General features: G+C 41.0%; 7 protein-coding genes across 19 annotated transcripts; 2 read left to right on the top strand and 5 right to left on the bottom strand.

Annotated features, from left to right (window-relative positions):
• Nucleotides 1-23788: 23788 nt before the first annotated feature.
• On the bottom strand, nt 23789-28870 carry LOC114871938. The gene is made up of 6 exons (XM_029178550.2): nt 28594-28870; nt 26037-28527; nt 25810-25917; nt 25509-25724; nt 24365-24685; nt 23789-24199 (listed from the first exon to the last, which is right to left on the bottom strand). Exons 1-6 carry the CDS (start codon nt 28665-28667, stop codon nt 24047-24049), a joined length of 3363 nt encoding a protein of 1120 aa, XP_029034383.2. The 5' UTR covers nt 28668-28870; the 3' UTR covers nt 23789-24046.
• Nucleotides 28871-29437: 567 nt separating this feature from the next.
• LOC114871950 (zeta-sarcoglycan) lies at nt 29438-189051 on the top strand. 4 transcript variants are annotated; one of them, XM_029178571.2, is made up of 7 exons: nt 29438-29894; nt 54548-54730; nt 137315-137373; nt 171816-172092; nt 184696-184885; nt 186334-186526; nt 187898-189051. In XM_029178571.2, exons 1-7 carry the CDS (start codon nt 29892-29894, stop codon nt 188238-188240), a joined length of 1248 nt encoding a protein of 415 aa, XP_029034404.2. In that variant the 5' UTR covers nt 29438-29891; the 3' UTR covers nt 188241-189051. The 4 variants fall into 4 exon arrangements, with proteins under 4 accessions (XP_029034404.2, XP_029034407.2, XP_029034409.2 ...); XM_029178574.2 differs by lacking the exon at nt 29438-29894 and adding an exon at nt 52546-53595; XM_029178576.2 differs by lacking the exon at nt 29438-29894 and adding an exon at nt 87257-87508 and having other exon boundaries at nt 54653-54730.
• A 23170-nt stretch (nt 189052-212221) lies between these two features.
• Nucleotides 212222-828782, bottom strand: LOC114871951 (RNA-binding protein Musashi homolog Rbp6). 7 transcript variants are annotated; one of them, XM_029178578.2, is made up of 16 exons: nt 827715-828782; nt 825380-825420; nt 569112-569193; nt 462073-462157; nt 437764-437805; nt 383746-383838; nt 319979-320027; nt 256337-256419; nt 255510-255594; nt 249718-249750; nt 248841-248924; nt 222614-222718; nt 221645-221710; nt 217769-218046; nt 216478-216542; nt 212222-215688 (listed from the first exon to the last, which is right to left on the bottom strand). In XM_029178578.2, the coding sequence occupies exons 1-15, from the start codon at nt 827777-827779 to the stop codon at nt 216501-216503; spliced, it is 1233 nt and encodes a 410-aa protein (XP_029034411.1). In that variant the 5' UTR covers nt 827780-828782; the 3' UTR covers nt 212222-215688; nt 216478-216500. The 7 variants fall into 7 exon arrangements, with proteins under 7 accessions (XP_029034411.1, XP_029034414.1, XP_029034418.1 ...); XM_029178581.2 differs by having other exon boundaries at nt 828708-828727; XM_029178585.2 differs by lacking the exons at nt 825380-825420; nt 827715-828782 and adding an exon at nt 825155-825209.
• Nucleotides 828783-859474: 30692 nt separating this feature from the next.
• Nucleotides 859475-862845, top strand: LOC114871937 (phospholipase A1). The gene is made up of 2 exons (XM_029178549.2): nt 859475-859828; nt 860587-862845. Exons 1-2 carry the CDS (start codon nt 859513-859515, stop codon nt 861336-861338), a joined length of 1068 nt encoding a protein of 355 aa, XP_029034382.1. The 5' UTR covers nt 859475-859512; the 3' UTR covers nt 861339-862845.
• A 605-nt stretch (nt 862846-863450) lies between these two features.
• Nucleotides 863451-872990, bottom strand: LOC114871939 (T-box transcription factor TBX6-like). Its single transcript, XM_029178551.2, has 5 exons — nt 872783-872990; nt 871428-871578; nt 867407-867710; nt 865570-865716; nt 863451-865467 (listed from the first exon to the last, which is right to left on the bottom strand). Exons 1-5 carry the CDS (start codon nt 872880-872882, stop codon nt 864943-864945), a joined length of 1227 nt encoding a protein of 408 aa, XP_029034384.1. The 5' UTR covers nt 872883-872990; the 3' UTR covers nt 863451-864942.
• Nucleotides 872991-877261: 4271 nt separating this feature from the next.
• Nucleotides 877262-887217, bottom strand: LOC114871948 (CDK5 and ABL1 enzyme substrate 2). 3 transcript variants are annotated; one of them, XM_029178567.2, is made up of 10 exons: nt 886305-887217; nt 885292-885669; nt 885072-885195; nt 884875-884993; nt 884611-884649; nt 883501-883586; nt 883272-883330; nt 883090-883196; nt 882801-883005; nt 877262-882709 (listed from the first exon to the last, which is right to left on the bottom strand). In XM_029178567.2, the coding sequence occupies exons 1-10, from the start codon at nt 886724-886726 to the stop codon at nt 882569-882571; spliced, it is 1680 nt and encodes a 559-aa protein (XP_029034400.1). In that variant the 5' UTR covers nt 886727-887217; the 3' UTR covers nt 877262-882568. The 3 variants fall into 3 exon arrangements, with proteins under 3 accessions (XP_029034400.1, XP_029034398.1, XP_029034399.1); XM_029178565.2 differs by having other exon boundaries at nt 883272-883378; nt 886305-887216; XM_029178566.2 differs by lacking the exon at nt 884611-884649 and having other exon boundaries at nt 883272-883378; nt 886305-887214.
• A 1388-nt stretch (nt 887218-888605) lies between these two features.
• Nucleotides 888606-1069752, bottom strand: LOC114871949. Of its 2 annotated transcripts, XM_029178568.2 has the most exons (18): nt 1068043-1068352; nt 1057042-1057077; nt 1026354-1027360; nt 989997-990158; nt 986402-986585; nt 970382-970498; nt 950553-950665; nt 943294-943459; nt 915239-915367; nt 914947-915062; nt 914360-914603; nt 911132-911266; nt 903717-903835; nt 897917-898095; nt 897426-897587; nt 895658-895934; nt 892785-892926; nt 888606-891794 (listed from the first exon to the last, which is right to left on the bottom strand). In XM_029178568.2, exons 3-18 carry the CDS (start codon nt 1026493-1026495, stop codon nt 891602-891604), a joined length of 2580 nt encoding a protein of 859 aa, XP_029034401.1. In that variant the 5' UTR covers nt 1026496-1027360; nt 1057042-1057077; nt 1068043-1068352; the 3' UTR covers nt 888606-891601. The 2 variants fall into 2 exon arrangements, with proteins under 2 accessions (XP_029034401.1, XP_029034403.1); XM_029178570.2 differs by lacking the exons at nt 1057042-1057077; nt 1068043-1068352 and adding an exon at nt 1069058-1069752 and having other exon boundaries at nt 1026354-1026641.
• Nucleotides 1069753-1069970: the final 218 nt, after the last annotated feature.

Here is a 1069970-nt window from a genome sequence, read left to right as displayed (position 1 = left end):
TGTCACCCATTCCCCACTCGCTTCTATCCGATAAGGGAGAGGAGCGTCTCTGGGATATTTCTTTGGATAGAAGTCTTTCGTTGGTGATCGAGATCGATCCTCGAGAAAGATGAGACTCGAGGGGTGAAGGTTGTCGACCTTGTGAAATTGAATCGGTCGACGGGGATGCTTCAAGATTTCTTTCGATTTACCAGCAGGGGAAGGTTACGTCCCTCGTAATCTCCGACGAGCGCAACGAAATCACGAATTTCCGTAAGAAATTTTCATTCGAAACTCGAGTTAATGGTAAAAGGGACGATCTCGAGGACAGAGGCGCGGAGATAGCGGAGCGGGGTTTGTTTAAAGCGCGAAGGAAACGTCGACGATGTCAAACGACGGCGACGGTGGCGGCGACGGAACAATGGACGACGTTGCGCCTTCCGTTCGAGATACGATTCGTCGTAGTCGTCTCGTCTACGGTTCGCTTGTATACGCGCTCGCGGCTAGGCAATCGCATACACAATTGTGCACCCGCATACATTGTGTGCAGCATAGACACACGCGACGCGAATGTTGAGAGTCAGCCTGACTATCACGGCCTCGCCATCTGACAGCCTACCCTAGGCTTCTCCGCTTTCTAACGTCATTGTTCCAGCGCACATCACGACACATACGCGCGAAACATCGTTGCAAACTTGCACGTTGCAGCGCGATGGCGAAACTTTTGCAAACGCCACGACTTAGGTTGCGTTCTCATTTAGAAATTACGGCAAAAATATCGAGAAAATAATTGTACGATGCTAATTTCAATTGCCTCAACGTTGTTTGCCTCAAGGATCGAAAACCAAAAATGCTCGATGAGATGCAAATCTTTGTTGAGTGGAAGCAATTAGAGGGTTTAAGCAAACTGCTAATATCTTAGGAAATATTGGAAATGATTAGTGGAACGTTATTGTTATGTACAACTGTTTTCACGGAAACTCGCGCGATTTGCAGGACCATTTAACGAGATGTGAAAGATCAATACATTTAAATTTGCTTTTAGCTCCGGATAATTATTGTTTTCTGTAATAAACAGATATTTTACTGATCACGCGCGTTCAGCTGATATACTCGAGCGCTGTGAAGTCGTTATTTAAATATTTGTACTTTATTTTCGTTGCAAGTACGAAAATAGTGCTCGAGATACGTGATTTCGGGGTCACATATCATGAGTAAAATAAAACATTTTATTTACAAATTTGTCCAATTAACGCTTAACGCTCTGCCAATATTTCTTTTCAACGTAAACCTATCGCAAGGAGAATGCAAATATCGTTAGTAAAGAATATCCAGCAATTAGATTGTGACAGAAAGAAAGATAATAAAAACAGGAAGCCCTACAACGGAATATTAAAAGAGAAGGAAAGAGGAAGCGGTACAGAGGAGTCGTAAAAACGTTGGGCAAACGGACGAAGGACAAAGCATATTTTTCTATTCGCGAAGAATTTTTATTCGACCATTAACCGAGTCTGCTCGCGGAAACGTTTTAATAAGTGTGTCGCGTTTGAAACAGGTGAGACGAGGGGATGCGGAGGTCGTGTGACTTTTGCAATTTGAGCAATTGCACGGACGATGGCGATGCGAAAGCACAGACAAATACGAACACTGGTAAAGCTTCAAAATTTCACTCTACTAATTATTAAAGTTTGCGATCCTCGATGCAACGGCGAAGAGAGTGTAGCAGGATTTTTTTTCCAGATTGGTTGGCAAACGTTTATTTGAATTCCTCGCGTGACTTCGCACGTTTATTTCCGTTATGTTGCGAAAACCACGGTTGAAAGTTGGCCCATCGATCGGTCGCGGCTTGTGCCGGACGAAACGGAAAAGTACAAATTGCAACTGCGAACAAATGCACCGTGTAACGACGCGTTAACCTTTAAGCATCGAACAGTTTCTACTTTCTCGATTGTCCTCCCATCCATCTTCCGTTCCTACCCTCCACCCTCTATTTCGCACCGTTTCCTCGTCGCTCTCCTTCTCCCTCGTCTCTCCCGTTCCGCGAACAAAAGATCCCTCGGAGTTTCTTATTTAATTAAACTTCGCGAAACAGCCGGTAATGAATTTAGATATCCCGATGCGTTCCGTTTGCCGCGAAAGATACGTTCTGCCAGTCTTTCGCGCCGAGAGATTGCATTTCCAACGCCTCTTCCTCGCCTTCGTCAAACTGTCCACGAGATTAAACCGGTCGCAGTAGCGCGAACCAATTTTCAGGCGGACATCGCCGTCCGGGCAGCTGTAAGTAGATTGCGACGATCATGAGCAGACGAGGAGGAACGAATTTCGCCAACTTTAATGCGAATAGTACTGTTTTATTACTTTGATGATTTGCATTTTAGAATGTGAATGATGTAAGCGTAAATTTAATCCTCATTTTTAAAATCTTCTCTTAAGCACATCGTATTTGACTCTCGTCATTTCAACAGAGTTATAGATGAATCAATGTTAATAAGCTTCTATAGTCGTGAGTGAATAGTTAGTAATTTATATGTACATTTGAATTAGTCATATCGATAAACCGCATGTTAGTTGATGTGTAGTAGCAAGTTTCAGTTTGTCTTGCACAAGATACGCCAAACATATCGCAATCATTGGACGAGCAAAGAGCCAGGGGCACAAGATGACATCATCGGGTTTCATGCAACGCGTCGTTTAGCTTGATCTGAGATTGCCGATCGATCTAACCCGAATTCTCTCATCCCTTTGAGACATTTGAATATCTTAGGTAAAGTCAAGAATATTGACTGTTAATAATTTACATTTCCAGTAATCGAAACTAGAATTAATTTAACAGAAACTGATAGACGTGAATTTATTTATAACACATTTCAAGAAATCAATAATATGCTGTTACCAAGAAATTTATGCATCCCTTCCAATTCCTCTCCCCTGAGAAGAAGAAATGAAGCAATTTCTTATTCGTGTATTTACTTTACGCTACTGTGTCAAGGTTTCCGGCTCTGGAAGGTGCATGATTTCTGAAGAAGAAAGCATTCGAAAATGAAACGAAAACGGAGCGAGTTTCGAATAAAGATTCTATTAAACCATGAAATGTAAACGATTACTAAAGCAATTCTAAATACTTTATACAGGTATTCAGTAGATGTTTGCTCGACAATTGCTCGGAAATTCTATGTTTCTCCTAAATCGTTTTTGATTAGTCTTGCACAAAGCTAGCTCGGTTAAATTGCGCGGATAAAGGAGAATCAAAGCAATTTCCTGGAAACGTTAGATGGACTCGAACCGCTGAAAGATCGCATAATTAATAAAAAAACAGCTCGAAGAACAGAATAATTTGTGTGCCGAGTCGAAGTATCGCGAAATCCATTTATTATTGAAATTAATTCCAGTAATAAATTAGTTTTATAATTAAGCGGTTTAATACGGTCGAGTTATTAAGCGCGTTGATAATTAATTTAAGTCGATGATAGTTCCATACGCTCGGGATTGGCGCGGAATTATTACGAGGATAAAAAAGCGAACGAGGAAACCGCGATTCCTCTTTTTCAGTTTCAAGTAAATTTTTGTCGACGACTCTGACTTCCATTTCCGAGACCATCGCGTTTTCCAATTAAAGATCGTGTGAAAGTTTCTTATACGACGAACACCAATTTCCTCGCATTCAGCGGCAAAGAGAGGTTGGAATACGAAATCCTCTGTAAATTAAGTTCTCGATGACTTTGATTATACGTGGGCTGCGTTGGGCATCAGAGGATGAACCGGAAACTGTACCCTGCACCTTTCCGATTAACACTTCCAATGCCTACGGTTGTCTAGTTTTATCGAATAATTCTGATAATTCAAAGTACCAAATGCAAATTTTCAAGTTGAAAAATTGCTGTTCAATACGTCGCTATTTCTACTAACTAGTAGTCAAAGTGTTCGTTGCTCGTCCGACGGAAAAACGATTGATTTTTCCGACAATTAACTCGTCCGGGATTGTCGAAACGTAACAATGGAACATTACTCCCAGACAATTATCGATTCGCGGTAGATTAGCCGTTTGAATTCGAACGAATCGTATTGCGTCGAGTACGCCGCGTTAATTTTCGTTACTTTTCGCGTAAATAGGCGTTAAGTTTAACTGCCCGTGAAGGCGTCGCGACGCGGCCGTAAATTCTGTCGCATCGACCGTCTCTGTTCGTGCCTTTTTTGTCGGTCCGTGATACTGTAAACCCTTTTCGCGAAACTCTACCGAGCAGACAGAGATCGCTTCCGTTAAGCCCCGCTAACTGAAATATCACCCCGATAACGAGAATGTACGCGATGGAAAAAGAGATCGAACCTGGAAGAGCAAACAAAAAAAAAAGCAACAAAAAAAAGAGAAAGAGAGAAAAAACCGGAGATAGAACGAGAGACAAAGAGAAGGCAGAGGTGCATCCGTATCTATTTGTTCGACTGTATTGGATCTGGCTATTGGTTAGAATGGGCTACACATAAACCGATATATACTACTGTATATTCGTACACGGTAGGACTAGTGGGTACGGGTAGAGAGCTTATCGGGATCAACGGTCGTTTAGTATCATTTTATCCAAGGGCTTAAGCGCTAATTTTTGTGAATAAACTAGGTGAATTGTGCACACACACGGCCCCTGGCCGCAGCGCACCTGGCCATTTAGCGAATTTACAGTCGGCCGATCTATACCGGATTTGCCCGTGAACACTCTAGCCTCGAATTCGATTGCGGCTTTCTCGATGATCCATTTAGTACGATCGTGAACCACGACCCGGCGTTAATTGCGACTGCGCCGACTATAGGGTTCTATGAGAAAAAGCCGAGCCCGGAAATTATTGTTCGACTCTTTCGTTCTGTATTTCGGCCGATTTCCCGTGACAGTCCAGTTTCGACAGAATGCGTTTACGGGGATAGCGTTTCGATCACGATAGAAACTGGAACTTTCATCTGGACGATCAACGGAGGACAGCGACGCGGTGGGATGCGCGTTAATTGTTTATGCGACGCGGATTGAATCCCCGCTTAATGATTCATCGGATCCAATAGATCTTGAAATTGGATATAAACGATAATGGGAATGAAGCGGAAACGGATCAATCAATGGACTAACGTTCTAGAATATTTAACGGTTCGAACGTTTAACAGAGTTTAGAGATCCGATTTGCACAGCTCGAGAATCGTTTCAATTTCCTCGTCAAGAACATCAATTTCTATAAACTCGAAAATCCTTCGCTTGAGCAAGGTTAATTTGAAATTAAACGGTCGTAAGGTGTAGCAATTCGAAGCGGCAAACATCAACGTAATCGTCCATTTTAGTAATTCCCACTTGAATGGAAGCTTCCTCGCTAAGGACCATTGCTAAGACTCTCTGGAACCGTGCGGATTGGATCTTGACCTCAAAGCGAACGTAGAACCGTTTACTCGGCAAATGATCTCAATTATCAGGTTCAATCGGATAACATAATCCGTGAGAGGGTATTGCAGGCAATGACGTAGCGTACAGGTGGGCTGCGATTTAATTCCGCCGATCGGTCGATGGTAGTTCGCGCAAACGGAAGCGGAGACGAAAAAAACGCGACGCGGCAGGAGGCTGGCTTTACGCGGACGGTCAGACGAGCTTTAGTATGCATTGCATGAAGCCTCCGCGTATATCCATTATATTACGATCCTCCTCTCTCTCACTCTGTCCTCTCTTCATCGTTCGTTCAGCGCCGTTATATCCCCTGCAAGAGATTTTCTGGCGGATGGTTCTCCGCTATTATCCGGGTGCTATCCGCTCCTCTCCTCTCTTCATACCTCATGTACTCTCTCTCCTTTATGTGCACCCGTTATATAGAGAGGTATTTCACCGGTATCAGGCGTGTGCCCGTGGCTGTGACCTAGCCGATATACTCTCTGCACAACAGCCAACCCATCTCTATGCACACTTGTCCCGCTTCGACCGCAATCCAATGCGATGGGAACGTTGAAACGCAGCCTCGTATCTTCTGCGTGGTGGCTGCGTGTTCATCCGCGTGTACATACGCGAGAGATCAGCGGTATGCGTGAACGCGTAGACGTTATTCTATTGTGGAGCAGAGTCGCGCTCGCGGCTACCGAGGGTAACTGTTCGAGCGTGTAGACGCGTCAACCCGGTCGTGTTTGCGTTGCCATTAGAATCGTGGCCAGAGGTAACCCGTGCCTAGCTATTTCCCGCCGTTTCGCCACATTTCGAACCGCTAATGGTGTCTGCAGATGTGCACTGTCGGTTCAGGTGCTACCGAAAGAACACGGAATGGCGCGACCGTGTTTCCGCTCGAATTGCCTTCAGAGATGTAAAATAAAATTTTACAGCATTTCGAGACTCGGCCTCTAATTTGATCGTAACCCGTTTTCCCACGGCCCGCTATCACGACCCATTACGAGGAATTCATTTTTTTTTCTCTTCACTTTCGTTTCGTCTCTCTCGCTCTTTCTCTTTGTTATCCCGTTCGGGTCGTAAAGGTATTAACCGTTATTGCCGCCACTATTTTGGTCGCTTTTCGTAAACGATCCTCGTTGCGTTTTGCAACGATCGCAAAGGGTGAGGGGGTTCCGAGGGTCGGTCCAACGTCTGGAGATCGTTTCTCTTAAGTCCAGATATCGTTATCGTTCGGCGAGCGCTATCGAAGCGATCTCAAGAACTTTAATTGCGACAGCGCTTGTAATCCCGGAATTCGTCGGAAGATGGAAAGAAGGGATCTAATTGCGCGCCGTTCTATTCCCTTTCAACCCCCTCGATCGTTTCTTCTTTCTATTATCGCCGTTTCGTCAGCAATCTTACGGTGAAACGCGTTCGATGCGACGCAACAGTCTCGAGCACGCTTTCTTTTCATTACGTTAATAGAGACCAGATAGAGTTAATTCTTTTTCCCCCGACCGTGGCTCGGTCTGACAGACGTATCGTTTTTCTCTCCGGCTCCCTTTTACCTCGATTCGTTCATTTATCTCGGTTTCCGCGGAACGTGTCCAGACTCCTGGCAGTGGCGGGTATACGCGACGAAAAGCACGACACCGATGCAGAAGCAAGAGACTCATTCGTTTCGACAGGTTGCGAACGAAGGAAAGACACACGAGAAACTCGCGTCGCCGCTGCACTTTTATTGCTCGTTTCGTCTACCGTTCGAATCACGAGTCGCTTGTCCGATGCTTGGTTTCTCTCTGTACTCGCCAGTTAGAGGAAGAGAGGGACGACGTTAATGTCCATCGAAAAAAAACCGTGCCGCCGGTAGTTTCCCACGGAAAATTGATTTAATAAAGATGGAACTGGGTGAGACTGGGCCGACGCCCCTGCCGTCTCTGCCGTGCGTCTCGATTTTCGCGTTTCATGAGCATAACAAATCGGATTTTCACCTCCGTCGATGGAGCCTCCCCGGTGGACAACGTTATTCCGAACGGAAATTCGCGTCGCGTCGCGTTTAACGCTGATTTTCACGCCGTTCTCCTCGCGCTTCACTCCCTCACCCCTGCTACGTTTCTTAATTGCGAACGAACGTGCCGCGAAAAATCTTTCTTTCTCTTTCAACACCTTTCACGACGATGTATACGAACGCACAGACGAGAAATTTCAAGCCGGAATCAATCATTCTTTGAATTCAAAGCTGCTCGTATTCGACGCCACCGACTCTTCACGGTTCCTTTCACCGAGCTCCCAATCCCCTTCCCAGGGGGAGGAAAATACGTAAACGAAGATAGACGCATGTACGCAGATAGGATTGGGGAATATATGCACCCTGAACGAAGAAGGAATCGCCGGGAGTTTGTCGGCTATAGACGCATTCGACGTCGCACAGGATATTTTATCGAAGGTATTTTCGTCGAACGTTATCAAACATCATTTCTTTGACCAGCTCAGGAAAATATTCCATGCCTTTGCCGCGTCTCGCGTAGGAATTTGCAAAAATTTTTCAACTCGTATCGAAAGATCTTTAAAAATCTACAGGGGTTCAAGTATGGGTAGTTCATGGTACAAATATCTTTTTACATTTTATATGTTGACATGGAAACGCAGCACATTCGCGAAATAATTTCATTCAGAAGACAAATAATTTTCGATGTTTTTCAAACCTTTCGTTAGCGAACGGTTCGTTAAACGTAAAATTGTTAATTTTCGCTAATACAATTTGCTACTTTTCACTCTTCAAACACTCGAATTATTTTTTCTCTTAATTGCGGGAGCTCTTCAGTCGTATTTTTGTTGCACAGCTACGATACAAATGCGATAAATATTTACATCGGGATCGACTGGAAATAAATTTCAATTAAGCGTGTGCATTCACTTCATTAGAGAAAAAATATTCTTCGAGTAAATATTTTCCTCTTGTATTGTGTGTTACGATTACAAAATTTAACAATGTTGTATCCCTTCGTACACAATTAGTCGCGTCGATACCATTTGATTATCGATCCATCGGTGAATTACCGAAGTATCGGTCGTGAACTGTTGCTTCCTTCGCCCGTTCTTCGCTCCTTCGAGTATTCATTCCCTTTTTCCCTTGTCCCTAGGGTTTCCTCCGCTCGAATCCCCGTGACTAGTGAACCGTGTAAGAGGCTGCTTGCTTTTTCTAATCTAGCTACCGGGATTGACGGGCTCTGATCGTAGCTTTAAGCAGCAATTTACATGTAAGCCTTCACCTCGCGCCTCGTTCGACCGTAATTACGTTCGCACCAGGGGTAATCGTCGGCTGTCTTTACCAGAAAATATAGAGGTGCGAGCCGTGTCCAACGATCGCGTCAGCATCATTCCTCGACTTACGAATCTTTCCATTGGGATTTTATTCTACATTGCCGAGTCTAAATCTGATATAGAGCTCGTTTTACGATGCCGTTCGTCGTGTAAAGTATCGAAGAAGAATAGCTCGATCGAATTACCGCGTGACAGGGATTCGTAGACTGATCGTTCGATCACTGAATGATTGCTGTTAACCCTTGAACGTCGCTGGCTGGTTCAACCGTGACTCATACTTTCGAAGCGTGTGTCAATCGAATTTCTTGATCCAACGTTTAAAGAAATAGTATAAAATTTTGAAAATGAGAATTAGAACTATCGAATACTTCGAATGGGAAGTGAGAAATTTCCGTGTACCAATCGTTATTTTCAGAGCTATACTTTAGGGTTAATTGATTGCAACACGAAGGCGCGGTCTCTTTGTTCTTTCTTACCCTCTAAGTTACTTTCGAGTTCATTTTTCATCCTAGATATTGCTTTCTAGTAATTGGACGTTTCGAAATTAACAGAGCCGTCGCGTGACTGAAGACTAAAAATTTCGTCCAATAATACAATCTCTCAACGATTGTTTTATTAATTTTTTAGCCAACCGAAACTGCATTATTAATCGTTTCATCCGCGATGTACATACACCGATATAAAGGCGTGTATCGGTTGCAAGAGACTACGGGAACGTTCGGGCTTTTATTAAACGGCCAGAGGGAAAGTTTGACCGCGGTTGCATCGGAAATCTTTGCAAATTAATTTCTCCCGTATCGCAAATGTTCGCTACAAGCACAATCGTCGAGTTCTGCTGATTCGTGGTAATATCGGTCGAACGGAAACGGAAAAAAACTGTTGACCGTGGACAATGAGAGGGGTTGTCCTGCTAGAATAGGTATTCCTTCCTTTTCATTCCGTTCTTCTCGCTATCTCTGCTTTGCAGTTCCATGTTTCTATCCGGCATAGCTGCGAGGTTCGTGCACCCTTGCGGTAGAAATCATTCGTGCATTTCGTGCGAACTAGGCCCTTTTATCGGTTTCCAATTCTCTTTCTCTTCTCCGTCCTTTTTTTCTTTTATACCTTTTGCTCGTTCCGTTTGTTTAGTTTGTTTCTCGCGGAGAAGACAAGGCGAGTTTGCAGGGCTTACGTATCGAAAGGGCTGATAATTTCGACGAACTTCCGGATAACAGAAACGTATCCAGGAACAATGGATTCGTTAGCGCGAGCAGCTTATTGGACATGGAATTTTCCAGCGATCCTCTTCGCGAAACGCACCGAAAATTTGACCGAAATACTCGGAAGGGTCCATGTTTCACTTGAAAGGGTACATTGAAACTAAAAGGAAAAGAAAAAAAAAACAAAGATGAATCTGAAAGAGAGAAAGAAGAGGAACCAACCACGGTGAGGATATAACGAAACGTTTCACGCGAGAGAGGAAAGGTAATTCCGTGAAATATCATGTACACTCAATTTCACTTTTCCGAAAGTTTGCCCCGTAGCCCCGGTCATTATAACGACGCTTTGTTATCCATCGTCCTGTCGTGGTGTTGCGCTCGAAACTATAACTTTCTGAAACACAGTGTCTCGTGGTACAGCGAACGGACTGCGTCGTTTTACAAAAAAGAAAGCTAGAAACCGAAGGTAGTGTAAATTGAGCTTACAATCCAATCAGCCGCCCCCGTGCGCCTCTCTCTCTCTTTCTCACTGCCTCCGTTTCGTCTCGGGCGACTCGAGGTTCGTCAGCTCGAGAGGTGGAAATGAAATAAGAGGGAAAACGAAGAAGAAACAGAAGTGGATGAAAACGAAAAAGAAAGATCGCGCAAGACGGACGGTAGACGACGGGAAAGGGGGATGGTCAGAACGAAGAAAAAAGAAAAAAGCGAGAACGAAGGGCGACAGAAACAGCCCCGGAGGGTTGGAAGTAGGGATAACAGGATAGACGGAAAGAAAGAGAGAGGGGAAAGTCGGGTTGCACGCAGATATTTCCAAGTACATTTTTGATGGGATTTTTAAATGAGCCCCAATTGCGTTAAACGGTACGGCGGTCGACTTAAGGAAAGATTTCCTTAAACGATGTTTCAGATTCTCAGGATCGTTGGTCTGCCTCGTTAAGGGATGAAGATTAAGCCGGCGACGACGTCTTGTATTTCTTCTTTCGTCGCGGCCTGCTTAACCGGCGGGGTGCATTAAGCAACGCCGATTCCACCCCTTAATCTAGTCAAACTCCCGCAATCTCTTTTCCGGTCGCTCCAACTATCAAACGCAAACCGTTTTTGGATATAATCGTGATCGTGAGATACAGAGCACTGAATACGGTTCTTTGCAAACGCGAAAAGCTGGCCTCGGAGAAGGGTGGAGCCGAACTCCAGTAAAAGTAGAAGATATCGGGGCGTGACGAGAGGATGGAGTAAACGTTACGTGCAATTGGAGGCGGAAAGCGTAAACGTGTATCACGAGATGGTCAACTAGCTTCGCGGCGGTGAAATTGTTGGTGTTAGTTTCTTCGACGAACGAGAGAGACGAGGATGAACAAAAGAAAACTCCAAGGAAAAAGGAGGAATAAGAGTGGGAGAGAGGGAGGGAGTACAGAGAGAGAAGGCGAGGGACGTTGACGTAAAATAAATTACGTCGAGTTTAAGCGCACTTTTACGGCGGCGATGGAGCAGCTTTTATAGTGGAAACTTTGAAACAGCCGGTCACAGGAAACGGGGAGATCCGAGAAACGCGAACGAGACTCGTCGTTTTATCCCGACGAGCGTCGAAAAATCGACCCGGTCTCGCGTCTTTGTCTGCTCGCTACGAATTTAATTACAAGTTTCGACCGCGATCTTGTTGAATACACAGGCTCATCATAGGGAACTCGTTCGTTTCGGTCACGTTTTAAATCCGAAACGATTTCTTTCGTAACCTACGGTTTAACGTCGCCGTACTGGCAGCCTCTCGAAACCTATTCGAGGATAGATCCTCTATCTATTTCCGCCGCGGAATAAGCGAGGCTTCCAGCTAAATTCGATTTCCATTACCGGATACGATGCCCCGTTGCAACGTACACCCGGAGCGTCGTCTAAAATTGCAGCAGATTGCACGACGGTGCACGGTGTTACAGCGGGTAAACGGGATTTTAGTCGATGCCCGTATCAACTGGCTGCCTATATCCCCAGACTACGGTACGCTCGTATAGAGTTCGTTGTTTTCCCGCCGCCATACGAGATTCCTCGGGGTAATCGATCATCGGAAGCCGTTCGAAACGCATTCTACCTACAACCCACTCACGACAACATTATATTCGTTGTCAACGTTCGATTACCCTCCCGTCATCCTTCTCCCTCTGCTCTCTCGTTAATGGATACTTATCGAATTAAAAGTTTGGCGTACCACGTAATCTCGCGGTGCTAAGAACCTATTATAATTGGCATTTAATCCCGTTAGCGGGCATGTTAACACTCTCGGATGATCCGGCCAGTCGTAGTCCGTTTAGGGCTCGAGCAACCTGCATACACGTCCGCCCTCTAACACCCTGTTCGACTATATTTCCTGGCAAGCCGAGTATTCTGCGAAGTAATTAATTCCCGGAAAACAAGACTACGTTCTACAGTATAGACTGATACTCGATGAGATTGATTAAACTTTTTGCGAGTAACCGGATATCCGAAGTATCCGTTTACGAAGAAATCGCTAGATCATTCTGGATTCTCATTTCTTCAACACTATTATATGCTAAAGAAAATCTTACAATTTTATGGGTTATAAAGCGACCGTTCTAATAAAAGAGAAGGTTTCTGGAACGCGACGCGACGCGACGGAGTGGAATGGATGTTGAGCATACGTGGGGATGATTCACCGCGCGCTGAACTTGATAAAGTTTATCAAATTCATAAGATACTGTCGCGTCAGCTCTTCTATCGTAATAATAGCGCGTTTAAAGCTATTCTTAAGGAGTTGACTACTTGATAAATATGAAATCCAGAGATAAAGGATTGAACGAGGATAAAGAGGATACGGTTAGCTTTTGTTCTAGTTTATCATGTATATTTTCAATGTCTGGGTTTGCGATCGTCAATGAAATTTTATTTCAAGCGTCGCGCTGCTGACGGTAAAACGTGAAATTATATGATTGACGTTCATCGAGACGGAAACTGTACTGTTAAATACTGGCATCGGCAACAGGACTATCGAGAAATTGGGTTTGACGTTAGAAGAAACGAGAGACGAGATGATGGATGTATGTACTTTTCAATTGAACTTGGATTGTCAATTATCGATATCGATAAACGGTTCGCAAAGAAGAACAGGTTTATCGAGATACAAAGTGCCGTTTCGACCGAGTGATCGAACCGTACAACGTTCACAGAAATAAATTGTTATCCAATTATCGGGAGATTGGCTTCAGTCACGAACAGATAAACGTTTAATTGCTCGTCGAGTCATTGAGTACGGACGAGACAGCGATGTTTCGACGCTCGAGTTTGTTCATTAAATGTTGCGTTAATTTCTGTTTCGTGATAATTAATACGATACACTGTACCAGTATTATTTAAACGAACACAAAAACGATTCGCGCGTTTCGAATATTTCTAAACTTCTATGCGATGATACCACTGCAGTCCATTTATATAGAGGAAGGTTTAACGAAGGTTCAACAGTGGTAGCATCGATTAACTTAAGCTATTATCAATATAAACTCTGCTTCGTAATTACCTGGTGTTGATGTTGATTAACTCATCAGCGTGGTTCTCGCGTGACGGAGATCTCTTCGGGGGATTCTTGTCATCTGCTTGATCATCGATCGGCAGTCACAGGCTATCGTTCGCGGGTGAATTGAGGTAAAAATTGGACAAAAGATACATTGAAAAAGAGAGTGAGTGAGTCGAGAGCCGTAGAGTGGATGGTGACGAGGGGGTTGGGTGAAAAAAAAAAAATCTGGTTGGAAGGTAGGTGCGGAAGAAGCGCGTTGAACCGAGTACGTGCTTTCCTTCGAGAGTTTGGCGCGCGACTGTGCTACTGGGGCCAACCCGGGCCACCATCAACCCTCTTATGGCTCTGTCCCTTCGTTCCAACCCCTCTTCGCGCCACTCATCTCTCCCACCCTGCGTGGCGCTCCCACCAGAATTCTGAGCGTGACATACTCTCTTCCCTCTTCCCAACCCGTCAATTCACCCTCTTTTACCCTCCCATCCAGTCTCGCCTTTCGACCCTCTCTTTCCCTTCCAGGATCGTGTTATCCACCCCTTCTTCATCGACCTCTCTCCAGCGTCCATCTCTCCCGCGCAGCTTCATTACAACACCCTTTCCACCGTCACCAGCATCATCCCTCTTGTCCCTGCCACTGACTATCCTACTCTCTCACCTGTGGCCACTTGCTGGGTTACCTACCCCTATCAGTCGCTCTCTCTTTCTCCATTCGCATCATCCTTTTCCTTCTTCCTTCACCTTTGTTCTCGCTCTTTTTCATCCACTCGTTATGTCTTTATCTCTCTCGTTATCATTCTCTCTCTCTTTCATCCCCGTTTCACCGTTCGCCGGTTCTGCTCGCGTTCGCTCGATCTTCTTCCTTCTTTTCGTCCTTTTATCCCTTTTTTCCTCGTCCTGCTGCTTCCATCCCGTTTCGCCCCGTGCCCACACCCTTCCGTGTTCCCTCAGCCTTCTCTCTGTCGCGCGAACAACCCCTTCCTTTGACCCCGTCGTGAAATCAGCAGCGACGTGGACCGGCGGTTAGCGACGGTGCGCGCGCCGCAATTCAAAACTGCGGTTAGAAGGGGTTGTCGAAGATAAGGATGAGCCCTAAATATAGCGACATGGTGCTTAAAAGATCCCTCACCCTCCTCCGACTGCCGGTCGCTTTCCTCGCCTTACGTGCTCCTTTTAGCGCCGTTACGAATTCTACGGACTTCCCGCTCGAATGGCCGTCAGCCAATAACACCCGTTCGATGCGTCATATACGTGGCTCGGTAACGGCTCTTTACAACGAGGCTCGTTAATTTTTCCATCGGTCGCTAATGCGACAGAGGAGAACGGTGAGAATCCTGGCGTGGATTGCCGGCAAGTTCGATGGCCGAGCAGGCAAGAAAATATGCGAACAACTTGGATTCCGTTGGTCTTTCGAAGCTGTTTGTAAAGTGGAATCGATGCTGATACGAAGCAGAACGAAGTTGCGACGGCAAATAGAGACCGGCTTTACCTTTCGTAACTCCGACCTCCTGGCTGGGTTTAATAAAAACTTCGGTCTGACGATATAACTCTGTCGCGGAAAACATTCGCGGAACTGCAGGAAACTTGACGGTGTCTTTATTAGATACAAATCGCTTTCGAATAAAAATTATTCGCGTCTCGATGTGCTTTCAAAGGACACCTACTTCTGGTTAATTCTGAAAGTAGTTATGATTGGATAATTTTCCAAATACTTTGACAAAGTACAGCAATACGAGATGAGATAAGTTTCAAATTCTTTATAATTCTTTTATAGCTATTGAGATTGACTGGGATTCGCGAGTACCTACGTATTGAACTTGATCTCTCCCTCTTGCAAGTCGATCGAGAAGGAATCCCTTTTCAAAGTTTCAATTCTGCGTACGTGAAGGGTTAAACGTTTCGCAGTATCGGCGTGTGACACCAGTCGCAAGCGTGACGCGTGTATAAATAAAGATCGGTTAAGCCTCGTCTTGGTCTCTAATTACGACGGAACTAAGCTGGGTATTCTGCGGATCGGTGATCCTTCGTCCTGAACACGACGCTGCCATAGGATCTCCGCTCGGCCAAAACCAATTTGGAATTAATGTAACGTCCTGCGAAATTAACGTGATGTCCCCCCGGCTGGTACACCGAGCGCCACTCGATCTTTGATGGACCGTACTCGAAAAAATCTCTGTCTCTGAGTCAAAGAATCGTGGAACGAATCGATGCCTTCGTTACAATCTTTCTTTACAAGAATAATAGCTGACAATGAATGAAAAATAAATTGATATACAGAGTGACACCGAAATAGGTGGTGGAATACGATCAGCCTGCCATTCTTTCCGACAAAGATGATTCTGCTAACAAATGCAAAGCACGTAAACGGTCCGATTTAGCGTACAACGAAGCTGGCGTACGCGAGGATTACTCGCGCGAGATTAGATACCGGCTCGCGATGCGTTAAATGAAAGGGGACATCGGAACAATAAGTGGAACGTGCTACTTCACGTACGTGTGTTGGACGCCAAAACGTTCTGGCTGCTCGTTTCAATCTTTTCTCGTTAACTCGGAGGTCGACGAGTTTCACGTGTCATACTCGACGGTGCACCTATTCTCCTGCACGAATTAACTCTCGAACGGTTGGCTCGATTGCAACTCGGACTTAGGAAACGTAGAAAACTATGAATTTGATAGTGGAAAACCGATCCATCGAGCTTGCGAATCGTCGGAGATCGCGTCTAAGAAACGTCTAACGAGTCACGGACACGAAACCGTGATGGTTTCTAAGCGAAAGGGAGGAAAATGAAGTCAGTCAGCGGAAACGCAAGAGGTTGCCATCCTATTTCGCATTAGATGGCTATTGTTTCGACCACGATTGTCTGCCACACGCTACACGACGCTAGGCGTTTTAAATATTCACCCGTCTGACGATGGCCTTCTTCCTCCTACGGGATATTGTGAAGCATCGATCGTCAAGGTTGTTCGTACGATTATGCAGCTCCGCAGGAAAGTGTAGCCGTTTTGTGATACTATAACTGGATCGATGTGTAATTAGTTCGACGAGCGAATTCAATTAAAGTTTCTGTTTTGCGTTGACCGGATCTCTTTGTTAGCGAGGCCGTTCAAAACTTTTCTTCCCTTTTTAATATCAGCGACAAACATAAAATTAGGAATACAAAAGCAAGCGATTGCTCGACGAATACCGAGGCGGGTGGCAGACAGACGGGGGTGAGAGAAAGAGGAGAAAGCGAGACGAAAAGAGAGCTGGCTGCTGTTACAACCCTTGCCGATAAACTGACACGTACCAAACCCTTTCCCCGCTGGTTGACAGTTTACTCGCGGTTCACTTGTCATCGGCAAAGATACAAAGATAATTGGTCATTGGGCTATGCCGTCGCATGGGACGGAGCGAGATGGACGAAGCCAAGTACTTTGAAGAGGGCAAGCACTTTGAACAGATTTGCTTTGGCCGTTGTTTTGGCCTGGTATTTTAGTTTAGATCAAAAGACTGACGCTATTGGTCAATTCAGCCGTATCTAAGCCGCCGTGGCTCTCTATCTCTGTCTCTCTCCCATCGACTGATACTATCCTACTGTTTATTTATCTCAAACCGCGTTTCTACGGTTCTCCGTTGCGTTCGCGTCCCTTCTACTCCAATTCTGTTGCATATATGGAATATGCACTTCGTGTGGTCCGCCTTTGATGCCGCGCATAATTCGCCTCTATTTACTTCAGGGACGAATCATAATTGAAGGAAATTACTTGGCAGAATTCCAGTAAACGGAAGCAAACGTCGATAAGATTTCCTTGCTATTTGATTAACGATAAAAATTCTTCCTAACGTCGATAGTTCAAGTTCCGTACGGACCCTTGGTATTTATAGGGAAGCATATCGCGTTCGCTGATCATGAGGTAAAATTTCCTGGGCGAGGGAAGTAAAGACAAGAAGAAAAGACAGATAGAAAGGGAGGAGGGGGATCGATGAAAATGGTAGCACGAACGACGATCAGGCTCCGGGAGGCGGAGAAGCGACAACGTCGAGGCTAGGACAGACACGCATGGCTCCCAGATTTGCATCTCAATGGCAAGTAATATAAATTACACGTAATTACCCGGCCGTTCGAGAGAGCCGTGAATTTTATTCCGCTCCATTTCGAGACGCAGTCACTTTGGTCGGTTGCGAGATCCGCGGGCATAGATCGGCTCGATTCTCATCAGGAAGTTGAATTATAATATTCATTATTTCGAGAAAATCGTTTGATAATAAACTTTGGCTACATTTTCAAAGCAATTATACGTTGTATTTTCATAAACATTCTATCGTTTCGTCGAATCCTTGAAAGCCAAGCGGATCGTTCGCGAACAAGAAAGGAGAATTTCGTGATTTAACGCGTCGATTTACAATTACAATCGTGGCGACGTCCGCGGTCGAGTAACAAGAAAGTTTTCCACCGAGTTAAACCATCCAATTATTGTCCGCGCTTTCCCAACTCAAATAATAAACATCGAGGGCGATAACGAACCCCGTTCCAGACGCCAAGAAGCTATGGCTGCGGAGCCTGTTCGGCCAGTAACGTATCTAGGATGCGCGTTGCTTGATCGTTTCTTTATCGTTTTCCAGCAAACCAGCGACAACCTATTACCCCTAAGTAGCTATGTATACGTACATCCATAATCCCCCTGCTCTTAACGCACCGTTAATCCTTCTGTATTCGTCGTTGCACAAAGATACAAGGCTAATTTCCTTTCGAAATAGAAACTCGCCGATTCAGAGAAGATTTTTCAGGTTAATTGGCGTTTAGATGAACGATACACGCTCTTGTGAAAGTTTGGAAATTAACGAAAAGAAAGCTCATGACGAGGTAGCTGTTGGCGCTGGTACGTTGTTGGGCGGGTCGTTTCGCGCGGACGATAGGATCGCGTGGCGTTTAATCTTTCAAGTTTTTCTTAGAAATGCTCGACGAAGGAAGTTTTCCCAGTTAGCCGGAAGGAAGTAAGCCGGCTGAGCGGCCGCTAACTTCGACGCTCCGGCTCTTTTTAATGTTTATGCTTTCGAGGCGCTTAACGCGCGCCCATGAATATGGGCTACGACTAGGCGCCGCCCCCGCCGACAGTTTCGCTCGTCGCCAGGACGGGGCCGACTGAGATAATTAGAGAAATATCGCTTAATAAAGTTCAGTCGGTGGAGCACCGAACCGAGGGAAACGAGGCGGGGTAGCAGCTGATTTCTACCTGCCCCGTCCTTCCTTGGTATATACGCGCCTCTTATATTCGTTGCCGCGTGTTGCTTCTGCATCGCGCCGAGAGCCGCGATCCCAGCAAGCATCTGCGCTGAAAACATGCACGCTGAGTACAATCGAAACTTCGCTAAGTGCCTGCCAACGGGTCGGATTAGTCGAGCCCGGTTACCTTCTCCGGCAGGAAACACTTGTAATTACACGAAACTCCAAGTTTCTCTTACTTTGATTTCAATCTAGCCCGCGCGCACCGACGCGTAAGGTGTCGTTTAGCAACTTCCAAACGAATAATCCATTCTGCTCCTCGTCCTCGAGATTATTCCTGTTGCTCGGTTCGTTCATTAGCTCCTCGCGTCATCGTCATCCTCCTCTCTCATTTCGATTTCGCATTTACTTTTTTCTCTCGTTTCCAGATCGCTACGCAGCGTAACTAGCTTAAACGGCGAGCTTTTAATGAGAGTTCATCCAACGACGAGGAGCAGGACGAAGAAGGAGGAAACAAGGATTTTCGAATGGAGAAGATACCGATTTTAGAAGCTATAAGTCAACCCAGACGCGCAATTATCCCTTCTTCCTTGAACCGTCAGAGACCCTCTCTATCATCGTTCACCACGGGATTCCTGCCGTGATTCGACCCCGCAGGGTTATATCTTCTGAAAATGATAAAGAAGAAAAAAGATAACGCAGAGAGCGAGCGAGGCTTCCTTCTTTTCAAAAGGACTATCATTTTGGAATTGTGGAAGCACCTCAATATTTTTTATCCCTTTCGCGTTCGCTCGGAAGAATTCATAGTTACTGAAAGTCATTAGAAATCATCCCCTTTTATGGGTAGTATTCGAATTCCACGAAATGAAACTTAGGCTTTGAATTTGATTAAGCTCTCATTTCTATTAACGAAATTTCTTCCAACGTATTTACATTGAAATGCAACTGAAAGCTCGTTAAGTTATTTATTTAAAATTTGATCATCGACAAAAGGGAAGCGAGCTTTAAAAGAGTAGATGAACTCGTCAGCTGTCCGTTGCAAGAAACAATTTATGAAACGCGTTCTAATGAACTCTAAGAAATCATATCCTTGCTCGCAGCGGGGGGTACAGTTCGTTTAGTTTTCACTCATAAGCATTGTGTCAGCGTAAAACGTAGCCGCACGAGCAGGGAGGAAAGGGTCGTATCATCTCCAATTCGGTGGAGCGAGTGCTCGAGGGAAAGGGCTATCCTTGAACGTCGTAGCGTGACTCGTACGACTGATATCGGCGCAAAGTAAAGGCTTTGACCGAGGCTCCGTATGTAAATATACTTTGCGGCCTTCCCTGCAACGATGCCTACACGCCCGCGTCCCTGGACAAGGGGTTCCCTATCGATCTACCTCCAGCCGAGTCGCTCGAATCCGGTGAAGAAGGAAACAAGCTCGCCCTGGGTCCGCTGAGAATTCGACGAGGATCAATCCGAACGCGTTATCTTTTATCCGCGGTATCTTATACTACTTCCTCCACACTTTGACGATTCTTTCAATATTTTTGCTACTTTCCAACGGATATCGCGTAGTTTCAGTTACATTCGAATCGCCGATAGTTTGAAACTCGTCGAGCAACGCAGATGAAACGTTGTTCTGGTCCAACGATTCATGGGGGCCGATTAAAATTAAACGAGGCCAGCCAATCGATCGTCGGGTTTTTCGCGTCGAAACTCGGCCTTACAGCGTCGATGAATCGCGTCCCATTTACGGTCAGTTTAGAGCAAACCGGACGAGGGTCCACGCAAAGGGCTGAAAAAAAAAGGAAGAAAAAAATAGGAGACGACGTACGTATGTAGCTACGTACATTCGTCCGTGGACGAGGAGGGTTTGGTTTATCCATCTGGAAACGTTGGACGGCCACGTTTTACCCTGCTTGCGTCATTACGCTCGCACACTTTCTTTCGCACTTCCGTCTAATTGCTTTGCTTACGCGCGAAGAAACGGGCATACGTGGTCACGTGCCGGTGGTCTTCTATTACTTGGAACCGCAACGCCGGAAAATCTCGCTCGTTTTCCTTTGTCGAACGCAAAATCGTAGAAACGTACCTTTAGTTTCGCTTGACACGATTCCTTCGACACGATGGAATTTCGCGCGATACGAAACCTACGCTTCGTACACAGTTCGCACGACGATTAATCGTACTTAATCGCGAGATGACCGTAACTACCGACGTTGTCACCGGGTCAAAGGACAACGAGAGACTGACTGATCCACGAGCGGTGACCGTCGCCGACGACGCGACGCGTCCTTTGGCAATAAAACGTGACGCACCGTCGGAAGAGAAGAATCGCATCCCAACAGTGTGTCACGGCTATAACTATGTCGGGAGTAACCGTGACGGGAGCGGCCTTCCGGGTGAAACCGGACGTTCGTTGAAGTCTATTACCTGGCACTGTTTAACATTGTGCAATGCCGTCTCGTTCAAAGAGTTTGTTGAAATTTAACTGGAACTCGAAGAATGAAAGAAACGGGATGGTATTCGTTCCGAGTATACAGTCGCTAGAGAAACGTACCTTTCGTAATGAGCTATTATTTTTACAACTGATGCATTTGTTAATTGAAAACGAATGAAATATAACGAAGTAAAAAAAATAGTCTGCGTAAGATGTGAAAAGCATGTCAAATCTGAAAGCCGTCCGGGTAGATTATCAATTTTGATCTAGACGCGATTTTCTCATCTAAGCTATCTTTTTCGTAGCTACTTCATCTCTCCCTTAGCTCGCATCGTGCATTTTTCGTTCGCCCCGGACGTTATCCACTCTCCGTGGGTAACTTGTTTATTATACGAAGCCGACGTCTCGCGTCTTAGCGATTCAATCAGGAAGCGTAGAAAAAAAGTATTTACTTGGCCTGGCTGCCGCCTCTCAGCTGAAAATTCGTTAAATCCACCGGAGGGATGCTTGTTACGGGTGAACAGAAAGTTGCTACGGTAATTTCTTCATTTTCTCTCTCCGTGAAACGTGCGTTAACCGATATCGTGAGAGAAGCGAGTTAATATTACATGGTAATCCAGTGGAACGTCACCCTGGCCGTTTTCCGTCGATCGTTCAGCGAAAACGAAGACAGAAGAGCGGGATCGGTCGATGGGCCGAGAAAGATGCGGCGATAGACTGGTAATAGACACACTGCCGTCATACACACCGTCACAAACTTGACGACAATAGATCGAACTGGCGCGAATGGCCGGCAGGAAGCGCTTCCCATTTCGTTTGTGAATAGCTCACACGTACGAGTTAACACGTTTCCAGTTCTTCTCTGTACGTCGAACGAACGTAGCGAACCGGATCGCCCTAAAACCACGTTTCTCTCCAACCTATGTTGTGGAACAAAAAAATCGGTCACTCGATTCGATCATCCACCGCCATTCACACACGCGGCATTCATAATCAAGAACCTCGCGTTTTTGTTCGTCCATCGAAATTAATCGTCCCTCTATTCTCTAATCTCTGATTCGAGCACGTCCTTTGTTGCATAAGACTGCGATCACTGCAATGATTTTGCGTAACGTCCACTTGTATGCGAGACGCGAACTGAATCTTGATCCTTCCAAACATAGTCACCTAGGCTGTTGAAGAGCAACGATTCAGAAGTGGAACCACGGAGAAACGGAGTTTTTAAATGCAAACTTGATCGCATGAATAAAAGATTTCGGGGGTGGTTGCAAATGCACGAATGCCAATGCGATCCGTTTGCTAGCCTAACCGCGCGACGGACGGTAATTGTCCAAGTAGAACGACTAAAAACGTGTTTTACAATCGATCTAGTCTTTCATCGCTTTACAATTACTCCTTTCCTCGTCTCGAACTCCTTGCGTTCAAAGAGTAAGGGAATCTATAAGGGTCAATCACCCCGCGCGATCCTCGTACTCGAGTGTCCGCGGAGACGAACCGTAGGTTTAAATTGAAGTAATTAAAATCCAGTCATATAGGGGGGTCAGAAAGTTGGCTATTGTCGGTGGAGAGCGTGTGCCTTGTTAAATTTCTCGGTCGAGCGCAGGTCTCTATTCCAAGTGAAGCGAAACGGATGGCCAATGGCCAACGATGACTATCCGTCCTTCTTCCTCTTCCGCCACTTTCCTCGTCCACTTTTTTTCGGTACCCTTTCTGCTTCTTTTTTAAGGTCTCCTTCAACCCGCTTTCTCGTCGCCTTTTCCTTTCTCCTCCCTGTTCCACAGCGGACAGTATCTCATGGGAAATCCCTTGAAAAGTAAGCATAAAGACCGACGCAACGAACGTACAAAAGCGCCACGATACACGATGATATCGTGAGAATCTTGTTGCTCGATTTTTCGAATTTTCAAGATTCGATTAACCAGCCACGAGAACGAAAGAGTGTACCGTATTCGCTTATGGCGACGGGACGATAAATCGTAAATAAGGATAGTCAGAAATTCTCGTTGCTTTTTCACGACGATTTTCAAGCGGCAAGATTATGATTTCGTGTCTTTGCTGTCGTCGCCAGATGACAACAGGACAAGTCGGCTTTCGCGATACATTTCCAATATTCCTCGACGTCTCGTTTGCATTATGTCGCTCGTGGAACTATTGACATCGACAACAACGAGGACGATTCGTTCGCGGTCAAAGGAATCGGTAGGATTGACATCGGACCGTGTTATTTGCTATTTATTATCACCACTCTGAATGCGTGTCTCGTTTTCATTTTGCCAGGCTAAAGTAGACGAGCGTTTATAATCGCTCGAGTTTAAAATAGAAAATGCTGTTCAACTCTTTCATTTTACTCCCTCGTATTTGTTTCCTTCTCTTTTTTTTTTTATTTTTATTAACAGAATCGCGTCGCGTTGCGCAAAATTTTACGTTAAACGCGCGAGTTTATCTGGGGGGCTGATACGAGAAGATGAAAATAACTCTGTGAATATTATTACTCTTGGAATATTTCGTTTCCCAGGCAGGTGGAAATACGCTGGTCGCTCGATATTCGTGCAAATAATGATACCGAACGATCCGTCAGAAATTCCTCCCAGCCTGTGCGTTCGCGGAGGCTTTAAAGGTTAACCCCCTTCGTTTCGTACGCAAAACGGGGGCTTTTGACATCGTGTCATCGACTGGTCGTATCGGTTACACGCACGCATTTGGCTCATTTATAAGCGGAACGGAGGCGAGAAATTCAGAAATGCTAGCCAGTCGAACGGCCGGCCGTTGATTTTTGAAGCTCATTTTGTATTCGTCCGACATTTACAGCGGCGCAATCAGATACAATTAAAATGTTGATGCGTTACCATTCGATTTAAAGCATTCGAATAAAGACATGCAAGAAAATATGAGAATTCCGGGGAAATTGAAACTTTGTTATATCGAAATAAAAAGTAGATAGGTAACCTGGAACTTGTTGAACAAAGTAGTATAGCGTGTACAGTAAGACAAAAAGGGACAAGAAACAAAGAGGATATCTCAGTTCAGAAGGTTATATCAGCGCTGTCTGGCACTCTGAAGCTCTTAATTTCATTAATATCCAGCTCGAGATGCGCGAACGCTTCGTCGTCCTCTGTCTGTTTCAGAGTTATAGCATCCATTGATACGATTTTCTTTAAAGCTTCCGGCTGAGGAATCTGTAACAGCGGGTAAGAGGATTTCATTGTATCCTTGCTGAATATTATAATACTATGAAAGAAATAGCTTTGCCAGCGATGGTTAATCGAGAAACGAATACATTGCTTCGAAGCTTAATTAGACAATCTAACAAGATTTTATAGTTTAATTGCTGCCACAATTACCGCTGGATGCTGTTTAAGCCATTCGACGTATCCTCTCACGCTTCTTAGATGAGTAATATCCTTCCAAACTACGTCCATCGTTTCAAGATCCTTCGGCACGTTGTCGCATTGCAACCACCTTCTCTCCACCTGATTATTAGGTGGTACAAATCGAATATCCCAAGGTATACTAGTCCCGAAGGCTTTTATTTTCGCCGGTTTTTGCTCCGCTTTCACATCTTTCATAACGTGTTTCTTCGTCATGGCGAGCTTACTCGCATCGGGGGAGTTCCTTGTTAAAGCCACAGCCGTAGGTACCACAGGCATTTCTCGAATCGATACCTGTTTAAGTATGGCCAAGAAATAAAATATGCCAGTGTAATTAACGCGTTAATTGCCGTGAAAGTTATCGGCGCCTCAAATTTCAAGTAATTTAATAATTAATCAAACAATGAAAAAGAAAAATTTGAATAGCAAAATTTAAAGCTTAATTGCCCTCATCCATTCTAGGTGTCAATTTGACACATTTAAAATGAAAATGAAAAAATTCTTTCGATCACGTATTTTTACGTTTGTTAGTGGAAATTCTCTGGTACTGCTTTATGTTATACCATGGAACCATGTGCTTCTAATGCTGTTTCAATTATTCGAGTAATTCAACCACAAAAGGTTCTACGGTTTTCTAGTCCTTCTTTGACATGTACAGCACCGACTAAAAAACGAGCTCCCTGTTATATGCGCGAAAAACGACCGAGCGCAAATATATACAGTGCACATTGTAAAAAAAGTAGCGTACAATGCATCTGTTAACAATGTGAATAATCCCATTTCTGAATGCTCGGGAACTTCACTTATTTATATTCAACAAAAGATTAACTGTATATCTTTCGATTATTGTGTTAATTTGACACCAACACCGAGCGTTAACTGGATACGACATACTCGCGTGTGTGACGTGCGTTTAATTAAAATTTGTTATTAAAATACTACCGAACGAGCGACCACGTTACGTCGCTTTATTTTCAACATTCGCTTGGATATGACGTACCCAACCTCACCGGCTTAAGAAATTCCCTCGCTAATGAAAAGAAACAAATCAAACTCTCCAGTGAAAACTATCATGAAAGCAGCACGCAGGGAACGTTTACTGATATTTCTCTTTAACCTGCATCGCTTTGCAAGCTTCCGCGTCGAAATCGATTTCAAACATGTCCCAGAGAGCTTCTTCGTCGATAGTCTTATCCGTTCCACCCAAGGTTTCGACCCACTGGCAAAAATCGTGAAATATCGTATTCATCGTATTTTCCGCCCTCATTTTCAATGTTGCGTCTGGATCGTAGCCCTCCATGTCTCGTTTCTTCAGCGGACGCCACGTAACAACCTGTACATACGCGAATTTGATAACCTTTCCCTCTGATTGATTTCCTTGTTGCTGGATTACCCTGGCTATCGGCACGACATTACACCTTGCGTCTTGGTTTCTTCATAAATAGAGCGTAAGGATTGTATCTACATTGACCGAGTTTCTCCTTGTCACTCAGCGATTCGATGTCTTTCAGTGTCGGTGGTTGCACCTTGATAATTATAAAAGAAGCTATCTTTAAAAATATGTAACAAAATGGAAAAACTTGTTAAAGTATTAATAACAAACTGATTAAGTTGCAACCATGAGTTAAAAAAATGATACAAATACCAGCAAGGAGTCATCGTCGGACACAGTCCCATCGTCGGGACGTTGCTGATCGATACGACGCCTCGATTTTGTATCTTCGGACGAGGTTCGTTTTTTCCGATGCCATTCCGGCAATCCCAGCACTGGCGCAATCAGATTGTACGATTTTAGGGGCAAGATTCGGCGAAGGATTCGAGGGTTGCAACAGATCGGCTGATTCGTGGAGAAAAGTAAGTCAGAGGGAAACTTATCGGGGTACAAATAACGTTTAGAATCGACTAACAACCTCGTCAGAGTCGCGATCGTTTTTCTACGTTTCTTTCCATTCAGTTTGTCGTTTTCTGTCGACTTCAAAAGACGTTCCGAAAACTCTTTGCACAAGATTTCTAACATATTCGTTGACGATGAATCTTCAAGATTTCCCAACGCTTCGACGATCTCATCTGGCTTTGTAAGTGGTAATTTTGAATCAGATTTTGAAAGAATAGCTTTCAACTCTTTTATCGTATCTTCTGACACGTTATGAAGAGTTTCTGAATTATCAGACACGAAATCTGACGATGAAGAAAAATTTGAGAAACTGAAACCTTTTTTGAGAATGTGCTCTTTCTTTTCCGAAGGTGTTTGCATTTCTTCCGGCGTCAGCTTTTCCAAAACGGATTTTGCTTTCATCAAAGGAGGCGGAGGTTTCCCTTCTTGGAGAGTACCTTTTGATACAGATTTTGGTTTCTCTTGAACGTCATCGAGCTCGTCGATGGAAGCGCTCTTCTTTAAGGATGATGACTCAAGGCGAGCAATTCGATCTTGCAGGGTGGTCGGTTTTCTGTGTCTCAAAGCTCTTAAGGGTTCTAAGCTGGGTCTGAAAACCGTAGGGGCATGACAGGGTACCAAATATTTCGGCTTAGCTTGCTCATCGCTGATTGAAATGACAATCGAATCGTCCTCCTCGGAGCTTTCACTGTGAAACGAAGCGAAAGGCTTCGCTTCGATATCCTTCAAATTTTTCCAACTCGAATCATCCTCTTTAATTTTTTTCATAATCGTTTCACATGAGATTCCCGAATCTGTAATACTCTTCTGTTCCGTCGTATTTTCAACTGTCTGATGTTGCTCTTGAACAGCTTCAGCAGCGATTTGACTTTCAACAGCATTATTCTGCTCGTCAAATGTAACATCGTTGCATTCAATTTTGTCATTCAACATTCTTTCGTTCTCGAGGTTTGCTATGCCAACAGAAGTGAAACTGCTGTCTTCCGACGAATCGCTAGACGCTGTTATCCTGACTTTTTTTGAGCTTATGATTCTTTGCAGAGCAGTTCTAGGAAAAGATATCTTTCGCTCTAGCGGAGCTTCAAACGATCTGTACATGCATGGTAAACACCTGTCGCAATTCTTTCTTGGAAACCCGGACAATCTTGGAATCGACGCTAAGATACGAGCGGAAGTACTCTCTCTGCTTTCAGGATACACGAATTCAAGGCTAGGTCCCGACGTGTAACGAGATTCCGAGGGAATCGTCTTTGACGTTGCCTGGTCCGATTTCAAAGTTGCACCTTCGACGTCGGTACCCGTGAATTCTGAATCCTTAATCGACTTTCTTTCCGTGTCCTCACCGTACAAAGATTTCTTGCTGTCTTGCTTACGTTCTTCAGCATCCACCCTCTTAAGTGGCTTCACTTTTTCATCCCCGTTCGTAGATGTATCTTCGCTTAGCTTTGGAAGTGACTCTTCAGACAATTGCTCCATTATTTTCGGCGTGAAGTCCAAGTTTTTATTGCTGGTTAAATGTTTGAGCGCTTTGTAAGCGAAACGGGTGGAATACCTGAGGGAAACTCGATCTGTTGGCAGCTTTTGATCTTTCCTCTCGTCTCGACTTTTTGTATGCTCGCTTTCTTCAGTGTCCGTTTCCGTAGTTTTATTTCTGTGACGATTCTTCCGAGACGTTGCAACTTTTTCCGGGATGTTTCTCTTCTCTAGCAATTTTAAATGTTTCTGTAATTTATTCAGCGTTGACTCGATGCCCGATGTCGCAAGAAACTTATCGAGCATCGGAAGAGCAGTAGAATCAGTGGAAGTACTTTTGCTCGGAGCTTTCGGTTCATTCTGAATATGGGGATCCACTTTAACGGGGAAAATCCTATCGGAACTGGGTTGAGGACCCTTAGTATCTAATTTTGGGATTCGTACAACTTTAGGCAGCGAGCAGCCTCTATCTGAAATTTTTGTCGAAGTTTGCAATGGAGTTTTTAACGCTGCTTTTAGAAATAACTTTGTATCGTTGCAGGTTAATCTGTGCAAAGAGTTTTCGTCTGTGTTAACGTGAAACGAAGAATGAAAATTAGACGCGTTATCAATAAGATTTGTATTAAAATCAGGAAGTTCGGAATCATTTTTTGAAATGGAATGGTAGGAATAGCGAAAGAAAGGATTTCTTACTACGATCAATCTCTTCTCCTCATTGTCGCAGAATTTCTTCCAATATTCTTTCGATTTTGGAATCGGTTGCTCCCATCTATCAGTTGATGAGTTTTCAATTATCCATTTACACTATCAAAGTATTATTATACGATCCACGTACTTGGTTCCGGTGATTTTTACTCTCCTTCTGTGATGGATGTTCTCCTTACATTTGCATTTGGACAAGTCACCCATGTTGCAAGAATTTCGAATAAGACCGATCCAGGTCGTGACAGGTTTGCAGACTACATCGTGACATCTACTGAGCTCTGCTCTTCCATGGAATTTCGACTATCGATCAAACGAATTTTAACCGAGTTCAGGACATGCGTACGGGGTGGATGTTACCCCTATGTTAGGAGTGCTCGAAGGGTTGTTGGTAAAAATGGCAATACCGTGTGAAGGTATGTTCTTTGAGGTTTCTATTTGATCAGCAAGCGTTTAATACGATCTTCTGCAGTAATAGTAGATTTTGCATTTGAAAAAGAAATATTGGATACTTAGATTTCGTAGTTTACAATGTTAGATAATTAGACAGTAAATTTCTATAAATAAGTTTAAGTAGAAATGCTACAAGTTTCCACTTTACCTATTTTTTAAAATTCAATTTGTTCTGTTAAGTTTAAAATATGAAAATATTGCATGAATCCTATTTTTATGTTTCTTTAATTTTAAACAATACCATAGACGCCACCTATCAAAGCGCTTATGAAAATAACGAAATAGAAAATTGCATTTTTTCATAAAATTAATAACTTTTATGTTTTATTAGAGCGAGTAAAACTTAATTATAGCTCAATTAAAATATTAAAATTGGTAATTGAAAAAATTACACATCATAAACACTGAAACTGAATGCGTAGCCAATTTGAATTTGTGACGCGAACGCGGGAACTGCGCCGGTGTTCTGCGCCTCTGCCGCTGGCCGTGGAGCGTCGCTACTGCAGTCGCTTTCGGGACGCCACGCTGGTCGGTACGGGAGAAATTCTTCCGTCTAATTCGAAATCGAAATCAGTCATTAGTGTGTAACAAGCGTTTAATAAGTGTGTAATGTTCAGTGACGAGTCTGTCATTATCTTATTAGTATTTCACGCGTGTATAACATTAATGTTTTGAAAGATCTGGAAAGAAGTAGTAATGATAGTATGTGGTACCCGTGCTTCCATTTTTTGTTATTAATCCGTGCCCTATTACTATATCCCTACATGTTATTAAGCTTTAATACGCGTTACTTAATTGTCATTCATTAAAGTACGCCGTTCGTGTGGAATTATTCGAAAATCAAAGTGTATAATTTGGCGTGCACGTCGCGTACGTTAGCATGTTCCCGCGAAAATGGAAACGTCACACTCGTGTTCCTGGTAGTTTTGGAGTTCTCGTGGAACATTTTGGAGCAGTGCCCAGACGACACCCGACACAATGGTAAGTACACATTTACGTATACGACAGCGGCGATGCGTGACAGGTATAAATACTTGCAAACGATGTGGAAATTTCGGTAACATTACGGTTCGCTGGTCAAGCGGTAGTAAATGGCGGATCGCTTGGAAGCAACGGTGATAGCGTTACGATCTTGCTTCCGGCGTCTCAGCTGTCATCGTTTCCGGTTGAGTCGCGGCGCTCTCTCGCGTTCAGCGACAGGGAAAATGAGACGAAAACGGGCAGAGATTAAAGAGACTCGTGTCAGATTTACTTGAGCGCTGTAACTCTTTTGGTAATTCTATTTAAATTGGTAAACAGATTATGGGTATACAAGGTGTGACAATTAAATTTCCAAAGTAACTCATTTGTTATTAACTTTGTAAGACTATCCTTTGCAAGGATGTTTCACATCCTCTCTTAAACCTAGATTTCCATCATACTTCAATTAAATTACGTGATATACCTACTATTTTAACGCAATTCAGAATTCTGATCTAGTTTTGGTACACTTGGTCTATTACAGTTAATACTGTTTGAGGCTTTCGACTATAGGCCTTAAATACTTTGGCGATCGATTGATTAATTTAAATTGACAGTATTAATTATCGTAAGCCATCAGAGCAGTCTACACGTAAACGTAGAATCTCGCTACGTAGACAGTATTTGTTTTCAAACACCAAGTTTGAGATTTAATTTGTTACTCTATCCTCGTCCCTTTGCATACCAGTTTACAAAGAGAAATACCAGCGATAAAGTTTCTTCTTTCCCTTTCGCACCCCTTACTTTCAGTACATTTTCAAAGAGTAATTCATGGTTAACTAGACCTTCGTCGGACGTAAGTTCCATTATATCCGAGAGAAGGGTTGACGAAACATATTCACGATGGAAGGGGACGCGAATTGGCTCGCGATCGGTATTCTAACTCGGTCTCATCTATCGGTCAATCAATCTTCTCCATTCACTCGTTCATTCAGGTGGTTCGGCAATTCTCAAACGTGTCGCTGACCAAGATCGATATTTCCAAATTCTCGTCCGCGGTGTGTGTATATATATACATATATATCCTCAGGTCTTTGATCCACACCGGTGTGCGCAGTGCGGGACTACATTGGAATACGTGCTGGAATGAGTAATTCGTGGTTCGGCGGAGTTTGACAGTTCGCTAAAAAGCTCTCTGTACCCGTAGGAGGCGGCTGGCAGTCAGTAGAATGCGTTATGCCGGTGTATCGGTGGCCGTGTACGTGTACGTGTTCGTGTGCCTTCCCTGTGGCCAGGATTCGATACGGGGCTCGCGTTCTAATGCCGTGTTCACACTGGTCCACGCGGCTGACCGCAAGGAGGCCATTAGCGTACGCGAAATTCCACGATGGGTTCATCCGCATCGACGTTTTCGCGTCCTTGTTCGGATTGTTATCTCGTTGCATTTCGTCTAGGTTCTGTATGCGCATGTATGTACACGGAGGCATGTTCGTTGCCGAATTATTTTCACCTGGTGTGTAATTAATTAACATCCTCGTAACGGGGCCTGGGATAATTAAATGATGATTAAACTAATAATCATCCGGTGGTCCGTGTCAATATTAGCATGGTTTAATTAATTACCGAGGTAACTGTCGCTCGTTACGTACAGAGGACCCGATATCGCGTCGATCAGTAGTTTCGCAAAAGACACTCGCTTTCGGCGAATTTACGATTAGTGTAACGTGCCTGATGGCTGGTGGATGCATTCAGAGAAGGAGTCTAGTGTTTCGTGAGAACGCGGCTTAAGGCTTGTACGTCGGCCGTAGATACGCGTATAAGCGCGCGTATTAGCGCGCGTCCCAGCCTGTCCGTGAATGTTGGAACACGGGCCAAACGCTCGGCAGAGGGATCCTAGGAATATTTGAGTAGCGAATGTCTAAGCAGCATCGAGTATCAGGCTGGTACGGGCCACGTTGTTCCGAGTGGGAACGAGGACGTTGCGAAGTTAGTTTGGCGAACCCGATGACAACGATAGCGAGACGATGAGATCGTGTTATCCGTGAAATGACATTCGTTTCGTCCCGCTTTGCTATTGAATAAGCAAACGAGTTACGTTCGAACAGGTAAAGTTTTCACGCGAGAAACTTTCTATTCTTTACCCGGTTGACTTTCCGCGCTTTTCGATTCCGAAAACAAAAATCGACCAAGACACGGGACGTGAAGAGGTGATTTTAATTATCTCGGTAGTAGGTCGGCAGCAGTGGAAGCATCCCTTTAATTAGAATTTATCGTGGAACCGGGACGGTGTGACTGTTATCGAGGGAAAAGCGTGGAGAAAAAAAAATTGTTGTGGTTGAAAGGTTGGTTGAAGTAGTTAGCTGAAATAAAACAACGAGAAAGTAGAGGTAGCCGGGTTTGGTATGCGATATTACCGTGGGCTCCGAGTTAACGTACGGTGCTGAAACAAGGTGAGAGCTTTCGGAGCTCCAGGAGAGCTTTAATTTAACTGCTGCATACGTCAGACATATTAAAGATACTAACTCTCAGACTCGTGTAGACCTCGTCGGTGTTAACCGGTCCGTAGCTTCTTGAAACTGCCTCTTCGAACCCTTTATGAAATTTTACATCGGGCGCCGTTACCAGAACCACCCTCCTTGTCCGGTGGCTTGAAATTTTTTCAAGTAAGCCATGCTATCGTGCCGCTTTATTACGGAGTTCAGCCAGAAAGACTTTGCTTCGTTACGTGCACGCAAAGTGGATATCGTTCTTTTTAATTGATACGATACTTTAAACGAGTTGATTAAAGCTTTCGTAAATAAAAAGGAATAATTATCGGTGAAGGAGGTAGATTGAAACTTTTATCCGGAAACATTATCTTCACGCGTTTTTTCTCTAAAAATGAACGAATCTTTGTTCAATTTTTCTAAATTCCAATACCATACTATTGTACTCGAACGACACCTCGAACAGCCTAACAATCGTCGGATAAAGAAAGAAAAAGAAGAGTTGTTAATCGAGTCGAACTAATGGTTATTCACCGCGCAGTCGGTAATTAGAAGTTCTCCGCGCTAATGCTAAACCGATTGAGACACGCGGTTTGCTCGTGCCGGTATGCACAGTCTGGCAGTACAAATTCGGGAACAGTAGTCGGTCCTTTCTAAACGAGATTAGAAAGGTAACTTTGTTCGCCAATCAGGCAGCTCAAGAATTCCAACTGTACCGAAGTGGATTCCTCCGGAATTAAGGTTGCTCTTGTTACACGCTCCGTTTGTCTCGATCGAAATAATTCGTTGCAGCGAAGGCGAACGGAAGTAAGGACTATCGCGTCGCGAGTTCGATTTATCTAGCTCTCGTTTGCACAATCCTTCTCTGTTATTTCTTACAAACACTTTGCGCCTCGTATTCACCGTGGATCGGCAATTCGGTAAACTGTCGCGTACGTTTCATTGATCCTAATCGACCATCGTATCGGCCAACCAGCCACGTTATTATAGGATCCTGGCAGAAATTAGGTACCTTTATCGCGGCGTCGTCCATAGAAAAGATAGGTAAGATCAGGGAGTAAAAGTTTGGCGCGAGTCATAAAAGAGGAGGAGTAGGCGGCTCGATTATGGAAAATCCCTTGGTGTCTCGTTGCTCGCCTCAGATATTGTCGTCTTATTACCCCCTGTCCTCGCGTACATCCGAGACATAGCAAGCGACCGGACGTCTTACGGGGATCCATGGGTTGGCATGCTTGCAAGTGGAACAGACAGGGTGTTCTGGCTAAGGGTACGAGGGGCAGAGAAGGAGGAAGGGCTTGAAGCAGAGGACGAGCAGAGGAAACGGGGTGGCGGAATCAGAGGAGAATGGACCACCCCCTGTTATCAGCTTGGAGCCAGCCGCCTTCCCAAGCCGACAAATTACTACATCCCCACCATTGCTATTCTGCTACCAAATCAAGCCCTATACCGGACACTCGTGTCTCTCCGTGTTCTCTACTCTCTTCTGAAAGATTCGCCTATCCGATGTTTCAACCACCAACTTCGTGTCATCGCGGTTACGTCGAAGGTTCGTTGGAGACGTGTAACAATCACGCTTTATTTCATCCAAGCTTCTTATTTTGGGATGGTTTAACCATTAACGTTGTAAGCTTGTAGGCTTGATAGAGGAGTGTTCCTTATCTATTAAGGTACCCGCGGGAATTGGGTTGAATAGTATCGATTATCTTGTTCTATGTTTTGATAGAGAGTCAGGTGTAATTGTGGTATTTCTGGAATAGGATTTAAAATAGAGAAACGAGGGGAAGGTTTTGAACGGTCGTAAGAATTAAGGGTGGTTATCTGAACATTGTAAAATCGCCTGCAAAACAATCCGTTTTTCTTCTTAAGTAAGTAGAACGGACGGAGGGTTTGCATCTTCTCGGTAGCAGTTGTGATTTGCAACCGACAGTTTTGCTCGTCTCATTCGCAGCGTAATGGAACGTTCGTTTCCGTAACAAGAGGAAAAACGAGATTTCCAGCGACAATGGAACACCGGTAATCCGTCCGCCCGTGTTTTTCTTTGTCTTTGCGGATTACCAGTATGGCCGGGACCCACCTTGGTATCCGGTGCAATTCTCCTCGCGAAACTCGACGGAATTTTTCAACCGATAACGTATCGTTAATAAACTCGAACCATTTCTCTCGTGTACGGAGATGGAGACATTCGGTCGCGAGAGAGAGAGAGAGAGAGAGAGAGAGAGAGGAAAGAGTAAGGGGATCAGGGGCGAGGGGTTGCAAAGAGAGGTATGCGGACCAAGGTGGGATGACGTAGAAACGTATGGCCGCTGATTTATAAAGGAAATAATTTCGCGAGCGCAATTTCTTAGGTCGGGTATGCGGCAGCGTACAAGCTGAACAGCTATGGGGGCTCATCTACCGTTAAAATTCATTACTCCTGCTAAAAACGGCCTTTAATATCGACCAACGTAGCCGAAAGGTTCTTTCTTTTTTTTTAGTCAAACATACTGTCCTGACGTAGCGGGAGCTGGCTTTTACGCGCGTATCGAGCGGAATACGCGCGAGCACAAGTACGCGAAAGAACACGATACTGTTATAGACTGTTCGCGGAATGTCTGTGTTACGTCCTCGCAACGAGATGATGTGTATTTACGCCGTACTCTGCTCGAAATTACGCGAGAGAAATTGTTTCTCTTTTTTCCACCCGCCGTCACTGTACTTTGGTAATTCAACCGTTTCGGCCGCAACCAGAGCGTCCGCTGTCCATACAATAACTCGGCCGGCTGCACTAAAATTTTTATCGTTCCCGACCAAGTTACGGCAGCCGGCAAGGATAACGAACCAGCTTCGCTCGCTACTAGCAAGCTCGTTCCACCCCCTAGGAAACGTTTTCCCTAGGAAAACGTTTATCTTGCGAATGCGTCGGCCAAATCGACCCGCTGTTCTCGCGCGATATGAAATTGTGGGTTAGAAGACGGGGGATGTTTTAATTTTCGAGAGATTCGGTTGTCGTCGAGCGAAAAACGCGTAACAATTCAGCAGGATTGTCAACTCAAACGTTTGCCTTCGAGCGCGGAATAAAAACTTTCAAAGCTTTCTAATGGTTCAAAATATTTGCTTTATCAATAGGATCGTATTAACGTAGTATATTGCAGGTGGAATATCGCGTTCGGAAAATAAAGCGTCCTTAACGTTGAATTTTTGTTGAAATATTTAAAGTCGCTTTGAACGCCTCGTTTTCGTCCTCGTCACCCTGAGACCAAACAGACTGTATTATAAAAAGGATAACAAAATGGTGAGAGGAACGGGCCAAGGAAAGGAAAAAAGTCGACGTGGACTGGCGAAAGACTGCGGAAAAGAAGGAATAAGAAAGTTGATGAAATATTGGAGAGCGGCTTAGGCGGGACAATATTCTGTTGTAAACCGTTCCTTTCCCGCGCCAATAGATATCGCTATATAGTACTCTACCTGTTCCCCTGTATCTCTTTATCCTTCTTCTTCTACTTCCTTCTTTGTCTCTCCGTTGCTCTCGGTTCTTCATTTCGCTTGATTCTTTCGACTGGTGCAAAATGAAAGACCGTTAAAGAAAATCGAAAATTGAACGAGTGAAAAGCGGCAAGAAGGCGATTGCACAATTTACGAGATGCAAATGTAAGACGATAAAATGGCGGTCGGTTAGGAGAAGAAGGAACGAGATAGAAGCGTCTGTTGGTGCTCGAAAATTTCGAGCACGTTCTTTTTCAGTTTCATCGTCGTCGAACGGACACTCGATTATAGATCGTTCCGCTGTAATTTCATCCGTTTGTCGAGATCGTTGCCGAGTGTCTGGAGTACCATTCATCGGTACGACGATTCCCCTTCGATTTGCAATAAACGGCTGGACATCTCTCTTCGTCGTTCGTCCGCGACGATTCTTTCCCCGCAATTAAATCGCAGGGAAAAATCTCGGGCGAGACAAAAGGCGTCCGGCTTCTACATTCCTTCTTTGTAATTTGCTCTCCTCCTCAGCCCTCTTCTCTTTCGACGAACGGGGATGATGGAGGACCACTTCGAACGAGAAAAGATAGTCCTTCGAGCTCGTATTTACGTGCCAGTTCAGCAAAGTACTAGTCTTACTGGTAACACCATCGAACGATCAAATGTTCCTCGAATCGTCTCGAGTACCGCGACAAATCGCCCCGGACCTTTCACTTTTTTATCTTGCCTCGAAATCATCGAGGTGGTTGACAAACCTGGCTGGTTAGCCGGATAATTAATTAGAATTTTATTCGAAGACGAGGCTTTCGTGAAAAGTTCCCCGCGTTTCCGACGATTTTCATCGAGGCCGGTATGAAAAATTCGAGCCCAACGATGTCGACAACTATGAGGGAACTTTTGCATCCGGAGTTCGTTACTCGTCCTCTCGTCGACCAGCAGAGATACCGAAATTCCTTCGCATAGCTGACGAGAAGAAGAGAGAAAGAGAGAGAGAGGGAAGTAGGAAAGAAATAACGTACGACATTCGGCCGGGGTGACGTTTATTAGACATTAAGTAGTAATACCCGCGAATGGGACGGACGGGACTAGCCGGGTAATAAGGGTGGGCTAGGAGAGCCGTCATACTAATTGTAGTAATTCCGGCATCCACTTTGGATATTTAATTAAGTTTCCGCTGACAAGCATCTACTTAGTGGGGAGAGGCAGGGCGGTTCTTACATAGCTGCGCGCTTACTACTCCCTGCTTCCATCAACCCTCTGCTTAGCTACCGTGTAACCTACCGACCTGCTTAACTGCCGCCTCGAAACCTGCACCGTTCACTAATTATTTAGTATCTCCTCTACCTGCCTGCCTCCATCGTGGAAGAAAGAACGGATTAAGCAAAGTTTATTGCCGGGTTAGCTAAATTGTATCCCGAATCCGCCGCGTTGAACATTTATCACGGCTAAGTTGAAATTTTCCTAAAGTTTATTCGTCGAAAAGTTTATATAATATTACCGCCACTTTGACGGCTGATTTCACGCATTCGTAGTTTTAACGTTTAACATTTCCTACCTCTCTTCTTTATTTCAAAATTAATTATTTTGTGACAGTCAAACGTTAGAGGCTTGTTCTTAGGAATATGTATCACAAAGGAGTTATAATTAGTCTGATGATTATAACAAGGTAGTTCTAGGTATTCCTACGATCATTTCCCAGTGACTTATGAAGTGTAGGTACTGAAGCGAGGGCTTACGGCGGTCGTCGACTAAATATCACGACAGACGATCCTTCTCTCGAGCGGTCGAGATGGTATTCCTTCTATTATCTATTGTCAGGGCCAAGATTTTAGTAGGGCAGTATATAAAGGGGGCTAGACATGAATGCGGTCTCCCATTCGATTCCGTAAAGTATGAAGCTATCAAAGCCAATGGTCCGAAAAGGGCCGGTGCAATTACCAATAACTCTTTGACATGCTTCGTCTACGTTTCTTCTTTCACTCGAAACATTTTCGTTGGCCTGGCCTACTACGAATACGTCAGAATTGTTCACGGAAATCGAACTGACCCCTTGGCCGCGTAATAAATGCAGATGCTGTGCACGCGAAATTTTTCTATCGATACGACAGTGGTTCGAACCATTGAATCGTACCGAATCGGATCGTATTCCATGTTCCTACGAAAAGAAAAGGAAAGAAAAATATAATGACGGGTAGGGAAATGTTGCTTCACGGGCTGGTAACCGCCTCATGAATTCCTCGTTTCTTCGCAAAATAATGATTCCCACGTTTTCGAATATCAGGGACTTCCATTTGGTGGACCGATCGGTCCTAGGGAACGAGCACCCGACATTCAAGAAGGACGGCACTCTCTTTTCGCTTGGATGAATTTCTCCAGTTAAGTAATCCCTGCTCGTGGATTCGGAATAGAAACAGTGCGAGCGCACGGATAAGAGGGATAAGGATCCTCTAACACCTCCTTTTGCTTTTCCTCCCGCCCTTCCCGTTCGTCTTTCTACTCGAACGAGATCCTTCCTTCCTTGCTTCTTCACGTGCAGCACTAAGCACGCTAGCCTTCCCTAGAGAAAAAGGGCAGAAGCCCTTCTATTCTTAATATTTTAAAGTTATATCCTGGCATAGTTAAGGAAATTTAGAGTGCAATTTATCCTTAGTCGAGTTAAAATGTCAGCTGTTTTTAGTTTACCCGCACAATGACCTGCAGTTGAATTCAGAAATAGAAAACCAGAAATTGTTTTCGAGGAATTTAGAGAACGGATTATTTGAAGGGAAGGAACATATCGATGGGAAGAGGAGGATATCGATGGAGAATTAAGAAGACACGTACGTGTTCGTTCCGTGTATTGAGCTCTTTCATCGTTAACAATGGCAAGAGGACCGAACCATTCACGTGATCACTTTATTCGCTTATTGAATGCAGTACGATGTGTGCGCGAGTGTGCAGGTACATATACCATTGCGTGTCTTTACCAGTCAGAGGAATGCTATTCTTGTCTCGGAATGGAATACGAATCAATGGAAATCTCTCATTGGATTCGTTTCGATTCATGATTCGGCCTGGTTAAAGTCAATGACATTGATCAACGAATTTCTCGTGCATTCTGAATATTATATAAGCAATCGTTTTTTCATTAGCACCTTGCAAATTAACTAAGATGTCATTCGGTCATCCAATTTCTGTCAGGACAATTTTATTCTATTCCTCCCAATCTCTTTACATATTAATGAGAATGAGAAAACGTTGGTTGTTCTCGAAAGGATGGTTTCATCTCCAAGAACTAAACACGAGTCGAATAAAAAATTCATTCGATACTTTGATCAAACTTCCCTACGAACCAAGCAAAGTTTAAACAAGAAAAAAAAAAGAAGGGATAAGAAGAAAAATAAAATCAGAACTTTGCAGTTACTAAAGTTCACTTGTTAGCTGGTAAGGTAGGACAAGCGATACCTTTCGATATCGCAAGCTTCTCGTTGTTGAAATAAATCTAGAGCTAATGCGATTTGTACATCGAAGCGAGAAGGGTCACTGAGGATGATCGATAGGCTTGCACGGATGAGATAAGAGAGATCCAAGCAATTTACAGCGGAAGACTTCTATTATTTGAACGTCGAGGAAGCTGAAGATTCGAAAGAGATTGCGAACATCTTCTACGAGTATGCGATTACCCGGAAACGAGAAGACGAAGGATCGGACTTTCAGAACCGATAAAATTGATTTCATTGTTCCCCCGGTTCTGTGGCGAAGCACTTAAGAAGAATATACCGCGAGATTACTAAACGAATTTCAACTCACCCCCATACCCGACCACCCCCCCCTACCACCAACGTTTATCGCTTAACTTTCCACCTTTCTAGTTACGAACTTTTCCAGAGATTGTTGCATACAACTGAACGAACACCGCGTACCGTAAGTTGGCTGCTGCGTAATGGTGGCTCGTTAAACGCTTTTTCGAGCCACTGCATGAGAGCGAAGAGTTTCCCGGTGAATACAATTTTTTCTCGACTTCCGAGCACGCGTACGTCTCAGATCTTTTTTTAACTATCCTCTTCTTTTTCCACGATCGATAGAAATTTTTAATTATTACGATAAAGTTGAAAATTCGCTGATGCTGGGTCGCGGTAACCAATAATGTAAGTAGAGGCGGTGAAATTTAATCAGACATTGCTCGGTTAGCGTATATTAATTAAAATTATTAAGGATACCATCGTTCGGTTTTTTTCAGTTTGATTGCTCTGTTGATTGCTTACTGTTATTAGCGAAATATTAATAATATTCAAAAAATACTAGCGCAGGGGGGTAAAGAAGCGTTTGGAAAACGAAGATTAGAGACTCATCGTGGAAAAACAAAAAGTACTTTGAATCCTCATAGATAGAATTAATTACATATAGCTATTACGCTCGTGTCGGTCGGAACGAGGTGTACCAAAGGGTGTGTACATCTAGGGGTACAAATGCGACGGTCCTTATGTACGTACAGGCTCCTCCTATAGTCATGCTAAACAACGGGGCCAGCTCGTGCAAGGGCGTTACAAAGTGACGGTGGCGCGTGTTTGGTGTCGGACGTTGGACGTCCATGAATAATTAATTCGTTCGTTTCTCTCACTGTCTGTCCACTCACGTTACCGTTTACAGAGGTACTCGTTAACAATCGAACAGTATAAGCCATATGATTTTCGATCGAATAATTTACGGGATAACCAGCCGAACGATTGATTCCAGCTATGAAACGTTACACGAGAGAAGCCGTTCAAGTGAGTTTGAATTAATTAAGGATGCTCGTTCGTTCACGATGAAAACTCGCTGGAATTTTCCGAGAACTGTCGAAGTTTCCGCGTACGTATCACCGTTGTAAACGGGCCTGGTTGCTAACGATCACGATTAATCGACGAATAATTCCAACGCGTCTTCCCGGCGAATTGCGCGATTAATTATCCCTCCTTGACGGGAGTCTCCTTGTTTCTCTCGTCCTATCGAACACGGCTGCCCGTCGATCGGACGCGATCCAATATGGTTTTCCGTGATAAACGGCGATCCTACGGGAAGATAAAAGCGTCCTCCCGCGTAACCGCAAGCAAAACGGTATCCATAAAAAACGGGACGGGAGGCGCGACAAATCTAGATTGAAAATTTTATTCTTCCAACGGGCATGATCAAGCCCTGTGCAACATGGATTACGGTCATCTCGATCCGAACCCGTGTTGATATATCGTTCGACGATGAAATCGTACCCGACTGTTGGATAAAATAATAATTTACGATCGTTGCAGCCGGGATCGCTGGTAAAATGATACGCTTGTCTTCTCTGACGATACGTACGTTGCACGGTTCAACTAGGGAAACATCGTAATGATGTTTCACTACCAGAGTTGTGTAACAAGATTCGTATTACATCGAAGGAAACAATTAGGACAGCATGTGCATTGAAATGATTCTATCTTTTGTTACGATATACGTTAGTTCGAGTTCTATTGAAACTGTGAAAGTTACTCGTTTGATAGAAACATATTTAGCGCAGACCGTCCCTTTTATCCTGGATATTTAATTTGTACAATTATAATTTAACGCAAAGCATTTAATTATGATCTTGACATTGCAGTGAAGATAATTTGATTTAACATCTAAACGAGTATAACATTAATGAATTGCTTTTATGCAATTATGAAAAATTCTTAATGAAATTTGTAATAGTACCACGGAGTTATCAAGAAAATTTTTACGGCAAAGAAAGGTAAATCACGACGGGCAAGTTGAAGTATCGCGCGTTAATTAAGGTTACGCTTGAGAATTAGCATTTCGATGGTGGTACAGGAGTCGAGCGGGTTCCGGTGAAATTTCAAATCGGTCGGCTACAATTTGGACGAGCATTAAGCACCGTCGTATCATGCATAATGCACGGAACATCGCGCGCCGGCTGGCCTTCCAAATATAAGTGGCTCCGCTTGGAAACGCGAGCTTTCCTTTCGTCCCGCTCCATCCGGTCGGTGTTTCCTCTGTTTCTCTTGATTCGTCGTCCCGGGCGCTAAGCACCTTGGGAGAGAACAGACGGAGAAGGCTGAACAAGCCGGATTACGGATTAGGATCAATTTCGAGTAGTTCAGGGATATGCACTGTTTCATCGTGCGCCACCGAATTCATTCTCTCGCGCTTTCCCTTCTCTAAACGCGGCCACGATTTAAGCGTCGACGTTGGATGCTTCCTTAAATCAGCTTGATAGCTCGTCGCAAGCTTTCGGATGGAAACAGACTGACGGGGTAACAATTTGATACGTCTCAAGCCCTTTGTCTCAAGATTTACTTTCGCAAAAACGTTGTTATTCACACTGTCATTTATTATAAATACAACAAAATTAAAAATTTTTAAAAAAATTTCGACGTACTATAAGCTATTGACCTCTGTCAATGAAATCGTTTGAAAGTACAAACGACGCAAACGCAAGGGTTGTTTATCATTTGGCGGGTAAAGCGTGTAACCAGCGGCGTTAACTGAAATCGAAGTGATTTTACGGCGACTTGGCAGGAGGCGTCCACCGATCCAGACGAATAAACTATCGGAATATTGAAACATCACTTCTCTGTACGGGTTGCGTGGTAATCGTTCGTGGATAAACGTGCACGTGCGCAAACGTTCTCATACCGTTGCCACGTTCTTGACCCCTGTGTGCGCATACACTGCCATAGTCAGGAGAAAAGCAATCATCTCGGCCGGACGCAATCAGCCTCTAACACACGTTCCATCGCGTTCCACACATGCTGCTGGCCCGTTCCGTTTTCGACCTATCTAAGTCGTCTCCTATGGGACAGTCGTTATACACTGGGCTTTACTCACAGGCGTACAACTCGTGATCAAATTTTTTTTTTTGTTCCATAAATGTCGAGACGAGGGAGGACAAGATTAGTTGAAAAATTAGATTAATAGCAGATCCAATCTCCTTTATTTTCGACAGGGATTCTGAGGTGCTTGTTGGTACAAGATCATCAATTTCGAGGTTGTCGTACGCTTTGTCAGAAATTTTCGGGCGGGACTCGAGGAGGATGCGATGTCGTTAGCTGCGGAAACGGCTTGCGGCCTGGAACGAAACGTTTCCCTTCGCGGTGGTTTACGTTGTTTCGCTGAAAAGCGGCGAACTGTTGGCTGACGCAAATACGGGATGGCTTGTTCGCGGGGCAAACCTGCTGGTAAACTTTGGATGACGGCAGTTAACCGAAATCAGGTGGAATCGATTATAACGGTCGGATCGTTGCCGCGAGATAGCACGAATTGACAAGAGGAATTTAATGGAAAACCGGTCGCGTCACGGCGACGATACGATTGCCAGCTTTCGTTACTCGTTAACTCGAGTTCCTATGAAATCGACGAGTGGAACAGAGAAATCGCGAAACTTTTTGCTCGACTTGTTAATATGCAAAATTTCTGGAGGAAACGGAGGGAGGGTTCTGCCGGATGTCACGTAGCTGAGTTTCAATTTCCGGAACGCGACCGGTCTCGTAAGGCGCGATGAGAGCCTCTGAACCGCACCATCTACGACGATGTTCGTGTACGCTCGAAATTGATTGTCACTGGGTCGAAGGGTGGCAAGATGCATGCCGGTTCCTCGCGCGAATCGATTCTCGGAGCCGCGGGAGGACGAGGGTCGATCGCGGGCCAAATATTACGGCCACCTCGCAACGATAGTGTCGCCGATGCGATGGTATACCACCACGATCGTGTTCCCCTTTTTCTAGCGTTTCCGACGCGGAAACGACGTGACCGGAACACGCTCGCTTCTGAAAGGAAGGGCAGCAAGGAATTAATACCGCGCGTCGAAAGATGAGAAACACTCGGTTTTAATTTCGCGCCGGCGAAATGAAACATCGATTCCTCGTTTTTTTACCGCTCCTCTCATTTTGCTTGCGCATAAAGGACGAATAATGAATTGCGAAAATTTTCCGTGGAAACGTTGAAAGTTGTGCCTTCGCGCGTTCGCGATTAACACTTGATATTTGAAAAATGTTAACACGAAGTTAACGCGCTTCCTCTTCATTTCGATAACGTAGTTAGGTCCTGTCTGTCTTGGCTGTTTATCAGCATCGGAAATAGCTGTCTCGTTCGACCATAGCTCTGGGCCAGAAAGGTCCAATTCCTCGTAGATCACAAATAGTCGGCGGTATAGAGAAGGTCAGCCGGAAATTTGGAAGTTAACGTAGCTTTCGGGGCCAGGGTGCAGCCGGTTCACGGACATTGAAAAACCGCTGGAAACGCATAATTCACGGTGGATTTGCGATAAATCCGAATCGATGAACGACATAATACGAAGATCGGTTAATGGATGGGCCGTTGAAGCTAATTTGACGCGGGTACTGGCCACGTGTGCGCTCTATCGCGCATTTATTACTGCAAAATGAAAGTATTATACCGTAATGAATAACGAGTGAAAATCATCCGATGAAATTTTGGTATAAAATTTTATCTTTCAAGTCCGATTAAAGTTCCATTGATTGCAACCAATATTCGTTTACAAATACTAATTGCGGATATCTTCTTTCGAGCTTGTTATTTCACACTCGCCTATGAATGTATAGAAATATGTATAGAATCGATAATTCGGAAAAATGTTATCAACCCCTTCACTGTAAGATCCTTACTTCGTCCTCAAGAATATGCAGTAACATTCAATGGTACCCGTGCGGTTACCCTTTTTGTAACCATTTCGTAGTGAGATTCAGTTTGCCTTTGTGGCAATTTTAATACAGACTCTGAACCGCCAGGACAGTATCGCGTCGCGAAATAGAGTGCCCGGTGAGTGTGCGGGGTAGATATCGTGTAAGTCGGACTTAAACCTCTCTTCGCCACTTTCGCGGGACAACTTTCGCCACGAACGAGGGGAACGAGCAAGAGTTCGCTATGAAGTACCTCTACTTTTCGTTTAAAAAAATCATTTCTTCTTTTGTCCGTTGCGTTCGATCGACGATACACTTGAAAGAATTGAATAATTTCGATTTTCTTTTTTCCACATCGAATCTTATTATTTGTTTATCCGGTACGAATGGGAGTTTGCAAACGCGACACTTCGTAATAATCTATTTTATCCTGGACATGTATAAACGGTGTTCGCCATTGGTCGTTCCTTTTGATGGATTTGACACGAAGCAGGTTAATAGACAGCACGTAATCACGTGCTGATCATTATTCAGCCCGTTCATTGCGTTATCGTGTCTGTACCGATCCACGATTCAGTTGCCCGGTATCTCGCACGTTATCTACAGATATCATGGCGCCAGTAAAAGGGGTTGCTGTTGCAGGTTAACGTTCTCGTTCTTCCTTTATCAATGTTCGATGGTAGCTAATTAATTCGCGATTGATTCACTCATTTATTCTATAACGTGTAACTTTGTTTAAAAAGTATCACTTCTTTCATGTTATAAACATTTCTTAGACGATTGTTATCATTCTATTCAAACAATTCTCGAATCGTGATTTCTATTATTTCAATTTGTTAATTAAAATAACGAAAGGGCAAGAGAAGTTGAAGCTGTTCGGGATTGCGAGTAAAGAATAAGAATATTTCAATGTTTTGATCAGTTGGTCTGTTCGCATCAGGCGAGAACTTTTCGAAATAGGTAGAAGGGATTCGGCTGGCAGCAATGTGTACGTACGTACATACGTATTAGACACAGATAGAGGCTAAAATAGCGGTGTACAGCACGGAGGTTCGCATTGTTGTTGAGGTGAGCTCGCTGGTAATGAAAAGAACTCCAAACTCTGTCTCTCTGTGCTTTACCCTTTCTCCTTCTCTCTTTCGTTATTTCCTCTGCCACGATTTCACCGTCTCTGTTCTCCATGTAACTGGCGTACTCTACGCTTTGCCCTATCCCGTCTTTCTTTCCCTCTTTCTACCGGCATTATCCCTCGTAAAGCCCGGGGAAGAGAACCGAGTACCTACTCCCGCCTCTCGTTCTCCCGTTCGGCTCGGCCTCTTGTTTTAATCACGGCGCCACAAAGTACGCCATTGTCTTCCTGGTATCGGTCTGAGAAAGTATCTCAGGAACGGTACGGCCATCTGTATGCGCAGTCCGGTGAGAGCAGATTGTAGAAAAATCCGTCTGGGAAACCGCTTGGCTCATCGCCGAGGGTGCACCTGTTTCCTCGCCACTGCTAATCCTGGCCAGATCAAACATAAAAGGGAATCCGTCCTACCTACCTACCTACCTACCTATCTATCGAGAGTTTCATTAAATTTTCCCTCGTTTCCCACTCGTCACGTCTGTTAAATCGACGACAAAGATCAACCAGCGTGTGCGTTGCGCGCTTTTCGATCGGGTGCGTGTCGCGAATCCCGATACGGCACTCTCCGGTCTATCGCGCGTTAAATCAACGAACGAATGAACACAAAATCGTGAACGCAGATCGCTACTGCAAATACCGACTATACGTGAGGTAAAACGTAAACGTGGCTTAAAAGCTGGACGAAAACGAGCACGACGAAGCCGTTGAACGATTCTCGGACGATCGCTTCTCGATTCGGGCCTGCTGAACGTTCGATTACCGAGTGCTCGTTTACTCGCCGAATTTCTCCGTAATTTCGTTTCGTTCGCGTTAGTGAAAAGCAACCGTGAGGTCTCTGCGTCGGTTGGCTATCTGTCACGAGAATTATCGAATTGAAATTCTCAGACCGAACCGTGTGTGTTCAAGATCGAACAGACTCCTCGCTACTAATAACCAAAATTGTGTAACTAATCGATTAAATTTCGTTGCTTTTTATCTCTCGCGTTTTGCTTTGAGCTTTGCTGGAAGACTGATCAAAGTTCCATCGACTTGCAGTTAGAAGTAATTTGGAGTTCTTTTTTTTCGAGGAAACGCAACGAGATCGTTGCGCTTCGATCATCGGCGAGCGAGGAACATTTTTTTGAAAGCATTAAGATAGCAAGTTTCGCTGGGAGCGTTCGATTATGTGGCGGCAGGGTAACGGGAGAGGCAGCTAGATGCAAGATTCGGAGACAAACGCCTTTAAAGGAAGTATCTTCGCAGTTGGTGGGTCGAAAGGGAAGGAGGGGCGAGGCACAGGTTGGATTGGCGAGAGGGTAGGAGAGGACAAGTAATTTCCTTGGCGGAGGCGTGAGAAGCATACCGAAGGGTTGGGTAGAACGCGAGAAGGTGGTCCAAACTAAACTAAATAATATTGATGGCCAACGGAAATTGAAAGCCGTTAAGGTCTTCAGCGTTGCGGTGCGAAACGGCGCTGCTGCATAAATAAGACGACGTGCATTAGGATTAGAACAGTGTTTCTCAACGTACGATGAATCATTTTTTCTCCCTTCGATTATATCGAAGAAAATCATTTGAAAACAGAGGAAACAGAACGAAGAGAAGGCAGGATACTTTGGAGCCGGCGAGCCGCAGATACACCGAAAAGTTGCTCGGAACAAGGCTGGAATCGTTGATTCATGCAAATTCGACGTAGACGTATAGCGTAAATGCTGAAAAATGGTCGGCTTAAAATATGCGAGAGTGTACGGCCGGCGATAGGTGAAATTCTAGCTGGCAACACGCGTAATAAGTTGGCCGATGTTTCAGTCGCTGTTCTTTTTCTTCGTCGGGTCAACCGTGACTCTCTTCCAGTCTCTACTCACCAATCAACAGTTTAGCTACGAACTGGGCAATTCTCTATTGCCTTGGCGATAGTCGGTCCCGCAATAATTCACCAAGTAAATACAGAGAGAACACAGGACAAGGAAATGGTGCTACTTTGGGATCCAGGATATTCGTTGTTAAGGTGCATCTCTCAAAAGTTTTATGCAATAATTTCCATGTGATTCAAAGTTGCCATGATGTTTGTGCTTGCAAACACTCGCCAACTTTAAAGCTTCAAGAATTGTTCAGAAAAAAATATCACCTTTATTTCTATGCAAATGTGGAATTAATATTTAATATCAGCTTCACGAACCACATTTATTACGTAATCGAATAATTATCACATTTTACGACGCGATCGATTGCATCGAAAAAGCAGGGATTTTTTGTTCATCAACAAGCCGGTTAATTAGGATCGTTCGGTTAATCGGCATCAAGTACTTCGTTCACAAAGATTATTCCCCGACTTTCATCGGTCGTTATATCTGGATGTATTTTCAAATTTTATAACGATCAACAGGTTACGAATTCGCATTTACATTGATGCCCTGAATATCCCTGGTATATCGGGGAGCCAAGTTTTCCAATTAATATTCGATCTCCGTTATCATACGTATTACTGTTTAATATTAATTAGAGAAGCGATTCGGTTGCGGTGCAAACAATCGCATCGGGGCGAGGCGAGGTTTCGTTTGCGACGCGTTTTCGTTGCTGGCTACGTGATCCGACGCGAGGTTCGCGTACGTGCTGCCTCGAGATCCAAAGGAATCTCACAATCAGTCATTCGAGATATCGTTTGGGCGCGACGCTGAAAAGGGAGAAATCTCGCCTTGGCTTCATTATCCTAACAATGGTCGGGGCCGTGGTCCAAAGCGCAACCCTCCATAGCTTTCTTCCGACTCGTACGCTACCATCGTTCCTTCTTCCTTCGTCGTCGCTTCTTCTCCGCGTTTACCCCTCGAGCACCGAAAACCATACAGACTCGTACCGTCTTCCACGCCCCGAAAGCACCCCACTGTTCCCGACCGGCCGATGCACGCATAATAGCGGCCGAAGCTGTGCCATAAAATGGTATCCCGTCATAAAGACCTCTTCAATCCGAGAACGAGAAGGAAAAGGAGAATCGAAATGAGAATGCTGTCTATCCTTTAACCCCTATTTCCAATCCCCTTCTTCCTTTCCTCTTTCTTTCTTGCGTCCGTTTGTTCGTTCGATTCTCTTCTCCTCCCTTTTTCCTGCTTTTCATCGCTGCGCTCGCGTCACGATTCTGCTTCGGCTGCAAAGGTGGCATTACGAAGAAGCATGCAGGTCGAAAAAAGAGAAACGCGTGGAGGTGTGTAACGCGGTCGAATGAAAAAAAAAAAAAACATCAAGGGAAAGAGTAGGAAACATAAGGGAATTTTTGATCTTTCAGCGAGCTGATAATTTTAGTCTTGAGGCTTTCACGGGCGTGTCGCGAGTACCGTCGAGAACTTGCTCGTTCGTAAGGGGAACTTTGTGTGAGAAAATGCGACGTTCAAAGCGTCTGGAGAACGTTGCTGTCATCCCCTATGGGGGTGCCACTCACGAAACCCTTTCTCGACGAATGCATCGCTAACCGCGGAGGATTTTACGATACCGGCACTCCATTTTCGTATCGACGCATGGGATATACCTACGCGTCGCACGTTGCGTTTTAATTCCAGGCAATAAAACTGTCGAAGATGTATCGCGATACTGAAAGGAGTTCGACAATAAACGCCTGATAGACAATGGGACGCGTTCTTCAGGGTATTATGTCACGAACGAGGGGAGATCAATTTTTATGCAACCGGATAGCCGGGTTCGCGAGGAATAAATTCAGTTGGATGGGTTGGAGGCTGCAGTCTCTCGATACAGATCACTCGGTGTAAATGCCGCAACCTTGTCCTTGTCGTGTTCGCGGCGCGTAATAAAAAGATCCTGGAATTCGAGGAGAGACGAATAGGCGCGTACAACGACGCGGAATCGTAAGAAAAGAGGAGAAAGACTGTCGTAGCACCGTAGATAGGGAGCGACTTACGAGCGGCTTATGTTTCAATTTGTTCAACCTCGAATAAAATCGCGTTTTACGAGACATCGGGAGACACCATCGTCCACCCTCGTTCTCTTCTACGAACCGTGAACCCCATTTTTTCCTCCGTTAATAGAGCCTCGTTACGAGCGACTACGGTGGAATCCTTGAAATAAATTCGACTGTTAATTGTACAGTAAATTGATCTACCTACCCTTTGTCTCTTCTCTTCTCGCTGCTAAAAAATGAACAGTCCCGTTTACGAGGATCTTTTTATGCTCGGTTGCACCGGTACAGTGTCTATTCAAAGAAAAAAATCGAAAGGATGACGTTGGTATCGCGATAATTCGGTGGACTCTCGATCGATTCGAAAGGTTATCGGGTCATCGAGTGTCGATAGATATTTCGGTCGTCGTCGCCCATCATTATGAGAATGAACAAGTTACTTCCGGATGAAATAATCGTTAACACTAACGAGGTGAGTTCGAGATGGAATACGAGTCGATACGTCGCTGACAAAAGGGGCAAGGTAAAATCTACCTATCTGCGATGGAAATCGTCTAACCGGAATTCTACTCTCCTCGGAATCTGCTCTGAGAAGCATCGTTCGAAACGATCTCGTTGCGCCTTGGATTTCCTTGAATCTCTCGCAAGATTTCGGCGCGGCAGGAGCGTAGTGTTCGCGCGAAGAAAATGAATCGCGAATCGGAAACGTCGGACGGGGTAGTAAGCGTATCTCGTGCGAGCAATCAGCGAAAGGAAAGAAAGAAAGATAATCCACGCGATCTCGTAGGCGAAATGCAAGATCGTGGGGATCGTTGGCAGCCTGAAGGCATCGTCGATGATCGGGTCGAAGTACTTCCGTTTCCGTGGCTCCGATACGTATCGATATTTACTTCCCCCACTACAGATATCGTGCCAGTTCTACATTCGTCTGGACAGATTTAGACGCGAGAGAAACGCTCGATCAATCCGGCTGCTGTTCTTGCATTCGATTTTTCTACCTGTCTTTTTCGACTGCGAAAGGGCTCTGCGAATCGAGAAGAGGGAAAACGGGAATGCGAAATGGACATAAGAAGATGAATACATTGTAGGGGAAAAGAAGGGACAGGATAGAAAACAGAGGGAAATGTCGATCGTGTACTCATCGTTTAACGATTGGCATTTTCGAAATGGCATTGTTTCAACACGAACTGAATCGTTCTCCGCCGCAATCGGCTTGCACTGCCTTCTTCTCTCGATCCCGATTACTCGCGTACCATTTGCTCGGTGATTTAATCGATCGAGCCGAGTGAGACGTTCGAACGTGCTCCTGACACAAGCAGATCGATCGTGTAAGAACGCGAAAACGGTCGTCTTCAACAGGTACATACACATACCTGTCTGTCACGATTTGGCCAACGTACGAGCTGGATTTCGAAAAGAGGATCACGCGCGTTGCAGGGAAATCGTTAACGGGTGTACAAGCGGAATAGAACGAGATCGATTCGCTACAAGCACGAGAGAATCGAGGCAGAATAATAACGAGATAGAATAACGACGTGGCGTGTATGCGCGTGCACTACATTCTTCCTTCGTGATCTGGATCAACAAATTCCGGTAACGACGTACAACAGCAACATATCGGTGCGTGGATGGGTTTCTGTTTATATCTTTTGTGTTTTCGAAGTTACAAGCCAGACAATAAAGTACCTTTTCGGAATATCGCATAGGGGTTAATAGAATCCGAGGTAGGATTGACGATATCGCGATGAGATTTATTAAACAGCTCGAAGATACGATGCTCGTCTAGCGTGGCAAACGAAAGGTTGGAAAGTAAAATGTGGATGATAACGGGGAAGGAAGGAAACAGGTATGGTCCGCAACGTAGAGCGCGCGAACAGTGAAACCAGAAAGTTTATGGGGAAGAAACTACTGGGGAAAAGTCGCGCCGATGCCGAGCAAGAAAATGTCCTAACACTGTGCTCGCAATTTTCTTATTTAGGTGACAATCTAGTTTATCAGGCCGGTATTAACAGTTATTATTTAAAGGTGACGTAGGATTCGTTACGATGCACTGGATAATGAAACTGGGACAATTAAGGTTGTCAGGTTAAAGATAAATCGAGAGATCTTTCTTCTATTGATTTTGTAACTAATGATATTTTTGAGAAACTATACAGAATAGTCATCTTTGAGATTCACTATTCAGTTGGTATTTTCAAAGGTTAAGCGTGCTCAATTTATAAAATTAAGATTTATAAAATTCGAGTGATTAAATGGCTAACTAAGAGGTTGGGTCTGTGAGTTAAAAAAAATGGCTTTTATTGATTCGGTTTATTTAAAGATAGTTAACCTGCGAAGTTGTTTAATTATTAACAATAATCAGTGATATTTAACAAAGCGACGTTTAAAACATTTACGCTTTCAATTGAAAAGGACACGACGTATATTTGGTTTGTTCGTCATTAGACCTCAGACAGTTTTGACATGCCAGGTCATCTGAAAACGTAAAATAACGCTAGGATCTTCGATGACTAATGATGATACTATTAATAAAAGCATTGCAACCATGTAAATAGAAATATTCAAAAACTGGTCACTGCTATTAATCCATAACTTCGTCGAGGAAATATTTTGCATCGCGATATTTACCAAGTGTTCTTCGTCAATCTGCTTGAATTCACTCGGCTAAATACTCGACAAAGTTCGGTGCCAAGTTGGAGCAACGGTAGATATTTGTTGCTCGCATGATGCCATCCAGAGGAGCTTATCCAGACGAGAAGAAAGGTATGGCGATGGTTGAGTAGGGTGAGGAGAAGGGACAATGGTTTCACGGAGAAAAGAACAGCGATAGTCTATGATAAGAGATAGGGAAGTGGAGAGGGACGGCTAACGTTTAGCGAGCAGGGAAAAGAGAGGCAGCAGAAAGGACGAGAAACTGTTGGAAAGGAACGGTAAGGGAAGGAAAGGAAAGGAAAGAGGGGATGTTGGAAGGGAGAAGGCGTTGGTGCATGCGCAAGAATTTCACACGTGAGCCCGCGAATCCGCGAGAGGTTCACCTCCGGCGCTAGACGTCCTGACGGTTCAGTGTCGTGCGCGATTTCGTACGCGACGCTTGCCAACTTCCGGCCGTGACGGGCTTCCTCGCGTAAAGTCGATCGTTTTCGAGTTTCCGAGTCGCGATCGTAAAAAAAAAAAGAACACAGAAGATCGAGAGAACGATTCGTCAGTGAAAGATGAGGGGATCGCTAGATCGGACGCTGGTTCCGGCTTCGTGCCACAAAATCTACCACATAAAGATTTTTTGATTCGCTTATCGATGACGATCAATGATTTTTAAAAAGGACTCGTTTATTCGACATGAAACATTCAAAGAGCACCGAGCTCAACTGCGAGCGCTAAAAAAAATACATACAGAGAGAGGAAAAACAAAAAATAACTTGATATAATTAAAATCGTTTGAATAAAACTACGGTAGTAATTTTTCCATTAGAGGAACAGTGGTAACTGGTTATTCTACCGGCTGAACTTGGACTTCTCGCGCAGTTAAACGTTCTAATCGAACGGAAGCCGTGGCTTCCGGTTGTCGGAAGAGTACGCGGGAAACCGTGTCGAGGAAGAACTGTCGGAATGCAAGCTCTAAATTTACTGTTCGTAGCACGCTTCTGAATCTAATACGCAGGTTATTTCGGGGTCGATAAGGTCGTTGGATACTTTGGTAGCCGGTTCTCGTCATTATCTTCATCGTGGTGCGTATATCGCGCGGAGGAATTATATCCGGCATTCGGCTGATGGTCCGCAAATAGCTGGACACGGTGGAGCTCGGTGGTATCTGGTAGAAAAGTCCTGTGTGTGCGGTGGTACACGGTGAAGTCTTGGTCGTAATGACTCGTAATTGCACGAAGGAGGAGCGAACGTCGAGCTGGAACGATTTAAGGAACACCTAGCGTCACCCTTCCGCCCCTCTCTGGCTATAATGATTAGGTGCACGCGACTTCAAGGATTAGTCGGTTGAAGTGTGGTGAACCGGGGATAAGGAACCGCGATGTTCCCTATCTGAATACGATTTTGCCAGCCGAGATAGGTTATCACCAGGCCAGGCCAGGCCAGTGTCCTACGTAAATTACAGATCAACCGAGTGGATTCACCGAGATTTAATTAAGGAGTACGTGTCAGTTTTGCGCTAGCGTTTCCTAGTCGCTCGACACGCGTTCACCCTCTCCCCGTTCTATTTTCTCTCGTTTCTTTTCCTTTTGCTTTTACGTCCTTTCCTTCTCCTCGAACTCCTTCTTGGTTCGTTTTCACTCGGTCTCGCGTCGCGTGTCTGGTCGGGTCGTGGTCGCGCATCATTCTCCTTAATACCCGTCGACGACCCGTAAATCCCAGTGAAAAACGTACTGCCTCCTCGTTCCTTCATCCTCCTGTTTCCACGCGCTCGTCCTTCGGGATCGTGCACCTCTTTCTCTACCTCGATGAGCTTCGTCCTCGCGTTAACGAGCTCGATTACGCTCGTCGGATCTTTTCACGAGGACGTTCGTGTTCTCGAAATGCTGTTCATATCCTTCAAACGTCGTCCTTTTCACGATTCATGATTTCTTCCTTTTATCTTCACAAAATCAATAGAAAACGCGATGAGATATTACAAGAGTTATCAAAACTAAACTTTTGAATATGATCGGTATCCTGCGTTTAAATATTATTGCTCAGTTAATGGCTTGCTAGACGATCCTTTTTTTTTCATCAGGTTCAAAGCTCGGCTAATACCGCTCGAAATTGCGCGCTCACATGAACGAGACCGAATGAATAAGGGATACGTTGCAAAGCTCATGCGGAAACTCCCGTTGAAAGATACGTACTTGGCTCGGGATTCCTTCGAAAGCATTCATCATTCCTGTAACAGGCTTCATTAAACCGGTTGAATTTGTTTGAATTCCGTTTCGCTGCCGCGGTCAAACATCCGGTGCAATTGAAATTCAACGAAATAACTTTTATGCCCGGCGGACGCGCGTGTATTCGCTTCCATGAAAATATCAATTTTTCTTCCGTGCTGGAAGAGGCAGCACGTTCGAACATCCACGAACCGACGATCAATTTGAACCTATTCGTTTTGCTTCCAGGCCAACATGGACACGTCGCCAACGCTAAGTATCGGTGGCTCAAGGGCTCGTGCTGCCCTTTTAACTACAACCGGTAGCGGGACCGGAAGTGCCGATAGACGCGTTGTCTTTTTAGCGAGTCAACCGACCGTTGGGAGTAGTCACGAGACGAAGACCTGGCCTCATCATTGGTCACCCCACACGGTAAGTCGTTGCATCTATTTTTTATTCGTTAACCCTTTGACTATGCTACGTTCCAAAAGGAAACTTAACATTTTTTTTTTATTTTGTACAAATTAATATTAATGGATATGTGAGAACGTACACGTACCCCTTTCGCGGTCAGACGGTTAAATACAATTGATTATGTTTTATGTAGTTTTAATATCGAGAAGTAGGTTTGAGTATCGATACGATTAATTGCCAGCTTTTTTGCACATCGATTCAACTGTAGCGTTTACGAGGATCGTTGGGCAAATTACCGCTACTACGATCGAACAACAGTTCAGCACCGTTTAAAAGTATAAATACTGATTCCATAAAATTGTTTAAACACGACTATTTCATGGATGATTACAATTTCTCGATTGATACGTGGAACTTTTACGGTTGACCGCATGTATGTAGGTCATCGACGGGATGAAAATTAGAACGATTGACCTATCGACACGTTTCGGTCGGCACAACCGTTCGAGTACGCGGAAATATGCGGCGTGTACATGTAACGGCGCGACACGGCGAGATGGATGGCGGATCCAGTGGTAATTGATGCACGGACGCTGACGCTCGAGATCATAACGTTCAGAGACAGCCTCGTAGGTGTTTTGAACAATGGGGCCGTGGTTTGCAAGTGAAATTCTCTTCTTCTATTTTTCCAACCCTCTCGTGCTCGTTGTTTTGCCAGAGAATTCTCATAGTCGCGCAGAGAAAAATATACGGAGTCTGTTACACCGCGAATATCTTGATTTTTTTCTTTTTAAACAATATTAATTTCATACGAATCGTAAGAAAATAACTCGATAACACAAGGAAACGCTACAACTCCGTTCTTCGTGTAAGGGTTTAAGGATGTAATATTTCTTTGTTCACAGTGGTTGAACCACTGTACTGCATTTCATCCATGCTCTCTTATAAATAGTTGTACGTTGCTTTATTTCTCAAAATTCAGAAGGAAATCTCAAGAAATACGAGCTAGAGGAAAAAGCATTCTACGATATCATCTCGACCCTTTTCTTCTCTCGCGTACGTTTTCGTATCAACAGCACGGAAGACCTTTAGGTTCGTATGTTAGATGATTCACCTTATACATATCCCGCATATGATCAACGTACACCGTTCGCACAGAATAGGTGAAAACGGTGAACCGTATTCAAAATGGCAAAGCAAAATCACGATACTAGAACGGACCCGTATACTCGTTTAATCGTGCGACTGATAACAACCAATACGCTAAACCTTGTTTGATTAAACTCGAGCCACCGATTCGATTTTCCCGATCAAGTACCCTGTCCAATTAGAATGTGCTGATTCCCTTCACTAAAATCAAACCTGGCTCCTTCGTCGATTTTCCATTAAAAAATACGCTCAATAATACAATCGTTACGATATAATAAAAAATACTTGAGCCCGTTTGAAATAACCTTTGTCGCGATATTATTTCAGAAAGCATACTTTTCTTCGGAACAAACATTTCTTTCATTCAACGTTTTCTTGCTTTATCGTAAACATAACAATCGGTGATTTCAACGATACAGTTTGCACGATTTTCTTCTGTAGACGGTTCGAACGGTGGAGTTTAGTTCGGAATACTGTAAACGATATTCCGGGAAGTCTGATATAGCCGGCTGACATGCTGATTAATTTAGCAACGATGAATACCTAGGTCAGTTTCAATTTCATCGTGCACGTACTCGTGACATAGAGACGTCTCCGGCAGATTGGAGACCTTATCAAAAGTAACAGCGTTGACTGTGCAGCTTTTGAAACAGTCCCTTGATTACCCAACCGATTTCTCTTTTACTTTGATTTCTCTGTTTTGCGATACGCCCGGAAAATCATAGAAAGATGGAAACACTGGTGGATGAAATAATTCTAGTTGTACGCTGAAAGTTTCACGAATTAACAATGTGCAATGTAACGTAGTGTAAAGGTTTGAGCGTAAGTAAAGTTGGCAGGTAAGCATCGGGTGAGAGGGCAATCTTGAACCGGGCGTAGCTTTATGGGCCCCCGTTCCCTCGCAACTTGACCAACAGTATATACGATGTCATCAGAAGTCTCCGCTTAACCTATGGAGAAATTTGCATAGTTATTCGCCATACAGGACGAAGGTCGTTACTGGTCAGCCTGGAGAATTCCAATGGCAAAATTGGCTGGCTCCGTAGTCCGGTCCCTCGGTCACAACGCGCCGGGGCAAACTTTTAATGGCAAATTTGTTGCGTATACCGATATTGGTGATTATATAGGTGCATCATTTTTGTTTTAACCTCCCCCTGTATAATTCGACAAACGAGTTTCGAACCGTTATTCAATACGCTGTGGTCCGATCGTGTTTTTGGTTACGCGTCGAAATGGAATAATATTGAAAGTTCATTTTTCCATCGAAGCGGTGAAAAATTTTCCGCGGAAAAATGGTATTTTCTCGCCCAACGCCTGTATACTGTATGTTATTCCTCTGTCAAAGGGTAGGTTGTATATTTACGATGTTTCTGAAAAAATAAATGTGTAACGTATCCCGCTAATTGGAACAAACAAACGATTCAAGTTACGGCCGTGCGGCGAAAGATGCGGATAAAAGTTCGACCCCTGCTGTGCGTTACGAATCATAGCTGGTTGTACGGAAGGAGGGCTTGGTATCGTGTACATAGTTGCGCAAACACGAGCATGATAATTAAAGACAAATATTGTTTGCCAGATACATTAGCGAGATAACGCGCTTTAAAGCGAAACGTATAAGCTTTGTTCTGCTAATCGGTCATTAACTATGTAACCGTAACTCCAGTTTGTTTCCTCTTCGTCGTTTAATCATTAACAAAGTTATCAATAAAAGATGATTCGCGCTGTATGTTGGTTCCTTCGTTGTCGAACGAAACAATTTCTTGGTGTGAAAATAATTTCAGTGACTCGTGACTAGGTAGTTTTGACTCGATGGAAATCGTTCGACAATCGTCCGCGATTCTCATTTGCTCACCCTCTTCAAACGCTGTTCTTCTATCACGTTCGCCCACTTTTTTCCACGACGATTCAGCTGGAACGTCAATGAAAGTTCCGATTCTCACGAGTAAAAATTTCCGAGTTTCCGCCACGGACACGAACTTCACCGCACCGATTTCCCTGCGCTGTAAATCAGGATCGCTCGATGACATTTTTCCAACGACCGTTCTCGCCGCCCCTCGTCCCGTCATCCTCTTTCTTTCCGCGATCGCGAATATTTTTTTCCCTCCCCTTTTCACAATCCTCTCATATCTCTTTTTTTCTCGACCCTAGGCTCGAGACTTCTACTCGAGCTTTCTCTCGTATATCCGTCCACGTCCATTCGTATTCCATGGCCCGCTATATCTGCCGGTATCAACTGTTTTGTCAGTTTTCGCCGCGACCGCTGGATGAATGGGTCTTCTTCTTAAACTTCTTTCGCCCGCTGCCACGGCTGCTGCTTCTTCGTTAAAATTATCGGCTCCACACCGTGTGCTGTCCTTTGGGTTATATCGAGCAGCTGGTAATGCAAGAATAATAATCCTATCTACTGTGCAAATCCGTGCTGAAATTTTCATTTATTCCAGCAAACTCGGGCAAACGTTTTTCGAGTAATTTAATTGATAATCACGAAGCAAGTTTTGGGAGAACTTACAATTAAGAAGAGCTTAGGGACAATCCAACTTATACACACCTCTTCTGTTACACGTTGCGCCTAACTGTACCTCGAACTCGAGGGTAGGGTTAAACTCTTACTTGCTGTCACTCTGTCGAGGATTTTATTCCCTCACCCGGACAATGGGAGAGCATATATCCAATGCCGGAGAAGTTGGACGCGCTCGGCTCGCAGAGACAATGTAAGGCGTACTCAAGTTGATCGAGTTGCTGCGATTTCAGGGGCGTTGATATACGGCCGTCTATTTATTTGGATCCCGGTCGAACGAAAGGCCAGCCTGTCCTTCGTACAACGTTGCTTTAAGTGGCAAAGCTATATACGCGAAGTTCTCTCTTGACAAGGAGACCGGGGGACAAGGGTACTGAATTAGTGCCAGTCGAGTACAACTCGACGAGATTGATGATTGCCAGTCGCGTTGGGCACCTTCCCGGATTAACCGAAGGAAATCGACGTGCCTCAAACGGCGCGAACGTCATGGCACTGTCGAACCTTTTAGAGAAGTACAATTGTCCACTTAATGGCTGTCGATCGAGCGAAATGACGATTCGAATATTACATCGCTTTTGGCTACCCCGGATCGGTCTTACAGTTGAGTTTGTAAATCAGGTTTATCCAAAAGATTGCTTTCAAATATTTCATACTTTGATGTCAACAATTTCATCACGAATACCTACCATTCCTCGTCTGATTACGTGATTTCGTTAATTTGTTGCAACGAATATTACACGTATTTACAATTAATTGTTGATTCAATTTTCCGCTATGTTCTTTTATGTTTCGAAACTGATCCCTGCTCATTTATCATGAGTTTTAACACATACATCATCCCGGTGTATTCAAATAAACAAATAAATAAATAAATCCTATTGAAGCGAGGTATCGTCACGCTTGAAATTATTCAACGAATTTAACGCGCTGAATTTCGACATTTTCCATCGCCTTTGAAAAACAATCGAAACTATAGTATTCGATGCTTCAAAATAATTGGGTAGAGTAAAAGAGTATGTATTGAAAGGGAATGGGCCGGTGAAATCAAGACGATCCTCATAAAGGGAGTGAAAGATAGAAAGGGAAAGTTATTAAGAAGATTATAGACGGATCGTTGCTCGAACTTCAAAGGGCCAATTTCCATTCTCAATTTGCTTCGCGGGGCTGATGAATCAAGAAACCGACTCATTCTACTGGTTAGACCATCGCGTATTCTTCAACGCAGAAGTAGCCCGTTCAAGGTTTTCTTTCATTGCCAGTTTACGAACGGTGCTAGATAAAGGGTATCGATATTCGCGACATATTTCACGAAACGCGTTAATTTCGCGCAGACGATCGCACATAAACAATGACGCGTTTATGTCGCGATATCTTTTTAAAGTTGAAGTATAGAGGGGTTCCGCGAGCGTGAATGCCTTATGGTGACGTTATTCGAGGCAATAAAAGGATCAATAAGAGGAGGAAGACATCGGTGTTCGCCGCGAATGTAGCCCCATCGCGATAATAATGGTACAAGTTTATTGCCACCCGGAAAAAGAATGCAAGAGCATTGTTGTCACCGCCTCATTTCCGGTCCCCTTGTCAAAGTTTCTATTTACATTAATGCGATCGTTTAGGCAGGCAAATGCGTTCACGAGGCTACTTTATCGCATTTTTAGTCTTCTGCATCAATTATACAGTTTAGAATATTGAAAAGGAAAAAACATGATTTGATTAAACCAAGGAAACAGATTCAAATAATTCAAACGTATAGGTAAATGTTCCTTTCAATTCTGTATTGATACAGGTTGAATAGAAGCGTAATTTACGGTTATGTACGTAACTGAATGAATGGAAAAGAAAAAATAATATGGAACATCGATGAAGGGCGCGGTTAGAAATTGGCAATCTGTTTGACTAGGACGAGCCGGCAATGCGTAGTCTCTTTACGTTCATTGAAGCTGGTACACAGCGACAAACGCTTCAAAGTGATTTATTAATGGGTGTAACGTGTGCGTAGCAAGCAGGCAATAGCTGCGAACCCATGTCAACCAGCCGTGCACGGTACACTCGGAAGAAGTATTTTTTAACGAGCGCAACATTTTCTTTTTACTACTTTGCTAACGACTCGACCCGCTGTAAAAGGGTAGGGGGTGAAATTAAAAATGACTTTAGCCAAGGAATGTGTTTTTCTCCCTTGGCCGGCTCGTCGGAAAAGAAACGTGTACCTAGCTAACAACGAGAAATAATGTTCCCAGAGAAATAAGTTCTGGAATAATTTCTCTCCGTTTCCAAGAATCACGGGGCGCCTCGTTTTTTTTTTTTTTTTTGTTGAGTCCCGCGAAATTAGGCTTTCCGATTGCTTAATTTACGATTCCACGGAGGATCTCGCGTTTTTCCATTTCTCCTTTCATATTTTATTCGATCGTACGCGTCTAACCGGAAGCACCGTCGAGTTTCAACGGAAGTTTCTCAACCGTGAGATCTCACCGTCGATTTTTCTTCTTCTCGTTCAGAGAAAAGGCTGGCTGTCGCGAAAAAACTCGATGGATCGTAACCGGTGCATGCACGTTCCGCGATGCAGCGACAATAATAAAGTATCCGGCCGAGGTGAAGCCCGGAAAATAGGCATCGTAAACTGAATTCATCGCCTGGCTATGCGCACGGGCGTGTCGTTAACGTAGCCGGCCCATTACGACTTACTGCTACCTTTTCTGCTCGCGCGCAACGCGAAAACCTCGCAAAACTATATAGTTTTAAACGGCCCTCGAGCTGCGATATTCCGCTGCGAAATCGAGTTTGAATTTCTCTCGGAACGAGGGATTTTCGAGAGTCGCGCGGTGCAGCTTGACGGAGAGAGCGTACGAGTCGATTGGTGAGAAATAGTTGCTACGGTTTAGAATTACAGGAAAGCGTTCGCTATAAAATAGATACGGATTTTTCCGTGGTTTGCTTTTTTGTGTAACCAACGATCGTTTGCGTTCTGTCCACGTTCTATATTTATCGCTATTCAAATCCGTGTCCATTGTACAGTTACGTGGTAAAGGATGTTTGATACAGTGCTTTAGTTTGCCTTTGGACTTTTAAATTTTAATCCAGAGAATTGTTACACTGATAGTAGTAAAGTTATCGATCATTCGTCTGTGAATTCGTTGGGAACAGCTTGAATATTCGAAGCGTTTTGTCGGCTCGTAAATTATTGCAACATTATAGACGTTCGGAAAATTCGTCGGTGAGGTAGCGCGAAATTTTCGGCAATTCGCGTGAACACGACGACCACGAGCCACGGTTCGCAAAATGTATCGTTAGCGTATAACCGAGCATACAGGAAGCAACAACGGGGGCGCAACGAAGGGGAAAGGAAGAACGACAGGGAACATCTGCCGCTTCGTATCGCGGTTAGGTAGGAACGGGCGAATCGTTAATTTCATTTAGCGCGAACCACGAATTCGATTAACGTCGCTGCCTGACAATCGAAATGATCGTCGACACCTCGACATTGGCTTCCATCGAGCCGTCTCTGCTCTCTATCTGGCGTTACCTCAGGGCCTCGTGAACCTGATATTCGCAAAATGTTCTCGAAGATCTATGACGCGTGTTCTCGCATCTATACAAACTACTTCGGTCATTAAATGTGACGTGGAATAGTTATGAATAAGAAAAGTATCAATTCGATAATATTAATATTGTATCTATCTATCGAATTAATATGCGCATAGACGAGTGGTTAAAAAGGGTTGCAATTTCTCGAGGAGTGGAAAGACGATGGTAGAATAAGGTACAAGAACGTAGGAGGAAGAAGCTATTTGCACGGGGTGTGCTTCTTCTGTCGCATCCGCTTCGGTCGTCTGGAAAGCGGGCCGAGTCGATCGACGCCGTGCTTGACCCCGGAAGACGGGTCGTTAATTTTTTACACGGTCCGACCAACAGGGTGCTGCAATGCAAGCCGTGTTTGGCCCTCTTTCACCTGCCGTGAACCAAAGTGATTAAAGATGCACATGCAAAGTTCTGCGTGGCGGACGCGGAGCTACCGCGCGAAGAATTCCAGCTGGAAACCCTATACACGAGAGGCGCCGTACGTACATATAGACGGTGTTCGATGCTGTCGCATAAATCATTCGGCAATTTGAAACGGGGCTGAAAAGAAATCCAAGCCTCGCTGGCCCGTGATTAATTCCATTCGTTAAGCATGGATGAAGGTTGCTCGATGGACTCGGCCAATACCGAGGATGGGGGATGAAACGGTACGAGTCACGATACGGTACTCGAACGCAAACGAGCGTACTCCAGAGAGGGGTGCGAGGAAGCGGAGATAACCGCAAAGAGGGAAACATATCGCGCGAATACTGGATACAAGGTTGGTCGAAACACTTGGTAACCGAACGATTTTCTCTCGTTCCGCTCGGCTCGCGATTCCAATTTCGCGCGTACTCGTCCGATTCTATCCGCCTCGATCGTTTCTTCGTTTCCCCCCGTTCATTTCTTCGTTCGTCAAGCGAAACTGAAACTTCGTTCGTTGGTGGTTGCTGACTGCAATTCCACCGAGATATCCAACGAACAGGAAACGCTGGTTCGATCTCGACCTGAAAAGGGGAGAGAGCTCGACAGCAAGTAGTTAAGTAGCAGCGAAGGGTAGTCAGGTTTAAGCGCCACCTGTGCTTGTCAATTAAGTTTACGCGTCTCTCGGCCCAACATTGTGCAACCCGCCACCCACTTTCCACCATCAACCTTAGTTATTCTCGCTCTCGACACTCGAGCTGTTTCTCTGTTTCCACCCTTCGCGTCTACAACCCTTCTTCGTATTCGATGCTATTGCCCCTTCCTCCGTCTTGTTACATTTTATTTCTTTTTCACCTTGTCGTTTCTTTTTCGTAACCGTCCTCGAGGTTCGAATTATCGACCAGGATCGCGCTATTTTTTTCACATAAAGGTGAAAATTTCTTCATTTCGAAGGGAAGTAGGCTGCGTTGACGTTCGAGAAACGCGTTTACGCGCGAACATAAACCGTGTAACGATGCACGCGAACAGCTGAATTGCTGCTAGGTTTCTGAGTAAATTGCTCATATTTTTACTTACCGAGACATATTTCAAGAGATAATTTTCATACAGAATAGACGAGAGTATTAAATTATTTAGTAAGAATATTTATGCTTTGCCTCGTTGTGGTAGTTAAGAGCTTCTGCTTTGAATATAATTTGTAAAGTTTCTAGTCTTCTTACGTCTCTGATATTTATGGTACAAACATCCGAATACATTTCATTTAACTGAGTGTTATCTTCTCGGTCAGCTAGCATCCAATTCCATTTACGTTATGACTTCTTGAAAATTTCACGCTTTCTGGAGAAAATATCGTCTTTCTTTTTGAAAATGTTGGATGAATCAGCTTGTCCTTCTGCGATTTCTTCTTATTTCTCTTTGTGTCTTTCAATAAAAAGCGATTGATGAAAGCAAGTGCGATCAAGTACAATGAGCACTGCTTCAAACATTTTATTTTTAAAATTTCTATATTTTGAAAGCTTCTGAGCAAGTATCTGCATGCCTCGTTAGCAAATATACCCAATGCTTCATTGTCTCTTTAAAGCGTTTCGTGCGAGTATAAAAGTTTGTCATTTCCGCGGGTCAACTCGAGCCAAATCGTAAGATACGCGTCTTTTACGATGCGACGTACCTTTTGTATCATCCAAGTAAGTACGTACCAAGGTGGTTACATGTTGTTTAGCACTTGATACCGCAACTTTTCATCTCGAGGTACATATAAGCTTGCGTGAAATATGATCCCCTCGAGCTGTATGTGTTGTCAGTTAACTGATTTTTATAGGTTGTAAAGACTCGTGATCCTCGAGTTTTGAAGCGTTTTTATAAAATAATAATAAAGTTCCACTCTGTAGATTTTTAACTAAAGAATACTCGATCTAAATCCATATTTAAAAAAAATCTGGCAGTTTAATAGACAGATATTGTAACGTCATGAAGGACAAAACACGGTGGTCTATAAAGGATGTTGTTTTCGCGAGTCGAACGATGCAGCTAATGTGGTGCGTATTGTAGCTGCGGCATAATGGCCAGCAGGCTGCATCCCGTTTAGTTTAGCGCGACAAGCTGGCTGGCTGGTTGGTGTTCTTGTTTTCTCGTTTGCCCAGTAGCCGGAGCATTCGAAAAATCGGTGTCTGTTATTGCCGAACCGGCATGTATGCACGGTGGTTTTATCCAGTCGCGTGCGGTCTGTCTCGATATTCGGAAAAATGCACTCACAGATATTGCGCCGACACGAAAGTAGCGTTCGCCCCTATGCGGCTCCTCCTCCATGGCTGACTGCACCGAATTGTTATTGCCGAACAATCGATTTCTGATTCCAGCAGCCGCCGAAAGACTTCTCCCAGGACGGTCCTCCGCCTCTTCTATGTTTCTCTTTCTGATTAGTCTCTTTTCTACCCTCTGTTTCTTTCGCCTCGTATTGCTCTTCTTTGCTCCGCTTGTTAATTCCCCCTCGATATTGCTCCCTATTATTTCCACTAAGAATTAATTACACAGCCAGATCAGGTTTCCCATTCAAGAATCGTTGCAGCGAATGTAATTTTTTTTTAGCGATTGAACGAGTTCGAAACGTACGCGGGTACATTCATATCGTTTAACGTTACAGTTCCACTCTGTCGGTTTACCCGTTTCGCGATGGTTCGTAATCAAAGAGGTACGGTAATGTTGGCAGTTACGATGCGTATTACATTTTAGTTAGTGATAATTCGGGGAATGGAGGTCGGATATTTTAAATTCGCGTATCATTCTCTCTATTGAGATTTAATATTACATAGGAAGAGAGAGGTATCGTAATACGATTCGAAATATTCAAATGTCAGAAATATGAATATTCTGTCGGTAATTAATGTCAAGGCAATTTCACGCATAACAAAGCGAAATTCTTGTAACTTGAGAATCGAGCGCAACAAAATTGCCAGACAATAACTACGTATAATTAATTAATTAATTAATGGACTTTAGCGTCTTTAATTACGACTGTCTTCGACTCAATCAGTGGCCCGTGCTGTCTCAAGTACAAACACATTATTGAAGAGAGGAAACGATGGAACTGGTGAACCAGCTAAAACGCATCGAGTGTATTCTGCTTTTCGTTTGATTTCAGTGCGTTCTAATTGTACTGTTTAATTGAAATGATCAATATTAATTGAACGTTGTTATTTGCAAGTACACCGATCATTAGAGACGTTAATTCGGTCACTAGAGAAATTACCTTAATTTATCGGTCTTGTATTTCAGTTACGATGACGGTAATTAATTATGTATTAGGAGGGGAACCGAGTGCCTAGTTTCTAAGCCACACGAGGGGACATCAGGGTAGCTGAAAATCTGATAATCCGTTGCCCGGGGCACTGGCAAATTGGCAGCTTTCCTAAGATACGGATTTTCTCTGGCGTTTAATCGAGTCACGTGTAAACAAGCGTTCAACTTATCTGCCGACGTTGGCGAGTGTATCGCACGCGAGAAATCGAAAGACACTCTCGTTCGAACGGCAAACTCCTTCTCCAACCCCTACAATTCTGTTCTGCTGTTCTCCACTTTCTCCCTTGCCGCCACGATTCTCTCTTTCTGGTCCACCCCTTCCGGGCCAAGTCGACAATCTGATTTATTTACGTTCGAGTAACGAGAACACCGCGACACGATCGATATAGTTCGAATGTATGTACATACACACATTTCCACGTGTACTTACGTAATCGTTCCTCCTAATGCGATACGTACGACTGAAAGTTTAATAATTACACGAGAGTTACGAGAGATTTATTATTCATAATATTTGTACAACCTATCGACTGCCTTTCACCTTCTGTTTCATTTTATCGAATGAAACTGTGCGGGTAGTATTCTATAGAGGTAAAAGCCGGATAAAAGTTGCGACTCGTTACGATTTCAAGTGAAACTGTGTACCTGTAGGCGAGTGATCGGTGACACGCTCGCACGACAGAGTGTTTCGAATGCCAGTTAACTCGTTCTCGCACTCTGTATTTGGATTTCGCGAAACGAACAAGTTACTATCTGTTCGCAACGCGATCCTCGTTTCGTCAAAAAGAAGGCGCGCTATCAGCAAGGACGAAAAATATCGATGGCGTGAGTTCGTGTATCCCGCACTTTAGGTACGATCAGCATCAAACTCGATTTCGCTTGGATATAAATCTCGAAGGCCCCGACAAGGTGTATCGTGCCTTTCCAGAAGGTTATAGGAAGTCTTCGTGCCGGTTACACGGTGGTAGTTGTGGCGTCGAAACGACACGAGGCAAGGGGTGAAAGGAGAGAGAAGGATGACGTTGGAGGAGGAGGTGGAGAAGAAGGAGAAGAAGAAGAAGGGGGAGGGAGAAGAGAGGGTTAGGAAGCGAGCGTACGAATATAGATGGCAGGTACGTGTTGTCCTGGGCGACCAACCCCTGAGCTGCACTCGACTGATTTACTACCCTCGGCTCTCGGGGTATCGGATTCGTCGAAGGTCCGGTCGAGAGGGTGCCAATCGAAAGTTGTATTAAAACGACGATGCCTTACACGATACGCGACCATGGAAATCCTTCTTCCGCTGTCACTTGTCGGCCTCCCATATAACGAAACCGGGGAAAGAAGTTTTTCCACGAGGGGAAGTTTTTTCTGGTTTAGACGATACGTCGTCGCGATCTTCGTCTTCGTGCACGAGGTTTTATTGTGAGAAAACGGATATGTCAAACGGTCAGCTTCGACTTCGCGGAAAATCGAGGACGAGAATCTTTACGACGGTAGCCTTTGGAAATACTTGTGGACGGTGAAGCGATAGTCGAGCAAAAGAATTCTTTTTATTTTTCAAGTATGCTAATTCATTTTTTAGTAAGAAAATTTTTATCTCAAATTTTTATAGAAAATAAATTAGATCGTAGATTATTTGAGGGAACAATATCGCGGGTCATTTCGTGTGGAAAATACCTGATCGCTTTGAAAGGACAATTAAATCGAACGTTGAAACGAGCTTACGTTTGTTACCGCTTCTGAAATTGTAGCAACGCGAATGATCGAACGGGGCGAAAAGGGGCGAACCAGTGTCGTTAAAAATTTGCGAGCACGGTGCAGATAAATGGCGGCGATCTTTATCGCGGCTTGTACAGCCGGCTATTAACAACCACCACAAAAACCTGCAATCTGAGGTCGAAGACAAATCGCACCTCGTTGCGGCTCGATCTTCTGTGTAACTTGACGTAACCGCCATTTATTTGCTGCTACGGTTTTACGTTTCACAGACCGAAAGGATTCGCGCCGGTCTTACCGTAGACCCGCGTCGACGAGATCACGATGCTTCCGTGGCTCGTTGGTAAAAAGATATTGCGGATAGTGGCACGATACCTACTTGTTACAGGAACGTGCCTTTTTTCCTACAACGGGAGGAAAAGTAGACATTTTCTTCGAAAGAGTTTTTAACGGTTAAAGGGGTATAAATCACCCGAAGTATTTGAGAATAAATAAAATTTGGAAAATTCTTTATTTTCTTCGTACGGAACAAAAGGTATAGCGCAATTTCGTTCGACCAACATGGCATGAACGTCTCAATAACGCGTTCTGAATATTATACGGTTCCCATAAATAAACCGTGAGACAGGAGCAATGAAGGCGTCCCGTTGCGACGAAATATCGTCCTGATATAGCTTCTACCAGCGAAGCCAGATTAGAATTCGGATGCAGTCGTGACCTTAACTCCCGTGGGATCTGCCCTCGACGGAATAGGCCGACAGGAAAGGTTCTCCGAGTAAGGTCAGACGTATTACAAAATTTCCACGACCCAGAAGTAGGAAACATTCGTGGCGGTTGACCTTTCGGGTAAGCTCGTAAATAAATCTAGATTTATCTTTCGCCTACCTTCGAGGCTTCCACGTCGATCCGAAAAAATCGCCAGTCCAAATAAAAGGCAGATTTATCTATTTTCAAATATATCCATACTATTTTTCTCCAAGTTGTCCGAAAGAATTCGTTAGTCACTTTCTATTTTACAAAATCGAATATTAAATCGAATATTGTCTCTCGTCTTTCTGCTCTTTGTTCCTGGTTCGTAGTTATCTCTCGAAGAAGTTTCGGAACCGGATCGTCCCCAAGGATGAGAAACGACGCTCTTTCTCGTAGCCTTAGCGTCAACGCAAACAAAGAGGGAGATAAGTATACGTAGAACCCTGTAACACGATTTTGCGAAACCGTGGAAGTAACAAGCCCAATAACACAAAATTCATCGAAATGGATTTGTTGTAACAAAATTTTTATACCATCTGCATTCAAAGATTCTACATTCCAAAAGGCATTTTGAATGCAACTTGTCAACTAAAAGAGGGTGAAAGGGATAAATCGAGCCAAAGTTATCTGGATAGAAGGTAAAAACCGCGAATGGTTAGTCCGTTGGTGTATACCTGTGGGAAGCGACAAGATCGTGGAGGTCGGTGTCAAAGCAAGCCAAAGAGGATGCTCGTTGGTACTCCTTTGGAAGTACGCGCGTGTCAGGAGTCCGGTCACGTTCTGTGATCCTGGCGCGAGACACGAGTGCACCTCAACCTTTGCTTTCTTTTTTTTTTTTCTTCTCCTACACCACCTTTGGGCCTTCTCTCAAAGTGTCTAGGTGTCTACTGGTGTTCTCGTTTGTCGTGGCTGCATCCGAAATACCATCGGAGCAAGAAACGACGTTGCTTCCCTTTCCGGATTTCCTCGCCAACTTTGGGATACGTTAAGTTTCAGTTTCGCTGGCGGACTAAAGTTTCGGCCGATAGAGAGGCAGAGGCGGATAGTTCTTTCTAAATAAAATGGAATCACGTATCGCGTGTTTGGATTGTTTCGAGTTCGTGATCGGAAAATTCTCCACTATTCTGAAGGAGAATTTGTCGGAACATCAATTACTTCTTTCGTTCGTTAATTAGGAATTAAATCGTTCGGTGTAAAAATAGGATTAATTGGGAAAAGAAGATGGAAATAAACGATTATTAATCTATATTGATTATAATTAATCTATTATTATATTATTAATCTATATTGACCTCAGTTTGGTTATAATACTATTATAATTAATCCAATTAACGATGAATCGCTTCTGATTCTTATTTCTTCGTTTCCATTTTTATGCAACCTTTGTTTGCTGAAATTTGTTGCTTAAACACAGGCACGATGGTAAGGTATATCCATCAGTAACAAAAGAGACCACGAAATTACAATTCAGAACGGATTCATACGTTGGACGAGAGAAATAACCAGTTTCGGGTAGAATGAATTGCGGCGTTAATTCAGAAATCCGGAAAATAGACGTGGAGCGTGGAGGAGGCTGGGAAAGTCGAACGGTTTTTGGGAAAACAAGGCCGGCCTGCTTGTTCGAGCGGTTATTTAGTGACGCTGGCCGGCCACGTTATTTGAACGGACACCCTCGGTTTGTTTAGCATTTTACAACTGACGGGTCCGCTGCTCGCCGCCGCAAATGTATACGTTAGCGTGGCAAATATCGTGATCGTTCCCCTATCCCTCCACGTCCTCCTGGCCTCATTTACAAAACCTGCGATCGCGGTTAACGGGCATTAATAAAACGTCGGCTCGATAATTAGCCATCTCCGGCTTCTTCAACGAATTACGCGATCGTTCATTCTTTCACGCTTCCACGAATCGATAGGTATTTGTTCAACTTTGGATACAGAAACAATGAATCATTATTTGCGAAATCATATTTTTTATTTGCTTTCACTGATTCAAATTCGTATATGGAGATGTACAGGTTTTTGTACGCAATCGACATACACGTTTCGATGAATCGGAAAATAGAATGCTTTTATTTTTTGAAACGATATCGACCACTAAAACGAACTAACTAATTATTTTTCGGTATTTTATTCAATAACTGAACTCAATCAAACGTATTTTAGATGCATTTTTTTCATTTTGCTACCGAATCGTTTCGGAAACGCGGTCAGGATTATGTTAGAATGGATCAATCGTTTCGTTAATGGAATCACCGACCACTGTTAGACTGATTCTAGTGATTTGTTTAATGGTGCTGGTTATACGATGAATTGAAAACGATAGAACTTTATAGGATGATATTTAAAGGGCACGAAATTTTCCATTCGTGTCATCTCATTGAATTAAAGACGACACAACGTCCGGTGCACTCGTTACTCGGTTCCAAACTTAGAAATGCACTTAGCGAAATCGAAAAGCACGTTCCCAACTTCGTGATTCTATTTTGCTGTTTCTTTTCGTTTGCTCTTTCAGCGACGATTCCCTGATAACTGAACGAACGAGTACTTCTTTCTTTGACCTATGATAAGAAGTTCGATACTATTGCTGGAGTATCTTCGTCGACTAATAAATAATGGATAAGTTTAATAATCAACATTTTATTATGATTTAATTTCGGTTCGACAATTCATTAATCTGTTAACTACCCTCGTAAAACCTGATATCCTGCAGTAATAATATTAGTAAAATTGTTATTGAGAATTAGAGAATTCGATCACCAATCCTTTCAGCTTTCGGAATTTGTGTATCGATTGGTTCACAAAGTTGAATAGTCCTCTAATTCGGGTCATCGACGGCGGAGAAATGGTTGGATTCATTCGAAGTTTTTCCTCTCAAATTGCATGAAAATCCTATTGGTCGATCGTGATCGTAGCGGGACTCCTATTATCCCTCTCGATACGAAGTTATTCGCGTTAGCATCGTAATCGATTGAAGGTAGAAAATCACGACTGAACGATTCTACAACGTGACTGTTGTCTCTGGAATCGCACACTATAAACGTTTCTCTCGATCGCGGTAAACAACGCGCAACATCTGTCAGTCGTTGGAAAAGCGGGCTCGTATTTTACTCGGAAGTCGATGCAACAGTGGCCGCGTTACGGGTTTCCTGTTTTCCATCCGGTAGAAAACGAAAAACAAAAAAAAAAAAAAGGAAGAATCGCGACGACGAGAAAGCAGGGGCGAGGGGATGGAAGTCTGTCGATTCCATCAAAGGGCAAAGGGAATCGCGCCTGCCCTTTTCGAATGGGAACGATTACGTCCGCCGGGAAAATTTGACCGGAAACTCGCTGGTCCGGCGCGGCTGTCGCGCGACAAAGAGGGTGCGCGGGGAAAAAAAATGCGGGAAAGGTAGAGAACGAGAAGGGACGGGTAAACGAATGAAGCCAACTGGACGGAGGGGAGGGAAAAGAGCGAAAAAAGGGATGGTGGAACGAAGCTGGAAATGAAAAAAAAGGATGTCGCCTCGCGGTGGACGAAGGATTGGCATTCACGGTTAGTGAAGCTTCGCTGGTCGCGAATGGAGGAACGAGGTTTTCGACCGGGGCTGGAAAAGCACCTATCCGGCACGGTCGGTCAATTTAAACGGAAAATACAAAAAGTAAATTAGCCGGACAGAACGAGCGTTCGGTGGTTTGGCCGGCTCGCTCCGCCTAGCCGAATACTAGCTGCGCGTCACGTGTGTCGGATCGTGCGGTACCTGCGGTTCACGGATTTTACGGACACCCGGTATATTATTAGAGCAGTACACAGGCTGGTATAGAGCACAGGGGGTATACACGTGTGCGTGCCAGGATCAAATCACCATACGTCCTGGTGACACGAAAATAGTAAAATATAAACAACGACTTGACGTTGCAGCATGAGGTAGCAGCAAAAATAACACGCTTTTCAAGATGGACATTTAAAACAGAAATATCTCGGGGGCTGACAGGGATTTTTATTCTTTGCACGAGCTAATCGTTGCACGGTCGACGAACGGGTTAATAATTCGTTACTCTGGCTAAAATCTTCGGCAATGTTTGTCCCCGTTGTCATCGGGCCGTTGGTTTCCTGTTAAGCACCAGCCTCTCGGAACTTCTATTCACGATATTTCTTGGAGCGCGAGGGATTTTATTAAGAGGGTACCAGACATTAAACATACTTCTTGTTTCCCCTTTCTTTCTTTGTTCCTGCAAGCGTACTTTGTTCTCTGTGAGAAATTCTCTTTTTCCTCCCCCTTCTTTCCTCCCTTGCCAACCTGCCCCTCCGTTTGTTCCCGTTTCACGTTGCTTTCTTTCGTCATAACCGGGTTGCCGCTTCGATTCCTATCGTTCTTGACGACAGATACAAATTTCTCGCCCCTACGCTTTCATCCCGTCGCGACAAAATGTTGCTGGGTCGCTGGAAAATAGATTACTCCTCTCGATTCGCGGATGATCTACGCCGGCGTTTCGAGGCTGCACGGGAATTCGTTGTGGTTATTATCGTCGAATCGGAGTACGCGAGCAGAGTATCGATTCAGCGTTTTCAATATACTTTCGAAACGGCCGTCGATCTAGGATTAGCTTGAAAACCGTTTAAACGAAAAATTTTTCCTCGTCCTCCCTTTCCATCCTCCGCGTATTTGCCATCGAACGAAGTTTAATATTCTCAATGTAGAGGAAAGTGGGGAGGTTTGGGTCAGTTGGCTTATTTCCATTTTTGTTTCGCGCACATCATTTTCTTTTTTTCCACAAATATATTATTTGTTGCAGCGGCTGCGGAGGCATTGGAAATTCATTGAAATTCTAATGTCGAAAACATTATTCTAGTTCGTTACAGTTGGATAATTTTGGCGATAGATTGTTGTAATTTTTTTTTTTTTTTTTCATTTCGTTTTTCTTTTCACGATGCAAATCACCGATCAATGATTCCGGCTAGTCTGAAAATCCCTCAGGTCATGGCGCATATTCCACGGAGCGTTGCAAAATACCCGCAGTTCTCGTTTGCCGTGGTTGTGCGGCGGCCAGGCGTGATTAACAGTCGCTACCCTTGCGCTATTTCGTCTGTGGTTTCCTCGTTACACGGCTGCCATATTTATATTAAAATTCGCCAGCCACCAGGAGAGAGGGAGCTTAAGAAAATTCCAAGGAGAAACACTGCTCGAGTGTTGTTTGTCAAAACGTCGAGTCTTTTGTCAAATTGAACGAATGGATTCTTTTAACAAGAAGAAGTAACGACACATCTAACAGAGTTCGTTTATATTTAACCCACGAACATTATCCTTAGAGTTTCCTATCAGTTCGAAAGACAGAAAAGACTTCTTTTTCATTCGTCTGATCAGCAGACGTTATAATGGATTAGTCTTTGGTACAAGAAAACCTTCTTTTTCTCGTTCCGAAATCGACTTCCATCGACTTTCATTGACATTAATCGGCCAGAGAGCCAATAAGAGCACGGCTATTCCTTCCGATATGACGTTCGCCGGTATTTTATCACCGACGTTCGGTCCCTCCTTCTCGTTACAACGATCTTTTTATTATGTAAGGAACAAACGGCGATAATCGAGAAAAGCGGTGCGAGCGAGCCCGCGAACCGAACCATTGAGAAAAAGGATAGGTAAGCACTTGGGCGGAGTAGTTTTTGAAAATTTATTACGTTGCTTCTTAAGCATTGGTAACCGGCAGACGCTCCCGTGGAATATCGCTGATTCATCGATATCGTAAATAGAAGTTTAATTAATTCGCCGCTCGGTTAACCCGGCTGACAGGTCGACGGAAAGGAGAGAAGATTGGGATTACGTTGGCGGTATAAGGGCTTGCTTTAAGCTGCCGGTAATATACCCTGCCTCTTATGTTCGAACCAGTTCGAGAAGGTTGTACGAAGTAGCGGGGTCAGCAGATAGAAGCTAGATCGGATATTACGTGACGGATTTCCTTTGCGTTCTCTTCGATCAGTTTAAACTTTTCGTTGTCAAAGATTTTCATGCAACAACGCGTAAGCATGATAAAATTCATTGAAAGATATAATAAAATATTGTAAAACGAATTTTCGGAATTAATACAACCACGGATAGCAACGAAATAGTTAAGGTTCTCAGTCCAGAGATAGGGACTGGCGAATACGTAGTTGAACCGTGACGATAAAATCGATAAGGACATTTTGACGCGCGTGACCCCTTTCCGTCAGTCAAATTTATCGTCTTGGTATTTTTAACAAAGCCATAAATCACAGCAATTTTTAATAAGCCCTGAAATTTATGGGATAGAATTAAAATTAAATATTGGCACGGTCGGCAACCGAGCCGACCGTCTCACGGACGGAGCACAGTTACCTCCGGTCATTTCACTTTTTGCTGTTTGTACAAAGTGTCCAATTATTCAGCGACATTAACGAAGTTACACGATCGTCGTTATACTGTTTTGACGAGATTAAATTAAGGATGAATCCGTTCCACGGTCTCTTGGGTAATAATATTTATTCAGTTAACTGCCGTCGCCCATCCAAGGTTCTCCATTATTTCTCGAGACAAATGGTTCGCTAAGAGAGTAGTCGATCTTTCACCGATAACCTATCTTTATGGACGTACAGTTGATCAATTTATTCTTTTATTTATCATCCAATACTCTTAGCCCAGCCCACATTTCTTGCGATACAATCGAATTAGAGGAAGCTATGGCTAAATAATAAGATAAGTTTTAGCAACAAGAAGGCAGGACTTTGTATCGCATCGATTTGGGGTTACAAATCAATCAGAGTCCAAAAATGAATTTTGTCATATGAAATTATTTCTTTGAGATAATTTGCTGATCAAACTTCTTGAACAATCGCAATAGAGGTGGGATTGTTTAATTGGTCCCGATAAGTCATGACAAGATTGCTGACAATATCCGTACACGAGGACCAGCCACTCCATTCTTCGCCATCTCCGAACGTTCTCCTCGAATTTACGGTGTGACTCGATGCCGCGCGTAAATCTCTGCAGACACGGTTCGTGGGAAATTGGAAAAACGGTTCCGCGATTGGTGATTCATTCGGCCCGAGCGTGCATCGATGCATATTTTAATGACGAATGGAAAGACCCGATCGTCGCTGGTTCTCCGACAAATCCATCCTCCCGCGTTTCGTTACTTCGGTCTCGTATTTCCTATTTTTTGTTTTGTTTTTTATGTTCCTGTCTCATCAAAACCACAAATTTTGTTTCGCATTTTGTATATAAAACGCTGACAGTCGTTGTCATATAAACAGAGACAAATCGGAGAACAAGATTGTCTTTTGATCCGTGAGACCGTTAACCGGGGTTCAATTCTACACCTTGGTGGACGATAAATTCGTTAACACGGTCATTTACACGCGAGGAGCACCGGTAATACTGTGAATCGCCGATCGAGCACATATCCTAGCCACTGTGTTCGACGCCGGCTTATTGTCGTCGTGGTGCGCTCGAGTTAATCGATAACTGGGCAAACCGTGTTCACAGAGCATCTCTAATATTCCTATTGTCTTTGAAATAGACGTCTGTGCCGATCTTCGGTGAACTAGCTTTCTATGGAGGAAGAAAAGGACGAGGTCGGAAGTTGGCAGGGTAAAGTTGGTCCTCGTGCCTAATTTCCTTCTCGTATCGTTGTGTTACGCGTGACAAACGCGAGCCTCGTTTCCGTGCTTGGATTTATCTGTGTACAAGCTATATAATATAATAGAATCCGATATCGTCTTAGCCTAAGTTTCCAACCGCATAGCGTGCTCATGATTAATCCCAGTTATGCGACTGCATCGAGGGAAGGGGCGAGTCGTGAAATCATCAGGAGGCTTTGCTCAACCAACTTCCGTCCGTATTGGTGGAAGAAGCGATACAGAGAGACGGTACACGATGCAACCGTCACGTTGGTAAACTTCGGAGTTGGGACGAATCTGGTTGCCGACATTAGTTGCCTGATGTTGCGATTAAGCGTTGCAATAAGCACCTATTTACCACTGGCGGCGCACGGACGTACGTATTGGGCGAGGAATTCAGTCACGTTTTCCAGTGAAAAGTCGCTAGATTAATGTTTCGTGAAACATGCTCGATTTATCGTGTGTCGAGCAGACAATCGATTCGATGAAATTACACTTTTACGATTGAGAGTCGTCTGATTAAAAGCTTCTTCTCGATCGTTCAGCGATATGTCGTCAATAATTCCAGCAAGCTGGAACACCACGTTCGTAATAGGAGAACGAGAAGGAAAAGAAGAAGAAGTTAATTATCGATCTAACGTACAAGAAGAGGATATTGAATTAATCTCGATCGAGCAACGTCTGCAAAGGAAAGATCTCGAGTAGAGAAGTCGCGTTTCGCGACACGGGGCAAACTTGTCGCTAGTAATCTCCAGATTGCAAGGTGGAACGAAAGAAGGGGAGAAGAAAAGTGAAAAAGAAATAGTAAGAGAGGTTTGAGAAGGAAGAGGTAGAAGGGTGGAACGGTAGTAGGAGTCTATCCGTAGGAACGTGCGACTAAATGAAAGGAATGTAAATCATAAAAAGTTACGAGCTTTTAAATCTCCTACAAGGTGGTGCACGTTCGCTTTAATTACCTTACATCTCTCATTCCTCCCTTGGCCCCTTCTCCAGCGTCGGGGGTAGTTCCAACCCGGGTCCCTTAGAACGTTAGACAGAGTACGAATTCCCTACCTTCCTTCTCCTTCTATTCCTCCATCTTTCTTCCTTTCTAACGAGTCCTGTCCTTCTTACACCTCTCATTTGCATTCCACGAAAACCAGTATCTCCTTCTCCTCGGTCCTCTTGCTATCTCCTCCCTGCCGTTTCACCATCTACCGAAACCTTCTCTCACTCGCAGAAATTTCCTAGCCGCGAATAGATCACCTTCAGTCCCGTACGCTCTTGGGGATAATTAGCTACGTGGCCGTGGAGCACTCACGTCCTGATATGCGGTGTGTACCATAGAGGGAAAGGAAGGACGTAGACGTCGCGTCGTGAGGGTTAGGGAAAACGGACACGAGATACGTAGCAATGGGAAAGGAGAGAAGAAGGGAAGAGCGAAATGGTAGGTAGTTGGAAAAACCATACGTACATCTTCCAGCTACGTTATTAACGCCATCGTCGAGGGATTTCCTGGCAAATGCTGTGCAACGGAGATATGCAATCTTGCCAGACAGGGGTGCAACCAGCACGCAGAGGATTGCTTTCTAAGTGATCGTGAGATAAGTGAAACGCTTCTCTCCATCACGATCCCTCACCCCGCTAAGGAAATAATTCTTCTTTCTTGATCTTTTCCGTTGATCCAGTTTATTCGGTGACCGAGCTGTGTTCCTAGTGTTTTCCTCGTAGAATAGAATTTGCGTACCTTGCTAAAATTTTCGTGACACGAAAGTAATCGGTATGGTATGTTATTTAAGCAACAACGTCCTCGTGTAGTGGGGTTAATTAACGATGTTTGGCGAGGTGGTTCAGAGGACTCGCGTCCGGTAAACTCTCCTCTTGCGTTCAGTGGCTCTAGAAGCCTCGAGGGAGCGAGCAGCTACCCTTGTTTATGTTACGAGGGATGTTCGGGAGGGTAACGCCGTCGGTGTCTCCAATCGGGCATCTTCGAAATTTCATGATGTTACGTAGCATGTTTGCCGACACGTAAGCGAATTGCTTCCCCTATCATTCGCGGAAAGCAACTCAACAAATTTCCATCGATCCACCACCTTGCTTTTCATCCATCGATTGCTGCTTTCCACATTTTTCTCTCTGCTTTTATGAACATCGAACGAGGCCGAGGGACACGGAAGGAGGCCCGATGAAAAATTCCCAACGATATTTCGTAAGGTTCGATGCTACCGACACGGTAGTTTGCATTTACTTGAGCTGTTCGAGAGGAGATGCAGCAAGGCTCGCTTGCGTGTAATACATGTGATATATATAAAGCGTTGTAATACGTTACGGAAATGGTAGAGCGAACGTCGAGCTGGATGGAACGTACGTACATACGTCATGAAGTGACAGGCGGAACAAATGGAATCTGAACCAGCAATCCCCGGTGTAAACTGCTTGTGTATTGAAATCTACTAGACGTCACATACCGATGATCTAATAACACTAGAAGTATCGAACGGCAGGGGTAGACTCGTCGAGGAGATCGAGATTATTTCCAAAACCCCAGTTTCATCATTTTATCTCAAAATATGAACGTGCCTTCAAACTTTCCTTCGATAGAGTATGTAAGCAAAGTTTGATCAGTATGATTGCCAGAAAGCAACCCGGAATATTATACGAAAAGAGGAGAATCAAAGTCGTAGTTTGGACGGAAGTGACCTCGTTCTTCGATCTTGTTCGTATGTAGGTTATCCAAGGCTTCGAATGTAAGACCCATCTTCTCTCACTGTCTTTTAATACACTTGTATCTATTAGGAAGCATGGATTCTAATGTTCCTCTTCTTTTTCGTACGCATGTCCGTGGCTGCTACATTTGCTATTAAGCAAACGAACAGCTAGGGAAAGGGGTAAATTCGCAATGCGTGCATTCGTGGTAAAATCACAGAACCGCAATATACGATGGAAAAACTATTTCAACCGGTGTGTTTAAAATTCTCGTTAAAAGCTCCATTTATAGGCGAAAAGGAATTTAAAAACAACCATGGAAAACAGGAGTACTCTTTTATTTTGCGTTTTTTTTGAAATTTTAATTTAAATATTATATGAATAGGTACAAAATAAAATCGTTCGATTCGCTCGTTCGACGCTTTGCCAACATGTAAATTCAATAACGAAATAATGAAACGGCTTAAAACGCGTTATAATACATGCGGCAAACAATCACGAGTAGTCCTTTTGAACACAATAACCGCGTTGAGAAACAATTCCACTTGTGGACCGTAATACAAACCTGATAAACTCTTTCGCTTTCGACGTCATTCAAAATATTGAAGGTAAACTTTCAGACGATTTCGATTTATCGACAGATGAAAGTTTAATTTCTAATAAACGCTTCTTTTTGTTTCAAACACGGCGATCAGAGAACTCTATCAAAAGCGGGTATCCTTGCAATCCCCCGAGCAGACACGTATCTAGGGGAGGATTGAACAATTGTCACGAATTAGCGAGGAAATCGTGGTCGACGAGACAATGGATCGCGAGCCGCGACACCGCGCCGAGCGTATAAAAAGGATGACGCTTTACGGAAAAATATGTAACTTGTTGACACGGCTGATCCCTCTGGGCCAGAATGTGATTATGCAGTCAAATGAGATTGTGGCATATGCATGAGCCCGCCCCTGGATCTCCCTTCGTGTCCTCCCCCCCGCCACCCTTCTCGATTTCACCCTATTCGACGCTCCCACGAGTCACTCTCGTTCTCTCTTGCACCGTTTCGTCTTGTCATACCGTCTGTCTATCCTTTTCCGCTCGTTTGCGCATTCGGTGGCACCTTCGTGTCGGCAAACTCTTAACGACGCACCCAGGTGTCGTTAGAACGGTGACGATCTATGCCCGCGACTTCCTTCCGAAGGATCCTCAACCATGCTTAAGTTCGGCCTGTTAAGTTGCAAGTAGTTTCAGAAAGGGGTTACAACATCGCGACAGTTCATTATTACGAGAGCTGTGCACGGATTATATGAAATGTTTGGTGCTTAGGGTGCGTTCCCTTCACTTATCTTACAATTAGAAGCGGTTACTTCGATAAAGAGGAAAACTTGAGTAACTTTAGTTCAACGGCTGTTGCAAATCTTCGTTTACGTCTTTCAGATTTCAGTCGCCCCCACCTTTTGGTCTCGTCTCATATATCATGGAATACATAGTTTACGATGTATGCTATATAGTATAGACGGTTCAATTACCCGTAACAGCGAGATTCTAACAGCGAATAGGATTTCCATCGACGTATCCGATTGGCTCGTGTTTTCCAGACTGCATTCGTGGAAACAAAGGTAAACCATGATTTATAAGACGCGACACGAACGCGAACGTGTTCGAAGACGTAAGAGGGAGGAAGGGAAGGGAAACGAGGCGAGAGGAAAATCGCATTCGTATCCTCGCGTCCGAAAAGGGGAATCGGTGGAAGCGAAGATACGGTGAGAAAGTAGAAGGAGGCTTGTCACTTCGTGCTTTCATTACGGTGATGTGTCATTGCGACAGACTTACGTGTATCCGTCTGATACGCGTACTTCTGTATTTGCAATCTACCTGCTATTTTATATTTATACGCTGCTGGCTTGATAATTCATGGAATTTCCGATGAACGGGCGAGAAGAAAAGGTAAACCTTGCTGTTCTAGAAACGAGTCGACCTTTTCTTTTTTGCTAATTTCTTTTGCCTAGTGTTAATAAATTAGTAATTGCAAGGAAAATTTGTACAATGCCGAATATAGAAGAATCGACGTCACTTTGTACAACTGTCGCGATGTTATTCCGAGGATATATTTTGGGAAAGGTCAGGAGGCCATCGTTCAGACGACGTTCAATTTCTCAGGGAAACAGCTTCGAGAACGTGCCGGATTATTTTCGACACGAGTGTCGTCATTTGTTCGGATTGTCTTGAAAAAGCCTGTTTTCGTGACGTGGACAGGTTATTCTGGATAACGATATAACAGCCAGCATCGATCGACTTAATTTAACCGATCTGATTTTACGATCTTGAGATTCTTAATTGGAGAACACCGGTATCCCTGGTTGGATCGTCGGAAATCGAAACTTTGGCCGGCCAGTCTTTGTCCATAGTAATGCTGGTAATTTCGGGAGTTCCTCTTGAGCGGAGAGGAGTATACCGAACGAGCAAGAACTTGGCGGGATTCTAAGCGAGCCAACGCGACGCAGCCGCATTATCTAGCGAAGCGAGTCTAAAGTCTTCGAGATCCAAGACGATTCCTGCTACAGATGACTTAGGGATTTCCACGCGACGCCTTTAGTGTCCGTTAGCCAACCGGTCTACGATGGTATTTCGATCGATCCTTCATCGAGGGACCCTTCATCCAAATTGGCATCGAATTTCTTGTCCCTGGTCTAGTTTCGTTGTTCACGGTCATGAATCAGGACGCGTTTCTTCGGAAGTTTGCCAGCACCGTTTACGCTGATTAACTCGAAGGCTTGTTATTCCGCATCAACGAGCTTCATTTCGGTAATTATTTAGATTATGAACGGTACCTCCGATTTCGATGATTTATAAATATGTCGTAGAAATCAACATTTTGAACAATTTTTTCCTATAAATATAACCGCCGCCCGGCCTTAATTTTCGAGATATTTTCGAAAAACCTGTGCGTCCCTTAATTATTCCATAGGTGATGTATTCCACTAAAATATTCTAAAATATGTCTAGCTGTGAGAAGGAAATATTTGTTACGTCCGGCTGATAATACGTCTGTCGAAAATTCCATAAATAATATAAATATGGAACGACATGGAACCATTGACAATAAAACAACGCGATGATTCCCATTTGATCCATTGTTTCGCGGTGCTACGTAAAATTCAACGACATGGAGATATCCGTTGCCGCAACAAATGTTGCCATCGGATTCGCGGTACGTGATTTCCGAGACAACCCTTCGTCTTCTGCGCTGACTGCTGCTATGACTCGTTTTCCATTACCGTCACACTTTGACCGTAACAGTAGAAATATCTACGTGTAGTCAGGCACCTGTACGTTGATCGAACGCAGAAACCAACGACGTTCATCTTCCGGGACGACCTCGCGTACCAGTCACACCGCCTGTACGTGCACGTACATGTACACGTATATGCAAAGTTTGCAACGTAGCCTGCTAAACACTCGTTCGAAAGTTTGTCGGCTGCAGGTTGTCGCGATGCGACGAACGTACGCGTCGTCGCGCGAAATTCAACGAAGCGCGAACAGTCGCGAACCAGTAATACGATCTAACGCGAAAACTTCCGGCAGGGAAGTTTAATCAACAGAGGATCGGGCTTGATCAGGTTGATCGATGCGCTTGCAACCGTAGAAGCCGGGGCGCGTTTTCGTTCGCGTTTACTAATTCATTCGCGTAGCCAATAAACGGAGAGAGTAACGCCCTCGTTTATTCTCTTTTCGCCGGTTAGTCGGTCACTACAGCAAAGGATGGTCCTCTGTAGCAAAATTTCTCCTCGAAGAATACATCGGGCACGCGAGGTTCGGTAATTAGGAAACCCAGAAGCGTCTGATTACCACAGAGAACGAGAGCACGAACCTTCCGCGAGGGAAAGAGAGAAGACTTATGTACGGGTAAGAGAGACCCGTTGAACCGGGAACAGATTCTGTGCCAGTGAATACGGGCATATAAGAGAGAACGGGGTTGGGATTCGGGATTCTACCCGAAGAGAATACCAATAGCGGTTTTAGCCCGTGCTAGATATCCTGGATGGTAAATTTACGGTCAACGTCCAAGTGTTATTATGTCGACTGTTCGATTGTACGTACAACGGGTGAAAATACGGATTGCAACGAAATTTATAATAGTTCGTATACTACATCGGGCTATTGTTTTGACCCGGACTATCGTTCCGCGTGTCTATTTTTATCATATCTCCAAGCGGCCACTTTACGAGACCGTATTCGCCGTTTCCGTGGTTTCAACGGCCAACGAAAGTTGGATAACTGATGAGGAAACCTTTAGCTGATGTTTTTTTTCGGGGTAGAAATCCATTGGGCGATGTTTTTCTTTCTCTCGTTTCTCTATTTGTTCATTTCCCGATATTCTCTTAGAATGTGCTTTCAATCCATATCGATGGATAACACTGTTTACCATTGAATTGATTACTGTCATCTGTTAGAGATGATTTTTCTCAGAGTAGAATGAAAATTGTACGCAAACGAGACTGGTGTTTGTTCGTTTCCAAATCGGTGAGTTTAGGAAATTAATGAGCAAACTCGTACTTAATTTCATCGTTCATCGATTTTATCCGTGCTCGCGTACGATTTGTAGGAAATCTCGAAGAAACGCATCAGAAGCCGAAGTGAAAATACTGTAAGGGGAGGAGCAGGATCATCCCTGGGGAGAGACGAGTCATTTCGTACACAAGACCTTTGAGCCCGGCAGCGAGGATGGATACGAGCGATATATCGGTGCGCCAGTTTACATCGCGATTCGCAAACGATGTGCATTACTTATGCAGCGACGCGTTCCTTCTCTTTGATTTGCTCGGGGTTTTCTTTTTACAAACGTCGCCATCCACTTTCCGTACGAACCGAGTGATTTTTTCCTTGCTACCGAGATGATAAAATTTCGTTACACGTGAAACAGGTCCTGTGAAACGATCGAAACCATAAGACACGGCGTTTTAAATCCTCGAAGGCTTGATCGAAAATTGATTTCGATAGACGTTCTGTTCGATTCACAACGCAATTTGTCGCCGTTCCACGGAAAGAAACGTGCGAACGTGCAAAACGCACGCTCTGCGACGATAAATTAGGCGGTTGAATAATATATAAGCGTTCGTGAAGTAATAAAGAGGTATCGCTCTCTCGTGTCGACCCGCTGCCAGTCGATTTCGCGAAAATCGATTATCGATATATCGTTTTCCGACACCCTCTACTTGCTGGATTAACTCTTCATCCCTCTTTGTCACCGTTTTTTCACCCCCTCCTCGATGCTTTCCTGTTTCTTCTTATTCCTTCCCTTATGCGAATTAACGCAACAATGTTGATTAAAATCTTCCCTTAAAAATGTCAGCGTACAAGGTGTCCCCGTAGCAAAATGCACGAGTTTGAGAAGGTGATGTAAGAGTGTGCAAATCGTCAGGTGTAGCTGAAGCTAGACGAAGCACGAATGTAGGAGTGTCGAGGCATTTCGCGAGGTGGAAAAGTACGCAAAAGTTTACTGCTGATAGAGTAGCGCATTCTTCGATTCCGACTTTACGGTCAAACGGCGAAGCGACAGTAGGACTCGCTGCCGGATCTCCTCGCCACCCTCTTCTAACAGCCCCTACCTCTGTCTCCCGTTGCGCGCGCTTGCCATTTCTCGAATAGTGCCGTTCCTCTGGTGCCGTGGCGTCACCGCACCCCAAACAACCGGAGCCAGAAGTCTGTTTCATGATATTCCGATACGCGAAACGAACTGAAAGGAATCGAGGCATTTTTCGTCCGGAAAGAACTGCCAGTCTGTTATTCCTTCCGCCCGTACGACTCACCCCTGACCTATCCGCCTCTCTTTTCATCCCGCACGCTGTTACCGCTCGTCCGCGGCAAATTTACCGTTCAGTTCGCCAGTTTTGCGGCGTATATCGCGCGAAAATTCCCGACAATCGACAGAACCCGCTGCGTACCGCCGGAAAACTTGTTCCATCAGACAGTTTTATTCAATTCGCGAAATGGTAACGTCCTATTGCAAAACGTTCTTATACTTTTGAAATAAGAAGGAAAGTTTCTGAATTCGGTATAGAAATATCGAATAATCGCAAAGTCCAGGAAATGCTTAGATCAGGTTTTCCCTAAATTCATCGAAAATCGAAGGTGTACGTAAACACCGATCGATAATTATGCAACCCGTTAATCGTTAATTTTATCGACGAACTGGGCCAAGCTGTGCCAGTTTGGCAACAATTCGACGATCTAAAGCGGGCCATCGTGCCAACAGCTTTACCGTCGAAGCGGAAGTAGTATACACGAAGTCGCGTGTACCGTATGTTGTAACTAATGAAATATTAAGATGACGGCAACGAGGAAGCGCAAAGTACGTCTGATGTAGTTGTACCATTAGCACCGGGACACGTTTAGCGTTTCAACGGGGCCGGTGAGTAGCGTACGCACTTAGCCTCCCTTATAACGCTAAACAATGGCCTGACGAATTTGTCGAGTTTATCGGGAGCATCGTTTTGCAAGAAGACAAGACTGATCGGTCCAACCTCATCAATCTTCTATTTCTCTTTCGAATGTACGGCATAGGGCAAAGATATCATTTTTTTGTACTCTATACGACGCTCTTAATTGATTTTAAAAAACAGTGGTCCTTTTTTTTCGCCAACCACCGGAACCTACGCACAAACCAACTTTTCACCCTTCCGTTGTATTGTTTTATTTATTGGATTACCTGGCGCCGTTATATTTATGAATTTAATATCGAACCCTGTGTTACGAACAGACTAAAACAAAAAAAACCAATTGAAACAGTAACAATGGAAAAATATTGTAGAAAAATAAATGAAAAGAAAAGATGGAAACAATGGAAATAATATACGATAACCAGGATTTGAATTGATCGATGTTAATGAACGATTCGAGTGAATGAGCTTAAAAATTTGAACGCGAACCCGACTATGGCAACGATTTAGAATAGCTATTCAACGTAAAAAGCTGCAGGATTCCCCCGGCCAGTGGACTAAGTCAATAATTGTGCTTCCGTCAATGGCGGTCGGCTGGCATCCGGTTATTCCAGCGACAGGAAAAGTCTGGTCGGACCGCGGGGTGATTAACGCGGTTAATTTGTTGCAATTTGACCCGACTAGCGGCACCCTCGATCCACGACGATCCTCCCTTTCACCCTTTCCACCAGCCCTTCCACATTTCTACCCCTTCCACGCTCGCGCTCACCCTCTGGTCGTGGAGCTTCGAGTCGGACCGTGTGTTCGTAAATAATTTATGAGTTGCAATTGTAATTTCGTATCGGTCGTCGGTGACCCGGTAAAACGCGCGCCACCAAATAAGATCGGTCAACTAACAACGATCGAGTTGATCCGATCGGACGTCTCGATTTTCAAGCGTACGATGGCCAGACGTTCGTTCGTACGTCGCGTCGATCGATCGACAGGAGGGAAACGATCGTTCGAAAGACGAAGGCTGATAGACGCAAATGTACGATTAAATCGGGAGCGATACCCGGATCGATTAAACGGAGAAGAAAATAATGGAGCTGGAACAACTCCGATGCAACGGATCGGACTCGATTCTATTCAACGTTCAGGGATAATAGATTATCAAGACGTCGATTCGTACGGAGAATTTGTCAATCGTGGGTCAACTTGAAATACGACCCTCCTAAGCACTGTGACATCTTTCGGCGTGCTTTTAAATTGGATTTGATTCGTCGTACGAATACGATTGTTTCCCTTTTCGTGACGGGGGTGACGACTAAAGATCGAAAGTTTGTCGTAGTTTCTTCGTGAAAAACTTTTCACGAGATAAAAAAAAAAAGAAACTTTCCTCTCTCCGAGTTTTACGCTGAAATATTTATTATCTTTTTATTAGCATCGTCGAGGTTCATCTCGGGGCTGATAGAGGAGGAGCGTGCGGCGTAAAAACGTCTCGTTTAATAACGGCGTCGCCGTTGAATATCAAGCACATCTCAAGAACTTCAAATAAATATTTTATGAAACGAAGAGATTCTGCAGTCGGTAGCGAACAATTGGATTCGGTTACCCGCGGACAAATTGACGAAAAGAGAACGGAAGTAGGTTCGTAGAGCTCTCTTTAAGCGTTCTTCGACCGAATCATCGATCCAACGTTGGATCTTTAATTGCGAAACGTTAATTCCTGTGTTCTCCGTTAGCTTACGTGGAAACCTCGCCAAATCCTTTGGGAATCTCTTTCCGAGGCTCGGATCGAGCGTAGATTCGAAGTAAATCGTAGGAAAAAAGGGATGTTGGTCGAAAGTAGGAAGGAAATGTAAAATCTTCTCACGTAGTCGAAAGGAGAAAGAGACAGGATCGTAGAAACGATCGTAAGAAAGGGCCCGAGTTCTCAGGCTCATCTTTGACATTCCTTTCGTTGAGAATTAACTACCAAAACGTGCCTTCCTCGTTCTTTTATCTTTGCAGCTAAATACCTCGATGTTTCGTTATTAATAAGGAGACCAAACGGCATAATAAATGTACGTGCACTATCTGAAAACGGAATTCGTGGAATCGTTTTCGTAATAAATTTTCATTGCGCAATCTCTCGTATTTAACATCACGCCTTCCGCGTAACGAATACTCGCTCGGTTAGTTGCACTTACGTACTGCAATTTATCAGTTTCCGCTGAAAGTTGGCTCGTTTTTTGCCTAGCTAAGAGAAAACCTAATAGTTTGATTGTATTACCCTTGATATCGTGTAACTTTTGCGAATAAATCTAACCATCCAACTTTAGCGAATGAATTTTCCTTTCAGCCTCGAACGACTAATTAATTTTACTTTTTAATTTAATCTGTAAGCTAACCTGTTGGCGAAACAATACGTGTCTCACAGCTGTTTGTTTTTTTTCTGCTTTTCTCAACCAGTTCTGACTCGCAAACGCCCTTTTGGATGTAAGGGATGATCTTTAACGTGTAACTCGAAACCCCGTGCGTGAGCATAAGGAAGCAGCCGGACGAAGACAGCCACTTAATCCGTTTAATCCGGCTTACGAGAATACCACTGGTTATCGTAAACCCCTCTTCGCATTACTTATACCGACTATCCAGCCGTTTCAAAATTCACTACCAACCGTGTACTTCCGGTCGCTTTTGCGGAACAAGGAACGACGGAATAAGGTAACATGATTCCATGTTCTTTTATCGATCAACCCTTCTCTCACTAGATAGCCGTACACACGCACCATAGCGTAGCGAATCCTCTTTAAATAATGCAACCCCAAATTTCACTCCACCATTGCCGCATGATTATTCGATCGTTTAAACGGAATTATCGGCTTTGAATGATCCTTTCTACCACTTTTATCACAATTTTCATCGTCACCTATTATAATATGCAATATTAACTTTATTAACAGAGCAGACTTGCCTTTCTTAGGTTAGATATTTTCTACCCTTATGAAACTTAACGCAAACGTTTTACCATTCATCCCGTAATTATTGCGAAAGTCAATACGTGAACTAATTCGAGCGTGGCTATTTAATGCAAATGGCTGACGGTCCAATATCAGGGGTAAAAGGTGCGCTTCTTTGACCAGCATAGAGGCTACGGAAGTAGACTAGTTTGGAAGGGATGAAGGGACGCGATTGGTCGTGGAGCAGAGATCTACAGGTTCATGTGTCGTAAAGCTTGGAGGTTGCAAGCCCGTAAGATAGGCATTAGCATGCATAGGTTGGCTCGACGCATTTAGCAAACTCATCCCCCCTCAGCATGCCGTTCCCTTCTTCGCGTCTCCTTGCCAAGGCTGGCCAACTCCTCGGCTTGGTAAGTTCACTAGAACGAGAAGCACAAACCGAGGGTTCAGTTACAATATAGGCTGCACCTCCAGTCAGACTTTCTTCGTTTTAGCTCCTTGTCTGACCCGTCTAGGATCTTTACTTACTCGAGTACGCGTACATTTTATGCTTGTACAAGTACGAGCAACGACCGTCATCTCTCTCCTCGCTTCTCTCGCTGGAATATCTGCCGCCTTATTAAAGGTGAAACGTTTTGTCAGAGTTTCAACTACCTAACTCTGTGTTCCTTGGAGAAACGTCAAAACGGGAATCGACTAATTCGTTAATCCATTTCAATTGCAAATTTCACGCTCGTGATTTGAAATTTGTGAAATTTAATAGAGGGATTGTGTTCAATCGCATCGCGGGTAAAATTTTTTTTTTTGATCCGTTTGAATAAAGCAGCTCATTTCGCGGTATTAATCACAAGACAATACAGATTCCGTCGATAGAAGCGTATTTTTTTCGTCGATCTGATCGAACAACGGGAGGAATAAAACAGAAGACCGTGCGAACGTTCTGTGGCGATAAATCAAAGTCGCCTCGATAAATCAAAAAATTTCTTTTCCCTTTGTTTGCAAGCCGATGCATATCCCACCGGATGTCATCCGTCGAGTTATTCGTGACATCGATCCGTGAATATTCGAACTGGTGGCAAGCACCGGCTCATAAGGCTCGAGGAAATGTAGCCGGGTAACATGTGCGGTATAATCCAAAACTGCTCCCGAAGGTGCCATCTTAACCCAATTTCTACGCTGCCTATCCTTACTTCGGGCCGGTTATTCACTATTTCGGTTCTGCCCTCCTTTATATCCTTACTCCATTCCCTGTGTGCAACCACGATGTTATTGGGCGGTTGCTGATGTGGCTTTATCCTGCGGTTCGCAAGAACCTTCGACGTTTAACCAGTCTATTATGAATCTTTAATGATTTTAGTCTCCTGATGGATATCCATCTACCTGTATACCCTTTTATTAGAAATCGCAGTTAACTCTTTGAACGTTCGATCAATTTTTCAATTCGCTAGTAATTTTTATAAATAAGCGTGTTAACATACTTGAAAAGATCCAAGTAACACGGCTAGTTACCGATGGTGCAAAGTTTTGCGATTGTTACGGGTGAGCATGATATAAGGAATGAGACGTTATTAGGCAGTTATGGGTCCCCGTAGGTGCATAGGTGCGTGTTCTAGCAAGTTGAGACGTGCGGCTAGTGTTCTTACGATAGTGTGTACGTGCTCATTCTGGCCGTATACGTGAAACTAAGCTAGTATGCTAATAACGGCTTGACTCCGAGTGGACCGCATACATAAAATCTCACTTGCATTACGAACTTTGAGGCTGAATAATTTTCCTGTTTACATTTTCCTCACCAATTAACAACCATCTTCTCGCTTCCTTTTACTACTCGAAATCACAATTTCGATTAATTTAGATTTGTCCCAGAATATTTTCTTGGAAGAAACGTGCATTCTTGAAATTCCATAAAATTAACCGTTTCAAGTTTAGAAGATAATTAGGCGTACACCTGATTACATAATCCAGTCGCGAGGAACTAGGTTTCCATGTTCCCACGGGTGTTTTTCGAACATGTCACGGTTTCGTGTACCCTCGGGTACACCGGCCCGTGCTTTCCAAAGTTGTCGGGAAACTTTGGAAAATAATTTGTTCGATCGCTTCCTCTGTGTTCCGGTGTTCTGAATCGCGGAATGTGCAACGCGTGGAAAAGTCGCGAACCCCTGGCAACTTTGCTGGCAGGACACGTGTCGAGAACTGCGATTCGGTTTTGTTTATGGCGCGAACTGCTTCCTGCAGCCGTATAACTTTCGTATATTTTCACTTCGCCGTTTACAAATTTTCTTCTACATCGAACGATTGAAACTTTCATTGATACTTTGCAATGGTTTCATCTTATCCGCGGCAATTTAAAAGCGTTAACTAGCCTCGTTTCAACATCGAAACTGGAAAACATTGTAGCAATAGAGTGAAACGTCATTTCCAGTCTGTGTTTGCCAATAGAAGTCACCGATAGAAGTGGTTAGCCGTTAATCCAGTCCGGCAAGATGATAGATCGACACGATGATGAATGCGAACGAGCGATCGACGGAAACGTTCGCGATCGGAAATTGTCACTTCCGTCGGACTAATGCTCTTCCGGCAAAGATAACGCGGCCCGTTACGTAATTCGCCCGGAGAATGATGAAGTTCTCCGCGACTTTTCTCTCCTCGAATGGTCGTTTAACCGTTCGTGATAATTTCCAACGGCTCGTTTTATCCGGTTGACTCGCGCTCTTCGCGTCTACTCTTCGCGGCAATACATTCGTAACTCTCGTTGCGGCATTAAATATTCATCGGCTCCGCGGATTTTCTAGCCATTCTTGCAGAAGTCCGGTATTTGCGAGGTTACAGCACCTTCGAATCGGAACGGAACATTTCAATTTCCGTTCGACGCTACTAGAAAGACAGTCTATAAATACCAAGGGTTATTAAGTCTCGGAAAGACAATTTACATTTTTCTTTATTTTCCATCACGGAGAATTACGAGTGTTTCTTTTCATCTAAAACGACTATGTAAGTTCCAACGACTGCGTCGAGGTTCGTCTCATTAGCGAAGCGGAAAAATTTCTCGTAAACGCGCGAGTTGTTTGCGACTTTCCCTGTTGAAAATCAATGGCAGGGGATCGCAGGGTCGAGAAGCTGAAAGGTTACATACACACGGTTAGCAGGTGCTCTTTGACCGACAAACGTTTCGAACGCAAAGCGAAAAAGAAAGGAGAAAGAACGAACACGCATCTCAAGATTCGCAAACGTTTCAACAAGCGAGCGAACGTTTTGCAACTCGAACAGGGTAAATTGTTTCTCACCTTTGACGTTGCTGTTATATGGTTAAACAAGAAAGGAAAGAAAGAAAGATGGAAACACGAGGGGAGAAAAAAAGAAGCAAGATTTTGCGAGGAGCGTGCATAAGCGGGTAAGTCGGACTCGGTCGTAATTAAGGCAATTACCAGACTCTCGACCGTGGAAGGCAGCCGTGAGCTTAAGTACTTCTCGTATGTGCCACCTACACAACTTACAATGTTGCAATTATGCGAACCAACCGCGCAAACCGCGGCTATTAAAACGTCTGCAATTAGTTTGACGCGAGGCGCACGCATCCTCGTGATCGCAATTTATTGAAGAACCACGCTTTTCCCGAAGAAACTTGCCACGAGATCGTTAAATAATTTACCTGTTCTTCGATCGAATTTCCGATGGATGAAATTCCCGTGTAAATATTCAAACACAGAGTATTTTTCACCTTCGGTGTCGTTTTATTACCTGAACGGTAAAAACACCACGTACGGTGGATGGTACAGAGAATCGTGGAAAATGCTCTTTCAAATCCGAATGAAACAAACAACATTGCCGTGTGAAGCGGCGTTAAAAGCGCATTTCGTTTATGCACGAGGACATTGCACTTTCAGTCAATTTAGAACAATACCGGATAATTTTCGTATCTGTGCAATGAGAAACGCATTTGTTTACTTTAACTGAGCACTCTGCGTGGCTGATGCTTATCCGGCGGCGACAAACACCGTGGTCGAGGCTTTTCTCGTGTCGATCTTTAATGCATTTGCTACCAGTATTATATTATCATGTTCATCAGCAACGCTCCATTCGTCCATCATAAATGAATGTTTTAAAATGAAATAATATTTTACATCCAGACTCTGTTTACTTCGTCACACTCTTTGACTAAATTAAATTCCTGGGAACGGTTAATTAGTTTGTAGCAAAGGTTCATACACGTAAACACGACTAAATATCCTTCCGCTCGTAATCACAGGAAATTTGAAACAAAGCCTCGAATGAAAATAAAATAGCACGATTTTCTTTTGTACTACAAATTTCGCCGCACCCTTCGTATTCTCTCTGGTAGCGGACAAAGGGTTAAAATATAGTTGAAAGCTCCGGTTTCTGTTTCGAAACGACGTTCTCTCGCTCCACAGAGAAGAATCGTTAAGTGTTGACCTAGATAAGCGTGGCGGTCGCTAATTGTTCTCCTCGGCCCACCGAAGAACCGGAAATTAATAACGACGATTACAACGGTGGCTGGGTTTCTCTTTAAAAGCGCGTATTCCCCGTAGCTCCGTTCGTCCGAATCGGGGATATGAATTCGTAAAATGAATCGCTATTTGTAGCCGGTCCGTGTTAGCGCGGATAACTCGGCTTGCTCGAGGTACAAGGAGCGGAGTCGAGGAGAGGAGAGCCGAGTCGAGAGCCAGTAACGAGGTAATTGCTAAAGTTTATCTCGGCGAAGACAGCAAAAATTAATTACAGGCGAATAGCTCGACGTTCACGCTTCAACGTTGCCTTACTTTCTCCCGTTGTACGCGTTACAATCCAACACCGTTGAGCATTAACTCCTAGACTGTTTAAGCTCCTCGCGTTACCGTCACGGCACGGCATCGAGTAGAGTTTGCAAATTTCACGAGAAAAATATTCCTCGCGTAATTTTGTTGCTACGTAACGTTTCGGGTAGATTTTAATTATGCCGGTACTCTGACAACAGATAAATAAGATTTAAACATTTCAACAATGAAAACTACCCCTACTGACTAGAACGGTGTGAAGATTCGTGAGTACGCGGCGTTGTTCACAACGTTTGAAATGCTTGCTGGTCATTCAAGCTCGCGTATCGCGAAGTCGTTTAAGCTTACGCGTCGCGTTAAAGCGTAATCGAGCAGGTTCATCTTGGCGTGGAGTGCAACAGTAATTAATTACAGGTGGGATAACCAACCCCTCGTATAATCTATTACGTTCCCTTTTCTTTGTACGCATTACCTTCCAAACAATTCTTCGACCTGCTCGTTTCCATCTTATCTTTGTCTTGTCTCCACGCGTGCAACGTTCATTGTCTTTGTCCCTGCTGCTACCTCTATGCCGTCTATTTTATCTCCGTTCCGTCTTTCTCTATTTTCTTGTTCCTCTCTTACCCTCTGCCAGTCCAGCCCTCATTTCCTCTTACAGCCGTATGCTTACATGCACCTTTTCGCTTCCCTTTTAGCGGCCTTGCCGGTCCTTCTTTGTACTTCCGTCCCCTGTCGCCGCGGGCATTATTTTCATCGTTTATTTCCGTACAAATAACCGGTAGCTTGACGCGGACGCAAAGGGAAAGCGACGTCAAAACGGGAGGAAAGTTATAAAAGAAGAACGAGAGAGAAAATAGAGAGTGGAGCCGGGTTATACGTAATAATTACGCGCAATTACGCACCCTACGCTCTTCGTGAGAAAATTAACTAGAAGAGGTCGTAACCTAACCATTGACTTTTCGAGTGACTGTAGATTTAAACTACAGATGGTGGATAATAATTTTGGTATTTTAGAAATTTTCCCTAATTCCGGCCAATTCTGTCGATTGATACCACGGTTATAGGGTTCGACGTTCGTAGTCCTTTTCTCTTCCGTTTCCTTTTCGATCGTCCGTTTATCAGTCCATTGTTGCGCGCACGTCAAATCACGCGAGCAATTAACATGGACAATTGGCAATTTGGTTAATCGGGTTGTTATCTCCGGGATGCATAACTGTTTTCAGTTGCCACTGTACCGACGCGCCCTCCTCCCGTACTAAAAGGGGGTTATAAATTACGTTTCGGTTATGTTCTTGTGACGTAATTGTATTAATTACATTTACTTGCGTTTCAATTACTAGCAGTACAACTAATTATTTCGCGTGCACGGACTGCGGTGGGAGCTGCGTTTAATACCGCGTGCCGAATCGATAATTAAACGTCAGCTGTAACTCCATTGTCGACTTCCGGTTTCGCGCATTCCCTTTATTTATCCGGCCGATCAACTTTGTATGCTGGGTTATTTTCACCCGCCTACGGAAAGCGTCGACCGAGAAAGAATCCACAGGTACATTGCTTTCCACCTCGAATATCTGCGCTTTGGGAAGGTGACGCATTTTGATTGCCAATCCGATGTCGTCAATTTAGTTATAAATTCCCGAGCAAAGCGGAGTGCCAGATTGCCGCGAAGGAAACGTACAGGCGCAATTTTTCTTTAATTAATCGCGTAACGGGCCAGTAGTCGAAATTTTCTTGCACGATCGACCGTTTCATGACAGGAGTTTGCCTCGTTTGCACGAGTTTCAACGTCGCTTTACACGTATTAACTATTCGTTAGCAACGTGGTACGTTCTGTAGCCTCATTAGCGAGCGTTACGTACAAGCGTGCACGCGCGTACGGCATCGAATTACCTAGCACTCGTGCGGCTGTAATACAAATTGCATGAAAACTGCAACTGCAACTGCTAGGCGCCGCGTTTTGCAACTGCCACTTTGTCCGCCGCGACGAAATACCGATGCGAACTCGGTAAACGCCAGCTGCGAATAAGTTAACGACTCTGACACCCAAAAAATTTGCATACCCGCTCGATTTTTCGAACTTTCGACCGCCTCGCGGGCTCGAAAAGGGAAGAGGAATTCGTTATTTCTCATGATACAGAAATTATCGCGAGTAATTGAGAGACGATAGTTTAAAATTGAAAATGAAGGAATCGCATTCTAAATAATCGGCATTAAATAGACGCAGCGGTCAACGTTAATTCGAATCGTTACTGATTCATGTGGAAAAGTGGTTGGTCTTGAAACCCCTTGGCCTCTGAATCATGGATATTCTCGCTTCAAGACTTTCCTTGGCTAAATGATTTAGCTTTTACCTGGAAGAGCAGTAATAGTCCGTAAGTAGTCCGGACGGGCGGGAAAAAGAGTCGCAAAAGGGATGCTGGTGGTACCTATCTTTCGGTGGGAAAAGAGCTCTCGGTTCAGAGGAAAACTCGAACCCTCGAGCTCATTTGTGTCCGTCCTATCCTTTGCCTCCCTTTCTATCAGGGCTGCCTTGTTGGTAGCACAGAGGTAAGCAAATCTTGCTGCAAAGATTCGAAGGCTTTTGCATATCGAGCGACGCTAAATCTTGGCCCTTTGCTTTCCGAACGTGTAGCTAACACGTAAACGCAACAACCGACGCGATATGAGCGGATGATACGGTGCACAGTATGCTCGAAGAAAGTGTTCAACATCTTGCGTTTATATTCTATTCATGCACCGATCCTACCGAACAGCCAAGCTTCTTTCCTGCATCATTCTATGTATAATGTTGAGTTTGGTTCAAAGGGCGCAAAGGAAATGTATCGTATATGAAGGATTACCAAGTTCGCGTTTCGAATCTCGAATTTAGGTTGGATTCCCTTTGATACATTTTATAGAAATTTCTAAGGTTTTTAAGGTTTTAAAATTCGAAGAATTTTTCTAAGATTTATGGAAAAACTTCTTCATCGAAAACCTATCCCTAATCATAAGATCGTATCAACACATTTCGCTAAGAGATTCAACGCGGTAAGAGAAGCAAGCCGTTTCCGGTAGTTGGCGCAGCAACTTCTGGTTGCGTTAGTACACGAAGTGCAGAACTCAGGCACGAGCCAAGGTGTCGGTTGTTTGGCTAGGGAGGTATTAGGTGCTATCTAACGCCAGCGTGGGGGTTTGTCGAAGAGGCCTGTCTATGTTTCCTCAAAGTATGTATCTTGGGTGCTCTGTGTACGAGGTCGCGTTTGTATTATTCTATGTACTCGGCCAGAATTCGGCGTGTTGGTCGTCACCCCACGATGTCGTTCGTCAGTGTGCGTGATCGGTGAACGGATATACTCGCCCAACTACACTCTCGAACACTTGAAGGCGCACGCGTGTGCTCCAAGGGATGCTAGCAATTTCCCTCGTGGTTGTGTACATCGATAGCGAGCCACAGTAACAGAGCCCTGTTATAGCCAGACCGACATACACAAATACAGGGGGATATACAGGGTGCCCGATGAGGAATTTAACCAATTTTTCCGACATCTTTATACGATTATTTAAAATAAGAAATCTTACATGTGATGTAAGTTAGAAAATTAGAGAAATTAAATTTTTATTTCATTTTATGGTACATTGATTTATAGGTGGTTAAAATTTGTTGGATTTCATATTGAACACCCTGTATAAAAGCGATAGTAGCAGTGGTTAACCCATCTGGTAGGGCGTGAATAGAGCGTGCCACGGAGGCTACACGATGTCGGACAGAACCTCTTGCTGGCCGACACGAAGACGAAAGGGGATCGTTGAAAGGGGAAGCAGAATGTAGGAAGACGTCTTGAAAAGCTTGACCCCCGGCGAACAATCGCCTTGAACTCGCTACTGGTCGATGCCCGCCGTTCGATGATTGCTTGGATTACATTGAAAGGAGTGCAACAATATTGTGTCGTGGACAAATATTGATAGGCAAAATAGAATTCCTTCATTCTATCCGTTCTTCTTTGCTTAATTCCACACGAATAATTTCTCTTTTATCGTTTATCAACAAGTGATCGATTTGTTTATTTCAACTGTTGATTGATTTAATTTTAGTTTAGTTTAGACTATTTTCAATAGCAAACATATAAAACCAAAAAAAAGGAGATTCATTCTGAAAATACAACGTCAACAAGTAGAAAAACAGAAGCTTGTTCACTGTAAAAATCCCTAGAGCCACATAAAATCCGTTCACTGTAAAGTGGACAAACGGAAGACAGGGCCAATAGAGGGACGTCGAAATCGGTACGATAGTGACCCCCGCTTTATATTCCGCGTAGCGAACGCTGATGCAAGCCTCGACCCGGTGTGCGATCAGCATCGCTTCTACAAGATTTCCACCCCTATCGAACGAAACTGCGCCGGGCAAACGTAAACCAACTCTGATCCTCGTCACTCTCTCGCTTGTTCACGGCGCGGCGCTTTATTCACACTCTTGAGGGCTGGCACGGACGGACAGCTGAATCAGACATTGTTATACATGGCCAATGTGGCCAATTGTAAACGTCTTGTCCGAGTAACATCGGCTACACGAAAACCTGCACCTCTGTTCCATTCCACTTTTCAAGTGTAAATTGCTTCGAATTCGAAGAATACCCTGGAACGCGAATCAAAAGAATTGAACTAGATCGAAGGTTTTTGTAGAAACGAAACAATGATGACTCTGTTTTAAACGCGAGTGCGAGCGTTTAAAATTGCAAAAGAATTTGATCACACAGAAGTTTCACGAACCGGGTAATTATTAATCAAACTTTGTGTTCTTCGTTCGTAAGAAGAATCCGAAACCAATTAACAAGTCTTTATGATGTTACTTATAGTTCGTATAACTCAGCCTTAAAAGAATCACCCACTGCTTTCTTTTTCACGAGCAATTATTAAGAAAAGCTGAAAACTTAGTCGATTAAAGTTTTTGCAAGTCGAATATCAAAAAGTTGGGAAACGAAAGTGGTGAACGATCAGAGCGGTCAGTTTTCAATCGGAAATCGGATCGAAGGAAGAACGATGATTCGCTGCAGCGGGTTTTGAAGGTAAATCGACACGCGTCAACGTATCCAGCCGCGTAATGCTGATCAGAGATCGAATAACCGCGTTTAGGCGAGCGTCAAATTAATCGCGACGCGCCGCGCCGCCTCCTGCCTCACGGAAAATCCATTATACCCTTATTCCGTGGGCCGGTGCACTCGCGTCCCGGAACGGTTAGCGGAAAAAGGAGCGGAACGAGCGCGAAAAACACTCGCGAATAATGCCGCGATGCGAAATGCACGGTTCACCGCGCATAATTACGAGTACACGACACGCCGGGAACCGGGGTTCTGGAATTATTGCGAGACCGAAACGAGCACCGCGTGGGTCTGAACGAGAGGGAAGCAAAATTGTGATGAAGAAGACCGTGGATCGAGAGAGTGAAAAATGAAAAGAAGGAGGGAATACGAAAAACGAGCAACCAGGGAGCCAGGAAAAATAATAATATTCGAGGCTTTTGATTCCCCGAACAATTAGCCAGGGTACTCGAGAGGCCAAACAGTTTAAATCTAATAACAGTGGCTCGATCTCTGCCATCTTATTATCCCTGGCCCGATTTGCTCTCCCCTCTTTTCTGCCCCATTCTTTGTCTTTCGTCTGTTTTTCTCTGATAAAAGGGGAGTATGGTAATACTGGCAACTATTATCATTACAAGACGAAATGTCTACACTAAAAATAGGTCATTTATCATATTTACTACAGCATTTGAAAATAACAATTTTACTCCACTTTCCTCTATTTCGGGCAAGCATTTCTACTTTTAAAGATCTTGATCGCGTAAAGCGTAGATCGAATTATTAAGGCTATTTGAAGAATATGCTTCACGGTTATTTTTATGCGATTAAATTGAAACGGTGCATTAGCGAATGCGAGGGGGTGCATTTAATGGTGGCTTTGCGACGTTTCGTCCATTGTTCACGGGCCTTTCATATCTCCGTTGTATTTGGCGGTGGATTTATAGCGGCAAGTATAAAAGTCTTCTCTGTAATGACAAGCTGCAAAAAAAACTCTGGTGGTATCGCGTGATTACGAGAGAGATAAAAAAAAAAAGAAAGAAACACAGAGAGAGAAAAAAACGGGGTTCGAGGCTAGCGGTGGACAAGGGGGTAAATAAACAAACAAACAAGAAACACGGGGGTGGTTGGAAAAAAAAAGATCCGTGCCAATGACAGTTCTGACACGAGATAGTGGATTCGATAATCCGTCGGCTATTGAATGGCGAAAGCTGAAAATAAATACGCGCAGCTTTTCCCGAACGAAAGCTTTGTTGGCCGGCGAACCTCGCCTCGAGTAACACGTACTCTACCCGAAACGTCGAAAAGTCAGAATTAAAAAGAGGCCGTTTGAAATGTTCGTTTCTGTTGTTCGAGCAATTCGTCCACGCTAATTTGTCGGTTCTCGTGATAATGAGTCGCTTTAATATTTTCCGATCGCGAACTTTTCGTTCGCCATCGATACGAACGGCAACGAAAGAACGAAACGAAACGCGTTGAAAACAATTTCGTTTCGCGTTGTGCTCCAGTTTCCTTCCGACGTAGCTTCTCGTAAATTTCGAGTCGTGTAGGAAAAATTTCGGAATTAAAACCGCCGTTACGATGAAAAACTCTTGCTCGTACACCGAGACGATCAAAGTATCTCTCGTTAAATCGTTGATCGTTCTTCAGGCACAACTCTCTTCTACACTTTGAAAAATTGAAGAAACTGAGGCTAGGTAGAAACCGCTCGTGCAATCGGTTCTCCCGTTTAAAACTGAAGTTCCGAGCCATTCTTCGAATGGAACTTGAACTTTTCACGATCACCGTTCTACTCTTTATTGCCAAAACTACGCTCAAACGTAGGAAGACATGTGGAAAGAATTTATTTTCAAATCCGTGTTCTCGTTGATAAATGCGTTAACAAGCGTGTAAATTATAAATGGTAAAGGCAAGAAGTGTACTGTAAAGTGATAAACGTCGAAAGTACGCGTCCCGGGACGAAATGACGATGATGAATACGGTGCTGATCTTCGTGGATGATGGTTCTCTCTAAGTTCAAGAGAATCGTTCGTGACGTTTCGAGGGCGGTTAAAGGGTGGTTCGCGGCAGAGGAGAGTGAGAAATTAGGGAAGGTTTAACAGTGGCCACAGCGTGGCGGGCCAGGCTTTAAGTGATCATGGATTAGCTGCAGCAAGAGGAAATGTAGCAGCGAGGGGGTTGGCAGTGGCGGGAAGCAGTGCTTGGCAAAACCATGCGCCAGCCAACTAATTACTATGGCACGGGCCACCGACGGGCGGTTAGAGAGCGGGTCCGCCAGCTTCAGTCGTGATCGTTACGGCCATCCGGCCACGGAGGGTGAAATTCCCGGCGTTTGCCAGCTCGCCAACGAACGAAGTCAATGATGGTGTACTTGTGCTCGTTACGGCATCTACCTAATGGAAGAAGTTTAAATCGGCGTTACGACTCGCCTACCAGCCAATCAATTCTCGCCTCGGCTATTTTACTCCGAGTATATTGGTAGAAAGAAATGTTCCGGTTGTAAAAATAGAATTTCTCCTTATTATCAGACACCGCCAGTCTCGACCTATGATTTCAGAATAATGCTAAAGTTATTACGTTCCACGAATTTACTTCAACGGATCAAGCATCTGACCCATATAACGCTCATCATTTTTATGTTCGTATTTTGAGCATCGTTGCACAACAAAAGGTTACAGAGGGAAAAAATGTCAAGGATAGGATCGATGATTGGACGAAGCTGGCATTTACACGGCTGTTTCGGAGTCGTTCAAAACCCGAAAGGTAATCAAGCAGCCGGATCGAGAGTGTGCAATACCGCCGGAAAGAGAAGCGAGACAGATAGTACAGAGCGTGGGCGAACCGAAGAGAAAGATTATCGTCGCTTACTCGAGGAGCAGGGAAAATGACTGGGATGGTGCTAATTAACCAGCTCCGGAGTACTCTTCGGCCTCTGACACGAAGGCCTCTCCTCAAAAGATGTTTACGCCGTGAGAGGATGCTTTAATCGAGTTGAAGAGACGAGTCGAGTAACCCAATTAACTCTCTCTTCCGTTACTTCCACGCTGCGCTTCCGCCTTCGCCTCTCTTCGAGCATCCCACTTTCTCTTACAATCTTTCTCACTTTTCGTACCTACACGTTTTGCTCCTCTCTGTCCCGTTCGCCTCCGTCAGTTGGCAAGGTTTGCTTTCTCACCGCGAACATAAACGTCAACCGGCTGGTGCATAGCTTTCCCAACGGGAAAAAACAGTTTCCTTCGTTGGCTAGACACCTGAATTCCCTAGATGCCCGAGATTTCGCTCGATGTTGACGCGACCGGTGACGGGACTAATTAATTCCCGTAATTGAAGGCTGCGCCTTTCTGACGCGACACTCGCTCACGGAGAATTAAAAGTGGTTTTCGATGCTTTTATAACATAAAAGTTATTAATTCTTTTAGAGAATTAATTGTCATGGTAATGCTTACCGTGAAATTTGACGAGTAACAGAATTCAATTTCATCTTCGAAACATCATCTACCAGAGTAAATTGATGAAACATTACAAAATGGAATTGAATATGCTGTGTAGTCAAAAACGACAAGTTGATCTATGTAGGTAAAGGAAGGATAGAGAGGAAGAAAATATTGCATCAACGTTCCATGGAAAATGTATACGGAACCGTAAGCACGGCTTTCACGAGTAACGAAAAATAAAAAATGAACAACCCAGAATAATTAACCTACTCGTTCCTCCGTGATACTCCACTGATTAAACAAGTCTCTGAAAGAATACGGGAGCCCCGGCTAACTCGCGGTTGAAGCGAAAACGCGTTTCGTTGGGAAACTTGCTCCATGCCCTGCAAGGAATGCAATAATTATAATTTTCAACGAAATTTTTCGGTGTGGAACGTTTTCCGTAACGTTATCGAGCGAACTATCTCGACTTTCCCTCGTGCTCGTGTTTTCCGAAGAATTCGCACGTTTTCGCCTCGAAACACAGAGCGCACGGTTAATGAATACCACGGTTAACATCGTGTTCGCGATGTTCCACGCTTCCGGTTCATAAATGTCACGTGGCGTACAATTTTCGCTGTCACGTACGCGAGTTTCGCCGCGGAACGACGAGCCGAAGCTAGAATAGTGTTTCTGAACTGCCATTTAGCGATTCGTGAACGCGTTTACCTGCGAGGAAAGTTTCGATCGATCAAACTACCGGAAGACTATAAATTTTCGAAATTTTATGCTATTCCTCTGGATATTATATTTGTTGACGTACGAAAGTCTTTCATCCGGAAATCTGTTCGAAAAATTCTCATGCCATTTTGTAAATCAGGAATCCTAGGTGAAACCTAATTGAACGTATATCTAATTAATTTTCATTCGAAACGTATCTGACAGTAAAGGATTAATTAATTGACTTATATGTAGAGAGAAAACGTGTGCTTTCGCGAATACACAAATTTTCACTGTGGTTGCGATTGTGTACTTTTTATTTTTCCTTTGTTTTTATTTTTGTTGCGCTTCTCTCCTCTATTTTCACGGTAATTAATAACCTTTCATTGGTGACGTTTATAGCGGAGATAGGAATTGTACATTGTTGAAAACAGTTGGCTGACGATATTGTAAATTGTTCAATCTTTTGATACATTGTTTGTATCTCTCTCGAACTTTAACAACGAACGCTCGAGTGTAAAATTTGTACAATTTAGATGGATTTTCCGATGATATGAAAGTTGATGGGTTAAAATTACTTCTGACGTAATAATTGCACTTCAATTTCAGTCTAATGAGTTTTTGTAACGGATGGTAAGGTTGTTTAGTGCACTGTGTAAAATTCATGTACTTTAATTAGAACAGTGAATAGCTAGTTAAAAAAGAAAATCGTGGTTTTGGAAATGAAACGATTATTTCATTTGCGGGAAATACGAGTACGCGTCGAAAATGTTAAGAAATATGGAATAAAACGTGTAACACTGTAGTTTTACCCGCCCGCTGGATAGAGTTCGAGTTTTTCAGATGAATAATTTTAATGAAAATTCGTTTTTGCTCCTTTTCAAACGACCATAGAAAGTGATTTTACACAAATCGAAAAGTAACATTCATCCAGCTTATAACCAATTTATGAAGAATATAATGGTGCAAATTTAATTCAATTCCCTTTCATCAAATTGTTTCAATAAAACATAAAATGTTTCAACGAATATTATAACATGTTATAGTATTAAACATAAAATTATATTCTCGTATTCAAAGTGAAAGTTGTATTTGCTATTCTTTTCGTGTCAACAAATTTTTATCCAAAATCAACACAAACTTCAACTCCTTTTCTCACCACTTGAGGCGTTATTTTTCAAGCTTCTGCCTCAAGCTTACACCGTGAAAGGTGCTCGTCGTACACATCGATTGTTTGTCAAACAATGTCTATCGCTTTGCCTTGGAAAAAGGCATTGTTGGTGAAAAATAACGAGCGAGATGGCTTGTTCCTTTCCTCGGGTTTGTGACATCTCCGTTAACCCTTTCAATGTTAAATACTTTTGATAAAAGTTTCGAACGTTCCTCGAAATTTAAGTGGAAAAGCTCGAACAACATTCTCTTTGTAGCAGAATGTTAGTCTGTGTCTGCGAAAATGAGAGATTTAAAGGGCAACTAATTACCAAATTAACTGAAAATTTCGTACTCCGTCGTTGCAGCATTCGATGACGGGAACGTTTAGTTCGCAAAAGGATCGTTGCAAACAAAATTCCTGGCCCGCTGGTTATGGTTTGAAATGGAATTTGAGTGACGAAGGGAAATCCTTAAAGGAATGCAACGATAATTTCGTTACAACTGTAACGATCGCAACTATATAACACAATTTTAATTGATGCCAACCTGTTCGTCAACCTACGAGTTTCCTTTCCTGTTCGTGATATTAATTTCGTAATAATATTCCGTGTTACAACGCGTACTTCGCTGGGTAATAAAATTTTCATTTATTCAGAATTTACCGGATTAACCTTTTTCGTAAAATACAGAATGGAAGAATAGAGAATCGAATGGATAGAAATGAGACTTTTAGTATTATTTCAAATAGATTTAGCAAAGCGAGTTTTACAAATTTTAAAAAACTTACTGAACTTTAGAGTCTTGCTCGCGTTCCGGTTCACTAGAACTCACTCCAGGACGGTGTTGAAATAAACTTCACCGCGATCTTCCATCGTCCCTTATCGCTTAGATAACAGAGTTTACGCGAAGAAGCGGTCAGCCGGCATAATTATTCGACGGCCAGGATGCGTGAAGGGGGTTGGAGGCGTTAAGGGTAATCGGCTATTTGCAGTAAAACAGGGAATCTTGATAACGCGGCGTCACTCGCGGACACGAAATTCTCCGTGGAGCTTAATACTTTCCCGTAACCCGAAATTATTGCTCGGTACGTCAGGAAATTGAATGAAACTGGCCTTAGTTTCGAGTACGTGGATGAAATGTATTGTGTTTACGCGATGAGAGGGGAAACAGAGGAGAAACTGAGAGAAACACCGTTACCGTGGCTTAACCGAATTGCGAGTAAAACGGCTACCGGGGTAACACGGTTATACCCGTTCGAGCTTATCGTCTCGTGACTTTTCTAAACGCACCTGGACCCCGAGCTACGCCGATTAACCCTTTGCACTCGAAACGCCAATCTGCCAGCTTCCGAAACTTTTCCATCTCCGTTCCATACGTGGACACAGTTGGTATTACTAACAAAATTGTTATATAAAACATATAACATGCTACAATATCGAACTATTGAAACTGTACAATTTTCTTATACGTTTGATAACGTTACATTTTATTTTTTAATTAACTTCCAAGAACGTTGAAGAAAGTGAATAAGTGAAACAGCAAATTAGTAGCATATTTTCAAGTTCAATTTATATCGGGTTTCGATGTCTCCAGAAGTGTCTGATTCGATCCAATTACCGTTTTCAATACTTCGACACGTTGCAGAGACAAGTTTCCTCGTTCAAAGTACGCGACTAGGATCTCTCTCTTCCCATCGTGCTCGTTCATACACAACTCCATCATTCCACCCGATCGTTTACGTCCATTTGCGATTTCCAGTGCATTCATTCGAATCGTTCTCTTCATTCATCTTCTGCACACAATCTTTCCACTCGCTAACCGTACGGTCTATTATGTATAGAGCGCTGTCCAACAATTAGCGCGTGTAATCTAGAAAGCATTTCCTTTATTCTTCCCGCATGAATCGATTTCAATCTATCAGGTGTCGATAACAAGTGAAATGTACTCGAATTAATCAAAAGAGAAAAAAAAAATGAGCGCGTCGCCGACTTTCCGGACGGATCCCAAACAGGTTCCCGAAGTCGATCTATTCGAGTTTCATTTCATACACGAGAAAATTGAACGCGAAAGAAAGTCACGAAAGGATTAGTTTCGAAACGCAGCGTGTAGCCGCGTAATCGTGCGATCGCGCAATCGCGTTAACCTATTGCGAGATCCGGTCGTCGCGCGGACAGGGCGCATTACGAGGGGTGCTCGCGTAATCTTGGCATCGGGCGAAATGGGAAAATAATGTCGGCCGTAAGTGCCGGCTAAAGGGCCAGCTCGTAATTACTGTAAAAACGATATGATTATAGGAGAAGCCGGTGGCAGCGAGCTAGCACGCGGTCGCATTAACCGGTACGCCCGCGATTCTCTCCACTCTGCTCGACGACACACGCTGTTGGAGGGTGTACACCCGCGTCTACAGTTACGCAGGAAAATACTGTTGCGGTGCTTCGTGCACGCGCCCTTCTTTCCCGGGCGCTGGTGTGCGCGGGCATTAAAGCCGGCCCAGCCTCGGCGATTTGTAGCTGTGCCGGAGTTATGGCCAATAAACTACGCACGCGAATATAACGGGTCGAGTGTGCGGGGAGAAAAAGAGGCCAGCATATATACGGAACGCGAGGGAGGAGAAGAAAGGAGAGGAAAATAGGGGTGGAACGACTACTAGGGCTGACGGTAGTCGGGCCCAGCCATAAATGAATATTTAATCTATCTTCTCGCGTGGATGTAACTAATTTGAAAGCGCCACGAGGGCGGTCGACCTCTTAAGCGGTGTGCTAAATCTGTGAAGTTCGCGCCTCCACGTGTGCCAGTACGTACCTCGGCGACCCTTTGTCGTTGCGCAATCTACCGTCCACCATTATAGCGTCGGCATCGATTAACTATCTTATTATTAAGTGTACCAATCCGTTAACCTCTTGAAATGGAAACAAATTTTTTACGAGATACAAAGAAAACGATACTTATCTATAATTAACCGACGAGAAGCGATCGGAAAGAAATCATTAGCGGATATTAATTCGTAGGGATGCGTGTGGTGAACAGCATGGACAGTCGGGATTATTTTAGCAAATATTCTCGGTCATTAAATTTCCCGGAACAACTCGGTACGTGTTAATAGAAAGGGAAGCTTATCTTTTTCCGGGGGCGGCCATTAACGAGTCTCGTCGCGTCTGACGCTTGAACAGGGCCGCGCGTCGAGGTTGACGACGAAAAACGTACAATAAAATAATATCCCTCTTAATGGCGCTTAAGTAAAACGCTGCTCGGACGTTGCAGCTAGCGTAGAAACGAGTCGCAAGCGTTTCGTCGAAACGAAATTTCGCCTTCGTTCGTTTCCATTCTTTCTCTTTCTCTCGCTCTTTAACCTTTTACCGTTGGCTGGAGTGCTATTTGCCTAGGAGTCAGCTTCGTAAATTCTGTTGCGCCCGGAAACATGCAAATATTGAACGGGCGGCGGCTAATGTCTATCATCTGACAATGAATTTCGCCTAATGGAGATAACCAGCGGGATTCCTCGGGAAACCTTAACCGTGTCTCGCGACGCGGAAACCGTGCCGGTGATTCTTCGAAATATTCTACGGATCGGAGAGGAAACGAGTCGTGAAATCGCGAAACGCGAACGCTTCTCTCATTATTGCTGCTATTTCGACTGGAATCACCGCGTGTCGTGGTAATTGGAAAGTTTCTCGGTCTGTTCGCAAGAACGACGGAAGGTTGGATCCTTGGAAAAGGGATGAACGGACTTCTGTGCCGAGAGAACGCGATATCGCGTAATTATTGCACAGTTTCGTCGCTAGAAACTACGCTGAGATTCCTTTGAAGGCTGCCGGAAGTAATCAGAATCTTGAATACGGTTTGTCTAATAACTCGTGGCTCCAAAAGGTACGGAACTAGTAGACGGTTCATTAAGTCTCTCGAAAACTTGCCGCCTGATTAAGATGCTCGCCAAAGCTGACACGGGGTCGCTTTGTTTTTGCCTTGACCAAACATCGAACGCTCTGTAACTGGCGAAATAACTCCGTGGATCGATAGAAACTAAAATCTACAGAATAATAATTAACCGAATAATTTAGTGTTGATTGAAATAAAAATAGGATTTTTTAAAAATGAAAATCTCTAAGACAATGTAACAGCTAAGGGTCGTATATACAGGCTTGCGAACTATGCTGCACCTTTTGCCATGGTATAAAAGCTTTGCATTTCATTTCCATGGAATTTTAGTAAGAGAAAAGGTAGGCGGATTTCTAAGAAAGAAGAAACGTATACTCTCAAAAATTTGTTCAATCAAGGCGGTATTTTGTACAGGAATAAGTTTTGCTAAAAACTAGCTCTGGAATTTTACTCAAAGGATGGAGAAACGAATAATAACGCGGTGAATCATTCCCGTGTTGACGTAAAAATCCTAGTAATCAGTTACCAACAAACATTTCCAGTAACGGTCGAATAAAAATTACAAATGTACGCTCATTAAAATACAATTGAACGACAAACATTTCTCAACCACCGTCAACTCTCGAACGCCTCTTTTCTTACGGGATAAAAGCTATTTGTTCTCTCTCGAGAAAACGCTGCTTTTCTTCGATTCTTCCCCTTTTTTCGCTCTTTTTTTCTCTCATCGTTCCTCTTTTCGTCGTTTCAACACGATCGCCGCGTTTTTTTTTCCCGTGGAAATCCCGCAGGAAAGAGGGAAGGATGCGACACGAGAGAATAAAATTTTATTGACCTCCGTCGCGAACGGACTACACCGAACGGAAGGGAGACTTAGACGATTGAAAGCTCGCCGTGAAACGACCAGCAAAGTCTTGATATTATGCATTATGTATGTGCCTATGCAACGGCAGCTGCACTTCGGCACGCGAGTCTTGCACGTACCAACGATCGACAATTTCCTAACGCGAACTTGTGACCCTTCGAACTTTCGATCCGACTGATTTTCCAACGACTCGCCCCCTACTTTGTGCACCCCTGTTTCCGTCTAGCGATGCGCTATTCGCTCGTAGTTGCATTTATGTTCGCGTCGCGTGTGCAATATCGGGAGTAAAAGAATAAAAATGTTTGAACCTACGAGGTACTTACACCCATCTATAGAAGAAGGGAGAAAAAGGCGTTTCGTCTCGGGATTAGTGGAGCTGACAACAAACGATCCCTGTCCCAATTCGGAACTCCTATATATTCGAACCGCATGCTAAACACCTACACATCGCTATTTGAAAAACAATACCGTTTATTATAATTCCTGTGAAATCGATATCGTTCAATTTTCAGTTTTTTTGCAATAATCGCGGTGTACGTTTCTATAGTGAATATAATTGATTCAGTAAAAAGGGATTGGCACGTTGTTGGTAGCTAGCAAACACGGTAATTCCTATGAAATTCAAATGGGGCGCGATTAATTTTCACCACGTTTTCGAGAGGAATAATCAAAATTTTCAGCAATGCTGCATGCAAAGCGGTCCACTTTGTTCAACTACCACAGGCAGAACAAAGCGAATCTTGTTCCTATTCTTCTTTTTTTACCTTTGTTTCATCTTGCATAGAAGAATCTTGTTGAAGTTCACAGCGTTGAATTTGCGCGTCTCGAAGAAACGGAGCCAATTCGTGGGAGGGTTGGAAAATTCTTGTAAGGGCGGGGTATAACAACGCGTACCCCAGGGAGAAAAAAAGTTTCCACTAAGTACGGTTAAATAAATCAGCGGCGCGTTGCGTGCAAGCTTTAAAACGAGTTTTTAATTTAAACGTATCCTGGCGCAAATACGTAATTTCCATGATTTAGCCGCGCTCCTTTTTCTGCGCGTCGCTCGTTCATTTTTGTTTTTTTTTTCTTCGTTTCGGTGAATGAAATTAAAAACGAATCTTTACACGGTAGAAACGAGCCGCTTCACTGCTTTCCAGAAATATTTCGGATAACAGGCAACCGGGTGATTATCTAAAATTTGAAATGCTTCATCGTGGAGATATTATTACATTAATTAGGCTCTCGAAAAATGTTATCACCATAAGTGAGAGAAAATTTGACGGATGTAGAGCGGGTTAACGGATCGCGAAAATCGATGATGGCGGTTTATCGTAGCAAAACGAACGGAATCGGAATGGGGGAAAAAGAAGGAAGAGGCTCACGCGTGTCCGTGTCGTATGGGCAATGTAATTTGCAGTTACACGAGGATCGAACAATAGAGTGAACCAGTGGCCGCGGGTGGGCTTCTAACGGTCTAACGGTGGAATCGAAACGCGAAATGTTAAGCAATTTCTCCGGCTGATTTCAATTTCAAATTAACGCGTTCACCATGCAAATGAACGTTGCCGATCGTTGCCGCGTCAATATTCATCGACGAGCGTTAAGCGGTTTAGGATTTTTTTTTTTTTATTTCCATCCGTTCGGTTCTTCGAGCAGTCGTAGCTTCGCGAACGCGATCGGTCAACAGCTTCGACGAAATCGTTCCGTTTCCGTTACGCTTGCCAGACGAGAGCCGATGATTCGCACGACCATCTTAATTAACATCGAGATTGACTCGAGACAACTGTAATTAAGACGAACGTTCGGCTTTGAGGTCTTAGCAGTCGATCGTAGAGAAGTGTAAAGGAAGGGAACACTAGAGGAAGACGGAAGAAGATAGAACTGCAGAGACGAGCAACGGTACAGAGAGATCGCTGACTTATTTGCATGTAATGGCTCGAGCCTGACTCGATAACGAGATCCAACGTTGATCGTCTTGCGGGCTTGAAAAGGTGCTTCGTCTTTCTTTCGTCTCGATCAACTTTATTTTTAATAGGCTGCCTAAGATAGAATTAATGAAAGAATTTAGAAAATGATAGATTTCGTGCCCATCGTTGGAGTAAGGGTGAAATCTAGAATCAAAGATACTTTAAGTATAACTCGTAACGAGAGTCGATTCGCGTCAGCAAAGTTTCATGTTATTTTCTCCCAATTAGCGCTTAAATCCTTTTATCGTTGCGCGGTTAGAGAGAGGTCGTGGTCTAAGATCGCGGAGCGGTTCATTATGTCTCTGGTCGCGTTTTTGAAGCAGCGCGCTTTTCATCCGGTGATGTCGAGATCTCGAGCACCAAATCCGATTTAACCTTTTTGCGCTTTTCCACTCTGCCTCTCCCGTTCCTTGCTCGCGCGCTCTCTCCCTCTCTCTGAAACACGAGGGCACAAAAACAGCCGAGAAAGTTAAAAAGCCGAAGAAGCCCGAGCCCGGGTGAAAGAGAAACGGAAATCTGCATGAAGTCGAGACTTTAAGTGGGTCCAGAACGAAATTCATCGTTGGAATCGAGAATGAGAGAGACCGAGAAGACGAGGAGAGGGAGAAAGAAACGAGGTTGAACTCAAAGAAAATCCTGATTCGCCCGAAGGAAGAGCACACTGCTTCTGACTTTTTGATTTACCATTCTACGTCGTGCCCTCTTCCTCTAATCGTGTTTCTCCGTCTTTTTGTTTCGTCGCTGCCTTTTTGCGTGTTTGTCGCTTTTGTCCTGCGTCCCGACGCCGTTTTCGTGCTTTTCACGTCGAACGCGACGCGACGTCGTCGTCGACAGACCGACAGAGCAAAATCCTTCCACTGGAGCAAGGAAATAATTAGACCGTCGAAATTTATTTTTCTTTCTCGTTTCAATTTCTTTTCTGATCCACGCAGTTGGATCGTTCAGGGAAAATTTCTCTGATTCGAAGGGAAATAAATTCGCGTAAATGGAAGACGCAATTTATCATCGATGAGGTCGGTCTGATTGGCTGGAACTACCGGGTCCCAGAACGAAGAATCAATTATAAACGATGCAAGAGAGAAGGGGATTCTTATTTCCTTTTAGTAGATCGTGTCAGATGTAGGGAGATGCAAAACGCGGAACTTTCAGCACCTTGTTGCTAAGAAAAATAACTATTCTTGCAACCGAGCGTTTCGAGATCTTGATTATAAGTTTCTTCAATTTTGCAATCTGCGAAAGTTTCCTACTCAAGGTAGAAACTTGAAACCTTCCATGAAATATATCCCTTGATGATTACACAAAATTATTAGTAATCTTGCGTGGAATTAAAAGCGAAATATCGAGAAACGTACAATTGGACGTTTATTGGACGGCGATCCTTTGTTCCGACCAATGCAAGATATTTTTTTAAATTGCATCGCCTGGTTGAAATATCGAAAACCACGGGGGGGGGGACATTTGACCCAGATTGATCTCAAAGGGCAAAGATCCAAATTGAATGTTCGATCCAATAATTCAATCAATCCTTGAATTTTTCCCAAACGAATAAAAGATTGCTCGATCAAAAGCTCAATATTTCTTCATAAATTTGTTCTTTGAAAGTACGCGATAGTCGATATTCGAAATCTACTAAAAGCATACCAAGAAGAGGAAGCGAAATAGAAAATAAAAAAAGAAACCAGAAGATAGGGAAATATACGAGATACACTATACATTGGACGCAGCAATTAACCGCGTAACGATACACGTTGCGTATCTCGTATTTCGCCTTTTCATTCGACCTCTCCACCCCGGCATGGCAGTCCGAGAATGGCTTGGTATCCAGCGAACGTGACTCTCATCAACCGAAGGTGCCCATAGAAATTCCCGATAAACCAGAATCGAGCTTGACGCTGGCTGTTTGTAATGGATGCGAGCAACTCTGAACATCCTAGTATCGCGCGTACACTGCCGGCCGAGCAAAACGCGTTTATACTACTAGTTCGGCGTGGCTCGACGCCGCGGTCGTTTCCTCGATCGCAGCTGCGTCGTTGCAGCTGGCGAGGCATCGCTAATCGAACCAACGCGATGGAGACGCTCGTATTTCACGATATCGAAGTTGCCTTCGTGGTTTTCCCGTTAATGCGTCCGCTAAACGGCCCTGGACGATCATAAAAATCGAAAGCTTTGGACAGTAACGCAGATAGGTGGATTGAGAAGGATTCGTCGTGGGCTTTCGGGGTCAGGAAAAATTGCGAATGGTAAAATGTTATAAATATCGACTGGCAAATGAGGTAAATGAAATTTATCGCAGTAGCGTGGTTAAAGTTCACTTTATGGGGTTTCAATGTTTCGAGGGGCGGGAGGTCTCCCTCTCGGGAGGTATCTGTCTTGGGAATAGCGAAATGGAGATAATACGTTCATATAGTGCAGTAAATAAGGATTAAAATTCAATGAACAAAGAATATGCGTAGTAATATCTGAATTTGGAATATTTCAATCCGAAAGAAATTGAATTTTCACAGCTCAGGCTACAGATAATGATGAAACATTTCGAAATGATCATTTGTTGTCACCTCTCTCAAATGATCGCAGTAGTATTACTTGGTAACGAGCGTGCGAAGCATCCGCAGAATGCCGGGGCCGCGTTATCGTCGCGCACGATTCGCGATTCGAACGCATTCATAATGGAGTCGATCATTGCGGACCGTGTAAATTTCGTCGTCATTAGCTGCATGTATATTCAACGGTGGTTCGGCGTCGTAATTCATCAGCCTGTACCGAAGCCACATTGTCGACCATAATTCATTCGTATCTTCGTTCGCATAAAATATACATTCGCGAATGGAAAAGCTTGAAGACGTTCCTTTCGCGAACCAACACACGTACGCGATTTCATTGAACATTTTCTGACTACAAATGCCAGCTACAGAGATAAAAGATTGTTCTTACCTATAAAATACACGATCCGTTTGAATATTTTTCAAAATTTCACGATGCTTCGGTATTAGGTTGAATAGAAAGCGACAGGTAGCCGTAGATCACCGTAACGTTTTGTATTCAAGGTACACACGGTCCCCTTGCAAATTTCATTCGATATTTATCAACACGTTAGATGTCTGTTCGGCATTGAGAGGCGGGAGTTATCAGAGATAAATTAATTTGTAACCCTCGGAGCTTGATTAGAAGGGTGGAAGCGAATCGCGGTACAGACAGCTCGGTAAGCCCCGATGCTACGTGCCTGCGTCGCGATATAATCATTTCCGTGCTGCGTTTCCGTTTCCCCGTGCCAAGCTAACGCAGCCATTTCATCAACCACGGAAAGAGACCACTAGACGTTTCGACGTGGATCATCCATCAATTGCGTCTGCGTATCGAGCCGTTCTACGGCTTGCAAAACTGCGCGCAACTACGAACGATACGCGGCACGAGGACAGGCACGAAAAATTGCGGGTTAGATCCGTCACGAATTTGTATCCATTACGGACAGCCCGTGTCTCCATTCATTATCACGATGCACCCGTGGATGTGTTCCCACCAGCTATTCGTTTCCCTGATTCTTCTTTCCTCAAACTGTTTAAAAACAGTTTCTTTTATTGTAGGATAGTGGATCATAAAATCTCACATTAATTTTTTAATATGAACTCAATGGTAGAATTGTTGGACCTTATTTTGAAAAATATTTGCGCATTTAAAAACACGTGGATACACGTAGAAAACGTGAAAGAAAACGAATTTAAAATGAATTTGGGTCACCGAAGACTCATTCGAGGATTAAAGTAATCGTAAACAAGATGGTAGATTGCGATGGGCTGGCTGCAAGCGAAATTTGTCGCGTGAATCCAAAGGAAAAGCATGGTGAACGGGTACACGAGGAAGGGTGTCGAGGGTAATCCGCGGTGTTTAACGAGTGCATCGTATAAGAGAGAAGGCTGTTCATAGAAAGCGGCTCCATGTCACGTAGTCAATAGCCTCTAGGACGCCGGTGGCACGTGACAGCGTCAACGTGTCAACCCCCTTTATGCTATATTGCCCAGGCATTATGCTACTGTATTATCGAACCTTCCTACAACTACAGCCGCACGTGCCGCGTTTCGGCACATTTCTCACGTACCTGGCCCCTGCTGCGCGCGCGTCCTACACTGATTTCAATCCGAACCGGAAACGCGTCACAGACACACGTACACATACGGGATACGCGCATATCTGTCACCGGTATCGAGGCGATCGGTATCTAGAATCGTATTCTTCTTTCCGCCCCGTACGTTCCACCCTTTGACGTTTCGAAGAAAACGACGGGGGTGTTTCATGGTACCGGCTTTCCCTCTATGAAATTTCATCTTTGTTACCGTCTCGTAGCTGCCTCGGGTAAACACGATGATCGACACGGATGTGTATCGGGACGTATCGAGATCGTCTAGTATCTGATAGGAACGAAGTTCAATCGATCAGATTACTGGAGCATAATTCCAATATAGGATCGACGTACTTTTCCATGGAAAATAGTGATCTCGATGGCAGATCTTTGCTTTTAAAAGTCGTTCAATATATGAAATCGCTGTTATTAAAAATATAGTCAATCGTCCATCGGAAATAAAAAAAATGGAGAATTACAGTGCACAGTTTCATCTCGAGTGACGTAGTTGCTCAACCTGCTGGTGCAAATATTTGAATAGCCACGGTGTTAACGAGTCCATCGAATTTATTTAGCTTCGCAGTCGCGTCGCGGCGTCACGGTCCCGATCGAGCGTGTATCGCGATTGCCGTACGACAACTGTATTAATTGAAGCGCTTAACCTTTTTTTCTCAATTATTCACGATACAATCGGGGTTCGCGTGACGAGCGAGTCGCTCGTGTGAAACTCGCTAAAATATGTAGCCACCGCGTAATGAAGGTATGTTTAATAAATAGCTATCCGGAATCGTGTCGCTTTCATGGCGTTTCAACGCGACGCGACGACCTGCGCGCTGACACGCAAACGCGTTCGCGAGTGTCGAATGCAATTTGTGTAACTGTTTTGATGCACTTTCGCGTGGTAGAAAAGTGTAGTAAATTTGTAAAATTGGTCGAGTTAATAAATTAGATTCCTTAGATACTCAATTACCGTTTATGAAAAGTTACCGCGAATTTAAAACGGTAGACAAGATGTTGAAACGCGGAGGTGGATCGAGAAGTATGAACTTCTTCATTTGTACCTCCACTCTACTTCGAGAAGCAAACAACTGACAAAAGTCAATAACGCGATACGACGCGAAAAATCAATATCTCGTTCGACCAGATCGAGTAAACTCATCACTTGAAATTACTAGAATGATAAATTCAATTTCCGTTGCTGTGTAAACGTTTTCGAACGTAATATTAATTCAAATTATCGTGTTCCCCGTGTTTGGTATACTTTCCGCGACATTTTAAATTCAACCTTTTCAGGAAGTGTTTTCGCTCAAACAGCGACATAATTTTACCAACTTTTTCCAGGAACTCCTGACTTTTTAATCAACTTTTTACTTCTCTGTTACTTTCAATTCACTATTTTCTTTAAGAACAAAAAAAAGAACTGTTACTTTCTTTTATATATAATTTATAACACGTTAAATGCAATGGAGGTTGGTACCGTAGACTTCGAATCAGATTTCGTATCACTTCGGTCATTTCGTTCGAACACTTTCGAAAGATTCATTTCTCGGGCAATTTCTTCGTAGCCTACAGCTTTTTACGATTCCGCTGCAGCTGTTTTTCTCCGAATCGCGTTTGTCTATTACCCGACGCTCTCCTCGAGAAGCTATCGCGCGTACATTAAAAATGAATGTCTCTTTCAGTGCACCGGCTGAAAGTAGGCAATGAAGTTTCACGCATCAGTGGAACGTAATAAAGCAGGTATTAGCGTGGATACCGGAGGCTGGCCAGAATAGGCCAGCACCGTTTTGGTCGGTGGCGTTTTGCTTCGCGTAAACGGCCACCGACATTATTGTGAGCGGTGTAACGAGAGTGACCGATAAAAATATCGATTCGAATTTAATCCGCGGCAAGGTTACGCTCGATAGAGCGGAAAATCGGGAAACGCTTCTCACACCGGTTTCCCAACCCTCTCGCGCCCTCTTATCCACCTCGATCCTCTAACCGTAGAAACTTGCACGGACGTAAACGTTTTGGTTGGCTCATTTTGAATGAGATCGATCACGGGTATTCAGCGATCGTTGTACACTCGATAATCGAGGAAAAAATTGCTTCCATTTGGAATCGTACAGTTTCACCCGGTTGAACGTTACAGTGTTATTAGGCTGAATGAATTTTTCGCATGCTGGTAATTGGCCAATTAATTGTAGACGATGAGTTTACAACTCATGAGAATAGGATTGGATTAGCTATATAGAAAGTGGAGCGATAGCTTTGAGAACCTGCCAACGCCAATCGGAAATGGAAGAAAATCAAAAGAATATAGTCGATAACAGTACGTTGTCGGATATTTACCCCAGGATATTTACCAGTTTGCCGATTGTTATCTCGCCTAGAGGCAACAGTTCATTGGAAAGCAGGTCGAAACGTAGGACGTGTCGCTTGTCGAAAATCAGTCGACGTTCCCTCGAACACTTCGGTAAACACTTAGCCGGGTTTCCTGCGGAAGTCTTTCGCCAACAGCGTGTCCCAGGATCCCGGAATTACCGTGGGGAGAAGAGAGAATCCCAGCAAGTAAACGCGGCCTCGCTTGCAATCTCGACCGAGCTCGGCGGCCCATATTTTCGTGACGACCACCGGGAGTTTTTCGCGTTGCGGGCCAAAAGGCGACGAGGAAGCCCGAACGACGATCCCGAGGGAAACAGAAGTGGGAGAGGAAATCCGAAGGAAAAATCTTGGAGCCCGCGGCCTTTGGCATCGGATATGTATGACGTCGCCCTACCGATACGTTTCGGATTCGGATCGCCGATGTATCGGATCGAGAAGAGCACCCGTGCGTGATCGCTCGAATCCTTGGAGCTTTCCTGATATGCATGTATACCGACATACGACCCTCGATGCACTTCCACCCTCTGCTGTTATCGTCACCAACCAGTCTCTCCGTATTCCTTGACTCGTGCGTTTTTTACAAGACTATTCTGCGGTTTGATGTAGTTTGCCACACGATCTCGGCGATTCGTCTCCTTTGGGACTTCAATATTCTTTTATGAATCCTTCGGGCTGAATGCTACGAGTATTTCGTCATTAAACGATGACGAAAATAAGCCGCGTGCACGCAGAAAAACAATACACCAGTTCTTCGCATGACCGATTTATACCGTCGCAACCGCGAAACGTCGAATCTCCTTCGTTTCCCTACGTAGGTGCAATTTCCCGTATGATTTGTGCCCCCTCGGATAAAAAGCTGCCCCGTAAACTACAGTTGTCTTCATATATTCCGGAGTTTCTGGAGCGTCGCTGGCACTCAACACGCGGCAAACACGGCGAATTCAGAGCAAAGAGGAGCGTTAATCTTCGTTCACGAGGAAATGTTCGTAAGAAGTATTCTAGTTTTTCATGCTGATGTATACGATACCGCCGACCCCGATGCACGGGCTCCCGAAACCGTGACGATAAAACGCTTCGCGTATCCCCTTCTTCCGGCGATACGCGACAAAGAATCGAAGAAACGTTCGAAGGATCTTCGGTGAAAAATTTCAGACCCAATGAGGGGAAAAGGAATCGCGAAAGTAGGGATATCGGTGGGCTGATGGTGTAAGTTCGAGGAACGACCACGAAAGGTGTGCAAGGGGGAAGTTAGTCGAGCAGGTGCGTGACGAGGAGACATGAACTCTGACGTTGCTGAATAATGGGCCAGGACTTTGACACCGGAGCCGTTAGCTTGACTCGGGTGTAACCCGGCATGCCGGCTAAAGCGAAACCAACAGAGAAAAGAAGTCGAACGAGCCCCGGTTGAAAGAAGAAAAGTGTACGATGAAAAACTGTAAGGGAAGAAGAAGAGGGATCGCGATTCGATGGCGAGGCGAGTGCCGAGACACCGATCGAACACCTAGAGAACGTGGAACGAGCGAACGTGATTTATATTCATAAGTTTAATACGAAGCAAGTTGCAGTCACGTCGCTGTGACCCTCTGCCAGCCACATAATTTATGTATTCCTCTTGTGTGCCGACCTTCGAGGGAACGCGGTGTCAAAATGAAATCGAAAGGGTGCGACTTGTCGTCGGGTGAATGATCAAAATACACGTCAGGATAATAAGAAACACGTTCTGCCTACTTTGACGCGTAATCAGATTCTTCGTTGGTATTCCAAGATTTTAACTCCTCGACGGTTCTTACGGGTAACCGCGAGTCTATGGACGCAATAAAAAAAAAAACCCACCCCTTTCACGTGTTTCCGAGAAGCGCGCGCTGTTAATACCCTCCGCGTGTCCAAAGGCGGGCTCGACGCGTTGAAGTACACCGTGCTCCATACATTGTGCAATTTATGGAGTACTAGGGGTGTCGAGGCTCGCCAACGAGCAGGTATCAAAGACGGACAAAAGAAACAACGAGGGTTAAGGGGCGAGACTAGGCAGGGTATAAAACCTTTATACTGGAAAGTCCCCTCTACGTTCAGCTGTGGTAACTCGAGCGGCTGCCGTTTAATTACGAATTCTAAAGCTTCCGCTTCGCCTGTTACCGAAACACAGCCGCATTTGTTTGTCCCGGTCTTATTGCCACTTTTACGGCCCACCTTTCGCTGTCTTTGCAATGAAATCGGTTCCACCACCCTTGTCTCACCGAAAGTCCCTATCGTTTTTCGATGATTCATCGCGAACCGAGAACAACCGCGAGGAATTATTTCAGGAGACTTTCTTAAATGTCTGAGTATCTTCTTTTAATCGCAGACGAGTTTTCATCATGAGAGAAAGCACTCTTCAACGTTTTGTTTTCGGACTTTTCAAGTACGTATAACGAGCAAGAGAATGTTGTTATATTTTATTCTTTTATCTGTGTTTATTACTTGAAGCATCTTCTAAAGGACGCAGTGAACCACGATTTTATTCCTCCAGAATTGTTTAATTTTTTCCTACAGAAGGTAGTTTTGTAGGTCAGCGAAATAAATGGCTATCCGATAGGGCAATATCTGGTGAATGGACGAAGGAGGAAAAAAAATTGTTCAACGGAGCTTTTTAAATTTATTTCTTGCCCTGTGATACATAGCCTCGATAAAATTAATGCTGCCATTTAAGTAGGAAATTTTTGATTCCATGTATAATATTATACATGTGACTTCACTACGAGTTCCTTCGCTCCAATTTTCACGTATAGCGGTGGTATCTTTTTTTAATTTTAATCAAGCGTCGTTAACATTCCAATTCGAACGAGCTGAAAATAGATAATTAAACAGGGTTGGTGGAAAAGCAAAAGCCAAGCCTCGATCGATATCGTGACCGAACCTACTCCCCTAATTCGGTGAGATTTATCATCGTCGGTTCGAGTGGCCGCTTTGTACGATCAGAATCGTACCGCTCAGAAGCGGTCGTTGGCGGTCGTGTGATAATTACGAGGTCGTAGACCGACTACTCGAGCACGGTCGAGCAGGCCTACGAGCACCGTTCGAATAAGAAGCGGAAAGCTTTTCATCGGGTGACGGGAATTCCGGTCGTCGCTTAAAACGCCACGGCGAAATGTTTAATTTACCCGCCTTACTGACGGCTAGTCTCGAGCTTCCGCTTTCCAGCCGTGAATATTCGCGAAACTCCTCCGCGCTCGTTAAACAGCCGAGCGTAATCGGCGATTTGTATAACCTTAATGACGACTACCGCCCCACTTTCCTTCTCTTCACCCTCTCATCCCCCGCGTTTCAGCCTTCCTCCTAGCTAGCTTTCGTTTGCCTCGATCGAACGACCGGTCACGGCACTACTTTATTTTTAATTAACGTAGTTGCCCGTTACCTTGAAGCTTATAATGCAGCCTCGTTTCGGCCGAGAAAAGCGGAAGGGAGGAAAGACAGAAGTAGAAGAAAAGGAAGAAAAAACGATGAATGGAGAAAATCGAGAGGAAGAGGGTGGGAGAAGGGAGGGTCGGAGCAGAAAAATTGTTGAAACGTCGACAACGACGGGGACCGTTTAATCGAAAACTTTACGAGGAATTCAGAGACTTTTTACAAGCGTACGCGCGATAAAGCTTCGCTTTTTCTAGCTTTGTCTGTTTTTCTTTTCTGCCCCCTTCGTTTTTTCCTTCTTTCTTCGTCCAGTTAGCGTCGAAACCGTTCGCTACATAATTAAAGGCAGAGAATAAGGCCGCGTATCGATGCATAATGCAGCCGCGTCGCGTGCAAATTCCTCGCCTTTCCTCTTCTCCCTTTCCGTGCATCGCGTCCTCTTCTTGTCGAGAAAAATATACGAACGCGGCGCATAAAATACGAGTCTTTCAATGTCGTCCCGGAGAGTGCTACTTAGCGGATGCTACGAAAGATCAGTGCTTCAACTTCCGACTATTTCTTTCATTCTTTCCTCCTCTCGCTCCCACTTTCCTCGCAACCTCTCTCGCGAACTTCGTTGTTTTTCCATCTTTCTTCGATTCCCTTTACCCCTCGGCCTCGATCTTCTTCTCCTATCGTTTTTGTTTTTTCTTCTCTCCCCCTCTGGTCGAGCTTTCTTAACCCTCCGCGCCGGCAAGTTGGAACGCAAATGGGAGAGTGAACTTGACTAAAGTTCAATATGCGGCTAGTACGAGGAAAGGATGAGGAGAGCCGGGTTACAGGGACGAAAGTTTTAAGGTTACAAACTTGCTGAAACTCGTTGGCCGACAGTTGGATTGATTTTAATATCGACTTTGTTCTCGAAGTCGACTACTGGCCCGCTACTTCCACGGTTCCTTTTTCCTTCTTCGCGGCGATTCCTTGAGCGCGCATCCTAAGACGGCGTCAAAGAAAAAGACTGCCATTTTTATACCCTCCTTCCGCCGGATATCGAAAGTTGCTGTTCTACTGGCATCCGTCATATAGGTCCTTTTTCTCGCGAAAATATTAATTGCCGGACAGAAAATGGATTTTCGACGACCTCGAGTCGCGATTACGTCTTCTTTCGGAATCAGTCACCATGAAAGCTTCTCAGTCGAAATTCTCTGTCCAAAGTGGAACGGGTCGACCGTGAGCGTTTTTCGAGTAAAGGAATTCCTCGAGACCGGTGGATGAACATCCACGATAGAATTATTTATCAAGTTACTCTTCAGTCTGTGCCGGCGAACGAGAGAAAAGAGGTCGGTCGAAAATTGGAAAAAGGTTGAACTTGATTGTAAGCTTTAATGGGAAACATGGAGAGGTCTTGATGGTAGAATTCTTTGGGTCGATTTAAGATTAGTCTGTAGTGTCAATTAATTACCTTCTAAACCGTCTTTTTATTCCATTGCTACGGTTACATTTGTTTATTTCATCGTACAATTCGGTTGACAAGTTTAATACCCACGTATCCGCGTTTAATAATTGAATTATCAACGATACCGTTGCATGAAGAGATTTCCAAAGTGTCCATACAAATATTTCATCCGCTATATTTCCATGCTCACACGGTTCCCCATAATTCAGTCTGTATCGTTACGATGTTCACGTTGCAATAGCGATCACCGTCATTCCCATAACAGTTCACGATCGTTTGCAATTAATATTTCGAACCGGCCCGACTGGGTATTACTTATTAATTTGATGCACTCGTCAAATTATTGTCGTTCCCGTGCGCGTATTATTTTAACAAATTACGTCGAAATTACGTTGAATAACTATTGATCGATCGCGTGCTGTCAAATCAATATCATTAACTAATAATGTGATATAGAATGACAGTTTTGTTTATTACAATGCCTCGCGTCAATTTGACTGGTGACTCGTGTAAACAGGAAACGATGTAGGCTGCAAAACGGACACGTTGTGTAACGAAACGCGACTTTCATTTCTTCTCTCTGTGTTTCGTTAACTAATTCGTAGCACAGTGTCAACAAGTCCACCACTGTCGCACACGGGGCTATGCTCTAGTTTCTATGTTTATTATTTCGCTATAATGCACTGAGAAGTGTTTGCTGAGAATAGGGGATGAAAACAAAAGGTAACTTGATAAATAATACTTTGAATTATGCTTGCTATATTAGACCACGTGAATTATTAAAAATATTTAAAATTAATATCTTAATTTTCTTCATTTTTAATTATCAAATCAAATTAAATTCCAAATAATTATTATTCTATTGTTAATCTAAACTTTCGGTCTGCTATCTTTCTTTAATTATTTCATTACATTAAATCTGTGGTACCGGTTGCCGGTGACTCAAGCTAGTCAACGCGTTCAGAAATGAAAACAACGTCCCTTGTCGAGAAGAAGGGTGCAGAATAAATAGAACGAATGATCCTAGGAAAATAAACCTTCGTCGTGTTTAAAAGCAGAGCCGCGTTATTCCGGAAGGAATTATTTCTAGCTAGAATGATAGCAAGAAGTCAAAAATCATCTTATTATAATTACAAAGACTTGATTTCTAATTATGTTCTCGAATCGTGTCCGATGTTTGCTACATCAAAATACATATAAACGTCTGTATTCTTCAACTTGGAAATTATTACTGGTGCAACGATTGAATCCCGTTCGTGTATCCACGAATTGGAAAGCGTTGCCACAGTGACATGCGACGAAAACGGAAGGAAGTTTTGATTAGTTGCGGATGGGATTGACGAGGAGGAGGAGCCACAGTACTCCGTGGCTAATTCCGGAAAGTCGAGCGTCGCTGTCGAAATTCGTTTACTTCCGTCTCTTCCGCGAAGATCCTTGGGTTTGTAAGCGGAACGTGTGTCACGGTTTGCTTGTGGCAATTACGTGATTGCGGCCGCGAATGCACCGAGTAACAACGATTGTTATTACGAAAACGGGAAGGGTAACTGTTTCGAGACTATTATCGCAACCTGTTACCCGATCGTCTCCTTCTCTTTGCCTTTCGTCGGTAATCGCAGCCCTACGGACGTCGTCGTTAATCTAGTCGATTGCTAAGTTTCATGAATCTCGTTCACGGAAGATATTAAGACGATAAAATTGTTTCCATCGAGAAAGGAACGAGATTAGCCCAGCTAAACAGTAGCGAGTGGCTTTCGTGTTGAATAGGTTTTAATCGCGATCAGCGATCACGATACAGACGAAAATGATTTCTTTTCTCTCTTTTTATAACATTACGGTATTTGTTAATTCTTATCGAACAGATTGGCTCATTTTTGACTCGGTATCTTTGGAGTATCACGATGTATTTCATTTCTCTTATCAACGGAAAGCGCCATCTGAGCGTGGAAAGTCCAAGAAGGAATTTAAGTAGAACGAGTCAACGATTAGTCAGACGCGGCACATTGAACGTGACTTTCAGCGATTTACTGTCAAAGGTGTAACATTTTTTTATTACATAGAAGTAAGAAAACGATATTTATTATAAAAATGCAGAGGTATATCATAAAAATAAATCCGAAAGATGGAAAAGAAGGTATACAAGCTTGAGGATAGTTGAAGCTGTTATCCGTAGGAAGCTCGGCAAGATAAATTGCTGTTGCGAACTATTTGAGCCTCATTTAAATATCAAATTATGTGGGGGCAAGGGGATTATCGCCCGTGTCTTGGCCAGAAGACACGTGTCGGCCAGGGGAACGGTTGTTGCACGTAATCTCACGGAATAACCGACCCTGTTGGCTTATTTAAATACAACATCGAGTACGGTGTAACTTTCAAATTGGATCCATCAATTGTCCGCCGTACGAGAACGTTGCTAGCTTTTTAGCGAGCCTATGTTACTTGTATGTACAAGGGCGAATATCGAGCCTGCCGGTGAACTAATAGCGAATCGGACAGAACGAGGCATAACATCGTCGAAACGAAGTAACGAGTGGCTCCTTCAACCATTTCCGTCGGTGGATCCGGCATTCGAGGCACGCGCCGCTAACTGAATGTATTCAAATCACAACCGGCGTACCGGGGAGGCAAGAGAAATAGTTTCAGCCCCTCCAGGCCCGTTCGCCAGCCTTTTCTCGGATCGTACGGCGGACTGTTTAGCCAACCCTCCCACGACGGTCTGTCCGTTCCGTCGACCTCCTTTCGGCAGAGATGCCGCACCACCAGCCCGTTGGAAATCTAATAATCGTGAGACTTCGTTTCGCAAGGCGACAATCTCGACGCCGATCGAGCAAACTCGATTTTTACTCGTAATTAAACTCGCTTCCTCCGACACGACGTGTCCCGCTATTTCTTTACCTACCCTGCCTTATTCTATGCCGCTTCCTTCCCTTCGCGTCTAGTTTCATACTTGAAATTACGACGATCAAAGAAGGGTCTCGAAGTAGGCCGTGCAAAGGCCGAGCCGAGCGAACGCAACTCGCGTACGTAAAACGGGCATTAACTAGGATTTCTTACCCCCTCGGTTTACCTACCTTCATCGCGGCAATTTCACCCACTTTTATTGCCTTTCGCTAAACTTTTTCGCTGTACGAAGTTTTTGAGATATTGCCGGGTTAGAAAGGGTGTTGGTAAAGAAAGAAGGTATCATCGCGATATACGGTTTAATTGCTGAATCAATTTCCTCTCCCCTCGAACTCGTTCTTCGCTTCCTCGCCGGATTTTTCCCTCCTTCTTTTTCTCTTTTTCTCGTTCTTCGGTTCCGTGAAAGCACGGACCGAGGGATCGATCGCGGTATTTCTTTCATTTTGAAATTACCCTCGACCGACGAGAGAGAAATCTGGGTCAGGTCTCTGGAATCACCTGTAATACTGGTCTTGCGCTCTCTCTTAAGTGCAGACACTGAGAATAAATGCCTTTAATGGAACGGTCCTCCTTTTGCCGGTGCGATTTCTCCTTAACGTTCGCGGCAAACCAACCCCCTTCTTCGGCGTGATGCATGAACGCGGCGCGGAAAAGAAGTATAAATTACGCGGTTTCAACCGGGTTAACGGCTACGTAATCCGAAAGGCATTAGACGAGCGCTCCGGTTCGCGTTCGCGCGCAAATTAATTTCGTGTCGGGCCGCGTGTCGTCAACTTACGGCGAATTAAACGCTGAAAATTCACCCCTCGCGCTCGTTACCGTTCAACTGTGAACTTAGAATTTATGCTGGATCAAGAAACGTATGCAGGATGTTGTAAATTTAATCGTTTTAATTTTCACCACTTACGCGTTATAAATAATATCCTTGTTGTTATTAGATCGAACAGAAGGATATAAATTATTTGAAATAAAAATTCGATTGCAATAGCAAGCTTTCGATTCGGCCATTTACGAAACTAACACCGGTTCGCGTTAACGCCTCTAACCGCGTAATTGTACGCTCGAGAAGAACGTAGCCGACAGAGTGCAGCCAGCAAACGACGAATGTGCTCTCGTTGCTGCGGTTTGACCCCATCCCCGGAAAATTGAAGCAGCACATCGAGGAGTGACCGGGGAAGGGTTGAAACGAGCGCGAAACGAAAGTTAGCCAGAACGGGGGTCGAACTTTTTCACGCGATTCTATCCGCAGCCACGGAAGTGGAATCGTATTATCCGCCGTACGTTTCGTTTCTCGTTTTGCCTCTCGTTCTCTCTTTCCACGCTCCACGTCCGCCGCGCCGCGTCGCGCCGGTCGACCTCTCTTCTTGACGAGCGAACCTCGTAATTCATACCGCTTGCGAACCTTCGTTCCAGTCGATACAGATCGATTCCGGCATCGGGGTAATTCCCCAGTGACACCGTTTTTCCTGACATTTTCCTAAACCGTGACGCCACCACGGTAAATACTCGTTCACCGCTAAACGGTTTTTCCGCGTCAGCCGCTGGAAAATCCGCGATCAAACGACGCGAAACGGAACGAGAAAATTTGTCGCGAAACGTGAACGCGTTCGTTGGAATTTCGTTTGTTGTTTCGTCGAGGAAAACTTGCGTGCACGGAATGTTAATAAACAGCAGGGGGTATGTAGTGTTCGCTGAGATAAGAATAAATACAAAATATTTGTATGAACTTTGAAAATCTTAGGTGTCGGTACCTACATCTGTGCTCATCGAGAATTAAGATACGTAAAGGGAATGAAAGATTTTGTCGCAAAATGTACAGATGCATAGCATGTACGGTTCGGGGTAAACAGTGTAATACAGAAGCCCGATTAGGGAAATTATGGATCTTAATGGACTAATGGTAATTACATTCCAGGTACTCTCGTGTTACCGTCGCTCCCTCTTGCTACAAGCCTCTTATTTCCTCTCGCCACCTCTCGCTTCCTTCTTCTCTCCTTTCCTCCCCGCTCCTCTCTCAATAACGTTTCCGCCGACACTTACGGATCATTAATAAAACTGGAGACACCTCGAACCGTGACATACTCCGCCCCAGGTGTATGAATGTAGATGCGGGATGCAAATTCGAAACTCAGCGTCGAGTAAACAGCAGGAGGTAGGAGAATTTGCATACACAGGGTGTCCGTGCTAAATTGATTCAGTCCCCTTATCTCATAATCATTGATGATACAAAAAATACTTTATATGAAAATTGCATAATAAAATAGGGGATAGGGTAAGGAACGAGTTGTCGAAGGGAAAGAATTTCTCAGTCCCAGAGTAAATATTTTTATTAATATAATAATGTAAAAGATGTCGTTTACGAAAACTAAGAAATTCGAGTTATGATCGTGTCACTTCCGCGTCGGCACCATGCAGAAATCTTAAAAGAAGGAATTTTTCTTACAACGCTCCTTTCGTTTCATCTCACCGCTCTTCCTTTGCCCTCTTTGCTCCGTTCAACCCGCCCTTTCCTCTCGATTTGCATACAAGATTGCGCATGATGCTCTTCGGCACGGCACGTTCCCTCTAACTCTATCTCCTTCAACCCTCGCTTGCTTTCATCCTCCTTGTCTTGCTCTATTTTTCTCCTAAGTATAGATACTCTGTCTCGCTCGAGCTACCCTCTATCCCTCTACTTGTTTCCAACCTCCCTCCACCTATAAATGCCCAAAGCTATCGAATAACGTGACAAGGATTTTTAAGTCGCTACACGATCCGTTCTGTCCTCGAGTTCACCCTCGTCAGGCGGCAACGAGCGATTGATATTAGCGTTAGCGGCGATCGCGTTAGCGTCCAGATCGGATTTCTAGTCGTCGTGCTCGTTTTTCAAGCGATCCAAGCGAAGAATCTTAAGGAAGTTTCTTCGTCGAGCTTAATGGGACGGTGAAACGCGTGCGGGCTGCCAAGTATTTTACGTACTTACAGAGGACAGAATTCTCTGATAAAACTTGTACTTTTCATTCGAGCAAAATGAACGATCTATTCGCGCTTTCTGTTTCTCACTTGTACTATAATACAATTATTGATCCGTTCGAATAGATTACCTAAGTATGACATTCCCTAGATAATTTTTTTAATTTTCGGGTTCAGGATCATTCATTGTAAGTACTCCATTAAAAATATTTTAGAATTATTAAGATTACAAGAAGAAAGAACTTGTCCAAAGCGAGAAAATGGTAGGAAGTGAGCATTGTGGTACAACGTCAGTTCTCTCGTTGAAATCGTTTGAAAGGAAAGGCGAAGGCGATTCAGAAGGAGAATCACGCATACGAGGGACTTTTCGCAAAATGGCTGCACAGCCGTGGAAAATATCAGTCCGCTGATACGGCTTTCTCGCGTATTCTGATTTATTCGTTGAACTCCGTCGGCTGGTTTTTCGTTGTTCTCCTTCACTGCTGGCGCGAGTTGCACGCATTCAACCGGCTATAGGGACGCGAGGCGTGTACAGGGCTGTCAGGATGGGCAAACAAAGTATCGTATATCGGCTACGGTGGTGGCAGATGCCGCGAGCATAACAGAACCCCTCTTGCTGCTGCTCCACGCAGTCTCAGCCTTCCTCTTGGCTCGCCTTCTTCGTAAACTCACGATCTTATTTCGTGAACAGGACGAGCGACGCCTTTATGAAAGCTGTCGAGCCTTCGGTATTAGCATAGGAAGTGAGAGCGTCTTTGCTGACGACTTACGATGCCCCTCTTATCCCTCTTGTCTTCTTCAGCCTTCCTCTTTTTCGATCTCGAGAGCTCGAGAGGACCCCAAGGCGAACGAAATTAGCTGGTTTTATCGTGCCTCCTTTAACCGTCTACTTTCATCCGCGAAAGAAAACAGCCAAGAAGAAGTTGAACCGGCCGCGTGTATTTTTCTTCTCGCTTGTTTTTCGATACACCAAGAACCTTGCCTTTCATGAATATTTTAATATAGTTTTAAAACTGTTGAAACGTGATCGTGGTTCTTTCGAACATCACCTTTGTTGTAGCATCTGTTATTAAAACTAGACGCGATTACACTTAACGTCGAGGAAACGTCTTGATTTATCAAGACCCAAGCTTTCCACTTACGTTTAAAAGAACTGATACACTTGGAAATAGAAAGAGAACGGGTACGAGGACGAAACAGCCTCTCCAGGTGCGCGAGCTTAAAGATTAATCGAAGGGGGTACGGTTGTACCTGTTGAATTACAACCAGAGTATTTACGGGCGAGACGAGGCCGTGCCAGAAAAGAGCGCTTAATCGCGTTCACGGAGTCGTAAAGCCCGACGTGGAAGCTGGCACGCGAGGATTGTATTAATACGGAATGCCGGGGGCTCCGTAAACCGCGCTACTAGTCGATGTTTAAAATGTAAACTTCTGGCAGCAAATGCGCGTCGAATTCTCCAGCTTCGTCTAGAGTTCTTCTCTGCAGACTCTCAACTAACGCTAAACTCAAGAACCGAATTCCATTTCAAGGTACATACTAGTAGATGTACCCTTTCTAGGAAGAAGCTCGAGTTTCGTGCAACTTAATTTTTTACCAAGAATATCATTCTTATGTGTACGTTAACGGTATCTGTAGGTATTGATGCAGTGAAAATTGCTACAATGAGAAATGCGAATTGAGAGAAATAATAATCGCAGTTACAATCAATGCGGTTACTTTAATTAAAATTCATTACGCGACGAGGATATTTCCGTATTTGATAGTGATGTCAGTGAACGATGAAGCACCTGATTCCGCGAACAGGAAGTCAGAGTCTTAATTGCTTTTCAACTGTTCGCATTAAGGCTTGTTCTTACAGGCTCCTAACCATCCATCTGCGCGTTAATGAAAAAGACCGCGTGCACGCCCCGCGGCTTATGGACGACTGATTTTTTCTCTCCGTTTCGTATAAATTTAATTACCGCTAGGTAGATTCCAGGTTGAAATATGTACCCCCTTATTAACGTGTCCCATTAATCCTCACGTCCTAATGGAAGAGATGTCTCCACCTCGAAGACACGTTCACGTCGGACAATGCTTGAGAGAAGCAACCCAGTTTTCGAGTTACCCTTTCAATTAATATTGATTTTCCTCGTTCGGAGATATGCAGAGTTTTCCTATAGAAGAAAAGAAACGGGTGAAGGATTTTCTTTTAATTAAAACCTACTTTCATGTAATTAATAATACCTCGCGTTCTTCTGCAATCTTTATCTTTCGTCGTTCGGTTCCCTCTTAAAGAAATATTAATTTCAATCAATAAACAGAAGTACTAGAATATTCTGAAGAAACAGGGGGTGTATCGTTACCGATAAGAGATCTCGTTAAAACTGCGAACTCTTAGGTGCCCGCCTTAAAGGAGTCAATTTTCCGCATCGAGACTCCCGGGACATGCGTACGGAATAATTTCCCTTACGACTGGCACTGTTCCACTCTCATTTCCCGTTTGGGAATCGCCCAGCTCCTTTTCTCCACCCCCCTCCTATTTACCGCCCCGTCGCTTGTTTGCGACGCTCTGGCCAACAAGCGGAATTACCTCGGGCCGTTTCGAGACGACAGGAATTCCAAAATACTCGAGACGCCTACGCTCGAACAAGAAGGAGCTCGGTAAACGCGAGAAAGCCCTCGATAAGCAGTCTCGAGTTGTTAATGCGAAACCGATCGAGGGAAAACGACGTTCTCGGGCCTTGGTTGCGTTACAAGGAGACGCGGGTCGCCTGGTATTTTCCGGCGAGTTCACCCCATTAAACATTTTTGCTATCTCGCCGGGATCGCTGTTCGAGGGTAGACACGAGGCTGCAGAAAGAGAGGCAGAGAGGAAGACGGATCGAAGGATAGAAAGAGAAAGGAAGTGTATAAGCGAGAGAAAGGGAAGGGGTGGTTGACTCGGTAGGGGTTGTTCGCTATCTAGACGTCGGCACCTGTTGCTTTTCCAGTCGGCTCTACTTCCTCCTCTCTCCCGCTACTCGTCTCCCCGTACCTTCTTCTTTATTTCTTTTTCTCTTTCATTATTTTTCTATTCTTCGTTTCAACCGGTCTCCTCTTCTTTTTTTTCCCCTTCTGCCCGTCCGTTCTCGCTGGGTGTTTCATGAAGAAAGTCGACCACCCTTGGAGATTGAAACGCATCTCTCGAGACCACTTACGTGTATACGCAGCTAGAATCGTCGTAACAAATGAAATTGTATGCTTCTCTTCATGAAATTCGACAAGGAATATGAATCTTTTGAATGAGAGAATAGAGGTGTAATACGGCCTCCTTGGAAGTACCGTTTAATTTTCCCTTCTGTATTCGCTTTCATTCGGACCGGTGCGTGTACGAGTCGTCTCTCGTCTGACTAATGGTACACCGTATCTACTGAATCGTTTGACCGCCACGAGCGATTGTAGAAACAAACCAGTTGCTCGTGTTACGTGGGAAGCAATTTTCATCGCTGCATGAATGATGACACGTACGTGTATACGCGTCTCGTTAAGGGGTATAATCCGACGCTCTTTGCACCGGCAGGCGCAATAATCAGCTGAGGGCTCAACATTGATATTACGCGTCCTATATTGCGGTGTACGACGCGCAGATAGTCCCATTCAGTGGTACGAGTCCTCCAATACAGAGGAACGCCCAAATGTATTAGAGGAATACCATTGTGACGTGGCTTGATTATGAGGCTCGTAGCTCGGCTGTCGCCTGTCCTCCTCGCTCCTCGATACCTCTTCGTTCTCCATCTCCTCTGTCCCGTCTACGGCATGTTCTACGAGGGCTCGTATTGCTCGCGAGTAGGCTATGAGCCCGCCGGATATCACCGGCGTTATCTCGATCATTACGTAGCGGCAACAAAGGAATCGATAGCTACGTTGATCTTGGCAAATGGACGGGTTACTACGAACGGGAAGTTTGCCTTCCCATTATCGAAACTCGATCGTGGCTCGATTTTTAAACCTCCCTTCTGCTCATGTTCGAACGTTAAATATTTGAGAACGCGTCGTTTAATTAACGCGCCACGATTAATTTGATGCTGGTGAAAAATAGAAGGTTCGAATACCTTGGAAAAGATATGTAAGCTACAGTCTGTGATATGCTTCGCGAAAGTGGATTGATTGTGAATTCAGTGCGAAGTAGCCACTTGGGACCAATGCCAGTGCAGTGAATCGTCGATCATTGCCCTTTAACGGCCCGGCCAGACGCGTTTCTCGAAAGGGACGCGATAAGGATGATAAACACAATTTACTCCTTTTCTGAACTATCGGGAGAGAAAATGCTTTTCTTGTTTTAAAATTCACGAGCTAAGCGATCATCCAACTACTAGGTCATTTGGAATTTCAAATTTACGACGAACGTAATTTACAAAATTGCTTGGAACACGCGGTGATTTCGAATGGTTGTCATTCGAGCTTATACGTGGGGAATGAATTTTAGAGTAGCGTACAGAGGATAGATATACTGCCAGCGCGTATAATGGATAGCGTACATGTAACACTACCGTGGTGAATCATCGATCATTGCCTTTTAATGGCTCAACCTATGCGCTACTTAAAAGGGATCGTGACACTCTATAGGGGATACGTCTAAGATAAATCGTCGTCACTGCCGGCTTAGAGTCAGCTGCGCTTTAGCACATTTCAGCGAGGAGAATTTCTGAGAGGCTGTATTATGTATAGTTCTATGTACGAGCTTTACAAGTATCTCTCTCTCGTTCTATTTCGTGTTATTTCATTTTCATTATTTAAATAATCGCCTAACAGTTCAATAGACATTTTCAGAAGTTACTTAACTCGTTGCTTGTAAGGGAGAAAGCGACTTTCTCGAGCAGCTGAAGGGGGATCGTATCCACGGTTAGATCGCGTCTCCTCGAAAGGGATAAGTTGAAAGATCGGGCCTCGTGGAACAAGAAAACACTTAGGAAAGGAAAGGATGCCGAGTGTCGGATAGTAGAGCAGATGAGTGTCAGGGATCGAGTAGAAAAGAGATAAAGGGCGAGGTGGTAGATGGTTAGAGAGAGAAAAGATCCCGGGGAGGAGATAGCAGCGGGTGGCTAGCAAACGAGTTTCGTCGAGTTTGGACAAGACTTTAACCGTTTAGCGACGACGCGTACGGGCTGGTTTCAACCCTGGCTGAAAGTGACTGGCGGCAAGCGAGGAGCGTTATCTGATGGTGGTGAACCGAGCCGGTGTAAAAGTGTTGACCGAACGACTGCTTTTAACCCCGGGTGCCGCGTGCACGAGAGACCTCTTCGAACCGGGTAAATACCTGGTGCTCGTTAAGAGAACCGCGTGCACCGCGTTGCATTCCACTTATGACACGGCGGGATTAGCGCGCCAGCCTAGCTGACTGCCATGCCGCTTGCCTGCACGCCGATCTCGTCAAAGTTCTTTGTGGAACGCTTTACACGCGTCGCGGAACCGCTAGGCTGAGGGTCTGCGTTGACGAGGGCAATTCGAGCGTTTACGCTGGCTTGAAAATCTCGACCCCTCGTAGAGTTATCGTTTCTCCGCACTGGTTCAGCACTCTTATGAAATTCGTTCGAAATTAATTAGGAACGTGTAGGTAAATTTTACCTCGTTGCTTCTTCAACTGTACGCGGAGCGAAGGTTCCGTTTCTCTTTTGTTGATCCGGAGGCTGACGAAAGTCGTTCGAACCAGCCGCCGGGTCGGATTTTCGCGGGGATTAAACGACGCCAAGAGGGACTGTTAGAACGTAACGAGTGGCAGGTAGAGAAGGAGAAAGGAGAGAAGTTACGGGAGAAGCAGCGTCGGACCAACAGCGGGTTTGTTGGCAAAGAGGAAGAGCAGTCACGAAGCGGCAATAAATACGCTGCGCCACCTGCAGCTAACGTCCACCTACGTACCGACCAGACAGAACCAAATCGTGCCTAGTTGTTAGGCCGACACGAACCGGAAACACCGACCCTCTTGCCCGAATTACCGCGCGAAACTATTTTTCTTCCGACCGTTTACACGCGAAAGAAACAGAGGGTAGTAAATCGACTTCGCTCAAGAGCAGTCAATTATTTCCTTACTACGCGAACGTACGTCTCAATTGTCCAGCTGCAACGTGTTCGCCATTTCAAGAGTCAAACTGATAAGAACGCGATAAAAACTTACAGACAAGCGAGTAAAGTACCTGACGATTTCTTACAGTGTCATGAATATTTTCCAAGTGTCGTGCCCCGAGTGGTATTTACGATTGCTTAATAAAATTGGATTCGGGAAAACGACAAAATTAGGTCGATTCCCGAAGAGACAGTGGATAACCCGATAAAAGACCGCGTCATCGTTAAAGAAAATCGTTAAGATATTCATTTTAAATAAAGTTCTTTCTTGCCGCCCGCTCGAAGTCCGATGAATACTAATCCTTCGATCATTCCCGAATCCTCAACCTCCCACAAACAATTGTAAACCCCGAGGGGCGCAACACAGGGTCGCGTACTTCGGGATTACCTTCTGTTTTACACGTAACGTCTACGGAAGAGAATCGCGCTGACCAAACGACGCGATAGCGAAACGAAGCTTTATTTTATTCATCCGCGGAATGTACGCACAGAGAATTGCGAGGCAGGTATCGCCAGTGATATAAAGTTACTCGATCCTGTGTGCTGAAGCCACAGTACACGCGATATCGTCTGGCTTTGGTTGAAAAGGATACTATGCAAAAAAAAGAAAGGAAAGAGGGACCAGAGAGAGATAGCGAGAGAAGAAAAAAGCACAGGGTTTGATATTCATTGTGCAATGATATTAAAAGCAACGGGTATCCGAGCGAGCAGTTGCCGCGTTCAAAAAAAAAAAAAAATAAAACAGGTGACAGAGACAGAAGCTAGCACCCTCTTTTCACGCGTCGCCTTTTAAATTCGACACCCTTGAGCGCAGATTTTAAGCAAACAAATACCTATCGAATGTATCACGGGCGAACGGGTGCGGAACGAAAAGCAAAGAAAAAGAGAGCATAAAGTGTGTGGCACACAGAGAGGAGAAAGAGAGAAAATAGGGTGAGAGGGAGGGTGGGATGGGTGCTGGGAGTGACTTGGTACGCGGTACAAGGGCAGTTTACTACGAGCGTGTTAATTAAACAAAAAGCCACCCCCGTATACCAAGCTAATTAGAGTGGCTCTCTTAACAGCGCGAGCGCGTTCCTCGTTTCAGAAATATTTTCCTCTTGGATCCTCCGCGTGAGACCAACTTTCCCTTCTTTCCGTCCGCCTACCGCTGCATTTTCCTTCCACTTTTTGCCGCTTCTATTTCCTCTCCCCCCTCTGTATCCTGATTTTTTCAGCCCACTTTCTTTATTCGCCAGTTCGTTCCACGGTATGAACATTCAAAAGTTGGTCGCTCGTACCGCAGCACACATCAGACGTATTTTTTCTCGCAAAATTTATTCTAGAGGAAAATACAAGAAAAATTTATCTTGAAATTTCGAACGGAAAAAGGTAGTTCGTCAGCGGGCGAAGCTATTCGATCTACCGGCGCGTCGCGGTGGACTGAAAATTCAAATCAGCTCGAACCGGGCTGGAATATTAATCGAACACGGATCTCGGTCTCGTCGCGGCCGAAAATCGCGATCTCGTTACCCGCGCGACACGTGAAGCGGGAGGATTAAACGAGTCGCGAGCCGTGTGCCACGTTTTATTCGATTCCAGCGGGTCCGGTCTCACGCAGTGGCAGATTTAGGGCGAAAACCGACCGACCGCGATTAGGATTCGCTAACGCAACCGCAAACAAACACTGCGGTCGTAGCGATGCGGAAGAGAGAGAGAGAGAAAGAGAGATGAACGAAGAGGGAACACGAGAGCGGCATAGTAACGGCCAGTGGAGTAGCGAAAGGGCGAAGGGAATGGTAGAGAGAGTTGAATCGAGAGAGAAACATCTGCGATCGGATTAGCGGTGAACAGTGGCGACACTTCCGGGTGATTAGGCTGATTCCGCATCCACTCTAATCCGGCGCTTACAACGCTCCTGTTCGATGCACTACCAAATCTCCGTTCGTATTCGCGTTACAATTTCGACGCGCAATCTGGTAGTCTTCTTACCCTTCCTTCATCTTCTTAAGGATTTATCATTGTAGACCTTCAATTACGTCATTGACACAATACAATTACTATCCGATATTTCATATTTTTATAGTTATCTAGAAGTGAGAATATTAAAATTTAGAGATATCAATTTGGAATTGATCGCTGGTTCCCAGCAAAAATTCATACGAAACGAGCGATAAATTGGTATGAAAGCAACGCGATGTCGAGGCAAATTCAATTTTCTCCTCGTGGAGGAAAATTTTAGCATCGGACAATCGTCTTCCTGGAGAGAAGACACCGATGCATTCCGAGCGAAAATAGCCATGCAGATATGCGAGACGAGGAGGTTCGAGCTGTCTCTAGCTTGCTTTCAAGCGTGCACTCTGCTTTCTAGATCTCATCATCTGGCACCTTCTATTTCTTCTTCTTATTAGCGAACTGCTGTATACCGTCAGATGAATTTATGGGATGGGCTACGAAACTCGGACGAGTATATTAAGAGACGTTGAAATATATTTACGCTAACGCGTAAAGACACCTTGACCAGATAAAGGTTATTCGTCTCTCCGACGAAAGATCTATTCAGAACCAAACAATCCTATTTGTCACGAAATTGTTTCTAAACGCGTCAGTAACGGAGTGGCTTCGTTCCGACAAACTTCCACGGGTCGCATCATTTTGTCGCGCGGCGTATTTCGGTACACGGTCCGTCGGTGCTGTTTCTATTCTCCTTCCTCGTCAACTGGATCCCCGCCTACACACCGGCTCTCGTGTTCTTCCTCATTCCCGCGTCGAGCGTCCGCCTAGACGGCCAAGATAAACCCGGCGATATCGTATCTCGAGCCAGTTACTCCGTCGAGACAAAACGCGACACGATTTAACCGTCGTCCCCCGTCTGTGAGAAACGTTTGCTCCAATCAAACCGACACTGATTTCCAATCAATCGAAAAGCGAATTATTATACGTGAAAGGATTCTTTGGTGAGAGATTCGCGAAGCACGTGCGATCGGAAAAATCAAGAGGCGACAGCGAGGCAGTGACCCGAAGCTGCAGGATGAAAGTTAGCGAGCGGATTACGAGGTAAATGTTTGCGCTGCAGCTGGGCCGGTGAGCCGCGAGAACGGGATAATAGGCGGAAATCGACACGGGGGAATTGCAAGCACGCGCGACTCGTGCAAAACGGGTGACGTTTCCTGTTTTTCTTTCCTCTGATAACAACGCGCGAGCAAGAGGATTGTTGCGATGTTCTGCAAATTAGCGAAAGATTGAAGATTGTAATAACGCCCGTGACGTAACAACCACCGCGAACGATCGTTTAATAATAACCACAGCCGCCATTCAATTTCCCGGTGAATCGAAACAATTATTACCATCCGTGACGAGAGTGGGATACCGATAGCCAAGTGGTCGAGCCACGGGCCATCATTGTCCCCAGGAGTGTGGATATTTCCATAACGATTAATACGGGAGCCGTTAAGGATCGTTATCGTTGTTATCGCGATTCAGAAAACGTATAACTTCGATCACGAAACATTTATCTCCTTATAAATTTAATTTCGTTAAAGCCACGTCGTGATAACCAGATGAAATAACGTTCAACGGAACGATACACTTATTTCTCGGGGTTGAGCCCCTGCCAGCGGAAATCGCGCGATAAATCGTTTCGCGGAGTCGTCGACGGCATCGGCCGGCCATAAAGCCGCTAAAGAAGACCGACAGTATAAGTTCCTCCACCCCGTGTCTCCCCAACTCGCATTTCCATAGCAATATTCCGCGAATATCGAGTTCATAGTTAACGTCACGTAAAACGACCGAGGTAGCCGAAGCTCGACCGTTCGAAACAGCGGCGAACGAAAGCCGGAGAAAAGCTGAAACGGGGATATATCACCGTATGTTGGCGGCAAAGTAACGAGAATTTATGTCGATTAGAGGGACGCGAAAAGAGGAGAGAACAGGGAAAGGAGAAGAGGAAGAATAAAAAAAAACAAATGTCAAGGGATCGAGAACGCGGTTGGGTTCGCGGCTCCTGGTTGATACACGTTTCCAACGGGTCGACTCTCGCGTCGTAAATTTCTTCGTTAGAACCACGATTCGTTCGCGTTGCACCGAGAGCAAACAACCGGAGCAGAACGGGTTATCGACGATGCAATTATATCCCCGATCGACGGGGACGGCTGCACCGTGGCGCCAGTTATTAGCGAAATGATACAATTATCTTGGAAACGATTAGTCCTTTCTCTCCTTTATCTTTGTTCGAACTCCCTCGAAATTTATGTTATCTGACCAATCGATAATATAGATACGAGAATTTTACATTTAAAAAAAAATTGAAATTATAAGCAATTACAAATTGAAAATTCTAAAACAGTTCATCTATTTCAAAAAACGAAAGCTCAGATTGCAAAACAGTAGATGGCTTTTTCATTATTTTTCGACACGAAAAATTTCAGTTTTCATGGTGTACATACATCTATGCTTTGTATATCACACTCGCCAGAACAACGCGATCGGTCAATATCTATCAATCGAGCTGTCAGATGAAACGATAAATAACGAAACAATTTCTGACCAGTGGTTTTCTGCTTTTCAGACCGGGAACAGTTACAAATCGCCCGAGGAGTCGCCGCATTCGGAGCACAGCAGATTGAGGTGAGTGCTGGCCTTTTACTCCGTTACTCGTGCCAGTTTAATTACGTTTCCTCTCAAATTCGCCGTGTAAACCGGAAGCGCGTTGAATTTTCTCGTGAAATATTAGCAGTGTCTCACTTTCGCGGACTGCTAGTAATCTGTGAGAAATAGTACATAGGACGCGTTCGAGTCGTGAATCAAGTTATTCGAGGCAATTATCTGGTCAACAATATGGGACCAGAGCTATGAAATCGATTTTATTCATTTTGAAGTCTTTTGAACTAAATTCGTTAAATTAAAAAAAAAACGAAGCTTTAGAAAACAGAAATCACAGGTTTGAAATTTCTCGTCGCGTATATGGAAAAGATAATACTTTCCTTTCGCTTTTCAATATCGAAGACAAAACAGTGGAAACGAGTGAGAGCAATAAACGTGGCAGCTAAAAAGATGGGACGTTATTTAAAATTGAAGTCGAAGCGCGAATCTGTCCCATAAAGATGAGAGGACGGAAAAAATATCATCGCTTTCGCATTTCACACGAATGGCAGAAAAGGATTTGGCCGGAGCAAGGAAATCTCATCCACTGTACGTTCAATATCGGTTCTTGCTGATGGCCGAGTATATTCGCGTCTCGTAACCGTGCTACTCGTTCTCGAGGCCATTTTCAAAATACACTACTAGCTCTACCATTTTGCAATATCGCCGGTCCTCCACTGCCTTAAATCGACGTTTGAACTACAAAAATGCTCGACAGAGCTGCGGTAAAACGAGACTTGGAACTTGTTTTATTGAGATGTCCTACTTTCCGCGGATCAAACGATCTGTTCTTTTATTAGATTCTAATCCAATACTTGTCTCCCTGGATTAGGTATCTGGCTACAAATAACGTTATTCGTACGCCCTTCGAGTAACAATTATATTAATGTTCGAGACAATTGAAAAGTATTAAATCGTAGAAAAAGAAGAAGTAATAAAGTATCGAGTCACGTAGCTCTCCTAAAGGCACTATTGAAGACGGCGCCGATTTCCACGCCGATTGCAATACTTTTAATAGGGAATCGTGGCTTTCGTGTCGACGGCGATGTAACTGCGGCGAAAGGGCGAGCAGACGGTGGCGATTATCTTTCATTACACCTGCGATTCCCAGCTGCAATGTGTTCCAATTAATCGCAACGAGCGGTTCAAGCCGGGACGAGCAGGGGGAAGGAGGGACGAGGGAACACGGCTGGTCAGGCGTGGCACGAGACGCCGGAAGTTACGCGAGTCCCGGACGTCACGGATTCGAACGGTGTTCGCGAAAAGCAAAACGTGATCGCGATACGCGTATAGAATTCCAGTGTCGAGTTTCCCAACGGCCGCTCTGCCGATTATTTCTGCGCCTCCGATGGAAAGGTAATACGTGCGTGGATGTTCACGTTCTGATCTTTAAAGGGTGGCTAAAAATTGTTAAAAATTTGTCAAATGATTCGTCGCTTATTATTTTAATATTTATCACTGTAACGCTTATCATAATTTTAATCCGTTAAAGGCCTGAAATAATTAACAAAATTTTCGCTCGCGTCAATTATGTGTCGTTTAGTATTCTTCCGAGTTCAATCGGTGAAAGAATCGTTGAAAAACAATGTGTTGCGACAGTAAAGGATCACGTTCGAATTCGAGAAGTAGCGAGGGTCGAACGGGCATCAGACACGGGGGTAAAACATCGCCGACCAACCCCTTCCTCCACCGCGTCGTCGTCCGTGTGATAAATGGACGAATGAAAAAAAAATGTTACGAGTCCGTGCGATTCTTTCTCTCTACCTTTTTCTCTCTCTCTCTTGACGCTTCTTCGATTCGCAACGTAGAATTTTTCATGCCATCGGGCAAGGAGAAAACGTTTTGCACCTTCTAGCAGACTCGTCGGTAGGACTATCTAGCAGCTCCGTGCTTTAGACACGGAATTGTTAAATTCAGGTTAGGAAAAATATTGGGTTGTTCAGAAGGTTTGTGTTGAAATTTAACAACCCATACCATTGTCCAAGGTCCGTGTCCATCTCGATTTTACCATCGTCGCATATTCCATCGATGCGACCAATGCAAGTCCAATAGAAGCGAACCAGAGAAGGCACGGGTCGCATTCGAACGACGATTCGGAATCAGCCGCGAGGCGTGAACGCGTGAAATTCGCGGCGCGGCGCGTAAACGTCGTCCATTCGGTATTTCAATAGAATCCCCGTCGCGTCGCGTCGCGTCCTCGTCGTGTCGTTCTGGGCCTCGAAATCGTTCAACGAGGCTAGGTTATACACGCCGTTCGCCATTCATTCTACCCTTTCCCTCGTCGAACGTATCCACACACCCTCGGTTCGCATTCGTCGAACGAGAGAACTGTTCTTTTCGGCATCGTTTGCGGCACGGTTCGTTTGAACTTGGCAAATGACTGGTGGCAGACACGCGGGTGCTAAATGACTGGCAGGACGCAGGCACTCTATCTTCGTGTACCGACACGTCGTGAAACGATCGCCTCGCAGCTGCATTCGAGCCGCTTAAGCGCTCGTCCGCTCAATCTGACAAGCGATTAATTATGAACATGCGATTAGGCATAGGTTTCGGCTGCTTGTCGTCGACGTATCGCTAGCGAACCCGCCTGGAAAGGCTAGGCGCCGCGGATCCTCGTGGAAACCGAGTTAGTTTCTCTAGTGGGCACGTCCACGCAGCTAGGTAATTGGCTCTGCCAGGCTGGGAACTTTTAATTGGCCGTCGACGAGAACGAGATCCCATTTTTACGTCGGTTCGATGATTTTTTATCCCCGTTCGGCCGGAAATCGGCGCGAGAAATAATCAGCAATCGAATCTGACCAGGAAGGTGTGATACACGGTGGTTGATCGTGGAAATGGTTTGTTTTGTCGCAGCATCAATTATATCAAGGGGATTGTAATTAATATGGAATTATTGATAACAATGCGAGAGGATAATGTAGAGAAAATTTCGGGAATATTATTTGCCGGATTAACGGATTACCATGCGATCTCTGCCGGAACGAACGGAACAATTATTCCCGGTTTATCGATTATACGTTGTTCGTGTAACGTCGTTCCTCGTTATAATCGCCTCGAGCGATCACTTCTTTTCATTTTTCTCTCTTCTGTCGCCGTTTCTGTTTTTTTTTTTTTTATCTTTGAAATCTCGTTAAGAAAGCAATATTTTTTCGCCGGATTCGAAAGTGTCCGCGGCGAGATTAACGAATTTCATGGAACGAGCCACGTCCCCGCAACGCACCGATGAAAAACGATTTCCTTGATCCTTAGATACGGAAACGTTGGCGCGTCTTGAATCCTTGTCGGAGGTCGAATTGAAAGAAAATACTCGGACTGTTATTTCAATGGTGCCGCCTCGATTTCACGGTACGGCTCTGATCTCGTTTCGATCCATCGAGCCGTCGATTAAAGCTGACGTCCTTAATGAGCGAACGCAGCCTCCGTCGATCGAACCCCGTTTAACGTTCGCGTGAAGCTCAATTGGCACGTTGTAAGAACCGTACACACGATGCTGTGTTTAATCATCCGTTTTTCTGTATAATCACGAAACGAGCTCGCACGATCGACGATAATTGAAAGGAAAAACGGTTTCCAAGCCAAACGGAATAGCGATGAGAAAAATAATTAATCCTCGACACGGTGGAACAAATCGAAATTGATGCTTAAGTTATAAAAAGGTGTATCGTGTCAACAATATTGTTTGAAAATGCAACCGATCTCGCGATGTATCCGATGGCCAGCTGCCAACGTAAACCCGGCAACTTTCGCCGCTATTCAAATGCTCGTCGTGTTTCGAGCGAGCAGTTTTTTCCATTCTCGTGCATTATTAAAATAGCAATTAACTCGCTAAACGACCAGTTGGTAAGTTCGCGTGGTACAAGGACTCGGTGAGCTTGTACGTGTGTACGTTGTCGAACAATAAGCACGGACGGGCCGGATTTACCCCTCGAAACCGAGTGCTATGGCTTGTTTCCAAGTTAAACTTGGAGACGTTCTCACGAACACGGCAGCAGTAGCACGGATACCAGTATAAACAAAACGTAAATTTAGGCCGCATAAGGCGCCTCCACTTTCTTTCCACGAACCTGAATCGCTGGAATCGGCCTTACGGTTATGTTATGTTTCCTCCGATCGAAATTCGTTCGTTTCGGATGTTGTAGACTGTTTCCGGGACGTCTTGCTGCGGCTGTTGCTTGAGATATTGAATTTACTTTGCTTGCTTATTGGAAACGCTTTGCTTTCGGTTAGAGGACGTACGAGATGGAAATCGTACAAATTGTTGTAGAGATTTACGAACATTTTATTCTGTATATTTGAAAATTAATGAATATTGTCAATTTATCATCAGAATCGTAATATTTCAATTTAGCAACGAAAAACCAATTAATGGACTACTGGTCTGTAAATCCTCTCGATAGACATAGGTGATATTAACATATTTTGTTGTGTATCAGCAGAAATTGAAATTATATTAATCCCAGTACAGCGTAAAATCAATTTCAGTAGAATTTTAATCCTGTGTAATTTTCCTCGAGAACCAATCGCGCGCGATGGTTGCGAACGCGCAAAGGGTATTCACGTTCCGGAATTATTATGCAGAATCCGTGTTGATCAACGATATAAATTTTCGAAACTGAGCTAGTCGGTGTTTCGAAACGTTCTGTGCCCACGGTACTTAAGCGGAGTTTAGTTTCTTGGGCGGTAAATTTTCATTAGCGGAAAACAAATCACGCTCTTGGGGCTTCGCAGAGTGCTGTTTTGCTTGTTCTTCATTAAAGCAACAAACAATACCGCCAACTTTCTCGCTGATATTCGTCAATAAAGTTCGCGTCGAGTTCAATGTGCGAAAAGCCAAGGTTTCTAGTTTTCCACTTCCTTTGAAACGCTGGTAAGTAGACGTCTGACCAATGGGAGACACGTTCCACTTGCCAGCGTGAACGATTGCACTTGAAGAACTCCAGCTTTAAATTCTAATTGCAGAAATATTAAAGTTTTGATTCTCGAATGAATTTGATTGCAAATTATTTAAAATAAAGCGGGAATATTAAACACTTTGAATCTTAAAAATTTGGATCGCATAGTTTCTTAAGTTTGATAGATCGTAAATTTTATTAACAAAGTCATTTAAAAGTTTTAGAAAGACGATAAAGATTAAAATTGTTTCCGAGGGTATCACGATATAGGAATGAGAAGAATCGCACTCGAAGCAGGCTGCTGTTCGAAAGCTCTTATTCTTATTTCGTTAAGTAGAATATGCCCGTTAACTTTCAGACAACAATCCGGAACCGTGAGCCACGCAGCCGAAAACCTTGTGTGTTTTCAGTGTTGCGTTTCACGCGAGGGCCTGCTGAACGACTTAGCCGAGAGTTCCGGTTTATCGCGAAAGGGAACGGCGGTTTCCAAGAGTACGCGTGATGAATCACAGAAACTTCGTCGAGTTATGCATTTCCACGGCTACGAGGAACTTTAAAACTCGGTTTTATGAAAGCCGAGTAGTTAGCGCATTTGTATCCATTGAAACGAGCGCACCGAGCGCGATCTCTTTCATCCTATCATCCTGACAAGATACATTTGTTGAACAACTTTAAACTTGGTCATTAGAACAAAGATTCTCGCGATATCGTTACTCTTCCGTGTCTCTGTTTAAATTTTATGCTCGCGATACAACTGTAATCGTGTTGCGGCTATAAAACGGCTAATCTTCTCCTGCGAAAATAACGTAAAAAATTGAATATGAAGATTCTTTTGAAATAAAGTTTTTCAGGTTGCCTTTTAAATCCACGAAGAGCTATCAATTTTTCTACGATTCGATTGAAAATTTTGACGCGATGTGTGCGGAATTCAGTTTGCCCCGTTCGCCAACGGAATTCCATACAGTGAACGTATCGGGGAAAGTTGTCGCGTTCGTGGGTAATGCATCTGGCAAATAGGAATTCGCCCATAAGTAAGGTCAACCGTGCCGTGGAGTCTCGCGCGCGCCTTTTCCCCGGCAAAGACGGGACGAAACTCGGGGAAACTTTGCGAATAAACTTTCCTCTCGCGAGAGCGGAGCGTGAAGAAGGAAAAACTGACAAGGAGAGGAAGGAAGAAGATAGAGGGGAAGGGGGAGAAAAAGCTATCCGGCCTAGTCGACGACGCGGTGTCATCTTGACGTAAAATATGGATTATTCCGGACATTTGCATTCGGAAAATAAGCCGACGAGCCGGTTGAACGTGCAACGAGATCTCTTCTCTCCCCCGCTTTTTTTTTCTCTCGCTCTCTCGTTCTCTGTTCGAGCTGGGGAAACTTGTCGCGAAAGTTTCGCGGTAATTATCGAATCGTTTGCCAATTCATCGGCAATCGACGCGAAAGCTACACCGTTCTCTCGGCCCGTTCGAGCAGGAAAATAAAAATCCGCCGGTTTTCCCTTGAAAACAACTTTCTTCCGAATACTCGAAGCCCTCCCGTATCCCTCCCTCCTCTTACTCGCGATCTTTTCAACGGTGGTTCCGTTCAGAATCGAGGAGATTCCGTAATTAGATTCCTTGGAACTGAACGTCGACCATCGTGCTGCCAATGTAAGCTCGTAATCGGCGACTGTGAATTATTCTTTTAACAATGTTAAATTATTCAAATGGAATTGAAATTCTATCCGCGACAAAAATGGAACATCATCGGTTAATTATTTTCCTGGCCGGCGATGTTAATCGATCGGAATCCCGGTACTTTCGACGACGATCCGAAAATCCGTTTGTGTTAGGTGGCGCACGGGATGACAACGTTAATCGATGCTCTCTGGCGTGTTCGGTTCGAGATATTATTATGTGGACCAGCCTGGTTCGCGATCGACACCGATTGACGTACAGAATTTATATCCTCGAACGCGTTTGCGAAGAGATCATCGACTAATCGTTATCGCTAACGACAGCCGAGAACGACCAGGACAAGATTGCATTATTCGCGTGCTCCGCGATGGCCTCTGCTTTCCGAAACGATTATTTCGGTGGTGCACGATTCTCGACACCTGTTTTTCCCCTCTTTCCTCGATTAACGCAGTCAGCCGGTGCTGGACGAACGCTAAGCGAACTGTCACGGTTCGTTATTTTCTTCCTCGCGCTATAGTGATTCGGTTGAACGTGGAACGTGTACGGTGTGATTTTATAGAGCACGAAGGGGGTTATTGAAACACGAATTTGGAAAATATGATAGTGGATGGAGTACTTTGAGACTGGAGAGGATTCGATTGAATTGGAAATTAGGTTTTCACAGTTCGATAATAAAGACAATTGGTATGAAGAATTTCTTAAATCGCAAATGTTGAGAAATTTTACAATAGTCGTATTAAGAGTCGAGATTTCGACTGAAATTCGAACTATTCGAACAATGAGACTCATTAATAAAGCACAGAGGATCGTTCGGTGTCGTTAACGAACGGTTACTATTTAATGTAAATGGCATGCCCAGTTAAATTCCACAAGCATTCGTTTCGCTGGTAGGGCAGACTGTTGAAGAGTGGCGTGCATAGCAGTGGTTTCTACGAAGTTCAAGTAGATTTATGCCACTGGCAGTGTATCTCAATTAATTCTACCAGGTATGTATTTGTCGGTTCATATTATAGCAGTCGTCGCGTCAAACGAGCAACCCAGGCCGAGGAAAAACCTTCGTTAACATTTCAACCATCGCGATAACGAGCCAACCAGCGAATGTTCCTTCTCCACTGACTGATTTACAAGTTCGATGAACTTTGCCGAGATTGATCTTTAAGAACCGTATTTCTGAACTTTATAAGTACTTTACCGGTTTAAAAATATAAAGACGAAAGATTTAGTAGGGGAATGAAAAAGTACTAAAAACTATTCGTTAATATAAAGTTCGAAAAACTTTTTCGTTTTTCGATTCGGCACAATCTTACGGCGAGCTTTTGTGTCGGCAATCGTGGCCTCTTTTATATTTGGAATCGTGCCACCTAGAAACGGCAGCAGCTGAAAAAAATGACAAAAGAAAATTTTTTTTCCGTACGAACAAAATTGGCAAATGTGTTGATTTAAAGTTCCTCCTCATTATAAAACAAAAAACAAGCCTTCAAAATTCTCACCAATTGTTTCTAATTCAAAGGCAGAACACGTTGCTTCTCCCGAAGGGCAAGTTTCGTCCAGTGATGATTCCTTGTGTTTCGGCAACGCGCATCTAGTTCGTCGAGTAATATCGATACACGAAGAAAGGAGACAGAGGCACCGGAAGCCGGTACAGGCAACCAACGAACGAAAGAAAGAAAATGGTAGCGGAGAAAAGAGTCGCGGTCTGAAGGGTGGGTTCCGAGATAGCCTCGGATAGGCGCTTTGTGCGAAAATGAAAAAGTCACGAAGGCGGAAGGTAAGGGTGCGCGCATGGAGGTACAAATACACGCGTCAGGAGACAGAAAGAGAAATTCGTTGCACCGGGGGCCCGACCCGATACCGTACGTCGAGAAAACGTGCGTCGAGGCCTGAAATCGATGCTCCACGTCGACGTTTCCAAACCTTTCTCTTCCTGTTTCTTCCCAACGTGTAGGCAAACAGTCGATCGATTCTACGGCTATCTTGGACGACCAACCACCTCTCCTTTTTATTTTTTATTTATTTTCAAGATAATTATTAACACCCTGCACTGAAGTGACTCGTAACGTTTAAATATATTTATCTTCTTTTTCTACGATAACGAAATTTGCTGATTCGTGCCACCAGGTGAATGATGAAAAGATCGGACGAGAGAATATTTTACAGGTGGCGGGACCCTTTGATAACCTACAGTATGCAATCGCTATTTGAGTATCCAGCGCGTGTTAAAAGGCTTCGCGACCCCATGAATATGCAATGTTTCTCTACTTTCGAGTTACGCGTTCTGCGTTCACAATACATGCATAGGGACAGGGAATAAAGAGGGTTGCCGCTGTTTCCATCGTGTTCATGATTTTTTTTTTTGCGAGCCACGTTCTTTCGTATCAAGAATGCACGGATTCCTTGAAATCGTTCGGTAGAATGCGTGCTCCTAGTTTTTCATCGTTCAGTTTAACAGAATGACTGTTACAGCACACGACATCAATTTTGTTTTTCAAGATTATATCAGCGACTTCGTAAAAATGATCATAACGTCGATTTGTCAGCAGTTTCTCTAAAACACCGTCGAGTGAATTTCTGAATATCAGATGAGGCGACGCGACGTGAAAGAGTCTAGTACACGATGCACCAGGTGTTCCTTCCTTTCAATGCCCCCTCGTCGTCGATCTCGAAGACGAAAGACACCATTGCGCGTCGTTTCTTTCCCCACGCACGATTCGTGTTTCACAGAGCGTTCCCGTTTGATCAGAGTCAGATTTTTTCGCCCTCGAATAACATCCACAAAGGACTAGTTTGCTTTCCTGTTCCCGTGTTACGACCGCGTATCCTTCGCAGACGGTTCACGGGGAATATAAAAAGAAGTCGCGAGACAGGAAGACCTCAATCAGCAAACACACCGAGACGTCATGAATATCGGGAAATTGGAAATCGGTTAGCCCCTGGGATTCGACGACAGCTCGCAGCCCGCTTCTGGCGACGGTTTTCTTTGGTTATCGTGCCCGAATCCCGACGAAATCCTCGCTAGACGTCCTGCGAGGAATCCGGAATTAACGTTCTTCGACTTTCTATCCGTTTCTCCGTCTCTTACCATCGCGTTGCAAACGTGCCCCGCCGTTAGGTCGCTTTCGATATTTGCGTTCCTCGATTTCATCGTAATTGTACGAATCGGATTGGATAAAGAATCCGACGGATTCTAGCCGCGGAAGGAAGTTCTCCTTCTTTTTCGAACACGAACGAGATTCCTTCATGAATGTAAGGAAACATGGAGGATTTAAGCGAAGCTACTGAAGCTTCGTTTCACGAGTTTCTTTTTTTTTATTTTCTAATTTTATGTCAATGTTTCATTTTTGTTCCGTACGATCGACGCATTTCTCTCCCGTGTCGATTTACCGAACAACGGAGAAAGATCCTGCTGTCTGTATCGCGAAAAATAGGAGAGAAATAAATGGTGCGGGATCATGGGGTTGCGTAGAGATGCCAAGGAAACGAGGATGGAAAGACTGCATGTTCGGGATCATTGCTAGGAAGAGTAGCTTCCGTTAAATTTATACTCTGCCTCTATTCAGACACGATCGTTTATATTCCAGGAAATAGAAATTCACGTTCGATTCGCGTCAGTCAGACGTTTGTTCGACTCGCGTACACCCAGCTTCGGATACTACGATCCGACAGGAAACGTACGTGGAACATGTTCCTGAAGTTTCGTCTTAACCAACGACTCGTTACTCGCCTCTCTGCAAGACGATCGCTTTGACTTTGCGACCAACTTTGGAAGCGCAAAGTCGAAACCATCCCGAACGTTGTCCCGCGTATCCTGCACCGTTTACTCGAACTTTCTCGCTATGGGTACATACACGGGGCTGCTTAAAGTGCTCGAAAGCGAGAAACTGATTTGTATTTAACGCAGAATGTCATTAAACCATCCAGGTTTGTTGTTGAAAATTGATTTAGAAACGATGAGAATTCATTGAATTTACCCAAAGTTTAGCGGCAATTCATCGGAATAAATTGCAAGTTTCTCATTTATCCTAGCTTATACCTATTTATTATCTCCGTTTAATACTACGTTCGTGTTCATTTAATGATCCACACCTTGAACATTTACTCCCGTGCGCAACAAGCATCCCATATATACCTTACAGTGGATCGTATCGTTCCTCGCAGACATTTCCCCGCAATCTTTACGCGCCGACAGTTCACCAAGATGAATCCCGCGAACGATACGGTAGATCTAAAGTCGAAGCAGCGCGTAAAGCTGCATAATGGTACACGTCCACGAGAAACGATCGCGAGGACGATCTTCGGCTGGGCAAGAATCCCTTATTTCTTGCTGAACCTTGGGAAGACGTATTCACGAAGCAGAAGGACGACCGAGAGAGAGTAGTCGCGGACGAAAAGGTTCCCGTGGGGCTTGCATTATCATGCCGGGGCATTAGGTAGTTTGTTCGAGGCAGCAAAATCCTTGGTGTGTATCGCGTACGCGTACCAGTATTCAGGTTTACACGTGTATACGACGCGCATTACGTGCGATTTCTATGGGAATGCGGCCAGCGGGGTCGGGTTTGCATTCGAAAGATAACCCTAAATGCCCCTTCCACGTTTTCAACCCCTCGCCTCTCGCCACCATTCACACGCTCGCCGTCTTTCTCTGTCTGTCCCGGAGCAACGATGTCATCCGCAAACGGCCGTGCAACACGGTAACAATACCGGCTCTTGTATCAACGGGACAATCATTTTCCAGATAAATTGTTACCGCTGTTACAGATTTCCTCCTCGTACCGATTAGATCCACGTGGGACCCGGTCAGATTTTACGCGACACGATAGCATTACAGCTGGAAACACGAGGGTTGCTCGACAAGACTACAATCGACCCTGATCTCCTCCTCTATCTCTCTCTGTCTCTCGGTTTGCTTGATTTTAGACGTGGCAATTAGTGCAATTTACACAGTGCAGCAACAGTTTCGCCTGAGAGGTGTGTAGAGTTCGATAGAAAAGAAATGGAGAGGGTGGTGTTGAAATTTATTAGAAGAATTTTGTTTTCAATCTTTTATGAATTTTTATTGGCACTAATTTTTTATATAATTTTCTACTCCTCTAACTTGAAACAATGAAATAATCTGGCTATTATCTGCGCCATAGTTTCATCGCGAAAGTCAATTTCATCCAGGACGTTTACGATGATCTCGGTTGTTCCTGGTGATTGATGGGACAGTGTTCATCGACTTACATCAGCCTGTCTGGGAAACTTATGAACGTTTTCCTGCTATTACACTCAGACGATATTCCTAACGGATGAATCGTGGCAAGATGAAACTTTGTTACTGTTAAAGCGTGTTCACTGCTAATGCTACTTGTTACGCTTACAAAGCACTCGAGCTGTCTGCGAAATAAGCGGAATTACACGCGAGTATGAATTTACCGTGCAACGTACGCTCGTTGTCCGTCAACGTACCATTTACATTTCGTTTCTCATTGTGTTCTTAGCTGCATTCATTTACGTTGAATTCATCCGATCGTGCAATTAATAGTTGTCGTCGTTCCAAAACTTTATTTCTTTAATTACCGAGTCTGTCTTTCAGCGAAAGTAGAGCACCGTGTCTTGGATCGTTGATGATTTGCACACTTTCGAACGAGTGGCTTTCAGTTTGCAAGCGGTACACGTTTTTCGGATAGAAATATTCGTTTGCTTGGGAAAGTTCGAATTTTCACCGCCTTCGTTGTGGATAGCGACGAGGGTCGTACTCTCGGGAGTTTCCGAAAGAACAAGGGAGAAATTAGTTTTTAAAGGCACTCGGAAACCGATGTGCCAGAAGTAACTCCGTATCGTTGAGAAAGTTCTGTCCATCGTTGAACACGGGACACTGTAACGCTTCTTCTCGAAGAAACGAGCTCTAAGGACACAAGCGTGACGTTCTCGGAAATCAGTTAGCCGATTAGTTTTCCGAGGGTCGTCGAGAGAAATTTTCTCAAGTCGAGAACTGAGCCAGACTTTCAGCAAGCTTTCATCGGTACTTAAATGTTCGAACATGAATCGATTAATTTCGTGAAATCAACACGGGCTATCCAAATAATATTAACGATTCTAATTAGAGGGTAATCTGAACTTTGAGTTATAATAAAGAGGAAAATTACGTTACAACTCCAACTAACTCTAACAGAGTAGTAGTAACAACGAGTATATCTCAGCCACAGCAATCCTTCAATTATTCCTTAATCACCCTTCAACGTTTCATGTCCATGCTGCTCCCGTTCGCAACTCGCGCCGGGAATTGTCGAAACGACCGATCCATGGTGTCTGAAGGTTATAAATAAATAAGCCAGAAGGAGGATGCTCGTTTTTCAAACGGCTCCAGCCCGGTAACGGGAAACGCTTTCGTCGAGAATTGAGTTAAGCTCCCTAGTCACGACGAGCCACGTTCAAATGGACATCATCAACAATGGTGTTGATACCGCTGGTCTTACCGTGGCCCCATAAACTCGAGACAAATGGCATTTAAGAGTTTATCGTTTCTGGGGTGAGAGAAGACAGACAGGTCGCGAAAAGTGGCGGAGTTAAGGAGAAAAGTGGCGAAGTTAAGGGAAGAAGAAAGAAAAGGTTAATGGGTGACGAGTCGAAGTAAAAGACTCGTGAAAAGAATGAAACGCGGATCATTCGATGATAGACAAGTATGATATTCCTCAATTCTTTATCGTCGAACGTACATGGAATTTGTACCACCTATGCAAATCTTCATTAACATTTTTATGAGATCACGTAACCTGTCGCTGCGAGATCTTAGCATTTCATTCGTCGTGTGACGAACTTTGATAGTGAAATGTTGAATATACTAATCTTGTGGATCTTTGAACTCGTACATGCAAAATAGTATATGTATCTTGATACTGAAGTTGACTTTGCATATAGTCTTAAAATATCCTGTGCCCCAATCTCTAATTTCGCAGTTTCCTTGTCTTGTAACGAGGGAAAATAATTTATTTATCAAATTTCACTCAGCAAATCTTATGAATGCTGTAGATCGTACAGACAGAATGTAACAATGCGATGTAACTATGCTGTGCCTTTGAGTTACGGTTTATCATAACATTTCACAAAGGAGCATTCAAATCACCATGTAAGACCGTAGGATTGTCGGAAACGGATGGATGATCTCATAGATCAATTCTGCCCTTTGACGAGAGCCCCTTGCTGGATTTTGTGTCTCTCCAAGCCGTGCATTGTATTTTGTGTTGTGTTTGTATCAGGGGTACATTATGTGTTACGCAGCCTAAACTAGCATTTGTGTGTACTATGATAATATGAACATCTGGCTTGCTGCAAACGATGCTACCGGTCAGTTAAGTTTGCCTGTTTTGTTTCCAAATTTTGCGGTATAATCACACCATCCGCCAGAGCGTTGCGAAGACCTCCCTTAATCTCGGTTATGAATTGATACGACCTTCTTTAAGCTTAACGATCAATTAAAACGACGGTAGGTAATCTCACGAGAGAGAAGATCAAATTAATATCTAAGAATGAACCTACTTATTCTGTAAGGAACCACGATGGTACAACATTCATCTCCCGAAACACGTTCAATGTTTGAAGCAGAAAAATCATCCTCGTTGCTCTGTCTTGACCTCGTGACTTTCGTGGTTCTAACACGCGGTACATCCGACCAAAACGAGCAGCAGACTAACATCCAGAAGCGAAACTTTCCGGATCTCCGGAGAACGAGGACGAGGATACGTCTGTACGTCGTGTATTTCCTATTCTCATGGGTCTGTCTTCCTCTATTTCCCTCTTTTTCTCGAGCCATCCTCTTCCTCCGGCACGACTTTCTCTCGATTTCAACCTTACTCCGTCGTTTAAAAAAGAAGACAAAATACCGTCACGAAAATGCAAGCTTCGTATTTGACGTTTGCGAGATATCGTCGACGATGATGCGTAACGACGCGACGTCGCTTCAACGAAAGTGGAAGAATGATCAAATTCCGAGACACACTGATACGGGAGATTCAGAAATAGAGGTGTGCAACCCTGTGCAAACGTACATACGTTCCTCTTTCCTCGAACCTTTTCTTACCGTTCTTCTTCCTCCCGTCTTTGTGTTTTCTCCACGGAACTGTTCTCCCTGAGTTTTCAACTAAATAAACTGCGGTTTGAAAGAGTCGTCGTCGGTGGTTCGTTTAATAATTCAAGTGGATCGACTGGCGAACACCGTCCACCGAGATTTGACTTTCCACTCGTTTCTTGTCGCTTCAAATTAGAGGCGTTCCTTTGTCTGCCTTTGTTCCGCTTTGCTCGCGTGACTCTATGTTTTATACTTTTTTTTTTTCGAGAAAGAAAGAGAGAAAATTTGCACGAATGCCGAGGCGATGCATGCTTAATCACTCGTTTGCCTCATAGTTTCGTGGGGTTCTTGTTGAAGAAATTGATTAATCGATGATTTAAGATACCGTGACTTTTTGTGGAAATAGAAATTTCTGCATAAATTTGCATTATATGATGAAAATCTGACGTTTCAAAGCGACGCTGGGCTACTTCTCTGAAAAATATATCAGGGTAATTTGCTATAAATGCCCGTACACCTTTTCGTTAAATCTAATATTTTAACGATGATGCATAATTAACTGGAGCGGGTTAAAATAAAGCCAGGTTTCAGTTGCGTTTTATATAGAATATTCTGGTGAAAACGTTCATTTATGATAGCACAACATTTATCAATGACAAGCGGTGAATAGGTGAGCAACCTCACGAGAAAGGGTAAAACAGAAGACGAAAAGAGAATAAACGATCTGTTAGGCAAAGTCATCTTCATCGCTCGAAATTCAAGGCTCGTAAATTTCCGTGGTTCTTAATTAAGAGGCCGTGATTCCCCCGGAACGAGGTACCACGAAAATATGGAACGACTCGAGAGTCTATTGGTAAACGTTGCTCGTCCCGACCGCATTCAATCCCGATTCCGTGCCTCTAAATAATTCGGGAACGGAAACAAAGCGGAGGAACGGGGAGGTTGGTTCTTTGGCGGTGCCGCGTGGACCATTAACCTTTTAAAGAGTTAACGAATTTATACACGCCACCTAATTACCGGTCCGCGCCGCGCCACGGGGAAAATAAAACGTGGCTTCCGGTAATTGAAAGGCCGGCCAGGGAATACGAAAAGCAACGGGAAACATTCTGTAATCTGGATTACACGCTACCGACCGACCACGATCTTTATCAGTTTCCACTTAATGCCTCTGCCGACCACAGCTTTCTCTTTCTTTTACATAAAATGTCGCGTATTTATATTTAACACGCCCAGGAAAGTTCAATATTCCGTATTCCGAAAGGACAACAATAGAATGACGAAAAGTTACGAAGCATTGGTACAATGTAATTTTGTGGGTAATTGTTGCGAATGAAAAATCGACAATCTCGACGAGTTAACTCGTAATAATTGTTCGTGGCCGAGAGTGAAAAGAAGGCTCGATGGAAACTTCTCGACTTTTCATTGGGAATAATTGAAAGTCGCATTGGTTCGATGGAAGAACACGTTTTATCCGACGAATCGTTTTCGAGGCTAGCTCGATTCCAACCAGCCCTCGACGTTCTCCAATTATCGGTGTGCTTACAAAGGGGGTCAATTCCTCTCGCGATTACAACGGCGTTCGCGGCGATTTACGCGCGGGAGCAAACATTTCAACGATATTTCAATAAGCATACACGACCGATACCAGCGTTATTACCAACGCTGCAATGACCGGCGAATATTGTTGATGCGACGCCGGGAATGGATATATGATGTTTGCGGGAAAGATATACGTTGCTGATGCTAATGAATAGTGAAACGGACCAGCTGAACTCGATTTACGTGTCCGACTACCCTGCTTGCTTTACGTATACAGATATTATTTAGTCCATTGTAACGTAGAGTGCGGTTTCAATGGGCACATTATACGTAACGTGATTTCAATTTTAAAAGAAACATATTTGGTGTTAATTCGAACATTTCAACTTGCTGAACGGAATACTAAATAACCAATAAAGTGTGGGAGGATCCCACGATACCTAACGACATACCATCATTCCGCGCGCTCATTGACAAAACTAACGTATGCGAAAGGATACCGATTTAGAAATAAAAGACAATTAATTAGCATACAGACTCCACGGGTGTGGCTTCATAATCATAAAAATCGAACGTTCCATTCGGTACAAAGTTAGCCAGTAGAATATTTCGCAGTGTGACAGGTGTGTTAAGAGTGTGTGTCACATACCCGAACTTTTCGCCGTCACAAGAGGTCAGCAAACGGAAAATCTAAACTCGTTGGAACGAATAACAGGTTGATCGTCGTTTCAATTAAATCCTCCACGTAAGTTCAGTCATCGATAAACCATCCTCCGAACGAACCTTCGAAAATCATACATTTTTCAACGATTCAATATATACAGCCGATCCATGATATCAGCAGTTTCGCGAAACGGAGTAATAGCAACGGGTGGTAACGGAATCGAATTATCATCGAGAAAGCTAAAGTAACCGGAGGAAGATCGTGGCCACGTATCGAAGCATAGTAAAAACGCTGCGGGTGGTTCGCATTGTTGATCGTGGTCGGTGTTTTTTTCCCTCTTTCCATGGAAGATGGTCGGGATCGTTGGCGAGGCTGATAGCTCAAAGCGAAACAGCTCATCGCCTTTTCTCTTTGCGACGGCACGGTGCGCCGCGGCGCCGAGTAAAAGAGCACTTTTCTATTAGCCAGGCACGCGCATCTATCTACCTACCAACAACGAGAAGGCTCAGGTATTTATTTAATAAAACGCGTCTGGAAGAGGCGAACGATGCACGGGAACGGCGGAGGAGAAAGCAGATTTTTCAGATAAAGGGAGAGGTGAAATCGCGATGCCGGACAACGGCAACGCCAAAGAAATTCCCCGTACCTTGTAATCTCTTTACCTAACCTCCTCTATACAACGTCACGTTGTTTCGAAACTTTGATACGCCTCCCCTTTAAATGGCCACTTTTTTATGCAAGAACGTTTGCAGAGGTTTCACGAGAATGTTCGCCACGATCAAAGACAAAACAGGGCTACTGATCGTTCTTTTAAAGTCAACGCGTCGTGAAATTCTTTTGACAGATTTTTTCACCAATGAGAAACTTGTAGAGGGGAGTTTTGATAACAGTGAGCTATTTAAACGGAGGGAAATTACGCGAACAATGAGTTGACTGTGTTAGACCAATTAATACTTGATCGTACTTGTGAGCTTGTAAACGCAAAGTGGATGGTAAAAGGCTGGTAATTGGAGATAATTTATCGGAGGTGATAAAAGATTCGCTCTGCAAATTTGTTGAACCAAAATCATCCGAGTACATATTCGAGAGGGCAATCAAAGATGTACAGATGTCGAAGTAAGTTAACCGAAGAACGAAAAGGAGGAACAGAAGGTATGTTGAAAACGTTAAAAGAGGAAAAGATCCGTTCGCCGTGAACGCTGAACCGAACAGCTCGACGTCGCTTTTATCCACGACGAACAACGACTTGGCTCCACTTTCAGTCGGTCGAGTTCGCGTTCCGTAGCCATGAAAAGGCGTCGCGAGGCTGGGACGGGTTTGGACGTTGCTGGAATTTGTCCGTTTCATTTACCACGAGATATTTTCGGCGAGCCGTGGAACAGAAAGGAGAGGTAAAGAGCGGCCCTGGTCGTACGAACGAAAGTTATATTGCATTTATTGCGAAATGAAGTTCCTCGAAAGCGGCTATTCTCGCCGCTTTTGCCAAACCGACCGGCCAACCACCCCTCGACGACGGACTTTCCTCGCTACCAAAACGTTTCTGGCGTCGTCGATACGAGACAACGAACTTCTCTTCCTCTCTCTCTCCCTCTTTCCCTCTCGATGTTACTATCCTGACCATCCAGCCTTCTCCTCAATCCCTCGTTTCATCCCTTGCCTCGTCCACGGATACTGTACGGCCATTGTCGAGGTTTTCATTGTGCCACGCAGAGACGAAGAAGAGCACTGTCCGAGAGTGGGTGGTAGTTTCTAACGAATTGGTCGGCCGGAAACTGTCCTTAGCCCAGAGCAACCTGCTGGGACCCCGGCTAAATAGAAGGCTTCCTCCGGGATCCGGACGTACTCTGCTATTCTCTCTTTTCCCTCTGCTGTTACTCTTTCTTTCTTTCGGTCTGTCCCGATGGCAGGGCGAGAGACCTTTCCGGTAGTCACGAGAACTCGAATCCCTCGCGACTTCCCACGGTTGTCTGGTTAGAAAACATTTCGTCCAACCATGCTACCGCGCCACTGCTAATTCTTTGTTCGGTTTGTTAATTAACCGATCTTCTTCCAAAGCATTTTCAAGCGAAAAATACTTTCTTTTCAAAAGAACCCACCTCGAAGGTTAATAGAAAAGTAGAAAAAAGTAGAAGATACACTATCACCAGCTATTTTCCTCGACACCGAGTTAATTCTTCGAGCAACAACACTGGACCCCTTAAGTGATCGTTTAAAGGCTTCGCCGAGGGCAGCTACTTTTTTCCAGGAGAAACTTTAACGACGTCCTTCATCCACGCCACGCCGCGCCGTCAACGTGGCTCGCCAGTGCCGATAACAGATTTAATGGGCTCGATTTCAGCGATCCTGCGAGGAGCAAGTGTACACACGAGGACGAGGACGCTTAGTGGCTTGCCAACGACTTGTCGTCTCGTCGTCGCGGCGAACAGGCAGCCGAGGGCTTTAAAAAGTTTCCAAAGGCGGGAATATTAGTTCGGCGCTGAGAGGGGCGGCGATGTTGACGCGACGGATAGGAGAGGATCGAAGGTAGCTGGACCAAGGCGAAAATTGAAACGTCGTATAGCGGCTCTTCTGGGCTTTCGTGGCGCGTCCGTTAGAGATCCCAGAGGTAAAAGGAGGCAGGTTTCGTATCTCCCTTCCTCGATGGTTTCTTTCTAGCCGAAAGAGGAGAAAACCGGTGTATTTTGTCGCAACACGGGAGTAGTTTTAGCCCTATCAGGAACCGCCACTCTTCTTTTCGTTGGGTGTCAGTGCGCTAGCGCGGTATTGGCAGATATCTGGCGGATCCTTAGCTGGCACCCGAAAGCCTAGGAACCGATAAAAGGCTCTGTGAGATTTCGAAAAATACGTCCAAGAAATCCACGCGGGGGAATTGTTACCAGAGCCGGTCTACCTCGACGGAGTTCCGTTTCGAAATCGAGCCTCAGATTCGCGAATCTGGCTGTCCTTGCTTCTCGCTGAAATGAAATTGCTCTTGAGCGTTCTCCAGAAGATAACTGGTTTCGGCGTAATGGACCGACTTCTTGGCTCTGTAACACCGCTTCCTTAGCGTCTGCTGCTAGGTATCTGGTCTACTTCAATGACTTCCTTTCCAACTAAAGCTTCTGTTATTCTTACTGGTCGTTGAACTTCAATCAGACGTTGAAAGGTAAGGGTGAGAACCAAGTGCAAATCTAATATCGGATAATCAGAGCTTCAGAAACGAGTGACGATAAGAGTGTATGCGATGATCAAGAGTTTTCAAGGACATAGAGAGTTGAAAGACGTTATTCAGCACAGGAAGTCAAAGAATACTGAGGTTCTCTCTCTCTTCCTATGATTCCTCTGCTTCGAATCTAATTTTCGAGATGTTCCTAGCTTAATTCTGCGCTGACACGTCTATCAAGTCGTGTACGAGTAAATTAGCATAATTTCATATAATTTCACGGGAAGATGGTTCATAGGTAAAGTTGTTGAGAGACAGGTAGCTTATGAAAACTAACAGTTCAAATTAACATGAAAGGTGGTAGAATTGATAAAGTGTTGTGATACCGTATAAAAATTCATTCCTGTCTGAAATTGATCTAAACAAACTAAACGGGTCGCATCTTATGAAACACAAGCTAGGAAATGGGAGACGAGCAAGACGGCTTACTCTGCAAAAGGAAGTCGTCTAAGTAACAAAGTTTAACACGATACACGTAACAGCGTGATATATGCCATCAGTTGCCTCGTAACTCTCATCCACGGTGTATTCCATGGGGTTTCTCGAGACGTTGCCTCGACGATAATAGAATCACCGTGCACTAGTTGCACGGTTTTACCACGACAAAGAATAAACACATCAGATCGACAGAGAGTGAATTAAGAAAGGTTGGAAAAGGATAGATAAAGCAAAGAGACAACAGAATGGCGTCGGTGACGAACAAAGTTTAAGTCGAATCCTCCTTGCAACCAAACTGGCGTTCAGCTCAACGAGTCAGATCTAGAAAATCGAAAAAAAAAAAATCCTTAGAATCTTCTCCCTTAAACAAATTACACAAGCCGTAAGTAGAAGTAATTACGTGCAAATAGTATTTCGATGGCAATGTACACCTGAGGAAGAAATTTCCCAGGGCAAAAGGAAGGGCGCTTAATTTACCAACGGCGTGTCATTCTTTTCGCTAAACAACGTGCACGCGGACCGTTGAGAGACAACCTAACCCGTCCTCGTTAATTTTGCTCAATTACCGTTACACCGTTGTATAGCCGTCAACGAAGACGTACGTTTCACCGAATGCTGGAAGAAGCGTGGCAAAAAGTCGCAAGAAAACGCGTGCGAAGATGGTGCAGCGGCAATTCTTGGCTGCTCGTTGCGACGGTTGAATAATGTATCGCTCGAAAAGATCTCGAGAAGAGCGTTTAGTACTCGACGTACGTTCTCTCGTTCTTCGCCTCGAAGCGTGTAAGATGTCACGTGGAGAAAAATCAACGAGTCGTGATCTCTCACGGTGTTAATTCAAAATAAACTTTTCAAACAGAATTTCAACGCAAGGGATTTAATAGGGTCATCCCTAAAATTCTTTCCAACACCGTTTTCCTGCGCAAGCAGTTTAGTTGGTCGTTCGTCTACGGTGATGGAATTTCTGGCGGACGTTGGGTGCCGAATTGCCGTAGATAATTAAATTCTATCCACGCGAAGGGAAGTTTCTCGCGGAATAATTCGCATTCTGCAGGTCAGTCGGCTGTTAACGTAGCTTCGTTCGCGAGCAAGGAAAGCCGGCCACGAGGGTCGCGAGCGAAGATAAGACGATCAGCAGGCTTGTTACACGGGAGGACGAAGCGAGGGACCGTATAATCCGACGCGCGACGACCAAAAGACTCGATTAAGGGAAATCGAGCAGACACGGTGTCACGTAGAAGAGAAGCTGCCATAGCGTACACCCAGTCTACGGAGACCAAGTCCATCGGAGAGACGAGAAAATCGCCTAGACCGTTACCGAGCGAACCTGCACAACCTTATCTTCACCGTAGATACGTGCCTGTCGGATTAACGCATTACGGAAGTTCCGCGAGAGCTCGGCCGACCTAAAAGCCAAGACCTCCGACTGGTGGCAGGCTGCCCTGCTGAGGTTATACCCTCGAGGATCCCAACGCGTCCATGGAACACCGCGCACCACCTCTTCCAGCCGATGCGATGCGATGTTCGCGCGTACGCGAGCCGAATCTTGACATTCCACGCGAGGTACTCGATTGTTGCAGCCTTACCTGCCTGCTTCGGCTGTCTTAACCTCGACGATCGTAATCCCAGCTACGCTAACCATCGAACTCCATTCAAACTGATCGCTGATGGGAAGATTGATCGTACAAGCTTTACAAGCTTTAGGAGAAAGGTATTTACATGAAGCTAAAATGTCACAGGGGTAAGGGTCCAATTCTTTTCTAATAGGTCCACTGCGTGACGAAATACGCGAACGAAAGTAAGACGGTCTCATTCTGTCGAATTTTGTTCCCTTTGCATATTTCGTCACACAGTGGGTCTATTAGAAAAGAATTGGGCGGTTTCCCTTGTCCCTGTGACTGTATGTACGTGTCTCAGTACATATCTATTAGATGCAATGAAACTTTTGTTTCTATTTAACACGTTCGTTGACACCGTCGAAGCTTCGTCGACGTAGAATGAGATAACCCGTGGGTGCAACCCGTCGACTGTGCTTCGACGTTGCTCGTAGGAATGAGGATATAGTGGCACACAGCATGTCCCTAACATTTCCTGGGTGGCAGCGAACGTGTTAATTATTTCAACATCCATATGATTGATGTTTTCAAACGTCAGGGGTAGCAAGGAAAGGGGGTGGAACGCACAGTGTTGCGTGTCGACCGTTACTTCCTCTTCGATTAGTTCCTGATAAAATGATTCCGAAAGAAATATTCGAGGTTTCGCTCTAGTAATCTAGTAGGACTAAACTTTTCCAGGCAAGGTCAAAAGTAAAGGCGGTACGGGTGAAACGAACAGCGCGAGAGATAGAGGAAACGAGGAGGGTGGAGAGGCAGAAAGACAGAGCGACAGAGGATCGAGCAAAGCGACATCCGAGACGGAACTCAAACATTGGTGTAGCCTCCGACTCGTGCCCTCCTCTTCTGGGTTTCCCTCGTCTCTCGGGCTGTTACGTGTATACACATACTTAGGCACACATTTGCGCGGGCACACCGCCGCCAAAGTCAAACTGTACCGCCTCTCTGTGTCCCGCTAGCTTATATTATCCAGTTACCCGTGAGGCTTACAAGCCAAACAAACGAACAGATAGCAGTTGGATTTTATGATTACCTACACTCCATTCCTTCCATCCCTTTTGGTACCATTTCCTTCCCTCCGATTGTCGCTTCCTTCCTCCATCCTTTTGATTCCCTTCTTACAAGCCACCACCAAAGTAATCTCTGAAGTGCTACGGCAAATTGGTCGTTTTCTCGGTACTCGCTGTAAGAAACTTTACGAATTCATCGACAGTTTTAACTCTTTTGCGGTTGGGAATCAGAATTTGAATCATTTATCAACACGTCACTTTCTGGTCACGGGTAAAGCGAATACGCAACGTTGCTTAATAATAAATCAACCTTCGAGTGCAGCGCTGTTTTCTAACGCCATGAAAATGAAGGCTTAGGAAAGGTATAAAAAATTTCATATGACAGCTGATATTTATATAAATTTTTGCAAATATTAATAATATATCATTCTTTATTGCAGACACTGGAAATATCAAATATTTGATGTAGACTGTGAAAAATTCGCAAAATTTAATTAAAAATTGTACTCTCGAAACATTCTCAGTTCAAAGTAATAATTCACTTGGAATTTCAAAGAACTCTCCTCTAAAAATAATCGAACGTATATGTTAAAAAATTGCTGTGAATTTATAACGACGATATCTCAGAAACTCATCCGCCTCGCGCATCGTGAAATTAAATTAAAGGTAAAGGAATTATTTCGTGGGCGTCACGTACGGCCGAAACCTCATTTTGAAAATGTTCTTTCCACTCATTCCGCGAAAACATATACCTTTGTAACTGTTACGTCGTCACATAATTCTTTCCTTAAAATTATTATTCCATTTTCTTAGAATTACACGCTTGTGCACACAGTACATCCGTTTCTGCTTTCGACGGAAACTTTCTTTGTTAAAGATTAAGGAGACCATCCGGGATAGAACGTACCCTTGCAAAATGCACGATAGCGAGAGAATTCGTCGTGACTTTGAGGAAAACTATTCGCGCTTAGTTCTAACTCGGCCCGTCGTACCCCAGGGGTCATTATCTCTCTACCGCAACCACCGGTCCCGAGAGTGTCCCGACCCCGTCCTCCGTTGCCATCTTCATGCATTGAACCTTCAAACAGAAGATTAGTTTGCAGTCATCCGTCTAACTTGACCGTCTTGTTCCTTCAACTAGCTTATCTTAATTCAAAATCTTTTCGCCAACTCCAAATTCCATTTTCTACAAAAATTATTCTCCATCTCGCTTCCCTCCGAATAACGAATCACCATTTCCAAAGCTACTCTTGTTAATCTTAATTTAAGTTAAAAATTTACATTCGCGTTTAATTATAAGGTAGCTAAGAAGATCAATTGGTTTGTTTTAAGATGATCAGAAATTACTCGACGCGGCTAATTAAGTAGGATCAAAGTTCTTTAGTAATTTTCTCCAGCCTTATTGACTGAACATTAACCTCGTTCGGACAGGGATGGCCGCGTAAAGTGGCGGTATTGTAGTTTCAAATTTGACTGGAGCGAAACTACGGTAACAGTTGGAGCAGGTGGTGTCAGAAGTGGGCTAGTCGAGCGGGACCCCATCGAGTTAGGAGACAGCTGACCCCAACTCACGACACGGAATCGCATTATCCGTCAACCAGCGACGCGTTAGCGTTCCAGAATTGTACTCGCATTGTGCATCAGCCGCTACCGGGTCAACTGGACGACAATCCGTTTAGTCTAATTCCGTCGGATGCGAGCGTAAACTCGTGCCAAATTAATCAAACGTTACCCTCCCCCTCTACATCCTCTTCCTACCCCTCCTCCTCGCCATTTCTCCACTGTCTCCGAAGAGGTTGGCCGAGTAAACTTTTCCACGAGTACCCCGTCTCCGGAACATCGTTCTATCTCGAACGGTACTTACGAAGTCGTTTCTTTCGCTGAAATTATAATTACAATTACTCGAGTTAATTCGCCGGAGGCTTGAGCTTCGCTCGAAATTTGTAATTATAATCCTACCCGTGGGAAAACGCTTTGCTCGTGGTTCCTTTAATGGACGACCTTAAATCTTCTCGTAGTTTTCTCGTGGCTGGTTTTACTTCCTTTATCGCTATTCTTACGATGTTCGTCGATCGAAGCTGATTCGTGAGGAATGTAGAGGAAAAAGTCAACGGTGATATTTTTTTTTTTTTTGTAAGCCCGAGGTTTAGTCAGGAAATTATGTCGCGTTTGTTTGTGTTTTAATGCGAGGATCGGGTAATTAGAACACGCTGGATTTTCAGTGGTATTTAAGCGGTACACAGTTTGGCTAACGTTATTTATTTGGACTTGTACCTAAAAAGAAGGCGATTTTTTTTACACTGCACTGTTCAACGATCGAACCCGTATCCATGCAGGACGAGCATTTAATATTTCCTTTACGAGCGGACACGATTCCATTAGCAAAGTTTCGGGAACTGACGCCATGGCCAAGAGGGACCGACCTGTTCGTTAACGCTCGCTGTTTTATTCATTCGATTAGTTTCACCGACGAGTAAAGGCACGACGTGGAATTTTCCGTGTACCAGCTCCTCTATTCCTGTGTGTGTGTACTAGTCATGTACGCGAGAAATCGGACAGACTGTGCCATTTTCGAATTAATAGCAAATAGGTTCGATTCCGGTAGCTGTTGTTACCAATTTCACGAGATGTTCGAGGCTCGTCTAACTGCTAACTTTTGAAATTAATTTGTTGAATGAGAAGAATTGCAAGATATTTTTAACATCTCATATTTAAATGATCAAAACTTTAGTCGACGATTCAAAGTGTCAGCCCGTAAAAGTTGTCGGGACAGCAGCAGCAAATAAACCCCGTCCATTTTCAGCATTCGCGAATCCGTCTCAGCCATTTAACTTGGAAAAGGATTTCACTCGCGACACGATCGTTCAATCGGGCAGGATTTAACGCGTAAACTTCGTCGCGACGGTGGGAAAGGACGAACGTTTGGCGCGGCAGGGTGGTGAACATGCGAAGAGGGAGGATAGGTGAATCGGAACATAAAATATTGCTAACCGCCTCGCGGCCGAATTTAATTCCCCGGGCTGAACTCGGGGAAACGTCGAGGGGTAGAGGTACAGGGATTGTCGAGGGGTGGTTTGTCGAGGAAAAGAGAGGGAGAGGTGGTCGCTGTGGTGCTGGTCTCGTCGAGATAAATCTTCCTGTCGATGGCTCACCACCGCTCGGATTAGAGTCTACATTTGCACCTACTCTACCCCGTTTGCTCGCCCTTTTCTCCGCCGCCCTCTTTCTGATGCCTAGAAGAGAAGCTTGCCGATACGGCCAGCCGTTGGCTCGCACCGTTCTCGAGAAAAGACCATCTCATAAATTCGCCATGGCTCGTTATAAATTCAACCCTCGTACACGAACACCCAACTGGCGACGAGTCTTGGAGGTCATGGGATAGACGACGCTCGATTTGAGTAGCTGGGCGATTGGATAGTTGAATATTGGTCGCCTTACATGCCGTGATTCGTTGGTGAAATCGGAGAAAAATAAATCCTGATTTTTTCTTTCAAACGATTACATATTTCGCATCAAAATAATTCTTCAAATGTGTCCTCCTATAAAAAGCTCGACCAACCTCATAAAAAATAAACAACAGAGATAACACAATCAACGATAGTTACCAAAAATGTTCTCAACTCGTGTACGCCTGGTGTGCGCACATCATTTGCACGTTAATTGAAATTTTAAGGCCGCCCCTCGATGACACGTAACTTATTCGCAAACTCCCTTTAACTAGCAATCACACTTACGGTTTACCGTTCGTTACGAGGCTCCTGTATTACCTACAAGAAATTCAGAATTCTCCATTAAAGTGTATTTCAAAGGTTCAAGGGGAGTAAAAAATATTCTCAAAGGTCCTTTATTTTCTAAAACGATCACATATGACAAATACAAATGCAGCCGTTGTCAGAGCAGTCTGGACTCGGCAGAAGGTGAGATATCTTGGAGATAACGACCTGCCCTCGATATAAAGTGAACATCAAGCGTGGGGTGTCGGAAAACGTGGGGTTGCGGTCTCGAAATGGAAAATGCCAAGCTCCCCAGTTGCCCAATGGGAAATGTCAACGACACCAAAGGCAAAAGTCAACGGATGTTCCGGTGTATCCCCGCAGAGAAGACGTCGTCTTTCGTTCTTCAAACGAGTGGAACACTGTCCTTATTTCACAAGAAGTTCCCCGTTAGGTCTATCTTCATGACTCAAAAAATTGTTATACCTCGCCTTGACGTTGAAGTGGGAGTGTCTTGGAAGGGCTTTCGTACTTTATTATTCATGCTACATCTGAGCCGGGACGAAGATTGAAATTACCCTTCGTCGTTCGTTCCCACGAAGCGTTTCCAGCTGGGATGATGCATAAATTAAAATGGCTGGAAGATCGTTTGATATTATGCAGAGCGTTTCTTGGCACGTCAGAAATACCGATGGGGATTTACACGGGAAGTATAAGACTGTTCTTGTTAACGCGCATTCGAATTCATGTTGTTTCCGTGACAGTAGAAAAGGAATCGATCGGTCAGACTGTTGGAGAATCGAATTCGAACACGATTCTGTTCGAGTCTTTTGGATTATCGATAGACTCCTCTTCTTTGATAATAATACCTGAAGAATAATCTATTTCACTTAACTGCTTCAACCTTCATAAATTTTATTAATGAATCATAAAAAAAAATTCTTTCGTAGAGGGTCAATTTGGCAATCACCGTATGAAACACATGTAACATGCGGGTAAATCGAACAGACCGAGAAGCTTATTTTTATTTCCCGTTGATTCTTAGGGCAAGAGTGAGCGGAAACGTGGGTTACGTTAGGGTAGGTTACGGTCAAAGTCGAAATATCGAGTTTGGTGAGAAAAGGCGGCCGGAGGATAAGAACAAAATAGGGGGTGGAGAAGGAAAGGAAAAAGGTAAAGGAAAGAGGAAAGGATCGTCCCTAATCCGTGAGATCGAGCCGGTAACGCGATCAAAGCAGCTCCCTTCCGGTCTCTAAACCGATTTCCTTGGATTCGTAGAAACCTACCACGTGGGTCGATGGATTTTCCTTCACTCGCCCCGAAACTTCCTTTTTCCTCGAGCTTTCCATCCTTCCCCCGACCCTTTCAACCTCTTCCTTTTCCCTCCAGCTTGATATCAATTACTTTACTATCTCAGCGCCTGGTGATATATGTAACAGAATAAAGATAACAATCTCTTAAATTTCGACCGCGGAAACGAATGTTTCTATAAATCTGATCGGATATCGGCTTTCGTTACGTTTATTGATCATTGTTTCGTTCCATCTCTGTAATTGGTAATTTACACCAGATTCATTAAACCGTTAATGGAAGAGTGCTTTTTGAACGTGCTTATAATGGAAAAATAACCGTCGATTAAATCGGTATATTCATAGCAATAATTTTGTTTTAAACATTCAAGTACTTATGACTTTTGAACGGAAATGTATGGTGTACATTTTTTTTTCTTATTGCCATCAATCTACATCATTTTTGAGCATCTCTATTGAAATCATTTAACGAGGTACTGTTTTATCAAAAGGGGAAAAGAATATTCGAACATTTATTGTCAACACTATAAATCTATTTCCACGAAAAAAAAAGAGATTTAAAACGCGTTTCAAACAATGTTTGAACACACGTCGATCAAGTTTAGCTTCGATTCAATTTTAATACGCTGAAATGGATTTCAAACAACCTCGAATCGAAAACAATCGTTCGGATTTCATGAAATTTGCTCCACAACGCCTTTGGCTATTTACCAGATGCTCACTGTCAAACAGTCCCAGGGTTTTTCGAATTATCTCGCTCGACCGAAAGGCGAACAGCCGCGGTCCAGCTTTTTCCTCGCGGCTCAAAGATTCTCCTTGGTATAAACAAAAGCTCCCGAGGAAGTTATGGCGGCGAGAGTAATTGCTGTCCGCGGAAAGATCAAAGGGCGGAGAAGTTTTCAAATTTAGATCCGGCCGACCGCGAGTAAAAATAGAAAGGAAATGAGGGTGGATCTTGAACCACGCGGGAAATCTTCTGCTCGGTTTCCGTGTTCCTCGCGATTATTTAGCCGTTCGAGCAGTTTCCGGACGGATATCAAAAACTTCAAGGTAGAAACGTCGACGATTCGAAAGGTGTCGTGACTCTTTGCCCAAGCGATTCGTTTCGACCCTTGTTCCTTCCACGTAATATCTTTCATAAATGCACGAGGAGAAACCTTCACTAACGTAGAAATAATATGAACTTGTTTCGCGATACTTGGCTATTTATCGAAGCACATTACGAGAAGCAGCATTTTTCATTTATCTCACGTTTTAGTTTCCCACGTAAAGTGCATTTACCTGCATAAAAGTTCATTTACAAGTATTTACTGCAGTTGAAAATTTTTTACCATATTATAGGAAATTACTGATGGTGTGGCAAAATTGGTGTAACGTTTATAATAAATTCTTTGAAGAAGCTGCCACAAGAAATTAATCAAAGCTGTGAACAAAGAGACTTTGTAAGAACACACGATGCGACTGGCATATAAAAAGGGTTCGACATACCATATTGGAACGAGGAGGAGGGTCGAATGCAATCGAGCACCATTATTAACGTTGACAGATCAAACAAAACGATGACAAACAATTTTACTCGAAATTTGCTTCTGTTCATTGACTCGATCGAGCAGCGATATACCTACCGACTGCGAGCAACGTTTACCTTGGGGATATTATAATTTTCATTATACGTATTTTAAAAAAGGACCGATAGTAATTATTATTAAAGTCAATCCTCTCTTTCCCTCTTTGATTTTCATTGCATTTGCACGTTTCATTTAATTCCGATTGACGATACGAAAGACGGGGAGAAAGGTTCGATCGATCGACGTGGACTATAGACGATAGAGGAATGACGATGATTGATATTAATGACGGGACTAGGCTGGCCGGAACGAAAACGAGGAGATGAGGCCAGCTTGGGCTGGCGGGTTTGTATGCGGGCGTTAATAATCGCTGCACCTGCCCTTTTAATTTACTTGGTTGGTTGTTTCATCGATAAATCGATGATACAGCCGAACGATTGCCCTGTAAATGCTTATCTGGCCGTTAAACATAAACGTTCTAGCCCGCATCGTCGGATTCGTTGCCGCGAATGGGATCGGAGACAACCGATGGGAGATCGTTCGCGATAAAGTGTTTATTTTCGCGATCGTGTCGATGCTCTTAATGGATAGGCCGTGTGGCCCAGTAAATCACTGACGAATCCGCGTTTCACGAATTCACGTGAATGAGAAGCCGGCGTATTTCACGCGGATTCTCGACGTCCACCAATACGTCACGACGATCGTCGCGAATCGACGAGATCGAAATGGGATTTTTTACCGTGATTTTCGCTTGAAATATAGATACCCATAGATCTGGAAAGTTCTTCGGGACTTTTATGGAATATTATTTATCCGTTTCCTCGGTACAAATTGAGTGAATTATGTGCTGACTCGAATTCGTTTTGACGATCCAATAAGAAACAAAATTCTTTCAAGTTGCATTGATGACGTTTTCACATTGAAAATGTGACAAAATATATTTTCAGAATAATAACAAATAGAGAGGTTGACACGATGTCGAGTCCCCTTCTAGCAAGACCAGTCGATGTTTGATCTCATGATTGAATCCTACAGCCAATAACTGACCACCCTTAAGGGGTTTTCCGAGACCCTCGAGAAATATCCGATCCCTTGATGTTCTGATTCCAGCAGATTCTACTCGTGTCCCATTAACCCCAGGATAGAGAGATATCGAATCGCTAATACGATCAGAACACGAGTGTACAATGTATTTCGTATCTGTGGGCTAATCTTATAATTCGATAGTGACTCGTTGTCAACGAGTTCACGATTAATCATTAATAAATTTCTATTGAAAATGCGAATTGATAAGGTGGGAACAGAAATCCTCGAGGAGGACGAAAAGAATTATTGCGGGACACGCGAATTTGACAGGATCCTTCGTAATTGCTCGACAACGATAATCCACTTTGGAGGAAGACAAGCACAACATTGTCGAATATCAACTGGTGCAATTTTATTTCAATAAAGTGGCCGATGCGATGAAATTGAAAACGTCGAAGAGGGGTGAACTAACCCGAGAGGGGTGAGCGTAATTTCCGTGGCAAACCAGACGAGGACGGTCGTACTGTAAACGTCTGGCATTTTTCATGGAAATTGCTCGACAATTTCCGCGCTGTCCTGAACTGGGGGAAAAATATCTGGAAAGAAAGAAAGTGAAAGAGAACGAATGGAATGGAGGAGATGTAAAAAGGACTGGTAGCCAAGCCGCTTGCTTTTCGATACTATGACGAACGAGTCTATTAACGGCAATTTCAGTTAAACTATGTTTGGCTTGCGGCAATGGCGCACCCACCGCGAACCGGAGCCACCCAGATGCCGTGCACTACCACTACCGAGTAAGAACCTCATCGATGTTACCAACCGTTTCTAACTAACGTTCCAAATCATCCCGTTCACACCCTTTCGTCCCTGCAAAGACACCACACTCCTGCGGTCTTTGACTAACCGCCCGATAAGCTCCCAGCTTTCCAACAACAACGCCGTCAGGAAAATAATTAACCTGTATGTTCTTGAACCAGCTACCCTGGACCCTTTCAATCCACGATTCGCTTTCTAGTTAACGCGTTCAGGTCGGAAAACTCATGCTTGTGTTTCTATAATATGTTCCTACGTGTCATGTTGCTCCCTTTTGAAGTAAATTGAAATGTCTGTTTCGTAATTATTTCGTATAACTAGGGAGTTTAGCAAAATTTTTAGAAAGTTGAAAGGATTTCCTGTAAACGAGAAAAAAAAGTGTAGCTAACTTTTCCAAAGCCTTGTTTAACGAACCTGGAAGTCCTCTCATAAGGATCTAGGAATTACATTAAACCGGACTTTACACAGGATAATCACGTCAAAACGAAATTCCCTGGGGAACCAATTAATCGCTCCACTTCTTCGTTTAACCCGCATGCGTGTTTCAAACGTGTACATCCCCCTACCCTTGTTCCCCTTGACGCTTGCTGAATTGATTACATTACGATGCTCGCTTAAATCACCCGTTACGACGATACGACTTTAATCAGTTCTTTTTTAAAACGACTGCATGGTAATTTTGTGAAAGTAATTTTAATCTTTTAGTACTTTAGCATCTTTCTTTCGTTTTTATCGTAGAATCGTTTTTTGTTTCGTTAAATTCACTGTGACACGTTTCGCTTAAATTGAAATCGAAACACTAAAAAACACTGTAGTGTCCTGGACACCTGTCATTCGCATCCCATGCAAAAAATTCTCACCCCTTTTATTGGAATATTTCAGGCATAGGCGTTGCGTAGTCTTTCTGTGAAATCAAAAATGATTACAATCCTTTCTTATGAAATAAAGATATCATAAATCAGTATGTTTTCATTTCTGAAATATTTTCATCTTCTCCATTGCTCGAAAATTTATCTCGTCCCGGGCTTTCGCGTGTCTCTCCACCGAACACACACACAATTCCACGGTGTTCCGTGCTGGTAAGCAGCTCAGCATTTCGTTTGATTCGTTTTAAACAAAGCGCTATTTGTCACGGAAGTTGCGCCGCAGGTGGACCAAGGGATGCGACGCCGGACGACGGAAAAAAAGAACATGCAACACGGTCATACGTTAGTACAGTGATAATTTCACGACTTGCAATGCTCTTTGAGCTCAAAACTGTGAAATTATTGTGGTAACTTCGCGTTACATTGAAACTTTCAGAGCCCGTTTAACATATCCTCCGCGTTATTTATAATCCCACAGGTATTTCCACCCTTAACTACAGTGACTCATAATTGATGCGTTACTATCTTAATATTTTAGAATTTCCCTCTCTTTCGTTTGAAACGAACTTTTCGTTACACTGCAATTTCTTGAAAAACACGAATCCTTAGTAATTAGGCTGTCAAGGTCTGTTTGGACACCGGAAACGATTACTGAAAATGATGATTAAAGAGCATCGTTAAACGCAATCTTCGACGAAGGGTACATCTGCGGCAGTGTTTCTATAATCGCTAACTTTCTGCAGTTCCTCTCTAACTCTTCTGTGTTCGTCTGTTCTCTTGTTGAAAATCGTGGACTTTCTAGCCCTGAAAAGCAAGCTGGCGAGTCTCTTTCCTCGCGGGGGCTTATCTTCGGAGCTTTTAATTTCAAGCGACCGAGCTCTTTATATTCGCGAGAGGTATAATTATACGCAAGAAGGCAGAGGGGTAGCATTGAATATTTTAGCCCTAGCTTCTCTCCTCACTCCTCTGTGTTTTTCCTTTCGCCGCAGTTGCATTCCCTCTCGCTTTGAAATTTTATATTATAACTACAGTTTTTGGTACTCTAACCTTCTGGCCTATCTATGGCGTTGTAGAACATTTGCCATCAGGGTAAATGAGTTTGTTGAATTTCTAAAGAACCGTAACTTTTTTAAATTTGAGTTACGATCCCTGGTAGGAAGTAGATTGGAAAAAAATGCAAGTAAATGGTGATCCGTTCAATTCGGAGCAGCGAGAGATTACGGAGGAAAGTTACATCCGTTATTTTGCGGTCAGATTTACATAAGTCTACCCAGGTTCTTTCTCATCTTCTTTTTTCTCGTTCCTCAGACTTCGTCGCTCCTTTTAATCGACCCCTTTCTGTTCGTTCATTTTTCATGCACGCGCTCGTCTACCACCGCTAATTATCTGCCATTTGATAATCCTCGGCCTCGCCTCCCTCTCTTCTTCATTCAACATTTTATACGGTGAATTTTATCGTCCCCTATTTGCCACGCTAATTTCGGATTCAGCCTTTCTTCCCGCGCGCCGTACGATCGAGCTTTATTCAGCTCTATGAACAAAATCTGATTTCGAGCGGACCGGCGTTTTCACTTGATAAAAAATCCGCTCCACGTTGAAGGAAATGGAGTAGCACGAGGTAGGCGGATCTTGGAACGCCGGGCACGTATGAACGAACGGCTCGCGTTTCAAGAACTGCAGGCTGAAGATCACTCTTGGCTCCCTTGTTTCTAGTCGTTGACCAATTTTCAACAGCCGGTCTGAGAGAGCGTAGCATAAATCGTTGATAAATCATCGGAGTGGAAGAAATAGCACGGTAATTACCGCCTTATTAATAGCTGGAACAATTGCATTTTTGCAGTTAGTTTCGCGCGCGTGCATGCGTCGACGCTTAAGAGTTTCAGTTCTCGTTTGTCGCTGTCAAGGAAGTAGGCAAAGAAGAAACGCGAGGAAATGGTCGGCGTTGAAACTCGTAGCTGGCGGAAAATTTATGCAACGCGTGTAAAATGAAAAAAGGAAAATTAGAAGAATTCGCAAATGATGCATGAATTTAATAAAAGGAAACCGATGTCTGATTTCAGGATGTCTCGAGGGCAAACAGGCTGGGCAGACGAGCCGTGCACGTCGACCGGTGGCCGGAACGTGGTTAGACAATCCGCGGGACCATCCTCGAGAAGGACACCTCCCCTTCTCGAGGACCGCACTTCCGGTACCGCGTCCTGCAAGGAAGGACTGAGGTTAGGCGTGTACGGCTGGAGAAAGAGGTGTCTCTACTCGTTGGTGCTGACTTTAATGATCATCGTGATCCTGAACTTGGCTCTCACGGTGTGGCTGCTCAAAGTCATGGGATTTAGTTCCGTAAGTATTCTATAATTTATTCTGAATCGTGAAAAATTTCAAAGTACCCGAGATACCGTTTAATTATTTCCTTCTATAACGTACACCAACAAAAATCATATACCATGCACGCCTCATTGTGGTATAGAAATTTCAATGTATAGCACACTCCTTTCTATAGAGGAAAGAATTAATATTCAACTCCTTCCCCCTCAACGAACGCAGCGTTTTTTTTTCACGGCGCAAATTATTTCCGAAATTGCGAGCCGTGGTTCTTTGTAAAACACACCCACGGTCATTTTCCCGAACCTTTGCAGCTGGCCGTAGCTGCTTTTCGAGCACGACGTCGCTGTACCGCGCGTCCATTCGCGTTATTTCCCGCTGGCGCGATGCTGCCACGATCGCTGACTTTGATATCCGGTAAGCAGAAACAGAGAGACGTAGAGATGCGCGTATTCGGCTGCGAGGCTTCCAAGTGCAACGCGCTTTGGATATGCAAACCGGCTGGCAAACCGTCATAACTGAAAATCCGTGGCTGAGCAGCTTTTGTTCGGTAATGAAGCCCGATCCACGTTCGAGCAAGATCGTTTCGTGTTCTCCGCCCCGTGATTTCCGCTTGCTAGTCGATGCAAATATGCCGAGCCACGTTTGTTACGTCCGCTTGTTGCACTTATAAGATATCATACTGGAAATCCGTATGCGAATTACAATTGGTCTACATAATATTAATTTTATTACCGAATACAATTACCATACGTTTAACTTCATTAAACCATGAATCTCGTTAAATAAAGGGGTAAAGCCATGAACATATCCGGTGTCTGACCAGTTATAGTTTATTCTACTGGCGCTTGTCGTTCGAAACGTTTGCCTTCATTTCTATCATTTATTTTATTCTTCCTACAATCATTCTTCGCTTTTTGCAGTATTTAGACTTCTCTTAATTAAGGCAAAGTCTATTTACCTTACCAATTTCGAAGGCAAACGGAAGGAGACACATTCTATAATTCGCCTAAGTTGCACCCGAGTGTATGCGGATATTAATCGAATCTGCCGATGGAAACCTTGTCACAGTTACCCAAATCGTTTCCGATTACCGACTGCTTGTACTTCGAGCCAGCGTCATAACTTGAACGCTTGTTAAAATCACCTCTTGTCAAGCGGCTGGAAATTATAATAGTTCTCGCGGCAACAACAGAGCTCCGTTCGTTTGCTGGAAGATAAGATTGAAGTTGCAAGGTTCGCGAACGGAAACGAGAAGCGAGGAGAAACAGGAAGAGGCGGGAGCGATAGGGCGTGTTGGCAAGCTGTTTAATATAATTCGTTGTAATTAGGGGAACATCGTTACACCGGGGTAGAGAATCGTCGTTCGCGCTTCTTCGAGCAAGGTGGCTGGTTTATAATTAACCAAGCCTGGCCCGATGCTAGAAAAGAAGGGCGCGGAGGGTTTGTTACGGGGTGGCAGGCCTGATAACAAGCTCGCCGAAACGAGGTTGGTCGTTAGAAAAAGCCACCGGCCCACCGGTGCTCGTTGTTTCATTATCGTTATTGCCGAAATCCGGCCGCGCAAAACGCGATATTTAATGGCGTTGAGTAATATCGTCCAGAGAGAGAGAGGGGATCGCGTTACCTTTCGGCCCCGACCGCCGTGGATTTATCGCGACCGCGTGCGAATGTCGCGAGCGTAATTCGACGGTTGTGTAATTAACGCTGCTAACGTTTATGCGGAACAGAGGGGATGCTTGATCAACGAACGAGTTTTAATGTGAAACGATAAACTTCGTTACCGGGTCTCTCGTGCAAAGTTTCATTTTTACCAAATTATTGAAAACAACGTCAGTGTTACTGCTCTAAGTCTTGATATATGACACTGCGCGAGTACGTACCGCGAAACATTGTCTTTGAGTGGCACTTTTAACATAAAAACAGAAGAATGTTGAAATTTTAAGCTAGAATAGGAGCGAAGAGCGTAGAATAAAGCAAGACGTATCCTTTTGGAAAATCTTCTCACGAAAACCATCGCGACCACTGATATGGTTACTATCTTACTTCTCCATAAGATACCAGACTTATATAGAGCAGCATAACCTTGGTGATGGGCAAAAGTTGAACTGAATATAAAGCAGAAAATAGAATGTATAAAGGAGAATGAAGTTTAGTAACAAAATGGAAGAGAGAAATCAAAGTTCGAGGAGAATTGATATGAAAATTCAAATTCAATTTCTAAGAGAATTTTGTTAACGACGTTGATTCTCTTGTAAAATCATCGATTCCAGATTGAACGGAATCCATCGAGAAACCAGACGAGCTACCAACAGCACCTTAACTCCGTCGATTAAGGTAAAGACGATGGAGAAATCTTTTTCTATATCACACTCCAACAGCATCTTACCCGTCTATATCCACCATTATCGAATTTATTTGAAATCGAAAGGAGCTGCTGCGATCAGGCGCAACGATCCCCCGATAGGGGCTAAACTCGCTGGAAATTGAGTATCAATCCGTAAGTAAGGAGTCTGCGAGCAAGCAAGGATACCCCGTGGGAAATGTAAGCCTCCGTCGGTTCTTTCTCCTTCGTCGTTCGTCGTTCGTCGTTCTTCTCGCAGGCCATCCCGAGCTCGCTATCTCGCCAGTTTCCCACACGTTTTCGCTTCGTTCCTCTTCTTTCTCTTCTTTTTTCCAACCGTATTCTTTGCTTTGCTGTCACTGCTCCTCGAACAATCCCTCCTTGACGCGACACGTGAGTAATGTGTGTCGTTTTCCTGTTCGCGAGTCGTAAATAAAGCGGATGTCCGGGATCAGTGTTATTGTGGAGAGAAAGATCGTAAAGGAAATGTATTCCTTTTTAATGAGGCCGAAAATGAAGATTCCACTTTTGCTTTTATATTGTGATATCGCATTTGTGTCTCACTTCTAACGAGATATACTTGTTAATATCATAAACTGGTATTTTTGAATGATACATATAATCGGTTTAAATTAGAGTTGAATGATTAATCTTCTTCATCTGGTTTCTAATGGATCGATGCGAAATTTAGAAGACAGCTGCCTCTTAAAATTGAAATCCAACGAATCGATATCGAATGACACGAACCGTATGGCACTAGCATCGTTTCATGGCTTTAAATAGACAAATTTGATTTGGACGTGAATTAATCTGTCTCCAGAAACCCATATCGGACACTACGCGATCGATCACCGTTTATTTCGCGCTGTAACAAAACCGTGTTCCAAAAAGAAAAAAAAAATAGTATTATACGATAAACAAAAACGGAAAATCGTTGAATGGAACGATTTTTATTAATGCTTGATTTAAAAATCAATCTTTTGATGTGTAATTACTCGAAGGTATATCGAGTAATGTTGCGAAGCATCGAAATTAATCATCGAGCATGAAATGAAGTCCCGTGGTTTATAAAAATCGCCTCGGTAGCTGAAAGCAAGCAAGAATCGAGCGTATAGATCTGGAATTTCTCGAGACGCACGGCTGATATCCAACCAGAAATTTCTATCCGAGCGAAAACGCGATGCACTCGCGAGCTAGGAAATATTTTATGCCCTCCGTGTCTCTCCCCTTCCTCTATGCATCCATCCTTTATCCACCATTCTTTTCCACCTATTCATATTTGATGTGAGAGTGCCGACCTCTGCGTTCGCGAAACCCTCTTTAACGTGGTATCACGAAAACCCAGCAGCTTCGCTCGATCCTTTTGCTAAAGGAACAACGTCTTCCAGAAATTAGATCGTTTCTTTCGCTTAAGAACTTTCCTACCACGTGAACTCGTTCTTCGTGCTCGCAAACTTGTATTTCAATTAATTATTCCGAGTCGAATGCTCGAAGGATTTTGGAGACTATGTATTTGAAACGGAATATTAATGCAATCGGCAGATCGATTGATTGATCAATTTGATTGATAATTTGTGGTTGGATATCAATTGTTCGTGATACTGGTGTTGGTTACTTGAATAGAGGATAATTATATCAATTACATAATGATACGAATAGATCACTGGATTACAATGCGAAACTCGAAATGAAATTCGTATTATAATTATCTCAGTAGGTAATTCAAAATAATTAAGTGAATTATTAGATTGAGAAATGAATCCTTGATATCTATAATAATCCATATTACCAGCCATTGTAAAGTAACAAGTATAAATATATGAATGATACCTACCTGTGTTTGTGTCTGTGTCGAGTTGTTTGTACCTCGACAACGAATATTTTTAATTAACAAGAATACCACCCTTTTGTATGCAACGTTACGTGGGCCGTTGTCATTTATATAAGTAATGTTTTTAATTACACAAAAGCGTCGGGCTTTCAAACAAAATCAATATCTTGAAAAACGGTCAGTTCGTTGAATCAATGAAAATAATAATTTTTTAGTGGTTGGAGGCACCGTGTGAATAATAAATGAGAAGATTCAGAGATTAACAGAGATACTAATAACATTTTATCCACTTTATACATTATTTTTCCTTCCGATAACTAAATAATTCGGTGGTTAAATTTTATCGATGCCTTATCTTTGTCTCCTATTTCCCGCTCATCCCACGAATCATAAAATTTCGTTTCCTTACATCGCGGATCTTCGCGATACTCGAGAAACAGAATTTACTGCGCGAATTCTGTCGTAAAGTTCGTTCGGTATGAACGAAATTCATAACTAGCAGCGTTTCCAATATCTTCGACGGATCGAAAGGTCTTACGAGATCTTCGATTACGAACAATATATAATATAACCCGAAACGTTATGTCGGACAGCACCGTATACAGATACTATATTGGCACTAACGGCTTACGTATACAGGCCGTACCGAACAGATGCCCCACCTACCTAATATCGCTCAGGGAACCGACCCCTATAACCCTCGTATCCATAGAGAATTCCCCTATATAAGTTCCTTTATATATTGCGACCGGGAATACTATCGACACATTAGTTTCGAGTGTCAAGGTGAGGCTCCTCTCTTTTCGTTTTACTATTCCTTCAATTATTCCTGCCGATTACCAACGACGCCGAGATGTTTCAAATCTATTGTACTACAGTATTAACTTCGAACAATTGACAAAAAGATAGATACAAATCCTCGATCAAATCGATCGATTGGACGTACCGAAAAAACCACAGTTTGTCAGGATGTACGTATAGAATTTGGTTTCCCGTTCTACAAATGTTCGCGAATCAGTCGGATCAATCAACTTGTACAGATAGAATTCGGAATTTCAGCAAGTCACTATCCGCCAACTGTCAAGAGAATTTCGACGTAACCATAGTACGGGGTAGGAAATTTTTTTTTCTCCCACATTTTTTCATCGTCTATCCAATTATACGTCGCGTGGCCAGGTGGCGAATCGATACGCGACGGAGGGGATGGGTACCGGGAGGGTGAAGTTAATAGCAGGCAGGAAGGGTTGGGTGTCGATAAAAATTCGAAAACAGTTTCCGCGGGTTAAATAAATGATGAAAATTTGTACGCGTTCGCGTGGAGAAATATGAGCGTTACACGGCAGGTCGCCGAGCGAAATTCTATTCGGTGCGTGCAATAAAGTCGGAGCCGCTTTTACGCGTCCCACCCTTCTCGCCGTTGTCCATCGATTTAATCAATGAAATAATAGCCATTGTTTGGGCGGATCGCTGTCCAAACGAGAATTTACAAAAAAATTCGCTGCCCATTCCAAGTGGTCAATGTCATTGCAACGATACTTTCCACACTCGGTACCAGAGAGAGGGATCATTTGCAATATCAAATTTCTCGCGAGTTCTCTTCTAACTGAATTAAATATAATGTGGTCAAAGCGTTGATACATGTATTTAAAAAGTCCGTACATTTTCTACCTTGACTATATCCTTGGGTCTGGAGCACAGATATGCTAGTTGGACCGATGACGTAATTAATAGATCCTAAATGAAAGCCAATCTATCCTTCTGATCTATACAATAATAGCTATATCACAGTTCGCACAATGGATCTCAGGTGAATAGGGAGCAACTTGTCGAGCAAAGGTCATCGGACGTTGGGGATCGATATTGATTCATCGTAAAAGTTGTTGTACCGGGCAATAAATGCGTGAGAAATTGCTGGCCAGCCCTGTATACATTACATATAAGCGGTGTGTTAGTATTAAAGGATATCTATTATAGCGGGCGGCTAGCAAGTGCAAGTGCAATATACCGGGCACGGCGCCATGAATTTTGAGCGTACACCGGTGCCATAGTTGTTGGCCGCTGGAACGGGGCCGAACAACGGACAGACGAGTTTATCGTTCCCAGGGATTTTAGCTGGAATCCTGCACGAGTTCCTTTCGTAGGTTCAACCTGTTCACGATAACGTTTCGCGACTCTTGACAACTTTTTAACCACGTTTCTAAAAGGAAACGAATGCTGAGACGAATTTAAGGGTCATTTTTAGAATTTAATTAACCTTCAAATCTGAAATTCTCTGATACGCTATCTATTGAAAGAAGTTGAATGTTTGGTGTTGTCATGGAGCATCGATGTTCCAGCAATAAAGGAAGGTAGACTTTTAACCGTGAAACCTATTAGTATCAGCGTTACGAGAGTACTAAATCAGCGAGGCGGCATTATGAAGCGCATCAAGTGTAGAAATTTATTGGCTGGTCCGAAATAAAGCAACCGGCGAGGGCGAAGCACGTACGAGCTCGTTGAAAAGCTAGAGAAGTCGGGTTATTAAAAATTATAAACAACGCGGTGTCGAAACAAAGTTTGGATACCGTACGTCTCGCGTTGCATCGTTTCATCGACGAGCTATTCCCGTGCTTTTTCGCATCGTCTCGTTTGCCGCTCGTTTAAAATCTACCTTTCTACTTTCCAGCATTTTCTTTTCATTTTTTTCTTTTTCTTTCTTTTTCGTTCGCTCATTTTTAATCCGCCGAAGAGAGAGAGAGAAAAAGAAGAGAAGAAGGGTCGCGTTCGCAGGAGGTAACCCGGTCGCCGAAAGAGAAGATCCTCTGTCTGCTCGCGGCCGCGGATAGGTACCTTCGAGGCAGAGATTAATTAGAGAGCGAAGAATACAATAAATGATTATAGCGAGGAGAAGAAGAAAGTGGCAAGGCCGGTGACGGAAACCGAAGAGGTCGAGACGAAGGGAGAACGAGACACCTGGAAAAGGCTGGAGCATTATAAAAGGAGGATGCCAGGACCGAGACTGTACCGGCATTAATGATGCCCTTAGGGTGTCCCGTCTCCTGGCATCTTCTTTGTAAATTATATAAAGAATTGTTCCCGTTACAGTAAAATTGTATACGTTTATATGTCTATATTTATAACGTATATAGATGAGAAATTATATACTTTCATTTAGATCGCACAAATACACGTATAATAGACACGTACGTGTATGTAACGTTATAAATAAGGATGAAAAACGTCGAAGACAAGGCAGCTTCGTATCAGTTACAGTCCGCCTCGTTATCTTAAGAAAATGATCTGCAAGGGCCGTTCATTATAGAGCACGACCCTTTCTTCGGGCTATCTTTCAGCTTCTATTCTTCCACGAATACACACAGAGAACACACACAGACACATAGGGCGCATCACGAGTGGAGAATTGAAATGCGAATAGATAGTACGGGGGTGCCGATACCTACCCGCGTTCCAAACAATGAACATCGCGATTGGTTTATCAATAGATTAATAATTCATTTTCCGCCAATGGTAATGATAATTGCATCGTTTCGATCCGTTCGCCCGCGGAAAATTGATTCGACTATTAATCGCGATGGTGGATAGAAAACAGAGATTCGTTTGAATCCCGAACAAAAGTGGGGCTTTATTTTTTCTTTAAATTCAACGAATTTAATATGATATAGGTAGTTATCTTTGTTTAATATCAGAAGAACATGAACCGGACGACGTTTCTTTTTTGCCTGCGAAGGGAAGCGAATTAATCCCGGTCGCTTGAGCAGCAGACGCCACCGGGGAGCAGATATTGCCGTGTTCCAACCACGAAATCATACCGGACGTTACTAAATCCCGGATACCGGTACCGTCTGCCATCGGTACACTCCGCGATTTAATCCTTGCGCCGTACGCGACGTAAAACAACACGAAATTGCAATGTCGTCGTGGTGGCAGAGAGTCGCAGGGGTGGTCCCGTTGGACGGGAGGGGTTGACACGGCTACGAGTCGGATTACTCGTGGCAAAAGTTAGGCGACTCCTGTCCAGCTCCGGATAATTACGTGAGGTGCATTAACGTGGTGTACGTACCGGCTGCATATGTATAATTACTAGTGCAGTTTACGAGCGCGTGTTCTACGAACGAGAGCCTTCCTCTCGAGGGTTTGCTTGCGCCTCCTGTACTCGAAACGCGTTCGCTTTTCCACCTCTCTTCGACGTCTCCTCTCTCGATATCACTACTGGCTAATCCTCGATATTTATATATCGAACAAACGACCCTGGAATATAGACGAGCTGGATGATACTTCATTTGGTAGATAAAGAATGAATCTAATACTTTATCATCTCTGTTTATCACGTAACTATGTTTTGGCCGAAATAAAAAAAATTAAATTAAGTTAAATGAATTCCATTAAATGGAACTATATATATATTTTTCAGATTATATGATAATGCTTTCCAAGACGAATTTATCAAGCTTTAATGTATACTCCCGATTTTAATTAGTTTTCAAGATATAACAAATTAACCGATTTTCAGTGAACACGTCTCGGTTCGAGCAGCAAGTCGTAAAAACGGCCCTATTGTTGTAGTAAAAGGATGGTGAAAAATATTAAAAGAATTTATTATTAAAAAAAACAAAAACAGGAAACATACCTTGTTATGTTGAACTTTGCGTTGAAAAACAATCGTAAAATACATTTACTGTACAAGACGGTCCCTAGCCAGAGGGCAAAGACCAATAGAGCTAGTTAAGTTCCTTGAAATAGCGTCCACGTTTTCCGGTGTGAAACTATCTACCTTCCCCAGTAATTTCTCTGGGAATACCCTAGAAAACAGCACAAAATTTTCGCAATTGCGAAACTCATCCTACTTTAGCAACTTCAGTTTGTAATGTACCGGGATGGTAGAAGGATCCAACCACTGACCTATTTTCTCACGAGCGTGCCTAGATAAGTGGTAACAATATAAACTCGCTTCGATAGAATTTCTATCGAGCATATTTCGATCGATCATCAAGAAAGAAACAAACAATGTGTGCTAAATTGGCCTGCCCGTGTGAAACGTTGTTCGAAAGCTATAAATAACGCGCTTTGCATTAATTTATGGTCGGCGAGCAGCACGGTCCGTAGGCGTCGTTACGATGATATACGCTTGCACGGGGTGTTATTTGGATTTCATTACGCCCCTCACCCAATTTTCCTTGTGAGCACTTTGCTCGCCCAGTGGGGACTCCTAAGAATCTCGAGTAGATGGGATGAAATATCACCTCGTGAATCGTTGGTGACGATGTTCATCCTACTCGCCATGAGAAGCGTATCAACATCAGTTACGCATAAATTGGCTCATTAAATTCTTACGACAGTTATGAAATTATCACTTGTTTGAAATTTGAAATAAAATGAAATTTGAATATTTCGTGGCTGGCCTATTTCTGATCTACCTATTCAGATTCACGGAAATGGCAAGGAAGCAATTGAACAGGACCCAATAATCGCAGTTACGAAAATTAATCTATGGACACGCGATCAGTTCGCTCGCGAACTTTCGTCCATTGTCGATTGAAATTAGCTTCGATTCTCGACACGTTGAATCGAATCCAATCGACCGGATCGTTGTTTCGCTGTTTCCTCGACCGTCGTTCGCGCTCCACTTGTTTTATATCCTCTGTCCGTTCCGACCGATGTGTCTGATTAAAAGCGACTAGCACGCATCGTCGCCCACAGAAACACCAACTTCATTTTTTGTATAGTTTTCCTATAAAATAACTCAACTATTTGTCCCGAATTTGAGCATTACCTTGAAAATTATCCAAATAAAATAAAAGTTCTGGAAATCAACGAATAGGCTGACCATCTTTTCTTTGCTAAGAACAACACCCTGGAACTCGCTAGAGATGGCCTATCCTCGATCGAAACTTTATCATAGAAGCTATGTATAAGCAGTGAAAAGTTCAACGACATCTGTCCTTTTAGCTTACCGTCGTATAGCGGTAGGTTCGCTATCCCTTTCGTACGACGATTCTAAAAAGAAGCCACTGCTATGACCCTCTCGACGCCATTGGGGTTTACGGTTACGGTTAAGTACAGAGCAAAAGAGATCGTATCGTTTTCCGAACGATTTGGCTAATCGAGTGGCGCAAGGAAAAGAGCCGCAGCGATGCACGTCCGGGCCAACGTAACCGCTTCCGGTTGTGGGAATTTAACTTTGTTCGGTCGAGTAACAAGCTATACTCTCTAAAGCATTTTTATCCTTTTGATCGTTTAGCAAATTGCGATTCTACCGCTACAAATTGAATCTTTTTTCCTAATAACTATACATATATTCGGTGTACCATTTTTCTGAAGTTTAATGAATAACTAAAACGTTCGTTAACTTTGTACGAAGATCTTCGACCATATCAGTGAACTCAACGACCAAGAAAAGTTAACCGAGGGTGAAAATTGAAATGGCTAACAAGAAACTAACAAGGAAGCTGTTCCTTTTTCCTCCGATAATGGCTACCGTGATTGTTTTAATTTATCACGTGGTTAAAAATTCATTCGAGATCCCAGCAAACGGAAGATTGAAAGTTGCTGAGGGGGATGTTATTAGATTGTCGAGGGTGTGTTATCGATTATTTGTTTCGTAGCGCGTTAACGTGGAAGCGAAGAAGAAAGAGGAATGGAAAGTAAGTAGATTACAGAGAGAACTTTGTTCTCTGTCGAGTTATTGGAAGCGAACGAAGGATTTGTCGATGAAACTCGTGAAAACGTATTTATTCGTTCTTGTAACCGATGGTGCTTCTTTTGATTAGAAGGAAAACTCGTTGGAAGAAACGAGCAGGTAGACAGGTGGTTTGAAATTAACCACGAAAATTAGAGGCGTGTTATTTCGCTGGACGCGAGGGGAATTTTTTGAAGAAAGGAACCAAGAATTAGTTGGCAGACGAAACAAGCTCGTAGAAAATAATGGTCGCTTGAAATGAAGTTTAAAACCGACCTTACCGGCTGGTGAAATTTTCAGAAACCCCTTGTGAATTATGATACATATTTAACAATGAAACGAACGCAAGTGTAGTAATATTTTTCTCCCATTTAACGGAAAAAATAATTTCGGAAATCTGGAACTGTCACGTGTCGTCCATGCGATTCTGGTTCACGATGCACCCCCTTTCTGATACAGCATGGTTTTGGCAGTTTTTAAGCAGTGTTAAAATTTCCACGGCAGAATGGTACGCCTTTACCGACAATTTTTTTATTTTTTTTTTTTCATGAATTACAACGCAAGAGATATATTTTGATATAGTTCCTGGGTACAGTTCAACAGCGCGAAATTAAATACCTACCACCGTCCGACAGTGCCATTTCAGACAAGGTTGAATAATAAACGCGATGATGAGTTGCGCGCCGAGTTGTACATATGTACGTACCATCGTGTCTGCTCGTTTGAAATATCTGCCGCATAATATCGGAACAGTAGCGTAGGCAGAATTTTATTTCGATGGGGTACACGGCTAGAAAGGGGAGGGTAGCTGGCCGTATCATCGAGTGTATCGAGCGGAACGAGAAAGCTCGCGCGAAGAAACTGCTACAGGAGCAAGACGCGAGTAGAAACCCGCCATAAAGTAGATACATACATTGCGGTTGCCGTTCGTAGTCGTCTCATAAACTTGGAAATATTCTTTCGTATACGGTTTTATCCGGTCGCGAGGCAACGTAATTTTCAGGAGAAATTCAATTTCGCGTTACATTAATTGCAGCCGGAACGTCGAAGCCGCCTTCTGGCTCTTGTTCACCGTTCGTTCATCCTGTATGATCGATTCGTTTCTCGACGAACGTCGATAAACGCACGGTAATTGCATTTCAAGCATCGACTTATCGTACCCAATCCCCTTCACGATCGGTTGAAAAAAAAGAAAGAGAAGACGAAGATCGGTCGGAGTTGAAACGTCGGCTTCGAAAAATCCTCCCTTTGCCCTGATAGAACACTCCCTACATTGGTTTCCGATGATTAGCCACTCGATTGGAAGCAATCGCCACGCGCCGATGTCCCTCCCCGTACTTTCCACTTATTATACTTGGGCAGACGCCAATAAATCCACGCTAGCTGATCCAAGTCAGATCAAACAACGCCTTTTGCAATTTTTCTGCTCTTTCGACGATACCCATTTCACCGTGTAATCTGGGAATGATCGAGACGACCGGTTTCAGAGGTTAATTAACACGTCGAAGCTGTTGATTGTATTTTTTTTTTTTATTTTTATTATCATAAAATATTTTATGATCCTTCTTGAGATCGACGCTTGCTAATGTTGAAAACGAGAGGAACAGGGTATGAGAAAAGGGAAACGGAAGCTTAGTTAGAATCGCAGCGAGCGAATTTTAATGCGAGCCTACGGCTTCCATTTTCCATCGACGATCATCCGAGTCGACCCAGAAAAGCCGCGGCGAAGAGGCTCGTTTATTTCCTGACAGTCATTTCCTCTCCTTTCAGGAGGGAATCGGCTCGCTGAAGGTGGTGCCCGGAGGGATCGAGCTCAGAGGTCAAGCCGCCGTTCTGGATGCCCTGGTGGCCTCCAGCCTCAGATCCAGACGAGGAAAGAATCTGGTTCTCGAGTCTTGGAGCAACTTCACTGCGTCTGCTAGGTCGCACGATGGCCGACTACTCGCGCGATTCACAGTCGGTGAGAATAACAGCCTTTCATTTATACTTTCATTTAAAAGGGAATCGTTTCAGCTTGTAGTTCAATGGAAGAAATTTCACTGCAAGAAAGTATCCCTTTACCTTTGATAATTTGTAATATCTGCCATGTCTGAGACGACGTACAGTAATATGAATTATTCAGAATCTTAATTTATAACTTTGTTGTCCAATGCTATTTCGAATATTTCGAATTGTTATTGAAATTTTAACAGCAATCATATTGGTCTTTCCATCTTCATTTTTTAATTATTCCATCCTTGCAGTAATTGACATATTGAAATCAATACCAATTTCGTCCATTTTCTATATTTTAAAACTTCCCACTTCAATTACGCTTAAATAATGGATCGTCACCGCGTAGAATGACCTCGTCCGTCTTATTCTTGTCCTGTCAATAATTGCGCGAATGCTATTCCTATTATATCTGACCCGAAATTTCGGCTACGAATCCGACTTACTATTATAAGACAAGGTCGATACCGTCGATCAGTTTGAATCTTCTAACTAGGATGCTCGGCATAGAGTCGCTAAAATGAATTTGAATTTCAACGCAGTGATAAGAAACCAATGATAAAACAAATTCCTGAAATGTGTTACACGATAAAGATAAAAAATTGTACCGTGACGATCATTATCTTCAAAGTCCTTTCGCTTGAAAAACTTTCAAGGTGAACGAACACTCCTTTTCTGTAATGGAACCAGATATTTTGTTTCGTGTCCTCGCAGGGAACAAAAGAACAAAACCGAACCTCGATAACGCACACCGTTAAATGTGTCTCTGTTAATGGACAGGAACGTTCCAGTTCCAGTTGCATCGGCTTTTTTTTTTACGGCTATGAAACAAATCGCTCAACAATCAACGGAGTTGAAGGTACATCGTTGTCGATGACAATCAGTATTCTAAACGCTCCGTGATCGTGAATAAAAGTTATTCAATTGTCGAAGAAAGACGCGAGAGAGATTCTTCTGAACCGCCATATCGTCTTGTATAATTACTACCTTTCAAACGACAATTGATCGCTTCTGCATTGCACAGAAATAAAGCAGAAGATGATAAGCTAGAACGCTTCGTATCCCTATTAAATATCTTCGACGAGAACTTCGAAACTCTTCGGCGATTCAAATTAATTCCCGGTTGTCTAGCGCGTGAATTAAAACGCAAGAAACGCATCAATTCGAAGCACGTACAATAAATACAGGAACAAAATGCTCGTTTATTACCGTCGGGACACTCTTAGTCCATTATCCCTCTCAAACAATCGGTAGAACACAATTCTTGATCCTCGTCAATTCCCCGGTCTTCCTCGTCTCCTCTCCCTTTTCTACGAGTTTCATTGAAGAATTTCATTTTTTTTCTCCTTTTGCCGCGTTGACAACGCTCGTTGAAGGGAGAATGGTAGTGGATGAGTGTCTTTTGTCCATTTCCAGGTGAAGATCGCGTGGACTGTGTGTCGAGAGGGTTTCGAATAACCGACCCTCGAGGAGGAATCCTCTTCTCGGCGGACAGGGAGCAGGTGGTGGTGGGAGCGGAAATGCTGAGGGTAACCGGTGACGGGGGTGCCGTTTTCCAGGGCAGCGTTCAAACACCGTTGGTCAGAGGGGAATCGGGTCGCGGCCTCAGGTAATCAGAAAAAGACAATTGTTTCTCTTTTGTTGCTTATTGTTGCGATTAATCATGAAAATGCTGCTTTTGCTCAGGATAATTAGACCGGTTAAATTCTACTGAATGTGAAATAAAAGTTAATTAATTTAGAATATAATTACAATTTTTGACATTCTAATTTAAATTGCTTCACGTAAATACTTGACACAGTCACCCATATACGAATATTTTTTTCTCTCAGACAGTAGTTGTCTTTGTTCTACATTTATTCCGTGCCTTTCTAAAGGTGGATTTGACCCAGTTCAACAAACCTCTGGTACATTTTCGATTGGCTTTCTCCAACGTCCCGATAATCATCCTCTATATAGTGGTGGATGCAAACGTGTACAAATAACTGAGCGATTCGAGACGTATTTCGATGCTCGTTGACTATAAATAATCGAGCAGGTACTCACACGGGATTAAACTCGCGGTAATGCGTTAAGCCTACAACACTATTCGAAACCGGTCCCAGCTTACGATCAAACGAATTGTGTAATCCGTGGTAACGATTAATTAACCACTTCTCGCAACTATATATTTCCTCTATACTCTATCAATTTCCTTATTGCCGTTTAATGAAAACGATACATATTTAAAGTTTTAATTTCCTCAAAAATTGCGTTTATTGTTTAAACACGAGTTAATAGTTTTTCAATATTCAAGAGTATACTCTGAACGCGAATTGTAAACAATCGTGATCGAGCATGCTCTTCGTTAAAATTTCAAATAAAATCCTCGAATTATTTGGCTGGGAAATGTCGATGGCTTGAAACTTCCCGGAAGTGGCCGCGAAAGTAGCAATCATCGCGATCCTAGCAATCGTTCCAACAGGGTGTGTATTACGAGGCGGGAAATCGGGAATTTTCTAAGAGGACGAAGCGATCAAAGACGGATCGAGCACCGGTACCGCGGTTATTGATAGTGTCGGGCAATTTACAGACGGATTTACGATTACAATAAAACTTTGCTCGCGCGGAAAATTATATTCATAGGATTGGATTTATGCCAGATATGAAATACCGAGGATCCTCGGCCGTGCTAGCGGAGCTTGCAAGCAATAGGTCGACGAACAGGGGGTTGAAGGGAGGAGGTATCGGAAGAAAGGCACGATCGAAGACGCTGCTTTACCACTTCTTAGAGAGGAGAATCGATTATTGCGAGTCTGACGTTGCAGTCGACTGAATTCCGTATTATTTTGTTGAACGATATTACGGAGAAGCTCTTCTAGACCTATTTCTTCCTTTCCAGCTGCATCTGCGTTTCCCAGCAGAATTTCTTTGCTTTGCTCTCTTATACGTAATAATTAATCCTCCGACAATGTAATCGTGTTAAAATTATCGGTTTCAGACTGGAGTCAGCGACCAGGTCCTTGAAGATCAGCGCTCCTCAACGAGTGGTGATCGAATCATGGGCCAACGAAATATCAGCTTCCTGTCTAACTGATTTGAAGCTGCAAAGCGTCCACGGTGCCATCAAGCTAGACGCAAAGGCTTTGTTCATGAAGGGTCTTAAAACAGCCAGTCCGAGCCAAGGGCACTCGTCGAGAGAACAACAGCAACACTCCTCCAGGACATCTTCTCATCAGAATCAAAGGGACACGACCATTTATCAGTTATGTGCCTGTGCTAACGGCAAACTGTTTCTCGCTAGATCCGAGGGTACCTGCCAAGCGGACAAATCAATTTGCTAATACCAGACATTCGAGTAAAGCAACGTTCAACCTCGAAGAATCTGATCGAGCAAGATCAAAGACACTAGTACCTACGTGAGAACGCGAACAAACGATGAACTGGTGACGAAGAAAGTGTTGCAAAAGTAGAATCCATGCAGATGACGGTGTACAATAGTCGAAAGTCCCGAGATCGCCCAAGGCCTTTGCTTTTCGCTGGTGTTTTCGTGTTCTAGAGGAACCGCGTTCATTTTCTTTTTTCTTTACAATCTCTTTGCGATCCGAATGCGAACAAGAAACAGAACGTGTGCTCTGAGATAGTTCTGGACATATCAGTTTCGTTGAAGGACGCTGTAGAAGTGATCCAGGGTGTTAGAGTTCTTCCAAAACAGCCAGTTAATTGCCTGAATTATCTTGTATATCATTGAGAAACTGTCCAATTATTATTGGTCAGAAGATGGCTGGCAATCGAATCGTCACCTCGTTCCTGTCTCTCCCTGTCCACTTAGACTGAATCGTTTCTACGCTCCCGGGTTTCTTTGCGCGAACTTACGCGCGGCCAGTTGATAGGCAACGATTCGCAGTTCCTTTGAACCAAAGCAATGAACGATAAGCGTTGATGCGATGAAGAAGTGTGCGAAACAAGATGGTAAACCTTGTCGCGTTTAGCTGCATATGTCTGTTCGCTCGGTTCTGAGTACACCGATTAGAGGAACGTTTATTTTGGTGCGTGTTTTATGGTAAAATGGAGGCGCGAGTGTAGTTCATTGTAAAAGGATCAGGTTGTGATCCAGCTTGTACGCTGTACATCGGCCATGTCCATCTATTTATGTATGTGGCAATAAAGTCGTTATTGTTACTATTATTATTAAATGCTGCAACGTTATTCATTTCCTCGTTTGTCTTAGAATCGAGCCGACCAACTTGGCTCTGTATTCGTCGTGGGTACAAACAGGTACGTTTATTAATACTTGCATCGGTAAATTGTTGCTTCCGGTGTAGAAAAGCGCGACGTACGGATGGAAAGCAATTTGTATAGATTTCCATTGGAAGGAGCGTCTAGGCGCAGCCGCGAGTCAGTAGTACGATAAACGATAACGGAAGCGAAATTAGGCGAAACGAAAATAGTTTCAAGGGAAGCCGATCTCACTGCATAATATAGTATATGTCAAGCCAGCTGACAGGTAGCAGGGGCAATCTCACCTAGTAGCCCCTTAAACGGCTCTGACGGCAAGGTAATTTTCTTGGAATTCGAGATTAAAATTGCATCCAGGCTAGAAGGGAACAAAGTGCGCCCCAAGCCATACCGAGGACGGGGGTTGGAACGGAGTAACGGCGATGGGGGATGGAACAATCTAACAAGCAGCTGCGAAAAAGGTGGGGCACGTCGTAAGCGGTGTGAATTAGCAGCGACCGAGTAAAAAGAAAAAAGAAAAAAGAAATACTGGTCGGGTGAAAAATGCCTCTTAGATCCCTTTGCATTACCCTAAGACGAGAAGTATCCCGCTACAACGGCTGAAAATGTTCTCCGACCACCGGTTCGGTAAATTTCATCAGACCTTACGCAAGCCTTGTAGCCAGTTCTTTCTTTTCTTTTACACGTCATACCGTCCGAGTTCTTTCTTTGTATAAATTGTGTTCCTTCAAGAGAAATGTTCGTCGTAATGAACGAGCTGAATGGCACGATGGAAATTAGCTAGTACGGTAGCGAATAATTTGCATTATCATTTAACATTTCACAACATATAGCTATTTATCTTCCTTTCAGTACTTATGGTCAAAACAATAAATTAATTTAAAGTGTACTTAGGAACGAATCCTGATTTCCAAGCAAATAATATTCTGGTAATTAATTATAATTTTATATTATGACCATAATATCAAACGTGCACAGAACTGTCTCCTCATTTTAGTATCTTTTTAAATCATAACAGGGAGTCTGTGACAATCTCCGCAACGCTCAACACGTTAATTAGCTGACCAATTAAAAACTCGGCAAATGATTTCAACCACTCTTTGTATATTCAGGTTTGTTAACGTTTCAGACCTTTCGTTCCCGTGATAAAAATCGTGCAGCTGGTGGAACGAAGTTTCGATATTTCATCGCGTTGAAAGTTTCGAAAATTTCTTCTTCGCAAAGAATGATTAGACGCGGGCAAGATTTTCTCCGAGCATCGTGGACAGGCGCGGCCCGGTGTTCTCAAAGAAACGGGGCGGATAATTAATCTGGAATCTATTCAGGGGCCATTACTGTGCTCCGACTCGAGATTGATTAATTAACCGGCAGTTTTGTTTATATAGTACCAAGGACTATTAACCGAGTGCTTTGCCAGTTAAATTACTTGCGCGATGCTCGACTGATGCGACACGGTTGCAGTTTTCTGTTCGCTCGCTCGAGCTAAGGCGGTTGCCTCGCAACCCTCCCTATCACGAACAGGGGACGAGGCTCGATGTTGCTAACCCGTTGCAACCTGTCAGATGGATTCTGTGAAGCGTGAAATTGTTGCACGTGGCTGATAAAGCTTTAAATACGAATTAGTGGCACTCGTGCCACGACGAAACCTGCCGCGTTCCGCCACCGTCATACGGGACGCCTCTTCCGCGCACTTGCGCGCACCTGTACCTCTGTAATTAGTAGCTGATTTTCGGAGCCGTTTCAAGAGGTACACTCGTTCGGCGACCACCGATAACGCCGTAATTAGTTTTACCCGTGAATCCAGCTAGGTTCGTTGAAAATCCACTGGCGCCAGGGATGTCCCGTTGGCTCGTTGCCCGTTACACGAATTTATCGAGCTCGTAAAGGGAATGTAACGGGGTAGGGAAAAGGGTCGGTTAGAGAGGAGATTGCAGCTACCTCGGCGACGACCAGACAGTGAGGAAGATGTCTTTCGAGGAATATTGAATATCGAATTAGAACACTCGGCTATCTTTAGGTATCCTGAAGCGTGAGTAGTAACTTGGTCGTTCGAGCAAAGTGGTCGAATTGAAATTCTCTGATGTTAGAAGGAAAAATGATGTTAGTCATCTTCGTGGTCCTATTCTTAGGTTCAAGCTTAGATAGTTTTAAATTTGTTCGAGAGATTCGACTAGCTTTTATAAGATATTTTGTAACAAGTAAAGTGAAATGTTTCCTGTTATAATAATCTTGAAAAATCTTGGAAAATCGTGGAAACGTATTGCATTTAATATGTCGCGATACGATTCCATCAAATATCGTAGAGAAGTGACATAATAGAATAATAATACATCAAACATCCTGAAGTAGACGAATAATAATATAAATTTCCTCTGAATCGAGGGTTCGTGTGACGAGAAACGAGACGAAGTAGAAACAAAGGGAACGCTTTGAAGCAAAGAGGGTAGGTGTGAGGTAATTCGATGAAGGTTCCCAGAGACCTCGATAACGTCGTCATTGGCTGGTGTGTTTGTTTAAAGTGTAAATGCAAATTACGGGACCGCTATAACAGGTAGTTGCTTCGCGAGCAGACACGATGGGAACCGGTGGGAGGGTGGATCGAACAAACGTTTGTAAGGAGATTGTGCCGATGGGTAGGGGATGTGCGTTCAAGGGGAAGAGATTGTCTTGAGATCGAAGGTTGAAACACTCTCACCCTGAACAGCTCTCTTGCTCTCCGATCAGACCCGGCAAATGGATAAATTACTCTGCCTTTTCTCGTGACATCATCAGGAACCGTGTCAGCCTTCGAGGTTACCTCTGTCACAGCCCTTGGAATTCGATTTCGAGTTGGTGCACAAGGATAAAAATAATATTAACTGTATTCGATAGAACAGAGAGAACAGTCTGAAACGAGTAATTCGCCTTGACGTTTCAATTCTCTTCTCCAATTTTCTTTTCTTGACTTATCAAAATACTACTCCATATCCGGACCAAATAAACACTATGGAATAAAGAATAATTCTTATTCTATTTAATTTAGCCGACGCATTCTATTTAATTTGTTTCTTTTATTTAATTTTGTCGTTGTAACAGGAACTTCCCAAGTCGTTTTCTCCCTGTTTTTTTTATATTTTCCGAGCAGAGTCGGGAAAATGGGACGCGATGAAAGATTCACAGGGATCCGTACGTTCCGTTGCGTTTCCAAGCGACTCGTAACGATTCGCTAAGTTGATGCAAATTTCACGAACGACCCGCTGCGGACAGTTTTAATCAAGCGAACAAGAGAATCGACACGTGAACGAACTTATCACTGAATTTTTTATATCGTCTCTAATCAGAAACTGATCTAAATAAGTTTCAATATAAAATTTAGAATCAAAAATATCCTATCACTTCAGCAAACTTTTCGAAACCAACCCTGCTTCAAAGTCGACAAAATACGCGCCGGAAACGCGTTTGGCTCGCGATATAAAAGATTAACGAAGCCTCAGTATCGAACGGACCCGTAACACGGGTCAGGTTGCGGCGTTCAAACGTTGCTCTTCCTTCAAACATTCAAGGAGTCGATGGGCCAATCGAAAATTTACGATTCTCCCTATGTTCCGTGAAAGCTAAACTCTCTGTCCTAGGTAGAACCAGCAGCGTATTTTGGGCCGATTCGATACAGCTACTCCTGGTCTCTTACAACAAGGTAGACAAGATCAATCGTTTTATCCTAGAAACCTAGGGAACTCTTGTAAGAAGTAACCACTACAATCTTGCTTTCTTTTAAATGAAAATTATGAAAGATAACGGTTCACGTTATTCGACAACCAAAATTTACATTTTTAATGAAAACCAATATCTCCGTCGAATTTTCAATTTTGACTCCCTTTCGGAAGAGGGTCCGAGTGGTGGAGGGTGAAGGCAGTAATGTCGTGTCTAGAACGTGTTTATTTGGGTTCTAAAATATCATCTTCTTGCCCCGATGCCCATTCCTGAGCTATAAGGGTAGCGAAGGATGCTTAAAAGAGGGGGAAGATCAGTAGGGACGCCGTAATGGCGGCTAAATTCCTGCAACGACCGGATGCAATTTAATGCCAGTCGTCGTGGCGCTATCATCACCTCGCTGATGCAATATCTTTCGAGTTTCCGGCGTCTAGTTAGTGCGGAACGAGCTGTTGATAAATCTCTCCCACCTTCGTTCCCGGTGTCCTCCCTCTTTCGCTCCCCATTCCTCGCCCACCTATGGCTTTCCAGGGACTCTTCCACCTACGTTTAACCACCCATCGTATGCCAACCGCCCCGTACCCCTGTGCCTCGGTATGTGCAGGCCATTTCTCCGCCGTGGAATTACATCCCCCAAATTGTAATTTTGTCGGGCACCACTCTCTGGCACCACCCGCATTATTTCCCCTACTCACACTCTTCCAACCCCCCTCTTCCCACGCGTTGGCAAGCCCGTTTTGACTCCTTCAGGGTGAGCCGTGGTGAGCGGTCTCTTTCCAACGGGGTTCGTACGAAACGAGAGTGGAAAAGGAGCCGAGGGGAAAGTTCATCGAGCGCGGAACGACGTCGTTCCCTTCGCGTGACACGTGTCTGTGAATGAGCATCGATTTCCGGTTGCCGCGCCGTCGGGACCACGTTGTTCCTCTGGCGCTTCGCTCTCTTTCCCGACAGATAGCCGCGTGGAAAAAGGAATTAGCTGAAGAGGTCGGTACTTACAAAGACGGGAAACTGAAGACTAAATGGAGTAAAGTGTTTAGGGAAAGAAATAAATAGCCGCGAAGAAGACGTTGATCGTTTGAGTTAATTACACTTTGAGAGTAACGTTCATTTGTTTTTAACACAAGTGATAGATATCTGTCACTCGACCAACTTGCTACTTACAATTAGCAAAATACCACTTTAGACTAAAATGTTTACACTTTTCTTGGTTATTTTAAATTTAGTTCATTGAGTGTTTTATACACTTTAGACATTTCTCGTGTAGATCAATGAAAGTAGGTAGGAATCGTTTAATATTTATAGCAACTATTTCCTACTTTTTTTTTCAAATTAAGCAACTTTATGTCAGGAAAAAGAAAATTGAAAAACAAGCCGGTGAAAGCATCTAAGGGGACTTCAAAAGGGATCTCAAGATTAAACTGGTCTTTAAGGATTAGCAGTAAGGGAAGCTTTAACGACGTCATTATGAAATTAATTATTAAACCACACCGATAATCGTCACCGGTCATAGAGTAGCCCTTATCCCCTTTCAAGTCGACTCTGTGAGGTTACGGGGCAAATTGTATTGGATTACCACGAAGGTACCTGATGGCTCACTCTATAGAACCGCTTACCACCAAGTTAACGTTCAGCGACGCGCTGTGCTCTTCGATCTCTAGCATTCCGTTCGACGTAACGTTTTTAATATTTCACCTACTACAGGATGAAAACAATTATCTATCTTTCAGAAATGACGATCAAACGTTTAATTGACTTATTTTCAAATCCATAAATTAAGATTCTATGGATGGTCAAAGAAGATTTAGTAACCATGATGATAAGACATGATTTCACATCAGAAAAAATTGCAAAATAGAATTTTTGTTATATCAGTTTGAAGCATAAATTTTAACATATTTACACGAAAATTTTGTAAATCTTATGTAAAAAATATTACTGATATTATCACAAAATATCAAGTTAAGATATAGCTGACAAATTCACAATATAACGTCGATTTAATAAACTTCAATCAGGATATATTATAATCAAATTCAACAAAGAACCGTGATCAATTAATATGTGTAATTTTGAATAATTTATGACTTTTAAAAATGTAGATTTTTGGTTTTATTTTGAATGACATTCCAGCTACTGAAACATGGGTGAATAACTCATTTCACCTGTAACAATCTAATAAAAAGAGACCGTAAAAGTGCACATGGATGGAATATCAATTACTTTAATTATGAATGATAATGAAACCAAATGTGCAGAGGATGAACAAGAGTAAATTGAATATAATAAATCAAAATCCAATAAATTTAAAACGACAATATAATAATCGAGATCTTAATATTTGAATTTTCAACATTTTTTCACCTACAAAGACTAAAATCCTTTGTCTGAAATACTTACAAAGCTTAAAATTCTCATTTTAATATGCCATCATTATAACCATGATTTAGCGACTGTAATTTATTTAGGAGGTGCTTAAAACTCGGACAAACATGGAAGAATCGCTTGCAACACATCAAAGTCATTAAACGAAGTCCCGTTAGCCATCGTTGAAATTGCGTCGAAGCATCAGAGGAATCATAATTGCATCGTCGTCGAGTCAATCCAAGACCGCGTGAACGACAGAGCTAGATCGTTCGGTAAACTTCCGACTTCCGGGGAATTCGCCGGCTGGCTGGATTTTATGGCGATCCGATCGCCGTCGCGATGCTTCCGGTGCGCACCTGCACTGCCTCTATCGGCGAGGGTGCACTGCGCCGTGCGACAGCTTTAAAACTTTCGCGATAATTAACTAAACTAATTAACGCCGGCGAACGAAACATTGACGTCTCGGCAGAGTGACAGCGTAGACGCTGTATGAGACGGTAACGTCGCTGGTAGCCTGATAAATTCACGAATAAAGCGGAAACTTTCACCTATAGATCATTCCCATCTTTCCTGTCCTCGTTATCCTAGCGTTCTCGAATACGATCGAGCGTGTAACTTTTCGTACTTGAAATTCTCGCTCCTCGTTTCGATAAAATAGCGAAATAGAAAGTTGGAAATTGTTTCCTCGATCTAACCGCTTCTTCGTTTCTGTGCAAATTAACGGCGAATTTGGAGTATTAAAGTAGGCGAATGAAACGAATCATTTTGGTTTTGCAAACTCGTCAAACGTTTGACGATTCGCTCGGATGATGAAGATGAAAATACACGGGACACGAAAACGGGAAAGGAAGAAATAGAAGTGGAGGCTACGAGGACGTTAACGGCGTTATTAGTTCCATTGCGCGAACAGAAATGAGACGAGAACGTCGAGAAAGGAAGAGGAACTGCCGCTTGAAATCGAACTCGATCGTACTCAATCAATCAAACGAAGGCAAATCGAGTCGATGGAAAGAAAGGGTGCCCGGAAGTAGAGAGCGAAGGAGTGAGAACAAAAAAATAGAATAGGGTGAGGAAGAAAGACAGGAGACGAGGGAGAAGCATCACAAATCAGAGAAACGGTGACAGTTAATTCATAACTTGCAACCCCATGGCTCTTTCGAATTCCCCTGCTGCTTTCATCCCCTCCTCCCCCTTTCCAATCTGTGCACCCTCGGCAGTTGCGTGCAACGTATGCACCTCAGCGAACACCCTTTCCGTATTAATACACGCCGAAAGAGCACATTGTTGCACTTTTGTCCCTCTCTTTCTTTTTCCTACCTTCCTATCCTTTTTTTTCTCTCTATTTTTGTACCTATTTTTGTCATTTCGATTTTCTAATTTTACGTCGTACGTTTTGAATAATATTTCTAAGATAGATGGTGTAATTTAGAAAGTTGAATGACCGCAATAAAAAAAAATATCATAAGACACGTGAACTGAAAGACGAGGCGACGGTTAAGCAGTACTGCACATCGTCCAACGAAAACGAATTACGAAAGCAGTTTCGCCCTGTATCTTTCTGTCGATCTGCACGCCTGCAGCCGTACGTACACCGAATGGGCGTCCATAACTCATTTACATTAATACAGGCTGAACACGAATGTCTATCCTCGGATATCATCGTACGCGATAAAAAAACGATGGAAAATGAAATATACACCTAACGGAACTGTGCCACCGCGTATACATCACGTCTTGAAGTACGATTGCCTTCCTCGTGCAAACCGCGACTTTATTGCCGCGAGTATAATCGCGCTTTCTCGTCCCTAACGATTCTTCCTCCTGTGATTAATATCCATGCTAATTCACAGTCGTGATTTACCCTTCGTCGATCGTCGTCCACGTATTACGCCCGAATATTTCTGAATAAAAAAAACACGACCGCTTCTTTTCTTTCCCAATAAACATCGTTAGTGACGAATAATTCTCTCATCGATCAACAAGCCGAAAGTTTAGAACTCTGTCTAATGATACATTTCCATGAAACGGAAGTTGCCGTAATCCAGGGACCGGTAAGTAGTCGGAGGCAGCGCGATACCCTTGAAATATTGAACAACCACTCGGTCTGGGGAATATCGAGCCCAGATGCGTCACCGGTTCTAATTCACGCTCGATGATGAAAATCAATACGATAACACGCGCGTACCTACTAATAAGAAACAAGAGCTACGTTTCCTGTACCTACAAGTGACAGGTTTCACGCGGACCCCGGCTCCGGTAATCATCAGCCGGGATTCGAGTAATTCGTCTAATGACCGGCTGTCGAGCGCGATCCAGCGATGCGCGATTGCCGGTGCTTTAAGGGAGCCTAATCGATGCTTGATAGGGCAACGTTATTACCTAACGGCAACTCTACGGACCGTGTCATTATCTTCGCCGACGCCATTACGCACGGTGCCACCCGCCTCCTTTCCATTCGATTCGCGGATTATGCCGTTGAATCACGCCAACTGGTCGCCGATTCCAGGAGCTGTCAAGCCGACGTTCGGATTAATGGACGAAATTAAACTTACCGGCGTGCTGAAAGAATGACAGCAAGGAGAAATGGCCGGTTGGCTAGGGACGTATGTGGTAGGTGGAAATGATTGTTGCCGAGCCGAGTTAATAACGGAGGTACACGAGTTGAAAGAATGGGAATAGAATGGAAATGGTTCCCAGTGGGAAGCCGAACGAGAAATCACGGCGCCTGCTCGCGATAGGATATATTCGAACAGGTGAATATCTCGTAATCAAATGTTCCTTTCATCCTACCTTCGATTTTATGATAACTTAAGAGCAGTTTGAAATAGGAGATCCATGATACCTCTTAAATTTCATCCTTTCGTTAATCCAGTTTCGTTTCAATCACGTTGAAACGACCTTACTCGACTCTCCAGTTCTTATTATTTTGCGATTTTAATTTATTCACACGTACCAGCCGCGAAAGACAGCGAATGGAAGCGGACGGAGGAAAGTGAAGCGATACGAATTTTCCGGCGGCGCTGGTTCCCGGGAGACGCTCCCCGTGCGTCGACGAGATCGAATGCTAATTCCTTTAGGCGCCCCGGGGCCGGAAATTTGAACGGGATTAGGACGGAACCGGCCGTCTCTCCCCGAAAACGTTCCCCATGAATAACAAAAAAGCAGACCGTCCTACGCAGACCCAACGTAAATTACCTATGCGTCAGCCACTCGAAAGGGGATTCAATTAAGGAACATCCTCCTCGCGATACTAACGATTTTTCTCCTTTCACCCTTCAGGCTATCACCGATTATTTCTAAGTCTCCATTTCCCCAGTTTCTCATTCTGATTCCGAATATCAATTCTGAACGTCTCCCGTGTTCCGTGATCTTAAATCGATTTGCAAGTATCAATTATACCTTATCACGTCCGTACAATTACCCGGTAATCCCGAGGGTCTCCTGTCCGACGTCCACCTTCGCCACGGCGGCATCTTTCTCGCGTATTTCCCAGCTGAAATCCTGGAGGAAAAGGGGCCGCACGATTCCGGTAACGGATTCGTTTGCTAGGTACGACCACGCATATAATGATTATTCAAATCGTCGCCAGGGGATGTCAGGATTGTGGGTATCGAGGGATCCGGAGACGATGGTCGCGTGCGAGACGCGAGCAAAGCCATCGAAAGGTGCTTTCGTGCGAAAGAGAAGAGAAATTCGGTCTAGGAATCCAGTGATCTGCGGTGTGTGATCCAGGCCATTAGGCAAAAGCTTCTCTCAGTCTCGTTCACCCTTCACCCTGTTTCCCATCCCCCTTTTGGTAGCACTCGCTGTCCCGCTTCAGGCGTCTGTTCGGCGCGATAACTGAAAAGGACGAAGCACGCGTTCCCGCGACGGTTTTTGCACACGGAAAGCTTCCACCGAGCTCTTCGGACCTGTTAAGTCGACCCTTGCAATCCGTGGCACGTGCGTTTCGAAGATTCATCCCCTTTCTTCGTGGCTACGATGCCTCTCGCCTCGTTACACCCTTTACACGCTCGGTAATCGCTGCCCCACGGAGATTACCCTTCTATCTACGCTCCTGTTACCAGAGTTCTCCGCTTTTTTCCTCTTTCTGACATCGTCCTTTTCGTCGACTGTTTGAGATGCTCCTGAATTCATGGGTATCCTTAAGCAATTTCCTTACGGATGGAATTTATTATTTCGAGGATCTTTGTTAGTTTCAAAGTCTCAGAATATTCTAGCAGAAAATTAAATAACATTTTTTTTCGTACAGTATACAGTATAGTAGGGATTCTAAAGAAATTCAACGCTATCGCCATTTCTTTGATTCAAATTCCCCGAACGGATCTTTAACTGAGTGTAGGATAACGTTTCAAAGAGACCACGTTAATTATCTGATGAATTTATTAAACGTCACTAACAAACGCTTCAAAGGGAATCGTCGTCAAATATCCTGCTTTTACCTGGCGCTGGTAACGCGATACGTAGACAAAGGTGATTCCCGGTAGCCATGTCTCTTTCCCCGGAGTATACCCGTTCATACGTGCGTAAACGATCGTGAACAAACAATTCTTCCTTTTTTTTTTCCATTGCACCCCCTTTCCGTTACTCCGTTGCTTCTCTTTTTCCTTTCCTGTTCCGCCTGTAACCAACTCCAGCGGCTTTTTATTCTGCAAACTTACCCCCGGGCCACTCGCGTATGCAAAAGAAAGCGAAAAAAAAGGCGTTTGGTCTCTAATGAACGGCTCTCAACGCGCGAATATTACGCGTGTAAATCGCCTTATCGCTCGAACGACGACGGAAGCTTCATTATCATCGTCGATGTAGCCACTGGCGCCGCCTCTTTTCATCGGGGAACGATATCAAAAGTCTTTCTTTGTTACACGTGATCATTAATACCGCGCTGTATATTCTCTTTGTGAGCGTTGCCAAAATTGGAAGAATAGAAATGAGCGAGAATAGAGGAGATATTTCTTGGAACAATGTGGTTCGATGGTTCTTAATCCTTTCGTTACGCTTGCTTCTCTACCGAAAACTGTACCCGTACGCTTTTATATTAAATTACCTAACTCGATATTCGAACGTAAAACACAATGGTATTCGAATGACTAAATTATTTTTCGTTATTACATTAAAATTAATATCCACCTATTTATGCGTGTACACCCTTGATTATTTGGGACCTGTTCAAAATCACATTAATTGGCATTAATCACATTGCTCACTGATTCTATTGTTCTGAAAATTATACATACGTAGATACATACATTGGTTACAAGTGCATATATAATACAATTTGAAAATGAATTCAGATTAACCGACAGTTAGTGTTCCATAGGTATTTATGTCAATACTACTGTGCAGACTGCATTAACATTAGCTATAATGCCTATAGTATTGTCAATTGCGTTTACGATAAAAATGGGAAACATTCTCTTCGTTCCCTTATATTTCTCTTATTCCGCCACTGCATAATGTCCAACATAAAATATTCGTTTCGCAGAATTCTTCTCGACTTTCGCTAATTTCATCCCCAGTCAGAAATTCATGGGAAACAATAATCCAGAGACAGGAAATTCGTAAGTATTCCAAGAACGTTGGCTCGCAGGTGATTCGTCGACGAAGCAGCACGATAACTACGGATTCTCTTGATTATATTATTAATACAGAAGGAAGGAAAACGAAGCTACGTTTCCTCTGAACCACCACTCTGTTTCCTTCTCGTTTCCGAACCGTCTATATTGTCATCAAGGAAAGCTTCTTAAAATCTCCCTCTTTATCCCTGATCGCTCTCTGTTAAGACGGTTGCCTCCACGCCGTTTTCTTCCTGGAAGGTCCGGCAACCTTATAATCCCACCATATCCTTCTTCAAAGGGATCTTCTCGAACGATGAAGATCGCGGATACTCTATCGACGCAAAACGTCTCAATAACATCGTCCGTATGCTTTACGATCTCCAGACGCCGTTTTCTAAATGACGTCTGGGTTGCGAGAAATATCGTTATCTGCCTTGTCCTTTCTATACCATGCTTTAAAACTAAAGAAGAATGTTGATCCGGAAGTGAATACGAGATGTTCTACGATTTTCTTTAAGAGAGTGAATACAATTACGATATTTCGACGAAATGTGTATAACTTTCCGAGAATAGGATATTTGCAACACGGATAATTTTCTAACTTTTTGATAAATCGACGTTTAAATTCCTTTCAGAAATCGTTTGATCAAAGTAAAAAATCACACGAACCAATGTTCGCCCGAAACAAGGCTCAAATACGATTGAAGCATCAAATATAAAGGTCGTTTCGCTTCGATCGGCACACGAGCGTTGACACAAATATTTTTTTTTTCTTTGTTTTGTTTTTGTTTGACCGTTTCTGTCATCGTGGCTGCAACCCCGCGGGGGTTAAGTGGCCGAAGAGAATTTTGGTAGGATCTGTGGCCGAATACAACCGCGATCTCGTCTCCCGGTGTTTCACGGCTAAATTGCCGTTTCACAATTGGCAGCCCGTCAACGATTCGATGCTCGAACAGATTCGACCACTGTTATCATTATATGTACGCGTACCGGCTGGATGTCTGTGGTCAGCTGATACACGACACTGGACCGCATAAGCCGACATACGGATTTTTGTCATCGAGACCGCCATTGCACGTGATCCCTATCCGGAATGACGTTTCGGTTGACGAAACGGCCAACAACGGAATCGACAAAAACGACATCGAGGTCGAAACACGAACCGTTACATCGGACTTACGCGGCAAACAATTCGTCTCCATTTTGAAACGATGGAAAGAAAGTTGAAATCTTAACAGAAAAAGTATGAAACCAAAATCTGGGAGTATAAAGAATAAATTGGACAGCTGATAAGACAGCCGTTCACAGTTCAGAGGCTAAACGTCCCGCTTTACTGACCGGGGAAAGCAACCATCGTCCCATCGTCCACTTTTTCACCCGCCCTCAGTAATTATGAATTGCTTCATCGCGGATGTTCTTCAACTTCGACGGTCCCCTAACGAGTCGCTAAACGCAATTCCGGGATCGCGATGGTCCGAGGAGTAGCCCGCTTTAAAAGCAAACACTCGCACCCCTTCAAAGATTCATGGAAACGCTTTACCCCCCACGGCGAAACCGCCATCGCTCTCCGGCGTTCTTCGCCGAGAGATGCCTGGACGATAAGTCAAGTTTGCGAAGCAAAATCGAGTACCTTGAGAGCTTGCCGTTTCGGTAGGGGTGTTCGCAAGACGAGGCACAGAATTTAATAACCATAGGTTTTGACGCGGGGGTAGCTTCGCGTAAGACATGGATGTAATCTTGGCGGGGTAACTCATACGTTACCAACCGGAAGACACATTCCAGCGTCTCTAACAAACGCTGCCAAGCCCTCGGCATGCACTGTCTGCCTCTTTACGTCGAACCACCGCCGTATAAGGGTGGTTGGGAACGGCGACATAATTCTAATTTTATTGCCGAGCCAAGATGCGGCTTGCCGAGCTACCTCGCGAACGAGACCTCGAATTTATGGGCAATTTTTCTTATTAATTTTCATAAGTTCGACATGTCAGCCGACGTTGCGACAAAGCCACCATCCCCCGCTGCCTTCTCAATCCCCTCTTCACTGGAGGCTGACGCGCTGAGATTTTTCTCCTCTTTCTTCGAACACTGTCGTCTATGCCTTCCTGAAACTTATATTAAAACCGAAGCTCTAAACTTCAACGATTCTATAGAGGATAAAAATATTTCTGTAGCTCTGATATTTTGTGGCTCTGCACGATCATCGCGGAGCGAAACACACGTCGAGGGTACATTAAAAAGTTGTTTGGTATCGAATGAATTCGAGGAATTTGTAATTGACGCGTTAGCGATGCGCCATTGTGGACTGTTGGGAAAATAGACGGAGGAATTTCGTTGGGGATGCTTCGCCAAATTTGTGCTCGGTGAAAACTGGATGCATTGTTTTAATCTTGATGAATTCTTGTAATCCAAACAACAAATTCTATATAGATACATATATACATATTTGAAGGAATAACATTTACGAGTGCACAGAGTGATTTTGTATTTGAAAGATTTTAAGTATTTTTAATTGCATCGTCCAGATACAAACGATGCGAAGCAATCGTGAATCCAAGAAGGGACAGCAAAGTGGGACGGGTCGTTCGATTGATAATGAACGATCGGGAAGAAGAAAGTTTCGCTTCGATTCGTTCCCGTGCATTTTTCCATGGCGCACGGATTCGTCGAACGCTTATGAACAAAAGAAGCCGGAGGGTAAGATTGAAGGGGATGAAATTTTTCGGGCACAGTGAAGCGGAAAGAAGCGTCTTCGACGTTTCGAAGTAGTAAATAATGGAGGGTGACGAACGGATGGCTACGGAGGATGCGCGAAAAAAGAATGAACGGACTGAGTGAAGACTGGGGAATGGCGAGGGGGAGGGATGGGAAAAAGAAAGGAATAGAAAATTGCACGATAAACTCGTGCCACCGTTTCCACCTTGGCATGGTAAATTGCGAATAAACAGGCGCGGACGGGGACGAGAGAATATTTCGCGTAGCTATGAGGAATTCGCCAAGGATGAATACCTTGAAATCCATGCGGCACGTAATCGAAGCGGGAACTCGACTTAATCAATTACGTTATATTAACTGGCGGTCGTGAAAAATGAAATTTCCTTTAGCTGCGGAATACCTTTCGCCGCGAAATAGAAATTCCCGTTTATTGCGTTCGTGGCCCGTACACGGAACGATCGCTTTTGATTCTTGGAATTCGAGAACTTTGCATATTCTTCCGGAGAACTTTCTTCCAGAAATACGCGAATTTTCATGATATTTAGAGTACCGTAAGATGCATAAACAATGTTTAAATTAGATTTAAATTATCACTATGTATTTGCGATGGGTAGGTTACACTGGCACTCGAGGGAAAACTTCATTTACATTTGGCAACAACTATAATATGGATTAATTGCTGGCGACATGCTGGTTTAACAGACAGTCGTGAGATAGAATTTAACCACGAAAAGACTGGCCAATGTTTGAACTTGGCCGTTGCCATTCCAAATATTCAGATTTCATCCTTTGATGTGACGCGGTTTCGCGTGTAACCGGAAGCCCCCTGTATTCGCCTCTCTGTCTGTACAATTAACAGAATCAAGTATCGTCGAATTAACCATAAGTAATAGATACGCAAATTTTGTACGTTAAATACACACTGATTATTAATTCAATTCCGGTGTAAAATTTATATCTCGTTTCTTCTCTGTTTCATTCTTTTCTGATATGAATACATTCGAGTGATATTTATCACAGATAAAACGATATTTATCCAAGTATCCAACGAAGAAACTAGTTTCTAGAAAATCAGATAGATGAATGAATTATTAATGAGGAAAATTATGAAATTGAAGAAGAAAAGATGATAATAATTTTTTGTATCTTGAAAGGGTAAAAACTAAAAACAAAGGGTTGTTGTTCTGCTTTATCCGAGGGAACGGTTACCGATTGCAAGTTCAAGTTCACTCCATCTGTAGCAATATGATTCAACCCTTAGACATTTATTGAATACTGTTTTATCTATCGTAGGAAAATTACCTTTGCTTACTGCTTATCGGTTTATCCGGGGTATTTCTTCCCAGAATGGCACTTTGTAGCGTGATCACATTTTTATACTGGCATAAAGCAGAAGGCGCTCGTTCTGGTGGCAAAAATTCAAAACCTCTTCATAACAAAGACATATCTAGCCTTTTTGAAACTGTAGTTCTGGTCCAACTAAAGAAACTTTTCTTTTCTTTTATAAATTATATTGTACTTAATGTACTTATTTTTGGTAAAAATTCAGTAATGTATTTGTAGTTTTATTTATAAAAGCATTATCAAGCAAAAATAGTGTGCTGTATTATTTCGAGAGTGTCAGTATAAAGGAAAATGAAGAAAACAAAGACATTAGATTGAATTGAACAATGTCCATTATATTATATATTTTATTCCCACATACACACGGCACGTTGTGAACCTTTTCTTAAATATTAATAATATTATCATAATAATAATAATAATCATCGTCATTCTCGTTATCATCGCAATGATAATAATTTTAATAATAATAAGTAAACAATAATAAACATAATAATGTGAATTCATGAGATATATTTATATTTATGTATATATATATTTATAATAAATCATATAGTAATAATCATCGTATTATAATATATATTTATATGTACAGAGGGGTACAATATTGTTATTCTTTATTAGTTTAATATTTATAATCGCAATATTATATTTATTTCTGTCTGTATACATACACAATGAATTAGATTATCGGCCCTTTCTTACGCCACACACACGCGGCGAATAAATTCTCTCACTTTCTATCTTTTTTTGTTTCGCTTGTTATCTTTTTTTTGTTTTTCTTTTTTTTAATCATTTTGTTATCTCCTGCCTCCCGGTTTTGACTCAAGGACCGCAATTTCGTCCTTCGACGGCGCATCTGTTCACTACGCTCGAACATATTCGCGGAAGAAAAGAGCCACGATTTTCATATCCTTCCTTATCTCCTTTCTTTTTTTTTTTTGTTACTTTTCTCACTTTTTTTTTTTGTTTACCTCCATCGAGAAAGGTGTCGTCGAGTTAATTCGAAGAATCTCGAATACGCAATCGACTATACATTTCTCTGAACGCGATCTCGGTACAATCCGTGATCGTTTTGCTTTATCTTACAAAACATCCATTATAGTCTGGCGGCTTTTGGATAGAGAGTCGCGCGTTGCTTGCTGAGCCAAGGTTGCAATGAAAATTCTTTGTTTCTTTGACAATTTCGAATCACGATTAATTTAAACAATTTATTGATTACGCGAAAGGCAAACACACTCTCTTATTTCTCTATTCATTTGTTCGTACGTCTTTTCATTATTTCTCACCTTCCGTTTCGCGTTCGCGACACGAAAACGCGCGGCTCTTTCGCCAGCAGCGCGCCTTTCATAAATATTCTGTACAACGTTATAATTATTATAAATTATCATTATATCTTATATAGAGCCTTACCGTTACATCATTATTATCGGTAGTGTAAAATTGAAACCTTTACGTACTTATGCAGATTAGACATTAACGCCTGCCGGCGATGGCTCGCCCGCAGTCGTTCATCTTCTCCCACTTTTTTATCATTTCTTTTTTTTGTTTGTTAATAATTACTTATTTACCATTTTTTTTATCTGCTCATTTTTTTCCCTCAATCGATACATAATCGTATAATTTATTATGTTGCTATACGTATTGTAGTCGTTTATACGATTAGTAAGAATATGTAAAATCGGTATCTCGTCTTAACTCCATGGCTTTGCACGTTTAATTCAATAAATCTCGTTTAAGCATCCACATAATTGTTTAATATACATAGAATGAAAAGTGGTTTATTTATTGCTTGTTATATTGCAAGTTTCCTCATTGCATAGCTGTACCATACCGCCGAGCTTCCGTTCGTTCTTTCACGCTTTGCCGCCTTTGCTTGGGTGTCTCGCGAGGTGTCGTAAAAAATATTTTAAAAAACCCTTTCATCGTACCCCGTGTTACAAAAAACAAATAACCGCAACCTCCGGAATTCGTCGTGTAAAACAGAACACTCGGTGTTCCCGGTTATTCCTCGCGACAACAACGAAACATATTATCACAAAAGGTAAGGATCACTACGAACAGTAGAAAGCGAGCGTCTCTAAAAATTTCGAATCAACGAAAGGTTCTTTTCAGACTTGGTTCACAGACTTTACAGAAAGGACGAATGGAGATGTGCCTGTGTATCGGTATGCTCGAGTGCACGATAGTTAGCGTATTTAATCAAATTAACGCAGCTTCGATAATTAGATTATTTGTTGAAAAATGAACAGAAACGCTAAGCTACGAAACGATTTTTAAATCTGATAGATCGACTCGATTTGCGAAGAATCGGAACGCAAACAAGAAAAACGAAAGAATCGTTTGCCTTATCACTTGCCACCATTGATAAGAGGTTCTCGAGGATTCGCAATTTCGATGACAATTGCCGTGTTATCTGTCAACCGGTATCACCGTTCTAGAAACGTAACAACTTTTGCTTGACCGATTTGAACATATTCACGATGGGACGGCGAATCGAACCGAAAAGCGATCGAAAAAGGGATACGAAGCGTTTACGTAACAGTCGCTATCGAGTTTTATTTTACGAGTTGCACGAACAGGTACCGAACATTTGCAATAAAACTGGAACGATGACATAATGGCTTGTACGAAGAATATCACCGAGGAACATCGTGTGATCGTTTTGTAAATGAACGCGATAAGACGCGAAAAATGTAGAAATAGTAGGAAGAAAATTATAAATTTAGTATCATTGAAATTGCTTGTTCGGTAAGCGATTCGACTGACCCGTGTAAAAAATCTAACACACCAACAATGAAATGTTAAAAATAATAACCAATTTGAATTGAAACATTTTTACTGATATTTAAGATTGATAAAATTCAAGTTCGATCGATTGAAAATTTGGTACAGATATTAAAATGGAAAGAGCAAAAACTTCGCTAGACGATGTTTAAAGCGAAACTTCATCGAAGCTCGTGGCTATTTGACCCATTTCTGCACGCAGGAAGAATATTTAACAGATTACAGTGTGTCTGCTCGTTCAAACGTGTGCACGTATAATTACATGATTATATACTTATCATAATGTTTATGTTTTGCGTGCGCTTACGTATATAATATGTATATAATATATACATATATGTATGGGGTTATGTTCACATTTCGTTAAGCTGCAACACGAAGAAATCGAGTACAGACCGTCCATTTTAATTGTCTAAAACCGAGTGTAATGTAAATCACGATGCTTCTACTTAAAATTCTATTTATTCTTATTCGATGGTTTTGCATATTTTAACACTGGCAACAGAATTACTCTCATTGGCATTCATTTTTTTTTTTTTTGGACGAGCCAACACGATATCTTCGTGTCGCGTTTAGAAACCTGAAGAAACGAAACGATCACCTCAAATACAACGACGGATTGTATTTGTAACACAGCAGGTTATTGCATTGTGACAAATGGAAAAATGGCAGAAGGACGAGATTACAATAATACTAGCCGACGATAACTCGTAATAATAATGATCCACGATAATAACTATAATAATCGTTATAATATAGAGCAACAGAAAAGAGAAAACAAAAAATAGAATAATATCAATAATAACCATTTGTAATAATGATAATAAACGAGCTCTGGTAGCCCACGTGTTCCCGTGACGCGTGAATAAAAATAACTCCTAGGTAGGATAAGTTCACCCTACAAAACATAGCTGCGACGTACGACATGAAATCACGATCACGATCGATCAATTATATTACAACTGACTCGAAACTGGATCGATCGAATCGTACACCACGTTCGAGCGCTTTTCTCTCTGTGCCGTCAATTCGCAAGGCCGTTAGATACAGCTAAAAATTCATCGAATCACCGAAAAGGTAGTACCAGCAAATTCTAGCCACCCTCGAAGAGGAAAGCGCTCAGACATCGGGTGCAGGGTCGCAACGACGATCTTCTCGTACGCACGAAAACGTTGTTTCGAAAAATTGTCTATCTATCTACGGACTTCTGCGAGTTCATTCCACTCACTCCCACTCTCTCGTTCTCTAATGCTCTTTTACTCTCAATTTCTCTCGCTCTCGATCCATTCATATGGCGCGCAGAGCGACGGGGGTTCCTTTTTCTTCTTCTTCTTCTTCTTTTTTTAATTTTATTTTTCGAATATCGTGGCATCGCGTCCGCGTTTCCTCTGTTCCGCGTAAAGATAGAACGCATCGTCGCGTGCTCCTGTCAGCTTTCAGTTGAGGAAACCAAAAACGAAACGCGCAGATTCGTGTCGCACAGCGAATATACGCTAAACTAGCCGTTCTAGGAAACATATCAGCAGTCAAGAAATAGAGGGTGCGTAGAAAGTTATCGAAGGATCGATATCGACGAATCCGTGAGACGAAAGTGAAATTGATTCGTTTTTTTTTTTTTGTTCTTTTCGGATTTCTTTGGAAAATTCTCTTCTCTTAATCGTTCGTTCCGTTTCATTTGTGTACGTATACCGATGTGTTCTTGTTCCTGTACTTAATATTCGGACGAGTTCGCTCGGTTGTGAAGTGTACAATTGTTCTCGTTGTATCGTAAGAAAACTTATAATAGAGAAATGTCTTTCTGTGTGTGCGCGCACGTGTGTATGTATGCGATACAATAGTGTTATTCGAAGGGTGATAGAATTAAAAACGATGCTCGTAAAATCTAAAGTTTCAATCGATTGGGCCACTCTAGTCGGTTCCAAACATGGAACTGTTTAATCGTTAACACTAATACAAGACTGAACATTGTTCCAAAATTGATGAACGAGACCTTGTACGCGACTATTGCTGTTTGAATTCAAGCGTGAACGTATCGAACTTTAAATAATGTTATGTTCGTATCATTTTTTCATATTTTTACATCTTTCCGATGCGTGCTGCGGTTTAAACGCGCTTGATTTTGTCGAATCGTATCGCTCGCGACGGGTCTCGTCGTTAAATTATTACTCGATATTGCTTTATTCTTTACGAAAAGTCGTAGGATCGACAATTTAGAGCTGCCTCCGTGACAATAAGGAGCAACAACAACAAAATGAATATGAATAAATGACTGGTTAACTCGCACCTCGAGTGCTTTAAGTATCGTTAAGTGGCTGCTATTTTTACTGCATCTTCACTTGTCTTTTTTGTATACGTATGTGTCGTACCTTATATTATTATTTAATCATTGTGAAGGATCTCTGTTTGTTCGTGTGATTCTAATCTCATTTCACCGTTCAATCACGGAATGACAATAATCGATGACTTACTTGATTAACATCTTCCTCGCACTCTCTTTACAATATGACCTCCATTTCCTTTCTCCTAATCTCTCCGCGCTGTATTAATATATATATATATATATATATATTAATGTATTTTTTTTTTTGTTTCGGTTATCGTAATTATTACTTATTACTTATACGCGTGTATATTTATATTTATATTCATATTTATATTTATATCTATATTTATATTTGTGTATACATATATATATATACACAAGTGTAGGGTGTCTGTACGTGTGTCCATTAGAAGTGTACAATGTGGAAGTGTGAGCATGTAAATTGCGCGACGAGTGATCGAGCTCGGTCGATGAGCGTGCGACGCTTTCGAAAACTTTTGTATTTATCCCCCTTTATTGTTCGGCTCCGAAATCCATTCGTCGGGGGGTGAAAAAATGTCTCTCTTGTAAAAAAAGGAAACGCATCGCGAAAAGACAGAAACGAAGACTGGACTGCATCGCACAACGAGCTCGTCCCGATCGCATTTTATTTCTTTTCTTCCCTTCTTTCTTCGAGTCCTACCTACGTACCAACCCTTGTTCTACCCTCACCCGCCCCGGTTTGCACAACCCCCTAACCGCTCAGTTTTTCCCTCACGATCGGTGATGATCATCGAAAAATTGTTCAGTACAATAGTATATTAGCTTTTAAAACATCAATAACTATATATACATACAAATGCATAAAACAATGTCTCAATATAATATTTGTTCATCTTCCATAATCCTCATATTTTTTATTTTGTGTGTTTGTTATCTTAATTAATTTTATATATATATATATATTTATATAGTTGTAATATATTTCTTGCCTTTTTTTTAATTATTCAATATGTATATTTTTTATATAGACGTAATATTTCAATATTAATGTATTTTTTTTTTTATATTTATAAATATAAACGCGTGGACTGCACTCGCATATATTTTGTTTGCTCTTGTCTCCTTTTTCTCTTCCCTCCCTATATAGTCTCGCGACACCCCTTAGCTTTTTCATTTCTATTTTGTTCACTTTTGTGTTAGCTCACATGTATATTGATCGCAGTATTCATTTATTTCGATTTTTTGTTCTAATTAATAATTGATCGTAGATCTCTTTCGAATATATATTTATAGATTTATATATAACTCTGTTACAGAGGATCTTCCTTGTTGAAAGTCGCCCGAGTTCCTGTCACCATATTTTCTGCATCCATCAAGCAATTTCAAGAATAAATAATTGCAGAGAAGTAACTATAAAACATTATGTATCACATTCGATTATTATTCACGCTGTAACAATAACATTCAACGTCAACCGAAACTATTAATCTCAACAGAGATGATTATTTTTAATAATTAAAGGAAAGGTGAAATCGTCGTCAGGAACTCAGAATTCTTTCAACAAACCTCTTTCATCCTAACTGCGAAAAGTTACAACTTATATACTTAAAAACTTTGTCTTCTCCGTTCCTATTTTCTGCATATGTTTTCTATTTTGCTGTTCTGCTGCGATCTCGCGCGTCAGCGTCCCTTAATCCTACGTACGACGAATTTCATTATACATTACGTTCTTTGAGCTGGTGTTACATCCTCGTCTATGTGTTTCCTGGCTATTATTTTCCTTCGCGTTCAATCCAACTCTTTGTCTATTTGAACAATTAGCGCGGTTTTGGAAGCGTTTCTCACGGCTATTCACGGTTTGCCCAACTCATTAGTTCGTCGAACGTAACGAAAGATCTTTAAGAAGCTACTGAATTGACTGCGTGTTTATCATTTCTTATTTCATCTGAAAAGCAGCCTTCATCTTATGAAATCCACGCAATTGTAGAATATCAAAAAAGATCAGAAGATAGAAATTTAATTCGTTTAAACAACAATAGCCTATGTGGTGTACGATCAACTAATAGAAATTCAATCTTTTTCGCGCCACACGATTTTTTTCCTGTTACTCGAATTATCCCCCAATGTATCAACCTTTGGTCCGATACGTACACAATTTTTCTTTTTTTCTTTTTTTACACGCGTTTATCGTTAATTCTGGGGCGTAACGAAGCAGCTACCATTTTGTTTCGCTTGCAAGAAATCGGCATCGCAGCATCGGAAACACACGCGACCGCAGTTCGTTCCACCATTCGTTCCCACATCCGGGGTTGGTGATTCTTCATTCTCATTTTTCTTTTCCTTTCAACATTTCCAAAACGAACGAGATCACTCGCCGTGCACGTACGGGTCACCAACTTAAAAGTACATAGTTTATTCGCGCTATAGTTTAATCGTTATATATTATTTTCTTTTGTTCTTCGATCATTATTTGCCATTTAATCCTTTATGGTCATGACGATGTATTGCTAACGTTCGTAAGAATTGACTCATTTATTTATTCGGTTTCATTCGTTCATTTTATCTTCAGTATTTTTTTTTTATTTTTTTAGCTTTTTGGTATTTTTTTTCATTTGCGTGCACGCACACCCGCGCACAGGAAAACAAAATGGCCGCCGTTCGACGTGACACGCGTCCCAATTAAAGGTCATCCCTTTTTTTTTTGTTTGTTTACCCTGTTGTTGAATACAATAATAACCGTACTAGAATTGTCGCACGTGTAACCGTCGTTTCGTAATTATAATTAATCGCTCGTTGATTTTCACTTGGTGAATTGAATAACAGTAATAATAGTATCGTAGGGAACGGGATTGATCAACAAAATGTACGAATCGGTACGCGAGATTGGTAACGCGCTTCGACGGTATCTTGTTCTCGTCCGGAATCAGGAGGGTTCCGGCGTCGCGACGCATCTGAATCGAAACTGTCCTCCGACGGCTACAAAGTCTAATAAAGGTATTTTTAGCAAGAAAGAGCAACGGACCATGACTCCCTGTTTCCCGTACGATATTTAAAAACTTCACGGTACGCTAAACCTAAATCAATGACGAATAATCATTCTCGCCGTTAGCTCGTCCAATTAAAGAATACTCGAAGCGCGAAAGAACGCAAGAATTTGGTGTCCAGTCGTTCCGCGATTAAGGCTACGTTACACGATATAATGTTTCTCTCACGTCTACGTCTTTCCTCGCTAGCCCCGCTTAAAATTTACCATTTTTTTATTTGTTTTGTCGCGAAATGGCATTTTAAGATGACCGTGTGTTTAGTAAATCCTAAATGTGTCTTAAATAAACTCTCTCTCGCTCTCTCTCTCTCTCGCACACACATGTCTCTCTCCCTCCCGTTCTCTCACACATCCGGCTCACAGACGCACAAAATCTCGCTTCGTGTCGGAGTATCGTTCATTTTTATTTTCTGTAAACGTGCTCCTCTCGTTTCCGCTTTGACTCACGCACTGGGCGCATTTAATTGGCGATACGCGATCTCGCCGTTAACTAACGCTCTGTACATATGCGGACGCACGGTATAATAATTGCATACACATTTATTATGTATGTATTTAATATACTTTTCCTTATCCTTTGAATGCATCTTGTTTCGCGTAACTTCATGGTTTACCTATGGTTCCCTCACCCGCGGTTCTGTGTTCTCTGTTCCTATTCGTGTAGATAATTCGTTTAAAAAGCCGCCGACGCGTGTGAAAGCGTGCGATCGTTTTAGGCGTCTAAAACGTGTGTGACAGTGTATTATGTACACGTTGCACGTGTACGTGCGTGTGTTTCTTTTTGTGTGTGTCTGGCGGTGTTGTATTATACGGTGAACGTGTACGAAATGCGTGTCGATGAACGTCGGGTCACGTATCCGGCTGACTCCTCCATAGGATCATGCATATACGCCGTTATGGTAAATCAATGATACAATAATTCGTGTAAGGGTAATATGTATGTATGTACCGTGGTTAATGCAAGTAATCGATTGGACAGCTATACAATAGCCGATGAAATTCAACGGTCATCGTTTCGGCATCGAACGAGGCCAGACTTTCGACGATAAAACGCTCGGGACACTTGCTCGATCCCCGTCTCGCGACCCTGTGAATCTAATTAAAAATCTCACCGTTTCGATGACCATGGCTTGCCTTTCCTTATCACCGATCATACGTGTGTATCGTCTCGAAAGCGAATCGCAAACGGATCTTCGCCGATCTGGTCTCGAAGTTTCGCGTCTTTCTGTTTGTTCCTCGTGCGACAAGCAATGCAAACAGTTTCGCGTCATCCGTGCAACACGCGTCCGTCTACGTCTATATGCGTAGCCTCGCTCTCCTCGCTCTTCATTCGTCTCCTCGCGTCACTCCCTCGTTGCGCACCCGGGAAAAAGGGGAAAAGTGGTTCGACGACGCCGGGGCGAGAAAGAAGTGCCATTCCGGCATTCAGTCGGCAAAGAGCACGCTGACAAGTGGCGTACACGCGCGCGCGCGCAAAAAAGAAAGGAAGAAAAGAAAGGGGTGGAAAAAAGGGCGAAGCCACTCTGGCATGCATAGTGCCCTCATCATCATCTCCTAATCCCACCCAACCGCCCTTTACACATCAGGGTTTCAACTCCCCTGTTGCAGTCGACTCGCGACATGCAATTCGCGACTCGCCACATTACTCGGAAAAAATCTCTAACGCTTGTTCTCCGTTTCCACGCACGCTTAGAAACTGAAAAATCCTCGGACAGATTCGCCTTCTCTTCCCGGGTGCGAACGTGTACGCGTCTAATAATTATATTTTTTTTTAATTATTTATATTCATATTTATATTTGTATTTATATTTGCATTTATATTTATATTTATATTTATATTTATATTTATATATATATATGTATATTGAGTGAACGCGCTCGTACTTGCATCGCGCACTCACCATCCATCAGTTTGTTTTTTGCTTTTGTTAATCATTAGAATCCTCATAATGTTTTATATATATATATATATAATAACCAGTAATCATAATAATAATCGTGTATAAGTTGGTATTTCTTCCTCTGCGTTCGTCTGTCTCTTAAATACTAAAGATCATACGTTATCGTCTAATATTTTATCAATTATTTATATATATATATATATATATATATTTATATTTTATATATAATATTTTTATATTCTAGACTTAGACGCTTAATTATTTAGCAATTAATAATATTAATTTAATTCATTATTATTAGATTATTTTTTATTAATGTCGGAGAACGGGCATCAATACGCAGTTTCGGCCGTATCTAGCTGTACGCAGCTTCTGCCCTTCGAAATTTCTCTTACATTCTCTCTCACTATCCGCCATTTTCGTTTACCTCGCAAGCTTTCTGGACGCGTATCGGATGTACAATTTTTACCTTCGTCGTATTCTTTCTATTCTTTTACTCATCTTCTTTTTGTGCTTCCCTATTTTATTTTTTATTTTTTTATTTTTTTTTTCCATTTTTCCCTGTCAAACTGCCTTCGTCTTTGATTTTCTCGTTTGAATCGTTTGAAGATCGTGTTACATTTTCTTGATCGGTTACATCGTTGACTATGATCGGTCGCATCCGCAAGCTCTACCGATGAAAACCATTATTCTTCTACCTAAACACGATCCCTTTCGCCCGATGATGGTAAGATACGTGATGGTCATCCTCTTCTGTCCAGAGATCGTTCATCGTGCAAAGTTTGTCCAAGGCATATACATCGTTCATTGTACCGTCAGTCGACCGTGCTGCGCTCTGCCCTCTCGTCCATCCTGATGGAAAGAAAATTTGCCTCTGTTAACGACGTACTGCGATGCGATTATAATAGAAAAGCCACGACTGTAAACTTAGCGCAAGCAGATCGTGTTACTGTTCGAGTGCTTGGACGTGAATGACAAGCGAAGAGGAAGATTCTGTTATGATACGTTTAATTTTTTTTTAACGTGTTGACTGCCATACGGAATGTTATCTATTATTTCTGTTATCCATCATTCCAAGTATCTAGCAAGAGTATCTCTAATTGGATAAATCAAAGAATTTTTAATAAGATAGAAAATGGATTCTTATGGAAATCGAGGCATCTTTCACGTGTGATACAGCAGTCAACGAGTTCTTTTTTAATTAAGAAAATTAATAAAAATTCACCTGTATCACGAAAGCGTTTCAATATTTCAATTCGTTATAGGAAATTAATTATTTCACAGAGACTTACAAATGTGAACTGATGGAAAATATGTTTGAACGTGTTTGCGTTGCTACTAAATGAAATAAAAGATTTTTTATTACCGTATTCGCAAGATAATGCGCTAAATTTGAAAGAAAAAGACAACAGGAAACATTATATCAATTTTTCGCTGCTGTTGATTAAAGTAACATGAGAGAAGCGATGAAAGTGCTTAAGTATTACACACTATTCACTTATACTTTACAACAGTTCGAATTTTATATCATAAGGTTCCTACAGCGAGCGATTGAAGCATATATATTTTTTTAATAACATGAGATATTTAACATAACGATAATAGATTTGAAATAAAGAGTAAGGAAATTTGATTACGTACCTGTTATTAGGTCTTAACAAGGCTCAATGGTAGCCATTAGTGAACGCCGCTGGTATTAGAGGACCCTAAAACATGAGGTGAAAGATTTTTATCTAAATTCTTGTACAATTTTATTTAAAGAATACAAGGTAAATTACTGAATATTCTACGTTGATTTTCTTTCCAATAACGATTAAACTACGTGCAATTGCGATACTTGATCCTGGATATTAGCATCGTTGGGTATTGAAATTCCATAAGTATCAGAAAGGAAGATATAAAAAAGAGAAAGGAAAAAAAAATACGAAACGCAAAGTTAATAATGTATCTGCAAACTGAGAAGCTCAGCGTTCAGAGCTGTTTTGCAATCGAAGCTGTAGCAACATAAGTTAGAAAACTGTAAGAAAATAAAACTTGCATCATACTCTCGAATCTCTCAACTCCTTTCCGTTTTCTTTTTTTTTTTTTTCAATCTCATTTCAGTATCTTTCTGGGTTACATTTAATGGTTGGAAAAAGTATCACACACAAGTTTAATTCGATGCTGTTAGTACGGTTAGCTGTTGGAAAAGTACTTCGTTCGATCTGGCTCCCTCGACGAACGAAAAGTTTAATTAAAATCTTGAATTCTGTTCCATTGTGGAAACAAATGAAAGTGTTCAACGGATATCAAGTAACAGAACCGACTGCTGCAAAATGGTAATTTTTATTTCCTTTTAAAAATCCCGTGTCTTATTTGTTGTACGTCGTAGTTTAAAGCTATAGAACTTTCCTTTCGGATATCAATTCCATTACTGAATCATGTTTTCAAAGAATTCACAGAATGTTTGGAATACGAAAATTACTATTACACTTTCCCAAGAAAAAATCAGTTATAATACTAAGTTTGCAAGAATTCAATATTAACAACATAAAATTTTATATGTTTTTCAAAAGAAATGTCGATTACTCCGTTCTGAACGCTATCTTGAAAGAATTACATTTTTAAATGGATTATTACACTTTTATCTACTGAGGGAACTAAAATTCAAGTGGTACGAGTCAATCATTGATCAGACTCCGGCCTGTTTGGTGGACTGCGTATCCTGAAGAAGTTACATAATTTTATTTTTATTACTCAAGTTAGAAATATTTTAAATACTATAAAATGGAGCTGAAAACTCAAGTGCTGATGGGTTCTTCTTCATCGAAGGTCAAATCCTTCATCCTCGAAATTGATAACCGTAACCAATAGAGGACTCGTACCACTTGTATCGGTCGACAAGCTTGCTGGACCTATGAAGGTGTGAAGGGGGATCGTAGAATGGACTTACGGGACTGTAGTTGAGCGGGGCACGGGACACGGCGATCGCAGGGAACGCGGTCGTAGGGGGCTGCGGGCTAGCTGCGGCCTGGACGTAGCTGGCGACTGCGGAGTCAGCGGCTGCGGCTGCTGCTGCGGCTGCGGCACTTGAACTATACATGTCGATGGGGCCCGGCGAGTTGGCCGCAGGAAAAGATCGGCCCTGTGGCCCACCGTGGCCGCCGGCCGCGTGCGGCGACGCCGGCGGAAATCCGGCCTGCGCTGCGGCCGCCTGGTAGTTGTTCATCACTGCAACGAACGCGCCTTCATCTTTAGCATTGTGAGTGTGCTACCACCCCAACGCCGGCCAAACGATTGTTAACACCTTGACTGCTATTAATCTAACAATTCAACGTTGGATGATTTATGAACATTTTTATACAATTTCAAGATGATTTCTGCAGCAGTCAACGTGTTAATTGCACTGCTATGTAGTCCTTGTATCTCTGACTAGAGGTTTCCAGAACGACAAAAGGTGTTCCCCGGGTACGTATCGTGTTAGACGTGGTGGATTCTTCGGGGAGGTCTGTTCGACGTGTTCACGAGAGAAGGGTTTCTAACTGTTGGCCGGCGAAACGTTGTTTGTTTTTCGAAGATAGAAGCGATCGAACGAGACACTGGGTGAATTAATCGTGAAACGGATTGGGATTGGACTCGACAGGTCCGAATCGTTTTCACGAACCCCGTTTCGAGGGGAAAAAAACAATGGAACGAACGATTCGATGGCCGATTTCGAGATGCTTTGTCCCGGCAATGTATCTTTATTTTGCTCGAACACGTTGGTCGTGCTAAATGCTCGAAGTTTCTGCATGAAACAATTACGAGCGTACAAGTTTGGATAACCGGGCGAACAGGTTCCGAGTGTCCAGCACTTGAAATAGGTTTAAAAAAACACGTACAATAATTGTATGTAGAGAATATTTTCAACAGCTGTATGTACAGAAATTGGGAAACAGTGTATGCCTATGCTACGATAGAGTATTAGAGATAACATTCATCAAACATTAATAAGCAGAAAGGAATGTTAGAAGGATTAAAATGGTATATTTTTAGTTGAATGTTTCTGCGTGTCATTGTTACGGTATGAATGAACATCGAGATCATAAACTTGTTACCACATAATTGTTTCAAACAAATGCAAAAATGATCAGCCATCGGACAAACTGAATAAATTTGAAACGCAATGCCGTATAACTTGTATGTTCGAAAAACTCGTCAACAGCATGCTAAAAAGACAAACATGTGTCAATCAATTGATCTTACAATCATTCAAAACAACAAATAATCGAACCTCTTCGTTTCTACGCTTTCAAAATGTTTACAATAACTATAATATCGCTACATTTACATCCTGCTATCTCGAAACTTATCGAATCTAACTAATTATTCTTAATATCACTAAGCACGCTTTACAATTTCAACAATAAACTCACGCAATTATCGTAACTAGCTCTTCTGCGCGTGTGTATATCCCGCAGCTTATAAAACGTTCGAATAGCAAGCGATATATTTAAACTTTGATCATTTATAAAAATAAAAAATAAAATGTTCAATCTTTCCATTTGTACCTTTTTCACGTTACATCAACGAAGACACGAATTACACATCGATAAACACTGTACACATAAATAGATCCACAGACAGAGAGTAATAACAGCAACAGGGTCCCTCTGTTCGAGACAAATAATCGTGACACACGTAAAACATGAAAGAAGCAAATAAAAGGAGACACTCAATAAGCGGATTACAAGACAGCTTTGCGCGCAACGAAACAATTGTAAACCGCCAGCACAGATACGATGCACACCGCACCCGTCGTCGCCAGGAAAAAGCAACGCAATCGCACGAGACGTTAACGATGCAGATTCTTATGAAATTTCGTAGGATGTCAGAGCCTAGGCAATTTTGAGAAACATACGTTTAAAATTTGGAAAAATATAGTTGAGTACATTTGGGTAGTTCCATTGAATACTGCTGAGTATTCCCTCCACTACCCTAACATACCAGACTATGGGGTTTTCCAAATTTGAATCGGCGGTTAAAATTATGATTATTATAGATATAAATTTTGTGATCCTGCGAAATTTCATTGACATCAAAGAGAACCATCCCTCGTTAAATGATACCGGAAGATGAACGACTGTCATAGCGAAGAATGGCGTACGGAAGAAAAGTTTAAACGGAAGAAAAGCGTGGGAACACGATCGCGCAGAAGAAGAAAACGAAGATGACGAACAGGTACTGAATAGGAGGACGAAGAACGCGAGGAATTTGAAACTCGCTGGAAGAAAAAGGCGGTGGGCGAAGTATGACAAACCGAAAGCGCTCAATGTACAATCTAAAACCCCATTCGGCTTTTAAACTCTTGACAATGGCACCCGGTTACTTCCGCCGGTTCGTCGATGGAGGCGGGGGCAAGCGCGATTCAAAAGTTTGATTTATTTGAGAGGAGATTGCGAACGGCACGGGGACGGGATTGGATCAGACCAGAGCAAGAAAAAAATAAAAGGGTTGCCACGGAATCGGTGCCGTCTTTTCTTCCATGCTCTATGAATTGCTTCACATTTTACCCTTTGCTTTTGCGAGAATCTTTACAAGGTGCGTTGAAAAACGAAATATGGCTAGTTTGGAAAAATTAGCACGAACTGTTGGATTGTTTTATAGAAACAATGTTTAAGAAGCTTGGTTTTTTTAACACAGGTCTACGATAAAAATAAATAATATTTTAATATTATTATATTCTTCTCCAATCTATAAAAATCCTGTACATTCCAAGCTATCCAGGAAGAAATTGAAAAAGCGAACGAATTAAACGTGATTCCTATTGCCCTCTGCCATTTTAGGTTATTTCTCAAAGGAATCGAAGAATCAGTACCAGGTTCCTTGAAGCAAGAAATCGTTCGACCAGGGTAATCATATCCAGAGCTAACCTTTGCGAAGTTCCATGAACATGGACGAGTCATGGTTCGAAGCGCGTTCACCACTCAAAGTGTACGGAAGAGCCGAAGCAAGGCTTGCAATTTGTCATTACGGCGTAATGCAAAGCTTGTTTCTATTAAAGCTTGAGAATCCTATCAGGAAAGAGGATTGAATTACATGAGTTTCAGTACCGTTGCACTAGGGTAATGCCGGATTCCGTGTTTGGTTATATCGTTACGTCTCGATCTAACATTCACTGAGGCCTTGGTAAGAAGACGAACCATCATCATTTCTCTCTCTCACATACACACACGCATATACATACACTCGTTCTTGATGTTATACTGCTTTCGCTGTATCGCGTGACACGATAATGAAAAGCTATCAAGAATCGGAAACCGTGCGACGTTCCCAGCGAACCTATTGGCCGTGCATTCTGACGTGTATATGTGTTACGGTACCGAGCATGGTTGATTTTCCTGAGGAAAACCTCCATAACTCGCTATGATATTCAAGATTATTAAATCCTACACATAAAAATATTAAAAATTAAGTTTGAAGATACTAATATTAATTGGAAAAAAATTACTACAATTTGCAATTATCAAATAATAGAAGTATCAATAATAAAATTGAAACACGAGTGATGAAAGCTCCGTTTCCTACATTCTCATTTTCCCTAATGAAGCCCACCATGCTCGGTACTGTACAGTCTGTTACAATAAGAGCGTAGTCGCCCTATCTTTTTTATTCTAGATAAAAGGAAAATATTATAAACGTTTATCTCTTAAGTAACAGACTGTACCTATGTATATATCGCATGTACATATTGTATACAGAGACCTGAGACACTCTTTAAGATGCGAGACAAATTAAGAAGAAAGCGGTAGGATCGAAGCCGAAAAGAAAGGAAAACTTTTAGACGTACCAGAAAGTGCTTGCGTGAGCAAGGGCGTGTTGTTGTTGGGGGTGAGCTGTCCGTTGGTTAGATCCACTGAAACATAAAACTCTGATCACAACTGCTCCGCGCTTGGATCGTAGACGCGTTGTGCGAGCGCTTCGTTCGCTACGTTTCTTTTCTTTTCTGTTTTTTTTTTTTTTTTTTATTCTCGTTTACCGCCGCTCGGTGAAGGTACTGTCGTTGCTGATTAAAGGAGGCAAAGAGAGAGAGAAAAATAATATATAAACACACACACACACTCGAGCGACGTCAAAGTGACGGCCGAAAGGAAGACGACAAAGACGTGATTTTTCCGTGTGTGTTGCTTTGTCAGGATCGTTGATCCTCGGTGTACATCGTGCCGATGATCGAGAGGAGCCCCCGTTTCCCCCAGCTGTCTCGTTACTCTTTTCCGATCCACGGATTAAACGCTCTCTCCTTTCTTTTATTCGTTCGTCTGTTAGCCCCATTTTTTTGCTCGCGATGTAGGCACGATGATCGTCGTTACTCTCTGTTACGAATGCACGCGGCTGTGCGAAACGTTCGAAAACGGGGTCGATGCTGTCCATCGAGTCGATTACAGGGATTTGTCTCCTCCGTTTGTTACGTGGCGCGATATTTACACGAGGATTCCTCGAGTCTGCGCTTCCGCTGCTGCGGAATATCGCGAACGCGTCAAATATTTAGAGCCTACGGTTGTCGAACAACGAGCAGTGTTTCTCGTTCGAACCGCGGATCAGTGAGACGAAAGAGCAGTTTTTCAGGGTTGAACGAATTCGCGTAACGCGGTGCTGTTCAATCAACGATGGACGATATTGAATAACTGAACAGAAACAGAATGAAAGAAGAGACAGATATGGGGCGAAGAAAATCGAAGAAAAGAACGGAAAGACAGATAGAAAGGGAGAAGATGGCGTGATGCGTGTTTCCAGTCCAAAGTGAATGTCGACTTCATACATTTCTTCCGGAGTGCAGCCCGTTGGACGTGTTGCATCGGTGTCTCCGTATACGCGCGGCTTGCGTTCTCGCTTCCGGTTCCGTGGTAGTACACTGCCGGCACTCCTGACATTGATAAAAGAACAAGAAGAGAGCTGAGAATGTGGGAAAAAAAACAAAAACGGGGACGAATGGTGACTAGTGAATGAACTAAAAAAATAAAATTATAACGATGATGATGAATTAAAAATAATGCTGACACGATGAGTTCGTCATCTTTGCTTCCTGAAGAATGAAGTTGCTTACAAAAAAATATTTCAAGTGTCATTTCAAGTTCACTTCGCATCATTGGGTCGAAATATGGAACCATATGGAGAAATTTCTATGTTAGATTGAAATTTAAGGAAATTAATGTACAGAATTTATAATTGTTTAATTAATAAAGTATCGATTAATTATCTTTGAAATATAACATCAAATGAAATAAATTTCGTTTATACGAAACAATTAATTGTTTCGAGCATAAAATCCTTCAAAATTAGAATTTAATTATGATCCGTTCTCTAATAAGGTATCTCAGCTCGTTAATTGAACTAATTATTGAGCATGAATTTATATTCATTTGTATGGTAAAAAGTAATATTAGATCATATGATTTCATATTCCTATCCAATATTTCAATTTTCCCGGAAATAGTTTCAAATAAAAACTGAGTGAAACTCAACAAATCAGAGGAAGTTTCGAATCCAATGAATTTTTTGATAAACGTTCACATAACAACAAAACGAAACTATCCGATCGATTTTTTTATCGATTCAACTGTCACGCGTTAGTCAATGTAAATTGTTCGACGAGACGATATTTTTATTCGAAATTCGTTCGGCAAACTTCCGAAAGGAAAAATAATCAGAATTTTCATCGCGTTCGCAGCTTTGCAGAAATGGTCGACGAAAAATCGTGAGATTCTTTGAAATCGACAGAACAGAGAACCGTCTGTGCTGTTTTGTATTTTCCGTGAATACACGAACGTTTTGACGTCACGCTTTCCGTGATTTTTCTTCTTTTTTTTTCTCTGTTCCCGAGGCTCGCTTTTCCACGAAATAAACGCGACGTTGCGCGAGCACTTAGCGTCTGCAATCAAAGAAAAAATATCGCACAAAGGATCCCTGTAAATGGGATAAAGTCGTGTCGTGAACGCAAAGGCCGTCCATCGAAAATGGCACATCGTCGCGGAAAGAACGTCACGGGAAACGGAGAGAATAAACAGGACACGAAGAAAAGACGGCCGGTGAAAATGGGAATAACATTCAACGAACTCCTGTCGGACCTGTATATGCAATGACGATGAAACGACCCGAGTCGTTGATTCGAAATCCGAGTGGTTTTTGCAAGGATTGAGGAGGATTGAAAAATAAATAGGGACAATAGAAGTTTCAGAAATAGCTGACCAAAATTTTCAAGCGTATCTTGTGAATCTGAAAATACCTTTCCAAGATCAAATACTTTCTGTTTACGACAGAATGATGCACAAATGTTTGATTAACATATTCACTGCTACGTGGGTCATTAATTAATGAAATTATAAATTTAATGGAATTAAATTGTGTTTTCATATACTTAATATTTTCAAAGGATGAATAAAACAGAAGAAAAAAATATGTATATATTGATCGAATTGAGTAACCTCCTCCTTTTTCGAAGTCGGTTAAAAAATAAAAATAAAATAATATACAAAGATTTTGAAAAATCATAACTAGCATTATCCTGAACATCCTATGTATTAATCATATTCTTAATGACCATTTTCACCATGGTAGTGAACGTGCTAAAGAAACTATTGTATTAAAAAGAGTTTAAATCAAAATCTCATTAAATCTCAATATCTAAATCAAACTATTAGACAGAAGTTTCTAAATATCAAACAAGAATTGAATCAATTTACTTCAAAAAATCGTGCATGTAACTGATTATCATCTAAATAAATACTATAATTAAATGTTCCATCGTAAACCAGAATTTGTAAAGAATTTGAAAAAGAAACATTTACAAATCCATGCTTGTATTACTTATTTTAACTTAGGCATCTTCGCAGAAAATCTATGTATACGCTCTTTCGGTTATCTATTTCTCTGGGATAACCCGTATACTGGAGATCTTTTCAAAGCAAGCGTAGAAAGTGTGAAATATACATAAAAGAAAAGATCGATGAGAGTATGTAGCTGAAAGTTTCTACGTAACATAAAACATTACGATACATTGCTAAAGCCAGCTCCAGGTTAATTAGGTTAGTGGTTCTGTGAATACCGAGCTTAGGCGATAAATGGATAGCGAGACTATGGGGGCTAAATGAAATATTGCCAGCCTTATGGGGATCGAAAGAGACGATTTAAACAGATTTCTCGAGGTAGCGGATCGAATACATTATTAATTCAAAGAACGGACCTGTTCGGATCCTATTAAGCTTAATAGGTAACCGAGCGAAAATTGAATTATTATGAAATTTTATAAATTTTAGAAGCTAGAAAAATGACAAAACTTTAGTAATTTAATTTTAAAAAAATGCAATGTCACAAACCTTAAGAAATAAATGTGCTAATTCTATAAATTAGAAATACAACGTGACAGCATTAATAGCACGAAACCCCATAAAGGTTCGAATGCTTCGAATTTTGCAGAAGAAAAGAATCACGCTGGAAAAGCGTGAAAATAGAGCGTTCTCATGGTGGAATCTCGTTCCAGGAACTGTAACCGACGGGACTGATAACGCGATAGCGTGAGAGGGTGAACGGACCATAAATCGCGGATCGACGTGATTTGTATGGGGTATCACGTCGCTTAATGGTGTGGCTTGTCTCTATCGGGTTCTGGCCGGAAGTTTCGAGCTACTGCAGCTACAGAGGAATATTCGCCGTGTTTCTCTATCGCGTGACGATTTACGTGACTTCATATCTTTTTCCCTTTGCGTGGCGAACTAGAAATAGTGTGGTCAAAACTGGTTGGTTGCGAGTATCGTTCGACACTGGATTACGGGATACTCAAGAAACGATAGAACCTATAAAAATAACACAAAATCGCCAGAAGCTTTTCAGAATATTTTAACTTTCTCCAAGATGTTCCACGCAGAGCGAATCCTATGATAGCGAATTTTCATGTCTCTTGATTCGATTAACTGATAGAATACAAAATTCCGCTGGAAATCGAGGAATATGCAATATGACCTTGATAGTTGAATCATTGAATACGTAATATAATCATGAATTGGGAGTTTCAAATTATTCTTCAGAGAAGAAGGCAAATCGTTCTCGAGAAGGTCGATAACTTTAATGAAATGCTTCTTAGCTTTTTATTCGAAAGAAAATACGTTTGTAATATTCTAATTAATTTAGCGATCATAAGTATTTCTATTTTTAGAATTGCAATTATTACTTTTAGGACTTGTTGCCTCTCGCTTTGGCCGGAGATAGCAGCCTCGACTTGTACAATTTCCTGTCCGGATCTGGTTTACACTTTTCTCCGCGATTAGAAAAATGGTATATCGAAGCTGATAGAAATCCTCGAACAATAGAAGCTCGTTGGTGGTGCAACTTTGAGAGTAGGAGTGGTAAAGGACGAAATCGGAGCGCTGTCAGAGGGATGACGAATGAACCGGAAAACCTCGCCCGCAGACGTTTATCGGACGTTTCCGTAAAAAGAAAGGCGGCCATGTGGCGAGATGGCTGGAATGGTTTGAAAGCGTCTGAAATTCGCTGGAATGCGACTGTCGATATAGCCGTGGGCCAGTGTCCAAAAATGGTGGCCGCGATGTGGAAGGCGAGAGGGAAAGGGAGAATGAAAAGCGCGGATGCCAGCGTGTACGAGTATCTGGAAATTCTTAGAGGGCACGATTCGATCGTTTTCATCGAAACGACGGACCCGTAAAGATCTAGGCCAAGAGTTCATCTATTTCGAGTGTATCTCCAGCTGACGTAGATACGATCGAGAGTACGGACAACGGTGGGGTTGCAAGATCCACCGGCGGGATATGAAATATTGGCGGCCAAGAAAACCGTGACACGCTGACAGGAGAACGATTTCAAGCGGGCAACACGAGCTGGCCAGCCTCGTGTCGTTTCGCGAAGGCCAATTAATTCTACGATCCATTTACTGCTGACTCGAACAGCTCGAAAAACGAACGAGGGTGGTAAATGGGATTGCCTTTCCGTTTCTACTTCCAACGATATTTTGAATATATATTCCTTAACAGAGAAAAAAGAAAAAACACCGACCAATTTCTTCGAACGAAATTGACCGGTTAATTGCGAGTGCTACTGAATATCCAACTTGTTAATATTCAAGGAATTGTTAGTAAATCGGAAGATGCTTCGAAACGATGGAACAAAGTTCGAAAATTTTTCGGTAGCAATTGAAATACCAATTCCGTTGATTCAATCGAATTCATGAATAAACTCTTTAAACGAATGAAAAATGGAAATCGATGGGCGCTATCGCGTATTCTTCCATATTCACGAAGAACGAAATTGTTCGTGGATCGATAGGAATCTCGGTGATTCCTAGAGCTGAAGGTAAAACGCACGCGTGTCTCTCTCTATAAAGGAATATTTCTGTGTACCTTATAGCACGAGAAACCGAATCCTTTTATCCAGATAGAATAGGAGAAGATATGTGTGTCGGGGTACTGATAAAATACACGTCTCCTTGAAATATTGACACGGGTTAAAATGGGGATTATTAGTGATTCAAGCGAAAGAGAAATAAAAATGAACATGGTTTATGAAATGATAAGAATATGATAAAAGTTCCCTATCGTCAGCGTCGAATTAAGGTGAGGTCCAAGGAGGGCTTCAGCCCTAGGGCCTGAAAAATCTGAATCCAGTTCTGATTACCGCTAGTGTTCCACGAGAAATCTTTCTAAAATCATGAATTTTTAATCACGGTTCAATTATTTTCACACCAAAATAAGCACCCAATGTGATCCGAGAAAAGTGTCAAGCGTACTTCGACGAAGCAACACACTGGACGAATCACGCGTTTTGACCAACAATCGTGTCGATCGTTAATGTTGGTTAACTAAAGTTGATTGACAGCGGGCTGTTAGCTGGTGCGCCCTCGTGCAGCGACGAGAACTTGAAGCGTCAACAAAGGAAACAATTTAAACAATGGTTAATCGGCACATCCTAAACTACACACACGTATCCAACGATAATACCGTTTAACAATCGTGAACCTTGAACGTATATATATATATATTATAAGATAGGCATATATATTAATGGCGTAATAATCGAGTATCTTCAACGAGTCGAGAACTCTCTAAAAAGACTACGTACGCGTTCAAAGTGTCTCCACTCGGCTAAGATAAACTAATTAGCGTTCTAACACTAGCCAAGTAAAACTCCAACGGTATGTATATATATATATAACGTGAAAAAACAGTAACAACGGTCGAGGTGACAAGGTGTTCAAAGTACTAATGTACCCAAAAAACATACTAGTCGCAGGTACAGCGGGTAATGGTTAATTACAATAGAAAAAGGATAATATATGTAATATAGATATAACAATATAAAGATACGTATTAAAAAGATACGGTCAGTTAAGTCTGCGGATATACACACGACACACAAAAGAAAGGTATCACTCTCATACTATCTACGCACTAATCTACTTTACTATTTAAGTTAAAACTAGAAACTATGGAGATAGAATGAAATCGAAGAACGCGATTTACCGATCACGATCTTCAACCTCGCCTCTCTCCTACTACTGTGTCTATAACCATTTAATCAAACTGAGACGACACTCAAAATTCTTGTTCAACGAATAAAGATACTGTTTTACGGCCGGTCGACGTGTTCTATTTTAAATTCGAAATTTTGATCTATATCCTAAACACCGCTAAGCTTGCCAACTGTTTTTGTTCGTTTAAGAATTTGTACAAATTAAATGGTGACACATCTAGAGCGTGAAAACAGAATTCTTATAAAAAGCTACATTTTAGTTGGCAATCTTTAGGCGTTAACTAGATCAATTACTGTAAAACTGTTAAATTACAAGAGTCAAGTTGACAACGAATCTCATTTACTACTGACTGCTTCTAACCAGAGACTATTTATATCCGATTAGCTCGATTTTTCTAAGTTGTCTACGTTATCGTACCACCACGGAATGATTTATTCAAATAATTTATTATTTATACAAAGAGAGACTAAAATTGAAGGAAATATGAGTTGTATCGTTTCATCGTCCCGTCGTGGTTACACTAGATATCTGATTACTATGAGTAATATATAATAATAAAAAACCACTGTTTAAATACGACGACGTTTCTAAGAGACAGTAGGTTTAGGTAGATGGTAGATTACTCGCCCCTAGGTGACTGCATCTTCGAGGTAGTCTTCGTCATCGGTCTCGGCGACAGTCCTGTCCCAGACGTCTGCCCTCCTCTTTACTCGATTCGAATTTATTCGTGTCCGTCGCGGTACAAACTGACCCATAGCCGGTGCTAAGCGATCCAGCGTTACGAACTTGGAAAAATCGCGTTTCCACGGTGCGAGAACAATGCTTCGTTTCCGAGGACGAGATCGAGCGTTTTCGCGGACGACGGAAGGGGAATGAACGCGTTACGAGCATCGAAAAAATCGTGCGCGTCAACCTAGACGATCGAAAGGCGCGAAAAAAGTGATCGATTTGAAATGAAAACGAATCGAGTTTCATCCGCACTGTTCGTCTATGGGTCGTGCGAGTCGAACGAAAAAGAAAAAAGAAAAAAACAAAAAAAGAAAAAATCTTTATCCTTTTTAACCGTGAACTGATTTCAGTTTTCACTAGAACTACAGAAACATCGAGTCAGAACGCATGCATCGTGAAATTCGCGAATAGAGTCAGGAACAGGCCATGATTCAGGACAGGCCATACCTTTGTTACTCGCCGATGGAAATCCCTTTCAGCGTACGGAAAATACTCGAAGATGTTCCCTTTCTTGCTACACACGTATCGTACACAGAGATTGCTCGGTGTTTTACATCTGTGCCGAAGAAACAGGTCTAATAGATGTTAGAGGCTAAGTTCTAGTGAAAACTAACAGAAGCGGCATTTGGGCTTCTTTACTCGTACGAATAGTAAAACTGGAAGTATTGGATAGTATCTATTTACTATGAGCTAGGCAATCATCCAACAGTACGAGATACAGGATTCAATTAATATATATATATAATTATAGACATGTATATGTATACGTGTTAGTTAAAAAAGTCTTTCGTTACCATTACTTTTAGGCTAGTCTAGACAAACTATAAAGAAGAATACCACACGTAGAGAGTAAAGTAGAGGAGAAATTTACAAGTTGAGATGGAAACTCTTACGCTATCTCTGTTGTATATATAAAAAGAAAACAGCCATTTGGAATAGTCAATTACACGGGAGTACCAACGCGTGTCTTCGTTTATCATTTTGTAATCTCTATAGAGTAACTCGAGTAAAATTTCGACCGTCTATCGCACCTGGGTCCACTTTTCATCACGAATCGGTGCAACGACGATAAAAATTGCGAGGGCTCCCTGGAGAACGAACCTTCGAACGGCGGATGCTGGATCAATAGTGACGTACGAGATTGTTTCGATTAAAATTAGATTAAAATTAAATTTAAATTCTCCGCCGTTCAATGGTCAATATCCGAGGTTAGAGGATATCGGAAATGAAAATAGGCTCATCATCCTGTGTACGCGAGATTAATTTCAACGAAACACGATTGAAGCTTACCGACCAGAAGATATCGAAGAAGCTGAAGTGGAAAAGACATTGAAAAGGAAGTCAAGTTTCGTTGAAAAGTTTCACGAGTCCTGTATCAATTCGGGTAAACAGAAGTCGCTTGGAGAAACAGAAATGCATTACGAACAATGGAACGGGGAGGTAGGACGGCGGAGGGTGAAAGAAGAAAGAAGGGGTTGGCTAGGGGGTGGAGGAGATTGAAAAGAGTCGAGGAAAAGTAATTCAAACTTTCGACGCACGGACGAAATCGTTCGAGGCGGCCACCCCTAAATCGCTTCTTCGATACTTAACTAGTCGCGGAGGGTTCGAATCCTGTCTGAAATACTAATTATACCGGCGATTAAGAGGCAACGCGACGAGATACCGACGGAAGTCAGAAGTGAATGGATTTCGTGATAAATCGGTTCTACTACCGATTTTCTATTTTTATTTGATGCACATAATCTGCGTGGATACTGTCCAAGTTTTTCAATCGATAATAATTAGTATCTTGAATTTTGTGTAAAAATTGAAGATTGATGGAGGAGCGTGTTATTGTTTGAACAAATAAAACGGTGGTTGGAAAAACATTCGGTCCACGAACGTCTCGATGAATTAAATTTAGTCGAGCTGCTGTGAAATATGTGTTTTCCTTTGGACGCGCGTGGAAAAAGCATGGAAGATTTCGCGATCAAGTGAATCGAAAGGACACTTCGCTCGATGTCGACTCGGTTTCTCTGTAACGGAGCCGATATTAATATTCGTAAAACGCTTCGGAAACGACGAAAGTACAGGATGTTCTATGTAATTTTATAAATTTAAAAATCAAAACAGAATAAATCCAGTCGAAGTTTTTAATATTTCCAGTAGTGGAAAATGCAAAGTTCTGTTTGAACAAGTAAATTTACCGATAAATTCAAATATTTTAATATTTAAATATTCCTTTAGAAGAAATAACAAATTGTGTTAAAAAGTAATCCGCTATTCAATACGTAACTTAAGATTGAAATCCAGTCAATCTAAACTTCGCGACATTTTCGATCACTTTTAATTATTTTCGAATGATATTTCACACCAATAATACTGGACAGTCTGTACAGTAGGAGGTATTTCATAGCGGATTCTTTCTCGCGTAAATCAACGAATCGACGTTATTCAATTACATTAAAAATAAAAACTGGAGCAGCCCGACTTCCTAGCCGCTTTTCTCTTTCGCGGTCTTTCTCTTCCCCGAGTCGACAGAACGTCCGGGTGTCCGTGTCCTCCCGTTCGATTTCCGTCAAAGAATGAGGGAGCGACGCGCGTTTCCTCCGGCCGGTTGCAATTAATTTCTGCCGCGTTCGCGTTTCGTCGAGACACAGCCATGCCTCCGTTTCCCCATTCTTTTCCCATGAATATCCGCTCGAGTCTCGTCAGACGACTGACACGTCCTCGTGACGACCCGTGTTGTCAGCCTCGCTGACAAAATGGTTACAGGCGGAACAACGAACAAAACGGATGCACAACTATTAACAAATACGATTTTCTGTCTCCTAAGCATTCCATAAGAATAATATATAATATATATATATAACAGTATATGTACCAAAAATCCTACCAATCCAATATAAAACACTATCGGCAACAATGCTCGAACTATGGGTACCTAAGACAACTAATTGGCAACAACGATTCGTATCCAATTAATTAAGAACAAGTAACGTGGACCGTGTAAGGGTTCGTGATCGTTTGATGATGTTTATTGATGTATGTGCATGTATGTTACCGTAAATATTCGATTGGATATATGGTTCAACATCATTGCAAACGATTTCAGGTGATTTCAAAGCGATGAGGGTGGGCGCGTACGTTACCGCTGCACGATCGTTAAATTGAATCATTAATTTCGGGTCAATTCACGATCCGCATAGAGGTCGCGGATTTGTTTTCAGCTCCGGTAGAATCATCGAATGGAACCGATACGATAATTCCATCGTTCTAAAAACTATATTCCATCGGATAGAATAGATACGACTTTTTTGAAAAAATATAAGAAAATTAGTGTTTTAATAGGTATTAGCTTATCTGACCTAATTTGAAATAGTGTCTTTGAAAAATTTTGAAAGATTTGATAAATTTTCAATATTCTAATTAAATTAGCAATTACTTGAACAGTTTCGAATTTCCAAAAAATGAAATCTTAAATTCTTTGTACAGGAAATTAATAACAACCGAGGCTCATTTTTAATTACTTTCTCATTCGGTGAATTTTCTATAGTTAACGAAACCAGATTTTAACTCCGTACACATGCAATAATTACCAAACAAAATCTCCTTTGACAACGCTCGACGTGATTTTCAAACGAACGAAAAATAACATTGTTATAATTTCAGCCGGCTAATTATCCTCGTATTTCGACAATCAGCCGATTTCCATTGCACGTCAATAATTACCGTATCGATCGGGTAATAATGCCGCTATCGCGCAACGCTACTCGCAATTAAACCAAGTGTTCTGGAAAAACTTTAATTACCGCAGCGACGCAGATAGAATAATAAAAATATTATAATAAAGAAAACATTTGGAAATTATTAATCGAGCGAATTCGAATCGATGAGATTGAACGAAACGGGGTTATGTACACGGGCTGTGGACGTGTATGTGAATGTATAAATGTGTTCAGGGGTGTAGTAGTGTTTGTATATGTGGAATTTGGGTACGTACTACGTACTACGGATTACGGTTACCGTCAACACGAGCGAGAACACGAGAACTTGGTGGAACAACCTGGCACTTTGGGGTTGAAGCTTACCGGTGCAACCCCCGCTGGGGCTCACGGACACTCGGCCCACCCTTGGCCCCACTGCGCGGTACACGACCGCTCCTACTCAACAACAGACATCACCGATCTTATATTATGCACACTTTTCCCCTGAATATCGCGACTATAGAACTTCAATAATCATTTTATGCTAAGGTTAATTATGGAGAAAAGGGCACACCTCATAGATTTCATTGACTTTGGTATACGTTGCCAAGATGAACTTTCTGAGTAATTTCACTTATAATATACAAGGGGTAGTTAAATGAATTACTTAGAACGTTGTCTTTGACAAGATATAAGAAAAGGGGTGAAATATGCCCTTTTCCATATAATTGCCATATTAAGATTTCGAAAACAACCAATTTTGTTGCTGAATCAAGTTCCATGAAAGAAAAGCATGTTTATTGTAATTAAAAGCAACCACTTCGCTTTTAAATTTTATAAATTTTAATTGGAATTTAGAAGACCTACTTGATCCAGCAACGTACGTTTGGAATATATAAAAATGACACTTATTCAGAGTAATTTATAAGAATTAATTTGTATTATATGTAATGATAGAATGTGAATTTGTTATAAGAGTGTAGTGTATTAAAGATAAATGTATCGATCACTTTGGGTGATGCCTAGCTCATAGTAACTCGAATTTGAGAAACAATATCCTATGCTAAAAGAAAGCTAAATGAGCTTTCTTTCATTACAAGCGTATTAATTAAAAAAAAATTGTCAAAAATATAATTTCAAATTAAACTTTCCTTTCTTTTAGCACAAGACAGTATGGATGTTTCTTTAACCCTTTTGAATATCATCCGTTTGCGTGGTAATTTTTATTTATTACAGACATTCATTATTTATAATCCTTAATCATTATAATAATAGAGCTTCAGCGAATCATTACATTGTGTCGTTAATATGTACGCACGTGTAAATAAACTTGTTCTCTCACTTTGCTCCAGAGAGCGATATATCTGATGGACATTAGATGTTACATTATCTCTTCTTTCATTTTTTTTCTTTTTTAACTTTTTCACCGAGTACCCATTGAAACGTTTACAAAACTCTCGTGACTGAAGAATTCCGCTTATCAATTTCATATCTCGTCTTATCGTTGGTGTTTATTAATAAATTGCCCGAACCCAGCTGGATGGTCTCGGAAAAAATTTCGTTCATCCCTTGGCAAGCATCGTTTCCAAGGCGCATCGTACGTTTGATCGTACGGTGTCAAAGAAGAAGCGTCGTTTTTTCTTCTCGTGTCTCTTTTAAAAACTTTACATCAAGAAAGATATATATACGCGCATGTATAATATACAATTCTCGTCGGCCAAAGAGTCGAACGTTGTTTGTAAGCATTGGTAAGAAAACTTGAAGTGACTTCCTGAGAAAATTTTCGTGAATACCACGTGTTTCACCGCGATTATAATTAAAAATCAATTTTCAAAATTACAACGCATCAAACAATAACATAGCAAAGCGTTAGAATAATAACCATACAAGGACGTCGAGAAGTTATTCGCAAACGAACTTGAAAATATATTTACAATATATGCGTGTACAGTATCGAGCATGGTAGACATCTCTAGGGAAAATGGCAATATAGAGAGAGAAAGGTTTACAAATATTAAAATTATAAAAAATGATAATTCTAAAAATCCTAATTTTGAAGATATTAATATTAACATAATAAATATTAACGGTGATGGTTTCATTTTCTCCTATAATGCTATTTAGAAAAAATTAAATAACTTTAGAGAAAAATAATATAATTTTTAATTCAATATGTAACTAAAAAATACCAAATAGGCTTTTCATCATTTATATTGCCATTTTTCCTTATGGAATCCTACCATGCTCGGTAGTGTACAATGAACAACGTAACAAAAGTAACAACGATATACATTCATCGATGAAAAATTCATCGAATCAGCATGAAATCTCTGTTTCTCCCATCGAAATCACGACACGTAGAACGATTAAATCTTAAACGGAAAGACGAAGGGTAAATTCGAAAACGGTTCGCGATACCCATTAAACATTTCAACATCATGGACGGTATAATGTTTTGAACGTTTTCCCCAATTTTTCCAACCGATAGGTGACGAGAACGACGCTTGTGTCTTCAAGTATTCTTACAGATGCCGTTTGTCAATCAGCACTTTTGCTGTACCTCGTCGACGCAAATAATTCGGTGAGCGCAAAAGGCGATGATTCCGGATCGGGCAACGTATTATAGAAACCCACGCGCGATCACAGCGATATAACAACAATCTTACGAATAGCAACAATCGGACCATAGCTCGATAACGTTAACCGCGTCGTTTTTTTGATCGAGTATCGCGAAAGAAATAAATCAGCACCAAATTTCTCCCATCTTCCCTTTGTTTCTTTCTTTTGTTCAACAACAAACGATATATGCAGTAAAAGATCGATCAAGGAAACAACGTAGAATCGATGAAACTTTTCTGCAAAACAGTTGCAATTTCTTCGTTTCGTTTCATTTCGTTTTCGTGACAAAGGGGGGAGGGACGGTAACGTTAACGCGAGCGAACTATAGCCACGCATAAAAGTATCAATAATATTGTTTAAGCATCGTGTCGTTAACATATGTATAAGCTCAGGACAGATGTGTCATTTCTTTGGCGTCAGGCTTAATACGCCAGCGACCGAATAGTTTCTCCCTTTCGTTCCCGCAAAATCCTGTTTCCGTTTCTCTTTCTTTGCTTCTCTCTCTCCTCTCATCTCTTTTAAAACGCTTTCATCCGAGCCGGTCGCTGGCTCTATCGATAAATTATAATTCATGCAAGCGAGCGTTTAAAGACCAGATTTGCTCTCCTCGTGAATCCTCGCTTCTCCTCTTAACGTATCGGTGCAAAGGACAAGGATGGACCACGCCATCCGCATCCTCTTTTTTCTTTTCTTTCGTGCGCACCATTTTTGTATCCGTGTGTACCCACGTTAATTTACCACGTAGACAACTGATAACACAGTTTGCTTTCCCATTCGGGATCATACGATTTCTCATTCGTTAACGACGATTCGAAAACGCAACTGAATCGAAATCGGATCACAGCTTTCGCGAACGTGTGTTACTTTACAACAAGACAGGAGATTCAAGGGTAAAAGATATTAAAGGGGAACGATGAGGAACGATTGAAAAAGCAAGGCTAAAAAAGGACTCGCGATTTGATTAATTTTTCTTATTCAATTTTCCAATTAATTATTGTCGTTGCCCTGCTCCCTGTGACGCGCGTTGCAATATAAATTACGATTTAGTCTTTATACTAAATTATCTAACACAGCATATAAATGTAATTTTCTTCATAAAACTTTACTTTGAAACGAGGCGTTGGTAAATGTCACTTAAGAAACCAGATAGAACGTGATTGTTTTCGAAATTATTCACCGAGTCACGTATAATTTACTCGACATGTATGACAGTAGAAGGTACGGAAGCATTAAATTGCATTGGCTGTCGGATTAATTAACATCAAGCCTTAATTACTAACGCGCGTGCTTCACGGGGGTTGATCGTTCTTTGCGGTTCTTTGCGCGACAACCTATTAATTTGTTTCTCGTTATCTCGGTTACACGGGTTGTAATTTAACGTTGTAAATAAAAGTATTTCAATTTTGCCAATTTTACACCAATTGACTCTGCGAAATAATACATCAATGATTTCCTAATTTGAAACCTGGATAAATTAAAAAGAATTATCAATTAAAGTCTAATTCGTTAAAAACGCGATCTAATCTAAAGAAGCAACGTTAATCGCGACAACAGCGAGCGTAAGGGGTCAGATACGTTCCTTTTTTTGCTTCTATCATCCTTGCTTCTGCGTTCCATTCTCAATGTTCGATTGGGAATTGGCAGGGGATGGAGACCGAGGACATCGGACAGGCTTGGAAAGTAAACGGGAGAACGATACAAAAAGCACAATCTTCTCGTTAACTGTCTTTGGGCGGTTTTGCTTCGGTGCAGTAATCTCTTCTACGAGGGTCGGTACTCTTTTTCTTAATTTTCTTTTTTTTTACTTTCGCCTAACTTAGCGGATGCCTTACTCTACGTTTAGCAATATGTAATTTGCTCTGGATAAGAGAGACAGTGGTATCGCGACCTCAGCATCGTGCCGATTCACTATATACAACAATTTCATGCAATTTTCTCTACATCGACGCATCTAGAGAAAAATAATATTCATAGAAATAATTGTAATCAAAAGTTGATAAAAGTGGTTCCTATAATTTCACAGTTTCACAGAAACTCTAAACGTGGCTTAATCAAGTAGAAACTTATATCAGACAGAAATTCAATAAAAACGGATGATCAGTTTGACACTAAATGATAATTCTAATTTTAATGAATTTAAAAAATCTTACACCGGCAGGATGCTTCAGCCTGATAACCCGGAAACGCCTATATCGTTTATATCTATACGACCTACGCTAAGTGTTCTCGATTAAAAGTGTTTAGCTTAGAGATTACATAGAACGTGACTACAATTTCAACCACTACAAAGATCAAACGACTACAAGAGAGAAACACGTTAAAACTTTCTTCCGGATTGACGGGGTCGGTGATAGAATTCGGATGGACAGACAGAAGAGAAGGACGGGGGAACGGAGTTCTTCATTCGGGAACGGGGAAAAGAGACAGAGATAAAGAATAGGGAGGCAGGGAATCGTCAATTGTGAACGTCGATCACGACCTATGCACAATTGTCTTTGAAAAAAAAAAAAGAAAAATGATTCTTCGATCATAGTTTGCGCACGAGTGTGTCTACCCCGCACTCTGCGACTACCTACTTGCGTTGTTGTACGTCATCGAACGGACTCGTTTCTCGCTTCGACACAACCTTCCCTCCCCCACACATACGCATGCACAATAACGAAAAGGCAAGAATAATTTTTCTCGCGCTAGATCGCTGATTATTACTTCCACGGGGCTATTGCTGGCTATTTGTTTGGCTGATTGACTAGGCTGTCGCGTATACCGTTGCCTGACGTTTCAGTGATGAATATAATTACTTCAGAAAATTTGCAATAATTTTAAATAAATTTAGACGCATGTATTTTTGAGTATATAGAAAATGAGAAAATTTGATATCTTTTAAAATGTCGACGATAGGCAACAGACAGGTTCAGCCTGGTCATTGGGCATCCTAGATTCGGACGTGCGTTCATCTCTGTACTCTTTTCCGTTTCCTCGTCATGGTTTTCCTCTCGAAGTGACGGTAGAGGAGTACACATTAAACTACCTACGGTGTCTACCAGTAAGAGAGAAGAAGAAGAAGAAGAAGTTGATGAAATGGAGGGGTAGAAAAAAGAGAGAAGGTCGGCAGAGGGAGGCTCGACGTTTCGGGGAACCGGATAAACGCTCACGGCTCCCGTCGTCTCGCTAGCATCGATTTCTCTCTTTTCCCTTTCTCAGTTTCGGTGTTTACGTGTTTTACCCGTTTCTTTCCTTCCAGAGACTTTCCTTCGTTCCTGTCTGTTCGAACGTGAAACTTTTTGCGGAAAGCAACGCTGCACTTTCGCAACTAATCTTTTTCCTCGCATCGCAGCTAGTCTCGTGTGTGCGGTGAGCTGGTGGCTCGTGCACGTTACGCGTGTGTACTTTTGTATATTGTACGTGTGTCAGCCTGTCCAACTGTATTTTATATATATACAAAGAGACAGATATGTATGCAAGTGTGAATGTAGGATGTGTGTAGGTACGGACGTGTTGCGTGCGTGTGCCGTTTCTCTTTTCGATATTTTTCTTGTGTTTTTAGCTGTACCTAATGGAATGGGGGTAGAGGCAGACGACGCTTTGCTTGACGGAGGACCACAGAGTTTGCCAGCCATGCGTCTGTGAACATTTTTCGTAACTTCCAGTCAAGAGATTCACGTAAGAAGAGGGTGTTGTTAATGGTGTTCATTTTCTTTTTCATTTTTTTTTTTTTTTTTATATATATATATACATATATTTATTTTTATTTTCGCTCGTCGGTCGGTTTCTGTGTAGACGAGTTTTGACGGATACCGGTGCAATTAAGGGGCTCGGTGATTCGTTGTTGCTCAGCGTTGGGGAAGGCTCGCTGCGATCTTCGCTCGGGTTCATCGTGAAAAATATTCGAACAAACGAGCTGCCCGGGAACATCGCGCTCGTTTGGATGGCAGCATCTCGCTAACGCTTTCCCAACGCTTGCTACCCTGGAAATATCCTGACCCATCGACGCGTGGCGAGTGTTTGATCCGGAAAAATGAAATTTTTTCAATCAAGATACAAATCGAAGGACCACTCAGCGTCGACAAGTCACGATCGGGTTTGTTTAACCGGCCGCAAAAAAATTATCGATAGAAATAGGGGAAAAAGCTTTGCTTTGCAGAACAATTGTAGTCGTTTCGAGCGATCGGCAAACGCGTTTTCAAACACGCGCCCGGCCAATCGCGGCTGAACAAAAGCTAGCTTGTCAGTCAAATCGTTTTTTGTAATTAGAAAGCGCCGCAATATCGCGTTGTTTGCGACAACAATGATTGTTTGACACCCGAAACACACTACGGAAAATCGAAAACAAAAGGGAGACAGAGTATCGGCGATCGTGTTTCCCCCCCTATGTGCGAAAAACTAAAAAAGTATTAGAGAGGCCGATCCGACGAATAACGTTGCGTATTACAATAGGCGATACTTAATTGCATTGATCAATGGCGGTTGATCGTCATCGTAGAAACGACTAATACTCGATCGACAATTTACAATACGATCCGTATTTCAACAAATATGAACAACATTAATTTACATAGTTCCCTTTGTATATTTATATTTGTATGTATATAATTCTTCTTCTTATTTATATGAATCGTGTATACATATATATTCTTTTCATGTATATATATATATATATATATAAGTATGTATATTTTTGCGTGTACATGCCCTGAGTGTGTGCAATGGTAGCATATGTTTGCACAGCATTGCAAAATCGCTGACTGTACAACAAAAAATAAATAAAACAAAACTAATATTTAAAATACGAGTTAAATTCTTATTTCAAACCTGTAATTAATAATCTCGAATTTCAGATAAAATTTTAATAGACTAAGTGTCCATCATCATAGAAAAAGGATGCAAAGACCACCGCAAACCCTTAAATATTTCCCATATAAATGAATATCCAATCAATTACAATAAAGCAAACTTTAACAAATTAAATTTCAATTGAAGAAAACGATGTTGTACAGCCAACAGTCCACAATTTCAGCGCATCGTAAAGTACACCAGAGTCGCACACTCACGCATCTACTGTCAATAAGTAACCGTATAAACGCGCGTATGTACACGCTGGTCCGAAAGCGTTTCAGGACGCTTAAAAGAGGTATCTTGCGTACAAAGAGACGCTTTCGAACCGCCTCCGTGTATTCATGCTATCCCGAACGTATTTGTACCCAACACGTACGAAGACGAGATTCCCTTTTGTCCCGAAAACGAGCGGACGTCGACGAGACGCTACGAGATCCCTAAAACGGCACGTGTCTCCTGTAAGCTTCGAATGTTTGAAATTCTTAGCGCGAACGCGGACCTTTCCTTCGAATTCAACAGCCGCATCGCGAAATATGTACAATCAGTTTCGTGTATACCGGTCTATGCGTGTGTAATTGCGCAACGTGTGTATGGTACAACGGGGTACGTGCCATAAGAAGCATATAAGTCAGTACAAAATATAATTCCAAGGGAAGAACAGAGAAAACGAACCGGGTGAACAGGAATAATTTTTGTCTGCTCGAGTAGCAGACAGGGTTGAAGATCGCGGGCTACGTGGAAATTATTTTCTGAAAGCATCGATACGATTTCTTTACGAGATAACAGACAATACCAGTTTCACGGTGATCGTATAAGCGAGAATGAAAGAGTGACTTCAGGTAGGATTGAACGAGTGAGAAATGAAAGGTGAAAAGAAAGCAGAAACTGAAGAAAAAGGAAACGTTGCGTCGAAACCGTATCGTACGCGGCGTCTCGGCGTCGACGAGCGGATTTCACGAGAATACCGGTGAAATTGACGCCCGGTTCCTTTCAGGAGCGTATCGACGAGGAAGCTTCAGGTGCGAACGAGAGAAAGGGAGAAAAAAGGGGGTTACGATTGTTACGAACAGACCGCGCCACACGGGTAGCTGGATGGTTGCTACGAGACGAGAGGGGTACCGGGAGCCAGAATAACCCCCAGCCATCCCTCGAACACCCGTTCCCTCCTTGTGCACCATCCATGGTAACGGTAACCGACGATTTATTGCGTGGCGCAACGAGCGCGCACGGTAACACGTTACGGTAATGACTGTGAAATACGACGGTGCACCTCTCTCCTACTGTACAACCCCTAACTCCCAACCCCGCCACACCGGCACAGTTAGGTTACCAATGAAAGCACGGCACTTCGATTTGATATCTATGTACACGCGCACCACGTGTGCACCGATCGTGCATCGATGTGGTGTACCCGTGGAAATATCGTCGGTTTGAAAGATCGTTTCTAAAGAACCACCATCGATCTGCCTGGATTTCTAGTCCATCTCGACCACGATCTGATGGATGATAGATAGTCATGTACAGGTGGGAGTGTCAATCGAAAAGTATCTGCGATGATACGAGAGAGTGAGATAGATATTGGTACATGGGAGACGGAAAATTGTAATTCGGTAGATCTACCTTGATGAAGGGTTTTATATTAGTAGAAAATAAAATAATTAAATAGGGAGTATAGTTTTTGTGGATTTATAATAGAAGATTTAATTAATCTAAAATGATGTTATTTAATAAATTTCTATGACTCTTTTTCAATGTATAAATATTCTAGAATTTAATGAAAAATTAAAATTAATCTTTTCGCACAACTTTGAAATAATATGGCTTCAATACATTATGCGGAAGGAAATTAATTATAAATCAGGAAAGAAAGGTGAATGTGCCTTTTATGAGAAATCGACCTAATTCTAGGTAAAATATTGAAGAACGTTTGATTTTTGCAGAGAGGTGAAGCAAAGGTAGTACATTTCGATACTTGACACACTGTATCTCGTTTATTTAACGAATTGAGGTAGCCATTAATTTCCCGCTGTCCGTTGAAAGCGGAAATTTCAATTAGCGCGAAGATTATAAGAATTAGGTTAATACGTGTTCAAAATTGAAACCGATTTACTCCGAATTTAATCAACTCTCGACGTTTCCTCGTTCTCCATACTCCCATGAATATTTACTTGAAACAGATATACGGTAACTACTCGCTATGAGGGTAAATACAGCTGCAACTGTTCTCTTGAAAACAGATGAAGAAATAAAAAACAGAAAGGTATGATTCTGATGAATTTTTATTAAAGTTGAGAGTGCCTGATCACTGCAGTGTTAAAACTAGCATAACTTTTTGTTATGTTCCAATATAAATTAAAATTTCAACGTTCAAAGCGACAAAAGGAGAAGAGAAAAACAAATCTGAATGAGTGACAAAGTTCTGACTTATTCCTATTTCTAGAGGCCTGGCTAAAATTCATCCAAGACGCTGTGAAAGGTTAATGCGAGACTTGTCTCACTTCAAACGCAAAGGTGCCACAGAAAAAGTAGAAGGAAACTTGTAGCGATTATATTCGAAGAAGTCGTCGTTACGTCTGTTCAGTGAAGCAGTATCGACCCTACGAGGAGTACGATGAAACCTTGTGTCGCGTTTTTAATCACGGGAAGAAAGACGAGGTAAGCAGCAGTCGGGATCAAAGAAGACGTCAAAATCAACCGGGATTCTGCTACGTTTTATCAAGATATAAGTACTCTCATTCACTCACACGTTCTGTAACAATATAATTATGACACCGATAATTATTGTCAAAATTAAGCATTTAATGCATACACGTGAGATTTATCCAGATTTTCACCTGTATTCCATAATGTTGGAGGTATAAATAAATTTGGAGAATTATGTTCTTAGAAAAATTCCTTCTTCGTCACTTGAAAATGATTAGAAGAGTCATTTTATAGAAAATGACCCAATTAGTTTTGCTAAATATAATAGGTTGCATTAGTAGAGTAAGTGGCACAGTATTAGAATTGGTATACTTGGAGCAGTAGAGTTACGACCCTATTGTTCTATTCTATTCTATTAACAACTAGTTTTAGCACTTCTACTAGCACTAATATACTCTATCATTTACTCTACTAATGTAAGCTAGACCATACAGCGCTCAGTGTTAAATTACAAACGAAATGTTACCAGCTGCGCCCACGAGACAGTCGCCATCACTTATGGGTTTCCATCGACACGAAGAAATACTAAATTCTTCTGAAATACCTGTATATACAAGCGTCCTTATCTTTCACGCATCTATAATCACGCTTAGAGCACCCATTCTTGTTCTACATTGTAACTAAGCACGCAAACTCTTGCACGCCCAAATTCAACACTGTTACATCGGTTCGATTTCCTTTTTCGATTCTTGTTTCGGATCTTTCAGTGACTCATTGCTCGGGAATGAAGCTGTGAAGCGACGTGCCTCCAGTGGATAGGGGCGGTAGTCCCAGGGCACCTGAAAGTACCACCAACCCCTAAGTCCCTAGTGTCATTGGACGCTCACAGATTTAGCTTTCTTTCTCAATCTCTCCACAGATTTTCTCCCTTTCTCTCTGGGTTCGATTTAAGACGATCACAACGCGTTCGTTCTTGACACTTGTCAAAGTTAATTATTGAAAATAGAGCCAAAACCTGGTGGTAGATGCGGTTGACGCGTCGAAACGGAGAAACTGCGAATACGATGTACCATGCACTTGGTTATTTGATAATCGATCATCCAATTGTACGAAACTGTATCTGGCTAATCGAAATTCAGTTGAGAGAGAAATATAATAGGTTTGAATATTCGATGGCACTGAAATGACTTCAAGTGTCAGTGAATTAATTGTAATTCAAGGTTACCGTCATTTAACAGTGTAATACTTTCGTATGATTTAAATAATTGCTTTAGTCTTTTATTATCTAACGTCAAATATACCTCATTTTCTGTTTTTATATTAGAACCATAAAAAGGCTTTACTTATCTCTGATTGCATTGTAATGTAATGTACTTGCTCAAAATTTGAATAAAAAGCAACTCGTGAAAAATTGAAAAATTACTTATATCATTATTTCCTTTCTCCACACGTCTGTTAAAATTCATTAATTTAACATTTCATATAAAAATGTGGCAGTGAACGTTTCATTGTATTAAAAAAAATTTATTTCCCATAACTTTTATCATATTTTACAAATTTCAATATTTCTGTACACCCAAGAAAAATCATACTAATTAAACATCTATGCAAATAAGCCAGTGTCATTCACCTTTCCTATCCACTGAAATTTCCTAAAAAATTAGTCCACGTTCAAAGGAATATTTTAATCTTATTTAACGAACAAATAATAATCTATTCGAAACTTCACGGAAAATCAGCATCAACCCTCGTACTTTTATTAAGTACCTTTTCCTTCCCACAAATCCACAAGTTTAGTACAATCTACCACGAGCAGTCGGACGAGAATCTCGGTGGAATTTAAAACCCATCGTTTCGATCTCTCCAGAAAATATCTTCTCTTGTTCGAGGAAATTCGTTCGCGCCCGATCGGCCGACCCTCTTTCGTATTCGCGACGGAGGGTGGCTTAACCAACGAATGTTTTTCGGACATTGGGGATATATGTATATACGGACGGTTTCAAGGCGGGTGGGTTTTCGTTTTACGGTGATCAATCATCGGCGGCTGTTATCCTCGTTTTTCCTCCTCTTACAGCCATGCCTCGTGAACCATACACTATCGCGAGAGAAGCAGAGAGGCGCGTGCTCCTCTCACGCGGACCAAGTTATTCAAATGCGTTAAATAGCGGGTAGCGAAGGAAATTGGAAAAAGCGATTCCGGCAAGCATCGAACGCAACGGTCCCTGGAGAAAGGTAAAAATGTTCGGGAAACGTTAGGGACGTTTCGAGGGACGAGAAAAGGGAAACGAAGAAACGAGGACACGGAACTCTTGGTTCGTTGAGGGATGAGCCAACGTCCGAAAAACATTATGCATTATTTATGAGTTCTCTTTCCCGCCCGTCCACGCGAATTGTTCTAAACGATCGATGTACTCCGACAGGAGAGAAAGAAACACACACACAAAAAAAAAGAAACATCGACTTTCAATTGTTTACGTCTAATGCAAATTGCATCGTCGTTCCTCGTCGTTAAACGACGAATCCTCTCCTTATTTCTTTCTTCCGACTAATTTACACCCGGTCAACGTGCATGGAACACCTGTCGCAGTTTGTCCGCCGATATTGTGTTACTCTTTCGCTATCTTCGTGCCATGCTTAACACAGAAAGGTGATATCACCGGTTTTAAGGGAGACACACAAGTGCGGGAACGAAGAAGTTTCAACTTCACCCTCGAAATTTCCTCTCGAGGTGGTCGCGTGGACAATAGAAAAAAGGAGACCAGATAGAGATAGAGAGAGAGAGAGACGAGCAAGATAGATAAATGGCTAGAAATGGACGAAAGAGAAGGGAAGAAATGGGCTAGTGAGAGCAACGACCGAGTGGCAAACAGAGGGCAAGGGTGAAGTTACAAGGATCAGAAGAAAGCTTCACTGAAACTAGTATTATACCTACGGAAGTCCACTGCAGGGGTAGTGTGATTAGTATAATATAATTAATTTCTCCTTTCGAACGTTCGTTTCGACGCAACGTCATCTTGAAACGATATCCAAAATGTAAGTGAACATATACAATTAAAACAAAGAAATTAGATGTAAAATGGAACTGTAAATGAGTGATTAGTAATGGTTACTTTAGGTGGGAAGGCCGCTTTCATGACGCGTCTCACGAGCGGACTGAAGCGAACAATAAGCGTGCAATTCCGGCCCGTTGAAATCCCGTCTGATGGAGCGATGTATACAACGACATGCTCGAAACTCTATTTTGATCATCTTCGTCCATCACGGGCCGCGGATTTTCATTTCGAGCCCGAATGAAGGGCGCTTGACCCCGAAAACTTTGCCCGCAACTGCCTCCAATCAACCGGTTCGATTTAGATCAACCGATACCGAACCGTAGATGCGTTCATTTTCGAAATGTTTCCTATTAATTGCTCTAGCCCTGCACCTGTGTATATCCATGCGTGGAGGGTCAACCGCGGTGCGGTTCTCTCGTATATCGTTCGCAATCGAAACCCTCTCTCCGTCCCTACCTTCATATTAACAATGACATTTTACCCCGTTCCGCGATCGTACAATTACTCTTAAATTACGATCGATTTAATAGATCGATGATTTAAATTGGTGTTGCAAATTAAAACTCGAATTTATGTACAGCCGGGTTCACAATCGTCACTTTCTCCAGAGCTCATTTTTGATACAATTTAGTAGTAGATTTATTAATTGCACTTAACAATGATCGTGAATTCGTTCGGTAAAGTAGCCAATGCTTTTTTCTACCGATTAATTTGATCAAATTTTCATTTATTCAGCGGTCGTTCGCGCGAAATTCTTCCGTTCGATTAAATCGATAGAAAGAGGGTTAAGTGAAATTGATTAATCGATTAGCGGAAGCAATTTTAAAGCGTATCGCAGATCTCGGAGGCTTGATGCTTTGAAAGAAAATCCCGTAACGACGGGGCTGTTTGTTATTGACAGTCGAAGGCACGCAAACCTCTGCTATCGAGCGGACGGGGCTAAGAAACACGGAGGTTGTTTCAACGGCGTAACTTTTCTCATACATCAACCCCTCATTATCTTGTCCCAGTTCGGTGAATTCAGCCTTTTCGAGCTGAATTTTTGCATTTGCGAGTTTCTGCTTACCTAAGTGAACCACGAGAACCAGAATAACGTGAATTATGTTTGCAATTTAAAAGGCAAACGAGTTGTTTGAATGTAATTGTTGAAAGTAAAATATTAGTAGAGTCGTTTTATTATCATGACATGTAATTGCATTTGTGATCAAAATATAGTAACAGATTTTTTTCTTGAACTTTTAATATTTTATTAACCCTTTCACTACTAAGGGTAACTATAGTCACCTATCATTTACTAGTCACTGAAGACGACGCAGAGCTTTTTTATAAGTGGAAGATAATGAAAGGGTTCGATGTATAAGTCAGAAAGCCATATTTCACCCAGAATATAGAACAATTTTGTTACAGTGGACTTAGATCGGTAAATGATGAATGAACACATTCAGAGAAGGTGACTGTACATACACTGACTTTACACATTCGTTCAAATCCTTTGAAATTTTAAGGAAGGTGATAGTGTTACTTATCGCTTCTAAAATTGGAATGTGAATATTCAATTTACCATGTTCGTATACACTATAATAATTACTTATTATACGTACCCATCAATTAATATAATGAAAATGATCTGTACAATATGGCATATTATTAAATCATTTACCACAGCTATGATTATTTAGTGTCGCAATTTAAATTTAATTTTGCGTTCCTGCAATATTATTATTATTGAATAAATATCGCAGTAAAGGGCCCGAGCGGTTATTTTATTAAAAACATTATTTACTATAATCTCCAAATACGAGGAATTTAATTTCTGCAAATCTAAATATTGAATTTTTTTTTCACGATCATTGCGCGCAAATAATAAATATCATAAAGTTACAATTTTTACACGAAACTACAAAAATTAAAATTCATCTGGCACGAATTGACTCGATCGTTTCCCAAATATTTCTCAACCAACGAGCAAACACGGAACAGGGTAGAAAGTTCGCCAAGAGAGTATCTTCTTATCGCTACCCTTAAATCTTAAATTCGACAAGATTATATCGATACGATAACTTATACGATTTTGTACAATGTTCACCATTCCCTTTATATCGAGCTACGCTCGCCAACACGCCAACGATCGAAGCTTTCGAAAGTCACTCGATCGTGAAAGCTTGAGCAGACGCTGCTCAATAATGTACAATGTCCCTCTTTGAGGACTCGGAGCGCACAGGCGCATCGTTCTCAAGGAACGTCGACCTGTAACGTCGCGTAATATCTTATTCCCGACTATTGTCCAGAAAAAAAAGAAAAAATTCGTCACGAAAACTGTTTTCCAACAACTTACGTACCTTTGCTCTTCTAAGAAACAAGAATCATAAATCAGACGCGAACGAATGTAGCTCTATCCTTGCACAGACAAACGAATCTCGAATTTTCCTGGATACTTGAACTCCCATGAAATTATTCCGCTCTGATTATTATTGACCTTGTTATCTTGAAAAACGAGCTCTTATTTTCGTGGACGAGTTTTATCTGAAGGTACCATTCGAGAGATCCTTGTGCTGCGCTAGATCAGAGGTTACTCCTCGCTTCGAATCAGACCTAGTTTTCATTAGAATCAGTTCAGACTGATTAACAGCCACGTTTGATTCGTGTTAGAACGACGACAAAGGCGGCGACGTGTAGCGACAACGAGAGCACAGTTAGTTGGTGTAGCAATGGGGGGTTAATGTGTGCGCATAGCTCGAGTCGAGTTGTTATTGATAGATAATAATTAGTTAGTTCACAGAGGCATGGCGTTGTAGAGGTCCAAATTAGGATGGTAAAAGAGCGGTGTGGGGGTGGGTGGATTATGGTGAGGTGCAGGCTGCGCCTGTATAAGGTTCAAGTTCAGGTTCAAGGGCGCGATGTGGGCCGCATTATGGTGGTTAAGGTGGTTAAGGCTAAGGTGGTTACCTGTCGGGTAGGGCAGTCCGAAACTAGGGTACCCAGAATAGCCGCGGCTTGCCGCGTATGCCGTGTACGCCGCCGCTGGGAAACCTGCGAACAAAATGAAATATCGTGTCAGTGTTTTTTTTTCTTTCATTTAGAAAGTACTAGTTTCAAATCTTGTAAGAGGACTAAGTTACTTTTAATGCTGAATCATCTGGGATAATCGGGTACTTTTGAAGTAATTCAGTTTACTAATTTCTAATTCTCTTTCTAATCTCAACTGACAATGAGCGAAGATTGCTATTTAATTTTCAATCACTGTTTTCATGTATCTACAGCCCATCCAACGAAACGAGACAGTAAATGCGTATAACTGAGCTTCGGCCCTGCGTCGAGCGCGTGAATTTCTAAACATATACTGACTCGTCTCGTTGAAGGGACTTGAACTTATTCAGCTTATTGCAAAGGGCATAGAAACATTAATTTAAAATTATACCCACTTACACGATTATTCTCTATCAACTACTATCTACTGTACGTCTTCTCGCGTAAAATACTTCTTAAACTAATACGTACCGTATTACCCTATACAATAAATTTAATTGAAAGCATTATGTTTGAATTCAAATTCAATTAATATATCATCTCTCTAATACTACGACAAAGTACACGCGTTATTATTGTAAAATTTTCAAAAGATGCGTAATGAACATTCCCGGAAAGCTGAAATGTGAGAGTAAGAAATAAAAGAATTTCCATTGTCTTCGTGATTGATCGACCCGTAAACATTACAACGATGTTCTTACGTCAAACGTGATTGAATGTTGTTACGGAACGGTATGCATATTACCGGGCATTCGAGTCGTTTTGTTGAACATGTTCGTACATATTTTATACTCACCATCGGGTAATCCTGCCAGGGACCACATAAAATCTATAAGGAAAAACAGATCACATTAATACCGAGTCGAGACTGATCAGAATATGTAAAAAATGTAGTCTTTGCATCTTTTGTCGCTCTTTTCCCTTCGTTTACTTTACTTTCTTTTCTTTTTCTTTTTTTTTTTTAATTATTGCTTCGATCAGTTAGTGCAACGGTCTCGAAAGACTGAACAGAAATTTCTGCAACTAAGCACGAAGAAAAGTATCGGATGTGTTCTAAAATCGGAGTGACACGATCGTCGATGGGGATAAATAACTAAACAGAGTTTCTAAACTATCGGATGAAAAACTTTCTTGGGATTGGCTAACCGACGATTTCGCGTGCAATATTTTTCTTCGTGCAGGCGAAGGTATGCGTAGACAATTAAATATATTTACATGGAGACAAGTTAAGTATAAAGCGAAGCGTTGCAGAAATTCGTCGGAATAGACGGTTTCAGTGTAACTGGATGACTAGGTTCAAACAATGAGAGAAGGATAAAAACGAAAAGATTAAAACAGAAAGATTGAAACAAGAAACCGGATTAAAAGCCTTCTAGGTTAGACAGTGAAAAAGGAGAGAACAGAGAGTAATAGAAAGATAGAGACAGAGACAGAGAAATATAGTGTGGAATTATAGTATAACAGAAATAGAGAGAAAGAAAGGCATCCATGAAATTTCATAATTTTATACTAATTTAAAAGACCACACAACTAAGATTCTGACTATTTATATATGTATATCGCATCGACTATGTAGCGCATCGACTAAATTCTGTGACAAGGTACTAGTAACTACGCGCGGCCGAGGTGTTTCCAATCTACGACAAAATAAACCCTCCTATGATCTATGGTTATTGTAGCCTTCAAGGTATTGGTTAATCATTTACCGTTAAGTAATATTTGCTAGGCTGACTATGTAGCTTATTAGATATTAACTAAGGGTCAGTAATGTGTCGTGCGATCGCGAGGAAGATTCTAAATTTGATGAATTTTCAAAATCGAATTATTAAACGATATAATTTTCTATTTGTATAAACTTTTGTAAAAATTTTTAGACTCTTCATTCATTCTAACGCTTGACACATTATCGACACCACTACCACACTTAGATCGACGATACAATATTTAAAATAAACACCGACCACAATACTACACTACTGTTTCACTATTCTAGTGTCCATATCGACGCTGCTCTCACAATATACGCAGATGGAAAAGTATAAGAGCATTTATTCTAGCCATTAAAAGATACACTGATACATATTAATAGTATTAGTGATTTCGTACCTAATGTCTCTCTACCTGGGCTGGTTTTGATTACGTCAAGCACGCAACAACACTATCATTTCTCAGTGTGATATATTGTTTTCCTTTCATTTTTTTTTTTTTTTTTTTTCAGATATTTTCTCTCATTTATATTCATATTTCTTTTTCTCTTGTATTAATTTACTCTCTTTCGAATATCCGTCCGATAAACAAAATGAAGAACTTCGCATTCAAATATTATTTGACGTTTATTTAAGTACCATGTATATAGATATATTGATTTATTATATAACACGTAAATAGATTCGAATATTAGACATATACGTATAGATTAATTTATTTATATAAATATTTGTGATGTGCATATACTGGAACGTGTATGCATTTCTGTTGTATTTATCATAGCGGACAATCGTACGGACTTTGTATATTTATTATGCATATATAATGATATAATGTACGTGTACTTTCTCAGATGCACACAAATCGATTTCACGTAGAGCAGCAGACGTTTGCGTACGACGTTAACATTAATAGTCTCTTACAATTTCGAGGAGCGTAGAAAGATCGCTTCGCTCGAGTTTACGATCCGAGTTGCCGGACGATTAACATTTACGTCACATCGATTGCTTTGGCAGCCTGCAATTCCATCGAGTGTTACTCTTTCGAAATTTTACGATTATGTTCTTTGATCTTTCCTCGCTGTCGGATGCTTCCCAAGAGATAGAGAGATAGAGAGATAGAGAGAGAGAAAGAATGTTGAGAGAAACATTTTTTGACGAGGAACACGAAAATTCGTTTCGTCTCACTTGTGTTCTTTTCTTTCATAATTTTTCTGTTTCTTTTTTTTTTTTTCTCTTTCTTTTCTTCTTGTTGCTTCAAATATGCTCGTACTTGCGTAGTGTTTGCGCCCGTCACTCTTACGGGAAAGGATAATAAAATACGCATGATAATATTTCTAATCGGGTTCTCACAATCTATAGGCGCAACGCTACGTTCCCCGTAAGAGAAACCAAAATCCGGCCCAACAAAGCATTACAAAGGTGAACAGAAAGATAAACCGCATGTTAAGATCTGGTCTACTTACGAAAATGACACTGTTGAGCCTCTCGGGCAAAGTACGTACTTTCTAGGACACACGTCTCACGCATTATTATTAAGGTAAATGATGCTAAATATATAGCTTAGAAGAGTTAAATACTATGTAAACGAGTAAATAGGGCTTGTTTCTCAGGGTGGGTGGTAGGAAGTACGGGTGGCTGTAAGGTATAGGTATAGACGGGTATACGCACGATATATATTTAGTATATATCCTATAGAAAGGTATAATATTACGTGTAACGTAATATAAACGTACTATGTAACGTAGCTTGTTAAGTAATAGGTACATTGTAAATAGGTCTCTTTGAAGCCGCTGATAATATGTATACATCGTGGAAAATGTTTCGTTTCTCTTTCTCTTTATTTTTTCTATTTATTTCATTTGAATCCTATAGAAATTGTTATTCATTAATACGAATTGATTAATTACGAAAGAGACGGATGAGATGTTCCACGATGAAATACCTAGAATATATTCTAAACTAACGATATTATAGTGACTTCCCAAAAAGCTATAGTTAACTAGTAGTCTCAATGGTAGGAACGTATACATAGTATAGTAATTTGTTAAAAATTATATTCGCTCTAACTAATTCAAACCTAGTTTCACCTAAAAAAAGTCTCATTAAGTAACTAAGGTATCGTAACAACACAAATGTTTACCTAATTACCTAGATATGTATATATATATATGTATAAATAGAAATATAGATATGCTCCGATATGTATAATCTGTAGTTCTATTACAAAAACTAGAAGGTTGTAATGCGGCTCTCACAAAATATATCGATATCAATATCAAATACTATATTGCGTTTACCAAATACGTAGATACAAAACAATATATATATATAATATGTATATGTATATAATCTTCCGTTATCTAGAATGGATCATATATATAGATAGAATTTTTTTGTTTCATCTCCCTTTTCTTCTTTTTAGGTACGTCTTGTATATTCATATAATTATACATGTTAATATACGTAAATGATTACACTATATATATGTATATAAATTCGCGCGTGCATTTATATACATAGAGATAGCGCTTTGATTTCGCGTCCCCTTTTTTCTCTAGAATTTTATTTTTCTTCTTATTTATTTCTTTTTTTTTCCTTTTGATATTCTATCGTACACGCGTACACCGGAGTACGTGGCTGTTACGTTCGATATTATGAAATTTCATGAAATTCATTGCGAAAAATACTCTGAAAGGCGCGACGAATGAGAAATGCTTATCGCCGACCATTTGCCGCGCGTTCTCGACGCGCTATCCGCCTTCACCATTCACGGATTATTTATGCCTCTCGACATATCATCTCGTGAAAATCAGAAATTCACCTTCTTCTGGGAATAATACACGGCGTGCCGCTACCTGGGAATGTATTCTCTCTTTATTCCTCCCCCGTACTCGTACCTTCCTTTCCCATTTCCTTTTTTTTTTTTATTCTCATTTTTGTTGGGATACTTGCAATCTACGATCTCGACGACGGGCGCCCTCGCTCTCGAAATCGAGCGAACAACCTTCACTTTTGCGCTAAATAAAGCGTAGGACCTCGACGAAGATCGATTTTCAAGATTTTATTTTCTTCTATTGCCAACACCATCACGTTCCCGCGAACAACGAGTGCTACCTTAAAAATCTCCAATTCCTAAGAGTTTCTCTAAAAATCTACGAGTCAATTGACAATGTGTTGTCACGAACGCGAGTCGTTCCAGGCAGAAATACGTATATGTTCCGATCGTCTAAATGTCCTAACGTGTTTACGTATCCGTCTGATTTTATTCTATTTTTTGATTATTTCTCCTCCTCTAAACAGAGATACTAACAGTTCGATATTTTATAAGGTCTCGATGATTGTAAGTTGCAATCAGGGTGTGTTTTTGATTGTCTTTTTGCAAGCACTTGGCTATTCTACTCGATACTTTGAATGATTTTGAATTGTATCCTAGAGATACAATGAGATTAATTTACAGAGAGGAGGAGTGATTCTTGGAAAAAATATGTTCGATGTATCTGGTCACCGAAACGAACTCGTTTGCGTCTCTACAAATTTGAACACGTCCTTTTATTGTCCTACCATTTGTCTAGTCAACTAGAAAATCACTACCAGTCTTTTGCGATGCGTTTGTTTCGTTGCTATTAATACCTACATCTTTGGCTACGAGAAAAATCAGGCCGCATAGGTGACTAATCAAGTTCTCACGAACGTACCTATGATCAACTACTGCTACTAGTTTATATCTCTTTTTTTATCTTTCCTTTTGTCTTCTCACTACGATCACAGTTGTACTGAACTGAGCTTCTCAAGCAGTCTCGCGGGAATTCGCCTATTCCCACACTCGGATCCCGGAAATATAAAGGAATGATTCCGTCTAAAGCTACCGTTATTGCACTTCTCGATATGTTCTCGATTTGCCGTCCTGCCGAGTCGGAAATCAACTGCAAAACAATTTACTCTAATACTTTCTCGAAACCGAAGGCGACGAGTCTTAATCGAGGAATGTTCGATGTGCCGTGAAAGGCACGTGATATCTCGTTCAACGTTACAAACACGATTTAAATAATATTTACAAATAAATACTATACAGTTAAAGACAGAAACGAAATATCGATAATCATCCAAACTATACGAACTTCCATTCACAAACCATCGAATTACATCTCTCAATTCTGAACGCCCTAAAGAAAGACTTACTAAAAGCATCTAAGTTTCCAAATTTGTACCATCCTTAATTTTTGGCACAGTTTAATCGAACATCGCGACGTTCATTCCTAACCCAGACGTGACCGTACCGAAAAATAAAAATAAAGAATGTCCTGCATTCTCCCTAAGTCCACAAACTGAAGGTTAACGAAACGAGCAAGAAATTGTAAACGAATCGCGAAGAACGGAAAGAATACTGTCGATCATACCCCTTTACGTGGAACAGACTACTGAGGCCTGGAAAGGGGCGTGAGTATCGTAGGTCATAGACCGATCGTTGGTATCGGATGGTAAACGGCACCCATGTCGAGACCCTGCACTCCCAACAGGTCGCTCATGGAATAAGTGAGTGTGGCGGCCCGAGATGCTGCTGCGGCCGCGACCGGATGAGGCCTGTAGGAGGCCGCGGCCGCGGCCGCAGCCGCAGCAGCGAGTGCCCTCTTGACATCGTAGACAGCGGCGGTGGTAGCCGCTGCGGCGGCCGCAGGTGCGGTTGCGCCGGCGGCGTACTGATAGGTAGCGGCCGCGTTCGGTGCGGCGGTAGCGACGATCGGGGCGAGCAAGTGGTGGTGGGATGTGCCGGCGGAGGCTGCTGCAGCTGCATGTGCAGCAGCGGCAGCGGCCGTCGGCAGGGGATACGGCGCGTAACGATAGGTGGTGGGAGTGGGTGTTGCGACCATCACCAACTCACCGTATGCGCCTCTGTTGGCCGCTCGCGTCTTCGCCAGGTTCGTCGGGAGCATCACTTCCTTCGGCTGTGCTTTCTTGCACTCGACCTTGAAATTCAAGACAGACCTGTGAGTGAGTCCTGTACGACCACTGTAGATTCGCTCTGGAATTATCAGGTTCTGGATAACGGCGGGAAATGATGTTTAGGATAGGGGTAATATTTCGAATGGAGTATCTGAGATACAAAGATGTATAATCGTTGCCGTTAGATAATAAGGAAACTAGTCATGTTCGGTATGGATACCATCATAAGATTTCAAATCGATCTTTCAAATTTATCAGTTTAATACAAACAGGGGTTGTTTTATACCGGCAAGTGGCGAATGCCTGAGGAAAGCATTGTGATAGTAGATTACTGACAGAATCGAGATCGTCTAGGCGATGGATTTATAGGTAACTAGAAGTGGTATCCGGTAAATCCTTGATCGACGACGAGAGAATTTCAGTGGAGGGGTTGACGACAAACAGAACTGTCTATTACCGTAGGACTCGTGTGATCTCTACTATGACGGACTTTCCAGTACCCGCTTGTCGTCTTCTACCATATGATCTATGGGACTAGGCTGCGGTGGTGCGCGTGTAAGTGTGTTCCACGTGCGTGCGTGTCAAACGCAAATAACCACGACAGCCCTTCTCAATTATACGGAAAATTAATTCCGCTCGACGCCGTATCCGCAGACGGAAAGCGGAAGGCAAATACCGTTTGATACCACCTCTGTGGGCACGTGGTAGGGAGAGAGTACTCTCTTCATTAAACAAACAGGCTTTGTTGGCTGACTAGTGACTCACCATTTTATTGTTGATTTCGTGGAAATGAATCTCGCAGACTTTGTCGACCACGTCCTCGCTTTGAAACGTGACGAAGCCGAAGCCTGAAACAGAAAGAACAGATGTACATTAATAACAGATAATTTATTTTATTTTGTTCAATAATTCTGAAACATAGAATACTCAAGGGGTTGTTAAAATATAATTACATCAAAATAATTCCAGATATTAAAGAGTTAAAATTAATCAAACGAAGAAGGTGATCGGACGAATCTCTTTCTACTGAAAGTCGTTTCGAATAAAATGGAAATTATTTCCAGTCAGCGCTTCGGTGATTATCAGAACGAAACGGAATCTTGACCGACACGTTAAATACGTCGCTCGATCCCGACGAACGACTCTTTATTCGGCGTAATTCGTCGCGTTCAAGAACGTCCGAGTTAACGTAACTTCCACGCGTTCTCTGCCACCAAGATAACTATCCCGACGGATCTTCCATTAATTCAGCCGAGTCGGACGAGTTTCGTTTCCTTGCCAACCCTTCTCGCTGAGTCCCGTTCCACTCGAACGCGGTCTAAGCATTTCTGCTCGAAATTTATTTCGCTCGAGGAGGAGGAGGAACAAGAGAAAGAGAAGGACGGAGCAGACGATGAGCCGGCGAAGAGTCATAACTTAATCAAGCATCAAGGGTTATTAAAAACTTTGCATTGGTCTCCAGGTGTTTTAATCTCGCCCTCTTCGCTCCGCCGACCACCCTTCGCGTCGCCTCCTACGCCACGAATCTTTCTCCTTTTCTCTTTCTCTCGCCGGGCATAGTAATTCAAGCTCGAGTTCTCCGCCAGCCGAGCGAGTTATACGAATCCAGCGTGCGATGTCGCCTAAGATAACCGGTAGGAGTTAGTGCTTCCGTGCTGAAGCGGTCTACCAGCGAGAAAGCGAGCGAAACTACGCCGGCTGACTCGTAATTAAACACAGCCGATGGATACCAGAGTTGAATGCGAGTCGACAGCTCGCGATTCTTCGAGCGTTCTCCTTCTCTTAAATTTTACACCGGAAATGGATAGGGGTGGCCTGAATTAAATTACGCTAGAACGAGCCGCGCACGACGACACGGCCGTCCAACAGTTTGTTCCTGTAATTAACGTCGATCGATCTTAATTTACCTCCTTATTTATTTACGCTGATTTATAGGTAAACTGATGGGTATCAAAATTTGCGTGGATAGAAATATATACACCTTCTTTTCGTGTTACTTGTTAAGAAAATTAAATAAAATGAAGAATAGCAGATGCCATTTCGCTGTAGATAAAATAGTTACATCTTCCTCAAATATGGTATTTTATAATTCGGTCGTTCCACTTCCATGCACCTTATTCGCCATCATAAATTTAATATCTCATATCCAGCGTAAAATACGTATAACCTTGTAAATGATGTAAAATTAATTGACTCGTAACTCAAAGGGAGGCCGGTAATAATAACTGAGAAACGCAATATAAACCTAATGTAGGTATAAAATTAATTAAAGGAAGAATGCACAGATTGGAGCACCCATTGCTTTCAATATCGCCGAAACCGTGCAAGGTTAATCAACTTACATCCAACAGAACCGCTGCAATGATAAAACATCAAATACACCTTTTCATTCGATTATCAAGAATTGTACTTTGCTTTCAACTGTCATTTTTTACAATTCAATTTTTCTTTCACAGAACCCTCTTTATCCGAACGTCCTTCGCCCTCTGCAAGCACCTCTTTGTCCACAACTTACACTGTCTACAGTTGCCCCGACCGTCAAGCTGTTCCACCGGCATGAAAAGCGCCAGTGATTAAGTTATAAACTTGGCAAGACGTCCGTTTGAGCGAAGAAGGGGCATACTTCATTTATGTAATTTATAGTACTCTGCCAGTCGGCTAACTCCACGGAGCCTGAGCACTCTCCTTGCACAAAGGCTTCCTTCGTCCTGACACCGGTAACATTTAACTACTTCCTGTTCGTGTCTACCGGGCCTGCACACAGCGTATGGGCGCGAGGATCTACCAGAGGCGATCGTTCAACGTTACCGATATTATTCGTCTTTTAAAGGGCGCTCTAATATCCTACAGGATATTACGAAGTCGTCCTCCTTTAAGAGGTATTAAAAAGTTACGACTGAGACTTTTCAAGCCGGGCCCGCGCCGTGCCGTTCGTCCGTTTCTCGCGTGTGGAATAAAGTTGGCGGCCGAGCGGTATGCAGCCTACAATGTATGCGAAATATCGCATGAATTTATGATAGAACCGGCACCGCGTCTACTTGGCCACGCGAAATGAAATTACATTGTCCTATAAATTCCATTCCGTGGCAGAAAGTTCGACGAGGACGTTCGTTGGAACGCGAGGACATTTTCGAAAACGTTCCTGACAGGGTGTCGTTTCGAGGTAGCAAGAGTGCGATTCGTGTTTCAACGAAATAACTTGATACCATGCTCGCGACGAGTCCTAACGCTCAGTTTTACGCTTTATGGAATATTATTATCATCCTTCGGGAAATATCGACACGATCGGACGTTTATTTTTATCATTCAGCCACGTGTCGCTGGAAGCGCCTCGTTCAAGGATGTTTTTAAGATCCCCCAGGCAGGAAAAGGACCATTGACTGAACCTTATAGGGTGGTAAGGTCAGTACGGTCAGCGATCTGCGAGGGGTCCAATAAATTTTGAAAGAAAAACTGGCTGCCGAGTTCGAATTTTCATAAGGGGATTTATTTTCGTGGTGGCGGGCTCTCGAAAACTCCATCCTCGTATCAAGGAGGTAAATGCTCGCCAATCGTCTATGCGAAGGGTTCAAAGAGGGAAGGAGATGGTAAAAGATGCGTGCTCAGCTGCCTGACCCCTCGTCGGACGCCAGATGCGCTCATTTCAATAAAAAACACACCCCGAAATATCCTTTGCTCCATCCCATAGCTGACCCCTCTTATCCTCTTACCTCACGAAACTTCCTTAAATGATCCATAAACGGCCCCGTCCGTGTGAAATTACTGTAGACTTCTGTCTGTTATCTGACTATTTCGCGTCACCTTTTCCTACCCTACTCGGAAAATTATGGCTAACTTTATCAACTCGAGGAATCGAATGGAAATATATTTCGGTCAGTGGTATATTTTCAGGATTTAGTTGCAAGCCCTTTCCGACTTAAGATAGGGGGCTACAATCCCCCAGTACTTTCAAATCTGCCATTCATAAACTAGAAAAAAGAATTGTTAAATAGCATTAATATAGAGTTCGTATCATGAAAAATATTGCAAGTGCTCTGAGGATGATGACTTTTACTTCCTTTCAGTAATCACTTGAATTGTCTTAATTATTTTTCAACATTGCGATCTCTATTCTTCCAGCAGCAAAATAGTTCTTCAAAACTAGGTCCAACTCACAGGTCTGGACGAATCGTTTCCCAAGAAGAAATCCAAGTGAAAATATTGTTCATCGTCGTTTGGGTGAAGGCACTCGGTGAAACAACCCTTCGAATCTGGCGACGAAGTTGGACGAGTATCAGCGACTTTCGTTTTAGGGTTAAATTCCCTTGACGAGAGGAAAAATGGAACTTGATGGCTCCAAGTGGCAGGCGTTGACGGAAGAGAGCAATTCTTCCCTGTTCATCGGCCTTTCGTCTTGCTCCATCCCCCGTTCACCGCGTTAACTCCTTCTCCTTCGTCATCCCCATCCCTTTTTCACCCCACGATTCTCGAGCATAATGCGACCCCGCCATTGTACCAGTGGCCATGTTAACGTTTAAAAGCCACGCTGCCGTTAAGCGCGTTTCAGAATTTTACCGTCTATTGAGAATGGTAAAAGGTTTCTTTCAAAAGGCTCCGACTGCCAGAACGATTTGAAACTTGTAAATGGATACGGCTTAAACCATCGCTCTTTCTCTCGATCTCGTTCCATCTCTCCACCACCTCTGTGTCCTACCTGTTAGATGGCCGACGTCTCTGAACGTTTGTTTGACTCCGTTAATCCGACCACGACACGATTATCACCGAGTATCGTCGCATTTATGAATTTTACCGGATCTTCGCGGAGAACGATAGAACGACTTTGATGTCGGCTGCCCTCAGCAACAGGCTGAGTGGATCTCGTCGTCGAGTTTACGATTGTACCAGATTTATACGTCTAATTAAATTGAACGCGGGACGAAGGTCGTAATCTATTTCACAATTTTCTTTGAGGCGAACGTTTGCCAAGAATTGGAAGAAATATCTGCGATACAGTGCAGTGTCTTTTAAGAGCAAAGGTAAGGGTAGTCGGGCGGCGGACCATAGAGAGAGCTCCAATTTCAATTTAATTTTGTATTTCATTTAATTTCCATTTCTTAAATTTCACACTGTTCCTTTAAAAATTATTCTTCCAATATTAAATATTAAAGAGCGAAAAATATCTAAAAGTTATTATAACGTTGAACGTATAATTTGTAATTATTTCAATTGAATTGTTGAGGATAGCAATGGTAAGTACCAAATTTCCATTTCAAGGGGACATCGTTCGCACCGCGTAGATTGTCTCCTCGCGTAATGTCGTGATTATTATAGATTGATGATCGTCCTGGATTATTGATTAAGCAGTTTAGGCGCGTACTACCCAATTACCGATCGCAGTGCATGCCAATAAATCAAGAGCACGATCTACGGGTGCAGAGGCAATTTGTACGTCACCCTCCAAACCCCGTCTTGCTCCGAAGCTAATCGCTTCACGGCAAAGCGAAGATGGCCAAAGTTTCTGCAACAGTACTCACGCCGGAACGATAACATCGTTTCCGACCGTGTTTTCTTCGAGTTGGACGCAATAACGACCGGTGTAAACTGCAATCCTATACTAGAGAACCGATGGTTATCGTTGGAAAGTTTGTTCATAGATATACAGTCGTTAATTGCCTCTTTCGAAGTACACTGCTTGGAACTGGATCGTAGCTGCAACCGTTAGTGATCGAAAAGAAACACGAATCTCAAGAAGCAAGTAGAACTATGTCACGATTTTACGAATTAAATGTAACAAAATTAATAAAGATTAAATTTCAAAGAATTCATCAGTTTTGTAATTTTTCGAAATTTCAAGCACATCCCTCTGATTGATGATGAAAAAAAAGAGAAAAACAACAATTTGGAAGTTTCAATCGAAAAGCAATTAAAAAGTACGCTTTTGGTATCAATTTTGGAAGCAGCATGTTCCCTGTTACCCTGGATGTCGATTAAAATGAATAAACCACGATCCGATTTAGCGGCACGCCAGCCACTAGATGCTCGTGGACCGTTTTCCAATCCTTCGATTAGTTGCAACTGGAATTTCGCAACGTTAGAATTTCCAGGCGCTCGTTAACGGTCGCTCCAATCGCAAATTCGCGATCGCGAATTTCCGGTGCACTTGCTCGCGCTGATGCTCGGTGTACCGGGATTCGCGCCGGATTACCGGGACGGACGTGCTCCCTGTTCCTGACCAAACTTTCCGCGTGATAATGCGGGAAAGCTGACGTTAATTTTACGCCGGACACGTTAGGATGCGTAATTGTTATCGCTCGAACGGCGGGGCTATTTTCGATTGCATTAGCCCTGGCTCCACGTTTCAGAGAAAATATCCAGTATGTCGTGTAATAACCCAATAATTACTCAAATACAACATACAGTAAGTTATAAAAGTATTCATACTCATTCCATTAAAAATTCGTTAACATAGAATATTCTTAATAAAAAAAATACAAATTAAATATTTTTCTAAATTCTATAGAAATGTTATGCAGCAAGAATTTTTGGCACAAATATTCCTTGAGAAAATTAATTTTAAACATTCGCTGCTACTATGTCATCCTGCGAAACTTTCTTTTCGCGAAAATCAATGTTGACAACTCGCCAATAACATTTCTCTTCCAAAACTTCCTTCTCGAGTAAAATCAACGTTGAAAATTCGCCAGTAACATTTTTCTTACAAAACTTCTTTCAGAGACAATCACCGTTGAAACATACTAATAACATTTCCTTCGCGAAATTTGCTGTCTGGAAACTTGAGTATGATTCCAGCGAACTGGTTTTACGTTTCTACATATGTATTTCTAAATTTACAAACAATCTGCCATTTTATTTTAGTATATCCCAAAATTATAAACACCTTCTTTCCGTGTTCTAAGCCGACGATGATAATAGCTTGCTCCGATATTCATATTGCAGTATTCATGTAATCCAGCCGCCGGAAGCGTTATTCTGTCAGACGCGGTCTCAGTTCGGTTAAGTAACGAACATCAACTTGTTGATTTACAACGGCAGCCACGAAACTGTGGTTCCGAGGCGTTCGAACTCTCTCGGTGAGCCGTCGCTTCCTAATGGCCATCCTAAAACTCCAGAACACCGATGCTTCACCGTTTCAACTCGAGTTACATCGAGCGATCTCGCGCGGCGTTTACAATCCTTTGAACACCCGGTTGATGTTTTCGTCGAGTTTGCAAACTCCTTTCACCGTTCATCTCCGATTTTTCTTTTCTCGCTGACTTGGCGAAAAAAATCGTGAAAACAGGTCGATGGGTATCGAACGTGCTCGCGCATTCTTTGTTGCACATTTTCAGCGATTAAAATATCTATGAATATTCAACCGTGCAACGTTATATACAGGTTTATTCCAGTTTAGCTTGTAATCGTTGGATCGGATCAATAACGTTCGATCGTGTGTCGCAATTCTGTGGAAAATCAGCTATTTTACGAGTTAATTGCAAACAAAGGCAACGGTAATTAGGTTAAACGACAATGTTATGCTAAAATCGTTGACTCGTTATCAGAGGCTCGTGGTGGCAAAGTTCGCCGAACGAAATGGCGAGAACTTTTTGATTCTTCCTGTTTCGAAAGATTCTCCTGGCACGGTTTAAGTAGGACCCGCTCTGGATTATCAATGCTAATCAAGGCGTTAATGCGACTTTTATACATCGAGAAGAATACGGTGCAAAAGATGGCACGACCGAGAAGTTTTCCCACAGTTTAGCCCAGTTTTAAGCGGTGTCGTTCCATTATTTTATATACACCGAGCCGTCGAACTTTTAGCTTCGCCGTGGCTTTCTTGCCCGATAATACTCGATAATGGAGCGACTCGATTAATTATTTTAACATCTTTTCGCTGGAGTCAACGAGCAACTAAATTGAGTTTAGACCGAAGGCTCTAAATATTCCCGAGCATTATTGTGTCGATTAAAAAGGAGTTGTACTATCAACTTTTACGGTTTTATTTTAATTATTGGAAATCTTAAAATACAGTTTCTAAACTTTACAGTTTCTACTTATACAGCTGGTGAAAAGTTGAAAAATTATATAAAATTTTTTGTTGGGAGTAAACAAGATTGTCACGCGAAAAGTCGAGGAAACAAGAGAAACAGGCGAAGGAATTTAATTAATCACGGTTAATTAGATGTAAGCTTCTCGGCTTGATTCGGGCTCCTTTTTGCCGTACAGCTGACAGACTTCATGAGAGATACGCGAAACTGCAAACTGCACTTTACCACGTTTTGCAATTCGCTTAGCATGCAGCTTCGCGTTGCCATCAGCTGGCTGTTCTGTCTTATACTTCCGTCTTTCGTCTTCTCTCGACGAGCTTCATCCCCCGTTTCTCGTGCGCAAAGCAGATTAAACGAACGAACCAAATTGAGGTACTTAAGTCGTCAGAAAGCAGACAGGGATAGAAAGAGAAGGATAGATGAGGACAGAATCGAGCGAGATAGAGGAAGATTAGGCGAAACTGTGCTTTTAAGTCGAGCTGCTTTATGAATAGATTCGTCTGACGCCCGAAACTTCAACGTCTCATCGCTAACGATCAAACGAGACAAGAGAAAGAACTTAGGAATCACTAAACCACATGCTGCGCCAACTTTACGCCTCGATGAGGCGAGTTTCGAAGCGTAAACGCTTTGAAAGATTATAACCAATTCCTTCGGTTAATGAGTCATTGTAAAATTGCTATTCAAGTTAAAATTTAATTTTAATAACTCTATTCCTAAATTCTATATCATTATTTTCCATTGTTCCAATGATTTATCTTTGCTTTTACTAAAAATATTTCAAAACAAAATATTTAGTGTATACATTTTTTAAATTTAAAGTTAAATATTATATTCAGAACTCCCCCTTAATTTTGAAATAGTAAAAGAATAATATTTAATACACCAACGCTGTCAAATATTCCCTTATAATTCTAGCAAGTAGTATAGATCAATAATTCCACTGACACCGCCGTTGAATAGTCTTTTACATTTATCAGCTCTAATACCAATAAACTTATAACTTTATTTCAAGACATATAATTAACGAATAGTTAGATTTACGAGCCGATGAGCTTCATTACCGTTCAATCCCTTCAACAATCCTATCAAGTCTTTCATCCTTCCACAACTCACTTTTCTGCTCGACAGCTTGGTCGATGAGCCGTACAACGAGCAACGAACGATTAATTACTTTCAATCTGCCGTCGATCCACGACGTTTAAATTTGGGCGTCGAACTGTAAGGAATTAAAATTCTTGACTTTCTGCTCTCTCCCAATTTTACCATTAGATATAATCGAACAGATTATCGTGTTCCTAGACTTTCACCCTATTTTTTCAAGCTTTTATTTCGCTAGTCGAGGGTGACCGCGATTCTTTTCTCGAACCCCCTGCACAACTTTTTCAGACGGTTTCCACGAGGTCGCACAACGTCCCGAAACGTGTATCGTATTTGTCAGACGCCGGAGAAAAAAGGGGCGAACTCGCATTTCTTCGTACGTAAGCCGTATCGCATCCCTGCCGTTTCTATCTACGAAGCTGTGGCGATTTATTATCGCTCCTTGCCTGAAAAGTAGCCCTTCCCGACGCAGCTGTACGCAACTCTGTACACGTCGAACCACGAATAGCCACCGTTAATGGATGTCTTTCGAAGTTTTTTCCCTTCCTTTCCCTATGATCCTCTTTTTGTTTGCTTCTCATTTTGTTTGAGATCTCTGTTAATCACCGCGAAGGATCATTAAGACATACGTTGATTGAATCTCGTCATTTATCATGGAAGTGTTTGAGAATGGAACTGTTTTAAAATTTATATTGCGAAATTGGAGCAATTATGTACTTATTAAAAATTAAATTTAATGAAATATTATTACTTCAAAGAAAATAAATAAAGAATTGGGGTCGAGGTTACAACAGAAGAAGTATAGTAATTACATGAAAAAGATATTATCGCGAATCAACGTCATCGCGTAACTTAAATGGAACATATTATAACGTTGTAGCTGATTTAATTAAGGAGGAAACAGTTTTGATTAATGAAATTACTTTTCCTAATCTTGATTTAAATCAGAACTATTATTTCTGCTGGTAAGTCTGATCGTTCTTAAAGAAAAATGCTTAAAATAAATATAATTAACTCCTAAGCTATTTCTTATTTATCCTTCACGATTTTGAGAGTTTTCATTCTATCTTATTTTTACGCCTGACATTTTATAAACGTTGCAGTTTATTTCTTCAAGTCTGTCCTGAAACACTTTCATTCACTTTTTATTACACGGGAGAGGAAAATAACTCTTTTCCGTTTGAAAAATGACCCACTTAACACATAGAAAGTAACCATGGCAAAGAAAAAAAGTTACAGAAACCATCTTCATCTGACAGTTATCAATCAATCAAGAGGAGTAAACACTCAGCAAAACAGTTCAACCCCAAAGTGAGAAAGAAGGGGGCAAAAAAAGAAAGCAGAAAAACACTCGCGCCTTTTTATCATATTACACCGCGTAATAGAGGGTCAATTTAATTTCAAAGTCACGTCGCCGGAAGAGTCCGCTAATGGGATTAAACGGGTTAAGTGTAAGCCTTCGTAAGCGGCACGTGTCTCGAAAACGCTAATGAAACTGCGAATTGAATTAAACTGAACATCCCTCGCGTTTTTCGATTCATTCGTTATCAGATAGGGGACGAAGGAGTGGCGACAAAAGGGGTGAAACGAGAGTGGTAGACAGATGCCATAGAGTCGTACAGTCGGACGAATTCTCAGAAATACCTTCTCCGTCTCTTGGCTTCGTCTCTTGCCATTGTAGCGCGTTGATTATGAGCAATAATGAGACGTTCCGTTCCGTTCCCTTAATCAAGCCAGGGAAAGCCAGCACGCGGCGTGTTCGAGTCGTCGAATGTCGAGCGCGATTCTCGATCCAGAGGTTCGCCCCCGAAATAATGAGTCTCGCAATCAACGCCCCGAGAAATGTTTACTCTGCAATTACCAGCGCAGCCGACGAGTCAGCTGTGAACTGGTAGATATGATAGTACCGTATGTACACTACAATTCAAAAGTATACCTTTCTATCGTCCTATTTCATCGTAAAATATAAAATTCTCAAAAAGAATACATTCGTTGATGATAATAATATTTCAATTGATGTTGTAAATGTTAAATGTATAAAAGAAGAAATAATTCTATTATTTAGAAAATTAGTATTTTTAGTACTCGTGGGGATCACTGCGAATCGGCACATCTAGTAACTGAAAGAAAAATATTCAAAATAATTCTAGCAGCAATTAATATTGAAATTAATATAAAATTGAGGGAACATGTTTTGGCTGAATATTGCAATTTACTTCCTCAGAGCTAACTTGAATCAGAATCAGATTCACATTGAAATACCAAAGTTTTTAGACAAATATTCCAGTATAAATGATAACAGAAAGGGTTAGGTGCTCAATAATTTCTTCCTGTGCAAACTTTTCGATTCGAAACGATCCCGTGTCATAAATTCCAATTAAAACCTCTAATACCTTAGCACAGCTGAAAATATACCCTCCAGAACACTGGTTACCATAAAAAAAAAAAAATCTGATCCGCTGCAATCCACAACAAAAAAGTTCGCAAGCAACGAAAGCACGATAAACTTGGTCCGCGCGCTTTCAATAAATCAGCGACGCGTCAGGAGGATTAAAAAGCGGCTCGGCTTCTAGCGCATCTTCCGATCCATAAATCGCATGATCCTCGATAAAACAACGCAGCTCCACAAGTTTCCCGATAGTTCTCTTTTCCCGTGCATTGCCGAACGGTCGATTCGTTTTTCTTACGAGGAAATCGTCGACGCGGCGACGGTTCTGCAACTTTTCCACCTTCGCTCGTTCGCCAAAGATCTCCATAAAACGAGCTGAATTCGAAGGAAAATCAACGGAGTAGCTTTCCGTCAGATTCGTAAGATCGTAAACCCCCGACCATCGTGACCCCTTATCGCGTCGACCATTCTTACCCTTTTTCTTCCGTCCGTTTCTTTCCACCCCCCCGTTCGTCCTCCCTGACCCCTCGTCTATCCGTTTTCCTCGCTTTCCTATCGGGCCAGCGGCGAACTTTTATTATGAAACAATAAAATATGTGAGAATCCGAGTTTCTCGGGGTCGAGCTTTGATTTACAGCCGAACTTTTATCGTATCGAGTCGGAAGAAAGAGTGGCCCTGCACTTCTAACCCGGTAATATTGCGGCTTGCATTTTACATTAAAAAGTTCAAGCGTTCTCTGACTCGTCGACGTCGTGGAGAGGACGCTGCTTCAAGTATGGAGAGAAAACGGGAGAAAAGTGGAACACCAAGAGTTTTGTCTTAACCGGAATACAAGTATGGTTTCATTACATTCTTTGAATACTTTGTACCTCGATTCAGTTACGGGCGTAATTTTGCAGAAAAAATTGAGTGGCAATAAGAATTTTTAAGAACGTATAATATTCACGAATATAAAGGTTTTGTTCTCAATTTTGAGATCCATTCTTTCTAAAATTAATTTAATTTTTCATTACTAATCGTAAGTATTATAAAATAATGATAAATTTTTCTTTCCCTACATTTCTATTTTTCCTACACAGAAATTTCAAACGTTACCAAAAACCCACTTCCCAAAAGTCATCAGAAAGAGAAATTTCCAAGGGAACTCGGCTGTCCATACATTCACCGCGATCAATCGTTTTACAGATTCTCGAATTTCTTAAATTCCCCGGTGTAACGAATCGCGCCCCGTCCCGTTCCCCTTTCCAAGACAAAGAAGATATTAACATTCCAGCTGGAAGCTGGAAAGCGCGGAGAGTCTTGGCGTGATTGATCGTTTCGCTTCGATTCATCGGATTTATCAGCCAGGCTATCCACGATATACTTACTTTTTTGCGCATCACGAGATTGCCCGCGTACTTTCTTCCCTTCTCTCTTTTCCTTCCTGCCCCACCCCGTCCCGCGGAACGGCCCTTTATCGTCCGAGCATTACCAGGATCCGCCGCAGTGAAAAACTTTCCGGTTTTCACTGGGCGAATCGTGAATCGAACGCAGTGCCATATAACTCGATTACTTGGCTTGGAGAAGGGTGAATCGGTGGAAAAAAAGAAGAAAAAAAGGGGACAAGGGATGAAAGGGAACTGGAAACAGGGAGGGAAAGGTGAGGGAGAGGAAAGACGAGCAACGGGTTCAATTATCGGTCGCGGTGGTAGCGAGGACTTATTTTCTTCTTCCTTCTTCTCCACTTGCGATCCTCTTTCTGGTCTTTCAGCGAGAAAGCAAGGTGGATCCAAGAGTTGCTCGCTACAAGCCCGCTTTGCGGTCGCTGTTTTGCCAATCAGGAAGAGGGTAAATGCGACGAGGACGGTGTAGTTATTGTCTTTCAGCTAAATGCTCACCGGGTGGCGAAGTACGTCGGACTTCTATCGATGATTGAACTCGCGGCGAAGAGAAAGGTAATTGCATTAAGTTGAAACACTTTTGAGATTGTAAAGTTTATACCCTGAATTGTTACTCCGTTCGGTTCTACCCTCGCGTCTGCTTTAGGTAATCAGAACACGAGAAAATACAATTAACGAGCAAAATGAATAATCAGTCGAGTAAAAAAATGTTGATTGATGTTTGTTGAATATTTATCAGCAATGTATCGAGCAAATAACTTTTTATGAACATTGAATATGACTTTGAACTTTCGATGAATGATAAAAATAACGTGACAGCTAAAACCTATCGTAAATGATTAATCAATTCCTAATTACTTATGCATACACTAATTTTTTTCCTGTAATATATTCGTAAAATACTTCATTACGAATTCTTTAGTGTTTTTATTACAACGATTCAAATAGAAATATCCATAGCAAATTATCTGTAACCTTCGTTTATTCATAAACTTCATTAATTCACCCCGTGAAAATTCCCTAAACGCGCCATCGTTTATGCGAAGACGAGCCCGGACGAAATTATCGAGAAGAGTAATGATCGTAAGTGGCAAGAAACAAAACCGAAAGAAGAAATATCACGTGCGTGAGATCGGTGAGGAAGCGGTCTGAGGGTGGGAGATCAAGTCCACGGGGGATTTCGAACGTAATAGAGGCGGATACTCGAGCGGTACGCATTATTCTTGTTACGGGGCTGAGGCTGAGGTTTATGGCGTGGATGGTTATAGTCTGTGATAGCGGTTTATGCCCCGCATCGTTGCTTTCCACGGCCTTCCAAAGTCGACCGATGCCGCGAATTAACCCACCCTCGTCGCCTCGTTCAACCCCCTTCTTCCATCCTTTTTGTCGCAACCGCCTGTCCATCGACATTTTTCTCCTCTTATCGCCGTGACTGCTGCAAGTCATACGGACATCCTCCACCCGCGTGGTACAATAAAACAAAAGTCCATCGGTCGTTACCCGCAGACCCCGTTACGGACGCTCTATGTGTTCGTTGACGTAACCGGGAACCTGGACGATCCCTTTTTACTCGTCATTTTATCGCCCTCCCGAAGAGTATCATCGAAGACTACATCGTTGCGATTTTTAGTAACAAGCATTGATTTGTAAGAGAAACAATTTGTTGCGAATAATTCGAGGAACGTTTTTATAAAACTGCTAATAAATTAAAAGTGGTGGAGAAAAATTGGTTATTTAAAATAAGGTCTTCTATGTTATCACATGTTATTATTATATGAAATTAAATATTGCTTTCTACCCATGGCACGTAAAAAATAAATATCAATTGAACGGGTTAAGCAAATCCCCGAGAAATCTCGTCGTTACACGATTTCACATCCTGCATTATCGCAGTATACGAAACGGAGCTAATAAACAGCTGAAATATCGATATTCGGTAGCGTCGTTATTATTCACGATCATCGGCATCGCGAAACTAATACCACTCGTAATTCACGTAATTTACGTTATCAATTGGTCTGAGCCAGTACACCCCCACGACCGGCTCCCACCACCTGCGCAGGGCGTGTCGTTGATAATTTTTCCGACTACGTAATTTCCGTGCTCACCGATAAAACGGTCGTACATATTAAAGAGTTATAGGTAGTATCGAATAATAAAAGCACCGCGCGTCCTAAGCACCGTCGATTATTAATTACTCTGTGACTACGCTCGTTGGCTAGATTACACTGCGCCCACCCCTCGATGATAAATCAACAGCGCCGATGGCCGACGTTGTTTTTCCTCCCATCGAAAACGATTAAAAGCGGATTCAGGGCCAGAATTACGATTGGTGCCGGCAATAAACCGGTCGCATAATTCCCGTGTTTACCGGGATTTTTCGATTTCCAAGATATTTTCTGGAACAGAAGGGATCGTTGGAAACGAAACGCTTCCGTTCGTGGCCGACCTCGCCCTTCCCCCATCGTCCTTTCTTGCATCCCCCTCCGCACACCCCCTCTTTCTCTTGTAAGCGTCTTCCTACCAGCATCATTGTAACAGCCCGTAGGGCGGCATTACATTAGGCCATAGTGGCCGCAGTAATCTCAGCTATGTGTATCCATTTAGCCCCGGGGCACATAGTACGGCCTATCCAGTGTAATCCGAGCTTAATTGCCCGCCGAATCAATGCCACCCCCCGTATCCCCCTGCTCCTTTCATCCGTGCACCAGCCTGCCGGAACTCTGGCACTTATTACGCATTGTGCGTTGCCTTCGTGTATGGCGTTCGAACAGAATGTCCCACTGAACTATAATCAATGGATCAATTTTTTATTAGATGGATTGAGAGAGAAACTTGGATCTGAATAATGGATGCAGAAATTGTTTGATGCTTAAAATACACATTGAAATTTCTAATATTTCTAATATTGCATTGTATCTTAATGTTTAAAATAAAATCTTAATGTTTCAGTTTTGTGCAATGATAAATAAAATAATTTTAATCATTTTTAATTAAATGTAATAAACAACCTCCTTATAGGTCATTTAATTTTTAATTAAATTGGAATTTAATTACGAATCGTCTATGAGTAGTGTCATTCGAATTCGAACGAACAACAGTTCCTTCGACACTTGTTGCCAGCTGAAACGTCGACGAATGGAAACAACACCTGTTGCAGTAATTAATACGGAGTTTTATCAAGACGCGGTTATATTTTTACGAAACTCGACTTGTATAATTGCGCTCAGCCCGTGCTTCGCAACGTTATTAGCAGCGGAAACGAGGGTTGATTAAAAACGTGGCTTAAGGTGACGTTAAGGATGGTCGTTAACGTCTGGCCTGATGTACTCGGCAGGGAGACGAACGAAGATGGTAACAACCCCTTTGGGTGGTACGATCCTTTAAGCACGATAATACCCAACGATGAGCTCCCAGCGTACCTCGGGGAAATTATCGAATACGCATTCGATGATGGGATAAATCTCAATTGAGCGATCGGATACAGTCGATAGTAAATTGCGATCCACTACCATTGATTAAAGGACGGCGTATTTGGCAAAAATTTTGCAACTCTGACGAATTTTCAAGCTCCCCACAATTTCATGCATTGTACATTATTCTATTTTAATGAAAATTAATTATTACTTTAAATTGAAACCTACTTTTGTTCATTTATCACCCAACAAATTGATTGATAAAAATTAAACACTTATTGAATACTTAATACACTTTTCACACCCCTTTCATTTATATTAAATTTTCCGAGCCGCCTAATAAAATAGCATAAGCAAATGATTACCACATATCGTACAACATTTTCGTTCTCCAGTTTTAACCGACAGCCGCAGATTAAATAAAAGTGTTAAACAAAAGAACCACCGAGTGTAATTAAAACCGTACTTTGCTCAAAGGATGCGAACAAGCTTTGTCAGACTGCACCGCACTAAACCGCAGAGAAGGAAGAGAACAGCGTCATTCGGCAAATATGGATAATAAATTCCAAACACGACCGCAGGGAGGAAGAAGAAAACCGGTGAACCTTTCAGAATTTAACTTTAAAGGCGGTCAGGTTTTCCTGGCTGGGTTACTGGCAGTTGTACTTTATCACTCGTAAAATGCAAAAAATGAATAAAAGTGATACATAGTAGTTTCTGGTTTGTCACCGTGACATACAAATGATTAATAAGCACCATTAAAAAAAAAGAAGAAAGTTAACAATATTAATAAAATTTACGAAGGATACATGGTGATTCATATGGTAAGCATTTTTACTAAGAATTTTTAAATCTTCCTATTTTCTCGTAAATCAACCTAAAATAAATAACGCATCGACCAAATTTTTTACCTGATAGCTAGTAGTATTACTATCGATTGATTTACCGAACCCTGCACGACCATTTTGGGGATGCTTTCAATTAACCCTTCGCAGAGCCAGTGACGGACGAACTGGAATTCCACCCGTTTCTTGCCTCGCCTTGACAAATGGTCCTCCACCAATCAACCCCTCAAAGGGAAAGGGGGTGGTTGTGTTCGAGACGCGTATCCACGCAATATCGTGCGCGTAACTCTGGCAGAGTTACGAATCCGTTTGGCAGGGTACACCCGCTGATTCTCGAGGTTTTTTTTTCCTCGTGCTTTAAAAATCGCGTCGGAGGTATTTCAGCGACGTCGTTCTCCTCTGCGAATCGGTACTCGGCCGCCGAGCCACTGTGAGTATTCGCTAATTAGCGACATTCATTCGTCACCGCTGACAGACCCGAGTGATTACGTCGTCTGCTGGAATCAGCGCGATTGGGCACCGCCAACCTATTCGCTTCCAGCTGTGGAAAAATTGCTTGGCCGCTGTTAACCCTTCTAATTAATTCCCTCTCGTTTCTCGAATTTTGATCCCGTGAATCCCGTGGGATCAGACATAGACACCGAACCAGCAGCGATGCTTTTGCAAAAAAGATAAAACGAACAAAGGGCTGGACCGTGAAACGGTGTTATTCCCTTTGACATTTCACTGTCCACGATGAAACCGACAGACGCATTTAAGCAACTGTTTATTAATTACTTATGATTTATAATATAGACAAAAAAGAATTCCGAATTTTCAAATTGTTTTTTTAATTATTTGATAATCAGAAATGTAATTATTAATCAATATTCCTTCTATCTTCTGACTACATTGTCTTTTAGAAAAGTTGCTCGGTAGCCCACTTTTCAGTTCTTCTATTTATGCTGTGAACAATGCATTTATCTTCTTCACTTTTCTTTTATTTTCCCTTCCTTTATGTAGGAAGTAGATTTATTATACTGGTTTTTTCGTTGATTAAAAGTTCGTTATAAAAGGACGAATACATTTTTTGTGTTTGAATGCTTTTCTAAGAAGAATCTTAATACAGTTGCTTGATAAGAATAATATAAATTACGGCGGTATATTGTATATTGTTTTCTGCGATTTTAAATTTTGTATATTGAATTAAAGTTCGTCTTTTAATTTTCTTTACTAATAACGAACTGCGCCATAACGAAAGGGTTAAAAGCTTGCCAATGGTCGCGCGTAAGAAGGTTCGAGCATAAAACAGTTGACGCAACGTTCAATATTAACCGATATCAACCACGTGGAAATATTTGTCGTTCGGATTACACGGGTTGGCTGTTGCATCGTCGCAGCCATCACGCGTCTTCAGATGCCGGAATTATTCATGGCTATGAAGGAAACAGTCCCTGAGCAGCGAGGTACACGTGACTGAAATGCTCAGCCAAATTGAAATTCGGTCGTGCCACCTTCGGGACGACCGACGAGTAAATCTGGAGCATGCACACAGTTGCATACACATACATTTAGGGAACAGGTACGGTGCATCATCTTGTTCCTGTTCCACGTGCATCGAGGCGCAACGGTGCTGCATCATGATGCTCATTTAGCCAACGATGTAACGTCAACCATGCAAGATGCGATTTCTATTATCACTGTTCTGCTTTCTTGTAACAGAATCTAATACTTAAGAATCGTGCTGATTAAGTAATTGAAATTTTCAGAAGAAAAACTGTGTCAATTGATAATTGCGTAAGTAACGATGCAGAAAGATTATAACTTTATGTAGGAAATAATGTTGTTTATGGAAAAACTAACATAGCTGACGTGTCTGGTGATGCAAATTTAGCTGAATTAAATTTGCGACACAGATTCGAAAAGAGACGTGACATTTAATGCAAAAAAGGTACGTTAGCACGAGGTTAATAAATTGACGAGAAACGTAAGATCGTTCCTCTCGCGCGGTAGAAACGTTCCGAGAGAAGGTTTTTAGGGTGGCACGAGTGGCAAGCTGTCAGGAAATTAACATTTTTTGCCATGCATAAAAGCTGCGGAAGTTAGCGGCTCAAAGGCTCGGAAAAGCCATCGTTGATGCCACTTGTCGTCGACGCCGGTGTCGCCGACGTCGTTTCTAACGTCGACGATGCTCATTTTGCTGGTGTGACGTTCTTATACCTGCACAATAGCCGCCTGTTCCACACACCTTCGTATTCTCCTCTTTGTATCAAATTCATTGTATCTACTTCGTACAAAAAAAATGTTTCACGTTACAATGTATCTGTTTTATAAAAATAATCTGATTGCAAGAGATTAAGAATGCCTTCGCCCGCAATTAATTTCACTTTATTTCATCGAAGCTTGCCAGTGGAACGTACACCGCAGTATGAACGATGCAAAAGTTAAATCGTTATAATTGTTTGCGAAAAAGTTACGAATAACGAGAATACGTTCGCAGCGGTGAGTATAAGCTAAATGCTTTGGAAATTCCCATTGTTTCAGTCTTCTATAATTAAACGCTTTCAAAGCGATAATGCGATTTCGATGAACGACCATGGCTGCGCTTTCCAGTACTTCTTCTCCCTAATTCCCTGATCGAACATTCGCATAATTAAGCGTTCTATCTATACAACTCCTAAATCCCTTTTCGCGTAAAGTCACTCATTTCCAGATAATCATCCAACAGTAGGAACTGTCAACCTGACAATACTTGCGTGACAGGGAGCCACAAAACTCGTGGGAATTCGCAGAAAAAAACGGGGGAAAAACTGATGGGACTAGATCCGTGAGAATCCTGGGACCATTCCAGATGACATCGAGCGGAGAGATGTTCGGGATGGAGATCGGACAGTATTTCGCCTTGTTCTCAGAACCGTTTCCGCCTTGAGTGGAAGGAAGGAGGTGGGCGCGGGTTCGATCGTGTTTCCTAACCGTGGCACCTCCAGATCCCGGGATTATGCGGAGCTGACACGAGACGTTACTATACAGTTCGCCCGACGGTATACGTACAACCGAGCCGAAGGACACTTCCGGAGAATTGTACACGGTACTAAATCCTACAGGATCGTAGGATCCCCGTACCGCTTCCAAAAACCTTCGAATCCCTATTGAGGACCGCAGGAAGGTTCGATGGCAACTGTACGAAACCGTTGCCTAAGTGGCTTAGAATAAGTACTACGGATATCCCGGTCGCTTTCAGCTAATTACTTTCACGATTCACCGACACTTGACCTTTAATCGGGATCGTTGATGAAACCGAGTGATTCGTTGAGGTATAGAAAAGCGCAGCATTCTGATAAATGTTTGATTGAAAGAGCGATATTGTGGGAAAATTGAAAATGTGACATTAATTTTAGTATAAGGGTAAGAATGAGTGGGATATGAGAGAATTTCAGAAGAGACAATTCTATCAAATTATATGAAAACTACAAAAAGTAAAAAGACATAAAAATCCTTTTCCTCTATTTCTCATCGCAATGAATTCAATCCCAACTTTCTCTTATCATACAAACCACTATTTCAGTTTCACAAAAAGCCGCAGAGCGTGAAATCTAAAAGAAAAACAGACTTTTACACCGTTTCTTGGTAAGCTGAATTCACGCCCGTTCTTGGCGGTCTTTTGACACCGCTAATTCATTTCTCGCTTAGCTGCCAGCGCGACGTACCAACTTTTGCAGGAAAGAAGAAACGAAAACCGAGTGAAAACCGAGAAATAATACGAGTGGCTCGTGAAAGTCGAGTCAACGTGATCGAAATCGCTTCGCGTGTACGCTTGACGTATCTTCGCGCTTGAAACGTTCCGATTCGTCGCTGATCTGACAGCTAGAACGTTTCAATTGACACCGTTCCTTTTCCGGGAAAAAACACCGGAAGGCTTCGCTCGCAACACGCGTTGCCGCGGATATCCAAAGGAAGGATGGTTGTGAGGTAAAATGGAAATCAGCCTCGAAGCCGCGAGAGCGTCTGGAGAGTAGTGTTGAACAAACATCTTGTTATACGTTCGCTGAATATCTATGCGAACAAAGGCACTAGGGGCCAGGAAGAAACTTGTTCAAACGAGTGGCTGGTGTTCGATGGCAACTACGAAACTCGGCGCCCAATTTCGATGGGTGATCATAAACGAGACACGGGAACGTTTGATATTCCCGTGCCCTCCAGTCGCGGAAAGCAATGGTTTATCGTAGGAATCGTGTTTCAGCATTCAAACTTTCTGTTGACTTCGAATTTGATTCTTATAAAACCGTACCGAGAGAGAAACGCGGAATTTTCTTCCTGGGTGATAAAATATTTTAGTCTGGATCAAATATGAAACAGTGTGGTAGACTTTAAGTTTGTTAATCAGTAGAACTATTATAATGAAATATCATCCGCAATGATAAAATTGTTACGTCCATCAATTGAAATAAATTTCAAGAGAAAATGTTACGTCGCTTCGCATGGAATTTCATATTCACATGAATATTCCTGCTCTTCTCGGTAACCGAATACCGTTTGCTTCGCGCTCTATTCTTTAAATAGTCGAAGAATTTTTCTTTACAATTCATCGTACAGGGAATCAATAATCTGTGATAAAAAGAACTTCCCTCCATACGTAGAAAATATAAGTCGAACGTATTCAACGCGTTTTCCACGCTGGAATAGGTCGAAGGAATGTTCACAGGGTAGGAAAGTTTTTTCCTCGAGGCTAAAGCATTCTGGCAGAGTTTTGTAAACTTTTCTATCGCAACGGTCGACGTGAAAGCGTTCGCGGGATTTCATGGGGCATTAGGCGAATTATTCAACAGCTGGCACTGGCGTCGAGTAATTTATATCCACGAGTGCGCGCCGACGTAACCGGCCAAGATGAAGTCGACTGCAGCGATATGAAAATTAATGAATTCTAATTAACGCAACAATACGGGAATCAATGTGAAAGAGCAAAGTTAGCCGTCCACCTTTCAACGTGCCATCCGATCCGATGCAATAATACCTCCCGGTATTTATATCACTTCGAACAATTTGCGTCAGCAAATAATTCGGCTCTCGTCATTTATAACCGTACTCATTTTTATTCAACGAATTTGTACAAAAGATCGTGCAATTTTATTTCCCAACACGTTCGAATACAGAGTTCCGTTTAAAGCATCAAACGAACGGATTGCTACCCCCAGAAATGTCCTCTCTGTTCGAGGAAACCTCATACAAATTTAACCGATGGCATTTTACCAAAGAATTTTTCGAATGAAAAAACCAGGAATAGAAGCTCGCGGATCCAACCGCGCGATTCATAAATTCCTTTTTCAAGCAATATCAATCAGCGGATTAAACGACGTCGACGGAATGAAATAGTGATTCCGGGGATTTTTGAATTAAATAAATTCGAATATGTTGGCGAGGAAATAGAACCGAGTGATACGATAAGACGAAACAGATTCTCGTTCAGCTATACAGAGTTCCGGGAGTCTATCAAACGAAATGACGTCTGTATCATTCGAGAGAGGGTTGGTAATCGGTTCCGGTATCACAGGCCAATCCAACGTCATTTAATATGTTTGTCGTGCAGGGGAAGCGAACGCGCCGCTCTCGGTTATGGTTTGTATGCGAATTACAGTCGAGGGATAATGCGAGTAGTCAGCTGTTACGCCAACCCCTCGCTTTATTGTATAGAACATGGCGGCTGCACGCTCTGCGATAGTATAAACAGTACCCCAGAGCTCGATCAAAGCATCTCTCTTGATAAGCAAATTCGCGATAAAGATTCATTATTCTTCTCTTTTTCTTTTATTTATTCGATATAGAGTTGATAATACTTTGATACCTTTCGTCGAAAATGGATATGAAAAAATATGCTTATTTTCACGGAAAAATAACAATAATACTTAACTCAGAATAACAGATAATGAAGTTAAACAGAAGAAATAAAAGAACTGAATTCTCGTCTTGAATTTAAAAGAAAAATAATTTCACAGAAACTTTTGCACCAATCTCTACCACCTTTCCATTCTCCAAGATTTATTCGAACAGACATTGTTGCTTTTAATTTAAATTGTTATTTGTCTTGGTCTATTCTTGCCGAGATGGCAAGAAATTCGAGCAAGAATTGCAAAAACATTTTCTTGGAGCACGAGATGATCGCCGATTTCGCAACGATGCCAAAACTTTCACGAAGTCAAGAGAAATAACGAAACAATCTTGATGCCACGAAACAGAAGGCGTGTAACTTGTATACTTGGCAATTTTCTTTTTCTTTATTCGCGCTGATTCCCGGAGTATTTTTCGAAATTGAACAGGCACTAAAACGTCCCTTGGTGAGACGACAACGTCACGTACGAAGAGAACACGATTCGCATGATCGCGCCGAGGGTCGAGGATGATTCGAGGAGGAAGGTCGGAGCCTGCATCGACCCCTCGCAGGCGCTAGGGGAAAAATCCTGTTGTCAAGGGAGTGTAATCCAAAATTTCCGCTGCACGCTCAGGCTAAGCTTGCCTCTGGCTGGCGAACAGCCACTTTCCGTCCTACAAAAAGTACGTTTTCCTCTTGAGCCGCTTACAACGACAAAGACGTGGCCCATTCCGTTCCCTTTCTGTACCCGAATGGCCTTATCTTGGCCCGTGTTGGAGCAGCCTTTATCAGCCTTTATATATCAGTTTTTACCGGTACAGTTTATCCCTCGCTCGCTCGCCGACTGTTACAATAGAGATAGTAACAATTTCTTGTCGTTGTTATCGAGTGCCAAGGATGTTCTCGTTACGAGGTTAAAGAAATGCTTATTTTCGATCAAGATAAAAGAAATAAGGCAGAACTGGGACACGCTTGTTAATTTTGGCCAATTTTGTAATATACCGAAAGTATCTTTTTGTTTCTATTTATTGTAAAATTAAATTGGAGGTGGTAGACAAATTTTCGGAACTCTATAATAATTTCAAAAAATTATATAAAATCATGGGCGAAAATGTTCCTGTAAAACGTGTAGTAGGTTAAATATCAAAAGCTCTCTAAGGTATTCTAAGAATTAACCTTGCTTAAAGCGAGGGACTAATTGTATGTTTCATTAATTTTAACGAAATTTCGTTAAATTTACATGAACGTTTATGTGCACTGTAATATTTAAATAACGACTTGCAAATAAGCTAGTTACTTAAATAAGAACATTGAAACATGAATTAATTATATCAAAACAGAAATTATTCATTTCTTTTAAAAATTTTAAAATAAAAATGTAATATCAGTAATTAGCACTCTACAAATGAGTAATAAATGATTCATTTCCAGTCATCTGATTCTATAAAATGAATCATCACGAGTCACGAGCATGTTTTTTTATTGAGCATATTCCGTTTTTATTGCAGAGCACATAAATGGTATCAATATGTACAACAAACGAGGTAGTTTTTAACGAAACAGAATCATAAAATTCATATTTTACACACACGAATGTTGAAAGATACTATAATACGAACTCATTTTTGAAATTTCATATTTGCAAAATTTTTGCAACGAAATATGGAAAAATTGCTGATAAGATATTGGGTTAAGTTACAACGAAAGTATTTAACAAGTTAATTTATAATAACTTGGTCAAATAATTAAAAAATGTATCATTACTCTACACTGCAATTAAAAAATCAATATACTAATTTACACGTTAACGTTAATTCTCAAATTATTCAAATAAGAATCCATCAACTTATCCCAATATCTGGATAAAAAGCGTTCTCGTAATTAACTTACAATATCCTCCGGAACAATTACACAGGACTGGGCAAATATTTACCTGAAACAGACAAAAGCAAGCGCCTGGTGAGCAAACGTAGCTGCGAAATAGTGAAGAGCTCCGTTAAAGCAAATAATTTCATTGCCGGCTGAAGTTAAAGCCACGGCAGAATAAACGGATTAGAACGAATGCCCTTCTTCCACGAGCGTTACCTAATTCCCCGTTAATATCGAGGATACCCATCGCTGAATTTCCGTGGATACAGGCGTTTATACCGATCCAATGGGTTTTCCAGTTTTCTAGAGAGATAGATTGTAATCCGATAAGACCGAAAGGGCCACGTAGCGCACTTAGTATGATTAAACCTGAAGTGTAGCTATGGATATGGTCTATCTCCACGTTTGTACACGAATCCCACTGCACACTTTTCCTTTTCCAAGCGAGATCCTGCCGGCGATTCACTCGAGCGTTATCACGATTACATGTTAAAACGGTCATCCAACGGGACGAACAGGCAGCCGGATATGCTTTCGCAATATCAATCGTTTGTTCCACTTTTCTCGCCCACAGTCTATCTTTGATATACTCGATTCGAAAAATATGGGTCGACGAAATGAGATTCAGGTTGCTATCGCGCAAACAACTATTTGTCCGATAAACGTATCTTAATTTCCTTTTTTAATGTACTTTATAATTTCTCCAACGATGACGACTGACGTTAATTGCCTCTATCATTTTTTTTCTCAAAGAAAACGATATTTCTCGGTTGACTTGATAACTTATCGTTGACAGGATGCGGACAGAATTGCATGATTAATCATTCACATCAGCGGTTCTCAATCAATGATACGTGAGGTAGCTGCTCTAATTATTATACTTTCCTTGATGATATTGGAATTCGTACACATTTTTAGAACAAATTGAGAACCGCTCTTGGATAGTTATAGCCATCGCAGAAATATAACGTAGTCTACATAAGCAAAGACTATACCTTATGTACATAGACCATGTAAATAAACTACATAATGAAATTTCTTCCAGTGTAAAGGATTAATAGCAGAGTGAAGCAGACTTAACATATTTTTTGAATTGCTCCGTCGTACGATCATTACGTGCTGAATGAAAGCAAGGGTTCCAACGTATTTTCTGAAATCAGCAAAATCGATCGAGCAAAGAAGAGACAAGGGGAGGAGGCGCGAGAAGAGGATCGGTATATGCGCGACTCTTGACATAATTAGGGAGCGACTCAGTACTAATGACGTGAATTACACACTCGAAAAAGGTGGTGATCGATCGACGTAACGAACGTTCTTAGCGTGTTAATGTTTCACGCTTGTGAGTGAAAAGAGTGAGCCGATGACGTCATTGATTTCGGAAATGAGAGACATAAACTTTCGTAATAGGACACACCTTAAGGGACGCAAAGCAATCAAATTAAGCCTAAGTTTTATATGGCGTTCAGGAGAATTTATTTGTGATAACGGTGTGTAACTTTGAGCTCGTAGTAAAATTAATGAATTAATTTAAAATTAAATACAGTTAATCTATTAATAATATCTCCGATTGATTCAAATTGCAAGGAGATCACAGGAATCAAGCAATCGACAGGAAATTTCGAAATATCACCAGACACGAAGGGGAGACAGTTGGTCAGAGTTATCGTCATTTCCGAGTCAATTTCGATAATCGAATAATCAATGGAGCCTGGAATAGGTATGCCACCCTCGCCCTTCAGACTTTCGTAATTTCTGACGATCGGAATTCGATGAAAAATTAATAGCACACCGATGCCCGCGTCAATGTTCGAATGTTGCCACGGCGATGCTGTATGTAGGACTCGCGGGACGCGTGTCACGGTTTTATCTGGGAAATGAAGATAAATGAGACCTGTCGATTACCGGCGCGTTAGAGAAGCGACGGTAACGCTATCAATTTTGGCTCTGATATCTTCTGTCCTCCGTCAATCGTCTTTCGTCGATCTCCCTGATTTCCTCTTCAGATGTAATCTGGTTTTATTCCAGGGATAATTGCAATTTTAATTGAAGATCGACGAGCTCGAAGTCGAGTAAAATCGTTGAATAGGAAATAGATGAAGGTGCAATGAAGTACAAATAAGAAATTAAATCGGGTAAAGGTGTTCCTTCTTTTTTTTCGCGTTTCAAATCGATTAAAAGAGAAGGTTCTTTGTAAGGAAATATTTCATTAAGTGAAATTTATGCTTCAGCAATTATAATTAAACCATGGTTCATTAATTTTACTTGGCGCACATTTGTTTTTGTTAAAAAGGTTATCAATTAAAATCTGTGGTTGAATTGAAGAAGTTGTTGATAAAATTACATTGTTAAGAACAAGAGTCTCGTGTTTTGTTCGCGGAAGGCTCCGGTACTTTGTTCTCTTGAAAATTTACTTAAAGAATAAAATTAAACGTTAAGACGTGGATAAATGAAGAAACTCGGTTTTTAATTAATCTTGATACATTTTGTGTAAACTGAAGATAAAGTAGAAGAAAGTATGAAGAGGTAAAAGGCGGTAATGATGAATATAGAAAGTTCAGGATGACAGTATTTCTTCTTAAATTTCATTTCTAAAATTAATATTTTGTAACAAAAATATTCCTTTCAACTCTAAACTTAAATTTATGGTCTATGACGTTAAAATATCGTTGAAATACTTGTTTAATATTTGAAGACAAGATTAACCACCAAATGGACCACCGGCTATTATAGCACGAAGCAAAAAGTCGGTTTTAACTCCGTCAAATTTCAGAGAGATAAGAAGATTATGTTACGGTCTGGAAAACGTAGTCAACGGGTATCAATTAGTGTTCAGCTTGCCTCAGACCATTTAGGAGGAAAAGGTTAATGGACAGATATATCGGCTTACTAACGAAGAAAACTAGTATTCTCATCATCGAACCTAAATTACTCGAAAGCACACCGAAGTTCTTATTATTTCGTAATTTATTGTCACACTTTCCCAACCACTCGATTATCGAACAGATAAACCGATTTATTTTAATTACCAATGCTTTTCGCACGAGATTCGCGCAAAGCACTCCAATTATCCAACACCGGTACAACATAAGATGAATATACGGTTCTATCAGCCGTCAGATCTGTAAAAACTAGCGCGACTTCAATCTGGGTGACATTCATTAACGCTACTCCCGTTAATTAGCAGCGTCAATACGGCGAGGTCGTCATTACACTCATTGTGTTTTGATGAACCGTGGCAGCACGATATCTCTTATCGACCAACGGATACGGAAGCTCGGGGACCATCGAATTACGTAATTAGCCATCGACAGAGAACGAGAGAAAGGTGTCGACCGAATTATCCCGTCCACTTGTGACGCCATCGCATTGTTTAACCTCGTCAGAATTCTTCGCGCACCGTTCAAAGAGGGATAGATAGAGTATCAGCTCCACTTCGGCTGATTATAATTGTAACCCAGTCGAATGGAATACTCTTGTCGTCTATACCCGTCCTCGAACATATTGAATTTGATAGAGACTAGATGATAAGTGAATTGCGATGAAAACCAACCTGACTGATCAATCGGCGAGACACTCGTTGTTTCTATAGCGTTTCGATAGCTACTTGAAGAAGTTTTTCGCTTTGTGACGCGGACATTCATATTCGACGCTTGTTAGGAACGAATAACGAAAGGCTTTGTTTGGTTTTTAAAATATGCCCTCTTTTTTCAAAACTATTCAATTGTTATCTCCTCGTTTTATGGATAACAATAGATTAGAATTTGCGTTCGAGTATATTCAAATAAAAGGCACATTGTTCGACAAATTTTAAATGATAGAATTTCTGGATAGATTAGAAATTGATGGGACTTTTATGATAGAATTTTAAATTATAATTTGTTGTCCGATGAGGATCGAAATGCCCTCTGAAAGCGAATGGCATTATTATCTTTTATGAATGCACGATCGACTACTATATTTCGCTGATGCAGCTTTATTGACATGCAGGCCACAAGTTCCAACGATTACCACGAGATGGCACATGGGATAAAGCAAATTTGTATACATTCTATAGTTTCGCCATACGCCATATTGTGCTGCATGTCTTCTTAACGATAATATCCATAATAACGATAACAAAATCACTGTATTATGCAGGTGAAATTATCATCAAAAATGTTCCTGATTCATGGATATTTCTAAATCAATCTAAATGTGATAAACAGTTCATAATATGATTTATATATGTTTAAAAATTGCAGCTGGAGGAATTGGAATAAAATGGAACCTCTGCTTGAGATAGTTCAAGTTTTTCATTCATAATTGGATCAAAATAATGCAATAATGTTGCAATGAAATATTGAATAAATCACCATATACCACCATAATAACAATTAAACGAGGTTGAATTAAAATTTGCCAGTTTCAAAGGATTAACGGTGCAAATTTGATTGTATACGCGCGTACAACTACCCATAAACATTTCACTATGCATTATAGATTAATCGAGGATTAAATTGTCGTTGAGTACGTGACCTCGTTGCAGACACATATTAATTACACAATGCTCTTTCCGAGTATCACTGATTTAAATCTATCGATTTATCGAAACTGGATTCTGTTTCACCGTACTTTCAGTTACATCTTTCTGTGTAAACTTTTATCGTACACGTTCGATCACGGAAAGTGTCGATTTACATTGAAATTGTTTTAACTTCCATATTTCTTATGCAAGAAAGAAAAGAAACATAAATTTAGAAAATAGAAGAATCATTGTAAATCATAATGTTGGATCCATTTCAAAAATATAGGACACTTTTGCGTTTACAATATTTTTCAAACTGATGACACGAGGTAATACGTTTGTCTGTAACGTTGTATTTCATGTAATATCGTAAGAAGCTAACATGTACGAGCTTTCCATTCTGGCACAGAGCAGAAGCGTTTTATTATTATACATCATATTGCGGCTTGATGTACGTAACATATGGTCTTAATCTCTCAGTATATCAGCAATAACGGGCTCGAAACTGAAAGGGATACAGTGCTGTATAAATCTCTCTTGAAATCCCATATAAACGACCAAGACGATATCCCGACCTATCTCGCAGCAAATGTTTACCTAAATCGGTAGTTGATCATTTAATAAATCCATGTAACTACTGGTTAATAAATCTTTATATCATCTTTAATATTAATAACTATTTACCAATCATTCAGGTCCACAATATTCTCCTAATAGAATATAATATTAATTTATTAAAGGTCTATTATATCAAATCAAAGATTTTATCCAGGCGATATAATGAAATTTATATAAAAATATTTATTATAAAATGAAAAGTGAAGTTTGGATTTCTATTTCTTACTCTCCCGCTAGATATTACATTTAAAGTGAAATTCTCGAAACTATCCGACACGAACCTCCACCGTATCCGGAATAACGAAGACGGAAAGCGATGAACGACCTCGAGGGAAACTTCCGGGCTCACGCAACGCTTCAGGTGGTCTAATGTCTTATCGATGGTAAATGTAACTCGGATAAGCATCCGAACTTTCCAGTATTAATCGCCAGGTGGCACGTGATGGATGCGATGGAGCTCCAGAAGGCTCGGATATTCTGGCGATGGTGCCGTCAGAGGTCCTTAATTACAATACCGATGGCCCTACGTCTAACGTTATACCTATATTCAGGCGAGCGTGTTATTAATCGCCAATTACTCAACCCGAATCTAACCTAATCCGATGTTCGAAACTCGAAAGTCATTGGCGAAAGCTCACCAATGTTGATAGGATAACGGGCTTTGCGACCGATGACTTTGAATTTCCATTAAGGGTACACACCACCTTGGGAACCGAGTCGTGTATTGAGATTGAAATCTCAGTCTCGTTTAACTCGCTCTTTTTTAATTGTTAAAATTAAAGAATGGACTACGTCCAATTTTTTCACGGTACGAGCAAACGCTATACGTCTCCCGGGGTGCATGACAGGAAAATTTATGCGTGTCCATTTATGACGTACAAACTCGTTCCATTTTACTTATTCAACGAGGCAGCAAAAACAAAGACGATTATGACAACGCTTCAGAATCGCCGCTGTAAATCCCAGAGACAAGTTTCGAGTTTCTAAAGAAAGAATCTCTTGATTGTTCCGCGAAGTATTGTCTCGAAACTCGTTTCGCTGCGTCGCCGCGGATGAAAAACGGTCCCAGGTAATGAGAAGGCCGAAGTTGCCCGGGAATAAAATAAACTGCCGTAAAGTCGGGAAACTGCTGATCGTTGAGAAGCATTAAGCGTAACTTCGTGAAATTGTTATCGAGTTTTAATTGAGATTTCGTTACGATCCATGTGCGCCGATCATTTCCGATCGACAAACCGATACGCATCGAACTTCGATGGTAATTAAACTTTCCAGTTATATTTTTATCTTCGATCTATGAACTCGAGATATTCATCGTTCCACCTTTATACATTTAACAATATGTAAGAGTATTATTATTGTTTTTATCATCAAAAGGATAATAAAAATTAATAAACCTAGATTTATAATCTATAGCACTGATCTAATATTTAAAAAAATAAAACAAAGTTCATAATTAAATTTAAATTATCCCTGTCTCAATGATTCACCATTCAAACTGTAATAACCAATAAAAATTAAAAATAGTATTCTACGAATATTCATTTTACATAATATGAAAGATCAAACCTTTCAGCAGTCTCGATATTGAGAAGAGGATTAACCTAGTACTCGATCTATATTACCGAATAAAGGATGCATTTATCAAGCATCGAGTAGCATAAATGACATCCCATTTCTGAATGAGCAATACCGTTGGTAAGCCAGTTCTCTGATGGTGCTTCGTCAATCAGACGACTCAGTCATCTGGACAAATACACCTCCCTCTCTTAATCGATTCACACTCGGAAAGACAAGGTGAATTTCAGGGACGTCGTTCAGCTGAGAGAAACACCGGCAGAACTGGTTGCTGATGACTGGCCTTTAGCACTCCCCGAGTGGAGTCGAGCAGTGCAGTGCAGTGCAGAGGAGAGCAGAGCTGAGCAACCAGCTGGTGCTCCGTCCGCTGATTGGTAATAGCAATTAACGTCCGGTCCTGATCTAACGGCTCTCCCTCTCTGTCTGGCGTACACCAACACGGAAACTGGTCGTGCTACATAGATCATTGTTGCACGAGATGCCATGGTTACAGGAACTCCGTCAGTCTGTGATGCACGAGGAGGAGGCTGCGGTTTCAATAGATGCCTGAACGTTGTAGCGGATTAGCATACTGGCGTCGACCACAGAGGAAACTGGGTTAGGTTTTAGGAAGCATCGCTCTATGGATCCCGATGAGGTTACCTTCGAAGAAGAGAGAATGGGGGAGAAAGGAGAAAGGACCAGGAGGGACGCGAAGTACCTTGTCAGGGGATAACGAAGCCTTTTACCAGAACTTAGCCTCCAGGCATTCGCCTTCGTTCATTCTACTGGCTACTCTAAATTGGGGCTCGAGGATAGCCCGATGCAGATACGACCGACACGTCCAGGATCTTCTTGATGAAGTCCTTTCGAGGCGACCTTGACTAATGGCCACCGCAGCCTTGAACCGATGGACTTTCTACGTGATCTCGGCGTTACCCCTTCATGCTAACTACCATGATTTACCACTGAGGGTTTCTCAATAGAATAGTTTACCGAATCGAACAATAAAATCAATCTTACATTACAACATGATTTTGAGAATTAAAAAATTCTCTACAAAATTAATTCTTCCACAGTAACAACAACAATTTCATCGAATCATCGATTTCTAAATAAATTCGAAAACTGAGGTTAACATGAACATGGCTATGCAATCGCAAAAAGCTTCGCAACAATTAACGACGAACGGGATCAAGGAATGAACTTTAAATACGAATGAAAAAACGTTGAAAGACCCGAACCGCTTAGTTCGTACACGCTCTAATACCGTTTGAAATTCATTCCCGCAGTTTCGAAGTTAGGAAATCACCATTCCTTTCCGTTCTTTTTTTTTTTTTTTCTATCCCAGGCAGGCTCTATGGTAGCTTTAACCCGGTTCGCACTAACGAGCAAACACAAGCTCCGTTCGTTTGTATGCAATCGCCTGACCCACTGACATGTCCCGGATGAACGTGTCGGTGCTTGTGCGAGAAGGTAAATGGTGGGACGGGCTTCAATAATGACGACAGTGGCCAGGAAGCCGAGCTTAACCAGCAACCAGATATCGAACGAGTTAACGATACGTTAACGATTCCTGACACTGCCACCATCTACTGGTGTACGGCGAACAGAAGCGAGGAACAAAGATAACGTGAACTGGGACTGATAACAACGAACGGGGATTAGAGGCCGCCTGACGTGCCGATAAGGAATACATTGACATTTTCCAGCAGCCTGCTAACCCTGTTCAGAATCGGCTAAGGCTTAGCCTCCAAGAAGACATATTCCCCTATTGATATTATCGAATTTCTAGCTTAAGGTTATCATTTTTACCAGAGAAATGAATTTCTATTCTTTTTAACTTGATCTTCTTATGGATAAATATGAAAAAAAAATTGAAGATTTTGAAGATATATGGTACTTGCAAAATTAGGAATAAAGTGTTGATTTAATAATTTTAATAAGCGTTACTTAGGAAGATTTAAAATTGAATTATTTTTTCAAAGCAGCTCATTTAATTACTCCATGTGGCTAGGTAAAGTATATCAGCATTTACACATGGGTAATGAGAACTTTTACACACAGCTAATATTTCATTTCCAACTGTGGTGTTGAAGTGCTTTCATCAAGCAACTAAAGTGAAAATTAAAAGTGAAGTCCAGTCAAGCTTTTTTATAATTTGCCCTACCATACATGTTTGCTTAACACGAAACAATTTCTCTCCAACAGACATCAATCATTCTTACACGCGGAGTAATTAGGGTCGTCAATTTTTCACTAAGAATCATGAAGGTGAAAGCGTGACAGGAGACCCGAATCATTCCATGGTACGCAACTATTAATAAGCTCGAACGCGTCAAGTCGCTTTTGAAAGTTTCGATTAGGATCAGCTAGAGGTAAAGATCGCTGTGCTGTCTGTTATACACAAGTTCGTTACCTCCTGACTTATTATTTCCTCCTCTCTATAGTCCCTCTGGTTCGTTAGTAACTTTTCAACTTCGTTTTCCTCTTTCCACCGATGTATCTTCGTTTCCAATTACCGCGATACTTCGCAATTAATCACTCGATCGTTACGTTACAACCGTCTCATTTAATAATGTCTATCCCGCAAATGGTACTCAATGAGTAAAAAGTAATACACCTACAATGATTCATAATCAATGCAATACGAGGTTTCAACTAATTATTTATATTATATAATTTATCTTATTCTCACGTTTCCACTTGTATATAATTACTTCTTAATTATGTATCGAACATACAATCACAACTTCCGTACCATTTTTAGGACACCTGGTTATCCTAATCCTTTAGGAACTATTCAAAATTCAAAATTGATTATTTTCAATTATCTTCCTTTATCAAAATTCTTTCGCCCATCCGCGTTCTCCACTTTCGTTCGAATTTCCATCGACGCTCAGCGTCACTCGAGGGATCGTCTGTATTATTCACGAAATTATTCGACGCCCAGAATATTTCGTGTCGCCTTTTCGCGTCGGGTCTTCTCTGGAACACGAGAACACGCTGCTTTAGGGAAAAAGCTCGACAGGGTGGAACGCGTGCCGCGTTAATTATCAAAGGAGTCTCAGTCATCCAATTAGCTCGTCCCACGGGGATGACTTGGTAGCTCGCCAAAGTCAAACCACGGTCGCCATCTTCGCGTACGACTTTGAATTTGCATCATCAGCTTGCACGTGTGACTGTTCGTGTTAGTCTTTATCCGTGCGTCGGTGAAGAAGAGATAAAGATAGGGGCGCGGGGGAGGAGAAAGGATGAGTCTTCCGGGTCGTGGACGTAATCCTTTGCTCTACGGCTTAACGGGTACGGTAGACCAGGTCAAAAAGGGGCGAGCGGAGAGGGTGAAGGGCGGTTGGTGGTGCTTGTAAACAGCTGAAACAGCAACCACCGATACTGATACCTGCCCACCCCCTTGTTATACCTTGTGAATGGGTATTGGCTGAGACCGAAGCGTTCTCATAATTTTCACGCGCTCCTCGCCATCCTGAATGTTCCTCTGATCGTCCATCCAATGGATATTACTATTGTTCCCGTGCAATTCGCTACGAATTAATGTCGGTCAAATGTGGAACTTTATACAGGGATTAGGTGCGACGTATTTGAAAAGAATCCCCGTGACTCGAATATCGAACTGAATTTAGACCGTATAAAAATAATAGCTGTTCCATTATTTCTGCTGAATCGTGCAATTTTATAGATTGCTCACTATTTAATTTCTGAATTATTTTAATCGATTTTAATCGATAATTGTGTTTGCCTTGCAGGTTCAAATTCAATGGTGGTGCATTTGAGAAAATAAATTTTTCTAATAAAGAATTGAAATCATCTCTATTTTTTTCTTTTTCTAGGCAATATTGTAGGTACATTTATCATGTTATTACTTTTGGAAGATAATTTCAATACTATTTATGTACTCGATAAAAATATTACTACACCGTATCAGCAATACAAGGAAGGTTTATCGGTCTAATAAAGTATGGAACGTTAATGTTCCATACTATCTATTGCAATCTAAACTTTATGTTATAACAGTTATAAGAAATCGATTATTACAGTTCCATATCAAGGTTCTGCGCGGCCAAGTTTGGTCGATACTCGGTACGATTATCTTGGAAATTCCGGGAGAAACAGCAGGTGTATCAACAGAAATGATGTCCTATTACGGAATGATATTAAATAACGATTGCAGATCAATCACGTTTACCTACTCCTCGTAATGTCTGAATTCACCAATTCACTGTCTCCAGTATCATCATATAATCAACGATATTGTTGTTAGTTCGTGACACGCCATGTACTTACACATTTTAGGTACTCGTATACTTCACAAAACAAATAGGTAACGATTTCAATAACTTCGCATGGAATCAATGGCTCTTATAATTTATACCGAAAGAGGAAAATTATCTATGAAAGTTTTTATAACATATAACAAAAAATTACTAATTTTTAAAATTGTAATTGGTATGTAATAGAAGAAATAAAAATAAAGAAAAATATTACATCGAAAAATATTAGAATCGCAGAGTTTTGATTCATCATTTACTCCATTACAGAGACACAAATTTATGTTTGAATAACATCGATACACCGTTTGATTTATTAATATTATGAATATATTATTTATTCAATGGTCCAGGATGAAATGAACGGACCGTCAGATGTGTAAATATTTGCGGGAATTTCGTGCAAATTTTCATTCAAAATTGGAACGTAAAGGAAAGCAGCAAAGCTCAGCTTCGTTTGAGCGTAATACAGAAAATACACGATAATTAAATTAGAAACGTCTGTTACAAAATAGAGAGTAAATGTCGAAGTAACTTTCAACAAATACAGTAACAGAAACACGAGATCTAGCCAGAAGTCATGTTCGTGTTGACTGGTCAGTATTAACATGCACATAAACTAATTTGGTGCCATTTTCCCGAGGGAAGTCAACCATGCTCAATATTGTAAACTCTAATTGAAACGTCACTGAATAACCTGATTCATCACAAAATCATTGAATCATTGATACTGTTGCGTCCATGAATAATTATGTTCCATTAAGACCGTTTGAATGAGCGCATGATTCCCGAGGCTGTCTCGTGACACGAGCATTGAGGAAAGGGTTGTTATCAGAACGGAGACGCGTGAACACGCGCATTAAGTTTAAATGTTGCACACGAACATGCGTACGATAAGGGTGCTTACGTTCACGAGACCTGTTCTACAAGCAACACGTAGCGACAGGCTAACGGGGGGTATACACAGGGTCTGTAATTGGTCAGACGCACGTAGCCGAGTGCAGGTGTAACGCACGATCGCGTGTTATTTATTAACGTCCGGCGGTCGATTGAGATATCACAGATAGTGACAATTCAATATGGTTAATGCGCGTAATCAGGTAAATTACACCCCTTTCTCTGAATAACTTACGCGCACCTCGTTCATTCTGAACTGTACTTAAAGGGATGAACTGCTTTTGCGCTGTATCTACTTAAAAGTGAATGGTAATTTTATCACCATTTAATTCTATAATGAAAGAAAAGGTCAAGATTAAAATGAGAGGATGCGAAATAGGAAATGTCTACAACGTTGAAAAATTCAACGACACTGGAATAAAGGAGGAAATTCTGTAGATAAATTCGTTCGATCCGCAATTAACGTCTTCCGTCTTTGATTAAAGAGACTATCTACGACGTCGTTCCAGCAGTTTCGCTTGCCATGCAATTTTTAATCACCCTTATCGTTCGAGAAACTGAGAGTAGAGTAGAGAAACGACGGGGACAATTTGTGCTACAAATAGGCGAGGAATGGTACACAAAGTAACAAGAAAAAAATTAAGCGATCGCATTAATTGCATTCAAAGAAGTTGAGCTTTTTTGCTGTTCTTCCCCTTTCGATGGAATGCCAGGTGATAAAAGCCCATAATCCAAAAAATGTTAAAATCCAAAAATCTATTAATGGAAAATAATTATTATCACCGGTGCAAACCTACGATAATCCCAAATAAAAAGCCATTTGATCGAAACGAAAAATCCCGAAATGACTGCGTCATTCGTTTCTAACATCAAGTCCAATCGTAGCGCTGTCGATAACGATTCAACGATATAAAAACGAATCACCACAATTTTTCATTGTTCATCGCGCAAAATTCACGGTATCGTATCGTATCGTTCCGTTCCGTTCCGTTTCGTTTCCCTTCGTTTCTCCACCTTCCTGGAAACTATACACATACATAAAACGGGATACGGTAGCCTAATACGAGCGACATGATAAATCGATTTTTTCGTCTGTCACGGTAGCTAACCAAACGAAATCCATTGCGATTTGCTCTTTAATAGGAATCGATCTGACAGGAAAACCCGATTGGAAGCCGGTCGAGGAATCACGCGATGGATTTCATGGTAGATGTTGGCTATCCTATCGCATTACGATTAATATTTCAATAGGAAATAGCCTGGCAATACCTGGATCTAGGTGGAGACGGTCTGTCCCGCCACTCCGCCACCCTTTCGCGATCCCACCAACGTGAAACCACGTGTACGTTAATTGCCTCATTGAATATGAAACGGGCATCGATTTGCATGATGCCGATTGAAATTCAATATTATCGCCTCGGTCCTCAGAACACCGCTATCAAACTGAATTCCGCGATAGTCTGGACCAGTGTGAGGAATTCCCCGAAAAGTGGGTGACAAATGGATATATATTGATCAAAAGTTCAATTAGAGATGATCGAAGTACTCAGATGGGGTAAAAATTCGTTTAAAATTGTGTCCATCGAATTTCAATTTATTCTGAACTTCTTCTTAAGCATAGATATTAGAGTAATTAGGTAAGGGACAAATTTATGTAAAACCCAGACATTTGACATTTTTAATAAAACTAGGAGACCTGATCCATTCTAAATAAAAATCGTACAACTACTTATCCCAATACGCATAGAAAGAATAGAATATGAGAATATGAGTATCTCATAGAAGACCTAGGCGAATTTCAGCTTACAAATTATGCAACTTTATTACCGTTAACCCATTACGAAACGATTCTAAGATGCCTTCACAAGTTACTAAGATATTGATTTGCATGGAGTTACGTGACTGAGCCTGCATAAGCGTGCTTACATTAATATTTGACCGAACTTCAATTCTTAAACGTCAGAATCGCTTGAACTTTGACCGAATCAAAAAAATCACAACGATAACCCAATTCTTTTTAATTTCAATATTCTCCCTAATTTTTTAAATACATTTGCAAAAAACGCATATATTCCAGGTTTTCTTTTATTCAGATAACTGTCAACCAGCTTATCAGCGGAAGCTTAATACCTGTCGTTACTCCGATACGCGGGTTCGATGGACGTTAACTATTTTTACGTGTCACAGCCTAGCTCGCTTAACTTCGTCCTCCCGGTACGCATGTCAGGTGAAATTACTGTGGCCTGTATGATTTTAATCCGCGCTTTTGCTGTCACGTTACCGGTCGTTACCGGGTGACGTTACGCGTGAACACGCTCGTGAAACGATCCGCATTCCGTAGCCGTCGGAATTGAGCGGAGAAATTGTTCGCTCGCACGCCTTCTAATAATCGTAACGCGCACGTCAATTCGCTGATTCGCGATTTCAGAGAACCGAGATGCTTTGTGTTCGAGCCCGTTCTCGTCGCAATACTGACATCGAGCTGGAAGCTCGCGAGTAATTGTAATTCATGGCGCGGTTTCATTAATGATGTGGGAGGTTAAAATTTTTTATTCGAAATTGAGAAATGGTATAATGACGTTTTGAAAAAAATTAAAAGTTTCCTGATAATCCAGAATAAGAATCGGAAGAATTTCTTCGTTATTACATAAGAAGATAAGGAGGTGTAAAAATAATGAACTCAGTAAATGGAGATAATAAGAAAGTACAACGTGATTAATAATTTTGAAAGATCTTTACAAACTTTTAAATACCTCCTCAAGTCTTTAGAAAATTTTTCTGCGTAAAAATTAACGGGTTACATTAATAGGAAATTCCTTGTGGAATAATTTTATTCTTCCGAAAGTTAGTGGAAGGATATGAAATACCTTCGATAGGAGATATCTATCCTCGTTTCCGAAGAAATTGAACGTCTATCGGAATAAGTTTCTGCTTCTCGATGCGTCAATAAGTAATATAGATTATTATTTGAATAAGTTATTCGAGGAAAGCCGAGCATCCCGTCGGGGTAAACTTTCAGAAATTAAAAGGAACTGAATCTCCTTCCGTCCGGGTCCACTAATCGCGAACATTTTTCTTCGGTAAGCGAATTCTATCCACGAATGCTTCGTCAGCTGGTCTTCAGCCACTTTATTATTTCGCGATAAGATTTACCTACTTTTCCTTCGCGATGAAAATGGAAAATTTCTTCATTCTCAGTGGACTCTCCTTTACATAACAAGAACTGCTAATTAACTCCTTTCGAACACCCTTAACGATCGGGCTTGTGTATCCTTCAAATACAAAACGTGTACGAGCATACTAATTACTTAATAAAGATACTTTTTTCAAATATTAAATTATGCTATATTAATTGTTCACCTTACATTATATTTGAAACATTTTTAACAGAAAATCTAATCTGAAAATAAAATTCATTTTTCCTATGAAAAACTTGAACTTCGTTTAAACTATGCAACGATAGTTCGAGCAATGACGCGGGAATCAGTGTCGAAAACGGACATGAAGGATAAGAAGAGCGAAGGAAGAAACGTAGGCAGCTGAATCCGCGTTCTGATCTCGCGGTTACGAATCCGTGGAGCGGGGAGATCGAGAGAGAGAGGAGGCAGGATCGGCGAATTGTTTTAATAAAGCAGCCACGAAGCGTAGGAGGGTAGTTTGGATCCGGTAATTGACTTGGAAACTCACGCCCGTCCGTTGAATGTGGACCGTGAATTGGACCCGGTGCACGGGATGGGGAAAACGGTACTAGAGAAATATTTAAATTCCTTCATTACTCGCTCAAAGAATCGCTAATGTTAGACGGGATCGCGTGAAATATAATTATTCTATTTTAACAACCTCTACCGTTCACGCGGCAATCGAATTATTTTTCGTCTCCGGATCGAATAATCCTGACATCGAACTAATTGACGCGTTCTCGGAACGCTAATTCTGCATTCAGAATGAAACGACTCTGACGTAACTGAGATTGCGTGTTCAACAAGATTATGAAATCAATTTGAACGGCTTGTATGTGTGGTTGGTTATCCGAGCAAGTGAATGTTGTATCTTCACACGTTACACGCGCGTTGCCATTTAATCTAACGTTGTAAATATGAAATATATAAGGGATAATATTATTTTTCAAATCCCGATTGAATTTAAAAAACAGCATCTCTCATAAATATAAAAATACCTAATATCACCGCAGAACTTACCGCGATTCCTACAAATTCATTTTGCATAACCACTCTCAACTTGTATCTCACCGCGTAATAACCTTCTTCATTCTGAAACCCAAGCTCTCGTATAGGCGACTTAGAAAGCGTGTTTTCATCATAAGCCGGAACAGTGTAGCAACTCGACGCGCGCTACGAATTAGCCACAAATCGGCGCATTTCAAAAGAACGACGCTGAAGAAGAAAACGGTGAGTGCCGCTCATGGAAACTGGGTTACACCGGAGAGTACCCTTTGTCTCGCTATTTTGCACTCGTCACCGAGCAAATATCAAACGGTTAACGTTAATTGAACTCGGTACGGGTCCGAGGGTCGCGAGCTCTCCTTCCTGCTTAACCGTCGGCCGTCCTTGTTCGTCGCTGCTGCCGTGAACCACAAAAGAGCCACTCGACGAAAGAATAAAGAAAGGAAGAAGGAAACAAGCCAGCCGTAGAGAAATCGTTTCAACGAGAGATAAATTCGTTGCGGGCGACCGTCCACCCACCCCCTTCGGCTTGGACGATCGATGGCCTGCTCATTTTCCTGATATCCTTAAAGCTGTTCGTGTTATTATCATTGTTATCGTTATTCCCATTCTTAGCGGGGCCGTCGGATGAATGGCACTTGTGGATCGTTCCAGGAAACGAGAAACGTTGATCCCATTTTAATCGGGTCAACTGTTTTTCCATGCGATGCAATTGTTCCATCAGCCTATAACCGTGTGGTACACACACGTACATGCACGTGTTTCCGGGATTTCAGCGCGGGCGCCATCAAACTGATCGCCGCCACACCGAGTGCTATTGATTCTATTAATTTACTGGAGGGCAATCGATTACGCTGTATTGGAAAGTTAATTAAACTTGAGATCCGACGCGCTCCGCGAATATTCCGCTGACGAATAATATCTGGGGTTAACATCGCGCTAGGATGCGGCTGAAAAACGGACACGATCGACAACGATTTATTTGGCAAATTCCACCTGTATTAAACTTAATCCAGATAGTAGAATCCGGGATTACTTCTTCTCAGATTAAATTTGATGGCTTCATAGGTAGATTAAGTTGGAGAAACCTGTACAAAACCGTATACCAAGGCTTGTCAATAAAGATTTGTCATGAAACAAATGCTCTCAGTGAATTATTAATATTTTGTTTTCAATTATTTTGATTTTCTGTTAACAGTAATTAAATTGGATGATTGTATAAGCCTTGATACGATTGTCACTTGCAATCATTTTACTTTTTAATTTGTTTTCAACACTCTTGTAACATTCCTATGGGTTTGTCATAAAAAATAACCCAGTTTGTGTTTATTTCATTTCTAAAGCTTTTAAAGTTATAAAAGTTCTTTTCATTTTTCTTGTATATTTTGTTCTATAGCTCTGAAATAATATAACTTTTATTATTAACCAATATGTATTATATTTAAGAGTGTCCAATGCGTGGTGATATATTCTCCAACCAGTAGATAAAAATAATAACGCCATAAAAAATAAATGAAGTTGTTAAATATAAAAACAGATAAAGTGAAAAAGCTCCTCATCAAATTTAATTTTCTCATCCTTTGATACTAATTTTGTGATACCATCTGAATTTTAGTGATCATTTCAGCGCGATAGAAAAAATTCCAATTTGCCAAAAATACACAGCAATTTTTCTCTGAAATCTAATTTACTTAACCTGAGAGCAGGATTGAGAGGTATTCCTCTGAAGGTCCGTTTAAAACTCACGACCTGATTGCATCCAGCCATAAATCGATTAACGCGATTTATTAATTAAAATCGTATTGCGGATATTGACGACGGTTAACCGGGACGAAAGTAATGATGAGGTATGAAAATCAAGTGAAACCGGTTGCAAGGGTGAGGGTAGACGACGGCATGGCAGAAGAGAAACGACGCGAGGAACGAAACGGGTTGACGATCGATGAAAATCTATTAGCGACGGAATCCGACGTGAGCGCGACAAATTAGAGAATTAATTGTATAAATCCCTTGGCCCGTGAAGTAGCAGGGGAGGCGAAGGGAGGATGGTACAGGGGTGCGCACCGTGGCAGGGAGCGGTAATCCCTTTTCGAATTTCCACGGACGATCTCAACCACAAATTGCCGTACAAACCGTCGGAAATCGTTTGCGAAGCGTTAATAATGCAATTTAATTTTAATAACGAGCTGTATCAGAGCGTTGCCTTACGAAAGACGAGCTGCAGTTTGTCCGATTTATCGGCCGACTTGAAAGGAAACCGTTCGAGCAATCTTTTGTTTAACACCTGCTGGCTGTAAACGTCTTAAGGTCTTTTAGTAATATATTTGACAAAAATTCGAACCTTAAACTTCACTATTTTTTTCTCGGAAACTGTTTAAAATATTTGAACACATTAAAGTGCATTAAGGTACTCATTAGCTGTATTTCATATATATATATATTTTTTTTTTAAATTTGTATTCGATGATTAAAGGTTGAACAATAATAATTAAGATTTTGAGTGTGATTTTCATAAACAACACCTTGAGTAACATCCGCCAAAAAATTAAGAATAACGCTGTATTATCGCTATAATAACGATGTGATAAAGTATAATTCATCTCCATGCCAACTTTATTCATCCCAACTTTGAATACACGAATTTCGAATATATTTTATAAAATCCTCCCTCTTAAGATGAACTTTTCACAAACTTGGTCTATCTTCAAATATTTCACGTTTCGCAAAATGAGCGTTCCCTGTTACCTCGAGCGATTTTCCAGCCTAAACTGGAGCTGGTTTCAAATAAATGGAAAACATTAATCAGAAAACAGCGGTTACAAGTGTCAGGTAACGTTCACCGTTCTCTCTCTCTCCTCTGCTTCTCAATCGAAGGAGCTTAGGGAGGTCTTGATCTCCACCCTTCGCTCGTTTCGCCATGAAGAGCCGAGTAAAGGGAAAAGGGGGAGGAAATTAATGCGACAGAACTTCAAAGCTTGGCATTTTGACTTGCAGCTTATGGCGGGCATAGGCGAGAGCTAACCGATCGTTGGTAATCAGTGTGCAACGTGTCCGGATTACCGGGAATGGTGGGGCTGGCAGAGAACGACAGGTCAAACGGGCAAGGGGTTAATTTGAGTTAATTCGCGTAATTAGTCGGGATAATTCAAGTTGCGAGTTTCCAGAGGAGAAACCAAGCGTTTTGCGGCGACGCTTTGCATCGTTCTCCGCACGCACTTTGACATGCTAAACCGACCTCTCTGTGCTTTGATATTTCTTTCCTAAAAGGAAAATCGAAGTAGGTTAATCCTCGGAACCGTTTCAGAAACGTTCACAGTCGATCAATATTTTCAAGATATCCTTATTATCCCAGAATTATTCTAATTAGGATATTATTAATACATGACTATAAAATTTTACACAATTTTCTTTTCCACTGTTTAATCAATTCCAAAGTATAAATAATATCTCGCCACGAAAAGCGATAACGAAATCTCCAGTAGTATAACAACCTCTAACTTTCCAGTTCCTTCGAATTACTAATTAAAATGGTACTTGCCTCCTTTAACGACACAGATTCCAAGCACGGACCATGCGCCAGGTCGGATGAATATTACAAATTCGCTTCGAATAGACACTTTGCCTTTGCTTCCAACGTTTCGGTTAAGACGAATCGTTATTGCGGTCTACGAAATTACTCTTCAGAGTTAATGTGACCCCTAAGCTTGAGAATTCGGCTTTTAATACGAAGGTAAGGCATCGTAAAATCGTATTACGTGTCACTAGCCGCTGGGATTAAGGACGATCGAGCTTTTGTAATTTCATCGGTGATGGTGACGAGTAGCACGTTTTAAATGCATCGTAACGATTACGAAATGTATACATTGTGTCATCTCGGTCGTGGTTAAACATAGAGACGTTTCACGACCCCTGAGGGATTCAGTTTGCGTGTACCACTGAAATGAAAAAAGAATGGTACTTTTTGCGATGTGTTAAACTTTACTGCTGAATTTTAAATACGAATGCAATTTTTTTCACATTGTTCAATTTTTCCTCTAGACTCTAGATCTTTAGTTTTTAAAATAAATTGAACATAAGAAGGAATCTGATAACTGTTATTGTTCAAGATTGAAAAATAGATAAAAAGTAATCTGTTTATGAAATGTTAACCATCTTCTTGTGTACAGTGAAGACGATTGCAGCGAAAAGGGGTTGATATCATTCTCACGTCCTTTGAGTTTCTTGCACCGCACGCGAAATACGTGTAAGATCAAAAGTCAACGAGGTATAAGATCAGAAAGATGAAGGAAAACGTTGGACGCATAAGGGTTGAACAGTGAAGCGGAATGAATTGCTTCCGTGCAGACGGTGTTCTGTAACTGATAGCTCTGTCTTCATTTCTTCCTGACACGACGGCCCTGTTTCCTCCCCTTTTATTGTCTCCTTTGACTCTTTTCCACCCCACATGGTCTATCTGTATATTTCTCCTTCTGACGAGAGGAAACCAAGGAACGAAAGAAAATCAGGAAAATCCCTACGGAACTTTGGAATCCATTCGACCAAAAAGGATTGAAAGAAATTTTTTGTCTCGATAGCAAACAAGCCATCAGAAATTTAGGAAAATTTCCGGTGGGCCGGTAAGGACTTGGGACCCAATTAATTAAGGTCCTAAATAGAGGTAATGAAAACACTTCAAATCGGGATACATGAGGCGATGCTAACTGACGTTTTAATTAATCGCATTAATGATGCTGGTGCAGTGAATTTGTACGGACCGTAGGAAAATGAACACACCGAGTTCTGGAATGAATCATGGATACGCATATAAATACTAGCTCGGTTGGGCTTAGAAAGGAGCAGCCAGGTCGAATGCGTGTTTAATATGCAAATTGAAGAAATGGGATTGCAGCATGCTGTACGCAGCCCGTGATATTTTGAAGCCGACCACCGGTCAGGATTATATCCTTGCAAGCTGCCTATATTAATATAATATTATGCAAATCCACCGGGCTCGTCAATGTATCGAGTGCTTTTAATGTCCCTTTGTTTTCGTCGATACGCATCGGAATGATCCGTCCGCGGAACTTTTCGATTCTCCCGATCGACTGACTAGATTATTCGAGCAACGAATGAACCTTTCGCCTGCATTTAATTATTTCATCCTAGGCAAGGAATAATTGGGGCGACTAGCAGTTACGTAATGAAATGAAATAAAATTGTAATATTGAATGTGAAAGAAACATTTCAAGTCTTAATAAAAGTATTAAGAAACTTTAGTCTACTTTTATTACACGAACTTCTAAATATCATAATTAATCTTGTCTGTTCACTGACATCCTAATCCCAGGATTCCTTTTATTATTGGATCCAAGGTCCAAAATCCCAAACTCGACCATTTTCCTATGACATTCGCCTTCAAATATTCGTCTTTTCTCATTTTTCACACAGCCAATGCTTTTTGCCTTGGATATGTTTTTATTTCGAGGTACTGTGTTACGCTAACATTGCCTTTCCCCTTTTTTTACAGAAAATTTGTTTTAATTAGTTTTAAATATTCTTCAGCTTTTCAAAATATAGAAATTTTTAAATAAAATAGAAAAATTACCAGCACTGGGATATGATATTCAGTCTGAATGATCTCATAATAAAGAACAAAGTTACAAAATACTTGATTCTTGACAATTCAAGTTTTATATCGTTTGATATTTAAACATAGAGTACGGGCAATAAAATAAGTTTTGTTTAGTTGTAAGAGAAATCGCATAATACTCGTTAAAGATCGTAAAACTCGTTTAACCACTGGATTATGCCCTCAGCTTTTACGATCCTTAAGCACTTGGAACGAAAGTCCTTTCAGAAGTAGTAAACCTTTATCCTTAACCGATCTATAATATTTTATTTCCTGTTAGTTCGAGGAAAATCATTAATAATATTGTTTCATAATTTCGAGGAAATAAAACTGTACTTAACAATTTACTTTCTGTATATGAATCGTATGTTCCTTCCGCTACTAATATTTTATTTTATGAGATATTCATAATTAATAAAAGTCTAATGGAGTAATTTAATATAATGGAAATCCTGTTCGTTTTTATGTTTAAAAGAAACTCATAAAAGTACCTCATCCATTTCTCCGGGAGGTTACTAAAGAGAATAAAAATTTTATTTCCTCTCGCCAAGAATAAAATAGCAGATCTAAGCAAGAAAAAAAATTACGAGCAGAGCTATTTCTCTTTCCAACCTTTCTTTTACTAAGTTTTAGTTGAATATTCAAAACTGTTTTACATAAATTTTACCGAAAAAACCGTCGTACGTATATTCAATAAAACATTTTTATGAAATATTTTATTTCCAATTTCGAGCCGACTAGATGAACTGCAAAAAATTCAAACTTTAATCAGAAAAGAGGAATTGAATTTCGAGATGGTCAGGTCACCAGACAGAATCGACTCCGGTCGCGATTCTATGATTTATAATCCCGCCGTCTGATTCGTATCGTTCATGGCACGGCAGTGACGAATGTAGCCGGTTGTATCGAAAGGATCGAGAACGGTGGTCGACTGTTAATCGTAAGAGGAGGAAAAGTGAATCGAATAAGGTATTCGTCTTTGTCAAAAGCTATTTCGAGGCGTAGACTGGCCAATGAGAAGAGTCACGCACTCAAAGAAAAGCGGAGAGTGAATTTACGCACGGTAACGAAACGACTGTTCCCGCATTAAGCAGTCCAAATGGGATTATTTCATGACGATCAAAATTACAGCCACCTTCTATTTAGTAGTCTTTTTTACGAGTCCCTTAATCCACGTTTTGAAAATTGCCTGCCTTAAGCACTTGAAATCAGTCAGCCTACTAGGGGATGAATTTATATCAAAGACATCAAAAGAATGGCAAGATTTGATAACATAAAAGTACCGCTAAATAGCACTTATACTATGTCGATTTGAAGATTAAACCTTTTTTAAAAATGACCACGAAAGAATTTTATTAACGACAATGATACAAACTGAATAATCAGATCATTGTCTACAGTGCCTAGAGTAATTAATAAGATGACTTTTAGAAAATCAGCTACTTCCAAATCTAATTCAGTAAGTTTAACTCTTGAACAAAAGAGCCTTAGACAATCGTGACCCAAACTTACAAAATACATACAATGAATAGAATAAAATTCAGAAGATGAAAAAGATATGAAATACAAAATTAAATTAAAATTGTTGCTCTCTCCATGGTTCGTCGTTCGACGGTTAAAATATTACCTAATAAAATTTTCAACACCTCCAACATTAGAGTCTTAAGAAGGTACTACTGAAATTGACCCATTTATAATTAAACTACAATTTGAAATAAATATATTCCGTGCTCCCACTGCAATGTAATTGAAACCGCTGATAAATTTAATTGCTCGAATTTCGTCTCGTGCTGAGAACTATCAAGCCAGACGTCGTAAAACTTGCAATCAAGCCTTATTAAAATCGTGGCAGCTTGCGAGGAGAAAAGAATGGGAGCCGTCATATCGCGAAACGAGCAGACGTGCGCTGATTTAAAGGCCGCTCCCGTGGGACCGGTGGCGACCTTAACTTCGTTTCAGCTGGAGAACGGCACGCGCGCACTTTGCCGAATTTAATATGTACCCTGCGAGGGCAATTTTGACCACGGGACCCCGTGGACCTCGTACGCGGCTCGAAATATAGACAGGGGACGGGCATTTTCGTGAATCCCGCTACAATCCACGGAGACTCGTAACCCGAAAGCTCGTTTCCTCTTTGTGGCTACCCGTTGAAAAGGTCGGCGGACCGTAAAACAGCATCGAACGTGATTGAAACGCAAAGATCTGCTCCGTTTTCGTAGTCGAAAGGAAAAAAAAAATCGTAGCTGCTGGTTGAAACGGGGCTAAGTATTTAATGGGATTCCTATAACGACTTTCGAGGTGTCATAAAATCTGGTTTATCCGAGAACAATTTAATTTATACAGTAATGCGAATCGAGCTATTAAAGAATTCTCAGAAGAGCAATACGTATGAATGATTATTCAATGTTGGTTTGAATAAAAGAAAAAACGAAGTTAATTTGACATTAAATGTAGCAAACCATCAGTGATGTTTATGTAAAATTTTGATTGCCTCCGGGTTAACGATAAAGAAATATATAGGGCAAAGGAGTTCGCAGTTTGGAAGGTGGCAAAGTCAAATCTATCGGTAGTATTTTACGGCTCATAAAACGTAGCGTAGCGGCAGAAAACCTTTCGAGGGTGAAAGAAATCGAGGCCAAGGGATTAGGTGTGGAAAAAAAGCTGCGCTTTATTGGGTGACTCGTAAGCCTTGAAAATTTAAAGTCCTCCGGCTGTAGAAGTAATTCCGACCCTGTTTCGTCTTTTCTTCGTGCGCCCTTTCACGCGTGTAGCGTTTCAACGAGAAGAAAACGGTAAAGAACGGCGGAAAAATTTATCGGAAATCTTTCGAGTCGAGAACGTTTAATGACAACCTAACAAAACGAACTATATTTTGCTGAGTGGTAAGCACGGTTTTCGATGTTTCCACCGAAAAGCACTCGCGCTTGTTCCTCCTACGCGTTTCACCGCGCTTCGTCTCGCTTCTACCCTTCTGTTTTTCCCTCGTTCCTCCATTCTCTCTCTTCCTTCGTCGCTCTTCGCGCCGATTCTCCATCCCGGCGTAGCAGCCGAGTAATCCAGGAATAATGAACAGCCAGCTGTCACTCGCAATACCCGCCCTTCCAGCAAATACGACCCTTGACGAGTTTGCGCAACTTCTGGCCTAGCTGTTCTCCGCGAGAAAGAGGAGAGAGATGGAGACAGATATCCGAGAAGAAAAAACTGCTGACCTATGATCGCTCCCGTGCACCACTCGGAAATCAAATTTACTTTCCGCCAGACTTTTTGAATATCCAACTTTTTTCAGCCTCACTTTGGCCCCGCTCGATTCTTCGCCGACGTAAATTCCCTCGAACTTGCGAAACGTTCCTTCGCGACGAAAAGTTTTATTGCATCGGTACTTTGCTAGGAAAGAATCAAGGTCGGGTTAGCTGGCATCGGAATTCCATTAAACGTTGTTTAAATGCCTTTCGTACGCTCCTCTTAAGGGATCCACGCAGTGTCTCGAAACGGTTCTATCTCCTCCGTTTCTGTGTTTCTACGTTTACTTACCAGAGGGGAAGTGAAATTACGTTCAAGATATTGTGTTCTCCGGTTTCATAAATTTCACTGATTAATGTGCTTCAATGGATCTTGCGCAACTATTCGAAGCAATTTCCGCCTCGTCTTTGTTCGCCCACAGTTCTAATCCGAACTTGTTTTGCCGGCAGTTAACGAACTTTTCATTAGTCTCGCTTCTGGCAACGCCAGCAAATTGCTGTTCTCGTTTAGCTTCTGCTCATTTTGAAATTCCATGCTAACCTCCCTTAGAGTCGTTAATATCGATAATCCTCCCGGTTACGAAACCTCCAATTACCTGTGAATGTTAATCAGAGCCATGAGCCTTTAAATACGCCAGCTTAACTGTCGTCTCCTGTTCCTCCTACTGAAAGTCGTTACACGTGGAAGTTCGATCAACTGGTCTAATAGACGGTATGGCAGATTGATTAGATCGGCGATAATCACGTAATCAACTTCTGGAGGGAAACTCAAGAAACCATATTCGTCTATAAATTTTTACAAGGGCAGTAGTAAACTTTACATGTGCCTATCAGTTTGAAAATTGTTTAAAAATATTTAAACACATAATTAGACTTCCAACCTATTAATAACCACTATTATTAATCATCATGCTGTTACAATCTACTGTTGCAAAACTGTGCCAGTTTTTACCTAAACGGGACGATTATCTCTCACTTTTATTTCATTTCCATGGTAACTTTCAACGAGCAGCTATAGAACGAAAGACTTTACATTTTTAAAGCTGGGCATAATTTTTAAAGCGGCTTAAACTTTTCGCGCACATTTTAACGTTTTAATACCATATTCCAGATTTTCTGAACTTCCGCACGGATTTAGATCGAATCAATATCGAATATTTCAATCACTCCAATTTTTCTCTTAATTAGAAAAATTATATTACGCTCTTCATATCTAAAAGATAGAAAAGTACATGAATGAAATTCGAGGAACGTAATTCAATATGAATTAACTCCCCCCCCCCCCCCCCCCTTTTTTACTTCACTACCCTGTGTGGAATTAATTCGACCGATTCAACGATTCAATTTCAATCACGCCGTTACAACCGCGAATAATGAACGAGGATGCTGATCGCGAGCATCTGGTTTCATGCCGTTATAGCATTCCCTAAGCTGAAAATGATTGAGCATCTATCGCATATTGCTTGCAGCTAGCTCGACGAGGTCTCGTCAGAACCTGTTAGATAGTACTCAGGACTACTCAGGATGTTGTCATCTTGGTAAAACGAGTCGAACAAGTGATCGATCTATTTCGACTGACGAATATACCTCGAGCCTCGATGCCGAAGATCGAAGAGTATGCTTTAACGAGGCGCTTGCAGTCGCGAAATGCAATTCCACGTGGAAATATTTGTTCCTCGAAGCTTTCAATTCAAATGGAATCAAGTCGGTATTAAAGAAACAACATTTGAGATCCATCTGAATCAATACAAAAGTATATCTGAACGTTTAAAAAATAAAATTATCAAATAACGTGGAGTATATTTTACAATTTTCATCTGCACCGTACCAAGAGCGAACGCTGTCCAAACAACAAGCAACTTGTAAATCACAGTGTCGCTTAAATAAAGCATAGTAGCGCGACGAATAATTCCGCGTTTTATAACTTTCCTGTGAGAGGTGGCGGTCGTCGTCGTCGTGTTTGGTAAAACGAAACTGCGAACAACGGAGGAGCAACTTTTACGCCATTCCACCGTCGTACAGTCGATGTTTAAACACAACAAATAATTTTTTTTCGTCGTGCTTCGAGAGATTCAACGGGAATACTCTTATTTCGTGCTACGTAATCAGTACGCTCAACAACGATTACATATAAAAATTGACTTCATCAATTTCTAGTGAAGCAAACTTTCGAAATGTCCACGAAAAAATCCGCGAACGATAACGAACCGATAACATCGAGCAGCTAAGGCGAACGAGCATCGAGTCGCACTCGAAGTCGTTCTGAAACTCGGCTCGGAAGCCCCGCCGCACGAGTGTATCGCGAAATTGGATCAGCAAATAATCAGGAAATTAATTAACAATTCGCAAACACTCGATTCGTGTACCTCAGCCTAACTTCATTCTGCCGGTACATTATTTATCGATAAAACGACGAGGCAAAGATCGTTCGCGGACAGGCGCTTATGGAAAAAGCAGCGCACGCGGGAAACAAAGAGGAAAGAGGAACGGACGTAACGTGCATTGCGCTTATTTATCCGGCTGTTTTTCATCCCCGGCGCGGTTACTTCGATACCTTGACAACGGATGACTCTCTGGCACCGTCTGCCACGCTTGACACAGATACACATCCAGCACACTTTTTAATTCTGTTTTAATCTCCAAGTTATTGCTACTCCAGCGCTCGCGCCTCGGCTTCCCTCCATTCATTTCCTATCTCAAATACACCGCATATATGATTCCACGCCCGACGACGGAAATAATGAGCCGCGGCTCCATACATCCGCCTTTATAATGGAGTCGTTCGCTGATATAGATACTCGCGCGGATACGTGTCTCTTCCCTTTCTCTTGACGGCTGAATTTTTGCCCCGGCACAATCATCAATTCAAGAAATTTCAAGGAAACGCGACTCATTCTCCGAGTTCCGTTGTCTTGAACGAAACAATGCATCCGCGATGGGTGTCTGCTTGATTAAAACTCGGTAGGACTTGGTATCCTTGCGATATTATTTATTTCGTAATTTCACTTATTGTTAGATTCCACAAGAAATCATGTGATTTTATCGTAAGATAAAATTGCCGATTGAATGAACGAATTAAAGTTGATTTGCCATTTTCAAAATTGAGTATACTCGACGCGAAATGTAATATAACATCGATGGCTAGCGCGTTCAATTTCCGTCGACGATTCCAGTCTCGTCGTGGACTTTTTCACCCCCTAGCATTAAACACGCCTGGGGCACGGAGAGACGGGACCGACCACTTCACCCTTCGATCAACAGAGGCCAGCATCAACGAAGCAGGGGGCTCATATGTTCGGCCGTTTGACAGCGATGCGATCGGTTAAGTGCGCCAATCATTGCCAGGGTGTTCGAGAGAGTCAAATAAAGTTTGGAATTCGAAACCGCATCGTCATACCCCTACGTGAAATTACGGGATCGGTGAGGGTGAAAACGAGCCCGTAATTTCACCGTGGAAACATCTCCAATACGTTTGTTTACCAGAATCTGGAAACTTTCACTCAGTTCTTTGAACTTAGTTTCTATGGAAATCAAATAACTTTTCATTCGGAAGTTTCAAAAGAATTTATGAAGTTGTAATTTAGAACTTGTTCAATTTTGGAAAAAGCCGTAGATTAAAATTAAGGAATTACAACAGCGCACGTCTGTTAATTCCGTCGAAAATTTATAATTGAATTTGGAAATGTTTGAGGAGTGTAAAAATTTGGCGAAGAAGGTGAAAATTGATAGAGCAGGGCGTTTATAGAAAGGAATGATTTAGAATTTAGGATTACCGCGGTACGCTTACATTGTTTACGCATTGTATTAGGCGGTAATTCCAGCGCACACTCTTCCATTTAATTACACTCTTGCGGCAAGTCTGAAACTTCTTCGAAAGCTTAGCAGGCTGCTCGAACATATTCACGATGTTTGTCTTGTTACATGGATTTGTCGAGCTTAATTTTGTGCACCATACGCGTTGCAAGTCACAAGTACAGTGAGTGTCAGAAGTATTCGTATTCTTTCAATTAGTAAATGGACGCGTGTGAAATTGTTTATCCTTTGAAAAGGAGGAGGATACTCAATTCGATATGTATACATATATATATTTTTTTAAATGTATGTTCATCGATTACGCCGAGACGGATGGACCAATCGGAACGAAACCTTTTGCTTCTGGTAGAGTATGTCTCCCGATTGGTCCCGTTAAAAAAACATTATGTATTTTTTCATTCCTAACGCTTTTTATTGCAAAATACGTAATACTTCATTTATATCTTCCGGCGTTTATGCTGCAGGGAATGTACCGATAGCGATGAAACCTTTCACATTTAATAGGAGGTATATCCGCGATGATCCCACTTGCAAAAATTTATGAAATCTGTTATTTATTAACAACTTAAATTCGGTCAATTTTTTTCGGTTTATGGTTATTGAAAATATAGGTAAGAAAATATAGGCTAAAATATAGGCACCCATTGCTAGAACAATGTCCAAGATCACAACTGGAAAAATAACCTGTCTTCTCTAAACCGCGCCAGTCGCGTCAGTTTCCGAAGTTACAGTCAGCTTTAAAGTCCGCGCGAGTAATACGTATGCCGGATCGATAGGTAGCCGTCTTCATCGTTTACGAACCGCGCCATATGTCTCGAATCTTTAGAGCAGACTCGAGTCTGCCGACTACTCGGAGGACGCTTCCAACTCCGGGGAAGGTTCGTTTCGAAAAGTTCTCGTGGAGCTCGATCGATTCATCGATTTCAGGGGAGCAGCACAGGGTCCAAGCCGGGAGGGACACTTACGAGAAAGCTTCGGCGGATAGGACGGACAAAAGCGGGATGCCTAAAGTCGATGCAAGTAATTCCATTCACCTGTAGCCGCCGCTAATCGACCAGCTTCCAGTGGCTTCTCGCATACGAACGCGAACCTAGACCCGATTATACGTTACTTCGAAACATCCTGAGCTCTATACTACGTACAGGCTGCGATAAAGGTAACGACAAGCGGACCAGGTTCGCTCGTGCGCGATTTCCGCTCGGTATACAAGCGATATACGGAGTCAGAGGATGACCATGGCCGACGTTCCTTACGACAATACCGGTATCGATGATCGTCATCGACGAGCCGGTAATCCCGGTGGCTCGTGTATGTACAACCGCGCAGAATCGATTCCCGGTGAATAGCGGCTGCATACAGGAATACAGTCGTGTTTGGTAATGAATATTTATCGTTCCACGGGTCGGGACTTAACGAGAATCACAGCCGGTGTCGAGAATGCGATTCGCTACGCCCTACTTGCCGCTTTTCAAACCTCCTCGCCTTCGACGCCTCGATTTCAACTGACGCGTTTCCTCCTCGCGACGCGGCCGGGTCTTTGAATTATTTAAAGAAATTTCATTTATCGCAGCTTCGTGTATCTTGAACGCCGCCCTTATCTCCGACCCTCAGCCGTCGTCGTTCCCGTAGCTCCAGTTACGTCGCGACGTCCGCACACAGCGATTCTCTCTGATGTATCTTATTTTTCAGTCGCGATATTTTTCCTTCGCTCCGGTAAGCGAGCCGGGCGCGACCTGCAGGCCATGTAGCTCGAAATGCATACATCCGGAACGACCACGCCTGGAGGGTGCCGGCGACGGCTGCGACGGGGTTGGAAAAGTGGAATTGCGCGAACCAGGACGACGTCGACGACGACGACGACGACGAGTCGAGAGGGCCACTTACGTTTGAATTTTAAATTCTCCCCTCTGGATGGAAGATTTTCCGGAGGCGAGGCATAGGGAAGCGGAAAGAAGAAGGACACCTCGGCGATGGATTAAGCTCGCCGAAGCACGAACCAGACGAAGGGGTCAAGTTGGCTCGGATGAGATCAGCATTCTAGATAGCGGCGAACACAGACGGACAGGGAAGCAATGAAAGACGATGAAAACGACGGAGGAGACGCGCGAGACTAGCAAGAGAGACACTTTTGCGACCTTTCGGAGCTCTGCACACCGCTCGAACCGATCTACTCATCCCTTTTCTTCTCGTTACACTGAGAAATCGACGTTCTCCGCTTCCGTCTCCTCTTTCCTCTTTTCCTTTTCCAACCTCCACTCCTATTCCCTGCTTCAACAGCACGCTGCCTCGTCCAGATTCTCTCTCTCTCTCTCTCTCTCTCTCTCTTTCTCACCAAACGCCGCTTCCTTTCGCAACCCGCACTCGAACGATCCTCTTTTTATCCCTGTTGAATGAGCGCCGATAGATAGGGGCGGAAATTCGTGAGGTAGCTCTCCGATCCAGTGCTTGTAGGTCCACGAAATTGCAGCCGGAGCGGCTCAATTCAATCGCGCGAGAAACTCGCGCCACCGATGCTGCACGTGAGCCTCCGGGGAAGGGATGGAACACGATCTCGTAGGTGGAAAGGGGCTGGCAGCCCGACGAGAAATGCGTTTACGTCGACGGGAATCGTGGATTATTCGCCGGATGAAACGGATTCGATAATAAATGTGCGTGATTGTGCGAGGCCCGTTGCGAAATGATGCGCGCCGAAAACGCTGCATGAAATGCTGTTAAGGCGCGGACGAGATTGAGAGGAAAAATTGCACGGCAAGAGGGAGACCAGCTGCTGAATTGAGAGCGCGTCAGATTTGACAATGATTAAATCGCGGTAAAAATTTATGATCTCGTAGTTGAATTGTACTGTTAAGAGGGTTTCGGTGTATCCTGAATAAAGTGGAATGGAATGGAAATACGAGGATCCTTCGGTAAATAAAGAACCTGGAAACCTGCATTTGAATATAACGATTCAAGTATTTTCCAACGCAATCTTTTATTACAATTATTGATAAAATAAGATAGGGATTACGATGGATTAACGAAATTTAACTTATGGAATTTCAGATTTTTCGAAATTAATTTTCTAAATCTTGGATCATAAGAAGGCAATAGAAAGTGAAGAAATTACACTGCAGTATCACAAAGATTTCATATTAAAACGGAGAATCGGGTTTCGACATAATCGCGCGCGAAATGCGCGCTGCAAAATGGCACTTGGTTAAATCGTAATAATCCCTCGAAAAGAGAGCAACAAGAAAAACCGAAGAAATGAGAATAAGAAAGGCACAAGACGTAAGATCGAATGACAGAAAGGGTAGATGGGTAAAAGCAGCTAGGCCGTCTTCCGCGTTTCAATATTTCAAAGTCTCTCGGTCTCCCGCTACAAGGATTCTCCCCAGTTCAAATATAACATGGAGGACCGTTCTAATGCAGGTGACAATTGGAGCGTGTCGATGCAGCGTTCTGAGATTCCCATAATAGAATGGAAGGAACAGCATCCCCTATTCCGAGCATCGGTTTTCTTTTATACCGAAAACCGTCCAGATTATGTTATGCATGCTGGATGTCGTAGCACGACAGTCGCTCGCTATCTCGCTGATAAAGATTCGCCATCTTGTCGGTAGATCCGGATTGAAGGGAATCACGGTAGCAGGAGAACGTCGATCGCCGACATGGAAACGCGAGAATCAATTCCGTCTTCGGGGAGGAGCTGTCAGTTGCGTTACGAATGATATAATCTGTGGCTCCATTATTCGATACGAAGCTTAGATTTTACGAACCACCTCACTTTTCGATTCGCTTCAGACAGCTCACCTATTTTATTTGAAGCTTCTCTCCGAGAGATTTCATTTTCGATGAATCTCAAATTTCATGAATCGATTGATTCGAATTAATATTACACCGTGGCTTTCAATAATAGAGTTCAATAATTCCCAAACAGTTATAATTAGCAATAATCGTAATTATAGAAATTTTACATCACGAATCTTTGCAAATGAAAATCAACAAAACTGCTTATTCTTATTTCTGTTCAATATTCCAGGAATTCTTGAAAATATCAATGATTGGATAAATCAATCTATAGCGCTCTTCTTGACGACCGATAAAGAAGAGCCGTTCGAAGCTGAAAGGACCGTCGAATTCAGTGGCCTGACGTCAGCTCTCGGAATAGCAAGTGGTCAATAATTTTCCAAGAGTCGAGGTAAAAGGAGGAAACGAAACTTTAGGGACGTATTTAGGCTAGATTCAACGTGAACCGTAAGCAAGCCTCCCGATCCTTTACGTAACATCTGCGACCGGCTACCATCCATCGTTCAAAAGTTTCGGAGCACTATCTGGTCGACTTCCATGACAGAGTTTTCGAAAGTTGTAACGACGCGCGGGAAACCCTATTCTGATAGCGTGCTCCGAGGTAGAGCGGTCGTTCCCAAAAGGCGATGCCTTGCGAGTTTCTTTAGCGGACCGAAGCCCGGCTCGGAAAGGTGAAAAATTCTCCGCGACGCAAGATCCTTCATAAAAGACGCGATATTTTCACGAGAGCCAACCGTCGCATCAAGCGTGTACGCCGCGAGGAAAACTTTTTTCGACGCGCTTCGACGAATACTGAAATTTTTAACCCTCCGCATAGTTCAACCCTCTAACACTCGTGCAACAACGTTCCGAGCATTTGCGCGTATTTTAAGAGCGTGTAGCTTCGTTTCTAGTGATACTCGAGCCTTTATGATTTTTTTTTCTCCTCGCCCCGAGAAGATATAAATATTTTCTGTGTTAAATGGGAATTTTTTTTTTTTTTTAACCGTCGAATGTAGGAGCAATCGTGATTCTATGAAAATGTATACAAGGATGCTTCGAATAAAATTAAGCACTCAAGTTTTTTAATGAAACACTTTCATTATGTTGGAAAAATAATATGTTCAGGAAATAGGGATGAGTAGAATCTAAAATTAAATTCATTTTGTAACTATCTCAGCGATTCGCCCTGTGAGGGTCGGTGTAAATTGTTAACACACAATTTGTCAGCTTTTGTGAAAGATATCATGCAGCAATTTTTTTTACAAACTATGCGATACTATTTTTTTCCTGCAATTTATACACCAATTCCAATGAAAACAAATGGTACCACTATAAATGTTCAATAAACGTGATGCACTTCGATGGAGCCATAACGGGACTGAATTTTATCTTGCAAAAATAGTCGAAGTGCAGGTTCGGCTATAAATAAAGAGAAATCGAACGTGCGGTAGCCTTGAATGCGTTCGGTTAAATGATGTGTCTAAAATGGGCTATCAGGGGTAGTGAAACCAGTGAAATAAGCGTTTATTGGGAGCGCAAACCATCTAAAGATGTCTTTAGAAATTTAATCAATTAATCGATTCTCTAATACCTACATTGAAATATCAGAAAATAGTAAAATGAAAACTTACTCACAGAAAACAGAAGGCGATACAGAAATCATCACCATTTATCTTTTAGTATCTTAATATTACAAATTGAAGTAATTGCAAGCAAAACTTAGACCATGCATTACCTTTCACCATGATATTCACGTTCTAAACTTCGCATATTAGATCTAACATTTTCGTGCAGTTGTACGCACAAAATCGCCAATAACTCGACATTACCGTTCCGTTGGGACGAACGTTCCACAGGGTTTATCGATCACCGCGACGCAATTACCAATCAAGAACCGGGAACGCGAAACTCTGGTGAAAATCAATCACGGCTTTCCGCTCGACTAGACGCGGACCGACTGATTTCGAGTCGAGCAGAGTGGCTGGTACAGAGAGCCGGTGATCTTAGAGGTTGCACGGGTCCCGGTGCCTTCAGGATTGGCGGAAACCGAACGGACTGCTAGAAACAGCTTGGAAACTATTTCGAACCGATCCGTGGGAAGTTGAAAGCGGACATTGCAACTATTCGGCGTGCATACGTGCCGAAGTTGGGCGGGCACGGTTTACCGCGCACCGCGCGAGTTGGCCGGATCTCGAGCGCGAATTTCTCCTCGACTCGCGAGTTCCGAATCGTCTGACGCCTGACCCTCGGGATTACGTCAAACTGGCATAACATATCCGCCGGTGCTAGGCCGGTCTACCGGTTTCCAGCTTTCCCCAAGTTCCGAGACTTCGCGGAGATTCTGCTCGTCCAGCCAGCAGGAAAGCTAGCCATACCCGGAGTAATTGCAACCGCCTGGGACTCGCTATCCTCGGACCAGGAGCTTCGAACTTTCTCAGCTGGACTGAGATAGACGATAGACGAAGATACCACGAGGTGTAATCGAAATATTCGATGATATAAATCCTGATAAAAACGACGCACGAATCAAAGATTTGGAGATGTGAATTTACAATGTTTTGTTTGGCTAAATCTCATAATGGTTAAGCTAGGGTAGTTTTTGCGTGAGAGTGTTTTGTACACCCTTTGGCACGATAAAGCGAGACCACACACGGCTTTAATTATTCAAGAGCTTTTTCAATACAGTTCACTTCCCGTTAATTTGATTTTCAACAAACTGAGGATCATTAATCTTACGCTATTAAGACGTTGAATGTCACAGTATAAATAGCCATATGTAGCATGGCACACGATAATATGGATTTTTAAAGAAATTAGGGTTAGAAAATGTAAGGAATCGTTTGAACAGTGAATAGTTTGCAGATTGTAACCAGTTCGAGGGTAAAATTCCTTGGTCTACCGCTCCACGATTAAATCCCTAATTTAATACCAAAGACACCCCTTTGTTACAACTTCTAAACAGGCTCAAGTCAAATAACCGTTTCGAAGTTAATGTTGGGACGAGAATCAACTCGTAAGACGTCGTTTGTATTATCTTCGTTTCGGCTCTTCAGAATTATCCTCGAAATCTTGAAAGGTCTTGAGAGTTCCTTTCTAATTATTACGACTTCTGCAAAATTCCATCATTTGGAATATTTCAACGATATCAAAAGACTCTGCGAAGCATCGCGCGTTTCGAGCAGGATATTCCCCATCCGCGTCGAATTTTTTCAGTCGTCGACGATTCAATAAACGATCGAAGAAGCTGGACGTTCCTTTGACGCGTGTTCACGCGCGAGTAAGCGAGTCCTTCTTTCGGTAGCCTCGTCGTGAGGCAATCAAGGAGGAACGGTTCTGCGGGAACACATACACCCCGTAAGAGAGCAATGTGCCAGCAATTTATGACGAGATACACACACGCGCTGTCTCAACCACGCTTTCCACGTGTAAATACGTGAACGAATCTCGTTCGTGTGGGTCGAAGGCTAAGGTACGGATCGCGGCATGCCTCAGCCTTATAGGTGCGCCCTCGCCCACACCCTCGCTTCCAGCTGCGCCGCGTAAGGGTGGAGCTCACCAAGAGAAAATCCTTTGGCCAGCGAAGCTTGGATAATCGCGCCCTCGAGCTATAGTCGCGCCTCTTCACCGGCTACCACGGCAGAGAGAAGACACGCTTTGCTGCAATTGCAGCTTGCCCATCCGCGTGGAAATCATAGCTCGCTGCGGGACTCGAAATTGTCCGGAAACGGTCGGATTCTTCTTTCACAGAGAGACGACTTCTTCGAGGATTTTCGACTCGAAAGGCCCGTCCCCGAACATCGACTACGATCTCTCGGTAATTCCATCCGGCAGCTCGTTCCCGTCCTGCTCGATCTTCGCGCGAATCTAAATCGAATCTCGAAGCTTGAAGTATGTTACAACCTTGAATCGTACCACAGACACCGTCGCGTCGTAGAATGAACGACTTGCGAGGTTTTTCTATCCACGGAGGTTTTTATTTCTCTGATTCAAGGGTAAAGCGATTATTTGGTGTTCGCAGAAGAAAAGATGTTAAACGATACGAGCTCGTGAAACGTTGTAACTGGTCCATTAAAAAGCCAGAAGACTGTAATTATTATATAAATATTAAATAAATCATAGAAACAGATGATAATTATTGAATCACCCTCGTGCTCATTAATCCTGATGGAAGGTTTCTTCTTTTTTTTACAACCTGATAGAATCAATGGTATTTATGGTAAGCATTTCCCTATGTTATCCATTTACCGGGATCCTTCAGACCATCTCTTTCAACAAACGAGTCTTGCGTCGAGAGAAACACTCATCCTTTCAGTCGCTGAAAATCGCGACCCACATTTTAGCCTCTTCACGTAAATGGAAGGATCCCCTCGAGCTTCGAGGCAGAACCGGAGCTGCTCCACTTGAAATAAATCTCACTCGACAGGTGCAATACACGCGTTTCGCTCGACAACAGCGGCGAGAAAGGGATAGCAAGAGGGGAACGAACGATCAACGAATAAGATCAATCGGTGTCCCGTTCGAGCGTTGTTGTTCGCGCAACGTTCGCAGAAAATCCGACGATAATCCCCTTAGGGGTCACAGGCCAGGCGGCTACGGAAATACCATATTGTGAAATCCGCCGGAGAGCAACGATGTTCGAGGTTTGAGGTTCGCAGACTCGACCGACGGGGATGGTATTGGATGTCATCGCGAGAGAGATTACGCGCCGCTTTGAAAGAGCCACCCCTAACCCGCTTCTATCCCCGTCGCTCTCCCTCCTACCTTCGCGCACCCTCGCCGACCATTTTCTTTCTACAGAGGTACAACCGCTATTTCACCTACTCCTTTCCTCGCTGCCGTCCGTTTGCCAAGACGCGCAACACATCCATCCATCCATCCATCCCCTTTCAGTCTGACTCAACTCCCCTCCCTTTATAACGTTCGAGGTGGTAAGGAAACCCCTGCGGCATCGAACCCAGCCCACCTTTCATATCCCATTTGCCCCTATTTTTCATAAGCGATATTAGAATCTATCACCGAGACCCGCCAGCCACTCCACTGCAGAGCACGTTGGAAGGGTACCACTTTAAAAAAAAGATAGAGAGATTCACGATTATCGCTAAAGTGGGGTGTCTCGATCGTTGACGATTATCGACCCCATTGAAGCACCGACGTGAATGAATCCGCGCTACCGACATCGAGACCCTTGCCGTTCGTATTCTCCTTCCGTCTCCTTACTCTCTCGTTCTCGTCGTAGCAGAACCGGCGTATATATTACATTAGGAGGCTGATATTTCATTCATTCTACCGGTAAATCCCTCGACCCTCGATTGCCTCCACGATTCAACCCACTCGTCTCGCGAAGAGCAATTGATTTTACTTGGATTTTGTTCACTTTTTAAAGAGAGCTGCGCCTATCTCCGAGAATCGAAATATTTTTTAGTGCTAATTCTATCTGGAAGGATATATACCTTTTCTAAATATAAGGGAAATCCTAATTATACGCAGCAATCCTACATACATATGAAATAGAAATGAAGATCAACAGAAGTAACACGATTTTATTTCCCATATTCATAGTACTTTACCTGCGCTAATCTGATAAGAGAGGAATGAATATGCAACAAGTACGTTCGTACACCGTGGGATTGAACATACGTAACTCTTACTTTCCATCTTGATGGAACAACCACATACACGCATTAAACAGGAAAGCAGGAAAAAGAAAACAAGAAGATTGAATAGAAAAATCAATTTTCTTTTCCACGTTGTTCGTATCCTTAGAATTTATGTATTCCTATCGTTGCTTATCTCTCAATCTCCGCTATCGTTTTAGTAAGACGGAAGCTTAGGGTGGCGCGCAACACATTCAAAACGATGTTCGCGAACGCAAGAAAGCTCGCGATAACAGATGGTGTTATGGTAATTTTATAGTCCCCCTTTCTTTCACTCGTTCATCGTTCGGCTTCTAATCGAGCCAGGATGAATTTACATTTTTCGTATTTTCCCCCGCGAACGGGGAATACCTTTCGTCGTTTGTACATGTACGCGGTCGGCATGTAAAATGTCGGCAGTCTCTCGATTCCCGGCACGCGCCGCTTCTTTTATTCTTTATGTTAATCGCAGCTGAATAAAAGTCTTCGTAACCGACCGCCACGATCAAGCCATTGTTATGCGTGACGCGATTGCCTGAAATTCAAAGACTTTCGCCGCGTTTACCGCGCCTTCAGCCCTTGTATAATCGACTGTTAACGCGATCCTATCGAGAAATATTCCCTGTCTCAGAGGGGATGAGCTTTCGTTGGACTTTCAATTCTACTTCACTGATAAGGTGTCAAGAAATTTTGCACAATTTAAAGGGACCATTGTCGCGTTAATCTTCACCCATCCGTTTGATTTAATTGATCGATTTTAAATTTAACGATAAATTTTCTTAAATTTTGGGAGAATTGAAAGTTCTTTATAGTCGAACAGCGGGAACATAGTAACAGAATTTCCATGTTTCATGGAAATTTCTCTGATAACATCTCCCGGTCAGCTTCGAACCAAGCGTAATCGATACCAAAGCGGTATCGAGAAATTTTCCCTATTCCATGGAAACGTTGCATGAAAATAGTCAACCACGAGAGGACGGCATCAAAGCCGCAAGGAACACGCGTTAACGTTGAATCGCGCAATCATCGTCACGATTAACGCTTCGATTGATCGCGTTGTCGAATTAATGTTATTTATCTTCAACGTTCGTGCACTGGCGTCGCGCGTATTACCGTAATCGCTAATTATAGTTTCGAGCCGGCTTGTTAATTACCCGGTCTGCGATACGCGCGAGCAAAATGCCAGTATTATTGACTCGCTAAACAGAGAATAGTCTCGACCATATTTTCAGCGTATTTGCGTGCGTGGCGAAGTTGCACGGCGCGTTGCACACATCGAAATTTTGAACGCGTGACGTCAGTGCTCCTCTTACGCGCGTTTCAACGATCATCGGTGATTAAATAGCAATTACCGAGCCAGCGAATCGAATTATTGTATCGCAGGGAGGGAATTCCCCCCACCGCCGTACGGAGAAAATTATAAATTTCACTCACCTCTGTGCCTGTTGGTCTGCTTGTCGAACATCAGCATGGCATCCTCGATCTGCAATTCGAACAGAAAAAAGAAATATGTTAATTGGTGCGATTAAATGTAGAGAGATTGAAAATTTTTAACGCGACGAGCATTGTGCCGAGTTTGCCCTAATATCTGAAATATTCGAGCGATTTACGATGGCGACATATATTTCTGCTTGAACGAGCAATGAAGCTTTTATGAGCTCTTTAATGCTCAACGCCGTGGATTGAAATTTTGAACTTAAGGGGTGCCAAATTTTTAATGCCTTTAGGAAGGTGACATGTGCAGACAGACCGGCGATTTTATGCGATTAGTATTTAAATAGCCGATAAAAGATTATTTTAACATTCGAACAGGATATGCTGAGACTTTCTTTAGCTGCTAAATGTGAAACTGTTACTATATTACAAAAAACACCCAGTCACTCAATGGAACATTGTAACATCATAAGTCAGCAGTGACTCTAATTCACTGTTACTGGAAAAACAACCCCTTCTACGTGTCAGGATTCTAAAATACCCCGCTGAAAGTGTTATGGATCGTAAACAACCCCGTGGAAGCAACGCGAGGAAACTTGGGGTGGCGCGACAAATTTTTGAAGGGCGATCAACTTTCCCTGGTAAGGAAATTACTCTTACAAGCTTTACAATTATATATAAACTTTGTTGAATACTAAAACTACTAACAAATCTCGTTATCAATTAATAGACACATGGACTATGCAAAGTTTTCCTTCTCTTTTCTTATAACAATTATTCAATTATACATTTAACACATTAAATCTCCACAATTAACTCATATAACCATGTTTTAACTTTGAAAAAAAAAAAGAAAAACTCAATCCTTCTTGAGTGGAACGTTAACCCACCCCTGCCGAGCGATGGGCAGAAGGGTGAAGCCCGCCAAATCGGAGATAGGATCGCTCGTATTCTTCCAGAAGGTACATGTGTGTCGTAAAGCACAGCTGGACCGAGATTTACGAAGCACACGGTCGAGGAAGGCGTAGCAAGGGGATTGAGAATAGCAGGAGTTGTAGCAGGTGGGTGGGGATGAAGGGGTGGTGTTGTCGGTAACCGAAGTGCGAGAGGTAGCGGAGAAGCGTAGGAGGCGGGAAGGCGACGCGACCGGCAGGATTTATGGGACAGGAGAAACAATAGGGATTACCTTCACCCCCTCCGCCGCCCTTCGAGTTCGTCCTCGCTTTGTTCCTTCCTGCTTCCTGCGAAAGGACCGCAAGCCCGAAACGATAGAAGTAGCGGCCAGGCGGCACGTGAAAACGGGTCGGGATTACTCCTCGGAGAGAACCACCGAGGCGACGACCAGGAAAGGGGTGAAGAAGGAGGAAAGAGTGTACCGTAAGCAGCGATGCAACGGGGTAAATATTAGATTATGCGATTAACATTCGATGGACTTCATCGCGAGGGGCCAGCTTTATCCCGTTTGCATCTGACAACGCAGCGTAATTCTGTTTACCGTTTTACGTAATACGCTTCGCGGTGAAAGTAACATCGGAAGGGCGTACGTTCGAGGAGATAGGGTGGCGTTGATTTAGGACAGCCGATCGAAAATGTTGGTCAGCCGAGGTAAAGATAATCCACAGAGAAACGTTAGTTACTGGAAAATGGAGTGTACGAGAAGTGAGATTGATTGCTGGATACGAGTAATACAATGGGTGATCAAATTATTAAAGTAACTCGCATAAATTGACGATTATACATTTTGTTATTAGACATGAAATAAAATTGAAAAGAAAATTCATAGTTCTACCTTAATACCTACAAAAATAATGGAACTGTCATAAATTATCATAAGCAGCTCAAACAATGTCAGAGGTAAAAAATTGTGAAATTCTCTCTGCCAAATCGTTTTGATATTTCTCTCCCCTCGGAATTGTCATGTTTATCACGGAGATGGAAATTGATACCAAACACGTTGGTACTTTCATCCTAGCCGTCGTCTGGATTTCAGACTGAGCCGTTCTCGACGCAGGGTTTTAGGACGGGTAGGGTTTGTTTGAATATCGTTAACTGTTTCGCGAACGCGTCGAGGGGAACGGGGATTGGTAGCGAAAAAAGAAGCGACCAACAGCTTGTTCCTAAAGATCCGCTTCGTTGAAGCTAACGAGAGAGCAGCCACGTGTAAGGTTCAGAAACATCGGAGTTGCTTGAACGAGGAACGATTCAAAGCATGATCGTTCTCTCCTACTACTTAATTATCTCTTGGGAAAAGAAATAATAAAGGCGGCTATCCTTTAAAAGGAAAGAAACGCGAGCAGAAGGGGTTGCATCGCGTTCACGGATGACGATTATTCATCGGAATGATTCAGGTCCCGTTGCTTTGAGAACCACACGGAGCATAGCAAGGAATTGAGTCTCTTAGACGACGTTCGTCCCATTTTTATTTTCAAAAGAACGAGTAATATTATACGACGGAAAGAAGGCCAGGAAGAGAGAAGAAAAGAGTAGGACAGACGGACTGAAGCTTTTAATGAAAACAGAAGAAGCATCGCAGCGTAAGACTGACACCAGGGACCCCTCGCCAAGTCTTTCGCTCCCCCGCTATTTTTTTCTTCCTTTTCTTTTTTCACAAAGTCCACCATCTATCCATTAGTTCCTTTTTTCGTATCACACCTTTGTCACGGCATACGACCAGCCGCTGACAGTTAAATCAAAGCCTGAACATTCCTCGTTTGATACTTTTTCGAATTTTAGCCCCGTACAGATATATCCTCGCAGGTGATGGCCAGCTATAGATAAGACACTTTCGCGTGGGAGTTGGAAACACCCACGTATTCTCAAACTCCCGGGTGTACCTTGTGAAAATTTTAAAATAAATAGAGCGTGGGTGGCAAGTTTCAAACGGAAACAAAAAGCTAAGTGAAATACGTAACAGTGTTGGAATTAAATTTGATGAACTCTGATGATATACCCTGATAAATGATATACGATTTTTAGATAGTAAAAAAAATTACTGAATGGATTATTGAATTATTCTTTTGATTTTTGTTCTTAAATTACAGTTTTGATAGTATTTTAATAAACATAAAAAACTGACTGTAAATAAATTTTTGTTAAAAATATATGAAAATACTATAGGACTTTGAAATAATTACACGTTCGAATTATACCTGTTAATTGTGAAAATATTTCCAATAACGGATCTCTCAGTTGCATAGATTAATTAACCGAAGAGAAGCACGAACGGTGCATAACAACTTTATCAAAGCTGCTATTCAATTACTCCGCCCTTTATGAGAAAATAAAAATGTCTGCTACAAAGTATATTTATATTTGCCGTTTGAATGAAAAAGCACAAGAAAAGAATGTTCCTAGTCATTTAAAATTCTAAAAGAATCAAGAGTTTTCCCGCCGAACATCTCCATACGGGCGTAATTAAAACTAAACAGTAGAAATGAAACAATATAAATTCTTAAAAGGCTTGATCCCTTTGATCATTTCAATATCTGCTTCGTCGCTCCTTGTTCCGTTGAAACAAAGAAGATTGTACCACGTTTCCCGACACGAAATTATTTCAACTTTTCTGCTCTTTTGCCTCTTGCCGGTAATGTCCTCAGGGCAAGAATTGCAAAACCCCTTTTCCGATATACTTTGATGTCCTCAGAGTTGTTCGACGGAATCACCCTCTGACTTTGAGTCGTCGAAATCGATATTAATCTTCCTCTCGGACTGTTCCTCAGGATTTTCTTATCGCGCCTCGGCGCACGAGTTATTGCGTCCCCTTTAACCGACGATTACCTATAGAAAACGTTTCGTCGATTTCAAGTTTTCCACGAATTCTGCAGCTGGCATTACTGTACGAGGTATCCTCGATACAGAGCTTCCCGGTATTTGCATGCAGAACGAGCACATTAGTGGATTGAAAATTAATTACAAAGCAATCTTTATAACGAAAATTTTGGCTTGTTTGTTGGTACGAACGCATTTAAATCACTGTTCAATTTCAGAAATATCGAATTTCACTCCGTTCCAGTGGTATAAATTGCGTATCCAGGGTTTAATAAAACGTGTGAATGGAAATATAATTTTTGAGAGAAATTCTCCATTGATGTTACGATTATATAATCACGGTAATGAGAATAATTGTCCTTTCAGCGAAGCAGAGTAATTAAAAATCAGAAATTCGAAGAATAAAAGGTAAGGTTGACTTTTCAGTAGTTATGCACTATCATTAGTCAGACTCTATGCCCTTACGGCTTACGGTAATCAAGGTAATAAAAACACTGAATTTCAACAAAATCACCATTATCTTGATATTGCATGAATCTGTTATAAAAAGTATTTCTATCGCCTCGTTTTCAGTGCAATCCCAAAAGCAAGCAAAATTAATCACGCGAAATAATCTCGTTTAATCGGATTCGTAACAACGGCACAATTTCTTCGGAAATTCGTGAACGAAGAGAATCGACAGGTTACAGGAAGAAAGAGAGAAACGAGAAAAGGAGGATTGCTGTCCCTAGGGAGCAATCGACTTCTGGCGAGTGGGCGAAGTGTACCTTATTACAAGTTCGATTCTAGCGGTGTTACAGCCCTCCATGGACCGTACTGCAGATTGCTGTCTTACCAGCGCCGCCCTTTCTACTATCAAACGGGGTTCCCCTTTCGCGGACACACCTCGTATCATTTCCCGTGGCTCCTTTCTTCTCCCGGTCGTTTAAACTGTCTTGTTCGCCGGACTAATTTGAAAGGGCGCCCGAAACTCGGTCAAGTGTGTACCCTTTACATGGCTGCTTTTTTGCATTCGGCCTTCCCTGACATTTATAACGTAGTTCTCGAGTATAAAGCATTACCGCGGCTTTCAATTAGAGGAATACTACTAACGCTGTAGCTGCTAATTACATGTTTGAAGATATTGTACATACGTTAAGCATTATTAACGTGAAATTAATAATACTGAATAATATATTGAGCTTTATTAACCTTTTGCGAACTTTACTCTCGACTCTCGATTACGAATTTTACTCTCCATAAAAGTAATCGGAAATAAGGATCTCATGGTAAAATGTGTAAAAAAAAAAATTTATTAACCGGATATGCAAATCTCTCGTTGGTAATTTCCGGGATAAACTAAGCAAGTTCGCAAGATCTCGTGCCAAAAACGCTCCCATTTAAATCCCCGTTGTTCAAGAAGCCGCTGCGTCGACGAGATAACCTAACGCGATAATCGATTCCGGCGGGAAGACCGTAATTGCATTTACGGAGACGAACGAAGCATTCTAAAATAAACAGCATTGCCAGAAGAGGATCGCGCGCACTGCCGTCTCGTGAAAGGTTTCCCGCTTCTTTTTCTCTTTTTTTCTTTCTCTTTTTTATTTCGCCGCCAGCTCGTAAAACGATGTGGATTTAAACGAAACGATACCGATTTACCCCTCTGGTAACAGTAGCACCGCTACAGAAGCAGCTCTAGGATTTCCAAAGAATGCCCCCTACCCCACTCTAGCTTGCTCGTTTCCTGTTTCCCTCACTTTCTCTTTCCTTTTTCCTTCGTCCCTTTACGAACGATCGAGGGTAAAAACGAGCTACCAGCCAGGGACTTCGATGAGTTTCCCTTTTTACCCCGGCCATTTCGTGTTTCGCTGTTGCGCCCTATCGCAACCAACCTCTTCTGTCCCTACAGATTTAGTATGCAACGAGCTGTATTAAATCTCGGTCGTTCGAGGGATTCCAGACTTTAGTTTCAGCCTTGTTTCTCCTGATTTTCCTGCGTGTTTCCCTGCCGGTTCATCGATAAGTTGCTTTTTACCGAAATTCGACCACTTTTTGGTTGGCTCGTTTTCACTTTGACACTATAGGATATTTGTTTCTTAAAACGTGTTTGACTATGAAATAATAGTAGCCAAAAGCAATGATTTGAAATATTTATAAAGAACTAATTATAATAAATTATAATAGCAATGAATGTTTGAAATAAATGTAAAATATTAAACAACACGTGAGAGAATTTCCGGGAAACAGGGAAATGTTTTCACAGCCAATGTTCAACAGGAAAGATTGATAGTCGTTGAATTTTGTATAGAAAATTTATGAGGCGAGAAAGTTTGGTCTCCGAGGAGCATGGTTACAATATCGCACAATAGCAAAGTTGATTCCACGTTTTAGAAATTGCCCCTTAGAGCCACCCTTGAATGTTACAACGAGTCGTTGGTATAACAGCGAATAATTTTGGATGCTGCATCTACCGGGATGTCTCTCGCGCACAATCAAGTGAATTCGGTTAGCGACACACTTTTGATGCGACTCGTTGATGAAACAAGGATCTCTTTGCCTCGTTGCTTAGGATTACTCGAAACGTTGTTAGACGCTAATGGAATAAGCTTCTCGACAAGCGAAACAGAGATAAATTGTGCTTTTTGTGTGATAAATGTTGATATCAGTCAAATATTGACTTTTAAATTATAGAAGGTAGCCAGATTTTATCTAACGACTCGAAATTGAAATTTGTCTTCGAGAATTTTATATCATTACTTTGATTATAACCGAGAGATTTTCTTCCCGTATCTGCTTGCAGGATAAATTGGGCGACATTTGAAGATTCGCTTACAATCTCTCATAGTTCTCCGTTTCCCGGAGGAAACTCCGAGATCGAGAGATTATTTACGTTAGCTCGTTCAATTACACGCCGCCTTTGAAGGCCATTAGCGTTAATTGAATAAAGTTTTCATCGGGGTACTATTAAATTAATACCAGTGCAATTAAAGTCAGCAGCGTCCGTTTTCTCGTGCGAGAAACGTATTTCGGTAGACCATTTTCAAATCTATTCCCTCGGAACGTTCCGTCTTTAGAAATTGCACGTAGCATCGATTTTCATCGATATATTTATCAAGAGAATAATCCACGGATAATACTCTCGTTTCCGACCAACCATTCATTCCTGATCCGCCAAGATTATAAGCGAGTGCAGCATTTAATTTATGCAAACAAACGCTTTGACAATATCCTTTGGCCACGATTGCTTTCGTTTTCTCTGTTCTGTCCTTCGTGGCTCGATTAATTATAATTAACCGGTATAATCCGATCGATCGGAATAATAAGGGTTGCAGTAGAAGACTAAAATTCTCAATAACGCGCGCCTACGAGAGTCATTGGTTAAATATCGTGCAACGAATTTGTTTGGACGGTGTACCGATTTCTGTACACCTCGTCGCTTTTCCTCTCTTCGACGGTATTAATTAGAAATAATAATTATCGGGAGAGAGAAAGAAGTTGGACCGCGGTCGGATATAATAATAAACCGTGGCGACAGTGAAGAAAACTGGCGGTTGGGTTAATTTGAGAGGCGTGCCAATTAGAATTTTTCCGATCGCCTCGGTAAAAACATAATACGTAATCGTGAAGTATGCAATAAACGAATGAAAGAAGTTTGCGCGACCTTAATGAAATATATCCCGAGTCAACCGGTTAATTGCTATTTCGCTTAATTATTTGCTTTCCTACCCCGTTTTTTCATTTTACAAGAGGTACACCTACACGAAAATACAATGGGAACTAGAACATGAACGTATATGTGGTTAATTTTGTGCCCGTCTACGTGAAACGTAAATCAAAACCATTTTCTATACATTCAGTTGTTGTTTTGTTCACTATTCGCGTACATTGTTCGTACATTGTATATGCAAGGTCGTTTGTAATTATTGCATAGAGAAAACATTCTAATTTCAATGAAATTATATAATTGTTCTCTGAATTAAGAAATTGTATTTCTATTGAGAAGACGAAGGTGAAAGGATCATATGCAAATTGCTAATTGAATAATTTCTATGAATTCATTTCTAAGTGATGATATAACAAATTTTAATTGTAATTTTATTAGGTCCATTGCGAAGTTATATCCATTAGCATGAAACGTATAATTGGTTCTCGCTGGCGTGGTAACCATTGTGACTTGTATACGAATCCTAATTGATGAATTGAGTTCATCTATCGCATTTCACGTTAAAGCTGGGTTTTCATTCAAAATATTCCAGGAAATATCGTCATCAACTTTCAACTACCTTCTGCTACGTTTTCAGGTAATGTTAAAAGTCATAACTTTTGGCTGACACTGTGACTTTTTTTTCGAGAGACACATTTTTTGTAACTTATCTGAACCACTATTTTAGAATATCTACAGAATAAAAAAAACACCTAATTTAAATATGAAAAATCACTAGGAATCAAATTTGAAACAATTTGGTAATGCAAATATAACTTCAGAACAACCTAAAAGTTTTTCTCTGTACTTTCTTTAATCTTTCACTTTTAACCATACTTCTTTATTTCTCGCTGTTATTTCATCTTTTGATTGTGGCTTTAAAATCAGAATAACAGAATACAGTTTCACATAATGGAATACTTTCAATAAAAACGAAAAGCTGCCGTCGAAACATACTAAACCTCACGTTCGTATTATTTTTCAAAATATTTCCATTACCCCATTTACGTTACCGAAAACTTCTCTCTAGTTTGCATACACATTTTTCCCTCTGAAAATAAAGGGATGAAGCGTAGAAAAAATATCAGATTCGCGTGAAAAACACCGTATCCCTTTCGTCGATGGGTTATACACCATCCTACACGTTTCCCTTTCTCGAACACGTTCGGCAAATATTTTGCACGAGTTTGAAAACCGCCTGCGCAAGCGGATCCGCGCGGGGCGAAAATTCGTCTAGCTGCAGCCGCGTTCGCGAATTAAATAGAAGCGAACCGTGATTCTTTCCTCTTTCGTCGGCGCGGAGAAGGAAAGGGAGGAAAAGGAAAAAGGAAAACAGGGACGAGCGTAGACGAGCCACAGTCTGGCCAGGTTAAGCAGAGAGCGTATGCGCATCTCACATCATTTTCCGCGAAAGTTTCCGGCCCGTCGTGCGCTTCTAGCAGGCATCGTTCGGCTTAAATTCATTTTTGAGCACCGAGCCGGAGGTCGGGTTTCCACATCTGCATGCAAGCCCCGTTCCGTTCGCCGGCTTTTCTCGTTCACCCCGTTCGCTCTTGTCCTCCATTCCTCTTCCGCTGACTTCATCGCTCCGCTCCAACTTGAAAGATAAACTCCGACTCTAGCGTGGCCAGAGTTTCGCGGGGCTTTTTCATCGGAACACGATTCTCTTATTCCTTCTCTCCTCGTTGGTAAACGGAAAGCAAGGGATTCGAACGCTAGACTTCCGGTTACCTACGTCCCTACCTTGCGAAGCCACCAACAACTTTTGCGAACAATCACCCGGAATATATGATTAACTTTATCGCTACGGTCGACATTTTTTTATTTTGTTTCTAATTACTCTACAAAAATTTCCATCGCGAGTTTTCTATTTTGAAAGAAGTCGAATCGATCGCTCGTTGATTGAAAACGTTTCCAGTGACTCGAGAGTTGAATTCTCCGTCGATATTTTCGTCTTGCCTGAAGCAACTCGACGAATAATGATGCGAAAAGAAGCGACGCGTTGGGAACAGAGGCAAAGAACTTAAGTAGCTCGCAAAGCGATGCGAGCGTGGCAGGGTTGATCCGTTTATTCAGCGACACGTAAGCCGACTCCGGCTTCCTCGTCGACACGAAGGGCACGCGGCAAAACTTTCACGGAAAATTCGATGTTTCGGGCAAACAAGCCACCACCGCGGCTATTAATACACGTCGTCGTGTCTGTCGTTCGACTTCGGATCGATAGCCCTGTACCGATCGTTGTTCCGGGAATAAGGAGTCCTCCGGCTGGAAACCTCGGCTCGGAGGGATACTTTTTCTCGCGGGGATTACTTTCCTGTGCCGGAGAAAACGAAGCCGGGACGAGGAAAAAAGGAGGAGGAAAAGGAAAGTTCGAAGCTCCGTTTGGGTGTTGGAAACAAGCTCCAGCGAATCGTACGCGAGCCACCCTTGGGAGTAATCAACCCTCGGCTAATTATTCCGACGGAATTCTGAAATTTTATAGGAGCATTCGAGACAACGACCGTGCAACCAACGAACAGAATTTTCGATTATTTTCTTCGACTTTTCGTTTTTATAGAAGAAACCCAACGCGTTGCAATTCTAAGGCATTGAAAAATCGAAATTTTTCTGAATGCTTAAATTAAAAAGCTAGTTGTATAATATTTTACAGCGTCAATTTAAAAATTTTTTTTCAAATTATAACCTAGCTGATCCATTATTAAAGACGCGGCACGATTTAGATGAGAAACGCAGAGGTGGTTAGGTGACGGGAGGGTTGTCAAGCAGAGCATAGAGATTTAATATCGCAGCCGAGCACGACGGATTCCTGAAGGAACGAGGGTAAACCGAGCTCATATTTCAGGGCTTGATACATAAGAATTCTATAACGAGTCAGCGGCAGCTTCGTCTCGCAGCTGACACCGCGTGACCTGCATTACCATATCCTCTGACAGTAATTGCTAGAGTAACAGCGTTTTCTAAACTAGAATAGAAGTTTAAACTTTGATGAAAAGCGTTCTATTCATGGAGAAACTATTAACAAGCTCTGTTGATGCATTTTAATTTCAATTCTCGATACAATTACTATTACTAATCTTAGTCGATTAAATCAAACATTTTCTAATTTGATAGGGATTTGACAAGCGACCCCCAAATTTGATCAACAGTTTTGGATTCGGGGGGCAAAAACACATTTACCTCTTTTCAATTAATTTCTCGTTGGAGCCCTAATTGTAGACATTTACCAAATATAATTCTAAAATATAAATAAAAGTTATAATAAAGAATAATGACGGAGCATCGGAAAATTACAAATTTGCATCATGTCAGTAATTATTAATCACACAGTTTATGTCCATATTAATTTATAATCCCGGAAAGTCTGTGTCACGCAGCATTCAAGAAATTCAATAAAATCAGTATCGCATGAAATATGAACAAACAAAGCAAGGCAGTAAATAAAATGAAAACCATGAACCGAAAGTTCAATCGGAGCTCAGAGTTGCAATGTTCACCGAACAGCAATTATTGAGCGTCCGAGCAGCGAACGTGAAAACCGGATGAAAACGAAAATTAAAAGCTCAACGAAGAATCCAGCAATAAATTGCGATAGCTCGATCGAATGAAGCGCAAGATTTTTTACGATCGCGAAAAACAACCATTTCAGAGCAATCCATATACGTATCCGTGCAAACAAATCGTACGCAGTCGAGATACATACAAGCTACCATTTTGCGGATCGCTAAAACACGCAACAACAAACGCCATCTTTCTTTTTCGCCAACTGTTCACCGTTATTCACCGTTTTAGTTTCGGCTTCGAAACTTCGGCCTCGCGTAATTTGCACGCGTGCATTTTCTCTGAACAACGTATCGTCGGTGCGAGCATAAATAAAACCGGAAACAGTTGCCGTAGACTACGTAGGAATTGTTTATTTATCGACAACGATCCGGGGTCCATTTGTGAAACGCGAGCTTACCTTTTCTACTCCACGTTTTTCTCCACCCTTTCTCTGTTCACGTTGTTCTGCAGGGTTGGATAGCTAGTTCGTGACCCACGACGTGCCAGGCACCAACAACATCGCGAACACGCGGCATTAGACTGCTGTCTTATGTATATATTTCACTCGGTATCGAACGAACTGTGTCCTAGAATTTCCCTTGTTGCGCTGCGATCTCGCGTTCAAATGTTCGATTCACTCATGAGATGTCGCTGTTGCTCTCGTGACAATTTGATATCGAGTGATGTAGATCGCGCACGAGGAATTGGAGGGACGTATATACATATATGCACCCACGCACACGCGTATATATGTATATATAATAACTCGGAATGGAAATGAACTCCGTTTGTTCGACTTTACGAACGCGTCTTGTCTCGAGAACGGCTCAAGAACAACTGAATACAAGCTCGCGCTTCGACACCTCTGCCGTCGCTCACCGATAATTCGAGTGTTTATGAAAAGGGATTATCTCTTCCTCGAGCGTGTTATTAACTTCAGTCTTTGTGCACGCACTGGCCTTCATAAATTCAGGAGCCTACTTCTATATTTTATACACCTTTTTCTTTACCGATGATTTTACTATTAATAAACTAATCACAACGACGATTTCTTTATCAACAATTACTTCCTTCATAAATTCAGGAGCCTATTTCTATATTTTATACACTTTTTTTTTGCCCATGATTTTATTATTAATGAACTAATTACGAAGATGTTTCCAACAAATATTCCTTCTATAGATTTAGGAGCCTATTTCTATATTTTATACACTTTTTTTTATCCATCATTTCACTATTAATGGACTGATCACGATGTTTACCATTTCATCAATTTCTCCCTTCGCCGATGTCCAAGGGTTCTATGGAACGTTTAATTCCGTGCACCGTAACAACCCTACCTTTTCCCCGTATGGTCGCCGAATATTCAAAGAGTTGTACGAATTTGCGTGTCTTCCGATGCTCGTCCACGTGCACACACGCCATGCCAGGTGGCGTGCACCGGAAGATTTATGTTATCGGATATCGTTTTCCGATTGACTTTCGGGCTTAACTTCCGACGAGAAGTAATGAAAGTTTGTCAGTCGAAAGTATCGTTATTCGAACGTCTCCCTTATCCGTGATTTGACCGGTTAATTCCACGTACGACGTCGAAAGTTCACCGCCATTTATCGCCGACCAATTCGTCATGGTTTTCGATCATTTTACGGGGTAATTTTAGAAACTAAATTGGTGTCTTTGTCTTTAATTAAAACTCGACTTATTGCCACGTTAATTTGAGAAAATATAAAATAATATAATTATCGAGTAACAGAAATCTGACAACTGGTACGATCGTAAAAGAACGCGTATCAAACGTTTTCGTTTCGTTAACACCTGTTCCTCTATTTGAACGCACGCATTAACGACAGTTGCGGGTGTAATTACGAAGCTGACGATGGCCGTGCACACGTTAATTTTCTTTTTTAATATCGTTCGCTGTATACCACTGGACAAACAGCCAGAATAAAGTTTACAGCGCTGGTTATCCGGTGATTTTTACGATTCTGCGAGGATAACACGAGTGAACAAAAAAAATTCCGGGAACAAGCGTATATCGGGGAACAAGGAGGGCAGAGAGAATCGTCAAAACTACGTAGCCGGTGTTAAAACGTACAAACAGTGTTGTCGGTGCACTTTGATGAGCATCGTAAATAGTCTGGTAACGATATCACCGATTTTACAGAGCGAATAACAAGAGAGCCATAGGAAGAAATTTTATCGTGCTGTATTAATTTCCCATGTTCACTGTTTCGCAATGGTTTTGTAGGATAAGATTAATTATGGACTTGGAAATAGGTTGGCAAAGTGGACCGACCATACCGAGCATCGCGTAGCTAGCAAACTTTGGTGAACAGTTTAACCAATGTATATTAAGACGCTAACTTTACCACCAATTTGTACAAAGTGCTCGTAAACTGTGGCGTGGTACGTGCTGCGTGTGGATCGAGATCCTCCTTGCAGGGTTGCATTCGAAAAATCTTGTGGATGCCTCGATGCACTTCGGAGCTCGTTCAACCGTTTAATAATTCAATAGTTAATCGTACAAACTTCAATGCTCGAGTCAATTTCTGAGTTACTGATGGTTGTTGTGAAATTATGCGAACACCTTTACCGTCGTACAAAATTTGAAGAAGACTGTGTGTAATTAGACTCACTATAATTGAATTGAATTAGAACACGATCACTCCATTTTTAATTTAACCCATTGAACAGCGGAGCCAAACTGACTAAATATATACAAGGATATTAACCTAAAGTTAATCGTATAATTTTTAAAGGAACAGTGTATAATTTAGAAAATGAAAATAACACGAAGAACAACATTAAATTAAAATTGAGCTTCTCTCCGTGGTCCGTCGTTCGAAGGTTAATCAAGTAATGTAATAATTGTTTTCTCTCAATCAGAGTGGTACCTTCTTTTAATCCTAATTACGCCAATTAATACCTTCAACCCCGTTCCTACATCCAATCGTAAAAACAGGTTGCTTTATTAAATTTAACACCTTCCACTGATTCTCTCGACGTGGACAACTTGATCGGAAGGAATCCGATTCTCAATCCTTATAATATCATCTTACCGACTGATACTCGTGTTCGGAGCGGACAGAAAGTCAGATCTGATTAGGGTAGCGGCGACAATGTCTCGAAGCTTGTTGGTAACGTCGTCATTGTCGTTGTCGTTGCCGTAGCTTGCGGTGATTTCATCGGGCGTCGTTAACAGAGAAAGGGTCAAACCGAATCGAAGAGGGAGGCTAACAGTTAGGCGGCTGCAGTCTCTAGCCTTCAGGGGTTTCTTAATGCCATTACTTCTGGTTTCGTTCGTTGAGGCCGTGCTACGAGCTTCTGGCAAGCAAGAGTTTCCGATACACCGGTGCACTTTCTTCCTGCCTTCCAGCAGCAACACCTCAACGACGGTACACCGATAAACGAGTTATGCGACACGAGAAACGCGTGTCCCTTCTTCTGCGATTCGATTAGAACTTCACTCGAACTTCTAACAAAGGGATTCCGCCAAATATTAGCCGTCTAACGTGTTCTTTTTCTCCGTAATAAACGTTCCAGGGTTGATATTGGAAAGTTCAACGTGATTGAACAAATTTAATTACGATCATCCAAGGCAGTTAATTCGACAAGTGAGATTTGCGTTAATAATTTTCACGATTATTAACAGAAAACGCATGCACACGATTGTCCGATGATTAACGGCATACGCGATAACGCAACGTGAATTTCGACGATAAAAGGCACGAAAGAGCCGTAATTACTAAAACTCCTATTGAATAACCTCCGTGCATCGTCGATTTAGCTGGCTCTGTATTGTGTGCATTCTCGAATTTATGATTTGTTACTGTGAACGTCATCGATTCCTGCTCTATTACCATTGTTATTATTATTCGCTAATAACTTAACATTTATATCAATTATCGAGCCGTGCAGAATTTATCATTCATCAAATCCGTTGAACCGTGCATTGTCAGTACAATTCGAAACGGTCTGCTGCGAAATTTACCACTAGCCGTAATGCATTTATTACATCGAGCTAAATATTGTAAAGAAACAACCACATAAATGCATCTGATTGAACACGCGGAATTAGTGAGACTGTTAAAAATCCGTACATGGACGATTGCTTAATAGAAAATTCGATTTTGACAAATTGATCATTAACAGAGAAGAATTTCTTTCCGGGGAAAATTGGCGATACACGGCTACGTTATTTTCAGCTTTCAGTACGAATCCGATAAATTTCTCTGGAGAGAAAGATTTCTAATTTTATTTAAAAACTCGTGCATCAATATATCATACTCGAATCGCTCAATTAATTTATCAAACTAAAAAGCATTCTCTTTCTGAAATGAACAACGCGCGATGGATTCGATACCGCATCCTAGTAGGCCGAGCCACGAGGGATCGACCGATCGATATGGAAAAGATGCAAACTGAGCCCCCGATAGTTCTTTCCGAGTTTTCATTTTCTTTGTTCCGGGGGATGGTTTATTCAACGTACGTCAACCTCGCTTGCCGGCACGGTAAAAGGATAATCGTGTCCTTGCCGGGCCGAGCTGCAAACACACGCGTTCCCGTTCCGTTGGATTCGAACCATGAACTATTCAGCATGCGACAGTGCCGTATGTCGAAGCGGGCCGTCGCTTAAGCAAAGAGTATTACGGATACCAGTCCCGTCCTTCTTTCCTTTTCAACCCTTATCCCTGGCAACCGTGAACACGTTTTCGGCTTGTCACGCTAATACTACCTCTAACTTCTGAGTGAATCGCTCGTAAAGCCTTTGCCTAAAGTCACGGACGATCGATAATTTGTGGCATGCATAGGTGTACGTTTATCGGCTACGTAAACACTGTGCACCGATTATGCGTGTACGTGTAATGGTAGGGTACACGCGTCGTGACTCGGCATCGAACGACGAGCTTCGGCCAGCATCCAGCCGGAAATCAAGCCCCGCTAATAATGATACTGATACCAGCAAACTCCGCTATGTCGTGCAAATGCGTTCGTGTGTGCCGATGGATTGCACGCATTTAGGACGATGCGGGGTTGTCAGTTAGTCAGAATGCACAGCTGAAGGCAAATTAGAAACGATCGGGGTGCATCGAAACCAACGCGAAAGAATCGACGAAAGAAATTTTTCTATTAGGAAAATCTGACGAAATCTGGCTCGATACGGCAACTGATAAAAATGGTCGGTCGTACAACATTTACCGTTGACGTTAATGGAAAAACTTTCTAGTATGGGAATGCAATTTGCAATTTTGTAACGGATAAATTTGTAATAAGATAAACTCTTTAAACAAGATTTAAGGATCGAATAATGGTTATGGTTTTACGAGCGTCCGCGTCGATAAACGATACTTTACCGCTAGAAACGATGACTTGAGAATGGAAACTAGGATAACCGATGCATATAATAGTTAAATATTGAAATAAGAGGAAAAGTTTTGAGGATGACGCGGCGATACCGTCGAAATATTGCTGCGAGGGATTAATTTTTACTTCGTCGTAAAATTCTTGGATGATAAGGAAGAGCAAAAGTATGGTGATTTATGTATGATACTCCGGGAGTTCGCCTCCCTAATACTTTTCAAACCGAATTTCCAAGAAGTATGGGCCTTCAGAATTTATAGTCAACGGTTCTCGTAACGCGCGACGTAGCGTTGAAATGAAATTTTTTTAAATAATCAGACCGAACACTGGCTTTTATGAAAAATTTAATCTTCATATAATAATCTTTAGCTCTTATCTATTTTCTAATTAAGAAAACATGGAAATCTTTTCTTTTACTTTCTCAAACTTATTCCTTGAAATATTTAAAATATACTTCAATTAATTAAATAAATTAAAAATTTTAATAAATAAATATTTACCAACATATTCATTGTCACGTCTGCATATGAATTTATCCTGGTTGAATAATTAAGAAATAAATAAAGTAAGATAATTTGAAATACCATTAAAAATACATTAATAATTTAAAAGAATAAACTGAAACAATGGACTAAAAGATTAATATTTAATATCTTGAATAATCCATTTTATCATGTGTCGCACTAAATACGGTTAGTTCTACTGCGGCCATCGTATTAAGTAGTATAACGAGCTTATAATTGATTCAAAATAAACGTGATACTATAATGCATTTATTATTTGCATTGCTAGAATTCAATCGATCTCATTCAATATATACTACTTCCATGAAGGTACAGTTACATAAAATGAATTATAAATATAGGATACAGAATATTGAACAGAGAATTATAGATTCCGTCAGATTCTGTCAAATTATGTACAAGTATTTATGTGCATTGTTCAGCAGGAGTAATATCAATCCCCTTTGGACTCCGAATACATTTTTCAAGGAAAATTCAGCTCTTTTCTGTACCCATGTTTTACATATTCTTCCGTGCAAACCCAAAGAATAATTCTGGTAAAGCTCGAGACGTGATGTTTGGCGGAGAATAAAACGATGCGAAGTCGTGAATTCCGAACACACGAAATACGTACGTACATCGAACGTCAAAGGTCGTAAGCGATAGATTAACGCGGCGTATAAGCTATCGACGAACGGCTGCGAATTCAGGGAACTTATTGGTGAACGGTCGGGTATAAGTGGACTCGAGGGGAACGCTACGAACGGGAATTTGGTCTGGCTCTACACCTCATAAATTTGAGTTATTCTCTCGACCCTCCCCTTTCTTTTCTCTCTTTCGGCTCTGACTTCGCCGTGGCGCCCTTAAGGATTCTTCAGAAAGTGAGTTATCGTCTCCGGCCAAGGCTCTTCCTTTCCTCGGCTCCACGAGACCGTGATCGTTTTCACGAGAAAAATATTAGCAATGATACGGCTGATATTTTATTCCGCAGCTTTCTGGCTCGCGACGTTCTTGTTATTATCGCTTCATAAACGTTGTCTCCGTGAATGACGAATATTACGCCTGGCCAATTGAGATAAGAATGTATGGAACCATCCTAAGATTTCGTGTCAACGAGGAAAATCGTTAACGTTTCAATAAAATGAAATTTAAAAATTAATATTGAATATAATAATATATGTATTCAATTCTGCTCGCGCGAAGTGGTACTTTAATCAAAAGACATTGAAAGACGGACAGCGATTTTCTCATCATCAAAGTGCATTTTCACGGTAAGACTCGTCGCGAAATAGAATTTTCTTGTCATTAACAATTTATACGGTAAATGCGCGAGAAATCATCGTTACTCGTCTATCGAATACGGAGCGAGTGCATCCGTCGTCGCGTCGTTATCGCAAAACGTCTAAGGAAGATGAATAAGCCAGCCCCCTCCGGCATACATCTAGAGCGCAGTTTCATTCTGAAATATGTCGCAGCTGTCACGTGTTCGACGGGCCGGGTGATTCTACGCGAGGCGCGCATTTAAATATGAAAGAGGGTTCCTTGAAAATTTAGAATCCATTCCTGGAAGCCCGACACTCCGAAGGAAATGTCCCGCGAAATATTGGTCAATGGAAATTGCAAGCGTATTCCACTAACGTTTCATGAGATACGCTTCCGACTTGCTCGAATTCCTGCTGCTTTAATTAAAATATTTACAAAGATGAACATTTCTAGACAGTTTCAGATATGCGAAATTTTCAATTTTAGGAACTGGATCTCAGAAAGAAACTTTCGAACAATTATCTACTATTTGAAAAAGTGGAGACGACCCTAACTTTTTTTATTAAAAAAGAAATGCGGAAGAAAGAAATTTTCCAACGAATGACTACGTTGCGAATTCCAGCGAAAGAAACGTTTGAAAAATGATCGCGAGATTAGAAGCGCGAGGGGGTATTCAGCCCCGATGAAATCTCGAAACGAGCGGATCGTAGCATCTTGTTCGCCGATTGGAAGACAAACAGTAGTCGTGGAGGCGTTCGAAGCGCGAAGTTAAGTTGGTTCGCGCGAGCTGGAGGCGATTTCGCGAGCTGCTATTGCAAACTTTCGCAATCTTTTTAATTGTATTGCCGCGAGAGTCGGTGATAGAAAAGTTCGTTCGCTAGGCCCTTCGCACGGAAGCGTATATTCTTTTTCTCTTCCCTTCCAAGTATACTTTCCCATCGATCGGTCTGGCCGCTCTCTTTACCGCGCGTATTTTCTTTCTTATTCTTACAGACCGGACGTAGGTAATCCGCACGGAGTAAAATAATTGTCCCGCTAATTTTCCGAGTACATCGTCCGAGAGCTACGATTCGAAGCTACGAAGTAGCGCGTTTCACGGCTCCTGTTGCCTCGTTGTTCCCGTTTTTCGAGACCTTGGCTCCCGGCTACTAGTCGAGTGCTTTATGAAGATTTTTATTACTGGATGAGCTTCGTTAACGTCAAGTACGGCAGAGTAGAATGTGTCGTCACGCTACTTACTCTTGTCGCTCGGCACAAGGACGACGTAGATAAGGGAGAACGACTGGAGAATCCAATCTCGCGGGATACGAGAAGCTGGTGCCGTCGGTGTTTCATAGGATGAGTATCTCGAGGGTTAGCAGTCGACGTTGGTCTCCTTTGTCAAGATGGCGGCCAACACCGGTCTTATTCAACGGCTTCATTTCGCGTCGTCTTTCTACCTCCGCGGCTTATCTGCCGCGTTTTCTACGCTTCCGGTTAACGAGCATCAACATTGCTTCAGCTTCTTTAATTGAAACTGCTTCACCATCTTACCGACCATTCCTTTAATTTAACGTTACACGCGTTTCTATTTCCTTTTCGTTTTCAGGATTCACTTCTACGCGTCAAACGAGTCCTCGGAATCAACGTTATAGAAAAAAATTCCTACGGTTGAATTTCTTGTTTCGTCTGAAGTTCTAACGAGCGTGTCGAGTAGCTGGAAACTATTCGAAGCCGGGATTTAATTGGTACGGAAAATTCTGCGAAAGTTGGACGAAGTAAGGGTCGAACGTAATCCTGCTACTTCATCGAATATTCTTGACGCATCGCGCTTCTCAGTATTTCGAATCACAATTATACAATCCTGGAACTGTTAATTAGTTCCACGACAACTTCTCGATTCGTTATACGTAATAAAATTTTCAACGGCGCATAGGAAGTTCGGAATTGAAATAACATAACGTTGCACGGGATGGTAACTCGATTCGAAAAATAGGTAACTGTCATTATCCGAAGAAAAAACCTTCATAAAGCAGTGTACGAGGGATGTAGGAAAAAAGGAAATCCAGAAGTTTTGTAAGGGTTACAACGCCTTTGGCGATACATCAGGTGGCAATTATAGCGTCAGCCCTGGCGACATTTCGTCCCTTACGCGTTCGCTTTTCCGCGACTCGATTCTCCCCCATCAAGCAACCATCACCCTGCTGCCAATTTCGTCGTCCAATTTATCCGCTCGTGAAAATCTCATGCCCGAGGCTCGATTTCGCAGGGAATTCGCGTTCATAGACGACACCGATAATGCAAGGGTAATTCGCTTTCGATATTGCTTGTTGATTATTTTCCTAGTCGCTCGCATGATATCAAGATTAAGAAAAACTTGAGAAAATATGTTAATTGAACGTAAGACACACCATAATTTTTTAAAACACGTTAATTGTCACGATAAACATGGATTTGAAACTCTAATTATTAAAAATTTCTAACTTTCAATTTAGTATTTTACATTAGAATAGTAACGAAACATTTCCTATTTTTATGGAAACTAAAACTCTGAGATGTTTCATTTTTTGAACCGGTTCAATTAGTCCTGCAATATTACTTACAGAACTCCTATTCCAAAGGTAATGTCATCAAGATCCTCAAAGCGAAATATCCAACAGAAGTTATTTAATTCATAAATTTATTTGCTGAATGTTTTACTTCGAACAGAACTCATCGACCTGTATAAACTTTCAGTTCCTCAAGAATCATCCCACATCCCTCGTATTCCACTCGAACTTGAAAATGTATCTCTCCCTCCCATTAAGCGCAAATAATTATTGTATGCGCGAAGATGTTTCAGGCAGAATTCGATAGCGGGACGAAATTATCGTCGCGAAAGTTTCTCGTGTTCGCGCAAACGGGGCCGATTAATAAACGCGCGAATCGACGACACGGTCCTTAATTCAGTTTGCGGTCGAACGTGCCTTCGAGTCTTTTCGAAGGTGGCGCAATCTCGAAAACTTTCGACGCCGAGTTTCGGCTGGTCTGGAAAGCGGGGGGAGGTTGGAAATACGCGAAGGGTGAAAGCGAAGGGTTACGAAGTGGAGGAGACCGCTTTTACCCTCCTCGCTAACGGTAACAGCTATCCTAGCAACACCTGTATCTCGTCGACACCTGTAGCGCACCCCAGCAACCATCCTTTCCCTTTCTCTCTTCCGCCCCTCGTTTGCCTTCCCTCCTTTTCCGACTCGCTCGAAACGAGAGCACGAAAGACGATGCCGAGCGAGGGAGCGAGAGAAACGACAGACAGCAGGGAATATAATAAATTGTGACCACGAGCAGAGAAACAACAGGATAATGGGAGAATCGGAGGATTATACGGTATACCGAGGGCGGCGCGAAAAGGCCATTCTTATACCTTTTTCGATCTCATATTCTTTATAGCCTCCCGTTATACGTACAATCTCTCTTCTCCTTCGTCCCCTTTTGCGCCTGTTTCTATAGATTTCCGCCTCCAGCCACCGACTACCGGCTTATACGTCTGAACTATATTCGTGTAAGTCGGTGAACGACGGCATTCAGAGCCGCTTCGCGTGTAACGCTTGAAAACGGATCGTACGAGACTTGTTAATCAGTGTTTGAATGCAATTAGACGCAATGACGGTGTATCCTCGTCCCGGCGAGTTAATGAACAACGACGGATGGAAGCTTCACGAGGAATTATTCGGACTGAATTAACACGGAAAGACGTCGAAGATCGTACAAACACGGACGAACTTGCACGTGTACGCGAAACGGTGTCAGATCTTTTCAGTGTTTCGCGTTACGCAAACGCGATACCAGGAAATAATTGACTAAACACAGGATGGAATAATCGTATGGATAATTTAAAATAAATACTTTTCTTTTCTAACTGTCCTACTTTTTTATAATAAAATCCATAAGAAAACTTGTTTATTTCATGCTGTTACTATTAAAGCATAATTGCTATTGACGAATTTCACGAAAAAGAAGAAAAACAGAGGGAAGGGTGGAGGATCGAGTAAGGGTGGCGGAGATTCGACGGTCGCAGCAACATACGTCAAAAACAGGGTAACAAATCATAACTGGGTATATAGAATGGTAGCAGTGACCATTGGCCGCAGCGAATAATAGACGGGCATGGCTGATGTCGAGTATCGATGCGTCGAACAATCGAAACGAAGCGCAGCATGGACCGTGAAAGCGGACTTGACCATCCCCTGCCTAACAGAGAACAGACTGGGGATTGCGATCTCCCTTCTGTATCCTCCACCCATGTGGAACGCGATTCGATTACGAAACGTTATCCGTGTCCTTCTCTATCAGTTAGTAACTATTTCACCTTTCACTTTATATCTTTCTCTTTTCACCGTAGATTTTTCTTCGTACCCATCCCACCCCCGTCGGTGTCTTCGAATTAAAATTCACTCTGATTGCTTCTCGATTTACGTTCGACTGTCTTAAGTTTATCTTCGATTTGCGTTCAATACTGTGCCTCTCGAATTGAGTTTCGTGCAGGGATCTTTGCAATTTTCCAATGCCACCGTTTTTATTAAAAGTTTCAATGTTATTTAAAATATTGTAAAATTAATGAATCAGAAAGAGATTTGTAAGAGCGTAGAAATTGAAAATTTTCGATAAAAGATTTTATAAATTATATTATCGATGAAAATACTTTTTTAAGTAACTAATTGTTTTGGTTAACGTTAAAAGTACTCACTGTGAGGCAGCCACCACCTTTCACCATAATACATAACAATAGCTTACCTGAAACAGAAAAGATAAGAAATAGGTCATTTAATATGATCTAAATTATACTCAAAACATTTTTGCAATTTAGATAATTGAGTATAAAAACGTATGAGTACAGTTTTTGGCGGAAGCAACTGCAGCGAAAGGGTTAATAATATAACTTAATCTTTCCAACTAAGAACCATCAAAAATATACTTATTTCCTCTATAAATTAAACAAACTTTCCAAAAAGAAACTTCAACCCAATATATTCAACATCAACCTATCTAACTTCAAATGCAACATCCAAATTTCCAATAAACCTTCTTAGTCAAAACTTCAGCCAACTCGTGGCAGTAGACGAGAAACTGACGTAAGTATAAATGTCATCAGAATCGACGGAAAAGTTAGCAGCTCATCAAGTACAGTGCTTCTCGGGTTGCACACCGATGCATAGCGAAATATGCAAATGTTACGCAGCAATGGGGGCAGGTTATGCAGGGAATAACAGGCATAACCTTCGCCGTTCGAGCGACGCAGAGTCTGGCGGGAGCGATTCCCCGTGAACCGGTTAGGTACGTGTCATTCGTTGCATGATTAATCGTTTAATTAGCGGCAGTGTTATGGCAGCATGGTTCCAGTCGGACCCCTATCTCCTGCCGGTTGGCCTGCACTGCAGCTACCCTGTCACCCCCGAGCATCCCCTTATCCCACGTCGAATACACTGAACCCTGGATTGCCTGTGGTTCGGCTGGCCTGGCTCGGCTTCGAGTACCGAGCCAACTATTAATCGTGGCACGGCCGTAACCTCTTCCGGCCCGGAAGTTGTCGAGCTGCACCACGCTACGGATGAAGTTGGACAGGAAAGACGTCACGCGAAAAACGGGGCTGAACGAACTCGCGACACGCTGGATATCCAGGCATCCAAGTCTTTCTAGAGGCTGACTAGATAAACCTGGACTGATTTCAAGCTTAAGCCTCCATTAATTAGGATCAATAGTAATGAAAAGAGCTTGATTGTCAAATGATCAATACTGGGTCAATCGTGACCCAGGCCTATGAAATATATATGTTACTGGCAATGTATGAAAAGCAAGCAATGTATGGTATGCCTGGCATTTTTAGGCAAAGTATGAAAAATCCTAATTATTTTAACATTATATAAACTTTTCTTAGGCATTATACAAATTTTATAAAATAATTATTCTAAAAATTAGTAAAATAAAAAAAACTCCTAAACGCTGGTTAATTAAAAATTTTTGTTTAGGAGAAATTAATGTTGTTTATATCAGGATTTAGATCGATATTGTATGGGCATTCTATACAATGCCTGCTTTTTATACATTGCCGGTAATATATGCAAAGATATATCGAATAAATATGTAATCGAATTTTGTAACAATTTTACAATGAATGAAGAATAATACAATAATATGAAAAAATCAACAAATTCTTTATCCTTCCTGAAACTTCTATTGAAACAAATGGAACAACAGTGTAATAGTTATCGAATCCACAAAGAGACATTTGAACAGGGCGTAAGCCGAATCAATTAGAGCGTCACATTCGCGTGTTTAAACGCGAATCGTTAAAAAAGTTTCCACGTTTAATACTTGTTCTGGAATATCAAATTACGGGGGTACAGCTTTCACGTTCACCGATAAAACTAAACGGATTTTGTTTGCGCAACGTCAATAGACGAATCAATCGAAACAATAACTAAACGTTAAAAAAATTTACAAAAGCGGGTAGTAATCCGTGGAAAAAGGTCGGCCGTCAAACGTCAATCGAGTCTGATTTTCCTGGGAAAATCGTTTTCCGCGTATTTGGAAAAATCATTCTCATGGTAACTCGTTTCGACAATAAATATTTTAATAAATATCAAACGAAAACGCGTGACGTTGTTCTATGAAATTTTATTAAAAGGGTTATTTAAATTTTTAAATTGTTCTGAAGAAAATTATTCCATGAAATTGAATAAACCCTCGTGGAATCAGGGGTTCGGTGCATGTTATGTATACTCATTGACGGTTTAGCATTCGAAGCTTATCGAATTACGGAGACGCGTTTAATTGTTGCCCTTTGTTCTATTATTGGTTTCTGGTTTGTCACTGAATGCTCGATCGAAGCTCATTCACATACCTTCCGCTTGATTTCGAGGTTTCGTTATGAGTTTACGTGCTTCGATCGTTATTCCAAATATGATTGTGTTCAAGCTTATTCTGAGAGTTCTCAAAATGAAAAGATAATTTTCATACTTGATATAGTAATAAAAATCCCAAAGAATAATTTTATTTTAGCCATGGAATATAATAGCATAACTGGCTCGAATTCGTTCCTGAATTTTGCACCCTTGAAAACTTCCATAGCTACCGAACCATATATATCGCTATTAGGTTTATTAATGGACGTTTCGTTAACTGTTATACCCATCGTATCGACCAGCGGGAGCATCGTTTCGATTTCCAATAATCTGCTTTAATTAACATGTATAAATCTAGCATAGGGATGAACAATTTTCGATTTTTATCGACTCGTCGATGGGATTGAGCAGCGAGGAATATCGTTCGATGGCGTTTAAACGGTCGACTTGTCGTTATATCAATAACCAGGGTTAAATCGACACTATTTTCGTTACCGCGGAAAGTGGACGGATAGAAACGTGGATCGGCTTCGATCAAAAGAATACAAAGTCACGGACCAGCCCCATGGTATTTTTGTAATTAATATTTTCCCCTGACGGGCTATGAAAAATGAACATCCTGGGGACAAAGAAAAAATGTGATCGTTGGAAGGGAAACCATCAAATTTGACTGTATAACCAGGGATCGGTATTTTTAAATTGAGGAAATAAAATTAATGAATAAAGGCAGCTGAAACTTTTTCATAAATGAAAAACAAATTAGGATAATATGAAACCTATGTTTTTTTTCTGTACCATGCCGTACAATTAAATATGAGACGAATATAACATAAAATATAATTTAAAAAATAATTACATTATACTTTAAATTCATATTAATTTTGCTTTCCAAAGCAGGGCATAAAAACGAAATGCTCGAAAATCTTTGTTCGCCACTATGTACACGAATGTACCAGTTTGTTCTGTGAAAACCAATAACTCCGCTTCTTCCACGAAAATCTCAAATACCGAAGAAAAGATTGCATCCACGAGAGGCTGTTTTGCATCAACGTTAAGCGGAGTTAAAAAATGAGCGTCAGCTTTTGCGACGGCCTGGTTGTTTGTCCAACCGGAAATTCAATCGACTTTAAAATTCGTCTGCCACATAAAGAGAGAGAAAAAGAGAATAGAGAAGGAGGAGAACGTCAGAAAGGAAAGGAAAAGGTTGGTGGACAGATGGGAAAAGAGCGGAAAGTTTTCAACGACGAGGATGGCGATCGATCGGTCGTAGAAAGGGGAGAGGATAGCACAAGGGGGTTGGAAGCACTTTGAAAATGCGTGGGCCATTTTTCCGTCATGACGACACCGATAATAACGAGAAAAGGGGGGGATAGGGGACACGGCACAATGGCGATTACGATCACCGGACTCATTGTGCGCCGGTATTCCACCTCCGCGAAATCGTTCCATTTTTGTCGTTGCCCGGTTACGCTGACCATCCTCTCTAACTCTCTGCCCATTCGCGTAATCTTTCTGCTTCTTTTCCCTTATGAAAGCATTGACCATTCACGCATGCAATCTTCGTTTTCCGATAGATGGTAAACACATTCAGCAGAGAAAGAATAGAGCGCTTCGAAGGTGGAATTCTGTTCACTTCTCAATTGTTAATGAACCTAGTTAAATATAATACCATGAAAATTCGTTTCGATGAAAAATTCGTCCAAATACTGCAACGAAACGCACAAAGATGAACACCTACGGTAACCAAACAAACTTGAGTTAAAATTACGAGCAATCGATTCGATTGAAACGTTTAATTTAATCACGAATGACATACTTTTGTAACAGGGCTATTTCTACCAGCCAGAAATTCGTATCCGGAACTCGTATTCCCGGTGGAACGAACGCGTTTAATCGTGTCATGTAGAAAAGAGAAAAAAAGAGCGGCTGATGGAAAGAACAGGTGGATTCGACCTAGGTAGACTACAGGGGATGCTCTTTCGTATAAAATCAACGTGGTGGCAGTTGTATGCAAAAAATCTTAGAGACGTGTAACTCGTAACTAGAATGGTACAGCGGGTTGTTTTATTTCGGGGTACATGAATATGCACCTGGCCGTGTTGCTTGCAATTTATGTTACCGGTACAGACCGAACTAATTTCGCTAACAACCACACGGGATCAGATCGAATGAACGTCGCTTGTCCTCCGGGGAATCCATTGCCCTGCAGCTACAACCGGAAGCGTTGCCAATACGACCCCTCTACTTTTTGTTTTTATCTATCATTTTTTTCTCTTTTTTTGCGGGGGAACTTTCTGAACTATATTCGAAGCATCGAAGCCAAAACACATTGATATTACACGATTCGTATGATTTATTGGATTTCAACGACGACCATGTTAGTACTCCAGATAATAGTGGGTGTTAGATTAAACTGATTTCAGTTTTGATACTTTATTAGATCTGGTTTATTGCGTTTCATCGACGGCAACGATCGTACTTAATCATCGGCATGCGATGAAGAACATTACCGTTGATGAAATGACGGTTCGACGGCATTGAATGTAAAAGTTTGCCGAGCCTCGATGTTCCCGCCTAATCGACTGACGTTGCACGCCTCGTGCGGGTATTAAAAAGCACAATTACCGGAGAATAAAACGTGGCCGAGCAGGAAGTTGCTCGTTTCTGTTATTTTCACGGACAGCTTTCATCACGGCCGATGGAATGGAAAGGCTGATTACACGTATCGATCGAGGATTCACCGGCAATCTGTACAGCTCAAAAGTTGATTTTTCTCATTCGGGAAAATAGTTGAGCTTCGTGGATAACGGGAATGAAAATGAGGCATATGAAATTGCCTCATAAGGTCAATAAACTGACAAGGATAGAAGAAAAATATGAATATTATCTAATTAGAAATACTCTTATTAAATATTTGAAATTATTGATAATGAATATAATGAAATTTAATAAAAATTAAGTATCTAATTAAATTTTCAAAATAGGCAATGAAGCTGTTAAATATTAATTTTCATCCTTATAAGTCCTATAAATATTCAAATAAGAAATTTTCTTGTTTATGTTGTAAAATTCCATTGGAATCCTTAGGAGAAAATGCGAGTTAGCGTTTTAACCGATCTACCTGGAGCGTTGTTCATAAAAACAATCTTATCGCGCTCGTTGCACGCCATTTACGGGGTTTTACACCATGCCCTGCCTCGACTAAGCGATTCTCTCTATTTCCCCGCAAAATTTTATCGTCTCTTTAAAGCTTTAATATCAGGCCGCTTAAAACCGGCGTGTTTACAACGAGGTTGTGGTTCGAGCGGATTCAACGAAATAACTATTTGCACAACGGAATCAGCCAGCAACGAAGCGAGTTACAATCATCCTCGTCCTCGTCCTCGTCCTCGTCGTCGTGGTTGGTAATTACGCCGGTTGCTTTTGGGAAGCTATTTCGATAAGCTATTTCGGCCGGTTAAGGCGATCCAATTTTAAGTTTCACGGAATGTGAAATGCAGCAGCTGGCGCGAGAAACGTGCACTCAGCGCAAGCCAAGTGCCACTGGCACTGATTCTCTGCCTCTGTACTTTGAAACTTGATAAACTCGTGGCTCGATTATTGCGGTCATGTTTCTGATGAAGATCGATGCGATGCCTGGCCGAAATGCCGCTCCGTTGCACAATTCTTGGGATTAGTCGGTAAGAATTTTTTGCTTTCGGTTCGAGCGTAAGTTTCTGAAAAATCCTTCACGATGGTTTGGAAATTAAAAATCTGAAAGCTTAGAATATTGAAATCCTTTTTACTTTGAAATGAAAATAATATGAAATATAAAATTAAATTGAAATTGGAGCTCTCTCCATGGTCCGCCGTTCGAGGGTGAAGACATAAATAGAGATCTTTTCCCTTTTTTAAATTAAGAAATGTTTAAATCACTCAAATTTTCCTACACAAGTATACAATTTTTCTTATTATCAAGAAAAATGAATAACAATTTTGCTATGTAAAATGGAACGATTAAAATTACTTTATTATTGTATTTCATTAACGTTTACATCGCAGCAACTTTATCCGATATCAGTCTCCTTTCTTTAACCAACAGCAGCGACTTATTAATTATTTTGTTCATCCTGATACTTCAGAAAAATTTTGATTAAACTTTCAGGTATACCCTCCGCGCGTAATCACACTGTTTCTAGATGCAATTATTGGATATTTTCGTTGGTCGTGCACGTTTATGCAGCAATGGTATCGACCTCTTGGGAAGTGCATACCGCTTGAAATTTAATTATAACGCTCTAGAGGCACCCTGAGTTATCGTGTTGAAAAAAAAAATGGTTGATAACGACGAAGGAATATACGGAGGTTTTACTGCTGCGCTAATGTAAGCAGGAGGGGTGTAAGTTGAGACACGAAAAATGAATATCATGAACATAGTTGCTTCTGCTTACTTGAAAATGAATCGAGAATGGATCTTACAAATCAATTTAAAATATTGAATTAATATGCATAATAATTCCACATTTGACTTTTTCACTATTTGCATTCTATTATTGGTATAAAGTTGAAATTGATCGCATGAAAAGTTAAGGCATTGACTGTTGGCAAAATAAATGAATTGCAAACGTTTCCTCGATACAGGGTGGAAATTGCTGGCTCATGGATTTAATGGAAAAACGAAATACTAAAGGCGAGAATGACGATAATAGAGGTAACTTCGTTAAAACTAATTTAACTAGAAAGTTTGGAAATAGTACACAAAGTCCTTTTGTTGTAATACTTCTCTTTTACTTCTTTGCTTTTGTTTCCGAAAAATTCACCGTCAAGACCGAGCTTTGTAGCGGAAAAAATGTGGTTCGGGCTTCGGTTTTAATTTCCCCAAGTTTCCCCTTTACTTTGCGAACCAATAAAGCTAAAGTTATAAATTAATAATGAAGAAACTTCGGCTGGCTTCGTCTTTCTCTCCTGCTGAATCTAACGTTATCAATTATCGGCTGGAATGAATTACCGTTATTTTTCGACCTCTTGTAAAAGTTTGTCGTGTGACTTTAACGAGCGAGCTCTCGGCTAACGAGTCCTTCAAGATTGAACAGAGAATAAAATGCTTCTTCGATTTTGAATTCGAAGTAACTCGAACAACCTTCACCAAGCAAAATCTTCCCTTAATTCCATGGTCTTTAGATTTTCTTTTTACATCGTCGAAATACATTTGTTACTTTTGTTTTTCGCACAAGTTGCTCCAGACTTTATACTTATCCCTGGAAGGGTTAAATCTTTCAAACTCTATTCCAAAGTAATATCGTTTGAACTTGAAATCTCAACGAGAAGATTAATTTTCTCCGGAATTTTCCTCTGCCGGAAAATACCGATTTTCCGTAAGCGTCGCTGCGAATTAGATGCGCGTCGAGATATTTTTACCCGACGAAAGTGTAGGTCCGATATCGTCGACGGCGCATTCGCAGATTGGCTCGTTAAATGCGCGACCTTCGAGGGTGCGACACGTGGGACGGCATTCGATGGATATCACGGTACCACAAAGTGTCCTAAAATATCACGGACCCGGGGAGTTCTTGGCGGTGGGTCGGGTCGGGCAGGGGCCGAGAATTAATAGCCAACGACACAAATTGGACGGGGAGCCTGCAGCGCCGCGAAACGACTACGTGATTACGGGTTAATCAGAATTAATTAAGTGCCATGGCATGCGCGTCACTACTTCGTTACTGTGACGCGTCAAGTGGCACCCCGCGCACCCTACGCTCCTACCGCCGGCTTAGTGTGTGATCCTAATGAATGATATGCGCGTGCATGCTTCCGTTGCGAAGCTTCCGAGGGTTTAGCCGTGAGTAAGTCTCTCTCTTGGGAAAAAGCTGGAATAAATGAGCCGGAAGGGATAACCAGGGGAAACTACACCAACGAAGGGAAAGAAAGCGATTTTCTAACATTCGATAGCGAACACCAAGAAACGTTGCTACTTCATTAATGGTATCAAGTTCGATACGTGGTTATTAACTATTTCTCGTGTACCTCATGTGATACCCATGTATGGATAATATTTGAATTTTCATAGAAATTCTTTGATTTACCTAATTAGTAGCAAATTCTTAATAAATATTTGATGATATCTGCATAAATGGATGTTGAATATTAAAATTCATTGATATTTCCATATTTCATAATTCAGATTGAAATTGGAGCATACGATCATTCAGGTAATTAATTATGATTCATAAAAATCCTGATGAGATCACAAGAAGATAGTGTCAATAACTCTGTAGCATTGAATGCTGTGATTACAAATATTATGAAATTCAATATATCTATAACATTAGTCTGAAATCCAACATCCCCAAGAGTTACAATGATTTAAACTCTAACATTAAAGATTGGAACAACGAAATGTTATACTTGGAAAATTATATTTCCAACAACTTCTATAGCTACTATGATGTACGACCATTAATTGAGGGGAGTGTGAAGACTTTCGCAACTCAATGTACGTCACTATCCATTTTCATTATAAATAAAACTCAAGAATCACGAGTATCGTTTCTGCATGATCTAAGAAAAATATTATTTTCATCTTTCAAGTTCATCGAAGTTCCATCGAAGTAAACAGGAACAAGTAACGAGTGCTCATTGCCGGAACTCTTCATTAGACGACTCGAAAATTGACTTCACTGTTTCCACTTGAGAAAATGCTCGAGCACCAATAGCACAGAGCGCGTGTATATCGCCGTGTGCATCTCTAGAAGCACGGATTTCGAGCAAGACCTGGATTATGGGATTCGAATCGAGACTTCTGGGGTCAAGGGCCTCCTTGTACTTGAAACTACGATTCGCTTCTGACGATGGTAGCAGAGAAAGCGATGGGGAACTCTCGTTTGCCCGAGTACGATCTCAGCGATACGGATTTCGAAGACATATTTCAAATGTAAGAAAATCATGAAGTATAAAGCAATATTTTATGATAATGAGGATCGTCAAGATATTTCTTATTCCTTTACAACTATAATTCAAAATTGAATTTCAAAAGTGAATATATGGAACATTGGTGGCTTTCATGGTGGCACTTTGGAGTATTTAGAATAATTTTAATAAAATCATTTCGTTCGCCTCATTTCATTTTACCAAAATGGTACAGCAGCGAAACAACACATTTTGCAATCTCTTTCGCCAACAACGTGCAAATATTTTCTAGCCAGATTTTCTAGCCTTAATCCGGGGAGTCGCTCATTGGCCAGCAGCCAACTTGAACACGTACAGGTCGCATCGGGAATGGACGAGTACCAGGGAGTCACCTCGACGATGCCTAACAATGCCGTGGAAAGGTGTCTAATTAAATAAGACGCCTAGAAATACGCGGATCTCGCGGTTGCCTCGGCTAACAAGCCCTCCCTCTAAGGGGGCATCGTCGTTGACTTCGTTCACGTTGTCACTGTTGTTGCCGGGTCAACCGAGAAGAAGCAGCTAGAAGGGCTATCCAAGCGGAAGCCAAAAGCTTCGTGTAATTGTAGTGGCAAGCTTACAGAGAGAGAGATAGAGAGTGGATCTTTGTGACGACGAGGATACGGATGTGACTCGGACCTTCTTATTTCTCGCCTTTTCTTTTCTGCTCGCCGATGCGAAACGCTTTGCTCGGAATCTAACAAGAGAAAGAGTGGATGGTGGTGGAGAGTTGATCGTTTGGCTAGATCGTGAGACGAAGATTGGAAGAATGAATTGTAAGGGAGTGTATACAAAAAGGAATAGGAAATTCAATCGTCAAAGATCATCAGAGAGATTAAGGGATTATTTTTGTACAAGTTGACACGAAAGTAACAAGAGAAATTACCCTCGACCACGCATCACGATTTTGACTTGTTCGGTTGGAAGACTAATTAAAAGACATAAAAAGTACAATTTATTAAGTATCGCAATTCTTTATGAAATATTCATCAGAAACGTTCGAGCGATGTTCGACCAAGAACATCATTTAATGAATGGAAGTACATTTAACGACCGAGAAGAGGATTCGTCTGTGTAACATTGATATCATTTGTTCCCCTTCGAAACGCGCCGTTACGTCGAAGGAGAGCCGTCATGGGGATGAAAACATTTCCCCGAGGGGTAAACCCGATACGCGTGCCACGGTGTTTTTACCTTTTGTTCCCTTTCGCGAGGTTTACCCTGCTTTTTCAGACGGGTGTAACCTACACAGAGAGGCCGTTGTACACGCACGCAATCACGCGATTTCCTTGTTCGTCGGAAGTGAAATCACGATCGCGTGGAAAGCTTGGATGGCCGGCAACGAGAGAATAGTTTAAGCGTGTCATCGTTGCGTGTTTCGCGCGGAATTAACGATACCATCGACGATGCCGAGGGTGAGAAAGAAACGCGATAAAGATTTCCAGCTGATTTTCCGTCGACCGTCCGGTGAACAATTTTCAGAGGTAGTTAACATCCAGGGGAGGACAATGCATTTGCACGAAGATTATTCGCGCGACGAACGCGATCTTCTCGAATGCGGAAAGAAGATAATGCGATAAAAGAGAGAAACCTTCGGAATTCGAGTTTCTAAGGAGATAGAAAACACCTTCGAAGAGCAGTCACCGATTCTGAAATCCGACTGTTGAAAGGACGACCGTGTTACGGCCACTTGCTACCATCTAATTCCGTAAAGTGATGTCTAAGCCTGCTATATGCGCCACGGAAGCCGAAACTCGACACTGACTGAATAATGCGAGAGATGTGAAGCGGAGAATCGTGCGGGACGTTGCAGGGAAACGGGGCAATCGAAGAACGCGGTCTGTCATTTGGATTACTTAAACGGTCTATCGTGAAGATCGATGATAATACTTCGCCAACGTCGCTCGCACCCTCCGGTATTCCACTGGGATTTTCAGAACATCAAATTCAATTTTCCACAGGAGAGTTGGGAAATGCTTATAGAAACGCTGCAACTTCCATGATTTAACATCTCAGCTACAGAAATAATAAACAGGCTAATTTTCTGTCATACTTAATTAATATTATTATATTTTCCTGTCCCTGATGTTGTATTGAAATTTTATTACAAATTACTACTAACTATCAGGAAGTCTAATCAAATAAAAATTCTATAAAGATTATTTCTTTCTCAGACTCTGTATACTCAATGAAATCCACAAATTGATAGTATGTGAATCTATTACCTTCTTTTCAGTTTCCCCACGCGCTGGAGACAATAATTTTCTCAGAAACCACCAATCGCTTCCACCGCCCTAAACAATCAGGACATCAAACTCACAAAAAGCGTATCTCGATTCCAATTCCACGGTTCCCATCGAACCTATCCCCGATAGACGGGAAAGCGATTCGAAACAGCGTTGGGTAGTCGCTTCGTATGCATGGCATTTTGGGAAAAATTTAAGCCGACTACGTGAACCGAATCGGTGGTTCGGTGTGGCGGCACGTGTAACTGTCCTTCGTGGTGGAAAAATAAAATGCGAGAAGAATGCAAACAACGGGAAAGCGAGGTGACCAAAGTTGGCTGGACAAAGTCGTCTGGTGATCTCGAACGTAAAAGGGGTGTCCTTCGTGCGAGCGCAAAGTCGAGAAGGTTGCGGCACCAAGTCTGAAGAGCCTGAAACGAAACTGCCCCCCGGGGCGGTAGATTCCTTAGCGCCATACTGAAATTCCATGCATCCGGTAAGTACGCTGAAGGCGTCGCAGTGGAATTCAATCATTATGCAGGCCAGCCTGCCGTGCACGCCGCTTTACTTGCCGCCTCGCACGCCGCGTCGCATTGTTGGTCAGCTCGTGATACAAGTTCCTCCGAGCTGATCCTAGCAGGATATTCCTGTCGTCGTTCCGCCGGCAAATGCGCCCAACGACCCTCGCGAGCTTCGCTTGGCATTCACCACGACGCCACGATCGTGCTCGACCACCATGGAACAATACAAACGAGGGTTACCCATCTGGATTTTATTTTTTTTTTTTTTGCTGTCTCCCTCCCGTATAGTCAAATTGTATCTCGATGCGAGTCACGAGTTATAGGAACGCTGTTGCCAGTGATGTGTATCCAATCTTTCGGCTCGTAATAGTCTGCTTTTTGTTGAAATTCAGGTTGTTACGTGATTGTAGTATAGCCAGACTATTTGGTAACTTCGTGTAATTTTTGAATTCAAATTTATTACAGAGTTGCAATATTTTTAATTACTGTAAAGATAGGTTTACGCGTCCATGCAGATTGCACGATTCAAAGCTTAGTTTGCAGAATCTTTTAGTTTGTTAATTAATTTTGCTCGAATGGTCCAAAATATATTGCATAGTCAGTATTTATACTGCTTACTGTTCTACAAATTAACAAAATGGGTTAAAATTGGGGAAAAGGAATATCCATGCGAATATTGGTTCTGCACAAAATTTTGTGGTTTGGACATCGACAGAATACAGGGGAGTAAGAAAGTAGTATAGGTCCGGAAAAGGATGTCGATGAACGGGCATGAAATTTACGCGATCTGGCAGCCGCGTTTCATAGCCACCTAGGAATGTGGCTGTGATTAACGCGCGTTTCGCTTCTCGGTCGGGCTGTGTTCCAGCATCGCCTATAATCCGTGGTTTACAGTAAATTCAACACGCGTTGCTGCCAGCTACGGTTATAACGCGCCTGCATTAAGGCATTGTACACCGCCCGTTACCAGGATCGGCAGTAAATTTTATTTTTCCGCCGATATTTCTTCCTTTCCTTTGGCTCTGCTTGCGCCAGGCTCGATGTTGGAACATCTATGACGCCCACAGACCGTGTACCAGATCACCTTTCGCATAGTAGTAAACGAAATTTTGTTTCACTTAATTCGGGAATTTGAAATAAATCCAAGTATACAAGCTTATAATGGGGATTGCTGAGCCAGAAATAATTTAAATTATACTTTGGACAATTTTTTCAACTATTACTCTGCTAATAATTAAAGATCACCAAAAATTCCTGACGACCATTTTAAATGCTGCTCTAAATAACCATCGAGCGCAAAATCGCCCACCCCATCGAAACCCAATTCAAATCAAAGTCATTTAACGATACCGTAAAAAAAAAGCGGTCATCCTACTCTGAAAACGAATTCAACAACGAGTTGCAACATCCCTTGGGATACTCGATATATCTGGCAGTTGTCTAGGCTATGTATGTACACGAGCAAATCGTGGCCCCAGCGCGTCTATTGACATTGATGGGGTGACAAGGAACGGTGATGGGTGCTAGCAAGTCCGTCGTCGTTGGTAGGTCGAGCAGCTTGTATTAGTGGCGGCGGTTAAGGGAGGAAATGGAGGGTGTTGCCAAGTCCTGACATGCCTCGCTTCGATTAATCAATGGGAATGGCATTTCGGAGAGGTGCTAGGCAAAGGTGACGCCGAAGGAGGTGACGAGGAGGGCTCGAGTATATCAGGAGAAGCGACTACTCCTAGACGGATTGAGCGCGATGGAAAACGGGAAGATGAGGTCGGCCTGGACACTTTTGATGAATGGTGTGTACGATGGACCCCCGTAGGCTTCCGGTCTGTCATTTCTGTCTGTCTTTCTTCGTCTGCTCGTGCCTAGCCCACCGTCGCGTCGCGTGGGGTATTCATATCCAAGCGGTGAAACCGCTGAGACATCGAACAGCTAAGAAGCCATGACGTGAATTATCATCCTGTCCTCTGGACGTCGACAAACATTAGGATCGATTCGATTTAAACCGAACGAGGACAGGCGCAACGCTACTGGAGCATGTTCAATATTGTTTAGATACGAGAACGGGTCCATGGTTGGCATGGTAAGCGACGTGGAACAAGATTCTCTCTAGCCGAAATCGTTGCTTGCTACAAATTTAATTGTGTCAATTGGCATTGTTGATGCGTTCGAAAATACACTCCGCGGAAATTATCCGTGGAAAGTGGAGCAGGGTTTGGAAATAGCTCTGCCACGTTAATTGTAAATATAATGGAATATAAAGATAAAAAAGTTCAATTATCCAAGTACAACGTCGAGAAATAAATGCAAAGGACAAATTATTCTTACACTCTTAAAGACACACCCTAGTAGGTAAGGGTACCCGTTAAAGGCAGTTCGTTTTTCGTAGCTGCTTAATTTTTCAGGCAACAAAGAAATTCATCCGTATCATTCTTCCTTTCCTGTAATTCACTACAGGACGGAGATTCCGGCTTTCTTCCGAGGCTACGTTTCTTTGGCTTATTGCCTCCCTCCCGGACGAGGACGATTCTAATTCTTCGTTAATTAATGGAACGACATCAGACGCCATGTAAGAAAGGAGAAGGGTAATACGGTTCGAGAGTTTGCTGAAAGGTGGCCTCCATTTATCACTGTCTAGGACAGAAGTAGACGGGAGGAAAATCGATCCCTTACGTGTCATCCTTTTCTCCTTTCCACTCGGTTTCACCAAAGAAGAAGTACTTCCGCGTACGCAGGGATCCGACCTAATGCTCCCCGCGAAAACTTATTTTATATATATTTTATGATAATTGCGTACGGCATTCCGCCGATTCAACGACGGGCATTCTTCTATGCCAGAAGCACGTACACGCGTTATCGTCTCGAAACTTAAAGCATTCCCGTCTGCTTTCGGCTATCGGGGAACCATCCTATTTGAATATTCCTTGCGAGTTCGCGGTGGAGGGATCGCAACACCGTCTTCTATATCATGCCGTAAACAGAGAACTGGATGTTTGTAGCTGTGTTTCGAAAGGGGTGGATAAACGGTGGAAAATCGGTTCCATTCGCTACTAAATAATCCTTATTTCAGGAAAAATTAGTTTTCACGCTCGAATTAATATTATAAGAAGTGTATCAAAGTAATATAAATAGTAGTAATCATAATTATTATTAGGCGACCAAGGCAGAGAAGGACGAGTGATGTACGAGGGGAGCTATTTTCCGTTTTCCGGCTGCACGAATTTCGATAATAAAATAAAGTGATTAAGAAATTAATACCTTTTGAGAGAATGAAATAATTTCAATTACCATCACCTCTCCCTAATTACCTGTCTTATCAGCACCATACTCTCGACAGGCAAGATTCATTTTAACGCAAAAATCATCTTAACTTGGCGTAGGTTCGCTCGCTAGATCCTCGGGCCAGATTGCTGTAGTACGTACCAACAGCAATATGGTCCATACAATGAACTCCATTCTCGGGCGCTACGAGCAAGTTCAACCAGATTCTCATTCCAGTCTGTGCGCTACAAGCAACAGCCGGTTCGCGTTTCTTCGCTGGCCGTCCTGTTCCCTCTAGTTTCCTGCGGAACATGAAGGATAAACGGGCACGACTTCAACCTCCTGCCCGGCTCTACTTTCCTTCCTATACAAGCTGCGGTTACAGGCTCTCTATCGGCTATCCAACGCGCCGGCAAGAAATAACGTCGAAGAGCGGAAAAGATGAAACGCGAGGGTGAGAATGAACGAAGGTGGACGAGAAAGAAGATCTCGTGTGAGCGCACCCTTTCGTTCGAAAAAAAAAATAAGGATCGGTGGAAAGGTGGAGGCACGTGTTATCGCGAGTTTCCCGAGTTTTCTAGCAGTTATCCGGAGGGTGTTAATTACCAGACCGTTCTAGACCGGTGAAAGGACGCGCTGGATAGGGAGAGCGAGAGGAGGGAAGGGGGAGAGAAGAGGTAGCCTTAAGCTATGGAAGCAACGAGGATTGGGTGGAGGTAGCAGACCCGACGCTAGGAAAGGATGGAGACTCCCGGGTGCGAGATAACGTTTTCAATTACCTGCAGGATGTGACGTAGTTATGAGTTAGCTACCTAGAGAACGACGGCAGCTCTAGCTACCCAGCCAACTGGTTCCAGAAGATGATGAGCTAAGATGGGCCGTGGGACGAGGAGGGAGGACGAGGACGCAGGGATAGACGTAGATACCCGACGCTTGTATAGCGCGTGTACCCGCGAGATAAACTAAACCCGATTAAAGTATAGTACACGTCGATGGTGTACACCAACCGCGTAGTTACAGCGCGTCGTGGTGGTCGACTATAGAAGGTGTTTTTCATCGAGCATCCATCGTTGACCGTCTCTCGACGAAAACTTTGCCTCGTTTCTCATCGATCCAGGTCCGGGACGCTCGACGAGACGGAATCTGGGTGAAAAATGAGAGGAAAAGGCGCGGAACCGATCCAATTAGCAAACGACTTTAATGCAACGATGGCAGAAGAAAGGACCGGTCCCTGATAATCCTTCGGGTTCCATCTCCATCGTTCAAACTACCCTCGGTCTCGTCTCGCCTCGCCTCATCTTTCCCGATCCTTCGAATCCCTTCTTGCAGCCTCCTCGAGGGTGCCACGAATGAATTTGCCGGCGGTAATTTTACGGCGACTACCTTCGGATGCATTTTAGTCGAGGATAAACGCGTCACCGTTCGCGATAGAGGAGGATAATCGCGCGGCGGCTACGGCCGATGGCTTCGAAAGTCACGCCAGAATGCTGGTGAGCAAATATTGTCGCTTCAGACAGGTATTTACTTCGACGTTCATTCTTTCCGACGCTCTTGGCGGTTAACGATGTGTACAGATTGGATAAATAATTTCCGGTTCATCGAACATAAAAATTTTAAGAACATTAATCGAGAAATAATTAATCAACGAGAATCGTTCGTCAATTTTTATTCCTGCTCTTTGAAATCAACATTCACGCTTTAAGGACGAGCAGTCGTTTAGCAAAGCCGAAGGATATATTTTTTCTTAACACGTGCTTCATGTCGTTGGCTGCTGCCACTGACATCATATTTATCTCCTTAACTGCACGATTATAGCGTAAAAACTGGCAAGAGAGGAATGCCGGCACGCCGCCGTTCTGCCTGCCTGCCGCTCCCATAATGTATTATAATGTATACGATGGGAAGTTCAGGCCGTTCATAATAATGCGAACAAAAATGATGCATAGCGACTGTTCCGGCAGTTGTTATTAATACGCCATCTCGGAAGATAAATTTTGTAGATACTTGTAGATGCTTCTACGCAAGTAGAATCACGCGTACGATTGATACGATTCTCCAGGCACGGAATAAATGCTGATTGCAGAAGTACTTGGACGGCTTAATTAGCACATTGCAATTTTTAAGTATACTTCTCAGGGACGAGTAATATGCTGTATCCTATTTAAGTATCTTTCGTAAAATTTAAAATATTCTAGCTATTAATTTATTTAAAATAATCCAAAGGATATTATTGCCTACTATCCTTATTTCAGTTGATTTAATAATAAAGCAAGTAAGATTGGAAAATTTTGAAATACTTCCTCAAAAAATGCTCTGAATATCACGTCGTGCATCGACACGAAGAAGGTCAACGTATGATCGACTTTGTACGAAGAGAATCGTTGAAAATCGAGGCCGACAGGAGGTCGAGCGTTCGCGTTTCGTGAGCCGCTCGCATCACCTTAATCAGAGAAAAAAGCGACCAAAGGAACGATGTCGGCCGAGGCAGAGAAGGACGAGTTGATGTACGAGGGGAGCTCTTTTCCGTTTTCCGGCTGCACGAATTTCGAGTTACGCGAGCGCCAGCAGAAAACTTTTCTCCGCCTTCAGCCGAGAGACTTTGGTCCGTGGGCTTTCGCAATTTATAACCAACCTAACTGAATTCAACGTCGCGCGGTGTGTTCTTCATTTCAGGCCACCCTTTTTAATCCGACCCGCGACCTATAATGTTCGCTTCTAACCACCGACGCGAGACCTTAATCGCCACAATGCTAACTGACACATCTGTCGCCTTAATTTGCTGACTTTACCCCGGGATGAACCCCATTTTTTGATTTTTTGCACTGATGGAGCTCTCTTTTCCACGATCACCTGAATAGATATATTTGAAAAAATCCTCGTGTTTCAGCACCTTCAAAACAAAGGACAATTGTACTACTCTCCTTAGCTCTAGAATCTTTTCTTTCCTAAGCTATTTTCAATTAACCCTTTTTTCTCCAAATAGGAGAAGGGCCTTAAGCATATTCGTGAGAGGAACTTCACAGCCCACTGCTGAATCGTCAGTGTTCCACTTATCGAATTCACAATAATGTCGGAACTGGACTGCTAGGCGAGATCGAGCACACTTCATTCTGGTGGTCGCAGGTTCGCTCCGAACGCGCAACGTGATCGCAATGTTCACGCCATATTGATCACGTAGTGCATGCAGATAGCCCATGCATACCGACTTCCACTTGCATATTTACAAACAGCAGACCGCAGCGCCGCCGCGCGCTGCAATAATAATGGCCCGTAACGAGTCGGAACCGAGTCCGGTTCCCATACCATTATTAGAAATGTCTGTTGAGAAGCAAGCCAAACATTTCGAGACCCCCCGAACTTCAGGGTGGAGACAGAGGTGGACAGAGAATTTGACTGGCCACTACAGAGACACGAAAAGAGAATCAGAAAGTTACAGCTTACGTTTGTCAGCCAGTGAGCAACTTGCACTTCCGCTCTCGAGCACAAGACCCATCGCTAACAACACGTACGGTAACTACCTTTGTTCGACGCTACAAATTACGACGGTCCTTTTGGTCCGACCCAACTATCACATAGTCGGACAACGAGCATCGCAAACCACACGGAGCTTCGAGCAGCTAGCGTTTCTTCGTATGCAACGGGGATCCACAGAGGAAACGCGTTTCCCGTGCGTTCGGCAGTCCACACCGGGCACGACAGAAATTTATCCCTGTTTGTCGTGTTCGGGTTACGGCGGAGATGTCGCGGGGAATGGAACGAAGAAGGACGTCGCGTCCTCCGCATCTGCATATTTGGCTAAGGGTAGCTGCCGCGGCAATTGGAATTGCAAAATCGCAAATTGGACTTGTTCGCGGACCGACCCCTCGCTGTTCCCTCCTGATCCAATGGAGACGGCTGTTTGCGAAAAAGTATCCCGACGCTGATGCTTTTTCGTTACGCTTCTCGCGCGGCTATTCTACACGACGCCTCGTAATTCTTATCAATTGACCGCTCGATGCGCAAATAGTAATGCGTATCGATTAAAAAAATTTCAGTGTCAAAGAGTGATACGATCAAAGGAAATATCACCGTCGCTTTTTTTTTACTTTAGCGTGAATTTTATTTTTGTGAATGCAGTTTTACGTTTAATCGAACAAATAACGTTACCAACAAACTGATCGAATTCCAACACAGAACGCTCTGTAATTGATGGTACAACCAAAAAGGGGTTGATTTTACACGAAAAAGTACATAAACGATAATAGAATAAAATTTTCCACATGAACCTTTGTTTTCGAGAAACTCGACGTTAAAAATTCGCCTGGGGTATTATTAACTTTGGTATTAATTGAAAAAAACGTACTTCGAAGCCATAACAGATTTCCAAGCAGCAAACCTATTGATACTTGTACATCCAAGTCGTATGGAAACTTGGAAAATGATTTCGGCAAACTTCGATGCCGTCGCGTTCCAAGCTTCTGATGAAGCTTCAGTACCGACGAAACCGTAAGATAATCAGTTTCGAAGTAGATACGACTAACGCTCAGACCAGATTAAATTCGAGCCCTGAGAGGCTATAATATCGTGTCGTTCAAAACATAGTCACAGTAATTTCGTACTAACAGCCATCAGTGTTAGTAATAAGAAACATTTAGATATTAGTATTTTTGCGTTAAGCACACCTTCGATATCTAACATGTGTTTTTTTTTTGTAACACAGATATTTTAGACACTGTAGCTCTCAATATCTCCCAGGCAGAAGCTGGTCGTCGTCAGTGTATCTGCAGCGAGTATCAAAATATTTCAATATTATGCAACACATGTCGACGTGTATCGAGAAACAGCGCCTTTCTGACTTAGAAAGCTGGTACACGTTGAGAGAAGCTCTAACGTAGGGAAGAGAGAAAACACGGGATAGAAGGTTCGGAAAGAAATAGAGGAACGTAGGCACGGTAAGAGGGAGCAGAGGGCATGCAAATGGAAAGTTATACTGCAGAAAAACGAATATTGAATCAGCAGCTGGGTCGGTGGAGGGCGAATCGAGTCAATGCTTGCTTTTCATCCTTGGTCCAACGTCGGTGGCAGGATTCCTGCGGAGATATGTATGCGGATATGTTTGCGGTTTTACATCGGCCTCTATCCGCCCCTCTCTTTTAACCCCTATTCGTTACGGAAGCGATCGACGAAACAGCACAAGTGGATATCGTTCTCTCCTTCGATATACCAAGGCAGACCATCGGCCAAACCAGCCGAGGGATACAAATATTTGCGCGCTAGGATTTGTCCGATTTGAAATTCTAACTAGTGCCGTGAATCTATCGTGATTGTTGGTCAAAATTGTTTTTCACTTATGTACTTTATCGATCCTCTTACTGTCTGCGCTTTCCAATTGTTGGAACGATCTTAGCTATCGTTTGCATTATAAAGCATAACAAAGTGTATTCCTCTCCTTTATCTTATCATTTTTTTATTTTTAAATTTTCATTGCACGTCTTCGGTTCCAAATGTTTAAATCCTACTATTTTCAAATAAATGATTAGTTTAATGCAATATCAAAATTGAAAAGATGTTCATTATCACCCTAAAGTACCAATCCCTATTCTTCGTGTCGCTTCTTTTCCAAACAGGCACTGTTAACACGAAGCAGACTGAATGAAAGAAAAGAGCAGGCCAGTCGTGTAATAAGAGCGAATGGCGAATTGAAGGCAGTACTAACGAACTAGCGCGTTCATTTGAAATCACTCGTGCCGCTCGGTGACTTTTAATAAGGTCTCGTTAATGACGGGACAAAGGGGGCAAAGAAGCAGAACGGTAAGGACAAAAGAAATTTAGGCGAGCCACGATCGAACGCACGCGGCAGCCCAGTTATTCTTTGAAAAACAATAGATATAGGATGGGTGGCGCGAGCTAGGCTTGATCGATCGATCGCAAACACGAGCCAGCGGGATAGGCAGCCATTGTAAAGGCAGAGGGAGTTCTCGCAAACGCGTGAATAATGGACACCCGTTTGATAAGAGAAGCGCTCGCGTGAGCCAGCTCGATTCGTCGAAGAGAGGGCGGGACAGTAAAGACAAAGAGAGAAAGGGTAGGATGGAGAAATGGAAAGATAGAGAACGGAGGAAAAGAAAGAAGCGTGGAAACAACCGAATTATTTATCGACGGAAAGGTCGAAGCTAAATAAACGTCGGGATAGCGGCGCCGATTTCCGCACAGCTTATCCGTCGCATTGCGAACACACCGGCTCCTCTCGATTCTTCTTCTATCCATGAATCACTATTATCTCGGACTAGCAACGACTTCTTCCGTTGCATCAGGATTTCAAACGGTTCTCATCGTTCGGATCGATCGAGAAGGAATTTCTTTCCGAATCATTGAAATTCAATGTTTGCGGTGACGTGCTTCGAAATATGAATGGTCAAAGAAAATGTTACAGTCTTGTTGCTCCGACGAGGAAATACTCTTTATCCAGAACGCAACAGTGCCGCGACCTTTCGAACGAAGTTCGACTATAAATGAACTCGGTGGACCAGTGACCTCCGGTTACCTGACCTGAAAACGTCTTGTCGTCGAGCTTTCGCGTTCTCCTGTCGACTCAATTCCGTATAGCCCCGCGAAGGATTTATAAAACAGCCAAACCGGAACTAAATAATATACCGGATAACTTTATAAAATGATTGAAACGTTTATGGAATTTTATCGGTAAGTGGGTAGACTTTGATTGGCTCGGTCAGAGGATCGTTCTGAACTTTCAACTTTTAGCTCAGTTCTGTGTAAATAAAACAGTTATGATGGAAGTAAATATACTGGATTTGAACTAAATATTATTAATAGATAATTCGATAATTTTCAATTAATTTTGTCAAAGAACCGTCATGAATTCTTAATTTTACCCAACTGCAATTTTAAATCTTGATATCGATGCATTAATTCATTTATATTTTTTAAAAACGACATTGTAGAAATAAATAAAAGAAAAATTTCATATGATTTTAAAAAAGAATTATGAACATTACACGGTATGTTCAAAATAGTACAGATAATTATCCGCGAAATTGCCTTATTGTACGATCGAAAAGTACTCGACAATAGTTTCGCGATACACAAACATATTCGTTGGAAAAATACGACAGAGAGAAGCAGGCGAAACAAGTAATCTTAAAGCGACGGTATTTCAACCGGAAGCTACTCTTCTTCCCTCAACAGGTCCTTCATCTGTCAAGGGAACAACTTTCTACTTTTCCTCGTGTGCTCTCCGTTCGCTATTCTCTAACATCCCTCTTTATACAGTTTTCATGGTTTCCCCGCGGTCGTGCATTCTGCTTGGCGAGACACGGGGCTTGCCAGGCCGAATATATAGCTTAGCTATGACCGAAGGCGACCGTTTCCGGCAGAAACCGAGCAAAAGTGAGAATATAAGGCGTTGCCTCGTGACTGCTGCTGCTGCTCCGGGCTAAAGGATTTTCCGAAATTTCCCGGGGGCCCTCTGTCTCTTTGCTTTTCCTTTCTCTCTCTCCCTCTCTCCCACTTTCAACTTCACCCTCGCAACGTTCCAGCTTTTCCGCTAATATTTCATCGTAGCCGCACCAGCGTGGCAGCGGCGGCCATCTTGCTTCCGGGCCCGGGCGCGCCGGAAGCGGCCGGATGTGCCGCGACAAAGCGCCGTTGCGGAAAAATCACAGGACTATGAAGCGTGGATAAACAGAGAAGGAATAATCTGTGTTCTCGCCGCCATCCCGACGCCGTTCCGCCGATGAAAAAACACTGACGTAAAACTATATTTATGCAGTTTGCTGCTGGGATTTCGATCGCACGGCCAACTGATTGAGAAAGCCCGAAACGATAGCCGGTGGAGACGTTTATATTGCCATCGAATCGTCGGTGTTATTGATGCAACGATTACACACCGATTCGTGTGTGAAAGATGCTTTTTCCCTCGCACCGATTTTTCATGGAAATGTAATATACCGGGGTTATGGGTATAGCCGATTGTATGGAAATCGAAAATTGGCAAGGCAGTATGTCTATGTTGAATTTTGAGGGTGTATTAATTTCGGATCTAAAAAACGTGAATTTTTTAACTTTTCAAACTTTTCAATTTGTACGTGTAATATGTTTAATAGTAATCATGAAAATTAGGAGGCTGTCTGTTCGGTTCTTTCCACGGTTTTGAGGAAAAAAATAATTACATCTGATCAAATGTTAAATTGAGTTTGCTTTGGAATGAAATGTTCTGTTCCATCCACCAGATAAATCTGATGTACTACTCCTGCTCTTCTATTTGTTTTGATCTTTGTAAAATTCTCTTAATGTAACAGCTTTAACTCTCTGGAGAACTGCAAAATGCAATTATCAAGATTTTTTCTGAAAAGAATGAGAGTTTCTAAGAGGATGAAATTATAAAATTGTTTGCGAGTCGGTAAAAGGTTGTGGATTAAAACGGTCAATAAAGAATTATTAATGTTGCTAATAAAAAAAATGTCTATCTCAAAGAAGAAATTAACCAAGACTGCTACATTGTTTCCTCCATTTTACATGTGCAGGAAACTATTTTGAAGGTAATTATGCTATCAAATATTTATCAAGAATGTAATTCAATACAAGAATGAAGCCCAGATTATTTTGAAAAAAAAAATTTTTCTTTTAGGACCTTTATAAAAATATTTTGCAAGCGTTTTAAATGGTGCAATGTTCTTTCGCTGACGCGGGGATGCACCTTTGTTAGACTTACATTATTCACCCTTCTTCCTTATTTCTTGCCGCGTTTCTTGAAGTAATTTCGTTAATACCACGCTGAATTTGCAGGGATAAGCTACCTCCAGCTTCAAACGAATTTTTTTTCCCCACACCCCACGAGAGAAATCCCGGGTCCGGTGCGACTAAACCGGAAGGTTATTACTTAATGACTAGCTGCGTTTTAATTTGTCAGGGTTTCGCGGGCTTTCTCATCGTCGAGCTTCAACTGGGTCAACGTATGAAAAACGAGACAGAGAAGGATCTACGGAAACGACGGAGGAAGAGAGAAGAAAGAAAAAAGAAATAATAAAAGAGCGAAGGTAATAGAGCTCGCCGTTGTAATTTGCAGTACTCCTGGTTCGCATTAATCACGCTAAATTTAGCGAGCAAAAATGTATCGCCGCGCACTTATCGCCGCTTGTTTCTTATCACTTTCGCGCCGATGCACCCATAGTCGGACGAATGCAATTTTTACAGATTTACCGCCTCTCTCCTTTCCTCTCTCTCTTTCTCTCTCCGTTCAACGAGGCGAAGAATTTATTTCGCCACAGAGTTCGTTACGTTTTCATTTTATTTGTTAAAGCGTAATGCATCAGGGCAACGCGAACGGGTCATTATATTCTGTAACAGAGGAAACGAGAAACAGGAAAAACGCGTGCAGGTTGTTGCTCGATAATAGCAGATTTTATTGCATTATTCCGCACTTGCCGGCAAACAAAGGGGCCAGTCGAAATTTGTTCGGGCGAGCCAGTACCGATTCAATTTACCCGCTTTCCCTCCTATCTTGCTTATCATCGGCAGTTTTTGAAGTGGCTTTCAATAGCGATAAATTGTTTCACGGTCTCGTCGGTTCTCCTGATCAAGACAGTTATTTAATTGTTACACGTAATCACTGACAGCTGTTATCTCGCGTTGCAACGTACAGGTGCAATTACGGCATGATACAAAAATCAAAATCCTTTAACATTTTTTATATAGATTTATTTTTGTTACTGATATATTTTATGGCGTATGTTGGAAATCAAATCACTGTTACAAATTAAAACTGAGATTTTAATTAAGATTCATGATGCTGAGCTTGAAAAAATTGCGAAAAATATGTCCACAATGGCATAATATTCCTTAATGGCAGAATGAAAATATTGAAACGTCTGAAGGAACAACTTTACGAATCCAAGAACGTGAAACGAAAAGCGAAATAATGAAAAATGAAGAATTACGCTATCGAGGTGTTTACAGCGTACACCCGTGATAATATAATCCAGCCTGCATAAATATGCATCCCGTCGAGTTATTACGCTTGGGAACTGGAACATTCCAAGCGCTGATGAGTACGAGGAACTGCTTTGTTTGCAAGCAGAAACTTAACCCGCCGGCAACTAATCTTAAGAAGATTCAGCTGCGGGTTAGTCTTATGCAAAGGACGGTAGCATGAAGGGATGCTCTGTTTCTTCGCGTGGAATCGCGTCGGATACGCGTTCCTGTAAATATCCTTCAAATTACTCCTTAATTAGCGACCGAGGATTCCGACAAGTTCAACAGCTTTTCTCCCTCTAAACATTAACTGACTGAAATAGTAAACTACACAATTGTACGCCAGCATAAATTCGCTAAAATTGTACTTCGGTCTACTCTGTGGAAGTATTTGAAAAATATTCAAAATAACAAAATTAATTTTTGAAGAGGTGATTTTTTATCTCAAGAGATCACCAGTGTAGATGGAATGAAGCCATGAAATTCGAGATTAAAACGAATCAAGGATTTCAGATTGAAACACTAGACGGGGATCCAAGAATGTTGCGAACGAATTTACGACGGAGGGTAATCGGACCCTCGGTTTCGTCGCGATGTAAAATCAAGCTAGGGCTGCTGGATGCAGGATACGTCGGCGCTCGGCCAAGAAAATCAAAATTTCGTCATCCGGTTGTAATTTAAAGGACGCGACCCCATCCTCGTTCACTCCCCCTGAGGAGTGTACCAAGCCAGACTATTAGATTTTAACCTCATCTTCGACGGTGGCTTCGATTTCGCTCGACGAGCACTACCTCCGCTACGGCATATCCCCTGAGGAAACGATTTTTCGGAGAGCTAACCTTGCAACTAAATCGACCGTGATCGTTGCCAGAAGATGAATTTCTTTCGACGAAATGGCTGAAAACTGTTAAAAACTACGAGAAGGTACGTTTGAAGTTTTCAAATTGCAATTTTCATTTAAGAAATTTGGAATTAATCTATAATTCCACAAATTGTAAAATTGATATTGTTTTTAATTTTATGTTTTAAACAATAAAAATAAAATAAAACTTAAAATATTTAAAATTTGTTCGTTCCTTTCATAATGTCCATAGAAAGCGACACACGTTTCGCACGAAATTATTGCGTTTTGCATATTAAGCCGTAACATTGGTCATTTCTGACCGGTTTAGTTTGAGGGCACAGTGGCCCGTGGATGATAGAGAGATCTCTTCCTGCTCGTAGCTTTATCCCGGGGACACAATTTTCCCTGTCATGAAACCATAAACATCCCCCGTCCACGAACATACCTTAGTCGGTCCCGGCTCACTCCATAATCTGGCCGCCGTTCTAACGCTGCTCCCGCGTTTCTAGCGCCATTTAGATAAACTCGTAATCTAGACGCCGTTTCCTACACTGAAATATTCCCCCGAGGGTGTTACGAACCACCGTCGTCCTCGTACACGAGCCAGGGGTGTGAACCCTTCTGCGACGGGAATTTAAAATCGATCCTGCTCGATGACAACAAGCGTAAACGTTCACTCGTGACAAGCAATTGCACTATCTACATACGAAACGATGGATTTCCGTCAGCGAATTTTCGAAATTATAATGAGAGTAATAAAATATTCTTATGAAACGGTGACCTGTTTCCATTAATTTTCAGCAAGGAATTCTATTATATTTTATAGCTGTTTTGGTTGATACGGGATTATACTCTGAAATTGGAATACTCATAGGTGAGGATAAATTTAATTTAAGTGCGAAAGTGTGTCAGAGAAGCGCGAATACCCATTTCGTAAATAGAATACCCATTCAACGCATTACTAGATCACTCTGTATTCAACGAATTCAGACACGATGGATTTTCACCGAATAACGTGAAAATCTACGAGTGGGCTGTCTTTTATGTAGTTGCAGATTAACTAACTTTAAAAACAAGAGGATTATATTAAATTTCTGGTACCGGCCACTGGTGATCCTCACGAAATTCGACGTGTCGAAGAACGAACGCGTTTCGCGTACAGATAACACAAAGATTTCGATAGTTCGTTGCATTGGAATCCGAAAAGACGACGGATCGCAGGGAGACGATGCATCAAGCGTGCCCGAAGTTTAATTCAAGCCAGGAAAATATATTTCGCGACGTAATGTGATTCACGGGAAGTGTAAATCTGTCGGTTCGAGACGGCGAAACACGTAGCCTTAATGTCGACATGTTTCATTTGTTGCTCGACACCGAAAGGCGTGGGCGTGTTTCTTCAGGGATAAATTCACCGAAAGAAATTTCACGCGAAAGCACCTGTCGTTCCCTTTTCTTCCTTCGAATCCCTACCTTCTATTTCCATTTTCTTCTCTTCACACGTCCCGCTTACTTTACCCCCTTTTTCCTTCTTAATTTCCCGTTACAATATAGGAACGACAGGAAAAAGAATTTCATTTTTTTTTCTTTTTAGGAAGAGAAAAAGACGGACAAGTCGAAGAATATGACTGCATCGTGGCCGGCCAATTTGAAACACAAATGAACGATGGCAACGCGAAAAGAGAAAACAGGAGATACACCTTTGCACGACTTTGTCGTTGCAACGAATTATTTGCATAAACAAATTTCGACGGAAGCGAATTCAACGTGCCAGAGTGTTTCGCTGTTCCAACTATGCAGAGCAGTCTCTCGTTCGGCTCTCCATCGTCCCTCGTTCCGCTTCGCTCCGCTCTTTCCCAGGAACACATAATGATTTCTGGCTTGTTACGCTAACTTATGCGCAATATTTCGAACAAACACGGCCATTTTATTTTCACCAACGTCGGGGATAGAAGTTCTGGAAGCTCGACCTTGTTACACGGTCTCGACACGGTCGCAGAATGAAAACCACCACAAGTGGAATTCGCGATTTTCGACGAAATTTAGAGATAACTGGCTCTTTCGTTCCTTCTCTACTTATTGATTAAGCGAGAAATACATCGTTGGTTATGAGATTCGTGTGAAAGGAACGAGAATTGCTGCGACCCACATATTTTACTCTAATTTTCATTTTTATAACTTAATGCAAATAAATTTTGTTGAGAAAATTGTTATTGCTTTAACGTGCAATTCATTATATTTGTAGTGAGTAATTATCTTTTTGCAAAAGGATAAAATTGAAAATCTAATATTCTGTCCAGCTATGCCCAAAAACAAGATTACTTATTACTTTAATAATTGTAAATTTATACATTTATATGAAAAATGCACTGTACTATCTAGTATTTTTAAAACGTGATTGATAGATATCAATATTTTCCCATCTAATTACCATAAGAAAATTTTGTACATTTAATAGATTATATTGATAATTAAGAACCTTAATTATTATATCTGAAGCGACAAACATAATGAATTTTGATATCTATGCAATATTCCAAATTTGTCGAAACTGTTTCACTCTAGAATCAAAATTTAGAGGGGAAACGAGGCTGGTTCGTTGATTTCATCGAATCATCATCAGATACGATACATAGATACTAGCGAAACGAAACGCACGATTGGATTATTCTATCGAATTATCACAGTCGAGGAAACACTATTTTGTACCGTAAAATTGCTCGTTTAGTATCGAGACTTCGGTTTAATCGGCCGGTGGTTCCATGGTTGTATCTCCTTTTTTGAGGACGCCGATTGCTGGTGGTTTGGGAAGAGGAAACAGGAGGAAAAAGCGTCGTCGAAGCGGTCAAACGCAACGAGCGTCCGGAGCAGACGGTCGAATGGGCAATCAACGATCGAATGCTTCATGCGAACGAACCATTATTCGCGTCCAATCGGTATTGCAACATGAAACACCGACAATTGGCCGATAAAATCATTATACGCCTCATTACTTGTCAGCTGCAAACGCTCGTTGTCTGCCTTTTAATTTACAGTCGATCAGAGTGACATCCTTGCTCGTCAACATAGAATTTCTTTTCATTTTTAATCAGAACAATTAAACCGGCCGTCTCGTTCACTAATTTTATCTCGTTAATCGAATATCCAGTTTTATTCGTTGAATTAAAATCAATCTTTAAACCATAAACTTCTATACTTGTCGCGCGTTTCATGAATCGAAACGAGCACGCATTTGATAAATCCCGAAAATTCCACATCTCGTTAGGTATTCAACAACGGAATTTTTCGTTTCATTTCCATTTCAGTTGTACAATTTCCAAAAGCACCAGAACAGGAATATCGATACTGTCCACAATGGGGTATTTAAATTAATTGTTGAACTTCGATTTTATCGAAATAATCTACCGTTTCGATAAATTAAACTATTGGTAGAAGAAGAAAAAAATATTTCATAAATTTCTTAACCCTTTCGTGTTGAAATAATATTAAACCTTTGATGAAATTAAAAAAAGATCGACTTTTGACTAACTTTTCCATGCAAATACCTCGGTGGAAATCGGTCGAACAGCACTATGCGAGCATAAATCGTGGCAATTGATAAATCCTTTCACCGAGATAAACGTCGCAGTAAATGTAGCAGTTATGTCGACTCGCTCTTTGTTTGTCGCGATATTTATTCGTTTGGCTGTCGGTGGCTGGCGATAAATCAGCATATTCGTCAGTCGTATTCGCATTTGGCGAATCGGCGAGAGGCAGCGTCGATAACGCGATTCCACGGCGAGTCGTTTCGACGAATCCCATTCCCACGATCGAGATGGATCGTCTTTTGCAACATTTAATGCACGAGGAATAGCGGTTCCCCGGCGGGCGGCCGTGCCTCCTCGTCGCGTAACTCGTAAACCGCAAGGCACAATGCGTTCATTAATGGCATTAATGGATTCCATGCCCGGCACGTAATGCCGTCATTGAAATGGCTGGCGATCAACGCGAACGCTGTCGCATTCCTGCTGTCGTTTCCGATTTGCACGCGACAACAACATTGAAAGCCCTGCTCCCGGCTTTGCCGATAAAACACCGGTTGATGGCCGTCCAGACGATGGCTCGAGGTGTTTCGGGCGCCGATAAAGCGCCGGTTAATTGCCGAATGAAATTAAACAGCAGTTAAACCCTCGAGTCTTGAGTAATTATAAGAAGTTATAAGATGCCTCCTGTAGTCTAACTCTCCTGTTCGCTCACCCCCATCACCCTCCGCCCCTATATTCCTCGCCCTATCTCTCTCTCTCGCTCTGCTACGTGCTCCCGGTCTTACCACCTTCATCAACCCGTTGCACCCTCTTCTCTTCCATCCTTCTTCCCCCTTTTAAAGGCACTATCCCTAGGGGCCGTTAACTGCAATCAAAGTTAACCCGGAGTTATAGGGGAAAACTGCAGAGCGGCAGTTAATGTTTAACGGCACTGTTAAATGCAGGCTTTCTCTTTCTCTCTTTCCCTCTTTCGGCTTCTTCCAACCCCTTCTTTTCCCTGTTTCACGCCCCCTCTTCCCGGTTTTCTATGCTCCTTGAAGCCTGACGTTTAGGCCATTTCCGGCTGTGGCCGGGCGGAACGAGTGGCCGATTCTCCCGGAGGTCCAGATTCGACTTTAGTGCCTCGGACCATCCTGTCCACGCTAAGTGAACGACCATTTGGAAGATTGCACAGTCCTTACTTTGGCTGACCTACTTTGTGATCCGATTCCGTTTGACACAATGTCCTGCCGATTCTCTTCTGTTCGCTATACCACGTTTCCTAGTGGAAGGCTCGTCGATTAGCTCGCTATTGAATCCTCGAAATCGAATCTTCTTCGATATACCGGACGATTATATGGTTGGAGATGTTACGAGGAGATGCGAGTCGGAAAATGCTGGTAAGTGTGTGAAATGGAGCTCTTTCCTTCTAAAGGGGAGCTCTTATCGTAGTCGGTATTAATTGAATTTTTTAATGTGATATTATACAAATTTACAAACGCAAATTAATGTATTCGAAGTCAGATGGAGCAGTAATGGCTTGTGGAAAAACTTGAATAATATTACTATTACGATAGTAATAAAAATTGAAATCTTAGAATGGAAATCTAGTTATTTTTGCCCTTAATAATTATTAGCAACCGAAATATCATAGATCTAAATAATGAACGATTCAAGACGGTAGGAATTTCGCAGTAAAACGGAGAAACTCCTTAAAGGAGCATCGTGTAACTCGAAAACACATCGTTTCACCAAGAACAATCTAATATCGCGACTCAACGACTTGCAGAGCGCAACATTCAAAGACCTAAGGAGATTGTCCGGGATAATTATAACGTAACTAGCAAAACGTTCCTCGCTATTGCAAACTCCCTGCTTGTCAGACTAAAGGTCCCGCGTAATAACTTATCGCGCGCAAAATGCCGGGAATGCAAGCAGGTAACAATATTTACGGGCGTTCTCGAATATGCAGCGTCGACGGGACGACGATTCCGCGATGCAAAATTAACGAGGGGATAAGGGACGACCAGGCGGGAGCTGCCTTTTAAACGGCGCGAGTTCCGCGCGAAATGGTTTGCACGCCCTAAAACGAGCGAGCAAACGAGTGAGAATGCAAATGACCATCGTTTACGCTTTACTCGACCTTCTACCGACTTCACCATTGTACTCGAATCGATTTTAAATGAATCTCTTCGACTGTTTCCAATCTCCTTTCATCGTTGCCTTTTGATGCTCCAACGAGCTTTTCAAGCTTGTCAGCAATTTATCATAAAAAGCAATTGAATATTTTTATTTCTATACAAATCGAGAATTGATTGTAGAAGAGATTTACTTTTGAAAGGTGCATTCTGAGCAAGCGAAAACGATTGTATTTTATTATCTTATTTCTTACATCCTCAAATTTTAGTGTGCTTTTCTTGAACGGAACCATATTATTTTCATTTTCTAAATTTTACGTTGCTCAAGAGACGAAGATGAAATAGAAAGAAATCTTTTACTGTTATTCATGAAAATTAACGAAATTCATACCGGTTAAAGGGTGAAACGTGTTCCTGGCAATGTTGCCGTCAACGCCGTGCAATTATGAATCGGCGTAACAGATAATTATGGTAATACGTGATTACGAATTAGCGGTAACGCAACGTAAATTTATGTAATTATTGTAGTAATGAATCTGCTAGCCAACATGACTAATGCAACGGATTTCCCGCAACGGACATGACAAATACGTAAATCTGTATCACGATAACTACCGTAATCAAGCAGCCCTGTTCCACGTATTGACGGCGGGCCAACATGGCAAGACCGCGAGAAATCGTTTTCGAAATTTCATTCGCGCGAAACACGTGCGCCCAGCTATCCAGCCTGTTATTCTCCACGTACACGCCAACGCTACTACATTTTACGCAATAAAGTACAGCGAATTAGAGAGGTGCTCACGCTACGTTGCTCTTTGAACGTGATATTAACAAACGAGATATCCACTGACTATATTTCATCCTCGTCAAGTTTCGGATCGTCCAAATTCTATCTGCAAATTGACATATTCTCTGATTTTCGACGAAATCTCTTGTTATTCTCGATACTAGATTTGCACGGTTATTGTATACTTGCTTCAACGCGTTGATAATTTCAAATTTAACTATAATCGAATTTGTCAATTGACACTTAATTCATTATTCTGATAATTACCACAGAGGTATCAAATCATTGAAAAAAGAATAGAATGAAGTTGTAAAAAAAAATATAAAATCTGTATCTGCAGTTGGAATGTTTGAAACATAGCTGGAATGTAACAATAAAAAAATCGACAGTTGCTTATACGTTTCAACCTCTCACGTCCTTGGTCCTCCTTTCATCCGCGAAACCACTCTTCCCCTGAATTTTCAGCACGCGTACTCGCCCGCACTTCTGCCACTTGCCCTCTCAGCTTTTTCCCTCTTGTCGCCACCGTCGCTTCTCCGGCAAGGCACGATGCTTTTTTTTTTTTCTCTTCCTTCGGCTTCCACGGTGCTCGAGCCACGGTGCAACGCAGTCTGTTGGTGATTAGTGTGCTCATTACGGCCGACGCTAATGATGCTTGCATCGCCAGACAAAAGCTGCGACAACCGAGCGTGTACGAGTTGCGAACTGCGAGTACTGCCGCGACATCTCTCATCCTTTTTCTCCGCGTCCGCCCTCGTGGAGTTGTTCCCTTTCTTCCCGCCGCCCTTGCCGTGGGAACACGGGTTTTATTCTGAACGAGTTGTGCTGCGAGCTTTCTACGGCGTCGAACGGCGTCGCGACGCGAGGGCACATCCCTGAGACGTCAGATGCGGCGTGGACGATATCAATGATTTTGGATCCGATTCTATTCCATTCGCGTTTGTGATCTTTTCACGGAGATTATACAGAATTTAACCCTTTTGCTACTTTTGTTATCCATCCCCCATTATCGGTCTTTAGGATTACGAGAATTAAGATTTGTGTAGTTTCATATCGAAAAACGAAACGAAAGTCGATGAATACTAAACGTGGATTTTGCATCCCTTGTTTACTGCACATCGAAGAGTGAAAATGGTACTAAGAAAAAATAGTCGCACAAAGGTAACGCAAGGAATAAGTGAAATACATGGCGCAAGCAATTCCCTGTAAAATAAATACTTTAAGAAACGAATATAAGCTGAAAAAATTAATTGCTCGCCGTGGAAAAAACAAATTTGCTTGGACTTCAAATTACGCGATTTATGAAATAATTCGCTCGAAGAGCCACAAGGCTACCCCCTCCCCCAACGAGGGGAATTAATAGAACAGGGCGTTCGATTGTACGAACTAATTAGAGAATATATGAATAGCGGGGGAAAAAAGAGCGACGCTTCAGAATGTGACACATTTTAATTTTGAACGCAACATTTTAATTGCGACGCTCTGAAGCACAATTAGGATAATGTTTTTAATTTTTCAGCCGGAAATTTCTTGCCGTTCTCACAGTTTCGGCGAGCATTTTTAATGAAAAGGCTCTTTGACAATAGAATTTTAATCGTTATCGAATGCGTTCGCGCCTTTGTTAATTTTTATTAAATTATTCTTCCGCTGAAATTTCCGTAGTAATCGTCGCTGACTCGACGGAATGTCGGTCATTTTTCCCTCGCGCAATTACAGAATTCGCGTGAAACATTTTCCCCTGTAAAGAGCACCGACGCGATGGCTTGAATATCGAATTTACCGAAAAGAACGTTGAAACACATAATATCGTGTCGAAGTTTAGTAAATAAATTAATAACGAATAACAAGCTTCCAAAGTGAACGTCCCTATCACTACGGGGAATATATTTGCCGTCGATTAAACTACACGAAGTCAGCTTTCAGAAGCCGCAAGAAATTCAAGGCCGATACGAGATTCTGTCAGCAAAGAAAAACGGGTTTAACCAGCTAAGGAGAAGAAAGCCGCTCGTCAAGGGTGGTATGAGAGGGTGATCTCTCTCTCTCGAGGAGGGGATGAGACATGCCACGTCGCCGAGGCCGTACCGAAACACGAGGAAATTAATAAATTGCTCAAACTTAAGTCGACCCCCTAAGTGCTGGAATAAAGGACCTTCATAAATTTCATTCCACGCGCCCCTGCGCCTACGCTCGGCCGGTTTCCTTCATCCCTGAAGAAGGAATGCTCTCGTCTCGCCGTACAGACGCGGATCTCCCTTCTCCTCTACCCTGGCTCGAGAGATTTCGAAAAAAACCGAAGAAATTAGTCGAAACTTCCGAGACGTAGGCGAAACGGTGATAAATAATGGTAAGATAAGGTAATCGTTTTACACAGGTACAGAGCTTAAAATCTCTACTGGTTTTTTGAATCAACGATTAAATTCGTTTACGAGCAGGAACAAATTGTTTCGCCTTTTCCAAACGATAAGGTAATTCAGGGCGTTGGCTAAGAGGATTGCCAACGGTTCAGGTGGCGTCCAAAAATGTTAATGGTAAAATCGATGGAAGGCTGGTCCCGTGAGGCAATTAAACCTTGGCCAACCGACGATAACGGCGGATATATTACAAACCATTGGCAACCGACATATTTTCTCGTTACATCGGCTCTCAACCCGGTAAGGGGGGGAAAAAATGGAAGTGACAATTTTTTGCGAATAACGCCCCAATTGTTTCCACGGAACGGTTGGTAAGGTCGTCGTAGGACGGGCGCACAATGGTCCGTGATTCGCGCCTTATCGAAGCAGGGCCTTAATTGCGTTTTTATCGCGATAAAAAATGAATCAGGAATCGGACGGAGCGAGCGTTCGCTATCAACGCCGACAGAAACGGTCGCTGGTTTGGTTTGCTCGGTGTTGGTCGTTGGATGGTGGTGTCGGCGGATATAGAATGGAGGGTGGCGGCGGGCGAAGGGGTGCCGGAATGAATAGCAACGTGAAACAAAAGCACCGGGTTACAAATGGCGTGTATTCGCGACGGCATTGTTTTAAATGGCTGTCAGACGCCTGGAATTTATCCCGTTTTGCTACGTGACAAGCGCCATTAAATTTATTTATTCATCCACGCAGGCGCGGGACGCATTCGAGAAATCCCGCCGAAGCCTGCGGGTTTACGGTGTTCTACAGGTGAGAGAGGACCGCCGAACAATTATTAGCCATTCATATAAATGACCGTGCGACATGTATGCCGTCCACATTATGTTTGCATTATCATCTACGTGCGTAAGCGTTTGTTCTAGCTTTGAAACTCGCTGCTTCAATTTTTAATCGCTTCCCTATTGCCCTTGCTGTTCCATCTAGTTAATTAGGGCAAACATTAATTTGTTAGCCTTGCGGCTATAATTATGACATTCTTGTAGATTCGCGAAACTAATAATTGTGTTAAATTTTAATAGTGTGGAAAAATCAAATGAATAGAAACAAAAGAATATTAGACAACAGTGTTATACAATTGCGAAATAACTTGGAGATGATAAATTGAATGTTTTGAAGTAGCCAGCTTGTTTTTCAGGCCAAACTCTAATAGAAAATATCTGGGTCAACTTTGATCGAAAGATCTATGCTGAGAACAAACAATATACTTCTATATCAGAGTTAAAAGCAGAGATTCCGAAGAAATGGAATAAGGTGCGATAAGAATCTCGAAAAATATTAATTGGAAACATGTCAAACCAAATTTTTAAACATATGAAAAAGAAAGATTAATTTTCCACTTGGTAAATTGCCTATATTGATTATCGCAATTTTCTGCAATCAATCACTAGAATTTATTAAATTTCTCGTGACACGAAACGTGCCGCAAATCCAAGATAACAAGAATCGTGAGTCGAACAAGTAAAAACAGCAATAAACACGTTTAGAATGAGTTACAAAGTGTCTCAGCAAAGTAGGCGAAGACTTTTCGAATGACCAGATAAAAGAGTGACGGAAGATGAGGCAAGTAGAAAGCTCGGCTCTCTTACTTTCGTCTCGTGTCTGACCAATAAAGTCTACCACTACTCATCCATCTTTCATAAGCATCTACAATCTACCGCCACAGAAAAGCAGCAGCTCCAGTGAATTCTTCACCATCCTTAACGCGGTAATTATAAACTTGACGCGCTTCGAATAAATGAAGGGATCCGGGGACGATAAGTAAACGCAATACATTACAAAGCAAGTCAAAGTTTCTCAGCGAGAAGTCCCCGATAAAACGAAGCAATCTTCGTGCCTCCAATCGACCAATCTCGATGACGTAATTGCCTTTCAGCGAGCTTAGGGAAGCGAAGGGTAAACTTCCCGAAGGCTTCCAGGCCGGAGCCGGGCCTCCATCGATAAACGATCGCGCGGAAGCAAAGTTCGCTTTGCGGCGTGGAATTAAACGAGCTCTTCGAGGCGATAGTTCGAACGAGAAGGAAGAAAAAACAAACAGGAAGGGACTGCTCGACCAATCCCGAGATACGTTAATTCTTCATTTCTTTATGTTAAGATGATCGTTAACCAGTTTGCTATGAGACAATTCAATAGAAACGTATATTTCCTTTGTAAAGGGAAAGGGTGGAAGTTGTATTTTTAACAACTAAAAATAATTTCCTGGGTTTATTATTTTATTTACAATTTTAACGAATTGATAAGTGGAATTTGATTTATAACCTCGATAAGAAGGGGTTAGAAATTATCTATATCATGAAAAATATTCCTTGTAGAAAAAGAATGACATCCCCAATCATTACAAATGTAAAAGTTTCTTAATTTGACCCGAATGAAAAGTTTCTCCTCTCCTGTCAATTTCCTTCAATTCGAGTTCTCGATTCATTACTCCATGCTTTACGAATGTAAAACGAGGACTTATAATTCAAAAGGTCAACGATTAGCATTATCGATTACCAGTAATTGCGGCCGAGAGAAGTTGTAAAAGAATTCCGAAAGAACATGGTCGAGTATTGATTCTACTACGATAAAATTCTCGTGTGCAGTTTGTTTTCGCGAACTGCCGTCGAATGAATTGTCGTTTAAACTGCGAAAAGCGCATTACGCTCGATATAAAGCGGTATTTAATCCGTGAAAAAGCGCTTGTTCTTCGGCTCGATCAACAGGATGGATTTATGGAGCAAATCTTTGATAAGGTTCGGCTCCTCGGTTGTGTTTGTCTTTGGAACCGACTTTGAAAATAATGTGTAAACTTCTTTTGAACAGAGAAAACTCCACGGTACAAATAATAATAATTTAAATTTATTAACAAAATAATAATAATAAATTTCTGTTATTATAGCAAAAAATTATTGAAATTCAATGAAAATCAGAAAATATTTAATAATTATTAGATAACTATTTATATAATTCTATAGGCAAAAATGTAGAAAATAATTTTGAATTCCAACCAGCAATGAACGATAACATTTCCCAAAGCAAACACACAATGAACTAAACGCGTTCTCACGAACAAACGGACATAAATAATCTTTCAAGTATCGCGGACCACTGAAACGTTTCCTAAGGGTTCTGTACACGTGGAAGGTAGTCCGTTTGCAACCCCATGATCACGCAAGATACACTGGTGCACGTGTGTATGTGTATGTGCCCGATCGTATCTCCGTATGTGGGTCAGACATAAAAGGGAGGAGAGCTGGAATCGTAGCTAGCAGGAAACTCTGCATTCGGAAACGGACGAGACTTTCAGTACAGAACGAACGAGAAGGTTGAAAAAGGCGGACAAGAGAGGGAAAGAGTTGGAAACTAGAGGTTGGGATGAGTCAAGAGGCTAGGCCGGAGATAGTGCCTCGCTCTGATATCTCAAATCCATTTCTGGCTCGTGCCGCGGACAACCGTCCGCCTCGAGATCTTCCCTACCACTTTTTCCATCGCTTTCCACCATTTTTCCCGCTTTGCTGGTGCCTTTCTCGCACGCAAACGGCACCCCGGCGAAACGTCGACCGAGAAACGAAGCTTTGTCGCGTTTTCACCGAGTTTTCCAACTAGCCTACGCATCGCGATTGTGCTCAGTGACGGGAAAAGGGTGCCCCTGGATCGATACTTAGGTTTCAAGTGTCCTAGCGTTGTCTTTCAACCCAATTTTGTAGGAGAATGTAAAATAATCTTCGAATCATTTTTTTCATAGCTAAGCTTGAATCGCGAATTCGAGTTTAAGGCTTTCATTACTGAGTTTTACGAGTGAAAATGGGGGAAGATCGTAAACTGAAGAGTACCCTTGAAACGCGATTTCTTATAAGGTTCTAAAGTTCTACTTTATTAGCGAGAAAAGTGGTGAACCTTCTTTCTTCAGTCTTGTTGGTTTTTAGAACGGTTCATATTAATCCATTTGTTTTTTAGTAGCGTTACTTCAGAAATTTGTTGATACTATTTTGACGAGAAAATTACTAAAATTGCCTTCTTTTAAATTTTCTTAAATATGGTTTAAATTATTAATCGACCCTTTGTATTATCTACTTTTGTTTAAAACTCAGAAAACTCAGCATAAATTTAACTATTTAATAAATTTAGACTGATCATATTACTACTGATAAATATCTGGAATCATATACGTTATTATACTTCTCCACCCCCTGAAATTTTGTTATTGCTGTGAATAAATCACAGGCAATCATTGAATCTCTTCGTAATTTATCACCAATGTACCTTTGATATTTCCCTTTATAATAAATGTATTAAAATCTATAATTTAGAGAAATCATTAAAACATTGTTTTGCGTGTACTCAAATATACCTCGAATTTGTAAAAATATTTATAATATAATTCTCCACAGTGAAATACAAAGGTAATTATGTTTCCCTGGCTAATATTCACGGTATCAGTTACATATTTCTCGGCCGTGTGAATCATATTCCCTCCGATAGGAGCGAAGAGAGGGAAAAAGGCAAATCCTGGACATTATTATCAATTACCGAATCGTTAATTCTATTTACGTTATCGCCAGAACGTGAAACGATTTCGGGCGACTGCCGCCATCCCATAAATCACGCTCAAGCACCATTATCTGTCTCATACACCGAACCCGATGAATCGCGACGGCTATTATCGAGGCGATAGAAGCTCGAGAAGTTCGCACAATAACGCATAATGGTTCGCGCGGTCTTGCCAAAGGTCGATAAAGGCTAATTAGCAGAAATCCGTGTCTCAGATGGTCCTTCTACCAATTCCTAATCACTTAACCGTCGAGAAGGGCGTCTCGAGTAGTTCGGAAAGTACATCCAAATTTGAACACCAAGCTAACAGTCTGGTTGTAAAACGAAAAGCTTTGATGAATACATATTTCGATTGTGCGTATATCATTTGTAGATTTATACCTAAACTAATAGATAGAGATGAAATAAAAAAATAGAGACCATGAGACATTAAAAAGTAGAAAGTAGGAGGTAAAATCCATTAACAGATTATAGATAAATATTTATAATTAATTCGATTTTATCATATATATAAATTATAGATATTCGATAGCAAAAGATACGAATGTATGGCCATTGTAATATTTCAATGTAGATAATTAAAACTGCAAACACACACATTAAGTGATATTCTAATTAGAGATAATTTTCAATAATTAAACTCCATTCTGACTCAGAGTTACAACTTAAACAATGAAATCGAATAATACCCCGACAAACACAACGAACCATTTTATTGACATAGAATCAACATAGAAGGCTGATTGTTTAACAGTCCTGCCTGAAATTATACGCCGAAAATGATGGCTGTGTTAGAAGGGATCAGATTAGAAAAGCGACCCGAATACGAATCGATCGAGTGCACATCATTCATCAAGAATTCTATTCAAACAGTAATATCCAAGCTGAATACGTAAGCGGAACGATCGGGATATTTGTGTCGTTATCGGAGCAAAAGCGACCGCGAAGTGAACGTATTAAAATCCCTGAAACAATAAGCGTTGCGAATCGCGCGGGATGACAGGGAGCTAGAATTGGACCTGTCAAATTTCGCGTTCCGACCGGATTATAGGGCCGCACGCGCAGGAAATAAGCGGAACACGCTGAATTGTATCGACCGTGCCAGGTTCACCGAAAATAATGATTCGACGGTCTCGCGACAATGATCGCCACCGCTGTCCGCCCGATCCGTGACGAGGAAAAGCACACGCGGGATGATTTCGGCCGCAATGACGAAGCGATTCCGACGCGATTCCACGCGACAAACTGTCGGTGATATAGGATCGCGGTATCGAACGCTTGTAACCGTACGCTAAACTCTCTCTTCGTGCTAACACGGAGTGTTTTTTAGAATTAGAAAATTTATTTAAAGATCAGTATTTGTAATTGGCAATAGAAGGTGTTTAAAAGTGAAGATAAAAAAATGCATTAACCTCAGATTGGAAATTTTAACACGTTAAATGCAATGGGGGTCACCCGGTGACCCTACACATGCCTGAATATTAAAAGGAATCAATAGAACAATATTATTTTAAATAATATTGCTATGGTACAAATAATGTAAAATAGCAAATAGAAAGATAGAAAATTAAAATTTAAAAATGAACTATTTCTATTCTTAATAATTAGAGCTTCGATACGTCCCATGATAAATACCCATTTTCACTGTGGCGTTCAACGTGTTAATATCAATTATTATTGCTGATTGTAAGTACTCACCGGGCCGAATTGTTCGAAGTAGTTTTTGACGTCCTCCAGCGTCGTCGGTGCCGATAGTCCACCGACGAATATCTTCTTTGTCCTCGTCACCATCTGCAAACACAAAAAATTAAAATCGTAAGAGATCCAATTTTTTGTGCCAGAAATAACAAACACACAAATAATTCGAAGAACATTTATCAAAAATTTTGTTCACTCCCCAGACAAACGCAATGCAACTATATTGTTTCTAGCGCATCGAACTGCAAACACTTTAAATATAGAAGTCCGAATTTCGCAAACAGCTATTGATCGACGCGTTTATATTTGACATGAAAAATGGAACGAATAGGAAGGAGAAACGATATTTATTTCCTTTGGGAAAATACAACGCGAAACTGTTTATCATATTTTCAATCAATTTTGTTAACCGACCAGCAAAATAATTTTTATTAAAGCAGCGTTCGCGTTGAACTTTGCAAACATTTAACTTGCAATGATCATACACAACACCAACAGTTTAGAAAACAATTTGAGAGAATTTGTTTCGCGCCTCGCGTTATCATTGTTTTTATTCATTTCTGTTAATAATCCTTGAGAAATAAGCTTGCGTTCAAGATATATCCCTCCCTTACTCGATGTCCTTAAAACCAGAGCCAACAATTTTTCCTCGACGAAAGAAACACTGTGAAAAACTTTCCACTTTGATCTTCGGCAATAGACTCCTAAAACGATTGAAACTTTTGGACGTTCCGTGACAATTTCAAAGAACGCGCAACATTCCTTCTCGCAACCGTAACTTTACAGAAAAATCACATTTACACGTAACAATTTGCTCTTTTCAAGTTCGTCGAACGTTTCCGGTTGCGAATCGAGCTTTGTACGCAACCGTAACGGTTAATAAATTGAAGTTTTTGCGGATACCTTGGAAGCATACTGGTGTACGTTCGGAAAATATGTTTACTCGGTAGATTCGCGGGCAGAAAAATGCGCCGGGCATAATGCTCCTTTCAGAGCGTGTTTTGGGGAGGAAAAGAAGTGTAACGCGCTGGCACACAGAGGGAATATGGGAGAGACGGCTGAAAAATGGTACGGTCGCGGTTAAGAAATTGATAAGGAGGTTGATAAAATATGAATGGCCTGCGTCGGGCACACAGCGACGTTTCCACGGAAAGGATCCTTTCATCGACGACATTTTTCATATTTGTTCGGATCGGTAATGTCAATTCCGATCGTCGTCCTCCCGTGCAATGATTTTCTATAATGAAAGTTAAAGGAAACCTTGTTGCAATAAGTAGATCTTGATAAAATAATTGATACACCTTGTATATATGCCCATTTTTACACTTTGCACATCACATTTTTATAATGTAAAGTTAATTTAAAAGAAGAGGCGCCAGTGTGTATGCGAAAGTTGTTCAAACTCCTCTAACAAGTTTCACAATCACACAATATCGAGGAACGTAATTTATTTTAAGTAAAACCCTGTAAAGCAAGCTTGCGCGATCTTGCTTCGCTCGGCTGGTATTTTCATCGGGACTCGAGGAAAACTGAACCGATGTAAGAATACAGAGGGGCGTGCTAGGGCTTCCATATTGAAAAGTTTTCCACGAATGAGGACAGAAAAGATATCGGGGGTATAGCTAACAGGAACGCTCAAAATGAGGTTTCCACAACTTCCACGTATGATACGTTTTCAACTTCTCAAAATGCTGGTTGATGGATTTTTCTAAAATGGAAGGAACGTAAAACCTTCTTCGATCATTTTCAATGTTTGCATTCGATGCATCGTTTAACAAAATCTTTCGAACATCTTAATAACACGATTGCGATGTAATAAAGCTCGGAAGATTTCGCGGAAGAGAAGCTGTTCGCAAGAGCCGACTGCAGGGAAAAAGGGACAGAAACATAGGGAAGGATAGGAAAGGGTAGTGGGTGCAAGAGGATACATGATAGAAGGGGAAGTGAATAGAGCGGAAACGGTGGAAGAGGTAAACTCTGGTAATTTCAGTGATGGCTGGGCTTAGACCTCTCTATATCCGGTGAGTAACGCAAACCCCTTGGCGCAAGTCCTTCCACCTCCTGGTCCTGAAACTCAACCCACTCATCTCTTTCTAATCCCGGCCTCTGGTTCACGCTCATCTCCGTGCCCCTCTGATCCTCATGGGAGACGGAGAGGATAACTCGCGAGCTCGGTCCGTGGGGCTGGCTAATCAGCGGAGTGTATAAAGTCCCGGGGATGAAAATAAAACGAGGCTGTATCTCGAAAATTAAATAAATGACTCGGCCCGATTCCGTCGGCGAAAAAGCTGTTGGCGGAAGAACTGCTGAGTGACAGACGAGGGATGGAGCGAGAGAAACGACAGGCTCGAAGAGGATCGAGATGGTTCCCGGCGTGGGAGGGGTTGGTCGGGTCGTTTGGAAGACAGGGGAAAGGAGGGCGAAGCAAACGTACCGAGAGATAGACGTGGATAAATAACAAGAGCGAAAGAAGGGGCAGGAGGATACACGAGGCAAAGGGGAACCACTTATTCGAATGAAGTTGCACAAGCGGCAGCTCACTTGCTTCAGCTCGGCCGGAAGTGCCGAAAGAGGGAATTGAAGTTTCCTGATATCCTCTACTATTGCTATACTGCTATCCCCGCCGCTGTTGCTACCGGACGGGTCTCGGCCTAAGAGCCGGCTGAGCTGCTGAAATTTTATTACGCTTCGCTACGCTCGCTCTCGTTTCGTAATGAGCGCATTGTCGTGCAAACGAGACGCTTCGGAGCAACGTTTGCGCCGCGATGCCCCGAGACACCAGTCAATTTCTTCTTTCACCGGCGAGAACTCTTTTGTCCGGATGTTGCAGAGACAGGTCGGACAGGACCAACGAGACAGAGAACAGGGGTCCAGCTTGTAATTGCTTCGACAAAGTTTCGCGATATTTAAGGATCCCGTTTCTCGCTGAACTCGCAGGAATTTCAAGTTCGAAAGAGGACAATCGCGTGGACCGGTTCGAGTACGAAAGAAGAGAATCGAGGAGATTTTGGATTCTCCAGAAAAAGAAAAATAGGGTGGAAAAATATATAAGTCGTGAGGGATAGGGGTGAACAAGGAAGAGTCGTTAGCGGAGATAAGAGCGGATAGCCGTGGAATGGTAATGGAAATTCAGAGTTCCACTTATTATGCCGTGGCATTATGTAAATACCGGAAGACTATTACAATTTTACAACTTACCAGGAGTGGCTTTATAGTTTCATCGCCCCGGGTCCTTTTTCCCTCCTTCCTCCTGGTTTCCCTCGCGAATCGAGGAACCAGAGGACGAACATCGGGTATGCGCTTCTATCTCGATTTCCTTCCCCTACTGTGTAAAATTTCTTTCGGCAAATATCGGAAAATCGGTAAACCTTTATTTTGCCTGTATCTGAACAGATACGCCTGTTTCTAGTGCAACAATGAACCGTTTTAAATAAAGCTAAAATCAGCTTAATTTGTCTTCCATCGGCAATGATAAAATATATCACAGAGTGAAAATACGTCTCAATTAGTCCTCTGTAATCAAATGCTGGTAGAAAAAGGAAGAAAGCGAAAGGGGAAAACGAGCAAGGTATCGGAGCAAGGGAAATGGGTAGAATAAATATTGGAATAAACGTTGGCGAGTGGGCGTGCCAGTTTTAGCGGGCCCAAACCGTTAAATCTGCCTGGAAAGCACGGATATTGTCGCGTGGAATGGCAAGGAGAACGCTTTGCTCGTTCGCAATTATTGTGAAAGTTTAATCGGCCGCTATACGCCGCACTGATGAGACTACGAGAGCACGGTAGTGTATACGTGTCCGGTGTATCGCGAAAACTTTCGGTACCCGTATCGTTCAGAAAATGTTTCGCAATTTTTGTCCCTGTATCTCCGCAAACAACGGCAACAAAAAGGAAACAACAGTTGGGGAAAACAGGGAGAAGAGGAGCGCATAAACGACGCGATACCTTAAACGAGAACCACGTAAAATTATATCCAAAGCGATTTTATTTCCTCATTTATATGCTTTCTGAACACAGTGTCCTTTTAATCGCTTTGAATCGTGTTTCCTACGTTTTCTCGTTCCTTTTAATCAATTATATGACTTCTTTAATGGGAAAAAGAGAAACGGTTCTGAACGTAAGCTTTCCGTTACACATTTAACTATCCATTATCACAAATTATCAAATGAAAATTAAATTTTGTTATATCCCTAAGGATATTAAAATTTACCATACCTACGAGAACGTGCAATTCATTAAATCAAATATTTTCATATTTACCAAAAGATTGTTAATAGAATTGTAATTCAGAGTTTTAATTTACGTACATCGCAAATAACTCGTTTTTAAATTATAATTAGTATCTGGTAAAGTGGATAGAAATAAAGTAAAAAAAGGGTTGAAATTTCGAGCGCAGTGAAAGAAAAATTTAATTTTACCTCGGTAAAAAATTAACAATTGCAAAAGTGTATAGACAACGTCAGGATTAGAAAACAAACAAGTGCTATTTTCTCGAGGAGAAAGCACAAAAGAAGCAACCTTCCAAGATTGATACTCCGTGACTGTTCAAAAAGCGTTAGAGGGAATGAAGGGTTGGGAGAAAGACAGTGGTTTTCCGAGAAGAGGTCATGGTAGGAAAGTAGGGCGAAAGGGCGGGAACGAGCAAGGCGAATCGGTTATCATCCCAAGGGTTACATGCTTCGTGTTGGTTATACGTGAAGCCCCTACGTTTCTTTTTCTTGCTTCCGCGGCCCATTTTTTCCCGATCTTGACGTATCCTTCGAGAACGACCCCACCCTTGCTTTGCGCGTCCCTTCGTCCTCTGCGACAAAACAAAATGGTCTCAAGCCATGCGATTTTAACATCCTAAGCTGTCTTTCTAAGTTTTATGACGGAAAATCATCGAGAAAAAAGAAAATTAATTAACGATGGTAATTAAGAATTTAATTTTGAAGGGTACGATTAAATTCATAATAAATTGCAAATTAACTGTTTTCAATTGTATCTTCTTTTTATAATATTCTCGAAGAAAAATATTCAGATTTATTGAATTTTCTTTCAAGATGACTTTCCACCCCCAACATCTCGCACGATTCCTCGGTCTCTATTTTCAACCTAGTGAGTACAAAATGAACCAAAACCCTGACCAATAATCCATATATCACTGAAAGGATGTAACAACATCTCAGTGTGCACGAATCCAACACAAGAAACATCAAACCCTCCCTTTGTTGGTCGGGTCTATCTTGTCGGATGCAGGTACAGCGAGGGCGCGTGCTAATTTCTCGCGTGTCCGACGTTTCGGAATTTAAGTTACCGGCCATAAATACTGAAAAGAGGTTATAACATGGGAGGGAGGGGTTATCAGCGAGCAGACGGTAAGGCGCTCAACATTCGTCCGTGGCTCGAGGCATTGCTATCGCACTGTCCAGTCCTGTCCTACCTTACTCGGTCCGGCTTTACATGGTCGCGTTATACTGCGATCCTACAAATTCGCCGTTGTACCAGCACCCTCTTGTAGATTATACGCGCCGCGTGCATGCTTCGCATCGGCCGGCATACCCGGGCGAAAACCTTTTTTCGCAATATTTCAACCCCGATCAAACTAATACGAGGTATAACGAATTCGTACCTAGGATCAGGGAATTCAAATCGTTTCCACGCTCTCTTTTTATGGTCAAAAGGAATCCATCGACTCGTATGGAAGGCATTCGATATTACGGTATTCGTCGAAAATAGGCGACGATCCTTTTCAGAGGGTTTTCACGCGGAATGATAGCGAAATGAATTTTGCGTAGCGATGCTGCGCTTTTATTTTTTTTATTTTTAATGGCGAACAGTAGCGATGCGATCAGTGCGGGTGTGCGTTCGTATCGAGTATCGGAATATGCAAAACGTATGCGAATCATACGGCACACGAAATAAAATGATATAGAATATTTCGAATATATGAGATGGAAATATGCAGAGTGAAAATATGTTTAGCACTTTAAGAGAGAAAATATTCTGCGCAAGTATATATTTGCATAGGTATCGGTAGTCCGCTGATGGATAAGCGTTCGTTTTTATTTATACGAATAATCCACGTTTTCATTGATAGGTACGCAATTCTCATTGTCAATATCATTTCCCATTTAAGTTTGATCAGAAGTAGTTAATTAATTCATAGAAAGAAACTGATGTTCGCAATAATTTTTCATACGTCTCAACATTATATATTTTCAATTTCAGAAAACTTCCCTGTTGCTTGGTTATTTCTGAAATTGCAAGATAGTAAATTTCTTTCATCCGTGTCAAGGAAGAATTATTTCTCTTCGAGTATCCGAAAGAGTTTCAACATTTTGTCAGCAGGATTCTATTCTATTGTTAACCAAGACAAGGACTGATTGCAAACGGACGACCGTAAAGTAGATCCTTCGATTACGCGGAAACGAATATCTAGGTTCAGCAAAATACTTCCTATCAATAACGTTGATGCAATAGTTATCGTTGCCTTATATTAAACGGTCAGTGATCTCTTTTCCTCGTTAGTCGCCTCGTTCTCGGACCAAAACAATGAAGCTCCACCGGTCTGAATGGAGAACTCATCCCTCGTATTGTACTCCCTTTGAATTGTAATCATCGTACATCTGCTCGCGCGGCAGGACGTGAATGGGCCGAAAGAAAAGACGGGTCGCGGGACGAAGAATAAGTATTTTCAATGGTGCTGGGTTCAAGGTCTAACTAGATCGAAGTTGGCATTCTTCGCGAGAAAATTTAACCAAACTTCTGTTCGAGTTGCACAAAAGGTACCATACGGTTTTTAATCCTTTAATTTCAAAAGAATAGAAAGTCTTTTTTTAATAATGAATTTCTCATTTTGCACTCGAAAAATTTCATACTCAATGGATAAATAATAAATTTCGCTCAAGTTTGATCAAATTCACTGATCTAATTAGTTGGTAAATTACTGTGCAGGAGGAACGTGTTACGTAAAATCAAAAGTGTGAAATGATGTGTTTTTGATTGTTGTTCGAATATCTACAGGCGAAAGGCTATTTACTAATTGAATAGGCATTTCAACCGATTTACGTGCACGTGCCGTCAAATAATTATAATCCGGTCGCATCAAAGGATACTTTGACGGGATCAAAATTATTCCCATGCTAGAGATTCCCGTTGCAGCGGGTTCATGAAGCGTGCCGTTCAATTTAATAACCAAAAGTTCGATACACCTTTCGCTATCGTCCTAAATCCAAGCCATTACATTCGCCAAAGCGGTTGCGATTTACCTCCTTCCTAGCTACTCCAACGACTTAAACTGTTGGACTTGCGACTTTAGGGGATTACCAGAGAATTTACCGAACTCTCGTTCTCGAGAACTCCCAACGTTTAAACTCCGTCCCGATTATTTCCGAATTATCTTTACGCGTCCCGTGTTACAGCTCCCGAAGAAAATTGCGTTATTTAGATAGGCTTCTTTAAACGAACTCAATTAAATCGAACTAAAGCCTTAAAGCTCTTTATCTTTCTCCAACGCGATTCGTCTTCGTTTCACGTTTGTGATTACACTGAATTGTGGTTAAAAGTTTAACTAACTATGATCTTTTATCAAACTATAGAAAACTGAGGGATTAATTTTCGAATTTTGTCAATTTAATATAAGATTCCAGGATTCTGGGTGAAAATTAGCAATGTAAAGTTTTATAGGTCATGTTAATTAACAATTATTATAAAGCCGGAAAAATCATTGATATTAACTACTTGTTTTCAAAAGAAATGTTGCATTAATCAGTATTATTCTTTTATCGCGAAGAACAACGTTGATTGCGATTGTGATTGTTTTTAAATCAAAATGAAAATGTATGCATTTTTAATTTTTGAAGCTGGTAGAATTGTTTTCAGACGAATTTCGTGCACCCTTCTGTAACCTAACATGACAAAAGGAAAGGGAAAAAATCTCGGCGCGTAGAAATTCCGCTCTTTCGGGGAAAATTCGATGCTGATGTGTCGGCTTTCGGCAGACGCGCGATACATTTATTGATCCTGTGGCATCAAACGTTTACGAGTCACTCTTTGAACGTGAAGATGAAAGCATCGACGCCCGACAAGTGCACGCGTGGCTTAAGCATGCTTTTCTATTTTTACTCTGTTCGTCTTTGATGCACATTATCAGGATTCGCCTTTTATTCATGCGCCCGAAATGTTCAACGCTCTTTTAAATCCAGCTCTACGCGAAAGTTGCACGTTTATTTTTTCTTTCTAGCATAGCTGCAGCGATACTCTGTCAACTATATCAAATACGCAAATCCTAGGTATTACTTTTTCAAGTTTATTCAAAAAAGAATTGGTAAAAATGGATTATTTGTTGAAATCAGACAGGCGTTTAATACTTTAACAACTGCACATTCAATGGAATTTAACCTCCCTTTTTGTATTTGATAGATACATGAGGATTGATCGAATTATATTTGAAAGTTTAATTTATCATACGATGTAAAATTGTAATTAATCGACGAGAGATTCAACGTGGTTGCACATTTTGTGTAATCTGACTTCGGTAATTTGATGTTCCTTAATGTACTTGATAAATAATTATTAATTGAATTGTATTTCAGAGCTTAATTTATCGTATAAGGCAAAATTACTAATCTAATTTTCAGATTGTATTATAATTGGTACCTGATAAATTACCTATATGAAAATAAGGTACAGGGTAGTTATCATTTTTATTTTATGATTTCCTTGTGACGATTTAATAAAAAGTTTACATTGCTTACAACAATGTTTGTGGTACAGTTTGTAAGAAAGGATTGCTTTGGTATTGATCTTTACTTGTGCTATAGAATCCTTGAAACCAGGGAATCTTTCTTTGATAACAAAGAACTCTTAGACGTTCTACGTTCAATATGATAGATATCGCTTTGGTCAGCTTTGTAGAACCAGTTTCGTAGGTTCAATGCGTTCGTAAAAGAAACGGAACCATTCTTTGACTCTATTTCAAAAGAAATGTCAAGAGAGAAGCATTCTACGTAACAATGCAGCTTCTGTCTTGAAATTTTAATTACTAGTAACAATGACGGCTATTTGCATTCCAATGCATTTTAATCGAACAATTTACTTTGTTTCAATATTAGAAGTTCAATTACTGCCAAATTTAGTTATTTTAAACTATCCATTGATGGTCTCAACAGTGATAAATTTTCAATTGAACGATTTCCTGTGTCAAGAGACTCAATTACTCCATTTACTCAATTCTTTCCAGTTAAATTTTAATTATTTCAAATTATTTATAGATGCTCGTAACAATGACCATTTGCAGCTCGACGGATTTTCAATTGAGCAATTTATTCCTTTTTCAGCATTTAGAGTTTTAATTAGAGCTTTAATTTACAGTGAAATTTTAATGATTCCAGAATATTTATGAATAGTCACAACAATCATTGAACTCTACATCAATGAAAAGTTTCGGTCATGCCATTTATACTCTTTTTTGTAATTACTTCAATTATTCATGAATGATCTAATTATACCATTTATTGGTGATTTATATTAAAAATATCTACCAGTTCGAATAAAAAGGGCAACAAATCAGCCAACGAGAAATGTAAAGGGACGAAATGGAACGCTTACGATTCTATGAAGTCGTTCGTAAGAAGAGCGATCTTGAGGATTGATCGAAGATCGAATTACGAAACCGAAATGTCGAAATCGAGTGCACGTTCAGAAAATTCTCGTCGACCACTTTACGGCTCGTTGTCGCCGGAACTTACGCGGGGATGTACGCTCGATCGATCCTGCCGCGAGCGTTGATTGAATCGCTCAGGGTGGGCGCGAGAAATCGGCAGACGAAGAAAATAGAATCGAGATATCCCGGTGACCGAGTCTCACGAGTATTAGGTAATAAAAGAGGGTAAGTGGAGCTCCTGCGGGGCGGTTTTTATCGTGCAGCATGCCTGAGATTTCGGCGACTCGTAAAACTCCGCCCTAAAATCTTAGCCTCCCCTCTACGAAGGAGCTAGGCTATTTCACGAAATACCTTCAACTACTACGCGTCCTCAAAGAAGTTGTCTCCTGGAACGGTCGTAAGATTCTGCACGACAGGCTTCCCTGAAATTTCACCCAACTACGAATCACCAGTTTGCGATGCCACTTACGAAAACCGATTCCTTTCAGCGTCGCGCATACGTGATCATCTTCGGTAAGCGGAATTTACGAATTTGCGAGAACAGTTTTACGTTTAGAGGACGACGAGCATTTGAAACCCTGCACGAAATTACGATACGGTTACACTTAATATAAATTGGATGGAAAATATCTCCAACGAGAATATTCAAGAATTTAGGAGTGAACTGAAATTAGATTATCTCATATTAGAAATAATCGGACAAAAATTATTATTTGAAATCAAGTCTAGTTTTAATATTTTTTATTTAAGATTTATATTTAAATAACACTTTGACGGAATAAAAATTGTGCATGTCTAAAGGGTACAATTTTAGAATTATACTTGGAACGATGTAGTATCCCCCTGTTTGATTCACGATTCAATGAAGAGGGTCATTCTGTCCACACCTTTTTTTTTTATTATAATTCTAATGCATCCGGTGAGGACGTTATTAAAAAGACGTAAAGGGAGATCTCTAATCGTGTGTCCACATCTGTGGAGCACATAGAAATTCAATAACAACGTAAACCCGATCATGGTGGCTAGAAGGGGGTACATTCAAGAACCGCTTGCCGTGTCACGAAACCGGGTGAATTGAACGTAAGGATACCATTGTGATGTCCCATTCAATCGCGTACAACAGAAACACCGTTAAGACCAGTTTGCACCGTTTCAATTAAAACGTAAACCAGCAATTCAAACGACATCAATTCGAAATAGCACTGCTGCAATTAGATGCTCTGTACATAGAAACGGCTGAAAATGATGGTGACTACTATTTGTAATTTCGACCTATTTTGATTTTATTCGTGACTCATATATTTCCTTACATTTGAAGAAATTGTAACTGAAATTGAAATTTTTAATCAAAAGGAAAATGCATAATATGTTGCGATGTAATCTTTTTTTCAGGAAAACTATCTGTGGATACCGAAAATTTGATACCTTTGAAACTGCTGATATCGAATTTGATATTTTGAAACGGTTGAAACAATTGAAATTCTATAAAACTCTTTGCCGAAGCTACTAACGCAATGAAAATTAAATTTCCGGTAGTAAAACATATCGATTTCTACATATAAGAGAAATTCTATTTCAATATTGGAAGATTAAAATGAAACTGATACCTGAACGAATGAAACATCAAATGTAGTCGGAACAATTTCTATTTTAATAAAAAATAAATAAATATGCAGTTTGAATATTAAAATGGTTCATCTCATAATTTTCTCTAAATTCAAAACTTTCCTATTACTATTTACAATAATCAATTAAATAAATATTTTCTACTTCTATTTTTATAAAAGTAACGTTATGCAATCACCAAGGTTTGCTATGAAAAAACAGCCGTCTAATATGTTAGCAGAGGAACGCCATCACCGACACATTGTGATGCCGCGATGTTATCGCGTATTAACACGTCACATCGGAATGGTACGTGTCTACCTTAAATGAGGCAGGCTTGGAGGGGGTTTGATGCAATATGCATTTCCACACATTTTCCATCGATCGGTCGGCCAAACACAGAGAACTGGCAACCAATGATAACGTACGATCCGCAGGGGTGTGTGTTGCGGATATAAATCACAGCACAATGCGTCATGTCACCGATCGTTGCGTTAATCATATTCAGCCATTTAATAGAAACAAAGATCGAAAGCAAATGTTTCCGTTGCACGTGCTCGCTTTGTAATTATGCACGCGAAACTAACAAATCGTATCTGTCACATGCGTGCTAAAAAACAGACCCGTTAACTGTCGAAGCGTAAACAGTAGATCAATTGCGACCTAAATTTTTCAAATACTTCCACTAAAATTAGGTACTCAAATTCTGAAAGTTTGAAAAATACAAATGAAAGAATGTAAAATTAAATTTAAATTGTCTGTAAATGTTATTATAGTCATCCATCATTGGAGGGTTAATGAAGAATTTTATACTTTTAAAAATCAAAGATAACGCAATTTTTATGCCATTTTTTTAGGAAGATTATGTAAACAAGATGGGTACTTACACAGTCAACAGAGCACTCAGATTTTTACCTGAATGAACACAGACACGTTCACCGACATTGGACTCCCGTACGGTACACGAGTCGTTAATTAATCCCTCGTTACCGTGCGTATGCTACAGCAAAGATCTGCGTTAACAGAGGTAACCAGAGGTTTGACCGTTAAATCGCGATTAAATACGCGTCCTTTTCCGTGCCTGTTTACGGTTGCGCGCAATGGATGTCATGTATCATTCTGAAAGATATTCCAACAGGTACTCGAGACTGATAAAACATGGCACATAATTATGTTGCAAATTAACATAACTCGTATGTTCCGAATGGTATGATTTTAAATTAAGTGCGTTTTCCAGTGTGAAAATCTAAACTAACATAATTTTTATGGAAAAGATTTATATAAACAAGTGTTTTCTTAGTTTGATTTTTAATTTCTAAGATCATAAAGGAAATTAATAGAAACAATAAGTCTGCAAGCGATCCTACGATCGAACCATTCATTTCTTCAACGATCAGGGTTTACATCGAGGAAAGTGGAGGAAATTCGACGAACGAGTTAATTAATAACGTCGATACTGTTGATTACGCGTTGCACACGAGTTTTCTGACGTTGGAATTGCGTGCATCGCGGTGGAAGAAAAAGGAGGAAGCTCGCAGGATAAGTGATGGTACACGAGCTTTGGAAAAAGTACGAGTATCGAATATTGGGAAAATGTTTCCCCTTTTGCGATACGATAAAATAGCCCCGCGATCACGTTTCTTCTATATTCTCGTTACTCTTCCCGTTATCGTTCTCCGATCGCCGCAATTGTAGCCGAAAAAGAAAAAAAAAAAACGTTGCTCATAATTGTCGCGCGTCTCTCGCCATATCGTCCTGTTAATTAACAACGAAAACGATCCTTTCCAAATTTGCGTTTAGCGATCCGTTGCTGTTCTTTTTTTAATCATTCGGATAACCAGTTCGAATATTAAGATGGCGGATTGAACGTCGTCTTGGAAAATTGTTTGCGACCACGGTATCGATTACCCTCGAAGCAGGCCGCTTGAATAATGCAATAGGTAATCGTTTGATTAATAATCCAACAAGCGGACGTCGACGTTTCTGTATTTTACGGGAAATTAGGGGTGTTCGTGCGGTGACGCGGCACGGTTCGGTATGAATAGTAATGTTCTGTGAAATCGGGAATGCGGTAAGCCATATTTATAATTGATTGGTAGATTAACACGGTAATTGTGCGGTAGTATTGTGGCGTCGTTGCGTTTGTATGTTTAAGGACTGACGGATTTTTCTGTCTGTCAAATATCTGATCATTGAATTATGGAGAAGGAGAATATTTGCTTAGGAAGGAACAGAAATATTGATGGATCAGCGCGTTCATTTTGAGCCGAGTATCAACCGATGTGCTGGACTTTTGGATAAAAATAACAATCTACCAAAAATTCTTTCTCCAAAAAAAAAAGAAGAGAAACTGTAATTCCCAAATTCAGTTATCATCCTAATATTAATTTAAAAGCCTTTGAAGAAAAGAAGTAAAAACTGTAATTTTCAAATTTAATTATCATCCTAATAGTAATTTAAGAGCCTCCGCATAATAATACTAAATTGTCACGCACTTCAATGTGTATGCACATAATCACTCATACCAAAGTTCCTTTTTACTTTCCAAAATTTTATATTCACTCGTTCACGGTTAATTATTCGCTCGCATCTGGTGTTCGGAAGAAACAAATTCACTGTTCCCGAAGCAAGAAAAGCTTCGATCGGGCTGCAATCTCGCACCTTGGAAACAACTTTCGTCGACGTTTGCAGCGTGTTCAGCAAACACACGCGACGCCTCGCGGAATTACATTTCGCGTTTCCAAACAGAAAGACCGTTCGCAAAAAGTGTCAATCTACCAAGGAAGAAAAGACGTGACAAATATCGAATAGTAGAGGCTTGAAAACGCGAGGAAACTCGGAGGCTCTCCCTATTTGTTGCGCGACGAAGGGACGAGAAACGAGCACACACACGTATGCACACTCGGTCGAAGGGATGGAAGCAGTCGGTCCGAGTCACCTACTTTTGCATCTCGCTCGTTTATCAACGGCACCAGAGGGTGTGACGTGTTGCAGGGATCTTCAGAAGAGGGGTAGTTCGTTCATCGGACTCGACGGTCGGGATTTAAAAGCGTTTCGATGTAAACAGTCCTGTTACCAACGAATTCGTCCACTTAATTCCTTCGAATGCTGACGCTTCATCGTTTCGCCCTTTCTTTCACGCTGTCATATGCAATTTTTAGGTTGCGTTCGTTAGAAATTCCATGTTCATCCCGCAGAGGTAATTAAATACACAAGAGGAAGAATTTTAATGGCTTTAATGAAAAGTTGGTTTCAATTTGCAATATTAAGACCTACGATTATAGGAAAATAAATTGTGTTATTAGAAGACAAAAGAATTTAGAATGAACAAGTATAGAAAATTACGGTAATGTTGTATTCATTACACTTCCATTTCGCTTTATGATCAATTAAAGATGTGCTTCCGCCCATATCGCACGGAACGTGTTAATGGCTGACTCTAACAATCACCTAACGATACCTCACCGCAAGAACCGAGAACCACTAAACTATATACCAGCAAAACTTACCACGAGGTGAAATCTAAAACCGCAAGTTACTGTTTCGCTCACCGCAATGGCGTTCTTCTTTCGTCAATAGGTCATCTCCTAGCCGTTTTTATGGGGCTTCAGACTTCTCGTTTTAACAAGCTTTCCTACAATCCATCCGCATCAAGAAAACCATTCTAAGCAATGACGAAGAAAAACAACTACCACGTAGTTTCATTTCTTCTCTATCTGAACGCAATTCCATCACACCTATTGATCAGAGAAAGTGTTACTTTCAATAAACACTCTTGTACATTCATCGCGAAACTTCAGGAGAAGAGAAGAAAAACAATTTCCAGGGCAACGTCGATTTCCCTCATCCGATTATCATCGATATCAAAGTTCTCGCCCGAGCGTACTCCTCCGGAAAATGAGCGAGCGACGATTCGAGAAAGTGGTCGCCGTGAATAATTATTTGGAAAGCGGATTAACTTCTCTTCCGCTTCATCTGCTTACGACAAATCCTAAGTAGCTTGAACTCGGTGGTGAGACTGTGATCTCTCGATTCCAGGTTCCCTTCAAGGGCCAAGGTCCATGGGAACGCGTCGCGTTGTTTTAATTCGCCCCTTCTCGATAACAATCTTTCCCAGCCTTGTGTATCCAGTTTGCGAATGGCCAGCGACCGCCACGAAATCCGCTTAGCTCCCTTTTGCTCGCGTAAAGCGGTGACGGAACGAGCAGGTCGAGCTTCCTTCGTCGTCGCCGGTCGAAATATCGTTCGCGCGTGCAACAGGAAACGGCGAATATCGCGCTGATCACGCTTTAAATTTTCCCCTTTTTTATCCGAAACTTAATACGGGGTTAAATTAAAAGACAGATAAAAAGCAACAGCTAAAAGAAGTGGGAATTCGGTACAACTGTTGCTTGTTTGTCTGACAACGACAGGGTGTTACTACTTATTCCTACTTCACGACACTTTCCATAACGATATCTTTGCAGAACTCCACACCAGCCTCGTATAATCGATTCCCCTACGTATACTCGTCGAAGGAGACTCAATTCCCTTTCCTATCTTTCGTATTCGACACGTATTTCCAGACAGATATAACCGGATTCGCGAACAAATACGGCAGCCCGCGTTTCTACGATATTTTCACTTCTACAACCGATACGGATCCGGGGGTGATGGGAAGCGCAAATCGGATATTTGAACGTTATCACTTCTTAAGACACAAGGAAAGATTGTGTCGTAAATTTCAACTCGCGCAGCTGACAGCCGGACGTCTTACTTTTTGTTTACCCCTGATATACGAGCGAATCTGCCGCTTCTAGCGACAACCCGAGAAATATGTCGTCACGTGTCTGCTGGAAAGGATATGTGTTTCGCGCGACACGCAATCGTCGCGAATGGAAACTAAGTTAGTTCTGTTGAAATTGAATCGATGCGGAGAAAAGGGGGGGTGGAGGAGAAAAAAAGAGGAAAATTTGTGAATACTCGTGTGGGTGGATGGCGGAGAGGAAACGAACGGCGCGCGGATCGAAAAGATTTCAAGCAGAAGATCATTCCGCGCAATCATCAGAGCCGATACTCTCGACAACACGGTTCGCTCGGTGTAATAAAGTGGAATGGAAAAAAATCGGTCGCGACCTAAATCTCGGCCGCGTTACAGCACCTATCACTCAACGCATCAGTGAGCAGCTCGTTAATGATCGTTTTAATATATGCGATGCGGCTCGATACGCCCATGGAAAGGTTACTTTTTTTTTTTCCACCGACGAACTTATCGGCTCAGTTGGAATTAATTAAAAATCCCATCGACGGGGCTGTGTACTTTAATCGGGAAACGATTTTCATCGGGAATAAATTGAAATCGACTCGATGAACAGAACTTGCTGCTTGTTTAACGACAGACAGTAGCGTCTGTCCGTGATCAGAGAGACACGAGGAGAGTGGGGAGAGGAACGACAAAGGAAGTAGGTTAACGTATTAAAAATCTTCGATACAAAGTGTCGGGATAGATATGCCCCAGAAAGAAAAAAAATTGAAAGTAGAATCTCGCGGACGGGCTGGAACGCGAGATCGTTGAAACGAGCGAGTCGCTCGAGGAGAAATCTTGAGATTGCACTTGGATCCGCTCGACCGGCCCGTTGAAAGGGGAAAATAATAATTATCGAGCGGCGGTCGCGAAGCGGGAACTTCGAAAGTAACGATCTCGTTATCGTTTCGCTTGGAGAGCCGAAGGACTTAAGATAATAAGTTTGCTTGGGAGGGTGGAGAACGTAATAAGGAACTAGAGTGCGCTCTCCCCGGCGAAAAGGAAATAGTACTTCCTCCGTCTTCCGACGTCCGCTGGACCACTCAACTTATTAATTCCATTAATAATTCCTTCATCCGATTTGACGCACTAACACGGCACCACGATTCTCAAAGAGACCACGTCCACGATGAAAAAAATCCGACCACCGATGGAACTTTCGTGTTTGCGTTTCAACCGGCGCCGCGGCGGAACGAATCCTATAGACTCTGATTTTCCTAGGGAAATCCAAGGGAAGAGAAATTTTGCTAACGTAAGTTACTAGCGAAGAGGAAGGAAGAATTTAACGGAGCAGACGTTAGGGGCCGTGAAAGGTGCGACGCATCAGAAACGATGGCCATCGGATGATGGGTTTCAGAACGTCATCAACACTGAAATGCCATCTACGCGAAACTTTTCGGTCACCGCACACTGTCCAGAGAAATAAACGGTGCAAGAGATAAGGGAAACAGAGAAAAGGAGCGAGCGGGAACGAAGATCCATCTAGCCGGGTTACAGTCCGTCTTTGTCCGACGGATGACGTCCAGGATCAAGCTCCACCCACACACATGCCTGCAGCTAGCGCACAACGTATTACCCACATTCACTCACACATATGTACGCGTGTACGTGTCTATATAGACGATAAATGGGAGCGTGCAAAAACGTCGGTACACCCACACGTTCACCGAGATGCACAACTTCTTCCAGGATGATAGGAGCCCCGTCTCCTTGCCCCCACATATGTATGTGTACGAATAATTGGAGAAAGATTTGAGAATGAACCACCGTACCTTCTCTGGGGTGATGAGCGGCGTGATGTACGTGGTGACCGCCGTTGTGTACACTTTTTGATGACTGCTGGGTGCTGCAGGTCACTCAGTACTGCCGCGAGTACCGAGTGCCGTGCGATCAAAGGTATAGCCTTTCTCCGCGACAGGAGAAAAGGAGGACCGCGAGACCGACGATGTCTCGTGTCACACGCCTCGCGCTTTCTCAGCACACACGCGTATATGTAGCTCCCCACGTCTTCGTAGGAACGTGGACGTCACGATTGCTTCTCGTGACAGATCTCGATACAGCTGACGATCGCGCGTCGAGCTTCCCAGATTTTGCTAAGGTACACTGGTGGTCGACAACGATGACAATCACGTCGAATCACAGGTGGTTAAAACGAATGAACGCGCGATCCTTTAATTGATTAAAGCTTGCCCGACGAACGGCTGGCATTCGCGCGCGGTTATACACTTGTCGCGTAATCGTGGTCGCTAATCGCGTTACACTGGATCCTACCTCCTGATCTCGCTACGTGCAAGCAAACGGCTAGGCCTCGAGTGACACAGTTGCGGGAACAGCCGTTGACGCTGGTCACTTTCGAGCGGTTACTTTCCCTTGGACGTTCGTTTCGCGCGGTATTTCACCACGGGTGTCTTCGCGACGGTTGATCGAGCGTAATTGCGGCCGTTGGAACCTCGTGATGTCCTCTCGTCGTATGGAACGACGTAGCCTGATAGGAGAGCGAACGGATCGGCGAGAAGATGAAAAGAGAGAGAGACAGATACAGGTAATCCGTAGAGCAGAGAGGCAGGTGGTCGTTGTCGCGCTCCTTGTCGTCGTGCGTCGAGTTCAATGCTGTACGCTGTGATGCCGAGAACGGAATGGGGCGACCGTGGAAGCCCGGGCAGTGGAGCCGTAGCGAGGGGAGGTAGAGGAGCCGCGCGGATCCCGCTGGTGGGGTGCACGTTGAAGGAGCGAGGGATAGAACAGGGAGGGGCCCCTATCCCCTCGCCCTTGCTTTCGCCACTATCAGGTAACTGCTACCCCTCCGAGGCGCGCAGGCGCCCCCGGGGCGCTGGCGTCGCTCGAGGGGGATAGCGCCTCTCGATTCTAGCCGGAGAAAGCTCGCCAGTGCAACCGAGACGGAGACGAGAACAAACGAAGAGGGATTGACGGTGGAAGAGAGTAACGGAGAGAGAAACAGAGGGGAAGAAAGATAGAACATAGGTCTGTTTCTCCTTCTCGCTCATTTCCTTCCTTCCTTTCCGAGCACCCCAGCATCGACCGACCCGCCGCACGCCACGCCACGCCGCGTCGCGTCGAGTCGCGTCGCGCTACTCCGTCCCTGCTCCTCCTCGCCACGCCGACCCAACGGGAATACTTAATGCCAGCAGAGAGCCTGACTGCCTGACTGCTCCTCCTCGCCACGCCACGCTCGCTTGACGGCGGCATGGAAACACGTTAGAGAGGGAGAACGCTCGAGCGGCCAACGTCAGAGAGGGGTGTCGGATTCTGCTCTCGCAAGTCGTTTTGCACCGATGCCGAAACGGTGCATTTTCGGGGCATGACTACTTGTTACGCGTCCGCGAGCTAAACTGCTGCCACGATGCGATATCGAATCAAGCGTTTCTTTCCCCGAATCCCTGGGTCGCTGTCGGATCCGTTCGTCTATACGACGGAGCATTTTCAACGAGAAACCGAACGGAGATGAACTTTTAAAAAATCCAATTCCGCGAACATTTCAAACGAAACGTTCCAGTGCGTCGTTCGCGTTACACTCGAGAAACGGCCTCGTGCTCGAGAAGCCTTTGGTCTGACCAATATTGACCATCACCACTTCCGTTGGACCTCGCGGCTAAGTCAGATCCACGAGCTCTCCCTCTGGCCGAAGGCCAGCCTCTTCTCGCGCGCGTCTAGCAACCCGGCGTAAACGTATCCTACGCTTAACGCCGAAGGAAGGGGGTAACCTAACCCAGAAAGATTTCATTGAGCCGCAACGTGACTTGGCCCGTTGCCAATACTATAAACGCTACGCACACCCGCACACGCTGATCCCCACTCGTTTCCTAGGCACGCGAGCCGACAACTTGTGAAAAAACAGACTTCCTGGAAATCAGTGTGTCACCTGATTCCTTCACTTTCGATGAAAATCGAAGAGGAGACAATCTTTGGGACACCGTGGCTTTAAAACTTAACAATTTCACCGGAGTTAATTAGACAACTAGTCTATTCAATTACCATGTCATTCGTTTTGTAATTATTCATTATGCACTTATTGCAGCGAGTAATAAATCATTTAAAGAAATTGATAAATGTTCTATTTCTTTTTTCACTTTGAATGTCGTTCAGCTTATCAATCAAAAGGAATTCCATTCATGATCTTTAATCTCGTCGCCGTTAGCAATCATAACCAGTGGAGGAACTCATCAGTAAACAATGCGACCAATAACTCGGTCCGGATTTGGCTGTCATAATTGCACTCAGCAACGTCGAGAACAATTGGTCGCGAAATATTGCGGAATAGGGTCGTGACCCGACCTTATTAGAAGTCCGTGTTGCTTGTTGTATAACGGAGCAACGGCAGCAGTGCTAGCGACAACGGCAACATCAACTTGCCATTCGGGGATGATAACGGCGAAGCAACGAGGAGCGGCGAGGTGAAAGGAGGTGCTGTTGTATTCAGTATTTGGCTTACCTCCAACGGGAGATGCTGAATGAACTTGGCGGGAAAATCACCACTGGCGTGTGCTTCCTTCTGTCGTGCAAAAGGCGCAACTACGGCTAACAGAAACGACGTTGAATACCTCCGTCACAAAGGAGAGTCGTTTAAGGTCTGAGGACTTTGTAATTGCTCGATCAAGAATGTTGTTATACGCGTACCCTCCTCGAAGCTTTTATATACTGTTTTAGTCATGGTGTTACCGAGTGGCCAATTTCCCAAGAATTCCGAGAACGAGCGGTGGTATTTTTTTAACACGAATTTCCCAGATAGTATCGGTACACAATAATCGTTCTGCACGGACGGTTTTAATTTACAAAGGGTTAGTTTCAAAGGGAAGGGTAAAAACACGTGTTGATTCTTCCTAGCAGTCTTATTTTCATGAGACCCCTTAACCTGGCGGAATTCCTTTACTTATCGACTAAAATAATTTGCAAGCAGAATTTTTCACATAAAAGATAATTGAAAGGATATTTTGACGCTTAATTAAATTGCACAAAATTAAAAATATACTTTCTACATTTTACAAATTTCATTTCTGTAATTGAGTTAAAATGATCCTGCATCCTTCGTACGAAAATTAGATCTTGTTTCGAAGTTCGACCAATAAAATAAACCTACGAAAATTTGATTAACTTGAAATTCAATTTAACCTACTTCAAGCTTATTCTTTTTTTGGAGAATAGGTACTTGCTGTCTGTTTCATGCACAAAATTTTGCATCGTGAGTAAGTGGACGCGAGTCAATGCTACGAACAACTCTCATAAAAGAAGATGAAATTCCACGCCGCGACCGTTCTTACATTTCGAGTCGTACAAAATTCTTACAGAGCCGGGTGAAGTAAACGAGAAAAGCTCCTCCACGAATGCCTGTATGCAAAAGCAAGCATTCTTTCACGAACTAAGGTACGTCATGGAATTAAAAATGTAGGAACGTGTAATAGTATGTTTCCACGACCGTGAAAATTAAAGAACAAACGTTGAGATACATTCTTCTTGAGTTTAGAATTTAAACAGGCGGACGTGATTCTGAGATCGTTTCAACATTTTTGTAGCAATTCTTATTTAAGAAATTGTCATCCGATAATGCCAATCGATGATCATCAAACTATCCAACGAGTCAAATTCAGTAATTCAATTGAAAAATCTCTTAGTTTAGAACGTGTGTGTTCAAAGAAAGAAGCTGACACATTCTTCAAATTCTTTTTTTTTTCAACAAAATACCGACTACCAAAAGCAACATCTACAGGAAAGATACGATGTACCTATCGATCAAAAGGGCAGCTTAACCACGGTTTCACGATCGAGCGAAAGCCAAGCACTTTAAACAGCTAAGTGCATTACAAAGCGTGACAAAAACCGTGGTCTAGCCTGTTTACGTAACGGTGGAATCGATAACGTCGTCTCGGCCGCGTGCTCGTGGAAACATAAATTATAAACGAAAAGAACAGTGGAAAAGTTTTCATCCTCCTTGATCCTCCCCCCTCCCGCTGGCTCCGTGTTCGGTATTTGTCTCGACGACAGTACAAGGGCAGCATGTTTTCGTCGGCGATGAGGAAAACAGTAGCTGAGAGTTTCGAATCCCCCGCATACGGGATGAACGAATGGAAGAGACGGAAAAGAGCAAAGCGAAAGGAGAAGGAAGAAAGGACGAGAGGATGGATACTCGATTGGACGAGCCAACTGCAGCGAAACTCTTCGATGTCGACCCAGTTCGTCGTTTTCCGCATCACGTTGCTGCGCCAGTCGAGTTTTTGGTCGCGATTTTCGAGTTCGATACTTATACCTCAAGATATGGCTCATCCTGAACGACTCATCGTTTCCCTACCTACGCGTTTATTTTTTAAAACACCACTCTTTAGTTGCACGCATAATTCCTAGGAAACTTGGCAAAACTAAAAGACGCTAACAGAAACTTTTTCCAAACATTGATTCAACCCATTCCTATGAATTCCAGGGGCTCCAGTTTTTGGTTTAGTATTTGGATTTGTTGTTCGCGGTCTGTTTGATGGTTCCTTCGAGATCGCTCGAAGAAAAGGGAGAGTCTTCCTTTCCTAATCACGCTCGGGGTTGGACGGGCAAATAGCTTGAATCACGCGAAACGTTGTAATTAATAGGGTGCACGAAAACAAGCTAGAGTAGCTGCTCTCCAAATCTTTGATCTATTCTTTGAAAAAGCTTTGTATGAGACATTCTGTGTCAATGGAATGCTTATTAGCATTGGTGCTTATTTGTTGGCAGTAACCTAGTTTCGAACTACTCTGATAGGTATTTCAAAGATGTAAATGAGTCAGTGACGTTTAATCTAGAACACCATTTTTTATCAAAGATTTGTGAAAACAAATTTTATGAAGATTCATGCTTATGATAACTCTAATAATCATGGAAATCTGCACTATAAACGTGAAGAAAGTTTGATGTGGAAGGAAATTGAAATAAGTAAGTAGAATAGGTCGACGCTCGGTCAGACGAGTACGTATTTCGTTCTAAGCTTTTCGATTATAACATTTCTATTCAAAAATTTATATTTCTCATTGACAATTTAAAGTTATTTACCTATGAAAGTACACATAGGTAAAGTTTGTCATTAGAATTTCTTTCGATCAAGATCTGAGGTTGCGTTTCAGCAGAAGGATTTATATTTGGCCACAAGAAAAAGCAAGCATTTCCCAAACATTTTTCGACAAAATATACAGATAGAGAAAGAGAAAAAAGGGGGGCGCCGGACGGTGGTAAAAAGCGAAAAAGAAATTGACTCACAGAGGTTGAAGTAAATCAAAGGAAGGAAATGAATTTTTATCGAAGAAAAGAGCTGCGCTCCCTAGAGTCTGAGGCAGCTCTTACTTCGCGTAGTTAAGTGAAATCCATGAAAAGTTGCGTGAGAAACAATACGCTTCCAGTCGGTCCCTTTTTCTCGTTTACGCCCTTAAAAACTATCCCCGAGAGAAGCGGACGGGTTCGGTGGATTTCTCGGGCCTTTTCCTCTACTTCTTCTTACCGAGCCCTTATTTTTCCGCTTTTCCTCTTCTCGTTGAATCTTTACCAGGTGATTAATGGTATTAATAAGAAGGTTAACTTCATTGGCACGCCGCTGAGTTGCCGGGAAAGCGCGTCGATTTCAATACCCGCTGCTTAATGGCTCCGTTACTGATTCTTTGAAAAGCCACCGACAACCTTTGCCTCGTTTCTTTGCCTTCTTTAATTCAACCATTACTTCCACCACGTGTCTATGATTTACGTTTATGATTACACGAAAAATTAAAGCCCAGAAGGCGGAAAATTATCGAGCGTCTACTATAGTTTGCTTGAGTTTCGCTTGCACTGCAACCTCGTCGTAGTCTTTAGAGATTAATGAAAGTTTCAGCGAAGACCAATGCATAACGTAATTTAACAATGCAGCCGCGTCATTTGTGTTTGCTTCGAGAAGGAGCTGGCAGAGGAGTAAACTAGGTGCGAGTATACACGCAGGTGTGTATCCGTGGCAGCACGAAACTCCGTAATCACTGTCGCTCGTTTAGATTGGTTTACACGTAATGCGTTTGAGAATGTAATGGCGTGTACACGATTAGCACGTGGCCCGTGCATATTACTTATGGAATTAGAAGCGGATTCCCGGGAAATGCTTCCGACCGATTATCTCGACGTTTACGAATGAATCCAGGGACGAGTTTAATTTTAATTCATAGGGAAAAGCGTAATCGTTGAATAAGTATATAATTTATAAAATTTTAGTTTGGAATTTGCAATAATAAATTACTCGAAATATAACAATTGAAAATAAATTTTTTAATTTTCATTAACTGTAGGGTCTGTATATTAGTGAGAAACAATCTTGCAAAATTATTCATAACTTTCAAGTAATAATTTAAATTTTCATATACTCTTTTGACAAATTTGAAACAGTCTGTACTTGGAATGAACGAATACCTTGGTACGATGATCAATTACGTAGAAAGCACGTATTCAGCTCCTTCATAGTTGCGCTATAGTCCTAGCCTTTTTGTTCGAACGATCATCGATACGCGTTCCACGTTAATCAACGAGGATTATGCGATTCGTAAAAGTAATTAGCGAAATGTAATTAAAAGAACGTACAGTTTGAACACGCGCTAGGAAATACCGTGTATATAATGTAGCCGCGTCGATAATTAACTGCGAACTAGCCGGTAACGATGGAAATTACGTGTTGCGAAATTTTTTTAATTCGACCAGTGAGCGCAAGTTGGTCGACGAATTTTTCACTTGATGACTGTTTTTACATTTCCAACCCGTGTAACAGTAAACCCAATGAAATCGTACAAATTGAACGGGAAAGTTCAGCTACACGATCGTTAAATATTTCGCGGCAGTATATATTATTGGCAAGCATCTCTCGTGTAAAGTAATGCGCTTAATACACTCGTAAAACCATTACCCGAAACCAGCAGCATTAGCTAGAAAATTATTACTTCCCATAAGGTACGCGATATTCAATATTTCGACAAATAAAAGTATTATTTTCCATGATATTTCAGCGGTAATTCAATTATTGTTACCTTTTCGTACGTCCATAGTACAGAATTGAAATTTCACTAATTCGATTATTCGATAAAATTGATTAAATTTACACTGTTCTGATTTTAGAACCTGATCTGTAGTAAAATTGAATGTTCAAATTAAGCCAAATATTTTTAGAGTTTCATACATTAATTACCGACGATATTTTATGCATTCTCTTGCATAAATTTATTCATCTCTCATAAATACACGAAAGCGTTTCACCTGGAAATTGATATTTGTTCTTCATTTTATAATTTGAAACTCGTTTTCGTCGAAAGTTGACAAATAAAATAAAGTTGAAACGCAACAAAATATCTACTGGTATGTTTGCCACAAATTGAAAATAATTTTTAAAATTATTTGCTCGCTATAAAACAGTGTGGATTTTCGTATTATAAATAGATCACCCAATTATTACTATCTAGGGAAATTTCTAGCTTGGCCTATGTAATCCAGAATATCGGTGTTATTTTCGCGGTTCCTCGGCCACGTTACTTTTCAGAAAACTTTAAAAGAGAGGAAGAGGAAGTCTCGTCTCGGTTCCTCGTGGCCGCTCTCGTCTCCGGTTTTGACGTGCTATGGTCTGAACCTCTCGAAAACCTTTCTACCCGACACAAAGAGAACAGCAACGGCAGAGGGGTCAGGGGCAAGGGGGAATAGGAGACCGAGACGGAGCCAGAGGAAGTAGGGGAGTCTTTTCGTAAGCGTAATGAAACTGCCTAGTAATCTTAGAAGCTGTGTACATCCCGTCTCACCTCGTCGCGGCAGTCAGCCGGGTTAAATGTCTTGAAATGGATATTCCTGCTGGTAGTAGAGGGTAGAGGATTCGGATGCACACCGGCGACGTGCACAACTTACCGTTTCGGATATTACCACGATGGCTGCAGCTTCGAGTCCCGACACGAATTTTCGTGTCTCACCTTAAGGTCGACCGCATCGTCGCAAGAACGACGAGACCGCGTGAAGGAATTCTGATGTTCGCCGTTCGACGATTTTCCGTCTTATAATTATCGTTCATACACCATGGAATCCCCGCCGAGTAATCTTGCTTGAAACTGGTGACGAGTGAAAAGTGCCGCGAAAATTTAGGGGGAAAGTTTCGGACGATTGGAAATTCTCGCGATATTAATTAATTAATCGCATCGTTATTCGTCCAGAAAATTGTATCTTCATCAAATTCGTGTAATAGTGATATTAAAGAAGATTCATATACATTCTAATATTTGAATTTTTACTGGTTCTTGAAAATGTTCATGCAAATTTTTTAATTGATTTGTAAAAATTAAAGTTGCAAGATATCGCGGAAAAGGCTAAAGTAGTGCTTAAAATTTTCGCATTTATTGAAGAACGGAAAGCTGTGCCATCAATGTTTGTGCAAAGTCTCGTCGAATTTTCGTCCGGCACATCGAGTAATTCGAAAACTTTGATTTTATCTCCGATTGTCTCGCCCTCCATCGTTGAATTCGTACCGATAGCCCGAGCAAAGACGAACGTTTCAGCGAGACAGAAAAGAGGGCGTGGACAACGTTCTTATCCTGCTGCACCACTTACGTCAGCACAGATAAGCGCCTCTATTTCCAGGATTAAGGATTTGACTGACGTTGTATTTTCGTCGCGGCATTCTCGGTTATCGGTGGCCACTGTCGAGGAAAAAGAGACTCGTCCGCGAAGAAAAAGGGGGTTAAAGGGCGGGTAAGGATGGATGAAAAGAGATAGCCGAAGAGGGAAGAAGAACGGACAAACTACCCCAACGAAACTCACGAAACATTATTTTCAGCCTGAACGTCACACGGCCCAGCCGGCAGTTAGATCGATAGATAGAGACGTCGGTCCTTTCGTTCCTCTGCGTCAAGGTGCCACCATGCGAAACTCGAATTCAAATATAGAAATGTCTGGCCCAGTGACATTTGGCAGTTCATATCAACCCCCATCGGGGGTCGAGGAAAGTCCGCCGCGCGGCATTCTCGTTACCGATACCAAAAGAACCGTCTCTTTCTATCCATCCGCTTGTCTTATCAATAATTTTTTCACAGGAAACGTAATCGTATCGTAACAAGATCCCGATCGCGTCTAAGAATAAGAGCTTGACACTTTCGAACGACCATCGACAATGTTTATGGGAAAAAAGATGCTCGGTTCAATTTAAAATATCATTAGACCACTCACCCATCCGATGGACGATAAGGATATCTGACGACGAACGGCATTCTTACCTGCAACAAGCAACATAACAGACATTTTAATTAAACTGGTAGAGAAACAAGGATAGAATAAATGATTAACGAGTCGATGTTTGCCAGGTAAGAATCTTTTTGCCGAACTGTCGATTGCTCTCCAACTGTTTCAGCCAATTTAACCGGCCACTCGAATTCCTACTTTTACGGTTGACTGTTTCAATAACGCATCTTCGAAACTTTCCAATTGGCCAATTCCACGAGCAAGAATAGGAATCTTTCTTGAAGTTTCCGGCTTTTCTTGACTGTATTAACGAACTTGGCTACCTCGAAATTGCACTTGCAACCGCGCTGTTTTAACCGTTTCGGCGTAACATTTTTCAGCTCGAATGAAAGTTTCGTACGAAGAAGAAATTCGTAGTTTAATAAAGTTGATAACGTTCATTTATTATTTGAACAGTTACAGCAGTTAATTAAGTCTCACTGAATGAACTTCATTTATTACAATTTCTCATATTACCATTCTGTAAAATGTTGAATTTTTTTTTCGTAAAGGAACTTGTATAGAATGTGGAGGAAGAAAAAGTTCTACATTCAAGCAGAAGGTGAAAACGTTTCTGAGAAGTTCATAAAGCACGATCTTTTGTATAAAAGTTCTGTATTGAAAATATCAAGGTTCAAGGTATTAAGCTGCCAACTAAATTCATGACCTTTTGGTGTTCTTCGCTACAAAACCGCAAATTTTGCTTCAAAGCAAAAGAGAAAATACCAAAAATATGTGAAAACAGTATTGTTTACAATAATACTTAGCTTGATTGAAACCCGTTTGTTGAATTTAAATAAATAATTATGCAGAAAAAGAATCCATACTACTATTTAGACAATTTTAAATTCCTTTTCGTATCAAGAGGAGAATGCAATGAAAATTATATTTAGAAATTTTAATAATGTATGCCACGAAATTACCAATTTTTTAAGTGGAATTAACAAAGTCACAAATAATGATAGCTACCATCAAAATATTAAAACAAAAGCGCGAATGCAATAAATTCTCGGTGCAAGCAAAAATGCAACAGTTGCATCAGGATCATGATTGTGAGCCAACGGATGCATCAATAACAGCGAAAATGTTAAATAGTGTTATCCAACAACTCGTTGCATCACAGCTTGCCACAATCACTAGGGAGCCAGTGATCGTGGAGATTGTTGCATCGTTCGTTTATAGCGGTTTACCAAGGATCCCCGAGCGTAGCAGAATTTAACCTTGCCACGAATGGTAAGGAACGGTCCGAGCAGGTTGCGCGTGACTCAAGAGCGCATCTATATTCGGTGCGATGACAGCAAAAGTGCATCGAGCCGAAGCGAGCCTCGCCAAAGTGCGCTGTAGCCAATCAATCCGCTAAACGCACGTATTTATCCGCGCCCGTCGTCCGCGCGACGTGCACTCACTCGTTACACTCCGAGATAAATTTGCCACTGTCTGGTTAATCTGATCCGCCGAACTGACGCTGTTCGACCGGAAACCGATTGCAACAAGACCCGTCGTTCGACTAGATAAAGCTTCGCGCTATTATTCCTTCGACCTGCACCTGCTTTCTTGACAGCGAAACAATAGGGCGGATGTAAGATTATATAGTATTAGAAAAGTATTTAGTCTACAATACTTTTTTTAGATTCTTAATTCTGGAGTAGTTTCCAACTCGAAGGCACTACCTGTCGTTTTTTTTTTCTTCCACTGAAGTTCAAGAAGAAATCGTACAAAGTGCTCGTCCTCCGCGAAACGATATGCTCACATAGGAGAAGAAATTAAAGGACGGGTACTTTTTTCATCGGCAAAGATTGAAGTTTAAAGTCCCTTCTGAAAGTTTCGAAAGAAATTTTTCGACAAAAGTTTTATTAGTTCCAGGGTAAGATGTTAGCTTGCAGACAGTGGCGAGAAGGGTAATAAGAAATTCTTTAAAAACGCTTCCCTTTCAGCGTTACTCTTCAAATTATCAAGAATCTACGGCACGGAAGCTGAGCAGAAACTTGTTTTCTTCGAACTATACAAAAGTTAATAGTAATTTTTATCTAGTCTATCGGATACTAATTGCATAGTGTTAAATTTTACGAGCTACATGGTCATCAAAGTGTCAATTCATTTTTTTGTACATATAAAAAAAGAAAGATAGGAAAGAATAACTGAACGATCGAAGAATTCTGTTACACGTTGAATTATTTCCATAAATAAGCCAACGACGACCAGTCGAAGGTACACACCATGGAAAGATAGACACAGAGGCAGCATATGTCAGAAATGTCTACCAGTCTCCACGGGATTTCGATCAAACGATCAACTAATAACCTGCCGAGGCTCTACCTTTCCCGAGAGCCGACCCGCTACTCTCAGCATTGGGAACGTGCTCGGTTTCAGGATAATCCCAGCTGCATTACCTTGATGAGCTCCGGATTCTATCTTCAAGTATGGCCAAGGTTCGCTGTTCGTCTACCCTCCGTGTAGTTGTCCATTACGTGGTTTTCGGAATACGTATTTACGCGTGCAACAGCGACGAATTACATTGTTCGCGTTCGTTGAAGCGTTGAAAATGCGAAACGAGCGTTGCACTATATGAAAATTCGTAAATTTTTAAGATTCCTTACAAAACTGAGCAAGGTATCAAATGTTTCCAGTAGATGTGTGCATAGAAAAAGGGTTAAAAAGAAAAGACAAAAAATTACCCAGCTCTAAGCTGTTCAATCTTCTAAATAAAAACGAAAATACCTATAAAAGTCCCTTAATTCCGTAGAATTAAGTAGCGTTCTAAATTTATTCGAACTAGATGCATTTGTCTGAACGCTTGGATACATCAAGGTAGACACGAGGGGGGGAGGAAACAGGAAAGGAGGTAGAAGAAAGGTTGCATTGCGAGACAGGTACAATATCTCCAGGGAGACCAAGCGTTTGGATGAAGAACGATAGAGAAAGAGAATCGGCGATGGAAACAACAAGCCGGTATGCGCTCTGACAGAGCTAATTTATCTTATATTGCTACTTAGCGAATCTACCGAGACTTCAGTATCCCGAGGAGAACGGCGAATCGACTTCCGGTCAGGCTACGCCTTCCGGGGATATGGGATTTCACGGAAATTACTCTTGGTCCAAACAACACGACTAATCGATTCGAGAGACGTAGACGTAACGAGGGAGCTGCGCCTAGAATCAGTCACCCCCTTTTTGCTGTTTAATCGAGCAGATCGATTGGGTAAAACGGTACTCTGAAAAGAGATGACTTTCCTACACTGCCGGGGTGTATGGTCAAAGAAACTCCATGAAAATTCTGGAAATTAAAAAAAAAAAATTGTTGGGAACCAAGGATTTGAACCGAGGACCTTTAGATTGGGAGTCATGTGTTTAACCACGGAGCGGATCCATGACTCGCAATCTAAAGGTCCTCGGTTCAAATCCTTGGTTCCCAACAATGTTTTTTTTCTTCATGATAATTTTTCTGTAATAGTTATTCAAAAGGAGATAAATTATCATTAAAAAAAAAAAAAAAAATGTTGGGAACCAAGGATTGCGAGTTGTATGTGTAAGTTTGTCATACTTCAGAATGTAAGGAGTAACTAACGGTAATTGTTAATATCTTTTAAACAATTAGCCGTCTGCCCCCAAAAGGGGGTAAAGGCGTGTTCAGCTCGACGAGCTCTACAAGCTGGCAAAGTTTCATTAATAAGTGAGAGTGACACTTGGGTAGTTCCCGTTGTCAATAAAAGAAGAATACTGTATTTTTGAGGCTATTATAGTGTTGATCCTATTTAAAGCCAGGGTGAAAACATGTTCATGGCTGAACTTTGATCCCGAAAGACACAGCTGTTGGACGCAAATGAGCCTTCTAATCTTGCTGAAATAGCGAGACGATGGAGGGATACGTGCGAGAGGGAAGAGAATGAGTGTAACAGGAAGCAGAGAGAAGAGAAACGTTAGCGGTGGCGAGCTCATCTTAGTTGCTCGACTAAATCTCTCTGTAAGCGGAGTAAGCAAGGCACAGTGGCAATTCGTAACAACTATTAGCGAACCGACATTCATCTCGTTTAACTCGAGTTAGCGGGCAGGCGGCGTAAACCGGGTCCAGAGCCGTGTTAGCAAGCTACGTTGCTTAATGTGCACGCTGCCAACGAGAATCGCCCTACTAATTTATACCAGCCGATGCGGCCTATTCACACAGGCGACACCATTAATCAATATCGTTCATTAGATCGATACAACGGGCTAGCTGCGCCGCGATCAATGGCAAAACAGCCAGTTCGGTTACACTAGCCAGCCTTATAGTCGTCCTCCATGCCAGAGAACAGAAATAATTAAACTGCATCCTATCGAATCCGATGATATTTGCCTCGGCTGATTCGTTGCGGGCTCCAAGCCAATCAAGCACGGTTTCGATACTATCAATCGGTCTAGTTCTACTAAACCCTCTTACGGGTTAGTGGAATTTTTGTATTTAGGCATTTGTTAAAAAATAAATGAAGTAAGGAGAGAAAAAATAAGATTAATTGAGTAATTTCTTTATTACATCGCCATCTGTAATGACTGATCCTCTCAAACTCAGAAATCAAAAATAAAGTACATGTTTCTAATTAAAAACATTCACTTAAATTCTGAAACATCTACACGAATTAATTTATCGTGTAACATCTATGAATTCAACATCGATGCTTCATATCTGCTGCGAAGCGTTCCCCCAAATAATAATTCTCCCTATCGCAACAATAACGTCCCTTTTGTCTCGCGATGCTGCGACCGTCGTTTTGCACCCTTCTCATCCCGTTTCGTCCCTCTGACCAGAATTTCCGACGGCAACACGCTGTGTCGCTTCAGTTTTTCCGCGCGACTCGTGGGAATAAAGAAGCGAGGAAAAGCGAAAGAACGGTAGCGATGGAGAAAAAGAGAGCAGGATAACCGAGAAGCAAAAAGAAAAAAAAGGAAGGAGAGGGAACAAGCGACAAACGAGGAAGCTAATTTCATCCTAAATGCTTTGCATTAGCGGACGAACTATCAAAGGCCGCTAATACATCGCGGTGGCTAGCATTCCGCGAGCACAGATTCTGCACGCCGAACATGTCCGCGCGGCGTATTATGTTATTATCCAAGTCAACGAGCGTGAAGCGGTCAAAAGCGGTCGGGGAACACCTGGAGAACCTACCTCTCGAATACCAGACCACCGACTGGCTCGCGTGGTTAGGGGAAGATAAGCTCGTTAACGAGTAAGTGGAATGGTGGACAAACTGGGTAAAATAAACGAATAAACGTCAAACGACTTTTTACGCATTAACTTTTGTTGAACAGTCAGTGGGTATATTTAAAGCCAGATCTAAAAGACTACTGTAATTATTTGTCACTAGCTGTATGTTTTTTTGTTATTATAAAAATGTATCTTTAAGACACTTATTAATTAAAGGTAGAAGAAACCAGATTTTTCTGAAATAACAAGCTGTGACCCACGGATCAAATCCAGCTCGTCCAATTAATTTTTTTAAGGTTTCATAATTATCGAGTGAAGGATGATTTCTTCTCTTTTAGATTCATCCCTATGTTTACGTATTTCTCGTCCTTAGAAACAAAAACAAAATGTTGATGTATATAACACACCAGCTTCTATTCAGAAGCGGCAAGATCAAAGGAAATACAGAAACAATGAGCGACATTCAGTTTCGGAATATATTGTTACTTGTATGGAGCCGCTTTACTGTACATTATCACTTGATTCGCTTCAGTGCCATTTTCGCTTTTGGGAAGGCAATTTGGTGTTTAAATAGACAAATAATATAATAGTTGAATTCGCCGAATTATAGAGAGAATGTCCTTAAGGAAGTCAATTACACGAATTATTTAAAAGATGAAAAATCATTATTTAATAGCCTAGAGATATATTATTCGACTGATTAGAGGAACTATGAGAGACTCGTCTCATTTATCCAGAATCAATTCGTCTCGATGCTTTCCAATCGTGCTACGGATCCAAATTACCCCTGGCACACCCTCGTTTCCTCGCCCACCTTCGACTTTCCCTGCTTTTCGATTTTCAATTTACGGTACCAGACGCAACCCCGTAGATAAAGACTAATCCGTTCTACGTTTTTGTCGCAACTTCCCTCTGAATCGTTCCCCTCGCCATTGTTTCTCTTGCTCCGTCTTCTTGTTTTCTTCGATATCCAAGGATTTTCTTTCTCTTTCATTCTACTCTTCAGCTTTCACTACCCTTCTAACCCTTTCACTGATGTTCAAGAAAATACGATTAACTTGGTGACATAAAACCACCATAAACGAACCCCTTATTTGTTCAGTAAATATTTTGGAATACTACTTTTGTTTTAAATATGGAGCGATATTTCTTTTCTATAATTTTAATATTTCATTGAAACTTCACTTAATTTCTCAGATGAACGTGCATATTTACTAAAGAAACTGCGCCTCTACTCTAAAATTAACGCAGACTTAATAATTAGACTCCGTTAAAACTCTGAAGGTATTTCAAGTATCAGGAACGAAAAGATAAAGAAAAATGCTGTTCAAGAGAACATGGTAAGGCACCATAAATTCGTAAAATCTTCGTGACAAATTCACGTTTCAAGGCGATAATACTGGCAACGTATTCTCGCACCATTTAATCAGTGGGTGGACGTTATCTAGAACCGGCGTGATATCAGGCACGTCTACTTAAAGCTTTCTTGTATCGTGTTTTATTAGCGCACGCAGAGTGGGGTTTCGCAAATTTTTATTACTGTCGTTTCATCGGTATGAGCGATATGTCGCAACCACACAGTGCTAAAAGGCACGTGGACATAGAGATTCATTTTTAATGGTCAACAACCAACCAGCTATTTTATGAATTATTGTACGAATAATTTTCGTAGAGTGAGATTAATTAACATGGTTTGCATGTTCTCTTGACATCAAGTTTGTAATTGCTTCTTTCATTACAAAATACGATAACGAAGGTAAGAAATATTAGATAACGTTTATTAGAAGATGAAGAATAACAAGTTTCAAATTAAAAGATTTTATCTTTTAATTAGGTGTACCGGTGTCTTATGTTTTATGATTTCAAGATATTAGATAACAAAAAAGAAATTCTATAAATATTCATTTTTATCACTTATTGTTAGAAAAATTTCCTAAAATTATGAATAAGTCGATTTTTTTTAAATGGTCAAGATTTTATGTTTGACTATGCCTTCTTTTCAAATAAAATAAATTGATTAAAATTCAGTTCTCATAACAAATGAAACCACGAAGGTCTCAAAGAAATGTTTAAAAATTTAGCTCCTCTTTTAAAAAAAATAATCATGGATATTTGAAAACTAGTGGAATATCCGAAATACCGTGCGCTTCGTACATCCTCCGTCGTTCCAGTTTTCCCTCTGAAAAGGAAGAAGCCGAACTTCATCCAAGTACTTGTAATTGGTAGGTACTTTCCACCCCCACGTGGCACCGCGCACCCGGTGGCCCAATTTAATATAACTTATGCATATTCAATAGTTTCCCAGCGGTGTCGCCGGAACCGGAAGGGGTTATGCACTCCGGTTCGGCTGACTCGAGATGCACCGGAAGGACAAAAGCTGGCCCTGCTCGGCAATTTCCTTCGGTTCCACGGAAAGTTCCCGGCTGAACTAAGTTTCTACCAAGTCACGTTGTACTTGACGATTGTGCCGCGATTTACCGCGACCGATCGCGACGCAGACTTCCGGTTCGAGTTGAGATGCTTCTGCTATCAGCTCACGCGTAACGCAGACACGAGTGGTTCAAATCAAATTAGTTCAATCATTTCGTTCGGAAAATTGCTACCACGAAAGATTACAGAAAATCTGCCTTTCTATTCACGAATGCATTGCTACGTAAATGCATTGTTGTTTAAAGCACACATCGTAGAGAAATAATAGCAAGTATTTTATAGGATCAATGGAAGAGGAAGTACGCGTATCAATCTCTTGCTTATTTAGTCGAGCGAGTCGCAAACTTCATACCTGAATGCTCTTTGAAACCATCGTTTTGTTTCAGCTGTTCGCATAATAATATAGCCGGCGATGAAACGATCCTAGCAGTCGTCGGCTGGATGACGAAAGAGAAACATCCTTTCGCCGTTTCAGAACGTTATCGACTTTGCCGGAATAATATTCTTCGCGATTCTAGCGAGCGCAAAGTCCTGCCGCGAGAGAGGAAACATAGAAGAGGACGAGGCGTTCGGTAACTTTTCCCTTTATCCCGCTCATCCCGACGTCGTCTGCTGGGACCCGACAATGAATGGATGTCAAAAACGCGGCAATTAATTCAGCCCCGCGGGGAACAAAGGCGTAAGAATACCGTCGGTTGTCGTAGTACTCGAGAGAAATTCTTCTTCAACCGGGGAACTCGACGGACTCGAGGATGGAAGTGAAGAGAAGCACGTAAAGAAGAAAGGAGATAACTGGCAGTGAGGTAGCAACGGAGGGGAGGATACAATGGTTGGATCATCCAACTTTACTTTGCTTATTGTAATTCAATTTCACGGGGCGTCTGCTTGTTCCTCTGTCTGCTTATGTCCCCCCTCTAACATTCGTCCCTTTTCGACCTACTGTTCCGTTACGCTCTTCTTCTCGCTCGGTTCTGTATAATTTTCGTCAGACCATGCTGGAAAACCCCTATCGACCGAAATTCCAACGGCAAGGAGGGGGTGGACTTGACAACTGTTTAACATCTTCACTTACAATTCTGATTCCGTGGCAGACGTTGCGATTCCCGTACTTCCGTGAAATTATTCGTGGCTCGCGTATCCGAAAATCCGCTTTGCAAAAGTGCCTCGCAAACGGCGCGCCAACTTTTCGATATCTGATACTTCAAACGAGACGAAACTTCGCGGCAACAACACCCCTTAACCGAACGTTTCCTTACTTTGTATTTGCCGCTCTCGATTTATTCGTCGGATCACGCGCAACCTGTGAATCGTTCGTTTGGAAATTCGAAAACGGTTGAAAGAGTAAACACATCGACGAGTAAAATGCATTTACGATATTGCACTTGGAACAGCGAGTTCCAAGACCGTAACGCGATAATCACGGCCAAGAGTTTGCGTTCAGTTTCCTTAAGCGACGTTCCAAGTGTCCAAGTTGGCGTGCGAATCGGTGAAGAAGATTTCAGCACCGAAAACGAAGATTTGCAACCCTGTTTTTCGCGCCCTAACTAAGGGAAAGCTATGGTTGTAAATGGGTGAAATTGTTTTAAAGAATTCTTTGTAAGGATTGATGAGAATTATATGTAAAGATTTCCCACAAAAAGTCTTTAAAGAATTTCTGAAAGAAACGAACCACATTTACATATGGAAATGTAATGTAAATGTCACTTTTAAATTAATATTAGCGTTCAAAGCGATTGAATTCTTCAGTTTTCCTACATCTGACTTGTAACGCAGCATTATTTTCAAAAATTATACAGAAATAAAAGATTTATATGGTACGTCTGACTTATCATGCTTTATACTACTTAAAATATCCCAGCCATGTACTCCTATCACCAACAACCATTTCCTCAGCACAAAATGGAACGAGTCGATTTACAAGATCATTAAACAATGATTTTGAATCTTTATATGGGTAATATAAACAATTTCTTTGAAAAAATTTTAACATGCAATATGAAAAAGAAGTTCGCGCAAATGACACAACGTTCCTCCGACAAAAACGCAGGTGCAAGCGTGCGCCTACGTCAGGCAAGTATAGTAAACACCGGTAAGAGTTAGGGCAGTAAAGGGTAAGGTGGTTGCATTTCAAAGCAATATCTTGCACCAAATTGTGCGCAGCACGAGGCATCCCTTCCTCGTTCTTGGTTCACCAACTGGGCTTCGTCTAGATGGCTTCGCAGCGATGCCACAGCAAATACGTGAATGTTGACTCAGCCAGCTATCAGACCCGCTACGGGCGCGCCTTATTCGAGCTGACTAAACATGCCAACTTAGATTGCCATAACACTGCGCGATGTATACGTCGTCGGAATCTTCTACTTTGCCACGACATCTGCGAAACCCTCGACTCATCTTGTCATCCGTTCCGAGCACCTTCGAATCGTACCGTTTTTAATTATTTCAGTTTTTCAAGAGGTAATTAATAACACGGGGACAGAATACGAAAAACTTCTACAATCTTTAGGAATCAATATCAATGGATGAGATACATTCGAATTTGAGCAAAATATACAAATTTCACGAAATTTTCTACAATTTTGCAAAAAATTTGCCGAATATCCAAGGTGGCCTAATATTCTTTTGGCCAACTGTATGTAAAGAAGAAATTCTTGTCGTACCATTGAACACAAGAACAAGGAAAGCCCTACTTCATCCTGACATCGATTCATCTTGCCGCTCTTATCAAGCAACACCGTTTTGACTAAATTCACTGTGACGATTATCATGGACGGGCACAGTTGGCTGGCCTCCAGGAATGGTCGCATTATGTAAACAAAGACGAGACTATCGTCCAGATATGAATCACGTACGACGTTATATCAGGAATTACACGAGCACGTGACCGGTAGAATAGCTAGGGCTGTTCGGTGACGGATGCTTCAACGAAGCGTGATCGTTTTTGAGTCCCCGGAACTCCATTACGTCCTTTGCTAATCTCTCTATCCGTGCAAGTGCATTCAGCGCTCCGCTGGCCACGATTCGAGTTATCTGCGTTACACTTCAATCAACATCGGAACCAATCTGTGCATTTGCCTAGAGAGCCCTTTCGTACTGATACATCGACGACGCTATCCTTATATCTAGTCGTTTCCTTTTCAAACGCTAAGCTGGCACTCGCAGAGGCAAACACTTCGTACAGGAAGCCTTTGCATTATTTTTCTTGGTCGAAATTAATATTTTTAAAATTACTACTACATCATTTCCAACCTTGCTCGACATCGTATATAAAAATGAACAAGAAAGTAATAATCTAAAATGAAAAATAAATAGGCACATCATCGTGATCAAGAAAGTACCTCGGTATCTGACGATGATTCCAGATCATAATGCGTTCTGAGCACGATCGAATGAAAAATATAACCATTCGCGAGCATACGTGTGACCAATGTGCTCAGTTATGATTGGCAGAGGGTGACTGTAAGTGCGCGATATAGGATGCCATACGGCCGATCGTAAAACCAACGAACATCCAGGGATCCGGCTCCTTTTATTAGCCGGTTTATTACTTTAATATAATATAACCCGAGCCACACTGACTGACTGATCGCATCTGGACATCCAGGCTTTATCTGTCGGACTTACCCTTAGGATCGTTTACGCGAAACATTCTTACGTTTCTGTGTTGTCAAAAAGTTCTAGCTACGCGATAATCCAACCGCTTTCGTCAGTTTTATTCCCGTCAAATACAAACCCACATCTTTATCGTGAATTCATAGATTCCGTTGATTCTATACACTGATCTTTTAAGGAATCAGGTAACATTCATCTCGTACCTCAGAGATTTTGACCGTGACGCGACGGTAGAGGTGTCCAGAGATGCAGCTGACGTTTCACACGAACTGTCCCCGTCGTACGAGCTCGCGCGAAATCCCAGACAGTTAATTGCGGTGTCCCGCAGACAAAATGCGTCCCAGCTTCTGTAGCCGACACCCTGGAGCGAACGGATTTGGACGTTGTTCAGCATTATTCGGTCAAACATTTCCGATTCAATTAGACAGTGGTCTCCTCGAGACGTTGCCTTCCTTTTTCTTTGCTTTGGTGTTCAAGTAAACGAGTGCGACTTTTTATCTGATTATTGAGAGTAATTTAGCCTGTTTTCTTTGTTAAACTCCACCGCGATTAAAAAATGAATTGTTCGTTTGATCAATTAAAAAAAATTTCGATCAGCTATTCAATTATTAAAAACACGAATCCCGATGCTTTACAAAGTAAAGCAATATCCACAGAAAGCAAACACATGTACTGTAACAAATGAACAAAGGATTAATTTTCTCGCAACGAACTTCAAAGCATTGCTATCAATGCCGCTTTCAAATATTATTTCGCAACAGGGATACAGATTTTTCGCGCTACAAAGAATCTCGTTACAACTCGTCAGAGGAGTGTCTAGTTGAAAATAAAGCAAAAACAAGACTGTCGCGGCAAGCAAACCCAGGAAATTTGCGCGAACGAGCATTCACGCCCGCGTAGAGTTGCGAAACTTCTGCGGAAAGAAAAATTTTCTTTTCCCGCAATTCCGCATACCTCCAGTTATTTCTTCCTTCTTTTAGACCGTGTACAGCGTATATTTTCTTCAGTTATTACATGCACATTCTATTACCACTTCTCTTTTATCTCTGTATTCGTGGCTCAACCCTATATATTATACCGTACATGCAAGTTTAACACCCTCCTTCGCCTCCCTGATCCACTATTCTCTTTCCATTTGTATCAGTCTGAAACCGAACCGGAGATTTAAGGCGGAGGGCACCGCAGTCCATTGGGAAATACAGGATATCCGCTCAATTAATACCTCGGGATCGAAATCTTACTATTTTGGACGCGTACCTTGAATCGGTTCCATCAGTCCACCGAAAGAAATCATGAATGAATACTTAATGTAGTTCGATCACTGGCTCAAAAATAGACCTTGTTGTTTCCCTTGATACGTGTAAGCTCGAAGGTGTTTCTAATGTATAAGAAGGTAACAACTTTTATATCACGTGATGACTCGATTGGGAATTGCAAATAGAGGGAACTTTGGGAGATGCGAGATGAAGAGGGTTCGTTTCGTTTATTTGGCTTATTTGGTTGCTGATTAGATTCAAGATTGCGGATACTCAGATGGCAGATACGGGATCATTCAAGATCTAGTATCAGATCTGTCTTGTGTTGAGCTGAAAGTGACACTTAGGTGACATTCTACTAATTGAATAATAATTTAGAAGGAGACCTTATGAACGCATTGTTTATGTTAGTATAACTTAAAGAAACAGAATATTTAATAAAATAAGAATCACAAAGGAAATAATATATGAAACATCGGCACATTTGTTGAAATTAAATACACGCTTTTCCATCGCTCAAGTCACAGCTTAATTTACCCTGTCCCTCTACAAAAAACATTCGATTATCAGATGACAGATCGCTATCCCGAAGGACAAACTTAATTACGCTTCCAATCGCACTCATACATCACGATACGCATCTGCAGGGTGTACAATCAATTACAGCCTAATATTTCTCAAACGAAAGCGATAAAGCTGTCTTTCTATTCACGCGAAAATACAACTCTAACTTCCTGATTCATAACAAATGCTGTTATTTATTTTGAAAAGTTCTACCTGCCTCCACACGATCGTGTGTCCCATATTTTCAACTTTTGCAATTTTGCGACTACTGTCACTATCATTTTGACCGATCTGAGCGAGGAGCTACTGCTTTGAAACCCGACATAGCAGTTCTGAGTCTATTCTACACATGGACGTCTTATCAAAACGACGTTGCATTCAGCATGACCATATATTACGATAAATGCGTATCTACCATTTCTACACTTCTATAATCTACCATTATGAATTTCAATGCAAATTATCAGAACTTGTCATTGCATACAAAGCGTTGTTTATAAATAATTGCACGAAGAATGATTGCCCCTTCCACAGCCTATAATAATAAAAAAAAAATTTCGATTTATGTTTAAAAAAACTTTACTTTTCTTCACGTTCTCGTTTCTCCAACCATTTACCGACTTAAACTCTCTCCTCGTGCCGAAGTCTCACGGCTTTCTTCCTTCTCTCGGAAACAATGAAACTCCCAATCGCATTTGCGATTCCCCAGCTTCACCGTACCAGTCAAGACCCCGTTTTACTCTCTCTCTCTCTGCCTCTCGGTTTTCTCTCCCTTTTTCCTTCCTCGGCTCGTTTTCCACCCACGCCTACCGTCGCTGCCTCGAAAACGGCTCGCCTGTGAATCCTTTTACATTTTTATAAAGCAGCTTAATTCGCTGCCAGGCGAGATGGTGTGGCGGAGGCACGGAGCGAAACGGAAACGGGAGCCGCTGTGAACGAAACGAAATAGAATGGGATAGCAATTCCAAGCGCGATGGGGAGCCATGGAATCTATGTATGTAGCGCGTACCGCGGCGAAATTTTGACGAGCCATCGATCATTTTTTCATATTCGGACGCTCGTGTTTCGTCGATACCGTACCACGTTGTTTTATTCATCCATTTGACTTGCAAATTATGGATTGGCTGCCCATAAATCAACGATTCTGTCTTATCAGACGATCCCCCTCCTTTTACCTTAGTTCTGCGACTTCTTTTATCTAGCCCTTCGTTCCCGTCTGCTACTGTGAACTAGAAATTTCTATCGTAAATTCAAAACTTTCTTCCTCATTTATTTCACTACAGCGACAGTAACTGATACACAAATAATAGAATAACGAAACAAGTATTTTAGAAAATATTTATTAAAAATTATAAAGTTATAATTCAATTGTATGTATTAAATTGTATCCTCAAGTCAGATTAAATGTACAAAGCAGGAAAAAGTGAAAGAAATTGTGACTTGAGTCACACATTACGGGAGGACAGCAGAGGTGGCCGACAGAGGAAAGCCGGAAACGGAAGGCGCTAGGGGGTGGCATTCGGTGGGCGAAGCGTGAACATGGGAATGATAAATCGTGGCCGGTTAGGTACGTTAGCTACATACGGCGGCGCAAGGAGAGAATTATTATTGGGGAATTTATTTCACAGCCGAGAAATTATTGCCGCCATTATGCCAGCGAGCGAACACGTGTTTTAACTGGCTAGCCAGGTTAGGCGGCCGTCCGTGCGAAGCTGAACGAGCTGCCGCCACGCTCCTCGGACATAATGGTCATTCCTCGGGAGCCTTGCGAACGACCACCCTTGTAGAATCCTGTCGCCCTCCTTTACACCCAACCCGACAATCATCGCGTACGATGAATCGGTCGTTTCGGAATGTCACGGTGAATATTTTCTAACCTGGTTACAGAAGCTATGTCGAGGACTTTAAAGGAATTTTCTTCTATAATTGGTGAACATAATTGTTTTATCTTTTGCATATTTTTGATAGTTCTTTCGGTCTCTTCGGACACTGAAAGGGAGTGTCTACTTTAAAACACCCTACATAATTCCTTTTTTCAAGGATTTATAATACAAAGGAAAATTTCATTACTGTACTATATGAAACAATTGAAAAGCGAATTAACCCTTTGAATGTAAAGCGCTCCGGCAAAGAACGATTAGCATTTTGTAGTGCGATATTTGCATGACGGTCACTGGGGATGGATAAAAGCTATCATTATATTCACTGTTAGAAACAAGCATGTAGTTAGCACGACAAAGTGCTTATTTAAGAGTGAGATAGAAAACTAATAATAAATCAATTTGTGCTTGGAATTTTTCTGAGAATATCTACTATGAATCGTTACCGCTAATAGGAGCCTCGAGATTTTGAGAATTGGATCGAAACGATAGAATTTGAATTTCGTTATCGAGAAGCGCGTACGTTCGTGCACCTTTGCCACCTATCCCTTTTCACTGGTTACCCTCTCTAATCAGTAATTAGAATCTGTGGATATACGTGCGTCTATCCCTTCGTGGCAGTCCTTCCGCGCCGCGTGCACCACGCCCTCCTCGTAGACCCTTTCTAGACTGCTGATTAATATTAACCACGTTAGTCGCGCTGTTGTGATTAATATGACGTATCGATCGACGTTATCTAAGTGAATAATTAATTCGAGATTATACGTGCAGTCGGTGCGCATGTATAGCCGTTACGCAACTGGCACGTTCCTGTATCGTCTTTAATACACGTGTGTCCGCCTGACACAGAGTAATTCGGATTTAGGGTCCCTGTAATTTCACTGTAATTATTAGTGTAACGTACCGGTACACTGTCGAGCTTCATTATTGTTATCGTCAATTGAATAACTATCTTCAGGACATCCTTGTTTGTTATATGTTATAAAACATAAAATAAAAATTTCTTTTTGGAACGGGCTAGATCTTCTAGCTTTATTAAAAGTGACAATAAAATAGGAAGCGATCTATAATGAACGAATTTTCAATTGACTACACTAATGGCGAATATGTTCATTTTTGGAGTGAACGACAAGGGAATCGTCGCAAAAATTTCAGCAACAACGAACGATGTTAAATTGGAACGAGTTATCTAGACGCGACGCAGGAGATTAGCGTAGCCGTATGGTTGAAGAGTAGATTTCAAGCTTCATCGAAAACGGGCCCGGCAAAGTGTATTCGAGGGTGCTTTAGAGAGGCCTCTGGCACGCTGTAACGCTGGCGTCTGTTCTTGGGGAGTCGGTACGGTTCGGCAGTCGCGGTTTTTGAAAGCCCTTTGCACAAAACAGACGCGAGGTTGCACACGAAGCCGAGGTATCCGCAACCGACAGCGCAGTAGAGACTGCGGTTACCAGACCGCAAGCTACTACCACCTACGCGAGAAATACAGCAGGGGAAAGGGGTAGTCGGTCGAGGCACCGGTGATGCTGTAAACCCTCTAACGAGCTTACTTCCCCGTAATATCTGGGCGTTTTAGTTTAACCCGGAGCGTCAAAGATAAATTCGTTTGCGATTAATTCGCCTGCGCGCGGCCGACGACAGGAATTTCCTTGCTCGCCGAACGAACAACGTGTCTCGTTGCGCCACTCTTCGGTAATGATGAAACAGTCGATCAATTTAATTGCACAGAAGTAAATAGTCCGAGTGTCAGTTAGCAATTATTTTTAGAACGAGAACGTTCAATCGCAAAATATAAATAAATGCGGTAAATGCTTGAAAGTTTGAGAGAGTTAAAACCGAAAGAATTTTCTATGATTTTAGCACGATGTTAGAAAATATGCTAACACGAGATTTTAATTCAGTCATGTCAATTCATAGCGAAATCTAATCGTCTGGATATTTGAACTAAATTATAATATATACCGGTAACACGTGCTGGAAACTGAGTTCAGCATGACGCTATTAAAAGAGCGTACTGCATCTAGGAACAGGCTGTGTCTAAAGAGTCGATGCGCGAAGCGTCAAGAAATTCCGTGTTAGGAAAATTATTATTCACCGACGAAATGCGACCACCTCGGCAGCGAGAACAACTTCTCGCAGCGTTAGCTCCCTCGCAATTTCTTTGCAAGTTGAGGCGTCGATTTGCGACGGGCGAATTCGATTTCAAGCAGTCGAGGGTACGGAAGAAAGGGAAGAAATAAAACAAAAATAGAGAAGGAATGAAAAAAAGGAGAGAAACGTCTCGTCGAACCCACAGGAATTCATCGACAATGGATAGACGGAAATCCCCGACCTCGGTCGGGGCGAGGTGAAAAATATCTTCGACGGTGTCTTGACTTTCGTGGCCCCTTGCTTGCGAATCGCCCGGCCAGGGAACCGTTGTGTTCGCGTACAACGGGAAATTGGCCGTAGAATATTTACGAGGCAGTCTCACCATCCCCTCACGACGGCTTGAACACCGCCGCCACCAATACCGATACAGCTTCTCTGTATCCTAGACAGCACCTTTTGTGACCGTCGACAGACAATTCTAAGTATGTGCGTGTGGGTGGCTTGCACTCTCAGATTCGAGATTCTATACGACCACTACGGGAATGCACGAAGATAGCGGTGAATAAAAGAAGAACTCTTCTCTTTTACACATCCGCGATGGTAAGGTAAGCGTAGATGAAGATGCGCGGGGAACCGGTGCGTGCACGAGAGCGCACACAGTTTCATACCGGGACGTCGTCGTTGGCTGTAGCAAAAGGGAAAAGTGGCTCGCTGAAGGCAGGGGATGAAGGGCGAGGGTGAAGAGGGCGGCGAAGAACCAAAGTTACCGGGCAGGGAACGCAATCGAGTGGGATTAAACCTTCTCGATTGCTTCCAACTTCACGCGAGCTCTTCGTCCTCCCTTTCTCTCTCTCTCTCTCTCTTTCTCTTTGGATCCCTCACTGCGGTGAAAAGACGTCTGATGGCACAAGGGAGGGGGCGAGTCGAGTCAATTCGAGTCGATTCTATCCACCGAGCTCCTCGGGTTAATTGGACATTTTTTATTGTCAATTTGTGATTGAGATCACGACGGCCTTTGTCGCGCGATCCGATCCGAACGAGAGAACCCGAAATGGCGCTTTGTCGGGAGACTCGCATTAGGACACCCTTTGTCCCTTATCAGGGCGACAGCAACGCTGCACGGTTTCAACCTTCGAACAGTCGTTTTCCTTCCATCGCAGCCACCTTACGCGTTATTTTAGAGTTACTTTGCTGAAACCCTTTTTCGGATTTCAGACTGAAACTGGGCAAGATTTTAAATACCTATAGTCATAGGGCGTTGCTGTATCGAGTTTGAGAATTTCATTTTGAAAAGTGACAGATTTGTTATAGATTTTAGTTTTCATTAATTTCAGAATTTCACTGTATCCTTAACGTTTGATTTTCAATAAAATCACGCATACTCAGCTAGACATATATATTCCTGCTGTTCTTCGTCTCCTTTATCCTTCTCTCGACAAGATGCCGAGGCTGGCGAAAAATCGTGCGGACACAGTACCGAAAGTTTAGCTTTCCCGGAAAGGGATGTAAAACGGTGCGCGGAGGGCGGCGGCAAAGGAAAAGTAAGACTGAAGAGAGCGACAGGATAAAGCCGGCGTGCGCGCTAGAGGAACGAGTTTCCGCTTTGCTACTTTCGTCAGTGCATCGCAAACACCGGCGAAGAAAGAAAGATATCGCGGTGAAAAGGCGGAACGGCAAGGCGGGGGAGGGTGCCTGGACTCGCTTCACAGGGCTAAATCGCGGACTTTTTTTTTCACATGCTTACACGGAGAAAGCCCTGAAATATTAAGCGTGCAATTACCAGACCCATTCACCGTGATGCAACGCCGAGACACGCGTCGGTAACGCACAGAAGGAAAGAGAAGGAGAAGAAGCGAAGGGGGGGTTGCGAGGCGAGGTACGAGCGTGGGTGGAAGTCGACGAAAGGGTAGAGAGGCACACGCACACTCTTGGTTCCGTTTCTCTGCCTCCGCCCCCTTTTTCTCTACACGTCGATTCAATGCGATGATAAAAAGCGTGCTAGGCAAAAAATGAAAAGCTTTTTGAGTCGACCGGGCTCGCTTGGATGAAGCGCGCGCGCTCGCGAACCTGTGTGCAGTGTCACATTGTTTCCAGCTTCGTTCACGATGCACCGCTATGCCACGCCGTCCGTCCACGCCACCCTCCTATCACCGAGTCGTCATTCAAGCAGGAGCTATTAAGCATATTAGACCCGCAGTCGACGCTGGAACGTACACGTTTCCGCGGCGCGGTATTTATTGCGCTCGATCAACACGCCAAGCCACGGGCAACGAGAACGGGAACGGGGAAACGGCGTTAAATCGTGGCGACGAAACGCTAGTGGAAGAATTAAAAGAATAAGGGAATAAATAAGGTTGGGGCGTTCAACAGGTACAGAGCAGCGTACTTTTTGAATATTCATGAGGTGTCCATTAAACGCGGTGTAATTTGTTTTCTTCGTAGAACGCCGCCTCTGTGCACGGGAAAGTGATCTATATCGGATGCTCGCTTTTAAAATCCCGGATTAAGTTCGAGAGGGTAAGAACTAACCCTCGTTCCTCTATCTTAGACGTCCAATTTACATTTCTCTGTTATTTGAATTTTTCGAAGATTTTCATTCTCGCCGGGTTCCGAACTCGGAGCGGCTCGAATACTTGTGTCGCAACCGATCATAAATCATCGAATCTGAAACGTCGACGCTCGAGAAGTTGCACGCACGGAACCGAGCGTTCCGATAAAGTTGCAATTACGCCCGATGAAAAATGATTTCGCTATGGTAGGCCGTATTTTTCGGCCGGCACGTAAACGGATTTCTGACGTCGATGCTAATAGAGCGGTTCAAATGGAACGATGTTTTTACGAGCTACTTTTACCTTCCTGCTAAACTTTGAACTTTCATTCGAATAGCTGCGCTGCATATAAATACGAAGTCGTATTCAAGGGTTGGGGAAAATGCAGGATGACCCTGAGCGGATTTAAGAATAATGGATCGCTCATCTACCTACGGTAATTACTGTTATCAACCTTGGTTTAAATAAGAATAGATGTGCATTCCGGGTCAGAGTGGCTGTTTAATTTCTTATGAAAGAAGATAAAATGAACACCAGGCAGTAGTTCGTGTTTTAAAAAGGGAAACACATATATAAAGTGGCATTTCGACTGCCAAATATGAAATCGAATAATTTATATATTGATTTCTCTGAAGCAAAATCTATCACTTATATGTACAATATAAAAAATAAAGAACATATATTAAAAAAATAGTTCTTTTTGTTTCATCCCCCACAGAGAATTTACATATTCCCTTATACAAAACATCTCTCCTCCGCCCCTAAACGCTAAACCAATTTTTGCGCGTCATGCAGGGCACGAAAGCAGATACTTGTGGGTTAGTGCCGTAGCACGGCTCGAGTCGAGCGTAAAATAACGCTTTTAATGACGTTGCCGAAACAAAGGCGAGACGCGCGAGCGACACCGAAAAATCTGGCGAGCACGTTACACGACGGAAGCACGATGGGGGCTCGTTTCACCGAACCACATCCAGGTGTATCCAGCAAGTGAAGTATCGCTACGAAGATAGCTGGCTCTCTTCAGCAAAAGGGGGGAAAACGATGAAACGACGGGACGGGGCTTACGTGTACTCGCGAGAACTCGTGATAGAGCAGAAACGAGTATACCGAGGCGACGAGGGAAGCGTAAAAGTGGTGCGAGCGTTTGCCTATCCCACCTATATACGCTTACGCGTCTACGTGTGAGCGTCTCGATGCCACGAGTACGTGGAGCAACGGGTTTGGCGAGCATCACGTACCCCGATACATTATCCAGCAGCCATTTCGGTGGCATCATGGCGTGGCTCGCCGAGTTTACGGGCTGCTCCATCACGCGAGAGCTTAGCTTATCTCAATGCGACACAACATATCTGAGGCTTCTGTCTCTACCCGGACCGAGAAACTACTGTCGGTAGCGACAGGTGGCAGTCGCACTGTGATTCCCGGTCAAACGATACTCCACCGAGCAACCGGCGATGCTCTGAAAACTTCTGTCGAAGATTAACACGACGATTCGTTCGGTTGTCCGAGGACGGTACATTTACTCGAACAACGGGTCGAATCGTCACTCGTACCGACCGTTTTACGTCGGGGATGTTTGGGCAACGGTTAATCGAGCGATACCTGGTATGAACAGCGATAGCCGAATGCCGCGTCTTTCATCCGCTCGCTTTTCCGCAATTTCGGTGCCAATGAGTCGAAGCAGCGAAGCCGAGGGTGCGAGGAATTTGGAAAATTCAAGCGAGGATGTGTTTAATACGACGTTGGTTATTACTACCCCTCCTGGTAAATAACACTGGCGCGTGCATAATTGGGATGACTGATATAAATTTGCTATTTACTATGATATTTTAAACGAAACGCTTGATGCGTTATATAAAATACAGTGACACTGTAAGTACATTCGGGTGAGGTTTTCCAGAGATGGCTGTATAAGTCGAGGAAAAAGAACAGTGGGGACGGAGTAGGGCAATAAAACTGATCACCTCGAAATCCGCATGATAGGAGGAAAGGCAGAGAAGAGGCAGAGTAGGGTGGAGGCGCATTAAAGTGCTTTGCGCTCAGTCGAGCTACGAATTTCAATCTGGGGCCTTGAAACGATCGACCCTCTCCAGTCAGAATGGACCGGGATAAAAGAGAGATTATCGGTTCGTAGCTTTTGAAAACCGGAGCTACTGAACTTCTCATATCTATGAGTCCGGCGACGCTGTTAAGTGTCTCTGATCAAAGCGAGATACATGTTTGAGTATCTAATTGAAAACGTTTTCGTTACTAGAAAATAACACTCGATGATGTTCTTGTCGGACGAAGAACTTTAACAACGTTCGTCAATTCCCGATGAAACTGTAACGATACCATCGAAGGCGTGTAACGATAAGGAGCATCACCTTTATCGTCACTTTTACACCCTTTCTCGGTGCAGCACGGAACGCGGTATTTTTCTAGCAAACGATAACATTACACCTACGGCTCTCCGTTACCTTCTACCCGTCCGGTAAGTTGGCAGCCATAAATGCACTAGGATCTTGCGGTATCTGTCACCAAATGGCGTGTATGATCCCTGACTCCGGCTGTAGAAACCTTCAGGGACGCGGAACGTTGTACAGACACTGGACGCCACTTACGACGCGCAAACATACCCAACCCCGGCCCGATCCGACCCCTTTTCCGAGCTCTTGCTACATACAGCCGGAAGGCTACTAGCCGTTGAAGAGAAAGTGGACACGTTAGACAGCAGGACGGAAGAAGATAGAGGTTGATGTTTCAGAGGAAGGTTGCGAAGGTCCTCAGGGTTGGACTGTGTCCACAAGGGTGCCACGGATGAACCGTTAAGGGAGGGGGTGTTCCAGAGTACACAGCCGGTATAAGTAACGAGCCGTCGCTTTGAATGACCTCGCCGCGTATAAAATGCATGGGATTTCGGCTCTAATGCCGGCCAGGGAGTTTGCCAGCGAGCGTATTTAGTCCCGAAAGATGAATGTAACAGGTCTCTTTTGACCCGCCCACCAAGAAAGGTAATGGGAGCCAAAAGTACCCAAAGGATGGTAAGCGTAGACGTGGTCCTTGCTCTACTCGGAATCACAAATTGGTCTTTCGGGACTGCTTGCCGCTGTCGCGTGATTCTCAGCGATCCTTACAAACCTTTTACGCTTTGACCTCGAGATCTGGCCTCCAGTGAATCTCGAGAAACGGCCAGCTGTTTATACATGCAGGCTCGCGAGGAACTCGAGAGTACTGACGTTGCGAGAGGAGAAAACAAGACCTTGTACAATATTCGATCCGTGTATATCTAGCTCGTCTATCTATATAATAAAGGCATATAAACTGACGTAAAAGAAAACGAACCAACTGATGAACCCTACCTCGCTCTTGAAAAAAAAAGAAGAAAAAAAGGGGAAAAAATGGTAACCGTGGATCCGCGAGGGATCGGCGTCGATACACCATGAACGGCAACGACCAGTCGACTAGTTGGGTATCTCTCACTCGACGAAGGAAACAAAACGACTGCGCTGAAAGAAAGTACGTGGGTGGTTGCAAGGGCACAGAGGTGGAGATGATACTAGACGAGGAGACGAACAGAGAGGGGTGTACGTGGAGGAGCTGAACACCCTGGGGAGCCGGCAGCTCGTTACGCGAGACGTGCTACAGCTCTCTTTCTCCCTTCTATTCTCTCTTTCTCGGCTTTCCTTCACTTACCCATTCTCCTTTTTCCTCTCTCTCACTCTTGTCCCGTGATTCTCTCAAACCTTGATCCTTTTCCACATCTATTTCTATCCTGCTCTATCACTCTCCCCCTTTCTCTCTCTCTCTCTCTCTCTCTCTCTCTCTCTCTCTCTCTACTCTCGACGCCCCACGTTTTCGAGGTAGCACCGCTCTGAATAATGTCCCACGTACACGCTTGTCTCTCTATACGGGCGTATCGCTACTCAGTAACAAGTGGATATTATTCTGGCGCTGCTGATACCACCACGGACCGACGTTGGCCTTGGTTAAGGGGGTGCAACATTCACGGCGAATCCACTGTAGACGCAGGGGATGTGTTCGTCATCGTTTATGTTATCATTTCTCAAGTTTCTTTTTTAACTACGCTATGAATTATCTATGCTACATATGGGAATTTATAGTAGAATTCTATTAAATAAGGAGAAATCTCATTTTAAACCACCACGTCTGACTAATAACGTGTCACTACTACTTGAAAATGTAATTGCTACTTGAACTGGTAACTATGGCGGGGATAATTCGAAGGTTAATTAAAGACAATATTTCATTGTTCCTCGTGCAATTCTCATTTCTTTGGTTACCTACACGCGTCTCTCTCGCTCACGTGCCAACAGTGTACATTCAACGGTTCAGACAATAGGCGAAAAGAGAAATACAAAAGAAATCTAACCGATGAGAAAGAGGACGTTAAGGCGTTCCTGGAGGACTCGGTAATGACTGTCGCTACTTTTCCGCCATGTCGGAAGCGCATTGCGCCATTTCCGCTAGCCCGGAAGTGCGGTAACAAAGCGCTTCCGGCACGCGGTCTCGAGGAGGTTGTTACGACGGGCTCTAGCGCAGAGACACTCGGTGACATTTCAATGAACTTTGCGGCGCAGCCATTTTCTCCGTAAAGTTCATCGGGCTTAACATGCGTTTTGGGAGGGTTGACGAACTTTTGACGCGAAATTTCTGGCTTCGTTGAGGAATTAGGGGTGAGTAATATCACGGCCGGAACAACAGGACGAGAATTAGAACACTGGCTCGAGCACATGTTAACATTTAGCAGTTGTACTTTAACTTTCCTCCAAGTGTCGTGAATTGTATGATTAAAATTATATTACCACTATACATTCATGATTTATAAAGGAAAAATCATTATTCTAATTGAATAATTAAAAGAGGAGTGTTCCTACCAATTATGTTCATTTAGACACGGTTATTTACATCCAGTGAAATTTTGAAATAACTTTGTTATAAATAACAACCACCTCAACCCTTTGACTGCTATAGACGCACATATACGTCAAGTGAAATCAAATAAAAGTTATCAGTGCATATTACTAATTACCCACCGTATGTTATCGTATTATAATGATATAATTAAATAATGGAAAAAAGGAATGAAAAAATAAATTAAAAAGAGAAATTATAATTACTCAGCCATCAAAGGCTTAAGTACAGAAGCCCAATTATGAATCGTTTCTTTATAAATGGATGACTGTTTGTTTGGCAGGGACTATCATCGCGGCGCGTGTACGTCCTCATCGAGCGTATATGTGATTCCACAATCGAAATAAAAGGAGTTCTCTTAAGAATGGCTATACGATGACATCTATTATAGCGCGGAGTTATCGCGCCGCGAATCGCGCCAGACGTGGCAGTATCGTGAGCGCACCGCTCAGAGCAGTCGCTGGCAGTGCTCCCAAACTCGAAACGGAACGCGTGCATTCGTATTACTTTTTCGAACGAGGTCCGTGGCGAACGAGAAGGGCGGTACGAAGAGGAACGAAGAGGGGTTGAGGCCGGTACCGTCACGATTTTATGAAAATTGCACAGCCCGTTCCAGCTGCCCCGAGCGTTCGAGCGAAATATGTTGTCCCCGTTTCGCGATTAATGCTCGTTATTTTATTTCGAATACGCCAAACGTTCTTTTCCTAGCTGGCCATGGCAACTTTTTCCTATTGTGACGTTGATATTCACGAGCGAGTTGCTTAACGGCGATTAGCATCGCTGTACCTTGTTTTCTTCAGCAGCGATTTTTAGGAAAGTTGAATTTAATACAGTAGTAGAAAAATTATTTAACTTCCACTTTTTGACAGAGGAGAGGTTCTATAATCAAAGGATGAAAACAGCCATTAAAGCTGGAAATACTAGGTACTAACGCTCGTAACTACGATACGAGATATTTTAGTACAATTTTTAACGTGATATTCACTGTGTTAAAGTTCGTCAAAGTAGGAAAAATATGCGCGCGTTAAACGTCGAAATTTCAATAAAATGTCTCGCAACGCGAATGAAATAATCAATCGACTACAAATCCAACTAATATTGTCCATCGACCGTAAACCCATTCCGCGTAAACAAGCCTCTTTCAAAGATTCCAATACCGTGGAACGAGAGCAAATTTCCAACACCCTTCCCCGCTGATCGTATAATAGCAGAAATTGAAGTGGGGGGCCTGGATAGACGAGCCTTTGCAACAGAAATAACAAAATTTTCATCGATGCAATCCGGCCGATCGAACGTGCGGCTCGTTAATACGCCGGATACGTGATTACCGGCAGCGGTGCTGAATCGTGATTTCCCGTTCAACAGATAATTTATGCGTTTCCGGCTTTTGACGGCGAAATGAAATAAAATTGAAGTTGGCGATGGTCGCGAGGTCGCGCGCTCTCTTTTCACCGAAAAAAATGCAGAAACGTCGCTGCGACGAGACGAGCGCATTGGCGAGAGGGTTGAAAAATGTCGGTAGGAATAAAAAAAAAGAAAAAACGATGGTACGAGGTTCGACAGACGAGAGATCGAGTGGAGACGAAAGGGTGGTTTGGGGCCAGGAAAGACGGAAGAAGGGAAAGGGTACAATTAAAATTAGCGCAATTCAGTCACTCGCCAGTAATTCGTGTGCCCGGCATTTATATTATTAAGCCGCGCAAATTTCTCTCGCCTCTCCTCTCGCCCTTCTCCTAGTTTCGCGCGAATACACACGCATACATAGTACAGTCCGCCACGCTCGACCCTTCCTAAATGTGTGCGTTGCACTCCTTGCACTCTTCCCTTTTGATATCGTTCCATCCTCGTTCGAACCGGAGCGTGTACGCTTCAGAGTTTCGCGGCGAGCAGTTTCGGCCGTGACTAACGGCCCGTTAGACCGAGAAGAAAATAATTCCGGGTTTCGAAATGAATTACATCTAATTGCTCTTATTACGAGAACCAGAGAGGGCTCTTTATTATTCCCTCTTCAGAACGCGATCCTTCTCCCACTCCGTTCCATTTCTTTTTCACCGTACAAACCCCTTTTCTACCTCCCTTCTTTCGTTAGTCGACTTTCAAAGCTCGCGTCTGCCCCTTAGCTACTTCCTGTCCGCAGTCTGGCTTATCTTTTAGCACCTGACTGTTCGACCAAAGGACTTCCTCATGCGTGAAAGGAACGGAGGAGATCAGGGAATGGTTCGAGCGTGACGATTGTCGTCTTTCGTGGATTCGCTGTCTTTGCTCTGTTAGCTGGAGAATAGTTCTTACCTTTGGGTGTGTTCTCCTGGGAAACGCTACCTTCGGGTCGATCTGTAACAAAATGAAAAATTTATCTTAAAATTGATGTATTAATATTTATAATCTAAAATTTAAGTGATACTCATTGGAACATTAAAAATTGTGTAATGTATATAATTAAAATCAAACTTAAGATTTTTATCATTATTTCAGAGCTATGTCAATTACTCATAACTAAATAACGACACGACTAAAATAAACTGCATTATTATAAAATCAATTTAATTAAAAAAATAATCAAATATTCCAAATCTTACGAGAGCATTCTGGATCCAGAAACATGGAAACAAGCATCGTACAATAAAATACAAGGGAGAAGGAGGAAATCCTGAGAAGAAGTAACAGTGAACGGAAACGTAGATACCATTCTTTTCCTCAGTTGAAACACCCATTACAATTAATTACCGAGTAATAAAAAGTAGGTGGCTGAATACCGTGAATAGTGCCGCGAAGGGGTTGCAAAAGGGATCTAGCCGGTACAGGTACCGTTCGACCGAACCAAACTCTCGACTCTCTCACCCCTATTCTCCGTTTTCTACGTTCGCCCAAAGGGACGAGCAAGCAGGTCGAATGTAACCGCACCTTACGCTCCACGTGGCTAAAAAGCAAAAACCCATCCCGTAGACGAAGGGATACGGTGCCGCGAAGCCATGGAATTCCCTGTACAGCCACGACGTAAATTTTCGCCACGAAATCGAGCCGCTCGAATGCACGTTCCGGCTTCCCTCGTGGCCTTCCCTCGAACTTACGTGCGTGAAGCTACGCGAGAACGTACGTGATCGCAGAGGAGCCGTTTGGTCGAGCAGCCATTTGAGAAGTTCGGGCTTCGCTCGGCTAAAGCAGCCGAATCTTTGAGAACTCGAACGGCTCTAACCCGTGTCAGAACGGCTTGCATATTTTCCCGGCGTGCAACACCGTGAACACGATAGTTCCACGGTGCTTCGAATAATAATACCATTCGAGAGTATTTTCAGGTTTAGTTACGGAAGACAAGGAGAACTGAGAGTGGAGAATTTGCAAATCGCACGGAGAATGTTTAGGTGTTTCCACTGGTGATTGAATAAATTTCAAGCGTATCTTATGAAGAAATGGAGAAATTCTCAAGCGTTTTTGTAGATTGCAGAAGTATTCGTTCCATTTAAATAACAAATATTTCTGATATTTAACATTAATTTTATTTATTTGTAAAAATGGTTTTAAAGAAGTATCTGAATAAATTCCTTCAACTTCCTCGAAGTTAAAATGATTTAATATGAATTCCCTTCATTTATAGGAAATTTCATTAACTCTTAAAATATGTACATTTCAATTTATACATAATATATATTTTCTTGGCTACTCGTTTAAAATGAGATGCATTTTGCACTTTTAGATGCCATTGAAGATACCGTCGCTTAAATATATCTCCAATAGCAGTTTGAGGCATACATTAAGCATTTAATTTCCGACCGACTGTCGAGGACGCTGATTCGGCGACTTTTTATCACAATTGAATTTCTCGTCGCATTTCCAAAAGTAGGTCAACTTTTTTGTCTTTACAGCGTCATTCTTTTTTTATCATTGTCATTCCTAGGTTACCCCCTGGCATCGAGAACAACTGACTTTATTTGTTCGTGTTTCAAGGATTCAGTCGAGGATGAACTCAATTTTTACTGCATAATAAATAATCAACTTCAAATTTTTTCCTCTGAATAATTAAAATTATAGTGTATTTTTATTGCAGCACTTAACATATTAAAATTCCATTTTATTCCTGGAAATCACACATTAATAACCATGCAGCGTTGCTTTATTTTCTTATAATTTGACGGTGCTTTCAAGTCTCATTCTAGCTATTTGAAATTTTCCATTTCATGGATACTTTAGAAAAATACAAATGCACTGTTAATCCTCCGTCAAGGGAAGATGATTTATGATAATCTTGCTTTCACGTTGGATCGGTTCGGTTTCAATTTTTCATAACCACCGATCAGGATCAATTGCCACGAAATCCAGCCATTCTGTACACGTTATTCGTGAAATCTATTCAGTTGGCTGTGATGGTGGTCGTCCCTGTATCGAATAATCAGCGGTTTTCATTACAAATCCTTTCGACATAGTAACGCGGTGCCGTAATTAAGATGAATGTCTTCCAGATAATCCGGAGCGTTAAAAGACGCTTCATCTTTCACACTGAGCCATGATAAATGAAACGTGCAGACACAACTACAGGCGAGAGTGTTCCGTGTACGGGTTCAAAGGAATATTTCGCTTCCTGAGAGATAATTAACGTTTCGATGTTCTCCTGCCAAATTCAAGGAAACAGTTGTTCAAAAGGCATCTTAATTAATACTGAAAGGCGTTGAAAAGTTAATAACCCATCACCGCTCGTTTACATTTTAAGTGATGTGTTAATTCCTCGTTTTGAAAAGACGTACAGTTTTGAACAATAGAAAATATTCTTCTGTTTTGGAAATTCATTAAAAGAAAATTACATAATATTAAAAATTTAGCAGAATATAGCACATAATGAATTTTCAGTCAACTACTATCAAATTCCGCAAATTCTTTTCATTCCCCAAAATACTTTATCCGTCGTTTCTCTGGAGATGATCCCTTACCTCACCCCCTTTCCGTAGAACGAGATTCTCTTAAAAAGATCACGCGATACTCGGAACTTCAGCCTCCTCTTACGGTAGGCAGGAGAAAACGAAACGCGAGAGGAAGCCACGAACGTGGTAATGACAAGCAAGAAAACCCGCCGCCATCCCCGGTGTTCTCTCCGTTCCTCTTCTCTGCTCCCACGAACCACCCCGTTTGCATAATCCCCTACGGCGAAGTTCACACCGGTCGCTCGCACGCCCCCGAACGCCCTGGAGCACGTCAAGCGGCCCGACGTCGACAGCTACAACGACGCGACGAGGGTGGAGTGAAAGTATTTCGGGTTTTCATCGCGTCGCGCTTCTTCTCCTCGCGACTCGTGGAAGAACAGGGACGAAGAGGACGTGGTTGAAGAAAAAGAGGAAGAGGAGTAGCGAGTTTCGTGCGGCAACTTCGGTATCGGCCCCTCCGGAGCAAGTTACGGCGACAAATTTGCACGACTGGTCTAGCTTTGGATAAAATTAGCAGTTTTCTGAGGAATATGGTTAATTTCAGGGTAGAGATTCCTCGACGACTAAAAGTAGCGTTACTTAGCGGTTAAATTGATAATTCTCAATTTCTTGAATACTTTAAGAAGAAGATTCGAATTAACACACTCTCTATCCATGATAATTACATAGCTATTGATTTTTAACTTTTAATTTTTAACTGTTCTATTATTAATTTCCCAATACTAATCTGATATATAAAAATAACATATTTTCCAGTGCAAACAAAAGGTAAATAAAAACTTGATCGATTGTAATCAAAGCGTACCGTATCGAACATCACCGAATGCCGATGAATCGACGTCAGAACACCTCAGCGTTCCTTCTGTATCATACGAAACACAATCAATCCCTGTAGTAACGTGCAATAACCCCGGAAGATACGACGTCGCGATTGAAATTTGTCAGGTGGACAGTGAATCGGGCTCGGCCAGTCGATCAACGAGATTACCCTCGACGTTCGGGGTTATTCGATTCGTTGCCGGCACGGTTCCGGCCCGGCCGTATCGCAACACACGGGACAAAGTCGGAGATCCTGTGGGATAGGAGTCGAGAGAGAATGGTGGCGGGCATTACGGAGAAAAATCGAGAGGCTCGGAACGATTCTCGCAAACATAACCCAGTTACCGGATATCGCGAGAAATGATCGGCCGCCGCCAAGGATCGAGAGGAGGCACGGGAACGTAGACGATAGAAATTCAATCTGGTTGGCACGAGTGGAAATTGGAAGAGCCAGCTATCCCCGACGGCGCGCCGGATGATTCTAGGATACTTGAGGAAGCTCAACCTCGTGGCGGCCACATTTGGAAAAGTAATCCGTGACACCGTTTCCCTCGCGTTCTCCCGTTCAACCCTGCTCGGCTCCCTAGGCGACCGGAAGCGGCCTCGTTGCCGGAGAACTCGGGACGGGCGAACTGCAAGCCACAGGATAATACGAATGAGAAATTTCACACGCGAATTCGCGGTAATTCCGGCGTAACTGAAACGCCACCGACTACCTTGCCGGTTAAATTGTTGCGCGAGTCGTGTAAGTTGTCGACGAACGGGTAAACGGGCCTCGGTAACGACGCACACCGCCGTGAACATTGTTAAACTTTAAATTACATACGCAACGAGAAGCGATTAAAAATGCGTAACGTCGTTGCCCGCGTACCGCGGCCGCTTCGAAAAGTGGTAATTAAGAATTATAGCCCCTGTTGATGCGCTCGTTATCAAACTGAATTTCTATGAACGGTGTATCGTAAAGGGGCGCGAATGGCAAACGAACCTGCGAACTTTGACGATAAATTCTCGACGTTCTCCCACACTTTATGGCTGATCTGAATGCAAATGGATTTCGGAAACTGGATTGTAGCGTCGGGTTATCGGAGGAGACTCCCAGTACGCGTAACACAGTTACTAATTACTCTTTGTACATCGGATGACACGGATTCTAGTCACGTACTAGCTGTAAATTCTACGCGAAGGAAAACATATTGCAGGAATTTGTTTTATAGAGAGCATTCAGTGCTGATCACTCTTTCGATACTTCACCAGCCGACAAGGGGTTAAAACAGATGGATAGGGAGGGAAAACCGGTCCGAGTGTCATTCAAGATTTAGCTCCAGTTTCAGTAAGATCGAAGTAAATATCTGCGAGCTACAAGTGGGAGATTTTCCCGCACTCGAGCAATTCTCTATCCCTTCACGATGCTCGTCTCCCTTCACGTTTTTCACCCCTTCCAATCTTCCATCGCTCTCTCTAATTCTATCCGTCCTGGCGACACATTTTACTAGTTCCGAAAGTATCCAACAATTTTATCGTGTACATTATGGAAGTTGATAATTTTTTATTTTCTATAAAGAACATTTCTTTGTGCGATTAATAATCTATGGAAGTTGAAGTTGCATTTAGTATTGTTTCTGTTCTACAGGGTAGTTAGCCGCGCGACGAGGAACGCAATCTTTTTCGAAGCAGCAGATGACACGAATATAAAACGGCGTGGCACAGTCAAAGATTCCTCACGTATAACTTAATCCGTTTGTTCACGTCGTTCCCCCATTTTCTCCGGTTTATGTCAATGACGCGCATTTCTCGGCTGGTGCAGACTCACTCGAGCCCGTCTCCGCACGCACGCTGAATTTTAATCGAGCAGGAAAGACCTTCTCTTATTGGGTGGAATGCCAAAGTAATGAGTTTCACCCGCAGCACGGCGTATCCATAAAGAAACGCGGCCGACGCCTGTGTGAAGAACGTTATAATTTTTATGCCTGAGACTCGCACACCTACCTGGCGATATCGTTTGAGAACGAACTAGCCTAATTCACCTTTAAATACATATTTCTGAAATTAATATTACATTGTTGAATAAATGGTGTTACATTTTCATTCTGACTTCTTACAGGTGTGATTAACTACTCTTCAAAGGAAAACATTCGTAACACGAAATATCTGTGTATACGTTTGGCTATGGTAATTAGGGCAACAGGAAATAGGAGTGCCATATTTTAACGAGCAAAAAACAGTTTCTAGAGCGAAGCAATAGGCCTTTCACTTAGAAATTAAATTTAGTAATATCATTTTATACTTGTATCTATTTACCTTCATATCCTAATTGAACTAATATTTTTGATTATAGAATTGTATCTAATATTTTTTACAGTAATCGTAGGTTAAAACAGAGCGATACAGAGCAGTTTGTAATACTCGTACTTTCTCGTTTTTCCAGTCTGTATTTCCCCAGACCCGTCACTTGGTAGCTGTTTAAACCCAGCGCGCTTATAATTTATTTCTATTCAACCGACAGCCGCTTCGGACAGCATGGTATCGGAAAACGAGAAAGAAATCCAAAAAACAGACGGAACAAGGAAGCGGTGAATCGTGAAAGATTAAAACGAACGGAGAATTAAGAGTGATGAGAAGAAGCGGAGGAACTGGAGACCGAGGCAAAAGAAGAAAACATAATCAGAGAGACCATCGTATTTGATTATATTATCAAATTCAGTACACTGGATTTCTATTAAAAACAAGAATTATTTCGGATATTGAATTTGAGATATTTTTATGCTCGTCAAATATTTGCTTAATTCGCGCTACGGATTAAAGATAAATAGACGAGAACGATTTCACGAGCCACCATTTACATGACGATTCTATCTCACGATTTCCCGTTGTCCGCTCGTTGTTGTCCGGCGTGGAAACGGTCTCTTTGATCGAGCTCGTCTTTGTCGCTTATTTTGAACGCCACCTCTTTTCTCGCCCTCTTTTACGCCGCTTTTCTCGCTCGCTTTTTCCGTTGTTTTCCGCTAGCTTTTCCTTGTTACATGCGTTCGCGTCGCGACGCGACCGGGTTGCTCACTCGTCCCGCGGATGTTGCGCTCCGATTTCACGAAAATCCGCGACAGAACGCGCAAACGAAACTGCCAGAGGAAGCGGCACGGGATGAGAGGGACGGGGAGTTGAAACAGGGAATGGAAGATTTCATACACGGAGACTAAAGAAACGGAGCGCGAACCAGACAAACGAAGCGTCTAAAAGGGAATCGGACATCGAAAAGGTGTACAAAGGGGGGGGGGGGGGGGGGGGAAACACGATACAAAAGGACAGAGAGGGAAAGAGGGCGGAGGAACAGGGATATGTAAGCCGGACAATACAGTCATTGCTTGAAAACTAGGCCAGAAACAATAAACCCGGGACTCCGGGATGCAGCAGCCCCTTTTCCTTTTCGTTATCCCCCTTCTTCGGCGAAAATTGAACTGCGCTATTAACTATTCAACGCTGATGATAAATATATTGGCCTTGGTCCGTTTTGTTACACTGCTAAGCGCGCAATGGCTAAGCAAAATGAAAATGAGAAGCGAGAAATGTGAAAAGATCTGAGAAGGAAAGAAAGCATTTCATGTACCGCACAAAATATAATGACAACTTCTTGTTTAATAAAATTTGGAACAAATATATGTGACACATTTAAATATCAGAGATTAGACTTAATATTTTAATTAAATTGGTACTTTTATCAAAAAATTTGGAAAAATGTATTCTATAAATAAATTTTTTACAAAAAGTTTCTGAGATATTTATTCTCTACCCATCAGATATTCAATTGTTATTATATGTTACAACCAGAAACGATTTTTATAAAGAACTAAAATTATCCTTCAGAAATGTACCACCATAGAATCGCAAAAGTACATCAAAGTTCTTCTGTTTTTCTTTTCATTGAAGAATACCTTCACCGGCTTAATGGAGATTCTATTTTGAAGAAATCATAAGTGGCTAGCACTTATAAGAAGAATATCAAGCTTTGCTCAAGTCAGAGCATCAGAAGTTACATTATCCGCAAAGAAGACAATCAAAGAAGAGACATTGTGTCGGTAGATTGCAAACTTAAGTACGTGAAGTAGAAAATGCTCAAAGTTTTCTTACGAAAGCAGTAAAGAAGGTTTCGACGAGTTTTTCGTGATATTGTTCCTGCGAAGTCCTTTGGAACGAGCGATCCGAATGTTTGCGATCCGAAGGACATACGAAGATTCTTCCAACAGTTTTCAATGATTACAACAGCTCGCGGGAACGTGGACATCGGGAAAATACGGATTTCACTTAACCATCCTCGGAAGTACACGCAACTTGGATGTTCTTGCTGGGTCATAAAGTTTCGCGGTATCCTCGAAACTGGCCGTAATGGCCGTCACGACTGTCATTCCTCGGTAGTTCGAGATGTCACCGGGATATAGTGAAACTAATGTAATGTAAGTTATTTGCTCTGAAATGGATTACGATCGGTTGAAGCAAAAATGGACCACGGGAGAAGTTTCCTCCTTCGAGACTCTTAAAGAAAGCCATGAAGAAATAACCAAACAGGAAGCAGTTTCTTATTTTCTAACTAATTATTAACGTTATTCTATACTTCCTGTATCACTGAATATTTATCCTGGTCGCAGTAATAAATAATTTAAAACGGATATTGCAAGCATCTCGAAGATGAAACTTACTGCAGCAAAAATGACCTTCGGACAAAAGTTGGAACACCGCGTTAGAAATTTATGTCTATACCTTTACATATCCATATCTATTTTGCAGGAAGCTTGGCAGATAAATGTGAAATCGTGGTACGTCAGATCCGTTGAGATAGCATTCGTTTTTACAAACAGCTAACGACTCTATAAATTATCGAGCATCAGTAAAAATCTGAATTTACTGCATTCGCAATGGGTTGATTATTATGCAAGTTTATTTGGAATATTTTGACATTTTGACCGAATTACAGAGTCTACAAATTTTTCGCTCTGAAAATGGATGGCAGATAAAAATGGACTCGGCTGAATTTCGATTCGTACTGTCTTATTTTAACCAGCTCGCTGGATGATAATCGCATATTCGTAACTTTCACGGGAACACGAATGTTCGTTCGTCAGGACCGAGCGAGGCTTCGCGGTCGAGAAGAGGATCCTCGTAATTTTTCGCGATTGAAAGGCTCCGGTGTACGAAAAATAGGGGAGGAAAAGCGTCGCGTAATCCGGTTTCGTCATTTAGCAGCACCTAGCAGCTAGAATTTCCCGGGAACTCGACGTTCAGTTACGTTGTAGGATAAAGCGTGCCGCGAGACGAGGATTTTTTCCCTCGCTACGTGCAACAGAAAAATGGGAGCGATGAAATTTAGCTGCCTTCAAGAACGAACCTGTGAATCGAATGAATGTAGGACAGCCAATGGTATGCTCCAATGCGAGCTTTTTCATCGTTATTAATATTATAGAAAATTTTATTGAAAGACCATAATAATTGCAGGAATGCAATTAGCAATAGGAAGATAGGTTTAAATCCATCAATCGTAGACGAGATTTTGGTACTTCTAAATAAAATTTTAGGCTCAAATTAGAATTTATAAAATCTCAATTTTGACTTCCAAGTCATACTATCTATCTACTGATAATTTTTTGATTCTACTTTCAATGTGAAAGTCCTCATCCTATTAACAAAATATCTTTACAGATTTCACAGGAGCGACTTAAAACGAGCATATGCGAGAAAAAGCAGAAATAAAAGGTGCAAGCAATAGAAAAAGAGAACACGTTAACAGGGAACGTGATACGATATCGATGAAGCGGTACGATTTATTCCGCGGCGCAGCCAGGCGCGTTAGTCTGTTTCGATTTTTTCGCGCACACCCGGCGTAGTACAAGCAGCGAGGGAATTTTTAATAACAACGCTTGTCAGAAATCTTCTCGACAACGTCAACGGCATTCGGCGCCAGCCAATATCGCCCTGCGCTCGCTGAACGTTTTAGCAGCCGGCATCTGTCGACACGATGAACTCTCTTTTTACGAAGAAGAAACCCGGAGACACGTCGGAGAAACGAACGTATAACGACCGGTTGAAAGCGAAATGAAATGCTGCCTGTTAATCCGACTTTATTAAGAAATAAAGGCCGTGTCACTAATCAAATCTTTTTAATTCGTTTAATGTATTTGTTCCCTTTCTCATGTAAATCCTGAAAAGTTGAACGAGTTTGAAGGAGGGCGGGAGATGAAACGAGGTTTATTAGCCCAATGATATTTCAACGAAGATTAGCTGGATATTACGAGAAGCCGGGAAATGCTTTTCCACCGAGCCGCGAGTACGCGCGCGAATTTTAATTAACTATTTTCAGAATAAAAAGATATTAAAAGTGGAATTTACCTAACCACCGGATGCACTGCCACCCTCGTTTCCTTATTTCACCGATGCCGATCCGCGTGTGTAATCTGTTTCATTATTATCGATGCTTCGTTTGTTTCTTCTGATTATCAATCTCGTGGTTTCAAGTATTATCTTCCATCATATTATTGAGGATATGAGATATTAAGGTAAACGATAAACTACTTGGAATTAACGACAAATTGAACGCAGAGGAAGGTAAGATTGAATAATAGACACAATTACCTACGGTAACTAAAAAGTTAAGTAAATTCAAAATTAACGATACTAATTTGTTCAAAAAGGATTGCATCGTATTATAACAGAATTAGATGAATGTATTTAAATAAAACGAAGCAGAAAACAAATCTGCAATTCCATTAACCGTGTGCAAAAAGCACAAGAAAATCTCAGTGCAGCGATGTGTTTCCGGCACCGAATGAAAAATGCGAGTTAAACTGGACAATTAAATAAATTTTAAGCGTGAGTCGTTGCGATGCAATGTATCTTCTCCCGTTTAACCATTTTCACGAATATTTTATACTAAACAACGGTAGTGTGTTATAAAAATATGAAAAGGTAACGTATATTAAATAAAATACAGAAATCCTTTCATTTAAGTAATACGATCAAAGAGTTAGAATGATAAACGATGTAAATTTCGAAATTGAAGTTTTTAATAGGAACAGAAAACTGTTTTTCTCTTAATTGTTATGGATTTTCAACATTTGCTACTTTTACAAATTTAGTACACTGCAATTACAAGCTGATAGAATTACAGTAGTGAAAATTATTGGAATTTTCATTAATCATATTTTCAAATAATTACATCAGCAAAGAATTGTTAAAGAAAAAAACAAGCATCGTTTTGCTAAATTGCATTTTCAAATATGTTTTCATCCTCGTTATGTAACCGAAACCATTCTTGTTCAACGTGGCCATGGAAAATACCAATAAATGTATGGAATGGACGGATTAAATTGAAACAACGGTGGCAGGGAATTGTAACACGGATTTATTTGTACACATAGGTAATTGAACGTAACGTGCAACGTGGGAGGAAAAAGAAGGAAAAATTGAAATAGGTCACAAGCAAACGAATGACAAATTATCGAGGCTTCACTGTGACTGTGTTATAACTCAAACACTCTGTGAACACGATGGAATTTTTCAAACATAAACAAGTCAGAGGCGGATGGACAATGAAAGCAAAACGTCGGTCAGTCGACAGGGGAACGATCAACATAGACAACGACACTTCTTTTCCATGTAAACCAAACTAACAATTCATCTGTAATAATTCTTCCCTTTCCATATAAATATCTAGTGTCGTTGATTTTTGTTTCACACACGGATGAACGCGTACAATCAAATATAAAAGTTGTATAATTTAAATGTTTTATTTCAAAGATAATAATATGAAAAATTATTATTAAGAATTCTTGGGTTCCAGATGATTTTTATTTAATTTGAGCTTGAATTAAAAAGACGATAAATTACTCGATGATCACAATAAAAATTCGGGACGCTCCGATTCTGTGAAAAATTATCGGGCAGGTCCTTGGATTAAAGTCCCTGAAGTAGCGATTGATTCGTCGCTACCGGTTCCTGACAAATAAAGCAATCATTCTTAAGGAGCAATGAAAGGCCTCGATCCTTGCCGGTGCATTCATAAAGTTGGCTTCCACTTACAGGATTTCGAAATCTCGAATTCCCAAGATTCTTCTTCCCCTGTTTCTTACTTTCTGATTCACCCTTTATTCCGGTCTTCGTGTCGACTTAATGAAACCCCTAATATTCTTCCATCCCTCCTCGCCATCCCTCTACTCCGTTCTCGTCTAGATATTAGCTTCATCGGAGCGCCGACATTAAAGCGGCCACTACAAATTACTAATTAATGTTACGCTTGCTTCATTTTACAAGCGTATTCCACTCTTTTTCTCTTCGCCAGATTCTCGTTAAAACAAACGCCGTTGGTTTGGAAAAATACGGGAACGAGCGCGTGGCTGCATTTTACGAGAAAGTCGATACACGGAATTTAGTTAATCGAATAACCTTGCTACCTTGCAATTTATGCATCGTCAATTTGTTCAAATATGTTAGTACGAAGTTTTCCAAACTTTTCATTTTGGATTTCAGTATTTTTTTTTTCATCCTGTTAACATAAATCATGTCAAACATTTTCAATTTTTTTGTAATCTGCTTTGATACCAAAAATAAAAAATTTACAATCCTTTTATTTTAGAATCTTAAAAAGACTCCACTGTAACTGCATCTTAAAATCATCAACCCTTTTCTTAATTACGGTACAGATGTTGGGTCCGTAAAGAAAACGCGGATGTACATTTATCAAACAGCAGTAGCATAAAGAATGAAGGAAAGTACGTCGATAAATTTAAGCAACCGTGGGAGAAGGTCCTTTCTCTTTGTCTTCTGGCGCGGATTCGGGCGGAAACGTATTACGGGCACGCTGGAAACGCCTTTATACGTTCTTCTGGCACGCTTCATAAATATGCATCGTTCGGGGAGCAAGCGAAAAAAAAGGAACGACAGGGACACCGAATCGATTTCCCCGCTCGTGTGAATAACTTAAGCAACAGTTATTCCTTGCGGTCCATCCTGCGAGTCTCCGTAGGCAAACAATGGTGTTCCCGGTATCGATTTTCCTAACGTTAGAATCCCACAGATAACTTGTCAAGGGGTAAGCCAGTACTATTCCGGAAACGATCCCGAGCATTCGAGGAACTCAACGAGAGAAACTGGCAGGACACGGATGGAGGCTACGGAACGGACAAGGAGGACGCGAACGGGGAACAAACGGGACGACGTGGGAGGAGGGAACAGTGACAAAACAATTAAGCAACTCATAACTGCCTTGCACAACCGCTCTCTGGACATCGTTCCCTCTGTCCGGAGTTGCGTCAAAGTGTCACGGACAACGAGGTCCAGCAGACCGAACTGAAATTGCTGCTTGCCGAGGCAGAGTGTACCGGGCATAATATCCCTTCACGAACTCGCGAGCCCCTTCGCGGAAGATGCAGACCGGCCGAATACTGAACTTGTCGAATAGTTACGACGAATTGCCACGAACTGGCCTCGAAATCATGACAGAGGTTGACGCTGAATTTACACCGCAGATCGACAGAACATCGGGCAGTAAATGGTCACGCTAGCTCCGAGTTGATTCGCTAAACTTTAGGGGGATGAATTTGGATTCTCAGGTACTTTTCGAATGTTGTCGTATTTTGTTGATCACATTAATTTTGAAAGTCCTTTAATTAAATGATAATAATTTATAATTTATCCTTTCATTTTGATGCTATAGGAATTTATTCAAATTTCAAGATTCGCAATAACACACATTCTAACAGAATGAACTAATATTCGAAAAATTTCATTCGAGCGTTACAATTCAGAACGCATGCACAGAAGAATTCCCAAAAATTAAATTCACGCTGCCATACGCTCAAGCAAGCTGAAAAAGAATCAGCCGAGTGTCTACACCGAGCAATAGCGTAACAACACCGAAACAGAAGGAAGAAACAGGGACTCAATTTGCCTCCACTTTGTTCGCCGCTCGCGGGATGCACGAAGGAACTGCGTTGTACGAATGGAACGAAGGAATTTGACAAAGTTAAATCGAAGTGAAAAAGGGTAGGCGCCGCGCAGAAGAGGGAAGGGAAAAACGAAAGAGAGAAGCTTCGAGAAATTATCACAAGCGTTTCCTTTCCTCTTTTTCTCGCCCTTTCTTTGCCACCCTTGGTCCTTTTCACGCATGGACCGGTGGCTCGACTGGCACGTCAATGCTTTCAGGCGATAAAGTGCTTTTCTTTACGAAACCACCATCAGTCGCACAAGCGCGGCCAATCAGGCGACAATGGCTCGTAAATTCGAGCCAATCAAGAGGGAAGCCGAGACGTGACCGCGGCAACGGTGCGATATTGCTTATGAATTATTTAAGCGGTCAGAATAACAATGTCCTTTCTCTCCTCCTTCGCTTCCTCCGCGTCCATCAGCTCCGCGATGTTTCTCTTTCTCCTAGCAAGTGTCTTCATTTTACACTCGGACGTTTCTTGAAACCTCGATCCATTTTACCCTACAAGTTCACGGTCGCGTTCACTCTCGTTCTCGTCCAGACAAAGAGCCGACGGGTTTAATTTATGAAAATCTCGTCGGATCTTCAGCAACGTCTTATCGGCTTACGTGTTTCCAATAACACCGGCAAGAAAGCCGAGGGACAAGAAAACGTACTATGCAATTACCTGGAAGGCTTCGACTTCGATAATCGACAACACCCTTTCGAGTTCCCAGAGCCGTCCTACCGGACCACCGGCTGATTCCAAAGTCCCTAACTACTTACTCCGTGGGAACGTGTACACACTGTTCGATTCCTGTTTCGATCATCGTGCCCCGACCGTAATGGAACGTTGCTCAAGAGTGTACTACCGCGAAATTGATTCGCTTGTTACCCACTTGCCGCCCATTTACCGTGTCATTTGTTTCTTGACTTTGTAAGTGACGCGGAAATTTCGGTGGAGGCTAAAGTTTCTGAGATAATTCGACCTGTAGCGATAATTACGGTTTCTTTTACTTTGGAACAAAAGAATTTCTTTTCGTAATTTCGAACAAAAAAGAGCCTCGCAATTGACTTTCTTCGGACAGAAACTTGATACAAGAAAAACACGTCAATTAAAAATCTAACTAAGAGGAAGTGACTTGCATAAATATACAAGGGCACAATTTCTGAGAGAAACTTTTTTATAACTTCCTGCACGTCATCGAGTAAAATAAATCAATTAATCAGCTTAAAAATGACACCCCGAGTAATGAAACTAATATATATTGTAACATGATTATAGCGATAATAACGATAATCAACGAGTAGACATAAATCAACAGGAATGAAGTCACACCTCGAAAATGCTACCATCTTTTTCTCCCGTCGATATCCATCTCATCCACGTTTCCATTTCGAAGGGATGAACGGGGCACATCGTCGGCAGAAGCAAAGAACTCGAGAACTCCCTTATCACGGGGCCACGGGACGATACTTGATTTATTATGAAACGAAGCCACGCTTCTGTTCTTCAGGCACCCCAGTGAGGGAGAGCCTTCCATCACGTGTCCGAGTACGATTCGAAAAACCTCTTCCTTTGAGTGACAGATTTCCCTCAACGAGTTTTTGAACGAGCCGGTAGACGAAAACACACCAGCTCTTTTTTTTTGTAGCCTGTCTCCCAGCCGTGGCACTCATGCGCAAAACGGGATAGATAAGACCCCACGTATTCCCAGGAGAGAGTGAGACCAGAGTGGGACAAAGAAACGAAAATAGAAGTACGTTCAATGATAGAGAGAGAGAGAGAGAGGAAGAAGAAGCTTCCTGTATGTACCGCAGCGGAGAGTGGAGTTTTACGCGTGTTTAATCTGGAAATGGATCGTTGGAGAATGTGGCTCTATGAGGCGGGTTGAAGGGACCGAGAGTTAGCGAAAAAAGGGATGCGAGCAGGAGGGTTGGAGGGTTGGAGGGTGGGAACAGTGTATGTGCCAGTCAGCGACGCGCTATCTGTCTCCTCGTTATCCTTTTTTCCACTTGTATCGTGAAAACTGACCAGACCCGGTCTCTCTAAGCACTTTTTACGCTATGCTTCCGTTGAATACACACCGGTGAAAAGAACAAAGTGATTTAATTGTTCCCTTTCATTTCATTTCTGACACAATTGCGTTGGTTATTTTCACGATGCTACACGCAAATCGTTCGTCGTCGAACACGAGGGGACATGCAATCCCTATAAAACGATGTAACTTGTTTCGTTTGATACGAATGTGTCGATATATCGCCGTTTATTCGATTACATTCCGCTACGATTTTCAATAATCGTTTGAAGCGAACGTGGTGTTTCAACCATGGAGTTGTTCAACGTGGAAACGTGGAATAATTGGGTTTTGTTAAGGACGAGATCTTGTAAAAAGTTGATGTACCTTTAAATTAGATTGAAATTAGAACTAAGCAACAGAAGTGACAAATAGAATTCAAATTTGTTTTTCAATATAAGTGTAGACATAGCAAGGGAAAAGAAAAAGAAGGGAATGTTCGAGGATAGTTGCAAGGGAAACACCCTACGGAGAGCTTTTAAGAACTCACGCGTGAAACTGAAACGTGGCACCACATTCCCTCGCGTCTGCTTTGAACGGACCAGCACACACGTCTTGAATTTTTCTCACGCAATTAATTTACCCTCTTTGTTTTCCCAAAGCCTTGTCAAAGTTTGACAAGCTGTCATTCTCAAAGAGCGATTGCAATATAATCTTTGCCCTAAAGTAAACCAACCAACAAAATTTCATTCCCTTGTGTTAGAAGCAAAAAGTTCAACAAAACGCACGACAGTTGCAGCAAATTTACTACGAAATGCTGAATATTTCCTGAATTCATCGTCAGTGGCATTTCTTTTGGTATTCCTCTTTTCTTTTTTTCGCCGCAAGTGAAGTTATCTACTTTGGCAGCAATTTTCTCGAAGCGTGTGACATAAATCGCGGGTGAAAAAGCTAATTTAGTGGATAAAATGTGGCCGCTCTTGAAATAAAGCCATGGGTCACGTCGATATATCGCGCTCGGCACACCGGGCCGCAGGCGGCTTATATATCATACTAATTATTTATATTTCATGCACCGCTAGAGCAGGTACCTGCTGCCTACAACATGTACGCGGTATTTTACACTCATGATACGTCGCCGCACACCATGTGCTGTGTGCAAACTCTATCCACGCATGGGCTGGTGACGTGCGTCATGAAAATATCGTCGAACTTCTGCTCATACGGATCACACGCGTTACTATTCCACTATCCGGTGGGCAGGTTAAATTTTAACGCGTCTGTCAGAAAGACTGGTCATTAATAACGGTTTACGGGCTCGCTTATCTAGCCGGTTAGATTATCGCTTATCTAACTTTACTTTCCATTTATGCGCTCAGTCTGACATAAAAATGAAAGACCGACCGATATTTCCACGTTTATTCGACGTTACGAGTCGTGACGACATTTTTCACGATCTAACGATTTGGTGGTTCATGTAACGTTTCAGCTATCGAACGATTTTTTTTTCAATTTAATATTCAAAACTGTGTGGAAAATATTGTTTGTACAATGCAAAGATTCTATTTTGATTCTATTTCCTATGAATTATTGCCAAAATTAGAGGTGTCAATAAAAGTCGTAATTTGTCCTAATTCATTTACCCTCAGCTGAAGTTTCACACCCTGTTTAAAATAAGTTAAAAAAGGACACGTTCTTTTCAACTATTATGTTTCAAAATTTAATTACTTCAAATCATCCGAGCATCAGAAGTTAAATTTGAAAAAAAAAGAAAAACAATTTCATTCGCGATTTCTTTGGATGATTCCGAAGTATCACAGTGGTAAAATGCATTCTCCGATAGATAGCTCGATGGAAAGCAAAAGTTTCGTCGTAAAATATTTAAGTCCCCGTCTCGATGTGATTTATAGGTAAGAGTAACTTTCCCGTCGGGTTTCCCATTTCGACTGTTCAACTGATAGTGACAGTTTACTCCTTGACGAGGAAAGGAATTGGACGGAAAAGTTGCTGTTGATGTTACGCGCTATTAAGGGGATCGTGTTTCCTCGATGCCGGAAATCGGAGGGAATGGCGTTAAGGTCTCCCAGGGAGGGTTCCCCGTTTTATTTTACGTCAGTTATCAGATACCTTCGAATATTTTCAGGAGTCTATTTTACGATCTCGAAACGTCTCCCTTCCGAGTGAATCGTAATTCGAACGAACCGAATTTATTGATCATTAATTCATCTATCTTTAATCCTCGAACGTTCAACCATTCGTAGAATATTTTTATTAAACCGTAATCAAATAGTTTTGCCTTCGAACGAATATAAAATATTTCCAGAATTTAGCGTGAATTTTTTGAGCATTATTATAATTATAATTTACAACGACAACCACCGTCAAAGTCGACGCGGATTAAAATTCCAATTTCGTGGTGCTCGTTACGAGTGAAACACGAGGAAAAATTCACACGGTCCGCGTAACACCCGATATTTGTAAATAAAAAGATAAATCACCCGGGAAATTCGGGCAACGGTGACGCGTGGGAAAAGATATCCTCGGAATATAAACTTATAAATGGTCATAAAACGCGACGCTGCTTGATTTAGTCGTACGTCCTTGGTATGCATCTTCAGCGCGGAAAAGAAAATGTTGCGGAGCGATATATATCCTGTCTGTTATATCTACGCGAGTTTCCACCATAAAAATGCCACGTACACTGTACAGATGAGAGGATGGCTACCGGTTTTGTTGGGTGCAGATCCAAACAGCGCGAGTTTCAAGTTGGATGTAAATGAGAGTTCTCAAACAAACTGATGCTTAACAATTTGAGTAAATCACGTGGTTGCGGTGATTTCGCTGTTGTAACTGTGCGCATGCATGCCAATTTTTCTGTAATTTCATTCCGCAACAGCGAGATACCAGCCGTTGTAGTTTTCACTTGTTTTCGCAGTGATTACAATACGACGCTCATACAATGTTAGTTGTTGAGTTTTAATTGTATGTCTTAAAGGGATATTCTGGAAGGTACCCTTAATTTTTCCCAACAATGATACTTTAAAAATTCTTTTCAATATATTATAATCATGGTGCTAGTCGTTGATAACTTTCATTTATATCAAACTAAACAAATTCACCTACGCTCGATTGAATAACAATAATAGATTCATCTTGAAAACACATCTGTACTCGCGCAGCAGCGGCGCAAGTTTTTCAGAAATTTTCTTTCGCAGCAAGAAGACAAAACAGACGGCTCGCGGAGGAAGAGCGGAAGAAGAAGAGAAAAGAGAAAAATGAAAACCACCACCTGCAAAGGGGGTGAGAAACGAGGAGAGGGCTTGAGAGCGAAACGGTAACATAGATAGAGACAGGAAAAAGTTTGAATTCGAGAAGAAGAAAAAATGCAAGTGAGAAAGCCTTTTGGATAGAAGGTGCGCATGCACGATGACGTTGATAGGTTGTGGAGAAAGGGGGGTGGCAGGTGGAGGGGGAGGGTGGTAAGGCAGACGGTTTGTATTTCAAATTTAAAAGCATTCGACAATGGACGCTTCTCGTATTGTTGACTCACTCGACGAAGGAGAGAGGAAAGAAGAAAGAAACGCGTAGAAGTGTACGACTGAGCGCAGAGAGAAGTGAAGTGAAGAGAAGAGAAGAGAAGAGAAGAGAAGAGGAGAAGAGGAGGAATGGCTGGAGGAAGAGAGGAGAGATTCAAGGGAGAGAAGAAGAATCAGGGGTGGCTGGAGTTTTGTAAAGGACTGCAGACAATTTCCGCAGGGCTTAGTGGCTTCAGGCTCTCCAAATAAATTATTCCGCGGATGAGCGACGCTGCTTATTTTTCACCATTTTCCGAGCCACCAGCAATGGGTGCTCGAAGTGTACGTGAAGCGTTTAAGAAGCATCGGTAACAAGAAACCCTACGACGAACACGTAAAACGACGTTTCCCGTTTATCGAGCGAAACACTCTCTATTCGAACTTCGACGGCTATAAAATTCTCAAACGTTTCTGGACAAAGTCCAGATTGTAAAATGGATTTTAAAATCAATTTCACGACGATATCGACTGGAATTCAACTTTTTCATGCTTCTTACAGCAGTGTTCTATAAAATGGTATTTTAAAGTGAAGATTTTCTATGACTTTAAGAGTCTACTAAGTTTCACGAACTTTCTATCATTCCATTTAATTTTTCACCCCCCTTAGAATTTTTTCTTCACACTTTCAACACGTATTTTCTAATTCAGAAATTATATAGATGTACGCAATGAAAAGTATGCAAGTATTAGAACTTTTAATTGGCATATTTATTTTTAATAAAAATGTGTTTCCATCATTCAGAAATAAAAATATTTTAAATCTTTTCTGCACCGTTCTCTCGGTTGCAAAAGCAGCATCATAGCTTTTACCATAGTAAAGAGAACAAATTGCAGCTTAAGACTTTGCCGAGGACACTGGACGAGTTAATTTCACGCTCACCAACGCAACGATATACGAGAGCCGGGGAATTGCACGTACTTGACGAGTAAAACTCGACGAAAACCGATCGAGAGCCCTTTTGACCGTAGGCACGCATATATACATCACCTATCGATCCCATTTTTTTTTCTCTTTGTTCTTTTTCGATGCTCTCTTTTGCAGCGATCGTTACGTGAAAAGTGAGTCAAAGGTGTTAAACCCTCATTCTTCTTCTCGGTAGTACCTACTCCATTTATTCGTGAAGCAAGAAAAAAGGAAGTGGCAGATCACGGATCTCCTTGTGAATTGTGTGTCGTCCCGAGAACCTCTGAAGTATTCGATTCAGAATATTCAGAAATGCGGGCCATGCTGACATTTTCAAAGAGCTTTGACAATTTCCCACCCTTTTCACGCCCTTAAATTTAACAAACCCTCTTTGTATTATTTCAAATCAATTTTCTCAACAATATTCAAGATTAACCAGTTAATCTTTCAAATTCTTCAATTTCAAAATATAATATAAATTTCAAATGGAAACAACTTCGCGCTAGGTATAGGGGAACACGGAAACGATATTAACAGGGACATACTTGAAAGGGTAGCTGGAAGGGAAGTAATTTAAATTCACCTTCATTAGTCGACACGTGCAGAATAATTCGCTGTTGGTTTACTTATCGCCGGTTGTGCTAAAGAACACTTCATCGCGCGACACTTTTTACACGGCATACGTGCAATGTAACGTAGCCAATAATCGCGTTCTGCGTCGGGTATCGCGAGACACGAAAAGAACATGACACATGACATTGTACGCGACACGACGAGAGGACAAGTTCATTCGTGACACCTACACGTGTTGTCACATTACTTCGTACACGTACAACGACGGGTGTATAAGCGTAACCACCCTTCCTCGAAATTCATTTCGGAGTTTACTAATCTAATTGCATACTGCAGAATAGGAAGAACGGGCAAAAGGGTAAATGATTCGATTGTAAATGATATTTCAGCGGTGTACCAAATAATAGAAAACGATAGAATTAGCGAAATTAATTTACAACTATTTAAAATTTCTTTCATATCATAAATGAAAATATTCCAAATAAATTATGCGAAATATGATCATGGTACCTGCAAAATGAAATAATGAAAAAATAAGTTATCAGGGAAAAGAAACGTTTGTTAATGAGCTATTTTTTCATTCTGCCCTGTTTCTCGTACAAATAGTTCATGAATTCAGCTATTGTTGATACGCGTGGCAAAATTGAACGGATGACAAATGAGGCTGCACCGTTGCGGCATACGTGATTCGTGGATTTTTTAATCAGAATCCAGGCCCGATGGCCATTCTGATCGAGCGTAGGCGGGTGCTTACGCGGCAGCTTGCGAAATCATTGTGTTCCCGGACAAATAGAGAGAATCAGTGTAGCTATCGATTCGCGAAATCGCTGTTGCGTGCTTTATCGCTGATTTTCGACAACATTAAATGTTCTTGTCGCCTGTCAATGACATGTGCACCCAACAGAAATATCCCCTTCGCCGTGTCTCTTCTTTTGCTACTATATGATAATTCACGAGGTAATTGTTCATATCAAATGTTCAGTCGCCATAATGGCTGCAAATGATATTCAATAATAAGGCAGGTCAAACGGAAGAAGAAACTTATACAATTTTACAAACTCAACATTAGATCCGTTGTTTAATTTAGAAAAATATTATTTTGAATATATAGATACTGTAAAGGTTGAAAATATTCTAACATACAAATCTTCTGTTTAATTGATTTATAGTTATATGAAATAAAGTAGTCTGTCCTAAAATCTTCTGTATATTGTACATTAAATAATTTTAGAATTCCAAAAGGCTGAACAAATATCCTTTCAGAAATAAACAGTTTTATTATTTCCAATTCAACGATACTCTCGACGCTATATTTCAATTTCAAACTTCATTTTGAAATACGAATAGCTTGATCTCGATTACCTATGTATATCCTTCGGTATCGTCGTCGAATACGTGAACATTTTATCATGTTCATAATTCAAAGTAAATAAGAAGAAACGAAGGAGGGAAGTATCCTCGAGCGAAATATAAAACGACTGAAAGTCAGCGAAGTAGGTAATCGTGAATTGTGTTTGCCTCGAGTCCCTTTTTATTCGACAAAAGCCGCGACAAATTTCATTCAACACGTATTTTTCCGATACGTTTCGAGACAGTAGCGAAGAAGCCGCGATGGAAGAGTTGTGACTTCCGGTCCGCGTCTCGATCCGCTTCTCCTCTCACGTTTTGTTTCGTTTATTTCCTGTCGCGCTGCTACACGACCCAAGGACCTCTTCAGAATTACACGAGAGCGTTCGTTAACGCGGACGGGAACGAACGATCCGCTAATTAATGTGACGAAGCTTGCCGCGCTTCTTCGCTTTCTGTCTCATCTTGAAAGTATATGATTCGAAGCAGATGATTGAAAAGAGGACACAGAAAATGTAAACAGCGGGTAGTTGTACAGAGAAACGCTTCTTTTGCAATTCACTAGACGTAACTTAGAACATCGTTACTTTCGAAAATAACATAATTTACCCTTAAATATCTTGAACATGAACTCGCCCTATTTGATTATTACACCTCAACATTTACCACGATCTACGTAACATAGTCGCAAGAAGGGAAAAAATAGCTGTAAGGAGATAAACAGGAAGAAGGGAGAAGAGATAGGTTGGAGGGCTTAATAGGACGCGGCAGATTGCGCGCGCGCGTCGCTATCTCTTTCCTTGTGTGCTATCGAGGAGGTGTTAGACTGCGGGCGTAGCGTGCTCGCAATTTGCATTAGGCGAGCGAATTACGCGAAATTTATGTGAGTCTGGATATACCCATGGCAACGCTGCTGCTACGGTTAATACGTATTCAGAGTACTTACGGAAGCGGCCGCACAGTCGTCGTACTTATGGTTCCGTGGACAGCTAATGTCCGCAACTATTTCTCTCTGTCCGCCCGCTGCTATCCACTGTTATCCGCCGCTACCTTACGATATTATTCCCACCGTATTGTCTCCTCGAGAGCGAGGCGCGACAGCAACGAATTTGCCAAACCGTACCACGTCCCGGCGCGGACGATTAATCACTGGCGAAAGCATCGTTCCGGTCAATGCGAGGACCAAACGATGCGATTCGGCTGGATTCGTCAGCGTTCGTAATTGTCTAAGCACGCGTGAAACGACCGACCGAAAGTTTCGTCGTTGAAATCGTTGCCTTTCGTGACCACGAATGTTTACACCCGTCTCGTTACAACGAGAGACTACTTCGTACTGAAGAAGGCTCGCTTACCTACACGAGAAACGAAACATTTGTTTACCCCCTCTCCTTTTCGTTTAAATCTCTTATATGTACAAATAAATTTAACATAATTACTTTATTTAGTGCTTATTGTTTCTTGATTTAATCGTTTAATTTTTGTACTTTTTGATATTAATTAAATACTCATGGTACTCCAAACCGTTTATCTTTTTGATTTTCTTTCCTTACTTTTTTTATTTCGGTTACTGCTGACCACCAGGGCAGCGATCATGTTAAGATACGTTAATGATAATTAGGGGTTGATTAAACGAATGTACATGTACAACACGATCGCTAATTAAATGGCCAGTAGTATACCAAATAATGAATGTGATTCACGTTTCTAAAATTTTCCTCTTTTGTCATCGATATTTTGTTATCACACATCAGCCAAGATTTTCTTACCGTACGTTATGTTCCGGTATCCTCGAACGCAACTCCAATAACCAATCAATTTCTTGCGCTAGCAGGTCGAGACAAATATCGAACGCAGGAATCCAGACACTGGCAATATTTATCTATCAGCATGATCAATTAACCGAGACCGCGGTGTATCAATTATCTCGATCAGGAACTCCGCGACAGTTAATTGCTCTCGCGACACACATTTGATTGCGAGAATCGTGCGAACCGATTTTTCTCGTCCAGCTGTCTTCGTGCGGCAGACAATCGATACATCTTTCTTCGTTCGACTCTCGCCTGTCAGCTCTCTCGTGCCGCGTCTCATTAACTTTTTTCTGCTTGTCACTGTTTCAACGTGCCTCTCACGGCTCCGCGAATGGATATCGCCGACCTTAAGTGGTCGTTACGTACGGCGAACTAACGATCCCCTAATTAGTGCGTAACAGGACGCCGCCACCAAGACGTGCCCGCTTTCCAACAACCTACCCGCGTTCGATAAGTATCTCGCGTTGCAGCAACGTGCAAAGGCAGTTTGGACAACGGCGAGGTGATTACACGTTGCTGGGAAACGATAAAACGATGGTGCGAGCGAAAATGCTCGAGGCCTACCGACGGAAACGCGAATTTTCATCGTTCGCGAGTTTCAAATTACGAGCACTATTTGATCATTTCGATAAAGATACAGGAGAATTATTTTTCAGTAGGACAAATCATAAATTTTTTTAGTTATAATTTGGAGTACTTACTTTCTTGCCGTCTAACTCGTGATTACCCTGTGCCAGCACTTTGTCCACACTCGCGGGATCTGCGAACGTGATGAATCCAAAGCCCCTGTAACAAAAATAATTTTATGTTAGTTTTATAAAATGTAAAAATATACTTGAAACAATATAATATTTCAAGATCATTTCGGCAAGATTTAGTCAGAAATACTTGACCTTTACAAACAGGAATTAATATAATACTTTATTCAGTAAATCAATTGGTATTAATAAAAATTAACAAACAATTCCACGTATTACCAATCCTTCTCTGTTTTCATAGAATGATAACAAGGATTACATGGCACCCATCCCACCGAAAGTTCACCCTCAACAGGATTAACAGCAGGCTGCCACGTAGTCGGCCGCTAGAATGCCGGACAAAAGTCACGACATCGCATTCACGGAATTATTTCGTTCCATGCAGTAGCTCTTTTTCCGAACCGGCTACCATGACAAACACGAGGCGAACATATAACACCGGACAGAGTTTAAGGCAAGCGGAGGGCGAAGTCGGCCGTCGAGTGAAACAAATATCGGTCTGCGTCCGGTGCCATAAATTTCACGCGGGACACCGTGTACATACAGATATATTAAAAGATAGTTTGCCGAGGAGAGCGTAGCAACAGCGAGGATGGAACGGGTGGGCTGAAGAGGGTGGGCTGGCCAATCTAGGGTGGCCCGAGGAGGGTCGGAGGAACTGTGCCGGGTGCAGCCGTGTTACGATAGCGTGGCGAGGACCGGACGCAAAGCGGGTTGCATTTTTCATGCAGGCTCTCGGTGTGCAGTTATTGAAAATATTTACATGTTATTTACGAGGCATACATGCTTCAGGAAACCAAACGCGCCAATTCCTCCGACGGGTCTCTCTTCATTTCACCTCCGTTACGTGAGTTTCCTTCGCTTTTTCTCGAGAACGCTCTAGATTGCACAATTTTTCGAAACGCTTCGCGCTTTTCTTTCCCTCGAACACGCGTGTGAATTGAATTTTTTATAGACTCCAGGCTGTTTGTTCATCCCCCGTTCACGACTCGATCGTTTCTCCAACATCGAACCGCACGACTTCCATTCGTGTATCAGGTTCGAACACGCGACACGAGAATCTACGAGGACGAGCTACGACCGGAATACGAACGGAGGAAGCGTTAGCTCGCTGAAATCGGTGTCGCGTGAACTTTGCCCATTTTTGTCCCTCGTTCGGGGGAATTTACGAGCCACGGGACACAGTATCATGGATTGCCGAAATTGGCAGATTCTCCGGTTTGTTTGCGGAATCGAATGTCACGCTCAAGCTGCTCGACCGCGCAACCTGATTTACGCGGATCGTTCGGGAAAGGCGATTCACGTTTGGAACTGAATTTCTTGGCTTTCATTGTACAATTGTTTAAATATAAATTTAGACGAAATGAAGCTGTACGTTATATAAAAATTTTGATGCAAGAGTATGGTTTTTAATCCTTATTAACAATAATATTTTCTTGTCATCTATTACAGTTATGATATGAAATATTTGCTTTTGATAATAATGATTTACGCTACGAATTCATAATAAATTTAACTCATAATTGAGATATCTTCTTACTTATTGTACGGGTATCGTTTATCATTTTGAGAAATCTTTGTTTCGGATTGAAATGCACTAACGAATCTGTCAGACCAAAGAGATTGCTTAAGCAAGCATTGTTCCATCAAAATTTTCGTATGTGTGCATCGTAGTCGAACCGGCTTTCATATTCAAGCGTTTACTTAGATTCATACTGTGCACACATATATCTCAACTGTTCAGCTGGTTACGTGACAGTTTCATAGCTTCCATAGATCCCTCCTTATAATAACAATACGCCCCCATATACATGTCTCTACTCAAGCAATAAATCTATTAGCCGTGATAAAGTGAGAGTAACTGGGAACAGTTGAATTTACACCAGCTAACTAAATCAGCTTACAATTACAAATTTTCACCACGTATGTTATGCCAGGCACAAATCTGTGTAAATGCAATCTCGCAACTACGTAAATACCGATTAAAACAGAATGTAATATCGTAACTATTCAAAGGGTTGTAAATAGTTATACAGTAGAGCTGTACATTTCGCACATCATTATTTACAGTCGTGAAATAGCAATTTCAAGTTTCGATTGTTTGGAAAAGGTATTCTTAATTGAATACCGATTGAATTACTCATCCATTGCTGGAAGTTTAATTTTTTTTTTTCAAATTTATTTTAATACCTCGACTGCTGCGTTAAAAATAACAGAGAAGATTTGCGAGAAATAGAAACGTGAAATAAAAATTGTGAAACGGAGTATTAATGTTTGAAACGGAATAAATCCATCTACGTTTCCGATTTTGCTGACGATCTATCCGCGTATGGTTACGTTGCTCTGGTTCGCGTACGTGGATGCAGAATTTTGAAAATTCTCGCTCGACCGCGACCAGCGTCGAAACAACAATCGTGGCAAACGAACGGCGGCTGAGTTGGCAGTGGTCCAATCAACATTAAAACACCAAACAGAGCGATACCGAATACCGTGAGAAACATCGACGGTCCTCCATGTCCATGCATTTACAAACGTTTCTACTAGCTATTCTTGCACGTTTTATCACGCGGTGTTTATGACGTTATATACGAAATGGAATCACAAGCGTAGTGCTCGCGATATATTTATCGATCATGTAATTTCACACAGGTTGCATCTGTTTCTCGTTGAATTCTAAAGTGACAATATGCAGCGCAATACCTTTCGATGCTTTACAACAGCCCTGAAGTGGACGCGTAAAGGATTCAATACCTTTTGAATTTTACCGAGATTTAACTTCCTCTGTGATTCGTTGCCAATGATAAAATTTATCTCACAATATTTTAGAACGAATTATTCAAATTTGTAAATCTGTAAATATTTTGTAAAATTTCTTATAAAGCATTGGTTCATTTGGTTGAATAGTTGCATGCTAAAATTTTTGCGAATGCACATTATCGCTGCTGAAAAACCAACGATCCATTTATCATGGTATTTGCTCGACAATAATCCTGTCGGAACCATCATCGAGAAATATGTACATAGACTTCGAAATTGATCGTTTAGTTATCTCTCCTTGCCAAGTCACCTACGACAGTTACCTTTTCCGGGGCAAGAAAAAGTCGAGATTTCCCTGAATGACGAGGATAAAGGAGAGGCGTAGATTCATGGTTTCGAGTATCGTGGCCCGCCACTTGTCACTCGACCATTGTACGTGAATAATCTATAAAAAGGCTGAGTAGAAGGATGGCGGCTGACGTGTCCCTTGTCTACTTGAGCACGGCTTCTACTTTAGCCAGCAGCCTCTTCGCCTTAACCGTCCTTCTCTGCGCTCGCCTTCCTCTCTCTTTGCCGAGGCGAACCAACTACGGAAGAGTGTCACGCCGGGCTGACGTGGTGCATTTGTTTGTCACACCCTCTCCACCCTGTGGAAAAGAGCTCTCGCCTTGTAAGGCCAGCCGAGATGGATGGGGCGAAAGCGAATCCGCGGTGAAATCAGGTGAAGCCGCGTTTATTTGAACGGTAACGTTACGTCGGCCGACGCGATGATTGAACGATTCGACGAACAGAATGAAACTCGCTATATCGTCGATGATGGAATTACCCTGGTAACGTACTTGGTGGTTTCAGAATCACGAGAAGCGGCGAAGAGTTACTTCGGGACTTAATAGAGATAATCTGTAAAGGATTTATGGATTATCCATCGGATGATCCTATTATTATAGGATTCATAAGGATGATCTACGGGAAACTAGATTTCCATCGTCATTGAATGTTGCGTTCGATTGGAAGGAACAGAGTCATTGACAATAGAAATATTTCTCATTGGTAATACGTAATTGACAGATGACGAAGTGTTTGAAAATCGATGAAGTGTTTTAATTCGATCGTTTTTCAGCTGGCAGCCGACTGAGCTTTCCGATCTTCGCTGTAGGAATTATGAACGATAAGTACAGCGTACTATGATGGAAGGATAACGTCATAATAAATCTGGAGAGTAATCTTTACGCCGAGATAATGAGATTTTTTATCACCTTTAGGCGAATGGAGTCTTTGTCAGAGATAACGAGCTCTGAAGCGACAGGAGAAATTATAGGCTAAGGAAAGGAATTTTACTTTAAGTTCACTAAATGTGAATAGAAAGAACCTTCGTCTTCTGCGAGGCCACGGTTCCGTGAACACCTTTTAATCTTTAAGTACTCATTCCTGAGTTTGATGCAGGGATTATTAATACAAAAAGCTGCGTTCATTTTCTTCCAGCTTCCCTTTCCGTTTACTCTGTTACTTTTACTCTTCTGATAATCCTTGTACAGATAAATCAGAATCTCTTCATCGCAATGGTACTTTGCTATTTCTAAAATCGAACAAACGATATCAAAGAAATTTCATCGTTCATTCGAAACAATCAAACAACAGGAATAAATAATGAATTCATTACCGGTGTCGTACGATGTTTCATTAAATACCACTTCTCGACGAAGCCCAGTCAGTTAATTAAAAAATCAATCAGCAGCGATCGTAATTTACTCGCTCCACATGATGTTATGATAGACAGAATGAAATAATTGAATGAAGAAGGGGAAATAATGAAAAGCAACCGTATGACAGAAATCGTGCGCTATCGTACCATGGCGAAAGGCAATGGTAGAGTCTCGCACGGCGCGGCGTTGGAATTTACCGCAACGAAGGGATATAGGGTATATCATGCAGGTTGCGAGCGAGTACGAGTGGATCGCTGGCTGTGGAGCAAGGGAAAGGGTACCAGTGTATTAGGTGTATTTATGTAGGCGGTCTCATTGCGCGCGAAGTTACTGTAAGTACCAGCAGTTACTTAACTCGACAGTTTCTGCTATTGCAGTAACCGTGGCGGTAGCAACAACGACGGGTGGCAGCCATATACCTACTCGAGGAGCGCTGCCTTCCTTGTCTTGGAACTGAAGCTAGTTATGGATCTGGCTAAGGGTAGGAGTAACTCCGCGTAGCTTCTACAGGCACGATTCAAGAAACCATCTCCTTTTCCACTTCCCAACCCCCCCGAGCTAACCCTTGTTACGCCTTGGCCGGTTGATTCGTTGCTCAACTATATGGTAACTGCTCTTTAACCAACCGCCTTAATCCGCTTTTCTCTCTCCGAGGCGAAGACAATCACCCTCCTGAAGAAACGAGTCCTTCGATCTTCCGTCTTTCGACTGAACCTCTCCGTTTCTCTTCGTTCTTCCTACCATAGCCTTTCTTCTTCGATTTCCCGTCGGATTTCCTCGCCCCCATAAACTCCTTATTTCGACGTCTACTGGATATTTAATCGCTGACAAGTGATCGTGAATTGATGTATGCTTTCTTACGAATTATTGCTTTAGGGTGAAGAATGGTGCTTTGTAGAATGACTCGAACGATAGTTATACTATTTAATGAAAAATGTTTGTTCAAACAATTTTGTACTATTTCTTATAAAATTTTTTAAATCCTGGCTCTATCTTATAAAAAAAAAGAGGAGTTTTGAAAAAGTCAAAATTTTCACCTTTTCTAAATAATAAAAAACAGAATGAAAATCTCTCAATTGGAATAAAAATAAAAGGGTTGACCAATAAAACATCTGAGAAGTGGATAGCTAACACGAAGGCCGTTATCAACAATAGCAATTCGGCAACGACGATAAAACGCATACTAGACAGGCTCGCATGCAGATAACCGGGAAACGTAAAAACGTAAGCTGGTTAGGGGCAATACAGTCGCTATTATCAGGCCGGCATTTTGAATCGAATTACAAGAAACCGCGAGAGCGCGTAATAACGGACCGACTCAGCGTCGAGCAGCACGAGCTTTTATACACCCTTTCTACGTTCTCTCCCCCGATTCCACCCCATTCCTCGTTCCCGTTCTCCTCGCCCTCTCTCTGTCTAGCTCGCCTTAATGACCGGCTGAATATTTATAAAGTCGACATCGTCTAGGTGGTCGGTAGCAAGGCCGTGAAAGCTACCGCGTCCCATGGAGTTTCATTGTAATTGCCCTGTTCTTCTTGACTTTTCCTTGAAACGGGATCCCGTTGAATTGCATTATGCAAATCGCAATCTCTCTAAGTCACCTCGTCCGTCCGCTGCAGGCGGCCCGTGCGACGAGTGGCAGGAACGGGGCAGGGAGAAGAAAGAAAGGAATGGCCAGATCGAGGAGGAAAAACGAGAGGAAAATCTGGACGATCCGTTCCACTGGATTCGCGATACCGTGCTACGTCTACGTGGCTGATTCGACGGTCTAACGACAAAATTATGGTCCGCATGCATAATCGAGTTGCGTTCGCGAGATTCCAATTTTCTCTCTCGCCACTTCGTAATTAAGCTCGCCGGTTGGAAAGAAACCAAGGAAAGTTGGTTTTTCTTTTTCTTTTTTTGCGCGCACGGGGAGGGGGGAAATCGTTTAAAACTACGACGAATTGTTAGAGGTTTGCTCGAAGCGCGCGAAACGAGCCGGTGCTTAACATTACCGGGAAACTGTTTAAAGTGTTCTTAGAGATTGTATCGTATATAGTTTCGCAAGAAGCGGTTTAAGACGCTCGGCTCAACGAGCTGAATTTTAGCCAGCCTGGTTTCATTAGACTTAGAGTGCTTTTTCGTATAGCGTGTTTGTACATTCAATTTGCAACTAGTATGAACGGCTTTATGCGGAATTAGTGAAAGCTCTTGTACCTGGAAAATTGTTAACGAGAATGGGAAGTAAAGAAGCGTTTATGGAAATTGATCCATTAAATACAGTGTAATGCTATGTTATATAGAACCAATTTTCTGTAAGATAATTATACCTTGCTATGAAACATTTAAGCTTTGATTGTCCCCTTCACAAACTTACGACAAAATGGCTAAGCTGTTGATTCAAAGGGTAAATTACACAAATAGAAATAATGTAATAGTTTCAAATATGAAAAATGACACGTGGGTTATATTAGCTATCTGGTTTACTTGATAAATTGTGGAAAAATTTTCAGTCTTTTCTTTCTTCTTTAGTGGAGAAGGATGAGACGGAAGGGCAGAAAATGAAGTTAGCAGGATGGGAAGAAACGAAAGCGAAAATTTGTAGCATTCGCTCGGAATGATGAGCGTACGTAATTTTCTAATTTTATTACATTTTTAACTCGTGACAACTTTTTCTTGCCGCTGGCAGTGCCAGGACGAGGGGTGCACGCAGAATAGCAGAGGGAAGGATATGAATATTCATCGGGCATTTAGGCCGCGACGTAACTCAATTAGCGGCGGAATAATTGTCCGCTGTCCGACACAGAGTACAGAACGAGCTGCTACGAGGAGAAATCCGGTCCACTCTCTATCTGATTTGCCAGCAAACTTCTTGAGCTGGCGAATCTCAAATATGATTTAGGAAAAACTCGTCCGGTAAAGTTGCGAAGCACGCACCTCCTATTATCAAATATCTCGTTCACCAAAAAGAGATAATTTCCAGGAATAAACGGAGCATGAATGATGCTCTAATTTTTACTTTTTCTAATATTGAATAATTATTTTATTTTTACTTTAATTAATATGCATTAATAGTCGGAGGCAAAACTGAATTAATGAAATCATTTAAAAGATTATTATTTATCTACATATGTATGTGTATATAGTAAAACAGAGTAACAAAAAAGGTCAACCTTTAATCAAAATTATTATCCTAATAAATCATCATATTTTATAATACATACATAAGGTTCATCGAATCGAGAGATTCAATTACTCCACTTTTCCTAATTACTGTTCTAGTTTGTAGATAATAACAATGAAACGTCATTCGAACGACCCAGAATTTTATCGAACAAATCTCGGAAAATATGATATCACGCGTCACTCTTCTCTTTCAACACTCGACTCCCGATAAATAATTAATGCCGGGGGGCAGGGCATTACAGCAATACATCGTGATAGGGGTGGAAAATTAATTTCATTCCCGGATTGTCACGCACACACAACCAGAGTCCAGTCGATCCCTTTTAAGTCGTGTCCGTCCCGCTATGCTGGAATTCGTTAATATTCATAGCTGCGGGGAATACTCGAGTCGGATAACGCTTATCTCGCCACTGAAATAACTCGATAGCCGCGTGATCCTGACTCGGCTCTTTCTCCCATCCTCGCTTCGATATTTTCTTTCTTTGACGCGCGCACTCGACGCGATGTTTTTATCTGTCCCTTTGCAAAGACACGACTGACTGAAATTTTTTAGGTCACCTCTGAATTTCCATTTGTCGAAACGTTTTCTCTCTGTGCTTTGTTAGTAACAAAATTTGACGAACGCTCGTCGAATTCGAACATGTTCGATTCCGGTATACACACTTTGTCCAAATTTCAATATGACCGCCCTTTCTACATTTTTTATTGACTTTCCATTTTGTGACGAACACGAAGATAGATGTATTGGCAACGTTTGATAAAAATTTCAATCCATAGTATTCTATCAATAATAACTCTGTCAAAAGGAACAGTACGTTTCCATGTTGAATAAAATATAAATTGTAAAATTCTCAACTATTTTTTTCAATTTTTCTATGACAGAAATCGAGCTCCTTTGTAGCCGAATATACTGAAAAATCACAAAGATAGTTGTCAACCTAATACAATCACAGGAGTTCATCATAGAGTTACAAGTGGAATAATGGGTTAACCCTCCATCTGTCTGCAAAACCAACAGCAAAATATTCCACATCAGTTCAGAAATCGTGTAGTCAGAGGATTGCAAGATTCCTGGAATCCGGGCGAATACCGAGGATATCGTGAGACACGTAAAGAGCTAGGGGCAGAGAAAAAACTGCTGGATGACCACCTGTTGATGCGCTCCTGAATATTCGCCGTGCGTCTTGCCGAGTGATTATTGTAAATTTTTGGTACGTCCCCGGCTAAACGGTTTACAGTTCCCGTCCCGCGTTGAAAACGCGGCTAAAAAGTGATACACGCGTAGATTTACACTGGCGTTATGAGAAAATGATGATTGTCAGAAGACGGTGTCGGTTCTAACTTCCATACCGAGGAGGATCGCAATTTGATTCTCGAACACGGATGCTCGAGTGGAAGCGAAGGATTGAGAACGTTCCCAGGAGTATGGTCGAGTGGACGGATCGTTCTATCTATCTTGCCTTGCCTTTCTTTCCCCCTCTGACTCTTCTGGCTGCGACGCCCTCTTCAAGTCTCGAGCAGACACGAAGTAGCCACTCGCTCGATTCCGCCCCGCTTCGAATTCAGTCACCCTCCTGATGCCAACACTTTGATCTCTGACTTCTCTCGTGAGAAACGTGCCTCGCTGTGACGAATCTCTCTCGGCTACTCTTTTCGGTCTCGTTTTTTCTCCCCCGATACTGATTAGCAGCATTTGAACACTTCGATAAAAGGAATTTGAATCTGTTGACTTCCATAGATCCTGCAACGGATGATCGCATCCTTAATTGGAGATCTTGGACGATTCTCCTTGTTCTATTCGAAGCTCCCGACTGTACGGTAAAACTACCGACTGAAACTACCCCCTGACGGTAAAAAGAATTGATAATGGGAGACGAAACGAAGAGGAGCTCGAAGAATCGTGGCGACGCTGAAGAAGAAGGCGAAAGGGCAGACGAGACGCGTAAGAGACAGGGCGAAAGTAGAAGAAAAAAAGGAGGTGGAAAAGGAGAAGAGGTTGCAGGACGGTGCAAGAGAATCACTTGACGCAAGAGAGCGAGACGTCGGGTGCTTGCATCCAGGGAAATGGAAGGGTAGGCTCTGGCTTCCGCCTGTCTGTTGCCATAGCGACCTCGGCCGCCCTTTAGCCGAGCAAAAGGGCCAGAGGCGGTAAATCTCTTGTACGTACAATAATCCTGCGTTGCTGCGGCTTGCCATTTTGCAATCCAACTTTGCATTCCGCCATTCCTTTCTTCCGTGTTCGACACCCTTCTTCCCTGATACCGTAACACTTCCGCCTTCAGGAAGTCGATCGCGTAAACGCATGGATGTAACGCGTTGCTTTTTCTAAAGCAAATTTATTTTGTAAAATAAAAATTTAATGTAAGATTTTCTGGTATTCTATATCCGAGGCTAAAAATCAAATTCCATGTTCTAATCTTCAAATTTTATATCCATCCTGAAAGTTTTATTGCATCACCAGTAAAATCATCAGAACCTTACGCAAAACCGAATGAACCGTCTGAATCTACTTCCTCAATCCGCCATCTTAATTCACGAAACATTTAGGCGCTCCCTTTCACCGACGGCCGAATACGTTCCAGTTTCCGGCGGTAGAAGCGATTCGGAAACGAGGCATCGGCACGAGGCTCGTCCACGAACGGGGGCAACCCAATTCCCCGGGGGGCGGGCCTAACACGAGGGGGAGTCTCAGTGTTCCAACACTTATGCGACTAGTGAAATTCGTCCGAGCGGCCTCGCCGTTCACCCTCCGGATGGCCGGAATGCAATTTTCAGATTCTCGAACGCGCAAGTGCTCCACGTCCGCTTCACAGGGCGGGCCGCTTGTATAAATGCTCTCGCATAGATTCGGATAAGGACCGCGCATTCTGTCACCGGAAATGGGGGATGCCGGAACCATAGCAAACTCTCGCGAGAGCTACGAGCTGCATTAGCGCATACTTGGAAGCGTAACACCCTCTTCCTTCGCTACATTCTAAGACGCCATCTCCGTTTCTTCCTTCAAAGGGCGATAAATATCGCTGCAACAATTTTCATTGTTTTATCTGACCTTCGTCCCCATGCTTATATGCTAATTTTCAGTAAACTTTAAGCTTTGTATTGATACAGTATAAGCTCTCTTTTGTGATACATTTATGTCATCAAATCCTGCTAGACTTTATACGTTTTGAAATCGGTTATTATTTGCTGTGACTGACAACCAGCACATCCAGTGGATTACATCGCGCTGTTTTTATACAAATTGCTTTAATTCTGTCCGATTACAAAGGGGTTTGTTTCGTGTCAAAATACGTGTACCGAGCTGTTAAATTGTGTAATGAAAATGGTGTTAAGTGAAATCGTCTTTTTCATTTTTTAACCGTCATGTTTATTGCAGTATTGATCGAACAGTGGGGCAATTTTTGAATTATTTTTCATTGTTTTATTTACCCGGCCGGTTTCAATGAAACATTACGCAAGTAATTTAAAATTCCATAGCGTTAGCGGTATTAATATTTATACGATTTTTAAAATATTTATAATAAAATTAAAATGGATTGTGTTTTAATAATTCAAATATTTATTCATATTTTAACCGATGTAAATTCATTCTTGCTTCGTCTCTAATTTCTCTACAGCGATATAAAATATAAAAGTGTTAATAATTTTTTATAAATCTCAATATTTCGTTGTGATTTTGAAGGATGCAAAAAATATGTTATAAAAATTTATAAAGGAACTTGATGAGAAAAGTGTTCATAATGTGGTGACGTTTATAAGGCTCTGGTGTGTCATAAGGGCCGACGGAAGTTTCAGTCGATTTGAAAAAAATGAGCTTTTCATTTCTCTTCGCATAGTGGACGATATTCATAAACTGAGGATAACGGTCGCACATATACCCCGAGCCCTCGTTTCTGGAAACGCGATAACAGTGTAGCGATGTGCAAAAAAGGTTGCCATAAAGCGAACCGCACGCAGGAAAGAAAAGCTAATGTTATTTCTTTTGGCTCGATGACTCCGGTTATTTCCTTATCTTGCCGCACATCGTTTCCTCGTGAAGCATATCTGAATATTTCGCGTCTCGAGTGTTGATACGCAACGATAAACATAATAATATCGCTTCCGTCTTTTGATATCGTTGCTGAGCACAGTTTATTAAAACTCCTTTGTATGCGCACTACGAAAAAACCGTATGACATAGTACCCGCGTTTTAGTTCTGTGTGACAACATAATATTTTTCAGCGTATAAAATTTTATAGGAATACCTTCAAAATTTAATGTAACCCTTTCTTTGCCATCTTCTTGCAGCAGTGTGAACATAAATACAGAATAAGCAAGAAATCTGAATGATAAGATAATATTATGAAATGATTTTTAAAGATTTAATATGAAATAGGCTTTTCTTTTCTATTGAGATTTTTTGTCAAAAAAAGAAAAATAGATTTCGTAATAGATTCCAAAATTTACCTCGCATTTACGAATATTTAATAAAAGAAAGAAAGTATCGAGGGGAAACAAGAAATAGGTTACGAAGAGAGGGTAGAACTTGATATTCCGCAGAATTTCATCGGAAATGGATGATGTAAAAAATCGAATCGAACCACGGCACACTCATATATCGAAGTAAACTTTTCCTGCCTCGGGCATCCAGGATGCACTCTGTACACGCAGCATCCTTTTAAGAGGAAAACATTCGCGCGACACGTGAAAATAACGTGACGCGACTGTCACCGACACGTGTGTGTTTCCATCCCGCTCGATCGCCGCGTATCTTCGGAAATAAACAAAATACCATTTTCTCTCGTTTTCTAGTTTGAAACAATTTTGTTAGCACGCGGCGTTGATTTATGTCACCCACTTTCAATTGCATAAAATGCATCACTGTTTTCATTGTTCAAGCTCGAAAAACGCAAACATGTTGACAAATTTCAATGAAAATTCATTTATTTATCAATTATTTCTATTACTACTAATATTGTTTAAAATTTTCTTTTAATTATTTAATTATATTAATTTCATAGTGCAAATCATCAGTGCCTTTTATGGCAGTCAGTGTGTTAATTCCAGCGGGAAGTGGTAACAAGATGTTGATCAATCTCGTTGCAAGTAGTAATAGTGCATTATTAATCAGCCCTGTAGAAAGTAGTAGCAGTTTATATGTGATAAATCTCACAGCAAGTAGTAATAGCGAGACATTGATCAGCCCTGCGGCAAGTAGTAACAGTGCCTTGTTAATCAACCCCGTGGCAAGTAGAATCAGTACGTTATTGGTTAGCCGTGTGGCAAGTAGTAAGAGCGTGTTATTAATCAGCCTCGGCGATCGTACCGCAAGCGGTAACAATTCCGTTAATTTGCTTCTTAAATCAAACCCTTCATTATAATTATAAACAATTAATTATAAAGAATAAAATAATTAACACACTATTTAAATATATTTTTCAATTATAAATAAGTAACTATTTATACAAAGATGTGATCATGATAAATTCCATATGAATATTCAAATTTCTCAAATACTCAAATTTCCATATGAATATTCTAGCAGTTCTCGGGTATTCGGTATTAAAATAAAAAGTAGAAGGAAGTGCAGTGTCGCACAGCGATTCTCTGTTAGAGAACCGTAATCAAGGTTTCCTGGTTGAACGCGATAAGCATTCGCTAACTTAATGGGTCTCTTTGAGTCACTTTTTAATTAAGATCCTTAAACGTCTCAATTTCTTTCTTCGTCTGTTCCCTGTCTTTTTCTTTCTCTCTTTTACTCCTGCACGTAACCGCGATTCTTTCTTCTCTCTCTTTCACGATTAAATTGCGCTGTTCCTCGAGCGAACCATAACCAAGATTCGCAGGAATAAAAGCTGCAAGACTCCGAGTTACGACCCTCAGCGGATATTTCGAGTCATTTTTTAATTACGACCACAAAACGCTGGGATTCTTCAGCTCCTCTCTCGCGCGACCCAACTGGATTACGCTTGTTTTCGGCGCGTACTCGCGACTGAGAGAGGAAAGCATACGAGGAATCACGAGTACGACGCGGTACCCGCGATACCAGCCGCGACACAAAGCACTCTATTTGCATTTTATTGTTTAATATAAGTTTATACCAGCTGCAGAGAACCAGGATCGCGTTACAGCGTAGGATACAGCGTAGGATACAGCGTTCGTGCAGAATGCAAGTTGCGATGCGTATTCTATCTACGTGTCTTCGCCTCGTAAATGCTGACAGGTACAATGTAATTTTGGCAAATAAGAACGAACAGCTTTCAGGGATGGATCGTAGGCAGGGAAATGTATCGTATTTGCTTGGCTGTAAACTCCCTCCGGCACTGTAATTTTCAAATGTATAACCGTACCATACGTTCAGAATGTAACATTTGTGTAATGCGATGTAAAAATTTCAGCCATAAAACGAAATGTGTCATTCCTGTTGTTTATGTTGAATTTCCATTCTGTTTCGCTGAAAGTTGATTTAATACCGGTTGCGTTTTCCAACATAATTTGACTGGTTATGAAAAGGCCCTTTGTTTATTATGGCTTGTAGAATTTATAATTATGAAGTAATGAGTATACCAAATTTTTCTATTATGATTTTCATGAATAATGGAACCAGTTATTATACAACATATTTTTCATTATTCTACGGATATTCACAATACATGTTTAATGATCTATCCTCGATACACCATCTACTCCTCTAAATTTTTTTTAGCAATGTGCATTAATTTGAAACCAACGAAAACCGACTGTAATGCCGCGATATTGATACACTTTTCAGCGGTTACCTTTACCTCTGTGAACTAAAACGGGGAAAACTTTGAAGCTCACCACCTTCAATATTCGAACATTCTTCAACTAGCAAACACGAAGAATCCGTATTTCCAGAAAACTCGCTGCAGCCTTTTGATCTCGCCCGCCGTCCTACATAAGCGAACACTGATTTTCATATTTTCGCAAACTTTTGAATAGGAACAGGGGGGTGTAGCAGTGAATCGAGGACGCCTTCTAAAAACCTTAGGGTGGTCGGGCATACGTGTGCGCACTCGATGAAAACGTGGAAACCCTATGAAAGAACATCCTCTCATTCTGCGTTCGATGCAGTGAACAGTTTATTACCTGCATGTATAGAAGTGCACGTGTGTGCCGTTCGCAACAATACGACGGACCGTGTACGCTTTCGACCCAAGGGACGCGTGAAACGTGTTCTACTGGTCATCATAAAAAAGGGACGCGATAATGTTACGATATAGACGTCCGTGTAATGACGTTCTTTTCACAGTAAATTAAGCGGCAAAAGAAGGGCTCGTCCTGTCGGCTACGAACCCCTGAATTTCTCTGTGAACGTGAAGATTCGGGCGGGTATGTGTGTATACGGAGCAGGAAACGGGAGAGCCGCCTGTTGTACGCGCAAGCTTCCTTAAGCGTTGCACAGAGGCACTTACGCGTCGCTTAAAGCGGGCATTACGAGGCACAATGGAACTGAAAACGAAGGCTGAACGGTCTATCGCCTCGCGTTTCTCAAGCCTTCTTTCGGATGGTGCTGAAAGGTTACTTGGTGATGGGTAAAAGTCACGAGGAAACGAGTTAAGGATAAGGCGAAAGGATGATTCGTGGCAAAATCTCAATTCATTACCTTAAAACGTGTCTAATAGTCGATTTTAATTTCTTTAAGTTATTGAATGATTGAAATTTGATGGTACGCAGCAAAATTACTAATTTGTGAACTGTAATTAACATTTTAGGTAATATATATTTTCCGATTTTAAGTCACACATTTTTCATCGATGCAAGGAATTAACAGGAAAATAGTTCACGAGTGGAGAGGCTTTTTGTCACGCAGGATCATCCTTTCGACGCAACAAATAACGGATAGAGTTCTCTGGTGCGCGATGTTCGCCGAAAATTGCTGGATTTACCTCGCTCTTCCTATCTAAATCTGCCAATTTCCAATGAATGCAGCGCCGCCGGAATCCCGGATGTTTACTCGTCGCCAGCGGTGAAAAGCGACGACGTTGAAAATACAGAGAAACAGAAAAGCGTTGCAGTGACGGTAGAGAGACGGCGAGTCGACGCGGTGGAGAGGTATGAGGAGAAACGAAACAGACGAGCTGGAAAAAAGGAATAGAGAAGATGTAAAGGGAACGAAGGAAAAACGGGTGGGTGGAGGCGGGTGGAGGAAAAGAAGGAGGAGAAGAAGAAGAAAGCGGATTCGAATCTTTACCAACCACTCGGTGAGACACCTGCAGGAGGGAAAATCTTCTCTGCCTTTGAAAAGCGAGGAAGTGGAGAGGTTTATTGAGTCCTGGGACACGTAGTCTCCCGAGGACATGCCGGAAAGTGCGAGTGAAACCTCTTCTTCACCCATTCGTCCCGTCCTACCACGCACTACGTACAAGCAGCGCTGAGGGAAAGAGGAGAGAAAAGTGTATTTACTGCTCGTTGTCGAGAAAGAAACACGGGAACTTTTACCTTCTGGGGCGATTCTAAGAAAATACGAGCACTCGTCTGGCATGCGATTTAAAATAGAAGGGATGCCCAAGGGGGTGCAACGTAAAGCGGGATGTTGCAGGTAATTCTGGCGGGAAATGTGTGGCCGTTTTTTTGAACGTGCCAACGCGCGTGGATGATTACGTGAAAGAAATGTGAAATAAACGTCTGGGCATAAATGTTGGGAAAACGGAGATGTGCTGGTGTAAAGCGATCTTACGCAGCGAGTGTTGAAAAGAGAAATTTTTACTGAACTTTCGTAAACGAAATTCCCGCTGAAGAGTTAGATTTTACCCTTCTTGTTTTCCAATGGATTTAAATGTTCCTTTCTCTGTTTCGAAGGAAAGTTTCTGGTTTGTTTTCAAAGTTAATTGTAATGCGGTAATAAAAGAGTGCGGAAATAACTGCTGAACAAGCAACTGAACTTTATAACTTTCTCAATAAATATACATAATAAAAGGAACAACTTTTGCTGCAACCCTGGTACGAAAGTGTTTTGCATTGTAAGTGAATTACCGAGCATAAAAGAATCGAATTTCCTTTGAAATTTGTCAAAACGAATTTACTCCGATTGTATTCTTGCACATTTGATGGAATGGACGAAACCTGTTGATAGCTGGGACCACTTCCTGAATCCGCCAATTACCTGGACCTTGTTAAGCTCGCCTGTTTCGTACACGAAGGCTGACATCTTGAAATAGCTAACGATCTAGTGACACTTGTGGAGTTCAAGAGACGGTTTCATTTGTGGAAATAGAACTTTCACCAGGAACGTTTCAAGATCGTTTCATTTCATAAATTAAGCTATCCACTTGCTACCTTGTGTACATATCAATTCTCTTTCATTTTTTAATTATCCGATAATATTAAATTTCTGATTTATTGAATGAATTGGTATCGATTGGAGTAATTAATAATAAAAAGTATGCTTGATTTAATATTTTAAAATACTGAATAAACAGAATATTCAATCAAGCATATTTTTAATTATTTTAAATTCTCAGTCATTGATGATCGACTTGATATAAGTGTCTTTATATTAACGCTAATTAAAAACTCAATCGAAAGAAGAATAGACCATGAAAACACGTCCATTCGCGTTTAGAAATCGTCGAACGTAGACGAAATGCGAAGAGCACGTAGAAAAACATCGACACTGGTGGGGGCAGGGGGTGGCAGAGTGTGGTAAATACAGGCAGAGCCGAAAGTTCTCCAGGGGTTAGTGTTGGTTGGCTGACTGGATGGCTGGTAGGGCTGTCGGAACGTAATTGGATATAATTTTTGCGGGCCGACTAACCGAATTAGACGGCGGTGTGTTTGCGTTACTGGCGTTGCTGCTTCTGCTGGCGTCGCCGTGAAATGGGTAGCGCGAGAGCAAAAGGGAGAGGCAGAGGGATGAAAAGCCCGCGGGCTAACAGCCGCCGCGAATTATTAACAGAACCAACGGCGTCTCCAGTGTGCGCCCTTCGAGTCACGCGGTGTGGCAAAGTAAATCAGCCCAGGGCGATCGCAGCCGAAAGAGGGAAGACTCGCACCTAAATAACCCTCTTCTTCCCTTTCCTACACCGAATAAATCGGGATGCGCCCAGTCGTCGGAGGATTACTCCTGCCTGTCGACGCTACGTGTTAACGTTACGTGTGTACCATGTAACGCGAATATCGGACGGTGAGTGTTAAAAGGATTAAAGTAACCATTGGGGTGCAATAATGTTAGACTGTATCCTCACTGATCCAGGAAGAGAAGAATAAAAATATAAATATCATTTACATAAATGCATCGAAAGCATGCCGAAAAGAATTAAAATTGTGGCTCTATTTCTACAAAAACACGAAAAACCCATTTTTCATACCATGGCTCTAATAATTTGAACACCCATTATAATCTAATGCAAAACACATCTACATAAATACATTTGAGTTAATAATAGGTAAAAGGTAAGAAATATGAATAACTTCATTTCTTTCGAAGAAACAGTATCAGGTATAAAACATTTTCATGAACAATTCAGCGTTATATCCCTCGTTATTAATGAATAAAGCTCGCTGTAAAGTTATTTATGCAATCTCCACGAGTCGCTTTGTACGCAGTAAAAATGAGCTGAAACAAAAAGAAAAGAACAGCATCGCAATACCTCCTATTTTCATTTGTCATTGAAGTATGTCGTTTCCACGTTGAACTCTTACTCTCGGAAAGTATTTTCCTTTAGTACACGCGATAAATTTTTGCCGTCTCATTGGTCGTTTGTATTTCCAGCAGTATAACTCCGCTTGATAACTTCGCAGCGATGGCGATTTCGCTTTATGGGAGTTTAATTCCCGTCATAAACTGATTCCGTTTTACATCCGCGTAAATGCGAGATCGTGCGTGCTTCACTTTTCCACCCTCGCCGTTTTCACCGATTCGAAATGTCCTTTAAACCTTTTCGTCGTTCAATCCAAATTTTGAAACACGACAAACATGTAATTTTTCAATATTTAGTTGAAATTAACCAACACGAGGACAGTTCCATGTGAAAATACAAAAGTCCTGAAAGTTCAAAGTTCATTTGCAAGGGGACAGCGGCGGTCTTATAGTTATGGGATCTGATTGTGACAAGTTTCAAGTACCAGCCGATAGCACCATTCCAAGGTTACGGAGGCTCTTAATTGCGACGACCTCGGGGACCGTGGGAGGTTCTCTCGAGTTACAGAGGTCGATAGCCATAGGGTCGTGGAAAGCAAAAACTCTCGAGTCCTGCTGATCCTTGCGAGAGGTGCCATTAATTTTCACCAGTTCTGAATGAAAGAACGAACTGAATAATGAACTATACGACTTTCTCGAATCCTTTTTCTTCAAACCAGAAGATCTATTTTTTCTAATTCATTTGTCTGTAACAAGATTTTGCTGTCTGGACTTTTATTCTTTTCAATGTAATACCTTTTCATTTCCATTGCTATTTATATCGTTGAAACTTTATATAAATTTTTATGAGATTAATAAAGCAGTCTCGGTTTGTTTTATAGCCGGCAATCGATTCTCGTGCCGTCGATGGAACACGAATTGTCTCCCTCAAGTCAGTGTTCCGCTCAAGGCAATCTTGGTCAGCAGAAATTTAATTAAGAAGCACGCACGTTACGGAAACGCGTGGTCGTTTAGCTTTCCCTGTCGTACGCTCTTTCCTTCCCGGTTCATTTATCAGAAGACCAACTCCTCCAGGGTGCAATCCGTTGATTAGAAGGACCATCACTAACGGCGATCAGCTTGTCCCCGAGGTTATGGCACACTTAGTCAGTTACGGTAACGGTAACGTCTCCTTAGTCAGGTTTCGAACTATATAGAGACCGTTCAGTCGTGAATATTTGATGTTAATTAATAGGGTACAGATAACGTCAACTATTCGAAGATAGCCTTTAGTGGTAATTTAGCTATTGATTTTAGTTCGTAATACGTGCGGGTGAAGTGTATAATAGACTTCGTAACAGCTAAATGACAGGACAGATTAATTTCATGATTAATAAAGGTACGTTTTATATTAATAAAGGTTGAATAAAGAAGAATTTTAGATCACCTTCCTCAAGATAGAAAGATCTTAGCTAATGACACATTTGTTACCTACTCCATCACACAGTAGATAGAGGGTGGAATCCCTAGAAAAAAGTTAAGTGAATCTGGAATGGCCATTTGGGGTAATTAGCAAAGCGCTTAAATCACCCGAGTAATATTGCTAGTTGACAGATAAACTATGCAGCCTGCGGGTACCAGGTTGTTGTTGCTTCCGAGAAGGGAGAATCTGAGAATGAGGGTGGCAGCGAGAGAGGGAGAATTGCTGTCAAATTTGAGCATCTAATAGACGTGGACGTTAGATGTACTGTTTGATGTACTGAGGTTCATAATATACACCTCTAAAGCGAAAATAAAAATAAGATACAGTGGTACCTTGGTATACGTCTGCTTTGGAATTTAGCGTCATTTTAAAATAATTATCTCAGAGGAAGAATTAAATTAATAATCAATTATATTCGGAGTTGATGTATTATCAACTGACTGATCATACAAATAAGGAAAAGGTTCGAGCCACGCATGTTTGACGCCTCAATGAAACTCATTGTCAGGAAAAAGAAAAGAATGTATCGAACGCGTCGAGTAAAATAGAACATGTGTCTGTGCACACGTATAGCTGTACCTCTTAACCCGTGGGTCATAGGAAGCACATATAAATCCGACAGCGGTCGGTCGGCTAGGCTATCCGTGAGAGAGGGTGCATCTATCGCGGTAACGATATATAAATCCGCATCGGCGGTATATCAGCTTTTATGGTTGCGGTAGTTATTTACGCAACGGATAAAAATACAGGTGGAAAACGGTCGTAAACGCGTCGAGAGGGTGGCTAGCGTACGAGCAGATAGAGTCGAAAGCGGATTGCCGCGGGGAAGGTGAAAGATGAAAAAAAAAGCCGGCTGGGTAAAAGTAGAATTTTCCCTTTCGTAAGAAAGAAAGCAGTCTAAAAGACAGAAAGGAAAAAGGAGAGAGCGGAAAGGGTGAAACGATAGAGGAGAAGGGATGCGAGAGGCGATCCGCGTACGTTTTCGTAGGTAACAAATTTATACGAGTTCTCCTGATTTATTGGCCGCAAGTTTAACAATGGCCGATCGGACCGCTCCTGTCTACCTCAGAAAAAGGGGTGTGGTGAGAGAGTGGCTGCCGATAGCGAAATTTATGACGCGCTTCCATGGATCCCTGCATCTCCAAGTAACTCGACCATCTTCCACCGAGATACTTGCTACACTCAGCCAATCATTGATTCAGCCCCAATATATGATCTCCGTTTCGTGCACACAGTGTATCATAAACGTTTTACGTGGATGCGCGGAAACTGGATATTTATCTTCTCGCGTTCGCGCAATTCCCTCGGCACATGGGGTAAAACTGGAAGCGTTTCGCCGAAACTTTCGAGCACGCTCTAACAATTATGAGAGTAACGTGTCACCTAAATATAATAAAGAGTGTCTTCCGTTCGTGTACACAGCAGGAAATACGTCCGAAGTTTTTGTATTGAATAATTTACCGAGGTAAATTTTTAATTCCGTCCCCGGCCATGCGGAGTTTTATTTATTGTTAGCAAAACTTATTTAATTGGCTATACGTAAGAACTGTCAAACATCTTGTATTTTACTAATTCGCGTTATGTTTCGCAACAATGCGCGATGATACGCAGTCTGATATACAGTCATCGAAACGGAACCGCAAGATGCACTTCAAAGATACAACCCGATGCAGCGAAACTTTCGCGTAAAAGTTCGCCACTGTTGAACGTGACTTCATGGCAAATAATTTGCCCCGGCCTCGAACGGGAACCGTTTTGCAAATAAACGATCCTATGTTAACGGTGAACGAAATTGGTTGTTGGCTGGACGGGTAAACGGCGCGGCGTGGCTGCGAGGGTGGGTAACGTAGACGAAAAAAGAATTGCCTCGGTTTAAACAGTCCGAAGCGAGGTAAGTAGATAAGGCGTGGCGTGGCGCGGCGAGGCGAGGCGAGGGATGCGAGTTGTTATTTCAGACTGCAGCACGACGCCGAGGTTCCTAGTTAAGAATTAGCAAAGTAATTAAGAGTCAGGAAATGGAGCAAAATAAGGCGGGGAGCTTATATCTGGAACTTATACCAAACTTGCCGGGGAAAGAGTCTAACTTAGCTAGGCCAGGGGAACGTGGTACGGCTCTTTTCCGTTCGAGAATCCAACAACCCTCCTTTCTCCCTTACATTCCCACAGTCCACCTCCGCTTTTAGCCAATTCCACCGCCATCTCCTTTCCGGTTCGTTCGTTTCCTACGAATCTTCGACTAGAAACGTCGGAACTTTCTTTCAAAAACTCCGAACGACGGAAACGTCGACGAGACGGGTGAATGACTAGCCAACGAAATTACCTGACGCTTTCCACCAGCCCGTCACCCTTTCTTTACCGTGGTTCACCGACGTTATTAATCAACCGCGTTCCTTCAACGCGAATACAGATTTTCTGTTCACGATTACGATTTCAGGTTAACGTTTCACGCGACGATCTTTATCCTTCAAACAATGCAATTCCAAAAATTTTATTTTCGCTGATTATGAATGTTATCTTCAATTAGAAAGAAGAAGAACAATAAACAGGGTAATATCATCAGAAATCATTAGAAGTATTAAAAGTGGATTAAAACAGGCACGGGAGAAACGAAGGGGGTAGGAGTAAGAATAAAAGGATAATCGGAATAGACATCGATGGCCAGTGGTGGTGGGACCGTCAAAGACATCTGGTGGCTTTGTCTCCGGGCCAAGACACGCCTCCTTTACGAGTTGGCTTAGCTCTATAAACGCTTTCCTTAGAGGCAATCGGTTCTCTTTCGCGATTTACCGTCCATCGAGGATGGTATCCTTGCGCCAGACAAGCAAAAGGACACCGGAATCGCGGCCGCGCCCTTCCGCAGCCAAGAATGTCGCGTGCTCGGAAGAAGAAACGACCGGGAAGGCTATTGGATGCAGCCAAGCCGGGCATGTCGAGAGCGGCAAAAAGGAAGAAAGCCAGGACGAAACGGATGCGACGTGAAAGGGGTGATGCTAGAAACGGGAACGTGATTTTCTCGCGTGTCGTTACAGCTGTTTGCTCGTCGCCACAATGTCAAGCGACTGACGTACGCTTGGTTAAAAGTGTCGACGAACAAACTTACAAACGAGATGCAGGCCAAATTAGCCACAGCTCCGTGTGGTCATTTTAATTGACGCCCGTTCAAGTTTACAATTTATAATTTCCATTTATAATATTGAAATTCTATAAACTTCCGTGTAATATCACGTACAGTTGCGTGTACCATTTTGGAATCTGAACTAAAGCGAGGGGCGGTTAAACGAGGGACATATTCCAGCAGCTATAGAACGAATTTTATGATCAGCGCGAGTTTCGAAACTGTCTCATCGTCGATAACGGAGAATCGTTTCGAGAGGATACGATACGTTCTATCAGTTGTTTCCGAAACTCCTGAAATTCGGCCAAGTTTGATTGAAATTTGGCACCGCATCGGTGGCACGCGCAACACACTGCGAGAGCTGCCGTGATCTGATAAGAAGGATCGTTATTGCCGAAGCGGAGCGGCATCCGAGAATCCTGCGATTCCTTCGAGCATCCATCGCCCAAAGGAAACGTCGGAAAAAAGGAAAATAGATGTGAAAGCTCGGGAGAACGAGAACGAGGAGGAGTCGATGTTTGGACGGGGAACGTTCTATGGTATGCACGAATCGAACAATTTTCGAGATTTGAAAACGAGCTGCCTGCAGAAATTCGATTACCTCATGGCAAGGCACGCGAAGGGTCCAGCAACGGAAACGAGGGCGCGTCTTCTGATTGGTCGAGTCCAGAGGAAATCGCCTCGAGATTGGTTATTATTACCCCGTTAACGCAGTTACCGTTGCCACCAATCGTGCTTTCAATCATCTTCGTTATCGAACTCCTCGCGACGAAATCACCCTTCCATTCCTATTCTTTGTCGTCTCTTTCTTTTATCGGCTGACGTTCATCTATCTCGCTCCCCTGACGGCCCGTCACCCTCTTTCTGTTTCGTCAACCCCATTTCCTCTCGTGTCTCCGATTATTCTATCGACTTTCGGCAACCTGCGAGCCTGAATAAACGAACCTCTCCTTTGATTATCGATTTACTTACGCCACCCCTGTATTTCATTGACAGTTTACACGGCTTAATGCGCCGCCCCGAAGAACAACGGCTGACTGTGTATTCTATGGGAATTAAAGCTCTGGTACATTAGGTACTAAGAGGGATCTCTGTTTTTTCATAAATATTGATCCTGACAGAAGACTGTTGCACTCTTTCAAGTAATAATAAAGCATGGAAATTAGACCGTAAAACAGAAAAACCTACTTGTTCCATCAACTTTAAATTCTTAAAGAAAATAAATTAAAAAGAAGAAAACCGCCACGATCGGTCCTAGTGGTTGAAGCGACAAACATAAATTAAAAAACTCCGTTCCAGTAGCAAAGAAAAGAACGTCCATGCATCTTCGCCGTAGGTCGACCTTGTTACAACGTCGTTGACAATTTAAAACTCACCACGTAGTCATTCTCCATTAATATCGAAGGGCCCGCGTTTCCGTTTTCCCCAACGGCCGACAAGGGGTGGCAGGCGGAGGGGGCCCGGAGGGAAAGAGACAGGGATAGAGAAAGAGATTTATGCCCGGCTACGTGACAAAAGGCGACCAACTCGAGTCTAGTTTACAGCGGCGGCGTTGCGACGGAAATCTGAAATATTCAGGGGACGGCAAAAGGTATACGTGGGAATTCGAGTCTGTCTGCAGTGTGTAATAAATTGAAACGTGCATATCTCTGGAGGCAAAGCGTCGCCGTGGTATACCAACACGAAGCTGGTGAGCAGAGATAAGCAACGACGCGGTAATCCTCGGACACACTGTGTAAGTTAACGCTGGTAGACCTTGCGTATTACATTAAAGTTCAACCGTGTTCAGAGTGAATCAACCTTTCGACTGGAGAAAAACAAAATTACATAGAGAAAGAAAGAGACGGGGAGGAAGGGTAGAGAAAAAAGCGTGGGAGGAAAAGGACAGGTTTGAAGGTAATTCAGAAGGGTTGCTGGTTTTAACCGGAGACAAGCTACTATCCGGTTAAAAGGTGGACCGTACGCTTAAATGGTCGGCGTGGTTACAGGACGTGGCGTTAAAAGGTGCAAATAGCCGAAAGCTTAAAACGCCCCGTCGACTTTGCGCGCAAGAACAGCCTTAACTGTCCCCTGAAAATATCCACCTGTGCGTGGTAATAATGTTAGGCCGCTGTTCAACGATATAGGTGCCCGAGGGCTGGAATCGCGGGATGCCTCGAAACAAAAGGCATTTTTACCTTTTTGTAAAAGGAAATCCCACAGGTTGTAACGATATAGTTACTGCAAGTGGTGATAAGGTTAAAGCAACAGTGGGAAGTTATAAGAGTTGAACATATAGAAAGATTACTTCCTATATTCGTGTTATCATTTCTGTCATTGCTAGCCTGAGGCTTATATTCAAAGCAGACTGGGACCTTCTAAACCTCCAAGGCATCAGGTTGTCACGTCTGCCTTAAGGCATCAACCAGGAAGTGGGTTCTCCTCGTCTGATACCTCAAAGCTTTATTCGGGATCACTGAAGTGTCTTCTGGTCAGTGGTCGATGTTTCTATTCACGACTAAGCTGACATGTGTACTTTGAAGAATATTTGGTAATAATTTCGAACATTTTTAGAAATTTTGAGATATAAACACTTTGGACGACTGTAGTTACTCAAAGTAGCAAAAGGGTTAAGTGGTTGGTAACATTTGTATTCCACGAATAATAATACTCTGAGTTCATCGAAAGATTCATTAACATAATTCACCTCCATTTAAAGTAGCATATAAATATTCTAATTCTTCTTAAACTTATTCAACATTGGCTACCTTTGTAATGAAAGCTTGGCCAAGCTTCGCGTGAGAATTACTGCACGGAACAAAATGAACAAGTTCTAGCTAAAGTGCACGTTAGCGGTTGCTGAATTAAAGAAGACTATAAAGTTAGTGAATTTATTAAAACAATAAACCGGGGTTTACGGGTATCCGTTACATATTGAAACACGTCAACTTTGATTGCGCAATTTGACTTGGTGATTTCATGGCTTCTCGAATGAAAATTTGAAACGATAAACCCGTTGAATTTGAAACGTTTGAAAACAGCAGAACTATTTCAATTTCTATTTACAATAGTTTTGCGTAATTTTGGGAAACGAACGAAAAACAAATGAATTCTCTGGATCAGATATTTTAAAAATAATTGAAAAAATGGTACCGTTAATTTCCTCTAGAAGAAGTATCTTTCGCGTTCACCTTACGTACGATCGCCAGCATCGAGAAGAAACGCAGCCGATTGTCTCGTATCAACGTTGTCCAATTCTTGAACCCGAGCAGAAGTCTATTATTCTGTCAGAGAACGTCGATACTAATAACGACAGTGGCAATCGAGTACGTTGTCACAGAGGAAAAAGGAAGGCAGAACGAGACAGGATAATCTCGTTATAATGAAACAGAACACTACAGACCCACGATGGCCAGAGAACGCGGTGACTGATGGTAACAATATCGGTACGATAAAATTGAATTATAATTAGCTCGTTTCTCGGCGAATAGCGACGAGACAGCAATGGTCTTTTGTCCTCTGTAACGAGAAACGACTCAGCCGACTAAAAAAAAAAAAAAACTGATACCAAATACATAGAGAGCGACAACGACTACATAGTTTGTTTTATTTTATCGACAAACAATGGAACAGACGATAGAACGTAAAAAGCGTGCACAAACATGATATTCGTCGCATGAATAATTCGATGCTCGGATTGTACGCATTAGTTGGTGCAATCGTAAGAACTTCATTAATTTTCCGTTCATTAGTCGCGAAGAGGAAGAGCGAAGCATGCTTCTTCGTTAATTAAATTTCGATACACGATGTAATATTACAGCTAGACAGATCGATTGTTGCTTATTAAAAATTTGCTTCTGTTTCAAGGCGATCTTCGCCTTTTATGTTCCTCAGCTGAAAGTGACCAAGGTTAAGACGAAACATTTTTTTTACCCTCTAAAAGGGGAAATTTATTTAATCGTTAATGGCTGGGACGGTTTGGCGTTTCGACAACAGCTCAGAAAACACTTAGCTACCCCTGGGTCACACGCGAACCGTCGTTAAGTCGCGTTTGCCGATTCCTTTACGTCGTTCCTGGAAAATGGATCCCCGTCGACGAAGGCTGCGACTTAGCGAGGACCGTGAGCCGAGCTAGCAGCTTTCATGCAGCGTAATTTATTCCGACGACGCGGGCCGTTATCGAAAAACATAACTAATGCCCTCGTCATCCGCAACGAATTTTCGTCGGTGCCATGGAAGAAAAAAGCGTTTTCGTTCCTCACCCCTTTTCCCTGGAACGTACACCGGTAAGGGCACCGTCGACGACTTAAATCGATATCCAACGATGTCGTGCCTCTCTTCCAGGCAAAGTCATCCTGAAGAAACGCTGGATAATTAATCATACGGACGCCGACGAAGTTCGTGATAATAAACGCGCGAGAAGCCTGAGTGCGTGCGCCGTGAGACCGAGAGGAATAGATAGGCTGCGAGGGTGTGACACTTCCGGATAAGGTGACGATCAAAATGACGACGCGTATCCTTTGTAGCTCGATAATTAGTTTCCTTTGTTACACACGACTATCCTCTACCCAGTTACCTGCAGTCGCTTGGAAACTGAATGACACAAAACAGAAGATCGCACTCGGTCAAAGGTTAATTCAACGATATTGAGACTGTATGGAGAACGTTCAAGTAATTAGTGGTTTTAGTTTCATCGTCAAATTCATGGTTAAGACCTCTGTTTAAAATACAAAAGTATTCATCGAAGCTTGTAAAAATGATAGAGCCAATGCGTTATAGATATTATCCCATTTTCAACGAAAAGTGCGAGCATTTCGATTAGAAATTATTTACTTTGCATATAACTCGATATCAGTTTGAAGCGGAGAGTTTAACGGCGTCGTTACGCTTTATAGAAACGATGATAGCAGTAAAATCGCAGATTCCTCGTGGCGTTATGGTCTAAATACGAGTGGAAATATAACCCTAATCGGCTCCGACGGACCCACGGGAGATGCAATAATCGCGAACGGTCTCTGTACGACCATGAATTAATTCCACGAGGATAATTCTCCATTATTCAAGCCGCGAAATGATATTTCGATCCTACCGTTGCAGTCGATCCGCCAACTCCCGAGTTTTTCCATGCTTGCATCCCGTTTCGCGTTCCCCATGTAATCCACGATAAAATTGTTCATGGTAGATCCATGAATTTTGCACAGATGCTATCAGTTTCTATACTTTTATGTTAAAACGAAAACCGTGAATTTATGAATGAACGATATCGTTTAAATTGAAATGGAAAATAAAAAAAATGTAGCTGCTGTGTCTGAAAAAAATGAACACGTTTGCTTGAATTTTATGAACACATCCGAAATATTGTATTCTGTCCATTGTTCCATTTATGCATAAAAGCTAACGCGAAGTGTTATAAAATATAATTGCTTTATAACGTGATTTGTATGCTTAAAATAATTTCCCAAATACAATTTTGCACCATTCGATGACAAATAATTGCATTTATGAAACTAAATTTCTATCACCATTTATGCGCTCGCTGTGATTCTTGTTACACGAAAGCAACCGATAGATAGTTCTGTGGTACAGCAACGGTGCCGCGGTTTTAATACCGCGGTTTTAATTACAACGAGCGGTGGAAACAGCGAAACAAGCGACCGTGGAAAAGAAGGACGAGACAGGAGCATAGTCGGTCTCATAAACCGTCGACGTCATTATGCTTTTCGCGGTATAATTTCTGTCGAAAGCGTCGTTGCAATCAGCGATCCTCGCGGTACGAAGCCAGGGGTGGTAGACGGACTCTGGGCTGGGGGTAATCGCGGGGCCAAACACGCTAGGGTTGATAGGGCGACTCGGAGAGGGCGAGATAAATCTCAGAATTTAATATCCTTCGAGGAGGTATGTAATATCCTCTAAAAGCCTTCCGCCGGCTTCCCCGATTTCACCAGCCCGAGCCTATCGCCGCCCCGTGTAAAGCCACGTCCTTCCTTTCTTTTTTTTTTTTCGCCTAAAATCGCCGAACGAATAAACACGCGGTTGTCGTCTTCAGGGTTGGTGGCGTGTGTTGCGCCAAGCCGAGGCTCGAAAGTACGGCGAAAGATTATTGATGGGCCCAGATAGCTAAGATGAAGGCAAGCGAATCACTGCCGGTGTAATTACGAAATGGCTGTTAGGACGGAACGCTGCCGTTATTCCAGCACGAACCGATCCATCATCCTCGCTCGCTATGGGGTGATGGGGCTGTAAACCCTCGGCCACTTTTTTTCTCCTCGTGTTCCCGGCTGATTTCATTCGCGCTTTAACGCCTTCCAGATGATCAGGGGATCGTCGATGTAATTACCATGAAGTGGCTTTCACCGTGCTGCGCCCATTTGATGCTCTTAAGGTGAATTCATTGTTCGCGGGAGGAACGGCGGGACAGCCGTATTGGGAATCGATTATGGATCACCGATGACATCATCGCGTCGAGACGACTAGGTGTTCTCAAGCCGGAAGAATCCTTGCCGTGACAATTACACGGTAAGAGCGTGACGACGTTTTAATTTATTTACCTGGACTCGTGGAGCGAACTGCGAAAGTGACTTTAATGCTCAGGCTACGGATTTTATGATCGTATTCCGTGATGAAAAGAGGCGTGTTGAGGAAAGTTCCTTGCAACAGTTCACATTCGGTAATCGTATACGATAAGGAAACAGTTATTGTTATAACTTTCACCCTTTCAGTGCTCGTTAAAATAGGAGAGCAGTGAAACTTTTCTATTTAATATTTTACCATAGCTTACCAAAGACACATTCTTATGCAATTATCGCATTGTATGAAGTTGCACCTAAATAATTTTTGGTAAATTGAAAATGAATTTTGATCGTCTTCACGCGACTCCTATTTCCAGTTTTAATTAAGATCCAATCGACTGGGTCTACAATCCACCCACGAACCCGTTTCATCTGCTTCCTCGAAGAACAAGGAAAGTCCCAGGATTCTGTGCGCCGCTGAAACTTGAGCGTTGTCACCGATGGCGGTGCAAAGTAACTGCAGCAGTGGGTGACGTGTTATTTACCGCCTTGCTGCAATCTCAGTTCGTCGCTCGCGTTTCAACCCCTTGCCCGTCCTCTTCAACGATTTTCTTTTCCCATCTTACTGTGTCTCTCGCTCCCTTCGTCTACCCCTTTTCCTTCGAGCTTCATCCACTTCCGCTCGCCGTACCGTTTCACGGTTAAAAGTCCGCTGCTCGTCACTTGCCGCGAAGTCATCGCTCGCATCTCGCGAGTATCGCCTCAACGATCGTGTCTTCCATCTTGTCCCTCTTCCTTTCATTCTCTTCCTCGTAGAAGCCTTTGCACGAGCATAAGCATAAGGCTTTCGCGAAGATGGTCGTGGAAAATATATAAGAATCCAAGTGAGAACACGATTTTATTAACACTGCATTTTTTTTAAAGATCCACCAAGCAATGATCTTGAGATGGGACGGATAAATTAAAAATGTCTAGCATTCAAAGATAGTAGCATTTAATTCGACACTAGACGAAATTTTCCAGAGAGAGGTAAAGAATCAAAGGAAATTCTAAAGAGAGGATATCCTTCAAATTCGTTCGTAAGCCTTGAAGAATTTTCAAGGCTCGCATCGAATAGCTGTAGCGCGGAAAAGAGGTTCTCCGAACCTACATTCATATAAATTTCAGAAGGCTGCATATTCAAGAGCTGTATTCTTTGAACACAGAGGTAGCCTCTTTTGAAACAGTATAAGCTTGAATAAACACATGAGGCTCACCTCAGAGAATTTTCAAGTATTTCTTATTTTATTTTCAATATCGTTCACTTGCATCAATAGCTTTCGTTTCGTTGAAATACGAATTACTTTAACGATGAAAATTTTGATTAAGAAAAATGTCTCTTGGACGTTGAGTGAATGGACGTGGATTTTTCCGAGATTTCGCTTCACTTCGCTGTTGGATGTGCAAAGGGAAAAGAAAATGGAACAAGCGGCGAGTTCTTTGTCGAAGTTTCAGATTCCAACGGAACGGATTTCCTAAAACTGTTTACCGTTGACGTGAACGTTTCCAAGCAAATAGCGGCTACACGGAAATATACTCGTCGCGTAGCGAAGATTAAACTTCGTCTCTTTCCTCGATCACGATAAATAGTTTTAACTCTCTATCCAAAATCCTGGCCGCGGCGCGGAAACAACGCATTCCCTGGTTGCGTCTATTTGCGTAACAAAGTGACTTTTTTCATTCGATGGAACGTCTTACTTTCGCGAGAGCGAATCGAGACACATCAAAGGGAAACTTTCTTCCCGTGGAATAAAGGAGGAATGTGGATTATCGTTCCTTTGGGTACCCTTTTTTACAAAGTGCCCGATATATTTCATCGAATATCTAAGTTTGCACGCCTTCGACTAAGAGCGTTTCGCATCTGGCAAACATTTTTGCTCCAGCCACGATATCTTTACCTTTTAGAGATTTCAATATTACTTTCTGTTATTCTTGGACGCAATCAAATTACTCAAAGTCAACTCTAGCCTGGATGAAAATCTACTGCATTGCATTTCAATCAGGGAAATAATTCTATGGATTTAAGCGGTGGATGAAATATTAGAGTCCGTGGGAAATGACATTAAAACAGTTCTTATCGGTTTCTAATTTAAAGAAGTTTCTTCCAGCGTAAAATTAACCGAAGATTTTTCTCACATTTTCGTGGTCACGATAAAATTCACAGCAAGGTTTCAAATTGGAAACGCCTACGGTCCCACGAATTTCCCGTCACGTCGAACATTATAAAGTATTAACCGGGCGTTAATGTTTTAATGGTTAGCCGGGAGAATGCTCGAGGATCCGCTTGGTCTCCGAGCTATTCGCCAAAAATTGCCCGATAAAAGCGCCGTTATTGTTGCTCGGCCGAGCGTTAAAGTTCATCGGCCATACTGCAACAGTTTCGCTTCCACAAGCGGGTATAGCCATTTTCAACGGTTTGGAAAATGGATTCGTTGTTGCCAACCAATTTTCCTGCCTTTCCACGGTGTGTACACGGTGGTGCGTCTCGCGTTTTTTGACAAATTTCGAACACAAACGTGGCCACTCGACGGGAAAGAAATTGAAGAGCAGCGAACCTCGATGAAACCGCAAAAACGTTTGTGTTATTAAATTTCTTTAATTAAACAGAGAAATTTTAAGAAATTTCAGACATTCATTTTTTTGGGTAATGTACCAAGTTCCAAGTAAAATAATATTTCAGATACGAACACGTTTTAATCAGAAGTCTTATTAACCTCTTGCATGCTCCTGTAATTTTGATGTAACGTAACAAATTTCTGTTGCAAATTAAACATTTTGTTCCTTGATTTTCTCACTGCGCACTATTGTAGCTTGCATCGCTGTAGCAAGTAGCTGAAAGAATAATTAAACAAACACAGCGCTCCACAATTTCATGTCCATTTCCTTGAAAGAACAGAATGATAAATATCTAATTAAAAATCGGCATAAAAATTCAGTTCCAAATTCAGCAGGGTAGGTCATCGTAAATCTCAAACGTTCGAGGCGAAAGAAATTGAACAGCAGTGGAAGGGCCGAACGAAAAATCAGGAATGAAAGTTCGAGTGCCAGGCAGCAGCCAGCCCATCGAGTTTCAAAGTATGGCAATATTTTAAGCTTCCAAACTTTCGGTTAGTTCGATTCAGATTTCCGGCTAGCGATTCGTCTATTTTTCGACGCCATCTCGTCTAAACGATCTTCGCGGCGAAACGTTGCTCGCAGTAGATTAATCGTCGATCCGTGGATGGGAAGGGAGTGGAGGAGTTTAGGGGGCGAAGAGAAGTTCGGCAAAGCTTTCAAGGATACTAGTAGGCCAACGAAGGAGGCAATTATCCTCGTATCGAACGTAGTCCTTCCGTGGCTGATTGTACGCGTGGCCGTAGCAAGATTTACAACCCCTAAATCACTGCTCGGGGAGGAAAGTTGGAAAGGGCAGAGTAAAAACGATGGTAAGAGAGGGTAGGCATCTGAACCAGTGGAAAAGAGACGAAACGAAGGAGCAGAATGAAAGTGCAACAGAGAAGAACGTACATAGGCATACGGGCTATTCTTCCCGGCAATTTCCCGTCTAACGGCGAACGTTTCTACTTTAACGGTTCGCAACCGCGGCGTCGGCTCGCTTAAGCCTGGTTCCCAGTTACAAATATTAATTCCCAGCTTCGTACACCCTGTTTTCCTCGACCGACAAACCCAGGGAGGCGCTCTGCCGGGGCATCAAACGTTTATCACCATCGCTTGTTTCAGGCGATACCAACGTTGCTGCACATAAGTCAAGATGATTAACATGAGAGGCGTGCGTGACTGCTTCTGAGCGACTCGAATTTATTCGCTTCTCCCTCTCTGACTCCGAGATTCCATTTCCCGTCTTCCTCTTCCTGCTCTCGTTATTCCGTCTTCTTCGAATTCTTCTTCCAACCTACCCTGTTTGTATTCCCTTTTCGCCTCCTTCTTTAACCTTTTGCCCGCCATCCACATCGACCGCCAGTTAAGGTCATGGGGTTTAAACTGCCACGTGCTCGTCGCCAATTAGAGCACCCTTCTTGTATCAAAGGTACGTGGGTGTTACGCGTTAAGAGGTTTTCAGGCAACTATTCAGTTTGTATTAAAAATATTCATGGAAGATTTATATAATCATTCTCATTTTTGAATACGTAGTCTAAGAATATAAATTATATAATATGATTCACTTTTTCTAAAAAGAAAAAGAACCATCTTCGAACTCAGTTTAATTTTTCCAGTATAAAAGAAGGAGGCAAGATAAAGTGAACGAGTTACAGTGTACCCTCAAATCCCGGATAGTTCCATAATCCAAGAGCAATCTAGATTCTTTCCCGGAAACGGATGCCGGCGAAGCAATCCAGCAGCAGCGAGCGTCATCAAAAATCCGTTCCTCCGAATTCGTCACAAAGGGTGCACGGAGGTAAACCGTTTAATCGAGCACGCCGTACGAGGATTCTAATTCTCGCACAAAGCAGAGGCGGACGAATCGGTCGGCTCGAACTCGTCGGAATAAATCGGTTCGCCTCTCTAAACCCGTGTATTGCCGGTGTTTTCTCGAAAAATGAAATCTCGTTCATAAAGCTCCGTTGCCGTGGCGAGCCCACTCCGTGCCGGGATATGGAACTCTTTTTTTCTTTTTTTCTTTTTTTTTTCGACGGCCATTTCGATAACCGTTAATGGCGTACGGCACTTCATGCGCCGTATTCGTTTCCATGGCGTTCCGCGTCTCGTGTGCACGAATACGATAATTCCTGGCGTGCTCTAACACATGCGCGTAAATTTCAAAGGCTTTCCCAGACGCGACGAGAACGGTCTTTGGCCTCGTAAATACGAGCTGTCGCGAGACAGCTGCTACGCAACGAGAATCTCGTGATTTTCTGTGAAAAACTGGATAGGCAAATTTTCGATAGAATTCGTTCGCGATAAATTTCGCAATCTGACGGATTTTATGGAGCAACGAATAACAGACAGCACAAAGTGCGTCTGTATAATTAAAATAAATTAAAATCCTTGGATGACAGAACAGAAATTTTCATAGTATTAAGTCGGTGTACGAATTGAAGTTGAAATTTAATTTTAACCTTCATTAGAATAGATGACTTTCCGGCGGTCTTGATTGAAAATGAACGACAATCATCCTACGAGACGAGCATAGATAGATACTTTGAGCACACGTGTTTCTGAGGGTCTTTTACGAGCGTTTTACGCGACTTTTATACGCGTAGCAAGGATTTGGTGCATTGTAACGGAGCGCGATAAAACCGCGGGTTACCGTTTCGATGATAGAGCGACGCGTTCACCGCACAAACTTCATCAAAACTTTATTACTAGCCCTCGTCATTTTCGAAAAGCTCGGCCCAGCCACTCGCTTTAAGTAGAAAACGCGACTACCTGTGAATTATGGATAAAGCTGCGCAAAGATCACCACCATAGGAAAGTAAACCCGTCTATGAATAAAATCAATGAGCTACCGTACACGTGTAAGTGTCAATATTAATACATTCATAAGAAGGAAGGATATCGTATAACGTTGAAATCACTGTCGAAATATGGAACAAAAACAGTCTAAATTTATGAAGATATAAAGTTTCTTTCGTTAACTTTATAATACCGTATTCTTGTAGAATTATTCTTATTATTAATTCTGCAAAATTTGAAGCGTCAGTTATCAGTTACCACCAGTGAAATCAATGTATTAAACGAAATTACGTATTCATCCTCAATTCCTCGTAATACCGAACACAAACGGTGAAGATAAATCTTTGAGTATCTCGTATGATTTATCACTGGATAAAGTCAAAGGTGAGAGACGAACGGGCGTGATAATCACAATCGAATTCTGCGGATATCTGCGACAACCGCGTACGATCTGATCGGCTCATCCCACCGCGGAATATCTGTCTGGTATTTGCTTAATGCATAAGCAATTTCCGTGTCGGAGGCGGCGCAGACAGCTTCCCATAATAACCCACTTACGGAGTCGAGGATGAACTATTGTCGTTCCCTCGGCCAACGCGATTTCGACTCACGATCGAGAGCTCGCGAGATCGCTCGAATCATCCCGGGAATCTTTTTCGAGGAAAATCCGATACGAGCCGACCTGACGCGACGCGACGAACGGGGGAAAAAACGCGAATTCACGGGAACTTCGTTATGGTTGCCTCGAGGGAATCGCGACGACAATAAATACACGGTTAACTTGGAAACCGCGGTAGGGAAGTGGAGATATTAGATGGCATACCGCGAGCACGGATTTACAATGAAGTTTGATTGGCGTTTGACTATATCGCGATTGATAATAGGTGGAATCTCGTGTTATCTGATTTCTAAAGCACAATTCGATCGCTAAGACGGCTTATCCACGCGGTATACGCTGGAATTTGCCAGTCGGAATTGAAACACGAACGACAAAACGAGAAGCGTTATGTATGCTTTCGTGGGAATTGACAGCAAATTGGATAACTGATATCAACACCTCCAGTGTTAAAGGTGAACGAATGAAAAAGGAAAAGAATAAACTATATTGTAATACCTAGACATAATTATTTTTCCTGGATCAGTCAGTCTGCTAGTAGATCTATAGAAGAATTTTAAGAAGATACTGAAGTCTGACCAATCTTGTACTTATACTACTTCGAGCGTACAGCCTTAGAAATAGGAACAGCCTTTTCGAATTTATTATGTATGTCTTTTAATACCATTACACTGTTGATTCCCCTTAATTATTATCAGCCTCATTAAATTAAAATTTTCCTCTTATCTCGTACAATTCTATGCACCGCTAATTCATAGATATATATCTTTCTAAATGGCGGAATTTTTGTTGTAAATATCACCGGTATTTCCAGCGATTCGTGAAACTTGATTGTTTTCTATGTTTTATGCCCTGCAAACGCAATTTTTTATCCACTGTTTCATTGAATCGCTATACAGTTATTTACACTGCAAATAGCCAGAGAAAATGGTAGATTTCCCACGTAAATTATTCTCCAATTAACGGTTGTAGGCAAACATTTCGTCGTGAAAAATATTTCAAATTGTTCCTGAAATGCTTCAATTTTCCTACAAGAAGAAAAAGAATTTTCTGATTCAACGACAGTTATTTGAAACGCAATTGATTTCATTCTTTATAAAATATCATGAACCTGACATTTAGCTGACATGAGAAACATTTAGAAACCTATCATTATCACGTCACAGCCTCTACCAGAATAGTAACATAGACGGCACGAAGTAATTTCCTTCTACTGTTATTTAGGAAATATTTAGATAGTAATAGGAACCGTATTCCATCGTACAGCATTAATATTCCATTCTCCGGGGCTGTATAATTTACCCCTGTTTTCAGTTGCGCCTAAATCTAGGTTAGCGATTCAGTGAAACAACCCTTTCATCTACACGCGCCGGGAATGGCGATACACGCGAACAGCCGACAATGCTGGATGAATTCAGACACGATCATCGTCGACACCTTAACACGCGTGCTACGCGTTTCCTCATATCCGTTCACACAGCGTTATTGGACTGAACGCGACTCACATCCGGTGGCAATCCAATGAATCCAGATTATTCTCTTGAAGACGAGACGACGCGCGGTTTCCTTCGAGATTGAGAAACATAAGGGTCTATATGTATCCAGTCGAGGATCGCTTTCACGGGTCGTTGCGTTTCATAAATTAGCCGTCGGTTTCATTGGCCTCGAACCAGTGACGAATCCGCGAGAGTACGGTTCGCTTCAGCCCACTGGACGAACCAACGCGTTTCACCTCGTTTCCAGCAAGCAACGGAGATAGATGTTGCAACGATGAAAGAAACAAGATAAAGATAGGTTGCCGGCACGAAGTAGGGGATCGTGATGAGCCGTCGTAATCATCGGCACTCTTTACATATGAAACCCGGCTGACTATCCATCCCTACGGGTGTTCATAACGCACGGATAGCTCATCAGGTAAATGCACGATCGATATCGCGGGGAATAGCGCGGGGGAATTGCAACTGCTATCTAATAACCCTGCAAATATCGTATCTTAACCTCCCATCCTCTCTTCATGGTACATCTCTCTTTCTCTCTCTCGATATGAATGTGTGTGCGACCAAACGAACGCAACCATCGTGTTTGTTCAGTCGATGTGATTCGTACCATAGTCCAGCCTGCCATAGTCCAGCAACCGATAGCAAATCGATAATCAATGAATCGACAGCTGGAATGACATCGTGGATGTTATACGCGTACTCGATCCAACCCGCAGCCGAACGCTGCTCCCAGCGTGCTCGGATATACGAAGCGCTGATGATTCTCCTTTAGATTCGCGATTGTACCGAGTTTCGTGTTAGCCGCATTCTCAGCAGATGAATTAATTTTGCTCTATGAATCGCTGCTTCCTCGCGAATTGTACAGTTTGGCCTGGGACGTCCCTAACTTTCCGACTGCCTTTCTCTACTGTGATTTGTTAGACTTTGTGTTCTATTCAAAGTGGACTCTGTCGTTCTACGTATTCCTAATGAAATACTTTGGAATCTAATTTTTGTTATACAATTAATCTGAGTGTTTCGTGAATTTTGTTTAAAATGAACTCCGTTATTCCAAAATAATAAATAGAAACACGTGCTGCGAAGCAAATAATTTTCAATGAAAACGACAAGGGTTTAAAAAAAAATTGTAAAGAAAATTGCGTTACAATACAAGATCGATAAAGCACACATCAAAACATCACTTACTATTTTCCCGTATCGAACAGCAATTAACGAGTGATCGTTAATTAGCGTGAACAAAGTTTGCGTCACTCGCGGGATATTACGCTTGATGAATGACCATTCATTCGTTAATTTTAATTGCAATGTAATAACCGCAACGCTGATGCTTTCTCGTTGATCATTGCAATCGATGTGAAAAGCAAACCAGACACGTCCATTAGCAATATATTTCATTTTTTTTTTCTGTTTTTAATAAATGAACGTGACCGGTGATGTGGAAACGAAGAAAGGAGAAACGTGGCTGCAATTTTCTATCACCGGTCATCGTTATACGCGTAATCAGAAATGTAATCAATGAATGGATAAGTTTCCAATGGTACGTCACGGGATGCACAACTGACCAGGCGGACAACGCTAATCACTCTTCGTAATAACAATCGTTGTCATCGTGTTATCTGCGCTAGCTATTATCCCACGATAATCACGGACATGATTATAACGTAGATTCGTGGCCGAGGTAAATTGCGGCGTGTCATTAGAGTCAACGCTTTACATTTAGTGATTTCATAGCTGGATGTTTGTGATGCTTAGTATTCAGCATGATTAACAATATATTAATACAATGCATTATGCTATATTAATGATATATTATACGATTATACTAATATTACGTTACATCTGTCGTGAAACTCTTATGAGTTATAAAAGATAAACAGAAACAATACACATGAAAATTTATATTAGATATATGATAAATCTTCAAATTTCTCTATTTAAATTTTGCAAAATACTGAACCATTTAAATATAAAAATTGGATAAATATTTTTTAAACATTCTCAAATATTATAGAGCTGAGATATTCAAGCAACAGTGAGTAATTTTACTGGTTTTTAAAAAGAAAATTCCTTATCTTAATTTACTTAAATGGGTGAAATTCACGAAGATAAGCGACACGATCTCCGTCAGTTAGTGTAATCTCTCCTTGATTCTCCCACAATCCACAGCAACTGCTGGAGACCGTTTTCACCGACAGTTTACGAAGTCCTAGTTCATTATGACAGTTGGTGAAACCGGCTGGCGTATGCCTGACAGAGTCAGAGTCGCGTCCCAGGGGGGCAAGCAAGAGAATGGCATGCTGTCCGGTTCGCTTGCACAGCCAGATGATGTCCACGTAGCCAACGATTGCCACAGCCATCACACATTTCCCCATACGCACGTTATGATATTGCTATATTATGCTAATTACGCGGTGCCGACTCATGGTCAATGGTGCATACTAATGGCCATACCCGCACAACGAGGTGCCGTTACGATTGATCAAAGCTGCTTTGGTTATGCTAATTTCGCTCAAGCTGGCAAGCGCGAGCCAGCAAAGGGAGCCGGCAAGGGAGAAGAAAGAGAGGGTGCTACAAGAGAAAGTAACAACATGGGGATTTTGTAAAGTTCCTGCAATCGAGGGTTAAACGCTGTGTTACGATAAATGAAACGAGATTGTTCAGGATAATTCCTCGGGATTTTATGGATAATTTTCTCGGATTTGGGGAGAATTTATTTGCAACCAGGGAGTCTTACGAGGTATCTTATAGAAAATAAAATTTTATCAATTCAGGGGGGTGTAAGAATACTTGGGAGGATTGAATGTTGAAACCCTTAGACAGATCCTTTCAATTTGAATTGAAACATGAATTCATCTTGGTCCCTGCGTGACTATGCTCGGAAATTGCAAACATATTAATAGACGGGGATACTGGTAATCCAATGAATTTATAGTTAGGATCGAGCTTCCCCAGACGCGTGGTACACACTAATCCTAAACTGCATCACATGCCTCCTTGTACGCATCTATTCATTCCCAGATTTATGTAAACTGTCCTACCAGTACTTCTGCAAATCAGAATCGCGTGTGTTTCTTAAAGCCGAAATCGTTACTATCGTTTCCAGAAAGAATTTCCAAGATCCGAAAACAATTAAATTCCTGACACTGTGCAAAAAAGATCTAGCCAACAGAGAACAATAACACGGTTCTTTTAATCAGATTCTTGATAAAGAAGACGATTCGAAACGACGCGCGACGTGACAGTCCGAAGCCACCCTAAGAGATAATGGCCCAGGATGATAAATAATCTGGATTTCATTTGTCATGTGAATGACGAAGGCGCGAGTATTAATAAAAAGGGAGAAAGGGATAAGACGACCCGACATATAGATTCCGTGGATGAAAAAGACGTAAAGGATTTTCTTATAAAAGTCTTCTTTTAGAGTTTTTTCAGTTAAAAGAGAAAATCTGCAGGGAGAATACGAAGATCGAGTATTACGTGTTCGATGTTATTTGAATTTTTAATTAACGTAATACAGGGAATAGCTTAATAATTAATAAGTCACTCGACGGAAGGCACAGAGCCTCTCAATGAACACCGCGTCACCCAGTCATTACTGGCTAATTGAAAATGATGATGACAGCAAAGTAAAGCCACTCAAGTTAAAACAATGAGAAGCACCGTGCCACTACGCGGCTTCCCCTAGCTGGGATCGTGCTCTCCTCGTAGTGTCGCACCCTTTACCACCACCAGCTTCCCTCTACGCGAATCATCCCTTCTGTATTTTGCCCCGAAGCAAGCACGAACGGCTGCCAGTTAAATGAGAAAGAATCAACGGCGATAACGTCGAAGAAGACAAAACATCTGGCAAACAATGAACGTTGTCCTGTATGGTGTAGAGTGACAAACTGAACCGAAATCTGACGTATTCGTGTTTAGACACGTGGCCCTTGTTTCTATCACGAGGTGTACGTACGTTTGTATAAGAGATGTTGAAGAAATGAGAAACGTTTGATCAGTACTTTCTTAAAAAGAAAGTAGTCTTTTGTTCAGTGAATGAGGTTTTTGTGAAAAGAAGCTAGAGCTCTACAAAATTCTATCACCACTCTAAATTGTGAAATTTCAATATTTTTGAGTGAATCTGAAACACAGGAAGCATTTCCATATTTTTAGAGTGCTACAAAACATGGAAATGCATGCTGAGCTCTAGAACCGCCTCAAAATTTAGATTGGACGTATACTTTTGTGGAGAATTGTATTGCAGAGAGCAGACAAATACTAACTGGAATTTTGCCAACATTTATATGTTAATTTATTTATTTTCAAAATAGAGACATGTTATATTTTCATTTCATATATTTTTCGATTATTGAATTAAGCGAATTCAGTTTTTGTAAGACACCTAATTCCTAATGATATTATTTTATAACAATCGTATCGTCAAGTTTCTAAGAAGTTCGATGATTAACAAACTTGCACGAATATAATTAAGAAAACACGCCAGAAACCCGTCTGAACTGCTAAAACTGGGTATTTTGAATAAATTTCAGAGGGGCTCGTTTGGATTAAAGTCAGATTGGCCTACGGGACATTTCAGCTGATCCAGCGGTTACGTTATTTGAGAAAATTCCGAGGATCGATGGCCGCTCTTACAGGGATTTCTAAGGCAGGAAAGCTAGCAGTATACCCTATGGTCGGGCGTAATCGCGTTTACGGTCCTGGCTGGAGTTCGCGGAATCGGGCGGTAAATATTTGAAACGACCCGTCATTAGGCATTAGCTAAACTCCGCCGGCGAACCGCTCTTAAGCTTCCGGTTTCGAAGAGGAAATCCCATCCTTGCGAATGAACGCCATACATCCTGTAGAAGGGCGCACGTGCGTCCAAGTGGTCAACGCTACTAATGTTACCGTGGCCATTTAAGGGGAGTTACACGTCGAGAAGTCAATAACCGGTCGGTAGTAAAATAACTTCCGGTAAAATTGCCGCCCCACTAATGGGGATGAGTTTAAAACCTACACTGCCACCACCGATGTGTTTACGGTTTAATCCGTCGACCACGATGAATTTTGAGCAGCTTCACCATCCATTTCCTCTTCTCTGAACTAGGAAATTTCGATTGAAAACTAAGATGAATTTCGAACGCAATAATCCGTTTCATTTGATGAACTTGCGGAACTGAGTTTCGCTTTACTTTCTAATCAATTTATGCAATGTTTGTTCTACTTCTATTTGTTGATTAATTTAATCTAACGAGTACATTTGAATTTGATACAGTTAGGAATTGAGTAAATGGGATTAAGTAGGAATAGGATCATGTTCAATCCTCAATATACAATCAGAAGCTATCCAGCCATATGTTAACAGTTAAATATAGTCATGCGTAGTAATCACGCTACAATTGCAATTATTCAGATTACGATTTCCCAATTAAAATGTTCGCTACGTTATGTTGCAAACCTGATACATAATACCTTTAATATGAAATTCTTGAAATTTTATATAGTACTGTACATTTTTAATAGTATAGAATTTCTTTTTAAATAATTTTCTCAAATAGAATAATATGTTTTACCATACTTTTCTAATTAAAATAAATAATCATTTGATTCAATATTACTAATAATTAATATTATTGATTTGAACATGAATCTAAAATTAACTAATAGATGGGAATGTGAATTGGTGTTACTATTCCAACATATTTGTCGAGTTTAAATTAATATTGATACCGTTCAGATAAAATATGGATCTTTTATAACCACAGATGCACATCAGTTATGAAATCTGTGTTAATTATTGATTAATAATTTCCGATTGGAAATACGAGTAAAATTAGTCAAAATTTAATTACTACTTTAAAAGATAACTCGTTTGAACAGTTTCAATAACGTTGTATATTAGTAAATTTGTAATATCTTCTGGAATTAATACACGTCGATGTTTCATAACTTATATAAGACTTCACAAGTACTGTTATAATTTTACATTCACTTTAATCGTTGTTTGTAATAATTAATTGGATAGGTACAATTTCATTGATTTAGTTCTAAAATTGTAATAAGATGGTAAATAAATTCATCCAATAGTTTCAACATTTCGAATATGAAAATATTCTGAAATACAACAAACTAGATAAAACTATGAAACGATACATTTTTATCAGTAACGTATCTCACACAATGCCCCAGTGACAAAAACGTCTTCTATTGTTTGTACATTCGTCGTATCTAGAGAAGATGAAGGTGGATCGTGAAACAGAAGTTCGGATAGAATGTTCCAACAGAGGAATACATCGAAAGAGAAAAATACAAGAGTGCAAGAGCGAGGAAATAACCGCAAGGATAACGTAAGGGAAGGAAGAAAGAGAGGTCGAGGGTTAGACAGTTCTTGCACTGTCAATAACACTCCCCCGGGGCGTGATAGATTGGTCCACCCTTACTATCCAGTCACCATTTATCTACTTTTTGTCCCACACTTTCGTTTTGTGGCCACCATAGCGGCCAGCCGGCAGTGTTTACCGTCATCGTGGAGAAGAGAAAACCAGCTCGTACAGAGGTTCTCCCCCACTTATCCTTCTTATTTCCTCGACATCCACGAAATCTCTGAGCTGATCTCCCATAGTCTACCAAAAGGATCAACGAGACTCCATTTATGGGAATCCACAGGTAAGGAATCTGATTACATCGCGAACCAGACTAATTTCCATCCAAGACCCTACAACTTTTCAATTCGATTGTCTTAAGAAAGATATTACTTTCACGTAATGTTTCTTTTAATATACGATTAAGGATCAGATTTTTTCCTCTGAGATTCGTTACAAGTTTGTTTTCTATCAAATACAAAACTGATAAAAGGATGATAAAATAAAAATCAGGTCAGCTAACAAGGTAATACGGTAGACGAAAGCACTTCATCAAGGAACACTTGATAACAGCAATCGACGATCACTGTCCAGCTACTTTCAAGTTGTTCATAAAATAATGAAAATAGTTGGCCAGCACTTTGTATCTATTATGTTCAATGCCATCGGTGGCACGGAATCGGGGAAAGGTCGCCGATTGAAAAAGTTTCCAAGATCTTCAATGGCGAAGCTTTTGGGGGCAGCGGATAGATATCTTGGAAACATCGAAGGCCATCGGTTTAGAAAGAAAAGGAAAAACGCTGAGGGTAACTTTGCGAAAGCTTGCAGGACGGAACTAGTTTCGATAGGAAATCGAAGCATATCGAGACCCTATCGGCGACCTGACCTCCACAATTATATTTAATTAAGAATGACGGCCCGTTCTGGTCCGTTCTTTTGTGTTTCTCCTTTTCCCCGTCTTTCTTCTCCCTCTTCGCAATCCTCCGAGACTTTTCGCATTCGAATTTCTCTCTGCGTTTATATTTCGCATCAGATTAATAAAACCTAACGAGCCGACCCGCCAAGGTATTGCCAGCCAATTACGTTATTTTCCACGACCGTGCCCACTTCTATGCGACCCTCTGTACTACCTGTGCTCCCTCTCACATTCGTCCCTTTTGCACTCGTTTTTCTTCCTTTCCCAGCTTGTCGAGGAAAATTGGAGGCTTCGTATAAGGCTCGATTCATATTCAAACAAATTTCGATCATGGTAAAAGTGTCTCGGAAATAACGCGGTATTCGAAGCCGTTTTTTTTTTTTAATTTAAATCTTAACACTTTGACGATTGCATATTTAGAATTTCTATTGTACTGTGTTATATTTCTGAATACTACTGTAGAAATTAACGAGACTTTACGAATATTACTTCGTAAGTTGTTAATTATTCCATTGAATTTCTTGGTATCTTACGATGAGCTGCGTAGACACAATCAACGGAACAATTACTTTTTACGCTACATTACCGTACGAAAAGAGGAGAAAATTCATAGCCTGGGCATTGAGAACGGCTGCTGGTTGTCGGCGTGCCGCCAACTTGATAATTGGAAATTCATGAGATTCCTAAACTAAGTTGTTCTAATCTATTCTGCCTCTCGTATGGTCGGCTGACCTTTGAATACTGCTCGTAAACCGAGAAAGATCGGCAACCAGAATTATCCTCACCGTTCTGAGTTTCAGAAGTCAGTTAATCAATTCACGTTCAGAATATTTCATACGATTTCTATATGTATGACTCTACAGACAATTTTTGATGACTGTGACAAATAACTGTTTCTAATTACGTAACTAATAAAAGAAGATAAGGATGAAAATTATTGATTGTGATACAGCAAAGAAAAATTAAAATATGATTTTAAAAATCATTTAAATTCACAAAAGACATTTCGCTGGTGGCACAGACATAATCGTAGTCAAATCATGCAGTAAGATTCGACCAACGAGCACGATTAAAGGAGCGGTTTAGATTCATACAAGATTTACTGAAGCGATAAGTCTGGAATTTTTAGATTCTTCCCGCAAGAAAGATCGACCCCGGCAAAGTTAAGAACTCGAAAGGTACGCTGCAACAAGCAGCGATAATCTCGGAGATAATGGAAAGCCTGAGACCGTATTGTGTAGGTCTTAGCCCATTCGCAATCGAGAACAATGGGGTAGCTAAGGTTAATGACCAATCTCCAGAAACCAGGCGAAATTTCGATAGTCAGCTCGAAGATAGCTGGCGAAGTTGAGATGCATTTCAATCGACTCGTGAAACATTCGCAATATCGGGAAGGTTCTTTTCAATTTGCAAATAATTTACATTCTTTTCGAAATTTGCAGCAGACGAATTAGTTAATTGAAAATTTCTTATTTATGTAGTCTTCTTTTGAAGAATTCTTATTTGCAAAACAAGTGTCGCTAGAATTATTAGTAAATTGAAAGAGCATAATTTGCACCGTGTAAACTTCATTTGACTTCATTGCAATGCAATCTCGAAAGGTTCGAGTACTGGTTGCGTGAGCGCCTGTACGAATACTTGAATGTGGTTCGTCGTTAAAGAACATCCGACGATGCAGAAAGCGAAGGGAAAACGACAGAGTTATTTTGCAAGCAATCCGCCCCTTTGTACACTCGGTTGCGACGTCGAAAGAACGATGTAAAGCCACCCGTCATAACAGCACCGTTCGTGCTGAAAAACATCGCCCTTCCTCTCTTTACCTTGACCAACAACGGTGCAAAAAATTTGGAAAATATTTGCACAAAGCATTTAACTGCAGCGTAAAATATTTCTAAAATTCTCGAAACATTGGCAGAAAAATTTCCACGAAAAGGGATGATACAAATTGTTAAGTTTGAAGAGCAAAGTAGAATTAAAACAAAAACACGGGTCGCGGATTTTCGACGTTTGCGACATAGTTGCATAAATGAATCCACGAAGTTATCGCGTACTCTGATCGCCATGATTCGAGAGAAATCGTGTAATTAAGCGTATAATTTAAAAAGTTCTTGATCCGAAGAGACCAATCGAAGAGAGGAAGCAAGCATTTGAACCAATTACCGCGAAGTTATCGTAGCACAGAAGGATCCATGAGTCAGGAACTCTCCACGTCGAATGGATCTTCCGGACAATAATGGTCATTGTGAAGAAAGTTCTAAAATGAAAGTGGACAGTGGATGAGTCGCGGGATGGAGCTTTAACTAAACCAGATCCCGACTTAATTCTCTAACGAGTGGCTCAACAAATCCGCGCTCTAGCAGCGGTTACCATTTATTGACCGTACCATTTCCCCTTAATGTTCCACAGGAACCTCTCAAGAAACTCGTGAAGAAAGGATTTATGGTAGCAACTTTGAAGTAATGGTTTCTTGTTATATACCCTCGGAATTTATAGAACAGATAGTGTATAATTTTCGAAACTATGATTACGAAATTCGACTTTCTTAAGAAACCTAATTCAGCCACAAGCATCTAATTTATCCGCGATTGAACGATAGCGTAGCGCTGTTTCTTCTTCAACTCCGAAACACTCGTACAGCGGAAATAAGGAATGAAAGAATTCCCTGCAATTCCCGAAATCGTCTTCTCGTTGGTCGGAATCGGTGAAAGAGCAGGCGCGCACGCGGCGCGAGATCGCGTGTTTCAGCTTCGATTTCGAAGGGATGGAAGCGGGTCTCGGTGCCAGCCGGTGTTCCTAGAACGGTTTGAAGTTGCTGCCGGGCCATTGGGTATTCATGAAGCCCCCCCGGTCGAAATTGAGAGACACAACGAAGCGTTACCGGGATAGGCGACCTATCGATTGTCTGGCAGTTACTTCGTCGAATACCCTCGTTTGCTTGCCCCTTTACCCCACACGCGGATACCGATGACGGTAGAAAGGAAAACGTTGTCCCCATCCGGTAAATCATGCGACTAGCGCGGTATTCCGCGTCGAAAAGGATGGATAAAAGAAGATCCCTTCGAGAGAACCAGCACTTGGACAATTATCATGCAAAACTGGTTTTAACCTTACGAAAGACGGCACTGTACGATCGCGTGCAACGTTCCAGACTACAAAAAAAAAAATGGTGGGTTGATTATTGAATAAATAAAGTTCGAGTCTGAATACAAGAGTTGGATCTCCTTCAACATCCAGCACGGTCTTACAAAATTTCTCCGGCAACCAAGTTGCAATTTTCATATTTTATTAATTTTCACGGTGCACGCGAGCGAAAGGGACGAAAGGTCAAGCGAGACTGGAAACACGCGGGCGCATGCTTCGTAATTCGCTCGTTGTTTGCCGAGTTGCCACATTTTAGCGAAAGGTAAGTATAGAGTAGGATAATGTTGAAAATATAGGATGCTTCGTGTACGATATTGTTCATGCATACGAAAGCGGCAGTTGCTTTCATTTCACTGACTTTTTAAATGAAATATCAGTGTTTCAGAATGATGAACGTCAGCAAATATTGCGAACGACATTCATGGAATTAAACGACTAAGTGATCGCTGGCAGCAGCAGCTTTCCCACAGGAGAACGTTCTTATTCTGCAATCCCGATGTGACATTTACTATCAATTTACGACGTCGCGGGCTGTTAACCACCATTCCTGCCACGATATATTCGCCTCTACACGTGCAGCCGCGCCGCCCAAGTGCTACACGCTAAGCTCCCATTTCATGTGTTAGTGTACATAAATTATTTTATTTGCAATAAAACAAACCGTGTGTGTATCAAACCGTTTATATTTCCCAAAGATAACGAGCATTTTTCTTTTTAACACTTTGGCACACGCCAAATAGCACCATGTATAAGGGAAATAGAGTATGTCTGACCAAACGTTGACCAGTACTACTTAATTCTACCGTTTCAGTGAAATTGACGCGATTGATTCAACATGTCCGATTAAATTCGTCTTCGAGATACATATACTGCTCTTCTTAACTGTCTTAATTAACATTTTAACAAATGAAAAATGAAAAAAAGGACAGTATAACTTTCTATTTCAAGAAATACAGCATGCAGAATTTTGTCTTACCAATTTGTAACAAAGTAGAAGCGGTGCTGGGTACCAATTCATTTACGTACATACCTGAAACAAATACGAAATATTTGTAAGATAAACAAATCCTTCTTCTAATTTTTTAATCAAAATTTATAAACAATAAGCGACTGCCATTCAACAAAATCTATACTATCGTACATTTTCACAAAAACTGTACGAGGTAAAAAAATTTTCTAATTTATATCTTGAACGTGTTGCCTCATATTTTTAATGTCACGCTCAAAGTGGTTTTTTATTTCACTTTTCTTAATCACTCGACTAACTTAGTATCGTGTTACAAGGATGATGACATTAAAAAAGCAGTCTGTAGGAAGTAGCTCTCCGCGATGCATCATAAAATGAAATTTCCTTAAATCTATATAACATACTTTAATGAGACCTGTCAGAAAATTTACATAGAAATATCATTCAGCCCGTGGCACTGATGGACTGTTATATCGTCGGTACTCTATTAGCTGAATTATCTCTAACCAAGTGTTCTACAACTGCGCGGCATTGTAACGAATCGCTTGATTAACGCTACAGTCTAACCGGCACGGCGCTATGTAAATGAGAACATTATTGCGATTAATAATTTTTCGAAATTAATTATCGTACGAGTTCGGACCGCCATGCGCGATTCTCTGCGTAACTGGCGGCAGTGATTGATGGGGCTCCATTATGAATCGCGCTGTGAAATTAATCGCCTCCCCTCCCCGCCCCTCTCGGTCGTTCCATCTCGCTCCTTCTCTGTTCCATCCGTTCGTCGGGTCTCACCCCATTCTTGACCACACAACGGGTTACGAATGGACCGACGATGAATACGTGATTTCCAGGTTTGCACGAGTCAACGTACGGTGTTGTTGACACGCACCTGCCTTCCGGTACAGACGCCAGTTTCTCGTCCCTCGTTAAACGTTTATTATTCTCACCTACGCTTTTTTCAATATTACGCTGAACTTTCTCCTTAAAATTCCGAATTCGTTCTGATAGAACAACTGAGAAAACATAGAAATTAAATGGTGACAGAGAATTTCTTTCGGTAGAAATTTCAAACAGTATTGACCAAAGTGATACCGTGGTTGGATTAAACCCATAATCCTTGTAAAATATTGATGGTTAGTGAGTAAAGGTTAAACCCCAAAGGGACTTCGACTGGAAAAGGTTCCAGTTCTGGATAACTTAGAGCAACTTGTCAAACATTACAAGTTTGTATTTGATGTGTAAATCTAGTTCACCAGTACGAAACTTAGTCCGTATAAACTAGTATGCAACAATTTCAGCTTTGATCTCCAGAGGCGATTGTAACACGTACTGTAAGCCTAAACCTTCTTACAGATAGTCATGGGACACACGATACCGCATCGAATCTACAGTTCTAAAGAAATAAAGCAAAATAAATCTTCTTGCTTCTAAGGGAAGAATAATGTTAACGTGCTTTGATGCAATTTATAAGACATATATTGAACATTGTCAAGAGACTGCAGGCAAATGACAGTATAAAATGTACCCGACCCTCAAAGTCAACCTCTAGCAACGCGCAGTGCCTAATAGAACCACAAAAAAAAAAAAATAAAATAAATTTGCACGATACAAGCGTCACTGACGAGGCACGGAAGCGGACAACTTTTTATCAAATTTTTTATAGCCGTCCAGTCGTGTTGCTAACGATAACCCTATCCTATCCGTGGTAGCGGGTTTCGTTTTTGGGACGATGCGGTACGATCGCGATACATCCATGGTATTCTAGCTGGACATTTGCAGGACATCGAAGCCCCTGGAGGGTGGCTGTCCATCGTGTCACGGCATGGGGCGAGTAGGCGGCAGCGAATTTCGTACAGGACGAGGCGGGACACGGGGGAAAAAGTGGCGGCAGAAGGGGGGAGGGGGAGGCGATGGGTGGACATCGAGGGGTTGCGGGACTTTGGGGGACGCGAGAGCATTTAAGCGTAAATGGTTTTTGTAACTGGGAGAGCGTAAAATTGCCTAACCACCCCGTGCACCTCCTGGCGCTTTTGGACGAACTCATCCGCTGCAACCCCATCCTCTGTCACCCCCCTTCAACTGTCCGCCCATCGGCCTACACCCCCGTCGACCCTCTCCCATAACCGACTCCCCTATCGCCGATTTCTACCGAACTATTTTGCCGCTGTGGTTGTAGGGTGGACAGATTGGCCGGTATTTTGTCGCTCGTAAAAGCGGCAATCCCCCCTCTACCCATCCGGTCGAACGATAAATGAAATTCGAAAAAGAGCAACCCCGACTCGCTGTTATCAGAAAGAACGACTACGTAGGCGAAGACGATCCCGAGTATTCACTTAAAATTCACATTTGTATTAAATATATAGATTATATATTATTCACAGGGAATTTTTACTACATAATAAACTTCGTACCGCTACGCGGAGTAGATAAACACAGTGGATCTTCCACGTATCGCGATGGAAAACCAACAAAATGTTTATAACCGACCGTGTATATAATGTTTTGTTCTTATTTTTATCTGCAAAATATACATCCGTACTTTGTTTGGAAAAAAACCCGGAATATTCCGTGTAGCTGTACCAGTTCGTCGATAATATAGTGAAATCCGATGTAGTGCAAAGTTTAAAGTTCAAAAGGTTATATCCGAATCGAATAGATACGAGAAATGAATTCTTACGTGTTTAAATATTAATAAAGTATCTACATTGGACACCTCATTGTATGAAAGTAAAACTATCGTGAAATGTATTCATAGTGCAGATAACTTGACGGAAAATTTATGATAATTCGCATGAATCTCATAAACCGCACTCGGTTAGCAACGCTTCACCTCATCAGCGTTGGCCCGGATTCCCCTCGAAATTCAGTGTTCAGCTCATTAATCAAAGTCTCCGCGTCGATCGCAGCTCCTCGAGGAAAACACCTCGTCGTCATCGTTTATCCGGGACGGGTCCCCTTCGCAGGATCGACGCACGTACAGGCGGAAACAATTTTCCAAACGTAAGCCCAATAAAAATTCGAACCTCTGCGGTGAAGGTAAAGCGTCTTATTAGATAAATTTCCGATCTGCCTGGTTGTATGGAAGTTGTAGAGAATTACGAAAGACGCCATTTCGCGAGCCAATAGGGGAACATGACCGAGCATTACGGATTGCGTCCTCGTTCGCGCGCTCCTTTCCTCTTCGCACCATTTTTCCCGGATCGCCCTCCGTCTCCGTTCCGCTAGCAGGATAATCCGGCCGATTACGTTATGCTTAAATATTTATCGGGCTGCATTAGGGAAACATGAGCCCTCTCTATGCATGGGAGCGCAGCACGTGGGATCGCCATCCCTTTCGCACACTCCGCCAGCAACCCCACCGCCTACATCGCCGGTACACCGTCGGGCTTCCTCTCCTGTCCTCCGCCGACCCGACCCGACCACCTATCCGCGCACACCCACTATCCAGCATCGGTGACGACGCCCACACGGACGCACCTATACCCGCGAATCGCCTACCGCGAACCGGCAACTAAATTCTCGGCAATGAGTCCGTCGAGCATGCTCCCAATTACGCGGTGCTCGCGGTACGAAATTGAACGACCGCGGCGTTTTTCGACTCCTACGCTCATACCGACCGCCCTTCTCCCCGTACCGCTATGGGAAACAAATGTAGAACACGGAGACGGGACGGTTGGACTAGGAAAAGGTTCGAATATTTCGAAAATCGTCTCGAACAAAAGCCACTGTATTGATATCTAACAGTTGATGAGTTTAATGTAAATTGCATCCCTTTCGGAAGAATCTGGTCAGAATTTCTTAACATATTGCGGCTATAGGATGCTATTGGTGATATTCAGTGCACGTAAGGGAACATGGTATAGACATGAGAGATATTATCGCGATTGCGATACGCCGCGAAATGCCAGAAACTCGCGACTCCCACGGAACCAGGTAGACATGTGGATAAAGAAAGAAAGGCGGACAGAGACGAAACGGTAAGGTCAGTGTACCGAAGAGTACCAGCCGGTAGAGGGAGAGAGAGAGACTTAGAGTGTGTAGGTGTGTGGGAGAGGGAAGCTCCTGACTTATCGCCCCTCGTAAAGGAACACGGAGAACGGCGCGGCACAAATTCGGGACACAAAGCGGCGCCATTTCTCGAGGGCCTTTCTTGCTGCCGCTGCAGCGATGCCTGCTCGTCGCACGGGGTTGGAAAGCGAGGGGGTGCTTCACAGAGGGTTCTCGTAGGCGCGACAGGGTGGCCGTGAGAGGGAGCAGTGCTGTGCACCGCTATGTACCTTACGCTACAGAGAACGAGCGGGTAGGTGAAATCGAAAGAAGGACGAAGACAGCGACAGATGGCAAAGGGTGAGGGTGCGAGTGAAACGGAGATAGAGAAAGAGGGATGCGCTTTGACCGTAGGTATTCATGAACGTAGTCCGCCTGCTGGATTAGCATGTGAAAGAACGCTTTGCTCGTCGCTTTCCACCCCGTGCCTTCCTACCTCTTTTTCGTTCGGTTCTCTCACCTATCGCCTCATATTTTTCACGGGGCCTCAGCTCCAACGGACCCCATATCCGTTTGCTGGCTTACATTCCGTTTCTCTACTCTGCAAGACACTCCGTAGACAGAACCAAAGGCAGAAAGAACGTAATACGTGCGACTTAATAAATGTATATTTTGATTAACAGAGCGTATCTCATGGATTATTATTGATCTACCATGAAAATGATTGAATCGACGATACCTGAACAGCTCGTCGCATCCGCAACAGTTGCCATTCTTTTATCTCTGAGCCTAGAACGTGTGACGCTTTGAATCTTCAAATTCCTAGCAAGCCGATGCTATCGTCAGTCGACGGATCCCGAAAGAAACAAGCCGCTCTATCGACTTCTTCGGGCGAGGAACGCGGCTGGAATGCAGATGAAGCGAAAAGAAGCGGTCGTACGTCTTCTTCGGCTCGGCGTGTCACTTCGTAGCCGTGGGTGTTCCCGCAGCCGGATCCTCTCGACATCGACACCTACTCGCATCATCGGTGCTTTAATCAAATTATGCGGCTCGAGCGAGGGCGAGCATGTCGCTAAGCTTTTGCACCGACCTAATCGAATGAGAGAGCTCTCGCAGCCGTCTATCCGCCTCGCACGCAATTCGGAACGAAGCGTAACGCTTCGATGTGTCTGCGTCTTGTTCGCGTGCAGATAGCAGAGAAGAGGCAGAATCGGCAGGAGGGAGTGTCCTTTGAGGATATTCATGAGAGGATTACCATGTGAAACGCCTCAGCTAACCTGAGCTTCTTCTCTTTTCGCTAGCTTTCCTCCTTGCCCCTCTGGTCGCTTGGTTTTTAGGCCGTTCTTTTCGAGCGTACGAGAGCTTTGGGAATTTAAGTTGTTCAGTTACCGAGACAATTTACAGCTCCACGCGAGTCTAAGCAGGGCTGGATCGTGTTTTGAGCAACCGGCTGAAAAGCTCTCGACGATCGATTCGATAAATTGCCGAGTATTTATCCCGAGGAAGCAACCCGATGACATGTTTGGCTCCGCTCGAGTGGACGAGAAAAGACGCAGCGGAAACGAGGGTGGAACGTAAGTCTGATGTCCGAACGGAGATTCAGTAACGAATGGAGTGGATAGATACTTTCTCATCGATTGCCACTGAAGCCGAGTCAAGTATTTGCGGTGTACTTTCGCGTTTCGATGGTTCAGGTTACATTCAGAAATCGTTGTTATTCTCCCATTGATAAATTATATAATAATTGGTACTATAAGTTAAAACTCTATTTTGGAGAGTCATATATATATTTATCTCTATTATTTGTAAAGACATAAAAGAAGTTTATTCAAAAAGGTATTTTTATTTCAATAGAATTGTATACCTTTTTCACACTTTTTCACTAGTTCACGAACTATCGATTCTTTGACATTGTAATAATATTTTGTCACCCAAAATGTTTCAAAGAATCGAACAATGGAGGACGAAAAAGCATGTAATTCCATTCAGCACTTTGACGATCACGAAAAAGTGTTTGAAAATAAATAAAAATAGTGTATCAATTTTATACTATATAACTTGTTACACAAAATATACTACTGTAGTCAGAGGTAAATAAATTGTATCATCCACGTGTAGATTTTTTTCAACTTTCTTTTCTCTTTCCACTGTTGAAACTATAAATAAACCTTTATTCGCCACCCTCCCTTTTGCGCCACCATTTTCTTCTCTATGCTAATACCGTGTACTCATTCCTGCACGCAAAATTGCCGCACTAGCCCATTTTAATCTCGCAATGTCAGTCGTAATACCGCGACGCTATAAAAGCAGCCACGATACCGTCTACCTAATATCATTCGGCTGTTTATGCTAGAGCGTTAATTTACCTCGCAATATTATTACAGCCGTTGTCTCCCCGTCTCTAGAGACAATGATTATGGTCCCTTTTAATGAACAAGTTACGGAGGCGGGCGGTATCAAGTCCTTTTTCGTCAATCACGCCCGGAAGGAGAACACCGGAAGACATTCGGTCGATTCGAGCGTGATGAACGATGAGTTTTCGCTTCTACCTTATCAATATGCATTAGAGGAGGCTGGCCGACTTACCTACTCCACGTCGACTACTTTTCGTGCTCGCTCGTCGAGTCACAGTTTTACGGTCTTCCCTTTTTAAGACGAGATTTCAACGCTCTTCACTTGCCTAATGAACACCGACGTTATGCAGATTGGAGCGCTAGCTATAAGCGTCTTAATTATTTGATTAAAAATAGCATTTGAAATATTTTCAATATTTTTTCGAAATTAAAAATTAAATATCAACAATTCATAAAAATATTGATACGTGCTGATAATATTTTTGTCGTGAGTCGAGTCGTTTATGGTTATCAAAATAATGAAAGGACTAATGGATTACTGATCCATCCTGTGTTTCAATCAAATCAAATTTCTTAAACGTTACACACCTTCGTTACGATTCGTCGGTGAATTGGCCTGCTAGGAAATAACGAATCACTGCAGGGAGTCAGCACACAGACGACGCGAAATTGTGGGTTATTACGTGTAATGGTCTTCGAAATCGCACGTCACAATTCGGCCTCTAATAGAATGGATCCTGTGTACGCATGTGTTTGAAAGGCGTGGGTGTAACCGAGGAGTAATAGAGTGTACAAATAGCGGCTTGCATTCGTGCTAGCAGGATGGGACACAATGTGAACGGCGAAAAATAAAATTCCTCCGGGCAATTCGGCTTTTGATAGAGAAACGTTCGCGACGGAAATCGAGCTAACTGTTTCCAGACTACATAATCTGCACGTATATATTTTTCATTAGTTACTACCCGAACCTATATGACATTTTTAAACTTGACGAAGTTTATTATTTTTTTCAGACAAATTGAAAAAAATCTCATCAAGTGATAAAGATTTTTTTTAACATTACATAAGGGAATGTTGAGCTCACCTATGAATGAATAAAACGATGAAAGAATCAGATGAAACAGAAGCAAAAATGCAATCTCGTCTCATGAATTATTTAAACTCAGACATCTATCAATTCCCATGAAAGGAATTTCCTACGTTCAATGCAATCATCCGGCGAAAATTCAAGGAAAAGGTCACGATCAGTTCAAAACGCCACTGTGAGCTATCAAACATAAAAAGAAGCAACATTCGCGAGTCAAAGCTAGTTCATTTATTAAATGGATTCACTTAAGAAAATTCTTCTGTGTTGCAAAGAAACAGATGACAATTTCTTAAAAGTGATTGTCACTAATATTGTAGAGTATTTCGGGCGTTTTGCACCCCTTATTAATATGCATTAGACAACTTGGCTCGATTTACTCTCTCATTGTCCGCACGCTTTGCTGCCCAACCAGCCTCTTTGACAGTTCGATTTACCTCTTATCACTTCGTTCGTCCTTCTTTCTCTTTCAGTTTCTCTTTCACCTCTTCTCCTCTATCAAGCTGTATTATTTTTCAGTAAAAAAAAAGAAGTCGAACGATCTAGCGACGAAAATTTGCGAGTTAAAGGACACCGAGCATTTTATTGAGCGTTATAAAGTCAAATGTGAGAAATCTTCCTCCAGCTAATTTCACAGATCTCTTTGATTTTTCAGAATTTTCCCTATTGGCGATTTTTCACGGATGAAATTTCAGACAGAGGAATGTATAACAGATTTTAACGATTGCATATTTTAACAAGGTGCCCGACGTTTTGTAGGAAACATTTCCTATGAACACTATATTTCACTGCTCATAGCAGCTCTATGGATAAACTTGGTATTAAAATTTCAGAAACTGTCTGAGCTATTTTAGAGCTTTCACCAGCGAACAAAGGAGTCGATAAAATTCTTGAAAATGAATTATTGGAAGAACGATCAAACTCTCTGAATAATGATTAATTAACACTTTAGCTGCAGTGTCATCTATATCTGGATGACGTATCAAATTCCCCAAGGATGTGCCGCTAGAGGGGCTAAAAAAGGATACACCAACAACTTCTAACAATATAGTCAGGATCGATAAATCAAAAGGATGTTCCACTTCTGTAAGACAATGCAAAACCGTGCAGTACAAATGGAATTTGTAAAAAATGACCGAACTTCGTTCGGAAACTTTAATTCAACCTTCATGTTCGCCCGGGTTATCTTTGTCTGATCATCATCTATTCTTGGCTTCAGAAAATTATTCAACAGATAAAAGTTTTCCAACTCGAGAGTTACTAATTTTTATAAAAATAGCATTTAACATTTCGGTTTAGATTGAAAAAGAGGTTATTAATGAAACTTTTCATGGTTACTTAACATGATACATATTAGTGTTAGAAACCACGTTTGCGTTAGTTGATGATTATTGCATAATTTCGTTCCGCTTTACGCAGTGACCAACTGAAATTTCACTAATGGCATATCTCTGTTTACTATTTCATAAATAATCTGTATCCAAACACAATTGCGATTTAAAGGCAACTGCTAATTATACTGTTCAATTATCAACAGATTTTGAATGGTCTATATTGATGTTAATGCTGGTTATCTGTAGATATTATTAATTTTATCCACATTTCTATGTGGATAATCTCATATTATCTTATTATGAATATTCAGTTTCTAATGAAATAATCACTCCAGATTGTAAGTGAAACTATGAAAACATATTTTTTTCACATTTCGTCCAAGAACATTACTATACCAATTTTAATTTCGTTTTAACTTAATGTCCTACCTTTTGCATTCTTTGGTGCAATATTAAAAAAAATTTCTCACTGTCCTAAGATGACACGTCCTGTTCCGTAACAATTCTCACAAGGAAGGATAAATTGAACGAGGTCGAAAATTCAGGGACACGTGTCCCGTATTTCGTTGGGGCGGTCGTAGTTGGACACGAAAACGAGAACGATCATTGGAAATTTCAAGAGCGAGGGAAGAGATGATCTCGAAACTAGAGGGATGCATCTCGCGGTGGTGAGCTGAAACTCCGGAAGCCAAGGCGTACATCGTACGTCCGTTCGGGGCCTGGCTAACAGTTTCATTCCGACCAGAGAGTTAACGATCGAATTCCTTTTGTTGGTTCGTCGAGCGAGAGAGCACGGCGTAACTGCATTCCATCGTTTTATCCGAACGACAATTCAAGTAAAAAGATCCCAATCCTCGGGGCAGCAGTTTTCACTAACGAATTCCTTTTCCGATCGCTTTCTACCCTTGCCCATCGCCCTTCGTGGCCGGACCTCGAGCGTACTTCTGCTCTTTCCCCTTTCTCTCTTCATCATCTGTTCACCTTTATTCTCGCTGGTATCTTCGGAAAAACCTGATGGATTAAACCGCAGAGAACTACAGCGATTGTTCCTAGCACGCAGCCACCCTTTTCCTCCACTGATTTTCTTGCCCTTCGGCTCACTGACCTTCCCCAGAGGTGGGTTACACCGAATCTCGGGGACATATCGCTTTATCTGCTCGGAGGAAGGGAAAAAGATCGCAGAGAAAGAAGTTCTGAAGGAGACACATCGAAGGGCTATTGGCTCGACCTAATCCGCAGACCCACTGTCCTCCCTTCGTCTTCAGATAGAAGACGTGTCCCCGATAGACGAGACATCGGGGATGGAAGGAAGAAAGAGAAGGGGGATGAAGGATATCACGAATCTTGACCTTTGGACGAGTGTCGCAAAGGAGAAATCAGCAGAAGGGAGAGAAAATTAAGGAGATAAGGGCTCGTAAAGTAACGATGAAGAAAGATTCTTAAATATATAGAATCATTCTTGCAAGTTTCAAATAAACCTATTAAAATCCTTCCCAGAAAACATTTCTAATTTCTTTGAATCTATAAGTTTATCAATGGCAAGTCAATATCGACGGGTGAGTGGTGCAAGTTTCAAAAGAACACTAGCCTCGACGCGACGAGTGGCCAGGATCATTGCGAACGTTCCTCCGCCGATTTCACGAACGAATTTTTCTGCAATTCCTCGCGCCGAGCATCCAGCGAAATCCTTGACAATCCCAAAGAGAAAGCTGGCTTAAGAAGAGCTTCCAGCGTGCCAGGAAAATCCTGGACATTTATGTGTACCGAACATCGTCTTCGCACACGTATACAGAGCAACGAATTCCACGATACGTAGACGCGTATAGAGGTCCGTTTCGAACGGTCTCAGGGATATAGAACGGCACGTAAGGTCAATCCTACCCAATGGTTCCAGCAATTTTCACTTTGCTCCGGTTATGCCCACGTACGTTTGCCCCGGCTTCCTGTTTACCTTCTCGCTCCTCCATTCTCTCTACTTCTCTTCGCTTTTTAACCCCGTCTCTCTCAGGCTCTTCCAAGAATGTATACATCCTCAGTCACCGAGCAAGGAGAACGATCAACAAGGAGGAGAACGAAGGAGGACGGAGGAAATTTACTGACTTTAAGAATCACCCTGATTTTCCACCCCTGTGAAATTGCCTCGCCGGCGCACCTTCTCGACGATTGACAGCTACTCTTTCTCTCTACTTCCTCTACACCTCTCCAATCTACCTCCTTACGTCGCTCTCGTTTGCTCTGGCTATGCTCTCTCCCCGCCTCATTTCTTCAAAATTGGACGACCCCTGCGAAATTCGCAGTTCGCCACTTTCCACACACCGTTCACCGTCCTATTTTCGCCCTTCCCGCGAACACTCGAAGAACCCGTGTGCGAAGGGATTTTTCGAAGGCGAAATTTAGGGCACGCGTAAGGGTACGACGTGAAAGTCGTTTTCGAAGAATCTACACCGCTCGTGCAGTAAGAGTTGTGAAAGACGTCGCAGTATTCTCGCGTATAAAACGTTTATTAAGAACCTATGAAGTGAACTTTGCTCGAGGGAAATGGTGCATATAGGTAAAGTAGCAGCTGGGTGTCCATTTTTTCTTTTCTTAAGTCTTCAGCACCGATATAAGGGTGAGATATACCGAACGATTTGCTTGAGTTCGAAAGTATAGAGTTATAGAGGAAAGAGAAACGAACGCTGGTGCACTTGCGAAACGGTTAGAGCGATGAGAATATTCGATATAATGTTATAGAGTAATTTAGTTTTAATAAATCTTTTGTACTTCTTCGGTGAAGTAAATTTCAAGATTTTCTTGTTAGTCTTGCATTTCTTGCAATCATCTTGTAAACATCAAATAATCATTTTCCGCGAATTCTATGCTATTTTAACATAGAATTTTCCTTGACGAGAAGAAAATGGAAAAGACTTGTACGCGCTGGATGTTTCGTTTCCGTCTCGTTTGCGTAAAAGCGTGAAACAGCGAGCAAATATTGAGCGTTTTCGTTTACCTTCGTTTTGTTTATATCTCCGTCGAAAGAACTAACTGGCCGCTCCCTTAAATCCCGTCTACTTCTTAGCACGAAACGAAAAGCTACCAGAACTTCCTCAGACATAATATTTAACGAAAATCTTCCTAGCTTGTTAATTAAAGCTGATCCAAAGCCGCAACTTCTGGATACCAGAAAAACGAAAGAACAAACTTTATCCTGAATCATGAAGAAACTAAAACCGAAATATAACTTTTTCCCTTTAAATATATCAGTAACATTTCCAAAGTAAAATATACAAATTAAATATAAAAAATTATAAGAAATTCTGAATAAAAACTATGTTAGAATTCACATAGTTCGCTCAAATATACGGCGAAAGAAGCTTTCCAAAGGTGATCCAAACTGCTTTGCATCAGAAAAAGATTTTCTGGTACCTCGAAGATGGTCAACCCAGAAGGAATACGAGAATGCAGGGGTCTCCCCAAATGTCCAGGGCGGTTGTCAAGTTTTCCATGCGATTCGCAACAGACCAGCCTTAGAGGTGAATTTTTCCGAGGGACGAAAGATGTAAGGAGGATGCCAGGCGGAGAGGAGGGTCAGGAACACGAGGAAAAGCGTTCTAACGATGCCAGTCTGGGCAGCGTCAGGCGAAGGTACGTACGAAGGAGTCGCAGAAGGTGAAATAGTAGGTGGAAAGGTTGGAGGAGGAAGCGTATTACCAAGTGGACGTCGACGAGCCGGCATGTCCCTGGGGACGCACGGTCAGGAATACGGAAGGTAATGGTGTCGGGTGTGCGCCCGGCGTCGGACGCGGCAAGAGTCTGGCATCGTGCCCGGACATACAGGGCCCTTCCTTCGTGACGAGCTTGTTAAATTTATCGAAAGCGTCAAATTAGGAGAGAACCAGACCAGCCGTCCTCTTCTCCGCTCCTTCGACCAATCCCACGTCTACCTCTACGGTCCTCGTCCAACCCCGCCTACGAGCTCGCGGACCACGCTCGGACCTCTCTTGTACCTTCGAATTTCAAACGGACGGAAAATGCTCGATCACGAGAGCAATCCTGCTCGTCTAATTTTGCTTCCAGGCACACCTGGTCACGCGAGCATTAGCATTTTTCGGTAGAAAATATCGCGAAGAATGGTAAATTTCAAACGTGTACAGAATTTCGAATTATAATAAATTAATATTCGACAGAAAAATTGGTTCTTTCTTTATTTATCCTAACGAAGAATCAATCAATTATTTTATACTGAAAATATTGATGAAACATTTATATAGTCATTTTGATTGAATTTTGAACTTTAAACTGGTCTGCCAGAAGTGTTATTTTGCGGTGCTTTTATTTCATCAAATTGTGTCAGGTTTCACATGCTTCAAAATCGGTCATTGTTTGCTATAACTAACAACCAGCTACATTGTATTAAAAACGTGAATGAAGGATTTGTGTAGTTATTTTCATCAAATTGATATAGTAGAGGTGTTTTTGCGATAGTTTTATGTCATCAAATTATGTCAGCCTTTTTATGTTTCAAAATCTGTCATTTTATATGTAACAATCCTTTGTGGATACCTTTGTAATTTATCTAATGAAACTGGTTTCAGATTATTAATTGCCTATCGATAGTGAACTGATTGATTAAAAAGTTAAAAGGAAGATAATTTAAAACATCAGCAATGACAAAGGAAATATACATCCCATTCATCCAGATATTTTAACTAATTAAGATCTTGCCTTTATAATCATGAAAGCAATTGGAATTTTCAAATAATAATATAACACGAAATTTATTATATTTCACCTTTAGAATAATGGACAATGTATAACATAAATTATTGTTATAAAAGCACATTATTTCCTTCAATAAGAGATTCAAAATTAAAAAATCAATTCGTAGTAATTATATAGAAAATCACGCGTTTATTGAAAAATTAATTACTTTGCAAAATTTTCATTGAATAAAAACAAATATTTGAAATCATATTTCAGAATTTATAAATCCGTATATATTTTTCCACCGTATACCGTTACATTGAAAATGAAGACCACGCGAATCATTCATTTTATTTTTCTCATATTACTTAGCGAAACCATTTCAAATATCGATTTTATATTGACATTTCACCCGATCGTGAGTTTCCGCTGCTGACCAACGAAAATGATAAAATGAAATAAATTTCTTTAACATTAAATTTTAAAAACGAGTAAAATTCTCAATATTAATATTGTCATTATTAAATATGAACCCTATTTCATTGGCTGAATTTTCAAATAAATATTGGTGTATAAATAGACCTACGATTTGGATACAATTTCGTATTATTTTACGAAACTAAAGTAATAAAATAGAATTTTAATTTCTTGATCCATCATCCAAGAGCTAAAAAACCTGACATACTACAATTTCCACCCCTTTATATGCATCCAACAATTATTCTCAGATTAGCGTACATCACTTGAAAATAAAAATAAAAAAAAAGGAAAATAGCAAAGGCGTTTTCTCTTCAGAAAAGTTACAGCTCGTTCAAGTATGACACGTCCAGTTTTTATACCTTCAGTCGCACAAGTTATTAAATTACAGGAGCACCGTAAAAAAAAACAGGCTGAAGGAAGAGAAACATAAAATACAGCTGATGTTTCGTTTTACGCTTCCCTAACGAACTCTGACCGTTCCACGTTTGCTCGTGATTTATGAAATGTATAACGAGAAAGAGTGTCGCGACTTTATTAATTAGTTGTTGCCGTTCTTATTTTTGCCGAAATTATTTTTGCGGTTAGTCGCGAAACTATCGTTCGATCGGCACGTTTACACGTGCGAAGGTTTCGAAGGGCTCGAAGTGTGCTGTCAGCGTCGGCTTGGTTATTTTATAAATTGTAAAACGTCACGAGTGAGTAGACAATACAAGTTACCGGACGTTCGCGCTCGCCCGGCCACGATGATTTATAATAATAATTACAGCTACCGCTCGTCCATCAATTTCGGCGTTGCTGTGTATTTTTAATGCGGATGGCCCCGTTCCAGGTAGCTGCACGGCCTCGTATATCACCGACAGTTTTGTGCAAGCTGTTACGAAGCGGCAGAGTTGCGAAATAAAATTTTCCCTCCACGGAATCGTGGTGTCGTAGGGTCGGGTGTGGCACGGGGTTGTTGTTCGTTTTTCTTTCGCGATCCCGTATAACGCGTTGCATATTTAAATTTCGCGCAGCAATAACTTTATCGGGAAATCAATGTAATCCGGTAACAAGGAAATTACACTCTCTGGAAAAATTATGACATCGAATTTTCGTCGCATTTCCTACTTCATCCGTTCCTTGTTAGTTTTTCGTGTTTTCAATGACAGGAAGTGTTTCGCTCTTATTTCTACAGAAGCGCATAATTGCCAGTCGAAGAATCACCGATGCGTTTCGCGCGAGCCGTCAAATTGCAGCCGATTCAGCAGGGAATGGCAGGTTGCATCCGCGATCCTCGACAACCGTATATTTACGTTCATCGTTATCGCTTAATCGCGTGATCCCAGAAGACGCTAGTGATCGGCACGCGAGACAAGATCGTCGGTTGGCCAGTCGTTAACCCTTAAACGACGGAAGTGTGTGTTGGATTGTCGTGAAAAGAGAACGTTTAACTCTTTTTTTCTATCACAAAAAGCAGATAAGTTATTCAGTTGACCTGTTTTATACACGTCATCCTCATAGGAGCTTTTATTACAATTATTTCATTTAAATTTATTCAAAAATCTAATTCTCTTAATTGTCTGAGTAAAATAATTAATAAATTGTCCTGCTAAATATAATTCTCAAAATACAATACCCTTCAGCCACGATCATCAGCAACTATGAAATTCACGTCAGCCCTAGATTACAAATAACCCAATCACCGTCGAACAGCTATTAAACCAGCCAGAACGATACCTTTGTCAGGAAGCTACGGTTTCGAATTAATCGTGCCCGATCAGGTGGCAATCAGACAAATCTCCAAAGCGATCGTTCCACGGGCGAGCAGTGATCGGGGCATACCAGGACAGAGAAGAGTTGCCAGCTCGATGTCAGGTTGGCTTGCAATCTCCAGTGATCTTAATGAAATTTACGGTATCGTAGACGCCCCGATAAATGACCGAGCGTGGCAACAGTTGAATCGCTTAATAAGCGTTATTCGTGACAAATTACCAAGCCGTAATAGGTCGGTATGCTGGAAATCGTCGTCGCCAACAGGCAGAGCGGGGAACATGGCCGAAAAGGTCGGTTCGAGGTTGCCTTTGGTAACGGATTGTCGTGTTACTGGCACGACTAACATACGACACGAAACCAGCCATCAGGATCCACCAACTACGGCCTGGAATGACAATAATTGATCCCCCATCCCTGCCACTTTCAACCCCCGCTGTCTCCGTTCTTCTTGCACCCGTCGTTTCCTCGTCTTCCTCTCTTCATCCAACAGATATCGTCCAACACCTTTCTCTCTCTCTCTCTCTGCTTCTATACATCTCTCTGTTCCACTCTCAGCCGCTTGCAACCCGTTCCACGACGCTGTTGTGCCGCTCACGCTGGTAATTTCATGCTCGAACTGACAGGGTCGATGGAAACCACCAGTCAGAAGGATCTTCAAGCAAGGTGACGGCGCGTCATCTTTCATCATCTTGGCTAGCGAACAACACCTGCCACCACCGTTTCCGGCGGAAAAGCCTTGATTTAGAAAGCGTTTCGTCGCTTCGAAATCGCAGCTTTCGAGAAAAGCCTTCTACCATCGCTGCGGCTTTGGAAATATAAACGAGGAAAAACTGAGCGAATTTTTTTAGCGATAGAACGAAGGATTTATGGAGACAAGTACTAGTGTATGATACTCAGACTACCAAGTATTAATTAAAATTATCTATAAATAATTAAATAAAATCGTTGTCACTAAATTAAGTGAAAATTCATACATCACCCAAATATGTGAAATATAAATACAATTCAGATTGTTATTGTTATTTCCTTGTTTATAATCATTTTGCCACTTAAGGAATCAATATTATGAGCAATATAGTTGTAATAAATAAAATTTCTTATACCATCCTCGAGTAATATCATTGCTTCCAATCAATTTCCTAGCGAGTAGACAAAGTGTTTGAAAACGTACGGCGGACAAGGAAGCGAACGCTAATGAAATTTCGGAAGTTCGTCGCGATAATTAGTGGGATAATTCGGTCAGGATTAAATTGGTTGCCGCGTGTGTTTCCCGATCAGTCGCGTTCCCGAAGATTCGATAACGAGCGAAGGGCCTGCGACTTAGGGACCAGCCCTGAGGGAAATGCTGGCTCCTGGGTTGCGTCTACTTCGCCTCTGTCTGTCGACGATACACCTCGTTACGCGGATAATCACATTGTCAATTTTTCGTAGACGATAACCTGCTGGGACCCAGTCACGTGGCCGGGCCGACGAGACGCTTCAGAGATCAAAGGTCAAGGAAATGGGGAGAAAGTGATACGAATCTTGCGGAACAAAGAAATCGCCAGCCTCGCGTTCATATTTCGCGAGAAATAAGATTGGGTGGAGAAATTTTAATAAATTTTTTCATGAATTTTGAAACCTATATGTTTGATGTAAGAAAGTGTTCAAGTAGTGTTAAATAAAAAGTATTTGTTGTAAGATCCTTATAACGTGCTAATGTATCTCTGAACTCAAATCACCACCCTTACACTATCAGCAGGGGATGACAATAATTCACCGTATCGGTTGGATGATAAGTTAACGTGTCGAACTCAGTTAATGGACAGGCCAGGAAATTACACCGGATGGTCAAATAAATCAGCAGCAAGTTCGCTAAAAGGCCGAAACATTGAGCCCTATTAAGGCTCGCCGATGGCCAGTGTTACAGGGTTACGGAAGAAATAACCCTCTCTATTAAAGGGATAGATGGCTGCCTTTGAACTTTACGCGTTAGAAAGCACAAGGTTGATGACAGGAAGCGATCAGAAACAGAAGAGAGAGTATTGGACTAACAACAACGATTAGAGACCCTTAAAGATAAAGTTTCTTGTGCTTTGGCGATTAATATAAAAAATGACATCTTCAGATAAACGACGATAAAGATTTAACAAGGAACTTTCATTTGACGCGTATAATACGTAAGGATGGTCGTGAACGTGGTTGCCGTGGTCTTCTTCGTTCGGCTCGCTTCCGGTTGGGGGCCAATACCTTAAAAGCATACCTCTTTGCCCCGCTTAACCCCCTAGCAACCGCTGAAAACACCCTCCGGAACAGTCACTATCAGATTCGAAGCCCCGGCGCAAGATAATCCTTCTCTTACATCTGCCTTGAACCTCTCCCTTCCTTCGTTCATCCTTCATCCACCTCGGCATGTCTTTCTTCTTCTTCTTCTTTCTCTCTTACTCGTACTTACTTCTAGCCTTAACCGTCGCGTGTGAATCGACGGTTTTCGCTATCAAGCCGGGCTTATTCGCAGGAGATGGATCCAACCCCCTAACGCAGACGTGTGTATCACACAATTTTTCTACTCGTCGAGCCAGCTTCACGGACGATCGGTTCACGATGTCTCCGCTACGCTCTTTTTCCCCTACAGTCTGTCTGACCGTTTCGTTTTTCCTCCCTTCCGTTCGACTCTTCTTTTTGCCCCTCTCTCCTTATTCGATCCCTCAAATTCCAACCCCCGTGGGACACATGTCACACGAGCAGCTTGAGTCGGCCAACCAGTCGTAACTTCTTTGTTTTACTGGTTACTATAGTGTAAGAGAGATTGATTCTTTATTTTTTGATAGTTTAGTTGGCGTTTGGCGATATTTCAAGGGGTATTTAATTTTTATTTGGATAGACAGCTTCCGGAGACCATTATTTTGTTTAAGTACCATTTTATCGAATTGATAAGATAGAAGTCAGCCATCGGTAGCTCGCGTGGCATTTAACGTGTTCATTACTTTTTCAAAATAAAATGTATACGGTAGTTTAAAATTCAAATGAACTGGTAAAATATTAGTAGATTTACCTCTCTATGCTCAGGCAACTTCATTTCTAGGTGAAAACATGCATCTATTTACTTATAGTTACCTTTAAGTAGTATAACTCAATAAACGGTCAGCCTTATAGTTTCCTAGTAGGTACATCATACTATCACTACAGAACAAAACAGTTTACTTGCAATTTAAAAATAAATAATCCCAACAATTTTCTGGAATAATATCTATTTCATTACTAGACAATATTTATGAACATTAATTAAAATAGGAATATTAAAAATATACTGATTATTAATCAATATTTTTAACAGATTCTTCTAAAAATACCAACGCATGAAATTAATTAAAGTTATCAATTATAATCGTTAGCTATAATAACAGCTATGATCCTTTGTTCTATTGATACTACGGCACCATTGATCGCGAATCGTTTGAATCGGTTTAAGCGGCGGTAACGTGTTAATTAAATTATTTATACACTTTGTCGCTGATAAATAGTGTCTTTGAGGGATCGCCGGTTGGCGTTAAATTTTCATTGAACTCGAATGAAAGTGGTAAAGTTCGGCGGTCGATCGAGCAGAGAGGAAAATCCATTAATTGTTACCAATTCGTTCACGGTCGAGAGACTTACCGCATAAAAGCGATTTCCCCACGGAACGAGGTTAACGGTAAATTACTTACCTGAAACAAAGGAAACAGAAGGATAATGATGAGTGATCGAATTACAAACATCGAATTACAAAATAACGAGGTCGACAGAACGTATATTAGCCGTTTTCCCTGAAACGGAACGCGATTCCGTCGTAATTAATGTATCCTTTAATTACTGTTATTCTTCCAAAGGGTCTGTATTATAATATTAAAAAAGATTTTTTCCAATAACTTCAAATGCTTCAAACGTAACAAATAAATACTGGGAATATAAGATCCTCCTTTTCAAAGCTTTATAATAATTTTTCCAACTTAAAATCCTAGGAAAATATTTTATTATGATTTAACTGCAGACGAAAGTCAATGACTTTCCAAGACGACACTTAGAAGCATAATAGGGCTACACTGATACTTCAATTTCTTTACAGTCTCCTAATTTTCAACTTCTTAATAAAAACAATTTCTTTAGATAGTTGAAAATATATAAAAGGACCTCAAGAATGAAATCAAACTGAAAATTGCTCGACCAATATCAACCGAGATCGTCGTTCGCGTTAAAATACGGCAGCCCCTTCGGGAAGAGTAAAAAAGAGGAGGAAAAAGTTAAAAAACGGCGGTAGGCGTTCCGTAAGCGCGGTTTAATGACAGAGCATATTTCGTCGGCTACAAATTCAGCTTTTCCCTTCGACGACATCTCGGGGAACGTTTACTTTGCTCCACCCATCCTACCCCGAAACCTGCCCCCTCGAAAGCCAGCGAGGAACTCGAAGCTATTTTTATCAAAGGAACGAGGCGAGTGTCGCGGACGATAAATCATTCGAAGGTACCACCTACTGTATCCACCCTTCCGAGGCAGCTTCGTTTCGTGGCACGAAGTAACGAGTACCTTTCATTGGCCGCGCAGGACGTTCCGGGATAAGGTAAGAACGATTTTTCACCGTTAGCAACACCTGCGCTAAATGAATACGAATTGATTCAAAGCCACGTACCGGAATCGTTCTGTTTCATTCTCGGCGTAGCTACGTTCGTGCTCTCCTCTCTTTACCGTTCGTCCCAGAAATACGTCACCGGGCCAGACCTACATTTCTACGCGTTTCAGCGCAACCATTCGTGAATATGCTCGAAGGTATAGAACGCGATCCGCAATCTCGGTATATTAAAATTTCATACCGGATGCGTGAAAGTCAGAGAATTAAAGGGATAGAGGAAGAGAGTTAACGTCGTGCCGGCTATTGAAGGTGTTCGCGTGTCGACAAATCAAAGAACGGGAAAACGTGAGCATGGAGAAGTGCTTTGATCGAAGGGAAGATGAAACGGAAAAAATAATGGCTGCAAGATGCTGGCTTCCGTGAAATCTGGGTTAGGAAAATCGTTGCCGTAGTTGACACCCGTTTTCCTGGGAATCTATCCCCGTTTATGGAAAACGGCTTCATGGGTGTTAAAGATTATTTTATTTTTTTGAGTAACTAAAAGTAGTATTCCAAATAGAATAATTAACGCTCTCGGATGACCTTTATAAAGATGAATAAATTACGCGAAAGCATTGAAAAATAAATTGCTACCGTCACAGTTGGTCCAAGATTTTTCCATTATACCCGACGCGCAGTGTTGCGCTGCTCAAAGGCTCATTTCGCTAGAAAAGAGCATCCTAAAGCGGCGAGAATCATTTTTTTCACGGGAAGGCACTGTAGACACGGACCTACAACTATGGCCAGTAGTTTCACTTCAAATTTTCGCAGCTGCAAAGTATGCTCGCATCTGCGGAAAACTCGTACACGCACGTGCATATAAGGAATAATAAATTCTCGCTTCCATGGTCCCTTTTTCATAAAATTTGGAGGTACACTTTTCGCGAAACCTATTTCTTTTTTATTTTTAATAATATCCAGCTGAAAAAGATTTAGTCAGAAAATACCTATAATAATTTCTATGGACTTACAATTAATCCTACCTCCTTCAGAATCATCATCACCAGATCTTTCTACGCAAATGACAAAGTATTTCAAATTCCGTATAAAGCAATCCCTGTAACGGATAAAGCGCGATAAAGATTCATGGTGAGGGTGCGGAAGTTTCATACGCAGAACGTTCCCGTCGTTATTCACCGGATGCCAAAAAGGGACAGGAAATTTTTTAATGCGTACCGGGGAATAATTAAAATGCAACCGGTATGCGTGTGACGTTCGAGGCCCAATAAATCAGCGGCACGTTTTGCACGGTCCCTACCGTAAAATCTACCGGCCGCGTTATTTCCTGCTCATGCACGCGCCACCAACACGCTCCTGTCCCCCTAATGAAATTGTTTCCATTTGATCTTGCGGTTCGACTGACACGCTGGCCATCCCCGTGTACCCAACAACGCGTCGCGTCGTCTCTCCCGATAGGAGCAGCAGTCGGTTAAAAATACATCGTAATCCGTTTCCGGCGTTAGTTAGTACAGTAATGCTTCGAAATAAGCAAGTGGCTCGGGACCGAACAGTTGCTTATTTCGAAGCAGGTATGCTATTCGGCTTGACTTTGTTCTCGAAACGGGACGATAGAGAACGCGAGAAACGAGTGAGAGATCCGAGGTAGCGGCAAATCATAAAGTGATCGGCCGAGCAGCGATGTTATTTTTTGGACAAGGATAGAATATAGCATGCCCTCTCATTCTCGCACTATGCTTTATTTCGAAGCAAATATACCAGACTGAGAAAGCATTATATATATTCCATCCTTCTTCTACTAACCGATGTCACTGCTCAGTCGAGCGTGAAATTTATTACACTAAACATCGGCTTCGCGCTTTCATGGACCTCTCACTCATTTCTCGTACCTCTCACTTTGCGGGCGACTTGAAACAAAGAAGAGGGGATACCGAGTTGCTTATTTCGAAGCAGAGACCACTTGCTTATTTCGAAGCATTACTGTATCAGCCGCGTTAATTGTCAGCTTCGAACGAGCGAGTATCATAGCCGCCCCGTGGAAACCTCGCGTTGCCGGTTAGTTTGACGTTAAATAAACGGCCGCCCTTTGACATCCAAAGTTACGTTGTACAACAACAGTCGAATAACGAGACAACTACAACTGCGGCTTGTCCCTCTAACGAGGCACTTCTTATTTTTACTGCCCGCCATTCGCTTATCCCTTTGACGAGTAATTCGTCGGAAATGCGAGAACCCGTGACGATTAGCTCGGCTTGCAACAACCGTCGAGTTTCATGGTTCTGTTACGAATGAACGGTTGAGTGAAAATGTGAAGGTTGGATGATACGTAACTGAGAATTCTGGTAATAATTTAATGTTACGGTAAACAAATGAAAAACTGGAATGATAAATAAAATAATTTTTGAACGATTTAAAATAATAGAGGTTCTCTATTTTGGAGAAAAATCATGGAATATCAAGTTTGAGTTGCCGGCGTAGGAAAACTGTGAACGTTATTTTCCTCTTTGTACCCCTTACCAGTCTGTGTAGCTTTATATATCGTACGTTTAAGCTTCTTTTTACCATCGAAACGGTTCCTCGCGCTCGTACCCGAGAATATTCATACGCCTGTGGGAAAATAACAGATTGACGAGGCGTACACGAGCCAGCATCGAGAAATCTGGGCGCGCGTTCAACTTTCATCGCGAAAAATTCGAAAGAGAAGAGCTGGCTGCCTCTCAGAGAGATTTACCCACGAAAATCACCTTATTTCCGTGATTTGAAATCTGCTTAAAGGAAATCAGTGATTCCGTGGAAATATTTAAAATTGAAAATCACCGTTCCCACCAAAAGAAAGTTTTTCCTTTCGTGTATCATGTTGAACGTTTAAATAAACCATTTGACAAAAGACACAAAAGTTCCTATTTAAATGGCATTCAATCTAATGGCCAGAACTACAAACTATTAGAAAACAATAGAAAAATATTATTTTGAATTAGAATTACTATAGTACTAATAATGTAAGATAACAAAACGAAAGTTTCAAATGAAAAATATCAAAATTTATCACTCTAAAATTAATTAATTTATTTTACCAATGTATTAATAACTCATATTATCACGTAATGTACTAGGTATGATTGATTCTACCTTGACGGTCAACGCGGTGACACCTAGAAGAATCTTCTTCAACCCAACTAATCCGAACTTATCATCCCTGAAGTACAATAATTCCTCGAAACGTTCACAGTAGAATTGTTCAGGAACCAGGTCGACGTGTCACCACCCACATAATTTTCCCATCATCGATTATTTCCGAGTAACGGGCTCAGGATGTGTCCAGGACGTGGAGAAGCTTGTGGTATTCCATAAATCATCGTGACGCGTGCATAAACGTTTTCCTACGTCCAGGTCGGGCAAACGAAATAATTTGATAACTAATGGCCATTGGATTGCCGGTGCTCTCCACGGTGGGTGCGTATGACGAAAAGTATGAAGAATTTTCGTACGGAATCGACGAAGGATGTACCGAGAAACGGATAGATCCATCAATCTGAAATGGCGCATTGCGAATTCGGTTGTCATCCAGGGGTAAGGATGACTGATGGGGATCGGTCAGAGGCGTTAATGACGCGGGCTAGCTATTCGATGACCGACAAAACATCCCTCGTTAATGGATACCGTGTTACCGGTACAGACCGCTGGCCTGCCAGAAGAAAATGTTTTTCGTCGCTTCGAACCAATTGCTGAAATTCTACAGCCACGAGGGAGCGATCGTTCAGCTTTGAAAAAAATATTGCTAGCGTCAGAAGCTCGAAGTGTAGGGACCGGTTATTCTGTGAATATCACCGACACGTCCGATCCGTCCGTAATGATTGACGAAGACTACTTAAACGAGATTGAGTACACGCGTAGATAGAGTTCGTGGAAAGGTGGTAGGTTAATTGAATGATTCTTGAATGCTTCTTTGACGTTCATTCTTGTTACGAATGGATACAAATGATGGTACGCGAGGATGAACTGCTCTAATTGCACAGGAGTGGTTGCTTTGAAATGATTCCGCCGGATTCAGTTCTTTAGAAACTATCGTTATGTGAAATAATTTAAATTTCCTTTAAATATATTTTCATAGAAATTCATCAACAATGTACATAGAAAAGTTACAAATTCCTGACTTTGTTGAAGCAATGGACCTTTCAATCTAAGGGTGGATGATTGAGTAACGTAATTTTTGAAGATAACATCAAACTGAAGATTGAGGTGTTGAGAAAAGAAAAATTGATGGGAAGGAAATTGCAAATGACAAGGGTTGCCTAATTTATGAGACGAATATGTTTTCACGTCAAAGGTTTAGTCTATTGAGAATTTTCCTTATTTTCTTCAAGAAAATTTATAGACAGTCTTCTAAGTTGATGGGTTATGAAATATGTCGCGCAATTGTCATGCATGAATTGTTACTTAATACTGTTTGCATATGTTGGATTTTTTTAAACGATCACGGGTAGGGGCAACGTTCTTTTTTTTCGTATAAGATTCGTTAGGTAAGTGTAGGGGTAGATACGTAGCTCCCAAGGGGAAAAAAAGGATGCTCTTTTATTTCTGCTTTAAGTGGGGTAATATATAAACGTCTGATCCTCAAAATGGGCTAGGTTAGGCTGTTCATATGTAACAGCATGTACTCTTCTTTTATTAAAATACCTTCTTTTATCTTGAATAGCTAAAGTATTATATCGAAAAAATGTTCTTCCTTAGAAAAAGATAAACTGTCAAATGAAATAAAATCTAAAAATGAACCTCAGTTTAAAATTAAATTCAAAACTTTTTCTATCATATAAAAAAACTTTGCCATACAGCATTTAGCACTTTAAATGAAACACCTTGTTATCTTTTCCCTCGAAGCAATAAAGTCTGAAGTTAAAAATCTGTACTCTTTCACCGTTCGAGGAAGAAAGGGGGTGGGGGGAAAAAAAATAAGAGAAACCCAATTCGCTGTTATCGTGTAATACCACGGATAAAAGAGAAGAAAAAAACGAGAAGGTACAAGAATTTCAGCAGGTAATTACAGCACGAGTTTACGGAAGAAACTTCCTTAATGCAAACCGTCACGAAACTTCAGATTCTCGGGATCATGGTAACACGATAATAAGAGTCTGATAATATACGGGCCCGACGGGGGAGCCGAGCGAAATACTCCATTAGGAGCGTATTTCGATAGAGGGTGACCGTTCAAAGGAGCCGATCCAGGTAAGACAAACTTCGTCTGACAAGGAACGATCAAAGTCGAACAAAGCCAGGCAAAACAGCCATTGTTTCCTGATAACGCGACGAATCGAACCCACTCGGTTGAATCGTTCCCTATCCATCGATGGTTGACGTTGGACCGAGTCAGCTTTTGCTCGTCTCAAGTCAGCCCACGGAATCCAGTGAAACCTGGGACTACCTACTTTACACATTCATGAACTGGTATCAAAGGCCGTCAAGATCGCTGCCTCCGCTGAGTCCCGACAGGAATTGAAGCGAACCGTGTCCCGTATGTTTGCGGTAACCCTAAAACGATCGATCACCGGTGAGCTTACGAGGTGACGACCCAAGAATCAATGTTGTTCGCGACAATACCACCGCAGTTACCTACTCGTACACGTGTATCGTAACAGTCGTCCTACGACAGGCTATCGCGAGGCTCCCGATTGATCAGAGTTACTTTTCCTCCAATTAAATTCTGTCGGTAGAAATGAAAATTTTTTAAGTATAATATAATCCTTGAACCTTTCAACAGGGAGAATATTGATATTGAATGTTTAATATATCACTGAAATTTTCTCTGTATAACCATAATCGTTGCCACGAGAACGACCGACGAAAAAAAAAAAGTAATTCTTCATAAGGGAATGGTCTTCCGGCAACGAAAACCGCAACTAGCATTCGCAATCACTTTTTTTCGTCCGATCCCCGCCGCGTCAGGAATTTCTCATCGAAAATTCCACGCGACCCGGGGGTGGGACCACAGAAAAAGGTTACAAAGGGTGGAGATAGGCCGATCCGCACACTTCGTTTCGCAAAAAAATTCGCCGGCCCGACGACCAAGAACGGGACAGCGAATGGAAGGGATAACGGAGTCGCGGAGGGGCAAGGGGTGGCGGAAAAACTCGTGAAAATTGCAATCGCGCTTAGGACACTATCGCAAGGTAGTCAGCAAAAACAAAGGCATTTCGGTGTTCGAGGGTGAAACGGACCAGTGAGGCTCGTTAGACGCGTGCTGACTACAGAAATGAAAACCGTTGACAGAGGGACGGTGACAGTGCTCCCCCTACACGAGAAAACCATGGGGATTGGAGAACGGATGTGTAGATAAATGAGCACAAAAATTTGGACAAAGCAAACCAGCTTCGGCGCATACCGAGAATGCCGGCTGAATTCTTCTGTTCTTCTTCGTCTTCTTCGAGACAACCATCCGCTTTGTCCTCGCTCGTCAACAGGGTGCAAACGATACTTAGGACGTAAGAAATCGGAAGAAGTCTCGGTCTTCGAATAAACGTCCTTACTTTCGTCGTCTAGCGCGACGAAATATATGACGACACGGAAACGTACCGGTGAAAAATACTCTTAATAAATTATCCCCTGCTGGGTGCACCAAAGTACATATTTTTACCTTCCTGTGCGGAACTAATCATGTTTGAGACGATTTATTGGCAATTTTCGATTCTCTAGAGCTGATAGAGATAATTAGTAATAATTAGTTCTCATGAAATAATATAACAAACTATACATCAAATTTCATCTGAAATAAATCAAGGAATTAATTTTATTTATTAATCTAAACTTCAACGAAAGGTGAACGCGATACTTGCATAATCGTGATCGCGGAACAGAGTTCAGAGACAGCTGGTAATCGATGGCGGAAAGGAACACGCGCGTATCTTCTCGAACGGACGATATCAAAGCGAGCCGGAGCGCATAAAACAATTTCTTGGAACAGATCGCATAAAGTCTCACCCAACTACCATAAATTTCTTTCCCAGTGCGCTGCAATGCTCCTCCAACTTTCAACCGTTTCTACTAAAACCTTCGGGCCCCCTTGAGTACCGTGAACTCTTTCGAGTTGCGCTCGCCGAGGATCGATCCTCGGAAGCATTCAAACAAAAATTATTTTCTCCGGGAACTCGTGTAATCGTCAGCGAGGCGAGCGATTCCGGCGATATTTCCGAAGCTTGATTCACCGACGGATAGAAGTTCGCTCGGTTTCTTTTCCACGAATCGAATAAGATTCTTCGAGGAAAAGCAAACGTGTCACGCGCTTCTTCTGACAGAGGAGAAGTTACGTTTTCAATAAGGATCGAATCCTGAGCAACGGTCGCGGACCGGTCTCTTCAGCCACTTCAGCTATTTATACGTCTGGCATGATCGTGTACTCTCTATGTATCTTATCAATAAATTACCTATTTCAAAATAAAATAAAATAAAATAAAATAAAAATATTTAAGAAGCAAGTGATATACAGGGGTACTAAAAAAATTTTAGTTGCAGATGTTTCTTCGCGCTACTTCAAAAAAGTATCGTGCTTATCAGACACCTTTGCTTACACCGTTGGCCGTGATGATTGTCTTTTTTTTTTTGTAGGACACCGCAGTACCTGGTAGACTCGTAGAACGAGGACGAGGAGGACGCAATATTCAAACCCTTAGCTGGGAATCCGCAGGCGGCGTGCACCCTCTCCAACGCTTAGCCACGCTCTCTTCCTCTTAGCTCGTTCCAGCTATGCCGCTCAGGGCTGATCCATATGTAACACGAATGAATATTCAACCCAGCTACGAGTCTGCACCCACCATCGGCACCACCGCCATCTCCAACGTTTCCTATCGCCACACCATCGTTCTCAACGACGTCGACGTCGCAACTGCGAACCATCGTCCTGCTCGTTTCTACGCTCGCCTATCGCCTAACTACGACCTCGAGCTGCTCTTCAGCTTTCTCTCTACCTCCTGGACCCGTCCCACCGATCCTCTCGCCAACCGCAAGATCTTAAGTGCGCTGATAGCGCAAACGACGCGCTATCTACCAACGTCTTTCTTCTCTATCACCCTCCTACTACTTCTTCCCGTACGCGTCGTCGACGCGCTCTTTCCGCGCGGTTTCGTCGCCTCTTTATCCTACCTCGCGTACCCGTGACCGCTGAATAAATGGGAATCGCTGATAGAGATTGCCCAGCCGAGAAACTAGGAAAATCGAGGAGCTAAGGGTGAAGAGGTCGAAGAGAGAGAGAGAGAGAGAGGGCAGGGATTTGGACAGGCGAAGAAGAGGAAGCTGTAATTACGGAACGTCGGATAATTAGAAGACCGCGTTAATAGCGTACAAATTAATAATTCAGATACGGAGGAGTGCGAATTTTACTAAAGCAATTTGCTAAACTAATTTCATATCAAATATTTTCTTTTTGCGAATAAGTAATTTTCATCTATGACGTACATAATCTGATGCTAGTATGGAAATGAAACAAGTGGAAAGCGACGGGAATACTAAGAGAGCGAAGACAAACGGCGAGATGTGATTTAATTGATTTTTTTAAGTCGCCACTCGGCTGCGAAGCCGAGGGTTTTACTCTGAACCCAGTCTGAAAAGTGTGGTCAGAGTAGAATTTGCATTGGTTTGCAATTCGTGGCAAACGCGAACGCCCGTAAGAGTTTTCCTCTATGCTTTCAGCTATGTAAATATTTCTTTGCCTCGAAGAGATACGAGATTTTCTCGAAGAGCTACCGCCAGATAGTGGCTTCAGCTTCTTTCCGTTGCTGTAACAACGTCAAGACGAATATGGAAGGTTGAAGATGAACAAACGCTCTTACCGTTTTACCTAAGATTTATTATTTTTCCTTCTTCCTTACTGATGATGTTCCTTAATGGCGTTCGACAACCTTGTTACGCGATATCAGCGAGCTTGTTTCACCAAAGAAGTCGAGTAAAGGAAAGTGAAGCGATTCTGCGATAAAACCTTACTTTTAAAAGTGTATTCCGAGAACTTCCAAGATAGAATTTACTGCGATAACAAAAAGTGTTTCAAGATTGCAGGTAAAGTATGAAATACAAGGTAGCTTTAAAATTTGAAAATCAAATGGAAAGAATGAAATACTTTAATGAGATAAAAATATTAAAAAAAGAAATTAATTTTTCACCAAAAGATATTTCGGTGAATCTCATCGTGATGAAATCTTTTATGGTGAGAATTCGCGCGTTTGCCTCGACTCCTAACACCTCGAAGAAGAAACTTCAGCTATCAGAATGCGCGTAGAGGTTTCTGAAAGAAATCACGGACCATCGCTAATGGTTTATCGCTAAAGTTCTGGGAGTTTGCGTTAACGCGTTCAAAAATACTTCTATACTATTCACACCGGAAGAATCGGTATTTTCAAGTTTTCCAAACTCGACGAACGATCTCTCATCGTTAGCATCGAACCGTGAAAGAATTGGCTGCGCTTTAATCGCGCTCGCTTGGCTTAGAAAAGATAACACGATTGCTAAACGATCCCGTACCAAATGTGTTTACCGTGAAACTTCCCCGGTGAGAATCCAATTTACATTCGAATATCGTGTTTGAAAGTCAACCGACCGAAATCTACGAAGAAGCTGCTTTCCTGTTAGCCGTTTCTACTAACCATACATTCACCCTAATGTTTGCCCCGTTTCACAGTTAGACGTTTGTTCAAACTTTCATCGTACAGTTCTATTTCCACGTTCTAATCCTTGCATAGGTGTCTCATTCGACTTCCCCTGGAAACGTTTCCTGAACATTTGTTTCGACAACTGTTACCTATGCCTCAGGCGAATTGAAACAATTCTGTAACTCATTATTGAAAAATAGTAAATCAAAGAATTATTCGAGCAAACATAATTATCATACTAATTTATAATTCCATACATATTGCATTATATTTTGGATACAAAACAGAGTTATAAATGTAGACAGTAAAGATTTATAATATATCCTTTGAATTATTTCTTTTCTCTTCTCTGATTACTTCTTGTTGGAATAATATTATAATGTGTATACAAAAACGAATCTCTATGTTGAGGGATACTGACCACCAGACAAAGGCCTAGCTCTGTCACCAGAGTCGATAGGTTTCAAGCCGTACCAGACCTAAGGGTCTGGAGCAATAAACACATTGAAGGCCCGGGGCCGTTATTTTTCTTTCTGAAAGTAGGCGCCAGTTTTCTGCGTGCATTTTCAGGAGGTTTCATTCCTTGCTCGTTCACAGCACAGTAAAGACGTTCTTCCAAGCTTTTAAAATAAATATCGAGTTTAATAGAATTACTGAGTTTTATTAATATAATCCCATAATCCAATACTTCATTTACTTTAAATTAATAATACTCTGTGCAAACTTAAGAATTCTCCATGCCGAAATGTATCAATTAGCACTTGGAATATTTACTGATCATCAGAGATAAACAGACTTCTTCAGGTTCTAAAATTATTAATTATGCAACAAAGTGAAAACGCAAATAACAAGTAATAAATGATACTTTGAATTTCCTCGCAATTAACATGATATCATAAAATTCCGGTTGATAGAACGCGAATGAAGGATAAATTCGTTTAAGGAGAGCCTCGGTGCATCCGGTTCAGGTACTACGATGGCCATGAGTGCAGCTTGATAACCATCGAGAAACTTAATCGGCATCAAAACAGAGCCTAAGCCTGACGCTCATAAAGGCTGTTCCCGTTTCTCTGCTGGTTGGCCGAAAGGCAATAAAGCTTACTGCTCTTAATGCCTTATTGACGCGTGGAATGTTTAGAGCCCTCCGTGGCATGATCCCTGTGCGTCGTGAGCCCTAAGTTTATTGCCTACGAGCCCTCATCCCTGTCTACCTTTTCTTTATCGGTTACCTTCGTTACAAGACAGCTGGTGTAACACCTCGAGCACCGCCAATTTAGTTTTACACCGATGAATTTTTGTAACGATAAATTTGCTAGGCGTTATAGAGTGTTTAATGAATTCATCGATTTTTATCGCTCTTGCACTTTGTTTGTCCTGTGTTACAGAGTTAAGTCTGAACAGTTTTGTATTTCTTATACTAGAAATTAAAAAATTTTTGGGCAAAGACCTTAGATCCTCGTCAGACCCTTGTTAGACCCTCGTTAAACCCTTGTTGTATGTTAATTTTAAGCAGTCAAATTATCTTTTCGTACCATATATCAAATTTTGGCGTTTCTCGGGAATTATTACCATTTTGGTGACTATTATTATAGTTAATTTCTTTGGATTTTTTTAATTGCGATAAATTTTATTTTCAAATTGTGACTGTCTATATGTCGAAAAAAGGTTTCGAAAATTCATCACGGTGAAATTTTGTTAAAACTTTCGCGACTTTCCTTCCTTTTATAGTCGTACATTTCAATACAGTATTTTGGTTCTTTAGGGAATACAACGTTGAGCTGTTTGCCTTTGTAAACAAGATTATCCAACACCTGAGAGATACGTGACTTCGTCACTAGGTATCGCTTGAAGCTTATTCGCAAGAATGCATGTTTTGTGTCAAGGGTTTATTCGATTCTTTGACTAACCATAAACTCTTTTGGAAAGAACTCTTCCTAGTGTTCTCAAAATTTCATGTATTATTTATATGAAATTTTTAGAGGGTAATAAATATACTCTGAAACTTTTAATCTTGACCCATTAAAAAGGGGGCAGCTTACTTTTAATCAATAGAAATCATTCATGATCAGATTTTCAAAAAAGCATAAAATTACTAGATATTCAAATAAGCTACTATTTCTACAAAATTGCTAATAACAAAAGGATGTTCTTTTGATTCTGCAAAATTTTCCTTTAAAGAAGATACAACCTTCATTTCATATGTATAAACCACGAGGAAACAGATACGTGATTCTGCAAACCACATTTCATCATAAAAACAAAACAGATATAAAAACAAAAGAACAGAGGATACTTCTAAATTATAATGCAACAAAAAGATTTATAGATGCAGTTGATAAAATGGTCACAACTTATACAACCAATAGGGAAACTGGCCAGTTGCCAAACGTAGTTTCTTCAAACATGCCGGATATATTAGCATTGAATTCTTGCATTCTTTTTTGCAAAATATAAAGTGAAAAATATATAAAATTCGTATTTAAGAAGCAATTTTAACAAATATATCAAACTTATTCGGAATTGATAATTTAAACAAAATATATTGCAATATGATAATATATCATATTTTATTATTTGCTCTATTTTTATGTAGCATAGCAGTTGTCAACTGCAATTTGGAAATTACTATTTTCATAATGTGAATTAATAGAACTTTAGAACCTCTTTAATTATTTAAGAACGCAAGTAAAATAACAAAGATCGTAGACTCCACGAAGTTTGCGAACGTCAAAGTGTTAATACGTAGTTAAATCACAATTTTTTAATTAATTTCTATTCAAACTCGCCGTGAAATTTAATAAATTTTACGACGTTTACTGTACAGCATTCCACTGGATAATTAATCAACGCTGAATTCACTCTTTTCATTATAAACGCGAGAATAAATTTTCTAACGAAAATCAAGTTTTCCTTTTTTACGAAATTGACATAATATTTTTACTTGACAAAAGTTTCGAATATTCTGGAATATTCAATTAAAAAGCTGAATAATTGTCTCTTAAGAAAATTGCCAAAGATTGCCTTTTTTAAGAATCGTCACTCCGTAGACACCTCTCAAGTCTTCTGGTTGGATATTTCGGTCGAGTCGATAAATAAATTCGGCATTTAACTTGCTTTGACGACAGGGTCCTGGCTTACGGAATCCTCAAAGCACGGACCGCGTACAAAGGACGCTTGGATTTCCTCTTTCTGGCGAGATCCGTCGAAAGAAACCGGAACCACCGCGTTCACTGTTCTACTCGCCTCGCCTTTGTGACGCAAGGGACGTAAATCCGTACTTCTTGAATGTCCGTTATATGGTCCAAGGAATACGATTGTTTCCAACGGAGCGAGGCTTTACGCGATCGCTTTCGCTAACGCCGGAACATTTTTCTTCCTTCCTTCTTAAACATCCTTTGTAAGCGCCTCAAAAGGATTGTTGTGCGGCGCGAGCTACATAGAGAGTAAAATAATCGCATCGATACCCGGGGAAAGAAGCGAAGTAATAGGTACGATATTTCGTTACGATCGACGGGGACGTTCGAGATCTTCTGAACAATATAATGATATCGTTCCTATCCCTTTCCCAAACTCAATTTTCTTCAAAGTGTTGACAAAACCTGATTTGAAAATTTTGATACAGAAAATATATTTCTCCTTCTGAAAATTATTTAACGATTCTGATTTTTTTCTATGCAACGATGAATAATTGCACGCATGATTACCAATAACGTTCTGCTAGGAGGAACCTTCGGTTTTGTCCAAAATCGTGGCGACACGATGCGGAAACGAAGCTCAGCTGTCGTGACGATAAAATAATTAAAACGCATGGCGACCTCGTAGTTGTTCTTTCTCAGTTCAATGTACTAGTTAAATACTTTTCTTCCCATCGCATTATCTTCCGTCTGTTTACCCGTCCAGTTTCGTCCGCGTTGACGCTGCAAACGACGCGGAAATAATTCTCGCGTGGCCGTCGAAGAAAAAAGGAACGACAAGTTGTGGCCTGCGAGCATAAACGGTGCAAGAAACGCGAACTCGGACTATTTGCCGGACACACGGCCAGCAGAGATTAATCGCCGCGTTGTGTTTGCGTGATACGCGGGAATTTTGTAACAGGATGATTGAAGTTGCACCGAATGATCGACTACCGAGCCGGTTTTTGTCGCGAGCTCCGCTTAATCGGCAGAGACCGCGTGAGTTATGGGCAACATAACGGGGGGCGGGGGGACGGTAAAATATTGACAAATGCGCGAGAAACTGCGAATAAATGCGGGAAACGGAGCCACGGTACTGTTTACACCGAATTTTTAGGCGTCGCGCTAATGCGCGTTTAATGAAGTGAAATGCAGGATACAGGCTGAGGTAATTGCAAATACAAAGCACCTGAATAAACTGTCTGTCTGCAATGTTATAAAAAAATACTTCAAACAAATGTAATTTAAATTCAAAGGGAATTTGATAGCGAAAAGAAAAAGAGAAAATATTAATATCGTTAAAATTAGGATTCTGAGAATTCCTGCTTCTCCTATATTGTCATTTATCTCGAAAAAATCTACTTTGCTTAATACTGTAGAAGCATCTAAATAATTTACAAACGGTATCATAAAATTCAGAATTGATTTTCAAGCGGTTTGCCGAAAACACTTCATTCTTACTCGCGAACGGAAGTTGTAACTGTGCCGTACAACGGCGTCGCGGCGTCTCGTTTCGCGTTCGATAGCGTAACTCGATATCTCAAAATTTTATGCAAATTGGTGTATCGCCATCCCCCGGCCGTCGCTCGAAAATTTTCAATTCGCATTGCAGTTGTATTACATGCAAATTAGTATTTAACAGAATCGTTACGTCACGGTCCTATTTCCTTCGATTTCACGCCCTACCGCAAAAATATATTCGCGAAAGTAATCTAGGTCACTTGCGAACAGAGACACTCATGTGTGTTTATACGGATGTAACGACGAAACGGATACTTACTACGGATAAAAGTGGGTGGGGACTGCCACCGGTGGGCGAGTTAATATTTTACGCAAAGGGTCGAAAGCAGGGATTGCGAGGGGTGGCTACCACGAAATTGATTGTAGCAAATTCTTACACGCGCTCCCCCTTTTCGAGCTGCTTCCCTTCGAAGCGGTGTCGAGCTTGTTAAAAGTAGGGTGATCGTCGCAACCGCGTGCTCTAGTGAATTCTATGTTTATAGTCGCTATCTAGCATTCATCTTGCTATCAAACATGCTGAAATCACGCGAGGTTATATTTAACCCCTTCCATTGAAACGATTTCTCACAGAAGTTATGCATTTTTAGTGTCAAACAGAATCAACTTAAATTTGCCCAAAATTAAGAACAAATATTGAGAGGTTCATCCCCCTCCCTAAAAAAGCATCGCATTCGCAGTGTATATCTACTGCCACGGCATTTAACCGGAAATATAAGGGAAGAAGAAGAATCATTAGAAGTCACCACCCTTCGTATTCTCGGAAATTTATCTCCCATATATTTCTTGCGGATCATAGTTTCGCGTGGATTATGCGCATTTATGAAAAGAGAAAGAGAACGATCGAAGGGCAAAAAAAGAGAGAAATTCGGGTACATTTTCAGAAGAGGTTTTAGTAATAGCTGGACAGCATATTTTCTTGAAACACGAGAATACTCTATAGATGAAAGGGGGTGGCTGTATTTTATCATCGACCATCCCTTTCGTCCCTTAAAGTGCGTTATTCTGTTACATTTTATTTACTTTGCAATATTTCTGACACTGCTGATTCAATTTTTCAATGTTATAGTCTATTAATATTAATAATATTATTTTAGTGAACACTGTACAAAATGAATGCCTAATTAGAAGGTGGAATACGTTCGCAGGAGAAGCTCGTTAAAACGAGTTTCTTTCCACTTAGAAAAGAGAAAACAAAGTCTGACCTGTTCCTAATACTGTAACTCCATGCTACTGTCATACGCGCCATTCGTTATTATTCAAAAAGTAGTTAAGCGGATTTCGCAGTTGTGTTTCGGAGAAGACCCTAATGGCAAAGAGTACTCCGCTGACCACCTAGCAGCAACTTCCGCCTTTGTATTCTGGTCATTCTCTACCTGATCCTTTAAATTGCACAACAGAAAGCTGCTGAACTAAAGAGTTCCTCTGTTGCTTTGTTTTCTGAAACGAGTTCAATTTTTAATTAAGTGCTCGCTCGATTTTTACCTCATTCACTTTTCGCTAAATTCTCGTTTTAATTTTTCTCTCTCTGTTACTGGATTTATTGCAGCAAAAGAATGATACAAAAAGGTTCCATTACACTTTTTTTTAAATTATTCTTAAAATTAATATTTTCAAAATTAGAATTTTGAAAACTTCCATACATTATTTAAGTCTTAATATTTTTATTGGACCTCTTTCTCTTGCATCGTCTTGTTACTGTTCTGTCCTTGAGGTGCACATATATTTAAATGGCGCATTACCACCCTAAAATGTATCCATTTCGGTTTTTCTAACGTTTCTACCTTCTGTCTTTTGTTCACGATGAAAATTAACGCTTCGAATCTACTACAAAGTCGAACAGTTTCGCGAAAACTTTTCAAAGGGGTAGAAAGAAATAGGTCGTTAGAAGAGGCTTAAATGAAAGGGGTGCAGAAAAACCAATACGAGAACTGAACTAGACAAAAGTCGAATGTAAAACATGATGCAGAAACGAAAAGGTAGAAGGTTCTACCGATGAAAAGGGTGAAGGTAGCAAAGGGTAAATAACAGAAAGACTACAGTCTGTTAATCAAGGTGGAAAGTAAATAAAATAAGTACCTGCAGAACTTTGATGCTGCCATTAGGGGCAATACAGTATTTACTTCAGTATTTACGTGAACGAATGCATTAAGTATTAAAAAACAATGGTCAAACAAATACTTTCCTCTTTTTCTCATTCATTCCGCAAATACTGTTTCAATACTCAACGGGATTATTTGGGGCAATTTAAAAAATTTCTGTCCCCCTGTGTCATTTTCAATTAACAGCGCACCTCTACGATCCTCGTCGAGCTGTTTAATCGGGGATGCCGTTAATTTCATTTTTAACCAGTTGTAATGCAGCAATTACGATGGCTCCAGGCTCATTTTAATTTACACGTAGCGAGCCGGCCGTTCGCAATAAACGTTTCACTCGTTTAATTTACAATCGCCGCTTCGTGACGCGCCCCTTTATCTCTCTCGAGGTGCGAAATTAAAATTTTATGACGTGCTCTAATTTCCATTAGTCGGATACGGTAAGTGCACGAGTCGTGTTGACCGAATGTTAGGCTCTTCAAATGTAATCCGTTCATCCAACATTGATTTAGGAAAGCCAGAGAGCAATGTTATCAGTGTCAATGAAAATGATGGCTAATTTATTTCTACGTGGTTTCATTTTCATTAAATTACCGTAGGAAAAATTTGAAAAATTCCTTTAGGTACCTTCAAAGGCTCTTTATAATTTATTTTTAAAATTCTGATGACAGAGGGTTAAGCGTATCTTTAATATCTTTGTTTTACAGAATTTCTAACATAAAATGACTTGATTGCATCTGAAGCAGCAAAGAACTTACTCATAAATAATTACAACGCAGATTTTCCAATACTTCAACTTCTTGTCGGATTTTACCGATAAGATCAAGGAAATAGACACTCTATCAGAATCTTTAAATGACGTGTCCTCAAACGACCAAGAAAATTTCACCTGTATTTCGCACCCAGTTACGTAAGGAAGCAGGACAGGACATCGATGTTCGCCTTTTATGAATTAAATTGGAATCGAAAGGCGATAATTACAACGGCTTAATGGTCGCTTTAAATACGGACAAGCACTCGATCCTTTTCGTTCTCTCGTTCTGTGGCACGGCGAATAATGTAAACTGACTGACAGACGAAGGAGAGACCGAAAAAGGGGTTGGGACATACAATGGCTTTCGATGCCTCGAAGGTAGACGATAAAAGGAGTTGGGGGGGTCAGCAAATGGATCTCCTCCGCATCCCGGGACCGGAAATGAACGAAATGGCCGCTAAGCGAAAAGGGTTCTCTTCTTTGAACGGTTTAGGGATGGACAGAACGAGTCTCTGATAACTGTTGCGGCGTGAAAACAGAATTCTGATGGCTGATGTTTTATTCGAACGTTTATTCCTTTCTCCATATAGAATATAATTAAAGAAAAATTGTTAATAAACTAATCACCTTTGCAGTTTCAAGAAATTATGTTTCTTATATTCCGTCACTCTAAATTTTAAAATCACCTTTGTTGATAAATTCAGAGCTAAAGGAGCAAAAGTTACGTGACAAAATATATTTGATGTCATTTCTGAGACTCGACTGTTCTTTTTTTATTTTATGAGACCACGACCAGCCGTTTTATGCACAAGAGGGGAGTAATGACTACAATAAGGCCTGAAGATGATATGGCATTAGTGTCGAGTACGATGGCTCGCGTATTTGTCAATAGGTGGCTGTTAATGACAGGGCGCCGTCCCTCGTCTCGTAATCCTCCCCAGATTCACCCCTGTTCTACTCACCCTTCTGTGCTTCCCTCTTTCTCCTTCTCACTACTGCACGCTATCCTCCTCTTCCACCACGTTAACCCCATCGAACCGACTACTTATCTGTCCGATTATAATCCTTCTAGGTTTCAACTTATTAATTACGCTAATTTGAGGGACAGCTGTCGAAGCAATTTGCACGACCATCCCCTCGTATGAAATACCTATAATTATTCGTATAAATTTCGAATATTTTTCTATTTATAAATTTATTATTTCATTGAAGAATTCCTATGTATAAGTACCTACACATTTGTATCTAGCGTTTCCTATGACAGGCATCGCGTTAAAAAACTAACATTTACCAAAAGGACTTCGAAAGAAGGCAGTATCGCTCGATACACATAAATTACTCCAGGTTTTACGAATTATACTTGCAAGCTGTAAACAAACAGCTCCAAGAGATACGAGTGAACTTTGACGGTAAGGAGGATCGCGAGTGCACGATGCGTTACGTGTACGAGTAGTTAAACGAAAACTTTCTGCACGAGTGTAGGTGAATCATAGGATGCATCGAATGCATCGTGAAAGGAGCTGAAGAACAGAGTAAAGACTGAGAAGAGAAAAATGAATGAAACCAGAGAGAACGACCAACAAATTATTTTTATGAATCAATAATTAAAAAAAGGTGAAAATAAATAATAAATAAATTATTACAAGAACTATCAGCAAAATAGATAAAAAGAATTGATAAAATTTTAAGAAAGTTGACAGAAGCTTAAAACGTAATTAGCGAATGGATAATATCATTCCAGTTCTAATTGTAAGTTTAAATTCACTGCAGTTTCGTCCATCTGCACGAATCAGTTGTATGTTCAATCTCTTAATGCAGCAGTCCACACGTGTCTTCAAAAGTTATACCATGCACAATTGCAATTTCGCGTAGCTGACATTTACTTCTCGCCCATTCGTCCAGTCCATATAATCTTTAAACTATGTTACAACCCATGCTGCAGCAACGGGGACCTGTTACCAACACATATTTATCGTTCCAATAAATTTTCTGTCCAAGCATCTTGCTTGAGTTTCGCTAATATCCACGAGTAACATAAAAAGAGGATCAAGTACAATGTAAATAATAGTGTTGGGGATAAAGAGAAGAATGCATGCGAAGATTACAGAAAAAGCGAAATAGACGACATAGAATATATTTATCAGGGTGATACCTATTTTCTATCTTTTCTTTTAGGATGTTAAAGCATCACTAAACGCTTGACACTAATGAAGCTAGGGGTTCCAATTCACCCCGTACAAAAACCCTAGGTATGCAAATGGGTACACGTATATAATTCGACCATAAATAACGTCAAGTCAAAACATCATAAACACATTGTATATTAGATGACGTGTACCATTCAATTCGTTGTAGATGCAGCTCAAGCAGGTAGCTGCAACGACTGTATTGTTGCACCGCACCGCGTGCAGCACCCATGTGTACCACCATGGACCACCATGCACTATTCATGACCAGTTCGGCCAAGGTTTACCGGAACAGACAAACGTTTATGTGTGTGTGTGTGTGTCTACGAGAAGGGGGAAAGAGAAGGAACGACGACGAGGAAATGTGGTTGTAGCAGGGTTCATGGTTTCCGGTATGCATATAACGTTATGTAGCACGCTATGGTGTACTGTCGGTACGGCAGTAAACACATTATCTTGGCTAATGAAACGCCATACGCGCTTCGACGATGTTTATGAGTGGGAGGGCCTCTTCTGTTTGGACAGAATACGCGCTGCGTTAACTTTAACCGAGAATTCGGAATTATGGAGTTGAACGGTGAATCTGAATTGATAGGCAGACAAATTTCTCATGGAAAAAGTATTCAACTACTTTTTCGTTATTAATAAGCTGTTGGCAAAAAATTCAATCTAAAATAAAGATCTGTACATTGCGAGAAGAAACCAGAAACTTTTGTATCAAACGCAACTGCATTTCATTTCGAAGAATCCCACAGTAGAAGGGTTAAAGCTGCATCGCCGTTACATCATGCATAAACCATTCGAAACAAGTACGAGAGCAGAAGTTTGCTCAAAAACGACTCCATTTCTCGATAAGTATGAGAGTAACGTTTGGATGCCTCGCTAAAGCAGGACTTATCTTGCAGGCATTTTCAACGGCCGAAAACAACCGTGATACATTTTTCATTTACACTCCGTTCTCGAGGGTCATTGAATATGAAATGAAAATAAATTCGGTGCCGAGTGGAGACAAGCCGAAATCCCTTAAGAAGGTTTAAAACACGCACCGAGAGTAGAGGATGCGATGGTTTCTCTTGCGAACCGGGTCAGAATGTGTTTAAATTCCCTAAGTCAGAAGACGAAGGAAACTTTGCCATTTTCAGTTCGCGCGATGCGTTGCAGGAGGAAAAAGAAGCTGTCTGGAAGGCGCGTCGTCGCCGGACCGATTCTCTATTTTAAAGAAATTCAAATCCTATCTGATATGAAACAGAATCAAGTACGCGGCGGGTGGTTGTCGGTCGCGTCGAAGCGCAGGAAGTGAAGGGGTGAGGCAGGGGAGGACGCATCGGGAAAAGAAGCTGACACGGCTGAATTGCAGAGCCAATCGGATAAGTGCATTCCTATAGAGCCGAGATGTCCCGTCCAATCAGATATACCGTAGTCTTTGACGTTTCTCATGTCGTATCGCGCGATCTTCCGCGGCCTCTTCCACCCTCGTCTCCATTTTCTTTTCGTTCCCGTTTCTCCCTCGATTTCTAGCACTCCACCAGGGAATCCTGACCGCGGTGCGGCGTCTGCCACCGATCCGCGAGGGCTCTGTGTAAAATGAGAAGAAAAGCCGCGGGAAATGAATCAAACGTCCCCGACGTTTCAATTATTTCTTACAAGCGCGGCTGGCCCTTATCTGCCGTCTTTTCGACGCCCCCTCCTCCGATCCAGCTACTAGACTGCCTTAACCGTGCAAATAAAAGGCGATTCAACGTTACGGCCGTCTTATTCTACGAACAAATGCGTGGCTGCCTCGTTCGAGAGCCATTCGATGCTCAGAGTAGCTCGGGAAACGACAGAAACTGGTTCGAGGAGGATTACTTGACGAGGAGTGTTGATCGAAAGCTTTAAATCGATATTTGTTTTTCAAATTAACTATGGATATACATTTCTATTATACAATATATTGAATATCAATAGGTTCCTGCAGCATTCAAAATGTTCGGAAACATAAGAAACTAAACTTTTCTGAACGAAAGATCATAGTATGGACCAGGCAAACAGCAGAAAGCGAGAGGATACTTGAGATGCAAGATAGAAGAGACGATCGAGAAGTACAGAGATAGGCAGAGAGATAAAGGGAAGAGGGTACGGACACGATGGCGCTCCGTAGGTAGACTAATCGGATAATTAAGTTCCGCGAATTGGAAGGCCGTCGGCCACTGAAAGCTCTCGACAGTGCAACGCATCATCGCTATTCTCTAATTAACGCCGCTAATCAGAATCGCCAGGGTAACGCGATTATCCTCGACCGGGCTACTACGATTCCGACGGTAGTCTGAATCGACTGATTGACCGTGCCCGCGGAACCGCTGGCGTCATCGGTTGATCGTAACAAGCCGAAATCATACGATGCTGCCTCGTAGTTGATATGAACGTTCATTATCGCTTGCTAAGCATCCTGCGCGATGCTTAATCGTATCACCATATTGCATAATTCCGAAGTGATCGCGAGTTAACCCTTTCAACCCTCAGAAAATAAGCAATACAAAATGTTAGAGCGTCTATTGTGTAATTGATGGTATAAAACAAAGTTACGATAATTCTAAATGTGTATATTTTTAATTTACGATCCCCTAATTAGCTTCTTTGGGGCGGTAGAGAATTATCTCTACCTCGCAGATCCTCGCAGGGACACAGGACGAATTCGGCCCACCCCTACACGATTACGTACCCCGAAGTGGGCCCCGAGAAGAGAAACTGGAATCCAGGCATCTTAGAAGACAATCCTTCAAAATAAAGTGGATACCTATAATTCATATTCAATACAACGCGTACAATTTATTTAGACCATCTCCTACGCACGAGAATATGAATCTACTTCTTACACTGAAGATGCTTACTCACGTTTATTTTACTTTATACATGATCCAGCTCAGTATGACGCGATCGAATATCGTTCAGCACACAGCCAGCGCATTTTGGTTGAAACACACCACAGCGAAAGGGTTAATGGGAGACGCGATTACGCCGGAAAAATGGTACTGTTCCATCGGACAGGAGTAGCGTTACGGCTCGACGATGCGTGTTATTGGCCTGGCCAATGAATTCCTGCACCACTTTAGACCTTAACAATATTGGAACCACTGCGGGAACACGTTCGTTGGTAACGAATGGTATAACGTAGAAGTGGTTAACTCTACATCACCGAAGTGAAGCACTTGTTACGTAACTGGTGAGATCGATTTGATTCTGATTAAAGGATCTACAGACAGAATGTGTGTATTGTCTAATTGGAAGTTCAAGTATTATAAAGATTTAGTGAATTGTCGACGAACGATACGTTGCATTTTTATGTATAAAATGTTCAATTTCTTTTATATTATATATAAAAATTCGACAATCGAAGGTTTCATTTCAAGAAAAAAATTGAGAAGAATTTATGTCGATATTCTGTCATGGGTGGACCCATGAAACTGTAAAAAAATAATTGATGATAATTGTGATTCCACCAGAACGTTGTTATATTCGAAAAACAAAACGTGCCACTCGATTATCGAGGCTTCGAAAGGCGGAAACAATTTGGAAGCAATTTATGAGAAGGAACGTAGGACTCGGTTTATTCAGAAAAATGAACGCGGAGCACGCGAAAGGTAGAAAAATAGAACGGGATACGGGGGAGGTGCAACAACCGGCTCAACTTGACGTATAACGCCGATGCGGGGAAAAAGTTTGGCATAACCGTGGCGCAATGTTTGCAAATGAATGAGTCTATAGATCAATAAATCGTCGACAGTACGAAAATCTCCGGCGCCTAAAACGTTCTAGGTAACACTCCCCGCATAAAAATGACTGCAATAAAAAAAAAGAAATTCTTGTCCGACTGTGTATCACTTTCAACAAATCGCGTTAAACTTAACTTCGCTAATCAACAGACGGTTCTCTGTTACAACGATCTTGATGTGTATCAAAGATTTTCTATGAATATTGTTTCGCAGTTTCGTTTCGAACCGGAGATCGACAGCGTGGCCGAGCAAGAATAAAGAGAAAATAAAAAGAATAGAAAAAAATAGGAGAGCGAGAAACGAAACCAATACGCATCTGGCGCGTTTGCTCAGTTCAGTTTGTCTACTCTTCGTTGACACAGACTCCGAATCCTCTTCGGTCGTACTAGACGCTAGTGGACACAGAGGAAAAAAAGAGGGTTTATTTTTTCGTACAGTTTACGCTGCCACGTTTAATTTATCCGTTTCAATTTCTCGTGTGTTTAAAATACATCTCTGCCGGTCCGCTAGCTTTTAATAGGCGTTGCATCGTACGAACGCGGTTGTGCACATTTGGTAATTAAACTGGATGGTCACCCCAATACTAAAACTGAAAAACGTTGTTTTCAAGAATGGAACATTCAAAATTCTGAAAAAATTCGATGCAAAACACGAAATCAATTTACACCCGGCGAAATTAAGATATTGTTCCTCAGTCATTCAACTAGCATAAAACGCGATAATATTATAAATTATGCTAAATTTCAAAAATCGACATTTGTCGAACCACAATACCGTACACGTTTGTAGTACCAACGCACCTCTTGACACAATACCTCATGTGTGCATTAGTAGTCTAGCCGGTCGATAAATCAGACCGATAATACTAAATATCTCAAGGAATAAGTCAACTCCTTATTAAGTCCAACCAGTTGCCGGCCCATTAATTTGCGCCGGAGATCGTGGACAAATTACAAGAAAGAAATAACCGCTTCCGTAAGTAGAATGCGGGGAGCATCGATCAAGTAAGAAACCGGACGGAGAACAAAGCTGGTGCGATCGTAAATCAAGAACAGAAGCACGGGTTGATGGTTGACAGTTTATGGCGACTGTTAAGTTCCCGCGGGGGGTTCACGCGTAAACACTATCGTGTATTTATGTCCGTCTGTCGTCATCGTACGCGGCAAGCTTGTGCGTTCACCGTGGCCAAACACTTCTCTATCATGTGGCCTAACAATTTCCAAGCGGACGAGGGGAACGCTCGGCCACGAATTAAGCAAAGGATCACAGAGGGTTGGCCGGGGGTTGGCAAGGATGTTATGACGTATTACGCTGCGCCGTTGCTACGAAAACAATGTGATTAGTTACTGTAATTGTGTGCAGCCTAGGTTTATGCCCGGTAACCGACCCCGTCGACTCGCCCTTTATCCTCCCTCTTGTGCGTCCCTTTTCTCTTCGCCGCCCACACCCTTCCGAACCGCCGTGACGCGCGTTCCTCCACTCACCGTCGCGTATAATGGAACTCTCATCCATTTTCGCGATACCTTTGTCTTTTCCAACACGCGAGCCCAACCCCCCACCATCGATTCCTTTTGAATATTCTTCGGTGAAAATTTTTGCCACGCTCAGCCGGTTTTAATTAATCGGAACGCTCGATTTACGCTGATGTCGGTGTTTCGTAGCCTTATCTTTGTAATTTGTTGAAAGATGCATCGTGAAAATTAGCTGTTCGTTTTTTGTATTATCATTTATCCGATAAATAGAACATAGAGCGATTTGATGAAAAGTAACTTTGGATTAATTAAAAAGTCGTAACTCCGGCGATGAGTTTGAAGTGTCGGAGAATCGAATGACCCCGCGGTCACGGAACATACCGTAACAGTAGCAAAACTCCGTGTCGAAAATTCACTGGAACGCGATCCCGCCAGTGTCGTTCGTCGAAACCTACATTTTTACGAGTTCCCTTCGCGTCGCCGGCCGCGCTCCTCCCGTCGATTTAATTAGCAGAATTACTCCCCGGACAGCGGCACGAAACACGGCAAACTAACTTAACAACGGGTCCGCGGCAATCTATCCCGCCAACAAGCTAACACGCTGATGTACGCGACACGTATGTACAGACACGGACAGCCTGTCTGCCAGTCGAGCTAGTTTGCAAATACCAGAATGGAGGATAGTTCTGGACGATGGTTCGATGGTAGAGAAGCGCAGGCTGACCAACCGGTTAAATGGCTAGGCCTGCAGCGTCCCTGGCACGCGACGCTTTTCGGCTCGATCGCAATTAAAACGTTAAGCCCAACTGCCCTGGCTAATTTTCATTGTAGTGTGGGAATTTTATGCTGGTTTGGAAACACCGCAGGCTGGCCAACGATGAAGTTGTACCAGAGATTCCAGAGGGTTACGAGTACAACTGGGCCGGGTTAGGTCTGGCCGTTTTCGCATTAATCGTGGAATACTTGATTAATCTGTCAAGCTGGTAATTGCGCATTGACAAAATTAATGGCACAGACAATGATTTATAAAATTCCATAGTGATTTAATTGAAATTTCACGAAGAGAATACTGAATATTTTTTATAATTTTGTGACTGGTTTAGGTACTTTTGAAAAATTTAGATAAATTAAAGTGATTAAATGTGATTATTGCTAAAGGTTCTTCGTTAATCACGTTAACGATCAATTAGAAATTTTTCGCCACCGTAGAGTAGAACGCAAGTAAAGATAGAGGTTGTAGAACACGAAGGCTGGCTTGTTAAAGTTTCCAAGTTACAGAGTATCTTGCTCTCGAATATGTTCGTAACTCGGCACAATGTTCTTGTTTTACTCGGTCAGAAATAACGACACGAGTCATTAGAAGTTGTACGTACAATTTCCGGCGTAACTTAGCTTGCTAAGTAAGGTTCTGACGTTGTGTGAATCCGCAATGTATGTATTGTACGAGATCGCTTTAGACTAGAAAGTGACGATTAAATCCAGAAATTTGTATGTTGCGAAGGAGTTGATTACTTTCTAACGAAACTTACGTACCTAAGGTATTTAACTTCCAATTTAACACTAATATTTCCTCCTTCGTATTCCATTAATTAACGTATAATATTCTAACTATAGAAAAAATAATTTGCTCTACAAAAATATCGTTTCTCAAAAGGTTAATTCATGGCCGACGATGAATTTCCCGAAGAAGAACAACGAATATCGTTCCATAAATCGTTGGTGTGCCATGGCCTTTGCAAAAAGTACAATCGTATAAATTTATCGCGTTCACGGTGGCGGTACGTAGGTGGCGAAGGGTGGCCGAAGGGGTGTAAAGGAGGGACGAGGAAACGAGAAACCACGGCCTGGCATGCTCGATGGAGCGAACACCCATTAAATTTCAGACAGACCAGTCCGCATGATTTGCTTAATGACGTTGCCGACTGCATTCATGCACTCGACGCGTAACGATATGGCGGCGGTTGGTATTTTCAGGAAAACGCAGTTGCCAGGTGTTTTGCCAGGTGTTGTAGAATTCGTACTAGTAAGACTGCTGCTCTTTTTCTTTTTTAGACACACCACAATTCCAGACTGTCTGCTTCGTCGAGTTTCGTTCCATTCGTTTCAATTTTAGTTATTCGTTTAACCGCACCAGACACCTTATTAATATCGTGCCTCTAAATGTGAAGGCGTAACGTAGTTGTGCGATACAGAAACGCGGTCACAGGTGTATCTTTCACGAGATGCAGTCGTTTACTTGCATCTTTGTGCTCCTCTCGCGGGGAATTAATTGATCCCGAGGAATTCCGCCGCTTGATTAATTCGCGTTCTGAGTAGTTGGGCTTTCGAGCACTCATTTGTGGAAATCACGTTATTTTCATATCAAATATTACACGTCAGCTGGTGCATATTTTGACGGTGATATGTGAATACAAATTGTAAAGAAATTATGATTGATTCGTGTTACGATGAATCTTTCACGTTGTATAAAAAATAGATTTACCAACAGAGAAACTTTTCTACATTGCAAAAATGTAATGAACACTCAACGAGTTAAAGTAGAACGAATTTAGAAGAATTGTTTGAAAAGTTAAGCTCAAATATTGCCAAATCCTGGCACGTGAATTGCTCTCTGTGGGTTACAATATGCAAATTTTATTCATTTTTATCTTTTTATCGATGTTTCATATTTTCTGAAGAACAGCTAGCAGAGTTGAACAATATTTTTTATCGAAATTACAATATTAATTGTATAATTGAAAATATATTTATATACTGTCAACTTGGTTATATGTAGATGCAATTTCTATTATCAAAAGTTGAAAGAATAAACTGGTGTTTTTAATTTTCAATAAAAAGGTTTGTTAAAATTTCATCCACAAACGTTGCGGTTTTGTATAATTACGTTAACGCTGTGTAGCGTTTCTCGTTCGCGTACAGAGTAGTTCGTTTCCTGGTTTTCGACGGCGGGTCCATTAAAAGAGAACAAAGTTCGGCTATTCAAATGGAATATCCGTGAATACTCGGTGAGTCTTTCGCCGGGGTTCTATTCCCGAGATCCTTAATTTATAATTGGATTTGCGGCATTTTCCGCCTTACCGAGATGTCGGGTATTGAGGTCGACCGGCTCCGTTCCAGATTTCCCGTTGAAAATAACCAATGGAATTGCTTCACAGGTAACTGCACTCTAATTCAACTTAATTAGCTTAGCGACTAACCGCGACCAACAGTAACAATTGTACCGACCGATTGCTCAAGCATTATTGGCACGTTTCTCAGTTGAACAAATCCTGAGACAGTTTGCTTAAGATTTATTTATACATCGTTGGACAAAATTATAAGACACTACATATATTAACTAAATCACTCGAGCAAAAAATTTGTGAGATAATTAATTATATAACTTGAATTGATCGAATTGTAAATATAAATAAAAGATTGAAACTGTATAGTCTGATAATCCAATAAAATACAGCAATTTTCCATTCAAGGACTGCAACGGTATCACGAAAATTTATAACTTTATGAACACCGTAACGAAGTCGTATTCTCAAAAATGGTTCGTCAAATAAATCATCACCGTTTCGTCATCGCAAAGAGACGAGTCACCAGACAAACTATGAGGTTTACGGTGTTGCAGCGTATCCTCGTGGTTGACAACCCATCTGAGATCAATATTACAGGGGAACGCTATAAAGGCACGTTGTTAAACAGTCGATAGCTTTGAAACGATGCACGGGGTTTCCATAAAGTCCCAACCCTCCTGCTCTATGATCCCGGCAAACTCTCCGCGGTGATACTCGCGGGAAATGCGAAGAAAAGTTTGCAAGCTTCGTGTAGTAATTTGGTATAATAGAGTATCGCGTTTGAAAGCGTATCGTATTGTGTACTTTCCCCGGGAAGAGAGAATATTCTGAGAAAACAGCGTCGAACATAAAGCTCTTTCATTTCGTTTTTGTGGTTAATTAAATTGACCTTCGAATTGAATATTCCGATGAACTTGCTAGTGAATTGCGTTTCATAATGGAAACTCGATGCCACGTTGAAATTATATCCTGCTATATTTTAAAGGATAATAAGCAAGAATATTACGCGGATGAAATAAGCGCGAGAATCTCCTCTATAATCGCGTGCAGCGGTTGCTCGTGGTAAACTCTTAATTTCCGTAGGGTTAAATTTAACAGCCGATGCGTGCATGCGTTATTAAACCCGGCTACATCTGCTGCACGGATCGTCGAAGAATAAATGAGGGTGGATATAAGGTAGGTACATACGGTTGAGCGAGGTCGAGATAGCAGCAAGCCAGCCAGCGTGTTGTACGCGCGTTCACCGAGCGGACGAGTCAAGGGGGTTGCGGGACTTGAAGGGTGGCTCAGAGAAGGTGGAAAAGATGCGGAGGTGGGTTAATGCGAGTCCGCGCGAGGACACCCGCTGTGCTCCGCGGGAGTTAACGCGGCAATCGCGTGTTCCCGCCACGAAACACGGAACACAGTCGAATGAAACGGCAGAAACAGAGTTCCAACTGACCAGAAGAATCTCTCGAAGAAAAAGCGGACCACCGTCTTATGTGATTTTCACTCCTCTTTGAAGCAATATAGGCCTTCCTCCAGTTTTTCCTGCAGAATGACTGGTATGGACACAATCACGCAAATCGGACAGCTGAAGCAATGATTAATTGCGGTGACTACACCTTGGATGGAGTGTCATGAATCTCAGAAACAGACGTCATTGAAGGCAGTTAAAAATCTTAACGATTTTAAAGTGTTAGATTCGTGTGGACTAGATGGGGGTCCAACTAATAGAATTTAACCCCTTCGCCTATAATTGGTTCGATAGCTGCGTCAGTCAAGGCTAACTATTCATTTCTTCAATTGTAAAATAAAAAAATAAAAATTAGACTCCTAGTTTAAGTATCTGAAGATGTATGCCATTGACTGCATAGCAAATTCTATTATCCACAAAAGAAGATAAAATGATCTACTTATCCAAAGAAGGCTTTTATTACACCCGAAACAACAAATAGAATATAAAGACACCAAAAGGAAATTGTGATATTGTTACAATCAATCTTCCTTTTAACCTTATCTATATTCTCCATTTCTGTTCTGCACGTATTAAATGCATAATACGGAATCAACGAATTAGTTCATGGTCTGTTCGCAATCAGAAGTAACGAACTAGTTTCCACTCGAGTTATCCCGTCAACAACACCTTGCTCGCGACTAAAGTTTGCAATCGCGAAACGTATCGTGCAGGAGAAATCAGTTGTCCCACGTTTTATGCCTGCCAGTAACAGATACCAGATTTATGACGTTCCATTGCTGTCGCGAGCTATCTAAGAAGATTATCGTGGCTAGCGCAATGGGGATATGATCACCCTTGGGACTCCTGCTGGCCAGATAAGACTTTCACGCTACGCTGATCCGCACGTTTTACCGAGGAGAACTCGTACCATCGCAACCCACACCTTTCACGCTCGTTGATAAATTACTCAACACCTTTCTCATCCATCGCTCCCGTGCTAGTTTCGAGCTCGCGCAAGCCTATCAACCGGAAAACCTTATAACCAGAGGCCAAGCTCCTTCGTCCTCGTTCAGGATAACACGGAAGAAGATGCTCGAGATACGGGGCCAACATGAGTTACATCACTCAAAATGACACGTTTATTACATGATTATAGTTTATCTTCTCTTGAATTTTTTAAAAGAATCCTCGCTTATTTTCTTCTTACATTTTACATTGCAAGAAAAATATAAACGGAACATATAAATTCTTCAATTCCTACTTCAACGCGCATAAAAAATAGAAAGCATTTTCATTAAATATGAAAGTAGGAATGCTTCGAAATAGAAAATGAAGAAAGATAAAGTGAGACAGAAAAAGCACAACAGAGACGATTGTTTCCATCGTTGCAACGAAGTGTATGAAGATAGAAGAGCGAAAGTTGCACGATGACGTTTTCATCGGCAATTGGTCGCTAAACTGGGATACGGGACAGGGAAGGAAGATCTATGATCTAGCAAGGACCTTAATAATCCCGATTCATAAAGCCTAGTATCCAAACCTCGATACGTTAGCGTCGACCACGAGTGGTCTGATAAAGAATGACGATCGTAAGGGAAGAAAGTTGCAGGACGCTTATCGCCCAATAAATTCTACTTCAGCTGCCACCACCCCCATTTTCCACCCTCTCCTTCTTTCCCAGCCGTTTCCTCTTCCGTTCCATCTCGTCTCGTTTTCAAGCCCCGCCGCTGCAAAACCTGTGTAATTATCGTCGGTAAGTTCCAACTAAATTTTCCGTTAACGACGATTTACGATCGAATTAACAGATTGCCCGGCGGGAAGACGCCTCTGCAATCTCTAGTTTTCTTCTACCTCTTCTGCTTCGGGCGTCTCTGATGCGCTTCCGCTTTCTTTTCTCCCCCCTCGCTCCGAACGAAAATTTCGTACAGCAGCGGGAAGCAAGTTTTCCAAGGAATTCGCTAGACGAGTTCGGGTTCGTTATAAAGCGAACGGACACGCGAATTAAGTCCGATTCGACTGTCGACTAGTCCCGTTGAATCTCCACTATCTTCCATTGCAGCGACCCCGCTGTCGAGATGGGACGGGAAGGAGGTAATGGGATTTTCTGCAAGTAAGATGAACGAGCCTGTGATTGAAGTAATCGGAGAAACTATCGAGCATTCGCCGATTTTAAAATTGCTTTCTTGCTGACGGATAGCCCCCGATTGCGCGGAATTGTTCATGGGAAAATTCTGATCAGAGATCGTCTATTGTCATTTAAATTGAGGAACACGTTTTTAACGTAAAATGCTTTTTAATTACAAATTAATGCTATTCAAAAAATTTTAAAGAATAATCTGGAGAAAAATCATTTCCAACAAACATGATTCGTTTCTTCTTTCAAAATGTGTAATTCCATTCAAACCTAATCTACGTCGCTTTCAAACAAAAATCCACCTCTTTTATTCCTACAAAATGTGTCCCCATTCGATTTCCTGTAACTCGAGTAGCAAATAATCCAGCATCTCTCCTCTTTTGCCCCAAATAAAATTCACCTACGAAAACTAAAATTCACCGTGCGGAAGAATGGATCCTCGAGAAATGATTCAATAAAATCTCGTTTTGAAAATCAGCCTTGTTCTTCTATTCTACACAACGATCCCCGACGATTCGTAGAAATCAAAAGGAAAAACAAAGAACTGGTCGAAATCAGATGACGTTTCCAGGCCAACCAGCTAACAAATTAAGACCAGAAAGAAGACGTAATTTCTAAGTGTTTCCGATAAAGCGGGTCGTACAGACAAGAGGCACCCCATTGAAGGGTTGAAAAAAAAAGGTAAAAATGAGAGAGAAGGGAGGAAAATGGAGGTTGGGCATCGCGTAACGGATACATCGGACTGAAATTGAGATTGGTTATCGAAGACTTCCAACCTCCTGGAAGTTGATGGGAGGAGTATGGCGCCGGCAGCGTGGCGGACGATGCGGTTGGCAGGGCTACGGGGCTCAAATCGGATAGTTTGTTCATTAGAGATATTTTCCGATCGCGAGAGAGACCGGCTGAAAGAATGGGCGAGCGTGTTCAGCGTGTTCAGCGTGTATTTGTCTTGATAAGTTCGATGCAGGAAATGAGACTGTCGATAGGAGAACGTCTCGTTCCACCTTTCCCTTATTCTCTCGCTATCTCAGGCTCGTTTAGAAGGGGATGGTTAAAATCGCCAGAACTGAGGATTTCGATTCATTTAACGGCGGAATAACGGTCGCTTTCAGGTACTTGAAAAGTACCGTTCTGGCACTGAGAAAACTTCTTCGAGATTCGATCGCTGTTCGATTGCGATTTCCACAACTATCCCGAGATCTGAACCGATCGTAAAAATCGTGGAAGCGCGATTTAGTGAATCGTCGACCACCGAACGGTATGACGATCTCGTCTAAAGGAAAGCTTTCTTTCTTGTTGAAGCAACGCCACACGAAATCAGGATGGTTTCCGATGCTTTTATCTCGAGCTACTCGAAGACCAAACACCATAAGGAACGATCGCAAACAACGTTGCATCGAGGAAGCTCGTTTCGCGTTCCAGGGAGTTCGATACCAAAGTTAACTGCCTTCGAGTAGCAGGGACGTTTTGCGTGGACCGTTTTCCAAGCTCTGGTCGCTTTCCAGAAGCCGCTGGTATAAATCGTATTTCGCGTCTCGAAGATGCGACTAGCTCGAACGAGACGCTTTACCTTGCGGAGCATCGATTATGGAGGAGATAACGCGGCAAATGGAGCACGACGGGGTGCGTTCGAGCCGGAACATGATAACACGAGAAGCGTGGACAAGCGGGTATCGATTTCCAAGCGATCAACGAAAGAGGGAGATGGTTTTCGTGAAGCTCTCGTATCAGCGTGCAAGATCCGTTTGACCTAGCACACACGCCGCCCATAGATCAAGCAGAACCCTTAGGACGAACCCCCGTGCCACGGGCTAACCATTAATTTACAACCCGCAGAGTAACCCCATGGTTCACCCCCTGCATACAGGATCCACGTCCCTTTGCGGCAGATATGAGCTACGACGTGCCGCTGAGGGATTCAGCCACCCTTGTTCCCCAACACTATAGCGCCGCGACGTTCCTCCCTCTCTCCTCCCTGTCCTCCTCGTTCACCCTTCCCGTCTGGACGACCCTTTAAGCGGCTTCTACCTGCCAGAGAAATTTCCCAGATCTCCTGGGAAGAAATTTAAATCTATCGGGGACACGTCCCGGTTAATACCGCGTAACGTGCTGCAGACGGGAAACACGCTTGTCCGAAAGTAATTGGACCATTTCCAGGGGTGAGCTTCTTACGCTCGTTTAACGTTTGATTATCCTGTACAGTCTAGATACTTGATCGCGATGAATGCGACGTTGAATAAAAAATTTAGAAAACTAGATTTAAAGAAATTATAATTTCTCTACATTTGCCAAAATCGATCATTGAACCTTCGCCAAATTAAATGAAAAATGCCGAAGAATAAAATTCACTTCCAACATTGCTCGATAACAACTTTCTATCAAATATTCAGGAAACTTCGATATTTCTTTCTTCTGTACACGTAAAAATTCCAACTTCTCAAGATGGCAACGTTCGAATCGAAGATTTCCCAACAGTGATCGCGAAATGTTCTCCAGATACCCGAAGCATGTTCACGACCGAGGTCCCTTTAGAAACGTCGAAGACTGGAATTCGTAATTGCAGTTGGACTTCCGTTATCTGTGAGAACAGAGGGGTTCAAGATCGAAGAAACGCGAAAGGAAAGAGGGTCCGCGTTTCGATTCTACGGGCTTTATATCCGCATAATAACCGGGTGTGAATAGGCACGGCTGTTGCTTTTGCTTTATAACTCCGGCTCAAGTAAGTTGTCCCGTGTTTCGTTTTGTTGTCCGGCTGCGTCCTCCTCCTGTCTCTTGCTCTCGCTCGTTCTCGCGGGAATGAAAGGAATGAATAATTAGAGAGAGAGAGAGAGAGAGCCAGGGCCGACGGCTGAAAGTTTCTGGCCAATTAATTAAACGGAGAAGAGCAAGGCAGCGGAGAGTAACCGACGCTAGAGCAAACGGGACAGGATAATTTAAAGAGTTACGCGACAATTTAACTGTGATTATCGCTGTACAATCCCTTTAACAACACGCCGTTATAGAAACGCGCCAATTAGCAGCGTAGTCTGGCGTTAATGAATTTCAGATACTGTGTAAGGCAATAGAGAATGTCGAGATAAACGTTCGGGGAAATAATTCACTGTTCGCCCGTCGCGATTCTAACGACTCCCAAGAATACTAATTATTCCCCTTGTTGCTCGATCATGAATTCCGTAATCTGATGTTACTCGTCTTCGTTTGACTATTTGTATAACTTAAGCTTTTTCTAAGCTAATTTCTGAATAAAATCAATCGCACGAAATTAATTCAGAGTACGAAATATTTCTTATCTCTTTCGGCTATAGTGCGATAAAAAACACTCTAATTGCAAGTGACAAAGGGAACAAATAGAGGATGACACGGTTTCCGCAATGACACAGCAACGCATAACGTGTCATCAAATCATGACAAACGGGATTCGCGCTCGCTATAGTCACCGTCTTACCCTTCTTATTCCCGCTTCAGTGTCAAGTAATATGTCAAAGTGTCCGGGACTTAATTCCCCAACAAGCGAAGCGTGATGACGGTTTTGGCGCGTCGAACATTCCTGGTAGTTGCATGTTTATACTGCGCTTTGATCACAAGCCATTCGAGGATACATCAAAAGGAAGACCGTCTGTTTCCTGCTTGTACGGCGTAAGCGTGAATCATGAAAGCACGGCACTTCGTGAAGCACATTACGCTAAGTACGACATGACCAATGTAATGAATTACCAAGACAACGGTGTCGGTTTGGAATCCCTGATATTTGGAATGTCTACTCCACGATAGGATAATGAGACGAATGAAGTTTAATAATAATAAGTAGATAACTGTGCAATTTAACCCTTTCACTAGGAGGGGCAATTATAATCGTTTGTTGCAATAAAGAAAATACGTGTTGTGATTCTTGGAATAATTTTTTAAATTTAAATTCACTGAACAATAAAAGTGATTTTTCTAATTCAAGAAATATAAAAAAATAATGGAATTATTTGCATAATTATTATAGTGCAAATTATAATAGTTTACTATCGTACTGATAAAAACTTAAAGCAAGTTTCCTGAACTGTTGTTGAAACGTAACTGTATCGCGTGGTTGAAGGATTTCTCGAATGATATCCACTTTCGAAAAGCACTTTGCACTTCAAATTCAACCTATTCCCCTCGCTGCTGTTACACAACCACCTGTGCTGCCTCGACGCACCCTCGTCGTCGATCTCGCCCCTACTTTCGACCCTTGTCGTCGTGGCGTTCGTTGTCGTCCCCTCGTTTCCTCCACTTAAAAACCGGTAATTACTCTGATGCCAGTATTTAACGTTCGTATCGTCGTGTGGATTTTCTGTTTGCCAGCGTTCAAACTGTTGCTCGATTTCACCTTTTCTACCTCCGAAACACCTATTTTTGTTAGATCACTTCTAAGTCCAGACGATCCGTGAAGCTGTTACAAGATTACCGAATAACACGATAACAGTTGTATCTGGAAACTTGAGTGGAACTTTGGGTAATTTGCATCGGTTGCTGAGACCCTATTAGGATGAAATTGGAGGAATTGTAGAGGGATCTGAATTAATAGAAAACAACTACCTCCTTGGGAATTTGAAGATCATTAAGGAAATTCAATCTACTGTAGTACATAAATTATTCAATTAAAACTATTGCAAACATGTTAAAATAATTAACATGCAGGGTATTCTAAATTTTTGGAGAAAATAACTAAACGCCAGAAGAATGAAAAATTATATAATTTTGGTAAACTTAAATCAGAAAAGTATTTAGATGAACTTCTAGAGAAATCAGTGAAATTTAATATTAGTATATCAAACGTCGGTTGAATGGAATTCGAAGTTGATTTTGCTGAAGTTAGAAAAGCAGGGAGAGAATCGCGTGAATGTTTGAGACTCTCGAGAGTCTCTTTGTAAAACGAACACGTTCCAGGTCTAAGGAGTCGCTGAGAAGCGTCGATAGGGTAGCATTATTTATAGACGTGCCAATCTTCGTCCTGTCAATCATTCTCGCCATTCAGTATTAGCTGGTGTTCTCATTCGCCTATGTCAAGAAATGAGGCAGAAATTCTCCGAAGCCACACGTGGCAGTGACGTCATCGGTATCCGTGAGAAGATTATTTTAGCTTCCTCGCTGAAAACGCGAGAAACAAGAGACTTCTGAAGATCGTCGATAAATCGGTGTTTATACCGATGCTTTTTACATCGATAAACTTCGCGGTTTCACCGACGACTGAACATCTTTACACTTTCCGTTTTGATACGTTCGAACGTCTTTATACGCTGAGCGTGTACGAGCGTGTTGCACGCAATATTTCGTACTGAAACAGCCACGTCCAAAAGGCGCACGAGTATTTGTCAACGCGAGCATGTACATGAATCTACAGTTATTTGTAACTTCTAGAATTAGAGAGGGTAAATTTTGAAGTTAGTTAAGAAATACTTATTCTATCTTTCGTCGTGGGTGAAATCCGAGCCATCATTGGAGGCTAAGCAGCGCTAAGGAGGTGTGAGACGAAGGTCTTATTTGGTTGGGAGCTAATGACCCAACCGGGCCCTCGGATGGCGACGAATTTCACAGGGAGACCACTTGAGTCATAAAATGAAGTTATATATTCTACGAGGTACATTAATGTTTCCTCCGTTTATTTGTCGAAATCTTTGTCTTTCCTACACTTTGAAGATGAGACTATGAGGCTAATAATAAGTTTGAAGATGTTAAAATATCTATGCCTACGTAAAGTTTATGATGGCATAAAGATATGTGTATCAATAGAAAATTTGGAAATATTTCATTCGAAGAAAAAATAAATTATTCAATATCCTTACATTGTGTAGTTCTTATTTCTAACAAGACTTCCTCTGTTCTAAACACATCAAAGATTCACACTCCTTACCCCACATAATTTATTTAGAATATTACAACCCTATCCTGACTGTTCTACAAAATAACATAGTAAACTATAAGCATCCCACGCACTCATAAACAAAGCTGACAGAAGTACTTATTACTGTGTGCATGTACCTTAGTATAGAGACTGCTCTTCCAATAACTTCAAAACTGAATGAAATACATGTGACACTTTTCCATGGCAAGCTTACAAGTGTACCAAACTATAACACTACATTATGAACTCTGGTCCATAAATACAGAAACCTTATCACAAATTATTTTGTCTTCCCCTTTTATGTAAATTCGACTCTACTTACAAGTATTGTTTCTTTTTCTTTTTTTTAATTATTCAATCAAATTTGAACCTAGTCGTGACTTATTCTCATTGCAAGGATCTTTCCTAAGTTGTCGCGCAATGCACTTATAGGCGTGCAACACGCGCAACGTATCCGAAGATAGTGGGGTCAGATGCGTTGGCCAAGAATAGACTTATCAGCCAGATAAATGTGACAACGAATGCGAGCTAGCTTTACCTGTACGACCCACGACGCGATCCCAAGCGCCCATTATTTCCTTTCGCTATCTACCGCAGATGCATCGCACTTACCAACTCGCCGCTCGCTGCACCGGATAGCCCGGTTGCATCTGTGCGCGAACGGATTTCGTGCCTGTTATCCCTTCCCGCATCTATCGCAGGACATTATCATAAACAGTCCGACCGACTCGAAAATAGGTTATCGGCTCGGCCTGGAAATTCGATTAGCAATTTCCCGGAGACGATATTCCTGCCTTGACGACCATTATTTGCTGAACACTGGATTCGTAAGCGCTCTCTTTCCGCTCTATAGATTCTTATTTAAAGCTTATACATTGAATTGTTATATCTAATCGTGGAACTTTTTAAGCTTTAAAATTAATTTGCAATCAAACTTTTAATCGCTTTAAGAAAGTGTCATCTGAGATAAAGTTCGCTGGTAATTTACAGATATCAAGACTCTCGTTTATAGCAACATATTCAATTAATCGCTGCAGCTGACAACTAGTTTCTCAACTTTCCTAATATCTTCTTTTCGATCATCTTTGTAGCCATTAATCCATGAAACATCGCTGTCATTCGAGCCTTTATGACTCATTATCGCGATTAATGACGCGCGAATTCAGTGAGGTATTAAAACAACTCGCTATCGTCCACGACGATTAGTATATTTAATATGCGCGGCTTGTACGATTGCAATGGAAAGGAAACACGAGCAGGCAAATGCAGAATTCTGTTTCGCTGCTAATAAGAGGTTTAGGAATTCGTAGTCGACGGTCAAATATTCCAGTTATTCAGAATCAGAAAGGAACGACGTGCCGTAAAACCACGATGAGATAATTGGTCGTGAATACTCTCGCTTTGCTATTAAAACATTAAATGCTTCTAACATCGTTGTCATTACTTACCTTGATCGTCGCGTGGTGGGATCTTTCATGACCATGACTTCTGTGATGTCCCCATACTTGGTGAAGTACTCCCTGAGGCTCTCTGAAACAATAAAACAATATTCGTTAGTTCACTGCCATTTCAATAAGAATCATAATCACGCCTCAATAATTAAATTTAATTTATGTTATCAGTGTGCCACTTCAAAGTAGCGAATAAAAGTTGGATACATAATATTCATCAAAATGTTAAAATAGAAAAGAATGCAAGAACAATGAACTTCTCAATGAGTTCTGCTTTGCAGATGATTTATTGCTGTTGGTTATCTTCGCGAAAAGGGGGTCCATTTTCGGAACGCAGCCCGGCCGAGTCACCAATTACATGGAACATAATGAAACTACCAGACCATTTCGTGAATCATATGATACGAGGAAAATTTACGAGTGCCCGTTTCCTGTCGGTTATCGGCAACACCACGCTCATTACCTCTAACCTAAAGAATAATTTTAGCAAATCAGTCGCTTGTGGAGAGTTTTCGTTGAACCACTACTGGTGTGCCATTGCCGGGGAACTGAATTTCAACAGTGAATAATCGCGAACCCCTTATCTGTTCCCCGTTCAGAATCGCGGACGTTCGCGAAACTGGCCAGACCTTTTGTGAATCAAAGTAGAAACGCCGAAGCACGCGAACGTAAATTCTCTATATGCTACGGAATGGACAACTAATTTCTGAGAATGGTAATAATTTCACAATTTTTTACAACTTATTACATACACATATGTAATAAGTTTATCCTTCATTTATAAATTACTGTTAGAGATGATAGTTTCTCAATTTTTGATACTGACGAAACATTTGCATTCACGCTGGGAAATATTGGACCGAATGCAATGTCGGGATTCGTTAATCCTAATTAGAATTATGAGATAACAATGTAAGTCGACGGCACCTAGCGTAATCCCTGCCATTTATGAACACGCTGCGTGCGTCCATGAGAGAGCTTTGGCTTAACTTAACACCGTAGAAAATTAATCGTGCCTGATAAGTTAAGCCGCGACCTGTAATTAAGAAATATCTCATATCGATTTTTGCTTGATACGAAATTTATTCAATTCCTAACGCGGTGAAATTCGAGAATTTGTAGTGGAAATTCACGAGATATGTGAAAAATTTCATTCGAAAAGCGTACGAAGGGTGCAAATAATAACCTTGAACGAAAAAAGGAATGAGGAATGGCGTGCAATTTTTAGATATACGATGCTGGAAAATCAACGCACAGGTTGCCGTTCTACATCATGTGTTATGTACAAAACACTCTCTGTTAAAAATGTACCAACATTTCCGTGTCATTCGTTCTCTCATGGATTACAGTCACTCGTGAAAGTATTCATAAATTTCATAAAAAGGTCATTTAGTAATAAATATATTAGAAGTTATATTAATATTTTTCAGGACATCCTTTCACCTGTGATATCAAACGAAGGTTTAACGACACGTGTAATAATTCTCAGAAAAATTTAATAAAATTCACTAATTTATATCGTAATCAATTGTGAACATTGCCGAACACGTTCGCGCTGTCCCTCGGAGGAGGCACCCTGTTGACCTCCTTTGTAGGTATATATCAAAAGGGTGAAGTCTGGCCGTAGGCCAACATGGACACGCTCCAAATATATATCTTACACCCTATCTAATTATACGCTATTTTATCCAGATCGTTGTGAAAAGCTCGTAATGCTCGGCAGTTACTTGCCTATTCGGTTGCAAACGGTCTTCGACTTCGATAAATTGCAGATGCTCCATCGCGATATTCTAGTAGGAACAATACCATGCAAACGTACGCGTTCAACTATTTTCCTTTGTTTATTTCGTTCGCGTTTAATGCTAAAAACAGGAGCAATCAGGAAAAGAAGAGTTTCACTTTGTTTCTGCTCGAACGAAATCTTCAGGTTCGAACTCTCCTGTTTGAAAGGGCGAGTTTGAAGCACTCTCCAAATTACAATCAAGAAGTAATGAAACCTCCTATTAAGTTAATGTTTTTACAGATATTCGAAGGAAAAAAAATTACACTTCTTGCCGTTGCTTTCAGAAAGCACTCGAGTAGTCTGTAATGAATTATCGGGGGTATCTTATTAAATTTGATTGTTATGTACTAATGGGGAAAGGAAAGAGAAGGCGAAGGGTGGCAAAGTGGAATGCTTATTGTTTATTCAATAGATGGCGTTAATCAATGAATTATTGGTGTTCCCAGGTCATTAGCCGCTGAACACAACCTGTTTGGTAACGAGCTGTTCGCATAAATTACATCATCCTACGGAATTAATTAGTGATACTTAATTAGTATTCTCGGAAAATTAAAGCGGCTCTTCTTTGCCGGTAACTAACGACTGGTAACTAACGATGTTGAAGATATATTTAGAATATGCAATCAAATTGTTTCTTCCTTCTTTCTTTTCGTACAAAATATTAAAACATTAAAATACAAAATTTCCTTAGAAGAATATTAAACACAGTGGAGTGTAAAAACATTAAAGCAACCCCTAGCGGAGAAGAATCCCAAGAAACAGAGGAAAAATGGATTTTCACTACGTCACTTTTTCTCTGTGTTTCTTCTATCTACGATTTTATTTTGCATTTTCATCGAGTTCCACGACGAAAGACTGTTCGTTTTTCTAGACTATGAAAATGTCGTTAAACTTGAGAAGGTTAGGAGATTCAAGGATGCTCTTTTAATTTGTCTCGGATGTGGATTGATGGAAGCAATTACGTCGTTGCCGAGGAGACAATTTTAAAACGTTACCGTGACTCACGAAAATATACGAGCATTATTTCCTTAATTGTTCCCGGGTAGAACTTATTTTTCACGCGGGGATTCTCCATCGATGCACTTTTTCTTGTACCGTTCTATTCGACGCCATGAATCTAAAGGAAAAGCATCGTACTTCTTCTTCTACGAAGGTATTTTCATTGTTACAGAAACAATAGTTCTTCTAATCGATCTTTGATGTTAACGAGTGTTGTTTAAAAACTAAAAATTTTTCATGCATTTAAATGTGAATAAATGAAAAACTTTAAATTCTCATCTACTTCAAGATACAACAGATCAAACATCCCTTACATAACTTGTTACGATCAAAATCGTCTGCACACAGAAGCTCTTAACTCAATTCCATTCTCGAAACCCGGAACGTTTACGCGTTATTCAAGATAATCTCACGAGATCCCTATCCATTTAATCTCTGCTGCTCAGACAATTTCCAGTTATAAACCTCTCCATCCACCGCGATCGCAATGCAACACCGTCGCCGAAGCTCATCATCCCGCAAACCAGATCTCCTCAACCTGGACTCGATCTTTAAACCGTTTAGAGCGATCGTCCGATCTCTTTCTCTCTTTCTGCACGCGGCACGGCGATCAGAGGATGAAAGAAAGCCACAGGTGTTCCCGACAAGCGACACGTTCGCTTAGCGATCGCATTCGCGTAGAAAACGATTTGCAATCGTTAATCTCGCGAGCATTAGCTACTCGTTCGGTACACACGACGGGTATAAATAACCGAGGGAATTATTTTATCAACTGAGAAGAGGAGACGATAACGAGCAGCAAAAGGAAACGATGAAACACGTCGGAGAGAAACGAGCTAGAGGCTTTTCCGCTTGTACCGCGATTACCGAAGATAAAGTCAATCGCGTTACTTCGCGAAACACCTGACGCGCTCAACCATCGCCTGGGTTAGCCGGTGGATTCGTCAACATCTATCAGGCCTATCTTGTTTCCCGGCAATGAAATCCTTGAAATGGGTGGAAGAGAGAGAGAGAGAGAGAGCAGCGCACGTCGAAATCGTAAATCCGCGAAGCGAGGCAACCGGCTGGACGAGCCAAATGGTACCAATTTACTCGAACGGCAGAATTATGCGAAAGGATGGACCACTTAAATATTTTAGGACTCCGTGACCCGTTAACTGTTCTCTATCGGGCTAATTTTATAAATAGACACGCGGTATCGAAAGACACTCGCATTGTTAATTTCGCGAAGTTACTGAAGAATTTAGAACGCGTTTAGCAGCTCATAAACTGCAATGATCCGCTATTTATGAGAACTCGAATGCCGAGGGTTTCGATTCTATCCCGGTAACACTGTCACGAAAATAGAGTCGCGTGTCGACCGATCGTTTCTCTTCCACCCCCTTTTTTTAATGCTTTTTATCCGCGATACGGAACGAATTACTTTACCCAGAAAGTGCCTTTTCCGATCCGTGATTCTCCGCGTGCTCATAGTCCGGACGAAATAATTCAGCAAGCTCTCGGTTTTCGAGCGCTTCCCTTCGCGAGAATCACGGGCAAAGATTGCGCGCCGCGCTGAAATATTCAAATCCAAAGAGTTGCCGTGTCTCTGGCCGCGCTTCCCGCCAGCAATCCCACGGGAATACTATCTGTCCCGAACGGATCCCCGAGGCGAGCGCGATCCCTTTGTTCCCCGTGAATTTTTCTCTTATTAAAAAGGTGTAATTTGACGAACAACGGGTCGGTTTAAGGAAATTACGTGGCACGGATTTAGATAAGAACGTTTTAATATTTCAACGGGAAAGACTGAAGGAGATGCCTAAATTTTCTTCCGGAGAGAACCTTCATTTAGGAAGTATTCTCTATGGAGCATTGCAGTTACGAGTGCAGATGTACAGTTATAGTTTTTCTTAAAGTTTAGTATCTTCTTTTATTTAAGAAGAAATCATTTTGATATACCATCATACGTTATAAATGCATAAATATCTCCGGTTCAGTGATCGCAATTCTGGTTATATTGAAAGGCTCTTGTAAAGTTTTGTCGTATGATATTCGACTCCAATTGACTGTACACGACCCAATTCAGCCATCGCGTTTCACAAGATATATGCTCGTATTCCCGCGAATGTATTCCTCGTAAATCATCGATAACAATATTTCGCCGGAAAATTCACCTGTCGTAAGCGTATAACAAAGGGTCACGCATGATTCCCACTTTGCCGGTTATCAATCTTGAATCGAGCCAGGGAATACGTAAAACGGTGCTATCGCTTTCTCCATTCGTACACAATGGATATGTTGAAGAAAAGGGGTAGGTACTGGCGTTATTTCACGTCGCCTCCACACTCGGGCGCAGTTATCAATTCGAGAGTCTCCAAAAAGATTGCCCTGCAGAGGAAATTCGGAATTACCATTCAGCCCGAGGATGTTGGTTCACAATCTTTCCTTTCGTTTCCTTTCCTTCCTTCTTTCCTTCCTTCCTTCCTTCCTTCCTTCCTTCTTACCACCTTCTTACCCTTCTATTTGCCCGTCCTCCTCTCGAAAGATCTTCCGTCTCGCATCATAGAGCTCGACTACGTGAAATCGAGTCCTCAGAACATATTGGTTGGTACTGTCGAGGAGCTGCAGCCTCGGCTACCCGGGCGATAGTGAATAGAAGAAAAAGGGATGCCAGGGTGGTGGGTTTCATTTAAATGAGATCCAAGCTAGAGAAGTAACCAGGAGGGTAGCGAGGAGTGAAGAAGGGTTACACGAGAGGGCAATAGCATAGAGGCAGGCTAAGAAGGTAAGAAGACGGTGAAAAGAAGGGGATAAAAAAAAGAGAGATGGCAAGCGTTGGTCTTCTCGAGTGTTTTTCTATTCAGAGAGGACTCGCATAAAGTTCTATATACCGAGTTCTATTCCATTCTATAGCATGAACGTGGATACCCTAAGAGAGTAGGGATAGGAGACGAAGAGAGGGGTGCAAGGGGTTGGTTTCTTCATTGAAACGAATGGCCTTATCCATTCCTCTCTCTCTCTCTCTCTCTTCCACCTTTTGTCAGTCCTCTTTCTCTCTCTATCATTCGCGATTTCCTCTCTCCCTTTCTTTCTTTCGTTCCTTTTGTCTCTCTGCTTCTTTTTCTCGTTTAGTCTTTCTCTTCGTAACTCTCGAACGCCTTCGGTTCTTTTCGTACGATCTTTCTTTTCTTTCCCTCCGCTCGTTCTTCTCTCCTGGAGACCCGGCATCTCCGCTAGGATTACTTATCCTTCGCCAAAGGACGCCTCAAGACTCAACCTAAAGCATCATTTGAATAAACGCGGAGTTACTGCGCCGCGTTAGGTCGGCGCGCAGAACGGATAGATAGATAAATAGACGGATAGAGAAAGGGAAAGAGAGACGAGCGAGCGTGCAGCGAGTATATTAATGGCTCGAAATGTCCCCGGGCAAAAAGGGGATATTCTGCTCTGCGTTGCCCCGAGGAGAGCAGCCTCCTACTGCTCTGGATAATCATTTCTCCGCGATGGATAGCGTGGTTCGTGATTGCAAATTAATCAATCGATCATCCGTTAAAAAATTGAATCATTTAACGGCGATTTACTAGGTAATAACCGAAAAGAAGAAACTTTCAACTGATAAAAACGCTCGAGTGGAAATCAAGTAGATTCAGCCGATTTAAGTGGAACGTATCGAGCGTCGAGAGGCAGGTAGAGGTAAATCACGATCTTCCGTGCTGACAGAGTTCAACAAACCCGGCCACCGGACGGACGGGCATGCTGGATTTCGTCGAGTTGTCCGAGGTGGACGACAGCAATTAGCCGACGACGCCTGCGTGTCGTGTACACCGTATAAACAAATAAACATTGCCTCGTTGGCCGGACTAGGAACGCAGCCGGTCACTTTACCACCCTATCCGTTCACCTCCGGCTATATTCCTCGAGATGGCCAGCAGACGGCGATGAAAGGGAGTCAGGGGCGAGGTGGGTCGACCAGAAACGGTTTCGCGTTGCTCTCGTTCGCGTGCCGGTCTATTTCGGCGGATACACGCAGCATCCCAAAAAGACCATGCTACGTGTACCAGCCGGCTTTTACGCCGGACCATTAACGGCGTTGTGGGTATAAACTTAGGACAATCCAGCATTGACCGCGTCACCACGAAATGAAGATCGTGAAATTTCCCTTTACTGATTCCACGATAATTACTGAATGGATTTAATGGGACTCTGCGTAATGAGACACAAATGCTTCGTGTGAACTCTATTATGTATGTAGGAACTATTAAATAATAATTAGTAACTGTCTATATTTCTGGTCCTTCTTCCTATCTTTTAAGTAATACTCTGACAACTTTTATATTAATTCATGAATTCTAAAATATTACATACTTTAATTCCTCGCATAAGACACTATCAACTTCCTATCTCGCTATATCTGCTAGAAATTTAAACCATCGTTACCATCCCTAAAAATTCAGCGATCCGTACGAAATCTGGCAAAAGAAGGAGGGTCTGTGGCGAGGGCAGCGATGTTGCCAGTGAATGGATGGAATTTTAAATAAAAAGAAGATCGCTAATATCGGTAATGGTAGAAAATTGCGAGCAACCGGCCACCGCAAAAAGATAAAAGCATTCGCGTGTGCTTTATGCTCCGTGGGCTTTGGTGAACCACCGGGAAGACACATTAGTTAGTCATTTTCCTCGAGGGCCGATCTGCATAGCGAACGGGGAGGAGGATCAGAGGGCGAACAGGGTTGCTTGATTTCGTAGGAGAATATAGGCTGGAACGTAGTAACGTAGGAGGGATGACAGAACCTGGAGCTTACCTGGCCACGAGCCAACCCCACTCCCAGACCCTCGTGATAGTGCATAGTCGGTGCATAGTGAGAGTGCATAGTCGGTGCACAGTGGGAACCCGGTATCTGCCCCTCCACTAGGCCGCATGGGTGCCCGCAATGCAGCTATGGCCCACCATCCTAATGATGGCAACCACGCAGGTACAAATCTACCCACACCCTCTTTCGCGCCCTCTCGTTCCGTCTCTGCCCTACCGTTCCTTCGCCAACCAGCGAGTCCCTCTGTTCGCGCGATTTTCTGCTGACACTTTGCCCCGATACCGCTCTTTGGCACCGCGACACTTCCGCTTTCGCTCATCGAACCCCCGCTCCTCACTCGGCTAACTCTTTTTGCCTCGTCCACAGCTTTCGTACGGTATACTTCTCTTTCCAAACCGCTCTCCATCCGTTCGTTCATCTATTTGTCTGCTCGATTCCGCCATTCGCGTCTGTTTCGTGGTTAACCCACTTTCGACCCATTTTACCCCCTTCTAAATGGACGACGAATGTCGATTTCCTGCGATTTTTATCAAATACTTTTAAGTACGATACCGACAAAACGAGACAATAGATACGTTTCTACAAAATAAAATGCAATATATTCTACAAGTAGAAAATAAGAAAAACCACACGCATGCATTATTACAAAACGGCGTTCTTGTACGAGGTTACAAACTTGACATTGATGTGTATAGTACGGAAGTTATTACTCTACGAAGTTCGTGAAAATTTTACAGAGTTTCTTCACGTTAGTGAAGAGTTTCTTCACCTCTTCTTGTGAAGTTACTCCTCTATCGTAAAACTTTTGTTTTATAGTTTCCTACATATAAAAACCGAGAAGTGTAAGACCTAAATGATGAGCTTGAAGACGAAAACAATAATTCCCAACGTCTGCTCTTAACATTTACTAATAACTTTGTAACGAAACATTTATAGCCGACATTTTATTACACTCTGTCAGACCAGAACCGCTTTAATTTTTGAAATATTTCTTGAAAAATGCATTTCAATTAAAATACTTGGTAGAGAAAATTCAGCAAAGTCTCGATCGCTTAGAAATATAATTATTTAGGTTGCAACAGGTGAACGAGACTTCCGAATTTGAATCGTTCCCCTGCAACCTGATCTACACGTTTCCTCTTCAAAGCGTATCTCATTTTACGAACAGGAGGAAACGACCGGAGGATATTTCAGTGGTGCATAAAATTGATAGGAAGGGTACGAAACCCAAGAAGACTGCCGGAATCTCTCGCATTCTCGTGTATCCAATCAGTGAACGCATCTGATTCAAGGCAGCTTATCCGTTTAAATTCAGTTTCCCTTATCGCAGATTTCCGTCCCCGAATCAGATCGTGCGAGCACCGCTGACCAAGGTTAATCCTATTCGTAATGAGACGGCTAAGTATCCGGTCAATTTCACGGGTCGGGAAAACCGTCAGCGAGGAAAAGAGGAGTCAAACGGTACGGAAAGCGGCAAGACGAAAGGAGAAAGAAGAAAGATTTCGCTCTTGTTACTCCTGGGGACATCTTTAATTCATCGAATGCGGATTGCAGGCTGAATCCTTGATGAGCTTTATTCCACATCCGTGCGCTCGAACTATTGGATCCGATGAGAGATTCTCATACGATAATGCTCCTCGCTAAGCCACTCTGTTCCACGTCTCACTTATACGCTCTCTCTTCTCCTTTCTCTTTCTCCTCTTTCTTGCACCGCCACCTTTCACGACCACCAACTTAAGAAGCTCCTAGCCGAGCTTTTTCGACTTCTTCGATCCTCCGCTTCTTCTCTTTTCAGTCCGACGATCGTCCGCTTTCCGTCCAAGCGCCAGCGTTTCGCTCCAATCTCGGACCCTCAATCCTTTCTCGTTTTCTCGCGGGAAATCGCGCGGAAAACTAGTCAGTAAAGATCCTCTGCTGCGCGTTTCCATCGGACGCTGCCCGTTCGTCTCGACCCGCTCGGACATCCTTCCTTTGTTGGACACCATTAAGAGACGGTCTACCTTCGGACGGAAATTCCAACGCTCTTTATCTCCCATTCGTTGAATAATAATATTTTCTGGCAAAGTCAGCGGGATATTGGCGTTTAGAGATTACAATCCTTGGACATTGAAAAAGAATCTAGGACGGTATAAATTAAATTCAGTTAATGATGCGAAATGGTAAACCAAGGAATTGAAACAGAAAATTTTAAAATAAATTATCAAGGGAAATTTTGGAAAATTTGCAACATCGTAAGCTGTCATTGACGAGATTGTTTATCGCGTTGTTTTCTCTGTCCAAGCACACTTTGCATCAACGGATCGCGTTACATTAATCCTAAACGAAACAGTTTCTCTCGTGTTTGGGAAAAATTTTATAGAGACTCGCAATTTAACTCTTCCGCGTGGTCGGCCACGAATTAAAATCATAGCAATACGAGCGTTCATCGACCGACAAAAGCGCGACAAAGAACGATTCTTCCCTCGACCGTGCAATATTTTCCAATTTATTTGATTCAACGACAAACCGTGTAACCCGGGCCAAAAGAATAAACGAATTATTACAAAACAATGCAATCGCTGTCCGACTCGGTGAATCAGTGACTTCGAAAACGGGACTACCGTGAATCACCCGGGCAAGCACAATGAAACGCTGGTAACACAGAGGAAAGCTACGGCATATTATATCGCGACACGCATTAAACGCTTCATCGTCGACAAATCCCGTTTCGCTTTCAAAATGCTCGTCTACGCTCGAAAGCGCGCAGCTACAACCCGAGTGAAGAACAAAGCAAACGAGCCACGATGAAATTCGTTAGACCAAACGGCGGATGGTTGATACCGACGGTCAAAAGTATAAGCGTATTCGTGCCACTGGTCGTCTATAAATTCGTTGTTCGTTCGTTTAATCGTCGGTCAATGGGATGAAACAGAAACAAAAATGTACGCGTAGCCGCTTACGATTTACATCCGTTTCTATAAATCCACGAACGTTTATTTTGAGCGCGGTGTGTAAATTAAAATACAGATATAACGGTTTTATTACTGTATTAATCTTTGCAGCGGTAATGATCATCGTTAATATGCCAACGATTAAAAAAACCTAATCAATGATCAATGAAATTCTAACTTATAATTATTGATATTAACCCATTCTTATTCGCTATGAACTAAAGGTTACGGAATCGAAGGAATAAGCGATTTCTAGTAAAATACATTGAAGTAGATCGTCGGGAATAAGCAAGAGCGGTGAAATAGGAAAGAGGGACATCCGCTGGATATCTTGGTGGCTTCGATATTACACTCGTCCTGTCCGTGAAATATCCGACTCGGAGCGTAAAGCGTTTTTCGATTTCCAACGTCGTGAATGAACCGAATGGACTCTAACCCTGGGAAAAGTCGACGAGAGATTCGAGAGCTGCCCGTTTCGATACTCGACTGTCTCGGTTAAATTCTCGAGAAATCGACGATGGTTCGCGCTACGATCGCACTGATTCGTTTTCTCCCCTTGCGATCTAGCGGTTTCATTTTCAACGGGACGATACAATATTAGCCCCGTAACTGGCTTCGAAATGGTGGTATAGAGGGTTGGTTAGACGACACGGAGGACGGAAAAGCGATCGAGGGGAAGAGGGTGAAGAAAAAAGGGGCGCATACGGCGTGGCGCGACGGCAGCGATTGCAAAGAAAGTCTCCGCCGCCAAGGCCGGCTTAATAATTCAAATCTCTCAGTACTCGAAAAATTGAATTTAATAATTCAATCCAATAGGAAAGCCCGGACCGTTACGAGCCGCGGAAACCACTCGACCGGCAGAACTCGATCAAAAATGCAATATCCAGCTCGATTTCTTAATCCGATTTCACTGGCGCGCCCTTCGTTTTTATTTGCGTTTCAACTCATTCTGGCCTTTTCTCTCGTTTCATCTGCCACCCATTCGTTGCCCTGTTAAATTATCCTCTCCCCGATAAACGCGCGCATAATTACAAAAACTGTAACGATTAACAGAAGTGATATGAAAGTTTTAAAAATTAAGCGATTAATTTTCATTTTAAAGCATTTTCTGTATAAAAATATTAAGACAGCCTCTATAACGGGATAAATATTCGATTTTACGTTCCATTAGTTATTAATGGAGGATGCAGACATTCGTACCGATACGCTCGAATTAAAGCAACGTTTTGACGTCACCGATACATTGAATTCAACGAGACCGAACGGTCGGGGTTAACGGAGGTTAACTTGAACGTCTATGCGCGGGTTCAATTCGACTCGTCTCTTTTTTTCTCATTCTTCAATCAGTACGGTATCTCTGTTCAATATCGGTATCGCAAGAGTTTCGAATGGAGAATCGTGATCTACTGCATCATGTATTTAGGTTGACTGTAATGCAGAAACGATACTCCATGGAGGAACGTTTCATTCTTATCTTTCAGCTCGAATCTGATTATACAGGGTGCCTCAGTTAAACATCATGTTAATTTTGAGTAACATTAGAATTCTTTTAAATACAGTGAAATTGCTCCAAAAGAGGAGTACATAGATACTAGGCATTCGTTCGGAAGAGACTCTGTCTCAAATGGAACCTAGATTTATGGCCTTCAGTGTCATTAGATGTCTTTTTGTTTCAAATTAAATAAAGATTCTATGAAAGCCGTTTCGACCTAATTCAAATTTTTCTTCCCCTTCTCCACCTTTCTCTCCTTTCTACCCCCCAAAAAAACGACAAAAAATTTGTCGATACCAGTGTATTGAACATTAAATCCCTGCTCATTTCCATTTTCCGGCATCAAATATTCAAGTCAAATTTATCACCGTAATCGTTGGAATCCTGTCTCCCCTCGTGATCACAAGTCGCTGACTGATTCGTGGCTGGTAACAATCCGGGTATCCGATATAAATTTCCATTCGCGAATAACCAGGAATCGAATTCAAATTCGACGAACATCGACTCACAGAGCAGAAGGGCAAATCGAATCGCGTCGCGTGTCCAACGAGAAAGAAAAGGGGAAACGGTACTGTCAATGCCAGAAAGTATCGGCCCGGTGTCCAAACATAGATCACGTATAATTAGAAGCTAAGGGGAGGCCTGAACTCGCTGCGTCACAAGCAGAGAGAACTCAACGCGAGCTCGCATCGTTCGTGGACGAAACTATGCCAAGCACACTTGTGCAACGTGATTCGCCATCCGTTAATATCTGTGTAACGAGAATGCTCCAACGACAATGATGGAGCGATTCGTCCTGTTGCTGATGAATGATTTCCACTACCGATCTTAGTTGGTTATCCTTTTCCCTCCTTTTTTAGATACCCTTTTCTTGAGCAGTAGATTTCTTTTCAAGTAATTAAATAAGAATTTTGGTACACACATATGAAACATGGATAGTAATAAAAAATTGAATAAAAGGGGTGTCATATTTTAATTTCTCCCCAATTTCTTCGTTATTTGATAAAATCTCTCAAGTAAAACTTACTCCAAGTTGGAACCCTACCTCGAAGAAAACTTCAGCAACGAAAACATACGTAATCTACTTGACTTTATCAAAGAAGCAAAATTAATAGACAAAATTTAATGAAGTAATAACTACTGTTCGACATCGCTAATAACTTTATTGTTGATGTGATGTAAAAATATTAGTTAAAAAAAGAAAACTTTTAAATAGAATTATATATGTAGTTAGACAGATTGATTTTTGTTAAGAAAAAAGTATTAGCATACTTTGAAGATTCAAAAACATTAATAATTCATGAACATTATATGAAATACCAAAGTTTTTGAAGTGTTGAGGTTCCTTTCGAATAATAGAATAGCAGAAATCTAATTAAGAGCCTACAGAAGTCGTCGATTCATAAAATGGTATAGAACAACTAGATTTAGCTTGGCGAGTGCGAAGCAATTCGAAGATCATTGCGATTTCTAGTGAACGATCAATTTGCGAGCCTCGAGGGGGGTGACAAGCTTTACCTTAAATAATCCACAAGGCTCGAAGCGATTTGGCAGCGGTAGAATTACGGTCTTTATATATAGAGGCCGGGGTCCGTTGATTAAGAATCGCGATTAGCATTTATTTCGGTCGTGTTTGGGCTGGATTCCACGCTGCTAAACTTGGCGTGGCTTGGTGGCCTGATGCAACCTACTCTATTAGCCCCGATAATCCTTCTGTGGCATGATAAAAAAAAAAGTTATAAGCTTTGTTCGAATTTTATAACAGGTTGCTGGGTTTTAGAACTTTAGCCAATTTGAATGACAGAATTCTGATTATTCTGCGATTTTAATTTTCAATTCAACTGGAGATGCAATCACAATTTTTTTTTTTTTTTTACTTAATTAGAATGAGCAAGGCCAGTAGCATAATTAACAGTTTGTGAAGAATTAAATATCAATTTCATATTAAATACAGAAGCAGCGCAACTTAAAAGTCAATCATCTCATCAATATTCTCACCTTCATTTTGACTTGTTTGTCTCGATTCTAAACTACGAGATGAGACGTAATCGAGATCGTTTTGAATCTGAGATATCAACAAATTGCAGTTATTAATCACTTTAATGTAATGTATCAGGGAGCGTGCAGTTATTACCACCTAAATATCACCGAAATCATGAAACTTAATAAATCTTCGTAGTTTTGAAATACGAGAACCGTATATCATTTTCTCAATGAAACGATGTATCCTTTTTTGTTGTAAGATATCATCGCTTGTATTATTTACTGCATTCTGTACATTCTGTGATGAAATTCTGGAGAAATTTAGAAAGGAAATTGAACTTTCAATAGTAGAAGTAGTACTCTAATTTTTAGTTACGTTTAGAAATTTAGTTCCAATTTCAGTTTACATGAAATGTTAAACATAAAATTATTTTTATCGAAGAACTTAAAAATTCCTTCACCTTGCTTCTTTACTAATTCCTCTATACATAAAGTGTTTTCAATTTCGAGGAGAAAGAAAAACAGAAGTGATAAATTGCTATAAGTGTGTCTCAATAACCACTTCCCGGTTGTACCAGGCGTGGCATAAAGATATATGTACGACTACCGAAACAAACGAGAATGCTCTCTCATCGCGTGCCTATTTTGAGTCGTTGCAGAGCGTCCGTTTGAAAACATCCGCCAGCCACGAGTCAAAGCGCTGTTCATCATTATTCAAACGAAACTAACGAAACTCTCGAGCTAAGTATCCCTAAAAACAGAAGAAAAATTATTCATGAAACAAGTTATACCTACTTTTGAATGAATGCTTCATATTTGACAGTAATATCCCATCTAACGTCGATACTTGGGCGATAGAAAAGTAATAGAAAACAAAATTCATTGTTAACGTTACTTGACGCCTAATCTTAAAATATGTAATAAATATTTTTCGAATATAATTTAAATTAAAAAAAAAAAGAAAAAAAAATGAAATTAGATAATACTATAAATAAAAAAAAATTGCATAGAAGTTCAATCGTACGGTGTTCCATCAAACACCATCAAGTCTGTAACATCCCAAGCCAGCAAGGAAACGGGTTTTCCAGTTGGCAGGAAACGATTAACCGCGACGAATGTACTATCGCGGTTCTCCCTCTTTCACTGTTTTCATTTTCCTCTTTCCCCGGGAAAAGCGAGCAAGAGGAAACTAGACAAACTTGCGCGTTCGCGTGCAACGGTTTTAATTTCCAACGTATATTTAAACTCCTTAAGCCGGTTGTTTTTGCGTGCGTTGTCGTTCGGTCGCATCACCGACCCACGAGCATTTTCCTTTTTCTCCTCTTTCCCTCGTGTTTGCCCACTTTGGCCCGCGGCGAGCAAGAGACAAACTCCTCCATACGGAAAAGGAAACTTCCGTCCTGTCGACGGAAATGAAACGTCGAGGTTCGGCAACCTCCCGGCGTAAACGCCACTGTTCTCATCTTCCTGCTGGAATTCTGCTTGTTCGCTCAAAACTGCTCCCATTCTACGGTTTTCGATTCACCGCTCCGTTCCGCGACGAAGCAACAACATCGTCCTGGAACTCCGTTAAAGAGAAGAAGACGGAGAACGGGGGGTATAAATTACCAAGGGATATTATTATCCGCCCGGGGATGTTTCGAGAAAAGTTTCAACGTCAAATTGTAGAGACGATGATAGGTATTTTACAGACTCGCGCAATTGTTGGTCTGTTCATTGAATTTTAACCCTTTCACTACTAGTTATCTAATACTAAAACAGATAATTCTAAAATAAATTTTAGAAATAAAAGCATCTACGTTAAAAAGATTCTTATTATAAATAAGATTTTATCCACAGATAAAGCATAACAATATAATCGAGGACGAAAAATTCAGTAAAAATGAGAAAATTAATTAGGGCGCCAATTAATTACGAACCGCATAACTAAACAAGGGAACAGGAAACGAGGTGAAGAGGGGTCTCTAAGTTTGAAAACCGATGTACGAGTCGCTAAGTCGTTTCTTAGATCGGCATTCAGGAACCGCGGAACGGAAAGAATTCCTAGCGTTCGCTCTTCTCACAATTTCTCGAGCAGAGGAAATAACGAAAAACCGAGCGAAAGAGGGAATTCGAAGCAGCGCAGCGTAGAAAGGGAAAAAGGGGCAGGAAAAAGGGCGAGAATGAAAAAGGAGCAAGAAGCGGCGAAAGCCGAACACCGGTAACGACTAAAAGCCAGTACTGGGTGACGTGTATTCAAGAGGTTAATTCTTTCGTGGCGGTTTCGTAGCGGAACGAGGGCGTCGCAAGCTCCACGCCGCAAGTTCGAAAGCCGCGTCCCTCGAATAATGCAACAATCGTGTTCCAGGAACCTGAATCCCATGTCGGTGGCCTAACCGCCATCCCTAACCCATCGTGTGGATATTGTGGAAACATGTGGATGCAGCCGGAGCTGTACAACTTAATGTAACCACCTTCGAGATGGATTCGAACGAGGAATCCTTCGTATCCGCCCGTGACCCAGCACCGATCCTCTTCACCCACACGTCGCCTCTCTGTTCCAGTTCTCAAGCTTTCCAGCATGGCCTGCTTGATACCAGTCGATATCGTTCTATTTCTGTCACTTTCTTGCCGATACTCGCTCGCCTTTCACTTGCCACTATTTTTCTTCCCGCACTTTACTGTTTGTGTTTGCCGTCGCAGTAAATCAAAGCGAGCCGTGCTTGCGATGCGATTCGTACGGTTCGACTTAGTTTCGAAACACGCCCCGCAACGAGTGTCCTCGAAACTTACGGGAACTGGGTTGCTTCGCGTCAAATCCTGCCAGATGTTTCGTGTCCATCGTGCTCGAAAAAATTCACGCTGATGAACGAGATCCAACTCTTGATTTCGAGCGACATTACTGTCGCGTGTTTTTATTTTTGTCAAATTATTACGCTGATTCGAAGTTAAACATCGTTAATTTCTTAGAAACTTTGATGGAACTCGTTTGCTTTGGAGAATAGAACACGCTCCTCTTGATTGTCAGACAGTTGGAAAGTTCTGCAGTAAGTTTTTCAAGAAACTGAGTTTCTTGGAAGGGAATGAAAATTGAAGTTTAAATTATTAGCACAATCTCACGATCTGAGCCTAATGTTCCTTAAGAAGATAAGTTTTCGTAGTTAGTTCTACTTACGAATTATAGAAACGAGACCAATCCAAGATTCACAGGACCCTTATTAACTTTTATAACGACCACTTCAAAAACTAGTTAACCGATAAAGATAATTCCATTAAAAAAAGACTATTTTCTCAATGAATTGACAAAAAAGATATGAGCTACCGAAGAAGAGAGATTTCAAATCGCGTTCCAACAGGTTCGATGTTTTACCGGAACATCCGTTGGCATTCTTGCTCGATTTTCCGTCCGGCTGTTCTTCCGAGCGGGCCACAAAATCGCGGTCCACTGCGGATCTAAGCCGACCAGTGTTTGACCCTAGCAGTGGGCAGCGAGGTTCACGAAACATGCGAAATGTTTCCTCGTGACCCGACCAGCCCTCGAACCGCTACCTTTCACCGCCCCCTTACTTCAGGCCCTCGATTCGCCCGCAGTTTTTACTAGCCACGAAACCTCAAACGTACAAAGGCGATAGTCGAGCAGGAGGATCCCCGAAAGCACAGCACGCGGCTTTGACTCCGCTATGCGGGCCGCAATTCCACGACCACTCCCTTCGGTCATCCCTCACCCCTCTTCAGAGTGCCGCTACCGCTGACCGAAACTCCTATCTAGCAGCAGCAACGATTCCGGATAGTCTGCATTTGGCCCACGCTCGGAAAGTTTTTCCAGCAACTTTTGTGCCCGTCCACGCTGTTCACCCTCGTTGGCAATGCGGAAAAACAGCGCGAGAGAGCTCGTCGACCGGCTCTCGAAGCACTAGACAAGCAGCGTTCACGGTGGCTGGCGAATCAGCGAAAATGTATTTTAGAAAGTTCACTAGAAAGGACATGCTTTCATCTCCCTTGCCGTTTCTTCAAGTTCGATCGGAGATTTATTCAACATCGCCGGGGTATCCGTCGCGTCGAATTTCTCTAATGATCTGTCGCGTTTGCTATCGGCTTGATCTATCATTTGTTGCACAGGACTGAAGAAGAGGGATGGAGTAGATAAAATATTAATTGTTACATTTTTCTTTGGTTATAGAAGAGAGTAATAGAATAGAACTTATATTCCACATTTTGCACAAACTATTGTGTAAACTCTCCAAGTATCTCTATTTAAGCCAAAACGTTCTCATTCAACTTGGTCCAAAAAGTAACAAAACAATTCCGCAATACTCTATACTCTCTGTGCTGCACAAACATCTATTCCGCTAATTCGCATCCGTTTCATATCAGAATAAGTTCATCGCTCTCGACGGAACCATTTCCACGGAACGACCACGCTCTCTGTGGCTCTGTTTACGGTTTTCTCACGAAATAACTGCAGCAAACCGTTTAGAGTGACATACAGTCGGAGCCTGCCGCTTCCTGCATCGCTCGTTTGTTCGTTCTTTCTCCTCTCTAGGCGAACTTTATTTTTTTTTCCCCCAGCGTCATTTGCATTGTGCGCGTCGGCCGCGACGTTCGACGTCGCGACAATGGACGCGACAATGCTCGGGCGCGAAGCGACGGTTAAACGACGACCGAGGTCTAGTTCGAGCAACGAGGGTGAAAGAAGAGAAAAAAAAAAAAAATAAATAAAACGAACGGGTAGCAAGGTAGCGAGAAAAGGTAGAGACGGTGCGCGTGACGGAAGAGAAAATGGTGAAGGTTAAAGGGGCGACAGAGATAGGGTGAGGTAGATACGGTGAGCGTACGACGAGGGGTGAAACGTGTAAAAGGGGTAACTTTGCGAGCGATTGCCGGCGTGCAAACCAAACCCTAGCTGTCGCGAATATTCGACTTTTGTTTTCCGACCGAGGTCGAAGGGCGGCAGAAAAGGGGATGGAAAAAGGGTGGGCCGACCGCGCCGTTTGATCCGATTAAATGGCGTTTGATAAATTCGCGCGAGCACAAAACGGGTTACACCGACCGCCAGAGTGATAATTAAAACGTTGCAACCGCTCCCGCGAACATAACTCTTATTATTCCCTTCGGCTTTCTGCGCGGCCGATTTTTATCAAAATCCCCGGACTGGCAAACTGCGAATGCAAATATACGGGAAACGAAACGCGAATGACAAGAACGTGGAATTCCGATACTATTCAGATAACGGAACGCGTTAAAATTTAATGCGATCCGATGGAATTATCCTGTTACCGCGCTGCAATACGGTATGTAGAAGTTGAGCAAAGTTACAGGTATCGATCAAAAATATGAGTATGTCTGATTTATTATTGACATCTGCAGTAGAGAGACGTAAGGGGATTAGGCATGGGCTGATCATCCCAACCCTGCATTAATAATTAGCACTTTTTAATAGTTGATTCCTAACAAATTATTGTATCAATCAAATATATGGAGATGTCTGATTTATTATTGACTGCTGCAGTAGAGGAACGTAAAGAGATTAGATTTGAAATGATCAGCCGAAGCTTTGATTGAAAATTCGCATTTAATAACTGCTTTCTGGCAAATAATTTTACCGATCTATGTATTTGCTAATATAATAAATAAAATATCTGAATAAAGAAATCCAAGCTAACGTAAAAAACACAACGCCTTTTAGTTACATTAAGATAAGAAGTATCGTTAAGAATATTCTCTTGTTAATCATGCTAAATATTTATAAAACGGTATATTGTGTTCTAACAAAAGGATAATTTAACAATTTTGCCTGACAATAGATTATTTCTACGTGGAAGTTTACGAAGCACATTGGACGGATAATTGGCTACAATTCGAACAAACGTGTACATTTCACGAATCTCCGTTATTTATGTTAAGAAATATAGGGAAAATGTCGGGGTCCAAAGGACATTTTATGCAAGGAGAGCGGGAAATGAAAGAGACAGTGCAGACAATGAATCTCCATTTAAACGAGACATCAGATACCATTTCAGCAAGCATAGTTGTTAGGAACACAATGTGACGAAGAATTTATCTCGCTTAATTCCTTCAACTTCCGATAATCATTTCGTCGAAGCGACAAATTTTCCGAAACAATAGCAACGAATAATCCACCTAATGATTATTTGTTTTCTCGCAGCTTTCAACTATAATGTTGCTTCTTAGCGAATTCTGGCAGTGGATAAATATTTCAAATGAAATTTCAAGTGAAAAATTACCATTCAATTATTAATACCAAACATTTCATAAAATACGTACCTACATCAAAGGATTCTCAATAAAATTTTCTAGTTAACTCTTTTTATGCGGTTTGCAGAATTCAATGAATTTCAAAAATATACATTCAAAGGAACGGAAGATAAAGTACGGTTCTCAAAAACGAAAGGTTTTTCCTCTTAAAACACTCGACCACATGTATCGACTAATCGCATGTAAATGCGAAACGACCGCTTGTAACCACAGGGTAACCGTTACATCCCACAACTTGGCAAACTTTTAGTGAACCTACTCTACTCTCTACTTAACCCTTTTGCTACGGCTATAATTACTCAAAAAGTACTCCCATTATACGGACGTATATCTATAATACAATTCTTCCTACCTACCATAAAAAGTCATTCCAATATAAATCCTAGTTCGTTGATACTTTGTACGTATTTATAATTCTGGTAATTTTATGCTTCGTTTTACGTACAGTAATGTGAAATTTTAAAGAAAAATTTCTCGTTGCAAATAAAATTTGAGTAAGGAAAGAGTTAAATATTATTCTCATCGCAACACCAGGATAATTTGTTTCGAAGCGACTAATTTACAATCCCAACTTGGCGAAAGAAAAGAAGGAAGGGTTTGACGAGTCACTTGCCATCGTTTCAAGCACAGGAATAATTTCAGATGGACAATTTGTCCAGACGAATGATTTACGAGCTCAGTAGCACGAACGGGAAATTATGGCTGATGGTATCGATACGGATCGCTCGGCATTATTCTAGGTGAAATGGAAAACGCGGATGTCGATAAAAATCTCTTTAAGAAAGCTAGTGTAGCCGGACAGTGTTAATGACGCGATACCTGCCTGGAAAATGCAAATAAACTGCTATTCTTTGAAAGAGACGTGAAAGGGTATAGTGCAGACCAAGTGATAGATAATGAAAATGGTACGTGTCAAACGGAAACGTTGAGGGATCTCTTTCAGGGCATAAGAATGAGCTTGTTACTCATTATGGAATCAAATTATTACATTCAGAAGGAAATATTAAACTGGTGTATAATTATTCCCACTTATCTTCAAAGGGTAATTAATCATAATTAGATTTCTTTCTGATTTGAATCGCTAGTTTGATTGCATGATACTTTTAATTATCTCGAAATAATACATTTGTTCTTGAGCTTAGGTAGCGAAAAATAAAAATGCAATTACAGCTGTGAAAAAATGGTTCAACCCATTAGAGAAGAATGTATGAAATAAAAAAGAATTCAATAAATCTTTAAAATCTAGAAACTGTTCGAATCGTTTATACTTAACACCTCATTATACAAGAAACTGTATACCTAAATCAGATTAGCAACAAATTTCATCCATCTCCGATCGTTTCGATGCAAAGAATAGAATACAAAGCGTGACGGTGTCCATCGATAAATCTACACCAGCGGCCGATTACGAATCACCCAGAGTCGCATTTATTCCGGCGAATAGATCAGCAAAGTTCCCGAGGAAAAAAGAGAATCCCTAGTCCCTGGCTGTAGCCATGAAAAGGGACGAAGGACAATCCGGAAGACAGATTGGCCTGGAACAATCGTCCCCAGTCTCCGAAGTAGTTTTCCCTCCCTGCTCGTCCTTAACGTATCGACGTAACGAGTCTAATCCGTCGGCTCGGTCCAAGAGCGGAGCCAGCCGAGACACCCCCTAGCTCGTTCGCAAGAAAATGAAAGAAAGGGGACCCGGTCCCGGGAGGACGCTCTGAATTCATCAGCCAACCTCTAATCTCGATATCATCGATAACAATGTCATCCGTGGACAATGGGGAAACGGATATTCGGGCCTCGGTGGCTGCTAGCGGCAGTTATCCTTTAGCCGGCCCAAGGATCGGGGATCGACGAGCAGTCCTTTCTCAAAGAATAGGATGAACCTCGTCCTCGAGGCTCTCTCGCCTAGCCTCCTTTCGAGTGGCGATTGTCTGCGTACGCGACCCTTGAAGAAAGGGCTGTCACAGGGGTGTGTTGGTGGGCGCAGCGAGCGCAGGGAACGACACAGCACGTGCCGAGAATGCTTGAAAAACTAGGAGAGTATCCCTGGCGCGAGCGGGACGAGTTCAAGGGAAATTTATAAAGGCCTACGTGCTCTCCACCCGACTCCTGCCTCTGTGATACTTTATGGCAGTGTTTTGTTTTCAAGGCGCGGGGGGGTGGCGGCAAGGGAAGCCGGTGGACCTCTAAAGCGTCGCTCCCAGTCGGTTTACAGGGTTCATAAGACGCGACGTGAATTTCGCCGTGGCACTCTTGCAGGCCGTGCCACGCCACACGGAGAGCAGCGCACTTTATTGCACGCGCAAGATTCTTCGAGCTCCGAGGGACGCTCGTTTACGTCCCCCGTGAAAAACAGCGAGCTGCATTCCAACGGGTGCGCCTGTAAATTAGACCGTTCCCTATTCTTTTTTTCCCCTTCCTCCTCCCGTCGCGCCACGCCGCTCGCGAGATTCAACCCTCGTGTAAACATGCGGCAAACGTAATTACGGCGTAATAAGTGTCCCCCGGCAATGAGGGTGAAGTGATCACGCGAAAATTTGCCGCCCCGTCTAACTGCGAATCGGGGTTACTTCTGATTTATCTACAAGTTCTTCGAAAGATTGAAAAGTTCCTTTCCCTGCTCCTTTTTTTCTCTTTAAACGAGCGCAATACACGCCGAGAGCAATTAATTCGCAATCACTGAACGACTCGGAGGAAATTCAATCCTGAGACGCAAAGGATAATCGATTCGATTAGAAAACTTTCCTTCTTATTTTTTCTCTAATTAAAATCCGTCCTTAGCTAGCACAGATACGACGTTCCGAAAAATACGCTAATTATACAGGATGAATAAATAAAGTCAATCAAGGCGTACAAATCAGATGGAAAGTTATCTCCTTCCGGCTTACGAAACGCAACTGCATTCCCTGGCTCGTTCGAAGTTACTTTAATACGGGTTATAAATCTCCGACTCTTTCTCATGTAAATACGAAGCTAACCAAGATTCAACCGGTCGAAACTCTCTCTTTTCCCATCTTCTTCCTTGTCCTCTCTATCCAGCGTCGAACATCGTTCTCTCGTCTCGCTCGCTCTCGCAACCGCCACTCACAATTACGCAATTTAACCAAGCATTAAAATGATCCTCAATTCCCCGATCTACTTAACTTCGTTCGTCTACCGCCATCAACCGGAACCCTTCTCGTAGATCCGTTTTCCCCACCTTTTCCCCAGCGAGACCGCTAAATTCTCCTTGCTATTTCGACGGATCGTGATGAAAGGGAGGAAAACAGAGGGCTGGACGAAGAGGGCGGCTAGAACGGTGGGAAAACGAGTCTACCCAGCAAGATGAATCTCTTTGATGCGATCTCCGTGTCATTGATTGTAACGATGTACGTTTCGCGCAAAAGGGTAGATGTCACTCACCATAATCGACTTCTCTTCGAGGGGAGATGAAACGTGATTTCAGTCGGCTGAGGTTAATTTCAGAGCGTTTCAGAGGCTGTTTATTTCACCTCGTGATAATGTTAATATAATAGGTTTCAAGTTTCAACAATTGAATTTTACGTTTCCTTGTATATGTATAATCTGTAGTTACCCTAATTTAACCCTTTCTCTGCAATTTACTCTAAATTACAACCTTTCACTGTTATTTGAAAAGGTTATCTAAATAACTTGCTTAATTCATTTCAGAATTCTGTAATTATTATTTTTGGCTATTCTAATAATTTTCCTCTGCTTTTCCTAACTCGCGTTCACGAAGATATCTAGACAAATCTTTCGAGCAGGAAGTCAGAAGGAAGCCAGAAAAGCAAGACATGTTGGCGAGTCGCGACTAAGACTGATGATACCGAGAATTCGAAGATAATGAGCCAAGTGCTTCTCAGGGCGGAGCTCGCAATTAGAAGTTACTATGCTCTTACAATGTGAACAGTTCGCGGGAGATTTTAACGATTCGTTTAACCGCGTCGAAATTAGTTCACGCGTGAAGAGTCCGGTTCGTGTTCGTACGTCATGGATCGCCATAAATCCTGGGGGTTGGACGTCGTCATTAAAATACCACACGTTTCGCGTGTTTCAGGTAATTAATCCTGGATTTGTTTCTTGCTCGCACATGCGCCAGACTGATGCTAAATAAGCTTCGCGAAGAACAATCAACGTTTTATGAAAGGGGATCACTGTTCCAAAAGCATTTTAAATCTCAAAGATTCAGGAAAATTGAGAAAAATATTATCGATCATTGGAAACTTTCGGGAAGAATACAAGGCTACCTTATTAAATTTGATTAGCACAATTCAGGAATCCCTTTCGACATTGAAAGACTACGCGATTGAAAATCCAGAATTCCCCTCGATTCAGTCCAATTTCACGCGCGACTACAGAATCCGTAGCGGCATTGTATCTGTCTCGATTCCGTCGGTTTTGCGGGAGCCGTGTAATTAACCGATGTCGTAACGAAAGAAAGTGCACGCTCGGCCCGGTCATTCTTCAATTACGTTGCAAGAAGTATTCTTCAATTACCGGGCGGCAAGGTCGATCGTTCGGCCCGCGGAAAAACACGGTCGGAGCACGATGTAACTCGGATTCCGCGGCCGATGGCGAAACATCCTGACCGTGTCCTAGCCGCGCGATCAAAGAGACTTCCACCGACCGGCTTAACAAGGCATCCGGTTAACGTAATGCTTTTTGCACTGGCAGCCTGTATGCTTGGCAGAGCGTGTCCGTGTATCCATGGCTACTTGTTGACTGTGTTCTTAACCGTGGCCGATGCAACTCCCACTGGCCGTCCGGTGAATTATTGTCCGGCTGTGCCGGAGGTCCTGCTATCTCGCGGACGAATCTGCGGAATTTATAGCCCGCAGCCGCGAATGATACGTAATTACGGCTCTTTACAGATATATCGAGCCCGAGAGATCGCCGGGATTGTTACTAGATAGGCCAATCCACCGGCGAATCTTTGTTTTCCCTCTCTTGCTTCGTTACGATATATCGGTATAATCGATGATCATTGGGAGCCAGGTGTCGGGGAATCTCTATTGATGCAATGAACGTTTTATAACCTTGAAATTGCAAGTTGTTGGACGAGTCATATGGGAATTGAGACGTTGGATACGTTGAAAGATGCTCCGGGCGACGAGCAATGATTTGTTGGATTCTGCACGCTTTGTAACGGATCAAGCTTGACTTTGCTTGTTGTTAAGTGTCGGGAAGATTTACTACCAACGCTGAATTAGCCTTCGTTTAAACTTGGCTATTGCGTAGGTATCAACGAACGGGACGATTTCTTGCGATTGATACAATTTTTGATAACAAACTCAATGGCATTGAATAATCTTAGAAGAAATATTACAAAGAAAAATTGATATATGAATTCCATTTCTTAATATGAAATTCCCAAGAATATGATCCTCGACTATTTCGCGGTACCCATATTTCCTCTGATCTCCGAAAATTAACTGAATCTCGGTTACCTCTTAAATAACCTCTCTTTATCCTTTCAAGATGCAAAGAGCAGCACATTCCCGGGTCGTTCGAGCGGATATTCCGCGACGGACGGTTAGATCAGGCGATTGCATGCATTAACGTCGGTCCGCCGCGGCCGCGAAATAACTCGCGGAGCTCTCTATTCATCCGCTCGTAATTCTGCCATCAATTTCGAGAGTTATTCGAGACTGGTGGTGGCTTTATCCGGCGCAGAGATCGGGGGGCCAGGTGCCGGGCGGCAGAATCGTCGGAACGTTCCTTATCGCGCCAGGCCAGTCGCCGTGCTATCAGTCCGGCTCTCGAGGCATAATAAAACCAATTAGGCGTGCCGCGAAAAACGGCTAGAAAGAAGGGAGACGAACGAGCCGGAAGAAAATCGGCCCGCACGATTGGCGCGACTCCAAATCGATTTAAAAACCGTTCGCTCCCGTATAAATCGCGGCTGCTGGCCGTCGCTGACGCGAAATCCCCTACGTTGGAGAGTCATTATCGCGGATCGAGCGGTGTAATGACAAGTGGAAGAGAGCCGGCTGCCAGGAAGAACTGAGAAGGAAAGGGAGGCAAGGCGGTGTCGGCCGGAACAATTAAACTCGCTTCATAATTTCTCGGCCGGCGTTTAATGAGAAATGCACGTTCACTGTGATGGATCGATCTACCAGAGTTTGCTTCTTCTGCTCGCGTGTTTAACGAGAGAGAAAGTAGACAGATCGACGGAACACGTGTCCGGAGTTTTGCCACGCGAAGAGACAAGGTTACGCGATATCGTGCTGTCAGAAACAGGAACGAAGGTTACATATGCCAGTTAGAGGATCGAAAAGTTTCGCTGCATGTCCGTATGAAAATGGTTTCGTTCCCTTCCTCCCCCCTCGATTACGACCAGATTTAATGGGAATACGTCGTAAAGATCGGAACGGATGACTTTGACGAGACAACTGGCTAATTATTCACTCATCATGATGCTTCCTGGCGATTCTATTAACCACGGATTACCTTCCGACAAACTGGACTTTTAGCGCTCTTTCAACCTGATAATCGACTTTGTCAATTTTTAAATCGCTGCTTAGATTCAAGCGAACCGTTTCATTTCTCGAACGATGTAATAGTCGAACACATAGAATTACAGAGTCACCAATGTCATAAACTACTTCTGCATGATTCATATATCCGCACGACTGACGCTGCTTTCACGAAGCTATAAATCTTTTCTCCGTATGGATTCCAGTGTCTACCACATCCTGCTGCATCTTCCTCTTCGGTTTACATTTACGATTGCAATAAAAACAGTTTACCGCGTACGTTACATCATGTTTTTTCTTTAATAGTTCACAAGATACTTAGCCATCGTGGTGGCTAAAAAAATTTTAAGTTATAAAATTAATCGATCGCCATCTGATCGGTCATCCGTTTCCTCAAATTCCTCGAGGAAGAATGTCGATGGTCGAGAAAAGAAGGAAACTTTGCTGTTCGAGCAGCAAGTAGTCGCGTCGCGTCGTCGACCGCTATCTCCGGTGCTGGCTTCAAGGCTGCGCCATTGAAGACGGAGGAATCGCCACGAGAGGCGGAGGGACAGCATTGTTCTTCGAGGGTAATTTACATGGGCTCCCCTTTTTTTTCTCCTACGCAGCTACCGGTATACAATGATGCCGGTGGCTGGACGAAGGGGCGAAAGAGAAGCTGGCCAAAGAGGGAAGCAGAGAAACAGAATAGGAGCAGCGCGGCGAAACGAGAAGAGGCTGTTGAAGGGAGCAGGAGTTAAAGCAACAAAACCAACACGAGTAGGAAACTGGCGTAGCAGCCAGCTAGCCAGACGGCCGATTGCTAACCGTGAAGCCCTGCAGCTCGCACGAGGCTAAGTTTACTTTGCGAAACTTTCGCATGTTACACGAGGCTCGCTCGCCAATGACGCTTAAACTTGACGCGGTACATTGCAGTCGACGAATGCACGCACGTTTTAGCGCGGCGAGGCATCGCCGTGGCGGGAAGCGAAGCGAACTTTTTAAAACGGCAAACACTGACAACGTACAGGCGAAAGTCGAACAGAATGATGAATGTTCAACGAACCTTACCGAAACTAGAAGAATTTTTACACCGATCGCAAATAACGTTTAACGAACAGAGAATGCGAAGGAGAATTTCAACGTTGTTCAAATTCTACTGAAAATTTACAAACATTTCCTAGAAATATCGATGATTCTCAAAACTTTCAGAGCGATCAAGGTAACAGGAATCCGAAGCACGGCTTCGCGATTCGACTGCGATGCAAATGCAGAAGCGAGCTTCCAATTTCCATCGATGTTCCCAGCGACAGCCAGTTTCCATGGGTGCTAGCCGCGTTTTCCGGTGCGCGACTGCACACAGAGGAGCTCGAGCAAACACGCGGGTACACGAGCGGCCCTGAAGCTCGCGAGAAATGGAAGCGGCTCTGTACGCAAGCAACACGGCAATAAAGTTTATTGCGGGAATGCATTAGATCGAATTCGTTACACGCCTCCCCGTCAAGGGGTAGCCTGCAGTTTCGAACGTTCGAGGCTCGATAAAGCCGATCGAGCACACTCGGAGTCGAATGTAACCTAGCTTCGTTTCTGAAGAATCGCAACACGCCAGGCCGCGTGTTTTGCGGCAATCCCACTTTTGCTTCGCCCGGCTTCCTCCTTGACCGTCCTTTTTGTCCTGTTCGCTTGTAGCTTCTTTAAACCCCCACCCTTTGCATCGCTGCATGATACGAAAGGACGCGAGTTATTTGGCACCGATGCTGCTGACTTCGGTGTTACTCGGAGGGGATACCGGAAACGTGCGACGAGATATTAAGACTCGAAATGGAGGACACGTTGAAAAGGCTGAGATGGATTTTCAGTTTTATTTATTCTCTTCAAGGTTGAATATAGAGTTCCTATATAAAATGTCCTCTCGATTACAGCTTGCTAGAAAACCGATTCACGGTTCCTTTTTTCTTTTGATTCCTATGCGACTCATAGGTACATCAGGGTAGACACGTTTTACGCGATTCCATAAAATCGAAGAGCTATTTCATCGGAACGATTTCCTCTTGCACACGAGGGTAACTACGTCGGTAAATTCTTCTTGCAAGGAGAACTGTCTCATATTGGATATCAATTCTTCTGAATTTTATTTTGTACTTGGATTTCTAAGAAGCTTTCGAAAGGAAAGACAGAAACGACTGCTGATGTAACGAAGGAGCAGAAAATGGAATCAACCAGGCTGAAACGATGTCGTTTGTTAGCTACTAGAAAGAATACATATTTTCCACGAAATTCACGTGTTCGAACGTTCGTGAATCGAACAATGGACGTTGAAAAAAGAATTTTATTTAAAGTTCAGTATGCAGAAATACAAAGGATCATTCGTCACTAGGAACGACGTAAGATGGACCAAGGAATCTAAACGTTTCGAGTGCAATTTTATCGTTGAACGAGTGATGGAATTCAACGATGGAAGAATTGGAAGGGGGTAGGAGAGCATAGGAGAATAAAAGAATGAGGTGGAGATGGAGAGGTATGGTAGGGTTGTACTCGGTATTGGGGTAGGTGTAGGTAGGTACTATGTCGGGGCATAATAGAATAGATAGCGGATAGGCGGGAAGCCAGGCCCGCCGGTGCTTCGGGAATACTTTACCGAGCGTATAAACGCTATTTATGGCTGCATAAACCAGCGATAGGGGATATATAATACAGTCACACACCTACGGCAGCCCAGGCTGTTTCGCTCTCCAGGTCGCGGTGTATCTACGTGTATCTGCAGAGAACGATCGACAACACGTTCCGCCTACTATCCCCGCCAGTTCTAGCCGGCACCTCTACTCTGCATTGATTTGCATGAGATTTCAAACAGGGTTCCTTCTTATAAATCTACCTCCACCACCCTCATCGACCGTGGCGAAAGGAAACGAATCGGCTCCCTCTTTCTTTTCCTCTACCCTCCCGCCGTTCTTTATTCCATGAAACGATTCGATGCACTTCCCTTTCCGCCGATGAAAACCCGTTTCGATGCCTCGAACGTAGCGAGAAAAGATTCAGGATAAATCGGCCGATTTCATTTTTCAACCGATACGAAAAAGCCCGCAGTTCAGGCGTTCATCTTCCGCATAATCGACCCGCATCACTGACCGATCTCGATCAGCTCGACTCCTTTGCAATTTTTCTTTTTAAAAGGATTTTTCATTTACCAAATTAATATAATATTAATTCTATTTGAAATTCTATCTGTTATTAAATTGTATTAAATAACTGTATCACTATCGCAGTGCTAAAAAATATTTAAAATGATGATAATTTTTGTTAGGATTAGCCAAAAAATCATCCCTCGTCTTCGACCAAAATGATATACCTTTCACCCACAAAATCGAAGAAATGATTTCAAAATACATATAAGATCATCGAAATTGGTGTATCGATGATAGGATATGTAAGAATGATTGGAAATAGCAAAGGAAGGGTTCCGCAACTGGCAGTTTAATTCTGAACGGGCCGTTCCGCGTTAACAGAAGCGAGGCGGAAACGAATGAGGGAGTTTAAGTTCGGCACGCGAATGCGGCTCTCATCAATCTATCTTCCCGAGCCGGCGTCTGACAGTCGTTTCGAATGCATTTAAGCCTCCCCTCGCGCTCCAACGGTTCTGGCTTCTATACAGCTGAGAACATTACTCGGCTCGATCCTCCTTACATGACGAAGTGAACTCGCTCGAGGAAATTGCTCCGCCTTCCTGCTATCCAGAGACAGACGGCTGCTGGATGATTTGTCGAAAAATTCCTCTCTATAGCCGCTGCCTCGATGAAATCGAGCGGGATTTATTAAGACAAAATTACGTTGATGGTGCCCGCAAGCGCGTTCGGACAGATGGCTCGACGTAGCCTGCTGACTTTCAACAAACAGGTTTCCTCTAGATTTGCGCAATCATCCAGAGGGAACAACTTTGCATCTTCTTTAGAAGATTATGTTTTCCTTGATATGTTTCCGTACTCGAATTACTCGTTACATATCAAGTCGGCACTTATATTTTTTTATTCAACAAATAGGTAAGAATTTAAAAAGAAAAAAAGGCACTATTATAGTTACTAATTTTTTCCTAAGAAATAATGTTTTCTGAATCAGCTATGTTATAATAGTATTCATATATCAATATGGCACACAATGTCTAATTAGATTCATTTTCTTATGCGACAAGTAACTCAAATTTTTCTCCCAATTTCCTTTGAAACACCCTAAATTTACCATCGATAGAAAAAGAAGCTCGCGATCTTCGTTTTATTCCCTCCTTTAATTTCTCTGTTTCCTTCATTTCGTTAATCTATTATGCACAATTCTGCACACGAATTAGCTGAGCTACAAAAGAACGAAACGAGGAAGGTTTATCCTGTCCGATGGAAGGATTCCAAATCCAACTTCTTTCTCTCGGTTCGTTCTCTTCTTTCCTTTTACCGTATTATTAATCGATTTCACGTTATTTCTACAAGTTTGCGAGCGTACAAAAACTCTGTGAATCGGAAGAAAACATCGAAAGGTTGAAAAATCATCGGCTCTGTTTGTAAGGGGATGAAATCCGTTTTCTTTGGATGGTACGCTTTTCTAATTGCTCGCGGAATTTCGGCATCGATTCCGCGGCGGGAATCAGGTCAATTCGATGGAAAACTCGCGGCGTGTTAGGTCGATTAAAATCTCACCTTTAATTATTTCCGTTGGCGAGATTATTCAGAGTTGCCCCACCTTCGAGAACGGGGTTTACCGTCGTATTTTCGCGCTTCGCCCCTCCGTCGCGTCTCGTTGCCCGCGACTCAATACCGATTCAACGCCATTATAATACCTAATTAGCCACTCGCGAGACTACGAGGCATTAGCCGACGATTCAGGGACTAGTTTCACGTCGACGACAAACTTCCACGGTGCAGCCGGGTCGTTGGCGAATTAATTATTTTGCGTCTTGCCTCGTACTGCCGCGATGTTTATAGACACTTAGATGCCGCCTTAGGAAACGTCGCGTTCACGATGCACCACTTTCAGTTTATTCCCTCTCGGGATCTTCGCTATTTGGAACTCCGACTCTCCGTCTTCCTTTTACTTAAATCTTACATTAATTTTATTTCGCCTAGCTTGAAGTAAGCGAGGCACCCAGATTCGTAAACGAGGTCCCCTGACGCGAATTTTATCAGCGAAGCTGTTAAGTCGATCACGGTGAAACGGAATGGAAAATATGGATTTTCTAGCACGCCTCCTTCAGATTCAATAGCCTACTTCTGTAGGAATTTATTATTGAGAAAATTGCTCGTTGTAACTGTAAGCTTTTCAGTTTCTATCGTATTTTGCTGTTGAACTTGGTGCATTAATGTTAGATAAACTTTGACTGTTTGCTTATGAAATATAATTTTTTTGTTTTAAACAGAAATTTTCAAAATATTTTTACTTATAAGACTATAATTTAATTGATTCGACAAATTAAATTATAAAACGGACGGTCCTTTGACTAAATAATGATTAATTTGCAGGGTTTCTTGTATAATTTTTGCACTGTATATCATTAATTCAATGAAACATCATTCTTTTATAAAGTAACTATTAGCTTCATGCGAATAAATGTATAAAATACAGAAGTACGTTATTTAAAGGGAAAAGGCGAGGTTCTTGAATTGATTTCAGTGAATTGAATGAACGATGTTGTAAAAAGATTCTGTTGGATGTAATTGGATCTAATTAACGTGATCTTTCAGCAAAAAATTCGCTGATGCTTGTTCAACCTCATCAGACTTCATTTATTATGATTACGTTGCTATTCGGTACAATAATTATTGTACTACATTATTTCTTAATATTGTTCGCCCCGTGGTATCTTATTACAACCATTATAAAAATGTTGGAATATTCAATTCCAAGAAGATATTTTCACAAATATGAAAAATGAAAAGTTAAAATTATGATCATAAGAAATAATAAGCGAAATTTTACGTCTGTTTCCTTTAAAGAGATAACGATATTAAAGTACCTTTGCATAGAAATGTTTGCAGTTTCTTACACAAAATTTTAAGTAAAATTCTTAAACTTGTAAAACTTACGTGTGAAACCGGATATCTTATAGCAAATAACTTTGTGAAACATTGCTTACCTGAAACAAAAGAAAATTTAATTAGTAAATATATTAATTGTACATATTTATTTATAGGGGTTGTTTTCGGTTTCTCGACACTCTTTTAGATTTAATTCTTATGAGCTTAAATCTGAAAAATTTCTAAATTGAAATATTTGAAAGTTAACATCCTCATGCGAATAAATCTAATTCAAAATATCGAACAAGGAAGTCGAACAATTGCGAGCTCGAAGGAAGCTCGAGTTGCGAATCACGTGGCGCGAATATAAATTAATATTCCCGTGCAATTCAAGGGTCACGGGGAAATAAAGCAACGTTGGCTCGTAACTTCTCAAGCGTCTTTTAATCGCCACTCGGTTCGCTAGTCTCCGCAGAATCTCGTGAAACGTGCAGAAGGACGTTTTAATCTCGACGGCCACTTAAAAACTCGCCGCATAGATCGCGTCCCTATCTCGACGGTCAGATCAGGGTATTCTAGGAAAGGAATAAAACTTCTATGAAATTTAATAAGTTCCTCTCGGCGACGATCGTAAGTTTCCCCGTAAACGACGGAAACAAGCGCGGCCTCCTCTTTGCACACGGATTAAGTCACTAAATTTAGGGGCGTTCCTTTGCATCCGTGCTCCACTACAATTTATCTGCTTTACAGAATCTATTAAATTGGGCACACGATTACCCTGTGTAGATATATTTCGGAGGATCGCGCGTGCTAATCGAATATCCACTTGGTCGACTCTGTTTATTCGCGAGAAAAATTATGAGCTGACTCGATCATTTCTTTAAACTACCGAATAGATGAGTAATTATAAGTAATAGGAATTCTTCTGAGAACGGATGACACTTGATTCTAGACAAACATAACGAAAAATATCTTATTCGCGTAAAGAGGAGTGTTTAATTTTCATTTTCCACTGCATTCAATCTCCTCGTTCGTTCAAATGTTCCCAAAGGAGCAACCATTTCCTCTAAAATTTGATAACCTTTCGGTAGTCAAGACGTTCCTCCGTTTAACGATGCTGTTGCACTAATTCTCCCCAGGCGAGAAAGAATGGCACGAATAAATAAGCGTAAGCCCGGAAGAAATTCGTGGACGAGCATAAAGCGTGTCGTGGACGTGCTAATGGAAAAAGGTAGCGAGTATTAGGAAACTTGTTCTGGGCGAAGCTGGCACGAGCACGTTTCGGTACTTTCGCGAATATCTTAGCGAAGGAATGTGACGAAGTTTAAGCACATCCCGTGGCAAGAAGCTCGTAAGACCGTGCAGCAGTTAACCGAGGAATTAAGATAGTTGTCGAAGAGCCCTTGTTTTTAATAATAAATTCCTCGAGCACGCGGCGAACTCGAGTGAGAGACTTTATCTTTCCTTTCTCGCCTGAGCCGCTTTCCTTCTCGACCCCCGTTCTCAGCTTGCGAAGCTGTTAAACGGAAAGCCGTTTGTTACGTTTCCCGAGACTTCGCCGAGATTAACTCTCGATGAAGCATTCTTTTCCTCGCGGCTCGATAAAAAATACTCCGCGGCTCGCGAAACTTTGTAAACAGAAGGCAAAACCATCTCGGCGTTCGACGATTCTTTCAAAGCGGATGGATTCAACGGAACGATGTCGAGAATTGTGTTTACACGGAAGGGCGGCCAACGGAGAGAAATTAAAATGGAATTTCAGCTCTTACGTTTGCTCGTAAAACATTGAACCTTTTTATTTTTCAAGACTTGCCGCATTTTTCTGCGCTTAATAAATTAGAGTAACGAGGTAAACGGGACCGCGATCATTTCAAAGTAACTGTTTGAGCAAACGCATGGTAGATTTACCAAATAGCTCCACCCCGTCAGCCACTTATTACATATTATATTTGAAACTGTTTATTATAGTATTTGTTGCAAATATCTGATGCTACGTTTCCGCTTTGTACCGTGATAAAAATGGATTAAATGCTCGAGATTAATTTCAGCTATCCATTCAATCGATTTCAATAATGGTCGTTTAAAAGGACACACGAGCCCTTAGTAACTTCAGCGTAACGGTGATAGGAACGGAATTCGGTATCTCGTTGCAAAGTAATCGCATAGTGTAAACTGCAAGGCGAGATAATACGTGGTTGGCCATCTCGTAGGAAACAGAACCTAATCCCGCGAACGCGCGTGACCGGAATGGTTGCTCGATTTTTCTTAAGCTACGTTGCTGCTGATTTTTCTTCCGTCCCCTTTTTTCCCTTTAACCGTTTCAACCGAGTCGCCTACGGTATTCGAGACGATTCTTTGTACTTCACCCTCCGTTCTCTCGCACCCTTTTATTTCTATCACCTACAAGCGAACGTTCAGTTCGCATCGCTATTAATCACCCACTATCACGCTCCGCGACATGTCCGAAGCGTTTGTATTCTAGTTAAGAAGAATAGGTCGAAGGATAGAGATAGAAACGAGGAGATTGCTTCTCTGATTCTCTTTTCGAAGAGTTGCTCAGTGTTCGATGATTTCGCGAATCAGACATTTCTGAAGCAGCTTAATTACCTAGGCTTTCTGGGAAAGACAACGGGTTCGATAGGAGGAAAATAGAAAGGGGACCCAGGTGCGCATCCTGGATCACCTCGATTTCGCGGTTGCTTTGGGAAAATTATAGTCAGAGTTTGGGAAACAACGTCGACCTGGTTTCTCAGAATCTGTTAGATCTAAGGAGAATGAATGGGATATTTGTAAAATGAAATGTCAGAATCCAACCCCTTAAGTGAAATTCCAGAAGTCAGTTGCTGAAAATTTCATTAGGTAGAATTCTTATCTATTATTTTCCAAATATTCCAATTGATTATTTTCTAAAAATTTCTCTATTTTATTTTCAAGAGTCTAAACGGTGCGAAATAAATTCATTTGTAAATAATGGCCGTAGAAAAATATTAAGCTAACAATATTCAACACGAACAAAGGAAGAAAACAAATAAAAGATTGAAAATCACGAAGGGAAACGTAAGTTCGCGTGAAAATCGCGTTACGAAAAAGAGGGCAACACATGAATCGGCACTCGGCGCTGGTGAAATTCACTATTCGAGGCACGATCACGAAAATAAAGCATACGCTCTTGAAATAAGATCAAAAGGCACGGTCAGAAAATTTCTAACGTGTCCAGACATCAAATTTTCTTCGTTTTCGTCTGGATATACATCGAGATACCCAAGAGGTCACCGTTCTTGGCTCTGGACCAATCGTCACGTCGACTCACCCGAATCGCGATAAGGTTTCTGGCTATGAGCGTATTTCGCCCCTCTAAATGTCCTGTAGAGTTATTCTGGACATCACTCGTCACTTCCGGGAGACCGTGCTAGTCAAGGTACATCTGTCAGTTATAATCACCTGTACTTTGTTGAAAACTTACATGTTCGTCGACAACATGAACTCTCAAATCTTATGTTTCTGCTACAGTTTAGCTACATTCTGTACCGAATTAACATTCAAAGTTTACTTCGTTTGTCTTTCTATTCAGGTTTAGACAATGTAATTTGATCTGCTTGGTTGCTTGAAATGACGAGAAAAGCAAAGAGGACATAAACACAGTAATCTTGGCAGAGGCTATATGTTGTACCTAAGCTTTGTGAACATATTCTAATTTTTTGACTAATTATTATCTTGACGTCATAAATCTTTTTCTAAAATTTACTGTGAAAAGCGCTACACCGAATCAAAGAGGGTAGCACCTCTAATTGAAATTGAAAAAGTATAAAAATTATGCAAAAAGAAACCTAAGAAACATCGTCTCCATGAGAGAGATTTTCAGGAAAATTATGTTACCTCGAGGAATCAAACTAACGTTTCTGCATTCTAATAAATGCACGATCTAATTGCAGGGTCGTTGCAACGCGTGAACTCGGCTTCACTTAATATACGAATTCCGACTTGATTTATCGATGGCCTCTGCCACGGGGTATTCTAAGAGCACTGGTGCCAGAGGTGCTAGCTACTTTATTACGCGACGAGTGAGACCACTATTTAAGACAGTCGAATCGTAAGAAGAGTTCATAAATCTCGTTTAAATGGCCCGTTGGTACCAGGTGAAATATTAAAAGTTGTACATTAAGCAGATTTACAGATTGCAAGGACCTCTGGATCGGATTAAATATCGATGGAACACTTAGGATCACGTTCTAAATGAATACCTGACGTTCACGATATTTATCACCCCTTTCGGATGGTTAATGTGGAAACATGCCAAATTGACGTGTTTTATATCGGGACAATTTGGCGAACGTTCGTCCCTTTTCTGCGATATGACGAACTAAATCACAGCTGAACTTTAACCAGCCTGGTATATTTAAATCCAGATAATTGTGGCTACTGTGACGAAAGATCGTTCGGAGAAGGAAATGCCAGAATATTGAGATTGTAAATAAATAACACTGTAGATAAGGATCCTTAATGATTACCACGTAAAATTAAACCTAAACGATCAACGATTCACGGCATTCATCCCCTAAATAGATTTCTGGAGTTTTCAAACGAGTTTAAAACAAAGGCACCGTGTCGATAAGTGATTTCTGGCATAGCTGCTGGCTTCTTAAGGTGGCAATCGATGCGTAATGTTCGTTTAACGAGTGCCATTAACGAGCTCGTAACCGGAACAGATCATTACATGTATCGTAATTTCTTCTCTCCAAAGGAGAAGAATTTCCATTGAATTTAACCACTTTCCGTCATACTGATCTTTTCGCAGACGCGGATCCATAAACTAAACCCCCAATTTCCATTTCCGCGCCATCTCGCTAAGTATTCGCGCTAATGTGAACTAAATATTTCCATTACTAACGCTAATGCTTCACGCTCGGTCACACCTGTGTACGTTCGCGTCCTGCTTGAAATATTACTACCGGCAAGATACAATAAATTCCGCTTCATTTCCGCTCGTAATTCAGCAAAGGCAAGGCAGTTTAATGTAAAAAGGCTAAGAGGAAATGTACGGAAAATTTGGAGACTATGCTCTTAGAATCTAACTTGTTATAGAATATTCAAAAGAAATACTTTTTTCATTTAACTACTCTTGAAATTGATAATTAAACGAACAGCTACCTTGCCCGCTACTGTAGCTATAAATTTTAAGACTTTTTATTATAGTAAAGGAAAAAGCTCTTAGTTTCGCGGTTCGAGCAAGGAATTTACGAATTTCCTCAGCCAACAATGGCCGTGCCGAAACTTTTGAACGTTCTCAACTAACTGTATAACGGCGTCTTATCAGCACGATCCACTTCTACTGGCGCTTTCTTAACCGGATCTTTTGGTCGGCTTCTTTCGAATCAAGGCGAACCGAGAGGCTGCACGAAGACGAGCCAGGGGTTTCAATTAACGAAAGACAGTGCAAGGCGTTAATCCAAGAACAATCGGTCCACGGGGCCGGCGATTAAAGGGGGCAAGTTCGACCAGCCGCGAACTTTGAATTAATTAAATTCCCGTAATTTCGTATCTGGTTTCCGCACACGTGACCCCGGCTAGCGGAAGTTCGATCGTGGAAAATATCGGCCTGCTGGGAGAAATGAAAGCCATCGGGGTCGGATGAGATTTTGCAGAGAGTGCAATTGGCTCGCAGAAACATACAGATGATGTACCGTGTACAGAACGGGCTTGATCTCGAAAATTCGGAGACGACCGATCCGCGAAACGAATTGAAATCCCCGGCAATTAAGCGGAAATCGAGATTTAAATAATTTCACGTCGATCGTTGGGATTAAAGAATGATCGTTGATGTGGAACGAGCCGTTCACCACCGCGTAATATTCGATTTACAGACTGTCGATGGAAAACGTTTTCCAGCCGACCCTCCGCCCGTTCCCTGACATTTGTCATCGGTTCGCCCCTGTTCTTTTTTCCTCTCTGCGCTGTTTTAAACTCTAAGCGACGAAATTGATCGGTTTCCAGACAGGAAAATTATTCTAACAGAGTTTTATCAAGGTTGAAAATTATCCTTCCACGATGCGATCATTTTTAACCGCTTGAAGAATAATACGGTGAATTTTAAAGTCGAATTATAATTTTATTTAGAAAATAAATATTAACTATTCAACGAAATCATTTCATGAATTTAAAATATCAAATGTATTACTCTTCTGACGCAAATAAAACTACTAAACTTTTTAACGAACAAAATATTAACTCTTCATTTTTAACGGGAAAATTCACCGGTATATTCTCTTCTGCTTCCGCTTTACCATCTATTCATTTAAATTTCTATTAAACGCGTAAGCTGTATAAATCGCGGTAAAAAAAGAACTGAAAAACGGAAACAGTAACATTTAATTTGTCCGATTCCGACGTTTGTTTAAACTCATCCACGAAATAGCCGGCGTCTCAGTCGCAATTTTCCATCGCGGAACTGTCCGCCGACCGTATTATTTCCAGCTGGACGTCACATCGAGAACACGATAGTCGCCGTGCACGTTCACCGGACGACGTGTGCAATTTATTCTTTCATGGATACCGACATGCATTCGGCCCTACAACACGACCGCGTCTTAATTTACGTAAATAACGTAGCCTGGCACGCTCTTATAGGTTCTTTGAAGAGGATTGCACCTCGTTGCGGATAGTTCGGCCAATGTTATTCCTCGACGAGTCTGAGTTTTAGTACCTCCGCAGAAATTACAAGCTCGCCAGAACCACCCTCTTCCTTTACCGAACAAAAACTACACTCCTCCGTGCACTCTTTGTCGTTTCAAAGACCATAAATACTTCGTTTTCCTTCGTATCATCCCTATACATATATCGGTTTCGTGTGACATAGAGATTATCAACTTGAATTTTTCGAACAAGTTGAACGAAATCCTGAATTATTATTCATTTTAGATTTCAAAGGTGTTCTATGATAAGGAATGATGCTGGACTGTAGACGCGATGAGGTGTGTATTTAATGAAGATTTAATTATTTATGGTTTAATAAGTATTTCTGGTCTAATAAGTATATAAATATCTCCCCAAAGAATTTCCCTCTATTTTGTTAATAATTATCCAATTAGTAATTAGATGTTTTACCATTCATTTCTTTAATGAATTGCAACGATTCCATGTAAACGGAAATGTTAAGTGCAATAATAAATTATAGAAGGGATAACCAGGTTGAGAGGGGAGATATACATGTTCATTACTTTAAAAGCAGTCACGTTGAACGGTCGGTGCAAAATATTCGTGCCTGGCGTGTTTCGTACCCAGACATACCGAGCACATTTTTCGTGCTACGTAAATTCTGTGAATTTGTTACATTCCCGCAAAAAGTAGTTTCAGAAGCGCAGGTACATTTCGCGGGCCACTCAGACGTCGGTAAAATCACTCGGTCGCAACGAGGAAAAACAGAATCTAGCGCGCACTTTGTTATTCATGGTTGCTTTCAATCTCGGCCGAACAGAAGAACTTCAAAGAATTCGTCAGCCGTAGAAAATACCGGAAGCACTATTCGGATTAAAAGTAACCGCTGACGTATCGCTTTGCATCCTTCGAGAAGAAAAAATTTAGGAACGAAGAAAATTTCTTGGGAACAACTTTAGTTCTTCTGCAGCCAGCCATTTCGAATATTGGACTTACCGGAAAGATGTTACCCGATACAATTTTTCTTCTCCTTGAAACATATTAAGCACTGCAGTTTACAAGATACATGTCTGATTTAAACTATGCGGCATAAAGATTACAAATTGTCATTTTTTTCGATTTCCTTACCATTTGCAAAACTAATATTAATTTAATCTTCCCCTGAATAGTGATTTATCAACCAAATATTGAATTTTAACCAAATCGTTCATTAATTAAGTAGAACCATCCGAGAAGCAAAACATTTCAACCCCAATCTGACTTCAGCAAGTCGATCATCCCCACCTCTCTCCTTCCATACGAACTTAATTCTCCTGTGAATTTTCGAAAGCAAATTTTCTCTATTCCTAAATTTGTAATGCCCACGCGAGGTTCTCCTGAGCCGAGGGACGAGGTTCTCGTTTTAAAGGATGCGCGCAGCTGAGACCGCGTAAACATTCCGTCGAGTCGCAGCGTGTAAAATGTAATTCCGTCAACGTACTCGATTCTAGTCGCTGCCAGCCGATGCCAGGCGAACAGAAACGTCGTTGAATCTCGTTCGAACGCGCCATTCTTGAGTTATAAATAAGCAAGTCGCGAGACGTGGAGCAGTTCCGCGAGAGAGAGGATCGGAACGCGAACACGGATGAATATACAGGTAAAAGAAGAGGTGCCGGGAAAGGAGATGGGCGACAGAATGGACGAGTGAACCAGCCACCTGACCGCGTCGCTCATCTCATTGAGATTCTTATAACAGCTGCATCGGTCAATGGGGAGAATCACCTCGTGGATTGACCAATTGTGGCCCGGGCTTAAATTAGCCGCACCAATGACGGCGGCGCCGTTTTAACGTGGAACCGCTCGGACCAACCGTGCTCGACGAAATTGTTAGAGAAACTAGCCGTTCTGGCCACGTTTCACCCCCGTCACTGCCCCGGCTGGCCTGCGTGGAAAATTCATTGGAACCGCGAGCGGCTCCAACTATAGTCCGCAACTTGCCTAACGATGCCCGATCCGGTTCACCGCTCGCTTGAACCGCTTTAAACGCTTCCCCTGTGTTACACGCAATGAGCTTTAGATGGATACTAAGCGGAACTTGTATGCACGAAATATTCACTGCACCTACTGACTTTGTTTTCTGTACGCAGCTTTAGAGAACTCAACTTCGATCACTCAATGGTATAGAATTCCAAGAAGAATATGGACCATTGACGCAGGATATCAAAGTACTATCAGTTCATTGTGAAAACGTAAGTAGATTAGGGTAGAAAGCCCTAAAGATCCAGGTATTTTGATAATACCTATGCATTCTAACTGAAAAATTGTAAAGAGAAGACACAGATGAAACAGAGTTTATGGATTAAAAAACAAACCACTGGTATAACAAAAGTGAATTTTAGATAAGGCTTGAAATTTGAAAAAATATTGTTCTGTAGGTTGTTTTGTAATTTAGATACATCGGATGAAATCGATGAATCCAATGTAACTACGCTCGGGCAGTAGAGGATTTTCAGCAAAAAGCGGATTTTTTGTTTATGAAAAACAAAACCATGCGAATTAAAGAAAAAATTGCTGGGATTGAAGGAACGATATTTTTAAATAAATTCGTAGAATCTACTGGATTTTCTACCGAATCCTCATAAATTAAAAACATGACATTGATTCACGCTGTCTGACATAGTAACGGTTCAAAATGACTAATTCAAACCTACATGATAACCCACCTTTCGAGATTACTTCTCATTCATGGATAATACCAGCCGTTTTTTGAAGCAGTAGTTGACCCACTTTTCAAACTACACGTTTCAAAAGCAACGAATCATTACGTTTGAAAGGGGCTTTATCCACGCTTAAAATAGGACGGTATCATGTGGGATTGCATTTCAACGAAAGATGATAAATTTCAGCAACACAATCTTTATTATTTTATTAATTCAACAACTGAAAAATCATACTCATTTCTCATCAAAATCCTATTAAAACACAAAATAACTATCATCGCTCACCAAATATTAATCCCAATTTATTTGAAGATTTACACGTATTACCTACTGTTTGTATAAATCAAAATATTTAACATTCAGGACCACCCGAAAAAATGTCCAAATCCCCTGCTCGTGACCCAGCTATATTCTCTAAAATCCCTGTACGCGTCGGATAGGTAACGACAATTAGGGGGGCTCTCCTAGAACAGAGCGAAACGAGTTGAAACGGTGGGCAGCGGAACGCGACGGAAGCGTAACGAACGATGCAGCGGGGCCCAGTGTTATATAAATGCAGCGTTGCTAATGTTAAATCGCCAGTCTGGTAATTACATGCAAATAGCGGCGGGCACTGTTTAAACAGCGCTGCGTTTGCAGCCGAGCGTCGATCCTCGTTTTCGTTTCGACCGACCATCACCGTTTTAAAAACTTCTCTTCCCGCTTCATTTTTCCTTGCAAATACGAGCGTTCGTTGTGAATTCGTGGATTAACGATGTGTGGTATCTTGTGACACGTTTGAAACGCTACGCGCAATAGGACAGATTCCCAAAAAATAGAACAAAATTTAACGTATTACTTTTTGTGCTCCAAATGACAAATATTACAGTATCTCATAATACTAAAAGTTTTGGAGTTAATTTTAATCCAAACCGCTTGGTAATAAGTTACATATAATAGAAAGCTTAATTACGGTACTGACGTAATTTGAATGGACCACGAGGGAAATCTCAGCTACCATTATGCGAATGTTCTCAATATTCTGTTGTTTAAATAGTTGCTTAGTAGATGATTAGTACAATGTATGCAGTTCCTTTCTTAATTAATATGTTTTGTGGTATTTGATTGGCGTGATCTAGCGCAATGTAGCATGGATCGTGAGTAATCGATAAATTGAAAGCCAGATCTTAATTTCGCCATCGCGCAATCGGTGCCAGATGAGCGGATCAGGGCGGCAAAGTTATTTTTTGATTTTGACTAATAGTTCTGACACATAGAGCGCGCGATGCGCCTATTTCAGCGATCGTTTCGAAGGTAACCGTCTATAATTATATTCGCAAAGTCGTATTTTCTCGTCGAGAGACACGTATGTATGTACATGACGCGAACAGCTTTTCTTTTTACCTCCTAACCCGCGGCCACATTTCCATGAAACTTTCCCGAATAAACACCGGGGCGATAGCCAATTAAATTCGCGCGAAAGCACGGTGGCCGAGAATTATGCATCGGCGCAGAATATTCATCTCTTTATCCAAAACTGTCGGCCGACAAAGCGACACAGCAAAACGAATCGCGGCGTGTAATAACGCGCCATAAATCTGACCAGGGCCTGGGACAATGGTGAAACAGAGAGAAAAATGCGAAAAATACAAAGAACGCGAAGGCACAATGGGTAAGCAAAGGCTGAGAGGGGAAAAAAGGATGGGTGGAGAAAGGGAAAGGGCGAAGAAAACAACGGGGTCTGTCGTGAAAGAAACGAAAACCGCAATCACCAGTTCGTTTCTTGTATCAGCTCGAGATTCTTTCGTGACTTACGCGACTTCTTCTTTACTCTGTGGTTAATAAGCGTCGCTTATTCTATGGCCTCCGCTGAAGGTAATTATTTCCATCAAGTTCTCTCCTGTCCGCTGTGGAGAACACCGTTAGGGTGACAGTTTTGGGACAACGATGAGTAATCGTACGTGGTGGGTGTAGAGTGTGCGCACAGTGTAGAGTTATGATGGAAAATTTTGGAAAGTGTGAGAAAATACTTAAATGTGATACATAAATTATTTAGTAAATCATAAACTATATAACAAAATTTTTTAAATAACAATTTCTAAAGTAATTGTCTTTGAACTCTGCTTAGAACTCCATCCCAAATTATTCGAGAACAATTATGGACCAAGGGGCACAAGTTACCCAGCCCTCTATACAAGATATAAAAATATGAAAAATCAGTGCATGGAATCGACAGAAAGCTGGCAAGGATCGCGTAACACCGGCGGAATAGAGCCATCCACGGTCGTGTAAATCGCAGGAATTTATAGAAGCGTTAGCATCGCCGCGGCTGAACGCGGTATTGGCAGCGAGGCAGCGGTCGGTTCGCGTTGCGGTAAATAAATGGACAATATCATCGTCGTCGTAAAAATAATTGCTAGCCGCGTGCACGACCGCGGCCGATTATTGCTGCTAGTGGCAATTAGTCGTTACGAGTTGATGCGCCGTGGTAACACTTTATTGCCGCTTACTGTGGATTTTTGTCCCAAATCCACGACCGCCTCCCTATGCATCCAACATTCTGCCTCTTATGCACCATCGCGCTCGCGCGTTATTACGCTGCTCTCGTATTCCGCGAAATGACTGCTGTTTCACCGCGATACCAACGGCAGCATCTTGTTCCCTGCCTCCTATCGTGATGTACCGGCTTCGAAATGCAAAAAGTTCGCGGTAAATATTTGTTAGTTTTTAATAGCGATTTTTGGGGTGCGCGAAACTTAGGATATAGAAGTTTGTCAAAGGTAACGTAGTCAAAGAATATGTTAAAATGGTAAAAAAGTGTACTTTCTATAATAAATTTTAATTAAATCATCATTTTAGAGTTCTTCATAAATGAAACTCCAATTTATAAAAACCCAGATGGAAAACAGGAAACAGCTCTCTATCATTCGAAAATTCTGTCTGCCTTTAAATTCTCAGCTAAAACGAAATAAAAATCAATGTACGGTAGAATTAAAAACTGCAATTTATATTCCAATTTCCATGAGATTTTCTCTACAAGAGAAATGTTTTTTTCGTTCGCACATAGAAAAATATACAAGTTCGAATTTCTGATTCATTTGAAAGCTTCAAAGATGATCGAATGTTCGGGCGTTCACACGATTTATATTCGTTACGTTGGAATGTAAACGAAGCGTTTTAATCATGGCCCGCGTTCGTTTCCATTATTCGTCTGTCGGCCGCGTTTAATTTAATTCCGCGCCGCGACAAGTTCGAAACGCCTCGTTTTTGCTAATTACGTATCGGTATTAGTTGTTTCTGGGGAAATTACGTTTGATTTAATTTGTGGATCGATGGGGAAAGTGGGAAAACGAAACGGACGCTAATCGACATTAATGCTCCCAGGGAGATCTTTTCGGACTTCATCGATTTTTCACGCTATTGTTGTGTGAAAATTCGGTTTTCACTTTGGGTAGCTGTTACATATACGTACTGCATATTCAATTTACAATTTAACAATTTAAATATCGTCAGTTACTGTTTGATATTTTATTCAGTCTATTTGGCAGAAAAAGCATCAGATACTTGAAATTTTACAAACTTTTTATTTATGAGACAAAATGTAGTTTTTGAATTAAACATACATTTTAATTATTTGTCATGTATTTTTTAAAAATACCACAGTTTTATTAGAATTAATATTCTTTTGCAAATATCGTTAATTTTGATCAATGGAATTACCTATAATTATAAAAATAAAAGCTCTGAATAATTAAGAATAACAGTGCTGAATACTGTTAAGATTAAATATGCAAAGATTTCGACACTTTATAATCAGAACTATTCAATGTTAAATAAATGAATAAAATGACGATTCTTACATCACAAGAGATTCTCTAAATGGCGTTCGTTTGCATCAATGGAACAGTGCTATCGCCGAAAGCCAAACTTCGAACTTCAAACTTCATTAACAATTAAAACAGAGAAGTTGTTCAAACAGAAGTTCCAATTTCGTCTAATGAATTTGTCATGAATTTGTCATTTGTCATTTCGATGAGTTGAAACGTCGGATCGTGTCAAAGACGCGGATCAAACGTCGTTGCAAAATTACCAAGAGGAACGTCGTGCAAGGTTTAGTGAAGCGTGTCGCTGCTAGAAGCCGAATGCGATCGGACAAAGGACAGAGGATAATGGACAATGGTCACCATAGTTTACTCCAGGTGAATTAAACTCGTGCCGAGCGTGCCGAGTCTCACCGCAATTCGCCTTCGGTCGTCGCGAAATCAGTCGGAATTGAACGTGTACCCTTGTTGCCTGCCTCCTATAAACCGATGATTGTTCGCACAAAGATGCCTGAGGTTTGACCCACCCTTTGTTCATGCAATAAATGACACTCGGTTTGATTAACCCTTCCCTTCTGACAGATTACAACGTACAATTTGAAGGTGAATTTGAAAGGATTTGTAAAACTACTTAGTGCTGATCTCTTTTCTCACCAAACGCATCGAATGACTAATTTCCTCCAGCTATCCTCTCTATCGTAGCTCGAGGAGACTGATAAATCTGGATTTTCGTGACCGATAGCAATCACGAGCCGGGCTTCCGCTTCGATACGCGCCACTCACATCGAGGATTTATCGCGATAGCACAAGTTCCGCGGCTGCAGCAAAGTTCGCGCAAAGAATTTTCCAGCGCGAGCACAGCGAGGATACAAGCGGTCGTAATTCGAGTTGAACCGGGAATCGCATGCACATAAGTCGAGTCAGCGATTCCCTTGTGAAAGATTACAACGTAAGGGAAATAACGACGTAGATAGTATGGATAGCATGGAGTATGGGAGAGGGAGGGGCGGTGGAGAACAGGGAGATATAATGGGTTAAGTTTCATCGTCGTGCTTCGACGAATTTCCGGGTCGAGCTCGCGCTAACGCGGTACTTCCAAGGGAGTACCAGAGGCTCTTCTTGGGTAACCAAGTTAAGTTGTTAATTTCCACTTTACACTTGGCTTGAATTTCTTATGCAACCCTGATATGCGCAGTCTCGTCCTGGCTACGCGAAAAAAAGCTCGCCACAGCTTTGCGTAAGGATCCAGCCTGTGAATATGCAGCTACGTTTATCTCAGTTTAGAAGAAACACTTTGCTAATTCCCTGTCAAGAAGTCATTTCACAGATTATTCCTCTGAGATTGATGCTGAAGAACAACAATTTAAATGGAAAGGCTGTCGTTCATACCTTAATGCGAGCCACCTTTTCCACATTATGCCGAGATTACCATAATTCTTTGCGTAAAGAAAAAGAGGATAATATGCAACAAAGGCTAATATCCATTACATCAGGTTCAAAAGAATATTGTGAAAGATGAAAGAGCTTAAACTACCAGCATAACAATTTACATGATTTAAATAAAATTTCCAAACTTTGTAAAGCAGAACTGCATTTTCACTGCCAAAAATCAAAAGTCCATAAAAAATGAATTAATTTTCCTTTATCGATAGTTATTCCGAACATGTGAAAAGTGCATCTGGAGTGCAAATAAGGGAATTTCGAATAAAGCGGTCCACATATGTCCAAGAATGGATCTGATCCATGGGGCAAGGCCACCTTCGAGTTAGGGAATCTGGTTCTCCCATCTGGGTACCATATCCTTTAATCGTGCCAGGTAGTAGGCGATCGAGGAACGATCCCCGGTAACCAGCACCCGCGTCTCAATGGTGAAACAGGTTCCCCATTTCCTTTCTTCCTTCATCACCCTTCGTCTCTCTTTCGTATGCACGCATGAATGCACACGTGTTCGCGCGTCTCCTTATCTCTTTCCTTTTTTTCTCTCCCATCGTTTCTTCGCCGTCTCTCCGTCTTGTTTTATCCCGGTGCCGCGCGGCTGTCAGCACGGTGGGCGGCTGTTACGTCGAGGTTATGGGCAATATTTGTCACGTCTTATCGCCGGCACGCATCTTAAGCACGGCGAATTAAACGTGTAATCGCGCGGTTATTATCTTGTTAACGGCGGATGCGAGACAGAGTCCTCTTGGCGCCTATAATGCCGGCCCCCAGCTTTCAACCGAACCGATTTCCAGCGATCGTGCCCCACGTCCCGAGATACGTATCCAGATGAGCAGGCCTCGTTAAGCGGACACTTGATCGCGGATCGATTGTAAAACACGTCGACCGAACAAATTGCCGGTATACGTCGCTTCCGAAAGAATTTTTACTAGCCTTTAAAATGGATATATAAACGCGCGAACGACCATCGAGGATGCTTTAAGGCTGTCGATAAAATTGTATCATTTGCTGTATACTTCTATCTTAATAACGGCGATAGGTCGTCTTTATTGCGATGGAATTGCTGAACTAACTAAATTAAATTAACAGCATCGATCACTGATAATCTTCATAGGAGACGACTTGTTAAATTGACAAAAATCAGACTTGAAGCGCTAATAAATATAGCTCGCTTCATTTCTCAAATCTTCCTTGTAAAATTGAAATGCCTACGTCAAATATCGTCCGAAACAATCTTAATTCCCCTAAATCAGACCTCATTCGTCACGTCGTTATAAATACACGAGTAGCAAGATGCGACGCTTATGACGTCTGACCAACGACGGTAGCATTCTACTAGCGCGTTGCGCGCACGAAACGAAGCGGCGTTACATCGAGAAAATATATCGCGTTAGCCCGTTAACAGATTTAGCAACGTTCCGGCGAATCTGAATGGCAACGACGCGGTTCTCTCCGTCTCGAAACGTCGTGCTAGAGGATCCGCTAATACCCCTGAATCGAGTCTACCCCTTCCAACGAAGACAACGTGATCCGATGGCAGCGCGGTAATTGGAAGGCAGAAAAACGGAGAAAATTAATTCGTCGAGCTCGGGTCTGCGGAAACTGCGGGGACAGGTCGTGAAGAGAGACAGCGAAGGAATGGGAGACAGAGAGCGAGGGGACAGATAGGTTCCATTGATTATGAGGCAAGGCGAGCGTCGTTAATGGCTGACGGCGACATTTATCGCGTCAATGGACGCCGGCCGTCTATTCCCACGTGACGACCTCCGTTACTCCGTTATAAATATACACCGTGAGCCTGTGTTCTCTTGCTCTCTTCACCTCTGTCAACCTCTAGTCGACTCGGTCGTTGAACATTTTCAAAAGCACAGACTTGCACCAATCTCCTTTCGCTACGGAACGATTTCTCGGCTTCATGAACCCTTTAAGGGTTAAAAATCTATGCGCCACGAAAAACTGCGCTATCAACCTCTTTATGAATTCCTGAGCAACCATTTGATATAAGCTACGAACGAATCCTCGAATTTATCTATAATTTGAATTTTGAGGCTAATTTTCATCTTCCTAAAATGAGATTTACTAAGAAAAATGAAAAATTAACAATGGATCATCTTCCGATCTACAGCATCCGGAAGACTACCATTGGGCCCGAACGGGGCGCAATTAATATTGAAAATAGCGACGCGTTAGATTTGAATTAATCACGAGCAATCGAATACGTCCGCGTTTCGCGAAGCCAGCGAATATTAGACAACTGTGTATATAGAACGCGAGTTACTCGATGGTCGGTTACACTGATTAGTGACGGCTACACCGACGAATGAGAACGGTGGGAACTCTTGGCAGCCGGGTTACATCGTAAACTAGTTCCGTTGCAATCTGCTACCGCTGCGTTATACTGCAGTCATACGCGGAGTGCACGCGTGCCAGTGATATAGGTACATATACATCCCACAATGGCGTGCGGTCGCGTTACCATTCTACCAAATATGACATTATATCATCAAATATTGCAAATGATGGCGCGTCGATTGTTACATGCTCGACGCGCCAATAAATTCGCTGCTCGCGAAAATGCAATCTGTGTATTGCAAAAGTCATCCCGTTTTAATGAATGCATTGATATGTATAGTTTAACAAAATATTCACTATTGATTGTCATTGACAATTTTGCTTCCATGTAATGATTAGGGGAAACAGATCATCAGAAATTAAAATAATAAAATGAAAATTTTAGATACTAAAATAATACTAAAATTAATTCACACGAAACAACAGGGAACTGTACTATTATAAATCTCTGTTCTTAGCAAGAATTGAACGAAACAGAGAACAGGCGAGAAACTCTCAAACAAAGCTGACTACAGAAGTAGAATGTCTACTAAACGAGTTAAAGGAAACTCGATTCTCCCCTGTTTTTCATTCGCAACACCGTGGCTATAATCAAAGAGCGTTGCCGAAGAAGCGAAGAACTGAAACCGTATTACCACTTAATTTCTTTTCTTATACCGCAAAGAAACCTTAATTTATAGCGTGAGACTGGACGTTAGAACATAAACTAACAATTAGAACAGGAAAGAAAAAAGAAAATAACTGGAATGTTTCTGTAAAGTTTATGTTAAATCACAATGTAGTCACAATGAATAAATAAATGAACAAACATAAAATGTTATTCATTTACAAAAAGAAAGATGACCTTAATAGTTTCTCTGCAACAAAGTTTGCGGGGCGTTTCATGAAAATCATTCCGGCTCGAGAGAAGAAAGATACATAGAACTGGTCGCAACGAAACCGGAAAACGTCCGTAACCTAATTTCTTTCCAGACCGTTCATCTTCTTACGTTATTCCAGGGACATGTCACGGGGCCGAGCGGACAGTCGCAGCTGCCGCCAGAATTTTTCTAGCTCGGTCTTACTGAAGCGGGCCATGCGTAACGATGCTACAGTAATTAAAACTAACCCCTCTGTCCGCTCCTCGTCTGTTCGTACCACGCCACGCTACGGCACGCCACGCCGAGCCGCATCGCGTCCCATCCTGGCTTCTGGCCGTCGCTAAAGCTCGTCGGGCGGGTACGCGCCGACGGTTTTTAATTGAAAAAATTTCCACGCCAACTTTTTTACAGGCTGTGCTTTTGCTAGTGGTGGATGCCTTTCACGCGGACCGGCAGACTTTAACAGCGCGTGCGCGGCCTTCAATTAAAAAACAATAACTGTCGCGGCACGAACGCGTCGCAGAATATTCTCCGATTCTGTCAAGCGGGTTTGGTGAACTACGATGGCTGGAACCGGAATGAATAATTACGGCCACCGGTCCGGACGAAGACAACGAATACCGTCACCGATGTCATCGGTACGATGAACATGGGGTAATTTCCGCAATCCGAATTGGCACTCGTCTTTTAAAATCTGATCATTGATCACAAATTATATTTTGCTTATATAAAACTTCATTTATGATTAATTATCAGGTTTGGAAAGATAAGTGATAAGTCTTTTGAATAAAAATGAAAAAAGTGCAAGGAGATATTTTGAAAGAAATTTTGATGTTTCCTAAAATTGGCGCCTCTTGAAAAGTACCTCTTTTTCAATCGAATTATTCCACCGAAGTTCACCCTCAAATTATCCATTCATTCTAAAACTTCCTAAAAATATTAACCATTGTTTATGCAGTTCTATGAAACAAAGACGAAAAATAAAATGGAGAGAGATAAAAGCGTCGCTGATACTTCACGGTACGGTTAATTGTTTCACGGAGGTGGAGTAGAAATTTCAGTTTGCAAAAATACGAGAGGGGGTGCTGAGGATGTAGGAGGAGAGATCGATCGGTGGATTAAACCTAACCGGCGTGAAGCGTATCGATCGCGAGCAGCATCGTTCGGCCGGGCAATCCGGTTTTTGCTGAACAACCCGGTGACTCGTATTTCAGGGGAGAAACGAACCGCGTTCCGAGCACGACGACCGCGATAAAATCGGCCGTAACGACGAAGCCCCCTATCCCCCATATCAATCCCATGAACGAACAAGAGCCGGCAACGCGATGCTTCGTAAAACACCCGATGACAATCAACGCTGCCACCCGTGGACTTGGCTTTAATGGTTCTCCGTTGCGACGTCTACCGCGAACGACGTAACGACCACGCTGAAAAATCCATCCTTTTTTCCCCTCTCTCTCTCCTTTTTCCATCATTCACTTGCTTCGATTTTTAATAAAATCGTAAGACTCGGCTCGACGTAAAATAATACGATCTTTCCCGTGGAATCTATATGGATAGATTATCCAATTTTTATCATATTCTTTGACTATTTGACCTTCTCGAAGGTATAGGGTTTATTTCGAGGATTATAAGGGTCTTGGAAATAATATAGATATATTACGATAGTGACGTGGACGTTGTAAGAAAATTTGTTTAAACCAAGGAAGATGATAATTACAATTCTTTGGTTAATTGAATATTTAATTAATAGAATTCATAGAATTCTCTACAGTGAACCACAGAAAATACACAAAATGCTCCAACAGTGTACATAATTAAGTTCAGAAGCATCCCGGAGGGAAGGAAAACCAGGCGAACCAAAACAAGCGATTTAAATGCGTTCACGCGACGGTCGACATTGCGGAAAAGCAGCGTGAGTTATTTCCGACTTCCAAGCGAACGGGATCCGCGAGCGCGTCGTGTTCACCGAAGATAAGGTTTTAAGGTCTTAATCCTTCGAGGCGAAAGAGAATAGAGATGACGGGGTTAGGGGTGGATTCTCGAACGAATAGCTCGATAATCTGCATTACTTTCGACGATTGCGGGCAACGGATTAACAGGCGACCAGTGGTCGAGAAAAAAAACGGCACGAACGAAATGGCAGACGAAACTAGACGATTTGTGAAAAGGAAAGGTCAGAACGGTAACGACAGGGTAACGTGAATGATGACTAGCAGGGGTTGAAAAATTTATTTCTATCCAAGAAATAAGAAGAAATAATTATTTATGGTTAATCTGACAAAAAGAATAAAAAAGTACTAAAAAGCATTTGTTTTGTCGACGTTTCTTTGAAAGTGGGACACATTATCCACTTTTATCCTACATCAATCTTCCTAAATTCTTTCCTGTACCTATTCTCTGAACTGTATGCCAATAAATTCATCGCACGCGCGTCAATGGAGCAACAAATTATAAATGAAAGCTCCGGCTGACAATTTGGAAGAGTCACCAAGCTCGTTAATCCCCTTCGACGAAAACAATTTATATCGCCATCGAATTACCGAGCCATGATTGTTAGCTGTCGTGCACCAAGTATAATGAAGCACACGTTGCTTCTCCAAAAAGCCCAGAAAATTGATGCCGCTACCAGGACGACACCGTTCGGGGGATTTTCCCGTCGGACGGTTCTTTTCTGGCCGGTTCGATGATCCGGACGTCGAAGATCGATGATCACCACCGTTTCACGGCTGATCTCGCGTCAGTTGACTGCCACTGCCTCGAATTTATCACGTTTACGCCAGTATTCGCGTCGCGAACGGGAAAAGTGCCAGGATGAAAAGCTGCCTAAGCCACGGGACACTTCGTTTCACGCGAAAAATTGTCATTTACCAAATTTAGACACCGGACAATTGTTAGCCAACTATTGAAAACAGGGAATAGTTATGAAATCGCACTATATTTTTCATTCGGCGCTAATTTGTCATGAACGTGAAAATCTGTGGATGAAGCCCAAGTCCCAAATTTAACAAGGGGATCAAAATAATTCCCTGACTTCATAATAAATGAATTGCAAGTTTATCATAAAAATATTTAGAACTGTCTCATGCATGATAAATGTACATACAATTTTTCAATTTCAAAAATGCAGTTTAATACAGAAAGATATATATGGTTTGAATTCGATCGCTTATTATATAACAACCTAATAAAACGTATTTTAACAACCTTTTTATATTTGTGTACTTAAAGATGATCCGTGCCACAATGCTCGAACATTGTTTAATTTACGAGTTGGAACGACGCGACGGGTCAGAGTACACGGTCTATTCACGGCGGATTATCTGGGTCAGAATATGCGCGGTTATTATTTCTTGACGATAAATAGAGGCGTCCGAGCGTGCGATCAATTTTAGCAGGGACGCTGGAAAAATAGCTTGTAGCTGCGAACATCCCAATGGACGAGTGATATATCGCGGCGCGTATTTCACGCGAGTCGCCGCTTGAAAATCGAGCCGGCAGCCACGAATTCGTGCACATAGCACTGCCTAGACGAGCTCTCCAATATAAATATTTGATTCTCGCGGATTTCAACTGTGACGATGGCGCATACATACACACCGCGATCGGTGGATCGACACACCCCGAAACGACAGCTCGATTCGCCACGTTTCGTTTGCCTTTCCAGAGAACGTGGTTTCGTTATCATACCCGTGATCGTTGTAAGTCGATAGTTACATTCACGATTGAAATCGAGACAGTGGAATATTTTATGGGAACAAGTTACTTGACGGATTTGATTTTACTGCCGAGTGTCGAGTATCATTGGAGAAATTATTAATTGGATCAAATTTTAATTCTGATAACTAGTTCTTATCATTAGCGCAAAATTGTATTGTACTACTCTGTTACAATAACCATATTTTGAATTATAATAAATTTTGCACTGCTTGTAAGTTACAGAAATAAAGTGTGTTCATTTTAATTGCAAGGAATTAAATTAATAAACACCGACAAAAAGAAGCAGAATATTCTTCTAAAAAAGAATGTAAGAAGATACAAAATTCACAGCAAAAACAAAACGATTCCCTTTCGTGTAATTTGTATAAATTTAAGTTTATACAAATTATCGAAGTTTTACAATACGTCGGATAATATATCAACTTAAATGAGTAAATGTAAAAGTTACAGGGCGTTATGAACAGCCGAATAAACCGTTCGTTAATTTAAACCAAACGTGAGGTCGTTTAAACACCGATCGTAAGTGGTTTCCAGGAGGAAATGAAAATCAAACGGACTTTTGTTTGGCTGCGCGAAAGAGGAAGACGGTGTCAAAGAACGAACAGACAGAGTGAGAACAGTCGATGCATGAATTTACACGGTTTCAAAAGAGGGGTGAAATTTTTTTTTTGCTCGCGTTTTTTTGACGGGGGCGCGAATAAATATCGCGTCCGGAATGCCGACGATGAAAAAGATTTGTTTTTTCCGGTCGGTGTCCTTCTCGCGGTAACGCGTTGCATGAAAATTCATTTCAAGGCGGGTTGAGCATTTTAATTTCGCGCGATAACCCGAAGGAGAGCAACGGGACAGCTTTGGGAAAATTGAAATAAAAAGCGAGCCCAGTTGGGCGACACGATTTTCTGTTTAATTCTTTTAACTGGCCGATCAGAGTAATTGGTTTAAACGCGTTTTTCCAAGCGCGACAACCAGTACGTGGCGGTTCTATGCTCGCCCGGAAAATGGGTGAAACGTGTTTCGAGAAATTCCATACGAGATATTGCATAATTCCGGTTCGAGATAATGGTGAATTTTCTCGTTTAAACCGTCTAATGTAACTGCGAAAGATATTTTAAATTCTCTAAACACAGTCATTTCTACGAAGCGTTCATAAGGATGCTTCGACTAAAATTATGCAATTAAGCTTTTTAACGCAGATGTTTCAAAATGTAACCAGATGTTTGCTGGTTCAAAATGTAAAACAATCGTTCAACGTTTGCCGCAAGCTCGACAAAGCCTTGTAAAAAGGAGAAGGTAAGAAGAGAGAGGTGGGTGGTAAGAGAGCGGGAGGTAAATCCTCGAGGACGAGGCGACAACGTGTTCACGTGGAAAGTAAAGGAAAGTGGTTTTCCTGGGGTGGCTGGTACGAGCTACGAAAACGACACTGACTGCTTCTCCGAAGCAGTAGTCGGTCGCTTAACCTGCCGGCTTAGCGCAAGAGTTCCGCAGGATAGATTGCTTTAATTTAAGTGGAGTTAGGCTAATGCATCTCCGGTACACGTTCCGCGAGTTGGGTTATGGGTCGAACCCGCGTCGGGGTTCGGCTTAATTCGAACCACCCCCGCTGTTACTTGGTCGTCGCGCTTTCTCTCCCTTTCCTTCAACCTTTTCTCTTCTCCTTCTCTGTCTCGCGACAGTCAGGCTTAACCCGAGATTAGTCGTACACTTGTGCAAGCCAGAGAGGAATGGAAGTTCCCTGGATCATGGCGTATCTACTCGCCGCGCCGTCGAGGCAGAATCGAACCTGGCCGACTGCGGTATCCGCATCCACTCGACCCCCTCTTGGAATCTGCCAGCTATCGCGGTTTACGTCTTTCCGTCTCTCTTTCCCTCGGCCCGTTTCCGGCCTTCTTGTTTACCTCCCCTCGTTTCTGACAGTGGTTGTCAGCGGCCACTTGGAAAGCTCCACGCCAATTTGCGGAACGGGTTTGCAGAGATGGATATCCTGCAATTGCTGGAAAATAATCTTCGAGGGGCAGATCCTCGGCTACGAGGATGCGAGAGCCCAGACGTTGATTCATTCGACGGTCGGATCGCGGAATTGGAAAATCCGCGTGTTTGAAGACCTCGACCAATTGCTCAGCCACGTTTGCCCACTCGTGAATTCATACAATTTCGAAAATGTAAATTTCATTCATTCGGATTCCCGTTTTATTGGATTAATAAAATTGGTATTTAATATTTCACACTTCCCTTGCATTGAATCTTTTTCCTTGCACTGAATAGAAGGTCACATTTTTCTTTATAAAAATTTATGAAAATTAAATCAATTTTTAAGTTATATTAAAATTCCTACGCAGACATAATACATGAATAACGTGTTAAATAGTGTCACCAAACTTTCCATCTCTTTTTTTCTCAAGACCCACAAAGCAGTTACACATTTCCATCGACGTTTTCCTCTCGAAAACACCGAAAAACTTTGTCGACTCATTAAATCAGTCTCACAAAGAGAGCTCATCCCTCGTTAAGGGCATCCGTAGATGCTACAGCTAATCTAATCCGGCGAGTTAGCGTGGCCGTTTCACGCGGAAAAGCAGAGCGGCGTATCCATGCTCGCGGATTAGTTAGCTGCCGCGCAGAAATTCGGAAATCAAGTTAACGCCCGTTACGCGAGCCGTCGCGACGCGACGCGTCGAGTTAATTCGCAGCGGCGCGCGAGCGAACGGGTGAGAGTAACGTTGAAGCGATTAAATCGCGGCCGAATGCCGATCTGAAATTACACACGGTGCACCGGTATTACTGGATCGCGTCGTGTCGGATTACGGCTGCATTTCTCTCTTACTTGTCTTACCCGCGACGCGAATGCAACACGGGAACAAGATACCGGGATAAAGGAAGAGCAATGGCAGAGAGCTGAGAGTTGCCTTTTCTTTTTCAATCCCACGAAGACGTCGAGAAAGAGGAAAGAGGACGAGGTTGCGCTTTGATGCTCGATACTGGTGGCCGAGTCTTCTGAACTGCTCTCAAAGATTCATTAACGACTTGGATTCATGACAAACTAACAGAATTACTTAGCGTCCTCCGACACTTGTAACGTAGAATATTGATTGATATTTAAGAAAATTCATTCATTTTAACACATTACCCACCGGTCGTAAATGAAATAGATACGCACTACTACCTTATGATTAACTACAGATTAAAAGGTGCAATCTTTCTTTTAAATTTTCTCTTAATTGAAGTACATCTAATTTTCATTATTTCGACCGAATTATATATGAATTTGTAATAATCAAAAGGCTATTAATTGGTTCTTCTTCAACAGCTGATACTCTCAAAAAGCCTATTAATAAGCTTCCGGTAGATAAATAAATAATTAATTTTCAAGTAGATAAGCTTGATTTTAACATTCAGAGTTTTTATTATAAATTCCCTACAAGTACCGGGGTAGATATCGCTTCTTCTTCATTGTTTCAATTCGAAGCAACTAGATCAAGAGAAACGAAGCAGCGGAGAAAGCATGATTCGCGAATAAATCGAAAGCGACGGGATCTAAATGAAGAACTTAGCTTGCTCTATCCGCGAGCTATGTTAATTACCTTGGACTGTCGGCAAGAATTCATTTTACAAGATCAAGGCTTTATCTTGAATCGTAGACAGTAAAAGTCATACAATAAAGAGGAAACAAATCTTTAGAGCGTGATGTAAAATTGTATTAAATAAGAAACGATGAAATATTGTACTTCAATTTTAAAATAAAGTTTTTCAATTACGAACAAAATTTGTATCATTCATTTGCATATTTCATATTTAATGAAACATAACGATGTGCCTCTATCGTGATCGTTTAAGAAGAATATATTTAGCAGGAGAACGAGAAATAGAAGAGAGCAGTGAATCCCGTTAAAGCATGGAATCGGGACTTATTCGTATGGGTTGTATGCCAAGAAAATATGCTCGTACATCAGCGTGGCGGAATCGAATTTTACTCAAGAAATCAAATTAAAGTCAGGACGGAGACAATTCGATTTCAAAAATCGTCTTAGCAGACCCCGATAGCTATTTCCATATAGATAACAAATGGAACTTCGTTGGAATCGAGTTACGCTTTATCGATTGGAGTTTCGGTTTAAGTTTCTGCCAGCGTAGAAAAGTATGCGAAACATCTAACCTACGGTACAATTTAAACGATAATTTCCATTGTTGAAAAGTATGTGGCAAAATTATGCAACAATTCCGATCGTCGCTTTCGCGGAACACTCCAAGTTTCTGTTGAATGCCACTGGCGTTGCAGCAATGGAAACCGACATTAAATTGGAGCAGTGTTATTTAAAATTTCATACGATTCGGTATGTTGATTTATTCATAGAAAATAATCGCCGATGGTTCGCAAATCCAATACGTAATTTCCTACTATTTTCGACGAAAAGTTCCGTGATATAGATTGTAATTTATGAATAAATGGGATTCAATTGAAATTGTATTCAGTATGATCAACTATTGTTAGAAATAATTGATAATACTACTGAAACGATTATCAAACCACTTGAACTTTTTATTTCAAATACAAATTCTATATATTTACTATTCAAAGTACTACTCTGCAAAATCTTTTCCAATTTGTTATACACTTCAAGGAATATTTTAATCGTTTCGGAGCGAACAAATTTAATAGGAAAAAAGATAAGGAGGTCTGAGCAGTAAACGATGAGCCACGCAAACTACAGTGCAATCAATCATGCAAATCGTGCTCGTTGCAAAATCTCGCAATTCTGTGTCGAATTCTATATGGTAATGCTGTTAATATACGATTCGTATATCGATATACACAACGGTAAGCGAACGTACATACTCTATACACGCGGCCACGGCTCCATATTGGAAACAAAGGACGAGCTGCAATCTGGCTGGCTCCAGCCGTGCACCACTGATTATTTATTAACGATTAATTGGCTCGTATTGATCTTTGCACACGCGCCGTTGCGAACTCGCGTTACTGCAACGTCATTTCGCGCGATCATCGAAAAATCATCGAGCCAATTCAGGTCAAATGATCATCTACAATCACCCTCCGGATCTGAATTCGCATAGGTCACGAAACGACTGAAACTATTCATGTAACATTCACCAACTGCCTCGACGATTGTAAATCATCAACGCGTTAATTTAATTTTCCAATTTAAATTAAAAAATTTTCTGACCGAACGACTTAATAGCTGATACGCCACTGATAAACATTATCAGAGAGACAAATAATAAAGATACAATTGATTTGGAATACCAGCGTATCGAATACTCATCGAAACCCGACAACTCGACATCGCTGTCGGACGAAACGAACTTCAATCGAATTAATTATCGAGTGTTGTTAATTATTGGATTTCGGCAACGCTGTAATTTGGGAATAGGAAGAACGAAGAGAAAATGATAGATAAAGATGGGTGTGTTGCGCGTGGGAAAATTTGCAAAACATCAAATTTCAATTATTTATCGCTTGTTCCATGAGAGACAAAAATACTCGAAGAGAAATGAATTATAATTACCAAACGGTATATTTACATTGGACGAAAAATGTAAACAAATTAAAAAATTGCAAATAGCAATATAAATGCATATTTCTGATGATTGATATAATTTAATGAAAAATCGTAAATTTAGCAAATTTTAAGGGATGATTTCGGTCAACAAATTTTGGAGTTCGATTCCGCCTAAAATTAGGAACTAGAAATTCGTCTCGCGTTCTCGATTCGTGTAACCTAACGACACACACATTATCCACATAATTATTCGTCATTTTCGTCTTACGGCTGGTTGCACAAACCCTTGCGTTCCTATGTGACGCGAATTATGATTGTAGAGGGGATGAAAAGCGATTCGTTGATTGTAATCGGCGACCTAATTGCCGCGCATTGTTCGCCATGAGTCGGTCGCGATTTCGTTACACAATCGTGGCCGATGTCAGCGCGATTGTGAATTCTCGACGGCTAGAGTTTTCAAGCGCGAGTCCCGCAAAAAGAGAAAAGGTAGAAAAATACCGAAATCCAGCTAGCCGACGACGCAGTATCGAGTCGATAGCACGTACACTGGTGTAAAAAAGAAAAAAAGTAATTCCTGTTTGCGTGCATGGTCGACCAGCGCGAATACAGAAAAAATGATTTATTGCTGACCAAATTTTGGCCAAGTAATCGGAACTGAAGGCAATTGCGGCACGCGTTTCATACGCCTAAATCGTCCTGGCTAATGATCGAACGTTTCTGCTCGAGCGTACAACTGTGCGGATCTGGAAATTTCGAGGGAGAAACTGACCAAATTGCGTGGGTCTTTTGTTTGAAACGAGTGAGGATTGAATCGAGAAAGGCATTCCAGAGAAATAGGAGAAATGTATGAATATAACGAGCTTTTCGGACTTTTTATACTGTGAAGGCATAAATATTTGAGGATATTATTTTTTAAACTACATGAATTTACATTTGCATAATTTTTCATGAGAAAATTATTGTACTATATCATTTGGACTATAAATTAAAAAGGATTATCAAATTTTGATAACATTTAAATATCAATGTATGTACTATTTACCAAAAATAATAAGGGGGTGAGAAAGGCCTTTGAATTTAGTGCTTGAAAAAGTATAAGTTAATACATGAATTTAAATTAGTTTATCCTGTCACGGTGTAACGCATTTCGATTTCGAAGGAGTCGTATCCTGCGAGGATCAGACAATCAACGTTGGCTGGATGTAGCATCCAATTCGGAGGGTAAAAAAAATAATGGAGCAGCTTTTAAATACGAAAGTGTACGGTACTGCCATCTACGCGCTGACGTGGAAAACTAGAATCCACGAGGAACGACGAATTCTCTGATTCTGTGTATGTACGTACGTGTCGTGAAAAGCTGGATTTCCCTCGAGCCACCCTTTCCCACAGAAAAAAAAATCACCCTCGAGACGCGTAATCGTTAAGCTATAACACGGAACTTTGAAACAGAACCGAACTGTCAAGCCACAGTTGTTTTCCAACGATTCTTGTAACAAATTATAATTATATTTAATACCTGTGATTGACTCACCGATTTTGTGATAGATGTTAAAAAACGCAGATTGCCTTACCTGTAACAAAAAAGAAAATTTATGTTAAAACTAAGTTTGATGATACAAAATGTAATATGGATATAAGTGAGAAATACACAATTTTCAGTTTTCCTTAATATAATTATTTTTCATTTTATGAGATACTTTAACCTGTCAAAATGCTTATTCATAGCCTTCTACAGATTATATAATAGTTTGTGTGAAACTATTTCTACAGGTGTAAATTGATGATAATTCATTTAAGGGTTAGTTCAATCCTTTCACTACTATTGGCTAACTAATTTTATGTCAACAATTTGTTGAATACTTACACCTTTCATTTCTTCTTTTAGCAACGAATGATGATTATTGTAAATCGTGCACTAAGAATATATATACACTTGGTTTAAAATCAACTCCGTTTATTCAACGAGTACGCTTTCCGATCGCGCAGTGACTCGAGCACGGCAGAAGAGGGAATTAATGTACGATCGCGCTCCGGCACATCTGTCGATGCACGCCGAGAATTCGAGTATATTTATTTACTAGGATTATCTCGTTCTCAAGCGCGGCAGCACCTCTGCCGATTTGTTTACCCGTGCACGCACTAATCTTCATAGACTCATTGTCAGTCCCTTTTCTTTATATAACTTTATCGACAAATTCTACGAATGAAAGTAAGAAGAAAATGTCATAAACATAGACTCCAAAATGCGTTAGAATTATTAGAAAATTGTACAATTAGATCCCGAGCAATGTTTCTCGTGGATTCGAGGTAGCTCTCAATCTTGTGTACTCGTTTCTCGGTCGACTTCGTAATTCGCGCCTATCGAAATCGTCTCGAAACAAGAACGATCGCTATCCGAGGGCCCGCCGTAAATCACCGGCCGATTCGATCGCAGCGAAAAGCTCCGCATCATCCGTCTCTGACAAAGTGTAGACCTGCCAAGGGATCTTCCGCTGTTGGGAACTTCCGCTCGTTATTTACGGTCTAGATTGTCGGGACTTCGATCGAGTTTCGGCGCGAAACGTGAGGTCGAAATCGCAAATTGATCTCGACTCGTTTCAGACCAGTCGCCTTTTATCGTTGCCCGCTCTTCGTGCCGATATTACTCTCGAATCGTTTCTTCGGGACGAAAGTAATTTTCGTGAAGTACCACGTTATCTATTGCGAGTCTTGAATACTGAGATTCGGTGTTAATTTTACCTTGATGATGATACTATTTATTATTCTTATTGGCATCTCGGTTTTGGATATACATAGGTATAAGAATAATTGAGGAATAATTCTTTTAAGTTAAAGGTTTTAAATTTAATATTTATATTTTTGTTTCAAAAGCATGAATATAAAATGAAAATAAATTGTTCTTTTGATATATAAAAAACAGTGGTTGTTATTTAGCTACAGTGAAAATATGAATATAATTGAACATAAAATACTTTTCCATCCCACTTGTATAATTATATGTTATAATATGATGAAACTCCCCCGATGATAAAATATTGCTGAATTTGTAATACATGTAATTTCAACAATGTTGCCTCCCATACAAATTACATTTTTCCTCGAAATTAAATAAAGCTGACACATCACAAAATAAATTGGTTACATTACCTTGACTCTTAACCCTTGCATCAATATAAAACCTTTTTCAAAACAACACGCTTTTCAAAATGTAATTAATCTTCAAGTAAGCTACTTGAATAACGTCAACAAAAGAATGCAATAAGATTCTAATAAGATTCCAATCCTAAAGATTCGAATCTTATTGTGTGTTTTCCTCCTAAACATCAAGATTAGGATCTTCAAAGGGCGAGCAAAGAAAGGTGGCAATCGAATGCTTGATTTCTGCTTACGCGTAAACCCCGTATCGCGCTGCGATCGGCATAAAATTCTCGACGTGAAAAAAATCATAAATAGGGGGCGGAGGGTAGCGTATAATACCATTAGTCGGCCTTATCTCTGCAATCACGGTGACCCTTAAAAAACGATTTCAATAAAGCCGTACGGCGTGCAGGTCGAAGAGGACGTAATTCAGGGATTCTTATCCGATCGCAGAGGGTCGATCGATTTTCCCATGAGGCCGTGCAACGTATCGCCTTCCCAAGAAACTTCTGGTTAAACATAAAACTTTCATTCGATCGAACGGACACTCATACGTTCCAGATGATTCCAGGGAATAGAACAAGGGAAGGATCGAATCAAACATTAAAACGATTATTAATTGTTTATACGTTTGGGGATTGGAATAAAATGCAAGTGCTACGCGTGGTAATAATTTTACAAATCTACAATTACAAAATTTCCAACCTGTGATTTATTACTTCAGAATAATACGTAAAGTCATTTTACAGCATGAAAACAGTCGAGCTATTAAATGCTGAAGGAGAACATTGAATAACCATAAGAAATCGCTCGGTCTAACAGTACGACCTAACTCTGCACACTGCCACTGTAGGTCAGTCATGAATTCTTGATATCCGGAGCTTCGACTTAACCACAGACATCGGGTCTCCAGTGTGCACTGTGCAGTGCTGCCGACCGCGACCGCCACCCGGACAATCCCGCGGTATGTTAACGTCAGTCCACCGCCTGTTACCAACTATCCTCCCGTCTAGTTGATCCGGACGCAAAGAGAACGGGTCTAACGTAACACGCACGCGTTCCACCGGCTCCTGTTTGCGTCGAATGAATCTTTGATACTGGCCAGTAAACCGCTGGACAACTTTACGGACGAAAGAGAGTGTTAACCGCTGTGATATGAAGGTACAGAAACTCGATTTCGACTGTGTAGGATGAACTTGTCGTCGAAGCAAATGAACAGTCGCTTCAGGGACTCGTCAAATATGTAAGAGTGGAGTTTAACAATTCTAAAAGTTTCATGGAAATATACGATTCAAGGTAGAGTTACGGAACATTCTGTAAGGTATTAATTGACAAGTCGATGCAATAGTTCTATAATTGTTTAATTTTGAATTTCGAATTTTGACATATCCAGTAAGAAGCCACTTTACACAGTCAAGCAAAGCTTATAAGCGATAACCGAATGTTGGTTGAAGCCAGTAACGATTCGTCTATTTGGTGGCTGGCAATCGGTTTCATCGGGATCGAGGGAAGGAAGCCATTGCAGGATCGACGGCTAAGCCGCAGGGCAGTGCACGCGTGGTCCGGTTACGCGCGATCCCACGTATACATATATCAGACGAGCAATTGATATATTATCCATGGCCACGGGGCCACGTGCGCAATTGCTCGTACACCGAGTTTACATGGCCGCTTGGCTGTCTCGCTTCGCTTCGCTCACAATCAGCGTATCTATCCTATTTGCTGAAACTTGCCGTTCAGAGGTGGATAGCGCATCGTTTGGCTCGATCGGTGACGATGTTCCGTTGCACCGTGGAAAGGGAACGAAGAAGGGGACGGCAAAGGGGCTGCAGCTACAATTGGAATTATCCTCGAGAGCGGAAGATCAGTTCCCAATAATCCACGGCACGCGCATTTACATCGGAAACGAGGTAATAAATACAGCGTTTACACGGAGACCGAGCCAGGTCCACCTGCACCTATACCAGGAACGAGGGTAAGGGAAAGGGATCGGATAAATTCCTGGCCACGGTCCAGCGTTTCCAGTTCCCGAAGCCGTTTTCCCCGATACAAATGGACGCCACCGGCGAGCACCTCCACCACCGAAACCCCGGGAAACTGCGAAACTACGAAACTACCCTAGTAAATGAACCAGCCGTCGTGGAAAGGATTCCGGTATAAATGGAAGGACGAAAGAAGGGGCGCGAGATCTGAAGGGAAAACGATACGCTTCTATTATCGCGTATTACCTGTGATCGACTATTCGCCATCCGTTCGAGTGGAGCACAAAGGCCAGGGAGTTTCGGGGGATACAAGGGAAGAGATACTTGGATCGATGTAGGAGATAAATGGACAAGTGGAGAAATGGTTTGATTATGGTTAGTTACCGAGAGATTGGATTGTAAATGTAATAAATGTTATCTTATAGGTATGAGATTTATGATATAAATCGTATTTATTTTATTACAAATTTGTAATATTGTATTAAAAGCAATTAATACAAATTTTTTGGAATAATAATTAATTCTGAGGGAGGTTCATTTATTACATGTCCTTATGTACTGTTGGATGTTTGACAACTTTCTAAAATTCACACGGTACGAATACAAAATTAAATCAATTTAAATATTAGAGTAATAATAAGAATTCCGTGTAATAGACGGTGGTTAGATGAAAAGTTATTCGCCCAATTTCACAAAATACGGAAGAGATCCCAGGAAGATAACTTCTGTCTAAAACACAATGCTAATTAAGTAATTTGTTAGGTAGCGGTTATAAAAGCCGATAGCATCGGTCGTAGAGGAAAAAGTAAAAACGTGCTCCGGGTAATATAAGGGTACGGATTATATCCTCTTGAACGTTATGTGTATATTACTCCATTTCCTAAAAGCTCGGCTAATCATAAATATCTCATCTTATCGAATTACTTGTGTCGCGGCATTACGCGAATTATCGTACGCGTAATCGAAGCCGCCGTAAATAGAGGTGTATCACGAACGTTTAGCATCGGCAAAGTCGATACGCAATAAAGATAATAAGCAACCGGGCAATTAGCAAAAAGCCACTTAGCAGCGTATTAATAACGAACGAATATTCGCAGATCGTAGGTAACGCCATTGCTTTAGACTTGCTCGCATGTTTTCATGCATCGATTACAATTTATCGTTGAACATCCGGCTACCGTGCAATTACATGCAACTTTACGACGCACAGAAACGCATAAAAGGAAGGCCACGTGAAATAATTTGAAAGGTTACACTTCACCGACGCCGATACAGTAATTAACTTCAAATTAACCGCAACGTTTGTCGAAAATCGTCGATTGCGCGTAATGATTGCACTGCACTCTGATCGCTTGCTCTTTTTACCTTTTCAGTGAAATTTCAATTATTTTATCCCGTTACTAAATCATTTCTATTGTGGGCTACTAAAATGGTAACAATTTAAATTTAATTTCAGACAAAGTAAAATTTGCAATTAATAAACTAGTTTCGCAGTAATTTTTATAATGATAATATAGTACATCGAAACTAGTGCAAACAGACTGGAAAACAAACTAGCAAAAAGCTCTGAAAAACACCGGAAAGGAAAAAAAAGATTTAAACCCTAAAATTATCGGGGATTAATTAAAGCGTTTGATAATCCATGCAACTAGTATCTTGTACAGGTGCACGGTTGAAAAAAGTAATTAAACGAGACATCAATTATTCACCGTCATGAGATACCAGCGCTTCGGTGGTGATCACAGTTCGCGCAAAATGTATTTATGACTTACGATAAGAAGAGATTAGGACGGCAGAGGATAGAGAGAGGAAGCGAGACAGATAACGAGTGGATTAGCCGCGGTGTCAATGCAAAACGCGAGAGGGGACAAATCACCGGTCGCTTGAAAATTCCACAGGCCATTAAACGCGGCCCTTATCAACGCGTAAAAACAATGACACCCTCGTATCGGCCATTTCATACCCTTCGTCCGTTCGACGACGTTAGGGGCTCGCGTGTCGGGCACGCTATCTCTTTTAACGCGTGCGTGACGAAGCCGGTGAAATCGCGTTGTGAATCAAACGATGCCACGGTTGTCGTACCGCTGTAACCAGAAGACACCTTCGTGGCAATGATTCCGTGCATGACATTACTCTGCTTTTAGATCTTTCATGCTGAATTTGTACCACTAAACAACAATTTCAATTTGTGAAAGTATAATATCAAAGTAGCTTAAAAAAATTCCATTCATTTTCATTAAATTTATCGTTTCATTCTCCGGTGACTTCCAATTTGCAATCAACCTATTAATACGCTTAGATAAGGACTCAACACATTTCATAACGTTCAGAAGATCCCACGTAACACCGTCATTTTCACGGCACTCTCCAGCACCATTCCCATCTACGAGAAACCCATTTCTATTTACAATTCGATTCCCTTCCAAGCCAGAGAACTGTCTTCCGGCAACGCAGTTGGCGGAATATTATACGACAGGGTTGTGCAGAAAACTGCGCGAGAAAACGAGGAGGAAATAGGAGGAAGGAGGGAGAAGGAGGATTCCGCCGGGTCCGTCGGACGAAAGCAGAAAATAACAGAGCGAACAATTTGAGAGATTACAGAGGCCTGTGCTGGTTTCCAATCGGTTGAACTCGACCGGCCGCATACCGCGTGGCCTTCTCTTTCCGCCTTCCTGGCCGATCGCTCTTTTTCCCTTCGTTGCTTCGTGTCGACGTCTACCCCGGCGTTTTGCATTTTGTGTTCGCCGTTTTGCGTTTTGCCACGCGCCCTCCGCGCCGCTCCGATCCCTCCCCTCGCCGACAAATTTAGCGTAAATAATGCGAGTGTTCGCATTCCGCCGCGCTGCACCGCGCATATGCTGCTGCTAGCTACTAGCGTTGCACCGCACTGCAGAACTGAAAAGGCTCCCGATAGCTTGGAAACACGTATGGACCAACGTAATGTACGTACGAACCTGTGTGCGGAATCGTGAGTGTGCATCACGTATGCAGTTACGATACGTGCACCTATGCACCAACACCGAAACCGATCGTGCATTTCATGTACATACGTATATGCACGGGATCAGAAGAGATATAGGGTGTCCTCGAACTACTGGCGCAATTGAAAGGATATTGATTACAGATGCGAATATAAATTGGAAATATGCAATACGATTTTCTCAGGAAGGGTTTAATTTTTAAGAAAAATAAATGCATGTGTATCTGACAAACATTTAAGAATATTTTTCTGAAATCTGAAATTTTCGATTTACGTTTCGATGTAGAATCTGTCATTCCTGGATTGCGCACATCAATTCGAGAGCACCCTGTACATCTACCAAGCGTTCACGGTGCGCGCTTGTAGACGGAGATCCTGTAGATGTTTCCTCGCTCCCTCTGCCCTGCAACCCTCGGTGCATCCAACCCCGGGTCGGTTGTAACCGGTTATAGATTTGCACGCGTACACGTGACTGCGATTGCACGCACGTGCACGCGACGCGCCGGCTCACAGCCTCTGACGTACGAGGATTCCAGGCTGATCCGTCTTGATTTAGAAGCAAGCTAACGCGCGCGGCCGGCTCTCGCGACCAGATACCGACCCGCCGAATTGAATGCCGCTTACGGAATTAATTCGAGCCGCGTCCGTTTGATTGCGATTCGATTGGATCCGGCTCTCCTGACTCGCTCGAAATATTATCGCTGCCTCTGTTCAACGGGCTAAGATTACCGGCGCGCGAGTCGTGGCTCCGCGATATTCAAGCCCATCAGTGGTTACGGCAATATGTTTCGAGCGTTTGGTATTTTGGCAAGCTCGGAACGCTCGCAGAACGATCTACCTGATGTATCGACCCTCTTTAACAGCCAAGGGCTCTCGCTGGTTACTCGATAAGTGCTGAAGGATCAGTCGATAGAGAGATTGAAATAGAACGGTAATGGACGAATATACATTCCAACTGATGAAGTGTTGAATAATCGTACTTTGCATTTTTCAGATATATATGATGTAGTTAATTATTTCGTTACTATCGGGACAGTCATTACCTAAGTAATATTTTTATTTTAAACTAATATTTCTAATTAGGGGTGACGGGAGAAGTTCTTTATGCAACACCAAACAATGTAACACTAGGTAAGGAATGTGTGATCAGACGAAGAAGAAGAAGGAAACTAGAACTAAGTTGCGACTAAACGAGAACGCGGGACACGAGAGCGTTTCATCAACATTTCAAGCTTCAAATCGGTCGAGAGATTTCCATCTGTCACGAAAAGATGCTGGCTAAGAGGCAACGGGGGGCAGAGACGGGAAGAAGGAACGCGTAGGCGAGAAAACGTTTTCAAACATCCGGCGTAGCCTGCATCTCGAGCAAAGTGAGACGTCTTAGCCGTTGACGGTGGATGGTCGTCGATGTGGAAGGCGGCGCGTCTGAATCCTGAGGGAAGCTCGAGAAAGCGTAGGAGGAGGGTGGAAACGAGGCGACCAGGGATTCTAACGGGAAAAGGAACGTAAGACAGAAGCGGATGCGAAAGCAAGAGAGCTAGGCCCCACGAGAAGAAGCCACGTCGACCGTGGGGTAGTTTATTTGGACACTGATTTGAAGCGAACACTCGGAAATTTGACATTCCCGTGAACTTTCCACGATGTACGCGGCTTACTGTACGGTTCTCGAACAGGCTACTACCCGCTGGGAACAGGTTACCATCCCAGATATTTCGTATTTTCAGCGTAGAACGGCTGGCCTAGCACGAATCTTCGAATACGTAAACGGAGCTCGAGTGAATTTTAGAGAGTCGTCAAACGTCCGAGTAACGGCTACGAACCATACCCTCCTTCTAGTAACTTTGGAAAAGTGTTTCAACATAGTTCCGAAGAAATTATGCCGGCGGTTATGCCGACGTTACGAGCGTCCTGTCACTAATTTACGACCGAATCGAGGAAAGTGTTTCTGAATGAAATGCACGGGAATTCGCAAACACGTATCTTCACTATTTAAAGTGCACTTTAACATAAAATTTTGAAATTGATATTTTCTGAAGTCGCATTATTTTATTATTTTTATTTTTAACAAATTTAAAATTCAAGATGCAAAGTGAAGAAATAAAAATTTATTAGAATGCAAAATTAATACGTATAGAAGAGAAAAATTTAAGACAGAATTTTATGCATTACATTGTCATTCTACCCTTTGCTGGTTGAGCAATTCCATTCGTTATTTCATTCACTGTTGCCGCGTAAGTGACCGGAGCAGAAAACGACGAAGCAGTATGTAACGTGACGAGTCGAGAGGCCGCTATAAATGTAGCTGCTACGATAGACTTCCGTGAAGCTTTAGTTTTCTTTCTCTAGATGCTCGCCCCGTGGAAGGATTAATCGGCCCCGAAATAAATCGGGAACGCTAGGTTAAGAGATCTTTGCACATCAGAGAAACTCGAGACATACATAGAATCGCATGAACGTCGACGAAATTTTATTTTTTAAATCCATTTACATGGTACACCCTGTACAGAAGAGATGCATAAAAGCTATCGACAGCTGTGTATAATTCATTGTACAGTTTCGTAACACCTACAGAAAATGTGTGGAGTGAAAATAACCCATAAAATCATGAAAATCGTTATCGGCGTTGTTGCAAACGCGCAACCGGCGTTGATTGACTTCCGCTCGGCTCATTACCGAGCTGACACACACGGCTGCGCCCTGATAACGGTATTACCGACATTTACCCCATTTGCCCTCTCTTTGTCCGACTCTATTGTTCGTGTTACGCGTATTCTCTAAATCCGTTGTTTATTTTTTCTCGCCCGACCCGAGAGAAATCGAGGAACCGTTCTGACAAACGCTCGTTGATCAGATAAAAATGAAATTCCCCATAGGCTGAATACGGTTTGATCCAAAGCTGAAATATTGGTAGACCGCGAGACGCGAAGATTATACATGGGAATTCGTGATCCGATTACGCGTACATGAATTAATTCACAGCCGCTAATCCACGCGCGACGAATTCGAAGGAGCGAGCGTGAATATTATTTCTCGCTCGCGGTCGAAACGCGGTTAATTAACCCCTCCGACCTGACGTTTCTCACGAAACTTCATTACATACAAATTGTCATACTTTCCACGGTGTTTGAAATTCCGAACTGTGGTTCTCCCGATTATGATCAAAATAGTCACTTATTATGCTGTAATGCTTTGCGTTTGTACGATAAACTTCCAAACAATTTTGTCAGTTATAGTTTATTCATTATATTAGGTCTACTGGATAGTTTTGTCCGATAATGTCATCTCAAGTTTTCAAAGATGTCATTCTACAGAAATGAAATCCACAAATTATCATCATGTTAGAAAGAGATCATTAGGAACGATGGAAATTATATTGTTCAGTAAATATTAATAAATGTATTGAAAGTGTATTATTTTCTTTTAAATTTAAATCTAATACTAAAATTAACCCTTTAAATCGTATTTACATATTACCATTGAATGGGGTATTATACTTTATGATCTTCTTTATTGAAACAATTTTGAAAAAAAGATCATAACACCCTATGAGAAGAAAAACGTAGCCAAATTTTCGCATTCATTCATGTTTCTCACCAGATAGAAAGCAGCCAACGCGATTGTATAATACATAGCGATCGTAAACGTGAATTCGAGGGAACTAACAGGTGCTCTTTATTGATGTACGTGTAGAAGCGAACCAGTTACCAATTCTAATGCATTCAATGGCACATCGAGCCGATACTCCAAATGGAGAAGGCACGAATTTGCACGTTCGACGCGTATAATTTTGAACTCTCTCTAACTTGCGTCGGTTCGTCCACGTTTGCACGCAAATCGCATCTGCCACGAAGTCAATCATGCAACATATTATAATTTCGATCGTTCAATTCACTAAAATGATTAGATGGCTTCTGATAACAAGATAACGAGCAATTGCACTAAAAAATTGTACCAGTTTGAAAAATAATCATTCATGGGAAATGTCTATTTTTATCGAAATATGATCGTTTCATATCGGATAGATTTTCACAGTATGAAAAGCGCGTACAAAAATTCGGTTAAAATATTATTTCATCGTCGTCCCATTGTGCAATTTTATCGGACGAGCAACTTTGCTTTCGAATACGAACGCAGTTTTGTAGTCACGAACACCAGCCACGGAAAATCCTCTGCTTCGTTTTTCTTCGATCTCTGATAAAGGTATTCGTATGTTTTTCCACTCGGCGATATATACTTATTGTGTATTTTTTTTTTTTTTTAAATCCCGTACCTTAAAAAAAAGAGGAAAAAGAGGGTCAGTGTTAGAAATGAGCAAGCCGCACGAAGGTAGAAAGTTAAACGCTCGTTGAATTTACAATAAATCTCGACAGAGCTTTTAGTACTTTCCCATAGATAAGGCAAACCGCGTTAATGGATTTTTCTAGCGGTTTTTAGTTTTGCTGGTTTCAACCATTTCCTACGTAACGAATAAACGTGATTAGTCTAATTCCAATGGGAAGCAAATAAAAAAAAAAGAGAGAAAAATGCATTGTTCTATTTTTATTTTATGAAATCGATCCCAAAATTCTGGAGCACACATAGACTTTCGCGCTGAAATCTTTTGCAAGGAAGTTCCTATCACGGATTGCAGCGTACGACGACAGCATTGGAAATAGTTTCGGAAGAAGAATACGATGACGAGCGACTATCCTGTTCTTACGAATTCGCTGTGCGAAGGAAAGCAGAGAAGAGAAAAAAAATATATATATACTGATCGAATTGAGTAACCTCCTTTTCGAAGTAGGTTAAAAAGAGAAAACACCTCGGTGGAATTGCGATTCGAAACGTTCAACGTAACATGAGGCTGTGCGCAACGACGAAAAGATGCCTAGCCAGGGATCGACAAAAGAATCACCTCTACTGGTTAAACAATCAATTATCAAGGAAAGTTTGGAAAGCAACCGGAATCCGTTCGACGCTCTTTCCTCGAGTCGAAAGCCGATTTTTGCGATCGCTTTCGAAAGCGCGAAGAGAGAAAGAGAGAGAACGGGACGAAAGGATCTCGGCTACTTTAAGCGAACTCCTGCAAAGTTTCTCGTACGAACGACCATCCCTCAGCCTTCGAAGCAGCCGCCGCCACCACCTTGCGACCCTCCAGCCAGAGGAATTGATTCGTGTTCCGTACTTTGCGCGATTACGACGATCCTCGAATATAAATCGACAGCCCCGACAGAATCGACAGAGATGGCTTTTAGCCGTGGCCTGGCGTGTCGTGGCGCAGGATCGAACATCGCCGATGGGACGGGGCTGGTTTAATTGCAGAGCGAAAAAATTGACATGCGCGACGATTTCGACGTCGTTGCGGAGGATCGAGGAATCTATTGGCTGCCGGGCTACGGCGACAAATGAGTTTTACAGCTAGAGAGAGCGAACGGGATTTTCTTTGCCTCGTTTCGCTGGTTAAGCCCCCAGTAAAAAAAGAAAAAAAAACAAAATCGTTAAATCCTATTACTTTTTATGTTGTTACCGCGACAGGTGCGTAATAAAAAATGCTCCTCGCTTGTGATTGCTACCATGTAGAAAACACTGATTGGAAGATTTATATGAAACGACGTATGTATTATAGAAAGGCTTCGTCTATTTAGTTTTACCCCCAAAAATCTCAAATTACAATTATTACAACAACGCTATCAGAAACCGAAGACCTTATATATTCAAAATACTAAACTGTAGAAGACAATTTCAGTTCTGAATTAAAGCGAAAGAACAAGCAGAAGCAAGATTCGAAGAAAGTTTTCCAGATATTTAACCAAGAAGAAGCAGACGAAATCAGTAGTCGCAGGACACATAGTATTCCGTTTACGGAGCCTAGTTCCAAACGGATGCCGACTTTCTTGGTCGGCCGAGTTTATCGGCGAACGTCGTTAGCGCCCGGTTGAATTGGGACGCTTTAATTAACGTGGATTCCTTGGTGGTGGAATTTCAGGAAACGTGGAAGCCAGACGAGAAGAGGATACGGTCGAAAATGTGTTAACGAGCGCGCAAATAGCGGGGCGGTTCGCGGATGTGCGAGCGCTAAGTGCCCAACGGGAACGAGCTTCTGGCAAATGTAATCGAAACTGAATGTTCCTCGGCTGGATTTAAACTGAGGCGGGAAAGGCTCGTTAACGGGAACAACTTATCGAACGATTTTCCACGGTTGCGTAAGGAAAATATCTCAGAGACTAGAAGCGTTATCTGTTTACACTGCTATCAGGATTTAGCTCGGTTCAAGCATCGAGCAATCTCGGCACGCTAACCCAGAATGATGATGCAGACTCTGCTTTAGTTGAAAGTAAAGAAGTCGAACCCGCTCGAGGGCTTTCGACATTTTTTTGCCAAGAGACGGCGGGCATCGTCATGAAATCGCGCTACTTTCCGGAATATTTTCGCTCGAAAACGCACGACAGACGAAGAAACGTTCCGGTTTCGTCGAGCACGATAACGTTCCGTTTCCTTGCTACTTTTCCCTTCTACCGAATCATACCGTATTCGAGTGTTTTTATCTTCGCTACGATTTATGTTTCAAGCAGGGAACAGATGGTAATTGAAGGAGTCACTTCAGAATTGTGTTTAAGACGATAACCGGCAATATTTCAAAAGACTGAGGAAATTTATTTTCCTACTACAAGTTTGTTTTCGTTGAATAAAATAGAATAAAAACTTTCCTAATTTTTTTATTCAATACGTTGTTACTCACCCAAGAGAATAGAAAAAAATCAAAATTAAACAGAGCGCAAAAATTCTTCACCCCTTCTTTTCACAACCCTTAATAAAATTCAAGATTCCTATTTCAAGTTCATGAAATAATAATCATGTTTAACATTATGCCTATGATACGGCGTTTCCTCCGGGATTTAGATGATACAAGGGCCTCCAAGGAATTTCACGTTACGCTTTCATGAAAAGGAGGAAGATGGACGCGCTTGTTCCTCGTTACACTACAGGTTACACGAGACGTGTCCAAAACTAAATTTTCCCTACGTGCATAGCGAAACATGGCTTTCATACAATGGAAGCACACCAAATCAGAGATAAGTGGCGGCTGGCGACGGAATTCTGACGTGCCTTAGCGAACAGGACAAGGCGTTTAATATGCGTGGAGAGGAGCGACGACGATCAAAATGCCCTTCGCTCTAACCCTTTTAATTTATGCAACGTTTCGTGTATTCTCCTATTCTACCATCCACAATGAATTTGGGTTAATTATTCCTTTGAGGATTGTCTTGAGATTGAATTCGACTGATGTTTCATTCTCTAATACCTGATGGAAAGGTCAGGATGATTTTGAGAAATTTGAATGAACCATTAGTTCAATGTCTCTTTAATTGTACAATAATTAGGAAGCGTTTAATTAATTCTGACATGATAACTTCAGATTCTAATAAAATCATATTTCTGCTGAAATGTCAGAGTTGGTAGACGGAAGTTGAACGGAAACGAGAAGAGGCGTAGAGTTGCGTTTGTGTTACCAAGGCACACGATCGCGGTTCATAAACAAGGTGTTATAATATATATATATATATATATATATATATATATATATCGATTACGGTGTCAGCTGTAAGTTGCACGACATTCCAGAAAATCGATCCGTCGAAACCAAGTTCTGGCTTCCTGAAGTTGAGCCGTCGACTGGAATCTCGATCCGCTCCAAGGTTATCATTATCACGCGAAGGAGAACAGAGCACGACGCTGTTCTTCCACACAGTATGTACTTCAAAGAACAGCCTCAAGATCCAGTTACGTGGTTTAAGTTATTCCGAAGTATCGAAGCGTGGGCGGCTGTACTCAAGAACGCCTTCTCGGGTAACACGCTCGGCTACTCATAATCTTGTCTTTTCTTGCGTTTGAAAAGTGATGCAAGTCAATGTTTCCATTATTTTTTTTATTGGTATAGCCGATACCTTTGAAATGAATCCGAAATTGAATTTGAAAGCTACGATGATATAGTGTCATGTTGCAAAAGGAAATACAAGAGGTATGGTTGTACATTGTAGATGGATATTCTTAATTTGTGACTAACAATTAAAATTAAATTCATTATCATTTAATTAAAGACAATTTTCTGAATGCAAAAACAATTAACTCCATGGTGTAATAAAAATATATTTGTGAAATATGAAAATTCTATATTGATTGAACCGATTGCTGCATTGTAAAATTTGTAGCAGCATAAGCTTTTATTGAAATAATTTTAAATTAAGGCAACAATTTATTGCATACAATAAAGTGTTGCAAAATTGCATTGATACTAAGCAATTATAAATCTGCACTGAACAAATAAACATTTCATTCGAAACAAATACCTGCAGATTGAACCAATTATTTAACAAATGAACAAATAAAAGGCACAGATCCATTTTATAATTTTTGAATGTTAAAAAGGTTTCAGGGTGTGCAGGAAAATAAATTTCCAAATTCAATTTATTTAACAATGCGCACATGATAAAAGAATCAAACAGCATTTTGATTGCGCTAAAAATGACGGGTTGGAACGGGAATATTTTATTGTTTGTCGCTTTATCAACCAGAATAATTCTCGATTTATGTTATTGATGTTGTTCGCGTTGTAAAAGTAAAGCGAATCAGAGCGCTGCAAATAAACACACAATAAACGGTTGATGCGGCCGCGCGCGTGTCTTGCATGTTATTACACGTTCAAATAACTGACCGCAACGTTTCAACGCGGCCGTTACCTTTTTATTGGACGGATTTACCATGGTACGGGCCACGGTAGACAGGTAATATTTAAACATAAATGTTTATTATCGTCGATGAATCGAAACGATAGACGGGAAATTTTCGCGTGACGAATGGGAATTCGAATTTGGTCGACTAACGACGTTACGACGCGCATAATGATGCGCTGTTCCATCGATAATTTAATGGCGACGTTCCACGAAATCGTAATTGAAAACGTTTCCCTTCTGTGCAAATTTACACGCGTCCAGATATTCCGGAAATTCCGCCTTCCAAAAAGTTCCCAAGCACGGATGATTTTCGAGCAAGGTAATCGTTGATGAAACGAAAACAGTTTGCAAACGGCAAACAAACCATCCTGATCGATGAAGAGGGTTCATTCTTTCGGGCAGACGAAAACAATTCTCATTGTTACTTTCGAGACAAAGTCTTCTTGCCAGTTCGGGGTTTGCTTTGGCAGCGTCATCTTAATAAAGACCCGGCCGGGTTTTTGGGCGCAAAATAGACGAATCGGACAGCGTTTAATTAAGCCAATTGAATCCGTCCGCTCGGGGAAAACTTTCCTGACGGAGCGAAGTGAATTAGTTTCGCCTAAAAAGTTTCGAAAAGGCTGATGATCGAGCGTCGAACGAACCCCTTTTTCGTCTCGGCACTGTGGAATTTCAACGGGCCGGTCCCGTAGAATGGTTGGATTTTATTCTGAACAAGGATTAACCAACGATTTTATCTTTTGTGATAAACAAATGAAAAAGGAACGAAGAAATAAAATACAAAAAACACTGCTTGCTTCGTTGGCGTTTAAATAACCTTAAAACCTAAATGAATGGCTGTCTGCAACGACTTGTTAATTACGAAGTGAAAGGGAAAATTCACGAAACTTCGATGAACCCGGACAGTTCAATGAAGATAACTCCAAGAAGCAGTACGAAGGGTGGATCTGTAACCGTCGACGTAATCTGCCCTCGTTAAGGATGAACGGCGAGGAGAAGAGGTCCACGAGAGAGTAAGGAAGCTGGCTGGAAGTGCTGGACGATCTTTCGAACTCCGGACTCGCATCAATTAACGCCAAAACTCTGAAGGGGACTTCAAAGAAGATGGCTGGTCCATTATTCGACCATTGCGACCTATCCCTCGCTCCTGTCGTTTCCGGTCCGTCTTTATCCGGCTGAATGGCATCCACTCCAGAAGGAGAGTCGCTTTAGACAATAATCCGAATCCGCATCCTTTTACGGTCTTATCGCGGTAACGATTGGGTCTTCATCATCGAAGACATGCGCGAGAAAGACGTCTTTGGAGCGAAGATGAATACTGCCTTTGATTTTATGGTTTTGTACGAAGATTCATTGTCTTTCAATTTTTGACATTGTACAATATTATGAGTAAAATAAGAAATTTGTTTACTATCCGAAGAAAGCGTAATTTTTAAATTACTAAATAAAAGAATTTTGTTATCTTTCCTCGTACACTCCAGCATTTGGAAATGACACCCCGAGGGAAACTAAAGCAAAGATTTCGACTACTTCCGGGATGTAGGAAAAGAAATCAAGAGGGGCGATCAGACGGATGGACAAATAGGAGCGCCACAGGGCTGTTGGCGGTGGACGAGAAAGAGGAAGGAAAAAAGTGAGGGGTGCACGGTGCCAGAAAAATCGGCCTGGCGAAAATAAGCTTAATCTCGCTGAGTGAAATCGCTGCCAAATGTAATGCGTCTCCTGTCAATGAGAGAGGCCAGCCCCTTTCCCTATGAGCGAATCGACAACGCGGCTGGTAGAACAAGCCGTCACCGACTCTCCTCGTTCCCTTTAATCGAACCTTTCCCCCTTAAAACTCTCTCTCTCTCTTTGTCTCTCATCCTAGCTCCATAGTACTTCTTGCGTCCCTTCAACTCACACGACCGGCCAAGCAATTTCGTATCGGCGAATTAGCAAGCCTGGAATCGCGGTGAAAAGAGGGCGAAAGGGGTTGAAAAAGAGGCATAACCGTTGAGGAGAGACAGAGAAATAGGAACGAAGTCCGCAAACGGCGCGTGTTTCAAATATTTGATTTCTGCTTGCGTTGGCAAAGCCCGCGAACGTTAGCGCATCTTTATTCGACTGTACGTTCTGTATTTCTCTTTTATAGATAGCAACGGCCGCCAATAAAACTGGGCTGGCCTGTATCGGCGAAGGCAGGCCGGCGTCGATCTTTTGATCGGGAAAAATCTCGCCAAAAAGGGGACGCGGCACAGGGTCGGGGGCTACTCCATTTACGTCCAGCTTCATTCCAGGCACGGACACTTTGATGGAGCAAGATATCGAAGCCGTGCACGTTCGCCGCGGACCTGGCGATAGTCTTCACGATTTTCTGCGAAATTAGCGTTCGCGAGTCCCGGCGTAAACCGCGACGTGAGCAGCAGACGAACGGGCTCCAACGGCAACTGCCAATAAGCAATGTTTCCTCTTTGCGCGAGCTAGTTTTTGAACGTGGAGCAGAAATTCGGCTGCTGCGTCTGAAGTCTTACCTTGCGACTTTAACTTTCTATGCCACTGGATAATTTTCAGGCAACCTATGAAATTTTATCATCCTTTTACGTGGGGATGGAGAAAAATTTATATCAAATGTTTCAAATGATGCAATTACTCAACTAATAAATTGCTAAAGAGGTACCATGATTTTTTAATTATATAGCTTCCCGTCTTAAGTTAATTATGACATCTTTTTTCTCGTATAATTTTTTGCTATAGATATGGATCATAGAGTAAGTGTTTCATCGATTACACTGATTCTACTTCCACAAAATGGAATATCGTCAATTATATGAAACATCATTCGCGTGTTCCTATTCCGTTTGGCGTCTATAAGCTACTCCCTGAAGGCACCGTCTGCCACTCGATGGTATCTACTAGAAAACGGTGCTCTTGCAACATTTATACGTTTACATCGACAAACGATATAAATACTGCACAATCTTGCTATAGACCCAGAGACCTGCTAGCAAACCGCTATTTATGACCGTATGTCGATGTGGACTCGTTATTATCGATGAATTTTCTTCGTGTCCTCGATATGCAAATTTTATTACGAAGTATATTTGATAGATTGGATTATCGAACAAATTGTATTATGAAATATGTAAAAGAAAATCTATGTTCGCTTGGATTTATATTCATCCGAATTAAAATCAATTTTCTCTCTACACCATGTATGATTCATTTTATGACCCTAGTTTTCTTTTGAGAAAATTTTCTGTGTGGCCATTTCAGAGTACCATTTCTAAAAATTATAGCACAGTGAGTACTTATAAAGGACCTATATTTAGAGTTCTGTGGGCGAAAGGTGAAACGTCTAATAGGATTAAGGAAAGATGACGAGCTAAGATAATTAAACTATGCAAAGTAAATTGCATAAGATGTGTAGGTTGCGAATACCGTACTCACATTTTACGTCACCTAATCTACATAAAGTTCTATCTATAGCAATCTGCTTAATTAAAAAGTTGACATACTAGAACAGTTTTAGCTACTACTAAAATTATATTAATAAGTTAGATTATTAAAAAACCAATTTTCAATATCGTTAATCATTTATTTTATAGCGTGTCGCACTATGTATCGATATTTCTACTGCGGCGATCAACGTCTGATTAATATCTATCGCTACTGTCTGATTACTCTACTTTGCAATTATAAGATTAATAAAATAAAGATGTTAATTAACTTACAATATTCTCAGAAGCAATTACACAGGATTGGTTAAATATTTACCTGAAACAAACAAAACACATGGTCGTTAATCTCAAATGGCTCTAGAAATGAACAAAATTGTAAAGATACATTACAATATTAAATATTATATTTCTTTTGATATTTAATTACGGTGATTCATTCCTATGCATTTTCTGTTTTTCACTACAACGTCAGTTATCCTGGTATTGAATAAACATTCATTCAGAAAACAAACAGGATAAAATTCCTACCGAAATGAAAAGTTACCCGCTCGTGCTATAAACCCAATTACGAAAATGCGCGCTAATTATTTATATCCTATTAATTCTTCCGTAACTTCTCACTGTTAAGCCGATAAAGCTCTATTACACCGTCTTCTAAATACATTCTCGGTGTAAAACTGCGTGCTAAATAGAACGGAAAAGGACGGATGTAACCAGTGAAAACGTTTCAATGCTGCCGCGAGTTGTTTGCGTTAATTACGTCCGGCGTTGAAGCCAGACGTAATATGTAAACTGGAAACGCCGACGAAATCGAATTAAAGATCAAATTCCGGGAAATAATTATGCAGTTTACACGCGATTTTAATCGAGTAAATTAACGAGTTACAATGGCACAGAGATTTCCGCGTTTCATACTTACCCCTTTCCTTGAACCGCCTGTGTATACAACAAAATGTCACAGATTTATTTTCACATAAATGCATGATTTAACGAGGTCGAACATAATGGTAAAAGATTTCGGTAGAAATTTCTAAATCTCTACTCTATTTAGCCTGTAATACCTACACACGTGGATAAATATTAATTTTAGTCTAAAAAGAAGCGAGAGACGAATGAAATATGGTAGGTGAATTTATACGTGAATTTGCAAAAAAAAAGAAGAGCAGTGCATTAAAGTAATGCTAACGACATATATTAATTTCAACTCTTATTCTGAATTATATACATTACTTATGGATTCTAATATACCCTAAAACTCGCGTAATCTCTTTCCCTGAACTTATTCAGTTATGTAGTATTGATTCCACGTTTCCGTTACGATAATAACATATCGACCTCTCAATCTGTTTTATGAACTTCTACCATACGTCTTTCCAAGAACTCGGTTGAAAGCGAAAGATAAATATAACAAACTTTGCTAGCAATTTCATTCGATACTGTTCGTCAATAATGTGATTTTCATTTTCCTTATTTTTGGATTACTTTTTTATTCGAACGTGAGGTTCTTCGCGCGCAAACTACCAAACAACATTTTTACCGCTATCATAACAGTGTACACTAAGGCTGAAACATCCACCCATCTTCTGCGTCCCGGAAAATCCGATAATTCTTGCCGCAACGCGAAATAGAGAAGGGTGGATAAAGTACGAGCGAAAATGGGCGAGAAAAAAAAGGAGCAGTTGAGACAATTACAGTGAAGCTAGTTCGTTTCGGTAACAACGTAGAATTCTACGTTGTTGCAGGTAGTGGTATGTTGCAAATTAAACGAGAAACTGCCGCAACAACGCATAATATTGTTCCCGACGATATAAGCGGTTTATCATGGCAATTAAAACGTTTTGTGTTAGTACACCGATCGCTGAGAATTTAATGAATAATTATGTCAAATTACAAGAAGGGAAAATTCATAAAATGAAATGTAATTTATGTGCTTTTGCAGTGAGTGGTTTGAATTTTAAGGTAATTCGAAAATAATTACTGTAATACAACGAGCACAGAGAGAAGAATTTGACCATGTAAATTTACTTTATTTCGTGCGATTCGCAGTAGAATACTATCCAAATTGCTCGGTAATCCAAGAATTATTACTGTAATTATACCGGATAATGAAAAAGAACAGGATTTTTTAATTTTTCTTTTCAAATGAGTTACGATGCTCATTTACATTTTCACAATCTCCACTATTTTCCCCACGACTTTCAGGATAATCACGAAAGAACTTTCTTTTCGTCCAGTTCCGAAATTAGCCATTTTCCATCATCCGTGCAATTCGGAGCGCGTTCCGAATGGTGAATCATCAGTCACAACACGAGCTGTTCAAACACAGGTGCGCTTTCAGCGTCGGAATCTCTTCGAATAACTCCAGAGATCGTTCTCCCTAACCAGCGAATACGTTGCGGGTTCTAGCGCCTAATAACCCGCTCGTCGATCGCAGTTCCGTGTAATTATGGATCTACCGATACGCGACGGCTGTGCTGCAGCAGGCACACAAGCGACCCTCGGCACGTCCGTGTAACCGCACGCTGCAAGCACACGCGTCGACGGAGGAACGAGGAAATCAGGCAAGGTACCTTCGGCATACGTAGGAGGACACTATCGAGCAGCAGCAGACATCGTTGAAGATGTGGCAGGGGTTGCTCGAGAGTTACCGCCGGTTCATTTACCGGTATTGTTGCTCGCCACCCTTCCCTGCTCGCAGCTTCTCATCGTGCCTGCACCCTAGCAAGACCACCCTTCTCGTGTCCCTTTTCAGTGCAACGCACAAACTCTCCCTCTTTCTGCACCAGTCGTCCTGCGCCCTACGACAGCCCTACGCCCGTCGCGATGCACCCGCAACAACCGTCGACGTTTCCACGCGACACGCGTCGAAAGATACGACGCGACGGTGACTGGGATACTCTGCTGTGACAGGGATTGTTAGAGTCGATGGGCTCCTGTCGCTTGAGAAGGATTTAGCTGTTTGCTTTAACGGGATGTTCCCTGTAAGGGATGAGGAATCGTAACGAGCGTACGCGAGAATTTCAGGGACGATTATTAACTTCTTGTTCCTTAGATTTTAATGGATAATGTTTTATATTGTCGTTGAGATTTTCTTGTGAATTTAGAAATTTTTTAGGTGCTATGCATGGAAGCCCAGTTGCAAGTTTCTAACTTCCACTTTTCTGCATTTGAAAAAATATTGAATCATTAGAAATTTTAAAGTGCATAAACACACGAGATACATTTTTTTGCGGTATACGAAGTAACATAATGCAAGTAAGCTGTATTGTCGCAGAACTGTAACAGGATATATCAAAAGCACATTTCACAATGAAATGAATAACAAGTGAGAGCAGCCAACATCGAGGCGGAAGCAGCACTCAAACCTGCTAGCGTATCCGTTCGTTCTGAAAGAAAGAGAAGCACGGGTCGCAGCATGTTGTCAACAGAGACAAAAAAAGCGAAGGTTTTTATTAGTGACAATAATTAGCGTGCTCATCGAGGCGTGCATCAAAGCGTGCATCTTCAGCTCGGACCGCGTTGCATGAATTTAAACTTTGTCGCACTCGCGACGCGCTCGCCTTTTCAAACGCTGAAAAATGAAACAAAAGCGTCCTCGAAAAACCTGGGGAACGGAATCGCGAACCAAGCCACGGAAACTGTATAATTTCCTAGAATCAACTGCAACGCGACAGCAGTTGCTAACATTTTGAAAACTTGACTCGGGATATACTGGCTTGGAAACATTGTTTTCCAAAAATATTTAAAAAAAAAGAAAAATGTACTAAGCAAAAAAATTAGAATTAAAGATTGTTAATTCTTCATCAATTCTTATTTTATAGATACATTTTACAGTAAGTTGTTTATCAATTTATTAATAATTCTAATCAGAATAGTTATAGTTACTTAACAATTGTTAAACTCAATTTCAGTTTCACTTTATATAGTTATATCTCTTAAAATTCCAAACATTCCATTCTTCATAACCGATTTACATGGCTGCACTCGTTTCGTAAGAGCCCATATATTCAGTGCAATCCTAATGGACGCGTCGACTGAATTAAATGCCGTTTCAATTGCCCCTATATTTGGATTACGTAAATTCTCTTTATCGAGCTCTCCGTTTCCGCGACGCTGCACGTGGCTCAGCTTATCTGAATTGTTTTCTAAGCTAACACGTCCGCCGATTATTGTTTTCCACGATACACATCCGAGCACAACGTTGAGTTTGAATAATACCTTCCACAGTTTCGAGCTTCATCTTTAGAGACGATATTTTGTTTAGTTGTGCGAAAATATATTATCTTTACTTCGTTCAAACTATTTTGAGTTACAAAGTATTCTAAGGTCTTGGGAGAATTCATTACATCTTCAGGAATGCAATATATGGTTTCACGGAAAAAGTGGAAGAACGATATTTTATGTCGAACAACTGAAAATATAGACTTAAGCGGAAGTTAAGGTCTGCATTTTCCTCAGCCCTAAGTAAAGGAATTCGTTTCCATGCTGAAGTGCCTTTGCTTTCCTTTCACTCAATCTTTTCAAACTCTTCTAACCCTTTGACGAAGGAATCTTCGCCCTTCCTAGCTTGTATCTTTCTTGTGTCTCGGTTTTCTAATTGTGTTTCAACACTTTGAATAACATGTTATTTACGCGTGGATTATGTATGAATTTCTAGAACAACCTACATACTTTGAAAACTTACGGGTGCAAAATCGAGAAATCACGACTTCGTGATTAACAACAACGTTGCAAAGCGAGGAATTTCAGGATCGTGGCATACGTAATAATGTTGCAAATCGAGAAAGTGCATACATTACAGAGAGGATACTTTCGGTAGACATCCACGATACTCGAACACCATCTGCGTTCACGATCGCAGCAACTTGTCTTTGCATACGCAAATCGTCCTTATGCTCGGCCATTTGCAATTAAAAACATTTAATTACATCGCCGCTCGTTGTCGTTCCGCCCATCGTTTTTATTCGCCTCCTCTGGTCTCGCTCGCGTATACAGCTCGTAAGCACAAAGCCAACATCGAAAGAGGAGGAAAATAAAAGAAAAAAAAAAGAAAAGAAAAGAAGAATCGTGCGACTTTGCCAGGGAATGTTGAAGATACTTGAGATGCTCTCGAGCGGTTTGGGATCCGCGTTCACGCGCTCCAGCGAACTTTATGAATGCCGGAATTCTTTTTCCACCACGGGAATCGTCGTGTTTTCTTTCCTGCACCGACTTCTTCGAACGTTGATCCTACCCCGAACGGGCAGTTTTATCCTTCGACCATTCGTTAACGACTTCTAAGCCACGTGAATTGCAGCAAGCCTGCAAGAAACTATTCGTTTAACTCAATACTTCTTTCTTCATTTTCAATGTTCAGAAAATTGCAGACGGCATGATTAATTACTTGATTTTATAATACTTTGATGATCGCCATTTATTTTAATTAGCAGAGACATAAATATTCAACACGAAGTTGAATAAAATTGATAAAGAATCTCTTTTTCAAAGCAACATAATTTCTAAAGCACTGCCTGTCAACATGCTCCGTTTGCATCTAATAAAAAGATTTCTCACTTTACCAAGAGGAAAATTATTCGTCGACTTTTTGACGTTACAAGATTACCGACAAACTCATTGATATTCTTTTCTTCGAAAATAATTAATTCATCGTCTAATGGAGGTGCTAAAATTTCAATGTGTTGCGATAAAAATAAACGTAACAAATATGAGAGAAAAAGAATGATCATCCCTTTACGGATGATAAACAACGTATTAATACGATTCTCGCAACATTCCAGCAAAGCAATTCGTATTATTCCCTACAACAAATCGTAATAATCCGTTTTCGCTGACAGACACGGCCGGTGGTGAATATCACACGTTTACTCGGGAATCAATCGAGATTTCGCGGTTACACGATCCTCGCCGCATTGCCTTAGCAGTGCTGGCGATAAATAATTCATGAGGAAGCTAGGATAACGAGTTTACGAAGAATCGGAAACAAGGGAAGCCTGAAGAAAACGGTTCTCCCGAATCCGCGTGCGGACTCGTTGAAAGGTTCGCGAAATAGGCAACGACGAGGGTGAAACGGAAGAAGGAACGAACAGACAGATCGGGAAAGATTTCATGAAAAAGCAATGACCGGCTAAAGAGAGAATAAGGGCTCCAGCTAAGCTATTAATAATCCCTGTTACGGGGGCTCCATTTTCTTCCTGATTCTCGACGCTCCTACGGTTTCCTTGCAACATAACTACCCTACAAATGTATATTATCGAATATATCTGACGTGTTACAAGCGAGACAGTCTCGTTTTATTAGCTTACACCTGTCTGATGTAATTTGCGAGGATACTTCTGCTCGTTTGATCATTGACAGTTTCAGGAATGCTTGTCGTGTACACCGGCGATGGATTAAATGAAAGTATGTTAGAAAATTCAATAAGACTTGTTTGGAACAAGTGAAGGATTAAGCAGTTATTATAAAGACTGCTTCAGTACTGATGGTACAAATATGAAAGGGATGATTCTATTGCAAAAAGAAGTGATAATAGAATAAAATTTAATTATTAAATTGATTATGTTTTTCTTTTATCTTTATTTTAATTCAATATTAAAAAATGCAAATGTAAATCCAAATTTATTCATTTTTTTCCGTCGGCCCGTGGAAAAAAAGATTTATTCATTTAATATCACTTTAATTTGGAACATTTTAGCTGAAATCAATTTCTGTCGCTGGCATACAGCTCTACACGGAGAGACATTTGATTCAGAGCAGTAATTGATTTTATGGATACATCGTCGCTTACGCATTGATTAAGCGTAGTAATTGACATCGAGCTTAATGGAAAGGTAAACCGATTTACGATAAGAACATCAAGGAGAAGAGGTATTACTCTGCCTCGATTAATCAACGCACCTGTTTCGCGCCAGGGATCGACGCCCACGTGTTTTACATGTAAATGGGCACGCGTCCATGGCACACCTGTCCACGGGTTACATGTAGATTCGTCTTAAACCCGTTCTACCGTTGAAAATTGAAAAATCTGGTGTAACAAAATTATACGGGGTGTAACATGACTTATTCGTCAAGGTAGAAGAATACTTGAATATCCAATAGTATCTCGCCTTTTTTAAAACAATAAATGTTAATAAAGAACCGTAATAAATGCTCTGAAATATGTAGTGAAAATTGAAAGGGTAGATGAAAAAGATTTTCTCCAACCTTTCTTCTGTAAATCACGATCAAACGAGAAACTTTTGCACCTTAGTACGTACTATGCACGAAGTCAATCGATTTTCCTGCTCGTTCGTGCATCAGTAAAATATAGACCAGCCAATAAATAAGCACCCCGGCAGGGCCGTTTATCTAAATTATATTTTTCATTCTAGCTACGTTTGCTCGACCGACTGAAATTATTGCCTCGCTGAATCGATACCTTCTTCACCATTCTGACGTATAATCGCGTAATGACAGATGACGAGGCGAACTTTCCGCATGAATTTTTCACGTAATCGGCTTACCGTAGCTAAATATCTGCCCGCAGGCTAGCAACCGGTCGAATTTTTATTTGTCGAGATAGAAACGTATCGAAGTTTCACCCCGAGTTATTCTTACCTTTCCTATGACACTGCTCGGTCAATCGATTCTCCGCATGATTACCGTTCGATTAACGATACCGTTAGGACACAGAAATATTGATCGACGATCCAAATGATTCGACGCTGCAGATATTGCCTGATAGAATTTCATATTCGATCCTGATGACGCGATGCATCGGTGATGGCCACTTTTGGGGTAATCGTATTTTCAATTGTGAATAATTTGTCGTTTCATATCTGCTATATCTACTGCTGCGTTATTCTGGCATCGTACTCCATACTCTGCTCTTTTATTCTGACCTAATTTTAAGACACACGAGTGACCAGCGCTACAAGTTTAATTAGGTCAAATAATTAAGACATGAAGAATAGTACAGTTCTGAATATTACGAAGATCACGGTAATAATTTCAGCTAGCAAATTGAAGCATTATATTATAAATATTTTAATTTTCTTTTAAACAAATTCTTTTAAAATAAATGAAGTTTACAATTCGATCTAATCAATCAATCTTCAATATGTATCCAACAATCGAACAGCAAAAAGTACAAAGAAGTCATTTATATTTAATCCTGTTTCTTCAATCAAGTAGCCTATAGTGTATCTTTAATGCTGTTTACAACAACTTTAACTTCATGATATCAACTCGTTCCTGTCTCATTTATTTCTAATAGAGAACCTGATTATAAGTGCTTTAACCAAGTACAGTTACGTGTACGTCATACAGCAGTCGTCTTGTTCGAAGCAACTTAAAAGTTGAACGTCTATGGACGCTGAGGCAACTCAGCGCTGAAAGACGGAACATCAGCACTTTTCTTTTTTTTCTTTTCTCCCTGTACCTGCTGCTGCGGTCGAAGCGTGTAAATCAGCAATAAAGTCGGCAGTAAAACGTAAACGAAGCTGCGCTTGCACGAAGCCGTTGTTGCAGGTACGAAAAGTTCGCGAAGACGAGAAGAAAGACGAGAAAATGGGTCAGAGGGCTGGTAATAAGCGTGTGTACGCAGGCAGCTTGGATCGTTACGCGCTTACCGCTGAAAACTCCAGCCCTTTTTATTCTTCGCCGTGTTTCCCTTCTCCGATGACGCTCGGTTACGCGTTGTTTGCAAAAGTCACGGCCTCCTTTCTGTCCGCTTTTAATAGCTGCCTTCTTCAGCGAGGAAAACGCTGACGGAAACGGAGAAATTCTAGTACAATAACGATGATTGTATAGTGTTAGAAGAAAAATGGTCTCTAAATTTTTAGGGCGAATCGTACTCGTAAAATGAAGGAAAAATGTTTTCGACCATTTCGCTGACTACCCTCTATACGAGCTACTTATAAAATGAAGGCTGTGAACACTTTTAGAACGTAGGACGTAACATTGAAATTTTTATTGCTGTCGAAATGTAACAGTTAATCTATGTAATTATTAAGGTATTAATTAGATAAAGAAGTGTAGATTATTTAATAAAGAAATAAGTACAAATGAAATATACCTTGTTTCAACTACAGTAACCAAGTTTAATCAAGCAGAATTTCGACAGAGCATATCGAGGGAGGTCGATACAATGTTCCAACAGGTTCTAAATTTACAAGCGCAAAATCGAGGTCTGGTACACTCATTGCGCGTCACCTTAAAGCTATTTAGATTTGAAGTGTGTGCCCAGTCGTTCCTATAATTAACCGAAAGCTACTCCGTAAAAAGAAGTCTCTCGAAACGGTTTTACTCCCGCGGTAAATAAACATTGTTTCATGTATCTCGTGCAGCAACACCTTTAGAACCGTTTAAACGAATTTCTAAATTTACTCGCTGAATAATGAGCACCGTGTTTTGAACTACAACTGTGGCTAGCAAACGACGCGCGACGAACGTTTCTCGCGGCGCGGCGTTTAGAAGTACCACGTGTGAAGGATGTCGGAAACCACTTTGATAAAATGTCAAAACACAGAAATTAAAATTTCTGTGGGCAGAAAATTGCATCGAGAATATTTTGAAAAATTAATATTTCCTCTATCTTCTATTTCTACCCTTCGCTTTGATACCATATTTCTGAGTATTTAATAAAAAAAGGAAAAGAATCTTTGCTTCTTAATATAATTATTACAAAGTTACAGAACGCACGTGTAGGACACCAGAGAGTATTAGATAATCATAGGGAGGTAAACGAGTGAGTACAGCGACCAGGACGAGGGTGCAGAAGAGAATGGTTTCGAAGTTCGAGCTTTCGCCAGGTAAAACCGGAATCGAGGATCAAAGTTCTCGGTTCTTGGGAGCTGCTTTGAGGAGCCTCGATGGGGAAACGTTACGGTGAACACCGGAAATGGAGGGGAACCACCACGGATACGTGGAACCAGACGAGCTCTCCCTGCTTCGCTCGAACTGTAACTCGATGCGGAGAAACTTGACGGGTCCTGCCGCTGATTAGAAGGACTCCAACGTGTTTCTCCTTGCCAGGATTAGGCAGAAATGTCGAGAGAACCGGGTGAGGCCGGGGAATGAGGCTGACAGGGGGTAAGGAAAGAGGAAGTTGCGACATGTAAACCGGTGAATGTTATCTTATCAGCGTATGCAAATCGACCAGGTCTGGCTGCTTAACATATGTGCGATCGTAAAGTATACGGTGTTTATAGGATACATTAACGTCAGAAAATGTGAGCCTAGCGGTGGTAATTGGATAAACTTCAGCACCTTACTGTTAGAGCACTGTTGTAGATTATATAGAGTGGTTTAAAGAGAGAATTTAGCATGATACAATGAACTCGGTTGCTTTACGTTGACTTTATGAAATTAGTCGATCTCTTAATTTTTTTATTTCTTTTTATATCGACAAGAATATTGGTGAGAAAATTATGTTAATATGTGACACTGGGTATTAAAGTGTTAAGTCATTTACAAAGCTGATTTGTCAAATGACTTGCAATTCTAATGCAATCAATTCCGCCCGATGAAATTATGCAGAAATTGAATGGTGAACCTTTACCTAGAATTTCACATATCGACGAAAGCCACGGGAATGTATAAGAGAAGACATTTTAGCAAAGACTTACGAGCTGAAACAGAGTTTTGAGCGGCTCGTTATCGATTGCAGATGGAAGGAATGCCGCATCGTTCTCGAGAACGTGCGCTATTCGTGTTTCAAACGAGAAGAACGAAGTAGAATTCTTCTGTCGTGAAATTGGAAAGTTCGTAACAATACTTCTCGCACGAACATCAAGAATTCATTAAGAAATGCCTGGGCCCGATAGAAAGCCGTGAAACAGATGCCGGTTTAATTTGTCTTTGCGAACGAGCACGACTTGGCACAGCGTGTAATTATCGTTTGAAATTCCAACGCGGTAAATTCTTCAGTTTTAAGTGACACGACCTTATCTGTCGCATACTTCCAGCCGATCTTCACCTTCTCCCTCGCATGTATCACCGAGTCGAACAGGATATTCTTACAGGCTCGATCGTGATCGTTACGTTTATGCAAATTGCGTACCGTCGAGGAAATAATAAGTACATATTGAGGTCTCATCGGTGAAAGTTATGCACTTTGTTAGCGTAAAATCTTGATACGCTCTACAAAGTTGAAGTTGAAATTGCAGGGACGATTCGAGCACGGATTACCGTATTCTGCTATCGTGTTTCCTGGAATTGAAACAGTGAATTGCGAGCTGTAGAAAGTTGAGTTTAATACTTCCTCGTAGCGCCATGAGAACCCATTAATAGGTGTACGTGTACGTAGCACAATGGTAATACATTGTTTATTGAAATAATACCATTGTGTTTCTTGATTATAAACCCGCTGCACTGAAAATTATTTGTTTCTTGACATTCGGGTCGAATAGAATAACGTAAGGTAGTAAATAGAAGGCTTGAAATTTGAAATTAAAAAATGAATAATTCCAATTATTAATAGCACTTCTCGGTGTAATTGCAGTACAGAGAAAGCTACGAAACGACAGGTCTAGTTAATGCTAGTCAACATGACGAATAGCAGGAATTCGTAAGGGGTCAGGTTAAATTCGAAGTCACGTTATTTCGTGCTAATTCATTCTCGTACACGACGCGTCCATTTTGCTGCGATACAACCGGGTTTTAGCCGCTTTTCTAACGACACTGCCAACCGATTAAATTGATATTATATTCCGACGGTCGGCGAACAGCAATTTATCACGTTTTAACGAGCTTCACGGTATTTACGGCAACATAATATTTCCTCAGGATCCCATGGGACACCGGTGTTTCACTTTATTCACAAACTATGTAAAGCAACGACGATGGCGATTCCTTTCGGTTTATTTCTCGCGGATTGTCACCCCGTCTGGCGAACTCCTCTTTTCTTTCTCCCTTGGATCGTTAATTCGCTGACTGAAGACAAATGCACAATGCACTTGGATTTTAGTAGATTAATCTCGAATTAACGATTAGCAAGCGGCGATAACAATGGAACAATTCTGTTTACTGTACTACTTACTGGGGCAATTCAAATATAAATACCACGAGGCACATGCTGTTTCATTTTTAGAAGAGAAATATTATTAGAAATATTATAAGAAAATCAAAGTCGGACCGCGCTAACTCTCTTAATACTAAACTCAAAATTAAATAAATACTTCACTCGCTAGATGGTCTACAATATTTTTCTAATGAGATAAGTCATGGTATCGATACAGATGCTTATTTTTAGAAAAATGGCTACTATACGGCTATTACAAGGTTTCATCCTTTTCTGGTTAAAGTCAAAGCGCATTGCCCTTAGACGCGTAATCGCGTCAATGTTTCAGCGAAATTTCCGATTGGTTCGGTCTCTAAACGCCTCTAAACGCACGTCTGGCGTCGGTATTAATGGCGACGGCGTGCATAATGACCGTCGACGGGTTTAATCAACAATCAAGATCCAAAGTGACGGTCTCCTTAATCACGGACACTCGCTTTGGTACACGTGGCACCGTCAATACCGGTCAACGTTTCGTCGAGGATCTCCGTTAAGGAGAAGGGGGGAACGGAACAAGGAGGAGAGAGATCATCCTAATTTCGTAGTCCTGGCGGATAAATGGAAAAGCAATCCACGGGCCGACGAGCCGAGGATTAGGAGCTATCTTCCGCCGTTACGTTTCAATTCTCATTACCCCTTCTGGTTGGAAAGAGGCAGGGACTTCCGTGAAACTGGCGGCCTCTTTGCTCGACGAGGCGAGCTCCTCGATAGATGACTATGGATTCAACCAGGATGGAATAGACCGCCCCTCGAAAGGTTACAGGGCATTGTGATAAAAGAGACGACTGTATTAAAGGCAAATGGCGATGGAACAGCTGAACGAGATATCATTAGGTGGAAAATTTCGGGAAGCATACGATTTCAGGTAATTGCGGATTGATTCATGCATAACGATGATTAGTAATTAGCTGAATGCAACAATTTAAAATACGATCAGAACTGTTGGTTCTTATGATGTTTTGGAAATGAAAGATAAAAAGACATGGCTCAGTGGTGTAAAAGTAAATAAATAAACCTATTTATAAATATTTATTCTAACAATAACTAAATACTGATCTCTTAAGAAATCCTTAATTAAATAATTTTTCCTTACGATAATTAAAGATGATTTAAATGAGTATATACTGAAATTGCTAATTGTTTTATATACAAATTTGTCTCTGTTTCACAAATATTAATATAAAACCACAACATTTGAAAGTTAATTTTTCCAACCTACAGATTAATTATTCAAAATTCAAGAAAATGGAAACAGAGGGAAAGAATATCTACATAGCAAAAATCGCACAACGTCACGCAGACAAATTTAAAGGTAATAGCTGTGACGATTACAAAATAAATTGCTTCAAAATCGCGCGGGCACATTCGACCTGTCACACATTTAAATTCCGCCACGTTCGTTTTTCAACTTTTAAACAGAGCTGAACCACGAAGGCTGTTATATAAGTTTCGGTTAAGTTGATTGCTCGACGTCGATCTTTTCTGGGCCAGCCTGTAATTAAAATTCGCTCCGTTTTGCGAGTACTTTTCAACGATGCGATCGATATTAAGTGAAAATCAATCGACGCCCGATTAAAGTGTGCTCAACTATTCTCATCGTATTCTTCTTTTTGCACCGGTTCGACTCTCTTCAGTTTCTGTTTCTTTTTAATTTTGTAGCAATTAAACGTCCCGACATTTTTAATTTCTGCGAACTTTAACCTCGACCGCAACTTGGAACAATTTTCCTACCACCAAATGTTCCAGAATAAAACAGATGGATACAATTATTAATTCTTTCTTTCTGTACCTTTTGAGCTGTACATTTGAAAGAAAAAAGTTTCAAAATTCTGACAATTTTTCCAATATACTTTCACAGACTGATTGCAATTGTTGAATTTTCTTTTGTAAACATACATACTCTTTCAATAAATTTCCACATACCTTTTCAGTACCGAAAACATTCGAAAAGAACTAACCCAGAAAGAAAGTACATATTCGGAGGATGCTGAACGCGAATCGCACTGTCACAAGTTGACTTTTTAATCTCACCCTACGTTTCCCGTGTTCCCACGAATACTGCGCATCAAGCGGAAGGGAGGAAGTCAAGAAACTATCTCCTTTGTCTGGTGGCAGCCGCGAGGAGGTCGCGCGGCGTCAGAAACGGATGGAAAACAAAGTTTGTTTCTCGGCGACGACTCGTGCGGGTTTAACCGAGCAACCTTCTGGCCGAAAATCAGAAGGAAAATCGTTCATCCCTGAAAAGGGTCGAGAGGGTGGCTGGGAAGAAAACGTGGAATATCGAGCGCGGTTGCCTGGCGAGATGGAATGGAAGCGTATCGAAGTCTCAATTTCGTTTCAATCTGAAATAAAAGCAAGACTAAACGCCAACACGCTCCGCGATCCTGAGTGGATATCACGACGTGGAAAATTACGGAGGGGCAAGAGGACACGTACGGGATCCCGGCGACGTGGTAGAGGAGAAAGAAGCGGTGGCGAGGCACGGGGCGAAGATGAAAGGAGCAGGACGCGAGGAAAAGACGATTGCGAGGATTCAACGGTGACAGCGGAGAGGGATGAAAGGCAGGGTGCTCGTTTCTATCGGCTCCCTTTCGATTTCAACCCATCCCTCTTCTTCCTACATCCTCGTTTCGCTCCTCTTTTTCGTCCCCGCGACACGCAATCCATCGCGATATGTCGAGAACGAGATATAGTTGTCGAAGATAGAAGCCGGATAAGTCCATCGATCTACCGATAGGAGTTACCAGTCGATATCTCGTCAGAAGTTCCACGGGATCATCGATTCGTGATAAATTCGCGGTGAAATTTTATTGGACGAAAAAGTAGGAAATAACGAAACAATTGATTGCACTGAGTTTACGATGTGAACGTAACTTTTTGCTCTTGTTGAAATATTAGAAAACTTCATTAGATAATTACTCTAATTTCACAATGATCGCAAATTCAATATTATATATAAGAAATCAATAAAAACATTTAGAACACAAAATAAAAATGTTTTTTTTTATTTTATCCTCGCCTAAATACAATTTATCAATATTTAATCACAAATGAGTTCATAATTAGTTGAAATATTGCAGTTTGTATGCAAATGTTATTATACGTGACTCATAAATGGAGGGTCTATATAAATAGATCATTCTATATCTCTCTTCTACTTGCAATTAAAAGTAAAAGGACATTTTCAGGAAATACACTAAACTATACATTAACGCATTGACACTCGTTAAATTTGTTCGTTATTCAGCTTGTTACTAACTCGCGCAACGCTTAGCCACGACGCCTAATTGTGCACACTTTTCAACGAATTGGCCGAAATTACGGACGACTAGGGTGAAAGTTCGATCTGACAACTGTAATTAAAGCTACCCTCCATTCGAAACGGAGAAGGTGAGAAATTTATGCAGATTAAATGGCGAAAGTTCGAAGCATGGAAAAACGAGCTGAAATGGAATGCGAAAAGTTATCCCTGCGTGTTTGACTAGAACATCCGCGAAATTGTATACAGATATAGTGGCGAAAAAGTGAGAAATTGAATAATGAATCACATCCATTGAATTCCTGTATTACACTTATTTGTAAATTAATTTTTTGTACTCAAATTTTTATGTGTATTAGTTATGAAAACATTCTACAATAATGCTCATTATTTTTCGTGTTATCTTTTTAACTGTGTTTAATTGACAAAAAAATTAAGAAAAAATATTTTATCTCTATAAAATATTCAAATTCTTTCTTAATTAATATCGTAACTACATTTCCCAAAGATTCCTCGTTTGACCACATTCATCAAACTCTCGACAAAATAAAAAAAGGAGGCGTTAAACGTTGATCGTACAGCGTCGTATTTTACTTAAGATTAAACAAAACGATTGCCGTTCGAACAGCAGCCGTACTGATTGTTTTCATAAATCAAAAAAGGGATTTCAGCCCGGACAATGCACGAGTCGCGTGAATCAATCACAGTTTACAATACCTCTCGTTTCGACGACAAGCGAGATATCGGCACCATATCGGTGCGATTCAGTCGGGAAAATGGCCAAAGTAATTTCAACCGAGGAACATCCTTACGTTCATTAATCGTCGCTTGGCTGATAATTTTGTTTTACGTGACCACGGCCAGCGGTGAACAATGATCGTCCCTCGAATTTTTCGTCGAGATCAACAGGTCCGCGAGTGAAAGAGCTGCGTCATCTCGTCGCCTATCCCTCTTTCACCCTCTCTCGTCTTTCATCCATCCCCTTGCCGCCACACTCAGAGATAGACGCGTAGTGAACGCAGGAAATGGGTAGTTGAGAGAAGTATTAGATATAGATTTGTAATTAACGCGTTAAACGTGGTAGTGGAACCAGAAACATGTACCTCTTGCATTTTGCATAAACACTACAATTACCAGAACGAGTTTCAAATGACGTAAAACTAGGAATATATTTTTATGTGAATGTTACAATTTTTAACCCTTTCAGTATTTAGTCCATGCATCATAGGCAGTTGCAAGCTTTCACATAAAAAAAAAAAAAATACAAATGCAACTCATTTCAGCTTAAATTATGCATCTTGAATCCGACTCATTACTCTCCGCGATTAGGTTAACGAAGCACATAATTCTTAAACCATAAACTGGTCGAGAAAGCTTGATAATAAGGCGATATCTGATTGGCATTTTTACGATTTCGTGAATCAGAGAAAGGGAAGTAGACACACGATGGCTAAGTGTAGCTCGTGACTTTCGGCGCAGCTTGGGGTCATTACGATTTGCATAAAGGGCGTCGGGATAGGGGGAGGATGGGGGACGCGTACGTGTCACAGGCTACGTAGAAGGGCTTTTCGCACGTGCGTGCTCTCTCATTACGACGGAATCGCGATGCGAGGAACGCGTTGCAGAAAAACGTGAGAGGCACGCAAATCGCAGGCTTCACGTGTGCCGTGCTCGTCGTCGCCCTTGCTTGCTTGTTTCTTTGGCCCGCCGGCTGTGCGCTAGGTGTTTCTTAATTCCGTGACCAAACTCAGCCTGAAGGAGACGTTAATTGATATCCCTCGCTCTGAGAGAAATTCCCGACAAAGGAATTACCCTTATTCTGCTACGAATGCTTAGCTGGAATTAATTCAATTGCAACATGGAATAATTTTCTAGACACCTCAACCCTTTACTTATCGATTCATCTATAAGTTATTGTGAATAAAAATTAGCTATGCTAAAATTAAAAAGAAATTGGAATTAAGGGTTACTTTTTAACCTTTGAGGACGGAGTATTTTTAAGCTTGCATAAAATATTATTCATTTAAAATAAAAGAAGTAATAATTCCATCCTTCGAAGCAAATATTTTACATCTGTACTGTCTATACTTATAGCTGTGCTTTGTATTAAAAATATAACGCAATATACATATACTAAAATTTGGACAAATATATGCGTCGATCGACCCCAAATGTTTAAAACGAAAGTGGTCAAGTTAAACCGATAGTATTGAAAATTCAACATTTGTTTAAAATAATGTTACTTCATTTGACCTATTCATCGAAGACCACTTTTCTGGCATCGATCCATGAAGTCTACGACTACCCACGATGCAGGAATGAATAAGTGACGTACTTCTTATCTGGCCGACCAGGTGACCGGTCGTTATCGTCGCGAAATTGGATTTAAGCGAAGTTTTAAATCGAGTGACACATAATCCGAGTGGAGCAACCAACGATGCAGTGGCTCGGTGAAACTCGAGTCTCGTGCCGCAGCTGGAAATTGAATTATGCAACGCGCGGACATTCCTATCGTGTGTTGTCCATAGGTACGTGAAGAATGGAACGACAACCCCGATACGTATCGATCGCATTATAAGCGTGGAGATTCAAGGCGGGCAAAGAAACCCGCGTTACAAGTGTACTCATTATACTGACCACGACGCGGACTGAATAAATGCGCCAGAGATACGTTTCAAGAAGATAGCTCTATCGGAACCGAGCGAACACCGATCTTGTTATACTATCGTTCGAATAAATAAGGAACATCTTCTGCACGATCGATGCTTTACTTTTTGGGCTTTAAAGATCTATGATTAATCATGGTCAACGACTATGTTAAATAAAAAATATGACTAGATATAAATCTGTCTAGAGAAACAAAAACGAATGAACAGATGTAATGCAATTATTCAGAATACCATTGTTTTCATTTTTCTATAGATAATGAGTTGAATATAATTGGAGAATTAAAGGAAAGAAATGAGGTTGGTGAAGAACATTGAAATGAAAGTTCTAGTCTATCATTTAGCTGAATGGTCTCAAATGAGCAATACTATTTAGTAGCACGTCTAATTAGAGAATTTCTAGCGCATCATTTTCCACCTTGCGCGTCATAGAGACTCCTTCAAGCAATTGCATCGATGAAAAGACTGCCCGTGCTGATAAATCATATTTAATGATTCAACTTGCCGCAATTTCTCATCTACCATCTCTATTCTATTATTAATTCCAGACGCTACATTGCTCTATTAAGGTATGGCAAAATTTATTATGTTCGCAGGATATATCTAAACTTTCAGTTGTAAATTATCTGAAGTTCAAGAAGTCAAATAAATTCTATTACATTTATTTTCCCGTAGGGGCTGAAACTTTTTTCATTCGTTTCCCTTATATGAAGTTAATTATGCAAATATAAATCAAACCATCGGAAACTTGATTGTATTAATTTGATAACGAAGGCCAAATTAAATCGGAAAATTGAGAGAGGGGCAAGGGTTAAATAAAAGCGTTCCAACTTCCGGAAACGGAGCGGCGATAATGGACGGGGCGTGAAACGCCGGCAATCGAGATGAATCGACGCCGTCCGGACGATGTTTCCCGCTTGTTACCGCCTCAAACTCATCGCGGATACGTTAATGCAATTCGTGCAGCTCGAACTCGAGAAGAATCGTTTCGTAAACGACCAAAGTGTCCTCGCTGCCGTTCCCTCCTGCCGCTGAAAATCATCAGGGAGATTGCTTCATAGGAAACGTGGTATATTTCTCGATGAAAAGCCCGCTGGATTACCAAGGTCGACGGTTTCCCAGTCTGCGGAAGGAATAAGTCCTTCCCTCTTTCACCTCCTTCTTCTCTTTTTCTTCGTCTCGAGGATCTCGAGTACGACGATTATCGTCGTGAAAATCTCAGAAGGAAGCCGGGGTCCTGGGTTCTCATCGACAGATTCTATCTATATCCCCCCCGGTAGCCAGTCTCCACCCTTCCTGCAGGCTTTTTCTTTCCCTCCTTTTATACTTCTCTCTTTTCTCTTCCTTATACCGAGCCCCATCCATCTCGTCCTGTCTTTCTCGCTCCTTACTTCCTCCCCCACTGTCCTGTCGTCGTGCTCCTTTTTACCGCGGCTCGATTCCCCGTGAAAACCGGTAGAACTCGTTCAAAAGGATACCGAGTGTGGTGGCCAAGCGGCAGGCCGGAACGAGAGAAGAAGCTGAAGGAAACGAAAGAGGAAGCAACACGAAGAGACAGCGAGATCGAAGAGGGATTGTAAGACTATGAAACGCGAGACGAGTTTCATGGGACAGTAAACGAGCTGAGAAGGAAGTTATAGTCTGGAGGGAAGATTTTTGAGTGCTTGGTATCGCTTTTCGTTCTATAAATTATTATATAGGAAGGAAAATATTCTCCGATTTTCCACTTTATCAATTAACCCTGTCATATGCGACTATACTCGTTATAAGGGTTGAATTTGATTTTTTTCTTTCAGAAGTATATTATAAATGATCACAATATCAGCTATGACTCAGAGATACATCTCCCTCGCAGACGTCAAGAAAAGGAAAAATCATTCCATCCAAAAAGCAATCAATATCCTTGACTAGGTAAGCTCTCCGGCTTCGCCAGTAAGGTGTCAAAAATATAGTAGGGAAATGCAAGGAACCGGGTCGAAGGATAAATCCTGTGGAGTAGCAGATAAAAGGAAGAAGAAGGCGCGAAACGAAAGACGACGTGGCTCGCAGTGGAGGCGAAGCTTATATTATGCAAAACATGTGTTCGCCGGTGGATTTATGGCGGCCGTTTCGCTACCGACCAGCGCGGGTCTCAGGTCGCGTTTCAGGCCTGGTGTACACGCTGATGCAGCTGTTTTTGCCGCCTTCCACTCGGAGTTTCGTCGAAAAAAGCTGGATAATCCAGAAGTTTCGTGGCAAAGTGCAGTTCCGTCCGTTCCCTCGAAACGCTCGGTAAGATTAATTGGAATGCTAATGCGTCCGATGCATATGGATGCGTGGAAATTATCTTTCGCTTTCGGGACGGGAAAGCGAGGCTGCCGATTCGTGGATTTCGAGTTGAGAAAGTTCCGAGGGGACTCGTTCGCGGAATTTCCGCGCCGACCGACGCCAACTCGTAACCGAGCGAATGAATTTCGATGAAGCCGCGAATACGAAGAGACGGCTTGCGAGTTTCTTCGCGACGGCACCAGGAAGAAGGAACAAGGAACATTGAAATTCGACACCGTTTTGGAAAGTAGGTTACAGGATGAGGGGATGCATTGAAACCCGCTTCCGGCGGATTGTGTAATTCATGTAATGCGCCGGAGAACGCCTCCCGGGTGTGAAACATTATTTTTGGAACGCCGCTCGTATGACGATTGTAAAGTATGAATGGGAACAATAGAATGCATGAGCGGGTTGTCAATTTAAATTCTGATGGCAGAATTAAAAATATTTCGACTTTTACAGCCTCTCATAGCGAGCGCAATGCAGACGAATAACTTTAAACACGTTTTTCCAGGAACGCTTTTCTTTCAACTGAAGCGCTTTTCCTTCATGTATTTTTCCTTAAATGAAATAAAAACCGTTTGAAATTTTAGCACGTTATTCTAAATATTACTGTCTCTCACCAGATTTATATCTCTACGCAGAAAATGTTATATCGTGGTAATTATAAGTATTATAAATTTTTCAATAATTTGTACACCAAATGCAATTACCTTCGCTCAAATATAAATATACATAGCTCGATCACGATTTTAACAGTGATCCAATTTAGAGCAATGCGAAAATTGGTTGACACATCTGAAATCCATAAATTTGCGTCATTATCTAATGAAAAAGCCTGTCGATAGGAGGGTCGGACGAATGTTAAACGATTTTCGTAAATTAGCAAGGGTCGTAACAGGAAAATTAATATCTCGAATTGATTGGTGATCACGCGTAACCCAGCGGCAGGTGTAAATCTATTCACGTGGACAGGCGTCGATGCGGCGCAATTATAAATGTATTCATCAGAAACTTGTAACGAACGTACGCGTATTTATATGAGCAAAGCGGCCGGCCCTGGCCACGGCCCAAACGAACAATTTGATTATTTCGAATGACGGTACTCGCGTAATCCGTTTTATCCAGTTAAATGTCCTATTAATCGTTTTAGAACGTATCGTTAAATATTTGCTGTCGATCGAATTTTCCGCTATTCGCTCTATTACCAGAGCATACGGAATCAGAATCGTGCAACCGTACAAATGAACGTGACAAAGAGTGGCTGATGCCAATTTACCAATCGTATGGCGACATTATGAATGCAAATTTTTCAAAATCCGAAGGAAATCGACGCGAATGGAATATCGTGGAAATAATATTTTTAATGGGGAGGATGAACAGCGAGAACGCGATTTAATCATCCAATAAGGGTATCCCCTAGTTTCGATCCAGAAGAGCGGTCGTGAGCTGGGAAAACATTTCCCACTCCACGGGCTGCTGTTTTTTCACGATCGTGAAAATATGCAAAGGACGGGGGCCAGGCAAAAAAATGAAACTTCCAGCCGGCGCGGCGTCCCCCTTTTCTCAGCGAGAAACGAGACTTCGAAGAGCGAGTTGACGGGTGAAAGAAGAAAGAGACGGCGATGAAACGAGAGCGAGAAAGGGGACGGAAAAAAAAGAGGGAAAAAGGACAGAAGCGTTGGGTGGAGATGGCGAGAGGAAAAGAACGACGCGTATTGTCTCCCGCAGCCCGTAATTAGGCTGAATGGCGCTTTTCACGGAGCGGCCCTTTTTGAAATTAATACGGGCCGACGCTGCGGCGAAATATTACCGAGCGATAATTAACGCGTTATCGCGTCAAAACCGGCTAAGCCACGGTGAAAATTTAACCGTGCGATTAACGAATTTCAGCCGTGGCCGCCCCCGGCTACAGCCTGGCTGAAAACGGCGACATATTGCATTGCGCGTTTGCCCGCCGTCCGAGTGAACCTTTGCTAAATCGCGTTTCGTCGTTGCAAACAAATAAATTATCACGAGCGTGATAATTGATTCCAAATTCTCGTGAGATAATGGGTCTTTAGGATCGTTTGAAATAATCAGAGAGATTGCGCTCCTCGACGGTCGAGGGGTGAATTAATTAACAAGGATCGAAAAGAAAAGATATTAAAGAAAATTCCAAATCTCATATCATCAAAAATTAAATATCAACATCACGAATACTTGAAAGTATATTAATTATTTTCTTTTCGTGTAACTGTTTGTGAAAAACGCAGACTCGTAGGAATCTTTATCGACGAAATTTCCGGAAGAGAAACATAAAAGAATAATTCAATTCAATATAAAAGTTGATGCTGGACAAATACACCTGCTTCGCAAGCTTGCGGGTCCGGCGCAACAATGGTAGGTGCCAAAGAAAGTTCGGTAGCCACCGAACGATGGCAAATAAATCTCGGTTCGTGATCAGCGAACAAAGGATAGGAATGACTTAATGCTGCTCGATTTTCTTCGTTAGAACTCATCCCCCCGCTAACGGAGACGATACCCTCGCGACGTGGCCCCTCGAAAAACAGAACAATTTGTATCCCAAAGAGTCGCTGGAAGGCGGAAGCTGCAGCAGCACCGGCCGAGCCATAAATCGGCTCGCTCATCTTTAAAATATGGGGATGGAAATATTTGGACTGTGCACGTCGAATCGAGCAAGAAGCTGCCGCTGCAGCTTTTTCGAGGGGTGATTCTAGGAGGGTCGCGTGGACGAGCAGTCAGACAAGCAGGAAGTTGCAAAAGGTTGTAGTAAAGATGCCATCTCCCTCCCGTGGCGGTGAGTTTATTTGCAACGTGCACGAGCGAACCACTGCGTTTTAACCCCCATCCAAACCCGGACCTACTACCCTTTCTCCGTAACTGTTCCAACCCCCGTTTCTGACGTCCGCGGCTGGCCCTCGTAAATTGCACGGCAAATAATTGATAGGCGAAGGCGATGTTTCTATTCTGTTGGCAGCACTTGTAAAGGAGCCGCGATTTATTCCGCCTCACCGCCTCGCTGTCTGCCTTCTCCGGTATAAATGGCCACGTCGGCGGTCGTAGGGATGGCTAGCGAAATAAAAAAAAAAAAAAAAAAAGAACGAAGTCAAGGAAAGGAAAACACACAACTCGACCAGTGGAAGAACCAGAGCACGTATCTAGGATCTAAATGCAATGCATGTGTTTTTAGAGAACAAGGAAAAATGATTTTGGAATTCGGTCCGGTAAGTGGGTTGTTTGTCTGATGAAATTATACGACCCAGCGGTTAATATTATAAGAGACGACGAGTTTTTCTAAATTTATATACAGTAATGGTTGTACTAATTGTTTTTGATTTTTGGAGAATTATATCACAAGAAATTATCGAATAGGTATTAGTTACGTAAAATAGTACAGTTGAGGGGTAAGATTTACATTCAGAGTTCTCCAATTTTCAAGGTAAAACGGTGGTTTCATAAAACACTTCAATATTTCATCGAAGACCTTCTCAAGCATCGAAAGACACTTAAAATGGGATGGTCGATTCGTTGGGGTCTTTTTCAATCGATGCAGCCTTTTTAATATCGGTTACCTTACCGATAGCCTCCCTTAATCAAAAAGGGCTTGCGTGGATGGTCGGCTGGGAGGGTTACTTTTCCCTTGATCGATCAAGAGAAAGGCGGCACTTTTTCTATGGGGTAATTCCAAGAAAAATGAAATGCTCCAGGGCTATGATTATACGTGTGTAAAAGCTTGGGTGTAATAATAATAGGGGATACTTATTACATTTCTATCAGCAATATTAATCGTATGGAACATTATTTTTAAGTATCCAAGAATTATTATAATAAAAAGTATACTGCAATTTGTAAGATTCATGGAATAAAGATAACCTTTAATTCCACAATTTATTGTCAAAGAGAGAACGTAATTTCGTTATCAAATTCCTTGATCAAATCGTCCCCATGTAAACGATTATCCTGTTCCTTAAATCTCGCGTGTGGTTCCCATTTTCCAGGACAACTTTAATCACGTCGTTTAATCGCGCAGATCTTTCTTCGCAGACGTTTATCCAGCACGATGTCTTACCACCGAATCGAGTCATTTTTATTCCCCCGATCAATGAACACAGAAACTGCTGTACAGTCCAGTCTAACAAATTGTTCAATTTCATCTAGCACCGCTCATTAATCACCCCTCTAAACTACCGGAGTTTGTAATTAAACGAAATTTTTATTTTCTATCCCGGCGCCGGTTTTAAACTTTGATATTTCGCAGACTCGAGATAAACCGTCTAATCTGGCCACGGTAAACACTGGTGACGAACGAGCTCCTTTTGTCTGAAATTTTCAGAATCATCGCTAACTGTAATTTCGTAAAACTGTCTCCTTATCTCGGAAGGCGTCGCGACGCGCGGAGAAAGGGACGCGTTCGTCGTCGTCGTACGGGAAAGATTCCAAAGACACAAAGGGGCGATTTAACGAGCGCATTTTTCCCCACCTGCCAGAATTTTCATAACGGAAGAAACGGGGCATTAAAATTCTTTCGCGCCTCCACCCTCCGCCCAACCCCTCCTGTCCGTCATGGCCCCTTTTCCCGTGAGAATTCTTACAAACGATCCACTCCGACGCTATATCTGCTACAATGCGCTCGGGATTGCGGAGAACTTCCGGCTTCTGTATTCGCCAGTCGATTCAACCGCGATTTTTCCGCTTCTTTCCTTCGCCTCGTTGTGCCAGGTGTCATCGACTGGAAAACGCTTGCAAATGGGTTGAACGAAAAATTTAATTTTTTCGAGAAGATGCAAATATAATATTTGCAGCAACTATTACCGCCAGATCATTCTTTTAGACCTTTTATTGATGAATCACTTAAAGAAATCGTCTCATTATTTAACTCGAAACGTCTGCTTATTTGAAAATATTCATAGCGAAATACGATAGAAGGGAAAAATAACAAATGGTGGATGGGAAGAGAACGAGAGATGCCGAATCAAACGATTCCTCGGATCCGTGGAAATCTGGAACGAGAAGCCACGGCGAATGTGTTCGTGTTTGTAAATAACGGTAATGGGCATATTCGCAATTAGCAACGGTGCTTCGAGCAACGGTAAGGGCGAAAAAAAGAGGCAACAGAAATGCCGTTTGGTAAGCTCGCGGCCTGCACCAGCGTATGTATGTGCGTGTGTGTGCAAAAGAGGAACACTAGAACACCAATGGTGAAGAACAGGCTGAAAAGAAAGGAAGAGTATGAAACAAAAGAGAACAAGGGGATGCAGCGTTATAAATGAACCAACAGATACAGGGAAAATTGGAGGAAAAGGGGAGAAAAGAAACGAAGAACGAAAATATCGAACGAGGAAAGGGATTGGTTTCATTAATTCCTGAAAAATTTTTTAAATTATCTACTTCTTCTTAATTTTACTACAGTATGTTACAATTTTACTTGCACAATACCGAATAACATTGAATCGTGCAAAACGACAAGAAAGAAAGAACAAAAATAAGATAAAGTCGAAAAGAATGCGACGAAGAATGGACAAAAGAAAGGTCAGAGCAAATGGGGAAAACTCTTGCAAATAAAATGCGAAAAGGGAAAATGGAGCAAGAGGGACGTCCTAGCTGTAACTAGGTGGAAGGTGAACTGTGGCTCGGCACAGGGACAATAGCCTCGTCGAGCAGACGAATATTACGCGCGGAACATGTGCGAGGCATGTTCGCGAGGTTTATTTGCGTTATATCTGCAAATACGTGCGGCAATGCGTGTCCGTCGAATGCTAATGCGCCAAGGGAGAGAGAAACTGCACTAACGTCCGTTCGGCCATACAGTCGGCCACGTACGTACGAGTTTCTGCGTGCGTATGCGCATCATAATTGCACGCGTGCACCGCTTTGCTCGCGCCTGGCGAATAGAATTCTTCTCGCGACTCGATGAAACTTGTAAAGGGTAGTTTCAAAACGGGTCACAACTTCGTGAAGTTTGAAGGTAGAGAAATATTAGGTCATGACATTGCTCTCGTTGAAAGGGTTGAACTGCATACAAGTGATTAAAATACGTGTGAAACAATGTAATTACTGTTTTAATGCACCGTGACGGTTCAGTTCATTTTCCCTCTGACAGTTAATATGTTAACAGGTGCGAACAGTCTCGAACGTTTTTCATTAACTCGCCCTACATACGTTAATTGAACAATTAGCATGTTAATTACACGTCAAGGTTAATTTAACATTAGCTGAAATAACAGCAGGAGAAAACGATTATTCGCCGGTGAATTCCACTCGACTGCACAACGAAAGAACAAGAAAATTCCCGTGAAAGCTTGAACGATCGTCGAGGATAAAATTCCACTGGAAGAAGATGGAAATAATAGCAAATCCTTTCTTCTCTTAATGACCGGTATAAAAAATTCCTTCGCAAAACGTCTTCTTCGCTGTCGTTTACGCGTTCTAATTAAATAGGACACGAACGTCAACAGGTAAATAGTAAGTGCATTTTTCTGGTGCCTTAGCCTTCAGCGAAGCTGACATACCGGTGACATTAATTGCGACCGCTGCGAGATCGTCGCAAAGTTTGAAGATGACGGCCAGCGGGCCGCTCGTAAAGGATAATTAATGCGAAAGAAGACAGCTCGATAGTTGTTGCTCGTTTGCAACCGTCAATCGAAACCGCTCGTATTCGTGTTTCTAAACGAATTGCCCGTTAAAGCGACAGCAGTAGCGAAGAATAATCGCGAAACGAACGAATGTCGGTGAGAATGTGACAGAGGGCCGGTGAGGAAGGTAAAAGTCACACTAGGCGACGCTTTTTCACCAGACGTGCTTAAAGTTTCAAGACCCATACGTTTCCTCGTGTGCACGTAATCCCCCGATCGATTTCCTACCGGCTCGACCTACTACTTTTCTACCCACTTTCAATATACCGGAACAGTCACCGAACGCATCAATCTCAACTTCATAAGAAGTGACGGATTTCGACTTGGCCTCTTTTCTTCTGCATTCCCACTACTCAAAATTCGCTTATATCGATCTACATAGGAAAAAGGATAAAGAATAGAACGTAACTACAAATCTTGAAGCATTTTTGCCTTGGGGAATTTTAAATTAAGATACAAGGATACTCGTACGTTACATCTCACGCGAAAGGCAGGAAAGTAAAATACTTGCCGGAAAAAGAAATAAGAATAGGGAACGAGCAAGGGTTGAAGGCAGTTGGTCTGAGAGCGAAGGGCCAGCTGGATTTATGCATATACAGTGTCGTGCGGTCACCTCGAGAACACGAATTCAGTAAATAAACGTCGCGGATAAGAGGGGGGCCAAGGAATATCGTGTAAGGGCAGAAACGAAAGAGAAAGAAAGATGGAGAGGGCCGAGCCTCCGCCGGTTCTCCAGGAAAGACTTGTCCAGCCCGTAATCGACCGGAAGAGGCCGGCTCGCCGCGCCGGTGGTTTTAAATTAAGCCACGGTACGTTCGTTAGCCGGCTTGACACCATTGTCGCCCGCCACCGTACGAAACTATAAATTCGTTCGAAAACGAATGGCCGGAGAGCCGCAGCGATCGCGCACGCCTGCATTTGTTTCCACGGCTGTTTTTCGCGCGCCCCTTTCGCCTTGCGAAATTAATCGAGCCCGCGGCTTCCGCGAAAATATTCCCGGTGACGTTTCTACAAAAAAGAAAACTACGTGAAAGAATATCGCGCTGCGGACGCTGGAATAAAATCACGTAAAATTTGATGGACGAGATTGATATAGGATATCCCGAAATCTTTTTCATCGAACCGTATGAGAAGATGAGAAACGTTCATTAATGAAACAGTATACCTAGAACATGAGTTCAGGCTAGTGGCTAGCGGCACAAATTCAATCAAATGATAGCAAAGCAAGAAAACAAGGGGAATTGTAGTATGTAGTTTCTTATACAGATTGTCTGAAAGAATCGATTTCGGTAAAAAAAACTTCAAAAATTCGTTTTTAAAAAAATGCATGTGCATCGGGCAAGTGCATCGCTACATTTGATTTAAGATATCTCTGAAATTATTCAGTTTTCAGCATTTTACCCCAATACTTTCTTATACAGAATGTCTAAAAGAATCGACCTCCGTAAAGAAAAGAGAAAAAATCGATTTATAAATAAAATGCATGTGCATCGGGCAAGTGCATCGCTACATTTGATTTAAGATATCTCTGAAACTATTCGGTTTTCAGCATTTTACCCCAATACTTTCTGATACAGAATGTCTAAAAGAATCGACTTACGTAAAGAAAAGTGAAAAAATCGATTTATAAATAAAATGCAGGTGCATCGGGAAAGTGCATCGATACATTTGATTTGAGATATCTCTGAAACTATTCAATTTTCAGCATTTTACCCTAATACTTTCTTGTATAGAACGTCTAAAAGAATCAATCTACGTGAAAAAAATTCAAAAATTCGTTTTTAAAAAAATGCATGTGCATCGGGCAAGTGCATCGATACATTTGATTTGAGATATCCCTCAAATCTCTCAAACTGTTCTGTTTTTAACATTTTACCTTAATATGTACCACTTTGATGAAGTGAACGCACAACGGCTAAGGGAGAAACAGAAAGCGTGTTACATCGCATAAGCATTCGCCGCGTATAAATCAAGCTAAAAAATAGCTCTGAATCTAATCGTCGAAATTAAAAGGAGCAGGGCACACGGGCCGCCGGGAACGTACGATTATTTGTCGGTCTGTTCTGACGGCGTAATAGGATTGCTGCAGCTACCAGGCTGGAGAGTAGCTGCCGTGACGTACAAAGTCGTATCAAAAGCGTGACACGAAACGAGATTACATCGGGGACCGGGCGCGAAGCGAAAAATCAACGAAAAGTAGCAACGGAGTGCTCCGATAACGACCCTCGAAAATGTGACTGGTTAATTTGGTGTACATACGAGGCGCGTTTCGTTGTGGCGGTCCGCGACACACGCTCGTTGTACGCGAAAGCGTCGCGTCGGCAGAGAAGTCTGGGGAAAAAAGGAAGATGAAAAAATGCGCGGGATGGAAAAATCGCTGGACTGCGAAAGAGAGAAACACCCGATGGGAAGGGAAAGTCGATAAAAATGGAAGGAAAGGGATGGAGTTGGTGTTTCGACGTGTCTGTGCTAAAGGGAGATTTTATTGCTCAAGGCTAACCCAGGCGGCAGTTTTAACTAAGCTTATTATCCGGTATCAATGGTAATCATCTGGAGAATTCACATGCGTTCCGATCTCGGTTTCGGCCTCAGCCAGCGTGGCACACGTCACGAGGATGCAGACGGAATGTAAAATAACGAAGAATCCAATTCCTATGTACCGACCGCTTCTAATTAACTGCCAGTTTAAGTCGTAATTATACGACTTCCTTCTCTGTTTTCTGCTCTTCTTTCATTATTTAGAAAGAAATGTAAATACTTTACAATTTTTCACATCAATTTATATTCACCGATTAGGGTTCGCTCTTTAAATCCTTGTGATCATTTCAAATTATCTGACAATCGCAAAACATTGTTTGACACTGTGCACAAATTTTGACAGAATTTCAAACAGGATAGGAAGGATAAGTATGCTCTCCACTCACAAACATTTGCTGAATTCAGACTCGAATTCCAACGAAGTTCTGATTCAAACTTTGACAACGCTTCGATCAGGATCGGGGCAGAGAACGGCCAAGAAAAGTTTGCGAAAGGAGTTTTAATCGTTACACGGAGGGCGCAAAATCCGCGGAACTTTTGATGGATCGAACTCACCTCTTTACATTTTTGCTTTCGAGCAATTAATCAAGCTTTAAAAATTCCCCCGGCATGAACGGGATTGTGAAGTACGTTCCACTGTATGCAGGAATCAAAAACGATAACCGTTGAATAAAAATAGAACGAGAAGAGAACGTATTGTTCTCTTAATGGATCTGTTAATTCTCTGTACAGACTTCAGTGGAATTTTTCCAGGATAAAAGAGAACGTACAATAGACAGAATGAAAAATAGCTACTCGAGCAATAAGAATATTCGATCTTCGTGATCGATTTCTCATTTCAATCGTTACCTTTTGTAAGGAGACTACTGTTCAAGAAAATGATAAGTCTTGATTTTCTTTTTTTACATTTTCCAATAGAAGTTTGGATATTGTGGAAAACCAATTGCTTTTTTTAAGCAACAGAGAAAAATAAAGAAAATGCAATCAAATAAAAATTGGTAGTAATACCTAAGTACATCTGCCCAATATCTTCCTTCCTTTTTCTCTTTCTAATTACTCAATTATTTCAAATTATAATAACCGGTCACCAGTGGTGTCCACAGTAATCAGACAGCATAATTTCGTGATCCAAGGAAAGAGCTAATATATAATTAATAGATCGCGGGCAGATTGGGGTTGAGTAACTGGTTTGTGGCCGAGGGTAGATAGATTTGGTGCACAAGTGAGCAGGGGGGGCAAGAAACACGTTACGAACTGATTACATTACGAGATCGTGTTCCGCGGGGATAACGACGAAGAAATTAATATCCGCGAGCAAGGGGCAACGCAACCGGGATGAAAATGGCCGGCAGACGAATTAAAATTCCAGCTGGTATCGTGCGCTGCGGGCCACCGTCGCGGAATATTAACTATTTACCACGCGACACTAGGAAGAAAAGTTTAAATCGCAACGCGACAACGAAGGAAAAACATTTTTCCTGCTCCGCCGACCGGATCGTTCGTCTTAATTAAACCGTTATTTGCTAATTTGTGAAGAATGTCTAATTGGATTTATTGTCACTACGTGATACGTACTTTTGTTCTCGACTTTTGAATTTTATGGAACCTTGACAATATTTTGTTTAAATTTTTAATATATTTGTTAAAAGATGAATATTTATTTGTTGGCACATTGCGTGCCATTTAAACACTCGCTCTTTCTGAGCTGTAGACGACGTTTCTAGTGTTAATGATGAAACAGAACTGAGTAAATATTAGCGTCCTTATGCAAATTTCCTACTTACCTCAGTCAACACCCAATCTTTTTATTTACAAACTGTAAACTAGTAAATTTGTTTACACGCATCATTCTAGGGAAAAGAACTGTGCTTTCAGGGAAAAGAATTTTCTACTACACTAATCATGTAAAATAATAAATAAAGAACACGAATCTAAAAATTAAATGAACATCTTATTACCCTCTTCTTTCAATCGAATAATAAAAACTAAATATCGTTCACCATTACGCTTTCCTGTATTCGCAAATTGATCTTGGAGAGGTACACTTGATCTTGAATAAGTCGTATGGAAGCGCGATCATTGCATGAACTTCCGGCAGCACCGAATCCACCGGAAGATCATCGAAGCTCCGAGCTGGGTTCGCGTCTACACGCGATCCTCCGCATCCGGTCGAAGCAGGGGCCGCTGGATCGGTTCCAACCACGCCTCCGTTTCGTCTATAAAATTTCGCGGTCTAACAGGAGCGCGTGTGCGCGACGAGCAACGCATTCGATTTAATAAAGGCAAATAACGTCGCGAAGGTGTGCCTCTCGCGTACCCTATCCCCGTTGGCCGGCTGGTATAAATCCCTGGAAGAGGAGCGTCAGGATAACGACACTTGCGGAGCTTAGCCGAGAGAAGATAATGGAACGACGGGGTAGCGCGACGGAGAACGGTTGGATGCCGATAGGAATATGCGGAGGCGATTGGGCGGCAATCCAAAAGCCATCGTCGAGGAGGATCCAGGGATCCTCTTCCTTGAAGAAGCGGTATAGCTACAAATACTCGGCTCGCCTCTTTGAGAAGAATCTTCTAAGGCTGTTGGACCAATCGGTGGCCGAACTTTTTTGCACCGCGGTTTAACGAAGCGTCTCTAAATTCTGCCCGGTGCAAATCGATCGAGGGACAAAGAAGGCTGATCCCGCATCAACGACCATTCGTAAATCGTCCTTTGGCCAGCCTGCAATGCGGGCGCTAGCTGAAGGAATGTCTCTATTGGCCCATCCATTCGCGCCTCGTCTTGCAACGAGCTGACAAATTCAAAGAAAGAAGATGAATATAATCAAAAGATTTGTTAACGAGGAGATATACAGATTATAGAAATAAGAAGTAAGACGAATAGTTTTCTAGTAGAAAAATTCCACGCGAAAAAACCGTGAAAATTCAATTTCCCGACGCACCGTTTCCTCGATTTTTTTCTCGAAGGAAACTGCCTCGAGGAGATACAAATGAATTTATCATGCCGCTCGTTCGATGAAGTGCTATCGCCGCTGGAAGCGTTTTTCATTAAACGAGCAACACGAACGATTTGTTTGTCTCTCGAAGGGAATGACTGAGGCTGCAGCGATTTCTCGGTGGAGCGCGAGAGAGCCGCTTAAGGAAGAAAGAGGAGGGCTGTAAGTTTCCTCTATCCGGTCCTGGGTAACCTCGGCAAGCACCGGAGTAAAGAAGAAGAAGGAAAAGGATGAAGGGAGAAGAAGGGTTTCCGCGGTTTCCTTTGCGCTCTAGTAAAAAGAGTAAACGAAAGAAGAAACGGGTATAGACCCGGAGATGAATAATTGAAGCTCCCGGATTCCAAGCTGCGAGGCAAACTCGAGGTTCGCCGCCGGAACGACGGGAAAGTGGTCCTAATGCCTAAATTGATAATTCTACCGGAATTCTGCTGGAAAAACACGTTCCACGGAAAGGATTTCGAAAGCTCGCGAGTCGTTCGAGCCGTGCCCCAATTGGCCAGGAAACTTTCCACCATTTTCCATTCTACAGAGGAGTGTAGTCTCTTCTTCTACATTTTAAAAGGAATCAAATTCATTTTAACGTTCTACTCAAAATTTAAATTTAACTTGAAATTGTTGTAACAATACGTGTTTCGATCTCTTCTCTCATAGCCAAGTCGATCATTTCATCAACCGGTAAAAACAGTCTCGCTGCATAACGTTAACACGTGTGCATACATAATTCATCTTTCGCGTCGCGTCGACGTATTTTACATATTATATTCCGAGAAACAGGGAGTTTGATCGGGGAGCTCATAAACGCGCGGGGTATTCACCATCAAACATTTTGAATACCTAACGTCGGAAATAGCCGATCCTTGATTCAGTGAACGAACAATAGGGAAAGACCCCCTAATTCAGTGTACAATATACTAGTAGCGGTACATGTGAAGCCATGAATCGAGCGCGGCTATAAAACACATACGGATTATTTACAGCGCACAAATCTTGTGCTGGTGTGTCGCGTGGCTCCCAAGAGAGCGAAAGAAACGAGCAAACTGAATCACTTTGTCTGTCCAAGAAAAGCGAAGACTGAAGAGAAGAGAGAAGTACCGGATGAACAGGATCTTTCTGACGAAAAATAAAAGCAGCGTTAAAGATACACGAGGCAATAAAGATATATTTTTCATTGTACGATGAAAACCCTTTCAGCCAAAGTCTCGTCGGAAAAAACACAAACCAATTGAAAACACAGAAAGGTATTCAAAACACGGAACGGTTAGAGGACGATTTCCTTCGTTGAAAATGAAGACTGAATACGTTCGGTTCAGCCCCCTCACCCTGTCCATGGAAGCTCAAAGCGCGCGTTTTCTACGAGATACGATGAAAAAGGCGACGAGGATCGGCGAAGGAGGGATTTGGAGAACGATTGCTGCCTTCGAAAACGGAGGCTGAATGCTTTTCATCCCACGGCACGCTCTACACCGCGCCGAAAGTACCACTGGACCTGGGCCAGGTCCGCCCACTTGTCCGTTCGAATTCGGGATTATTTGGGACACGTTCCTCGTAGGCGTGCACCCGATCTCCGTCCAACGCCGATGCACAACCCCGTCCTCTTTTGCCTCCTGCCTCCGCTAGCCATCAGGGACAAAAAGAACCGGGTCTACAGCCGCTTACTTCCGAATTCTCCGGATATTTTCGCACACGTCCAGCCTGGAATGATTTAAGGGTTCGCAGCCCCGCATTGCCGCCATCCCGAGCGACTTGCAGAGGTCGCAGACGCGAATTGGAAATCGCGCCGCTGCTTCTTCAACGGCGAGGAAAAATTGTTTTTGCTACCCCTTCCGAAAGGATAACCGTGGAGGTTTTCTTGCTTTCTCTATCTTCAGGCTGTGTAGTCTCGATTCGCGAAGCGAATATATGGCCGGCTGAAAAACGACATTCATTTAACGCGTCCGCGGACAGCTCGTGAAACGGATTCGGGGCTACTGAAAGAGCAGATTGAATGGGTTTAAAATACGCTTCTGCATTCATGAAATTTCGAAGGGAGTTCTGCTTTGGTATGGTAGAAATGGAGAATCTGTGTTGTACTTCCTTTTGTGAGAGGATTTTGTATCAAAATGATAAGGTTTATGTATTAATCTAAAAAATATGTTACTTTTAAAGAATTGAAGTTAAGCACTGCTCTTTAGTTTTTAAGGATACATTATATTACCACATTTTAATTAACGTTTAAGGAAAATATTTTATTCTATATAACTAAGCAAAGGTATAGGAAAATATAAAAACCTGTACAATAAAAACATTCCCGACAATAAAATGTACAAAATCTCGGCTTTGCTCTTCCTACAATATTTCACAATTATGATAAGACAAATTCAGGATCTTCGTTACATTAAATAATTTGACCCAGATAATTTGAATACAGAAAGCCAAGTTTTGAATACAATGCAACCAAGTTCCAGAATACCAATTTCCATGAAGAAAACAAAAACTATTTTGCAATTAATTCGAGAATGGCGAACAGTGAGGGTGGTTATTCGGCCGGCTTTCAAAACTGCGAATGAGGGTTGAAAAGAAGGGCGGAAGACGAAGTCGATGGAACGAAGGAGGAGGGCTAATACAAATCCGAGATTAAAAGTGGCCGAAAACATTGGTAGGAAACTGACGTGTAATATCCTGAAAGCATCGAACAGGAAGCCGTGGAAAATACGCGGTCGAGAGGAAAGCCAGCGAGCGGAGCGGCGATTTTCTCTCCCTGACAGCGATTATGCATAAATTAAACATCATAATACACGCCGGCATCATCTAGAAACCTTTATTCTAACGTGTAAAATGCGCGTTCAGCTGTACCGTGAAACGTGGTTTAATTATACGATGAGTACAAGGGGAGCATAGAAGCACAAAAAAGCCTCTTGTTCCGTAATGTAGCCTTTGGAATATCAGAAAATTGATGTTTCCAGGATATATAATTAATTAAGCTTTTGAATAAAATTTCTACTGACCTCGATCGCTACAATGGTGTTACTTTTTACACGACAAATTATTCACTGAAGAATGAACATTTACAAGCTTATTTTTTCTTATAGAATAGTTACATAAAATAAAAACAATGCAGTAAATAATATGTTAGAAAAATTCAAATAATAGTAGCTGCAATTTATTAAAATTACTCTCATTAATTTTAACAGTTTCAATTTTAATTTCATCGAAGGGTTGATGGTCTAAAAAGTTCATAATAAATTACCTTGTTCTTCATCTTAAAAGTTTCAACTTTCTGTTAAAAGAAAATCGAAGTTGAATAAATCTTTTCTGACGTATCGATGATTCGCGTGGCGTTAGCGGGAATCGAATGCGGTGCTGCAGATGAATTAATCGCATCAAACGCCGCGCCGATTAAATACGCACATTCCCTTTATGCCGGCTACGGTTTTGACGTCAAAACTGGTCCGCTAATATTCATCGTGATTAAAGGTTTGCGGACTCAAAACCGACCTTGAATAATGCATCGATGATCCCGGGAACGGGCCCGAAACTGCGGTTAATGCGTTCACCACACACATACACTCGTGGGAACGGCGCGCACCAGTTACGCAAATCGACGTTGAAATTGCCAATGTAACAGTCCGCGAGCTACGGATTTAATTAACCTCTCTGTAACTAGGATTCCTCTTTGAATTTGAATTATTTTTCGCGACCCGGAGAGAGAACTTCGAACGATTAATCTCTCATTACTGCGAATGTTAAGACGGAACGAGCTGATTTATTAACTGAGAATTCTGAATTTTAAGAATCTAGAGTATTCTAAAAAAGATTCTAAAAAATTATTTAATGATCTAATTAAAATACGCCACCTGTTCAATTTTTCGCGTTGCTTTTAAATTCAGAAGGACTTAATACGATGCTTCGTTGGTTCCCACGTAAATCAGAAAGTTAATAAAAATAAATAGCTAAAACTTTTAAAAAAATGCAACTAGATTGGGAGATAAGCATCGTGGCGAGACGAAGCGCGCAGTATTTCCATTAAGAACGTCGCACCGTGCAAAGTGCATATCCTGACACTTTTATGCTCGCTTTTGTCCACAACGATGCTTCCTGACCTATTTATTACGGCGATTTACATGGCTCGTACAACGCGAGCAAATTCTATCTTAACCTGGATGTGTCCCTTTGTGCGGCTCACGAAATTGCTAAGCATAAAAGACACTAATTTCACGGAAAGATTCATCGCCTGAGCAAACGGAGAATTCAAAATTATGGCGTAAGTGGGCAACATCCACTTGCCCCGCTCGAGGTCGGGCAAATTGCATTTGTAATGCAATTAAAACTCGCCCGAGATACTTCCAAGTCGTTTCGAGGTACGGAGAAATAATATTGCACCTGCTCAGCCGTTTACAATACCATGATTCCTTAAATCGCGCATGAAAGACACGAATTGTTACATGAAACTATTTTCATATTCAAAGCAGCACGGTTCTGATAGTTTCTAGAGAATTTTAATAGTTTTATGAATGGATTTTTTCTTGAACCTTTTATCAGACTATTCAAATTACAGATTTCAATAATTTATTTCTCTTGCAATTAGAAATAAATACTTTATTATCTTAAAAATAAAACAGAATTAATCTGAGGTAGAAGTTTCAACTGGAAATTATTTTTGTGAAATACTTAAAGGAAAAACAAACATTTTGAGAGTTTTAGATCCATTTTCAGGTACACTGTAGCTTGAGTAAACTAATCATTTTCATAAAATTTTGCTATGTATCAGCTAATAAAAGAATTTTTCTAAAAAAGTGTTTATGTCACTTAGCAATAAATTTCTGAAAATACAGTATATTCTCTTAATCTGTCAAGATGGTCTAACTCTTTAAAAAGTGTCCGATACCGAGCACCTAATCGAGCGCGGCTAATGCGTTAATAACGAGCACTAATTTTCGCTTCCGGTCTATTGCCACACAAGAAGAAGAAGAAGAAGTTCATCAATCAAACACAACGAGCGAGAGGAAAAATTCTAAAGTTTCAGTGAAATTTTCAAGCGAGTTGTGAGAATTATCCGGGGTGAAGTCCGTGCGCGAAATTTTAAACGAGTTTCAATGGATCACCTTAAGCCGAGGCTCGAAAGTTTCGCGAACTTTCGGCAGATCGATTTAAGCGGATTTCCAAGCGGATGTTTTAATAGACTGCGATCCGTGCACTCGTTGCGGGCCCGCGAACAAATTCTCGATCCGGAATCGTTTGTATCCCAGAGTTTATCGGCGAAACGAACGTCGTAAATCTCCCTCGGGAACGCTCGATGCGCTTTCTTCTGGACATTTATCGTTTTATTCGTTGTTGCCTTTGATTTCTCCCCGCAACTTCCACGAGTCTACCGCTAATGCCTCGGAGGAAAACAAAATCATCGCGTCCTGACGTGAAAGAGAAAAGGGGAAAGATGAATGAGATAGAGTCGTTGTTATGTTGTGATATATGTGCGACTAAAGTCAATACAAGCAGGGAAAGCGTAAAAATTGCAGCCACTACTGACGCGACACCGGGGAGGGTAAATAGCGTTGTGCGTAGGAAAACTTTGTTACCAACTATAATCCTTCCTCATTAACGCGAATTTTCTATGTTCTGTCCACATCGTCTGAGAGGAAACAAACATCCCTTGTATAGCACAAAGAATTATAAAAATTGTTAGTACGTTAATTGTGACAGTATAAACAACTATGGATTGTTAGCACATTAATTGACTTGAGAATCACTAATGCTTGATACTAAAAATTTAATAGACTCGAATAATGAAGGAAAGAAAAAAAAAGAAAAAAGAAACTCCTTATCTATGGAAGAACAAAGGGGGTTGTAAAATATTTATTCTTTTCAGCTTTCTTTAATTAAGCTGTACGTCTAATTTTACTGTGTCTTTAGATTTTCAAAAAAGCTAACAGAAATTCTGGCAAAACAATCAGGACCTGTACCCAAAAACCTGAAACAGTATTAGATACTATCCTTAAGTTAGCTCTGATAATAAACATTGATCAGCCAAGTGGAGTGACGTCAGGAAATTCACAAGCACCCCTAATAACTTTTCTATCAGACAAGTGTGCACGAGTTGGAACACGGGGGTGGGTTGGAATTGTGACGCGAGTTAGAATTTGTCGGAGCAGCGGAACGCGTGTAAATCATCGTCTATTAAATAGAGGAGGAAGAGCACGGTCGCCGAGCGAGGCCGGTGTCGGAGCTTCTCGCATGATACCCGAAGCTTTTGCCTGGTCTCTGCACAGCCTGTCACGAGGTTGTGCACCCCTCGTAAAAGCACACGAAACGAGCGAGTTTACGCGCCATAAATCCAAGCAATCTTCGTTACCCCGCTGCCGGTGCGTGGCCAAACGAAGCACACGCTTCTTCGATCGGTAGTTGCAACGATGTCTAGAAGGCTCGCTGCAACGCGAACAGTAAATTCTCTAAACGTTGTTTGCTTCGCGTTGGAAGTGTGCACGAGGAAAGTTAACGGTACATCGCAGGAGATTGATAAGCATTGCTGTTGCGAAGTGCTGAAAATAAGTGTTGGGAGATAAAAGGAAGCTTCTATTCGTGAAATGGAATGTCGATTTAGAGCTAAAGAATGAGCACAGGATGAATCTGACTATTGGTGGTATTTGTAGAATGCTTGCAGCTGCATTTCTTATGTCGAAGCTGTGAATGCTTATGCAAATGCATATTTGTATAGAATACATTTCTTTTGTCATAGAACGATTCTAAAAATATATTTTTTATTTCTCATCATTTTTCATAATGCATATATTTTGCAAAGTACACATTTTGTATACATTGGATATTTTCTCATAAATTGTCTTCAATTTTTTCTTCTGTTCTTAGATTATATGAAATTTGTGATGTGATGTCGATCATTGATAACACATATAACTGTGACGATTTTCATTGAATGCAATCTTCCCTAATTGATCCTGGGAAGGACAGAAATGTAGGAAAACGGATCACAGAGAAAAACTCGACGTCTAGGCTGTGAAAGAGGAGGAGAAACTGCATTCCGAACGAACAAATGAATAACATCGGCAACCGGAAAGGGTGGGGCAAGCGACAAGCCCTCGTTTCCGTGTTCCGGCGTATTACGGGTAATTAGATTGAATCCCGTTTGTTCGTCTCTTTCTCTTTTCCCTTCTTTCTCTTCGTAAACGAGTCATTTCAAAACGATTCGCCGTTGGTCGCAATTGTACAACCAGTGAGTCAAATGCCTCGCGATAATTATGGAATGTCGTTTAATGGCAGGACTGACATTGGTCCGACTGATATAAATAGGGAATATTGTTCCCTTTCTGGTATTGTTTATGAATACAGTGGTACGTGAAAATATTTGAACAGTGAAATATGTTCACAATTAAAATACAACGATTTAAAAAAATTTTGACACACCACGCTTTCTTGCACTTATTTTATTTTAAAAAAGCAAATATTGTCTTGCATTAAATTCGTTGCATAATAATTTTTATATTATGAAGTGAAGTTGATTTACATTGCTAATATTAAATTTTTATTCATATTGTAACTTGTTTATAATTTACGAAAATGTGTGGTTTACACATTTTTTAAACGTGTAGTGAATGGAAAAGTTGATTTGATAAATAGAACGATCGCATGTACAGTAATTGTGAAGTAATTACAACGTGTCTGACTACGTAGCCCTTTCTACTGCCAATCAACGTGTTAAATATACGTCACAGTGCAACCATGCTAGACGTTCGAAATTCGTATTTGCGAATAGTACTATCGTTCACTGAAATAACGAATGCAATAACAGTGGGCGATTTCAATTTGCGAGAGCTGGAAAACCGTCGAAGATCGTATCTGGAAGCCAAAAACTGCACACGAACGCTTGCGACTCGTATCGAGATCGCGATTCTCGATGAGTTTTCTCGATAATAATTGTAAACAAACTCGCATACACGTTGCATAGCAACGATATTGAATTTTGCTGTTGGCCGAAAACCAAAGCCGTACAATATCATCGAAAATTATAATTAACTTCTGTCATACGCGATAACGCATTATGGGTGTTAGATAAGTAGTCGGCTTTGCATCCCAGCGATTTTTATGAATATGAGTTGTTCAAAAATAAATAATATTATTAAGATAGCAGATTATCACGTGATTTAAAATACGTTGATCAAACTTTGTTAGATAGGAATGAAGTAAAATAAAAAGTAATATAAAAATCCAATAGAAAACTTTGTTTGCGAATGCGAATTCAAAATCGAGATATTTCATATGAAAAATATTGAAGTACCTATATTTTACAAATATTTTGGTTTTTCTGCATTGATCTCCATATTTTGTTACACAACAAGTTTCAAAGAGTTGATACAGGTATGCAATTTCATTTAGGAAAAAGTGCAATTGCATTTTTCACATGCATGGTTGCACTTATGGAAAAAGTGAAGCCGACTTGTACATTTTTTTCAAATCAAATTCGAGATATAAGTCATCCTAATTGTATAACAGCTTTGCAAATAAACTTTGCACATTTTAGGCCAAGGTTTCGATATCGTAGAATACAAATGTAAAAGCGTGAAATAATGTTTGCTAATACTGTCAAATACTAAAACGATTACCATTCCACGTGAAACCAAGCAGCGATCGAGAATCAACAACGAGCGCGAGGGAACGGTGGAAGCCGTGTGACAATTAATTTGCCACAGGCCGCCATTAGAGGCCTAGCAAATAGCTTTCTACCGCGATATGCTCGCATACAGTGCGTTCGCACAAATTGCACGCGTAACGATGGCTAATGATTTGCGGTGGGTCGATCACCACGCGGCTTCGTAGTATCGAGGCTGGTGAAACCGTGGAAAAACACGCGAGCAGAAAATGCAAATGGCCATCAATCATCGTCGATCGTTTCTACGCGTTAATCATTCGTGACTTCAAAGGGAGCATGAAAAGCGGTCGGACACTCGAAAACCGTGTAAACGTTAACACGATTTCCGGGCACGTAACGACACCATGATTTCGTATTTACGCCGAAACGATTACTTGCTGCGTTAAACTGCCGTTTCGCGAAACAACTTCGTGTTTTGAAGAACATAATTACAGATTGAACGGTGACTTTGAGTGCGTTTGTATAGAGAACGGAACTGTGATTAGAGAGACCATTAGAAATGCAAAGTACATAATTATATGAAGATTCATTCAACTATGCTAGATCACACATGGATTGGAGGAAATTTCAATCAATGCACATCTTTCAAATTCCAGTCTTTACGTTTTATCTTGTTTCATTCCTTTGGTTACTGCCTACGACAAATTTAAATACCAGTACTTTATGTTGAAGTCAGATTACATGAAATTTTTCTGAGAAAAAAGCAGAAGAGCTAACATATTATTATTGACGATAAAGTTTACAGTATCATTTCAATTTTAAAATGAAATTATCAAATGACTGTAAGAGATGATTGTAATAAAAGGGTTAATAAAATAATTCATCAATAATATTACAATAAACATTTCCTACGACTTTTATCACGATTGCAACAAAACTACTTATCGGGATAGAAACGTCTATTAGCCATCAGAAGGCTTAAATTGAAACGGACCGCGCCTCGAATTGAAGCTGCATCCACTCGATAATTAACAATCCTATTTCCACTAAAGAGCTGTCCTCGCAATCCATGCGGCGATACTAATAATGCGAGGTATCAACGATGGAAGAGCGGAGTGGCACGCAAAGCAGCATGGCGATCATCGACGTGACAAAGCGTGATTTGCGCGGATGCGACGAGAGGACAGCGATAAATGGCTTTCTGCTACGACAAGTATTACAACGTTTACACGAATCACGAGGCTGCTAGCTGCGAGAGCTGCTCTCAATTGATAGTCGGCAGAGGATAGGCCGATCGCTTTCCGCGTGCTTCGCTGTTACATGTAAATCACGAAATCGCGTTCCGAATTCGGCTACGTGGCCGAACATATATCTCGATGATTTGTCCATCGACTGTTTATCATCGCCAATACAGCTGTACGTCATAGCTGGTAAACGTGACAACGAAACTTGACAAAATCCCGTTCCCCGAAATCGGCCGCGGTTTAAATCCTTGCTCGATAGGGTTGCTTTGCGGCTATTTTTTATGGGATTCTGTCGGATCGTTTCAATTCATTCTCCATGTAAATTTTCAACGTTTTTTTCAACAGTATAACATTACAGTTTGAATTTTTGGTAGCAAGTTTTGAATGGTATATGAAACAAATAAAATAAGGGTGAAAATGGGTCCAACATGGTGTTCCAGTATTAATGCTAAATTGAAAAGGACATGATATTTTATGTAGGATGAAATTGTATAATATGCTCCGCAAATAGATTTTAATATGCATAATCTATTGTTCATGCAAATGCATTATGACGTTTGTAAACGAACCTCAATTTGCATCGTAATTTATTGCTGCACTCCTTACTCTATTGTTACACAATCTAATTTTGCGACGTTCCTCTTAAAATACTTAATCAATTTTACTTTATCGTGGTTAGAAATTCGTTTTTAATTGGATTTACGGTCCAATAGGAGTTGGAATAAGAAGAAAATAAAACAATCAGAATGGTAAATGCGTTCGCAATAAAATTAGATGATTTGTAGCGAAAGATACGCAATGTTACCCGGCTAGATCTGAAGAAACCGAGACAGTATTATCTCTAATGAGCGAAGTGAATGGATGCAATAAACGGTGCGGGAGGAAAGTATCACGTACTTGTGGCCGAAAGTGATAGAAGTATAGTTCAAAGAGCTTGCTGTCTAAAAGCGTTTCTTCCACCATTCTAACTACGTGACTACGACGCGTTTGAATATTCACGTATTTATAGACAGGATAGAGAATAGCCACGACGCCTCTGATCGTACATTAAATCGTCCATTAGGAGACTTGATTCTTAGCGAGGTACGAATGGGTAAAAGTGAAAGAGAAATCTTTGTTCTTAAAGAAATTAGGTCAAAAATAGAAACAGTTAATTTTTAAATAAATAGGCTAGAAATAAATATGTACATTGAGTCTGATTATTCATAGTAGTCAAAGGGTTAAAGAAATTTTAATATGTTAACTGCCATGAGAATCATCAATATACCAGAGTTTCATATTGATATAATTAACTAATTAATGAGCACAATAAAGCATTACTACTGCACTAATTATTGAAGGTAGCAAACTGAAAGCTTTCATTTGAAAATTAATTAATCATATCAATAATAATTAATATTTCAATATACCAGACTACAGATGTCCATTTTATTATGGTAGTCAGTGTTAATAATTGAAGTGTTCTTTTTAAAAGAACCTTCATTCAGAAATCAACGGGTTCAAATAAGATCAGCTGAAATTTTTAATCAACTTAGTGATTCAATATTTTAGATTCTCTAATTGTAAAATTGTCATCGATCTTCTTTCAATCTTCGAATCTTCAATCTCGAATGTTAGCAGGTATGACAAATTGTTGAAAGAAGGATGATAAAATCATCAATTTTACTGATCGCGATGCAGAACACTATAAACACGCTATAGCCTGTGCAAAGGCGAGCAAACGATACAATTTCATTATTGAAACGTAAAGGCGTTATCAGGAAGAAAAAACGTGACCGGAAATTCATGCTTCGTTCACTGAAATCGCGTATATCATCCAGACGGTATATCTTGCGGATTTAATAGGTTGAAAGTGTTGGTAAGGGAGATGGATTTCATCGTTTACAGAGGCTGCACTATAATTGAGGCGATCCGATCAACGTAAGAGGATTGTTCGTCGAATCTTTATTAATACGCGCTCCACTTGGTTCGTGAATCAATAGTACGAAACAAGCTAGACGTCGATGAAGTATAATTTCAGAAACCATTTACAGCTTTTGATATCAAATTGTACATAGTTAGTTCCAATAAGTGCATTGAATCCTTAAAAAAATTTAGGAAATTGTTTTGTAATGATAAAAAAAATAAAAAAATAAATGATATATTACACAATTACTATAAGTATGATAATCACCCTACACAATAATTCATTGAAAATGTAATTGAAATTGTTAATAATAATTAAGGCTTCTTTCGCCAATTAATCTATAGTTTTTACCAATTTTTGCATTCTAGCATTTTTGTTATTTGATAATAACATTTTTGAGAGCCTGCCACATTTGAAACCCCAAAAATGATAACAGATTTACGTTGGAACAAGCAGCATCGAAATCTGTCATTCACCGGCGTAACACGTGGAAAAGTTATCGACAACGCAAATCCGTTGGTGGACGCAGCGCGGATCGATAAAATCGAACGCAAGTAACCGTATAGGTACGGAAAATAAACAAAAAAAATAAAAAAATAAAAAAAGGCTGTACGCGTCGAGGAAACGCAAATATTGTTCGAATTTACGGCGCGCAATGTTATAAATGACAGATATCGCGAACGTGGATCGCGATAAAGCCGGTCACCGCCGAATCGGAATTAAAACGCAGCTGGAGATCGCGTTTCGCGGGATCGTGTTTCGCGACACGAAACTTAATCGAGGCTCGTTCGAGATGTCGTTCGAGAAACTCGTGTCTTCCGCGGACGAGGCCCTCCGCGGTGTTTCCACCCTTTTCTGCGAAAGAGGAAACAGACGGAGGAGGAACACGGGGGAGTGCGAGAGGCCGCAAAAAGAGCTGCGCCCGACGTAGGATGGCCAGGCTCGTAGATCAGGGCTAAGTATCCTTCGGGAATGCCCCCGGCGAGATTAATCACTGCGAACGAGGCGCGGGAGGGGATAAAGAGGCGAAGGGAGGTAAAAGAAAAATCAAAGGCTAGGTAAAGAGGAAGGAACAGTGTGGGAACAGAGAAAAGTACAGAGAAAGGAGAGAAACTCCGTTGTCGAAAAGAAACAGATAAATATGGAAGAAGAGATAAAGAAAGAGGTGAAAGCGAGACACCAAACGATGTGGGAGTAAGAAGAAGAAATGCAGAGAAGGAGAAAAGACAAAGTGAAGAAGAAACTTTAGATAAAGAGAGAGGGAAAGAGGACAGAGGTATGCCGGTACCTACAGACTCGTGCACGGGCGCATAATTCAGGACGGAAGAACGCGGGTGAAAACACGAAAGCGACGTCCCTCGTTCGCTCCTTTACCCCTCTACACCTCGGACGACCCATCTTCGGCTGAGCCCGGTGCAAGCGGACCACCTACCCACCCTGCAGCAGTTTCAGCCTCGCTATCCACTGGTTTCCGCTTAAAAGCTACGAAGTAGCCGGGAAAAGTGACTAACTAGAGGTAGACACGCGCGCGCGAACTGCAACCTAACGATGCAACGCGACGGGACGCGGGACGATAGGCGAATCGTTAGGCAGCGGTAGAATCAAACGCGCGCCAGGGAAGCCGGTTAGAGACACGAAAAGGTGGGACGTGGGTGGTAAAAGGGGACAGGAGATCGTACAAGCGAGGAAAGAGAAAGGGCACCTTTGGGGTAAGAAAGAGAGGGTTGCCAAGCGCACGGTAGCGCCGGTGCACGCTCCTGGCGCATTCCACAATCCGGAATACTGCTCGCGCATACATATTTATGCTACATCCCCGGGTGATAATTCAGCGATCATGCGACGTGGTCGTGCACGTCCAACTTGGCCGCCATTCCGCCGACTCCGTTCTCTCTACGCGACTTTGACTCTCTCCCGCGATCTTTCTTTGCTTCGACGCGCTTGAAATTGTTCGAGCCGCGCGGATCCGCCGGGGCGGTCCTGTTGATTTATTCAACGCTGTCGGGAAAAATAAGGCGGACGTGTCGGTTCCCGTTGCACCGCCAACTGAATCGATTATAAAAGCTGGCGGAGGGGAAATTTTGTTTGTCGACAATGGCCCTTCGGTTGGCCGTGTTGCGATTTATTAACGGCACACGGCCATTTTCTATTCCCTTCAATTCGCTGCTACGGATGAATCCGTGCGAGTGAATACGAGTAGGTACCATTGGTATAGATATCCAGGGTCAAGATACCAAGTAGGGGTTTCCGGGAAAAAATAGGTACTTTTATAGAATAGGACGAGGACTGATATTTAACCCTTCTACACGTAGATGGATCATTTTTTGATAAATCTCACGAGTTAAAATTCAGAACAGATTGTAAATTTGTTAAAATATTTCTAGACATTTAGTCAATTGTATACTATTAATAATGAATTCTTCAATAGAATGCTCAAGAAAATAGATGATGTATCTAGGATTATGTAGATCGTTCGAGATTCATTCCTTGAGCATTGATAGCATTGTATATGTTAAAATCGGCGTCTCTGTTCTTTCGTGTAGTCGAGGCCTTGTCGTAACGGTTACGTGAGAAAGCAGCCGATGCCCCGGTTCCCAGGTCAGAGGTCACTCGATGCCTACCTCCCGTGGAGGAGGATTCAAGACTGGTTCTTGATTCTGGTTCTGGACGTGCCGTATCCCAACAGCACCCGATACATATACCAGCTCGAAACTCAATCGATTCGAGCTGCCATTGTTACAATGTTTCTCCAATGAAAATCACAATTTACTCGGCTATTGTTTCCAGAAATTTAAAAAGCATCAGTCAAGATTTTTTATTAATACACGGAGTGTCCCTCGTAACTAGGTTAAACTACAGCTTAAAATTGGTGGAAAATAGAAGAAATTTACATTACACAAAATTACCTTTGCCATTTTAGAACTATGCATTTGAGCAAGTAGATCGAGCACCAAAAATCGTTTCATTATTTCTATCCATTTGCCCTTTGTTTATTTTCCAAATTCTCACTGATCCCTGCTTCATGGACGAACACGTTTCATAGAACGAAAAGTGGAAAATAAAAAATGAATTTCGAAGTTTCCGGGTTTGCTGAAACATATAACGAAAACCGCTTAGATTGAATTCAATCGCTTTCGCATCGGAAAATCCGAATATGTACCTGCATATCATACATTTTTGAAAATGCGTTCACATATCGTCTGCAAAAATTGATTTTGAATCAGAAATTTATTCTCTAATTATCCTACCTCTAGCAACCTCTACGAAATCATTATCGGTCATTGGTTGTAATAAAAATGACTTGTTATTTCGAATCGACAGGCATGTCCTAGAAAAGTAGCCAAGAAGAAGGTGAGGGAAAAGTCGAATGTCGATCGTGGTCGAAGAAGGAAATTGGTCGGTCCAGACGAGGCAGCGAGTTCAGGCAGGAAATTAAACGAGTCACGTGCTCATAATTATGAACATTTTACGGATGGGAGAGCGTTCCCGGCGTCTTTCGTCCCCGGGGTAGAAAAGAGCCGTGAGGGATGGAGAGACCGCGAATACGGGGAAGATAAAATTGCAAAAGTCACGGTGATGAATAATAATAATTGTTGTTTCGGACGGTCGGGCAAACGTGAGGCGAATACACGTCGGAATGTAGCAGTAGAAAACCGCAAAGGATAATTCGAGCGAGAAAACCACGGTTCTTTCTATCTCCTTCGTATCCTCTTTTTGCCTCTCCATCTCACGCCGCGCTGAATGCCCTCTCATTAGCGCCTCTATTAAGATTTGATTAGTCCTAGGTGGCGCGAGATGCGCGTCTCCGTTAAACAAAATGACATCCTTCGTTCTCCCTTGTCTCGCTCTTTGCTGATACAGATGAGACTTTCCATGATTTAAATCGAAGTGCTGCTTAATATTAAAATGCAGCATGGCTCGTCTTTACCTCGACGGAACGTTAAATAAATACGCGCACAGAGATAGTTCCATTGTAAAGAGGATCAGACCAGCGTTTTACTGCTTAGGAAAATTTCAGACCTGTTCCTTCGGCTGTAAAACCCTTCGGAGTCCTTTTTTACGTCTCGCTAGCTGGTGAAGAATAAAGAAGGCTAGTCCTTCGAGTTGGACAACTCGTCGTTTTTTACGATACCGTGTCGAATGCGACGAATCGCTGATACCCACAAGCAAGCAGATAAGACCTGTCTTTACGATTTCCTATCGAAATATCGCACACGCGAAAACTGATTTTATTGTCACGCAAGAATTTCACGAAAGACCCTTTACAAATTTTCCTTGATGTAGACCATTAATGATTTTGATAACAAAGTACAGTACCGAGCACGATAGATTTTCCTATGGAAAAAGGCGATACAACGAGAGTTCTTAACATATTTTAAAATTCAAGAATACTGTTTAGCATATTTAATTTCAAAGATGAATGAATTCATAGCAGAATTTAAGTTAGCTTCAAGATTTCTTTACAATTAGTCGACTTCGCTAAGCAACAAGTGTGCGCTAGGAATAATTACCATATTAATAAATATTGTAACCACATTGAATTATCTAATATGTAAATGCATACTGTTTAGCATATTAATGACAAAGGACTAAACTTATAAATTCATATTGTTCGAAATGAAATTAACAGTACAGTATACTGAAACACTGTCCCTTATACAATATGTGCATTAATTTGCATTTCTAAAATAAGGTACCTACTCGCCGTACAATCTGAACGTACAAAACAGCAAAGCAGTAATCCTTTAAGTTCGCCCTAAGACAAAGAAGAAATGAAGGATTATTAAAAAAATTAATTTCAGTAATTTCCTAAGTATTAATGGAAGCAACTGTGAATGATCATGAATTTTCGAACGGTAATGTAAATCCATATTTCGCGTGTTAACAGTTGCAATTGGAAGCGTTCGAATGTTTCCGCGAACCACTGTACCTCAAAGTTCCACGTTAATTCCATTCGGATATCGGTCAACGAATAAATCGGGCAATTATCGGGCTCAATGATATCCGCGCACCGAAATAACACGAGAGCAATCGTTAGAGCGCATTAATCGGGAAAATCGAATCGAAAACGTGAATACTGTTATTCTAATCGATCCTCGGTCGGCATGAAATCACCAGATAGCGACGCATCTATCTGTTTATCGTGGCGTTACATTTTATCAGCGCGGCGATGCACTGGACAGCGGCGTTTACTGACCGAAAATCCGATCAAATCCAATAAAACAGCAATCGACATCAAGATATCATGAACCCATCTTTTGGTAATTCGTTGCCGGGTTCAAAGTGACCATAGTCGCACCTACGCTTCTCATTTACAACCTTCCCTTTTTTTGTGTTCGACCAACGGAACGAGGATTTCGTCAGACCGGAAACGGTATTGTCGGCGGAAACGCAGCGGTCGTTCGACCGGCAAGAAAGATCCTGTCGCAACGATTTTAGTCTGTGCAGTAATAAATTATTTACCATTATCGGCATCGTATTTTCTTGATCAATTTGAATCTTATTTTGTGATTTGTGTAAATCTATTCTCGTATCATTTCCATATTTCTTTCTACAAATTCAACCACGCATTCTCCTTTCCAAGATTCCCGCTTAAATCACTCGTGTCAGGGAATCGAGCGTTCTGAATCTCTGCGTTTGTTCGAGAATCAGTAGCCTCGAAAGGGATAGAAACAAGGAAACGGTCCGACCAAGAGAAGACTGAATAAGGAAATTCAAAGTGGTCGGAGGGAGGAAGAAGGAACCGCGCGAAACGTGGTAGCACGTCTCGATTCTAGTCACGGATTCTCTTACAATGCATCGAGGTTGCACCGTTTGCGCCGGATGCACCGGGACCCCGATCGTGTGCCCCCTAATCCCTCCTCTGGAAACGGCCCCCGTTGCCCGTTCCACATCCACCTCCACCGTTCTCGGTCCATTCTATACACCGTCGTTGGTGGGTACAGTCGTCTTCCTGATTTATATACTGCCACCGGCAGCAGTCGAGCAGAGAGAGACACGAGCTGAAGGGAGGAAGAGATGGAGAGGGCGTGGGTTGCACAGGGAGAACGGTTCCATTGTTTAATCGAGACCGGCGAAACGCTGTTCGTCGTCGGTAACCATAAAAACACTATTTTATACGTGAACACCGGGCCCGTTTGTTTGCTCGGAACTCAACGTACAGCTTGATCCGTGACGCACGATAGAGTGAACGATAACGTACGACAGGGGAATAGCATGGAATGCTCGAAACGCGATAAATAAGTTGAAGAATCAGAAGCGTGGGAGGGATTTGATGGATGAGCGCGATCGACACATCACCCTTTTTGGTCCGAGTCAAACTTGGGAACTAATGTGAAGAATTATTGGGAAACGGACCTCAAAAAGAGGTGGATAAAAATAATGTACCTACTAGATTTATTGGAAAAAAGAATGCTTCAAAGTTTGAGCAGTAAAATCGCTGTTTTTAATTATTCCAAATATTTACCATCGTTAAATAATGAAATTTCAGCTCATTATTCATAAATCTAACTGCACGACACCGGCGTTGAATCACGTTAAATAAAACGAAGTAGAAGTACTGTTTTATTTTATCTTGGACGTTCATTCTGAACAAACAATGGAACAGTTGAAAGGGTGGAACAAAAATCCAATCGTTGTTAACAACGAAAATTTATTCGCGCACGGTTGGTTGGGATTAATTAATCTATATCGCGATTCTCTCGTAGTTTTTGAGGAAGCTCGAAAGTTTAATTATCGGATCGCAGCGTTCAGTTGAATTTAACCCGATTTATGAATTTTGCAGTTCCCTGCACTTACTTGTAATAAACAAAATGATTAGCCTAACGAAAACAGAATTTCAATCCAATGGACCAAAATATTTATCACATCACTAGTCAAATTAAATAAAGAGAAGAGAAGTCTAATCCCATTCATCAAATTTCCTAAAAGCATCGACTGACCACAAATTCCCTTAACTCCTTTGATGCTAGATACTTTCAAAAGGCAATTAAAAATGTTCTTATCAAGTTTTTATCAAATTATTAACACTTCGTTAGTTCTTACTCGAGTACATTTACTAAATGATACCAATTACCAGACATCTTTATGCGATCACAGTGCAGAAGGGGTTAATATCAGCGATCTAGCGCCAAGCCAGTTGACTTAACTCTAAAAAAAAACACCGATCTCCTGTTGCAAAAACATACGGTCGACATTTCGTGTTCACCACCCGATTCCTTTTCCATCGCGTCGGTCCGTTCCTCCGGACCAGGTCCACCCACCCTCTTCCTGTTCTTCTCCCGTTGGCTAGCAAGCCAAGGGGGAAACCGCGACGGACCTGTTGCGGGGAGCACGTCGTAACTCTTGCGGCGAATGGCCATACACGTGCACAAGGACGCGAAATCACGCGGCTACTCGCCTAAACACGTACCACGGGGCGAAACAACGCGAGAGAGGCAGCCCTGACGAGGCGACCGAGATGCAGAGGAAAAGGAGGCTGTGAAGGGTCGAAGGGAGAAAGCGAACGCGTTACAACAGCAGGGAGCGAGTACACACAGCCAAGTCCTGGGCTTGTACATATCTCGGCGTGTTGTTCCTCTATACAAGCGAAACCAGGGGCAGATCCGGCAGAGACAAAGGGAAGCTAGCCAGCCAGCTCGTGCGAGCCGGGTAACAGTACTGGCAGTTAGCGCTGGTAATTACGCCGCTACGTTCTCCGTCAGCTAAAGATGGCAACGAAATAGTCATAGCACCAGGGAGTCGAGGATTTCAGGGACAAAACGTGTGTGAGCGCGCTACGAAAGACTCCACCGGGAACGATAATAACGGGATAATCACTTTTGTCACTCGACCACCCTAGTTTCGGGGAGACTGCTGGAATTTCAGCGAGTCGGATGCTCTCTCCTCGATGCTTCGCCCGTTTCCTGCGGCTACAGACACTTCACGTAGCGTCTGGGGCAAGTTGATTAACGTGATTATTTTCCTAGTTGCCGAAACGCGGGATGTTTGGTTCATTAGGGAGTAATTGGTTCGTTGGCGGGTGACATTTGCTGGTACATTTTGGAAATGGGACCAGAGATGTAATCCGTTGAAAGGATGACGTTAATATTGAGTATTGTTATGATTTGAAGGATAGAGCTTGAATTTGAGATGAATTATGTCCCGCGATTAATTGATTTCAGTTTATGACACAGTTGTAGGGTATTTCTGAAATGTTAATAATTTTCGTAGTTAATTAAAATCAAAGACTTTTGATGTTTCGATTCGTGGCTTTCGCTGCCCACGCATAACCGGGATAATTATCTAGCTGAAATGGCTTATTATTCGTTAAAATCAATTACCGAACGTTGATTGGTTGTTCGACCACCAAAACGTAAATTCAGATTGCTTTTAGTTTCACGGAAATCAACGGATGTTAGTAGATGAAAAAATCAAGGAAATGGGAAAGGTTGCGTTTGATAAACGCTCCACATACACATTCCACGAGTGTTGCTATGTTCCAATAAAAAGAACAGTTAATTTGATCACACGTCGAAAATAACTCCTACGGCGAAATGTTGTGCAGGTTAAAAAAAGGTGACGCGTATCGAAATAACGGAACAAACATCAGATAAATGGAGGCAATACACAATCGTTGAAACTAGAGCAAATACAGCTATTTTTCAACCGTTCGCCGTGACAATCGTTTAAAGAGCAAAACAGCGTGCGCACGGTTAACGAGCGAAAACAGTTATGGGACACCGGTCGCTGAAACTTTACAGCTTGCAATCGGAATGTTACGCGACTGACCTTTTAGGGGGAACATGGAAATTCAACTCTGCACTATACCACCTATTGACATCGAACAAACAATTGGGATACCTTGCTCTAGAGACGTGCACACACACGTGGACGTGTATGCCACGAATACCTATGCGAAGCAATGTCGTTGTTCAAGAAACGATACGTTGCAATCGGTACGTGCTACTATTGATAAAATGTAGGTTACCGATACGTATCACTTAAATTAATTTAACGAGGATAATGTAAATACAAGAAGGACAAAATATATTCAGTATGGTGTAGATACAGAAAATGCATGGTTCAAAATTTGTAAAATTAACAAAATTGAATTTTGAATATGCTTAAAAATTTTTAGAAATTTAATCCTTATTCTGAACAAATTATTCAAACTGAAATAAAGAAAAGTTTCTTAGAAAAAATAGGAATACAAATGTGCTAATAATTCGAATGAAAATTCAAATACAAAAATAATCAAAACTATCCAAAATGGAAAGGAGCGAACATGATCGATGCATAAAGGAAATGATATTGAATTCGAATGAACGATTCATAGTAAATGTAACATTAATGATGATTAATTGCTTCAAATGAATGCAGCGCAGCTACAAGTAACGCGCCAGCAACGTGAATATTTCATATGAATAAATGATGATGGTTTACTAGTGAAAACAAATCGTGCTTCCTTAATTTTTCAACGAATATAACGCTCAGTACTTGACTCTACTATGAACTCATTTTCCTCGTACTCCAAGGAATTCTGACACGTTTAATTTCATCCACGAAGAAGAAAGAAACGATCTTATTAAACGGAGAAAAAAAATAGAAGCCATTGTTAAATTTCTATCTGAAAAGATTTCGTTCGATCCATCTTGAGTTCTCTGGAGAAGAGCGCAACTTTTATCCGGTTCATTTTTTCTGAAAATAAAGTTTATCCCCACCGTCTTTCTATCATGTGTACCCAAGGAAATTTCAATTTATCCAAAGCACCAAGAGGCAAAGTATAAAAAAAGACGATCGTCGAAAAGGGAATTAGAAGATAAACCGTAGCGATCGCATGGGTGTAATTTTCCCCGGCAATACATTTACAAACGGAACTCACGGAAGGGTTAATTACCATAGAAATGGGGAAAGAATAATGGAGAGAAGAATACGGAAGTCGTTTTCCACTTTGCTCGCCTCTGAATTACTAAACCGCCAACCTGGAATTAAACGTCCAGAGGCGGCACGTCGAAAAGAACAGAACAAGAAACAGCGACAACGATGAAGGAAATCGTGGAAAATGAAAAGACGACATATTGTAATTGAAATAACGCATCACGATGATGACGTTTCTATTTGAAAACGTCCCATCGGGTATCCCTGAAAGAGTATTAACTAAATGGTATCTACTGGAACGCGAATAAAATAATTTTATTTATAATGAGAAATTTAATGAGAAATAGCATAAAAATTAGAAAATGAGACTAAGCTTTTCCTAGAGATACGAACTGCGTCTCAATACGGCGCGTTTAAGCGTCGGTGGTGAATTCTGAAGAGTGTACCGGCACCCTTCTAGTGGTCGAAGAGTTAATTGGTATCGGAAAAACGTGATGATCAGGTTTAATTTCCCTAGATTCTAAATGAACGCAAAAGCACGTAACGATCGAGGCTAACGGCACGGTCGAGCAGCTTGCGCTGGTACACACAGGATGTCGCCCTATTAAACGGTATCCAGGCGGAATCAAGGAACCGCTAATAATTAATAGACAATCTGACAATGCAGTAATTACCAGGCCTGATTGCATTAATTAAGCCCTAACGGGAAATACATGGCGACGTTTGTTTCTTCCTAGCGGACGCGACGCGCGACGCGACGCTTCGGTTCGTTCGTTCTCCAACGGGTAATTAAAACATCGACGGGTTCGACCTCGTGGACGGAAGCAGCCTGTAGAGAAGCATCTCCGCATTGACGTTCAGCGTCTTGGCTACACGCTCGTAAATCTTGCCAGGAATTAACTGTCTCGCATAAAACATCTTGCACTGTTTGCCGATCCCACGATCCGTGGAACTCGTTAACGCCAAGCAATTACACCTTACGATTACGCCCACGGTACCAATTCAAAATGTATTATTTTGTGTTTGCAAGATGTGTAAGCTTTTGCAATTTCGTGACACTATTTCCTACGTCATCGAATAAACTGAATTAATTTCGAATCGTGGTTTCACGTTACACTACGTATTTCATTACGAAATGTGCTTATTCTACGCACAGCGTTATACAGTTGATCAAATATTAGTCTAAATATAGTAAACAGAATCAGTCGATATTAACTGCATTCATCCTGCATCAACTGCAAATATACAGGTATATTTAATTTGATCTCTTTTGGAGTAACGGAATTCACCGTCACCAGTTGTCGCTACATAGGATGAATTTTGTGTAAACCGCATCTTTTCAATAATAATGAAATAATAAATCAACGTACAAGTACAATAATCTAAATTTAGTTTTATTCAAATAAGATGCCGTATTTCTATTGCTCTCAAATGGTTTAGAAAATGGACGATCACCAACCCATTGAGACAATTGATCTCTTTATTAAAAATGAATTTCCCTGCTCTTACTGTACGGCAATCGATCATCCATATTCTGTAATCAATTGTACGTTGAAAATGGCAAAAAGTCCGACGAGTTCCGCGCTTCAGTGTAGCCCCATTATGTAATTGTCGAGGATGTAGGGTAAATGTGCATTTAAGTCAATTGACAGGGCCAAGCGTGCCTAGTTACGCGGCGTGCGTGTGTGCATACTTGCATGCGTGCGTGCATAGATGCATTTACGTTTGATCAGCTGCATCACAAGCCTACACCACGTGTGTGGTACGTTCGTTCGTCGTTGCGCAACCTTCGCCACAAGGTTGCTGGTAATAACTTCTGCCTCGCTGTGCTTCGTCTTTTACGTGGCTACGCGAGCGAGTACGAGAGTAAACGCGCATGCCTGCACGCGAACGACGCGAATTCACGGTTTAAAGCCGTCGTAGAATTCTTTTTACTGCGAATCGCGGAAAGAAAAATAGTTGTGTGAATGAACGAACCGCGCGAACTTTCATTCTGAATATCGATTTTTACGATACGAAATGATTCTAGAATACTGGAATAAAATCACATTTTTATAATAAAGTAAATCTTTTCATATTTCGTTGTCAATACATATAGATTTCTATCGAGTAAACGATTTCTCAGCAAAGATTTTTTTAGCTTAACACGTTTGTTACCAGCGTTTCATAGTATGCCACGCTTTCGATTTCCTATATGAGATCGTAAATTTTTCTTTTATGTACTTTAAGACGGATGAAAAGCAAACTCTAGCTAATTTAATCCACACAGTCTTAAAATATAAAGTCTTATATTTTATTCAAAGAAATAATAATCTTTGATGAAAGAATTTCAAACTGAACGCTGGTATCGAACATGTTAATTGCATTTTCCATCCCGAAGTCTATAATCATTTATCATGAACATCCCAGTTTTCCTGGATTCGAAAGTTAAAAATAATCATGCAGATAAAACCATCCCTCGAATCACGATCAGGCGCAACCTCAATTTCATTCAATCCCCTCGTGTAAAGACTTCAGGCTGTGTTCAGCAGGTGAAGAAAGCATCTTCACGACAAAACAGAGTGGCGCAGTGTGACGCATCGTTTCGAACAAACCTTCCAGATTCTCAACGATTTCGCGAATTCCCAAGCGACGACTTAGCACGCGGCGAGATTTAATAAATCGTTCGATTTTACGAGCAATTAACCAGGTCGCGTATCGTATCGAGTAGCGAGCATTGTTTCGCGAAACGATGAAACTCTTCCCGTGAATACGAAGCCACGCCACGGAGATAACTCTATTTCTATGGCACCGAAGTGACTCGCAATAACCGTTGGCTAACCGCCATTTCATTTGCTCTCGTCCCCGCGGCCACTCGTTCGCCACCTCTTTTTTTTTCCTTTTCTCCGAACTTACCTAATCACTTTATCGAATGGCTTCCACGGAAAAGGTTCCTGCGAGACGGGTAAACCCGTCGAAATATCATCCTTGCACCCCCTACGGTCGCGCATTATTTCACCCGCGATCACCGCTGTCAGAAACGGCCGACCTTTCCTCACGGTCAGAATACGAAAAGGACCGGGAAGTTTTTCCTTCCAGGGAAATCCTTATTCTCTGGCCTTTCGTCTGGGAATATTTTGTCGTAGTAATTCGACGTCGACGAGCAATAATTCTTAGAAGATTGAAAAAATAGTCAAAAATTGAAAGAATGTAGTCTTTTTAAGTTAACATTATCAAAATGAAAGAACTGGATGAAAACGTGGACCAATTGTATGTGACATGGTAATGAAAGGAAAAGAAGATAGAAGAGGTACGCGATTTGATTTGGCAAAAACGTCGGAGTTCGAAATTAAGCACGGTTCATTTGAAGCTGGCATGGGCAACCAGCTTCTGAATAATATGAACTCAATAGATAGCTGATCTGTGCCGCTCGAATACGCTAACCGTACTTTGTTCGACTTTTTTAACGCGAACGTATAATCAAGACACTGGTCTTCATTGACACAGTTGAACGACAGATAGCAGAATTTATTCCAACATTTGCATTTTATGTCAGTCGATTCAAGGTAATATAAAAGTTAATTACTGTTCAGAAGCAATAAACAGATCGAATGAAAATGAGTGCTAATTTAATTTAAACTTTCATATTTAGATATTCTTCATAGAATTGTGTGTACAAGAAATTGTCATGGTGCATTTATTACTGTATACCAGAACGTTGCGTCCTGTTGTAATTGATGTTAATTAGCGTCACTGGTGTAATTAGGCAAGGGTCGGAGTGGGCTAAATTCGCTAAAATACGAGTTAAACCTCCCAGAAATTATTTAAATAAAAAACCTTCGTCGACTTGTTAAATAAATATGTATTTGTTGTGTTTGAATAAAATAAATTTTCTATACCTTCATCCAAATAAATTTCCCATTAAAACGGTTCAAACTCTGAATAAAATTAACTACAGAATTGATCCAACATTCATTTGAATTTACACAGACAATCATTCTAAAGGTAGAATGAAATTGTTTTGACCATCTCGTATCGCTAAACATTCAGCATCCGAAGCGTTACTCTATTTATTCGAACTTTCCCAATCGATGTTTCGTAACAATTGCCGTATGCGCTTCCTGTTTGTTCGCGATTCTAACCGACCGTTTTCGCGTTGGTTTCCAAACCGAGCCGAGTAATATTCGAAGCAACAACAAGGCTGACACTTGGCGTTCCGATCGGTCCCCGGCACAGGCGATCACCGTTCAGAATTTCGATTCGGACGGCTTGGAAACCGAAATTCCACGTTAACGAAATTCCGCATCGGTGTGCGGCCGGTTGGTCGGCGACGTACTTTATTGGCCGTCATATCTGTCGTCCACAGAGACAGGCTTTCGAACGATTAATTATAAACAACCGGCCGCAACAATGGCTCCGCGTAATTAAAGCGAGCGGTCGCTTCCTTTCCCTCCCCTAAACCCTCGTCCCTCAAACCCAGCAACTGCGCCACAAACCTTCCTGTCTGACCACTGTGCCCTCCTACTGATGTCAAAGCAGACCGTTGTCAATCCACCGCTGCCCATTCCACGACGTTTAGCTTTGATCTATCTGGATCCCCGACTAACCGAAGAATACGAAACAGGACATGGATCGGATCGATTAGCTTTATCTATTGTTTGTTTTCCATCCCCATTTTACATCCGTTACCCGATGAAATTTATCGATGGCTATTTTGTTATTTCTTAAGATATAATAAAATTCTTGTAAAGAAAGTTATTATATTTTAAGAGAAAAATTGAAACATCCTTCTGATTCTATCGCAGCAACTGAATTGCAAGTGATAAATAAATTAGCATACGTTGCAACTAAGCAGATATCAAGAGAAACTAGGTTAATTGAAGCTGTCTTAGTTTCCATCTAAACGATTCCTTTGAGAACGTGATAATTGTAACACGATTATCATAAATTGACTTGCTCATTTCTAAAAAATTCAACTATCGATACGTTGAACAGTTTTCGCGAAAGAGCGGTATAATGAATGAAACTATCGTCTTAACCAAGGTCGACAAATCAACATAAATGTCACGAGGTAATGCGGTTTTCTGGCTGACTCTCGTTAAGATTCGTTTCTTTCTTTTGTCGTAAATTAGAGAGCTCGTGGTTACGGAAGACATTACAATATCGTAAATGTCACACTGATTATCGAGCAAGTGCGAAAGAACAAGGCTGTAATACTTACTGCTTACGAAACTACGCTAAGAACTTTTATGTTTCTCGTTTCAACGTTTGTACGCTTCTTACCTGAAACAAAAATAACAAAGAACTGGTTAGACTGCTGTTCCATACATTTATTTTCTAGTTAGAACGCAACAGTTAATTTGTTTCAATAATTTAGATCGTACATAATAAGTGAATGTTGTAAGTCAACAGAAGATAAGTGATGATAGGACACTTAGGAAATTGATAATCTAAATTTTGTACAAAATAATTAAGCTGACAAAATATATCTTTAGAAAGTAACAATTTAATATATTAACTGAAGCTGTTGAAAATTTAATACAAATATGTCTAATTAGGCATGTTAAGGAATTTCCATTAATATGGGTGATAAATTTCGATGAAGAGGTGCTTAATTACGATACAATTCAGTGAAAATTCTCGAGTATAATTAACTAACGTTCGTTCTCAAGTCCATTACACAAGACTAGTGATAATTCAGTCGACAGGGCAGGGAAGAACACAAAATTGTTAAATGTTGGGTGCGTCTTCAGGGTCTACACGTGGTCGCAAACAGTCGCGAAAGTTAAAACGACTTTTGACCGGGCGAAGTTGCATATTCCACCATAAAAGTCTCGTTAAGAGTGGAGACGCCAAGGGAACTCGTAAGATTAACCATTCGGGAGCACGTTTCTTGGAATGGAATGCACAATCTTAATAGTTTTGCTCATATAACCGCTTGAGAAATTGTTTATTGTTCTACCGTTTGTTCTGCGTATCGAACAATTTCTATAAATGCTAAAAAACCGAAATACAAAGGCACAAAAGCAGGTCTTCTGCAAAGACTTAATTAAAAATGACGAACAGATAAGCTTTTACTAATTACCCTACAATTATTTTAGCAATTTTTATTCTATGCAATTGCACTGGCAATTGCCCTAGTGCCCCATTTTGATAAACGCAGTCGCATAACAGCCGATTTAGTGAGATTTCACGCGACTAGGGAAATATTGAAGAGAGGTATCAATTTCAATGGTACAGTAACGCGACACGACGGGTTTCGTTGTAAAATTGAAACGCCAACAAAAGTATCGTTTCGCTACACGCGAGCCTACCTTTACGAAGCCACTTGTACCGTATTATGTCAACTTCTTTACGCGCGCAGGGGGGCCGAAGCATATTTACGAACAGGGTTCTCCGACACTGCTACAGAAAATGAGTGCTCTCGATTTGTATGCCAGCAGTCCGACCCCGTTGGCCCTCGGGGGATTCTTAACGGGGCATTACGCTCGTTAACGTCAAAACACATGAGCATTCAATAAGCTCGCGCCCCTCGTGTAAGTAAATCAGACGCCATACTGGTGCTGCGTAAAGGGACTTCTTTTTTTAACCGGTACGCCAACCAGTATTACGATCATGCGGTATTATGCTCAAATGCAATGCGAATTCCAGCATACAATGAGTGTCATCCACGTTCATGCTCAATTTATGAACAATTCGTGAGTGGATGATTTTTATGTCTTTTTTCAACCTGATTTCAGGTGCACTCTATAGACGTATTATAACTGTTAAACTGTTTTTAAACTGTGGATTTTTATGAGGAATAATTGGTATTCAATTTTTAATTAAATATTTAAAAGTAAACTTCAATTCTGTGAGTTAATATTTTATAATCCTCTTTTCGTTAATCCTCTTGAATTAAAATTTTGTAGATATATTTGAGGAAAAGATTTATGAAGATTGAAATAATAAAAATATTAATAATAGCATATAACTCGTAAGTAAATATAATTTTTTATAGTTACTTACTTCAAATTTTATTAGAAAATCCTAGCTCTTTCTTTTCACAATTGCTTCAAAATTAAAAATAAAAGAAGAAGAGATGAATTGAACTGAGAAATGTTTGTCCCTCTCTTGGACCGTCTGAAGCCGCAGGTAATCCTAGTGAAGTATCGCTATGCAATCATTTCGATGGAATCGTTCCTCAAAGTAACGTGAAATGACGTAATCTCATCGACAGTTCCATGAACGCGAACAGGGAACACCTGTGGTAGGTAGGTAGGTGCGTAAGTATGCAAATCAGCCAGGTGTGTATACCTGTACGCCGGCCACGTCGGACACCAATCTCACCCCTCTCGCGTCACATATGCAAACATACACGTCGCGGTGTACGTGTGCCTTGCCGATCTGACAAATTGCAACGTCATTACTGCCAATTTGTTTACACGCCGCTGGGTAGCCAGTAACACCAGGCAAACGACTTGTTCGCTCAAGTCAGGGATTCTGCGTATTTATTAGTTGCATAAGTCAAGTCGATACTTGTTCCTGTTCGTAATACTTTGCTTCCAGGCGATCTTGCTGAATGAAATTATTTCAATTTAAATAAAACTAATCTGATTTTACTTGGAGAAGATTGTAAGACTCTATCTTCGAGTAAACAAAACTATGAAATGTTTCCATTTTCACCCCTATTTGAAATTTTTATCACAAAATGCATAAATATTTGATAGCTACTTTTCGACAGTGCATCGAATACTTCATCTTTGTTTGAATTCATAATGAGACAAGCATCGTTTCCAACAAATCCTTGATTAGCTTATTAACTTCATCTCAGCTGTCTGTTGCACTTGAATTATTAAGCACGACAAAGTTCATAATTCCATCCGTTGTAAGTTCTTTGTAAGCGACTTCAACTTTAGTATCTCATGATTCCTTCTAAATCATTAATCACCGTTTAACTCGACAACATCATGCTGCTTAACTCGTTCAGCCAAACGTAACAGATAAATCATTCATTCGCAACACAAGTACACGATTCACTCTGACTACGAAAAAGCGTATACGCCAAAGTGATAGTGTTTAATCAATTGAAATAACCCAACGATGGATGTCAGAGGAGAAAGATGAAGAGCAGCGAAAGAAACTACGATAACAGGTTTCTGCATCATCGTGATGGTGATACAGAATGTACAAGTGATAGATGCGAAAAGTCGTACGAAGCTCTTCATCTGGAGTAGTTAACCGTGTTGCCGAAGGGCTGAACTTTGATCGCTTTGTAATTAAATAGGAAGCAGACCGGGGTCGTCGACGATGCCTACAAATACGATGTCATTCTTTTCCGCTCTCGAATCCACGTCCCTCAAGCGAGTATACAACTCTGTCGCCTCTCTTTCCCTCGATATTGGCGATTAAGCGGATTATCAAGCACCATTCCCCGATGAAAATTAATTTAATACACGACCTCGCGCCTGGCCGGCTCTCGAAAAAAGCCTCGGGCGTTTTCAACCCCCTGTTCACGGCTGGCGAGTTCGATGAACGAGTCAGTTAAAAAGAAGGCTCGCGGGAAGAAAGTGACGCGTATATATATATATATATTCGCGTTGAACGAGACGACGTCGGCGTCGGCGTCAGCGGCAATGGAGTAAAAAGAATTTCGTGGAAAGAAACAAGGCTGGAAAGCGGGTAAGGAAGAACGGTTAGAGAAGGAGAAACGGGCGTCACGACTTAGCGACTTTTCAGTTAACAAACTGCAAATATCTAGACTGCGGCTGCAGGATGACGTTAATTAATATTGCCGACGGTACAGAGTGTCGACTAAGAAGGGGGGGTAAAGAAGTCTATCCGAGCCGAAGGATCGCCGTGAGACGAAGGGGACAAGGAGAAAAAGGATAGGGATCAGGGTTCGAAAGGACGAGAGCGAAGGACGGAGAATAGGGTGGGTTATAGGCAGGGAAGGGAGAAGGAACGAGGGAGGTCTGAGTTTTTATCATCTCACCCTCTCAACTCGATTCAGTTAAACTTTGAAATAACCCCTTAATGAGTCTGCCGTGCCGAGTAGACCGGATGCCAACGAAGCTCCCAGATTTTCCTCTCTCTTTCTCCCTTACTCTCTTCCTGTCCTTCTTTTTCCTCTTTCCTTCCATTTCTACCACCCCGTAACCACCCTGCGTCACTCCTTTCTCCTTCTTTCTCCCCCAGCCGCGCTCCGCTCGGCCGAGACTGCGATCTCGATTATTGCAAGGCTCGTGTCGCTTTATGAATTCGCTTTATGCACCCTGTACGGTTAAACTGCATTAGGTTCGTTCGCGACAGACGCGATTTCGTGTTTGCTTTGCGCGTTAACGACCAGCCGACCGTTCTCGTGCGAGCAACAGAGAGAAACGTAGAGAAAAGTAGAGTGAAAGAGAGAAAAATCGATGATGTTGTCTCTGTGGAACATAGATAAAAAAAATCAGCGAGATCCAAGGATGAAAAAATAGCAGAAAAGTGGATGCAATTGTCTAGGATGATATTCGTATTTCTTTAATTACGAAATTCGAGATAATTGTAACATAAATTGTGCTAGTTGTTATGCAACGTTTCGCGAAAATGTACCAGAAAAGTATTTTCTCTTTTCCTTTTTTTTTTTCAAGAGTAAAAAAATTATGGGACCAGCGTTTTAATCGAGATCGCGTACGTTTATGCATTCTTTTTGCTTCCTCGCTGCTTCGCTTTTCTTTCTCCCTCGAAAATAAAGCAGATGGTTGGAAAATTTTGTGCGTAATACAGTTAAACCCCAACGAGTTACACAATTTAATCACTATACTGCTTTTACCGTGACTTATCCTTTTGCTGAATTCTTTGAGGGACATCGGTGAACAAAAGCAGGGACCTCGAGGGTGTAAATTACTTTAATCCATAAATAACTTTAATAAACGTGTCATTTATTGAACGAGCTCGTTCAAACTTTGTTAATGCAATTTTGTATACCAAAGTACAAAATTCCGCTTACAAAAATGAAGATCGCATCTGAGCGTCGAAAATGTCGAGAGACAAAGAAAAATGATCGCGATCGCGTGCTTTGTAAACACGTAACTTCGTAATCGAGGCCTCTCAACAAGGAGCCACGTTTCTTCTCGTGTATTGTTAGAGTTAACATGGCACAGATAAATCCCTGCCACGCAACCGAACAAACTCGCATTTAACTCGGCGAACGCGCGACAATCGAACAGCCGGAAACGAGTGGAGAAGACAAAGATCGTGGCCACGCGTCAAACACAGAAAGCCCATTAAGTAGGAGCTCGCGTGTCCAACGAACGTCTCTGTAACAATGCGCCACTCTTGCAGGACAAACAAACCGCTTGGACAAACTCTCTGTTCGCCGTTTACGTGACCGTAGAATCTTTGCCCCTTTTCACTTCCATCGGCTAAGAGTCTCTTTTGATAGTTAGCTGCATCAATACAACCGCGAACTGAAAGGGTGAGCTATATCAAGAGAGCAATCGTAAAAATAATAAAATATTGTAAAAATAATAGACAAGATTTGTTAGCTATTTATCACCGATTAAAATGAAAGCTCCCAGAACCTCAACAAACCCCACGACAATTCCAGCTAATAATCAAACGAATCACCTACCAGTTGAATCGAGTTAAGCAAACATTTCCACCTTCACCCAACGGAAACACGTGCCACTAATTCAAGGGTGAAACACACCCTTCCGCAACAAACACAGCCGACCCTCTTCAAAATGCATGAATCGCTTAACCGAACCGACTTGACCCACAATTTACAACTTATCGCAACCCAGTTACATGCGAAAGATAAACACACAAACTGCACCCTTCGCACCGAATAACCAGCCCGTAACCCTTCCGTCGCTGATGATAGCAGCTCTACCACCGTGCTTGTCTGCGATTCCGTCTGTACCGGTTAGCATCGGCATTGCTTTGCATTAATTAGACGGAATCCGTGACGACCTGGGTCTGATGGGTCTCGCTAATGGGCCACTGATTTAATTACGCCGAGTCCTTTAACCCTCCCGCAGCAAGGATCGCGAAAGAAGGCCACGACGAATAATGAACCCTGCTTCTCCGCCCTTCTGCTACCTTATGCGAACGGCGACTCAAAAGAGAACGCGTCGACGTTCGATGAGCGATTGTATCTCGCCTTTTGATCGGATTTACGATCGACCAGGAGAAAATAACGATATCGAGTGACTGCTCCTGCTACCTGATCGTTTCTGAACCCGTTGATGAAGGGGTTCGAGATCATGATCGAGGATTCACTTGGTCTCATTGCACGCAATATGGCTTCTGAAGTTTTAAAAATGAGAAAGATATAATAGTAATTCAAGGCTGTATTCCGAAACATTAGTATCATAAATTTATAATTTAAAGCGTTAATATCATAAGCTTACAGTTAAAGCATTAGTATTATAAGCTTATATTATTAACACACCTTTTCACCGGGTATGTTGTGTATAGTTTTTGCTCGTTAAAAATTTCATTTAGAGGAAAGGAGTATTTCTAGCGGTGGAAGATTGATGAAGACAGGGAATTAGTTTCCTAGCAGTTCAAATTTTCTTTTTAAACCCGGATCATGATCCATCAAATTAAATGCTTTAATACTCGAGTGTTGATTAAATGCCCTAGAATATTTTTCTTTCTTCTTTTTTATGAAATTCATACAGAGATGCAATTGCGTTGAAAAATCATAAGTCATAAACCAACCGTATTAGTACGTCTGACTACATATATCCATTTCCACTGTGGCGGTGAACGCGTTAATAATGAAAAATTATACTAACAGCGAATGCTCGTATGCACTTTTTTTGCATTCCTCCTCCGTTCATCTCTCTCTATCTTGATCGTTCTTTCTCGTGGCACCCTTTCTCGTTTTGCATTGCGGTTTATTGTGCAACGAGGAGGCGAAGCCTACGACGTTCTCCCTCTCGGCTTTATTTGGCCCTGATTTTTGTTTTGTCTTCGTAGCGACGCCGGAAAACGAGAAGCCTCGAGTACAGGCGCAAGCAGCACCGGCACAATCATCAGCGAACAGGCTGGCGAGGTGGAGAACGACTCTGGCAGTCGTCGACCAGCCTCTACTCTCCCCCGGGCGCGTTTCATTTCGGTTTTTGGCAACAGAAGCCGACTAGCTCCTTCTCCTCACCCTCTGATTTCTCCTCCCCTTTCTCTCCGCATCCGGTCTGCATACGCGCCACAGATCTCGTTGTAACGTAACGAAAGGGCCGGAGAGGGAGAGAGAGAGAGAGAGAGAAAAAAAGAAGGGCGTCGAAGCCGCAGGACTCGAGGGTGCGTGCCAACACACCGCACGGCCCGATCTAACGAGCTGCTCTGCGGCCGGAAGCGGAAGCGCTAAGTAGCGGCAAGGACCATTCCTGCCGCGCGGCTTTTCCGAGCCTCCGCACGCAAATCGGAGCCAAACGGTCCGTCGGGAAAAACGCGAGCTTACGTAACGCGACGCTCGCTAAAACACACCGAGTAAAACCTTCTGTCTGGTAATACCGGCGACGGCTAGTGCTTCAAGTGCTGCTCTCTGACTCTAGATACCCCCTCGCCTCTCCTTCTTCTTGCTCGCTTTTACAGCTGTTTTCATTGCACCGTGCTTTTATGGAATCTGCTTTGCGTAAAGAGATTCGTTACGAGAAACTTTCGACGAAATTTAGTGAGCATTTTCGGTACGCCAAGAAATTTTAAAGAATGCTTCTAGAACGTGAACGTTTGATGTCCGAGGACGTTAAATTTTGACGGTTTTAAGAGGGAAATGAAAAGTATAATTAAAATTTCGAAGGAATGTGAATTCTTGATACGTTGAAATGATATAAAAATTCTTGATACATTTGCCGATAACAAATACGCCTATGGGCGAAACGAATAGAAGGCTAGACACCTGAGGCGAAAAGGGTGACGAGGAGGCCGCGTTGAAGGGTATCAAGGTAGAAGCGGTGACGAAGTAGGTATGGGAGAGTGCGGTGTATAATCAGACTCAAGGGTGTCTGGACCGAAAGCGAGATTTGAGAGCGGAAAGAGTCAGGTCAACCGTTTTCTGGTTCTACTCTAATCCGAAGGTGCTCAACTTTAACTCGAAAATATTGCTGGTTACGCAATTTCATCAGGATATCCATAATTACCGATCAAATATATTCAGCATAAATCTTTTAGTGCACAAAATAAAAGATGTAAAAATTATTCGAAATTAAGCAGCCCATGAAAATAAATTTGCATCTTCAAATCGATTTTAAAAAATAATACAGCATTCAATTCGTTCTCGAACGACACGCGTGCGATTACTACCATAGCAATTCTTTCCACGAAAAGAAAACATTCTCGGACGACGAGCAGCTGCACCGCGATATTAAGTCGCGAAAAGTTTCGCGGACAAAGGTAAGTCTGCGAGAAAAGAGAACAGATAAAAAGTTCTGAGGCGCGTTGTTCAGTCTTGACGAAGGGTTTCCCGAATCTCGCCGAGATCTCTCCACAGAGTTAGAAACGACTTAAACGACATGAATCCTTCTCGGAAACAAGTGTTCGTGGCTTTGCCCGGTCACGTTATCGTCAACGCCCGTAATTAATATTCTCGGAAGGGTAATAATATCGTGTTCTGTCACCATGAACCCGGAGAACCTTCGTCGACGCGCCGGCGAAGCTTTCGACGCCTGTGAAAGCGTGCTAAATGTTGACAGAAGCGAGAATCGTGAACTGCAGCGTACACGCTTTTTGTCGTTGATCCCTTTTTGCGTGACAACAACGAGACCAATTGGTTCGTTTGTTGTAAGAAGGTCGGGGATCAATGAGCTGCGTTACGCCACACAGAGAATTATTGCTCCTCTTTTCCTCCCGGATACCCTATAGCTCTTAGGATAAGCTTTGTTCAGTAAGATACTTGATGTCACAGTAGTAAAAGAGTAACAATATTCTTGAGTTTTTTATTCGATTTTACTTTCCCCCATTATAGAAGTCAAATTAATTAATTTTATAAAATGAAAAGTAAGAAAAAGCGATAACGTTGCAACAAAATACATTTGTATTTGACGAAGTTATTACTAAAAAAATCAATACAAGTAACTGAAATTTATATCAGAGTCCGTCCAAGATATTTATCTTTGCAAATATTTATTTGATATCAAAGAGAGAATTCATAAAGAATTTAAAGAAAGCTGTCACACCGGAATTTGAACAGACTGTGTATTAATAATGTTATCCCGGAACATAGAGAAATTTGATGAAACGTATCTATTAAAACATAGCTTTCCACGACACTTTTATTATTGCATTTTGATGCCACCCATTCGTTCCGTACCAACAGTTCGTGTGTTTAATCACGCTGCTGCATTGCGGCGTGTTTCGTATTTGTTGCAATCAATATTCCGTACAGTAGGCCGGCAAGTTGCAAATCCGTGTATTCACGCTCGGATGGGAGAAAAAATCTACCAGTCGGAGGAGCGCAAAATAAAAAGGAGAAATCTTTTGTGAATTTTAGACTTTTAAATTTCTCCCACGATAGCTTCCTCCGATTCCGATCTTGTTTCCAAATGGAACCATCCCGGTAACAAGGACTCCATAATTGCCTGTTCTCTTTCACTGAAGATATTTAAATGCAAAACACGTTTCACTGTACTCAGTACTCTGGGTGCATAAACACATTTATGTCAAATTTATTTTCCGCCCGAGAAAAGATAGAACTAGCTGATCCGAATGAAAGAGAATCGTTTAAACGCGAATATCTTTGTACGTATATTTTTAGACTATTACAGAAGATTAATGACACCGATGAATAAACGCAACTTAAATACATACATAATGTTTGTAATGAATATTTACAACCCGAAAGTATAAAAGAAACACGTTCTAAAGAAACGATGTTAACATCTTCAGGTAATTAGTGCCTCCGCAATCGCACTTCGTTTAAAAAGACTCCATAACTGAGTTATTCGCTAACTTTTCTCTTTCTTCATTTTCAAATGAAAATTCTTTATTTAGGCTAGGTATTAACAAGCTGAATTGAGCGTGGGTTATGGGTGACCCATGGAGTTCATTGAAAGCATATCTCTGTGTAATGCAAATCAAAGTGAAATAGAATTGCGCTTTGCAATTAATCGCTAAAATTAATCGCTTTGCATTTATTAAACATTAACCAAACACGAACCGATCGTCTCTGAATCAAAAAGCGAAATAGTTGAAATACTTTGCCAGAGTTGATCCTCCTTCCGTAGGAATCCGCTCAAACAACACGAACAAACTTCACGAGGAAGTCAGACGGCGTGTAAGCGTGCAGCGTCGGAACAGCAAGGAGGAAAACGTCGACGACGAGGAGCTGGTAACGTCGAGAAAATACACAGCAAACGGTCCCGAGAAGCGACGAACGTAAAGGTAACGGGAAGACGAAGCGCCTGCGGCCGTTATGAATGCAAATCCGCGTACGGAACGTACAAAAGATTTGCAAGAACAAATACACGGTCGCGTAGCTCGGCCACGCTCGAAGGACTAGGGCAGCCTCGAACGGAAACAGACTCGAAGAACGTTTCGCAAGACGGAGACGAAAAAGGGCAAGGGAAGCGAGTTACGAGGATTCGGTCCCGATGGATTCAAATGAGGATAAATATTTATAAAAGAGCGGCCCGATAGAAGCTACCGTTCGAATCCCACGGGATATTCGTGCGCCTACGGGAAGCGGATGGTCCGGTACGGAGCAGAAACGTGCGCGTCACGAGGAAATATTGGCGGACGGGGCGAAAGGGCAAAGAAGAGAGAAGGAAGGTAGAAGAAGGAGGCGTGGAACGCGTCGAGAATACGCTAGCGAGTTTTCCGTTTCCGTGATCGACGTGAAAAATGCCAGGGAAATTCTGCCGGACGGCGCGTGCGAGCAAACCAGCGCGAGACACCGGTTATCGCTCTGTGTTTGACCAAGTCTGCCTGGCAATTTATATTTGAGCTCTCACGTTGCGAGAGGAATTGCGAGCGGCAAGCTTTCCACCGACTTTCCGCTTGTTTCACATTCTTCGCCGTGTGAAATTTGGTTTCCGTGGTTTCGACAGCTTTTGCCGGGAAAAATTACACGCTTCTACGGGAAAGTATTATCAGCGGATCTTGCATTAAATTTAATTGTAAACAGGTGAAAGGTACTGGAAAGTTATTGATGGTTTTAAACATCGACCATGGTAAAAGTTTGCCAGTTTTGGATCTCATTATTAGCGAAAGACCGAGGGGATTGTATTATCCTACTGAAAATAACTGATTTAATAAATTATTTAAAACAGCAGAGTCCTTGAATAATTGTTTACGTCTGCTGCAATGAATATTATTTCTGGGAGAATATTAACGCGATGGGTACTCGATACCATACATAATCAACGCCAAATTAAATAAACGATGATACAAATCATTACAGCTCAAACATGAAGCGCATATTCGTTTTCTGTAAATATTTGCTTACATTTAAGAATATTTATAAGCGCATCCTCTGGCGAGAGGGTTTTTGTTTTTAAAGTAGGTATCAAATGTTTACACAGTGACTGTAAAACGCAAGGATGCGATAAACAAAATTGTGTAAAAGGTATTGTGAACGTAAAGACGGATAAAATGGTTTAGTAAAATTTTCCGCAAGATTTCTGCAATAATCGGTGGAGAACAGAAAAACCGGCGTTATTAAGCGGAACAATCAAATCGCATTAAACCGATATTAAGCATCTGCTTATCCGCGATTCTCCGCAAATAGAGCAAGGTTTAATGCAGTAAAGAGGAAAGGGATTAATGTATCGCCCATTATATTAATAGAACTTGCTCGTAAGTTCGCTTAAATGAAAATGAGAACGAACAGAAAGTCTAGCGTTAAATAACAGAATGAAAGAAATTTATTGTCCTGTGCGTTTTACAACAGGTGCCTCCACAAATGGCTCGTAAATCCCGTTGGAATTCAATTAAAGTTTAAACTTCCCTTAAAGAAAGAAACAGCATTAGGAAAATTACGCAAAATTTCTACGTCTACAGACGATCCTGTCAATATGATATTTAGAAAAGGTTTCTGATAGTATTCAATCTGAAGAAAAATTCAAAAAGGATTCAGTTATAAATTTAACAGGGAGTACACAACCTGTTTAAGAAAATAACATTATTTTTCTGGAACAAAAAAGAGCAACATTCCGTAAATTGAATAAACGAATTTCGTTGAACTTTATAAAAGACACACGTGTGTAATAAACTCAAAAAATATAAGAGAAAATATTAAAGTGCCATTGTGCAATACAGAAGTAATAATAATTGCAGTATGATCGTGATAGGAAGATTTTTTTCATCGAATTTCCTCAATATTTGCGTGTATCAAGACTACGTTATTTCACGCTGTTCACGCTACATTTTGAATTAAAAAAAGAGAGTGGTGCAGCACAAAGGATTGGGGTTTATAGCACGATATTCTAGATGAAAGTTATTCAGTGGCGTTTTCCGTTGGTTCGACAAAGGTGAAAGGAAAAAGCTTTGGAGGTAAATGGAATCCCGAAAACCAGTGATCTCTTATCACGAAAAAGCGTCGAATCAATGTATAGAGGTAGCCGCTAAAGGAAATGGAATATTTATTATTCAACAAAATATGCTATTATATCTGAAAGCAGACTTCCTTCCAACACGAAGACGCCTCGCGCTTCTTGCCGAGGCTGAAATTGTGCATCTCCTATGCCAAGTGTACGCGCATAAAACGGCTCGAGTTAACTAGCATAAGCGTTTAGGTCGTTAGCGCAAGTAGCCGCGTTATTATTAGAGTTACGAGAATAACATAATATTATCCTTGTCCCGCGAAACGAATGAAATCAAATCCGCCGCTCCCTTGTCGAGTGCGGAGGTTAAATAACGAACGGCTGTGGCGGGTTTCGAGCGTCGTGGATTGCAGAGGGATGCAGCGGAGGGGTGAGGGAGAGGTCGAAGAAGGAAAGAACGAGTCGGTTGGAAGAGGAGGGCAAATCGAAGGGTGGGAGAGCCGGCACAAGGGTGGAGACACCCTGACGAGTAAATGCGAGTGACGTTAATGGGGGCTAAATAATTTCCTTTACCGTCTCGCACCCTCCGTCAACTTCGAATACTCGCGAATCTTATTGTAAGAGGATTCCGGACAGAAATCTTCCGCGATTTAGTCGGCGATAAGGAACACCGCTATCAGCTTGTTCCTTCGTCGCATCCGCTCCGGTCGAAGACGAATATGCTCGGCTCGTTTGTCGAAGGTGAATATTAAAAAAGTTACGGGACAAACTAGACACGAGCCGGGTCAGGAGTTACTTCGGGACGATAATATCCCACTTTCTGAACGGACCAGGCCCGCTGAGATAATATATTCTCACGTCGATAGAGCAGAAGTTCCGAGGAGCTACTAACTGTCGGAAGATAGAGCCGCTACGGAGGAACTTGTTTCGCTTGCGTTTATTGTTCAAGGTGTTACATAATTTTCAGAAAAATTCAGAGAAGCAAGAAAATGAGAGTTATTTTCCTCGTGTATATTCCACGTGGTTTTGATACGTCATCGTTAAAGAAGTAGCCAACTCCTTGACCTTTCGATAGATATAAATCATCCCTGTTGACGTATCTGATCGTTACCAATACTAGATCAGAAGAATCGCGAAATCACAATCCCCGAATCCTCGATAGTAGTTCCATAAAAAGGAGATTCGACGCCATGCGCGACCACCAACCATTTCTTTGTTCCATCGGAAATAATTAGCTTCGTCGATGACGCTCGTCAAGCAGACGAATCACGGTCCATAATCCAAGCCAAGCACCCCGCTACAGGGTGGACCAGCTGACACGATAAAAAACATTCGTTTGTCCCTCGAAATGCGACTCGCCTTCCCTTTATTTCCCCCACTACGATCGCGTTTGTTCCCTTCGGAGCGGACTCTGCGCCGAATTGCGGCCATTCTTCGTGAAAGCATTGATCGTCCTCGTGAATTTGAGAAAAACCAGCCAAATCCTATTCTCTCGATGAACGATTCACCCCCCTCTCGTTTGGTTCAAAGGATGAATCCAAGATGGGGTTGCTAGTCAAGGAGCTCGATAGTTGGAAGTTAACCAGTAGCACGGTGAAAAAGCGAAAGCGTACGACTAGCACTAGCGCGAACAGATTGCTGCCTCTTTCTTTCGTCCGGTTATTGCTCGGCTTGCTATCGTAGCTACCTCGAAAGCACAACGGAGAACAGCTTCCCTCCATTGTCAAGGGGATTACGATAATTGCTATGACCTAAAAAGCGACGCGCCGTGTAACAGGATTCGAGCGATCAACGAACGGACCCTCTAAACGAGGAAACCGAGGAAAAACGAGGAAGAGGAGATAGCACCGGCAACCGGAATGGACGATAAAAGAAGTCTAATGTCGAGTACTCTTTTGAAGGACTCATCGTGAATCGCTACGTATATTTCCGATCGCAATTTGGTAAATTTACTGAAAGAACGTGTGTTCGTTTTGATTTCCATAGCCCGATTCCCGACCCTTCATTGATTTTTGTTATCTTCTTTTGATCTTAACGAGATGTAATTTTAAATGGGATTAGATGCGATCCAGTTTTGGAATTCGAACATTTATAGGTCGCAGCATTGAGAGATGGTTGTCTGGTGCAAGGTCACGAGGTCAGACGTTCGAGAGCTACCGGAAATGAAAAATACGCGAATCGACGAAGACAGATGCGTCCGAAACGCTGTGCTCGCCACTCACAAAGGAGCCACCCCCATGAGATACCGTTATTCTTTCTGGCGCTGTTTGCTCTGAACCGGAGTGGCTTACGGTCGAACGCACGCCAGCAAACGGATGAACAGGAATATATCGAACGACCGAAGAAAATTCCGGTGCCGGTTCAAAGAGTAGGGCGGCACACACGGGATCGCACAATATACCTGAAAGTAGACACGTTCGCCGAAGCAAGAGAAGAGCCACGGGAATAACAAGATCATTTGTCACCGGCCATTTGCATACGTCGCATGGTGTACCGTGGCTGGCGTGTGTAAGGTTCAATTGAATGAACCTTTGTTGAATATCGGATGAAAAATAACGAATGCTACGGCTATCCTCTCGTCCCTCTTTCTTCTTTCCTTCTTCGACAACGTTTATACGCTCTCGCACCCAGCGGTGACTCGTTTTTATTCATTACCTCTTATTTTTTTTCTTTTTCGTTTTTACCTTCGTGACACGGTCCGAGAATAAAACCGCGACGCACAGGAAATTACACTCGTCAATCTGATTGTCCGTTATTAAATCTCATTGGAAGAGCTCCATAATGTGGCATGAAGCCTGGGAAGTAGCCGCTCGAAGAGCGAAACTGACAGCCGCTAAAGTGTGTCAGAGAGTTGTAGTGTTTCACCCCTTCGGGAAGCACCGGATGGAAGGTAAAGGTGGCAGAAAAGATGGAAGGAAAAAAAGAACGTGAAAGTGAATGAACTCTTTGGGCGGTGGAGATGATTGGACGACTGATCGTGAAGAAGAAACAACCGGTTTGGGGTAACACGGGAGATCGAGTGGGTGTTTATGGACGTTTCGAGAGGGTGAGATATCAGAGTTTAGAAGGATGTGGAAAAATTTATAGTATCGAGGGAAGCGGGTTCGAATGAATCAAAATCTATAAACGGTATTCTATCCGATATTAACAGCATATTTCTGGATATTAAAAAATGTGATTTAAACAAAGATGTAAAATATCAAAAAATAATATAATTCAAGCTATCATAAATGTTAATTTTTAAGTTTCGCTACCTGTATAAAATTGTCTATTTCCCATAAATTCCAAGATTCCTAAGTTAACAATAAATGTGGCAAGAGAAGAGAAATAGAATTGAACAATATTCTTGATCGTTATACCAATGGTATTCGAATTGTAAGGGAGATCGTATCTCTGGTAGAACCTTCAGCGAAACGTTCGGAGAAAATTTTAATATTCGAGATAGGAAAGGGGGAACCGGTCCCGAGCGAAGAAGGAAACAACAAGTCACAGTAAGTAGATAGAAAATAGATTCTATTTGCATAATGTTGTAAACTTTCTCAAAATCACAGTTATGCACGCGTATCAAGAACTATAATATCAAACTGGGAACAGGATCAAATGCATAAACCGTTTCGAGATGTTTATCAGAGATTAAAGCAAATAGCGTAAGGAAATGGAACGTGCAACAAGTTCATTGTACTGATAAGCTGTACTAATTGATATCACATATTTAGTCTCTATTTTATAACTAAAATAAAAATGAAATTATTAATTTGAAAGCCTACGTTTGAAACTTAACCGATCGTCTGTTAAATAATTAATAACCACTGCGATAATTAACGTGGTAAGCATTGATGATTGCACACGCGACATCGCGTGAGCGACATTGAATGCATTAATTATTACCCCGTGTTTTAATTTATTACACAACCGCCTACAATCATAAAGTAATCATTTTTCTTATCCAGCTCGCAATTAGAATCGCGCGGTTCACGCAGAAAATTACGCAAAGCAGTAACCGCGATACACGGCAGAATAATGGCTACCCTTTCGAACGATCTTTCCTCTCTGTGCTCCACAATCGAAACACGAAGCGTGTCGGAATTTAATCCACGAACAGCAAACACGCGAACGATCGATGGACTCGCGGTTAGGCTGGAAGTCGTTCGAGCGCATACTTGCCAAGAAACGCGGCGCAATTGCTGTTATCTCGAAAACGTAGAATAACTTTATGGTCAGCCGTGGTCCTCGTGAAAACGAACCGTTGATAAGAAACTTCTTAAATAAAAAGCAAACAAACGGCGCCTTATCGTCCCGCCGTTGCATCGAGACAAATCGTAACGAATGTAAAACAGCAACTGGGAAGGAAGTTTGTCGCGAATTCATGGCCTCCGTACGTAATCAACTTTCAGAAAAAATGTCCGTGTTCTTGGTGAAATTACACGAACTTGGTGAAATTACTCGCTCGTGTGCACGGATTTCTTGTTCTTTTGCTCTTGAAAGCTTGCTTCAAATAAAAACCGTACTACCTTTGCACGGATAAAGTAATTCCGATCTCTTGCGATGCAAATTAAGTGCAAGAATACACTTGTTCTTGGCAAAACGATAACGGATGTATTTCAATTATTTATTATTTAGAATAGAAAATTCCGAATGAAAGTAAGAAAATATAACACTGAAGGAAATATATAATTTGAAAAATTAGGAAAGTACCCTTTCGCTGTTATGGGTGATAATAGTCATCCAACAAACAAAAATGATAGTATAACGCCTGCAATGTGCAATGAAAATTTTTGCATTGCAAATAAAATTATTTTTCTCCTATTGTTTTAATTATCAAACGAAACAAAATTGAAGCTGATGCTGGGTACCATCCAACAATTACATTTCCCTGAAAAATATCTTTACCCAGCTAAATGACAAATCCCTGAGAGAATTCTATTTACAGATCGACGTTAACAGGAGGGTTCAGGAGCAGCTCGCAAGCAGTTGATCCGCCATTAGCTTCTCGCGCGTCTTTTACCCTGGATGGACGGTCCCTTGGTGCAATACGGACTACTTTCGAGCTAATAAGCTCAACAATTCCCTGGACGGGCTGCAGCGGAGGTATCTAACCAGCCTGGCCAACAGGCGCTCACCACCAGCACAAGGAACAATGGCTTGCTGTGGTTACTGACACACGGCTCGCGTGAACCGGTCCAGGCTAGTTCGGCCGACAGCGCATTGACAGAGATATAATTAATGCGACATATATCCGCCAGCCTGAATAGAGCCGCACGATGCAGCCTGACGCGTATATTCCAGCGTGAAAGCGTCCCTTGCGAGAGGCCTGGCTCAATAAACGGGCCATCGAGAGTCTTTCAACCTCACGACAATTCCTTCCCGACCCACCACCGTGAAGGATTATTACCCTGCGCCTTGCTGCTTCGAAAAATTCGTGACCTCCCCTTCGACGAGGGCTTGCCTCCGCGATTCAATCGGCCGCCACGAATCATCGATCCCGATGAAATGAAAATCGACGGGAATTTCGAGCGACCACATTTTTCGCGAACAATTTCTCGAGGGTGGCTAAGATGAAACGATCCTCCAAGAAGGGGATACGTTATAAATTAGATTGTTATGAGAAAAAAATTTGATGCGTTACGGTGAAATGATTCTTAGCATTAACGTTTAGTCAAATTAGCGATGCTAGTCGATTATGATAATTAATAATTTAATTTTCTAATAGTATATAGTAAATGGAATAAATGATACATCTTCGAAAATTTTCGTAATACGAGCCAGATTCAAATACCTATTAATCCGAATGCTATCAAACAGGGTTTGAATGGGTCCGAACCCCTAAACGTACGTATTCAACTCGAAATGCAAATCAGATCTTATCGCAAATCGTTTAACGGCTTAGCTGCACCGGCGATTGTCTACGGAAGTTCCAGGTTAGAGCAGAAAGTTCGGAATCGATCCAAGTTTCGATGGTTAAACGCGTTAATCGGGTACTTGTTAATGATTAAGACGAATAACGATGCGATTCGAAGTTTCGATAGCTAATGAAACGATCAAGATATCAGGGGAATCTGACGATTAGCGAGGGTGGTAACGAGAAAACTTTTTGCAGGGTTCCTCGAGAAGTTTGCCATAAGCCTCGATTTTTCCCTTATTAGCTTGGTAATTAGCAGTTCAAAGGACAGCTTCACTTAGAACAGTTCCGCTTAAAAATTTCAGAAGGCAAACGAGCTCCTTACGGTCTTCGCTTCTCGGTAACACTTTATAAAGAAACCAAAAGCCACGGTATAAAGCTTCACAGAATATCAACACACAGTTTTCTTCTTGAAATATATACGTTTCGCGATGAAAAAGATATTAAATAAATATACGAAACTGAGAAGTTTGGAACGGTAGTGCTTTAGCGAAGAGCTTAAGCTTTCTTTTAATCCACCTTTTAAGAACCTGAAGATTTTTCAAAGTTACAAACCTTGACGTTAAAATAATCTGGATTTATGATATTTTTTTTTCCGTTGTTATATATTTAATACACGTTTCATCTATGTACTGAAAGTTACGAAGGATCAAAGTCGAATTCAAGATCGTCGTCAGTATTTTGGCTTAGAACTGAAATTCTAGGTGAAGGTTTGAAAGAAGAATGATGAACCTGGTGTCTTTACGAATTACCGTTCGAAACTTCCTCTTTATCATCATCTTCGAGCGGATATTCGAGTATTATGGAAGGAAAACCAAAGATGGAGCCGTAATGTCATCCGCGTTCTGTGCAGGAACGCGCGTATCGATTCCGAGTGTACGGCAAGACCGATGGCGCACAAAGTAACTGGCGAAAAACCGTGGGCGGCTGCTTCGCGGATGGTTTACCCGGATAAGGTGGAAAAGAAAACGGGAATGAAAAAGAGAAATCGAGCGGGTGGAAGTGAATTGGCCGGTCAAAAAACGTCTCGGGATATTTCCTTGCTTCCACGGTCCCTTCCTTCTTCCAGCCCGCTCCACGGCACATCCTCTCCAAGCCACCCTTGCGTGAATAAATTTCGTATAGATCCCCCTCGGCTCTAATGCCTACCGAACATCTCCGCGAGCCTCGATTCCCGGGGAAATGCATTTTTTCGGATTAGCTTCCCCATTCGAATGATCGACGGAAACGCAAGGCCTAACGAAATATTTCCCTTCGAACTACTAGAAATTAATGATTGGAAACGTAAACAAAATATAAAAATGTTGAGAATCATCATTCGTTCGAATAATAATTTATGATTCTGTGGAATCTTTGATTATTTATAGAATTATTTTTGAAGATTTTTAAGAGCTACAATATTATTAATTGCAATTAGTACCTAAACTGTAATTTGTATTTAAAGATATCAGAAACAAATGGAACTTCAATTGTGTACACTTTTTATTCCATATCATCGGCAGCGTGTGAAAGGCTTAATTGATGCTTCTCAGCAGGTAGCCATGCGTTAACGTTGCGTATACGAGCACGTGTCCATTCATAAGAAACCTTTGCGTGTATATTATAAGAGCAGAAGCTCATTTCTACCAGCTGGTCATTGTAAAGAAGCTGATCGTTATCACGAAGATATATTCTCGTCGAGGTAGTCTATAGATTCCAGCGTGATCTAGTATCTCAATAGTGAATCGAAGATGTTGAAAATCGTGTCGACCAACGAGCTACGATTTCGCGAGTTAACAAATCGTCGCGTTTGAATCGTTGAAAGTAGAACATTTATTGGCACGATTGAGCTACATTCCCGGCTATAAATCAAGGGACACCTTATCACTTTAGAATAAATTTGAAGCACATTGTACATTCAATTCTGAGATAGTTAAGCAATTCGACTGGTATTTTATAAAAATTGCAAAATAATTATCAAATGAACAAATTTCTCAAAAAATATTTTCCTGAAAGTTAATGAAATTTTCATAAAAATCAAAACAGCAGCTTTAAAATTTTCATATCACGGTTTGATTCAAATGCGTTAACAAATAAAAAAGAAATCACAAAGACCTGAAACATTTTATCACGAAAATCCCCTGAACATCTGTGACCTGAATATAAAAATGCTTCAATATTAATAAATGAGCCGTCGATCGATCCTCTTTAACGAGCAACAACCTGTCGATCAAGCAGGTGAGCGATATCAGAATCTTTCCACGATTTAGCAAAACGACGAACGAGAGAGGAACACGTGATTCAGTGGTGTGACGAATGCAAAGTTTTTACTGATGACTTGCTACCACGACCGGGTTTCCGGCCTCTGCGTAAAGTAATACAAACTCCAAGTTTCTTTTCACCGTCGTCGTTTTTTTCCCGCTAACGTCGTTGAAACGATCGTTTCGCGTAATTATGTTTCTGGAATGCGCCGATACTCGAGTACCTACATTTCTTGGTATAACTTTACCTAACTACAGCCTTGCGTTGTTTACCGCAGGATACGACACACTGCATTTGTGATAAATGGCATTTGCCATTGCACCGTATAATTATCCCCCATAAATTAGTCGAAGGTAACTAAGCAAAAACTAATGAAATACTAAAAAATTAATAATACTATGTATAAAAGCGACCTATTCGTCAAACACCGAAGGGGTTAAATTGAACATATTTTCTAGATACGCGTTTCGTAGGAAAAGGGTTAAACGTTATCCATACGGTTCATAAGGAGCGTCAAGACCGGTAAGTTTCATTAACGTATCCCGGGCATGGTCTTTACTCGGCGAACGAGCCGGTGCTTGGTTAGGCAATAAATTAGAGACAGGTTCAACAAGGCACCTTAGCAACGCCGTCGTTTCGCGATATATCCGGTAAACGGACGTGTCGTGCACAACCACCAGATCTTGGACGATGGATGGCCGCAGCGATCCGTGTGCAGCTGGCCAACCCTTAACGCTGCCCGCCGGCAATAAAGAGCGCAAAATCGTGTTCCAACCGCGTTATTAATGCGGAGAACTATCGCGATGAGCGCCATTACACCACCTACACCCTGCTTTCGTTTTACTCCTTTTCTCCGACTACCATTCTTTTCTATTATTTCAAATGTTAAATATTCTACCTAAACTAAACAATGATCCTAAGATTAAGTTCCTTCAATTTTTGCATCACGTTCAAGAATCCTTTGCGAAAGCTTAAATTCCTCCATCGTCCAAATGAAAGATTAAAACACGAAAGTCCCCTCCGTCAGCGACTCATTTCAAACTACCACTGTGGGGCTGAAAAAATTTGCAATTCCTACAGGAGAAACTCATTCTGCGGCAGCTCGGACGAATTTAAAATCCCGCTTAGATCCCCCGAGAGTTAGAACAGTTGTGTTCTATTCAAGAGCACTGGCAGACCTATGAGATCTTGAAGAGACCAAGAGAGACTCGGCAAATTCGCCGGGCAAACTTATCCCAGGGAAAGGACGCTGGAATTTAACGAGTCCGGCTGCGTGCATCGCGTCGCGTCGCGTCGTCGTGTCAAACGCGTCTCATGAATATTCAAGAAGTTCACGGCTAACAGAGCAATGGCAGCGGGAAAAACGAACTCGTCAGAAATATGTTAATAGCTGTCCAATCGCGCCTCTCGGAATTTATAGGCCGATTCCGGAGCTTGTCGAATGCAAATTCGTGCCAAGCGGCTGACGTATTAACGACCGCGAGAATAACAAAATGAAAGTTCACGGTGTTTGTAAGTCGCGTGAAATCGAGCTAGGCCAATGAATCACGATCGATCGAGTAACGTTTGTAATTCCTGGGAAACTTCATCGATCCGTTCGTTTAATAGAGTCAGCTCAAGCCGTTTGAATGAAACCGCTTGATTGCTGTGCTTTTAAACGGACCGATTCAATTTGCTGCCTCTAACTGGCAAAGATTTTTCAGGGAGATAGGGTCTTCAACCCTGTGAGTGTGACGAGCCCTTGCACCTACCGACTGTGTGTTTTCACTCTGAACATGGGCGAAAATTCAGAGTAAATATTGTTCAACCTTTCAGCTTCAAGTGATTTCAGAATGTAAAGTGGATAAAATAATTAATCCTAAGCTAGGAGCTACGTCTAGAATATAAGAGCCCTGTATTCGGGATATTAATTATACACTCATTATCAATTTAATAAGTAAGAAGAATATTTAAAGATTCGCAGAAAAATTGCCCTATAGCAAGGTCCAATTGCAATTTTTCAGAAACAAGAAAGAAATTGAAGGGAAACAATTGATTCGTCAATCCTAGACACAAAATTATCTACGAGTTCGAACAAACGTTAATTACACGGAGAGCAGGCACAATGCGAGCTCCCGAACGCAATTAACGCCCGCGTCCGTCGTTAATAACGCGAGAACCGGCAGGAAACGCGTAATGCGATGACACCGGTCGCTCGAGTGTCCGATGACCCTCGACGGACGGGACGTCATCGCGTCGCGTCACCAAACGATCAGCGTCACGACTTGCGAACAGAAGAGAGTGGGGTCGTGGTGGTCTGGTAAACGGTAGGTCAAGGGCAACGACCCGACGTGCTCTCAACAGGATGCTCTTGATCCGTCAACGTGCTACCCTAACCTCCGCGGAATGGTTGCCATGGAGTCCCCTTCCGATTCGAGTTCGCTCTTTTCCCCGCGAACTGGATCTGCACACGCTACTGCGTGCACCAGGATAGACGAACGAGCAACCAGCTCAAATGTCACCGCAGGAGAAATGACGCTCGGGAATTGGAAATCGTATCGTACACGCGAATCTCTTGCTCAACGTGCTACACGTCAGAGGCTAACGCAATCGAAGGAACCAACAGCAACTACGTTCCAATAAGGTACCGCGACAGCGTTCGAAGCTACCTCAGTGTCACCAAGATTGCGAATCGAATTTTAAGCCCGTAGATATGTGACTGATGGAACCTTCGTTTCACGTGTCTGAGGTAGGAGGATGTTTTTCGAATGAATTAGGAACAAGTCTGATTGTTAGTTAAATAGGTGTTGTCATTTGTAATTATCGTATTTTTCTTACTTCACTGTTCATCTACCTCGAAGGGTGTTGATCAGAAACGAAAAGATAGATTAAAACTTGTTCAAAAAATTCTAATTAACCAGAAATTTCGCAAAATCACGTCACGCTTTAGTTCTCCAGTTTAACAGCGAAATCCCGAAACCGTTCTCGACAAGTTGATTCGGGAGTCGTCATATTAATCGCGCAAAAGCTGTCTAATTATTGAAAAGAGTTAACGGGAATGCTGTCATCGTGCGCGTAACACGCAGCCGTCGCTGAGCGGATGCACGAGGCAAACTTCTGAACAGCACCGAAATGTTACTAATTTGTTGGTTAATTAGCTAACGCGACCGCAAACCGCGACAGCATCGACCACCCCTTTCGTTCGCACGCTTCGATGAACCGATTGCGTCGTCAACAAACGAAACTCGACTATCGAATCGAAACTGGTTATAAAGCTGCAAGGTAAACAAGAGACGTTGCTTTCGCCTGTCTGAATTGTTCGCAACATTTTCGACCGCGTGCAACGCTATGCACTATGGTGCTGTTCACAATACGCTCGTCAAACCGCCATACAATGCGAACTCGTCCTGTGGCTCTCTAACGTGCGTATTTGGCGATATAGAGCAAACACAATCGTAGATCAATGTAAACTTGGAAAAATGCAAGATACATTTTTTCCTTTTTGCTTTTAACGCGTTGTACGAGAGTACCGTCAAGTCTGCTTTACACGCGATCACGAGAACAAGGATATACAGTGATGGCGGGTTAACATCTGAACGGTAATGAACCTGAAGATGCAAGGTAGAAGATATTCACACTCTGGAATGGTGTATCTATCGTGGAACATGCAGTGACAAGCTCGATAGGCTTCCCTAGGGGAAAAGGCGATGTAGGGAAAGGAGGTCCCGCTTGGTTTAGTATTCGAGAGTTCCTACGCATTATGCTTCGGTTAAATCTGGGTCAGGTTATACGAGACTATCATTTCATAATGGTGAAATGGTTGATTGGTTCATCCAATGTAACGTGTCTTATGTATAGACATAACTTTCGAGTATCAGTGGTGATTCATGACTAGCGAAAGCCTCCTTCCTTAGGAAAAAATGACTATGTAAGGGAAGAAACTCCATCAGTAGATTTAATACATGAGGGTTACTACGCATTATGCCTAGGAACAATACCCCTTAGTTGTTTGACAAATGAATGTCGAATCAAGTCTATTATTCATTTTACTGAATTATTCAGTAATGCATAATGCATAGTAACTCTCGAGTATTGAGGTGAATGAGGCCTTCTTTCCCTACATCACTTTTTCTTGCAAAGAAGGCTAGTCTGATCGTTAGTGTTCGTTATCAATCAAAGAAGGAGAAAGGAATTTGTTTGCAAAGATAAAGATATTTTTCATTTTTTTAATTCCTTTTTTGTTAAAAAATTTATTTTAGTATTTTCGAATCTATAAAACAATGCGTTACCTTTCTCTATTACAAAAGTTCCAGCTGTCTCAGACTCACGACTGGTTTCCAAATAGAGATTGTATCTTTATGCATGACGGAGCACCATGATATAAGTCCAAGACTGTCACCAAGTTTTTAGCCGATCAGCATATATGAACCTTGCCCAGGCCAGGTTATAGCTCTGACATAAACCCCACTTGAATTATGAGTTATAGCGAAGAGGAGGATCTGGTAATGCATCATAACTACAAAGCAGAAGCTAATAAGAAAGCTTGTTAAAAAATTACTGCAAAACCTTAATTGACAGCAAGTCGATTGGAAAATAAAATATTTAAAAATTCTAGAGTTTACAACGAGGAGGTATATCCATGGATATTGTAGAATCTATATTGGACTTCCTATAAAAATTAAGAATTTTTAATTTTATACGAAGCATAAATTATCATACGCATGTAACTATATAATCAACATCCAATACTCGAAATAGGAATTTCCAAAAGCTGTAATTACCTAGAACGGAACTTAACAGAGCATTTGAGGTGCACGAAATCCAATCGATTCGATTAAGTATAATCACCAAGCGATTGGTAATTACATTAATGAAGTGGTTAAAGCAATTTCATCGCGGCGTAAAACGATATTTTGCATCGAGGATGGTCGTGGTAATTGTCGGATATCGTTCGTATTGACGTTCCTTTATTATCTCTGCGCGTATTAACGGGCGCTCGTGTACGTTTTCCAGCGTCCATCGGCACGGCATATCAATGAAAATTCGTGTCCCGTTCTAATGAAGCGTCGCGCGTCGCGCGTCGCGGTCTCGCCGTAATTACCGATCGCGCCTTGTAATTTAAAATTAACCGCGCGTGTCTCCATTGCCTTTCGTCGCGTCCTGGTTTGCGACATACGTGCGAATTTAATAACAATCCTTGCGAGCGGAGATTACAGAGGATGCTCGTTATTCATCTTGTACGAGATCGCAAAAATTGGTTAGGTCAACGTACCAAAGGTTCGGTAATTTCCTCGATGGACAACGATTACGAAAAATTCGGTTGTACTCTTGATGGAGGGGCACGCGCGTCGAACAGCGGAGAGGTTGGCTAATACCCGATCCTGGCCGATCACAAATTGATGACTGTAATTTTAAATTAACCCGGTATCTTTAACATTCACTTTTACACCGGCTTGGACGGACATTATATACATTACGTATCGTGTGCACCGAGGGACTTAATGCGATCGCGGACAGACCACCATTACGAAATTCACTTACCTTTATTACCCAGAGGGGAGGCTAACGAACGTAAATGAATACCAATACCCGATCCCTAATCGCGCATTGACCCTTATGTAATTTAAAACGGACTTGGCGCGCCTTCCACGACCTTCTTTCCTCCTCGTCCTCCACATTTCACTCGTCCCCCTCCACCTTCGACCGAGCTACAAATTTAATAACATCGGCCACGATTATAAAATTCAGTTAGAAGTCGTGGTGGTTCACCGTGGTCGTGGTAAGTTAACGAACGAGTCGGCCGATTCCGTACCCCTTCGCTCGAGAGGGACTGGAATTATGGTGGATCGAGTTCAAACGAACCCCTCGACGTAATCTACAATCCGACTAAAAATTAGGTTCGTTAACCGGTCGGGAAGAAAAGCCACGAACCAAGTCACGACGATGGACGAGGGAGGAGGTTTTTAATTAAATCGCATCGCCTTGGCGTAGAAGAGAGGATCGAGGGGAATGGTTTTACAGGACACGAAAATCCTTCGAGTTGTCCAGGGATTGCGCAAACCGTACATAACTGCATCTGAATACAAGGATGATGACTTCTTCGCTTTACTTGGATTTCCTTTTAACCCTTTCGTCAGGAAAGGGTTAGACCTTAACAACCGGAGCCTGTAATAACGTCCTCCTACCGCTTCCCGCCTTATTTCGCGCTGGTTATTGATTTATTTTAATTACACGGATCACTGACCCACCGGTAATCATTAATTATTGCGTACTACCCACGGCCGAGTGTCTACGCCTTGGCTACCTTCTGAAGAACTAAAAGATTCGTGTCATTTTGCTAAAAAAATGTATAAATCTAATATTTGTGGAAGTTGATATCTCTATATTCAGTCAGCTAAACGTGAAATTCGAAATGACACGAAAATGACAGATAACAGTGTAAGATAAATCTCATAAAAGTAGGAAAATCCCATAAATGGCTATTTCGCCTTCACCTTGGTCAAATTAATACATCACTTGTCATCCTTCATCGTATATCAAATACGAAATCAAAATGACAGGGCGATTAAGGTACAATTACCGTTATTGCGAGGAAAAGTAGTACGACCCAGAGATTCTTGATCATATTACTGTATAGAAATCCGATCTTGAACATTTCACGTTCCATGCATTGTATCAATCACCTAAACGCGACATTCGAAATGATACAAAAATTGCGGTATGATAGGTGTCTGGGGCAGGGATCGTCCGTTGTCAGCCCCACTGACGAATCTGACAGACGATCCCGAGACGAAACGCCTTTTTCTCCCCTCTCCTACACGTCAAAACGAGCAATCACGAAATTATTAAACTACTGTTTATATCTCTTCCTCTAAATTTGACACCGAACGGTTGCGAGCTACGATAAATCGTGATGCGTGAGTGGTGGCACCTGCGTGCACCGAGTGTAGCACGTCACACGCGAACCTCCCGGTATTAACATCCTCGTTGCACGATGCATCTGCGATGACAGCGATGACAAACGATCGTGTTGTTCTTATATAATTCACCACGTCTGTGCTCTTTTTTTTTCACGCAACGCTACGTGTCAGTTTAGGGGGTGGCCGGTTAGGTTAATGTATGATCAGATTATTATCGATCTCTGACCGTAAACGATTGCTGCTTGTTCGCGACAGGATACGTAATTCGATTTATGAACGAAATAGATTACGTTTAACTGATTTCGGTTAATTGTTGTTGGCCAATGAAGAGGGAGTTAACTCTTTTGCTTGCCATGCGTATTGTACCCGATCGTCGACAACGGGGCTGGAATTAATTTCGTTTGACCGGATGCCGGATGATAAATGCTGCGCCGATATTAAACGTTCCCGATATCGCCGTTTTTCACGTCGTGAAACGTAATGTACGTTTGCACAGTGTAAATATAAATATTGGAGATAAACAGTGGTTATCGAAAGAAATAGACTGTTGAACTTTGATAGAAGGAAAACCTTGAAATCGTTTGTGGAGAGTGAAGGGTTGAATACGATCGCTTGTCGAAAATAATTCTCGTGGAAACATTTAATACGTAACCGGTATTCGATAACCACCCGCTGGAGTACGATTTCAAGGTGTTGCATAAATTTCGTATTAGATTCTGCGATTATCAGAAACTGCAACTTGATGCGCGCTTCTTCCGCATTGCAAAGTCATCGTAATGTACAAATTTACATACGGTAATTATACTACTACCAGGTCTACGATTTAAAATAAAATTAAATGTTTAAAAGTTATCGGGGTTACCAGAGTGACTTTGGAGAACTTTAAAAACTAATTCGAACCAGACTGTTGGGAATCGAGGGAAAAACAAATTCGGACTGCAAAGGGGTTAAAACTGTCCGTGTGTGTGTGTGTTTGCACTCTCTCCACGATCACCGGAACACCCCGGGAACCGAGAGAGTTCTGTACGTGAGCGAGCAGTCAAAGAGCATTCAGGTGTGTAGGTTAGTCGAGACAGGCTTGCCAATCACGCGTCCGTCGACGCAACGCTTCCGAGCAATTAACCGACGATCCCGACGACCTCCTTCGTCGTCTGGATCAATCTGTCATCGATTGATATCCCTGAGTATTCCATTTCGAGACTGGCCTTCGGCGCAAACGACTAGGTGAATCTAGTCAGATCCGAAGACGAAAGGAATCAACGAAAGAAGAACGCGAACAAGCGATGCAATTTTAATGTACATAATTTTCATAAATGAAAATATTTACTTTGGAAAAAAGTAAATTTGAAAATCAATTGATTTAACAAGAATCGTAAGAGCTATAGCTTTCATGAAATGCTAATTACATTTCTGAATTCACCGTGATTTCCACCAAACTATCTGAAACCGTCTTGATGCGAGAGCACGCACGAAGAAGAAGAAAGGCGGAACAAGGCACGGGCCACGAATATGACAGAAGTGATTAATCATGGCCGTTTTAGTGAAGCATACGAGCGAAGGATGAAAGCCGTACAAAAGGCGAATTAATTCGACAAATTTATCGCCTGGCAGCTTGGATACTGGTCGGATCGACTGGTGTCGTTTCCACGAGAAACTCGAAACGACAACACCATCTGTGCCAAGAAACCTTTGACACCAGAAGCAACGCACAGTGGTGCATAAAGGTTTCGTTTAAGCGGGGGTTGATTTATGATAATTACTCTGCGATGCCAACTGTTTGAAGAACTGTTTGTCCACCGTTTGTAATCAGCAGACCACGATGGTCAACATCGACCCTCTGCTTGCTGCTTAATGATTCTAAGAATCGTGCGGATCCCCGAGAAGAAACCGTTCCAGACGCGATGTCTTCTTCCCTCGCCACTGTTTTAGTCTAGCATTCTCTCTTTTATCAGCTTGCTGTTTGATGATCACTGACGCATGTGCCTCTTTGACGTTGTTTCGTATTTCAAGTAACAATGTCTCATCTTTTTGATGCTCTGTCAGATTTATAGTTTAAGCGAGAGCTTGTAAGGATACTGTGACTGGGTTAAACACGTTGGTTTATTTCGGTGTCGAATTGAGAAACACCCATGGGGCTTTCACCTTTTCTTGTTTGAGAAAAGGTGATTCGAGCTGCATTGTTCTGAGAGCTTTGAATCGAAAGGCTTCAAGAGGTGCCTTTAGAAATTCGGTTAATCAAGAGGCTCGTTAACGCCGTTATATGAATATAATTAGTACGGTGAAACTAAAACAGAAGAACATTTAGCGATCTTCTAGCAACACCTTCCACACGTTTTAACGAGTTTATCACTTGTGTTATTGTTCTAAAAAAAGATACATGGAGCTCTATTATTTATTTAATTTAAGAAGATCCTAAATAAGTATAAAATTAATCCTTTTTCTATATAATTTTCATGGTGTTTATATCTTTGTCCATCAATATATTGTTATCCAACAATGAAGCAATCTATTAACAATGACAGAGTGTATTACAGACAGTAACAAATTGCTGTTTCTATCATCAAAATGTCTCCCTTTCAAGCATAATAATCCAAATATGAAGCAAATTACCCGCGATGCTTATAAGTACGCTTCAAGAACCAGTTGACGAGTGCTCAAAGACAGCTAACGATCCGTGGAGATGGTCTCCCCATGGGTCACTTCTAGCGGCGACGTTAAGTGGCGTATCCAGCGGTTTGATTTACGAATTAGAAACGCCAGCTAATTATTCAACGTAGATGAACAGTTTTCGTCGGCACTCATGGCCGATTAACCGTGGATTGGTCCGACGAACCATTAATCTATGACACGAGGCATCAATGTCAACGAAGCTGTCGACGGGCGAACGTCGAAAGTTGCTTGCACCGGGAACCCAGCCGGAAGATGGCCGGTAACGGTGCTGTTAAATCGACGATTGCTCCTCGCTGAGAGCAACGCCGGATCGCTAATGATTCCCAGAAGTTCCTTGGGAATATTCCGACTGGTCTTTCCCTCTGCTCGACCGTCACGACAAAACCACGTTTCAGAATCGACACTGACTTATACGTTCGACGCATCGCTATGCGCTCTGCAACGCCGTTATTGGCATCAATTAGTGGTTTTATAGTTGCTCGCCGAATATGTGGCGTACATGCGCAAGCATGTTCGTTATTTATATTAAGATACATTGGACCGCGTCGCTTAATTGCTGTATCAGCGACCCAGTCGATCGAGAAATACAAGGAGAGAACGTGTCCTGTTTTTCGTTAATTAATTATAATTATTTGAAATTAATTTATCGTTCTTTTCTATTCATTCGACACCCCCATGTTTATTCGTTCTTATAAAAAGAAAAAATTAATTAAAATTAACACATGGTACCACAATTTAAAATTGTTATGATGTACTTGATATTTTCGGTGACTAAATACAAACAGGATCAGAATAAATGGTCAAATAAATGCCCAGTATAACGCCATGGATGCAATATATCAAAATGGTAATGGCATTAAAAAACAAATCGTACCAGTTTCTAGCCAGACTCCTCTTTCGTTCAAAGTTTAAATTCACGCCGGATCGACGGGGATCTAGGAACGTTGATCCGTAGAATAATCGTCGACGGATTAAATTGTCGGCGCGAGTCGACGCACGTTCCGTAGCATTTCTTTGGTTCGAATGAAAAGCGAGCTAGAGGACTGCTCGCACGTATCCAATCGTTTCCGGTTCGATCGGGCCGCTTCAGCCGCCAATAAAACTTTCAGCCGAAAGCGTCCCAAGGAAATCGGGCTCGGTTACCTTCGCTAAGCTTCGCGTAAAAGTGAGCAAACACAAAAAGCGTTAATCAACTATTTCCATTTACGCTTCGAGTAAAATCGCTTCGCAAGCCCGGTCAAAGAATTTCAATTCAATCAAGGGCGGGGGCGGCCTCGGGTTAAAGGGGATGAAACGCGAGCTTTTTATTTCCCCGTAGGAAACGCGTGCTCCACTGTTCGAAGTAGGACGCTCTTTCCACGAGCAAACGTTTCGAGAAACGGTTGGCAAGGAGCAAAGAAAAAAAGAACTGTCATCATCCAGTGATCGATACCCTGTTACCCTGATTCCGCGAGATTTCGAGTACGATCTTCTTCAGTATCGAGCGATCTACAAATTGGATCGCTAGGAAACCTGTTCGCCGTTACGTTTACTCCAAGATTCAACGCGTGTACTTTGATTAACAGTTTTTGTTATGTAACGATGATTCAATCCCACTGATATTTCCCTGAGGCCATCATCACCGATGTCCGTCGTATCAAGATTTTTCAAATGTAATCAAATAATTATCATAAAAAAACGAGAAAAGAAAAGAAGAGATTGAAGAGAATCACTATCACATTAAGAATACATCCTTAAGTACATTAAGGAAGTGGTATCTCCTCTATATTGCCATTTTCCCGAGAATAGTCTAGCAAGCTGTGTACAGCAGTTAACACTTCAGCAATCTTACAATTTCTTGCGTACTAAACCCTCCGTTCGTTTCTTCTTTGCACTTAATCGCCGTTCGGACACAGCCCGGAAGTGCTTCAATTACGAACCCTCTTCGAGGTGAAGGTCGAATTTTTTTCCCTCGTCCGTGGACGTTGCCACGAGAGAAGAGATTCGCAGAAGCTCCGGGTGCGTTCACGTTTGGTCGGCTCGTACGTAATCTGTCGTTGATGAGCAGAGCGGATCGATTTCTTGTGCCGGAGGACCTGCTGAGTGATTGTCGCAAAAACTGGTCGATCCTTTCGATCCTTCGCCGAGGACGCGGCCTCACCGCTTGTTAAGAGATCAGCTCAGACTCTACCTTCGCCGGCTAACATCCCCGGTGCGTCGACTCTCATGCTAATAGCCCCGGCTTTCTTTGCTCCCTCCGGGGACAATATCGTGTAGCAAGGTCGTTCACCAACTTCCGTGAGTGCGCGTCACTTTTTTTCTTATTCTTCCCGAAGAACGCAGCAACTTGTAACGCTCGGTTGATCGTCGTTGAGTCGCTTCTCTCTTCCTACGACTCCGCGATTCTCTTTACAACATCGATGTCGTTATTTCGAAGCGAACAGTAATGGTTTCAGATAGTGTACACAGCAACGGACCGACGGACTGTGTGCGCACGTGTACGTGAAACTAGAGCAGTATATAGTTCACGTCGATGGCACTTCTTTTTTATTTACCATGTCGCGGTTGAATTGTTGCGACAGTAAGGCGTCTTTTTATGGAACTAACGGTCGCTGCTGTTTAACCTTTCGTATTACTTGACCAATGATCAGCGTATTTAGAGTGCAGGTAAAGGATTAAGTAGGTCAGAATTCCAGAGCGCTGTTAACGCGTTGAGCGACGAGCAGAATCGTTGCTGATCGATATCATTTTACATTTTTAAATACAGCAGAATCAATTATTCTAAACGCCAAGTTCCTGGCTTAATTAAGGCTGTCGTCGATCATCCAAATAACACAAAATCTATTTATTATGAAATTATATCACAGATTCTCGAAAAATTGCAACATTGATTCTAAAATAAAAATTACTCCAGAACGAAAGCATCAACGAGGATTTGACTCATATTCTCTCGAATATCGTTGCTCTTAATCCGGAGAACACTAGAACTCGCTTAACCACCGCTCTGTATCGCGAACGAATTTTACATAAATTACTGACACTTCAATGCCACTTCCCGATCGGGTGAGCTGTAATTCGAGGCAGCAGCCGCGAACCGCACACCGCACGCACCGTCGTATCAGGAAACACCTTTCATTATTCAAATTACCCCGGTTAATCCGTAGCATTATCAGGTGTGCGATCCGTTTAGAAATATATCGCCGTCCTGGGCGCGGGTTGGCGCGAACAGTCTATCGCGCCAGTAAATTCGGTTTACGATCGAGCTGGTCCGAACGATCGCTTACCTTGGATCGACGGTTATGACGGTCTATCGCGAACCGAGGGATGCAACGCGAATCCGAAGAAAACAGAATCGTCGAGAAGAAGGAGAAAAAAGAGGCGAAGGAGCGATGGCGAATGCGAAGGTTTATCTTGATGGTGGACGAAGCGTCATAGGGAGTAAACCGTTCGACCAAAGGCTCGCAACCGTCTGGAGATCGAACGCCGCGATACCGCAGCGAGTACACAGCGATACCAGTTACACAATGAGGCTCGAACACCAATTACCGTCAAGAAAAAAATGTTCCGCTCCGCGAGTGGTCCCGCGCGGGTTCTGGTCCTACTTTGCGCAACATCCCCGTCCTCGTCTTTGTCTTCTGTCCGCCACCAACTGTAAATAATACCCGACAGCGAAACCCGTCGTGGTACAGCGATTTTTCGGGAATTAACCGGTTCCGTTTCGGGGACCAACACGGAGGATTCAAGGAAGGCGCAACGAGAGTCTTGAGCAATTTCGCTGGCACTGACAGTGAATGGTAGTGGAAAGTTAGTCGGTTGAGAATAAGGATGTGGTAAATGAACCATGCGGTAAAGGATAAGCGCGTTTGATCCCGTCAATCAGAAGTTTGTAAGTGGCTCCCTGCTGCCTTCGCGAACTTGTCTCCCGGTATTATTAGTCACATGACTGCGTGATATGGTTAATTATGCAACATCCGTGCAATCTGGCGCGGTTCAGTTCAAGTCGATCGAAATGTTCTATCGTCAAATTATATCTGAATGCTTAAGACCCTTATAAAAATTGTTAAAAATCGTAAATAGTTCACGTGTATGCTTGATTTTCAAAAATATCAAAGGTATAGTGCCGATAAAAGTGCATTTTACATGAGTTGCAGAACCCTATGCATCCTTAATATTTCTTTCCCTCGCTTTTTATCTCTTCTATTAGACATCGCAATACCCGTTTTGTCCAATAACGATCGCATCAGAAAATTCTTCAGTGGTAAACGTAAATAATTCCGCGGTAACGTCGCGCTATTTCGAAACGCCTGTTGCGGCACGTCGAGAAGCAATTTGTCTAGTCGCGTATTTCCACACCGAAAACGATATTTCCCGCTCGCTTATCGTTCCAACGAACGAACCTTACGCAACTACGTTTACCACGTTCACCTTTTTTCTTCTTAACTCGTCGTATCGTTCCTGGTTCGTCGTTATTCCGCGCGCTTAGCACGAACGATGTAACGAAAACCGAGCTGAGCGGAGCATTGAAAAGTCCGCTGGAAATTCGCTGTTATCGTGGAAGCTCTAACGGCTTCGCTGGCTTATTGTCCGCGAGCAATAGACGACGAGGCGCGGTATTTGCGGTTCGCAAGTGCGATAACGGGTTGAAGCGATCGGTCGATCGGCCGGTTCATTGTTCGAGCAGCAAGGAGAACAGAGTCGAATCGAATTTCCACCCCCGTGCGATGGTCACGCGCCACCATGAGGACTCGATCTAAACAGGGCCGAACCGGAACAAAGAATAAATGGAACAAAAACGCAATTATCGGGAACAACGGATTAATTAGAGGAATCAAAAATCGCAAACAAATGTGGAATTCGATGGTTGTCGGGTGTCGCGAACGATTTTCGCGACCGCGCGCACACAGGCAATCGCCATTGAACGGCACTCACCCATTGAAATCATCGGGCGCGGGGATTTAAACGCGCGAAACCGACCGCAACGAACTCCGCAACGAACAATAGCCGCGCCCTTCGTCCGATAATTAAACTGACGCCAGCTTTTGAGAGAGCTCGTGGCAAGTGACGGAATCGCGTTAATTCGCTTGCCTACAGAATACGCGCGAATCAACCCCTGTTCACGACCGCACTCGAATTATTCCCGCGACCGGAAACTACCGGCCGATCCGTTACTTTTCCCTGGAAACAGGTGCCTCTCATTTTCGGGCAAACGCGAGACAATTACGCGCAAACAGACGTGTCAATTGAATTGGGAAATTGTAAGAAAAATTTCTTTAAAAATATTTGCTACCGTTAAAATGATGTAATGAAATTGGTATTTTTGATTCCATAGTATTATATTCCTATATTTTTCACCCAATTTCCACAAATTAATTTTTAAATCAATTATTCATCAGCAATCCCTAGACAAATATCGCAAGAACTCTTCTAACCTTGATTAAATTGAAGTTTACGGAACGAAAATAATTTCGCGCAAAAGCGTCCACATCTTTGAAGCATCGACGTCACAGGTGGCTCTAAAAGCTGTCTCGTGCAAGGTTTTTAAATTTCACCCTAATGAAACAATTTGACGCCCCATGCACGAGTCGGTGATTAATATTCATCGATTTCCCATTAAATCGCGTGCCCTTCCAACCGAATTAATGCGCCTACCTGTAATCGGAAGGACGCCGCTTTCCATAAGAAACACTCTAATTGAAATCAAAAGTGTAAAAACGGAAGTTAACAACGAATGGTTGCACAAAATAAAAAGAATTGTGAGCATTTTTTTTTTGCGAAGCGAGCATGCATCATAACTCGATCGTCGAGCACAGGACGGTTTATGAATATACAAAACTGTTCTGAAATAGAAACTGAAACTGATTCGATAAACAATTACGACGGCCAACAATCAATGATTAAACTGTGGTCTTTTGTACTTACAAATGGTAACGGAATCACGTTAATTCGACCATTTCCCGCGAGTGCATGTCGGCTAGCGCTGAAGATATACAAATTACACGTCAATTTTAACCATCATCCCCGGGGAATACGATCGACAAACTGACGGTATTATTGTGCGAAATAAAATTGATTCTCGCGGACGATATTTCATGTATACAAATAACTTTTGTTGAACTATAATTTAATTGTGTATCATCGGCAAAAAATGTCGCAAGAAAATTTTATATTTTAGGAATGTAATGGTAATAATTATTATTCTTATTTCTGGCATTTGGAACGTGTAATATTACTTGAGCTGAATTCTTCTTCTCATCCAAAATAACTCAGCAAATTTATCTAAAAATAGTTCTTACGGCATTCTAGACCTAGGCAAAATATCCTGGTTCAAAATCAATCATGACCAAAATAAATTCTCTGCTGAACAAAGAAACTATGCTCTAGATTTACGTTCCGCGATCACTAACCAGGGTCTCCCAATACATCGTTAGAATATAACCAACGCATAGAATTTCGAAAGACAACCCTTCGATCGACGAATCCGAGCTACGACCCTCGTCACGAACGATCACAATAACGGAAGGATAGATTCGCGAGGCAGTGGCCTGTCGCTTTACCGATAGCCAGCTACGGGTTCGGCCAGCTAGCGGTGAAAGCGGTTCGCGTTTATCGCAAATCGTTGGATTGATACGCGATAACCGGATGCAACCGCATGCATGCGCGAGCCTCGGTTCGATTCGCTTCGTCGTACAAATCGAATCGGCCCGTGCGCGGATTAAAAGCGAGCAGCTGCGACGACGTACGTTTGCCGATTCGCGTTTCTCGCCGAAACGGTTCGACGAACGAGCAAACGTGGACCAGTCGGGCGGCATTTTAATTGCTAATTTAATTAAACGCTTTACGAGAACGAACGACAACGTAGCGACGTCGCCGCGTTTCGTCCTGGTCGTCTTCGTTGATCGCCGCAATTAAAACGTTATCGCCGGGCTGGTATTATTAATTAATCTATCGTGAGCAGTTACCGATCGCGTGGCGACGATACGCACTTTCGTGTACCCGTCTCGAGACAGGAGAAATTCGAGATATGGTAATCGACTCGTCCGGAATTGTACACGAGCATACGTGAACGTGAACGATCGCTCGTGATCGAAGGATTTATCGTCGGTCGAGATTTCTCACTGTGAATCGTGCTCGATTTTTTTTTCCTTTCCGGTAAATTTGAATGCGGCACCGTTAACGAGCCTCCCGTGGATCCGGTTATATAGATTTTCGACCGGAGGAACGGCCATTGTCCTTTGATGGACGGGAAAGGCCAACGATCAACCCAGCCGGTGGGTGAATTTTAGCAGCGATAAAATATTCTCTTTTTTTATTTTTATTGGAATTTTGATATTCTCTGAAATGGACACATTTAAAATATTATTAAAGATTGAACTAACTTCGAACAAAAATTTTAATAAATACTATTGCAAGATTTATGTCACCAAGTTGCAAAAATGAAAAATCGGACAGGTATTTGAAGAAAATTCTTCGAGAGCGGTTAGGGATTTGTACGAATCATGATATTGCAAGAAGGTTCGAACTGCAGCGACGCTCATTGACAGCCCTCAACGAAGGAACAAGATTGAGAAGGTAGTCCATCTAACTGGAGCGTACCCATAACGAAAGCCGCGAAGGGCGGTAAGGCACGAGGAAGTGCTCAAGGTTAATCGCATCGTGGCGACGGAAAGCTATTGCCGTGGCGGAAAGTCGAGGAGGAGACGACATCGGATGAAGAGGGCTGAGGCCATTTATTCGATTCACGGTAGAGCGAATACGAACCTACGTCTAGACGTACAAACGGTCCTGTCTCCTCCTTTTCCTCTTCTCTTCTTCCTCTTCCCACTCTTCCTTCCGCCACTTTTTTCCTCGTCTTATCCTTACCGACTCATCCTTCTTATTCCGCGCCTCTTCTATTTCCTCACGATCGGTTCTTCCTTCCCAATACACCATCAGCTGGTCATTTACCGTGGTACCGAACCTTCCTGCCGTATAACACATGCACACGTACATACACAGAGATACTCAAGGGTGTATGCGGTAGAAACGTGTTCCGGATCAGCGAGACCGGGCCCGTGGACTTCCGCCTCGTCGAGATTCGATCGACGTTGAACCTGGTCGGGAATTATTATCCGATCTTTGGAGGAACCAGCGTCGTCACGCTCGACCTGTGCCCCCCCTACCCCTATTCTAGCCCTCTCGACCTCTTCTTCCTCGCTCCTCTTATTCTTATTCTCGTTCGCTTCTCGTCCTTCGGTTCCAGCCAACCTTTGTTACGTGGAATCAACCTCGTTAGCCTCGATCGTTACCTGCACCGCGCCCTCAAGGCTCCCTTTTGCGACAAACGCGTGCTTTATTTTCAAAAATCGGCTCCTTAGACGTATGACGTCGCGTTTGCTCGCCTGAATGCTTCGCATGGTCCATCGAACGATTCAGAAATTGGGAGATTCCTGGGGAGGTTCGTCAAGGAAATTGTATAACCTTCGAGAGCGATTTTCGATACCAATATTGAATCAGTTTGAAACTTTATTTCGCGTCCTCGATTATTAATAACGGTGTGTGTTAATCATTTCAGTCGCTTTGTAAATCAGCGGACTCTGATGCTTGCAAGGGACTCGACTGGTCTCAAAGTGTACACGATCCGTGGCAAATATTTAGCGACTCTTATTTTCACCCTTTTCTGGGTATCTTGTAGCGTCGAGCCGTTAGTGTACGACCGTCGACAAAGGCGAGGTGTGTTTGCAAAAGCATGTCCACGTAACCGACCACAGACCACGGATGCACCGTTGCCCGGAACGGCAACACTCGCGAGCATACGCAACGCGCAACCGCAACGTAAACGTCGTACCAGCTAATTTACAACTATTTTTAAACGAGTCTCGTTTCCGACAGAATCGTAAATAAGGAGTGGCAATTCGCGAGCGGTTTTCGCGCCTCGATACGCGCCCGAGATAGCGTGCTGCTATGCACTTTGAAAACGCTTCGCTCGACCGCGAGAACTGCTTCTAAGAATAACAATAACACCATGAATTTTGATAGCCAACGTGGATAATTTTATAGATGAAAATGAGCTTAGGTTGCTGGATTGTTTTTGTTGCTGCCCGCGGGAGAGGATTTTAAACAAATAGTTGTTATGTGTGTTAAGGTATGAAATAATAAAATAGTTAATTGCTTAAACCTGTGTAATTAATTGAAATTGAAGGGTCATTATATCGATACCACGTCACTTGGAGAATCTTTAATGGGATCTAGGTCTTGTAATAAAATACCGAGATAATTATAAGCTTCAGAGGTAATTATAAAATTACAGTATCAGAAACATTACTCTTATCAAAGGTGATCAACTATCGGATAAAAACCATCGCGCAGTCATGGCAATATACATCAAGATTGCTTGTAAATTTTTTATATCCAAGAAACGAGACTCTCAATCGACTGATACGCGTCTACTGCATACGACGTACGCGTGATTTACGAAACATCTTCTTCCTGTTACGAGTGCATATGCAGATCAGAAGCCTGTAGATCTTCACTAGATCGTGAAGCGTTTTACATCGTCTCACAGTGCGTCATGAAACTCGATTATACCATGACTACCCAGGCAACTTGCAAGTAGGTGTAAATTGAAATTCTCTCGTTTCTCATCTTCCTGTTCGAAGAAAAACGGAAAATTCGATGCTGTTTCAAGGAATTCTCGTGCGTGTTTTCAGATAAAAATGTTCAAATCTTAGACTAAAAATTCCAATTAAAAATATTTCTTGATCAACTTGAAATTTTTCCATACGTCTTTTACCCTTCACCCTAGCGTCACCTAACCCTTCGATTTCTTGGTTCACCCATTGCTCTCATCTTTGTTGATGATTTCTTTTTCTTTCAATCCACGTACAGGCGTATACTGATGACAGATCACGTCGCATTCCCCTGTTTCGAACAGGCAGCCAGCTCGCTGAAGAATCCGTGGCTGTTAATGGGTGCCCGAAGGCGAGCAGACATTGTGTCCATCAAACAGCAGCGAGCTCTTCCAGCAGACAGGGGGACAGAGGTCGTGGCGAACGATAAAGAGAAAGGTTAGAAAGGTCTGGTTTGAAGAGCCGGTTGGCAAGAGGTGACCGATGAAAAGGCTGGCGCAGCTCCGTTTTGACGGAAGGCGTTTCGTAGCCGGAATCGCGACCCGTGACAGACGGAAAAGCGAACAAACTCGGTGCACGATGCAATTACCGAACAGAACGAGAATCGTCGTTCGTTCGGACGATTGTTGCTACCCGCTCGCCATTTACCGTGCGGAAGTAAGCAGGATGAGCCGACTGCTAATCGACGAGCTTCTGCCCGGACTTTGTTTCTTTCCCGCGAAATTACACGGACCCTGCCTGTCAGCCGATAATTGTCTCGCCAGATTATTGGAGTACCTTGGCGGTCGTTCACTTTCGAGATAACGAGCTTCGAATCGTAATTTGCGACAGCTAGACTGCGACTCGTGTTTCGTCGCCGTTTCTACGACCAGGCTTGACGGACAGTGGAATATTACTTGATGGAAGACGCTTTCAATTATTCAAGATGTTTCTGAACCTTTGTATAACTGTATTATATTGTATATTAGAATTTGCGGACTGTTAGTATCCACGCGTTAATTATTACAAGTAGAAAAAAACCCATGCGGTCAGACACGTTATAAAATAATAATTATTTAATTTTTTCATAAGATCTTTAGATTTATTTTCCTATATTGTTAATGGAATAATAATTTCTTTTATTTTACAATGATTCAACGTGTTAATGAAGGTAAATTGTAAGAGCAGCCTTATATACATATCTACATATGGGAGCGATAATTAACCGAGCTATTTCGCAATAATAAAATTATCTTTCTTCTATGAAAAATGAGAGAAGATATCATTGCTAATATGAACGTAAATATTATCACAGACGTAAATGCTATTCTAAACACTAGCCACTAAATTGACGAGTAAAATAGAATTCCTCAAATAACAGATTAAATACAACATATGATAAGATAATAATTATTTTAAACTAGACCTCGAAGTGAGTTGAAATAAATAAGTTTGCTAATTGAATAATTGCATAAGAATTACTTGGAAAATAATAATCATGTTGCAATAAATATTTTACCTACACGGTTCGTACATAATTATTCCCATTTACTGCATCCATTAATCACCTTGGTTTAGAACAATTTCATGCAGAGATCTTGGAAGATACCACCCACATCAGAAAGCAACGTTCAAGGCGAAGAACAAAATAGCAGTACTCGGCAAACAAGCCTTCGACGAGTGTATAAATCGTGAAACGCCTTCACGGCCGGATGTACCTCATCTTTTCAAGCCCGTCGTCGTGCAGGTATGATAAATCGTTTATATTGTAATCGACCGACGTGAAAGTTACAAAAGCGATACTCTCGTATGACTTACGAGATGGTCGACCGCTATCAATGCGCATCGGCAAAATGTGCAACAATGAAAACGTCTTAAGGTTCAAAGAACCGTCATTTATCGGCCGTGATTGGTATTTGTTTGATAGATCTTGCGCGATGTAAATAAAGGTGATTACCTGCGTGCGGTCATGTGTAATTGTATTCGAGCACAATGCATGCCGCGAATGCAAATAATCCTTTCTATCTCTCGTATCTCTTTTTCCATCGCTGCATTGTTGCCTTTTTGTCTCTTCTCTTTTTGTGTATGTTTTCACATTCGTGTTCGATATAAAGAGCAAAAAAAAAAAGGGAAAATTGCTCGGCACATAAATCCCTTTATTCCTACTGTCAGAGAGCGTCTTCATTGAATCCCGATGGATTTATTTATCGAAATAACTTTATCTATCATAAAACCGAGCGTCCAGTTTTGCAAATATCGGCTACGGTTATCTGATCAGCTCTCGCTTTATTCTTTGATAAACCCATACGCTCGTTTTGTTCGCACGTTTTTCATTTGCACGCGACTTTTTCACACTGTTTCCTCGCGTTACAAACTTTGACCGAGTTTCATCAATCACCTGTACTGTGATTAAACGAAAATCGAATTTCAGAATGGGGAAGATTCGACGAACTCGTAGCAGGATTATTCGTTGCGATATTTTCACTTTGAATGGCGGTTACTTGGCCGTGTTGTCTTCGGCAACGAACAGCTGTCATTAAACGCCCACCGTCTCCTTAACCTTAACATCATTTCCAACGGGAACGTGGCACGAGCCTAGGTTTTAATGACTCGCTCGATTGGGAGCGGCTCTTCACGTCGTGACAATTCAATTCTTTATCGTGCAAATGCAACGCGACGCGGCATAGAAACCGTGGGCACAATGGGTTTTGAATTTCGCTACGACGCAATCGCGTTAATAGCCGTTACCGTGTCATCTGCATTGAAGAAGCCACGCTCTCTGGTACGCGTAACAGTTTACATTTAACCCTTGTCCCCGATACCACTTCCCTGCTTCTGCAATGGTATCTCGGTTAATTGTGGAGCAAACCGTTCTCTGTCATTCCGTGAACTATGCGGATTCTGATGGTTAAATGTGCGTTACGTGTTCACGAATACGAATGTAAACACCGCGGTCATTGATGGAACAATTAATCGTCTGCTAATTGCTTAACCGTGTCTGAACGATTTCATATTGGTACTTTCGTCCGCGGATTTTCACGACTTTACCGTTGCATTCAGAATTATTACAATTTAAAATTTTAATAATTTGACGAAGTTGAAATAAAATTCTTTCCATTCAGAGATCAATTTTTCCTAAATGAAATTGATGATTTTCATCGGTTCGGTTATTATAGCGATGATAGATGTGTTTCGAAACGAAACTCGTCAAAGAACTGATAAATTGAAATTTCGATAAAAATTCTACGAACACAATACACCATTGTTACTCAATAATTATTAGCCTCCCCGCTGGGAGGAAATATTTGATAAATACTTGTCATTAAAAATCTCCACCTTTTCGAGTGTTCTCCTGTCGCACAATAAACGATATCGAATTTAAAAGCATTTTATAAATGTGAAAATGAAAAATCAATCCTACGGAATCAATGTACGTAAAAGAGAGAAAGAATTTCGAATCCCTTGAAACTAATGAAATGGTTCCAAAATAATGGACAGACTTTGGTGGTTACACATTGCATTTTTTTGCGAGACACGATTACGGTAAATAACGAACGAATAAAGACAAGGAACGGCATAATTTCGTGGCGCTTTTTTCGCCGGATACAATTAAATACAGCACACGTTGAATACGATTGTTTTTCGCCGGCTATTTAAGGAATTAAGCTCGCGAAATCGTTGCCCGTGCTTGGAAGGAACAAACACTCGAGCGTGGAAAGGAAAAACAGACGAAACAGGAAACTCGTTAACCAGATAAGCTGCGCGATCTTACTTGACCCTGCAATCAAACCGGGGGCCAGATAGAGCTCAGCCAACAGCATTAGGAACCATAAATATCTCTGTAATGCGTAAATATCGGTCGGCAATAGGTATTAAAAAAAAAAGTAGTGTTACTGGGTTATCGTGTGAGGGATCGACGCTTTTTAATTTCTTTGAGAAATAACGTCACGTCGTGGAAAAACATCGACTGTGGTAGTGAAAACAACCATATCCAACGTTGTTTGATTATAGTATTGCTCTTAAAAATAATTTTTTTTGTTACCTTCTTTAAATTATTCGAGTATACTTAATTTGCGGTATTTTTAAGAAGATTCGTCGGTGGCTCTTATCACTGAAGATTGAAATTTATTTCACAGGCAAGCGAATAAAGGAACCTGATTATTCTGAGATACTTAAATCAGTTTCTTCTTCCAACATGGTACATCCTTGGCCAAATTGGCTACGTTTCGATTCGTAGATATTGAGCTGCACATGTTCTGGAACTCTGCTTGAATTCGTTTCTTTTAATAAAATGCATTCGGCAGGGTTTCAATACGTAAGAAAATATTGGAGCTGCATTTTTCATTTTCGACTATTCCGCAAGATTCGAATGTTATCCTTTCAATAAGCTGTATTCATCTAATGTGCTCGATTTAAATTTATAAATAAATGTTGGATAAGCTGATTGTATACTTGAAATTCACAATTTGATAGTGTCTTTGTGACTTTTGTGCTGATTGTAAAGGATGAATACCGTCTGTTTCGAGAAGCAAAAGTTTTTTAAGCCCCGCTCTTGGCTCGATGGTCAATTTTCGAAGAAAATTTCCGAACTGGATCGGAAACAACCTAATATCTGAACGATATTTACGATTATCTCAATCGAATATATCGGAGTAGTTGTTTCCTTCGCGACGATACGATGCAGGTCAGTTTAAAGGGAGACAGGAAATTCGTAGTGCTCGTGAACTTTTAGTGGAACAGGAAGAAACGATGAGGTGATTAAGGCTACAAGTTTTTGAATCACATTGAAACAGAATAGCGAGAAATAGTATGATAGTTTTTGCTTTAATCTCTACCAATTTTCTCTCTAACAAAACGTATTTAGGAAAGATTCTTAGAAGAATTCTATTACCCATCTAAGCTTTGAATACTTAAAAAAAATTAATTAACAAATCAATAAATCAATTTACTTAGAACTGGAAATGGTTATCGCTGTCGAACTCTGTTAACAAAAAACCTCGAATAAAAACTATTCAACAATTCCACTCCACAATTTAATCAAGCTGTTCAATTATCCTCTAATTCTATTTCATACATGTGCACGCGATCGCTCGTTTTTAAAGCAAATCCCAAACGTACTCGAGCGAAATGCATTGAGAATGCTGTAGAAATGTGTATAAACGGTGTCGTTGTCGTAAACGATTTAAATGAACGACTGTTCAAAAGCAGAGCTGGGTATCAACGAAAGTATCCGCAATCCGTGTCTGGAAATTAAAACGAGCGTCGGTTAACCGTGTGGTCGCGCGGAAATCGTTTTGCATTAACTCAGACGTGGAGCACGCGTCGTTGGGTGCTCGTACCGCGTGGACACACTCAAACACGAGCACCCTATTCCAAAGAATTTCCCGCATACGGACACGCCTATGCACGCATTCCGCCGTAAATCCGCTATGAATCCGGCCAAAACACCGGCGGGCAGGAAAATGTTATTCGTTCGTGGAATGCGACGCGTTTCGACAGACTATTTTTCCAGCAGGTGCACGTGACACCGTGAAAATAAATCGCGAGTGACAAAAGGCAACAGACTTTATAACAAACTAAGAATCTTAATGATTGATTAAGAAAATTTATTTGTTTTGTTGTAGATGAGTGATAGCTTTATGAGTGATACATTTATTAAAAATAAAATTCTATAATGAAGTTTTCAATAGGGGCAGTCAAGGTGTTAATACAAGTATTTCTAATTCGGGAAGCAAAGGAAACACATTATAACTCTTCAGATGAAATTAGCCTGCAATTTTGTATAAAAAAGTAGAACAAATATCCACGGTGGAAGAGTTAATAACCTCCCAATGTTCAAATATTCCATACTATCTCTCGTACGTTCATTTGTCTCCATTATCATTGCGAACCATGATCCTCGATTGCCGCCCGAGAATTATTATATCAAGCGATACACTTTATTCTGCCAAATTTATTAGTCAGAACGATCATGGAGGGCGAGAAGGAGAAAGTAGAGCAGGGTGAGCGGGACAAAGAGTAAGGGAAGAAAGAGAGAAAGACACTAATCTAGAATAGAAGAAAGAAGAGGGATAGAGGGGTGCGGTATGATCCAGCCTGAAACCAGAGTTCCGACGTGTTAAATTTTCATAACCTTTCACAGAACAGTGTCTTTCAGTCTCTGGCATTCATAATGAAAATCTCTTTACGGAACTCCATCGGCCCGCTCTCGTAACTGCTGCGCCCCATAATAGTCGGTCGGGTCTTTGTGTACTTTCGAGTCGTCTACACAGGCCGCGAGCTTCGAGCTGCCTCGATATAAATTATAATCGCGGATTTCGAAAGAAGATTGCCTACGAGATCGACGATTTTCTTCTCTATGCATCGGCCCGCAAAGTCAACGACATTAAAAGGGGATTTTCGTTCGAGACCCACTTCATTGTTTGCGTTTACAAGAGAAACCGTCGCGATCTCGATTCAACCGGATCCGATAACTTTGACTTTGCATAAGTGCAAGATTACCAGACTGGAGTTTTGTGTTCGTTAAGCAGAGCCGTTAAATCCTTAACACGAATAGACAGTAAAAACCAGGACACGTTGACGCGTGCATCGGACATTAAGCTTGACAAATGTCCGCATCATTGCAGAGATTTTCGTGTAATTTAGCCGAAGAATATTAGCCGGACTGGCAACTGTTCAACGGGATACAACACTGTTGCTTCGCGGACCGTCTAGCTGGCATTTCAACAATCGGAAACGCATGTTCCTGGCGTAGGATGATGGAAAAAACCGGACGAACCGGTGGCTACCTTTCTCGTGAAATTACACCTTGCGCTCGTATTATTCCGGTTCGCGTACCTCCTTTTACTAATTACCACAGTCTAATGACTCAATTTACGTACAACTTGTAATTGACGGGATACCGCTATCTGGGAGTACGTTTTTTCGTTTATTATATTCACTTGGGTGTAATAATAATTTAATAACTATGTAACTCAATGCGATTACGTTATATATACGTTCGAATAATTAGTGACTATTTTAATTTATTGTATTTGAAATTTAAAGAAAAATAAATTGAGATGTAATAAAAAGTTTCAGTATCATATACACGTGACTATTTTTACAATAACAGCTAAGGTGTTAATAGTTGGATCACGAAATCGTGACTTCGATACGTCTCTCCCTAAATTATCATTCTTTTTCACCCTATTAGCACATATTATATCGCTCTCTAATCACAATTTAAAAACTGCTAATTCCTCAACAAACGGTACGAAAATTCTCAAATATAATCCTATTAAACTTCCATTTACATATAAAAGGGAAGAGCGAATAATAGGAATCATAGACGCCACGAAACGCCACGAAACGCCACGACCGTCTAAGGTGTTAACGATTCTAACATTTCGGGTTATTGACTGAAGCAACGATACAGCAAACTATATTCAACTCAAACAAACGTTGTTCAAACCGACGAACGAAGATCCCGTTGAACGAAACTGCGGCGACGGAGCAACAGATAGAAGGGAGATTCGGTAAATCGCACTCCGAAGTCGATCGGATAATGTAGTCGTTACCGCGATCTAATCCCGCGTTTTACGGACCGTTTTATCCGCCGCTATTCGTCACCTAATAAATCCCCGACATTCACCGATTCTCACCTGTCAGCGGAAGAAGAACGAATCAGAGCAACTGGGGAAAAACGGTGGCAACATCCGGCCTCGGCAAACGGTTCAGGGTGTCCCGGGGATTTACGAGGTGCGACATTACTGTTACAGCGAGAAGCCAATTTGCGAGCGATACCAACGCTTCTCCGCGAATTAATATACGCGTCGAGGAAATTAACGGGACGCAACCCCGTGTCCGGGTTAAGCAGCGCGGAACAAGGAAAATGGAGCAACAGGACGAACTATGGAAGACTAACAACCAAGCTCGTGGACGAACTGGTTTCTCTACCGCGATCTCCTGGCCTTTCTTCAACCAGGGCTGAACAAACAAGAATGGAGGTTCGATGACGTGCACCTTGGATCCCCTACCGGGTGGTCCAACCTTCTCCAGAGGGGATTCGACCCCTTGGATCATGCTACCTCGCATGAAGTGGCTGCATCGATTAGCGAGGCTATTTGAAGAGCCTGATGGACTCGCCATGTCGCAATTTCAGAAGAACGTTTAAGAAGCAATAGATTGATGCTGGGTTGATTAAGAAATATTCATTCTGTGGGTGTTCCGAGGCAATTTAATTACAGTTTAATTGGTGCTGTTAGATGTTTAACAGAGATGGTAAAGGTTAATCGAATTCTTGGATACTTTTAGATTTCACAAGCTTTGAATGTGGTTAATGATCGTATCTAAATATTATTAATTTAATTGGACAAATTTTTATTTCATGTTATTAGAATGATAATTATTCGGTCATCACTGACTACTATAAATAAAAATCACACACTTTTTTGTTTTCTTTGCTTGTATCCTTATCCTTTCTTATTTCTTATATCATTTGTTGTGCTCTTTCTTTTCGATCGTTATTCTGCTCAATTGCTGAAGATCACCGATTTATTGAGCTAATAGAATTTCGTAACGTTACCAGCTAGTATCGTACGATTTACTGCGATCATAACAGTCACCGAATAAAAGGTCAATACCACAAATTGCAGCTGAGACTAGGAATGACCGAATAACTGTAAAACCGCTATGAAGACTGCTCGAGGCAGAACGATGAAAGGATTGATTTCAACGTTTTTACGTGCTTCAACGATACCCGTTCTCCTCGCGTCACCATTTTTATTTACTCTATCCCGGTGGAACTTTACGAAATTGCCCAAGTTCCGATCCGAAGCAGAGAGAAACATCTCGATATGTGTCTCGAAGCTTGGACGTCGTTTCTCTGGAAACGCAGTTTTTCACAAACTTCCCAAGAGATATATTGGAAAAATCGTTCGACATGTTTGTCGATGATTTCGAGGAAGTTGGAAATACGGTTCAACTCGCTTTCCATCGGAATCATCGAAGTTCATTCGACGAAAGTTCATTCGTCGGAGGGGGAAAGTTTGCTTGTTTTTCAAAATAAATACCGTCAAAACAAAGTTCGACGACGTTCACGTGGAAACGAACGTGGACGTGTAGGTACACGTCGAGTTCTTGTTTAATACAAACGAGCACGATTAACGTTTCCGCCTGGTAAATACGCTTGCTAATTTTCATCAGCGTTAAATGCTCCGAATCCTTTTAACGAACCGATCGCCGACGGACGGATCCGCTTACCTTTTCACCTACGTATTCGAAACTCCATTAATTAAAGCGCCTTTAATTACTTTACATCGTTGCAACCAGTTACGCGTCACTCGAGCGTTTCCATCATTTTTATAACGCGTTTATTGAACCTGTGCTCCCGATTGCGACACGTGCGAAACATAACCGCCTCTGATGACGGAAAGAAACACTTTACGCAAGACACACGCGTAATTGGGGCAATAAGAGTAACCTCCACAAACTATTTTCCCAGCTTATCATGAATTACAGCGTCTACAGATAAAACAACCGACGATGCTACGAGGAAAACGTGTAACATTGTTGCGTATTAACTTTGCTTATATAAGAAAAGGAATATTCAGAAAATTTTAAAAATCAAGAATTTATGGTATTCTCCTTTGCAGAATCTGAAGAAAATCACCTCGTAACACCTTAAAACTTCATCTCGAAAACCGGTCACCATTATATCCCACTAATTTAAGCATTCCAGAATGCTTATTTTCAATCAACATCTTATGTACCACGTATTACATTATCCCACGTGCTCTCATTCATTATTTCATCACCGAGGCGAGACGAGCTCAGTAAGCGCTGAATAACAATTTATCGTCGAATTCCAGACCCGTGATTACCATCATCGTTCATTCCACCCTGCGATCCAGCTTCGCATCAAAATATCAAGAATGACAAACAGAAAGAACCACGAGTCCGTTCCACGAATCCTAGCCCTCGAGCAGAAGGTGACGGCTCATCAAGCTAATAGTTAGATAGTAAGAACTTTTAAATTCTTAAGAAAAGTCACTTACATCGTGCAGATAGTGGAGCTGGTTAGCGTGGCTGAGTAGAGCGGTATAGTAGAAAAGAGATCGTTGGGGGTGCAACGTTCCCATCGATTTAATCGGTGGCGGGCACCGCCCGAAGGGCGTGTCGGTAACCACCGTTGGACATCGTTATTAAGCGCATATAAATTAGCATATAAATTGTCCTGCAGACGGTGCTCCGCGAGCTAGCTAGGAAGCCAGTCGTCTCTTTAGCAGCAAGCTAGAGTCTAACTCGTCGTTTGTTCGTTTCTCTCTCATCCACGCGGCTATCGCGAACCAACTGTTCGCGCGTGCACGCGTCCCTCTTGACCTTGCATCCCTCTACGTCCCTCTATTACCTAGTTCCTCCGCTTCTCCTCGTCCCGTCGACGAACAGCGAGAGGGATGAAACGAGAGGGAGCGAACTCTCGGCTCTGCATAATCCGTAGAGCTAGCTACTATCCTGCGCCGAACGATAGCGCCGCCGTTTCGAGCCACCCTCGAAATACACGGCGCGGCGCGTCCCCACCTACCGAACCGTCTGAATGCTGGATATGACCCATACAATGTCAACCACTCACCTACACGCACACACGGCCACCTCATCAAGCCACAATGGCGGCCATTACCGATGCAACGATTTACCCTCCCTTGTCTCCGCCACTCTACCGCTACTCTCGACCATCTCCTTCCCCTTGTCTTGTTCCGTCCCAAGGCTCCTTTCCACGCGGCTCCGTCATCTTAAGATGCATCGTTCAATTGTCCCGAATCTCAGATGGACCCGAACGGACTTCGATAACGAATCAGAGGGAAAAAGCAACGAGAATTAATTGCGGAGTATGTATATTAGGGGATGATGGAATGCGGATGGAAATTCGAATCTTATGATTGATTTCAATTAGGCTGCGGTTTTCAATTTAGTGGTGCAATCGGAAAGGGGTGAAGAGATATGAAAAAATGAATTGAAAGTGTACAGTGACATTTTTTGTACGAGGGTTCATTTTCGAAGATCGAATATAGCTCAGCATCAATGTCTGACTTGAAGACTATAATAGCTATCGATAAAAAGAGAATCGTTTTGATGAAATAAATTCACTTGGTATTTTGTTACAATGAATCTACAATCAAAATAACAAAATAATCATGAAAGAACGGATGGTTCGGATGTACGAAGATGGTCATGCGAAAGTTAAATGTAATAAGGTCCTTCCTAAGGTGCGGTACCACGGTATACACACGAAGGGAGGGAAAAATTATAGCCTGCAGAAAGGAGTGGAGTGGTTGCCCTCGTTGGGAGTCGAAAATCCACGGGAGCGTAGGTTGAAGTTCCCAGTCACGAAGCTCGATAACGGTCGCAAAGCTCGAGGAACAAGGCTCGGTATGGCTACGACAGGGAATATTGCAGACGGCGACGTAGAACGCAAGCGGAAGAACTCGTTGCGCTGACGAGAGCCGAGCGGAACGGTGCTGAATTTCGTTCAGCCGCGCGCGGAGTGCACCGAGACGGGAAGAAGCTCGAAAGTTGGTGGTAAACAGAGCCGCAACGAGCGTGAGAAGGAGACGTCGAGGGGCTAGACGAGGGATAAAGAGGAGAAAGGTGAAATGGAAGGAATAAGTAGAAAAGGTGGAAAAAATTTGTACGAGTAATTGAGAAGGAAAAAGAGAAGCGGGGGATTAAAAAATCTTTACTGCGAGAAAAACGAATTAATGAAAAGTGATGAAAGAAGAAATAAAATGAAAATGTAACAAGAAATTGATTAAAAGAGAAGAGAAGGTGGAGTTAGAAACGGGTAATAAAGACAGGATATAAAAGCAAGAAATAAAGAGGCGGGATTAGAAAAAAGGGAGAAGGGTAAGAAAGAAAGACGGACGGAAACGAAGACGAGTTAATGGCAGCGATAACGGTAGAGAGGGCGCTGAATCGTAGGGTGGTTAAAAACTCAAGTGGTAGAGTAACTCAAAAGTTAGCCGCAGTTCGCGATGGGTTCGCGGATAATTATTTATCGCCTTATCAAACTTTTATAATCCCGATGCTAGGCGGTAAGGGAAGAACCGTGCGGAAAGTAGTGCGGATCAAGGCACGAAGGATAGAAGGGACGAGAATCTATGCCCGTTCGCATCGGCCAACTTTTTAACGAGTTTTTAAACGTCATAAATGATCCCGACGCAAAGGATCACGGGCCCCAACTAAAGTGGATACCGTTTCCTCGCCGTCTTCCTACTTTTGCCTTCTTAACACGTGATGAATTTTTATCGAGTCGTTGCTCGCCGGTTTACGACTTACATGGATAAATTACGCATCGAAAAATTGCCATCTTTTGAAATAAAAATATTTATAGTGCGTTGACTGCCATAATAGAAATGGCCAAAAGCTACAACTCACCCTAATATTTACACTAAACCCTAATGAGCTGGACCTCGTTAATTACAAAATGGCATCGATGATGATTAATAATATTTTTCGTTTCTAACTCGGTAATAAATTTTAAGACTTAAGATGTTGAAAATTTTCAAAAATGATATTTGAACTAATTAAAAACGATTGGTACGTATACATGATTTCCACGTACAAAATATCTGCACAATACGAAGGAAAATACAGTGAAAGAGGAAGGGAGGGAACAAGTGTATGAAAAGAGAGCACGCGTTAAATAAGAGAATTAATCCGGCGGTTGTCGAGCGAGGGAGAGGCAGCTTTTAGACGGTTTAATTGATGTTAAACTGCGCTCCCGAGGCCTCATAACGCCATAAAATTTCTCGACGGACGTACGAACCGTTCGCTCTTTTGTTCTCGCTTCACGGTATAATTTCGCGACCTGCCGACCGCAAATCCCCATAATCCAGAGCGCCCTTCGTACACTAGCCCCGGCTACGAGCACCACTGTTACTTACTCGTAAACCAAGCTTCGTATACTTGCACGACCGCAACACTCCTGTGTTTTTGTCGTTTTCACCGTACGAAAAACATTCAGTTAACCGACTAAAGTCGAAAGGGTGAGCAACGAGTCTCGTAACTGTTACCCGTGTCGAGGTAAGCAGCTTCGCTTCCTGGAAAAGACGAACACAGTTTCGTAGTCGAGGTCGATATATCGGCTCGAACCGAAGACGATCGCCATTACGCGAACTGTTCGTGTTTGAATAGCTTCGTGAGCACGATTCGATCATACAGCACCGATCATTTTGGATGGTGACGTTATTACGAACACGGTCCAACTGCACAGCCAATTTAATCGTAGCAAAGACGCGATTAATTGGTAGAAACTCATTATTCGTTTTGAAGGATTTATTCAATGTATAATACTGTTCAATATTTAAATGAAATTTATCTGGATGAAGAGTCTGAGAAAAATTAGAATGTTTTATTCAAATGTTTAGAAATTTATTATATAAATTATTTATTTTGTCAGCTTCGAATAGAAATATAGTTTTAGTTAAAAATATTTTACTATTTTAAAAATGTATTTCAAGAAAAATTGTGTAATATTAAAAATTTTCATTATTATGTAAAATAATTAATTATTATTCATATAATTCTCAAACTACGTACTTTACCTACCTAACATCATCTTACTCGTTTCTTCTCATGAAATACGAGCCAATCTTCCTGTCAAATACCAAAATTTAAGTTCCCCTGTTCCAAAATACCTGTACGAAGTGGACCTAAAGCAAAACCCCTTGCAAGTTTACCGCTCATCGTTGCGTCTGATCGACTTTCACAACTAACGTTGTCTCCCCGTAATAACCTACGAACTTCCGATCCAGCCTCAGGCGGGATAACTTTGTTCCAAGTTCTTCTTCGCGATTATAGATCACCTGAGTTCGACGAATCTGGTTGCGAGGGAAGGTCGTTTAAAGTAAAAGTGGACAAGTCAACGTCTCTGCTCTACGAAATACCGATTCTCGTTAATCACTAAACTTAGACTGCGTTCAACCTACTTGAAACTTACCAGCCGTTACATGATACGTTACTCTTCAATTAATTTTTCTCCTCGTTAATCTTTCTTGACATATCGTGAATAGAACAAAATATAAAATTGTTTAATGAATTTGCTATGAATTTGAATCGATTACAAAGCTGCTACCAATTCAAGTTACGTGAAATGAAGTATATTAAACATATAACAGCTACTGACGTACATATATGGGTTAGGTTACATGACTCTGGCTATTAAGTTAATTTACTGAACGATTCCTGGGATGCATCGATGATGCATTTAATTCACTTCCAATCTTCGTTTGATCTCTCGTTGATTATTTTAAATCGACATCATATTACGTAGACAGTATCAAGTTTGAATCGTAAATAATTTTCTCTAATTCGTGCTAATACAAAGAAATGTTTGAAACTCATTAGACTGTTTCGATCGTTCTAATGTTTTTTAAATTGTACTATCAAAAATACCGATGAATTTTATTTTTTTGACGAATGATCAAACGAAAAATTTCTCGATAGAAAAATCTTCTAATGAAAAATTTCACGGATGTTTCGTAACGCCAAGCGGAAACGCATTTGGAAATCCGTTTACGGAGCGGCGGGACGCACTTGCACGCAAACGAACCAAAAATAAATTCGAAGATGCGATCAAACGCGGGTCCGATATCCGCGCTACTTTAACAGGACAGTGTAAAAACGACGCAGATCGCGGTGAAGCGAGGATTTACGGTAAATCGAGCCAGAAATAGCTGGCAAAGGTAAACCGTGCAGCGACAAGTTCATCCGTATAAACCTCGCGCTGTTAGCCTCCCTGCGGAGGAAGAGGAGGGGCATTTCCGTGACACGCTGGAATAAATACGTGAACAGATGAAAAATTGAATTTTTTTTTTTTTCCGAGCCATCCCCGAACTAGTCACGCTTGGAATGAACTGTGAAAATACGCGGAAGCTGGGGGCTCGCAAAACCAGCTACGCCTAAAAGCGTATCCGACTTTTTGTCGAACACGGTACATTGGGGCTACACAGCCAGCATAGTGGAAAAACAGTTGCTCCAACGACACGATCACCGTTTTTCTTTCTTCCTCTTGTACCTTTTCATTCATTCGCGTGTCCCGTTAAACGTGCGAGAAACCTTTCGTATTGTTTCAAGTGAGAGTAATCCTTTCCTTACTTCCTTCGTTTCGTTCTAAAGTTCATCATACGAGTCATTGACCTCGGTATAGGTTCTTTAAGGTTCACTTAATTTTACGTTTAAAAGGTTTGCCATTGTTTCGAATGAAAGCCTTTTTGTTCATTTGTTCTTTTCATTGCAAGTTTGTTCTAAAATTGGATTCTAGAATTTAGTATCAAAGAAATTGTATGCCAAATTTTCTAAGTAAACGCTACGTGAAATTCAATTAGACGTTTTAACATTACTTGACTCGAAAGTAATACATTCAGGAAACTTAACCGATTTATGGTCACAGAATTCTCGTGGGAGGAATGGAAACGATGTTACAGCACCGTCGAATATCCATCTAGTTATTGCACCACCAAATATAGCGGGTCTAAAGCGCAACCAGATCGCCTTGCAGAGAGAACGGGACCAGCTGCCCGTTGGCTTTGATCGACAGCATATTATCGCACCGTGTCTCGCGCTGTACCGCCCCACTAACGAGGCAATTATCTCTATTAAGTGCCCCCAAGTGCCCTACGACCGTTTGCCTTCTATACCCCCGAGCTAACAGGTTAACCCCGGCAAGCGGGATCCGAAACTGCAGGAATTTATAACGAATTCGAACGTGTTCCAGTTATTCTCCGCATAATATTTCTACCCTTACCATGTGTATTTTTTCGAAAATATATTATTTATCATAGCAGTAAATGGAGGGCTTGGAGAGCAGTGGAAAATTTACTAATTTGTCAATAAAATAATTAAATTCTGAAGTAGAAATGGTATACTATAAATGTACGGAGAACAATTCAAACAGATGACAGTAGGTGAGCATAATTTCACCATTGGAGGATATTTCATTTTCCCAAAGAGGTCGACGATAACGCGATGGAACCGACGGAGATGAGCACGTTCGAGAGTAAAAGAAGTCTCGTCGTCTCTACGGAGTTATGTATGTTTATGGTCGCTTACATAAGCATGCAAGATTCTAGTGTACTCCACATGCGCGCCCCTGCATCCTTCTTTATGAGCTCGTTCCCTGTCACGGTGATTCTCTGTCGACGGTATATTAAACAGGGTATATTAAAATCCGATGGTAAACACTCGTTTGGCCGCGGGGCATCGACACCGTCGGTGCTTGAAGTTAAATTACTTCCGTGACGTTTGAGACACGACAGAATGAAAACCACTGCTCTCCAACATGTTTGCCAGGCACAGTAGGTGGCTTAATGAAGAAAGGAAGCTGAATCTCATTAGTCTTCCAACGAGATTGTCTTCATCGCGACCTGTAAACAACAACGTTCGCCTTCTATTTCAGCATTTGTCCCGTTCAGTTTCTCATCTTTTGCCACGATTATATTGTGCAACCCTTTGCAAGGAAAAAATGTGACGCTGAAATTCGACGAGCTTGGTATTGCAAAAAGAAAGATAATTAACTGAATTTGGAAGCTGTTATTTCTCTATAAATTCATTTCTATAGTATACAAAGGAATCATAATGTACCAAAATATCTCAAATTTCTTTGCTCATAAATATTTTCTCCAACCCTCGTTAACCCTGAATTTCCTTCCTTTTTTTTTTAAAACTAACTTACAAAACTTTAAATTTCCACCTATCGCGAAAGTCACTCGATCTTCCATAATTTTTCAGGCGTTCCTCGCCGAAAAGCATTCGATAACGCGCACGCCTCGGCTCTCGCGATTCCCATAATCCAAGCGGAGCCAGAGTCGAGCACGGAATAAGAAAAAGCGGTTGCATTCGAATGCATCGTCTGTCGAGACTGTTACGAGCGATCAGATAGCTCGACGGTAGCTCAACGACCACGTTAACCGTGTGCATGTGTATGTGTGAATCACATGGTTTCACGAAGAGGAGCCGCTCACGCACCACCGCCACTTGCCTGCCGGTAAGCACGGGAAAATTTACTTCACGCGGAAACGTCGGCAAGAAAAGATCCCGGCGATCCAGCTGGCTGTTCTCGAATAACGGCTCGACGATATTTATACCGGGTGCAGTTCGCTCCGGACCTCTTATCGCGGGTCAAAGATCTGACAAACTTGGCCGCGCGTTGATGAACGTGCCCTGTTCACGATAACGCGGCAAGACGTATTTAATGTCCCGCCAAAATGCAAACCGAGATGCAAACCTACGCATTTCGATCTGCACGCGAAATTAACACTTTGATGGCCGCATATTTCACTGGACTTACGACTCGTTTGATTTTATGTCACTTTGCATATCCGAAATGAGACAATTGAAAGATATATATCTCTTTTAGTAAAATTATCACTTTTCAGAGCGTAATTTGTATATGATTTATGCGAACAATAATTATTATTAAAATTTACTCGTTTTCACATCATTTTGTTTGAGAAATTTCACTGCAGGATTAATGTAGAATAAAATTAACTTAATTTTCGATGATTAAATATTATAAAATCTAATATGCAATCCTATTTTCCTTAAGGAAGCCTACTATGCTCGTTAGTGTATATACGAACGAGATAGTCAACTATTTAACCACATTAGACTTTTTCACAGACACGGAACAGGGTAAGTTTCGCAGATCTGAAACCGTGATTTCGCCTCTTAAGCTAGGGGGCTAAAGCTCGTGTAACGCGAGACGACTTATAATCAAAGTTAAATGGAGCAAAAATCGCTCTGCGGGAAACACGCGATAAAGGAGCAGTGATTCGCGGTCGGATATACTTGTTTGCCGTGTAAGAGGCCAGATTTTGCCAAGACAGAGAGAAAGGATAAAGATAGCCTTCTCTCCGCGTAGTAGTTGAAAGAAGGGAAAGAGAACAACGGCCAGTTGACGGTAAAAAGAGAACGAATTTGGCTTTTTCTCATCGTCTCTCGAGTAAAAGAACTTGAAGATCTCCGGAAACCCTTGATCAAAAGGGCCGCGTTGTTCCTTCGAATCACATTCGAGTCGCTCGGGAACGATAATAGAACCGGCTAGCTTATAGTATCGAGAGCTTTAAAATTGGACCATTGTTATCAAGCACGATCCTCCACGATGCTCCATGCAACTCGTGGGTGTAGAAAATCGAAGTACCCTTCGAGTAGATCGACTAGCTGGAAATAATCGATCCATCGATTCAAGGAAATTTTTCCTAACTCCACTTTACTTAATTCGAGAATTATTTGAAATATAAAATCTTATTACATAAGTTGTAAAATCTGAATAATAATTCCTCACTTTTTATCACACGACGATACGATTATTAAATTAATTTTCATCCCTACAGAGGAAATAAAATAATTATTTACACTCGCCATCGAAACCCTGATCGGATAAATGAAATCTTAAAACGATAAATTTTCATAAAAACTACCAGATAATCGCTGATCGCAGAGAAACCGATCCTCAAAACGAATGAAAGGCGGATAAAGATAAAGGAGTCGACCAATTCCCGGTGGGAGACCATCGAAAGAGGCAATTATGAGTTTTCTATTCCAAATCGCTACTCTGGTTTAACGACACTTAAAAGTAGTACATACCCGATAGCCAGTGGAACACAAGGGGTCGCATACGGAAATCCAGCGCGAGGTAAACTTGGCCCGAGTCCAACTAATAGTAAACATCTTGACATCTATATTTGCGCCCGTTTAAATTGCGTTTCGACCACCACCCAAGCCGAATTTTCCATTTTCCCTCGGTTCGCCGGAGAACGTCTTGAAACGAAATCAGGATTTCCATTTTCCCTCGTTCCACCCCTCGCCCTTTCATTTCGATCTCGAGTAACCACGTAATCGCGAATCGCGTTCTTTTCTATCTACACGCGCACACGATCTCCTACATCGTTTCTTTTTTTCTTCAACCCCCGTGTGGCCTCTGGCTTGTTTTCGTATCGCGATGTTACACATTGCGGTTCAACATGGGATTAAGGAAGACGAAAGACTCACCGGGATTACGGCTCCGTTTTTCTCTGGCCAGTTTATACAAAAGGAAGAGATTGCTCACCTGCAACAAAAAAATAAGAGAGAATTAGTGAGTTTGTTCGTTCGGAACAGTAAAAATACTATAGTACAAGTATAACAATTTCATTCTCCTTTCTTTCCCTTATTTTTCGAAGAATTCATAGAGGCGATCATCCGTGATACCTCTAGCAGTCAACGTGTTAATTATGACCTTGCCATCAGCTTAACACCGGCCAATCTGGATAAAAGCGTTAATTCAGAAGTATCCTCATAAATATTGCCCGGGAAATTTGTCGGTTGCGCACAGCAACAGCCTCGGCCGCGAAGTTTTGATTTACCGTCGCACGTGCGCGATTTAACATGTTAATTTATGTCGCTATGATTTCACGATAAATCTCGTCAGACGGAGAGCCTTAAGTACGGCCCGGAATACGCGTACGCGCGTAAGGTAACGTTATTCGTCTCGTTCCCGGAAACCACGTCAATCGATCTTTCAATGCGGGCTAACGTAACGAGACTTATGACCAATCGATTCCCCGCGCCGGACAGGAGGCGATGGAAATGGCGCGATGCGAGCGTGAAACGATTTTCCTTCCGTGAATCGGCCGGCGCCGCGCGCGGTCTGATTCATCAGAAAACCTTCCATCGCTTCGACGGACGCGAAATTCCGCGAATTCTAGCTGGTACGTGTTAGTGAAATAATTACATCCTCGGTATTACCGTGTGTGTAAACACATAGAGCACGGAAAGCAGCGGAAAAATACCGGGAATGCATCGAACGTCCTCGCGACACTGAGTTGATTGAAGATAGGTAGTTGAAGCGTTTTGAGAGCATATAAACAAGAATTTTTAACGTGCCTTTCGAGATCTTCTGGGAAATGGAAGATTGCTTAAATAAGAGGAAAAAGTTGACGTATAGTTAATAAAATCAGTAATAAAACTCAACGCTGAAATGCAATCCTAAATTATAATAAAAACCTATGAATTTCCTTCGTTCTTGCAGAAATGATTTTCCAAAATTCCACGATATAATTTAATCTACCGTTGCTTGAATCGCAGCTACCAAAACAATCCTAACAGTCGAAACAGAGGCAGCTGTTTCGAATTTCCACGGAGCTGCCATCGTTCCATTACTCTATTCGATGTCTGGCTGAAGCGTTCGTACGAATTCCCCATGGAACGCGTCGCAATCGCTCGGCCAATATACGCAAATGAAGCGAGATACGATTGACCCACATCCTCGATGGGTGGTCGCTTTTCCCACCGTGGTTGAGCACCACTGCCACCGAACAAATGAATGAGTGTAGGCGAACACGTGACTAGGGATCCAAGCAATGCCCCACCTTTGTCGCTCACCCTCTGTCTGTCTTTCTCTCGCACCATCTGCCCCTTGCCACATCCTCCCGCAGCATAAATGACTCTCGGCTCTGCCTGTGCCGTATTATACTCCGGACATGTTGTGTGCATTTCGATGGTTAGGCGAGGTTAGAACAAGGCCATAGCTCTGCTGGGATAGATTGTGAGAGGTAAAAGTCAGAGAGAGGATCGCGTAACCAGGACTCGTTCGATTTCCACGGGGGTCTTATGCTTCCTGCTACCATCGATCTACCATCGTATCTTGCCGATGCTATGCGCTACTTCACCACAAGATTTCAGTCTCTTGGTTAAATTACAAGTTGTTAGAACTTAGACAATGCAACCGGTGCTGTACAACTTCTGAAGGATTCTGGATGAAGTGAATTTACAGAGTTGCGACATGAGTACATTAGAGCAATTAAGAGTTGAGTCAATTTTGTGAATTTAGATCTGGAAACTTAGATTTCCAAATTAAGTATACGTATCCTTGTTAAGTAGTTTCGGTATGTATGACTAAACGTGTCCACTTTCACTGTGGCTCAAGGTATTGGAAGTCTGCCTGACTACCTTTACTCGAAAACAAAACAAGTGATTTGATGGCAACACCACTTTAAAGGTATAATGTAATCACTTCCTTTCAAAGATTTCTGTCCGAGTTGCTCTTGCGGTCGTGAAGATTGCCATTGTCTCGACACCAAGAGGACAAAATCCAATCATCATTTAATGACGAAAATGTAGGTAGAAGAAAAAAATGAAGCTCTCGTAATTACGTGATTATCCCGAGTACTCGTCTCCTCGGTGTAATTGCTCGAACGAGCCCCGGTATATTGAAACAACACCTGCACCCACGCAGGATCGGGGAACACCGTTAGCGGCATTAACATGGAAATTATAAAACTTGTAGCGGCCTTGCAGCTGAAAGAGGATAATGGGATATGAAATAGCACGAAAGAGGAAACGGAGTTCAACGTTCGCGAAATTATAGCCATTAAAATCGTTATACCATCTCGTCCCTGTTACCTCCGGCCCGCTAATCGCGAGTACCAGTCCATTTTTCGAGCGGTCCTCGTTCACAAAGAAACGGTGCACATCTATGTAACACGTGTGCGCCAATTGCAGCGAATAATGAACACAGGAAAACGAAAGATCCAATATTCGGCCAGGTATATTCCATTTTCGAGCAATTATCGGTTTATTTAATCGAACTATTAATTGCACCGTTCGGTAATGTACAATCGTACTTAAAATTAAATGGAATAAATGCCTGGAAGAAGCTCTAATCACCTGGCATCGCTATCTTGAAGGGGATTATCATGAATCTCTTAAAAATTGAGTTTATCCGCATATTTTTAAATTGACTTACCATGTAGATCGTTGCTATGAAATTAATAATTAATTTTCAAATTTCAAAATTAACTCAAAAAATGACCAAATTTCCTAAATATTGCAAGCGTGAATATGAGAAATCACTGTTAATAACTGAAGAAACTTTTGAAATTTTAATGAGTAATATTTCCAACATTAATTAATTTCAATGCTTTCACATGGAAAGCAGTATTTTAATAATAGAAATAAAAGCTCGAAATAAATTTTAAGGCGCTTTTGCTTTAACAATTTTCAACTGTGATTAATGGTGCACTACATTGCAGATATTCCTGCTCTCTTTCTTCCATACACAGTGTTCACCCTAATGCTACGCACAATCCACCAGGAATTTTAAATATAATAAAAAAGTTATGCAGAATTTATCTATTCTGAGAGGGAAATATAAAAAATAATGAACATTTAAAAAAGTATTCCAGTTAGTAGTAACAAGTGGAAAGAATTTCAATTGCTGAAAATCATCTTATAATAAGGCCTTGGTCTTTTATATTGATTTCTACTGACTAATAGTGCAATAAATCGTCAGCAACTACTAGTAAAAATTCAGCTCCGTGTCGACAAATCGATGGCCCAGGGTAGCGAGCGATTCAGCCATGAGGCAAACGGTCCGAGTGTAAATACCGCGTGATAAAGGCCGTTCCCCGTTCGGCCCAAATTGACCTCGAATTTCGTAAAAATCCGACACGCCAATCCGCAGGATAATACGCGTGGACGAGCAACGCCAAGCCGACGCCTTTCCAGCAACGGAAATTAATTGCCCGCGGCTGATCACGCGCATTTTTTGGACGATCCACTGAAACCGGCTAAAATATCTCGTAACGCTACCGACGAGAGGACCGTGCAATTAACGAGGTTCCGCCATCAAACTCGCTGTTCGACCGTTGGATTTCAAAGGATAAAGGGAAAGGGTGCTGCAATTTATTGAAGATGTTATTGACCGTGTCAGGTGTCGATGATCGATTGAAAGATACCACGAAATTGCTCGAGGAAGGAAAATATTACGTGCAGTGACAAATCTGTAGAATTGTATGAGCTTAAGAATTATCGTCGCAATTCAGTCGGGCTCGGATTTCGATGAAAGAAATGAAAGAACTTGAGAAAGAAGAGAAAATGAAGATCAAGAGTGAATTAAAGTAAAGGGTTATTGCATTATTTTGCGACAAACGAGTCATGATTACAATTAATCAGGTACTTTTACTTGTAAGAAGAAGAGATATAATATTCAGCTGAACGAGTGAACTCTGATCTTTCGCTTACAAGGCTCTAATTATTCAATCACCAGACCACCAAAAATATAATCTTCCTAAAGTGTTTAGTGCATTTGACGTCATCAGTGACCGACGATAAAAATTTAATTCGATCAAATAATTAACAAGGAGCAACCGTTAATTATAGTTAACCTAATTTTAATTACTTCAACCAAATTATAGATAAATCAATGGTACTCAAAGATCATAATTACTATTAATTTTCGGTTTCAACCTATTGGACATTCTTGGTCAAGCTAAAGTTCAAAACAGCTATTCGACTCCAATGGAGGAGGAAAATTATATCGGCAAAGTTTCTCCTCGCGGCTGGACAGATTTACAGCGAGAAGCCACGAGGTCCCTGCAGCCGGCTCGCGAAACTCGTCATGCAGCCGAGTGGCCGTGCAACAAACTTGCTCGCATTAGGAGAACACGTAAGTCTGAGACAGAGGACGTACAGCTCATAAAAACGGTGTAGCCGGCCGCGGGAAAAACTGGGAGAAACTTCGGCGTTTAACTTTTACGCACGCTCCTCTTTGCCTTTTCGTCGCTCGTGCACGATTCCTCCGGCATTGTAGCCGAAGAAACGAGATATAATCGCGAAATAAAAACTACAAAGTATACAAGTTTCCCGACGCTGGCGATTTATGCGCGAAACACTCGTGATACACCCACCAGCTCGCTCCTCGCGTGGCAGCTTTACTTTTAACGCGTGCTAGCTGCCTTACGGATGAAGAAGTTTGTCAAACACGGTACACCGTCCACCGTCACACCGTTGAAATGGGATTTAACGGCGTAATACTGTTGGGATGAGTTTTAATCGTGCCAAGCGTTGCTAGAAGAAACATGTGGCAGTCTGAAATCCTCTTTTTTCTGCTTCCGTAAACGGTGGATAGCTCAGTTAACGCGTTAACTATCACGGTATTTAAGATACGATTGTTTAATTTTCCCCTCATTTTTCTACTCTTTTCTTGCTCCTTTACTTACACGATTATGTTGAATTTATGATACCGGTTAGCGATGGCCTCTGTGACAATGCAGGTCTAAGTAGATTAAGACTTAGGTAAGTTTCTAATCTAATGCTCGAGGTTACTAATTTAAATTACTAATATGATTTTAATGTACATAGAATATTTAAGTATAGTAGATAACTGTATCAAATTGATGACCATATGGTTGTCATAAAATATAGTATTTAGGTGATATCTAATGTTATGAGTAGTGTAAGATATTAAAAGTCTCTAATACTAATCAATATAATTATAGTACACTTCAATTTTCGAATATTCCAATGGTTTATATTCGAATATTGAATATTCGAACCTAAAAAGCAAGAGGCACATGAAAATCCCTCTCTCGCATGAAATCTTCGGAGTAGATCCAATAAATTGAAATTGATTTTGCCTATGCTTGACGAAAAAGAGAATTTCACTGGGAAACAATCGAGGATACAAGTCGACGCAATCATCGAACATCTCGAACAAATATTAGGAGTAAAAGCGTGCGAACGCGAGACGGGGCTCTATACTTCGATCCTCGATAACCGTTTTCCACGGATCGAAGCAACCCACTAGCTCACCTGGCACGTAGCCCAAGATCGGTCGATTCGTTTTTTACCATCAACACCGGCGAATTGAGTCGTGACGAGTCCCACCAGTGGTTTCAGTCGCTAGATCTCTGAAAATCCCCGGAGGGATCGTTGACCTTCTCTCGAGCACTCTCAAACTTCCCAAGTGGCTGAAGAGAGAAGGTGAACGTCCAGGGGTGCACGCGGATCATGAAGAGCAACAGAGACAGGTGAATCGAGCAAACCAAAGAGGGAGAACAAGAGGAAGAGGAGGAAGAGGAGGAGGAGGAGGAGGATGATGAGGGAACATTCCATATCGATACTCTCTCCTGTTCGAGCTATCCTCTCGCAATATCCTGCCGTATATCGCCATCACGTCTGATCGAACTGCTAGTTTATACCTACACGACTCATAACGATTCGACTGAATGGAAAAAGGAAGCAACGATGCTCTTTGCACGACGCGACGCTTCTCTTTCCCGCTTTTCACCCGATCTTTTTTCATCCCCTCATTTCAATACCTCGTTTCTCCTTCTCTCTTGTCCTCGTTTTCACCCTCTTGCCGCATACTATTTCACTCCTTGTTCGGTACAGTAACTAGCACGGTCGGTTTCCTTGGAGAACATGACGGAGGAGAGAAAGAAAGACCCACCATTTGTTACTAATACTTTTCATTATGAATAAATGCATGAATAATTAAATGAAAAAATAAAAATATAATTTCCATCATGTGAAAAGTAGAACTCGCGATGTCTGGGGACAATCAACACGTATCAAAGATAGTAATCAATGGGTCAAATTATAATTAAATTATATTAATCAACATTCTCTTGAATAAGTAAACGTTTAAAGGGTGAACTTTCTTTTGTAAATTCGTCATCCGATTTAGAGATTAAGTGGAAAACAGCGATGGGTTCTATTAGACAATCATCCCGTAATGTTTTCGAAACGACTCTGTCATCCTATGAATCCTGCAATTTATAGACGGTATTAACCTTGCCTTATTTGAGTTAATTGGTTTTAATCTGGGACGCAGCATCGCGCGGCTAAGCTGCGTCGTCTGAATCGAAAGCTGCTTACAGTCATTCAAGACATATAAAATATGTTACACTTAAGTCCCTGCAGCTATTAAAATAAAGTAGAAACATTTTTCTCTGCCCTTTATCAAAGCAAATAACGGAGAAAATTTTACACCCTTCTTATGTAAAAAAGGAGAAAAATAAATAATAAAAAGCTTTCCTTCGCTTAATAAATTTTCGTATCTGAATTGTCGCACTTGTTAAATGCAATTACATTTTCTTCAAAGCGGTTCTTGCGTGCCGCAAAGTTAACCGGAAGTATTTTAAGCAGCTTATTTTAATGCTGATCAATATTAATATTCCTGATCGAGACGTGTTTCTTCAGTTCCGTTTAAATCAAGTTTCTCAAAGCAAAGCATCTAACGATAGCACTCTTATAATTCACAGTCCGTTAATTAAAAAAAGGAAAAGGAAGGGAGTTCAGTGTAACTGTCGGATACAATTAGGAATAGCATTGGTGCAACGAAGATCAATCACAGCCGGTTAATAATCTCACGAATTGACAGGACGCCATAAATCATTGTCCGTCAAAGTAAAAATGAACCGGTCGCGGCAGATCCTCTCACAACCGAGGCGAGATTACGGTAACAGGCTTCCAGGTGAAAATCAATTAGATTTGTGCTCAAGAAAAATATTGAATATCAATCAAAAAACCATACTAATATTTCTTCAACCCTTTGCAGTCTGAACTTCATTTCCCGATTATCAATATCCTTATCTGAATTCATTTTTAAAGCTTTTCAAATTACCTTCACTGCAATTATCTAATTACTCTTATCACCGACGAAGAAAATACTTCAGAAATAATTAAATATTATATTGGATCTAAATGAGAGAAAGGATTGCTCCGTAGTCTGAAGTAATTCATCTGTAGAGTTAATTATTCTAGGGATAATTAAGGGGGTGGTAAATCAAAAAATATGTAGAAGAGAAGACACAAAAGGTAGAATGTTAAATGACAGCATTATACATAAAACGCAACGAGTCTGACGCGACATTTGAAACTCAAATTCAACAACCGCCCCTGGCAAAATATTAGTCTACCTGGTTTACCGTACACTGCAGTAGCGCAATGTTGCACCACGTGTAGTTACGCATTCCCTGCAACTTATATTTACGCGCATAAAAGCGTCCCACATTGCAAAATTATTTAGTTCCTGGCAAAATCGGTCTCCACCGGATTTTACTTCACAATTTTAACCCAGTTTTTCTCTCTCTTAAAAAAAAAAAAGGAAAAGCAACAAAATTACCGAAATGCTGAATACCATTTCAACCAAAATGTTCATAATATCGCAAATTCTTTTTTACACGTTACAAAATTTAAAACGAGATCCTAAAATAACTCTCTGTACTGTTGCACAAAATGAAAACTCTTTTTCTTTATAACAATAGGGTTTAAAGTTTCGTTTAAAGAGCTTCGTATAAAAACAGAGTATTTTTTAAAGGATTTATAAACTTCCAAGCAAGCTGGTGCACGCGAAGCTTTTCAAATTTCTCGATCTTGACAAGCATCCATTGTCGTTTCGCTGTACACGCTAGGAACGTCTCTCTGCGGTATCTTGGGAGCCCCTTATAAGTTGTAGACAATTTTCTCCCATTCTATGACCACTTCGTTCACAGTGGTCGACGCGTGGGTGTAACTGTTGGAAACTTATGACGAAATTCCGGGACACGATACTTGCGTACCTGTTCCCTACCGAAACTATAAAAGTTTTAGCAAACTGAACTTAACTAAACTCGTGTTACACTCGATGATGTTCCTCATCGAGCAGATTTGCTGCGCGACAGTTGTCGCGAAAATTTCCTACTGTTTCTACGAAACATTTGATCGTCGTCAAAATTTAAGAAACTAAGAAGTTAACAATTCTGTAATCCCATCCCTTATTATTTCAAGTAACTTATACCCTTTGAATCTTAATTATTGCAATTACAATCGTTCTTATTGTGAAAATAATAAAGTCTAAAAAAGATCAAAATATCAGTCGAAACGTAGCTAAGAAATTTCAAAGGAAGAACTGTAAAATCTAACCCAATGAACGCTGAATTTTAATCGCATTAATAAATCATCTTACATCGTGACATATTATATGAAAGAGAAGAGGGACGAAGGTCGAATCCGTTGCAGCCGTGAATTTCTAAACAGCTTAAATCCTCCCACAACCGCGTATCATGGGATATACAATTATTAGCTATTCCCTTAGATTTTGCCGAAACTCGTGTTATGTATACGTTCATTAAGTAGCATCATAATTTTCCCCAGGGTGGTCTCGATAGGTGACCACTTACACGCTCGTTCATTACGACGCGTTGGTCGTAATTAAATACACGGTTGACTTTTGGAAATGAGCCGGAACCGCAAAACCGACGTGCCGGGGGAACGGATGCGAGCTCCATAAACCATCGTCGAGCCTGCCATACGAATTCCAGTTACGTCATGACGAATCGCGAAACGATCAAGCGAACATACACCAGACATAATGTGGAAAAGAGATTTCGTATCGTTGCCGTACCATTCGTCGAAGAGGAATTCCGAAACGAGCTACAACCGCTTTACAACGCGTTCTCCTCAAATCAAACGTCACTTCCGCGACCCTATCTTCCTTCCCTTTGTTTATCTTATTCCCACTCCCCTGTGTTTTTCCCCCTTTTCTCGTGCGTCCTATCTGTCGTTGCTTTTCTCCGTGCTCTCGTATTTTTCACGGCCCATATCCCGCGGAATATTGCGTCCCCGGGCGAATCCTTTGGCAAACGTCGAAGCGACTCCTTATACCCCGCTTTCGTTCCCCTTAACGCCAGAATTCAAAACTTTACCGTGCCATTACCGTCGCGTTCATTCTCTTGCGGTCATACAGTCGTGCCCGGCCTGAGCCGAGCTTTTCAACAGTTATTTCTGACGAAACGGAACGACGACGAGGACTCGGTTTTTAATGGTTGCTTTATACCGTACGAGTCGACTATTTAGAGGGATATTAACACGGCGACCGGCGCCGAAAATTACGCATACCTGAATAATTAAAAGAAAATAATTTTGAAATTTAAAAATTAGAGTTTCAATACGTCCCACAACAAATGCCTATTTTCACTATGGCAGTCAACGCGTTAACTGTGTAAATGTTGTATAAGAGTCGCATAAATCAAATTTATAATTTAGCCGTCGTTCTAATCAATGCACAGTAATTCTGCTGATACAACTCTATGAATGATAAAACGAGCATGACACCAGGCAAATAATGACGAAACACTTCATGATTTCCGGAACAATACATCCACAGAATATGTGCGGGTACGATAAATCAATCAGTGATATAATAATTGTCGATGTTTGTTCTCATAAAGAACAGTGAATTAATTAATGCGAGAATGGAGGCTCGTTACAAATGGCCTAATGAATAACAGACAGATTGCGCGAATGACGATTAACGAAAAGCTAGCCGGAAGAACCATGGAAACGCATTGAAGCCGGGACTCGTACGGTGCCGTTTGAATAGGCGCTCAGGAGTAGATTGCGAGCCGGCAAAGTGTTTTAAATACAGGGCCCCAGGAACGGGAAAAGATTGTAAAGAGTCGTACACGCGACCTTAATACGTAGCAGACGTGTTCACGCATTAACGCGCGCCTCACCATGTCCCGGATTGAAAAACGGGTCGGAGATTTTGCGATGAAAAAGAACCCGGAGAAAAGAGCGTAGGAAAACAGAGGGAAAAAGGAAGGCCGAGGGGAGGAACGAGGCCAGTCACTGCGAATGGCCGATATCCGTGAACGAGGACTGTTTATTACGCAAAGTAAAGACTTCGGGAAATAAACAGGCTGGAAATGTGGCAGGAAACGAGGAACGAATTGCTCTAATTCCATTTTAAATCCCGGTCGCATATTGATCTCTTCATCTCGTCGAGGAGGTTGCGTTCCTCGCGTTTACTTTACTAGCTACCCTTTTCGTTTTTATCACAGTCTCTTCACACGTCCGTTTTTCTCTTTGAGTTTCCGGGAAACTATGCCACGGGTGAATTCCACGGTGAAATTGAAATAATGAACGGCGGACAAAGGAAGAAGGTGGACCAAGTTGCGTGAAAATTGCTTTTAAAAAACGACTTCGGCAGAAATATTGATTTTTCAAATATAATAATTAAAATATACGGGTTAAACATCCCAGTACTTTAATGAATTTGATGCACATATAGTGCATTTTCAACTACTTCATTTATAACAAATTTTTCGCAAATTCAACGTAATTTATTTCCATTTAATTAATGTATCCATAAATTTTATTATTATACCTTCCTTGCGTAGAATGTTTCTACACGAGTACCCTCCACAGAAATGGAACAGAATTTTGTAAAAATATTCTATACATATTCTACTATACAGTATAAATTTGTTCTGTCACAGACAGAATACTACATTTCTATTAATATTTTGGTGGGCACACAACATGCCCATATCAAAATTTCATCCTGCAATTTATCTACCACAGTCAGAGATAAATTATTGAGTAGCAGACAACATTTGAATAAACATTTATCAAAACGATGATGTAAAAATTAATTATTCGATTAATTATAATGCGGTTTCGAAATGGATCTGGCAATTTAAAATGAAAGAAAAATCGGATTTACATGTACAGAAACAAGAAGAAATGAATTGAAACAAAATTATTTAGTTAAATTTTTTTCCACTTGTGCTTACTCTTCTTCAGAAAATTCGTATCACACCTTGCTTTGAGTCGATCCAACACGAACGGTAACTACTTAGCTTCTCGACTAAATGTTTTGAAAACGCTTCTGATAGCTTCGATACAGATCCAGCAGTGAAAGCGAGATAAATTATTTTGCAGAAAATCACGAATGCAGCCACTTGTTAAAGCCACGATAAATTACGTGTGAATATTTCACGAGTATTCATTTCAACCTGGATTCGGAATTTCAAATGAAATAATCATGCTTCATAAACGATCAAACACAAAAGCCGCTCGATGTGTTATTTGAAAATAAATAAATCATCACCTCTCATCAATGCTCTATCGACATTTTCTACGTATAGTTATTTTAATACCTTGATCTAAAAACCCTTGGAACGTTTAAAATTTGAAGAAATATATATTAAATTCTAAAAAGAAAATGACACCATCATACTTTTAGAAATTTTTCCTATAAAGTCTGAAATATTTGAAATTAAATTCTCAAAATCTTTATGCTTGGTACGACATTCCTCTACTTTAAATTCTCTAATGAACTACTGCTTCCATGAATATCATACGTTCGAATAATACCAAAAAGTCATCGTGTAAAGAGGAAATAATTCCCAGAAACAATTTCACAAACAACAGGTGAAGCCATGAAATTTCCGAAGATAATCGATAGCGTCTCCAGACGTTCGTTGTTGTAATACGGTGCCATGCAAATGCGTTTCATCGTGGTGCCTGTAAGCAACGTCGTGTAATAAAGGAACAATACGCGGTAAGAATTGTAAGTCGTACGTTGTTATTGTCGATATACGTAGCTGCGACAAAGAGGAGGTTTTGACGAGTAGATCGACGGCATTGAATCGTTCCTACGACAACAGGTTACCTCAGGTAGAACGCTTTTTTATGAATCACGGATCAGTACACGGACATCTTGCTGTATTTTTCCTTTGTATTCATGCCGGCACTTGCTCTATGCACCGTTTCAATTCGATGTCGTTCGGTATGCATAGCAAATCCTTCGTGAAAAACGTTAAAAAAAAACGATAAAGAGAAAAGAAATCTAAGACTCGACGGTGGACGCACAATAGATTTATGAATGTCATAAATGTTACAATCGTCGAGTTAATATTCTTACAATACAAGACAATGCAAATACTTTGTGTATTTAAAATGAAATGCAATCTGTTGAAAAAATATTTCTATATATAACTGAAAAATTGATGCGACGCCATACGACGCTTGCTCTACCCCTGTTGGATGGATAGCCAAAGCGTACGCGTCACGACGCTTCGATACGCTTCCCTGACGCGTCTTTGACGCGATGCTTCATGGATAAACGATCTTCCATTTCAACGTATCGCACAGATTACATTGACACTCTGTTAAACAATTCTTTGCGCAATCATATTCGAAATTTCAATTCCCTCCCACCCTTGAATCTCTGTTTCGAAAATGAAATTTCGCCTCCGAAAAATTTTCCGTTTAAAAGTCACACGAGAAACAGAACAAAGATATGCGATTAAAAGAAATCGCAGATTCCTCGCTGGCGAAGTAACTTTTCTAAAACTCGATATCGCATAACTTGGCGGGTTAGAGGGGCAGAGAAAAATAGCTAGCAGACTTCTTAGCTTTTCTTCCGGGACGCTCAAAGAACGCGTATTGTTCGACGTACTCGCAATCCAATCAACTAGATCACGGAAATATAGTTTGGAGTTGTTCCGCATCTACTCCAATCTCCACCTTCCACGAGTTTCCTTCGGCTCCGCGTATATTGCACTTACAATTTCTCTTTCCCGCGAGATTCCCGATACTTTTCCGTGTTCGAGCACGGTTGTTGCGTAATGGCCGGGAAGTCGGGCAGAACACGCGAGAAAAACACGGGAACAAGGGCTCGACCGAGAACGAGAAAGAAACGCGGCTCGATCGAGACATTCGAGCAATTAACGAGAACCGGCCTCGAATTCCTGCATGCAGCTTGAACTTGCTACGCTCACAATGTCTCGTTTCCACGGAACTTAGCGACACTTATTTTCCCTTTTTTCTTCGCTTTCCTTTTTCTCTTTCATTTTATGCGGCAGACGCAGGACAATCAAACGCGACTTTTACATTGAAACAACCACCAGATCTATTAAAATAATTTTTTGAACAACGAAATTTCGAAAATCTTTATTTCAAATTCGTATAATTACGATTGTTCGCGCGAGACCGAAACTTCGTTCGGGATTTTCGTCCAGAATGATTAAACGTTGAATTGTTTCCTGGCTCTGAGAGGAATTGAAACGAGTCACGGAACGAAACTGAGGCTAACTTCGGTTCCAGCCCTCCATACATGTCCGGACACGAGAACCGTAGATTTTCGACGGTGAATTATACTTATACGCTAATAAATTCCAATGCAACCGCTTTATCCGCGGTGATATCGAAGCTGCGGGATCATAATTACCGGGAGCGACAAAAATCTAGGGGATAATATTTTTCAATGTTAAAAGCCCACCCATTCGGGGGCGGCGCTCTTTCGAAAATACTCGCTCCACCGTTGCGGAAGTCAATATTCCTGAACGGCACGTAAAACCTGACCCTTTCAGCTGCATATCTGAATATTCCGTGTCAGCGTCTACGTGTACGAGCCGCTTAATCTTTAGAGTAAATCGACACGTCAGAATATCGGCATATTTTCCAACGAGAACCCCGTATGCCCGTTCCATCTACCTCATCATCCGCCGACGAAATTACGCTGGTCGCAGTTTCACGTGGTATCGACGCCAATAAAAATTGCGTATCCTTTCCCATACACCCTGGACGTATTCTCAATGACGACGATATTGCTGTTCGCGATTCAAATTGAACCCCCTCCCGCTACGGGAAAACGATATTTTCGTAGCCGAGTTTTATAGAGATATAATTTCCAAGTGTACTATCAAAAGATTGTAAACGAAAAATCGTAAGGGTGAACAAACGTTTCGTGTTACATGCTGCTGTCATTTACATGTAACGAATCATCAATAAAAACTGTCGGTCAGATCACAAATGAACTCTGAATTGTTTGATGCAGAAGGAATGAAACACCGTTGCAACGAGAGATGCTGTCACTTCCGCTCAGATAACGAAATAACATGGCATTCTGGTTCGCCAACAAACTCGATAAACATAAACAGTCCAGCCTTGATAAGATTAGTCAGCGGTTAGGCCGAACATGATAAACGATTTATCGTATCAGATAAAAATTAATAACGCCACTGGAGACACTATTTATAAGCGCTTGAAAGAGTTGAACACGCGTTACGACCAACCCGCCACCGTTCAATGTCACTTCCGATGAAGCTCGTGATCCATCAAGAACCTCGTTCATTCAAGAAATCGTGACCTGCTCGTGTCAGCGCCTTTTGCCTCCAGTATGGAATTATTAATAGTGATGCAGTAACGGATACGATGATAGCTGATGAGTAAATATCTATGTAATTTGTTCGGCAATAAATTTTAAATGGAATTTGTAATTAAAAGGATAGTTGTGACGAGGAATGAATGTAAAGTAGATAAATATGAAAATATTTACTGAATCAAAGTCTCGAGCGCGTGACACCGGGTGACAAAGTATTAATGGAATTCCGATAAGTCGGTCAAACAATCTTTATTCAGTCAGAATAAAATTTCACGGACGGAAGAGAAGCTGAAGAATATTTGTGGAGCATTAAGAATACGGGTTTACATTTTTATAAATAAACCTACAATTGCGAATAAAAAAAAGAACTTTTTCCACGTTTATAAAATAAGTCACAGTGTAAAGTACTCGGCTGATCTTTTTCCATAATTACAAGATGCGTAACAAGCTCATCCCTTTAATTACGAAACTTGGTAACGCGTAACAAGCAACGCGATAAATCTGGCACGTGGCTACAATAAAAACAATTTCTCCATAATGCGATCGTCTCATTTAACAACCGTGTCCCACCATATTCGAGCGAAAACGCGTCGCATTACCCCTGTCGTAGTGATAAAACTTTCCACGGAAAGAATCGGTCCGATTGAAAGTAAGACATCTCGACGTAATTACTCCGAGAAGATACCATTACGGAATAATGGAATGTCCAAGAGGGAGAGATACTCTTTGGCTACAGGAAATACTGATCAAACAAGAATCAAAGAATAAAATTCACATCGAGAAAAGACATTCCGAACTATCGTTTCGTTTGCCGCCGTTACTCGGGCGCAGTCCACCCCCGCACGCGCGTCCTGCACCGAAACCGACCGAATACTTCGCAATGTACGATCGAATCGATGCAGAACGAACGATCCAGAAACGATCGAAATAATCGTTGCTTTTCCCGGCAGTTATTGCCGATTAAACGGAAACGAGAACCGCCGCCGTCCCCTCGCCTACCGCCCACCACCGTCCGCCAACTTCTGCCTCCCCCTGTGCACGCGGAATACGGGGCTGGTTGCTCGCGGCACGGTAGGTCGGTGGAGTGCGAAAATCAGCGTTGTCAGCCTCTCGTCGGCCTAGCTCGCTGACTGAAGTGGATGCAGAAGAACGTTTACACGCGCGAACGCACGCGTAACTCGCGCGACGCGATGCGCATTCCTCTCCCGATGTGTGGCCGTGTGTTTGCACCCAGCACACGCAGATCTAACCTGCGATCACGCACGTGCGAACGGGGCGTGCAGCGAGTGCGCGACGAAGAGGGACGAAGGTGGTAAACGCGGAAACGGAGGGTCGAAGAAGAGGAAAAGAGGGTGGGACGAGTGCATACGAAACGAGAAGGACAGAGATCGAAAGTGTTTCCGGGTACGGGCGAAAGAAGGAGAAAGCGAGAAAGCCGGAAGGGAGAAGGGTAGAAATGAGAAAGACGGAGCAAGAGAAGGAAAGAGAGAAAGAGAAAGCCGGGAAGGATCGAAAGTGGAACGAAGAGGCCGCGAGTCTGGCGGGAAAAATCAATAGCGGTGAGCCGGCGAACCCAACCCGTCCAACCCTCTCCTTTCTCCATCCCTCTCTTTCGCAAACACTCTCTCTTCGTCCTTCTTTAACTCTCTCCTACTTCCTTCCACTTTCCTGCTCTATCTCCGTCTCTTTCTCGGGGTCGAACCGAAACCCACGCGCCCACACGGTCTTCCTGCTGTAAACTGCGACCAAGCCTAAACCTTGTCCACCTCCTTTACTGTTTGCTATCGCCAGAACCCTCCTCATCCTTCCTTCTTTCTTACCGTTTCCCTCACGAGGACGCGTAGGATCATCGGGTCTCCTTGAACCCCGAAGAAATCGCATACTCTTTTCGTTCAGGGACGGTAGAAACCGATGGGGAGGATTTCACGCAGCTAGCAGCACTCAACAACGATCCTCTTGTTCTCATACGAATCGATTTCTAACCCCAGCATGATTCCATCAACCACTGCTGGAAGCTAATCGAAGGTCAGGGCTAATGGAAACCTTGAACGAGGTTTGCAGGAAAAACTGAAGATTTCTATTAAACGCGATAAATTGTTGGAGGTATCGAATTATCGAATTTTTGAAAATCAAAATTCTCAGAGTATCTAGCAATCTTGAAAGTTCAATTTAAATTTAATCGAAAGCATGTGGGATTGGAACGCATTTCTCTCGATCCACTGACCACACTCATGACTACTGGAATGTAGATCAGTGCTATTTTCGCATCATACATTCACTCGTATATTCAGATATACAAGGAAGAGGAGGAAGTTCTCTATGCAACTATTCCATGATTAAATGTGAATTAGAATATTTGTAGAGAGACAGAGAGTCTATTCTTAGGAATAAGCTATAGCCTTTACAGTGGCCGAGTAAATGGTAGAGTAAACAAGTCCAGTGAGGAAAATCCGTTTATTACACTCATGTAAACGACTGGGCAAGTAGCTGGCAGAGTAATGCTTCGTTTACATTGCTGGAGTAAGTGGTAGAGTATAATAACGCTAATAAGAAAAATTCGTTTACTATACTCGTGTAAATGATGAGGGTAAGTGGTATGTAGAGTACTAAATCCAATTATTATCACTGTAATAGAGTAACTCTAATAATAGCGAAAATAGGATAGTAGAGTAGTCTAGGTCGATTTGTCCTATTAAAGAAATATGTATTAAAAATCGATTTCCAGGGGAAAAAAGTACGGGAATGTAAAATGGAAATTCGTCGAAATACGAGCTGGCTATTTAACTGGATCCACCACGACGTGACCACCATGTGCTGCCTTCAGGCACTGGCTCTCTCTGTTCAGTTGGTACACGCTTGTTCTACAAGTGTTCCGCGCGTGCATCGAACGTCCAACGCCACGGTAAGATTTGAATACAATGAGCTGTTTTGAATTTTTATCGTTGGCCAATTGTGACGGCCGCGCTGTTCGAAATGACGCGTCGTGCCTGTTCGTCTAGTGCAAAACCCTGCAGCAATTAAACGTTAATCACACTACCGGTCGTTTCCATTCGACAATTCCAACACCTTTCATCCTGGCTCAACTCTGAATTAATCATTCGTACGGAGATTCCTTTCATTGTCAGTTACCGAGGATCGAGAATTACTGATATCATCGAAACTTAGTTTGATCCTTTACCTTGTAGTAATTTTCTCTATAATTCTGTCCGGTAGAATTAGTTGCTTTATAAAGAATTTAATTCTTTATTTTAAGGTAAAGTCTACTTCATGATGTTAATTATGGATCACAGTATCATTCAAGTGAGACTCTCAGCTTAATCACCCTCATCACTCTAGGGAATGAAAAAATTCAATGGTCCTTAATTTCACGAAGAGAGGACATCAATTGGCCACCGTTAGACGTCTTTCTATGAATTAATTAAAGTAGATTTTATGACAAAATAAAGAAACCACAGTGCAAAGAAATCACAATGCCCAATTTTAATGATTGGTTATTTTATTTACGAAACTTAAGTGGTGCATTGTTTTTTGCATAAAATCGCGAAATTATCGGCGCATTTATGCTTCCAACAAAGCACGGTATAACCTTTTTAATTGCTCCGATATCGAACGCAGGTTCCAATGCATTTTCACGTATCTTTTTCCCCTCGCACAGAGGGAATAACGATAATGGTGGCCGAGTTAATTAGATTGATCAAATGTCCCTGATAAATCATGGAAATGAAGACATTTAATAAATCGTTCGGAGTTAGAATACTATTGTAATCAGAAATAATAATGTTGAAGAAACACACGACATGTAACACAAAAATTTTACGCGACCTTATTTTTATCATTTGTTATTGATAAACAGAATGGTTATCTTATTATCATTCTGTATCGCTTAAATATTAATGCTACAAAATGTTTCACAAACTGACTTCAATATTTCATTACTTTTTTTAGGAAGTGAAAAGCAAAGCGAAAACAAACGAAGTTAATTATTGAAATTAATTATTGTATCACTTACAGTTCGCGATAGCGTAATTACTATACTTTGACGCATGTATCACACGTTGATTGTCACAATAGAAACAGATATAGCTAGTATTACATGGATTATTAAAGAGATCCAAAATGAATTTTTTAACATAATTCTTGTGACCTGAATATTCTGAACGGTCTACTGCTTTCATTTTTTAATTATATCACCAAATTAAATTCGAACACCGACAGCAGTGCATGCGTTAAATAATTCAGTGGAACCTTGAAAATTAAAACAGAGCTCGAAACACACGTTGAAACTCACATTATCACAAAAAGGCTTATCGCAACTACAGTTCTCCATATTCAATGATTCCTAGAAGTAAAGATCTTTCTCAAACTGCTACTTTTTATAATAGTGTGAAACTTAATAATTTTTATAGACATATCCCAATATGAAAATCAGCAAACAGATAACAAAAGTTTTCGAATCTGCGCTTTTAATTCTTTCTCTGAGCTACATTTATACCATTTATACTGGTGCCATTGAATTCCTCGTCGAATCAATTATATAACTTTCAATTAGACTAGCGGCGAACAGTCATCTTGACGACAAGTTGTAAGAGTATCTAGGATTCGTGTAAATTTACGAACTATCCGCAAACACGATTCCTACCCTGGTTCCTGTTGGAATTCGATCGATCTGAAACGCCTGGTTGGAACGTCTCTCGATCGAATTCTGCGGTGAAATTCTTCCCGACCAGTCGAATTAAATATGCGCAACTCCACCAAATCCTTTGCCAGTTTCTTGTACAGTTAGGTTTCTCTTTAATCTAATCACTTTAATTGCACGCTCAATCTTAGGAATCTTCTCTGGCGGTCGGATGAAACTTAAGTGGATGCGAGAAATTGACTTCAATCTTAACAAAGCAATTTGAAAAGTAATCTCAACGAAACAGAACGCGAATTCGTACGTGCTATTCAAATCGGTCCTCGACGAAGACAGCACACGGGAAACTACTTTAACATTGCACCGCAAAAGTTTCCGGGAGGGAAGTAAAGTGGCGCAGTTGATTGGCAACTAGCAGAAGTTTTAGTTGAAAATGAGACACCCAGTTTTCGGAAAAATTCAATGCTTACGTTGAATTTCATTGCAATGGTTCCTCATGAAATGATTTTTTTCTTTTTTTTTGAATTATTTCCTATCACTATTATTGAGCCTTTCTTTCATTACAAGGATTTAGATAGGTAATTTATCTTTCACATTTCAATGTAAATATTACTTTTAATTCAGATCAGTTAAAAGATATATTATTTTAAAGAAGACTGAAGGAAACTAACGCTCATTGGAGAAGTACTTATTTGGTCGACAACTTAGAATAAACGTAATGAAACATGTCATCATAAGACTTTGATAATGGAAACGGTAATTTATGTCGCTTCCTTTCCACAGTTTCTTCGAGAGAATTTCATTCTCTCCTGTCAACGCGACTATTTTCTCTCCTCTTCTCGCCGATGGGTAACCACTACTTACGATGCATGCAATTATTTCGCGGCCAGAATGCAATCGTCTGTCAGACGATTTTCCCGTTTGCCATTATGATTACGTTTTCCTCTTCAACTGGAAAGCAACGTTTCCATTTAACAAATTAATATGTGATTGCGCTCTTATCAACCTGTTGGCTTACTTTGTGACGAACTTTGCTGAAACCTGGTAATTGTTCGATTTTTCAAAAAACAATTATTTTACTTTATTTTTTCGTAAATAGCACATTATATTAAATATGAATATATTTAATTATTAAAACAAGAGTTAATATGTGCCAATTAGATAAAATACAATTATATCAATAAATCTTCATGTAAATCTTAAAAAGTGTTTGCATCAGATCGGAAGCGTGAATTATATTGATTAACTATCAGTACGTCAAATCAATCACGCAACATTTCATTGAGATAGTTCAATACGTGTCATTCTTATCAAGTTATATCTTCGATGATCTTGATATTTAGCTAAAATGATAAAGAAGATCACGGTTATCGTTCAAATGCCTTTGACTTGATTACACGACTGGTACATGACGGACAGAATGAAAAACAAATCTTTCATGTAATATCTCTTGACATCCATTCTACAGAATAGTTTCACCCTCGGTATTTCTACAAATACCAACAGTCGTGATTCTGGTGTTCACCGAATGTCTAAACGATCAACGGTCGGGAGTGATCCACGAAGATTTCTATTTTCACGAAAATTTCGCCACAAAGTAACATGGCCGGTGGCTGATGTTCGCAGAAAATTCAGGTGGCGTAACGCAATCGCTTGACGGAAACGACGCGACGTCGACACGTCGGACCCAGACGTCGGGAAACGAGTTAACGAAAACTGACGTAGACGCCGCCATGCGGAATGACCAGCCGTTTCTGAAGTTCTGACATAAGGGAATCGTATATTTAGACGACAGGAAACGGTGCTCTAACGGTGCACCGGCACCTTTAAGACGCTCGGTTGAGCAGAAATCGTGTGACGAAATAGAGGAAGTATCGCGATGTGTAACTCCAGTCTAGGACAGATTTCAACAATCAGTTGCGACAAGATAATTAAAATTGAAAAATTGCGTGCACGTTAGAGTTCCTTGCTTTCATGGTTCCGATCAGAGTTAGGGAAAATTTAAAATTGAAATATACGTGCGAAACGTTATTCCAAAATAAAAGAAATTTTTCAGCGTTGAACAAAACAAAACGAATAATGAAAATTATTTCAGATCCCCATTTTTTCAACTCTGATTTTAATTGCAGATGTGAAATAGAGAGAGGTCATGAAATAAATGTAATTGTACTGAACGTAATAAATATTAATAGTATTAGTGATGAGATGAGAAAACAGATATTAGACATAATTTAATTACTTAAGAGGCAATGTTTGAAAAAAAAAAAAACAATATAAGAAGTGAAATCAGTGTGAATAGGAATAATTGGATTTTGATAAATAAATGAAAAGTATATTATAAAAGGTTAAAAAATAAATATTAATTTCATTGCTTTGCTTGTAAGCATTGAAATACATACATAGTACATTCATGATTGAATTAACTTTTTCTCTTAATTACTTGTTTTGTTGCTGCGTTATATCGGAAACTGTTTAATGATCTTAAATTATATGACTATTAATAGTTTCAATTTCATTAATGCAATAATAATGCCTGATCTTATTTCGAGTAATAATTATTGTACATATAGGAATGAGACTGAAATAACAAGATGTTTAAATTACAAGAATAAATGTACAGTTGGAATGATTTGAGAATAATTCATGAAGAGTAAAAATATGCGTCCATACTCCTTAATCTCACTGATTATATTTTATATTTTAATTAATCCGGTTGGTTATTTTCCTGCCATGTTATGAATTTAAATATCCACATTTTATATTCCTACACGACAATGAATATTAATAAATAAAAACCAATGATGGAATTAATTCTTCAAACAGACACCGGTACATTGTACCGACACACCAAATTTTGTTCATTACATAAACTTCAATTTGTAAAATTTTCTCAGATTTACTGACTGTAATCAGAAAAATTACAATCCAATATTGAAAATATCTTGAAAATTAAGATAATTTTCTACTAACCATGGAAAACGCTGAGTCAAAGGGGTTAATTATTTTTCAGTAACCATGAAATAGAAAATAAAAGAAGAAATATTCTATGACACAGAAACACAACAGCGTGCTTGTATAAAAAGCCATACAAAAGTAATTAAGGTCGAAATAAACTACCAATTCGGGTTAATTACAATCATTCGTTATTTCTTTCTGTCGACCAACAGACCGAAAAGTGTCATCGATTGACACTTGACGCGTATCAATGGGAATTCACGTATAATACTTTGCCAGGAATAAATTACTCGACTTCAGCCAGCTAACTAACGATGTTAATCAACAACGGTGTGTAACCGGTCGCAATTAAACTTTGGAAAAGCCATCAGCTCGTCTGGGATCACGTGTCCACTCATGCATATGGCTTCTATTTGATACTTCACACGCGTGCACAAGCTACTTCGTCGATTAAAACCGACGCTGTTTCCCATTAAACTGGCAAATTAAGAGGCATGCTAAAGATTCATGAAGCTGTCAACGTTCATAGATGGTTAAAAATTCAACTACACGCAGAAAGTGTTCAAAACTTTGATATATGGAGAACTTATGAATAGAGCGTTCAAGGAACGAGCATGAAACTTGTATGGAATTAACGAGCGAACGGAACCGTGTTTATGAATGGACAAAGATATGAAAACGTTGTGAGTTATGTAACAAGGAAATGGGTTAGCTAATTACGATAACTGGCAGAGAACAAACGCGTGAATAGAAATGTTCGATAAAAATTTTTAAACCGTTATAAACTATGAAGCCATTGATGTTTACATGAAATTTTATAAGCTCTTGAACTTTAGTATCAACTTTCAGGTACCTTGTCATTGATCTTTTAATCTGATCGATCGTTCTAAGTGCTTCTACGTTATAAGAAATGTAGATCCCAAAGCAAATAAATAAATATCACTCGTACATGACGAAATCATTGAAATTATCATATTTGAAGGTACTGTTATCACACATTGTAGAATTATCACTGGATAAGGAGACCATACTCATCCAATGAATAAAAATTATTTTCGTATAAAACCTATCAAACTGCAAAAATATAAATATCCGAAAAACGAAAAAAATCGACAAATTTTAAGGGATGATTTAATCCTTTGGAGTAAATTTCTTTGCATAAAATTAGAATTTTCTTTTCTTGTGAATTAAAATAAAATTCAGATGTGTTCTAGTTAGGAGAGCCCTGACAAGTATTACCTCTTCTAATTTTCACTTATTATTAAGTTATATAAAGCAATAGCGCTTATCCACTTTATGTACGAAAGGTAGGGAAGGTGTTAAGTCAGAATGAACTGGCTCACGTTCCTAAACATTATTTCCTCGTAATAGTGCACGCGTTGCATCGCCGTGAAATTGAATCGAGCCATATATTGCAAGCCATTACGTGGCCACCGCTAATAGCGATAAAGATATAAGTAGAACGGTGGTCGGTGCATACGAAAGCAATTTGTAATCCGAGCGACGGACGCTCGTAAAGATTATCGTCGTTCCGGTTGTTAGTGTCAGAAGGTACCAGGTGGCAGATCGAACGTACTACCCTTACACGTTCCTTGTACGAACGTTGGCAAGGGTGCGCATAAATTTTTATGGGGTGGCACGGGAAACTTCCAGAAATTTCCAACTGTCGACAACTGCATAGGATCGCTAGGATCGTTTTAAATTTCCCGAACATCCGCCCATTGACTGGTTGTTTTATTCGTAATCGTGTAAGAAGTGACTGGGATAAATTTTAATTAATTTCCCATGTGTCATAACTTAGAATTTAGTATTTTGCGTTGAACTTTCCTGCAACGAAGAGTTTAAAGATAGCAATATCGACTGTTCGCTCTCACAATCTTATTTCAGAAACGCTTGTTTCGTTTCTTAACACCGTAACAACTTTAATTGCCAATTATCTTGTATTTTTAGAAAGAGACAATACAAGTAATTAATAGATACGTGAGATATACGTTTTACTATTTTTAATGTAGTGAAATATATAATAGTGATATATATATTTATATAATAGTGAAATGTATAATTTAAAATAATTAGCACGAATGACATGGAGGTTGCCGGTGAACGGCACCGCAAATTACACATGCTTGAATAATTAAAAGAAAACAATAGACAAAAATTGTCTTGAATAATATTGCTATGGGACAAATAATGTAAAATAGCAAACAGAAAGCTTGAAATTTAAAAATTAACTATTTCTATTTTTAATAATTAAAGCTTCAACGCGTTGAAAAGAACTGTTCGAGGATCATTTATCATCGGTCGCAGATGCTCGCGGTATCAGTGATATCACGCCGAGTAAGAAAGTACCGCATTTAACCATCGCATAATTTATTTGACAACATTAAAATACGTACGGTCTTGCCTTATAGGAGCACGTGTAACTGTGATGAAATTAATACATAACATTGTGTTCGCTCCCAATTTCCGTAACCTTCCACGGTGGCCGAGTTTACGAGCAGTAATTTCTGTATCTGTCGGTGTGTCTTCCTTCGTCGCGCATTCTACTCGCGCGACAAGCCACGTTTACTCTCAAAGATGTTGCACGATAATTCCTGAACTTTCTCCCTTTGTTGTCCGTTGCGCAGGGAACTATCTATTGACAACCAACCGCACACCCAGTTTCCTCGATTATCAGCCGTTTCTGCCCGCTTTCCTTGCGAGGCCTGTTCATTAATTCGCAGAATACCACCTGTTCTATTATTTTTATGCGACCATTCGAACCGATAGATACAGGAAAATAAAATAAAAAAGATGATTTTAATTTTCAGAATAGAATATACCATTCTTCTCTTGATGCGAGGTCATTGACATCTATAACATGTGACATATACCTTTTTGCAATTAAAAAGTGAATTTTCTAGTTGTTCAATTTTATTGCATAATAAAGAGTAATTATTCAAAGAAAACCAAAATGAAATTATTGACAACAAATTATTCAAGTATCTAAATGATATGCAAAACACAATACTCTTTATATTTATGAGGAAAAAATAATTGTTGTGGGAGCTAAAAACACAGTAACAAACCCATGAAGCGTAAATGATTTTAAAGAAATGAATTTTTGAATGATAAAATGATAAGAAGCTCCATGGTTTCTTGAACCTGATTGTGCGAGTCGGTTGTATGGCGAAAGTAATAACGAATGACAAATTACAGTCAAAATTAGCTGCGAATTGCGTTGTTACGTTGAACGTTACACATTCTGCACCGACAGTAACGCGTTCACAGCTCATTTGACTTATTATCGTGGTAATTATTACAACTTCATCGTTATTTAGAATTCTCGCGTGGCGCACATTCTGGTACCGTTTCCAAGCGCGGTTTATTTTACCGGTGTGGCTTTTCAGCCCATTCCGTTCCTCTAATTTCATTGCACGAGTATTCTTGTTTACTTTATGCCCCGATTCACTGACAACCGAGAGAGCTAGCTGACTGAACAATTTCCTCGCTTCCTGCGTTTATCTCTTGCCGGATATCGTGCCACCGTTCCTTCTTCGCAATTTATTTCCACGACGAATTTTGCCAACACACGCGTGCTCGCGCTATTGTTTAACTCAATGATACTTATCCTAACATTGGTAGTCGCGAAAAAAAAGAGACCTGAAAGGATACATATAGTGGTACTCAAATTTAAAAATTAGGGCATTGATAGATACGACAAGTGAACTAATCTCGGTCAAATATTTGGATTGTCTGTACATTAATTTTAATTTAATACTGATGCAAAATAAATAAGACTCCTCTAAAATATAAAATAAATTGTATTTTGATAATTGTGAATTTCAAAGAACTGAATTGAATGAACACTAATTTAATGGAATAAGAATATTTAGAATTCCATTAAATTAAATGAATATATTTTATAATACGACTTCCCTCTCGAGCGTGTTAAAATAGTGATTGGAAATCAACCAGATCGCTTCTCCGTCTACAAGAAACTAATTCCCTACAAGTCGCGACTGCTGCGGAAAGGATCGTTCCCATCTTGCCCTTGATGTCCAGTTTTCTGGATTTCTCGAAATTTATCGCCCAATAAAGCTTGTTTGCTCCCTTTCGTTCGATTCCTCGATGCGAGAGCATCTGACGAGCGAGCTGTCTCGCCACGATTCATTCTCTAACCGGGCGTATTTCTTTTAACTACAGCTCGCAGTTTCCTGCAGCCGTCACTCCGGTTACAGTTCGCCAAGCCACGTTTACTTAGCAGCTCGTATCTTGGTCTGCAATCCGTTTCTGGAGTTACTACACTCTTACAACCATTCGTCGATCAGCGAGAACGTTAAGTGACTAAACGACTCCCTCGCTCCCTTTGCTCGTCCCTTCCTCGACGTTGCGTTTCTTTCCTTCGCTATTACTCGGTGAATTTCAGCTATCGTCTTTCAGTGTTCTCGTTGCAAACCTTGCGAAACAGAGATTCTGTTGACAATTCTGTTTAATGGTTGCTCTCCTCTGTCAATGGACTGGCTCGTTTCAGATTAAACCGAGTGCAATTCCTTACTTTGATTACTTCTCAGTTGGTTGAAACAGGAAAATATATTATTTTTTAATAATATACCTATCTGAAAGTTTATGTAATTTTCTATTATTTTATAAAGTTTTAAAATTATTTTATTTGCGTTTTACCCAAAAATTATGTATTCGCTTCATTTAAAAAAAAATCAACGTCCCAGATACCATAATCACTTTGTTTTTTCCAATTTCTTGGTAATCTTCTTATTCCATTAACGTGTATCGACAATTGATTCGATAGGTCCAGTCGACGAAAATTGTTTCAAACAGATTATTGCGTATCGATCGAAAAGTCGGCTGTTTGTATTCCGCCTTCGGTTCTCGAGTTTTCTTGCTTCCATTCACCGGGTAATGAGCGCATTAGCGAGCGGCGACGATTCACGACTTTGCCTATGTTTTTTTCTCCTCTTTTTTCGCGACGACTTCCTTCCATTCTTCTGGGTTTTGGTCCCGACGAATGGTCGCGGTCATTACTCTGCCTCCTCTCTGGAAGGCTCGCTTCATGGACATTTTCATTTTCCTATTCGGCCAACGTAGACGCGAGAAACACCCACGAAAGACTATTTCTAGCAGGCAGAACTAACAACTTAACGCCTCATGACGAAAATCATGAGCAAAACGGTGAAACCCAACTAGTAGATACGTAATTGTAACATCTTGTAAGCTGCGAAACATTTCATTGCGAAATGTCAGATATATCATTTTTGTTTTTGTTTCACTTTTGAACGAATTTTTCATACGTCTCTAATATATTTATGAATTTTTCTTTTTTTTAAATCTATCATCTCGTTAAATTTCATTAAACTCCGTATAGTATACAAGACATCGATAGGAGAGCAACAGATCGTCTGCAAGCTCCCAAGAATTTTTCATTTGCACGGAATCGTGGCACGCTTTAAAAACAAATCACTCGGCAAAGGGCGGGAGCCGTTTGCAGTCTCTTTAAAATATCGATCTAGAACGAAGTCGTGGCTCTTTTCTCTCTCGGTTTCACTGTTCGGCGAGCCGACATCGAGGCAGTTGGAAACGGATCTTTGTGCCGTAGGGTTATTCGAGAAGAAAGAACGAAAGAGAAAGAGTGGCACGGCATAGGGCGCGAGGATGAAAATAAAAGCTCGCCTACGCTATTGGGCGAAGCGACGGGCGAACACAGGAGACGAGAAAGGAACGTCAACATTCGCAAAAATTGGAATAAAGCTGCCGGTTGGAAAATTTCATTGTGGCTGGCGATGTTGATACGTAGGAAGCCTTGCTACCACGTTGATTCTCCGCTTCTGGCAAACAATCGAGCAACAATAGCGCGGAACGAATGTACACCCTGACGAAAATTGCGAAGTACATGGCGCGACGAATAATTCAAAAGGGTCGCGAATCGACGGGGGAAAATTGTAACCGGTAGCGAGCACCTTGTAACGGGATTCCGAAATAACGCGATAGAAGAAGGAGCAAGAATTTGTCTTCCCCCTTCGAACGAGGACGTCGTCTCCTGCGGCAAAATGCGGGTAATTTCCTAATTACCGGCTTAATTCGATGAAACCGAGTCGAGACAAGTTTAAGTACGATTTAAGTCCGCGATATCGTGTTTGAGTAACTTGTTTCTCACGAGAGGGGATTTAACTTCATATCCGTTTGCTAACTAAATACTGGAGACTAGCTTGAAAATTGTTAGTCGTTAAATTGTGGCTAGCGTGATTATTTCATTTAGAGAACGAACACGCGAACTCTGCGTTATACTTAATATAAAGTAATTTGCTAATTGCTGAGAATTCAATTATAAATGTAACATTAATTATAACGTTATATGCGCGAGTTAGTATCAAAGTGGAAACACAATGTAAAATATCTTAAGTGATTTAGGCAAACGTTAGCGATAATTTAATAGCAATCAAGAGCCAGGTTATAGACCCCATGTTCGTGCATCGGTTTGCGAAATCGAACATAAGGAACACAGTTGAATCCACATAGGTGTAGCAGCAGTGTTCGCGTTTCGCCCAGCGCGGCGCAAGAGTCCTTTATTAGCATATCGAGCTATGCCAACGTCTGGGGTGGCGTCGATAAATTCCCGAGTTATGTCAACACAGATATATCGTCGGTCGATCGATTAGCATCGATAGTCGAACCCGTAGGAGAGTTAGCCGTTATTGTTGCTCGTTGTTCGCAGCAACGATGCCTCGCAATCCGTTTACCAGTTTCTGTTCCAATTCGAAACTGCTACCTCTAAAACGCGATTGTTTCCTAGCTGACACTTAATCCTTCCACGATTTTCAAAAAATAAAAAAAGCGGTATATAATAGAAATAAGATTAACGATCGTCCCTTAGAATGGGATAGAAATAATATTCTTGACTTATGCACCGTAAGATTATTGTCAACGATGTCTTTTAATTAACGAACCGACGCATTAATTAACACTAAATCCACATTATAAACTCGACGTTATTGCCGCCATTTAATCGAGGGATTCAACCGCGGGGCGGGAAAGAGGGGGAGGATTAATAACTTCGCCGCGGCGAACCCCATTCCGAGCCCTCCCAGAACGTCTAATCGATATTCAATTTTACGCCATGTGCTGTCTAGCATGACTGGCGTCGCCGTTCCGATAGCATCAATTATCCTAGGCATCGGTATTTTGATAGATGGCATAATTCCGCCGCGTATATAATATTCTGGCCCCCATAGCGTCACAGAGAAATAGTGCTCCTCCGATTCATCGGGAATAGCTCGGCTTGTCTAACCGCGGTTCACTGAATGGATATCCGGCTGAACGGGAATTCAACTTCGCGACTGCCACGTATTCAGCTACCGGCTTCGGCAAACTGATGAAATTAATGTTAATGCAGTTCAAGTAAACTCTGCACCCGCCCAATAAGGAGCATGTTAATGTCTTCTTACGAGCACGGCTCAGGAAGTTCCTGGGACACGAGCTGGCACGATGACACAGCAAATTGGGATTACAGTTAACGGTTACGTGTATGTCTTTGCGTTCAATTCATGTAAGAAATTAGAATAAAAAGGATTAAAATTCTATTTACTCTGTATCTTTATAATTTATCATTCTTTATTCTATTTCTGTGATCCGACCCACTTTCCAATTTATCTTCCAAAGATAAAGACAAAAAGATTGTTCAATAAGGTGTAAGAAACTCTCCGTTGAACGATCGACCATGAACGTTCGATTCGTTCGCGCAAGACACTTTCACGCTTGCTTTAAGCCACGAGAAAGTCTGAGCAGGATGAGAGGGACGAACTTCCGACTGGCGAACGACGGCGCAGCCGGTAGCTTTACGGTCTAACGATAATCACAATGACAAGGTTTTAGCGCGTAATAGGTTGCGGATAATTATCCGTAATCGGTCTTCGAGGGTAGTGGCATTAGGGGAGGGAATAGATGCGCATCGAAGGGGGACAGAGGTGGAGAATTTGGTCGAGGGTCGTGACAAACAGAGAAAGTGCGTCTCGGATGCAGTGACCCTTCCAAACAGGAACTGCGCTGTCTAGTTTCTCTACCATTCGATGCTCGACGTGTCTATTCACTTCGGAGGGCTATCAAAGGTGAACTGATTTTATCCACGCGTTCAATCGAAACTGATATTTAACACTAGATTGCCGGAGCGAGTCAATATTCTATATACAGAAAGACTTAAATAATTTTTTTTAAAACATACGTTGGTTTTTAATAGAATTATGAAATGTATACAAATACTAATTCCTTTCGCTCCCACTCCTTAGTTCCAAAAATCCATACGTGCTATACCTATTTTGACAGATCTATTTGTCCGGTAATCTAGTGTTAACTGTTGTGCAAGTTAAGTTCCCTAAGTTCCCTGATATTTTTCTAATTAATTTAATGTAATGTCTGCATTTTGATCACCAGTCATCTAATTCCCAATAAATCATGGAGTTTGAACAATCCTTTACCAACATGCTTTCAGTAAGCACACCACGTGCAAGTTGGAGAAAGTTCAAACGACTAGCTAAAGTTAAATCCAAGCAAAACTATCGAAGATCGATGAATCGTTTTTGCCTTCATTTATCAATGAAAGAGCAGCTCTGTATCGACGCAGCTGACGCGCTGTACTTACAATACCCGGCAAGTGTCACAGACAAACATTCACGACTTTTCCCGAGGTAACTTTGAACTATTCTCGAAACGTGTTGCGCAACGATGTTCGTGTCTCGTTAAAGAGGAGAATGCAAGCGTATTTCGATTCCCTTTTTACAGGTATCATCGATGTCCGCGATAAGCGTAAATATAACTCTGAAAATTTTAATACACGTCCCGAATTCAACTATCCGAACGTATCTGTGTTCGCAAACTTTCGGGATTACGAGCCGAGCTCAAACAATATTCCGCATCCGACCCAATTCGTAATTTCGGCTACCCGTACATTACCATATATTCAAATACTTTCTAAACGCTATAAATTTTAATTATTTTCAACGTACAAATGTTCTCTATAAAATACAGCCTGAGAGGCGAGTGTTTTATTGCAAGAATATCCAGTGTATTTTCTGAAGACATTTACAATTACACCGATCCGAAGCCGCTTTCTGAAATATCGTGCTTTGTACACCGTGGCACTGTTTCCGTGCACCATATTTCACGCCGATTTATCTCCGACCACAAAGGTTAAATTCGATTCCCAGGCCGGATCATTTATGAATAGCGGTTAAGACGACACTTTCTCCCTGGCGTTGGTGGGCTACGCCGGCGGGAGACGATCCGCATTAAGAACGTCTAATTAGAGGCAACGCTACATTCATTAAGAACACAAGACGCCAGAGAGTCCCTTAATTCTGCGCTGCAGTTTCGTCTGATTTACGTCCTCGTTATCGCTGCTGCGAGCACACCGTTCCTGCGACTTCCTCTCGCCGTCGTCTTTACCGGAATAAGCCCCCAATGAGGTTACAGAATACAATTCAGTACACGACCTGCCGGCATGGAATCGTTCGCGTACCTAACAAACGCATCTAACCCACCCCCTCCGCGTAAGCAACGTACTTTAATGCCGATAACATTCAAGCAACGGGGCAAGGGTGCCTCGGCGTTAGCCCAAGGAATGCGTAACATCGCTTCTTACGGCTGCTCCAGGGGATTCATTACGTATTTTATTGCCTTCCGTGCCCCTTTTCTCGAATGCTTTCCGAGAAAGTGTTTCCCTCGTACGTTCGTGCTGACCCACCGAACTTTGAAACCAAGTATCGTTTCAATAGTTCGCTGTTTCCATTGTTACCAATGAGCGCAGACTTCTGAACCATCGTTGTTACTTTAGCAAATGTGATTCACATTTGGAGAATCGAAGACTCGATAAAGAACTTACATTGTTAGCTAATTTTAGTTAACTTTGTGAAAGAAGGTAAAATGAAATAAACCATCCAGCTTGTTGCTATAATTGAAAGAAACAATTGCTTTCACCGAGTATTCCAACAAATGTTTCCTTAAAGAAATGAGGAATAATCAACTCCAGAGAGATTTCAAGTCAGAAGAAACAAAACGCGCTTGCAAAGCTCTGTAATGCATCAACGTTTCTCGTTCGAAATAACACAGGAATCGCAAACAATGAGGAATACTTTCTAACAAAGAGACAATGAAACTTTGTGAGTCATAGTACTTTCTTCGAGGAAGAAACTGAAAAAATCCCGTTCCTGTTTTGGCGATTGTAAGAAGAAACCAGGAGCTTCCTACGCCAAGATGGAATCATAAGACGTTTCGTCTACGCGAAACGTGTCGATCTATCGATCCCGAGGTCAGGGGGATTTAGCCACCCTCTGAGGAAGTGGCTAGACAGACGGGTGTTTGAGGAAAACTCCCTAAGGGCAGCAATATCTCTGTACGGTATGCAAGACGATGGTTGACGACATCGGTTAGACGAGGAATATTTGCGCTACTATTACGTTACGTTTCATCGGTGGTGCATTTCGTTCCCTAGCGATCAACAAAAGACTGCACAGAGAGAGAGAGAGAGAGTGGTATCCTGTTACCATAACCGGAGACGCTTCCCTCGGACACCCGGTATATAAAAGAGAAAACGTCGCTGTATATTATACTCGTGCACAGCCAATAAACTGCTATTTACACGCGCGAAAAGGATCGTGCATCAAAGAAAAAGATTCGCGGAATTTAATCGCGCAATTGCAATCTGCAAACACGACTGGTCGCGGTTTAACACAATTTGGCTTCGGATACATATGCAGATGCAATCTCGTTAGGCGGGCGCAGATGCAAATGCAATCTTGAGGAGGCGCGCGACCACGTAACGAGTTAAGATCGATTAACAGACGAATCCGTGGAATTCATTGCAAACTCGATTTCTTCAATACTTTGGAATTATATTGTAAGGTGGGCTGGTTAACATTTTTGAAGCCCCATGCTCATTTTGATCCTTGCCTAATTACTCAAATTACATAGATAAATCTTTCTACAACGAACGCCTTTTTTAAACAATTCTATGTTCCCCAGCCTTACAGGGAAATCCTTGAGACTTTTTCATGACATAGTCATTTTCTCTTCATGACGCGACACGTGACTGCGCGCACAGTGCATTGCAATGCAACATCGTGGTAGGTGACACGCGACGATCGATCACGCACACGCGCGAACCAGTTCTCGTGACATACCTGTCCTCTCACATGCAGACGGAATAATGTTCTTGAACCAGGTAAACGTGCCTACGCTCTACGTCTAGCTGCCCGTCAATTTCACGCGGTAATGACGCGTTGAAGAAGGAAAGAAAACGTTAGGGACAGACATCGTGACGCGTACGAGTTGCATTACATTCCGTAGCTTCGACAAATTGCTCTGATCTCGTTAGAGACGATCAATTTGTCGCGTTTCGAACAATACTCTTTTTGTTTGCATGTCACAATTTATCGCCTTACGTCGATCGGCACCGTGAATGTATGCAACGATCGATAACGACATTAATGATACGATAGTCACACTCGACAAGTATTCCATTTTGTATGACCATCCACGTTGTAATTATCTAGGAATTCTGTAATTCATTAACGAACGTGATGTGTGTTCTAATTGTCAATGTAAGTCGATATGTAAATAAAGCGTGACTCATTGATAATATGTTAATTAGAAATGTGTGTGCTTTGAAAAACAGATCAGCTCAATTTTGAATGAATAAGCAGGATAAACCATAATCGTAATGCAAATAAGATGAGGTGAATTCTGGTATTTAAAATAAGTTTAAAAATAATTCAAACCGATAGTATAATTAAGTTGAACCTAGTTTTGTACGTTTACTCACGTAACATGTAACACATTAACCCCTCGAGCCGTTACATAATTACATATGCACTGATAAAATTTATGGCATTTTAGATTTATTATATGACATAATTTAGATGAATTCATTTAGTTTTATGAGGTCAATTAAGCACGAATTTTTAAGAGAAATAAATATTAAAATATCCAACTTCCAAATTCGCTGGATAATAAGATGAAAAGAAAAAAGAGGGATACAGAAAGTTTCCTTCTGAACGCCACAAATTACTATCGCTTCTTTACCCAGAAACCCCTAATTTGAACGTGCCGTTAACTTGCTCTTAATCCCTTCATCCTACGCATAACCACTCGCCCTACAATTACAAATTTAATCACGGCTGTTGATCAACGTATCAAAGGATTACCATCGAGAGCGTCTCGCAACGTTCCTGCGCTCGGCAATTAAGCTCCTATCGGACGCTCTCGCAAGCGGCATCAAAACGGCCGCAAGCATCAGCTGATCGTGCTGAGCTAGGGAAACGCCTAGCATCCTAACGAAGCTCGATCTCTTTTCGTCTCGACGACACCGTAACAACCGTGCGCGTAAACCGTAACACGTGACCGGGTATATACCATCCAACACAATGCAACTGCGGTGGATAGTGTACAAGGGAGACGGGCAACACGCGAAGATCGATCACGCACCGATGTAAACACACCCATTCCTCGTCGGTTCGCTCGTCCACCGGTGCATACCGCCGCTTCCTGCCACCAATGTCACTCTCCCGTACACCGGACATGCCTCGTTTGCAATTATTTCTCCGTTTCCTTAGCGGATGTCGCGAACCGATCGCAACTACGTGTTGTACGGAACGCGAAAAAAATAAAATTCTACCTAGTTAAATGCTTTAATTGACGCTGAAAATAGGTACGCATTGTGTGTACATACACGGCGTAAGATAATGGTGTTCGTGACGGGCGAACGGAATTCCTATTCGATGATGCGTCCAATCTTATTCCCGAAAATAACGTGCTGATATTGTCTGAAGTTGGCGAATCGTTGGCGGTATGATAGGGAATGTTTCAATTTGCTTTATCGGAGCTGAGCGTTTTTGAAGCGTTCCCCTAATCTTCCAGCAATATCTGGGATAACTCGGCGCAGAAAATGGATCGTAACAGGGAACAACGTAACGAAAGCCAAATAGGAACTTTCATATCTCTATAAAAATAACGTATTATCGTGGAATCTCTTGAGCCGAAATTGTAGCTCCGGAAAAGTGTATTTCGAGAGTGCTATCCTTTAGAATAAAACGATCGTATGATTTTGAGAAACCTATTTATTTGATAAGGAAACTGTCAATATTTTCGAATATTGTACTTATGATCATTAATTAATTACAAGTAGTGGCTACATCCAGGATTCATAATCGTCACGCTAGAGATGACTCTAAACTACAAATGGATGAAAAATTTGAATCCTCTAACCGACGAACGATTATTAACGATTCGTTATGTAATAAATCGAACGAGAGTTCACAGGATAATCCAACGGTTAATTACCGTTGGATTTGTGCGCGTAAATCACATTATCTGGCGGCTGTGCAACGACAATTGTTGAAGAATTATCATCCACTGTCAGATAGGAAGGGGATGGTGGAAGGGGTCGCGAGATCATAGGGTCGCGATCAGAAAAAGAAGCGCCGGTTGACGGACGGGAATTGATAAACCTCCGCTCCTTTTTTCTCACGCGCCGATGTGCAGGAGCTTCTCTGGAGAAGCGGCGACTAGCCGATGCCGATAGTGCGGAGAGGACGGAATAGTGCACCGAATGCACACGTAGTGTCTGCCATATTGATTGGCTTGCTCGGTATTACGTAATGTCATTAACACGTCGCTTACACATGCGCTTAACTTCCCCTGCCATCCTCTCTTCCTCTTTCCAGCCGACATTCTCGTTGCATCCTCTTTTCCCTCTTGACGATCCTTCTCTTTTTCTCGCATACACGTTCGCTCTTTTTCTGTTTCTGTTGTTCTCTGTTTCCTCTGCCAACCACAGAACGAGCGCGATAAGGAGAGAGAGTCGCGGGAGCAGATGGGTTTCATCGAGCGGAACAGAGAGGAAGAATAAACACGCGTGCAGATAGGAATCGTGGTCGCATAAACCATCGCAAAATAATGCATGTGACGAGTACAGAAGGCGTAGGTAATGGCGAACGTGTACGCATGCCTCTTCTCTCTTCGTTTCGTACGGTTTCGGCTTTCCCGGTCGGGTCGCGCCTCTTCATCGGGCGCACGTGCACGCGTGTACACGCTCGGTATTCTCCAAAACTGCACGCTGCTCGTTGTGCAGGCGATCAAACGAACACGTGACATCGGTTTGCCGACGACAGCCACGCAGAGGTTGCACACCGGGTGCACAGGGTGCATCAGAGTGCACCGAGGGATGCGATGCACATGGCCCGAGTCGAATATAATTTACCGTGGATATCGGAATATTCGCCGGCTGATCACCGCTATTAGTGGATTATAAATTCTAGAGGAAGATGTACAACACGAGGGTTACTAATGCGCCACGATTTAAAACCCATCGTGGATGAATTATGCAAGCAACGATTTAATGGGGTCACCGAGTAAGGTACTCAAACGCGTGCGACGTAAGTTTATGAAACTTCTCGAAAAAAATTATTGGAGTTAAGAAGATTTAGAGCAAGTTGATTGATAGTCGAGAATCGTGCACGAATTTTATTTTGCATCGGTCTGTTAAAGTGATCGAGAAATAGGATAAACTGTACGATGATTGACATATTATATTACCATAATTATTTTCAAAATTAATTTTAGTTTTTTCTATTTTCGCTTTCCCTATCCCATTTTTTTAAAACTCTATTTTCTTTCTGTTTAATTTCCGGTTACTCTGGCTACCTGATGACGTAGTCGCAATGCGCCAATGATGGACATCCGTGTTTCAAAATAACTCAATGCTCTTTATTTTTAGCTTCAAATACGTTTCTCTTACTTTACTGAATGCATGAATACGTCACGCGCATAATGTCTCTTCAGAAGAGGAGTATTCAAGTTTCTAAGCAGGCTGCCGCAGTTAATATATTCCAGACTGAGCGTCAGTCAGCAAATCTGAGCGTCTAAACGGCTTTATAAATAAATTCAGAAGCATGATTTCTTCGACTAACAGCAAGCAGAGAGAAACGTGTCGCGTGAGAAAGTCGATTGAAACACGATCGAGAAAAGAATCGAAGGATCGATGAAACAAGATCAGTCTGGGATATCGTTGTTCACGGTTAATGCATTCCCGTTCACCAGTGTACCCTTTGCAAATTTTTCCAACCGATTCACGGATACTGTAGCCTCGAACGTAAGGTTTCAGTCAACGCTCGAACTTTGGTTTCAACTCTTGCCGAGCGAAAACCAGGTCATTTTTTACCCACCGCTTTATGACTTACAGATCGCGTAATACTTATGCCAGAGAAATGCAAAAAATTCCGAGAACCGCGCTTCCAGTTCGTTAGAAAAAATATGCTCCACTTGCGTAATTAGAAAATTTCAACGCGAGAACTGATTTTAAGATTTTATTCATAAAGTCGATTAAACTTGAAGCATTCTATTACGGTGGTAGTTTTGTAATAGTAGAAAATCGATTTTTAAAACCTAGGAAATAAACTATTTATAGCGCAGTCCTATATAAGATGTACTTTTTGGAATTAAGGAGCAACTTTTATAATCACGCTGGAAAATTCGATAACATTCGGAGCTAATGATATGAAATTTTAACTAAATGATGAAAAAATTTTAAACAGAAATATTTTGATATTAATTATTTACTATTTGCGCAATGAAATTTCAGTGCGACGTTAAAGTGCAGTTGAAACTAGTTAATCATCACACTGTCTCCATGCCACTGCCTTGCTTGTTCTATGATTCATCCTAGACACACTGGAATTGCCATCACAAATAACTCCAAGAATACACTATCCGCCCCTATAATGGGGTGTATTCGTAAATAGCATTACGAAATCTACCAGTGTTCAAAGTTACAACGAAGGCCTTTTATTCCCCCTGTAAGAAGAAAGCAACTTCCTAATCAGAGTGACCCATTTTCCATCTCACAAGAATCAACCAAGTACCGAGGAATGAAACACTAAAGTTTTTCCCCGTAATTAACTGAACAACAAAACCTATACCTATCTACTATATTACCGAATCATTCATTACCTCAAATATTACAAACCCCTTTTTTTGAATAATGATTATGAAATAAGTGAAATTTTGCTTGTGTCGTTATTGACCTCGGTTGTTCAAGAAGCGTTTACAAAATGTTTGAAATTATTCTTTTCCAAAATGTGATCATACGTCAAATCGTTCCGTTTACGCGTAATCCGGCACGAAATACCGCTGCGGTTCGTCCCGTAATCTCGTGCGAGCCACCGAACCGTCAACGCGGCTTTAGCAAAGTTGCGGGTGACTACGTGGGCGGGAGATATTTTTGGACGCTTTCATGAACCGCAGGCCAGCAATTTATGCGGACAGCAAGGAATGTGTTCGCGGAAGAATTGAGCGGGAAGAGGAAAAGAAAATGGGTAAAACCGATAGAATGGAAATGTTCCAGAAGGATATACACATAATGTATCCATGTATACGCATAAAAGAGATAGCTTTCTCATCCAACGGTTTCCCGTCACTATTTCTCTTTCCTTCTGGCTGCTTTTTCTTCGTCTCGCGCTCCAATCCACCTCTGTCTCTCCCTTAGCTTCTCATCTACTAAGTAGATTACTCAACAAGTGGCGGCCAAATCCTTCGTGGCCGCCGACCGTTACGGTTTTAAACGTTGTAACGTCGGCTTGGATCATCTTCCGGCTATTGTAAGTCGGGCTATTGAGAAACAAAAATCGCTGCTTTCGTTAAAGCCTCCGTTCCTTTGTCCCATCGACGCTCGACGTGCATAAATTATACGTGGTGTTTCTTTTGTGACACGTGTACGGTGACTCGTACAGGAGAAGTAATTTATTTTAAGAAATTAAGATTCGTATACGTGGCAATCATTATCCATTCTAAATAATGTATAGCCTCGCTTTTGTCGCGGCACGGGATTATTGAGTTTCAAGTTTTGTCCCGCTGCAGAAAAAACTCATTATTAACGTAGATAGTTTAAAATTCTGAAATTTGTATACGCATATGGGAAAGTTCAAGATTCCTCTAATATCTGGTACGTGGCTATTATTTTCAATATAAAATTGGCTTTCAAATTATCCATGACTGTTTTATTAGTGATTAAAATGAAAGATTTGTATATCGTTAAAGATGTTGTTTTTAATCATTCCATCATCACAATTTTCCTTTTTCTTATGATAACTGTAAGTACTCCTACTTTGCGTAATAATAAAAACTTGTTACGCAGGGTATACATCGAAGCTAATGAAAAGTCAATCGCGAATTGCGGAACGACGTACTGCATCAGCAGCTCGGTTACGTATATACCGTGCGCCATAAACTTTTATCATGAATATTGTATACTATCAAACACAGTATAACGATTCTTTCCATTGGCGCAGAGTAAACTAGGCTGCACTATCGGTCATATAGGCTCAGCGGACAGATACGAAAACGTTGGATTCAGCGTTAGAAATCCAAAGAAGAGATACCGGTACAAAACGTCGTCGAAGTAGCACTCTTAAAACAAATCTCTCCCTTCCATCTGTCCTCTTTTGACTCGCACTTTTCTCTTTCTTCAGCCCGTGGTTCCACGCCGCTTACCTCCCATTCTCTCCTTCTAGACCGCTTTCTAGCTGCACAGCTTTTCATCTTCTTATTGTCTCCATTTTTTTTTCTTTTTTGGTTACCTTCTTTTCGGCTTTCCTCCTTCGCCTCTTCGTCTTATTTCCCTTTGTCTCTCTGACGACTAAACACCCTTCGGTCCCTCACAGCCGCAGCCAACCAAAACCCTGTACATCTTTTTGCCACGAGACTTCTTCCGGTACAGTCAGCGACAAGATGCCCTGCTTTACCTTGCCACCTTGTCACGCGAAATTTCCTATCTACTCAATTTCACGGCTGCTCGAGAACCACTCGAGCCGCGGGCTAATATACGCGCGCTACACGCTTCGAACGTACGGTAGATGCTCGGTAATAGAATGCGCAGGTATGCATGCCATAAAAGCGTTCCTCGAGATTAAAAACCTCGAATACTGCGAAATGCCCGCCAACAAGACGACGATAACCGTGGGACATCTTACTGCGTTAATATTCTATTTGAAAAAATAATCATCGTGGAAAGAGCTAGTCGTATCACGGTGGAAACCTATGAGTCTATTAACACGTTGAAGCTTTTGAAAATTTTCTTAAGAGCTACTTTTATTTTCATAAAATCCTACGGAAATTCAAGGGTCAGCTGTGATATCTGTATATTCAAAGAGTTAAATTTTTTTTCCATAGATAAAATTTCTATCCATTCTGACTTTTTTACTCCTCACTCGACCTTAGATTAAGTGCAGCTCGAATGGTGCGATGGTAGACGAGATTTAAACTAAGTAGATCAACAGCAGTTAATCCCGTAACGCGATAACGAATCATGTTACTTTTCGGGAAACAGCGATAACCATTGATAGTTGGTCCTATCTTCTTCTAACTAAAACCGTTTATTGCTTAAAAAACCTCCCTTTACAATTAATAATGATTGTTACAAGAAGAATAGAGGTAAATACTGCATCAACTTAGATGGCAATGATTCTTTGATAAACATCATATTTAAGTTATCTTGATGGTTCATTACGATCATTAATAAGTAATCATGACGATTTGGAAAACAATTAGCCAAGAAAGTAAGAAACGGATGACAAGTTTCCAATTAACCACGATATCATCAAGAATATTGTTTCAAAATACATAGCACAGAAAAGAGAACTGGGATTCTGGAATACTGATTTATTAACACCACATTAAATCGAAGCAATCGAAATTACTGCTAGGTGAGCGAAGCAACAAACTCCATCGATCAAAGCAACACGTTGCTTCTCTTGACCGTTTGTCTCTCCCTATCAAGATCGTTATCTTTGATATCTGTCACGATTTATCTTACCAATTATTTCGTCACACGGTAGACTCAACTCCTATTCTCGGAGCAGAACGCGCACACCTGGACGATCTATGAATAAAGAATCCAAGAAGTTTCACCGCAGCGCGGGTTAACCATAATTTCAATATTTGCTTGTTCGATACGATACAAAACGTTCTCCTTTCACTTCGCTGGCAAAACGAAATCGACGTTCGTGTTATTTCGTCGTTCGAATCGGTCACGAAAACGAATGCCGTTGTCCCCGTGATTTTCCGCAACGTGAAACTATAACGACATATTATGAAAGGTGGACGATTCGTGATAGTCGGAGAGGTATTTCTTGGAAAATCGCGAGGGCTTATAGCCAACTTGTCCGCCACGGTGAAAATGAAATAGACACATAAGTGAGACGAAAGCGGACAAGGCGCGAAATTTGGCACATTATAGTTCGCTATGGATACGTTTGCCGTGCGTACAGTACGCTTTTTGTCCATTTGTTAACCGCTTGAGATATGTTTTTGTGAAACGAACGGTCCACTATCCGATCATATATCAAAATTATTAATAATTTAATATTGTTATTACATTGATGCTATATACGTGCATTACCTAAGTATTTATTTTATTATTATATTCTGTTCGGTTTTAAATGAATTTTTTATTATTCTTTTCCATGTAATATCATTGCTTAAGATACCAAAACTCTGGAAAATTGTAATGCTATAATTATGCTCCGCAGTACAGGTGTACCGGAGGCACAGCAAGAATGTGTACCCAAGACACGGACTTGACCATGTAATAGACGAGCACCACGAGTCCATTAAGAAGTAACCGCTGTTCGACTAACTGACTCGACACACGAACGCAACACGGGTCAGTTTATCCGTAGTACCGTGTGCATGGCCGATCTTCCATGTACCCACGTATCCTTGCTTGTACACCAGACTCTCGATTCTACAGGCTAACCTAACTAATAGTCTGGTATCGTTACGAAAATGCGATTGGTAACGGTTAATACGTGCACCGTGATTTCATGCAGCAAGTAGCAATGTAGTCGAACAAAATGAACGCTTTATCCGATAAACGGCGAATTTATTCAAAATACCTGTACAGGAAACGTGATTCTAGAACAGGAAGAATTGAATTCGAAAAAAAAAAACAGGTGAATAAATTTTTAGAGTGATCTAATATCAAAATTATCGATGATTAATGCATTTAAGCTAGCATATTCAATCATCTCTTATCTCAACGAAAATTGACATTTTAGTGATTTAAAATAAAAAATTTAAATTTGTACTCAATTTGACTAGGTTGCTGGCTCTAGTGTTAAAGAAAAAGCTATGAAAAAGTACGATACAGGGGTGAAGCAGCTAGAACCGGAGGTCTTCCCGAGGACTGATACGTATTCGTGTCCGGAACGAAGCAGGCCTGGTAATCTTATCAGGATCATCCGAAACGACCTATTGTCAGTACGTGGTTAACCGTGACTATCTAAATTAGAATCGGTGTTGACGACACACTAGCTTTTCTCGCTTCTTGCCATTGGTGGCAACGAATATAACGGCGCATCGTGCATAGGAGCCTCTAATCTTTTTCGAAGCAAGTTTTATGCCGGGGTTGAATCGGCCCTGTCGTTGGCTAGAAAATTCCTGACGAAGTCTATGTTTCCATAGGGTTCACAACTCTCGTTGGCTTCGCCGAGCGAGAACAACGAGAGTGCTATCGTTATTTGTAGGCGATAAAAAAAGTCGCATAGTCAAAGCCTGTATAAGAAAGCGGCAAGTGGTAGCTTTTATGCTGACTGAATACGAAGATAGGTTCGGTTACCGTAAAAAGGGACGCGAACGTGAAAAAGATACGCAACACTGGAGCAATACAAAACATGCGGAAAAGAGAATATGGAAAAGCCGAGAAGAATTGTTTCGAGAATAAAACTTTTACGTCGTTTACCAGGCATTCTGATATCATCATTGCGTTAAAATAAAGGGAGCATAAAAATAGAAACTGCATTTTTAAAGGCTTGTAATTTTCATTATGTGCATAATTAATGAAAGGGTAGTTCTTACTTGTCATTTTTTTAAATTCTTCGCAATTTTTCCATAATTTACAAAGTACACTATATGTATTAGCAGCGTTTATTGCAATGTTCATGAAACAGTAACAAAATAAATAAATTGATGAAAAAACAGTGAAAGCTCAGCTGTGCTAAAATACATGCACCTAATTTAACGATTCATAATTGAAAAATTTCGAAACACCTGAATTGAAAACTACACAATTCAATCACACGTCCCTGAAACCGTCTGTCGTTCGATTAAGTGCAATCCAGTTCAATCGCCATTCACACAAGCATTTTATACACCGAATTACTACAAGCCGTATCGATGATGAATCACTGAAAGGTTAATCGTGAATTAATTAGAGAACGTAGTGTAGCTGATATTCGGTATACGAAATTCGATGTACATTTCCGTCCACGATTAATCACGACTGTCACTATCGCGGATGAATCGAAGTGTTCGTTTCCTGTTAATGACGCGCACTGCAGTTTAACAACCTATGTATGAACATAATCTTACAAACACGTTTATCTTCTTTAATTATTGGACGATGTACATATATTAGACGCAGACCTACGATATGAAATTCTTCAGAGTATAGAAAAGGAAAATTAAAGAAAAAATCTCAAATTAAATTTAAATTATCTGCCACCTAAGGGTTAATATACCGCGGATGAGATACTACAAATCTACGTTCAAAAGTGTACAATAAAGTAATTCAAGTGCAGTTGACAGAGTTACAATTTCGCATGCAAACGAGAGGTTATCAATAGGAAATCGAGTTTCACCAAGTCCCACTGTATCGTCCCCAACGAAAAACGATCTGAATGAAAATCTCTTCGCAAAGGAAAGGCGGACCGAGAAGAGCTTCCGTATTTTCCTCGATTCGAATAATACGGAGTGGAAAATGCTACTGAGCGTCGTTTTAATAACAAGCGTCTCGGTCGAACGCAGTTCTAGAACGTGCGAGAATACCGCATCCATGGTTCGGAGTCACACCCCACTGACGACGCAAAGTGGACTAACCCCTTAATTGGAAACATTGAATGAATTCGAGCGTAGAGAATGCCAGAGAAAGAGAAAGAACGGAGGAAGATAAAATAAAATGAGACAAGTAGGTTTGCGGTGGGATAAGTCAGACGGAGAATGAAAGAGTATGACTGGCGTTCTTGGTAACTGTAACCGCGGTCCTCCGATTTGGAATAGAAAATTCTTCCGATTCGTGCAATATATATTCGATAATTTTGTGCCATATAATTCCCTGCTAAAGTCTCGTATTCGCATACGCTCGTATACCTTTAGATAAACAATGGATGTATAGCCGTGGTTTGTTAATTAAATTAAGGCTTAAGTACAAGAGAAGAGAGAACACGATACCATGAATTTTTGAATGAACCTAGCTCTTGTTCTCTAAAACAATGTGTCCAGCATGTATCTATTAAACAGCTGAACAACACTGAACACGTTACTCTTCGACTGCACTTTTTCTTTCCTACACCATTTCGTTTTTCCTGTTCGAGTCGCAATGATACCGCATCCTTACAGATTTCACTCTCCATGAAACGTTAAAGAGGGTCGAAGGCGGTAACCCGAGTGACGTTAAAACGAATCGATGCTACTCTTCCCTAAGTAGCACAGGCCATTATGGATCCAGCAACGATGCTGTATCGCTGGGAATCGAAAATTGCATGCCGGATCGGGGGATGAGTAGTTTTACTGCTTTGTTTTGCTTCAAGGCTAGCGTCGAATCGCGAAACCTTTAATCGTAGCCTGTATTTTTAGCGGGACGATTATCGTTTTGCTCTCGAATCGCGAATATCAGATGCATCTTTCAACGAGCAGGAAATAACAGATCAAAGCGCGCGCGAACCGAATGGCCGAGCGGAGAATCTCGCGGGTCGGTGCCGCATCGGGCCGAAAGTCTATTTTAGTGCGAGGTCTCTCTTGAAATTCGCTTCGCGCACCTTCGTCTCGCGATCATTTACTTTCTTACACTGGCGGACGTAAAATCACATCCGGCCCCGATTGACGGCCTCGTTGCGCCACGCGGTTCAAAGACGACCGATAACGAACGTTATCAACCGACAAGTAACATAAACATTTATGCTTGCATCAACGTCATCTTCCTCCGCACTCTCACTCTGGTTACATATTCAATTTTCTCGCTCTATGTTTTTCGCTAGACCAGAGCGAGCTTCCGTTTCTCGGTCAAAAGCTACGGGTCACGTAAATACGGGACGAAAAACGGTGGGCCACATCTGGCGTGTTCGAAGACAAACAAGGAGAAACGGGTGGCAAAAATCTAAAGGTTGATTTGAAAGTAAATCGATCGATCGAAGAGATTGGAAATCACAGCTATATTGACCCGAAAATAGAAACATTGACTGGCTTCTTCGAACAAAATCAAAAATATAAACAGAATTATTGTTTTGCTAGATTTTGTCCAGCATCGGGTATTATTCTAATAATCTTTGAATAAAATAAATTTATTCAAACGTAACGAGTAATTTTTTATATAATTCAAACTGTTACAACATCAAATATTTAATTTAATAATAGTCATTAAAATACAGAACATGCCAATTATTTTGATTAACTGTGCTAGCAGCGTTTCACGCAATATGATTACGAGGATCAAGAAGTGAAAAAACGACCGTAAAAAAATGGGAAAGTAAACAGAAAGCAATTCATTGGATAATATACTTTTGACTAAAATTGAAACCAGTCGCTTATCGTTCAAAATAGAGAAATCAGTAGCGATAATGACAAAGTTCAAGCTCATGTCACGACCTGGATCGACGATTTTTATGTTGAGAACTAAGCGAAGCGAGACCGTATTCTCATTCTGAAATAGGAAATCGTGAGATGATTTTGCTAATCACACATAATTAATATGATAAAAGACGAACCGCTGAGACAGCGATAATATAATTTTAATTTTAGATTATTTTTAAAATTGATTCTTTTGAGTCTAACTTTATTAAAATGGAGAAAATTTTTAATTTAATTAGAAATTTGATATTTTATTTAAAAATATAACTTAAGAAAGTGTCTAGAAAGTTGTTTTCCCTATTCAAAAATAATTCTTTTCGAAATTTACATAAAATTTCACGATCATTTGCGACCCTCTTCCTCTTCGCCCCGTGACGAAAGGAGGAATTTCCGGTGCTTAACAAAACGCTTTTTTATTATTATTTATAGTTGATTTTATCTGCAAGGAACAAAGAATAAGGGAAGCACAACGATGCAAGTGTATCACGTAAGGTCGTTCGATAAAGCAACCAACATAGGTGCTCACGAGATTCTTGTTTAAACATACATCACGTATCAGCACAATGCGTGGTTTGTTTGAGACTTCTAATCCAGAGATGTTTCTGGATAAGAATGTTCATCAAGCGTGCGAATTGCATGCATATTTAGAATCGTCAAAGATTTGAGATACGCGAAAATTCATGAGGAACGTAAAATGAGACTTCTCACGAACATTTCGGAAATTACAGATACACGATGAGATGATGAAAGGAGATTAGAGTGCTTGAAATAAAAAATTTAAATCAGGGAATAAAATATCTATGAATTTGATTGATTTTTTATTAGAAGGTTAACACTTTAACTATCAAGCTGCAGCGACTGAAAATTTCGGATATTTTTATTTCTAATAAATTTCACGTCTTACTTTCACAATATTTCTCTATTTTTATTATTTGTAATTCCTTCTATGTAGATTTTTGTTATTTAATTAAAACTATAGAAAGTAATATAAATTATACATGGATATGAAAGTACTGTTCCTAGCTGGGACTGAAACTACAGAGTAATAATTGAAAGTACTATGTTTAGAAAACAAAGAAGGAAGTACGTAATTTCATTAATAATATCCCCGAAGTATATTCTCGAACCAACTTTCTGTCTAATAATAAACAGTTTACATCTTCACTCTCGTTCGTACCCCCCATAGTAAAGTGCTATAAAATCGAAATTAGAAGCATCGTAATTCGGTTCGTTTGTATCATGAAACCGTTTTACAAGAGGGTTCAATAACTCCAGCCCGACAACGATAAATAAATATTATAATTCAGACGTAATGTTTGCTCCGTTGTGTAAGACGAATGCGTGACTGGCGTCTAGGAAGGCGAACTATATTCCAGATAATAATCCTTTATTTAATCAAACGAGCCAACAGAGTGCACACGCGACTACACGAGCGTAGATAAAATGTTTGACGTTTCGAGAAATTCAGGAGTTAATCGTCCAGTCTTTTATTCAAAAAGCAAGCGGGTACACGTGCACACGGATGCAATGAGTAGTAGGAATCAATAAAAGTGTCACTCAGAATGTCCAGCCGGTAAGAGTACGTAATATGCATATCTTATTTAAATTAGTTTCGTTTCCTTTCTTTTTTTGCACATAATTCGCGTGCCGGTAAAAATAGCGTGCCGCTAGTTGGCAACCACTGATTTCAGGCATGCAAAGTACTCCGTGCATAGTACGGTTTGGGGTAGAAATAGACTAAGTTGTGCGCGAAGGGGAAATCCTCGAGGAATCAAGAATTCCAAGAGTCGTTAATAACGTGGACCAGCAAAAGGTAACACTGTTGTACTTCTAATGTTTTGTTAAATAAACGGTACTACCAGCAGAAGAGGGAAAAAAAAATACCTTCGACCGTTGGAATGCTTTCCATCTCACGGTACAACGTTCGACTATAAATCTAACAATTAAAAGGGAGTTCGACACACGAAACCATGCATGCTTGTTGTTCACCAACGACCGTTCGAAATCTAGTAAATCTCAGCGATTTATATGCAATATTGTACGAGTTGTAACGACGCGACCAAACCGTCGAAACTAAACGGAATTTTACAAGTGGACAATGTAACAAGAGTCTCGTTTATTCGAACCAGCACCGTGTCCAACTCAATTCATTTGACTGGTCACGCTGTGGGTTGACAGCATACAAAATTCCAATGATCTATCGCGACACGAGCACGCGCCTGTTCCTCTTTCGAAACGGCTCTTTCACCGCGATGTTTCGCGTGACGCGAGCAATGAGGGAAAAAAGAAAATAGAGAAAAAGAGAAAGAGAAAGAAGGTGAAAATAAAAGAACAGAGGTTGGAACAAAACGTGACGCTGAAAACGTAAACCAAAACGATGTCACAAGAGTCATTGACCTGCCTTTATGTTAACAAATAAGCTGCGCTAACAAGCAAGTTGCCGCGGAGAGGCCCGCAAGCAGTCACCTACGTCGCTGGAAATAAATTAGACGCCCCTTTCGACCTAGTTGCGTAATTAAGGCCCCCTTTAGCGGCTTTCGGACAAACGAGGAAGAACGAACGACGAACAAGGACGACCAGACACCAGTCAGCTGACCGATCTAGTCCCTCTTCTTTCCGTCTCCAACCCCTCTACGCCATTGCTCTTCATCTTTTACCCTTTCCATACGACGGCCTGCCATTTAGCTCTTTTCATTCATCCCATCCACGAAACCATCGAACCGAAAAAGCTCGGCTAATTCCGAGATAGTTCAACTTTTAAGGTCATCGTTTCTGTTGCGTTGCAACAATGGCCTCATGAAACCAACGGGTTTAATTAGAAATTTCAGAGAGTTCGAATCGTTCAACGCTGCCTTTTAGTGCTGTACTTTAAGTGGATAATAAGTTTGAAATAAAATTCCACGTTTTTTGTGTAGTTTCTCAAATTTAACAAGTTTTATTATCGTATTACCTGCAAACCATTAAAGGATTATTTAGGTAATTAAATTGTAAAAAATTGACATTTGTTTTTTGCCTTTTTGGAAGGTATGAGCTTTTAAGAACGTAAGTACTAATAAACTTTTTCAACAAAATTTTAATCATTTTGACTCGAAATTTTTTTCAATTAACAGAAATAAACATAATTAATGTATTTCTAATTAGTGAATTGAAACTTCACAAGCTTGTATAATTGTTCTAAAATTCAGCACTTGTATCGTGTTCATTACATTTAAGAATAAAGAACAATTTCTAATTATCTTATACATGGAATTGACACCCCACCACTTCGTGTAATATTTTCTCACCAAACCATCACCCGGTTAGTACGCAACTTAACGCTTACCCAATTCAACCCAGACCTACCTAATAGTTTATTTATAGTATACACTACGACACTAATTGGCGTTAGTTAAAGAGTGGCTGTGAAACAGCGGACAAGATCCTGTGATCAACCGCGTTCGAATCTCTCCGTGATCATTTTCTCGCGTTTTCGTGTGAAAAGAGACTAAATATGGAGAATCATAACGAGACGAAATACGATCCTAGGAAAAATGAATTCGACCTCACTGCTGCTACCATTTCGTTGTTTATCAGGACAAAAATTTTTTTCATAAAAATCGTCCAGTTTTTCGTTAGGACGTGAAACGCAGACGGAAATAGAACCGCGTCATTCGGGAAAGCTATGAAAATTCGCATGATCCAGAATCGCTCGTTAACGCGGAAACATCCCCCAAAGACGGGCTAACAAATTTTCGTCCCGCCTTTATCCTCGTCTTCTCGTCTCTCCATCTTCGTCCGTATACTAGCTCGTCCATTAAAACGGCCGGCTGCAATTACGTTTAAAAATAGCGAAAGAGTCGAGGAGACTCTCGTTACGCTCGATTGCATCAGACACCACGACTACGAGGACACAACAACGACGACGACGAAAACGACGACGCGACAACCAAGTCGGAAAAACGTCAGACTTTTGCTTACCCGGAGATTGTAATCTTGTTTTTCCTATCGACGATGATTACGCTTCCGTTCCTGTTTCAGGATCGAGTAAGACGTTTAAAATTTCATCGTTTTTTAACATTCATTAACAAAATTCCAAATGAAACACTTCAGCAATATAAAAAATATAAATAATTATTTGACTACTGAAGGTATATTACCTTGGAAATAAAAATTTCGAATATCTTTAAATATAAGGATCTGCGAACAATCTTTCAGAAGCATCAAACGGAAAAATACTACACACAAAACATCGATTATGACAAAACGTCATATGATGGCTGAACCATGACTATACCTTTTCTACTTCACGGACGCTCACGAAGCGGAAAGAACAGTAACCAGCTGTGAAATTTCGTTCCCAGATCTTCTGAACCAACACTAACGACGATCAAGTACGTTTCTACGTATTTCAAATTGTTTTTCCTCTTTTTTTTTGTTAACGCGCCAGATATCAAAAGCGAAACGAAACGAAAATGGAATCTTGCGTCAATCATTTGCTGTCGTCAGTCAAGAAAAAAAATAGATTATACATAAACTGGCGATGGAAGTTGCTGAAACGTTTTGAGGAAAAGGCAATCCGAATTAGATGTGTTCGCGTAATCATTTTTCATTGACGCAACGTAGCATGGTCGTTAACCGAGCAGGAAAGTGTCGAAAGTTAGGTGCGAACTGATGAGCGTTTGTAAGCTGTAACCACATTGTTTCGACAATACCTGGAACCGACCCAAAGTACCAAGCAACCATTTGAATGACTTGAAATTTCGCGACGCCCGGCAATAAAGACCACGTGCGTACAAGAACGCCGGATTGCACGATAAATTTTCTACAATGTGCAAATCAATGACGGGCTTTGTCTCCGCAAAATTCATGTTACATCGACATTTATGTAACCTCCATCACTCTTGTACTTTTCAGAGTTACACGAAAACCAGTGTTAATTTATACGCGGGCGAATTTGGCAACAAAGGTGCTTTGTCAGAGATCAAGAGACTGAATCAATTGCTGCAAGTGTTCAATTGCTGCAGCATTCAATCTAAATGAACAGACATTTCTTCCGAGTAAATAGTACACTTTTTCATCCTAGATCTAACAACTTATGTTCTAACATTGTTTAAGATAAGAATTTTACTTTTTTATCGCGGTTAATTGGTGTAATATATCATTGAGGAAATCTTGGATACGTCATTATTTCAATAAAATTCATTTTGTTTCCAACGGACCGTGGAGACGTTTCCATGGTCCAGGATAATTTTAATCCATCCGGTCGAACGCTTGAAATTGCATCAAATTGAAGGGCCATCGGTGATGAAAACCATCACGCTCGAGATCTTCGCAAACTATTTCCATTGTAACCGCTCGGAAATGAGAAAAAAACCTTATTCGATGATACGCGAGCGAGTAAAAGTAATATTTTCGCGAGAAAACGTAGCGAAGCAACCGAGAAACAGCTCGCGAGTGACGTCAAGCGACAAAGAATTTTTGAAATTATGGAGAACAGCGGTAAACGTAAGGGTAAACTTGAGGGAAAAATGGCACATATTCTAAATATACCCGAGCGCCATGCTCGTGTTAAACTGTGACACCTCCACGTATGTACGTGAATCTACCTGATAAAATCATGGACTGCAAGATTATAGCTTAAAATGACGATAACTCTGGATACGATGTAAAGAACGGGACAATGAAAAATGTAATTGCTCGAAAGCGTGACTACGTGATATTTGAGACGAAGGCGGTGTTGAAAACGGCTCTCAGCGGATGAAAATTAAATGCAAACACTTTCGACAGTGACATTAATTGGAAATATTAAGAAGGAACGATTGTAAAATAAGAGAACTATCTAAGCAAATGAATAATATTTTAAAGGAACAGAGAGATATCACCAGTCAGTAGAAAGAATTAATTTCTATCTCTAATACGGATATCTCTGAATTTTTGAAAACATTTCTTTATCAGTAGGATTAGCACATAAATAAGCTTCACGATTGTAACGTGTCTGCTTTAATAGTATAAGTGCCTTTTCATTCATAACAAGATGTCACCGAATTCTAGTTAAGCGCCACGTGCTCCCTCTCATCACACTTGCTACGTGAGACTGCACCATACGCAACCTACTATCTAATGATATCTCTAATTCCACACGTGGATTGTGTACCTTCAAGCACATCGCTGAATTCAGAATTGAATACAGATGATTTTCATTTATTATCCGTAAGAAAATAACGATTAAAATAAGGATAGTCGTTCCTGTTATTCGATAAATTTTTACATTTTTGGAGGAAATCATCTACGTTACATTATTGTATTAGATTAGCAATTGAATTTGTAACTTTTGTAAAATATTTTACATGAAAGTCTACCGTAAAAATATAGAAAATTTCACGCAAATATGAGAAGAGATGATTAATTTAAGATGAAGGTTAATTGGATTCGGAATTTTAATAAATGACGGTGCAGGGTAAATATTAAGATCGCGAATTTAAAAAATAAATGAAACAATTTTCACATTCACGTTTTATCTTCCTAATTATTCACGCGTTTCGTTCCGCTCGAACGAACGAAATGCAGTCTCGACCAGCTCTCGATCAATTTCTCGAATAACAAATTGCAATCGACGCGCTCCACCACTGGCAATGTCAATGATTAATACGTAATCACTCTTTGCACAGGCAACCCTGTTTTGAAATCGCATTACCTGTAATATATACATTGATACGCGCGCTACGAATAACTGATTGAATTCGCAAACAGGGCGTACGGTTAGAAATGTCCGTCGTTACAATGGTTCGTGCCTTTCATGGGCATCAAACATAAATGAGCGCGCGGTCGCGATGATTGAATTTCGAGCAGAACACGAGTTAATCTCTTCGGCGTGAAATCGAAAACAAAAAGCACTGATATGCCGTGATTCGTCGAAATATTGAAGAGAAGTCTCTTTTTCAAAAACATATTTGTGCGATACAAACGTACCACGTGGTAAATATATGTATTTTTTTAAATTACACTTCTAAGAGCAAAACGATTATTATCAATTTGTGCGATGCGAAAATTCAAAATTACTCTTGTCTATATGGAAAATCTAGTTTCGAACTCTAAAAGTTAAACTAAAAAATAAAATTTTCGTACCACGGGACCATTCGCGTACCGCGCAAGTAATTCTGCACCGAAAGCAGCGATTTCGTGAATTCGCAAGTCTAAAGAAACTTTGCGAATCTTGGATTTGCGATCGGCGAACCGAACTCGAGTTCAAAGGGCTTGCGAGTGTTAAATCACAGGCTGTGGTGTCGCGACGCACCGTAAGGTCTTCCATGCACGACGTCTTGACGGGAGAACGTGGACACGCCAACGTGAACAAAGCGACAAGAAAGTTTCTCAACGCGGCCAACTAGTCCGTCTCGCAAACGTGAAAGGTCTTTTTTCATTAGGACAACTATGAATGTACGATAAATCCAACGACATATCTGATACATACTGATTCTAAAATATCTCATTTTAATATTACAAATTCATGAAGTTACCGAAGTACATTTAGAACACACTCTACTCTTCCGGTTGCTGGATAAAACGAATCTCGAATGAACAAAGCTATTGTTATTCGACGCAAACAGATTCAAAGAATGTGTAATTTTATTCTGTAAAAGCACTGCAGAGAAACGTCATGAACTTTAAATTCCTAGTACTTTGAAGGAAGTATTCTCCGACGAAAACAGTTCTAACACATTTGCTACTGCAGTGAAAATGAATGTGTGTCGCAAAATATATTGAAATGTTAATTAAAGATGAGAGCAATAATTACTTAAATTTTTTAATGTGACTTTGATCATTTATGTGAATACTACATTCGGTAAAAAATAAAGGATCGCCAAATTTGTTATAATGATTTCTAAGAATATAATTATTCCGGTGTATTGTTTTAGAAGCGAGTCGTTCCGTGCTGGTGGTTAAACGTTAGTCGGCAACGTGCTGCTGTAACGTTTCTAGGTGCTTTCCCACGGTTACCGTGCAATACACCGCATCTTTCTACCTATGAACTTTTGCGGAACACTAGCACAAAACACACGCGACGGTACCCCGTGCAACAACCGGACGACTGCTCCGCTTTTTCTACTTCAGACACGCTTTCTCGCAGCGTCATCGATGAAAGGAAGGCTAACAACACCGATGGAAATAGAGCGCGAACTTCACTGATCGATTATTGTTCACCGATAATTCGGCCCTCGACTAGAACTGTTAATTTCAGATATCCGGGTACCCGTGAGATACTTCCATAGATAAGATAGTCAGGGATTTCAATTTGTAGATCGATCGTTTTTTATTCATTTTTAACAAACAAATATCCCTCTAATTAAACAAATATTATCTATTAATGAAAATTTAAATTAAACAGAAAAAGAGTCAACAATTTTCTTCTAATTTGTATAGAAAATGAGTAATTATTAATGAAAGATGATTGACTTTGAAATTGAAATTTTCGAGAATCCTATCTGAAAGTGGAAAGTGGTTTGTTGGGATTGCGAGACTTTCCGCTTCGAACCGGCGCAACGCGTAAATTTGAACAACAAGCGTGACCTTAATGAGAAAACGGACTGGTGATGAAAAACGGAAACAACTAACTCTTCTTCTTTTTTTTCTACAATTACGCGGAATCGACTCACGGAAAAGACTGACTGACACGACGAAAGAGGGAAGCTAGAGAGGACGAAACGAAGCTACGACTTACGTAACGACAGCAAATAACGCTAATGAGCGTACCTCCGCCTTCGTTCCTCTTGTTCTTTTTTCTAGAAGTCGCGTCTCGACGCCCCGCTTACGAAAATTATTCGAATGACGGACAATTGAGAAAAAACAACCGGCTTGTTCCCGAAATATTAGTATTCTAGATGAACTCCACGTGGACGTAGCACTCAAGATCAGTGCTTAAATAAAATAAAGATAAACCTGTGTCTTCCAATTAATTTTGCTCCTAATATGTTATAGATCTATTCAATTCGAGGTCAGTGGAAATGAGATTTACGAGCGTATCAACGCCTTCACGGTAGTAAACTTCATGGACTCTATGATTTATAATTATATCTGCCTCCTTATGGCTAATCAGAGCCTACTAATAGAGTTTTATATCATAGATATCGTTAATACATGTCATAAAATTTCTAATTTCAAATTGCAGTTAATTTACTGCTACACTAATTTTAACTTAAAGTTAGTTAATTAAAGGTTCCTATTTATAATAACATAATATATAAAATAAGTACGTAGCGATCATGACGAGTTTCATTGTTTTGAACGAGACACTGGGCACTCCGCGTGGCCAGACAATCCGAAGTAGTATTAGGTGTGGTAATCAGACCGTCGTCACGCCTCAAGTGGAAGTTGTCAATCAATGACGCGAAATATCAAAGCTTATAATTCTATCATAAGAAACTCAATTCAAATATTCATTTCAAAATATTTCCGTGTCTTATACATAACACACATACATGTCTCTGTGATACCGGAAGGATTAAATAGATCAACTTAATAAATAACTGTGCAAAGTTATATAAACAAGTAGCCACCAATTAAGAAGTTTATAGCACTTACGCTATTAAAGAAGTAATATTATTACTGTACTAATGAAATATGCAAATGTTATTAAAAAGTGTATCGATTGTTCGAATATTTCATTGATTTAGCAACAAGATAAAAAAGTGCAGTGTGTAGATACTACGTGTAGCAAGAAAAACATGTCAATTAAATATCGTGAAAACGTTAAAGCAAACACGTGGCGCAGCGTGTTTTCTCCGCGAAAATTCCGCGGAAGTGCTCGCACACTTCCCAGTAGTTTAGAATCGTTTCGCAATAACGCTAGTCACGGTCGCGTGGCTCGATTATTTCCATTCAACTCACGCAAGAACGTCTTTGTTCGAGCGATTTAAACGCTGCGTTTCTTTCGACGCGACATCATTATTCCCTGCCCCTGCACGGTTTCATGAAATTAACGTCGATTTCATGGAAAATCAAGCTACCGTTTCATCCTGGCCGATCCAGCGCGCAAGAACGGAATGCATGAAAAATAAAATAAATGCGAAAAATAAAGGGGGATTTCTTTCGGCTGCATTTGAAAGGTTAATTAAATGTCACGTAATTTAACACGCATTTTTCTCGTACACCAATGGACGGAACATTCCTTCGTATAATTGAATAATCCAGCAGAAAGATCCTTTAATTGGAAGCGACCGGGAATCGTGTAGAACAGCGTAACATCGCGTCGCTAATTATGTCACGAATCTATCTGACTGTAATCGGAAGTAATTACTACTCGATCGACGGAGAATTTAATCCAATGATTCGGTGAATTACAGTACAGTAACGTTGAGTGTTATTATATTACACAGGATAGTAATGGTACAACCATCGAACGCTAGATAATTCCCTGGAAACTCAATTTTCGAGATTGATGAAGTGCTCATGCACTTGACTAAGAATCGATCCGATGTTATTGTATGATTCGATACTCTTATTCGTTGTCTGGTTTTGTTAATATCAGGAATGTCGATATCGGTGAATAATTTAAATCAAATGAACCTTTAACTGCTTTATTTATTCATTAATTCTGTCTGTTGCTGCCAAACGTTATGTTAGCTATCTTGTTATCTATTAAACTCTAATAGAAATATTTATACTGTAGGAAACAGATTTTTAATAAAATCCACCGTGAAAAGCTTTCAACCTTGATTTTCTCAGAAACTGATCCTTGTATTAATACTTTGACTGATATACGATGGTTTTAAATAAAAATTTTATTCAAAAATTGCCTCGAATTTAATTCCACTTTACTAGAGTCATAGCACGTATTTAATCTTTAGAGAAGATCACGCAATAAGGCTTAATCATTTCAAAAGAATCATCTCAAAAAGGAAACCTTCGCGTTCTTATTCAATGATCGCTTCGTGCTTATTGAGCAACGATGATCATGCCATTTCCTTCTCCGTTATACATATAAAATGAGCACGGTTTTTCGTTCGATAAAAGAACACGATCCAGCACGATTTCTCTCTGGCAATTCCACGTGACGAATGATCGCAGAGTTCGAGCACGCGAGAGCGTGTCGCGTTTTTCGTTGCCCCACGTTGGCAACGGTGATTTCTCAAAATCGCACGGTGCACGGGTCGCAGCCTCGCGTATCAATTATTCTCCGGATTCTTATCGCGTCCGGAGCGAACACGCTTTATGCAGGCCCATTTTTTTCAACGGGTCAGCCAACGACCACCGAAAGACACGCGTGACGTCGTCTTACGACCATTTGCTCGATTATCGTTCCGCGTTCCAGCCCTCTCGTTGGCTCGTTTCTTTTTTTTTCCTTCTTCTCCTCTCTCTTTAAGCCGGCACGAGTCTCTTAACGAAGATAAAAGGCCTGCTAACTCGAGCTGCTGACTCGAACACGCGAGCAAACTTCGAAAGAGAAACGTCTCGAATTTGCACGTGCTTCTCGTCAATGGCTCATCGACTCACGCACATGCTCCTTTCCTTCTTTCAAACCACTTCCTTTTCGCGTGAGAAGGACTCTTTTACCCGTTTCGAATATTTTATCATAATTTTTGCGGAAATTTTACCCCATTTCTCAGCTTCTGACGATAATTTCGCGATACCAAGCGCGTGTATTGAAATACGGCTCGAATATACGGGTAGCATGGAACTAAATGTTTTAATGGATGGTTTGTAAGTTACAAATTAGGATCACGAAAGAAGGGTTTCGTTTAGGTAAAACTTTGTAAGCAAAATTAATAAAAACGATAATTCAAGTTTAAGAGATATAGTTTTCCTAAGAGTAAGTAGAAAAATCCAATTGTTTATGTTAGCAATATTGCATGCTGATTGATTTTAATATTTTCATAATAGACTCTGTTATCTATTAAGTAGAGCATATATTACCAATATATGCCTAGTAATCAAATCGCCTTTGTGGCTCAAGCAGAAACTATCAATTAATTACGCGAAACAAAACGTCATTTTCTAATCAGAATATATTAAAATCAATTCAAAATTTCATAGCTATGACTTTGTCATCATACTATAACAAGATTACAAGCCTATCTGATTGCAATAAGTCAATTCAAATATTTGAATCCCAGCTGCACAAGATGGCCGTCTGCCTAACCTGTTTTGGAGCGTCGACACAAAACTGATACAGCGATCGATATATCAATGCTAGTCTATATCTTACATACTAATTTCTTCCTAAAGAGCTATCCAATACACTATAGTGTCATATAAATCGTGTTTACACATACAATAAATTGTGAATTCGTATGTATCCCAACCGCTTGACGCGGCGTCGTTTGAATGACACTCACAATAGCAAAACCAATTACCATTAACTTCGTTTAAATAATGTCCATATTAAAATAAAGACTGTTCTTAATCCTACCTTAACATTGTACGCTCCAAACAGCTTGAAGACACTCCACACAACACAAAACTAACACGAAAACTCTGGACGCGAAGTACTACCGTACGCACACGTGTTGATACTACTGAAGCGTTCGTAAAACTAAACATGAACGCCTGAGGCGCGCGCCAATTCAAAACAAAGACCGAACGCGCAGAGGAGCACGCGATGTTCCTTAAGTAATATTATTGTATTATCACATACCTGGACTGGTCTGCCAAGATAGACCACCGATGAACATTTTCCTAGAAAAAGAAAGATGAATCCATCAGCACCGGTGTCAGGTCTCGTCGCCAGCAGATGATGAAGGAAGACAGGGGAGACTGCCGGCAGAGGGTAACTTCCGGTATCGTGACCCCCTGTGCAGTCTCCATTTGTTGACGGCAGGTGTCACCACACATCAACCAACAACTGAACAACATTTGGCTAATTTTTCTTTTTTTCTTTTTTTTTTTACTTTAGCTTTTCTTTCATTACGAGAACCTCATTGAAACACGTCGTTTAATTCGCGATTCACCGTATCCGTTTGAGAAAGAAACCAAACGATTCACGCGCGAAACACAACAAACACATGTTCTCCTCGAACCTAGGCGCCTTCTTCGTTCAATAATTTGTTTATTATAAAAAATTTGAATAGTCGAAGGGACGAATATTCACTTTATTCGTTCATTTTAATTTAAACATAGAAGTGTAATTAAATAGTAAAATCGTTATCTATTTCCTGAAATCTTGGGAGTTTAATAAAGGGGTCTTAATGGAAAATAAAATGTCGCTTCCTCTTAATCGGCGAACGAATCAAGCCTTGAGTTTACATCACTTGGTCTTCGCCGCTTTGCTGTACCGGATCGTACCTATTAACTAGTTTACGAGAAGTGCCATTGTCATTGGTATCGTAAAAGCTTTTACACGCTGATTCGACCCCCGCGTATTTACGAGGACAGTAACAAGGACGTGGTCCTGATGTAAACATATTTTAGATGCGAATTCGTTTAGATGAACGAAATTTAAATTAAATTGACAATGAGCTCTTTAAGCGATAGGGAAAAATTATCCACTATAATCATCCTCAAGTGTAGTACTGATCCGATACCATGAATGTTACGACTGTCACTATTTCTGAATGCGATTTTTACGGTAAACGCGTTAAATCTGTCAATGAACTTGAAAGCGCAGATGCTAATCGCGTAATGCATAGAAGAAACGCGTCCAGCTTTCCCTTCAATGGTTTTTGTTTTTGTTTGTATCGAGAAAAAAGATCATAACGCGGGTAACGCAACGCGCTGGCATTGCCGGGAAGCAAAGATTATCGCGTTCGACGGTATATCCACGAAGATAACACTTTCGCGTTGTGGATTTAATCACGTGGTGGCGCATTTGCACATCGATTTTCCGTGACACGATATAATCTATTCCCCTCGCCCACGTATTCTTCCCTCTCTATCCTCTTTCCCACCCCCCGTTCCTCCCTTGTTAGGTCTTCGTGATACGAAGAACTGGAGTAGGCTACTGCTCTATACCACGTTAATAGGTTCAAAAGAATTAATAGGACAAATGATTGACCATATGTCGTCGGGATCGATCTCGAAGACCATACACCGGGCAACGTTACCGATCCGTTCAACTTCCCACGGAAGTATCGAACGTTAATCACACCCCATGAAACGATACCAACTCGCACTAGGTCTTGTTATCGCATATGCGATAAACATCGCGATCACATCGAAAGAAAATGAAACGGCACGATAAGTTTGAACTAGCAGCTGATAAACGAGCCGGCTCCTTTCTGTTTTTACTCGTGAGTCACGTGGAGGGTGCAAGACACCGTAGTTCGACAAAGAAAAACTTTCACCACCGCGCGACGTATATATCTACCCCTTCGAAACACGTGTTTCACGCTTTCCGGAGTGTAATCTTTGACGTGCTTTTTACTTCTACCGGTTATCTATCACTTGTACTCGACGTCATAATTCGCTCGAAATTGGCGGCAAATTTGAACATGTTAAACGGTTTCTCTTTCCCACCCCTTTTTTTACTCCATTCTTCTCGAATCCCAGCCGTTCCACCGTCCCATTCATCTAACTTTCCCCCTTGACTCCCTCCTTTCGTTACGTCGAGTCGAAAGAAGGCGCGTTGAAAGAAGGCGCCACTGGTACGAGGAGAGCGCGGTGGCACGCATATTCACGCGGCCGACAAACATAAACACTACGCGTTTCCGTAGATTCGGAGCTGACAACACCGGTGACAACACCGATACGAACGACAAGCGGCAATAACGAAATGAATAAACCGGTAACGTTGAAGATTCGCAGGTGAACGGCTGGTATCACCGTTCCGTAACCGTATAAGAAGCATCAACAGAACAAACACTGGCACGGAGCTGGCCAACGAAAACACAAGATTTCAAGAACACGGCCCGCGTCGAGCGATTGTTTCGCGCGACATAAACACACTTTTGCTCCGTTTCAAAGCACGCTTGATCGTTGGTGGTGGATGTAGTGGAGGTCTGTTTTGGGGTCAGTAATATCCTAGTTTCTCGTACCCTGGATCATTCGGCACCTCGGCTGGCGAACCGCTCGCTACGATTTCCTGATTTTGGGGCTCCATAGCGACGCGCGGCGCACGGATCGTTGTTATGGCAACGCTCCCTCGCGTGTCCGGGATTGCAGTAGCAATGCTAACACTAGTGCTAGTGGCAATGATAGCCGATCTCGCCGATGGCCGTCTTGGTACTCGCTCTTCCGCCTTTGATCTTGTCGTCGGACGAACGACGCTCCGTTTCGCTTGTCGATGACAAACAACGTCTCGATACTGGTGTCAACGCTTCCAATGTCACGACACGCACTTTCACGCAACTTTTACGCTCACGGTTTCCCCGTTGATCCTTGTCCCTTGAAAAACAACTCTCGCGCCTCTTCTCCTCTGTTGTTCACCTGTCTCTTTCTATCTCTATCTATCTATCTATATATCTCTCTTTCTCTCTCTCTCTCTCTCTCACCCCTGTACGCTTCCCTCGTTGTCCGAATCTACTTGCCGCTTTCGGAGGGTGCGCGTATACTGGTTATCGCGCGAGACAACACACGACAACGAGCTTCTGCACGATTGTCGACGATGAGGACGGTGGTACGTGTCGGAAACGTACGCGCGTACGTTTCACGCTCGCACTTTTAAAAAAAATTTTTTTTTTTAACGAGTCGACGGAATAACCGCGTTGGTCGCGCCGAGCCGGATCACGACGACGGCGACCACGACAACGACGACGGTGGTGGCGGCGGCGATAGCGACGACGACGACGACGACGACGTCGGCAACGACGGCAACAAGGAGTACAGATCACAACGATGAAAAACCGGGCTGTCGACCTCTCGTTTCTCCCTTTTTCTCAATCGGTTTCTCGTTGTTCCTCTTCTGTTTTTTCCTTCTTTCACTTTCTCTCCCTCTCTTTCTCACTCTCTCTCTCTCTCTCTCTCCTCTTTCTTTCCACACTCTCCCCTACTACTGACTACTAAAAACTAAGGAGAAGGTGAGAGGTTACGTGGCTGCGCGGTACGGCGACTACTGATGACGGGCGGCGGCCGGTACTCGGACGTGCGACGCGCTCTGCGAGAGGTTCGACGCGACACTGCGCTCTCGGGGCGCGGGGCGGGGGAAGGGGTGCCGCGGGGCGCAGGGGGGGACAGAATGGAGGGGAATAAGAACGGCGGTGGCGGTGGCGGCGGCAGCGACGACGGCGGCGACGACGGAGGCGGTGGAGGCAGTGTTGGCGGCGCTGGCGGGGACACCGTTTCTCTCTCTTTCGTTTCACTAGTTTCTCTTATCCATCTCTTTCTCTCTTCCATTTAGCTTATCCTCTTTCTACCACCCCATTCCGTCTCTCTCAGCATCCACCGGCTGAGAGTGGGGCGGAATGTGGCGCTTGCGCCTTTGCTGCCCGCCGGACCAGCCAAAGCGGGAAGGGGAAGATCGCGACCGCGTACCCGCCTCCGACCACGCTCTACTCGCCTGTTCGCCCGTTTGCTTACTCGCTTGCTTCTCGCCTCGAAAAAGTCCGACCACCCGCTCGCCTGTACTACTTGCACGACTTACTTGCCTCCTTCTGACGCGACAAAACCTCTTCACCGATCAACCAAACGCGACTACCGTGCGAGTTTCTCCCTGAAGAGCAAAGCGAGCGAGCGAGCGGCCGAACACGAGCATGCCAATAACGTGGAAAACGGCTGTGCTGCTCGCTTTTCCACCGACCGATCCACGCGTCAGCGATTTTCACAGACGTTATTCTCTCACATTATTGCATCACCTCGTTTACAGCTAAGCGCTTGATCTTTTATCTGATTACACTCTTCTGACCATGCTGTTTGGAGAACATCCTTCAACTGGCCAATCTTTCGGTTGGATTCTTTTTTTCGCTTACCCCGATAACACGCACCTTCAATCTCATCGCGTTTTTTAACTCGAAATAATTTCAACGTTGGAGCTGTTTGGAAAGAGTGTAACTGTTTACATTCGCCGCTAAGGTTTCCGAGCGGTTCGTTACATCCGGTTACCGTATTTTCACGCTGCAGTTTACTCTAATTACTCGAAGAGGCCAAATAGTCATCCTACGATGGACTGTACCTCCTCGCTCTTTTGCTACTCTGTATCTTTAATTTATGTACCCCTGAAAATTTTAAATAATTTGATACACTGTTTCAACAAACAGTATCTCAAATGGAAGATAGTTTGGAAAATTGTTCGCACAAAGCTTAACGCAAATGCGTTAAATACAGAGCTCGCGAGGATTTAGAGGAAAATATTGAATTCGCAGATTTACGGACGGCGATAAAAACGAAAGAGCACGGCAAGTTAGCTCTTTGTGACCCAAATTCTTTGTTTCCGCCGAGCTAGCTTTAATATTAAAAATGTCCCAACAAGGCCGACGATGTAAAGAAGTGTAGGAAAAATTGAATAAACGATCGTACCGTGTCTTGAACTTCCCTGAAGTTGTAATTAGATGCACATTTTAAAGACACGAAATCGAAGTTACGAGCACACGAAGATATGAAAGACTGTACGAAAGTTACTATGGCTTAAAACTATCGTATAACGATATGAAGGTTAGAGGAGGAATTCCATTAGCGCCACTTTATATGCGCTTCGAACTATACGGTACTTGAACGATGATATAATACCGCAGTATTCTATACAATGAAATTTGTTTTTCGCACATAACAGGATACCGCTTTGTTGATACCATCTTTCTTTAGGATAATACAATCGTGTGTACGGGACTTCACGAACAATGAAAAGCGAATGTACGTAAGTTTGAACAAAGGCATAACTTGATTTACAACCGTGTCTTACGAAACCTTTCCAAACAGTACATTTGCGTCAAAGAATAATTTACACTCTCAAGTACTAAATGAAATTTCTAATTTATATAATTAGATAGAATTTCTTATATTTTTTAAAATATGATGAAAATGGAACTGTAATAGAAAATTCCATTCTATTTGGATTAAATGGCAATAATGGCATTTTGTCGAAAAGTCTTAATAAACAAGTACATACTGTTCCTTTTACGGTGAAACAGCTTTTTATTAGTACAAGACCACCTCGAAGCGGTGTGTTTCACAGAAGAAGAAAATCCCACGACCTTTCAAGCACTCGCATGTACGAACTCTGCTTTCCTTCTTATTGTCCCTATTATTACGGTAAGATAAAATGACTGAGATATACTTTCATATGGTTGCAGTATCAACAGTAACGAACATTTTGCTGGAGGACTCTACTCTTATCGATTAATATGCAAACGTGTGTTCTTCGCATGAATAAATTTTGTATCTTAATTAAAGTTATAAGGTCAGATTTTATACTAACACTGCTAAAATTCAAATTAATATTAGTTATTGCTTTCAATTATGCGTTATTTCCAAGAAATTAAATATTAATCCCAGGAAAATCACGAAAGCAATTATGTTTATTTTTTATATTTAATTATCGTACTCTAACGTAGCAAAATGTCTTGCTGCCAATTAAAATTCCGATTCCATTCTCATGAAAGTTGACGCAGCCAGAGAGACGTTGCTTTCGAACTTCGTATTCCGACGCTTTCGACTTCCTCTGCATAATTTCGCAGAGCAGCATATCACTCTGAGGCGTGTAAAACAGAATAACATTGCAGGTAGCTTTGCGTATAAAATATGTAAGAACCGATATCGAAATTCCCTGTGCCACCTTGTTTCAGTACAAATACCTTTTACAATCTCTTGAATCTCACCATTGAACTTTGGCTTTTGCAAAATATAAAAAAAAAAAATCTTACGGTGCAATCAATTAATAGCAAGAATATTGAAAAGTCAGACCGACATTCCATCGAATTAACGTTCTATCGATCATCGGCGAGCAGCGGTGCAAAAGCGTCTCTGAACGATGTTCGCAGCTCACCCCCAAATAGAAGTAATCAATTGTGATGGAAAACGGTTGGCGTAGGAGCCAACCGGCCGAATCGAATCAAATTGGCATTCATAGAAGGTAAGAAATGATTCCCCTGGTCCGAATCTGTCGCAGTCACGCTGGTGCAGTTCTGATGACAGACCCAGAGGACCGTCGGGGACCTGCCAATCACTATTCGCCGATTTTAGTCGGCCCTGCATCGAAGCCTGGACCATCACGTAGCCGAAACGTTTCCTAGTTAGGTCAGCGACCAGCTATCGTCATTAGTTTACACTCTGGTCTGGCCAGCTTCGGATCATACAACCGGTGGCTGCAGCGGATTAGCATAATTCGAGAGGGACTCTGTACGCACGAACTTCTCCAACACGTGCAACGCATCGTTCGTTAGGTGGGCGGACACGTATGTACGCGGTCTGATCGTTAAAGATCTGGCTGGTAAGGCATCCACGGGAAATTAGATTCTATCGTTCTCTGACAGCGATGCGTACTGTGATTTATCGAGTTTCCTCGATGCAGAGGGAAACTTTTATGGCGCCTCTGAAGGAAGGAAGCTAGAACGGTGGGAATCGCGAAACTTCAAGCCGGATAGGTTTCTAAACAGAGAAAAACGACGTTACCGTTGTGTAATAAAGAAGCACGACCAGAGTGATGTGGAAAAATACGGGATTGACGGTCTGTGCTTTAAGTGAATTGCGAAAATTGATGAAAATTAACATTGACTTTATTTTATGATACTAGATATATAAGGCGTGTGCTCAAACTAGAAATTTATCAGACTTCTATTAACATTCTATAGAGGCTTAAAAATAAATGATTCGAATTGTTAAATATTTAAAGGAAAATAGACTTTCTTCACATTTAACGCAATGAAATATGCATATAATAACAGACACCTGCAATAATTCATTCAAAACCGTAATAAGGTTATTAATTGATTTTCAAATTTCAATTTTCAATTCGATACCATATTATTTTTCTTTTCCCTTCTTTAATTACTTGAAGCGTTGACCATCAATGACCCTGATAGCAATCAATCAAAGATTTCCTGGAAATAGTGACAACATTATTTCAATCTGTCCCCGATTAATCAGGACACGAAGCTCCCTAACTGCTGTCCACTTTTTTCGATCAGCTGTAGTTTTCCAAGCAGCTGATCGTGAGTTGGCCGGATTCGAAGAGCATCGATACGCAAAAACCTAGTGACCAATGAACGCGGCTGGTGTGCTGGACAAGTGGATCATTTCGAGAGTCTTTCGAATCGGGGGTGGAGGTTGGCCGACGTATTGAATGAACGCAGAAAATATAACGAACGTGGCTGAAAACGGTGAAAGGTCGATTCGTTGGCGTTGCCAGACACTTCTTCGCACCCGACGAGGAGTCGGTGTACACGAGAAGGAATGCGACGATAGGCCGACCGGTAGCGGAACTACGAGGGGGAACAATTAGTTAATTGAGTTGATCGATGAATTTCGTTCACACGATGCGCGTTCCAATTCGACGTCTGATTGAGAGCTTCTATTCATTCCCCTTTCTACGTACGCGAACTGGCTTGGTCGCGGCATTTCGCACCAAATAAAAGCCCTCGTTGCAACTAGGGTGAGGCGTATATGTAGTTTAGTATCCCTCAGGCCGTTCCAGCTAATATGAAAGCCAATGTCACGAGCTTAACCAACGAAATTTTGATAACGTTGCGCGTGATGCACGATCCGATCTCGTTTTAAATGCTATCATTTTTCGTCGCGTACCCTTCGCGACTGGCTGCTTCATTCGAAACAGCAGCACCGGCTCGTGCACGCTCTCGACGAGCATTTGAAATTAAATCGTACCATTATTTAAGCGTGAAACAGTTACTCGCATCCTGAAATTAACCCAGTTTCGCCGGCAAATAATTGTTCATATCGCGAGAGAATAATCAAGATACGGATCGACGTCCCTAACGACTTCCGTGGCTTGCTTGTTCTTTCTTCTCTTGACATGCTTCGAGGTTCTCGTACTAGCAGCGTATTAAACACCGAATGGAAGAAAATAAGCGACGCTAAAGCGTAACAAGCGCAGCCGTGTCCCGGTTCGTTAGTCCTTGCGCTTTGCATAAAATCGTTCATTAAAGGATAAGCAGATTTCGTGATTCGAAAGAATATCGGAGCGTTTCGAATAGACCGCGGAGGAGTCGGGTAAACACGTATTATCGAACGGCCAATCTGAAAGTACCCTTATTCAATTCCTCTCTATCTGTGGAATCAGGTACAAGGGATTACAGAAACCCGGAGCTCCGTATCGCTGTTAGTCCCTCCGAATTTGAATAGTCGATTCGGTAAATCTCGTATTCAAACTCGGATAGTTTCTCTTAGTAACCTCATCACCTGCACACCGTCCCCGGCTTTATCGTACCGTTGCAGAAACGAAAATAAATTTGGCGATGAAATTACGAAAGCTTGTTGAAGAGGATCGATCGCGTCTGCACGCGTGTACACACACGCTCCTGTTCCGTTAATCCAGTTTTAAAATGCGCTGCAGACACAGTAATAAGTTGAAACCAGTCAATTAGCACGCTCGCTCTAACCTACTTCATCCAGTCCTAAACAAACACTGGCAGGTGTTTGAACAACGTAACTGGGAATGCGGATTGCTTCGATGCTGGGGGAGAGAAAAGGGTTCCCATCGAGAAAGGGTGCTAGCGTGGGGAAGCTCGCTGACAAAGAGTCGTAAATGGAGGTGACTATGGAAAGAGAGGCCAAGGGGTAAAGGCCAGGGATCAACGTCTTATCCTGGGTCTAAGTGAATGCAGACCACTAGGAAACTATTTAAAAGAAATTAACTACCCCTCGAGAAAGGTTAGAAATAAGTATATTAAAATTTATAGAGTGTTAATGGAAGGGGTTGGAACTATCTACTTTTTCATCGTAACAAATATTTTTATCATTAAATAGTTAATGATTAAGTCAATTAAAAATTGTTATATTTAATCCATGTATGGTTTTCTATCGATTCAACGGAATCTAAAATTGATTTCTTACTCCCGTCAGTTGGTACGTTGAATTAGAATGAAAAGTTTCTAGAGCATAGCGGCAAGTTTGAGAGGAAAACCGAGCGAATCGTTGGCCAAAAGTAACGGAGGGTTGTGGGAAACACAAAGGCCACGTTTCCCAACGAGATGGAAAGCTTGTAAGAGACACCGTGGTTTCTCTGCCACGTTATCGGTTGACCGAGGCCGGATGGTTTAAACCCCATTCTCGTGAGACCTCGTGGATCAAAGGGATTCTGAAGATCGCCGGCTAAGCATGTTTAACTTTGCGACCTACGTTTTCCGCCGAGTATATCAATTAGTCCTGTCATTAAGGGCGAACCCTGTCTAACGGATTCTTGGTGCTTTCACGCGTCGCGAACGCATCTCAGGATCGAACGGTAATCTCGTTACTTGCCGCGGAAAGGCGTTTCCGACTGAAACAAAGGCGTGAAAAGTAGATTAGAAGCGGTTATCGCGTTGAATGAAACCGCGTCAAAGATGGTAATCGACGCGATTATCCCCGCTCCGCGGCGAGAAGAAGATAATCTGCTCGAAATAGTTTTACTAGCTATCGCGGATAAAGAACGCCACTTTCGCGTCAAATGCTGCGAAATATTGGAAAAGGTTAAATAAAAATGTCACCCCGTTTACGAGCCTTCTGGGAGGATAACAAATACATATACGTATTCGATGAAATACAAACATCCTATCTTATTTCACAAGCAGGTTTATTATTCTTGGAATGACCTACATTTGTCAACGAAATAATTCACTGAATTTTTGTCGTAAAATGTGTCAATAAAAGGAATAACGAGAAAGATGTAAACCAGTTGACATTAATTTCAAAAATGATCAATCAACAAATGTTCATAATCAAATTTTAATCTAAAATCATCTAAGTTGATTTGATTCGAAATGTTGAAAACTTGCAGTCTTTTAAAGGACCATGAAGAACAGCACCTAGTTAAGCTAATGGCGGCGAACCCCTAAACTTTAAGGTTTAAAGGAAGACATCCTTGAGTGTGGTGTTCGGAGCAACCTAATGACTTTCTCGTGCTTCGAGAAGGGTTAAAGTCTTCGATAATGCTAGTCGACTAAAGTACCGCCACACCGGCAGATTCGTTTTCAGCTATAATAGAATATCATTAATCAGAGCTAACTAAATGTTCGTCACTGTCATCGCTTCATCGGTGATTTGGACACGTGCGGGAGGCCATTAGGTATGTAGCTAAAAACGTATTAGTGAGCCAAGGGCATTTTTGTCGATTCGGAAACACGATATGAGTACATCTTGAAATGATCTATTTCAAAAGGAAACGGAAGTGGTACCAGAGTGTGTTCGTGGTGCAAGTGGCGTCATCTTTGTGCAGCAGATGATACTATAGGTGGTCTTTGCCTCGAGTACATATAGCAATTCACAGATCGAGATCAAGTGCTTTCCATGTATGACATTATTTCACATTCAACTAACAGGCTGTAGAGTTGCTGCTTTATAATTCACCATGGCAGTTCTGTGCCGCGTACAGTATACAGGGTGTCCCGTACAACTGGGCCAACAGTAACTTTAAAATGATCTCAGATGACAATAGAATTATGTACTTCGACAAATTTTTTTTGGATTTGCGTAATTTAATTTTTTTAATTCTCTACAAAAATGTATTAACACATTTATAAAAACTGTATAAACCACTTTCCATTGGTTTGATAAAAGACAGAAAGAAGGTAAAGCAGATTTATTTTATTCAATAAAAAAGCTCGAAGAAACAGATACGCGAGTTATCGAGGACGAGAAGAAGAAAGTGGTTACAGGCAAGCTGTTATCGGTGAAAACCGCAAAGCGACGACTACCTCCGAGACGGAAGCCGTCGGGACGTAAACGGTAATGACCGAGAATACGTAAGGGCCGACACGAAACGAAATAAAATAAAGGAATATAACGAAGTAAGGCGGATAATAGATCTCGTCTCTTCCGGCAGCTTCTCGGCACCTTCGAGCTTCTCGACCGCTGACGAAGGAGGGATAAGGGCGACGGGATAGCCGTTCTAACGAATTAATCTTCGAAATGATGCGAGACATCGTCGTTTCGAGTGAGACGAGAAAAAAGAAGGAAGAAGGAGCATAAAGCTTGCAGAACGAGGGTGAGATTTTCATAGAAGCTGGCGAACGAGCGAGGGAAAAAGAAAATTGAAATTTCCCGGGAAGGCATGAAAAAAGAAGTCGGAAGATGGATTTGTATTACTTAAATATTTACTCATAAATTACCTAAAGAATTTCCAATTTTTTGCTTTGTAGTAAAACGCGTTATTATTGCAATTATTTTAATATAGGTAACAGTGCAGTGCAATAGTAAAAATGAATTTTCTTAAATAATCTTGCATTTTAATACCACAGAAATCACCTCATTAATGAATAAAGTGGAAAGAAACCCGATGAAAACAGGTGTCAATGAATCTCTATTAAACGTCGAGGAAGTAGTCGAAATTAAAGCTGGAATAAGCCAGTGAGAAGGTAATGATATTCATCCTTTTATAGAGAATCCTTTTTTCACTTCTTCAATGTAGCTTTCCTTTGAGTCGGGAGACGCTTTCCACCGTGGTACCGCTTCATCCTTTCCGTCCTTTAGGTTGCTCGTTCTGCCACAGAAGTGCCGAAATCCCAATTGAAGCGAATAAGCGATCGAGCATTCCGCGGTATATTCAGGGATTGTACAGAGGGTAGAGCATCCGCCAAGCCTCTCGATGCCTACTGTCGTTGAAATATGTTCGACGAGGGTGAAAAAGAGCTGACGATATTCATAGCCGATGGGGGAGGAGGGCAACCGAGGGGTAAGGGGTAGAGCAGGAAAGTCGGGTGCAGTCGTAAGGGGATGTCAGGCGTTTCCCGAAGTCGTCAACGATGAAAAAGAGGGAAAGAGAGAGGCAAAGGGTAGTGAAAAAAGGTAAGAGGACGGAGGGTGCATATCCTGCTGTACTTCACGCCACGGCAAATTCGCGAGGCGACTGCAACGTCAGGCATTTCATCGACTTTGATGGTGCTCGAAGTTTCGCTGAAAAACAGTCACTACCCTTTAAAATGAACCTTAAATCGCTTCCCGTGTTGTTGGGTAATTGTCGCGGGTTCAATGTCTGTTTTCATTGCGGATTTAATAAATGACTGCTTCTTTACCAGTCGTGGAAGACATACATTGTGATACAGGATTATTTTTTTAATAAGTACTTCTGGTAATAATACTTGACACTGTTAATGAAGCTAAGACACCTGACTCATTGCAGATAATAAATGTTTAGTTACGCCAATGTGTACAATCTGTGCAATTTATTTTTAAGTCAGGGGTGAACATTATGTGGAAAAATTGTATTTGGAACGTTTCTACTGATTTTCATTGTATATTATATTTTAACACATTTCCTGAAGAACATATTTCAATTGAGAGAATCAAGCTTTCGAAGAACCACCGGTCGAGATATAATGAACGAATGCAATTAATGCAATGAGCTAGAATTATCCAGAAAATAAAATGAATTGAATCCGAATGGTGCAATAACGAGCACAAAAGTATTTGATAAATTCGATGAATATGGAAACGTTTAGCTGCCGTAAAGAACGCCGTTTTATCATCTCGTGAATATCGATTGACCTGCTCCTCGTGGAACTATGCAATCTTTCAGGTTGTTCAAACTTCGAAAATAACGTTAGACCTAACGTTCGGCTGATAGTATCTGCACTACAATCTAATCACTGTATATATACTCGTAGCAATTTTTCCCTAGTTTACTAGAAAAGCAGTTTTCAGAACAAATTTCTAAGCCACAAATATTACATCTCTCCCACGATAATCCTCCTCAATTTATATTCCAAGCACAAGCATTAGGCTTAATTGAAATGTCCGATCCCCGTAATCCGGATCAGACGGATATTCCGACAAGCGTGGACGTCTCGCCGTTAATTTATACGAAACGAAAGATTATGGAAATCTCAAGTTTGCTTCTATGAGATCAGGGGTCCAAGGTCATCCAAACTCTAACTCTTTCTGCAATTTCTGCAATTTATTTCATTATAGACTTCAACCTGTTCAATTTATTCTATTACATTATTTCCATGGTCTATTTTGAACTTTGCATTCAATAGGGGTGATAAGTTCTTGGATGTTCTTTTTACATGCACAGTATCTGATGAGACACGGGTGTCTGACAAATACCCTTTGCATCGAAAGGGTTAATATTCGAGCAACCTAATGATTATACCGATCAGTCCGGAAGGAATCGAACAAATTCGATCGCGGTCCATTTCGCCGTCCCATTACACGTAAGATCGATGCCAGCCACGTGCCCATAATATTTTTTGGATAAGACACACCCAGACCTAACTCCGTCTCCTTCTCCTTGGTGTAGGACGAAAGCGAGCACCCTAGGCCCGCCTTATCTTTGCGTTTCCGGTCCAACGAACCGGAAATGCGTAATAGAGGAAAACGTAGCAGAGGGGTGGTGCGCGGAGACACCGTAAGAAAGAATATGAGATCGCCGTGGTGAGGCGCGAACGGAAAACAAGTGCTGAAGCTGTGGCTAGTAACGGCTTGATCTCTTCTGGAAACTAATTTGAACTATTGCTGATAAAGTCTGCATCGTATCAGTAGAAACTAAGACATCCGAAGCGAGCTTTTGAAATTCTATCGTAGAAAGAAGAAAAATAGAGTTGAAATCTGCTCTTTCTGCGTACCCTTTATTCTCTTTTCAACTTTTACCCTATGTTATTTCTTCATCGTATTTTTTTCTACTTTTTGCATGCAATGGATTCGAGAAGTTATAGCTGGTACAGTTTGAATGGTGCCGCAAAGTCGAAGTATTTCCACGTAAATGTGGTTGGAAGTTGTTTGAAAGTTTCAGACTTGTTGGAAGATCAATTTATTCCATTTGGATATTTTCTATTGCTGAATATGGAGTCAATGAAAAATATTGTTTTGAATTTATTATTCTCTCGTCTCAAAGGAGAGGAACGACAGCTAATGTATCGCGAGAGAAATTCTTACACCGGATTGGTTCCAGCAAAAATGAACGATTACAATATTAAGCGAAGAAAGAAAGAGCGCTAAAGTGGTAGAGAATATAAAAAGCAAGGGAAGAACAAAATTGGCTTCGATACCAATAAATACGTTATTACAAGCTTCCGCTGCAAGCAGAATATTAAAAACATGCATTTCACATTTACGAATGCTGCAGTTTTAATGCACCTGCTATGTTAAATGCAATTATGGATGTATTTGAAACTTTCAACCCTTGATATATAACTCCCTTCTTTAATAGCGTGATCCTCTGTAATTTCACACCAGATATCATTATATCATTTCATGAAGATATCGGATAAACGATGGCAATCGCTCAATACCGGTGTTATTGGGTAATATTATACATTACGGTAAGTAATATTATAAATTACAATTTGAAAAACGATAAAAGAATTAAAATGACAGATACTAATTAATTTCAAACGACGTTTTCCTCCACCTCTATCTCGGTCTACACTCTTTTCCTTCACCCCTTACCTCTAGTTCCGTCGGAAAAACGCCGCGCGACCCATCGTGTCTGGTGCTACGGATGAAAGGAAGTGTCTACCCAGCGTTACGGCATTCCCACAAAGGGAAGATGCAGTCCCTTCTTGGACGTGACCCCTCGCTCCCAAACCCCGATCCGGATTCTGCTTCCACCCTTCTACCCTCATCGCGGTTCTCTCTATCCACTCATCAACCACCACCCTCCCTTCCCCCCCAATTCCTTTCTTAAACCTTCTCGCTTCAACTTTTATCCTCCAATTTCCTCTCTCTTTCTCTCCTTCGTCTGATCATCCCTATTCCTCTCTCGCTTCTCTCTTCGATTCGTCTTCCTCGAGCCTTACCTCCCCCTTGCAACTTCGCCAAAAGCGACGCCCTCTTACAAGATGTAGGAACCCGCGGAATTTAGTTGCCATTGTCTCGCAACGTGCCCGATCGCGTCGCGTCTCGTCTCGTCTCGTCGCCTCCGCGTACCGTGCTCCTTTGGTCCGGGCATACTTGCCAAGAGCTGACTAACAGAACCGTGCCGCGAATTTTATTCGCACCTGACCCATTACCCACGCGCATAACACCATTATCCGAGCAACGCCTCGTGAATAACATGCCGAATTTCTCGACTCGGTTAATTCCTTGTCCCAACACCGAACTCTATCGATGGAACTTAAACGATCTCTTTTAGAACGCCGTGATTGAATGATATACGTTTATGTATGATTAAAGAAGGAGGGAATAAACGAGCACAGGCGACAAGATGATCGAAAGGTAACACCTTGGCATGGACAGATATTCTTCAAACGGAGCAGAGAGAAGCAGAAGGATTCGATGTCGTCTGGAAGACGTCGACGAAGATATTGGGTCGAGCTTAGCTTCAACATAGTTGGAGAGTGCTGCATAAGCTTATTAAGGTTGGGTGCTTTGCCACGGTTCCACGTCACCGAGCACCCTGCTAGTGCGCTCTTTCTACCCTCTTCCCCTTATTCTCGTCGTCGTAGAAGAAGCTGGAAAGCGGCACAGCCGTTGGGAAGAGGGTAGGACGAGGGTAGAGGTGAAAAGAGGAGAGAGCCAGGGATGCGATAGCGGCAGGTAACTGCTGTACCGACCACCGTGTCGCCGATGCAACTTGAACGGTGGTAGCGGGGTAAGCTGGCGGATAGTTAGATCAAGGGGGACGATGTGACGGAAAGGGGGCACAGGGAATAGAGGCGCCGAGGCGAGGGAACGGTTGCAGACTCGGGCGAAAGGGGACGGAGAGAGGAAGAAATCGGAGCGACGGGGGTGTTAGCTGGGTTTGAAGGGGAAAGGGCGAAGCTGGAGAAGCGAGGAGCCTCTTGAGAGACAATGAGGCCGCTCACGAGTGTCGCAACGAGTGGATGCTCTCCACTATTGCCAACTCAGGCCCTTCAAGCCTTCCAGGCTTGCACCACCACTACCCTCACCACCACCGTTCCCGCTATCCTGCTGCCGGCTGCTACACCACTGTCACGTTGCACTACAACTACGCGACTCGACGAGCACGACGACGACGACGACGATGTCGTTGGCAATGACGTTAGTGCGGTCGCCGGGGTGCAAGCGAACCTCGAGTACTGCCTCCAGGCCCGACACACCCATGGTGTATCGCAATTTTTTTTAATTTACTTCTTTCATTCGATGGATGCTCGCTCTTTGAACCAGTTTTTAATCATTCTGTAAAAGATAAACCACGCACGAAACAATGATTTGATTGAATTTTATAAGGCTTCTGTTGTATGGTATTCGTTTCACTGATTACTGTTACCGTAACTCTCACATGATAGCTGGAGGATCGTTTTGATACAACTAGAGATATCAAATGTTAAAATACATACAAAATTATTTCTTTTTTATTCTAGGATACTCGTGGTAAGGAAGAAGGGGCATAACTTAAAATTCCACGTATCACTGTAAAGTAACGCAGCAATCTCCATTTTCATTCTCCTCCTTTTATCGTACTTAGGGATGAAGGTAAACGACTGACCTCTTTTGGAGAAATACTCTGACGATCCACGACACTTCAGATACCATTGTGTTCGACTTACCTAATGTTAGATGAAGACACAAGATAAGATATTAGATGTATTCAATCTTACATAACACCTGAAGAGATGAAATTTAAAAAAATGTAACGTGAATTTATATTTACGTGATTTCATATTGTACGTTATTACTATAAAATTCTTTCACAGCAAAGCTTCGAAGAACATTCCAACTGAATTCTTTGTAATTCAGAAAAAAGGAAGGAACTAAAGTTCAATAAAACGCGGTAAGAATTGAAAATGCAAAAAACATGATCTCGTTTTCGTTTCAGTTACTTCTTTCATCGTAGTTATTCGCGAAAGGCCGATTCTCCTTTCAATTTAGTATCAACCGACAAGTCACGCGGTTAGGTAATGCATCTTCATCCTGCTCGTACTTAACTTATACGAAAGTTTATCGTCAACTCTGCAAGAAGCAGCCACGAAGCAGTCGTGATACACTGTTTCCCTGTGCCTTTGCTATTTCACGAGTTAGACAGAGACGAGAGCGTCTTCGTTGGGTGAATCGAGGCCCTCAGCCTGGCCATAAAACAACCTCGACGCTTGGCGTCGTCGATACACAATTGCAGAGCGTGCTCTCTTCCGCCGAGAAAAGTTGTTGCGTCCTTTCGCCGGAAGTGTCGCGAACTGAAGCACGGCTATGAAGCTGACATTGTCGATGCCCGTATAAATTCTCCGCGACGAAAGAAAGTTTGAAAAGGATTTCGCGAAAGCAAGTTTCCCCTCCTTTAGGGCCAGCAAAAAGCGACAGGAAATTTTTATTCCCCTTTCTTTCTGTCGCTTTAACTGTTTTCGACACGTTGATGGTTTTTATGAAGTTTTACTAGCTATCATTTTTGCGCCCCCTTTGCCGACCACGCATCACCGAAGTTGTCTTTCTTTTACTATTTCTCAACCGAGAACTTTAAGCTCGGTTTTTCTCTCCTTCTTTTTTGGATAAACAGAAATATTTTCAAATTTCACCTTACCAGTTACAAGTGAAGCATCGTTGCCTGAAACACCTGAAAAATTGGACAATTTCTAGTACAAGAATTATAAATAAAAATTTCTACAATTATCTTTATAGATTTTCTTATTTTCAGACAGTTCTTCAAAGGAGCCATAAGAAGAATCGACTAAATCCAAAAGAATCGTGCAATTTAAAAAACATTCCTTCAGTCGTGATTTCCCGTATGAACGAGTGAGAACAGCTTCTCATGGACGTGTTCAGCAAACAATATCAAACTACCAATCAATCGAAAAGCCCGCGAGAGTTTTCCTCGAATCTCTTTAGAGTATCTCTTAAAACTTTAGTGGAGCAACACAAATCTGCTGATGGCAAACAGGATGGGGCACGGGGATGAAAACTCCTAACGTGGAACGTCCGTCCGAGGCTGTTTCATTATAAAAGCGAAATTGGGTCCAGTTATTTTGTTTAGTAAACATCGAGAAAAAGCATTATAAAACGAGGAGTCTTTTAAAGAGACGGCCGGGTCGGCCATTGCTACGATCATCGTCGTCTACTATTTAATTTCAGCTCGATTCCTCGTGATTTTGTATCACCTTTTTCCATCTTGAACATTCTTAGATCCTCACCCCTCGATATTCTCCTCCCTTCTTTTCCTCCCATTCTTTTTCCCCGTCCTCGAAAACAAACAACTTACGGACGCCTGAAATAGCCTGGCTCGTGCACCTCGAACTTGGTCTTTGGATACACTTACACAGTGGTCTAGGCTGGCAATAGTTGAAACTTAACGGGACAATAGCAAACTTTTAAACGCAAATTCTCCCATACTCACCCCCTATGTGCTCAACCGTTCTTGCTTTGAAATCGCGCACCAAATCGCGGTTATGTTAGCAGACAGCAGTGTATGTCGTTCAATGGCCATTTGAAAGCATTCCGGTGGTTGCAATCAAATATCGATTATCGTAAAGCTTTACTCGTTGATCCTGGCTGATTGCAAAGAGATTTGTTTTGCAATACGCTTTCTTACTTTCTCTTTGTCCTGGCAGCACATTTGTATAAAGTTACATTACTGTACGAGTCGTATTTTGGAGATAATGGAGTTCATGGATCGAATTTGTAACGTAAGGGTAGATTAGGCAATGTTTAGGACGTTGAAAAGGATTATTCAATTTTTAAATCTGTATGAATTCTTTTCAGTGTTTGAAGGGATTGGTCGTTTTAAGAAACTAACAAATGCTTTGTAGATCTGAATAATAAATATCAAATCATCTGAAAAAATCACCACCCTTCACGCGTTTCATAACTATTACACCATACTTCAAATAAGAAATGAACGAAGCAAACGGCAAACATTCTGACACGATAGCTATTGGGTAACTTTTTAATCACGATGGCGGCCCAGCACGGAGGAGAGGATCGTAGGAAAAATAAAAGCGGCCAATCTCGTGGACTGATCTTGATGGAACCGCGGTAGCAACCCCAAGCCAGTTAAACTCGAAAAGATCGTGCAGGTTATTTATGGGGACAGCCGATAGCGATAAGGATAGCAAATCGAGTGAACTTACAATCGGTGCAAGCTGTATTCAATTCCGGCTCATAATTGTTAAAGTGGAAAAGTTTCGAACCGTCGTATCGTCTTTCCTTTTTCTAGTTCCGTGGAGCTGTCCACCCTCCCGGACCGCCTGCTATTCCGCTATCCTTTCCACGGCAATCTCTTCGCATTCATTTCTACAAGTTCCGACGGTCGCACGGTCCTTTCGCCAGTTCCCGACTTCCGCCTATATAGTACACGACCAAGTTTCTCCGTTCTGCCGCTGAGCATCGGGGAATTCGAAGGTGGAGAGAAAGAGAACGATGTTACGTTGATTCCCGATAACAGATGTAATACAAAATGGATGAATAAAGAAGAAGAAAAAAAAAAACAAGAACAATAACAACGGAATAGGAAAAAGATGAAGAATAAAAGGAAGGATAGGTATTTGTTTTTCCTTTCCCCTTGGTTCGTGTTGCTTAACGCATTCGACGAAGCACCATGTCGGAATTCAGAGCGAGTATTCCATTTCACACGGGGTCGATCGAACGTTGGATTTTGTTTCGTTGAACGAATAACGAAAAGAAACGCACCGAGAGGATCGCTCGACAGATGCTTCTATCTTGGAACTTACATATATCTTATGACACAGCGGTACTCGTATATCACGGCGAATACCACGCCACTTCTTACCTTGCCCTCGCGTTTCTTTCTTAAACAGATACTATAACTTAAACGTTTGTCTCGTTATTGACAGGAATTTGCCGGATAAGCGAACACGATCGGTATCCATGGTCGCGCGACTATGATTTATCGCGCAACCTCTGCACCGTTTCATCGATTATTCCTTCAACTATTGACTCCGCGACGAAACAGATGGTTATTACCGTCACCTGTCTTTCTTCCCTTCGTCGTTTCATTTCTAAGTATTTATCTGTTAACACCTTGAGAATTATGCGAAGTATACGTGATTTTATTATAAAATTTAAAACTGTATCGCAAGTGATGAGTTCGTCATCGCTATTTCATACCATCAGTCTTTATCTCTTGAAGGATTGCCAAAGGATGATATTTTCTCCCACGCCCTACTAACATAAATCACGTTTGCTAAATGACCTATCGAGATCAGTGGAAAATTTAAGTAATAAGCTATTTTTACTTTAACTAACTAATTTTTGACAGCATTTATCTGAAATGATTGATTCTCCACATAAACACGATAAAGTCGGGTATTTATTTCCCATCAACCTAATAGATAAGAACGTTACCAGCACATTTATTTTTAATCAGGCTCGTAAAACTGTGGTTAAAGAACGAAATCATTATCTTCCATCGCGATTGAATATTACTGAAATTCGAGATGTGTAGAAAATATTGAGAACGCTAGGGAAACGATAACAGCTGTACGGTTTGCACGTTCGCGATCAATCTCTCGATGGTATCCCACATTCTCGGCAAGTTTTACTTATTTCCATTTTTTAGGTTAAAACGTTCCCGCGGCTGCGTTTATACTCGATTCTTTTTAAGCGATTCGCATTGTTTTTCCTACACGACTCTCCCATTTTTCGCGCGAAATAAAAAGAATAGTATTATCGCAGTTAATAACAAGCAGGAAAGTGAACGTGTTATAATTACAAGTACATTCTTTTTCACGGGAATAATGTTGAAACTGTAACTTTTATTACCAGGAAAATTTTACGATTATAATCTTCAAGTTACATCAAAATTATAACTATCACATTTATGTATATCTTTTTTCGTAAAACAAATCATTTCATTCTGTCCAAAATTATTCAGAATTTTATTTTTAATCGTTACTTTTTTAATTTAATCCGGTTAAACGTACCATTTTTCAAGCGAGAAGATTTCGTACAGTGGAAAAATGAAAATAAAATAGAATATAAAATTAAATTTAAATTATCATCCATCATCTGAGAGTTAAAAATGGGAGTAACAATGATTAGTGCAGTGTGAAAACTAGCATCGTTCACCTTCCTCTCGGATGGTTTTCATTTTTAAAATCGCGCGAGCATTTTACGCGAAGAAAGAATAGAACATTCGAAAAAAACGATTTCGACTTTCCAATAGCACCCCTTCTGCCGATGGATCAGACTGGCTGCTCAGCCACCGGTCAGCATCAATACGAAAAAAATATCAATTTCAATTGCGGCGAGACTCGATCATCTCTATTACAGGAATGCTTGCGCATTTCGACGTGGCCTGCGACCATTCTCTATATCCATTTCGGTGGCTATGGAAAAATGTAGGTACGCCAGGTCATTGACCCGTGCCTTCTATCGGACCAACGCTCTCGTACCCTCTACTGGGTGATTCGAATCGACGTGTGCAGATTTACGATCTCATAGTGGCTTCTGTTCGTGGTCTGCCTCGACTCTGCGTAGCCTTCCTCGTTCAAAACAATCCAACTCCTGCTTCGAGGTATTTTTCATGAAATTCACTTGCACGTCCGTTCGTTCACGCGTACAAAACAATTCTGAAACGATGGATAACGTCGCGAAAACAGCGGTCTGTTCTGTGTGAATAACAGGGGGGCGAGAAAAAAATTTGAATTCGACCGAACTCTGCAAACAAGCTCGGCGGAGGGTCGATTATCTAAACACCGATTTTCCGTATGGTCAATCATCCGGATTGTTGAAAAGCAATAACGTGAAACGATATAGACGGTGAGCTGGTCGAAAGAACTAAAAAATAATATTATTCTGACACTCTGAAACATTCAATGTACCAGGGGTAGTTATGAAACACTATGAAACATAAAAAAATAATCCCATGGAACTATTCATTTTGAAGGATATAATTCAGGTAACGATGATCCTATTACATTCTCATTAAGATTTAGTAGTAATTGCTTTTTCATTAAATATAATGCTAGAAACGTTTTGTGTAAGAAAGAAAGGGATGCTTACCTAAGGAACGTTTTCAAAGCGCACGTGTGCACCTCTAATCGAATAAACCCTAGCCATCGTTGCTTGGCATTCGCCCAAGATGAGATTCTTTTCTTTACTTTTTTTCTTTCGCATAAATCTAGTCAGCCTATTCTGTTCCAATTACACCCTACAGTTAATCAGATTTCACGCATTCAAACACTCGTCCGGCTACGTTGAACTCGTTATTTGCAATTAAATGCACCAATAGAACGCACTTGAGGGTGGTACCAGACTACAAACTCTAGTGTGAAGGCCGAGCTTGGACAAACAACAAGATGGCCGCCAGCTGCACCCCTACATACTCTCACCCCGATGTGCCAGCCAACCACCCCCCCTCTAGAACCTATCTGCCAACAAACCTACGTCCCACGACGCCAGCCTGCCCCACGAACGAAAGGGTTGTTTTGCAGGAGCGCGTACCTCGTCAATTCTTTCCAAATGTCTGGCCGTTTGAAATATTGGCCGGTCTGACCTGGAAAGCGTATTCGGTTCTTCCCTTTCGGTGCATGGGATCGTTAAAAATAACGAATATCCGTGATCGGGGATCGAACGTTTCGTTTTCCCTCTTTCTTTCTCTCTTTTTTTATTATTTTTAATTACTTTACGCGTCGATTGAACAATTGTTTCGATGGGAATACAAGAGTTACCGCGGCTACTGGATAACAATTGATGAGCTGTTGTTTAGCGAGGGCTCGTTTTATCGAGAATATAGTAAATGATATTAATATCGATTATTTCATTCGAAAGCTTGTGCTATTGTGATATTAAAATTAATATACATAATTGTTAAGACACGAATTGTTAAAACACGATGATTTTTTAACTTTCTAAATCAAGTAGCAACAAGATTATTAGCGTCAGCACGAATCCTCATAATGTTCTTTCGATTCGAAAGTATCCTTATCTCCCAGACTACACGTGGGACGCATCAGTTATTTGCGATATTTATCACCGAAGCGTGGTAGCAGGGCGTGTCTTATCTTCATCCAGGCTTATTCTGCTAATTGGAGAAATCTTTTCATCGGTCGCCCGACCTAGCATTAAGTTTCCAATTATGATCCACCTACAGAAGAGAAAGGCAAACCTTCGAGCATTTCTTCTTCTATCTTCTGTCCTAATAGCGATTTTCAACGAGACTAAACTGTCGCGAAGCTCGTGAAAATATGAAGGATCCAACAACTAAACGAAAACTATTATCTTTCATAGCGAACAACAACTTATTGTTCATTTTCGGTTTGAGTTTCTTGCCGATTTATTACGCACCCACGTTGCATCCCTCGCGTGGTCGACACCAATTAGTGTACAATCGGAAGAGGAAAAGAATGCCGATAGATCTCTTCTACAATTAGCCTCCTCGGCCAATCATCGTCCCTTGTGCTCGCCTCTAAGGATACAAAAGAAAGCGGAACGACAGAGGTCGGGAGGGACGTGCACGGCTTGGGTGCCTTTTAAAAAAATCTTGGCAACACAGCCGCCTTTCATTAGTCCTGCTACTACGGCCAGTGTCTCTTGAGAAGCTTAAGAAGAGGGTTAGGGTGGTGTCACTCCCCTACCTAGGTCAGTAACGGTATTCAGATTTCGAAAACCCCTGTACACAGCCTGAACTTGCTGCATGGAACAAAGAAACAGATACTTGTTTCTCATAAAAGAATATTTTAAGTTTATTTGTTGCCAAAAATAATGGGATCAGTAATTAATAACTAAGGAGAGTGGATATAATTTTGAAATTCAAATTTCTAATGTTTTCTAATGTTGACTGAGTTTGATCTTACTAGATCCAATTTGAATAAATCTCCATATCACAGAAGGTATTTGATTAAATTGAAATTGATTCAATTCTCTCTACTGTTCCGATTTCCCATCATCCACATTGTCTTTATTAGGAATAATTAAAATGTACTATTAACAATTAAAATCAAATACATATAATCTTCTAACACCTGTAAGTTGAAATGAAAGTAACTTCTATCATTCAAGTGCCTCGTTACTAACCAGATGAACTTAAAAATAGAAATGAAGAATCTCAATGGAAGCATCAGAACGAAGTAACATGAAAAAATGTGATACAGGAGGCATGATAACGGCAGATGAAATGGTCAGGACAATTTTTCACGCATTAACAAGAGACTTCTCCTTTCACAAGCTGATAATGAGCAGAAAAGGGTGTTGCACCTTCGTGTTGCTGACATGACTGCGTCCCTGACGTCACACTTAGCAACGTCAGCAAAGGTAGAAAGTAAAGTAGAGGAAGAAAGAGGTAGACAGTAGGATTCGCTTGTTTCGAGCACGTCACTCGTTCCGTTTCTCTTCCCTACCATGGTTTTAGCTCTTTTTTCCTAGCGAAGTAATCAGCAAATCGCCGAAGCAGCCTGGCAAGCGATCACGACAAGCAGAAGAGAGGAACGGAGAGAAAAAAGCGGAGAAAAGTCAGGGAAAGAGGAGTTTGGTGAACGCGAGAGAGATGTCGGCGGTAAGGGAAGAAAAGAGAGAGGTTCGATAAGACGTTGAATAACTCGATTACTTGTCGAGGGAGTGTCACTTTGCCAGGCCGTGCATCCAAATGCGAGGGAAATTTCGTTAAGGCGCTTCTCACGAACTCTTGCCATCCCTTGCTTGTTTCTCAACGCTTATCCATCCCTTTTTTGCGCCAACCTCGTGCTGATTCCAAGAATTTTCCAAGAGTTGAAGGAATTGTAATCGCCGAGGTTTAGGCACCCTTGCATTCGTCTACCAGTTGCGTATCAATCCAGAATCTTAGAATCCTAGAATTCTAGAACTTTTGAATTTTTGAATTCTACAATTTTAAAATGAGAAAGGAACCAATCCACACTTATAGGGGTACAGGTTTACCATAGCAATGTTAGATTTCTCTACCAATGTTTCTTCTCATTCTTCGTGTTTTATCATTGAAGTTTACACTGCAGAAATTACAACTGCATAATACCCAGTGCATAGAAAAGCAGATAATCTGTGGATTTTTCACAGTGGAAAAATTGAATAAATACTACGAATTTAGACAAAAGCAACGAATTGCTGGTGGCGAATGGTTTGGAACTACAACTTCTAACCTTGTTTTTGGAACGGGAAACAGCAACAGCAGCAATTTCGCGAGGTAATCGTGAGGAGTACGGGAAGAGGCGAGGGCGGTAGAATTCACGAAAATGGAGAGGTTGAAAACTGAGTGAAGCACCTACGAGAATCGTCTGCTTCGTTGGATGACAGATTATAACGGGTGACACAATTAAAATCTGTCCTTCCTGACATCCAAGAGTAATGCAGTTTGTAATTCTGCAGTTGACTCGACAATGCATCGTCTTCAAGCATTCTCGATCTCTGTAAACTATTTACATCTCCTAGCTGATATCTTTGTAGATATTTGGATGTCTCGTACTTTGAGATTAATGAACGCAAAATTAAAGCACCGAGACAATGAAAATTTAAATTTAACTTAACATTTTCTTTCTCTTGCTATTTTCCAAATCTTATACTGTTTTTATGTTTCAACATACGGAAATATTTTATTTAAAAATTTGAGAGGAAATTCTACTCAAAGTACCGTTCTACACATTTTATAGGTCTAAGACAGGACTGACCCAGATTCACCGTTCGAAGGTTAAATTGCAGCTGTACTATGTTGCAAATGGTTTGTGATCAAAATTGTACGAACATGAAATATGTAAAAGGTCTGAAAATATTTCTTGAACGTTTTTGGAAGAAAAATCTTAAATAGTTAAATCACGATTTATCTAATCACTCTGCCTGTACTTTGCGACTGCCATATTATGTATTGAGAATATTAATGTTAAAATTTTATAAAAACATCAGGTGATTTAATAATGAAGGGATTACATGAACAAAGTGGCAGACCCTTTAGAAGATTAAAATCCATGGGTATATTCGATATACTCATTTGCATTAGCATATCCGGTAATCCTAAATTTCATTTTTTGATACGAACCTTAAATGAAAATTGGCTTTCAGCGCGACTGCGATTGGAAACCGAACGATACTCTTGGAAAAGATAGGGAAAACAGCCGGGCTTGATCAGACAATTGGGTTAAGTAAGTCAATTGACTACAAACGTTTCATTCTCAATACTTAGAGTTGATTGTTATATCTCTTTAATCTAGTTAGTATAATTATTTACAACGAAAATAAAAATAATAATAATTATTTGAAAAAGAACCACTTTCATTTAAATTAGAATATGATATTTTGAGCTTTAATTAATTTCCTTATGCGCTTGTAATTTAGGTAATCGAAACCATCAGCAAAATTTAAAAGCATAGCGAACCACTTCAAGGATATATTCAATACATTTTATATCAGTGTTTCAGGGTTTTTCGTGCTGTGGCCGAAAGGCTGGCTCCAATATCGTAAACGATGTTCGTTAGTTTATGCCGTATCCGCGATTTCCATAATATGCGTTGAAACTGCAGATCGAACCTACCACAAATCAGTTCAATCTGATACCACCTAAGTAACCTGGCATCAGAAAGCAATAACATTTACCGAATTGCAGCTGGAACTATTTACCAATTGAACCTTCTTCCCTGTATATTCCAATTGGTTTGTCATAAAATGAAATCAAACATTTTTCAAAAATGTTAAAAAATAAAAATACTTATTTTATTTGTAATAAGAGCATGGGGTGTTTTTTCCCTATTATATATTACTTTTCCAAAGTTATTCCTTTCTTTCTTAAATTATTAATAATTACAAATGTCTAAAGGAATACTAATTCTTTTCTGATATTTTGCATAAGTTAAAAAAAGTTGAATTGTTAATTAAATGTCAAGTACGATTTGAATTCGAAAAGAGCAAGCATTCTCCATCTAACAATCAGATTTTGAACCTTCTACAGAACGAAAGGGTTGACTGTAAGGGTCGGTAATACAGATTTCTATAGAAGAGGAGGTACATCGAAGGGATGGAAGAGCATCAAAGTAAGCCATTGTTGCAAAAGCAAAAGGACTTACGATCGCGACAGTGGGACGACACATAACGAAAGAACATTGTATTTTCAACAGACTGCGCAATACTAATGCATTTCATGGAGAATTGCTTTTCCAGATATCTTGCGGGCTTCGCTTCTCCCTGCTTTGCCCTTTGCAGTGCAATCGCTCCGGCCAAAGCTCGTTGGAACCGCGCCACGCCGCTTCGTTTACCAACGAGATGTAACAACATGAAATACATTATGGTTACCAGGTAAAAAAAAAAGTTTTGATTCGAAGAACTGAGATACAGCAAAGCGTTCCTATCCCACATGTATGATCATCCATGTTTTGCACGAGGTTAAGGGGTTGTTCTGATAATTAATCAAAAAACATATTTTATTTTGCATTTTTCGAAAGTGTGAATCCTTAAAAATATGCTATTAAATTTTACAGTATATCCTTAAAGAGAGTTATCAATTTTTTCTTCATATTAATAAAGATTTCTCAGTCCAGTAAGATACGCATTCTTCTTATGCATCGCTGCTATTGTCTCAACGTTGAGTAGCAATGATAGAAAGCGAAAAAGAGCTCGTGTTCGATAAAATGCGGTAATTAAAATTTAATTCGACCGGCTGATCGCACGCCATCAAACGCTACACCAATCAGACGTAATTGAGGCATTACTTTTCAATTACGCACAAGGAAATAAGGAAGGAATGCAAAGGTAAAAGGTAAACGGGTACTGGGCAGAGGGTTGAATCGGAGGAGGGAGTGGGTGTCGTTGGTGGAAAGCGATGGTAGCCATGTGATGGGATTTAAATTAGCGGCATGGCCCCATGCGACAGATGTCGCAGATTTCCATTAAATGTCGCTCGCTCCATGGTTGCGATCCTTGTAGGGCGAAGCAAGAGAACAACGAAGGGTAGCTAGGCGTAGAAAAGGAGACGGCTAGAGGGTGAGAATGTCTGAGAATGTCGGCAAGGAGGAAAGAGAACGTGGAGGATGAAGGAAATTAGCAGTACTTGATAAGAAGGACTAATTTATCTCGTTTACTTCTAGCGAGGGATCAATGGAAACGACATCAGAAATTAATAGCACAGGTGCTAAATAATGAATCGAAAGGACTTTTCCCTTAATCGAGTACCAATGATAATAATTAATATATTCAAGCTCCTTTTCTTTAGGTGATACAAAGTACAAGTAAAGAAAAGTGGTGTGCACGATGATTGAATTATCTGATATTCAATTACTATTCCATATTATTAGCTGCTATATCATCGTTGAAAGTTAAGATATCGACATTTCAGCCTATCAAGCCGCGTCGAGAAAATTGAAGTTCAGCTTTGATTGCGTTTATAAGTGAAAAAAAAACTATTATTAAATTGGATAGGACAATTCAAAGCTCAGGATTGGCTGACGACGCTTTCTTTGTGTTCGAAATTGTAAAGAAATTGTACGAAAAGAAACGTAACCGACCAGGAGAAATGTACTTTTCGAACGATCTGGTCAAAGCAAGAGCAGCTTCACTGTTTCGTTTCACAAGGCTTTTTCATCCTCCATCTCAAGTTGTCATCAGTTCACCATTTTATTTCGTACAAAGACATTCCGACACCTCGTACCCCAAACTCCGCAACGAACAAATAAGACCTGTAATTGAATTACACTTAATCGTGAACGAGATTACAGTTTCAGATACCATTGGAATAAATCTACAAGATAGGGGTAATTGTAATAAATAGAGCTCTTTAAACTATAAAATATTTATAATGCTGAAAATTAATAGATTAGACGTTAACAGTGGCTAATGATTTTGATTGTAACAATTAATAGAAAGAATTCAAATATAAAATCCAAATGCAACTAATAAATTGATTTTATAGTCGTTCACCGCGTCAACTGATTCGAATCGTTAAAATTATTCGCTCGACTTGTCGCTTTCAAAAGCTATTATACACCATCGATAGAACGAAATGATTTAAATGTTAAAATGCATTTGAACTTCGTTGCGGACCAATGATTTCTACTTGAACATACAATTTTGAATATTACGCTCCATGCAATTTCATTTTCAAATTAAATATGTTTGAAATAAATTACTAGCAACAATTTAGCATTGTTATTGGTTTTAAGCACAGAGAGAATAAAATGTAATAAATGGAGTTTGCTTAATTTTCCTTCCAAACACCCAATTTGGTTGACTTTCTCCACTAACTTCCAGTTCGGTATTTCGCGTTTCCCGCGTAGCGAAGTCACTGTCGAACCGTGGAAGATCAGAGAGCGAGGATTAACGATTTCCGTTTGAAAGGATGCCGGTTTTTCGCAAGTCTCGCTGCGAGGATAACTAATTCCCGATTCTGGAATGAAGAATACGAGTGCATTGGCTAGAATGAATTTCATCTGGAGGATCAAAAATAGCATCGAGCCAGACTTCTTTTTCCTAGGTTCGCCGACTGGCGTCGTCCAGCTCGCGATATCGGCGCGTGCACGGAACATTAAGCTTCTTTCTAACCAATGCGTGTAACAATATTTTTCGGAGCACATATCCAAGTGATAAGAAAAATTGCGCATTTTTGGCCGTCGTTCGACTATTCGTCTTTTCTACTTTTTCACGTTCCTCTTTGTGCTTCGACACTTTCTGTTAGGTATACAAAGTTATTCCTGGCATATCAGTACTTTTCTATTTCAAACATTTCTGTTATAAAACGAGCAATGAATATTCTTCTTCATTGTGGTAATAAACATATCAAAATAGTTGTATAAAAATTCAACGAGAACTAATAAGACAAGTGAAGAAGATGTAAATCAGCAGATGACTATACATCACAAATTTTCTTAAACTGCATAAAACGTTACAGCAGCATAGAATAAAGAAGTTTTCACGCCGCGATCTGCATAACGAATCGGTACAAACATATATCAGACGATAAGAAAAATCTCTCGAAGTCGCCAAGCACCTCTCCGTCCCTTCCTCCTCTCTGTTTCCGGTGTGCCGTCTTCCGTCTTCGCTTTTCCTTATTACCCCCTAGATTCGCATCGGTCCAGTAAGCCGAAAACTCGCTACCATATCTCTATTCCCGTTTCCTGGTCTCGTTTCCTCGTTCCTTTCTCTCCTACCCCTTTATCCCTCCCTCTTTTTCCCTGTCCAGAGATTCAGCTACTTTTTTTCCGACCGCTCCTCGTTCCTCGTTATTTGTTATTGCAACGAAAACTGGCCACGTAATGAAATATACACGAAACAGCCGCGTCGAATGAAAGAGAGCACGTCGGCAGTGATTCATAACGCGATCCTATCCCGCGTAGGAAATATTGCGATTCCACGCCATCGCCTTAACAACACACTGCCGTACACCTCCTTTCCAATTCCACCCTCCTCATCCCTCACACTTAACCTTCTCTTTTTCCATCTCCATCTACGCTTCGTTTTACTTCCCTCGCAAACCTCCGACCAACCCGAATTGGATCCGAACCCCGTGTTTACGCGGTTTTTGCAACCCCCCGTCTCGGATGGTTGTTCGGGTTCCGCGTGGAACAAAGTGAATTCGAGTTTCTTCGCCGTGGTTGAGTGTACGTCAGTTTTTCCATTTCTCTTCACGGTACACGTCCCTTCTGCTGATAATGTTAGAGAGACTTTGGAATAACTTCAACCCCAGATGCATAATATTATTTCGAGACTCTTGACATGCAGCGGACAAATTTTCTTCATTCAATTTTCTCAATTCTAATTTTTTGTTTCTTTTTTGTTGATAATATGCTCTATCACACCTTGACGACGTAAGATTTTCTATAAATTCAAACTACACGTTTGAAGGGTAAGAAATTAGTTGACGCTGGCGGATAAACGAAAAGAATTGTCAAGAAGACGAAAGAGGAAATAATAGTTGGCGTGAGGATGGCGATGTTGAAGAGCGAGGCGAGATGGAGTACGTCATAAATCAACGGGAACACAATTTCACGGGAGGCTGCGACGGCAACGTGGTCCGTCGCACGCTCGATCGACCGGTATCTAATTAATGGAGACGTCGATTCTTCCAGCCACGGAAGAATGTTTGCTGTCCGAACTGTTCTGTCACTGTTTCTATCTAGGCACCGATAGAGCCGAGATATAGCGAACTTATGAATTACCGACTACGTTCTATGAAACTCGATTGCTCCTTTAAATGAAAGTCTTCTTTAGTTACTATTTAACTCAAAATAATCGAGGAAAGAGTTGTTTCAGCTCTTAACAATTGAGCCATCCATTTGTTAAGTCCATGAGTTAATTATTTTGGCCTCTGAACGGATTAATTAGCATTATCAAGGAAGAGGGTAGAAGTTGTAGGAAATCTATATAAACGACTACAACTAGAAATGCTGCACATAAGAAAAGGAATCAAATTCTATAAATCGCAAAACGAATCATTTTTAATATATGATAGACACTCCATGAAAAATTTTAAATTTCAATAACAACCCTCTCAAATTTTTAACCATTTAAAACCAGGACAAATAATGCCATTCACACTTGATTCACTTCAGTGTTAGATTGTCATTCAACCCTTGATGATAAGGGCTATCATTAAGAATTGAAATATTAGAAAAAGCATTACCCAAATTTTCTATATGAAAAGCCAGTTTGAAAAAATAGAAAGGAACGGAAACTATATTACCTTCGTAAGATAAATACATACATCTGTCTTTTCCATTCTGACCCAACGATTTCTACTTTTCCTGCATGCGGTAACAATACAACTTCTTTTTATAGTCATTTATAATTTTAAATTTAAATAATTTAACAAGAATGTTTTCAAAATTCTTAACATCTATTAATAGAATGGTATATTTTTATATTATAGAAGAATTTCGTAATTGCCCAAGCTGTTCCAGTAAAACAGACGTGCAAATGATGTTAAACAAACAAAGATGTTTCGAGAAAAGTAAAGGAGTTTCGCTGCCCTACAATTTTTCACGCACCCACAATTTCGTATACTTTCACTTCGCCCACCACCCGAACAGATTTCGGAACTTTCTCCTCAAATAACGAGGGACCCACGTTCCGATGCTTCATTTTTTATGCAAATTTACGACAGTCTGCAACTCCCAAGAAAGAAAGAACAGTGTTTTAAGTTAGTTTGGAACTGCCTGTGTTTGCTATTCGAGGACGTTTTAATTATAATTATGACTAGTAATTAATGCAAACAGCAAGTAGTCCCTGGCCTATTGATACAAACTACTCGAACAACTATGTCGCATTATTTTTTAGTCACAGTCGAATGAAAGTGCACCGAGCAAAGGGTATACATAATAATGTTTATGCCACTGGAACGTATAAAAAGAATTGAGTAAAACCTTCTGTGTTTAAAATAACTCTTACGTTTTTCTTTTCAAAGTGGAGGTGTAAAATGTCTTATTCACCTTTATTCCTTCTTTCGGACAAAAGACCTTTCTTTGTTCGCAAAAATTATTCACAAAATGTACCAGTTACATTAGTTAAGTATCTTTCTTTTGAACACGGTTGCATAATAGCTTTCGTGTACAAAAATGAAATCGAGAACGTATACAAAAGCAAAAGTGCAAGACTGTAATAATGCATATACTGTCTTAATTGAAATGCAATATTAATTTCGTTCACCTTCTAATCATTTTTATACTCTTTCAATTGTGTCAGAAAATCTGTGCGGATTTAAAAATCATGATTAATGCGCGATGATTTTAGAGAGTACTTATGCAATTATAGTTATATAATAACCAAATCATTTGAATTTCTTTTCTCAATTTAAACGATACTAACCTGGATCTCTTTTGACCTCTGAGAATTAATAATTAAACAAAATTGAAAATTTTATTAAATCTATTACATGTATCATTAATTTCATATTTTCTACGCTTTCTACCAATGTCCTAATTTACATACAAGATCATTTGTATGCGTACTTTCTTTTCTTTTTTATCAATATTAGAACTTCTAATAAGTATGTACTTGATACATTTCGGAGAAAAAAGGAATGTGAATCTTTAGTATGTAACTTCTGCTTACCTTTCCATTAGTCCTCGTTACTGATAACCAACGAAGGAATACTGCGACACCGATACAGGTTTACAGCCAAATTTTCACTCATTGAAGTTTCCAAAGGCATCCTGATGCACTTTCGCAACTTTCCATAAAATGTACTCTTTCCACATTCTCGGTGTGTATATTTTCAATTCGAATTGGAACACAGGGTTAATGCTCTAGATACGAATTTCTCAATTGCATTTTATCTTTATAGGTTTCACATAAATTGTTAGTGGGTCACCGATGGCCCATGGCTATAAGTACATCTTTAATTAAAAAAGAAGAAAGGCATTCTTTGATTAAGTTAAAAAGAAAGTATAATAAACATAACATTATATTGCAATTTTGTGTAATTAAGCATTCGAAATTAATGAGGTGTTAATGAAGTTGCAAATTGAAAACTGAAATAAACAAATTAGATGTTTGTATCTCTAACACCTTTTATCATAATAGAAATCAACGTATTAAGGGAATTTATTTAAATTTTGGGATAAACCAAAACGTAACACTTCCTTATTCCTTCCACGATAATAATCTCTGCCCATAAAACACGTGTTTTCCAAATCAAAGAAACAAATTTCTCTACTCGTTTATCAACCTAAGTTCGTGTCATCATAATACCGGAACTTAGTATAATCAAGCTAACCAATCATATCGAAAGCGATCGATCCAAAACACAGGGAGTACTAATGACCTTATGTTTCATTCACCTTAATCACCCGTTCACGGCCATTGGCGGAACTCACTCCCCTACTTTCCCCTTCTACCCTTGAATCCCCAAATTTTCTAACGGCCGCCGACAGGTGAAAAAGGTGGGAGCTCGACGAAGGACAAAGTGACACTCGAAGAGTCACCGTGCACACGATCAGTTCTCGTATTGTGCAGCAACGACGAACGTCTCTGTAGAGCGAAATGCTACAGTCAGCATTGAAATCGTCATTAATTGTCTTAATCGCGTGTGTCCTGGTGGTTCACGGCTCGACGAAGAGGACAGCGATAGGACCGATCCAGGAAGCGATTCAGAATGGTGCTGCTGCACAGTATAATAAGGAACAGTGCGTATGGAGGCGAGGAAATGATAGAGACTCCTGCCCTGATCCTGATGTAAGGGTATTCCTTTATACGAACGATCGACCCAGACGAGAATTGGATTCTAGAGAATCAGACTGGCTACGACAAGATTATGATCCAACCAAAGAGAACGTGCTCCTTATACATGGATATGCAGGTATGCAATAATTGTTTGACAAGGTTTCGATAAATAATTTCAGAAGATTTTGGACGAGACAGTCACAGCAGTCGACATTTCAAAATTTTTTTGAACAAAACCAAAAGCTTGAAACTTTAAAAAAAAAATGCACTTTCATTAAAATAATAGCAAGTGCAATATTTAGAATATCGTGAATATTCAGAAGGCAAAATTGTTTAGGTAATTCCCCGAGGGGACGCATATCCTTGGCACTGTGAAAAGAAAGACTGTTCAAGTATTTATTCAAGGAAAACTACTTGAATTCAATTGATTTCTTTTCGTTTGAAAGGGGAAGTAATGTATACTGCATAAAAAAACTATTCAAGTTGTTTAAGTATAAATGAATATGGACTTTTGATTAATTGCTTACCTCTGGGTCATCTTTTTGGTATTTTCTATCCTTCGAACATCCTCATGAATGATTCTTTTTTAGTAATTTGTTTGTAGTCTGCGACCTTCTAACACATGCGCTTTTCAATCGTTAATTATACTCGTTGATGCAATAATTATAGACTTCACGACCAATAGCAATGTCTGTAATTTTCATAACCAGTGGATACATATTAGCTCTGTCATTGAACGCACTTGCAGCAATGTAAGCTGTAATTTCAACCATATAATTATGCTGCTAATCATTCTAGACATTTTACGTTGAATTCTTTTTCAACAGGATTAAACAGTAACTTAAAAGATGGTCAAATTAGCAAATAAAGTTCTCATCCCTTTGTCACTTCCAGGCGGTGACGACACTCTCCCAATAGCCGTTCTACGGGACGCATACCTCCGAAACGGAAGTTACAACGTGTTCCTCGTCGACTGGGGTGCTCTGTGTGCCGCACCCTGTTATCCCGCCGCGGTGTCTAACCTCCGTCCTGTGGCTCGTTGCCTGGCGGCCACTTTGACCACCCTGAGGAACCTGGGTCTACAGATCCCACGGACGACCTGCGTGGGCCACTCGCTGGGCGCCCACATATGCGGCGTCATGGCGAACTTTCTATTATTCAGGATGCACCGAATAATTGGTTTAGATCCCGCCAGGCCATTGATGCGACCAGGCTACGTGAATCGTTTGGACAGCGGGGATGCAGACTTCGTCGAGGTGATTCACACGAACGCCGGATATTATGGAGAGAGCGGACGCATGGGTCACGTTGACTTTTGCGTGAACGGAGGCAAGGTGCAGCCTTTCTGCGAAAACAAACAGAATTATCAGCTGTGCAGTCACGTCTGGGTCGTCTGTTACATGGCTCAGAGTATCGACAATGGTGGTAAACAGCCTATGGCAGAGCCTTGTTCTAGAAGATGTCCTTCCGGACCTAGAATCGCTCCCAGAGCCGGTGAATATGTACCCATGGGACAGCACACACCTTTAGAGACCAGGGGTTCTTTCTGCTTCACCAGTAAACACCCACCCTATTGTCCTAAATATGGAAATGGACAGGGGGATGAAAGATGCTGCGTGCCGGAGAATAAACCTGTTACATTCTAGGAGGTGAGCTATGAAGGTGGAATATTTTTGTACCATGATAGAGTATAAGACTGTATAGGAATCTGTGGAACTTCTGGTGAGCAGTAGATAGAGTAGCTGATAATCTTAATGAATTATTGAGTTTTTACAAATTCAGTCATTTATATAGGGATACTGAATGACGACAATATTAGAATAGTAGTAATACTGTTCCAAATAACATTTTTCCATTTATCAAAAATTCTTGTTGTATCCTATAGAACATGAAGTCTCAATAGCTAAATATATCTAATTTGTAATTAGTCCTACGACAGTCAACGTGTTAAAATAAGAAGAATTAAAGATTCCGCGAAATTTGAGACCATCTAAACGTTAAGTTAGCCATACCACATAGAACCCATCATATGAAGCCAAATGGAAAGTGGTTTAACCACTTGTCATCATAAGACGTAACACAGGATATTTGCTCAAAGTAATCTGCTGAACGGACGAGTGTGAACAATATCTAGATCGAAGAAATTCTTCTTCGTTACCTAATCGATTAAAACAGATGTACAGATATAAGTGGATCTTCATACGGTACAATGAAACACGCGGTTTCAATTCCGGAACGCGATTGCGTATTCAAAAGCGGTACGCATCGTCCGGAAAAATCTTGCGTTCGTGATCTATCGGCCAATCAATCCCGTTAACTGTTCCACTGAACCTCGACAAATATATTCACGACAATGTCCAGCAAACAGACAACTGTTCTTCGATCTTTCTTCGCCGAGAGCCGTTGTGCAATCTGTTATCGCAATGATTTGCACGTTAAGGAATGATAAGCGGTTTCGTGATGAAACACAGTAGGGTAAACTTTCTGGTTGGCAAGTAAATTCGCGATTATTTTTAAAAATTCTATCTTAGAGCTATATATAATTTATCGTATTAGATTATTAATTCAAGTGGCGTTTACTTGAATTGAAAATAGTAATTTGTGAAATAAAAACTTTCAATGATTGAAATTTTATAAAGGAAGATTGGAGATTGTGATGCAAATACAGCTTTAAGTTAGAATTATTTTTATACTGTTTATTACTAGGTTTGAAGAATAGTATTATTATAGCAAAATACGTATTAAAACCGATTAGATTAAATAATACTAATATTAACGCGCTACAACTAATACACTGTCATAATGTACTGTATTATTCAAAAGCTATTATGCACTATAATAATTTGCAGTAAGATAGCTCTGTATAATATGTAACATAATATTTAGGATAATCGAAATAAATCTTCTTTATTATAAAGTGTACGAATGCAAGTTTCCTAAATGGCAATTTCAAAATTAAAAATTCTTCTAATTACGAGAGTTATTACAGTAATCCATATCTCTTCAAAAATCAAACAATGATTTATTTTCCGAGAAAATCTACATTTTTATCATTTTCATATCAAGAGCGATCTATTTTCGTATTTTCTTTGCCTTCTGCTTCCAAAGTTCACAAGATACTTAAACTATAACAATAACCCATATCTCTTTCAAAGTCAGACAATGATTTATTTTCTCCAGCAAATCCCTACTTTCGTAGCTTCTGTATTTTATGATGTCTCAGTGCAATCCTAAGCTCTCGACGCCCTTAAGATTCGACCGGTCTGCACGCAGTTTAGAGTATTACAATGAGCAATTTCAGTTGGAAACTTGAAAGAAAAGTTATTAAGAGGGCCTATCGTTACACGGAAGCTCGTTGACAAATCCAGACATCGCACAGTAGCCGGCAAACCGGCGCCCCGCTGATTCAAAAGTGTTTCGAGAGACATCGATACTAGAAGATGGTGGGATCCTTGGAAAGGCGACACGTAGACGCGACATCATGCTCTACAACAAGAACTCGTGTCTCCACAGATATTTCCTCTTAAGAACCGTGGTTTTCAAAATTTGCCTAATAGCCAACAACTGCAGAAAACCATATGCCTAATTTGAAAGATCCTATAAACATTTGGCAATTATTTTTCACCATATTGAAGCCTTTGTCAATAGAACTTTGTCGCAAGCGGCATGGAAAACTGTAGATTCATTTACGTTATATTTGAAAATCATTACCAATCATTTTTTATCATTTTCATATTTAATTATAAGTAGAAATTTATATACAGATGTATAGGGCGAAACCGGCCAGGAATATGATTGAATCTCGAAATGTACAAGTTTCAAGGACGTCTGGTTTTAGTTAAAGGATTTAATTTAATATTTAAATTGGTAAATCAGGGAATACCTGGCCAATCTGTATGGTTTACGTTCATTAATATTGTTGGTGTCAAATTGACGAGTTAACCTTCTTAATCTTTATGAATATTAATTTATAAAATGTTTTTCCTCGTGTAATATATCTAACATCAAAGCTACTTATCTTCGATGTAATAAAAATTTTTTAAATTAAGAAGACGATTATTTGTTTAGAATGAAATAGGAGGATATTGTAGATATTTAAAAGGGAATGATTTTATGAATTGTTTAATTTTTGTATAAAAGACAATTTATTGCAACGATAACGCACGGTAGAAAAATGTCCTTAAACTATGTATCTTAAGTAACGGTACAGTTGGTAATAATATTTTGGTGTATTAACCCTTTGACGGCGGATCGCTCAAGCAATTTAGGTTTTCATTTCAATTTCATATTTTACATTTTACACTGTCTTTAAATATTATTTTTTTCGGCGTATGAAACACATTCGTTTAAAAACTGATACCTCTGTTGTTTTGGAAATTTGGATCACGATTAACGCAGCTTCGTCGTTCAAGGGTTAAGATCAGAGTGTGTAAATTTATCAATAAAAACAGATGTATATAATATACAAAAATACATGTTTACAATTACATAATTGATATTATAGATTTATAATACTGTCAGACTATTTCTGTATATCCTTTATATTTGGAGCACGATAAGGAACCCTTAATAACAATGATACTTACATTAATTATAATTACACGGTTGTTCGTTAATCGGTTCCTTTTATAAGGCACTAAATTGTACTTATTTACATTCACTCGAATAATATTTACGATATTAGGCACTTGATTTCATTCAAACCTCTTTCTTAATTATTAATTCTCGATCATTATTTCGTATCTTATCACAAAGATTTCCCCATTTTCCTGATTTCTTAAAACTAAAAGAATTTAACTACGGAAAAATAATAATAGAACAAGAATATCATTGATACTATTGAAACATTAGAAATAAGGATAGCTTTGATCATTTGGAATACATATCTTTGGTCCTCTATCAATAATCTAAATAAAAGTAATTACAACGGAGTTTTATTAATATTCCATTCATTATTCACATTTATATATTCAAATATAAACACTCCATAAGATGATATTTATCTAAACAACCTATACACCTACCAGAAGTGTAAATTCTTTCCAAAATAGCAATCTTTTGTTCCTTTTAAATATTTTCGAACGAGCCTTCAATATATCGTAGAGAGTTAAATTGAAGGTATAACTTAATCTAATCTCGTTGTTTGTAAATGCAGAGAATCTTTGGTCATTCCTGTAATGGTCTCATTTATGGTCCTTCCCCTATATCGTCATTTTCCCTGGGAAAGTCTATCATGCTCAACAATTATTCTCATTGATACTTCGAATTCACTATTGATTGATATTGCAACCTCATAAAATCTGATTGCATCGCGATGGAGGGATGAAGAAAGCGAAAGTAATACGAATTCAAATCACTGTAAGGTGACGATAAACTCGTCGAAGAAGAGGCCATCGAGGAAGATGAAAATTCTGAAGACGAATCAACCCATGGCCTGTGTAATCTTGGCTGTGTATCACGATCAACATCCCTGGAGGGTGAATTTTGATGAATTGAAGGTAAGGGTGGACTGATACCACCACAACTACTGACACCACTATCGTCTAAACTTCCTGTCTCACTAGATGCTGTTTTTGGTCTCTGTGCAACAACGTCCAAATGCGATGACCTATTCGATTCGGATTCTGATGACATATTTCCATCATCTTCATCGATACGGCTTGTTCCTTCACCATCTGTTTGCTGGAATTTTCTCTTGCATCGCGACTGACCCGTTTCCCGGAAACCTTTCGCAAATGGATTATTATTGATCTTCAGTTTCGTGATATTCTCGTTCTGAAAAAGATATAAAAAAGGATGTAAAGAAATTTTATAGGAAACAAGAAATTGCCTTACTCTTTATAAAACAAATAATTTCAATGTAATCATTAAGCTTACCTGATAAGCAGTCACTGCAATAAATTCCGTTTCGTTGAATTGGAAGGAAGAAGACGGATGGGTATACAAATCACTCAATCTGGTCACATCATCGCAACGAATGATCCAAATTCGAGGAATATATTTGTGCATTGATGTAAGGACCACCTAGATACAAAAATCGATACCATTACTAAATTGTAGTTTTTGATGTGAATAAGCAAAGTGACAAAGATTCCAACAAATATCTCCTCCTTTTCCACCGCGTAATGTTCTCTTTATGTCAGTTGAAGTACAACAGGGAGGATTTTATTAAATTCGTAATTAGTTTGAAGAATCGAGTAAAAGGGCGCCGCTTCGTCAAGATAAGTTGGCGCCTCGCTAAGGATGCCGACGACGCTGGAGACAGACGCGATTCTCGAAAACCAGACTGGCCCTTCAACCTTCCCGGAATCACGCACTGTCGACCTATTCAAAATCTTATGTGAACCACGACCTTAGTAAAACTTCGATTACATCATCCGATGCACAATTTCTCTTGTGACGTGTTGTTTCTGACAGTTAGGTGACAAATATGCTTATATTTCTTTCATTTTGTTGATAAATTGAATTACGATATTAAGTGTCGCTATTTTTTAAATTATTTTCTCAATTTTTACTCAGAAATTTCAGTATGGGAAATGAACATGTAGCGGAGGGTTTCGTTTAAATAATCACGCGTACTTGAGAAAATGCAGTGGCGCGTTCTTCAGGTACTCAGGAGGAGGCAAATCCGCAGAAGTAATTTCGGAAGTTTCCGTGCAAAAACATGAAAGAACTGGCAAGGGGCGCCGCGACGAAGCCAGCTGCCAGGATTCCTCCTGTCAGGGCGTAAATAAACCCACTAGCCGAGAGAAAGGGAGGGTATATCGATTACAGGGTGTTGTGGAGCGTGTTAATCTCTGTTCTTCACGGACAACGTCCGAGACCGACCTACCCGGCACCGTTTTGAGTAGCTTAAGTCTCCGGAAGGTACGGAAAGTGTACACGCGGTGTCGACCTTTTCCCTTCAAGATTTTAATCCCGGCTCCTGGACACGGGATTCTTAGTTTGATCACCTTGACGAGTTAACGGACCCCCATACTAATGACTAAACTATTTTAATCGGGTTTATGGTCTGATATATTGGTGACTCACATTGGAAAGTGAAATTGAGGAATTGCTTCATCGATGCGGTTTCGGTTGAATAGAATTTTATGGAACATGATTTGTACAGTGACGAATGACGAATAGAAGAATACGCTGCTAAGCAAAATTACATTTAGGTTTTTAAACAGAAAGAATCAGAGAATTAACAGATTTATTCGTGAGAAGAAAATGAGGAGCTAATTGACACAAGACGAAGTATCGTTGGGAGTCTCCAACTGGAGGTTCACTTTTTTTTCGTAGAACCTAATCGGAAGTGAAACGAGTAGTTAAAGAGGGTAGATCCGTGTGTGGCGACCTCCCGCATACGGCCCAAGCTTGGAGAAACGTCGAAACCAGAGACACAAGGAAAAAGAAGAGGCATTTAAGGACACGCTGGCTTGTCCAAACACGGGATATCTAGATAAATGGAATGCCGCGCCGCTACCGCCCCTAGTAAATCGGTCACTTCCTTTTCCGAATATCTGTCAAGCCTTTTCGTAACACGTTTCTCCTTCTCAAAAACGATTGACATTTGAAATAACTGAATACTACGTAATTAAATGAATTTTTGTTCAATTATAATCCAACTTGAAAATTTTTATTTTTATTTCAGGTCGAATTCTGATGGTCTTGTACTTTTCTTGTTAGGTACGAAGTAACTAATTCTTGTTAAATAATAATGATTACTCACGTTACTTCTAGGATCCACAGCATTGTTAGTCAACTTGAGTTTATGGAAACTAAGAGGATGTTGCATCCAGTGTGCACCGGTGGCAGGGCTTTCCGGATGCAGGTAAATCCTTCGATCAATTCGTGGTTGAGGTTCGGCTGGACCAGCTGATGTCCATCCTCTTGCGTTCCCACAGGCTTTCTCGACACCGCCACCAACATACTTGTGTCGACGATTCGACGCCGGCTCCACTTCAATGAGGACGCAATAACGAGCTCGACGCTCTAATCCTGTGATAGTCAGCTGAATCGACGGGAACATCCGTCTGTAACAAAATAATAACAATTTTGGTTAAATAATTTTATTGCTGATCTGAATTGAACATAATAGAAATATTAATTCAACTGTGAAACGACGAATGCTATCTAATCTTCTGAAACATTCGAAAGATTCTGTCGTCTTTGATTATATCAGAGAACTTATAATTATATATAGAAATACAGATCATAGTAATGTTTGCTGAGAATGAGACAGATCATTTTTACAAAGAAAAGATTACGTGGTCATGATAAATCGAGAAATGATATCAGTAGGTTAAAAGATCAGCGTATAGATAGACAGTGAAATTTAACGAGAAATATTAGAATCATCTTATTAACATCATAAATTTATCAGAAAGTGTAACTTCTTTACGTAGGTATGTAAAAATTAAAGAAAATCGAAAATTTTCAAATGCCCTTTTAAGTTTTCGTTGTCATTCAGGAGAAGTCAAGTGTGCTTTTTGCACAGGTAGCATAAGCAAACCGTACGAAGACGAAGGGACAGAAAATTTCCCAGTCATTAAGGTGCTGCCGACGAATGGGCGTCGCCGAAAGGACTCAAACTCCCTGTTAACTCCTGCGACTCTTTCGAGGCATCGCAACCGCTATCTTTCGATCTTGACAGCAAGTTTTCCCCCTCGGGTAAACATTTCAAACTCGCGGATAATCCCGTGAGTAAACCTCTAGAAGTCAATCTGCGATGGGTCGGCCCTGTTTGCATACCTAATTGCGGATTTTCCAACGCCACTTTGTTCCATATGTCTTTTACCCGCTTCCGGTAAAATTCAGTTAGAGAAAAACGAAAAAAAGAATTTGTTTTCCTTATACGTATGTAATGAGTACTTTGCGTTGCAAAGTTCGATAGAAGTACTTAGGCGTTAAATCCGCAAAGGGTTCGTATTTAAACCTTCGACTACAGTGGTACCTGATTTGGTATTTAAAAGTTAATCCGCAGAAGATATCTATCTTAAGTAATGGACGCAATTAACGACGGAAAGTCCAATCTATATCCTCAAAGTGCACTCTGGAACTTATGCTCGATTCCTCGAAACACACTTTGAGCCTCACAAAAGAGCACGTACACTATTTTCTCTTAATCACTATCTAAAACCGTAATCTTACCAAGAATTTCATCCAAATTGTACAACCTAGTATTAAATCGCCAGTGATGCGTATATTATACGCAATCAATGACATAACGTTCGAATGAAAGAGTCATCGGTATTTCCAAGCGCGTCAAATATCCTTAATCCTTAAATCTTACTCAATCTGGGAATATCAGAATTATAGTAGTTAGCTCTATATGCAAGTTGCAGAAAGCGATTCTCCGGATTCGTTCGACGCCACAAACCGTGTCGCTGAATCCACTAAAAGTGGCGCCTTTTTAAGTGGAGGATTACGCCGTCGCGACGGCTGCTGGAAGACCCGTGCGCCGATGATTCGAGCGTCTGGTCCTTTTAAAAAGCCTCTCGAGATTATCAAACAGCCAGATAATGCCGTAATAGCACGATAGAACGCGTGCAACGGCAGCACGCGCTGCCAGTTTTCCTTTCATCTCGCAGATTAGATGAATCAAAAGTCGCGTGACGTGGCTGAACTTTGTTGTAGACGCTTTGAATCTGAATTCTAACAGCTCGATTTATAAATATATTTTTAACGATGGCTGTTTTTTTTTCTCTCAAAGACACTGATAATTTCATCTATAAAGGATGCACTCGTTTTTCAAAAAGATCCACTTCTAAAAATTCGAAAACAGGAAATTATCGAGCATCCACTGTAGATACAAGATTACAAAAATTAGCTACGCTTTTATTTTTGCTCAAATCCCAACCAAGACTACCGTAAACTCACGAAACCGTAAAGTAGCTCGAAACAGATTGGCATTAGGCGAATCACGACGAAACGTGAAATTAATTATCCTCGCTTAGAAGGAGTCCCTTCTAACGGAAGAAAAAGGAAGGATGAGACAAGGTCGGTGTTGCACTTCTGGAGTGCACGTTTTTCTCTTCGTGTCTGTTCGTCGGCTCTGACGCAAGGACATAGGGGGTAAAAAGGGGAGAATACTGATCGAAGGAACGAAACTCGCTAAAAGGATCGAGGAAAACGAACGGGTCGATCGTGTCACGGAATACTGATTGGTTCACGTAAGGCCTGGAACTGAGTGCACGTGGTTGGCACGTGGTGCTCTCAGAAGGGAAGAGTCGTCAGTGAACCGGAAGGCACGGATACACGGACGACCGAATACCTTTGTAACTATTGTAAAGTGTGCACCGCCCACGAATCGCCAGTGTCCAGTCAAGGTTTTTGCAATTTATTTTGGTATCCTGGTTTGTGTCTCTCGAAGAGACATTTCTCTTCGATACATTTCTTGGTACATGTGCAAAGGATTTTAAGTCAGTTGCATTCGTTAAGTGTGAAGTATTTTATAATTATATAAAAGTAAATGTTACGTATTTTATTTATTTAGCAAGAAAGTCCTAAAGCAATAAGTAAAAGTAATTATATGTATATATTTGTTCTGCGATGCAACTAATTTCCTAATTTTCTAATTTTCTAATTTTCTAATTTTCCTATCTAGTTAAAATTGTACTTGTATCTTATATCACATGAATGTACGATTCGTTTCAAACGAGCGGATATTACGAAACATTTGAAGAATGTTACACATTCTTGTTACGTTGGCGTTACCCTCCCCTTTTATTTCCGTGTTCAGAACGGTACGAAAGCATCTGCCTGACATCAGCGAGTTATCTAGCGCGAGACAGCGCGAAATTCCTAGTAATCTTATCTAAGATAGTTACGGTCGCGTATCTGAAAAGGAGTGACCGGTAGCTCAATCGTTTCCGGTGAACAGCCGCCGGATGTCGTGATTCGTCCTGCATCCGTCCGGCCTATACGATTTTTCCCGCAAAATCTACCTTCGTAAAATGATTCGAAGATCGGTGGCGTCGATAATACCGGACACGTCGTCACGACCTTACTTTTATGACCTTCCTCGACCACCTTCCGTGAAACTAATCGCCCTGTCGTCGCTCGAAAGTATCCCCTCGTTAAAAGCATCTACATACCTACTTGGATGACGTGCAACTATGCACATTATACTTATGGAATAACTATGCAAAAGTAGATGTATGATATTCTGTAGGAACGCAAGTCTGTGCGATTCTAATTGTAAGTATCAAAGGATAAAAAATGAAACTTTGAATTTCTTTGGCAGTAGATATCTATATGTGAAAAAAGTGGTGAAAAGTTCTTTATCTATACAAAGTGTTGATATTATTCAAAAATTGCGATAATGCGATAACGAATGAAGTATAAAAGTAATGGAAGTGTAAATTTGGCACGGCTCCCGACGTGTTAAGAATGAAAGATAAAAGTTTGTTAGTAGGTGAAAAGACAATTCTAAAACAGGTCACATTTTTCAGGTGGTCTAAGGGTTTCGACAGCGACAGAGGGTGTGGCCTTATGGCGCCTGTCAGGCCGTTTCACCCCTGATGGAATTCAAGGCAACGAATTTCAGCAACGTTCTTTCAAGAAAGTAACAATAGATGTAAGAAAGAATGTTTATGTAATTTTCGAAAATCTAATTGACGATTAATCTAAGACATGAACCTTGCTTCCTTTTTATAATGAATTATTGGTGAATTATTCTATCGGCTTTACGTACTTATTTAAAACGAACTCATGAAATTATGAAAAATGAAACAAAATTATGCACTCACCGGCCCACCTTCGTGATTACCATTTCCGTGGTCTCCGCGTGGAACTGTTGCCACAGTTCTCGATTTTCTAATTCAACCTTTACTTCGGGAGGCAGAGGAGGTCCTCCACCAAAGCGTGGTATGGGCCATGCATTTGGATGTGGTATATCTTCTGTAAATCAACAAAATAAAATACAGTGCACCATTGGAATAAAATAGAAGTTGCTTTCAATCTAATCGAAACTACCCTAAAATTACAGAGAAAATGATTACCATTAAAAAAAAAAACAATTATGGGCGAACCAAGAAACAATCACACTTTCGCAAAGCAAAAAACAGTAAGGAAAAAAAGATTGTCATCTCCTTCCGCATCTTTATTCTTTTCTCCTCATTCAGCTAGCCGCTGCCGGACTTGCTAAAGAGGGACAAGAAATTGTGCGGATGAGGTAACACGAATGCCAGGAAGAACACCTTTTACAAGTGGATCTATAGAAACGGCGTCGCTTGCTCGCATGACCGATTCGCTCTGCACTTGTCTCGCAGTTCTGCGGTCGGAGCATTAGGTCTAGGGCCAGGATAATTGCGGCCATCGGCTCATCTTCTTTCTCTTCCTGCCGAGTGGACGGCGGTACCGAACTGTTGTATAGGAGCAGATAACGATTGTCCGCTCGACCGAAAGTCGGCGCCTTTCATCTTAGAACGAAAGATGTTCGCGCGGATCTACGTCGCCTACGCGGTAACTTGTCGCGTATTATATGCACCCTCTCCCAGGACATCCTCCCTTCGACTCGTGGGAAAGAAGAAAAGTTGAAAATATTTACGGTAGGTGAACGATTCAGATCTTTACGCGGTTTCTCCATTGCGCTCCATGTGACTTTAATTGGGTGAATTGAGATTCGCGTTGAGATCGAAGACGATAAAACGAAGGAGTTATGATTTTATAATTTACTAGTTTGGTTTCATTAAGTTAACGATCACAGTAGTTGATATAAATATATGAGGCACTTAGAATCAAAGGGATGCAAGTGACTTCTTTTTTATTTACAACATTAAGTTTCCTTAACGAATTTCAAAAAATATCATTTGCATCCTTTTGATTTTTAGTAATTATTTGATTGGTAGTAATCAAAAATAATTTTCAAAATATTAAATTCTCGAAAAGTAAAAGTTTAATTTATAGTAGTTATATTAACCTTTAACTACCGTGACTTATAAATTATAACGCGACAGAAGATGTTGAAGTTTATTAAAGTATTTCTTGAATAATTTTTGAATAGAAAAATTGGAGATTTAATTTTGGCAGTAAAATCTGTCCCAACCATAATATTTAAGAGTTAATGTCAAAACAATAAGCAAGGAAAAAATATAATATTAACCTGGTCTGTGTCTGCGAAGAACGAGTTGTTGTTGCCGGAAGAGCATCTGTTGATGCAGTTGCAATTGCAATTCTGTGGGCATCGCCATAATCGAATTCATCTTCCAAAAAAGGCACTCTATATATCACTTAACAAATTTTGCTGAAACGTGCACAGAAATACGGAAGAAAACTTGCCACGTTTGACGCTGTCCGCATTAAAGCCTAATGACGACTGAAGATGCGTTTCGGAATTGCAAAGACGACACTCCGTTGCAACGATCCATCGCTGCACTCGACGGCTAACTCCCCTATTGGCTGATGCTCTCTCCCCACCTCTATAGCGCCGCGCCCACGCTGATCCTATTGGTCGATGCAATTCTAACTTCCCTATGAGTAGACAATCGAAACACGCGTGATGCACTTGCATCCTGATGCAAGTGATAAACGGCACGTGGACAAATATGAGTTAATCCTGATGAATATTAAATACGATCAAGTAAAACGTGTTTCATACTTAAAAATGATTTTCCTTTATAAAAATTAAAGTAAAAACATACATAAAAAAAATTAATTGTTCATTAATTTTTAGAGAAAGCCACTTTTCAGTTTTTTCAAAATTATGTTAGATATGAAAAATAGAAAGAACTATTCGCATTAGCGTAAAATGAATGAAAACATATTTGTTAGCTAATTAAAATTTTATCACGATATAAATAAATATTTGAACAGAAATGCAATATGCAATGAAACCAAGCTGTACTTAACTAAATGAAAAAAATTAAATATTTGATATTTTTAATAAAACTAGGCAACTCAGCCTAAGCCAGACAAAAATTCTATTTACGCCAATGCTCGTAACATTAAACGATCTGACGTAATTCATAAAAGGCTCGGATTTGTGGTGATCGAGCCATTTGACTCTGGCACACGATCGCATTAAGCGAGGATGCAAAGCGTTAGGTACTTACAAAAGCGAACGAATCGTCACCATAAATTACGGAATCCGGCGAGCGGGCGGTCGTTAATTGTTTGTTCTCGAGTCTTGCGACGAGACGAGGCGAGAAGATAAAATCAAGAATCCTCGTCCGTGGTACGTCGGCGGTCAAAGAGGAACGGAACGAAACGCAGCGCCGCGAGATACAAATCTACGCTTTTCTCGCTCCCTTATTCCCTTTTTTCTCGTAGGCACCGCTTCTGTCGTCGCTTCTTCTTTTTTTCCAGCATAAGAAAGCGTCCCCTTGCCGCCTACTACGCCGGTCATGGCACCATTGTAGTGGGTTCCGGATTGTGGATTAACTGTAAGCGATACCCACAACAAAAGCGTGCGCACTTTACCTGACGGCTTTGGCTACCTGTATTGTATTGCTTTATGGCAGTATTGTAGTGTCTCTCGATCGTGTCATCCTCATCGTTTCAGCATCACCGCTTCAATTGCGCAGTAATCTTTATTAGTAGGGAGGAGCAAAATTGAACCACTAACTGGAAGCTTGCAGAAATTTATCATTTATTTATACTAACCATTTTTAATTTTTTTTTCTCAACAAATAATATATTTAAGCTTTATTTTTTTTTTTATTTGAAGCCATTTTATACTAGAACCCACTGTTGATCGCTGTCATCGCTAACATTTCAAGTACCATTTTTGTTTTTTCACCTACAAATATTGGCATTGAATTCTTTAATATTAAAAATAAGAATTTTTTAAAAAATTTTTAAATGATTATATTTAGGTAAAGAGATAAATAGTCTAATTGTAAGTGGAACTTTAAATATGAATTCCCAGGAAATGTCCAGAAAAGGTAGTAAAGTATATAGTGCTTAAAACGATGAAAAGGTTTCCAATAAAGAAAGCCAGGAAACACTTTCGTAAAGAAGTACAGCTGTTTTTGGGAAAGGGCAGAATTCCAAATCTGGCGGAATCTACAGTTTACCTACCAGCCAAATGTTTTCTTGCACACCCAAGGATACATACACACGTGTTTTTCCCTTCCTTTCTTTTATAAAGATAAACGCATGATTTATTTTACGTCCTTTCGCCAAGGTATCCATACGACAATAAAAATATATATAACTTATCCATGTTAACTGCTGTAGTGAAAATGGATATTTGTTGCTAAACATATTGAATTCTAAGTTCGGTAGAACTAATTCGATTTGAACTGTAATATACACAGCATCCGAAGAATTAGATAAACCATAGTATTTATCGTAGAAAATGCTATAATCCCTTTTTAACAATAACGGCTCACGCCTGCTGGCAGGATCGGTTTCAAGTTTCACCAATGGGTGGTCTCAAAGAATTTTACGTCCTTCAGTATCTGACCATTTATCCCTAACAATTAGACAAACTATTAAGACTATTCTTCGTTTCCCTTCTAATCCTAAGTACCTAATTAGGTGTCAAGCGTTATTAACCTAATAAGGAAGGGTTACAAATGATTAGTAAACCATTGCATTGAACTGACACTGAATTTTTCATTTTTCTTCTGACATTAATTTAAAATTTCATTAACAAAACGGTTAAATACAATTAAAAATTTTAGCAGAAAAGTCGATTATGGTTAATAATTAATTTTATTCCTGTTAATTACTGTCATCCTTCGTCACGATAGAGATTTTTACGCAAAGCTATGGAAACGTGCGTAATCCGAGCTGAACTTAAGCGTTGAAAGCTTTCAACAAAGAAAAGAGGTACTGTTAAGGGGAAAAGTGGGTAAGGAGAAGCCGACAAATAGGTTTTACGGCTCACTTCCTGTCCGTCGCACGCGACAGTTATGCGCCCCATAATAACACGATGATTACTTTCCGAGACGGCTGAAATTACGGGGGAAGAAGTAAAATCATAATTCATGTTAAGCCTATCTCCGAATTGTACGTGTTTCATTTCTGTAATTTATTTGTAACATTAAAACAAATTGAAGTCGTCATTTAAACCTAACAATGTTTCTATGTTATAGTGATTAAGATAGAATTTCAATTTAAATTTATATTTAAGCAAAGTTTCAAATAAACCAGAATTTTCAAGAAAATTAATATTGGGTTAAAACTTAAAAATTTGTAAATATTAAAATTGTTTATTTCTTTATTGCAATATTATATAAATCACGTATCTTATCATATAATTTATGGAAAAACTAATAATACAAATAATGATAAAGGTAACAATATTAAAAATATTAAAGTAAATATAAGAAATAATGTTATAAATGTCCTGTTTTGTTTCCTAACAATTGAACTTCCGTTTTCTTGCTACAAATCACAGAATACGAACAACATCGTGTTGAAGTATGTACTTTCTGTACAAGATCTCTTACTGCAGAAGCCTTTAGAGGAAAGGATAAACAGAAGCAAGGATATGTAAGTAGACTGTCTCTTTTATGGCGTTAAAGGACGAAAACGAGGACTTTCGTTTTCGAGTGGCCACTCTACCGCGAATGTTTGTGCCACTAGAACGGAAGTCTTGTTCGATCGTTTCACTATTATTTATTTATTTGTTATAGCCAAATCCTTGACAAACCATTCAGCGAAGAGCATTAAACACTCGCGCGTTTCTAATAATGTGAAATGTCCCAATACTTATTCAGAGTAGTGTATGTAATTTTTTAATATACACTTGAATTAATCTGTCATTTAGATTCTAGAAGCAGCAAGCTATTGTCTCGACAAAAGGTATCGTAAATCGCAGTCGGCTTATGACAAAAGAAGCGCGCGAACACGCGAGCGGAACGTGTGCAGATGCAAGCGTTCAAAGAGGATGCCCACGCGCGAAAATCCATCCGGAAGCGTCACTTTATGTTCTTTACGTGATCGCGAAGAAATTTACTTTCCTCTTGTTGACGCTGACGCATTCCTGATGGACTTCTTTTTTTAATTTCTTGTTCTCTCGTGTCAACGAATTATTGAAAATATTTTTTATTTTTTAGTATTACTTTGCAGCCTAAAATTAATGATCATATACCAAACGTATTGAATTGTGTAATATCAATATTAAAATCAGGATTTTCAAGGAACTAGTAGAAGCTTGTTCAATGTATAAAAAATCAGCGATAAAACTATTTGTTTCAATAGTCTCGGGCAAAGTATCGCAGCTGTTTCGTCGCATTCGTGTGCCACGTTCACGACACGATGCGTTATCTGTCTGTATCCTGAAAAACAGAAAATTCGTGTCTCGAACATGTTTATTCCCATCTGTCCTGAAATAACAATACCCTTTAACCACTTCAACTGACAGTTACATTTTATCTGACAGTTTATTTGATGTATGATGATTTCATATTTGGTGATTCGAAGTTCTTGTGAAACACATGTTACACGGTTGTTAACATCTTTCGGATATCCTTGTAGATAAAAGGATGACAAATTTGATAAAATCGAAACGTAATAATGTAATATTTTTATGAAACATTAAAATTTAATGCCTGAAGCAAAATGAAATTTAAATCCAACTGTATATTTGTTTCTGAAAATTCATTTTATGGAAATTTTAATATACACCTCAAATGGTTGATTTCACAATTTATTTTTATTTATACATTGTTTCTCCACTTCTTTCTATAAAGGGGCAAGTAACATAACGAAACGTTCAGTATGAAAACGATTCGTACACAAACTATTGATCGCTGTTCACAACGCGCTAAAACACTATTTTATATTACAAGAAAAAATATTTTGTAATTGACAGACTATCGTACGTGAGTGCATGTAACTCCAACCTTATTTCTGTGAACTCTTTCAATGCCTGCCAAACGTGTTTTGTATGTGATACACGACCGACATATGAACCAAATATTTTCAATAAATTCAACATTCGATATTTGCAATTTTAACTGAAAAATAAAAGCGTTTAAGCTGAATCTCATTTACCAAGCAGTCACTGAAAGAATTTACAAATGAACAGTTTCGATCACGATGTTAAATTACAAAAACGACTATGTTGAATTCGCAGGCAATTAAAATTCATCGGTTTTTCGAAAAAGCTACAGGAAGTCTTCTAAAGCACACTGAAGTAGCACATTGAAGATGGTCGTTCGCGACTATACGAACTGAACGTAAGTTACGAATATCTTATAGTTACACCAGTAAAGACGATATCACGTAACGTGATAACTACTTTATACGTGATAACGAAGATAACTACTTTACGTAGCTACATATAAATCTCTTGTGAGCAGATAGTTTTTTTCATCATCGATCCTTTCATCGAATCTTAATTCATCTTCTATCAAATCGCCATTATAAATGTGTCGTATCAAAGTCCGTTCTCTTCTATATATATATCCATTCGCATTTCTCTAACGACTAATATATATTCATTTTATCGACTAATATATCAAAGGAGAAAACTGAAAACTAACACCTTGAAGTTTTCAGTCTTAATGCTGCCTCGTATGTACAACTATATATGTACCCTACATGTTCACGCGTACATAAACACATAGGTGTACGTACAGGGTGTTCGGCTATGGGTGGGCATCTTTTAAGGAGGTGGTAATTGAATTATTTTAGCTTTTTAATTAATGAAAAACACCGTGTAATCAGAGCGCGCCGACTCACAATCAATCGCAGGAGTGTTGGCTACGAACCGAATTCGACCGAGGTCCTGAACAAATTACTTGGCAGGACGTCAAAGTCGGTTCGTAGCCGACACTCTTACGGCTGATTATGAGTTTTTTTATTAATAATTCGAAAACTAAACTTTAACGAGCAATTTGGTAAATGGAAAATTTACCATCCCCTCAAAGGATGCCCAGCTGTAACTGAATACACTGTACATAGTATATACGTAAGTACCGTGTACATATTTTTGATGTGTGTTCGTGTGTGTATATACATATATATGGAAGTTGACAATTATAGCAGACTAAACCCATTTCGAAGAATTGTAAGAGATTCGACTTAAAAATATTAAACGATACAATCAACGGTTCAATCCTTTGGCGATCACTGATCGAATTACCCTGAATATCTTACTTCTTCACCGACTCAATACGACTAAAATCACATGTTCGAACGTGAACTATTTTGTACAACACCTTAAGTCTCTTCCGTAATATTAATCAGAGCTGCTTAACGTAAAAGGGGAAAACAACTTGAACAGAAAAAAAAAAAATGAACACTTTTGAGAATTAGTACGAACTAAATCATAATTTCGCTACCATCTATAAATGATTGAATAAAATATGTACAATTAATCTGTTATGGCACCAACTAGAAATTAATTCTGACAAACATTGCAAGTGTAATCTAAGAGAAATAAAAGAAAAACATAAAATTAATTTACTTTGACTGCGAAATTATAGTGTAAATACGTATTATATACATCTATCATCTAATTACTAGTACTTTCACTAATAATATTGGTTCGTATTTGTAAATCACATTCGCTGTCTTATCGCGTTACAGACAAGGATACCAATCTACTTTTAACACGTTTGGTGGCCATGCACAGTTAGAATATAATGTTACTGATAATAGTAAAAATTTTGTGAAATGTATAAAGCCAGATTTTAGATTCATATCCCTGCCGGTAACGTTTTTACAAACATTGAAAATTGATCGAAAATCTGAATACAAACGCAAATCGCACTTATAATGTACAAAGATTACATGATGATAATAATTAATCGATAAAGCATATGTACTAACACGTTGAATGCTATTATAAATTAAAAATTACTTACAAGGTCCAATTTCACCAATTAAATTGAAAAGAAAAACAAAATTAAGATCTGTCCTGAAACGCCATAACTTTGTATAAATTATTTCGAAAAATATCATACAGAACGACTGTAATTAAACACTTTCGTGATAGAATCATTTACTGACATTCAACGTGTTAACTACTATAAAATATTTTTATAACTAATTATTACGTATTTAATATTTTTTGCACAAATAAACCTTAAACAAACAATAATAACATTAACGTACAGTGTTGTTTAACTTGGTTTATAGTTACAGAGGAAACTTTACAATGTAATTGAAACTCACTCTATACTGCTGACACTGCCTATCACATATAATAATTGATAAAAAGATTTAATCATTTAATTAATATAGGATGCACGCAAGAAGTTTTTGAGGTTTGAGATATGTACACGTTTGAGTTAAACATTATAATTATTATTGTTGTAATTACTTAACTGCATATTATGTAAACTAAAAAAAAAATTTCTTTAAGTGCAAACCTGTATCAGTTTTATGATAAATAACAAATTTGAAATTATACAATAAAATCCCTTTTACACGTAGAAAACAAAGAACAATACGCTTCGAGACTTATTCCCCTTTTCAATGCTATTCTTTTATATTACAATCAATATTACAATGATTAATAACAATAAAAAAATATAACTCAATGTAAATTATTCAACTGAAAAAAATTAAATGGAATATTAAATTAAAACTTTTTCTATATAATAATAAAACAAACGTGTATCTCTATTATAATTCGTTTGGAAATATAACGCAATAACATAAGCCTTGGGATTAATATAAAAACACGATTTCTATACATGAATTTTAGAAGACATGTAAGTACTTGAGTTATTTGAAGGTAATACAATTTTGTAAAACATAAATTGTAAATAAAATTTTTCAAAACTGATTCCAGTAAAATTTTTGTCTGTAAACCGTATCTGATAGTACTAAAAATTCATAGTGCGTTTTTTATAAGTACTTTTTGTACAATATAGAACAAAGTACAATTCTCTATGGAAAATGGTCGTTACAGGAAAAGCAGGAATCCTCAAAATCTTAATGTTGACAATATTAATATTGAAGTGGTGGGGAGTCCCAGACCTATATACATATAGGGGGTTCTGAGTTTGAGGAAACATATGGGACGAAGGGAGACTTCCACAGAGAGGCCTACTTTGCTCGATACTATACAATTAAAATAGACGAAATAACCAGTATTAACAAATCTATATAAACACAATTTTTAGCAATAAATTCATCCGTACTATCTATTACGTAAGTACGATTACGGCAATTATGCCAAGAAATATAGCACCATTCTGCGTATTACTTTGGATATCAAGGAATACTTAAGGACATTAACATACATTGTACAATTATCTAATAATTTACAATATGATTTCCGTTATTTTTTCATAGAGTAATAGAGTTTGTAATCATTTTTAATTAGTTTTTTTAAACACCATATGTAGTTCTTTTCATTAATAGGTACATGTACTTAACATTTCAGTCCTTTTACCATTTAACCGTAGATACAATGATATATTTAAAGTGCTGTAAGAAACGTTTCTACATTTATATAAACAGTTTGGAAAAGTGATTGTAACTTTTTCATTTTGGATAATTTGTTCGAAAAGGAAGAAAAAGAAACAAAATGGTGCTTTAGACACTTGTATCAAGCAATGATTCTATGATAATTTTTGTTCTTTTAATGCGAAAAATTAAGTAACTGAGATGAACTATAAATTTGTTGTGACTAGATAAAAAGAAAATAGTTGGATCAATCAACACTTAAAAAATAACAAATTAAGATTTTAATTACACCAAGAATGTTAGAATGATAATTAAAGAGTTAAAATATTTTCCTACTTTCTATTAAAATTTAAAAAACTTAAAAACTTCGTATCAATTATATATATATCAGTTATTTAATTTGTGTTCAACGTTTCCTATTTTTATTAAGTAATCAAAAATAATATTAAAAGAAGACATTTGAAATGCCATTTAAGCAATAAAAGAAATAAATTAATCAATAATTATTTTGCTCTATAAATTTTGTTTATACTTAAAATTTATAAATTTTTGTCCATAATCTACAATTTTTCATAAGCATTAATACGATCAACAAATATTTATAAAAAATATAAAAATATCTATTTTAAATTAAAAATGGTTTAAAATAAGACATTAAAATATTAAAATATTTCTTTTCGATAATATGATTTTTACGAGCGCAATACAATTTCGTTTCCAGAACATGAAGCTTTTTCTAATTTCTATGACCGACATCAAAGTTAAAGTTTTGAAAAATTTTTTATTAATTGTAGGTCTCGTGGAATTTGTAAAAAGCACTTTTATGTGATCTTTTCGACTATTTTACGTACAATTTAAAGAATCAGTATTACCTTCAATGTTTATATCTGCTTTTTCTTAACAGCTGCTTCAAATGACCTAAGCTGTTAAGTATAATTAACACTATACTTTTGTATATGTCACTGTATTGTTAAAAGAGAATTATCGGTTATAATAAGTACTATGTATATACATATATATGCAATTCTATAATCACATTTAAAAATAAAAATGAAATTAAAAATTGAATAAGTACTATAAATGAAACACTTAAACATATTTAATTTCCTAAAACATGTTAAAGGTATCCATCCTGGTCTGTAATATTTTTATACGAATATAACATGTAATTTACCAATTGCTACTATTTGTATAATTACTTTAAATACTATCATAAATATTATAGAAAATAAAGTCAGTTACAAATTTACAAATTGTTGAACGATTTTATCGTGATAAGTACAAGAGCTTAAGTCGCATGTAAAGAAAATGTTGATATCTTTTTTTCTCGTACACTCCTTACTTATAAAAATGCTTGTAACTGTTATTGATATATTTCACTTTATTATAAAATAATGATCTTTCTCGTAATTGCATCGTATCTGCTCATTTTCAAATCCATTTCTTTCTTTATACGTTTCTCGTATTAAAAAAAAACCACTTTAGGCATTATACTCTTTCATAAGCGTTTGAAAGTATCGACCTTGCAAAGAAAATTTTATATTTATCTAAAACAAAACATTGCAAAAGGAGGTCAAGATTCATATATCAATCTTTGATAATGCGGAAATATTTCCCATGTTGGAAGATGTAAACCGAACTCTAACGCCACCAAAACAGCAAACTCGGATGTGATTAAATCCTTGCGATTTAGCCTAAATACACTTTCAATTCTCTGTAATTTATTGAAAAATTATTTAACCCAAAACTGTTTCACATTTAACATTTAATTAACAAAAAAGATAATTCTTATATTAAATAAATACCTCGATCAGTGATTTCAAAACATCACCCTTAACGTCATTCAATTTTGCTGCAAGTAGCAAGCATGCACCAGCACATAATTTCCGAGTCTGTTTGGTGACAACATTTCGGAGAATAAGTTTCTCAAAATATACGTAAGCCATTGCTACTGTCAAAAGGTCAACACCATATTCCATTTTTGCAATTTTTCTCATTTCTCGTTTTAAACTACGTACAATATCGTAACATTACTAAATTTTTTATACATAATATCACGTACTTATAAATATTATCATAGTTGTAAATACTGACCTTCTCAGTTTGCTTAAAGTGAGTTGAATGTGTGGAAACTTCTCTTTAAATTTATCATTCAATTCCTTTTTCAAGTCAGATGGCCGGACATAATCGATAACTGATGCCTGTATAAAGAAATGCTTCAGTAATCATCAGTTATTAAATAATTATTACACTATTTCATTTAGAAAGATAAGTACCATGTATGATGTAAATGTAAGTAATGTCCTATGCTTCCCAGCGATAAGTTCTGGATCATCTAACAAATTGGGATTATATTGCAGTGACTGTTCATCCCAGTCATAAACTACAATTAAGGTGAAGTTAATTAACATTACCGTTGTATTAATACCCCCCATGACTAATTTAGAAATGCTTAATTAATACTACTGTATGCACTGTTCCTAATTCATTATCATACAAATATACCTTTAGAATCCGCATTAAAGGACAACGGCGGAGATTCGGGTGTTAAATGCTGAGCCCGATGAGTGGCTGTATCATAGGACAAACACCTACAAGAAGATTATACCGAGTAACAAAAAATTACTTTAAGATTATACGTAATAAGCATATTTACTTTATTATAAGTTTTCTAACATTACGTGAATTCTAACAGGGATAAAAGTTGCACGCATTATATAATGCATATGAAGGTCTATTAATGAAAATGCAAATGATAATGTATGTATATGAATGAGAATAGGTAATATTCCAAACATATCTTACTTATATCATTTGTATACTATTTTCACGTTAAAGAATTTAGATTTTAAATAAAGATATTGCATTTACTCCAGTTGTGCATTATTCATATTTAAATCTATTTCCTAAATAATAATTACGTCTGTTTCAAATTGACTTTGTAATTAAATGTATAGCAACGAGCATGGTATGTTTCCCCAAAGAGATGGGGGTTCTAGGGTTCCGGGGATCATGGTCCTCACCACAGGCCCCCCTGGATTCTCAAATTTCCGGTCCACCCCAGAAGCTTCTCCCCGGAAGTTCCCGGACAACCCCATCCTCGGACTCCCACACCTCCGCCGAGGCAGTCCCAAGAGAACGACGATATATGTACCAAATTTTATTTTTTTTCTAAATCTCTTTTAATATAAATATCGTCAAAATTAAGGTTTTGAGGATTTATGCTTCTCCTGTAATGCCATTTTCTCGAGAGAAGCGTACCATGTTCGGTACTTTATACATTAAAGTATAGAAAAGTTTATATACAAAGTATTCCAAGGAAGATTGTATAATTTGAAAACTGTACATTTTCTATATTAAAACAAATCCAAAGTGCCGTATCATTTTACAATTTGCAATTTCATTCTCGAGATAGAACCGCAGATTATAAAATGGTGAATTTGCTAAAATGAACTTTCCGATTTATTTTAACTTTGAAAATCTACAATTTCCGAATTGTATAACCTGTTTGAAAAATCTTGTATTATAATTCCAATGCATAATATTTATTTAATAAATTTAAATACAACGCAAATTCAAAACTTTTTCCTACTACCAAATTATTATATTTTTTACCATTTTGAGTGATCCACATTCCATGTAATAGTTTTTGTCCTGAAAAAATATGTTCAAAAAATTCTGTTAAAAATTTTAAAAAAAATTGGTGCACTTTTATACAGATGTATTAATGAAACGAATGAAGATGTTACGGAAATGTAATAATAACATTAATATTTGCGAAAATGTTAAACAATAAAATGTTATGAAATTTATCTACTTACGTAACTGAAATAAAATATTATTAATAGTATAAAAAAATATTTATTTTACAGTAAATACCTTGAAACTATAGGGTGCTTGTTAGATACAAGTTCTATTGCCTCGTTTTCGCTAAAATGTGATTTTTTATCTTTTTGAAATTGCCTAGATGGAACAAGCAATTGTCCATAAGATATTTCCTAAAAGAAGTTTTTTAAATATAATTGTGAAAGTAATTATATTTCATTTATTTTACACTTTCCAATACGAATAGATACCTGGCCGTCTTTAGCTCGTTCTATACCCAATAAACCAAAGGGATCAATGTTATCATTAATTGCGGACAGTGGCCGCTGTGCCGAAATGTTTTTTCTTCTACTCGTATCTTTACGTAATTCAGACCTATAAATAAAAAGTTTTCGACAAGAGTAGGTTCATATTATTTTAAACAATCTTCTGCATAATTTCCATGAATTAGTTTGCAAAATATTATCGTACCAACTAGATCTTTGTCCTTTATTGTATGGAAGAGCAGAAAACACTAAAAATGGCACATGTTTATTAGAAACCAAAACTAGTCTATCATCTCCGAATTTGTAACCATTCACAGGGCGTTGCATTAAACGCAATTCCCTTGTGACTTCTGGTATAATGCAGCTGTTTGTACCACCAGATTGTGTATTACTCGATGCTTTTGTTTTTGACTTTGTAGATTGTGATTTAGAACGCAAAGAACCAATACTCTCATTGGAACTATTATACTGATGTTTTATATCCTCAGAAAGTGTGGATGTTTGATGAGTTATGCGCTTTTTATATTGCAAAGAACCTACTCTCCTCTCAGGTAACGAATATTCGCTGCCTGTTGTGCCAGTACTGAGAAACAGAAGCATACATTTTATTTAACAGTACATAGATCAATTAAATATACATCTATGATTATATAATTCTGCATTATATAAACTTATTCTTTCAAATATAAAATTACAAAAAACAATAAAAATAGTATTTACAAATGATTGCAATTATGGCCATCAAAAGTGGGAATCATTTCAGACATTTATTATTGAATATTTTGACTTTCTATAGTATTACATGTATCGCTTAGTACATAACATACTCAATATGTTATTCAATATTATTTATACTATTCACCAATTAAATTAGATGAATAACATCCAAATAGAATTACAAAAATAATGTATATATCATATTAATATTTATTAACTGTATTTTTTTATATCCTTATAGTAATTTTACATACAAAGGCTATATATAAACTTCTAATGCTGGTTACAATAATTATGATACAATTATGATACAAATAACGAAGCAGAAGTGTTTAATATACACAAAATAACAAAGTAAATGACAAATCTTTTTGATATGAAGAATCTGATGTCTGTAAACATACCTAAAATATAAAATTACAAGAAATCAAGACCTAAATTCTTTAACAGTGACGTTACAAACTGAAACAAAGTATAATATATTTGCAAACAACCATTTACCGTTCTCTGAATGAGCTATGGAATCCAGTAGAAATCTGTGGATAATTTCTTTCTTGTTCAAGAAAAACAGCTACTGCTGCTTTCGCAGGAGTTAATATCCCATCAGAATTTGAACTAAATGAATTATGTTCACCACCCTTTGACACTAGCTGTGGAGAACTTGTCTGCTTCACTGATGAATGTATTAACTGCTCTTCTATGCTGTCATCAAGGACTTCTTCAGATGAAACATTTAAGTCAGTTTGACGTACATCAACTTGATGAGCTTGACTGTCGCTGAGGGTACGAGTATGAGCAACACCATTCCGCGAAAGAACGGCTAACTTGGTATCGCGGTGGCTGCCATCAAGAGAGATGTTCGAAAGAAACGTTAGGGCGGCCAACCTTCTACGTGAATGATTCTTTTTTAAGGCTGCTGCCATTCCACGGTTGACCGTGTTGACAAAATGATGTTGAGTACCAATGTAAACGACCAGGAAAGAAACGAACGCCTGACAATTCTGTTCTCAAACGAGGACGACTACTAGGATCACAATTCATTGTCACCAATCGTATACTTAGTCCTGACATTTCCTAGCAATGTTCCCGCACAGCGCACGTAATAACGTGTACCGGTGTCACTCGTCATCGTACTATTTCCTTTCATAAGATTAAAAAACAAATCCTACTACCAATGAAACAACCTTCCTTCCTACTACATTCCTACTACGCAACACTATGACCCATCCTTCTTTTAGCAACTAATATCTTCTATCTTCATTTGCGACTGCGCGTACCCTTACGTGTATTAACATTGTAGAAGCGCATAGCATTTTCTAGAAACACTGCTTTTGTTTAAATTTTACTGTATTTTCTTTGTATGAAGTTATTACTCCAATAAATTTTCTAATTTTTGTCATACTTTTTATATTTTGCACCTATCTTATCATTCTTTAATCTTTACCATCTGATGGTATAGGCGATGTTAGGATGTACATACATAGATCAAAGTGTAGAATAGATCAATCGCAAACTACTTACTTAGATAGTAAGTATGTATGTATGTATGTACCTACATACATACACCAGTGACTATAAAATTGGACATGCCCATAGACTATATCTATGGACATGCCTTTGTTTCCAAAGAGTCTTGAATTTGTGACATGAAAAAGAGCGCCACCTGCTCTGTCCTCGTATCAAAATGTGAAACACTTCGTACTGCAACAGTCTATAAAGCACGTTGACGGTAACAGCAGATTACTTCGATATCAACGACTATTCCCCACCACTCACAATCAGTCAGTATCTCGAGTTCGGCGTTGTTATGTCCTAGTAATAAAGGCATGTCCAATTTTCTTGTGGGCCTCCTATTTGTGCGCCTAGTGGGGACCACCCTTCCAAGTCATTTATTATTTTATCCCTTTTCATGAACTCTCACTGCATACCCTGATATCTGATATCCGACGCGAAGCGACGGCGGCTCTCTCTACATATCGACATGATATCATCGTGGGATGTTAGGGACCCCGAAGCACTAGTGACATCTGCATATCGACATTATGGCATTCGGGGTATCAGGGACCCCCTAAATCACGACCCCTTGAAAACAAAGACATGTCCAATCTTCTACATCTGTAGTCACTGACATAAGACTGGAGGTTTTTAATAACTACAGGGTGTTCGACAACAGGTGGACAACATATTAAGGGGTGATTCTAGGGATCAAAATAAGACGAAAATCAAGAATAACGAAATAGCGTTTGCAGCTTTGTTTTCCGGTAATTAACGTTTAAAAATTCGAGTAAAACGCCCCTGAAACCTGCAATCCGCCCAGCACCGACGACTGAACGTGCTGTTCTGTTTCTCGGTACTGCTGCATTTGGCCACAAATATACGGACAAATTTGGCTTAAAATTTTGTCCACCTGTTGTCGAACACCCTGTATAACCAAGGTTGGAATAAATTTAGTAAAGATAGATGTTAATGTAAAATAGTATAAGAAAAATTCTGGTAAGGTAATTGACATATTTTATATTTTCTGTGATTTAAGATTTAGGTGAGAAATTACATAGGTAAATGGATTTCGTTTCACTTTATTCATACTTTATATGAAACAATTGACTATTTATTGTGACTTAAGTATACGCGACTAGTACAGTATCAATCATAGTGTCCGTTCTTCTACTGAAAAAGCACTGACCTTGGAGTCCAAGTTTAACCACAGCAAATAAATATTTTAAAACTATTATCAGATGATTATGTTAATTATTTTAACGCTTTTATTAAATAATTGGAATAATGATATTTGCTGCGGTTAAACTTGGACTCCATGGTCAGTGCTTTTTCACTAGACGAACGGACACTATGATTGATACTGTACATACATGTAACATGTATCTTTTCATCGTAAGGTAGACGTGTCTTGTGCAAAATCGGTACATTTGTTTAAGAAACAAATCGCATTACAATCGTTGTGAGAATGTGATAGATTTATGTTTTTCTAAATAATCGTGTACCTTCATTGAGTTGTAATTATATTATTTTTGTTCTCCATTCGAAAACGATTTTTATATAATCTTATACAATATAGTTATTGGATCACTAATTATCAGTACTCTAATTATTTTCAAAATTATTTGTTGTACGAACAGTTCCATCTGCACTTCATTTTTCTGTTTTCTTTAAATTTGAGTTCACCAATAAATAATAAATAGAGACTTTACTCCAAGATTTCCGGTTTATTGAACTGATTTCTTACAAAAATAGATACCATTATCAATCTTTATTTAACAATTTTTCAGAATTTTTTATAATTAAATTGAAGTACTAATAATTATTGATCCATCTGGTATATATTTAAAATGACCAGCGCAATTTTTCTCAAGAAATATCGCTCACCGATTTAAAACACAAGTCACTGAAATCACATGTCTCTGTTGCATGGCCGACATTAGTTACATTTATTAAAGGATGTGCGTCTCTTTAATTGTTCATTATTTTTTGTAGAATATGTCATCTCCTTTTTAGTACACTGTCGATTAATTACACTGTGACTTTCATCTCTGTTTCGACGAGGTTGCAGAAAAGAGACTCCTGAACATCACTTTTCGAACTTGTTCATTTTATTATACAAATCTTAATATCTTTATTTTAGCGTCAACAGTTAGACTTCGATTCTTTATATCAATCGTTCGATCATTATCGATTTTCTGTTTAAAAGAAAAAATATTCGACATCTAATTAATTTTGTTCTGTAATCAATATTTAATATCTATTATTCAAAAAAGATTGAACAACATATCGGTGGTTAAAAGTATTTTTTTTTTTTAAATATATAATGATATTAATAATTAAATTAGTGTTAATGACGTATTTTGATAGCCATTAACACATAAGTCCTCTTGCAAAATTCCGTATTGTCAGATAAAATCAGAATGTAAAATAATTAACAACATAAATATTAGAGGTATGTAAAAGTTTTAATCTCCTTTTTAAGTATCTCTTTATTTTCATATTATATTACTAAATCTGATATATTATTTTATTCTTAAAAAAAAAACTAAAACTTCTTCATACGTTTAAAACTATGGCTTTGGTATATAGCATTTTGTTCTTAATTAATATTGCACAAAGAATGTTTTATAAAACTTACTGAAAATTGATGGAAACTTGTCACACCGCTTGATGATCTTTCTTTTTAATTCAATCATGCTCTTGTTTGTCATTAGTTTAATATTCCTTTTTAATCCGATACGTATAATAAACATTCACATTCTAGCATTTATTTCCAGCTTACTCTAACAATCAATCGCGTTCCCGGAAGTCGATCGATTATCATAGAAGATAATTGAATTTATAAATTCATGTATAACAGTTAGGGTGTCAATTTTAATTATAGTTATATGACATTAGCTAAACGAATTAAATAGATTTAAATAATAGAAATTTTAATAATAATGCAAATATTAATATATCAATAGAAAATCTTTAATACCACCGAAGCAATTTGAGAAAATAAATGATGAGATATGGATATAAATAAGAAAAAAAATGGACTTCGATGAACTTCCGAAAAAACGCGTTAACAAATAATCGAGATGTGCCTTGGGCACACGAAGCTCGTTCGTTAAAATACAATCTGTCTCGAATCGCGCCACGTTATATTCGATTATCGCGTAATTTACAATAATATCAATATCTTAACGTAGTGATACTCTGTACAAATTCTACCTGTGCTACCACGTATGTACAAGGTTCTATAATATAGAATTTCTTACACGTTTACTTTGGCATTTTTGCGTGAGAGAGGTGACGCGTGGTTTTTCGCTACTTCAAATCCGTGCATCGCGTTTTTTCTGTTGTTTTTTCTCCTTTCAATTAATACATTTGTTATATGTATATTTCTATCTGCAGAAAGGAACGTCATAAAGAAGCAAATTTTAGTATAATTTCAGCATCCCTGCTCAAAAGTTATAGGACATCTACTAAAATTTGATAGAAAACTAATTAGAACGGTTTAAAGTAAATTTATTTAAAGAAATTTTAAAGCTATTAAAGGGATTTATATTTTTAATGATCAAGAGGAATTTTGTTCAATTTGCTTCTTTGCAGACGTTCCATTCTGCATATAAATTTATGTATATATGTATGTATAATATTTACATGATCTATTAGACTCTTACAGGTAAAACGAGTGGTATACACCAAGTGATTTTCAATATATATATGTATAATATATATATATATATTTCTCTTTTCTCTGATCTGTATATCTCTTATTTCCTTTATATATATAGTTATATATAATTCGACTAGATTGCTGAATTCCAAAATTCGATTTCGTACCATTAATTATTTTTCGATTACGTTCCTGTAGAGGTGTCAATTGTCACCGTGTTTATTGCACTAAAATTTCGAATTTCGGAAAAATATTTTAGAAAATTCGATTAAATCGTTTTGGAATTCTTTCATTTATCGATCAACACATGATGCTCGTGTTTAATTTTGCAGTAACGAACTATTATTAACAAATCACAGTATTTTTAAATTATTTTTCAATAATGATTCTTAATTAATGATAAAAACACTACAGTAAAGAGACTTCATAATTTTTAGAATGATTACATTTTATGATAATATGAATCTCATCTTTTGGTTTTAAAGAAAATTCAAATAATATCATTGAAATACGAGCATCATTGATAATTAAATGACAGATGTATATACACACATAACGAAAAACTTAGGCTCATTTTTATAGTTTGTTTTTTATTCAACAGGAACGTGTATGGACACGGTATGTTGAGCTCGTATACTCAACAACCGGCGTAAGCGAGGAGTATCGTGAAGAGAATTAGGATTCTTGTCTCTCCTGGACCACTTCCGGTCGAGGAATCGAGCACGTGGTTCGGAGCTGGCGATGGTCCACTCTTGTGAGTGTTCGCGATAACTGATTGGCTCCTCCATTTCATTGTATATTCTGGCGCAGTTCTTCCTAAAGCTTGCAATCTATAAACAAATTTTTGCACCCGTTTTACGAATCTGCTTACAGCAAAAACTGAAAAACAAGTTCGGAAACAGGCTAATTGCATGAAGGTGAGAGCATTCTGCCTCGATTACCAGGAATAAGACGAATTAAACCAAAGAAACAAACAGAGAAGACTGATGAAAGACATACAATTACTCATATAAAATTGCAACTACGATACTACAATTAAATTAAATTATATTTACTTTTTAATAAGTTCCATAGCTGGGTAATAAAATATACAAATAAGGATAAGGATAAGGATAAGATAAAATAGGATATTAAGCGTGTAATAACTCTGGAAAAGATCGTAATAGAAACTAGCTTCAGTATAACAAAGGAACACATACATACATACTTTAATTATTTTTTATTTGTATATTTAATTTCAGATTATTTTAAATTTATAATTAATTTATTAAAACACTGTTCAATTTACAAGTTTTCAAACTGAATGTTCAAGAATAGTTTAAGTAGCTTAGGAAGATTATTTGTCTGACCACCCGTCTGATTATACATTGATCTATTCTACTGACACAGCGCTATCGTATTCAAAACCTTCAGCTTCTCTATGGATATAGATAAATCATTTAGAAAACTAAATTCAATCTAAAATATACAGCTATGTCCTTCTTAAATGAAATCAGCAGAAAACGGAGAATAGCATTTTCTCAAAACCAACTTTCCCAACATTTCAAAATTTCTTCTGCATCATTGCGTTCTAGCAAAGTATACTACCACAAAAATGATAAATGTAACTTCCTACTACAGTTATCGTCCCCGGATAATTCTTTTCGGTCGATCGATTTTTAAACTGAAGGATATCCGCACAAAGCGAGATCGTGTCTTATAAATCGCCCCTATAATTCAGCCAGCGGTGTCATAATACCGCAGTCGAAAGTGTCGCGAAACTGTCGTTAACGAGAGTCGATAGACGAAGTTCCATGCACTTCCGGTGCACCTCTACTTACCTAACCACCACGGTGTTCGTTTTCCAAGGCAGAGTGAAATTTTTGTGCGTGTCCCTCGAGCAGAATGTGTGCAATCTCGGTCCCGCTGGATCGCCGTTCTTACTGTACTCGTGTATCGTCAGATTCCAGGCAGTGCAAGGACCTGGAATGAGAAAAACGAATGGAAAGCCTGGAAAATGTCTCACTAACAGGCTTCCAGAAAATTTTCAAACTATAAGAGAATCAGAAATGCATCGTTTCATGCATCGTTTTGTTTCTTCTCGTGTAACATGTTCCAGGTCAGATTTTTCATTCTGGGTTCTGATTTTGAAAAATGTAATTTGGAGGAGAGTAGGATGGAATAATAATTAATTCAGATTCGAAATTTTGGAGATTTTCTTTTTGTTGAGTAAAGAGCCGAACGCATCTGTATCATCGAACAACCAATTAACGGAGGCAGTTGCACAATTAATTGTCGCGGATACAAAATTTGACGGGTTGGGAAAAGCATTGATCGGGATCGATGTATCCCCAATCATCGGGAGAAGTGTATAATTGGATGCGATTGGTTCGGCAGCCTGGTAACTGCATAATTTTCCTCGCTTTCCTTGCGGTTCAATGATTATTGTTTTTTGTTCAGTGTCAGAGGTGCATGAAAAATAATGTAGGTACATACGAAAATGCAACCTTCTTTTTTTGGTATATAGGTATATTTGGTTTTTTATTTGGAGGAAACAAATTTTTTGGTTTATAGTTCGCGGACATTTCAATGATTTTATGAAAGTATTTGAATATCAATTGGCACGTGAAGGGACTTTTGACGCGTGTACCTCGGGTACCGTGTTTTTCCCAGCGAATTTTGCCCGCGGTTATGCACTGTTTTCCCTTTTTTTTAAACAGCGAACAACGTTTACGATACAGCTTTTTTTCTGGAATATCGAGTTACCAGGAATCTAATGCATGGTTTATCACAGCTGCAGCTATGGAGAACAAAATCCGACGGGTCAATTGAAAATTTATACAATTCAAAGAAAAATGCATCTGTATCGTTATAAATACAAAAATTGGAGATCGACAAAATATTTGCCTAAAATTTCAATTTATTATCAACAGAAGAAAATAGAACCCTTTTCCAATTTTTTTTATTTCTCAATACAGTTTATGACATATTTTTTAAATCCATTTTTATTAGGATCTTATAACCAGTAAAATTTGGATGAATTAATTAAACAGCAAGTATTCTTTAATTACCATTCCTTCGCTAATCTCACTCTACGTCTTCAGATCAAGATACACATCATTTAATTCCTCTCAGCAACACCAGAATATATCCTTCAACAGCTGATGCGTTAATACCATCTTTACACACCATTTACCTCAAACAGGTAATTACTTTCTTCGTTGATTCTTGATTGAGACACATCAAGCATACCGTAGCTCGGTTATTCAGCGTTCAAGCGTAGAACACAGGAAATTGCTTTCTAATCCAACGTTTCCGTTGATCGCACAAGGTACAAGGGATCAGAGGTTTCCGAAAGGGAATGAGGAGGAAAATAAATCCAATCTGGAAAAATGGGAAGAGAAGGAAGACCTTCAAAGCGGATATCTAGCAGGAATGGAAGATACGGTGGTGCTGCTCATCTCTGTGAAACCGGCGTGGCGAACGTCGACGATTCGTAGGAAAGAAAGAAGGAAGGAAAGAAAGGAGAGCACGTTGGCCAGAATGGAAACAGAGGCTCAAGGCGGTACGCGAAAGCCATTTCTGAGGTTGCTCGGTCCATTGCAACGACTTTGCTTCCGCCTTTGCCGTATCGCCACGTTGTTTCACAGCCAGAACGATGGTGCGAGAAGCGCAGATAGCTGGGCCAGAAAAAAGAGACGAAGCGTCTCTCTAAAGATTCGAAACGGTTCTCGTTGTCCTGGCGAGTCCAATAGTCTCTTTAATCTTCAGTCCTGTTGCCAATTCGTTGTCGAGGCTCTTGCTTTTACGGAAGAAACCGTTCCGCTCGATCTTTCCGGCTCTTCTGTTCACCTTTTGCTTCCGTTCATTTCGTCCTTTCGTAAAGAAACTCAATGGACCGGATCGAAATTCCAACGAAGTAGCTAAGGGTGGAATTGAAGGGAATTTCAGTGGTGTCGAAGAAGGGATAAAGTATCGTTTCGTTGAGTAGTCGTCTTTTATTTGCTGTTGATTCACTGTGAATTTTGTTGAGTACCCTTTTGAGAATCGTGACTGGAAGATTTATTGAATGCTACAGGATTCACACCGGATTTTAGAACGTTTACAGCGAATATACACGTTCCTTCAAGTGTAAAAATTAACGATTGAAAACTAATAAAAGGAATGCTTTTTTATCAATTTATAAATTGAACATTTTTAACGAAATTTGTAACTTTTTCGCGCATTTTGTTTTAAAACCGTCAGAATTCAACTGCAGAGGGAATGAAAAATTACTGCAAACGTGGTAATGGTACAATGAGTTCAGCTCGTTGCGACTTTTTCGCAAGAACAATAGACAATTTTAAAAAAAATATTCTATCTCGAAAGTTGGTAATTGCTGAAAGTTATTAGGTTGACAACTAAATTCGCGAGCTTTTCGCGTATTTTCTTCGTAATTGTGCGAATCCAGAGGAAACGAAAAGTTTCCTATCACGAATGACAATTGAATTTTTATTTGAAATAGAATTTAATCACAGATTGACATATAAAGCTCATTTGGGGCCAGTTTGTAAAAAGAAAAGAAATTTATTTTTTGAAATTTTTCAATGAATATTTAAAAAATTTCATCTTAGTACTAGGTAGTAACGTACCGATACTTTTGATCGGTAGGGTATGTTCGATATAGGATGTAAATAAAAATTCGATAAAAATGATAGAAGAATTTTTTTCTTACGGCTTTGAGTGGATTTCACTTCAATGGTGAGTTGTCGATCCGTCAACGAGTCCAGGATCCACGTGCACTTTTGCTGATAATACTGATTGAGCTTTAAACCACTACTGGCCAGGTCACCACCATTGACCTCTCCTTCCGGTTTGGTCGTTGTATGGTCGCCGCAGTAAGTGTCCTTGATAAACTCGTAAGCTGCACGGAAATTGAGGCCTGCCTTCGAGGACCTCGACCATTCGATGTACACCGGTGTCCAGCTACGAATTCCAACAGGAAGCCAATCCTGTGGGATACATTGCGGATAATAGTACCACGTTTCGCACACGAAAAATAAGTTTTTAAAAATTTTTTCTTTACAATTTCCACGTGAGAATTTCGTGCTTTAAAATACCCTGATAATAATTGAGGTCTTTGATTATCGCAAACGCTACAAATTTTTTTAAAACTCCAATGATAACTTCAGGATTTGTTCGGTCAAACGTAAAAAAAGCAAGAAATTATTATACGCCAGATGTGTATACAATGCAAAGTATACAATGTTTAGGATACATTAACCATAAATTGGACACGTTTATGTTTGCTTATCACGGTAGCAGTGATATGTTTAAAGGTTGCTGTTTGTATTATGCGGTGGGGGGAAATTTGTTTTGCTGTGAAATATTTCACAGAAATTTGATAGAAATTCATTTTTGTTCAAGTGTAACTTTACTCATTTAATACCTAGTAAGAAAATGAAGCGATCGTCGGTCCCATGGTTAAAACCGAACCAGACAGCCTTGGAACGCTTTAACATAAAAGATCTTCGAAAAAGCAATTTAGAGCCGGGTACGTGTTCATCAAAGCGCATTTAGTTCTCGAGTGTGGTGCTTTGCAAATCGTTCGATAGAGTGTCCTCGATTCTGCGAAAAACAATTTCTCCACTTTGTCTACTTGCCACCGTATGCACGCGGCGAATTATTTGTTTTATTCAAGCGATCGGTGAAATCGTTCGAAGTAATTCCAGACCGGTTGATGGAGTAGGTGTTGAACAGAACGGGAGAGCATTCAATGTCCAATACAATCGGCGAGCATGCTGGCATTTGTCCGTGAATGAAACTTGAATGAAACGGTGGCAGTCGGACGTGAGCGGCAGAAATAAAAGGGAAGAAAAGAGAACGGCGGCCATCCCGACGCTTGCTGAGCATTTTTCGAATTAAACGATCCTGGTCATCGATGCGCTGCTCCTGTTTTTCCCAGTTATCATTTCCAACAAGATCGTATTTCACATTCAACGATACAATTTTTAGATTATTTTTTAAAAATAAAATAGAGTGAATGTATAATAAATATTGATAGCATATTTGTGCCTAAACAAATATAACAACCAATTCAGAGGTTTGCACAACAAATAGTTTGGAATTTATTCCTATGTTATATACGTGTTGTAACCATTTACCAATAATCCAATTTTTCAAATAAAAGACCTAAAAAATGGTGAGATGAATTTTTACAATTATTTTTCTATGACCTTTTGGCACATTAATTGGCAATTTCAATAATTTTTGTTATTTTTAAAAAAATCACGCATTCAAGACTTAAAACTGACTATCGATATCCCAGAATATTTTTACAATCTGTCAACAATATGATAATTATGAAAGGGATTTGATCGGAGATTCGAGGAATGATTACAACCGGGATTTCCAAGAAATTAACGAGCTTCCTGTTCCGCGAAAGACCACGATAATTCTCACGGGAAAGAGAGGGTGGAGTTCTCAGTGGATCTTTCATTTACCTGATAATTTCCGCAGAGACAGGTGACGATGTGGCCGGTTTCAGAGACGAGCAAAAGGTGGTCCATGTTCTCCAGGGACTTGTTGCTGACGCAGTGACAGCCACTGTCTCCACACTTGGTTTCGCAAGGATTGTTCGGGCTCTGTTTCGAGCTGCTCTCCACCTTCGAGTAAAGCAACAGAATCTTGTTTACGATCTGCCATTGTATGGCATACGGTAGACGGAATGCCTGGAACTTCCTGTAGTTCCAGGAATTCCTTTTGCGATACTCCTCCTCTGCGACAGCTACTTTAAACTATTTTTCCCTAACTTCGATTAAATTGGTTCCAAGATATTAGAACAGTTTGCAAAAGAATTTTCAAGACATGCATTTACAAAATTTGGAATTGAAATAAATTAAAATTAAATAGCTAAATGAATGATTGAAATTCGGTAACAATTTCAATGCCTAGATTTTTCAATCGGTGATTAAGCATCGATCGAAGGACTTACGCGAATGATGACCGACTGATTAGCCGCTGGAATGAAATGCTGCCTGCATTTTATAGGCCCCTCCATCGCGAATAATCGGTGAGGTTCCGGATGCACTACGGAACCCTTCACCGGTGACGTCAATCCGTAATATTCGACGTCGCACACGCTGGCCGGTTGTTGAGTGCCACCCTCTCGTTCTGAAATATCGACAAATCGTCGTCTGTACGAATTCAATTCTCGTTCTCATTCAAAGGATTAAAAATATTTCCGATCTTCAACGTCTAGATAAATTGAAAGACAAATCGTTTCATCGCATGGCAAACATTTTTTTCCAATACAAAATATGAAATTATCAGAGTGTTCAGAATATTCGGATGTTGTTTTTCAATCGTTATTGTTTCAAATTTTATACACACCGAGGAAATGTATTAAATTCGAATCTAAGCTATGTAGTTTCGCGAGGCAATTTCCCGTAATCCAGCCGGGAGGCAATTCGCGTCGCGACGATTTCATCATTCCCACCTCGACGAGATGCTGGCTAAATTACCGGTGCAATTTCAGCGGCGCGAACGATACGTCAAACAGGAACTCGTCGCGCGTTGTTCTACGGTCTAACCAAAATTCCGCTTTACGATACGACCCGGACAAATAAACGCGAGCGTCAATCGTGAAACCGTTCCGCGATTCTGAAACGCGTTTAATATACGAGAAAAGGTAGTTGCTTTAAACTCACGATTTAACCGTCGCGGTTACCCTTTCGTGTGTGCAGCTGGAAATTGAAGGTTTCACGAGCAATAGAATTTTTTATCGGAAGGTTATCATGGCATTTATTCAATATTACAAAAGTATAGAATGAAATTTGTCGATGTTTAAATTATAACTTCGTACGGGAAAATCGTATCGATGAATAGAATTTTGTTAAATTTTTTAAAATACACGCTTCCTTAAATGATCCTCGCTACGAGTGCATTAAATATGTATAAACAAGCAGTATCTGTGAAACGGAAGTTATCCGGAACGGAAAACAACGAAGGAAAAGGCACGAAGTTAAGAGGAATAAATACAGCATCGAAGCGAACTCGGAGCGAAAGTTTTCTTGTTTCTCTGCATACCGTGAAAAGAAACTTCCATAAATAGATAAAGGAGAAGAAATATTTTGTTTGTTCGATGGAAAACACGTATTTCACTCTTTCTGATCAAATATTCGTGTTTTCTACTTTAAAATATCGTTTCGATTGGACTCGATTAAATTTCATTAAAATAATTCAATGAATAAGGTGGAGCAAATAAATTTCGTTAAGAATTCTTATGAATACCTTTACGTGCAACCTAGGTTTGCGTATTTGCCTTTTTACAACAGATACGAGACAGTACAACGAACTTGGTTATTTTAGTTGAAATGCAACAAAGGTTACATAATCAGCTTAGAAGTACCAAAAGAATGGCTCTTTAAAACTTCATGAAACGAACAAGTAAACGGTGGTACATTTAACCCTTTGTAGTCGTCTTTAGTAGCGAAAGGGTTTGTAAGAATTATCAAGAACAAGATCTTTTCATTTTTTGCTATCTTGCGTAATACGTTCATAATTCTTAAGTATAGGTATTATTTAAAATCTACTTTATTTTAACATTTAATTAAATCGGAATAACAAGAGAAGGTAGAATTACCTACACATGTGATCTTCAAACTCTCCATCTACGTTAATTAAAACAAAATGTTTTTGCAGAGTACAATTCGTTCCAACGTCCATATTATTCTTCAATTGGACAATTTCAGAATTTAAATAAATATTTATGTGAACAGTATTCTTTTATTATACCACGGACGTGAGAAATTTTCAATTGGACCATCTTCTAATGTATTTCAGTGGACCCTGTATTTGCTCAGGAGTTCCCTTTATTCCTCTTACACTGCCACGGAAGCGAAATGTTCACGTTTCGTTACGTATGCGAAAATTTCGCGTGGCTATTCGATTCGCGAGCAAAGGTCGACAGTCAGGCGATGGGTATTTCAGTAAGGAAATCGGTCTCTCTGGATGACATAAAATTTTATGCGCCGATAGATTGTCCGCCAGTATTACGTTGCCTTAGTACCGAAGGGAGAATATACCATGGGATCGAAATTGCACGCTAGTGTTCGTAGCCGGCCAATATTCATGGTCCTCTTCAAAAGAATATTCAATTAATCGAAGAGGAGGATGGTCAATGTTCGCATAATACAACGATCAAATGCATAAATGCATGGACTTGTCGTGGTTGATCGATCAACCAAATGTGTTTTCATCAATTGTTTCATATTTCAATACATTCCGAGATAAATGCGAAGGAAAATGAGTAAATGAAAGAGAGTTAAGGTTTCAAAAAAAAGTTTCCTTTGAAAGCTCCAAAATTATAATTAAGAACTCGAGAAACACTAATTAGTTTTGTAACCAGCTTGATTTAATACGAAACTATATTTTCTATACATGAATAATTAGTAAATTAGTGAATCAAAAAATCACACCTTAGTTTTTCAAATTCAATTTACTTGCTTTTTCAAGTTTCCTCAAAAAGTCTACTTTTGATATCCACAAATGTCATCGAGTGGCTTTCAATTTCCCATCGGAGCTTTCAAAAATACCAGTTTCTTACGCTCGAACGGACGTTCAATCGTGACCGATCCAATCGATTTGTATCATATCGCTCTTCGAATAACAGACAATATGATGCGGTGTCATTTTGTTCGCCGGGACGCGGTGTCATTGGAACAATGACGGCGAGCGGGAAAAATCGTGACGCATTAAAAACGGGCAAATGACGAGAATGGAAAGTCAGCTCGGCGACAAACTGCCGGCATCGATTTGACGCTGATTGACGGATGTCCCCGTCGTTCGTCAACGTTATTACGTTTACACGGTGTGTACGCGTGTCTGAACACGCGACGTGCTATTCGATCGATAAGGCTTCGTCTACGGTTCCAATTAGAAAATGCAATCAACAACCAAAAAGACTGAAACAAACCTGGCATGAATTTCGCGTCTCATTTTATATTTTTCATTTATTTCGGCAACGTTATTATTTGGTAAACGAATTAATTGTCGTGGTGGACATTGATTGTCGTGGTGAAATAATTGAATAATTAAAAAAAAAAAAAATTGTAAAAACTTTTGCATACCATTTATATATGAATTATGTAAACGTAAATTTTCAGTTCTATTACCACTCTCGTAAAAAATTAAAGCTGCAGAAAAATACACATTAAATAATTCTATTCTTTCCTCTGTTCTATTTTCATCTTTCTGATATAAACTGCATTTAATTATTATTGCATCACTTTACACATTCATATTTGAAAAGTTTTAAAGAGCGAGCCATACTAAGGTTTCAACTAAAAGTTCTACCTTTTATATTACTACTTTTACAAAATGCAATGATTTAATTACATCACTATTGAAATTGGAAGAAACAGTAGAAACATTGACAAGTCACCAGAACCATTACTTTTACGGGAAATATCGTTATTTGATTGGAATTTTTCAAGTACCAAACGGATAAAACGATACAAGTGGTTTTAATTATTTCGAGCCGTGAATGAACGTCCCACGTCGAGGCTCAATTCGAGAACAGATTCACGAATTTCACAAGAGAATTATTATAATTTAATTTATCCAAATTATTTCGCAATTTCGGCCAATTTTATTTGTCCTCTATTTCAACTAGCTAGTATAAAACTTCACGTGGATATTTTGAAACGCGTTATCAGAATTTCGTTACGATTAACCCTGTTGCAGGTTGCCCAGACGTGACTGGAGATTTTTATTAAATTTCTATCGGAAACGTTCGACGATTTTCATCGTTTACCATTACGCGTTCGTATCGTGACGGTGATTTTTCGACTGGTTGCGTTTTTCCACGCGACACGCGATAAATTTACCATAGTATCGACTCTTGTTCAACGGCAGCCTCATAAAGAAGCAAATAAAATTGGTCACCGGATAATAAATGCGACACGATTTTTATATCTGTTTTCTCGGCTAATTTCATTTAAAAGTTTAATTCGAACGCATCAATTCAGTTTCCGTTTTGCGTTGATTCATCGCGTTGTAAATTTGATCTTTTTAAGGCGATACATTGACACGTTGATCACCTGAGTGAACCTGTTATTTCTATAGAAATAAAGAATTTAATTTTTTTAAATTGAAAATTCTTCAATATTTATTTTAGCAAGAATTTTTATAAAGAACACTCCGCCTTTGGTATTGAGAGAATTAATATTCTTCAGGCTAATATTTGAAGGGAAGACGATTTATACGTTGTGTAGTTTCTGCTCAAAGTTCTTGTCTTCTATGGTAACAACAAAAGACGTAGTATTACGTCAAAGGCTTGTATCTGTAGCTTACTATAAAGACGCGGTATGTACCGCGTGGTTAAAGATTCTTCTTCGATTTTAACAAAAGATCTTACATCGTCTTTATGGTCGAGAAAATTGTTAATAGCTTCTTAACGATACCTTCATTTCTCTATTGAGTGTTTCGGAATAAAGAATCATTAAGAAATGTTAAATTTACGAGTGATTTTTGTATATAAAATTTACAGTGAATCTATAAATTTCTTTGATTTTGCTAAGCTGAGAGAATGAATTTTCCCGAGGGATCGGGTATAGAAACGATCTTTCAAGGAACGAGGCGTCGATGGAGGCAATAAAAGATTCATTGGTCGTTCGGTCGACGCCATCGAGCTCGAGCTTTTTGCCGGAAAGCTCGCGGTAACATACTGTAAATGCACCTTATGGATAATTCCGCATTCTTGGCTGTGAGCCAATCGAGTTTCAGGATTACCGAGCGAGGACGCATCTATATTCATCCGATTAAGGGCTAGGCGAGCTTTACCGTCCGATATCGCAGTTTCCGGTAATTAGTCGTCCGTAATTAGCAACAGGCCAAGCAGCGAAAGCTTAAACGAAGAATCGGAGCTAAAATAATTGGCGTATTGCGCTGACCGCACTCGATCTGTTTCGTCCACGGTTATCGATCGTTCACCGTTTCCGGTTAATCCATGAAATAAAGCGAGACGCGCGGTGCCCGTTTACGTATTCGTCGTTTAATTAAATTTTTCATCGATTTTCTTTTAATTATCCACGCGGAGAATGGATCGGCCATTATTCGAGTTAACGGACCCATTGAAATTTCGACACGATCGATGGCGTTGTTTCGTCATAATCGCATTTGAGTTTCAACCATGCTAAATATAACGAAGAATTTAAAGCCAGCGGTTAGATCGAATAATTCGCATCGCTTCATGTAAATACCCTTTCGCGGTAGTTTACGTATTTAACCACCGAATCGCATAACAATCAGTTGCATTATGCGGTCATTAGTTTCATAATCCGGCAATTATGTTGATTATGCTTCACGTATTGGCCCGTTTTATTGAACGATGTTCATCCTGCAAAAATTGTTCCTCAGAATACTGAAACTTTCCTCTTACAAAACAAGGCTTCTATAGAAAAATCTACTCTACGAACCATGTTACACCAGAAAATGAATTTTATGATATTTCACATTCAACTGTCTTTTAATCTGGCAACCTCCACAATTTCAATAACCCAGGCACAAAGGACGAGTTGCAAGCTATCTAATATTCAGTTCTTCAACGAGACCAGTTGCTCTGGCGAGGTTGAAAATAAACAATAGAAGATTGTTTCATTTCAGAACGAGTCTGACCTTTTGGAAAAATAATTCTGAGTCAATTTCAGAAATCCCCGTTGCGGGGAAACGATGTAACGAGATAAGAGTTTGTGATACTTTTAAGATCGTCTTACTAAAGATAGTCGACTTACCGTCGTGGAAGTAATAAGAGACGTCCATATATTCCTCGTCGGTGGGGCTATTTGAAGCTCGTCTCAGAACGACCGTCATATCTCGGCCATTAGACGAGTACCTTTTCGGCTCAACGTACCTGAAAAAAGAAAAACAGAGAAAAACGAAAATAGAATCTGCTTTTATACGGCCATAGACAGCCGGCAATAATTCGTAATCCAAGGCGTGATGTTTGCGCCATTTCTTGGAGGAAAACACGTCGTTCCGTTGAGACCAGCTGTAAATCACGCGTTTGCCATCAGAAATACTATAAAACGCGCGGCTTCATCTTCCAGCCGATACTCTGGAACGGATGTTCTTCGGCTTCAACGATCTGGAGCACGGATCATCCAAATCGCACTTAGGTTCCGATAAAAATCTTATTAAAAATTTCCAAATTTTAAGAGCTCCAATGTTTCCAAAAATATTATTTCAATCATTGTACTATATCTAAATGTTATCATCGATTTGGTTCACGCTGATAGAATCTGATTCGGTGAATAATAGAAACCGCGTTTCGTAGGTTTGTACGCTATTATGAATAATGTCTGGTTCGATTTGTTCAACAAAAGTACTGAATAGAATTTCTAAGGATTTTCTTAGCTGGCAAGGACACACGTAAAAGTGAACTCCTCCTTACATCTCTCTCCCGTCGTTTCTTTCCTTTATCGCTAAGTCGAAGCGCCCGAAGGAAGTTTCCCGTGAATTATGAAGCCGGCGCCTTTATGTCAAAGAGTACGCTTCACCATACTTGACAAGCTTACGTGTGCACAGCACGGCTGGAAGTTGGGCAAGTGGTGGCACAAAGCACCATGTAAATTTTCCACGTCGTTCACTTCCATTTTGCTCGGCAAAGTTGTAAATGGACGTCCTGGGAACACTGTCTCGCGATAACCTGAGCCTGAATCCTCTATGAGACAGTGTACAGTGATAAGTCAATGTTTGCCCCCTGGATTTCTCTCCCTAGATAACGCCTTGTGGCGGCATCCGATGATTATTAATAGATGGAATAAATTAAACCAGCTTTTTGACAACACCATAAACCTTACGCGAGATGACATTTCGGGAAAATTAATTGTCATATCGTATACTGTCAGACTTGTCAGAAGAATGATACAGAAGGTGTAACTTTGAGTATAGAATGGTGTTGAATGTAAATTTGTTTTCAGATGATATTTCAGATGTTCGTCATTTATAAGCTCCTTAAATTTGAACTTGAAGTAAAGATATTGGGATCTTGAAAGTTTTGAGATTTTCTAAACTTCGCAGGATCTTCAAATATCTGGAAGGTATCGAATTTTCAAGATATCTTAAATTTCACTTCATTACTTCACATTTCTAAGATTTCTTGCAAAATGATTCGAATTTTATCTTTAGCAATAATTAACTTGAAGGATTCATCGAGCATCTAAAACTTAAAATGTTTATCAATTAATTTGTTAGTAATTATAAAATCTCTAAAGTTTTCGGATTAGTATTCTAGAAATTCCTTTTCTTATTTACCTTGGGAAATAATTTTGTGATTATAATAGGTAGTTTTAATTAGACAAACAGCGCCATCGTGATAATTATAGCGCAGTGAAACCACGAGCGTACGAAAGGGGAAGATTAATCGCGTTATCGACAAGGGACTTGCTCGGTATTTGCGAAATTGGCGAAGTTATAATTTTACTGGCGGCTGTTCGTAATCTCGGCGAACGAAGGAAGCCGAGGAACGGTTTCCGGTTTCGTTGATTAAGGACCCGGAAAAATTTCTAATTGTGACGTGGAAACGTTTGTTAACAAGCGATGAACGAACATAAATAACGACGGAAACTTAATTCAACAGCATTTGACGTGTGTACGCATGAAACGAGCAAAGAATCATTAAGAACAGAAAGAAAAATGTAAAAAGGAAAAATGGAAACTGAAACGAGAATTTCATTTTACCAGGAATACAGAAATTGTATACGAACGGACTATATCGAAGCAACAGAAGTAGTTAGAAATTTTATATTCATGAATATATATGTATATTTAGGTTCCAACGCGTAACGATCAAATGAATTTCAATTTTTATACCAAGAAATCATTCGAGCATTTGCTGTTATAATACAAAACTGAATTTATTATCCCGATAAAATTTTAATATTATTCAATCAAATAAAGTAAACTTCTTTCGCTCTTTATAAAAAATTATCAGAATTTTTAAAAATTTGAGTTTTTCAGATAAATTAACACTTTCCTTTGTAACGAAGGCCAAACTGAAGTTTTTTTTACCAAATTATAGATCAGAACCCTCCAAATATTTCCTTCGAGTATCCAAATAATTTCTCGTCCTTTTCATTCATTACGTTAGTGTGTGCTCATGTTCAACGAAACAAGATGTGTCAATAATTGGAATCGCTTATTTAATAGAAAAATCGATCGTCAATCAATTTCTTGGAACGAATCGAGTAACGTTATTACAGGGACAGAAACATTCCATTCGTGTTTTGGTAGGGTGCTCTTTAAAGCGAAAGATCAAGCGACCCAGTTGGCTCATACTCAACTTTCATTCGCGGATTCCGAATATGCGAACGTCACACGAGCAGGAGAATCAGTGTGTACTTTTCTTGTGCAAACCAGGTCGGACGGGAAGAGCATAGCGGAGTCAGACTTTTCGAATACCTTACTGAAAGATTTTTCAGACACCGATCGTGGCTCGTACGTTGTTCAAATGAGATTTTAACGCGTATTGTATGGATCGTGTGTTCTTGTTCGCTTCACCTATCTCATGAAACTTCTTTTCCAGTTACACGTTGAGCGAAAACTTCTTTTCAATAGTATAAAAGCGAAACGGCTTTGACTGTAAAATGAAATAACTTTTGATGTATTGAGCAACAATGTTACACGGCTATTTTTATTACTGTTACCTTTTTTACAATATTTAGGTATTTATTTGTCCTTATAAAAGAAGATGACTACATACTAAATGTTTCTATTCGTTGAAAGAAGTAACTAATTAACTAATTTAGAACTTATTGTCAGCATCGTTCTTAATGAACTTTGCATATTATCAGAAACTAAAATGATGTACTCAACATTGAGAACTGAGTTAACAGTGTCGAAGAACAGTGGCGATTTATCGTATGATTAACGACTGTCTGACTAGTTTCCAACTACTTCACTTAAGTAACATATACCTACAACGATCGCATCAAAATCGTAATTAAGTGCAACAAAGCAACAATCTGTTCAAGTAGTTATCATTCGAATCTCGTGTGAATAAATATGAACAATAAGACGTTTAAAAATTTTACCAAATAACTAATTCTAAAATACTAAGGTGTCTCATAATCTATAGATAAGAATGTAAACGTTCCAAAGTACACGTTACTCTAATTACACAACAAATTAAGTGCTCGCAGTTTGGTACTTCTATCACTATACCTGTCTCTCACTTTCACCGCGCATTAACGAGCTACGAATCCACGTCAAAGTAAACTGTTCTAATTCGAATTGGAAACAGTAGCGACCAAATCACGCTGTAATCCAGCATTCAATCGCGCTTACACTGATCAGACGTACGGCGATCAACTGTTATTGACTCGTAGGCTTGAAATTATACGTGTTGATTCGCTGTATGAATAGTGTCCACCGAGCGAACTATTGACAGTAGTTATAATCGGTATTCTAAACGGTCGATTCCACACACGGGACAGTTTGTTTTATCAGAAGTCGATTTGACCCGCTTCATTAGTCGTTCTCCAATGGGCACAAGCACGGCTTTTAGTTGGTCGTAGCGTGTCGGCCGATTAAATTACTTGATGGCTTCAGCCCCTGGCTTGATCCGGTGTATCATGTCCACGTATGGATGGCAATTAAACGGCACTTGTTACGCTCTATTCACCGTGATAATAGGAAAATTGATACTCCTTAGGTAACTTTAGGTAGCTTTTATTTCATAAGAAAAAGTATCGTGCAGTAGATTCTCCAGTATCTCATTCGTTCCGTATGTTTATCCTTTCGTGTTTCTTCTTATCTTGGATAATTCTAACTTTCCAACTACACTCATCAAAATATGTTCTGGCCGTTTCTTGCGTCCGACTAAAGTTCTTTTAAATGCATCGCGAAAGTCGGACCACAGATTTAGCAGTTCCGCGGAACAATGGAAAACGTGCCTCCGGCTACGAGGCAGGAGAGGACAGATGAAACACGAGCGTTGTTCCGCATGAATTTTTACGAGATTAGCCCGCATAAAACACACGATAGTCCCATAGGCATGCATGTTCCCTGCATCTTTGTAATTGCTACTGAACGTAAATCTTGTCCGACCGTCCGGCCACGTTAGAAATTAAGGAAGATTAAAAAGCATACAATGTTCTACAGTTAAGAGACCGTTTTCCCTTGACAGAAAACAACCATCATCTTTGCAGCGTTAAACTGGCTTCTGTACACTTATATAAATAATATAATATACACTTGTAAGAGTTTTGTTTCAATTGCAGTAAAAAAATCTATAATGCAATAGCTTTTCTTAGATAAATTCTTGAAGAGTTAAATTTTCACGATCAAATTTTTAACAGTTCTCAAAATAAATTTGTTTAATTCTCGGTAGCGATCCGTTTCAAAATCACTTCTGGGAAATGATCAGCCTGTTTCTGACCAGGTTAGTCGTTGGGTTTTTTGTTCGAGGGTATCGGTGTGCGGAAGCCCATGGACATTTTGCGTCCGTCTGCTTCCCATCGCTTGCATAATGCATACAGCGCATCGTGCACTCAAGTCCCTTTTGCACTTAGTTCCGCTACCGCCTCGTACACTGTCGGCTTCACCTCCCACGAGGAAAGTTGCGATACTTTGTTTGTCGTCCTGGCCTTCTGCTACCTCGTGCTCTTTCCATGGCCGGCTGACCATCATCATCCCCCGAGACTTTCTTGCCCTCTTGCTCTCACATATCTCTCGGAACACTGCGAATCCCGTGACTCGTCCTCGAGCATATCTGTTCGTGAACATCCATCTCGTCGACCCTTTCGACTTACGATCATCTCTTCAAAATTTCAGAATTCAAATGAAACTCGTCTTTTTATTTTTTCATTTATTATGCTCGTTGTTTGTTCTTGAAAACGTCAGTTGAAATTTTGAGACAATTGCTGGGTCGAAGAAAAATGTTATCTATTTGATATTTTATAAGTATAGATCTCTGTTGAAATTCTGAACGAATATTCGTTGTTGAACGAACGATTCCCTGGATAGAGAGGCGAACATTGATCGCGGTTGAAAGGATTTGGAATGTAACCCATTCGGATCGTGGCCCCCGATGCTGATCAATATGTGCGGGGAAAAGTCTTTCTCCAGCTAGGTTTCCCGTCACGTTTCTAGCTGGAGATACCTCTATTCTACTATGCGTGATTCTTTGCGGAGCCATTTTGACACTTATTTGATTAAAATCGAACGATCTGTTCCCTTTGAAGGTAATTCCTTTTGAACCTGATATTTTAATATTTTATTTCGTGATCTTTTTTTCTTTCCAATTACTTGTTTTAAATGAATATAGGATATTAATATTTTCTTTCTAAAGCTGTTCTTTTCTATACGTAAAAGAGGTAGAGATTTTAATTAGATAAATGTAAATTAAAATTAGATTTCATTTACAGATACTTAGATATCTGCAAATACGCACTTCATTTTCAAATCAATTGTTCCTAGCCTTTGTACAGTTGCTGAGAGTATTCAGTGGATATTATTTGAGTGATTACACGAGAGCTTCCTTCCTTTTGTACACGTATGCTGTTTTATTCTATTTGTCTGACCACACGAACTTCTATTCTACTAATTACGAAGCTAACAAGAGTACAGGTTGCGCGTATTTAAACTATATTTTCCTAAAAGGTATTGTACAAAGGATAATTTAAATTTTGTACACGTTACGTTATAAAAATGTTCTCTGTGATACTGTAACAAATATTTTCCGTTGAAATTTAGGAAATTGAATGCGTTAGAATAATTAATAAAGACGAAAGGTTACAAATCTCTAATTTTATCAGCAGATAAATAATTAATTGGACCCTAAGAAAACTTTAGATGCGAATTTCTTTCTTTTATTTTAAAAAGCTGCGCCCTGTTACTGTTCAAAATTAATATTTTTGGACAAAGCTGCAGTCCAATCGGTTTCGAAAGCCGAAGTTCCGTTATTAATCCAAGCCCAGGAAAGAATTCTCGTTACCATGCACAGTCGCCGTTAAAAAGTCGTGTAAAAAACTGGAATTACAGTTACGATATCGCGCGATGGCGGTAAAGGGAAACGAAAGAGTTCCGCAATAAAGCACCGTGCCTCGTATAAATCGCCCACGAGCTGATATTCAAATTTTGTCTGCCGCTACGCGTACGCAAAGACGGAAAATTCGCGATAGCTGTATCCGATATATCCGGCGTTACTCCGCGGCCGCTGTTATTCCGCGTACTCGCAAACATCGCTATTAAATGTTTACGACATCGCGCAAGGAAACGGTGTTCCGTGATGCAGCAGCCTTTCAAACGTTCGCGAGAGAGCTGAACGCGCATCCTGCTGATACGCGGCCACGAGGAATTCAACCGGACAGAGTATGCCTTCTGATATTCTACCCATTGGAAACGCGTGCACTCGGTGTAAATGCGAACCTGTACCAGAGAATATATCGCGGCAGTCATCTTTCATACTCGACTTCCGACGAGATGAACGCCCAGCCTCGACGTTCCAAGCGTATTCTCTCGAGTGGACGCGCCAATGACGGATAGGTTGAGGCTGTTCCCTGATTACGTGTCCTCCATCGAGGTTCGTGTTTTCAGATCGAAACTCCCCACAGCCTTTTCGTTGTCGACTCTTTCCACCGCTTTTATTAGATCGAACAGAGATGAAAGAAATGGCAGAGAAGCTGGGCTATTCATTCGGAGGGACTGCGTTGAGACTCGGTTGAATGAGGCAGTAAATCGAACCAGGACTATGACGTACGTTTCTGTTCATAAGTCATGGAACACTTGATCATTTTAGAATTTTAGAATTTTAATCGAGGAAGAGAATCATTGGAAATTTTGTGTTTATTCATAATAATGATTTGTATGCAAAAAATTAAATAAAAATTATCTAGATTGAATCTAAAATCCCATAGATTCTAACTGGGTTGTTTGAGGAACGAAGTAAATTTTCCAACTTCCTCGTATAAGATGTGTTTCTTGCTGAACGTAGCACGAACTTGCCGATCAACAGACAAGTTCTCCGCATTAATTTCGGGAAGTCGAGCAAGATATGCCGATTCGCGAGCGGATAGTACGGGCGGTTTGCATTTCGCGTCATGAATCGAACGGAATCTCGAGGACTTCTTAGCGCAGTATCCGAGTAATAAGCAGTGCCGTAGACGACATCGGCATTTCTCGTCTAATAACTAGAGAATCCACTTACGTATCTTGTTGGACGAATTCCCGTGGAAGACTCTGCGCAGGGCTGCAAATTCTCTCGAGAGATTTCACGGTGCCGAGCATCCCTCCATCTGGGAGGCCGTCGAATATTTCTATCGATGATTGGCACGTTTGAGCGCTGTAATTTATACAAGAAAGATATTCGTCATTATCTTACTGCAATAATGTAACAAAGAGATTTAATTCACAATTCTACTGCCCTTTGTCATTAGAAAATATTAATGGTACTTGGAATGTCTACTTCTTCTATATTATAATTATTCTGCTTTTTTTTGCGATTCAAATCAAATGGTCAATTGCTTTTCAGTCAAATGCTTTTTAAATAAAAATCTGTTTTCTGTGAACAAATGGACCTCGAGCGGAGCGTTGGCTAGCAATTACTTGGACCATTCAGCCGAAAGTTTTTAACAACTTAATTACCCGTTTAAATTTATTCTTTCATTCGGCGCAGGGAGCGAAAGCAGGCCGCGATGAAAGGGCATCGAGCGTAAAGCAGAGAGCAGAAATGTTGCCCAATGGTATATCGATCACGATAAATAATGCAGGTTAGTCGGACCGGTGATGGTTCGTGAGGTTGTTAAAAATTTCTGTGTTCAGCACGTAGTTTTTTGGCAAATGAATATTCGAGGAATGAACTCTGCCCGGACAAAAATCAGCGAGACGACTGTTCGTGAAATTATTCAAATGTCCTATCCCGCGAGCAAAAGCATAAAAATAACATGGTGACATCTTTTTTCTTTCACATCATATATTAATTTCTAATATTTCCTGAAGCATCACAGTGGTCTTACCAACAATTCACGCAGCTATTTATCGCCAATCACGAACTATGAACTTACTATGTGGAACACAACATCCAGATCCGATCCGCTTATGCGTGTAACATGTATTGTGTCAAACTTGGGCGAAGATTAAGCTGAGTATTGATTCTCCAGGATGTAACAAATTGGGCGTCAAATATGGCGTGTGTAATCGGATATCCAAAATGATTTAGTAATTCGTCGGCCTACTACAATCTAGGTAAATAATAATCAAATACACCAAGGAACGATTTCTTTCGAATTTTTAATTCTGAATCTAAAATTTTCAATGACTATTCTTTGAACTTTCAAAGAAAAAAATTATAGAATTGATAGGAAAGTAATGTTACAAAGTAGAAAGTGGGTAAACCGCCAGGTAGGTGTCAAGTAGTATAAGTCAACGCATGGTCAGACACTTCGGTTCTACTGCCAGTACGACATGCTACATCATCGAATTTGCCCTTTTCACCAAAGAATTTTTGAATTTACAATATTGTATTGAAAATTGACTTCGTTCTCAATAAAAAAACCCTTCATTCTATCTTCTGCTCTCAGCCTCTATCCCGTTTCTCTCGACAGTATGCGTGTCTTCTCTTAGTTTATTCCCGGATATATATCTGCCGTCTCAGACTCACGGGGTTACGTTCGCGCCTTGGCTACGGTTCGCCCGGCTTCGTTGAAGAGGAAGGGGGTTTCCAACCCTCCCAGAGCGTGTTCCATCTCTTACAGGAACATATCTACAAAGCCACGAATGCATGGTCCGCGCGTTGCAGCCATTGTGCATGATAATTGAAAATCCCAGGGATACGAGCCAGCCGCATTCCCATGTGATTTACTGCTACTTCGTATCTATTACTTCCGAGAGCAGGAAGGAAAGCTTCTGTTGGAGCGTTTCGATGAGTTATACTGATTGATACGTGCGAACGGAAACCCAGATCCTTCGTAATCTTACTCTACGCCCTTCGGTATAATGGTTTGGCGATGCGTCAAATCAACCGTTCATTAATCATTAGAATATTTAAGTTATAAAATTTTATATAAATTTTTCATGGATCCTTACAAATTTTCTTAATCTCGATGCGAGTGTTTATTGAAGTTGACGCGATCGTTCCTCGATACAGAGAGCTCAACGGAAACGTGCTCGACTTACAGAACGCGACACGAACGTTTCTCGATTCCTAAAATTCGAAATAAAACCCTGTGATGCGTAAAATTCGATACACATGACTTCTGGTTGAAATTTTGCACGAATAACACGCGAATCTGACGAATATTGATTTACAAAAATGTGATGCGGGTAACTCTCGATTTGCTCCAAATTCGATATCGATTACCTATGGCTGGTGTTATAGAATTTGGAGTACATTTCATTTTTGTTCGAATGGTTTTGATGACAAATCTACTTTCAAGATACTCTTTGCAAGATATTCTGTTACAACGAAAACTTTAGTTACAACGAAAAGTGTTAGTTAAAGATCATCAGCACTTTCAATTTCTCATTAGATCTGGGTTCAGAAACGCTTGCAGTGGAGAAGAGTGAAGAGTGATCCAATGAAAAAGGTAAATAAATGAAATGGAATTCTAACCACGGATCAATGGTACATCGTTCTCTACGCGACTACATTTTCTAGCTGCTTTTTAATTTTCTCTTTATGATTGAAAACGATCGTCTAGGAATTGTATCAGAGATTCAAGTTTCTTGTTCATCTGCGAATAAGTATACATAGAGATGTATGAAATATTTCGCAGTATATCTTTTAGAATATTATTTGGCGAGAGAACAAATACTGTTATTCTTAATAATATATCGATCGATTGCATTAATTTAATGAATATCGTATAATCGTTTGAATGATATTAACAGGTTCGCGAATCATTATATCATTGACTTGCAATATTGTAATCCGTGATATTAAAAATCTCATAATGGTTTGCAATCATTTACAATTCAATACATCTGCATGTATCGATAGAATTAATTAATTTCGGTGATGGAACAATAGCTTATGCAAAACGCGTTACTTTAGTATCAGTAAATTTTATGAAATCGTCGCATGAATATTTAAAGCTTTATAACCTAAAGTTTATTTACCTAAGAACTACTTTTTTCTTTTATTAAAAATATTTATATCAAAACAAACGATAAAGGTAATTTAATGAAAGTAATAAAGTATTCTGCAAGCTTCCAACACATAAACGTTATACTTTTCCAAATATGCTATTAATAATACTCTATACTATACTGTACTGAGGGGTTGTACAGTTTGTACAATACTGTGTTGTCTCAGACCCTGAAGAAAATAGCTGCAATACTTGCAACATTAGAACAAAGCTTCGTGTAGACATAGTTTACACTCATCAGAGTGAAAAATATAAGTGTGAGCAAACAAGATTCCGCTAGTTCGTCTTACCTAAGATTGTAGCTGGTTAGTGAAACGTGTCCAGTGTCATAAGCACGCCCACGTAGCACTAGTCGACACGTGGTAGATTTCAGCTTTCCTCTCGTGTCATGATGACCAGCACGTACTTTCTCACCGCTGACCTCGAAGTCGCAACTGCTCGACGTCGACCCCTGGTCCTTGCGATGATCGTGAAGATCCCGGTTACTATATCGTACGTTGTAGCCAACACTGCTGATCGACTTGGTCGTGTCCACTGAAAATTGGTGGAAACTATCAGTCTGCAAGGATCGAAGCAAGAGTGACCCAGTTTCGAAACACGGCCCCCGATTGGAATTGAAATACACTGGGGATCGGAATTAATTATCTAGGGAAGACTGTGATGGAGACTCGTTTTTTAGCAAGACCGAGAATTAATGTGGACAGAGGACTGATGAGAGAATCACTTTAGGGATGGAGTTTGAGGTCGAATCATGATGGTTATTAATTAATCATTGCGCACGATTGAACTCTATGAGTTTTATAAATTAGGAATAAATTAAAATTGAACGATTTATTCGTTAAATCATTCAATTTTGGATGTTTAGGTTTCCACTTACCACTTTTATTAACATTTTCTGTGGTTACCGTTGTCGGTGCCTCAGTCGTGATTTCTATGAAATTCAAACTTGCGACGAAACCATTGTAAGAGAAGGGGGGTAGTTCAGGACCGGATCTGAAAATATAATCTCTTTCTGTATAATGTTTAGTACCTATGGTAATTAGATACATCTGTTACTAATAATAAAGCCATGGACCATTTTATTTTTTTTTTAATTGTATAAACTTTACGCGTTGATTGTTACGATATAAAAATGAAAATTGTCTCAAAGGAAATGTACAAAACTTTACCTGAACTCGACCAGCAGATTCTGTCCATTGTAAGTCAACGAAGTTTTCTCTTTGCTGCAGAGCATCTTTAAAAGAGGACTCGATGTTGTTGGTCCTGAATACACGGCGATATAGTTGCTGGTGCAGTGACTGGAACAAATACGAATGAAACACATTTTAGTCTGAACGTTTGTGTAGGTGGCTCGTAAACTGGAACACAATTCACCGGATAGCGTATCCGGTGTTTTAGTAAAATTAACGATTTTCAATTTTTTACCGACATATACTTACAACGATGTACAATGATTCTGTACAGAAGTTTTTCTTCAAATAGGATAGGACAAGTTTATCGTGACATTAAATTAATTGAAGTTGGTATAAGCTGAACGAAACAATAACAAGCACTGTTTTAAGGTTTAAATTTTTCTTTTGTGTACGTAAAGTATGACTATATGAGCATTTTGAAAATCGTGCACTACCCTTATCAGATCAACAATAATCAAAATGGAAAGCAGGGTGAGACTAAGAAAGGATTGAAATCGAATAAAAAGAGAGGAGCAGAGATCTCAGTGTACTGATTTATCAGGGAATTCATCAGGATGAACAGGAGTCGGTTTTCCGTAGAAGTTTCACCATTAAGAAAATATCCAATATTACTAGTAAGGCAGAGGCGGCTGCGCCGAATTACCACGATGGGATGGCCTGATTTATTTTACGAGAAAAGTTCCATCGTCGCTTGCCTACCAAGGTGATCCTTCATTTCGAGGATCAAGGAGATGCGATTTTAATAATCTGCTCAAATTAGGAGAACGTCTCGGAGACTTGGGGGGGGGGGGCACGGATACTCGACCATTAAGGTGTAATTTAGAGTTAAGATTGGATCCGCTGTAAGCGTGCAACGCCGTGAGAAAAAAAAGTATAATAAAGTATCACGCTTAATAAACAGAGTTTCCCCTGAAGGTTGTCTGCCATCAAGAAGAAATGATAGAATCTCCAAAGAAAATATTTTTTTTCGCTCTGCAAGTTTGTTACTATAACAGGGAAATATTAAAAAATATGGGTCGCTCCAATTTTCTAGAAAAATAATATTTAAAGAAATGGTATAAAATTGAACTTAAATAAAGAAATGTTTGAATTATTTAAATATACACTTTGTAAATTTAAGTTTTTCATTTAGTTATGGAAATTAAAGAATGAAGTTGTTGCAGTTGGAAGTTGGCTGGCATATAAAAATGATAGAGGACCAGGAATTTTTAAAACCAATTTTCCCGCAAGCGAAGCGTTCCGCGAGAAACTTTTATTCCATGTCCTCGATGTATATCTTTATGAAGAACATCGCTTTCTACGAGATGCGTTGTATATTCTGTTCTGTAAAAGCTCACAGAGACCCGAGGAATATCGAATACCCGTTTGTCCTCGTTTCCGTAAGTCCTCGACTTCGAAAGAACTTTAAATAAGTTCAAGCACACTCGGAAGTAGCTTATGGTAACACGCATTAAATGTACCTTATAATAACGTTAGCCATAATGTTTCCACGTTATAGTTTGTTAAAAAAGATATTCAAGTTGATGTAGATAATAATTTCCTTTCTAATTATTTGCTTCTAATTACTATTTACAATTATTAATCTAATTTTCGAATTATTTGAATTTGGATTTCTTTCATAATTTTCTAATTGTTTGATTTAATTTAACTGCTAGTGCTAGCCACTGGTACTCCCAATCCCTCAATTTATTAAGGATTAATTTCGAATGGTATTACGAAAAAGCATTACAGATCAGTTGATTATAAATCTATATTATCGGATAGAGAGGAGCAAAATGGGTGAGGTGGGGTGCGATTTAATCCTCATTTTGTTTGGTGGAATTAAACGAAGAGGGGCATTGTTTGAAGGTGGGCGCAATCGACAGATTCGAATGGGAAATTTTTAATTTACTCCGTCGGATTTACGGATGAGTGATTCCGGGTCATTTTATAACAGCTTGAATGCATACAACCCACCATTCATCGTGGATCTCAAGTTTTATATTCATTTTTCTCTTTTTTTGGACCATGCAATTATGTGTTCGGATCGAACGAAATTGAGCTGAAAAATCCAACTTTCTAATATTTAATCTATTAAAATATCTATCCAAGCTTAAGTATTAAAAAATAAAAAAAATGCTAGTTATGTTGGTCTATGTATTGGTTTCACCTTGATAAGGTTGTAATGAAAAACTTTTTATTAGTCGGAAAAAATAACACGATCATAACAGCAGCATATTAAACGTTAGATCGTTAAAACGATTGCATCGGGAAGGGGAGGATTGCAACGAATGCAATTACAGTAATAATCCGGCGGATGGCAATAACTGGGCAGGCGAATGTATTAGATGCGACGGTGCAGCAACCAGTCCCGCATTCGTACCACGTAATCAGGACCGTGCCAACAGATACTGTACGTAACTGCGTGTAACTAATGTAGGAATCGTACGCGCCACGTTAAATTAATTCACCGACGGTTTCTGTTCCACCGCGATTAATGCGTCACGCTTCCACGGGCATGCTTCCGCGTGACGGTAGATTGTCTTCGTCGTTGGGGGAATTGCACCCGAACCCCTTTGGAAACGAAGTTTATCATCCAAGCGTAGAATGAGGTCACACTTCTTGCATGAATGTATACGAACACATATGTGCTGTCATGTAACTGGTGATGCAATTGCAAAAATTGAAATTTTAACATTGAAAAATGTGGAACAAGATTTCTTTATGCGTGACTTCATTATTTGAGAAAACTCTGCTTTGAATAATTTCTATTTGATGAAGTGAAAATTTTACAATACTTAATCTAATCTTTGGTCATAATTAATCTGTCCTGTTTGCATTTATTAGTAGGAGATTGAACACAATTGCGTTTAATTGATATTTAATTAAATACTGGTTTGAACTCAAACATACGTCCGATCACACGTAAACCTGTTCTACTTATTGGACGCCTAACTATTACAGTTGTATCCTAATTGCGCCAAATAGTACCATCCTACGATATTTACTCAGCATCTAATCACAAACTACCCGTGACGTAGATACACACGATGTCTGACCATACATGGATCTATTATGTCTACACATGGCTGACTATATATGTGTCTGTATCACTTGATAAATGTATTATACTTTACAATATATTTTAGATATAGATGTCCATGTTATTTCAATTCCTACGAAAACGATTGACTGTATGTGATTAATATCACATCAATGCTATTTAAATTTTCTTTCAATTACTTCATTATTTTAAATTCGTGCTGTCAATCATTGAAACCCCCCAATGTTGATAAGTATCCTGATACATTTACATCCCCATTTGTTCTTTCACAACTCGATAAAGGTATCAGGAAGACATTTGAGAACAGTGGAACCGTTTCAGCTGTTCAAGTACATTCGGGGAATCATGGAAAAATGTTCGTTCCAACAGACGGTCCGATAATCCGATGGCCTGAACCTCCCACAACCGCCATGCGACATGGTTCGCTGCTTTATCGGCTTCCCGCTTTCGATTCATTCTCACCAGGGTTCCCGATCGAACGAGACCTGGAGGAATTGGTTATCCTTAATAATGGCTTCCGCAGAAGCCGAGCGTAACTTAACATAGAATAGAAGAAGCGGTTGGATCATCCTTTCGCGAGCGAACGTTAAATCGTGGCTGAAAGTTTTCCAAGAAATCTGTGTTTACTTATTGCTGGAATTAGCATTTCTTCCCGGTAATGGCTCGTTCCAAATTTCTTTTCTCTTTAGCTTCAACTGTAGCGCCGGAGAGTTTCCAGCTCCCTTCGGAACTCTTATCAAGGAAAGTTATGCTTCAAAGTTGGCGCCAGAAAGAAAGTGATAAAAAGATGCGAAAGTAATCGAGTATTTTAAATACTTTGTTATGCTGCTGGTATTTTCGCGAGATTTTACTGTTCCGCTTCACGAACTGTTCAATTCAGTCGCTATGCAAATTGAAAGGATACAGATGTTGAAATTCATAACTAGCACGCTGAACGTTCTCATTCGACGGATAACATCTTCGCGGGGCTATTGAATTTTCACCGAAACAACGTCAATTAATAATTCATTGTCGGCGGATTGGCATTCGGTGGAAACTTGCTCGTGAGTTTCGCGTTTTAAGAGCTTCTAAGCGTCGATGCGCGGTTATGACTGCCTCGGGACTTAATCCACTACTTGTTATCTTGTCGCAGCTGCAGCTGTTGTCCTGGGAATGAAGTAGAACAAGATTTCTCTTGCGGACAAACTTGTAGCCGTTTGCAAATGACCCATCAGCTCGTATCAAACCCACTGACTGAATTGCATTGTTACTGGAGATTGTTTTCTTAAAATTAAGATTTTCACTTTTTCTTATTATTTACATCGTGCTGTTGTTCGTTTAAATTAGACTGAATATCGTTTTATTGATAAAGAAAATTGTACGCGGTATATTCGCAGCCAATAAACAAGGATCATCACGTTATATACCTGATTCTATTCACGTACATGGTCGATAAAAGTTTTCGAATACCTAATGGACACCTCAAATTACAATTTAAACGATCCTGAAACGTTCAGTGAATCCCCATACAGATGTAATTAAAATCGATTCACTGGTAAATGAGTTATTCTCGCAAATTGGAAATCTAGCGATAGAATTTGTTCGTCCTGTTGATTTCGTTACCTATTATTGACATCTATCGGAAAAATATTCTGGTGGATCGATGATTGAAAAATTAGGTAAACTCCAGAAGATTCGATAAAGAAAGTGGACGAAATTAAACTTCCAGCAGATTCTAACATTAAAATTTCTCTGTGTACATTCCAGATATCGGGTAGGAAAATAATTTGCTAAGAGTCCTGTGGGCACGCGATTACTTTGAGCTTTCTTTACTGGATTGATTAAATGTATATATTTATTTTATTCATTAACAGCTAAAAGAAAATGTTGCTGTGTTTCTGTTGATTTATTTCATGAAAAGGAACTTGATATCTATTTAAATGAAACTGGATAAGAAGAAAGATGTAAACTGAAATATGTGCATTATATTTGCTTGTAAATTTCTCAATTTCTGTATATGTATATACAAGAAAAATAAAATTCTACATATGCATATCTTTCGGGTCGTCGGTAAAAGAATTAATCTAATTTTCAGTTTCGCGGAGAAACCTTTTGGAGGAAAGTTAAAAAATTCATCCCACATTTTTCTTTCTGTTTTTTTCTCGAACAGCATAGTAAATGCAGTATTGATAGAGGGATGAAAATGAAACGTATGCAACGTACCTGTTTGTAAAATATCCAGTTCTATGTATGCACACTTATTAATTAAAAAAAACTTTTACGTCGACAGTGGTAACAAAATTTAATTTAAATTCTGCAACTAGCATGATCATTAAAAATGTTGCTTGAATTGTATTATTAATTGCAGTATTAAATATAACAAAGTCTCATGGAACATTTTAAACAGAAATGTTTTTCTTGCACAGATCGTTATATCGAAAGGGTTATTATAAAAAGTGACAATTTTCATTCTTATATCAAGATACTATATTCCGATTAATATCAAGATTTACCTCACGATCAGATACTTCCTATCTCGTGCGGAATATAAGTACTTGTTCGTTGAAAAAATAAACACCTGGTCACGATTATTCCTTTTGAATCGTTCTCTCGGATTTGTTGGAACAGGATTGCCGTTGGTACAGATTGAACGAAATTAAACGTAAATCTCGTCAGTGACGGGCGGTCGATGTTAAAGTATAATCAGGATTAGTCGGTAAATTCAATTGAATCACGGCCACGATTCCGCGTAGCCGCGTTCCAAGCGTAATACGAAATTTATACGAAACGGCGGAAGACGAGTAACAGGATGTGCCGGATATTATTTTACGGCGGGGCTGTGTAAAAAAGGAAGAAGGAAAAAAGAGAAATGGAAGTCGCCGGTTCGCGTTGTGTTTAATTTCATCCAGTTTCGGCCGCGCTTCATTTCCGTATTCCTGTTTACTTTAATACCGACACGGTGAAACAACAAATAAACGAAATAGAGAAATAGAAGAATAGATATTACGATAAAGCAAGTATTGAATATAGTCTTAATTGCTTAGGACAAAAAATGTTTGTGAGGAACAGAATTCAGTGCACGAAGGAAATTGAAGTAAACCAGAATGATAGAATTACGAATTAAACAGGAGACCAATATATTTTATAATTTATTCTAATATTAATTTCAATACTGAATGCTTGTGGGAATTTTTCAAATTCCTTATATAAAGTACCACCCTCTGCTTCAGTGGATGTTCTGAATGTCTTTCATACCAATTAATTCACACTATAATATGCTCTAATGTTAATTAACATTCCTCTAGAGAAATTCTTTAAATTCCTTTATAGAATATATTTAGCTCTTATCAAAATTCATACATGCTTTAAGTCTTTTATAGAAATTAAAAATGACGAAGCAAGAAAATGTGAGACGCTTTAAGAACTTTCTTATAAATTACAAAGTAGAAGAAAGTACACTTAAGGTACTAAAATTTTAAATTCTATTTGAAGATCATTAACTGATAGTCTAGTGGAAGTTTGCATTTTACACACGGGATTGTCGTTTCCGTTGGTTTCCTTAGGGTGAATTTTCAAGGCAGCACGATCACGGAGGTGGAATGGAGCATGGATGATGTCGAGTCTGGTAGCTAGTGCACGGTTAGAAGCATGCCTTATCTCTAAGCTTTACACTCTATTACGTTTATTAAAAGCACCGCTGGAAGAAGTTTCACGGTCCGAGTTTTCGCGGCAGGAATGAAAATGAGTTAGCTCGTGTTACGTCTTCCGGAATACCTTCAACGTCTTATGCTTTCGTTGATAGATTAGGAATGTAACCTCCTTAGTCTAAATTGTAACATTGAACACATTCTTGGTTGCCTCTAATTACTGAGCAATTTCATCACATTTAGGATGTACAGTATCGAGCAAAGTAAGAAGGTTCCTTAGTTCCAACCCTTCCTGAGGGCAATATAGGAAGAGCAGGAATTCTCAAAATCCTCATTTTTACGATATTAAAATTAAAAGTGATTTAGAAGCAAAATAAGACATACCATTTTTTCTAAGGAAACCAGGCGGGCTTCATTTTCAAGAAAACTCACAAATATTCCCATTTTTTAATAAATTACTGTCTAAATTATTGAAACATTTTTCTTCAAAATTTGTAAAAAAAGTAATTTTTGAAAAAGTTTCAAAAGTAATTTTCCCTCTGGTGTGTTTAAAATGATCAACTTATATTTTAATACCAAGTTCCCACTACACACACCATAAATTACATTCTCTCAATACATTGAAATACTTGTATTTGCTGACAGTCTGATTCAATTCAATGCAATGGTATTCGAACATTACGACCGAACGCGAGGGAAACTAGTTCCATCGCGTCAACACGACGGGATGGAATTATTGAAACGCAAAACCCATTAGAACTCTGTAACGAGAGAAAATCAGACACTAACGCGACGGTATTTCATTCTCTATTAATGTAAAATTCATTGGAAAAGTGAGACTCGCGTACAGGAGAACAGGAAAGTCGTTTCGCCTTTCCTTCCTGTCTCGTTATCACCGTCAGGTTTTCTATTCACCGAAAGGGACACGAATCCCGCGTCGAGTGTTTCTCAACTTTCTCGACAACAGAAAACGTAACTTTCGCGAGAAGCCAGGACCGAGCAAACGAACTTTCGCGCCGCTTAAATCCCTTCGTCGACCAGCAGGGGACTTATTTCCTCATTGTTACAACGTCTCGTTTTGTCTCGCGATTTAATTGCAGGACACCGTCACCGGCTAACATGTTCAACAGGATTTGTATCGGCTATAATCGTACTTTAACCGCGAACTGTTAAACGGGACAAAGAGGTATAAAGGTTGGGAACGGTCGGGGACGTAGTTTGATAATTAAATTCAATGATACGACGATCGCCGAGAGGAACGCGAGCTGCCTTTTGCTTTTCTCTACGCTCGCACCGCGAACTTTCTTACGGCTTTTCGACGGAAGTTTCGCGCACGACGCTGCTCGTTATGTACCGTTGTCGCTACATTTCATGGAAAACTTTTCCGCCGGATCAGAAGCATGGAAATGCTAGTCCGAAAGATTCAGCCCGGTACATTGACTTCCCAGACGAAGAATTTCCACCGAAAGCCCGTTTGAAGAAAGTCGAAAAGTCTCCTCCTCTCTACACGGTGGGAAGATCCTGATCTTCTCGAGTGTTTGAACACGAGTTGACCTATTTGATCTTGTTGGTATATTGTAGCACGAAAAGTGTATCAAAATTTTTGGTCGCAAGTAGTATGAAATTAATTTTAACTTCATATAATAAAATGAAAATTCATACAAATTTGAACCTGCGAATAATTAACAATTACTAGGATTATTACTTAATTTAAGAATTTTAATTCTATAATAATTGAAATACTGTGTTTTAATTTTTGAATTTATTTTACTGAAATGTATGAAATTTATGTGTGATTTTAATTCATATTATCATTTTACTTGCAGCGAGGATCATAAGGGTAATCTACTTGTTGAACGTGTAACACGCATTCACTGTTCTCTACTTAAATCGTGTCTGACTATGCGCGATTGTGTTCTACTTACCGCGCTACACTCCCAGCACGACCCTATTTTGCTTTCCGGATGTCCGACTATACACGACCCTATTGTGTTCCTAGACTGGTCCATTCTACCTACTCTCTAATCATACACGAGTCTAATATACCTGTCTGTTCCTCGACAACACGCTGTCTGATTCTACTCTTGTGCTACTAAATTGTAGGCCAATTTCACCCGAAAATTGAATTTGCACACTAAAGGAGAAATTAGTGTACCTTAATTAAAGGGAAATTCAGTTTTTTCTTAAATTTAAATAATTAACACTTTGATGGTTGTTGTTGTTGTTGTTATTTAACTATTTATACCATTATACCTAGTCATATGTTTATTTATCCTATCTGCGAAATGTGCGGAAGGGTTAATTTGAATATCAGAGACTTTACTTTTTCATAAATACTGATATTCAGAGTATAGAAGTCAGGATCACGTTGAATAGTTTGACCGAGTAATATATAGGAATCGAATACAATACGTTCTAAATTATATTTCAAACGACAGAGAGTTTCAGCTTCAATTTCATCTGGTTGTACGATAACAAAGGTTTGTGCCATACGATTTATCTTACGATTCTACACCTTTCCTCGATTTCGCTTGTCACCTACATACGCGCAGAGAATATAGAATTTCGATTTCAAGGAATGTGTAGAATCAATTTTGTCACTGCTTTTCTGGAGAGAAACAGCAAAGAGGGCCAGCAAACGTGAAAACGCAACGTCATACACATAATCTCGTTCCGGTATCGTCTTTATCTTCCACTCTTATTTTCTTCTCGCGTCTCTCTGTACTGGAAGTCACCGTCGTACTCCGACTGTTTCTTTTTCTCGGACGTTTTTCGAGGATCCTCGAAAAAGAAATCGAGTAAAGGCGATTCGTGCGACTGAGGTTCGAATAGGGTAGAGAATAAATTCGTGACAGCCGCTAGAGGAGATCAGTTCGCTCTGTTTCCTTGGGCGGTCATTTCGGTTCGTTCGATTGCACGATAACCAGATAAACGTATTGGATTGGTTAGAGAAATAATTTAAAAGATAAGAAATAAAAGGTTAACGATATTTTCTTGATAAAATTTATCATCCAATTTTCACTGAAAGAAAATTTAAATTTTCCTTAGTACTTCAAGTAGAAGTTTAAATTCTACTTACAGAAAATTTAAGTGAAACATAATCAGATTATCTTTCAAAGTTATTAACCTAATTAAAATGTAATTAATTCTGCAGGAACAATTAATTCAAAAATGGAAAGTAATCTGATAAAGGTTTACTAAAATTCTCTTTGAGTGAAACTGAAATTTGCACTTAAGATAGTTTCTTTCAAGGTATTCAATTTTTCATTATATGCTCGAAATATTTGCCTACGTTTTCTGAGCTTATTCAATAAATCACGTAAGGAACGTAGTAAGGAACATAGACTGCAGTAGTTTTTTGTCAATAAGCAATGATTGATTTCTCGTTCATGAAACTTTAAGGAGATAGGGAAAAAGCAATCGTAATGGCAAAGTTTTTAGAACAGTTCGATATCTCGTCCACGAGAAAGCAACGATCGATCTTTTAATCTGCGAGTCATTGGTCCTCCTACAGGTGATAAATAACACCTCGAATATGGGAATGCAGTGGAATCAGTAGCTTCATTAAAATACCATCGATAAGCGAACATTTCAGACACTGCTCGTTTTTATTAAACTTTTATAAAGAATCTAAGCAGTACTTATCGAAATTGAAAAATTGCATTTCGAGTGAACAAAAGGTATTTCATCAGAAAGTAATTATACCTTTTCAGATGAAAGAGCAAAATCATAGAAAAATACAATTTCTACAGAAATAAGTACAGCGAATGAAATAGTATTAAATTTCAAATATTATTGAATTAAAAAAACCACTTAGTCTCTCTGTATTATTTTTGCTACGTGGATCTTGGAGCAATGCTATTCTTACGTAACGATCCGCAATAAATTAAGAGGATTGGAAAGGGTGCAGTAAAGTGGACAGACAGGCGAGTTCGAATTTCTGGCATAGCAGTCGAAACGAGGCAAGTGGCGAGCAGGATCGATCGCCTCGCAATGGATGACTATGCCCCGGGCTTGCATTCGAAACGAGGACTTTAAGTCGGCCCGTCGTCACGAAAAAAACCGAGAATTTGCGATGGATACTTGACCCCTCGCCCGGGCTATCCACCACAGAATATACCTGCTGATATTATGTCAGATCGCTTGCCACCAGCAAGATGAAGCTGTAGAATATATTCCCTTAATGAATGATTTCATTTAATATTACTACTTAACACCGTCGACGGGAGAAGATATATGAACGTGGCGCGTCTGACTATACGCATGGTTGAACTACTTAGGAAATAGTTAACTTGTTAATTAGAGCAGTGAAAATGAACATACATGTAATAAGACGTATTGAAATATTTATTAATATATTTTTGTATAATAATCATAAATATACTAAAACTATTTTCTATATATTCATTAATTTCAAACATTTAAATAACGAAATAATGACTATCTGACAAATAATGAACAAAGTTTCTAACAAGCACCCAGATCATCACCTACGGGCATTATTATGCAAATAACGTACAACCATGGTATTATTATTTACAATGGGTAATCGATAAGCTGTTCATAACAAGAATATTCGACGATCGTTGACAGATGAAAATTACGAATTTATAAGAAACTCGCGACGAGTGGAAACAGACTGGTGGAATGAAATGTAATAATGGAAGATCTCAGTCAGCCTGGAACGAGAGGAACGTCAGGGAAGTTTAATGGATAATTCAAGTTGACCTCGGTTTAACAGCCGGCGAGTTCGTTTCCACCACGGTGATATTCGATTATCTCTTAATTTAAAAGCAACACCCGACAAATATCCAAACAATTTCACTCTTCGTATAACCGCGATCGAGTACCGTGCTCCGAAAGTTTTCCAGCAATTCTGAAAAGTTAAGTCCGGGAACACGGTTGGATAGAAAGTGTTTTACCATCGAGCTAATGGAACCCTTAGGGGATGAACTGAGAAAAATCGTTTGCACGCTGACGTAACTTGTCGATCGTCGAACGTGATACGTTTTTTGCAGTCGAATTTGTAAAATGATATTTTTCGACTTGTGAAAGAAAAAAATCGCGTCAGACACGGAGAGTGAGAAATGAGAAAGGGAAACGATAAGCATACACGTGATGCTGATCGATGCTTTTGTTCGACTGTGCCAGATGCATGCTTTGTCTTCTTGTTTTACACAACGAAGCTTGATAAATCTTGCAACAACGCCGCTTTGAAAGGTAACATGTAATAAATAAAGATTACTACTAGTCAGACACGGTGTTTTGATTTATTTCAACCAGCAAGCATCGAACGAACACCATACGAGGCGAATCGGAATTACTTCCGCAGAAATGAATCCTTGTAACCCCAGGAATGGTTTTTCATCGTAAACTGCGGCAAACGAAAATTGTGCAATGTTAGATTCAAACATAAAGTGTGTCGAATGACTGCGAACATTCTATTTTATACAGGGAATTCGTGTTTATAATTTGTTCTACGCAAACATCATTTGTTTTTCATTCAAACTGCGTGTACCATCGATGAGCACGTTGGCGACACAAAGATATCGCAAAATAACACATATACCATATCAATTGGAAATCTACAATTTGCTGAAAATTTTAATATAAAATAGCTGATTCTAATTTGTATCTAGAATATTAGTATTCGCAAACCATTTACACCTTACAACAATCACCGCTAATAACACCTGTGGTAGTCAACGTGATATAAGTCACGAATTTATCAGTCAACGCACGATTTAATAACACAATGAAATATTGCATCGAGCAAGTTGTGCGCGAAAAGCAAGAAAGTGTGTTCGTTTGGAATGAAATCAGGTCGCGTGAAACGTTGCTGAGAAACGAAAGAAGGTAGCGTGAAACGTGAACTGGGGTATCCAAGAGGTCGGCGTGTTAGGTGGTATTCTATTCTTATCGCGCCCCTATTCGGTCGCCTCTTAATTTAATGAAATATCTGGCGTACGTGTAGGCCAGCATCTCGACAGCCTGTCGGACCGTGACGGACTCGCTGAAACGCGACTAAGTGTCGAGAGTGCAAATGAACGCGGCTGCTAACCGATGTAGATTAAACACGCGGGAATTCTCGTGTGTGTCTGCTCGGAGCTTTTCATTGTTTCGCGAGAGGCGACCGCTTTGTACGTTTCGATCAGCTGACGTTACTTCAAAAGGGTTGAGGGCTGGCTCGCCGCGAACAATCAAACGCCAGTTTCCTTCTGCGAACTTCCAGCGGGAATAGAATCGATTACCGATTCTCTCAGCTATTGGCGATATCGCTATTCCTAATTACATTGGTGCACGGAGCGCGAGAAATAGGATTGGCCAATGTGTCGTAACAGAAATGTAATTTACCATGAAACTGTCTTGGATGGAAATATTAACGTTCACATCGGGAATGGATGAAAAGTTTGTACAGGGAAATTGATTTTGTATTTCACCAGAATAATTAGAAGGATAAATTGTATCGTTCGTTTGTAAATTAATTAATTTGCAACTGAAGAGTGAATTGTAAAGTGATGCATACAAAATAAATTTAAAGTTACTTTTAAATTCAGTTCATGAATTATTTCCATGAAGTATATCAACATCGTTCGAAACAGTTGCATTTAGATACTTGCTTGATTATTCCCTAATGACACATCGTTATATCTCAGACGTCATAATTCTTGGAAAATATACCCCGTAATTTATAACCAGTTGCTCGGTAGATGAATAATTACATGGAGCAATTCTTGCCTACAGCTTCACCGTAATGCATTAATCACGAGTGTTCAGGATTATTTCATCCCCTAGCAATCATCCCCTTGAAACTTGCGTTCAGTCAAGTAACACTGTAGAATGTACTTATTAGTTAATTACCACCTTCGAATAATTCAATTGTCGCTTATCATGGTTATACCGTTTATCAGTGTGTCTTCCATGATGGGGAGGATTGAAAGCTCTCCAATGGTAATTAAGTAATTGATTAATACTCCTAGACATTCCTATCAGCTATACGGTGTTCCGTTCATTTGCCTGTTGAGATCGTGATGCAATTAGCAGATAATCGCAATGGAAATAATGTTTCTTTTTTTTAAACTAATTCCTTCACTAAATCAAGATTATTTAATAAATACTGATAAATAATTTCTTGAAAATTTTGTATACCAAACAAGTAACATATTTTTAATATTTCTTTTTATGATTCTATAAAGATATTTTGGAAAAGAATAAAAAATTTAATTACGTAATAGTTTAGCGTTAATAAATTTGTGTTCTACTAAAAGAACTGATATTCTTGGAGTAATATGTTACCATAGGCTTTCGCTTCGTTAACTACATATTATCTGATAATAATTCCGTAAGTCTCTCCCGGCGTGGTTTATCGCTAAATCGCGACGGTATTATGGACAGCAAGTTTACCGTGACATAAAGTACGCTCGTAAAACCGTCTACAGCATAAACTGTAAAATAGTTAAATATCATTTTACGCGTTACCTTAAACAAATATTTACAGAAAAAAACTAAAATTATAATTGAGTGATCGAAAAATTAAAAACAACATAGTTATTAATATAGTTTTCGAATCGTAGAGCAACATCAGCATCGCCCATTCTCCACGCGAATTTCCACTTTTCATCGCGCATTATAAACCCCATCGACGTTTCGCAAATATTTATTTCCACTCTCGAATGCGCAGCAAAGGGGTCGACGAATAAACAAATTCGTACGAGTTGGCAGCGTCGGCAACTTCATTATATTTTCAGGCAGGAGTGTACGCACGAAATCGTTACGAGCGGTAATAACATCAAAAACACACCGAATGCATACATGTACGAGCGGTTATTTACTTAGGAAAAAACAATTTCTCTTTACTTGCCGAGCGGAAGCGGATCCACCGAGCGAAACAACTTTACGCAAACGGCCTATTTTATTCGTCTATGAATAATTTATGCCTAGCTGCGTGTAATCTCTCTGCGTCAAGTACAGTTACGTAGAATTGCTCGACGATTTGGTCGGCTTAGGTTCTAAAGTCTCAGAGTCTAAAGTACACGGTATTTACCGAACCTTTGATCGACGACTTTCTTCTCAATCGACGACTTCAAAGAGGATCGCCCGGCAAAAGGGATCGAAATCGAGTTAACGTTACACTGATCAGTTTCATAAATCGACGAAACCAAGCTGCTCTTAAGGGCTTGCACGATGTTAATATGAAATTGCGGCGATTAATTAACCAGCCGAGTGATCGAACGCGCTACTGGAGAGACGAAGATCTGTGCGGATGCAATTTACAAGTCGTCGGTTGCCTTGCCACACTGGAACGAAGGTGAATGAAATTTTCCGACGAAAGCCAGAGATGAACGGGAGTAGCTTATGCAAATTAGATTTTCTCACTCTACTTCTCTTGCTCTCTCATTTCTCCCTTCCTTTTTTTTTTTATAGAACAGAAAGAGGGATGAGTTTCATGTCGCAATGGTACAGAACGTACCGCAACGATTTATTCTAATTTTCTCCGTGTGTTACTTCATTACCGTTTTAGTTTAATTCGAACTAACCCACCATGCTAATCCGTGTGTAATGTTTCTCGGCATTAATCGGGATCATAGCGGATTATGAAGCTCTGTCTCACGAGATTGTTTGCCAAACGGCGATCTAGAGGGTCGTTGATGACCGAGAACGACGATTATATTCAATAGAAATTTGTACAAATTTGTTGAACGATGATGGTAGTAAGAAATTACTTTGAGTGATTAAAGATCTACATCTATTATTCGGAAGTTGAGCAATTGTGATAGTCACACATAACCGAATTCTATTAATAAATACCACGATTGTAATTTAATTAAAGCAATGTTCCTGGTATAGTTTGATTCACAAGCCAGTGTATCAGCCAATGAGAAGCTATTGACGTCCATTATGTTATGCATTACCATTAGATCCTGTAACCACAGTGTCGAGAATCAAAATGGGATTACAACGGATCATCGTGGAGGAGAACTTGCTCGCGCTTGTGTATCGAGAGGATACCGCGATTCCTGGACACGAACGGATAGCGAACGCACACATTACTCGACGATATCGGGACTAGGAAGCAACCGGAAGCTGTTAGGAAGACTTGCATTCGATTCACGTAACGTCGTGGCAAAATCAATCCGGTTAGTAGCTCGACATGTGCGATCGGATTGATCGGTGAAACGTTGGCAACGTATTAAAAGGGAGCAGAAGTCACCGATGGAAATAAATTTACTTGAATTTCCTTATCTTTTTCGAATCAGTCAGATCAGCAAGTTTCTTTTTCAGTATATGTAACCTTTGTGAACTGGGAGAAGAATATAGTTGGTTTCTTTTATCATATCATCGTATTCAAATGAAATTTTGTAAAAAATAATAAAAATTAATATTTTTGCATGCTTCAAAGCTTCACTGATAATGAATTACACGATCAATTAGATGGCAGCAAAAAATTTCTCTGCTAATATTCTAAGATTCTGAGCAATGGAGAGACATGTTTTCAATTTTATGATTGATCTGAAATATTCTTAACATGCTCAACATCAGGCGTTCAAAGCACTGCTACGGCCAGAGAATTTATTAAGAGAAGCAGCGAGCTGGTGTAGGGTCTGGTTTTAACGAGTAAGTCCCATCTCTGCCTAAATGGAGATATATATCTTCCGTTGGGCGCACTTATCCGTTCTTGGCTGACACCAACACGTACGAATTAATGGCTTTGCTCGAACTCTCTTCTTGCTGGCCATAGTGACGGCTATAAACCACTCGCGGTTTCCTGTCGACTCGTTGATCATGATTTCCTTCAGAAGATTCACCACGGTATGAATCAGACACGACGAAATCTTGCTTCAAATGATAGTAATCAACAATTTTACAGAATTCATTGACATTCAACATTCTACTTATACAGTGATAAAATAAAATAAAATAAAATAAAATAAAATAATAGTCCAGGCGTTCTTTTAATACACCTTTATGACCTCCAGTATTTTCCATCCCTTGCACCTGAATGAAGAGTTTAGAATTCTCGACGGAGAAGATGTACCTTGCCTTCGATGAGAAGAATCCATCTTTCCTTCCTATCCTTTTTTTCCTCTTTTTCATAGATTACTCTTTTCCATCGGTCGATCGTCTCTCGATCAATCTTCAATTACGTAACAGAACCGATCGCAGCGTTGACATACCTCTTAGGGTCTTAATAAAATTTTCTCGTTCACAAGGCGCGGGAGGGTAGCAAGCTAATAACAGTCCTTCATCATTCTCCTCGATATCTGGTAGCTTATTAAAGCCCTCGAGGCTCGATCTTTGGATTATTTTCAGGAGATTTTCTGCTACGGGGCTGTCGGCGTTAAACCACGCCCGCAAGGGTTGCGTGTTAATTAATTCTGTGGTACGAGGGGGTAACCAGGTCCACGAAGTGGTGGACTTGGTGCGGTTTAAGGTTGTCTGCGCCGATGACCGCGGCCAGGGATGGTGAGCGTGGAAAGGTTGCATATTTCAAGAGGGTCGGCTTGGCCATTTGGCCGGAATTAAAGAAGGCACATCTTGGATAGTTACGACTTCACAGCGTTTATAAATTCTCCGAAAATTAAAGTTGAGTTTATTAATTAAATTCTAGTATCAGAGTTTGATGAAGTCAAATTCTCTTGCAGCTAGAAATGTTCGAGCAAATCTATGTTTAGACACCTGGTTACCAAACGCCTTTTCTAAACGCCGACGTTTATCCCATTCTAACGAATCTCGCGTCTCGTCACGCGTGACATTTGCCTATCCGATTTCAAACATCGTCTCGACGGAGGGCGTCGAAGCAGAAGTTATCGTCCGACAGATTGCAAGGGCTCGGCAGGAATCCACGGTGTTATCTCGTTTCCCCGACGGTCTTATCCCTTTTCCATGGGGTGCCAGGATATAAATCAATACGTCTTGAGAACTCGAGGGGACGTGGTTGCGGCGGATGCGCAAGGGGATGGGGAGGACGAAGAAGAAGAAGAAGAAGAAGAAGAGGAAGAAGAAGAAGAGGAGGAGGAGAAAGAGTAACAGAAGGAAAGGAGAGAAGGGAATGAAATGGTAGGACTAGAAGGACCTGATGAACCCATTCCCTTTTCTTGAGATCCGTCCCTCCCTCGTCACCGTTGAAATCGCTGTCAGGCCCTCAGGTGAGATTCGCATTAGCGAAATTGTCGCCGTGGGTGGCGCGGTACTCTCGTCGCACAGGCAAGCCGAGAGAGGGTGAAACGAGCATTTACATTGCTTTGACCAATCAGGCGTCGCGACGATTTAAATAACCGAACTACTACCACCGAGGATACCGTTCTCTTTATCAGCGACTTGCTGCAGCTGTTTCTCCAGGGAGACTCTCCACTTTTCTTTCATCCCCTTCCAACTTTCTTCCGTTTCGTCCTCTTAGACACCCCTTTTCTTTCAAGCCTGGATCGACGCGCCACGGGAGAATGCAAACTAGCCCGATTATCAGTTGGCAGCTTCTTCATAGATATTTTCTTGGCCGTGGGGATATAATTGGATCCAACGATTCTCGTTCCGACGACGGTAATGTAAACCGCCCGGAGAACGCATTCGCGATATCACCAAGTAGAGATGGGATTATTGCCTGCTTCCGTTTCTTTCTTCCTTTTTTCTTCTACCAGAACGTAATTGTGTGGGACAACGATACTTTTTAACGAGCATTCCTGCCGCGAGGGGGGAGAGGGTGTAACGCGATATTAAAGGCAAACAAATATCTGCAGCGGGGAAAAATGGGATTTGAAACAACGTTTATTGGAAGTCGTTGGGGAGGCTTTTAAAGGGGTACTGTTACTTTGGACGCTGGTCTTATGAATTTTTCTTGTTTTGATAGGATTAAGTGTAGTTAATACTGAAATAACAGACGTTGAATGTGCACTCGGCTATGGTGCAAGCTTTTGTTGGTTAATGGTAAGTGTATTTGTCTTTGGTTTTGAGGGAATCCAGGGAGAAACCAGGGAAAGATTAGGAGCGCCCGAGGAGAATCTAAAAAGACTCTAAAGGAGAACTTAATCTGGAATTTCTTTCTTCCTTGTTAAATAAAATATTTTGTTCTTCGTTAGAATAAAAGTGCTTGGAAAAAAAAATTTCTGAAAACTGTTACAAAAATAATCAGAATTTCTATAATGAAAATAAACCGTACGTCCTACTAAGTGCATAAAAAATTGGAGATAATTAGAAGCATCGTTATTGCAGCTATAATTATTGTAATTGTAACGCGTAAGTCATTACAGCGACGCGTTTCGACGCAATTAATTGTTCGGAAAGAGTTAATTAATTAGCTATCCTCGTAGCTGCGGCAATAAATTCTTCTATGAGCCAACAAAATCCGTTTCATCCTCAGCTTGATGAATTACGCATTACAATGTGCTAACGTTACCGTGATGCGTAATGATATTTACACGTAACCAACACGCAGCAACATGCCGGTGTATTAAAATGAATTAGTATTCAAAGCCGGCAGCTTCATAATTAACGTGGACGCGAAGCGAACGACGGGGGATTAATACGACGGGGCTTTTTTAAATTAATTAATCCGCAACAACGCGTCCCTTATTAAGTCGAAATATACCGATCGCTTATTAATAACACCGATACAGATGGCAATTATGTGTAAATCAATTCGTAAGCTATCAAAGTTGGCCAAAACTGGGAAGCGAGATTTATAAATTATGTCAAGCTGTTATATGAGTTAATTAATGTATTCAATGTTTCACCGCAATAATGGAAATCAAAATGAAATTCCGCACTTTTGTTTACCTATAGTGGATAAAATAAAGATCCACAGAATAATGGTAGAAAACCAATATTGGATCTTGACACAAGCAACAAACGTTTGGAAAATGTATACAAAATTAATGAAAGATTAATACTAATAATTAATGTTAGTTATCGATACTTCCCGTGGTATTCAATGCTATTAAAGAACAATTTCTCATCAGGGTTGTTAATTTAAAATAAATTTTATAATTTCTAGTCTCATCTAAATGACAAAATCTTCAATTCACTTTCAGCATAAGAAAAGTGAAAAAACGGTTAACTGCGAGTGTGTAAATACGACGTGAAAAAGTGAAAAGCTAAACAAAAAGATGATAGAGAGCAATTGAATAAAAATCACGGGTGAACAACTAGCTAACGGACAAATAAATTCACAAATTTTCACCAGTCTTTGGGGAAGATTTTGGTCACCATGTCACGGCTGGACGGCTCGAGATTTATATTTGTATTTTTGTTTGCACCCATCGAACACGGAATTTGCTCCTATATTTTTCTTTTCCATTCTCCTCTGTTGGCCGTGTATTTTTCCCTTTTTTTTTTCTACAGCCAAATTCGGAACGAGAGTTTCGAGCCGCGTGAAAATCGCTGCAGTTTGTTTAACCACGTTTCGACTTGATTTATAGCGTCCAGAAAAATGCAACTGGCTACGTAATAGCAAAGTTGTTATTGTTGGCAATGTTTCTAAAACGAAGAGTCGCTTGTTCACTCGAATGTACGTGTAACTCTTTTTATTCAATAAATGTCGTCGGATGATTTAAGAGTAACGTAGAATGGCGCTAGTTTATAGAGCCATGCTTCATTCATAGATACTTTACAGAATTTATATGATAAATGGTTTATATATCAGCACAAAGAGGGAAAAACCTTATGCCAAAACCGGTACTATTAATAATTTCTTTTTATACTATCAGTACAACAAATCAGTACGATTTCGCAAATGAAAATTAAAAATATAAAACTGTAATACACTTTCCCAAAGTACCTTGACATCTCTTTTTTATTATCCTTTTTACAGTTTCAAAAGGGATTACGAAACTCTTATACGGATAAAACGTTTAACGAAAGGACAGGATCATTGACAAAATTCCAGAATACCTTTTAAAATGCGCTCGGAATCGCTTTCGAAGTTATCGCAAAATCCTCCACAGAGATTGTCGGCTGTTATTACGTCGGCAGAAAAGTTTGATGATGCCGGTTCGCCGAACGTTATTGCAGTTTCGTCCGATAGGAAAACGCATCTCTCTCTCTTTCGCTCTTTGCGGATTGACGAGGTAAATAAACGTATAAATATCGCCGAAACTCACGGGAAAAACCTGGTCACTGGGTCGCTCATGAATATTCGATATTAGGAATACTTTGGCAAAGGATCGATGAATTTTTCTTCGTTTTCATGCCCTCGTAATTTAACAGAATTAACTACATTAACAGCTGTGTTACCGCCTGTCGAAATAATGAACGAACTTATTTCCAGGTGAACGATGCGAAAGCAAATAAATTATCCCAGCAATTAAATACCTTCGTAATTTGTTGCATTTAATTGAGAAATTCTCATTGATGAGGTAGATAAATGGTCACACTGAGAATTGCAATACTATGTCATTTTTTAAAGTTAATTTTGTTGAATTAAGGGGTTAAGACAGTGCCACCTGGTGCGATTGTAAACTGCCTCAACTTATTACCATCTTCCATAAATCCCGCTTGTTAGTCTACGCAATGTTTCTCTCGGAGAATTAATCGAATTCCTTTGACAGCGTCGATTTCTCATTCACTAATTGCACGCTAATCAGCTCAAACAAAGTAAACTACCCGTTCACAACCAAACAAACTATATCCTATTGTGTAACCTAAAGCACCTGGGGCCTGTTTTGAACAGATCCGTGCAGTAGAAAGTCCTTAGGGGCGAGTCGACCGTGGCAAAAGGGTTAAAATGCTTTGAAACGCTTCGTGTGTATCGCAGTATATTCAGCGTTGTTGTATACATATTCGCCGAAAGAGGTATTCCACGCGTCCGGAAGGTAGATTTCGTAGCTGAAGATAATTGCCACATGCGTTCTCTGAAATATTACTCTGCCATTCTACAAATTTCCCGCTTTATTCTTTCCCGTATCATGTGCATCAGTTCAAAATTCCGCGTCCAAACAACGCCGTCTCTGTTCATTCTTTTGCCAACACGTTTTCCGGGAAACGAGTTTAATTAGCGAAATGAATTCTTGATGGTACCAGCTCGCGACATCCGATTCTCTCGTAAATCGGTCACCTCGCGACGAAACTATGTTTCCTCGTTCCACCCTCGCTTTTACATCGCCGTGTAAATCGTTTTTCAACGAACGAATTTGCGCCCCCGAACGGCTACGATTTATCGCGACAGCTTTTTCCATGTCGAATCCGAAACTTACGATCGTTCTGTTTCATCGGGCGCGATAAGATTTTAATCGTGCGCGTTATGCATTATTCATCTGAAATCTAATGTAATCAATGACGCGTCATGCACGTGTCGCAAAAAGATTTATGTTGTCAGGAGGTATTCGAAAAGCAGTTCAATTCTAAAATTTACTGTTCACTACCACTGTCTTTCAATTTTAATGGAACGATTACAAATTCTGTCATTTATCTCTGCTTCAAAAAAAAAAAAAGAAATTTATTTGCATTCGAAATAATGGATACTGTAACTGGTTTCATGATTACAGCCCGGGGCGTATATCCGAGTGTAAAGGAATAACGCATCGGTTAAACTAATATTAAATTTTTGCAATACTTCCGGGCAACAGGCAGCCGCGTAACCCGATTTAACCGGTGAAATTGCACGTGCCGTACTCGTCAACGTATCCGCGTATAGTTCGATTTTCGTGACACTTCATTAATTACCGAAACACGTCGGGACCGGCTAATTTAATTAATGTCGCGCCGGGCCGCGAACGAAAATGAATTCGCTAATAGTATGTAAATTTTTTGCTCGACGCATTTTTACGACGACCACCACCACGGTGCACGTAAATATCCGGCGTAAAATCCAACGATGCGTCTAGCGTTACACGAAAAACGCTCGAGTTTTTTCTGCTCAACTTTTTCGATAGCTCGACAACTGGCTGCCGTTCGCCCGACGTTATTACATTTTTTGACCAACACCGTGCTGTGAATGCATCGCGCATAAAAACTCTGCTAACCATGGAAATATTTAATTAAAAATATTCACTATACGTTACGGGCACGAGAATTGTTTACCGCTATCCCATCGCTCGTTCCCGCTGTTAATCAGATTTTTTCTTCTCTTTGATATCATGCAATTTTCAAACGGTTCCATTTTATTAGTTTGGTTTTCATTTTTCCAGAATTTCATTTACGAAATTGTTCGTCCTTGAAGCAAATATTTCTGACCGACGACAAATCCTGGAACAAACGTTGTTCATTCTCAGAGTCTCCTCTGAATATATCGCCTTCGGTGCGATTTAACGTTTCGAAGATAGGCAACCGTAGTTTCAGTGACAAGAAAAACTGTATGGACCCAATAGCGTGTATATACGAGCAGCCAATAGCGAGTGTAGGTTAGTGATGCTAGAAGGTTGGTCGCGAGGATAGCTGACTCTGGACGGGAGTACAAAAGCTTTTACCTCCTCCTTCTCCCTATTCCTACCATTTTACGTGCACACATGTGTGCGTACACGAGACGTACACACACGATCGTAGCTCGCGTGTACGCGCGGGAAGCCGTCTCGAATAAACGGGAATCCGCCCTAACTTTATGCGGCTCTTATTAAATTCCAGCCGACGAGAATCGCTAAGGACGACGCGAGGCGTGCCATTATTTTGCGCCTGCACCATCGTTCAACCTAAAGATTTAATTCCGCCAAACGAACACGCTGCTTATCGTCCCCCGTGATCCGCTTTTCTCTTTCCAAGAGTCTCGTTAACCTGTCGGCTAAGAAAAAACGACTCAATTCATGATCTGATCAGAAAAGTTTCTTTGGTTCTAGAACAGCATCGAACACGTTATTTGAAATAATCGTTTCGGCAAAGCCGCGAAAATAGTATCGAAATGACCGGAAAAAACGAAAAGGGTCAAATAGGGGAAAAAGCGCTGTCTCGGTTTCGGTATTGTAGTTGGAATAATTTCGACGTTTGCATGGATGAGGATGGTGGAGTGTCACCGCCCTAGCAACCCCTTTCGTTTTGAGTTCAGGTATAACTCCGTGACTTTTCCCCCGCGTAAATTCAACAGACGATCAGCGTCTTTCAAACGTTAGGACGAAAGTAAAGATCTGAATAATGAATCGGAACGAGAAATAGAGGGCAGGGTGCCTCGTACGTTTAGCCACTTTGGATCCTTTAAGTCTGATCCCTACGAGATGTTCGAGCCAGTTACTCGCTCGTTATCTGAACACCGGTTTACATTCCACTCGGGAAAAAGGGGAATTCAAATGGCTGCGACGTGTGGAACATATTGTTCTTTCTTTGAGCGGGGATTTGTTTCCCGTTAAATTAGCCTCTCCGCTCTGGAAAGAGCTTGGCAAAGCGAAATTTCGGCTAAACTAGGATAGTTTCATTAGCGTAGATTCTAAAGTGGTCATTAAGGCGCTTTCTTAACTATAGCAGGAAGTCTATTATTGGAACATCTGCAAACTACTATCTACAGAGAATATTTAATTGTGTTAATATTGCACTGTTAGTTTTTTCAAATGGTGCATAACGTTAGTGTACACGATTTATCAGTGGACATCCGTTTGTGAAGTGGTAATTAAAAAAAAAAAAAATTGAGAACAGCCGAGACTAGTCACGGACGGAACGATAATTACAAAGTTAACACGATCCTGATAAACGTGTCAGAAAACGTGGCCGGCTAATTACGAAACTTGTAATGGCGCACGGGTTGTCTATTAACATGAACCAACTCGAAAACGGCATACATGAGTAACGTTAATTACCGTGCGACACGTTTTGCGTGGAGGATGCTGCGACTTTGAGTCACTACGCTACTCAACACGTATATCCAAAGGCAAAACTAGGTTAATAACTGGCATCGATCGGCTTCTTTTTATAAAACTTTCTCTTCTTTTAGAATTAATAAATTTATGCAACGATAGAAGAAAGTTTGAATAATGTTCTTAGATAATTATTCATGATATTTACCTATATTGTGATAGATTTATGAAAAATAAAAGATACTTTTTCTGTGATGAATATATACTTTTATATAAACCCAGAATATGCACTAATGCATATACGTCGTTTAAATGAAATATGCAAAACGCATTTATTATGAATAATATGCGGAATAAAAAGTATATTTCCCGTGTATAGAATGATGTAACAAACTTTTATGCAAATATTTTACATCTCTATTTTTCCCTCTATAAAAGTATGCATTTGCAAACAGATTTGTTATTACATCTGAAAAATGATCGATTGAATATTCCTACCAGTGGAATTATTTACCTCGATTTCAATGTTTTCTCACGTTTTCACATCCAACACAAGTTCCACTTTGGAACTGCGAAAAAGCGCGATAATCTGTCGCGGAATTTTCATGAAACGACGATATTGCAAGACTCGCGGATCAGTTTCCAATTGTTCGCAATTTCTGCACAGTATACAGAGAAAGTGCGACACGCGGCCATTGTTGTCTCGTCCTGGAATACGATTAATCGTCGTTTAAAACTGTCGTTTACGTTCGCCCAGTTTTTCGCTCGGTTTTTCACGAGTCCGCGTATCGTTTTGCTCGTTTCAATTAGCATCCGAAGGGAAAAAAAGAGAAAGAAGTTGCCAGCCAGCCAAGCCATCGCTGGAAAAAGTTTAAGACAATCGCGGTCCCGCCGCTAATTGAAACTTTCGTTCAGTGGTTTCGCGCAATTTTTGCCGCGTTCGTAAACGACCAAACAATTACCATCCGCGAAGCGAGCCGGAAAAATTGTTATTATTTTCCCCGGGGGGTTGCACCCCTTCGCTGGATGTTTTCGCGACGCCAAGGGACACAGGGAGGGTGTGCGAAGCTGTTTAGAATTTCGATCACGTCGGACGAAAGGAAATACGCTTCATCCCCGGGGATTTTCTCGACTCGACGAGTACCCGTGTTTATTTTCGTTGCAAATCAAGGAGATCTGAATATTCTATTAAAATTTATCGTGCCAGGGGTAGATGAATGTCCCATAAACACGTTATCTTCCGATCGTTACTTATAACGTTAAAGAACTGACGACTTAAGAGGATATTTTTATTTGAAGGGATCATTTTTCTGTGAATGGGTTAATAATTCATTTTGCAGACAAAATACGTTTCGAGTTTAATTGCTAATATTACTGTGAAAGCTACTTTGTAATATTACTTTCAAATGATACTTCGCGAAGTGTCTCGCAACCGAGGTGATAAAATAATATTTGCTTGACACGAAGACAGACGACTCATTCGGGGGTAGTTGTTTACGTCGCTAACGAGGGTGCTGGATAAGCAAGCGTGTCGACAAAGCGAAGGGACGGATTGTAATTTCCGTACGGTGGGCCGAAAACGAGAGGACAGGAAAAGGATGGGAAAAGGGCGACGTAATCACGAACGAACATCGTAGCCAGCTGCTTTTTTTCGCTTTCTTCGACGTCTACGACTTGTTTTTTACGTCGCCGACTACTCGAGAACGCTTCCATATGAAGAGAAAAACGTGAAAAGTGCAACATCCACCACTTCCCCTTCCTTTGTAACGCGAATATACGTTCCATCTTCCTATCTCTCAGCCCTTTCGCTTTCTCCGGCTTTATTCTCTGTTATGATGGACAAAGCTATAAAAAAGCGGGGCTTTAATACGTCCAAGACTTTTCGCGGGAACGTTAAACCGGATGCATCCGACAAATATTTCAATCTACCGTCGAGATATTTCCCTTTGAGACATATCTGCACACCTGTCACGGTATTATTTTCATTTTATATAAAAAGTGAAGTTGCCATAATTTTTATGTAACGAAATTTCTATTAGCCGGATGAAGTGTCTTAATGCAGACCAGTGTGCATAATCCTTTCTAGTGTAAGGTTCACATATTGAATGACAAAGGGACGACCTCTTTACACCATTAACGAGCAGAGACATGATACTACGTCCAACTAGTTCGTGATTCGATAGCTTGTCATTGTCATTTACCAGTCGACGTGATAATTCTGCTACTCCATCGGGTATAGTAAACACGCGTACACATACGCGCGTTGGATAACGAAGTGAAGTTATTCGTCGCGGTAAATTGTCGAAGTTCGAAAACAAGCGGTAACGAGAACCGAGAAAGGATGCTTTATACATATTCAACGTCTAATGAAATACGAAACTAGTTAAGAGTAGGCACACGAGTGAGATAGAGCCGAGAGGAGATGCATGCCGAATTGAGGATATATGCATATTCCTTTCCCCGTTCCGTAATTAGAAAGCGAGAAACAAATCGGTGTGTATTCGATGGTATACCCTGTTGGTTGAAAATTGGGTAAATCGAGAAGTAGTTGAATTAGTTTGCACTCTGTGGTAGAAATTAGTTTTGAGTGTAGACTCATTTATTCTGACTGCGGTGATTCGGGAATAATTATTCATAAGTTTCAAACGTGTTTTGGAAACGACATACTTGTGTCTGACTTAACCATTGATATTAACTACTAGTATTTAATATCATAGAGAACCTCTGTGAATTACTTCTTATTAAATAGATTTTTTTGTTAATTTGAATGAATGAATTGAAGAATATCTTTCGAATGCCGCACTAATTATCATTACTCAAACATGATTCACCGAAGTTATCGCAGTCACGCGATGCAGTTCTAGAGTAGGTAACCCGTAAAGTACCGTCGCAACAGCAGACACACTATAATTCCGGCAAATAGCATTTCCAGTCGACGTCAGAGACTTCTGGCGTTCGACGCGTCCGCAAATATTTAAATAACACCCTCTGCCTGGCGAGTGCCGTCTTCTTCCGCGAGGGGACGCCCTCCGTCGCGCCAACTGTACGCGTTTTAATGTCACGCGACGACGAACGCGGGGAAACCAATTTCGCGAGGGCTCCTCGTTCGCTCACCCTCTGGGCTCGCAGACTCCCGGGGACGCGGAAGCGTTTCGCGAAAACCGGGAATGCTGGAATGTCCCGAGTCAATACGCATTCCGCTTTGCTCTCACGCCGAGGGTTGCGCGGCCCTTTGTGCCAACTGGAAGAAGGCCCGTATAGAGTAAAGCGTCGCGACGACCGGGATTGATAATGCATCCTGTGTCGTCGACGAGCTCACGCCGTACCTTCCATTTATCTCGACGTTGCTCGAATCGTTCTTACACGAAGGAATACAGACTGAAACTTTTGTTACACCGTGTATCGTATTACTTGTACCGCTCAAATCCTTCTTATCCACCCTTCGAACGATTTAGAGGTGTACTTTAGAGCCACTTACTTTTCAGACGGAAAGTATTTCTATGTACTTTTGTCGATGCCGAGTATGTTTGGCTGAGGTAACTCGACTTCTTTACAGTATACGTTGAAAATGAAACGAGCGTAGCTTTTGCGTTTAATAGAAGTCGAGTGCAAATTTTTATGTAGAATAGAAATAAAATACTTAGAAAGGGTACTTACTTGTAAGGGAGAAACACGTTGGTGAAGTTAATCGCGATGGACATTCGCGGGCCGGAAGTAATTAAGTACCTACAACGGATGTTCGAAGGATATTGGCCAGGATATCCGGGACTGGCTAATACGCATCCGTCGTGACAATCAGTGTCCTCGTAAACCCAGTCACATTCTAAAAACAGACAAAAATATTCTACATTAATTTGGATAATTTTTCAGGAAAGCAATCATATTTTTTACGTATACAAAAATTTTCAAATAAATATCTGTGCACATACAAGAAGTTTTAATTTCTACCAATCTTCAGTCGTTTTATTAAACACAGCAATGCAGTTGTATTTCCTGGCTACTGCATTGACGCATCCTCCAACAACAGAAGCAATCTGAATGCGAATGCAAACCATGAAGGGAAACGCGTCGCCAGACGTTCAATTAAAATTCGGTGAACACGACTGGAAACGTCGCGAAGTGTTCGCTGTAAATTTCGCCATGTGCCAATATCAGTTCGCGATTTAATCGCGCTGCCTCGGTACTCGCACTGCACGCGGACATTAGAGAAAAGTTATGGACTGAGGGTGGCGCAATTCGACGCCTATCGATGGTTAAAGTACGCCACGATGATTGAAAAAATAGGAGGTATTCGCGTGAATTATACTGGTTGAGTTTGGGAGTTTGAATCACTGGATTATAAATTGAATACGATACGATGGAGGGCAATTTAATCAGGAAATTTCATATTCTAAAAGTATATTACCGTTGAGGACAGAAATTTCGGATTGCTCGTGATTAAGCTGTAAAAATTGGTCTACCTCTGATTTATCTTTCCTACGGACGGAGTAGAAAAAAGATGAACAACGACGGTTGAGAAAAACACGAGCGAAATTCAGAGAACCGTGAGCAAATTTAAGAGTGACTCTCGAGAAATGGCCGGCGATGCAGACAGTTGGAGGAGGAAAGCAGCGTCAGAACGCTAAAATAAATATTGTTTAACGAGCATAGCGTGTAACTGACTACTGTATATTTGCGAACAGTCACTCAGTTGCTTCTACTTTTATTTTACGGCTGAATGCACAGCGTTAGACTCGCGAATATGTACAGGAAACAATTTTCCTCTAACATTTCTTTTTTGAATAGTAGCTAGAATTATCAACTATAAGTCTATTAACACAGATGCGACTGGTAAATTGTCGAAACGACCAACATATCAGAATTCTTGAATTAGAATATTTACAAGGTGAAACAACATTTCGCAGTAACTTTCTTTGGCGCCTCATTTTCTTCGTCTTTTTCTACTTTCGCGAAGGCATATCGTTGTTACGCTTCGTTGTTCCCTTTCTCAGCTCCATGTTTTTTGTTTAGTTTTATATATCCGGTGGATGCAATTGTCATAATGGGTGGACCCATTAGAGATGGGACGCGTCCAGCCCCAGGTCTCTCTGAATTTATATAATGCCTTCCCCGCCCTCGCAACTTCTTTTTTTTCCCACGCCCTTTAGCATATTTTTTTACGCTCGAGCCCACCTTTTCGGCTCCCTGCGCTGTATTCAGTTCGTCCCTTTTCCTTTTCCTTTTTTTTTTTATTTTCCATCTAATTGTTCGCGTCCGAAGCCGCTTAATTCCATTCCTTTCTTTTCCGTCGCTTTTGTCCTTTTTGGCGCGGTTCAACATGTCCTCGTAATTAAACGGGCTTCCTGCGTTTATTCTGCTCCCTCATGCTGGAACGCGGCTCTCGTAAAAAATCGTTGAACGTCGATGAAATTTGGACATTTTTAATATTCCGAGGGCATAAATGTATGAATGTAATTCACTTATGCTTAATTTCCATTCTAGCCAGTTTATCCGTTACACGCAGACGAGAATTCAGTATCGTGATGGATAAAAATGTTCTGAAACTGTATTTTTAACTTACTAAATTTATAGAGGTTTTTCGTTAAAAAATTCTTTGCCAATATCCTATACTGTTGAAAAATTGTATTTTTTCCAATTTTTAGAAGAAACTCTTTTATTATTTTATCAAGGAGTATTCAGAAGTGATCCATAAGAGTTTGTCAAGTTTATAATATCTTTCTGCAATTAATTAAAAAAAAAAATTCAAGTTTTCATGAGCGTATTTATATTAAGTGTTTGCCTGATCACTTATACTACTGCGGCACGTTGCAATTACACACTGACGTATAGGTTTCAGTACAAAGATCAATGTTTCAAAAATAGAAAATTTTCGAAAAGAAGATTACTGAACCATGCTAGAGTGGGTAAACTGTTGCGATCAAATAAAGCCAATTTATTTCACTGACGATTGCTAGGGGTTAACGCTCTCTTGGCTGTTCACTTTATTTTCGATCTAGCCATTTTCCGGCTTTTCCAGGGTAACCGTGTTGCAACAGCATAGCTTGCAGAATCGAGAACCGTTTTGATTTCGCATACTTCGCAAACGTTTGTCAGGTCATCCGGAAGATACAATGTAAACTGTGTATGTGCGGATACTGTGTATACTGGGTAAGGCTTTTCCCTTTTTGAGTTTTGTTGACACGAAAATATTTTGATAGCGAAAGAATCAAACGCAAAGCTTGTTTTTTAATTATTGGAAACATTCGTCCTAATATCACGTGATGTAATTTTACAACGTTTTTAAAAATATTTTCATTCTTAATTTTAGGGGTTCAAAATTCAATATTAAAAGTTATTTTCATTATTTAACCTATCATGTTCAGAACACATCTCCAGACAGATTTTTTTAAGCTCTTTACATTTATTCTGAAAGTATTTTTTTCTACCCTCCTGGAGTTGTCTGCTGTGAACGAGCAAACTCGCTAGAAGAGTCTGGAAATGAAATCTGACAAATGTTGCGACATGACAACCTCTTTGAGAAGAGAGAAGAGACATTTATGCAGCAGCTTGTCGAAGAATCGCGTGTTGCGAGGGAAATATATCCTCGAGGAGCTTTGGGAAGAAGCCGCGTGAATCTGATAGCTACAGAATACCCTTGAAATGAAATTATGGGAAGCTTAAAAAAGTAATAAACCGTACAGTTTGGTATAGTGTTTCTTCAAGCACGATTTATCCCACTTGAATATCGTTCTTCAGAACAGTTCTAGCTTGATGACCCTCATCGGATACCGCCCTTGTAAAAATTTCATCAGTTTTATTCTATTCCCCCTTCCCATTTAATTTTTTAAACTTCAATGAAAGTGGTGATACATTTTACTTCTCAACATAAAGTAATTTTTTTTTATACAGATAGTTTCATTTTTAAGAAGAACGATTTTTAAAATTAGTTTAGTGTACATGAAACATTATAACTTCTAAAAAATTTCAAATTAATAAAATATAATCATTCCTAATTTCTAAGTTAATAAAATGAAACTGTTCTTTCGATAGAGAAGGTAAACGAAGACTTTGATAAAAAGTGCCGTGTAATCTAACGTGGGATTCAAATGTAACTCCGTCCCAACAAATCGCTAGGTAAGAGGATCGCATACATAAAAGCTGGCGACTGATCTGTTTGTCAATCGATTGATGGTTCACCCCTATCCACTGCATTCCTTGCACCTTCCACTGATTCCTTCCAACAAATACACTGTCTGATCTGTCAAATTATGTCCCGGCTGAATCGGCCGGACTATCGTTGACTCATATCACTTATAATGCCCAGAACATTTTTGTCTTCCATCTGTTATCTCGACAATGCCCAAATCTTACATTATTTACTAAGAAAATACCCCTATTGTATTGAAATGTTCCACAAGGAAAGAGTTAAAGACGAATTTATACGATAGAAAGAGAAACCAAACGATTGATCTGTTTGTCAAAGGACGGCTACATTTCCGCCTTCGTTTTTCCTTCATTCTCACCGAGAGTCTTTTTTCCCAGATCTGTTCCCCTTCCGTTTCCGCTTGAACCTCAATAAAAAGGAACCGAATGTCGGTAGCGGTTGCCAAAAAATCGAGCTCATCCGATGGTTGGAGTCACGTCCTGGGGAATCGTACGTCTCTTGCATATGGAAGGGCCTATCCTTTCTCCCAGGGATAATCGAGAATCGTTGTCGTCTCGTTATACATGGACGGTTTGTGTGCACCGAAAGCTTTCACCAAGACTGCTTTTACCCTCGCGGATTCATCGGTTCTATCTTTCTTATTGGTACTATACAAACCACCGGTAAAACGAGTGTTGCGTCACTCCATTATCGATGGAAGCATTTTCTTCGTTGCAAAAGAAACCTTACGTCTTTCCCTCTGTATGAGCTTGCAGCTAGATGAAATTCGCTTTTATCCGACTTATTGTGGTTTGGTTGAAACATCGAAGAGCTGTACAGATTGATCTTTTCATTATATTTTCAAGTGTTCTAAATTACTAGAAACTTTTTGTTTGTTCGTTTCAACCCTTTAGTTAGCACATGTCACTACAGTGGCTTCAATATAAACCATGTTTGGAACGAAACTGCATTGCCTTCCTTCTAAACGATGTTTTGAGACGAAACGTTCATGTAGAGGCTTCTATTTTCTATACAATTTTGCTTCGTTCATTTTTGAAACATTTTTATAGGTAATTAATGATTGATGAATACTTCCAGATGAAAAAAGTATAGCCTTCATAAGTGACTATGTGCTAGCCAGATGTATTTAAATTAAGCATTATTTGAATAAATCTTTCTTCGCGTTGCAATATTTCTGTACGAACTGTATGATTTAGCTTCTATACAGACGTCTTTGAAATAATTTACTCTCGCGAGGATTTACTGCGAAACGGAATTGAACGCAATTCCGCCGCAAAATGGACGCACATTCGTCACGCCGTTTCCAGGAAACAGCGAGTCGTATAAAAAAAATGAACTGGAACGTCGTAAAAATGTTGCATCGGTGTAACTGCAAGTTGAAACACTGATAGTTTCAATACCGGATCATTTTTCCTACTCTTTTTTTCTTGCCGCGAATGCTCGTATCGTGATCTATCGATTGCATCATTTTTAGATAAAGCGGACGAAGTTCAATTTGACGCGTTTGTTAATAATCCGCCGTATCGATCGAACTCTCTCGCTGTCGGCGTAAGGCTCAATTTCGGTCTCCATAAATTATTCATTGTTCACGTAGCGAGGCGCGACGTGCGTGTAAGTAATATATATGCCGAACACAATACGGAGAGATAATTGGCACGCTATCGGTGCCATAGATCCTTCGATTAAAAACGTAAATCAACCCTTTCGACTTTCCTGAAATCTGACACCCACTGCTCAACCTTGTCATCAATGATAATTATGCTCGCCTGAATAATTATAATTATAACGTGTTATGCTAGATCCATCAATCTTCACTGCAGTATTGCTTTTTACAAAATAAAATCGAGTATGAGTCTTATGATTTCCGATGCACAAAATGTACGTTAATGTGCTCTATATATGTATATTGGAAACATTATTTAATTAAAATCATTTACATAGAAACTTGTTTCTGAAATGTGGAGGTAAATATTATTTAATTAAATAATTAATTAAACTTGGCAAAAAGACTGTATTACCTTCGTTCTTGGAAAATTTATTCGTCTCTGGTATATTAAGATTTATCAAAAATATTCCAATAACCACTGAGATTTTTATCCACAAAGCTGAAATCCTATAATTAAGCATTATATATATATATATTGGACCGCTTTTTACAAAGAAATATATTTGGCAATATTTTCTACTTTCAAGCATGCCAGAGACGATGAATAAAGCAAACAGGATAAACGAAACACCCTATAATTGAATCTTAAACTTCACCAAACATAAATCCGATCTTACTTATAATTATCTCCTTAAACAATCAAAACCAACTATTAATCCGCTATCTAAATCCTCGACAGTTTCGCCCTTCTCACTTGCAGAAGTTCACCCACTCTGTTTACCATTTTCAACTCGCCAAGGCCCCTAGTCGTTCGAGCGATCATTACCATCGGATAATTTGCTCGATGGTTCACCGGTGCAATTGCGAATGAATTGCTAGCAGCAAACGTTAGAACCGTTAACCTCCATACTGGCTGTTACACTAGCGTAACTGAATTTTCAACCGAGACACAGAGACAGTCTCACGGGCATCGAATATCGCAATACCACTTTTCAAACTGGCGATTCGCGGCTGATTCCATGGGATTGGTGCGGTCCAGGTTCGTGTCGTTAACGTTTCGCCTTCTCCCTTTGACCGTCGAAATTCTCCAGCACCCCAGACTATCCTTATTCGGTTAAGCCCCGAACTGTCCTGCACTTAAGCTCGCATAATTTTCGTTTTAACTAGGCAGAAATTTCGCCTCCGTTCTGTTTGCGCAAGGAAATTTCTGCGTCCAGCAGCAACCCCTATCACCCCCATCCACTCGGCTCAAACCTTCTGTTCCTCTTCCAGCATCTACACCCGGTTTCCCGACCGTTCTGGAATTAACGTCGAGTGCAAACGTTCCCTGAGCACGAGGGTCCTCGAAACCCGAGCCTTTCTCACATTTTCTCACCGGATTTCACTCGGCAAAAGAATGCCCTTATCCCGTCGTCTCTGTTGGGGAAACTCTTCCCTTTTTCCTCGCTTCTTTTCGCGTCGCCAGACTTGAATCTTGTGGACGATCAACGAGATGTTTCTCTGAACGGATTTCAGAGGTAGACGGTGAGGATGTTTGTAGAAAAAGCGAGGGAAAGTACTTTCGAAATATGGTTAACTCTTGGACCATGATTAATTAAATACAGGAATGATATAAATTTAATTTTAGACTGATTATCAAAATAAGGAGGATTTCAGATTCGCGAAGCTCTTTCACGTTTATAGGTCAGTTACACGAGATTGCTTTTTTAATTTCGATCTATCGTATCAACGTACATGGATCGTGGAACAAGATGGGGAATTGATATCGCGTATCATTGATCGCGGGTATCGGTCTATTATGAACGAAAATGTACTCGTTAATGATACGATCGCATAATATCCTGCAGCGAGATAAAGTTATCAGTAACGAAGCCACCAACCCGTTGGATCAATGTTTGATCTGCTAGCTGGGACAGTTTCGTGTACTCGTTCAATTCTGTCCCCGTTCGATACTGGATTCGAAGAGATGAGTTTACGTAACGATGTAATACCGTGTTGTTTCATACTTTGGGCACGTTTCATTTGATATATAATTTTGAAGAGAATTTGCTCGTTAATTTAACGTAATTTCGTTTCAAAATTAGAAATAGAATGGAATATAATGAAGGAATAAATTAAAATTTTAATAATTGTTAAATCGATATACAATATAAGAAAAGTACTCACCAGTGTTATTTACAGGATCTCCACCTTTTACAGGCCAGCCAACGGATAAGCTTGCTTTGGAGGAGAAACTGAAATACGCCAGAAACTGAGACCTCCTGGTGTTTTCGTTTATCCTGAAACAGAAAAAAAAAATTACGTTAGTATTAGATGTTATATTACTTATGAAAGGTATCGAGTGAAAAACTTTATGTATTACATATAACCATTTTTACTGCGGCATTCAACGTGTTAAATTTTATAAAATAATAAAAAGGATATAAGATATTAGTGATGGTAGATTCCGCAAGTCAATATTGACAATACCGGAACATGATGCATTGCTTTGGTACTCTTATGTCTCGAGACCCGATACACTGATGACCCTAAGGATTTAGCACTGGAAGCTGATTATCCGAGGGCGTGAAACACGCTATAGCACGTATTCCCAGGGAGGTGAAAATAGTTTGGCGGTCGTTGGAAATGCTACTGACAATTATTGGATTCAACACTAATAATTCCTCAAATTACATGACGCGTTAATGATGACACCTGAGCTTTCAAATCTGGTATTAATTCTTGGGTTACGCGATACGATAATGAGCGTAGAATCTACAATTGATTGATATCTAGATAATAATATCAACAATCTCATTATGGAATGCCAAAGTTATAAATATTGATCATTTTAAATTCATTTGGATCGATATGAATTTCCTGAACAACCACCTTTAATTACATAACTGAATCAAAATCTAAGGTGAAAAGAAACTAGAAACTAATTTTTGTCATCTTCTCTAAAAAATGTCTAGTTGCTATTCTACCATAATTACAACCGTTTGTAAGCCGAATTACGCACGAACTCGCTGGAACACGAGGATAACTGGTGGACAAGCAATATGTAGACGTAGACGAAGAAGTTATCCCTGGAGCGAAGACGATTCGGACCTGGGCACACAGCGAAGACAAGAAGCGTATCCCAGGATTCCGTAGACACGGGGCAAGCACATCGGGGACGATGTTTCTAATTGAATTATTTAGTTAGGTCAGGTTAGCTCCAGTTGGGTTAGCGTCAGCCGGTGCCAGAGGTTACTCAAGGCACTCGTAACTCCTAATTCTATTTACTTACAATAAATCTCCTTCATTCGGTCCTATCTCGACCTCGCGATTTGATTAGCTGCCAATCCGCCTGCAGCTTCGTTTGTCGGTTGTGACGCGTTCAGAAACTTCCGGTGCTTCTTGAAGCTGAATCGAATCGACTCGGTCTTACTCTTGATTTATAGAATGCATCCCGATCAAGAACAATATGTCGTTACAGAAATTCTACGAAAGCAAAGAATGTCTCGGTGATTTACGAGCGACTCTTCGAAACTCGTTCTACCTTGTGGCACTCTAAACTTTCCTCTCGTTTCACCCTTGCAGGCCTTAAAACTTTACGTTGATTCGGCTCTGAATCAGGAAAGCCCGAGTTATTTACAGGCAAACCGGTTCGGCCAGCTTTCGAAAGAGAGAATCGATCGACACCTGTACGAGAAAATCCATCGAAGCTGTCGTAACAATGAGATGCGGAAGACCCTCCCTCTTGTTAACATCGAAACGGCTGACAAAGGGGGTGGACTCGCCTCTTAACTTCACCGAGCTAGACGGTGAATAACCTTCTTCTCGATGTGAATGGGAGGGTAAAACCACCAAAGGTGGGAAACGATTTTTGTCCTTTCAATTCTATCGCTTTGTTATTCTTTTCTGTAAGCGAAACGTCAGGCTAATGGAAGATGAAAGGGATCCTTGATATTACAGACGGAAGTGGAAATTCGTTTTATCGAAACACTCGACGAATTAAACAATTTTTCCGGTACAGAGTGAAACTCTGATTTCTATTATAATCTTCGTGGATTGTTCAAAAAATACAGTCACATAATAATTTTATTAAAAGACAATAGATTTCACGTATATATAGTATTTTATGAGAATGTTATTAAATATTGGATTTCTCAGGTTCTCCTCTGTATGAAAAACGACGATTAATAAATTGCATGACTCTGCAGGATAAATCACAAAAATGGTGAATAACGCGATTGGGCCGAACTGTAGTTCATTTTGATGATAGATGAAATGATAAAAGAAAAAGGTTACCTGCTGTATTTTTATGAAGATGTTTTTTCAAATAGAATTCTGTATCAATTCTGTATTAATTCTTTCGAATATTTACAGTTTCTCAAAAACAAAGCCAACGATGGTGATTTACAAATTCTCGTCAGCGAACCGGTGCCTTCGTGCTATCTCGAAAGGAAATTAAGAACACCCCGACTCAGGGGGGAAAAGGTTTTCGGGGCTTCGTTACTGTAACGAACTTCTTTCCAGAAACGTACCCGATTCGAATACCGATCACGTTTCTGGGTCCCCGAAAATCAGTTTCTCGCGAAACATACTCTTTCACTCTTCACGCGAAAGCTTCTCTTCGATCTTTTCCTACGTACACGATTAAAGGAACCGTCATCCTGATTCCCGTCACGTTTTTCGAACGGCAGCGTTAACAATCGAACCTGGCTACTTTCAAGTATTTTTTTAACGGGATGGAGAATAATAAATTTTCCGTGATTTCCTTATCGTCAGAGATGAATACAGATGGAAGAAAAAGAAAGAAGAATGACCGTAACGCGAAGAAGAATCGAGCAAACGAACTCGTGAATCACTTACTTCGCCGCAAAGAAAATCAACCTCTCGCCCTTTCCACCCTTCCAATTCAAACTTGCAATCTCTCCTTTCCCTTGAACCCTATATAAAAAGGTAGTTATTCGCTCTCACAATATTTCCCTTTTCTTCCTTCGTTTCTGCTACAGTGAATTGGTTTTAAGGTGCAAGGTTTCTTCTGGAACGCGTTCATTGGCGTAACTAGGTAAGGACCAGGGGTAAGCACCCCTAAAATACCGTCTGGATTTTCGCCCTACCAAAAATTATTTGTCCATTTTCTAAATTCTATTACTATCCCTTCGTATCTAATTTAAATTTCATAAATCTGGATCGTTATCGACTTGATCATTATCGATTTGATCGATGTCGTTCAAAGGTTAAGTAACACTGAACATTCAACACTTTTAGTGAAACTAGATCTGATCTACTTGGAATAAAAATTCTACTTACGCCAATGAGCTCTTGGTTCGTTTGCGAGTGACGAAAACGAAAAGAAGAAACGTCGTGGCTCGATTCAAGCCGGCTTTCCATGCAAATCGTCTACGAAGATACAAGTAAGAAAGGAAATGGCTAGGAAAGCTCGGCTGTTTGCGGTAAAGAACGTTATCTCGACCATATTCGAATCTCTTAATTGCGTTATTTGCATGGAGACGAGGCCCGACTGTAGACAGGGGGGATAGCAAGGGTGCGAATAACAACTAGAGAGTTTTTCTTGCGAAATTTCGCGCGGATTAAACGGACTGGGTCCGAGGGAAAAAAGATTGAAGAGCAACCACGTTAAGCTGTAAGCCCCGCTTCTCGACGCTTCTTTTCCACCGGAAGCATGCATTATTTATGCGACGGATTTAGAGTGCGCGTACTTTATAAATTTCGAACGAGATTCGCTGTTAATGTGGAACACCCGAACGACTTTAGCCAAAGAATATTTTATTGGTTGTCTATTTTGAAAGATTTTCGTTGGATTACGCTAATAGAAAGTGTTGGAATGAAACGAGTAACACGATTTAATGAAGAAATCGGTCGAGCTGACGGATTTAGTTGGATCGATTTTAGGATAATGTGAAAATCACGTGAGGATTTCTATTTAATTCACTGCTTAAAAATAGAAAATAAATTTCTTACAAAAAAGAAAAACATTTATCTAACGATGTGTACAATCCGGTCCCCTAGAAAGACAAGATTTCCCGCGTCAAGGTTCCAACAAATCTCCAAACGCTCGACCAGAAACAAGAATATCGGCTCAGACGTGCATAAAAGAGGCGCTCGAGGGTGAAATCTGTTTCCTTTCGGAATACACCATTTTCAGGGATTACAAAATACTTCGACAGTCGGTTTGCTGTGGGGAAAAAGTAAAAGCCTCTGATCGAAAGGTAGTTCGGATGTAAAGGAAGAAGCATACGAGAAATTTCACGTCCCGTTCCACGAACGAAGCCAGACCTCGAAGAAGCTCTGTCAATTTTCTATCTATTCCAAGTGTTTCGTCCTTCACTATCGAGGCGTGAACCCATATTTCCTCGACCAATACTTAAGCAAATAAATCTCTATCGAGGCATTATGCTGCCAGTGGATGCAACACGCTTTTTGAAATTGCATTTTTATTGACATTTGGCGACGCACATGCTATTCGAAAAATGATATGTATAATTCATTACAAAATTCGGTGAATTTTTCGGAACTGATCACTGATAACTCTTACAGTACTTAACTCGTTAATCCTCAAAGGGTACACGAAATAGGAAGGTGCGAGAGAAAAGAAAAAGAAGAAACATTTTTCCGAAGTGCTCCATTTCCATCAGGCAGAGTTTTTTCCCACGATGTCACTCGATTTTGATCGATCAAAGTGCCTCGCATCGTTTTTCCCTTGCCTTGATGGAAAATACGTTTCTGTTGACCCAGATATCCATTCAAAGAAAGAACAAAACAGGGACCATGTGAACGCACGTTGAGAAAAAAATTTGGAGGCGTGACCCTTTACAACATCGATCAACAGGAGTAATTATCAAGAGAAATTGGGCTTGGGACAAATAACAATTTTACATTGAACCTTCCCTGATTTTTTAATTTTACTTTTATGATATACATTTGAATTCAGAAATCGTATTAAGCTCTCGATAAAGATGTTTCGTCTATAATGGCAAGCGTACGAAAAGGGGAATGTTGAATTTCAGAAAAGCGTAATTACCCAAGGTGGAAACAGTGGTGTTCGCTGAATGTTTCATCGAGAACCGTGACCTCGACGTCGGCTTTTCTACTCATTCCATTGCTGGTCGTTGTTTATTGTTCGATAGGAATCGAGTCGGTAAGTGGGCCATCCTCGACAACGAAGGCGCGCAACCCGTTGACAGGGTGTCGATAACCCTCGAACCGAAGGAAATGGAAAGGTGAGGGTGGCTGGGCAAATGTGGGTGGAAGGCAGGGCTTGCAGCAATCGAACTCGTAGAATACCGATAATATCTACCTTTTGCCGTGATCGTTTGAAGGTGGAGAAGAGGGTTGAATTTCCAAGCATCCCTCGATCTTCCCTGTCATAAACAGTCCACGTACAGCGAACCATCTCGTCGTTTCGATTCTCAAAACCGTCACGCTAGAGTCGATATTAAAACTCTGACCAAGTACAGGGTTCTCCTTGAATTTCGAGAAACCAGGGATTTTAATCGGCGGAACTTCAACCCCTACCACCAAGGTTCCCCGAGATCTCGGCTCCTATTCCGAACGGTGAAACAAGTTTTTCCGACTTCCGAGGGAATTCATTAAGGGAGCACGTCGTGCACAACGTGCTACTACGATGGGGTTATATTACTTCGTCGATAGTATGGTTTTACCGGAAGTTTATAGAGTGGGCTGCTCGTTGGAGAAGGGTGGTAACTGTCGACGGTGAATGAGGATGAATAACACTTAAAAGTATCGATGTTTATACAAAGATGTAGCTACTGGTAGATGAAGTTGTGAAGTGAAATTGTTTTCGGTCGAAAGTTTCAAGATAACGGGTGTTGTAAGCGAGAAGAAATTTGTAAAAAAACGTAAGATGTTTCATGAAACTCATTAGAGATTCAGGTTTTATCTTCATAAATTCGAAGTTTTTCCACTTTTCTGAATTATGTTTATCAGAAGCTTAATTAATTCTTCTAAGAATTAAAAATTACGAATTATCAGAAATGGTACCAGCGCAAAAAAGAAGTTGTAACAGATATTTTCCATTCTAGCATCGTTAAGGTGTCGAACGCCTAGGTGTTCTAGCTTCATTTGCTGGCGAACGCTTCAACTTCGAGGTGTTTCCAATTTACGCCCGGCTTCCTGGAAGTTTGATGAAGTTTCGGCTTACCGATTCAAGCCACATAACTACCGGACCATATGGCTACATGTCGAATCAATTTAGACCGATCACATATTTGACGCAATTTGCGGGAGCATCTTCAACGATCGATACGATTAATCACCGCTGCGAATGATAATGGGCCACGCGCGATATGGGATTTTGGCAACTGCCGCTATTATGTTCTTTCAATAATACGGGACCCGGCAAACCGATACAAACGATTCCTTTATTTCGATTCGCTGGACCATCCGTTTCCTGCTTAAATAGAGCGTATTGAATTCTTTGAACTATTGAATTTCGTAATCAGACCAACTAATAATCAGCTACGTCATTATGGTTTTAGATTTACAATGATAGAACGCGTATATATTGGTCTGTTATAAACGATTCCTATCAGTAAGTTCTGATTCAATTGAATTCGGGAAATAATAACGAAACAATTAAAATTATTCCACAAAATGCTAAGTATCTTTCCATCCTTAAAGACTAACACTTCTTCGTAACATCAACATCAAAATACCAATTGAAAGCGTTAAAATACAATTTACTTCCTCATTCAACGATCTCTAAATAATTCACTTTATTCCAGTACCAACAAATGTACTTAAACTGTAAGCTCAGATCAAAGACACCTTCAATATAGCTTTTCTCTAATTAACTCGGCGACAAAAGCGTTCATAATAACGTCTTCAACGACAACTTGAACAACTGCCAAAGTACAGTTTACGTAGAATTTATGATCGCCCGTTTCGCGATTAATGTTTCGCGGACAGGGGGCAACGGAGCCGGCATTAAAATGCATTCGCCAATTCAGAACGTTCCTGTACACGAAGCAGGAACGGAAAATCCGGGAAATTAAGTAGCCTACCGCCAACGTTTCGTGTTCTTCCTTTCAAGAACGGCTTTTGATACTGTCGGTTCGAGCGAAATTACTTCACCGTTCGTCGTAAACAGGGGTAGTTGAGAGGGATGCCGGATTATAATCCCAAAAGAGGACTGATTTACTCGCGTATGCGCTGGCCAAAGTTAAATGTGATTTCCCGTTGCACAGGGGAATACGAATTGCATAAGAGTTTACGTGTTTTTTTGACATGCGCGCTGCAAGTGCAACACTGCCAGACCAGTGGTAACGGCGTTGTAACGCTCGAACCACGGTGTTTATATTAAAAGGAACACGAGCTGGTCGTACGAAAGTAATTTCGTCGCTGCAACGGAGTAACAAACAACATTTCGCACGTTTCCAACGACGGTCCTGTTGAGTACCACCAGCAAATATGTATCTTGTCTCTTTGACGCTTAAACAGCTATCAAAATATCGTGCGACTGGATCCACGAAATAAAAAGTGAAGAGCATTTAAAAGTTTTGAGAGCATCATTAGAGTTGCACTACTGGAGATTGAGCCAGTTTGGGAATTTATCACCTACTTTTTTTTTTTAATTAACTACATTTTAACTAGATGTCATTTAAAATCATAATTTCTGAATAAGTGTTCATGAATTTTTAAACACTATTAGAGTTGGACTCTCGATAAGATACCAGTGACTAATTTACCATTGCTGTTTCGTGGTACAATGTGCTCAATATTTTGAAAAAAAAAAAAAAATAGAAGCTCGAATATTCCTGAGAGATGTTGGAAAGTCGACGGGTAATATTGTGCCGTTTTCGCGAGCGCCCAGGGCAATCTTGAAATAATAGACGATGTCCCGGATCTCCCTTCGTCGTTCCATCGTTCATGGAAAACGCTCGCGACACCCTACGAGCGAACTGTCATGACGATCCGTTCCGATTACACAAGGGAAATGGGACTCTCACGACCCTTATCAGACGTCGATAAGCTCATCAGAATATTTCAACGCGGTAAGAGCGTTCGCCAGCATCTAGTCAACTTTTTTCAAGCTGAAAAGTACGCCCAAGGGATATGACTGAAATGAACTTGTAAATTATCTGTCGTTACTCTTCAATCAGATACGATCACATACCTTTATTCTATGACATATTCTTAATTAAGCACGTTTACCGTTGTTATACAATCGACTAATTAATAATAAAAGAAGAAAGAAAATTTTAAATTTAAAAATTTAAATTTTAAAATGAACCCGTCGTATGCTTGATAATTTGATAATTTGATCTAAAGAAGAAATTGAAAGAATTTCTAATCAAGTGCTAATAGAACATCTGTGAAATATAAATGATAGTCGACTGTGAATTCGCCATTAAGGTACTTAATCGATCTTCCATTACAGAGCAAACGTATTTTTACCTTCTTGCTTAATTGATCTGAATAGGGTCGTTAGAGCTTTACAGTCGACGGATGTTCTCGAATTCACCAGACATTCTCTAATGTTGGATGTTATCCGAAAACACTGTCTGTCTGATATAACCGGTAATGGTGATTCGCAAAAGATATCCATCTCGCGATTTCGTCGTTGGGTCACGTAGACGCGGTCTAAAACTGGTATGGCTTTCATTTACTGCAAGCTGAGACAGCAACGGTCATCCTTTATTCCTGGGGCCGCGAACAGATTTAGAAACGACGAAACGTGAACTGGAATAACCCGATCTGTCGTGGATTTTTACTCGTTCCTTCGTGACATCCTTAAGAATACTAGTCGATCAAAAATAAAATCCTCTGTTTCAACTTCTGCACATTTTCAGTGCATCTTAACATTTTTGACGTTCGCTATCACGTTGTGACTTTGATACATGCAAGTCTCAAATTCTAAACTTCGTGGTTTATATTATTAGTATAATAATAAAGCTATTTTAAATTTTAAATTACAGAAATCATAGATCTTTGCAACTATCAAAGTGACATATAAAGTGTCATTCAGAAATTTGTTAACTTGTTCGCATTAAAATTTTACCGTTACTGACAATGCTAAAGTCGATTCGTCCAAAAAACATGCCAACGGTCGGAAGTTAAAGCTGTTCGAAAAAATTACGACAATTGGAGTCGTTACTGAGGGAGCTCTACGTGATTGGCGTGACAACAGTCAAGCATTTATGGTCACCAAACGACTCGTTCGCACCATTTCGATCGCTCGCCAAACGGAAGTTGTTAGTTTACAATCTACTAACTTGTTATTCCCTTCCCTATTTCCACCGTTCAAAAACTGCGTCCAGAATAAAATATACCATCGTTATACTCGACGTTTGAAGTGCAGACACAATTATCCCGAAACTTCTAAAAGAAGATTTTCGTTCATGAACATCCGAATTGCTGTTTTCGTGTTACTGATATCCCAAACGGAGGACGTCGAGATTCTATGCAAAAGGGAACACTGGTGCAACGTGTTTTCCAAATGCGAAAACTTTGCTCAAAGATAATCGTGGTTTTAAAATGACCGAGCAAACAGAGAAAGAGGAGGCTTCGTACAAACGTGGGTTTTAAACGTTTAAAAGGTACTCGGAAGTGGTGTAATCCGGGTGATCAGCGGGCCAAAATGTTATCCAGAGTATATCCAGTATCCTCGTCTTATGGGAATAGCTCGGTTTCTCTCTCTGGAGGATGGAAAATGGATTTCCGGTGGTTTCGAAACGCCCAAGTCGCTGGAAAGCTCCTGGCTAGCCCGCTAACAAGAACAACGACGCTCTACAATGACGTCGATTAATGCTTGGGACCAGTGGCCGTTCCTCGTGTTGTCCTTAGCCACCGCTTAATTGGATGTCTCACCTTCAGATTCACTGTTCCCAACAAATTTTGCTGCTGCCACTATAAACACTGGCGACCCTTTAACGCCATCGTTTGTTTATCCTTTAGAGTATAATTAATCGCATAGCGAAATTATTTTACTAATGTCTTATAATTTGAATTATTTATACTAGTCCCTAGTTTAAATGTAAATTTGGTTCAATTGATCAAATTGTAATGACAGTGAAAATATAGGTAAAGAGTGTTATCTAAGTCGACTTAAAGTGATGTATCTTCTGAATTCGTAGCTACGATTGTAAGAGTTTATGAACCTCTTGAAAGCCACTTGAACGATGGCCGCACACCTGTGTCAAGCATCCTCCAGGATCTCCCGACCCGTGCAACCTTCGTGCACGACCCTTGAACCCGCCTCGTTTACGTTTTGCCCGACTTTACACGGATTGCCACTACTTTCTACCAACCGTGGCGTTGAAGAAATTAAAAGATCCGAGTTTACTAGAATTTAGCACATAAAACGAAGTATCGCATAGGAGTGAAGAAAAATGTTAAATGAATCAGAAAATAACTAGCACTATAATACTTTGATATATGTTCATCTCTAACGAAATTGAAGGAAAAAATCAAACTACTAGTGTTTCGTGTCTTTGTCTGGAAAGCAATCGATCGGTATCGGACGCTCAGATGCGTCACGGGGAACGCACGATCCATTAACGACGGCAATTTAGCTGGTGCGGTGGTTAGCCGTCGGCGTAAGCGACGACCGGGTCCGTTTCGGACGAGGAAATTTGCGGGTTCGCTTATTTGTTCGCGACATTCGCTACGTATCACTGTACGGAATCGTGGTATGTATACACGTGACGTTATATCGGCGTCGTGTTTATTAGTTCGTCCGGTATCGAAACGCATCGACAGGCAGCCCAGCTCGAGACCAAATATCTGCCGAGCAAACTCTAATCGGAGTTGTCATGAATACTGCGTCGGTTGCTGATGAAGTTTACCGGCCCCCTCATTAATTCGGCTGCCGATCGTCGCCATGAAAACGCGTTCCATACATCCGTACACACTAGCCTTGTCCTTACGGATCGTTACGCTGCTCTGATTATCTAACCAACTACAAATTAACCAGCCCCCGGAAGGATGTAGACACCGGAACGTGTTCACGGCCAAAGGAATCGCGCGATTAACTTTGGACGTTATGCTGGTTGTGCCGAGAATTAATGATTCTACCTGGATATAACTAAAAATTCTTAAATAAATTTCATTCTTATTTTATAATAATTCTAGTGAACCATCTTTGTTAATTTTTGCTAATATCAAATAGCGGCTATGGCTTATATACCACTAAAATAAAAAATAAAAAAATCTCTTAAAATAGAATATCGCTTCAGTAATATAATTTAAAATTAGAGCGATCGACTGTGCTAAAAGTACCCGCAGTTAAAAGATTAAAGAGAAGAATCATACTAACAAAATCATCAAAATCTATTATAATTTAAAAAATATGAACGACAAAACATTGTACATCAGAGAATACATTCAGACTTGTCAAACATGTCTCGAAAATGAAATCTTCCTCATAAGTACTCGAACGTAGCTGGAAATCCTCAACACCCAAACTCGTGCAACCTCCTTTGAGTTGATCCGTCTTTCATCCCCAGACAAACTCCACCGAACGAATCCACCGAAACAACGGGGAATCTCTTGATTAACTTTCGAGAGGGTAAACAAAACCAGACTAAGGAAAACAAAGATTTCCTTGAATCCGATCTAAAACTGAATTCGTATGATCGTGAACGAAAGGACGAGGTTAGAGATTGAATATATTTAAATTCGGCACGAAAGTGTTGAAGGAAAATTAGTTTTGGATAAAAGGGATGGAAGAAGATCGGTGATGCATGAATAAAATAGTTTTTTGATGTATTTAGTTCACAGCTGAAATGATTGGAGATATGCGAAAGTTTTCGACAATTTAGTTCTGGTATGAAGTAACTCTGAAATTCCGTAACTTATATGGTCGGCATTTTGTTACGTAGATATATAGTATATTACGATTTACAGGAACTAACAGAAAAGTTAAAAAATTTACAGATTGGTAAATTGTTTTAATCCTGTTTCGATGAAGTATTAATCAGTTCGCTAAAACCTTTATTCACACGAAAGCTCTTACGTTTTTTCTCGTACGCTTTATCTCTCTTTATTTCGCCGCTTTAATTCGTGTTTGTTAACTTCATTGACGTTCGTCCAGGAAATTCCAACTTTGTCCTGGTCATTGTCGCTCACAGTTTCGACCCACCTCGCAATTTCTACTCCCTACACGTTCACGGACCGCCGGTTACGATCCTTGAAATTTCCCCGAGTTTCTGAATACACAAACCTCGCGATCGAATGTTTTAACACTTCACCGAGCGTGCGAGTCGCAGCCAGTCACGATCGTTAGCTACGCTCTGCCACTTTGTACCCCTTATCTCCGGCACGGAATTTCGAACGATTTGCATTCCCTTACGGGGCGTGAGATCGGGTTGATTCATCTTTGATTTCCTCTCTGACAAATCCTGCGACGTTCTTAACTCGAAGCGGATCGAAAGAGATAGCGATCCCTGATCGTTCTTCAACACGATAGTAATGTTTTCGAAACGTCCCAGTAATGGACGAGAAATACACGTTTCGACATTTATAGATTTATTGTGATTCATATGTTTCTTCTGTGTAAAAAACTTAGTTCATTTTTTATTGATTTAATTAACATGTAAATATTGTTCAACAAGAACGTACATCTACCAATAAAAGTGTAGTATTATATGTATCTTTAGTAAATCAAATATGCTTCTATTACCTGAAGTTGAAATTTCATTGCTTATGCACATATTTACTTAACAGATTAATATATGCATAGGTACATTTGCTATAACATATATTAATATTGTAAACTGAACATGATAAACTGGGTCAGTTTCCACTGGCCGTACTTCGATGATTGATACAATGAAACACAGATTTCAAATTCAACGTCGCAAGACTTGAAGCGATAACCGGGAAAAGGGTTCAAAATCCTTTCGTCGCGACGAATCTGTCCGCTTAACCGTGAACGACGAACGCAACCGGATGTATAAATAACCGGGCGGGCCAATTTCTCAGGCCGCAATCCTTTTAACGCTCGGTCTCGTAGCTGCAGCCGGAAGTGGCTGCATTAGGAAAGCGAGAAACGATGTAGCGTAACACTTCATTGCGAAAATTACGCGATCCCGTTCTAGGAGCGTCGTCGTAGCTGGTTAGCCGAGCGGAAAAGCGAACGAAGAAGATTCACGTAGCCGTTTGTACGTGTGCAATGCTCTCTGTACGTGCGCGAGAGAAGGAGGGTTGACGAGAGGGGAGGGGGATGAAAGGGAGAAGAGGGCACCCAGTAGATCTAGAGTGTGCAAATTACGGGACTATGGCGCTAATGTTAACTACACGCTTTAGTAGCCTCGTTACGAGACCATCCTGATGCAGTCGCTTGCGTCGAGAGGGAACAGGATGTCGTTAATCGTGCTACTTTTAGATACCATTGTGCCATGGCACACACTTCTTTCGCGTGTTCTCCTGCCTTTGAACGTGCCAACGTCCGCGGAAAGACAGACTTTTTCAAAAAAAATAAAAAGGAAGAAAAAAAAAATAGAAACTGAAATCGAGACTCGAGTACGATGAAACTGGAACGTTGTGTCAATTGAAACTTCTTCTTTTAATAAAGCGATAATACCGTGTTAGATATTTTTTTTACAGAATCGACTCTGGTTCGAAGTAAGAAATATAGAATTTTTATATTATTAATCATTAGCATTGTACTATTCTTAATCCTGGATCACTGTCTAAATTAATAGTTTCCCCACTCTTCTCTATGCAACAAGAGGAACAAGATTGTTGGCACGCGAGATTAAACGCTTCACGGTGTTCGAAAGGGGAGAAAAGTGTTCGATTCGAAGTTACAAAATGATGACGCCCCGTCCGAACGAGGTCACGGCACGAAATACCTGTACCGATGAAGATAAAAGCTCAGGCAAACACAGTGGGGTCTTAATCGCGAACTTTTTGCAGTTTACCGGTTAGCTCTTTATTCCTTTTATATAACTTTGTTACGCACTCATTAAAAGTTCCGGAAGCGGCGTTTATCTTGGCTTCTCGACCGGCCCGGACAGAGTTGATCTACGGCAACTTGGCTTCTTGAACGTCCGGAAAGGCGATACACCGAAAACTGATTGCTTCTTGAACAAGGTAGCTGGTTTTGAGATACAAATACACGAAATAATTTTATAGAAACTATATATGTAATTTATATGCTTATTTTAATGTTAATTATTCAAAACCAAAACCAGAGTGACCATTACTTTTTAATTAAAAATATTATTTTAATTTCGATATATTTGAATCTTCCTTTATTAATGAGTAATACCAGGCAAGTAGAATGGCCTGTATGTAGTCAGACAAATTCTGGCCAGTAAAATAGAACCCCACGCAGTTGAGCAGGAGAATAAGTCCGTATGTGGTCAGACGAACTCCGCAAGTAGAATAGAGCCGTATGCAAATCGGGTGTACACAAAGCAGTAGAATGTATACACGGATGGCCAGACAATGATATCGCGAATTTAAGGCGGTGTTTTTGAGAATTAATTTTTAAAGAAAATTCCCAAAGATGCAGTATTGTTTGAATTACGCGAATTGGTCTACTTATTTAATAAAATTGATAAATTTTACAAACTCATCAGTTTTTAAATTCTTGAAGATCAAGAATGAGAAAATATACAGCTGGCCACGAAGAAAATATTTCACCCCTATTCTGAAATTATGAAATTCTATTCAAATTACTCTCGCTCCTCGACGGACCACTAAATTTCCACCTGGAATTTGGCAAAATCTTATCACGATGGAATTCGTTTTGCCTCCTCATAAATCAAACTAATTGGCAAGCGTGTAACACTCAACGTTCGCGAGCCAGCGTTCGAACTCGATATCGTTCGGTTTTATCTGGACCCATTTCGAGCTGTCCTGTGGGAGTTCCGACGGGAAATTATCTCGAAAAATGTATCCCGGCGTTCGTGAAAGAGGGCTGCTTCGTCGAACGCTGGACATATCGCTTTGATCGTCTTCGTTTCTACTTCCTCTTCGTCTCCTTCGTTGACCCCATTAAGAACGTATCCCGGCTCGATAAGTCTGACCTGGTTAATCAAAGGTCGACCACCAATCTAATTTCTTCGGGGTGATTAAAGTGGATCCGAGAACGCGTCCATTCGATTGTTCGTCTCGCCTAGAATCTGACGTAAGACGGGTAAATGCTACTTGAACCTGAGGTGATCCGACTTTTGGGTGACACTTCTGTCCATGGTATTTCAAGTGATCGGGTAAAGCTTCTTTTTCCTAGATCACTATTTTCTCTAGAAAAGTATCACCTTCCTTGATACTATATATATAATGTTTGAAACAATCTATGTATTATTGTTTTAACTGCAGAAAAGACCATCCACAAAGATTGTTCGAATCTTCCAACAGCAGATTCATGGATTCCGTAAAAAGCAACAGCGAATTTCCTGCCCGACGTGTTCTCCAATTGAATCGAAATGCGGTGACGGATCATAATGGATTGAACTTCGATTCGTTCTTTTCTTTCGATCCTCTTGTCTTCCACGGCTGGCAATTTCGTCGCGCGACAAATTCGAGGATCGTGAATCGAAAGATGCAGACGTGGCCCGACCCGCATCCATCCAATCAGCGTTGAAAGGAAAGCTCGAAAAACAGTGGAGATACGATGTTACGCGTGAAACCAACGCCAGGATTCGAAGGATTCGAGGATCAGTTTTTTATTTCTGTCCTCTTTCTCGATGCCTGCAGCGAGAGTTTCTTCGTCTCGACTTTCATTTTGTACGAAACGCGTCGCGTCGTTGCTTCAAGCGTTTCGTATTTTCTCTGCTAAATTCGAGCGTTCCTCTTTTTGAATCTTCAACGTTGCTTTCTTTTCTCGCCCTGACTCTGCTCGTAGCTTCATTTATTCTTTGATCATTTTTCCTGTTTTTGGCTTTGTTGTGAAAGCTCAGACCTTGAAATAGTCGCTTTTAATATGACAATACAAAATTATGAAAATTTAATGAAAAATTGTGCTATATCTGGAAGATTAATAATGAGAATTCATTTGTACATCAAAATCTGTTGAAATGCAGTATTAAATATTAATCAAGTTCCAAGTCTTTAGTGTTAATTTAATTTAACTAAATTTCAAAGTTTCTCTATCAAAATAATATCTCAAAATCTTCGTAAACTCGATACACACGTAGTTTTTTACGAGAACACTTTTTACGTGTGGTTTTTTTTATCCCCTAAGAAGCTGATGTTAAAACGTTGAAGAAGTTGAATGGAAAGCCCTGCGTCTTCTCCTTCTTCCTCGTCTTTTGATTCCTCTAATGGATCGTATAATGCACGCCTCGTCTATAGTTGGAACCTTTGTTCAGATATCGATCTTATTACAGGAGATCGAAGTTTGTAAGAGTTAAACACAATCGCGTGATCGAACGAAACAAAATGAAAATTCGATTTCAGGTGGGCGGAAAGACCGATGCGTTCGAAATTGGAAATTTATTTCTATTCTTTATGTTCAAAGGAATATCAGCGAGGATAGATTTATTGGTATGAACAAACGCCATCAATTTAATCCTTAATTAACATTTTCTGTTTACTATTTTTTCATCTTTGGAGGCATTTTGAAATGTTCAAAACTCTGTGTTCTAATTACTTTTCGAATAATTTTTTTGTTCTTCTCGAATGTTACGAAATGTTGCCATCGAGATAAGGAAGGTGGAATATTGAATAAATGGAAGCTGAAAGGAGAAACAAAAGCGAGAATTATCGTCGAAGATAGTCGAAATTCATTGAGGAAATTCTTGCCGGCTACTCTTAATTTATCCCTCCTTAGCTCCATAAATGGTTGAATATAAACTATCTTGTAGACAGCGATTTCGTTTCGCTGCGCTATAGAATCGTGCTTTCGTGCCAACGCGCCCTCCCCTTCGAAAATCCACTTAACTTTTTTCCCTCGTGGTACGTAGAGCCCCGTTGGAAAACCAAACCAGAGTAATTCCGATGTCCCGGTAATAATAGTAACTCGCGGCTGCTTGTTCCCAGTCACGTAATCGCACGGATTTACCGGGGAAGATTGCTGTTGCATTGCTCTTTAATTTCAAGCATCGAACTTTTTCAACGATTCTTCCCTACGAATTCTTGTATTCCTTCCAAAGACGATCGTTATGACACATTTATGCCAGCTGCATGCCACCACCGGTTTGTTACGTTACATTCAACTTTTCAACTCACATAAATTTCGTCGGCTGACCTGGCTATCTTCTTCGCCAAAAATGGTAGACGTTTTCAGGTCAAAAACTTCCATCCTAATTTTCAGCTCTACTTACAGAATTCAGTGGTAGAATCTGAACGTGTACTTGATACGCGTCAACTGACCATTCTTATGCTAGATTTTTAGCAAGTATGATACAGACAAGTGAAATAGGTCGACGCGTGATCAAACATGACTGGGTAAGTAAAATAGGTCCGTATGCGATCAAACTCATTAATTAATTAATTACTTTCTTAATATTTACTTTACCCCAATTTGGCTAAAATATCCTGCAGGTGTTATATTATATTGGAACAAATATTTATCGAGTCAAGTTGGTTTTAGCAATCGACTGTAGAAAATGACGCTTTAGTGATCATCACTTTGATATACGCGAACCCATCAGACCTAATGATCGACGTTTGCAATTTCAAACTGTCATATGAGTCCCACACCGATCTCGACTATTCATTTCCATCTTCGCTGACAATTCGTGGTCAGCCGCGGTAATCAAGGCCGCGTTACAGTCATTCGATCACCGTTCTAATGGCGGCGATTGGCAATTTTACAGACTAACAATTTCGAGGTCGACTTCGATGGTACTCGAAATAAATAAATCGACTTGATTGGGTGTGTAATCGGACTCGGTATTGCGGTCTCGTGGCATTCGTGCACAACTGCAGGACAGTTCATCAATTTCATAAATTGTTGCGTGTTCCACCGGCGAATCCGCGATAATTAAACTCCTCATTGATGAACTTTGTTATCGTTCACCGTTTTGTGGTGACACTAATTAGGAAGAGATGTGCTATAAATCGCCAATCGTTCGAATGTTCTTTTCTAAAAAATAATCCTTCGCAAAACAGAGTTTTTAATAAAAATATGTAGAGATCGTCGAGAGTAAACAGATCTAAATACGAGACAACGAGGTAGAGAAAACAGTATCTCGTCTAAGTAGAGAAAACAGCGACAGAACGGAAGCTGATTGCGAGGAAAACGTTCTCGAGAATTGAAAATGGTAGAGTGCTCCATCCGGCAAGAAAAGAGAATCGCAAGGGTCGAAGAAACGTCGCGAACAAAAGGTACAAGATGCGTAGCGAAAACGCTGATGTTTTATGTATACGACGACGTTCGTCGAACGCGTATACATTGCAAACGGCGATTCCGTCATAAATATTTAATAAGGTGCTCGTAACGAAAACGTTCTCAGACAATGTAACTTTCGACATCGCTTCTGCTTTCACCGTGAGCACCAATTAAAGGACACAAATAACGAATGCGTTTTATGGTTGATTCTCGAACTTGAGTCCACATCTTTGCTTAATACCCTTACGTTTCCTTCGCGCCAATCAATTATTCAAATGAAACGTTCTTTTTCTTCTCGAAGTTACTTGAAGTTACTTGAACGAATTTTTGTACCTATTTTCTATGTATAGAAAACAGTTCTTCTATGAAGACAAAGGAAATTTGAAAATTTATATTAATACAATCTTAACTGCAAAAGATATACTTAGAAAATTCTAATAACTTCTCAATCTTTCAATTTTTAAATAAAGGTCATGAATTAAAAGGGTTAATGACAATTGAACACTTCGTCGAGAAATCATACCACTTCTAACGATAAAATATTGGAATGAAAAAGATACTAAAAAATTCACAAAAAAATACTACAGCTTTCTTCCAGCAAGAAATATTAATCGCATTAAGAGGACGTAATTAATGACAGTCGAGGAAGATGATTAACAACGTTTCCCTAACGAGAAGTAATCGTAGAGTAGAAGCAGTCGTCGTATAACAGACGGTTTCGTTTCGTTTCGTTTCGCGAGAAGGTAAGTAAATTAATTTGCATTTAAATGAAGTCACGCAAAAACGTCGGGTAACGTCGAGTAACGTCGTGTGAACGTTGGACAAAGAGAAAGGTGTCAATTAATTACAAGGAGAAATCAGCATGTGCTAAATTCCTTGAATATCTTTCACCGTACTGATTATCTTAATTCTTTTCGTATGAAAAGTTTTCTCTAGTAAATTTCGTGCCAATACGAACAGTACAGAAGTTGTCAGATTTTCAAGAGAACTCGAGAGAACAACGAAGAGCAGCTCTGTTTTATTTCGTATCGAAAAAGGGAAAGAGAGCTGATGGTATTTAAAAAGTGCAACTCGATACGCGAATGCTTTCGTTGTTCGTTCGACTGGAATGAAACGGTGGCGGATTGTAGTAGTAAGAAGCACTTAGCCAGGTACGTGTTCCTGTTTCGTAATGGAGCCCGAGTTCTATCTCTCTTCTAGTGTATCGTTGTCTGCTTCTACCCTCGCGTCCACGGTAATTTGCAAAACGTCGTTAAATCGATTTCGCAAAGCTGCGATTCATTCCGATTGCGCTTTCTCCGTTAAAGCAGAAAGTCTGTAGATAACTCGAAATAGTACCTTGATTTCAAGAAATTTCTTTTCTTCTCTCAATTTTTAATTATTCTACTAAAACCTAACTTTAAAAATTGATTACTTAGTTATTAATAGGAAATCAAGTATTTAATATCCTGCGAATAAAGTTTCCTCCCATGGAGGATTCGATAGATTATCGACCATCAGTGGCTCTTATATAATCAACTAGAGAGCCACTTCCTCGCGATAAAAACTGTAGAAAAAGGGGCTTAATTAAAAAACGAATCCCTCATGAATACGTTACACATTTGAACTCCTGGAATTGTCTTCGTTGAACGTGAAATAAAAGAGGCGAATTTAAAATATATTTCGAGCTCGACGTCTGGTTTTTCTTTTCCCATCGCATCCGCATTGAAATCGAACGAGAAAGGTGTTGATAAAGGGTTTGTATGTTTGTACTCACTGCATGTGGAGAATCGGGATCGGTTTGTCGGAGAACATCACGACCGGTCGATCAAAACGTTCGTTGCGACCGCAGACTCGAGCACCGCCTTCGAGCTGAAGCCAACCACCCTCGCACCTGCAACAAAAAGACGATACACTTAGGTAACCAACCATTATTCCATGCCGTACAAAAGCATCCCTTTCTCTACTCCCCGTGAGCTAATTAGTTTTGGCAATCTTCGAACCAGCCATTTTCCTTCGTTTCTCGTGCACACCTGACTTCGTTACACTCGAAACCACGACAGTGATTGTCGTTCACTGAGAGAAATTTATCGTGTTTTGGATAATTCAATTTTCGCGATCTAATTTTGGCATTGTCGCTCGAATCGCGAAACATGCTGATAAGAAATTTATAAACAAAGCTGTTTTGGAACAATTTTTAGAGTATTTGATTAATCATAAGGTAAGTTATGCTAATTTTGACATTAATCACTTACAGTTCTAATTTTAATAAAGATTCATAAATATTACATATTAAATACTATTTTTTATGAAAACTTCAATATTAATTTTTACAGCTCTGATATTGAAATTGTTCAATACCAAATCTCACACATTGAGGAACACTGGGATACCTTGGTAAATGCCAACGGATTCAAGTGACTACGAAATAACACACAATAGACGAATTATGCTGATTCAATCGTACTTGCTTTTCCCTCGCAACAGGGGACGAACCACCCTATAACACGGTTCGCTGATTATTATCTAACACTTTTTAGTGAAATAGGAGCGAGGTATTAGAAGAGCTTCTATTGATTCGAAGTACCAGGCTATATATTGCTTAAAAACGAGAAAATTTTCGTGACCTAGTTTTAAGTTTTCAAAGGTTTTCAAAGAAATTATTAGAACGAATTTATTTCATTTCAGTCCAGTTTAGTGCTAATTAACAAAAGAGTCACTTATCGCGTTGCTAGCGATTATTTGCAATGATTCACCAGATAATACGAGGAAGAACGCAATTCGATAATTACTTATCTTTCCTTTCGTTGGAGTGTGAGAAAAACGGGAATGCCAGCCGCAGGCGGCTGCAACTGCGACCCTTTACGGAATTAAGATAATTATGGAAATTAATTCTTTTGAAGTCCTGCCGCCCTACAACCGTGCCGTCAGTTAGTTAGGCGGTACATTGAAATGAACAGTAAAGAAAGAATAAGAGAATCGATTGTGTCTGAATTTGCATGATTGCTTCTGCCAAGCACGTCCTATACATAGACCAGTGGATTACATAAGTTCCCTATGTTACAGATGGTTAAAAAAGAAAGAGATTAAAAATTAACGAAGAGAGTTTTCACTAAACTTCTAAAATTATGAAAAATTACTGCTTTTGCCTGAAATTAACTTGCTAATTGTAATCATAAAAATGTTTAAATTGTTAGTGTTTCTATAATAATATAGCACTTTAAATATTACGATTAAATATTTCGATTCGAGACATTTCCCAGGAATCGATAAATTTAACAAGTGAAATTGGCGAATAGCTCTGCTATTTTACAACATTTTTACTTTTTATACACTGAAATATAAAAGGATATCCCGTGAAAGAATTGAAACTGTTCATTTAGTGCTTGACTACGAACAAAATTTTTCAACTTCGCTTATTTTTACACCAAAATTCTGTAACACGTTTCTCGATCAACCAGAAATAGCCAGCGAACGAGCGCGGTAGGAAAACCAAAACGAAAATGGAAGAAGAAAAAACAATTTTTTCGTACGTTTCGATAAAAGTCACGTATCCTTCGATAGCCAAGGCTGCTCGTAATTCCGATGAAAACTTTTTATCCAATCGGATTACGCGCCGCAAAATACGTCTGGCATCGCGAAGAGTCCGATAAAGATAAACGGTGTACTCGAATCGAAGCTACGTATCGTTGATGGTGGACGGCAATTAATTCAACACCGTACGTCCGATACAATGGTGAACCATGGGTCCACGTATCCGACCCTTGATGCGACAATGGTACGCGAACGTCCGTACACGCGTGCTGTATCAAGATTTGAATGAGCCAGCTCAGATATAGGGAATGCTCTCGGATCGGGTAAAGGCATTACCACCGGGAAACCCGTCTCCGGGATTGTCTCGTTGATATGTTAATTAACGTTATTGATGTTGCTGCGGGTCGTGTTCGCTTCGAACTGGGACTGTCTATTAAATTCAACCGAATTTCGGACGATGTCTTGATCGTTGTAGATTGTAAGCTGTTCAAGAATTCGCTGAATCGATCCGTGAAATTTCATAGAATATTTATGATCGAAATTGTAAGGTATACAAGGCGGAAATTAAAATAAAACTACATAAGATTATAAATTCTTTCTACAGAGTCAGTATAGTTGCGATCAAAGTGGGATCAAAATAAAGAAATTCCAATAACAATTTTCTTCCTCTTCTATTGTTCGTTTTCTAGAAAGAAAAATTTGAATTATTCCATAAACGTGATTAATTATTTTTGATTCAATAGAAATTATTGGCACAGTGATCAATTAGCGTGAAGTATCGTGTTGACATTTGTATTGTGCTCGTCGACCATGTTTCACCGGTTTTTCAGAATGATTTAAAGTATGGCGGTGACGAATGCAAATTTCAAACAAGTGCATGCAGCTACGCTCGTGCTCCGTTGAAATGAAATAAAAGTACGAACACCTCACAAACACTGCTGTCTACCGCAAGCTCGATGATTTGAGTTTCGACAGAAATATAGCCGCAACATGATTAATTCTCGTGTGACCCGTTTACACGACGTCGAACCACATGAATGCAAACGCGACGAAGATAATACAAGTACTGCGACAACATCGAGCTTTGTTGTTCGTTTAAAATGACATTTACAAATGACTACGCGAATCCTACATATTCTTTGATCGTATCATTTAAGCTTGCCATTATCGATTCGACACAGTTCATTATAAACGAGTGCGTGGTCGCGAAATGAAAGGGTATAAATAAGCATGTTTTATACGCCACATCGAGTAACGTAATTGCACGCTGGACGATTACATGTTCGATAAATTGACCGTTAATTGCGCGTTTCACGTGTCATTTTGCAGAAACACCTTTTTCGAATGTTTTATCGCTAGTAGGTCACGAATGGAAGCTGAATCAAATTTTCAGAACGATTCCAAAAAGGAAAGCGTTTCAGTCTGCGATATTTCAGTCGAACGATAATTTACCTAAATATTCAGGAATCATCGAACGACTTTTTTTGTAATTAGAAAGCATACAAAAACGAATCAGAAAAAATTGTGCCTTATATAGACTATCAAGATTGCTGGTGTGCAGTGTACAAAAAGAGAGATAAAAATTGGATATGACAGCAAGCGGATGTCAGGGTGTGTAAAAAGTGCGAAACGACAAGGGCGTATCGCGATCGTTGGCAGAGGAATGACATAAATAATTGAAACGCTTGTCGCGTTGTTTCCAGATCGAGAAACCGGAAGCTGTCCGCTTCAACGTTCTTCTTCGCGATGAGAGCAGAGCCGCGTGGCTCGTTACATTTCACTTTAGCTGGTGGATTTGGCATCGCGCGTCCGCTGATAAAAGCGTGAACCAACGTTCACGTTCAACCTTTTCTCGAGGTCGAGCAACAACCATAGAAAAAGAGAAAGAGTATGGCCGAGTCTGGTTAAATCCGGCGAGTTATCCCCAGGAAATTGGATGCTTTTATTTCTCGCGATCCTCCTACCACCTCCCCTTCCGACTGGCCAACCCTTTCATTCGTACTTTCGTTCATCAAATGAAGTTACCAACCGAGCGAAAAGTCCATTCGATTTCCCGTAAACGTCATACTTTTGATAGAATGCAATATTTTCCTCTTTTTTTAATTCCTACCTCTGTTAAAATTTTGAAATTAATCGGATAAGTAATTTTCGTTTGATGGAACCTTAAATAAATCACTATGAATCTTAATGAACTAACCTAAATTAATTAATATCTGTAAATCTAGATGTAAATGTTAGATTTCAGCAATATCTTAACAATTTCTAAACGCGCGTAGAAGGACGAGTCTGAAACTGATGCCTCGTAAACTAAATCGGGAAGAAATTCAAGCGTGATGGCAGCAGAGACCTCGCCGGTAACATTCATAAAGCCAGTTGTCAAACGATTCGAAACGCTGAGGGAGCGAAACGAAATAACAGAATAATTAAGTAGAGCTCGTCATCAGGTAATTACTCTGGAATAAGTTTCGTGTTCACGGTGGTAAAACGTCGCAATCGAGTCTCTCTTTCTCCACCTATCTGAAGGTGGAAAGGACTGTTTGACGGGATCAGTGCACTGCAGAGAGGTTCGGCACCGCCTCTTCGAAATACCTTGCAATTTGCCGCGTCTTGTCGCGGAGTAGCTTAATCGCGTTCGAGGCTCGAACGAGAAACGGAGTTGCAGCTTGGCTATGCACGTTTCTACATCCACCGATCTATCCTCGAGGAGAAAATTTGTCATTGTGTTCGCGTAAAAAACGATGTTTGTGTGATTGTATTTAGGGTGAATCAAAGTGGGGTGCAGAATTTTTAGAAGATTCCCAATTTTTAGAAGAATTTTTCATACCCTTCTCGCTCGAGAAAGGAGTAGAGCAAAGCGAGCGAGAGAAAGCTTGGTTCCGAGCAACGATAAGCAACCGATGTCAGTCAGTCGACCGGAAATCGCTTACCCTTCTCTCGCTCCCTTTCCTTTTGGTCGTTTCGTATTTTGCATCACTCTTTCCGCGGTCTGAACCATACTTCTCCGGCTTCGACGCTCTCGGTGACGCGCAAGACCCAACTTATACTGCAAATCAATTTACCAGAGCCATTCGGACGGAATCACGTTGAGAGCGGATTATAAATTTAAATGTAAACCGACGCGGCCCTGGGGAAAGAACGAACAACCGTTCTCCGCTCCCTTTTCTCTCGTATTTTCTTCGCTTTCTCGAGGAAAATCGAGCTCGATGGCAAGCTTCAGGTGAGGGAAACGTTTGTCAAGTAATTACAGGTTACTGATTCCACGCTGTTGTTCCAGTGCGAAAAGTGGAATCGAAATTCTCTGGGTGGTAGTAGAGGTTGCTGTTTCTAATGATGATTCTTGGATTGATGTTTTAAAAATATTTTAAAAAATGTATTGAAGGAAAGCTACTTGAAATACAAAGTTGTATATGTATAAGCAAATATGGTCGGCAATGTATGTAACAGAGTGGCACACGAATAGTTGAACGGTAAGTAAAATTGAGCCAGTGGTACGAAATGAAATTAGTCGAACCGGTTGAAACGAAAAACGAGGCAGATGTTTTGTCGGAAAACTTAAATAAGAATTGTTGCTGCTGCATAATAAGACAATAAAAGTACGGGTCTTTAGCTGCTCCAAGAAAACACTTAACTTCACGGGAAACTTGGCAACTTCCATCCCCCACCAACTCTGTTTTTGCAAACCTTTTCACCTGAACTACTTTACGATGCATTGAAAATCTTCGTAAGCTTGTCTTACGAATGAATTAATAGCGAGCAGCGGACTTTCGGGAAACCGGGACAAAAATTCAGATTATATTTCTGAAACGAACAATCCCAATTATACATTTGGAAGCACCTTTGTTCCCTTAGAACAACCAACGTCGCCTGTGTGCCTACTTTTAATTAGAAATAAATTCGAGAAGCAAATAAATGAAGAGTGATAAATTCACGTGTCAAGAGGAGAAAGGTCTTGGAAATGGATTGAACGAAAAGACAAGGGTCAAACAGAAACGGTGAAAGAACAGCTGGTTCGGAAATTTGTTTCCCTGTTTTCGTTCGTTGCCTCGTTTCTTGAATTCGTAATAACAGAACGCGCAAGACGGGGAGAGGTCGGATTTTCGTTTGCACCTTCGTTTCTCTCGAGTGACTTCCGCTCTCGAAGCTTGTCGAGAACGCGTCAAACTTCCACGTATGCTTTTGGCATCTGACATTTCACCCGGCGCGGCGTAGCGCCACGGCCAGTTCTCGAAAATGCTGTTCGAACCTCGGTAACGTTACGACATGACAGCTCCTGAAAATCGTGGCTGATGCTCAGACCTGTCGAGCCGGATTCGCGTGATTTCAGATAATGACGTCCGGAGGAGCATCGTGGGCCAAAGCTGTTTAACAACGATGCATAGAAAACGAATTTCCAGCGAAATGCGCTTCAAACCTGACATCGATTTTTCGAACGAAAATTTTCGAAATGATAGATTCAATCTCCCTACGGATCCTTTAATCCAAACAGATTGTAGAGTTTCTTTTTTTTAAATTTTGTCTATTTTAAATTTTTTGCATTATTATCGCTTGAATTATCTCTTGTACTTAGTTAAAGTGGAAAATAATTTAAATAAGATCCTATAATTTCATAGTTTACGCGAAAGTAGAGAAAACAGGGTAGATGGAATTTCTTGCACAAGAGACTAGCTCATATTTCGACGATCCAAATATAAAAGAGTTTGGTAGAGAAAGGAATTCAGACGGGAGGCGGCGAGTTGAATAATTGGACCTCGTCGGGTTTTATTAAAACATCGCCAGCTCGACGGCCGGAATCGTGTGAAATGTGTGTATGCAACCATCGGTGATTTATACGAGTTATTACGCGTTGGCGGTGTGCTCGTTACGCCAGCTAGATACGAAAGGTAGCAACAGAAAATGAAAGGGCGGAGGCCGCACGTTCACATAGGGTGGCTCGAAGAACATAATCACGAGCTTCCGTTTCATTTCGCGACGAGCACAAAATATTTTCTAATACCGTTTCTACTATATTAGCAACGTGAAAGTTTGAATTAAGAAAATAATTAGTATTAACTTTTCTTCGTTATCTTTCATTACATGTAAGATTTATTTTGTTTAAAGGTGAATTTATAAAATTCCTATGCCACGCGATTCACACAATATAGGCTCGAGATCACAATTTCCATTTCCTCGAGTTATCTGCTCGCTGGCGTTGAACGTAGTGACGCAAAATCGACATTAACCACGCGACGAACCATTTCCGCGAGCACGATCGTTCGATCGAATCTCTGTCTGGTCGGCGTGTATTTCGTCGTTACAGGCTACTAACTTCGATCAACTTACGAGGAAACTCGAGCGATCATTTCCCGGGCTCAGCCCATGTGCAAACGCGTACCAGCCTATTTTCCATACTCTCCGGTGTACCGTTTAACATCAACAACCGAACGTGTGTACGCGCGTAACGTGTGCAAGAGGACGTTATGGATGCGGCCAGCGTGAAATCAAATTTCTAACGATCGAAACGATTCCGGGTGCAGCGGGACGCATCACCCTATGAACACCATGAAAATCGTGATCAACAATCGCCTGTCTGCCACGTCGATCCCTCGCTTCGGTTAATCCAGCATCGTTCTAACTCGTGAAAAATCGCGATAACGCAAACAACAGACGAAAAATACCATTCTACGAGCATTCTTCAACGATGGATTCGAACATTTTCACAATGAATTCGTTTTTCATCAAACGAACCTTCCCGACTGATAGAAAATTGCATTCTAGCGAATGTTTGTAAAAAAATTCTTTAATCGATGATTGAACGAAGTAACTCGCAAAAGAAGTTGGGCATTTCGAAAATTTAAAAAAATATTTGAAACATCCCTTTTGGAAGAATTGTGAGTTATATAAAATATTCAAAAGAAGTTAACTTCAAAGTTGTATGGTTTTTGACATCTCACATTACGATGGCAAAGAATTAAAAAAAAAGAACATTGATCTGTATTCTACGCTACCCCTATCTCACACCTTTCCGTCCTGTTCTGAAATCGATCAATCACGAAGGAAAACACGATCGATTTACTACTGGAAGCGAACGAGGAAAAACGAGGAAAGTTAAGGCAAAGTGAAACGCAGGTTGAATCGAACTCGCGCGAACAAAGAATACGTTGATCCAGACTCTCGATATATCCAAACAGGGGGTGCAACAAATTTCTCCTATAACGCTCGCACGGCCACAACAATGCACGCTCGATCCGACTTTATTTTTCTCTGACCGCCTCGTCAATTACGAACCAACTATAAATTCCACGATTTCCACGCTGACGTAGAAACAGGAATCTTTTGTAACGCTTTTATATTCGAAAAATTGGAGCACAAAATTGAAAGTTATGTATACATATATTTTATGAGAAAAATTCAAACTTTTCATTTAATACTCTCGAACTTTACTTATTTTTAAACATTTTGAAGTGGTGAATGCTGTTACGGCGAACGCCTATACCGGTGTAATTCACCGATAACGAAGCGACACACGCGAGTGTGTGTTGCAACTTCGATAAAATGCGGAAGCGGTTGTGGCGTCGAATTGATAAATTTTCCAGCATGTGTGAATTATTGTTTCACGATGAAATTTTTACTGTATGTATTGTGTAATAATTCCAATTAGAAAATTAGTAATTTCAAGACGTACACATCAAAGTTCCCAAACGTAATTATTCTGATTATCACTTTTCGATACGAAACGAAATATGAAATAACAAAAGTCAGAGATTTCATAAAGTATGCGGCTGTAAAAGTATTAAGATTCAATAAGTATCCGTCATTTACAGCAAGAAAGATAAAAAGAAAAAAACCTTAACATTTGAAATGATCGTATTCGCGGGAGTAAGAGGTCACCAAACGATCCATTAACTAATTTATTTCCGGCGAGACAAATTTCATTCAGTCGTGGAGCGTGTAATCAGCGGTAGAGCCACGTCTGTCCTCTTTTCTCTGGCCGACCACTCTCGACCTACACCCTCGCCCAATCCCCAAGCTCTTTCTCATTTACCGCCGTGCTCTCGATGAATCCTCGAACTCAGACGGCATTGTCGTAATGCGGAAAGTTTGGGAATTGGATTCGAAGTTTTCTGAAAACACCGTACCCACGGTCCAAACTGGTTGTTCGATGAATTCTGTCCTCCAGCGGATCAACGGACATTGAATCGAAAACAATGACGTGGTAGCTGCGATACACGCCACGTTTAATTATTATTCGATTCATCGAAACTTTCAAGAATTGATGCACGTATTATATATCTATATGTTAGAGAATACAAGCATTCACAAGTATTTAGATTAGATTAGAATTCTTAGTGTCATCACGTTAAAGTTCGCTTGTATGTTGGATGTTTCATTTAAATTAATTATCGCGAGTACCTCCGAAACTGTTGATGACAGTGAATGATATGTATTTTTGATAAAAATTGAATAGCTTCAAAGATACATAAACCGATTTAACTTTCTTTCAAAAATCATATGAAAGGCAACTTTTTGTTTTTCGATAAAATTGTACTTTTGCGTTAATTGATGTAGCTTTTCTATTTTCTACGAAAAAGTCATTTACATATTTATACGTTTAGAAATTTTAACATATTAACAAAAATAAGAAAGATAATTTTGCTGTCTATAAATCTCGCTTGTATATATTAAGCTTCCTTTGTATCTAATAATACAATTTCAAAATATCTATCGATCTCACCAATTTTCGTGAGTAATTACGTGTGACTTTAAATGATCGAGAAAATGCAATTATTATTCTCCTGGTAAAAAGGAAATCAATTTGAGCAGTCTGTCTTTTTCAAGGTATATCGAGGCAGAGAAACGTTAGGCAAAGCTGACAGGACAATAGACAGGATGACAATTGATCGCGTCAAACAAATTTCATTGGATCGATGTCGACGGCCATCCACGCATCGGCCTCTCGAAATAATGCAGCTGCAAACCGGTCACCTCGTGATTTTACGATCGACTGAAACGGACGAAACAATGGTTCCATTATTTATTAGCTAGAATCTCGGTGCATTAAGCGGCTCGAATTGGCGAATCGCGTGAAACACAACGATCGCTGCGACGATTTATCCATAGTTTAGAATCCCGCCTCTAATACCACAGTTTTGTCTCTCTTGTTTTCAGGGGTCCAACTATCAGCCGTAGTATTTTCCCCATCGTATCGTCATTCATGATTTATTAACCCTTTCTCTGTATTTTGCAATGAAAATTTATTTTCGAAAATTTCCATTACACGATTGCTCTTTTGTCACCAGTTGTAGGAAAAGAGTTAACGGCGCACGGCTACGATCTTTTTAATTTTGAAAATTTTCGAAATTTCTACGCGAAACATCCGTCTTTGCCGGATCGACGGGATTTTTAGGTCAGGAGCTTAATTGGAAGCGCGTTGGTGTCGAGTGCTTCTTTCGAACCGAATATTAACGGGAAATCTCACGAATATGACGGGAAATCTCAGCTGCAAATAGAAATCGATAAACCATCACGAACCTTACGAAATCATTTCTCTACCCCTTCGTGACGTGAGAAATCGCACTGTACACTTCAACAATTCGAAAGTTTCTTTTGTGTAAAAATAATTACCTTCTCCTTGTTCTCAAAGTTATATTGCAAAGACAAAGAATTTTTCATATTCTAATTAAGAGACATGGTGCCATAATTGCAATGCGTAAATAATAAATATTGGTATTTTATTATTTGTAGATTACTTTGTTAATTATCGGTATTTGTCGAATGTGTTTAAAGTCGATCAATTTCCAAATCGAGATTTTCAACTGGGTGTTTTAAATAGCCTTCAGATCATCAATATATTGTCAATATTTCAGTACTGTCAATATTATTGAACATCCGAAATAATAGATTGATCTATTGTCATTGTTTGAAACATTGACGAAACGGTTTGATGAAAACTGAAATATTTTTATTATTATTGGTGTCAATAAATATTAACCGTATCAGATAAATGGAGTTTGTCAATAAATATCCGATAGCGTTGTCAATATTGTATTGACAATATTTATTGATCTCTGAAGGTTTCTTAATAGGTAGTCAGCTATCTCAAACGAACAGCTCTATTTTAAACGACTGAATGAGAAAGCGAAATCATTTCGCGGTGTGAAAATTATTTGATCCAACGGGTCGCTTTGTCGGACGATGCACGCAAGGTTACAATGGTGGTTGGTGGCGAAAGCCGCCTTTCAAGAGAGGCCAAAGCCACCCCCTGTGGATTAGGTAATCTCGCCGTAAAAGTGACGTAATTTATGAAGCTACTTAAACCCTGGCCCCGGTATAATACTTCCCTGCACAACGAGCCCTTTCACGATGCCTGAAACGAGATGAACTCTTCGAACGGAAATTATCGTTGCACGGCTCAGCCCGAGTTCGTTTTTTTCGAGTGCATATGAAACAAATGGCTGGCCGAGCTTTGCTCATATCGGTGAGATTGCAAGCCTCGTTTCGCTAAAAATTAAATTACCTTGGAACTTTAGTACGCGTTCCGAATGGTTCTTCCAAAGCGGTTAACGGTTATTTTTTATTTTCAGTTCCTTTTTTTTTTTTACAAAACGCATGTGAAAAGAAATTTATAGAAATGAATTTGTGGATTAATTTAGCAGAACAAAATATGGAAAAGCTCGTTTCAATTTCCAGTTGTTTTTTATCAAGTATTTATTGTCGCGAGATAAGAATTTTAAAAGTAGGTGTATGTTCTAAGAAATCAAATAATTAATCTAAGTGCACGAGTAATATACTTTTGAAATTTCATATTGCTAACTATAATATTATATAATGAACGACGATCTCATGACTAACACAATGGTCGCGAAACAAAGAAAAGGACCTGGAACATATTGAAACGGAAAGGAAAACGAGTTTCATAATAGCCAGAGCTGCCACGAAACACGTTACAAACGGACGGTGGGGCACACCGAATTTAAGTATAATACGTGGTGGTATTTTGCGCGGAACGTTAAAGCTGAACGAATATCGCACACGGTCCTCCACGTTTTATCGTCTCCAGAAACGTTCACATTTTTGGCCAGCTGAATGTATGCCGTTCTATGCATCGATTCGGAACGCTGGCGCCTCGTGCTTTTCAAGATTACCATCATAATACAGAGCAGAAAGAACCACGGGCGCATTAAGCATCAATTTCCAATCCTTTCCGTGTGCAGGATTAGCTGCTATTCTAAAATATCCTACGTTCCGATCTCGAGTGTAAATTATGGACACTTAGAAAAATTTGAAATGATTTACATGAAACATACATAGATTTTACATAAAGCAATTGATATTTTTAGATAACAATATTAATTCTATTTCGAATTTTCCTTGATTTTTGTTTAATTTCTTTCGGTTCAACAATTGAAAAATTCATCCCCTGGTTTACACTTCAGCATAAATATCGACTGAAAATTGTTGATCATCGGTATTATACGACGTTAATAAGCTTTCGTCGTTATCGCTTTTAGAGCCAACGATCTTGAACCGACACGAGAGGGGAAACGATTAAAAAATGCAGGCAAACGGAAGAAAAGAAGGCGCGGCGACCGATGGTGGGGAACCGACGTTACAGGATCATGAAAGAAGCCAGCCCTGAGCGATTTTCATACAAATTCCCGAGCAGCCGGTAATCATAGCAAAATTAAGGTCATCCATCACCCACGGGGCTCATTCTATTCCACCGGCTCACTTAATAGTATTCTGCTGAGCGACGTAATTTCACTCCGCGCGTATGCGAAGCGAGAAGGCTGAAGAAAGATCGACGGAAACGGTGCGCCTTACGTTTCAAGCAAAATTTACAAACCATGGCCCCTTGCGCAATTAAACTAATCTTGTAAGTGAAATTTTACAAGTTAACAGTACTAATTAATTCTCTTGCAGAAGAACAACAAGATTTTTAATAGAACAAGTGAAGCCCTATTTGTATTATAATTCAATAATCAGTGCAAAATTAAGACTGATAGAACAAAGCTCTTGCAAGCAGAATACACGTAAAAATGAGTAAACATTTCGTCGAAGACGCTCAGAAGGATGAACAATTTAATATATTCTTAGAATAGCAATTTCTTTAATGTACAGAGCTATCTGAAGAGTTTATAGAAGAGTTTATAGAACAAGACTTTCTAAGTAGAGTAGATGCATGTGTGGTCAGAGATCGCATAAATTCTCGAATAATGTTACTGTATTTATAGAGCCATTTTCATCAAATCTCAAACATTAAATAATATGTAATAAGTACCATTTTGCAGTACCTTTATGTTCTCAAAATATATCAGATAATCTAATACATCTGCCCTATTACCCTTATTTTATCAGCATATTCTACTCTTCTAAGTAAATACCTATGTACAGCACCGATAAAGCGAAGTGTACGAGGCACATACAAGTGCAAATAACTTTTACTTTCAATTTCACGTTCGCAATGGGACAGGCATCGAAACGAGCCGAAACGATGAACTTTTACGGCTTACGGTCTCTGCGAAATTGTGTTCCGCGTCGTATCGTTATGTCTCCTTGAAAAACTTAGCCAGCCGAATTTCTTGGTACTTTTAACGATCGTCTCCACTGGCAAACACGACGCTATCATGAATTCCGCGACATAAGTTTACGCTGATGCAGTCAACGGACCATTAACGTTTCCTCGCGCGAGGAATACCTTGGCGCGGAAAAATGCCGGTTTTGCAATTTTTCTGTAGCCTCGGCAGTTTCTTGGACGGCAACGTTCAAGAAACAGGTAAAAGGCGAACTCTCGACCGTGTACACGTGGCTCTAACAATATTTCTCGGTACAAACGCGAGGACTCCTTCTTCCGCTCGTATTCGCTAACGGCCAAACTTCAAGTGCGTTTCATTTTTTTCTTTTTTGTATTTTTCACGAGTCTATTCGGGGAGCTTTTAGTTAGAGGAGGACAGGCGAGCGGTGATAAATCGTTCAAGTTTGAAAAATAAAGGGGCCAGAACGAAAAAGGGATGGCCGTAATGAACGGCCCTGTGAATGCTGAATGTTTGCACTTCTACACCGAGGAAACTTTACTAACAGCCTCCGAATACGCCGTTTCAGACTCCATGATCGTTTATTAAGCTTATTCTTTTCTTTTACCTTCGAATCGAGAAGAAAGCAGGAAACGGTGAAAGCACCGAGAAATAATTCGCGAAATTATCGCAGCAACGTTACCTACGAACACTTTTTCTGCAAAACAGCTCCACCATTCGACGGGCTAAGTGCTCCTCCTGTCGGTGTGATACATCGAGGTTTTACGGCGATGAACGTCAGATTGCGGTTATCTATGGCGAAAAGCACGAGGCAAGTATCGAAAAGCCATAATGCGTATTCCTTCGGCTTATCGAGTTCAGCCAAAATTATTGTTGTTCGTACAATGGCCGAAACTTTTAACAGACGGTTATTTTTACGTTCCTTAAAATGTGCAGTAAACTCTGCTAAACCCCTAATACCGATTATTCCATCATAATTTTTTAATTCATTACTGGCGCAAAGTTATCGGACGCAGTTCAATCGAAAAGAGATTAACCCATAGTATTATGGTTCTAGCATATAGCTACTGTAGTAAAATAATTCACAAAGATCTATCTCGTTTTGGTCCCCCTGTCAAAGAACAACTTGCACATTCTTTTCTTTGGCATCGATCTCTTGGAAGATCGATTAAAAGCTTTCGACGCGGACTCGCAAATTTATTTCGAGGTCTATTATTATGCGCAACCCGTTCAGCATGATGGACGGAAACTACTCAAGCCCAAAGCACTTCGGAACGCGGCGTGCATTCGTGTTCTAAGCTCTACTTAGACTCCGAGCGAAGAAAAGAGCAAAGGATGGGGGTGAGTTTCGTTCAGAAAAATTGTCAGAACTTTCGCAAAGCTTGTCGAAGGCCCTTTTCGCTCGCCGCGAACTTCGTTCGCTATCTTGGCCGAACGACGGGGGGTGAACGGGGGATTTGGAAGACGCCTCTAGAAACAGTAATTTTTCTTTCCGGTTCGATCACCTCGGCTGCTCACGCCACTCTGTCCCATCTACACGCGTTGAGAGGGACTTAAGTGTAGCGGCCGATGCGAGCACCGCAAAACCGGAAGTATGACAAATTGAAACGGCCATCGACACGAGCGATCTCCAATCATATTGGCCTCTATAAGCCTTCCTTCGACTTCCTTTTCTAGTCAGAGGATCGGCCCATAGCTGGACTTAAAAGCAACAGCGTTCAAACGTTCGCAATTTATGATGCACCTACTTTCTAACGTCAATTTTTCTTCCTGTTGTTTTAGGAGTCACTTTAATCATGCAGAAAAATTTGGCGATGTTCAGGATTCTTTTCTTGCGAATGAAGTAAATATTCTTTATTTCGTTCTGTTAATCCTCGAAAGGCGAATCATCGCGATAGTAATAACAGAAATTAAATTTTATACTTCTATACTAAATTTCAAATTTTTATACAATTATTCTGTGTAATGAAAAGTATTATCTTAAACAGTTCGTTAGCATTACAATCAATATTTGTTGGTCATTGGTCCAGCAAAATCGATCGAACGTACTCTAAATAATGAAACGTGAACACCATCGCGCAACAGGGAGCATTTTTTTTCCATTTGTTGTTACAGATTCTGTGTCAAGTGGCACGTGCAACGAGAAATGGATTGTTTTACGCACGAAAAAAGAACCGATAAAACGAACACCGAACGAGATTTATAGCAATAACAATTTTCAAACTGACAAAACGCACTTTGGCCAGAACACGAGCATGGACAATGTTAATTTAATTAAAACAACGGAGCAACAAAATAACGACATCGTTACGCTCGTTCCAAATGATTAAAAAACGTTTTTGAATACTGTTTTCGACCACGGACGTGAATATCGTTCCACGGATTCACCTATGGTATTACATTAACGAAACCATTATAGTCATTGAGGCAACGAAACAAAGAATATTTTTAACATTGTTTGTTCCCATTACCACGTTTTTGTATAAATAAAAAAATATATATTGTGACTTTTGAAAAAAATTAATTACTACAATGCCAAAATTAATAAAAATGGTATTTAAAATGTATCGGAAATAAACGGATAAAAAGAATCTTCAATTATTATTAATGATTTTGAGAAAACTCCACGCATGAATTATATAGATTTCGTATTAAAACATAGTTAATATTAATATTTTAAGCCTTCATAAAATTTTAGTAGATATCTTACGACTATTAACGAAAGGAGTATATCAAGGTGTAATAGTACTTACGCTGTGCCATTGTGACGTCCAATGGAGATTAATCGGTATATCTGTAGCTCGACTCGTTGGCCAGTGTCAGGTACGAATCTGTAGGTACATCTCGATGGTCCTTCAAGGGACGGCGACTTTATTTGTCCGAAACCACGACCCGATTTGCTGAACAACTGTCTGCTGTCCAAAGTTATATTACACACTGAAACAAAGAAAACCGAACGTTCTGGTGAACCCAGTACAAAATTGCCACACGATAAGAAATTCCTATAGTATGCATAAAGCTCAAAACATTGAACAATTACATTGAACGAACTATCTATTTTAGATTTATCCAATTAACCACGGCAATAAATTATTTGCGGCTAATATCATCGTCCACCGTGATAATCCAGCTCAGATTAAGCGTAATAGTAGCGGAAATAATGTTTTATCGGTCGATTGAAATGCGGGTTTGCTGAATTGTTTGCCCTCCTTCTATATTTCAAACGTTTCAGCTGCGTATAATTAATAGATTGGATTGAACGCGTGATTCAATTCGATACCGGATGAATTTTAATCTTTCTGTTATTAAGGCTAATCATAGCCACCCACCGTGAACCGTGGTGATAGAGTCAATCAGAACCTAAACTTATAGCAATATTTATTAAAATTACGTACTCGAAATAAATTAAAAACTTTTATATATTGGGAAAATAATATCTTAATGAATAGTTTGCAATTTTAAATTTTATAATGTGCACAGTATCAAGCAGAATATTGTTTATCGTTTTAGAAGAAGGGTTAAACTTATGCAATCTACGCCCGAGGAAACTTGTTTTTCGTTGGCAGTTTTTGAATTTGGCAATCAGCCTTTCCCTGAGTTGTAAAAAACTCATTTCTAACGTACACCTGTTGCACTCAACCACCGATAAAAAAAATTTACTCGCACCGAACCGATGTTAATTAAGTATAAATAATCTAAAATTCTCTCGTTGGCAACTATCTTTGCTATAACTTGTCTGATATTTAATTTGACGCGTAATAAGTTCTGATAAATGTAATTAAATTATAGAAGAATTACTCTATAATATTTCTCATAATAACAAAGGATTAGACGCTCGTGAGAAAGAGAAGGTGCGGTTCAACTATCCCCCATTATTAACTGTCCATGTGGCCATTGTGACCTACACAATAAATGATCCAAGCAATCCCTATTTTGGCAAGTTTTCGCCTAGTCATCGATTCTTCCGTCCTAATGCCGTATGTCCTCGTATCTGAGTCACGAATCTACTAGGGAAGCTTATTAATGAACCCACTGATTCGATCAAGATGAAAAGCCTTTTCCCTTTACAATTCCCCTGCCGTTCAGAATATTTAATGAAACCATGCTTCGATGTCTTTGAAAAGAGGGAATATTTCACGATTAATAGAAGATTACTTTGTAACAGCAAAAAATTTACCTAAATTTTCAAATAATATTCTATCAATATTTGAATTCACAATCTTTCTATATCATTTTTTTTTTTTTTTTAACACCGACTGAGTTCTTCTACAGTTAAAAGGGTGAAAATGTGAAAAATTTACTACCGTCCCGTCGGTGAAATATCTCGGTAGAACGAGCTGTTAAGACTGTTCGCGGTCTGCGAGTAAATAGAAAGGAAACAATTTTATCTACCATTGTATCACGTAGGATCCCATGCTGAAACCCGGAATCCCGAACGAAGAACCATTTATTCGACGCGTTCCTTCGTCGGCCACGCGGAATCCGGGTCACGTGAAAGCGCAACACCACCGTGAAAGAAAAATGCTGCGTCGCTTATAACGATTTTTCTTGCTTACGTCGAGCCGTCGACGCCCGCCGAGGCGAGACGGACCTTCGTCTTTTCATTCGAGGCGACGCGACGAACAGTCGCGACGATACGCAACCTTCTGACTCGATCCATCGAATCGTTTCTTCATTCATTTGCAGCACGAAACAAGCATTTCTATTTCCTCATTAACATTTACATTTCGCATTGTGATGAAACACAACATAGGTACTCCGCCACTTTGAAAAATAATATTACTTCTTTATTTTTAACGCCTTCCTCTACCACGTTTACCGTTCTGCAATTCATTGTTATTATAAGCTCAAAGTTTTCTATATGTTTTGTTATCAATAATATAAACATTTCTTGGATCAGAATTAATGTATTTCATCTTTACTAGGTGGATGACATATAAACGTCACAAATGAAATTACAGTAACATTTCAAGAAATTTCTTTCCGCTAATTAATTACGTCAAATCTTCCTTCGACCCGTCCATCAATCTACCTTTTCGCGTTAATTACGCGAGACGTTATTACCCCTACATCCCATCCGTCAAACCTTTCTTTGAGCCCTTCTTATACACACGGACGAAACCTACACCCCTCTTTTAATCATTGCGAGACCCTTAATGGCTGCTACCTTTACGTTCTTTACGTTGATGACCGCACATGACGAATGGTCTCGTTCGTTTTGTGAAAATCGGTTTTCTGGTAAATGATGTGAACAAAAATACTTTCTTGAATAAAAATAAATTCGCAGACAACGTTGCTTCGTTACCAGCTTTTTTCTGTCGTTCGAAAAAGAAACTTTTTCCTACTCTACGTCTATTCACGGGAACGTTCGCCGATCCATAATCGAGCCGAGCAAAGAGACTTCATTCGACACGCTTTAATTTCCATTTGTTCGCGGGAAACGGGACCGGCAGAAAACGCGAAACGGCGACAAAAAGGGAACCGAGGCTGGCTTAATGGCGCAAATCCTATTTCTAACGACGATCCAGACTCAAAGGGATAGCGGTTGCCTCTTCGACGTGACGTAATTACATTCGGTGGAAGTAAATACACGAGTTAGAACGATTGGCCAAGCGAACGTGTATCGACGAGACGCGACAGTACTGGCCCGACTACCTAGTTGGATCGCTAACGAGTTTAATGTTGAAAGCTCTAATTAGAAGTGGCAGGCTTAGGCGACAGGAGATTCCCGTCGAATCGAAGGCTTGTTGTAAGGTCTTCTCTCGCTTATTTGTGGAAAAGAATGTTGATCTTCGGTGAATAAAATATGAGGAAAGGGAAAGGATCGAAAGGTTATTTACATCGAAATCAAATATGTAGAGACTCGTGAAAAATAGAGAAACTCTGAAGCTATACTAAACTATCATATCGCTAATAATGCCTACATACCGAATAATAACCGTATAATTAAAACAATCGATCGTGACTAAAACGGAATTCGCTTTTGAATGGTTTATTTATGGATTCTGCTGCGAGCATCGTTAATTCGCGTTAATTTCTTCGATATTGATATTTGATTTAACATGGAAAATGAATAACTATGCTTTGTTCCGTTCGATTAACCGTAATCGTGCTTAAATATCGTATAGCTGATATCGCAATATCTTAAATTGAAAATAAACTAAAAATTATACTTAAAAATTCGCGAAAACGAGTGTTTCCAGATACTATGAAAATTTGAACTCGGTTTTAATATTTAAAATGATTTTCATCCACGAGTCGGAGGTAGACACAGCTGTGTAGCTTAATTTGATACGGCGAATATTGGGACTAATGGTTATGAAACGTAACGACGGTGTATGTACTCACTGTTGGCGCAATGTTGCTCTAAGCCGCACTGAGCGCATCTGTCCGGCGATGCAGCGCCGCAACTGCATCCTCCTGACGGGACGCAACAAGCGCATTCGTTGCTGGACGAATTAAAACTGCAGGAGCAACCCTCGGTCGTTTGTGTCCAAAGATCCACTTGACCTGGAACGAGAGGTGAACAGGTTAGAGAAGTATCTCTTTGAAAGATGCACGCAATTACGAAGCGGTAAACGTGATCCGCAGACTTAACGAGCAAGCTTTCATCCTAAGATTTACTGTTTTAAGAAGATAACGGTGTATAAACGTGCGAGAAAAGATGTTTATGGTAATTCCGGAGTTGTTGGTTCAACAAGGACGAATCAGTGAATGGAGTTTTAGGTAAATATTTACAATTAGGGTCCCAACGAGAAATCAATTGAAAAGAGGTAAATTCTATGTATTTTTGCCTCCCAAATCCAAAACTGTTGATAAAATTTGGGGGTAATCCCATGCGGTGGGGTGATCATAACTACTACAGTAGAATTATGGAACAATTCCACTTACTTCCTTTTAAAAGCAGGCGTACTGAACTGCTCAGCCTGGTTCGTTTTTATGTTTCACCTCGTGTTATTAGAAGCTTCAATCCGTTTTTTATTTCAAGCTACAAATCTAGATTTGGTCACATTGACACTATTAATAGGGTGTGTGAAACCGGCAACTATTATCGCACACAAATCAATATTTTTCCGAGATCTACTTTCACACTAAAAGATGCCATGAAGTGTGCCTTACGTCAGCCTCGCCTACAAGGTAGTAATGGGCGATACAGTATCGATATTTTTCAGTTCAATGCATAAGTTAATAAATAGTTATGTAAACGTAAATTAGATATAAGCTGTTAACAGAAGATCTGTATATAAATTCTAAATAATCCTCGTAATGGATGCACGTTCAAAAAAATTAAAATATTAAATATAATAATATGTTTATCATAACCGAATCCAGTATGATACAACAAATGCGTGTCAGATTAAATTCTTCACCAATTCATCGATCGACGTACTAGACAGGTGGTACGCGTAAGTGCACCTCTGCTGTTTAATGATAGTCGAACCTATTTACTTTACCGTCGTTCACGGACTTCCGTTTCAACGTACAGAATTGCTGTTAAGCCGTCCAGAAAATGCAATTCTTCTCCCGTGATGCTGTGGAACGACGTGGCCTGTCGCGTTTTCCGCGTTCCTTGTACCGATTGAAATTGCAACTCAAACGATTTTCCCTGTTCGCAAACCTTTGTCTCGTGGCTCCGCCTCGCCCACTCGATCCGATCCGCCTGTTTCTTGCCGAACATTCCGATCGTACTATTACGTTTTTTCTTCTCTCTTCCCGCGGTTACCTTCGTTGCCTCGAAACCCCTCGTTCACCCGTTCTACTCATCCGCGCGCTTTTTTCGCCCGCTTCTGCTGCACCGTCGCGTCCCTCGACACCGATAAATACAAATGCAGGGAAAAACAGAAGTGGAGGCGGAATATAAGCCCCCTGGACGGCCGATTGCTCACCGTTTTTCCTGCCGTTTGTTTTTCTTCCAATTTCTATTGCATTCGTCGCGGGGCGCCACGACGTCGCGCTCGCAAACGAATCGTGACAATTAGCAAGCTGTCGTTCTATCCAGATAACCGACACACCTTTGCAACTCTCGTGCACGGAAAGCTTCCACGGGTTTGTCGTGGACGCGAACGAAATTGGAACTTGCCGTCAACGGTACGTACGAGTTTAGATTAAAAATGGCACGGTTCGAGGGTGATGGAATAATTTTTAAATGGGTTACGTAGGGAGAAATTAAAATTCTACTGTACTGCAAATACAATCCAGCTTCGTCACGTCTGAACTGTAAATTGCGCTCGGAACGTGACTCGATATTACAAGGCAAGGGGTTAATTGGACCATCACCTGCAGTGAACCACTATTGTAACTTGACGTGTATAAACAATTTGGACATGCGATAAAAAAAATTAATTTCTTAAATATGAAATTGAATCTTTGTTTTCGAAATGTATCACTGTATATTCAAAATGAAACAAAAAAATGTTTACTTAAAAATTTGCAGTGTCGACGCATGTCAATGATAGTAAAATACTCTACACATAGGCAACCTCCTGGTTAAAAGTATTTAATATCGAAAGAGTGAAATGATTATCTACCCTATCATTTTTCTACTGATAATTACCAATCATCGCTAAGAATAATTTATAACGGCAACGTTATCACAATCGTAATGCCGATGCACGTTATCGCGGATCAATTGGGACTGATGGAGCCAAGCGAACGCGTCAAGGAAAAACCCGTTCCGATTCAACGTCTAATAGAGATTTCCGGTTGATTCTGCGAACGGGGAGATACGCGTGGGTGATTGATTGTCTTCTTTGCCGGCGTTGGAATCGGCAGGGTGGAGAAGAGAAACAGAAGAGGAAGAATAGAAGGAAGGAGAGAACGAAGCAGTGAAAAGTATGCGGGAGGAAGTGGAAAGATAAAAGAGGGTGCGGGCCAAGAAGTAAGCGAGACAAAGAGACGGTGGAAGATGTAGATCGGGCTTGAAGAAGGAAAGGAAAGAAGGGTAGAGACGGGTTAGATCGTCGCGTAGGAAGAAGACATAAATTCCGTGGCAGTGTAAAAAGGGCGTTAAGAGGAGAAGCTCCGGCACCCCCGATATGTCAATATCCCGAGGAAATACGGGGCGGTACTTGGCCAGAGGGGTAGTAAAAATAAAGCAAACTTTATTGCCTGTACCACCGCCACCACCACCACCACCACCACTACCATCGACCCGTCTCTGGAAATGTATTTCAGAAAAACATGGGCGAACGCTTTAGCAGCGTGAATGTGCTGGGATGGCGGTTAGAAGGATTCGCAGCGTTCCGGGTGTAGAGTGCAAGGGATTTCACGATGGTACGGTGGAAGGAGGTATGAAATAAGAGGAAGGCGGATACTTCCAATTGGATTCTTAATCCATCGATTCAGGCTCGATTACGGGGGTTTGTTTAACGTCGATAGAGACGAGACTTGAGAAGTCTCGACCACCCCTACCAAGCTGATCCAAGGTCGAGAGGATGGCGATACTTTCCGTTGGAGGAGAGAAGGGTTGGGGGGTGAAAAGAGCAATGCAAGAATCGAACGTCAAAAACGAACGAGCCAGATGGAGAAGACGAAATCAGGGACAAAAGGAATCCGATGCAAAGAAAAGGCAAAGACTATCCACTGTCTTCGTGATTCCTTTTGCTACTTTGTTCCCGGAATCTCTTTTCGCTGGAATTTCTGCCACGACCGCACTTTCTTCTTCCTTCACTTCACCTCGGCCCGTTAAAGTCGGCGAGTATGGTAACCGTTTACGATAACCCACGTCGTCAGACGCATGAATCACGGAATAAAAACGCGCGCCTTTTGTTGGTCGAGGGTTACGGGGCTGCTACTTTTTATGGGGGAATTCTTGTTCCCCTCTGGAATAACGGGATTTGTTGCTTTGCCTCGGCGACAATGTAAATCCGGATTCGGGTAGGTGTATTTTATTTACTTTTTCATATTGTAAATTGAAGAGGGTGGTTTTGAAACATCAAATTTGATATTTAGAATAGAATTCCAATATGGTATGAATTCAATGTATCAATTTAAAATATTATATTGCTAGTTGTTTTCCTTTTAAAGATAAAAAGACAGTTGGACATAAAATGTCACTCGGCTGTTCGTTTGAGAAGTCCATTCGTCTCGGAAATGAATAATACGACAGTAACGTTAGAGCAGAGACATGAATTCACAGACGAACGAAACGACAGGGTCACGAAAAGTTCCATTTAGCGTTCTCTTTGGCTGACGTTAAATTCTAATGAACCGGACGCCGGTCAATTTCACTTAGCCGCCTTCCGTTGGATCGCGATATTCCGATCCGAGCTGGCAAGCCATCGCGTAATGGCGCTGGATACAGTTGGCTCGGTGCGGTCACCCTTCGAAAGTGTCTAATAATTTTCGTTGAAACGCGCACCAGCTCGGGTCTTCCGTGCAGCTGCTCACTGTGGACGAAGGCATTACCATGGTAATAGATGAAATGGCGATCGCTGAAAGGGATCTGCTTCTGGCTGTTCGTTATCACCGATATTAGATGAAGAGCGACGCCTATCCATAGAATCTTTAATGAACGGCCTGCGATGACGTTCACGTGATTTTACGATGATGATACGAATGGAAACTTACGATGTGACATCAAGTCATTTCATCAGTTCTTGCGTACCTTTGTTATCAACCTCTTCTTTTAATACGTTAAATATTGTTACAATTTTATATAATTTTCTCACGTTGCTAATATAAAATAAAATTCTTCAATGATCTATGATTCTTTAATTACGTCAATTTTAGAAATATTATTGAATAATAAAAAAGAATGTATGGATAAGAAAAATATTAGAGTTTGAAAAATTAGAATAAGTCATCTCGCATTTGTTTATAAAAGCTAAAATTTATGAAATAAACTTATTACCTTCATCCAATATAGAATTCTTTTTTTTATGAAAATAATCCCAACGACGATATTTCCCACAACAGAGAGAACAAATAAGAGTTCTCAGCTCACTGTTCAACACGAATCATCGAATTATGGAACGAACGCGATACCATGTTTCCGCGGAATTTGTACGAGATATAAATTTCAACGGGTATCGGTATAAATTTGATACTCGTTGATATTTAAACGATGCACCTCATTTTTCACGTTTTTCGGTTTCGACTGAGTGTGACATATTTTTTTCACCCCATCCTATACGAGATTCATCGTTATTAATTTATCAAGTTCGATTTCGGCATAACGTTGGTTACTGCGTTTACTCGCTTCTACGATATTGATGATGATTCGATTTGTCACGATCCTATTTCCTGTTGGCTTTACCCGCTCGCACGTTGCTAAAGTGCCTTGCAACCGTTTTTACTCGGTCCATGAAACTTTCCCATGAATCATACGCAAGTTAAAAACCAATAGGTAGAAAGATATTTTGATCGCACGATAAATAATTAAAACCTTAAACTCCTTCGTCATCAAATCCTATCAGACTTTCTATATTGCAATTATATTAAAAATATTATAAATTAATTGGAACTATATCATAAATGGCAAAATATCTTTGATTGTCAAAACTATTAATGCCTTTGCAGCATTTACCTCGTTGTATCTCCATCTCTAATTACCATCTAAAGTTTCGTTTCACGAAATGCATCAAATGCACCAGTTTCAGATTTATTAACTTTCTACCACTCGATTTCGTTTTTACCCTCCCTTCTACCCTCTATTTTCCTTTACCGAGGGTGCAGCAGTGGGTGTCGATTAGTTGGTGCAGGGTTTCGGTTTTATGACGGTTTCCCGGTCACTGTGCTGCTTGGAATTCCATCCACATCTCCATACATTTGCACTTTAATTGGCTTCGCACCCGCCTCCTATCCGTTCTATATCTCTTTGCCCGCCATAAATATGTATAATACAGGAGGACGCGTGTGCACGCGACAATACGCGGGAACAGCCGGCAGCCCGTGAAGCAGCGCATAGGGAAGGGTGCAGCGAATCGTTGGCAGGCAACTATTTTCCTCGTTAGGCAGTCGTGAAACGCGCTACGCTTTCGAAACTCATGCGATCCAACGGACGTTGAGTGATAAATACGCTAGCAAAGTGAATCGGTACTGCTCGCTTATTCGCCCGTGTTAGGCACCCTCCCTTCTGTGACAGTGTATCGCTTTGTTCCTAATGATTTAGTGGATCCGCTTGAGTGTTAGAATTATCGGGCCGCTGTTCCGCGCGCTGAATCGAGCGGCATGGAGAACAGGTGCGAGTACTCGGATTTAATAGCGAACCTGATTAACTCTTTGATACGTTTCACTTGATGATGATGGAAAAATATTGAGCATCGTGTTATTTTTAATATCTCAAAGAATTATGGGTTCTGAATCTCGACAAACCTACTCGAATAAAAAGCTAGTCAATTGATTAAGCTTAAAAGCCTTGGTTGACAATTAATTCTAAATCGCAGATAATCAAACGAACAACTGATTTATGCATGAAATATCGTTTTGCGCCCGAGCAAAACGAGCAGCCTGACGCGACCACAATCGTCTCGTTAATCGAGCAAAGATAGTTAAACGCTCCCCGCTGCATTCACGAAACGTAGCATTTCGAAATTTCTACGGCAAACAGCTGGCGAACTGGCGCGAATTAATCTTCACCGACGTCGGCGCAGGATCTTGTTAATGCTTGAACAGATTTGGTAAGGTTGCTTCTCAACTATCAGGATTCACGCGGACTAATCTCCTTGATCGGCACGGGCAGATGCAGCGGGGTAAAATTACGTCCAAGGAGGGTTAGCTGGTAAAATTAGCAGAGCCGTCCAATATTTCGGCGGTTCGATCGGCGAAGCGTTAATTGCTGCCACGTGGATTCCACAACTAACGTATCCACGATCCATCGGACGACACAATACACCCTGCTCGAGCACGAAATTCTATTCCACCGTCAGGTAGACACCGATGATCAACGACCACTTCGAGCAGAAAAGCTTCCTGCCAAGTTTTCCTTCCAATCGATTTCCACAAGTTGCCTTACTTTTGCATGGCAGATTAATCTCGCGCTAGATGATTAATGGAGTAATTAATATCCTGACATTCTTTGGCAGACATTTTCTGTGCGCGCTTCAAAAAATGACGTAAGAATGAAGCGTTGTCGTTTAATGGGTGACACTAATTATCGAGTGATTAATAACTTTCAATCAGGATCAGCTTTATAATTAACCAATTGTATGTGTCGATGACAGTTCTTTTAGACACGTCTTGTCACAATCAAACTCGTATCTTCGATTTATTGATTAGTAATGACGGACAAACGAGCTTCAAGTATTGAAGTTACAGGACTTTTGATTAATAGCCTTTGATGGAAGGAGACGAATAGGCCGCGGCAATTACCGTCATCGATTCTGAGAAACAATTATTACCGCCTTAGACCCCTTATAACTGTCGAAGATGACGCGGACGAGTTATCATAATCGGCTTTGGCTCGATGCCGAATGAATCTGTCGAAGCGGAAATCCGATTTCGGTATCGTCGCGTTGCAATTTGCGAGCTGACCTCAAAAATATGCGCAGAACGTGGAACGTAAATTTCTGAGGCGTCGAAATTCAACTTTGAAATTATGGGAGATATATTCAACGGTGATTACTAATAAATTTAGATTTTAACCATTCTGTGGCTGGTGTTTTATAATACTTCCTAATTTTTTAATTAAATCATAGATTCTGTATAGAATCTGAGAATTTCAAATGTTATAATTGAATGCTTAATAATTTCTTGAATTCACGAGATCGTTAGTTACCAAGTTTTAATATAAAAGTTAGTATTTGCAGGTTTCCCTGTAAGTCTTTTCAAACTAAGACCGATAACTCCTTGATTCCTCTTTCATTGGCTCTTTCTGAGAGATAGAGAAGAAGGGAAGGAGAGTGCGATAATATTTGTCCTGTAAATCGATTTCTATTTCTTCCTTCAAAACCTTCTGGATTTATGATGCGATTGCTTACCGCCAGGGAAGAGGAGAACGAATATAAATCTTAGGGCATAAACTTTCTTAGTGAAAACGTTTTTTCTTTTTTATTATCACGAAATGCATATTGATTGAGTAATAAATTTTTCAATTTAAATCGTGTGAAATTTGTTGGTATTTCTGTTTTGAAGTAATAAAAATTATGTTACACGAATCCAATGAAACTCTTATGAAGGAAATAGTTCGTAATTCATTTTTTATGAGGATGCAATCCATGGACGGTATAAAGCAGAATTTACATGTTTGCATAAAAGATGAGTGCCTGTTTATGACCGCAGTAAAAGCAAGATCATGGTAAGCTTACATCTGACGATGTAATAGCGATCCTATTGAATTCGAAAACAATATACTACATCACAAGAACATGCAATTAAATATTACAATTAATGAATAAATTCTTCAACAACCCTAAAATACACAATTAAATTTTGAAATGGACAATTCATTTTTCTAGCTTTTAATAATTGTTGCGATTATATTAATAACTATCATGAGCTATCAGAAATTGGACGTTTAGCGAACGATAAGTGGTTAAAGAATCCCAATTGAAGTCATCTGCGGGAATCAATTGAATAGGAAACACAAGAGCATCCGTATCGGGCAAAGACAATCATCTTCAACGATCCTTTCAACCAAAAAGCTGGAAAAACATTTCGTGGAACGTCAGAATCGTTCCCACGAGAGGAGAAGGGGTTGAGAACTAAACTTGGATCGAGCGTCTGCGTGTGTGCTCGCGCGTATAATAATCGTGGAACGGTCGAAACTTCCCCGCCGTGATGCCATTAAGGGCACGATCCTTCCCCCGTAGGGGGTTGAGACACAGGCTAAGTCTCCGGAAAGTCGGTTCGGGTCAGCGTTCACCGTTGTACCGTTCACCAAGCCGCCTGGGGATCACTGCTATAGCGATTGTTTTTAAACCGGCACGGCACACAGCTAGACGGATCCGCCGCAAGCGGTTTTACACAGCGAGAGGAGAAAAAGGGGGTTGGAACGTGTAGGTGAAGCGGCTGATGTTGGGTCCAGACTTGAAATATCGCGCTCCTAATGCACCGGAGCAAAAACTGGCCAGTACCGCGCCTGCAGGGGTGGTGAACAACTCCGGGGACAGAGGGCAGAGAAAGTAGAGGTCGTCGGCGCAACAATACTCACCATATATCAGACCTCTCTCTACGAGAGCTGTACCCTCGGCTATGAATCGCTAACTAAGTAAATCAACTTGAACGATTCACAGAGTGATAAAGATTTTTAGGAATCTCGTCGCTGGATTCATTGGTACCATTGAATCTGACAGATCGATTTAATTCGTTCATTGATATAGGCGTCTATAGATGTCCAAATAATGTCAGTAATCCTAAGTTTATGGATTTATGATTCATCATAATATGCAAACGTAATATATGGACTTTACGATTTTCAAATTCAATTTTAATAAAATTTAGAGAAAACCTAAGGTAAAAGTAGAAATGGACGTCCAATTAACAGCCTATTAACAGGCTTTTTGACAGTATCAAAGTTACATCATTTAATCTTTAGTTAAGTGGTAGTGCGTATCTATTTTGTTTATGGCCAGTAGATAACGTGTTAAAAGAATTAATCCACTTATAGGAAAGGGTTGATCAAACAAATTAAACAAGATTGAACAAATAGTAGAAGGATGTTAAATCCATGATGGTTGCAAGAATTTTCGACAGTCCGAGAACGTCTGTGTCCTTAATCTTTACAAATGGTGGACCCTTTATGGGCTACTAACCCCAGGCCTGCTCCCGCATCCATCAAAATCACGCGAGCCCGGATCCATTTCTCGTTTCCCAACGGAATACCTGCCGTCCCTCTGCCACTTCCATCATTTCGCCGTGTGCGTACATCGGCCGAGATTATTCACCGCCGTCCGCATTAACGCAGGCGTTCGTTCGGCGTACAAACCGTTGTTTCCTCGTTCCATCCATATCTCTCGCCGACAATTCACCGTACGCGTTTGAAAGAACAAAATCGGGGCCAATTTGAATTCTACGAGCACCTATGTTACATGGAACATTTAATATACGTTCCAGCGAAACGATCCTCGGCTACTCGTCCAGAAAGCTATGAAATCGTTCACGCGTACCAGTTTCACGAGAAGTCGTATCATAGATTCCAATACGTAAGAGGCTAATTCTGACTAACTTTTCGTTTCATCTTTCAGTGAAAACGCGACGACGAGGGTCGAGAAAGAAGATTCGAATTCGGAACGCGTACCGTGCCAGTTTGCCATTCGTTCGGTGCAAATATGGCCAACCGAACTCGTTTCACGAAGGCGTCAGCAACTGTAGCTACAGCTCGTTTCAAGGATATCTGGTATGCAACCGTAGTCGACGGGCATAATGCAGGTTTGGTCCGCGCATAATGGCAATAGTTGGCTCCGATCCCAAAGGCCCGTTCCACTCTGAACCGTGTTAGCTCTACTTCGTCCTTCGTCCTTCACCCTGCCGCCACCCTTCCATCCACGTTTGCTCTCCTTCCATCCCTGTTCCAGGACGACTTTGCTCGCGTCCCTGTATCCCGCAGTGACACGAGGACGACAGCAGCCCACAGGCTTGCTCTCTAACGAGCGGAATCCGAGACTATCGATCTAGTTACGTAGAATTCTGGCCCCAAGTAGTACTGACGCACGACACGAACGGCCAGAACGTAAATCTCTGGTTTCACTGTTCCCGATTTTCGTCAGCCACTCTTTCCACCCTGCTCCCGTGTCTCCTCTCTCGCCAACATTTCGGCACTCTTCCAAAGCCCGTCGAGCTATTCCGTCGACCGGCAGAAAAGTTTCGTCGCGAGCAGGCTTGGGAAATTTTAATGCGGCTTGTTTGTTGTTCACGTTTTTTTTTTTTCGAAATCATATTTTCAGCTTTGGGTTCATCGTGCCCAGTGTTTCTGGTACTCGTTACCTGCTTTCAAAAATGTTTCCAGCGGAGGATAAAGTTGAAAGTTTTGCAGAGAAAACGGCGACGTTACACAAGGACAATATCAAACTTTTAATTATAGTTTATAGTTTATGTTTGTTGTACAAATTTGGAACTCTAATGTCTAATACTTGCATGAATAAAAATTCTAGTTTCCCAAGAATTCTGAAGGAGGCAGACAGAGAGGAAAGAAAATTTTTATCTGAAAATAAATTATCGAGGGCGTTTCGATAAGGTCGACGATTTTCATAGGCAAAAAGAGGGGGTAATAAGCCAAGTGCGGATTTCCGAGCGGAAGCCAGTCAAGTTCATATTTGACGGCAATTGCCGGCCAACGATGCGACGCGCCGGCATCTCTCTCGTCCCTTTTCCTGCCTTTAAATATGCTTCCTCGACGTCGCTCGTGAATTCTTCCAATGTCTTCGCGAGACGCTTCAAGGAATTCGATTTTAATGATTCACCGATTTTGCCCCTTTCTTTCAACCGGCACGATTTGATGCAATCGATCTGTCGGCTGGCTCGAAACGCAGAGGGAAGCTGGGGAGGAAAGGGCATTCTTGTCTGCTCTCTTGGAAATAGTTCCCGGGTGCTTCCGCGTGGAAACTTACTACCGAGCTTCCTTAATAACGTGGCTTTCGCGGAGGCTGAGTTTCCGGCTATTCCGGGCTTGAAATTCCGTTCTCCGTAGCGCGGTCACATTTTTAATATTCCTCTGCCGATACTGCGTTTCCGTTTCCACGATATCGTCGTGGGACTTTTTATCGTTGGCCAGCGGAGAGGAGAGGTTTTGAGTAAAAGGAAAAAATAATTTACAGCGGCGGATTCAAAGGGAGACAATCGACAGAATTATGAAATTACAAAAAAAAATCAATTTATGCGGTAAAATAAAGTTACTTTTGATAATATTCAGAAGTCAGAAGTAAAAGTTAGATGCCAAATGATAAAATACCTTTTGTATTTACTTTTTAACACGTTGATTGCCAATTACGATTTAACTCATTTAAAATTATTCATAAAACGAATCGTAAAAATTCGTGAAAAATTCATAAAAATTTTATGGAAATTTGATAATGCGACGGCAAGGAATTGGGTATGAATTGTTAACGACCTAACTCGTCAGGCGATTTTCCAACATAGAAGAAAATGGAATCGTTAGGGGCAACGTGACATCGTTCAAAAACAATTCGAAAATCATGTACCCCTGTGTCTGATCGATATTCGACACATCAAAGCAAGCTGTTATTTTCGTGAAAATCTGTGCAGGGATGTTGGAACCAGTGCCTAAAGCATAAACTGTTTTCCATACGTGATATACCATCTATCGATATATTACTGGATATGAACTGAAGATTCTTCGAAATAGTTGATATTAAATGTCAGAAATTATCGAGGATTAATGAAATTTAAATTATACAATCAATTATGTATGCAATTGATAATGATAGGTATAATTAGTATAAATCATTCGAATCCCATTTATGGATTAAAATACTCCTGTAATCGTAGAGTTTAAATCATTAAAAATACTACTAAATATTAAATTATATAAATTAGAAATATCTTCAAATAATAATACAATTTTTTAAAATATTTAAAATATCAAAACTAGAACAACCGGTCCTTTAATTACTTTCACTTCAATACATCCTCTATTTACTAAAATTAAATTTTATCATAACGTAGAAATTGAAATATTTCGATGGGTGTGGTGGAAAGTTTAGCTGGCAGAACCAATTGAAACTGATTGCGTGACTCCAAAGAGCGTTTGAATTCATGCCGATTATCAGCAGTTACAGGAGAGAAAATGGCGTACCGACGTTTCATCAGCGCATCCCCGTGTCGAAATATCGGCTAATAATGAGCTTCCACATCCGGCGAGTGCCGCGTAACAGGAAGTCGATTCGCTGTTTTTGGGAAAATCGCGTCCAACCTCCCTGGCTCGTTTAAAGTGCATCAATTATTCATTGACCGCTATGCGGCCAGTATTTGCAAATCTGTTTTCCAGCGAAATAATGGCAGGTATAATATAGAAGCAATCGTGCGTTACATTACGGACCCCTCCTCCTCTATGCTCCACCCGTAATTCAACGTTCTAACAATATTAACGAGAGTATTAAAAATCAATGAAAAACGATAACAGGCGTTTAGCCGTCGATTATTGGTTCACTATTAAACAGCATATCGATTTATCTGATTTTCATCGCACAGCTTTCAAATAGAAATTTTCCAACGATGAACGTAAAAATTGTTGCAATGGAAATTGAAAATACTGGATGAGTAAATTAAAATAGAAAATAAATTACTATCTATAATATCAATTAGGTGGAAATGATCTTATCAATGGACATGTATAAACACAGGGACGAATTATTTCAAAATTACTTATTTCTGTTCACTTCACGCGCGTACCAACACTGACTAATTATAATTAAACTAAGCAATCATCGCGTAAAAACGAAATTAACCTGTTCCTCGGGGCTGTATCGTTTAATAATTCCGAGGTCTTGCGTCGTGCCATGCTAAAACGCTACTTTTCGTCAAGGCGTATAGGCAGGCTTAAATATTCAAGAAAATGTTTAAGCGACGAGCGGCGGAAGGCCCGAGTATTCTTGTAGTCGCGTAAGTGGCGTGAACGCAGAAAACGAGGTATTAATTAATGCGCTAAACGCGGTGCATGGTAATCGAGAAAAGTAAATTCCAGAGCCGAGCAAACGAGCTGTTCTAACAAAAGGGGGAGCGTGTCACCCTTGAAAATTGTCCTCCTAAAGACGAAGGAATGTTTTCATTAAGAGACCTCTTGGTAATGACGAAACGTTTTGATAACCTGACAGAATGAAATGTTCCGTTCGGTAATTAGAAATTACTGACGAAGCGTTTAAGACATCAGTAATTAACAGTTATTAAATTATGCACTATTTATTCGCCAAAAGTACTTGAGATCACTCAAAGTACTGTCTGACTATATTCGAACAAATTCTACTGAATCTATCACCTGCAGCCACGTTCTACATAAGTGACTTTTGCTTGAAAATACGAAATGCGTATAATCCACGACCTCGCAATATTCTTCACCTACTTCCCCATGCAAATTCGTTTCAGAACGTTGACGAGCACTCGCAAAATACTCTGTACAAGAACAACGAGCTCTCTGTTTCACAAGAAACGTCGTCAGCTTACACCTCTCGTCTCTTCCAGCGAACAACGAAAAGGAAGCGTCTTCGAGTGAGCCAAACGTATTCCTGAAAAATTGTTTCGAGGAGCAAACGTTTGCCGCGAAGAATACGTCGAGAAGAAAGAGCTGGCTGAAAATAAATAAGCAACGTTGAGTTGAGGGAAAAGAAGAAAGAAGGCCGTGACGAGAACGCGTTCGTAGAAACGTGACGACTTCGCGGAAACGTCGTAAATAAGCAACGGGAAGAACCGACGAACAACGCCGCGCCGAATACGAGCGGGGATTTGAACGTCGTTCAAACACGACCCTGCGATTGACGTATCGCGTCGATGCATCAGGAAACTTCTTCGTTAGCTCTTCCCTCATCCTCCACCTACCGCGACTCGTTGGCATGAATTATTAAAAGGCTGTTCGTTCGTAACGATCCGCTTGCCGGCCTCGAAACGTTACTTCGGTGATGCTGTATTTTTAGGGGCGAGGCAGGAGAATCGAATTGTACACTTGAAATTAACGAAGCACAATTAAGGGCCTCGCGTGTGGGCGTGAATTAATGCGGAATTGAATGAATCATTCGTGACGTGGATGTCGAGAGAACGCGGAAGGAGATCGAGTGGTTGCGCGCAAAGGTGAAGAGAACGTGTTTCAAATGAAACGAGTGTTTTAATGAAAGTAAGTTGAGTGTTGTTTACAGAATTACCTTGTAAAAGTATGCGACAATGGTCCGAATGAAAACTTTTCATTATCGGACGGCTAATATCATTTCCGTGCCTTGAATTCCCTCCGCGCCAGTTTGGAAACTTTAGTAACGATCATTTTCAGCGAATTCGCGAAATTGTACAACATTTGGTAAAATTAATCAACGCACCTGGCAAAACGTAATTGCAAAGAGTAGATTTGGAAAGCAAACACGATGTACAAAAGTGTTTCACCTGCGATGCTTTATGCTTCCATCCCAATTATCGAGTTTCGTTCCTTTGATATAAATTTTTCAAGAGCACCCTGTTTTTTCCGGGAGCTCAAACGTTGCTAGGCGCGTGTTTTATTTATGGTGAATGGTTCCGGGATGGGAAAACGAATTCTATGGGGATAGTTCGAGCTGGGTCATCTTAAAGCCACATATCTGATAGCATTGTTAGTCATTTCGATGGCTCATAAACCTGACAAATCGTTTCCACTTACAGTTACTTAAGTCTGTATGCACCGAGGGATGAGATGTCCGTCGCGGTGCTTGCCGACCATTTCTTTCGAACAACCACCACTTCGTCCGTAAATTCCTCCCATAAAATTCGATTCGTCCTTTTCAACCCCCCCAACTACCATCGAACCCTATGATTTAAACAATCTCCACAACCAGAGGGAAGTGCGATTTATTCAAAGGATCACATCAAAGTAACAAGCTACTTGAAAAAAAAGCGAGCGTTCAATGTAAATTTTTTAAAATAATTTCTATTACAAATGAAATAAATGTATATACGTATAAATCTCAAGAAGGTTTCACCGAATTCATGATACTGCTACCTCAGTTTAGAATCTGCTTTTTCTGCTTTTATTAAGCCACAGAATGGTCTAGCGTAGTTGCAGGACGAAAAAGGTAGAAGATTCTTTATTCTTGTATAAGATTTTTGCAGTTATAATTTTACCGGACCACCGTTGTTCCGGGCATAATTGCTCCGCTTGTTTCTCGGCCGTAGAAAAACGGTAAGACAGAAGTGTATTTATGTATCTCTGTTTCAACCCACCTCGCTAGAAGTCCGGACAACAAAGCACACAGTAAAAAGGCAACTATTTCACGAACCGAGCACGCTGCGGATGACTCCGAGAGGAGTTCTGCTTTTTTTCATTGCCTCGAATCCAGCATTCGGAGCTACAAATGTAAAGATCCAGCTCTATTGTAACAATAAAATGTATTCCGATTGTAGTCTGCTGTTGGGGCACGAAATAACATAAAACTTTAAAGTAGAGAAGAAAATTTGAAATTTAAAATTTGTGATGTTGGCAAAAACAGAATTTAAACTAAATTACAATTTGAAATTATCCTGAAAGGTGGATGAAGCTTGGAAAAAGCTCTAAATTTGTAGTTAGAACAATTTTGTTGCTTAACAGAATTTTACACACCATCGATAGAAATGGTATAAAACCAATAGGATGATTTCATTTCCAGAAGAGTGTAAAGGGATAAAAGTCAATGAAACCTTAATGCTTCGAGCGAACGAATGAAACCTTAAATTAAGAAACCGGACTGCTAATGAAACCTGAAACGTAACCATTAAAAGTTAATTAAAGAACTTGATCGTTTAACACAATCTAAATATCCAAGGAATTTCATTCTGCTCGGGTATTTTATCAGCCACCCTCTATTTCATGAAATCTACCCTGTTATTTAAACATCGATCCCAGTCTTCCAGAGCGAGCGATTAAACCCTTTAATAAATCTTTCCCTCGATTACAGCTTATTACGTGCAGTCTCAATTACAGAGCGAAACGTTGCACCGGCGCCGTTATCAACGTTCCGACCATTCAGTTTCGTTTAGCCCGCGTTCTTGAAGCTGAATTTTCAAGACGAACCTTAACCTCGGAAAACGGTAGGCGGCGCGTGCTGATGGCCTCTTTAATAATCCTAGTATCACTCCTCATTATCTCAGCCAGAGGGCAGGAACAGAACCCATTACGTTTCCGGCCAACGAGCTTACATCCCTTCTCTCTCTTCTTACCCTGTCACCCGTCTTCCTCTCTCTCTCTCTGGTTGGGTCTTTCGAGCCCTAGCAATATCTGCTTGGTAACGTGCGTGGCAATGCAATACCATGGCTTATGCATGAACGATGCAAACGTGGCCCGTTCGCGAAACGATGCCACCTAAACAGCCGAGATCATCCACGCTACGATTGCTCGGATAAAAGTGCTTCGTTACGATCACATCGTCTTAGACTACGCCGACTCCGTTCAATTGCATTGCGGTTGTTGGCAAAAAGTGAAGACGCGATACGTATAAAAGTTGTAGAAGTGTTTACTGTTTCACATCATTTTTGTATAATAAAGGTTAAAATTTAGAGAGCCACGTGAATTTCTTTTTTTTATTTTCCAAGTTAAAAGAAATAGTAAATTCGTACATTACACAACGAATCCAACGATCTGACTCGAAATTCGCGATCTTGATTAGCGAATTACCCTCTCAGCTCCATAAATTTCAGTCAGAACGGCTGGAATGATGTAGTGGGTGTGGTGGCGGAGCATATTCCTCGGAGAAGTTCTCGAATTTCGCGTCCGAAACACCTAGTTCATCGTACGAATCGAGACGTTCACGGATTCCCGTGTGTGCAGCTGCATGATCCGCATCGTAAATACCCGGCTGCCGATTCCCTACGAAACTGCAATTTATCCTTAGCCCTACAAGCAGCCGTTGTAGACCGAACAGCAGCTTGTCGATCGCTGCTGGTCTTCGAGTGAACGGTTTCCAATGGTAATCCGATCGGTCGGATGTATATACGCGATCGTGTAAACGGCGTCATCGAGCCGGTCGTCGTAACGACGCGATTGAACATGCCCTTACGACGAGGCAAGCTGCTTTAATTGTTTCGCGATTCACTGCAAGATCGTTATTTCCCTCGTGTACATTTTCAGGAACTACCTAGTGATACCCGTGACACGAATAATACACGAAGATTAGAACGCGTTTCCAACGGACAAAACTAACGACGCTATGTTACACAATGAAAAAAGTATCTTTCGGAATTTCTTAACCTTTTCTAAAGAAATATTGAATATCAAGACGGGTGAACAGATGGAGAAAAAAATCGGGAAACTTTTATACCCCTAGAATTTCCCATGGAAGGATCTTTCCAAACAGCGTAGTATATCACCAAGCTTTCGCAGAGAAAAGAACAAGGGTAAGTTCAGCCTTTCTTCTCCCATTCTTCCCGGTTCAGGACTTTAGCCAGTAACCCCTTGAAAGGAAACGGTGCCATTTTTAACGCCTCTAATTAATCGCGGCAGAAAAACTGGCCAAAAAGGAATCCATCCATTCTCGCTCGCTTTTCTTTCCCTCAACCGCCTCCACTCTTCCTCGCAGAATGAAATTCACCTAGAGCGAGAATACCTACTGAACACGCCAGGATCAAAGGAATTTCCGTTCCAGAAATAAACGTCACTTTAGCTCTGGTAAAACCGTTTCACGCGGTCGGTCTTTTAATTTGTACGCGTGCTAAGAAAACACGCTCGTCCCTTCTCTGTTTAACCAGTGGCGACTCGTTTTCCTTAGCTACTTGCCCTCGAAGCGAACAGCTTGTAGCGTAACGCCACATGGTTTTCATGGGTGCACTTTTAACAAGCTAAGCGAATAAATTGCCAAAAGAGAAAGAAAAGCGGTAAAAATAAGGAGAGGAGAACGAGTAGGTTGGGTAGAATGGATGGGGATGAATGAAAAACGAGAGAAAGCTGGAGGCAGAGAGAAGGGTCTTAGTTAGCGAAGCATAGGGAAGTTACTAGGGCAAGATGGAAGGTTAAAGTGGAGTTTAGTGAGACGGAACTTTTAATCTTCTACGGAGATGATCGTCAAACCGTTCGTGTTCTTTACAAGGACCAATTTTCCATCTCGATCTCTCTTCGTGTATTTAGACGACGATCGATCCGAAAGAAAAGAGTTTTCTTGTCGTTCCACCACAGTTACCCTCTTGTAATCTGTTCCTTATCTTTTCTTACAATTCACCGACGTTAACGCTTTAATAGGCGACCGATTGTGTCAACTTACGAGCTTCGATCCATTTGAAAATTGGATTAATCGACGTTCTCGATTCTCGTCTCGCGTTGACGTCTACTAGGACGCTTTTCGAAAGCTCGTTAATCGTTTCTTTTGACAGACCGAAGCTGATCCCGTGAACGTTTGAGGGATAACATAGAATTTCAAACCCGTTCAATGCAGCATATCTTCGTGTTTCTACAGAATAGGATATCAATAGTCGGCTTATAATTTACAAATTTAGAAATTTCGGATTACTACGAACCAAATTTTCGAAATAACACCCTGTATTGGTCTTGTTGACAAACATGCACATATGAAGTTACTATGCGAACAGGATCCAATACGATTTCTTCCGGTATTTCCCATTTCCATCGACATATCCGGCTTCCTTCCCATCTTTCCCTATCCCCGTGACGATAGAAACCGCTTCGAAATACAAGTAAGTGTCGATCTCTTGACGGAAAGAGAAGCAATCCTGGATGTATTAGAAAGTACGTATTCATCGGAAATGCTGTCATTATTCTTTGCAAACAGCTGTGGAAGAACCCGTGAATTTTACTAATAAATGTTGAAATTGGATCAAAAGATAATATACAAATTTTGTGTTTTAGAATTATATGACAGAGATGATTTTTATGGTGGAAATAGATATGATAGAATGGCTATTGCATAATAAAATTATGACAAAGTAGATCGAGGACTGGACAGTATAGATATGAAGGCTGTATGCATTCCATTTTTGAAATAGTCAAACACGTAGAGGATGATTGATATATGAGGACAAGAATAAATTTTAAAGAGAAAAGAAAAATTAACTTGGTGTCTGTGATAGAATATCAAACTTTCATTTACCTACTATACAAAGTAGACACTGCTTTCAAACTACTCTACGATATCATTTTTTATCATAAATTCTCCAAATTTTTCTTAATTTTTCTTAATTTTAAGAATACTTAAACAAGTGAAAAATCACAAAATACAAAGTTGCATAGCATACCACAATTCAATCAATGCAACCAAAGTCAGCACGAATCGATCCAACGATTTCGTGGCCGGTATCCATTAATCAGAAGGCAGCACTGATTTCATGGAATGGAATCTCAGAGAAGCTGGCATAAATTAGTCCCGTCGAATCTAGCCGTTTCCGTAGTTCAATAATTGGCTTACCCGAAGACCCTCAACTAGACAATAGGGAGAGGAAACCGGTAGATGCAGACAGATATCTTGGCGTGAAACTTCTACGTCATCGCCAGTTCACCCGCATTCATTGGTTTCCAATTAATTTCTACAAAGCGGCCGAATTATGAAGCCACTAATTGCAATCCACGCCGAAGATCAGATTTCAAATACTTTCGCTTATTCTTTGGACGTTTGTCAAATAAAGAAGTTGAGCTTTCTTTATTTTTTATAAACACACTGTTATATTAAGGAAAAATTTAAGGAAAATCTATCTTTCAAAGACTTAATCAGCTACATGATTAAATTAATTGCCCAACAAGTGAAGAACCTAATTTAATTACAATCTCAAAATTAATTAGTTAAATTATTCACAAGTGAACTACAGAGTTATCTCAATTAAAATGAAAATATCAAAACTCTTTCAATTTTTGGCAAATAAATTACCAACATATTTCATCCTGGAACAATTCAAAATTTTCAGACGCACAATTATCTCGTAAATAGACGGAACTTGTAACGAGTGAACATATCGAAATCCTGGATCCTCTCCATAATTTGTAAGCACCGAATATATTTCTACAAAGGTCGTTCCATTTCACCTGTATTTTGCGGCCTGAACAGTTACCCCATCCCCGAGGATTAACCGACATTATATCGAGTTTCCAAGTTGATCGAGCGGATTCTCTTGCTTCCAGAGGATGGTAGGGGCCATACGCGGAGAATGTTTCGCGCATATTGACCATCAGAAATTGCTACCGCTTTGTTTGAGCAGATGTTGCGAGTGTAATATGAACCGTGGTTTTCGAGTGTTCCGACTAGCGGTGGCCTGTACCGTCCTACACTTCCGCTCGTTTCCGATGCTCGTCGCGTGCTGCACCAACTTACCAGCAGTGTCGAAATAGCCGGCTTACAGCTTCGAGAACGAGCAAAAGGAGAGAAAGCAGGCAACGCTTGAACGCGATTTTATATTAAAATGAACTTCTTCAAGTTTTTTTGATGCAGTTTATTGTTTCATCGAATTTTTTTACGTTGTTGGTATAATAGAATCTCGATGCTTGCCAATAACACAATTTATCAAAATCATCTTCTAAACATTTTACTATTACACTTGTACGCGAAAGATGAAGATATTTGCATACTCTTGATAAGACAAAGGGAAGCACGATGAGAATGCTAACGAACGACAATGGAATCATGTGAACAGGAAAGGGAAATAAAGCGAATCAAAACTCAATTTCACAGTTTCGCGAACAAAAGTGTCACGATGCGTACGGTAAACGAGAAAATTTCTAGAAACGCATCGAGCAACTCTGAGCGGTGGTCGAATGCACCCCACGGTGCTCGTTTCGCCGTGGTAAACACATTTTTCCCAGGTCAAAGTCGCTGGACGCTTGATGGAAACCGAACTGACCGACCGAATTGAGGGCTCGATTGAAAACAGGAACGCGATTGATCCGTCGGCATCGATTGCGCTCGAGTTTGAGCACTGAAACTCTACAGTGGTAGAACTGGTATCGAGCTACAGTGGGTGATCAAATTATTGGAGGTATAAAAAATGAGTTTTTTGTGTTTGTGTAGAAATAGAGCCACAATTGTAAGATTTTTACATTGTGTAACTTTTAATCAATAATTCTCCACTATTAATATACAAAAAAATACTTATAAAAATAATCAAATACATTTAAAAGATTATATTTACACATGTATGTTAGTATTTCGTAACTCCGCGCCGCCTTTTGCTGTAATCATCAAAATTATTACTCCAATCTCTAATTACTCCAGGCTCTAATAATTTGATCACCCGCTGTATTCTACCTTTGATAAATAACGCTGTTAATTTGAAAATGTTTCTACGATCACTAAACAAATAAAGCCGAGATCGTGTTTGTAAATTCATTACAGATAACGAAGAATTATGTGGACTCAGTAAACTACGTTAATTCAAGCGTTTATAGGGAAGAAGATCGATTACGATGTTTACTATTCTGAGTGAATTTTGTCCACAGAAGGGAATCTTCTGTTGCTTCCATTAACATGTAATTGATACAGTGTAAACCATGCGAATGGTGAAGTAAATCCATTGAAATAACGAATATTGTATTTCAAACGAAGTTTATTTTAGTACTATAAATGCTACGCTAAAATTGTAAAAAATGCTTTCCTAATAAATCTGGTAACTTGTAAGTAGTTAATTAAATTATTCATGCCACGTAGAAATTGGGGATTGGGAGTTTCAAATTAAATGAAAGTAATAAAAAAAAGAGAAAAAAGATTCAGTAATAGTTAATATCTATAACAGAATGAAATTAAATACACATTCAATAAGCTAATATTAACAATAAAACGTAATTTAATAATTTTAACGAAATAATAACTGGTTGCCAGCAATAATGTGTTAATTAAAATAACGAAACGCAATTTTAACTGTGAAGCGAAAATGTACATAACTACAATTTCAAGTACCAAAAAAAAAGAAGACAATCAGAAAGCCAAAATAATTCACATCATAAATTCAGTCTCTACATATCGACAGCATCTAAAACATTACCTGCGAATGATTATTAATTAAATAATTCAATGTTTATAATAAACGAGGCAATAAAATATTCAATCAATCTCTGTTAACGACTCTTTGTACGAGGCTCATTCTTCGGGAACGACATAAAAATTAATTGCAACGTTTCGAAAAATCGATATTCAATTACTGATGGTAACTTTCTGTCGATTGCGATTCAGTCGATTGGAAAACAACGTTTCCCAATGTGAAACATGAGACGTTTCCTGTTTAGAACGTTGTCAAAGTACTTTCTGCTATAAATTGAAGTTTATTTATTTTATTTTTCATATCATTGGTTCAATTTATGAAGGGGGAATATAAATATTTTTTCTTTCAATTTTTGCAAATCGTAGACACTACGCTTCCAATATATTTCTATTCCACGTAATCCAATTTATTTTTTCGTCCGACTAACATCGTATTTGTTCACTGAAACACAAGACATCCCTTATTCAATTGTTGTATGATATATTGCAAAGCAGGGAAATTTCAAATGATTAATAATCTGTTAAACTCAGAAGCTTGCGTTTCGCGTGTATATTCAGCGGTAACAGGATTATACGCTGTTTACTGCAACCAATGTACAAACGTTCTGTCTCGTATCAGACATTATTGTCCATCAGGGAGCTATTAAAGTAGTGAAATCGTGCGTACAGTCGTGTACCCACAAACGTTTGGCTGTGTTTAATAACGAAAATTTTTGTAAATCTAGCCACATGAAGAGACGAAAATTACACGCTTAAGGAACGAATTCCACGTAGAATCAAGGAACTCGTCTACACAGTTGGATGATTTCTACGAGGGATCAACGTCGAAACGAGAATTTTAACAATGATGCTTTTATACTTGGATAATCGTGGCCTTTTTGAACGAGCGTGCCAGCAAATATTCGCGGAGTGCTCGACTTCAAAGTTTATTTGTAAGTTTAACTATCGTGTATAGTGACATTTAAACTCATCATCTTGGTATCAAGTCGTAAAATAAATACTTAACCCCTTCAATATGAAAGGGTCGAACACCATCGGAGATAATTTCAACCAGGCTTTCTTAATTTGTAACTTTTACACGCAAAAATGTTCATTAAGTCGCGCGATTGCTCTTTCATTCAAAGCCCCAAAACTCCTGCCGAGTTTGAGAAATTTTTCCCTGGGACATGTCTGTCGCTGATTAATCGCGTCTACATTTGTATTCAAAGGATCGTGGCACGTTCCATCGCGGTGGCATAATAAATTATTGACAGAATTCTGCAATTTCGTCGTCGAGAATTATGTATGCAAATGGGCCGTCCGTCGTCACTTGAACGTGAGCGTCATTCCGCGACAGGGGCGATTAAAAACTCTGCTTGGCAATTGGAAACGGGCAACCGGAAACGCGACGAATGGTCAATCGAATCGCTCCGATTCAAGGAAGCTCCTAATTATCAGCCCACCTCTCCGCCAATATTGGAAAACTATTCGATTTAGCGAGGCTGCTTTCAGATCGTCGAACCCTTTCACCTCGACGTCAATTATCCGAGCAATTATTATTTCCAAATCCTTGTGCCCAAGTATTTAAAACCGAGAAACTCCGCCCTAATGCGTTTCGATTATCTTCTACTTTTGCTCTGTTACGTTAGTAATTAGTGAATTGTATCAATCAATCTTTGTCTTTTTCAGTCAGACACTCAATTTCATTTTACTGACAAAGAAATCACTCTTCAAATTTTAACCCCTTCGATTTAACCCTTGAACTGCAGACTGCTATGTTAACGACAATTTAAATTGAATTTTAGAGCTCATTGTTAAATAATTTAAGTGTCTAATTTTAATAACTCTACAACCAAATGAGTCTTATAAGAATTTTTTAACAGTGAACAGAATAATGATGCAATTTGAATTCTACGTACGCCTTTTATCTTTATTTTTCGTCTAACGATTTTCCAGACACGAGAAAATTTATTTCGAAACAATTGCTCACGATCTTCCCATCGATTCGTTGGGTGCACGTTTCGAAACGAGGCGACTCGACGCCTGCTCCCTCTTTCTTATCGCTTTCACGTGTTCCGAAAAAGCTTTCCAAGGAACGGCCATGGTTAGAAGAGCACTCAGCTCTGTGTAGCTCGATAACAGGGTGCCACTGATGCTTCCATGCGAAATTGTCCGCCGTGATACACGTTTCCATTCCTTTTCTTCCTTTATCCACCCCTTTCCCTCCCCGTCCTTTCTGCTCTCGACTGGCGACGAAACGCAAGTGGCCATCCGCGTTGCGGTACCTTTCTATATTTTTCTGAATGAAAGAGACAGAACGAAAGGGAGCCGCTCGGACAACGAAGAGGACGAGTCGAAAGCTTTGGAACAGGAGAACACGTTTCAACATCGATGGAGACCAGACAACCAGCCACTTTGAAAAGCTATCAAAGACAGCTCGTTGTTGTTGTTGTTGTTCGAACTCAACAGATTTGTTTACTCAACCCTTCTTCCGGTTTCTCAGTATTATTGAAACACTGTGATGTAAATATTGTGTTGCACTCGTTGTAACGGGAAGGAGTTTGATTAGCTGTTCTGATGCTTTCCTCCAATGAAAATACAAGACAATGGACTACATGGTTGTTCAATTTTGTTGATGTTTAGACACAGAACTGAGTAGAAAACTTAAAGCTGGATTTACAATAATAAAAATGTAGGTTGCCTTTATTTAAGGACAAGAGTGAGAAGAGCCTCCCTCTATCTATTTCTGATTTCGGAGAAACCTAGTAGAAACGTAACCTGGACTCTTTAGCAATTAAGCTGAATGCTTCCTGCTTTTTTACAAAATACCTGTTGGTAGATTGGAGTGTTTAAACGCGACCCTTCATGATCGCAATCTGGAAACGAACACGTTTCTTCCAAACCGTTTTCCCCATTTTCGCACACGAAAAGACAATGGAACAGCAGGGTAGCAGGGTAATAACGTGTTTCCCGTCACGATACGCTTAAGCATTCAACTGTCCGCGGGAAACCACTTCCGAAACGAATCTGCATAATTACCAGACTCGACTTAGGCTGCTGCTTTTCTCCGTGTATCGCGTGTACTTCGAAATTGACTTTCGACACGAACTTTCGTCAAAAACCAAATCACTCATTTCGTCCCATGTCAAAAATGTACTTCTGAATTATTTTAACTCACCGTTTTCATTTCGAAGCAGATGAATTTGCTATTACACGAAGCAGATCAAATGAAATTCCTATTACGAATAGTATGATTAACCCCAGTTTAGAATTTCACAATACCTGTGTAACGTGAGTATAGAACTGCAACGAAAACGAAACAGGGGAAAATTGCTAGGCATTGACGCAGTGTTTGTTCGGGAAGTGGTAAAGGAATTCAGAAACTTGATACAACCACGAACACTCAGAGATCCAAAGAGAAAAACAGAATCGAGATGTTTTTTTGTTTCCTAAAGTGGTGTCTGATACTTCTGGATGAACCCTCTTGAGAATAGCAGATGGAATCGAGCGATCAAACGACGCGTCGAGCTTTCACAGCGCGAACATCGAGACAAAGGCTTCAATTCAAGACTTGCCGGGAAAAATATTATTTTAATTCTTGTATTCACGTTTCGAATTCATCAAATTTTTAATACGTTTCGTTGACATATTTTTTGTCACATTTCAAAAATTAGAGAGATTGTATTCATAATGATTTGATTCGAAATTAAGTAAATTAATTAATAAAAATTGGATAAATTAATTCTGTACTAAATATATCAGCACGAAATCTAGAATTTAGGTTGATAAAATTAAAACCCCATTCTAGAAAACCGTATTCACGAAAAGTTATTCCCTCTATGATAATCCGTTCACGTTTGTACAACTAAGTGCACAAGAAGAAAGAAAACAGTGGACCGAATGGTTGCCAGATACCGCAAAGGATGCAGCATTCTACGAAATCTTCGTGGTAGAATGGCTCGAGACGGTCAAAGGATTTCCCTTGGCCAGAAATTTTCGTTCTAAACGAACATTGCTAACGAGTTCCAAGCTTTCGTACCGATATTTTCTCTGCTTTTTCAAACGAACATCTCACGCCTCTTTTCGATCTCATGCAAAATCGAGCTTTCGTTACATATCGCGCGATCCACTAGGTAAATTTGTCGAAACGGTTCGGAGCATCCTGGTTAGAAGAAAACATTCGAGACCGTCTAACGGCAAACTCTTCGTTTAATCGACGAACCCAAGTTTACGAAGCTATCCTCCGGCGAAATGGAATCGCGCACGGGAAATGGGTACCACGACGTTGCCTCAAGATTCAGAAGTATTATTTCCTCGAAAATCGCGATCGACCTTTCACGTTTTCCACTCGCAATTTCTAGCTACTCGTTGATTACAGATTCGATGGAAATTTCGCGTGTCTTGGTATGGAAAATTGTTGTGCAAAAGAAAACAAAATTAATCGAATTATCCTCTACTATTCATTAAAATTACATTATATTACTGAACTATTTAAATTATCCATTCTAAATTTTTATTTGTATTTCGTACGCATAGCTTTTATTCCACTTTTTATTTCATTACTTTCTATATTAATTTACGTTCGTTCAAAGTTCGGAATATTAGACTTGATGTGTACATATATACGCGTTACACGTGTTTCGTCGACCATACAGCAATTTCTAGTACCGTAAGTCGTCTTCCACGAGTTGGTCCAGATCTGAATGGTTCAAAAGGAGTTGGTCGGTGGCCATGATATGGTTTCAGGCAGAGATTCTGGCTAGTATTCAGTGTCTGTGTCTTAATTCGGCCTAAGTCGCTGGATGCGATTCTGGTACTTGTCAATATTCTCGAATCTCGAGTCCATTTCATATTCCACGTAAGTCACGATCCAACTACCTTTTGACCCAGAAAGACAAGAACCATGTACTGAAAGACACTGATCACTGATGATACTCCCATAAATAGTTTGACAGTCAATGTGGTTCTTAAGATCATTGTTCTGAATTCCAAGAATGTGTAGCTAAACAGCTGACAGCGTTAATAATTTATATCAAGAGACACAGATTCCCGTAATATGGGCATTCTATCTCATACCTCGTTTGTGGCTAGAACTATGTACAGTATACAGAAAAAAAAATTCTTCACTATGGTGATACCGATAAACATCAGAAGAGAATATGTCCGCTCGTAAATGGAATACTGCCGTTTTCAGGGTGCAACGAGCGAACAGCCTACTTATCTTTATGCATCAACAAAGTGGCTACTCGCTGCTTCCTCTCGGGTATGGATGAATGGATATAAATCCTGATCAAAATCGACCGATCAGATTTTAAGAGGAGGCGGTTTGCCTACGTTTCTTTACGATTATGGAGAGATTTCGGGTTTACCCAGAAACATTTTATGGCAGAAAGGGGGATTGTGGGTCAAAGTGATCGAATTGGATCCACTTTATCTTGATTAAAAGAAGTAAGAGGAGTGAACGTTTTATTTGACGGGATACGTAATTTTATTATGAACGTCAATGATAAAGATTCATGGAATTATCAGATTGTTCCTTATTAAATGGCGAATTTCAGAACATAGAATGATCTAAAATTTCGTGATTAAATTTATGACAGCTTATGAAGACAATTTAAAAGGATACGTAATATTTTATTAATTATTAATTCTAATATAATAACATATGAACTGATCACCATTGAAAGAGAACAAAGATTAGGGCCTGAATAATCAGTTTACTAATAGTAAAGAGTTAATTAAAAGCGACACGTCGAAGCAACAAATCCAAGGAGAGTGTACACAGCTCTTTAGTCTGCGCTGTGATTAAATACACCAGATAAATCATCGTAATCCTTCCATTGTAACTACAACGGATTCAGAAACAAAAACAGTATCAACTGACCACCACAAAACACTGGACATTTACGTATTTCTTCCGTATTGAACGATTCCTATGTACGCTCATGTCGTTATAATATATTATATGAAACATGGAACATTCCATTTTATGAAACATGGAACAAAATCCCTTTTAGTCCATCCAATTTAAATTAACAATCCAAAATTGACCATTGTTCAAACGAATTTATATTTCGAAGAGTAATCTATTTTAATCATTTTAATTTAAGAAATATCAAATAAATAGAAAGTTTGAAAATTTATATCGTGAAAATTCGAATGGAAAATGACTGCGGATAAAAATTGACCCGACGAATAAAATGTTTGGTGGTGTTTCGTTTGCTATAAGGATTAAGAAGGTCGCGAAACTCGTCGACTATTCCGGTACGGTGCTTTTGGTAAAAATCGTTTACCGTGCGAATAAACACGGACCCCGAGTATATTTGCGGCTTCGTAAAAAAACGTAAGCAATCTTCTCCCGCGCCACACCGACTTTCCCGAATATCACACTGGGATTCGGGAGCAAGGAAAGAAGTAATCTCGCCCCCGTTAACGCTCCTCCAGCTTTTTTTATTGGACCATCATTTAACGTGGAATGGGACGATGCTCGTTCTCCTTCCAGACTGTGCTGGAATTAAAAAGCAGACGTCCCTCGCGATTGCATTGGTTCCGCCAGACTTTTCGGTGATTACTGCTTTACGAACGTGTATTGCTTTAAATCGAATGTCAAGCTAAAATTCAATATCAAAGAGCGAAGGGTCTGGCGCAATTTATTAGAAAAATTTAAGTCTGAAATATTTATAAAATTATTATTCAAATGATTTATTATTCTATTTCCCCTGAAATTATAGTTGTTAATTAAATTATAATGATCATTTCGGCATTTGAAATTTGAACAATTCTAAAACAGCATACCTCGTGTCCATGAAAGCTCAGAGAGAATTCATTAAAATCTGACGAACAATGCTTACAAAACAATGCAATAATATGAAATGTAACGTTGTATTGTACGCTGTTATCCGAAATTCTCACTCAAGAGTCGTTGAATTAATACTGAATTGAAACGAGAATATTGAAATAACGTCAATTTAAAACGACTTCCCATTTCATATACTACAATTTATTCAATCATCCTTTATTTAATGATCTCAATATGAACTTTTTTAATAAAACCATTCATGGTATAAAAGAATATATTATCAAAAATTCATTATTATACGTCTACATGAAATAGATTTTAAAAAGTAACAATAAAATTAGCGATCTTATATTAAAAATCGTCGAGAGAAATTTTACCAAGTGATAAAAATGAATCGATATATGTAAAGGGAAGAAAAATTCTTATTATCCGTTCGCATCAATTTTTCCTCGGCTCTGACTTTATCCTGGCACTTTGAATAACATATCCGAGAACGTGGCGCAATCTTGTGCGTTTTACGGCGGCTATTAAGATTCAAATTCAACGATGCAAATGCACGCTAAATTAAATCGCGACGACTTTGTTGCACAGCGTGCACGTTCCCGACGCAACGAGTAAAAGAGGGAAATTTAGACGGTAATCCGTGACGCGTCCTCGAGATATTTCATCCCTACGACCATCTCGTCCCGGCTACCATTTTATGAACGCAAATCTTGCAACGTGAAATTCAAAAAAAGTATTATGAGTTCGACATAATTCGTGAGACGAGCATGTCGTGGAACAGGATGCGATGCATTCGTTTTATCACGCTAGAACGAGGCCGAAATTGAAACGTAACCTAGACCGTGTTCCTACCAGTTCTCTCCTTATCTCGACTCCCTGTTCCATAATTCACTGCTTCGTTGCACGTGATACGCGCTGATGTTGGTTAATTTTCATTAAACAGCTAGATTATTCGTCGCTGCTTCGTGGCACGCGGCTGAGAATGCTTGTGAAATGTTCGAACGTGCCTAGCTTAGCTTTGTTTGTTAAACGAAATGGAATATCAATTTGAAAAATTCAAACATCGTTGAGAAAAATATAATGCTGCAATATTTTCTCCGCTTTTTCCAATTTAACCCTTTCAATTAATCATTTAATTTTCTTCCATTACGTCGAATTACAATCCTTCGATTGCCTTTTCTTTTTATCGTTCATTGCCATCGAGTGTACGCGATCGTCGAGCAAGGTGATTCAACGTGAAAAGTGAAAAATGAAAGAGTTCCTAGCCTGGTAGACGCGCATTTATAGCAGCAGCAAGTGGCTCGATGCAGTTCCGGAGATTTCGAACAATGTCGCGTTGCAGCTGCGAGCAGAAAGTTGTACGAGGGTGGCAACTCGTCGCTACGACGAGAATCGCGTTCGAGCACGAAAAAAGGGAATGACGGGACGAAGGGAGAAGGACGAGGGCACGAGTGCTGCTGGGGACGAGCCAATTGTATCGCCCTCACCAATTCCACGAGGCCGTGACTAATTGTTCTTGCCCGACTACGAGTTACGGGCCAACGTCGAGCGATGACGAGCACTCGAAATTGCTCTCTTCGGCTCCGGATGCTGACCCCTATGGTCCATTTTTCCGAGCCTTTAGATCTCTTTTTGCTCATCCGTGATATCGTTACTATTTCTGCTACAGCTGGGATCTGACCCTGCGTCGAGATGACAGCGAATGATAAAGAAAAAGATTTGATACTGATAGAATTGAAAAGTGAGGGTGCAAATTTTTGTATTAAAAGAATGAGGATGGAGATATGGAAATTTTTTAGAAAATCTATATCTTGAACGTCTACTATTAGAATAGAATAGAAACTTATAAAAGAAAATTAATAAATTATTGCTGTAATCAACCAAGCTACAAGATTGCAATACAATTTTGAACTCAAATCTATGAATATTATAAAAAACGAAAACAAATCTATTTAAAAGTTAACAAAATCGAAAACAGAACCCAATTCGATCGTCCACATTGAACCACAAACATTAGAGAGCCGCTTGGGACCTGGTCCCGGGCAATTTTAACCCTACACGAGATTAAGAGGCAGATTAGTTAAACGTGAACAATGGACCGCGTAAATAGTTGATTGGATAACACCAGCCAGCGATTAAGGACGATTTATTATAAGGCGTAAAGCTCTTGGCGGTCAGGGATGAGACAAATTATGCCCCGCGTATAATTGCCGGCGCTATCTGGCAGGTATTATCGTTGGGAATAGTAATTAACATCGCTAAACAAATTAACAGGCCCAAGGGCCAGATGGTTCGAACGACTAAGGTTAATTGAATAATGTAATTTCTTCCCGAAAAGGGTTTGTTAATTAGAACAAGAAGTTCGTGTGGTGGTTATTGCGCCCTAGGCAGGTCACCCGGTTCGTTATTATATTTCAGAGATAATTTCACTGGTATACGGGCTGAATGATAACGAAATTACAATGATTACCATATGGTAATGTGATTCGCCGAAGGACTGGCGCCAGTCACGTGGCAAATTACCGCGTTCTATAATCCACGTTCTACACCGATCTATCCATATGTATACTCGCATGTATTATCGCTGTGCACAGGTGGATCACGGCTTACCGAATGCATCTGTACACGATATATTGAGAGTGATTTATTTCGCTAAAAATAATAATTACCAATGAAGATCCTTAAAACAACAGAAACTATAATGTTGAAATGCATGGTGTTTTTCTCATTGTGAGATGATGATATGCTAAACATCAGATAACACTACACGATGGAGTTTCATTAAGGAACCAACAATGCCCTGGAATTACTTTATTAGCCTGCAGCGCAGGATAGACACCTCGTAAACTAGGCTCCTTGGAATAGGTTCTCTTGGGTACAATTTTGCTCCCAGCAATACGTTTCGTCCGCAATTTCGAGCATTCTCGCACAACTTTACGATTACGGAATTTAATATCCGATCAAATATGAAAATCGTTTCCAACGTGGAACGTAAATATTAATCAATATCATCAAAGCTTTGATACAGCAAAAGTATCGTTTTGCATCAAATCAACGAAACTAGTATCTAAAAACGTTGAATGGCATGTCTCTGCGTTTGTTTCTAGATTCATAAGACGAAATAAATTATTTTCATCATCATACTACTCGTGCAGCTACTTAGGAATTCACGACACGAGATGGTAAACGAGCTGAAACCGCAAAGCAACGTTCTCAGAATCCATCCTTAGCAATCAGCGTCGTTAATTTCCGCTTAAGAAGCAAGACAAGCTTCGATGCGGTCAGATTTGCCTAATCTCTCTCGGCTAAATTTCAAAAGCTTCTGGAAACTGAATACCGGTGGCGAAGGGAGGAAGCTACGTATCGAAGGAATCGTAACGGCTGGCCGTCTACTGCTTTGCCAAAGGAAATGGAGCAGAGAGATACAGAGGAGAACGGTAAGCAGCGAGGGGGCGAGAGGAAATGTGGCAGAGTGTTGGCTGCGGAGACAAATTGTCGAACAGTGCTTGCGGTCGGACGTACACATGTCCGCCAAAGTTGGGTCACATTTAGAAAACAGGATTACAGTTCGCTTCGAAGCGTTGCTCTGGCTGCAGCCTTGCCTCCAAGACTATGAAACTGCAATGCACCTGCACACTGGGCGAGCAGGTGGCCTTCCGGCTTCGTCCGCTTTGTTTTCGCTCGTGGTTTCGACGCGAACACCAAGTTCTCGGCTGTTCTTGAAATCGCCCTGTTCCGGCTCGTCGTTCTATTCGTCGTGTAAAACTCTTCCAGGTGTTTGTGATAGGTCTTTCGAATGGAACTTGACTAATTCTTATTTAAATCAAAAATGTAATCAATAGCAAATAATCTTTCTAAGATAATTCCAGTCATTAGTTGATAAATTCAAAAGAATTGTCAGTAAGAGATAAAAGTATCTTCAAAATGTAAAGTAGCTGGCACTAAAGAGACATTTTGCCAACATTTAATGACTTTGTTCGAAAGACATCGAGCATTTCTATTGGGTTAACTTGCTTCCGTTCCTTCAGATTCGTTGACGATGCAGTATGGCTTCTTTTCAAGTTTGCGAGCACGTTTCATTACGAATACAAGAATTGTTGGTACGAAATTGCTTATGGGGAAAGGTTATCATCAATATTGAATTTCTCTATGTACAGACATGCGCTGGAATACAGAAGGACAACGTTTTCCCTTTTTCCGCGTGCACAGAGACTACGTGCTTTTCCTTTGGAAAAGCAAACGGAGCCAGCCGTGTTTGCTTATCTAAGGCAAGCATTTTCGCAAACTTTCTGAATATAACGTTGCACCTCGTGCATTCTCGCAGTAAGGTACAATCTTTCTCCATCCTTTTACGATTTCAAACTACGTCAGGAATAAATAATATACTCTACCAGACGAAGTACTTATCATTTTAATCGATAGACTCTTCGATTACGATATCATGGAAACTCGAAGATATATTCGACTCGCTAAATGCAGCTTTTGATTTATCAGACACAAAGGAAAGTAGAGTTTCTCTCGAACTATCCTTTCTGAATGAATGACAGGTAGAAAGGCGCGAGGATAAAGGGCCGTTCAGTCTCGTAAGAACTTACGAGCAGTCCAAAATGGCCTCAACATTCGGCCCTCGTTCGACTGGACTGACTTCTATTGCGGCTTTACGACCTGTTCTCCGGCAACTTTTTTTTTTACGGCCAGACTTCATTTGCCAGGGGAAACTTTCCGCCACGGTGGTGAACGCAATTGCGCGCCACGAGTCGTTCAACTTTCTCGAAATTTTCTCTCCCGAGCCGATTCAGCGAGGACGAAAATCAACCGGGAAATAGTGAAATTCTGGACTGAATTCCGTTTCCTAATGAATACGGTGAACCTGGTTCCCGTGAACGATCGATCACTTTGTAACGTGCCGGAGGATATTGAAATTGAAAGGCACAGCGAAGTAAATTATGCTCAAAGTCATTTAACTAGTTTCTCTTCGTACGACTATATTTTGATGGATTATATTATTTCTTTTTACTTTTCATGTGTGCTATTTTAATATAAGGTTACATTTAAGAAAAAATTTTCAAAAAATCCTTTATATCCTCGAAGGAGATTTATATTTCACCGAGGATCCTTTGAACCGATTAACATAGAAGTTTCAAATACTGAAGCCTGCAGCAAAACTTCTTATTCCCCCTTAGCTCGAGTATTTTCCAAAACAGCTTAAATTTCCTTCGAATTTGACGGAGTAGAACACGCAACATAGCGTCTAAGAGGAAACCCTACATCCCGTAATTAATTAAAAACATTTAAGATAAACCCCCTGCAGGCCAGATCGATAGCAACACGAAGGGCGTCTTTCTCGTACTATAATTCTCCCCTGTTCCATCCTCGCTACGTATCTTCACCTTCTTTCTCTGGCAGTCACGACAGAGATTCGTTTGTCTTGAACGCGAATTATTAGAACGACTCTCCATCTCTCTCGGGTACCCTTGTTATCCACCGTTAATTAGAGTACAGTCTGCTACTGACGACAAGCAACTGTAAAGGAGTATCTTCACCGACACACCCTTTCTTCCCTACACTCCACCAGTTCGTCGCCCACCCTTAGCTTCCCTATGGCTGATCCGCGCCACCGCACGATGTTTGTGGCTTCAATTACTCCGGTGGATCTCCACAAAACCCACTAGTGCTCTTTAAGAGACTTCGCTGTGGAACTTACACGGTGGAACAGTTATCTCTGAATTGTTCTCCAAAATTGTTCGAAATTTTTGGTGATGAAAGGAGAGGACGAAGAAGAATGATTAAGAGGGCGTTCGAGTGAGAAAATTAAACTGAACCAATTTGTATAAATTTTCAAGGGGAAAGAATCAGTGTTGAAGATTCCATTTTTATTCGATCCTCATTTAGGACCCTAACCGAGTTTCCACCTACAGCATATGTACATGAAAAACGTGAGCAGGAATTTCATTAAAGATCCGAAACGATGCTAGACCGTCTGGCAAGGTGACGCAATGTGTTCCAATGCAAACGAGCCTGGCACGGATTGATCGTCGCACTTGACCCGAATCACCGGTCGCTGATTAAAACAGAACCGAGAGCAGAGATTTTTCTATTTGTCAGCGACACGTGCCACCTCATTCGCTAAACTTCCTTTTTTCCGGCAAGTTATTAGCAAGCTCCGTGTTACGAATCGAGCCGACGAGAAATCCGAGATCCATGAACGTCGTTACAAATCACCCCATCCTACCTGCCACCCTTCGTCTATTCATTGTCATACGCCATTAATTATACTCGTTTGCGAACTTGCGTCAAAGCGCTGCGGCTCATTAATAAACGCGATCAATCCGGCGCTTTGACAACGATCCTGATGATTGTAGATCCTCTGATTGGGCAACTTCGAAAACATGCACAATAGGCGAATGCGACATGGGCTTATAAATCGAACTAGTTCGACTGCAGGAGAAGATTTGAATAAGAAAGTTCAAATAATTGTACAGTTATCAGTGAAGTGAGTTTCTACAAAATTATTGTAATATTAGATTAAAAATCGTAAATTTTCATCTAGACCTTCGACATAAAATGCAAACTATCTGACGAGTTGGAAAAATACGTAAACCGAATGTTTCCATACGGTTATTTGTAAATCAAGCAGGTAGCAGGCTAGAAGCCCTGCCGTTTCAAGATCAATCTAAGGAAAGAGAAATTGCCGGCACGTAAGAAACCTTTCACCTCTGCCTCTTGATCTGAATATGAATCGTGCAAGTTAACGTCGAGAAAAGAAATTGTAATATAGAACGCTGTACGAAAATATTCACATAATTTTGTACATATTTTTGTATTAACATTTACGAGACACATCAATTAGACAAATTGTGTCTGACTATATGCAGTCCAATTCTACTGTCAAGATCATGCCGATCTTGATAGGACGCAGTTGGTCCCATACTACTCATTTGACTATATCTGACCACAGAGCGCATCGTTCTACTGGCTTAGTTAAGTCCGAGCACGCATTGATCTCCACTACTGCCCGAGGTAAGTCTGACCATGTACGGGCTCGTTCTACTAGCCACGTACAAGCGTTCTTAACACGTTGACTATCACTACGGAAACGAGCGAGTGTGATACGATATGTATACTACAATTGTAATTGCTCAGAATGTTATTGTTTAATTTATTAACTTAATTTTTCCTCTACCTTCAGTAATTAACTCTATTGTTCTCCCAGCTTTATGTAACTTGAAATATTTCTCTTAATTATTTAATACATTTAAATTTTGATATTTTCAATTTTTTTTATAACATACTAATTTTACAATCTTTATTTATCCAGTTATTTGATAACAAATTTGGTTGTACTCGATGTTTCACCATGACAATCAACGTGTTAATTATAAATAATTATAAAGAATGTGAAAAAGATGTACTCACTGTATGTGCCAACGTAGATCGGTGTCCATATGACTTGAGAGCGGACGAGTGTCACAGCCACGAAGAGAACAGCGCCGAACCACACACTCAAACGCGCGGCACTCATTTCACTAACAGCCCCAACAATCGCCATTTCCCTCATTTCAATCAGTTCTTTGCCTTAATATCATCTTCACCGGCGTTTCACTCTACTGTCTCTTTTTTCTTTTGTGCACCGTTCCGCCGTGTCTTTAATTTTCCTCGTTCTTTTCCCGGACGAACACACAACCACCCCTCGGCGGCGATAATCTGTCACGATTCAACGTTAATTTTCAACCTACCCTTTAACTCATTTTCGTACGATCAATTATTCGCAATTAAGGATACTTCAAACTGTAGAAAAAGCACACGAACTTCGCTCGAGATACGATTTAGACGAATCGCCCGCAAACAATTAGTCCCGCAAGAAACAACCACCTCTCAAGATAATTTCGTCCAGATAGAAACGAACAGGGTTAATGATCCGTGAACGAGCACCTGTTTTCGTTCGTTTCAACGTTCGCGGTTAAATTGTCCGTGTCATTATCGGATCGTCGCGTTCTCGTGGCCAAAGGGAAACTTTTAAAATTAGCACCTCTTCAACCCCCGTCCTTTATCACCGTCGCGTGTGCCGCGTTGCATAAAATCTCGTATTCCTTTCTGAATATTCCTGATAAAATTATCGTATACGTGTCAATTTTAGCTTACGCGTTTTATGTTTCATAGTCCTTTGAACTCGTACACGCCCTCATTGTCGACGAAGAACACATTTTTCCTTTGCACCAGCGCGTTTCACGACCCCGAAAAATGTGTACTACGATATTGAAGATCTAACTAAACGCGCTCGATTTCAATTCAACCCCTTCGTCGAGGTTTTTATACGAGAACCCTCTTGTAGTCGAGCCGGGTCTTTTGTCTGAACTCCCTTTGCTTCTTCACAAGCTGGTGCCCGTGTAGAACAACCCTCTGTTCAGAATTTCAGGCCACGTCTGCAACAAAACAGTTAAAAATTTTGTTAGAGAAATATTTTAATGTTTAACTCTTATAATTTTTATTATCTTAACTATGATATCAATTTCGGAATAACCTTCTGTTTGACTATGGAGAAATAACATTGTTATAATAGAAAATTACAAATACTTTCCAATATTGTTATAAATATGTTTTCTAATAAATAAGTGGTATCTTCCCAAATGCACCTATGACAAAGATCTTTCAAACTGTATAAAATTCAACCCTATACTCTCGAACGAGCCGAATTTATAATTTCCAATTATTAAAAGCCTCCAGAAGCCTCGTTTGAATTATTCTCACAGTAAGCAACGACTCTCGAACAACATTCTCCGCTCGGTAGTCGAGTTTCGTGCACTCGTTACAGAGTCGTGCATCCGATCCAAATAAAACGTCCCCCTAACATCATTCGCGACCGGTAATGAGGAGGATCCGTACAAAACATACCGCTCCGAATGCACGTCGTAACAGAGATCCCTGAGCCCTGCGACGTTCGCGTTTTCATCCCTCGGCAAATGTCGTCAATGTCTCGTTAGTGTATCTTCATCGGTGGCAAGCGACCTGTAAGCACGATCCCTGCGTCCATTGCACCCTTACTCTCGCAATGGGGTGACCATGATGCAGTCTGAGATAGGAACGGGACGAGGGGTTCCATTATGAAATGGAACGACATAGAACAGGGACATTGTCGAGTACAGTGATCTTCCTAGGGGAAGAAGACCCCATCACTCGTCTTAGTACTTAAGGGTTACTATATTTAGACAGGATACCTCTTAGGTATTCGACAAATAAGTATCGGTCTATTCTACTATGAAAGTAGTAAACTAAGCATGAAATATCGAAGCTTTCGAAATCTGAAATATTAGAAAGAACGAAGAAGTTAGAAATTCCCTAAGGAAGGCCAGCATGTCCTACAGTGTAATATCATAACGTGACAAGCCAAGAGCGGGGCTACCGGTTCTACCCTGTTATTTACTCGTTATCTCTGAGCTTTCGACCCGACGTCTGGCCAGCAGCTATGAAAGGCGGGCAAAGAGAAGAAGACAAGTTTGCAAGGAACTCGCTCAGCGTTCTCCACTGATCGCTTTATCCGCTACTTATCACGCTGTCCGGCTATTCGCTTCGTTATCTACTTAGTCGCTGATCGAGACACACTATGAAACTCCTGCATCAGCGGGAGACACGGTTCGAGATTAAAGATCCCTCGATACTTCGGTGCGACAGTGGCGAATGATTGATAGGCTCGCCGAGCGGAACTACGAGCAACGTTTATTTATTAACGCGATTGATTAACGAGCTTGTCGTAGTCGCTCGATATACGTTTTCTTCTCGTCCTCGTGCCGCTTCCATTAACCTCTTCGGCAGGCTTATTCTATAGATCAGTCGAGCGTGTTCGTTCCCGGTTCCAATTCGTGCAATTACAGGTCTCCGCGTCTATTGGTCGTTGGACCGTTTCCACGAGCCAAGTGTCTCTTTATAGGAAGAAGATCCCTTTCTTTAACTGGACGAGCCTTTCTCCTTTCGGTCACAGCTCGAATCAAACGCGGTCGCGGCGAACGAGCCCATTGAAGAGGCGTCGATGCAGTTAACTTAATCCGACGTCGCTGATTGGACACGCTAACCAAGAACGGTGCTAACGAAACGCGGCAACCGGAACGGAATAAAAGGAAAGGGAACGAATGGAGAGAAGAGGAGGTAGGGGATCGCATAGAAGGTAGGAGCAACGAGACTATGGTTGACCTTAATTGTGCCACGCAATTATGGCCACTTCCGTTCGATAGAAGTAATGCACCGTTAAAAAAGAAAGTCCCGATAAAGGGGAACTCGCGGTTATGAGAACGTCACAGGCACAAAGGCCTTCTTTTCTTTTCCCATTCCCATCCAATAAAAACCTTCCGACACTCTTTCCCCGTTATTACGATTACATGTCCCGTCCTTTTTCCATTCGCCTACCCCTCGTGTCGATCGACAGCAATTAGACGTCTTGTTCGACTGAAAAAATAACAGGAGAATCCTTTTCCTAGCCTTTCGACGTTCCATTAATTATTCGTAAATTAACACGTCCTTTGCGATTGGTTAAGAAATTAATTTTATACCAATGTTTCAAGTCGGCTTTCATCTTTCTTTTTACCAAAAGACACGTAACAGGCAGGTTGGCTATTTTCCAGTTAAATGATAGTGAACACGCTATACAGCAGTTAACCTGTACGAGTAACTGCAGTTTTGTGTGACTTAGAACATTAGTGTAGTTGAGTTAAAACTTGTTTCGAAAGTTTCTGTTTCTGATAAGGAAAATACGGAGTGTACATTCAAGAATATTAAGAGTTGCACGATAGATGTGGACTTTGGAGGTTAATCAAAGCTGTCAGATTTTATATGAGGAGCGATGAAGTATTTTTTTAAAAGAAACTTCAATATGTACCAGTAATTTCCTTCTATTTTCTCGCTCCCTTTTCACAAACCAACGGCGAGCTAGATTTTTTATCTTCCCGGTAGAATCAATTTTACTTGTGAAGAAAAAACTTACCAAACAAACGGGTTGCAAAGCTTTTGTAGGAGCCTGGAAACGCTGTTTGCAACGGTAATTTCGAGGTTGGGCAAGATACTGAAAACACGGAAGCTTGAATTCAGGGAAGTAATTACTTCCGAAATTTGCAGTTCTTTAATCGCTCTTCGTCCGGCACACCGACTCGTTTGCTATGACTGTAGCAGGGAGAAACTATTATTTCATTTTTATTTTATTTTTCATTCCATTTCTGAGGCCTTCGTAATTGCGTTCATTCTCAATTTTCACGCTAAAATAAAATGGAAACGTTTCAGGTGTAAACTGCAGTGAACGAGGGCCACCGCTAACCGACGTTAAGAATCTAATTAAATTTTGTAATAAAAAATAGGAGCGAGCAAAGAGGAATTCTGATTATCGCTATAATTACACTAGTAATTTGATATTATAAACTGAAATAATTGAATTCAAAATTCAACTCTTGATGCTCTTGATAATTCTTAGTATTCTATGTCGTGCGAGGTATAGCCATCTCGATTATGGCAGTTAACGTGTTATAGACGTCAGATTTCGTTCAATTAACACCAAAGGAGGAACTGTTTTGCAAATTACACTTGACCGTCAGACGTGCGACGGACCGTTGTAATTATTAATCGAGTCAGGCATCAATTAGCCGGAATATCGATTAATTACGTACCAGAGGTGTCTTGACCAATATACATCTGCAATTTCGATAGTCTGTGGCTCTCTCGATGACTGTGCGTTTCATCGTTCGATTAATCAAATGTCGAGATCTTGATCTTGACGTCGCTTAACGTCAAATTTCATTTACTTTATCGTTATAATAAATCATGCTTATATGTAGCAGAGAGATTATATTTTTCATAAAATTCTATCCAAGTCCTACATTAATTAATACGCCTGATGACTTAATTAAAGCACTTGAAAAATATTCAAGATCAATTTCTCCGCAAACTATACGGAATATAAAAAATATATTATTCTACATTTTCCACTTATTTTCTCGTATAAACTTACCAACTTCCTGTTTGAACTACATATTGCGGGGTGCTGAGTATCCGTTCACACGGTGCAGCTGTGAAACAATATACGTATATGAATGCGATACACAGGCAACATCGAAATCGTTTCGCTTTCTCCTTCGTCGTCTGCATAATGTCTATTTGATCATGCTTGAACAATTTCAAGCGTGCACACATCTTGTCGAAACATTTGAAACCGAGATCGTTCCCTATTTCGGTTGAAACGCGCCTCACCTAGAACATCGGAATTTATACGTGCCGATAGAGAGGCACGATAGAGGTTGAAACGCATCGTGAGTTAATATTCTCGACACGAGTGGTTGAAATTCGAGATATCATGAAATACAGGTGTGTTCCGCAAACCTTTCGCGTACTCACGGCTTAATACCTTGCTATTAAGTTTCCACTTTTTCGCCGTGTATAAAACGGATTAAATTCTTTTCGTCGGCGCATCGCGTTCATTTATTTTGCTCGACTTTTCGCCGCGAAATCAGATAATCGTTTAGCCTCTGGCTCCTGAGCGCCGAGGATCGCGACAGATTCCGTTTCAAACTACGTTGAAACAATTTTCTTGCTCGGACGGTTCGCTTTTCCAAACACTCACCTTGGAAAATGGCTAACAATTTTCCATTTGCTTAGCATTTTCAACGCACCCGATGACAAGGATTTCCACCGGAATCGCGATCAGTCGCTCGTCGCAGAGAAATCATCAGATTTCCTCTCTAATTTATTCCACGGTGAGAGATAATCACGTGTTCGTTCCGCGGTGTCGAGTCGCAACTGTGAAATGTCGCAAACACAGAACTGGTATCTATCGAACCAGTCAGTTGACGGTATTTGTTCTTCGCTCGGCCAATTCAGGCAAATATCTGAGACGGTGTTTACCGAACTGGAACTTCCGGTTACGAGGTGGAAATCATGGAGACGCCATATCGAACGTCCTCGACGTTCGTGGAACATGTGAAGCTCTGAATCAATCCGAACACGTCCTCTGTGATTTCGCCTCCCTTTCGAACTTTTAACTTGGCACGCGATTAGAACGATCCCACCGACTGTAAATACTCCAGCAGATTCGCCGAGTTTGCCACGTATGGGAAATACGATAAGAGAATGTTGGGAAAACTTCTTGGTCCCGGCAACGGTCTTCGTGGAATTTTCCAAGCGCGGAAAACGAGATTTGAATGAAAGATGAAAGAGTTTAACGACTGTCTACCGCTGTGGGTATTCGTGAAGTATTAAAAATTCAACAAAATTTATGAAAATTCATAATCTTGTATTTCAGAAATACAATTCCGTATCGTCGTACACCTATCATATTAAAGAAGAAAAAAAATTAAACCCAAATCATTCACAATTTCGAACGAAATCCACGAAAAAGATTCGATGCTGCGTTCACAGTGTGAAAAGCACTCGCAACGAGTTTGCAATGAGATTCCATCACAAAGCGACCAACTGGAAAAGCCAAGGCAAGTTGAGCGCAAGTAAACGTGAACCTCACGTGGTAAAACGAGACGCTAATAGTTTCCCGTTTCTTCACCTCTTGTCCCAATTTTTCCTATTTTATACTTGGTATGCTAATACGACGCATTAATAAAATGTATATTTCATTAAGCCATTTTCGTTCCACACCGTGGATGCTTTTATTTTCGTGTTTATTTAGCTAGTAGCTATTTATTTGGTGACGTGCTATCGGTTTTCAGACGTCGTGCAATTTATCAAATTCAACTCATGCTGCAATTTTTCACAGGTAGACGTTATTAAATAAAAAAAACTACGTTCTACGTAATTATATTAATGTCATTCTTTCTGTTTTATTTTTTTCGATTAATTTAATCGTGACTTGCATAACGTACTCCAATGATCCAGTTTAAGTTTAAGCAACCGCTATTTATCGAATCGTAACCTTAATACCATTTTCAATAGTCTCTCGACGATCTATTCAGCCGTGAGCGCTTTCAATGAACGCTTTAATGCTGATTAAGTCCCTGCTCAGATACTCCACCCTTGAAACCGAGCTCGAAACGATACGCTTCCTGTGCAAAACTACCCTTACGCATGGATCTTGCCCTCGTTTCTACGATCAGTTTAAGATTCGCGATGGAGTTGTACGTGAATAGAGCTTTCGTATCATTCCGATGCTTCTGATAGTATTTCCTGAAACTTTTTAATCAATTTTTTTTGAGAACAATTACTAATTGCTTGCGAAATCATTAATTAATTAACGAAACTAACGTGCACGAGCCCGTATTCTCATTAGTAGAACTTACAATGGTTATACAACGACAATAACAGTAACCTGCCTAGTACAATCAGATGTAAACTAGCCTGGTACGCGATGTTATGTCACTGGTACGTGTAGAATCGTCGGATATCAATTCAGACATCGATCACAGTCGACGCAGCTGAACTTTAATAATCAGATCAGAATCAGTGCCACTCATTGAACGGAATCCTTGATACTCGTCAATCCGAACCGATCGATATCATCTAAGCGTTACGATCGTCCCAACCCAAAACTTTGTCTATCAAACCAACTGCTTTCCCAGCAACACGATCCTTGATGCGCGTCAACTCGCAACGACTGACATTATCCAACTATAATCAACGCAACCTAACTTCGATTATCAAACAGAAGCTAGTGGCTTTTGACACGAGTCGATTTTGCTACATATGTGACACTGATCAAACACAAAACCACCGTCACAACCGACGATATTCTGTTGATTTATCGTCACGATTTAGTACCGTTTAATTAATTTACAATCTACCAAGGGACCCATATGTGACGTTATCATCGTTGGATATAAAGCTCAACGAGAGCTTGACGCAGAGTCAAAATGAAGCAAATAAACGAGCCAATCAGCAGATTAAAATGAGAATTTAATTTTTTGATAATAGATAGCTATCGATAACTACGGATACATTTTACTGTTACACGGTAACCATGGTTCGAAAGTAATTTGCATTGGTCGTAACGCTGGCAATTGCGTCCATGAAACGCATTTATGAAACAAAACGAGACCGGTTACAACGGCGTCGCTTAATTGGACAGGACAAAGGTGTAAGTTACACAAAGGAGTGAAATGCAGGCTGGAGGAAATCCGCGAGATACGTGAAATTTCGAACGAAGATAACGTGTGTACATCAGCTTTCACCTAATTAAGTTGGTTAATTCATCATCATCATTATTGTTTAAACGGAACAGTGTTAATATTACAAATTTGAATTCAAGATAAACATCTACATTCATTACCTACACATTTGTACAGGCAACATATTAATCGTATGTATCGAATTCACATTTGTAAGTACGGTGAAATCAAATCAATCGCAAATATAGATCGATTGCAAACAAATTATGCTTTGATTAACGGTGCTAATTGCAATTCAATTTTAACCCCATACAATCTGAAATATGACAAATATTGTAGATAAGGTTAAATTGAAACGTTAAATTTAATTATAGTTAGCACGATTGAAAATCATTAAAATACCTATGCGTAGTATTTGAATTTTTTTTTTTCCATATTATTTATTAATACAGTGTCGTCTCTTTTATTTGAACTTCTACCAGTGAAACGCCATAGCGACGACCGGAAAGAAAATTATTTTCCAGAAAAGAAAGTCGCGTCGCTTTTGCATCACGTTTCGTCGTCTTGGTATAAGAATGAGGCTTACTACAGTGTTCTGAAGTGTCTGGCGAAACTTACAGCATTGTTCGCGAGCGACAAAGGTGCAAGGAATTCTGCAAAATGCACACTGCATTCAGTCAAGTGCTCGAGCTTGTCCAGAGGGCTTTAACCACCACGTACGAGCTGTCGGAGACGCAGCAGCCAGATACACGATACCGAAACGATTTATCATCGTGACAATTTCGAACGTACACAGCTCAGGAGCCGTTTTCGTTGCCCGTCCTGCACCACCCCAGCGACCATTCGTTCACCGTGCCATCGCGTTCGAGAAATGCAGCAAAAGTTGCTTATATGATTAATAGAAGCTTTCCTTTGAGACCGGCATCGTTCCAAGGTTGTCCCTTCGATTCCCGCCCCGCGATGGCGAATAATATTTCAAATGGTCAGGCTGCATTGTTACTTCCGGCCCGTAAAGTAGGTACTTCCGAAGAAGGCACTTATTTGCAAGGTTTACAGTGCACGGAAAGGATTGATACACTTGATAGAGATCATTTATTTTTGAAATATACAACGATCCTTGCATGAGTTATAAGAAGATTTTCTTTTATTAATTTATTAAGTTTTCAAGCAGAGAATTAAAATACATTTGAGAAATAATATCTAAGAGAATACTAAGGGGTTTGCGCGATGCAATTTACAGGATACGCTGACATCGGGGAAGAAAATCGTGTAGCGAAATAAATCTTCCGGATAAGAGTAATCCCAGGGTAGGAAGGATTGGTAAAAGTTTTTTTCTAATTGGTCCTGCGCGAATAAGAGACGAAGAGGCAATGGAACGCGGCAATGGTCGAGTCGAAGGAATCAGGGGGACCCTTTTTACGAGCTTTCTGGACGAGCAAGTGTCGTGGAAAGCTCGTGGAATCTTCCAATTCGACTAAGAAACTCGAATGCTCCTACAAGCAGTTTAATCGAATTCCATTGCGGAGACAAGAGCTCTTTGGATCAAAGCACGATATCTACAGCCGGGATCCAAACGAATTGTAACACGAAGAAAAACAATTTTCATTTCTGATTGATACTAATATTTTTTTCAAGAAGAAATGACTACATAAAATGTAAATAACAATAATAAAAACTTCCATTAAAATCAATAATATCAGTCAATTTATCCCAAATTTTTTCTTCGAGGCTAAAAATTGTCGCTGTCAAAGATAATTAACGAAGAACCATTTTAAACTCGATTCATTCATTCTCGACTTTCCGCGTCTCGTTTCCTTACGTTTCGACATCCGGTCGCGCTGTTGAAGCGCATCTAATTCACTGTACCACGTCAGAGGGACAAAATAACCAAGACCACAGTTCATGGGACCTTTGAAACACTCCCTTCGGTTGGTTTACCCGAGCACCCAGTCATGGTAATTGCTTTAAACGCTTATATACATTCGTAAATGTGCAACCTGGAAATAGGTATCCAACAGTCACCTTCGTATCGAATACACCGCCTCAAACATCTTTGACCGAAATAACTTTTCTCCTCATTTCTTTACGTCAAACGAAAGTATTTAACGAGAACGACCTCGGTTTTCCATCGCAAAAGCGCGCTACAACTTTCTACCTTTCCTATTTTTTTTTCTTCAAAAAAGCACGTTCTCCACGAACTAACCACTCAAAAATGAATAATTGAAAGGCAACGCGGTTCACAGAACGCGAATATTTAAATTCATAATGCATTTTTCTCATTCGAATTCATAACACGAAGAGATTTCAAACGTTAGGAATGTTATTCAATGTTTCAGCAAAGCATTTCTGAACGATTCAAGTAGGAATCGTAATTCTACTAGGATTAGTTTGCCCTTACGTAAACTATTGTCGAGATGAACGAGGAAAATTATTGTAGGAATGTTTCGTACAAGATTACAGGTTCGTACGAGGTAATCTTTTATACTAATAAGTAGCCTGCAGATGCTTATGCATGTGGAATATGCAAAGATTATAAGAATATATGCATACACAAGGTTTGTGAGTAATTTGTTTAACATAAATTTATTGCAGAGAATATTATGTAAATTAGGATAAGAGGATATTTAACGAATCTGTTTTAATTAAAGATTTAATTAAGAATTTATTCTTAATATCTACAGTAATCATTGCTTGCGTTGCTTGAACTTTGAGAATAATATAATAATAATATTTAAGTTTTATGCAATTTCAGACAATTAAAATCTGTATGTCTATCTACATGTCGAGGAAAGAGAATTAGACTCTCTTTGTAGACCACCATGCGTGCATTTGACATGATAAAATCGTGGAAATTCTGTCGAGAAAATCTACATTTTTTGTATTCCATGTGGAAATTCAAAGAGTTTTTAATTTCTTTGCTTTTCGCAGTTCTACAGGAAATATCAAAGACAAGGTCTGACACGTGCTCGAGTGTTCGTTTAAGTCTGTAAATATATTCTCGCGGTACGTTTGTAACGAAGTTTACTGAAAGGACCAAGGGAGGGTTGCGGGTGTCGTCGCGAACGAAGTTAAGCTCTAAAGCGGAAAAGTTAAGAGACGATATACCGCGCCGCCTTCAGAATGACGACGACAAAGCCGTAGGGTGAGCCTGGCGAGAGGAGTTTCGGGTAAACGAATTGCCTTCCTGATCGGCCCACGACTCGCAAGACATTGCGCGCAAAGATTTGGATGCTTAAGAACAAAGGTCCTTCTAAAATCAACTAAATTCTTTAAACTAGACAGTTAATGACCATTTAAAATATTTTTAGAAAAAGAATTCTCGAAAGCCCATGATTCTTAACCACAGATCTGTAGTGAACTGCTTTAAAAATAAATACAAATTTCATACGAATTTCAATTAGAGTTTGATTAATTAAATTTCAAATTGGTAATTAAAAAAATTCAAACTGGAGATTAATAAAATTCAAATTCCATCCAGTGACACCAATACAAAATTAAATATTTCAAGCGGAACTACATCCACCCACACCTTCATCCAACAAAGCAAACAACACGAAGAACCTCCCTTATCGATCCGTCTCAACGAATGCTAATTAAAAGCACATTCGTTAAGAGGGAGGACGAAAATTCACGCCCAACCGTGTGCTCGATCGAAGCGAAGCGCCTCGACTTCTAGTTTTCCCTTAAACAACGTGTCACGAGGCCTTATTACGCCAGAGGGACACGGGTAACGTATCGCAGGCGCATTCATCGCGGCCCAGTTCATCCGAGGATAAACTAATATTCCGGTGACCGTTATCTGTTAATTAGCATGGCTTCTTGCTCGCTCGATTCCTCCCTTAAATTTCCACAGCACGTATGCGCCGTTCCAGGGATGCTAACTCGTATCCGTCAGTGTGAAACCACCCCCTTCACTGGCCAACTCGCTTCACGTATGTTAATATCTGCCCTAACGCATTTCGACGATGATTTTGACCTTTCTGGACTTGGCTAGATCTGTTAGGAGATGGCCTCTACGTGTAGCTTCATAGAGAATTTTGAATTTGATCTGCGAATAGCGTTGATCGAAGCTTAAATTATGTCGAAGAAATGTATACCGTACTTAGGGGTTGAAGTTCTGGACATCGACAATTAAATGACTTTGCTGTCCAAATTTCTTTAAGGCGTAAATTTTCACTTGTATTACTATAATTAATATTCTTAATTAAATGCACTATATCATAAAGCAAACTCAGAAATCAAAAGCGTTTAAAGAGGAAATATTGTATAAAAATTTTAAGAGGTTCTTAATGGATATTCACTGCAAATTTTCCGCTCATAGCGATCACTATCTATCCGCTAAATCTTATATTCTCTTTCAAACATTTGTAGAACGTCGTCGCATAACCGTGCTCTCGAGTATATAAAGGTGCGCTCCGGAAACCTCATTACTCTAGATGCATATTCGTCGGGCATACGTCCCCTTTCAACTGGTTGCTCGTAATCTGGCCCGATTATCTACCAACGAGACAGAGGCGCGTCGTATTAAAATAATTCCAATTGAATTTTCCGGTTCCTCTGACGCCACTGCCGGTTCGATAAATATGGTCTTTGTTCGCCGGAATCGGCTCGTAAAGTCGTCGTATTACTAGAACGCTTCAATTAAATCACGATGCCACGGGGACTCTACGGTTTCTGAACTTTAATTGAAAGCTTCTGCCTCGAACGGTGTTACGTTTCATGGTGCCATTTAATCGTGACAAATGTGAATTCCGTACCCTTTCGTGGCTTTTATCGTGGCGAAAATTAGAAAACCCGATGTTTGAGAATTATCGATAGTACACCTATGAATCGTCTGCTCATTCGCCTCCGTTTAAGAACTTCGCGAACAGTGACGCTTTTATCGGAGTTTTACGCTTTCATCGCCACGGAATAGAGTGTAGAACAGCCTTTACAATAACGCTCGTGCGAATCATAAATATTGTTTTCCAGTTTATGGTCCTCACGCGGCTGTACCATTTATATCCACTTTATTTTACGCGGTCGTAAACTGTAAAACTCTCGTTCGTCAGGAAACACTTAAGCGGGCCCAGTCCGGTCCCTTGACGAACGTTCAATTGGAACGTTTGTATCGCTCTTTACCTGGTCCAAGGTGAATTTTTTAAATCTTCTATCACCTCTGGCTCGTTTACTGTCCTTTACTTTCGATTGATAAACTTGTATCGATATCGAACGTACCGTTGGAAATGGAGACCAGGGCTTCGTATCCGTAGGCTACATACCCACTCTATCAGCCATCAGTTTACTGCCATTTCTGTTTCTACGATTTTATTTTTTCACTTCGACAGCAGCATATTTCATGGAAATCGATAATACCTCTTCGATAATAATTTTATATTTTTTTTTAATAATGTAAACGCCTTACAAGTTCACAATTTATCAAGTGTTTACCATGACAAATTGTAAAATTGAAACAGTGTTAATAAAGGAGAAACGAGCTCAAAGTTCCGTCGTACTTGCACCATTTTAGAATCAAGGGATGATTCTAAAAGATGCAACAATCGATTGCACGTGACGTTCTATTTTGCGGCGGATTCTCAAAACATTCAACTTTAGCTACGTATCGCTTAAGTGCGTCGGTTCCCGCAGATATAATCCAAGCTTTCGGCTCCGTAAACTGGCATACACGCCACTATCCATCAGGAAGATGGTTCGTTCTCCGGTCCAGACCGAGTTGCGCTCTGAATACGCTTGCGTCTGATGTAATACGCGTCGTTGTAATGCATAGGAACACGCGCGGGTCACGTAGCGATGTGTAAACGGAGAACGAAGGAACGTTCGGCTTGAGAAATTACACTCCGCCAAAGATTCGTGGAAACTCGAGCAGGCAAGCAGGGAAGGGGGTGATATTAACCCGAGACACGTTATTAGAATTATTTATAACAGGTCGTGCTGCTTGTTAATGCCCGTCGCGGAAAGAAGCACGCGAAAAATAAATTTTTCTTCCTCTTCCGCCCGCGGTGAAGAGTAAAAATTGCCGTGTAACGTTCATTGTGTTGCAGGGAAATTCAAGGAAATCCAATACTGGGTACAAGAAGAGATAAAAATTACAAATATTCCCTCCCTCACTGAATTAATTGAAATTAAATAACATCGAAAATTAATTTTAAAAAAGTCTATCTCATAAATGCAAAGTTATAGCAGTAGTCGAATATAAACCTGACGAGAGAAATATTAATTTACCATCCCCTGTTTTCATCAATGCCTCATTTCCCATTTATCTGTATCATAAAACATCTCCAAATATCAAATGATAGAATTCTAGAGAGGCAGCTTCATAAGGATATATCCTCCAACAGTTGAAAAAATTAATCAAAATCAAATAACATCGATAGTTCGTGTCTCCAGATGATAAACAAATAATTACATCAGTAGTAGAACATCATCCTGGCGAGAGAGAAATATTAATTTACCATCCACTATTTCCATCAACTTCTCATTTCCTATTTATTCGTATCATAAAATATCCCTCGTGTAGCAGGCTTCGAAACGATCAGCTACCCTCCAGAGAACATCATCAGTCTTTTCATTCGATCTTCTTTTATTTCTCCTTTTAACACTTTACACCCTCGCGCCAGAGGGAAAAAAATGTTCTCCTCGATCAAGTAACACGTTCCACGTGGCGTATAATTACCGCTCAAGGTTGCCTGATCGCCTCGAAGCAACCATTAATTCAACAGAGGTATCGGTAATCGCAAAGTTTCGCATAGCTTCGTATCCATATTGATTTACGACGTTCGCGGCTCTCCGCGGAACAACTTTCCGCTACGTGCTCCAAGTGTCAGAAATTCGTGCGATCGTTCTTACGATCTGTCAGGTGAATCGAAACTTCCCCAGAAGAAATATTTCTCCGCCCTTTATCTCACCCCGTTTCCCGGCCTTTCGCGAGGCATACGAACGAATTCATCCAGAAAACATCTCCTTCCGCTCGTCGAGCACGAATCGCGAGAGACCGCGACAAAACTCGGGACCACTCATGGCTACCAACTTTTACGGGCTTCGAGTAAATTACGAGAGGTTCCCGGGCCGAGCACACATACACACACACACGCCATTCTCAGCTTTCGAACGGCTTTCCCGCGACTCTGCGTATCGGGTTAAAGGCAACTGACCCGCGAGATGATAAACGATCCGATGGATCGAACGAACATAAATTTCTCCTGACCCACTGCTCCTTTTCTCCTTCGAAACTTGGGAGAAAAAAATGTTCTGCTTTGTTCGAAGATTATGCGAACTTTTAATAGGTGAAAGGGATCGCTAGATAGCGATAATTCAAATTTAATTTAAGACCCTTTTTCACATTTTCATTTATAAACTTTTTTATGCAACTTTATATTTTTATTTTTCATGTATAATTCATCTAGAATTATGAATAACTTTTACGTGCCTGGTCAGTTATTCTCGTATTCAGAACGGGTAAACAACATACATGTTCCTTTTGATGCAATTAAATTAGATAAACATCGCAGCAGCTCCTGAGTTTTGAATACAGAAAACGTAATTATTATGTAACATCTGATATAATGTAATATTCTATTACGGCACGGCACGAAAGAAGTAGCACAACAGAATGTACTTTACTTTTCTCTCTCTCAAGAAACAGCATTTATTTTCCTGCAAACACCATTCTCTTAACTTCAAGATCTACTCAACATTTACACGGTTCTCCTCTCCAGAGCGAGCCTCTCTAATGCTATGAAAATGTAGAAACTTCATTTCCAAGAAGCTACGGATTCTTAAACGTAGAAACTCGGATAGGGAATAAAACATAAAGATGACTTTAAATCTGAGCGAAATCGTGGAGACCCCACGTTATACACAAATCATCCCTTATCTGGTTTGAGTTACGCTCGAGATACGTTATCGATCAAACACGCCACTCTCGTTATTCGTTCGATACGTTTCCTCGTGGAAAATCCGTGTCGCGAGAATATGGCATAAAAAATGGGCGAATATGAAATAAGGCGAATCTTGAGGAACACGATGACGAGAGCAGACAGCAGCTTTCCGCTCGAGAGTGCAGTCGTCCGTATTAATTCGATTGCGAAAACGCCCAGCCGTATATTTTCATTCGCCCGGGATAAACAACGCGCAAGAAGTTGTCGAGAAGAAGAATTAAGTAAAGTATGCAGCACGTTTCTCGTTATATTCTGTATACGATGTTCCCGAAGCGTGTAACGCGAGCAGATTATGCCTCCCGCTTGTCCGCCACTGCCGATTTATTCCTCTGTGTGTTCTAGTAAAATCTTCCCTAACTATCCAGCAATGAATTACTTCCAGGATTTTTCGTAAACAATTAGCAAACAAATTTAGTTGCTAATTTTTTATATTAGAATGTATTAAAATTATAAAATCCTTACGAAAGCTGACTTCAAAATTTTTAGAACACTAATTTCTGCAAGATCGTTCCACGTTTAACTTACATTTACAAGTGTAATTGGTATAGGACTAATAGACAGTTCTATAGAGAAATTTCGTTACAAGGTTGTTCGAACGTGAAACGCCGAAAATTTTGTCAGTCAGGGAAATGTTAAACGATTAGGGAATTCGAGTTATCCTAACGCTAGGAATGGAAAGTTAAACACAGCTTCAGCACGACTGACTTTGAAACATGAAACAGTCGATGAACAGCTTGTTAAGCTGTAATGACTAACTACGTACACCAGTTCCAGACAGTTGGAAATTTTCTGTGAACCGGCCCAATAAACGGGGAACGACTTTATTAAATACTTCAACTCGTGCTGAACGAATTAACCGTTTATAATTATAACATAAAATGAAACGAAACAAAACGACATGGTATCATTATCGAAACAAGATTAAAAGGAATATTATTGTAACGTTTATTCTGTTAAACATACGTCATTAAAATGGAAATCTACTTTTATTCGTTCAATTTTTCGAAGATAAAATAAACGCCAGTGTCAGCGATGAGTCATCGTTAATATTGTTTCGTATTAAAATAGCAGATTATATTGGTCGTTGTTTTAATTACTCCCTGTGGAGATAAAATCGTGATAATATTCGAATAAATTCAAACCCGACGGAAGAACGACGCTCGATCACGCGAAACGTTGCGCGCAAACAGTTCCGAAACTTCATTAATTTTTCAGTTTCGATTTGAAACCAAGCGCACGACATCCGACCATCCCTGCTAACTTTATTAAAACGTCCTCGATATCAAATTTTACGGAGCATCGTTAAAGTAAGGTAGACAGAAGGGTTCGAAGTAAAGTTTACATACCTTCTAATCACTTAACCGCTCTGAAAATTTCATACGTTTTCCCCGAAACTTTTGTGGGATGCTTTCTTGAACATGCAACCCGTAAATCAGCGGTCGTGATAGAATTTGAAAATGGAATTAAATTTGAATAAAAGATATTTGAAATAACAGCAATTGTTTTATTTCATAAAAAATATATGAATTAATCTATAGAATATTTTATTATTGAAATGTTTTCAATCCAAAACGATTGTTTTGAATATTTTTTTTTTTTTTTAATAAAATAGCACAATTGTATTTCAAAAACCAAATAATATTTCAAAAGAGCTCAAGCCTCAATATAATAACATCATACAATTTTAAAAATTTCAGAAACCACCCGCAACCTTCGATTCTACCCCTTCGGAGATGAAACCTAATCAAAACTAATTCATGAAGCTGGATTCTTTAATCATAATAAGAGCTTTTTAAATAGCTAGAATTTCTTCACTTGCCATTACATATCTTCCTTAAAAGTTAATTTGAAAAATTCACTCCAGAGACATTGTTCGTTCATTACACCATTCTCATTAAGTGCTAATTACCATTAGCACAGGAACATTCCTGATGCTCGTAAAACTCTTCCACGCCTAGTCATCCCTTCAAAATATAACGAAAAACCTTGAAACTTTGTCGCTCGACCCATTTCAAAATTGCCGTTGTCATAAATTACCGAAGACATTAGATCGTTCTAATGGCGTTGAACGTCGCGTCGATCGTGGCTGACGTTGTAATAATTAAACGTAAACGTTGCATACAAATAAGGCGAGGAACGGTCACGATTTCTGCATAAATATTCCTCGGTTGCAAACGGCCTCGATTCGCGTAAAGGACAAACACCGTACGTGAGCGAACACCATAGACGGGGAACAACGTTTCGAGCTCGCTAATGGCGACAAGAGCAATTGCGAGCACGAAGAAACGAGATAGGAAAATGGTGACTCTGTTTGCTTCGATAACAGCGTGGTTTGGTCAGCGTATCGTATTAAAACGAGCCACGATAAAACGAGCTATCTGTCAATCGACCGCAATTGCCGCGCGAACGATACTTTGCCGACAATGCACCGCTGTGAGATAAAAGTTAATAGACTGTGGGACCGATCTATTAAATTAATTTTCTCAGCTGACCGCACACGCGTCGTCGACCACCCCCTTTCCGCGATATTTTTCGTAATTACCAGGGTAAAAAAGAAATCGCGATCGATGGATGTTCGTTCAAGCGGCGATCGATCTGATCGATCGATCAGCACGGTGAAAGAAATATCGCGAGTGTAACTCGAGGAAATTTTATCGGGAATAAAACGTCGTGCTATTCATTATCCTCTCGTGAATAATACTATTCGCGGATAATGGGTAACGATGAATTTATTCGATACCTGTGAACAATCGATTAAATTCTTTTCATATTACTAAATTACTACTATAAATTGAGAACCATATGGTTTTATATAGTGATAATGAAAATTTAATTATTTGCTTCGGATTGAATGAAGTGAACTTAAAGAAAGGGTAAAAATGTGCAAAATTTAAATAATGGAAAGAATGATAGAGGATCAAGATAGTAATTTAGCAACAAGGTTTTTACTTCCATCGAGAAAAATAAGAATAAAAAAATGTACCCATCGTTCCCATCGACCGAAACAAGAAGAGAATGACAGCAACACAAAAAGCGATCGAAGTAGATTTCATCCTTGCAGAGGAGAAAAATCAAAATACCTAATGTGATTTTGATGTGAGTCCTCGTTCGTGATACACCGAAAGATTCGCAAGAAACACGTTAAAACAAAGACAATTTGTACCTCTGATCAACCTCTATCAACACCAATCCTCATCAATGTTTTATCGTTATATTTCAATTCGATTATTTAATTTAAACCACGTTACGCGTTTATCGATCAACAATAACGCGTTTAGATGACTCAATGGTCGCACTGGATACACAGGGCTGTTTATTTTCCACTGGTCGTGAAATCGATACAGAGTGGCTGCATAAAACGCAAAACGGTAAATTGAAAATAATATATTTCTTCGTGTTGGTAGAGGTTCATCCCGTGTGTACGTGCCTGGATTGTGGCCGCACGCACTCGTAACACGCCAGCCCACGCAACCTGCATTATGTAACCGACCGCATCCCGCAGGAATACGGAAATAGAAAATTCATAATGCATTCAAGCGAGTTGACAAAACAGGGTGGCATAATAACCAACCATTGGTTCCTTCGTTTATCGACGTCCATAAATTCCTATTAGAGCTACCTACCACCATTGTGAAGGGATGCAATGCATTGTCAATTTCAAAAGGATGATGTTCTTGGAGAATCAGTGAGGTTCAGCAAATTGATGAAAAACTTACAATATAGAAGAAAATTAGGGTTATTTTTTTTATTAACAGACCTATTATCAAAAAATGTTCCTTATCCGAAGTACATCCCTCAATTGAAATCCAAAGAATCTGTTATCAATACATCAAATTTTTCTTCATAAAACTGTACCCGCGATGAAACAATAAAAAAATCAAATAAACACGAAATCCCTATTCGTGGCCAGTCTTCTCGAGGAATAACCAATATCGATAGATTCTACTGGAATATTTTAAGCGGAAGGTAATATATCTTCTCGGTCCATGGGTTCGCGTGTATATGCACTTTGACCGCGTAAAGGGACGCAGGGGGTGAAAGAGGGTTAGGGGGTTCACCGGTTTCATAGGTGTTCGAGCTCACACTTCCATCGACACCGTACACGTGCAGCATGGTGTACGAGCGAGAGCGTATATTTGTGACTCACGAGGGCATCATAGATCATTATTTAGCATATCCTCGTCGAGGTGGTTAGGAGGTGGAAAATAGAGGTGGAAAACAGAAGCGAGAGGTACGCGTTTATGTATAGCAGGTGGCTGATCGCCGTAGAAAATGTAGATGAAACAGAAACACCGACACAAGCCTTTTTCTCGTGCTGCGACCCGTCGCATGGCTACGGTGGCCTCCGTCATCTCGGTTTCACCGAACCACCCTGACGAGGATTTATTATCATCGACGTCGCAGCGACGTAAAACATGATGAATCGAGCTGCGCCACGTTGTACACCTCCGTGTGCCGAGCTGCTACGACGACGCACCCTTATAATACATTTTAATTAATCGCTTCGAGAGGGATTAATTTGTCATCTGTACGTCAGACCGCTATGATTCTTGCCGATTGACAGACGCAAGATTAAAAAAGCTCGGTGTCGAGAAAATCTTTAGGATGTCAAATGATCATTGCACCCTGATCGAGAAAAACGAAAACAGCCACTATGAGTTGATTCATTGTTGAAATAGAAAATGTTTAGGGGTGAGCGATAGATTAGCCTTCAATTTCACTTTCTCTTGCAACTGAAAGTGAAAATGGCTCTAATTTGATTGTAAATCGTATCGAGTATAAATTAATCACCATGTCAGGTTGTCAACAAATCACTCTCAATTCATTAGTGTCTAATCACTGTTGTCAAATAATTTATTGGTGAAATTCCAGAGTAGTATCGATTATCCCTTTCAAGCTGATAGTATTAAATGTTTTCACTTCAACTATCAACCTCCTGCAGGTCGTATAATACATATTAACTTTGTTCTTTGAAGAGAATACCAATTCCTGATTCGTTAAAACCAATTAAAAATAACCGATTTTTCGGTGATCAATGAAACACCTTTGCAGCGTGAAATTATCTGACCAGAACTGGGTCATCGATGCTCGAACGACATCAAAGCCTTCAAGGCGGAATATTTATCGGGATTTATCTGGCCGAGCTACACGTTCGGGCGCAACCACGTGCACTCGAACCCGTCGATAAACGACTCCAATTGTTTATAGCGGGATGAGCGATCCACTATTAAATATTTAATACTTTAATCGCAGGTTCGCGCGGCCAAACGGCCTCATTTGCTCGAGCACGTACACGTGAAATCCGCAAAAGGATAAATTGTGAGCTCCAACACGTCATACCATCCATCCTATTCTTCTGTGCACGCACATCGAACTGACCATTGTGAAAATTTTTAATGGAAACCCGCTGTTGTTCCCCACCTTCTACCCTTCCGCCTTTGCTAACTAATTAACGAGAGCTTCGAATAGCCTGTCAACCGCTGGACCGCTTATAATATCCGCAACGAAGTTCTTTTGTTATTATGGTAATTATAAGATTCTTAGCATATTATTTACTGCTCGTAAATGAAATGGAAGAGTACATTTATCTTTCATTGAGACAGAAATCCATCGAAACAGAATGATTTTTTTAGCGATGAAACAGGATATATCAATCGCGTTTCTTATAGTACGAGAAGGCTCGAATGGATAGGAAGCCACGGACATTTTCCGCAATAATTCACTGGTCTTGTCATTTTTATTTCAACACCATCCCAACACACTCCCATCGTACGCTTTGTTCGCAGCCAGGATTTTCTATTCTACGGGTTCATCCATCATCGTCTACCTAATCCAGACCCATTTCGCTAAGAAGGTTGCCAAACCACCGAGGTCGAGCTCTATATTGCATTCAGCCCGTCGAGTATATACGTTTACAAAACAATACCCATTCTTCTTGTATAATTAACAACAAACCTTGATGCGCCCAATCAGAACGTCCATTTCGGATGTTATTAATCAAGGTACCGAGGAATTCAATTTAGTGGAAATTAATGCAAGAATTAAAGGAACTTTCTGTGCTCATTATAATAGCAATTAATACAAAAATATGTTTTGTAATTGAAGCTTCATTAACACTGTAACTTTAGCGTGGTTACAGGTTGCAGTAATTATACAACGAATATATGATAAATTGTATGAGAGAATTCTATGTAACGTGAGATGAAACAAAATATACCTACACTGATGAAGGTCCAAGAGAACACGAGATAAATTATACAATACAATAGGTGCAACCACCGGTTATAATTAATTGTTGATTTGCCAAACTGTTACTGAAATTTGTACAACTTTTCTTTGACTAATTTTGTCAAATGCTATGATGAAACAAGATTCTAAGATTCCATGATACATTGATACCTAACAATACATCAGACGATTACCTTCAATGATACCATTTGGCTTGGGAGATGGATAATTCACAAGGTGCTCGTACAATTAACCCGTGCGTATCTCTGAACGTTAGAGAATTAGGTTGGCCAGAGGGCAAGGCAATTCGCGAACGAAGCGTCACAGTTGCTACTGACATCCGGTCGGACATGAAGGTAAAAGCAAATACCTAGGAAACAGAGGAAGGAGATGCTGTTGGAGAACGCTTCTATTCCCAAACAGAGAAGATCAAACCATTGTATTCTGAAACGTGGCATTAACGGCTCGCACCGGAACGGATCTGTTTACAGAATACCATAATGGATCCTAGAAGCTCTTGTTTCCCTGGTTTGTTCTTTGTTCTTTAACAGGGATAAGAAGCTAGTAATCGGATATTCAAGAGAACGTTCAAGTTAGTAGGAGATTTCTCTACCAACGGCTTGTTGTCCTTTTGACTCAAATTATCCTTTGAGTACTTTTTTTATCCTCAAATTGTGCTTTCCCTCGATTTGCGATGCTGTTCACCCGTCACCGACTTTATTGGATTTCACGTTTTATCGGCGGACACCGGTAATCTCGTGAGAGCAGAACGCGGTCGTTTTAAAAGGATTCCAATAGATGAAACTTCTTAATCCACGCTGAATTCTCCTGCCCGACGAATATAAGCGTCCGTATGGAAGTTTCAAGGTACACGCCAAGGTATGGGGCAGGTTAGTAAGTTCAAAAAATTATTGACCTTCGAGTCTCTTATTTTTACGAGTTACCCTCTGTAGCGGCTCCAGATGAAATCGAGGCGAAATTACGAGACTCTACGTGTGAAATAAAATCGCGTGTAAATCGACGACGTTGTACACCAGAGACTGAGGAGAAAATAATTTCGCTAAAGCGCCTTTGTAGAAGATGGATGTCGCTGGGTGAACAGTTTTAAATTAGCTCGTGAGCGAAGAAACTTTCGTGAATTTTAAATATGCATGGATGTTAAATAAACAAGCCAACAGCGATGCTCTATATGAATTCGCTCGCTAAACGCTTAGTTCAAACTTAGTCTCTCCCTTGGCACTGAACTGCTCGATCGTAAGAAGACTCACCCTTATGCGTGTATACACATATACAAACTGAGATCCACCACTTTGGCTGTCTAACGGAAATACACGAGCTCGATGCATCTTCATTTTTAAACGTCAGTCAAGTCTATTTTCTAACAGCGGCCGCGTTTCTGCGCTACTAAATTTCTCACGATTTCATTTGCAAACTGGATACTCACTCCCAACAATTATTTATAGAAATAGAAATTGTCGAGGGTAAGAAATGTACTGCGGATTGATGCAAATAAAAAGATCAAAAGGTGTGTTAAATGTCGATTTGGATTTGGAGAGCTGAATTTCGAGAATTCGAGAGTCACAATGATAAATTCGATGGGTTCTACGATTTAACCGTTATCCAGTCTAGTGCTGGAAGGGTGCATACGAAATTAATTTCTTGCGCGTGTATGAGTCAGCAGGGACGATCGATAGTCGACCCGAAACGATGGCAAAGTATACTCGAAACGACGTGAATATCGCTGATAAATTATGGAGAACCGGTGTTGAGGGAGGGACAAAAAGAGAAAAAGCATCGAAAGTGTAAATATCGTAGTGGAGAGTTCGTTCTTGGAGAACGTTATAGCTTGTCATGAATTCCGCTTGGAAATTTTGGGATAAAAATATGCATCTGAAAAACCATGTCGCGGATTCATAAAAATATGAAGAAATAAAGAAAATTCAGGATACCGTGAACACTGTATTATAAACATGAGGTAGTAAACATATGTATGTTAAGTCTTATGACCCAACATTGGTACACTGTGCCAGCAGACAAATTTTCATACGCTACACAAACAATGATTTATAAAATTGTCTGAAAGTTTATCATACAAAATTTGAGTATTCAGCACAGTAAAATTTAATATTGCAAATATTTCAGAAGTTGCAATGAAAGTTAGGTAGAAAGAGTTCAATTACTCAAGACTTCAAATAAGAATTCAATCGTTTCCTGTCTGACCTGCTATGGTCCCATTCTACTGTAGTGGATCTCGCCTGACCAAACGCCGACCTATACTACTGACGGTCGAGCAGCGCAACTTTTTCTCCAGCATCTTACATTTGTATTTTCAAGAGTAGCAAAAATATTTTGGTGTTTAGTTTCTTGTGTCTCATTCGATACACTCTGAGATATTATTTTAGCATCAACATGTATCATGAAATCTGCTCCAAGAATAAAAGTTCACTCAATATTCAATAAAATAGCATTACGGATTCATGCATTATTCAAACGATACTCGAATCGAAATTAAAGTTCTATCCGCGTTCCTCGTTCCACTGTAGTACATCGTAATAATGTGAAAGAGAGCTTCCTGAAACGCGGGTCGTTTCGTTGTAACGGAACACGCAAACTACAACCATTACAAGGGGAATTTTTCGGTGCTGGTCCCTGTACTTATCGTGAATCAAAGGTCGCATCGTGTCGACGTTTGCCAAGGGTGAACGTCGAGTTATTACCATGGCCTATGAACACGTGAAAAACACGACAATGAATATTTCAATAAACTGCGACCCCACTTTTTCGAACGAAATTATGAGTTCGACGAGACATAGCTTCTGTTTGGTTCCCAATGAAAATGGTCGCCGTTTTTAAAGGACCTGCGCTATTATGAAACTTTTAGACTCAATCAGACATGGAAATGAAATTGCACCAAAGCTTTGCAATATTCTGTTCATAAATTCTATGAATCATCTAAAGAGCAAAGGGAGAGGAAGCGTATTTTAATATTATGAAATATGAATTGCTTTATAAAACTGTTTATTCGTGTTCAATCTATAGAGAATGAACGTGGTCAATTTGATTTTTCGATATGAGTAAGCTAGTTTTATCGATAATTCGTTAACAATATGCAGCATAAAAATACATAACAATATTAATGTATTAAATTCACTATATGAACCATTTATTGATTCAGTTTGAAAACATTTTCAATATTCCACAATTTAGCATATGAATTTTGTACTTTTAATCATAAATCGGATTATTTCAGCAGTATACTACGATCTGCAAATCCTGGTAATCGAGGTTTTTAGAGAAAATTGCTACCCTTCCCTCCTTCGAGAATACATAACGAGTAAAAGTTATCAGACAAACTCGCCGCTACTTTACTCACAGTTAATATCCCGTTAATGCATCGCGTCTTGCTAATACCTTTTTAATGTACAAGTTCGCTGCGAGTTAAAGCTGGATTAAAGTCACTATTCCTGCATAAACAGGAGAAAAATCTTTTCTTTTCGAATTACCATTTTTGGGTAAAATATGTGCCTTCTATTCTTTCATATCTGAAATACACAAATACTAAATAACAGTAAATTTACCTTCAAAATAAATCATACATTTCGTGTCATAATATGTATACGACAGCAGAACATCATCCTAAGGTATATGTTCCATAAAAAACCAGAACACAATGGAATTCGCGTCGAATGAAGGTTCATGAAAAATGAAATTCACGCGTAACGCCTAATACCCCGTTACGATACTTTGTCGTACACGAAGATTAAATGTCTCGGGGCGTGCGATTCCGTGTAAAGTTCTCGGCGCGCCTTTCACCGTAATCCTCTTTCACGAGTCGTCCCGTTTGTAAACTCGGTCGCGACGCCGGGCGTCACCGTCGCCATCGGCGTCGAATTTTGCACGAGCATCACGAGTGCAAAAAGTTCCACGAGCAACGCCAACCGAAAGAAATACACACGCGTGAAAGAGCTGTTATCGTTGTGGTAGAGGGTGGCTTATTGAGATCAAGGTGGGGGAAGAATTTTGGAATCGTGTCCGTGATCGTGGTCGAGCTTCCAATTTGCGAAATTGCCCGTGAAATCGCGCGTTTATGAGCCGAGATAAACGACCGACCGGCCGAACCTCCGACCTTCTCACCCCTTGCTGGCCACCCCTGTTCTCTATCGCTTCTTCGTCCAGGTCGAACCCCTTCCGCACTTCCGGCTTTCTCGACCACGGTTGATTAACTGTCAATACTCGTGAACAAGCTGTATCAAATGTCAATCATCGATCTATTTCATGGGTGTCGATTTCGCGAGTTCAATTCGATGTCGAGATGCTTGATTGCTTTTGGCCGACCTATTATCGACTGTTCCACTTTTACACGGATTAATTAGGGTTGTATGGGTAAGTTGTTATTTAACTGTTTCACTAAGGCCATTTCTGGACGTCTGTTGTTAATTATAATCATCAGCAGTAGCGAATGGAATAATACAACGCAAGTGAGAAAAAGCGTGAATGGAAAAAAATCAATAGAAAAGCATCCAGCAAATGATTCGGAAAATTGGCATCCGGTAAATCAACCGATAGAATTTTCAAACTAATTCGTGAACGCGACAGCTATGTATAAACGATTAACTGATTCCATGAAATGGAAGAATTTGCTTTTACAAATCGATATTTGTGATTGAATATAGGAAACTGAGCTGTAAACGCCAGGAAATTGAACGAATAATCGGCACGATATGCCGATTCAGAATGATTTTTGCTGATTGCCGATATCGACAGCTTTGATTAATTACGAATAATAATGAATAACGGTTAACTTCTCCTAACGATCTTTTTCATGCTAACTGGATGAATAAAAATGTGATAATGATTTCAGTAGCAAATATCATTCAATAATTATAATTTGAAATATCTCATAGACTATTGATTTTTAAAAATTCTATCCTTTTTATGTAGAATCTTCTAAAGAATTAATCAGTATAAAAAAATGATATACCATTCCCTTTAAGAAAGGCACGATTGACCTTTTCTACGTCTCCGTCTATCCAGAAGAAAAGAACACCCTCTGGAGTTACTTTAATCAAAACACATTGCTGCATGAAGAATATTCCTGGAACTTTTTGAACAAAATTAACTAGCGTATCTCGAAATGAAAGTATCCGAGTACAATGGGTCTCGTTTTGTCGTCACCTTTGCTGGAACATTATCGCCAGTGGTCTACCCTTGGGCAACTTCTAACAGAATCTGCATCCCGGGCTAACTTCCATTCTCAAGTTTCCACCGGTTCCCCGGAGGGATTAGGAATTCAACAGTGAGAGGGGAAAAAACGTGGCGAGCGAGTGCCATGGGCGCTTTGTTGTCTGCATGTCCAGCTCCGCGAGAGGGACGAAACGAATTTGAACCCCCGAACTTTCTTGGCTTCCATTAGCCGCTCCCACTCGGGTCCTTTACACACATACTGCTAGGGTTAGCTGAATCACGAGTCTCGCTTGAAAAGCGAGCATTGTACAGAAGGACTGACTTGCGTTCCTTTCATCCCCGGAATTCGTTTGATTTCTTGGCTAATTACAGAGTTATTGTGATTAATCTCAACAGCATTAAATTCTAAAAAGAAAGTATCTTAAAATATCTTTAAAAGTACCTTAAAAAGTGAGAATTACAAAAAGGACAAGAAAGGATCGTCTCCAGCTATAAAAGTTCTCGTTTCAATTGCAGAATTATGTTAAGACGCGCACACGAACGAATACCCAGAATAAAGTAACGAGTTTTACATTTTTAAAATCGTATATCTCATTTCTTCTCGAGCTTCTATAGAATTAAATCGGATCGCAGCCCGAGAAACTTGCTCGATCAAAAAAAGCAGAGACTCGATCTCGGATCTTCCGTTGCGAAATTTTAATTACCGTCTGGAATTCCCACGATCCGTTGCATTCAGCACGTCCAATTCGAAATATCTTTCAAGACTCGCGGATCAAAGTGGGTCGCTTCGTGTAAAGTTCGAGCTTTCATAAAAGCGAGAACTTTCGTTCGGTTCCTGTCAACGATCGATTCGAGCCTGCCCGTTCGAAGTCGTTAATAAGTTTCGACTTTTTAATTGGCCGACAGCTAGCAATCGTTCGTTGGTCTGCGAGATAAAAATTGTACGGGAGACGCGTTAGTGCGCGGCGAGAAAACACGAGTTTGTGGAGAATGAGGGTGCGAAGAAAAGTTTATCCTCGTGTCGAACAAGGAATAAGTAATTCTTCGACTAACGTACTGACCGTTCAGTTACCAGAATAATTGGTTCACTAATTAAAAGTTTCTTCCAGGCCGAGAAGCGAATTCACTTCGCGTCTTTATGGAACCGTTCGTGGTTAAATATATTCTGTTTTCCTTGACACTTCGACTTTCAGAATTAGGTTCTGACTTTACCCTCTAAAGACTTCTGTTTACCTCTTTTCAAAAAATCGTAATATATTTTAACGTTCAATAGTTAAACGTGTACTTCAGAAGCTGATGAATTAATTAATTATTGAGCAGAGATTACGATACCGCTTATCCACCACCTAGATTCCGTGCTAACGAGCTATCAATCTGGATTATTAACTGGATCGAAAACAAGTATCGTATGTAAGAAGCGACAGGTATTATTGTAACAATTTTCCTTTTAATGTGCCGAAATTTTGTACGTTGTAAAATCAGTCGAAAATTCAGACGAGTAAGATTACTTAAGCCCTGAGAATTCAGTGAGATGTAATCTCACTCTTGAAAATGATTTCAGTGGTTATCATTGTTTGCAGCGTACAATTTTCCTGTGTACTCGAGTGAAAAGAAAGGGCAATTGTAGAGGGAAAAACAAGAGTGATGAAGGTGTACTTAACTTGCCACGGTAAAGTACAGTGGACCGTAAAAGCGGCACCTTTTGTAAAATATTCAGCGAGAAAGAAACGAAAGATTTACTACATCTTAATGAAACTGATACCACTGAAAATAATTATGCTATTACCTACTTAATTAATTCCAACAGTAATCCAATGAAAATTGTACAGAAAATATCATGGTTTGTTATCTGATTTGTGGTAAGCCATTAAATTATTCACAATTATCAAGGTATTATTCTGTATTTACTAGCATCTAATTTGTAAGATGCGTGGCTGGATCATTAACAGGGCAATTGCAATAATTGGGGTAGCCCGAAATTCCACTCGAACTTCCTAATATGCACGTTACATCTCATACCGAAAGTTCTGCAGACTTATTAAATCTAATTATCGCTAATTTCGCGATTCTCCACTCCGTTCACCAAACCATCCGAGTTTCGGGACGATTATCGAGAAATTGGGCGAACGTGATTTCCAGTGTGTCGACAAATTCAACGACCGATCGAAGAGTTCTATCGTTCGATGATTAAAAATATCTCCATTTATGTCTGCATTCTATAGTTCTACGTAATCTTCTTAATCGCTATTATTAACATTTTGAATATCATGGTCGTCATCAATGGGATTATTTCATTCTGCAATTTAATCATTCTACTTAATACCTTACAAAATTAATTATTACAAAATTTTCTTTAATCTTTTTTATTTTTCAGTTACCCCATTATAATAAATTTGTGGTTCTGATCACCGATGACCATCACGATGTTCAATGTATTAATAAAAAACAATCTGTTTCACGATAATTTTAATTGTTTACACAAGCCAGCAATTAGGAAAAGGAAAATATTCATTTAAGTTCGTTTCACGAGGAAAGCGTGATTTTCTATTAGCAGTCACCGAGTGAACGAAACTGCTACTCGATGAAGATACAGCCGATCCTGAGACGCTACGACGTCGCGTCGTGGCAAATTGCAAGTCGACGTTGCAGGACTCCCACTAGGTTTATTAAATCTAATCACCGCCAATTATGCTCGTGCCTTCTCGCTACGCGAAACGTTAACCCTCTGGTCGACCTCCGTCGCCTTATTTTCCTCCAACTTCCACCCGATTACACTCGCGAAGCCTTGGAAGAGACTGACTCGCTAGAGGAGCTTCAGACACCCCTTTCGCTACGTCCCTTCTGGGATTAAGGTGAGCTTCGTGGCTGGTAAACTAGCCAACCATCGCATGTTCATTATCATTTTGTAAAAATAGGAACTCGTAGTCTTCGATCCAATTACTATCAATCATCGGTTGCCAAGGGATCAAATATTTACGTAGCAAAACGTGTAAAATTCAATAGAGACTGAATATTGCTACGTTAAACAGATAAATTTTAAGAAAATACATTTTGAATAATGCACTGAAAATTGCGTTAGTATTATCTTCTTCCTTGAGAAACGCTCTATAGAAAGAGATAAATAACCAGAACGCACTTAATTCTTGTTAAAGAAAGAACGAACCACTCGATCTAATCGAGATAGTTTAACGGAGGATACAAATCCACGTTAAAGGGGACGATTAAAAATCTTGCGTAGCCGGTACTCGTAAAACATCCTTATCCACCGATAAAAGTCAGTAGGCAGCTGCCAGCGATGGATAGAATGAAACGATCCGAGAGATTTACGACCACTAAATATCTTCGTTGCGACCCGCGGAGCCTCGAGAAACTTTCATGTTATTCCGCGGGAGGGAAGTTCCGCATACTCTATCGTATGAATTACAATCCATTTAGAGATTGCGTAACATTCGTACAGTCAGAATAGTTGGTGTAATTTTTGTGAAACTTTCAAGTGCGAATACCATTCCATTTAATATCATCACCTCCTTTTCTACCTTTTATATGTTCTTCAGAAACGTTAACCCGATGTATACAATTACGTTATATGGAATTTTCAAGAATTTGAGATTGTCGAAATATTATTCCAATGAAATGAAAAGAAATATTGCAATTTGAATATATTTCACTTACCAGTGATGTGCAACAAAAACAGAGATCACCAGTGGCCTGCAACAAAAATACAAGAGAAGGGGTAAAAATTGTGAAAAAAAGAAAACTATAATTATTATTTCTCTAACTTATATATCTAAAATTGAAAAGTTTCAATGACTATTAAACTTTCCAATAACCCAACTATTTCCTCCAAAAACAATAGCCTACGAATGTATTCGATCATCCCGTTAGCATGCATCTGCAATGTAGCTATACTATCTGGGATATCTGGCCGGGAATTATTGCTCCATACGGTGACAAGAGTGTCACGTTGTACATTATTCGGTGGCTCTATTCGAAGGTAAATGATGGGTTCAGCCCATTCACATTCGCGTTTCCTCTACGTGTCCCAATAGCTTAACAGACCATTCGTGTAGGCTCGAGGAGTTCCCTTCGAGAATTGATTCTCGAAGAGGAGCATCCCGGATGCCTGCGTCCGCCTGCTTTTCCGTGAGCATAAATCTTTCATGAGCCGTCTTAGGTGCGCTGGATATTTCGTGGGTGTCGCATGAAAAGAGACGCTCGCTGAAAGTTCGACATATATCTTCCGCTGTGTCGACGAGACACCGAGACCTAAATCCTTCGCGGCTTCGTATGAAAATTGGTAAGTCCCTAGATATGTCTTCTTCGAAGATGATTTGCATTCGAATCGTGCTGCTGCTTCTCGGTGTTGCATGCGAGTGTACTGTATACCCCGTTGCAAGTTGTTAAAGATTAAGGCGATTTGTAATTTAAGCCCTCTATTCAATTACCGATACAGACACTGGGAAAGTTAATGAACGTAAAGGGGCCGCTTAAACGTAGTGATCCTTTAGCGCTTACGAAATTTTTCAGTTTTCCTATTAATTATTCCATTCCACGAGTTCATGAATCGCGTTCGATGTCCTCGTCGAAAAGCGTGAAACAGATAAAGACGAATCGCGACGAACGAAGCACTCGAAATAAAAGGCGAAGCAGCTTAAAAAGTTCTTTCCGCTCGTTTAACCTTCCTCCATCCCAGCTTTCAATTTATAGCCACCCGTAATTCTATTTCAACGAATGATAAAGCGGCTCTGCGCGTATTCCTCGGCTCACATTCATCACCGTGAAGAATACCATTTTCGCGATTATTATGCAGCTTACAACGGTATCGTAACCGGATAAAAGGGACGATTAGACGAACGACTGGACGACGAATGCTAGTGACTTTGTCCGTTTGACCGAAAATATCTACATTAGCCTGACATGCGACCTTTACGCTTTACTCGAGTTTCCAGATCAAACAAGGTTTATGAGGGTTGAAGGTTTTCAAAATTCGTTCCTGTTAGAATTTAATTTCAATGCAAGTCACCGATCTAGAATTTCATTTTTGACCTGCAGTACCTGGTTTTCAATCAACCGATACAAACTGGAATTTAAATTTCGACTCAGGTTGAAACTTTGACCACGTGCCGCGCGTTTGATCGACAACACCGGTCGACATCGTGAACTTGCCCATAAAGCCGGTTGATTTCTCTCCGGTCGGCGGACCACGGGTCGGTGGAAATTCTGCAGAAGCCAAATTAGATTAACGTGTTGTAACCAGACTGCGCGGAATTGTCCCGCCACCAATTTGCCAACTGGTACCGGAAGCAACGTATTGCCCTCAGCTTGTCGTAGCTACGTTTCAAATTTGCATGGAACCCGTGTCCTATTCTCGTCGTTCGCATTTTTCGCGCCTCCTTCCATCCGTACCCGACACGCACGAACGCTTCTGGGACGACGACACTGGCAAAATCACAAGAACGTTCGCGAATACTCGGCCGGAATACTCGTCGAGACGCGAGGAACAGGTCGTGCGTCTCGTGCGTCTCTATTCCCGCGAGAACAACGACGATAGCGGAGGAGAAGCGGGCGAGCAAGCAGAAAATATTTCTTCCTCTTGTTATTTCGTTCGCCGACGACGCGTGTTTGTGACCGTCGCGACGATTTTCCGCGACACGAGAGAAAAGTTGGTTCCCGTTGCAATTACCCCTCCTGTTACAGAGATTACACCGAGTCGCGTTCGTTTCTTAACGCGAACTGTCCGCTCGAAGAAACCAGTCACGACGGCCGGCAAGAGAACACAATGTCGTTAGCTGAAGAAAGACGTAATCGAATCGTACACGATGGGAGAGTCAGAGACTAGTTTCTTCTTTGAAAAAGAGACAAAAGGGAAGAAAGGGACGATGCTGCAACGACGATCGGTAACTCTGTATCGATGTAACGGTTTATTTACGTTGGATTAACCCATTCCAATGAAATAACTTTGCTGGCTACGACGTGATAGGGCAGATAGAGAAGAAACGAGGCGAGAGAAAGGGGTTATCACATTCTTTGGGATCGAAGAAAACAGAGTGTTACATTCAAACACGCTAAACTACACTTGAATATCAGACAAGTAGTACGGGTCCGCGTATGGTCGGACGGTCAGACATAATGTCGATACAGGCACAGAATATCATTACAAATAAAGCTTCCCGTGTCTTTAAGCCATAATGAAACAAAATTCATTTAGAAAACATTAACATTTATGGCATATCAATTTAATTTTTTCAGTTTTCCGCAAATGACCAAATAAACTTTTCTCCGAGGAGGTAACTTCGTTGGCTACGATGCGATAAGAGAAAGAAGAAACAAGAGAAGAGAAACGGTTATCCTATTCCCTGGAATCTAATGAAAGCCGTATTTCTTGCGATTCTACGCGATTTACTCGAGAATTTCGAGTATTAAGACTCACGCCCGTTCATTTGGATTCGTTAACCTTTCATTAAGGCTGTTTCCACTCGCCCTTGGTGAAATTTTCGAAAGCCAAGATATTTGTTCGCCGTTACGGCTGCTCGTTTTCGACTTGAGCGAATGTTTCAAGAAAATTTCGGCCGGACCAGCGTAATTCGGGAAACGCAATTACAATACGGGCAGAGCTGATCGTAAATCGCACGGCCACCGTCCAACTACTGTAATTAATCGCGTCTGTTCGCGAAATTGAATGGATCGTATAATTTATTTACTCCCGACTACATTAACGCCGTTTCTTCGATCACGCTTGTCGTTTTTGTTTGCCTCTGAATCGCATTACGATGCGTAATTATTTGATTTAATATTAAAATCAGTATTTCAACAATAGTGAAATATTTGAAAGATTCCCAAAATTTCAAACATTACAAAAATAAATTACTTATTATAATTCCACTGACAGTGTGCAGAAACTGGTCGCTCCATTTCTGGCGACTTTAGTCTTTAAGTCGAATACACGTTAACGTTGATAAAACGAATGATTCACGGTTGTAAAAGACGACATGTTATTTTCTCGTGCACGATAAATCGGTTTTCCCATATGACTGTTTCATGATATTGGCCAACATGAATCTTCCCGATCTGCTTTCTGCGCAATGTAACGAAATGATACGCTGGACGTATCATTTGTTTTGACTTGCGACAGATCGACAGCAGACCATTTCGAGAAAATAGCTGTGCCACGGACTTTTGTGGTTACCTCTGTCAACAGTTACTGCTTTGAAACATAGCTTTCCATGACAATGACTGAAGGATTTTTCCAGCCGTTGTATTATATTCGAATGTGGGAATAGTTAAAGATTAGGCAAGTAGTATAGATCAGTGTATGGTCAGACGTACAGAGTAAATAAAGAATTCCTTATCAGTTTCAAATATTTATATATTCAGTTTCTTCGGAACTTAAGCTTCAAATAATATAGGCACCAATAAAGTGCTTTTTTTATGTAATTAAATCATGTCAGAACAGGCATGTTTCAAAAACCGCCATCCGATATAACCCAACACGTAGATCAATTTGTCTTTCATTAATTTTTGCTCGCGCACGACAAAAGAACCGGCTTTATACGCGAACCTCGCTACGAATATTCGCCGTCGTGTTATCGGCTACCGATTCGATCCCTCTAAACTTTAATTGACGCAGACGCGCGTGAGTATTAAACCGCACGGGCGTCAATCACAAAGGGCGGACGGGCTAGTCACGGCGCCGGTGACATGAACTAGAATCCAATAGGCGGTTACCTAGCCGACTGTACTTCCGCAAAAGTGGCCCGCCGAGTGTACACTCTTGGTCGCATTGATATTCACAAAGTGGTCCCTGTTCAGGCTTAACGCGTGGCTGTCACACCACAGCCGTGTCACCGCCTGTTATTTCACGCGGAAAGTGTACTTTCGCCGATCAATATCGCTTACCAGGTTTCCTTCCAACCATTTGTCGAGGATTTTTATTGTTATCGTTGTTATTACCACGAGCTGACTTAATCACTTATATAGAGGGTGAATAATAAACACCTTGTCCGAGGGTTGAAGAACACCCCCTAGCGGGTCGAAACAGATTTCAAAGAGTCTTGCAAGAATCCTCATTGGAATTTTTACGTCTCCATTTTCTGCCTGAACTTTCCAAACTCACCTTGGAAAGCTAATTAGAATCTTTCATTAAGCACCGAATTAAATTAGGCGTATTTCAACCAAAAATCTATAAACACTTTCGAACTATAGAAGTTATGCAATCGAACGAGAAAATACAGAGAATGGAGAACGGAGTTCAGCGTCAATAATGCGGCAATATTTGTCGCAGAATTGGCTCGTTAAACCAGTGATGCATACCGGCGAGGTCGAATCGCAGAAAGCTTGAATCGAGAACGACAACTCGTTATTTCAATAAAAAGAACAGACACGAATAGTATCAAGATCGGCCTCTCTTCTATAACTGATTTCCAACCGATATTCCTCGTCGTTGAACCATCGACACGCCGATCGTATTTTTGCATCATTAATAACGTTATTCCCTCTCACGGTATTATCGGCGTAAATCTGTCCAGATTAAACGACGATTTATTCCCGATGCAAAATCTGGCCGAGATATACGCCGGTGACAAATTAATATCCCCGCCCAAACACATGACAAACATCCTCCACCGGTATGCAGTACGGTTTTTTCAAGGAGGATTATGTTCATTGACAGTTTCGACCAACTACTTTGGCTTAGGTAATATTAATTGATGTACAAGTTGGCAAATTTCCAACTGGCTTCGAGCAACGAAAATCACGACGGGGAGTCTTTTTCTTCCTCAAATTAAACCTGCAACAACGCTCGCGACACGAAGCTGCGATTAAACGCGTGTCTCGTTCAATTAAACGCCCGATCGCGTTTAATCGCCCATTGGAATTCTTCTCACGTTGGTCGGAAAGTGTTTTCGAAGTTATTTTCTCAGCTTTATCAACGAATCAAGTAATTAATTGACACGAATAACTGTCGAGAGCTCGAAACTTTTTCTTCGCCAAGTTGTCTTTAGTAGTTTTATTTAATACCTTGCAAGAAATGATTCAGTTTCGCAAATTATTTATGTACCAGCTGAACCATCTACAGAAACATCGTTTTATAATTTCCATTTTCCGGAGGTGACGTTCAGCGCTGCCTCTGAATTGTGCGATATTATTTCAAACAATTTATGAACCTGAAGAAACAAGTTCCAGCGCATAATGAAACAAAGGATTCTGTCAAAGAGTCAGAGAAGCGTTTCGTGTCGATCAAACCCGCTACGAAAATCAACAGTCCTCGAACTTCGTGTAATTACAAATTAATCGGCTAATTACGAACCGTGCAAACTTCTGTCGATGGTTATTTAATGAGGAGTACGGGAACAAAAGCCGTCAGGCTTTCAGCGGCAAGCATAGGAGAGGGGTGGGTGAAACATTGGCTCTGACACCGATTGCAGAAATCGTGGCGAGGCTTCCTTTGTTTTCCACCGCGAATCCTCGTTAATCCGTCAAACCGCCGGATTACTTGGCAATTAAATCCCTCTGTACGCTTGTGAATGAACCGTGTAACGCGGCACGGCCTCCAATGGCTCGCTCGAAACTTAAACGAGCTAAGTTTAACGGCTACGCTCCGCGTTACTACACTTCCGGCCGACTTTTTGCCTTCCGCAAGTTTTCGCGGAATCGCGGCTACGTTAATTTCTTTCTTCAAAAGCGAAAAAGTTGCTCCACGCTCGTAGATCTGCGCGAGATTAACCGACTTCGTGTGAGAGAAGTCTGCCTACGGGGGCGATTGCTTTCTTGCTCGCAATCTTGAATATTTCATCTTAATTGATACTTTTCAGATGCTTTCATATCATCAGATCCTCTTAGAATCCATCTATATTTCAAAATCTACCATATTAAACACAAAATTATATTTTCAAACGTAAATTATTACTCTTCACCAAATATTTGAGCCTTTTTATTCTCGAAAATACCATTATCAAATATCGAAAGGATTTATACGTTTTGTTTTCGTGAAAAAAAGTCGTGCATTAAAGGATTAAAGAAAATTTATTTGCGTTCAGATTTGTTCGGAAAGCTTGAAACATTCATTCGCAGCGGGTTATTGGAATTCGGGTAAATAAATTCGGATTAGGAAAGGGTTAACGACAATATCGGTTTCGAGCGGAAAACGATGTCGGCAGGCAAAGAGTTTCGCAAAATTATTGAGAACCCTTTGACTTTTAACAAAGACCTATGTCGCAAAGAGTACTCACGATCAGACTTTCTGTCACGGGTTCGAATCCAGAAATATTCGCGTGCCGGTCTTTGCGACGATCGTTCCCACTGACAGACGTGTTATAAACTGTGCCTTGCTTTATGGATAAACGCTTGCCACGTGTCAAACGAGCGTAGAGTGCGCTCTACACGATCGAAATGTCGACTAGTATCATCGAGAACGAGTAATCCTTCGATGATACGTTTGTCTTTTCAGTTTCCTCTGTTTTGTCAGTGACACGTAGAAATGATGTGACACGAGGCTGTCAACTTTCTGATGTAAAAGCGACAGTGCCATCAAATATCGTCGATTGTTTTCAATTCCTACATGTCACTCAGTGATTTACTATATCCTCTCGTACCATCATTCGGAGTAACTTAACATTCAAATCCTTCTTGTTCGAAATTACATCACAAAGTCGTGAAACTGCAGCTTCTTAATATGAGAGAGCTGCTTTGAAAAATAGCAACGTCGAAATCGGATGTTACAAAAACGGCTTACATCTCTTTAATTAAAAGAAACGACGGCTGATACTGACAGGCTAAACGTACCTCGTACATTTGTACCTGTTAAACGAGATCCTTTGAAAACTCTAGAAATTGGAGTTCCACTGTAATAATATTTTAAAGTTGTAAGAACAATTCTTGGTTTGTTTTTTAAACATGGTTTGAAGTTTTTCATTTATATCTATAAGAAGAAAGAAGCCAAGTTTCGTTAGAAGAAAAACTGATTCGTTTCCGTGTAATTTCACACCTGGGTTCACCAAGGGAATTGAAAATCAAGCGAGACCGGTTTCGCGTTATAAACTGATAAACGTCGTTCCTATCTATTCACCATTTACTCGATTCTAGTTAGTACCAATTGACTGTGTAATTAGCAATTACCTCGAAACGACATCGATAGCTCTATTTCAATTCTAACTTGTTACGGTTGGAAATTAATCCATTCGCGGGACGAGAACGCGATTGCAGTGAAGTTGATCGGTTCCATCGTCTCGTATTTTATCTTAACATGTCCAAGAGAGATGATGTTTCTTTTAAGGCAAATAGCTTCGAGTCATCAAACGCGCATTCCTAAATGAAAGAGCTAAATAAATCGCGCGTTACAGAAAACTCGGTACCTATGTATATAGTTGCTAACATCGACATCAAACAGTTTCCATCGAGATAGATGAAATTGCAGTAGCCAAGAAGAGGTAAACCCGAAAGCAATAACGATTATCAGGAAATCACAGGGACTTCGAATGGCAGCTCGGTGACGACGGTCGAAAGTTCGCGACACGTGCGGGCATTCCCGAAAGTGTTATGGATAGGAAGTTACAGGATCGGGGCGAAACTCGGTCACTGCTTGCTATGGCGAACTGACCGCAGTTATGGGGTACGCAGATGAAGACGGAAAGTTACTGTATTTGATATTGTGTGCAGGTGCGCCTTCCGCTTATGTATAGGACCATACAGGTACATGTGTGCAGGGTGGCATTAGTGGCTGTCGACCCTCTGTTGCTGGGCTGACTTTATTAAGAAAGTTGAAATAAAGCTAATCAAAGAACCTATGACTTTGAGAGTGAGAAATTGCAATCACAAAAAACTTTCTTCTTTGGATAATGTACAAAACTTTGTAGACGACGGTTATTACTTTATTATTATGATCCTACAACTTCATTAGTTCCCTCACCTTCTATGTAATTAAACAGCAAATCAATGGATGTCACGCTAGTGTTATAAGTTGACAGTGTTATTGTTGCAAAACACTTTGCAACTATTGTGCCTGACAGGAGAGCTAGACAATAGAGATTCCACTGTCTCGGTCGCTTCTTGTTTAGGTGACTATTATCGGTTTCTGTGTACAGTAAGCTTGATTTCGAGGGTGACTGTAATCGGTTTTGTTCTCAAAGGACATTTTCCTTCCTTCTAATTAGTTTCATAATTTTATGTATTGTAAATTGGTGCATTTCAAATTATACAATATGTGATTATATAAATCTCTCAGATTTGAATAAGCTCTGGTAAAAGAAATAAAAAGAAGAAAATCAGTAGCAGGATGGAGGTGGTAATTCAAAGAAACGGCACGATCTGTGTCGAGGGTAGTACACACACACACTTTTTCGTTTCGACTAACGTACATTAAATTCGTCACGGGACCGAACAAATTAGTCCGTCTCTACGCGGAACCAGTTGCCATGAATTCTCGGCAAGATTTCTCGAACGGAAAGTTGCTTAATTGCAAGCTCACGCGAACCCTTCAGCGTTTTGACATCGACACGAAACTCGAATTTCTTTTTCCTCAATTTCGTCCCGGCGAAACTTCCCATTTTAATTGAGAAATAACACGAGCCAGAAAATCACCTGCCAGAACGGTTGGCGACTAATGAAACGGTGCTAGACGTGAAGCACTTAAAAAATCTTCGAACACCCTCGACCGTGAAATATGGGTCAACGAAACAAAAACGCGACCTTCCGTTTCTGGTTCCGTCGCTAACGAACCCTTTAATCATTAGCTTTGCGCCAACTTATTCGAAGAACTTTGAAGCTCGTTTCCCTACTTCTTCTAAATACATATTGATCAAAGTATCGTTACCAGTTAGGCAAGATAAAATTTTTAGCTGTTAACTTGATGATACGTGAATCTTTTTTTTCTTTTTTTAAATATAACTATCTATGAAAATCTCAAAAAAGAGAAAAATAGAATTATAAAATTTAAAAAATATATATCAAAGAAATCTTTAAACACAATTCTATAATTCATATTTGTTCCAAAATGATATATTGTCTCATGACCCATCGTGAAAAGTGTATATTTCGCTGTCCATGAAAATGTTCAAACAAAAGCTCGAAGAATTTTTCAATCGCAATGATAACCACGAATCACAGCGGCAAGCAGCTCGTGTTTCACTTGAAGCCACCACAACCGTGTGTATATTTAAACTATCACCTCGGTCGACTATTGATTCGCTATTGGTGCCAAACGTCGAACCCGACCCATGCAACAGCAAAGTTCACGCTGGAGAGTGGAATCGATGTCGCATCTAGTCGCATTCATCACGCGGACAGCGAGCGGAAAAAAGCTCGGCAAGGGGATGCGGGACGTGGTCGTCTGCTCCCGTTTTTCCAACAGTTTTTAATCGATGCACCCAATTACACCGGCCGTGTTTCGCAGCTAATTTCTCGTTATCGTTCCAGATAAAAGCGACCAGCCTCTACCGATTAACGCACGGAATTGCACGGATCGAGGCATTAAGCGTGCGACTGTATAAACTGCGTTTATTCCCATCGTTCGGGTTGCACAGCTTTAAAGCTTATGATCCACGCGCAGTTCGTGACCATTTTATCTTGTTTTTCTTTGTTTCGATACCCTGGCTCGTTCGAGCCTGCACGTGATACGTTTATCAGTACGTACAAAAGGTTTTATTAACGAATTTTTCATTGCTACGTGCATTGTACCGGTTGAAAAATGAAAATTCTACAAGATGTTGCCTTCGAAATATAAGTATTTCGAAAATTATGATAATCTATAATTGCTGGTTTTCATAAATGTGTAACATACATCCATATGATAAAATACACAAAGAATTTTCGTCTCGGTTGCAAAAAAATCAGAGAAGTAGAATCGTAAAGGGAATTTGAAAAAATTGCGTGGAAATAAAAGGAATAACGATCGCGATTTATAGGATCGGATGATTTTTATTGCTCTTGAAATCCCTTTAAACGCGTGTAATCTGACGTGCAAATGGACGCGGACGTTTTTTATCGTCGATTTCAAATGTTTTTCGTCAATAACCGTGCAACTTTAATCCGTTGCATAGTTTGTTCACAGACGACATTTATATTACCCTATCGGTGTCGTACCGTTAAGTGATAGATTTTTTGAAAACTACACGATGCTATCAATTACACAAGAACTAATTACTGAATTCATTATCCGTTAAAGAAACATTTGCAGGAAAGTTTCCACAATTAACACGTTCGCTCGTGCGGTCGAACGTTTCCTGCTAAATGCTCTTCGAAAATTTTCCGCTTTTCACCCAGGTACCCGATAACGACCCGAAATCATGTGCTAAACGAGCGAAACGATAACATGGAAGAATTTCAATTTGAACGTGTTCATCGTGATTCGTTACGCTATTCCACCGTAAAATTCTCGGCTCCCGTTCGGAAAACGTTCAAAGAAACACCTATATGAAGTGCTTATCGATCTCTACTGAATTCCGTGGAAACCTTTAAGTCTCGCTCGTAAATCATCAAATTGTATACGTATTGTATCAAAGCTCTGTTGAGCAATAAATTTTTGTCTTGGAAACTTTCCTTTCCAATATTCTCTATCATCCCCCTATAATTATGTTCCCTATTTCCTTAAATAAACCATGAAAATTTACGCATTTTTTGTTTTTTAAAGGATGTAACAAAAATTAAGAACATCAAAATATATATCAATCGGTATATACTCACCCAGGCTTTTTAGTGTGCCAGTAGCAAGCAGCCACGTGACGGGACACAGACTTCCCATAAATTATCTAATCACGACAAGGACATACGTTCCTCACGGCGTTGCATTAGCGTGCCGGCAATTCATATTCATGCGACACAGCCTCCACGGACCACGCGTTAATAACGTATGCACGTAGGTTGTGTCAAAAACTGCAGGTCATCGGGTTGAATCTGTTGCGAGCCTTTCGCTGGGTCGTTGCTCATCTTGGTCGAAACTTAACGGCACGCGGGATCGTTTTAAAATCAACCGTTTACTCGCCTCTCGTCACCGTTAATTAATCGTTCGTTACACGGCTTACCTACGCAAACCGCTTAACATTATGCGAGAAATATTTAATATGCAATATTGCCGCGGAACGACGCGGCACGACGCCGGGGAATCGCTTAAAACGCAATTTAAACGGCCGTCGCGGCGTAAATATTCATGTAATTTTGATGCACTCCGTTTAATGGGGGCGCGATTAAAAATCATTTAACGACGGCACGGATTTTCAGAGCACGCGAACGGGTTCGCCCCAGAAGCGGCGCGGATCGAAATAAATATCACGGCGAAACACCGGCGCCCGATAATTGCTTCGTACCTCCTCTAATAACGAGCTTAAGAAAAGCCCGAAAGGATAGGACGGGGGTCAACGACGCGCGCAAACTGACTTTCGACCTCTCTCAGAACTTCCCTATACTCATAATTGTTCTAAAAGCTTTTAGATCGTTATCGTCGTTCCGTCAGCATCGACCTTCGAGTGAAATTCGGGGATGTACTTATCGCGCTGAAGTTACCGGGAATGAGAAGAGAAAATCATGGAATACAAACGTCGAATTCAAAAAGAAACACGACAGAAAAGACAAGTGTGCATCGACATAGTCAGAACAACGACGTCGTATAATATTCAATTAAGAAACGTAAGGTTAAGAAAAAACGAACTGAGGATACAAAATAGATCGTGTATCCGATAGTATAGGTATGCTAAACATTTACTTGGACTCCGATGACAATGAACTTTGCGGAACAACGCGCACACAGGACGTGTGTGCCTGCGGCGTGAGCGTGGATGCAACCGGGCGGCACGACGAAAATTATGTTTGCATAATTTTCAATTTCGTCAGCGCCCCGCGGCGAAACGGGACAGACAACGGCGCGCCATACGAAGACTCGCGATTACAAAAAACTAACGACCACCGTTTGTGTTTCGTGCGACCAACGCGGAGAGCTGCGAGCGAAAATCAACGTGGCTGGCAACGGGAAACGTGGTTAACTTCCGTTCTGTCGTTAATGGTACACGTCTGTCGAGCACACGCGACAACACATTCTCGATCACGAGCCAAACGAAGCAGATATATCAATTTCTTTGAACATTCTACCGTTCAGAATCCATCGACAGTTTTCGTAGAGTTTCTTAAAATCGAATCCAAGAAATTCATTTCGTTAGTTCTCTGTTATTCGTCATTAAAATGTGAAATGCACAGAATGGATTAATTTTGGTACTTGTCACTCGAACACGTGAATATTACAAACTGATGGATTTTGTTCTTATTTGATTCTTAGTTGAAGGATCGCACACTTCGATGATTGTATAAAACGTAACGAGTCCTCGACACGTGAATCGTCCAGTCTCGTTCGGATCGTTGGTGGACTCTCGATCCAGGTTCGAGCGCGGATCGCGAGAACGAAGTTCGTCGCGTCGCGAATTGCACTGACTCTCGCAGATTCTCCGTTTCCCGCAGAAGCTTCCAACACCCCCCTCCATCCTACCACCCTAGCCGCTTGGCCTTGCTCAGCCTCGCTTCAACCCCTCTTTCGACCACCACCGCCACCCTCACCGTTAGGCGCTTTTAGCGCAAGCGCCTCCGCTTTTGTCCACACTCTGCCCTATCCTAATTCGTATTCGCCT

This window comes from Osmia bicornis, chromosome 1 (assembly GCF_907164935.1).
Source record: "Osmia bicornis bicornis chromosome 1, iOsmBic2.1, whole genome shotgun sequence".
In the NCBI taxonomy this organism is placed as follows: domain Eukaryota; kingdom Metazoa; phylum Arthropoda; class Insecta; order Hymenoptera; family Megachilidae; genus Osmia; species Osmia bicornis.
Note: the sequence above shows the minus strand (reverse complement) of the source record. Positions and strands in the feature narration are given on the sequence as shown.

What these genes read in the sequence shown, in the direction of transcription:
- LOC114871938 (XM_029178550.2), bottom strand. Translation starts at nt 28,667, where the DNA reads ATGGGTGACTTGTCCAAATGCAAATGTAAGGAGAACATCCATCACAGA. An exon ending in CCGACGATGACTCCTTGCTG is followed by an intron (nt 25,918 to 26,036) that starts GTATTTGTATCA and finishes ATAATTATCAAG; the next exon opens with GTGCAACCACCGACACTGAA. An exon ending in GGCTTAAACAGCATCCAGCG is followed by an intron (nt 24,200 to 24,364) that starts GTAATTGTGGCA and finishes CCGCTGTTACAG; the next exon opens with ATTCCTCAGCCGGAAGCTTT.
- LOC114871950 (XM_029178571.2), top strand. An exon ending in AAGTCATGGGATTTAGTTCC is followed by an intron (nt 172,093 to 184,695) that starts GTAAGTATTCTA and finishes CTCTCCTTTCAG; the next exon opens with GAGGGAATCGGCTCGCTGAA. An exon ending in GAATCGGGTCGCGGCCTCAG is followed by an intron (nt 186,527 to 187,897) that starts GTAATCAGAAAA and finishes TATCGGTTTCAG; the next exon opens with ACTGGAGTCAGCGACCAGGT.
- LOC114871951 (XM_029178577.2), bottom strand. Translation starts at nt 581,609, where the DNA reads ATGTTCGTCGAATTTGAATTCGATTCCTGGTTATTCGCGAATGGAAAT. An exon ending in ACGAAATCAACAATAAAATG is followed by an intron (nt 255,595 to 256,336) that starts GTGAGTCACTAG and finishes TTGAATTTCAAG; the next exon opens with GTCGAGTGCAAGAAAGCACA. An exon ending in CGGACTGCCCTACCCGACAG is followed by an intron (nt 222,719 to 248,840) that starts GTAACCACCTTA and finishes TATCAATGTCAG; the next exon opens with GAGTGCCGGCAGTGTACTAC.
- LOC114871937 (XM_029178549.2), top strand. Translation starts at nt 859,513, where the DNA reads ATGCTACAGTCAGCATTGAAATCGTCATTAATTGTCTTAATCGCGTGT. An exon ending in CCTTATACATGGATATGCAG is followed by an intron (nt 859,829 to 860,586) that starts GTATGCAATAAT and finishes TGTCACTTCCAG; the next exon opens with GCGGTGACGACACTCTCCCA.
- LOC114871939 (XM_029178551.2), bottom strand. Translation starts at nt 872,882, where the DNA reads ATGAATTCGATTATGGCGATGCCCACAGAATTGCAATTGCAACTGCAT. An exon ending in GTAATCACGAAGGTGGGCCG is followed by an intron (nt 867,711 to 871,427) that starts GTGAGTGCATAA and finishes ATTTTGTTACAG; the next exon opens with ACGGATGTTCCCGTCGATTC. An exon ending in CTGTGGATCCTAGAAGTAAC is followed by an intron (nt 865,717 to 867,406) that starts GTGAGTAATCAT and finishes TTTTGTATCTAG; the next exon opens with GTGGTCCTTACATCAATGCA.
- LOC114871948 (XM_029178565.2), bottom strand. Translation starts at nt 886,726, where the DNA reads ATGGCAGCAGCCTTAAAAAAGAATCATTCACGTAGAAGGTTGGCCGCC. An exon ending in AAGCACCCTATAGTTTCAAG is followed by an intron (nt 884,650 to 884,874) that starts GTATTTACTGTA and finishes ATATTTTTTCAG; the next exon opens with GACAAAAACTATTACATGGA. An exon ending in ACTTTAAGCAAACTGAGAAG is followed by an intron (nt 883,006 to 883,089) that starts GTCAGTATTTAC and finishes TATTGTACGTAG; the next exon opens with TTTAAAACGAGAAATGAGAA.
- LOC114871949 (XM_029178570.2), bottom strand. Translation starts at nt 1,026,495, where the DNA reads ATGAGGGAAATGGCGATTGTTGGGGCTGTTAGTGAAATGAGTGCCGCG. An exon ending in CTAACCAGCTACAATCTTAG is followed by an intron (nt 911,267 to 914,359) that starts GTAAGACGAACT and finishes TATAAATTACAG; the next exon opens with CGCTCAAACGTGCCAATCAT. An exon ending in GTCTCTGCGGAAATTATCAG is followed by an intron (nt 895,935 to 897,425) that starts GTAAATGAAAGA and finishes TGTATCCCACAG; the next exon opens with GATTGGCTTCCTGTTGGAAT.